At 40.9% G+C, this 852,477-nt stretch overlaps 7 protein-coding genes and 2 non-coding genes across 20 annotated transcripts; 4 read left to right on the top strand and 5 right to left on the bottom strand.

Annotated features, from left to right (window-relative positions):
* Positions 1-10,295: 10,295 nt before the first annotated feature.
* On the bottom strand, positions 10,296-103,688 carry ETFA (electron transfer flavoprotein subunit alpha). Its single transcript, XM_021668236.2, has 12 exons — positions 103,571-103,688; positions 87,315-87,461; positions 84,422-84,503; positions 84,238-84,320; positions 80,496-80,595; positions 78,988-79,098; positions 78,249-78,350; positions 76,485-76,553; positions 68,811-68,893; positions 22,948-23,013; positions 17,987-18,067; positions 10,296-10,582 (listed from the first exon to the last, which is right to left on the bottom strand). The coding sequence occupies exons 1-12, from the start codon at positions 103,607-103,609 to the stop codon at positions 10,544-10,546; spliced, it is 1,002 nt and encodes a 333-aa protein (XP_021523911.2). The 5' UTR covers positions 103,610-103,688; the 3' UTR covers positions 10,296-10,543.
* A 26,766-nt stretch (positions 103,689-130,454) lies between these two features.
* On the top strand, positions 130,455-136,093 carry ISL2 (ISL LIM homeobox 2). The gene is made up of 6 exons (XM_012457698.2): positions 130,455-130,623; positions 131,465-131,654; positions 131,935-132,197; positions 133,926-134,209; positions 134,789-134,956; positions 135,374-136,093. The coding sequence occupies exons 1-6, from the start codon at positions 130,566-130,568 to the stop codon at positions 135,488-135,490; spliced, it is 1,080 nt and encodes a 359-aa protein (XP_012313121.1). The 5' UTR covers positions 130,455-130,565; the 3' UTR covers positions 135,491-136,093.
* A 5,667-nt stretch (positions 136,094-141,760) lies between these two features.
* SCAPER (S-phase cyclin A associated protein in the ER) lies at positions 141,761-664,590 on the bottom strand. 8 transcript variants are annotated; one of them, XM_012457694.2, is made up of 32 exons: positions 664,549-664,590; positions 638,866-638,932; positions 617,977-618,094; positions 613,014-613,084; positions 601,909-602,106; positions 560,386-560,486; positions 556,040-556,156; positions 547,812-547,972; positions 531,968-532,230; positions 528,910-529,122; positions 523,982-524,152; positions 522,972-523,047; positions 522,739-522,856; positions 522,364-522,475; positions 514,995-515,135; positions 501,667-501,822; positions 496,540-496,682; positions 484,013-484,094; positions 482,381-482,533; positions 481,400-481,507; positions 443,187-443,323; positions 425,271-425,336; positions 394,572-394,698; positions 313,165-313,280; positions 279,615-279,738; positions 236,668-236,900; positions 196,782-196,937; positions 174,362-174,599; positions 169,173-169,322; positions 147,989-148,180; positions 144,950-145,001; positions 141,761-142,204 (listed from the first exon to the last, which is right to left on the bottom strand). In XM_012457694.2, the coding sequence occupies exons 2-32, from the start codon at positions 638,869-638,871 to the stop codon at positions 142,101-142,103; spliced, it is 4,203 nt and encodes a 1,400-aa protein (XP_012313117.2). In that variant the 5' UTR covers positions 638,872-638,932; positions 664,549-664,590; the 3' UTR covers positions 141,761-142,100. The 8 variants fall into 8 exon arrangements, with proteins under 8 accessions (XP_012313117.2, XP_064238986.1, XP_064238987.1 ...); XM_064382916.1 differs by lacking the exon at positions 664,549-664,590 and adding an exon at positions 619,992-620,054 and having other exon boundaries at positions 528,892-529,122; positions 638,866-638,923; XM_064382917.1 differs by lacking the exon at positions 664,549-664,590 and adding an exon at positions 619,992-620,054 and having other exon boundaries at positions 638,866-638,923.
* On the bottom strand, positions 635,990-636,762 carry LOC105720916 (interferon-induced transmembrane protein 3-like). The gene has a single exon (XM_064376540.1). It carries the CDS (start codon positions 636,482-636,484, stop codon positions 636,032-636,034), a length of 453 nt encoding a protein of 150 aa, XP_064232610.1. The 5' UTR covers positions 636,485-636,762; the 3' UTR covers positions 635,990-636,031.
* A 27,217-nt stretch (positions 664,591-691,807) lies between the features above and the next one.
* LOC135277277 (U6 spliceosomal RNA) lies at positions 691,808-691,914 on the bottom strand. The gene has a single exon (XR_010344896.1). It is a non-coding gene; the product is annotated as a U6 spliceosomal RNA (small nuclear RNA).
* A 7,786-nt stretch (positions 691,915-699,700) lies between these two features.
* Positions 699,701-718,042, top strand: RCN2 (reticulocalbin 2). The gene is made up of 7 exons (XM_021668246.2): positions 699,701-699,844; positions 700,237-700,342; positions 703,660-703,856; positions 711,950-712,063; positions 715,508-715,604; positions 716,536-716,678; positions 717,199-718,042. The coding sequence occupies exons 1-7, from the start codon at positions 699,701-699,703 to the stop codon at positions 717,349-717,351; spliced, it is 954 nt and encodes a 317-aa protein (XP_021523921.2). The 3' UTR covers positions 717,352-718,042.
* A 19,511-nt stretch (positions 718,043-737,553) lies between these two features.
* Positions 737,554-737,663, top strand: LOC135277274 (U6 spliceosomal RNA). The gene has a single exon (XR_010344891.1). It is a non-coding gene; the product is annotated as a U6 spliceosomal RNA (small nuclear RNA).
* Positions 737,664-762,667: 25,004 nt separating this feature from the next.
* Positions 762,668-804,951, top strand: PSTPIP1 (proline-serine-threonine phosphatase interacting protein 1). 5 transcript variants are annotated; one of them, XM_012457688.3, is made up of 15 exons: positions 762,668-763,136; positions 784,761-784,861; positions 785,079-785,153; positions 792,920-792,954; positions 793,133-793,239; positions 795,461-795,523; positions 796,123-796,221; positions 797,112-797,157; positions 798,162-798,241; positions 798,844-798,942; positions 799,930-800,026; positions 800,529-800,619; positions 803,141-803,196; positions 803,423-803,556; positions 804,659-804,951. In XM_012457688.3, the coding sequence occupies exons 1-15, from the start codon at positions 763,101-763,103 to the stop codon at positions 804,788-804,790; spliced, it is 1,251 nt and encodes a 416-aa protein (XP_012313111.1). In that variant the 5' UTR covers positions 762,668-763,100; the 3' UTR covers positions 804,791-804,951. The 5 variants fall into 5 exon arrangements, with proteins under 5 accessions (XP_012313111.1, XP_012313109.1, XP_012313114.1 ...); XM_012457686.3 differs by having other exon boundaries at positions 763,021-763,136; positions 803,141-803,202; XM_012457689.2 differs by lacking the exon at positions 762,668-763,136 and adding an exon at positions 782,549-782,593 and having other exon boundaries at positions 803,141-803,202.
* A 9,992-nt stretch (positions 804,952-814,943) lies between these two features.
* On the bottom strand, positions 814,944-838,724 carry TSPAN3 (tetraspanin 3). Its single transcript, XM_021668259.2, has 7 exons — positions 838,636-838,724; positions 825,637-825,828; positions 825,363-825,437; positions 823,720-823,821; positions 822,353-822,505; positions 821,970-822,053; positions 814,944-815,844 (listed from the first exon to the last, which is right to left on the bottom strand). The coding sequence occupies exons 1-7, from the start codon at positions 838,696-838,698 to the stop codon at positions 815,752-815,754; spliced, it is 762 nt and encodes a 253-aa protein (XP_021523934.1). The 5' UTR covers positions 838,699-838,724; the 3' UTR covers positions 814,944-815,751.
* Positions 838,725-852,477: the final 13,753 nt, after the last annotated feature.

Genomic DNA, 852,477 nt, shown 5'->3' with positions numbered 1-852,477 from the left:
CCTCTGGCTGTCCTCCCACGCCTCTGTCCAGCCTGTCCTGGGTTATTCTCACTGCGAGAGTGTCCTGCCTGCTCGCACTGCTGGGCTGGGTGTCTTTGGAGCTTCTGTGGTGTCCCCCTGGACTCACCTGCCAGTGCACCATGCCCCTGGCTTGGTCAGTGTCTGCTTCCCTGCCTGCCTCCCAGGCTGGTCCTCAAGAGCAACGAGCAGGCCTGAGCTTCATTAGAACCCCACAACTCTGCGCCAGGCCACAGCCCTGGGCATGGAGCCACTTGGGAAAGATGGCTGAATTGGAAGAAAAGGAAGGAAATTACCACATGCAGGCAAAGAGCACCCTCCTGATTCACGGGGAGATTAGCAGTTGTCAAAAAATGTGTTAAAGGTGGCGGCATCCAACTGAGCCCCTCTTGGGGTCTAAGTAGAAGACCTACCAAGGGGAAGCTTTTGCGAAGGTCAAGAGTAGCTGTCCTGAGGCATCACAGACATCACTGTCATAGCATCCCATCACTGGGCACTCGGCCAGGGCCCCTACCCATAGGGGCTCCTTTAATCCTTCCAGCAACCCCGTGAGGCATGTATCACTAACCCCATTTTACAGTTGAAGAATCTGAGGCTCAGAGAGGTTGAAGAAACTTTCTGAGGTTGAACACTTAATGACTGACAGGCCCAAAATCTGGGCCCCCAAAACTGGGGCCCAAATCTGCTGCCACCGTGCTAGGCACTGGGGTTCCCCGGGTTGAGAGCTTTGGGAAGCAAGGCGGTCACTTGGCTTTTGCCACTTGATGGGCGGGAGGGCATTACCTGGTTTGCAGTCTGTAGGGCAGAAGCCAGTGGGCTCAGTAACTGGTGATCCCCACCCACTGGATTAGAAATGTCCGCCTTCCTCCTCCAGGCGCACCTTGCTGAGTTGTGAAGGGCCTTCTGCAGAGCTCCATCGTCCCAGCTCTTCAGCTAGTGCCGTCACCTCACGGGCACTTGAGCCTGGCCCCGTGCCAGCAGGAGCTGCAAGACTGGCTGCCAGCACTCACATCTGCTGGGGACTCCTCCTCCAGGAAGAGCCACAGTACGGGAGGGATGCCATGGGGAAGATGCTAGGCAAGTGGCAGCCCTGTTCAGTTTCTCCTCTAGGAAATGGATCTCTAGAGAGCTCCACTTTTTTTCTTTGTCTGTTTTGTTTTATAGGCACTCCACTTTTTTTTTTTTTGAGACAAAGACTCGCTCCGTTGCCCAGACTGAAGTGCAGTGGTGTGATCTCTGCTCACTGTAACCTCTGCCTCCCAGGCTCAAGCAATTCTCCTGCCTCGGCCTCTGGAGTAGCTGGGATTACAGGCATGCACCACCACACCTGGCTAAAGTTTGTATTTTTAATAGAGATGGGGTTTCACCATGTTGTCCAGGCTGGTCTTTAACTTCTGACCTCAGGTGATCCGCCCGCCTTAACCTCCCAAAGTGCTGGGATTACAGGCATAAGCCACTATGCCCAGCCTATTTTTTTTTTTTTTTTTTTTTTTGAGACAGGGTCTTGCTGTTGCCCAGGCTACAGGGCAGTGGCGCAATCATGGCTCAGGCATCCTTGACCTCCCAGGCTCAAAAGACTTCCCACCTCAGCCTCCCAAGTAGCTTAGACTACAGGCGCACGTCACTATCCCCAGCTAAATTTTTTTGTGTCTCCCCGAGATGGGGTCTCGCCAAGTTGCCTAGGCTGGCCTGGAACTCCTGGGCTCAAGTAATCTGCTCACCTCAGCCTCCCAAGGTGTTGGGATTACAGGCATGAGTCACTGGGCCTGGCCAGAACTCCATGTTTAAAAGCAGATTTCTTGGGGTATTTACAAGTTGCTGTGAGGTGAGACCCTGCTGGGCACTTGTTGCCGCCTTCATGTTGGAACTGCCTCACAAATACACAGAGGCTGGGGACAGAGATAATAGGTGGTCCCCAAGTCCAGAGCCCACAACAGTCACAGCCTAAGATGGTGTACACGGACGGACGGAGGAAGCTACTTACCTGCCTGGGGACATCTGAAGGCCTCACAGTGAAGGAAGCATTTAAAGGCGATTTTAAGAGAGTAAGTATATCAGATCACCTCTTCTGTTTGTTGTGGGAGAGGACAGCAATTTTTAGGGGTAGTTTCGACACGGCTACAAAACTGGCCACTTCCGGAGAATGTGAGCAGGGATTTTTGGATTGTCTCCTTGACTTGAAGTCAGTCGTCAAACCATAAAAAAAAAAAGGAACGTCAGGAGGAGGGCGACGGGACAACAGTGCAGGCACAGGAACAGCAGTGAACTAGGTGAGGGAACAGGGTTTTGGAAAAGGGAGTTTGGTGTCAGGAAAGGGATGGCGTGGTAGGAAGGGGAGGGACCACATGAGGGCAACCTGGAGAAGGACAGGCGAGGCTGCTCACAGAGGCCTTGGATGCCAAGCCGAGCCAGATGCTCTCCCTAGAGATAAAGCACTACGGAAGGGTTCCCACAGTCTTCTGGTAGGTGCAGAGGAGCAGCCAGAGGGAGGGGCTTGTGTCCAGAGGAGAGGGAACAAGGCTGCACACGGGCAGGCAGGATGAAGGCAGCAGGTGGTAGAGACACTGGGGAGACCTGACTGACGGGACTTGGTACCCCCTGGATGTGGACTTGGAGGAGCTGAGCATTGGAGGAGATGCCACCATGTCCACTCTATAGTGTCTGAGCATAAGACATCAGGATGGCTGTGCCTGGCACCAAAAGCATAGAGAAGGACACCAGAGCCAGAGCCAGAAACATGGCAGTCCCTTCTGCAGACTCAAAAGCGCTTCCTCCAGGCGGTGGGTGGAGGCCTGGGTCATACCCCATCCCACAGCAAGTCTTAGGGTGGGGCTTGGGGGCCTGGAGTGCAGGAGATGGAGGTAAAAGCTTTAGCTTTCACGGCTCCCCTGGGCACCGTATCCCAGACTTATGGCTGGCGGGCAGCTGGGGGTTGGGGGAGATGGAGCTGAGCACTCCCTGGGAGGTTTGCAGCTCTGGGAAATGGCTCCCGGTTCTCCTCCACCCTTTTAGAGAACCCACTCTGGTGGCCCCAGAGGAGCCACTGGGCTGTTCCTGAAGGAAAGGTCTCGTAACAGCCACTGTCTCCTGCTAGAGAGTGGTATAGTAATGACTCCCACATCTGCACTGCCTGTTGTGAAAGGTGCTCTTCACAGGCTTCCCTCCTTAGCACAGCCCTGGAGGGTGGGCGCTATCTTCCCTGCTTTACAGAGGAGAAACGGCAGCCATGGAATGACTCATGCAGTGATTGCCCAAGGGCACACTGAACTAGTAAGCTGTCGTGGCAGGATTCAAACCTAGGTCTGTCTAGATTACATGCCATGCTAACTGTGAGATAAGCTGCCCAGAATCAAACCAGGTGCCACCAGGAATGCCAGAGATAGAAATCAGGACTCAGAGCCAGCAGTGCTGGTGACTGGCCCAACAGGGGAGCTGGGCCAGAGCCTGTAGCCCCGGCCTGAAGCCCATCCAGGATGGGGGAGCTATAAGGCCTTCCCTGAGTGGCACAACGGGCACCTCTCCAGCCAGCCCTGGGCAAGATTCCCAACTCAAAGTGTGGCTTTTCAGATCAAGTCCCACAGACAGGGGTGTTGGGAGGGAACCCTGTGTGCTAGAGGCTAGTGGCCTGGAATTCTCTTTAGCATGGTGGGCATCCACCTGAACCTCAACTCAGGAGCTCCTTTCTTCCTCCAAGACAGCTCTTGATGGAAGCCAGAGTGGAGAGGGCACGGCTCCCACCTTAGTGCTGGCGCCATGCTCCTCTCATGCTATTTGGTTACCCGTAAAGAGAGAAGACAGAGTTGGGGCCTCACTCTTGGAGCTGACAAACTGAGCCCAAGGAATCCCTCTTACTGACAATCTGACAGCACCCTGTCAGGTCCCCTCAACACTTGCATGGAGTTGCTTCACAAGGACCCCCAACAAATCTGGGGGCTCGAACAGCCAAACCATGGACATTTCAGGGCAGGAGAGAAGTCTGCTCATCCCACTCCCACCCATCTCCTGCCTCAGGTGCTGCTGTACCTATGCACAGGATGTGGCAGAGCCTGGATTCTCAGCCCAGCCCCATTTCTGGTTTGCTCTCAGGCTCCAAGCAAATCCTTGGACCTGCTTCCTCCCCATGTACAACAGGAATGATCCTGTGCCTCCCACCCCGAGGGCTGCTGGGATAGCTAATGATGTAGTAGAAGGGAAAGCCCTCTACTTTCAGGGAGACACAAACAGAAAGCATCCTTATTATAATGAGAAGTCTGGGGTGTCTTACTGCCAGCGCACTCAGCACTTTTGGGGTCAGCTGCCCAGGAGATGCTCTTGCTGCTGCTGATAGTCTGGTGTGGGAGGGTGGCAGTGAGTCCTGCCCCCAGTCCCAACAGTCAGCCCGGCCACTGTTTGCTCCTCTCCTGAGTGCATCCCTGTCACACATGCCCATTTGTTCCTCTGTAAACCACGCCTGTAGTCACTCTGAGTTAGCTAAGAGAGCACTGTTATCCCCCAGACGGGAGGCATCTTATCTTCCTTCCTCTCCCTTTGGCGAGTACTACTGGAGTACCTGCCAAAAACTTGTATTTCCCTCACGTTAACTAAGTGGGGAATTCATCACTATTCTGAGTATCTCTGACTCCACCGCTGAAAAGTTTGGTAACCTCTCCTGGTGAATAGTTAATTTAATTATCTAAGGAAAATGATGAAACATTTGCTGCTAAAATTTATTGCAAGCTACCAGGAGACAGTGCTGACATAATTTTATGCAGAGCGCCAGGCTGCAGCATAGGGAAGCAGGCTGCCTATTCATCCTGAAACAAGCAAATGAAATTGACTACCCTGGAGATCAATCAGGACATTAAACACTGTGATGGATGTGGCAGAATTCTTCAGTGTCTGAGATTTATAGGTCACCCTTCACCAAGCACTCTAGGAACCTCCCCAACATCAATTAGGCCTCATAACTAGGTACACTCACCTCCGCCTCCACTGATTAAAGAAGGGGTAGGGGGTTCTGGGACCTGCACCGTGCTAAATACCACAAAAGGCCAATGAGCAGATTGGATCCAGATTGCAGTCCAAAGACCCCTGCTTCTTTGGGCAAAGAGTAGTTCGGAACGGCGGAGTGTGAGGCTAGAAGGGGACTCAGGCACTGGGGACTAGCCCTTGCATTTTCCAGAGAAAGCAGCTTACTTTGTCGTGTGCTTGGTACTCCTGTTCTTTGTCCATGCTGGCCTTCTGCCCAGAGTGCACTTCATCTGGTTGATTTTGCTGCTCTTTCTGAACTTGGTGAGGCTGTCATATCTTGCTGCCCTCCACTGCAGCCCACCCTAGTCAGGCTAGATTAGGTCCATCCTCTGCACTACACCTTGTAAGGTTTTAAGACGTAAATGAAATAACATATGTCTCAGCACAGCATCTTGGGCACAAGAAGCCCTCAAAAACAGTTATCACTCTCCATCTACTCACCTCGTATGACACCCACCAATACACTCATAGATTAAAGCTTGTTATCTAAAAAGATCACCCAGTTCACACTGCCATTTTACAGATGATGAAAATGAAACCTACAAGGAGAGGGAAGGTGACTAGGGTGCCTCTGGGGCAGTACTAGGAACAGGATGAGAACCCAAGGCTCCTGGTGACCAGTCCACCCAGTGGTCCCCAGGTCCGAGACCCAACTGTCCCCTATGCAGCCCACGCTGGGAAGGAAACACAGCTGGAGGTGAGCACACAAAAAAGAAAGCACTCGCCTGTCTTTAACCACAGGCCCAGTTAATTATAGGAGATGAAGAAGGCAAAGGCCACGCAGGTAAAGCCACCCCAGGGCCTCCCTCTCACCAATCCCGACGCCACAGGAAGTAAATGCCAGCTTACGTCACAGAAAATCCCTCATTCCATTGGTGTTCCTTGCTTCTAACGACAAGCCTGCTGTTTTGAGGCAATGCAAACCAGAGGATACAGTCCTGGAGAGGATGGGAGAACCACAGTCTAGTGGACAGGCCAAGTTTTCCAGACCCAGCGTCCAGTTCGGGTCTCACATCTCACTGACTGTCTCTGGTCATTACCTCTCTGCTCATTTGTTCATCCAGAAGGTAGGCATAATGATACACACTTTAGAGGTGGTTGTATTAGAAGGCTATATAATGTACCCAACACATAGTAAGTTCTTAGTAAGCAGCATTTGCCCCAAATTCTGGTTTGTGTGCCAGTTCTATCACGTGTTGTGACCTGGGGCAAACTACCTCCTGTCCTGAGAGTCTGATTTCTTGAATGTTTCCTACTCTTTCCCCCACTGATGGGGTGACATACATGAAAGTGCTTTATAAGCCAAGGATTATCAGCAACTTTTCTTCATTTGCTCCCCACAAAGATTTTTTTAAAACCCCAGAGCTATAAGAAATTGTGGCAGTATTCCACGCCGCATGGACTTTTCACAAGGTTATCAGTCAAGCCTCCTATCGCTCAGCAACAGCTAACCAAATCCATCTGCTACAATCGATGGTGTTCTCTGGGTTTCCCAGCCTCTTCAGCCCATTTTTATGTAAACTCAAACAAAAACCCTTAGTGAGAGACAGCATGAAATGCAGTCAAGCTGACCCCCCCTTTCAGAAAGAGAGCAGAAAGTGCACCTACAGCTGGGATTTCCAGCCCTGCAGCCCAGCAGACACACTCAGCCTCTGGCGGCAGCAGGGCTCCCACTGCTATCCTGGGAAGGAGAGCCCTGCCTTCTGCCAGCCTCACCCATAGCACTGGACCCATTTTCACAATCTCCAGGAGCCCATCCCCAGCCAAATCCATCTGGAGCCAGAGTATTCCTGCAACAGCCCCTAATGGCTTCCATCTTCTCCTCTCTCCTTCTATCCTGCATATACCACCAAGTTATAGGCCTCCCTCAAAAACTGTAAATGGCTCCCTGTTGCCAGGGGTGCCTAAGACTTGTTGAGATGGCATATGAAGTCATACAGTTTTTATGGGACACTCTTAATATACTGATATATCTAACAAACAAGGAACAATTAGCAATTAACAGAAAGTATTTTAAATATTCAACGAAATCCATGATATGTCCCAAGACAAAAACAAAAGCTGCTGCTCTTTGTTCAGATCCACTTGCTACTGTTCGTTTACCTTGGAATCTGCTCACATTCCCAAGAAGACAAGGGGTAGCAGCTACCAAAGGTTCAGAAAGAAGTATGCAAGAAAGACTCAAGACTGGGAAACTGCTGTTGATTAATTTTTCCTGCACATCAGGAAAAGACCTGTATGGTGTAACTATCACAGTAGCATCGCTGGTCCAATGGAAATGGCAGTGTTCCTTGAGGGCAAAGTTTAAGAACCACTGATCTCTAAGGAAAGAGCCTCCTCAGCCTGTGAGTCAATGTCCTCTCCAATCTGGCCTCAACTACCTACCACCCTCAACCTCCTCCCTGACCCCAGTGTTTCTGCCCCTCACTGCCTCATGCACCCACGTGAGCTCTGACATCAGTTTCCACTTCTGCTCCCATACACCAATTGAACAGCCCTCACCCACTGAGGAATGGCTGTGCCAGCCTCCTGAGGAGCCCTCTCTCTATCTGCTGTCCATGCTGAGACCTGCTGTCTGCTTTTACTGACATCTCATCTCATCTTTCCTGGTAGCTGCAAAATCCTTGAGGGTACGGGCTGTGGCTCCAACAGCCTGTACTCTCAGAGTCTAGAAGGATACTGTCCTCCCTGTCAAGACCACAAGCTACTTCGGGAAAGTGGCTGGGCTATACTCTTCTAGGTATTTGCATCAGAGTCCCACAGCACAGGGGGTGAGCCAGAGAACCCATCAGGGAACAGTTCCCCACAGCATTGCTGAGAGCGAGTGGGACCTGGGGGAAAGCTGATGCTGTCCCCTCTCAACTACTAAGCAGCTGGGTACAGGGCCCTTACTGGGCCTCAGGCCTTCTGCAAGTGAAGAGGCTGTCAGCTTCAACTCAAGGACCTGCTTATCTCTGCCCTCAGAGGGCTGCCCTTCTAACATGCCTATTTCTGCCCTCCCAAGGACTCTGTGTTCTGCCAAAATAACCAGGCCACCAAATTCCCAGAGCTGTGTGAGGTTAATCAAAGACCTCAAAGAAACTAGGGAGAAAGGCAGGAAACCCATACGCAAGCATTAAAGAAAGCTACCCCTAACATCTTTCCCCCATACTGCTTCCAGAGCTACTGCTCTGGGTGCTACAGCTGGACACGGGCAGAGTCAACAGGAACTGTTCGGTTTCCAATAAAACAGAGATTAAAAGGGCACAAACATGTGCCTCTTGCATATATAATAGTTTCAATGACTTGCCTCCACCTCATATGGCTGCCTTTTTAGGGTAAGCTCTAAGTGGGCACTCAGAGAAACTTTTGTGTTGAAAAAAAATCCCATTGGAGGGACTATTCCAGAACACCCATCCCTCCTTCTCAACCAGGATCCTAAATGTGCCCCTCCCACCCAGCACAAAGTATTTAGTGTTCTTTACCTGAGGCTGCTGTGCAGTTACACTGTCCCTTGAGCTGAGGTGAGGGAGAATCACGTCCTTAGTGAAGTCACCACTCTGAAGCCAGTCTGCCTGGTTCCAAATCCTGACTCTCATTTATAAGCTGTCTGAATTAAGGCAAGTTATATTACCTCTGAGCCTCAGCTTCCCCATCTGTAAAAGAGGGATAATAACAGCAACTAACTTACAGGGTGCTGTAAGAACTGAAGGGGTTTAACGTGTAAAGTGCTGGGAACAGTGCCTGGTATAGAGTAAGCATTATACTTAATGTTATGATGATGAGCTGTTCCCAGTAAATACCAGTCCACTGAACAGCTGCTTGGGGCTGTGGCAGGGCAGCCAGGACAGGAGGGAGCAAAAGGAAAAAAGACCAACCAGTTCAACTCTGAGTCAAGGAACCATGTCAAGGCACCACCTGGGATATCCCTCCCTGAGCCAGCACACCTTCTACTGGGGGTGCCTCTGCAGCCATCACCTTTGCCATTTCTCCTGCCCCCCCGACCCCCACAAGTAAGAGCATCCAATAGGCATGAGGGGTAAATGGAGAAAATCCTGAGCAAGGTTAGCCCTCTTAGGAAGACCCTCAAAGATAAGAACAAGACATAGGAATTACTCTCACAAAGGCGATTCCAGCCATGTGGCCTTGGCCAAGTCACTTCACCTTCTTCACTTCTCTGAGCTTCAGTCTCCCCATCTGTACAACAGGGGGTCTGACCAGATGATCGTTGGGCTCAGACGTTCTACGATTCTTCGATTCTAACAGACATTACTTGCAAAGAGGCATCATTTTACTGCTCTCATCTCATTAAAAGCAGACTGAAATGCCAAAGATACAACTTTTAAAAGTGTTTCATAGCAAGTGATTGTGACACAATTCAGAAAGGGTTCACTACTCAGCCGGGGAAGGGCCCCAGGATGGCCAAACAAAGGTATTCTAGCCCCCTCCATCATTTATCACTGATTACTTCCCTTCTCCTCCCTGCTATCTGCTTGATCCAGGTCACTACTCCCACTTCTGCAGATCTGATTCAGGAGGGCAGCCCTCGTCATTCTACTCGCCTACCTACCCAACCCTTCCTGCAGCCTTGTTCAAGGCCACTGCTCTTGGGCCTGCACCCATACCAGCTGCAGCCTTGGCAACACTCTTGGACCTCAGCTGTGCCTTGGGCAGCAGAATCAGAGTGCCAGAGGTGACTACACAGGCCTGGGTGCTTCCTAAGAGAGCCCAAAAGAAGCCAACAGAAGGCAAAAGAAAGGCTAGAGCAGTCTCTGTGCAGGATTTTGAACATTTATCATAACATCAAACTATCTGTTTGCATCAGAAGGCCACGCTGTCTCAAAGCAGCCCCTCCTCCACTCTCCCTCCTTTACAGACAAAAGTCCTATAAAGTGACAAAACCTTGGAAAATGAAATTTACCTTAAGTCAACTAAAATACATGGAGCCAGGTCGGGTTTAAGTCAGGTCTGCTTTTGTCACATTAACTATGGTTTTCTGAAGAGTGGAGTATGTTTAAGGTAATATTCATGCTTTTATAGCAATGCTTTTTTAACTCTGCATTTGCCAATTCAGTTACCTTCTCCTATGAGATATGCCCTTCAACAATGAGATTAGGTTGATTAGGCTGGTAGGAACAATCATGTTTACAATCTTCTTAAAACAGAGCTCTCTGTGAACCAGAAAGGCAAAAAAACAACAATTAAAAAACAAAAACAAAAATAAACAAATTTTTACTCCTTTTCTTCAATTTTCTCTCTTTAAGAGACTAAGCGTATTTCTGATAGTCTTAAAGCTGTGGAAAAGCTTTATTATAGATTTTATTACAGAATTTTTAAATTTCAAAAAATTATTTGGAACCAAAAATAATTAAAAGGAAACATAATAATCCCATAAAAAAGCATTCTGGCATCTGTTAGAAATTTTTCCTCAAATTATGAAATGTAGGCTCTCCATGCTTTCCAGTGATTGTTATAGTATCCACAAATGTCTATCATTTCAGCGGAATACTTTTTCTTTTTAAGGCATGATCATGATTCATTTTTTCTTCAATATCTCAGTCATTTCAGGAACTACCTGCAAATTAAAAAAAAAAGTAATTAAGCAACTAAAGCCTTCGCTGTAATACGATCACAGCTTCGTAAGCTGTACAGGGAGGCCAAAAGAAACAACACGAATCACTGTTCAGACACGAGGGCCACTCCTCTCCACCAGGAACCCCCTGTTCCCCTGTAGTTTCTCTTCCCACCCAGGGAGACCACTGTGGACCCAGGGCTGGCAGGGCCTACAGCCCACTCATTGCCTACATGCCTTCTGCCTTTTTTTTTTTTTTGGATTGAGACAGAGTTTTACTCTGTCACCCCAGCTGCAGTGCAGTGGTGCAATCGTGGCTCACTGCAGCATCCACCTTCTGGGAATCCTCCCACCTCAGGCTCCTGAGTAGCCACCACACCAGGCTAATTTTTGCAGAGATGGGGTTTCAACATGTTGCCCAGGCTAGTCTCAAACTCCTGGGCTCAAGCAATCTGCCTGCCTCAGCCTCCCAAAGTGTTGAGATTACAGGCATGAACCACTGCACCTGGCTACCTTTTGTCTTTTTGACCCAATCACAAATTTCAAGAAGGCACCCTAGAAACAGGAAACCCAATTTTTCTTGTCTGTATGAAGAGTACTGTGTATTTACCTTCGTGTTTTCCTTGGCATTCTTCCTACCCTTACTGCATTCCTGACTTTCCTTCAAAGTCCACACCAAAGTCTCTAGCTTACTGTAATTACAACTCCTGCCAACCTCCTCTAGTACTTGTTCTCTCACTGTGTTCATTCATTCATTCATCATTCATTTTCACAAACATACTGGTTGCGTTTCAGCAGCATACTACTATGATCTGGCACATAGAAATGTGTTACATGTTGAACATTCAGTATCATCACGCTTTATTAAAATTAAGACCTTGTGTGCTAATGCAGTGGCTGGTTAGCAGACACAGTAAGAGACCACAGCAAGGGGAAATGGCCTGAGTTGGCTCCCATTTTAAAAAGGATTAATTACTAACCCTTAGTCTTGGCAGTGCAGGGAGCCTCCAGTGTAGAGCTGCTTTGTGACTGCTTGGACAGAGGAGAGCTGTCTATGAGGGCTACAGGGAATGCCGCACAGACACTCTGAAAAGTGGCTCAGCCACTTGTGCAAAATATCAATTACCCAGTCTTCCAAGGGGCTTTTGGCTGCCTTAGCTCACAAAGATCCCAGCTGAACTCGCCACTGATGAATACACCCTCTCAATTATTTAAGAGAGCTACATTTCCATTAGGTGGAAATAATGTGTTCGTACAAAATTTATTAAGGAAATTGTTGACATGTTGTTTCTTCTGAATGTCACTTTGTCTCCAGCCTGTTAAAAGGCCCATGTTTACCATGGAGCCAGCAGGCATTTGTTCAGGGGTGGCATGAAGTGCTGGCACTACTTCGCCCAGCTTTTCCTCCGTGGAGAGACCATGAGCTCACGTCAGTCACACGATGACACGCTGAGCTTCAGACGGGACCCATGTATTTCATGAAAAATAGGATAAAGCCCAACTTTTTACCATGAAGTGAAACACTACTTTGGTTTAGAACATATAACTTTTTAAAACCTTACCAAATACTTCCTTACCACACTCCCCACAAAAGGGTTGAGAAGATTTTCTCTATCATCTATATCTTTTTTATTAGATCAACCACACACTTTTCTTTTCTTTTTTTGAGACAGAGTCTCACTCTGTCACCCAGGCTGGAATGCAATGACACCGTCTCAGCTCACTGCAACCTCTGCCTCCCAGGTTCAAGCAATTCTCCTGCCTCAGCCTCCTGAGTAGCTGGGATTCCAGGCACCTGCCACCACACCTGGCTAATTTTTGTTGTTGTTGTTGTTGTATTTTTAGTAGATAAGGAGTTTCACCACCATGTTGGCCAGGCTGGTCACAACCTCCTGACCTCAGGTGATTCACCTGCCTTGGCCTCCCAAAGTGTTGAGAGTACAGGCATGAGCCACTGCGCCCAGCCCAACTGCACACTTTTAAAGCATACCACAGGAAGCCTTATTTAGGAAAAAGAAAATGCTAACTCAGGTTCATTGAGTGTCTGATGCTCTGAGCACATTGAAAGATCTGGATTCTTGTTTCTATTCTCTTTTAGATATTGCAGAGACAGCTCCCTACTTGGTAAGACCCAATAAAAGGCACTTACGTTTTTTAAAAAAAAGACAACCTACTGATATAAATCACAATACAAGTATGTTTCACTCATTCACTTAGTAGTTCCTCAAGATAATACTAAGGGAAACACAGAAGCTCTCTGTCACTATGGAAGTGACAGAGGAGTTCTGCCTCCTAGTTGGCAAGAATAGACAGAGGCCTATGAACCACCCAATCAGAAGTGTGCTCATCTTATACTGGAATGTAGGAGAAGGAAAAAGAATAGCAATAATGCTCCAAATTCAAGAGTTCTGAGTATGTTTGGATTAAGGAAGATTCAGTGTGGATTAGGAAAATTCAGAACATCAACCTAAAGAAGAAAAGGATTCTAGGCAAAAAATAAGGCACCAGACAGAGATAAGTAACTGTAGGTTCCAGAGACAGTAAAGAGAATGCTAATAAGTATGGAGAAAAGGAAAGAAACAAGGCTTAAAAAGATAGGTGGTTTTTTGAGTCCATTCAATGGGAACAGAATAGTCTCTCTGAACAGATAGATGTTGCTGGGACAACTGGATATTCACATGCAAAGAATGAAAATGGACCCCTACCTCACATCATATACAAAAATTAACTCCGAATGGATCAACAACCTAAATATATTAATTAAAATGGTAAAACTCTTATAAGAAAACAGGGGTGACTCTTCATGACCTAAGATTTGGCAATGGATTCTTAGATATGGTGCACAAGCAACAAAATAAGATAAATTGGATTTCATCAAAATTTAAAACTCTTGCGCATCAAAGGATATTCTCAAGAAGGTGAAAAGCTAACCTACAGAATGAGAGAAAACATTTGGAAATCATATCTCTGATAAATGTTTAGTATCCAGAATATGTAAAGAATTCACACAAGTCAACAAAAAGACAAACAGCCCAATTGAGAATGGGTAAAAGAGGTGGACAGACGCTTCTTTAAAGGAGATATACGAATGGCCAATGAACACCTTTTCATATGCTTACATGCTAGATATTAGGAAAATGCAAATCAAAGCCACAATGAGATACCACTTCACACCTACTGGGATGACTAGAATTAAAAAAACAGAAAATAACGAGTGTTACTGAGAATGTGGAAAAACTGGAACCCTTGTACACTGCTGGTGGGTATATAAAGTCATGCAACTTCTATGGAAAGCAGTTTGAAGGTTCTTCAAAAAGCTAAACACTGAATTATCACATGACCCAGCAATTGTACTCCTAGGTATATATCCAAAAGAACTGCAATCAGGGGCTTGAGCAGATACTTGCAGACCAATGTTCACTACACTATGGATTAGGCAATGGGTTTTTGTTTTGTTTTGAGATGGGCTCTCATGCTTTTGCCCAGGCTGGAGTGCAGTGGCGTGATCTTGGCTCACTGCAACTTCCATGTCCTCCCAGGTTCAAGCGATTCTCCTACCTCAGCCTCCCAAGTAGGTGGGGCAACAGGCACATGCCACCTCACCTACTAATTTTTGTATTTTTTGGTAGACGGGGTTTCACCACGTTGGCCAGGCTGGTCTCAAACTTGTGACATTAAGTGATCCGTCCACCTTGGCTTCCCAGTGCTGGGATTACAGGTGTGAGCCACCACACCTGGCTGGCAATGGTTTTTTAGACATGAGACTTAAAGCATAAGTGACAAACAAAAAGTTGGTAAGTTGGACTTCATCAAAATTTAAAACTTTATTTTAGGCCGGGCGCGGTGGCTCAAGCCTGTAATCCCAGCACTTTGGGAGGCCGAGGCGGGTGGATCACGAGGTCAAGAGATCAAGACCATCCCGGTCAACATGGTGAAACCCCGTCTCTACTAAAAATACAAAAAAAATTAGCTGGGCATGGTGGTGCGTGCCTGTAATCCCAGCTACTCAGGAGGCTGAGGCAGGAGAATTGCCTGAACCCAGGAGGCGGAAGTTGCAGTGAGCCGAGATCGCGCCATTGCACTCCAGCCTGGGTAACAAGAGCGAAACTCCATCTCACAAAAAAAAAAAAAAAACTTTATTTTAAAACTTTTCCTCCCCTGTTTCATAGGCATTAACAAATTTAAAACTTTCATGCTTTAAAGGACACCATTAAGAAAGTGAAAAGACAACCCACACAATGAGAGAAAATATTTGCAAATCAAATGTCGGATCAGGGACTTATATTCAGAATATATAAAGAACTTTAACAGCTCAAGAACAAAAAGATAATGTAATTTAAAAATTACAAAGGATCTGAACAGACTGTCTCCAAAGAAATATACAAATGGCCAATGAACAGATGAAAAGATACTAAATGTTATTTGCCATCAGGGAAATGCAAATCAAAACCACAATAAGATACCACCTCACACTCATTAGAAGGGCTATATTTAAAAAGACAGACAGTAACATACATTAGTGAGTATATAGAAAAACCAGAGCCCTCACACATTTTTGGTGGGAATGTAAAAAGAGGAAGCCACTTTGAAAACAACCTGACAGTTTTTCAAAATATTAAACTCAGAGTTACCACATGACTCAGCAGGGTCAGGTGATCTGCCCACCTCAGCCTCCCAAAGTGCTGGGATTATAGGTGTGAGCCACTGCGCCCGGCCCCCAAATTGCATTTTTAAGGACTGATTAACTTCTCTACTTTTGTATTAATTAAAAGACATGTATAACTGCACTTCAGAACTTCTTTTTTTTTTTTAAGACAAGAGTCTTGCTCTGTTGCCCAGGCTGGAGTGCAGTGGTACCATCCTGGCTCACTGCAACCTCTGCCTCCTGGGTTCAACTGACTCTCATGCCTCAGCCTCTGGAGTAGCTGGGATTACAGGTATGTGCCACCATGCTCAGCTAATTTGTTTTTTTGTATTTTTAGTAGAGACAGTGTTACACCATGTTGCCCAGGCTGGTCTCTAACTTCTGAGCTCGGGTGATCCACCTGCCTTGGCCTCCCAAAGTGCTGGGATTACAGGCGTGAGCCACTGTGCCTGGCCATGTACTTCAGAACTTCTAAGCTGTATGAGATAGTCATTGCCTTAATACAATTCTAGCTAAAAGCAAATAAACATGGTATTTTGGTCTGAAGTCTCTCTCTAGTCCCAAGTGGGCTTCCTAAAATACCAAAAGGAGCCTGAGAACCTGAAACTGGACATCAGCTGACTAGATGATTTTTGAGGCCTTGTTCCACTTCACTGTTTTAGGACTCTTTCTCACTGAGATACCGCTTCGTGTCCAAACACATGCATATTCTCATGCCAAACCTGGGAGCTGCCGTAAATACAGGAGCACAGTGTGTGGGATCCCATTCCATGAATAATGACTACAAAGAAGCTCCTGCCCCAAGGCAGGTGTCCAGTGGAAAAACACTGAAAATTTCCAATTGCTTAACACTTTATCTTTTTATTTATTTATTTTTATTTTTTGAGACAGTCTCGCTCTGTTGCCAGACACCAAGCGGGAGTGCAGTGGCGTGATCTGGCTCACTGCAACCTCCGCCTCCCAAGTTCAAGCAATTCTCCTGTCTCAGCCTCCTGAGTAGCTGGGACTACAGGCATGTGCTACCACGTCCAGCTAATTTTTGTATTTTAGTAGAGATATGGTTTCACTATGTTGGCCAGGATGGTCTCTATCTCTTGACCTCATGATCCGCCCGCCTCAGCCTCCCAAAGTGCTGGGATTACAGGTGTGAGCCACTGCACCCTGCCAACACTTTATCTTTTTATCATGAAAACCCCCATGTGGGTTGCAATACATAGTACAGACAGAAAAATATAATAAACAAAATTACTTACAAGTTTACTAAAATATTCTCTTGAAGAAAAAAGGCAACTACAGTAGACATCTATGTGCAAACATGGATGAGGTTCAGAAGGTATTTTAATTTTGCTTTTAAATAAAAAGAATATTTATCCCTCTATTGACACCAATAGTAAGAACTGAGTTTTTACCACTTGAACAAAGTTATCACTATGTAGAGAAACAAAAAATATATATCCTTTTCATACCAGCTCCCCTTCCCACTGGAATATCTTAGTGGGAAATAACTGACATTACTATTTGTTCTTACACACTTGGGCCAGGCAACATGAGCAGTTGACCTTACCTGAACCCCAAATATCAGATTACAGAGCTTCAGGGTCACTGAAGAGGGGGAACATTTTTCCCAAAATGAGATCTAGGCTCTCTGGCAAGGCCTTCTGAGGGGAAGTATGCCCGACAATGGGCCAGAACAAGAGCTCCATCCTAGTCTCTGCCTGCAGTCTGAGTTATCACGGAGTAATCGGCTCAAGGGTTCTGTTTCCATCCTTCACTGAGCATGAACATATACTGCAAAGTACAAATGTGCTCTCCGAGCACACTCACTAGTTCCTCTAGCTCATACGCAGTGCTGGTGAAGTCATGGAAATGGGCCAATCGTCTTGCTGAGGAGACCACCTGAAGCTCTGTTCTCGGGCTGCAACCTTTCCACTGAAGCCCACAGATCCTCACTGTGGTTCTACATGAGGAGTTCCTCACCCCAGCAAACCCACTTCTAGGACTGGATGCTATTTTCAGAGTGTTAATTCCTGCATGAGTGATTTCTGCATAAGATAACCTAGAAACGTGCAGGCAGACCCAGGGAAAAAGAAGAGACCAGGCCATGCATGAGTCATGAGCTTTAAATGTGGCCAAATGAATACCAGGTGCTCATCACCTGTAATTAACTAATTAATGTCATGAAAATAATTTTCTCATGGGAAGGACAAATATGGAGGTGACGGCAAGATAGAAGGAATGCTCAAAGGTGAAGAATGTGAGGAGTGGGAAATAAATGCTCTCCCTACATTCGTCAGCTAAGGAAGGCCCTTAACCCTCAAACACAGCAAGCAGAGCCTTCTTATTGAGTCAGATAAGCTGGATATGAGTGCCTACTAGCATTCCTGGCAAATCCCTGAATAAGTGGGTTTGATGTTAATTTCTTTAGGGTACCTGCCAAATATGATTCTAGCTTATAATTATTTGAATCACTTTACATTGTGCGTTAACTTAGCACATGGGATGCCAAAAGCCATGTGGATATTTTAAAGACAATTTGGACTCTTTCTTAAAGGGAAAGTTATAATGCTCTACATAAACAACACATATCTACTATTAGAGGAATTTAAGTAGGTAAAAATTGTGTACATATATTAACAGTACATATACAAACACAGACACACAAACACACAATGTTTTCTTTTAATAGCTTCATCCCTGACCAATTCTAAGAGTTTCTCAGATGACAATCTAGAAAATAGCAATTTCTCTCCAGGCCAGCTTACCTTAAATAAATCTGCCACTATTCCATAATCTGCCACCTGGAAAATTGGAGCCTCTGGGTCTTTATTAATAGCCACAATTGTCTATGAAATAAAAAACAAAGAGTTTGACTTTTACCAAGGAAACATTCCACACAGACTGACAATTCTATTTTAACTCCCCTTACAATATATTAACATTCTTAAAATGTCTACCAAATAAGATGTGATGCATCTGTGTAAATATTATAAATTTATTAGAAATTTCTGGGTTGGAATGTAACAAAATTATCTCTCATCCACAACTAGCCCATCTCAGTATTAAAGAGTTTAAAATCATTATTTTTTTTAAAGTTCTTCTTTTGACTTATGAAAACATATTTGATTTTAGGTGAAAAAGTAACAGATCTATACCCAAATGCACAGCCTTTGTAGTACAAAGTATTTTGTCCTTCATTTATTATTTTAAAATTATTATTCTGGAAGCTGGACACAGTGGCTCATGCCTGTAATTCCAGCACTTTGGGAGGCCGAGATGGGCAGATTACCTGAGGTCAGGAGTTCGAGACTAGCCTGGCCAACATGGTAAAACCCTGTCTCTACAAAAAAATACAAAAATTAGCCGGGCATGGTGGCATATGCCTGTAATCCCAACTACTTGGGAGACTGAGGCAGGAGACTTGCTTGAACCCGGGAGGCAGAGGCTGCAGTGAGTCAAGATTGCGCCACTGCACTCCAGTAGCGAGACTCTGTCTCAACAAAAATAAATAAATAAAATAAAATAATTATTCTGGGACATTCTAACAATATGAAAGCTAAACCGTCTTGTCAGCCTGTTATTAAAGGACATTAAAACAGAAACTCTAAGTCCTTATGTACATAGCAAATAGATAAATAAAACAAGCAAATTACTTATATCTCTTGTAAGAGCTATCAAACATGTCTCTTATTTGCTATAAAAATATTCTTAAATGCAGGACAGGTGTGGTGACTCATGCCTATAATCCCAGCACTTTGGGAGGCGGAGGTGGGAGGATCACTTGAGCCCAGGAGTTTAAGACCAGCCTGCGCAACACAGGGAGACCCCATCTCTACAAATAAAAACTAAAAGCTCATGCCTATAATCCCAGCACTTTGGAAGGCTGAGGCAAGTGGATCACTTGAGTCAGGAGTTCAAGACCAGCCTGGCCAACTAAAAATACAAAAATTAGCCAGGCGTAGTGGTGCACACCTGTACTCCCAGCTATTCGGGAGGCTGAGACAGGAGAATCACTCCAACCCAGGAGGTGGAGGTTGCAGTGAGCCAAGACTGTACACTGCACACTAGCCTGGGTGACAGAGTGAGACTTCGTCTCAAAAAAAAAGAAAGAAAGAAAAAGGAAAAGCAGTCACTCAAATCATTCTTTTATTAATATCAGATAGTTTATCAATACAAATAGTTTGGTATTCCCCACAGATGCTTCTAACACCACTGCAATTAGAATTTGACTCTAATGTGGTATTATTTTAATAGATTGTGGACTAAAATAATTCAAATCTCTAGAAGTAAAATTAAGTTTCTACCTGTCTGGTACTGTATGCTGTGAAGACAGCTGGTATTAAAAAATACATTAAGTATTTTGATGTCGCCTGACTTAAAATACAGGCTACACGATATCCAACATCCGTGTATTTCCCATAGAGGAGTTCCTCAGAGAGATAGGCAGAATATGCCAGAATGTCTAAGATTGAAACACAGTATAGACCAGGTAACTGCTAATTCAGAGAAACATGCTACACACATTAAGACCCGTGGTCAGAGACAATAAACAAGTTTCAAATAGGAGCCTTAAATCCAAAGGCACAAGAACAAACATTCTGAATTATGGGTGTTGATTTGCATTGACGTGTTTCTCTTTTGGGAATGTGTAACCTGCTTCACGGCGATAAGCAGAGATTTATTTAGTTATTGATGGTAAATTATTCTCCTAGAGGCCACCTCGTCAGACGTCTGAGAGTTTAATCATCTGAAGGCTTTTTCATTGTACTATATAACAATTATTATTATTATTACTTTGAGATAGGGTCTCATTCTGTTGCTCAGGCTGGAGTGCAGTGGTACAATCATAGCTCACTGCAGCCTCGGTCTCCTGGGCTCAAGTGATCCGCCTCAACCTCCTGAGTAGCTAGGACCACAGGAGTGTACTACCATGCTCATATAATTTTATTTTTTGGAGAGATGCGGTTCTCACTATGTTGCCCAGGCCAGTCTCCAACTTCTGTGCTCAAGTGATCCTCCTGCCTTGGCCTCCCAAAGTACTGAGATTACCGTGAGCCACCATGCCTGCCTTAAAAGTTATTTTTAAAGAGAGAGCATGTAACTGTGGGCAAGGAACCACTACAATATTTAAGAAAAAAAGCACTTTGGGAGGCTGAGGCTGGTGGATCACGAGGTCAGGGGTTCAAGACCAGATACCCCATCTCTACTAAAAAATACAACAATTAGCTGGGCATGGTGGCTCGTGCCTGTAATCTCAGCTACTTGGGAGGCTGAGGTAGGAGAACTGCTTGAATCGGGACATGGGAGGCAGAGGTTGCAGTGAGCCGAGATCGCACCACTGCACTCCAGCCTGGGCTACAAGGTGAGAATCCATTTCAAAAAAAAAAAAAAAAAGAAAAGAAAAGAAAAAAAGAAATGGGCTGGTTATTGTTCTTCAGATCATTAAAATACTATTCCTAAATAATCAATTATAATGAACTATGATAAAGTCTTGCTTGTATCCAAGAGCTCTCTCAATAGCTCCTCACAGGCTCATGTTCTTCTTCCTTACAAAGCTTTGAAATGCAGATTGTATTCAACCATTTTTTTTTGAGATGGAGTCTCACTCTGTCACCCAGGCTAGAGTGCAGCGGGGTGATCTCGGCTCACTGAAACCTCTGCCTCTTGGGTCCAAGAGATTCTCCTGCCTCAGCCTCCCAAGTAGCTGGGATTACAGTGGCCCGCTACCACACCCAGCTTTTTTTTGTATTTTTAGTAGAGATGGGGTTTCATCATGTTGGCCGGGCTGGGCTCAAACTCCTGACTTCAGGTGATTTGCCCACCTCAGCCTCCCAAAGTGCTGGGATTACAGGCATGAGCCACTGAGCCCAGCCTCAACCATATTATATATTAGTTCAGAAAGGCTGGGCTCGGTGGCTCATGCCTGTAATCCCAGCACTTTGGGAGGCTGAGGAGAGCGGATTACAAGGTCAGGAATTCAAGACCAGCCTGGCCAACATGGTGAAACCCCGTATCTACTAAAATACAAAAAATTAGCCAGGTATGGTGATGTGTGTCTGTAGTCCCAGCTACTCGGGAGGCCGAGGCAGGAGAATCGGTTGAACCCAGGATGGCGGATGTTGCAGTGAGCCAAGATGGCGCCACTGAACTCCAGCCTGGGGGACAGCAAGACTCAGTCTCAAAAAAAAAAAAAAAAAAAGCTCAGAAAGTGCTTTCATTACATTGATTCATTTGATTTAACAATCAAATCTTGAATTATTTCAACTAAACCAGGATTCTAATTAAAATTGCAGCTTGTAGGCAATGCAACTGTCAGATTTAAGCCATTCTAATACCCCATCTTAGAACTTAACCAATACAACTAGATTGTCTCCTATGCAGGCAATGGGGTTATGAAAACACAGGGTGACACAGACTACAGGACTATACAGGGACAGCAAGAGCTACGTCTTTTTCATTTAAGCATTCCCAGCTTCTAGTACAAGGAACAGTCTTAATAAATATTTGTTGACTAGGTGGAGATACAAAGTCTTGGCTGACCCCCAACATCAGTCTCCTTACTTCAACTGTTCCCTATTTGCTCTGACATACACTACCTAGTGTCTCTCCCACAATCCAGCCCTGTTGGCATGGGGTGAGAATTTTCACTGGTATCTTCTTGACAGGCAGAACCCTTTATTTTAGAGAAGCAGAATTCTAGCTATGTCTGAACTGGTCTGGCTAAAAATATACTTTAAGGCTGCTGGTGTTGGGGTTTCTTTCTTTCTTTTTTTTTTTTCTTAATGCAGCAATCACATTTTCCCCATTGGCACTGCTGTTTTCATAGCTCAGTAAAGAAACCTACCATCCAACTGTAAAATCTGACTGGTTTTGGGCCAGTTCATTTAGAAGCTACAAAGAGGTAGTACATGCATTTCAAGCTACAAGTTAAGCCTGTTAAAAGTTTTATTATCTTTTATATCAAGCTTCCATCTGAATGGATAAATGCAGGAGTGTCAGAGGCATCTCTGACTTCATGAAAGTTCATAATTCAAACCATACATTATTATGCATGAACTAATGTGTCATATTCTGAAATGTATGTTCAGAGTCATTACACAGGACTTCCACAGTAGTCCAAGTAGCAAATTAAAATCAAGTGTTTCCTTCCTTTACTTACTGTATTTTTGACAATTCCTGATATATTAAGATGGCCTGATGCTCCAACCCAAAATGTGTTGGTTATACTTTGATAACAACCCAAAAAGAGGGGCCCTGCTGACATATGAGACTGCGGCAGTTAGAGGACCAGAGTGAAGCAGACAGAGAGAGAATCAGGGATCAAAACCTCAAAAATAAGTTAGATGTTCAGAACCTCATCAACTTGTTTAAGCCTCATATTTTCTATCCATAGATTATCAAGCTGAAGGGCACCTTAGTGATCACCATTCAATACCCACATTTGGTAGACAAAGAAACTGAGTTTGCAGACAGCACTCATCGTGCACTAAGTTAGCAGTGGAGCTACAACTCAGGTTCGGGCCTCTCTCGGTGACACAGCACTGCCTCTGTCACCAATAATACATCTTAAGGCAGTGAACAGTAGCTTATATTTCTTTGGGTTCCCAGATCTACATTAGTGTGAATGGTTTGACTACATCCACTGTAACTACATGGAAACATACAGGGTAAGCCAAACCTTAAAATGAGGAAACTTTTTCTTTTAGCATCACTGATGTACAATTACCTTGCTGTCTTTCATCCCAGCTAAATGCTGGATGGCTCCAGATATTCCAACAGCAATATAAAGTTCCTAAAATAAAAGAGGCCAGATTATTAATATGTATTTATATTATATAATATTTTCCAAAGTGTTTGCTATTAGCAATTTAAGTCTTAGGCAAAAGATAATGTTAAATAAAATAGAGGCAACACGTATTGCTTAAATTATGCTTTCCTTTTTCTGTGATCTCCTTAACCCACAGTTCTCTTTTTCCTATGAATTCCTATAGCAGTGGTGGTATAATAATAAATATGTGGATAATGAGGATTATTGAACATTTACTATGTGCCAGACACAGTGTTAAGCATTTTACATCAAGTGACTCAATCTTAAAATCACCTGTGAGGTAGCACTTTTCATCTGTGGCACTCACTTGAAAATCACTGCACAACTCATACATGCTGTACATAACCATTAACAATTAACAACATACATTGCATATTAACATATCAACACATATCCTCAAATATATTAAAATAAATTCTGGCTTAGTTGTTTGCCTTATCACAAAAGGATATTTGTTAAAATGGTAATTAGGATATACTTACCAAACTTTGTATTTAGAAAAACCAGAAATATAAATCAGTGTCAAGACATTTCATACACACACACACGTTCTCTCTGAATCAAAAATAAACTTCTCAAAGGCATGGGCTGAACCTTTGTTTCCAGAGCCTAACAATAAAAGGCCTCCATACTATGGTTTTTTTGGTAAATGTTGATGATGATATGTGTACCTCTTCCTGCCCTCTACCCTCAATAACCACAAAGGGAATGACGACTGATACTGTTCTGTCTCCTTATCTAAAATTTTTACAGTGCCCATGTTTGAAAATAAAAACTCACTTCTATTATGAAAAACTTTTATTATTAATTTAATAAATGCTTAAGTAGAAGAGCTTACCTGCTTCATTCTGTTTACCAGGTATAATTAAAGCTTCAACTGAAAACCCTTTCCCAGACAAAAACTGAACAAACAAGTCCTAGCCTGGGTAGGAGAAATAACCACCACATAACCAGACTGACACTAAGGTTTTGTCACAACTGACAGTAAAGTCTCTCCTCAATATGAATAATATGTGGCAGGCATTGAAGGTGGTTCTGTTACACTTTTATTACAGGGTAGATACTTCAAAAGCCAATGACAGTGTCAAGGTGGTCCCACCTTGTTTTCTGCACTGCTTATGATCTAAATTTAACAATTGCTCAATCCAAAATAAGAGAGTATTTCAACTAGAATCTGGAAATAATGTTACTGCCTCCTAATGTTATGATTTTTCACAGCACTTAAGTGTATATGGCCATATACAAGTCAGTTCGCCTCTCAGGCTCTCATTTTTTCCAACTGTAAACAGGTACAGCCCCAACACTGGTGCTTGTGAAGAAAACTCCCCAGGATACTCTAATGTACAGGCAGAGCTGGAGAACCGCTAACAATAGGTGATCCCTCAGCTCTTTGGCAGCCTGAATCTTAAAACTGTCCAGCCCACTGCAGTACTCCCTATGCCTGATCTTTACACGCACAAAGTGTCCACCTGCTCCCGGAGCAGCACTGTGTAACCTGGAAAAGGAAACAACCTAGTCCCCAAAGTGAGTTAATCATCTAAAAATGAGGCAAGCTTGTTTTCTCATTCAACTTGTTCCACAGTTATCAAAAGCCTGAAGACAATGAAGACAAGAACAATTTGGCATAGCTGTGTCTTCGGGTGGGGAGGGATACTGCAGAAGGTATGGATGAGGATAAACAGCAATTGCATGCTCTGTGATTCTACCTTGAATGTATCCAATGTGTCAATTATGACCCTACAAAGTCGGACAATGCAATAAGGCCCTGACATCATACCATCTGTCAGACGTGGACACTCACATAAGTGGTAAACTTCTTTCACTACTTTCTATTTAAGATTTACAAGTAATTCAACACACACACACACACACACACACACACACACACAATTTTTTTTTGAGACGAGCTCTCACTCTGTCACCCAAGCTGGTGTGCAATGGTGTGATCTCGGCTCACTGCAACCTCCGCCTCCTGTGTTCAAGCGATTCTCCCACCTCAGCCTCCCGAATAGCTAGGACTACAGGTGTGTGCCACTACACCCAGCTAATTTTTGTATTTTTAGTAGAGATGGGGTTTCATCGTGTTGGCCAGGCTAGTCTCAAACTCCTGACCTCGTGATCTGCCCACCTTGGCCTCCCAAAGTGCTAGGATTACAGGTATGAGCCACCACACCCAGGCTTCAATAGGTAATTTTAAGGTCACCTCAGTGTATTCTGACTAGCATTTCATTCATAAAAGGACATTTGTTAAATTGTTAATCAAAATACACTAACATTAATATTCAGGAAAACCAGGCAAACAAGTTCTAGCATAAAGATTTTTAAAGCAAGCTATTTAGCTAGACACCACTCTTCTAGGTATATTCTCAAAGCAAGCATTGGAAAAGACCAATAGTCCTGTAAATGAGTCTTTCTGTCATACATGTCCACAGTAAAATTCAAGTCTTAAAAGCTCTATGTGCATTATAAAATGCTAATAAAAATGCTGATTCACTCTGGCAGTGAACACAAACATAATATAAATGAAAATTATTTTAAACCCTGTGTCCCCAAACATGAATTCCATTGACTTTAACCATATATGTCATTAAGGAAGAGATTCTAGGCCAAAACAAGCCAAAGGCAGGTGCTCCAGGGCCATTTCTACCTTTCTGATCACCATAAATGGTCCAAATGGATCCAGATGACCAACAGGACTTTTTATTTTACCGTCTTGCAAACATGGCTCTCTGAATAAATATAAAAGCATTGAGACAATAACCCAGAACAAGTCCAGGGATTTTGGCTGCTGCTCCGAGGCTCTGATAGCTTTCTCAGGCAGGAAGAGAGGCTTTTTTCTTCCTTTTTAAAAAAACATGTACAGGCAATTAGGCTAATATCTTAGTCTAATTCCTCATGGTTCAGAAAGCATATTTGTATTTCAAGAATAATAATTAGTATATACAAAACTCTCTACAGACGCTGATTTATGGAGCACTTCAGATACTGCTTCACAACATAACAAGACAATCCCTGCCCTGAGGCACTTTCCTTCTGAATCAGATAGTAAGATAATTTGGAGAGAAAGTGAGAGATGCTGCAGGGGAGTACAGCAATTAAGGGTTCAAAACAAGGTGTGGCAGGGGGCGGTGGGGATTAAAGGAATGAACAGACACAGAAAGAAGGAGGGATAGTCCTAGAGACAGTCTTCGTGGCTTTAGAATCGAGAATTTAGAAGAGAATGAATCAACCCAGGTAGCTGGTAGCAGTCTGGGTTGATCACTCTATGATGCAAGAACAGGGACTGTGGGAAGAAGTAAAGCCACAGGATGGGAAGAGGACCAGAGCTTATTCTGAAATACAGAAAAGAGATAGCACTTAACCTTAACACAAACAAGGACTGGCAGAAAAAAGCACAAATACTTCTTCCTTTGCCAAAACCTAAAAGAGACTATAGCTATAGACTCATTCAAAGAATTCAGGGGCTGAGGTCTAGACTACAGTTACAGTGGGCTGAGATAGAAACAGCAGCAGGGCTGAGAAACTGCTGCATCTGATGCAGTTTAACAGGTTTACCATATCACTGTGGTTAAGATCCTAGGCTCTGTAGCCTCATTGCCTCCGTTCAAATTCCACCTCTGCCATCTGATAGATGTATGACCATGGGCCATTCGTGTAACCTCTCTATGCCTCAGTTTGCTCATCCAAAACACTGGGATTATAAGAACTCCTACTTCATAGGGTTACTGTTGAGGCTCTAGTCCTTAGCATAGTATCAGATTTCCCAAGACACATTGATGTGCCACTCATGGGTTGAGGTTTGTTCAAATATTGATCCCCTCAGCCCACCAGGCGGCCAGGTGGGCTCCTAGGGTAGTCTCAGGACTGCCATGTACAGCTGAGCAGGCTGCATACTGAATAACTCTGGAGGAGGGCATCACTATAGCCCTGCATTTTTATTACAATAACTTTCCAACAGATGGCAGTAAAGTAACTCGAGACAGGAGTACATTATAATTTGTACAAAATACTTGTGTGGACTATAAGAACTGGGTGGCCGGAATCCCCTGTGGTACAAATATTATAACTAAGTGTACCATAACAGGAAAGAGTTGAGCAGCACTGGATAACTGGTTTTACTGTTGTTCTCACTGTACCTTACAGGTAATATAAAGATGACTAATTCTCTGTGCCCTGTCCTCAAGAAGCTCACAGTCTAACAATTACAGGCTACGGCGAGGTCACAAAAATCTGTAATCCAATAAAGGAAAATGGAAAAGAGGTGTGACAGAGCTACAGTCTCTCATCAGTCGCTCACTTCTTACCTGCCACTGAAAAGTGGAAAAGCCATTAGGAGCAGAAAGCAGATTCGGGACAGTATCTTTACCCTCTGCCTAACAGGGGCCTACTTTTGCAATCTATCCCCATCTGTTTCTACTCCCTTAGTCCTTTAGACAAAACAAACTTTTAAAGCAGGTTTTAATGGTCTTGGCTTGATGATAAAACTGCATGTCTGAGAATTAGAGGGATGATTGGAGTTAAATCTTCAGACTTTTACAGAAATCTAACCAACCTGTGAATTCAACATGGTTAGTGTTCTCTGGTGGATGATTAGGTTTTTGGTCGCTTTCTTCAGAAAGTAAGTATATACTAACATCACTCCTGCTTTACCCAAAACTTGTGTCCAAACCTGGAATTCTAAGCTGTATTATCTGAGTTTTGCTTTTCCAGAATTTAGTGTAGAAGCTGAGGGAAAACTGTCCTCTGCTGCACACTGCATTTTCACTCATCACCGTGAAGACCCAAATGGAGTTATTCAATGTATCTATATTCACAGATCTTGTAAGCCACATATTTCATGTTAAATTTCCTAGTGGCCACATTAAGGTAAAAAGAAACAGGTAAAATTAATTTTAATAATGTAATCTTAGGTCAGACTAACTACATTTCAAGTATCCAATAATCACATGTGGCTTAGTGATTATCATACTGAGCAGCACATTCCAAAATAATCATAGAACAAACTAAGCCTTCTTGTAAACTCCACTAGAGTACTGTGGACCATGGTCTGGCAACAGACCTAAAGATAGAATGGAGTTGTCTTATGTATCTGTGTTGCTTCTATTGGCTCAGAACAAGATCATTTACAGATTCTTTTATACTCAATGAGAGCATGAACCAAAAAGGAAAGTCAGCGGTGTGGCAGAGCTGAAGGCTTAGCATTAGAGGCATCCAGATTAAACAAGAGAGTAACCAATCTGGAGACTCACAAATAGATGACAAAAATCTATCAAATTTCAGGTAGTGTGGCCCATTATAGGAAAACCAAAAGCAGATGAAAACTACTGGTTTAATATGGTGAGTTTATACTCTGAAAAAGCAACTCTCTATCACATTTTGTTCCTCAGTAACTTATACTTATTTTACTTATTTCTTTTTTTTTTTTTTTTTTTTTTTTTTTTTTTGAGATGGAGTTTCGCTCTTGATACCCAGGCTGGAGCGCAATGGCGCGATCTCGGCTCACCGCAATCTCCGCCTCCTGGGTTCAGGCAATTCTCCTGCCTCAGCCTCCTGAGTAGCTGGGATTACAGGCACACGCCACCGTGCCCAGCTAATTTTTTGTATTAGTAGAGACGGGGTTTCACCATGTTGACCAGGATGGTCTCGATCTCTTGACCTCGTGATCCACCCGCCTCGGCCTCCCAAAGTGCTGGGATTACAGGCTTGAGCCACCGCGCCCGGCCTGCTTATACTTATTTCTTAAAACTCTAGATGGACCTCAAGAATGTTTCCTCAAAAACACACAGTTCTAAAAAAAAATTTAAGAAGTACCTACAATATGTGAATCAAAAAAATTAAAATTAAAATTTAAAAATACATGGACAAAACAACGAAAAATGGAAAGTATATCAGAACACGTGGGATGCAGCTAGAGTGATATTTAAAAAGATTTATTTTATTTTTTTGAAATGAAGTCTCACTCTGCTGCCCAGATTGGAGTGCAGTGGCACAATCCTGGCTCACTGCAACCTCCACCTCCTGGGTTCAAGCGATTCTCATGCCTGAACCTCCCGAGAAGCTGGGATTACAGGAACGCGCCATCTTGCCTGGCTAATTTTTGTATTTTTAGTAGAGATGGGGTTTTGCCATGTTGGTCAGGTTGCTCTCAAACTCCTGATCTCAGGCAATCTGCCCGCTTTGGCCTCCCAAAGTGCTAGAATTACCATGCCTGGCCAATATGTAGAAAGATTTATAACCTCAAATGCATATTAGAAAACAAGGATGGGGCCGGGCGCTGTGGCTCACGCCTGTAATCCCAGCACTTTGGGAGGCCGAGGCGGGTGGATCACGAGGTCAAGAGATGGAGACCATCCTGGTCAACATGGTGAAACCCTGTCTCTACTAAAGATATAAAAAATTAGCTGTGCCTGTAATCCCAGCTACTCAGGAGGCTGAGGCAGGAGAATTGCCTGAACCCAGGAGGCAGAGGTTGCGGTGAGCAGAGATTGTGCCATTACACTCCAGCCTGGGTAACAAGAGCAAAACTCCGTCTCAAAAAAAAAAAAAAAAAGAAAAAGAAAACAAGGATGATAGAAAATTAGTAAGCTCAGATCTCAATTCAAGAAAGTTGAAAATGAGCAAGTAAAAGAAACCACTACATTTATTCAGTCACTGTTACAGTTAATAAGAGCTGGGTTCAGATCATGACTCTCCCACTTGCCAATCTGCATTCTTGAGCAAGTTATTCAGTGTCTCAAAGGCTCAATCGCTGTTATATATAAAATGGAGACAAATAGCCGCAGCTAAGAGAATTGTTGTGGTGATGAAAATAAGATGCACATGAAATACTCAAACTATTTCCATAATGCTATCATTAAATTATTTCTAAAATCATCGCCAAATCTCTAAACTAGAAGGCACTTCTAAACATAACAGGAGACAGCCAACTGTCATAAATTTCACTTTAAAATGGTAACTATTACTATCTGTTTATCTCTAGTCAAGGAAAGTTGTTACTAACTTGATACAATTTTTCCAGGGGAGTGTACTGGGAAAAATTTTCTTTGAAAACTGTTAGTTTCTTCTTTGCATTTAGTACTGACCATAAAGTTGGAATTTCTGCCCAATTTCGTAGCCAGTGCTTGCCTAGAAGTTGGGGTGATTTCTTTACAGATTTCTCACACAATCTTTGTGTAAAGATACATATCCCAGATGCAGGTGCTAGGACATATCAAGTTGATCATATAAACTTGATTTTGCACTCACATAATTTTGATATAAACTCATAAATTCACATTTTTCTGGAATTGGAACAGTTTTCTGCCTGCAGCAACTTCAGATCTGCTTTACTTTAAACAAAGTAGAATGAAGAGACTTAAACATTTACTTTTTGTTTATATGAAATATGAATATGAGTGGGGTGGTTAAATCTAGAGCATTCAGAGCAGAAAAACCATGCCAATATTGTTTCCTCTCTTAAAAAACCATGTTTTTAAACTTCTTTTCTGCCAAAAGTGTCCTTTCTAGATAGAGATAGGGAAGGAACATGAAAAATTAAATTTCTTTAAAGAAAAACATTTAAACATATCATGTAAGTGGTTCTATCTAGAGTTCAGAGATCCAATGTTAGTTATGTGCTCAAAAACAATACCCCTAAGACTGCCTCGGCCAGGACAAGAGTTTTACAGAATGGCAAATGCTTTCTCAAACTTCTTTTCTCAATAGACTACACAGACGTAACCTAAAACAGCAACTGTTATAGCTAAAACATAATATACATATACAGGACAAATGCCAGGTTAGGAGTTAAATGAATTTATCATGGCAAATAATGAATGTGTCTTTGGGAAGTAGATTAACTGAACTATATTTTCTAATTACTGCAAGCCTCCTGTGCATTAATATTGCTATATTTCATCCTGCTGCTCATTTAAAAGGCCAAATTATTTCCTTTGTTTGCCAAATTCTGTTTAAGTCTCTACTCTTTTTGGAAGAGGCCCCAAAACTCAAAGCACAACTATCTGTGGCTCTTTTCTTAAACAGCTTTCTGCCTGTATTATGAAATTCTCACGCAGGATTCTGGCTAAACTGAGTTTCACATGAAGAGAAGATTTCAGCCACACTCTTGGTTTGAAGCTGAAATTATGTCTCACTCATCAAATGGGACATGCCCCTGTACTAAGATTAGCTCCCGTTTTATTAGAATTCAAGCCAGCACATCATCATCACAGTTATATGTACTATGTTATGCCAGTAACTACGCTGTACTTCATATACATGACCTCACTTAACTATGACAACTCTACAGGGTGGAAATGATTCCTATTTTATAGAAGAGAAAGCAGAGGCTCAGGCAGGCTTGCTGAGTTGTCCAAAGTTCTACACACCTAGTGAAAGGCAGGCTCTCCCTCCCCAGCTTTACTGGGGTATATTTGACACATAAAAATTATATATAAGGTATACAGTGTGATGTTTTGATATAGGTAGACATTGTGAAATAATTACCACAATCAGGCTAATTAACATATCTATCACATCACATAGTTGCCTTTTTTTGTGGTGAGAACACTTAAGATTTACTCTCTTAGTAAATCTTAAGTATATAATCCAGTATTATTAACTATAGTCACCATTCTGTACAATAGATCCCCAGAATTTATTCATCCAGCATAACTCGTATTTTGTATCCTTTGACCAACATTTCCTCACTTCCCCCTGGCAGCCACCATTCTACTCTCAAAAGGCAGGCTTCTTAACCTAGGTTGATTCTAAATTCAGCACTTTTTCCATATCACATAAGACTCAGTATTGTTACTGTATTGGTAATATGTTTTAGTTGAAGTCATCAGTCTGTTAAAACTCCACAAAGTATATTTATATTAGAGAAAGATCCCTAAAACAAGCTAAGACCTGGTGAAGAGCCAACTGAAATTTGTATATATTAAAAAAAAAAAAAAGAAGTATTGTCAATTTTAGCTAACATTAGCTTTTATTCCATGTTACTAGAAGTATCAGTTTGTACATTAGCTCTGGGTTTCCTTATCATGAATAATGACAAGCTACACGGTTTAGATTTATTGCTCTATCAACCACTTGCACGTCAATTAGAAAGCCTCTAATGCACACCCACCACACACATAGGCCAGCTGAAAGCCCTTCAAGGAGACTGACTCACAAAAGAGGCAAGGCTCTGAAATTACTGTTGTTGTTGTTGTGTCTTTCTTTTAATTTATGTAATCTGTACTGAAAACTAATACTTTTCGACTAAAGATTCTGACCTGGCTTTCAATGAAGTCAAGATCTGGTTCCAAATAACTGTTAAAGGGAAATGTCTAGAGGCAAAGCCGGAAAATGCATTTGGAAGAAAAGCAGGGGCCTAATACAGTCTCTGAAGATTTTTCACATGAATGGACATTCCATGGCTCAGTAAATGGACTTGGTTCTTTTTAGTCAGGGAATATGTAGTCAAAGATTCTCTGAAATCTGAAATTAAAATTCATTCTTAGATATAAGCTCCTTCATATTCTTTTAACCAGCCCACCTTTTCTCCCAAGAGGTACAGGGAACCAAGTAAATGTCTTCTTCACATCTAGCCTAGTTATAATATGTCCAAAGCAGATGGGATGTATATCACTAGCATACACTTCATTATGTGCCTCATATTTTGTTCGAAATGTAAATTTAATAACTCAGCTGCTCAACTACAAAGTTAAAAGAATTTTTTTTAAACAAGGATATTAACTATAATTCAAAAATTTAAATGTAAACCAGAAAAAAAGTGAAATTTCAACCCTTGGCCTTTTAGTAATTTTTTAAATTGCAGATTGCAATTATGCAAGATGTATAGGACCTGAAACAAGTTTTTTTCTTAAGAGAATATTTTCGCGGGCCAGGCGTGGTGGCTCACGCCTGTAATCCCAGCTACTCAGGAGGCTGAGGCCGAAGAATTGCCTGAACCCAGGAGGTGGAGGTTGCGGTGAGCCGAGATTGCGCCATTGCACTCCAGCCTGGGTAAACAAGAGCGAAACTCCGTCTCAAAAAAAAAAAAAAGGATATTTTCGCATTAAAATATAATTTTAGCTGTGCTCAGTGGCTCAAGCCTATAATCCCAACTACTTGGGAAGCTGAGACAGGAAGGATTTCTTGAGCCCAAGAATTTGAGGCTGCAGTGAACTATGGTCATGCTGCCATACTCCAGCCTGAGCAACAAAACAAGATCCCATTTCTAAAAATATTAACAATAATTTTGATATTTAACTATTTTAAAATTAAATGCTTTGCATTTACCTAATTTGTTTTTATTCCAGTTCACAGATTTTCCATTATGGAAAAACATACTTTAAGTGTATCTACAATTACGAAAAGCCAAGTATGTAATTATATACTTAGCTAAAATTATTCAGTTAATTTACATTGAAATATTTGTATATATGACATCAAAATACTTGACTATGTAATCAAGTCTATTACAAGGCTTTGCATTTTAACAGGTCAAATAAAAACTTTATTTGAAGGCTGAGTGCAGTGGCTCATGCCTGTAGTCCTAGCATTTGGGGAGGTCAGGGTGGGAGGATGGCTTGAGGCCAGGAGTTTGAGACCAGCCTAGGTAACACAGCAAGACCCCATCTCTACAAAAAATAAAAAACAAATTAGCTGGGCCTGGTGAGACACACCTGTGATCCCAGTTACTTGGGAGGCTGAAGCAGGAGGATCACTTGAACTGAGGAGGTTGAGGCTGCAGTGAGCTATAATGGCACCATTGCACTCCAGCCTGGATAAGAGTGAGACCCTATCTCAAAAAGAGGTTTATTTGACTATCAAAATGTTTTACGGGTAAAGTTCTTTAATTGATTTAAGTCAAAGCATGCAAAAAATTTTGGAGCTGTAAGGAACCTTTGAAATTATCTTTGCAATCTCTTTATTTCATCAATGATAGAAATCAAGGCCCTGGGAGACAGAGCTGCCACTAGAACCTAGGTCTCCCGACTTCCAAGTAGCATTCTTTCCACTCACCAAACTGCCTCTTTTCCCAAATCACTAAGAGCTAGGCCACTGCTTACACATAGCCTTTCTTGACATTTAATTATAACTTCTATGTCAAGAAGTTTGCAACAGCTACAAAGCAACCAGAGGAAACCAATTTGAAGGTTCCTCAAAAAGTTATATGTAGAACTACCATATGTCTCAGCAACTCTAATCCTAAGTATATATTCAAAAGAACTAACAACAGGGATTCAAACAGATACCCGTATGTGAATGTTCATAGCAGCATTATTCACAATAGCTAAAAGGTGAAATAAAACAATCTAAGTGTCCATCAGAGATGACTGGATAAGCAAAATGTTTACAGAGGACTAGAACATAAAAAGGAATTAAGTTCTCATACATGGTACAATATGATGAAATGTGAAAACGTGCCAAATGAAAAAAAGCCATCACAAAAGGACAAATATTGTTGGATTCCACTTTGTGAAATATCTAGAATAGGAAAATTCATAGAGACAGAAATACATTAGCAATTACAAGGGGCTGAGGTAGAATATAATGAGGAGTTATTGCTTAATGGGTATGGGATTTCTATTTGGGGTGATGAAAACTTTCAGAACTAGAGTAGTGATGGTTGCACACTGTGAATGTGATTAAAGTAATTAAATTGTACACTTAAAAATCGTTAAAACAACTGGGCATGGTGGTTCACACTTGTAATCCCAGCACTTTGGGAGGCCAAAGTGGGGGAATCACTTCAGGCCAAGAGTTCGAGACCAGCCTGGCCAACATGGTGAAACACTGTTTCTACTGAAAATTCAAAAATTAGCCAGGCATGGTGGCGCGTGCCTGTAGTCCCAGCTACTCAGGAAACTGAGGCAGGAGAATTGCTTGAAAGCAGGAGGTGGAGGTTGCAGTGAGCCGAGATGGCACCACTGCACTCCAGCCTAGGCAGCAGAGCGACAGTCTACCCCCCCAAAAAAAAGGGGAAAAAAAACTGTTAAAACTGCCACTTTTATATTTTACCACAGTAAGAAGTCACTAGAAACCTTGACAGAAACCGTCACAGAATTTTCCATCTTCAAAAAACTTAATTCTAGAATTTTGTGGTAATCATAAAAAATTATTAACATACATTAAAAAAACCAGGTACAGGATTTATAAAAATCCACTGTACTATCTTCAAAATTTTTCTTTAAATCCAGGCCAGGCTCAGTGGCTCACGCCGGTAATCCCAGCACTTTGGGAGGCTTAGGCAGGCAGATCACATGAGGTCAGGAGTTCGAGACAGCCTGGCCAACATGGCAAAACCCTGTCTCTACTAAAAATACAAAAATTAGCTGGGCGTGGTGGTGGGCACCTGTAATTCCAGCTACTAGGCAGGAGAATTGCTTGAACCCAGGAGGTGGAGGTTGCAGTGAGCTGAGATCGCACCACTGCACTCCAGCCTAGGCAACAGGGCAAGACTCCGTCTCAAAAAAGAAAAATGTTTTTTCTTGATATCCAAAATTGTTCTCAAAATATTTATTTAAGAGAAAGCTATTTGAGTTGTGAAGTTCAGACCAAAGACTTATGAAAAACTCCTTGAGGCATCTTCTACAATTGTAAGAATTGGAATAGAGCTAATAATATGGAAAAAAGTAATACCAGTTAAAAATTAATAAATAAATTTACTATGCAACCTAACTAAGATACTCTAAAATAATCTCACTTTAAAAAAGTGAAGTTTACTCACCTGCACCAAATACTATTTCCAAAATTTCCTTTCAGACTAAGTTTGGTTAATACTAACACATAGTTAAACGATGTTATTAAACTCTTCTCTACACCTTAGTGCTTGTATCTTTGGCCTTGAAGTGAACACAGCACCGAACTACATACCCTAAATGACCAATTATCCACTGAATCAACATTTTCTAGTACAGTGTCTCATGTTCTTTGACATTCATGTGGCCATTTATCATACCTGAAACTATATGAGAAAATAAATTCGTTTTTATAGGAAAAAAAACCCAAAACGACACAGTTAGAATAAGAATAGAAATTTAGAATAGTTTTCTTTCAAGTTACCACACTGACACAGCTACAACAAAGATCTGCTGTCTACTCTTATTGATTTTCATGTAGGCTGTTAAATTAGATTCACTATCTACAAGACATGTCAATTTATCATTATTGGTGGCAAGCTTTTAAACAGTTACCATATACATGTAAAAAAGAATTCAATACACTCTCTGAAACTTAATATTTTTAACTTATATAATAAAATGATAATGGATAAAGAATTTCACTGATAGTGGACCTCTGGAATAAATGTTTAGAGAAATCAGTTTAATATAAATTAGCTGAGAAGACAAACCAAAGATATAATTAAAACTCCCAGTTTTTGGCAATTAAGTTTTTAACTATTGTACAACCAAATAATTTATACATCCAAACCACAGTTTAGAAATTCTACTTCTTCTTTGTCATTTTAGGCTTCACTGTATGGGCTGTGATCATCCAGGCCATGTAATTACCTTTAAGAAGCATGCTTAGGGTATTTTCTGGACTACAGGTCCATACAGCATTTCTCTTTGTCCTCTTGGGAACAGAACATCAATTGCTTTCAGCTAAATGCACTCACATATGAATATTTTAGTACAATTTAATGCTTCTATACCAACCCCAAAGGAACGGAGCATCAATTTGTGAACACAGCTCTCTTAGAGTTAAAAGCCAGGCTAGATAATGCAGTATGAAAGCAGTTGTCAATCTTCAGCTTTTTAGCAAGTTAGAAGGGTGGCCCATAAATTCAGTTCCAGCTGTATACAATTAAGTCTATAAAGTTTGTTCCTACATAGACTTTCAACAACAGTGAATCTTCAAAAGAGAACCCAGAAACAAAATTTATTATCTTGGTATATTTTTCAAAAACTGCTTATTCATCTGGTAACTTTAAACTACTTCTAGTTACTTAGCCTTACCATTATAAATGGACAGTTGGTCTGTTAGTAAAATAGCAAAATATACACAAAATAATCTACTCCCATTAAGAAGTTGTACTCAGTGTAAGAACACATTTCTCTGGCATTAGATAACAGATTTTTTAATAACTGAAATACATTTATATGTTCGGTGGTTAGGAAGGTAAGGTCAACACCATCAAAAGAGCTAATAGAAGGCTACCTAGAAATAAGTATAAAATGGGAACTACCACCAAATATGCCAACCCTTAAAAGGCCATACAAATTAAATGCTAGTTGTGGTAGAAAATGTGCTAATAAAATCCAGTAAGCGTGTCAAATATCAGACAAAGAAATAAGAATTCAATACCCGTTCACAATTTCAAAACAAAATCTCTTCGAAAACAAGGATTTATGACAATACTATAAAAACAGCTAACATACAGCACTTACTACACACCAGGCACAGTTTTTAAGTGTTTTATAAATATTAACTCATTTTATCCTGTTCTATATATTAACCTTTAAAATCATTTAATCTTTAATATTACAATATGAAGTACGAATTATTATCACTATTATATAGTTGAGAAAACTGTGCTACAGAGAGGTCAAGTGATTAATCCAAAGTCACACAGCTAACGAGTGGCAACACTAAGAGCTGAATCCTGGCAACCTGGCTAGAAAGCATAGATTCTTAACCATTCTATGACACTGCCTATTGTAGGAAACTTTTTAAATCTGATAAAGGGCATCCACTGAAAACAGAGAGCAAACATAATACCTATGGTGAAACACTGGAAGAATTTCCTTGTGCTTCATTTCAATATGAATTCTCCCTGTTAACATAATAAAATATAGGTCTGAGTTCTCTGTGCTTCAGTATCTATACAATTTTAGTAACAGTGTAAATCTGCATAATGAGTTAGACCTACATTTCCAATCAATATTTCAACTGTGGAGCCTGACAAATGAATTCTAAAACTGAAGAGAAGGGCAGGAAACCAACAGCTAAAAACATTTTGGAGAACTGGAAAGGGAGATACTGCCCAACCAGATAACCTTTATAAAGCTTAAGTGTAGGGCAGGTGCGGTGGCTAATGCCTGTAATCCTAGCACTTTGGGAGATGGGAGGACTGCCTGAGCTCAGGAAATGGGAGACTAGCCTGGGCAACATGGTGAAACCCCCATCTCTAAAATACAAAAACAAACAAACAAAAAAAATCAGCTGGGCGTGGTGGCAGGTGCCTGTAATCTCAGCTATGTGGGAGGCTGAGACACCAGAATTGCTTGAACCTGGGAGGCAGAAATTGCAGTGAACTGAGACCGTGCCACTGTACTCCACCCCAGGCAAGAAAGTGAAACTCTGTCTCAGGGGAAAAAAAAAAAGTTTAAGTGTAGTATGGGTACAGTAATAAACAACTGGCCAATGGGACAGAATGGACAGCCCAGGAATAGACCCTTGCATACATATAAACTTGATACGTAAGAGACGATGCTGCACGTCAGTGGGGGAGAGAGGGAATGTGTGATAAATGGTGCTGAGGTACTTGATCAACTGTACGGGGGGAAAATGGAACACTCATTTCACATTAAACATAAAAACCAAATCAAGTAGATTATAAACCAAAATGTGCAGGGCAAAATTTAAAAAACTTTTAGAAACAAACACAGGTGAATATCTTTACAACCCTACCTTAAGAATGATTTCTTAAACAAGACACAAAAAGTACACATCAAAAAGGGAAAAAAAAAGTTGAACCACATTAAAATTAAATGCTCTTTCTATCAAAGGGTATTATTTTTTAAAATGGGAAAGACAGACATAAACCGAAAGAGAATGTATGCAACACACATAACCAACAAAGGATGTGTATCCAGAATACATAAAGAACTTCCAAGAATCAGCCAGGCCAACATGGTGAAACCCTGTCTCCACAAAAAATATACAAAAATTAGCCAGGTGTGGTGGCAGGCATCTCTAGTCCCAGCTATTCGGGAGGCTGAAGTGGGAGAATTGCTTGAACTCAGGAGATGGAAGCTGCAGTGAGCTGGGATCACACCACTGCACTCCAGCCTGGGCAACAGAGTGAGACCCTGTCTCAAAAAAAAGAAAAAAAAAAAAACTTTCAAGAATCAATAAGAAAAAGATAATTCAATAGAAAAATGAGCAAATGATATTAACATTAACATTAAATATTCAAGGGAAAAAACCATAAATGGATATGTAGCATACAAAAAGATATCTCACTAGTAATCACAGAAAAGCAGATAAAAGCACAATGAGATTTCATGCCCATCAGGTCAGCAAAAGTTTTTTTTTGTGTGCTAAAATATATACAACATAAAATGTACCATAGTAATCATTTTAAAATATGTAGTTCTGGGACACTAAGTACAGTCATCTTGTCATGCAACCATCACCGCCACACATCTTCAAGAACTACGTCTATCTCAAGAACTGCAAAAGTTTTTTTCAGACTGAAAATAACCAAAATTCGGAGAGGATGGGAACTGAAAATAACCAAAGTTCAGAGAGCTTTTAAAACTGTTGATAAATATAAGCTGGAATAACCACTTTGGAAAGCAATTTGTCAAAATCTGGTAAAGCTAAAGAGTCTCCACAATTAATCAATTTCACCCCAAGGCATATTTCTCTAGTAAAACACTAACATACAAGGAAACATTATTAATAATCTTCATGGTAACATTATTTATAAGCAAGACATTTTAGACTACTTAAATATCCATTAATAATAGGTAAAATGTGATAAAGAGAATACCATACATAAATGAAATACAAATTTAAAAAATGCTACCTGCATTAACATAGATGGATCTCATAAATATAAGATGGATTGGAACAAAAAGATAAATAATACATGTAGGACATTACTATTGATCATTTCAAAAATATACACAATAACATTACGCTCCCCAACTTTTTTATATCATGGCACACAGAAAATAACATTTGTATGATACACGAACAAGGCTATAAAATCTACTGTTCCAAAGGCTGAGAGGATCAACATCTGGTATGCCTCTAAGTCATTCATCATACTCATATTGAAAATCTCAGCTATATACTGCTTAGGGATCTGTAGATATGTAGTAAAAGTAAAAATGAAATGTCTTGAAACAGTAATAATCAAATAGGATAATGGCTACTTCTTTTCATTTTTTAGATAGGGTCTTGCTCTGTTGCTCAGACTGGAGTGCACTGGCACAATTATAGGTCACTGCAGCCTTGATCTCCCTGGCTGAAGTGATCCTCCCACCTCAGCCTCCTGAGTAGCTGGGACTACAGGTACACACCACCACACCTAGCTAAATTTTTTGTTAAGTAGACAGGAAGTCTCACTATGTTGCCCAGGCTGGTCTCAAACTCCTGAGCTCACGTGATCCTCCCGCCACCGCCTCCCAAAGTGCTGGGATTACAGGTGTGAACCAGCCACCATACCCAGCTAGTAATGGTTCCTTTTGAGGGGAGGAAAAATATGTATGAAAGAAAGAGTAAACAAGGGTTTTCAATGGTACTGTAATAATGTTTCTTAAATTCAGTGAAAAAAAATTAGTGTTTACTATTTCTATGTAAGTTGTATATATGTTTATGTTTATATAAATTTTAAATAAAAAGAAAAGAATGGGAAGGAAAAAGAATACAGCAAGTATAAGCTACATTTTCAAGCTTAGCCTAGCAAGAAAGGTGAAAGGGGCAGTAGGTAATGAGGAAAAGAAGTTGTTGTGTAGATAAAGGGTTTTCTTTTTAAGACTACAGAAAAGGGACCAATAGAGAAGGAGGGACTAATGGAACACTGGAGGACAGTTAACTAGTGGAACACTGTCTCAAAGAAGGCACAAAATGATGGGGTCCAGAGGACAGGCAGACTTATTAGCAAAATTAAAAAGGGAGACCCTCTTTTTTATCTACGTGTAGATAAGCTGGAGTTTTCTTTGTACTGCTTTGCTTTTGTAGAAAGTACAATAAGTTTACTTGTGAAGTGAAGAAAAGGCCAGTTTCTGAGAATAAGATAATGCTGCTAGATAAGGGATTTTAAAAGGGGTGACAATTTAAAATAAAGTAGCTGAAATACTAAAACAGACAACAAAATCAGAATTCAGTTCCCACAGAAACATTTGTAGAGAACTATCTGGAGCTTTGCAATTCAACAATTTTCTCTGGACAGTCATTTTGATAATGTGCTCAGTCAGGGTTCTAGTCATTCTGCAGAGGTGCAGTACAGACTCTCTCAGAAAAATGAGAAAGGGCGAGAGCTGAGCTAGTAGCACTCTTAATACACCATCCCACTTCAACTCCACTTTTTCCCATATTTATATAATATGGGGCTTCCTGATAAAATTTCCTTTGAAGGATTCTACAACTAGATCACTAGTCACTACCCTAGAATAAGCCTGAAAAGCAGATACAAAATCACATAATTTTTGCCTCTCACAAAAATGCGCTTAATATTAGGCAACTGGCCTACACTGAGGGACACCGTTAAAAAGCAGTCCTATGAAACCACTGTCTTATTTATAGTAAAGGTATTGTTGAGAATGTCAATCAATGGCGCCTTCTTTGTAAGGACTCAAGGGATATATCTCTCTCTCTGATCTTGATACCAGGCCAAATGATACTTCCCATGAGCCATTAGTTTGTTTTTACGTTGGGACACTGTAAATCAGGGCACTGATCTTATTTCCCAATATGAATTGGATTCTAGAAAACCTAGTGCCAAATTTGCAGCCCACATCTAGCAAACAGACAGGACCATACAAAACCTTTTTTATTAAGGTAACCTTATTTTTACGTAATTAGAGACAGGGTCTTGCTCTGTCACTCAGACTGGAGTGTAGTGGCACAATCACAGCTCACTACACCCTGGAACTCCTGGCTTTCCTTCTACTTCACAAGTAAATTTATTGTACGTTCTACAATTCAGCCTCCGGTGCTAGGAATAATCCCAGCATGAGCCACCTCACACAGCCAGAATGTTTATTTATAATCTCTCACCTAGCTTCAACCCATCTTTCTAGCCTTTATCTTTCACTTGAATTTTCTCAGGATGACTCAAACTGCTATCAAACATCACTAGAGATAAGGCAGAGTCTGGCTGCCACAGGTAGAGACACGGGGGGTAGGGGCAATAACATTGAGAAAGCCTCACTCTGAGGCCCACATGCAGAGGATCTGCCTAAGACTGAGACTAAATAAAAACTGAGAACCATCCCTTACCACAACCACAAAACTTAAGACTAAAGAGATGACAACAAAATGCAATTGTTGGCCCTCAAGTGGATTCTGTATTAAGAGGCAAATATAATGAATTTTATTAGCCTAACTGATAAAACTGGAGTATTCCATTAGAATATAAAAAATTAGAATCAGAATATGAACTGACAAAATTGGGATATGGCATATAAATGTGTTTTGGTTATATAAGAGAATATTTCTATTCTTAGGAAATACACACTGAGGTCTTACTATCAAATAGTTCAGAAAAAAATGTATGTACACACGCACACAAACACACACACGAATGCACACACAGAGTACATTTTTTAAAAGAGATGAGGTCTTGCTGCATTACACAAGCTGAAGTGCAGTGGCTGTTCACAGGGATAATCAGAGTGCACTACAGCCTTTAACTGCTGGCCTCAAGCAATCCTCCTGCCTCAGTCTCCTGAATAGCTGGGACTATAGACATACACCACCATGCTCAGCTGTACTGCTTTTAATTTTCAACTTTTCGCAAATTTGAAATCATTTCAAAATAAAAAATAAGAGGAGAAGTCTCTGTTACAATAGTAAGCTATGAATTGACCTGTGTTTTCCTATCACTGGGTATGAATTCTTGCAGGGAGCATAAATCCGTAAGAGTACTAGGAAATGTTCCATAATCTTTCATATGCATGTATAAATTATTGTGAATGACCCAAAAAAGCATTTTAAAAATAACTAAATTCAGCTGGGCGTGGTGGCTCATACCTGCAATCCCAGCACTTTGGGAGGCAGAGAGGAGCAGATCACAAGGTCAAGAGATAGAGACCATCCTGGCCAACATGGTGAATCCCCGTCACTACTAAAAACACAAAAATTAGCTGGACCTGGTGGTGCATGCCTGTAGTCCCAGCCACTTGGAAGGCTGAGGCAAGAGAATCGCTTGAACCCAGGAGGTGGAGGTTGCAGTGAGCTGAGATGGTGCCACCGCACTCCAGCCCTGGGTGACAGAGCGAGACTCTATCTCAAAAAATAATAATAATAAAATTTAAAAACCTAAATTCAGAGCATCCTTTGAGTATTACATATTTTTTCAAATTGATAATAAAAGTAATATTATTTTGTGAGGATAACCAAATCTGACTTTATGTGTCCCCTTACTTGATGAAGTAGGGAACTTTTTACTACTGACCATCAGAAAGAGCAGTGCTGATGATGCTTCCCATAACTATAACAAAGTGGCAAAAAGCAAAAGACAGGATCTTCAAACAACATAAAGTTGAAAGGAAAATAAGTGGAAAATGAAATCAAGCCTTAAAAGATTCAAGAGGCCTCAATGGTAGGGAAAAGAGACCCAAATTAAATAAGGATAAATGAAAATACTGTGTTCAGCTTTAAAAACAAAGAAATACTGAATTATTACTAGACAAGGGAGATGTGGTTTAATAGCAGGCAATTCAAATGGAGGAGGGGAGAGATTTTGGATGGCCACAAGTATTAATTCTTGCCAATAGAGGGATATGGCTGCCAAAAACCTAATGCATTATTAAGTAGCATTAATTAAGATATTATTTAGGGAGATAATAATCCAACTCTGCAGCAGTCAGAGCACAAGCGAAGTAAGGCATTCAATTCTGGGCCTCAGGTCTCCTGCTCATGTCCCTGAGGGAATAGCTTGTATCAGACTAATCCCCCTGCTGAGAACAAGCAGGAAACCTGGTTAAAACACAGATAGCAACTGTTTAAAAGCACAATGGAGATCAACTTAGACAGGCAGCATTTAAGGAGCCAGAATTCTGTAGGGGAGGGAGGCACATTGAAATGAGCCCAGCATCCATTCCATTTCCTCCCTTGGGTCATTTGCAGATTCCTCACAGGGATAAAAGCAGATCAGAAAGGAGATACTTTGGATAGAAACCTGCAGTCTTATTGGCTGAGGAAACACACAAAAGACAGTATTCGTGACTGCCAAACCAGCTGGAAAGTGAGGGAAAAATTCCAGAAGGAAAGAAGCACCGAGGGAGAACCACAAACTCTGCACATACACTCCACTCAAAACTCTGGCTGACCCCTGAATTAGGCATGTATGAGATGGGCTCTAAGCTGCCAGGCTAAGATTAAGAGAACTGAACATAAGGAGATTGAGTCTGGAGTTTGAGTTCAGCCAAGTTAACTGCCTGCTAAAACACTAAGTTAATATTCTTAATAGGAATACAACAGAATCCATAATCTATACAACATATTCAGTGTCTCTACAACATATTACAAAAGTATTAGACAACCAGCAATTCTCAAAATATGGTCAGGATAACCCCAAGAGCTCCAAGACCATTTCAGGGATTCTCCAAAGTCAAACCTATTGTCATGGTAATACTAACATTTTTTTTTTACCTTTTTTTTTCATTCTCTCGCAGTGTACAGTGGAGTTTTCCAGAGGTGCCAGGACTTTTAAAGAAACCATCACTCTGAGCTAAGCGTGGTGGCTCACGCCTGTAATCCCAGCACTTTGGGAGGCCAAGACGGGAGGATCAGGAGGTCAGGAGTTCGAGACCAGTCTGACCAACATGGTGAAACCCCGCCTCCACTAAAAATACAAAAATTAACTGGGTGTGGTGGTGTGCACTTGTAATCCCACCTACTCAGGAGGCTGAGGCAGGAGAATTGCTTCAACCTGGTAGGCAGAGGTTGCAGTGAGCTGAGATCACATCATTGCCCTCCAGCCTGGGCGACAGAGCGAGACTCCACCTCAAAAAAAAAAAAAAAAAAAATGAAACCATCACTCTGATGGTTAATAGGATGTATGCATCTGTATTTTTAGGTTTCCTAAAACTTTTTACAGTAGTTGGTTTTAGGTATAAAAATTTGTGTGTATACAGGGATTAATTTTGTTCTAAGGACAGTACAGCAATCTGTGTTCTTACAGTTATAACTGCTATAATTTCTATAACTTCATTATTGTTCAATAAACTAATATTTGAAATATCAAAGGTTTCCTTGTGCCTGCAAGGAAACACAAGAAATACACTTTGTTGTTTTACATGCCAACAACATTTAAATTTTTAAAAAACTTTTATTCACTTTTCAATTTCTCTAAAACGATTCTTTTATATTTTGATAATATTTATACTGAAATACAGAAGACTATATTCTCAACCCACAGCTGCAACAACCATGTCTAAAGATGCTGAAAATGATGAAACCAGTAACAGAGTTCTCTAACTTATGGAAAAGAGAAATATACTCTAAAAAATACTGTGTTAAATAAATGAAAATATGATAAAAGTTATCTTTGTCTTAGCTTGATAGATGCTAATAATTTACCTTACTCCATTTTATACAAAGGAAGTAATGACTATTTTGAAAACAAATATGCAGAGTTCAGAGAAAACTAAATTGGATTTAACATAAATGTCATGAGTTTAAGAGCCAAAAGCTATTATTTTAGCTTTTCAAGCTAGAAAAGAAAAAAGTCAATGAAGCATCTTAAGCTATCATATTTCATTGGTTAGAGAAGTACAGTTGATGAGAGACTAATAAAGGTGACACTGCTGAATTCCTGCTTTGAAAACCCGGGAAAAGAACTATGGCACTGCCACATTCCAATGGTACAGTAACTTGCTGAATAAAATATTTAGCTGTAAACATGAATATGTCATCTGCAAAACCGTACTTTTGCCTAACAGATAGACAAATCTATAGACATGATTGCATCTCCTGCTTTACTTCTATTGTCCAGTATTGATATCAACTAATCATTGAAGAATATTTTTACATGAATCCTTGGCAACGAACATCAGTGGTGATGAAATACTCACAGTGTTAAATAGCTTTTTTGAATCCCATGGTTTATTCTGGAAAAATGAAACTGACATTTGCAATGATGATGTGAAAATGATGGTGGGTAAAGCTACCACTGCCTTAGTGGTAGCATCAAGACAATGGCACCAAATTCACTGCGTTCTTCATGGCCACATACTCACAGTTTTTTATTTGGTTTTGTTTTTTTAATGCTACTTTCACCTAAGATCCTTGATAAAGCGGTAAGAATTATTAATCTTGTCCAGGAATGGTGGCTCACATCTGCAATCCCAGCACTTTAGGAGGCCGAGGCAAGAGGATCACTTAAGGTCAAGAATTTGAGACCAGTCTGGCCCAAATGGTGAAACCTTGTCTCTACTAAAAATACAAAAATTAGTGCAGTGGTTCACACCTGTAATCCCAGCTACTCAGGAGGCTGAGGCACCAGAATCACCTGAAGCCAGGAGGCAGAGGCTGCAGTGAGCCAAGATGGTGTCACTGCACTCCAACCTGGGCAACAAGAGCGAGACTCCATCTCAAGAATAAATAATTATTAACCTTATTAAATCTTGACCTTTGATTACATGTATCTTTACTGTTCTGTGTGACAAACTGTGAAGAATGTAGAAAGCACTTCCACTTCATACTAAAGCACAATGGGTTGTCTTGAGAGAAAGCACTTGATTAAAAGTTTGAGTTGCGGAGGAGTTCCAAGATGACCGGTTAGATCCACCTCAGGATTGCAGCTCCAAATGAAAGTGCAGAGGGTGAGTGGACGCTGCGTTTCCAGATGGATTTTTATTGCCCACAGACCAGGAGATTCGCAGGCGGAGGAGCCCCACGGGTCGCCAGCGCAGCCAGTGTGGCCGGCGCGGCTGTTTTGCCTGCGCCCCAGCGCAGCGACTCCGGGTGCAGAGTAAACGGGACTGTGTTCCCACTTAGCCAGCAAGGGGAGCTGAAACAGGAAGCCAGACCAGGAGATTCCCAGGCAAAAAAAGCGCCATGAATCTCAGAGCCGCGGTTTCAGCCAGCGCAGCCGCTCCTGGTGCAGAGTAAATGGGACTGCGTTCCCACTTAGCCAGCAAGGGGAGCTGAAACAGGGAGCCAGGCCAGGAGATTCCCGGGCAAAAAAAGCGCCGCGAATCTCAGAGTCACGGTTTCAGCAGCGCAGTGGGTCGCCGCAAGGGAAAACACACAGATCCCGGCACCTATTCAACAGGCGACCAGGTCACCTGGTAGAGAGCCAACCTTCAACGAAAAAATAAAAGGCTCTGAGGCAGGGAGCCAGGAGATCAGGTCTGGCTGGTCCCACTCCCACAAAACAAAAACAAAAATGAAAAAACAGCAATTGGAAACACTCTCTTTTGAGAGTTTCACAGCAAACACAGCTGAACCCGGGACAGTCCAGCTCTGTGGGGGAGGGGCGTCTGCCATTACTGAGGCAGCCTGCTGTTGCTGCGGCAACACGTCATTACAGAGAAAGTCCGTGATTACAGACGCGGGCCAACATTGCGGAAGCAGCTCTAACTACACCCATATAAACAGGACTGCAGGGAAGTTCACACAGCAGCCAGGTGGAGCCCACAGCAGCTCAGCGAAGCCTCTGCAGGCTGAGAGTGACTAGGCTGCCTCCTTGTGGGCAGGACAGCCCTGAAAAAAAAAAAGGGCAGCAGTACAGCTGAGACTCATAAAGCCCTAACTCCCTGGGACAGAACACCTGGGGGGAAAAAAAAAAGGGGGCGTGGTTTAAGAGTTCTGCTGCTGCAGACTTAAATTTACCAGCCCAGCAGCTCTGAATGAACAATGGGGCTCACAGCTCATCACCTAAGTTAATATAAAGGACTGTTTCCTCAAGCAGCTCCCGACCCCCATATATCCAAAGAGTCACCTCATAAAGGAGAGCTCAGACTGACATTTGGCAGGTATCCTTCTGGGACAAAGCAGAAGAAGAAACTGGTGGCAACCTTTACTGTTTGGCAGCTGCTGCAAGTGATCCCCAGGCAAGCAGGACCCGGAGGAGACCTCAGCAGTCCTACAGCAGAGGGGCCAGACTGTTAGAAGGAAAACTAAGAAACAGAAATAACTTCATCATCAACAAACAGGACGCCCACTCAGAGACCCAATCAGAAAGTCAACAACTACAAAGCCAACAGGTGGATAAATCCACAAAGATGGGAAGAAACCAGCGCAAAAAGGATGAAAACACCCGAAAACAGAACACCTCTCCTCCTACAAGGGATCACAACGCCTCACCAGCAAGGGAACAAGACTGGATGGAGAATGAGTGTGATGAAATGACAGAATCAGCCTTCAGAAAGTGGGTAATAAGATACTTCCGTGAGCTAAAAGAACACGTTCTAACCCAATGCAAAGAAACTAAGAACCTTGAAAAAAGATTTGACGAAATGCGAATGAGAATGGACAACTTAGGGAGGAATATGAGTGAATTGATGGAGCTGAAAAACACAACACAAGAACTTCGCGAAGCATGCACAAGTTTCAACAGCCGAATTGACCAAGCAGAAGAAAGGATATCAGAGGTCGAAGATCAACTCAATGAAATAAAACGAGAAGGCAAGATTAGAGAAAAAAGGGTAAAAAGGAATGAACAAAGTCAACAAGAAATATGGGACTATGTGAAAAGACCTAATCTTTGTGTGACAGGTGTACCTGAACGTGACGAAGAGAATGAATCCAAGCTGGAAAATACTCTTCAGGATATTATCCAGGAAAACTTCCCCAACCTAGCAAGGCAGGCCAATATTCAAGTCCAGGAAATACAGAGAACACCACAAACATATTCCTCAAGAAGAGCAACCCCAAGGCACATAATCGTCAGATTCACCAGGGTTGAAATAAAGGAGAAAATGCTAAGGGCAGCCAGAGAGAAAGGTCGGGTTACCCACAAAGGGAAGCCCGTCAGACTCACAGCGGATCTCTCAGCAGAAACCCTATAAGCCAGAAGAGAGTGGGGGCCGATATTCAACATCCTTAAAGAAAAGAACTTTCAACCCAGAATTTCATATCCAGCCAAACTAAGCTTCATAAGTGAAGGAAAAATAAAATCCTTTGTGAACAAGCAAGTACTCAGAGATCTCATCACCACCAGACCTGCTTTACAACAGCTCCTGAAAGAGGCACTACACATAGAAAAGAACAACCAGTATCAGCCACTCCAAAAACACACGAAATGGTAAAGAGCATCAACACAATGAAGAATCTGCATCAACCAACGGACAAAACATCCAGCTAGCATCAAAATGGCAGGATCAAATTCACACATAACAATATTAACCCTAAACGTAAATGGACTAAATGCCCCAGTCAAAAGACACAGACTGGCAAATTGGATAAAAAGCCAAAACCCATCAGTGTGCTGTATCCAGGAAACTCATCTCACATGCAAGGATACACAAAGGCTCAAAATAAAGGGATGGAAGAAGATTTACCAAGCAAATGGAGAGCAAAAAAAAGCAGGAGTTGCAATTCTCATCTCTGATAAAATAGACTTTAAAGCAACAAAGATCAAAAGAGACAAAGAAGGACATTACATAATGGTAAAAGGATCAATGCAACAAGAAGAGCTAACGATCCTAAATATATACGCACTTAATACAGAAGCACCCAGATACATAAGGCAAGTTCTTAATGACTTACAAAGAGAATTAGACTCCCACACAATAATAGTGGGAGACTTCAACACACCATTGTCAATATTAGACAGATCAACGAGACAGAAAATTAACAAGGATATCCAGGACTTGAACTCAGACCGGGACCAAGCAAACCTAATAGACATTTACAGAACTCTCCACCCCAAATCCACAGAATATACATTCTTCTCAGCACCACATCACACCTACTCTAAAATTGACCACATAATTGGAAGTAAGTCACTCCTCAGCAAATGCAAAAGAACGGAAACCATAACAAACAGTCTCTCAGACCACAATGCAATCAAGTTAGAACTGAGAATTCAGAAACCAACCCAGAACCGCACAGCTTCATGGAAACTGAACAACTTTCTCTTGAATGTTGACTGGATAAACAATGAAATGAAGGCAGAAATAAAGATGTTCTTCGAAACCAACGAGAACGAAGACACCACATACCAGAATCTCTGGGACACATTTAAAGCAGTCTCTAGAGGAAAATATATAGCCATAAGTGCCCACATGAGAAGCAAGGAGAGAGCTAAAATTGACACCCTATCGTCAAAACTGAAAGAGCTAGAGGAGCAAGATCAAAAAAACTCAAAAGCTAGCAGAAGACAAGAAATACCTAAGATCAAAGCAGAATTGAAGGAGATAGAGACACGAAAAACCCTTCAAAAAATCAATAAATCCAGGAGCTGGTTTTTTGAAAAGATCAACAAAATAGACCACTAGCCAGATTAATAAAGAAAAGAGAAAATAACCAAATAGATGCAAGAAAAAATGATCAAGGGGATATCACCACAGATTCCACAGAAATTCAAACCATCATCAGAGATTATTACAAACAACTTTATGCACATAAACTAGAAAACCTGGAAGAAATGGATAAATTCCTGGACAGTTGCCTCCTCCCAAGTCTAAACCAGGAAGAAGTCAAAACCCTGAATAGACCAATAACAAGGTCTGAAGTTGAGGCAGCAATTAACAGCCTACCACCCAAAAAAAGCCCAGGTCCGGATGGGTTCACAGCCGAATTCTACCAGACATACAAAGAGGAACTGGTACCATTCCTTCTGAAACTATTCCAAACAATCCAAAAAGAGGGAATCCTCCCCAAATCATTTTATGAGACCAACATCATCCTGATACCAAAACCCGGCAGAGACTCAACAAGAAAAGAAAACTACAGGCCAATATCCATGATGAATATAGATGCAAAAATCTTCAATAAAATACTGGCAAGCCGATTACAACAGCACATCAAAAAGCTTACCCACCAGGATCAAGTAGGATTCATCCCGAGGATGCAAGGCTGGTTCAATATATGCAAGTCTATAAATGTAATTCACCACATAAACAGAACCAAAGACAAAAACCACATGATTATCTCAATTGATGCAGAGAAGGCCTTCGACAAAATTCAACAGCCCTTTATGCTAAAAACCCTCAATAAACTAGGCATCGACGGAACATATCTCAAAATAATAAAAGCTATTTATGACAAACCAACAGCCAATATCATACTGAATGGGCAAAAACTGGAAGCACTCCCTTTGAAATCTGGCACTAGACAAGGATGCCCTCTCTCACCACTCCTATTCAATATAGTACTGGAAGTTCTAGCCAGAGCAATCAGGCAAGAAAAAGAAATAAAGGGTATTCAAATAGGAAAGGAGGACGTCAAATTGTCTCTATTTGCAGACGACATGATTGTATATCTAGAAGACCCCATCATCTCGGCCCAAAATCTCCTGAAACTGATAAGCAACTTCAGCAAAGTCTCAGGATACAAAATCAATGTGCAAAAATCACAAGCATTCCTATACACCAATAACAGACTTAAAGAGAGCCAAATCAAGAACAAACTGCCATTCACAATTGCTACAAAGAGAATAAAATATCTAGGAATACAACTAACAAGGAACGTAAAGGACCTCTTCAAGGAGAACTACAAACCACTGCTCAACAAAATAAGAGAGGACACAAACAGATGGAGAAACATTCCATGTTCATGGTTAGGAAGAATCAATATCGTGAAAATGGCCATACTGCCCAAAGTAATTTACAGATTCAATGCTATCCCCATCAAGCTACCAATGACCTTCTTCACAGAACTGGAAAAAACCACCTTAAACTTCATATGGAACCAAAAGAGAGCCCGCATAGCCAAGTCAATTCTAAGCAAAAAGAAGAAAGCGGGAGGCATCACACTACTGGACATCAAACTATACTACAAGGCTACAGTAATCAAAACAGCATGGTACTGGTACCAAAACAGAGATATAGACCAATAGAACAGAACAGAGGCCTCGGAGGCAACACAACACATCTACAACCATCCGATCTTTGACAAACCTGATAAAAACAAGCAATGGGGAAAGGGTTCCCTGTTTAATAAGTGGTGTTGGGAAAACTGGCTAGCCATATGCAGAAAGCAGAAACTGGACCACTTCCTGACACCTTACACTAACATTAACTCCAGATGGATTAAAGACTTAAACATAAGACCTAACACCATTAAAAACTCTAGAAGAAAACCTAGGCAAAACCATTCAGGACATAGGCGTAGGCAAGGACTTCATGACCAAAACACCAAAAGCATTGGCAACAAAAGCCAAAATAGACAAATGGGACCTAATCAAACTCCACAGCTTCTGCATGGCAAAAGAAACAGTAAATAGAGTGAATCAGCAACCAACAGAATGGGAAAAAATTTTTGCAGCTTACCCATCTGACAAAGGGCTGATATCCAGAATTTACAACGAACTAAAGCAGATTTACAAGAAAAAACAAACAAGCCCATTCAAAAATGGGCGAAGGATATGAATAGATACTTTACAAAAGAAGACATATATGAGGCCAATAAGCATATGAAAAAATGCTCATCATCACTGGTCATCAGAGAAATGCAAATCAAAACTACATTGAGATACCATCTCACGCCAGTTAGAAAGGCGATCATTAAAAAATCTGGAGACAACAGATGCTGGAGAGGATGTGGAGAAATAGGAACACTTTTACACTGTTGGTGGGAGTGTAAATTAGTTCAACCATTGTGGAAGACAGTGTGGCGATTCCTCAAGGACCTAGGAATAGAAATTCCATTTGACCCAGCAATCCCATTACTGGGTATATATCCAAAGGATTATAAATCGTTCTACTATAAGGACACATGCACACGAATGTTCACTGCAGCACAGTTTACAATAGCAAAGACCTGGAACCAACCCAAATGCCCATCGATGACAGACTGGACAGGAAAAATGTGGCACATATACACCATGGAATATTATGCAGCCATCAAAAACGATGAGTTCGCGTCCTTTGTAGGGACATGGATGAACCTGGAAACCATCATTCTCAGCAAACTGACGCAAGAACACAAAATCAAACATCGCATGTTCTCACTCATAGATGGGTGTTGAACAATGGGAACACATGGACACAGGGAGGGGAGCACTCTACACTGGGGTCTGTTGGGGGGAAATAGGGGGGACAGCGGGGAGTGGGGAGTTGGGGAGAGATAGCGTGGGGAGAAATGCCACATATAGGTGAAGGGGAGGAAGGCAGCAAATCACACTGCCACGTATGCACCTATGCAACAATCTTGCATGTTTTTCACATGTACCCCAAAACCTAAAATGCAATTAAAAAAAAAAAAAGAAAAGAATGAAGGCATTCAAGGGTCAATGAACTATTTAGAATAGCTAGAGTGCCAGCATGGACAGAATACTACCCTCATTCTCTGATGCTTTTTACTTATCTGCTTTACCACTTCCTTACTCCCCCTCTAATGTCATTAGTTTAAGAAGGTAGAAGGACAAAATATAGCAAATAATAAAAGCTCAGTTAACTGCAGATTGTTCATTGGATTTAATGAAAATAATACCCATCCTTAACTGAATTTAATAACTTATTTTAACGATAATCACCTCTCTTGTCATCACTTTTATTTTACAGAAGAGAAGACAAAATATTCTGAGGTTAAAATTTTTCCAAAGTCACAAGAAGTGAGGCATAGTGTCCACTGTATGCCAGAGATTATTGTAGAAGATTTACATTCTTTATAAAAGGTATGTCAACTCTTGGATCATTAAATCTTTTTCATAGGAAAAAAAAAAAGTTTGAGTTGCAAGCTGAACCAGGTACTTTTTTCATGAAACATAATTTTTACTTCAAAGAAAAACTGACAGACATTTGCATTTTTTGCAGATATTTAACTGTGAATAAAGCGACCTCATCAATTCTGAGACAACAACTGAAAGTATTTCTAATCAAGGACAAAATTTGAAGTTTTAAGTTAAAATCAGAATTCTGAAACACTTGTATTGATGACTGTGAGCTTTGAGGATTCTTCTAACAAGATGAGTGATGCACCACATCATGTTTTTTGGTTAACGACGGACTGCATGTATGAGGGTGGTCCCATACAACTATAATGAAGCTGAAAAATTCCTATTGCTTTAGTGATGTCATCGCTGTTGTAACATCATAGCACAACATATTAACTATTCTATGTTTAGATACACAAATACCATTTTACAATGGCCTACAGCACTCAGTACAGTAACATACTATACAGATTTGTAGCCTAGCAGCAATAGGCTACCCCACATAGCTTATGTGTTTAGTAGACTATGCCATCCAGGTTTGTGTAAGTACACTCTATGATGTTCACACACTAACAAAATCGCCTAATGACACATTTCTCAGAATACATTCCTGTTGTTAAGTGATGCATGCCTGTATTAATGAATGGGATTTTTTATATTGACAAATGTGTCAACATTTGGAAGAGCTTCATAACTCAATAAACCATTATTTTCTAAATGAACAATGCATAATATTATAAAGTGGTAAAATATTCACTCAGGCCAGGTGCAGTGATTCACACCTGTAACCCAAGCACTTTGAGAGGCCAAGACAGGTGGATCACTTGTGCCTAGGAATTTAAGACTTTCCTGGGTAATACAGAAAGACTCCACCTCTACAACAAATACAAAAATTAGCTGGGTGTGGTGACATATGCCTGCAGTTCCAGCTACTTGGGAGGCTGAGGTAAGAAGATTCTCTGAGCCCAGGAGGCAGAGGTTGCAGTGAGCCATGATTGTGCCATGCACTGAAGCCTAGGTGACAGAATGGGACCCTGTCCCCCACGCCTTGAAAAAAAATTTCATTCAAAGTGTAATACAGACCAATGGATTTTAATGTAAGAGTATGAAAAGTGAGAGAGATCCAAGATGGCTGATCACTAGCAGCTCGGGCTCGTAATTCCCAGTGAAAGCGCAGAGAACGAGAGGACGCCACGCTTTCAGACGAGTATTTGTAGCTCACGGACTAGGAGATTCCCAGCAGAGGAGCACCACGGGTCGCCAGGGCGACTCTTGTGGCCGGTGCGGCAGTTTTGCTGGCACCTTAGCGTGCCAGTTCTTGGTGCAGAGTCCGGAGATTCCTGGGCAGAAAAGCACCATCAATCTTAACACCGCTATTTTGGCCGGCGCAGTGGATTGCTCAGATTTCGGCGCTGGGAATCAACAAGTTGGACGTCAGCTCAGAGACCTAGTTAGAGAGTCGGTAATTACAAAGACGACAGACGGATAAATATATAATGAAGGGAAGAAACCAGCGTAAAAAGGCAGAGAATACTCAAAATCAGAATGCCTCTCCCTCTACAGGGGATCGCAATTCCTCATCAGTAATGGAACAAGGCTTAATAGATTACAAGTGTGTTCCAATAACAGAAGCAGGTTTCAAAACGTAGGTGATAAGAAACTTCTGTGAATTAAAAGAACTTGTTCTAACCCAATACAAAGAAACTAAGAACCTTGAAAAAAGGTTTGACGAAATGTTAACAAGAATGGACAATTTAGAGAAGAATATAAGTGAATTGATGGAGCTGAAAAACACAACACGAGAACTTCGCGAAGCATGCACAAGTTTAAACAGTCGAATTGATCAAGCAGAAGAAAGGATATCAGAAGTCGAGGACCAGCTCAGTGAAATGAAACGAGAAGACAAGATTGGAGAAAAAAGGATGAAAAGGAATGAGCAAAGTCTCCAGGAAATATGGGACTATGTGAAAATACCTAATTTACGTTTGATAGGTGTACCTGAATGTGACGAAGAGAATGAATCCAAGTTGGAAAATACTCTTCAGGATATTATTCAGGAAAACTTTCCCAACCTGGCAAGGCAGGGTAATATTCAACTCCAGGTAATACAGAGAACACCACAAAGATATTCTTGAAGAAGACCAACCCCAAGGCACATAATCGCCAGATTTATTAGGGTTGAAATGAAGGAGAAAATACTAAGGGCAGCCAGAGAGAAAGGTCAGGTTGCCCATAAAGGGAAACCTATCAGACTTACAGCAGATCTCTCAGCAGAAACCCTACAAGCCAGAAAAGAGTGGGGACCAATATTTAACATCCTTAAAGAAAAGAACTTTCAACCCAGAATTTCATATCCAGCCAAACTAAGCTTTATAATCGAAGGAAAAATTAAATCTTTTGCGAACAAACAAGTACTTAGAGACTTCACCACCACCAGGCCTGCTTTACAAGAGCTTCTGAAAGAAGCACTATACATATAAAGGAGCAACCAATATCAGCCTTTCCAAAAATATATCAATAAGCAAAGAGCATTAACACAATGAAAAATTTACACTAACTAATGGGCAAAACAGCCAGGTAGCATCAAATGCCAGTATTAAACCTATATATATATTCTAATTGGATAAAAAGCCAAAACCCATTGGTATGCTGCATCCAGACCCATCTCACATGCAACGATACAAAGACTCAAAACAAAGAGAAGGAGGAAAATTTATCAACCAATCAGAGAGTAAAAATAAACAAACAGAAAGCAGGATATGCAATTCTCGCCTCTGATAAAGTAGACTTTAAAGCAACAAAGAGCTAAAGAGGCAAAGAAGGACATTACATAATGGCAAAAGGATCAATGTAACAAGAAGAGCTAACGATTTTATAGATCAACGAGACAGAAAATTAACAAGGACATTCAGGATTTGAACTCAGACCTGGAACAAGTAAACTTAATAAACATTTACAGAACTCTCCACTTCAAATACACAAAACATACATTACCACCTCACACCTATTCCAAAAGCGACTACATAATTGGAAGTAAATCACTCCTCAGTAATCGCATAGCATTTCATAGGTTTAAATGAAATATTGGTTGGCTGCTTGTTTGTTATTTTCTTCCCTTACTCCTTCCTGTCTACATCAAGTATAATTATTGGTATAAAAGAGGTTTTCAATACCCATTACTAAACTGCATTCTAGCCTGGGCAAGAAAGCAATACTCCCATCCTCTTTCTCTCTTTCTCTTCCTTTTTCTTCCTCTTCTTCATTTTTTTTCTTTCTTTCTTTCACACAAAAAAAAAAAAAAAAAAAGAGAAAAGTTCACTCATCTGGTCTGAGATTCCACACTGCAAATAACCTTTAAGAAAATTCTATCTTTCAAGTTTAGTGTAGTATAAGAAAAGAATATTCACGATTACCTTAAAAGGCTACCAAAATACTCTTTTCCAACTATCTATCTGTGTGATGCTGGATTTTCTTCATATTCTTCAATCAAACCAGCATAAAACAACACATTCATAGAAAACATGAGAATCTAGCAGTCTTCTATTAAGCCAGATACCACATCAAAAATACAAAGTTCCATTTCATTAATTTTTTTTATTTTGTAAGACAGTCATTCTCATTAAAATGTTACTTATATAACAAATTTTTTTGTTTTCAAATCAATTAGCAAATGTTAAAATTTTTCTAATTTCTAACATAAATATTAATAGATATGAGAGGTCCCCAGTAATTCTTTTTTTTTTTTTTTCGAATCTCACTCTGATGCCCAGGCTGGAGTGCAGTAGCATGATCTCAAGCGATTCTCCTGCCTCAGCCTCCCAAGTAGCTGGGACTAGAGGTGTGCACCACCATGCCCAGCTAATTGTTTGTATTTTTAGTAGAGACAGGGTTTCACCATGTTGGCCAGGCTGGTCTCGAACTCCTGACCTCAGATGATCCACTAGCCTCAGCTTCCCAAAGGGCTGGGAATACAAGTGTGAGCCACCACACCCAGCCTCCAGTGATTTTTAAAAATAAGCGGTCCTAAGTTAAAATTTGAAAAATTTATAATATATATGATGAAAGAGAAAAATGTGAAAATATAATCAAAGGAGGCCAGTCCTGAAATGATCTAGATTTTGAAATTAGTACACAAGAATTTTAAAGTAGGTATTATACCTACGCTCAAGTATGTAAAGTAAAATATTTGTAATGGTCAAACAGATAAGAAATTAGAGAAATAAAAATTTTTAAAACAACCAAATGCAAATATAGAACTAAAAAATACAAAGCCTAGAATAAGAAAGTCCCTGGATAGGTTTAAAAGCATATTAAAATTATACAAGAGTTAATGACCTTGAAAATGGACCAAAAGAAATGATTCAAGTTATAGAGAGGAGACAAAAAAAGAGGAAAAAGAATCAACAGAACCCTAGCAATCTGGGGAAGAACATCAAGATATCTAAAATATGTGTAACTGGAATCCCAGAACAAAAGTGAAAAAAAAAAAAAGAAGCAGAAAAAATAGTAACATAAAACATCCCAAATGTTGTAAAAGGCATATATTTATAGATTTAAGAAGCTTGCTATCTGAAGCAGGATAAATACAAAAAGACACACTCCTAGGTACGTCATAATCAAACTTCTAAAGATCAAAGAGAAAATCTTGAAAGCAACAAAAAACATATGAGTAACAATACAAATAATGGCTGAGCTCTCATTAGAAATAATGAAGACCAGAAGACAATGGAACAACCCATTCAAAGTGCTGGGGTGAACTCAACCTCAAATTCTATACCTAAGAATAGGCGTGTCAGGATGGCCCAGTAATCTAAGGCACCAGACTCAAGCTCTATCTAAAAACAACAACAACTTTCAAGGATGAAAGTATAGCCAGGTGCAGTGGCTCACACCTGTAATCCTAGCACTTTGGGAGGTCAAGGAAAGTGAAACGCTTCAGCTCAGGAGTTCGAGACCAGCCTGGACAACATGGTAAAAATATAAAAAATTAGCCATCTCTACCAAAAATATAAAAATTTAGCCAGGGGTGGTGGCACACACCTGCAGTCCCAGTGAGGAGGCTGAGGTGGGAGGATCGCTTGAGCCTGGGAGGTGGAAGCTGTAGTGAGCCAAGACAACACCACTGTACTCCAACTTGGGTGACAGAGCAAGACACCATCTCAAAAACAAAACAAAACAAAATGAAAGTACAATAAAGATATTTTCAGACTGATAAAAACAGAATTCATTACCATCATACCAATACTACGAAATATAAGGACATGAAATGATGTAAGAAGGAAACTCAAGTCTTAGATGGAATGAAGGCTACTAGAAATGGTAAATATATGGGGGTAATTTTTTTTGGTAGGGGGCGAAGACAGAGTCTCACTCTGGCACCTAGGCTGGAGTACAATGGCACAATCTTGGCTCACTGCAACCTCTGCCTCTCGAGCTCAAGCAATTCCTCCACCTCAGTCTCCCGAGTAACTGGGACTACAGGTGTATACCACCATGCCTGGCTAATTTTTGTATTTTTTTGGAGAGATAGGGTTTCTCCATGTTGCCCAGGCTGGTCTCTAACTCCTGGGCTCAAGCAATCCACCTGCCTTGGCCTCCCAAAGCACTGGGATTACAGGTGTGAGCCACCACACCTGGCAGGGAGTAAGTTTTTATTAAAGTGTACCCTTTTTTATATTTTAATTTCTTTAAAATACACATGAATGTTTAACATAAAAATTATAACACTGTACTGTGAGGTATGTAGATATAATACAGATGAGCAGTAAAGCATGATGGTAAATGAAACCACAGTTGACATGGATATGAAATGGGCAGGTCCCCTTATCTGCAGTTTTTGTTCTGTCTCTGCCATCCCTGAGACAGCAAGACCAAGCACTCCTCTTCCTCCTCCTCCTCAGCTTACTCAATATAAAGACAATGAGGATGAAGACCTTTATGATGATCTACCTCCACTTAATAAATAGTAAATATATTTTCTCTTCCTTATAATCTTCTTAACATTTTTTCTCTAGCTTATTTTATTATAAAAACACTAGTATATAATATACATAACATATAAAATAAGTGTTAATCAATTGTTTATGTTATTGATAAGGCTTCTGGTCAACAGCTATTAGTAGTTAAATTTAGGGGCAGTCAAAAGTTATACACAGATTTTCACCTATATAGTGGGTCATCACCCCAACTCTCATGTTGTTCAAGGATCAACTGTATATGACTCCAAAGTTTTAAGTGAATTAGTACAACATTAACTCTCTGTGAAAAGTTAAATATGTTGCAATCGCAATCGAAATCACTAAAAAACAAAATAATGCAAAGAGGTATAGCTAAAAATCCAACAAAAGAATTTAAAATATTCAACTGGTCCAAAATAGGGCAGAAAAGGAGAAGCAGAGAAACAGAACAAAACAAAGCAAGTATATGAACAAAAACAAATGGGATAAACAGGATACAAATGGCAAAATGACAGAACTAAACCCAACTGTAAAAATACTTACAAACTACTTTCACTTCCAACCAAGCTGTAGTAACAGGAATTGAATGTACCCTTTGCCTGAAATAACTAAAACACTGGACAAAAGTTAAGAAGGATATCAGGCAGCACAGATTCCAAAACCAGGAGAAACAAGATGAGCCCAGTGATTGTCCCAGCCTACCAATTTGAGCAAATTTCCAGGATACACTGCATATTTAAAAGCAAAATCTGAATGGCTCAAACTGTTTCTAAATAATTTTCACTGCATCCTAGAATAAAGCCATAAAAAAATAATAATAATAAAATCATGTCATCTGCAGCAACAGAGATAGAACTGGAGGTCATTATCTTAAGTGAAATAAGCCAGGCACGAAGAGTCAAATATCACACGTTTTCTCGTATATGTGGAAACTAAAAAATTAGATTGCACTGAGGTAGAGAGTGGAAAGCTAGATAACAGAGACCAGGAAGGGTGAATGGGGGTATGGGGGAGGATGAAGAGAGATAGGTTAAAGAGTACAAAGATACATTTAGACACAAGGATACAAGGAATAAAGCCAATGTTTGATAGCAGAGTAGGTGACTTTAGCTGACAAAAACGTACTGTACTCAGGTGATAGATATCCTACATACCCTGACTTTATCACCACTCATTATACACATGTAACAAAATTTCACATGTATTCCATAAATTTGTACATGTTTTAAAATTTGAAATTAAAAAAATTTAAAGAAATATTTACAGGAATACAAAAATATCTAGTATTCAGCAAGGTAGAATTTGCAATGTCTGGCATCCAATGAAAAATTACCCACACATCAAACATGCAGTTAAATATGATCTATAATGAGAAGAAAAGTCAATTGATATCAATTCCCAAATGACAAAATGAAAGAATTTGTGAAGAGGGATATTAATAGTTATTATAAGTATATCCCAGATGTCCAAGAAGGTAGAGAAAAGATTAAAGATATTAGGTAGCAAAATGGAAGATACAAAATGGCCCAAATCAAACTTCTGGAGATAAAAATTGTAACTACAAAATCTGTGCTAAACATATATATATATATATATATATATATATATATATATATATATATAAACTGGATGGAATTAGCAGCAGATTAGACACTGCAGAAAAAACAATTAGTGACCTGAAAATACAGCAAAAGAAACTATCCAAAGCAAAATGCAAAGAGAAAAAAGAAAAGAAATAAACAGAGCATTGCTAAGTTGTGGAAAAACTTTAGGAGACCTAATACATGTGCAATTGGAGCAGAAAAGTTATTTGGATATGCATATTTTTTATTAAATAATTTAAAAATTTGTAAATTTGATAAAAGTAAAACCCTACAGATCTAAGACGCTCAATGAACCCCAAGAACAGGAAATACGAAAGAAACTTCAAGATGTATCATAATCCAATTGCTTAATGAGTGATAAACAGAAACTCTTAAAAGCAGTCAGAGAAAAATATAAATGACTTTAAAGCTCCACTAGAAAAATCATAGCTGGTCAGAATGGATTTAAAAAGCAAGACTCAACTATACATATCTATAGGAAATACATTTTAAATATAAAGAAAGATACACTGAAAAAGACAGAAAAAGATACACTATATGAGTAAGCATAAGAAATATGAAGTGTCTTTATTAATATCAGACAAAGTAGACTTCAAGACAGAGTACTACCAAACATAAAGAGGAAAATCACATAATAATAAAATAACCAATTTATCAGGAAGATAGAATAATCATGAATGAGTGTCCCAGTAAGAGTGTTTCAAAATATATCAAGCAAAAACTGACACAACTGAAGTGAGAAACTGACAAATCCACAATCATAGTTTTTAACACCTTCTCCCAGTTAGTGACAGAACAACTAGATCAAAAAATTTGGTAAGGGCATAAAAGATGTAGAGTAGGGGTTGGCAAACTTTATCTCTAAAGGGTTAGACAGTAAATATTTTTGGTTTTGTCGGCTATAGAGTCTCTGTTGTTAAACACTCAATTTTTCTTTTATAAAGCAAAAGCAGACATAGACAAAGAAATATGCAAATGAGGCTGGGTGTGGTGGCTCACACCTGTAACCTTAGCACTTTGGGAGGCCAAGGCAGCCAGAATGCCTGAGCGCAGAAGTTTGAGATCAGCCTGACCAACATGGTGAAAACCCATCTCTACTAAAATACAAAAATTAGCCAGGTGTGGTGGTGTGCGCCTATAGTTCCAGCTACTCAGGAGGCTGAGGCACAAGAATTGCTTTAACCCGGGAAGCAGAGGTTGCAGTGAGCCGAGATCACACCACTGCACTCCAGCCTAGGTGACAGAGCAAGACTTCATCTCAAAAACAAACAAACAAAAAAGTAGTATATGAATGAGTATGGCTGTATTCCAATAAAACCTTAAGTACAAATACAAGCAACAATCCAGACTTGTCCTGTTGACCTACACTTACGGAATACTACTTCCAACAACTACAGAATACATGTTCTTTTCAAGTGCACAAGGTATGTTCACCAAGATAGAGCATATGCTGGGTCATAAAATAAATCTCAATAAATTTTAAGATTGAACTGTTATAAAAGATGTTCTCTGACCACAATGAAATTATATTAGAAACCAATAACAGAAAGCCATCTGGGAAAAACACACAAATATCTAGAAATAAAACATTTAGAAATTAGAAAATATTTTGAAATGAAGGATAAAACTGTATCAAAAGTTGTGGGCTGCAGCTAAAGAAGTACTTACAGGGAAATTTATAGCTTTAATATTTATATTTTAAAATAAGAAAAATACAAAATTAATAAAGTTCTACCTTAAAAGCCAGGAAAGCCCAAAGTAATTAGAAGGAAGAAAATAAAGAGCAAAAATCAATAAAATGAAAAAGAAACAACAGAAAAAATTAATAAAGCTAAATGTGGGTTCATTGTTGGTGTAGTTGCTCTGGAAAACAGTTTGCAGCTCCTCTAAAGTAGAGTGTCCAATCTTTTGGCTTCCTGGGGCCACGATGGAAGGAGATTTGTCTTCGAACACATAAAATACACTAACAATAACCGATGAGCTAAAAAAAAAAAAAATTCATAATGTTTTAAGAAAGTTTATGAATTTGTGTTGGGTACATTCAAAGCCATCCTGGGCTGTGGGTTGGACAAGCTGCTCTAAAGGTTGAACACAGAGTTACCAAATGACCCAGAAATTTCACTCCTAGGTATATACACAAGAGAAATGAAAATACAAGTTCACACAAAAAACTTGTATGCAAATGTTCACAGCAGCATTATTTATTCATAATAGTTAAGAAGTAAAATCAACCCAAATGTCCATCAAATGATGAATGGATAAAATGTGGTATAGAATGGAATATTATTTAGCAATAAAAAGAAGTACTATGACATAAATGAACCTTGAAAACATCATGCTAAATGAAAGAAATTAGTCACAAAAGATCAAATATTATATAATTCCATTTATATGAAATGTCTAGAATAGGCAAATCTATAGAGACAGAAAGATTAGCAATTGCCTAGGACGAGGGGAGTTGGGAAGAAAATAAGTATGGGGTTTCTTTTATGGGTGATAAAAAAAAAACATTTAAAACTGATTGAGGTAAAGATTGTACAATTCTGTGAACACCCTAAAAGTCACTGAGTTAAACACTTTAAACAGTATGCATTTTATGGTATGTAAATTATATCTCAATAAAGCTTGACCTCCCAAAGTGCTGGGATTACAGGCTTGAACCACTGAGCCCAGCCAAAGCTATTATTTTTTAAAGTTGGAACACTGAAAACATTTTTTAAAACTTTTTATAAACTCCTGGCTAGACTAATGAAGAGGGGAGAACAAAAAAAGAAAAAACACAAACTAATAATATAAGAAAAGAAAGAGGAAGTATCATTCCAGACATTATAGACAATTTAAAAAAAAGGCAATATCATAAACAACTTCATCTAACACATTTGACAATTTAGAGGCAATGGATCAGTTTCTTGAAAAGTACCATTTAGCAAAACTGACACAAAATAAAATGGAAAATCTGAATAGCCCTAAATCTATTAAAGAAACTGCATTCTTTGTCAAATAGTCCAAGAAAGAAAACACCAGGCCTCTATGGCTGCACTGATAAATGATATCAAACATTTAAGAAAAAAAAAAAAAAACCAACCTTTCACAAACTCATTCAGAAAATAAAGCAGGAAGAAACACCTTCCAACCATTTTACAAAGTTAGCATAATGCTGATACCAAAACTATACAGCTATATTTTTAAAATAAAATTACAGAATATCCTGATAAAGACAGACTTGAAAATTCTTAATACAATATGAGCAAATCAAAATCAGAAATATATTAAAAGGATAACATGATCAACTACAATTTATCCCAGTAATTCAAGGTGGTTTAACATTTGAAAATCAAATAATTCACCATATTAGCAGAATAAAGAAAAGCTATCCAATTATCTCAACAGAAAAGGAAACATCTGACAAAATTCAACACACATTCAGAAAACTCTCAGCAAATTAGAAGGGAACCTCCTCACTTTGACACTATTAGGAAAATCAATAGGTAAGCCACAGACTGGGAGAAAATATTTGTAAAACCCATGTCTAACAAGAAACTTGTACAAGAATATGTAAAATATGTCTACAACTCAATAATGAAAACAAGCAATTCAATTAAAAAAAGGGCAAAAGATTTGAACAGGCACTTCATAAGAAAGATATTTAAATGGCCAGTAATACAACAGTGCTCATCATCATTAGATGAGCATTAGATTAATTTGTATGGAAATGCAAATTAAAACCAATAACATCCACCAAAATGTCTAAAACACCAAATGGGAAAAATGAGGAGCAACTAGAACCCACATACGTAGTTGGTATGGGTGTAAAATTGTACAACCACCTTGGGAAAAAACTACCCAGATAGATGTGTCAGAGTCCAAATAGAGTAGGGAGGGTATCTATACAGGAAGACTATTCAGTTCAAGGTGTTGGAGCTTGAGTGGGGCAAGGAGGGCATCTGTGAGAGTACTGGCAGGGTCCAGGTTTCTCACCATAGGAGAAAGACATTATAAATAGGAGAATGAAGAAAACTAGAATTAACCCTGTGGTATGAAACTAGAATTGGAGATATCAGTGTACACCTATGGTTTTCAATATATACAACTGACGTAGAAATACAGAAGTAAATGTGTTTGTATATGTATGTATATGCATGTATTTTGCCTACACATACACATGCCCACACACATTCTCTAGGTTTTTTCACTGAGATGTGTGGGAGCACTGACATCAACAGCAATGAGCATAACTAGCGTTGAGATATTGGCTTCTAAATACTATTCTTCAGCAAAAGAAACCAAGATTCCTTGAAGAACTTACTAGTTCCAGAGATGGGATAGGAAAAATACAAAATGAGCCTGGAACATCTTGTCTTGTCAGAAAGTAAAAAAGGATTCAAAGAATGATAGCAACATGTCAGAAAGACACAGAGGGCCTCTCACTAGCCAAACAAGGGATTTGTACATCAATAATAATGACAACCATAGATTTTTACCCATTGAATAAAATAGGAACCATAAGTCCATAATGATATAAATAAATGAATAAATTGAAAGTTTATGGCTGGGCGTGGTGGCTCACATCTGTAATCCCAGCACTTTAGGAGGCCGAGGCAGGTGGATCACTTGAGGCCAGGGGTTCCAGACCAGCCTGGCCAACATGATGAAACCTGGTCTCTACTAAAAATACAAAAATTAGCCAGGCAAGTTGGTACGTGCCTGTAATCCAAGCTACTGGGGAGGCTGAGACATAAGAATCATTTGCACCCTGGAGGTGGAGGTTCCACTGAGCCAAGATTGCACCACTGCACTACACAACCTGAGTGACAGAGCAAGACTGTGTCTCAAAAAAAAAAAGTTTGAGGAAAATTGGAATATTTACATCATTTCAAAGTACCTCCACATAAAATATGTATTACAATGGGAAAAGTAACTTTACAGTGGAGAAGCTAGCACATATTACCTTAAGCAAAGGATTAAAGCGAAAATCATTAATGAAAGACCAAATGAAATTGTATACCATATGATAAGATCATTTCTGTGATATTCCTGTTCAAGAACTATAACCTAAATTAAAGACATTAGACAAATCCAAATTGATGGACATTCTATAAAACAGTTGTCCAGTAATCTTCACAATTCCTTCATGAAGGTAAGACTGTGGAACTATTAATATTTGAGATTAAAGGACACATGATAATTATAATATGTCATTGCATTATATCCTTTTGATATAAAAGACATTTCTGGAATAATACGAAAAACCTGAATGTCAGGGTATGATGCTTAGATGGTACTATGTATCAATGTTAATGTCCTAATTTAAAAAGTTGTATTGTGGTTATATCAGAAAAATGTCACATTTGGGGATCATCACAGCAACTTACACAAATCCTCCATAAAAATAAAGGTTTTTGTTCTGTACTTATGTAAGTTTTCTGTAAATCTGAGATAGAGTTTCCAAAAAGTTTCAGAGTCTTAACAAAACGTACATACATACACAAATTTTGTGTGTGTGTATATACAACCCCAAGTTAATGAATCCGTATATATACTGATTCATTAAAGTATATACATATATATGTAGGTACAAGTATATATACATACTGATTCATATATACATACATACACACACACACGCTGAGCTAATGAATCAAAATTATTTTGGGGGTTGTATAGTTTATGTTCAAATCTTCAAAGCATTTAATACATTTCCTTGTGAAAAAAAAATGTGATGGTTCTATATTCAGAGAATATTACTGAATAATGCTGATTATATGCCATTTATTTTCAATATAGGAAAGGATACCACCAGTCACTCCCTGCCACTCTGCTCTTCAGTTTGATAACCACAAGTGCTCTCTGTCAATCAAAATAAGTCTCTGTCACTTCAGTGTATATCTCTGAATTTCTTGTAGACATATTTTTGGTTAGAAAGGTTGTGGGTCTGCGGATCTTTTATGAAATCAGGCCTACAAGATGTCTACTCACGTAAAATGGAAAGATTTCCACAAATAATGTGTGTTCCAGTCAGGCATGGCAGCACCTACCTGTAGTCCCAGCTACTCAAGAGGCTGAGTTGGGAGGATCAATTGAGGCTACGAGTTAGAGGTGGTGATATGTTACCATCTTGCCGGTGACCAACCCCTGCACTCCAGCCTGGGTAACATAGCAAGACCCTGTCTCTTAAAATATATATATATATATGTGTATATATATATATGTATATATATATATATATATACATATATATATATATATATGTGCATGTGTGCTAGAGCTAATTAAATGTCATGGAAGGCTCAAGCTCATCTGCTCAATAAATCCACTCTCACAGCCTAATTCAATATGACAAGCAAACAGGCCACATGATGTTGTCACTTAATTTATGAATAGTTCTAGTATGTATTTTAAGCTTTAAATCTTCTTTTCTGACTTCAAGTAAGCTGAATAACACAAAACGTATTAATCATAAGAAGAAAGACTGGTACATCAGACTACCAAAATGAGAAGTCTCTACTCATCAAAAGAAAATGAATAGGAAGCCCTAGCATGAGAAAAAATACAGCATATAACTGACAAAGAATTTGTTATGTAGGTTATATAAAAAACTCTTACAAAGAGAAAACAAAAAGATGAAGAACTCAAGTTTTAAACAGGCAAAAGATTTGAACAAATACATCAAACTTCAAAAATAAGCCTAGAAAAATTTGACTATAACATCTTAAATTTATGAATGAATATCTCACAGAATAGAGCATTGAGATCTAAGTTTTTTTTTTTAATGGACAGGACTTCATATTGTTTTGAAATATATTTAAAAAACATGTTTTCCTGCATACTATACAAGTTTAAACTGGCTGAGACTCCTATTCACTGAAAAGCTGTACCACCGAAGAAATATAAAGTCATTATAAACTCTTAATGACTCAACTTTGAAACGAAAATGTCCTGCTCTTCCTTAAGTTTTAGATAGGTTTGACTGAAGAATATTCCAGTATCACTTACCTATATAGAACAGAATTTTCTGAAATTTATACTACTAGACAAAATACAGAAATAAACTAGATATTCAGGAAGATATAAGACTAAAACAGTCATTCACAGCTCCCAATTTCAAAATTCTGTATTCATTAAAATAGGTTCATTGTTCTCATTGATTTTATACTCTCTAAAGGCTTTATGGCAAATAAATGTTACCAATGTGAACTTACAACTTTTGAGTTGATAAAATGCTGCTTTTACAAATGTTTTATTTACTGTAATATGACTTAATTTGATAAAATGCTCCACTGCTTTAAAATGCTTGAAAAATAAGCTGGATTTAAGAACTGCTAAGCATTTTGCTGAGACCAAGAACTACACAGACCTTGTGAAAAGGACGTATTCGCCATGGTACTGGCTAACTGTTGAGGAACACTGAATAAGATAAATCACTGAGATCACTGTTCAACAAACACATACAGTACTTATCCCCATAAAATTCTGCACAGCATATTTTATTGCAATACTTACTGGTGCTACTATTTTTCCTGTCTGTCCAACTTGCATGTCATTGGGAACAAAGCCAGCATCAACGGCAGCACGGGAAGCACCAACTAAGGAGAAGAAATATTTGTCATTTTTTTCAAGCTCTATTATTCAGCTAGTTAGGATATTCACTGATAACTGTAAACAAAGACATTGATTTAGAATTCTAAGTACTGAGTACTAGTGCATTTTACAAAGAAAGCTTCAAGGAGTAACTTCTATTTATATCCAAGTATTTCAGATTTTAAGTTGAGCTTAACTCTTCTGCCTGCTTTATCAAAAAGGCATTCATAAAACTCACACTATGATGTTTAGAATGTCATTATGTAATGCTCCTTTAAGTAATAACTTCACAAGTTTTGATGAAAGGTTTTACAATACTACCTCTTATAATATTATAAAGAGAAGATAATAAAGAAAAGAGTCATATATAACAAGATGAAGGTTTAACCAATATTTGCTGTCAAATTAATAAATAAATAAAATTGGGCTGGGTGCAGTGGCTCACACCTGTAATCCTAGCACTTTGGGAGGCCAAGGTGGGCGGATCACGAAGTCAAGTGATTGAGACCATCCTGGCCAACATGGTGAAACCCCACCTCTAACAAAAATACAAAAATTAGCTGGATATGGTGGCACATGCCTGTAATCCCAGCTACTTGGGAAGCTGAGGCAGGAGAATCGCTTGAACCCAGGAGGCGGAGGTTGCAGTGAGCCGAGATTGCACCACTGCACTCCAGCCTGGTGACAGAATGAGATTCCATCTCAAAAAAATAAATAAATAAATAAAATTAACTGACTTTCTATTCTCATTCAACAGGAGTCAACAATGAACCCTGTACTTGGAGTAAAACAACCCCTTCCCAACAGGAGTCAAGAATGAGCCTCAGGCCTCTTCATTTTGAGCTGGAGAGGACAGAGGGAGCCACAGACAATACAACTGGCTACCTACAAACGTGCACAGTGTCACCACCGCTATCTTGAGTCAGCCAGGACTAATCACACCCTGCCCTTCATCCTGCCCCAAACTCAAAGGTTATCCTTCATAACCCAGACACTGATCCCCATAATGCTCTGCATGCTCCCTAACCTACACCCATCTCCCTTATTCCTGAACCCTTATACTTTGATTTCTGGACAGAGCCCAATACTAGCAAAACTTAAGTTATATTAACTTTTATTAAAATGTAAGTTTTAGAAGTTAAAACTTTAAGTTTATTAAAACTCAGGTTTTATTTACCTAATAAAACTTAACTTTAAACTGGCTCTGTCTGAAATTAATATAGCTACTCCTGCTTTCTTTCAATTAGCATCACCACAGTGTATCTCTTTCCATTATATGTATGTAAGTGTCTATGTATATGTGTTTTTTTATTTAAAGTGGGTTTCTTGTAGACAACATATAGTTGAGTCTTACTTTTTCATCCACTATGACAATCTTTAATTGGTGCATTTAGACTACTGATGTTTAAAGCAATGACACAGTTAGGATTAACATCTACCATATGTTTTGTAACGGTTTTCTATTTGTTGTCCTTGTTCTTTGTTCCTATTTTTGTCTTCCACCAACCGAGCATTTTAAATAATTCCATTTTGTCTCTTTTCTTAGCCATTAGTTTTATTTTTTAAAAGCTTTTTTTAGTGGTTGTCCTAGAGTTTGCAATATACATTTACAACTAATCCAAGTCCACTTTCAAATAACACTACTACTTCACAGGTGGTGCAAGTACCATTTAATAACAAGATAATCCTAATCCCTATCTCCTGTTTCTTACATGTGATTCATTTCACTTATACATGAGCACATATGTAATACACGAGTATATGTAACTGAATACAATGATGTTGTTATTTTAAATAAACTGTTACCTATTAGATCAATTAAGAAAAATAAAACTTATTTTACCTTCACTCATTCCCTCTTCAGTGCTCTCACTTGCTTTATATACATTGGAGTATTTAACCTCTATCATTTCCTTCTCACTAAAAAAACTTTCTTTAACATTTCTTGCAAGGTAACTGGCTACAAAATATTCTGCCAATTTTTGTTTGAGAAAGTCTTTATTTCTTTTCCACTTTTAAAGGATAATTTCACAGCGTATAAAGTCCTAGGCTAATGGGCAATTTTCTCTCAGCACTTCCAACATTTTACTACACTCTCTTCTAGCTCGCATGGTTTCTGAAAAGAGAGCAGATACAATTATCTTTGCTCTTGTATAGGCATGGTGGATTTTTCCCTCTGGCTTCTTTATTTGTTTTTTATCTTTGATCTTCTGTAGTATGCAAATGATATGCCTAGGTGAAGTTTTTCTAGCATTTATCATATTTGGTGTTCACTGAGCTTCCTAGATCTGTGGATTGGTATCTGACATTAATGTGGTGAAATCCTCAGTCAAATACTGCTTCTGTTCCTTTTTCTCTTTTCCTTCTAGTATTTCCATTACACGTGTTATACTCTCAGTAGTTGTTCCACAATTCTTAGAGATTCTATTACAGTTAAGAGTTTTTTGTTTTTATTTCCTTTTTCTGGTCCTTATTCTCTTTGCTTTTCAATTTTGGAAGTATCTACTGATATATCCTAGAGTTCAGAGATTCTTTCCTCAGCCATGTCCAGTCTACTAAGAAGTCCTTAAACGGTATTCTTCATTTCTGCAACCATATTTTTTATCTCTAGCATTTCTGCTTCTTTCTTGGATTTCTACCCTCTGCTTATATTGCACATCTTGCATGCTCTTTATCAGTTAGGGACCTTAGGATATTAATCACAGTTGTTTTAAATTTCCAGTCTGATTATTCCAGCTGAGTCTGGTTCTAATGCTTTCCCTGTCTCTTCAAACTGTCTTTTGCCTTTTAGTGTATCTTGCAATATATTCTTGATAGCTGGACATGATGAACATGGGTAAAAGGAAGTGCTGTCAATAAGCCTTTATTATGTGGCAGTAAGGTGTTGGGGGAAAGGAAGCATTCTACAGTACTATAGTGAGGCCTTGGTCTGCCTCAATAAGCCCAGATTGAGACTGCAAACTTTACACATGCTTCTCAGTTCCTCTCTCTCCCTTAGGTGAGACAGGATGGCTAGAAATGCTGAAGTTGAGTATTAACCTTCCCTCAGGTCAGTTAGGCTCTGATAAAACCCCAGAAAGTTAATCTCTGGTTAAACGGTTCCTCCTGAAGGAGGTCAGACCTTGTTAAGAACAGAATGCTCTGGCATATTATTATTATTATTATTTATTATTATTATTTTTTGAAACGGAGTTTCGCTCGTTACCCAGGCTGGAGGGCAATGGCGCGATCTCGGCTCACTGCAACCTCCGCCTCCTGGGTTCAGGCAATTCTCCTGCCTCAGCCTCCTGAGTAGCTGGGATTACAGGCACGCACCACCATGCCCAGCTAATTTTTTGTATTTTTAGTAGAGACGGGGTTTCACCATGTTGACCAGGATGGTCTCGATCTCTTGACCTCGTGATCCACCCGCCTCGGCCTCCCAAAGTGCTGGGATTACAGGCGTGAGCCACCGTGCCCGGCCGCTCTGGCATATTATAAAATAGTTCCCTTCCCTCTCCCTGTGTCAGAAGCATCAGGTGATTTTTCTTTAATTTTCACCCTGAGGAAGAGCTCCTGAAAGTAATACTCACAAAAGTGTTGGGACCCCATCACTGGATACCCCTGGAGTTTTTTGTTGTTGTTGTTTTGTGATAGAATCTCACTCTGTCGCCCAGGCTTGAGCTCAGTGGTACAATCTCGGCTTACTGCAACCTCCACCTCCAGGGTTCAAGCAATTCTCCTGCCTCAGCCTCCCAAGTAGCTGGGACTACAGGTGCACACCACCACACCTGACTAATTTATTTTTAGTAGAGATGGGGTTTCGCCATGTTGGCCAAGCTGGTCTACGACCTCCTGGCCTCCAGTGATCCACCCACCTTGGCCTCCCAAAGTACTGGGATTGCAGGCATGAGTCACCGTGCCTGGCCCCCCTGGAGTTTTTAACACAGAGCCTCCAGCAATCTGTCATCATGGCTTTGAATATCATCCAGATGAACTGATTCCCAAATTTATATCTGTAGTCCAAACTCCTCCATCGAACTCCACATTCCTATATCAACTGCTTAACTGACATGTCTATTCAGATGCCTATTATTAGACATCTCAAAAGTTAATACGCCCAAAACTGAACTCCTGATCTCTCCCTGGAAACTGCTTCACTTGAGATTTTCCTTATCTCAGCTCATTATAACTCCATCCTACCACTCACCAGGACAAATACTTTCTCTCATAATCTACATCCAATCTGTCGGGAAATCCTGATGGCTCTACCTTCAAATATGTATCCCAAAACTGACAATTTCTCCCCACATCAACTGCAACTACCCTGGTCGAAATTATGAGTATCTCTCACCTAGAGGACTGATACAGCCTGCTAATTGGTCTCCCTGTTACTGAACTTAACCGCTACAGCTTATTCTCAAAACTGCAGCCAAAATGATCCTTTAAAAATGTGTTAGATCATGTCATTCTTCTGCTCAAACTTTCAAATGGTTCCCATTTCATGCAGAGAAAAGCAATTTCTTTACAATGTCCCATAAGACCCTGCTCTCCTGTTGTCTCCCAATTTTACCTCTTACTACTTTCTCTTTTGCACTTTCCTTTCCAACACTGGCCTCCTTCCTATTTGTCAAATAGGCCAGATGTGTTCCTGCTTTAGACAGGCTCTTTGCACCTTACTGGTTGCTCTGGTCTGGAACAGTCTCCCCCATATCTCCTCATGGCTCACTTCCTCACCTCCTTCAAACCTTTGTTCAGATGGCTTTTTTTTGAGACAGAGTCTCACTCTGTCACCCAGGCTGGAGTGCAGTGGTGCAATCTCAGCTCACTGCAACCTCTGCCTCACAGGTTCAAGTGATCTTCCCGCCTCAGCCTTCTGAGTAGCTGGGACTACAGGCACGTGCCACACACCCAGCTAACTTTTGTATTTTTAGTAGAGGCAGGGTTTCACCATGTTGGCCAGGCTGGTCTTGAACTCTTGGCCTCAAGTGATCTGCCTGCCTTGGCCTCCCAAAGGCTGGGATTTCAGGAGTGAGCCACCACACCCAGCCAGATGTCTCCTTCTCATTAAGGCCAAATCTGGCTACCTTATTTTAAACTTCAATCCTCCCCTCCAATTCTCCCCCATTACCCATTCTATTAGTCTCCATAGCACTTATGACCCTCAAACATTTTTTTTTTTTGAGACAGAGTCTTGCTCTGCTGCCCAGGCTGAGGTGCAGTGACACGACTTCTGCTCACTGCAACCCCCGCCTCCCAGGTTCAAGCGATTCTCGTGTCTTAGCCTCCCGAGTAGCTAGGACTACAGGCACGCACCACCACACCCAGCTAAATTTTTGTATTTTTTAGTAGAGACAAGGTTTCTCCATGTTGGCCAGGCTGGTCTCAAACTTCTGACCTCAAGTGATCCACCCACCTTGGCCTTCCAAAGTGCCTGGATTACAGGAGTAAGCCACCACGCCAAGCCCATATTATATTATTTACTAATTTATTGCGTTAATGTCTGTAGCAGGCAAGAAAATGGCCCCTCCAAAGATATATTCACATCCTAATTCCCAGAACCTATGAATATTACCTAAGTGGAAGCAGATATGATATAAAGCTAAGGATCTTGAGAAGCTTATCCTGGATTATCTATATGGGCCCTAAATGCTATTACATGTTTCCTTTCTTTTTTTTTTTTTTTTTTTTGAGACCGAGTCTCGCTTTGTTTTTGTTGCCTAGACTGGAGTGCAGTGGCACAATCTCCGCTCACTGCAACCTCCCCTCCTGGGTTCAAGCAATTCTCCTGCCTCAGCCTTGCAAGTAACTAAGATTAGAGGCGTGTACCACCATGCCCAACTAATTTTTAAATTTTTGGTACAGATAGCGTTTCACCATGTTGGCCAGGTTGGTCTCAAACTGCTGACCTCAGGGGATCGCCCACCTTGACCTCCCAAAATGCTGGGATTACAGGCGTGAGTCACCACACCTGGCATGTATCCTTATAAAGGGAACACAGAAGGAGATTGAATGCAGTCCCACAGAGAAGATAATATGAAGACAGAGGCAGAGGTTGTAGGGATGTGACCACAAACCCAGGAACATCAGGGTAGCTACCAGAAGCTGGAAGAGGAAAAAACCAGATTATCTCCTAGAGCTCCCAGAGGGAGTATGGTCCCTGCTAACACTTCAACACACGTCTGGTCTCCAAAGCTGTGAGAGAGAAACTCTGTTGCTTTAAGCCACCAAGTTTGTAGTAACTTATTACAGTAGCCAAAATAAACTAATACAAGGTCTATCTCATCCAAATAGAAATGCAATTTCCATAAGAACAGAGATCTTTATTTTGTTCACTGATACTTTCTTAGCACCTAAAATAGTACCTGGAATATGGCAGACACTTAATAAATACTTGTTCAAAGCAAGAATGAATGAAAATAAACCCTGAAATACTACCATCTGATTATAAAGAATCAATATCATGCCTTTATTCTGACAAAACTATTACTATTTCTACGGGTACACATATTATGTAACAGAAATGCACAGAAAAACCATAGAAAGTTATAGAAAAACTCTAGAAAGTTATATGTAAAAATCTGAAAAACAGGGTGAGATGACAGAATCAGGACATTTTAATGTATATTCATTGTAGTAATTGTATAATTCAAAAATAATCAAATGTTTTTTTAAAAAATTTTTTTCGAGACAGGGTCTCAATTATGTTGCCTAGGCTGTTCTCAAACTCCTAGGGTCAAGCAATCCTTCTAACTCAGCCTCCCAAATATCTACAATTACAGACACAGGCTACCATGCCCGGCTTAAATTTTTTTGGTTTTTCAAAAAACATCACTTCCTTCTCATCAATGCACTTTTAATAATAGGTTCTACCTTACCTATAAATCATTAACTACAATTTTAAATTTTTAACTACGAACTTAAAAACTTTAAATGTATTTCCATTTGTGTAAGATTTATATTAAGACTACCAAAAAAAGATGAAAACACAGGGTATTCCTGAATCTGAAGTAGGCACTAAAACTAAGATTTCATTATTTTTTTTGTTTGCTTTTTATTACTTTTGAGACAGGGTCTCACTCTGTTGGCCCGGCTGGAATGCAGTGAGGTGACCACAGCACACTGCTGCTTCCATCTCTCTCAAGCTCAAGCAATCCTCCTGTCTTAGCCTCTCAAGTAACTGGGACTACAAGCATATACCAGCATGCCTGGGTAATTTTAAAATGTTTTTTGTAGAGATGGGGTCTCACTACGTTGTTAGGGCTGGTCTCGAATTCCTAGGCCCAAGCAATCGTCCTGCCTTAGCCTCCCAAAGGTGTGCGTCACTGTGCCTCACCCATTTCATTATTTTTAAAATGAAGAAAAAAAAACCTACTAAGATCAGGCAAATGCAAGAGTGTTACATAGATACTAAAAAGTACTAGGCGGCCTTCTCCTCACTGAATGCTATATGCCATTTACTTGGAGGCTTAAGAAAAACTGGTTCAGAGAGAAAAACTGAAAATCTGGAAAGTAAAATAATTTGTAGTGTGGAAAGACTTGCACAAAAATGAAATAATGAAGAAAAAATATTTCCAACAGAAAGGGAACATCCTTCTACTAAGGAGAATAACTTACCTGCAGCATGTAGTTGATCTGCCAAGTCATATAACAACTTAAAGTTCTCTCCACTCTTCAAGCCTCGACCTCATTTAAAAAGACGAAAAAACAAATCAGGCAAACATCAAATCCATTCTAGAACAATTTTGCTATTTTATATACTGAAGTAAATTTTCATATTATATAACTGCCATATTGAGCATGTCACCTCCTCTATAAAACCTTTCCTGACCTCTCCTATGACACTCTTATACTTCTATAAAGCATTCAACACGACTATAATTAATTAGTTGACTGTGTAATTAATAGGAGTTTTTTTCCCACTAGAATAAAAACTCTTTAATTTCAGGATCTATATCTATCTTGGTAACTGCCATATCTGCAATATTTAACAAAACTCTACATATAATAGATGCTCAATAAATTTCTCTGAATGACTGAATAAAGTTATTTGAATGGGATCCATCTCAAGGACTTTTAACTACTTGAGAGGAAGAACATTCTGACTTTTCATCTCTGCTTGCCCAGCATTTGGCAATAAGTCTGTCATAGAACAGATAACCAATATACATTTCTTGAATAAATAAATGAATAAACAATTCAGGGCCAGGAGCCGTGGCTCACGCCTGTAATCCCAGCACTTTGGGAGGCCGAGGCAGGCAGATCACCTGAAGTCAGAAGTTTAAAACCAGCCTGACCAACATGGAGAAAACCCACCTCTACTAAAAATACAAAATTATTTTATTTTATTTTTTTATTCATTTATTTATGGCCCACTGACTGAATTTGAAAATATAAAGACTGCCATGCTTTTAAAATCCTTGCAAATTAAACATCCAACAAAATAATTAAGCTTTCAGACAGCCTTCTATTCCAAGTGGCACTGAGAAAAAATAATTTAATATTTTGAAATGATATATCTGACTTGGTTTTTCTTTTTGAGACAAAGTTTTGCTCTTGTCACCCAGGCTGAAGTGCAATGGCACGATCTCGGCTCACTGCAACCTCCACCTCCCAGGTTCAGCGATTCTCCTGCCTCAGCCTCCTGAGTAGCTGGGATTATACGTACCCATCACCATGCCCAGCTAATTTTCTGTATTTTTAGTAGAGATGGGGTTTCACTATGTTGGCCAGGCTGGTCGAACTCCTGACCTCAGGTGATCCACCTGCCTTAGCCTCCCAAAGTGCTGGGATTACAGGTGCTGGGCATTGTGGCTTTTTAAATAAAGCACAGCAGTCCTTATGCTTTCAAAGTCAGTCAGTGGGCCATAAAAAACCATTGTTTTTAAAGACAAGGAACATGATATACAAAAATAAGCATGTCCTATGCAATATTAACAGTTTTGATATTAGATGTTAAGAAACGTTTTAGAGTTATACACGAAGATATGGGCAACTCTGGAAATCTTTCCAAGTGGAACAAAGGGAGGAATTATACATAAGATAGTCCTGAAATTCCAACCAGTTCTGTCTGCAATTCAGAAGCCAACCATACTCTGCAGAATACATAGAAGTCCATCAATAAGATGGTACCAAGTGGCAAAGCTACGGAGATGAGATTTATACCATGCTCCCCCTGGTGCCAGTGACTAGGTGTGCAACAGAAACCCAAACTGTGTATTACGCTAATAATTTCATTTTCCTAACTGGTTAAATGGGAACACTACCTGAAACTTCCCAATTTCTTATATTTGAAAAAGATCTGTGTACTTCTAATACTAAAAAACAAAACAAAACAAAGTATTTTAAGTTTACATATTTTAAGATTAATATTCCACTTACCACCAGATACCACCACTTTGGCACCTGTTAGCTCTGGTCGATCACTTTTTGTTAATTTCTGGTCAAGCCACTCTGATATTCCTACTGGTGAAGTACTTGATGCTGCACACATTAATATATATAAAACAATGACTATGATTTCAAGTTCCATGACAATAATTATTTTTCAGAAAAACACACAAGTATATAATTCCATGAAATTTAAGTTAATTACTGTGAATTTTCTATGCTCCTAATTCATTCTCTCTGATTATGGAAAGACTTAACAAGACTAGACTCCAGCCTTTGCCACATTAGTTGTATTACTTGAGAACACATTTAATTCTCTGAGTCTGAGTATGGAATAACTTTCTTTCTGTAAGGTTTAAATAAGACACTGTATATGCTAAAGCATAACACCCTCTACACATTTACTATTATTACATTCTTCTGTTATACTGAATCACCCAAATATTATAATAGGAAACAGTGACAAGAGTAAAAAAGCTTAATATTAATAGATCCTCTGGTCTCCTACTTCCTTGATCTACCAAAGCAACTATCCTAGTACCAAAGATGATGTGCAAAAAGATGTAAGTTATATATATTTATTATTTTTGTACAAGCTTGGGAATATCATTTAAATTGAACTTTGAAAAACTATGCATTAGAAATTTAAGCAGAGGTCATCTCTCTTGTTATTATACAGTCTATGAAAAAAATAAGAAACAAAACCAAAAAACTCCAAATAAACACTCACCCTTTTCTGAACTGCCACTACCGCCACTTGTTGCTGCAGCTTCAAAAGATGTTCCACGGACTGAAAACACTTTCACTTTCTCATCGCACTTCACTGTACATACAGCATTTCCTGAAACATGCAATCTATTTTTAAAAAGCAACAACAAAAGGCAACAAAAATAGTATTCCTTCGATGCTTGGAATTTACTTCACAGACAAGGCAAGAAATAACTGTTGACAAGTTGTTTTCTAACTCTATTAAGTATAAGAAAAAGTGGACCATAACAGTGAAGAAACATATAAATGACCATAACAGTGGAAACATATCAACAGATATTTATATAACCCTGGATGTCTTAAAAGCAGGAAAAGTACTACCACACCTAGAAGGAAGAAACTGCAACAGGCAGCCACACTAAGAAGGCACACTACTACACCCCTAAAAGGAATATGAACAAAGCTTCCTTCTCCAAAAACAATACAATCAGTAACTCAAAACTATGAGCTGCAACAACCTAATAAGAATGTAGCTACTATGCAAGCTAAAGGAGGAATATCTTAAAACACAATGGGTCATAAAGAACAGGTATGGATGTGCCAAGATTTTGAGGATTTGAGACACCCTGGATTAGCTATCACAGTAACAGTAACCTAAACTATGACAAAATATTTTCCCACAAACGTTACGTAAGATGAAAAGTCTGATTTGAGAATTAGCCATTTATACTGAAATATACAACTTTAATCAGGGGGAAAAAAAAACGAAGAGTTCACTGCCTTCTCCAACCCCACTAGAGAGCACTGTGTTTAGCAAAACATCAAACAGCTGAAGAGACAATGAAATGCATATCTTTTCTTTTTTTTTTTTTGCCTGAGACAGGGTCTTGCTCTGTTGCCCAGGCTAGAATGCCATGGCATGATCACAACTCACTATAGCCTCGACCTTCTGGCTCAAGCAATCCTCCCACCTCAGCCTCCCAAGTATCTGACTACAGACACACGCCACCATGCAGCTAATTTTTTTTTTTTTGAGATGGGGTCTTATCATGTTACCTAGGACAGCCTCCAACTCCTGAGTTCAAGTAATCCTCTCATCTCAGCCTGCCAAAGTGCTGGGATTACAGGCATGAGTCACTGCAGCTGGCTGAAATGAATTTCTTAATGCAGATGGAAATGAGGTAGAAGCAGCAAAGACTGAGAATACTATTTTTTTTTTTAAAGTTTTGCTTATCCAGTTGCCACTTAGAAAATATATTGAATACTGAATCTAATTTTTATTGACCACTAGGAAAATATCACTCCGTAACTGAATGACCAGGTAGGAAAGCACTGTGCTTGTGATCCATCAGAGAGAATGCCATATCAAAGGTCCACCAGCAATTCTAGACTAAAATTTTCCTCAGAAACCTTTAAGATGGTCCACTTAATGCAACTGTATGGCTTGATTTAAAATTCTACCTTCAAGATTAATTTATGCTTTTCACTAAAATTTAACATGTTGATTAATTATCTTCCTTGAGTACTCACCTGCATAAATAGTTCTCACAAATGTGTCAGGTGACTTGATTGCAATGATGTCAGAAATTGGGGCAACCTCGAGTTTGGCCGCTACTCTGGGCAAAAGGTTCTAAAAGCAAGATAAGCAGTGAGTTACACACATACATAGTGATGAATGACTGTAAATGATCAGTAATGAAATATTCTAAATGCATATTCTGTAGAAATTTTAATTCAAATATTTTCTATGTCATGTGCCACTTTGGATATACAACTGCAACACAGGTTTTTGAATAGTCTTAGAGATTGAGTGCCTACCATTACTCTAACTACATTAAGAGTTTTATGAGTTTTACAGTATTAAGCCACCTTAATGCAATATGTTGAATTATGGGATATGAACTTTACTTTAATAAACATCAATTACCAAGTGTGACAGTTGTGGATTATTGAATTTAGATAAGGAAAGATATAAAAAATTTAGAAGAGCGGCAAAATCTCAAATACTGAAAAAGATTACGCTTGTATATATTTACTTAATGTATATACAAACGTTCAAAGCAGACATTTCACCGTTTGTTTAAATTGGCATTGCATTAAAAAAAAATAAGGCCAAGTACAGTGGCTCACGCCCATAATCCAAGCACTTTGGGAGGCTGAGGCGGGCAGATCACTTGAGGCCAGGAGTTCAAGACCAGTCTGGCCAAGATGGTGAAACACTGTCTCTACTAAAAACACAATAAATTAGCTGGGCATGGTGATGCATGCCTGTAGTCCCAGCTATTCAGGAGGCTGAGGCATGAAAATGAGAATTAATTGAACCTGAGAGGCAGAGGTTGCAGTGAGCTGAGATCACACCAATGCACTCCAGCCTGGGTGACAGAGCAAGATTCTGCCTCAAAAAAAAAAAAAAAAAAAAAAAGGAAAAGAATAATACTAACCTGAAGAACAGCCTGTGTAGTACATATTTAAAAAGTAACTGAAATAGATGCATATGCTAACTTTGTCATCAGTAGCAGGAATCCTTAGGAAAGTCACAGTCTCCCATGTCTCAGTTACCTCTTCTTTTTTTTTTTTGAAACAGGGTCTCATTCTGTTAAGTTGCAGTGGTGTCATCATAGCTCACTATAACCTCAAACTCCTGGGCTCAAGAGATTATTCTGCCTCAGCCTCCTGAATAGCTAGGACTACACGTGCACGCTACTGCACCCAGCTCGTTTTTTTTATGTTTTGTTTTTTTCTGTAGAGACAAGGTCTTGCTTTATGGTCCAGGCTGGTCTAGAATACCCGGCCTCAACTGATCCTCCTGCCTTGGCCTACCAAAGTGCTGGGATTACAGGCATGAGCCACCATGCCCATCCTGAAGCACCTGCTTTATCTGGTTTAAAAACCAGATCTGTCAGTATTTAAAGCTTGCTTCAGTAAGTAACCCTCCTCCTGAACCACCTTCTTTAACTGTTCAGGAATTATTACTGGAATAGTTACTTGGCTGAACAGATGCTCTTAGAAATTTCATGTTATGCAGACTTTGCCTCTTTTTAAAGTTTATAACTTTCTAAATTGCTCAAAATTTAATGTCTTTTGTATTTTCATTATCCCTTGTTTTAACATATCTTCAATAAATTTTACCATGGTGCTTATAAGTATGTTTTCCTGGATCTGGTTTTCCATCTAAATGTCCTAAGGGTGGATGGTACACAGATATCTATCCTATTAAAAATATATCCCATCCAACAGGCTGTCTGCATGGTTTCTGGGAAGGAGAAGCAGTAACTATTATTGTGTTTCTGTGCATAAAAAAATGGCATATTTTTAAATTCTAGCAGATAAGTATAGAAGTGTGTTATCTCAAAACCACAGTTGGTGGTGGACTATCATACAGCAAATTGTTTGGCTTCTTCTGATAGACGTTTCTCATTCCAAACCCATTTACAGGCCACAGGACCAGCCACTATTATGTGACCCTTATTCTCGAAACTCCCATCTGTCACAACATAGCAATCATGGCCAGAGTACTAAAATCTAGCTAATGACAGACACCGTTTGGTGGTCTAACAATCTGTTAGGTGAACCGTCATCACAGAAAGGAATTCAAGGATCATGAAATTACTGAAATCATCCAATATAGAATCAAAACTCAGAGATAGAATGGCCCACAATGATTTTTTCACCCATCAGTTTGGGGGAAAAAATGTTAAAATGTATAGTACCAAGTGTTGGCACTTAAGCAATAGAATTTTTAAAGCACATAGCATTTGACTCCGAGATTTCACTTCTAGAATTCTATTGTAAATAAATTCCAGCCCAAGTGTACACAGATGCATGCATAAGCATGTTTTCTTGCCGAAAAGTATATAAATGCAAAAAATTGGAAACAAGTTAACTGTCCTTGGTTAAATATGGAATCTTATGCAGCCATAAAAAAAAAAAAAAAAAAACAGACAGAAAACATCATGAGCCAAAGTCTTACTCTTTTTTTTGAGACAGGGTGTTGCTCTGTCACGGCTGGAGTGCAGTGGCGTGTTCTCAACTCATTGCAGCCTCAACCTTCTGGGCTCAGGCAATTCTCCCACCTCACCCTCCCAAGTAGCTGGGACCACAGGCATGCACCACCATACTCAGCTAATTTTTTTTTCTTTTTTTTTTTTTTGTAGAGATGAGGTCTCACTGTATTGCCCAGGCTGGTTGAGAACTCCTCGGCTCAGACAATCTTCCAAAAGTGATGGGATTACAGGTGTCAGTCACCACACCCTGCCCAAGTCACACTCTTAAGTAAAAGCTACTAGTCACAAAACAATTCATGCCATATTATTCCATTTTAGAAGTAAAAAATAATATAGCTGTACATGTATTGTAATTTAAAAATCCATAGGAGGAGGACTAAAAGAATGTACAATTGTTAACAGCTATACTCCTAAAGAGGGAAGGGTGAGTCGGGAATAAGAAAGCAGGACTCTGATACCTTGCTCTGCATACTGCTGTACTACATGCATTCTTCCTAATAAGGATGTATTTGTGTACATCTCATTTTTTTATTCTTTTTTTTTTTTTGAGAAGGAGTCTCACTCTGTCACCCAGGCTGGAGTGCAGTGGTGCCATCTTGGCTCACTGCAACCTCTGCCTCCTGGGTTCAAGCAATTCTCTGCCTCAGCCTCCCAAGTAGTGGGGACTACAGGTGCCCACCACCACATCCGGCTAATTTTTGTATTTTTAGTAGAAACAGGGTTTCACCATCATGGCCAGGCTGGTCTTGAACTCCTAACCTCATGAGCCACCAGTCTCAGCCTCCCAAAGTGCTGGGATTACAGGCATGAGCTACCACACCCAGCCCAGATTACAGCTTTACATTAAGGATATCTTCAACCACCACACAGCCCTTTCCAGACTCCTCACATAGATAAAATTTGGTTTTTCTAGATATCCATCAGCTACCCAAATAAATCATCTCTTAAAATGGGCTGCTAATACAAATGACTCTCGCCTGTTTGCTCTCTCTCTCACATGCAAACAGAATTCAACATTACTTTCAAATACAGATAATTTTAAAATAATGGCCTAATTAGAGTTTTCTCCACAACACAATTTGAAAACCTGGAAATGGTAGTTTAAACAAAAAATTATGACAAAATCTTGAAAGAATAAATTTTAGCAAAACTACCACATAAATTCAGATATATCCAGACTGGCTATCTAAGCAGTCTGTTGTACACTTTCAGCACAATGAAATCTAACCCTTTCAAGTAGTGACATCCCAGATTCTCAATCTTCTCACCTTTCCGAAAGCAGATGCTCCAGCACAGATGTGTGTGTAATTGAATTGCTTCTGAGTTGCCAAAATCAATGGTGTCAGTTCCTCTGAGAATTAAACACATTTGATAAAAAATATTTTGGAATATTTCCATACTCATATATTCAAGCATAATTTAGACACATTTTTTTCCAATGAAAAGCCTCACCTGGAAGTAGGCCTTTGTACGCATCATGCTGAGCCACCAGAACCTTTCCTACGCCTGCTACTTTACAGAGATCTTCTGCCACCTGTGATTAAAAGGTAAGTTCCTAATTATCCATCTATCAGAAATATACAAATAAAGCCATCACTACAAATATTAACAGATCATAAAATCTTAATGGCCAACTGCAAAAATTACTCTTATTAGCAAAAGGGCCACTTAAGAATTTAAATATATTCCAGGCAGGAACAGTGGCTCACACCTGTAATCCTACCAATTTGGGAGGCTGAGGTGGGTGGATTACCTGAGGTCAGGAGTTGGCATAGCGAAACCCTATCTCTACTAAAAATACAAAAATTAGCTGGGCATGCTGGCAGGCACCTGTAATCCCAGCTACTCGAGAGGCTGAGGCAAGGGAATCATTTGAACCCAGAAGGCAGAGGTTGCAGTGAGTCAAGATTGCGTCATTTCACTCCAGCCTGGGCAGAAAAGCGAAACTCCATCTCGAAAAAAAGAATTAAAATATATTCCTTAACAAAGAAAATCTAATTCCAATTGATCTTACTACTGACTGACCTTACACTGTCCCACTAACCAAGCATTTCAAACAAAAATTCCTGCGTTCAAAAAGAAAAGTGCTAATTGACAAACCAAAATCAACATGGCTCTTTATTCAAATTTAGTTATAAATTGTGCTTTTCTCTTTAGTCCAATCCAAGTGTAAATTCAGTATCTTGGAAATGGTGAAAATGAAGTTATCTTAGTAATATCCCATTGTCAACACCGAGTTCCTGCCCACATACATATATTTATCTATGACAAAGCAAAATATTGCTATTTTAATTCTTCATTTTTCCTGTTTGGAATCAGAATGGGGTTCTGAGAAAGCTTTTTGACCACTCAGATTTTCTATATTCAGAAGGTGATTAGATTTCTCCTTTCTAAGTATCTTTATTATATCATGGCTGGTTTCTGCTTTAGCAAAGTCATATCAGTCATATTATCATCTTCTGTCTCCTTTTTACCCTAAACTGATAAACTGATTCACTGATGAGTAGGATTAAAAGGCTGTGCCTCCTGCCACCCTCACATGGACTGTTAGCTTGCAACAATATTCACTGAAGAAAGGATGCAGTGCAAAAACACTCTGCTAAGCCAAGTGTTCACCGGCATACCATTTTATACTACAGAGGTCTTCATTGTGAATGCAGCTGCATTTAGCTTCTCAAACTTTAAGAGAATTTCCAATTAAGAAACCCAGTTAATTGCAATGCATCTGCACAGCAACCTGGGATAGAAAATGGGACAGAATTTTCCCATTGAAATTATCTTGTTTTTACTGGCGAAAACTGCTGACATTATACAGAAGAATAACTTGCTGTTTATGACAAATAGTTGAATAAAATGGTATAAAACTGAACTGTATTAACAATCTTTTTATACAGGTACTGACTTTTTCTTTAAAATTAGAAGACCACAGGTTAAAATTGAAACTGACTACAGAAGATAATTTCTATTTTGATTTTTCTCAAAGTAGTATAAAGCATCAAAATATTTTTAAAGTATTACTACCATAATTATTTTAAATCACAGCAAAACAAACAACAAATCAAAATTCCCATATATCCAAAAACAGGGCAACCAAAAAAATAGCTTAGCCATCACACATCGTGGCTAATACATAAATAGAAAAAGACAGCTTAGCCACCACACATCATACATTGTGGCTACATCAACTATGTAAGATTCTATAGTTGTTAGCAGGAATCAGATAAAGAAACTCACATAACTAATCATAAACCCGCCAGAATATGTTCAAGATATCAATTTAATGTAAAAAATTAGACAGAAGCAACACCAGCAGTATGAACCTGCATTATCATATGCTCTGCATTTTTTTTAAATATATTTTTTGAGACAGAGTCTCATTCTGTCATGCAGGCTGGAGTGCAGTGGCACAATCTCTGCTTATTGCAACCTCTGCCACCCAGGTTCCAGTGGTTCTCCTGCCTCAGCCTTCCGAGTAGCTGGGACTGCAGGCACGCACCACCATGCCCGGCTAATTTCTGTATTTTTAGTAGAGACAGGATTTTTGCCATGTTGCCCAGGCTGGTCTCAAACACCTGACCTCAAGTGATCCACCCACCTCAGCCTCCCAAAGTGCTGGGATTACAGGCGTGAGCCACCATGCCTGGCCAGCATCAATTATTTAATAAAACATAAAACCCTAAAAACATACTCCCTCCAGATTTATTCCTCTGTGAAGTTTAAGCCCCCAACTACACACTCAGCACCTCCTATACCATGTGAGAGGGAACTGGTGGCTCAAGCTGTGTAAGCTTAACTGGAAGCACTCATCTACAGTGCAGCCCATTGGCACAGCACCTTTCTAGAGGGTTGGTGTTCCAAGCTCTTATCATCTGATTTCTACAATAACAACAACAAAACATCTTTTAGTATCAGGTAGGGTTTGGAAAGAATAGTACTTAACATAAGAATTCTACCAATTAAAAATTAACATCCATAATACTTTGTCCAGATTTACCACTTTCAGGAATTAGAAGCAATTAGCAAGTATATTCATCAACACAAAAAAGGGATCAGCTATTAACCTCTAAGGAGACTCAAATATTATCATTCTACTTGGTACCTGATGGCACATGATGGTGCCAATGGAACTAAATCAAGTATTCTACCTCATTTCAAAAGATAAAATGCTTAGTGAGCAAACCTTTTAGTTCCTCTTTCACACATGGTAATGGTTGTGACACTGGCCATTTAATGAGGATTAGAGCCCAGTTTGGGTTACAGTCCTCAGCATAATTCTCTGTTGCCATCTTTTCCTGTCTCTTAATGGAGATTATATTTGCTATGGCTGACCTGAAAAATTTCTCACCTTGTCACATTTGGTTCCAGCTACTAAGCAGGACACTTCACCTCCAAGATGTCTGGCTGCAGTAATGGTATTTAAAGTAATGGCTGCTAGGGAATCATTTGCATGTTCAGCTATTACCAGGGTACTCTGAAATCGCAGCAGTGAGGCCTAAAAAGAGAAAAGAGGGGGGAAAAAAGTAAAGAATGTTATCACAGGTTTTTTTTTACTCTAATTGTTAAGCACATATGCTTTCAAAAAAACTATTCTGTACACAATACTGTTCTATCAATTTATTTATAAAATACTTGTTCAATAGTAAAAATCTAGCAATTTTTGTCTATCGCTGTACTACTAATGTTCTTACCTAATAAAAATAAGAACGCAAATTAGCCTTCCATTGTTATGAAAAATGTTAATGACTTCAAAACAACTTTTTCACTAATCTACATCTGATAAGAAACTACTATATACCTAAATGTAAATTCCTTAGACAGAACATATTAACTACCTAACTAGGAACTGGTCAAATTCTACTACCAATTACATTTGGTTACATACTGTACTAGAAGTACAGTATAATCAGAAATAATGGGTTTGAAATCAGTCACCAAAGTTGATGCCTATTGCTTCGGCCAAAATGCATTCAATTCCAAAATAACTGATAATGGATAGAAGTGTTTAAAATATGACACTAAACAGCAATTTTGCCAGGTTTTGACTGTTCAAATATGCTTCTAAATTCAAAAAAAGAAGCCTGCAGACAATATCTTGGAACCAACGAATATCCAGCCCTATCTAATGCAGACTGTTCGTTCATGGTCATGTGGAATAATTTCAAACACAAAGATGACCAATAATGGTCCCCGTGCTCAAATATTTCACAGGAAATTAGACTTGCTCACACACAAACAATTATAAAAGAGAATAGGGCTTTTTAAATAACAATGAGATCCAAAATCTTGAAGGCTACAGATCATGAAATAGAAGAAAGGAAGGAAGTTGAGGTGTACCTATCACGTGAGAAGATGAAGAATGGCATTATAGGCATGAGGAGAAAGAAAATCCTGGAACGATTCTTGTGGAAAATAGCAAAGAAAAATGAGAAAAAGAGGAACTGTGGATCAAATAGCATGACTGTGTGGCTTAATTCAGCAATAACCTTAAGCTCTGGAGTTGGAGTGAAGAAAGCATAGCATGAAATTTACCCAGAGCTGGAAACTTAAAAGGAGGGTATGAATTGAAGGGAAGTCAGGACAATTCCTGGAATGAAATGAAAGTTCTTAGAAAGCAAATACCATGCCTGCTCATATTTTGTATCCCCAGAATCAAGTGCAAACATCTTTTCCAATGTACATCTGTAGAATTAATTATGTGGTACTCTTTCTTTTTTTATTGGAAGAGCACCATATTTTGGAATAAGACCCAGTGGTGTAATTTACTATTTAAATCACATTTCACAAGAATTGCCAGTAACAAGCTATTTATTACCAATATATATCACACATCATATTTTTGATTATGTTTCACATATCATTTACCATAAAAATTATGAGATTTCCATCACCATTTGAAGAATAAATCCAAGACTTGGTGGCAGAAGGCCCATATTTGCTGTAAATTATAGTTCTATCATAAGATAAATTAAGTAGTTATCCTAAGGAACTATCAAGCTTTTAGAACTTCCAATTGGAGATTATATATAATTTTTAAAAGATTTATCAAAATTAGATTTATAAGCATAAGCAACAACAAAGAATATATTTAAGAACCCACTCAGACCACCTATCTGATTGATTTTTACTAAGCATCATATGCATTATGAAGGTACTCTATTTTACTGACTCCTTTATAATTTTTAAAATATTAAACTTCCTTCTAATTCTATGTTTTACGTTCCATTTCTCAGATACCACCCAGAGAGAAGCTACAGTATCTAGGCATGGTTATGTGGCTTAATTTGGTAATAATGGTTGTGTGGAACCTAGAGCAGAAGAAATTGGCCTGCAACCTTTAAAATGCTTTTCTATAATCTAAAGCCCATCTGCAAATTTAGGAGGATGAATCAGATTAGAGATTGTTTTTTTGAGACAGTTTCCCTCTGTTACCCAGGCTAAAATGCAGTGGCATGCTCTTGACTCACTGCAACCTCTGCCTCCACGGTGATACTCCTGCCTCAGCCTTCCAAGTAGCTGGGACTACAGGCATATACTACCACATCCAGCTAAGTTTTGTATTTTTAGTAGAGACTGGAGTTTTACCATGTTGGCCAGGCTGGCCTTGAACTCCTGACCTCAAATGATCTGCCTGCCTCAGCCTCCCAAAGTGCTGGGATTACAGGTATGAGCCACCATGCCCGGCCAAGATTAGAAATTTTAAAACTGCATCTATAGAAGGGTTCTAGGAAGCTATCTCAGGAGCCACCACATTGGATAAGGTAGGAACTAGACATGTACAGCTGCTAGAATGCTCCCTACCCAACTTTGCTTTAACCAGATTAACTAAAGTACAGCACTGTACGGAGCAGTTTTATACATAGTATCTTATTTAAAACTCTTAGAACGTCTATGATGGAGGTTCTAGTATTACTCTGACTTCACAGATGAGAAAACTGGAGCTTAGCAGCTACACAGGTAGGAAGCAGAGTTAGGTTATTCTAAGTCCAGGTAGTCTGACTCCAGAATTTGAGTTCCTAATTACCATTACACATCAAAGCACCACCATTTTTAGCTGTTTTATACATGGGTCATTTCTGTAAGATTTCACTTGGCAAACATTCTAGTGCTTAAAAAAAAAAATAGCACTGGTCAAAGAGAAAAATATGACCTCAAAAGACCTCTTTTCCTGCTATAAAAATTCTGTAGTAGAAGAGTAGTATAGAACACGACTAGAGAGTAAAAAAGTACATGTCCATTACTGAAAAGGTTTTAAAGGAAACAAATTTTCATTTTATTATTTTATAACCCATTGCGCTCTACACTTTAGGATCGATCCTCTTTTAACAGTAGTTATGGGAGGAAAAGGAGCCAAATTCTTAAATATTTGAAGATAAAGACTGAAATACTTAATGAGGTAATTGCCTCAAAAGGAACCTCAATCTCTTCAAACACTGCTATTTAAATAAAAATTAACTATGCAGGCCCATGCCACCCATAAATTCTCAGTCAGCAGCCTTACCTGGGCCCTCAAAACTGACTAGCAACGCTATCACGACTTCCTTGTCGGCACTCGCACTTACACTCCACAGCAATGATTTCAAATATCCTCTCCTGATGTTTCTCTTCTTTTTCTTTTTTTGGAAACAAGGTCCCCCTCTATTACCCAGTATTGAGTACAGTGGCACAATCATAGCGCTCTGCAGCCTCAACCTCCCAGGCTCAAGTTCCTCCCATCTCAGCCTCCCAAGTCGCTAGGACCACAGGTACACACCACCATGTCCAGCCAATCATTTATTTATTTTTTTGTAGAGACAGGGTCTTCCTATGTTGCCCGGGCTGGTCTTGAACTCCTGGGCTCAAACGATCCTCCCACCTTTGTCTCCCAAAGTGCTGGGATTACAGGCATGAGCCACCGTGCCTGCCTCCTGATGTTTCTTAAACCACCAACACATTCTGCCCCCTACTCTTAGAAGGCAGCCTCACCTCCTACTTCACAATGACAACTGAAGCCATCAGAGGGGACCTGCTTTCCTTTCCTGATACTCAACATAGAAATTTCTGTCCCTGCCCTATCACAATTCCTGTCCTTGATCTATCACAATGCAAGCTGCTGTGGGTCCTTTCTCCTGGGTCTGATCCCTTTGTCTGGGATCCAGATTCCACTTTCTTGAATCCACTCAGAGACTTTCTGTAATCTGCACTTCCCAGTAATGTCTCCAGTTTCTCCCTTTACCCTGGTTCCTTTTCATCAACATTTAAACATGATTGAGGCTCTCCCTGTTCTCAGCAATCCCGCTAAAAAGCCACAACCCCATATTCCACTCTAGCTTCTCTTCCTCATTCTCATTCACTCCTCAATTATTTGCATCTAGTTTCTGCCCTCACCCAAATTACCAACAGACTCTTTTCAGGTTTTACCTTACTTGTTATCTCAGCAATGTCTGAAGTTACTGACTACTCCCTTCTGCCTTCCATGGCTTAATTTAACCCCTATAGAAGAATGACTCAAATATTTTATATTTATATATATATATATATATATATGAATCTCAAATAGGGTTCAAATCTCTTTCCTAAGTGCTAGACTTATAATTAGGTTACATCCATATATCTAAGTGCTTAACTTGCCTGTCTCATCAAACACTTTCCAACTCAGCAAATTCAAACCTTAACTCATGTTCTCCCTGTTTCTCCAACCCCTTCCCCATACTGCTGCTTCTCCAGACTTCAAGCTGCCCAAACCACGATCAGAGAACTATCTCTGGGTTTTTTTCTCAACCTTACATCTAACCAACCATTAAAGTCACAACAATTCTTCCTTCTAAAGAGAGCTACTCCTAAATCCATTCACTCTCTCCATCATCAATACCAATATCCTAGTGCAGGTCATTATCCTTCTCCTCTATTACCCCAACAGTCTCCCAACCCGGCTTGTCTCAAACTCCAATTCTGCTTCCCTCCAATCCATGTCTCTCAGTGATCTTTCCATGACACAAATCTAACATGTTATCCTCCCCCGCTTAAAACACTGCCATTGCTTCCTGCCCCCTCTGGATATGGTAAACTAGACTCCTCAGGTTGGTTTATCACGCATTTATTTTATGGCCTGATCTACCTCCCGAACCATATATCCCTCACTCCATTTATGCCTTATGTTCAGATACCTGAACTTGCCCTGCTCTCTCAGACGTCCAGGCTTCCCACATGTTGCTCCCTCTGCCTAGGGGACCTCTTTCCCTGTTGCCCAACTAACTCCCAATTAATCATCCTTAGGTTTTCTGCTGAAAGGCCAATTCCTCCAAAAAGCCTTAGTACAGTTGCAGTGGTAAAGAGTACAGGCTTTGGAGCCACCTTGCTTGGGTTTGAATCCTACCTCCACCATAACTTTTCAGTACCTCAGTTCTCTGATTGTAAAATGGAGATGATGATAATAATACAAATATCTCATAGACTTGTTGTGAGGATTAAATTAATAAATGTAAAGCTCTTGGAATGATGTCTGGAACATATTAAATCCTCAATAACTTTTTGTTGTACATAAAAGCCTTCTCTGGGCCTTCTCGGGCTAGTTAGCTTTGCTAGCACCAACATGGCACCCTGTAATTGCCTTTATTACAGCCCTTATCATACCTGACTATATTCACCTGATCGTCTTGTCTTACCCCTTTGATATTGAGTACAAGAGCAATGTCTGATATTTCTTACCACTAGTAACCCTAGACTCTAGTATCCAGCACAGAGTTGACGCCTAGTAAGTGAACTGAACATTCTTTTTAAAAAAACTCTTCATCAGCCAGGCGTGGTGGCTCATGCCTGTAATCCCAGCAATTTGGGAGGCCAAGGCCGGTGGATCACCTGAGATCAGGAGCTCGAGACCAGCCTGGCCAGCAGAGTGAAACCCGTTTCTAATAAAAATACAAAAATTAGCCAGGCGTGGTGGCACACTCCATAGTCCCAGCTACTCGGGAGGCTGAGGCCTAAGAATCACTTGAACTCTGGGGGCAGGAGTTGCAGTGAGCTGAAATCCGTTGCTGCACTCCAGTCTGGGCAACAGAGTGAGACTCCATCTCAAAAAAATTAAAAAACAAAAACAAAAAACCTCTTTATCAAAAGAATGAGACGACAAAGACAAGCCACAGACTGGGAAAAAGACATATCTGATAAAAGATATCTAAAATATATAAAGAACTCTTAAAACTCAACATAAGAAATGAACGACCTGATTTAAACATGGGGGAAGGATCTGAATATACCTCACCAAAGAAGATACACAGATGGTCAAGAAGCTTATAAAAAGATGCTCGACATCAAGATGCCCGCTAGGAAATTGCCAATTAAACGAGATACCACCACACACTTATCAGAACGGTAAAAAACCAAAACACTGACAATAACAAACGCTGGTAAGGATGTGGGACCACAGAAACTCTCATTCATTGCTGGTAAAAACGCAAACTGGTACAGCCACTTTGGAGGATAGTTTGGCAGTTTCTTACAAAACTAAACATAATCTTACCATACAATCCACCAACTACACTCCTTTGTATATACCCAAATGAGTTGAAAACTTATGTCCACACAAAAACCAGCTGTCTACAGCAGCTTTAGTAATAACTGTCAAAACTTGGAAGCAAACAAAATGTCCTTAAGTAGGTGAATAGATAAATATCCATACAACGGGATCTTATTCAGCAGTAAAAAGAAATGAGAAAGACATGGAGGAACCTTAAATGCATATTAGTGAAAAACACCAGTCTGAAAAGGCTACACGCTGTCTAATTCCAGCTATACGACATTCTGTTAAAAGCAGCTATAGCAACAGTGACCAGTGGCTACCAGGGATTAGGGGGACAAGGCACAGAGTTTTTTTTCCGGGCAGTGAAACTATTCTGTATATTGTAATGGTAGATACCTGTCATTATACATTTGTCCAAACCCACAGAACGTACAACACAAAGAGTGAATCCTAATGTAAACTATAGACTCTGGGCAATGCTGAGGTCAATGTAAATTCATTAATTATAACAAATGGACAACTCTGGGACTATATGTTGACAGTGGAGGAGGTTGTAGGTGTGTGGACCAGGGGGACCCTCTGTACTTTCCACTGGATTTTGCTGTGAACCTAAAATTGCTCTAAGAAATAAAGTCTATTTTCAAAAAATTTTATTTTTAGAGACAGTGTCTTGCTATGTTGCCCAGGCTGGCCTCCAACTCCTGGGCTCAAGTGATCCTCCTGCCTCAGCCTCCTGAGTAGCTAGGACTACAGGTGTGTACTACCACACAGGCTAAAGTCCATTTAAAAAAAAAAAAAAAAAACTTTCTGCCAGGCACGGTGGCTCATGCCTATAATCCCAGCATTTTAGGAAGCCAAGGCGGGTGGATCACCTGAGGTCAGGAGTTTAAGACTAGCCTAGCCAACATGGTGAAACCCTGTCTCTACTAAAAATACAAAACAATTAACTGGGTGTGGTGGCACATGCTTGTAATCCCAGCTCCTTGGGAGGCTAAGGTAGGAGAATCACTTGAACCTGGGAGGCGGAGGTTGCCGTGAGCTGAGATCACAACACTGTACTCCAGCCTGGGTGACAGAGCGAGACTCTGTCTCAAAAAAAAAAAAAAAAAAAAAACTTTCTGTTGCAGATTATCATTCTTTTTATTATTTTACTCTATACATTGAGCTATAAAAAGCAATTTTAAGAGTCTAAATCAACCATCCTCCAATGTTGCTTATCTAAACCATGGAGAATTACTTGATTCACTATTTTCTTAATTCTTCCATGAATGAACATAGCTAAGGCCATTCTAGACACAAAGGGGAGACATTTATTCATTACACAGAATGGATGTTTAAAAATGTTTGTTGTCACCTTACATTTATATCTTCCTCTTGTGTGTGCAGGTACGGGTAAGCGTAGGAAGTTTGCTGGGGAGTACTTATGGGAACCACATCCATGAGCGATCAAGGAGCAGGACTGGGCAATGGGAGAAGCTGAACTGTAATACTGCAATGCAGTCACAACAAAGATCTCAGCTGATCCCAAGAGGGCCCTGGAGCTGGCATGGCCCTTAAAGAGCTGTCAGTCACTGAAGCAAGGGCACTGTAGCTCCTTCTTTTCACATAAAGTCCAGTTACTCTAGGACTATATTTTCTTAATTTCCAGGGCCCCTTCAGCACATTCCCCTTTACGTTAGACAGAATCCACATGAACTCTTTTTTTAATTTTGAATAATCAAACTAATGTGACTGATGCTTTCATATGTTTCTAGTTTAACCCCGGAAGTGCCATATGAAAAGAACTAAGGTGTAGACATCACCCTACTGGACTTCATACTGTATTACAAGTCTACGGTAACCAAAACAGTATGGTACTGGTACAAAAACTGACATACAACCCAACCTAACAAGTTAGAGGACACAGAAATAAGGCCATACACCTACAACCATCTGATCTTTAACAAAGGCAACAATAACAAGAAATGGGGAAAGGACTCCCCATTCTATAAATGGTGCTGGGATAACTGGCTAGCCATATGCAGAAGATTGAAACTGGACTCCTACCTTTTACCATATACAAAAATTTACTGAAAAGGGATTAAAGATTTACATGTAGACTGGGTGCGATGGCTCACACCTGTAATCCCACCACTTTGGGAGGCCAAGGCAGGTGGATCACCTGAGGTCAGGAGTTTGAGACCAGCCTGACCAACACAGTGAAACCCCATCTCTGCTAAAATTACAAAAATTAGCTGGGCATGGTGGTAGGTGCCTATAATCCCAGCTATTCAGGAGGCTAAGGAAGGAGACTCGCTTGAACCCAGGAGGCGGAGGTTGCAGTAAGCCAAGACTGCACCACTGCACTCCAGCCTGGGTGACAAAGCAAGACTCCATCTCAAAAAAAAAAAAAAAAAAAAAAGACTTCAAACTATAAAAACGCAAGAAGAAAACCCAGGAATGCCATTCTGGACATAGGCCCTGGCAAAGATTTCATTACAAGCACTCCAAAAGCAATTGCAACAAAGATAAAAATTTACAAGTGAGGCCTAATTAAACTAAAGAGCTTCTGCACAGCCAAATAAACAACAAAGTAAACAGACAACCTATAGAATGGTAAAATTTGCAAACTATGCATCTGACAAATGTCTAATAACCAGAATCTATAAGGAACTTAAATCAACAAGCAAAAAACAAAAAACAAACAAGCCTATTAAAAAATGGACAAATGACATCAACAGACGCTTCTCATATGTGGCCAACAAGCACACAAAAATGCTCAACATAACTAATCATTAGAGAAATGCAAATAAGAATCACAATGAGACATCTCACACCAGTCAGAATGGCTATTATTTAAAAGTCAAAAAACAACACATGCTGGCGAGGCTGCAGAGAAAAGGGAATGCAAATTAGTTCAGCCACTGTGGAAAGCAATGTGATTTCTCAAAGAACTTAAAACAGAACTGCCATTCGACCCAGCAATCCCATAATTGGGTATATACCCAAAGGAATATAAACCATTCTACCATAAAGACACGTGTATGTGCACGTTAATGGCAGCACTAGTCACAATAGCAAAGACATGGAATCAACCTATATGTCCATGCAGAGGGTGGACTGGGTAAAGAAAATGTGGTATATATACACCATGGAATACTACACAGCCATTAAAAAGAATGAGATCAGGTCCTTTAGAGCAACATGGATGGTGCTGAAAGCCATTATCCTAAGTGAATTAATGCAGGAACAGAAAACCAAACATGGAATGTTCTCTCTTGTAAGTGACAGCCAAACATCGAGTACATATGGATACAAAGAAGGGAACAACAGATACCTGGGCCTATTTGAGGATGGAGGGTGGGAATCGAAAAACTACCAATTGGGTACTATGTTCATTACCTGGTTGGCAAAATAATCTGTATACCAAACACCCAAGACACATGATTTACTCTGTAATAAATCTGCACAGATGCCCTGCAAACCTAAAATAAAATTGGCCCAGGAGTTTGAGACCAGCCTGGGCAACATGGTGAGACCGTTTCTACAAAACATAAAAAAAAATTAGCCAAATGTGGTGGCACATTCCTGTAGTCTCAGCTACTTCGGAGGCTGAAATGGAAGGATCACTTAAGCCCGGAGGTTGAGGCTCCAGTGAGTCAAGATCACAACACTGCACTCCAGCCTGGGCAACAGACTAAGACCCTATCTCTTAAAAAAAAGTTGGAAAAAAAAAACATGTCTAATAAGAACACATATGATATGCAGTTAAAGTAATGATAAATGATTTAAGACAGACAAAACTAAAAAATGAAGTGAGGTTTTTATTTAAAGAAAACCCTTCACGCTATTTTTTACTCAATAACAATATAAAGGCACCTCAGTGTGCAAACATAATTTCACAGATATCCTTTCAGTGTTTTTCAGTCCTCTAACTAGATTAAACCTCTCCCAAATATCCTCCATGTTCTTTCTGTAACAATGATCACACTTAAAATAATGCGTTTCTGGCTGGGCGTGGTGGCTCACGCCTGTAATCCCAGTACTTTGGGAGGCCAAGGCAGGTGGATCACCTGAGGTCGGGAGTTCAAGACCAGTCCAACCAACATGGAGAAATCCCATCTCTACTAAAAATATAAAATTAGCCGGGTGTAGTGGCAGGCACCTGTAATCCCAGCTACTTGAGAGGCTGAGGCTGAGGCAGGAGAATTACGTCAAACCAGGAGGCGGAGGTTGCGTGAACCGAGATCACACCATTGTACTTCAGCCTGGGCAACAAGTGCAAAACTCCGTCTCTAAATAAATAAATAAAGTGTTTCTTCCTCAATCTGTTTGCATCACAAGGACAGGGACTAGGTCTCTCTTGTTCTCCACTGTGAACTTGGTATCTCTGGCATACAACTGGTACTCAATGAATATTTAGTAACTAAATGAAAACTTTTCTTAAAATAATAAAAAACTAAAAAGCAACTATTTCCTCATTGATAATGTAATCATCTAATATGTATAAGGGTAGCTAAACAGTATATAAACAGTTACATCACTAACACAGACACCCCATCGTACTTTTAGAGAAGTTCTCTATACTCTGACTAGACTTGGTTGCAAATAGCAAACTATGAAGTTTTCTTTCTCATGCCAGCCACATACCCATATAAAGCTGACTGGCCTTTATGAGATAGTACATTTCTTGTGGGCAGAGTTTAAAGAGGTTATCACCCTCTCTGCACCCTTTCAAAGCCGAACTTCTTGAAAATAATTTCCACAGATACCAACTCCACTACCTCACCTCCCATTTTCTCAATTACTCACTCAAACTGGCTTTCACTTCCACAACACTGAATCCAATCCTTTCAAAGTCACCAAAAAGTTCATTACAGCTAAGTCCAACGAACACATTTTGGTCCTTCTCTTATTCAACCTCAACAGTTTTTGGGTTTTTTTTAGAGGGGGTGTGGTGTTTGAGATTGGGTCTTGCTTGCTATGTTGCCCTGCCTGGTCTCCTGAACTCAAGTGATGCTCCTGCCTCAGCCACCTGAGTAGCTGTGACTACAGGCATATGAAACTGTGCCCAGCGTCAGCTCATTTTTGAAATTGTTTTTACTTTTCAGTTTTTTAGAGTTCTTGCTAAGACTTGAACTGTATATTCACATAGTAAACTACCACAGATGCTAAAAGAAGGAAACAAAAAAAAAGCTGTAATCTCTGTACTTTCCCTTACAAACCCACTTACAACCTAAAGTAGCAAGAATGATTTTAACCTGTACCGCCGCCCCAATCATCTTTGGAAATCAGGTGTAATAAGGGTATGGGGGAGGGTGGCGTTTGCTTCTTAATTTAAAAAATTAATAAAATGGCAAGAATAAGCTATAAAGTCTTTCCAAGTCATACCCAAATGGATAAATAATATATAAAGTCACCTATCCCTATTTTAACATACATTTTGTAATTTAAAAAATGTATATTATATTTCTGTACTTTAAATGCTTCCTTTAATCTTTTTAGTAATAAAATATAGCAGCTTTTAATCATGACCAGAAATGTTATATGACATTGACTGTAATACTAAAAACACAGTCAATTTACTTCACTTTCAGAACAGACAAGACTCTTAGTAGACACATTGGCAGGCATCATAATTTTACTGAATTCACCTTACGCAATAAATTTTCTTTTAGAACCACACCAAAATTGGCTCTTTTTCTTCTTTCAAGAGAAATTTAAATTTGCATGTAAATTACAGAGTTCAATCTTATTCTTCAATACTAGACAGAAAAATGTCATGTTCCTTCACACCAGCTTCGTAGTTTCTCAATCCCAATAGATACTCCTTCCCACCTGGCAATGAACACAGTAACAAGAACAGTCAAATGACCTTAAAAGTGCTGCTTCACTCACCACAAAAATTTTTTTTGGCATCTTCTTATTCATCAATAAATCAATTTCAAGAGCAAATCAATAAAATAATAACAATAATTAGGATTACTATCCCTGCAAGAACATTAACTGCAAATGCCTACTTCTTTTCCTCTCGGTGTGTTCTCTAGCTCTTTATTATAGATATTAAAACTACCTTTGTTAACAGATGACTTTGAGGACCATTCCCACACACACAAGGATGAAAGACCAAAGTCTTCATGGCACAAATCAGTCAAAACCAAAAATGGAAACTTACATTCCAAATGCAAGTCACTGAACTTATACTAACCGTTTAACAAGCTGTGGTTAAAAAATATATACAAAAAGTTTACCATCCTTTTTTTTTTTTTTTTTTTTGGAAACAGAGCCTGCCTTACTCTATCACCCAGGCTGGAATGCAGTGATGCTATCTGGGCTGACTACAGCCCCGAACTCCCGGGTTCAAGCAATTCTCGTGCCTCAGCCTCCTGAGTAACTGGGACTACAGGTGTGCGCCATGGAGCTCGGCTAGTTGTTTGTTTTGGTAGAGATGGCGTTTTGCCATATTGCCCAGGCTGGTCTCAAACTCCTGAGCTCAGGTGATCCACCTACCTCAGCCTCCCAAAGTGCTGGGATTACAGGTGTGAGCCACCATGCCTGGCCCCATCTTAACCATTTTTAAGTGTATAGTTTAGTAGTGTTAACTATATTCACATTGTTAATAGTTTATGGTAATATTTTAACTAGAGTTCCTAACTTTATTTTATAAAATACAGTTTTGGAAATGTACCCTCTTCCTATACGCATTAATGGTTACCTACAGAACAAATTTTTTTTTTTAATTTTAAGAATGGGGATTTGAGATAAACTATTTTAACCTTGTGAGAGCAAACATATATATGTAAATAAACAGGAGTCAGATTGAACAGGCTCCCACTTTATAAATATGAGACAACTTGAACATAAGGTAGAAATGGATTATAATCTACTAAATAAGGATCCATGAATCCATAAATCCATAAATATGCAAGAAGATAACGTTCTTCCATACAGCAGAATAACTAAAAAATGTAGAAGGTATCATGGAAATAGAAAATCACCATTTTGCATCATAGTAATCATTTATCAGGCAAAAATCAACAGATGCTAAGAGTGGGTAAAAGTCTGATCAGAGGCCCGGCACAGTGGCTCACGCCTGTAATCCCAGCACTGTGGGAGGCCGAGGCGGGTGGATCAAGAGGTCAGAAGATCGAGACCAGCCTGGCTAACATGGTGAAACTCCGTCTCTACTAAAAATACAAAAATTAGCTGGGTGTGGTGGCGCGTACCTGTAATCCCAGCTACTCAGGAGGCAGAGACACGAGCATTGCTTGAAAACATGAGACAGAGGTTGCAGTGAGCCGAAATAGCCCCACTGCACTCCAGCCTGGGTGATAGAACAAGACTCTGTCTCAAAAAAAAAAAAAGTGTGATGAAAAATAGGAGAGTTACATACATAGTCTCAATGTATCTCCTCACAAATTAGTTAAAAACTACAAAAGGAGGAGTATTAACTTAGTGTAGAAACCTGGCAAACACCACTTTGGCTAAGTAATTAAAGTTAGCATTACCACTAACCAACATTAAGTACCTCCTAATATGATGCACAGGGAACATAGTTATCACTTTTGTGCTATTCCCACCGAGAATACAGGACCTGAATCTGATCATAAGGAAACAACAGACAAACCCAAATAGAGTGACAGTCTAGAAAACAGAAGGCCTGGGGAAAAAAAGAAAAGAAAAAGAAAACAGAAGGCCCGTACTCTTCAAATACACCAATGTCATCAAACCCAAAGGAAGGCTGAGGAACCTTTCTATCAGAGTAAAGAGACATGAAAACCACATGCAGGGCACCTGGAGTGTCTTAGACCAGAAAAAGGAAAATTGCTACAAACAGTACTAATGAGACAACTGGCAAAATTGAATATCCGTAGATTAGAAAACAGTATTTTATTGTGAAACTCCCAGATATTGCCAATTACAGTGCAGTTAGAAAGTGAACTTCGTTCTTTTAAAATATCACTGAATTATTTAGGAGTAAAGGGCACATTTGCAACGTACTTTCAAACGGTTCAGAAAGATAGTATTATGTATATATGTAGAAAGATAAAGCAAATGTGTCAAACAGCTAACATGCTGGGAAAACCAGGGAAAGGGTTTTGAGATCTCTTCCTACTATGCTTATAACTTTTCTATAAGTGCAACTGTTTCAAAATTTAAAAACTTAAATACCAGGTATATGTACCTATTAATATATGTGTCCACTTTAGAAGTGTTGCAACCATTTGTTTTATGCTAGAAATTGAAATCTCTCAAACATTCTTAATGACTTTAAAACAGCTATTCTACTTAGCTTGACTTCAAATTTTAAAAACAAGTCAAGGTCAAAGTCCTTGGCAAACCCCAATGAATATTTGGAAGTCATGTCTATACACATTAGCCAACGGTGTGGATAATAAGAATTACTTAATCATTCCATTTTTTTCTGTTAGCTCTACAAAATTACTGAGTCCTAAATTCCATCCCCCACCACAATTATAATTTCACTTAGGCCAGACTTGTAATCTGTCCACAGAATTGTTTTCCAGCTGTTGCACAGAGAAGCATTCTTCTGTAAATCTGGCGCTGGTTCCTGGAATTTCCCCAAATTCATGACTTTCACTTGTTTACATCTAGATCCCCTAAGAGGGGGAAATATGTCCTGAGGAGAAGACAGGACACTTACCTGAAACATGTGGGTTTAAACTCTTTAGGGGAAGATGGAGTCAGGGGTCAGGACTTTTTATCAAACAAGGAATATACACAAGAAAAAAAGATGTCTAAGGCCAGGTGCAGTAGCTCACTCCTGTAATCCCAGGACTTTGGGAGGCCAAGGCAGGTGGATCACTTGAGGCCAAGAGTTCAAGATCAGCCTGGGCAATATGTCAAAATCCCATCTCTATAAAAAAATACAGGAAAAAAAAAATTAACCAGGCGTGGTGATGTGCACCCGTGGTCTCTGCTACTTGGGAAGCTGAGGAGCATCGCATGAACCCGGGAGGCGAAGGTTGCTGTGAGCCCAGATCGTGCCACTGCACTCCACTGCAGCCTGGGCAACAGAGCCAGACTCCGTTTCAAAAAAAAAGAGTCCAATGTCTACAGACATCTAGAAAGAGCTCCAGCTATACCTCAGAGAGAAAAATCCCAGGAGTGGATGGGGAAAATATCCATGTACCAAAAAAAAAAAAAAAAAAAAAAAATTATAAAAGGTACAAACCATTAGGTAAGTTTCTGACCCAAGTTTACCAATCTTGTTTCTCCTTTTACCTAAATGTAAATTAGGAAAACTACAGAATCCACAATATAAATTATTACTTGACTTACCACTGGTCTCCAAATACTACTCTCCCACAGCATTGAGAACGAAAATATATTTCCTATCAGTCCTTCTCACAAAGGAAGAGAGAAATGTGGTTTGTCACTAATTAAACACCGAAATGTACCACTGTCACCAGTTACCTGGCTATTTAACCTACAATATGCTGGTTAAAAGCAGGTTAGTATATAAAAAGACGTCTGCCTTTGAAAATTAGCTAAGCTGTCAAATCGGACCACAGGTTTTACACATGCAATGACCTGAACTCAGCCCTGTTCCATAAGCCAGAAAGCAGAGTCAGCTTCCTTAACTAGCCACGCCGCCTCCCACCCCACCCCACCCCACCCCGGCCCTTAGTGAGTGGGTCGGAGCAGCCACAGCGCGCCCAAAGTGTTTATTTCTTCCAGAAATGTCGGCCTCTGGAAGGAATCCAGGTTTGAAACTTTCCCCAACAGGGCATTCCCCGGCGACATTTTGTTCCCTCGGGTGTGGAACAAATGTGGAGGACCTGGCGGTCCGAAAGTGCCCAGAGTGCCTGAGAAAGGTGGGAACCGGCAGGGCAGACAGTGGGCCAGGAGGACGCAGCAGACACGCAAATTCACATCATTCGGGGTCACCTTGACCCCCGACCTCTGACTTCTGCCCCGAGCCGGCGGCCAGGAAGGTGTCCAGCGCAGGCCCCAGAACTTTCGAACAAGCCCCAGGCTGGGACCTGCCGGCGGGCGCGAGGGCTGTTTGGGTCTGAGGGAGCCGGGGACCTTTGCAAGACCCCATAGGGACGGCAGGTTGAGGGAGGACCGTCCCTGGGCTCGCCCTCCCCGTCCGGACTCACCGCCCTCCGGAGCTGCCCCGGAGCCGCCGCTCGGAACATCGTCTCCGCTCCCGCCGCAACCTCGGCCTCCCAGCAGCCGGTGCCCGGCCGAGCGGCGCCGCCTCCTCCAGTCACCTAACGCTCGCGAGACGCGCGAACGAGATCGGACGCCCTAGGCCGGGAGCGCGAGCCCGCGGTGCCCGCCTGCCCATTGGGCGGCCGCACAGCCAATGGAGGGCGAGAAGTTAGGCGCTAGACTGGGAAGTGGGGCAAAGGTGAGGCTGTTCCCTTGGGGTCTTCGAGGAAGCCCGGGCCGCGGAGGTGCGGAGACTGAGCCCGCTGATGACGGAGCTCAGACTGTACTGTCTCCCAGCCCCGCAATGGGCGGCATTGTTAGAGTGAACCTCAAAACTGAGCTGACCTCGGGGTGACATACGAGTGGAGCCATGCTGACTCCAATTAGATACCTTTCCCATATGCTCCTGTTTCCCCCTGTCCTTCCCCGTGGTAGCAGTTGTCACATGGGTTGTAATGACCTGAGTATTTGTCTGTCTCACCATCTGACTAAGATCTCTAAGGGCAGAAAGTATGCCCTGCTTTTAAATGTTGTGTCTATCTGCAACACCTAGCGCAATGCCTGGGCCATAGTAGGCGTTTAATCAGTATGTGTTGAATGAATCAGCAAATGAATAAATGACTGCTGACGAGTCCGGACTTCATCGCGACATTGTTAAATAGGAAAGTGATATGTTCCGGAATTGTCTCAATTCCCAATTCGGCAACAACGTACCTTTCCAATGTTATCTAGTCTATCAACAAATCCCGACGATTCTACCTTCAAAAGATAGCCAGAATCCAGCAATTTCCTCCAACACCCTTTACTCCTCCGCCAGAACCACCTTCACTCAGGACCCTATCATCTCTCACCTGGATCATTGCAAAGCCTCCTAGCTGGTCTTTATGTTTCTACCCATGCTTCCAGAAACCTCTTCTCCAAACTGATGGACTGATCATGACCTCTGCTCAAAGCCCTATGATGGCTCCCTCTCCTCCCACTACCCTCTTCTCTCACCGTTCCCCAGACACACAGGCCGCCTTGAGCACACAAGCCTGCTCCTCTCAGAGCTTTACACTCTGACTGTTCCCTCTGCCTGAAATGCTCTTCCCTTGTTACACGTGTGGCGTGGCTTACGTCCTCACTTCATTCAGATCTCTGCTCACAAAATGCATTTACAGAAAGGCTGATCTTGGCCTCTGGACCTAAAATAGCACCCAGGCCCCTCCCAAACTCCCTATCACCTTGTTTGATTTTTCTTCTTTTTTTGTCACCTCCTAACGGGATGCACTTGTTTATTGCTGATCTCACTGCATTGGAATCTAACTTCCCTGGAGCAAGAGTCTTGTCTGAACCAACAAGCATGCTAAGGGCCCTGTGCTTTTTTGGTCGTCCCTCTGTCGGAAATTCCCTTCCCCATCTGACAAGCCTCTTTAAAACCCAGCTCAAGTGACAATTCTTCTTTTATTTTGTTTTGTTTAAGACAAGGTCCCACTCTGTTTCCCAGGCTAGAGTGCAGTCGTGCCATCACAGCTCACTGCAGTCTCCAGCTCCTGGGAACAAGCAATCCTCCTGCCTCAGCCTCCCAAGTGGCTGGGGTTACAGTCGTATGCCAGCATGCCCAGCTATTTTTTTCTTTTTTCTTTTTTTGTAGAGACAGGGTCCCATTCTGTTACCCAGGGCTGGCCTTGAACTCCTGGCCTCAAGTGATCCTCCTGCCTTGGCCTCTCAAAGTACTGGGATTACAGGCATAAAGCCACCATGCACCAAGAGACATTTCTTTCGTAAGCTTTCTCGATTCTCCAGGATGAATGAATCCTTTCCTCTTCCTCACTCTTCTAGCTCTGTGAACAAGGTGATGAGGACCCATCTTAAACATAAGCAGCCACTTCAAAAATGTCTGAATTCGCCTGTAATCCCAGCACTTTGGGAGGCCAAGGCGGGTGGATCACGAGGTCAAGAGATCAAGACCATCCTGGTCAACAAGGTGAAACACCGTCTCTACTAATACAAAAAATTAGCTGGGCATGGTGGTGCGTGCCTGTAATCCCAGCTACTCAGGAGGCTGAGGCAGGAGAATTTCCTGAACCCAGGAGGCGGAGGTTGCGGTGAGCCAAGATCGCACCATTGCACTCCAGCCTGGGTAACGAGCGAAACTCCGTTTCAAAAAAAAAAAAAAAGTCTGAATTCATGTGGCAGACGGAGCTGTGGACCCCTGCGCCCCAGTAAATCTGCCTGTGGGAGGGGCAATTTAGCATTCCATGTCTCACAGCATTTGCCTCCTAAACCAGTTCCCCACTGAACTAGAATCTGAGACCTATGGGAGTGGAAGGGAGAGGGAAGGGTCGTTTTAGTAAAAACGGAAAAGGATATTTTACTAAAGACCATGTAAAAACCCGAGATACAAACTCACCTCCTTCCCTGCCTCCTCACCCAGGACAAAGCGAAACACAAAAGGGGAGAGTTGGTCGGGGGAGTTCATCAGCTGCTGTGCCCAGCAGAGGCTTGGTGTCCCTGGGATTCCTGGCAGAGCAGGTCAGAGCCGAGGGAGAGGCTGAAAATGGGCACAGTTGTGACACCTGACCAGACCTGTTTTGATCACACAGGAGACACCCTCTGAGGCTTTGGGATGAAGGGGTATCAGGGTTCTACAGTCACATGCAGGTTATGTACCAGAGAAATGTGTGTGCTAAGAAATTTCTATTAGCGGATTTTCCCTAGAGGTATATGATTTCCCCACTCCGTTATAAGCTGCTTTGGTGGCAGGACCCACGGTTTCTTTTTATTTACTTATTTTTATTTTATTTATGTATTTATTTTATTTTTGAGACAGAGTCTCACTCTGCAGCCCAGGCTGGAGGACAGTGGCGCGATCTCAGCTCCACCTCCCAGGTTCAATCGATTCTCCTACCTCAGCCTGCCAAGTAGCTGGGATTACAGGTGGCCACCACCACGCCCATAATTTTTGTATTTTTAGAAGAGATGGGTTTTCACCGTGTTAGTCGGGCTGGTCTCAAACTCCTGACCTCAGGTGATCCACCTGCCTTGTCGTCCCAAAATGCCGGGATTACAGGCGTGAGGCACCATCCCCAGCCTATTATTGAGTTCTTATTTGCAGACGTTCGTGGAGCATTTGTAGAAATATTTGTCCAATGGTCTGGGTGCAGTGGCTGACACCTCTAATCCTGGCACTTTGGGAGGCCAAAGCAGGTGGATCACTTAAGGTCAGGAGTTTGAGACCAGCCTGGCTAACACGGTGAGACCCCATCTCTACTAAAATACAAAAATTAGCCAGGTGTGGTGGTGTGTTCCTGTAATATCACCTACTCAAGTGGCTGAGGCATGAGAATCACTTGAACCTGGGAGGCAGAGTTTGCAGTGAGCTGAGATTGTGCCACTGCACTCCAGCCTGGGTGACAGAGCAAGACTCCATCTCAAAATAAAAAAGAAAAAGAAAATAAATATTTGTCCAAAGAAGAAAGGGCAGAAAAGAGAGGGTGGAGGGAGGAGGATTCAAGGACTGCCACAGTCGGCCCTTGAAGATGACTCCAGCATATTTGGAGCAATACTTTCTCCGTAAGCCAATTTCAGGAGCAGCTCCTCTAGGATTCCTGCTGGAAACTTAGAAGAGGAAAGTTCCCGGGACAAACTACAGTCCCAGCTGCTGTGACTCTCTGGGGGTCACTTCAGCATCCATTCTAAATCCCTCCTCCCCCCAGCTAGCACCTCCCCTGGTCTGCATGGCTAATGCCTCCATCCTGCCTCGTGGACTGAGGATCTGAACCCCTGATCAGCATGCCCTTCTCAAGCCAGGGTTGCCGCACTGCCTGTTTATTGTCACAATTGGGCAATGGAGTAGTCAGAGGCACCCACGTGGATCACTCTCAGCCAAGATGACTCCCCTTCTGGTCTTCTGGTCCCTGCATACCAGGTGCCCAAAGTGCCCAGGTGGCAGCTGTAGCTTAAGCTCAATGGGACTCTTGCTGTGTCCTCTGGTGAAAGATTCCCCCTTTGGGGACAAAGACCTCTAGCCGTACAAGTCCCAGCACTATATTCAAGGAGTATCCTGGAAGATGAACCCCAACCTTATCAAGTGCTGCCTCCAAGCTGCTGCTTCCAGTGGGCCTTCAGCAGCCATCCCGATATCCTATCAGGATGGCAGTGTCTGGATGATCCAGACTGTGAATTGCTTAGGGAATCCTGTGATCACGGACTCATTTCTGCACCTCCATTGCAGTAAATTGGGTCCCTGGTCTGATGCGATGTTATGTGGGATCCTGTGACAGTGAATCAGATACTGGATAAGCCCTCAGATAGATAGTGGTGCTGACTAAGGTCTTGAGGACAGGAAAGCTAAACAGTACCCAGAATATATGTGTTTTCTTGACACACATAGGCTGGGCACAGTGGCTCATGCCTATAATCCCAGCACTTTGGGAGGCCACGGCAGGCAGATCACCTGAGGTCAGGAGTTTGAGACTAGCCTGGCCGACATGGTGAAACTCCCCATCTCTATTAAAAATACAAAAATTAGCTGAGCATGGTGGTGGACACCTTGTAATCTCAGCTACTCAGGAGGCTGAGGCAGGAGAATTGATTGAACCTGGGAGGTGGAGGTTGCAGTGAGCTAAGATCGCACCACTCAACTCCAGCCTGGGTGACAGAGTGAGACTCCGTCTCATAAATAAATAAATAAATGTGAGTCTTGACTTTTTCCAGATGAAAGTGATTCCATGTAGTTAGGATGATGAATCTTGCCTTTTCCCAGATAGAAGGGGTTCCATGTGGTCACTTTGCACCACGGGGCCAGCCGGTCTTCTGGAGGAAGGGTGTCATATTGGGGACTCGTTCAGCAGCAGCAGTAGCTCAATCAGCCTTCGTAAGTGGGAGCCCATGCTATTAGGCTCCTGCCACCTCTCTCTCTACTGCTGTGGTCATTTCATGCCTATGCCCTTAGTACCAGCACTAGGTGGCTGATGACAGAGGCCGACTAAGGTCAACTGGCACAGTCATTTTTGTCCTCGTAGTTACATGGTGGCTCTTCAGTGGTGGATTGTTTCTGGTGAGTGTTAACATGTTATACAAAGGTCTTCACACTTTATGCGCACTCCAGACATCCATCCTCATGCCCCTACCCCAGACCTCCCTGTCCCCCATCTTCCATTTCCACCTTTCTTCTTCCAGGGCCCTGGCTAGCCAAGTAGGCCATTCCTCGTTGCCCCTGAGTACATAGATATTCTATGCTTGAGATGCCTCTCTGTGCAGGAAAAGGAGATGACCGAGTGCGCATCCTGGAACTCTGCCCATGGAGATTTTCCTTTACCACTGCCTTTCAAGGCTGTCCCTAAGTAGGGCTATAATGCAACTGCCATCAATTTTCAGCTTGAACGCACATGCTCAGCAGACCCTCCATCGACCAAGTACAGGATTTTTCCTCCTTTTGTCAGCGGGTCATAAAGGATCCTACATACAGCCAGAAGGGTGCACCAGGGGACGCGTGCTGATGCAATAGTGGTATCCGTGGGGGTCTGGGCTGCCAGCTCATGCAACTTGCTTGTACCTTCTGGTCTTACTTGCATTAAGTCCCAGATGTACCACTTTGATCTTAGGGTGCATTGTTACTGACTGCCTGGTATTGTGACTTGGTGGGTTTGACAGAACCCAGCTCGTGATGGGTAATTCGTGGCATATGGTCACTTGGCGTCTATGATGAGGCCAGTAGCACACCAGGAGTTTTCCTCAAAAGGCACGTAAGTCTCCACCGCAGATGGCATGGCCTTGCTCCGATACTGCAGGGGCCTCTGCTGTCATTCTCCCAGTAGAGTCTGTCATAAACTCCACACGGCATCTTTTCCTACCACTGACACTAATACCATCTATGGAAGCACAAATGACCAAGTAGCACACCGCCTGGACCTGCCATATAGCCTTTTGATGCTCTGAGCTTCACTTAATGCTGGCAGCCTTTTGTGTCACCTGCACTGATGGCATGGGTCGGAGCAGTATTTCCAGGTGTGGAATATACTGTGTCCAGAACCCAAAGAGGCCTATCAGGTCTTACGCTTCTTTCTACATGATGGGAGGTGGAAGAGGCAATAATTTGTCTTTTTCTTTGGATGAGATCTCCTGGCATGCCCTGACCCTGGACTCCTAAACATCTTATGTGGCAGGCCCCTGAATCTTTGCAGGATTTATCTCCCACCCTCTAGAATACATGTGTCATCCAAGGACTCTAATGTGCCATCCGCTTTTCTCCATCCAGCTGAATCAATGTAATGTGATTGATGTAAAAGATCAATGCGATGTTCTACAGTATGTCCAGATGGTCCAGACCTCGTCAGGCTGCGTTGTGATTGATAGATGCTGAAAGTTAACATAGCCCTGGGGCAAAGCTGTGAATGTATATGGTTGTTTGTTCCATGTGAATGCATACTGTTTCTGATCCACTTTCCTCCTAGGGCTAGAAAAAAACCAATTCACCAAATCGATGTCCACATAAAATGTACCTGAGGCTGTGTTACTCTGCTCTAGCAAAGACACCAAAACCGGTGTGGCAGCAGCAATAGGGCTACTATTTCTGTCAGTTTGTGATAGTTTGCTGTCATCTTCCAGGTTCATTCTGGTTCCTGGAGGGATAATACTAGTGAGTTAAACAGGAAAATGATCCTCAAAGGTTAGAGCCTTAAAGTTTACCTCGTTGTGTGCTGTCAAGGAGGCCCTCTCGCTTTTATACATGGTTCTCAATTGCCTGTTAATTATTCCTACACCTTTATAATTTTTATCCAGGGCAGGGAGCTTAGCAATTGCCACCCAGTGTCACTGTCTTTACTACTTCCCCCATATTTCCTTCCACAAGCATCCCATCCCAATTCGCCACTAGTGCAGTCTTAACAATTGGATACCACCTTATGCCAAAGGCTTGTTCCAGCTACCAGCAAGGTTGTGGTCATCCGTGCTAGTCTGGCAAGGAGTAATACAGCTCAAACCCCCATCTTACCACCTGTTTTCCCGACCACTACCGCCCTCCTGCTTTCTCTTGGATGCAGGCTCGAGGCAAGTTCAGAATACATGATGACAGTTAGGGATGCCCTTAGGAGCCGCACCTGTGTGAGGGATGAGACAGCAGAACTGGGCAGAAGCAGTAGCCGAACTGATATGCAGGCCTGAACAATAATCTCGTGAAATATGAATTAATCTGTTTTTCATTGTGTTTTTTTATGCAATAACAGTATAGCCATATATAACAGAATATATGTTGACAGACTAAGCACTCACCACAGTATTCCCAACTCATAGGAGGACAGCCATTCAAAAATTTAGAAAATTTAAAATGGACTATATATTGTTTTTGTTGTTTTGAGACAGAGTCTGATTTTCTCACCAGGCTGGCGTGCCGGGGAACAATCTTGGCTCCCTGAAACCTCCACCTCCCAGGTTTAAGCAATTCTCATGCCTCAGCCTCCTGAGTAGCTGGGATTACAGGTGCATGCCACCACGCCCAGCTAATTTTTTGCATTTTTAGTAGGGATGGGGTTTCACCATGTGACCTCAAGTGATCTGCCCACGTCGGCCTCCCAAAATGCTAGGATTACAGATGTGAGCGACAGCCTCCAACCAAAATGCAATATATATTCTTATGTGACATATTTAAAATAGAAGGCCAGGCACAATGGCTCATGCCTGTAATCCCAACACTTAGGGATGCCAAAGTGGGTAGATCACTTGAGGTCATATGGCAAAACCCCATCTCTACTAAAAATACAAAATTAGCTAGGCATGGTGGCACGTGCCTGTAGTCTCAGCTACTAGGGAGCCTGAGGCAGGTGAATAACTTGAACCCAGGAGGCGTAGGTTGCAATGAGCTGAGATCATGCCACCGCACTCCAGCCTGAGCGACAGAGCAAGACTATGGCTAAAATAAAGTAAAATAAAATATTAGGCCGGGTGTGATAGTTCATGCCTGTAATTCCAGCACTTTGTGGGGCTGAGGTGGGAGGATCACTTAAAGCCAGGAGTTAGAGACCAGCTGGCCAACATGGCAAAACCCCGTTTCTACAAAAAATTTGCCAGGCATGATGGTGTGCACCTGTGGTCCTAGCTACTTGGGAAGCTGAGGTGGGAGGAACGCTGGAGCCAGGAGTTCAGGGTTACAGTGAGCTAGGGTTATGCCACTGTACTCCAGCTTGGGCAACAGAATAAGACCCTGTCTCTTAAAAAACAAACAAACAGGCCAGGTGCCATGGCTCATGCCTGTAATCCCCGCACTTTGGGAGGCCAAGGCAAGCGGATCATGAGGTCAGGAGATCGAGACCATCCTGGCCAATATGGTGAAACCCCATCTCTATTAAAATATAAAAAACTAGCCAGGCATGGTGGCGCAAGCCTGTAGTCCCAGCTACTCGGGAGGCTGAGGCAAGGGAATCACTTGAACCCGGGAGGCAGAGGTTGCAGTGAGCTGAGACTGGGCCACTGCACTCCAGTCTGGCGACAGAGCAAGACCCCATCTCAAAAAACAAAAGAAAACAAGCAAATAAACAGAGCTGGGCATGGTGGCTCATGTCTGTAATCCCAGCACTTTGGGAGGCTGAGGCGGGCAGATCACCAAGGTCGGGAGTTTGAGACCAGCCTGACCAACATGGAGAAACCCCGTCTCTACTAAAAATACAAAAAATAGCCGGGCTTGGTAGCACATGCCTATAATCCCAGCTACTCAGGAGGCTGAGGCAGGAGAGTCACTTGAACCCGGGAGGCGCAGGTTGCAGTGAGCTGAAGTCGTGCCATTGCACTCCAGCCTGGGCAACAAGAGCGAAACTCCATCTCAGAAAAACAGAACTAAACCAACCAAACAAACAAAAAACACACACAAAAACACGTGCTCGTGCCTTGAGGACCTTTGCGCTTGCTGTTCTTTCTGTTTGGAATGCTTCAGCTCCAGATCTTCTACACGGTTCGCTACCACTCTTCACTGAGGTCTTAGCTTCAATACTACTATACCCCATGGGCTGGGCTTTTCCTCACCACCCTCCATATTTTTTCCATTTCCAATGTTTAATTTTTCAGAACAAGGACTTTGTTCTATTCACTGTGGTATCCCTGGCACCTAGAACAATGTCTGGTACTCACAGAATGAATGAACAAATGAATGAGTGGGTGACTGGATGAGCAGATGCGTGTGTGAAACCTCAGACTGTCTGGCCTACCCTTTCTCTCTCCCTCTTCCTCACCCCTCTGGCATTTGCTGCTTTTGTTTGATTGATGGTTTTAAATAACTTTTATTAAGATATAATTCACAGGCCATACAAGCTACCCATTTAATGTACACAAATCAATGATTTTTAGTATATTTGCAGAATTGTATGACCACCATCACAATGTTTGAGAATATTTTCACCTCAGAAAGAAACTTCAGACCCTTTAGCCATCACAGTCCTACCACCCCATCTCCCAGCAAAGTATTGTCGAGGATGTAGAGAAACTGGTACCCTCATACATTGCTGGGGAACCCACATAAATGGTGTGGCTGGTTTGGTGATCAGTCTGGCAGTTCTTCAAAATGTTGAACATAGAGTTACCATATGACCGAGCAATTTCACTCCTAGGTGTTATCTAAGAGAATCAAAGATATATGTCTCATTAAAACTTGCACACAAATGTCCATAGCAGGTCGGGTGCAGTGGCTCGCGCCTGTAATCCCAGCACTTTGGGAGGCCAAGGCAGGCAGATCACTTGAGCTCATAAGTTTGAGTCCAGCCTGGGCAACATAGTGGAACCCCATCTCTACTAAAAATAAAAAAAATTAGCCAGGATTGATGGTGTGCGACTGTAATCCCAGCTACTCAGGAGCCTGAGGCACGAGAATTGCTTGAACCGGGAGGTGGAGGTTGCTGTGAGCCAAGATCACGCCGCTTTACTCCAGCCTGGGCGATAGAGCATAACTCCGTTTTAAACAAACAACAAAAATAACTCCAAATGTCCATAGCAGCATTATCCATAATAGCCAGAAAGTTAAAATAACCAAAATGTCTAGCAGCTGATGAATAGATAAGCACAAGGTGGTATATTCATAAAATAGAATATTTAAATTCAGTAATAAGGAGGAATGGAGTACTGATGCATGCCACCACATGGATGAACCCTGAAAACAATATGTGTGAAAGAATCCAGTCACAAAAGACATACTGTATTAATTCCATTTGCATGAAATATCCAGAATAGGCAAATCTATAGACACAGAAAGTAGATGAGTGGTGCTAAGAGCCAGGACGATGGACCCAGCTCTTAGGGACGGGGAGTGACTGCTGATGGGCACGGGCTTTCTTTTGGACATGATGAAAACGTCCCAGAATTGGTTGTGGTGATGGAGACGCAACTCTGAAAATATGCCAAAAGCCATTGAATCATACACTTTAAATGGGTACATTGCATAGGTTGTATGTTATTTATTTATTTTATCTCAATAAAACTGATACCTAAGATACAAATTTCCTGTGAGGGTGAGGGAGGTTATGATAAGTCCGCTCTTTTACGTTGTCTTTAAACACAAAAGGTAAATCCCTTGAAAAGGCCAGTGCCTTAACGGTTAATAATTACAAAGAGCTTGTAACGAGTCTCACACACCAACTTTGACCCACCAGCGTTTCAGGATTCCATGAGTGAAAACTGCTGCTTTACACCGAATTTAACGTGCAGTTCTCTGTATTATCCATCTGCATGGCTTGAGCTGCACTGCTTTATAGCTGCTCCAGAACTTCTGAATGGGCGGGAGGTGCAGAGCTGTGTCTAGAAGCTGCGCGTGCACAGCAGACGGGTCGTTGCTGCTAACCGTTTGAAAGCTGACGGAGATCGGACCCCAGGGCGCTGCTTCTGGGTGGTCCCTTCTGCCATTTATGTATGGGCCATGTAGAAATGGGCCTGTATTTCTGAAACCTGCTTGATATTTTCAAGGCCCGTTTGCGTTCTCAATGAGCAATCATTTTGCAGTGACGTTGTGCCTTTCTAAATACCACAGATGAAAATGCACCTACCTTTTTAGCAATGTCTGCCAACAGGAGTTCTTTCTTTGTGCTAAAAAGTAACCGCAGGTGATTTGACTGTGCCATTCTCCGATTCTCCTATCAGGTTATCTGTTCCCCTCCCACACGTTGTCATTTCTCTATTTGAAAATCATGACCGTGAAACCTCGAACATTTATGAGTTACACAAACAGCTTCCCGTGGTATATTTTTAATAATTACTACTCTCATTAGTACCAGATGTTGAAATCCCAAATGATAACAGAGTGACAGACTTAGCGGGAAGATTATTTGAGTAAGAGAAGTGTGATGATTTTGTTTTCTCAGAGATAGCAGGTGCGTGACCTGGGATTGTATCCAGTCTTTTCTATGTTAAGCTGAGAAGTTTTGTAAAGGCTCCTTAATCTCACTGATCTTGTGTGTCTTTGTTGGGAAAAAAGTGAGGCTAGATTGGGTGTGGTGGCTCACGTCTGTAATAGCAGCACTGTAGGAGGTTGAGGTGGGCAGATTGCTTGAGCTCAGGGGTTCAAGACCAGCCTGGGCAACATGGCAAAACCCCATCTCTACAAAAAATACAAAAATTAGCCAGGCGTGGTAGTACATGCCTGTAGTCCAAGCTACTTGGGAGGCTGAGGTGGGAGAATCACATGAGCCTGGGAGATCAAGGCTACACTGAGCTATGATCGTACCACTGCACTCCAGCCTGGGCAACAGAGCCAGACCCTGTCTCAAAAACAAAAACAAACGAATGAACAAACAACAAAGAGAAAAAGAAAAGAGTGAGGCTATTGCCTTCTTTATAGGGTTTTTGTTTTGTTCCTTTTATTTTATTTTATTTTCTTAGACCAAGTCTTGCTATGTCACCCAGGCTGGAGTGCAGTGGTACAATCTGGGCTCACTGCAACCTCTGTCTCCCGGGTTCAAGCAATTCTCATGCCTCAGCCTCCCAAGTAGCTAGGAGTACAGGTGTGCACCACCACACCCAGCTAAGTTTTGTATTTTTGGTAGAGACAGGGTTTTGCCACGTTGGTCAGGCTGGTCTCAAACTCCTGGCCTCAAACAATCTGCCCTCCTTGGCCTTCTAAAGTGTTGGGATTACAGGCATGAGCCACTGCACTTGGCCCCGCATAGGGTTTAGGTGAGAAACATGTGGGATTACATGTTTTATTATTTATTGCTGTGTAACAAATTACCCCCCACATTTAGCAGCTTGAAACATTTGTTATCATACAGCATTTGTGAGGATCAGGAATCATGGAATGGCTTAGCTGGGTTCTGGTTGAGGTCTCTCATTGAAAACATCAGCCTGGGCAGTGGTGTCTGAGGACTCAAATGAGACAGGAGGGTTTGCTTCCAAGCTCACTCATGTGGCTGTGGCAGGAGGCTTTAATTCTTTACCACATGGACCTCTCCATATGGCTTCTTTCAGAGAGAAAGATATAAAGGGAGTGGGGAAAGAGGAGACCGAGATAAAGCTGCAGTCTTTTATAACCTCACTTGGTAGTTACCAGCCTGGGCGGCATAGTGAGGCAAGCACCTGCAGTCCCAGATACTCAGGAGGCTGAGGTGGGAGGATCACTTGAGCCCAGGAGCTCAAGACCAGCCTGGACAATAGGGCAAAACCCCATCTCTACAAAAAAATACAAAAGTCCTCCCGGTGTGGTGGTGTGGATCTGTGATCCCAGGTACTCAGGAGCCCGAGAGGTGGGAGGATCACTTAAGCCTGGGGGGTCGAGGCTGTGGTGAGCTGTCATCGCACCACTGCACTCCATTCTGGGCAACTGAGTGATACTGTGCCTCAAAAAAATAGAAGTAAATTTAAAAAGGAGTCCTTCATAAAGCTAGCAACGATAGATAATGAGAACACTGAGGGGCAGGGAGGGAGGGAAGGAAGGGTTGAACAACTGCTGGGTACTGTACTCACTGCCTGGGTGATGAGATCAATTGTACCACAAACCTCAGCATCATGTGATATGCCCATGTAACAAACCTGCACATCTACCTAACCCGAATCTAAAATAAAAGTTGAAGAACAAGAAGGAGTCCTTGCTAATTAAAGGTACTGACATAATCCAAGTAACTTGCAAAATGTGACAGTTACAAGTTGGAAGACTCTGCAGTTTGCAGTTTAGAAGCTAAGACTTTATATTAAGGATCCCAGCTGGAATGAAGACAGCCATTATAATCGTCTATGAGAAAAAGATACACGAAGTACACTGAAGGTATCCACAGTTGTGCATGGGTGGTTTTATTTATTTTCCGAAACTGTTCACTCAGACATCAGCTGCATCCGTAGGCGTACTAACAAATAAGTTTTTAAATTCCCAGGCTCCTTATCTCTGTGTGAAAACAGCTATTTGACAATGACTCGTACACTTTGTTAATTTTATAGATGTTTAATATAATCTACACATAGACATGTATGTACTATAAAAAGGGTGACCTCGAGTTGAAAATATTTTCTAATGTAGTCTGACTTCTCCTGGTTTGTCCCAATTAGTGAGACTTGACTTTATTGATATTTCACTTGTGCTAAAATATTCATATTTCAGCTCTTAGAGGAGACATGTATGATTCATGGGATTAATGGCAAAGGAATTTGCCTACGTTATCAAATTAGCCTTGCATCTCACTAGCCTTCATAATGCTGAGGCAAAGCTTCAGATTTATATACAAATATTGAATTCTTATTCTGAGCTTAATAAAACATGCATATCTTTCCAATATACCCATGGACAGAAATGGACACTGGAATTTTCTCTGATGCTGAGATGCCTGCAGGTGCCCAAGAGGCACTACGTGAAGTTTCACTGGATGTCTCTCTCTCCCTCTAAATGCTCTTGGCTGACCTTCCCAGAGCACCTGAAGACTTTATGGTTCAGTAGCTCAGGGCTGAACTTGCTCTCCTCTGCTAGTTCTGTGGAGAAAGAGGAGGGGAGATTGATACCAGCCCTGGTGTCACAGATTGTCCCAGACCCTCCTCTTCCATAAGGCAGGTCAGGAATTGTGTCTCTTATTTGTGGCTATGTTCTCAGTGCCCAGAAAAGAGATTTCAGGCCGGGCGCAGTGGCTCACACCTGTAATCCCAATGCTTGGGAAGCCAAAGCGGGCAAATCACTTGATGCCAGGAGTTCAAGACCAGCCCGACCAACATGGCGAAAAACCATCCTTTGTATTTTGTAAAAATACAAAAATTAGCCAGGCATAGTGGCGTGCCCCTATAGTCCCAGCTATTCCAGAGACTGGGGCACGAGACTTCCTTGAACCTGGGAGGTGGAGGTTGCAGTGAACTGAGATCACACCACTGTACTCCAGCCTGGGTGATCGAGTGAGACCCTGTCTCAAAAACAAACAAACAAACAAACAAAAAACTTCGGTGTAGAATCCTGCGGTTAAATGTTCATGTACATTACCCATAAGTATTTTCATAGGATAATTTCTAGCAGAAGGTTTGCTGGGTCGAAGAGATTAGAGTTTTAAGGCATTGGTGCACATTTTTCCAAGCTGCTTTTCAGAATGTTGTATTATTTGATACTCCTTATAACAGGCTATGAAAGGGGCAATTTTCCCACACTCTAACACTGGGAATTTTCAAGTTTGGGGTTTTAAAAAAAAATCCTTGCCAGTGTGAGAGACCAAAAATGGCAGTTCATAATGCTTTAATTTGCTTTGCTTTGATTATCACGTGGTGAACACACCCTGAAGTGACCCCAATGAGTCACACCTTTGGATAATGTCCCCCCTTAAATGCCTATGACTTGTTTAGAAACAATAATAAAATATTCCAAAAGTGAAAAGATTCTGTAGATGTAATGAAAGTTCCTAATGAATTGACTTGGAGTTAATTTTTTAAAATGTTATTCTAGGTGGGCCATGTCTAATCAGGTGAGCCTTTTCAAAGGCCTCCTTGACATCAGAAACTCACGGCAGTGGAAACTCGCTGCGGTCTTAAAGAAGCAAGCTGTCATGAAACGAAGCTGCAGTGAAATGAATTCTGCCACCAGTCTGAAAGAGCTTGGAAGCAGATGCTTCCCTAGCCAAGCTTCCATCTGAGGATGCAGCCCAGCTAACATGTCAGTTTCCACCCTGTGGCACCCTGAGCAGAGAACGTGGTGAAGCCACCCAGCCTTCTGATTCACAGAACTGTGAGACAATGAATGGGATGTTTTTAAGCTACTGATTTTTGGTGATTGTTATGCAGCATAGATAATTAATATAACTAACAAAACTACAGGTTATTGATCATATTTCTTCTTCTCTCCAATCCATTTTTCTGTTAGTGTTACAATTCATCACTTTCCTATTGATATTTGAGTTCTTAAAACATTAAGCTTTGTATCAACCCCTTTGTCATAAATAATAAACAACCATTGCATTTTATCTGTTTGTTTTTGAGACAGTCTCAAAATCCCAGGCTGAAGTGCAGTGGTGCGATCTCAGCTCACTGCACCTCTGCCTCCAGGGCTCAAGCTATCTTCCTGCCTCAGTTTCCCAAGTAGCTGGGACTACACGTGTGCACCACCATGCCAGACTAATTTCTGTGGTGGTGAATTTTTGTATTTTTTTTAGAGATGGGGTTTTGCCATGTTGCCTAGGCTGGTCTTGAACCCCCGGACTCAAGTGATCCACCCGCTTTAGCCTCGCAAAGTGATGGGATTACAGGTGTAAGCCACTGTGCCCGATCAGCCATTGCATTTTTTTTTTTTTTTTTTTTTTTTCTGAGATGGAGTCTTGCTCTGTCACCCAGGCTGGAGTGCAGTGGCGTGATCTCAACTCACTGCAACCTCCACCTCCAGGATTCAAGCAGTTCTCTGTTTCAGCCTCTGGAGTAGCTGGGATTAAAGGTGTGCACCACAAAGCCCAGTTAATTTTTGTATTTTTAGTAGAGACAGGATTTCACCATGTTGGCCAGGCTAGTCTCAAACTCCTGACCTCAAATGATTCACCCACCTGGGCCTCCCAAAGTGCTGGGATTACAGGTGTTAGCAACTGTGCCCGGTCCATTGCATTTGTATGTGGTAAAGTCCATGTGAATTTCCCATCCCAATTTGCCTTCCCTGTGCTGCTCAGAAGTCCTATTCTTATTCTAAGGTTATGGGAGGATAATGTACATTTTCATCTGACACGCTTATGGTTTTTATCATTACATTTGAATCTTTAATTCATGTGAAGAGGATTTTGGTAAATGGTCTGGTACAAAGAAGTTCAATTTTAATTGTTTTCAAATGTACCCAGAATATCTACCAAATAGTCATTTACTTTCCCATTGAATTTCACATTAAATCAAGTCTAATTTGCCCTTTTTAATTTGTTACATTAATCTGTTCTGCTTTAGTATCAAACCGTTTTCATCATTAGAAACTTACAATGCTTTTGAATGTCTGTAGGGAAAATAACCCTTCATTTCTGTCTCTTTTTTTTTCATAAACTCTACTCACTATTCTCATACATTGCTTCTTTCATTTTTTTTCTTTAGATTTGTTTTGTGAAGGTGGGGCACAGTGGCTCACGCCTGTAATCCCAGCACTTTGGGAGGCTGAGGCTGGTGGATTGCTTGAGGCCAGGAGTTTGAGACCAGCCTGGCCAACATGGTGAAAAACTGTCCCTACTAAAAATATAAAAATTAGCTGGGCATGGTGGCGAGTGCCTGTAATCTCATCTACTCTGGAGGCTGAGGCAGGAGAATTGCTGAAACCAGGGAGGGTGGGAGAAGTGCTTGAGCCTGGGAGTTCAAGACCAGCCTGAGCAACATAGGGAGCCCTCTACAGAAAAATTAAAGAAGAAAAAATAGCTGGGCATGGTGGCATGTACCTATAGTGCCAGCTCCTCTGAAGGCTGAGGTGGGAGAACTGCTTGAGCCGGGCAGGTGGAGGATGCAGTAAGCCATGTTCGGTCACTGTACCCTAACCTGGGCAACACAGCAAGATCTGGTCTCCAAGAATTAAAAAAAAAAAGAAAAAAAAAATTATTTTGTCAAATTCCCTTGGCAATTTAATTACATTTGTGCTATACTGGATTTACATTTATAGATTTATACATTTGTAATTAATTAGAGGAAAAATGAGATTCCATAACTCATACCAGAATGTGTTTTTGGCACTCTTATGCATTTGTGTGTGTGTGTATTTGTGTATGTGTGTGTATTTGTGTGTGTGTTATTTGTTTTTTAACATGGCCCTGGTCCAGATAGTTTTCTTCACCTTACACATATCTTGTTGAATTAATGACAGAGCTTTAAACATTTTCATTGAAAATATACTGATTTTAGTATATTTTTACTAGGCTATAGGAAAGATATTTTTTACTTCTGCAACCATAAGTTGGCAAAGTTTAGCAAAAATCAATGAAAGCATTCTGTGAGAATCAATTGGTTATGTGGAGTTTATACTTCAGAGCATTGCATATTTTATTATTTGTACATTGCTATACTTCACTTCTTTTATATCAGTAAAACATTTAATAATCATGTATATACATACACTTTTTTTTTCTAGAGAACTAGTTCTTTTTTTTTCTTTTCTTTTCTTCTTTTTTTTTTTTTTTTGAGATGGAGCCCTGCTCTGCCACCCAGGCTGGAGTGCAGCAGCATGATCTGGGCTCACTGCAACTTCCACCTCCCAGGTTCAAGCGATTCTCCTGCTCAGCCTCCCAGGTAGCTGGGATTACAGGCGCCCACCACTACACCTGGCTAAATTTTGTATTTTTAGTAGAGATGGGGTTTCACCATGTTGGCCAGGTTGGTCTCAAACTCCTGACCTCAAGTGATCCACCTGCCTCAGCCTCCCAAAGTGCTGGGTTAGAGGCATGAGCCACTGAGGCTGGCCACAGAGAACCAGTTCTTGAACAGATATTAGCACCCAGTGGTGGACTGCATGTAACTGTGCTGATTGGTCTAAGCCAATAAGAGAATCCCAAATTCTTTGCCAGGGATGGTTCAGAAATGGCACATCTAAGCCAATTTGGACCAGTGGAACAGAAAAGAGGGATTCTGGGGGATTCTGGAAAGAAGCCAGCTTCTCCAAAGGAGCATATGGTCCTGGGTATTTTGGCAGCTATTTTGTGGCCATAAGAACCATCCTTAAAATGAGACTGCATCTGCGGACAGTAGAGCAGAAAAGCAAAAAGGACCTGTTGACACCACTGAGTCACTGCGTCATTCATGTCTAGGGGCTGTCCTACCTTTGTGCTTGTTGTTTGAGCCAACTCATTTCTGGTTAATGCCACTTTTTTTTTTTTAATTTGGAGGCAGGGTCTTGTTCTGATGTCCAGGCTGGAGTGCAGTGCCACCCTCTCAGCTCACTGCCACCTCCGCCTCCCAGGTCCAAGCAATTCTCCTGACTCTACTTCCCGAGTGGTTGGGACCACAGGTGTGTACCACCACGTCCAGCTAATTTTTGTTGTTGTTGTTTTTAGTAAAGGCAGGATTTTGTATGTTGGCGAGGCTGGTCTTGCACTCCTGGCCTTAAGTGATCTTCTTGTCTCAGCCTTCCAAAGTGCTGGGATGACAGGCGTGAGTCACCGATCTGGCCTAATACCACTTTAGCAGGGCTTTCTTTTAACCAAAAGCACTCTGCTGATGTGTGAGGACTGAATGTGGTAAATGCAGTCCCAGCCAGCACCCAGCACATAGCGGTTGCTCAGTACATCACAGCACTTCCCTTACCCTCCACTCTAACCCAGGGTCCTTCCTGTGTTCAGGGCATGCCTGCATTCCCACCTTTGCTCCCAGCACTCTCCCTCCTCCTACACAGGCCACATTTGAAGACTGCTCACCCTTTAAGGCCGAGCTCCAACCCCATGTCCTTTAGGAAGCTTGTCTAGTTCATGTGGAATTCTCCTCCCCACCTACTGCCTTCTGTGCTTTCCCGAATCTGGGTCTTACCTTCCCAATCAGAGTAAAACCCCTTGAGGGCCACGGCCATTCTTCACACAGCAGTTGGCCTCCTCTCCTGGGCCTCGCTCAACCTCTTGACTCTTAGAATGTTCAGTCAGTATTTGGTGATGGACCTACAGGCCATTAATCTTTTCTCCTTCTTGATTTTTATAAGCTGTGGGCACCGGCATTTAGTTGAATAAGATTCATTCCTCCAACAGCAAGAGGAGCATTATTACTTTGTTCTGAAGGTCTTTACAAGTATAAGGCATGTCTAAAGCCGCTATAAATAATTTATATTGTCCATAACTCAAGCTGATCAAAACAGACCTCATCACAGTGATGCGGCAAAATCTGGTACAAGCTGCTTTTCTCCTGCCTCCAAACCAATTACAGATTCGGAGCAGATGAAAATCTGACTGGATTCCCTCCTGAATCGGATTAATGCCCCATCCACAATCACATAAATCACAATCTGTCCACGATTAGACATCAGATAATCCCACTGGACAAGAAGTGACAACCCAGATTCTATTATCTCATTTATTCTCTATTTTTGGAATTTACTGGTAACTCTAACCTCCAGGAGATGTTTCCCAGTGAAAGAGGATCTGTTGGGGATTCTTTTGAGAAAGGGTTGCTTGATGGACTTTGGTTAGAGCTGTTGCAAGGTGATGAATGGACAAACTAGAACAAGAATCATCGGTCCTTGTTATAAGAATAAAAACACACATACATTTAACTTCTTAAGAGTACGTGTTGGAGAAAATAAATGACATCCTTAAAAGCCTTTAAAAGGACAATAACTTTATGAAGAGATAATATCATGTTTGAGAATCTATCATGAGGTGTTTTTCATTGGTTTTAATATCATAAAGGCAAACATCTCTGATTGATAAAGGGGATGCAACAAGCCACCAATGTCTGCAAAGCCTAAATCCACACACATCTGCGCAGGACAGAGGAGCCTCTTACAATATTCAGTTTTCCTGCTGGAGAAATTTGAGTCTAGAAATATTTGAATCTAATTTGAATCTAGAAATACCGCTAAAGAGAAATGCAAGGACCATCTGAGTCACGACAGTTCTGAGGCCACGCTCCTGGTCACTGACTCGCGGGTTCTGGAGCGTTGGAGCACAGCCGAAAAACCTGAAGTCACTCCTACTCGGGGATGGTACAGTTCACAGAGCAGCATTGTTCACTGGAATCTTGCTAACTGGATCTCAAGCCAGATGTATTTTTCAATATATTTAACACTATCTGTAAGTTACAAGTGAGGGGTATTGTTTTCCACCATCCTCAGGATTACAAATAGAAATTCTTCCCTTCACCCCATGTCAATGGTTGAGATTAATTTATCACCCATTCACCACCCTCCCCCAAACCAGCCTTCCTCCTGTCCTGCCTGTTCCTGGGGAGGAGAGGGGAGCACGCGTCAAACCCACGTGCACGCCGCACTCTCGCCCCGTCTCCGCCCAGCCCTCGTGGCTCCGCCCAGCCCTCGCCCTGTCTCCGCCCAGCCCTCGTGGCTCACGTCCTTGCTGTTGCTTGTCTTGCTCCTCACATCAGAGTGTTCCTCTTTCTACAGCGTCACTGAGTTCATACCATTTCCCACCTAAATCTCTTCAGCCAGGCAGTGGGAGACTCCCCCATTCTCCAAGAGAATCCCCCCTGAGCTCCTCAGCCTGGCACTTGAGCTTCCCACGCTCACTCAGACGTCTCTGTCTTTTGCGCTTGCTCCTTCCTCCCTGACCGTCCGGCCGTGTGGGTCTGCCTCGGGTGGCTATGGGGTCCCCCAGTCTCTATGACTCTGCTTGTGCCACTGCCCATAGTCACCCCTGGCTCCAGCCTCTCCTAGCTGTCCACATTTCCCCCAGAAGCACTTGACTCACACACTGCCTCCTTCTGTCTGCCAGCCTGTTCCCTCTTCCTAGGAGACCTTCCTGCTCTTTTTGTGTCTGGGAAAAGACACCACAGGCTCCTGACCCCGCTCTGTGCCACCCCCCACACCCTTTGTGTCCTATGGTAGCTCCAGGTCACCGCTCTGTTGCAGTCTCTTCATAGTGCCGACCCGCGCCTTCCCGCCATCATCTTTCCCCGTCTCTACCGCTGCCTGTCTCAGAGAAGGGCACCTCCTCCATCCAGGGCCTCAGCTGTAAACCTGGCCTGTTTGGTGAGAGGCTGGCCTCTCTGCAAAAAAAAGGGCCCAGTCCTATTCCCTTTGGAGCTCATTCTGTCCCTCCTTCCTTCCTTCCCTTTCTTTCTCATTTTGCCCACGACCTGGATCTCGGTAAGAGAAGTACTTCTAAAAGAAAGTGGAACGTTAGAAGGTAAGCCCCATGGCTAGGAATGCCAGTGACTTTGGCCAAACTGCTCAGAACCACTCAGAACCACTCCCAGGCCACGCTAGCCAGGCTGGGTTCCCCCTTCTGGAAAGATGAGGAAAATGCAGCTTTCCCCTCAAAGCCTCCGAGTTCGACTACTTCCCTTGGCCCCATCCCCTCCCAATATCTGGGCTTGGGAGGATATCCCTGGGCTACCCTCAGAATGCGATTTGGAAAAAAATGGCAGCTTCCATTAAAAAATGTATAAATATATATATATGTTCATATATGTTTAATATATATTTCATATATATATACGTATATTCTTTTTTAGACAGTCTCCCTCTGCTGTGCAGGCTGGAGTGCAATGGCATGATCTCGGCTCACTGCAACATCTGCCTCCTGGGTTGAAGCGATTCTCCTGCCTCAGCCTACCTGACTCATTGTAATTTAGTAGAAATGGGGTTTCGCTGTGTTGCCCAGGTTGGTCTCGAACTCCTGAGCTCAGGCAATCCACCTGCCTCGGCCTCCCAAATTGCTAGGATTAAAGGCGTGAGCCACCGCGCCTGGCTCCATGTATACTCTTTAAAGGACTCATTTTTCTCCTCCTTGTGTACTGACCCCATGTGGTCTTTTTAGCTCCTTCCCACAGGCTACTCCCCACTGATCCCCTCAGGACAAGAGTACTATAGATTATGGGCTGGTTTGTTTTAATACAGAATGGCCTTGGCATATGTCCATGATGACACAAGTAACAAGTCAAACTATTCCCATCTGGCCACGCTCAAGTACCACAAGCTCATAACCAGTCTTATGGATGGCTGTGGGTGTGGGTCTGAGTCTCATCTCAGTCTCATCTCTTTACTAGTTGTATTAACTTGTGAAGGTTATTGGTTTATTTATTTCTTAGCTGCTGAAAGATGACATTAGGACCTGCCTCAGAGGCAGGGCCAATTCATGGAAATGCTGTGTGTGGAGAGGAGGGACACACTTGGTTTGATGCTCTGCCATTGCTGTCTTGAATTTTTTTTTTTAGACAGTTTCTCTTTGTCACCCAGGCTGAAGATCAGTGGTGCAGTCTTGGCTCACTGCAACCTCTGCCTCCCGGGTTCAAGCGATTCCTGCCTTAGCTTTCTGAGTAGCTGGGACTACAGGCACATACCACCACTCCTAGCTAATTTTTCTATTTTTAGTAGAGACAAGGTTTCACCATGTTGGCCAGGCTGGTCTCAAACTCCTGACCTCAAGTGATCCCCTTGCCTTAGCCTCCCAAAATGTTGGGATTACAGGTGTGAGCCATTGCCCCTGGCCATTGAAATTCTTAATAATTTTTTAGCAGAGGGTCGTGCGTTTTTATTTTGCAATAAGATCTGCAAATTATATGCTCATTCCTGCTCAGGAGATAGTTGGACACTTTAATGAGACCTCATGTGGCTGCTGAGCCCAGGGCCCCACCTACAGCAAGTGCTCAGTAACTGTTAGGGAAGAGAGAAGGGGGCTCAGGAAGGACAGAGACGGGCCCAGCAGTGCCCGTGGGCACCTGTTTGATCTAAGGGAATGTGGGGTGGGAGAGGCAGGCAAGGCTGGGGAGAGAGCATGGGTCTTAGATGTCAAGAAGCCTGAAGCCCCCAGGCCTTAGTTGCTTCTTTGAAACATGGTGCTCTGTCTCCATCCCAAAAGCAAGTTCTCAGATGCCTGTGGTGGACAAAGGTGTGAATACTGAGGCTATCTCTGGCCTACTATAGTCAACACGTCCAACTACCTTTGGAGAAGAGTAAAAGCCTTTGGGAATGGGGCAGGAGAATAGAGGGGGATGGAGGTTGGAGCAAGAGGAGAAATGTGCTCCAGTGACTTAGGTTGGGCATCAAGGTCTCAGCCCTGAATGGCAGAAGCTGGTCTACAGGGACTCCAGCAGAAAGAGGTCTGGCCTGGGTCAGGGGACCTGGCTTTCGGCTCCATCACCATCGCATGCTGGGTAACAGGTCACCAGGTCTCAGTTTCCTTTCCGATACTCACAGTACTGATGCCCCTGCAATAGTAACAGCTTCCTCTTTGTTGGCTGGACATTGTGCACAGGGCTGTGCCTTTGCGAGTTTTGTGGTAGAGGAGGTTTTGGGGAGAAAGGATCAGGGAGACTTCTCTGTGCTTCTGAACTCTCCCCAGTACAGGCTAGTTTTATGGGGTAATGCACAGCTCTGGAGCTCAAGCTGCTATTCCTGATAAGGAGAAAGTGCTCTAAGGCCCGGGATAGAAGGTACCCAGGTCTCCTGTGTGCCAGCCTGGGATGTAGAGCGCATGTGGCCTCTCCATACCTAACAAGGGAGCAGCCAGGAGGCAGGGAACCGGGGTAGGGCCGCATCAGTGATGCCTGTGGCCGTGCCCAGCAGGTACAGGTATTCTCTTCACTCATCTCAGTGCTGGTCTCCCAGGGGTGGCTGTGACCGAAGTAATACGTGGAGTGATTTTGAAATGGCTGCCTGGTTTTACAGCTCCAGAGACGTGAAGTGGGTGAATGGTGGAGCCTCAGTCATGTGGCTCTTCAACGGCACATTGAAAAAAAAAAAGAAGAAGAAAGGAGGGAGATGGAGCCAGACAGACCTGGGTTCAATGCCAGCTGTGATTTAACCTGTGACAGAGGCAGTAACTTCCCCTCTCTGAGCCTCAGTTTCCTTGAGGATTGGATGGGTCCAATACTTCCCACCACATGGCATTACTTTGAAGACCTAACAACAAGAACTTTGCACATGGTGGCCCTGAACACATATTTGTTCTTGACCTGGCTTCCTGGCATACCAGGAGATGCTACCCTCTCTCCAAGCTCCCTAGTGGAGTCTCAAAGGATAGGTTTTTCTGGATGGGAAGGAGTTTCTCTGGGCAGGAGAGGGTTAAACACTGAGCCTAGGATTCCAGCCTGGAGCTGCCCCCTCCCGGCCAGCTGTCTGAATCCCTGAATTATAGATGTGCTTGCTCCTGGCCTGGTGAGCAAGACCTAGTAGGTGCCGGGAGCCAGGCCTGGTCCAGGGTCACCTGAGGGTAGGGCCATTGGGCCAGACGTACCTCCCCCGTCCACATGTGGCACATGCACCAAGTGTCCCCTTCTAGTTCTGAGATCGTGCACCCATATTCACAGATATAACCTGTACACAAAGTCTACGCACAGACCACACATCTCTGAACCCCATCCACACGGCAGACACACACAGAGCAAGCACACATCGAAATACACAAAGAAATCATCAGATGACATACACTGAGACAGAGTTAGACCTCCCCTCCCCACCCAGACACACGCAGGCAGTGTAGGCAGAGGCTCCCGACATAAAGATACAGCCACAATCATAGTTGTCGTAATTAACACGTATAGAGCACTTACTCTGTGCTAGGTATTGCTCTAATCCCTTTCCACAGAATAGTTTAATTGTTACCTAATAGAGATAGCTACGCTTATTACACCCCATTTTGCAGATGAGGAAACCGAGGGAAGGAGAATTAAAATAAGATCCCCGAGGTCACGCAGGTGGCCTGGCACAGCCACAGGCACAGACACCCGCTCCCTCTCTCCTGTCCCTCATTTACATAAACACATCCTTTCAAACGCACCATCTGTCAACCCCTGACCTTCCAGCACACCCTCAGGTTAAGCGCTTTTTGGGGGACTGTTGACCCAAGACGCAAGAAATGGCCTGTTGGCTGACGGGTGGTAAACTGCAACTAGAGCCGGACCGGGGGCCGGGTGCAGTGGCTCAGCCTGTAATTCCAGTACTTTGGGAGGCCGAGGTGGGCGGATCACGAGGTCAGGAGTTGGAGACCAGCCTGACCAACATGGTGAAACCCTGTCCCTACTAAAAATACAAAAATTAGCTGGGCATCGTGGCGGGCGCCTGTAGTCCCAGCTACTCGGAGGCTGAGGCAGGAGTATCGCTTGAACTCGGGAGGTGGAGGTTGCAGTGAACCGAGATCATACCACTCCACTCCAGCCTGGGCGACAAAGACAGACTTCAAAAAAAAAAAAAAGCCGAACCTGTGAGAAGACTAGACCTCCTAAAGGTGGAGACGGAGGGCAAAAGCCTGACGCTACTGGACGGGGCATAAAGCGCTCGGCCCAGCGCGGGGCCAGTGAGGAACGTTTACCGTGGACCACGATCGAGTAATAATGTTAGCGTGTACTTGGGGCCTCGCTCTGGCCGTCTGCAAAGCCTCGTCCTGCGCCCTTGGTTGCACCTTTTCGAGGCCAACCAACCTCAGGCTCTTAGAACTACAGTCGCGACCGCGCCCTCAGGCCCACAAGCCCGAAGGTCTGGGCCAGCGTCTGGAATGCCGGCGAAGACACTTTATCCGCAGGCGCCTCACCTCGCGCCCCACCCAGGCGCACACCAAGCTCTTAGTACTCCTTTTAATGGGAAAACAAGAGCAGACACCACGGTTGGATAAATGTTATTTATAATTCATGGGCAAGTCTTTGAACCCTTTCAAACAAAAACCCACAGCGATTTCTTTGAAAGAAAGAACGCCTGGACTCTGCTCAGAACTCTCAGATTGTCTCAGGACCAACGAGCCGCTTCGCAGATAGCACTGTAAATTACCCAGCGCCTCACGTTCGTTTGTGATTATTTGCATTGCAGTGGGTTTGTGAAATGAAGCACAAGAGTTTGGAAAATCTTTTATTTTGGAAATGGGACACGCGACCACAGCAGTGTTCCTAGAAGCTATGCGGTTTGGGCAGGGGAAAAATGGGGGAGGGGCGGAGGAGTCTGTGTTACATTTAAAACAACAACAACAAATAATAATAATAATAATAAAAGCAAGGAGGTGGAGCGGGAGGAGGAGGTGGTGGTGGAGGAGGTGGAGCCGGAGCAGCAGCAGCGGCAGCAGCAGCAGCAAGGATCGAGTCAGGACCCGTTCCAGTCCCGGGTGAGCGCATTTGGATTCTGCGTTCTGGCTCAACGCACTTAATGCTCCAACTTGAAGTTTTCCACAGGCTGTGTGGATAGGAGGGTCTAAACAGAGTTTATCAGAACCCAGGTGGTCCTTCTCTAACCTCTCTCTCTCTAGCTTGGACCCGAAGAACAAAGGCACACGAGAGGAGAAAGGTGACCATCTGGACGATCACGGTCACATCCAGACGGATCCCACTTTTCCCAAGCGCTCTCGTCCTGGGAGTGCGTTTTTTAATTTTTAAAATTTATGTAAGAAAGGAGCTCTTCAAGGAGAGCCACCTCCACCCTCAGGTATCCATCACACAGCTCCAGCGCGCCTGGGAAACCCGCCCCGAAAGTCCAAGAGGAAGCTCAGAGTTGTAGCGGCCAAGGAGCCAGCTCGGCGGTGACGCAAGGTCCAGTCCCGATTGCCAGACCCGGGGCCGGAGAGAGGATCCTTGTCGATTTCGGGGTAGGGGGGGCTGCGCTCCATTGTTCACTCTGGGCCAATCAGGGTTGGCCCACTTCCTCCCAGCCAATCTCCCTTCACCCCCAGCCTCCCACCCAAACCCACCCCGCCCATCATCCCCCGGGTCCCCATCACCTCCCCCGCATCCCCGGCGGTTCAGGGGAAGCTTCGTGACGCCACAGGTCCCGCCCCCAGCTCCGGCCCGGGGCGAATGCGTGTTGACGTCATGCTGCGTGCGGGCCGGTGCGGAATCGCTCCTTCAACTCCGCGGGGCAGGAGGAGTTAGTTAGCAAAGAGCCGAGGCCCGGCGCGCGACCCTCGTCCTTCTGCCCCTGGCCGCACACTTTGCGCACATCTCTTTTTCTGCATGGTGGATATTATTTTTCATTATCCTTTTCTGGGTGCTATGGGTGATCATTCCAAGAGTAAGTCTTTCTGTGTGTCTGTGGGGGGGGGGTGGGGTGTGTGTGTGCTTAATATGCAAAATTTCTAATGCAGAAAAATGTTTAGTGGATTCTACAAGTGGCTTTTATTTGTCAGGATAGTTTAGAAGAGAAAAAACGAATGCATGTCTCCTACAAGACTGCTTATCTTTGGGAATCCTGTTGTTTTATTTTATAAGTAAACACTATTTTTCAAGCCGGCTAGGATGACTTCGGGCTGCGAAATCTGCTTCTGTTTTGCGCAAAGGCAATTAGGTTTGATTTAGGGATGCGGGGATTTTAATTTTTTTTTAGCTGTTGTTTGCCTTTCTGTTTTTCAAAGCTGGGAAGCTTTCTCTCGCTTGCTCTGGGGTATTTAAACTAAGAACTGTCCGAGAGGGTGAGCGGGGACTGCCGAAAGCCGATGTGTCTGTGTTGGGATACGAGGCAGCCGCTGTGAGTGGGAGTGTGTGAGCGGAAATGCCGGGACAGCACCATTCGGTGTTGATGTCCAGGCGTCCGCAGTGCCTGTGTATTCGCGCTCTTCTTAGTTTCGTGTTAGCGTTTAGTTTCAAGACACGTCGACAAAACGACTGTGATTAATGAATGCAATAGCGAAATATTTGGGGGTGGGGGACAGAAGCAGCCTCCAGCAATCCAGAAGATACTGATTTTTCGTTTCCAATGATCTGGACCTATAGAAAGCTCATCACCTTTCCTTATGGTCGCAAGTCTTGAAAGAAAGAACAAGAGAACGAGCGGGTTGGGTTGGGGCTGGAGTGGCCGAGGCCGGCCGGGGTCTGTGCAGTCAGGCCTGACACGGCCCCGCGTCCTTTCCCGGCAGAGAAGCCCGGGACTGCCATGTGCGTGGGCTGCGGGAGTCAGATCCACGACCAGTTTATCCTGCGGGTGTCGCCCGACCTCGAGTGGCACGCCGCCTGCCTCAAGTGCGCCGAGTGCAGCCAGTACCTGGACGAGACGTGCACGTGCTTCGTGAGAGACGGGAAGACCTATTGCAAGCGGGACTATGTCAGGTGAGGCTGGCGGGAACGCGGGCTGGACCACCGCGCGCCGGGGCCGGGGCTGGGGATGACGGCCTGCCCGCGCGCCCCGGCTCTGCCCGGGGAGAAGGCCAGCCGCATCCCGCACGCGTGCTGCAGAGCGACCCCGGGCCCAGGAATGCCCGCAGGCGCGTCACCGCAGCCTCCTGGTGGGCCGCAAAGTGTCCTGGGCGCGCGCCGTAGCCAGGAGCAGCTGGGGAGCCCAGGGCGGCCGAACGCCCCGCGCTGACGCCGCCGCGCCTTGGGCCCGCAGGCTGTTCGGCATCAAGTGCGCCAAGTGCCAGGTGGGCTTCAGCAGCAGCGACCTGGTGATGCGGGCGCGGGACAGCGTGTACCACATCGAGTGCTTCCGCTGCTCCGTGTGCAGCCGCCAGTTGCTGCCTGGGGACGAGTTCTCGCTGAGGGAGCACGAGCTGCTCTGCCGCGCCGACCACGGCCTCCTGCTCGAGCGCGCCGCGGCCGGCAGCCCGCGCAGCCCCGGCCCTCTCCCCGGCGCGCGCGGCCTGCATCTGCCAGGTAAGCGCGCCGGGGCCTGTGCCGGGGTGTGTGTGCTTGCGTGTGTGTAGCGGCGTGCTTGTGTCCCCAACGAGATGTTTTCACTTGTGTGTGGTGGCGTCTGCCGGGGTGTTTTTCTGTATCAATGCGGAACTGTGTGCTGGCATCAAGACTGTGTGTGCACGTGTGTCCGGGAGAAACTGTTTGCGTATGAGTGTGTGAGCACGGGGAATTGTGCAGAATCGTGTTCTCCATGACCAAGAACATGCGGGGCACAGTGCTAGCAGCAGGAGAGTGGATGACAACAGGGAATCTTAAGTGGTGTCCATCTTGGGGCTTGTATTAGGAATTTCTTGGAGGAATAAGTGTTATTGTCAGAGGGGAAGGAGGTTTGCCTAGGAGTATGTGTGTAATTAACACAGCTCCCAAATGGGAGCTGAGCAAGGGCTTGGTCAGCCAGGAGCCAAGAGCCCAACAAAGAGGGGTGTTTGCCGTCTCGTTTTGAGGCCCCGTTTGATGAACAATTTAGCCAGGTTCTTCTGGGGGAGGCGGAGTATCAAGGCATAGTGGACTCTCACTGGAATATTCTGGGTCCTGATCAGCAGCTGCCCGGAGATGGGGTCTGAGTGTGTCACCGGCAAGTAGGGCTGAACAGAAACAGCGGTGTTTCCGCCCCAGTTTCCCCCAGGTAGCCATCGGCCTGCAGCACACATCCGCAGACCAGGCTGGGCCTCTGGGTGCTTTGTGGCCCTGTCCCACTCCTTCCCTCTCTGTATCTCCACTTCCTCCCTATAGAAAGGAAATTGGGCTGAATGGACTATTTGTAAATATTTGTCCAGACCTAGAAACGTGTAGCAGGGAAGATAAACCGAAATGGTGTAGCACAGATCCATGGTGTGCAGATCAGGTTCAAACGGAGATGTGAAATGGCAGGAAGCGGGTATTGAGTGCACCTTCGTCTGGGATCTCGGAGAGGCTCCCCTTTGTTTCGGGTTTCACCCTGCAGGCTCTGGAATCAGTCACTGTTTCCCGGGGATGGAGAGAACCCGGGGCCGAGTGAGGAGAGTGCCGGCGGCCGCTTATCAGCTTAGTGGATGGGAGGCCATTGGGCTGGGGAACCCGGAGCCTTGGGGAAAGAGACCCAGGGCCGAGGCCCAAGGGCGGGCAGGAAGGAACTGTTGCAGGCCCTGGAGGCCTGTCCATACCCCTGGACGAGTATTTGACACAAGTGGCCCGGCTCTGTCCAAATGGGGTCTGAAGGAGGGGAAGGGCCCTTGTAGGCCTCGGGATATGCGCACCCCCACCCAGTCCCCGGAGCAGCGCCGCGCCCCCGGTCCAGGTCGGTCCCTTTCCCTCTCCAGAGACCCAGGCGAGCCTCTTTCCTCTTCCTCTGAAACTCTGACTTCTTCCGGAGGGCTTCGTTCGTTCCAAGGGTCCTGCGACTAAAGGAGGCACATCCCCAAGCGGCCACTCCCTCCCCACAGCGGCCTGTCTAGAGCTCCAGCGCCCTGCTGGAGCTCGGGAGAGATCGCTACGGGGCAGCCCGGCCCGGGAGCGAGAGAAAGAACGAAAATGCACAGCTCTCCGCATAAGGCGAACAGATGGAGAGGAAGACGAGCAATCAAACGAAATAAACAGAATAAAACTGAAACGAAGTCGGGCCCCGGGGCGCTCGGCCGCCGGAGGTTGGGCGCAGGGCGGGTGGGTGGCGGCCCCTCGCTCACCTCTGGCCCCACCCTGTCCTAGCAGACCCTGGGTCGGGCCGGCAGCCCGCGTTGCGCCCGCACGTGCACAAGCAGACGGAGAAGACGACCCGCGTGCGGACTGTGCTCAACGAGAAGCAGCTGCACACACTGCGGACCTGCTACGCTGCCAACCCGCGGCCCGATGCTCTCATGAAGGAGCAGCTGGTAGAGATGACCGGCCTGAGCCCGCGGGTCATCCGCGTCTGGTTCCAGAATAAGCGCTGCAAAGACAAGAAGAAATCCATTCTCATGAAGCAGCTGCAGCAGCAGCAGCACAGCGACAAGACGGTGAGTGGCAGCGGGGCCGGAGGCGCGAGTTGGGTGGGGCCTGCACTTCCGCCGTGGTATCTGCGTGTCCTTCTCTGGGTGAGCCCCGGGAGATCCAGGGAGAACCGGGCACTCCGGATGGTGTATGTCTGTACCTTCAGAGCAAGGCTTCCCTTGGGTTTGAGGCTTCCTATTTTGTCAGGGATCCGGGTTTCTCCTTGTCCCAGCGGCAGCCACGGGTTGCGGGTCCCGGGCGCTGCGCGGAGCCCGAGGCGGCAAGGCTGTGGGCAGCGCCCGCCAGTCAGGCTGGTGGGTTCTGTCCCTCTGTCGGCAGCTGGAGAAAGGTGGGCGCACAGGCCTTGCCTTTCCTCACCGGGTGATTGGCTCCCAGCAAGGAGAATGACCTATGGTGGCAAGTTTGCGGCCCCCCGCAGATCCCCGGTGGAGAAAGAGGACTCTTCCGATGCGGTCGAGTGTGCGCCTTTCCGCAAAGCAATGCAGACCACAATCACTCCCCAAGGCCTGGAGCTCTAGTCTCAAAGATGGCAGAAAAGGCCAGACCTAACTCGAGTGCCCACCACCTTCTGCTTGCCCCCACAGAGCCTTCAGGGACTAACCGGGACGCCCCTGGTAGCGGGCAGCCCCATCCGCCACGAGAATGCCGTTCAGGGCAGCGCAGTGGAGGTGCAGACGTACCAGCCGCCGTGGAAGGCGCTCAGCGAGTTCGCCCTCCAGAGCGACCTGGACCAACCCGCCTTCCAGCAGCTGGTGAGGCCCTGCCCTACCCGCCCCGACCCTGGGACTCTGTGGGTTGGGGATTTAGCCACTTAGCCTGGCCGAAAGGGGAGGGGGTGGCCTTGGGCTGAGGGGCTGGGAACAGCCCTAGGCAGTGGGGGAGGGGGAACAGTGGCGGGTCCTGAAACCTCACCTCGGCCCATTACGCGCCCTAAACCAGGTCTCCCTGGATTACAGTGTGCACAAGAGAGGTCGCAGGATTAACCAACCCGCTCCCCCGCCCTAATCCCTCCTGCGTGCGCCTGGGGACCTGGCCTCCTTTTCCGCAGGGCTTGCTCTCAGCCGGCGGCCGGTCCCCAGGGGACACTCCCCGACTCGGAGCACGCGGCCCTGGTGCACCGGCTCGGGTGCCTCTTCACCCGCCTCTTCCCGGTGTCTCCGCCGCCCCAGGTCTCCTTTTCCGAGTCCGGCTCCCTAGGCAACTCCTCCGGCAGCGACGTGACCTCCCTGTCCTCGCAGCTCCCGGACACCCCCAACAGTATGGTGCCGAGTCCCGTGGAGACGTGAGGGGGACCCCTCCCTGCCAGCCCGCGGACCTCGCATGCTCCCTGCATGAGACTCGCCCATGCTCAGGCCATTCCGGCTCCGAAAAATCTCTCGCCTTCGTAATTATTCTATTGTTATTTAAGAGAAAGGACCGCGAGACACGGTCTGGACAGCCCAAGGCGCCAGGATGCGACGTGCTTTCACCAGACCGCAGACCCCTGCTCCGAGGACTCTCATTTTTTCAAAATGGGACTTACTAGGGCTAGCTCTGTCCTCTCCTCTCCGCGCTCCGCGTGGCCGCCGCTGTCTCTCCACGCGCCACCTGTGTCCCCACCTCCGCCGCCCCCCGCCCCGCCCCCGCTCCCCGCTCCCCGGCGGCTTCTCCCGGCCTCTGGCGGGAAAAGGAAGGTGATAACGCAGAGGAACAGACACTCAAACCCCCAAAGCGCATGATTGCTGGGAAACAGTAGAAAGCAGCGTTGCCTCGAAAGCGTTTAAGTTATTCGACGGAGGACCGAGTGTGTGAGCCTTTGCCGAACAAACGTAAGTTATTGTTATTTATTGTGAGAACGGCCAGTTCACGGCGGAACTCGCATTGTGATCTTAATAAAAAATCATACCCCGGTGCGACGCCGCTCCCGTGTGCTGTTGGCGCGGCGGCGGGGCCGCAGGAGGCAGGTCCCGGTCGGGCTGGCGTCGGCGGCCGCGGCTCCGCGTGGGCCTCGCGGGCTCCGCGTGCTGCGGGAGGGGCGGGGACTGGGCGCGGCTGAGGGGCGGGGCCGGGCGCATGCGCGCTGAGGCACCTCGGAAGACCCCCCCGTGGCACCTGGGCGCCGAGGCCCGCGTTTGGGCGGGAAACCCGCGGCACTCCGTGGCGGCCTAGCGGCGGGCTCCGACTTAGGATCCTGCGGGGCCCCGAGCCCCGCTCTCGCCAGGCGCCCCCGGCCTCCGTCCGCGGCCCTCGGTGAGGCGCGAAGCCCCGCGCGCTGCCCCGACCCTGCGGCCCAGCGGCGAGGCCGACCCCAGCCGGACCCAGCGGCCGTGACGGGCCGTCCTCCGCGCGGTCCCCGGAGTGGATGCGCGACCTGATCGATCCGCGGCGTTTATTAATTCCCCAGTCTAGACGGAGGCGGGGGCCGGGCGGCGGCTGCTTATCTGCGTTTGGCATCACCTGCAAGCGATACACCGCGGGGCCGCGGCCGCCGGGAAAATCAGTCCACCCAGAACCAGTCTGGCGTGTCCTTGGTTTATTTTCCTTCCAGACCGAAGTGGAGGGGGTGGGGGGTGGGGGGTGGCCCGGGTGGGAGGGGGCTGGGAATGGCCCCTGGATATGCCGTGCCCAGGTCACTTGGTGTGACATTTCAAACCCTGCGACTTGTTTTCTTGAAAACTGGCTTTAGTGATCGCAGGAAGTAACCGAGAGACACTGAATCTTCAGTAGGCCCCCGGGCAAGCGCGCGCACCCACAAAAACAAAAAACCAAAAAAGAAAAAAAAAAAACCATGAAGGCTCAGGTTTTACTCTTTACAAATATTTAACCCTTTGGCAGCCTGGAACAGTTGTTTTTCCTAGACCAGCCTTCACTCAGTGGACTCGGAGCTTCCCAACTACCAGTTAGTCCCCCGCTGGTGTAAGAACCTCTGGCAGTGACTTGCCGGTTCCTTGTCCCTCGAGTTAAGCGACCTACAAGTTTATCTTCCTTTCTCCAAGGTTTGTTTTGAAAGTGGGCAACGCCCTCACTGGGTAGGGGATAGTTGCCATCTTAGCTTAGGTAGAGGCTGGCGAGAGAAACGTGTCTGGGGGCCCTGGAATCTTTAGATAGAGAAGTAGGTGACTTCTGTTAGCCATGACTGCTTGGATGGCCAGAGGCCACTGTGGGTTTTTCAGCAGAGCTTTTGGTAGAATTCCTTCACACCCACCCCCCTTCCAGATGATGGAAGCCTTGCTGGCAATTACTGAAAAAAAAAATGGGAGGAGGTGGAAAAATGGAGCCGCATTTATATTTTACTTCCTGAAAGTCAAGGTGATGCTAGCACAAATATTAAAGGGAACATTCCCTTTCTTTGGGATTTAGGAAATGGTGCTGCAAACTTGGAGATAAGGGAAGAGATAGGCAGGGTTAATGAGGACCAGCTTTACTGCTCAAGTGCCCAGAAATGGCTTTAATAATCAGGTCTGGGTTCTGTGAGGCTTCCTTCCTTTAACTTAGACCATTCCTCCCCAAACAGAAATACAGATTTCTCCTTTTACCTTCTGGCTGGCCGTTAGATAGGGGGCTAAAACTAAACTTCCAATAAATCTTACTTTCAAAAACTTGTGATTTATCCAGAATATTTTTCTCCTTTTTAAGTAAAAAGGAAATAACAGGTTATTGAATAAAGAATTTCATTAACAGTTAATTCGCTCTGAATTTTTGCTTTAGACAGATTGCAGTGTTTTAATGCTATGAATGGAAGTGTCTGGTTAGTTGTCTCTTAACATCTAACTATCTCTTTCCTTATCATCCGTACATCCAAAATCAAATTCCTCTTTTTGATATTTATATGAGTATGTCTGTCTTTTTTGAATATTGGGAGGTTACCCAGATACAAGTGGTATTGTGTGTTAGGATTCCTGCATCTCTCTGTATCACTCTATAAAACATTACAAGCTTTTCTCTCCCATAGTTGCCACCTACCCAGAGGGGTGCATCACTTTCTATGTGGGTTTCCAGGGAAAGGGTTTAACTCTGAAGCCTTATTACAGTGGTCCCTAGTGAGGTGTTACATCCACGCTTGGTTAGTTACATTAATAAATATCAGTTTTACTGGTTCCCAGGTCATCTTTAAACATCTGTAATACAGCAGGGATTTCCCCATAAATTAAATTACCTGTAACAATTACAAGTGTTGTATTTTATGCTTACTGAACTTTTAACGTGAGATACCCAGTTGTGTAGTAAAAACTCAATTCAGTAAAAGAGGCCATAGGTGGAAAGGGAATTATGTAGCTAGACTGACTTTAGAATATGATTTTCTCAGAAGATTTAACTTAATTTGGAGAGCTCTATGCAATTGAGGCAGGAAAGGGATTCCCAGAGATGGAAAGTTGGTGGCTATGCATTTTTACACAAATTTAATACATATTTAAAAACTGCATAATTCTGGGAGATTCAGTCCCTGTGGCAGTATTTCCAACAAACTTTAATATTTAATGGATTGTGGAAAAGAAATCAGGCTTTCTGTTTTAATATGGAATAACAAAGCTCAGTTTCGTCAGAGCTGCAAATACAGGGTTTAAATGGACATTGTCTAAGATTGTTCTCTAGAAAATTTGAGGTTCTGCCTCTTTTGCTTCGGGGAGGACATAGATGGCCACACATTTAGTTAGCTGTGCTTTCTCGTGGGTGTTCACCAAAGAGACCAAGAGAATTAGCTGGATAGCAGCATGCTGGAGAGAGAAACAATGGATGAATAACTATTTGCAGGCAAGTTCCCAGTGGAGTGGTGATAAAAGCAGGAAATTCAGAGTTTATTAAGCTGATGCGGGAAAGATTAGAGGCTTTTAAATCTGGGTCTGATTGATGTAAAAGTAAACTTTCTTGAAAATCCTGGGATTCAGTGCAGTTATGAGGATTGTGTGGCCAATTACGGACTAGCACCTTGTTGATGGAGATTGTGCATGGAAGATGCAGATGAATAGAAATAGCTTGAGAGTAGTAATGAGAGCAGGAAAGGGCACAAGGAAATACTCCATTGGGATCCAGATGTAGAGTTGGGTAGGGAGCGGCCCAATGTATAAAGCACATTTGGGGCCCCAGCAACAGTCCTGCCAGAGAGGCGGGAGTGCAGGGTGAGCCCAGCCCTCCGCCTCGGTACCTCCTGGTCCAGAAGGTCGGAGCCAGCGCGGGAGTGGGTCAAGGAGTGAGCGCAGGGGCCGGCAGAGGCTCAGGAAGGCCGGTTCCCGTTGGGAAAGAGCGTATTTAAGTTAAAGCGTGGTTTGAGTGTAGCTGACTGGACACCCCCAGGTTCGAGCGGGGTGGGGGTTGGGGGGGAGGAAGGGAGGAAGAGAGGGAGGAGGGACGAGGAAGTGGGAAGTGGAAGGATAGGGGATTGTGAGGAGGAGTAATTTCTAAACAGATTATCGAGACCCAAGATTTTCCAGATCATGGCAAATTACCCTGGAAGAAATAACTCAGGAAGGCCGCGGTCCAGACCGAGGCTCCTGGGGCCAGGTTCAGGGTTCGAGGTCTCAGCTCAGCTACTGCCGGCGTCCGGAGGGCGGTAGAGTGGCGAAGCCCGAAGCTGCGGCTCCGACGTCCGGTTGCGCGAACGATGCGGCGCGCTCCACGCAGCTCCGTGGGAAGGGAGCAGCCGCTGCTGGGGGGAATTGGCTTGGGCAGCTCCGCTGAGCGTTCAAAGGTCGCTGCTCCCGGGCCTCGGACAGCCTGTCCCGACTCTTAATTCTGGGCGGTGAAGCCCCGGCGAAGTTACCGCTTTCACTCCGAACACGCCCAGTCGCACCGTCGACTTCGCAGGGTGGGCCCAGCAGAGGCCTTTCGCCTCCGCCCAGCGGGCTCCGCTGCGGCCACTCAACCTCGGGAGAAAGCTACCTGCGGCGGCACTGCCTCTCCGACCTGAACCCAGCCGCGCCCCGCGCACTTGGCGTGGCGCTCCCGCGACCTCCGGCGATTTACAAGGCGTGTAAGTCCGGGGAGCTGGAGCTTAAATCGCCCGGGCAGGGCCTGGGCGCCCGAAAGCAGTGAACTCGAGACGCCCTGGAACCGCGTGCGCGAGGAGGCATCGGGGCGCTCCGGGCCCGAGTCGCGCAGGCTCCCGGCTGGGTGGGGCCCGGGTTTGCCTCTCACTCCTCCCCCGCTCTGGGACTAGGGGGCAATGAGACGGTTCAATTAAATGTTTAATTGCGAATCCTGGTATGGTTTCTGGGAGGTTAGTCACAGTTGTCTCAATTATTTATGGCTTTTGGCAAATTTCCGACCAGATAACTATATTCTATTGTGAAGCGTCTTGCAGGAAATCTTATAAATACTTGATGATTCCTTTCAGCTACAAGGATCCTGCGTCCACGCCCCGAGAGCGCGGGGCCCGCGGGCTTCGGGAACTCCGGTCCCGGGTGTGGAAGGAGCCTGCGGCCGACACCTGCCTCCGCCCCCCGGGGCCGCTCGCTGGGCCCGCGGCAGCCCAGCCCGGGAGGAGCGTTGGGGGCGCCAGGGGCCACCCCTCGGTCTCGCAGGCGCGGCGCTCAGCCCGGCCCTGCGGCTCCGGGAGTTTCTGAGCGCCCGCGGCCCGCGGTTGGAGTCCTGGGTCCCGCGCCCTGGTGCTGGGCGGCCAAGTCATCACGCGAGGCGGGAGGGGTGGCCCTGGAGCAGGTCCCTCTGGCAGGGAGCTGCCAGTCCCCGCCCTCGAGCCGGAGCGCGGCGCCGGAGACCCGCGGGGTGGGGTCTCGGCCGGGCTGAGCTGGGGAGACGCCAGGGTCCCGCGCCCGCGAAGGAGAGCTCGTTTTTTTTTTTTTTCCTCAGACCTTTTAATTTCTCTCGGTTTGCAAAGAAGTAAAAAAAAAAAAGAGCAAATACGTAACCCGGCAGCTCTGTGAGGCTCCAAAAAGAAGGGTCCGGAACACTAGGTGGGTAAGTTTGCTTTTGAAAAACGTAAAACTTCTGGAAAATTCCCGCTCCGCAGTCTCGAGTCGAATACATTTTGAGGTCTTTTTTTTCCCCAACCGTATCTTTTTTCTTGGTAATGTTTGATCATTATCTGACAGAAATTACTACTGATGTCACTCAGTGAAAGGCTTAGCACTGACCATCGGCTTAAGGTGGAGAAACGAGATCAAGAAGTGAAAAGGGCAACATCGTCAGGCAGACGCTCGAGAGGCGCACGGGAGTGTGGGCAACCATTCAGCACCATCGCGGCCTTCCGTGTGACTTTTACTTCAGCCTTGCTTCATTTCATAACCATTTGAGAAAATACTCCAGGGTGATTCGCTAGGACACAACTTTTTAATCACTAATTTTTACTTAGGAGAGTAATTTCAGCTCGGCAATGCCAAGAGAGGTTCTCAGGATTACCTGCGAGGAGAGTTGGGGCAGACCAAAGAATACAATGCCTTAAGTTGATTTCAAATCGCCCCCAAACATATTATGTACTCAGAATGTGAAAGCGTTGTAAATATCTTTACCGTAGACCTTAAAAAGTGAGCAGGCAAACTTCAAGTCTTTATTTAAGATACTTCGAGAGCTGGAGTTAACATTTTTCTTTCAGATTTTATTTCCGTAACACGAAAACTCAACAATGAAAAGAGAATAAGTTATTTTATTACAAGAACAAAACAGACTTGCTAATTTTGTCTACTTTCACCCATATTACAAATGCAAAGTATATATTATTGTAAGATGGAAGTTACCAAACTCCAAGATATTCTGCATAAATGAAATGAACTCAACTTGCAAAATTAGCAAGTAGAACATTCAAGTATCTACAGTCATTATAAATAGTGTAAAGGACATGCCATATCTACAGTGCAGGGAGAGCATAAACATGTGGAAATGAGTTCTTAAGGAACAGTTAGATTGTTTGTTTGAACAATTTAAAATATTAACAAGAGTACTCAAATACAGAATCAACCAAAACATTTATTTTTTCTCTTTTTTCAAGAAAAACTGTCGAGCTTCTTCCCAGGCCTGCTGAGGAAATCTGTTAGCCAGCTCAAGATAGTCTTGGGAACCAAGGCAATTCCCTGAGAGGGGAAAAAAGAGAGAGAAAAGGTAAATAAAAGAGCGTTAAATTCTTTGAAGATTCAGAAATTAAACTTATTTTGATACAGTATGAAATGGAGATACCCACTTCAAATAAATCATGACACATTTTAGGTAAATAAGGTGATTGATCTATGTGTATCAGTCTCTGTACTATATAATATATGACATATATTTTAACCAGAATCCTGTCTGTGCTTCTAACACATTCAAGCATTAACCCCTATATAAAATATTACCAAAAAAAGATGTTTTTTGGACTCCAACACAAGAAAAAAATAGCAACCCGGCAGGCACAGTGATGCACGCCTGTATTCCCTGCTATTTGGAAAGCTTGAAGTGGGGGCACTGCTTGAGCCCAGGAGTTAGAAGCAGTAGTATGCTACGATCACACCTGTGAATAGCCACTGCACTCCAGGACAGGCAACATAGTGAGACCCTGTCTCCAAAAAAAAAAAATTACAGTGAACAAACTAAAAACAGTCACATATTCTGTCCTTAAGTTAGTTATGAAAGGGGAAATCTGTATGTAAGTGACATTTGTTTTTTTGAAATAGTCTATTTAATTTAAAACGTAAATGTAGTTTGTCTTTAGAACTGTTCAAGTCTGCCCGTGTAACAAAGCAGTAGGAATGAATAGGAGCTTTACTGGCCAATGACACCGGTAAAGCAAACAATCACAGCTAAACGGGCAGTAGGTATTTGAAAACCAAAATTCTTCCGGGGCAATAGGAATGTGGTATTACCAAGAGCTGCTTTTATACTTAAAGGTTTACCTGGGCAATGAACTCAAAATATCTTGAGACATTTTATGGGGACTTACTCTAAGCAAAAGGGGAACAAATATCCAAGGTGCAAAGTGGTAACTTAGTGAGGCATCATCATTAAAAAAAAAAATGAAGCAAGCCTATTATGAGCCGTCATTAACACAGTGATGACCCTTTCTGAGCAAAGGAGAGACCACTTCCCCATTTGCTGTTCTGTGGGTTAAGCCTACTGTAAATGGGGAAAGGATGGAAGTCAGGGAAAAGATCGCCCTTTGGAAAAGAAAGAAGGTTGAGGCCGGGCGCGGTGGCTCAAGCCTGTAATCCCAGCACTTTGGGAGGCCGAGGCGGGTGGATCACGAGGTCAAGAGATCGAGACCATCCTGGTCAACATGGTGAAACCCCGTCTCTACTAATACAAAAAATTAGCTGGGCATGGTGGCGCGTGCCTGTAATCCCAGCTACTCAGGAGGCTGAGGCAGGAGAATTGCCTGAACCCAGGAGGCGGAGGTTGCGGTGAGCCGAGATCGCGCCATTGCACTCCAGCCTGGGTAACGAGCGAAACTCCGTCTCAAAAAAAAAAAAAAAGAAAGAAGGTTGAGATTTCCACAGGCCTCAGCCCACCAAGCAGACAGAGGCAGCTTCTGGGACTGTGTCTTCTAGACAGGCTAACAAATTGTGACTCATCTTTGTGATCAGGAGAAAGAGTAAGAAAAAATGCTTCTACTTCTTAGTGACAAAACAAAACTGCTGTACAATTGAAAATAAATACAATAGATTTTTCTAAGTATTTCTAATTCTAATCTATTCAAGGTAAAATTGTTTTATAAGAATAGTAACACATTTTGCTGATTTATCTCAAGTATCCTCCAGTAGTTTAAAAAAACAAAACAGAACAGAAAGGGCTGTGAGTGAGTCAGGGCAGACCTGAACTTGCAGACTGATTCTTGCTTAGACAAATGGCACCGACAAGGATGTAGACTTGAATTTCTGAAAAGCTGCATAGCTTTCTGTTTAACTTTTCTGAGTGCCTGAGTCAATAAAACGTCTTTTTTTTTAATCATGATATTGTAACAGCTTTAGTTATATTTTCTTCTATCCACTTTTCAACACCTGTCCACTGTAGAGGACTTTTTTTGTATGTATGACAGAGTCCAAGGTAACACGCCCCCACCTTACCAGGTTCTTGCTGGGTGCCCTAAAGGGTCCTGCTGGGAGGATACCTCTAAATGGCCACTTTAAAGACTATCACACTAATTGAAGAATTTAAGATCTGGATTAGGGTCTCAATCATCAGAGATGCTGTTGTAACAGTCAAGAGCAACTTGTACTTCTCAATTACAGTCCGGGTAGCAAAATATTAAAAAAGTAAAAATGTGTAACAATTCTAAATCTCTGACTGTAATCACAGCAAACACCCCAGCAGGAACGCTATAGGAAAAAAAAAAACTTGTGAATCTTTTGCCCTGGACTTTGCTAATTAGATACCTTTTTCTCCATGTACAACAATTATTTTCAAAACAGAAATTCAAGCACTTGAACTTAGGGGGAAATTGTGGGCTACTATTACTAAAAACTTTATTCTGAACATGGATAAGGAACCAAACCTATGTGAATTCAGCATTTACGTGAGTAATGTAGGCCAGTATTAACGCTCTGGCTCCTGTATTACAAAGCATCTCCTGAGTATTCACCATTTCATATATCTTGCATGAGATGATTATAAATTATACAAAGATGTTTGTGCTTTTCTTTTACTCCCAATACATATTTGGATGCATTCATGCTTCATGACAAAATAGGTTTTTTTAACTTACTGAAATATACTTGGTATCTGAATCTCAAGTATTTTTAGGTTATGTAGGAAATTGTACATACAATGTAACAGTTCCAGAGGAAAGGATGAGAAAGATGTCCGTTTGGCTAAAAAACACATGAAATTTAATTTCAATAGAGACATACTTTTGGGCTGGTAAGGCTGGTTTTCTGCTTGACCTGGAGTCTGTGCAAAATCCTATATGGGAAGAGAAAAGTGTTTTTATGTCAATGCTATGAACAGAGAATTTCACTAATGGTGGCTTTAAATATACTTCTGATTCAGGAAACCACTTTTGTATGAATATTTTGGAGCCCAAATATAAAAGCTGAAGAAACTGAGGTTACGTAGTCCAGGTTCTCATAAATTTAAACCAAATAGTAATGGCTTACATCTTGCTAAATTATCACCAGGGGACAGCTTGCTGCCTACTCGGAAATTACAACTTCATATCTAACAAACTAAAATTTAAGCCAAATTTACTATCTTAAAATATCAACATACTTTGATGATTTTTAAAAAAGTACAAATATAAAAGCCCTATGTGTTCTGCGGCTAAATCTTAAAGTCTGGTAATTTTTACCTGTAGATGGAAAATGAAAAATGTAACACATCATATGTAAATCTTCAGAAACCTATGACAATCAGCGCCTATTTTAATATCATTTTCTAGTAACTTAGTTACGACGTAACACACAGAGACCTTGAGGAACCAAAAACGAAAATCCTATATATATTCATTCTCTCGAGCACATTTATTAACAAAAAACTTGATTTAACTCCGCAAGTCTAATATGCTATCTGAAATAAACAATGTATGAAATTTCTTCAGTTTCTTTTTTTTTTTTTTTGTAATGGAGAAAGGCAGACTGAATACTTTGTGATCAGTGTCAGTAAGCACAAAAAATATATCTAATCTTCAGATCCTGATATCATTTGTATCATTATAAGTCATTGTCTAAGCAGCTGAAAACATAAGGAGCTAAGCTGGTCTCTGTTGCGGCCTCTCTGCTCATACCATAAAAACCTGCACATCCTCTCCTCGAAGTCCGTAACTCCTTTTCCTGCCTGACTTTTCTCCACAGCACTTACTGCCATAGCACTTACCATAGCATCTTACATACTATTTGTTTTACTAATTTTTTTGTCTTCTGCTTGACTCTCCCCCACTTTAATGAAAGATCCTTGAATGCAGGGATTTTTATGTTTTACTTGTTGCTGTATTTGCAGTGCCTAGAGCAGTGCCCAGCACATCTTACACACTCAAAAATTACCTGTTGAATAAAAGAACGAATAATCTGAATTCAGAAAGAGCACTCTCTTAAAATTATCCAGAATTTATTTGTATTTTTTCTCTCTCTCTCTTTTTTTTTTGAGATGGAGTCTCGATTGTCACCCAGGCTGGAGTGCAATGGCACGATCTCGGCTCACTGCAACCTCTGCCTCCTGGGTTCAAGCGATTCTTCTGCCTCAGCCTCACAACAAGTAGGTAGGATTACAGGCGACTGCCACGACACCCGGCTAATTTTTGTATTTTTAGTGGAGATGGGGTTTCACCATATTGGCCAGACTGATCTCAAACTCTGGACTTCATGATCTGGGATTCCATGTGTGAGCCACTGCCCCTCATCGTCCTTTGTTGTTTTTTTTTTGATGGAGTCTTGCTCTGTCACCCAGGTTGGAGTTCAGTCACGCAATCTCAGCTCACTGCAACTCACTCTGCCTCCTGGGTTCAAGAGACTCTCCTGCCTTAGCCTCCCGAGTAGCTGGGATTACCCGCACCTGCCACCATGGCCAGCTAGTTTTTTTATTTTCAGTAGAGACAGGGTTTCACTATGTTGGCCAGGCTGGTTTTGAACTCCTGACCTCAAGTGATCCACCTGCCCCAGCCTCCCAAAGTGCTGGGATTACAGATGTGAGCCACCTCGCCTGGCCCATAATGTATTTTCTATTTAACCCCTTAGGATTAAATTAAATTTTTAGAGCGTTAGCTCTAAAAGCATATGAAGAATCCTGAGTGTTGATATGATAGTTACATACTATAAGATTTTGTTAAGATTTAATTTAACTATAAGACAGTTTTTGAAATCCCTATTTGTAGACCTGAATATCTAATTTGGCTTTTTTTTTTTTTTTTTTTTTTCAGAAAATAAAACGTAGATTCAAACAGAACAATGAAGCAAAAACAAAACTTTTTCTAACATAATTGATCCAGTTGTGTTTATTAATTATCTAATACAGGACAGTCTGGAATGTAAACTTTGAATTGTTGTCTAAGATGAAGAGGGCTTGGGGAGCTCCTTAGCTACGCTCTAGTTCCCAGTCAGCTGGGCACTGTCATGCCCTTTCGACAGTGATAGCTGTATCTTCACCAGGATATGGAGGAATACTAATCCAGAGCTCTGCTTTCTGTTTCATTATTCTGAAGACAAAAAAGTACCGTGTACTAATCACGTGTATGTCATGGAGCAAAAACACATCTAATAGTGGAATATTTGAAAGGAATGGGAGACTTTCAGCAAATAATGCTCTACAATGACAAAAAGAAATTCACAGGATGAGTTAGCGGCAAAGGTTAAACCATAGTCAACTTGATTTTTCAGTTGACTGCGTTAACTTAGATGTGGAAATAGTACTTTGCTATGGCACTAATTCTGATTCCAGTCCTACAGAATTTAACTGGATCAGAAAAATATAAGGCTGTACTGAAAAGTTGTTTTGCATTAAAAAACGGCAATATAACAGGTTTTCATTTTATACCTATATGTAAATATGAAAGTCATTTATTTAAAAATGTACAAATTGGTTTAATTCATCTTTCTTCAGCAATTATTATCTATTTCCTACAGTTAGACTAAAAGCAAGATAAGTACAATAGTTTAAGCCTTACAGAAGTCTGGCACTCTTTTAAAAACATTTCCTGAGTATGGGTTACCATTTCATTTAACTGGAAAAATATCCTTTCCTTGAAATCCTCCAAGTAGAAATTATACAACACCCAATCGCAGTTCCACTAATATTTTAGAAACTATGCTGATATTTTAGAAATTAATTTTTAAGCATAGAAATGTGAAGATTTTAACAGGCAGTGTGGAAGGCAAAAATAAACAGCTGCCTTACTTCTACATTTCTGTCGCATTAGTTTACACATAAAGCCAGACAAGTTGGTATAACGTAGAAGGTACCTGAATGAAAGTGGCCAGTAAAACACAGCTCATCTCTTGCTCCAGAATGATCTTGTTCTGATGGTTGTTGTGACAAGCAGCGATAAGTGAAGGGAACAGGACTTTGATCAGCCGTGGGTCACTGAAATACTGGAACGGCAGCTGGCAGAGCTTCTGCAGCACTGTGGGGTGGCGGCCGGACTGCACGATCACCTGAAACGGAGGAGCAGCCCAGGTCAGCTGCCAAAAACACCCCTGCCAGTCCCTCGCCTGCTGCACAGTGTCGGCTAGAACCACGGAAAACGTGCTGAAGCAGTGTAAAGAAAAAGACTCCTAACTCCTTACCAGAGCTTAAGTGATACTTGAAAAGAGTAGAAAAAAAAAAAACTCATTTCCCAACTTAAGAAAAGATCCTGAAAGTTTTGCCGTCATTTAAAAGTTACTATAATCCATGATGAAAGGTGTAGCTGCCACGGAGTAAGGACGCCTATGAAATGGATTCGGAACACACGCTGCTTTAACAATGCACTCCCCACGCCCCCTTAAAGCAGAGTAGTCATATTCCTTAAAACCTGCAAAGAGCTCACTCACAAGAAAGAAAGGCCCTGCCCACTGCAGTCTTCCCTTAACTTGGCTCACTGAATACACTCAACGCAGACGGGTCTATTCTGTGTGCAGGCAGGTCCGAGAAAGAAAAGGTAATTCTAAGGAAAATGGGAACAGTTTCAGAGAAAGTTATAGGCTCCAAAAGGCCCTTCCTCCAATCCATACTTCTTATCTTTGTTTCCATCAGTGCCACTGAGTCTAAAAGGAGAACTGTTTAGACAAATGAGACTTGTCTTGAAGCAGTCTAGGTTTACAACTGTGTGCATTTAAAGAAATAGGGCAATACAATGAATGGGCTTGCAGAGAAGAGCTCTTAATTTACTCCCTAGACACACATGGTAAACTAAGAAATGTCAAAATTAGATCTGTTTCAAGTAACCCTGATTAGACAGTTCTAATATGGAAGTGCTGGGTGACCCAGGGAGGAAGCTCCTAGAAGGTTAGGAACACTGTAACCCTAAGGCCAGACTGTAAATTGTACTTGGAAAAACAATTTTACAGGTACACACCCAGACAGGACTACATTCAAATTAAAACCAGAAGGAGAGAATGGAACAGCAGAGGCAGGAGAAACATAAATTACAGGGATTTACAAGTTTTCAAAGTACTTTTAATACTACTTTAAGAACACACTCTCAGATGATGATGCAGTTTAGTTTAAGAACAAAATCAACAAAGTCATAGTTCACATATTTTTGTTCAATAGCTAAAATGACATCAAAAGCCTTTAGAGAATGTTGATAGGAACCTGTTAATACCGTCAAATCCAGAAGGAATTTTAAAGACTTGCACGGTGTGACAATGCAGCACATCCGACGCTGGCTGAGAAGAATATGCCCTGTCATTTACTTTATTGATAAAAGCATTTACTTAAATCTTTATTTTAATTACTAGCTACAAATTTTGTAACACAGCCAAATGGTCACCACGTTAGAATTTATGATGATACCATTATTACAAGTCTTTTTTTTCCCTCCTTGGACAAAAATTAAGAACAAGTTTTTTCTTTAGACCTTCATTGTTAAAACACTATTATTGGAAGATTTGCTAATTGAAAAGATATTATACTGGCTAGTCTGGCTGGCACACGTACAATGTTAACTCAAAGACAACTCCTGGTTCCTGGCATATCAGCACAGAACATGAACAGCGTAACTAAAATTTACTCCCATCTGGGCTCCTGAACCTCACTGGGGTGAAGCAGAGCCCCTAAGGGAACTGTTGGTCCCCTCAAGGAATAGAACTAGTTATTAGCTGCTGTTTACAGAGTGAGTTTACAGAGATAACCAGCAGTGCAGTGAGACGACTTGCCAGAAGCCACTACTTTTAAATCCCTGGACTGCCGAAGATGCAAACAGATGTTGGCAGTTTGGTTACCTTGGAGTTCTAAGGAGCTTTACCCATAGGACCACCTGTGATAGGACTTAACCGGGTTACAGGTAAGGAGTCTTCTAGGACTGATGAGACCTCCCCCACCACCCCTACCACCCCATGGCTTGGTTATGAGCTAGAATGGGACATCTCATCTATGCGGTCTTTCCAATCACATTTTAGACACTGTGGAGACAGGATCAGGAGGTTCAGGAAAGGGCCAGCCTGCAGCACTAACACTCAGTGGGCTAATTCAGGTGGGCCTGTGGCACAGAGGGTGGCAGTCTGATGTCATGAGCACAGACGAACCATCAGCTGAATTGGACTAAGCACTATCCTTTCGGGCAGGGAGCAGGGCTGGGAATGCAGAGCCTGACCTTGATGCTCAGGGTCTTGAGTGCCAACCCGAGAGGGTTGTCTGAGGGACTTTTTGATAGGCGGGGAGATGAGGGCAGGGCTCAGTTTTGTTTCATCCCACCATTCGCTCCTAGGCCTTAGGTGGTCAAATGTCACTTGGACTGCTTGAGCTTTCCAAAGTCAGTAGCGTCATCGTGGGATATGAGAGTCTTGCTCAATTAACCAAATATGCATAATGAAGAGACACCTGAGATTTACACTGTGGCATTCTCTCCATTTGTCTCCCTGATGGAGCTGTTACTAAGTCAATAACTGTTGGTCTGTCACCTTTGTCCAGACAAGGGGCTGCCTATAAGTCCTAAGGCAGGTACCACTGTGAGCCTAGCCAGCACCTGCCTCACCTTTCAGAGTGCACGAGGCCAATACCAACATAAAGGGGCTTCGCACAGAGCCTCCTTCCAGAGCACTGCAACAGTGGCAGGGAATGGCCTACCTGTAGATTTCTTTGGTGGCCACACTCATCAGCTAGAGAGAGCAAGAGGGAGCATGCATGGCCTCAATAATAATGAGAAGCAGCCTTTCAAATATGATGTCCACCTTCAGATGCAGAGTAGGGCTCTGAGGAAATCAACGGAATTTCTGCCAACATTCAGGTCAAAAGATGCTGAAATTGAACTTTGTTCTTGGATGTAATTCTTAAATAGGAGCTAACTGAAGAGCTAGGAGATCTGAGTTCTTGTCTTTATTTACCAACTAGCTGTGTGACCCTGGGAAAATTGCTCCTTTGCTCTGGGTTTTAATTTTAAGGTAGTGAATTTAAAAATAAGTAACCTTTTTATTGACATTTAATACATGTGCGCGCGCGCACACACACACACTATGGCCGCCCACTTACCTCCCTGAAGTGAATAGGTCAATTTTTACAAAGTGTATACGACGGTGTCATCAAGTACCCAATTAAGAAAGAGAATATTACCCAGAATGCTGGATCTTTAAATATATTCTTTCAGATATACAAGTGGCCAACAAGCACATGAAAACATGCTGAACATCACTAATCATCAGATAAATGCAAATTAAAACCACAATGAGATATCACCTTACACCAGTCAGAATAGCTATGATTAAAAAGTCAAAGAAAAACAGATGTTGGTGAGGATACAGAAAAAAGAGAATGCTGATATGCTGTTGGTGGGAATGTAAATTAGTACAACTTCTATGGAAAACAGTATGGAGATTTCTCATCTGAAAATAGAACTACCAACTGGATATCGACCCAACAGAAAATAAATCATCATTTAAAAAGGATACTCACACTTGTATGTTTATGGCAGCGCTATTCGCAATAGCAAAGAGATAGATCAACCTAAATATCCATCAACAGATGACTGGATAAAGTGAGGTAGGTATGTGCATATATAAATACACACAATAAAATACCACTCAGCCGTAAAACAATGACATCGTATCTTCTGCAACAATATGGATGGATCTAGAGGCGATGATCTTCAGTGAAATACTCAGAAAGTCAAATACCTCATGTTTTTGCTTGTAACTGGGAGCTAAATACTGTGTACACATGAACATAGAAAGTGAAATGATGTGAATGGGAGGAAAAGGCGGGAAGGTGGGAGGGGAGTGAGGAATGAGAAATTACCTAATGGGTAGAATGTATACTACTCAGGTGACTGTTACATCTCATCACTATGCAATGCAGTATGTCCGTGCAACAGAAGTACACTTGTACCCCCTAATCTATTTAAAAAAAGCATGGGAGACATATAAAAACTAAATAAGTAGGCTGGATACGGTGGCTCACCCTTGTAATCCCAGCACTTTGGGAGGCTGAAGTGGGCAGATCACAAGGTCTGGAGCTTGAGACCACCCTGACCAACATAGTGAAACCCCGTCTCTACTAAAATACAAAAAGTTAGTCAGGTGTGGCGGGTGCCTGTAGTCCCAGCTACTCAGGTGGCTGAGGCGGGGTAATCGCCTGAACCCTGGAGGCAGAGGTTGCAGTGAGCTGAGATTGCGCCACTGCACTCCAGCCTGGCAACAGAGCAAGACTCTGTCTCAAAAAAAAAAAAAAAAAAAAGTAATCTTTCTCACTGAAAATTACATTTCTACATTTTGAATTTGGGACAAATCATATGGAAACTCTTTGACTATACAGAAAATGAGAGAGGGTACTTCAAGGCTTCCTTGGAGCTATTCCTGATCATTCTCTGGAGAGAAGACCTTGGATGCACAGCTCCTCTTCTAAGCAGAGGCTAGTGGGCACCTGGAAATTGTAGGTGAATTTTTGGTGAAGGGAAGCAGCTCATAGATTCAATACAAAACTGTCGTAGTTGGCTTGGGCTACTGTCACAATATACCATAGACTGGGCCACTTAAACAACAGAAATTTATTTTCCACAGTTCTGGAGGCTGCAAGACTGAGGTCAGGGTACCAGAAGGGTGGGGTTTTGGTGACGGCCTTCCTGGTTTGCCGACCAGACGGCTGCCTTGTGTGCTCACATGGTCTCTCCTTGGTGAGTGCATTTGGAGAGCGAGATCTCTCTTTTCCTTTTATAAGACCATTAATCCTATTGGATTACGGCACCACCCTTATGACCTCATTTAATTAACTCCTAAAATACAACTACATTGCAGGTTAGGGCTTTAACGTAGGAATTCTGGGAAAATAGTTCAGTCCATAGCACAACCTTATCATTTCTCATCAACCTCAGCCAGAATTATGTTCCCTTAGAAAGGCTACCATCTCTAACCAGGTGCACTTCAGAGTCAGTTGAGTGGCTTTTCCTAGGCCAGTTGTCTCTCAGTGGCCATAAGCCATGAAGCTACAGCTCAAGAGTGCTGGTGTTAGGCAGCCCTGGGCTCTAGGTCTGGCTCTGCCCCTCATCTGCTATATATACACTTAACTCATCTGAACCTGAGTCTTTATAAAATAAGGGTAGATGGCAGCCTTTCTGGATGAGGATCCAATGAGACAGTGTCTGTGACCATAAAGTACAGAACAGTGTTAGCTATGGTTAGCTGACCAGTTCTGCTGCTCAGAGTCTTCTCCTGCTAGACCTGAGGTCCACACACTTTCAGAACCAGAAGCCCTGTCACAGTGTGAGGCTTCCTAAATGCTTTCCACCTTCTTACCCCACTCCCCATCCCCCCCGCCCCATCGCTCCATAAGGACTACTCTTCAGAGCACAGGGTTTGGCAGAGGCAGGCCCCACTCTCTGGCTGGGACTCATCAGCAAGCTTTGCGCCACCTGGGAAGCCATTGCTGCGGTCTCTCCCTGGCCCTGCCTGCATAGGAGAGAGCTGTGCGAACAGTGCTGGGGCTGGCAGCCAGGATCTTGCAGTGGCAGAGTAGGAAATGTATTCTGACAGCCCTGAAAAGAAAATCCCAGCGAAAGCATGATCCAAGAAACACAGGTAAGTGGTATAAAGAAACAGTGGCTTAACTTACTGTCCATGTGTGTGTTTTGAGGCTGTTGTGTTAGACTTGTCAATCTGAAAACAGAGCAGGAAGAGCCAAAGCTAATAGGCTGGTGGTGTGGGCTCCCAATTCAGAGCGAGGATGTTCCCTTGAAGCATTTAAATCCTTAAGCCCAGGAAGTGTTCCCAGGCAGCACAGCCAAAGGCAGCCTTTCTTTTTCAACCCAAAGACTTGGGCAGCAACTGTCACATAACTAAGTATATGTGGCTGAATCCCAAGTTCCAGAAGGCCAGGAACTGTCTTTGGTATCGTATCCTCTGCTCTGCTGGGGGCTAGGCACAGAAGGGGGCCTCAACGTTACCAGAATGAATGAAATGCAGTGATGGTGGCTCCTGGTTAAACAAACTAACTGGTGCCTTGCCCTGGGGGAGAAGCATACCACATCTCGTCTCATGAAATAGAGATGCCATTTTTTGAACTGAAGGCTTCAATGGTGTCTGTATTGTTACCTTAGGTCTGCACATCAAGTCCCTCAAGAACAGATTTTGTGCTAAGCTGTCTCTTACCCTAGAAGGAAATGAGGATTAGAATCCTCAGGGTCTTGGGCACCAACTCGGGGATCCCGGGCCTGGTTATAAGAAGGTTCTGGAAAAGGTCCTCCTGCTTTTGCAGATGCGGGCAACACTGGTGTTTCACTTGGTATGAAGGAATTCAAGGTCTTCTAGGACAATGCTTTGCCAAAACCTCAGTTAACACAGCAGAAAGACTTTTACTGGCAGAGACGGTACTCAATAGGCTATAAAGCTCCTCTACCTACATTATCCAAGTCTCTAAACTCTGAAATGGGCATATAGGGATGACTATACTCTTATAATGGAGAAACTAATACTTAGAAAGTTCAAGAGAGCTTGTCCCAGGTCCCAATCATTGGTGGAGCTGGGCTCAGCAATCTCTTATTATTCCGAATGCTGGATTCTTCCTCACCTCACAGGCCCATCTAGGGCCACTGGACTCATGAGGCTGCTCCTTTCTGGGTAGAAGGGCTCTCTGTCACTAGGCCTGAACTCACTTCCATGACTGGCTGCCAGCCAGCTTCTTGCATGGCTTTGCCAGCCGGATGAAGATGAAGATGACATACTGCCATTCAAATAGACAAACCAACTGACATAGACAGATTAAACTAACACAAAAGACTTTTTTCCAAAAACCTATACTCTTCTTGGCTTGGTATCAAATAACCAGTTCTTGGTTATGTGCTGGCTGTGCCAAGGGTTTGCCTCAAATTATCAGATGTAAGAACGTGAAAGGGAGGAAGGGTTGGTGATGGGGTGAGATTCTCAAGAGTGAACTGCTGGAACACGTGACTCCAAAATGAGCACTGTCTCAGGATGGCCATTTATTTGGATGTCTTCTGAAGCAGCCTTGACAGGTTTTGAGTGCCTTGCAAAACTGGTCTTATATTTTTGAAACAAATGCTACCATGTCAAATATATTTATAATATTAGTACTTAGCATTACGTGTATAGTGTTACCCAAAACTTAAAACAAAGAAGGAAAGTGGAGGTGGGATACTGAGTGGTCATGAATCTGTATTAAAAATGCATATTCTCCTGGAGTTACTTTGCAGATTTCACATCTGTAAAATGACAGTTGTCACATTCACTCCATAAAATTCCAAGGAGTGGCTAGTGGAGAGTGTGTCACGTTATATAAACGTAAAACAGCCTGATTCCCTCACCCAGAGGGCCCTTTCCTCCAACTGTGACCACCTGGAATTCAGTCAAGAATCTGAAAGGGAGCAAGCAGGCCTTGAGCAGAGAGATTAGTCCATTCATCAAATCTTTGCTGGGCGTGCACTCTAGCCAAGCATGGCGTGAGGCACTGGGAAATGGAATACTGAACAAATCAGAGGCATTCTTGCCCTCACAGAGTGCCCAGTCTTTCCACAAAATCCATGCCAGTTATTTATAAGAAAGTAAGTATCTCTACCCTTTTCAGTTGGTCTTGAGAGAGTGTTACTGCATTGTAGTAAAATATCTTATTAATTATAACCAATTATCCTTACTTAGTATGCTACACTTTAAAAATCTGCTTCCACATACATAATAATACTCATGTGCCTAAACGTCATAGTAGGAACTCATTTCTTAAGGCATCAAAAAATACATAATGTATTCAGCATAATTTGTTTACGATGGAAGGAAACTTCATAATATTGTAAAAAGGACTGGAAAGCTAATGTTAAACACATCCTTTTTTTTTTTTTTAGATAAGTTTCAATGTTGTCGCCCAGGCTGGAGTGCAATGGCACAATCTCGGCTCACTGCAACCTCTGCCTCCAGGTTCAAGCAATTCTCTTACCTCAGCCTCCCAGGTAGCTGGGATTACAGGAGCCCACCACCAGGACCAGCTAATTTTTGTATTTTTAGTAGAGATGGGGTTTTACCGTGTTGGCCAGGCTGGTCTCGAATTCCTGACCTCAGGTGATCCACCCGGCTCTGCCTCCCAAAGTGCTGAGATTACAGGCGTGAGCCACCAAGCTCAGCCCATGTATTGTTTTTTAAAGGTAAATTTGGTCATCTGAAAAATTCACTTATATGGGAATACTCTATTCTCTGACCATATTAAACCATGACACTAAATAATAAACTAGAAAAAGGTCTGTAGTACTTTCTTGTTCTATTGCTTTCTAATATATAATTTATATACATAATAGATAAAACCTCAATGTCCTAGAGTAAAATTCCCAGCTCTCTAGAACTCACTTATATTCAAGGAAACAAAACAGAAAATGGTCAAGTTCTGTTTTACCTGCTTATACTCTGTGCCTCTTCTGATTCTGCTAAGACCTAAGAGTGATTTTCTCCTTATTTAGGAGAACTCAGTGGTTTTAGAAAGCTTTCCATATTGTGTTTTTTTAATTAGTTGTTTATTTCCCCAGAAGGCCCTCTGGCAAGTTTCTAAATACTTACATCACTGGGACCCCAGCCCTGTGCCTGCCACGGACTAGAAGACAGAACCACATACGGGCCTGCTCCAGACGTGAGCAGTTGTTTAGGCAAAGACAGACTGCTGTGAATCCCCAGTTTCAACAATCTCAAAGCTGTCCGCTCTGTGAGGATAGTGGTTAAGTTCCTTTTATTCACCGCTATATTCCTAGTATTTGGCATCGTGCCTAGCACAGTGCCTGGAAAACAACAGGTGTTCACTAACTGGGGAATGAATGACTGAGGGCCAAACCGTTACTCCAGGGAGCCTGCACCTGCCACACCAGAGCTCTGGGCCTACCCATCCTGGGCCTTCAAGGACTCCGATGACACCATCTTTCTATGTGTGAGAACAGCTAGCGAGGTACTTTGGCCAGCACCCTAGCTGGTCCAACAGTCTCTCGGCACAATGCTAGAGAGAGGAGGGGTCGCAGAAGCAGCTTCCTTCTGCTGGCTTTGTAAGTCAGCCTGTCAGACCTAAGGCCAAACCAGTTCCATTGGTCAGTGTGGGAGGGTGAGTGGTGGATGGAGTCAGACAGAAATGTAAATAGTTAAATTTCACCAGGGCAAATTCTTTATGCCCAAGAATTCCTGTTTTACTTTTCCCCTTTTCTTGTCAGAGACAAGATGTCCTTAACAGGGGCAAAAATAGGTGTCTAGACATCTAAATTCATTTAGAAAGACAGCCGAGAGAGTTTGTAAATCATTGGAACAAAGAATATTTTTCTAGCAGAGCAGAAACAAAGTAGTTGCTGCATTCCTCTCCCCAAAACTGGTCCTGCTACAATGCTATGGTAAAAAGGCGGCAGCTACAGTGGCCAGGCTAGGCCAGCATAAGAGCCAAGCATCTCTGTCCACATTGCTCTTGCCAAGTTTGTCACACCTGGAGACTAGGCCCAGGAGCAATATGACAAGACGGTCCTTGAGGCCAGTGACCTCTACGTGTCATAAAGAGTATGGCATGCCCCAAACACACACACCTTGCTTAATCTGATGCCTTGGAGTTAGGGTAGGGAGGGTACAGAAGTGGCTTTAATATCTCAGGAGAAAAATGTGGAGAGTCTATACATACACACGATCAAGTCAAAATCAGAGCAGAGAAACACAGAGAGTCCCTTGGTTAGCACTGCAAACAAATTCCTGTCCTCCCAGATCTGCTTCTTCCATTAGATGATTTCCAAGCTGAGATTAAGTATAGCAGTCTTGGCAGACCGTGTGGGGAGTAGGCCCCTTATGCACTCGCCTCTTCCTGGTGGTCCCAGGGATCCATTGCTCTCTAGCACCAGCAAAGTGTCAAGGAGGAGGAGGGATGAGAGAGAAGGAGGAAGGGAAAGAGGAAAGAAAGCAGCCAGGATTACCAGAAGAAGCCAAACCTTCTTTAGGCTTTGGAAACCAGGTGATCCTAAAAACAAGCGTTCTCCTCACGTAGTGAGGGGTGAATGGCTGTTTTGCTGTGTCCCTCCAGGGAAACTGAATGACATGGCCCCTGACCAGCTGCTGTCTGCTTCCTATGGAAAAGGCTGTCTGCTGGGTACCAATAGCAGAGGGATGCAAAAAAGGCTTTTCCCCTCCTCAAACATCATGCTATTCCTGCAGGGGAGAATAATGCTTCAGAGCCAGGGATGCTTGTTTACAGCCCTGGGGCTTCAGCGGAAGTCTGATGCCCACCTACCAGTGTCCACATCCGGGACTTTGGGACATAGTCCAAGCATGTCATTCTCCTACTTGTAACACGGAGGGGGTCAATCCTCAAGTTCCTGGTCCCTCAGGAGCTGGGCCCTGACTGCCTCTTCAGTCTTAGTGCTTCTTGTTTTTCCCACATCCTGAGCTTCAGTCAGAACAAACAGCTTGCAGTTCCCTGAACCTGCCGGGCCATTTTACATCTCAGTACCTTTGCTCATGTTCCTTCCAATACCTAGAATGTCTTTCCTACCTTGCTGCCTTGTAAGTATCTACCGAACTTATAGGTACCAGCTCAAACATCCACCTCCACTGTGAAACATTTTTGAGAGGAAGCTCTGGCATAGATCCAGGTTTGTTAATTACTCCCCTAGCCCCCAGAATGTCAGTGACTTGAGGGCAGGGACTTTGCCTACTTTGCTTCCCACTGGATCCTGGATGTCTGGAACAGTACCTGGCACACTGCAGGCACTCAGTACATGTCTGCTGAAGGAATGAGTCTTGGCACTGAAGGCACTGCCCCTGGCTGTGGACCTCACAAGGACAAGGTTTGAGTTGTATTCATTTCTGCATCTCCTAACACATGGTCTGACACAGGGTGGGCATTTTGTAAAAGTTGATAAATGAGAGGAATGAGTGATGAATGCTCATGTGGACAAAAAGCTCACAATACTGGCATTTCTCCAATAATCAGTTACCCCCCAGTCTTCTGTTCTGTGTTAGGGGCTCTGTTTCCTTCTTTCATGTTGTCTATTCTGTGAGAAGAGTTACCTTTTAAATAAAGCATATTTTAAATTCTGTTCAAACACAGCACAAGGAAGTAGGGCTAGATTTTCTCAAAGACTTGGCTAAGCTAAAAGTCATGGGCTCTACAGTCCATCAGGGACTATGGCAGCAAGCGCCACTTCCATTTTAACTTACATGTGAGGAAGAACCTGTCTACAGAGCACTGTCCTTGTAACTTAAACAGACTCACCACATCATCACACATTTCAGAAGCTACTTTATTTTGGATTTTTTGTATATTTGCATTATCTGTGTCTCTTTTACCACTGGGGCTGGGGATGGGAGGAAGGTTGGTCACAGAAAGCCCTGGATAATGTATCCAGGAGGCCTGGTTCCAGTGACCTGGAGTAAATCCTTTTCCTCTCTGGCAATGAGGGGAGTTGGAATAGATGATCTCTGAAGGCCTGTGAACCTGCAGACATAATATAACCCTGTGCTATGAGCAATCACACACTTACGGATCTTATGCTGCCCATACCTGCACAGCTATGACATTTAAACATGGTAAAAAGAGAAGGTGCTTAGAGTATTTTTTTCTTACAAACAAAGGAAAAAAGTAATTACATAAAATATGCCACCCCCAAATTCTCAGTAAGTACCTATTCTGAGATTTAAGGAAAGAGAACTGATCACTTACACACACACACACACCCCACATGGTACTGAAAAGATTATGTCCATCACGGATTAACGGGGCATGTGTATGGAGGGCCAGGGAGGCGGGTAGGTGAATGGATAGCATTTAATAATGCCTTAAAATTCAAAGGTTCCAAGTGGGTTTTGGACCTTTCCTGTGAGAAATGAGGACGGACTTTCCTTACCGTGGAGTTTTTGGGTGGTATGAGAACAGCAGGGTTAATAAATGCAGCGCACAGGCTGATAGGTTTTCTGGTCATAACCTAATAGCTGCCAGAGAGCATGGATACATTCCATGGAGCATTTATGGGCTCTCCAGCACTCGTCTACGACAATTTTATTTAATCATAAAAATATAACAGTCATCAAATCTTTTTGGAGTTTCCAGTTTACTGCTTTCTCAAGTGAAATAAATGGTCTCTCAGATTTCTTCTGCTTTCATCTCTCTGCTCTAAGTACAGTAGGATAAGGTTCCAATTAAGGCCCATTAAATGTTCACATTGATTCATGTGAGCCATTTACCAGTGTCTTTTCCTCACACGGTCTCAGTGCACCTCTGAGTTAAATCTGCGGCGTGTTTTCAGTTTAGCAGTCCCCCATACGGAAGAGAGCTATTTGGCTGTGAGGTCGCCTTCCCTTCTACCTCTACAGTGCAAGGCGGTGAGTGGAGATTCTCTTTCACTGCCTTCCAGACAAGCATAGGTTTATCACCTGTCAGGTATGTCCAGGTGAACCACGCATGCCCCTGTGGAAAGGCGAGCTGGCAGCTGACCAGAATCAGACTGATACTCTAAAGTCCCCTTGGCAGCTGTGTCAAAACGGTGTTCTGAGTGGCGACCCAGAGCCCCTGAGCTGGGAGGATCCTCTGGACTTCTACAGGTTTTGGTCCACAGAGGAACCCTGTAGGCAGAGGTTTCTCACAGGTTCTCCACAGATGGGGAACCATGTTCCGACAGCTGGTCTGGCCATGACTTCCCAATTTCCAGTTCATGAATGGAGGCTGCTGTGGTGGGACTTAGAATTATATATTCATCCTCTAACAGAGCTGAAAGCCCTCTTCAGAGCACCCAGGCTAACTCTTTATACAGACAGGAAACTAAAGCTCAGAGAAGGGCAGTGACTTACCCAGGGTCAAATAGCTGTAAAGCTGTAGAAGGATCCCGTAGTCCTGAGTGCTGTACCAGGGTTTATTCCATAGTGATGGGCTTTCTCTTACTGGTGAGGGTCTAACAGAAAATCTCCTATCTCAGGAGAGGCGTTCTCTGTGATTCTAGCCTAAGTCCTTACAGTCGATCTCAGAGTGATTTTTATTATAAAGGCTCCCTCCATGGCTGAAGGCCAAGGCAAGCTCAGAAAAACTGTATTATTGGTCATAAATTAAACTTTGACAAAAGATTCCTTCTGGCCTCATTTTCTGGTGTAGATTCGATGCCCCAATAGAAGATTTTCAAGTAAGCAAAGGATAACTGAGGTTCGTGCACACTCCTGACCTGGCAGCAGCTCCTCGGCCTGGCTGCTGCCTACCCCAGCTGACTAGACAGCAACATAGCCACTCAGGCAAGCTAGGAGTTCCTCTGACCTCTCGGAGGCTTGCGGAGTAAAAACTGCATCTAGTGTGAGCACGCGGTGCTTCAAACTACCCTTGTGCGGAAAAATTCACCAAAATGAAGAAAATAAACAGTATCTTTTATTTGGATTCTGTGAAGTTGGTGATTTTAAATGCAACTGGCCAAAATTGATAGTGGACAAATTTCTCCATTCTTTTCTTATGTCAGCCAGTTCACTCGTTAGAAGTCTTAAAATAAATGTTTAGGTATAAATTATTTTTAAATAGGATTTTTTGGTTCTACTTCTGGGAAAAAAAGCCCTATATTTTTTCTTTGGTGCTATAATATTGAGAGTAACTTGGTTTCAAAATGGTTGTATTGTTGAAACTCTTGGCTCTTCCTTAGACATGATGTATTTGTATTTTATGAAAGGAACGTATCTGTCACACAAAGAAAATACAGAAATCGGAATGCCTGTGTGACAGCTGAAGAATGAGCTGCCAACTCCGGGAGAACAGAAAGGCCCTGAGTGCTGGAGTTTCCACGCTGAGCCCACCACAGCAGCCTCCATTCATGAACTGGGATGGGGCTAGGGGAGTTTCCCAAATGGGTGTGACCTAGGACTGACCATCTGCCTTTGAGGAAGACAAAGAGTGAAGTAAGAATGTCTGAGCGGGAAGTAGGCCACTTCTGAAAGTTCTCTGCTGGAATGGGATTGTGGAAAGCTGCAACTCTCAACACACAGTGACCCTAGGAACCACTCTTTGTTTCTGTGTGCGGGGAAACACCCGAGGTGAGTACAACAGATTCATTTTTGGAACCTGCAGTTAACGTTTGGGGTTTCTCACTAAGTCACTGAGTTACAAAAGACCTGGAAAACGCATGGCATACGGCTCAGGCGGAACCGAGTTTCATGAGCTTCACTGTCTAACTTGCTTGCCTGTTCTGATCTGCCCAGAAGCTTTCAGGAGCCGATGGTTACAGGATCAGCACAGACTTCACTACAGAGAGCTTGATGGGGGAGGGAGGGTCAAAGGGATCCTTCTTTCGGGGATCACAAGAAACTCCAACTCTGATAGCGACCATCTATGGGGCTTTCTAAATGAAAAAGCCAGTTGCTAACTCTAATGAGTATGCAAAGGTGCATATTCCCAATACAGTAATATACAGGCAGTCAAATCATCTGTCATTTGAGTTAATTTAATTATCAGACCACATTTAATTATTCAATACAAAATGCAAATACAGTGAAGGGTTGATGGCACATACTAATTATGTTCATTATAATAATTAAATGGGAAGGAATTTAGAACGAGTCAAGAAAGTGCCATAAAATACAGGGAATCTTTTGATTAAAACAACGTTTTAATTACAAACTGTAACCCTGTAGGAAAAAGATAATTCATTCCATCAAGGATAGGGACATTGTTTCTCTTCTCAAGTCATCCTTGATATCACGGGGCTCAGTTCCTCCAGTTAATAGACTAAATGGTGGCAAAAAAAAAGTGCCAATCCTTTATGCAAAGCAGTTACCTAATCAAACAGCCTTAGGCTACAGCAGGCTTTCAGGATGCCCTGTCTCACAAAGACACAAGCTGTTTCCCCAGTAGGAAATCTACAATCCCCTGTGGACAAACCGGCTCTGCAAATTAACATGACTTCTGACTAATGATAAGGAAATATTAAATGAATTGAGCATCATAATTTCTCCTGCGAATTTCCTCTGATTTACAGAAAGTGGCAACAGGCGAAATAAATTCACTTTCTTAAGTATAGAAGTGAGGTGGAAATTCACTGAACTGCCCCTTGACAGTTCCTTTTCCTTCTCTGAGCCTCAGTTCCTCCACCTACAATGAGAGAGATGGACTCGGTATCTCCCAGAGCCCTTCCAGGATGAAGGTGCCGTGAATCTGTGACTGAAGAAGCTGAGGCAAGTGCTGAAACTAAACTTACCATATCCTCTTAGCAAATGCTCACTTAGCACATTATTGGATTTCGTAGGGCAGTAGAAAGTGAATTTAATAGAACTCGTTTTAGAAGTGAAAAGAAACCAACAATTAGCTTTTCAGTTATAAAAAACTTCCCAACTCTACTGGGATATAGCAGTTACCACCTCGGCAAGCTTGTGGCTATTCCTATACCCTGCCCTGTAGCCTGACTGGCATGGAGCACAGCCTTCTAGCGCAGGTAAAACAACTGTGGCTGAAGATGGCCTCACAGAACAAGGTACATGGCATCTCACCTGTAAGAAGTCTGCTTATAAGTGTCTATCAATGGGCACCTTCTGTTAATACTGAGGAGCCGAAGTATACCGAGCTTGTAATGCTAAGCTGCCACACAATGGGCAGGCAGCTCATTAAGCTGTCTGCTGCAGATGGAATCTGGAGTAGGTAAGGAAGGTCTGAAAAACCACAAAATAGCTTGGAGTCCCCATGAGGTCAAAATGCGGCTCTGTCTGTGGTTCTAGTTTCAGCCTTTAAAATGTCACAGACTCATGGAGCTCACGGGGAGATCATCTAGTACAATCCACTTATTTTTTGTTTATTATACAAAATAAGTATAACATATAATTTACCATTTCCACTTTTTTTTTTTAAAAAAAGATAGAGTCTTGCTCTGTCACCCAGGCTGGAGTGCAGTGGTGCAATCTCAGGTCACTGCAACCTCCGCCTCCCAGGTTCAAGTGATTCTTCTGCCTCAGCCTCCCAAGTAGCTGGGCCTACAGGCATGGGCTACAGTGCCTGGCTAACTTTTGCATTTTTAGTAGAGATGGATTTTTGCCACGTTGGCCAGGCTGATCTCAAACTCCTGAACCTCAAGTGATCCGCTTGCGTCGGCTGCCCAAAGTGCTGGGATTATAGACTTGGGCCACCATGCCTGGCCCATTTCAATTATTTACAATCCCACAATTCAGTGGCATTAAGTATATTTACAATACCGTGCAACTATCACTGCTGTCCACTTCCAGAACCAACTTATTTCTTTGTAGAGTCAGTGATGCTCAAACCTCAAGGGGAAAGAGTTTATCTATGATCACACAGCTAATGGCAGAGCTGGGGCTAGAACCCAAGCTTTCTACTTGCTAAACTGTAGTCCATTTGTACTCATAAAACATGTCCATTTATACCTTCCAAGATCTTTGAGTGTCCCTGAATAAGGCACACGGATAGGTCCTAGAAGCTTCCCAATCAGGATGTAAGGGGCAGAATGGCAGTTTCACAAATGTACTGTCTTGGTGAACAGGCATCGTCTTCCACAACCCCCACCCCTAGCTAAGGTACACCTTAGTGATCACCAGCGGATGGTACCTGTGACATGCCTGGCTTTCTTAAGCAATGTAAGATGAATGAAAAGTACACTGAGTTGGGCTTTGCAAAACCTGGATGCTAGTCCTGATCTTTCAGAGAGGAAGATTCTCTGTGTCATTTCAGAGAGATTACTTTATTTTTTAGAACCCCAACTGCTTACCTGTCTGCGAGGTAAGAATAATTCCTGTAAGGCTGGGTGCGGTGGCTCATGTCTGTAATCCCAGCACTTTGGGAGGCTGAGGCGGGCGGATCACGAGGTCAAGAGTTTGAGACCAGCTTGACCAACATGTTGAAACACCGTCTCTACTAAAAAATACAAAAATTAGCTGGGTGTGCTGGCACACACCTGTAATCCCAGCTACTCAGGAGGCTGAGGCAGGAGAATCGCTTGAACCCAGGAAGCGGAGGTTGCAGTGAGCTGAGATTGCGCCACTGCACTCCAGCCTGGCAACAGGGCGAAACTCTGTCTCAAAAAAAAGAAAAGAAAAGAAAAGAAAAAGAATAATAATTCGTGTACTTACAGCCTTACTGAAGTGCCAGAGGTTCAAGAGACAAGAGATGGGAAGAATAGTAGGAAGAACTACAAATGTAAGGTATTCCTACCTTATAATATTTATTTTTCTATCTTTTTGTTGTTGTGGTTGTTGAGATGGAGTGTTGCTCTGTCACCCAGACTGGAGTGCAGTGGTGTGAATTCGGCTCACTGTAACCTCCACCTCCTGGGTTAAAGTGATCCTCCTGCCTCAGCCTCCCCAGTAGCTGGGATTACAGGCATACACCACTATGCCTGGCTATTTTTTAGTAGAGATGGAGTTTCACCATGTTGGCCAGGCTGGCCTTGAACTGGTGACCTAGTGATCTGCCTACCTTGGCCTCTCAAAGTGCTGGGATTACAGATGTGAGTCACTGTACCTGGCCTCTACCTTATAATATTTCTAATATAAATATTATGCTTAGAAATAGCAAAATAGCATCTCCATAATGTGCAGTGTCTCAGCTTCTTACAATTACTATCTTTTACTATTTTTTTTAAACCTTGTTCTTTCTTCTCACAGATGGTTGCATTTCAGCAACTGCCCCACAGCTGAACTGACCTCTCTCATCTTCTGTAAGATCAGAAGTGGATGTCCAGTTTAGTATTCAATCCTTCTGGGAGACAAAGTGTTGAAACACAGGGATGGCTTTTTTCACTTACCTAATTTCTTCCTCAGAGTGAGCTCACCGCTCAACAATAATCTTCAAACCCCACTGTATACTCTTCTTCCACAACTGACAAGTGACAGGGTCTCAGTCTCCTCTTCCTCCTTGTATTGTCCACTCATTTCGTCTGCTGCTTTTCCCATCCCAACATGCCCAGCGTCACTTTCCCACCATGTCCAAGTCAGGTCTTACACGCCATCTCCGAATATGAGTCCCCCGTCCCTGATGCCCCTCCACTCTGGTGAACCCAGATATACCAAAAGTGTGTATTTTATCTAAAGGAGAAGATCAGTCTGTGATCCAGCATCAGCAGAAAAACTGTTTGAAATCCCAGGAAATTCTGAGTTCAGTAAGTGTGTCATAATAGAGTTGGTTTAAACAAAAAGTTTCAAACCATCCTTAAAATGAAATGCACTGAAAGAACTGAACTTCTTCCTGCAGAACTGCACACAGCAAAATATTCTCACATACACAAAGTACTCACCTCTTTCAAAGGCAGTGGGCAGTGTCTTGATATATAATAAACGAGTTAAGTATTAAACAGGACATTGTTAGGTAAACCATGAATGTCCATACAAGATAAAGCCATACAGACATTAAAAATATTCACCAAGAGTGATTCTGATACAATGTTAAGTGCATGAGCATTTGTACAGTATGACCTCAGCTGTGTAAAACTACTCAGAGAAGAGGACTGGAGGGGAATCTGCCAAAATGTTAAGAGTGGCTATCTCAGATGCTGAGATCAGGAATAACTGATTCCATTTTGTTCTTTACACTTGCCTTGTCTTTTTCTTTTTCTTTTTTTTTCTGAGACAGAGTCTCATTCTGTCTCCTAGGCTGGAGTGCAGTGGCACAATCTTGGCTTACTTGCAACCTCTGTCTCCCAAGTTCAAGCAATTCTCCTGCCTCAGCCTCCTGAGCAGCTGGGATTTTAGGCACACGCCACCATGCCCAGCTAATTTCTGTATTTTTAGCAGAGACAGGGTTTCTCCATGTTGGCCAGGCTTGTCTTGAACTCCTGACCTCAGGTGATCCACCCACCTCGGCCTCCCAAAGTGCTGGGATTATAGCTGTGAGCCCTTGTGCCTGGCTGCTCTGTCTTTTTCACAATAACTAAAATCAGAAAAATAAAATAAACTTTTAAAAGAAAATAAAATACAATGTAATGGGTTGAATGGATGCACACGAAGGAAAAAAAATCTACGTGGAAGATTTCCCTCAACTTCCCTTCCCTTGAGCAGCTTGTAAGAGACCTGTGAACCTACTAGGCCTGGTCCACAGAGAGGACAGAGCATCCCCATCAGGGAGTGTTTGAAAGGGAAGGACACCACCTGTGCTGTGGAGGTGGGAGGGGAGAAAGAGCTGCCATCTACTGTCCTGGCAACAGGGTCTGTAAAAGGGGAGCTTTTCTGTGTACGACACTCTGGTAAGGATCCAAACTGTCTATATGTTAACCGTGGGACTCTTCCTAAAACAGACTGCTATCCCTGCAGTGCACTTTAGGGAAGGCACTGAACACGCACTTTGCTTCCAGGCTTACTTGGGGTGGGTATTAGAGGCATCAACCACCATCTAGGAAATACAGAGCAGCGCTCAGTGTCCCTCTGAACCCAGATGGCTATGACTTCTGAGCTCTTGGGCCTGCCTTAGTTTTTTCTATCTTCTTTCTCCTTGTGAGGCATGCAATTTCAGCTCTCGGTGTGAAGTTTCTAGCCTTGTACTTGGCTCTGCCACCACAACCATCTCCTTTATTCCCGCCCAGATCTAGTTTGCTGCAGGCTAGATAAACCTAACAGACACACTTGTTAGAGACTTGCCTACAGTAGAAATTAGAAAGCTTAGAGTAAGGGTTAAGGACTTGTTCAGAGGCTTTTTGTCTTACCTACAATCTATACAATTAAGGTTGGCTGAGTAGGGGGCTTTAGATAAATGAGGTTGTCAGGAATTACTATTTGATATGTTAGTTATGCCATAACTCTGGTTTCAAAAATAAAGAGAATATACTTTATCATTATTACAAAATCTATAACAAATTTTCCAACCTTAAAAACGGAGAAAGCAGGCCAGACATGGTGGCTGACACCTGTAATCCCAGCACTTTAAGGGGCCAAGACAAGAGGATCGCTTGAGCCCCAGAGTTCAAGACCAGCCTGGGCAACACGGCAAAGTCCTGTCTATACAAAAAATACAGAAAACTAGCTGGGTGTGGTGGTGCCTGCCTGTGGACCCAGATACTCAGGAGGCTGAGGTGGGAGGACGGCTTGAGCCCAGGAGGTCAAGGCTACAGTGAGCCATGATCATGCCACTGCACTCCGACCTGGATGACAGAGCAATACCCTATCTCAAAAAAAAAAAAAAAAAAAAAAAAGCAGAAACCTATTTTCAAATTAAATCTATGAAACATATTTTTTTAATTCATGAAATCCTGCTCAGAAACCAAATAATCAAGGCAGTTTAAAGCAAAACTACTCTGAGTGATCTAAGAGGGAGAGTCCTGCCTCTCAGCCTCCCATCCGACACCATCTGGAAGACTGTAAGCACCTAGGCAGGAGCCAGGAGCCAGGAAGAGTTTCCTAAACCACCAGACTCTACTACTATATGCAAAGTGACCCAACTTGAAAGATGTAAGCTCCCTAATCAAAACAAAATCCCTGATGGCTACCGTAGCAGACACCATGTGGTAATGAAGTAGACAGTAAAGAATCTACATGGTAAGGGAGTACATGCTTCTGTGTGGCTTAAGACTATTTTATTAAAAATATATTATTTTTATAGCTCTAAGAGGAAACCCAACTCCTAATCTAATTCTTATCAAATCTATTTGAAGAGGGCCAGGTGCGGTGGCTCACGTCTGTAATCCCAGCACTTTGGGAGGTCAAGGTGGGCGGATCACCTGAGGTCAGGAGTTTGAGACCAGACTGGCCAACATGGCAAAATCCCATCTCCATGAAGAATACAAAAATTAGCCGGGTGTGGTGGCAGGTGCCTGAAATCCTGCTACTTGGGAGGCTGAGGCAGGAGAATCAGTTGAACCTGGGAGGCAGAGGTTGCAGTGAGCTGAGATCGCACCACTGAACTCCAGCCTGGGCAACAGAGCAAGACTCTGTCTCCAAAAGAAAAAAAAAATCTATGGAAGAGAAGGCGCTAGAGACATGTTCCTGGAGTGTGGTTAAAGGGCTTTACAGAAGACACGTGGGTTCCAGCCCGCTAGCCTGCCTTTTCTCATTCCAATACCTCACAGTCTCAGCACTGGGGGGAGCAGTCTAAGAACTTTCCAGGGCCTCTTACCTGGTTATCTGGGTGGTTGACAGTGAAGTAGCCCACACAGACGATGACCTCATGAAGGAGGCTTTCACAGGAGACTTGGCTGCAGTGGCCTAGCAGGGAGCTGGCCATGTGCCGGAATGCAAGGGACAAGCCCTCTGCCCCTACAATAGACTGACAAAGACAAGGAGCAGTTAGAAGTCCTCAGCCCAGGGAGAGCCAGGGCTGCAAATCACAAAGCCAAACTGGCCCTGTGCACTTTCTGCTGCAGTGCTGGCCGAAACATAAGACATGTCTACAGTACTACGCTGGACACATTGGTTTAGGGATTCTTGTTCTAATAAATGCAATGTTTAACCTGAAAAAGGACAGCAGCAGACCAAATGCCTGTACCACATGGATCAAGACATTATCTACCTAAAACAGTTGTTTATTCCATTTTTAATAACAATTTTTCTCATACACAAATATTCTTACCATAGAAAATTTGTAAAGGTATAAAAAACTAAAATTCACCTGTAAATTTACTACTTAGATAACTTTCAACACTTTTTTTTTCTGAAGGAGAAAGTACTTTCTTGTACACAGAGTTAAACATACATTTCTAATTATTTATGTTTAAACAAAAAAAAACATAAATAACAACCAGTTATTATTCAAATAAGTAGTTCTATAAACCAAAGGCTCCCAAAAGAATGTAAAAAAACAAAGCAAAAAATTCTCCCTAAAACCATGAAAACCCTCAGCTATGCGACTTCAGGGATCCTTTCTTCAGAGAGGCAAAGGGCTGTCGGCGGTGGGCGACTCACGAAGAGAGTCTGAGTCTGTCTGTGCAGCCCGCAGCTTCTATTTAATAAACATGTCAAACAGACAGAGCGACAGGAGGGCAAAGGGGAGAGGCGAAGCCCACAGAATACACTCGCAGTACACGCTGGAATGAAGCCCCACTGCTGGGCTGTGGGAAAAGGCAGTGTTTTAAACTCCTCTCTTGATTTGAGGTCTTAGTGGGCTTGAACCAGGTTGGATATGTTGCAGTTTGGAAGTTTCAATGAATTCACTTTACTTAACCGTGGGTGAAACAGAGCCATTTTAGTAAGCATTCGTGAAACAAAATCACTGCTAAATTTTAAGAGTACCCCTTGTCTCAGTTTCACAGCCCCAAAACAAAACAAAAAAAAAAATGTTTTTCAAGCCCCAAAGAGACTTTAGAAGGGCTTTGCTCCTTTAAATCAAGTAGTGACACCTTCTCAGCTCAGCCTTTATTTAATTAGTCACGTCCAGCATGCTATGACCCAGTGCCCTCTGTTTAACCTTCACTGATAAGAGCAGGTCAAGGGGCATGTAAGTTTGAATATAAAAATTAAACCAATTTTTCAAGGAAACTATATTTCCTTTTTAGCCAGAATTAATTGCCAAGTCAGTACATTGATTTGTTTCCTGAGACCACCTTCAATTGTAAAAACTGTCAAACTGAATGCAATATACAATATCCCCGATCTCAAGGCCACCCGTGCCAATATGAATTCAGAGTGAAATCACACTCTTTGCCGAAGAGAGAAAAATATTTTGACAGCCTTATTGGTATACAATGAAATGGAACCAGCTAAGAAAATACTTTAATGGATAACCTTTTGTACTATTACATGATGGGTTCTCACACAAAATAAGCACACAGGTTTGTGGCTTTGAAGAAGGGTAAAGGAGCATTGGGAATGCTGCATTCAGTTTCCAACTTTCTGACTTAGCATCTGCAAGACGGTTTAGGTAAATTCTTTTTATAAACTGAGTCAGTTCACATTATCTGAGGGCCTGCTATGTGCTAGCTAGCATAGCACTTTTATGCAATCATATTTAATCCTCAAATAGTCTTGGGAGGTAGGTGTTACTTATCTCTATTTTACAGATGAGGAAATGGAGTCTCAAGTGTTCAAATGACTTGTCTAAGGTCATACGATTTGAAGAGGTAATGTGATGGCTCAAAGTCAGGTCATTCTGACTCCAGATCCAGGGGTCTAATGAGGAAGCCTCCCTGTAACAGCTCTGTATTCTTGTGATGCATTTGAACCCAAATCATCAACGTGTCTTACATCATCTTGTCTAACTCTTCAGCACGTCAGATCGTTTATCTCACTTCAGTTTTTTCTTCAGTTCCTCTGAGCCTCCCAGGCAATTCACAGATTGTCTCTCAGATTTTTCTGAGGTCAGATCATGCTGAGATGTATACCTTCCTTCTTTCCACTTAAAATCTCTTATCTTGTCCTTTACATACATAGTTCTTAAAATCTCACTTTTGACATGTTAAGTTGTTTTGATGAACCAGAACATGAGTTTCTCTTACCATAACTATCACAAAAATAGTACTTTTCTGGAAAACTCAGCCATTGCTATGCAGTACAAATACTATGTATTTAATTTACTTAAGCATTATATTCTTGATCATGTCCATCTACATCAATGGTGTCTATACAGATAGATGTGTTGCTTTAGCTGGTGAAGCCTGTTTCCCTTCCCTTGAATATGAAGGGCTTAGGACTGATTCAGCCAATCAAGTATGGCTGACAGGTAAGTCTGTGACTTCTGAGGCTAAGTCATAAAAAGTACTGCAGCTCCCGCTGGTTTCTCTTGGAACACCTGCTTTTCGGAAGCTTCCTCTTAGGACTCTCCCACTCAGAATCAAGACACCATAGTGTTTTAAAAAGCCCAAGTCACATGGAGAAGCCAGGTAGATGCTCTGGCCACCAGTCTTAGGTGAATCCTGTCTTTGAGTCATCTCAGGCATCAAACATAAGAGTAAAGAGCCTCCAGGTGATTTCAGCTGTAGCCATGATGTCATGGAGCAGAGAGCAGAGACAAGCCATTTCCACTGTGACAAGCCCTATCTGAATTCTGAACTCCTAGAATCTGTGATCAGAAATAATTGTTTCCCCTTATTACGTTTATCTGTTAGTTTTTAAATACATATAAGTAATTAAGAGAAAAATTAAGATTTGGTTGCTTAAGGGTAAGAAAAAATGAAAAAAAAAAAAAAAAAACAACATGTAGTCATTGGTAAATGCAGTAAAGGCCCTGATGCTAGACATTCTGGGCATCCAGGTCCCCTCATGCTGATGAGGAGTCAGAAGGAAACACGAAGGGTAAAGGGTACCCGGAAACTATGGCTAGGGAGAGAATGAGAAAGAGCAACGGCAAGACTGATAAAAACACAGAAGATGGGAGAGACAGGAGACAGACAAAGAAGCAGAAAAAACAGGAAGAAAGAACTGAGCAGGAAATACAGAGCTGCGTAAGAAGAAAGAAGAAAAGGTACTGGACAACTGTGAGAACCAGCCACGAAAGGGCATTCAACTGAGAGCCAGATTTGATTTTGAGAATAGCTGTTTTTTATTTATTTTGTGATTTCATTTCTTTTCATCCCTAGAGACACTGATTTTGAGAGTAGTTGAACACTTTCGAGCCACTCTGGTTTTATTCCCGCGGCTCAAGTAGGGGATACATTTCAAGCTGGATACAGCAAGGATCTGGAAGGAAGACATGTTTATTTTTATCTTAGTTGGGCACAAAGGGTTTCAGAAATAGGCTTTTGATTTTTCTAACATTATCGCCCATTATTAAACCCTTTAAGCTTAAAGGCCACTGGGAAGCAGGTCTGGTTGCAGTTCAGCGGTACTCCTTTGTGAGTGCGCCTGCGCAGGACAGGCGGCAGGAGGACAGGGGCCGGGAGCAGGGACCTGGGGCTCCCTGACAAGAGTGACTGACAGAACAGCTGACTTATCCTAGAAGCTTGTTTATGATGTGGAGTACCCTGCAGCAGTATAAATGCTGGTCAGCAAGACCCGTGAAACTGGAAGCTAAGAGATAGTTTTTAGATGTTTGCTTTTCCATAATCTGCTAACAAAGGAAATCACTCCCTTTGGACCCAGCTGATGGGTAGACTGGTGGACTCCATATCCTGAACATGTAAAGTTAAGTTTCCCTCATTTCCAAACTGTTTCCAGACAGAATATGGTGGGCTTAGGTCTTCCTAAAAACACAGATGTTATGTTCAACCCTGAGGCAAGAACCACTGACATTTTTTGGAGCAGATATCTCTCTTTTTAGATGTGGCTGTAACCTCCCAGAACTCTACATACTGTGCAGTCGGTTACCACCTAAGGCTAGTTCAAAGCATTAACCCAAAGGAAGGGATTTCTGTTCTTGTAACAGATAAACTAATTCTATGAAGTTGAAAGATACTAGATCCAATGATACAACTTAGTCACAAATTTCCTTTTTGAACAAAATGATAGGAAGACATCAATTAAAGAACTGTACATTTGCCATCAGCTACAAAACAGGAGTATTCCTTCCATCTCACAATGGCAAAGTCCACTATTTTCATACATTTGTATCTCTATAACCTTTTTCCCTCTGAGCAAAGCAATTCATCTAAATTATGGGTTCGTCATCTGCCAAGTTTGTTCCTTTTTTAATGAAATCACTTGACAGTTAATAAACTGAAAGAGAAAGTCTATTCCTTGGGGCTTGCTCTGTTCCAAAGGTTCAGTGTTTTTGAAAATTAAATTTCCTACATGAAAAAATCTGTTTCTAAGCTGACAGCCTGGTGTTACAGCATAAAGCAATTCCTTCTTTAGCTATAAAAACGTAATAGCTAAAGATGCAAATCCTTGTAAAGGGACCTGCATATTTAGCTAGTCATACACTTTACATTGGACACAAATCAGCTAAACCATCCACAGAAAGTCATATCAATCAAATAATTTATCTAATTTTGGTTCTATTTATATAAAAAACCATTACTTTCCTTAATATTTAAAAGTTGATGAAATGATAATGTCCTGATTTAAAGAATTCCAATCAAAAGATGTATAAATAGTAGCATGGTAAAGGAAGAACACATGCTTCGGGGTGGGAGAGCCATGGTTACTAGTCCTGGTTCACAAACAGGTAACCTTGGGCAAATTACATATCTGTCAGCTTCTCTATCTGTAAAATGGGGATAATAATATTTTGCATGGTAGCTATGAGAATAAATGAGAACACTAGATGATGTAGAGCATCTGATACAGTTCCCAGAAAACAGTCGCTTAATAAATTACAATTCCAATTATAGTTTATTCCTTGTGCCCCAATTCAGGAGAAGAACCTGACATCCTATCTACACTAAAATATTAATTCTTGGTTGGTTACCACTGATACAAACCAATACTTGGTACCTGAAAAGCAGGCAGATCAAGTGCTGCAAAGCTGTTGAAGAAACGCAAACTGCAAATGGCCACTTGGATGGTGTTTTGGGTGTAACTCTCCTTGGGACTGGCAGTGCTAGGGTCCAAGATGGTGCCATGGAACAGGACACAGTAGAGCATGTGAAGAACTCCAGCCAGGTCGGTTGCCTGAAGAGCAGCTGTCAGCCCTGTGGGATCCTGGCGATTATTGTCAAATATGCTGTATGACCTGACAAAGAAACATTCAATTCTTGGAGAGAAATCGCTCAAAGGATGTTAGCAGTTTGTATAGGTTAAATGAAACAAGACAAGCAGACCGTTAAAAACAAACCATCTGAGTTGTGTAATAAGGTAACATGAAACTTCAAGGAATAAATGCAGCCCTCCCCACCAACTGTACTGTGGCTTTCTTTGCTTCTCCGGGAAGACCAGGCTGCTAAGTGGTGTCAACTGAGCACTCTGCAGCCAGTGCTGAGGCTGCCACCCATCCTTCCCACACTTTACACCCTATGTAGCCTCACTGTGTTTAGTATCCTGGGTCTGGGCAAAGTGGACAGAGTCTATGAAAGCTTTTGGGACTCAGAGGCCAAAAACAGTCCTAGCTTCCTTTCTGGATATATAAAGGCATTCTTCTTAGGGGAGGTAGCTACTGGGAAAGCAAGAGGCCTCAAAAACCCAGTAATGTGTTGGTATCCTGCGGTAGGGTGGTCCTTCAACTGCTTTTGGAGGCCTTGTTCCAACATCGAAGAGGACAGGTGGGACAGGTTGTAGAAGCCACAGTTCCAAGAACAAGCAAGTACTGGATGAGGTCTACACAAATCAGATGAAGTCAGCTTAGCTACCGTGGCAGGCAGTGTTACAGAACAGCAAGAAGAGACAATGGTAGTGGCAAATGAATCCCTAAAATCAACAGTAAAGCAGCAGGGGCATGCTGAATCTACCTCATCACTGAACTAAGGTATTTTTTACTTTGTATTTTCTTTTTTAAAATTTTCCCTTCTTTTCACAACAACTGCATCAAAAAGTGGGCAAAGGATATGAATAGACACTTTTCAAAAGAAGACATTTATGCAGCCAACAAATATATGAAAAATAGCTCATCATCACTGGTCATTAGAGAAATGCAAATCAAAACCACATGGATATGTAATTGTACATCTTTGTACTAGAACTGTACAAAGATTTCTAAGGAATCACCTCTCCTTAACTCATAGCCAATATGCTTCACATAGGCCTCCCTCCCTATTTCTCTGGCTCAAGGGTGCCCAGGCCTAAAGTAAGCCACACATTTCTCTGGCTGTTGAGATGGTACATGTCACAGTCAGAGCTAAGAGGATAGAGGGAGATATTTTTGCTGAGATGCTTGGGAAGAAGTCATCACTTTTTCCTTAACTGGGTTTGAATCCGAGACGTAAGGTCTGTAGCTGCTATGGTCGCTTGTAACCATGGCACAAAAGCTCAGGTCTCTTAGTGCTGTTCCAGGTGACCCAGTGCTCTTTCTTCATGACACTTTGATTTTTCTCAGGAAGGCAAGTTACAAGTTCCCACTCAGCCTTCCTTTAATGTGGCACGATCTACACAATATTAAGCAGGAGTGTTTTTATGTTTCTGGCATGGGATAATACCTTTTCCTACTTTTTTTTTTTTTTGAGACGGAATCTTGTTCTGTCACCAAGGCTGGAGTGCAATGGCGCGATCTCGGCTCACTGCAACCTCTGCCTCCCGGGTTCAAGCAATTCTCCTGCCTCAGCCTCATGAGTAGCTGGGATTACAGGCAAGCGCCACCACACCTGGCTAATTTTTGTATTTTTAGTAGAGATGGGGTTTCACCATGTTGGTCAGCCTGGTCTCAAACTCCTGACCTCGTGATCGGCCCACCTCAGCCTCCGAAAGCACTGGGATTACGGGTGTGAGCCACTGTGCCCGGCCCCTACTTTTTAACACTATGAGTTACTGTTCAAAATCTGGGTAAATGTGTGTATAGGTATGTGTGTAAACATACACACACACATACACACATACCTATATACACACATATATAGGCTGTTATTCGTCATTCCTTTCAGCTGGAACCCAGGATGGGAGACAGCCCTTGAAGAACTATGCTTACCTCATTATCTTTCCCAGAAGCACCCAAGAGGTGTCACTAATTAAATAAGAATTGAGAGGTACTGGCTGGCAAATTTCTAGTATCTTGTCTAGTTTTCTCAATTCATAACTTATGTTTTCCAAAGGGATTATTTTATTCATTTTACTTTGCCAGTTGCATCAAAGTAGTTTTATTCATAACCATGGATACACATTTATTTCTTGAATGTGCACTATTTCTAATAGTTCTAAGAATACAGCCGAGTGATATGACATCCTTGTATACCTTGTTCTCTACTCAAGAAAGAAGCTCTCTTATGAAATACTGTCATCTCATTTATATGGCAGAATCTGCCAAGTACATTCGTTTCTTTCACCTTATCTCATGCTTAGTGGATTTTCATAGTTGGTAGGGAAGGTCCTCTCATTGTACACATGAAGCAAGTGAGACCTAGAGAAATAAGGTGAAGTGTTTTAGGTCATACAAATATTCAGTGGCAAAAGCAGGGATGTCACCCAGGGCTTTTGACTGTTTAGGGCCAGTGCTTTGTCCATAGACCAAAACATCCAAGCCAAACAGAAGCTGACCTCTTTTCTCGCTCTGCCTTCTTTTAAGTCAAATGTTGTGATTAAGTAAATACTGTTAGGACACACAGAGACTATAATGCAATCTTGTATCACTGAGAAGAGTTTAAGAAAGTTTAAGAAAGGATATTTATTTGCTTATAAGTATATCTGAACCTTTACACCAACTTCTGTTAGCTAATGTCAGTTGGCCCTTACTTCCTTCCATTAAAGCCAAAAGAATTAGGGGTCAAACCCTGACTAGAGATGTGAGTAGAGATTAATGTGTCTGAGTTTATTATATAGGTTCCAAAAAGTGGCCTGTGTTTGTTTAACACTGATTGCCTTCTAGAACCAGTGACAAGTTAGAAGATATTTCTCCCTGAAGCTAATTTCTAATAGGCTTTCAGGACCTTGAGGATGAGTGACATCACTGCTGGTGACAACAGTTTTACCGCTCTGTGATTCAGAATGCTGACATCCCCTTTCTTTATTCTTGTGTTGCTTTTAAATGATTATCAGCATATTCGAATACAGATATTCAGGAATATAGCTTTGTCATTTAAAACATTTCATAATGCTTAGTCTTTCCTGGAATTTATTAAGTGATATGAATTCACTGCTGTTTCCTCTTCCAAAGAATACATGTAAAAAAATCTTAAAAAAAAAAAGTTAAGTGAAGGTCATCAGAACGTCTCCTGTACCATTATTTAGGAAAACACTAATCTGATGGATTATAAAACAATACAGCCCAGTCTATTGCAAATATTCTCCTAATGAAATAAAAATGATAACTGAGGAAAATCTGCTAAATAAGCATTTAAGAACTTAGATGTGGAAACGGTTCAAAATGTATATAATAGTGCTTCATGGAAAAGACCATTCACATTGAAGAGAGCCCACAGAATATATGGAGGCAAGGGGAGGGTTTGTCTGTCCCATTTGGCTTCCACAGGACTAATGTAGACCTAAAGGGACTGTGGAGAATGTTTACTTTTGATTTAGCCTGAAGTACAGATAATTTGTCTATGAACAGGCCACTGGCTTCTGTTGGCCTTAACTGTCAGTTACAATAACTTTAAGCCTAAATGTTTACAACAAAAAAGTAAAAGGCCTTATTCGTATCAGGCATGGGTTATGAAGTTTTCTTTAAAAAATACATAGAAGATGTGAAAAATAAGATGTGAAATTTTGTATACTACACTCTGGGATCTTTGTAATTTTACTAGATTTTAAGGTGTTTTTGTTTGGTCTCTGGGACTAGAGATCTGAGTGAGATATTCATTTCTGTTCATCAAAGGCTAAATTCAATTAGGAAAAACTAAAATTGGTTTTTCATCAATACTGTGCAATGCCTGAAAACCCTACTTTACCTTAAGGGCAAGTAGAGCTGTGCAAAACCAGCATGGTCTGCAAAGACATAAAGTGCCGTCCGTTCCATCTTCATAAACCACTTACACACCGGGCCTTAGTCAGCCTAAGAAAGTAACAGTGACAGTTCCAGACTCCACAGTCCCTTCTCTTCTGTTTGTCTGCCCTCACTTCCATGGTCCCCAGATTTCTAGCTTGATCCACTCCGATCTGTAGTGCAGGCGATCTTCTAGACTGTTCTCTCAGCTTCTTGGGTTTTGGCTTTGTTCTGGAATCCCTGAGGTATCTTGTGAGAACATCCCATTTTAGCCCTTAAACCCATAGACCTGCACTCAAAAATCTGCATAGTGTTGGAGTGGGTGAGACTAAGTTATTGCCTCCCCCAGTGGTGAATGAGAACTTTACTGTTGTTCAAGGAGAGGTAAAAACTTTTCAGAAGTATTCTAGTTTTTGGATTTTATGTCCTGGGATATTCTGGGAAAGCCAAACTGTATCCAGTGACAACATCATTCATCAGGGTTTAAGGTGAGCACAGATAGGCATGATGTCAGGTGTTCTGTCTAAAAAGCCAGAGTACCTGTGATCCAGGAACTCTGAGCACTGTGATGTACAAGGTTAAGGAAGACCCAAGCCCCTGGTCTAGAGGCATTACAGTCCAGTGGGGGAGGTGGGTGTATCTGTTTCCTATTTCTGCTGGAATATTTACCACAATCCCAGTTGCTCAAAACAATAAAAAAATTATTTTACAGTTCTGAAGGCCAGAAATCCAAAACAGATCTCACTAGGCTAAAATCAAGGTGTCACAAGAGCTGTGTTCCTTTTGAAGGCTCCAGGGGAGAATTCATTTCCTTGCCTTTTCCACCTTCTGGAAAATGCCTCAATTTCTTGGATTATGGCCCCTTATTCCAGCTTCAAAGCCAGAAACAGAGTATCTTCAAATCTCTTTCTAATGCTGACTTTCTTGCCTCCCATCTTTATAAGGCCCCTTGTGATTACATTGGGCTCCCCTGAATTATCCAGGATAATCTCACTATCTCAAGATCCTTAACTTAATCATGTCTGCAAGGACCCTTTGGCCATGCAAGGTAATATTCACAGGCTCTGGAGATTTGAATATGGATACTGTTGGAGGAACTTTATTGTGCCTACTCCAGAGGACTTATTCATTCATGATTCATTCATTTCACAAATATTCACAGATGGCCAACTATGTGGCAAGCCCTATTCTAGGAACTGGAGTTCAGCAATAAAATCCATGAACTTTCTCTGATAAAGCGTACATTTTAGTGCAGGAAGACATAATCTAACAAATATATAATATGCAATGTATGCTGTGATAGAGGAGCAAGGGACACGCCTAGGAAATGCAGAAGTAGGAATGTGTGTGAAACTACTGTACATAGAGTGGTGGGGGAAGCCATTGCTAAGGCATTATTGGAGCAAAATTCTATAGACGTGAGGAAGAAAGCCATGTGAACATCTGGGGGAAGGGTATTTCAGGTAAAAGAGCAGGACATCCCAAAGCTTGGAGCCAGGAGTGTACACGGCATGTTCGAGAAAGAGCAGGAAGGCCAGTGTGGCCAGAGCAGGTCGGCTAAGTAGAAAAGTAATAGGAGATGAGGTCAGAGAGGGAACAGGGGAGATCAGGTAGAGTCCTGGAAACCATTATCAAACTTTTACTGAGTGAGATGGAAAGACATTGTAAGGTTTTGAGCAGTGAAGTGATGTACACGACAGCTACTGGGTTGAAAACTCTTGAGAAGAGCCAAGGCAGAAGCAGGAAGACTTCTTTAATCATCCAAGTGAGAGGTAATGGTGGATGAATCAGGATGTGGGAAGTGGTTGGACTCTGAAAATATTCAGAAGGGCAAGCCAACAGATTTCCTGATAAATTGGATGTGGGTGTGAGAAAGGGGAGTAAAAAATGGCTCAATGCTTTTTGGCCTGAGTAACTGGAAGACCGTGGTTGCCATTTATAGATATGGGGAAGAAAGTGAAGAGAATATGTCAGCTCTGAACTGGTTAAACGTGAGATGCCTATTATACCTCACAGTGGAGACACTGGATTGGAAGCTGTGTGAAATAAGCTTCCAAAGCATAGGGATTTTTGTCTCTTTTGTCTCACAGATATATCCCCAGGGCTTAGGACAATGTCTAAGATACAGTAGCTATTGAATATATATGTATTAAATGGCTGAATAAATGTACAAGATCAAATTCAGAGGAGGAGTCTGGGTTTGAGATATTTGGAAGTCAACACCAGAGATGGTATTTAAAACCAGAAACTCATTCTAGTGAGTCTAGAATCTGAGGATTGAGCCTTGGGATACCCCAACGTTTAGAAGCAGGAGAGATGAAAAGAAACCAACAAAGGAAACTAAAAAATAGTCACCAGTAGGTTAAGAAGGAAACCAGGAGAGTTATGCTGCCCTAGTAGAAGAGCGAAAACAGCTTCAAGGAGGAGAAAGGAATCAATAACAAGGTTTACCTACAAATAAACATGAGGACTGAAAACAGGAGGACATACATACAAATGACTTGTCTTATTTTTAGATTATGAAAACTAACTCCACATGCTTAAGATGGGAAGAAGGTAAGTAACGGGGAATGGAATGCAGCTTGTCAACAAGTGGGAAAAAAGACTTAGCAAATTAGGTGCCTACCAGTTCAAATGAGAAAACATCACTGCTTGATCACCAGAGGATACATTTCAATTCTGACTAACAGGAGTGCAATGTTCACAACAAGGAAGGTTTAGTTCTGCTCCAGTGCATTGTATGACTATGCTGGAAGTACTGTGTTTAGCACTCGGTGCAGGGTTAACTCAGGACACAGTGGTATCAAAGTTCCCAAGTAAAGTGATTTGTGTGGTAAAAGTATCTGGAAATGTCATGCAGGGAATATTGGAAAGAATTGGGAAATTTAGCTCAGAACTGAAGGACACAAAGGCTATCTTCAAACTGAAGAAGTACTTAATCTATTTATGACCCTAGGGGAGATGCATTACTAGAAAGCATATATGAGATAAATCTATGGGAAATTTTTTAGGGTTAGGCATGGTGGTAAACGCCTACAGTCCCAGCTGCTTGGGAGGCTGAGGCAGGAGGATCATGGTAGCCTAGGAGTTCGAGGCTGTGGAGAGTTATGATCGCCTCACTGCACTCTAGCCTGGGTAACAGAGAGAGATTCTATCTCTGAAAAAAAAAAAAATCTAATAATGAGAACACCCAAAAGTGAAGTGGGCTGTTTGGTGAGGTATGACGTTCTTCTTCATCCTGGAAGAGGTTGAAGGACACATCCACTGTAGTAGCAGAGGATACTCAAGACTCAGCTGGGCATGAGCCTGGATGATGTGTAAGATTCTGTTCAATTCTCGAATGTTACAACAGATGCAAATCTACCTTGAAAATTACAGTCAGTCTCTCGCTCTCTCTTTAACACTCACACACACAGAACACACCCTCCCCCCCGACCTTTTATGTTATATATATAGTAGATGTGGACAATAGCTTGTTTAATGCAAATTTAATTTGGAGCTTGGTTGAAGAAAATGGGGACGATTTAATGGAGAGCTGAGGGCAAGAGAAAAGTCAAGGTGGAACATATGTATGTGTAAGCACTCTAAGACAGTCAGGACATTTGGTTAGAAAACAGTAAAAATAGGCTGAGTGTGGTGGCTCATACCTGTAATCCCAGCACTTTGGGAGGCCGAGGTGGGCGGATCACCTGAGGTCAGGAGTTCAAGACCACCCTGGCCAACATGGTGAAACCCTGTCTCTACTAAAAATACAAAAATTAGCCAGGTGTGGTAGCATGTGCCTGTAATCAATCCCAGCTACTAGGGAGGCTGAGGCAGGAGAATGGCTTGAACCCAGGAAGTGGAGGTTGCAGTGAGCTGAGGCTGTGCCACTACACTCCAGCCTGGGCAACAGAGTGAGACTCTGTCTTAAAAAAAAAAGAACAGTAAGAATATAGGGACAATTAAAATTAAAAAGTGAGAACATTAGGTAGGTCAGGCTTAGATACCTGGGAGAAATTCCAGTTACCTGATTATGAGTTTCAGGTAAACTCAAAGAGGAACCCTTTGTTTTTTGGCAAGGTCTTGCTCTGTTGCCCAGGCTGCAGTGTGGTGGCACAATTGCAGCTCAATGTAACCTTGAACTCCTAGGCTCAAGCAATCCTCCCAGCTCAGTCTCCCAAGTAGCTGGGACTACAGGCATGCATTACTACACCTGGTTAATTTTTTGTAGGGATGAGGTCTTGCTATGTTGCCCAGGGTGGTCTTAAACTCCGAGCCTCCAGTGACCCTCCCACTCAGCCATGAGCCACTGTGTCTGGCTAAAGAGGAACTCTTGAGACGGGAACCTTCCTGAGAAGAGAAGTGATAGATGAAGAAAATGGAAGGAACAGTCTTGGTGTTCGGGATCAACAACCTGGAAGAGGCTGAAGGAAGAGCAAGACCAAGAGGACACCGATGGGAATGGAAGGTACAGAACAAGGCCCCTCAGAAGAAGCTCTGGACCCTGCAAAGGACTGAATGTAGACAAAACAGTGTAAGAGTAAAGAAGCGACAGGCTCAGGACAGTCTCAGGAAAACTAAAGGTGAGTGATGAAGGGGCGGGCAGGAGCCTGTGGGTGAGAAGGCAGGCAGCTCTGGGTGACTGACCAGATATGCTCCTAGGTCATGGAACTCGGGCTAGGGCTGCTGTCCTGTGCTGCCTCTCAGATGGGACACTTCTGACCTCTAGCTTCAGTTTTCTCACACTGTAAACAGCAAAGGACCCTGTGCTGACACAATGGTTTTGCTAGTTGATACTTTGGTCCTCTCTCACTTTTTCAATTTGGAAGTTGGGCTGAAGCAGCTCCACAGGAGGCTATGTTGTGTTGCCAATGTAATTGCTTCTGCCGGGAGAGTAGCTGGGAAGAAAACGCTGTCATACCACGTGCTGCATTATGATTCCAGTGCCCTCCTAAACGATCTTTCTGGCTTCCGCTCTTGTCTCTGTAATCCATTCTTCACAAAGTAAGCAGATGTTCTTTTTACTTTTTAGCCACTCTCCTGTTTAAAATCCTCCAGTGGCTTCCTGTCACACTTAGAGCAGAATTCAGACTTCTAATCTTTCTGTCCTCAACTCCTGGCCTTTACTTATCTGACTTCATCTTCTACCACTGGCTCTTCACATTCCAATATGTCACTTCCTCTGTTTCTGGAACATCCCTCCTCAGGGGCTTGCCATTCTTCTCATCTAGAATACTCGTTCCTTGGGTCTTTACGTGGCTGGCTTCTTAGCTCGTCATCTCCCCAGGGAGGCCTTTCCCGGCCATTCTGTCTGCAGAAGCCCCTGACCAAGACAGTCAGCTATATTACCAGGGTTTATTTTCTCATGTCACTAGCTAACATTATCTTATTTGCATATTGGTTGATTGTTTTTTTCCCATCAGACTGTAAATTTCATAAGAGTGGGGTCTTGTTCACCAATCAATCTCCAGTACCTTGACAAATGTCTGGCATATAGCACATATTAAATAGTTATGAGTAAATATTTGCCAAAGAAATGGAAGGAAGGAAGGGAGAACTGATCTTAGCAAGGCATGCCAAAGGAATGGAGGCCTTGGATGCCTCTTTCCTAACTCAGAGAAAGAGGAGCATGAGGTGTGGGCAGTCCTTCTTCTTATGTATAGAGTAGGCCCAAGAGATGGGATCCTGACATGGGTCAATGATTGTTCACTGGTATTTGCTAGCTCTGCCAATGAACAGCCGTTTCTCAAGTTCTTATTTTCCTTTGTTTCATGTGCTATATGGCTGAAGGGGAGCTGCTAGGATATTTAGTTTCTTTCCCTGGATAAATCTTTTTTTTTTTTTTTTTTTTTTTGAGATGGAGTCTTGTTCCGCCACCAGGCTGGAGTACAGTGGTGCAATCTCAGCTCACTGCAACCTCCGCCTCCTGGGTTCAAGCGATTCTTCTGCCTCAGCCTCCCAGGTAGCTGGGACCACAGGTGCATGCCACCACGCCTGGCTAATTTTTTTGTATTTTTAGTAGAGATGGGGTTTCACCGTGTTGGCCAGGATGGTCTCGATCTCTTGACCTCATGATCCGCACGCCTCGGCCTCCCAAAGTGCTGGGATTACAGGCGTGAGCCACTGTGCCCGGCCGTAAATCTTTTCACTCTAGACACAAACCATGTACATGAGGAAAGAGAAATAATGAACTGCAAGTTGACAAACATCACTTAAGTGGCTTTCAGAGGCAACCATTCCTTTGATTGAATCAAATAGGGCTGGACTGGATTCTGGGAGAGAGAAGTCAAAGATGACTATGGATTTGGTTCTTAAAATCTAGTGAGATGACTGGAATCATGAGCAGAATAAGGTAGTCAGTAGGAACAGCCAACTTTGGGTGAAAGCCAATGAGCTCAGGATTTAACATATTAAATATAAGTTCCTGGTAGAAATTGCCAGTAGGGATTCCAGGAGGAAATGTTTATCATGGCCTTGTTATGAGTATGGTTTGGGTCTTAACCTTACTTGCTGTGGCTTGATTTACCTTTCCTACCTATCTTTTCATTTTTAATTTTTTAAAAATAAAAATGCATATACTTCTATAAGCTACCTCAAGTTTTTGGAACAAAATGGGTTACAATGAATATATGAATATGTAATAAGCAGCATCTTAGACAAGAGGTAAGAGTGACAGATGTGTCAGCCCCATTTACTCCTGTCATGTTCAACCCCGTGAGGGAAGAAGTAACACATTCATTTTTATATGAGAGCAACAGGTTTTGAAAAACTAAAGAACCAGGACTAGGCATGGCGGCTCATGCCTGCAATCCCAACATTTTGCGGGGGCCAATGCAAGATCACTTGAGCCCAGGAGTTCAAGATCAGCCTGGGCAACATAGAGAGAGCTTGTCTCTACAATCAATCAATCAATCAATCAATGGATTAGTGGTATGCAGCAGCACATGCCTGTAGTCTCAGCTACTTGGGAAGCTGAGGTAGGAGGACAGATTGAGCCTGGAGGATTGAGGATGCAGTGAGCCATCATCACGCTTCTGCATGCCACCACAGGTCATAGAACTGAGAGAGCTGAAACTGAGCCCCTATCTTTCTGACTTCACAACCTGTGCTCTTTAACACAACATTACACATGGTTTTCCTCTTGAGATCCTGCCTCCTCAATCTCCTAGAGCCAGTGAGAATCTTTCTGCAAATGTATCCTGGACATATTCTGCTCCCCTAAACCCTGCATGTTGAGGACTTCCTTCATCATCCTTTGTCCCCTGTGAGAATGCTAAGTCAGTGGAGACTGTCCTAAACTTTGGTCCCATGGGCTGGGGCCCATCCAGTTCCCTTTCTGCCTAGCACATAGTGAGCACTCAATGTGAACTGTACCAATGAAACTGTCATCTTTCTGTCCCTTCAAATCAACCAGGGCTTTCTATCAGCTGGGATGGAGCTTTTGGAAGTCCCTCTATTAGCACTTGGCCAGTGTGAGTACAGAGACAGCCCAGGAGTTCCTGCTTCTGTGTTCTTCTCATTCTCCAGATCTGAATGATAGAGACAGTCACTCCTCCGTATCAGTCTAGAGGGTGTTATGACTCCTTTGACAGTGTGAGCAGGACTCCTGAATGCTTGTAGGGAGATGGCCCACATGAAACACTCAGCTCAGGGCATATTAAAGGTGCTCAACAAATCTTACTTCTTTCAGTTCTACTTGCCTAGTCCTGTTACATTCACTTCATTGCCCATTTCCCAATACCAACAAACCTTCTGTCCAAAGACAGTAGCTAATGACAGCAAAATATTTAGGAACAGCCTGGCAGTATCAAATAAGAGTCTACAGAGTGAGAACAGGAGACTGGGAACTCATTTATCTTTAGGGTAGGCTGGAAAGTAGCAGGTTGTATTTTCAAATATAACCACAGCAACATTTCTGGTCCCATATGTTCTTCTAGCACTTTCATCTTCCCTAGGAAAAGGCAAAGTCTGTTTCTCCTTTTTTCGAAGGTAGGTGGGACTTCATGACTGCCTTGGTGAACAGAATGTAGTACGAGTGATGCCGTGTGATTTCTGAGGCTGAGTCATAAAAGGCGATATGGTTTCCAGCTGCTCTCTCACTGCCAGGATGCTTGTTCTTGGAACACAGCCACTATGCCGTGAGGAAGCCTAATTAAGCCTATGCAGAGACCCCACATGGAAAGACCCCCAGCTGACAGCCAGCACCAACTACAGATGTGTGAACAAGCACTCAGATGATTCCAATCACCAGCCTTCAAGTCTTCTGGGGTCCTGGACATTTTGGAGCAAAGATAAACCCATCCTCTCTGTACCTTGAAAGAATTCCTGACCCACAGAATCTGTGAGATTAATAAATGGTTGTTTTGTGCCATTAAGTTTTAGGGTAATTTGTTGCACAGCCATCGTAACTGGAACAAGAAGAAAAGCAAAGGAAAATATACAGTGAGACCAGGAGAGTTTAGGAGGAAGAGTGGGTTCATATTAGTCAGCATGTTGCCAAGGAGCAAGTAGGCCTTGTTCTAATAAGTAGCACTAGGGAGATGGATTCCAGCTTGGTATAAGGAAAGATGGTTTAAGCCTCAACAACTCATCAGTGACAGAACAAGCTTCCCTTAGTAAGAAATGAGTTTCCTGTCACTGGAGATGTTCAACAGAGACTGGCAGGCTTACTGAAAAGATTCAAACCCGACTGGAAGACCAGATAGGGGACTTCAAATTGCCTTTCAATCAACAGAATGTGGCAGTAGATTAGATCTGGGGCAGCTGGAGGAGAGATGAGACAGAGATGATGAGGTTTGGAGCTTGATGCCTGAGAGACTGGTGATACCAAACAGAAAAAGAGTGTCTACGAGAGGGTTTTTCAAAACATTCTTCTTTCCATTCCTTTTGTCTCTTACCTAGACAACTATTAATGCCCCTTCTACTTTCCACCTTCTCTCTAATACATTCTTCACATGACACCTGACTGGTGCTCCTAAATATGGTTCTTAGCAGGTCACTTTTTAAAATTTTTGTGGGTACATAATTGTGTCTATTTATGGGATACATGAGATATTTTGATACAGGCATGCAATGAATAATCACATCACAGAAAATGGGGTTATCTCTCCCCTCAAGCATTTATCCTTTGTGTTACAAACTATCCAATTATATTCTTTTAGTTATTTTAAAATGAATAATTAAATTATTATTGACTATAGTCACCCTGTTGTGGTATCAAATAGTCTTATTCATCCTTTCTAATTCTTTTATTATTTTGTGCCCATTAACCATCCGCAGCTCTCTTCTGCCCACCCACTACCCTTCCTAGCCTGTGGTACCCATCCTTTTACTCTCCATCTCGATGAGTTTGTTTGGATTTTTAGATCCCACAAATAAGTGAGAACACGTGATGTTTATCTCTCTCTGCCTAACTTGTTTTACTTAACACAATGACCTCTAATTCCATCCATGTTGTTGCAAATGACATGATCTCATTCTTTTGTCATGGCTGAATAGTACTCCATTGTGTATATGAGCACATTTTCTATATCCAATCAACTCATGATGGACACAGGCTGCTTTCAAATCTTGGCTATTGGGAACAGTACTGCAACAAACATGGGAGTGTGGATATCTCTTCGATTTACTTTGGGTATATCACACCCAGTAGTGGGATTGCTGGACTGTATAATAGCTTGATTTTTATTATTTTGAGGAACCTCCAAACTGTTCTCCATAGTGGTTGGACTAATTTACATTCCCACCAACAGTGTACGAGGGTTCCCTTTCCTCCACATCCTCACCAGCATTTGTTACTGAGAGCCATTTTAACTGGGGTGAGATGATATCTCATTGTAGTTTTGATCTGCATTTCTCTGATGATCAGTAATGTTCAGTACCTTTTCATATGCCTGTTTGCCATTTGTATGTCTTCGTTTGAGAAATGTCTCTTCGGTCTTTTTCCCATTTAAAAATCGAATTATTAAGAGTTTTTCCTATAGAGTTGTTTGAACTCTTATATATTCTGGTTGTTAATCCTTTGTCAGAAGGGTACTTTGTAAATATTTCCTCCCATTCTGTGGGTTGTCTCTTCACTTGGCTGACTGTTTCCTTTGCTGTGCAGAAGCTTTTTAATGTGATCTCACTTGCCCATTTTTGCTTCAGTTGCTGTGCTTGTGGGGTACTATTCAAGAAATTTTTGCCCACGCCAATGTCCTTAAGAGTTTCCCCAGTGTTTTCCTGTAGTAGTTTCATAGTTTTGAGGTCTTAGATTTAAGTCTTTAATCCATTTTGATTTTTGTGTATGGCAAGAGACAGGGATCTAGTTTCATTCTTCTGCATACCGATATCCTGTTTTCCCAGCACCATTTACTAAAGAGACTTCCCCAATGTATGCTCTTGACACCTTTGTCAAAAATGACTTCACTGTAGATGTATGAATTTGTTTCTGGGTTCTCTATTCTGTTTTATTGGTCCATGTGTCTGTTTTTATGCCAGTACCATGCTGTTTTGATTACTATAGCTTTGTATTATAAAGTCAGGTAATGTGATTCTTCCAGTTTGTTTTTTTTGCTTAGGATAGCTTTGGTTATTCTGTTTTTTTTTCTATTCCTATGAAGAATGTCATTGGTATTTTTGATAGGGATTGCACTGAATCTGAAGATTGCTTGAAGGTAGTATGGACATTCTAACAATATTGCTTCTTCCTATCCATGAACATTAAATAGTTTTCTATTTATTGTGTCTTCTTTAATTTCTTTCATCAACGTTTTAGAGTTTTCATTGTAGAAATCTTTCACTTTGGTTAATTTCTACATATTTAACTTTATTTGTTGTTACCGTAAATGGGATTACTTTTTTTGATTTCGAGATTGTTTGTTGTTGGCATAAAGAAACGCTCCTACTTTCTGTTCATTGATTTTGTATCCTGCAACTTTACTGAATTGGTTTATCAGTTCTAATAGTTTTTTGATGGAGTCTTTAGGTTTTTCCAGATATAAGATCATATCATCTGTAAACAAGGATAATTTGACTTCTTCCTTCCTGATTCGGATGCCTTTTCTTTCTTTTGTCTGACTGCTCTAGCTAGGACTTCCGGTATGATGCTGAGTAAAAGTGGTGAAATTGGGCATCCTTGTTGTGTTCCAGATCTTAGAGAAAAGGCTTTCCCCATTTAGTATGATACTAGCTATGGGTCTGTCTTTTATTGTGATAAGGTATGTTTCTTCTCTACCCAAGTTTTTGAGGTTTGTTTTTTTTTAATTATGAAGGAAAGTCGAATTTTATCAAATGCTTTTTCAGCAAGTACTGAAATGATCATATAGCTTTTGTTCTTCATTCTGTTGATATGATGCATCACGCTGACTAATTTGCATATGAAGAACCATCCTTGGATCCCTGGGATAAATCCCACTTGGTCATAATGAATGATCTTTTTTGCTGAATTGGTTTGCTAGTATTTTGTTTAGGATTTCTGCATTAATAGTCATCAGGGATACTGGCCTGTAGTTTTCTTTTTTTGATGTGCCTGTGATTTTGACATCAGAGTAATAAATAACTGGCCTTGTAGAATGAGTCTGGAAGTATTCCCTCCTCTATTTTTTGGAATAATTTGAGTAGGATTAGTATTAGTTGTTCTTTAAATGTTTGGTAGAATTCATCAGCGAAGCCCTCTGGTCCTGGGCTTTTCTTTACTGGGAGACTTTTTTTTACAGTTTCAATCTCATCACTTGCTAATGGTCTATTTTGGTTTTGGATTTCTTCATGTTTCAATCTTGGTTGGTTGCATGTGTCTAGAAACTTATCCATTTCCTCTAATCAAAGGGTTTTAATGACACTATTGCCATCACCACATCTCAGCAAGTTATTTTATGTAGTTCACAAAGTTTTTTTATATTTATGATCTCATTTGAGCCTTATAAGGATCTGGGAGCATTAAAATAACCACCATATATATCTCAAAGTTTAGTTAAGGTACTCTATTTATTCTTTGTATTTTTCTCCTTTATGTCTTTGCTTATGCTATTTTCTTAGTCCACCTTTTTCTCAATTCTACATGTTCCAATCTTTTCCATCTTTCAAGTCCCAGGTTCAATTTTAGCTGCTCTAAAACACAGCTGATCCCCACAGACAAGTAATAGTCATCTCTCTCTCCTTTGAACTCCATCAATGATGATGATGATAATAGTAGCCAACATTAATGAAGTATTTAATACGTGCCAGGAAGCATGTTACTTGCTTTTGTTATCTTCTATCCTCTTGATCACTCTCTGTTTTGTACAGTAGACAGTTGTATAGGCATCTCTTTTCCCCTACTAGCTTATAGAGTCCTTAGACAAAATCAATGAGTCATTTCTCCTTTCTCCCAATCCTAGCACAGGGTCTGGCACAGAGCAAGTGCTATGTAAATATTTGTTCAATGAATGAATAAATAGGCAGGCGGGCAGAGAGTTAACGTTTACCTTTGCTCGAACAAATGGTTTTCAAGCACCTTTGAACACTTGAGAAGCACTCATTTATAGCCACATAATAAATGAACTAAATCACAAATCATTCTTATCTTTTCCTGACACAGGTTTCCAGAACTTTGGCTAGAACACTGTGTTACTGTCATCTATGGATGTGCAAGTGAAAAACACAAATATATATAATATTAAATTTTTTTTTGTAGGCTGGGCGCGGTGGCTCACGCCTGTAATCCCAGCACTTTGGGAGGCCGAGGCGGGTGGATCACGAGGTCAAGAGATCGAGACTATCCTGGTCAACATGGTGAAACCCCGTCTCTACTAAAGATACAAAAAATTAGCTGGGCATGGTGGCGCGTGCCTGTAATCCCAGCTACTTGGGAGGCTGAGGCAGGAGAATTGCCTGAACCCAGGAGGCGGAGGTTGCGGTGAGCCGAGATCGCACCATTGCACTCCAGCCTGGGTAACAAGAGCGAAACTCCGTCTCAAAAAAAAAAAAAAAAAAATTTGTTTTTGTATACAAATATTCTTGAATTCACAAGTCTTTTCCAACCAATCAGAATTATCCAGGTCTTATAAGTTCCTCTCTTCAGTGTAGTTGTAAGAATTGCAAACTTGTTTACTGTGGGTCCACTGTCGCCAGGCTTTCTTGCCATAGTTCCTAGCACAGTTAGGAATACTGTAAATGATTACTGATTAAGTTACGGCTTGTGTTGGTGTCAATGTATAATCACTCATTATTATGCTGATCCTATTAGTTCTGCTAAGGAGTCAGCACCTTAAGGGGGACCCAATGAGCCTCAACCAATTACAGCAATTGAGCTCCTACTCTGAGATTTGAAAACCATCACTTTCTTTTTACTTGTAGGACCAAGAACAGAAAACTGTTAACAGTAAAGGCCAAAGAAATAGGTATTTCTTTTTTGGGGGGATGGCGTCTCACGCTGTCATCCAGGCTGGAGTGCAGTGGTGCAATCTCGGCTCACTACAACCTCTGCCTCCTGGGTTCAAGCAATTCTCCTGCCTCAGTGTCTCAAGGAGGTGGGATTACAGGTGCCTGACAGCATTCCTGGCTAATTTTTGTATTTTTAATAGAGATGGGGTTTTGCCGTGTTGGCCAGGATCGTCTTGAACTCCTGACCTCAGGTGATCCGCCTGCCTTGGCCTCCCAAAGTGGTGGGATTGCCTGAGCCACCACATCTGGCCAGAAATAGGCATTTCTGAGAGTCCTATTACAGACTATTGAATTTTGCTTAAGTGATTAAGAATCATTTGTTAACAATACTAAAATTCTGGAGTAATTCTGACATAAAATCAATCCTTTCATCAGAGGATCAGAATTTCAACTTTTACTTAAAAAAAAAAAGCAAGTTCATTGTTCAAAACTAAGCGTGGTACAAGTCATCAGCTATTCTACCCCAAGTTGAAGCAAAGACTAACAGCACAAATTCTGACACCCAAATTGTGTTTCGGAAATCCTAGGTAAAAATTTGGCTGGGCGCAATGGCTCACACCTGTAATCCTAATACTCTGGGAGGCTGAGGTGAGTGGATCACCTGAGGTCAGGAGTTTGAGACCAGCATGGCCAACATGGTGAAACCCCGTCTCTTCTAAAAAAACAAAAATTAGCCAGGTATGGTGGCAAGCACCCGTAATCCCAGCTATTCTGGAGGCTGAGACAGGAGAATTGCTTGAACCCAGGAGGCGGAGATTGCAGTGAGCTGAGATGGCACCACTGCACTCCAGCCTGGGCGACAGAGAGAGACTCTGTCTTAAAAAAAAAAAAAAAAAGAAAGAAAAGAAAATAGAAGAAAGAAAACCTAGGTAAAAATTAGAAGATTAAGGGCACAATAGGAGAGTAGTGGAAAGGCAGGCTAACGCTAATCACCATCACACAAAGGCCGGGCCACCGGCAGACTGCAGTGTTTACTCAAAGCCCGTGCTATCAATTAGTCCCCTTAATTATCTCAGGCTCTGCCATCACAGGAGGCAATTTTTGAAGCCCTCTCTAGTTCCTCTCCCTCTTTTATTCCTGCTAGTCACAAAAGGGCTATGAGGACAAAGCCTTCCTTGATTCTGGAGTTGGTTGGCTTCTGGTAGCCAAAATAGACATTATGTGAATTACTCCAATAAAGCAAAAACCGTAATACCTTTCCTCTTAGACATGGCTGCAGCAGAAACTGTATTTAATGCATGTAACAAATGCTTGTCACTGTCATTTATAGTTTAGAAATATAATTTTCATGAAGGAATAAGCAGGATAAAACAATCTGTAAATATCAGAAGTAAACAAATCTGAGGAGGTAGAAAAACTCCCTGTATTCCTGTGGTCTCGTGGTGTCCAGGAAATGTTGGGAGACTGAAGGATGAGAGAAAGAACAATGAGGGGTTATTTTTCTCAGTTCTTTCAGAGAAGCAGCTTACACTGATATTACTAAGAATTTCCTAAGTAAATTAAGCCAGGAAACCACCTGGATCTTTTTTCTAGAATAATCTGTTTTCATAGTAAGACCTACTAATAGAAGTTTGCTAAGCAATTGAGGTTAAAGAAGGAAATTATAATGGAGAAAAACAGATTAAGAATCCTTAAAAACCATCAAGAGTAAATTACTGATTTATTTAAAATCCAGTTGTATGTGCACATGGAAGCCATTATATTTCATATATATAATAATTTATCAGATGTATAAATATATAATAAATATAAAATTTTGAGTGGTAGACAGTATAGTCTCCAAGTTTGAGAATATAAGCAGTTTTTCTTTGTGGAAATATAAGTTTGTTCCTAGGAATGCCTGAAGATTATCCAAGTAGACCAAAGTTTATACATATATGTATATGATCATCTTATATCATGCATAATAATCCTTAGGCATATCTAGGACCAAGCTTATATTTCCACTATGAAAAACTGTTTATATTTCCAAATTTGGAGACTATGACCTACCATTCAAAATTTTATAGTCAGAAACTTGGGAGTCATTCTAGATTCTTCCTTTCCTTTCACCTCCCACACCATGAAACCCTATACCAGCTCCCTACATTTGTTCTACTCTTGCGTAATGTATTTGCTCATCTCTATTTTCACTGACCTCACGGACCCTCAACATGTCTCACTTGGATTATGCAAGAGCCTCTTTACTAATCCTTCTGCCTCTAGGCTTGTGCCATTTCAGTCATCCCTGTGCTTCTTGGGAGTGATCATTCTGTAACAGAAATTTGATCCCGTCCTCCCTCTCAAGCAACTTCAACGGCCTTCAACAGCTCTAGTCTAGCTCTTGTAGCCCTTCAAGCCTCCCAAGTACTAACATTTACGGAGTTTATTTAATACCTCATCTCCTGCCCTCTCCACAGTTGCCCAATTGCACAGCTACTCAAACTAAACATGACACTAAGTCTTCTATGTCCGTATCTCTTGGTTTGGACTGCCCTAAAAGCAGACCCTGAAAAAATAATATGGGCGCAAACAGATTGTTTGTGAGGATGTAGAGAAGAGAAACAGGGAAGGAAGAAAACCCAATTAAGTATTTGTTAAAGAACAAGTTACAGGTTGGGCGCGGTGGCTCACGTCTGTACTCCCAGCACTTTGGGAGGCTGAGGTGGGCGGAGCACTTGAGTTCAGGAGTTTGAGACCAGCCTGGCCAACATGGTGAAACCCCATCTCTACTGAAAATACAAAAATTAGCCAGGAGTGGTGGCACACGCCTGTAATCCCAGCTACTCAGCTGGCTGAGGCACGAGAATCGCTTGAACGTGGAAGGTGGAGGTTGCAGTGAGCTGAGGTAGTGCCACTGCACTCCAGCCTGGGCGACAGAGTGAGTAAGATTCAGTCTCAAAACAAACAAACAGAAAAACAAACAAACAACAGGTTAGGGCTGAGGACCCTGTGAGAACTGTACAGAATATACTTGCAATTGTGCTACCGAATATTAGGGAAGTGGATGTATTATCCACCAATTTATTGTTTGAGGGTCACTACTGGAGGCATTAAACTCCTCTGCACTCTAGCAAATAGTTCCTTCTCCAGAGAATGTCCCGAGGCAGAGAAATACAGGAAGCGACTGGCAGATGACCTCCAGGTGAACCCAGGGCACCACTAACATCTGGTACACCACATAATACACACATCACGCCCTTTTTCTCAATTGAGTTTTTCCTTCCACTTGTCTTGGACTCTTGGATTCTGGATTCCTGGATTGACTTTATATTTATATAACAGAAAGTCAAGTGGAAGGAGCACCAAGCTAGAAGTCTCAGGTCGTGATTCCAGTCAGTTTGGCTCAGTTGCTTTTCCTATAAAAACAAGTGACTGTGAATGACCTTTAGGTTTCTTTTAAATTCCATAGATTTCAAGTGACTGAATCTGTGTGTACGTGAAAGATGAAGCCCACAGGCTGTACAACAATCACATATATATATGCTTATGTTTGTGATATTCATATGGATTCAAGAAAATACAGGTGACGCAGACTTGAGATGCTGGCAGGTTTGTAATGTAATGCTGTGTGTTCAAAAAGAGACAGGGTCAGGTCTCCTGCCTGAGAGGACAATCTCCAGGGAGGGGCCTGGCCACTGCACAGGAACTAGCTGGGCAGCATGGTGGCCTCCAAGCTGGCAGGTGCCACTGTTCCAAATGGAGAGTGTTTGGTATACCAGCTTGTGTAGTATGGTACTACCTGATCCTACTCAGGTCAGAGACCCACAGTCACTTCCTGAGCTCTCACTGAAGGTGGGCTTTGTCTGCATTTCGTGACAGGAAGAGATTAACTTGAAACACTGAATACAGGCCATGCTTGGCTTCCCTGACATCTCTAGACAATCTTAATTTTATTAGAATGTGACTGATGGTGAGGGACTGGGTAAGAGTAAGGGATAGGTGGGCTTAGGGGTCCTATGTATAATGAACTAAAAAATGTTGAGGATGTTCATTTTAGAATACAGTTTCCCTCTCTTAAAATGTTCTGAATATAGTCACTAGTATTCTGTGAACATTGAATATAAATGGATAATACTTCCTTAAGAAGCTAGACTTTAGACGCTTCAACTTCACAAATTCCTAAAAATACAAAACACATAATTTAAAAAATATGTAATACATATAAGTGCTGTTTAGAATTTAACTATAAGAAAATTATTTGACTGAACATCTTCAATATGTCTAAGGAATATGTCATATTCCTGTCAGAAAAACCGAAGCACTATTATAAACAATTCTTACTTGGTGAGGGATGGGTGGGGGAGAAGAAAAGAAGACCCAGAGGGTTACTTGTGTCCTACCAGAGAATTACTGTTTTTGAGGACAGTTCGCAGGGTGGGATGGGGTAAGATGGGGTGGGGTAGTCTAAACAGCCAACCAGGCCAGTAGTAGTCCCTGGACGTTGGCTTTCACCATGCCCATGGGTCATGTGTGACTTCAGAGACATTGTTTTTGGATGGCTCCCTTCCCTTATTCATGGAAGTGTTCTGGAAGAAGGGACAGAAGGAAATGAATAAACCTAGGAGCCTATAATTGAAAGCACATGAGCAACAGTAACGAGCACCTTCAGGCGGTGCTGTGCAGGGCTGAGGGCTTGGCTTGGTCTGCTCTAGACTCTGTTTCCTTCAACGACTGAAGAAGAATCACTGGACTCCTCTGGATCTCGGTGGAAGAGGGACTGGATGACTTCTTAGGTTTCTTCTAGCAGTGACAGTCAAATTTATGACACCAAGAAGAAAAAAAGACTCTGGCAAGAGTATGTGGCCCAGAATACTAAGAAATTAATATACATCTCAATATAGAAAGCCAATGATGGAGAAAGAACAAAGAGGAAAGATGGCCAAGATCACCACTCACTTGAATCCCTATGAAATGACCCAAGAATCAGCAAAATTCAAGAGCTATTCCAAAAGTTGAGTTTAGATTGAGGTCAAGTAGATGCCTTACCTTCCAGTGACAGCAAAGCACAGTGTGCACAGAGCATGTAAGAGTCCTGCGGCATGCTGCAGAAATGTGGCCATCTTGGGATTCTCATCCACTGGGCCTTGCACCGAGAGGAAGCAGGCACACAGTTTGTCAATCAGACCCATGTTCACCACGTAGCTAGATGTGGGGGAGAAATGTATGTTATCAATCTGAATAGGCCAGCAACATCTTCACCTTCAATGATAAATCTTACCATACACAGGCTTGGACCTCTCAAACAAGCAGGCACAACACAAGTTTGAGTAAAGCATCTCAAGTAATAATTTCCTTAGATTTATTCCTGAATAATCAGCTATTTCTATATTTTTCTCTTTCTTCTCTCTTTTGGTTATTTGAATATTATTTCTCAAGAAGAAATCAATGAAAATGATTATGTAATCATTCTTACTGGTCTAAAGAGTCTAACAACAGGTGAAATGATTTACAATGACCTGTATGCTCTTAAAAAGTGTTCCTTTTTAAAGTACTTGGGAGCCCCAATGTAGGGATTTAGAAGATACAGTACAATGATTCAACCCAGACACTCTTGTTACAACTTAAACGTTTTTTTTCTTTTTTTAGAGACAGGGTCTCACTGTGTCACCAAGGCTGGAAGTACAGAGGCATGATCATAGCTCTAACCTCCTGGGCTCAAGAGATCCTCCTGCCTCAGTCTCCCAAATAGTTGGGACAACAGTGTATGCCACCACACCCAATTAATTTTTTACTTGTAGAAATGGGGTTTTGCTATATTGCCCAGGCTCTTCTTAAACTTCTGGCCTGAAGCGATCCTCCTGCCTCAGCCTCCCAAAGTGCTACAATTACAGGCATGGGCCACCATCCCTGGCCACAACTTAAACTTCTAAAGCCAATTGCAGGTTCTCTATTTTTAAAGAATCTATCACCATCAACAGCATAACAAACAGTGAGAATCTAACTGCTTTCTGTTATGAAAAGTACCAGTCCTGAGGGTTAACAGTAACATTTAAGAAATCATTTCCATCTTTTCAGTCCAATAAACAGTTTTCTAGAGCTGTTTGTAAACTGAACTGCCAACAGTAATTCTTTTATCAATCCACAGAACAGCAGTCATTTAAAAGAGTATTTTGGCTGGGCATGGTGGCTCACGCCTGTAATCCCAGCACTTTGGGAGGCCGAGGCGGGTGGATCATGAGGTCAAGAGATCGAGACCATCCTGGCCAACACGGTGAAACCTCGTCTCTACTAAAAATACAAAAAAATTAGCCGGGCATGGTGGCACATGCCTGTGGTCGCAGCTACTTGGGAGGCTGAGGCGGAAGAATCGCTTGAACCCAGGAGGCGGAGGTTGCAGTGAGCTGAAATTATGCCACTGCGCTCCAGCCTGGTGACAGAGCAAGACTCTGTCTCAAAAATAAAATAAAAAATAAATAAATACGAGAGTATTTTAAGACTACAAAAGACCTTGTAGATAAATCAGCCTTGGCCTAGAGATTCAACACTACTGCACTAACACGTATGAGAAAGGCAGGACAGCAGCTCTGCAAATCAACACGTTAACTTTCAGAGATATATACAAAGGAACTGAGGTTTTGGTATTTAAGCACGCTACGATCCCCACCACTATTCATTTACCAACATAGCTTTTTTGTAAAAGGAAGGAGAATCTGATGAATAATTCATGTTTGGAGCCATTCCAAGTTTGCTATTTTGAAGGTACAAAATAATGCCTCCTTTCTCCTTTTACATTAGAAAATGTATCTACCTGGGCTACTGAGACTCCTACAGTTTTAAAATTGAGAGGTGTGAAATGAGGACCACCAGACCTCTTCTCTTATAATAAAGGAAACTGATAGACTGATAAATGTACACACTGAGGATCTTATTACAATCTGATTTAACAGAATTAGACTTCAATTTATAAAGTGTTTTGTCTGTAGCCAGGCGTGGTGGCTCACACCTGTAATCCCAGCACTTTAGGAGGCCAAGGCAGGTGGATCACTTGAGGTCAGGAGTTTGAGACCAGCCTGGCCAATATGGTGAAATCCTGTCTATACCAACAAGAGAAAAATTAGTCAGGCATAGTGGCTGGTACTTGTAGTCCCAGTTACTCAGGAGGCTGAGGCAGGAGAATTGCTTGAACACAGGAAGTCAAGGTTGCAGTAAGCCAAGATTACGCCACTGCACTCCAGCCTGGACGACAAAGTGAGACACTGTTTCAAGAAAAAGAAAAAAAGTTTTTTGATTGGGTACAGTAGTTTTTGCTTATGATCCCTGCATTCAGGAGGCTGAGGCAGGAGGATTGCTTGAGCCCAGAAGTTTGAGACTGGCCGCAACATAGTGAGACCCTGTCCACACACGCATGCACACCAACAAAATAAGAGTGTTTCTGGACTTCTGCCAAGATGGCTGAATAGGAACAGCTACGGAGCGCAGTTCCCAGAGAGAACAATGCAGAAGGCAAGTGATCTCCGTACTTCCAACCGAGGCACCAGGTTCATCTCAATGGGACTGGCTGGACAGTGGTTGTAGCCCATGGAGGGCAAACTGAAGCAGGGAGGGGTGCTGTCTCACCCGGGAAGTACAAGAGACTGGAGAACTCCCCCTCCTACCCAAGGGAGGCCATCGGGGACTTTTCTGGGCACTCTGGCACTCCAGCTCAGATACCGTGCTTTTCCCACAATCTTTACAGCCCAGAGACCAGGAGATTCCTGCCAGTGCCAACACCAGCACGGCGGGTTTCCAGCACAAAACTGGGTGGCTCTTTTAGCCGGCGCCTGGAACACCTGCGAGACAGAACCACTCATTACCCTGAAAAAAGAAAGGGGCTGAAGGTAGGGAGCAAAGTGATCTGGCTCGACGGGTCCCACCCCCACAAAGACAAGCAAACTGAGTCCCACTGGCTTGAGATTTTTGCAGCCAGGACAGCAGTTTGGGCTCAACCCGGGATGGCTTAGCTCGATGGTGGTAGAGGCATCCTCCATAACTGAGGGAGTTCTAACCTTGCCTGTTTAACAAAATCACAAGGAAGTTTACAGAGCAGTTGGGCGGAGCCCGCGGCAGCTCAGCAATGCCTCTGTAGGCAGACCGTGATTAGACTCCCTCCTTGCTGGGCAGGGCATCTCTGAAAAAAGGCAGTAGCCCTTCAGGGACTTATAAATAAAGCCCCACCTTCCCAGGTCAGAGAACCTGCGAAAAGGGGCAGTTGTGAGTCCCACATAAGCAGACTTAAACGTCCCTGCCCAGCAGCTCTGAAACGAGCAACGGAGATCCCAGCACAGCACTTGAGCTCCGAAAAGGGACATTCTGCTTCCTCAAGTGTATCCAAAGAGACACCTCATACAGGAGAGCTCTGGTTGACATCTGGTGGGTACCCTTCTGGGATAAAGTTACCAGAGGAAGGAATAGGCAGCAATCCTTGCTGTTCTGCAGCCCCATGGGTGATTCCCAGGCAAGCAGGGTTTGGAGTGGACCTCCAGCAGTCCTGCAGCAGAGGGACCTGACTGTTAGAAGGAAAACTAAAAAACAAAAAGAAATAGCTTCAACATCAACAGAAAGGATGTAAACTTAGAGACCCCATCCAAAAGTCACTAACTTCAAAGACCAAAGGTAGATAAATCCATGAAGATGAGAAGAAATCAGCACAAAAAGGATGAAATCACCAAAAACCAGAATGCTGCTTCTCCTCCAAGGGATGACAACTCCTCACCAGCAAGAGAACAAAACAGGATGGAGAATGAGTTTGACAAACTGACAGAAGCAGGCTTCAGAAGGGGAGTAATAACAAATTTCTCTGAGCTAAAGGAGCGTGTTCTAATCCAATGCAAAGAAACTAAGAACCTTGAAAAAAGGTTTGATGAAATGCTAACTAGGATAACCAGGTTAGAGGAGAACATAAACGACTTGATGTAGCTGAAAAACACAGCACGAGAACTTCACAAAGCATACACGAAGTCTGAATAGCCGAATCGATCAAGCAGAAGAAAGAATATCAGAGATTGAAGACCAACTCAATGAAATAAAATGAGAAGGCAAGATTAGAGAAAAAGAGTGAAAAGAATTGAACAAAGCCTCCGAGAAATATGGGATTATGTGAAAAGACCTAATCTACGTTTGATCGGTGTAGCTGAATGTGATGGGGAGAATGAAACCAAGTTGGAAAACAGTCTTCAGGATATTATCCAGGAGAACTTCCACAACCTAGCAAGGGAGGCCAACATTCAAATCCAGGAAATACAGAGAACACCACATGCTGTTCAAGAACAGCAACCCCAAGGCACATAATCATCAGATTCACCAGGGTTGAAATGAAGGGAAAAAATGCTAAGGGCAGACAGAAAGGTCGAGTTATCCACAAAGGGAAGCCCATCACAGTGGATCTCTCAGCAGAAACCCTACAAGTCAGAAGACACTGGAGGCCAATATTCAACATCCTTAAAGAAAAGAACTTTCAGCCTAGAATTTCGTATCCAGCCAAGTTAAGCTTCGTTAGTGAAGGAGAAATAAAATCCTTTACAATCAACTGCTGAGAGACTTTGTCACCACCAGGCCTGCCTTACAAGAGCTACTAAAGGAAGCACTAAACATGGAAAGGAAGAACCAGTACCAGTCACTCCAAAAATGTACCAAATGGTAAAAAGCATCAACAAAATGAAGAAATTGCATCAACTAATGGGCAAAACAACCAGCTAGTATCAAAATGGCAGGATCAAATTTACAATAACAATATTAACCTTAAATGTAAATGGGCTAAATGCCCCAATCAAAAAACAAAGACTGGCAAATTGGATAAAGAGTTAAGATCCATCAGTGTACTGTAGTCAGCAGACCCATCTCACATGCAAGGACACACATAGGCTCAAAATAAAGGGATGGAGGAAGATTTACCAAGCAAATGGAGGGAAAACAAAAAAATCAGGGGTTGCAATCTTAGTTTCTGATAAAACAGACTTTAAACCAACAAAGATCAAAAGAGACAAAGAAGGGCATTACACAATGGTAAAGGGATCAATGCATCAAGAAGAGCCAACTAATCTAAATATATATGCACCTAATACAGGAGCACCCAGATACATAAAGCAAGTTCTTAATGACCTACAAAAAGATTTGGACTCCCACTCAATAATAGTGGGAGACTGTAACACACCATTGTCAATATTAGACAGATCAATGTGACAGAAAATTAACAAGGATATCCAGGGCTTGAACTCAGATCTGGACCAAGTGGACCTAATAGACATCTACAGAACTCTCCACCCCAAATCCACAGAATATACATTCTTCTCAGCACCACATCACACATACTCTAAAATTGACCACATAATTGGAAGTAAATTACTCCTCAGCAAATGCAGAAATCATAACAAACAGTCTCTCAGACCATAGTGCAATCAAATTAGAACTCAGGATCAAGAAACTCACTCAAAACTGTACAACTACATGGAAACTGAACAACTTGCTACTGAATGACTATTGGATAAATAATGAAATGAAGGCAGAAATAAAGATGTTCCTCAAAACCAATGAGAATGAAGAGACAATGTACCAGAATCTTTGGGACACATTTAAAGCAGTGTCTAGAGGGAAATTTATATACCCACAGAATACCCACAGAAGAAGTGAGGAAAGATCTAAAATTGACACCCTATTGTCACAATTAAAAGAACTACAGGAGCAAGATCAAATTCAGAAGCTAGCAGGAGACAAGAAATAACAAAGATCAAAGCAGAACTGAAGGAGATAGAGACACAAAAAATCCTTCAAAAAATAAATCTAGGAGCTAGTTTTTTGAAAAGATCAACAAAATAGAATGCTAGCCAGACTAATAAAAAAGAAAAGAGAGAAGAATTGAATAGATGCAATAAAAAATGATAAAGGGGATATCACCAATGATTTCGCGGAAATACAAACTACCATCAGAGACTACTACAAACAACTCTATGCACATAAACCAGTAAATCTAGAAGAAATGGATAAATTCCTGGACACTTACACCCTCCTAAGACTCAACCAGGAAAAAGATGAAACACAGAATAGACCAGTAACAAGGTCTGAAGTTGAGGCACCAATTAATAGCCTACCAACCAAAAAGGGTCTAGGACCAGATGGGTTCACAGCCAAATGCTACCAGGCATACAAAGAGGAGCTGGTACCACTCCTTCTGAAAGTATTCCAAACAATATAAAAAGAGAGAGTCCTCTCTAACTCATTTTATGAGACAAACATCATCCTGATAACAAAACCTGGAAGAGACACAACTAAAACAGAAAATTTCAGGCCAATATCTATGATGAACATTGATGCAAAAATCTTCAATAAAATACTGGCAAACTGAATCTAACAGCACAACAAAATCTTATACATCACGATCAAGTTGGCTTTATCTCAGGGATGCAAGGCTGGTTCAACATACACAAATCTATAAACATAATCCATCACATAAACAGAACCAAAGACAAAAACCACATGATTATCTCAACAGATGCAGAAAAGGCCTTTGACAAAATTCAACAACGCTTCATGCTAAAAACTCTCAATAAACTAGGTATCAATGGAACGTATCTCAAAATAATAAAAGCTATTTATGACAAACCCACAGCCAATATCATACTGAATGGACAAAAACTGGAAGCATTCCCTTTGAAAACTGGCACTAGACAAGGATGCCCTCTCTCACCACTCCTATTCAACATAGTATTAGAAATTCTAGCCAGAGCAATCAGGCAAGAAAAAGACATAAAGAGTATTCAATTAGGAAAAGAGGAATCATCTCTATTTGCAGACAATATGACTGTATATTTAGAAGACCCCTTTGTCTCAGCTCAAAATCTTCTTAAGATGATAAGCAACTTCAGCAAAGTCTCAGAGTACAAAATCAATGTGCAGAAATCACAAGCTTTCCTATACACCAATAGCAGACAGAAAGCCAAATCATGAGCGAACTTCCATTCACAATTGCTACAAAGAGAATAAAATACCTAGGAATACAAGTAATATGGGACGTAAAGGACCTCTTCAAGGAGAACTACAAACCACTGCTCAAGGAAATAAGAGAGGACACTTACAGATGGAAAAACATTCCATGCTCATAGTTAGGAAGAATCAATATTGTGAAAATGGCCATACTGCCCAAAGTAATTTATAGATTCATGCTATCCCCATCAAACTACCATTGACCTTCTTCACAGAACTGGAAAAAACCACCTTAAACTTCATATGGAACCAAAAAAGAGCCCACATAGCCAAGACAACCCTAAGCAAAACAAAACAAAACAAACAAAAACAAAAAAACAAAGCTGGAGCCATCACAATAGCTGACTTCAAACAATTCTACAAGGCGACAGTAATCAAAACAGCATGGTACTGGTACCAAAACAGAGATACAGACCAATGGAACAGAACAAAGGCCTTGGAGGCAACGCCACACATCTACAACCATCTGATCTTTGACAAACCACACAAAAACAAACAATGGGGAAAGGATTCCCTGTTTAATAAATGGTGTTGGGAAAACTAGCTAGCCATGTGCAGAAAGCTGAAATTGGACCCCTTACTTAACACCTTATACAGAAATTAACTCCAGATGGATTAAAGATTTAAACGCAAGACCTAACATCATAAAAACCCTAGAAGAAAATCTAGGCAATACCATTCAGGATACAGGCATAGGCAAGGACTTCATGACTAAAACACCAAAAGCAATGGCAACAAAAGCCAAAATAGACAAATGGGATCAAATTAAACTTAAGAGTTTCTGCACAGCAAAAGAAACCATCATTAGAGTGAACTGGCTACCAACAGAATGGGAAAAAAAATGTTGCAAGCTACCCATCTGACAAAGGGCTAATATCCAGAACCTACAAAGAACTTACAAATCTACAAGAAAAAAAACAAACAGCCCCATCAAAAAGTGGGCAAAGGATATGAACAGACACTTCTCAAAAGAAGACATTTATGCAGCCAACAAACATATGAAAAAATGCTTATCATCATTGGTCATTACAGAAATGCAAATTGAAATCACACTGAGATACCATCTCATGCCAATTGGAATAGCGATCATTAAAAATCTGGATACAACAGATGCTGGAGAGCATGTGGAAAAATAGGAACACTTTTACACTGTTGGTGGGGGTGTAAATTAGTTTAACCATTGTGGAAGACAGCATGGTGATTCCTCAAGGACCTAGAAATAGAAATACCATTTGACCCAGCAATCCCATTACTGGGTATATACCCAAAGGATTATAAATCATTGCATTATAAAGACACATGCACACGTATGTTCATTGTGGCACTGTTTACAATAGTAACGACTTGGAATCAACCCAAATGCCTATCAATGATAGATTGGATAAAGAAAACGTGGCACATATACACCATAGCATACTATGCATCCATAAAAATGGATGAGTTTATGTCCTTTGCAGGGACATGGATTAAGCTGAAAACCATCATTTTCAGTAAACAGACACAAGAACAGAAAACCAAACACTGCACGTTCTCACTCATAAGTGGGTGTTGAGCAATGAGAACACATGAATACATGGAGAGGAACATCACACACCAGGGCCTGTTGGGGGGTGAGGGGGCTAGGGGAGGGATAGCAGAGGGTGGGGGGATTTGGGAGGGATAACATTAGGAGAAATACCTAATGTAAGTGATGAGGGGATGGATGCAGCAAACCACCATGGCTTATGTATACTTATGTTACATTCCTGCATGATCTGCACATGTACCCCAGAACTTAAATAAAAAAAAAAAGAAAAAAAATGTTAAAAAAAAAAGTGTTTTTATCTTAATCATCCCAATGAATTATCCCAAGAACACTATTAGGGAGCAGACTAAGGAAGTTTTGGTTTTTATCTGTCCAGCACATTCTCCTCTCCTATTCCATATGGTACTGGGAGTGTTGTTAAAGATACTACCATCTTGCTAATGCAGGAGTGAGCATGTGCCTCAGGACAGTCAAAGTACTCAACACCTTGGCCATAATGACTGGTTCCAGGATGAGTATATGATCTAGGGAGGAGCACTTGACATCTTCTGTGGAAATAATGTATGACCATAGGAAAAATCTCTTTCCACTGGGATGTCTAAACAAAATGTGTAAGTCTGGGGGTGCTGGTAGTCAACTTGTTACGTGGAGAACATTTGCTTAGAGAATAAAGCCAAGTGCAGATAAGCAGAACTTAAAGAAAGAAACAAAGTCATCACGGCACATGGTCATGCACTGCTTACTGATGGGGACACTTTCTGAGAACTGCATCATCAGGCAACTTTGTCATTGTGCAAACATCGTAGAGTGTACCTACACAAACTTAGAAAGTATAGAGTAACCTAGGCTACATGGGATAGCCTATTGTTCCCAGGCTACAAACATATATAGTATGTTACTATGGTGAACGAGATCGGCAACTGTAACACAATGGTAAATATTTGTGTATCTAACCATAGGAAGGGTACAGTAAAAATACAGTACTGTAATTTTATGGGACAGCCATTGTATATGTGGTCTCTTGTTGACTGAAAAGTCATTATGCAGTGCATTACTATAGTTAGAGCCTTGGCATAATAATAATGTATCATCTGAAATAACAGATTTCAGACTATTTTCCACAAGTGGAATTACTGAGTTCAAACCTTGACCTTCCCAGGTACACAAGCCATTTTACTATTCTGTTTTACTTATTTTATTTCAAGCTAAGGTTATAAAAGAGTTCTAACCAGAGTGGAAAACTGGGTTTTTTTTCTGATTATAGAGGTGATATAGACTCATTATAGAAATTTATAAAGAAAAGTAGAAAAATAAGTAGAAAAAGTTGGCCATAATTTCACAGTTAGATAATTTTCCTTTCATGTTTTTCTATTTCATTCTTTCTCCACATGATTGGCATCATACTCAATATCATTCACTGACTATTTTAGGCCCCTTCTATGTCATGAAAATATCCTTGTAAGTATTATATTTTAAATCTTAAAAATTGTAGTATTGAAAAGTTAACATAAAATTTAAAAAATTAACAGAATAGCATAACAAATACTCGTGCATTCATCACACGGCCCTGACTATCATCAGCCCATGGCCAATCCCATATGTCCACACCCATCCTGCATGAAGTTTAAGCAAATCCAAGGCATATTATTTCATTTGTAAATGTTTCCATTTCTATTTCTAAAAAAAAAATCACTTAACAAAACATAACCACATCATTATCACATCTAAAAATCAACATTCCTTAACATCACCAAATAACTAATGTTCAGATTTCTAAATGTACCATAAATGTCTTAACATTGTAAGTAGTTTTTTTTAAAAAAATTAGAATCCAAACAAGAACCACACATTGTGACTGGTTAATATGACTTAAGTCTCTTTTTAATCTGTTAGCCTCCACCTTTTTAAACCCCCTTTGAAAATGTATGTATTTGGAGAGATCCAAGATGGCTGATCACTAGCAGCTCGGGCACCTAGCTCCCAGTGAAAGCGCAGAGAACGAGAGGACGCCACTCTTTCAGATGAATATTTGTTGCTCACGGACCAGGAGATCCCCAGCGGAGGAGCCCCACGGGTCGCCAGGGTGACACTTGTGGCCGGTGCGGCGGTTTTGCTGGCGCCTTAGAGCAGCAGTTCTTGGTGCAGAGTCCGGAGATTCCTGGGCAGAAAAGCACCATCAATCTTAACACCTCTATTTTGACCGGCGCAGTGGATTGCTCAGATTTCGGCGCTGGGAATCAACAAGTTGGACGTCCGCTCAGAGACCCAGTTAGAAAGTCGGTAATTACAAAGACGACAGACGGATAAATATATAATGAAGGGAAGAAAGCAGCCTAAAAAGGCAGAGAATACTCAAAATCAGAGTGCCTCTCCCTCTACAGGGGATCGCAATTCCTCATCAGTAACGGAACAAGGCTTAATGGAGAATGAGTGTGTTCCAATAACAGAAGCAGGTTTCAAAATGTGGGTGATAAGAAACTTCCGTGAATTAAAAGAACTTCTTCTAACCCAATGCAAAGAAACTAAGAACCTTGAAAAAAGGTTTGACGAAATGCTAACAAGAATGGACAATTTAGAGAGGAACATAAGTGAATTGATGGAGCTGAAAAACACAACACGAGAACTTCGCGAAGTATGCACAAGTTTAAACAGTCGAATTGATCAAGCAGAAGAAAGGATATCAGAAGTCGAGGACCAGCTCAGTGAAATGAAACGAGAAGACAAGATTGGAGAAAAAAGGATGAAAAGGAATGAGCAAAGCCTCCAGGAAATATGGGACTATGTGAAAAGACCTAATTTACGTTTGTTAGGTGTACCTGAATGTCATGAAGAGAATGAATCCAAGTTGGAAAATACTCTTCAGGATATCATTCAGGAAAACTTTCCCAACCTAGCAAGGCAGGGTAATATTCAACTCCAGGTAATACAGAGAACACCACAAAGATATTCTTCAAGAAGACCAACCCCAAGGCACATAATTGCCAGATTTATTAGGGTTGAAATGAAGGAGAAAATACTAAGGGCAGCCAGAGAGAAAGGTCAGGTTGCCCATAAAGGGAAACCTATCAGACTTACAGCAGATCTCTCAGCAGAAACCCTACAAGCTAGAAAAGAGTGGGGACCAATATTTAACATCCTTAAAGAAAAGAACTTTCAACCCAGAATTTCATATCCAGCCAAACGAAGCTTTATGAGCGAAGGAAAAATTAAATCTTTTGCGAACAAACAAGTACTTAGAGACTTCACCACCACCAGGCCTGCTTTACAAGAGCTTCTGAAAGAAGCACTATACATATAAAGGAGCAACCAATATCAGCCTTTCCAAAAATATATCAAAAAGCAAAGAGCATTAACACAATGAAAATTTTACACTAACTAATGGGCAAAACAGCCAGCTAGCATCAAATGCCAGTATTAAACTTATATATATTCTAATTGGATAAAAAGCCATCGGTATGCTGCATCTGGACCCATCTCACATGCAACGATACACAAAGACTCAAAACAAAGAGAAGGAGGAAGATTTACCAACCAGAGAGTAAAAATAAACAAACAAAAAGCAGGAGATGCAATTCTCGCCTCTGATAAAGTAGACTTTAAAGCAACAAAGATCAAAAGAAGCAAAGAAGGACATTACATAATGGCAAAAGGATCAATGTAACAAGAAGAGCTAACGATTTTATAGATCAACGAGACAGAAAATTAACAAGGACATCCAGGACTTGAACTCAGACCCGGAACAAGTAAACTTAATAAACATTTATAGAACTCTCCACTTCAAATACACAAAACATACATTACCACCTCATACCTATTCCAAAAGCGACTACATAATTGGAAGTAAATCACTCGTCACTAAACGCATAGCATTTCATAGGTTTAAATGAAATATTGGTTGGCTGTTTGTTATTTTCTTCCCTTATTTCTTCCTGACTACATCATTAAGTATAATTATCGGTATAAAAGAGGTTTTCAATACCCATTACTAAACTGCATTCTAGCCTGGGCAAGAAAGCAATACTCCCATTCTCTCTCTCTCTTTCTCTTCCTTTTTCCTCCTCTTCTTCATTCTTTTTTTCTTTCTTTAAAAAAAAAAGAAAGAAAATGTATGTATTTGTTGATGAAACTTGGTTGTTTATCCCATATACCTTCCCCCAAATTGAATTTTGCTGATTCTATCCCTGTGGTGTCAACTAACATTTTTTGGAACTATTCATTTCCTGTAAAATGATCTAGGTTCTAGAGGTCTGACTGGATATATAAACATCATTTTTAATGATTGAATAATATTCTACCAGTGGAATATGTTTACAACTTTTGGTTGTTTTCAGTATTCATCACTGAATTTTAGAATTATATGAAAGAGTAAACCATGCTGTGCTGAACATTTGGAGTAGAAATCCTTGCCAGATTTCAGACTATTTTCCACAAGTGGAATTACTGAGTCAAAGGGTATGCATATTTTTAGGGCTCTTAATATAGATAGCTACATTATATTCAAGAAACATTAAATCAATTTATAGTCTCACCAGCAAGGTATTAGAAAACCCAGTTCACTATGTGGAGGTTGTTGTAACTATTCCCATTTGATAGACAAGGAGACTGACACTCAAGCAAGACAGCTGGAACATTCTATGGTCTTCTGACTCCTGACAAATGTCCTCTGCACTGAATTAGCTGCTTTTTCTGTCGTGTTTTTTTTTGGTCCTTACTGAGGTCTAAAGTGAGGTCTAAGTGATCTAAAGTGATTTCAAAACCATGTAGTTTCAAGATGAAAATGGCTTAGCTAGGTTTCCTGTACTGGCCTTGAAACAGCCAGAAAGGAGGACAGACTACAAAATGAGCAAAGAAATAAAAAGCATTGACAAGCCTAGGCAAACTAAAACAACCATTTGTTGAATAGTTGGTCGTTTCTGAGTATGGTCTCCTGTGGTTACGGGGGCCATCGACGGTGCCTACCAATTAGTCAGACTAATGTTTTTCTAAATTGCCTGCGTCTTGAAAATTGCATGGAGAATCTTTAAATGACTGGCTAAGAAGATTCTTAAACTAAATCGCTCTGAAAGGTCAATGTAGAGAAATTCATTTTGTCAACCTCATAGTTTTGAGGGAAGAATATGGAATCTTCTAATGAATACCGGGGTCAAAAGCAACATATCTTTTGCATTGTAACTGTTAGGTTGAAATTATAATCTTGAGACTGTTACCACATCCAGGATGAAAAGCTTTAATATAGAAAACTTCCTAGTCTTCTTGGAACACACATCCTGGGAAAGAAACACGTTGCTGTAAATGCCTGTGAATGGGTCTCTCCATTTGCTTGACAATTTGAAATTTAAAATGAGTCCCTTTGCAGCTGTCACTGGACTTTACAAACAGAAAGGGATATTTAGAAACACACACACATATGTATATGAATATCCATGTATATATACATATACATATATGTGCATGATGTTTTTTTTGAGATTTATTAATGTTGGTACATGTCACAATAATTCTTGTTTTATTGTTGTTTAGTATCCCACTATATGAATACACACACACACACACACACACACACACACACACACACACAGGTATATATGGTACAATATTCACTATTTGGGTGATGGGTTCACTAGAAGCCCAAACTTCACCTATTCACTACATAATAGATCCATGTAACAAACCTGTACATGTGCCCCTTAATCTATTAAAAAAAAAAGAACTAAAATGAGTTATTGCTTCTTCTTTGTCCATTCTTGTCTACCTACCCACTCTCATATTCCAACCAAAATGTTGCTTATTAGGGTTGTATCCTTGAACTGGATTTAGTAAACTCATGCAATTCCATGGTTTCAACTATCCTCAATATGTTAATAATAATTCTCAATTCTATCTCAAGGCCCACTTTTGCTTTCCTTTTTGAGACAGGGTGTCGCTCTGTTGCCCAGGCTGCGGTATAGTGACACAATCATGGCTCACTGCAGCCTCGGACCGCTGGGCTCACGGGTCCTCCCACCTCAGCCTCCTAAATAGCTGGGATTATACCAGGCCTGGCTTTTTTTTTTTTTTTTAATAGAGACAGGGTTTTGCCATGTTGCCTAGTCTGGTCTTGAACTCCCAGACTCAAGCGAGCTGCCCTCCTCAGCCTCTCCAGGTGCTGGGATTACAGGCATGAGCCAGGGCACCCAGCCTACTTCTTTTCTAAACTTCTTTCCTAAAGTATTTGTTTACGAATATTTTCACTTGGGGGTCCCAAGGCACCCCTCTATTGGAATGTTCAAACAAATCTCATTTTCTCTTCTGAAATCTCCTTCTCCCACTATTCTTGTCCAAATGAATGTCATCATTCATCTCACTGTAATGCAAGAAATTTTGAGATAACCACTTGTGATCATGCATTCATCTACTCAATTATTTCTAAGTATGATGCTGATGCTAACCGTAAGGACCTCTTAACATTGTAACACATAATTTCTACATTACTATGATTAATTCTATTGGAGAGGTACGTTCAAAGTATTACTACAGCATAGCAGAAGTGCCAAATTTTGGCTTAATGGGCCAGGGCTAGCTTCTCAAAAGAGGTGGGATCTTCATATTTTTAAATGAATTCATCAGGTAGACAAGGCCCAAGGCTGAGGTAGATAGAAGCTAATTCTACTTCTAAAATGGTCCTAAATCCTTCTTGTTTCCACTCTAATGGTTACTGCTATAGTTTGGTCAAGGTCACATCCTATCAGGTTAAGTTACTGTGAGATCTTAGAAACAAGGTCTGACCTGCGTCTCAGCCTCTGTATATTTGAAATAGGGATAATAATATCTACCCCACCAGTAAAGTTGATTCCTTCAAATATGGCTAATTAATGTTTTCCTTCATTTCAGAAGTGTTCTGTTCTTTTGTTGTGTATTTTCTGCTGTAATTCTCCTGTTACCTTATTTGAGAAGATCAATTATTCAACATTTAAATTCTGTTATCTATCCTTCACATGTCTTGTCTGCTTGCTAATCATATTTGTGATAACCTTTGTCCTTTCTCTCTGCTTTCATTGCGATTTTTAAATAATAAGCTGCTGGCTGGGCGTGGCGGCTCATGCCGGTAATCCCAGCACTTTGGGAGACCGTGGCGGATGAATCATGAGGTCAGGAGATCGAGACCATCCTGGCCATGGTGAAACCCTGTCTCTTACTAAAATACAAAAAAATTAGCCGGGTATAGTGGTGCACACCCGTAGTCCCAGTTACTCAGGAGGCTGAGGCAGGGGAATCACTTGAACCCGGGAGACAGAGGTTGCAGTGAGCCGAGATTGTGCCACTGCATTCCAGCCTGGCGACAGAGCAAGATTCTGTCTCAAGAAAATAAAAAAATTATAATAAGCTGCTTTCTCTTGAGATATATATTTCAAATAATAAATACACAAAACTTAAGTGTTAGGTTTGACAATTTTTGAAGATGACATAAATCCACATAACCATCAATAAAAACAAGATATAGAACATACTCATCATCACAGAAAGTTCCCTTGTTTAATGTGCAGTCCTTTCCTATCTCCATATAAATGAAATCATTCAAAATGTTCTCTCTGGCTAAGCATGATGCTTTTTTGAGATTTCTTCATGTTGGTGCATGTGACAATAATTCTTGTTTTATCGTTGGTTAGTATCCCACTATATGAATACAGGTTGAGTATGCCCAACCTGAAAATATAAAATCCTCTCAAACCCAAAACCTTCTAGGTATCAACATGATGCTCAAAAGAAACACTCATTGGAGCATTTCAGATTTTGGATGTTCAACTGGCAAGTATAAAATCCCCCCTCAAAATTCAAAATCCAAAACACTTTGGTCTTAAGCATTCCAGATAGGGCATACACAATCTGTATGCTATAATTCGTTTGTTCCTTCTCTTGTTGATGGACGTATGTGTTATTTAAAGTTTTTGGTTATTATAAATAAGACTGTTATGAAAATCCATGGGAAAGTCTTTTTGTGAAAATGTGTTTTCATTTCTAATGGGTAAATACCTAAGAGAATTGCTGAGTCATAGAATAGATATGTTTAAATTTACAAATTGCTAAACAGTTCTTCAAAGTGGTCATTTGATTTTATTCTCCCAGAAACAATGTATCAGAGCTCCAATTGTTCTATACCCTTATCAACATCTGGTATCTACATCAGTCTTTTTTATTTTAGCCATTTCGTCAGATTTGAAATAGTCATTTCCCTGATAATTATTGAACATCTCTCCATGTGCTAAATGGCTATTTGTGTATCTTTCCATGTGCTACATAGCTATTTGCATATTTGTATCCAAAGAAATCTTTCCCCATCCCTTGATTGCAAAGATATATAGATAGTCCCCTATTTTCTGCTAGAAGTCTTATGGTCACAGCTTTTGTGTTTAGATCTATAATCCATCTAAAAATAATTTTGTATATGACAAGAGCTTAATTTTCTTCCATGTGGATATCCAGTTTTTCTAGCATTATTCCTTAAAATAACTTCCCTTTCCCTATTAATTTAATCTGATCCTTTGATCATTGACAAGAGGTTGCCAGGGGTTGTGGGGGAAGGAGGAATGAATAGATTGAGTTATATGATACTGTACTGATGAATACATGTCATTATACATTTGTCAAAATCCATAAGATGTTTAACACCAAGAGTGAACCTTAATGTAACCTATGGACTTTAAGGTGATAATGACATCAATGTAGGTTCCCAGACTGTAACAAATGTAGTACTCTGATGAGGGCTACTGGAGGCTGTATATGTGTGTGGCCAGGGCGTTTATAGAAACACTCTGTAGGTTCCACTCAGTTTTGCTGTGAACTTTTAAAACTGCCCTAAAAAATAGTGTATGTTTTTTTCAAAGCTTCATCAGCTCCGCCACCCCAAATAATTGGATTATATTTGTGCGGGTCTATTTCTGTGCTCTCAATTCCATTTTGACCTATTGATCAGTCTTGTACCAATACCACACTGTCCTGATCAATGTAACTCTATAGTAAGTCCTCAAATCAGGCATCCCTCTGACTTATTATTCTTTTTCAAAATTGTTTTGGCTCTATTAGAGCCTTAACGTTTCCACAGAAATCTTACAACTGACTTATACATTTTTTTCTAAAGCCTGCTGGGATTTTGATTAGGGTTGCATAGAATCTATAAATCAATTTGGGGAAAAATAATGTTTTAGCAATATTGAGTCTTCTGATCCATATTATATATATCTCCATTTATTTAGGTCTTTAATTTCTCTCAGTAATGCTTTGTAGAGGTGTTGCTTTACTTTCACGGAATTTGCTCAGAGGTATTTGATATTTTCTGATGCTTTTTATAAATGGTATTTTTTAAATTTTAATTTTTATTTGTTGCTATACATAGTGATACAACTGATTTTTGCATTAAGTCATATTTGTATATTCCAACCTTGCTTAAATCTTGTTAGTTCTATTAAATAGTAGTTTTTTTTTTTCTTGGTAGATTACATAGTTTTCTGTATTTGCAATCATGGTGCTGTAAATAACAATAGTTTTATTTTGTCATTTAAAAACTTTATGCCTTTTCTTTTTCCCCTTCTTATTGAACTATCTGGAACTTTCAATACAGTGCTGAATAGAAGTGATGAGGGTAAACAGTCTTTGTGTATTCCTGATCTTAAAGGATAGTTTTTATTATCACATATGATTTAGCTGTTTTTCCCATCTATTCCTAATTTGCTGTTTATTTTATTATCACGAAGTAGTGCTACAGTTTTTCAAATGCTTTTTCTGCATCTACTAAGATGATCATAGCTTCCTTTTGTTGAGGTCAGTGCCAGGAGATAATCCTTAAAAGGTCACACATTTTTGCCTGTCTTGTGAGCAGATGAACTGACAGCTTTTGTTCTAGACTATGTTTTCCAGAATGTTTGTATAGGGAGTGGCATTGGAAAGTGGTGATGATGTCTTCCTTTAGAGCAAAGGTCAGGTGGGTTGGCTGTCCGGTATAATAAAGATAGTGTCTACCTCCCAGGCAAAGGTTCAACAGGTCTACTTTTTGACCATTTTAAATACACGGGTTTCCTAAGATTGTAGGGGTTTCCTCAGCTGTGATACAAACTCACTGCATGTGCAACATCCATCTGGGCCCACCCTGTGTTGTTTCTGTGGGACCTGGGGGTAAGAAAAACTGATGAGAACATAAAGTGGAAATTGCTTGCTGTCTGTGAGTAATGAGGTCCCTTTTCTCTGACTAGGAGTCTTGTATCTTCTGTCAGCATCCATCAAACTGTGTGGGCTAACTTGTTAGTTTGCAAAAAGGGTAAAAGCTATGAACTTTTATGGTTCTTGATAAGTTAATAGAACAACTTGTAAATGTTAAAACTAACCTTGCATTCCTAGAATAACTCTCATATGGTCATGATGTATTATCCTTTTATATACTGCTGAACTTAATTGCTAATATTTTCTTAACATTTGCTGCATTTATGTTCATGAGGAATGTTGATCTATAATTTTCTTTTTTGGAATATCTGTATCAGATTTAGTTATTAAGTTTACACTGGCATCATAAAACAAGCTGGCAAGTATTCCCTCCTCTCCTTTGAGAGAGTATGTGTATGACTGGCATTATTTCTCCCTTAGGTGCTTCATAAATTTAGAAGTAAAGCCATCTGTACCCAGAGTTTTCTTTGGGGAAAATGAAAAAAAAATAGATTTCTGTTTTGGTGGAAAAACATCAACTTACAGTTCAAACAGCTCAGCAAACCTCAAGCAGAATAAGTACAATGGGAACTACACTGAAGCTGATCACTGTCAAACTGCTGAAACTCAAATATAAAGAAAAAATCTTGAATGCAATTGGAAGAAAAAAAAAAGACACAACCTACAGGGAAAAAGTGACATAAATGAAAGCTGATTTCTTGTAAGAAATGACGGAAGCCAGAAGACAATGGAATGCCATCTTTTTTTTTTTTTTTTGAGACAGAGTTTCGCTCTTGTTGCCCAGGCTGGGAACAGTGATTTATCACTTGGGAGAGAGTAAGGGGAAAGGATGCGGGGGTGGGTAGGGGGGTGGAGGCAGTTGTATCTGCAATATTTGGTTTCTTAACAACAAGAAAAGTATCTAAGCCTAAGACAAATGTGGAAAATCTTATCAGGTGCCAACTGTTGGTACACAGATATCTGTAATTTTGTTTTGTGCATGTTGAAGTATTTCATAGTAAAATAACAGAAAAGTTAAACATTAAAAATGGCAATAATAACTAACTGTAAAAAGGCATTTGCAATATTAAGTGAAGAACTAATGTTCTTAATATATAAATAATTTTTATAATTAAAACATTTCAACACCTCCAACAGTAGAAAAATGGGCTAAGCACATAAGGAAGCAACTTATAAAATAATAAAAATGGCCAGTGAACATTAAAAAGTATTCCACATCACTACCAATATAAAAGTTAAATATTGGCCAGGTGTGGTGGCTGTAATCCCAGCACTTTGAGAGGTCAAGGTGGGTGGATCATGAGGTCAGGAGATCAAGACCACCCTGGCTAACACGGTAAAACCTCATCTCTCCTAAAAAAAGAAAATTAGATGGGTGTGGTGGCATGCACCTGTAGTTCCAGTTACTTGGGATGTTGAAGCAGGAGAATTGCTTGAACCCAGTAGGTGGAGGTTGCAGTGAGCTGAGATGGCGCCATCTGCACTCCAGCCTGGGAGACAGATGAGACTCCATCTCAAAAAAAAAAATAAGTTAAATATTGGTTGGGCACAGTGGCTCAAGCCTGTAATCCCAACACTTCGGGAGACTGTGGCAGGTGGGTCACCTGAGGTCAGGAGTTCAAGACTAGCCTGGCCAACATGGTGAATCCCCAACTCTACTAAAAAAAAAAAATACAAAAATTAGCTGGGTGTGGTGGCACATGCCTGTAATCCCAGCTACTCAGGAGGCTGAGGCAGAAGAACAGCTTGAACCCAGGAGGTGGAGATTCCAGTGAGCCGAGATCACACCACTGTATTCCAGCCTGGGTGGCAGAGTGAGACTCCATCTCAAAAAAAAAAAAAAAAAAAGAAAAAAAGTTAAATATTTTTATCTCTCAGTTGGTCAAAGTTTAAAAGGAATGATGATACCCAATACTATCTAGGTCGAGGGTACAAGGACATACTCATATGTACTCTTTGTGTAGGTCAATCTGGCAACATGGATAAAAATTCTTAAGGTATAGTCTCTGACCCAGAAATTCTACTTTTCAATCAATTGTATGAAAAACGAAAAAAAAGGGGAGCATACAAAGATGTTCTTCAGTGTTATATGAAAAAGTAAAAAACTAAAATACACTTATACGTGTAATAGGTTACCTGAAGTAAATCATTGCTAAATAGTGAAATACTCGGAAAACCAGTAAAAATTAATTTGCAAGTTTCTATTGAAAAAGTAATTTTAAAAGTACATGATGTGTTGGGTGTGGTGGCTTGCACTCGTAACCCCAGCTACTCTGGAGGTTGAGGCAGAAGGATTGCTTGACGCCAGGGGTTGAGTTACAGTGAGCTATCATCATGCCATTGCACTCCAGCCTGGGCAACAGCACACCCTGTCTCCAAAAAAATAAAAAATAAAGTTAAAAAAAGCACATTATAAAACAATATTTATAGATATCACATTAAAATAAAATAACTACATATATACACTAAAAACCACAAACCCTGTAATTACCTTCGGGTGGTGGAATTTAAGATAATCTGTGTGGGTTTAAAAAAACCAACAACTGTAGTCTTCTGTGTTTTCCAAATTGTTTTTGTCATTGAGTACACAGTAATTTCATTATTAGAAAAAAGAACTTATTTTAAAAGATGGGAGTAGAGAGACAGACACACCATCTGCTGCTGCAAGACAGCTTGAACACCTGAAGTAAAGTAGCAGCAATGGAATGATGGTGAGAGTTTTGAGAAATATTTATTAACAAGGCAGAATCAATAGGTGCTGGAGGATTAACTGGATATTGGTTTGGTAAAAGACTGAGAGGTCTAGCTTAAGTAACTTAACAGGACATTGCTGCCATTGATAAGGTCAGAGGACACAGGAAGAGGAGCTCCTTTGGGTGGAAAGATGATGTGTTAAGCTTTGGACTATGGAGTTTGAGGCACCTGTGGTACATCCTCGTGGCTAGACATGTGGTCAGGGTCTGGTGGCCAGGAAAGTGCTAGGCTAAAATTTCTCCTTGAATACATGTCTTATGTTTGATAACTTAGATTCTTAAAGGCTGGTGTCAGTGACTTGAACTCATCTATCTGCTTCCTGGTCATGTAATTTGATTTCACTGTTTACAGAGACAGCCACAGATTTCTAACTTATTATTATAATTATTAAGGTAAAACTAATTATTGAACTTCAGGGTGGGTCCATTTCCTGAGAAAATTTTGAATCCATATATTTTCAAATTGCAATACATTTTGACAGTATGGCTTTTACTGAACTATGCTAAACATTATAACTGCCAATATTTGCATTTTATAGAAAAAATTCAGAGATTAATGTGGTCAGGCGGTGTCAGCAAGATGGCCAATTAGAGTTGCCTGGTGATTGTCCCCCTCCACCGCAACAAGAAGTGACTGAAACAACAAGCAAACAACTGTATTTTGACTGGAGTGACTGCAGAAGTACACTGGAGAATACCAGAGGGGCAGCAAAATCCCTGTGGAACATGGAAGCTCAGGATAGCACCACGGACAGGGAAGCGAGGCATCCTGCCTCTGCCACACTGTCTTCCCTTGTAGGATTAGCTCTGAGTCAGGGAGGACTTCGTACAGGGGAAAAGTAAGCTGGAGATTCTCAGCAGTCCTCATTGCCACCAAATCTTGCTGCAGGAGAATCTCCCAGTACTCACAGGCTCCAAATCTAGTTTCGAGAGTAGCTGGGAATTTGCAAAGCTGAACTCTCTCAGAGTAGGAGCCCATGTTGAGCACTCCCCACCCCTGTAACCTAAGCTGTCACAGCACAGCTCATCTTGAAACCAGACCCACTGGTAGAGTATGTCCTTGCCCTGGGGAACAGTAGCAACTGACTCTCTCCTTCTCTGAGGCCCTGCCATCATTTCATCATGTTCACATGGGTGCTTGCATCACTCTAACTGTAGCTGCCTGGAGCCTAGGCCAGACAAAATTACTGATGCCAATGGCATCGCACCCACCAAGGGAACAGGCAAACCTGCACTGCGGTGAAGCCACTGAACAGCTGGCTGGTCTGCTGTTCCTGTATCTGGCCTGAGAGCTGGACCAGTGGTGACCCTGCCTCCCGAGAGAGATTACTGCATACCCACATAGCTGGCCACATCTGCACATGCCTGAACCAGGCCTTGAAGCCAGCATGGTGGTGGTTGCTGCCTTCCTGGAGAGTCTGCCAGATATAATGTCTCAGCCTCTGCACAAACACGCACCTGGCCCAACAACCAGCTCAGTACCACTGCCCCTAGGCTACAATGTCTGTGTTGTTTCAAATTCCTGCAGCCTAGGCTACTGAGGCAATCACAGACCTTGCTGACGAGAATTACAGTTGAAGAAACTGTACGGACACCATGCTATTAAGTCCACCCAGAACCAAAGCCAACACACTATACCCAACCAACACCCTAGGACTTATTTTAAAAGATGGGAGTAGAGAGACAGACGCACCATCTGCTGCTGCAAAACAGCTTGAACACCTGAAGTAAAGTAGCAGCAATAGAATGATGGTGAGAGTTTTGAGAAATATTTACAAGGCAGAATCAATAGGTGCTGGAGGATCTATTCAAAAAACCCAGAAGCATCAAGCCTACAAGAAAAGCTTTCACCATATGAAACTTATGGCAGAAATAAGTCCTTACCTATCAATAATAACTCTGAATGCAAATGGATTAAATACTCTAATTAAAAGATTTAGAGTAGTTCAAAGGATTAAAAAGGACCCAATTATAAGCTGCCTACAAGAGATTCACCATGTCATTAAAGATAAACATAGACTGAAAATGAAGGGATGGAAAACATAGGACATAGGAAAAAGTGACTATTCCATTTGATGTTCATATATCAATGTAGACACAAAAACATGAAAAAGCAAGGAAATATGACACCTCCAAATGAATACAGTAAGTCTTCAATAATGTACCCAAAAGCAAAGGATACTGACAAAATGTCTAAAGAGAGATTTGAAATAATGATCTTAAGGAGACTCAGTGAAATGTAAGAGAACACAAACAATTTAATAATATCAAGAAAATAATTCATGATATGAATGAGAAGCTCAACAAATCTTGCAGATCAGGAGGTAACAGAAGGACAGATTCAAAGTGCTGAATGGAAAACAAAAACAAGAACTGTCAGCCCAAAGGATACTTTATTCAGCAAAGCTATCTTTTAGACATGACAGAGAAATAAAGACCCTTGCAGACAAACAAAACCTAAGGGATTTCATGACCACTGGACCAGCCTTGTAAGAAATGCTTAAAGAACTGCTACAACCAGAAATGAAAGGACAATAATTACTACCATGAAGACATGTAAAAAATTGTTAAAAACAAAACCAACTATAATTAAAAGCTAAGAAACACAAAACAGAAAAGAAGTAAATTAAAATAGCAAAATATAAATTGTCAGGAGGGGGGAAAATGTATTATTATGTAACAAATGGTAAATTGCTATCAGCTTAAGAAAGTATATTATAACGATAAGACTCTTTATGGTAGCCTTGTTATAACAACAAAGGAAGAAATTACAGCAGATATACAAATGAAAAAGAGAAAGGAAACAGAGCTTAGCACCATAGAAAGCCACAAAATTATAGAGGTAAACAAGAGAGGAAGAACAGCATATGTTAGGTTACAAGTCTTAACAAATTTAAGAAGATAATGATCACATCGAGTGACCATTATTTTATAAAACTAGAAACCCAAAACAAAAAAAAAAACTTTCAGAAATTTACAAATATATAGAAATTAAATAATATACTCCTAAATAACCAATGGGTCAAAGAAGAAATCAAAAGGGAAATTTAAAAAATTCCTTGAGACTAATGAGAATGCAAACACATCATACCGAAACCTATGGGACACAGCAAAAGCAGTCCTAAGAGGGAAGTTTACAGCAATAATGCCTGTATCAAAAAACAAGATAAACCTCTACTAATCTGATGATAGACTTCAAGCACTAAAAAAACAAGAAGGAACTAAACAAAAAATTGGTGGAAGGAAATAATAAAGTTCAGAGCAGAAGCAAAGAAATAGAGATTAAAAATAATTCAAAAAGTTCCACAGAATGAAGAGCCGTTCTTTTTAAAAGGTAAACAAAATTGACAAACTTTTAGCTAGACTAAGAATAAATGAGAGAAAACCCAAACAAAATCAGAAATGAAAAAGGAGACATTATCACTGATACCACATAAATATAAAGGATCATAAGAGACTATTATGAACAACCATGTGCCAACACATTTGACAACAGAACGAAGAAATTCCTGCACACATGCAACATACCAAGATCTATTATTAAGAAATAGAAAATCTAAACAAACCAAGAATGAGGGAGAAAATGAAATCAGGCATAAAAAAATATTCCATCAAAGAAAAACACAGGATCTTGATATTTTCACTGTTGAATTCTACCAAATATTTAAAGAACTAATACCAATTCTCAAACCAAACCTCTCAAAATTAAAGAGGAAGGAACTTATTTTATGAGGCCAGCACTTCTGATTTTAAAACTGGGCAAATATGTAACAAAAGTAAATTACAAACCAATAAGCTTGAACACAGATGCAAAAATTCTCAATAAGATACTGACAAACTTAATTCAATAGCACATTAAAAAGATCATTCACTGTGATTAGTGGGGCTCATTCCAGGAATGCAAGGATGGTTTAACATATGCAAATCAATAAATGTGATATACTGCATTAACAGAAAGAAAGATAAAAACCTATGATCATTTCAAGAGACACAGGAAAACCATTCGACAAAACTCAACATTTCTTCATTGTAAAAACTCTCAACAAATTCCGTATATGAATTTGTATACAAGTATATGAAAAAATGTTCATAAAGAAAACCCTAAAGACTCCACCAAAACACTCTTAGAATAAATGAATTCAGCAAATTAGCAGGATACAAAACTCAACATACAAAAATCAGTGGTATGTCCATACATTAATAGTGAATGACCTGAAAAAGAATCAAGGGAGCAATTCTATTTAAATAGCAATAATGAAAATAAGATATCTAAGAATAAACTTAACAACATAAAACATCTCTACATTGTAAATTATAAAAATAATTTTTATAAAAAGAAAGAAGACACAAATAAATGGAAAAATATCCTGTGTTCATGGACTGAAATAATTAATATTGTTAAAATGGCCATACTACCCAAAGCAGTCTACAGATTCAGTGTAATCCTTGTCATAATACCAATGACATTCTTTACAGAAACAAAAAATAATCCTAAAATTCATAGAGAACCAAATCAAAGCCTGAATAGCCAAAGCAATCCTGAGCAAAAAGAACAAAGCTGGAGGCATCACATTAATCAACTTCAAAATATACCACATAACTATGGTTACCAAAACACCATCATACTGGCATGAAAAGAGATACATAGACCAATGCAACAAAATAAACAGTCCAGAAATAAATTCACGCACTGACAATTGACTTATTTTTGGTAAAGTTGCCAAGAATACACAATAGGGAAATGAGAGTCTCTTCAATAAATCATGCTGGGATAACTGGAATATCTACATGCAGAAGAATGAGACTAGAACCCTACTTCTCACCACATACAAAAATCAACCCAAAACAAGTTAAAAATGTAAATGTGAAACCTGAAAGTATGAATGTACTAGAAGAAAACACAGAGGAACTGTTTCACAAGATTGAGTAAGGCAAGGATTTTAAAAACAAGATCTCAAAACCACAAAAAGCACAGCAAAAACAGACAAATGGGATTATATCAAACTAAAATGCTTCTACACAGCGAAGTTAACTAACAGAGTGAAAAGAAAACCTGCAGAATGAGAGAAAATATCTGCAAACTATACATCTGGTAATGGGTTAATATCTAGAATATATACAAAACTTAAATAACTCAAGAGTAAAAAATGAAATAATCCAATCCAAAAATGGGGAAAGATATTAACAGACTTTTCTCAGAAGACATACAAATGGTCAACAGGTATATGAAAAAATATTCAACATCACTAATCCTCAAGGAAATGCAAATCAGAACCACAATGAGATACCAGCCCACTCCAGTTAGAATAGTTATTATCAAAAAGACAAAAGAAATGCTAGGTACAGTCCCACATGCTTGTAATCCTAGCACTTTGGGAGGCTGAGGTGGGAGGACTGCTTGAGCCCAGGAGTCCAAGACCAGCCTGGACAACACAGTGAGACCTTGTCTCTATAAAAAAAAAAATCAAAAATTAGCTGGTGGATCACCTGAGGTCAGGAGTTTGAGACAAGCCTGCCAACATGGTGAAACCCCGTCTCTACTAAAAATACAAAAATCAGCCAGGTGTGGTGGCAAGCACCTGTAATCCCAGCTATTTGGGAGGCTGAGGCAGGAGAATCGGTTGAACCCAGGGGGCAGAGGTTGCAGTGAGCTGAGATCACACCACTGCACTCCAGCCTGGGTGACAAGAGCAAAACTCCATCTCAAAAAAAAAAAAAAAAATTAGCTGGATGTGGCAATGTGCACCTGTAGTCTCATCTACTTGAGAGGCTAATATGGGAGGACTGCTTGACCCTGGGAGCTTGAGGCTGAAGTGAGCCACAATTGAGCCACTGCACTCCAGCCTGGGCAATACAGTGAGACCCTATCTCGAAAAAACAAAACAAAATAAAAAAGACAAAACAAACATTGGTGAGGATGCAGAGAAAAGGAAACACAAAAACACTGTTGGTGGGATTGTAAAATAGCCAACATGCAGAAAGTATGGAAATAAAACTATGGTATGATCCAGCAATACTACTATTGGTTATAAATCCAAAGAAATGAAATCAGCGTATCAAAGAGGTATCTACACTCCCATGTTTATTGCAGCACTATTTATTATAGCCAAGATAAGGAGTCGACCTAAGTGTTCTTCAGTGGATTAAAGGATAAAGTATGGTATACTCACATAATGAAACACTACTTAGCCATAAAAAAGAATATTTCTTTTTTACAATTTGGATGGACCTGGAGGTTTTTATGTTAAGTGAAATATGCCAGGCATAGAAGGACAAATATAGCATGATCTTACTCAAATGTGGAATCTAAAAAGAGAAGTTGAAGTTGGTATCACAGAAACTGAGAGTACACCAGTGGTTACCAGAGGCTGAGGAAAGGGTGGGGGAAGAAGGGAGGAGGAAGAGAGAGTAGTCAATGAGTACAAGGTTACAATTAGATAGGAGGAATAAATCCTAGTGTTCTATTGCATAGTAGGGTGACTAAAACTTAATTTAAAAATTTTTAATTTGTAAAGTGTTGTATATTACAAAATAGCTAGAAGAGAGGCTTCTGAATGTTCTCACCACAAACAAATGACAAATGTATGAGGTTATGGACATATTAGCTATCTTGATTGGATCATTATACTACACACACACACACACACACACACACACACACACAGATACACATATCAAAATGTACTCAGTAAGTCTGTATAGTTAGTGATATGGTTTGGCTGTGTCCCCACCCAAATCTCATCCTGAATTCCCACATACTATGGGAGGGACCTGGTGGGAGGCAACTGAATCATGGGGGCAGGTCTTTCTTTCCCATGCTGTTCTCATGATAGTGAATAAGTCTCACGAGATCTGATGTTTTTATAAAGAGGCATTCTCTTGAACAAGTTCTCTCTTTGCCTGCCATCATCCATGTAAGTTGTGACTTGCTCCTCCTTGTCTCCTGCCATGATTGTGAGGCCTCCCCAGTCATGTGGAACTATAAGTCCATTAAACATCTTTTTCTTTCCAGTCTCAGTTATGTCTTTATCAGCAGTGTGAACATGGACTAATAAGGTACATTGGTACCAGTAGAGTAGGGCTCTGCTAAAAAGATAACCTGAAAATGTTGGAAGCAACTTTGGAACTGGGTAACAAGCAGAGGTTGGAACAGTTTGGAGGGCTCAGAAGAAGACAGGAAAATGTGGGAAAGCTTGGAACTTCTTAGAGACTTATTGAATGGCTTTGACCAAAAATGCTGATAATGATAAGGACAATGAAATCTAGGCTGAGCTGGTCTCAGATGGAGATAAGGAAATTGTTGAGAACTGGAGTAAAGGTGATTCTTGCTATGTTTTAGCAAAGAGATCGGTGGCATTTTCTCTTGCCTTAGAGATGTGTGAAACTTTGAACTTGAGGGAGATGATTTAGGATATCCGGCAGAAGAAATTTCTGAGCAGCAAAGCATTCAAGAGGTGACTTGGGTGCTGTTAAAAGCATTCAGTTTTAAAAGGGAAACAGAATATAAAAGTTAGGAAAATTTGCAGCCTGACTCTGTGATAGGAAAGAAAATCCCATTTTCTGAGGAGATATTCAAGTTGGCTGCAGAAATTCACATAAGTAAAAAGGAACTGAATGTTAATCTGCAAGACAATGGGGAAAATGTCTCCAGGCCACATCAGAGGTCTTTGCAGCAGCCCCTCCCATCACAGGCCCAGAGACACAGGAGGAAAAGATGGTTTTGTGGGGCAGGCCCAGGGCCACCCTACTCTGTGCAGCATAGGGACCTGATACCCTGACTTCCAGCCACTCTGGCCATGGCTAAAAGGGACCACGATATGGCTTGGGTTGTTGCTTCAGAGGGTAGAAGTCTCAAGCCTTGGCAGCTTCCATGTGGTGTTCAGCCTGCAGGTGCAAGGAAGTCAAGAAATGAAGTTTAAGAACCTTCACCTAGATCTTAGAGGATGTATGGAAATGCCTGGATGTCCAGGCAGAAGTTTGCTGCAAGGGAGGGGCTGTCATGGAGAACCTCTGCTAGGGCAGTGTGGAAAGGAAATGTAGGGTCAGAGTCCCCACACAGAGTCCCTACTGGGGTACCGCATAGTGGAGCTGTGAGAAGAGGGCCACCGTCCTCCAGATCCCAGAATGGTAGATCCACTGACAGCTTACACTGCATGCCTGGAAAAACTGCAGACACTCAATGCCAGCCTGTGAAAGCAGCCAAGAGAGGGGGTATACCCTGCAAAGCCACATGGACGGAACTGCCTGAGATGATGGGAACCCACCAACGTGACCTGGATGTGAGACATGGAGTAAAAGGAGATCATTTTGGAGCTTTAAGATCTGACTGCCCTGCTGGATTCTGGACTTGCATGGGGCCTGTAGCCCCTTTGTTTTGGCCAATTTCCCCTATTTGGAATGGGTATATTTACCCAGTGCCTATACCCCCACTGTATCTAGGAAGTAACTAACTTGCTTTTGATTTTACAGGCTCATAGGCAGAAGGGACTTGACTTGTTTCAGATGAGATGTTGGACTATGGAGTTTTGAGTTAATGCTGAAACGAGTTAAGACTCTGGGGAACTGTTGGGAAGGCATGATTGGTTTTGAAATGTGAAGACAAGAGATTTGGGATGGTCTGGGGTGGAATGATACGATTTGGCTGCATCCCCACCCAAATCTCATCTTGAATTCCCATGTGCTGTGGGAGGGACCTGGTGGGAGGTAACTGAATCATGGGGGCGGGTCTTTGCCATGCTGTTCTTGTGATAGTGAATAAATCTCACAAGATACGATGGTTTTACAAAGAAGAGTTCCCCTGCACAAGCTTTCTCTTTGCTGCTACCATCCATGTAAGACATGAACTTACTCCTCCTTGCATTCTGCCATGATTGTGAGGCCTCCCAAACCATGTGAAATGCTCTTTTCTTCTCAGTCTTGGTAGTGTGAAAGCAGACTAATACAGTTACAAATGTATCAATTAAAAAAATTAAAAAGTAAAAGAAATTCCGATATTTAATAGTAAAATAAAATTAGCTGGATAAGGTGTAAAAGTCTTTTTAAATTTTTGATATGGCCTTCTGCAGTGTCTGGCACAAAATTAGTATGGTTGACCATACTTTGAATTGAAAAATATTTCCAAGAATGGCTTAGATACAAAAACTTGACTGAATCATGTAAAAGAATAAGAACAAATATTGCAATGATTTCATGTCTCTTAGATACCTTCCCACCTCTCCTATGCCAGATAAGGAGAAGAAAGGGACAGATGTCAGAATCTGCTCCTGCTCTACTTCAGGGATACAGCCAGAGAACAGCTCCAAAGACTGTACTGGAGCCCTTTCTATGCAATTTCACAACTGACAAAAATGCCCAGATTGTAACAGGGACTGGAGTGAGATTTCTTGTCAGTTTATATCCGGGAAGGTGAGAAGGCAAGTATGAAAATGATTAGGAAAAAAAAAAAGCTTTGTTTGCTACACTAGGCTGATGTAAAATATGGTTTGTGGTTTTACATACAGCCATCATCAAGCCAACTAACAATGTGTTATCTGTAAGAAAGTAATATTCACCAATAGTGGGTTCAAATCAGAGAAAGATTGGCACGGGATTTTTTGAAGCAGTATGGTTGTCAATCATCCTTTTTAAGTCACATGAGTTATTTGGTTTGGCAGATTACCACTGCTATTACCACAGCTCCTTCCTAAAGAAGGAAGGAGGAAGGTATTAAGGGAAAAATACCTCCTAAAGGAAGGTATTAAAAGAAGGATTTGGTAATTACAATAATATATGTGAAAATGTATGTATTTTCCCTGGAAGGCCCACTGGAATTGCAATGAAGCATCTGAATAGGTCTTCCGCTTCATCACAGCCGAGGCATGCAGCTAAGTTGTCTGGATGACAAGAATGCAGGGCTGCTGCATCACAGGGTAGCCCAAGGGAGAATGCAGGGACAGAATGACATTTGTCAGCAGAGAGGGCTAAGCTCTACAACCACCAAAAGGACATGGGGAATTGAATGGGATCAAGCAACTAAGAGAAAGGCCAGGGAGGGTAAAAGTCAAGTGCTGTAAGATAAATGGTTATGGACCCAAAGGGCCTGGTGCTCTCCAGCAATAAATATACTTGGGGAAAGAGGACAGGCAGATGGAAGGGGTAAGTGAACAAAGTAATCAAGGGTAAGGAAGCTACTGAATGAAATAACTGTTCCCGAGAAAGCACTACAAGAAAGCAGAAGAAATTTATGAACTGTGAAAGAAGGAAATGCAGAGGAGTGCATTCTTGTTCTCCTGTTAACCAACCATAAGCTTCAGAGAGCAACAAATTGCATGGTTTTGGGGAGCCAGAGATCAGTGCAGATCACAGAAGAGGTGCTGATAGGTGGAACAGGTGATTGATTAACACCAGATGAAACTCTGTTGGGAAATAAAAAGTTCCAGAGGGTAAATGAGTTTAGATGACAAAGTAGGAGTAATTTCCTTGGAAAGAAGGTGACATTAGAAGGAAACAGGGCTGACCTTGAACAGGTGTCAAAAATTGCCACATTTGTGTTGTGAAAGCATACAGGTGTTGGGAGTCCAGCTAGACATGAGTTCCAGTCTTAGATCTCCTACATACTTTTAATCTTATTTATTATAGAGTCTTGGGCTAAGTACTTAACTTCTCTGAGCAATTTCCTCACCTACAAAGTTTGAGTTAGAAATCTTACACTTCCAGGGCTGCAAAGCCTCTACTACAACACTTTACACTTAGAGTAACCTTCTAGGGTTGCTATACTTTACTATAGGTATAACCCTATAAGGGCAATCCTGTTAAATGTAAGGTATTGTACTATAATGGGTGCTTTATAAAAGGTAGCTATTATTGTTGTTTTAAGTCTGAACTGAATTTATAACCAGAGATGAGGATAATTGATATTTTAAGTCTGAACTGAATTTATAACCAGAGATAGGGGAATTCTCAGAAATTCCTTCAATTGGAAAATGTTGAATCAAGAAAGATGCAAAAGCTCTAACAGAACATATTCTAACATTACAAACCTAAATGTTAAGGAAGGCCAGATTCAGTGGCTCACACCTGTAATCCCAGCACTTTGGGAGACTGAGGTGGGCAGGTCACTTCAGGTCAGGAGTTTGAGAACAGCCTGGCAAACATGGTGAAACCTTCTCTCTACTAAAAATATAAAAATTATCCAGGCCCGGTGGTGGGCATGCCTGTAATCCCAGCTACTCAGGAGGCTGAGTAGGAGAATCACTTGAACCCAGGAGGCAAAGGCTGCGGTGAGCTGAGACTGCACTACTCCAGCCTGAGTGACAAGAAACAAAACAAAACAAAACAAAACAAAAACAAGAATGACAGCTGAGCTCTAACTATACTGCTTTTCATTAAAAGAATTTTCTGGCAGTTCCTAGCGAGAACAACGCAGAGGTGAGTGATCTGCGTTTCCAAACAAGTTATAACTGTCCACAGACCAGGAGATTCTCAGGATGAAAAACGCCATGAGTATCCAGCATGGCTGTTTCAGCCGGTGCAGCGGGTCTCCACACAAAAACTCACACAAATCTGGGTGGCTGTTTCAACTGGCGCCTGGAACGCCCAGGAGACAGACCTGCCTATTCAACTGAAAAAAAGGAGGCTGAAACAGGGAGCCAGGTGATCTGGCTCAGCAGGTCCCACCCCCACAAAGACCAGCAATCTGAAACACTCTGGATAGAGTTTAGCAGCAAGCGCAGCTGGACCCGGGACAGTCCAGCTCTGTGAAGGGAAGGGCGTCCACCATTACCGAGGCAGTACGCTACTACCAAGGCAGTCTGCCATTACAGGGGCAGTCCACCACTACTGAGGTGGTCCATCATTACTAAGGCAGGTCTAACTATACCTCTATAAACAAAACTGCAAGAAAGTTCACACAGCGGCTGGGCAGAGCCCACGGCAGCTCAGCAATGCCTCTGCTGGCAGACTGTGACTAGGCTACCTACTTGCTGGGCATGGCAGCTCTGAAAAAAGGCAGCAGCACATCAGGAACTTATAAATAAAGCCCCACCTTCCCAGAACACAGCATCTGGGAAAAAAGGTGGTTATGAGTTCCGCTGCAGCAGGCTTAACCATACCTGCCCAGAAGCTCTGAACAGAACAATGGAGCTCACAGCTCAGCACTTGAATTCCTATAAGGGACAGACTGTCTCCTTAAGCAGCTTTCTGACCCCTGTATATCCAAAGAGTCACCTTATAAAGGAGAGCTCAGGCTGACATCTGGCGGGTATCCTTCTGGGACAAAGATAACAGAAGAAGAAACTGGCAGCAACCCTTGTGGGTAATCCCCCATATAGGCACCGAGGAATGAGAGCTAAGCAGAACCCTGGCACAGTTAGGGCTTGAAGAATATCTCACTTTATAGTGTTACTACTCAGCTATTTCCTTTTATATAATCCTTTACATAATCATGTATTAGTTTATAGAATTAGGGCTTGAATAATCCCTTTATATAATCCTCTATATATAATCAAAGAATAGTTGATAGTATGAGTGCCTAAAGAAGATTTCCCTATATATATACCTATAATAATATCTTAGTTCATAATCGGAAGAACGCCTAGAGTGGACACAGTACAGAGCATGAATTAAGGAATAAGCAGCTTATAATCGGAGGAATGCCTAGAGCAGACACAGTGCAGAGCATGATTTAAGGGAAAACAGTTACACCAGGACAAGAATCCATGGCCCAGGCAGCAGCGTTTAGTATCGTAAAGATATCGCTGTATGGCAGACTTGGGGCAAGAGTCACTCCTCCTGATAAAGGAGTTGTAGGACCTTGCTCCAGTTCTTGTGGAAGGCTGCCCTCAGAATGGCAATCCACCTTGGTGACTGTGAACTTTATCAGCTCTTGCTACTGTGCTGCTTGAAAAGTATCTTCCCATAGAACCCATTGGAAGCTGCCAGAAGGTGGCGGTAACCCTTGACAGCTCTGTCACTGCTATGTGACTTAAAGCACCCTCCTACAAATCTTCTTAGAAGTAGTTTGCCCGCAGATAGAAGTATTGTACACTGCACCCTCTTCACCGTGCACGGCCCACCTTCAAGCCTCGGTGATCTAATGGGGGTAGACCCCTTACTGCACACAGCCCTTGCCTTCATGGGAATGGGCCCCTTGCTGTGCACTGTCCACCTCCTAGCCTAGGTGACCTAATGGGGGTGGACCCCATGTTTTATTGCTCATGACCCTATCACTATCCTTAAAGATGATTTCACTCACTGCCCTGCCCCCAACCTATACACAAATACTCATGCTTCTGGACATTCGGGGCCTCGCCTGACTCCGCTTATAGGTGGCGTGGCCCCTCGAGCCCAGCTGTGTTTTCCTTGTACTTCTGTGTCCTGTCTCTTTATTTCTCGGATCCTGCGCCTCAGCACAGCATAAGGCACACCCCACGACCCTGTGGGGCCCTCAGCCCTACAACCCTTACTGTTCTGCAGCCACCGCAGGTGATCCCCAGGCAAGCAGGGTCTGGAGTGGACCTCCAGCAGTCCTACAGCAGAGTGGCCTGACTGTTAGAAGGAAAACTAAGAAACAGAAAGAAATAACTTCATCATCAACAAAAAGGACATCTAGTCAGAGATCCCATCCAAAAGTCACCAACTACAAAGACCACAGGTAGATAAATCCACAAAGATGGAAAAAAAACAGTGCAAAAGGATTAAAACACCCAAGACCAGAATGCCTCTCCTCCAAGGGATCACAACTCATCACCAGCAAAGGAACAAAGCTGGATGGAGAAAGAATCTGATGAATTGACAGAAACAGGCTTCAGAAGGTAGGTAATAACAAACTTCTCTGAGCTAAAAGAACATGTTCTAATCCAATGCAAAGAAACGAAGAACCTTGAAAAAAGGTTTGACAAATTGCTAATGAGAATAAACAGCTTGTAGAAGAATATAAATGACTTAATGGAGTTGAAAAACACAACACGAGACCTTCGCGAAGCACACACAAGTTTCCAATAGCTGAACTGACCAAGCAGAAGAAAGGTTATCAGAGATTGAAGATCAACTCAATGAAATAAAACAAGAAGGCAAGATTAAAGAAAAAAGAGTGAAAAGAAATGAACAAAGCCTCCAAGAAATATGGGATTATGTAAAAAGACCTAATCTACGTTTGATCAGTGTACTTGAATATTACGGAGAGAATGAACTCAAGCTGGAAAACACTCTCCAGGATATTATCCAGGAGAACTTCCCCAACCTAGCAAGGCAGGCCAATATTCAAGTCCAGGAAATACAGAGACCACCACAAAGATATTTCTCAAGAAGAGCAACCCCAAGGCACATAATCGTCAGATTCACCAGGGTTGAAATGAAGGAGAAAATGCTAAGGGCAGCCAGAGAGAAAGGTAGGGTTACCCACAAAGGGAAGCCCATCAGACTCACAGCAGATCTCTTGGCAGAAACCCTACAAGCCAGAATAGACTGGGGGCCAATATTCAACATCCTTAAAGAACAGAACTTTCAACCTGGAATTTCATATCCAGTCAAACTAAGCTTTGTAAGTGAAGGAGAAATAAAATCCTTTACAAACAAGCAACTGCTGAGAGATTTCGTCACCACGAAGCCTGCCTTACAAGAGCTACTGAAAGAAGCACTAAACATAGAAAGGAACAAGCAGTACCAGCCACTTTAAAAACGTACCAAATGGTAAAGAGCATTGACACAATGAAGAAACTGCATTAACTAATGGGCAAAACAACCAGCTAGCATCAAAATGGCAGGATCGAATTCACACATAATATTAATCTTAAATGTAAATGGGCTAAATGTCCCAATCAAAAGACACAGCCTGGCAAATTGGATAAAAAGTCAAATCCTGTCGGTGTGCTGTATCCAGGAAACCCATCTCACATGCAAGGACACACATAGGCTCAAAATAAAGGGATGAAGGAAGATTTATCAAGCAAATGGAGAGCAAAAAAAAGTAAAAGTTGCAATCCTAGTCTCTGATAAAATAGACTTTAAACCAACAAAGATCAAAAGACACAAAGAAGGACATTACATAATGGTAAAAGGATCAATGCAACAAGAAGAGCTAATGACCCTAAATATATACATACCCAATACAGGAGCACCCAGATATATAAAACAAGTTCTTAATGACCTACAAAGAGACTCAGACTCCTGTACAATAATAGTGGGAGTCTTTAACATTCCACTGTCAATATTAGATAGATCAACGAGACAGAAAATTAGCAAGGATATCCAGGAAATGAACACAGATCTGGACCAGGCAAACCTGATAGACATTTACAGAACTCTCCACCCCAAATCCACAGAATATACATTCTTCTCAGCACCACATCACACCTACTCTAAAATTGACCACATAATTGGAAGTAAATCACTCCTCAGCAAATGCAAGAGAAAGGAAATCATAAAAAACTGTCTCTCAGACCACAGTGCAATCAAATTAGAATTTGGGATTAAGAAACTCACTCAGAACCACACAGCTTCATGGAAACTGAACAACTGGCTCTTGACTGTTGACTAGATAAACAATGAAATGAAGGCACAAATAAAGATGTTCTTTGAAACCAACTAGAACAAAGACACAACATACCAGAATCTCTGGGACACATTTAAAGTAGTGTCTAGAGGAAAATTTATAGCAATAAATGACCACATGAGAAGCAAGGAAAGATCTAAAATCGACACCCTACCATCAAAATTGAAAGAGCTAGAGGAGCAAGACCAAAAAAACTCAAAACCTAGCAGAAGACAAGACATAACTAAGATCAGAGCAGAACTGAAGGAGATGGAGACACAAAAAAACCTTCAGAAATCAATAAATCCAGGAGCTGGTATTTTGAAAAGATCAACAAAATAGACTGCTAGCCATATTAATAAAAAAGAAAAGAAAGAAGAATTAAATAGATGCAATAAAATACATTAAAGGGGATATCACCACAGATTCCACAGAAATACAAACTACCATCAGAGATTACTACAAACAACTCTATGCACATAAACCAGTAAACCTGGAAGACATGGATAAATTCCTGGACACTTGCATCCTCCCAAGACTAAACCAGGAAGAAGCTGAAACTCTGAATAGACAAGTAACAAGATCTGAAGTTGATGCAGCAATTAATAGTCTACCAACCAAAAAAAGCCCAGGTCCAGATGGGTTCACAGTCAAATTCTACCAGACATACAAAGAGGAGCTGGTACCACTCCTTCTGAAACTCTTCCCAACAATCCAAAAAGAAGGAATCCTTCCCAAATCATTTTATGAGACTAACATCATCCTGATACCAAAACCCAGCAGAGATTCAACAAGAAAAAAAAGAAAACTACAGGCCAATATCCATGATGAATGTAGATGCAAAAATATTCAATAAAATACTGGCAAGCTGATTGCAACAGCACATCAAAAAGCTTATCCATCACGATCAAGTAGGCTTCATCCCAGGGATGCAAGGCTGGTTCAACATACGCAAGTCTATAGATGTAATTCACCACATAAATAGAACCAAAGACAAAAACCACATGATTATCTCAATAGATGCAGAGAAGGCCTTCGACAAAATTCAACAACGCTTTATGCTAAAACATCTCAATAAACTCGGTATTGACAGAATGTATCTCAAAATAATAAAAGTTATTTATGACAAACCCACAGCCAATATCATACTGAATGGGCAAAAACTAGAAGCATTCCCTTTGAAATCTGGCACAAGACAAGGATGCCCTCTCTCACCACTCCTATTCAATACAGTATTGGAAGTTCTAGCCAGAGCAATCAGGCAAGAAATATAAATAAGGGGTATTCAATTAGGAAAGGAGGAAGTCAAATTGTCTCTATTTGCAGATGACATGATTGTATATTTAGAAGATCCCATCGTCTCAGCCCAAAATCTCCTGAAACTGATAAGCAACTTCAGCAGTCTATGGATACAAAATCAATGTGCAGAAATCACAAGCATTCCTATACACAAATAGCAGACAAACAGAGAGCCAAATCAAGAACAAACTGCCATTCACAATTGCTACAAAGAGAATAAAATACCTAGAAATACAACTAACAAAGGATGTGAAGGACCTCCTCAAGAAAGACTACAAACCACTGCCCAAGGAAATAAGAGAGGACATCAACAGACTGAAAACATTCCATGCTCATGGTTAGGAAGAATCAATACTGTGAAAATGGCCATACTGCCCAAAGTAATTTACAGATTCAACGTTATCACCATCAAGCTATGACCCTCTTCATAGAACTGGAAAAAAGCACCTTAAACTTCATGTGGAACCAAAAGAGAGCCCGCATAGCCAAGTAAATTCTAAGCAAAAAGAACAGGGCTGGAGGCATCATGCTACCTGACTTCAAACTATACTACAAGGCTACAGTAATCAAAACAGCATGGTACTGCTACCAAAACAGAGATATAGACCAATGGAACAGAATAGAGGCCTCGGAGGCAATGCCACACATCTACAACCATCTGATCTTTGACAAATCTAACAAAAACAAGCAATGGGGAAATTCCATTTGACCCAGCAATCCCATTACTGGGTATATACCCATAGGATTATAAATGGTTCTAGTATAAAGACACATGCACACATATGTTCATTGTGACACTGTTTACAATAGCAAAGACCTGGAACCAACCCAAATGCCCATTGATGATAGACTGGACAAGGAGAATGTGGCACATATACACTATGGAATACTATGTAGCCATAAAAAATGGTGAGTTCATGTCCTTTGTAGGGACATGGATGAATCTGGAAATCATCATTCTCAGCAAACTGACACAAGAACAGAAAATCAAACACTGCATGTTCTCACTCATAGGTGGGTGTTGAACAATGAGAACACATGGACACAGGGAGGGGAGCATCACAGACTGGGGTCTGTTGCAGGGAAACAGGGGAGGGACGGGGGTGTAGGGAGGTTGGGGAGGGATAACATGGGGAGAAATGCCAGATATAGGTGATGGGGGGATGGAGGCAGCAAACCACATTGCCATGTATGTAACTATGCAACAATCCTGCATGATCTGAACCTAAACTGCAATAAAATATATATATTTTTAAAAATAAAAGAATTTTCTTTCTCTCTACAAAACTGCCTTAAAAAATCCATTGTGCTTTTCTGTGTTTTTCAAATTGTGTTTATCATTGAGCGTGTATTCCTTTTATAATTAGGAAAAAGACTTATTTTTAAAAAGCGGGGGAGAGAGAGACAGACACACTGTCTGCTACTGCAAAAGAGCCTGAACATCTGAAGTAAAATATTAATAGCAGCAATGGAGTGAGGTGATAAATCTGAGAAATATTTACAAGGTATTCTTGGTATTATCTACCAGAAATTTATGAATGGCATTGTGAGAACCACTGCCATGACATGGGCTTTGAGATTTACATTAATATAGTTATTTTTAAACAAAGAACAACATTTAAAAAAATGTAGCAATTTTACCTGATAAGGTCCTGAACTCGACTGTTAAAAGCATCACCTTGTGAGGGTTTGTTTTTCACTTCCTGTGTTGGCATTTTTGGTGAAGCTGGCTGGTGGTTTCCATCTGGTCGATTGGCAATCAGGCAGCCCAAAACCACAGCACCAACTTTGAGAAGTCCAGTTGTCAAGCCTTCAAAAACTTGTTTATTTGTATTTCTTCCCAAAATAGTATTATTTTCATCTGGAACATAAACCTAGATGAAAAAAAAGTACAGTAAATATGTTTCAATAAAACCACCAAAAATGGGCAAAGATGGTTTAGAATATTTCTGTAATCATAAGTAGTTTTGACAATCTAAAATGTTCAAGAGTGTTGGCTCTAAAGTCAGACTGCAAGTTCAAATCTGAAGTTTCCCCTCACTACCTGGTGTCCCCGGATAAGGTTACTATTTCAAAATTGCAATTTCTCATCTATGAAACAAGGATAATGAGAGTACCTGTATCATAAAATTTTTGTGATTACTAAATAAGCTAATAAATAAAAAATGCTTAGAACATACACAGGTATATAGCAAGTATTCAATAAATACTTATTTAATTGAATAAATTATATTAAAAATTTAAATGAACTCAGAAAACAATTGATAAAATGATAGCACTATTTCTTATTATGATGAATTAAAAAAAACTAATCTGAATTCCTCTATCAAGATGAAATTTGCATTTCCTACTACTAAATGGCAAAATAGTTCTTTTCATAGTACACAATGTCACACTCAGCTCTCTTTGTGTATACTTTACAAGAAGTAACGTGGTTGTTAAATGCTGGAGCTTGGACCTTGCCTCTGCAGTATATGATCTGAGACAAGTTCCTTACTTTCTTTATCTCCCTAGCTTCCAAGACAACTCTGAAGTTCAGTGAAGATGAATGGGAAAATATTTGGTAAAATATTAAATTCCACAAACGTACTTACTTAGCGACAACCAGCCTTTGCCTCATTTTCACTGTTTATCTGTACCAGTTCTACCAAAGATAGAGGAATAAATGATCACTTGGATCCAAAAGGAGGATCTTTAGAAAAAACAAGCAACTTATTGGCCAGAACTAGTCACACAGTCCACCCAACCACAAGGGAGCCAGGAAATGACATCCTATCATGTACTTGGAAAGAGCGAAAGAATCAGAACATCTGGTACAGAGGACGATTGACTGCATAGTAATATTGTTTTTTCTATGATGACTATGCAAATATTCACAGCTAATCTACTTAATGATATTTACCCTTCTGTCCAAAATTTTTGGTTTCACTGAGATAACCATTTTTCCCAATATGTTGAATTTACTATTTATGTATCACTACTTCATTGTTTTTCTTTCTAGTCAAAATGAAATTTCTTCTTAAGTTCATATACATCAGGGATTGTTGATTCTTTTTCTTTGTCCAAAGTAGACATGCTTCCTGAAATCTGCCACCCTCCTCCTCTAATCTAGACTGGCTGCTCTCTAGGCCTACTACACAGCTCTAGGTTAGATGCTCTTATTTCTTGGATCTCATGTCTTCCTTTTCTTTCCATATAATTCTCTCATTTTGGTGTAGGATCTATTCTAGCAATTTCCTAAGAGTGCATGGGAAGAAACATTTTGAGAATCTGCACGTTTAAAAGTATCTTTATTCTATATTTACATTTTATTGATAGTTTGGCTGGATATAGGATTTTTGGTTAAAATCCATATCCTTTAAGTTTGATTGCTCCATTGTTTTATGCTTCAGCATGGCTGTTGAGAAGTCTCTAATTCCTACTATTTTAGTGCATACCCTGTAGAAACTTAGAATCTTGAAACTCCAGAAACTTAGGATCTCCTTATGGCTAATTGCCTGTGCCTTGGTATAGATCTTCTTTTATTTATTGTGTGAAAACTCAAGTGGTCTTTTTAACTTGAAAGTTTTATGTTTCATTTCTGGGAAAATTTCTTTCATTATTTCTTTGCTAATTTCCTCCTATTCATTTTTGGTTAGATTTTTTGTTTTGTTTTGTTGTTTTGGAGACAGAATCTCACTCTCTTGCCCAGGCTGGAGTGCAGTGGTGCGATCTCAGCTTTCTGCGATCTCAGCTTTCCGTAATCTCTGCCTCCCGGGTTCAAGCGATTCTCCTGCCTCAGTCTCCTGAGCAGCTGAAATTACAGGTGTGTGCCACTACACCTGGCTAATTTTTGTATTTTTAGTAGAGACAGCGTTTCAGCATGCTGGCCCGGCTAGTCTCGAACTCCCGACTTCAGGTGATTTGCCCACCTTGGCCTCCCCAAGTGCTGAGATTGCAGGCGTGAGCCACTATGCCTGGCTTTTGGATGGATTTTGAACCTGGACTGAGCTTCTAATTTTGAAAAATTTTGTTTCTTGCTTTTCACCTTTTTGTGTTTTTTTTCCTACTTCTTTGGAGACTTCCTTAACTTATTTTCTGGTCCTACTAGTTTTTTGTTTCATCAATTACATTTTAAAATTTCAAGGCTATTTTTGGCTCTCTGTATGTTTTGGTAGTATATTGTTTTTTATTTCATGGATGCAGTATCTTCCCATCTTTGTGAAATTATACTTTCTGAAAGATTTTCTTTTGTTCTTACATGGTCTCTGTTTTGCTTGAGTTTTTTTTTATGTATTTCAGGTTGGAGGCTTTCCTCAAGTATGTTGTTACCTTGGCTTTTTTGTTCATATTTATGATTGATGAACGAATACATCAGTGTATCACAGTCTGGATCTAATCAATCAGAAGCTGAACACAAACTTCTGTGTGAGCGGTTTCAATTTGGGTGATTAGGTTGAGATCACACTTTTCCACTGGGGGATCCCAGCTCTCAATATTTATAAGTCTGTTCTCCTGGGACAGTTAATTTCACTATATAGAAGGAAACCTTATATCCTTCACAAACCTGAAGTATGTAATATGGTGCCCATTTTCAGAGGTTCACTGGAGAAGAGGGCTCAGTGTCTCACTGTTGTGAGAAGAGGTTTTCACTAAATCACTGTGTTTTTGTATGGCTGTGCCGGGTGTTCATATGTTCTATGTAACTTTGATTGAAACTAGGGTCTTCTCTGAGGGTTGGGCAGGGGCAGCCACTTGGCTAGACATACAGTAGATGGGCTCTGAGGCACGCAGGGCACCTAAACTGCCTTAATTTAGACTTTCAACCAATTCTTCTCTTTGCAGTCCCACTTGCACCCTCGTTTTCTGAGATAGCCATTAACTCAAATTCTTGGGCCCTGCTGGGATTCTGTGGCACAAATTTCCTTCTGGTATTTTGATAGTTTAGGCAACTATCTTTCAATCATGTGCTTTCCAGATTGAAAAATATATATATTTGCTTTCCTTTCTTTTCTGTGCTCTTTGAGGGTTAATGACTTTCATTTATTTACTAGAATATTAGTAGGGTCTCTCATCAGAGAGAATGTAATTTATGTGTTAAACTGGACACATTCTAAAATTAACTCAATAAATCCTCTAAAATACAACTTTCTTTTTCTTTTACACACTACAGAAAGAATATGAGTAATACATTTCTAGGTAATGTCAGGGTTCTTGATTCATCACCAATTTTCATATTCCTTTTTTTCCAACAACCTTGTACTGTTTTTTATCATAAAGTATTTCAAATAAAACACTATATATATGTGTTGTACTTAGAAATCTTTCATTTATCTGGAAGCTTTTTTATCCAGTAATTGGATCTTTTAAAAATACAGTTGAGAGTCAACAGGAAATTAAAGACTCCTGAGATACTAAAATTGATGTCATTTATTTAATCGCTTGCTCATCTAACATTTGAGTACCTAACACTTACATAACCAAGGAAGCAGAGTGATGCTTTCATCCAGACCCTAAAGACTCTAATTTTACAAAACTGTAACAAGCTGTGGTTTCTTGGTTTATAGAAAGAGAAGGAATAATATAAAAGAGAAAAATGGTGACCATTTTACAGGCAGGCAGTAGCAAAATGTGATACTAGCTTTGGAAGCAAGACAGATACAATAATGCAAAAGCATTGTGATCTGGGGACAATCAGACTCAATCATCTTTACTTCCTATGAAATTAGGATTTACTAATTTCATGGTATTAACTGCTAATTCTTAAAATCAGTGTTAACTGTTAATTTTCAAAATAACACCCTTAAGAGGTTAAGAAAAGGTTAAAATAGGAGCCACACTTATGGGTGTTGTTTGGGGGGAAGAATGAAAACTAATGTTTACTAGAGTTTTCTACCATGCCAGGTTCTTAATCATTTTCCTTATATTATCTCATTTAATTTTTACAGACTAGGAATCAAAGTTCAGAGACATCAAGCAACGTGTCCAAGTTGTTAATGGAAGAGTTGGGACTTGAAGCCAGTCTGCTAAGATTCTTTCCCTTACTCTACAGTGACTCCCTCCCAGTGGGCGTCTCTTTACTGGTTGTGGAGGGTTGTGGAGAAGCTGTGTGTCTGGTGGAGGATGTGAAAATGGGTCACGGCTAAAATACTGCCTTACTGATGTCTCTTCCATTAAAAAATTAGGGGTTCCACAGGAGCTTCAGTCTTGGCCAAAAGACTAAGAATATATTTAAGGGCTGTTGGGGTAATTCTGGGTGAAATATATTCAGAAACTGTAAATGTGTTTTGGAGACCAAATGTTACCTCCTCATCTGCCCCAAGAAAATCAGCTCAATGTAAAGAAAATCAGAAAAATATTTTTACATTATTCTTATATTCTCTGCCTGTTGCTGACTGACAACTTTTGATTTTCTGTCTCACTAGGGGCTATGTGCCTGATTTTATAAACACCATTTTGTCAGCTGCTCATAAAGTAAACACAAATGAAGAAACTTCTGTAACAATCTGGTAGTTACACAAAGAATCCTTGTGGCCCCGCAGGAGGCAAATCTCCCTTTGTCAGGCTTGCTGGGCCAAATCCTAGGGTCTCAGGCCCAGGTCTAAAGGCCTTTACTCTGTTGAACAGTCCTACTTTCTTACCATGATCTCCTATTTCCCAACAGTCTCAATGAGCCTCATATCCAGTTCAAGCACCTCATCAAATTTTTTCACAGAAAATTTATTTTTTCATTTAGATTGGCTCTTTCATTGTTAAAAATAGTGTTTTTTGCTTGCAACCTTTGGTAACATAGTTTTTGGTCTGTCTCAGGGGACATTTTATTCAAATGGTCCCAGAAATTCTCCTTGTGTCTTTGTATAGACTTTTCTTTCACTGGGTTTATTTTACAGCAATGTTTTAATAGAAAACCAATGCTTTATCTAGAAAAGAATTTTAAAATTTCCAGGATTAAGGTAAGAAGGGCTTATCTTCAGTGAGACAAAATGAATTTTTTTTTTTAAAGACAGAGTCTTGCTCTATCATCCAGGCCGGAGTGCAGTGGTGTGATCTTGGCTCACTGTATTCTCTGCCTTCCCAGTTCAAGCAGTTCTCATGCCTCAGCCTCCCAAGAAGCTGGGATTACAGGTGTGTGCCAGCAGGCCTGGCTAGTTTTTGTATTTTAGTAGAGATGGGGTTTCATTATGTTTCCCAGGCTGGTCTCAAACTCCTGGCCTCAAGCAATCCACTCACTTCAGCCTCCCAAACACTTTTTAGTCTTTAAAATGAGATTTGACAAAAAGAAACTTTAAGGAGAAGGTATCTATACTGTACATGATTTTATTCAAAGCAGTATACTGCACTGCTGTCTTTCATCTAGTTGGGTATCACTGTTACTTGCCAGAGGTAAAATAGCTCACTTGTGAGCAGCCTGTTCTTTTGGGACACATTTAATACATGAAATACATACTTATGTGAGTTCTGATATCTGCTTATAGAGCAATACTTGAGTTTGAACTTACCCAGCACAGCTGCTGGGCCAAGGGCCTGTCCTTTGGGCAAGGCGTGCAAGCAGTCTCCTCCCTTCCCCCACTCTGCTCTATTACACACCTGATTTACCTGAGTCGGGAACACATTCCATCCTGGGGTGGGTGGTCTGTGGAGGGCAGGGGAAGGTTACCTTCCCAGCATGCAGCAGTGCTTGTAACTACCACCTGCTGGTATGTATCAAGCTTGGCCTGGGAAAAGAGAGCTAGGTAGCTTTTGGTCCTTCTGAACCCGTCACCCCTCAGGCAGAAATCTAAAACCAAGCTTTCTATTCAAATGGATGAAAGAGATTTCCTTTAGAACATTTCTTTAGAATACACTAGAGTGGTCATTATCTTACTCTTATAATAGCAGTTTATTATACAGTGATTTCATGTACATAATCTTATTACAACATTTCCCCTTCCCCTCAAAAGATATTTGACCTTTTAAAAATTTATTGATATTTCATACAGTTTAAGATAGCGAAAAAATCTTAGAATGAAATCTTTTCATTTTATCTTTGGAGAAACCAAAATCCAGAGGAGAAAGAGACTTCCTTGAGGATATAGAAATCATCATGGCTGGAATAAATACTGGTACTGATTCTCTAAACTTACTCCAAAATGAAACTCAATGTTTATAGGACCAAGCCCTGAATCAAAATGTTTTCAGCAAAGTTAAATTAAAAGTCATTATCACTTTTAAAAGCCAAGCATGTATTCTTTTTCCCATTGCCAAAGTGGTTTCAAATACTTTCAACGTTCTTGTTTGCAATATAGAAAGATGCTTTCATTAGTAATATAAATCTATTGTTCTGTAATGTGATTCCATGAAAGAGAAAATTAAGTTAGTAATTACTGGTAATTCTGTACAACTAATTTTTAGTGTTCTGAAGATAGGTTTACATATTTTCATGCTGTGCAGTGTATACAGAATGGTCAGAATATGAATTAGTTTAACTGAGAACCAATAAGAGATTGTTTAGAAAACTGTCACAACAGTGTCAGAGTATAGACAAAAAAGAAGGCAAAAAATGTGGCAGGGCTCCAGCAGCAGACAGAACTTCTTACACTGTTGGCCTCATTTCTTATACCAAACAGTCATTAAGCATGCAACAGTCTTTTTGCTGCTGATATTTGTAAACCATGTATGCCCATGTTATCTTATGCATAAAACAGAACTGACGAAAGAAAGGTATTTACCTCAATGATTTACTTGGCTTGAAAATATAAGGAAATTACACAGGGATGGCCAGTAGTTTTTCACTATTATCATTTAAAATTATTCTCCTTCTTTTTATGCCACAAATAATGTTATGACAATATTAAAGAAGACATTGCAATTAATCTTAAATATCACTACCCTTTCTAACATATTTATGCCTTTGAGCCTATAGTTTATGCAGCCAATATCCTAACAAAATAAAATGTCAGCAAACTTTATAGAGTGTGTGCCTTAGTGGTCATGATACTTGCAAAACTCTTTGGTACACATGTTGAATCATATACTTCCTCTGCTCAGCGCATCCCCTGGTATCTCACTTCCTGCAAACTAAATGCTCCAAACCTCATGATGCCCAAGGAAGTGCTTCTGATCTATCTTCTACCTCCATTACCTTTCCAAATCAATATACTAAGTCAGTCTGTCTCTTGCTCTCATTCTGATATTTCCTCTGCTGGAATGCCCTTCCCCAGGTAACCTCATGATTAATTTCTCTACTTCCTCTAGGTCTCTACTCAAATGTCATCTTATCCATAAGCTGTGCCAGAGTATCTTATTTAAAGTAACATTTCTTTCCCCAAACCTACCTTCCCTTTCTTGCTTACTCAACTTTATTTTTCTTCCAGTGCAATAGTTACCTCCTGACATACTGTACATTATTTCCTCTCTCTCTCTCTCAATCAGAATATAAGCAACACGAGGGCAAAACTTTGTCTTGATCACTGCTACAATCCCAGTGCCTAGAACAACATCAGACATGTAGGAGGTGTTCAATAAATATTTATTAAATGCATGAGTAGACACTGATTTTCACTAAAAAAATTCACCAAACCAATAATTGTGACATTTAGAAGGCCCAGGTTAAAGATAAAACCAGCATTAAAAATACAAATATATAGTATTTAGTCATCCTGGGCAAAGCTGTAAAGTGAATTAAAGGACGAAAGGAATTCTACATGCAACCCCCTTCTCTCTGCAATATCCTATGTGCTCACCTCTTACTCTTCTTTCAGTTAGGCTATGAAATGCATCTTTTCTTTTCCCCACCTCGCAAAAGAAGTTGTGTGCGTCACTGTAATTCCCAAACACCTTGTACAAGCTGCGCTTTAGTGCAGCACTCACTGCACTACATTTTAAAAGTCTCTTACTGGTTTTTCCTACTAGACCGTGAACTGCAATTTGTCTCTGTATTTCCAGTGCCTAAATATTTGTCCAGTGAAAGAATGAGTAGGTTTTAGAGGCATTTACAAAGGAGCTTTGGTGTGTCAGAAGCACTGTCCTGGGAGACCTGAGTCTCTCCCATTCTATCTCAGCCACTGCTACCTGCATGACTTGTGTGTACCTAGTTACTTATGTATAAAATGAGGACATTCATCCTTACCTAATATTTACTGACAGTTCACTGTAAGATGGCAAGCTAGGTCCCTTTATATATATTTATCTCATTAAATGTTTATAGCTACCCTCTAATGTATCTATTATTATGCCCATTATGCAAATGAGAAAACAGAGGCTCAGAAAGGCTAAGCAACTTATACAAGATCTTGAAGTCAGCAAATAATGGAGCAGCTTCTCGAATTCAACACATCTGATTCCATGTTAGGTGACATACCCTAACATCATTGTATCTTTTCTGGTATAAGGATGGACTCGTTAATCTCTGAGACCTCTTTTAAGCTCAGATTCTACGATTCTGCAGGTCTTTATTTATCATCATGAAGTTATTCAAGTAATCTCACCTATCTAAAATATAGGCAAAAACCAGGAAATAATTTTAAAAACCAATGTAAAAGGTGGTGGGGGCATGTGTATTGATGCAAATGGGAAAGGTGAACAGTGAAAGTTGGGGTAAAAATAACACCACTACTGAGGGAACTGCCATGTAATCACAATGCTAGATGGAGGACCTTGAGGAACTGAGAAAATCAGTGACTCTCAGACTTGGAAAGCCCCAAGGTGATTATCTAGTTCACCCTCCCAAACAGTACAGGGGTTCCTTAATAGAAGAGGTCTTCGAAAAGGTTGTGGATAAAGTGTATTTGGAAAAAACTATGCATGGATTTCAACTTGTTTTTGCACCAAAATAAACTCATACTAACTTGTGATAACATGTCTGAAGAGATTCTAGTTTGAGGCACAAAGAAGGACAAGACATCAATTTGAAAAGATACCCTATAAGAGCAACATGAATTCTGCTAATATTGAAGCAAGAACAAACATCAAATTTATGGTGAAGCTTGGGTGGAAGAATTGTGAAATCACTGTTGTTTTACAAAAAGTTTATGGGGACAATGGCCCAAGGAAATCAGTGGTTTACAAATGGATAACTTGTTTTAAGAAGGGACAACATGATGTTGAAGATGAAACCAGCAGCAACAGACCATCCACATCAATTTACAAGGAAAGAATTCATTCTGCTTGTGTCCTAATCGGAGATGACTAATAATTAACAGCAGAACCAGTAACTACCGCCACAGACTTCTCAACTGGTAACTTACACAATTCTGACTGAAAAATTAAAGTTGTGCAAACTTTCCACCTGATGAGTGCCAAAACCATTGTGTCCAGATCAGCTGCAGACAAGAGCATGGCTTTCAATGGAAATTTTATACAAGGGGGATTAAGATCCTGAAGCATTTCTTGGAAGAACTACAACAGGAGATGAAACCCGGCTTTACCAGTATGATTCTGAAGACAAAGCACCATCAAAGCAATGGCTACCAAGAGGTAGAAGTGGCCCAGTCAAAGCAAATGTGGATCGGTCAAGAGCAAATATCATGGCAACATGTTGAGATTCTCAAAGCATTTTGCTTTTTGATTTTCTGGAGGCTGAAAGAATGATAACATCTGCCCATTATGCGTGTGTTTTGAGAAAGTTAGCCGGAGCATGAACAGAACACCACCTGGGAAATCTTCACTGGAGGGTCCTTTTCCACCACAGCAATACTCCTGCTTATTCTCCTCATCAAATGTAGGCAATTTTTCAAGAGTTTTGATGGGAAAACATTTGGCATCCACCTTTCAGTCCTGATTTGTCTCCTTCTGACTTCTTTTTATTTCCCAATCTTAAAAAATCTGTAAAGGGCAACTATTTTTCTTCAGTTAATTATGTAAAGAAGATTGCACTGCCATGGGTAAATTTCCAGGACCCTTAGATTTTTAGGGATGACTTAAGTGGCTGGTAGTATCACTTACAAAAGTGTCTTGAACTTGATGGGACTTAAGTTAAAAAATAATGAAGTTGATTTTTTTAATGTTCATTATGTAATTCAGTTTTTCCACAGATTTTCCCTCTCCCCTCAGTGCTATAAACTAATCTTTCCCATCTTTAAATAACATTTTGTTATTTTGGAACCGTTTATGTTTAATTATTGATGTGTTAGGGTTTAAGGCCAACAATTTACATTTTGTTTATTCTGTTTGTTGTCTGCTCAATTTCTTGAAACCGCACATTTACATCTTTTGCCAAATTTGGGACCATTTTAGCTATTTCTTCAAATACTTTTTCATCACTGTCCTTTTTCTACTTCTATGAGTCTGATGACATGAATGTTAGATCTCTTGTTACAGCTCCATCAGTCCTTAGGTCCTGGTCATTTAAAACATTTTGGTCTATTTTCTCTGTTGTTCTTTATTTCATTGTTCCAACTCAAATTCATTGATTCTTTCATCCTTTATCTCCATTCAGTCGCTGGAGCACATTCACTGACTTTTGAAATTTTGGATTATTATAGTTTTCAATTATAGCATTTCACTTTGTTATTCTTTATATCTTCTATTTATTTTATTTCAATAGCTTTAGGGGTAGAAGTGGTTTTTGGTCACATGGATGAACTGTATAGTGTTGAAGTCTGGGATTTTAGTACAGCTGTCACCTGAGTAGGGTACACTGTACCCAATAGGTAGGTTTTCATCCTTTACCGTATTCTTACCCTTTCTCCTTCTGAGTCTCCAATGTCCATCATACCACTCTGTATGCCTCTGCATACGCATAGCTTAGTTTCCACTTCTAAGTGAGAACATATATCTTCTATTTCTTTGCTGAGACTATTTTTTCATTTGCTTTAAGCATATTTGTAATTGCATGTTGAAGCATTTTTATGGTTGCTGCTTGAAAATCCTTATAAGAATTGAAACATCTGTTGACTGTCTTTTCTCATTCAGGTTGAGATTTTCCTGGTTCTTTCTATGATGAGTGATTTTGAAATTATATTCTGGCAATTTTGTGTGTGATAAGACTGTATCTTATTTAAATATTGTTTTAGAAAACTTCCTCTGACAGTGTTCTGGTGAGGGGGCAGGGAGTATCACCTCATTATTGTCAGGTGGGGGTGAAGCCTGCCTCATTATCATGTAGGGGCAGGAATTCAGGCTGCTGACTTAGCCAACTGGAGATGGTATGTTACTGTTCCTCACATGGCTTCCACAGGAAGGGATAGGGCTTGTTACCACAGGAAGGTGGTGAGTCCTGGCATCTCACTTGGCCCCTTCTGGCACCATACTGGTGAGTGGGGGAGGAGAAGCTCACTATCTCTGAGTAGGGGTAAAAATTCAGTCTTCCAATACAGTCTCCATGGACCCTGGGTGGAGGCACATCATTACTGCTGGATGAGGAGTAAGATCTCGATTTCCCACTCAGCCTTCTCTAATACCACCAAGTGACGGGGAGAGGGAGTGTTGCATGAGTGCTTAACCCTTTCTAAGAGCCTCTGATTCTTCCAGAGAGTAATACCCGCTCTTACTGCACAGGGAATTTTCTTGTAGAAAAAGTAGTGGTGGAAAGGATAGTAGTGATAACAGTAATAGCAGCTAATATTTAGTGGGCACTTAATGTGAGGTGCCACGCTAACAGCTCATCTGGATCATCTTACTTAACCTACACAACACTCCCATAGATCAGAAGTATTGTTATTCCTATTTCATACAAGAAAACCAGGGTTCGGAGAGGTTAAATTACATAAGGGTCAGGATTTCAATCCAGGCTGTCTCACTTCTGAGCCTGAGTCTTTAAGTACTGTAGCATACTATACTGAAAATTAATCAGGGTGACATGTGAAAGTGCTCAAAAATTATAAAGCACTAAACAAGTGTGAGGGAAGTTTTATTACCATTTCCAGGACACTTCAACAAGTGATCATGATTAGATAAATGAAAACCCAGGCTGCATCCGGTGCTAATGAATCACTTAAAAACTGTTTCTCATTGCAATAGCTACCCCAAGCACATGTTTCATAATCAGCAAAAGCTGCAGAAGAACCTTGGAAAGTTTTAGAGGTAGAACTTCATAGAAATACAAGTATCTATTCTTTTCTCACAGGTTGTTTTTGCACATATAGGTAACGGAAATTTCCTTTAATCTCATCAGGCAAGTTCAGTAGAAACTCATGAGGACAGATGTGTTATGGATAATCCACTCTACAGAATGGAGATTAACATTCTAGAGAACCCCCTACAGTTTGAAGAAGCAGTTATGTGAATATCACAAAGCAGACAAACTCATATAAAAAAGAAATGTACGTCATTCATAATCTCATAATATTGTGAAATATATACAGACAGTTCTCAACTTGCCATGGTTCAACTTACGATTTTTTGATTTTATGATGGTGCAAAAGAGATATGCGCTCAATAGAAACCATACTTTGAGTACCTATACAACCATTCCCTGTTTCACTTTCAGTATATGAGTCAATACATCACACGAGACATTCAACACTTCATTGTACAACAGGCTCTGTGTTAGATAATTCTGCCCAACTATAAGCTAATGTCAGTGTTTTGAGCACATTTAAGGTGGACTAGGCTAAGCTGTGGTGTTTGTTAGGTCTGATGTATTAAAGGCTGAAGGTTAAGCTGATCACCAATGGCTAATGATGTAACTGATCATGCCTATGTAATGAAGCCTCCATAAAAACCCAACTTGTAATCCCAGCACTTTGGGAGGCTGAGGTGGGCGGATCACCTGAGGCCAGGGGTTCGAGACCAGCCTGGCCAACATGGCAAAACCCTGTCTCTACTAAAAATACAAAAAATTAGCTGAGCATGGTGGCAGGTGCCTGTAATCCCAGCTACTCAGGAGGCTGAGGCAGGAGAACTGCTTGAAACCAGGAGGTGGAGGTTGCAGTGAGCTGAGATCATGCCACTGCACTCCAGCCTGGGCAACAACAGTGAAACTCCATCTCAGAAAAAAAACCAACCAACCAACCAACCAACCAAACAGAAAACCCAAAAACCACTAGGATAGGGTTTGAAAAGCTTCAGGAGCATGAAATATATGGAAGTTTTTGGAAGGAGATGCACCTGGAGAGAGTACGGAAGTTCCACGCCTCTTTCCTTCATCCCTCATCCTATGAATTCTTCATCCGCATCCTTTGTAATATCCTTTGTAATAAACTGGTAAATATAAGTGTTTCCTTGAGTTCTGTAAGCCACTCTAGTAAATTCACTGAACTCAAGGAAAGGGTCATGGGAATTCTGATTTATAGTCAGTTGGTCAGAAGCACAGGTAAAACAATCTGAGACTTGTGATCGGCATCTGAAGTTGGGGACAGTCTTGTGGGACTGAGCTCTAAACCTGTGGGTATGATGCTACCCTCAAGTAGTCAGAATTGGATTGAATTAGAGGCTCTCAGCTCCTGTCTGCTGCTGAAGGACTATTTGGCTGGGTGTGTGGGGGAGAAAACTCTTAAACATCTGAGGCCACAGACTCATTTTGTGTTGTAAAAGTATAGGTGAAACTGAGTTTGTTATTCCTGTATTCTCAGATACCTATCTCTGAGATGATAATATAACTCTCTGAATGACAAAACACATTAGTTGACAACAATTTCATTCATAGAACATGTTTTGAATACTATGTCCTCGACTCTGTGATAAACAGGCGAAGATGAAAGACAGTCTTGCCTTCCAGAGTTCAGAGGCAAGCAAAACGTAATTAATTCCAGCTGATAAGTAAACTCACGGTTTTATGAGGACAGGTGCAAGGTGCAGTGCCTGGGGGAGGTAATCTCTGAGCTGAGTCTCACAGGAAAAGGAAAAACTTAGCCTGCTGGGATGGTGGTGATGTGGGGTAGTGAAGAAGACACAAGATGAAACAGCATGAAAGAAGGCAGAAGAGAATGTGTGTGTTCAGAAAGCTGCAGGCTGCTGAGATAGCTGGACTAGTGGCGTATGAGACAGTCAGATCACACAGGGCCTGCTATGCTAAGGGGTTTAGCTCTCAATTCTGAACATGAGGGGTAAGACAGTGAAGGATTCTAGAAGTGACATGAAGAGTTTTCATTTTTTGAAAGATGACTCATTGCAATATGTAATATGTAGGCTGCTATGGGAAGGGTTACAACTAACAGCAGGGAAGGAGGCTGTTATACTGCTTACAAACGAAAGATGATGGGAAATGGAGAACAATCAAATTAACTGCATATTTAGGGAATGGGGCGAAAGAGGAGTGAAGGGAGGGATGGTTTTAATCCTCCTAGGTTTCTGGCTTATTCAGTAGAGCTGTTTACCAGGATAGGTAACACAGGAGGGGAAGCCAATTTTGAGGGAAGTACACGCCCAGTTTTTGGCATGCTAAGTTTCAGGTACTGGTATGAAGACGCTGACTTGGGACCATCCGTGTATGGGCAACAGTTGAAACAAAAAAAGAAACCCTGTTTATTAAGATTATACAGTTTGGTAGGAGAAGGGGAGGAAGAAAACTAAAAAGGTATTCTGAGAAATATCAACATTTGCAAAATGGCCCAGTGGGAGGAAAGTCCAGAGGGAGATTTTCTACAAACCAAAGGAGGGGAGACTTTCAACCTGGAATCCACTGGTGATCTTGTGGAAAGAACTCTGAGTTCTTTCACACTGAGTGGGTGGATAGTGAATCTGTAGTGTGGAAGTGAAAAGAATGGATGCAGACAGCTCTTTCAGGTGCTTGTTGTGACAGGAAGGGGTGATAAGAAAGAACAGAGGCCAGTGAGCTGTCATATCTCTTCTACTGGACAGCACCTGGTGACAGTAACACAACAAAGCTTGATAATGCTGACACTTGACAAATGATGGCATAATTTTTGGCAAAGTTTGTACAGAAACACACACAGGAATGAAAAATACAAAAGTGATAGTCTTGGGAGGGGCAATGTGATCCAACATAGAATCCAGATATTACCAAGTTATTCATAGGCAGCAATAAATGGTCTTCAAAATAGTATCACTTATTTTTCTATAAAGGCCTATCAAATATCTACTAAACTATGCATGAAATATATAATCTTAGAAAAAGTTTTGGTCTTACTCTTCCACAATATTCATTTGGGGGAACCTATCCATAACTGACATTTCTCATTTCATGTAGCAAATCTCAAAGGAGGAAAGAGTACATGTTATTTAAAAAATGTATTCTACAAATTTTGATCTGTATTCCACACCTTAGATGAGAGTCTTTGCCCTAGAAAGTCTCTCTGGGGAAGCAATTCAGTTTAATTCAGTAAATGTTGGCTTAAGGTATGGAAACATAAATGCTGAATTTTAGCATGGCTTCTCCACTAACTTTGTATGTGGCCTTGTATGAATAATTTAATCTCTTTATGACTATTTTCTCAACTGTAACTTGAAATAATTGTATGAGAGAATCTTTAAGGCTTACAGCTCTTGATATTCTATGATTCTATGACAAGTGAGTCCAGGGTTGCTTATTAGCCCTTATTTTCCTTTATTTGGTGATTTTCAAGGGTATGTGTAAAAGTTTTTTTCCATGCCTCCTGCCCCAGCACTTTCTGACCTGTTTTCCTCAAACCTCCCTCTGCCTAAATCCTACTTAGGTTTGGCTACCAATACCACTTCCCCAATGAAACGTTCTCCAACTTTCCTTTTAAAGGAATCTCTTCCTCCTCTGACCTCTTAGAACACCTGATCTTTACTTTGCTTATGACACTCTGTTTTTAATATCCCTGTCTTATCTATTCCATTAGACCAGAATTTGGTGATTTAGTTTTTCTGTCAAGGGCCAGACAGTAAATATTTTATACTTTTCAGATTATACAGCCTCCATCATGAATCAGTTCTACTCCTGTAAGAAGCAAGCAGTCATATGTAAACAAATGCTCTATTTTAATACAGCTTTATTTATAAACAGGTGGTGGTTTGGCCTGAATTTGATAACCCCTGTGCTACACTGTACATTTCCTGAGAGCAAGCTCTACACTGCATTTTCTCTGCATTCCCTGTGATATCTACTATAGCATATTCTTGTCTGAAAAGGGCATTCAAAATGGCCTTTTCAGAATAAACTGAATAAACTATGTTCACTTAAAATATAAGGAAAGCAAATCAATAACTTTTTTCTTGATGCTATACATATCAAGACACTGAATTAAGAAGGTAGCAGTGTAGTTTGAAAGAACAGATACAAAATTCTATGAAGATGGTGTATTCCCTAAGCTCTCTGGCTTATCTATTCCCCTCAATAATTCAATGATGATCTTTACATTGCTGCCTTTCGGGAGAAGTATTTTTCCCCTTCTAAATCTAGTACAATGAAGTATAAGATGAAATATAGCCTTAAGACTCACTAACTGATAACATTTTGCCACATTTGTGAAAGGACATATATATATTTTTTGAGACTGAGTCTTGCTCTGTTGCCCAGGATGGAGTAGGGTAGCGCAATCTCAGCTCACCACAACCTCTGCTTCCCTGGTCCAACCGATTCTCTTGCCTCAGCCTTCTGAGTAGCTGGGATTACAGGTGTGTGCCCCATGCTTGGCTAATTTTTTGTATTTTTAGTAGAGACAGCGTTTTGCTACATTGCCCAGGCTGGTCTCGAACTCCTGGGCTCAGCGATCCACCCACCTTGGCCTCCCAAACTATTGGGATTACAGGTGTGAGTCACTGCGCCTGGTCTGTAAAAACGTATTTAAAAAATTTGAAAAAAAAAATTTGGCTGGACATGGTGGCTCATGCCTGCAATCCCAGCAATTTGGGAGGCCAAGGCAGGTGGATCACCTGAGGTCAGGAGTTCAAGACCAGACTGGCCAACACGGTGAAACCCTGTCTCTACTAAAATTACAAAAATTAGCCGGGCATGGTGGCACACGCCTGCAATCTCAGCTACTTGGGAGGCTGAGGTCGGAGAATACCTTGAACCCAGGAGACGGAGACTGCAGTGAGCTGAGATCGTGCCATTGCACTCTAGCCTAGAAGACAGAGTAAGACTCTGTCTCAACAAATCTTTTTTTTAATTGTAAAATGCACCCATTTGAAGTGTACACTTCAATTACTTTTGACAAATGTATACATCTATGTAAGAACCATCATAATCAAGATACAGAACACTTCTATCATCTCCAAAAGTTTCCCTGTGCCCCTTTGAAGTCAATGTTCCCTTTCACCCCTGTGGCAATAGGCAATCAGTGATCTGCTTTGCATCATTATAAATTACTGTGGATTTTCTAGAATCTCAAATAACTTCAATCATACAGTAGGTGGATTTTTGAATCTGGCTTCCTGAACTATGAGTAAGGTTTCCACGAATTCTGAATAATTCATCCATGTTGTATCAATAGTTCATTCCTTTTTATTGCTAAATATTCCACTGTGAATATACCTCATGTATCAATTCACCTGCTTGTGGACATGTGTGTTATTTAGGGATCATCCTTATGAATAAGGATGTTAAGATCATTCCTGTACTAATCTTTTTGTGGAGAAATGTTTTCATTTTTCTTGGAGAAATAGCTAGGGTTGGGATTACTGGGATGTAGGGTAAGTGTATGTTTATAAGAAACTGCCAAACTGAAAGCACACTTTATAAAACACAGGAGTTTGTTAAACTATATTGTCAAGGTTTAAGAGAAAGCAAGTTATCTTTCAATAAATACAACTACATACTGAAGTGTGGTCTATGTTAAGACTTTTGCCACAGTCAGAGGCATTAATGAGACCTAATATTGCTGCTGTTTCCTCTCTAAACAGACTGCTTTAACAGGTAAGAATGAACTCAACAGGAGCAGAGGCCGACCATAAAGAATGCTTTTAGTCCATTTCCCACATCTCATAAAACCCCAAGAGGAGTGGGAAAGGGCACAGAAGCAGGAACTCAGCCGTGTGTATGACCTTAGAGTGTTTGATATTACTATTTTCTCTCATTTACTGGAAAAGACAGAAGACTTACTGCTTCATGCCTTGCTGTATCTAAATACAAACATGACAACAATGGGATGTAAGCTTAAAGAAGGCAGGTAGAAACTGCATTATTATAGGGTATTGGGAAAGGTCTAAACAGGGTTTCTCTGTATTTGCCATTCTAATTTTTACACATATGCCCACACCTGATCCACTTCTATTCTCTTTTCCTCTCCATTTTATCTCGTTCCTTCATCTTCCTCTTCTCTCTGTCTCATTCTTCGTCTAGGTCCTACTCGACTTCCTTTTACTCTCACTGTTCCATAGTCTCTCCTCTCTCTGCTTTCTGAGTATATGTACACATGTATATTGTATGACTTGTTAGGTTTCTGAGTTTCAAGATTCTGTTCTCGGTCTTTCCAAACGGCAGTTACCAAGTCCTGTATTTCCAGGCTTGTTAGACGTAAAGGAACAGAACTATTCCCTTGCATTGCTGATCCTGGCCTCTGTGCCTTTCAGCTGTAGTAGTCTTTTCCCTGCAGCTATACTGTGAACATTCTATACAAGATACCTGGGATAGGATGGGTTTCCCAACTGCATACTGGAATTGTCCATTTTCCTAAATCTCCATATTAAATGAAATCAGTGTTGTGTTCAAATTGCCACAAAGTATACACTGAATAGCTGTCATTCCCTTTGAGGAACTTTCATAGTGTGAGTTGGGTGTTTTAAAAATTCCTCCATAAGGATTTTAAATGTGTTTCAGTGATATAGCAATAAACAGTCTACTATGAAAGCTTCATTTTCCTCTCATAAGAACAATCATTTTCCCAATAAGGAAACCTTTTTAAGTTGAAGGCTGTATTTCAGCTCAATAAATAAGCCCTGGTTTTAAGTTATTCCATGTTTCAGCTACTGAGGTCAATGCATGTAGCTGATGGAAACCACAAAACTCTTATCAACTCATTCCAGGTTTCCATAACTTTCATTTGTGTACTTTGTTAAAATATCTACGTGTGTTTTTGTGTTCATAGAGCCTCAAACATGTGAATAACTGCAAGTATAGTTCAAAGAACTTTTTTTTTTAGAGACAGAGTTGCCCAGACTTGAATGCATTGGTGCAATTATAGCCTACTGCAACCTTGAACTCTTGGGCTCAAGTGATCCTTCTACCTCAGCCTGCTGCCACCACACCCAGCTAAATTTTTTAAAATTTTTGTAGCAATGGGGTCTTGCTATGTTGCCCAGGCTGATCTCAAACTGCTGGCCTCCAGCGATCCTCCTGCCTCAGCCTCCTGAGTTGCTGAGATTACAGGTGAGAGCTACTGAACCCAGCTAAGAGAAACTTTTTCCCTGAACTTTGTGAGGATACTCACATGATGCCCCATCACCACTGAATAATTTTGTGTATTTGCAATGAACGGACATTCTCCTACTTTACAACATACTCATCAGTCAGGAAATTAACACTGATTGTTTGTCACTATCTAAACCTTAGAACCCATTCCAAATTTGCCAGTTGTCCCATTAATGTCTCCTATAGCAAAAGGATATGGTTCAGAATCGTGTTCTAATTGGTTGTTATGTCTCTTATTACTATCAGTCTAGAAAACTCCTCAGTGACTCTTTGAACTTTCATGATTTTTAGACTTTTGAAGATTACAGGTTATTTGAAGAATGTCCTAAAATTTGGGTATGTTGGATGTTTCCTCATAATTAGATTCAGATTATATTCTCTTTGGCAGAAATATTACAGAAGCAATGCTGTGTTCTTTTCATTGCAGCCTATCAGGTAGCAGACAGTTCTGATTTGTGCATAACTGATACTGTTAACTTCGATCATTTGGTAAGGCAGTGTGTGCCAGGTTTTTTCACTACAAAGTTTCTCTTTTGCTTTGCAATTAATAACAATTTTATAGGAATATACTATACTTTGAAATTAGGCAAATATCCTGTTTCTCAACAAACTTTCATTCTTCTTGGGAAATGGGTATGGCATAAGTATTTCATAAACAAAATAAATATCTCTCTCTCACTGGTAAAAAATGGCAAAGGGATACTTGGAGGATGATCTGAGATACAGGTCTTCCTGCTTAAACTGACAGATCAATTATCATTTGTATCTATTTAAAATATAGGGCATTATTTTCCAGAATGCAGTAGTACAGTAAGTACATTCTTTCCTCATATTTGAAACCTGAGAGACAAGCGAGCATCACAGCGCAAGAGCTCAGGCTGTGTCCCATTACCACTAACTTAGTACCCTTCACGAGTGCGTCCCCAGTCATGCCTCCAGCTAGAGCTCTCACCATTTAGCATTCATCCCCCTTCCTTTGACTTGGGTTATAAACTTTGCTAAGGATGACTTTTTTTTCTCATTGTTTTCCTAGATGATCACATCACTACTTATCCTTCAGGTCTCAGTTTAGATATTAGGCACTTTCTCTAGGAACTTTTCTCTGACCCCTGAAAATCAGCACCCTGTCTTGACTCATTATAATCCTTAAGATCCTTAAGATATATTGTATTTGACCACTTGTTTGAGCTATTCACTGATCATAAATTCCAAGAAGACTACAACTGTAACTTTAATTTTTTAAGTAAAATTTAAATAATTTAATGAGAATAATATCGATACATTTAATCTATTTTTGGCTCTTCTACTATCTCATTCCCCATCTCACTACCTAGTTACCACTATCATGATTTTGTGTTTATCATTCCCTTGCTTAAGCAAAGATTTTATTACATAAATGTGTCCCTAAAGAATATAGCGTTTAATTTTGCTTGCTTTCACACTTTGTATAAATATCTCATTTTTATAATTCATTGAATTTACTAATAATTTTAGAACTCTGACATGCTGGTTCGTTCATGAGAAAAATTGGCCTTTAATTTTTTTCTTGTATCATCCTTGTTTTTGTTACCAAGGTTACAGTAGTCTCAAAAAAATGAACTGCAAAGAAATCACATGTTTTTTCTGCCTGGCATAGTTTAAGATTGAAATGATCTTATTCCTGGAATGTTTGCTAGAAATTGGTTGTAAAATTATCTAGGCCTTGTGCTTTTTTCATAGATAGATTTTAAATAACTAATTTATTTAGTGGTTACCAAATTATTCAGGCTTTCTATTTCTTCTTGAGTTAGTCTGGTGAGTTATATTTTTCTAGGAATTTAAATTCATTACAGCTTTCAAATGCACTGGTATAAAGTTGTTGAAAGTATTTTCTTAACTTTTCAATTTTTCCTCAACTTGTAGTTAAATTTCCATTTTTATTCATTATTTGTGCCTCTTTGTTCTTGATCAAGCAAATTGACCCAATTTCTTTGATCAATTCTAATTGACGAAGCCTAAGTATTTAAGCTTACTCCCTTTTTTATGGTTTTGCTTTAACTACATCCCTAACACTCTGATATGCAGTATTCTCACTGTTGTTATTTCCCTTCCTCCAGCTTTAATGGGGTATAATTGACAAATAAAAATTGTAGACACTTCAGGTATACAACTCGACATTTTAATTTCACAATTTTTCCGCTTTAAGTTTTAAACACTTGTGATTTACCTTATCACTCTTGAGTTGATTACAGGCATCTCTAAATTTCTAAATGTATATGGATCTTTACCTTCACTGGTTTCTATCTTAACTGCATTATATTCAGAACACAATGATTGTAAAATTCAAAGCTATAAACCTTCCTCTAGGCACTGTATATTTTAGAGAGCTGGGGTCTTGCTATGTTGCCCAGGCTAGAAAGCAGTGGCTATTCACACGTGTTATCACAATGTACTACAGCTTTGAACTCTTGGGCTCAAGCAATTCTGCCTCAGCTTTCTGAGTAGCTGGAACTATAGGTGTACACCACTACACCTAGTGTTTTTAAAATTTTTTAAATTTTATTTATGTTTATTTTATCTTAAGTTCTGGGATACATGTGCCGAACATGCAGGTTTGTTACATAGGTATACATGTGCCATGATGGTTTGCTGTAGCTATCAACCTGTCATCGAGGTTTTAAGCCCTGCATGCATTAGGTATTTGTCCTAATGCTCTCCCTCCCCTTTCCCCACAATCCCCAAGAGGGTCCCGTGTGTGATGTTCCCCTCCTTGTGTCCACGTAATCTCATTGTTCAACTCCCACTTATGAACGAGAATATGCCGTGTTTAGTTTTCTGTTCTTGTGTTAGTTTGCTGAGGTTGATGGTTTCCAGCTTCATCCATGTCCCTGCAAAGGACATGAACTCATTTTGTTTCATGGCTGTATAGTATTCCATGGTATATATGTGCCATATTTTCTTTATCTAGTTTATCACTGATGGGCATCTGGGTTGGTTCCAAGTCTTTGCTATTGTGAACAGTGCTGCAGTAAACACACGTGTGTGTGTGTCTTTAGAGCAGAATGATGTATAATCCTTTGGGTATATACCCAGTAATGGGATTACTGGGTCAAACACTATTTCTGGTTCTAGATCCTTGAGGAATTGCCATACTGTCTTCGACAATGGTTGAACTAATTTACACTCCCACCAACAGTGTAAAAGCATTCCTATTTCTCCACATCCTCTCCAGCATCTGTTGTTTCCTGATGCTATATTTTCATTGAAAATATTTTTCAGTTCAAAATATTTTCTAATATCTTTGTGAATTTGTAGATACATAATATGATGTTCTAACTTCAATCCACTGTCTTCAGAGAACATATTTTCCATGATTTCAAGCTCCTTAAATGTACTAAAACTGTCTTATGGTCCAGCATATAGTCTATCCTGAACATCCTCAGTATGTTAATAAAAAATGTGTGCATTCTACAGTTGCTGGGTGCAGTGATCTATAAATATCAATTCGATCATGAAAGAGGTCTGTTAAAATATCCATCTCTGAGAATGGAAATTCTCCTATGGAAATTGTTTCTTTCTCCCTTTAATTCTGTCAATTTTTGCTTCATGCTTTTTGTAGTATACACATGTATGACTGTTCCATCTTCCTGTTGATTTTTCCATCAATAGGCAATGCCTCTCTTTGCATCTACTAATACAGTGATATTAAATTCTACTTTGATATTAATATAGCTACTTGTCTTCTTATGCTTACCATACACGTCTTTTTATCCACTTTCAACCTATATGTATATGGGTTCCGTCTTTATATTTTAAATCCATTTCATGCAGACAGAGCACACGGTTAGGTCTTTTTATCCATTCCAACAATTTCTGCCTGTAACCAGAGGTCTTTACACATTTAACTATTATTGACACACTGGGTTTAGGTCTACTGTTTTATTACTTCTTTTCTGTTTGTCCCCTCTGTGTTTTATTCTCTAATTTCTCTTTTCCTTCCTTCTTTTGGAATACTTGGATATATTTTAGAATCTCATTTTAATTTAACATTGGCTTCAAAGTTATTTTGCTAATGGTTGCTTGAAGGAATTACAATGCAGAACCTTAACTTCCCACAGTCTCCTTAAGCTGGTATTGTGGCACTGTGCGTAGAACGTAGAAAGCTTGTGAGCTCATGGATTCATTTTCCGTCCAACCCATTCTCTATATTATTGCTATTATACGCAGTAAAGTTTACATATGTCATAACCTCACAGAACAATATAAAAGATTTTACTTTAAACCATCACATGTATTTTTCAAAATTTTAAAATAGAGTCCATTTCCACTGCTCTTCATCGTTTCCTGAAGACAGACATTTTCACTGGATATCATTTCCTTTCAGCCTGAAGAACTTCCTTTAGCATTTCTGGTAGTGCAAGTCTGTTGTCAACAAATTCTCTGAGGTGTATATATATTTAACATGAAAATGTATTTATTTCACATTAATTTTTGAAGGATATTTTGATGGATATAGAATTTCAGATTGATATTTGTTTCTTCTTTAAGCATTCTAAAGATGCTCACTGTCTTCTGGCCTCTTTGCCAAACTGGCAAACACTCTCCAGGATATTATCCAGGAGAACTTCCTCAGTCTAGCAAGGCAGGCCAACATCCAAATCCAAGAAATACAGAGAACTCCACAAAGATATTCCCCAAGAAGAGCAACCCCAAGGAACATAATCATCAGATTCATCAGGGTTGAAGTGAAGGAAAAAATGCTAAGGGCAGACAGAGAGAAAGGTCGAGTCACCCACAAAGGGAAGTCCAACAGACTCACAGCAGATCTCTCAGCAGAAACCCTACAAGTCAGAAGAGAGTGGGTGCCAATGTTCAATATTCTTAAAGAAAAGAACTCTCAATCCAGAAACTCATATCCAGCCAAACTAAGCTTCGTAAGTGAAGGAGAAATAAAATCCTTTATGCACAAGCAATTACTGAGAAATTTCGTCTCCACCAGGCCTGCCTTACAAGAGCTCATGAAAGAAACACTAAACATGGAAAGGAACAACCAGTACCAGCCAATGCAAAAACGTACCAAATGGCAATGACCAATAATGCAATGAAGAAACCAAGTCAACTAACAGGCAAAAAATCCCAGCCAGTAACAAAATGGCAGGATCAAATTCACACATAGCAATATTAACATTGAATGTAAACGGCCTAAATGTCCCAATCAAAAGACACAGACTGGCAAACTAGATAAAAAGTCAAGACCCATCAGTGGGCTGTATTCAGGAGACCCATCTCATGTGCAAAGACATAGATAGACTCAAAATAAAGGGATGGAAGAATATTTACCAAGCAAATGGAGAACAAAAAAAAGCAGAGGTGGCAATCCCAGTCTCTGATAAAATTGACTTTAAACCAACAAAGACCAAAAGAGACAAAGAAGGCAATTACATAATGGTAAAAGGATCAATGCAACAAGAAGAGCTAATGATCCTAAATATATATGCACCCAATGCAGGAGCACCCAGATACATAAAGCAAGTTCTTAATGCCCTAAAAGGAGATTTAGACTCCCACACAATAATAGTGGGAGACTTCAACACTCCACTGTCAATATTACACAGATCAACGAGACAGAAAATTAACAAGGACATCCAGGACTTGAACGCAGATCCGGACCAAGCGGACCTAATAGACATCTACAGAACTCTTCACCCCAGGTTCACAGAATATACATTCTTCTCAGCATCACGCTGCACTTACTCTAAAATTGACCACATAATTGGAAGTAAATCACTCCTCAGCAAATGCAAAGGAACAGAAATCATATCGAACAGTCTATCAGACCACAGTGCAATCAAATTAGAACTCAGGATTAAGAAACTCACTCTAAACCGCACAACTACATGGAAACTGAACAACTTGCTTCTGAGTGTTGACTGGATAAACAATGAAATGAGTGCCGAAATAAAGATTTCTTCAAAACCAATGAGAATGGAAGATACAATGTACCAGAATCTCTGGAACATTTAAAGTAGTGTCTAGAGGAAAATTTAAAGCAATAAATGCCCACATGAGAAACAAGGAAAGATCTAAAATCAATACCCTATCATCAAAATTGAAAGAGCTAGGGGAGCAAGATCAAAAAAACTCAAAAGCTAGCAGAAGACAAGACATAACTAAGATCAGAGCAGAACTGAAGGAGATAGAGACACAAAAAAACCCTTCAAAAAAATCAATAAATCCAGGAGCTGGTTTTTCGAAAAGCAACAAAACAGACAGACCACTAGCCAGATTAATAAAAAAGAAAAGAGAGAAGAATCAAATAGATGCAATAAAAAACAATAAACGGGTTATCACCACTGATTCCACAGAAATACAAACTACCATCAGAGATTACTATAAACAACTCTATGCACATAAACCAGTAAACCTGGAAAAAATGGATAAATTCCTGGACACTTGCACTCTCCCAAGACTAAACCAGGAAGAAGTTGAAACTCTGAATAGACCAATAACAAGGTCTGAAGTTGAGGCACCAATTAATAGCCTACCAACTATAAAAATCCAGGTTCAGAAGGGTTTACTGCTGAATTCTACCAGACATACAAAGAAGAGCTGGTACCACTCCTTCTGAAACTATTACAAACATACAAAAAGAAAGATGGAATCCTCAACTCATTTTATGAGACCAACATCATCCTGATACCAAAACTTGGCAGAGACACAACTAAAAAAGAAAACTTCAGGACAATATCCATGATGAACATCGACACAAAAATCTTAAATAAAATACTGGCAAACCGAATGCAACAGCACATCAAAAAGCTTCTTCATCATGATCAAGTAGGCTTCATCCTGGGGATGCAAGGCTGGTTCAACATATGGAAGTCCATAAATGTAATTCATCACATAAACAGAACCAAAGACAAAAACTACATGATTATCTCAATAGATGCAGAGAAGGCCTTCGACAAAATTCAACTGCGCTTTATGATAAAAACTCAATAAACTAGGCATCAATGACACGTATCACAAAATAATAAAAGCTATTTACGACAAACCCACAGCCAATATCATACTGAATGGGAAAAAACTGGAAACATTCCCTTTGAAATCAGGCACTAGACAAGGATGCCCTCTCTCACCACTCTTATTCAATATAATATTGGAAGTTCTAGCCAGAGCAATCAGGCAAGAAAAAGAAATAAAGGGTATTCAATTAGGAAAGGAGGAAGTCAAATTGTCTCTATTTGCAGATGACATGATTGTATATTTGGAAGATCCCATTGTCTCAGTCCAAAATCTCCTTAAACTGATAAGCAACTTCAGCAAAATCTCAGGATACAAAATCAATGTGCAGAAATCACAAGCATTCCTATACACCAATAACAGACAGAGAGCCAAATCAAGAGCGAACTCCCATTCACAATTGCTACAACTAAGGAATACAAGTAACGAAAGATGTAAAGGACCTCTTCAAGGAAAACTACAAACGCTGCTCAAGGAAATAAGAGAGGACACAAACAGACGGAAAAACATTCCATGCTCATGGTTAGGAAGAATCAATATTGTGAAAATGGCCATACTGTCCAAAGTAATTTGTAGATTCAACGCTATTCCCATCAAGCTACCAATGACCTTCTTGAAAGAACTGGAGAAAACCACTCTTGGCTATGTGGGCTCTCTTTTGGTTCCATATGAAGTTGGAACCAAAAGAGAGCCCATATAGCCAAGAAAATCCTAAGCAAAAAGAACAAAGCTGAAAGCATCACGCTGCCTGACTTCAAACTATACTACAAGGCTACAGTAATCAAAACAGCATGGTACTGGTACTAAAACAGAGACATAGACCAATGGTACAGAACAGGGGCCTTGGAAGCAACATCACACATCTACAACCACCTGATCTTTGACAAACTTGACAAAAACAAGCAATGGGAAAAGGATTCTGTTTAATAAATGGTGTTGGGATAACTGGCTAGCAAAGTGCAGAAAGCAGAAACTGGACCCCTTCCTGTCACCTTTCAGTAAAATTAACTCTAGTTAGATTAAAGATTTAAACAGAAGAATTAACATCATAAAAACCCTAGAAGAAAATCTAGGCAAACCATCCAGGACATAGACAAAGGCAAGAACTTCACGACTAAAACACCAAAAGCAATGGCGACAAAAGCTAAAACAGACAAATGGAATCTAATTAAACTTCAGAGCTTCTGTACAGCAAAAGAAACAATCATTAGAGCGAACCGGCAACCAACAGAATGGGAAAAAATGTTTGCAATCTACCCATCTGACAAAGGGCTAATATCCAGAATCTACAAAGAACTAAAACAGATTTACAAGAAAAAAACAAACAAGCCCATTCAAAAGTGGGTGAAGGATATGAACAGGCACTTTACAAAAGAAGACATACATGAGGCCAACAAACACATGAAAAAATGCTCACCATCACTGGTCATTAGAGAAATGCAAATCAAAACCACACTGAGATACCATCTCATGCCAGTTAGGATGGTGATTTTTTAAAAAATATGGAGACAACAGATGCTGGAGAGGATGTGAAGAAATAGGAACACTTTGACACTGTTGGTGGGAGTGTGAATTAGTTCAACCATTGTGGAAGACAGTATGGTGATTCCTCAAGGATCTAGAAATAGAAATTCCATTTGACCCAGCAATCCCATTACTGGGTATATACCCATAGGATTATAAATGGTTCTACTATAAAGACACATGCATATGTATGTTCATCATGGCACTGTCCACAATAGCAAAGACCTGGAACTGACTCAAATGCCCATTGATGATAGACTGGACAAAGAAAATATGGCACATATACACCATGGAACACTATGCAGCCATAAAAATGATGAGTTCGTGTCCTTTGTAGGGACTTGGATGAATCTGAAAGCCATCATTCTCAGCAAACTGACACAAGAACAGAAAACCAAACACCGCATGTTCTCATTCATAGGCGGGTGTTGAACAATGAGAACACATAGACACAGGGAGGGGAGCATCACACACTGGGGTCAGTTGAGGGGAGCTAGGGGAGGGACAGTGGGGGGTGGGAAGGGTGGGGAGGGATAAAGTGGGGAGAAATACCAAATGTAGATGATGGGGGAATGGAGGCAGTAAACCACCTTGCCATGTATATACCTATGCAACGACCCTGCATGATCTGCACATGTACCCTAGAACCTAAAGTACAATTAAAAAAAAAAAAAGGAAAAAATAAATAAATAAAAATAAATTTAAAAAAGACATTACTTGAATTATTTACCTATATGGACTACTTTAAAGATATCTTCTCTATATATTCTCTCACTATATATTCTCCTTATAGATATAGAGAAAAAATACATATGTGTGCATAGAGAAAATTATATATAGAAAGTATGTCTTGGAAGTGTACATACACACACCCACCCACCCACACATACAGATTCCACATACTCCACTCTCTGCATGTGTGTGTGTATAGAGAGAATACGTGTGTGTGTGTATATATATATATAATATCTTGAAAGTGTATATATACACACACATATATATACTCACACATACATACACTCACACATACATACATACATAAGTACACATACTTTTAGCAGTTTGACTATGATTTGCCTAGGCTTGATTTTCTTGTATTTAGCCTTTTTGGAGTTTCTGAGCTTCTCTTTTGTTTCTGGTTTTAAATATATACATATATATAATATTTGTACATTTTATGGAGTACATGTGGTATTTTGGTGATGTGTAATGATCAAGTCAGGTATTCATCATTTCTAGGTGCTGGGAACATTTCAAGTCCTGTCTTCCAGCTATTTTGTATAGTATTTATCATTTGACAAAGATGCTAAGAACACACATGGGGAATGGACGCCCTCTTTAATAAATGGTGCTGGGAAAACTGAATAATCACATGCAGAAGAATGAGACTAGACCCCTATCTCTCACCATATACAAAAATCAACTCAAGTACTTATCATTTCTTGGTGCTGGGAACATTTCAAGTCCTGTCTTCTAGCCAGTTTGAAATATACAATATAGTGTTGTAAACTACAGTCACCCTACTCTGTTATTGAACACTGGAACTTATTCCTTCTATTTAACTTTGTGTTTGTACCCATTAACCAATCTCTCTTTATCTGCCCCTGCCCCACCACACACCCTTCCAGGCCTCTAATAATAACTATCTTTCTACTCTCTATCTCCATAGAATCAATTTTTTTTTTTTTTGAGACAAGGTCTCACTCTGTTGCCCAAGCTGGCATGTATGCAGTGGTATAATCAAGGCTGACCTCCTAGGCTCAAGCAATCCTCTCATCTCACCCTCCCAGACAGCTGGGACTACAGGCATGTGCCACCATGCCTGGCAAATTATTTTCTATTTTTTTGTAGAGATGAAGTTTCACTATGTTGCCCAGGCTGGTCTCAAACTCCTGGGTTCAGGTGACCCTCCTGTCTCGGCCTTCCAAATTGCTGGGATTACAGGAATGAGCCACTGTGCCTGGCTGAGCTCAACTTTTTTTTAGCTCCCACATGAGTCAGAACATGTGATATTTGTCTTTCTGTGCTTGGCTTATTTCACTTGATATAATGACCTCCAGTTACATCTATATTTTTGCAAATGACAGAATTTCATTCTTTTCTATGGCTAAATAGTATTCCACTATGTGTGTGCGCATATATATATATATATATATTTTTTTTTTTTCCTAAATATTTTCAAACTGGAGTAAGATGACATCTCATTGTGGTTTTGAGTTGCATTCTCCTGATAATTAGTGATGTTCAGCACTTTTTCATATGCTTATTGGCTATCTGCATGTCTATTAGAAATGTCTGTTTACGTCTTTTGCTCACTTTTAAATTGAATTATTAGGGTTTTGTTTTTGTTTCTGTTTTTGCTGTTGTATACTCTGGATATTAGTTGCTTGTTGGATAGTTTGCAAATATTTTCTCCCATTCAACAGTTTGTCTCTTCACCCTGTTGATCATTTCTGTTGCTGTGTAGAAGGTTTTTAGTTTAATATACTCCATTTCTCTATTTTTGTTGCCTGTACTTTTGAGGTTTTAGCTATACAATCTTTGCCTAGACTCACATCCAGCAGAGTTTACCCTATGTTTTCTTCTAGCAGTTATATAATTTCAGTCTTTTGTTTAGGTCTGTAATCCATTTTGAGTTGATTTTTGTATTTGGTGAGAGAAAGTGGTCTAGTTTCATTCTTCTGCATGCGGTTATCCAGTTTTCCCACCACCATTTATTAAAGAGGGTGTACGTTCCCCATGTGTGTTCTTGGCATCTTTGTCAAAAAACAGTTGGTTGTAAAGAAGTGGATTTATTTCGGGTTTTTCTTTTCTGTTCCATCGATTATGGTTGTTTTTGTATCAACATTATGCTGTTTTGGTTACTATAGCCTTGTAATATATGATTTTCTGTTTCTATGAAAAATGAAATTGGTGTTTTGATAGGGATATCACTGAATCTGTAGATTTCGTTAGGTAGTATAGTCATTTTATTACATTCATTATTCTGATCCGTGAGCATAGATATCTTTCCTGGGGCGTCTTCAATTTCTTTTTTTATTTTTTTTGAGACAGAGTTTCGCTCTTGTTACCCAGGCTGGAGTGCAATGGCGTGATCTCGGCTCACCGCAACCTCTGCCTCCTGGGTTCAAGCAATACTCCTGCCTCAGCCTCCCAAGTAGCTGGGACTACAGGTGTGCGTCACCATGACCAGCTAATTTTTGTATTTTCAGTAGAGACAGGGTTTCACCATGTTGACTAGGATGGTTTAGATCTCTTGACCTCGTGATTCACCCGCCTCGGCCTCCCAAAGTGCTGGGATTATAGGCGTGAGCCACCGCGCCCAGTCCATCTTCAATTTCTTTTTCATTTTTTTTTTTTAAGTGTAGAACATTTATTTATTTTTCCCATGAATCACTCAAAGTTTAGGTCAGTGGGAAATAATTTTAACCAAATAATTGTACATTTTATTCCCACATATACTGCCTTGTATTAGGAAATGACACTGTGATCCATTTCATTACAAGTAAAATACTACAAAATATCTACAGGAAAATATTAAAAATAACTCAACACGAAAGGCAAGAAGAAATAAACTGTTTTTTTTTTTTTTTTTTCCAGAAATCTCTACTCTAGTGCCCACCGCACACAAGAAAAGAGTCAAAACAAATAAGCAAATAAGATCCCCCGATCATAAATTTCCAAAGAACTGGAGTAGGGGAAGAAACAGAATGGAAATGGTGGTGTGAAAGGGAATGGATGTTAGCAGCACTGCTTCAATAAGTGACCTATTCTGAATGAAATACTCGCTTTTATGTGCAGTAAATTCTGGACAAGGCTAAATTTTAGGATATTCCTTGAACTGAAATTAGGAAATACCCTGACAATGAAGTAGCTCTTTCATGTGAGTTTAATAAGAGCCTCTTTCGGCTGGGTGCGGTGGCTCAAGCCTGTAATCCCAGCACTTTGGGAGGCCGAGGCGGGTGGATCACGAGGTCAAGAGATCAAGACCAAACCCCGTCTCTACTAATACAAAAAATTAGCTGGGCATGGTGGCGCGTGCCTGTAATCCCAGCTACTCAGGAGGCTGAGGCAGGAGAATTGCCTGAACCCAGGAGGCAGAGGTTGCGGTGAGCCGAGATTGCGCCATTGCACTCCAGCCTGGGTAACGAGCGAAACTCCGTCTCAAAAAAAAAAAAAAAGAGCCTCTTTCTCCATGGGCCACTGTTGTGAACAGAACACAGTGTTTTGTAGTTTTCCTTGCAGAGGTCTTTCAGCTTTTTTGGCTAAATTTATTCCTAAGAATTTTATTTTTATAGCTATTATAGATGGGATTGCCTTATTAATTTTTTAGCTATTTAATCAGTGCTATTTAGAAATGCTACTGATTTTTATAAGTTGATTTTGTATTCTGCAACTTTACTGAATTCATTTATCAGATCTAAGAGTTTTTTGGTGAAGTCTGGATATTTCTAAATATATGATCATGGCATCTGCAAATGGGGACAATTTAACTTCCTTTTCTGAGCTTCTTGAATCTGCATATTTATGTCTTTCACTAAATCTGGAAAGTATTTTAGTCATTATTTTCTACCAAAAAAAAAAAAGTTCACATCTCATTCTCTTCCTCTTCTTCTTTTGGATATCCAGTGACATGTGTGTTATACTGTTTAACACTGTCTCTTAAATCTCTGAGGCTCTGTTCTCTTTTAAATTTTCTTTCCATTCTTCAGACTACATTAATTCCTACTGATATAACTTCAAGTTTAATGACCTTCCCTCTGTTATCTCCAAGCTGCTGTTAAACCCATCTAGTAAACTTTTAAAAATTTAAAACTTTTGTAAGCAATTTTAGGCTTCTCCTAGTGTTCCTAAATGTTAATATCCTACAGAACTACAGCACAATTACTAAAATAAGAAAATTAACACTGGCACAAAACAATGGACTTATCCACAACCTTCTAAGAATTTTGTCAGTTTCCCCACTAATGTTTTTTTTTTTCAGTCCAGGATCCAATCCAAGATCCCACAGTGAATTTAGTTACCGTACCTCTTTAATCTCCTATAATCTGTTTTTCAGTCTTTATATTTGAAATAGCTTTGGTTAGTTATTTTGTAGAATGCCCCTCAATTTCGGTCTGATATTTTCTCATAATTTGATGGTGGTTATGCATTTTTGGTAAGAATATCACAGAAGTGATGCTGTGAGCTTGTAAACATATATTATTATCAGAGGGTACTGATGTTGATGTATCAACATCAGTAGTAGTGATGTTAGTTTTGATAACTTGGTTAAAGTGATGTCTACCAAGGTTTTCACTGTGAAGTTACTATCTCCCACCTCCTCCCTTTTTTTTCCAAAAACGATTATCTTGTGGGGAATTAAGATTATGCAAATATCCTCTTTCTCATCATACACATGGCCACTAATTTTTGCATCCACTGATTATTCTCTCCTGCAATATTTACTACTTTGGTTTTTGCCTAATGGTGTTTTTTAATGTTTTTCATTATTCTTTCTCATTTATTAATTCATAAAGTAAGTTTTTTATTTCAGGTATTGTATTTTCCAGTTTTAAAATTTCTATTTCGTTCTTGATTATGCTTTTTCTTCTGTGATATTTCATGTTTCATTATCAGCATATTTTTCTTCCTGTTATTGAGTCATAAAGTTGTTTTAATATCCTTGTTTGCTATTTCTAACATCTGTGTCATCTCAGGGTTGGCCTCTGTTAATCGCCTTAACTCTTGAAAATAGTGCACATCTTCTTTTTCTTTAGGTCAAGAAATCCAAACGCTGCGAATGCTATGTCATGAAGAATCTGGATTCTGCTATATTTCTCTTACAGGTGTTGATATTTATTTGACTTTGTTGGACTCAAACTGCAAAACTCTGCTAGTGAATAGCGGCTCAAATCCCAGTTCAGATCTTTTGTCTTCAGCTAAGTTATGTGGAGTCTGTCTCATGCATGTACAGCATATTCAGAATCATGCAGATATCTGTAAAACTTAGGGGATACCCCTTTGTGTCTTTCTCCTCCTGAATATCCTCCTAACATTCTAGCACTTGTCTTTGCCCTGAATTCTACCCTCTGGTTCTTCAGGATAAAAATATTATGGATTTTCTATTGCAGAGTTCTAGCTAACTGTAGCCTGCCCTCATGCTGAAAGCCACACAACCAGGAAACTTACCCAAAGTTGTTCCTTTCTTCCAAGTGACTATTCCCATCAGAATCTGTCTGCTTTTCGTTGGTCTTTAGTACCTTTCAGGTATTTGTTTTCACATACTTTATCCAGCATTTATATTTGTTGTCTGCAAGACGATCAGTCTGAAAGGAGCTTATTTGCCCATAACCGAAGCAGAACTGGGTCATCTTCTATGATGCTGATTCTTTCAAATTTAATAATACTTGCTTTATGGCTTAGTGAGTAATCAATTCTTATAAATTTTCCATATGTGCTTATAAAGAATATATATTCTCTAATGTTGCACATAGGAGTCTATGTGCATTAAACTGTTAATAGTTTTATTGAAACCTTTTACATCCTTAATAATTTTGTTTGCATTTTTTTTTTTTTTTTTTTTTTTTTGAGACGGAGTCTCGCTTTGTTGTCCAGGCTGGAGTGCAGTGGCGTGATCTCGGCTCACTGCAACCTCTGTCTCCCGGGTTCAAGCAACTCTCTGCCTCAGCCTCCCATGTAGCTGGGATTACAGGTGCCTGGCACCATGCCCAGCTAATATTTGTATTTTTAGGAGAGATGGGGTTTCAGCATCTTGGCCAGGCTAGTCTTGAACTCCTGACCTTGTGATCCACCTGCTTCAGCCTCCCAAAGTGCTGAGACTACAGGCATGAGCCACCACACCTGGCCTCTGTATGCTTTATCACTATTTGTAAACAGTGTGACAAATCTTTCACATTGATGAAGGTACACGTGTCAGCTTCTTCCTCAAGAAGTCATTTAATTATTTTAGGTGATAGTGATAATGGTGGTGAGGATCCTATTTCATATGAATGTAGTAGAAAGGCAATCTGATTTAAAAATTCAACCCATATTCTTTTAACAGCCGAATTCTGAATGTAGCTTTGAGAGTAAAACTCCATACACACAACATCCCTTAACTATTCCTACCAACTTTAAATAAGCAGTCCGTTAAGTAAAATAATAGAAAGTTAGGTTAGGATTTAGGAGACCTGAATTTGCATCCCCGTTACATTAGTAACAGGCTGTAGAATTTGGGCAATATATCTCCCGTCCCTCTTCTCTTTTGAAGTCTATTAGCCTCATCTATAAAACGAGTGGACTGAAATAGACTACACACTATGAAGGCCTCCTCTCCAGTTTTGAAATTCTGTGTCAATAAGACATATGGCACAGTAGATATAAACAGAGTTCACACTTTTGCTGAAGGAAAAGGCAATGTGTCCTAGACATGCTGAGCAAGTGCCATACTCTACGGTGAGGAAAGAAGGAAACGAGATGCAACTGGAAGGGTCCTGTTTGTTACCTGTAGTGTTGAGAGATTTTTGCTCCCATGTAATTAACTATGGAGTCTATGTTCTGGCTCCTCAATATAAAGAAACAATGTGACGAATGGAGAGTTCCAGGCCTTGCTGCTGTAATGAAATTCAACAGGCACCTGGATGACTCTGTACATGACTAAGTGAAAAACAATCCCCTTGCTGTAAGGTTGCACTTAGATTTCCTTTCTGTGTATCCAGGGCTTTCTTGTCACCTTCTGAAGAGCTCACCAGCGGCCTCTCTGATTCAACAGTATCATATCAATTATTTAAGGTTAGTACATCACTTTTCAATTAACAATCTCCTTGGCTCCCAAAAATAAATACACACAGTTTATCAGCATATTCTTTAAATATTTCATAAAGAACAGGTCACTATGAATTAAAAATAAGACTGCTAATAAAACATTTAATGCCTTTTAAAAAGCAATGAAACATCAAGAAATTATAAATCTTTTCATTAAGTGCTTTAGTATATCTTACGAAAGTAATACTATTAAACTTATAAAATTAGTCACAAAACTGTTGCTTTGTTTCATCTGTCAACTTAATAAAGTGAGGATACATCTTAGCTTACAGGAAGGAAAGTCCTGGTCAGGGACTCAGGAGACCAGAGTCCAGGTCATGGTTCTGCCACTAGGTAGCTCTGTGATCCCTTTTTCACATCTCAATTTGCTACTCAGTATATTGGACTGTTTAGATCTTGTCTAACATTAAAAGCTTACTCATCTATTTTCACAGCACTCAGTACTTTCACTAGCTTTTTTTTTTTTGGTAAAAAGACATATAACATCAATTTTATCAATTTTTAGGTACATATTACAATATTGGTAACTATATGCACATTGTTGTAAAATGGATCTCTAGAACTTTCTCATCTCACATGACTGAAACTCTATACCTACTAAACAACTCTGTTTTCCCCCCTCCCCTTGGTCCCTGGCAACCACCATTCTACTTGGTTTCTATAAGGTTGATTCTTTTAGATATCTTACATAAGTATAATTATGCAGTATTTCTCTTTTTGTAACTGGCTTATTTCACTTATGATGTCATCAAGGTTTATACATTACAGCATATGACAGAATTCCCTAAGGCTGATTAATATTCCATTGTTTGTACAGCTGTCCCTCAGTATACACAGGGGATTGGTTCAGCACTCCCTGTGTATACCCAAATCTGCATATTCTCAAGTCCTGCAGTTGGCTCTGTGGAAGCTGCATATATGAAAAGTCAGTCTTCCATATGTGTGGGTTTTGTACCCCATGAATACTGCATATTTTTGATCCATGTTTGGTTGAAAAAAAATCTATGTATAAATAGACTTGCAGTTCAAACTTGTGTTATTTAAAGGTAAACTGTATAGACCACATTTTCTTTATCCACTCATCTGTTGATGAATATAGGTATTTCCACCTCTTGGTTCTTGTGAATAATGCTGAAGTGAACATGGCAGTGCAGATATCTATTCAAGATCCCAATTATAATTATTTTGAATAAATATCCAGAAGTAGGATTGGTAAATCATATGGTAGTTTTATTTTATTTTTTTATTTTTATTTTTTTTGAGACAGAGTTTCGCTCTTGTTACCCAGGCTGGAGTGCAATGGTGTGATCTCGGCTCACTGCAATCTCCGCCTCCTGAGTTCAGGCAATTCTCCTGCCTCAGACTCCTGAGTAGCTGGGATTACAGGCACACGCCACCATGCCCAGCTAATTTTTTGTATTTTTTTTTTTTAGTAGAGACAGGATTTCACCATGTTGACCAGGATGGTCTCGATCTCTTGACCTCGTGATCCACCTGCCTCGGCCTCCCAAAGTGCTGGGATTACAGGCGTGAGCCACTGCGCCTGGCTGGTAGTTTTATTTTTTTGAGGAACTTCCATACTTTTTTTCCTTAGTGGCTGCACCCAAAGTGTACAAAGTTTCCAATTTCACCACACTTCCACCAATACTGATTTTTTGATTTGTTTTGTAACAGCCATCCTGACAGGTATGAGGTGATATTTCATTGTGGTTTTGATTTGCATTTTCACAGTGATTAGTGATTTTGGTTATCTTTTCATATACCTGTTGTTTATCTGTGTATTGTTCATCTGTATATTTCTTTGAAGAAATGTCTAAGTCCTTTGCTCATTTTAAATTGATCACATATTTTTGCTATTTAGTTGTAGTTATTTACATATTTTGGATATTAACTTATGACTTAGTCCATTTGAGCTGCTATAACAAAATACTGTTATAAGCAACAGACAGGAATTTATTTCTCACAGTTTAGGAAGTTAGAAAGTCCTGAGATCAAGATGCTGGCAGAAGTGGTGTCTGTTAAGGGTCTGCTTTCTGGTTCGTAGAAGGCACTTTCCAGCTGTGTCCCCTCCTGAGAGAAGGTGTAAGGCAGCTCTCTGGGACATCTTTTATAAGCGTTCTAAACTTATTCATGAGTGATCTGCCCTCATGATCAAATCACCTTTCAAAGATTCCTCCTCCTAATTCCATCGCAGTGGTGATTAGAGTTCAACATATGAATTCTGGGGACACAAACATTCAGCCCGTAGCACCCCTTTATCAGACATATGGTTTGATAATATTCACTTTCATTCTGTAGGCTGCCTTTTTGCACTGCTGATGGTTTCCTCTGATGCAGAAGCTTTTTATTTGAACGTAGTCTCTTTGATCTATTTTTGGCTTTTGCTGCCCTGCTTTGGTGTCATATCCAATAAATTACTGTCAAGATCAATGTTATGAAGGTTTTTCCCCTATGTTTTAATTTGGGTTTTTTTTTAAATCAAGTCTTACATTTAAGTGTTTAATCAGTTTTGAGTTTATTTTTGTGTATGGTGTAAAATAAGGGTCCAATATCATATGTATGCATGTGGATATCCAGTTTTCCCAATACAGTTTATTGAAGACTATCCTTTTCCTGCTGTGTATTCCTGGCAATCTTGTCAAAGATCAGTTGATTGGCACTTTGAATATATCCCTCCACTCCCTTCTGGCTTGCAGTGTTTCTGCTGATAAATACAACTTATGTATGCAATTTCTCAACCTGAGATCCTTGGTGCTTTGTTATTCAAGTGATCACATTCTCTCCCTTCCTCTGGTATCTGCCTTTAGCACTGTGCTATGGTTTGGATTTGTGTCCTGCCCAAAGGTCATGTTGAATTGAAACCTTCAATGATGGAGGAGGGCCTAGTGGGAGGTGATTGGGTCATAGGGGGAGATTTCTCCCTTGCTGTTCTTGTGACAGTGAGTTTTCACAAGATCTTGTTTTTTTAAAAGTGTGCAGTGTCTCCTCCTTCACTCTCTTCCTCCTTCTCCAGCCGTGTAAGATGTGCCTGCTTCCCTTTTGTCTTCTGCCATGATTCTAAGTTTCTCAAGGCCCCCCGACCATGCTTCCTGTACAGCCTGTAGAACTGTGATTCAATTAAACCTCTTTTCTCTATAAATTACCCAGTCTCAGGTAGTTCTTTGTAGCAGTGCGAGAACAGACTAATACACATTGCATGTTCTCTAGTTTTACGGCAGCAAGCCTCCCTGCTCTCTGTTGTTCTCAGCAGCATCCAAAGTATGCTAGCCTCCTATCAGCACCCGGGTCAGGCAAGACAGATAGCAGTCTCTCAGGCAGCCTTCCAAAAAGCTGGGATATTGTATACATGCTACACTCATCTCTCTCCCTCCCAGAGAAGCTGAGAATTGGGTGTCTTTTTTTTTTTTTAAAAGACAGGATGTCACTCTGTGGCCCAGCCTGAAGTGAAGTGGCACAATCATGGTCCACTCTAGCTTTGAACTCTTGGGTTCAAAGTACTCAAGGTATATATAATCAAATTAGACTTCTTCCCCCAAATCTTCCCAATTCCCCAAGTTAGAATTTATTCATTCGTTCATTAAATATTGAACAAGCACCTATTACGTGCTAGGTACACTACTAGGTTGTCTAGGCTACTTTGTAGCTCTGATAACATTACAGAACTTCTCATAGCTTCTTATAGTCATTAATATTTGTGTATGCAATTTCTTCCTTCCTTAAGTGTGGGCTTCTAGAGTCACAGAACTGTGTCCAATTCACCCCCGTAACCCAGGCATCTGTATAATGCTTTGCAAATAGTAATTAGAATGAAATACAAGAGTACCAAAACACACTCCAAGCGGCTAGAAGAAAAATGTCTCCTAAGCCATCTGGGTTTCCTAAACAACCAGAAAGACGGAAGAACCTGATGATAATCAGTTGTCTTGTAAATAACTAATTAGCTTCTTTTACGCTTTTTTCTATTCTTGTTTGCAAATGTGTTGACAACTATTTTTTAATCCCTTATTTAAAGGAAACTAACAAGCTAGTGGTCCATATTTCAGTTACATGTACATTAAAACCAGTTAGCAAGAAAAATGAAAATATACTCAAGTGATTTTCGGAAACATAAAAATCACCGTCACCAACCACCCCAAACCAGGAAACACATCCTCCTTTACTCACTGCCACAAACCCAGTCACAGTGACAGTAAGAATTGATGGCGCTACAATAAAGAGCCCAAAAGGAATTTAAAACCCAGAAAGCGCCATGTGTAAGGATAAAAAGGATAAACCGTGTTTGGCAAACTAATGTCCCAGGATCCCAGTTCCAAACTGAGCAAAATTCATGGGAATAATAAACACAGCATGTGGTCAACTCCATTGAGATTAAAAGCTTTTCTGAGGTCAGGAAACCTTGGGTTACAAGCAAGATTCAAAGGGAACTAGGGCTTTCAAAGAAGAAGAAGAGGATCAAGGTACTTACCAGCTCCTGGCACATGGTTAGTACTTAACAATAGCTAGTATGAGGAGCTGAGAACTAACTCAAATGTCCCTCCTTTGTGATGTCCCAGGCAGGATTACTGAGTATCCTTCTCTGTGCTCCCACAGAACTCTATACAGGCTGCCATCCTATCGTTTGCTATATGTACTAGGGTCTGAATGTGTGTCCCTCCCAACTTAAAATGTTGAAATAGAATGCTTAATGTGATGATATCTGGAGATGGGGCCTGTGGGAGGTAATTTGGTCATAAGGGTGGAATCCTCATGAATGAGATTAGCACCCTTATAAAAGAAGGCCAGAGAATTAGCTGGCTCTCTTTGCACCATCTGAGGATAAAGTGAGAAGTCAGCAGTTTGAAACCTGGAAGAGGGCCCTCACCATAACCTGTTGGTACCCTGATCTTGAACTTCCAGACTACAGAATGTGAGAAATAAATTTTTGTTGTTTATAAGCCCCCCAGTCTATGGTATTTTTTAATAGCAGCCTGGACTAAGACAATATGTAATCTATATTATGACATATGACATGTATAGCATAAGCAGAGCCAAGATTCTTTAAGTCTTCTTGTTCATTCCCTCACATTTCAAATGCCATTCTCTTTCATTACTTGTTCTGTTCAAAGTGATGTCTCTTCTTCCACCACCAACACAGAATAAGCTTCACAGAGCAAATTCTTCCAGATGATGCAGTGTGGAATGATAGGGGAGTATGAAGTTGCTTTTTCATTCTTCTTTTGAAATAATTTTAAGTAAACAAATATGTTGCGAAACTAGAGCATTTCTTAATCCAGTGTCTCTTACTGTTAACATCTTACAAAAACATAGTATGATAATTGAGAGGAAGAAATTAACATTGAGCTGATAAAACAGACTATTTTATAATCTTATTTGAATTTCCCAGTTTTCCTATGGATGTCCTTTTTCTGGTCCAGGTTCATACCTGACATTTAATTGTTATGCCTCCTTAGTCTCCTCCATTCTGTGACAGTTCCTCACTTTTTCCTTGTCTTTCATGACATTGACAGTTTTGAAAAATATTAGTCAGTTATTGTGCAGAATGTCCCCCAACTTGGGTTTCACACACCTAGGTCTGATTCTTAGCTTTCTGACTTAATATTTATGTAGCTTTGGGCAAGTCAGCCTCTCTGGGATTTAAGTTTCCTCATCCATGAAATGGAATAGTAATAATGACTTTAAGAAGCTGTTTTCAAAATTAAATGAAGCAATACATACTAAAATGCCTGGGATATAAGGCCACACAACAAACGTTATCTTTTCTCCTTGTGCTGCCTTTCAAATATTTCTGATAGAATTTATTTTGCTAAAATATGTTACTAATATTTTAATGCTTTATTTTTTAGACAGAATCATATATAATGTAGCCTTTGACTGATGACTCACTATAAAAAGCCATTGTTGAACTGTGCAACAGTTCCAGATCTGTATTTTTGTTTGCTTTCCCTTATTGTTATTTCCTCTTAATGTCAATATATCTGACTGTAAGGGCTTCATAATTCAATTTCTGATTTTCAGCTTGCGACGTATTAAAATTCCTTTATTCACTCACACATGCATACAATGGTGTACTGAATCTACTAAGTGCCAGGTCCTGTGTTAGAATCTTAGAGATAGTGATAACTTACTTCCTGTCCTCATCGATTTTATGGCTAGTTGGGGAAATTGACAAGAAAATAGTTAAATACAGTTTAATGTGATCAAGTCTATTAGAAAATAATGCCTAAGATCACATAAGAAGTATACTTAACCTGGATTGGGGAAAGAGTCAGGCTGGGAAGATTTCATGAAAAAGATACCATTAAGCCTTGGTTAAGGATTGCAAAATGCACAGGAATTAACCAGATAGAGGCGAAGCTTGTAGTTTAAGGAAGAGTTATTAGACTATCTGCTGAATACAAGTAAATCAGTTCTGAAAAATAAATCTCCTGTTATAAACTTGCAGCTTGAGAGCTATTTTGTGCCAATACCTCAGGGGCTTAGAAACTTCACCAGGAAACTCCTGGTGACTGCAGTTGACATACTTAAACCTTTGGCTATTATATTGAGCTTACCTCTTTCAACATCTGTGAACTGAAGTAAAATTTAAGGTGACAATTGGCTGCTTGTTCCCATTTCAACAATATAACAAGTTTCCCCCTTTCTAACAGAGGAGTTTCTTTTCTAAAATAATCTAAATATCCATCAAAAAGTCCTCTTAAACTGACCCTTTTAACTTAACCTGGGAAGAGAGGTTTTGAGGCTTTCTTAACGTTCTTCCCTTCCACAGTACTTATTCCTGTGGATTTAGAGGTTTGGCTTTACATCCAACTGATTCCAAAGCCTAAATCTAACTGTGTAAATTTGTAACCTTAGCAAGTGTTACAAGCCTATTATCCATTAAATATTAGAACTTAAAAGAATCTAGTACAAAAATTTCAAATTATTAGTAAGTTTGTCTGCCAGTCTCTATTTTATTCTCATAGTCATCTTCACTTTCATTTTTTTTAATCTGGAGAGTAAATAAGTTGAATTCTTTTAGTTTTCTCCACAGGGACTATTTCTCTAACCTTAACTGCTTCTAACTCAAAGCAATAATATTACATACCATCAACTGGTGTATCAGGAGGTCCATTAAGAAGGTAATCTTGTTACTAAACAGAACATCAGTGCAGTTTTCTGAACAGTTATTGCAGGTGAGGTTGTAAACATTGATTGCATTGCAGAGAGACCTAACAGAAGGAGAAAAACACCATTTATAAAACTCGAGCAGCTCTTCTTTAAACAATTAAAAATACATAAAATGAATGGTACAAAAGCAACAGGCATGAGATGGAAGTCATCTAAAAACCAAGCCAAATACTATTAGTTATAAGGCCCATTGGCTAGATATAGAAGCTTAAATTTTCACCCAAAGCCCAGTGTCCACTGGTACCTAATAACTCTTTCTAATTTCCATTAGTTGCAGTTGCAGATAATGGAAACATATTTACTAGTCTATAATAGTTTCTTAATACCCTAAGACTAGGTATCATCCAGGAACTTTGGTTCTTGAAATAATAACCAGGAAAAAAAGGAAAAAGGCTCTATCAAAGCTCCTGTTGCCAGATCTCCTGGTCCAGGATAAGGACGATCATGGAAGAAGAGAGCACCATGAGGAGAAACCGGGGGCTGCCCACGTAAGACAAGACCCACGGAGTTCTAGGGAGTGGACACCACACTGCTTGGAGGTGGGATATGGATAAGAGTGCCTGAGCAGATAAGGATATCTTTTCCAGAGTGTAAAAACTGGCCTGTGCGGGCCCAAACAGTTTAAGGTTGAACTGATCAAAGAAATGTTTTTCTCTAGGGTGTTAAAAAATATGCTGAAAAACCTATAAAGCCCCAAGAGCCTGAGCAATGTGAAGAAGGGGCAAGAGCAACCGCAGCCCAACCAAAGTCCGCATGCTGCTGCGCTCCTGCATCCATCGTCTATGCCAACCAAAGTCCGCATGCTGCTGCACTCCTGCACCCGTCGTCTATGCCAACCAAAGTCCGCATGCTGCTGCACTCCGTCTATGCCAACCAAAGTCCGCATGCTGCTGCACTCCTGCATCCGTCATCTATGCCAACCAAAGTCCGCATGCTGCTGCACTCCTGCACCCGTCGTCTATGCCAACCAAAGTCTGCATGCTGCTGCACTCCGTCTATGCCAACCAAAGTCCGCATGCTGCTGCATTCCTGCATCCGTCGTCTATGCCAACCAAAGTCCGCATGCTGCTGCACTCCTGCACCCGTCGTCTATGCCAACCAAAGTCCGCATGCTGCTGCGCTCCTGCATCCGTCGTCTATGCCAACCAAAGTCCGCATGCTGCTGCACTCCGTCTATGCCAACCAAAGTCCGCATGCTGCTGCACTCCTGCATCTGTCGTCTATGCCAACCAAAGTCCGCATGCTGCTGCATTCCTGCATCCGTCGTCTATGCCAACCAAAGTCCGCATGCTGCTGCATTCCTGCATCCGTCGTCTATGCCAACCAAAGTCCGCATGCTGCTGCACTCCGTCTATGCCAACCAAAGTCCGCATGCTGCTGCACTCCTGCACCCGTCGTCTATGCCAACCAAAGTCCGCATGCTGCTGCACTCCTGCATCCGTCATCTATGCCAACCAAAGTCCGCATGCTGCTGCACTCCTGCACCCGTCGTCTATGCCAACCAAAGTCCGCATGCTGCTGCACTCCTGCATCCGTCATCTATGCCAACCAAAGTTCGCATGCTGCTGCACTCCGTCTATGTCAACCAAAGTCCGCATGCTGCTGCACTCCTGCACCTGTCATCTATGCCAACCAAAGTCTGCATGCTGCTGCATTCCTGCATCCGTCGTCTATGCCAACCAAAGTCCGCATGCTGCTGCGCTCCTGCATCCGTCGTCTATGCCAACCAAAGTCCGCATGCTGCTGCGCTCCGTCTATGCCAACCAAAGTCCGCATGCTGCTGCACTCCTGCACCCGTCGTCTATGCCAACCAAAGTCCGCATGCTGCTGCATTCCTGCATCCGTCGTCTATGCCAACCAAAGTCCGCATGCTGCTGCACTCCGTCTATGCCAACCAAAGTCCGCATGCTGCTGCACTCCTGCATCCGTCGTCTATGCCAACCAAAGTCTGCATGCTGCTGCATTCCTGCATCCGTCGTCTATGCCAACCAAAGTCCGCATGCTGCTGCGCTCCTGCATCCGTCGTCTATGCCAACCAAAGTCCGCATGCTGCTGCACTCCTGCATCCGTCGTCTATGCCAACCAAAGTCTGCATGCTGCTGCATTCCTGCATCCATTGTCTATGGCCCGCCCCATCACCGCCACGCCCAAGAAAAAGCTGAAGGGATGCTACGGGAGGTAGAGCCAAGGTGAAGAACAAACCAGAGAAGATCCGCAAGGTTGTCTCCTAAACCTGCCCCTCCAAAGCCAGAGCCCAACCCTAAAAAGGCCCCAGCAAAGGAGAGAGAGAGGAGGGACCCAAAGGAAGAAAGGAAAAAGCTGACACTGGCAGGGAGGGAAATAACCCTGCAGAAAATGGAGATGCCCAAACAGACCAGGAACAGAAAGCTGAAGGTGCTGGAGATGCCAAGTGAAATGTGTGCATTTTTGCTAACTGTGCATTTCTGGTGACTATACAGTTTGAAATACTATTTTTATCAAGTTTTATAAAAATGCAGAATTTGTTTTACTTTTTTTTTTTTTTTTTTTTTGAGATGGAGTTTTTGCTCTTGTTGCCCAGGCTGGAGTGCAATGGCACTATCTTGGCTCACTGCAACCTCTGCCTCCTGAGTTCAAGCGGTTCTCCTGACTTGGCCTCCCCAGTAGCTAGGATTACAGGTGTCTGCCACCATGTCTGGCTAATCTGTTGTATTTTTAGTAGAGGGAGAGTTTTACCATGTTGGCCAGGCTGGTCTTGGAGCTCCTGACCTCAAGTGATCCACCCGCTTTGGCCTCCCAAAGTGCTGGGATTACAGGCATGAGCCACCATTCCTAGCCTTGTTTTACTTTTTTTTTAAGCTATGTTGTTAGCACACAGAACACTTTATTGTTGTATTGTGGGGAAGGGTCATAGGTCCCTAATAGAATGTCTCTGACACTGGATTGATGTGGGGAAAACATCTTTCCCTTCCCATTTTGAGAGATTTCCTCTTGACTCAAAGGAGGAGGGATTCCATGACTTTGACACATGTTGCCACCTAGGCACAAATCCCTTGTGGCATGAGAAAACAAATTTGTTGTTATGTCCTCTTCTCCCCTGCCATCTTCAACATAGACTTAACTCTCAAACCCAGACACCTGTTGGGCCTTGACCTCCCCCAGTAATTGGTTACCAGTGTGTCAGGCAATCAGACTTTCCAGTGGTGCTACTGAGATGAAGCCCCCCAAAAGAGTAGAGGTTCCATTTCTAGATTGTGGATTTTCAGATAAATTCTGCCATTTTTATTTCATTTCTTGGAAGTCAGGGTCAGCTCATGAAAAAGCTGTTAAACAACATGCTAAACGTGAAATGTCAACCCTCACTCTAAACTTTCCCTATTCAGAGCATCAAATGAAGACTTAACTGGGTTTTATAGTGGCTAATTTTGGTAGTCCATTGAAGAAGGGAGTTTGAAAGTTGTTGTATACTGTTAACTATTATCTGCCCATGTTCTGCCTGAAATACCCGGATTATTAATGGAAAGTATCTTTAATAAAGCTGGATAGTTTGGCTTGGAAAAAAATGATACACAATTGTTCAAAGAAACTTTTAGAGCAACATGCTCAATGGGCACGACAGATTCCTGGATGTTTTGAATACTGTGACTAAAACCTGCATTGCTTGAGTGACCAATGTTTATTTTGGCTTGTCTGACTAAATCTCCTGCTTAAAGTTCTAGGTAAAAATGTTCTGATTTAGTCCCGTACAACCAAGTCTCTAGAACAGTAGTTCTTACACATGTTATTCACAGACCAGCAGTATCAGTACCACCTGGGAACTTGTAAGAAATGCAAATTCTCAAGCTCTACCCCAGACCAGGTAAATAGAAGCTCTGGGAATTTTAACAAGTTCTGCAGGTAATTCTGCCACATATTAAAGTTAGAGAACCACTGCTCTAGGATAGGGGTTTCTGTATCTTGCCTAAGCATTAGAATCATCTGTAGTTTCCTTCTTCTTCTTCTTTTTTTCAGACAGGTTCTCACTCTGTTATCCCAGCTGGAGTGAAGTACAACAATCTGGGCTTACTGCAGCCTCTGCCTCCTGGGTTCAAGCTATTCTCCCAGCTCAACCTCCTGAGGAGCTGGGATTACAGGCGTGTGCCACCACGCCCATAAAATTTTTATATTTTTAGTAGATATGGGTTTCTTCATGTTGGCCACCAGGCTGGTGTCGAACTCCTGGCCTCATGTGATCCACCCACCTCAGCCTCCCAAAGTGCTGAGATTACAGGTGTGAGCCATCACGCCTGATACCTGTAGATCTTTAAAAACATATGCTTCTTCCCTTGGTGATGCTAGTTGGGAGATGAGGTAGGCTCCCGACATCTGAATGTTTCAAAATCTTTATGGGTAATTTTGATGTGCAGCCAGAGTTATTTGTTCATTCAACAAATATCTAAGTTCCTATGATGTTCCAGATATTGTGCTAGGTGAGTAAGACAGACAAGTTCTCTGTCCTTATGGAACTGATGCTCTAGTGGGAGAGAGATGGTGAAGACAGCCCTTGTCATACTTGTAATCATGTGATATAGCTGTATACTGCTTCACATAATTGATAGGTTCCGGAAAAAAGGGTACAGTACACCATACTGGTTGAGACTAGAGACACTGGAGTAAGATATACTTAGGTTAGAATCCTATTTCTACCATTCAAGATTGTAGCATGTCACTAATTTCACATAATCACATCCATTTTTCACCTATAAAACTGGAGTATGTAAACTTCATATGGCTGTCAAGAGAACTGAAATAATAGTACTTAGGACAGTGCCTGGCACATAAGTACTTAATAAATGGTAGCCCTTATTAAGGATATTAGGCTACTGTTTGGGTTATTAATATTATCATTCTTTATGAATAAGGAAAGCATGCTACAGATGCTTATTTCCATGTTAGTAAAACACAGTTCTTCCCAAATTTTTTCATGGTATACTGACATAAATACTGAAAGGACTAAGCTGATGGGAGCCAGAAGGAGACTCACCTGTTTCCAGCCTCATCGAATTTCCCTGAGTAATGAAAAAAAAATACTTTGACTCACATCTAACACATTTCCGAAATATCAGTTGGAGGTTTCATCTAGCAAATTCTTCACAGATGTCAACCAGCAGCATTTCATTTATTTGATAACGTGTCTAAATTTTCAAGAGTATTTTTCTATTTCATTAAAAAATAATGTGTATTTATGCTGATAAAAAATAATTTAAAAAATAACTGTCATAAATTTGGGAAAGAGAACCACAAAGAAATAGTAAAATACTATCAAAATTAAATTTGGCATTTGTACTTCTAATCTTTTTCCTATTCTTGTAAATAAATTTACATTTATTTTTTATCCCATTTCCCATTTAATATATAATAATGAACAGTTCTCCATGACATCTAATATTCTTCTATAACACTAGCTTTTAATTTTTTTTTTAAGGCAGAGTCTCACTCCATTGCCCAGTCTGGAGTGCAGTGGCATAATCTTGGCTCACTGCAACCTCCGCCTCTCAGGTTAAAGTGATTCTTCTGCCTCAGCCTCCCGAGTAGCTGGGATTACAGGTGCACACCACCACACCTGGCTAATTATTGCATTTTTATCGCAATATTGGCCAGTCTGGTCTTGAACTCCTGACCTCAGGTGATACACCTGCCTTGGCCTCCCAAAGTGCTGGGATTACAGGCATGAGCCACCACACCCAGCCAGCTCTTAATTTTTAAGAAGAGCAGGAAAACACCTTCTTCAAACTTAATCTTACTCAGAAGCTTGAACCAAAGATCAGATAAGAATCAGAGTTGCTCTGGCTGAAGCAGAAGTTCAATACCCAGCGACCTACCCTGCTCTCCCCTTTCGAAGACCCTTGAAAGCTTCCTTAGAGGACTGGGGGTGTGTTCCCTTGTAATATAGTGAAAACTACTGAGCTAAGAAACAGGTAAAATTTAACTTGCTAACTTTTTGAATAGGTGATGATAACCACAGTACAATATACGCTCCAACTCCCCAAAAAAGGGTATACTCCACATGTTCTCACTCATAAATGGGTGTTGAACAATGAGAACACATGGACACAGGGGAGGGGAACATCACACACCCGGGTCTGTTGGCGGTCAGGGAGCTAGGAAAAGGATAGCAGGGGGTGGGGGAATTGGGGAGGAATAACAATAGGAGAAATACCTAATGCAGATGACAGGGGGAATGGTTGCAGCAAAGCTCATGGCATGTGTATATCCATGTAACAATCCTGCATGATCTGCACATGTACCCCAGAACTTAAATAATAAAAAATTAAAAAAAGAAAAGACATGGAAGAAACTTAATTGTTTATTACTAAGTGAAGCCAATTTTAAAAGGCTACATACTGTATGATTCTAACTACATGACATTCTAAAAAAGGCAAAACTATGGAGACAGTAAAGAGATCAATGGTTTGGGAGAAAAAAGGATGAATAAGCAGAGCACAGAGGACTTTTTTGGGCAGTGAAACTACTACTCTTACGACACTATAATGAGGGATACGTGTTACTATACATTTGTTAAGACCCATGGGATGTACGACACCCTGGTGTAAACTACGGGTGGAAATGATGTGCCAATGTAGGCTCATCAACTGTAACAAATGTACCAGTCTGGTAGGGATGTTGATGATGGAGGAGGCTCTACATGTGTTGGGGTGAAGGTATGTGGGAAATCTCTCTACTTTCCATTCAGTTTTTCTGTGAACCTCAAACTACTCTAAAAAGTTGAAGTCCTTAAACAAACAAACAAAAAGCCAAATAAACTTCCCAGGATATTTGCTCAAAAAGCAAACAAACAAACAAAAACAAAAAAAGGTGTACTATGAAAAGCTTCTCCCTCTTACTCACGTCCCCCAGCCTCATCTTAGAAATCATCCTGGTTACTGGTTTACATATCCTTCCAGAGACAATCTGTGCATATGCAAGCGTTTTATCCTCCCCTATGCAAACAGTATCCTATAAAATTGGAGGTTGAACCTGAGTGTTATTAGCTCTTATTAGCAAGGTTTGGAAATATGAGGCTTTCCTGTAGCAGCATTCCAGGGTCCATTTTCTAGCTTCCTGGGTGTCAAAAATCAGTGGGATAAGTTGTGCTAATTTCTCATCTGTAGCTTCAGGTACACGTTCTGTGGTTTCTTGGGTGTAAATAGTTGTTTGTGTGGCATTAGCTTCTTTCCTCCCTAATTTGTGTTGGCCTCAGGGGGAACAGCACCCCTGTGAGTTTGTTTGCTATTGTTTTAGGAGTCAATCTAGAAATCTTACAACAATTTTTCTTTTCTTTTTTCTTTTTTTTTTTCTTTTGAGATGGGGTCTTGTTCTGTTACTCAGGCTGGAGCACAGTGGCAGTGGCATGATCATAGTTCACCACAGCCTCAAACTCCTAGGCTCAAGTGATCCTCCCACTTCAGCCTCCAGAGTAGCTGGGTCTACAGGTGCACACCACCACACCCAGCTATTTTTTTTTTTTTTTGGTAGAGATAGGGTCTCACTATGTTGCCCATGCTGGTCTTGACCTCCTAGCCTCATGTGATCTTTCCTTCCACCTAGGCTTCCCAAAGCGTTGGGATTATAGGCATTAGCCAACACACCCAGCCTTCCAAGAACTCTCTAAGTACCTAATGTCTTCTACTAAGTTCTTTTTCTGATTAAAATACTTAAACTGAGAAATACTGCGTGGTCTTTAGAAGCTAAACAGTGTCTCATCCTATGGATATAAAAATTTACTTCAATTATCTCTTACTCTTCTGTCCAATTTTCAAAGTTATAAATAAAGCTGTTTTAATACAGCCAGAATTCTTAGCTGCAAGCCACAGTGTTGGGTGGGGGAAGTTCAGGTTGATTTAAATAGAAAGAAAATTAATTGACAGGCTACTGTGTATATAATAGAATTTGGAAAACTTAGGTATAGAAGTTATACTTCCGGAACTAATATCCAAAGAACACAACACCAAACTGGTCTGCTGAAAAAAACAAAAAAAATTGCTGGGCACCATATGAGACAGACTGAACTAACATTGTGATTGAACACTAGATACAGCTGCCTAAAACTCTCCAAAGAACACAGTTTGAGATGTCTTTGCTTCTTTACTTCATTGCCTTCAGAGTAAAAGTCTGGTGTGGGTATGTTGGACTGTAAGACCTTAGTCACATTCCTGTGTCTTAGACACAATAAAGGCTGGGAAGCAAATACTTGGCATTCTCAGGTTCTATAGTGGGAGAGCCACCTTACATGCTTGGGAATTCTGCAAACATAGGGCGATGGTTGATACGCCGTGCAGGTTAACAGCACAACCCATGTTTACCACAGCTGCTGAGCAAATCATTCTGTACCACTCTGCCTGCTTCCCTAGGATAAATTTTCAATAATGATAATCTGAGCCAAAGAATATGACCATTTTTTGAAGGCTTTTGATAGACATTATCAAATTTAAAGCGCTCCCCCAACAAAGTATAAATCGATTTATACCCCCAGAAAAAGATTTTTTTCCATGCTTTCACCAACATTACATAATCTCGTTAAAGCAAATATTTACCAATTTGACAGCTAAATGAATTGGTGTTTTAGAGGTTGCATTTCTTTTATTATCAGTAGGATTTTTTTCCAGTGTTCATTTGCCGTGTCTATTTATATTTTCTTGCATTATCACGTGTGCTTTCTACCTATTTTCTATTGGGGTGTGTTTTTAAAAATTTATTTAGAAGGCTCTTTGCTGATAATATAGATGTTAACCCATTTGGTCATATTTTAAAAATAACTTTTCCAGTTAATTGCTATCTTAATTTTTTTTTGTCATAAAGAACTTTCAGATTTTTATTTTATACAATCTGCCAAACTTTTCCTTTAGGACATCTGAGATTTCTGTCAGACTTAGAAAGCCCATTCCACTTCAATATTATAAAAATATTCTTTTAAATTTACTTCTAGTACCTTTATGAACTTTGCATTTAAATTCACAATATAAACTTGATTTGGGGATAAGGGAAAAGGCAGACATTTACTTTATTATTTTTCTTCAGAATAAAGTTGCTATTTATTGTTATCTTTTTGTTAATTGTTCTAGTTTGCTATTTTAAAATTTGTGGAGGAAGTTTTCATCTTTTAAAAATAATTTATGAAGATTATCTCATTATAAATATGACAAATAGTTAATACATAGTGTTAATATTTTTCTAGCTTAACTTTTTTCTTTTATTTTGCTTATGCTATTTTAAAGTTTTTTTTTAATGTATTAAGACTAAACAATTCTAGGTAGTCTAACAATTTTTGTGGTTTTCTTTTTCCTGCTTTTTCTTTTATGTTTTAAGAATTCTTTCTCACTCTCACTATGAGATGAGGTAATTATTCATTTGTATCACCTCCTAGCCATTTGTATTTATTTTTCTTGAATTATCACTGTGCATGCTAATTTTCTGGTTTTCTAATTCACTGTTGATTCATTTAGAATTTATTTTGATGTGTTGTGTGAGACTGGAGCCTGAATTAATTTTTCCCATGAGGAAGTATTAAATAAACCCTCCTTTCTCCACTGGTTTGAAATGCCATCTTTATCATACTCTAATTGATAACTATCTTTCTTTGTGTCTGTTTCACAGTTTTGTGTATTGTGGCTTTATAGTCAGGTTAATATATAAAATTGCAGATCTCTAAAGGCTTTTACAAATATGTGGGGGTATTAAGAATAACGTGTGGAATATTACAACTCTACAGTTTATCCTATTTTCCCTTTGCTTTTGAACTATATTTATATGACCTTTACTTTTAGTTTCTATTTGTTTTACTCAATGTAATTCCTAGTACTTGCTTCAAATCCTTTGTGGATTATCACGAGGCATAAACAACACACACAGTATGGGACTAATGTCCTAACGCCCTCTGTGCTTTACATTTTATAGAAAAATCATTTACTAGTAAAGTGTGGAATGTGTATCTACACAGTCTTATGCTCACAAAACTCTCCCAAGAAACTTTCACAAAGAAACCACTTTCTGATGAGAAAAAAAAAGGAGGAGGAGACCGAAAAACTCCGGGTCAGGAAAAACTTGTCCATTCAGTAAAACTTGTTTGAAAGACAACCTCTATTTGAAGAGTACCTGTCTTGGAAAGATCACTTCTTTGAACCCAGCCTGGGTGGTCTACCCAAGCAGCTTTCCCTGTAATTTTAAACTCAAATGACTAGAAGCACTTTTTAACATCAAACAGAAAGCACCAGATTTTCAAAGTAACTTTTGAGAAGACATTAAAATCTTATTGTCCATCCTGTCAAAAGTACACTGTGGTTGAGGGGTTTGAGATAAAGGCTTTCTGCTCCAAAAAAATCATGAATATGTGAGTGAATTTTTGTGTAAGTAAGTTTTCTCACTGAAAATGTTTCCGCTGAAAAAACAGAGAACAGGAAAAGCATCATAAAATTGGGTCTTTTGACAGTAAGTGCAGGACACAGAAAAAGGACAGTAATAGAATACAAGTCTAGTACACACCTAAGACATCATAAATAGTTAAACAGAAAAGCTCCAGGTAGTTGCCATGTAGGAAGGTTTAATAATATAACTGAGAAAGTTCACAGTTTATATTCTTGTGCAGTTTGCAGTGATTAAGACTTTGAAAAAAAACAAAAACGCTGTTCACCAAAATCCATTGTCATACACCTGGGTCAAGAGAGCAACCATTTTTAAACAACTGCCAAAGGCAATTTCACAAAATCCACATGGGGGAGAGAGAATGGCTTTAAGTTCTGGCACAATAAAATTCTGTGCCAAGTAGGGAGAGCAAGTGCTAGGATCACATAAATATGGCTGCAAACAGAAACTTGGTGTTTTTATCAATTATCGTTTTGCCCTCAAGTGAGAAAGGAATTGGCCTGATGCAGATAATGTAAAAGGACAGAGCCTCGCAAAACAAAGAAGACGATTAGCAGCTGATACAGCATTAGATTGAGGAAAACTATCTAGATTGGACCAGAACACCCAGACCCCGAGGCTTCCAATTCCTTAGGAAAGGGAGAGACAAATGTTAACACCCGAGCCCCAGTGCATACGTAATTCACTGAATACCTTTGGTTTGCACTAAGGATTTAATAAATAGCATACAGTTTATATGTATCTAGTCACTCTCAAATTATGCTTTATTTTATAAAGCTCCAAACTAATTTCATTAGATTTAATTAAAAAGAATTATGTGAAACTAGGGAGATCTAACTGTGCTTAGAAGTCTAATGCCTTAAGTGAACCCACTAAGTGAGTGGTCTTCTCACAGAATGAGATGTGCCATCTAGGCCTGGCCCTGCAGGAGTGCCCCACCTGAAAGCACATGCCAATTTAAGAGGCTGAAAGTGAGTCTTGGGTCAAACCACTGAAAACTGTATTCTGTTACAAAGCCAGCCTAAGTTGCTTCTAGGCAAGATCTTTGTCTAATTCATTCTGTCTGGAGCCTTCATACTGTGCAGCACAGAGTTTGGCTGGGCACACAGACATCTAAGGGAGGGACAACTGTCCTTGTTTCAAACATACAAGAACATACAACTGCAGATACATTAATTAATCTCATTCTCCACTGTTCTACTTTTTAGTGCTCATTTAATCATGAACATTTATTCTCAGTCAATCTAGTTTATTCTCAGCACCAGAGAAATGTTTTATTTTTTGTAGCTATCAGGAATAACTTTTGGACCCAGCAGAAAAAACTGTGAAGTATCTAAAAGTTTTGAAGTGGATTTATAAAGAAGGAAAATTATTTCAGAACTTCAAAAATTAGATTATGGCTAAACTGCTTTATAAATATGCTGGAAGGCAAGATTAAAACTTATAAAAGTTATTTTATTAAGCTTTTCACTGTAAGCAGTTTTGAGCAGAGACATAATTTACTGATTCTGTGTAAAGGAGAGCTGAATTATGATGGGATTATATGACTATTCATTCAACTACTGTTTACTGAGCAACTATTTATGTCTAGGCACTATGCTAAGTGCAACAGGAAACAATGAAAATAATTAGCTACCTGGCCTGACCTCAAGCTGCATATATGCATATATAATCTTTTTTTGTTAAAAAAATTTTTAATGAAATAAAACATGGATACAGAAAATTACACAAAACAAAAGTATAGCTTAGTTAATTGTTATAAGGAAAACACCCTTAAAATCACCACTCAGGTCCAGAATTTTGTTACTAAGAAGTCCCACACACATTTTTCCTCATTCCAATTATAGCCTCTCCTTCTCTGCAAAGTAGTTGCAATTCTGACATTTACAGTGATTACTTCCTTGCATTTTATCATGCTTTTATCACCTAAGTGTGTATCTCCCACACTGTGTATCCATGGTTAGTCTTACCTACTTTTTACAAAGCCTTTAAAAATATGCCTGGATATGTCCCTTTTTTTTGAGATGGAGTCTCAGTCTGTTGTCATGCTGGAGTGCAGTGGAGTGATCTTGGCTCACTGCAATCTCTGCCTCCCGGGTTCAAGTGATTCCCCTGCCTCAGCCTCCAGAGTAGCTGGGACTACAGGCACAAGCCACCACGTCTGGCTAATTTTTTGTATTTTAGTAGAGACGGGGTTTCACCATGTTGGCCAGGATGGTCTCGATCTCCTGACCTTGTGATCCGTGTGCCTCAGTCTCCCAAAGTGCTGGGATTACAGGCGTGAGCCACGCCTAGCCAAAAAATATGTCTGGATATGTCTTTTACAGCTCTTTTAATTTGTGAAGTTCCCCCCAGTTCCTCTGTTTTCTTTACAATTTTGCTGCCCGCATACACATGGTGAAGTTCAAATGTTCCTTTTTCTTTTTTTTTTTTTTGAGACGGAGTTTCGCTGTTGTTACCCAGACTGGACTGCAATGGCACGATCTCAGCTCACCGCAACCTCCGCCTCCTGGGTTCGGGCAATTCTCCTGCCTCAGCCTCCCGAGTAGCTGGGACTACAGGCACGCACCACCATACCCAGCTAATTTCTGTATTTTTAGTAGAGACGGGGTTTCACCTTGTTGACCAGGATGGTCTCGATCTCTTGACCTCGTGATCCACTCACCTCGGCCTCCCAAAGTGCTGGGATTACAGGCGTGAGCCACCGCGCCCGGCCAAATGTTCCTTTTTCTTCAGCATTTCCTGAAAAGTGGAAGCTGGATTGGAGGCTTGATCAGATTCAGGTTTGACCTCTTTTGGCAAGACTATAGGTGGTGGAGTTCTTTAATCAGGAGTCACATAGTATCTGAATGTCACTCCTTTTTTTCAGGTTAGCAGTCACTGATGATCAATGCCTAGAGCCATTAATTCATCAAGGATTCATTCTTCAATGGGTACAAAACTGTGATATTCAAATTCTTTTATTTTGTTTCAATTTGTTAGATGAAATAATTTATAAGGAGACACGTCCCTTCATTTATTTGATTGCCTAGTGGTGTAGTTCCACATAATTGTTCAAGATTTTCCTTTTATTTTTCCAGTTATGAACATAATTGGTTCCCTGTCATACTTAGAAAGTAACAAGTTAGTTTTTAAGTTTTATTTTAAATATCATAAAAACTCGTGAATTATTAAAGAGCATCTGTAAGAAACTAAAGCTATCATCATATTTAATGGTGAAAAACTAGATCTTTTTGAGACAAGGTTAAGTATGTCCTCTCTCACCACTCTTATGTACAGTAAGATAAGAAAAAGAAATAAAAGGTACACGGACTGGGAAGAAAGAAGTAAAACTTTACTTATTTGAAGACGATATGATTGTCTATGTAGAAAGTTCCAAAGATTCGACAAAAAGCCTCCTGGAACCAATAAGCAATTAAAGCAAAGTTGTAGGACACAACCCTGATAAAAGTCAACTGCTTTCTTATGTAACAGCAACGATGAATTCGAATTTGAAATTAAAAACATGGTACCATTTAAATTAGCACCAAAAAAAGAAATACTTAAGTATAAATCTAACAAATATGTACATACCCTCATTATTTTATATAAGGGAAACCATAAAACTCTGGTGGAAGAAATTAAAGATCTAAATAAATGGAAAGCTATTCCATATTCATGGATAGGAAGACTCAATAATGTTAAGATGTCAGTTCTTCCTGACTTGATCAATGCAGTCTCGATCAAAATTCAAGCTAGTTACTCTGTTGATACTGATAAATTTATTTTATTTTTATTTATTTATTTTTTATTTTTATTATACTTTAAGTTCTGGGTTACATGTGCAGAAAGTGCAGGTTTGTTACACAGGTATACATGTGCCATGGTGGTTTGCAACTTCCATCACCCTGTCATCAACATTAGGTATTTCTCCTAATGCTATCCCTCCCTATTCCCCCTCCCCCTTGCTAACCCTCTGCCTACCCCTCACCCCCTGACAGGCCCCGGTGTATGATGTTCCCCTCCCTGTATCCATGTGTTCTCATTGTTCAACACCCACTTATGAGTGAGAACATGTGGTGTTTGGTTTTCTGTTGTGTCAGTTTGCTGAGAATGATGGTTTCCAGCTTCATCCATGTCCCTGCAAAGGACATGAACTCATCCTTTTTATGGCTGCATAGTATTCCATGGTGTATACATGCCCAGGACCAGATGGAGGCACAGCTGAATTCTACCAGATGTACAAAGAAGAGCTGGCACTATTCCTATTGAAACTATTCCAAACATTTGAGGAGGCACTAACTTGTTCTATGAGGCTAGCAACATCCTGATACCAAAATCTGTGAGAGATACAATTAAGAAAGAAAACTTCAGGCCAATATCCCTGATAAACATTGATGCAAAAATCCTCAACAAAATACTGGCAAATCGAATCCAGCAGCACATCAAAAAGCTTATCCACCACAATCAAGTAGGCCTCATCCCCAGGATGCAAGGTTGGTTCAACATACGCAAATCAATAAATGTGATTCATCACATAAACAGAACGAAAGACAAAAACCACATGATTACCTACATAGATGCAAAAAAGGCTTTTGACAAAATTCAACATCCATTCATGTTAAAAACTCTCAATAAGCTAGGTACTTAGGAAACATACCCCAAAATCATAAGAGCCATCTATGACAAACCCACAGCCATCATACTAAATGGGCAAAAGCCAGAAGCATTTCCCTTGAAAACTGCCACAAGACAAGGATGCCCTCTATTGCCACTCCTATCAACATAGAATTGGAAGTGCTGGCCAGGTAATCAGGCAAGAGAGAGAAGTAAAGTGCATTCAAATCGGAAACGAGGATGTTCAACTATCTGTTTGCAGATGACATGATCCTATATCTGGAAAATCCCACAGTCTTACCCCAAAAACTTCTTGAGCTGACAACTTCAGCGAAGTCTCAGGATATAAAATCAATGTGCAAACATCACCAACAGCAGTCAATCTGAGAGCCAAATCAGGAACATACTCCCATTCACAATTACCACAAAAATAATAAAATACTGAAGAATACAGCTAACTAGGGAGGTAAAAGATCTCTACAAGGAGAACTACAAAACACTGCTTAAAGAAATCAGAGATGATTCTAATAAATGGAAAAATATTCTATGCTCATGGATAGGAAGACTCAATATTGTTAAAATGGTCATACTTCCCAAAGCAATTTATGGATTCAATACTATTCCTATTACCACTGACATTCTTCACAGAACTAGAAAAACCTATTTTAAAATTCATATGGAACAAAAACAAAAAAAAAGTCTGAGTAGCCAAGGCAATCCTAAGCAATGGGAACAAAGGTGGAGGCATCATGCTATTTGACTTTAAACTATGTTACAGGGCTACAGTAGCCAAAACAGCATGGTGTTGGTACAAAAACAGATACATAAACCAATGGTACACAATAAAAAGCCTGGATGTAAGACAGCATAACTACAACCATCTAATCTTTGACATACATGACAAAAATAAGCAATGAGGAAAAGGGCCCCTATTCAATAAATGGTGCTGGGGTAACTGGTTAGCCATATGCTTAAGACTGAAACTGGACCCTTTCCTTATATCATATGCAAAAATTAACTGAAGATGGATTAAAGACTTAAATGTAAAACCAAAAACTATTAAAAAATAAACCCTGGAAGACAACCTAGGCAATACCATTCAGGACATAGGCATGGGCAAAGATTTCATGACAAAGATGCCAAAAGCAATTGCAGCAAGAGCAAAAACTGACAAATGGCATCTAATCAAACTAGAGAGCTTCTGCACAGCAAAAAAAACTCAATAGAGTAAACGGATAACCTACAGAATGGGAGAAAATTTTTGCAAACCATGCATCTGAAAAGGTCTAACGTCCATCTATAAGGAACTTAAACAAATTTACAAGGAAAAAAACATTACAAAGTGGGCAAAGAACATAACAGACCCTTTTCTAAAGATGACATACATGCGGCCAACAATCATGAAAGAAAGCTCCATATTACTGATCAAATCAAACCACAATGAGATACTATCTTATACCAGTCAGAATGGCTATGATTAAAAAGCCAAAATATAACAGAGCCTGGCAAGGTTTTGGAGAAAATGCAATGCCTATACACTCTTGGTGGGACTGTAAATTAGTTCAGCCATTGCAGAAGATAATGTGGCGATTCCTCAAAGACCTAAAGACAGAAATAACATCCAACCCAGCATTCCCACTACTGGATATATACCCAAAGGAATATAAATTGGTCTATTAGAAAGACACATGCATGCAAATGTTCACTGCAGTAGTGTTTACAATAGCAAAGACATGGAATCAATCTAAATGCCCATCCATGATTGACTGAATAAAGAAAATTTGGTACATATACATCATGGAATACTATGCAGCCATTAAAAAGAACAAGATCATGTCCTTTGCAGGGATATGGCTGGAGCTGGAGGCCATTACCTTAGCAAAGTAGCATAGGAACAGAAAACTAAATACCACATATTCTCACTTATAAGTGGAAGCTAATTAATGAGAACACATGGACACATAGAGGGGAACAACGCACACTGGGGCCCATTGGAGGGTGGAGGTTGAGAGGAGGAAGAGGTTCAGGAAAAGAAAATGAATGGGGACTAGGCCTAATACCTGCATGATAAAATAATTTGTACTACAAACCCCCATGACACATATTTACCTATGTAACAAACCCACACATGTACCCCTGAACTTAAAAGTTTAAAAAACAATCAGTGGTTTCCAGGTGTTGCGTGGGTGGGGAGGAATGAATATGTGGAGCACAATGAAGTTTTGGGGTAGTAAAACTGTTCTGAACGATATTAAATTGGTAGATACACAACATTATGCATTTGTCAACCCCAAAGAACTGTAAAAGGCAGAGTGAACCCTAATGTAAACTATGGACCTCAGTTAGTAACAACATATCAATATTGGTTTATCAACCCAAAGTATACAACACCAATGCAAGACTTCAAGAACAGGATAAACCGAGGACAGGATGGGAAGAGGAAATACATGGGAACTCTGTACTTTCTGCTCAATTTTTCTATAAATCTAAAACTACTTAAAGTCTGTTAATTAAAAAAAAAAAAAAAAAACTCGAGGATTTCGATGTATTTGATAGGTTTTAATCTCCTGCAATTCTTTTTCATATCAGAGATTTTTTTGTTCCATTTTAGGTCCTTGGTATCTTTATCCTTTGACTGAATTCTACTAGTCTTTGAGAACTTTGATCTAGTTGGAATGATAAGAGGTTTGAGGGTCATTTCCTGCCCCGCATATGTAATCAGCCTGTAATCCTGATTTAATATGAAGGGAAATAATACATCAAATCTATAATCTTGCCCTACAGATTCTCAATACTACTGGGGTGGTCACTGTTTCTAGACCTTTAGAATGAATAGATCTAGGAACTTCTCCCCATTCCCATTCTCCCACCCCCAAGATAAAATAACTTCTGAATTTTTAATAATATTTCAGATTCAAGGGCCGGGCGCGGTGGCTCACGCCTGTAATCCCAGCAATTTGGAAGGCCGAGGCGGGTGGATCACGAGGTCAAGAGATAGAGACCATCCTGGTCAACATGGTGAAACCCTGTCTCTACTAAAAATACAAAAAATTAGCTGGGCATGGTGGCTGTGCCTGTAATCCCAGCTACTCAGGAGGCTGAGGCAGGAGAATTGCCCGAACCCAGGAGGCGGAGGTTGCGGTGAGTGGAGATCGTGCCATTGCACTCCAGCCTGGGTAACAAGAGCGAAACTCCATCTCAAAAATAAATAAATAAATAAATAAATAAATAAATAAATAAATAAATAAATAAATAAATAAAATTTCAGATTCAAACTCTAGACTAAGGAATTTTTTTCTTTAATATCTTTTATATAACAGCTCTCTCTCTTTTCTTTCACATGGAGAATCTTGGTGCTCAAGGGCACACAGGATGATAACATTTGAATACCTACAATTATATAGAATATTTAATTTGCTTTATGCTACATTACAATACGTAACAGTTTCATGATGACAGTATTAACAGTACCACTACAATAATGATTACGGAAAACAGTTGGAAATGTTCTGGCATATGTCATACTCAGTCTCCACTCCTAGTTTTTTGTCATTATACTAGTTACATTGTCAGAACATGTCATTTCAGACTATACTTTCTCCTTCAATCTTCTTTAGTTTTAGAACTTAAATATACCCGTTTTGCACTCACTACAAGTACTTATGTCAATGTATCTGCAGTCATTTGCTTGTCTGAAGCTTGTTCTCTCTAGTACGTTCCTTAGGAAGGGCTTGTGGAACCGATATTCCCTCAGTTCTCACGTGTTGCATCCTGATAACAGTACATCTTGCCTTTTATAAAAGAGGGTCAGTTTTGTTGGATATGAAATTCTTGGCACATATATTCTTTTTGAGGGTGTATTAAAAAGTTACTCTTCTTGTGAAATAAAGCATTATTAAAAAATCTGATATTACATTAATTCTTTCCTTTATAAATCATGCATGAGATTGGTGCAAAAGTAATTGCAGTTCTGCCATTAAAAGAAAAAAACTGCAATTATTTTTGCACCAACCTAATACTATTTTTGCTTTTTATGTAATTAAAAAAATTTAAGTACAATTTATACACAATTAACATTCACCCTTTTCTTAAAGAGTTTGAACAAATGCATTCAGTTGTGAAACCACCACTACAATAAAGATACAGCAGATCTATCGCCTCCCTAAATTCCCCTTGCTGTCTTCTTTCTAGTTAACTCCTCTCCCAACCCTTGTTTTCTATTCCTGCAGTTTTGCCCTTTTCAGAATGTCATATACATGGAACCGTGCCACATGCAGCCTTCAGGTCTGGCTTCTCTCACTTAGCACAATACATTTGAGATGCATCCATGTTGCTGCATGCATCAGTTGTTTGTCCCTCTTTTTAAAATTTTATATTTATTTTACTGTGGTAAAAACGCTTAATATGAGATCTACCCACAGCAGATTTTTAAGTGTATAATGCAGTATTGTTAACTTTAGGCAAAATGTTGTAGAACATGTCTCTAGCATTTATTCATCTTTCATTACTGAAACTTTACGCCTGGTGATCAGCAACTCCCTGTTTTCCCCTGTCTCCTGCTCCTGCCAACCATATAGTTCTGCTCTCTGCTTCTGTGAATTTAAATACTTCAAATACCTCATATAAACAAAATCATGCAGTATTTGTCCTTATGTGACTGGCTTTTTTCACTCGGCATACTGTCTTCATGGTTCAACCACTATGTCACATATTGCAGGATTTCCTTCTCCTTTAAGGCTAAGTAATATTCCATAGTATGTATATACATTTTCTTTGTCTACTCATCTCAATGTCAATAGACAGGTTGTTTCCACCTCTTCACTACTGAAAATAGTGCTGCAATAAATACAGAAGTGCTAATATCTCTTTGAGATTCTGATTTTAATTCTTTTGGATAAATACCCAGAAGTGGGACTGCTGGATCATACAGTAGCTCTATTTCTAGTTTTCTGAGGAACCTCTATACCGTTTTCCATAGTGGCCGTACCATTATGCATTCCAGCCAAGAGTGTACAAGGGTTCCAATTTTTCCACGTCATCTTTTGTTGATTTGATAATGACCACCCTAACGGGTGTGAGGTGCTATTTCACTGTGGTTTTGAATTGCATTCCTCTGACAGTTAGGGACATTTAGCACCTTTTCATATACCTGTTGGCCATTTGTATGTCTTCTTTGAAGAAATGTCTATTTAAGTCCTTTCTCTATTTTTTAATTAAGTTGTTAATATTTTTGTTATTGAGTTGTAAAAATCTCTTACATATTTTGAACTTAACCCCTTCTCTGACATATGGTTTGCAAGTAGTTTCCCATTCTGTAGACTGCCTTTTCACTCGATTGATTGTTTCCTTTGAGGTGCCAAAGCTTTTTAGTTTAATGTAGACCCACTGTTTGTTTTTGCTTTTGTTGTCTGTGTTTGGTGTACTATCTATGAATTCATTATCAAGATCAATATTATGAAGGTTTTCCCCTAAGTCTTCTTTCATGAATTTTAGAATTTCAGGTCTTATGTTTGAGTCTTCAATCATTTTCAGTTGATTCTTTTGTTGTGGTATAAGATAAGGGTTCAATTTCATTCTTTTGCATATGACTATCCAGTTTTCTCAGCACCATTTGTTGAAGACTATCCCCTCTGTGTTGTGTATTCATCTTATCAAAGATCAGTTGACTCCATCTGAGTTGGTCTCTGTTAATGATGTCTCTCCCTTTAAACTCCATTAAGGACTGGAAGAGGCAGACAGAGCCTTAGAGCCTCGGCCTTGGTGGTCATTAAGATGCTAAATCTTAAATCAGAAAATTTCTGGTGATTTAATCAATAAAGAATAATTTCTAGTTAAAAAATATATCAGTTGACTGTATATACACAGATTTCTGGACTCTCTGTTCTGTTCCATTGGTCCATATGCCTGTCTTTAGGCCAGTACAATACTGTTTTAATTACTGTAGCTTTGTATATTTTGAAATCAGGAACTGTTATGACTCCAGCTTTGTTTTTCATTCTCAAGATTGCTATTACATTTATTGCCAAATAGTATGTCACTGCATAGATGTACCACAGTTTGTATATTCATTCACCAGTTGAAGAATATTTGGATCATTTCCACTTTTCGGTAATTATGCATAAAACATCCATAAAATTCATTTATATTTATAAATGATATAAATACATACATATAAAAATATATGTGAAAACATACACTTTTATTTCTTTGAGGTAGCTACCTAGGAGTGGGATTGCTGGACTGTACACTAAGTATATGTTTAACTTTTTGAGAAATTTACATACTGCTTCCAAAGTGGCTATATCATTTTGCATTCCCACAAGTAGTATATGTAATTTCAACTCTCTGCGTATGCTCTCCAGCACTTGGTATTATTGTTCTTTTTTTAATTTTTTTTTTTTTTGAGACAGTCTCGTTCTGTTGCCCAGGCTGGAGTGCAGTGGTGTGATCTTGGCTCACTGCGACCTCTGCCTCCCGGGTTCAAGCAATTCTCGTGCCTCAGCCACGCAAGTAGCTGGGATTACAGGCACGTGCCTCCACACCCGGCTAATTTTTGCATTTTTAGTAGAGATAGGGTTTCACTGCATTGGCCAGGATGCTCTCGAACTCTTGGCCTCAAGTTATGCACCTGTCTCAGGCTCCCAAAGTGCTGGGATTACAGGCATTAGCCACCGTGCCTGGCTTTTTCTGTTTTTTAAGCAATTCTAATTGACATGTTGAAGTATCTCACTGCAGTTTTAATGTGCATTTCCTAATGATGTTGAGAATCTCTTCATGTGCTTACTCGGCATCTTTGTATCTCATTTGGTGAAGTGCCTACTGAAATCTTTTGCACATTTATTAACTGTTTTATTGTGTGATGTATTTGCAGCAGCAACATAAAAATATACCCTGATTGATGGAATTAATGACTATAATACCTTCTTCCACTCCCCAAAGAAGTAAAGAAATCACACTTCTCAGCTTAGAAAACATGCAGAGGTTTATGATTTTTAAAATTTTAAAATGAGCAAAACCAGATCTCATTTTCAAGAACAAATGATATACCAGGCATATGTCCTAGTTCATCTCCACAGAAAGTAGAATTACTAGTAAATATATATATTATCAAAACAATGAATTTTAAATTACAAAATAACATGGAGTGCTTATAAAGAGAAAAAAATTGCTATTTAATGATGTTTATAAATTTATTTATTGTGGTAAGGGTGAAAATTTTTCCAAAGGCGTCTCATTTTAGTTATGCTCATTCGGTCTGTTGTACCAAACGTATTTTAAATATATAGTAATGATCAGAATAAAATATATTAAACAGAAATAGAGAAAAATAGTATTTGACATGAAGAATGTATTTGTTAGAAGTCCTACGTGTGGACTTGCATATATGGAAACACTTTTAATGTTATTGTTTCAATAATAAATCTAGTGATATATTTAATTATCTAAAGATATTAAATTAGTGCAATTAGATGAGTAAGTATTGGTTAATAAGAAAATGTCCTCTCAGCAAGAAACTTTGGGACAGATAATAAGAAAATGTCCTCTCAGCAAAAAATCTGGGGACAGAAAATTTTAAAATGTAAAGAAAGATTTAAAATCTCTTTAAAACTGGAGAGATTATTCACTTTTGGCATTTTCATGACCATAGAGAAGTCAGACTTGTAACACAATCTGAGAGTGGTTTTTTTGCAGCAGACAATGGGATGGATATTTGGATCAGAGTGTGAGATGTGGCTGAAGGGGGAAAACTTCTCCTACTGGCACTGTGATGACTAGTGTAAACCTCCACTACCTACACTGCCTTCCCTGTCTCTTGGCTGGAACACTTAGAGTAGGTGGGGATAGTGGGGAGAACCACTATGCTGCAATAGCAAACCAGTTCCAGACGGGGGTCTTTAAGGGATGCTAATAATACTTTCTGACAATTAATCTTCACTGTGGGGATAGAAATTATATGCATCATAAACTTGAGTTTGTATCAAGTCAATATAACAATCACAAATGATTATTTCTCTGCATTTCATATCACAAAATACAACATTTTAATAACACCTAAATTAATGTTGAAATTAAACTATTTTCCTAATTATATTGATGCTTCAGAGTAAGGAGTATGAAATCTTCAACTAGATGTGCTATTTCAAGGGCTTTTATTTAATTGGTGAATTTGGTACAAATAGAATAGGCAATTTAATTATTCCACAGAGACATTCTAACTTTAGAAAGGAAATCATATTTATTTAAAACATCAACCTAATTAGACTTTCTGTATTTCCTCAAATTAGCCTATGACTGAGAAAGTGTTATGTTTCAAAGATTACAATAATACATTTAAAAAAGTAGTGTGAGCATCAAATTAGTTCATTAATTTTAAACTCTAATGCTAGATCATTATTTTTCCTGTTAACATGAATTTGTTAATAACAAAACAACTATGATTAGTAAGTCTGTAGACATGTTCTTAAGTAGGATCTGGTTATGTAATTTTAAATTCACAATTAAACACGTTGCCTCTGGAGAAGACCCCAGGTGGTTTGCAGTGTTAAATAGCAGATTAAAGTTGACACAACTAATTTCTTTAATCTTATTAGTGGTACAACAGCTGTCAACTGTAACCATCTCTATAAAGCCTTTTGAGACATAAACAAAATGCCTCAGTATGTCAAATGGAGAACAGTATTTATCAATCACTGTTGCTAATTAGCTTGCAAAGTAATTTTTTACTTTTGTTGTCTATTGGGGATAATTATTCACTTTTAGTAAACCTTTATCTAAAGATAGACAGTTAAAATTATATTACAATAATCCCGACTAGAAATCAGTATTTATTAACAATGGATTGGAGTCTAAATTTCACTGTAACTGGCAAATACAATTAGTGCTTACTGGGGGTCTATGATGCAGTAGACCCAGAAGGTGACACATAGGTTCCAATTCCGTGTCTTCATTATTTAGAAGAAGTAAATCCTATGAGAAGTTTACTCCATATTTGCCAGCTGACTTGAGCCTGAAAGGGTGTTTATAGCACACAGAAATGCTGTATTTCATTTTTAGACTTCATTGTTGGATCTCACGTGAACATTATGTCTCATACATACAAACAGCTACAAGTGGGTTTTGGTTCACCTTTCTCAATTTCTGTTAGGTCAGTTCCTCTCTGGTCCCTAGTCAGCTAGGTGGCAAAGATGATTCCACAGATAATTTCCTATAACCACAACAATAAACCAGGACAAAAAAATCCCAAGCCAAAAATCCAAAACCAATCAACTAAACAATATCTATTCCATCAAAATGTAAAAAATGAAACAAATAAAATAACAACCCTCCAGCAACTCACAGGAATAACAGTATTTTTTACATCAATGAAATATTTTACTTTTATTAAAATAGTGAAAGTTTTATGTTCACAAATCAGAAACAAAAGTACAGCTATCATTACCCTGCAAACACTAACTTCATAAGAGATCCAACCAAGAACCCTCATTGATGCGAGCTTTGAACTAAATAGTACTTTCTTTTTACCCTTAAATAATTTAATTTTGTTTTGTTGTGTAGTACAGAATATCTAATTGATTGGTCTCTTCTCAACCGTGATGTAAGCTCTTTGAAGGCAAAACTCATACACAGCACAGAAGAAATTCAACAAATACTTGCAGACTGATAATATTTCTCTCTGATGATAGCATGCAGGCAATAAGGTACAGAAGGAAGAACACCAGAACAGGATGCGCAGACTTAGCTCAGGTAATGATGGAAGGTAAATCATTCAGTCTTTAAAGTGTTTAGTTTCTTCATTTATATAGTGTGATAATGATGAAAACATGCCAAATACTCTGATTGTTAAATAAATGTATATACCTGACAGCTCTACATTTACCATAAACGAGATTACAATAAAGAAAAAAAATCTCAACACTGCTGCTTTTATCAGAAAATATGAACCCAACACTTACCACTGAAATTTTTTCTTCTTATTTAAGTTCACTGTTTAGTAGTAGTATTGGCACTGGTAAAACAACAACCCTTTATTTATCTGGAATAATGTTTTGCATTTCTCATTGGAGAGAGAGAGAGAAATAAGAGATAATGCAGGCCGGGTGCAGTGGCTCGCACCTGTAATCCCAGCACGTTGGGAGGGCAAGGCAGGTGGATCACCTGAGGTCAGAAGTTCGAAACCAGTCTGGTCAACATGGCGAAACCTTGTCTCTACTAAAAATAGAAAAATTAGCTGGGAGTGGAGGTCAGGAGTTCGAAATCAGCCTAGTTAACATGGTGAAACCCTGTCTCTACTAAAAATACAAAAATTAGCCAGGTGTGGTGGCATGCGCCTGAAACCCTAGCTTCCCGGGAGGCTGAGGCAGGAGAATCACTTGAAGCTGGGAGGCGGAGGTTGCAGTGAGCTGAGATTGTGCCATTGCACTCCAGCCTGGCCCACAGAGCAAGACTTCGCCTCAAAAAAAAGGGACTATGCAATGCTTTGAAAACGTGCATCGGTACTTGAGAATATCATTCTTCAGGGTAGATGAATAATATGGAGATACTTCTTGGTTTCCCAGAGAGGAACAAAACTGTAATTCCAAAATAGGCTTGAAATGATATAAACTAATGATTTTCTTCATTCTGTTAAGCACTGTAAAATGACTAAGAAAAGATCATTGATATTTTTCAAATGCTGTTTTTTCCTCTTAGCAGTTGAAACTGCACTGTTAAGCATAAATAATAAAGGCATAATACAGTAAAGCTTTATCTTGTAGCTGTAGGATTAAAGTTCTGAGCTTTATTATGCTGCCAGGATTTGAGAGGGAGAGAGAGAAAGAGCAAAAGAGAGAGACACAGAGAAAGAGAATGAGAGAGAGATGAAAGGCGGTGGAGGGGGGAAGGGAGAGAGAGAAGGCGGAAAAAGAGGTCTATGTGGGTATGCTCTTATAATCTCATGCCTTCTGAACACCTTAACCTCACTTTCAAAATAGGCAACTGGCTTCTAATTTCAGAAAAATAATTGGTGAAATGATTACATTTCTCAATAACGACCATATTTTTTACTAAAAAGCTGGACTATAGCCCATTATAATCAAGTCTGAGAGAGCAGGGCCTAAAGAAATACACTTTTTGGTTGTCTGTAAATATAAGACTATGCTCTTGGGTTTCAAACTCAGTGATCATTATAAAGTTAATGACAAGATACCCAGTCTGGGACACTAAGTCCTCCTAGAAACTAACATTTGAGAGTTATAAAGAATATGAGTAGTACTGTTATTTGTTCTTACAGAACTTTTATTTTTCTTAAAGAACTATACATAATCTATTTTCTTATCGTTGATTCTGAAGATAAGCTCTTCACTGTAGGTATGTTACTTTTAAGTGTGTTTACTATATAGGATGTAGGGACAGTAAGTTTAATGAACATCATTTTCTGTATAGATTATCCAAACCGAGGACAATAGAAAAAAAGTAAAGTTCAGCCAGTCCCAGCTTGTAGTAACGGCATTTAATGTACATACAGAAATGTACCCTAGAGAGCTTGTAGAGTATACTTTCTCTCTTCATTCCTACTTTAAACGGTGGGCATTCATTCTTTCTTGATGTGAAGAATTTTGAAAAACAACTAGGAGGTCACAAGGAAAGCTCTATAGCAAAGTCAAATATTTTCAAGCCAATCTAGTGTTAAAATAATCCTTAATATTTGTATTTGAAAGTATCAGGTTCATTTGGTTAGAAGGAACAAAAATTTACTCAAAATATTTCAAGTAAAAAGAACCATTTATTGTAAGGCTATTGGGAACTTTCACTTGAGTCCAGGAGAAAATGAAAAACCCTATCTCAAGAGAGCAGGAACAATGATAGCTCTGTGGACTAGACTGCTTTCATTTCCAGCCCCCTTCTGTCCCACGAAGCAGTTTTGGTCTACTTTTTCCCAAAATGGCCTTCCTTAGTCCTGCTAAACTTGGAAAGCACATAACTGTGTAATGGCCATCCCAGAAGTGACTCTACATAATTACTCAAATTCAAATACCCAAGAAAAAAATGACTTGAAGTTTTGCAACTTCCCAACTGCAAATTCCCAAGAGAGAAACTCAACTGGGCCAGTTCAACTTTTTGTAATGGATTATAAATCCTATCTTGCTGTCTGGTCTGTAGATTGGTTGCTGTTGAGTCAAATGTCTTCTCTTTAGAGTTTAGGCAGCTATGGCCATTGAGGGAAGCACCACATGGATGGCATAAAATACAGCTGACTAGGCATGGATATAATGCCTAGAATAAGCAGTATTCATAAAACCCTGAAAAAAAGGACACAACAAATAGGAAGGGAGCAGGTGATGATGGCACGCCAACAAGACAGAAGAAAAGGTAACAAGGAAGGAAACTCACAGTAAAAACTGTGAGAGTCTGAATGGTGTTGCAAACCGAAGACAAACGTAAAGACTTAATAGTAGATGAGTCCCAAAGAGAACAGCCAAATGAGTCAAGAGACTGGAATAAGAAGTAAGCACATGAGGCCCAGCATCTCAGGAAACTAAGTTGACAGATACTGGCATATGTAACAAGACGTTCATTTTATGAAGAGTCTTGTGTATACTACCAGGGTGGCTGTTCCACAAAGGTAACACAGTAGGCTACTACTAGTAATATTTAGAGTTTAATATATCTCATTTTCCATGACTGTAAGTTCCCTGAGGACTGGGTCTATTTCAAATGGTTCCTAGGTATGGCAATCCTATTCCCATGGCCACAAGTGATCCAAAGAAGGGAAATGCTAGAAAATAGTTTCCTGGGCGTTAAGGACTGGAAGCCCTAGATTATGTACCTGGTTCTGGAGCACAATGAGATATCCCTTTTCTATGAGAGGAATTGCATCAGCCTCTACAGAACACCAAGAGAGAAAAACAGAAGCCTTTGGGGACAAAACCTCAATAAATCATGGGAGAGCAATTCTGAACATTCTCTTAAACACTCTTTCAAAGGGGCACCATAGCTCTGTCAGGTTAAATGGTCATACCCCAAATGCGACTGCTTCCAACACTCATCTGGCAGTGAGCCACATACACGGTTGCTGGTGACTGTGAGGAATAAACAAGGTAATACGTGCAGAGCATCTAGCACAGTGCTTGGTACCAAGGATAAATAAATGTTAGTTTGTATCTCCTTACCAACTCAAAGGATCAGGTGAATGCAGTATTGCCAAGTTTTACTTTATTTTACTTTGAAGAATAAATTTGTGATATCTTGTTGTAAATGATCTTCCTAGTGAACAAAGTTCCATTTCACATCATTCTAAATTCTTAAAAATTATATTTGATGAGTATTGCTTGGTGTGAGTAGGACTGATTTACAATAGGCAGATAAATGCTTATAAAGAAATAGAAAGCAACTTTACTAATCTATTTGAAATGAATAACTAGGCACACTTTACAAAAAAAGAATGATTTTTCCTGTTAGATTAAAATGGGGCCGTCTTATACCTATTGATGTGCTCTTATTCTAAAACTGTGATAACGACAACGACCTTAAGAATACAGTTCTAGATACTCTTTGGCCTTTTGAGTAAGCAACAGTCACAAATACAGGACACTCAAAAACTCATGGAAGTTTAAAGACATACTAAAAAAGTCATCGCCTAAAATCCGTCTAACAGTGGTCAAAATCAGAAGGGCCATATTTGGTGAAAATGAGATCATACTGTAAGTCTACAGAGTCCAGTATTTGATGCAGTATGCCCTTGTACTGTTTTCATCTGTTGGAGAAAGAATTCATTCATATATTCATACAGTATTAACTATGATGACACATGATTTACAAATAACGTATTTACTATGTCTCATGATCCTAAGGACTTAGAATCTAGTTGGGGAGGTGACAGTACAGCAAATGGAGTACTTGGCAACCCAGGATGTCATAAAGTGCAAAACGAAACTACTCTACAACCTGTTTGATTTTATTTTCAATGATAAGATGAAGACACAAATGTTCTACACACTAACTTTAGGGCTGACACAAAGTAAGGAAAATGAAACTGAATTAGAGGCCAAATCAGGATCTTGACATACTGGGCTAAAATTTACCAGGATGAAGTTTGAATTTAGGGTGAAAAAACAAATACCCAAGTAATATTAATAGATTACGACTTCTTAGAAGCCAAAGTGACAAAGACTTAGGGATGTAAATCTCAGTAATTAGGATATTAATGACTCAGTATAATACAGAGTCAAACAATAACTACAACAAAACACACTGAAAATAACTAAGTGGTTTCTTTGTGCAGGCACTTAAACACATATACTTTTAATCCTCATAACAGCTCCATAAGGTAGGTGTTAGTCTTACCATTTAATTGAGGCTCTGTTATAATAAGTAGTTTGGGCCAAGGTCATACAGCTAATCAGTAAAAAGCAGAGTTAAGCCTGGATCTGACTCTACAGCCTGCACATTTTACACTATATCATGCTGTCTGCTTTGCTCTGTGTCGATCAGTGTACTTCTATATGAAAAACTGTGTGCCACAGGGACGATGAAGAGATAAGCAAGGCTGACGGAGAAGAAATAGGCGCCTGGATAGCTCCCCAACAGAACAACCTAAAGTAGCTCACGGAGTTTACTACTTGGCCCTTGTCCCTGTGTTACTATCAGAAATTACTAATATTAAGTAAGTAAAAGGCAACCTGGGAAGACTCTTTTTGGTGGCCCAAGAGGTTTGCTGGTTGCCTTGTAAATTATGAAACATCTACTGCTGCCTGGAAAGGGCTTAGAGATGTGGAGTGCCAGTTTAGTATCACCTCTCACTTCAGTTATCATTGCTCATATACACACACACACACACACACACACACACACACACACACACACACTATAAAAAGACAACACAAAGTTTTGGTACAGCTGCTTCTAGTCACAGCAGATTCATCTTCTTATTTATACAACATGGGACATTATGCTTAAAAAAAAGTGAAAACTCCCATGTATTTTCAAATATTAAAAAGCTATGATGAACCGCTATTAGTCTGAAGTTTTAAAAAGGTTAGAAGAGGTCATTCATTTGTCTGTACTTGTTTTCTGCAATTAAAAGTTCGTAGATTTGGGAGGCTGAGGTGGGCGGATCATTTGAGGTCAGGAGTTTGAGACCAGCCTGGACGACACCGTCTCCACTAAAAATACAAAAAAATGAGCTGGGCATGGTGGTGCACACTTGTACTCTCAGCTACTCAAGAGGCTGAGGCATGAGAATCACTTGAACCCAGGAGGTGGAGGTTGCAGTGAGCGGAGATTGCACCACTGCACTTCAGCCTGGGTGACAGAGTGAGACCTTTTTTTTTTTTTTTTTTTAAACTTTGCAGGCAGAATAACATTAGTCTTGTTTTAGGGTGATCTTTCTAGGCACTGAAAACAATTTTATTGGAGCACATTTGTTTAAATGATTGATTCTGTAGTAACATATCCTGACCTAAGCCCTTTCCATGATAACTTGAAAATAATTAAAGCAGTTTTATGGCCTTTCCCTGGTTCTGAGAAGAACAAAACAACCCACTGCAGACTCAGAAACGGTTTCAAACAGTTACATTTCCAGAAGCAGGTATAATTCTCAATTTCACATAAAAAGAAGCTTCTGGAAGCAAATATTCATTCATAGGAAGTTGCTTAGCAATAATTATAGGACAGCGCAAGACATGCAACTACTGAGGTACTACGCGGAGTAAAAAGAGATAGGAACAGGACGGTAAGAAGAGAGGAACAGAAAGCTGTTTTATCCACTAACAAAGAGCTCAGGGCTTCAGAAGCAGTGACACACAAGGTTTATGGCCATAGGACTCCAGGTTTCAACAGGGTAACTGTTATGAGACAGTGGCTTAAACTTATCAAATCCTTGCTGTTTATCACTGAGAAAAATTAAACAGGATATTCTAAACTAGCCTCTTTAGGTAACAGCCATGAAATGCCACAGGAGGCAGGAAACGGCATGAGCTAAGGTGGCAAAAGATTCATGGAGTTGAGCGACGGGAACCCATTAGGGATGGAGAGTCTGGACAGGCTGAGAACAAACGGAGTGCCCAGGGACTGTGGCAAGCCCAAGGCCTGGGAAGGGATTTCTGCATGAGAGCAGTTGGAATGAAAATGAGAAAAAATATTTTTTGAAGTAAGCCACTGACTCATGTCCACCAGTATGCCCTTATTCTGCATTTAAATTTGAAGTGGTTGCAAAATTCCTCTTGCTGTTCTCTGAGTAAACAGCATAACACTCTCATGGCTTTATTCTTGAGAACTGAAGCTGGTTTTAAAGTAGAGTTATGATACTGAGACTGTGCTCAGGATAGAAGAATCTTATATTCAATGCTGGATGCCCATAGCTCTGGGTGCTAGACTCACTCAATAAACAGCACTTAGCTGAAAACACAATTCTATTGGCCTAAAGTGAGAATAAGGAACAAGCTGTTAATCCTGACCCTATGGGTCAGCTAGTGCTGACCAGTTGCGGGGCACTGCTCCGGACTCTCAAGATTCTACAGCTCCTTTGCAAGGGGAGTGTGCTGGTTCTTGCTTATGTCTTTTAAGGAACTGTGGTCATCTGTTCCATTTCCTCAACAAGAGGCAGAGATAAGCACCAGAACAACATACTCTGTCACAATGACAGTAGTAGCTTTTGGGAAATAGGCATTTATTCTAGGTTACCAGCCAGAGAGCTTAGTGTCATGCATGTTGAAGCCTACTAGAAAACAAAACGAAACAAACACCTCTAAGTGAATTTAAGATGAACAATATGAATTGTTAACAGTTATCAAAGCACTCTCCCAAGGAGTCAATATCATTTCCTTTCTTATTTCAAATATTTATTGGTTTCATTCCTTTCTACTTTTCTCCCTGACAATTAAAATACAATAAATGAAGACAACCCACCCAGCAACACCCTATAAATGAAGTCCATTCTGATAAGGAACAGCAACTCTTGTGGGTTACAAAAACCACTATGCATGCTATAACTTGCCTGATGGGGAGCTTTCTGCTCCACAGAAAGATTTCCTGACTTAAAGAATAACTATACCATTCTTCGTTAATCTTTGTTAGTACAGCAAAGGAATCCAAATTAACTTTAATGTCAAAAGCTTGTACTCAAAAATATCTCACATCAGGTAGCTAGCACTGTCTAAAACTAAGCAAGACTATTTTATAAACTCTCACTTAACATTTACAAAGTAACTTTACATTACAATAATATACAAATATACATTATAATAAACACTTAGCAGTTTACAAAGAGCTCTCATATACATTATTTCAACTGATCTCACAGTAGCACCATGAGGTTAATACGATACGATTACATTTATTTTTCCAAATAAGGAAACAGATGAAATGAAATAAAGGCACTCACTCGAATTCTCTTAGCTAGTAGCCTGGCAGAGGTGAAACTAGAGCCCCGGTTTGTCTGACTTCAAAGCCAATGCTATTTCTTTTTAATACAAATGTCTCTCAGAAAAAAAAGAGAATATACTCTTGGAATTTTTCTTTCCCTATTATATCCAATGGACAAACGAAGCTTTCGCTTTTTTTTTTTTCTGAGATAGGGTCTTGCTCTGTTGCCCAGACTGGAATGCAGTGATGCAATCATGGTTCACTGCAGCCTTGACGTCCTGGGCTAAAGTGATCCTCTCTTCTTACCCTCCTGAGTAGCTAGGACTACAGGTGTGTGCCATTATGCCTGGGTAAATTTGTTAATGTTTTGTAGAGACGGAGTCTCGCTACATTGCCCAGGCTAGTCTCGAACTCCTGGCCTCAAGTGATCCTCCTGTCTTGACCTCCCAAAGTGCTAGGATTATAGATGTCAGCCACTGTGCCCTGCTTAAATGACCTTTTATTAAAACCTCTCATTTAAACTCTGTAAATCAGAGTCTCCACAAAATACCCAGAAACTGCGTATGTTACAACCCAGGAACACAATACTTCTGAAATAACACTGCTGCTGTACCTCAGCTGGCCAGGGACTAAAGGGGGACTTAAGAGAAGAGGAAAGCAATTTACCGTTAAAGACTAAAGTACAATTCAGTTCCCAGCAATTTGGCTGGGACTCTAGACTATGGCACTCTTTGCCTCTGACTGCTCTTCCTGTATGGTAAGAACTTCTTGAAATTTCACAGCTCAGACCTTTGTTAATGTACTGACCATTTTTTTTCTCACAGGTAACACTATAAGTTAGCTTTGTTATCATTATTTATTTGTGCTCAACTTTTGGAAGCAGTTAAAATTGCTCAGGGGTTCATCAATTCTTGATTTCAGATTAGAGCAGGTCACAGACTAAAAAGATTTCCTTTATAAGGCTTTTAAGGCTCCATTTGAGTTTTGCAACTGACGTTGAGCACCTCTGTTTTTCTCCCTAATGGGGAGTGTAAGCTTTTGGTATTCAACCCTGAATACACACACAATTTTCTTATGGTTCTCCATATGGAAACCATAGGGCAGAAATGACTCACAAATGAAACGTAAAAAATAGATTAAGAAACTATACTTACTTGGGAGGAATTCTTAAAACTGTGTTCACATTTGTGGCTGGGACTACTACTTGAAGGATGTGTTCAAGGGCTGTTAATCCACCAGCAGCTTGAAATGCAATCTGATCTGTCACGTTCTAGACAGAAATACAAACAGAAGTTAGCCCAGTTTCCCAGGAATAAAACCATAACCAAATGATATACATAGTCTGAAACATTCTGATGGTTCAATTATTCTATAAATATTATTCTATAAATGTTTGTTGAATGCTACTCACTGCTATTGTTCCAGTACTAGGAAATATAGATCAACAGGAGTGAGCATAAAGACATGGCTGCTGTCCTCCATGAAGCTTACAATTTGGTGGATGGCAAGCACGGGCAACCAAAGCAAAAACGGACAAGTGGGATCACATCAAGTTAAAAAGCTTCTGCACAGCAAAGGAAACAGTCAACCAAGCGAAGAGACAGTCCACAGAATGGGAGGAAATATTTACAAACTATCTATCTGACTAGGGATTAACAGCCAGAATATATAAGAATTCAAACAACTCTGTAGGAAAAACTCTAATAATCCAGTTTTAAAACGGGCTAAAAATCTGAATAGACATTTCTCAAAAGAAGACACACAAATGGCAAACAGGCATACGAAAAGGTGCTCAACATCACTGATCATCAGAAAATTCAAATCAAAACTACAACGAGATATTATCTCACCCCAGTTAGAATGGCTTTTATCCAAAAATAGGTAATAACAAATGCTGGCGAGGATGCAGAGAGAAGGGAACCCTTGTACACTGTTGGTGGGAATGTAAATTATTACAATCACTATGGAGAACAATTTGGAGGTTCCTCAAAAAACTAAACACAGAGCTACCATATGACCCAGCAAGTCCACTGGTAGGAATATGCCCAAAAGAAAGGAGATCCATGTTTCTAAGAGGTATCTGCTCTCCCATATTTACTTCAGCACCATTCACGATATAGCCAAGAACTGGAAGCAACCTAAGTGTCCATCAGGAGATGAGTGGATAAAGAAAATGTAGGACATACACAGAATGGAGTACTAATCAGCCATAAAAAGAATGAGACCCTGTCATCTGCAACAACATGGCTGGAAGTGGAGGTCTTTATGTTAAGTGAAATGAGCCAGGCGAAGTAAGACAAACTTCACACGTGCTCATTTATTTGTGGGAGCTAAACATTAAAACAACTGAACTCATGGTGATAGAGAGTGGAAGGCTAGGTACCAGAGTCTGAGAAGGGTATTGGTATGGGGGAGGGTGCTAATAGGGGAGGAAGTGAGGATGGTCAGTACAAAACAACAGTCAGAAAGAATAAGACCTAGTACTTGATAGCGCAACAAGGGTGAGTATAATCAATAATAACTTAATTGTACATTTAAAAATAACTAAAAGAATACAGCTGGATTGTTTGTAACAGAAAGGTGAATGCTTTAGATGATGGATACCCCATTTACTCTGATGTGATTATTAAGCATTGTATGCCTATATCAAAATATCTCATGTAAACCATAAACATATATACAAACTATATACCCACAATAATTAAAAATTAAAAAAAATATGAGTGGATAGGACCAACACCAATCAGATATTTATAAATAAGGTGATTTTAATTATAAGTACCTTGAAAGATAAAATGTTCTCTATGAGAATAAAGGAGGAATCAACTATATGATGGGGAAAGGGTCAGGATAGGCTTCTCTGAGAAAATTGAGGTTTTAAGACAAGCCAAAGAAAGGGGGAAGAGAAAAAGCATTCCAGGCAAAGGAAAACATTTATATGTAAATTTTTGCAATACTCCTCTAAAAGTCAGTTTTATCAGATTGTAATCTTAATTACCACCTAACAATATAGACTTCAACAAAGATTCCCTCTACTAGAGTATTTGTCTTCAGCAATAGAAGATAATCTAGTATCTAACCATTTTAGCTGTATCCTTTTTTAAAAATACCATTTCAGCTATTTTGGAGGAACATTAAGTAACCAAAACCTATGATTATTTCATACAATTTATGAATTGCATCTAATTCTTGTGGGAAATAACACTTCCAAGTTCTTTGCATTATTTTGGCATGGGGAAGAGAAGAGTAATTCTATGCTACGCTGTATGTTTTTAAGCATAGGCAGAATCGCTGCAACATATATATAAAAAATAAGACAACCTATTGTGACTTGAACTGTGTCCCGCTCAAAATTCATATGTGGACGCCCCAACTCCCAGTACTTCGGAATGTAACTGTTTTTGAAGAGAAGATCTTTAAAGAGGTAACTAAGTTAAAAGTGAGACTCTTAGAGTAGGCTCTGGTCCAATATGACTGGTGTTCTTATAAGAGGAGAAAGAGACATGAGGGTTACACCTGTGCAATCAAGAAGCCACATAAGGACACAGCAAGAGGTGGCCATCCGTGAGCCAAGGAGAGAGGCATCAGGAGCAAGCAAACCTGTGGACACCTTGATCTTGGACTTCCAGCATCTATAACTGAGGGAAAATCAATTTCCGTTGTTTAAGCAAACCAGTCTGTGGCACTTTGTTATGGCAGCCCCAAGCAAACTAATACAACCCCTCTATTACATCCCCACCTTACATTTCTTCTAATACATTCCACAGCCTTGAAACTTTGAAATACTGAGGTTTTTTGAAAAGGGAATGGGGAGAAGATATGAGTATACATAAGCTCTGTCAAACATATTTGCCTGATTCTTCTGATGTTCTGAGCATTAATAATGTATCAATTACTGTCGCCAGTACATGTCTAGAGTTTAGCAGTGTAATCAAATGCTTATCTTAATCATTCAATTGCTCTCTTTGTGCATAATAAAATACATTTTGTGACAACAAGTTCATTGTGAAAGCTAGACAAGACTCATATACTTAAGATTAAAAATTAATAATTTTGTTATTAATGGAAAAATATTTCTTTGCAATGAAACTAACAATCAAAAACTGCAAAATCCAGGTACTTAATAATTTATTTAATGCTGTAATGCTGTTGTTACTCCCTCTTCTTATGCTAGGATGTCAATGTATTCGGAAAACAGTAATAATCTCTGTATTATCATATAATATACATAGAGAAAACTGCACTAATCATAATTGTACAGCTACATGAGTTAAAACAAATCAAACACACTGTGTAACAACTTCAAAATTAAAATACAAAGCTTTACAGCATGACATGGTATCCTTTGTGCCCATCCTATTCACTATCTCTCCCTTGTCCCAAAATGTAAAGGTTATTCTGACTTTTAAACTCATGAATTCATTTTGCCTTCTTTTCATATCTTTGTCACACTTTATCCAACTACATCTAGCTTTTTATTGGTTGACTGTTTATTTCTAAATTCATCCATGTTGCTGCCTATAGCAGTAGTTCATTCATTTTCCTTGCTGTCTATTATTCCTTTGCCTCACCCTCTATATCCACTTATTGAAATGTTTCACTGCTGATTGACGCTTTGGACAACACTACTTTAAACATTTGTGCACATGTATTTGGCAATGTGATATGCAGCTATGTTGGACAGGCTAGGAGTAGAACTGCTGCGTTACAGAGTATGCATTAGGTTCAGTTTTAGTAGCTATGGCCAAACAGTTTTCTAAAATATTTGAAATAGTATCTGCAGTATAGTGCTAATTTCAGTTATTGCACATGCTCACGCAAACTTGGTTTTACCAGTCTTTTTAACTTTAGTCATTGTAATAAGTATGCACTGGCATTATACTGAGGTTTTTATTTGCTGTTTCCTGATGACCAGGGGAACATCTTATGCTTATTGGCTGTACGTGTTTTAAAAATTTAATTTAGGTATATTTTATAATTGGGTGAAAGGCTCAGATCCTAAATATACTGTTCAATCAAATGACAAATGCTTATCAAGACACACCCATTTCTATCACCCCAGAAAGTCCCCTTGTGCTCCTTCCATGGTCAATCCCTCCTCCCTGAAGCAACCACTGATTCGTTTCATAGTTTTGACTATCACAGACTTTCTTTTCTTTTTTCTTTTTGAGATGGAGTTTCACTTTTGTTGCCCAGGCTGCAGTGCAATGGCATGATCTCGGCTCACCGAAACCTTTGTCTACCGGGTTCAAGCGATTTTCCTGCCTCAACTTCCTGAGTAGCTGGGATTACAGGAGCCTGCAATGACGCCTGGCTAATTTTCTATTTTCAGTAGAGATGGGGTTTCCTCCATGTTGGTCAGGTTAGTTTCCTGACCTTAGGTGATCCGTCCCCCTCGGCCTCCTTAAGTGGTGGGATTACAGGTGTGAGCCACCGCGCCCGGCCCAACTATCATAGATTTTCCTATAAATGAGACCATATAGTACGTATAAATATTTTCTGGATTTAATTTGGTAGGGATTGGTTATTCTACCAGTAGTTTTAAAACAAGCCCAGGGAACTATGGAAACACCTCAAGTGTAGGGAAAATGGTGGAGGGTCAAGATGGGGATGTAAACACATACACACACCTCCTTTCTTAAATGTGAAACAAATAAGGATTCAAGATAAAATATTTTAAAACATTACAAATCATAACCATATTAGAAATTAAATGAAACATTTCTGTAAAACAGGGATGGAGAAGCTCATAGTAATGCATAGGGGAAGGGTCCAATTTTTAGGAGATTCTCAAAAGAACATTTGCTCCTCTAGACTATCCCCTCTTCCTCAGCTTTCACACTGATTCAGCCTCCAAATTCTGAAAATTCTGCTTCTGTTATAGTTCCTGCCTCTTCTATCCATGGCCACTGTTAATTTCCATGTCAGTACCATGTCTAGTTAGGATCTCATGGTATCTTGTTTGAGGTATTGTAGCAACCTCCTAATTAGTATCTTTGGGTCCAAGCTTACCCTAACCAGTCCATTCTCTAGAACACTGCTTCCCAAACTCTATTGAATAAAAGCCAATTTTTTGTTTTTAAATTTTTTACTCCATTATAGAATAACACTTTAGTCAAATACAATACAGATGAAGTACTTAACAAATGGGAAAAAATGTACTAAGTAGAAGGCCACATTTTAAAATAGTGTGAGAACGACCATACTGCCAAAAGCAATCTACAAATTCAATGCAATTCCTATCAAAATACCACCATCATTCTTCACAGAACTAGAAAAAACGTTCCTAAAATTCATATGGAACCAAAAAAGAGACTGCATAGCCAAAGCAAACTACGCAAAAAGAACAAATCTGGAAGTATCACATTACTTGATTTCAAACTATACTATAAGGCCACAGTCACCAAAACAGCATGGTACTGGTATAAAAATGGGCACATAGACCAATGGAACAGAATAGAGAACCCAGAAATAAACCCAAATACTTAACAGCCAACTGATGTTCGACAAAGCAAACAAAAACATAAAGTGAGGAAAGGGCACCCTATCCAACAAATGGTGTTGGGATAACTGGCTAGCCACACATAGGAGAATGAAACTGGATCCTCGCCTCTCACCTTATACAAAAATCAACTCAAGATGGATCAAGGACTTAAATCTAAGACCTGACACTATAAAAATTCTAGAAGATAACATTGGAAAAACCCTTCTAGACATTGGTTTAGGCAAGGATTTCATGACCACGAACCCAAAAGCAATGCAATAAAAACAAAGATAAGTAGCTGTAACTTAATTAAACTAAAGAGCTTTTGCACGGCAAAAGGAACAGTCAGAAAAGTAAACAGACAACCCACAGAATGGGAGAAAATCTTCACAATCTATACATCCAACAAATAACTAATATCCAGAATCTACAAGGAACTCAAATTAGTGAGAAAAATTAGCAAACAATCCCATCAAAACAATTAGCAAGAAAAAAACAAACAATCCCATCATAAACTGGGCTGAGGACATGAATAGACAATTCTCAAAAGGACATATACAAATGGCCAACAAACGTACGAAAAAATGTTCAACATCACTAATGATCAGGGAGACGCAAATCAAAACCACAATGTGATAACGCCTTACTCCTGCAAGAATGGCTAATAATAAAAAAAATAGATATTGATGTGGATGCAGTTTAAAGGGAACACTTCTACACTGCTGGTGGGAATGTAAACTAGTATAGCCACTATGGAAAACAGCGTGGATATTCCTTAAAGAACTAAAAGCAGAAGTATTTGATCCAGCAATTTCACTACTGGTATCTACCCAGAAGAAAAGAAGTCAATATGCAAAAAAGATACTTGCTCATGCATGTTTATAGCAGCACAGTTTGTGACTGCAAAAATGTGGAACTAACCCAAATGCCCATCAGTTAGTGAGTGGATAGACACTGTGGGGGGGGATGTGTGTGTGTGTGTGTGTGTGTGTGTGTGTGTATAGATATATGCATATATACACACATATCTACACATTATATACACACACACACACACACACACACACATATGAGGGAATACTCAGTCATTAAAAGAAATGAATTAATGGCATTTGCAGCAACCTGGATGGGATTGGAGACTATTATTTTAAGTGAAGTAACTCAAGAGTGGAAAAGCAAACATTGTGTGATCTCACTCACAAGTGGGAGCTAAGTATGAAGATGCAAAGGCATAAGAATGATGGAAACCATCATTCTCAGCAAACTGACACAAGCACACAAAATCAAACATCACACGTTCTCACTCATAGACGGGTATTGAACAATGGGAACACATGGACACAGGGAGGGGAGCATTATACACTGGGGTCTGTTGAGGGGGAGTCGGGGAGACAGCGGTGGGTGGGGAGTTGGGGAGAGAAAGCATGGGGAGAAATGCCAGATATAGGTGAAGGGAAGGAAGGCAGCAAATCACACTGCCACGTATGCACCTATGCAACAAACTTGCATGTTTTTCACATGTACCCCAAAACCTAAAATGCAATTAAAAAAAAAAAAAAAGAATGACACAATGGGCTGGGCGCGGTGGTTCATGCCTGTAATCCCAGCACTCTGAGAGGCCAAGGTGCGTGGATCACTTGAGGTCAGGAGTTGGAGACCAGCCTGGTCAACATGGTGAAACCCCATCTCTACTAAAAATACGAAAATTAGCCAGGCTTGGTGGTACATGCCTAAAAGCCCAGCTACTCGGAAGGCTGAGGCAGAAGAATCGCTTGAACCCAGAGGCGGAGGTTGCAGTGAGCCGAGATCGCACTACTGCACTCCAGACTGAGTGACAGAGCAAGACTCCATCACAAAAACAAACAAACAAACAAAACCCCACAATGGACTCTGGAGACTCAGGAGGAAAGGGTGAGGGATAAAAGACTACACATTCGCCGGGCGCGGTGGCTCACGCCTGTAATCCCAGCACTTTGGGAGGCCGAGGCGGGTGGATCACGAGGTCAAGAGATCGAGACCATCCTGGTCAACATGGTGAAACCCCGTCTCTACTAAAAATACAAAAAATTAGCTGGGCGTGGTGGCGCGTGCCTGTAATCCCAGCTACTCAGGAGGCTGAGGCAAATTGCCTGAACCCAGGTGGCGGAGGTTGTGGTAAGCCGAGATCGCGCCATTGCACTCCAGCCTGGCTAACAAGAGCGAAACTCTGTCTCGGAAAAAAAAAAAAAAGACTACACATTGGGTATACTGCTTGGGAGATGGGTGCATCAAAATCTCACAAATCATCGTTAAAGAACTTACTCATGTAGCCAAATACCACCTGTTCCCCAAAAACCTACGGAAATAAAAATAGATAAAATGGTAGATGCAACAGACATAAAATTACTCTGTCAACTTGCAAAATTTGCTCTTGTGTATTTATCTCATTTTGGTAACAGTGGCCTGGCACTGGCTTATGGACTCCATTTGAGTAGTCCTGCCCTGGATACACAATGAAGAAATACTCTGAAGAGTAAATGTCATTATGTCACTCTTTGCTTCAAACACTCCAGGGATGACTTCTTCACAGAACAAGATCCATGCACCTTAGAATGATTCTTCAGAATCTGACCCCTCTCCAATAGCCTCCTTCCCTGCCAGGACCCTGGCCTCTCTCGCAACCAAACATATGACCCCTACCTTTTCATGCCTCTGTGCTTTTGCATAAACTGTTCCTTTTCAGGAAGGAAAATCCTCTCGTTTTCATCTTTGTATCCTCACTAAACTCTGAGCTTGCTATGTTAGAGATCATGTCTATTTCATCATCACATCCCAAAAACTTAGCACAGGGGACTGCACTCAGTAATGCTCAGCAATGGCTGCTGAATGAGAAGGAAGGCTGACAAAGATTCTCTTACATTATACATGGTTTTAACTGCAAAAACACAAACAATAATTTATCTGGTGTGATTGCAGGATGAAATCCTCCATTCTGGTTATTATGTTTGCCTCACAGAATAGTTTTTCACTGGAAATGAGCTTCATGACCAAAGAATGAGATTCCATTTTCCAAGAATGAAGGACATGTTCACCCTGAACTTCCTTAACAACCATCAAGGAAGGAACTAAACTCTCCTATCATATTCCATTTTAGTGTAAAGCCTTTATGTATTGACATCTCTCAATTCGAAAACAGGGTACAGAGTACTTTAAGCCAAGCAGAGGCACCAGCAGATCAATCTGTCCACAGGGAAACCGAGCAGCACCACTGCTGTTCCTGCAGACCCCTCCACAACGGGAGGTAACTGCACCACCAATGCAGAAGTGGAGGGGAAAAGGAGTGAGTAAAAGCAGATCATTTTAATGTATACATCTATGTCTTAAAAAAAAACCTCTGAAAAACCCTCAAAGTCTTTTCTGCAATGCCAACAACATGGATGTGACCTCTTGAAAAACTTAAGACACAAGCTCTAACAGATATTAAACAGGACCAAATAAGCCAATTTCAGGAAGATACAGGCCATTCAGAGCCAACTTTTTACTAATGTACAATTGAAAACTGAAGTTTTAGTTTATTATTTGCAGCTTTTCAGAAACCAAAAAACAAAATCAACTGTGATATCTCCCAAATCACCCCCTGGAGTTAAGGAAGATTCTGGTTATGTGTACTTCTGGATTAGAGATGCAATAGGCCACCTCTGAACTCTTCCATGGAGCATGGCCAGATAGAAACACTGCTCAGCATCTGCCTAAGTTCCTCATGTCCCACATCAACCCCTATTCATCCCATCACCTCTGCCCTACCTCATGGTCCCATTCTCTCTGTCTGCAAGCTCCTCAAGGGTGGCATCTGACTCATCTTTGCAGCCCAAGTCCTGGCACAGAGCAGAAATGGTAAATACCTGATAGACAAGTGATGGAACAAAAGAATGAACCAATGAAAGGATTTATTTCACATACTAAAAATGTCCTGTGAGATATAATAGATTAACACAATATAGAGGCATGTTATTATAAGAAGGAGAAATACCACTCACTGAATCCCATTCCTAACAGTTTATACATAAATACGGATGAAACAATCCTGTGAAATTAGAGATGACTTCCTCATCTCATGGGGACAGAAAGGGACAATCAAGATGTCTCAGTGATGAGCCAACCAAATGTTAAAACTAAGAGAGGAAAAAAAACCTTCCCAAGCATGTGGTGTTAAATACCTTATATGCAAATCAAAAAAGGAAATAATTGGCCAGGCGCAGTGGCTCATGCCTGTAATCCCAACACTTTGGGAGGCCGAAGTAGGCGGATCACCTGAGGTCAGGAGATCTAGACCAGCCTGACCAACATGGAGAAACCCTACCTCTATTAAAAATACAAAATTAGCTGGGCCTGGTGGTGTATGCCTGTAATCCTAGCGATTTGGGAGGCTAAGGCAGGAGAATTGCTTGAACCTGGGAAGTGGTGGTTGCAGTGAGCCAAGACTGCACCACTGCACTCCAGCCTGGGCAACAAGAGCAAAACTCCATCTCTAAAAAAAAAAAAAAGGGGGAAATAATCTTCATACAAATACAGGTAGACTTAAAGGACACAGAAAGCTTCCCAATCTCTTGTTTCTCTTTTTATGCCACACCAACTTCCTATGCCAATCACTTGGCACTCCTTATACAGTGCCCCTATTCTATTTCTGGACGCCTTAATGCCATAACACTGAACGCTCTTCAGATATACCATTTTTGCTTGTCCCAATCCCTCTAGAATCGAGAAAAGTACACTAAAAATGCTTAACCATAATTATCTTCTCCATCCAAACTGCCACCTTTCCAACTTGTAATGTTCAAATGCTCCCCCAATCCCTTAAGACCAAGATCAAATGTTGCGTCTTCCGTTAAGTCACTCAGATCCCCTCAACTGAAATCAAAGCTCTTTGTTAATTTACCTGTATTTTTTTGTGTGGCCCTCCCCACTTTCTACTTTATATAAAGTTATTTGTGTCCATGTACTAGACTGTAAAGCCTAAACTCTCCTATGCCTGTGTTCCTATCCAGGGCCAAGCACATGATGCATACACTGTAGGTATCAAGCCAAGTTTTTTCAGTGATTGAAAACATTTCATTCTAGAAAGGTGAACTCCCTTTACCCCTTTTCTAATTCTCTGCATTCAGACATATGAAACTGGAAAAAACTTTTATCAAGAGCTTTATAATTCTGATTTGATTGAGAAAAACATACCTTTAAAGATAAAATGTGTGACTTCCCTTATGTACCTTAAAAGCTCTGCCTTCCCCTGCTCTCACCCGCTGTGAGACTGACAACTGACTAATAGGATTAGTGGCTCCATTCTAATAACCCCACTTAGCTAAAGGCCAGCAAAAAATGACAGTCTCAATCTGAATTACACAGCCAGGGAATCCATCCAATTATTAACTAGAGTAACTGTTATTACCTCTCCCAATCAAAGAAGAGGCAGCTGTTAATCTTTGGCGGCCTGCAAAGGCTAGTGGCCTTTGTACTTGACTTTTCTGTAGACAATAATTATGTTCTTTGTGATCAGGGAGGAAGGCCTTCAAAGCTTTTTAGACAGAGGTGGCAGATGGGGAAAACTGTTTGCGTGTTCATTAGCAGTATAGGCTAAATTTGCTCTGAGCATCTGTGGCACCTTAAGACCTGTTTAGAGATAATACAAGTAGATTTTGGCAAGTCCATAAATTTAGAACTCAGTAGCCTAATTTATAGAGATGAGAAGATCCTGAAGTGAAAATTTTTAAGGTTGTTTTTCCCAATATGGAGAACTTTACTAACACTTAAAAGACATCATTTTCACTTTTCGACTATTCTTATCTGTTAATATTAGTTTAAAAGAAGCAAGCATAATGAGATGACGCTCCTTGTTCTGTTTTTCCCTTACAAGCTTTCTAACTTCTGGCTTCTTCATATTCCCATGATCTACATAAATATCTACGCTCAGCTTTACAGCTGTCGGCACTAACACGGACAGCACTCGGGTTCTGGGGTCAAGGATGTCATAAGAACAAAACCATATACTGTGGGAATGTGATGCCAAAAAGAGTAAAATTATAAGCTACAGTTTGAAGGTTTAGGTGATATAGTAAGTGGGGCTGAGAGGCAAGAAACGCTTTCTCAGTATTAAAGGAACAATTCCTTTGCGATGCTTATTAGAAGTTGGACCCTTTGGAAGGCACGCCCTGAGGGAGCTGAACTGTGCCATTTCTGACCCATCTGGACTAAGGGAGGAAAGAGCAGAGTGAGTCAGGGGGTGGGTGCCGTAACTGAAGGGCAGAAGCAGACCACAAGACCTCGGTGCTCTTTCTCTTTCTTTTTAAGCTGTTATGAAGTAGATGACCAAAGATTAGTGTGAAGAGTTCATTACCGCGATCCAACAAAGCTCACAACAGTTATTTTGATCTTCCTTACCCTCAAGTTCTCCAAAGCTGCCAAGTGGCAGGCACTGGGCCAGGACCAGCACTGATAGTCTAGTAAGCAGTAGACATATAAATAGATAAATGCAATACAGTGAGATAAAGATGATAATGAGGGGATATAAAAAGGTGCACACAGAAGAAATGATTCCTTTGACTAATTCTTTAGAACACAACTGGTGTCAACGTGGACAGTTTTCTGAGCTACTATGCTCTCAAATTAAAAGACAAAGGACCTAAGTGAAGAATATCTATATGAGGTTCCTTGTACAGCTTCTTGATACTCCAATGATTCTCAACTTCCAAGTCTACCCACTGGTTTACAGTAGAATCTTATGAGTCTTAACACAGCAGTTCCTTTTTTCCTTGACCTTCTTTCCTGAATGTTTTAAGGTCTGAAGCTAAAAGAAATTTGGGACTATGAGAGCAAATACAATTTGCCTTGGGCAAATGGGTTACATGGACAAGAGCCAGCAACACGGACAAACTCTACTGGGTCCAGCAGTTTCAAGGGGGCAGGACCTTAGAGCTCAGAGGCTCTTCTCAGAGGTGGCAATGTCTATGTTCTCTCCATCATAACACTTCTGATTCTTCTATTTGTTTGGTTGTAAACTAAATCATCATGATTACAGTATCTATTTACTTTATCACAAACTAGATTGTGAGCTCTCTAACAGCTGGGATTATGTTTATATTGGGTCTGGCAAAAAGTAGGTATTCAATAAATATTTGCTGACTCAAAGAATAAAGTTACAATTAATTTAATTTCTGGGGCTCTGACATCAGAAATTCCCTTAAGAGGAGAGAAAACCCATCAATGAGAAAGAAAACGCTTAGAAACCCACAGCCTTGGAAAAGTCAAGGTAAGGGTACAAGGAAGCTAGAAACTTTGGAAAATGTTACTGGTCTTTATCTGTGCTGACAAGAGAAGGCAGGTCCTGGTTGTAGGCCTGCCTGAAGGGAAAGAGGGAAAGGAGAGACCAGAGACTTCGTGAAGGCCAACCACAGGCCCTTTCTTAATCATCCTGTCCTATTTATCTTGGTAGCAGTTTTTTTGCGCTTTTCTTAGGGAAAGTAGTGACCCAGAACTTTCTATATCCTGAGGGATGGTGGTGGGGGGGGCAGGGGGTGGGGGTGGGGTGGTTTGGAGCAATTCTTGGAAGTCAAAACAAACTTAAGGAGGAAACAGGAACCCAGATTTTACTTTTCTCAAATTACCATCCTGGAGGGCTACTGAGAGCAACATTCTGAGGGCTTACCATGTGGCAGGCCCTGGGCTACCCTCACATACAAGCCATCACAACAATCCTGTGATATAGGACTCATCAGCCCCATTATACAGATAAGGAAATCAGTCTTACAACAATCAGTTACTTGCTCAAATGTACAAAGGTAGGGATAGCAGAGTTGAGAACTGAGTCTAGGTTTATCTGACTTTTGAGTGTGTAATGGGTTTACACCAAGAATGTTGTGGGAAAATCTTGCATGTAACTGTAAGTATGTGTTTGGCTTTTGGCACCCTTATCTCTAAATAGCCCAAATTTGTAAAATCTTGGGCTACTTAGAGCCCAGGATATAACAAAATCAATCAATCAATCTATCTATCTGTGTATATGGATATATATATTGAAATATATTTTTAAAACTTTTTATTTTCAAGTAATTTTAGATTTATAGAAGGGCTACAAGGATAGTAGAGAGGGCTTGTATGCCTTAGTCTAGCTTTCTTTCATATTAACATCTTACCTAACCATGTTATGTTTATCAAAACTAAGAAATTATACTGGTACTACACTTTTAACTAACCTACAGCCTTTGCTTTGATTTTCTCAGTTTTTCTATTGATACCCTTTTTCTGTTCCAGGATTGAATCTAGCATACCATACTGCATTTAGCTTAATAATATTTTAAAGATAAGTAAAGTTACTTTTAGGATTAGAGGAGGGATTCTGAGCTCTCTTATATTAGCATTCACTAGCAGCTTAAAGAAAAAAATCCTTGAAATAATCCAGACTCAAAGAATGTAAAGGAATGTTAAGTTTGACTATCGCAAATAAATAAAAAAGGAAATGAAAGAGCTAACTAGATTCTAAGGGACTGAAATATGAGTAGTTCTTTTAACCAGTGGTGCAGTTCTTGAGATTGCCAGGAAATGGGAAGAAATGTGCACACAGCAGGAGGGAAGCAGGCCTTGGGTAAGGCTGGAGGAAATGTGGGAAAATGTGGGACCAGGGTTAGAAGAGACTCCAGGTGGCCCAAGATGGCCTCCCTGCAGCTCAAACCCCAACTACCCTTCAGTACTTCCTCAGCCAGGGCATCTTTCAAAACACTTTCCTTCCTGGATGTCAGAGAACTGGAGCTGCCACCTCTGCAGGCTCTGTGTCCACCTTCAGCACAGATACTGCTTCACAGTCTTTAGAGTAAGCCTTTTCCACTTGTGCCATGATAAGGTATTTGTTGCAAGATTTTTTTTTTTTTTCATTCCAAGAAGCAGCTGGGGTCTTTAGCTGAGGCAAAAGGAAAGGCAAGCACAGCTAATTTTAGAGGTGATCCTGTTAGCAAGCACTGGGTCTGCTTAATTTAGTCAAAAGGAAACGAAGGGAAGGAAACAGCTAGTGATAGGCAGGGTCAGAGTTTTCTCAGATGGATTATCTGGAGCCGGCTGTCTGGTTTAGATCCTCCTGTTCTCTAGCACCTAAAAGGTGGTTGGGAGAAACATAGGAGACAAAAGCACTGCAAAATGTGTTCTTATCAGACTATCTGATACAAAATGCAGCAAGGAAGAAGGCAAAGATGAACAGCCCTTCAGCATGGGGACTTCAAGGTACCCATGTTAATCTATACTTTGCTCATGGATGAACACTGTTTAACATTGCCGAGCTGCTGTTCTCCATTATAACGTCATACATAATAACATCTTATGTAGAGAACGGCGTGAAAGGCTTTTTCAGAATATCTGGTCTTTCTTCTTGATTTTGCTAAAGCAAACATGATCACATGTTTACTGAAGAGTTAATATTGCCCCACTGAATTCTAACTTCAGAGCTACTCTGTGCTGCTACTCTTAGCTAGTGGGAATAAGACCTTTACTAAAGGTGAATGGAAACATTTAAAAGGCTGCTCATTTAAGGCAAACAAAACTCAGAGGAGTCGTTAAGCCTGGAGGACACCTGACCATCAAAGAATTTTATTTTCTTATAAAAAGGCAAATATAAAATCCCTTCTCCTTCACAAGGAGCACTTTTAAGTTCATTCAAAGAGAAATTTGAAGATCAGTTTATATTTATACAATGCTTTTAATCTGAAATTTAAAATATATTTAGCTTTAAGTCAGCAGGCAAGTTTATATCCTCACTACATAGGCAAGGAAAGCTATCGTATAGAAAAGAAATGTAAAGATCCTAAAAAATATCTTACCTCTGAAAATACTCATTTGTAAACAATAAATGGCACACAACACCAGGAGGCCTTTTTAACAGGGAAAGGGAGAAGCAGGCATCTGAGAAAGACAGGCAGAAATTATGTATTTTATCAGGGGAGTGAAGCAGAAAGACCATTTAGGGTTGCTAACTTTGTGATGTAAGTGATTTCAAAATAAGTCTTGCCCTAGCAGCTGTAGCCAGAACAATTACTGTCCTCTAGACTGTGAGCACCTCGTGAGCATGGACCGCGTATCCACTGTTCAGAGGCTACTAGAACAGGGGCTAAGAGGATGACTTATGAAATAATTCCACCAGAGTTTGGATCTTAACGCCTCCTCTTACTAGCCACATAACATCAGGCAAATTGCTTATCCTCTTGACGCCTCTGTGTTCTTATTCATATAACGGGGCTAATACTTCCTATCTCAAGTGTTTGTCTAGATGACTGGATAATCTGTATACATGATGATCATCTTTAAATTCTGCCCCCTCAAACTCCTCTTCTCTAGCTAAATAAGTGCCTAATACATTTTTAAGAAATAAATGTTAGTTTCTACTCTGAAGAGTTTTTGCTTTTCTTAGGCTTCACATTTCATTTCTATTTCATCCAATGCTAAGTGATACTCATAACAGTAGCCCCTTAATGTTCTTGATGGACATATCCTGGGATCTTCGTAATATCTTAAAGCTGTATTACAGTATGATTTCTCTCATAATACCTGTATTTTAGCTAAGAGTCAACTACTCACTCATGGTACTTACTCAAAGGGGCCTTCTCTTACCTCTAGACTGTTTAGTTTTCCTACTATATCCATGAACAACTGTGTATTTTCTCAGCTGTAATAGTCATCACTCTTTACTGTAATTATTTGTTTGTCTAGAAGGACTGAGCCTATAGCTACCTTTTTTTTTTTTTTTTTGAGTCAAGGTTTCACTCTGTCACCCAGGTGTGGCAGTGGTGTGATCTCAAGTCACTGCAGCCTCTACCTCCTGGGCTTAAGTGACCCTCCCACCTCAGCCTCTCCAGTAGCTGGACTACAGGCATGTGCCACCACACTCAGCTAGTTTTTGTATTTTTAGTAGAGATGAGGTTTTGCCATATTGCTCAGGCTGGTCTCAAACTCCTGGACTTAAGTGATCCACCCACCTCGACCTCCCAAAGTCCTGGAATTACAGTCGTGAGCCACTGCACCCAGCCTATAGCTGTCTTATCACTGCTGTTTCCCATGTGCTTGCTACATTTTTAAAAATCACTAACATTTGTTGAACTCATACACACACACACGCATGCACACACACACACACACACACACACACACACACACACCCTCCAAGTACTCTCCTAAGTGCTGCCTCATAAGAACTGTCTCAAATCACAAGAGCAGAAGGTTGATACAATTACTATTCCCATTTACATGGGGAAACTAGAGCTCAGAGAAAATAAGTAGTTGGCTTACGATTATATAAACAGTAAGTGCTGATCTGGAAATCAAACCCAGATATGTCTGACTCTAGAATCTGTGCTTTTGAACACCATACTATATTGCCTCTGTGCATGGTATACAATGAAAAACAAAATTGTTTAATTGAGCTAAAATGTCTATAAAGTGAATACAATCATATAAAGTGTCAGTGTTGGGAAGTTTTTCTAGACAGATGATAGTCCTACAGACATAATGAACTAAAAACGTTTAGATCAGAGATGGCTCTATGTTACTCCTAAGAGAAAGGCTATTGAAGCTTTGAAAAGGGTCACTATTGGCCGGACGCGGTGGCTCACACCTGTAATCCCAGCACTTTCAGAGGCCGAGGCAGGCGGATCATGAGGTCAGGAGATAAAGACCATCCTGGCCAACATGCTGAAACCCCGTCTCTACTAAAAATACAAAAATTAGCTGGGCGTAGTGGCATGCGCCTGTAGTCCCAGCTGCTCAGGAGGCTGAGGCAGGAGAATTGCTTGAACCTCGGAGGCAGAGGCTGCAGTGAGCCGAGACTGCACCACTGTACTCCAGCCTGGCAACACAGTGAGACTCTGTCTCAAAAAGAAAAGAAAAGAAAAGGGTCATTATCCAAGTAGCCAAGGATCAATGGTAAAAGATACAAAATAAGTACAGAATTTGGAAATTTTAGATTAGGAAGAGACTTGAAAATTATCTCATTTATTTATGAAAATAAAATACTATTAGATGAGACAAAGATATGCCTTGGAATATACTAGGATGGCCATTTTGGGTATCTGCAGTCTTACTAGCTTTTTATGGTATGTTTTATAACTTACTGTCTTGGATTCATATATAAACAGGTTTTGTTATATCAATTCAGCAAACTCTGTAGTATCTGGAATATATAAGAAATGTATAGCTGGTGCTTTAGAAGACCAAATCTAAGGTTAGCAAAAAAAAAAAAAAAAAAAAACCCAAACCCAAATAATTAGGCCAGGAGTGCTGGCTCATGCCTGTAGTCCCAGCACTTTGGGAGGTTGGAGAGAGAGGATCTCATGAGGCCAGGAGTCCAAGTCCAATTTTCATTAGTTAGTAAACTGAAGTGATAAGAAGAGTTAGCCCTTCATAGCTGTACTTCAGTTATCCATTTGTGTCCCTGATGTTACGATTAGTTATCACAATAATACATAAATGATATACCTTATATAAAGTAATACAAAGCTGTTAAAAATATTAACAAAATGGTCTACTAATTAAAAAACACAACTTACTGAAATACTGTCTTCTATATATTCCTCCCATAATTCCAAAACAGCTTAGCTTAACCCTCGTGAGGTATTAATGTCTTTAATAAAAGTGGCACACTGCTTTAAATATATCTATTAAATTTGTTTTAAAAATCTATTAAATATGTTTAAAATCTATTAAATTTGTTTCTATGGCAATGGATGCAAAGATAGCAGACAAGTCTCTAAAGTCTTCCAACAAATGAACTCAGCAGTCTTACAGCACTGTGTCCCCAGACACCAGGGTATTCATTTGTTTATCACTGATCTTAAATATAAGGAAGTTAATGCATTATTCAGAAATGCATTATACATTTTACCGCTTGCGTTACAGAGAATTTAATTCAAAGAATGCTTTTTGCCAACAAGAATTTAGTGTAAATTACACATAAAAAATCATGTAATATGTTTCTGACAAGTGATTTATACAACATTTTTGTTCATCAAAATAGACTGTTAGTGTATAACATTATTTGTCATTTATGTAAGGAATTCTATTCTGAAAACTTCAAAATGCATTGTTACTAACATTAGTTTTATAAAAATTGTAAAAAATTATGAATAATAATAATTTAGGTCAAATTATGAGACAGAGAGCGAGGACCCCAATATAATTTATTCCAATTTGAATCTGGTGGAGGGATACCTCTTCAGTCACTACACAATGACTGATTCACCAGTAGGAAGTCAGTTACAAGATTGCTGATTTCGATTCTATCAATAAAGCAATGGTTCATCTTCAAATAATAAAGTAATTTTTAACTTTTACATTTTGAGGAAAAAGTAAAATTAAAATATTCAAATTCTAATTCTGAAGCTCATTTGCACATAGAGCACAAGATGTGAAAATAAGGACTGTACAGAAAGAGATGGTTGAAATACATACATGCATGTACAAAATGCAAACTTAAGGTTTTAATATTAAGACAGAGTAGGAAATAAGTATTTTAACCATAGAGTGTAAATGTTAACACAATGTTGGGGGATGGGGACATTAGGGGAGAGATGACTAGGTGGTGTAAAGTTTCTTTTTGGGTAATTAAGTGTTCTAAAATTGTGGTCATGGTCGCACAGCTCTGTGACTATACTAAAAGCCACTAATTTAAATGGGTGAATTGTATGGCATAAAATTATATCTAAACAGAGCTGTTAAAAATATTAACAAAATGGTCTAATTAAAAATACAACTTGTTGATATACTGGTTTCCTATATATTCCTTCCATAATTCCAAAACGGGCTAGCTTAACTCTCATGAAGTATCGATGTCTTTAATAAAAGTGGCACACTGCTTTAAGCAATCACGATACATAAAATTCTAATTAGAAGATGATTTTATAAAAATATTTTTCACCTTATAAAAGGGTTCACACTCAGTTAAACTAATTGGAGTTATGAAGTTTTAAATAACAGATGAGAAAAATGTATATGCATAAAATGAGGAAGACTTGAAATCAGACAAAACTCCATGATTCTAGGTTTAGATATAAACTGCCATGTTTTTCTTTCTCAAAGCAGCCAATACATTTCCAATATTGTGGCCACAAAAGTATGGAGCTACTGGTTCCCAGGTCTTTCACTGACTATCCTTTATGGAAATCTGATAGAACCAACGAAGAGATTCAGAATCTATTTGCTTCAGAAAAATGAGTAATAATATAAACAACCTTTAGGATCCAAATTTCAAAGGTAATTAAATTACTTCCATGGAATCATTTATTCATTCAATAAACGTATTTGGGCATCCACCCACTGCCAAATACCTAGGTGGGTCTGTGTTAGGAAGACAGTTAAACAATTAACCATAATTCCATAGTACATGTTGTAACAGGAGTAAAATCAGAGGGCTCAGAGAGCAGAGAAGAGTAATTATGGTTTACTTTTTTTGAAGAAAATATATACTTTATATATAAAAAATAACTATTGCAGCATGTTTCCACGTGTGCTTAGAGAGGATGATAGACTTTCCACTTCAATGTCCCAGTCAGTAAAAAAAAGTGCATAAATCAACAACAAATCCCAACTGTTGCGTGTAACTTTGGTGACTTCACTTAACCTCTCCTATCTTAGTTTTTTCACGCACACCATCAATTCCTGACTTTCATAAGACTGAAATAACTGTCAGTACTGAAATAAGACTCTTACGTTAAACTATGGTTTAAAGTTTCTTCATCAACACACTTAGCTTTACACGAATCTTCCTTATCATGACGGCCTGATTACTCAAATACTTCACCAGCAAATTTGTAAAAAATTCCATAGCTTTGCAAGACAACATGCAGCAGTAACATACTATAAAATGCTTTCCTCTTAGAGTAAAAACAAAATAAAAACAAAAATTCAGATATATGAACCAGCCATGCATGCCACATTTTTATGCTCTGTATAGATGGTACTGGTCTACCCTGTGGAGAACTGAGAGCCATGGTAGAAGACCTTGAGGAGACCAATGTTTATATGATGAGACAAAAGTGATAATAAGTAGCTACAAGATAAAGCAAAATCTGGTAGGTGTCTGAAGGAAAGTGCAAAGTGTTTCAGGGTTCAAAAAAGAGAAGATCATTATTTCTGGGAAAAGATATTCATTTAAATTACTAAACGTTTATGAATGATTCTAACAGAAACAAGATCAACATATATCTAAGTGAATATCTTTAAATATATTTACTTAATATTTATATCTTACTGCATATTTTTATGACATTCAGAAATAGAAAATAAGGACAGTCCAGATTCTACTTAGAAAAGTTCATTCTGTACTTTAAGATGTTTAAGATAGCTGTTACAGCTTCTGGAGTTATAATTTTTTGATTTTTTTACCATTCATGTAAAGACTTACCAATACATAAGAGTGTATGCATAAAAGGAAACAAGAATTGCAACCTAATTTTGAAAGATATAGGGAATAAATATGGATGGTAGGTTTACATACAAGGAAGATCTAACTGACCCAACCATTCAAATAATCCATCACATATCCCTCAAAATGTGAAAAATTAAACATAATTACTAACCATATTAAAACAGACTAAACTAATAAATGATTGTTAGGTATAATTTATTTTTTGGTAAAGCTGGATTTCCTCTATGTATACTTAAAAAATATATAGGCATTCCTTTGTCTGGGTACCTATTTTAATTAGCCACTGTTAGAATTTTATCCCGTTAAAGATTTTTAGGGGTAAATCAAGTAATTTTATCTTTGCCTTTACGACATAATTAGCCTGATCTTATGATTTAACTGAGGTTGAATCCTTGGTCTAGAACACAAACTTACAATTATGATGTTATTCCTGCATAGTAATTTTGATTCACAGGATTAGTAACCTATTGAAAATCTTTATTCTCCTAAATTCATATTTTACCATGTCTATCATAAGGTCCTTAGCATACTTTAACTCCCTATTATATGCCATCCTACTATGTTATGATCGTGGACTACAGTATAAAAATGTCTTCTTTCTCTCTTAAATAACAAGTAATTTTATTTTTAAAATTTCAGCTTTTATTTTAGACACAGGGGGTACATGTGTGGGTTACATAGGAATACTGCATGATGCTGAGGTTAAGCCCATCACCCAGGTAGTGAGCACAGTACCCAACACGTAGTTTTTCAGCTTGCTCCCCTTTCCTCCCCTTCTAGTAGTCCCCACTGTCCACTGTTCCCATCTATGTCCACGTGTGCTCAATGCTTAGCTTCTACTTATCAGTGAGAACATGTGGTATTTGGTTTTCTGTGCCTGCATTAGTTTGCTTAGGATTATGGCCTTCATATTATTGCAAAGGACAAGATTTCATTCTTTCTTTTGGCTGTGCAGCATTCAATGGTGTATGTGTGTGTGTGTGATATATTTTTTATTTTATTTACTCATTTTTATATATCCCATTCCTTCCCTCTGAACTCATTTTCTTCTTATTGAAGTATATCTTTTAATTATTCTTTTAGTAATGACCTGTGGTACTTAGATTTCCTCATCTTTGAATGTCTGAAAATTGCTTCATTTTGCCTTCATTCTTCATAAAATTCTATGTGATAGTTACTCAGTCCACCATGGATGGGCACCTGGGTTGATTCCATGTCTTTATTATTGTGAATAGCACAGTGGTGAACATAAGAGTGCATGTGTCTTTTTGGTAGAATGATTTATTTTCTTTTGGGTTTATACCCAATAATGGGATTGTTGGGTCAAATGGTAGTTCTGTTTTAAGTTCTTCAAGAAATCTCCAGACTGCTTTCCATGGTGGTTGGACTAATTTACATTCCTACCAACAGAGTAGAAGCATTCCATTTTCTCTCAGCCTTGCCAGCATCTGTGGTTTTTTTGAATTAAAAAAGTAGTTGAACACTGTCAATAATTAATAAAATACACTAATGTATTTTTTACAATTTCTAGGCTCATAATTTTTATATATCCCATTCCTTCCTTCTGTACTCATTTTTTTCGTATTGCATACCTTTTAATTATTCTTTTAGTGATGACCTATGGTACTTAGATTTCCTGATCTTTGAATGTCTGAAAATAGCTTCATCTGCCTTCATTCTTCAGTATTTTACTGTGCATTGAATTCTATGTGATAGTTATGCATTTTGAACCTACTGCTGTATTGGTTTTTGGCAGTTCTTATTGCTCAGAGGAAGTTTGCTACCAGTCTAACTGTACATTTTACATAATCTGTCTCTACTCTGATAGTGTATTTTTTTCTTCTCTTTGATCTTCTGCAGTTTGACTATGATGTGAATTCATATCTTTATTCAATTCTTAAAAATCGTCGGGTATTTCATGTCAAATAGTGCTAATTCTTCTTTTCCTTCAATTTTCTTCTTCCAGAACTCCAAATAAACATCAATGGAGCCCCACACTTTACACTCTATCATTCTGAACCATTCTTTCACATTCTTTATCTGTTCTTCTGCTATTTTCAAGATATATTCCTTAATATGTATATTATGACCCAAGCTATTAATTCTACTCCCAGTCTAGATTTTTTCCTGTCAAGTTTTTTAATTTCAAAAACTATATTTTTACTTCCTACATTTCACTTTTTAAATCACCTATGATTTCATTTTTGCCTCTTTTTTCATACTTACCTGTTGTTTTTAAATGAATACTTTCATTTATCTCTTTAAGAATACTAAACATATTTCCTCAAAAATCTTTTTCAGAGAGTTCTATAAAATTAATTTCACCTGCAATTTTATCTGTTATAAATTCTTGTTCCATTTTTGAAAATTATTTCATGGCTTTCTTAATATTTGATTTACTCATGTCTGTAGTTTTGGTTTGCAGTTGCATTTCAAGTGAGAGGCTTTTTGTCTTATTCTGTCTCTTCCTCTATTATTTAGCAGCTTCACAGTTGCTTTTCCTGGGCATCTAGGGCTCCAGGTCATATAAATGGCAATTCAGTGGTTGGAGTTCCAGCACTGATACTGGAGATACTGCAGATGTAGTTAATGAGCTGGCAGGTGGCCTGGTTCAATTTTTGGTTGTGAAGCTGTGTGCTCTCTCTTCTCCCCTAGGCTTAAAGCTTCCTAATAAGCTGCTGTAATCAGTAGCAGTTTTTATTCAACCTCCTTCTGGGAGAAGAAAAGACCCAAGCTCTGACCTTAGGTTGCGAACACAGTTGTTGTATGGGGCATTCAGCCACCGTTTAGTCCACAGAAGCCCAATCCTAGTCACCACAGTCTGCCTCTGGACCAGGAGCACAACAGAATTATGAATGGCTTCTGCTAATTTCACTGTCTTGTGTTTATATTCACTCTATTTCTAGTCCATAGAAATCCCAGTTTTGTTTTTATCCTCTTAATTCTCTTTAAAATTTTTTAATTATTGTTTTTTATGTATTTGGAGCAGAAGGGTGTTTCATGTATAAACTACTGTGGGAAGACAATCCAAAACTTCCCCCAACTGTCTGGAAACCTTGTCTTTCCCATTGTCTTACATGACACTGCACTCTGATTTTCCCCACCACTCTAACATTTATCTTTGTCTTTGGAAGCCTCTCTTTTTGCCTTTAAATCGGGGGTCAACAAACTTTTTCTTAAAGGACCAGATAGTAAATAGTACAAGTTTTGTAGGCCAAGTGGCAAAATGAAGAACTTTAGATAAAATGTAACCCCTCATAAATGTAAAAGCCATTCTTGGTTGGTGGACCACTAAAAACAGGCAGTAGGCCAGATTTGGTCCATGGGCTGTAGTTTGCCAGTCTCCGTCTTAAATAATAATATTCCGTATGTTTTTCTTTTTTTGTCCTATCTTCTTGACTCTATAGATTATCATCCATTTCTACTGTTTCCTTTACTACATCTAAGCTGATGACCCCAAGCCTGTTCTCCAGTCCAGGTCCAGATCCCTCTTTTAAAATCCATACTTTTACAGATAAATTTCTACTAGGTATCTTACTACCATTTGGATGTCCCACAAGCACATCAACATTTTATTATTTTTCTTATAAGTAATTAAACCTGATCCTGAATGGCACCACCATTCATACTCCATTTTTAGCTTCTTCCTTTTCCTTACTCTTCACAGCCAACATTGATTCTATCTCTTAAACACTTTTCAAATGCATTTCTCCAGGTTCAAACAATCCCTATCATTGTCAGCTTACTTCAGGCTGCCACCATCTCCTTGAATATCCAAAATAGCTCCTTAGAGGCTTTGCCTTCCTCCAATCTACTCACCACATTGCAACCTGAAAGATCTTTCCAAAATGCAAACTTAATCATTTCGCTCTTCCTTCAGTGGCTCCCACTGTCTTTATCTGACTCATCACTAACCAGTCCCTGCTTATCTCTCTAGTGTCATCATTTACCATTCCCAGCCTGGCTATGCTCCAGCCATTATGAATGACTGAAGTACCACACTTTCTTCTGTGCTTCTCTGGGTCTAAGCAAGTCTCATTCTCTCTGATTGAAACACTCTATTAAAAACATTCTACTCATATCTGCCAAATCTTAGCTTCATTTTAACTTAAAAATCATCTTTGATATTCGTTATTGGATTTATGTGCTCTTATAGAACTTTGCTGTGGTTGTTGTTTAAGGCAGGGTCTTGCTCTGTCACCCAGGCTGGAGTACAGTGGTGCGATCTTGGCTCACTGCTACCTCTGCCTCCTAGGTTCAAACAATATTTGTGCCTCAGCCTTCTGAGTAGCTGGGATCACAGGCTTGTGCCACCACACCTGGCTAATTTTTCGGCATGTTTAGTAGACACAGGGTTTTGCCATGTTTCCCAGGCTGATCTCCAACTCCTGGCCTCAAGTAATCCGCCCTCCTCCACCTCCCAAAGCGATAGGAGTTACACGTGTGAGCCACTGCTTCCCACCAGAACTTTGTATTTAACTTTTATTCACTGATTGATTCAACAGATGTTTGAGAACAGACAAAAATCTCTACTTCTAGGAATATTCTAGTTGGGGGAGAAAGTCATTAGCAATATGCTAGTATGTTAGACAGTCAGATGTAGTTCTTATCACCATAAAGACCACAAAGAAAAATAGAGAAGAGGGTCTCAGCTGCGGAGGTAGAGGAAGATACAATTTTAAATAAGGTGGTAAGAGAAGGCCTTCTGAAGAAGTGGTCATTTGAGTATAGACCTGAAGGAAGTGAGGAAAAAGCCACGCAACTATCTTCAGGAAGCACTTTCAGGCAGCGGGAAGAGTAAGTGCCAAGAGCCTGAAGCAGAAGAAAGCTGACGTAAGTGAAAAATAGCAAGGGCCATGGGGCTGGAGCAGAGCTAATGAGGAAAGAAAGTAGTGAGAGAAGAGCTCAGAGATGCAGAGTGGGGCAAATCTAGAGCTTTCTAGGTGATTTTGAGTACTTTAGCTTTACTCTGAATATGCTGCGGAGTCACTGGAGGGTACTGAGTATGGAAGTGGTGTGACGTGACTTAGGGATCTCTGCAGGTTGTACAGACAGCACATTGAAAGTAGCAAGGACGGAAGCAAGAAGACCTGTTACTGTACAACTTACTGTATCTTAACCACCTCTTTACTTGACTGAAGCCAGCTTTTAGATTAAAGTGTCTCATGAGCAGGGTCTGACACAAAGTTTAGGCATTCATATTGGTGAAAGAATGATCTACTTCCTAAGTTCTGTTTTGAACATGGTTTTCAGGAATGCAGGAATGTGCTCTAATAAGAAGATAGCATATAATATTGTTATGCCTTTTAGTGGAGAGATGAAATATCCTTCCAAAGTATTGATAACAGGCAAAATATATCACAATAAAATATTCACCCATCAACTAAATTATCTATTTGTTATAACTTATCCTTATCTTTTAATGACCCTGTGATTCCTTGGTTTTCAATGAGCAGATGAATCCAGCTCTCAGGTATCCAATTTACTTTTTGATTATTATACCCTTTCGAAAGAGCAGTGTGCACAGTCACCCTGTAAACCATGTTCTGAACCTTTCAAGCCTAAATTATCTACATGTGGTCTGAGAATGAGAAAAAAATTAAAGGCATCATGTACTGGCCTCCACTGTCCCAAACATCTGTTCCAGATGCACTATGGGAAATGTATTAACCTGTTTGTGGTCATACTTAGGACAGTCTTGTTCTTCCTATGGCTTTTCCAAACAACTGAATTTGATAAGTGTGTACCTGCACATGGTTTCTGAGTTTGCACCAGGGAAAGGAGAGAGCATCTGCTTCCTGTGAATGAGCTATGTCTCTCAAAATTATCACCATCATATATTATTCATGTACAGCACCATGATTTACAAAACAATTGACAGTGCTGAAAAGGAAACAGGGAAAGGAAAGGAAGAAAGGGAGAGACAGAGCGGGGGAAGTATGTAGAGACTTAAAAAAATCCCCAAGACAGGACTTCCTCCAAGATGGCCGAATAGGAACAGCTGCAGAGCACAGTTCCCAGCGAGAGCCACGCAGAAGGTGAGTGATCTCCACACTTCCAACCAAGGTACCAGGTTCATCTCAATGGGACTAGCTGGACAGTGGGTATAGCCCAAGGAGGGCAAACCAAGGCAGGGAGGGGTGCCGCCTCACCCTGGAAGTGCAACTAGCCGGAGGACTCCCCTCCTACTGAACAAAGGCCATTGGGGACTTTTCCCCCCTGGCACTCCAGTTCAGATACTGCACTTCTCACAAAGTCTTTACAACCACAGATCAGGAGATCCCCACCAGACTGACAAGTGCTGTGAGTTACCAGCACAGATCTGAGTAGGCGCTCTGGATGGCACTGCAGCCTGTCAGCACAAATCGGCAGACGATTTGGCTGGTGCCTGGAGCGACTGGGAGACAAGAGTTTACCACTCCCCAGAAGGAGGGTGGGCTGAAATCAGGGAGCCAAGTGATACGGCTTGGCGGGTCCCACCCCCACAAAGACCGGCAAACTAAAATCCTCTGGCTTGAGAGTCTTGCAGCCAGTACATCAGTTCAAGCTCCACTAAGGACAATAGAGCTCGGTGTGGGGAAGAGTGTCTGCCATTGCCGAGGTGGTTCTAATCTTACCTGTGTAAACAAAAGCCAGAGGAAGCTCATACAGCAGCTGGACTGAGCCCGTGGCAGCCCAGCAGTGCCTCTGCAGGCAGACTGTGACTAGACTTCCTTCTTGTTGGGCAGGACATCTCCGAAAAAAAGGCAGCAGCACGTCAGGGATTTGTAAATAAAAGCCCACTTTCCCGGGACAGAGGACCTGGGAAAAGGGGACGTTGTGAGTTCTGCTGCAGCAGACTTAAGCGTCCCTGCCCAACAGCCCTAAAGGGAGCAACGGAGCTCCCAGCACAGTACTTGAGCTCCAATAAGGGACAGACTGCCTCCTCAAGTGGCTCCCTGACCCCCATATAACCAAAAAGACACCTCATACAGGAGAGCTCTGGCTGACGTCTAGCGGGTACCCTTCTGGGATGAAGCTACCAGAGGAAAGAACAGGCAGCAATCCTTACTGTTCTGCAGCTCCCGTGGGTGATTCCCAGGCAAGCAGAGTCTCAAGTGGACCTCCAGCAGTCCTGCAGCAGAGGGGCATGACTGCTAGAAGGAAAACTAAAAAACAGAAAGAAATAGCTTCAAAATCAACAGAAAGGACATCCACTCAGAGACCCCATCTGAAATCACCAACTTCAAAGACCAACGTATACTAATCCACAAAGATGGGAAGAAACCAGTGCAAAAAGGATGAAATCACCAAAGACCACACGCTTCTCCTCCTCCAAGGGATTACAATTCCTCACCAGCAAGGGAACAAAACAGGATGGAGAATGAGTTAGACTAACTGAAAGAGCAGGCTTCAGAAGGTTGGTAATAACGAACTTCTCTGAGCTAAAGGAACATGTTCTAACCCAATGCAAAGAAACAAATAACGCTGAAAAAAGGTTAGGCAAAATGCTAACTAGAATAACAAGCTTAGAGAAGAACATAAACGACTTGATGGAGCTGAAAAATACAGCACGATAACTTCATTAAGCATACATGAACACTGTTCAGGATATTATCCAGGAGAACTTCCCCAATCTAGCAAGACAAGCCAACATTCAAATCCAGGAAATACAGAGAACACCACAAAGCTATTCCTCAAGAAGAGCAACCCCAAGGAACATAATTGTCAGATTCACCAGGGTTGAAATGAAGGAGAAAATGCTAAGGGCAGCCAGAGAGAAAGGTTGGGTTACCCACAAAGGGAAGCCCATCAGACTCACAGCAGATCTCTCGGCAGAAATTCTACAAGCCAGAAGAGAGTGGGGACCAATATTCAACATCCTTAAAGAAAAGAACTTTCAACCTAGAATTTCACATCCAGTGAAACTAAGCTTTATAAATGAAGGAGAAATAAAATCCTTTATGGACAAGCAATTACTGAGAGATTTTGTCAGCACCAGACCTGCCTTACAAGAGCTCATGAAACACTAAACATGGAAAGGAACAAACAGTACCAGCCACTGCAAAAACGTACCAAATGGTAAAGACCAATGACACAATGAAGAAACTGCATCAACTAACGGGCAAAACAACCAGCTAGCATCAAAATGGCAGGATCAAGTTCACACATAACAATATTAACCTTAAATGTAAGTGGGCTAAATGCCCCAATCAAAAGACACAGACTGGCAAATTGGATAAAAAGTCGACTCGTCAGAGTGCTGGATTCAGGAGACCCATCTCTCGTGCAAAGACACATATAGATGGAAAATAAAGGGATGGAGGAAATTTATCAAGCAATGGAAAGCAAAAAAAAAAAAAAAAAAGCAAAAAAATAAAAGCAGGGGTTGCAATCCTAGTTTCTGATAAAATGGATCTCAAATCAACAAAGATCAAAGAGACAAAGAAGGGCATTACATAATGGTAAAAGCATCAATGCAACAAGAGCTAATGATCCTAAATACATATGCACCCAATACAGGAGCACCCAGATATATAAAACAAGTTCTTAATGACCTACAAAGAGACTTAGACTCCCACACAATAATAGTGGGAGACTTTAATACTACATTTTCAATATTCGATCAATGAGAGAAAATCCACAAGGATATCCAGGGCTTGAATGCAGATCTGGACCAAGTGCACCTAACAGACATCTTATAGAACTCTCCACCCAAATCCACAGAATATACATTCTTCCCAGAACCACATCACATCTATGCTAAAATTGACCACATAACTGGAAGTAAATCACTCCTCAGCAAATGCAAAAGAACAAAAATCATAACAAACAATCTCTCAGACCACAGTGCAATCAAATTAGAATTCAGGATTAGGAAACTCACTCAAAACTGCACAACTACATGGAAACTGAACAACCTGCTCCTGAATGATAACTAGATAATCAATGAAATGAAGACAGAAATAAAAGATGTTCTTTGAAACCAATGAGAATGAAGACACAATATACAAGAATCTCTGGGACACATTTACAGCAGTATCTTGAGGAAAATTTGTAGCATCAAATGCCCACATGAGAAGCAAGGAAGATCTAAAATCGACACCCTATGGTCAAAATTGAAAGAGCTAGAGGAGCAAGATCAAACAAATTCAAAAGCTAGCAAAAGACAAGAAATAACTAAGATCAGAGCAGAAGTGAAGAGATAGAGACACAAAAAACCTTTCAAAAAAATCAGTAAATTGAGGAGCTGGTTTTCTGAAAAGATCAACAAAATAGATGAACTGCTAGCCAGACTAATTAAAAAAAGAGAGAAGAATCAAATAGATGCAATAAAAAATGATAAAGGGGATATCATCACTGATTCCACAGAAATACAAACTACCGTCAGAGATGACTACAAACAACTCTATGTACATAAACCAGTAAATCTAGAAGATTTATAAATTCCTGGACACACCCTCCCAAGACTAAACCAGGAAGAAGTTGAAACCCTGAATAGACCAATAACAAGGTCTGAAGTTGAGGCAGCAATTAATACCCTACCAACCAAAAAAAGTCCAGGTCCAGACAGGTTCACAGCTGAATTCTACCAGACGTACAAAGAGGAGGTGGTACCATTCCTTCTGAAAGTATTCCAAACAATACAAAAAGAGGGAATCCTCCAAAACTCATTTTTATGAGACCAACATCATCCTGATACTAAAACCTGGCAGAGATGCAACTGAAAAAGAAAACTTCAGTCCAATATTCATGATGAACACTAATGCAAAAATCTTCAGTAAAATACTGGCAAACTGAATGCAATAGCACATCAGAAAGCTTATTCATCACGATCAAGTAGTCTTCATCCCAGGGATACAAGGCTGGTTCAACATATGCAAATCTATAAATGTAATCCATCACATAAAAAGAACCAAAGACAAAAACCACATGATCATCTCAATAGATGCGGAGAAGACCTTCGACAAAATTTAACAGCCTTCACGCTAAAAAGTCTCAATAAACTAGGTACCGATGGAACGTATCTCAAAATAATAAAAGCTATTTATGACAAACCCATAGCCAGTATCATACTGAATGGGCAAAAACTGGAAGCATTCCCTTTGAAAACTGGCACTAGACAAGCATGCCCTCTCTCACCACTCCTATTCAGTATAGCATTGGAAGTTCTAGCCAGAGCAATCAGGCAAGAAAAAGAAATAAAGGGTACTCAATTAAGAAAGGAGGAAGTCAAATTGTCTCTGCTTGCAGATGACATGATTGTATATTTGGAAGATCCCATTGCCTCAGCCCCAAATCTCCGTAAGATGATAAGCAACTTCAGCAAAGTCTCAGGATACAAAATCAATGTGCAAAAATCACAAACATTCCTATACACCAATAACAGACAAACAGAGAGCGAAATCATGAGCGAACTCCATTCACAATTGTCACAAAGAGAATAAAATACCTAGGAATACAACTAACAAAGGATGTGAAGGACCTCTTCAAGGAGAACTACAAACCACTGCTCAAGTAAATAAGAGAGGACACAAACAGATGGAAAAACATTCCATGCTCATGGTTAGAAAGAATCAGTATCATGAAAATGGCCATATTGCCCAAAGTAATTTATAGATTCAATGCTATCCCCATCAAGCTATCACTCACCTTCTTCGAAGAATGGAAAAAACTACCTTTAACTTTATATGGAACCAAAAAAGAGCCTGCAGAGCCAAGAAAATCCTAAGCAAAACAAAACAAAACAAAAATAAATAAAGCTGGAGTCATCACAATACCTGACTTCAAACTATACTAGAAGGCTACAGTAATGAAAACAGCATGGTACTGGTACCAAAACAGAGATATAGACCAATGGAACAGAACAGAGGCCTCGGAAGTAATGCCACACATCTACAACCATCTGATCTTTGACAAACCAGACAAAAACAAGCAATGAGGAAAGTATTCCCTGTTTAATAAATGGTGTTGGGAAAACTGGCTAGCCATGTGCAGAAAGCAGAAACTGGACCCCTTCCTTTCATGTTACACTAAAGTTAACTCCACATGGATCAAAGATTTACACATAAGACCTAAAACCATAAAAACCCTAGAAGAAAACCTAGGCAATACCATTCAGGACATAAGCATAGGCAAGGACTTCATGACTAAAACACCAAAAGCAATGGCAACAAAAGCCAAAATAGACAAATGGGATCTAATTAAACTCCAGAGCTTCTGTACAGCAAAAGAAACAATCATGAGAGTGAATCGGCAACCAATGGAATGGGAAAAAATGTTTGCAATCTACCCATCTGACAAAGGGCTAATAACCAGAATCTACAAGGAACTACAGCAGATTTACAAGAAAAATACAAACAACCTCATCAAAAAAGTGGGCAAAGGATATGAACAGGCAGTTTTCAAAAGAGGACATTTATGCGGCCAACAAACATATGAAAAAATGCTCATTATCACTGGTCATTAGAGAAATGCAAATCAAAACCACATTGAGATACCATCTCATACCAGTTAGAATGGCGATCATTAAAAAATCTGGAGACAACAGATGCTGGAGAGGATGTGGAGAAATAGTATAAAACACTTTTATACTCTTGGTGGGAGTGTAAATTAGTTCAACCACTGTGGAAGACAGTGTGGGATTCCTCAAGGATCTAGAAATAGAAATACCATTTGACCCAGCAATCCAATTACACCCAGTAATCCCATTTTACCCATATACCCAAAGGATTATAAATCGTTCTGTTATAAAGACACAAGCACACATATGTTCACTGAGGCACTGTTTTCAATAGCAAAGACCTGGAACCAACCCAAATGACCATCAGTGATAGACTGGATAAAGAAAATGTGGCACATGTACACCATGGAATACTATGCAGCCATAAAAAAAGATGTGTTCATGTCCTTTGTAGGGACAAGGATCTGGAAACCATCATTCTCAGCAAACTGACACAAGAACAGAAAATGAAACACTGCATGTTCTCACTCATAGGTGGGTGATGAATAATGAGAACACATGGATACAGGGAGGGGAACATCCCACACTGGGATCTGTTGGGGGTTGGGGAGGTAGGGAGGTTGGAGAGGGATAACATTGGAAGATATGCCTGAGGTAGGTGATGGGGTTGGGGCAGCAAACCACCATGGCAGGTGTGTACCTATACAACAATCCTGCAAGATCTGCACATGTACTCCAGTACTTAAAGTATAATAATAAAAAAAAATCCCCAAGACATATTTCTTATAATCAAAGAACTTTAAAGTCAGGCTTGTGTGTACATATATAGATGTATACATTTATTTAATCCAAACCATAAAGAGATTAAAAGTAAGTTAAAAAAAATAGTTCTGTATTATATGGATTAAAAAATTATTTAATTAAATATAACAAAAATTTGGGCAAGTTTGTGAATCTCAGAATAAAAACGTTGGTTATAAATCAGTTAACCTTCAAGAATACTGGCCCGGCACTTTGGGAGGCCAAGGTAGGCGGATTGCGAGCTCAGGAGTTTGAGACCAGCTTGGCCAACAGAGTGAAACCCCATCTGTACTAAAAATACAAAAAATTAGCTGGGCGTGGAGGCGGATGCTTGTAATTCCAGCTACTCAAGAGGCTGAGGCAGGAGAATTGTTTCAACCTGAGAGGCAGAGATTGCAGTGAGCCAAGATCGCAGCACTACACTCCTGCCCCGGCAACAGTGCAAGACTCCATCTCAAAAAAAAAGGCTGGGCACAGTGGCTCATGCCTCTAATTCCAGCATTTGGGAGGCCGAGGCAGGCAGATCATGAGGTCAGGAGATCAAGACCATCCTGGCTAATATGGTGAAACCCTGTCTCTACTAAAAATACAAAAATTAGTCAGGTGTGGTGGTGGGCACCTGTCGTCCCAGCTACCTGAGAGGCTGAGGCAGGAGAATTGCTTGAACCTGGGAGGCAGAGGTTGCAGTGAGCCGAGATTGCACCACTGCACTCCAGCCTGGGCGACAGAGCGAGACTCCATCTCAAAAAAAAAAAAAAGAAAGAAAAAGAAAGAAAAAAAGAAAAAAGAAAAAAAAAGCGTTCTGGTACTTCTTATGAATATATATTAGCAAAAGTTGAGGACATAAAGGTTGTGAAGTAAAACCTGCTATAAGAATCTCGTAAAGCTGGAAGAGGAAATCAGAAAATCAAACCACTTGGGAAGAGATGCATGTTTTCTTTACTGGCCTGGAAAAACATTCCCTACAAAAAGCTGAGACTGAAACATGACTCCTGGTTGTGGCTTATGGGAATGTGTGAAGACAGTCCTAGTGCTCTCTCCTGAAGATCCTGGGGACAGTTACATCCGGATGCCTGCTCAAGGAAGAGGCAGCAAGAGAAAATACCAACTTGCTTTAGTTGGTATGGCATAGTAATTAACTGGTGACAAGCTATCCGTTTTCAAATCATGGTTTACCACTTATATTTGCTGTGGGATTGCGGACGTGTGCCTCAGTTTCCTCATTTGTAAAATAAGGGTAAGAAAAGCAAAAGGAATGATGTGAGGATTAAATGTGTAAATCTATGTTAAAAAAAAAGGATGGTACCTGGCACACACTGTTAATTATGATAATCAGCCTGCACCTATTTAATGAAATTGCCCAGAGCTATTTCATTTCCCAGTGTCTTCTGACTGTGAGTAAAGGTGGCCTTGAGCATCCCACAGAGAGCTGGTGGTCTATTGCCCAGTGTTTAGAAAAGTCAGTGAGTTGTCGACTGGGTTGTGTCCAAGCTCTTTCACTCAGCAGATTCCTTGTCCCTTTGGCATCAGGGCTTGGAAAGAAGCACATATCATCAGAATCCTGCTCTAGCAATAATACATGTCTTTTCTGATAGAGATGATTAGAATATAAGGTCTCTCCTACTCCCCAACAGGCATCGTGGTTTCCTTGTCCTCATCTCAACTTTTTTTTTTAATTTTAAAATGTTAGACTGTATATATTTTTCCCCTTCTTTCCACAGGTATTGATCATCTCAATGCTTACTGGCCCATGAGCTTTGGTTTAACTTCTGCAAGAAAATCTGCTCATATGAAAAATCGGGTGAAAAAGATTATTTGGAAACCATGATGTATTCTGCAAGCGTAAGTATTACTATCATTAATATTATAGAGCTGGAGAAATGATGCATCTATTCTTAGATTCCACCAACTTCTGATTCTGGAGAGGAAAAAAAAAACCATTAAATTCTACTTGAATGTGTAATCTCTGCCTTGAAATCATACAGTGCTTCTCTTCTTTCATCAAATAATAACTTAAAACTCCCCATCTGCTGTGACTGTACACCTCTTTCAGCAGGAACTTCCATAGTGTGGTTTCAGAAACTACCATATGACAACACACATTAAGTCAGTCTTCTAAACAGTTTCACTAACAAATGAATTTTGCCACTGTCACCTATCTGTAACAGTCCAAGATTAGAGATCTGGAAGGGCCTACTGCTTCACAGATAATGAAATTGAGGTTGAATAGTTTTGTCATTCCCCAGGGCATACATGCAGGCACATCTGGGGCAAGAAGCTGAGGCTTATCATTTCTGTGGCAATGCTCTCCCTCATCACAGAGATGACAAAGAATAAATATATAATTAATATTCAAACTCCTTTAACATTATTTTTCCCATCACTTACTTTCCTCTTTCCTTCTTTCTTTAAATAGAGACAAGGTCTTGCTACATTGTCCAGGCTGGTCTCAAACTCCTGAGCTCAAATGATCCTCCTACCTCAGCCTCCCAAAGTGCTGGGATTACAGGCATGAACCACCACACCCAGCCTACTTTCTTCTTTCTTTATCATTATTTTCTCTCTTTCAAGTCTGCAGGCTAATGCTGACTTTTCACTCATCAATTTTTCTATCACTCATTCATTTTTTTTTTCAGAAAGGAATCTGAGGGCCTATATTTCTCACTGAAGTCTCTATGGCATTAAGGATTAAATTAACCATAAATTTTCTGAAGAAAATCCACCTTAAATGTGGTCTTGAAAATGTGGTCTTGAAAATTTCTTCTGCACAGATAAGCAGAGGAAATGAGGGACTATTACAGAAGTAACATCACAGGAAAATACAGAAATGATGGATGGCACAGGCACAGTGCAGAAGATGCTGCTTTGATTAACAAGTGATGATGCCTTTGGGAGGTGGGAAGTGCAAGAAGCAGCAAAAGAGGACCAGGAATGCTAGGGTTCTACAGCAGGAGAAAGATGTCCCCAGTTAAATGAGTCAGCACTTATTTAATCATACTATATGCACAATACTCTGCTTCGCACTAGTGACACACGGTTAAATAAAACAGTCCTTACCTTTTAGAAACTACAGTTTAGAAGGCAAAACAATCAAGAAAATAAGTAATTGGGCCGGGCGCGGTGGCTCACGTCTGTAATCCCAGCACTTTGGGAGGCTGAGGCGGGTGGATCACGAGGTCAGGAGATCGAGACCATCCTGGTAAACATGGTGAAACCCCGTCTCTACTAAAAATACAAAAAAAAATTAGCTGGGCACGGTGGCGCGTGCCTGTAATCCCAGCTACTCAGGAGGCTGAGGCAGGAGAATTGCCAGAACCCAGGAGATGGAGGTTGCGGTGAGCCGAGATTGCGCCATTGCACTCCAGCCTGGGTAACAAGAGCGAAACGCCATCTCAAAAAAAAAAGAAAATAAAATAAGTAATTATATTATGAGGTGGAAATGATCAATTATGCAGCAATGATGTAGCTGGGCAAATGTTTAACAGTGAACTAGGAAAAGGCTGCCTACAGATAGAGATTACTGAGATTAGTTTTGAAGAGTAAGTAGGAGTTGGCTTTGGGGAGTAGGTATTTCAGAGGAGGAAATGGCATGTAGGCAGTCAGGAAAGAATGCACTGTTAAAAATCAAATACGTCAATATTTACATACACTCGTGCCGCATCATGATGTTTCGGTCAACAATTGGCAGCATATACAACTGTGGTCCCATAAAATTATACTACTATGTTTTTCCTGTATCTTTTCTATGTTTAGATATGTTTAAATACATGAATACTTACTGTTGTGCTACAAATGCCTGCATTCAGTACAGTAACATGTTGTGCAGGTGTGTACCCTAGGAGCAATAGGGTATACCATATAGCCTTCATGTGTGGCAGGCTATACTAACTAGGTCTGTGTGAGTACACGCTATGATGTTTGCACAACGATGACACTGCCTAAGGACACTTCTCAGAATGTCTCCCTATTGGTAAGCAATGCATGAGTGTACATATGTATGATGTAAGGACATCTCTTAAGCAATATTAAAATTATTACACATTTCCTTCACCCTTGCTCAGTAAATAACTGAGTAAATGCCTGAAATTGAGAACAGTCTTTAAGTGGGTGACACAGTTGACATGACCACTGTGCAAGTAAAGGGCCACTCCTCCTCTGTCTACCTGTCAGCACACTTTTCTGACGTAAGTCAGAAGAGCTAGGGAAGAATATCTCCACAGAAAACACATTCTACATGTGAGTTTCCACATTTCACTTCCAGAAGAGGATTATTAACCTAATCAGTAATATTACCACTTCCATTCAGCCACTATGATTGTAACATACATATTTAAAAAAGATTAATTCAGAACAATATATAGCAACTAGTATAAAATTTCTATGCTATTCATCTTCTCATGATGCAACCGGTCACTATAGTGAGCAGGCCTGACAGTTTGCAGATTAAAATGTAAACACTGGGCTTGACTCAGTTATGTTGAGGCCAGCCATTTCTGACAGTCTCTACAACGTGATAAACACCGTCTGTCTACAGTTCCCCTGTATTTGAAAGTTACGACAAACATTGTGCTGAAATGTAAACAACTGACATCATGACTGGTGAAGCAGTGGGCTGCAAATTTATCTAAAATCAAGAAAACAAAGATCTTGTTTGACACTAGATAAACCATTAGTGGTCACCAAGGGAGCAGCTTTGGGAGGTCATAAGTGCTGTCATCAGTCTTCAAAAAATATGCACCAAAGATACTGTCACAATTTAGTTGAGGCAAGAGTAAGTAATATGAGAGGCAAAACGATTAGAAGCCAGTAGAAAAAGGGTAACATTTTCTCTCTAAAGGACAGTTTTAAATCAGAGCATAACTTAAAAATCTGTTAACTTTAGTTTCTGGTTTTTCAGTGATTTTTAAGTGAAAAGGCATGGAATAAAATTGTAATTCTAACTTTCTAAAAAATGTAATGAATCCCATTCTTTCATTTCTTCCACTCTATGAAACATAATTGCTATTACTCCTTTGTACAGCTTTTCTGAAAAGTTATACAAGTCCAATGGGATGAATAGTTCTCTTGAAGACTTCAAGTTATCTTTTAAATTAAGATGACACTGCAAATCAAAGTCTATTATAATTACAAATTATAAGGTTGAATTAAATCATATTTATAAGTTATAAGGTTATAATATTGCTGATTGTTTATGTTAGTTTATAAATATTTAAAATTCCTACATCTTTATTCCTAGACTAACTGTACTCAGAGCTTAATAACGTTTAACATGAAGAATAAATACATTTTTATTTCTAAACATATTAAAAAATGTTTAGAAATGGAATGGATGTCATTGCAAGACATGGTAATAAATCTATTAGAAATCAGAGTCCAAAACAAATATATAGCTTAATGTATACAGAAACACGGGTCTTAACCTGGGCCACAAAAACATGCAGGAGTTAGACACATTCTGTGGGTCTGTAGAAATGAATTTAACATTTATGATTACAGATTGATAATTTTTCATGCCCATGACACATTATCATCCTCTCCTAAAAGTATAAGAAATTCTAATTTTAATCTTTACCGTAAATACCCTTGCAAATGTGAAGCATCAGCACAGTTCATTCATATATTCCACAAACACTGATGGAAGATTTATGTGCCTGGACTAGTCTCTAATCTACAGGTATTGCTGGCCTACAGAAGTGCACCAAGATTTCACGAATGAAATCTTTTCATTCAGGCTCTAGGCTCTGGAGAGTCCACATGGGCTGAAGGAGCCTTGTTAAGTTAGATCAGTTACGTATAATGTGGCTATCAGCTTATGAATCATCTCAATAAAAGTATGACAGAAGAGTCGAGACCTGGGTTCTGGTCTCAGTAGTCATAGGGTCTTAGAAAGGCCACTCCAACTCTGTGGGCCTCTATTACCCCATTTGCTTAAATGAGAGAGCTGGCTTAATCACTCTTTATGTTACTTAACTTTTAACATTCTATGGTTTTCTTCCAGTAATTTGTAGGCTCAACATACACTTACTGAGTAAAATTTTAAAACTATTCTGAAAGCATATGTCTTGAAAGATAAATACATTTCATATACTACAAAGACTACTTCTATATTTTGCAAGAGTATTTTAACTTCTTGTGTGAATATGTGACACTGAAATACTGAATATCTCATTCATGCAATAAACTTACAATGTCCAATAAAAATGCTTAAAAATATTTTTGGCCAAGCACAGTGGTGTGTGCCACTCAGCTACTTAGGAGGCTGAGGCAGGGGGCTCACTTGAGCTCAGGAGTTTGCAACCAGTCTGGGCAACCTAGTGAGACCCTTTCTTTCAAAAAAAAGACCCCAGCATTAAAATAATAAAAATTGATTTTAAAAAAACACCAAAAGCATTGCAACAAAAGCCAAAATAGACAAATGGAATCTCATTAAACTCAGAGCTTCTGTACAGCAAAAGAAACAATCATTAGAGTGAACTGGCAACCAACAGAATGGGAAAAAATTTTTGCAAATCTACCCATCTGACAAAGGGCTAATATCTAGAATCTACAAAGAACTAAAACAGATTTACAAAGAAACCCAAACAAACCCATTCAAAAGTGATGAAGGATATGAACAGACACTTTGCAAAAGAAGACATATATGAGGTCAACAAACATGAAAAAAAGCTCATCACTGGTCATTAGAGAAATGCAAATCAAAACCACATTGAGATACCATCTCACGCCAGTTAGGATGGTGATCATTAAAAAATCTGGAGACAACAGATGCTGGAGAGGATGTGGAGAAATAGAAATACTTTTACACTGTTGGTGGGAGTGTAAATTAGTTCAACCATTGGGGAAGACAGTGTGGCGATTCCTCAAGGACCTAGAAACAGAAATTCCACTTGACCCTGCAATCCCATTACCAGGTATATACCCAAAGGATTATAAATCTTTCTATTATAAAGACACATGCACACGTATGTTCATTGTGGCACTGTTTACAACAGCAAAGACCTGGAACCAACCCAAATGCTCATTGATGATAGACTGGACAAGGAAAATGAGGCACATATATACCATGGAATACTATGCAGCCATAAAAAACGATGAGTTTATGTTTTTATAGGGGCATGGATGAATCTGGACACCATCTTTCTCAGCAAACTGATACAAGAACAGAAAATCAAACACCACATGTTCTCACTTATAGGCGGGTATTGAACAATGAGAACACATGGACACAGGGAGGGGAGCATCACACACTGGGGTCTGTTTGGTGTGGGGCTACGGGAGGGATGGGGGGGATGGGGAGGTTGGGGAGGGATAACATGGGGAGAAATCCCAGATATAGGTGACAGGGGGATGGAGGCAGCAACCCACATTGCCCTGTATGTACCTATGCAACAATCCTGCATGATCTGCACATGTATCCCAGAACTTAAAGTACAATTAAAAAAAAAAAAACCTTTTGAATCTCAGCTCTATCACTTGCGTGTGACCTTGGTAAAGTTAATCTCTCTGTGTCTCACTGTTCCTATTTTAAAAATGAGGATAGCATTATAGAGTTAATGGCAATGAGTTAATGAGACTATATTATAAAGTGTTACAAGAGAATAAAGGCTAGGGATTTTTTGGTTATTGTTCGCTGATAAAACATTTTCCAGCTTTAAAATGCTTTATCGATCATGCCTAGTTTTAGCAAGGATACACAGAAATGGAACCTGGCAAATTATGATGAGCATATACAATGGTATAGTAGAAAGTTCTTTTAGCTGATTTCCACTTAGCCAAAATGTTGAATTAAAGGATACTTTCCATTCATCTGTAAAACCTGAAGACTGATGCCTGCATGCTGGTGCTTGCCTCTAAATTTTATGTTAATTGTGAGTAGGTCCTATCTGTTCCCAAACAAGTTTATATGAATCAGCTCTACCATAATTATATAACTTAACTAAATGCGAAGTAAACTGCTGTAAGTAAAAAAAAAAAGTTTCAACCAAAAAACTAAGATGAATGCTTTTGAAAGACTCAGTAATAGCAATTGCTACACAAAAATGCTAGCAAATTAGGTGTAGATAAAACAAGTAAAAGGACTAAGGGGAAAATTTAAAATTCTAGAGGATCGATAACAAACTAGATTATTTTATGTGCTTGCTTCACTTACAAAAACCTCAAAGTGGAATTGGTAGACAATGTATTATAGGTACAGTTTTATGCAAGAAAACCTAAATGGAACTCCCAAGAAGAGAATCATTTACAAAGAAAAGCATGGCTCTTACATCAGAATATTGGTGAAGAAATCTACACTTAAAATGTTTAAAGTTAAAACACTTCAGGCATTTAGTTATCATTTATTATGATTTACTTTGGTTTGAGTGTTTGGGCTTAACTGACAAACTACTGATCCAAATTATTTTGTCTACTTTTTAACACGTCTGAAGTTTCTTAGAATCAAAATTTCCATTTCACATTCAGTAAATCTAATCTGGAAAATAAGTCCAAGTCCCTAATGGTATATGTACAGGGATGTCCACTGAAACATTGTTTGAAACAGCAAAATCTCTAAAAACAATTCAAACAGATGTCAATCAACAGGGAAACAATTAAATAAGTTATTGGAACAACTATTCCACGGAATACCATGCAGTCTTTAAAAATAACTCCCAGGATAAAGTAAAAGAGAAATTTCTTTTTCACTGCATTCTCTTTTGGATAGTTTAATTTTTTGTAAAAAAAAAAAAAAAAAGACAAAAAAACGTGTAGCCATTTTTTTTAAGTTAAAAAAAAAAATACTGAAGTGGGAGGATTGCTTGAAGCTAGGTGTTCAAGACCAGCCTTGGCAACACAGCAAGACCCTGTCTCTAGAGAAACATAAAAATATTAGATGGTTGTGGTGATGGATGCCTGTAGTCCTAGCTACTCAGGAGGCCGAGGCAGGAGAATTGCTTGAGCCCAGGAGTTCAAGGATGCAGTGAGGTATGATTGTACCACTGTGCTCCAACCTGGGGGGCAGAGCAAGATCCTGTGTGTAAAAAAATAATTTTTAAAAACACTCCAGCTAATCAAAAAAGAATTAGGTAGATCTTCATGTGTTGACATGAAATAATGTTCATATATACCGCTTAATGAAAAGAAAAAACTATATATACATACTTATATTTTTATTGTTTTAATAAGAAAAAATATATGTCTATATACATAGAAAAAATCTGGAAGAATACATTCTAAACTGTTCAACTGTTCTGTCTGAATAGAGAAAAATGAAAGGATTTTTTAAACTTATTCTATTTATATATTTCTGTATTGTCCAGTTTTTTTTTTACAATGAGCATGTATTACAGTAATAATAATTATGATTCTTTTCAAAAGGCCTTGTACATCTAAATGTAAAACACAGGATTAGTCAAATAAATTATAGTACCCTATATGACAGAATATCATGTGGTCCTTAAAATCATGTTTGTTAGGAATAATGAGGAAATGTTTATAAGTTACACATGGTATAACACATACTAATGGAAAAAAATGTTTTATTTTAAAATTCTATATATCTAAATGTGCACACTATCTTTGAAATATTTGTAGTAGCAATTTAAAAAGTCTTAAGTGGAAATGAGCTGCTCTAATCAACTTTATATTTTCTGAGGACAATTCAGTATCTATCCTAGGCCATTAGCAGAGCAAAATCAATGCAACCAACTTACACATACTGGGGACCTGTATGGATTTGTCCCTTCTGCCCTTCCCCCTACACGATGGTATATTTTTGTTCTCTTTAGGGAAATTCAATTAACAATATTAGTCTCTTACTCTGTCAGTGATGGACACCATCAAGATTCTCCTCACCACTCAAAGACATGTAAGATGGGCTTACTGATTCCTTGACTTGCTAGTTAACAGGAAAATTACTGCCCACTTCTATAAATGACTCTATATGCTTCTTGTCATAAACACAGCGACAGCTCCTGAAATCAATCTTTCATGACCTTATTGATTAGGACACTTAGAAATAATGAGACTTCACTGGTGGCAGAGTAATGCCTAGAAAAAGAAAAAAATACTCCAATGAGGGCTTGCCTATTAACACTGCCAAATTTATCTTCCCATGGCCCTTTTCCTATTACAGACATTCACCTAGAAACATATGTGATAAAAAGTTAATAATCAATTTTGTAGATCATGTGCTTCTAAAAAATACTTGCTTGTAACATTTTTTAAATTAACAAAATAAATCGGTTTGAAAACAATTTTTGATCTTCTAATGTCATATCAGGATATAATTTCTAAATGAGGGGAACCTCAGTTTTTCTGAGAATATAAGATAAAAGCTATTTAGGAAACATTTGGACATTCTAAAAGGAGAAGCGCTGAAAACTGACCATATTTTAAAGTACAACATCAAATAATTTTTAAATTAGAACCCTAAATCTAACTCAATCTATATCTAATATTATAGATAAATTGTAGTACAGAGAAGGGAAATGACTTGCCAAGTGTTATCAGGGCTGGGATTAGAATTCACAACTCTGGCTGGGCGTGGTGGCTCATGCCTGTAATCTCAGCACTTTTTGGGAAGCTCAGGTGGGCAGATCATTTGAGGTCAGGAATTCCAGACCAGCATGGTCAACATGGCGAAACTCCATCTCTACTAAAAATACAAAAATTAGCCAAGTGTGATGGCAGGCATCTGTAATCCCAGCTACTTGGGAGGCTGAGGCAGGGGAATCGCTTGAATCCGGGAGGCAGAGGTTGCAATGAGCCAAGATCACGCCATTGAACTCCAGCCTGGGCAACAAGAGTGAGACTCCATCTCTGTCTCAAAAAAAAAAAAAAAAAAAAAAGAAAAAAAAGAAAAAAAAATCCACAACTCCTAGACAAGTTTTGGGATGACATGATTTTACAACCTTCCTTAAAGAGAGAGGTGTAGGTATAGCTTAGCTGGTTAAAGGAAGAATATATAAAAAAGAATTTTGCTTCTTTCACTCTTTATATAAGTCTTGGGGTATCTAAGTCATGGTCATGAAACACCACTGTGTTTTACTGAAAACACGGACTTAACAGACATCATGTCACCCTTTGTATGGTGCCATGTCTGCTACAGGTGCTCGATTAATTCAGGCATACCTCTGCAGAAAGTTTCCATGCTTAATATTTTCCTCATAGAATGCCTCTTGGTTTTTAATACCAAAACTTGATAGAACATACTTAGTTCTCAATACAAAGTTTTTCAGTTGTTTACTATACAGAAAAAAAATATATACCCCAAACTCAGTACTTTTTTAAATTTTGAAAAATAATTATGGGTATATAATAGTTGTACATCTCCATAGCTTTTAAACATAATAGAGTTTTTAGAATGTCAGAATCACATGTAGACATTTTGAAAAACTCACTGAGTGTCAACAAAGGGGAGGTATAACATGTTACTGCATATAAAGCAAACCAGTCATGAATTATTTTGATGCTTTAAGCATTTTATATTCTAATATGCATGCTTATTACTTATATATGCATTTTACTGTGTTTTAGTACAGTTTAGGAAATTGGTTGTGGGTTTAAGGTTGACATGTAATGCATTTTTTTCTCATTTAAAATAACAGGAAGTAGACTCCCAATTAGTATTCTCATACAGAATGGATTCATTTCAGAATGAATTACTTACGGTAAGAAAAAGATTTCCAGTGTACACTCCATGCTGGCAACTGGTGGGCATAGCACTGTGGTTTGCACTGTGGACAGAAGCTGCATGTTACCCCTAACTCCTGCCAATGGTGAAATTTGGAAAGTAGATGTATCTGCTACCCTTACCAAAATGGAATTCTTGCAGTGCCTTTCTTCCTTACCTCCCTAGACTCTAATACAAAATCTGGCATGGATGCTTCAAAGTGGAAGAACCTATATCATATGCCTGTGCCATAGCTGCAAGATAGGGAATATCCTAAATCCTATGAATGCTGTGACCTCCAACTCATGACCGTGGCTCAGGCAATGATTTCTTAGATACGACACAAAGCCATAAGCAAGCAAAACAAAACACAGATAAACTGACCTTTATCAAAATTAACACTTATATGCTTCAAAGACATCATCAAGAAAGTGAAAAGACAACTGAGAAAACAGGAGAAAACATTTGCAGATAACATTTCTAAGGGACTTATATATCCAGCACACATAAAGGGCACCTACAACTCAAAATTTTTTTAAAAAACCTAGTTTATAAATGTAATCCATCACGTAAACAGAACCAGACAAAAACCACATGCTTATCTCAATAGATGTAGAGAAGGCCTAAGACAAAATTCAACAGCCCTTCATGCTAAAAACCCTCAATAAACTAGGTATTGATGGAAGGTATCTGTAAATGATAAAAGCTATCTATGACAAACCCACAGCCAATATCATACTGATTGGGCAAACACTCGAAGCATTCCCTTTGAAAACTGGTACTAGACAAGCATGCCCTCTCTCACCATTCCTATCCAACATAGTATTGAAAATTCTAGCCAGAAAAATCAGGCAAGAAAAAGAAATAAAGGGTATTCAATTAGGAAAAGAGGAAGTCAGATTGTCTCTATTTGCAGATGACATGATTGCATATTTAGAAGACCCATCATCTCAGCCCAAAACCTCCTTAAACTGATAAGCAACTTCAGCAAAGTTTCAGGATAGAAAATCAATGTGCAGAAATCACAAGCATTCCTATACACCAATAACAGACTGAAAGAGAGCCAAATCAAAAATGAACTACCATTCACAATTGCTACAAAGAGAATAAAATACCTAGGAATACAACTAACAAAGGATGTAAAGGACCTCTTCAAGGAGAACTACAAACCAATGCTCAAGGAAATAAGAGAGGACACTTACAGATGGAAAAACATTCCATGCTCATGGTTAGGAAGAATCAATATCATGAAAATGGCCATACTGCCCAAAGTAATGTATACATTCAACGCTATTGCCATCAAGCTACTAGTGATCTTCACAGAACTGGAAAAAACCACTTTAAACTTCATATGGAACCAAAAAGAGAGCTGCATACCCAAGACAATCCTAAGCAAAAAGAACAAAGCTGGAAGCATCATGCTGCCTGACTTCAAACTATACTACAAGGCTACAGTAATTAAAACAGCATGGTACTGGTACCAAAACAGAGACATAGACCAATAGAATAGAAGAGAAGCCTCAGATGCAACACCACACATCCACAACCATCTGATCTTTGACAAACCTGACAAAAACAAGCAATGGGGAAAGGATTCCCTGTTTAATACATGGTGTTGGGAAAACTGGCTAGCCAAGTGCAGAAAGCTGCAACTGGACCTCTTCCTGACAACTTCCACTAAAATTAACTCCAGATTGATTAAAGATTTAAACATAAGACCTAACACCATAAAAACCCTAGAAGAAAATCTAGCAAAACCATTCAGGAAATAGGTATAGGCAAGGACTTCATGACTAAAACACCAAAAGCAATGGCAACAAAAGCCAAAATAGACAAATAAGATCTAATTAAACTTCAGAGCATCTATACAGCAAAAGAAACAATCATGAGAGTGAACCAGCAACCAAGAGAATGGGAAAAAATTTTTGCAATCTACCCATCTGACAAAGTGCTAATATCCAGCATCTACAAAGAACTAAAACAGATTTACAACAAAAACCAAACAAATCCATTCAAAAGTGGGCAAAGGATATGAACAGACACTTTTCATATCCTGGCAGTTTGTCAGGGGTTGCCTGGGGTTGGGAGGCTGGGGAGGGGTAACATGGGGAGAAATGCCAGATATAGGTGACGGGGGGATGGAGGCAGCAAACCACCTTGCCATGTATGTACCTATGCAACAATCCTGCATGATCTTCACATGTACCCCAGAACCTAAAGTACAATTAAAAAAAGACCTAGTTTAAAAATGGGTAAAAGATTTGAATAGAGATTTTTTCCAAAGAAGATACATAAATGGTTGAAATGCATTTGAAAAGATACTCAATATCATCAGTCATTAGGGAAATGTAAATGAAAACTATGAGATACCATTTCATACCCACTAGGATGGCTATATTTAAAAAGACATAACAAGGACATAAAAAACTGTAAATATTCATTCATTGCTAATGAAAATGTAAAATGATACAGCCACTTTGGAAAAATTTGTCAGTTTCTCAAAAGTTTACTAAAGAATTACCATACAACTTAGCAATTCCATTCCTAGAAATGTGCCCTGAAGAAGACATCTGTTCATATAAAAATTTGTACATGAGTATTTATGGCAGCATTATTAATAGCCAAAAATAGAAACAGCTCAAATATCTATCAACAAAATAAAATATCCTATACAATGGAATACTACCGTATACATACAGTGAGCTAGTATTCAGCAATAAAAAGAGAATACTGATATAAGCTATAATGTAGCTGAGTCTTGAAATGTATGCAGTGTGAAAGAAGTCAGTCACAAAAGCCCACATATGGAATGGTTTTACATAAAATGTGCAGAATACACAAGTCTATACAGACAGAAAGTAGTTCATGTTTGCCCAGGATGGGGAGGTTATTGGGAAATGGGGCGTAACTGGCAATAGGTATGAGGTTTCTTTCTGGGGTGATGAAAATCTTCTAAAACTGATTGTGCTGATGGTTGCACAACTCTTTGAATATACCAAAAAACATTAATTGGATATTTTAAGTAGGTAACTTGCATAGCATTTGAATTAAGTCTCTTTAAGTTTGATATATGGAAGATCCCAACTAGCCAAATACTCAACTGTTTTTGTATACACTGAGAGTTGTTACCTGGGTTCATTACTTCATTAGAGGATTTACAAAATAGTGGTTTCATATCTTTATCAGTCTTTCTGAATTGATTAACATCAATTACTTGGCTACCCTGAAATACAATTTATATAAGCAAGGCAGGATATATACTTGGTTTCTTCCCTTAATTTACCAATTTTCAGAATAACGACTTAGTACCCTACTAAACTTCAAAGGGGGCCAATGAGATTTTTTTCCTCTTAAATTATCATTATGAATTCATGGATTTTTAATGTTTTTGGTATAAAACCACAGTCATTATTCTGGACGCTCTAATGGTTATTGTGGGGAATGGCAACAACCCCTTGAGGGTAGCTCTTGTGTTCTTTTGACAAGAACTCAGTGCTTCTTAACTTCCTTATTAACTGGCACAAGCAAATACCTCAGGCTCATCATGAACATTCTGTGCTAGAGATGCAACTATTTCTCCAATGACCTTGGTTCTTTTTTAGGAATATTTAGGGACCACAATATTGCTACTGGGTTGTCTTATGAAGGTGTCTTTGATGCTGTTACAGTGTACATGATTAGAAAACATACTTTTTTTAGAAGAGAAAAATATATCATCAATTCCACCCCTGGCCATTGAGAGAGTAACTGGGACCAGGCTAAGCTTCCTGATGTCAACAATGAGAATCCTGGATAAAATATGTGAAACAACTATTTTCAGACATTGAGATAATAGGTATCTCAGCACTGTGATGCCTAGGAGAAGGAAAATAAATGACATGAGCTTCATAATCACCCTGGCTTTTTGAAGACTACCGTGAAGGGAAGGAGGTATAAAGGACATTGGTTTCACTACGTTGAGGAGAAGGAAATGAGTTCAGGAAGATGAAGTTAGATGGAATATGTGGGACAAACTGCCAGAAAAGATGGAGCAACACAAATAAATTAACTACAGAAATTTGCCTGGGGTTCTTTTTAACTCTGTTGCTGAATATTAAGTCATGCATGTGTGGATGAAACTTCATAAGACAAGGCAAAAAACTGACATTAAAAAATGACATCTCCCATCCCCTAAAAGGAAATTCCCAGAGCTCACACAGGGCAGGGAAAAACTGGAGTCCTGATCAGCTAGGGGAAAGTCCTAGGTCAACATCCAGGACACACAGAAGAAACCCCAAAATAGCTATACCTTGATAGTAGGACGAAACTAGGCCTAGAGTAAAATTTCAAAACAAGTCCCTAAACGGTAGAGTACTGCTTACCAGCAGGTTTAATACCCTTCCCAGGAAAAAAACAAGATACACCCCAGGGTAGTGGAAGTATAAAGTACAAATGATGAAAATAAAAGAAAGACCAAGATGTTTTATGTTATTGACTACCACTCCTTTTTAAATTAAAAGTATTAATTAGGAGATACTTCAAATATACAAAAAACATAATAACATAACCAAAATTTATGTATCTACTGTCTACATCTAAAAATGTAAGTTTTTCAACTCTGCTTTTTAAAAAAAATTTATTCTTTAGAGATGGGGTCTCTCTATGTTGCACAGGCTGGTCTCAAACTCCTAGGCTCAAACAGTCCTCCCACCTTGGCCTCCCAAAGTGCTCAGATTACACGCATTAGCCACCATGCCCAGCCATGCTTTAGTGTTTTCAAAAAAGAAACAAAACAGAATAGGATTAACCTCCCTGCCCCCACCCAATTTCCTACTCTTCTCAGGGGTAAAGACTATCCTAAATTGGTATTTTTTCTTTTTGATGCTTTTATACTTCTATCTCTCTTTCTCTCTCTTTCTCTATCTTACACACATACACGTAGTTCTCTCTCTGCTAAGAACTACAGTATTTCCTTAAGTATTTGCAAGTGTTACACAATGGTAGCTTAGTGTATATAGACCTCTAGAACTTAAGTTTTATGACTTAAAAGTATTATTTGTCTTGTTTATCATCATATCCGCAGTATCTAGAAAAGTACCTGGCATAAAGTGGATAGCTCATTAATGTTTTTTAAATAAAAGAGTCAATGACCCATTCGATGGTATTCTATTCTATGCCAATGCTACAAACTTATCCTCTTCCATACTGCCATTTTTCCACTGATGAACATTTAGGTTGTTTTCAGATATCTGCTATTAAAATGATGATGCAACACACATCCTTGTATAGATCTCACCACACTCAACTACAAAATTTTCTCCAAAGCATAAGCCTAGAAATGGAAATTTTGGGGTTGAATAGGGAATGCACAGCTTCAACTTTACCAGAACTCGCTCTTCAAAGAGGGTTTTGATTTACATTCTCACTAGCAGTGTACAGGGTTCTCTTTCCCCATATGCTTTACCATATTTGGTATTTTGAACTTTCAATTTTTGACAAAGAAGAAAGAGTAAATTGTTATTTTATTTAAATTTACAGACCTCTGATTATTAATGAGATTGATCATCTATCCAAATACTTATTAGCCATCTGGATTTCTTTTTCTATGACTTTTCTGTTTTCTGATGAGCTGACTTAAAGATTTGTAGGATACTTTTTAATATAGTTATACTAACCCATTTGCCAGTTTATGTGTTGTAAATATCTTCGTTATATTCTTTGACATCCAACTTTGTTTATGCTGTATTACTTCCTGAAGAAGTCTTTTAGTTTAATATGATCAATCACATTACCTTAATTAATAGTGATTTTGGGGTCTCAAATTCTCTTCTACCTGGTATCATGAAATACATTTCTTATAACTTTTAAAAGTTCTGATTTTCACATCTAGGTCTTTAACTCGCTCTGAAGGTAATTTTTGTGTGTGGTGTGGCTGTTCATTCGCTCGCTCACTCTATCCATACATCCACTCATTGATCGACTGACGAGAAAAAATAACTGTCTCAGTCCCATTTATTGAAGGGTCATGTATGTTGTATATATACACATATACATACCTATGTCAAACCATTTCTGAGCTAATATTTTCCACCAATCTATTTATTTATTTGTACTAATAAGAAACTTTTAATTACTAAAGCTTTAAAAAATCTTGTTTGTTGGTTTGGTTATTCTCACTCATTTATTTGTTTTGCACTTTTGGAATCACTTTGTAATATTCCATGAAAATGTCTATGGCTGTTTTGATTGAATTTTATTTATGGTTTAATTTATGGGGACTTGACACCTTTATTGTATTGAGTTCACCAAACTATGAGCATCCTGGATCTCCATTTCTTTAATTATTCTTTCAATAGAATTTTATTATTCACAAAATCTTACTTATTTCTTTTAGCCGTTTTCCTGATTTAAAAAAAAGAAGTGCAACTTGCTGCAAGCACTTATTTAATTTTACATAAACACGCTCTTTGAGGCTAAGGCAAACTGAACTGATTTTCAAGGTGAAAATAAAATACAAAAACTGTTTTTGGAGTTATTTCTAAACAGAACTAACATTAGAATCGAATAATCAGAATTGTCTATTTTAGAAAAATCAGCTTTATCAAATTAATCTTCAGCCAACAACTGTCTGAGAATGATGTTACCATCACACATTAGGAATGCTATGTTTTCTAAGATTTGACATTTTCAGAGATTAAGAATTACTGTATTTTGTAGATGGAAATACCACTACGTAAAAGAGAATACTATAAATAGAATGGCATCTTGTTTCCAAAGTCAATATACTAGAGCAATGTGAAAACAATAATAAAAGTGAGACATTTCATGGCAAAGTTATCTTGGGGTAAATGCTGTATCTGTAAGTGCCACTGGTGAGTATTCTCAGGGCAAATGGAAAAAGGGTTAAAAGATTTATTCCTAGGCATAGATTTTGTTGCTATTAAGGATGACGATAAGGAAACCAGACCCCTATCTCTCATCATATAAAAAAATCAACTCAAAATGGATTTAAGATTTAAATATAAGACCTGAAACTATAAAACTACTAGGAAACATAGGTGAAATCCTTCATGACATTAATGTAAGTAAGAATTTTTTTGAAAACTATCTCAAAACACAAGTAAAAAAGCAAAAACAGACAAATGGACATCAAGCTAAAAAACAGACATCAAGCTAAAATAACTTCTGCATAACAAAGCAAACAGTTAATAAAGTAACAACCTAGAGAATGAAAGAAAATAGTTGCAAACTATGCTTCTGACGTGGAGTTAATAACCAGAATGTATAAGGAACTCAACCCAACAGTAAACAACAACAAAACAACCCAAATAACCCAATTTAAAAATGGACAAAAGATCAAAAGACCTGAACGGGCATTTCTTTTTTTAAATAAAAATTTATTTTAAGTTCCAGGACACACGTGCAGGACATGCAGGTCTATTACATAGGTACACGTGTACCCTGGTGGTTTCCTGCACTTACCAACTCCTCACCTAGGTATTAAGCCAGCATGCATTAGCTATTTATCCTGATGCTCCCCCCTCCCTCTGACCCCTGACAGGCCCAGTGTGTACTGTTCTCCTTCATGTATCCATGTGTTCTCATTGTTCAGCTTCCACTTATAAGTGAGAACATGCTGTGTTTGGTTTTCTGTGCCTGTGTTAGTTTGCTGAGGATGATGGCTTCCAGTTCCATACATGTCCCTGCAAAGGACATGATCTTGTTCCTTTTTATGGCGGCATAGTATTCCATGGTGTATATGTACCACATTTTCTTTATCCAGTCTGTCACTGATGGGCATTTGGGTTGATTCCATGTCTTTTTTTTATTGTGAATAATGCTGCAATGAACATACATGTGCATGTTATCTTTGTAACAGAATGATTCATATTGCTTTGGGTATATTCCCAGTAACAGGATTGCTGGGTCGAATGGTATTTCTGGTTCTAGATCTTTGAGGAATTGCAACACTGTCTTCCAAAATGGTAGAACTAATTTACATTTCCACCAACAGTGTAAAAGCATTCCTATTTCTCTACAGCATCTATTGTTTCTTGACTTTTTAATAATTGCCATTCTGACTGTCATGAGATGTGACATTTCTCAGAAGATGACACACAAATGGTCAACAGGTATATATAAAAAAATTCTCAATGTCACTAATCATCAAGGAAATGCAAGTGAAAACTACAAGGAGATATATCCTCTCAGCCCATTTAGAATGGCTATTATCAGAAATGCAAAAAAATAACAAATACTAGCATAGATGTAGAGCAATGAAAACACTTTCATACTGTTGGTGGGAATGTAAATTAGTAGAGCCATTATGAAAATTAGTATGGAGGTTCTTCAAAAAAGTAAAAATAGAACTACCATATGACCCAACAATCCTGTTAGTGGCTATTTATCCAAAGGAAATAAAATCAGTATGTCAAAGAAATATTTGTGTTCCTATGTTTATTACAGCACTCTTCACAATAGCCAAGATATGGAATCGACCTAAGTGTCCATCAGTGAATGGATGAGTAAAAAAAAAAAATGAGGTGTATATACATAATGGAATACTATTCAGCCATAAAAAAGAATGAAATCCTGTTATTTACGACAACATGGATACATTTGGAGGACATTATGTTAAGTGAAATATGCCAAGCACAGAAAGACAAATACTGCATGACCTCACTCATTTGTGGAATCTAAAAAACCAGATTTCACATATGTACAGAGTAGAATACTGGTTACTGGGGAGGGTGGCAGAGAGGAGGGGATGAGAAAAGATTGGTCAATGGTTACAAAACTACAGTTAGATAGGAGAAATAAGTTCTGGTGTTCTATTACATAGTAGGGTGACTAGCTAATAATACTCTGTATTTCAAAATTAGTAGAAGATTTTGATTGCTCTCATCATAGAGAAACAAGAAATGTTTGAGGTGATGGACATGCTAACTACTACTGATTTGATCAGTACACAATATATACATGTATTAAAATATCACACTGTACCCCATAAATATGCACCATTATTATGAGTCAATTATATAGAAAATACAACTTCAGCTGGACTTTGTCTCTCATCCCTACATATTTGTTGCTTGGTCAGTTTCCATTGCTCTTTTCTCTTTGGTCTGGGAGGCCTAGATGGTTCTCCTGTAGCCTCCATAGCCATGTGACCTGCAGGCTGTAAAGAACAGGAGAGGGAATCTGGGAACGGTGGCTTATGCCTGTAACCCCAGTAGTTTGGGAGGCTGAGATGAGAAGATTATTTTAGCTCAGGAGTTCAGGACCAGTCTCGGCAACAAAACAAGACCCTATTTCTACAAAGAAATTTAAAAATGAACCAAGCATGGTAGCATATGCCTGTAGTCCCAGCTATCAGGTGAGCTGAGGCAGGAAGATCCCTTGAGCTCAGGAGTTTGAGGTTGCAGTGAGCTGATTGTGTCATTGCACTCCCACCTGGGCAAGAGAACAAGACCCTATCTCAAAACAAACAAAACAGAATAAAACAAGAAAGGGACTGGGATATCTGCAAAACTGGCACACTCCAAGCAGATCATCAGAGGGAAGGCATTAAGAGTGGATGGAGGGAGGATGTGGACACTGGACTGAAGGGGGATGAAGCTGAGAATCCTGTGCATGGTTGGCCAAACACTGGGACAGGCTTCTGGATCCCTCTGGCTCCCAGGAAAAGGTGAGTTGAACAGGTGAGCACTGGCCCCCTCTTGCCATGGACCTTCAGAATCCTAGCTGCAGGAGAACTCATGACTCCCATGGACACCTGAGCTGGCAGGAACAACTGCACAGAAAAGTAGCAGAGAGGACTCCAGCCCGTACACAGCCTAGGGGTTTGGTGCAGGAACTGATGCAGTGCAGCATGGTGAGAGATGCCCATGCCGGCCACTCCAACCCCCAGCCAGGAATGCCAAGCTCTGCTAGATGGCTTTAGCCTTTGGGAGACTGTTAAATCTGAACAGAGCAGGGCAGACTTGCCCACTATGATCAGACTTGTCCGATCATAGTGCCCCCTACCTGCTGGCCTCTCCAGGAACCCCAGTCTGGCCATGCCTGGGGTTACTGGGCAACTTCCACTGTTCAACCAGAGTGCTTCCCAGGGACCCTCATCATAGCTCCTTTGCTGGAAGACCATGCTTACCAGTTGGAGAGCTCCAGCAGATAGGTCCTCAGTCCACTCACAGTCTCCCTCCCCTCAAAACGTCCCCTCTGCCACTTTGTTGGCATGCACTTGCCAACAGCACCCCTCACCCAGCAGTGTTTTGCTGGCTATGGGTGTGGGTGGACCCTGTCTCCCTCCCTCGATGGTGCCCATATATGCACACACTCCTCCCCTACCCTGTCCAGCTCAGCTGAGGCAGAGGTAGCCCACCACGTAGAGCATGCTGCTGTGTTGCTCTACATGGTAGGCTACCCGTTCCTCAGCTGGATCTGTGCAGATGCCAGAACCCAGCTCCTGCTGGTGCTCCACCTGCACCACCAGAGTGTGTGTGGACACCAGTACCTCTGCCCCTGCCAGCACAAGTGCATGCATAGATGCCAGCACCCCTGTCACCACACGGCCAACATGTGGACACCCCACAGTGTCACCACAGATGGTGGGAATGCATGCATGGATGTTTCTGCCCCACTCCCGCAGATGTTCCCCACAGCTGATGCACATGCATCTTGCTGTGCCACCAGTTGCTGGCACACAAGAACAAGCACAGATCTCGATGCCATTGCCCTTACAAAGCACTTTGGCTAGCACAACCCGTTGGAGTACTTGGGCCAGGAGACTAGGAATACCTAGGCCCCTCCAGCACAGCAGATTCATAACTTCAAGGGGATAGAGAACAAAGCCAAGGGCCCAGTTTCAGCCACCGAGAGTAAGAGCACACAGCCAAGGAGTCCTGAGCTAAGCCTTGGCGCTCTGAAATCTTCTAGAATCAAAATAACCCACATTATGCCACAGCCAAACCCAAGATCATCAAAAATGATGTAAAACAAACCCCATCCAAAGGAGCAACTTCAAAGATTAAAGGAATGTCAGCCCACACAGATAAGAAAGAACTAGTGCAAGAATTCTGGCAACTCAAAAAGCCAGAGTGACTTCTTAACTGCAAATGACTACACCAGTTCCCTAGCAATGTTTTTTTGACTAGGCTCAAATGGCTGAAATGATAGACATAGAATTCAGAATGTAGACAGAAATGAAGATCATCATCAAGATTCAGGAAAAAGGCAAAATCCAATCCATGGAATCTAAGGAATACAATAAAACAATACAGGGGATAGATGAAATGGCCATTTTAAGAAAGAACCAAACTGATCTGATAGAGCTGAAAAACACACAAGAGTTTCATAAGATAATCACCAAATATTAACAGAAGAATCAATTAAGCCGAGGAAGAAATCGCAGCGCTTGGAGACAAAAATAAAGAAAAACCATTATAGAATGAACAAAACCTCTGAGAAATATGGGATTACATAAAAAGACTAAGTCTACAACTCACTGACATCCTTGAAAGAGAGGAAGAGAAAGCAAGCAACCTGGAAAACATATTTGAGAATATAATCCAGGAAAATTTCCCCAAAATCTCTAGATAAGAATAAAATTCAAGTTCAGGAAATGCTGAGAACCACTATGAGACAGTATACAAGATGACCATCTTTCAAGACACTCAGTCATCAGATTCTCCAAGGGTAGTATGATACCTCCAGCTTAGTTCTTTTTGCTTATCATTGCTTTGGCTATTTTTTATGTCTCCAAGGTCGACCTTAAAAAAAAAAGAAAGAAAAGAAACAGAAAAGGCAGCTAGAGAGAAGGGGTAGGTCACTTACAAAGAGAACCACATCAGGCTAACAGTGAACTTTTCAGCAGAAATCCTACAAGACAGATAGATTAGGGGCCTATATTCAGCATTCTTTTTTGTTGTTGTTGAGGAGTTGCCCAGGCTGGAGTGCAGTAGCGTGATCTTGGCTCACTGCAACCTCTGCCTAAAGGGTTCAAGCAATTCTCCTGTCTCAGTCTCCTGAGTAGATGGGATTACAGGTGTGTGCCAACACACCTGGCTAATTTTTGTATTTTTAGTACAGATGGGGTTTTGCCATGTTGGTCAGGCTGGTCTCAAACTCCTGACCTCAAATGATCCACCTGCCTTGGCCTCCCAAAGTGCTAGGATTACAGGTGTGAGCCACCACGCCTGGCCATATATATTCAACATTCTTAAAAAAAATGCCAGTGAAGAATTTCATATCCAGCCAAACTAAGCTTCATAAGCTAAAGAGAAATAACACCCTTTTTAGACAAGCAAATTCTAAGGGAATTCATTACCAGCAGAACTGCCTTACAAAAGATCCTTAAGGGATTGCTAAATATAGAAAGACCATTACCAGCCACCACAAAAACACACTTAAGTACATAGACCACTGCCACTACAAAGCAACTCCACAATTGAGTATGCATGACAACTAGCTAACAAGATGACAGGATAAAATCTGCCCACATCAATATTAACCTTGAATGGAGACAGGCTAAATATCCCAATTAACAGGCACAGAGTGGTAAGTTGGATAAAGAAGTGCGACCCAACTGTATGCTGTCTACAAGAGACTCATCTAACATGCAGTGACACCCATAGCCTCAAAGAAAAGGAATGAAGAAAAATCTACCAAGCAAACAGAAAACAAAAAAAGCAGGGGTTGCTTTCTAATTTCAGACGAAGCAGAGTTTAAAGCACAATGATCAAAAAAGACAGAGAAGGGCATATATAACAGCAAATGATTAAATTGAACAAGAAGACTTAACTATCCTAAATATATATGCACCCAACACAGGAGCACCCAGATTCATGAAACAAGTTCTTAGGAACCTATAAAGAAACTTACATAATAATAGTGGGAGACTTCAACACACTGCACTACCAGTATTAGACAAGACAGATCATTAAGGCAGAAAACTAACAAAGATGTTTGGGACCTGAACTCCACATTTGACCAACTGACTCTAATAGATATGAATAGAACTCTCCTCACCCAAATAATGGAATATACATTTGTCTCATTTGCACGATACATATTCAAAAACTGATCATACAATCAGCCATAAAACAATTCTCAGCAAATTAAAAAATCCCAAAATCATACTGACCACACTCTCAGACCACAGTGCAATAAAAAGAGAAATTAATTATAGGAAGGTACTATATATATGAAAACCATATATATAGTATATGAGCTGCCGAAGAGAGCACTGAAAACCATATAATTACATGGAAATTAAACAACCTGCTCCTGAACAACTTCTGGGTAAACAATGAAAATAAGATGAAATGAAATTCTTTGAAACTAATGAGAACAAAGACACAACATACCAGAATCAGTGCAACACAGTTAAAGCAGTGTTAAGAGAGAAGTTTATAGTGTTAACCTAACACCACACCCAAATGAACTAGAAAAATAAGAACAAACCAACCCCAAAGCTAGGAGAAGACAAGAAATAACAAAATCAAACCTGAACTAAATGAAACTGAAATGTGAAAAACCATACACAAGATCAGTAAATTCAGAAGCGGGTTCTTTAAAAGAATTAATACAATTGATAGATCGCTAGCTAGACTAATAAAAGAAAAATAGATGATCCAAACAAATGCAGTCTGAAATGGCAATGGGGACATTATCACCAACCCACAGATGTGCAAAAAACCCTCAGAAATTATTATGAACACCTCTATGCATACAAACTAGCTTCTATGCACACATACTGGGAAACCTAGAAGAAACAGATAAATTCTTGACAACATGTAACCTCCCAAGATGAACCAGGAAGAAACTAAAAGACTGAACAGACCAATAATGAGTTCTGAAATTGAATCAGTAATAAGCCTACAAACAAGAAAAAGCCTAGAACAGATGGATTAATAGCCAAATTCTACCAGACATATATAGAAGAGATAGTACCATTCCTTCTGCAACTATTCCAAAAAATTGATGACAAGGGACTCCCTAACTCATTCTACGAGCCCAGCATCACTCTGATATCAAAACATGGCAAAGACAACAACACAAAAATAAAATTCAGGCCACTATCCTTGATGAACATTGATGAAAAATTCTCAACAAAATACTAGCAAACAAAATCCAGCAGCACATCAAAAGCTAATCTACCACAATCAAGTAGGTTTTATCCTTGGTTTGACAGATGCAAATCAACAAATGTGATTTATCACATAAACATAACTAAAACTAAAAACCACATGATCATCTCAATAGATGCAGAAAAGGCTTCTGATGAAATTCAACATCACTTGATGTTAAAAACCCTCAACAACTCAAGTCATTCAAGGAACATATCTCAAAACAGCAAGAGTCACTGATGATAAACACATCAACCTGAATGGGCAAAAGCTGGAAGCATACTCAAGAACTGGAATTAAGACAAGAATGTCCACTCTTACCACTCCTATTCAACACCGTAGTGAAAGAGCTAGCCAGAACAATCAGGCATGAGAACGAAATAAAAGGCATCTAAATAGGAAGAGTGGAGGTCAAATTATCTCTGTTTGCACCCAATATGCTTCTATATCTAGAAAATCCCAGTTTCTGCCCAAAAGCTCCATCTGATAAACACCTTCAAGGAAGTGTCAGGATTAAAAAAGCAATGTATACAAATCAGTGGCATTTCTATATACCAACAACACCCAAGCTAAGAGCCAAATCAAGAGTGTAATCCATTCACAATAGCCACAAAACATATAAAGAACCTAGGAATATAGCTACATAGGGAGGTGAAAGATTTCTACAAAGAAAATTACAAAACACTGCTGAAAGAAATCAGAAATGACACAAACAATGGAAAAACATTCCATGCTCATCCATAGGATGAATCAATATTAACATGGCCATACTGCCCAAAGCAATTTACAGATTCAATGCTATTCCTATCAAAGTACCAACGACATTCTCAGAATTAGAATAAAACTATTTTAAAATTCATATGGAACCAAAAAAGAGCCCCAATAGCCAAAACAATGCTAAGCAAAAAGAACTAAGCTGGATACCACATTACCCAACTTCAAACTACATTCCAAGGATTCCAAGGCTATAGTAACTGACACAGTGAGGCTCTGTGTCCCCAGCAAATCTCATGTTCAATTTTAATTCCCAGTGCTGGAGGTGGGGCCTGGTGGAAGGTGACAGGATCATGTGGGCATCTTATGAATGGTTTAGTCCCAAGCTTCTTGATGCTGTCTTTGCGATAGTGAGTTCTTATGAGACCTGGTTGTTTAAAACTGTGTGGCACTCTCTCTCTTGCTCCTGCTCTGGCCATGTGAAGTGCCTGCTCCCTGTATGCCTTCCACTATGACTGTAAGTTTCCTGAGGCCTCCCTAGAAGCTGGGCAGATGACAGAATCATGCTTCCAATTAAACCTCTTTTCCTTACCAGTTACCCAGTCTCAGGTATTTCTTTATAGCAATATGAGAACAGACTAATAGCATAACCAAAACAGCATGGTACTTGTACAAAAACAACAGATACATAGACCAATGGAACAGAATAGAGAGCCCAGAAATAAAGCTGCTCACCTATAGCCATCTAATCTTTGACAAAATCAACAATAACAAACAATGGGTAAAGGATTCCCTGTGCAATAAATGGTGCTGTGACAACTGGCTAGCCACATGCAGAAGACTGAAACTGGACCCCTTTCTTACACCATATTAAAAAAATCAACTCAAGATGGATTAAAGACTTAAATATACAACCTCAAACTATAAAAACCCTAGAAGAAAACCTAGGACATACTCTTCTGGACACAGACCCTGGCAAAGATTTCATGACTAAGACCACAAAATCAGTTGCAACAAAAACAAAAATGAACAAATGAGACCTAATTAAATTAAGGAGCTTCTGCACAGCAAAAGAAACTATGAACAGAACAAAAAGACCACCCACAGAATGGGAGATAATGTTTTCACAGTATGCATCTAACAAAAGTCTAATATCCAGGATCTATAAGGAACTTAACAAATTAACAAAAAAACAAAGAAAAAATGGGCAAAGGACATGGACAGACACCTCTAAAAAGACAACACAAACGTGGACAGCCAGCATGTGAAAAATACTTAACACCACTAATCATGAGAGAAATCCAAATCAATGAGATATATGAGATACCATCTCATAATAGTAAGATTGGCTGTTATTAAAAAGTCAAAAATGAACAGATGCTGGTGAGGCTATAGAGAAAAGGGAATGCTTATATACTATTTGGTGGGAAAGTAAGTTAGTTCAGCCACTGTGGAAAGCAGTTGTGATGCTTTTTCAAAGAACTCAGAACTACCATTTGACACAGCAATCCCATTATTGGGTACACACCCAAAGGAATAGAAATTATTCTACCGTAAAGATACATGCACGTGTATGTTCACTGCAACACTATTCACAATAGCAAAGACATGGACTCAATCCAGGTGCCCTTTCATGGTGGGTTGGATAAAGAAAATGTGAGATACAGGTATCTCCCCACCCAAATCTCACCTTGAATTGTAATACCCATAATCCTCACGTCAAAAGGAGAGGCCAGGTGGAGGTAACTGAATCATGGAGGCAGTTTATCCCAAGCTGTTCTTGTGATAGTGAGTAAGTTCTCATGAGATCTGATTTTTTTTTTTTTTGAGATGAAGTCTCGCTCTGTAGCCCAGGCTGGAGTGCAGTGGTACAGTCATGGCTTACTTTAACCTCTGGCTCCCAGGTTCAAGCAATTCTCCTGCCTCACCCTGCTGAGTAGCTGAGATTATAAGTGCCTGCTGCCAGGCCTGGCTAATTTTTTTTGTATTTTAGTAGAGACGGGGTTTCATCATGTTGGCCAGTCTGGTCTCGAACTCCTGACCTCTAGTGATCCACCCACCTCGGCCTCCAAAAGTGCTGGGATTACAGGAGTGAGCCACTGCACCTGGCCGAGATCCGATGGTTTTATAAAGGGCTCTTTCCCCTTCGCTAAACACTTCTCTTTCCTGCAACCTTATAAAGAAGGTGCTTTGCTTCCTCTTTGCCTTCTGCCATGACTGTAAGTTTCCTGAGGCCTCCCCAGCCATGTGAGAAAAGGCCTCCTCTTTCTTTTATAAATTGCCCAATATCAGGCAGTTCTTTATGTCTGTATGAAACAGACTAATACAATGTCCTTCACAATAACATGAATGGAGCTGGAAGCCATTATCCTAAGTGAACTAATGCAGGAAAAGAAAACCCAGTATCACATGTTCTCCTTTGTAAGTGGGAGCTAAATATGAGTAAACATGAACACAAAGAAGAGAGCAATAGATACCAAGGCCTACCTGAGGGTGGACCTTGCGAGAAGCTTGAGGACTGAAAAACTACCTACTGGGTACTATGCTTATTACTTGGGTAATGAAATAATTTGTACACCAAATCCCCATGACACACAATTTACCTATGAAACAAACCTGCATATATGCCTGTAAAACTAAAGAAAAATAAAACCGAATATGTATATATGAATGTGTGTGTGTGTGTGTGTGTGTGTGTACTACTTTGTAAAGAGTTACCCAGTCACAGGATTTTGATAGAAACATCAAATCCCCACAAGAATATTTACGGTGTCATTCCCACTGAGTATTTTTTCTTATTAGCTTTATGTTTGTGTTCCCCTCTCCAAATGTTATGTAGAAACTTAATCCCCAGTGTGAGAGCATTGGGTGTGGGCCCTTTGGGTAACTGATTAATTTAGGAGGTCTCTGATCTTGGGAATGGAATTAGTACCCTTATGAAGGACTTTGAAGGGAGTAATCCTATCCTACTCAAAGGAGGAAACTGAAGCTTAAAAGGTTAATAAAACCTGAGTGAACTCACAGAGCTAATACATGATCTATCTGGAATTTGAATTCAGGCCCATCACTACAAAGCCTGTGCTCTTAACAGCTGCATTACATTGTTTCAACACTTGCTGACTGCCTACTGATTGCTAGGGGCTTAACATGCAATATTTCATTTAATAGCCAAACAACTGTTTGGGATGTATCAAAATCTTACATTTTACTGATAAGGAAACTGACACCCAGAGAAATTAATTAACTTGTCCAGGGTCATACAATAACAAAACAGTAAGTTCTAGGTCCATGCTTTTAACATTGCTCTTAACTGCTTCCTTAAATACCTTCCCAATGATCATCCAAATCTAACCCACATCATCACTTTCAACAATCCTCTTTCTTCATAATTCCTGGGAATGGAATAGAAAATAAGCTAGATGATTTAATTTACAGCACAGTTCTCTAAGTATCTATTGAAGACTCTGTAATGTCAGAGAAACGTGAATTCCCACAATGCAGGGCTGGGGTATATACACTTAGCAATAGAAAGAAATACCTTCGAGACTTCATGAGCATTATTTCAAATAAATAAAATGTTTCAATTTTTTTCAATGTGGCCCATGTTTACCATAACTAGAAAATAATGTCTTACATTAAAGAGATAAAAATTTTCTACCTGTGTTAGTTAATATACAGGGTATCTGTCATGGAGTCTACTAATTTAAAAGAACTGAGCTGAACTCAAGATTACTAGCATCAAGATCCAGACATGAGCAATTTTTCTCCCATTTTTTTAGTGTCATTATTTCCGAGAACCCAGACTTATATAAATACGGTTAAAAACAGTAAGCATTTACTCACTGCATGAGGCAATCAATCACTAAGGTGAGCTTAGAGTAGAATGTACCCAGAGAGGTAGCATGATGGAATTCTATCAGGCTGCTATAAGCAAAAACCTCAATAAGCACATCTGCTTACCGAGAAATAAAATCACTCAATGTCACATGTTGGGCCAAAAGAACCTCTTATAATTTATTTACTTAAAATTAAGATTAATAATTAATGGTCCTACTTCTGGCTCTCAAATATCATTTTCATAATATTTCTTACCTATTGTAATAATTGACATACCTAGCTGAAATTTTCTTTAAAAATTATTTTACCACAAAGTATTTTATATACTAACCTTTCTTCAAGAGATATTATTTTTAAAAATTTTTTGCACAAATATGGACAAAACTAAAAATTTTTTAATGTATTTGTCCCCTATAGTTTGAATAAAACTGATACTTCAGGGAAGTGTGCTATTTCATTAGCTTTGAGTAACTTCTCATGAACTGTTTTAGGGAAGGGTGGTTAATCACAGTGTATAGGCATTCACCTACCTGGTAAGTCTAATTTGATTTGTCATGCCTAGATTCTCTAAGAAAGAAACAAATAGCCACCAAAAAATGTGTGTGGTTAAAATTTAGTGAACACCAGTCTAATAGTCTATATTTCTAGTCAATTGGGATAGTTTTCTGAATGAGGACCTGAACTAGGCTCAGTTAGCCAAGACAGACCTCACTGTTTTTTCAATGAATCCCTCTACATGTGGTACTTTTCTAAGGAGAAGATAGCAATCACTGTTTTCCAAGACTTACAACATGACTTGATATGAAATAGGTTGATCCTCAGTTACACAAATGGCTAAATTCGAACAGCCATTTGCTAAAATTCTGATGTTATAGACTTTAATGTTCTTCCACCCTGTCATATTAATTTATTTTTAAAACTCATTAAAATGGTTTAAAATTCATTAAAAGGACCCTCTTATTCAATGAAACATTAGGTGATCAGGATAAACCTCCTGCTGAAAAAAAAAAACTAAAAAGCTCAATAAAATATTTTTCTAATATTCTTAAAAACCAATGCTGTCAAAGAAAATAAGTCAAAAATCCAAGAGAAGGTGAAAATCCAGAGACAGACATACAGCTCTTAAGGCTGCTTTTGCTGATCTGTAAGAAATATTTAAAACACAAAAATGATATAAGGTAAACCATTCCAACCAACACTGAAAAGTTTCACCCTCACAATAAGCATGACATGGAAGGAAGTTAGCCAATCTACATATTTACAGCCTGTACTCAGGATACCCAAGTCATCTAGGGAATCCTATACCTCGTAATTGTATTAAGATGGTTTCAGAAATAGTAGTAGTCTTAGTACCTAACAAAAGTAAATAAAAATATTTCCAAAGGAAGGTAACATTATATTGTCTCAAATTATTTTAAAAATTGTTCAAATGCAATAATCACAAAACAAGTCTCACTAAATTTTAATTCCCCATAGCCTTCCCTGGTCACCAAAGCATGTTGGGGTTTCCTTTACCCTTTCTATAAGTTGTACTAAAACATCCGCTTAAGCTCTTTGTACCATTCCTTCAAATAAAGAAATGTGGTAACCAGGAAAAAAAATAAGAATGAAATCATACAAATTATCTTCTTTGACCATAAAAGAATGAAATTAGAAATCAATAAGAAAAAGAAATCTGGAAAATTCACCAATATGTGGAAATTAAACAACATATTCTTAAACAACCAATGGGTCAAAGAAATCACAAAGGAGATTAGGAAATACTTCGAGATACATTATAATGAAAACACAATATAACAAAACTTACGAAATGCAGCAAAAGCAGTGCTCAGGGGAAATTTTATAGCTGTAAACACCTCCAGTTATACTAAAGCTAAATAACTCCAGTTATACTAAACGTAAAGCTAGTAGAAGGAAGGAAATAATATTAGAGTGGAGACAGAAAAAAGAGAGAGTAGAAGAATTCAGAAAATCAATGAAACCAAAAGTTGGTTTTTTAAACAGATCAATGAAAATCTTTAGCTAGAATGACTAAGGAAAAAAGAGAAGATATAAATTGCTAAAATCAGAAATGAAAGTATGGACATTACTACCACCTTTAAGGAAATAAAAAGGAGTAGAAAAGGCTAGGAACGGTGGCTCACGCCTATAATCCCAACACTTTGGGAGGCCGAGGCGGGCGGATCATGAGGTCAGGAGATCAAGACCATCCTGGCCAACATGGTGAAACCCCATCTCTACTAAAAATACAAAAAATTAGCTGAGCGTGGTGGTGTGTGTCTGTAGTCCCAGCTACTCAAGAGCCTGAGGCAGGAGAATCACTTGAACCAGGGAATTAGAGGTTGCAGTGAGCCGAGATTGTGCCACCGCACTCCAGCCTGGAGACAGAGTGAGACTCCATCTAAAATATATATATATATTATTATATATATAATGATCAAGTATATGCCAACAAATTAAGTAATCTAGTTGAAATAAACAAATCCCTAGATATATATACATTGTCAAAAGTGACTTAAGAACAAATAAAAACCCTGAGTAGACCTATAACAAGCAACAAAATCAGTAATAGAAAACCTCCTGACAAATAAAATTCCAGGACCAGAGGTTCTCACTGGTGAATCCCATCCAACACTTCAAGAACAATGCATAACAGTTCTTCTCAACTTCTTCCAAAATAGAAGAGGAAGGAATACTTCCTATTTTATGAGGCTGTTATTATCCTGATACTAACGCCAAACAACTAAAGACTAGTATCTCTTATGAACACAGATGCAAACATTCTCAACAAATAAAATAACAAGCATGAAGTTAAACAGGTTAAAAATACAGTGTAAGAGAGAATTTGCAAAAACAACACTGTAAATACACAGTCCAAGACATGAGATACTGAAGGTATCAGACACAGGCCATAAAGTATTTTCTATGTATAAATAAATAAAGAGGAAGCTTGAAAATCTGTAAAGGACAAGAAATTATAAAACAGGCCACAGGAGATTTGAAAAAGAGTAAATAGGCTTTCTAAACATGGAAAATAAAATACTGTGATTAAAATTAAGAATGTAATGGATTATTTTAAGAGTATACTAGAGACAACTAGAGAGATATTTTGAGTATATCGAAGACAAGTGAAGAGACAATTAATAAATCAGAAGTAATCAGGACTTATTATACAATTATAATTACAAAATAAAAAGCATCTAAATACTGGTTAAAGGAAAGGGAAATCGGACAAATAGGAAAAAAGAGAAACTAGAAATCTTGTATGAGTATTTACAAACCTTTGATTTATGATATAGGAGATACTGAAAAACAGTGGGGAAAACTGGTCTTTTCAATAAACAATGCTCAAGAAATTATGAATCTACGAGGGCAAGAAAACAAAATGAATTCTCGGCCTCAGTTTTTTTTTTTTTTTTTTTTTTTTTTTGAGAAGGAGTTCTGCTTTTTTTTTGCCTAGGCTGGAGTGCAGTGGTGCAATCTCAGATCACTGCAACCTTCACCTCCTAGCATTAGTAATTTTTTTAAATATGAGGCAAAGGCTGGGTGTGGTAGTTCGCGCCTGTAATCCTGACACTTTGGGAGACTGAGGTGGGTGGCTCATCTGAGGTCAGGAGTTCAAAACGTGCCTGGCCAACATGATGAAACCCCGTCTCTACTAAAAATACAAAAAATTAGCCAGGTGTGGTGGCAGGTGCCTATAATCCCAGATACCTTGGAGGCTAAGGCTGAAGAATTGCTTGAACCCAGGAGATGGAGGTTTCAGCGAACTGAGATTGCACCATTGCACTGAGCCTGGGCAACAAGCGTGAAGCTTTGTTCTGAGAAATAATAATAATAATAATAGTACCAAACGGACAAGAGACCAAAAGGAAAACCTCAGAGGAGAAGATCTTCTTAAGTTTGGGATGGGATATTTTTAAAGGAGAGCAAAAACAATTAACCTTTATGAAAGACAATGTTGATAAATCTATAAAAGACATACTATACTAAGAACTTTTGTTCATTAAAATAACCAAAAGACAATAAAAACACAGTTAAATAACAGGAGTAGATATGTTTAATATATTTGAACAACGTAGGACTAGTGTCCAGAACACACAGAAAATTCCAACAATCAGGAGAAAAATGTGCAAAAGATTTGAACAGACATGTCACAAAAGAAGAAACCCAAATGGCCAATAAATATAAAAAGGTGCCTGAGCCTATGTGCCAAAAGACAAATGTACATTAAAATCTCAGCAAGATACCACTGTCTACCTACAAGAGTAGCAAACATCAAAATGTCTGACAATAACAAGTGCTGGAAAAAAAGGAAGCAACAGGACTTTTATATACTACTGGTAGAAATGCAAACTGGTACATTTTCTTTGCAAAACTATTTAGTATCAACAAGAAAAAATAAAGACAGGCATATGTTATGACCCAGGAATTCTGCTTGATAGAGAAATTTCTGCTAGGATACAGGCTTACAGGTACATTTTTCATAAAAATAATCCAAAAGTCCATCAATAGTGGAATGGATAAATATCATTGTGAAAAAATCATACAATGGCACACTATACAGTAATGCGAAAATAACTCTACAATACAAATTCCCCAAAATATAATTTTAATAGAAGCAAGTCACCAAAATACTGACAGCAGGATTCCATTTACATGAAGTTCAAAACCAGACATGTTTAACACACAGTGTTTAGAAACAGACCCTTAAGTGATAAAACCATAAAGAAAAGGAAATCACTTCTAAAAAGTCAAATTAATAGTTTATCATAAAATTCAGAGGAAGGAGTGTGATTAGCAAAATAAACAGTAGCAGACAAAAGGGTTCTGGGATGCTAACAATGTCCTATTTCTCAATTAGTAATCACTAAAGTTTTTGCCAGTATAGTTTTCATTATTCTGTGTAAGTAAGTATCTGTGTACTGTATTACTTAAGGCAAGGGGTTTTGAAGATACATTTTTAAATAGTCCAAAAATAGTTTACATAATCATAATAGAAAATACCACTGACCCCACAGAAATACAAGCAACCATTGGAGAATGTTATGAATACCTCTATGCACATCAATTAGAAAATCTAGAAGTGGATAAATTCCTGGACACATACACCCTCCCAAGACTGAACCAGGAAGACACTGAATCCTGAACAATGAGCTCTGAAATTGAGGCAGCAATAAATAGCTAACCAACCAAATAACAACAAAAGCCCAGGATCAGAAGGATTCACAGTTAAGTCTACCAGATATACAAAGAAGAGTTGGTACTACTCCTATTGAAACTATTCCAAAAAATTGAGGAGGAGGGACTCCCCCATAACTCATTCTATGAGGTCAGCATTATCCTGATACCAAAACCTGGCAGAGATACAAGAAAGAAAGAAAACTTCAGGCCAATATCCTTGAAGAACATCAACGCAAAATTCTCAACAAAATACTGGCAATCCAAATTTAGCAGCATATCAAAAACCTTATCCACCATGATCAAGTAGGTCTCATCTCTGGGATGGAAGGTTGGTTCAACATACACAAATCAATAAATGTGATTCATCACATAATCAAACTAAAGACAAAAACCACATGCTTATCTCAATAGATGCAGAGAAGGCTTTTGAGAAAATTCAGCATCCATTCATAAACTAGGTATTGAAAGAACGTACCTCAAAATAATAAGAGCCATCTATGACAAACCCACAGCCAACATCATACTAAACAGGCAACAGCTGGAAACATTATCTTTGAAAGCTGGCACAAGACAAGGATGCCTTTCCTCACCACTCCTATTCAACATAGTATTGGAAGTCCTGGCCAGGGCAATCAGGCGAGAGAAAGAAATAAAGTACATATAAATAGAAAGAGAGGAAGCCAAACTATCCTTGTTTGCAGATGACATGATCCTGTATCTGGAAAACCCCACCGTCTCAGTCCAAAAGCTTAAGCTAATAAACAACTTTAGCAAAGTCTCAGAATAAAAAATCAACATGCAAAAATCACTAGCATTCCTATACACCAACAACAGTCAAGCTGAGAGCCAAATCAGGAATAAATTCCCATTCCATGTCACCACAAAAAGAATAAAATACCTAGGAATATAGCTAATGAGGGAGGGAAAAGGTCTCTACAAGGAGAACTACAAATCACTGCTCAAAGAAATCAGAGATGATAAAAAATGGAAAAATACTCCAAGCTCATGGATAAGACGACTAAATATCATTAAAATGGCCAAACTGCCCAAAGAAATTTATTAGATTCAATGCATTCCCATTAAACTACCATTGATACTCTTCACAGAGCTAGAAAAAAAAAAACTATTTAAAAATTCATGTTGAACCAGAAAAGAGCTTAAATAGCTAAGGCAATCCTAAACAAAAAGAAGAAAGCTGGAGGCATCACATTGTCCAACTTCAAACAATATTACAGGACTACGATAACCAAAACAGCATGGTACTGGTACAAAAAGACACACAGACCAACAGAACAGAACAGAGAGCCCAGAAATAAGGCCACACACCTATAACTATCTGATTTTTTATTAACCTGACAAAAACAAGCAATGGGGAAAAGATTCCCTATTGAATGAATGGCGATGGAATAACTGGCTAGCCATATACAGAAGATTGAAACTAGACACCTTTCTTATACCATGTACAAAAATTAACTCAAGATGGATTAAAGACTTAAATGTAAAACCCAAAACTATAAAAACCCTGGAAGACAACCTAGGCAATACCATTTAGGATACAAGCACAGGCAAAGATTTTTATGACAAAGACACCAAAAGCAATTGCAACAAAAGCAAAAACTGACAAATGATATCTGATTAAACTAAAGAGCTTTTACACAGAAAAAGAAACTATTAAGAGAGTAAACAGACAACCTACAGAATGGGAGAAAGCTTTTGCAAACTATGCACCCTAAAAATGTCTAATATCCGGCACCTCTAAGGAACTTAAACAAATATACAAGATAAAAACCAACAACCCCGTTAAAAAGTAGGCAAAGGACATGAACAGACACCTTTCTAAAGAAGATATACAGGCAGCCAACAATCATTTTACAAAAAGCTCAACATCACTGATTAGAGAAATGCAAATCAAAGCCACAATAAGACCATCTCACAAAGTCAGAATGGCTATGATTAAAATGTCAAAAAATAACAGATGCTGGTGAGGTTGTGGAGAAAAAGGAATGCTTAAACACTGTTGGTGGGAGTGTATATTAGTTCAGCCATTGTGGAAGACAGTGTGGTTATTCCTCAAAGACCTAAAGACAGAAATACCACTCGACCCAGGAATTCCATTTCTAGATGATATGGTTTGGCTGTGTCCCTGCCCAAAATCGAATCTTGAATTATAAACCCCCTAATCCCTGTGTGTCAAGGGCAGGACCAGGTGGAAATAACAGGTAAACAGCAATTTCCCCCAGGCTGTTCTTCTAATAGTGAGTCTCACAAAATTGGATGGTTTTCTAAGTGTCTGGCATTTCCCCTGTTGACACTCACTCCATCCTGCTGCCCTGTGAAGAAGGTGTCTGCTTCTCCTTTGCCTTCTCCCACAATTGTAAGTTTCCTGAGGCCTCCTCGGCAATGCAGAACTATGAGTAAATTAAACTTCTTTGCCTTATAAATTACCCATCTCAGGTATTTCTTCACAGCAGTGTGAGAATACACTAATACACTGAATATATATCTAAAGGAATATAAATCATTCTATTATAAAGCCACATGCACGTGTAAGTTCACTGCAGCACTATTCACAATAGCAAAGTCATGGAATTTACTTAAAAGCCCATCAGTGATAAGCTGGATAAAGAAAATGTGGTACATATATATCATGGAATGCTATGCAGCCACAAAAAAGAACAAGATCATATAGTATGCAGGGACGTGGATGGAGATGGAGGCCATTATCCTTAGCAAAACTAACACAGGAACAGAAAACCAAATACTACATGTTCTTACTTATAAGTGGGAGCTAAATGACGAGAACACATGGACCCACAGAGGAAAACAACACACACTGGGGCCTTTTGGATGGTGGAGGGTAGCAGGATAGAGAGGATCAGGAAAAATAACTAATGGGTACTGGGCTTAACACCTGGGTGATGAAATAATCTGTACAACAAACCCTCATGACACAAGTTCACCTATGTAACAAATCTGCACTTGTACCCCTGAACTTAAAAGTTAAAAAAAATACCACAACTTGTGTGAAAAATGTTCCTATAAATTAGCACCATCAGGCTGGATGTGGTGGTTCATGCCTGTGAGCCAAACTTTGGGAGGCCAAGTTGGGAAAATAATTTGAGACTAGGAGTTCACCACCAGCCTGGGCAACATAGCAAGACCTGGTATCCACAAAAAAATTTTAAAATTAGCCAGGTGTGGTAGCTCACACCTGTAATCCCAGCTACTAGGGAGACTGAAGCAGGAGGAACTGCGTGAGCCCTAGAGTTCCAGGCTGCCGTAAGCTATGATTGCACCACCGCATTCCAACCTGGGTAATGGAGTCAGATCCTAACTCTAAAAAAAAAACCTGAAAACAAAACCAGCACCATTAATACTCCTCTTTGAGTTTTTTTTTTTTTTTGAGATGGAGTTTCGCTCTTGTTACCCAGGCTGGGGTGCAATGGCACGATCTCGGCTCACCGCAACCTCTGCCTCCTGGGTTCAAGCAATTCTCCTGCCTCAACCTCCCGAGTAGCTGGGACTACAGGCGCACGCCACGATGCCCAGCTAATTTTTGTATTTTTAGTAGAGATGGGGTTTCACCATGTTGACCAGGACGGTCTCAATCTCTTGACCTTGTGATCCACCTGCCTCAGCCTCCCAATCCTCATTGAGTTTTTATCATAAATTTATTTGCCTTTAAAAAAGTAATTTTCTGGCCTGTATGGTAGCTCATGGTGTTAATTCCAGATCCTTGGGAGGCCAAGGTGAAAGGATAACTTGAGGCCAGGAGTTCAAGACCAGCCTGGGCAACATAGTGAGACCCCCCACTTCTACCAAGATAAATAAATAAATACAATAAAAATAAGAGTAATTTTCACAAGGAAGCCACAATAAGTGAGTCCAGAAGAGATGACTAAAATCGTGTGTTTTTATCAAGGCAAGCCTCACTTTATAAATCTGAAAAATAATGTAATTTTGAAATCATTATTGACAAACTGTATTTTTTAAAACTGAGGTATAATTAAAATGCAATAAAGATATAAGTACTCAGTTTGATGAAGTTTGACGACTGCACACAACTATGTAACCACCACCTAAAACAAAATACAGAACACTTTTTAATCACCCTAGAAATTTCCTTATGCCCATTTTCAGTAAATTCTCCTTCCCTTAACACCGTTTCTTTTTAAAAAATATGAACGATTTATAAGTTAAAGCTGTCATATTCATGAAATAACAATTCAATTTTTCTTTATATGAGTCTCCCAAGGGAAGCTAGCTGAGAAACATCTGAAAAACATTTTCATTTTACTTTGGGCTATATACTTGTTATGGGTGTCATACAAGCTACATTCAGTTATGTATCAGTTGCAATGAGGAAACAACTATGCAAGCTGAGAACATAGTAAAGGGATGAAAAGAAGGGATTCCTAGTATTGAATGCTTCCCATTTCTTCAGCTGAAGACTTCCAGCTGAGAATAAGAGAAGCAGAACCATGGGGTTTGGAAGATAGGCAGTGTCTAGCAAGACCCGAACACAGTTTTCTGAATATAATTAGGTTGAAAAAGCTCTAAAGGCTTAGTGATTTATACTCTCTGAGCCTAGGCATGCGTTACATAGCTAAAACAGTTTGCAAATAGAGGAAAATGGTAGGGAAGAGTTTCTACTTTTCTACCTTGTACAGGTATCTGTGAATGAATTTTACAAGATGAATTTTGAAAATACCAAAGGATGGCATAGTTTGCTATAGGTATTACAACATAAACTGTGATTTCACATCTCTCAATTCACTTCAAATCATGAATGCTGCCAGCTATGTGGTTTGCTTATTCAGGTTCAAAAGAGTTACAGCTGAATCTCTATTTAAATTTGGCAGGATTCTATAAAGTCAGGAAAAGCAATTGGACAAACTCCATGTCCAATCCATCTGCTTAAACTGTTTACTTATGGTAACAGCATACACATGTCTCATGTTACTGATAAACCACAGAAAGCTTCTGGGATGCTGTTACTATCCAAACTTAAATGTAATGTTTATCATCACAAAGTAATGAGAAAAGTCAATGCAAATACAGATCATGTTCACTTGGACGAAATTTAATACAATGGTAAGAACAAGGAAAATGCTTTTGCATATGTAAGAGTTTTTAAACTCTTATTTGAAATAATTGAACATTTCTTCAACAAAAGGATCTTTTATTTGGAGCAATTTATTTTATCCTAAATTCTAAAAATTTATTTTATTATTAAACATGAACATACAGAAAAGTCAGAAAAATTAGCAAATGTGTATGAACAAATTAAAGAACAATTTTAATTTGAACACTGTGTAACCAGTATCCAGTCAAGGAAAAGAAAATTAGAAGCACTAAAGAAGCCACCTATATGACTTTTTTCTGATCACACATCCCACCCTTCTCTCTGAACAATCACCATCCTGATTTTTAGGAAATTTCTTGTTCTATTTTCTTTATAGTTTTACCACCTATGTGTATATCCCAAAACAATATAGGTCCTTTTGTCTTTTGTTGAACTTTATATGACTGGAATTAGTAGCAAATATATTTTTTGGTGACTTGTTTCACTAAAGAGTTTGTGAGATACATCCATATTGTTATCCATAGATGTAGTTGACTCATTTTTATTGTTGAATAATAGTCCATTACATGAACGTACCGTAATTTGTATCTCCAGCTGCTGATGGATTCTTGGGCTATTCTCCATATGTGGTGATTACAAACAATGCTGCCACTGAATAATTGTGTACATTTTGCCTGGTGCATATATGCATTGTTTTCCAGAGTATATACCTAAAAGTGAACTACGATAACACGTCTACAAATTTAGTAGAGAATAGCAGACTGTTTGCTATATGGTAGGGTCAACTTATGTTATCACAAACAGTGTGTGTGTTCCCATTGCTCTAGATCTTTGCCACTACTTGGTATTTTCAATCCAATTTTTGTCATGCTGATAAGTGAATCACATTATCACGTTGAATTTTTAATTTGAATTGTCCAGATTCCTAAAGAGTTGACTATCTTCACATTTCTTTTTTAGCTATCTGGACTTCTTTCAGAATGCCCATTATCCTACTGGTTTTGTTTGTGTTTATGTCTCATTAATTTGTAGGAATTCCTTATATACTCTGGATGCCACTCTTATGTTGATTATAGGTATAAAAAATATTCCTCCCTTCTAATGCTTGTCTTGTTACTCTCTTCTTGGTGTCTTTTGATGAGCAAAAGTTCTTATTTTCAATGCAGCCCAATTTATCAAGTTTCCCTTTATTGTTAATTTATCTTGTGTCCTTTTCTTGTCCAGGCAAAACTCTGAGGTAAAGAAGAGATTAGTCTATATTATCTTCTAAAAATTAGGTTTTTCTTTTTATACTTAGATCCATCTGGAATTAATTTTTTGTTTATGATGTGAGATAAAAGTTACATATTTTTAAAAAACAAGGATATTCAATCATTATAGTGTTATTTGCTAAATAGAGCATACTTTCCCACAATGCGTTGTGATGCTCCTTTTTTTTCCATATGTGCATAGATAAGTGCCTCACATGTCTGAATCAAGCATATATATACAAATGGGACTGTTTATGAATTCAATTATGTTCCATTCTTCTTTTTCTCCATCTTATCTCCAATAGTACACTATCCTAATTACTAAGGCTTTATAAAAAGTGTTTATACTTGGTAGAGCAAATCTTCCCATATTGTTCTCCCCCACCCCCACACAAGTCTTGCTCTGTCGCCCAGGATGGAGTGCAGTGGCGTGATCTTGGCTCACTGCAACTTCTGCCTCCTGGGTTTGAGTGACTCTCCTGCCTCAGCCTCCCAGGTAGTTGGGGTGAGTAAGCACAACCACACCTGGCTAATTTTTGTATGTTTAGTAGAGACAGGGTTTCACCATGTTGGCCAGGCTGGTCTTAAACTCCTGTTCTCAAGTGATCCATCCGCCTCTGCCTCCCAAAGTGCTGGTCATATTGTTCTTTTTCAACAGTGTTTGGGACACTTTCATTAGGTCTTTAAAATTCTATATTTTAGAATCTGCACCTAAATATTGGAAAGTGTTGGAATTTTAAATAAGATTTCACCGAATCTACAAATAAGTGTGGCCAGAAAAGAAAAATATACCACAGTGAGTTTTCCAATCCATAAACATTATAGATTTACTCCTATTTAATATTTTGATTATATATAAATATAATTGATTTTTATATGCTACCCTTAGTTTAGTAGCCTTGTTAATCTATTTGTGCTAATATTTATCTGTAAATTATTTTAAATTTTCTATATATAACATATTATTTGCTAACAATGAATATTTCACTTTTTCTCTCAAATCTTACAAGTTTTGTTATTTATTTTTCCACTAGTTAGAACCTCAATTTTAAGCGTAAGTGTTGGCAGCAGGTATTCTACTTTTGTACACAATTTCAAAGGGAAAATTTTCAACATTTCACCAGTAAATATTGTTTTGCTATAATTTTTTTTGGTAGATTCAATTTGTCAGATTAAGGAAATTCCATTCTATTCCAGGTTTACTATGAATCTTTATCGTTAATTGATGCTGAACTTACCAAATGCTTTTGTTGCATCTTTTGAGATTGTTTTTCTTCTGTTCATACAATAGATCACAATTTTCCAAAGTGTATATCCTTCTTTTTATTTTTTTATTATTTAAAAAAATAAGTTCTGGGGTACATGTGCAGATTGTGCAGGATTGTTACACAGGTATACATATGCCATAGTGGTTTGCTGCATCCTTCCCCCTGCATTCCACATTAGGCATTTCTCCTAATGTTATCCCTCCCCAATTCCCCTACCCCCTGCTATCCCTCCCCTACCCTCCCCACTCCCCAGCAGGCTCCGGTGTGTGACATTCTCCTCCATGTCTCCATGTGTTCTCATTGTTCAACACCCACTTATGAGTGAGAATATGCAGTGTTTGGTTTTCTGTTGTGTCAGTTTACTGACAATGATGGTTTCCAGCTTCCTCCATGTCCCTGCAAAGGACATGAACTCATCCTTTTTCATGGCTGCATAGTATTCCATGGTGTATATGTGCCATATTTTCTTTATCCAGTCTATCACTGATGGGCATTTGGGTTGGTTCCAGGTCTTTGCAAATGTAAACAGTGCCACAATTAACATATGTGTGCATGTGTCTTTATAACAGAACATTTTATAATCCTTTGGGTATATACCCAGTAATGGGATTGCTGGGTCAAATGGAATTTCTATTTCCAGGTCCTTGAGGAATCACCACACTGTCTTCCACAATGGTTGAACTAATTTACACTCCCATCAACAGTGTAAAAGCATTCCTATTTTTCCACATCTTCTCTAGCATCTGTTATCTCCTGATTTTTTAGTGATCGCCATTCTAACTGGCATGAGATGGTATCTCAATGTGGTTTTGATTTGTATTTCTCTAATGACCAGTGATGAGGAGCTTTATTTCATATGTTCGTTGGCCATGTAAATGTCTTCTTTGGAAAAGTGTCTGTTCATATCCTTCACCCACTTTTTGATGGGGTTTTTTTTTTCTTGTAAATTTGTTTCAGTTTTTTGTAGACATATCCTTCTTATAGTCGTCCCTTTATTTTCTATATCTTTTTCTCTCCATGCTCAGCCTGGATTCTTTCTTATGATTTATCTTCCAGTGTATGGTTTATTCTACTGTTACCTCATCTATAATTTTTGTAATTTTTATTACTAAAATGTTCAGTTCTCGAATTCTGTTTCCTCAAATGTGCTAGATATCTTTAAAAAATAATTAATAATTATATTTTTGATCATAGTAAGCATAGTTCTGAAGCCTCTGTAGTTCTGTTTTTATTGGACTTTATGCATGTTTTCTTGTCCCTCTGTATGCTTAATCACCTTACTGTGCCAAATAATGCATTTGAAATTTATTTTGTTGAGATAATTTGAGACTTAAGTTGCTATTATTTTTCTCCAAAATAAATTTTCCAATTGCTTCTGTTAGCCACATGGGGTATTAGCAATTTAGGATCATTTAAATCTTTTTTTCAGCAATTTGGATTTTCCCAGCCACCTCCATGATTTGAAATTGGGCTGTCTGTGTAGTGACTGGCATACTTCCTGTCTACCCTCTTTCCTTGTACAGTCCTTTAAGATCTCAAACCAAAACGTGAGTTTTTTGCCAAAGTCCCTACTATCAATTATCTTAGAAGCCACATTTATTTTCTCACCAGTCCTGCAAATAATGTCAAAAGTACTAATGAAACTCATGTCCACTTCTTTTGGATCATCAATGGTACCTAGTCCCAAAATGCCAAATTGCTGGATCTTGGCCCAGTAAATATTCATTACCCCGTTTGTATTTCAGCTTTCTTTCATATTTTTGTTTTGTCATCAGTGGGAGGATAGTCCTGAATTATCTACTGTCACTATTGCCAAATCTATTCTATAGAAATTTTCAAGTTTGACTTTTACTTCCTCAGAAGACAGCAAGCATAGTTTTATAAGGTTACTAGTAATAACAGAGGCTTGCAGTTCTAGTTTCTGCTTGCTCATCATGACTGACTGACTTTTGGGCTTATCTTTGCACCATGGCTATGTGTCCTTGTAAAATTATTTAACAGAAATTATCTGAGGACTAGAATGAAGGTGTCTTCTTCCAATGAGGATTTGTATTCTCCTCTGCTTGGTTCCTAAGGACACCACAAATCAATCTAGGACAACTTTAAACTCAATTCACCATTTGAAATAATACAGATGATGTGAATTTGAGCAGCAAATCTATACCAGGGGCTGGAATATGGGTATAAATTCTGCATTGTACCAAGGTGCTTTCTTCATAGTCCTGAGGGAGGGATGAGAAGGTTCATGATTAAGTGAAGGAGTAGGCTGATGTGGTCTTATCTTTATGAAAGCAAAAACTCCTATTTGACCTCATGCCCTAGGCAGCCCTAAGAACTTTTATTTTTATCACCTTACACGATGACGCTTATAAACCACAACCCACATTTGCCAATCTGGCACATGCTTTTTGGGGTAATTCAGGAATAAGCACAACTTTCTAAATTCTTACTTTTTCTTTGGACTGGGAATACTTTAATTTCTTCCTAGCTCTTTGATGATTTCAAGAAAACTGCTTTCTTTCCCACCCAGTATTTTCAGATGTTTTTCTTGGGAGTGGTGGTACCAGTACCCTAGACCGAAGTATGTTAATAAACAGAAGTAGCTTTAGATTTTTTTAAAAGCATAACACATTAAAAAAGCTTACAGATTTAATTTCTGAATGAAGTCAGAAAACCCAAAAAACCAGAAGGGACCTAAAATGTGCAATAAATGCTGCAAAACCCAGGTCTCCTCGGTTTCCTGACCCCTTCCATGACAAGAGTGTTTCTATACATCACAAGTCTAAGCCGTTAGGTCTAAAATAGTTCTCAAAACTTGAGAAAAATTATCTAAAGAAACATTGTATCAAGTATTAGTAGAAAGCATCTGTGTTTTGAGGTCTAAAATAAGCAAATAAAGACCTCCAGATTCATCTCTCACCATTTGCCCAAGTTCTTCCAGTCCTACCTTGTCTCTTCTACACTGTCTTCAAATATCCTTCACTGGGTACTTGGCTTTGGCTCTAATGAGTTTGTTACTCCAGGCAGTTTTCCAAACAAAAGGAATGGTTATTTACAATTCCTAGACTGAAATCATAAATATGACCTGCTGAATTACACTAAAATGTCAGTATTACTCTACTGAATCTTCATAAAGTAAGTGTGTCTTGGCTAGGAAAAAAGGATTTTAGTTATAAAAGTAGCAAAAGGATCTTATTGTAGGTAAGTCTAAACTCTTAGGTGGTCCTGCAGTGTATACTCTGAGGACAGCTTTACAGCAAGGTTCCTGACACAGACCATTTAGACTGGGAGCCAGACAACATTTTTATTCCCCAAATTATAAGAAATCAGTGGTATTTCAGTAAATTGCCCCTTTGTGAATTAAATAACTTTAGTTACATTTTCATACTGAATACTTTTCTTATACAGATCATTTTGCCTTTTCCTCAAAAGTTCTATTACTTTAATCTAAAATAATATTCATGAGATAAGATACATGTAGCAGTGTCTTCAAGCAATTGCCTTTTAATTCAAAGTACTCTGTCTTTACAAAAATAATCAAGGCACATGAAATCTTTAAATACTTCATTCAGCAAATGTGTGACAACTACCAGTTTCTGAACCTCTGACACCCTGAAAGGGATGTGTTACACACAAGAACTGACTTTACAGCTCTGCCACAATGCCACACTGAATATGCTGCTTTCGATTCCTCCAATGTAGTTGAGCACTATCTTGTAAAGTTGGTCATTCCTATGCCTGATAACCGCACAATTCCACCATTGAGGCATATGCCCTATACTAGAGTAGTAATTCTCAAATATGGTCCTTGGACTAGCAACATCAATACGACTTAGGAATCGTTAGAAATACAAATTTTTCGGACCCACCCTAAACCTACTTAGTCAGAAATCCAGGGGGCGAGGCCCAGCAATCTGTGTTTTAACAAGTCCTCTAGACAATTCTGATGGAAGCAAAAGCCTGAGACTCTCAGCTTTACAGAAATTCTTGTTTATTTACTCTGATACAAGAATGTTTGCGCAGCACTGTTTGCCCATGCTTGCGTGTTCTCACTCTCTTTCACACTCACACACTCACACACAAACACACACATTCTGAAATGTTCATTGTCAGGAGAATAGTTTATAAATTGTAGTATTAACACAATGAAGGACTCACTCTACAGCAGAGAAAAGCAATGAAAAACAGCTATATTTATAAGGCTAAACAAAACTTAGAACCATAATTATGACTGAAAAAATTAATTGTAGAGGTCTATGGTAATGGTATTTTATGAAGGTCAAAACCAAGTAACATTATTTGACGATATATGTAAGTGATAAACCAATAAAGCTATTTCTATAAAACAATAATATACCTTTAATTCTATACAGTATTTCCTTTAGAGGAATCATGGATGGGGCGAGAAAGGATCATACTGGGAACCATAAATGTAGTGGTAACAATCTTACTCCTAAACTGCGTGGTAAGTTCACAGCTGTTCACTGTATTAGCATTATTTTTTATTACTATTTCTTTTGTATATACCAAATCTTACATAATAACCTTTAAACCCAGAAAACAGGGGCGGGGAACTATAGCTAATAAATGAAAGTGGCCATTACTTTAAATAGAAAATTAGAAACCACCTAAATGTTATACAATATGTAAAATGTGGTATGTTCATTCCATTAAAGATTTGTAAAGACATGATAAAGTATTTATAATAAAATTAGCCAGATAAAATAATGTAAAAAAATTCCAATAAAAGGTTCAGAAGAAAATACGATAAAGTGTTATCAGTTGATATTACAGGGAGTTTTCTTTCTTCTTTGTACATTTAACATTTTTCTACAGTGAATAATAAATACTTTAAAAATCACTGAGGATGTTTAAACTATAACTGAGATATTTAATAGTTCTAAGTCATTAAAGAAAACTGCCAAATCTATTGGAATCAGGATATTGGTGTTTTTGTAGAAATCTGGTTGTGATTTACGAGGTTTTATAATTCAAAGTATTCCATTTTCTGTCATAAAGTCATACATCTTTATTATTGTGATTCCTGACAAAATAATTTCAGTGTGTTTGTGTGGGGAAAACATGACTGAGGAAACCATGACCTAAAGAGGACCTCAATTAAAAAAACCTGAAAACAGATTCAATTAAACAACTGAAAAGAACAAAAATAAAAAATAATCATCTATTATTGACCCGCTTTAGAAAACACAGAGGAAAGGCCTACACCGAGTCCGCCTTATAGTTCTACGTACTATCATAGTGAGAAAGGATTACACAGATTGAGGTTCAAAAGCCAGAGATTAGTTACACACCTCTTTTTCCAGTATTCTAGTGATCTCTCCTAGGGTCCGATCCAAAGCAGACACTTTATTGTTTGCCCATGAGCCACTGTCTTGTATTTGTAGTTGTTTTAGAAGATCTTTGGCTAATCGCTGAAGCCTTTAATACCAAATGAAAGGAAAGAATGACATTAATGAATTAGACTATAATACTTCATTTTCCAAAACATTTTGAAACACAAGTTACTTTCAGTATTGTATTTGAAAATGCTTCACAGAGTACCTGAGGGAAGAAAAGACTAGACAACTAATAAAGCTGGTGTTATTTTATATTCATGACCACCAATCCTCTCTTCATGGCACAAAACGGACCTAGAGGGCAGTATTATCAATCTACAGGATTAGCTGGAGCAATTGATGCCATTAGTTTCTGTATAATTCCTAAACTGGAACAGAATTAGGAATGGAGAGAAGGTGAGAGGATGACAGCAGAGGAAATCAGTATACCAACCTGAGCAGGTTTTTACATTTTGATTTAAATCTTCAAATAGGTTTGGATATTATTAGCTTTATAAACTCTCAGAATGTTGAACTTCTAAATGTTTGTTTACAGGCGGTTTGGGGATTATCTGCTACTGCTCATGTCATTTACTTAGAAAACAGAACACTTATTTGCTTTTCACCAAGAAATACCACATTATACCCGGCCTGTAAGAGTCTTTATTCAGATCACCGTGTGCAATCCTTCTTTGTGGCCCCTACGTGGTTTCATGCACCTCACTCTTGGGGCAACTCTCCTCTGCTTTCCACTTACCTGCTGGAGAGTCCACTAACAGATGCTCAGCGGATCTCCCCACTTTCCCCCTATAGATCATCCCCAGTGCCTTATTTAAATTTTTATCTGTGGTAGATTCCAAAGTACATCATTATAATCATTTTCTTGCAAATGTCCTCCATTTCCTCTGTTGTTCTGTTATTTACTCTGCTTAGACAAACCCCAGCAGTGGTTAATAATGTTTGTTTAGCTCTTACTGTGGGCCAGGCACCACTCTCAGTGTCTTGCATGCATTAATTTCTTTAGCTGGTTTGATGAAAACAACTGCCAGACTTTTCCATTTCTGAACCTGGGCAGGGGGAAAAGTAAGACCATGCAAAAAACTGGTAGGACTACGATTCAAGATCTTACTAAATCTCTCTAGGGTGCTCATTCTCCCACTGTCCACAAAGATTTGCTTCATACATTCCCTACTCTCTTCAAAACTCCACCCTTTCCTTTCTCTCTCTTGCTTTCATAAGATGATCCTATATTTCACAGAGAAAACAGAAGTTATTGGAACAAGAAAATTTTCACTTTCAGCCATAAAATCTACAAACTTCTCTGCATTTCACCCAACAAGCTCTTCTTTGCTCCTTTTATTACAGTCATTCCTTCCAGGCAGGACTGATCTCACCACACAGGATGTATGCATGAGTTCTTTCTAGATCTAGAGATCTAGATCTCTAGAAAAAACCAGCTCTCTCTTCTTCCTGTTTCAGGGCTTTCTGCAAATGTTCTTCATCTTTTCCTTCTGAAATGCTTCCTTCACTCTCACATTACCTAGAACATTACTATTTATCCCTCAGCTCTTAGCACAAACAATACTTGCTCTGATTTGACTATTTCTTTAAAGCACTCATCACAAGAGAATTAAAAATACTTATTGAACTGTTTAATGTGTGCTTCTCCCATGCAAAGCTTTACAAGGGAATTTCCTGAAGTGACAGAAATGTTCTGTATTTGCACTGTCCAACATGGTGGCTAGAAGCTATTGTACTGAACAGTGCAGAAGCAGAGTATTAACTTCATGAGAGAGGTGGCTGTCTATCTGTTCACTATCCTTATCATGTAACATGCTACTTATACAGAAATACACTCATTAGATAGTTAATGAATTAACGTCCTACAGAGAAAATTGCTTCTTTCCATTAATTTTAACAATATCTAGACCAGGGATGGTGGCTCATGCTTGTAATCCCAACACTTTAGGAGTTCAAGGCAGGAGGCTCACTTGAAGCCAGGAATCTTAGATCAGCCTGGTTAATGAAGTGAGACCCAGTCTCTACAAAATATAAAAAAAAAATTAAAAAACTTACCTGGCAATGGTGGCGTGCACCTGCAGTCCTAGCTGCTCAGGAGGCTGAGGTGGGAGGACTGTCTAAGCCATGGAGTTCCAAACTGCAGTGGGCTATTATTACACCACTGCACTCTAGCCCAGGCAAGAGAGTGAGACCCCCATCTCCAAAAAATATATAAATAACTTAATAGATTACAAAATACTTTCATGTACATGATCTTATTCAATCCTCTTAACAACACTGTCCATTAGTATTATCCCTACTTGAAAAAATGCAAAAACTGAGGCAGAGCAAGGTGACCAAATAGCCTTCACAGATTGTCCTTCCTGCAGGAACACCAAATTGAACAACTAGTCACATAAAAAGTACTTTAATAAGAACCGAAAGTCACGTGAATCACCACAGTACCTGGTTTTAACTTAATATCACTGAAAGAGGCACTGAAGAGGGCAGGAAAGACAGTCTTGCAATGCTGATGCCACGCCTCCGCCATCCCCCAGCAACCACCCTGTGGTACAGAGAGAGAATCTATGCACTTGGGAGAGAGGGAGAACAGTGACAGTGACACTGGGACTTTGCATTGGAAATCAGCTCTAGCTGGTCACAGGGGAAAGGAAGAGGACAGAATTCAGCTGGCACCCACAGAGAGAGCATTTAGACCAGCCTTAGAGAGAGGGGAATTGCCCATCCCAGCAGTTGGAACCTGAGTTCCAGCAAGCCTTGTTACTTCAGGTTAAAGTGTTCTGGGGACCGAAATAAACTCGAAAGGTGGTTTAAGCCACAAGAACTGCAATTCCTGGGCAAGTCCTGGTGTTGTGCTGGGCTCGGAGCCAGTGGACTTGTGAAAGAACGGGACCTACTAGACCAGCCAGGGCAGCCAAGGGAGTGTTTGCACCACCCCTCCCCTCAACCCCAGGCAGCTCACAACTCTGGTACAGACTGCTTCCCTATGCTTGAGGACAGGGAAGAGTAAAGAAGACTCTGTGCCAGGCACAGTGGCTCAGACATATAATCCCAGTGCTTTGGGATGCTGAGGCAGGAGGATTTCTTGAGCCCAGGAGACTGAGACTAGCCTGGGCAACATGGTGAAAGCCCCCAAAATACAAAAATTAGCTGGGTATGGTGTATGGTGCCACACACTTGTACTCCCACCTACTTGGGAGGCTGAGGAGGCAGAATGGATTGAGTCTTAAAGGTCAAGGCTGCAGTGAGCTATGATCATGCCACTGCACTCTAGCCTGGGTGAAAGAGCAAGACCCTGTCTCAAAAAAATGTTTTTTAAGAAGAAGACTTAGTCTTCCAACTTGGAAACCAGCTAAGCCATAGTAGGACAGAATAACTGGGCAGAATCCTGAGGCTCCCATTCCAGGCCCTAGCTCCTGGATGACATTTTTAGACATATCCTGGGCAAAAAGGGAATGGACTACCTGAAAGGGAAAGACCCAGTCCTGGAAGGATTTGTCATCTGCTGATGAAATAGTCCTTGGGCCCTGAACAGTTAGCAGTGGTACCCAGGAAGCACTCACCAAGGGCCTTGGGTGAGACTGAGACGTGCCGGCTTCAGATGGGATATAGCACATTCCCTGCTGTGGTGGCTATGGGGAGAGATTCCTTCTGCTTGAGAAAAAGGAAAGCAAGAGCAGGGGAACTTCATTTTACAGCTTACTTGCCCAGTCGGGTAGAGTACCCAGTGGGTTCTTGATTCCAGGCCTTGGCTTTTGGATGGTATTTCTACACCTGCCCTGGGTCATAGGGGAGCCACTGTCCTGAATGGAGAGGCCCAGGCCAGGCAGCATTCGCCACAAGCTGAACGAAGAGCCCTTGGGCCTTGAGTGAACACTGGTAGTAGCCAGGCAGTACTCACCATGGGCCTGGGGTGGTGGTGGCCACACGAAGAGACTTCTCTGACTATAGAAAGGGGAGGCAAGAGTGGGAGGGACTTTGTCTTGTGGTTTGGGTGTCAGCTCAACCACAGTAGAACAGGGCACCAGGCTGATTCCTAAGGTTTCTGACTGTAGGCCCTGGCTCCTTGGATGGCATATCTGGACCTGCTTGGGCCAGGCAGAACTTGCTGCACTGAATGGAAAGACTTAAGCCTGGCTGGCTCTGCCACCTGCTGACTGTGGAGCACTAGGGGGACTTGAACAAACAAAGGTGGTAGCCAGGCAGTGGTTACCGCGGGCCCTGGGCAAGACACAGTACTCTGCACTTCAGGTCCGACCTAGCACAGGCCAATGGTGGTGGCTACAGGGGTGCTTGTGTCCAACCTCATCCAGCTGTAAGCAGCTCAGCACAGAGAGAGACACTCCGTTTGTCTGGGAGAAAATAAGAGAACAAGAATCTCTGCTGGTTGTCCAGAAGATTCTTCTGGATCTTAGCCAAGACCACCAAGGCAGCACCTCTATGAGTCTACAGGAGCCACAGTGTTACTGGGCTTGGGGTTACCCCCAATGCAGATATAGCTACAGTAACCAATACTTTAGGCTTCAACATCCAAGTCTCTTTGGATACCTGGAAAGCATTCCTGAGAAGGACAGGTACAAACAAGCCCACACTGTGAAGGCTACAATAAATACCTAACTCTTTAATGCCCAGACACCTACAAACACCCAACACATCATCATCTAATGAGCTAAATAAGGCACCAGGGACCAATCTTGGAGAAACACAGATATGTGACCTTTCAGGCAGAGAATTCAAGACAACACAGAGAAGGAATTCAGAATTCAATCAGATAAATTTAACAAAGAGATGAAAACAATTAAAAATAATCAAGCAGAATTTCTGGAGTTGAAAAATGCGGTTGACCTACTGAAGAATGTATCAGAGTCTCTTACCAGCAGAAATGATCAAGCAGATGAAAGGATTAGTGAGTTTGAAGACAGGCTATTTGAAAACAGTGGAGACAAAGAGAAGGCAGAGAGAAAGACCAGACAGAAACTTTACTCAAAGGGATAATAATAGTACTCGAGAAACCTAGAAAAAGATAGTAATAATCAAGTACAAAACAATTATAGAACACCAAGCAGAATTAACCCAAATAAGACTATCCCAAGGCATTTAATACTCAAACTCACAAAGGTCAAGGTTTTAAAAAAGCATTCTATAGAGGCCAGGCACAGTGACTCATGCCTGTAATTCCAGTGCATTGGAAAGTCGAGATGGGTGGATCACCTAAGGCCAGGAGTTTGAGACCAGCCTGGCCAACATGGCAAAACCTCGTCTCTACTAAAACTACAAAAATTAGCTGAGCATGGTGGTGCACACCTGTAATCCCAGCTACTCGGGGAGCTGAGGCATGAGAATTTCTTGAATCTGGGAGGCAGACGTTGCAGTGAGCCAGGATTATGCCACTGCATGCCAGCTTGGGAGACAAAGTGAGGCTCTATCTCAAATAAAATAAAATAGGATTCTTAAAGCAAGAAGAAAAAAATAACATAAAACAGAGCCACAATATGTCTGTGGCAACAGACTTTTCAGTGGAAACATTAAAGGCCAGGAGAGAGTGGCATTTTATTATTTATTTAATGTGCTGGAGGAAAAAACCTTTTATTTGAGAATACTATATCCAGCAAAAATATCCGTCAAACATGAAGTGGAAAGAAGACTTCCCCAGAAAAACAGACGCTGAGGGATTTCATCAACACAGGACCTTTCCTATATGAAATGTTAAAGAATTCTTCAATGTCAAAGAAAAGGATGTTAATGAGCAATATAAAATCATCTGAAGGTACAAAACTCACTGGTAATAGTAAGCACACAGAAAAATACTATTATAGCACTGTAATTGTGGTATGCAAACTTTATATTGTGAGTACAAAGACTAAAGGATGAACCAATCAAAAATAGTAACTACAACAACGTTTTAAGACATAGTACAAGATATGAATAGAAACAACAAAAAGTAATAAAGCAGAGGGATAAAGTTAAAGTGCAGAGTTTTTATCAGTTTTCGTTTTGCTTGTTTGTTATTTAGTTTGTTTATGCAATTAGTGTTAAGTTGTTATTAGTTTAAAATAATGGGTTATAAAATATTAATTTCAAGCCTTGTGGTAACCTCCAACCAAAAGCCACATAATAGACACATAAAAAATAAAAAGCAAGAAATTAAAACACTATGAGAAAGACAGGAAGAAAAGAAGTGAAAAAAAAGACCTCAAAATAACCAGAAAACAAATAACAAAATGACATGAGTAAGTCCTTATTTATTAATAACTGGATGTAAATGGAATAAGCTCTCCAATCAAAAGACATGTAATGGCTGAATGGATTGAAAAAAGAAGATCCAACTATTTGTTGTCTACAAGAAACATGCTTCTCCTATAAAGACACACAAACAGACTGAAAATAAAGGAATGGAAAAAGATATTACATGAAAATGGAAACCAAACAAGAGTACAAGTAGCTATACTCACATCAGACAAAATACATTTCAAGACAAAACTATAAAAAGAGACAAATAATGTCATTATACAATAGTAAAATGGTCAATTCAGTAAGACAATGTAACAATTATAAAGACATATGCACCCAATACTGGAGCACCGGGATATGTAAAGCAAATATTACTAGAACTAAAGAGAGAGACAGACCCCAATACAGTAACAGCTAGAGACTTTAGCATCCCATTTTTAGCACTGGACAGATCATCCAGACAGAATATCAACAAAGAAACACTGGATTTAATCTACACCATAGACTAAATGGACCTAATATGTATTTACAGAACATTTCATCTAATGGCTGAAGAATACACATTCCTCTCCTTAGCACGTGGATCATTCTCATGGACAAACAATGTGTTAGACCAAAAAATAAGTCTTAAAATAATCAAAAAATATAAAATTATATCAATAGTCTTCTCTGACAAAACAAGAATAAAACTAGAAATCAATAATAAGAGGAATTTTGGAAACTATACGAACACATGGAAATTAAACCACATGGTCCTGAATAACCAGTGGGTTAACGAAGATGTTGAGAAAAAAATTAATAATTTTCTTAAAACAGCTGTGTGTGGTGGCTCATGCCTGTAATCCTAGTGCTTTGGGAGGCTGAGATGGAAGGATCCCTTGAATCCAGGAATTCGATGCTAGCCTGGACAGGAAAACAAGACCCCCATCTCCACACGTAAAAAAATTCTCGAAAAATATTATAATGGAAATATAACATATCAAGACCTATAGGATACAGTGAAAGCAGTACTAAGAGAAAAGTTTATATCTATAAGCATTTATATCATAAAAGTAGAAAAACTTCAAATAAAAAACCTATAGCTACACCTTAAAGAACTAGAAAGGCAAGAGCAATCCAAACTCCAAATTAGTAGAAGAAAAGAAATAATAATGATCAGAACAGAAATGAATGAAATTGAAAGAAAATAATACAAAAGATCAGTGAAAAGTTGGTTTTTTGAAAAGATAAGCAAAATCAACAAATCCTTTAGTCAGACTAAGAAGAAAAATACCCAAATAAATAAAATCAGAGATGAAAAAGGAGACATTACAACCAATACCACAGAAATTCAAAGGATCATTAGAGGCTACCAGGAGCAACTATATGCAAATTAATTGGAAAGCCTAGCAGAAATAAGTAAATTCCTACACATACACAACCTACCAAGACTGAACTACAAAGAAATCCAAAATCTGAAAAGACCAATAACAACTAATGAGACTGAAGCCATAATAAATAGTCTCCCAGCAAAAAAAAGTCCAAGACCTGATGGCTTCACTGCTGAGTTTAACCAGATATTTAAACAAGTAATGTCAATCCTGCTCAAACTATTCTGAAAAGTGGAGGAGGAGTAAATATTTTCAAAGTCATTCTAGGAGGTCAGTATTATCTTGATTCCAAAACCAGACAAAGACACACACAAAAAGAAAACTATAGGTCAATATCCCTGATGAACACTGATATAAAAATCTTCAACAAAATACAAGCAAATGGAATTCAACAACACATTAAAAAAATCATTCATCATGACCAAATGAGATTTATCCCAGGGATGCAAGGATGATTTGACATACCTAAAGCAAACAATGTGATACATCATATCAACAGAGTGAAGGTCAAAAATGATATGATCATTTCAATGGACACTGAAAAAGCAATTATTTTTGTTTTTGTTTGTTTGGAGACAGAATCTCACTCTGTCACCCAGGCTGGAGTGCCATGGTGCAATCTCGGCTCACTGCAACCTCTGCCTCCCGGGTTCAAACCATTTTTGTGCCTCAGCTTCCAGCTCAAACTACAGGTGCACATCATCATGCCCAGCTAATTTTTTGTATTTCAGTAGAGATGAGTTTTCACCATGTTGCCCAGGCTGGTCTCAAACTCCTGAGCTCAGGCAGTCTGCCTGCCTCAGCCTCCCAAAGTGCCAGGATTACAGCTTTGAGCCACCACGCCCAGCCTGAAAAAGCATTTGATAAAATTCAACATTCATTCATGATAAAAACCCTCAAAAACTGCGTATAGAAGGAACATACCTCAACACAATAAAATACATTTATGACACAACCAGAGCTAGTATACTGAACAGAGAAACACTGAAAGCCTCTCCTCTAAGAACTGAAACAAAACAAGGATGCCACTTTCACCACTGTTATTTAACATAGTACTGGAAGTCCTACCTAGAGCAACTGGACAAGAGAAAGAAATGAAGGGCATCTAAACTGAAAAATAAAAAGTCAAATTATCCTTCTTTGCAGATGATATGATCTTATGTTTGGAAAAATCTAAAGACTCCACCAAAAAACTATTAGAACTAATAAACAAATTCAGTAAATTTTTAGGATACAAAATCAACATATGAAAATCACTAGCATTTCTACAGGTCAATAGCAAACAATCTGAAAAAGAAGTCAAGAAAGTAATCGTTTTTACAATAGCTTCAAATAAAATAAAATACCTAGATATTAGCCAAATAAATGATCTCTACAATGAAAACTATAAAACACTGATTCACTGATTAAGAAACTGAAGAGGACACAAATAAATGGAAAGATATTCTATGCTCATGAAATGAAAAAATGAGTATTGTTAAAATGTCTATGTTATCCAAAGTAATCTACAGTTTCAATGCAATCACTATCAAAATACCAATGAAATAGCTATTTTTCTATTTTACATAAATCAAAAAAGCAACCCTAAATTTTTTTATGGAAGTACAAAAGGCCCAAAATAGCCAAAGCTATCCTGAGCAAAAAGAACGAAAGAGAAGGAATCACACTATCTGACTTCAAAGTATACTACAAAGCTATAGTAATCAAAACAGCATGGTACTGACATAAAGACAGACGCATAGTCCAATGGAACAGAATAGAGAATCTAGAAACAAATCCTTACATCTACAGTGAACTCATTTTTGATAATGCTATCAAGAACATACATTGAGGAAAATACAGTCTCAAGACAGTCTCTTCAATAAATGGTGCTGAGAAAATTGGATATCCATATTCAAAAGAATGAAACTAGTCCCCTATCTCTTGTCATATACAAAAATCAAATCAAAGTGAATTAAAGACTTAAATCTAAGACCTTAAACTATGAAACTACTACAAGAAAACACTGCAGTGGGCAGGAAAATCGCTTGAAGCTGAAAGGCAGAGATTGTGGTAAGCCAAGATCGTGCCACTGCACTCCAGCCTGGGTAACAGAGCAAGACTCCCATCTTAAAAAAAAAAAATTTTTTTTGAGTGTAATCCCATAAGCATGGGCAACCAAAGCAAAAAATAGACAAATAAGATCACATCAAGTAAAAGACTTCTGCATAGCAAAGAAAAGAATCAACAAAGTGAAGAAACAACCCACAGAATGGGAGAAAATATTTACAAACTATTCATCTGACAACGGTTTAACAACTAGAATATACACGAGCTCAAAGAACTCCTTAGGAAAAAAAAATCTAATAATCCCATTTAAAAGTGGGCAAAAGATCTGAATATAAATTTCTCAAGAGAAGACATACAAATAGCACACAAGTATATGAAAAGGTGTTCAACATCACTGACATCAGAAAAATACAAATCAAAACTACAATGAGACATCATCTGACCCCAGTTAAAATGGTTTTTATTCAAAAGGCAATAACAAATGTTGGTGAGGATGTGCAGAAAAGGGAACCCTCATGCACTGTTGATGGGAATGTATTATAAATTAGTAAAACCACTACGAAGGACAGTTTGGAGGTTCCTCAAAAAACTAAAAACAGAGCTACCATATGATCCAGCAATCCCACTGGTGGGTATATACCCAAAAGAAAAGAAATCAGTATGTCAAAGAGGTATCTGATCTCCTCCCATGTTTACTGCAGCATTATTCATAATAGCCAAGATTTGGAAGTAACCTAAGTGTCCATCAAGAGATGAACAGATAAAGAAAACGTGGTATATGTACAGAATGGAGTATATTCAGCAATAAAAAGGAATGAGATCTTGTCATCTACCACAACACAGACGGAATGGGAGGTCATTATGTTAAGTGAAATAAACCAGGTGAAGTAAGACAAACTTTGCATGTTTTCACTTACACTTGGGAGCTAAAAATTAAAACGAATTCAGGGAGATAGAGAGTAGATCGATGGTTACCAGAGGCTGGGAAGGGTAGTGGGGAAGTGGGAGTCATTAATAAGTATAAAAATACAGTTAGTTAGAATGAATAAGATCTAATATTTGATACCATAACAGAGTGACTACGGTCAACAACAACTTATTGTACATTTTTAAATAACTAAAAGAGTATAACTGGATTATCTGTGACACAAAGAAAGGATAAATGCTTCAGGTGATGGATATCTCATTTACCCTGATGTGATTATTATGCATTATACACCTGTATCAAATATCTCATGCACCCATAAACATATACACCTACTATGTACCCACAAAAATTAAAAATAAAAAAAAAATGCAAAATTTAAGGCTCAAGAAAATTGGGTGAACTTCACAAGATCACACAGTTGGTAAAAAGTATTATGTAACTTGTAACCTAAGCCTTTAATCTTCAACTCTTTTGCTTTTGCCTTCATACCATATTAGTCCATTTAATTGAATTTTTAATCTTTTTCTTTTTGGAAAGACAGGGTCTCGCTATGTTGCCCACACTGGTCTTGAACTCCTGGGCTCAAGTGACCCACTGGCCTCAGCCTCCCAAAGCACAGGGATTACAGGTGTGAGCCCACCATGCCTGGCCTCAATTTAAATAAGAGAGTTCTATTCACAAAAGAATTGCCTAGAATACAATTTCATCTAAAAATTTATGTAAAAGTTAAAAATTTTTCAAAGGATACAACAGCAAATGCCACTCAAAAGGCACTGGTGAACTTCAGTTTAAGCCTCAGCTATTTACATGAAGTTTACTTTGATAGTCAAAGAATAGAAATAGAAACTCTAAAATTAGAAGTACCTATGCTTGAATTCTGGCTCCAGCACATATCACGTGTATAAACCCTTGGGAGGTTATTTAACTTCTCTGATTCTCAGTTTTTTTTTTTAATCTTAAAAGTCAGGATAATATATATTTCCTTTCAGAGCTTTGGGAGGTTAGAAATGATTACTATAATAATCCTAACGTCACACACTAAAGTAGACATTCAATCAATAGTCAACTATTATTACTATGCGCTGACAGTATGTCTCAATTTAACAAAAGGAAAAACAATATTAAAAATAAAAAAATCGAATAATAGCAGCATACTTCTTTTACCTTCTAATCAAATATGGGCTAGAGTCACATCCACTGACCTTATCGCATGGAAGATTATTGGCAATGAACTTCGCTGTGTGATAGGTAAGTAGCCACTTCAGCTTTTGGCTAATGTCTGCATACCATGTAACTAAATATTCAGCCATAGCAACAGATGCATATGAATCTAGCACTATTCTTACCAAGAATGCTGACATTTGACTGAAAATCAGGAGTACTGAGGGAGGCACAAGGACCATTTTAATTCACAGAATACAAGAGGCTCGTATTTCACCCTGAGGTAAATCAATTCTGAACCTATCCTTCAAGGAAGAATGCCAAATCAAGGGGATGCTTTGGTAATATGAGCTAAACCCCTGTCTCATTCTCTGCCTTCACAGAAGTACCACAAATAAAATAGCCCGTCAAGAAAAAAAGCACTAGATTTTAATTCATACTATAAATAATTGTAGAATGTCAGAGAAGTCAAGCTCTGAAAACTATATTTTCCTCAAAGTGCAAAAACAGGAGCTGCTTAGGGAGGGCAGTTTTTAACTGCCCTCCCTAAGCAGAAGTTATTATTTGGATTCCTGCTGGCAGATAATTTTTCTAGCACGAAAAGAAAAAGTGAAGGCGTAACTCCCAGCCTAGGAATATGAGAAGTATCTGTCAGGTAAATGACTTTGTGAATAATATTGTAAGATCAAATACTTCCTTCTTAAAACTGGAACAAATTTCAGCAATTCTAAGCTCAAGTCAGTCATTGGCAAATGTGAAATGTGAAAGTATCTCTCCAAGAATTCCTAACTTTTATCACAGTTAAGTTTGCTTGGGGTGGTGGGATGGTCCACTAGGATCATTTAGAAGATTTTGTAAAGTGTAAGAAAAGATACTTGGTCCATTTAGGAACTAACATTGTTCTTTAGCACAATGGATAGGAAGACATAAGTTCATTAACCGTTCATCTCCTCTATTTGGAAGGTACATGGTCTAAATTTTGGGCTATTTTTAGACATGCATATTTAGAATTAATAAATTTAGGGCTATATTTAAACATTCAGATCTGGAATTAGCCATTATCCCAAGAAGCTCTTGTTTCTTTTATCGAGAAAAGATATTTCAAGCCCCAAATCAATGAGCACTAGAGATGCTCATTGCTACTGAGTTGGGCATTCTTTTCACACCTTTTCAATGAAGAGTTAGAAAATAAATGTATGTGTGTGTATACACATGCATACGTATATATATGTGTATAAATGTGTATGTGTATTACATATGCAGTCACCCCCTTGGTATCTGTTTGGGAATGATTTCACTATCCCCAATGGAGACAAAAATCCACAGATGCTCAAGTCTATTAAATATCAGGGATATTGGTCTATAGCTTCCTTTTTTTGTTATGGTCTTTCCTGGTTTTGGTATTAAGGTGATATTGGCTTCATAGAATGATTTAAGGAGGATTCCCTCTTTATCTTGTGGAATAGTGTCAGTAGGATTGGTACTAATTCTTCTTGAATGTCTGTGAATCTGTCTGATCCTGGACTTTTTTTTTGTTGGTAATTTTTTAATTACCATTTCAATATTGCTGCTTTTTATTGGTCTGTTCAGGGTTTCTAATTCTTCCTGATTTAAGCTAGGAGGGTTGTATCTTTTCAGAAATGTATCCATCTCCTCTAGGTTTCCTAGTTTATGTAGGCAACGGTGTTCATAGTACCCCTGAATGACTTTTGTATTTCTGTGGTGTCAGTTGTAATATCTCCCGTTTTGTAATTGAGCTTATTTGGATCTTCTCTCTTTTCTCGGTTAATCTTGCCAATTAATTGTATTTATCTTTTGAAAGAACCAGCTTTCTGTTTCATTTATCTGTTGTGTTTTTTTGTTTGTTTCAATTTCATTTAGTTGTGCTCTGGTCTTGGTTTTTTCTTTTCTTCTGCTCGGTTTGGGTTTGGTTTCTTCTTGTTTCTCTAGTTCATAGAGGTATGATCTTAGATTGTCGACTTGCGCTCTTTCTTTTTGATGAAGCACTTAAGGCTATGGGCTTCCCTCTTTGCACCATCTTTGCTGTATCCCAGAGGTTTGGATAGCTTGTGACACTGTTATTGTTCAGTTCAAAGAATATTTTAATTTCTATATTGATTTCATTGCTGACCCGATGATCATACAGGAGCAGGTTATTTAATTTCCATGTATTTGCATGGTTTTGAAGATTCCTTTTTGAGTTGATTTCTAATTTTTATTCCACTATGGTCTGAAAGAGTACTTGAAACAATTTCAATTTTCTTAAATTTATTGAGACTTGTTTTGTGGCCTATCATATGGTCTACCTTGGAGAATGTTCCATGCAACTGATCAATAGAATGTATATTCTGTGGCTGTTGGGTAGAATGTTCTGTAAATATCTGTGATGTCCATTTGTTCTAGGGTATAATTTAAATCTATGGCTTCTTTGTTGACTTTCTGTCTTGATGACCTGTCTAGTGCTCTCAGTGGAGTACTGAAGTCCTCCCACCATTATTGTGATGCTCTCTCTCTCATTTCTTAGGTAGCAGTAATTGTTTTATAAACTTGGGACCTCCAGTGTTAGGTGCATATGTGTTTAGGATTGTGATATTTTCCTGTTGGACAAGGTCTTTCATCATTATATAATGCCCCTCTTTGTCTTTTTTAACTGCTGTTGAAGTTTGTTTTGTCTGATATAAGAATAGCTAGCTATTCCTGCTCGCTTTGGTGTCCATTTGCATGAAATATCTTTTTCTACCCCTTTAAAATTTCTGTGAGTCCTTATGAGTTAGGTGAGTCTCTTAAAGGCAGCAGATACTTGCTTAGTGAATTCTTACCCATTCTGCAATTCTGTATCTCTTTTTTTTTTTTTTTTTTTGAGATGAAGTCTTGCTCTGTCACCTAGGCTGGAGTGCAGATCTCACTCACTGCAACCACTGCCTCCTGAGTTCAAACGATTCTCCTGCCTCAGCCTCCCAAGCAGCTGGGACTACAGGTGTGTGCCACCACACACAGCTAATTTTTGTATTTTTAGTAGAGACAGAGTTTCACCATATTGGCCAGGCTGGTCTTGAATTCCTAACCTCGTGATCCACCTGCCTTGGCCTCCTAAAGTGCTGGGATTACAGGTGTGAGCCACCGTGCCCAGCCTCTGCAATTCTGTCTTTTAAGTGGAGCATTTAGACCAGTTATATTTAACGTGAGTATTGAGATGTGAGGTACTATTCCATTCGTCATGATGTTTGTTGCCTGTATACCTTGTTTTTTCTTTAAATTCTATTTTTGTTTTATAGATCCTGTGAGCTTTATGCTTTAAAGAGGTACTGTTTTGATGTGTTTCCAGGATTTGTTTCAAGATTTAAAGCTCTTTTAAGTAGTGCTGGCTTGGTAGTGGCAAATCCTCTCAGCATGTTTGTCTGAAAAGGACTCATTTATGAAGCTTAGTTTCATTGGACACAAAATTCTGGGCTGATAACTGTTTTGTTTAAGGAAGCTGAAAATAGGGCCCCAGTCCCTTCTAGCTCGCAGGGTTTCTACTGAAAAATCTGCTGTTAAAATGATAGTTTACCTGGTGCTTTTGCCTCATAGCAATTAAGATTCGTTTCTACGTCTTGACTTTAGTTAACCTGATAATAATGTGCCTAGGCAATGAACTTTTTGTGTTGAATTTCACAGGTGTTTTTTGAGCTTCTTGTATTTGGATATCTAGCTCCCTAGCAAGTCTGGGGAAGTTTTCATCGATTATTTTCCCAAATATGTCTTCCAAACAGATTTCTGGTCTTCCTCAGAATGACAATTTTTCTTAGGTTTGGTCATTTAACATAATCCCAAATTTCTTGGAGGCTTTGTTTATTTTTTAAAATTCTTTTTTCTTTGTCTTTGTTGGATTGGGTTAATTTGAAAACCTTGTTTTCAAGTTCTGAAGTTCTTTCTTCTGCTTGTTCGATTCTATTGCTGAGACTTTCCAGTACGTTTTGCATTTCTCTAAGTGTGTCCTTTATTTCCTAAAGTTGTAACTGGTTTCTATCTGTGCTATTTCATGGAAGATTTTTCTCCTCATATCTTGTATCATTTTTTTGATTTCCTTAAGTTGGAGTTCACCTTTCTCAGGTGCCTCCTTGATTAGCTTAATAATCGACTTTCTGAATTCTTTTTCAGGCAAATCAAGGATTTCTTCTTGGTTTGGATCCATTGCTGGTGAGCTAGTGCGATTTTTTAGGGGATGTTTAAAAAACTGTTTTGCCATATTACCAGAATTGTTTTTCTGGTTCCTTTTCATTTGGGTAGGCTACATCAGAGGGAGGATCTGGGGCTCAAGGTTGCTGTTCAGATTCTTTTGTCCTATGGGGTATTCCCTTGATTTAGTACTCTCCCCCTTTTCCTAGTGATGTGGCTTCCTGAGAGCTGAACTGTAGTGACTGTTCTCTTCTGGATCTAACAACACAGCAGGACTATCAGGCTCCGGGCTGGTACTGGGGGCTATGTGCACAGATATCTGTGATGTTAACTGTCTTCAGATCTCTCAGCCATGGATACCAGCACCTGCTCTGGTGGAGATGGCAAGGGAGTGAAGTGGTCTCTGTGAGGGTCCTTAGGTGTAGTTGCATAATACACTAGTTTTATGTGGATTGGTTGCTGGCCGGGAGGTGGTATTTTCAAGAGAGCATCAGTTGTGGTAGTACAGGGGAGAATCTGGTGGTGGGGTGGGGCCCAGGAATAGCTAACAGAGTATGACCTTTGTCTTCAGTTACCAGGGTGAGTAGGTAAGGATCATCAGGTGGGGGCGTGTACCATGAGGAATAGTGCACTCCGGCCCAGACACTACACTTTCCAGTGGTCTTTGCAACCCAAAGACCAGGAGATTACCTCAGGTGCCTACATCACCAGAGCCCTGAGTTTCAAGTACAAAACGGGGTGGCCGTTTGGGCAGACACCGAGCTAGCTGCAGAAGATTTTCTTTTTTAAATCTCCTGCAGCTAGCTGGATGTTTACCCTAGTGGCACCTGGAACACCAACAAGACAGAACTGTTCACTCCCCTGGAAAGGGGGCTGAAGCCAGGGAGTCAAGTGGTGTTGCTCAGCAGATCCCATTCCCACAGAGGTCAGCAAGCTAAGATCCACTGGCTTGAAATTCTCACTGCCAACACAGCAGTCTGAAGTTGACCTGAGACACAAGGGCATCATGAGGAGAGGGGTGTCTGCCATTACGGAGGCTTCAGTAGGCAGTTTTCCCCTCACAGCATAAACAAAGCCACTGGGAAGTTCAAACTGGGTGGAGCCCACCACAGCTCAGCAAAGCCACTATAGCCAGACTGCCTCTCTAGATTCCTCCTCTCTGGGCAAGGGCATGTCTGAAAGAAAGGCAGCAGCCCCAGTCAAGGGCTTATAGATAAAATTCCCATCTCCCTGAGACAGAGTACCTGGGGAAAGGGGTGGCTATGGGTGCAACTTCAGCAGTCTTAAACATTCCTGTCTACCGGCTCCAAAGAGAGCAGTGGATCTCCCAGCACAGTGCTCGAGCTCCGCTAAGGGACAGACTGCCTCCTCAAGTGGGTCCCTGACTCCTGTGCCTCCTGACTGGGAGACAACTCCCAGCAGGGGTTGACAGACACCTCATACAGGAAAGTTCCACTGGCATCTGGCAGGTGCCCCTCTGGGATGAACCTTCCAGAAGAAGAAACAGGCAGCAATCTTTGCTGTTCTGCAGCCTCTGCTGGTGATACCCAGGCAAACAGGGTCTGGAGTAGACCTCCAGGAAACTCCAGCAGACTTGCAGAAAGGGGCCTGACAGTTAGAAGGAAAACTAACAAACAGAAAGAAATAGCATCAATGTCAACAAAAAGTACATCCACACAGAAACCCTTATCAGAAGATCACCAGCATCAAAGACCAAAGGTAGATAAATCCATGAAGATGAGGAGAAACCAGCGCAAAAAGGCTGAAAATTCCAAAAACCAGAATACCTCTTCTCCTCCAAAGGATCACAACTCCTTACCAGCAAGGGAACAAAACTGGACAGAGAATGAGTTTGATGAATTGACAGAAGTAGGCCTCAGAAGGTAGGTAATAACAAACTCCTCCAAGCTAAAGGAGAATGTTCTAACCCAATGCAAGGAAGCTAAGAACCTTGAGAAAAGGTTAGTCAAAGTGCTAACTAGAATAACCAGTTTAGAGAAGAATGTAAGTGACCTGATGGAGCTGACAAACACAGCATGAGAACTTCGTGAAGCATACACAAGTATTAACAGCCAAATCAATCAAGCAGAAGAAAGGATATCAGAGATCAAAGATCGACTTAGTGAAATATAGCGTAAAGACAAGAGTACAGAAAAAAGAATGAAAAGGAACGAACAAAGCCTCCAAGAACTGTGGGACTATGAGAAAAGACAAACCCTACGTGTAACTGGTGTACCTGAAAGTGACAGGGATTCTCAGTTGGAAAACACCCTTCAGAGTATTACCCAAGAGAACTTCCCCAACTAACAAGACAGGGCAACATGCAAATTTGGGAAATACAGAGAACACCACAAAGATACTCCTCGAGAAGAGTAACCCCAAGACAAAGATTCACCAAGGTTGAAATGAAGGAAAAATGTTAAGGGCAGCCAGAGAAAAAGGTCGCGTTACCTACCCACAAAAAGTAGCTCACGAGACTAACAGTGGATCTCTCAGCAGAAACCCTACAAGCCAGAATAGAGTGAGGGCCAATATTCAACATTCTTAGAGAAAAGAAAGAATTTTCAACCCAGAATTTCATATCCAGCCAAACTAAGCTTCAGAAGCAAAGGAGAAACAAAATCCTTTACAGACCAGCAAATGCTGAGAGATTCTGTCACCACCAGGCCTGCCTTATAACAGTCCTGAAGGAAGCAGTAAACATGGAAAGGAACAACTGATACCAGCCACTGCAAAAATATACCAAATTGTAAAGGCCATCAATGCTATGAAAAAAACTGCATCACCTAATGGGCAAAATAACCAGCTAGCATCTTAATGGAAAGATCAGATTCATACATAACAATATTAATCTTAAATGTAAATGGGCTAAATGCCCCAATCAAAAGACAGAGACTGACAAATTGGATAGAGTCAAGACCCATGGGTGGCTGTATTCAGGAGACCCATCTCACATGCAAAGACACACATGGGCTCAAAATAAAGGGACAGAGAAATATTTACCAAAAAAAAGCAGGTAGAATATTTTGTTTTTGTTTTTTAGGGGAAGCATTTATCTTGCTTGGTGTTCTCTTATTCTCTAAACTTCCTAGATCTATGATTTGGTGTCTGTCACTAATTTGAGGGAAATTGTCAGTCATCATTGTTTCAAATACTGCTTTTGTTCCTCCTCACTTTCTTTTCCTTTCTGGTATCCCAACTACATGTATGTTATGCCTTTTTGTAGTTGTCTCAAAGTTTCAGATATTCTGTTCACTTTTCCCCCAATCTTCTTTAAATTGCTTTTCAATTTTGAAAGTTACTATTGTCATATCCTCAAGCTGAGATTATTTCCTCAGCTATCTGATCTACTAATGAGCCTGTCAATAGCACTGTTCACTTCTGTTATTGTGCTTTTAAATTCTGGCATTTCTTTTTATTCTTTCTTAAATTTGGGGCTGGGCACAATGGCTCTGGCCTAAAATCCTAGTGTCTTGGGAGGCTGAGGCAAAAGGATTGCTTGAAGCCAGGAGCTCAAGATCAGCCTGGGCAACATTATAGTGAGATCTTGTCCCCCCCAAAAAAAATAGCTGGGGGTGGTGGTGTGTGCCTGTAGTCCTAACTACTCGGGAGGCTGAGCTGGGAGTCACCTGAGCCCAGGTGGTTGAGGTTACAGTGAGCTATGATCATGCCACTGCACTTCAGCCTTGGCATCAGAATGAGACATTTGATTAAAAGGTCTCACTAAAAAAAAAAATAATTTTAACTTCCCAGCTTGTATCATCCATCTGTCATCACACATTGTCCACTTTTCCCATTAATGCCCTAGTGTATTTTTCATAGTTGTTTAAATTTTTGATCTGGTAATTCCAACATTTCTGCTGTATCTGATTCTGGATCTGATGCTAATCCAGTCTCCTCAAATTGCATTTTTTGCCTTTTAGTATATTCTGTCAGTTTTTTTTTAAAGATGGACGTGATGTACTGGGTAAACAGAACTATGGTAGTAAATAAGCCTTTAGTAAAATCATGATAAGAGGTGAAAGGAGGGTAAATGTTCTATAGTTCTATGATTAGGTCTCACTCTATTGGTGAGCCTGTGCAGCTGGACTGTGACTTTTACCAATACTTCTCATTTTTTCCCCTTATGTGGAACAGCATGGCTGAAGAACATAGAGAAGTTAGGTTTTCCCATTTCACCAGTTAGAACAGGCTATGATAAAACCCCAGAAAGTTAGGCCCTGGAGAAACAGTTTTTCTTTCCTGAGGGTAGGCCTTGTAAGAATGGAATGCTCTGACATATTTCAAAATAATTACTTTCCCCCTCCCATGATGCCACTGTGGTGCCCAGCAGCCTACTCTATAGAGGACCCCAGCAGCCTCTGCAACTGAGAAAACCAAGTGCCAGCATAGCACTGTGCTCCCACTCCTAGCTTTCAACATCAATGACCCCACAGCTTATGTCTTCCTAAACCCCAGCTGTGTGAATCACCCACCATCCTGTACACCCTAATGTCACTCCAGCCAGCACCACCATGCATGCCCCTCAAGAAACCCAGCATGACTATCGCACATGAGTCCACAATCAGCCCCAGACCTCAGGCAAAACAGAAAGTTTTCCTCCAAGATTAGGAACAAGGCAAAGATGCCTACTATTGCCACTGCTACTAAGCACAGTTCTGGAACTCCTACCCAGAGCAATTAAGCATGAAAAGTAAATAAAATGCATCCAATTTGGAAAAGAAGTAAAATGACAGAAGAAATAAAATCACACAAAGAAAGCCCTAAAGATTCTACAAAAAAGTCCTGATAGTATAATACACAAATTCAGTAAAGTTGTAGACTACAAAATCAACATACAAAACTGACTAGTATATCTATATACAAACAACAAACCATCTAAAAGGGAAATTGGGAAAACAATTCCATTTATATTAACAAGAAAAACAAAAAAATCACTTAGTAATTAACTAAAAAGGTGAAAGATTTGTACACTGAAAATTATAAAACACTAATTAAGAAAATTTTAAAAGACATAAATAAATGGATAGATACCCCATGGTCATAGATTGTAGGAATTAATACTGTTAAACTGATTATAATACCCAAAGTGATCTACATATTCAGTGCAACCCCTATCAAAATTCCAAAAGCATTTCTACAGAAACACAAATAACAATCCTAAAATACAAATGGAACAACAACAGTTCCCAAATAGCTAAAGCAATCTTGAGTAAAAAGAACAAAACTGGAGGTATCACACTTCCTGATATTATATTACAAAACTACAGTAATCAAAACAGTATGATAGTGGCATAAAAATAGATCTATAGACAAATAGAATAGAATAGAGAATCCATAAATAAGCCCACAAATTCAGAGTCAACAGACCTTTGACAAGTGCAACAAGAACATGCAATGGAGACAGAAAAGTCTCTTCAAAAAATGGTGCTAGGAAAATGGAGTATCCTTATGCAAAAAAATGAAATTGAACACGTCTCATACAATACACAAAAAACCTCAAAACAGATTAAAAAAAAAAAGTAAGACTCAAAACTATAAAACCCTTAGAAGAAAACCTAAGAAAAAAATGGAAAAGAAAATGATAAATTCCTGGACACATACACCTTCCCAAGACTGAACAAGAAAGAAATTGAATCCCTGAACAAACCAATAATGAGTTCTGAAATTGAGGCAGTAATAGCCTACCATGTAAAAAAAAGCCCAGGACAGGAGGATTCACAGCTCAAGTCTACCAGATATACAAAGAAAAGCTGGTAGTATTCCTACTGAAACTCTAGCAAAAAACTGAGGAGGAGGGACTGCACCTTAACATATTGTGTAAGGCCAGCATCATCTTGATGCCAAAATCTGGCAGATATAACAAAAAAATAAAACTTCAGGCAAACATCCTCGATTAACATTGATGCAAAAATCCAAAATGAAATACTGGTAAACCAAAGTCAGTAGGACATTGAAAAGTTTATCCACTATGATCAAGTAGGCTTCAACCCCCTGGATGCAGGGTTGGTTCAACAAAGCAAATCAATAAATGTGATTCATCACATAAACAGAACTAAAGACAAAAATCACATGATTATCTCAAAAGATGCAGAAAAGGCTTTGGATAAAATTTAACATCCATTCATGTTAAAATCTCTCAATAAATACGTATTAAAGGAACATACCTCAAAATAAAAAGAACCATCTATGACAAGCTCACAGCCAACGTTATACTAAATCGGCAAAACCAGGAAGCATATCCCTTGAAAACTGGCACAAGACAAGGATGCCCTCTCTCACCACTCCTATTCAGCATAGTATTAGAAGTTCTGGCTAGGGCAATCAGGCAAGAGAAAGAAAGAAAGAATATTCAAATATGAAGAGAGGAGAAACTCAAACTATCCCTGTTTGCAGATGACATGATTCTATATTTAGAAAATCCCAGACTCCACCCAAAAAGCTTTTTTTTTTTTTTTTTTAAGACAGGGTCTCACTCTGGTTGCCCAGGCTGGAGTGCAGTAGTGCAATCTCAGCTCACTGCATCCTCGACTTCTCAGGCTCAGGTGATTCTCCCACTTCAGCCTCCCGAGTAGCTGGGATTACAGGTGCAAGCCACCACGTCTGGCTGATTTTTTGTATTTTTAGTAGAGATAGGGTTTTACTATACTGCTCAGGCTGGTCTTGAACTGAACTCAAGCAATCCACCTGTCGTGGCCTCCCAGAGTGTTGTGATTACAGGCGTGAGCCACTGTGCCCAGCCCTCCAAAAGTTTCTTGTGCTGTAAAACAGCTGCAGCAAAGTCTCAGGATACAAAATCAGTGTGAAAAATCACTGGCCTCCCTATACACCAACAGTCAAGCTGAGAGCCAAATCAGCCACAAAAAGAATAAAATACCCAAAAATACAGCTAACTAGGGAGGTAACAGATCTCTACAAGGAGAACTACAAAACACTGCTCAAAGAAATGATAGATAACACAAGCAAATGGAAAAACACTCTATACTCATGCATAGGAAGACTCAATAGCATTAAAATGGCCATAATGCTCAAAGCAATTTATTAGATTCAATTATTCCCATTAAACTACCATTGATCTTCTTCACAGAACTAGAAAAAAAATCTTTTTAAACTCATATGGAACCAAAAAAGAGCCCAAATAGCCAAAACAATCCTAAGCAAAAAGAATAAAGTTGGAGGCATCATACTACTGGACTTCAAACTATATTATGGGGCTACAGTAACCAAAACAGCATGGTACTGGTACAACAACAGACATGTAGACCAACGGAACAGAATTGAGAGCCTAGAAATAAGGCCACACACCTACAACTATCTGATCTTTGACAAACCTGAAAGAAGCAAGCAATGGGAAAGGATTCCCTATTCGATAAATGGTGTGGTGATAACTGGCTAGCCATATGCAGAAGATTAAAACTTGGATCTTTTCCTTATACCATATACAAAAATTAAATCAAGATGGATTAAAGACTTAAATGTAAAACCCAAAACTATAAAAACCCTAGAAGCCAACCTAGGCAATACCATTCAGGACACAGGCATGGGCAAATATTTCGTGATGAAGACACCAAAAGCACTTGCAACAAAAGCGAACACTGACAAATGGGATCTAATTAAACTAAAGGGCTTCTGAACAGCAAAAGAAACTATCAACAGGATAAACAAACAACAGAATGGAAGAAAATTTTTGAAAACTATGCATCCAACAAAGATCTAACATCCAGCATCTATAGGGAATTTAAACAAATTTACGAGAAAAGAACAACCCCATTGAAAAGTAGGCAAAGGACATGAACAGATACTTTTCTAAAGAAGACATACATATGGCCAACAATCACATGAAAAAAAGCTCCACATCAGTGGTCACTAGAGAAATGCAAATCAAAACCATAATGAGATACCATGTCACACCAGTTAAAATAGCTATGATTTAAAAGTGAAAAAATAACAGTCCCAGCTATTCAGGAGGCCAAAGTGGGAGGATCCCTTGAGCCCAGTAGGTGAAGGTTGCAGTGAACCAAGATCGTGCCACTACACTCTAACTGGGGTGAGAGAGTGAGACCCTGTTAAAAAAAGAAAAAAGTGATACCAATCATTCTCATACTTTTCTAAAATATTAAAGAGAAGGGAACACTTCCTAACATTTTTGAGACTAACATTATCAAAGTCAGTAAAACATAGAAAATAAAACCACATACTAGTATCTCTTGTGAACACTAATATGAAAATCCTCAAGAAAATACTTCCAGAACTCAACAGCATATTAAAAGAATTATATACCATGATCAAGTGGGATTTATTACTCAAATTCAAGGATGGTTCAATATATGAAAATAAATGAATGTAATACAGTACATTGACATAATTCAGGGGAAAATCCATATGATCATCTTAAGAATTAAATGGGAAAAAAACCACATGATCATCTCAACTAATGCAGAAAAAGCATCTGATAAAATTCAACACCCTTTCATGATAAAAAACACTCAACAAACTAGGAATAGAAGAAAACTACCCACAAACAACAACATAATAAAAACCACACATGAAAAACCCACAATGAACATCACACTCAACTGTGAAAGACTAATTTTCCTCTAAGATCAGGAACAAGGCAAGATGCCTGCTTTCACCACTTCTATTCAACATAATTCTGGAAATTCTAGCCAGAGAAATTAGACAAGAAAAAAAAATAATAAAAGGCATCAAAACTGGAAAGGAAAAAGGGAAATTATTTCTGTTCACAGATAATATGATGCTATATGTAGAAAATGCTAAAGAATCTAAAAAAAAAGTGTTGCAGCTAAAAAAAAAAACAAATTCAGCAAAGTAGCAGGACACAGTCAAGACGAAAAATAAATTGCATTTCTATATACTAACAATGAACTATCTGAAAAGAAAATTAAGAAAACAATTCTACTAACAATAGCATCAAAGAGAATAAAATATTAGGTATTAACCAAGGAGGTGACAGACTTGTACAATAAAAATAACAAAATATTGCTGAAAGAGATTAAAGACATAAGCAAATGAAAATACATCCCATTTTCATGGATTGAAAGACTTAATATTGTTACAATGTCCATATTGCCCAAAGTGATCTATACATTCAATGCAATCACTATCAAAATCCCAATGATGTTTTCCGTATAAATAAAAAAAAACATCCTAAAGTTCATATGGAATCTAAAGGGATTCCTGAACAGTCAAAACAATCTTGAAAAAGAACTAAACTGGAAAACTCACACTTTCTGATTTCAAAATTTACTACAAAACTGTATGGGACTGGCATAAAGACAGACATAGAGACCAGTGGAATAGACTAAGGCCTCCCCACCCCCAACAACCCTTGCATATATAATCAAATGACTTTTGATAAGAATGCCAAGATACTACATGGAGAAAGGGAAGTCTTTTCAGCAAATGGTGATGAAAAAACTGTTTATTCACATACAGAATGTAGGTGGACCCTTACCTATCACCATATACAAAAATTAACTCAAAAATGGATGTAAGACCTAATGACATAAAACTCAGATAAAAACGTATGGTAAAGGCTTTACAACAATGGATTCAGCAATAATTTATTGGATATGACCAAAAGCACAGCCAACGAAAAATACATAAATTGGACTTCATAAACATTTAACAATGTTGTGCATTAAAAGACACTATTAACAAAATAAAAAAGCAAAATTAAAAAGATTAGGAGAAAATGCTGCAAATTGTATATCCAGTAAGAGGTTAATATAGAGAATATATACAGAATTCCTAAAACTCAACAAGTATAAAAAAAACCTATTCAAAAATTAGCAAAGGACTTGAATAGATATTTCTCTAAAGAATATTCAAATGAGACCAGGCGCAACAGCTCACACCTGTAATCCCAGCACTTTGGGAGGCCGAGATGAGCAGGTCACAAGGTCACGAGGTCAAGACTATCCTGGCTAACATGGTGAAACCCTGTCTCTATTAAAAATACAAATGATTAGCCAGGCATGGTGGGACACACCTGTTATCCCAGCTACTCAGGAGGCTGAGGCAGGAAAATCACTTGAACCTGGAAGGGGGAGATTGCAGTGAGCCAAAATCCCGCTATTGCACTCAAGCAGGTGACAGAGTGAGACTCCATCTAAAAAAAAAAAAAGTCCAAAAAGCACATGAAAAGATGTCCAATATCACTAATTGTCAGGCAAATACAATCCAAAACTAAAATGAGATACTATCTCAACTAAATGGATGGCTAGTATCCAAAAAAAAACAAAAAAGCAGAAAATAACAAGTACTGCCGAGGACGCTGAAATACTGTTACTCTTGTGCACAGTCGGTAAGAATGTAAAAAATGGTACAGCTACTGAGGAAAACAGTATGCTGGTTCCTCAGTGTATTAATATTCAAAATAGATTTGCGATATGATCTAGCAATTCCACTTCTGGGAATATACAGAAAGGAATTAAAAGCAGGGACTCATAGAGATATTTGTACACCCATGTTCACAGCAGCATTATTAATAATTGCTAAACAGTGGAAGCAATCCAAATGTCTAATGACAGATTAATGGATAAGCAACACATACAGTGGAGTAATATTCAGCCCTAAAAAGGACAAATATTCTTATCCTTGGTGCAACATGGATATCATGATAAATGAAATAAGCCCATCACAAAAAGACAAATACTGTATGTTTATACTTATATGAATTACCCAGATTGGTCAAAATCATAATGATAGAAAGTAGAATGGTGGTTGCCAAGTGCTAGGGGCAGGAGGTATGGGAAATTATTGTTTAATGGGTATAGTTTCAGTTTTGCAAGATGAAAATAGTTCTGGAGATGGATGATGCAATAGCTACACAACAATATGAATGTACTGTATTAATAATGAGTAAGATAGTAAATTTTGTGTTATGTGTATTTCATCACCATTTTAAAAAATTTAAAAAAAGTACATTGGTAGCCATCTATGTCTCCTAGATACAGTATAGATATGAAGTATCAATCACTTAATTTGCTTTCCTTGTTGATATATAGAGTTTTTAGGAAGATGTGTATGGAAATTTGAATTTAAGTAGCATTACTACCCTTTAGGGCATCTATCATTCTAATGTATAAAACTCATACTGTATCAAAATTAAAAGTTTTTCAATCATCATAAGCATTTCCTCACAGCATTACAATGTCTATATATATAATTTTTAAAAATCCAATTAAGTAGTTTGGAATTTCAAAAGTAAAACAAATTGGGCCCTTTAAATTTATTTTTCCTTGTATTACCTGATCATACCCAATATTTCTTCCTACCACTGACTGATCTTGCTCACATTCATTTATGCAAAGTATTGGTATATAATATGAGCTCTTTATCATTTTTGTTGTAAATATTTCCACCCCTCTTTTTTCTTTATGGTATTTGCCCAAGCATGAAGTTTTCACTTTGATACAGTCAATGATTAATCAGCAATTTAACTGCTAGAGTAAGAGTGAAACGAGTATTCAGCAACATTTACTGGCTAATCTATCCTTTCACTAATGACCTGGAATTCCACTTTTGTCACTGTATCAGTAATTACTTGCTGTGAAACAAACTGCCTCAAAACTCAGTGTCTTAAAACAACTATCTATTTGCTTCCTGCGGTTTGATCTGGGCTCAGCTAGGTAACTCTTCTGGTTTCACCTAAGGTAACCTATGTGGGGAAGCACAGTAATTTGGTAGATTGGCTAGGTACTAACTGGTTCTGGATGGCCTTACTCCCTTGCCTAGGGTGTTCAGAAGGGACAGCTGGGATAACTGAGCTGTCCCTTCATGTGATTTCTCACTCACAAGGAGGCTGACCCAGGCTTCCTTACATGGCAGTTACAAAAAAATAAGAACATGCAGTTGAGAACAGAAGCCACAGACCCATGAGGCTAAGGCTTGGAAGTCACATGTCACTTCTACAGCTTTCAATGGACCAAAACAAGTCACAGGTTCAGAAGTTCAAGAGGAAGGGAAACAGAGTCCACTTCTTGATGGGAGAAACAGCAAAGTTATACTGCAAAGGGGCATGTATTCAGAAATGGCTCAAATTCTCCTGCCCATCTTTGAAATACTATACCACAGTCATATATTAAATTACCTCAAGTATTTAGAAGTATTTCTAGACTGTTTTAAAAAATCTCTTCCAGCTGGGTGCGGTGGCTCACATCTATAATCCCAGAACTTTGGGACACTAAGGTGGGCGGATAACTTGAGGTCAAGAGTTCTAGACCACCAGTCTGGCCAACATGGGTGAAACCTCTTCTCTACTAAAAATACAAAAATTAGTCAGGTGTGGTGGCAGGTGCCTGTAATCCCAGCTACTCGGCAGGCTGAGGCACAAGAATTACTAGAACCCGAGAGGCAGAGGTTGCAGTGAGCTGAGATCGTGCCACTATACTCCAGCCTGGGTGATAGAGTGACACTCTGTCTCAAAAAAAAAAAAAAAAAATCTTCCAACAATTTGTATTTTTATTGTGTCAGTGAGTGCAGCTTTAAAATTTTTATTAAATATCTATTAGCTGAGTTGTATCTCATATTCCTTCTTTCAAAAATTCTTCCTAGAAATTCTCAGACTTTTCTATATTCTCTTTAGAATGATTTCAGATCTATGAAAAAAAAGATTGCTATTTTACAGGAATTACATTTGTAGGAATATTTACAGTCCTGTAACTTTTATCCAAGATTATGATTTGTCTTTCCATTTATAAAAGTCTTTTATATCTCTTGTTAGCTTTCTAAGATTTTCTTTTAATAGATCCTTCACATTTCCTCTTACAGGTTGGGCATGGTGGCTCACACCTGTAATCCTAGTACTTTGGGAGGCTGAGGCGAGCGGATTGCCTGAGCACAGGAATTTGAGACCAGCCTGGGCAAGAAGGTGAAACCCCGTCTCTACTAAAATACAAAACATTAGCTGGGCATGGTGGCACATGCCTGTAGTCCTGGCTATGTGGGAGACTGAGGCACAAGAATTGCTTGAACCTGGGAGGTGGAGGCTGCAGTGAGCTGAGATCACGCCACTGCCCTTCAGACTGGGCAACAGAGCGAAGACTCTGTCTTACACACACACAAACACACACACACACACACGTTCTCTCTTAAATATTTTACTTCTTTTTATTGCTATTGTAAATATATTTTCTAACTGGTTATCACAAAAAAAGCTATTAATTTTTGTATGCTAGATATGCTGTTGTGTAGCTTCAGAACACTCTCTAGAGCTTAGTTTTCCTAATTAACCTCATAGAATTGTTGTCAGGAATGAGTTAGCACACATAGAGTCTAGCATAAGGTAATGGCTCAGTAGAAGTTACCTATTGTTGTTGTTATATTAATTTGGTACTCCACCATCCTACTGAACTGATTTATCTTGTTGCTTCTACTAGTTTTTACTCCATTCTCCTGGGCTTTGTGATATATAGTATCTTCATAACCTTGATAATTTTTTTACTTTTTAAATGTTTTATGTGTATTTACCTTTAAATTGCAATGCCTAATACTTTCAGAACAATAATAAATAAAAGTAGTAAGCTGATGAGTACCTTTTACAGGCAAGAATATTTCTACTGCAAATGCAAATAATGGCTACATTAACATTCTATAGCATAGCTACACCAACAAATGGTTACGGATATTCCTCAATTTGGGCACTTAAATTGTTTCTTGACTTTTTCACTGTTAAAAGTACCAGTAAAAGAGTCATCCATGCAAAATTAATGCAAGAATCGAAAACCAAACATCTCACGTTCTCATTTATAAGGGGGAGCTGAACAATGAGAACACATAAACAGAGGGAGGGGAACACCACACACCAAGGCCTGTGGGGGTGGGGAGGAGAGTGGAGGGGGAGCATCAGGACAAATAGCTAATGCATGCTGGGCTTAATATCTACGTGATGGGTTGACGGGTGTAGCAAATCACCATGGCACATGTTTACCTATGTAAAAAACCTGCACATCCTGCACATGTACCCCAGAACTTAAAATTAAAAAAAAAAAAAACTTTTTTAAGAGTCATTCATGTTTATAAATAATCTGAGCACATTTCATGCTATTTCACTGAGCAGGCTTAGGTCTGAACAGGACTTTCTAATGCACACTGCTTTTCAACAAGACCATACTAGTCTGTACTCCCTTCAATAGTGTATGTGAGTAGTTTTCTCACTGCAGCTCTACTGACAGTATTTTTGTTAATAGTGCCAAGGTTGAGAATCCCTATTCTAACAGATCAGGTTCTGGCAAAGCAAGGCCGTGCTGGTGCTTGCTCTGAGGAGATCTCTTTAACGATTGTTCCTAGGGCCAGTCCATAAAGAGAAACAGAATTCTCTATTGCTAATTTTCATGAGGTTTTAGATGAGAATTTAGACTTCACCACTGAGGTGTAAATGTAATTAAACAACAGCTAGGTAAACAAGGCATCATCATTTTGCTTCTCTTAACATTTTGGATGAGATAGTCTCTCTGTGAGGGTTGTCTTGTACATTGAATCATGTGTAGCAGAATCCTTGGCCTCCACCCACTTGATGCTAGCAGCCCCAAGTTGTGCTCACAAGAACTGTGCCCAGACATGGCCAAATATCCTCAGCAAACTCTCCTCTAACTGGATACCACTGTGTTAAGAGAATGCTGTTCTAGAAATCAGAAAAAAACACCTCATTACAGATGAAACATGATGGTTGAGATATACTTTTGTTACAAGCAGAGACTGGAGAAAGGGATAACTAAAATGTGGAATACTCACTTTGCTTTATAAGGTGAATCAGAGCCAAAAGTTTGGGTTTCCATTAAACTCTCATACTCCTTAGCCCTAAAGAGAAAAAAAGTTTTAACAGTTATTTCACTGCTAATTTTTATAATAAACCAAAATGTTGGCTGTATTTTTCCCCTATTAAATGTAACACTCAGTCTATTAAATTTGGTGATTGAAGTGTCTGACTACCTATGTATCTCAAGAGTTACACAATGAAAAGATAAACAGAGGTAAAGAATAGTACCAAAAAACTGATTATTTAATTTTAGAAGTAATTAAAAAGACAGGGGAAATAACTTGACCAGACCCTCAAAGATTTGTTTTGAAATTTAGGATACTTCTCTGTCACTTTCTAACTAGGCTCCAGCTTGCCTAAACTAGTAGGTGACAGTCATCAAGCTGGTCACTGATCTACGATAGTTCTCACTATAGCAACCCGTTAATGTTGACTTATTTTGTACATTTCTCTTTTTGGAGAAAAAAAGGAGGAAAATGCCAATTTAAATGTTAACTGCTCATCCAAAGGGTCCTGGTGTCAAAGAATTCATCCAGTGATCTATGAAAAAATTACCCACAACATAAAACAATCTAGAGAGCAACGACAGGTGAAAAACAACACTCCTACCTAAAACAGTGAGAAGATGCAAATTATAATAGCCCCAATGAGAAAAAACAAATAAAAAAGTAAAAACAAATCATCTGACTCAGTCCTTCAGGGAGCCATCAGACAGGGCACAACAGACAATTACAATTCTTTGAGTATATGGTCTGTTCTGCTGCCTCCAGAATTAGGTATCTGTACCAGGAATACAGGCTGTTGTCTTCAAGGCTGCTGTTGAGGTGGAGAGTAGGGGATGAGGCCAAGATAAGTCAAAATGCCACAAAACTCTCTTACTGATATTCAGTTAATTTTACTTGATTAAGCATTTCCTTGATTTAAGTGGCCTTTTGATTACTTTCCAAAGTTCTCAAAAAGCTGGTTCTCACAGTTTTTGCCATTAACTATATTGTAGAAGTATGAACTTTGGTGGTTCCCTACCATACAATTTTAATTGACATGATTTAGAATTTCTGTTTTATCAATAAGAAATCTTTATAATTATAGTCAATAATAAATTTAGCATTATTCCTGCCATTTTATTTTAAAAAACAGCTTTGAGATAGAATTCATATACCACATAATCCATCCGTCTAAAATGTATAATGTTTTTGAGTATATACACAAGGCTATGGAGCTACCGCTACCTAACTTTAGAACATTTTTCTCCTCCTGAATAAAACCCTGTACCCATTTACAGTCAATCCTGACTCCATTCCTTCTGATCCCATCTCTACACACCACTAATCCACTACCTCTATAAAGTTTTTGTTTGAATGTGTGTTCAATTCTTGAGGGTATATACCCAGGAGTAGAATTACTGGATCATACGAATATCCTATGTTTAACTTTTTGAGGAACTGTCAAACTGTTTTCCCAAGAAGATGCACCACTTTACATTCCCACTATCAAAATACGAAGTTTCCAATTTCTCCACATTCTAGTTACTGTCTTTTTAAATATACTCATCCAGCTGGGCGCCAGGGCTCATACCTGTAATGTTAACACTTTGGGCAGCCAAGAAGGAAAGATTGCTTGAGTCCAGCAGTTTGAGACCAGCTTGGGCAAAACAGTGAGATCCCCAATCTCTATACACAATTTTTTTTTTTTTTTTTTTTTTTTTTTCAGTTAGCCAGGTATGGTGGTACATGCCTGTAGTCCTAGCTTCTTGGGAGGCTGAGGCAGGTGGATTGCTTAAGCCAAGTTTGAGATTACAGTGAACTATGATGGCAACACTGCACTCCAGCCTGGCTAACAGAGTGAAACCCTACCTCTACAATATATATGTGCCATATGCACATACACACACATGTGTATTTGTGTGTGTGTGTGTGTATTCCACTCATCCTAGTTGTTGTAAAGCAGAATCCCATTATGGACTTGATTTAGATTTCCCTGATGTGTATATACATATACATGTGTGTGGGGTGTGTGTGTGTGTGTGTGTGTGTGTGTGTGTGTGTGTGTATTCCACTCATCCTAGTTGTTGTAAAGCAGAATCCCATTATGGACTTGATTTAGATTTCCATGAAGACTAATTAGATTGTCTTTTTAAGAACATACTGCTCATCTGTATTCCTTCTTTGGAGAAATGTCTATTCCTTTCTCCCTTTGTCACTGAGCTGTATTTTTATTATTGGGATGTAAGAATTCTTTATATATTCTGGATATAAATCCTTCATTAGTAGGTTAGCTTTTCACTTTCTTGATGAGATCTTTTGAAGCACACAATTTTAATTTCGATTTAATCCAATTTATGTTTTTGTTGCTTACCATTTTATAATTTCTGTCCAGCAAAGTCTTTTTTTCTTTTTAATTTCATTTATTGATGAAATCTTTTATGATGTTTTAAGTTGCTCTCAACCAACAGCTCACAATTTTAACAACCATAAATAATGACATTTTTATTTTTCCCTTTGTGATTCTATTTCCCCCTCAATCTTACAAAATTGACAATATCCAGTTTAATATAAAATAGAAATGGTAGTGACAGATATATTCTGTCCCAAAAGGGAGTGCTTTCAATAGTTAATCACTAAGTATGATATGTTCTCTAAAGTTTGGGTTGATATCTTTTACCAGATTGAGCAGGTTTCCCTCAATAATCTTACTCTGTTAAAGAGGTTTTTCTATTGGACAGATGTATGGTTTTTTTCTAAGTCTATTCAGAGTATTAGAATTTTTCTTCATAAAAATTTTCTATTAATGTGGTTAATTATACTGATTCATTTTCAAATAACCAATCTTATGTTTCAATAATTATAAAATAGGATTTTCTGCAAGGAGATAAACTATGCCGAGAATGACAAAATATTGGTCATTGCTATATTTTAAAAACAGGAACACTTATGTATTTGGCTATTTCCTTTAAAAATATTCTTAGTGCGGTTTCAAATTCTCATACAGCATTTAATATGTGATAAGCACTTTACATGAATTTATTTAATTTTCATAATAAACCTGCAAGTTAGGTAACCATTTTACAGATGTGGAAACTGAGACATTAACAGGTTAAGAAGCTTACTCAAGGTTACAGGACATAGATGAATACAAACCTGGTGTATTTAGATCTAGAGTCTAATAGAAAATGTCTGTCTTGTTCTTAAAAACAAAAAGGAAGGTAAATAGGAGAAAAACAGGGTTCTTTTGATAGAAATAGACATTTTATATGCTAGAATAAAGAGACTGATCACACGCTGAAATTTCACTTTTAAAAGAATTGAGTCAAACCTATACCCGAAGTATCTGAATATAAATTATTTTCAAATTCTTGCTTAACTACTCCTCTTAACATAAACAGGACTTGGCTACTTGCTCACCCAGCAGGAACAAGAAAAGGACACACTGGGGGTCAAAGTAATTATCACACAGCATAAAACAATATTTGCATTTTGGTAACATCATACAGAATAAGATGTAGCATGATAAAACTGGAGAGTTAGGCAAGAAAGAAGTACAAGGAAAATGGACAGTCTTTTTTGAGTTGATCACCATCACTATCATCATCAATACTTTTAAATGACTTTGTCTAAATGAAGAACATGTTGTCACTGAATATGGACACTGGAGACACAGAGTTCATTTGAATTCTACCAATTAATAGCTATGAAGTTTTAGTCAGGTTAGTTCTCTGAACCTTAGTTTTGTCATCTCTAAAATAAGCAGGATGATGTTAACCTCCCAATTATAAGCAATCAATGAGAAAATGGTTGAAAAACATGTTACTCAGACAAAAATCAAATGAATGTTAGTTCTCTTTACTGCTGAAATGTTATAAAGGCCCAAATACAATCTATATTCAGATGTAAATGTACCAAGACAATTATACTTGATACCTTGATTATCGACATTCTTTCTTTATTTTCTAATCTATCCTAAATTTTCCTACACTTTATTTTTTGACTGTTAATAATGATTATTTTAAAAGCTTACTGATACTGCTTTTTCCATATACTTCAAGGCAGCTACATTACACATAATATTTAGCAACTAGGAAGGATTACTCAGTAGTTCAGAACTAGCAGAAAGTTAAAAGTACAACTTTTGTTTTGTATTCTTCATTTTATTTTTGGAATAATCAATATAGCATCAGAATATTAATATTACATTAAAATATAGCGATTACTTTTTTCCTCATAATTTCATCTACAGTACACCGTAATGTAAGCCTTTATTACCTCATGCCTGGATCAGTAAAATAACCTGCTATTCACCATGCTCTCAACCTTCTAATATTACTAGCAATGCACAGATGGCAAATTTTTCCAAACGACCAATTTTCCGATGTTATTCCTTTTACAGTACACTGATTTCTTTCCAAGGGATCTTGTAACTAGCTAACCAGCATTCAAGACTCCTTATTTTGACCCTTTTATACTTTTTCAACTTTACATTCTTTGACATCATCATCTATATTGTATACATTTGGACTTTTAGACTCCAGTTAGAGACATTTTGAGATTTTTTTTCTTTCCTAAGGTTTTTGAGACATTTTCACCATTTAGGGTACTGCCACTAGGGGGTAGTAGAGCTTGATTAACACCAGTACATAGTCAGAAGGTAGAGTTAAGAGGAAACTATTTCTTTTACAAAAACAGGTTTCAACTAAAAAAGATAAGGAGACACTGAACAAGTTTACAAATGGACATACTATCTACTATTTGCGCTAGGATATCCCCTGGAGAGCTCGAACTGACTTACTACAGCCACAGACACATCACCTCTATCTGCTCCCTATTTCAGTCAAGGACATCTGCATACATGCTACATGCTCTAGGGTTAGGGTCACCATCAATTTCTTCCTGTCTCCCTCCCTCACATCAGGACATCCACAGAATTTATTTCAGATTAGTTTCTCCAATCCATCTCCTTCAATACATGCCAATATTGAACGTTGTTCAATAAAGATCAAACTTGAACTACAATTCAACTACTGTTGAACTACCTCACATGAATAACTTACTTCATGTGAGGAAGTGTGGATCTTATCATCATTCTTCGTTAGCCTAAGTTATCCTCATTTGTAAGATGAGGGAATAAAAAGCAGCTAAACTTTTAGGGTCTTCTAACTATAAGATTTCATGATATTAAATTCCTATAAACAATAGGCAAATCAAATTGTTAGGTAAGAGCTTACTGAAATGTAAATTCTTCCCCTAAAACCAAGTGAATCAGACTCAATAGGCTGAAGGACCACGAATCTACCTTTTGAAAATGATTCCAAATAATTCTGATGCAGGATCTGATCTGATGAAGAACTACAGTTTGAAAAGCACTACCATGTTTTATGATTTGATTCACGTTAAGACAATAATTATTATCAACTCAAACAATAATTAGTATTCTTTGAGTTCTTTCTCATGGACTAAAGCCAGCAGGTTTTAGAGTATGATCTGGCCCCGGGGGTCAGAGAGTGTCTTTAGAAGGTATTCAAGATCAAAACTTTTTCATTCCCATTCTCTTACAAGCACACAGTACAGCTGAGGCTACATGACATGTAATATTAAAACAGACTGAATACAGAAGCAGATGTGAGAATTCAGCTCTCTTTATTAAGCTGGACATTAATTTGCAAAAAGGTAAAATAATGTGACTCTTTTCACTAATTTTTTGTTTTGGAAAAGTTGTTTATATAAAAATATGTTATTCATGTGAACAAATAATAATTTTATATTATTTCTAAATGTTTGATACATTTTCTAAAGAATTTGTTACTTTTCATTTCTAACATGATAAATGTTAATAAATATATCCAAATAACAAAAGGATATTTGAGGTCCTCAATAACTTTTACAAATGTAAAAACCTAAAAGTCTGAGAACTGCTTTCATACTAACAGTACACTCTGGAGTCCTCACTAACTTTTATGACCATAAAAACAAAAAAAAAAATCTGAGAATTGCTTTACACATGTCATCAAAGCCTGTCTCAAGAGCTTCAACAATTCCCCCAGTCCCCAGTACAAAACCTAAACTACTTACACGTATCTGAGCACAGTCCTACTTTAAAATTTTTGAAATTGCCTTGCTCTACTTTATTTTTTTAGCCAACGATATCACAGCTCCATTAAAGCAAAATATGCAAATATATAAACCAAAGAAAAATATTTTCCTAATTCCATTGCCAAATATACTCTCCCAGACACATACTCATGCTTCTGTGTCTTCTTTTAGTCTTATTCTCTGTACACGATGTGAATTTTTAAGAGTATCTTTAGTTACTCTATATAGTCACCCTCTGTAACCATGGGTTCAGCATCCATGTAGTCAATCAACTGTGGATCAAAAATATTTGTGGAAAAAACATAGAGTATTGTGTCTATTGAAAACATACATTTTGTTCCTTGTCATTATTCCCTAAACAATATAGTGTAACAACCTTACATAACATATGCATTGCATTACATATTATAAGTAATCTAGAGACAATTCAAAATATATGGGAGATGTGTATAGATTACATGCAAATACTGCATCATTTTTTATCAGGGACTTGAACATCCCTGGATTTTGGTATCTGCAGGGGTTCCTAGAACCCTATGAGGGATGACTATATACAAAATGTGTGATTTATCCATTTTCACTTTATACATCATAAGCATATGCCCATTTTACATATTCTTCTGAAAATATTATGTGTCATAATTTACTTAATCATCTCATTTTTAGTTACCTGATTTTTTTTTTTTTTGAGAAGGAGTCTCACTCTGTTGCCCAGGCTGGAGTGCAATGGTGCAATCTCGGCTCACTGCAACCTCTGTCGCCCGGGTTCAAGTGATTCTCCTGCCTCAGCCTCCCGAGTAGCTGAGATTACAGGTGCCCGCCCCCACTCTCAGCTATTTTTTTTTTTTTTGAGACAGAGTCTCTTTCACCAGGCGCCAGGCTGGAGTGCAGTGGCGTGATCTCAGCTTGCCGCAACCTCCGCCTCCCGGTTTCAAGCAATTCTCCTGCCTCAGCCTCCTGAGTAGCTGGGATTACAGGTGCACACCACCATACCCAGCTAATTTTTGTATTTTTTAGTAGAGACAGGGTTTCACTATGTTTGTCAGGATGGTCTCGATCTCTTGCCCTCATGATCCACCCACCTCCGCCTCCCAAAGTACTGGGATTATAGGCGTGAGCCACCACGTCCAGCAATTTTTGTATTTTTAGTAGAGACGGAGTTTCACCAGGTTGGCCAGGCTGGTCTCAAACTCCTTACCTCAGGTGATCCACTTGCCTCGGCCTCCCAAAGTGCTGGGATTACAGGCATGAGCCACTGTGTCCAGCCAGTTACCTGAACTTTTATCCTAGTTTTTGCTCTTATGAATACCGATACAATGAACACTCATAGACTACTTTAATTTTGCTCATAATCATAAAAATTCTGCCTTAGCACAGCACCCAAGGCACAATAAGAGCTCAGTAAAGATTGGCCTTTTTTGTTTTATTTTTACTATCATCATTATTATAAGCAGTCTTTCCAGACTGCCCCAGTCATACTTAAGTTTATCCTCCCTGGAATTTACCTAATACTTATTTGTACCTTTCTTTTGCTACTTCGCACACTGCCTCAGGAAACGATTATTTATATATATCATTTACCGCTCTTAATATATTGTATACTTGAGAAGGTTAGAAATTATGTTCTATACACTTTTGTATGCTGATAAGTATTTAAATGTGTTGAATGAATTCCTTAAGATCACAAATAACCAAATATTTTTTTCACAACACATGAATGGGTGTTCAAAGTATTGAAAAACTAGATTTAACATTAGATTTCACCTCAAAGTTTTGTCAGAATCCTGTAACATTTGTTAAAACTTATGTCTTTCCCTGTCTCTCCTCTGTTCAACTTAGGACTCCTATCCAGGGTCAGACCCTCTGTCAATTCTAACACAAAAATTTACTCTATGTCAATTCTTGTACCAATGTAAATTTAACATACACCTGTGTGTTTTTTATCTATATCTAAATTTATATATAAATATTCATGAAGGACTGGTTCCAGGATCCCCATAGATACCTAAATCTGCAAGTGCTCAAGTCCCTGAAGTAAAAAGGCATAGTACACTTGACCCTCCCTATCTGCAGGCTCTGCATGTGGAACCCATAGATACGGAGGGCTGATTCTGACTGTAGATACACCAACACACACACATCCCCCTCATCCTCTCATTCCTCTCCCTGTTCCATTTGAGAATATCTTCTTGATGGTCAATTACTGTTAAAGATAGGAAGTCTGTTAGCCACGACTGATTATCACTGGACACTGAAGCTGATGTCCAAGCTGATATTGAAGCTGCTAATACTGCAGACAGAGGTCCAGCTATGTACAATGAAAAACTGAGTTCCCATGTTGCTCTTTCAGTGCTCTCTCCTCTCCTATTCCTACCCCCACACAAACTGCAGCTCAACGACAATCTATTCCACAAATCTAATTCCTTTCTCTTCATCCCTCTGCACAAAAATCCAGTCCAATGATTAGAACTTTATTGCCTATCTTGCTTTTCTTAGTCCTCTTTGCCAAACTATGGACTCTTTCCACCCAAATTGCAGCAGCAAAGTTCTGACTCATAGCGACTCCTTTTCCAAAGTAAATCTGCCTGTCAAAACGTTCAAGCAACCACATGTACTCTCACAGTTCTTCATCATATATAGGTTATACAGAACCCTACTAATTAATTTGAGAACACGTATCCACAGTTTAAAATAGTTCTGGCTTTGCCTGTAGGAAGTTTCCCTCATCCCAATGCTTGGAGAAAAATCAAGTATCTTTAGTTTTAATTCACCTTGAGTCAGGTCCTAAAAGCATTATCTTCACCATCTGTATTATGAAACCTGGGGCAAACCATCATGCCTTGAGCCTGAATTCCAATTTATGATAGTAATACGCAATTTGTTTCTCCCTTTTTAAAAGGCCAAAGAAATCTTAGTGATAAGAACCACAAAGCTCACAATCCAATCTCATTTAATTCTTCCACAAATTTTTACTGGACACCTACCATGTGCAGAAAACTAAAAACAAAAATCCTCGTTAAATTTATTTTCTAGTAGGAGAAAGATAATGTGTAAACATATGAACAGTTGAAATATACAGTACTTTAGATGATGGTTAAGTGCATCGGTAAAAAATTAAGTTGGGAAAAGAGAAGGTTGAAGTGGAGGTTATTATTTTATTAAGGCCTTGACAATTTTTGCTTCCAGCCACAATTGAGTAACTAGTATCATCCTTTCTGTTACAAGCAACTTAGAAATTTTTAAATATATGAATTTTTTCATATATAGACAACTTTCAGCACAGGACTGAAATCCCTAAAAAAAAGAAAGCAAGTGAAATAAGTCCTATGACTGTCTCACCCTTTGTACCTGAAGGCACTTTCCAGATAGCAACATATGGAGGGGAGGGAAGTAGCCAAAACAGTGTAAGTCTGAGCTAAGAAAAAGTCAGAATTAGTGGGGCAGAGTAGCAAAGTGAAAAGATGTATGCAGAGAAGGTCTACAAATCTTCAGAGAGGCCCCACTGAGTCTCTGGCCATATCAATCTGCTGAATGAGCAGGCAAGAACCTCCAAAACTGAGGAAAAAATAACTATCAAGGAACTGTAAGCTGAACAAGTACTGGAGCTTTCATAAAGCTGGAAACTGTTTGCACTTCAACTGTTATATTTGAGAAGACTTACTGAACATCCTAGTCATTCTGTAGAGTTCACAAAGGACATACCTCAGAAGGACGAATGACGGAGCCCTAGGATTAAAGGTTACTCTACATCAAACTAACGAAGTTTAAAACCACATTTTCAAAGACAAAAGCAGACCTACAAGGCCGGGCGCGGTGGCTCAAGCCTGTAATCCCAGCACTTTGGGAGGCCGAGGCGGGTGGATCACGAGGTCAAGAGATCGAGACCATCCTGGTCAACATTGTGAAACCCCGTCTCTACTAATACAAAAAAATTAGCTGGGCATGGTGGCGCGTGCCTGTAATCCAAGCTACTCAGGAAGCTGAGGCAGGAGAATTGCCTGAACCCAGGAGGCGGAGGTTGCGGTGAGCCGAGATCGCGCCATTGCACTCCAGCCTGGGTAATGAGAGCGAAACTCCGTCTCAAAAAAAAAAAAAAAAAAAAAAAAAAAAAAAAAAGCAGACCTACAAGTTTAAATAATGCATTACAGAATTAAATTCTACATTCTCTTAAAGAAAACAATAAAACACATAGAGCAATGTAGCACTGATATTGTCCAATATATGGAAAAAAATACTAATAACAAAATTACTAAGCATGAAAAGCAGAAAATATAAGCCATACAAAGGAGAAAAATCAGCCAAAAAGCAGGAAATGGAATGATAGATATAATGGATGTCAAGACAATTCATAAACATATTAAATCAAAAAAATGAAAACATGAACATAATTTAAAAAACAACAAGAAACTGAAACTGTAAAACCAATCAAATAGGACTCCTAGAAATGACAAATATAACACATGAAATAAAAACATCACTGGATGATTTTTAAAGCAAATCAAATACAGTAGAAAAAAGATCCCACAGGACACAGAACTATCCAAACTAGAGAGAAAAAAGACTAAGCTATGGAACAATAGAAAATGTTCTGTATTAAGTACAACTGGAATCAGAAAATAGAAGAGAAATAGACTGAGGCAGAAAAAACTTTTCGAAGAAGCAATGGCCAAAATTTTTCCAAATTTGGGGGAAAACATAAACTCAAAGATTCAAGAAACTAAATGAATATCAAGCAGGATAAACACAAAGAAAACCATACCAAGAAGAGTTCCTGACCTGCCTGGGCAATACAATGATACAGGAGGTAGAAACAGATAGTAGGGATAAGAAAGTCCTCAGTAAGGTTTCCTTTTAATGAAAAAGCAGCCTGACAAATTAAGCTGCAGGCATAGATAAGCATATGGAACCAAAAGAGAGCCCGCATAGCCAAGTCAATTCTAAGCAAAAAGAACAAAGCAGGAGGCATCACACTACCAGACTTCAAACTATACTACAAGGCTACAGTAATCAAAACAGCATGGTACTGGTACCAAAACAGAGATATAGACCAATGGAACAGAACAGAGGCCTCGGAGGCAACACAACACATCTACGACCATTTGATCTTTGACAAACCTCACAAAAACAAGCAATGGGGAAAGGATTCCCTGTTTAATAAATGGTGTTGGGAAAACTGGCTAGCCATGTACAGAAAGCAGAAACTGGACCCCTTCCTGACACCTTACACTAAAATTAACTCCAGATGGATTAAAGACTCAAACATAAGACCTAACACCATAAAATGCCTAGAAGAAAACCTAGGCAAAACCATTCAGGACATAGGCATAGGCAAGGACTTCATGACCAAAACACCAAAAGCATTGGCAACAAAAGCCAAAATAGACAAAGGAGACCTAATCAAACTCCACAGTTTCTGCACGGCAAAAGAAACGTCATTAGAGTGAATCGGCAACCAACAGAATAGGAAAAATTTTTTTGCAGTCTACCCATCTGACAAAGGGCTGATATCCAGAATCCACAAAGAACTAAAACAGATTTACAAGAAAAAAACAAACAAGCCCATTCAAAAGTGGGCTAAGGATATGAACAGACACTTTACAAAAGAAGACATACATGAGGCCAACATACATATGAAAAAATGCTCATCATCACTGGTCATTAGAGAAATGAAAATCAAAACTACATTGAGATACCATCTCACTCCAGTTAGAACGGCGATCATTAAAAAATCTGGAGACAACAGATGCTGGAGAGGATGTGAAGAAATAGGAACACTTTTACACTGTTGGTAGGAGTGTAAATTAGTTCAACCATTGTGGAAGACAGTATGGCGATTCCTCAAGGACATAGAAATAGAAATTCCAAGGAGGCTGAGGCAGGAGAATTGCCTGAACCCAGGAGGCGGAGATTGCGGTGAGCCGAGATTGCGCCACTGCGCTCCAGCCTGGGTATCAAGAGCGAAACTCCATCTCAAAAAAAAAAAAAAAAAAAAAAAAAAAGAAATAGAAATTCCATTTGACCCAGCAATCCCATTACTGGGTATATATCCAAAGGATTATAAATTGCTCTACTATAAGGACACATGCACACGAATGTTCACTGCAGCACTCTTTACAATAGCAAAGACCTGGAACCAACTCAAATGCCCATCAATGATAGACTGGACAGGGAAAATGTGGCACATATACACCATGGAATATTATGCAGGCATCGAAAATGATGAGTTCGCATCCTTTGTAGGGACATGGATGAATCTGGAAACCATCATTCTCAGCAAACTGACACAAGAACAGAAAATCAAACACCACATGTTCTCACTCATAGGTGGGTGATGAACAATGAGAATACATGGACACAGGGAGGGGAGCATTACAGACTGGGGTCTGTGGGAGGGAAATAGGGGAGGGACAGCGGTGGGTGGGGAGTTGGGGAGAGATAGCATGGGGAGAAATGCCAGATACAGGTGATGGGGAGAAAGGCAGCAAATCACACTGCCACATGTGTACCTATGCAACAATCTTGCATGTTCTTCACATGTACCCCAAAATCTAAAATGCAATTAAAAAAAAAGAAATATTTGAAACTATATAAAAATAAAAATACAACATTAAAATATGTTGAACATAGGTTAAGTAGGTATTAGAGGGAAAGTGATAGCTATAATTACATATATTATAAAAAGAGAGCTTTCAAATCAATACTGTCAGAGGCCAACTTAAGAAATCAGGAAAAAATAAATATGAAGTAAATACAAGTAAAAAATAAAGAACACAAATGAAATAAAATCAACAAAAATCAAATAGAGCAAAAATTCATTATTTCAAAAGATTAACAAAATTGATAAATTCTTGGCCAGAGATCGGGGGGAACAAAGAAAAAGAAATTAAAATTTCAATAATGAAAGAGATTATGTCACTAAAATTTATACAGGAATTAAAAGAAAAATAAGGAAATTTTATTCAATGCAAGAGCACACAATCTTTCTAATTCAATGCAAGCACAAGACTGAATTATTCTTCTTTCCTGATTCCTCTGGCTAGGACTTCTAGTACTGTGTGGAATAGGAGTGGTGAGAGTGGGCATACTTGCCATGTTTTAAAAGTGAATGTTTTCAGTGCAACGAAACAATCTTCCTAATTCAATGCAAGCATAAGACTGAATCGGGAAAAGATTGAAATCATGAATAAAGCAGTTCAATGTAGAAATTGAATTAGTAATAAAGAAACTACAAAAAAAAAACAAAAAAAAAACCTGGACCAGATAGATTCACCATACACACAAAGAAGAAATGATACCAATCCTACAGAAAGTATTTCAAAAAAGCTAGAGATGAGGGACTTCTCCCTAACTCATTCTATGAAGCCACCATCAGACTGACACGAGAATCTGGCAGAGATACAATGAAAAACAAACTTTAGACATACATCCCTCATGAACACAGATGTAAAAATCCTCAACAAAATCCTAGCAAATAAAGTCCAGCAGCACATTAAAAAGTTAATACACCACAAATCAAGTAAGCTTTATTCCTGAGATGTGAGGCTGGTTCAACCAGCCAATCAATAAATGTGATTCACCACATAAACAAAATCAAAAGCAAAATCAATATAACCATCTAAATAGATGCAGAGGAAGCTTTTGATAAAATTCAACATCCCTTCATGATGAAAACTTTCAAAAGATTAGGCATCAAAGAAACAACTAAAAATAAGGACGGCACGATGGCTCATGTGAGCCTATAATCACAGCACTTTGGAAGGCTGAGGCAGGCAGATTACTTGAGGTCAGGAGTTTGAGATCAGCCTAGCCAACTGGTGAAACTGTCTCTGCTAAAAAAAAAAAAAAAATTTAAAAATTAATACAATTGCCACCATGTTTGACAATTTTTAAATTTTTTTAAAATTTTTTATTTTTTACTTGGGAGGCTGAGACAGCAGAATCATGTGAACCTGGAAGGCAGAGGTTTCAGTGAGCCACGATCATGCCACTGCACTCCAGCCTGGATGACAGAGCGAGATTCTGTCTCAAAAAATATATTAAAATAATAATGATAATAACAAGAGCCTTCTATGACAAACCCACAGCCAACATCATACTGAAGGGACAAAATCCATTCTGCTTGGATCTGGAACAAGACAAGGATGCCCACTCTCACCACTCCTATTCAACACAGAACTAGAAGTCCTAGCCAGAGAAATCAGGAAAGAGAAAGAAATAAAAGGCATCCAAATAGGAAAAGAAAGAGAACTATTTCTCTTCACTGACAGTATCATTCTACACCTAGGAAATCATAAAGACTCTGCCAAAAGGCTCCTAGAATTGATAAATGACATTAATAAAGTTTCAGAATACAAAATCAATGAACAGAAATCGATAGCATTGCTATATACCAACAACATCCAGGCTGAGTGTCAAATCAAGAACAGAATCCCATTCACTATAGCCACACACAAAAATGAAATACCTAAGAATACAGCTGACCAAGGAGGAGAAAGACTTCTAAAAGAACAACTACAAAACTGCTGAAAAAATTACAAATTACACAAACAAATGGAAAAAGGTTCCATGCTCATGGAATGGAAAAGTTAATATGGTAAAAATAGCTGTACAACCCAAAGCAATTTATAGATTTAATGCTATTTCTATCAAACTTAATATCAATAATAACTTTAAATGTCAATGAGAATAATGCCCCCAATTAAAAGGTAGATAAAGAAACAAGACCCAATCTTATGCTGTCTTCAACAGACCCATCTCACAAGCAGTGATAGTCACAGGTTCAAAGTAAAGGGAGAGAGAAAAAAAAGCAGATTTTAAATCCATAAAAAGCAAAAAAGACAAAGAACATTACATAATAGTAAAGGGTTCAGTAAAACAAGAAGACCTAACTATACTAAATATGTAGGCACCAAACACAGGAACACACAGATTCGTAAAACAAGTTCTTAGAAACCTATGAAAAGACTTAGATAAACACACAATAATAGTGGGAGACTTCAATACCCCCCCTGACAGCATTAAACAGACTACTGAGGCAGAAAACTAACAATGATATTCAGGATCTGAACATGACACTTCACTAAATGGACTAATGACATCTAGAGAACTCTCCAACCCAAAACAACATAATATACATTCTTCTCATCTGCACAAGGCACATGGTCTAAAATCACCCACACAGTGAGCCACAATACAATTCTCAGCAAATTCAGAAACACAAAACCATACTATGATCTCAGACCACAGCACCACAAAAATAAATATCAATTCTAAGAAGCGTGCTTAAAACCATATAATGAAATGGAAATTAAACAACCTGTTCCAAAATGACTTTGGAGTAAACAATAAAATTAAAGCAGAAATCAAGAAATTCTTTGAAACTAATGAGAAAAAAGATACGACATACTAGAATCTCTGGGACACAGCTAAAGCAGTGTTAAGCGGGAAGTTTACAGTGCTAAACTACCACATCAAAATGTTAAAAAGATCTCAAATTAACAGCCTAACATCATACCCAAATGAACTAGAGAAAGAGGAACGCAACCTCAAAGCTAGTGGGAGACAAGAAATAACCAAAATCAGAGCTCAACTGAAGAAAACTGTAATGAGAAAAAACATGCAAACGACCAACAAATCCAAGAGCTGATTTTTTTGACAAAGACGAATAGACCATTAGCTAGGCTAATAAAGAAAAAAAGACATAAGATCCAAATAAGCACAATCAGAAACGTCAAGGGTAACATTACTACCAGTTGTACAGAAATGTAAAAACAACCCTCAGAGATGATTACAAACACCTCTCTGCACACGAACTAGAAAATCTAGAAAAAAGTGATAAATTCCTGGAAACAAACAACCTTTCGAGATTGAATGAGGAAGAAATTGTAATGCTAAACAGCCTAATAACTAAGATTGAAACTGAATCAGTAATAAAAAGCCTATCACCCAGAAAGAGCCCAGGACCAGATTCCAAGCCAGATTCCACCAAATGTATAAAGAAGAGCTGGTACCATTCTTACTGAAACTATTCCAGGACATTGAGGAGGAGGGATTCTTTAACTCATTCTATATGCCAAGCATCATTCTGATATCAAAATCTAGCAGAGACACAACAAAAAAAAAAAGAAAGAAAAAAGAACACAGGCCATTATCCATGATGAAAAAAAAAAATCCTCAAGAAAATACTAGCAAACCAAACCCAGCAGCATATCAAAAAGCTAACCCACCATGATCAAATAGGCTTTATCCCTAGGGTGCATGGTTGGTCAACAAACACAAATCAATAAATAGGATTTATCCATACCCAAAACAAAAAAACATAAGATCATCTAAACAGATGCAAGAAAGGTTTTCAATAAAATTCAACATCCCTTCATGTTAAAAATCCTCAACAAAATAGGCAGTAAAGGAATATGTCTCAAAATAATTAGAACTGTATATGGCAAACACAGAGCCAACATCATAATGAACAGGCAAAAGCTGGAAGCATTCCCATTGAGAAAAGGAACAAGACAGGATTCCCACTATCACCACTCCTATTCAGCATAATACTGGAGGTCCTAGCCAGAGCAATCAGGCAAGAGAATGAATAAAAGGCATCCAGATAGGAAGAGAGGAAGTCAAACTATCTCTGTTTGCAGAAGATATGATTGTATACCTAGAAAACCCCATAGTTTCTGCCCCAAAATTCCTAGATCTGATAAACAACTTAAGCACCATTTCAGGATATAAAATCAATGTACAAAAATCAGTGGCATTTTTGTACTGAGGGACAATTCAGCAACGCAATCCCATTCACACAATAGCCACAAAAAAAGAAATACCTAGAAATACAGCGAACCATGGAGGTAAAAGATGTCTACAATAAGAATTACAAAACACTGCTCGAAGAAATCAGAGATGATATAAACAAAGGCAAAAATACTCCATGCTCATGGAGGAAAGAATCTATTGTTAAACATGGCTATACTACTCAAAGCCATTTATAGATTGAATGCTATTCCTATCAAACTACCAATGACATTAACAGAATTAGAAAAAACTATTTAAAAACTCATACTGCACTATTCACCATTTTGTAAGTTCTTTATTTCTATAATCCCATAGGTCAAGTTTCTCCATCTTTGAGACACTTAGTAATAAAAGTGTAAGGGCATATTCAGAATAGTTTCCCTCAAACAGCAATAGATTAGCTACTAAAGAAGAACTATCTTTGTGTCCTCCAACAGGACTCATCCGTCATCAGATGACACTCAAAGCTTGTGAGGTAATGATGTACTACACAGCTGTCTGAACTTCAGATGACACTTTGGAGGCTGATGATAAACTACAGGTCTGACAACTCACTTTCCATTTTAAGATATTTCTTGAACTTTTTCTTGTTGTGACAGGCAACCAAATTGATTAAATCTAGTCATGGGATTTGACACTACAGCCAGTAGACTTCTATTTGTTGATTGCTATTGATTTTCTTTGATACTTCATTTAAAAATCAATAGTTGGAAAGAAAAATAGGTTTGGTTTACACATACTTAAACATACTATTGTATGCTGAAGGAGGCACAAGTTTGGCAGAGCTTTGGCATCCAATTATAAGAAGAGCTCTTAACAGGTGAAAGCAAGGGCTTTAGATCGATACGCAGTTTTCCTTCTCAATCAAGGAAAGTGGCTATAAATTAGGCTCATCAGTGTTATTTCCAAGGCTTTCATGAAGCAAACAACTTTAAACTTTCTTTTGTCTTCCTTGGATTTACATGAAAAGATACATTATAAGAGTTTTTCTTTTGTTTTTAAGAGTATTTAAGGTACCTGGAGTTCATCCGGGCTTTTATCTTTTTGGCTTTTTTTTTATTTTTTTGCCGTTCTTCTCCATCTTTCAAAGCCTCTGCTGGAGCTGTACTTTCAACCACAATGTCAATAATATACTTCTTCAAGGAAAGATGCTCCTGCAAGAAAAACAAATAAAATAATAATAATGAGGATGATTATTTAAATGTAATATAGGATTGCTACAGACTACAGTGAGTATAAGATATTTGATAAAACTACAAGTAATCTCTGTGATACACTAGTTTCTACAATTGTTTTGGAAAACGCTGAAGAAACTGTTTTAATTAAGGTTTTTACATCACTGAATTCACTTCATTGCATATCAACTGTGCCTCATGCTAAGGATACAAGGACACAATCCCTACCATATCACACGAGTAGAGTAGGAAAGGTAAAATATATATACGAAACCATAATACTACCTACAATACCAAGTCAATGAGAGATTTAGAGTGCTGTAAGAACTCAAAGAGGGAAACAAGATCACTGTTAACTAGGGGGAAGGGGGAGAAAATTCAGGAAGAAAGCACCATATTTGCTATCCCTTGAAGAAAGGATAAAATGTGAACATATGGATATTAGGTAAGTATGTGTGTCTGGGCTGGGAGTGGGGTAACGTTGCAGGAAGGGAAAAGAATGTCATCTCAGAAAACACATTCTAGAGATGAGAAAGTGGAACGTGGGTATCAGCAGCAAAGCTTTGGTTCGACGACAGCACACAGTGTTTGGCGCCATTTCCTTCCTTATCCATCTTAGATTTCATGGCCTATGACTCTGATCATTCTGTTGCATGCACTCAACTCTTTTCCTCCTTTCTTCTTTCATATTTGCATGGCAAAATCCCAACCCTAAATCCAACTCTCTCCCTATTTGGAGCCTGCGTCTGAAGCAGATTAATGTGGCCATAATTACAAACTTTAAATCTGTGAAATTACACCTCAAGTGGCCTCTAGTATTCCCAGGCAGTCAAACAACCCTACATTAGTTAATCTACACACTCACTTTGCTAAAAATTTTAGACTCTATCCTTAAATCTCCAATATCCCTCATCTCCTAACCCCATCTCTCAGTTCATGACCACATTTGAGGAAAACAGCATTATTCAGGAGAGAGCTTCCACACACTCCCATAGCCAAATGTAGCAAACAATTTGCATATGTGACCATACACTCTCTTCCCTCCTGTTATAATATATGAACACACGTTCCTTTCTAAGATCAAGTCCTCCAAATATACACTGGATCCCATTCCTTGTCTCACATTTTATGGTTATTTCTCCTCTTACCTGCATCATCAGTTTTCCTGTTTCTACTTAAATCATCTCAAAAGGATCCTTGTTTGTATGTCCCCCTCCAGCTGCTACCCTTTTGTACCTAATTTGTTGAAAGAAAGTGTATTTTGCCTCTATTTCCTTAGCTCTCATTGTCTCCCAAACTCATTTTAGTCCAGCTTTGGCCCTTACCACCCTTACCAATCTACAAATTTTCGTGGTCAAGGTCAACAATGCCAGTGGCCAATGTTCAGTTCTTATCTGTTTCTTGCAACCTTAGTCCTACAAATCATTTCCTCTCACTAGAGACTCCTCCTTCACTTGGTTTCCTAACATCACATTGTCCTTTTAACTCACTGGCTGCTCCTTCTAAGTTTTCTTTGCTGGGTTCTTTTCCTCTTCTTGATCTCTAAATGTTGGAGCACCCCAGAGCTATCCTCAGAGCTTTCTTCTCTATCCACACTCACTCATCTAGTACAGTACCTCGAAATATTCATACACAGAACATTCTCAAAATTTTATCTCTAGTTCTCACCTCTCTCCTGAACTGCATTCAGCTGGGTAAAAATGTCTCCCCAGCCAGGCGCAGTGACTCACACCTGTAATCCCAGCATTTTGGGAGGCCAAGGTGGGAGGATCATTTGAGGGCAGACGTTTGAGACCAGCCTGGCCAACATGGTAAAATCCCATCTCTATTAAAGTTACAAAAATTAGTAAGGCATGGTGGTATATGTCTGTACACACCTGTAATCCCAGCTACCGGGGAAGCTGAGGCAGAAGAATCTCTTGAACCCAGGAGGCGGAGGTTGCAGTGAGCTGAGATTGTGCCACTGCACTCCAGCCTGGGCAACAAAGCAAGACTGTCTTTAAAAAAAAAAAAAGGTATCCTCAAAATCTCCAGTTAGGTGGAGCATTTCCACAAACAGCATTTCAAAAATAACATGTCTACAACAAAACTCTTATGTTCCTTGTGTACATCAAGTTGTTCTTCCAAGAGTGTCCTCTATTTCAGTAAATCATACCATTATTCACATAATTGCTTATGTCCAATACATGAGCAAATCCTATCAGTTCTCCTTTCACATATATCCCCAATTCAACCACTTCTCCCTAGCACCATCACCTACTCTAAGTGACCATCAGCATTCATTTATATTACTGCAATAGCCTCTTAACTCATCTCTCAGTTTCTAACTTGATTCCTAGGTCTTTTCTCTATAAAAGCTGCCAAATTTTTTTTTATACAGTCAAGTCACATTATTCCTTTTATCAAAACTTACATTCTCATCACACTTAGAGTAAATCCAAATTCTTCCCCGTGGCCTATAAGGCTGAGTCACCGACCTCTCTGGTCTCATCTACCACTCTCTTCTTTCTTCACTAAAACTACACCCACAGCGGTCCTCTTGTTGTTCCCCACATTCATCAGAAACGTTACTGCTTCAGGACTCTATATATGTTGTTCCCTTAGCCAAGAATATTCTCTCGGGTATTTGCGTGGTCTCAGCCAAAATGAATGCCGTCTTAAATAACACCCTCCATTATTTGCTATCTCCTTACTCTCTTTATGTTTCTTCATAGGACTTGTTTCACATCACTGCCTAACATTATATATTAATTTGCAATGTCCTACCTCAAACACAAGTTTCCGAAGGGCAATGACTTTGTTTTGTTCACTGATGTTTCTATGTCTGTACCTGTGCCTGTGCAAGCACTTAGTATGTATGTATTAGATAAATGAATACAAAGAGTCAATGTAATAACAGCTAATAACAATATTTATGAGGGCTTATTATACAAGATACATTCAGCTAAGAACTTTAAATATTATCACTCATCTCGTCCTTACAACTATGCTTAGAACATACTTAGAAGGTACATATTTTTATTATCCTCATTTTAACTATGAGAAAACTTGAACATAAAGTTAACTAATTTTTTTAAAGTTAGAAAACCAAAACCATGACTGAGTGACTTTGCAGCTAGTAAAGCAAGAGAGCCCAAATTTAAACCCAGACAGATGATTAGGGAATCCACATTCTTGACGACTACCTTAAAGATACGGCTGAAAATACGTTTGAGTTATAGAATTGTGCTCACTTTCCAAATTATGAACCTACCAACAAAAAACAAGCAACAAAAAATCAAAAACCCCACAGTCAAATGAAGAAAATATTCTCTTTTCTTTTTCTTTGATTAGCAAATTTGATTTCTTTCTCTTATTTTCTTTGATAAACTAGGCCTATGGTATACTATCCCTTTACATGGTGGCACTAACCTAAAGTAATGATTTAAGTTGTAAGTACACACATATAAATACAACTTAAAAAAAATAACCCAGGTCTTTCTTTTCAAAGAAAGAACAGGGTGAGTGTCAGGAGGAGCAAACCCTCTTCCCATTATCTCCCAAAGATATATGGAACAAAGCAAGTCATATGTGAAATCACCATCCATACTATCATTTACTGAACACGTATTATGTGATAAGCAAAGGACTGGATCAATTACATTATTTCCTATCATCTTCACAATCCCATAAAGCACGTTAGATGGTATGTTTACATTTAACAGATGCTTAACAAACACAAATGCTTACAGATGCAAACTTCAAAGAGGTTTGGTATGATGCCCATGGTTACAAAGCTGAAGATCAAAGCTCAAGATCACAACTTGCTGACTTTAATAGATCATGCTTTTTTCCTACTCCACATTCCCTCCTGCCATGCTGCTCATGCAGGCTAGTCTCTGACATGTAATTTGATCACTGTACTAAGGAAAAGAAATATTCTAAATGATATCTTCAGTTTTGTGAAAGGTCCAAATTATGATATTTTTCAGTTGTATATAAATGTTATTTACATATCTAACAGAAACCATTGAGGAAACTTATACACAAATGCAGTCACTATACAAAGAAACTTGGACTCTATCCAGAACTATCAAGAATCACACCTTTGTCATAGACAACGCCTTTACACTCATACTCACATACAAAACCACATACATCAGTCATTCATATTAATGTTTTCAAAATCTCAAAACCAGACACAAATGAGCATATGTTTTTGTTTGAGTTAATAGTAAATTTTTTAACACAAAATGTGTTAATTATAGAAAATATATATAAATAAAAATTAAGATTAAAATATTTCTGATACCTAGAAAAAACTAATATTTGAAGTATATTCTTCCAGACATTTTTCTTTGCACATAAAGTTTTATAAAAATAGGTTATCCCATTTATAAAATTTAAAATCTGCTATATTTGATATATATTCCCACCATTAAATATTCTACAACATAAGCTAACAGATGTAAGCTACTCCATTTCATGAAAATACCTACTTTGACTAATGCCTTGTTGTCAGACATCTGGATAATATTTAATTTTTCAATGTCATAAATAGTGCAACAAAATATTCCTACAGTTCAAATTTAAACAAATAGTCAATTATTCCTTCCTTTATGATCAAATCACAGAAATAAAAAACCTGGGCCACAGATTACACATATTTTTAAGATTTTTGATAAGTATTCCCAAACTGAACAACCAAAATGGGAATTAATATATGTCCCTACAAGTGGTTTGCCAGTATGTAATGTCCCTGTTTTTTTTGTAAATCCGTCGATTCGTTTACTGAAAAACTGGTATTAGGTATGCTTGACTATTTGTCTGCATTTTGTTTTCTTTGACTTAGGATGTTTCTTTTGTCCAGTGTTCTATAAACACATTCCAAGTTTCATAAATCTAATTCCATGTAAAAATTAGCAACAGAAAAGTATCAAAGCCAAATGCCAAAGTTATCAGAAGAAAACAAATAAATAGAATAGCAACCTTACAAACAACAACAACAACAAAACACCAAAAAAAATGTATGCACAGGGCAAAATGTAACTTTCTATTTCAAAATAAGCTGAAATATACACACACACACAAAATATATATAAGGCATGAGAAAACAACAGAAATCACTATCTTAAAAACTCAATAATTAGGTCATAAAACTCAAAAAAAGATTGCAACGTAAGAAATAGTTTAAGAAATAAAAACAAAACAGAAGATGTATAAGAGTAAATATGGCTCAAGCCTGTAATCCCAGCACTTTGGGAGGCCGAGGCGGGTGGATCACGAGGTCAAGAGATCGAGACCATCTGGTCAACATGGTGAAACCCCGTCTCTACTAATACAAAAAATTAGCTGGGCACGGTGGCGCGTGCCTGTAATCCCAGCTACTCAGGAGGCTGAGGCAGGAGAATTGCCTGAACCCAGGAGGCGGAGGTTGCGGTGAGCCGAGATCGCGCCATTGCACTCCAGCCTGGGTATCAAGAGCGAAACTCCGTCTCAAAAAAAAAAAAAAAAGAGTAAATAAACACAACAAATAATGCCTCAAATAAAATGTAAAAAGGATAACATTTTTTAAATAAAAAAATAAAAACGATTTGAAAGTAAGTGAAAATACTGAAGATAGGCAAAGATGAGATCCAGATAATAGGAGTTCTTGAAAAAGTAAATCAAAGCAAGAGAATACATCAAATATTAAAAACTTTAATCCAATAAAACTTTCAACAGTATAAATATTGAAAAAGTATACCATACACTCGAAAATACTGACCTAGAGAGACTAATATTGACATATCTTATTAAAATTTCTCAGCCTTAAATAAAAAAATTTATTTCAGCATTTAGGGGAAAAAAAAAAACATGTGACTTACAAGGAAAAAAATTAAATTATCATCAGCCTTTTGACAGTAACATTTTATGCCAAAAGAAAATAATGTATTTAATATTTTCAAGAAAGAAATAGAATAGAAGCTAAGGATTTTCTATCTATTAAAATTAACTTTCAAGCAAAAAAAAAGCACAAATAAACTATTATCAACATTTCAAGAACCTAGAGAATATTCTCATAAACCTTCCTGAGGAATCTACTAGAGAACATGCCTCAGAAAAGAAAAATGACTAGAGAGACATAGACATAAGGACTACCGGTGAACATTACGTGTATACTTATAGAACTGAGACTAAATTAGGGATAAAAAGCTAAAGAATCCAGTATATAATGCTGGTGTCTCAGATATTTCACTGTGATACTATTTTTAAAAGATGGGGAAAATGGGGAAAACGTATGAAAAGAATTTTAAACTGTTCTCAGTAATTACACTGATGGTGGTACTATTAGTAATGTTATTCTAAGACTGCTGTGTGTGTTAGGCAGGACAGAGTAATGCCACTATATTATAATTCTATCATCTCCTGTGTCCTTGAGAACTGAATATTTGGTATGGAGGAAAAGATACACAGGATACAATACAGAAGAGGCCGAGTGCACACACATATACACATATTTCATTTCTTCATTTTGTAATTCTGTTCACAATGATCAATCCAGTAGCAATGAGCATTTCTGATTATGGTCTTAAAATACAATTTCCCAGTAAAAGTAATCAGAGTTTCTTACCAAAATGTATGATCATAAGTCTAACACCTTGTCAAACTGGGTAGAAAGGCAACTATCAAATTCGACTGGGCTCATGTCAAAAGGACTTGAAAACAAACTCTAACAGACTCCCATTGAACAAAAGATGGCATAATTTGAGATTCAAAAAGGAAAACTACAAATGACTGAAACCCATTAAAAATATTTAAATCCATCAGTTCATAATAGTTCATAATTTATCTATCTTTACACACAACACACACACATACACACACACACACACACACACACACACCCCAATCAAATGGAAGATAATAAGAAACCAGTTCATTATTTTGAAAACTGGTAAATAAAAAATGTGTACTGACTTTCACACACACAAGCTGTACTCAGTAGCCAAATAGTAGATGAGGGAACCATCTCTTTATAAATGTATAAATAATAAATGAAAATGAAATGCAGAATTGGAATATCCCCATATCTATGAATTAGTGGATCTAGGTACTAAGTGTCAATTATTGATATGTCAATACCACAAAAAGAAAACACCATAAATTATGTTCATCTTGATGAAAGAACTCAATACCAATTATAGTCTTACCAAATGGATCAAATCTGAGTCTGACCAAGACACTAGGTTCATGTGTCTTTAAGGGAGGAAATAAAGAGGACAAAGAAAATACTGCACTGAACCAGACTCCATAGTAACAGAGCTTTATAGCAAGTCACATAAGTCTTTCACTAGGAACTGAATTTCCCAGTTCCTCTTGTGGCTTGAGATGACCATGTGACTGAGTATGCCTAATTGGAAAATGAACACATACTTGGTGTTTTAAGGTTCATCTACTCCTCCCCTTCTGCAAACTGCAACACAAAAGAGCCTGTAACAACAGCTCTAATCATGAAGGGAGGGCATACCTGAGGAGATGGTAAAGACAGAAAATGGGTCCCTGAAAAAACATGTCACATAAAGCAACTCTGAAACCTAGTCTGCTTACCTCAGAACTGTACTGTAAAAAATACATTTCTATATTCTTAAAACCATTGTATTTTTGGTGCTTTTATAGCAGCTTAGTCCTTTCCCTAATACAATTATGCAGAAAATTTTTACACATAATATATATTTTGTGTATATTTATATGTATACACTGATATGCATAAATATAAGAAAAAGCAAAAATTAAAATTTCTCACTAGATGATTGTGACAAGTTTTTAATTTCCTCTTTTATAATAAGCATGTATTACTTTCAGAAGCAGAAAGAAAATGTCCATAAAAAATAGCCATAATGAAATGTTATCTGGAATTGACTTCAAAATAGTACTTACGGAGAGAGGATGGAATGTCAATGAGGCAGGATTTACAAGTTTATCACTGCAAGGTTATATGATGAGTAAGTGGAGGTTTATCATACTATTCTGTCCACTGTTACGTAGGTTTTTAACTCACCATAATAATTTACAAAATAGTCATTTTGTACATTGGCTTGCCAAATAAGTAAAGAAAATTATAATATTTATATCTCTCAAGCATCTAACAATGTGAACTTAAAATGAAATTAACACATTTGTGCACCTTCAAGTGCTGAAAGCATATACTATACTGCAAGTTTGAAATGTGTTATAAGGATAGGAGAAAACAATCTTTTGCAGAAAAATAAAATTAATAAAGACATGCTTTACTGAAAGAAGAGGTGATATATTTGTATCAATTTAGTCACTTCCATTGCCTGGTCCTCTTATGTCTGAGACTTTGGAACACGACAAAATTAACTGGCAATTACAGAATGACGCAGAAGCTGAACCTTCTAAGTAACATGCTGATAAAAAAGAGTCAGGCTCTGATTCCTGGAGCTGCTTTGAAATGAAGGTTCTAATGAGCTTCACCTATTTCACAGCCAAATCTGCCATGACAGGAAGTACACTAGCAGGATCCATAGACTAACTTGTAGGTTCTGAAATTACTCTTGCTGCTCTAGGTCCAGAATCCAATATACTTGAGAGCCTACGTACTCAGATATGCAGCACTCTTCACTCTATCCTCAGGGCTGGGTAGTGCATTCCATGAAACTGGGTTTCTTTTTTTTTTTTTTTTGAGTGGAGTCTCACTCTGTCACCCAGGCTGGAGTGCAGTGGCCAGATCTAGGCTCACTACAACCTCTGCCTCCTGAGTTCAAGTGATTCTCCTACCTCAGCCTTGAGAGTAGCTGGGATTACAGGTGCCCACCACCACACCAAGCTAATTTTAGTATTTTTAGTAAAGATGGGGTTTCACCATGTTGGCCAGGCTGAGCTCGAACTACTGACCTCAGGTGATCTGCCCACCTCGGCCTCTCAAAGTGCTGGATTTACAGGTGTGGGCCACCATGCCCGGCGATGGCATCCTTTCTTAACACCCCACTGGGATCAGAAAAGTATAGAAATTTTACCTCCTTTATTTCAAATGCTGTTCACTTCAAGTCATCTATAGCTCTAGTCATCAAAAAGATGGAGCCCTTTGGATACTGGTATACCTGCCCCTGTTCTATACTGTCACATTTCATAACAATCTACCTTGCTCGACAGTCAACTAATCTTACATCCCAGTCTACTTAATATTTAGTAAGTGCTCAGTCATTAAAAGGCACTTTAAATTTTATTTCTGAAAGGTTACCATAATTAAATAGAGATGTACAAAAAGATTTCTCTATATTCACTGCAGTGAGATTCACAACAAAATAGCAGTAGGAAACTGATTACATAAATTACGGCACATGCATTGAGATGATACTACATAGATTTAATTGTATTAAAATCTTCATTGTATAATGTTAAATAAAAATTCTGGATTCAAATCTGTGCAATGCAGTTTATATACAAATGTGTGCGTTTTGCATATTTGGGCACAAAGAGCAGAAAATAATTAGATCAAAATGTTAATACAGCAGGCATTACTTTGTTTTCATTTTAATTTTCTAAAATATATATTACTATGTACTTTATTATAAAATTAATATTATTAAGGAAATGGAAGAAAAAGTATCTTTCAAGTTGAGAGGGTCAATTTGCATAAGGTTATAGTTGTCGTACAGTATCTGTTGTGTAGACATCACTCATCTTTTTGTATCTACTCTCAATTCTAATAATTATGTCACAGGCACAAGAAAAAACAAAGATATACCCTGTGAGACATAGTAGCTAAGATTTACTTACTCATTTTCAAAATGTAAATCACGGTAAAAATCTTCCCAAAAGGTGTCTGGATCTCCTTCCTTCCTAATTTAATTTTTAAAATGCAACTTCTAGCCTTACTGAGTCTTGCATAATACAATTCCTATCTCCTACTAAGAGAAACAGAAATTAGTGTTAGTTGACCAGCTTTCATACTGTTAATTATACTTAAGCCTTAACAGAGACTTGTTTTCATTTTAGGTACAGGAAAGAGCTTGATGCAGTAGAAGCAGAAATAAACTGTGAGTCAAGAGATCCACACCAAGATAAAGTCTGCAGCTCATGACTATTTCTCTGGGATAATACATTCTAAAGTCCCCCTTCCCTAATGTTCTAAAAATCAATGTAACAAGCCCAAAAGCTAATTAATGGTGGCTAATTTCACACACACAATAAAATTTTAAGTCTAGTTTTTAAGTCATAACTGTGAAATTTTAAACAACACTGCCATAGTTTAAAATACTAATAATGTACATAAAGAAACTAATACCTATGCAGACATGATCTCATCAAAGTTTACACCCTTCTTACTCTTCTAATTACTTTTTATGGCATACTAGACTAAAGCTCTGGTTTTCCTAACATAATTTACTATATTCTATGAAATAATTCATACTCAGGTTTATGACCTTGATAGTCTATCAGACTCCTCCTAAAGGTTCCCATATTTCCTTATTTTTAAAGAGACATGTGAAAAAAACTGACCAATAGGTTCATGATCTTTGGAAAAGAATATAAAAGTTCTAAAAATAGAATAGGCAGGAATATATATAAATGACATAACATAGAATTTTATTAAGCTGCCATTTATAGAGCTCTGTCAAGTGTTGTCTCAAACACAATCCATAAAATGTGGCAAAATGAAGTAAATAATCTCCTTCCCATTATTTTAAAATATAACAGAATTTAGACTATTCAAAGATATTTTTCTTCCTAGATCAAAAGGATTTAAATGTATGCTTTGAAAAAAAGGATCCAAAGCTTAATTACAATAATACAAAATTTTTTATTAGAAAATCAGAACTGTTTTTTCAATAAAAATTCAATGTCTTGCTTAAGAGGCTTATTTCTTTAAAGTTTATTTTCAAGACCAGGGTGGAAACAAAATTACAAATCTAATACATAAAAAATTAGTGCAATGGTTTTCACATGTTGTTTGGAAAAACAGTATTTTCCTCTCAGTCTCAGCCTACATTTTATCAACTTTGGAATCTAAAGTCCAGTAATATCAGTTTATTGAAAAATCCATTTTTCCTCACATTTAAAAAATATTATTAAGTACACCACTGTTTTAAGCCTGCCTAGCATGACAACAAATAAGATAAACAGGAAGCATTTATAGTATTCCCTCACTGCCTTCTTCCCAAACTGGGAAGGGGTGGGGGACTGAAGGGTTAAAATTTTATTTTTTATTTCTCTGGATGATGAAGAGGGTGACAGAAGTAAAAGGTGAGGAAGGTACAGGAGGGCAGGAAGGAGATCAACATATCTGGAACAGAAAGGAGGGAAAAAAGAAAATAGGGAGAACAAGAGAGAAACAGATGAAAGAAGTGAAAAATAAAGGAACACTTAACTAAAAACACATGGCATTTTTAGACAGCACTTTATCATATATTTTGTATAGCACCCTCACAGATATAGCATACTGAAGATAATAAGTTAGGGTTTTAGCGCAATTCACTAACATTTAATTCAACACCTACTATGTATCGAGGACTTAATGCTAACTGCTTAAGTTAAAGAGGAACAATTCTCTGGGGGGTCAGAGTTTTATTCAGACTAAGACCAAAGCAATCTGTAGTAAACTGTTCTTTTCATAGATGACCACTCGTCCAAAAAAACATTCCAACAGATTATGTGCCAGAAAGAACACAGAGGAACTCTATTTAAAGTTGATTTGTAATTATTAAATTCTTGGATGGCATTAACCATATCAAATAAAATATCCATGGATATTATCCAAAGACTATTCAAAAATTAAAACAATATAGAAAAATCACTTAATTCATATTAAAATGAGTGTGTTTAGAGATTCAAGAAACTATGAAATTTGTCAGAGGTAGGCTCATATGCTATCATTTACCTGTTTCCCTGGCACCTGGCCTAATAGAGATTACACAAGCAAGTGCTCAAGAAATGCTTTAAAAAAATAAAAGAAAAAGACTGACAGTTCCATTACATTAAACTTTGAAGTTCTGTCAAAGAGTAAATTTGATAAAATTTGAAAACTGGAAATGCAATGCCTTTTCATCATTTATGCATCATTTGTGACTGCATCATTTTAAACATACATGGCAATGACAACTTTTGAAAATAGAGAGGTCATTTTAATTATACAAAAGATTCAACTCTGCTAAGGTCCCTTTCCATAGATGTAGGATATCCTTATATTTTTATCAGTTACAATTTATTTATTATATTGTTTAAAGTGACAGATGAGAAAAATAAAGCTAATGAAATATTGTGAAACAGACACCATGCAAAAGAGAAAAAGCCATCCGCTGATAAGGATGACAGTTTACCATCTGTCCCCCCACCACTCAGTTACAATCAGTTATCTGGTAGGTGGCAATGATGAATGAGGGAAAGTCTCCTTTTGCAGATTCTGATGTTCCTTTCTGATCTAATCTGAGGTTTAACAGATGACTTAAAGGAAAGCCCACAGTTCAACAAGGTTATTAATTTATCATGCTGTGAAGACTGAGAAAGGTCTGAGCTCAATATTGCAACAAGGAATGATTCAGTTGTACTGAACTGTGCCTTGTAATGAAAGGTGTTTTCTCAGAATTCTCAGATTTCAAATACAGCAACTTGACTAGTATCAGTCTTCATCCTTAGAAAACATTTTAGTAATAGAGTAACAGTAATACCATATATCACAAATAACATCAATCTTTCAAACCAAGATCAAAGGGAAGATAATGCTTAAGCCAGAAGGCCTTAGTTTCTAGTAGCTTCCACAGCCATAGGTGACAAGGGCTTGAGGGTGTCAGCAGCTTCATCACAGTGCTGTTAACTTCTAGATACTGACAAAAAAAAATACAAATATACAATACATAGGATGACAGAAATGTATACAATGACAGAAAATTATTTACCATGCTAACACTAAAGACAGCTGAAATGGCTATATTAATATTAGACAAGGTAAACTGCACAGCAAAGAATATGTACAGGGATAAAGTAGGTCATTTCGTAATAATAATAATACAGGGGGCAATTAAGAAAACCTAACAATCCTTAGCCTTTGCTATACCTTGGATGTTTGTCCACTCCAAATTCCATACTAAAATTTGATCACTAATGTTGAAGGTGGGACATACTGGGAGGTTACTGGGTCATGGGGGTGGATGCCTTATGATTAGATAAAGGCCCCTCGTTGATGAAGCCGTGAGTCCTTACTCTACTAGTTCCCGTGAGAGCTGCTGGTTAAAAAGAGCCTAGAACCTCCCTCCTCACTCTCTTGCTTCCTCCCTCACCATGTGACCTCTGCATGTACCAGCTCTTCACTTCCTGCCATTAGTGGAAGCAGCTTGAGGACCTCACCACGTGCCCAATCTGAAACCTTACAGCTAGCAGAACCATGAGCTAAAGAGATGTCTTTTCTTTATAAATTAACCAGCCTTAGGTGTTCTTCTGAAGCAACGCAAAAACAGACTAAGACATGATATAGCTAACAAAACAACCTCAAACCACATGAAGACAAACCCACAATTAAAATCAGAGATTTCAATATCCCCTCGCAAAAACTGGTGAGACAAGAGACAATCAGCAAGGATACAGTAGATGAGGAAACTTTTGAGGGGATGAACATGATCACTATCTTGATCATGGTGATGGTTCCATAGTATTATGCATATGCCAAAATTTATTAAATTATACCCTTAAAAATCAGGGTAAGAAACGTTTGACAGTTATAACTCAAAGCTATCAACTGTAACTACACATTTCTAAGAAAAATCTATTCCTAACCCTATAAATGAAAGGAGAACTTACCCAATTTTCGAATTTCCTACAGTAAGACACATTGTAAAATAAATAATAATTATGCATTATGTACTACAATACTATTAAATACTGTGTCCACTTAAAAACAAATCCTCAACTAAAAGACAAATACTGTAAGACTAGTTTAAAAGAAGAAAATCTAGGCACAAGCTATTTGTAAGAGACCCATCTAAGGCCGGGCGCGGTGGCTCAAGCCTGTAATCCCAGCACTTTGGGAGGCCGAGGCGGGTGGATCACGAGGTCGAGAGATCGAGACCATCCTGGTCAACATGGTGAAACCCCGTCTCTACTAAAAAATACAAAAAATTAGCTGGGCATGGTGGCGCGTGCCTGTAATCCCAGCTACTCAGGAGGCTGAGGCAGGAGGATTGCCTGAATCCAGGAGGCGGAGGTTGCGGTGAGCCGAGATCGCGCCATTGCACTCCAGCCTGGGTAACAAGAGCGAGACTCCGTCTCAAAAAAAAAAAAAAAAAAAAAAAAAGAGACCCATCTAAAACCAAAGGTGATATAAAACAGTATAACAGCCAAGATGGCCAACTAGAGGGAGTCAGAGGAACATTTATCACCGAGTGACTGGGACATGGAGGTGACTCGCACACTCAGAAGACTATCCAGGGGAAGCAGCGAGAGTGAACAAAGCAGGACGCAGATGTTGGGCCGAAGCAGGAGGAAGCCAGAAACACCGCATGTGGATACCGAGAACCAGGACTAGTTCTTGGCTCCCAAAAAATTCTGGGGAAGAGGTGAGTTGAATAGGCGAGCAGTGGCCTTTTCTCTCCACAGATCCCAGGAATCCTAGCAGCAGGAGACAGCGCACCCCCCAACAGACACTTACGCTAGCAGGGAGAGCTGCTTAGAGGAGCGGTAGGGGCAGGACTCTAGCCTGTGTGAAGCCCAGAGAGTTTGGTGTGGGAATGTCTGCAGTAGAGCCTGGCAATGAATGACCATCCCTCAAGGCTCACCGTGCTCCTCTAGGAGACTTTAGCCATAGGGTGACTGTCAGACTTGGACAGAGCAGGGTGGTTTTGCCCATGAGACAGCCACTCTGACCCGAGCACCGCCCTGTATGCTAGCCTCTCCTGCAGCCCCAGCATGGCTGTGCCACTTGGAGTTCTGCCTCAGATGCCCAACCAGGGTGCCACTAGGGCTCTTCGTATGTTCTTTGCCGACACTGCACCTGACCATCAGAGAGTTCCATTAGACTGGCCCCTGCTTAAATGTACCAGCCTACCCACAACCTTCCCCAGGCACTTTGCCAGCATGCACAAGCCCACAGCCACACACCCACAGCTGTGATGGTGCATGCACATGGACAGAACTACCTCCCTTTCCCCGTCAGTGCACATGCGAGCATGCAGAGCACTGTGCCACTGCTGCTGGCACCAGCATACCCCAATGATGCCCTCAGCTGACACAGAGGCACTCAGTTGTGCCACCCCAGTATGAATGTGCACACAGACATTGGTGGCCCCACGCCCATCAACACCCTGCCACTGCAAGTGCTAGCACAAACACAAATGCTGAAAACCCTGCCCCACCCTTGCTGGTACAAGCATAGGCAGGAAAGCCACAGTCCAGCTCCTGCTGCTACCTCACCCTAGCTAACATGAGCATACCCGAAAACACTATGGCATTTGCTGACACATACAAGTGGGCATGGTTCCCAAGGCACCACCTTCAAAAGGCACTTTGGCTGGCACCACCCATCACAGTGTTGTGGCCAGTAGACCAGAAACACTTTAGCCCCTCCAGGAAAGCAGGTTCCTAACCTCAAGAGGCCAAAAAACAAAGCAGAAGGCTGGATACTAGCCCCCCAGAGTTAGAGCACACAACCTAGCAGTGCTGATTTGAGTTTTGGCCCCCAAAAATTTTCCAAAAATGAAGTCAGCCAACTGAGCCCACCTTATAACACAATGAAACCCCAAGGACACCAAATAAGATTAAAAACAAAATGACCCCATCCAAAGCACAGCAACTTCAAAGACTGAAGGAGCATCAGCCCACATACATGAGAAAGAATCAGCACAAGATCTGTGGCAACTCAAAAAGCAAGAATGTCTTCTTACCTCAAAATTATCATATTAGTTCCTCAGCCAGGAATGGTTCTTAACCAGGCTGAAATGGCTGAAATGACAAAGAATTCAGAAAATGGATAGGAGCAAAGATCATGGAGATTCAGGAGAAAGTCGAAACCCAACCCAAGGTATCTAAGAAACACGATGAAACAACACAGGAGTTGAAAAATGAAATGCTCATTTTATGAAAAAACCAAACTGATCTGATAGAGCTGAAAAACTCACTTCGAGAATCTCATAATACAATCACAAGTATTAACAGCAGAATTGACCAAGCCAAGGAAGGAATCTCAGATCACAAAGACTGGTTCTCCAAATTAACTTAGTCAAATAAAGAAAAAAGAATAAAGAAGAATGACCAAAACCTCTGAGAACTATGGGATTATATAACAAGACCAAATCTACGATGCCTTGGCATCCCTGAAAGACAAGGAGAAAAAGCAAGCAATAAGGAAAACATATCTGAGAGTATCATCCATGAAAATTTCTCTCACCATGCTAGAAAGGCCAACATTCAAATTCAGGAAACACAGAGAACCCTGCACAATACTATACAAGATGGCCATCCCCAAGACATACAGTCATCAAGTTCTCCAAGGTTAAAATGAAAGAAATGTTAAAGGGAGCTAGAAAGAAGGCACAGGTCACTTACAAAAGGAACCCCTATCAAGCTAACAGCAAACTGTATAGCAGAAACCTTATCAGACAGAAGACTTTGGGGGTCTACATTCAGCATTCTTGAAAAACAAATTCCAACCAAGAATTTCATATTGAAGAGTAGGGTGAGGTGGTTCACACCTGTAATTCTAGCAACTCAGGAGACAAGGAGTTTGAGTTCATCCTTGTAATGGAGCAAGACTGTGTTTCAAAAATTAAAAAATTAAAAAGAATTTCACATGCAGCCCAACTAAGCTTCAAAAGCAAAGGAGAAATAAGATCCTTTTCAGACAAACAAATGCTAAGGAAATTCATTACCAAAGACCTGCCTTATAAGAGGTCCTTAAAGGAGTGCTGAATATGAATAGGAAAGATGGTTACCAGCCTCTACAAAAACACACTTAAGTACATAGAACACTGACACTAAAGTAGTCACATGATCAAGTCTGCATAATAACCAACTAACACCATGATGACAGGATCAAATTCGCACATACCAATATTAAACTTGAATGTAAATGGCACAAATGCCCCAATTAAAAGGCACACAGTGGCAAGCTGGATAAAAAAGCAAGACTCAATTACATGCTATCTTCAAGGACCCATCTCATATGCAATGATACCCATAAGCTCAATTTAACTAAAAATTAAATAAATTTTAAAATATTAAAAATGAAAAAAAAAACTAAGGGAAGACTAAAAATGAAAAAATACCCGAACAGTATTGACTAAGAAAGGGGTATAACTATAAATGAAGTAGGGAATTGAAAGATACAAGAACACTGTCAATAACTACATGAAAATATTTTTAAAATGGTAAAAAAAATAAATTTCTAGAAAACTCTTAACTTTGCAGAAGGGACTCAAAGGGAAATAAAATATTTAAATAGACTAGTCATTATTAATAATACTAAAGTGATGTTTCAGAATCTTCCCACCTAAATGCCCATTGATGACAGACTGGACAGGGAAAATGTGGCACATATACACCATGGAATACTATGCAGCCATAAAAAACGATGAGTTTGTTTCCTTTGTAGGGACATGGATGAATCTGGAAACCATCATTCTCAGCAAACTGACACAAGAACAGAAAATCAAACACCACATGCTCTCACTCATAAGCAGGTGTTGAACAATGAGAACACGTGGACACAGGGAGGGGAGCATCACACACTGGGGTCTGCTGGGGGGCAGCCAAGGGAGGGACAGTTGAGGGGGGTGGGGAGGTCAGGGAGGGAAAACATGGGGATAAATGCCAGATGTAGGTGACGGGGGGATGGAGGCAGCAAAGCACATTGCCATGTGTGTACCTATACAACAATCCTGCATGATCTGCACATGCACCCCAGAACCTAAAGTATATTAAAATAAAATAAAATAAAAGAATCTTCCCACCAAGAAAGGACCAGGACCAGATGAGTTTTACAAGAAATTTCTTTCAAAATTTCAAAAAGACAATTGTATTGTCTTTTGTACATCATTGTATTGTACATCATGCATAATCACAAGCTTGTACAAATCTTCCGGAAAACAGAAAAAAAAAGTTCCTAACTTATTGTATGAGCATAATCCTGGTAACAAAACCAAAGATGATGCAAAAAAGGAAAAATCATACAACTCTATCACTCATAAATTTATATGTAATAGTAGTGAACAAAATATTAGCAAAGAATGTATTAAAAAAACAATATACCAGTAATGAATTAGGGTTATCCCAGCTTAGGAACAAAACAGTTTAATATTAGAAAATAAATATAAATCACTATACTAAAAGATTAAACAACAAATAACCCAATATTTGGAAATTAGATAGGGAAACTTCCTTTTCAGTTAAGGAAGTTTCCCCATCTAGTTATTGAACACCTAAAGCAAACATCATTTTAAGTGAGAAAACTTTAAAATCATACTCTTTGAAATCAGATATGAGACAGAATGCCACCACTACATGTGTTAACCGTTGTACTACACATATGTGCCAGTGTGATTTTAAAAAAAAGTAAATTTGAATTATAAACAATGGAAATGCGCAATGCAACCTTATTATTTGCAGTATGATTATTTACATAGAAACCTCTCAATCTACAGACAAGTTACTAGAAATGACAAGAGTTTAACAAGAGAGCTAAATATGAGCTTGATATACAAAATCACTTGCATTTCTCTCCTTCTCTTTCTTCCTTTTTTTTTTTTTGAGACAGAATTTTGCTCTTGTTGCCCAGGTTGGAATGCAATGGCATGATCTCGGCTCACAGCAACCTCCGCCTCCCAGGTTCAAGTAATTCTCCTGCCTCAGCCTCCTGAGTAGTTGAGATTACAAGCATGCATGAGCACACCTGGCTAATTTTGTATTTTTAGTAAAGCGGAGGTTTCTCAATGTTGGTCAGGCTGGTCTCCAAATCCCAACCTCAGGTGATCTGCCGTTCTCGGCCTCTCAAAGTGCTGGGATTACAGGCATGAGCCACTGCGCCCAGTCAAAATCACTTGCATTTCTATAGAGCAACAAACTAACGGACAGGTGAAAAAATACCACTATGGAGAATTATAAAACCTTACCTATTAAAAAATATTCTTAAAGGCCTAATTGAAATGTAATAATATGGTATTCACAAATAAGAAGAATATCAGGAAGATGTGAATTCTTTCCCAAATGATCTGATTTTTAAAAATTCTCAACAGTTTTCGATAGAACTTGACAATTTAATTCTAAAATGTATAAGGATGAGTAAAAGGACAAGAAGCCACAAGAAAGATCTTGCTCTCCAATGTAGGAGAACAAGCTTATTAAGTAAGATAACACGATGGTGGGGCAGACAAAAGAGCACAGGAAACCCAGAAACAGTCCATGTATGCATGAAATGTAGCATAAAACAGAGGTGACATTTGAGATGGTGAAAGAAGAGTCCAATAAGAGGAGCTTTAAAAAATAACTCTAGGCCGGGCGCGGTGGCTCAAGCCTGTAATCCCAGCACTTTGGGAGGCCGAGGCGGATGGATCACGAGGTCAAGAGATCGAGACCATCCTGGTCAACATGGTGAAACCCCGTCTCTACTAATACAAAAAATTAGCTGGGCATGGTGGCGCGTGCCTGTAATCCCAGCTACTCAGGAGGCTGAGGCAGGAGAATTGCCTGAACCCAGGAGGAGGAGGTTGCGGTGAGCCGAGATCGCGCCATTGCACTCCAGCCTGGGTAACGAGCGAAACTCCATCTCAAAAAAAAAAAAAAAAAAAAAAAAAAAACTCTAAGTGGATTGAGATTTAAATGTCAAAAACAAAACTTCAAAACATTTAATGAAAAATATAGGTGACCTGCTTTTACAATGTAAGAGAGAGAAGATTTTTGAAGCAGAACACAAAAAGTACTATCTATACAAGACAACATTGATAAATTTGAATGCTGAAATTAAGATTTTTTGATAATAGATACAAGAATATAAAAATCTAAGTTAAAAACTGTGATACTTCAAAAAATACATAACTAATAAAAAATTAGTAACAAATTTATGAAAAAACCCTAAAACTAAAAAGGAAAAGTTAACAACCCAATAGAACCAACAGAAAAGGAGAAGGGCAGCCACAGACACTTTACAGAAGAGGAAATAGTTCCCTAACACATGACGAAATGCTTTGTATCATTAATAAGCACATACTTAGAAATCAAGCCTATAATGAAATACCACTTTATGCTTACTTGACCAGCGATTGTTAAAAACCCATATAATTCTAAGAACTGTGGAGAATATAAATCTACATCTCTTATATGTCACTGGTAAGAGTGCAAATTGGTGCAACCAATTAAAAAAACAGCATGGGATCATCTCTAAAACTAAACATTTATATACCATACTACTCAGCATTCCATCCCTAGATATATATTCAAAAAAACAACTGTTATACATGTACAAGTGGTATAAATAGGAATGTTAACACGAACACTACTTACAACAGCAAAAACTTAAAAACAACATAAACACCAATCAACAGGATAGTAGATACATCATGAATAATCACAAAACAGAGTACAGCAACCAAAACCAATAAACTAAATAAAGCTCTTCACAGTAATCTGGATAAATTTAAGCATTATAATATTGAATGAAAAGGAACAGGTCCATAAATATTACGTACAGCAAGGTATTCTTTTTGTAAAGCAATAAACAACCAAAATAAAAGTATACATTTTAGGAATAGACCTACATGCAAAAAAAGTCAAAATACAAATTATGAACAAGACAAGAGGAAAGAGGATCTATCAAGCAACATTAACCAAAACTAGGTTTGCAATATTAATACCAAAAATAATATTCAAAGGGAGCTCTTGATCTTGTTTCTACTACTCCTTTTCAACATTGCAATGAAGTCCTAGCCAATGCAATAAAAACAAAAGCATGTATTTAAAAAAGTAAAAATATTAGAACATGCCTTACAAACTGTCACTGTTTTCACACCAAATAATTAGTAAATCAGCCAAAAAAATCTAAGAGAATAAAAATGCTCAGTGGACAGATACAAAATCAATGCCAAGAAATGTATAGATTTACTATATACCAGCAGAAACCAAATAAGACTATATAATTGAAAAAAAAGTATTTAAAAAATTAGTGAATTATTAAAGAAATTTTCAAAACTTAAATGAAGAAAACTATAAACTTTACTCAATGATACATACACACAACTGCAAGACATGACGAGACAAACATTCAAGTCTCTGGAAGGAAAGAATCAATATTTAAATAATATCTACTCTTAAGGATAATTTATGATTTTAAAACAATCTCAATCAAAATTCAAACAGTTATTTTTGAACTGAAAAAGTTATTGCAAAGGTTATACAAAAATTGAAAAATGTAGAAATTAGGCAATTTTGAAAAAGAATAAAGAGGAATGAACTTATTGTATTAGGAATGGAAGAAAGAAGATGGGGAATAATATCTACTTGATCAATTCTTGGAGAATATAGTTGTCAAGCTATAATTCTATACCCAGTGAAAACCCCATTAGCAAATAAAAGCAAAATTTTAGACAAGCAAAAGTCGAATTTCCCCACCAGGAGATTTTCACTAACCCAAATGATGGGTACAAAGATATTTGTTTATTATTATTCTATGAAAAGTTTATATACATCCTAGGCACTCTTCTGTACACATGATGAATGCCACCAAAACTCTTGAAAGTATAAAAGACATAGCAAACAGATACTAAATAAATGAAACCCAGTTTGTCTATATTACTGTCAAACAAAATAGACTTTAAGAAAACTTTTTGAAGTTAGATATCTCCCAATTGGTTTTATGAATGGATTATGAGCTTGATTTTAAAACCAGAAAGCGACAGCAGAAAAAAGAAAAAACTATTCATCTAATGCATTTCACATAGTAAAAAGAGTCACTTGCCATAGTAAAAGACTGGACATTGGGAAGATACACAATTCTATACTTGCATGCTGTTAATAACATAGCCTTAAAATAAATGTAGCAAAAATTGACAGAGCAACAAGAAGAGATAAATCTATCATACTGGGAAATTTGTAACCCTCTCAATCAATAATTGAAAGAAACAGTAGACAAAACTCAGCACAGGTATAGAATACTGCAATGGTATAGTTAATTGGCTTGATAGAATGAATAACTCGAAAAAATACATTCTCTTAAGGCATATAGAACATTTACAAAATCTAACCATGTGTTATGTGAGACTACAAAAACCACATAATCTAATCTTATTGCAATTTAGTTAGAAATTGAAAGACAAAACTCCAAATTTGGAAATTTTAAATCAACCTTCTAAGCAACTCATGGATCAAAAACATTATGAAATAAATTAGAAAATGATTAGAAGTGAATAATGAAAATACTTTGTACCAAACAGAATAATTAGAAATTAATATTTTCAAGTACTTACATTAAATACGAAAGTTAATGAGCCAACAAGTATTCACCATAAGGAGTTAGAAAAGTGACATGAAGGCTGGGCGTGGTGGCTCTTGCCTATAATCCCAGTACTTTGGGAGGCTGAGGCTGGTGGATCACAGGAGGCCAGAAGTTTGAGACCAGCCTGGCCAAAGTGGTGAAATCTCATCTCTATCAAAAATACAAAAATCAGCTGAATGTGGTGGTGCATTTCTGTAATTCTAGCTACTTGGGAGGTTAAAGCATGAGAATAGCTTGAATCCAGGAGGAAGGGGTTGCAGTGAGCCAAGATTGCATCACAGTACCCCAGCCCAGGCAGCAGAGCAAGATTCTGTCTTGAAAAAAGAAAAAAGGGAAGAGGGGAGAGGGGAGAAAGGAGGGGAGGGGAAAGGGAAGAGGGGACAGGGGAAAGGGAAGAGGGGACAGGGGAAGGGAGGGGAGGGGAGAGAGGATACGAGAAGAGGAAGAGAGGGGAGTAGAGAGGAAGGGAGGAGAGGGGAGTGGAGAGGAGGGGAGAGGAGGGGAGGAGAGGCAAGAAGAGGCAAAGTGAGGGGAGGGGAGAGGAGGAGAAGCAAGGAGAGGAGAGGTGAGGTGAGGCAAGGAGAGAGGAGGAGAGGGAAGGAGAGGGGAGGGGAGGAGAGGGGAGGAGAGGAGAGGAGAGGAGAGGGGAGGAGAGGGAAGGAGAGGGAAGAGAAATAACATCAAAATTAATTCCAAGAAAGAGGTAAAAAGGAAAAAATAAAATTAAGAAGTGAGATTAATAAAATAAAAAATAAAGAAGCAATAGAACCCATAAAACCAAAATTCAAATTTTTGGAAATAAAAACTTTGACAAGAATGTTCAAGAAAAAAATTAAGGTATAAATCAACAATTTTAGAAATGAAAAAAGACAATTACATTAAAAACTGAGATGGCTTTAAATATCTAAAAAAATACCACAAAAAGGTTTTGCCAAGACATTTAGAAACCTAAGAAAAAAACAACTAGATCCTTTCCTAGGAAATGAAAATTTACCCAAACACACATAGTAAATCACAGAAAATTTAAATACACTGAAAGAAATGAATTGCTAATTTAAAGTAAGACCAACCTATTTGGATGGCTACTATTAAAAAACTAAAAACAACAAATGTTGGTAAGGATGTGGAGAAATCAGAATCCTTGTACATTGCTGGTAGATATGTAAATAATATATTAGCTGTGGAAAATTGTATAGCATTCCTCAAAAAATTAAACACAGAATCAGCTGCAGAAATCCACTTCTGGGTATATACCTAAAAGAACTGAAAGCAAGGACTCAAACAAATATTTGTATACCCATGTTCATAGCACTGTTTTCTGTAATAACCAAAAGCTGAAAGTGGCCTATGTGGGTACCAGCAGATGAATAGCTACACAAAATAGAGTATACACAACAGAATATGATTAAATATAATGGAATATTATTCAGCCCTTCAAATAAAAAAGAAATTCTGATACATAAACACGAATGAATCTTGAGAACATTAAACTAAGTGAAATAAGCCAGTCACAAACATGACAAATACTGTAGGAGTCCACTTACATAACACTCATAGAGACAGAAGTTAGAAGAGCGATTGCCAGGGTCTGGAGGGAGGAGGGAATAGAAAGTTAATGTTTAATGGGTACAGAGTTTCAGATGTGCAAGATGAAGAGTTCTGTGGATTAACAGTGGTGATGGTAGCATAACAAAGTGTGAACTGAATGCCACTAAACTATAATACATATTTAAAAGGGGTTAAGATGGTAACTATCGCTTTGTATTTTACATTGAAATCAGGAAGTGTGATGCCTCCAGCTTTGTTCTTTCTCAGGACTGCTTTGGCTACTCAGGTTTTTTTGTGGTTCCATGCAAATTTTAGGAGTTTTTTTCTATTTCTATTAAAAACATCATTGAAATTTTGATGGAGATTACACTGAATCTATAGATTGCTTTGGAGAGTATGGACACTTTAACAATATTAATTCTTCCAATCCATGAATACAGGATATCTTCATTTATGTGTAGAATAATACATTATTCAACTTCTTTCATCAATGTCTTACTAGTGTTCAGTGAAAAGATTTTTTATCACCTTGGTTAAATTTATTCCAAAATATTCTACTCTTTTTGATGCTATTATGAATGAGATAATTTTATTAATTTCTTTTTCAGAAGGTTCATTGTTAGTGTATAGAAACAAAACTAACTATGGTATCACTACAGTGTATGCATTAATAAGCAAATCATTATGTTGTATACATCAGATGTATATAATTGAATACATACAATTTTTATTTGTCAACTATACCTCAATAAGGTTGGAAAAATGGTTAGGATGGCAAATTTTAAGTTATGTGTATTTTACCACAAAAAATGGGGGGAGAAATCCCAAAAAACACATACCAGGAACATACAATTTTATAGACACATTAAACAAAACCTTTAAGGAAGAGACAATTTCTATTTTATGCAACATGTTCCCAGGAATAAAAATAAAACAGGAAAATCTAGTCAGTTTATATATGAAGATGATACAATCTTGAGAAAGAAAAATCTTAAATATGTACAAAACAAATTTAACTATGTTTTTAAAAATCATGACCAAATAAGTTAAATATTAATATTAGATGAGCCATTAATGTAATATATCACATAAACAAATTGAAAAAATTTTTGCAATTTTGCCCAAAAATCACTTTTTGCTGTAATTAAAGCAATTAAAGGAGAAAAGCAATAAGATGAGGAAGAAGTTCAACACAAATTAATAACGATCTATTATTTTTAAGATCTTACAAAATTAGAGATAGAAAGGACCTTCTTTAATATAAAAGATATTTATAAAAACCTTTAAATTGATTAAATTAAAACTGTAAATTAGAAAGTAATGGGGTAAAACAAAGTCTTAACTTCATTCATCTTAAAATGCCAAGTTACTAAACTAGCTACTAGTGTAGTTCTAAGGTCACTTTGCACTCTGAATTTTACACCTTGACTAACACAGCTACAAACCTGTTAAGAGTCAACTGTCTCTACCTTAATTCTTCTGTTTTGAGTTAATTCTAAAACTCTAAAAAGCAAGCTTGAAATTAAGAGTATATGCACCTACCAGAACAAATCTCATCAAAGCAGCCCTAAATAGAATCCAGGATTTGTCTCTTAAACTGGCATCAAAAAACATTGGAACAGTTTTAAAATTAGGATGTAATTAGTCAAAATATCCAACTTTGCTACGATGGTCTTTTATGACGCAGATGAACTCATTTATCCAGTTTTAACCTAGATCAGAGAACAATGCACAGGACGAAGAAGACTCCTGAGCAACAGAGACACCATCTCCGTTGTTCTCTTCACTTCTACTACTCTCATCACTTCTTTCCCCAATCCAGAGGCAACAAATTGAGCTGATCATTTTACCTTTTTTTCCTATGTTCCTTAGTACAGATTTGTATTGTTACTTCATTTGTTTTCAGTTTTAGGATTATCAATTGACCATAAAACCTAAAGATTTAGCTCTATTCCCTGCACCTGGCCCCACTATCAAACATTTTATCTTTGCATCCTTCCCAATATGGGGGAAAAAAGTGTTATCTAAGTGGCAGGAATACTGGGTTTACTATACTGATTTCTAATGCTGATACACTTCGTAACCTAAAAATATTATTTTGAGAGAGAAAACTAAATTGCAGAATTGTGAAAATGCTGTTTGAATAAACTTTCTGATTTTCCTGAGAAAAGACATGCCTTCTCTGCCAATAACAAGAGAAGCCAAGGTGACAAAATTATCATTACTAAAACTTAGTAACTCTGATCAGGAATAGGCATTCTGTGGTCATCTATAAATGTCTAGTTGGAAGTTTACATACTAGCCACTGAACTTCAAATAAAGAATAAAGCCTTAAAGAACATTTATAATCAATTGTTTCTTAAGCAAAATTAAGAGAATGATCTAAATTAGGCAGGTAAAATGCCAAACTGTAATTTATCCTCATTGTCAAGACAAAAGTATTCCCACTCAAACTCCTATCAATAAATCTTTCATTTCCATTATTTTCCACACATGAAACTACCATATTATGAATTTCAAAACTATGTACATATAAAATTTCTATATAAAAAGTATATATTACAAAACTTTGAAAGCATATTCAAGTAGAGGCAGCTTTGAGTTGTATAAATTCGCCTCCTCATAACCTTGTTTCTGATCTTTGATCATCCAACTGAAAGAGAGGAGCTGGGAAATTACCATCATCATTGCTCCAGTTTTTAATACCACACCCATGGACAAAATTCTGCAAGTCCTCACAACTGACATAAAAGTCAGATGAGAAAGTATCAACTTGTACTCTGTGGATGTAAAAAGCAGCCACAGTTCTACTCATTCCAAGTTAACAGGAACTGGAATAAGAGAGTAAGGGTTTACGTATTTTATAAAGCAATAGTGTTTACGTATATAGTTAACTTCTTAAAGGCAACAGGTAAGCTACAAATAACTAGCAACAACAGATTATAACTTTCAACACTTAAACTATCAGCTAGAAACACTCCATTCTAGTCCTCAAATAGATACCGAAAGAGGAAAAATTGACTTTATTATAAGTACACTATAAAATTAGGCAACCACAGTAATGCAGACTAAAAAAACAGCATATTGTAGTATATACGCTCCAAGGATGTGTGCAGAAAAACATGGTTGAAATAGCTTTTCATATTTGTATTAGTTTAACAGTATTATGAGAGCTGTCTAGGAGTCAAGAAAAGAAGTTTGAACTACTTTAAGTTCCTAAGTTGTATTTATTACCTATTTTAGCACTTTAAGCAACTGTTTAAGATTCATAGAAAGAAACTTCATATAGCTGTAATTTGCCAACCTGCCTACGAACTGCAAAAACCATAAGAAATTTGAATTTGTTTCTGATCCTAAATCACTGATTAGTAATATCTCCAAAACTGAATGTAAAGAAAAAAAAAAAATGGAAAAATGACTGTAATTATTAGCAGCAAAAGTGAAAAGGTCATATAGCATTGAAGCAGCATGATGGATAAATATAACTGAGTATTTCAAATTATAAATACTAGGTAAAAAGCATGCTAAAATAATCAACTTTTAGATATGTAAAACAGATATATCCAACAAAACTTATAAACCAAGCCTCATAAATTAATATCCTGAGACTTAAATGTATCTATCTTGTCCTCTAGCACATCAGTGATCAAGGCTGGAGGATTCAAATTAAAGCATTTACTCCATGGTACGGAGGACAAAAAATTTAGTTCCACAGAGTAGGGGGTGAGAAATGTTACCTTTTCCAAACTTAATTAAGGCTTGGTTACTTGTTAAGAGTAAGGAGAAAAGATATTAAAGTAAATTTTCTTTCTTTCCCACCAAAAACCTCTGGTGACGGAAGGAGAAAAGTAAAAACATAAGTTGTGTCCTGACATGGCTTGGCTCTGCGTCCCCACCCAAATCTATGTCGAATTGTAATTCCCAATGTTCAGGGAGGGACCTGGTGGGAGGTGATTGGATCGTGGGGGTGGATTTTCCCCTTGCTGTTCTCATGATAGTGAGTTTTCATGAGATCTGATTGTTTAAAAGTGAGTAGCACATCCCCCTTCACTCTCTCTCCTGCTCCACACAGTAAGATGTGCTTGTTTCCTCTTCCCCTACCAACATGATTGTAAGTTTCCTGAGGCCTCCCAGCCATGCTTCCTGCAACAGCTTGCAGAACTGTGAGTTGACTAAACCTCTTTTTTTCATAAATTATCCAGTCCAAGGTGGTTCTTTATAGCAGTGTGAGAATTGACTAATACAGCAAGAGAGAGAAGTATGTAAACTAAGTGAGAATAATGCCAAAAGAGACTATCTCTCGAGCACTCCTTAGCACCTTATGGGGTGTCGTGCTCTGCAGTGAGGAAGGGGCCCTTTGGTTCAGCTCTTCCAAGATGCTCTCAGTTCCTAAGTGACATGGACCCCGTGAAAAGCGAGGAGGCCCATCAGGGGCCAAAAATGAAGGTTATGGAAAAAACTCTGAGATATGTAAACAGAGTAATGAGGAGTAAACAAGGGATTCACACCGAAGATCAGAAAATACAGAAGACATAGCAAGATCCTCAATTTTCCTACTTGTTGTGGGGTCATGTAAGACCAGTGGTCCTCAACATTTTTGGCACCCAGAACCAGTTTTGTGGAAGACAATTTTTCCACAGATGGTCAGGAGGTTAGCGGGGATGGTTTCAGGATGAAACTGTTCCACTTCCACCTGACGTCATAAGGCATGAGATTCTCATAAGGAGTGTGCAACCTAGATACCTTGCATGCACAGTTCACAACAGAGTTTGCACACCTGTAAGAAAATCGAATGCTGCCACTGACCTGATAGGAGGTGGAACTCAGGTGGTATGCTCACTTGCCCACTGCCAACCTCCTGCTGTGCAGCCCAGTTTCTAACTGGCCATAGGCAGGTACCAGTCTGATGTAAGCCACATTCTACCTTAAGGACTAAGCAAGGGATGCAATTCTTTTGGTCAGCTTGGGCAGCTATAACATAATACCACAGATGAGGTAGCTTAAACAACAAACATTTATTTCTCACAGTTCTGATGAGACTGAATGTCTGAGATCAGGGTGCTAGCACAGCTGGTTTCTGGTGAGGGCCCTTTTCCTCTTTTCCTCACGTGGATGCCTTCTTGTCACATCCTCACATGGCAGGGAACAAGAGAAAAAGAGCAAGCTCTCTGGTGGCTTTCTTATAAAGGCACTAATCTGATCCTGAGGGCTTCACCCTTATGACCTAATTACCTCCCAAAGTCCTCATTTCCAAATATGATTACATCTGGAATCCAGGCTTCAACATATAAATTTTGAGAGGACACATTCAGCACCATAAGAATGAACATTTTTATTCAAAAGAGGCTGGGTTCTAACTAAAGAAAACTGTTTAAATCACTGGATCAAACTAAGGTTTTAAAACAAAAACAAAAACAAAACTGTTGGCCGGGTGAGGCAGCTCATGCTTGAAATCCTAGCACTTTGAGAGGCCAAGGTGGATGGATCACCTGAGGTAAGGAGTTCAAGACCAGCCTGACCAACAAAATGAAACCTTGTCTCTACTAAAAAATACAAAAATTAGCCAGGCATGGTGGCAGGCACCTGTAGTCCCAGCTACTTGGGAGGCTGAGACAGGAGAATTGCTTGAACCCGGGAGGAGGCTGCAGTGAGCTGACATTGTACCATTGAACTCCAGCCAGGGTGACAGAGCAAGACTTCATCTCAAAAACAAAACAAAACAAAACAAAAACTGTTTAAATCTTTTTCCTTGAACTAATAAGTGGAAGCTAAAAATTTTCCTTGAACTAAATAAAGATCAACAAATCAGCCACAGATATAGAGCCACATATTCTCTGCACATCCAAGTTACTGTGTGAAAACTTAGAATATATATAATCAGCCATCTATGTGTGTACATTATATACTGAATGCATATACATTTACACACACACACAGACACACAAACACACACACAATTTTTCTCATACTATTGAGGAGAAAATCAAGTCAATGGAAGCTATGCCTTAAAAGAAAGGGTAATATGTTTTAAAATCATTTCTCAAATTGTCTTAAACTTACTAACCCTACTGAGGTATTAGACGGTAAAAAAAAACTGAGGATTTATTTTAAATTATTTCTAGTTTGTAAATTTGACTTGATTTCCTGTTGAAAGGCAAATAAGATGTTTTATAATATGATTATAAAAAGACAGTGAATATTTATTCTACAAAGGCAACCAAGGTGAGGAAATAAATGAGTCAATAAGGAATTATCTTTTATTTTCCCAGACTATCACAATTCTGGGAACCATCTCGCCACTTCTTCTTTCTGTCTCAATGCCAGGCACACTCTGGCCAAAACAGTCTGCTTACATTTTATTAAATACAGTGATGTCTTTATGATTTTGCTAATTTAAAATTTCTTTATATTCCTGATTTAAAATTTATTTCCTCTTCAATCACCTAATTGGACTATATTGCCCATGGAAGCTAATAATGTTATTTATAAAATCACATGTGGCTATAAACATCCAATAAATTATAGTTAACTTAAGATCCTTCATGAAGGCCCTATTCATACCTTTCAGGAATCAAATGAAAATTAACTATTATTTTTTTCTTTAAGTATACAGGGTAACAGACAGAGCTTATACAATTTACATGCTTTTAAAGCTAATGAATCTCACAAACGCTGAAATACATTGATTTAAAATGAAAAAAAAACCCAACTTTTTAAATTCATTCTACATACACAATTACATGTACTTCAAGCAACTTCTACCAAAAATACTATCAGCTTCTTTAGTCTGAAAACAGGACCACAAAAATTTCAAGTACTAAAAATAATACTTCATTGATTTCTTTAGCAATGCAGGTAAAAAGTTAAATTTTAGAATATATTTAAAATTAGTACCCATTTTTGACCTTTAAAAACCACTTTTTTAATCGTTTGAATTCTAAGATGAATGAGGGAAAAAAAAATCAAACATAAACTTCAAATATAGTTCCTTTTGTTAAGTCTCAAGAAACACTAGAAAAAGTGCCCAGTCAAATTACAATAAAAACACAAAACAATAAACCTTTCTTACTCAGCAGCTACCTATTATGTTTAACGGGCTTAAAACAAAATGTGTCAAAGATCAATAGTAAGTTATCTGAGATGCTAAGTTCATAAGGTCAAAGGTACAATTTTATTAGGTCAGAGGTAATATAAATAAAATCTTATATGTCAAAGCAGAAAGGTCACAGACAAGGTGTATATAATATAAAGACATCATAGGTGACAAGTAATAACTTTAAGTAGAACAAGTATGTTTACTACAGATACCCTCCATTGATTAAAAATGAAACTTCCATGAGAATAACAGAAAATAGCCTTTCCATATCACATAATTCATATGCTATATTATACACTTGTTTTCAGGACGAAGAGGCTATAACCAAGAATAACAACATGAATTAAGTAAGAACTTTAAGAAAATTTAATTCCTTCAAACTGAAACAGTATGCAAAATGAACACATCAATCAAATCTCAAGCCATAATGCCTAAACATCAGACTGCTATGATGGCTACAAAAATCAGACAATATTGCACATTTTTCTTCCAAAGTGCATGAATCCTATTATTTCCTTCTAATCTTTTCTCATTGAAATAAAAATGGGTGAAATTTATATTTTAGTGCACATAATACCATATTACCAAAAAATTAAGTATTTTGCTATAAATAATATTTTAGCTGTTTTATTAAGGGGAATTAATTACAAATGATTTGTGTGTGTGTGTGTGTGAGACAGAGTTTTGCTCTTATCGCCCATGCTGGAGTGCAATGGCACAACCTCAGCTCACTGCAACCTCCGCCTCCAAGGTTCAGCAATTCTCCTGCCTCAGCCCTGCAAGTAGCTCAGATTACAGGTGCACACCACCACATCCAGCTAATTTTTGTATTTTTAGTAGAGACGGGGTTTCACCATGTCAGCCAGAGTGGTATACTGGCCAACAGGTGATCCACTCGCCTCGACCTGCCAAAGTGCTGGGATTACAGGCATGAGCCACCGTGCCTGGCCACAAATAATTTTTATAAAGGAAAGAATATCCTTTACAATGTAAATTATTACAAGTAATTGAGGCAATTAAGGATTTTTTTCAAAGTAGAATACACAAATACATGACTATAGTTCTAAACAGGAAACTCAAGTAGAAAACGGGGGGTAATCATGAAAGATTTAAGTAATAAAAAACTCCATACTATTCAATCTTAAAATATTCATACAATATGAGTAAAAGGCAGAAAATTATTTGAGGTAAACTAGATTATTAGTTCCATGTTCATTTCGCTTGTATTAAAAGTACCTAGAATTTACAAAGGTAAAATTAAGAGGTCTACTCTAATGATGCCTTCAAGCCACTCTGTATAAACTTTTCATTTCAATTCAACTAAATGGGCATTTATAAATAACCTTAACTGTATGTCAAGCATTATATCAAACATCAACATACAGGGCTCAAACCCTGAAGACATTTAATTCTAGCTACCGTGAACTGGCTTGTACTGGACTAATCTTCTAAATGCCAAAAGTTGCACAAAATACACAAAGCAACTATTTGATGGAACAAAAGCCAACACACACAGGACTTGAAAGACTATGATGCCTAAAAAAAGGGAAGCACATAAAATTAGCCATACATTCATTCTGGATACTTCCTTCAGAGTTTATGCCAACTTTTGGCATGGGAGAATAGTGCAATCAGAAAGTAGCAGTCTTAGTGAGCTGAGGAGACACAATTCGGAGTTTAGAGGCATCAAAGTGGTTAAAACTCGAGGGGCAAAATTCTTCCAAGAAAAAAAAAAATCACAGAAAAGTGAGCTCAGACTGGACATGGTGGTTCATACCTGTAATCCTAGCACTTTGGGAAGTCGAGGTAGGAGGATCACCTGAGCTCAGGAGTTTGAGACCAACATGGTGAGACGTCATCTCTACTAAAAACACAAAAAATTAGCGAGGCATGGTGGTATGCACCTATGGTCATAGTTACTCGGGAGGCTGAGGCCTAAGAATCACTTGAACCCGAGAGGTAGAGGCTGCAGTGAGCCAAAATCATGCCACTGTAGGGTGACAGAGTAAGAATGGGTGACAGAGTAAGACTCTGCCTCAAAAAAACAAAAAACAAAAAGTGAGCTCAAATAAAGGTGTGCAATTTACCTCCCCACCCGAACAGTGGTAATATCCAGAAATCCAGGTGAAAACAGCTGCTTCAATTCCTCCTGCTTAGATAAAATTTATTAGGAAACAAACCACAGAATTTCCCTTTGATATAGTTTGAATATTTGTCCCTGCCCAAATCTCATAATGAAATGTAATCGCCAGTGTAAAAGGTGGGTCTGGTAGGAGGTGACTGAATCAGGGGTGGGTTTCTCATGAATGGTTTAGCACCATCCACGTGATGCTGTCCTCATGATAGTGAATGAGTTCTTGCAAGATCTGGTCATTTGAAAGTATGTGGCACCTCCTTCCCTCTGCTCTCTTGCCCCTGCTTTCACCGTGTGACACATCTGCTTCCCCTTTGCCTTCCATCATGACTGGAAGCTTCCTGAGGCCTCCCCAAAAGTAGATGCTACTATGCTTCCTCTACAGCTTGCAGAACCATAAGCCAATTAAATCTCTTTTCTCAGAAATTACCCGGTCTCAGGTATTTTATAGCAATGCAAGAAGAGCCCAATACATCTTCCTTCCTGACAGTATCCAATCCATACCAAAGCCTCAACTCCTTCAACTTTCTCCAAAATCACTGGGCATTTGGCACAAGCCAAATACTATGAATCCTTTCAAACACATTCTTACTGAAAAGTTCCACAACTCCTCATGGTGTGTGTTTCCTTTTTTTTTTCTTTCCAACTCTTAGGTTCAGGGGTTACATGTGCAGATTTGTTACATGGGTAAACTGCATGTCACAGGGATTTGGTACACAGATTACATCGTCACCCAGGTAATGAGCATAGTACCCTATAGGTAGTTTTTCAAGGCTTCCTTCCGCTGCCCTCACCCACAAGTAGGCTGCAGTGTCTCTTGTTCCCTTGTGTCCATGTGTAGTCAATGTTTAGATCCCATTTATAAGTGAGGACATACAGTATTTGGTGTTTTGTTTCTGAATTAATTCACCTAGCATAATGGCCTCAAGTTCCAACCATGCTGCTGCAAAGGACATGATTTTATTCTTTTCATGACTATAGTATCCCATGGTATACATGTACCACATTTTATTTATCCAATCCACTGCTAATGGGTATCTAGGTTGATTCCATGTCTATGCTGTTGTGGATAGTGCTGCAATCAACACAGGAGTGCATGTGTCTTTTTGGCAGAAAGATTATATTCTTTAGGGTATATACCCATAAAGGGACTGTTGGGTCCAAAGGTAGTTCCATTTTAAGTTGAGAAATCTCCAAACTGCTTTCTACAGTGATGGAATTAATTCACATTCCCAACAGAAGCATTCCTTTTTTTCTGCAATCTCACCAACATCTGGTCATTTTTCACTTTTTAATAAGCCATTCTGACTGGTATGAGATAATATCTCATTGTGGTTTTCATTTGCATTTTTCTAATGATTAGTGATGTTGAGCATTTTTTCATATGATTGTTGGCCACCTGTATGGCTTTTTTTGAGAAGTGCTTGTTCTTGTCCTTTGCCCACTTTTTAATGGGGGTGCTGGGTTTTTTTCTTATAAATTTAAGTTCCTTATAGATTCTGGATATTAGTCCTTTGTCAGATAGGTGGATGGCAAAAATTTTTTCCCACTCTGAAGGTTGCCTCTTTGCTCTAATGATACTTTCTTTCATTGTGCAGAAGTTCTTTAGTTTAATTAGGTCCCATCTGTCAATTTTTGGTTTTGATGCAATTGCTTTTGGCATCTTCATCATGAAATCTTTGCCAGCTCCTATTTCCAGAATGGTATTTCCTAGGTTATCTTCCAGGGTTTTTATACTTTGAAGTTTTACATTGAAGTCTTCAATCCATTTTGAGTTGACTTTCGTGTATGGTGAAAGGAGGGGTCCAGTTTCAATCTTCTGCATATGGCCAGCAAGTTATCTTAGCACAATTAACTGAATAGGAAATCCTTTACTCATTGCTTATTGTTGTCAACTTTGTTGAAAATCAGGTGGTTTTGTGGTTTTATTTCTGTGTTCTCTAACTTGTTCTACTGGTCTATATGTCTGTCTTTGTACCAGTACCATGCCGTTTTAGTTACTGTAGCCCTGTAGTATAGTTTGAAGTTGGATAATGTGATGCATCTCAGCTTTCTTCTTTTTGCTTAGGATTGCTATGGCTACTGGGGCTATTTTGTTGCTATTGTTGTTCCATATGAATTTTAGAATAGTTTTTTTCTAATTCTGAGAAGAATGTCATTGGTAGTTTGATAGGAACAGCATTGAATCTGTACATTGCTTTAGGCCATATGGTTGTGTTAACAATATTGACTCTTCCTATCCATGAGGGTGGAACATAGTTGCATTTGTGTTATCTCTGATATCTTTGAGCAGTTTTGTAATTCTCATCTATAGTGATCTTCCACCTCCCTGTTTAGCTGTATTCCTAGGTGTTTTATTCTTTTTGTAGCTATTTTGAATGGGACTGAGTTCTTGACTTGGCTCTCAGCTTTGACATTGTTGCTGTGTAGAAACGCTACTGATTTTTATACATTCATTTTGTGTCCTGAAACTTTACTGAACTTGTTTCTCAGATCTAGGAGATTTTCAGCAGACCTTTTGGGGGTTTCCAGGTATAGAATTATATAATCTGCAAAGAGAGATAGTTTCACTTTCTCTCTTCCTATCTGGATGCCTCTGATCCTTTCTCCTGCCTGACTACTCTGGCTAGGTCTTGCAGTACTATGCTGAATAGGAGTGGTGAGAGTGGGCATCCTCGTCTCGTTCCAGTTCTCAAGAGGAATGCTTCTAGCTTTTGCCCCTCCAGTATGATGTTGGCTATGGGTTTGTCATAGATGGCTCTTATTATTTTCAGCTATGTTCCTTCAATTCCTAGTTTCCTGAGGGTTTTTAACATGAAGGGATGTTCCTTTCATCTTCGAAATTGCTGTCCTTTGGATGGGGCATTTTGTTTTTATATTCTTTGATGCCTTTGAGGGTTTGACTGCAGCATACACCATACACTGCGTTCAGTGGACTGGTGTTGTTTCTGGATGATTTCAGCAGTGCTGGGCTACATGCCCTTGGGGGCTGAGACCAAGTTCACGGCTTTCTTCTTTGGCACCTCAAGGTTAAGCACTTGCTGCACTGGAGTGGCTAAGGTGTTCCTGGTCCATTAGCAGCAACACTTCAATGGCAGGTGCTGGCAAAATCACTTCATCGGTACAGTGGTAACAGGTCCAAATGCACAGGCTAGCATGGCAGGTTCCATGTGCATGCAGTTGCAGCTGGCAGAGTGTGACAACATGTATTCAACCAGTGGTGGCAGGGGAGTGGCAACACAGTCCACACCTGCACCAGCACCAGTTAGAAGCAGGGTGGCAAAGTCCATGCAGCTGCCAGAAAGTGGTAGGGAGAGGCTGTGGGTAGTTGCGTGTCAGCAGGGGCCCATCTGCAGAAGCTCTCCAATGGTCAGGCAGGGTCTCCTGGGGCAGGAGCCATAGTGGCAACTGCCTGGAAGCACCAAGTTTGGGCATCCAAGGCTGCACTGCAAGAAGGCACAGCCAGGCAGGGACCCTGGGAGATCAGATCAGGGTGCTCAGATTATACCAGCTCTGTCCTACTGTCAAGATAGCCCTGCTGCATGCAGGTCTGACAGACAACAATGGCCAAAGCCACCTAGAGGAACACAGTGAGACTTGGGGATTGGACATCTCTGGCTGCCCGCCACAGCAGCTCTTCCTGTGTCAAACCTTATGGGCTCTTCACAAGCTGAGTCCCATCCCTGCCACCTCTCTAAGCAATTCTCCCTGTCAGCTCAAATGTCCATGGGGGTCATGGGGTCTCCTGCAGCTAGGATTCCAGAGGTCTGTGGTGAAAGTGGGCCACTCCTCGCTTAGTTAACTACCTCTTCCTCAGGAGAGTCCTGGTGCTCTGCAAAGCCAGACAGGGTTACCAGCTTTCTCCTCCAGCTTCAGCCCAGGGTGTGCCCTCCCTCCCTCTACTCTCAATGCCTTCCTTAGGAAGATCTGCTCGGAGTGTGCCAGCCTTCTTCATGGTCTGGTATCTCGGTGGGAGACGTTCTTCCTGGCTGCATCTGGTCAGCCATCTTGGCTCTTCCTGTTTCCCCTTCTTTTAACAAGTCACTAAACCAAATATTACTCAACTACAGATGTGTTCTTATGATGGTACATAGGAGGGCACTGACATAACACTAGGAAAAATAAGTACAGCTTCATATAAATAATAGGTGTCAGTTTCACAGACTTAAGCATGAATGCAAGAAGTCAGACACAAAAGAGCACATACTGTATAATACCACTTACATGAAATTCAAGAACAGGCAAGACTAAATGATGATGCAAAAATACAAATTTCCTATTCTTGAGTAGTCTTGGAAATCTACTATAATAAATAGGACAACAAATTAGTAGATTATCTAGCCATGTCATCAAGTTTTAAAAAAAGTTAAATGAAAAATATGCATAGACATATTTATACAAATCTAAATTCCATGTTGACAATGATTATGTGAGAAGGAATAATGAATTTCCAAAAGCTTATAAATGGTATACTGATCCAAAATTATCCTCTTAAGTGAAATTTACATGGTTAACTGTTTTCAAGAAATCCGGTATGCCATTGAGTAATTATTTTCCTGCATTACTAAAATATCAATATACCATAACCTTTTCTTAAATTGAAATTATGTAAATAACAGTATTAAATTCTTGTTTCTATGCTTCTTGTTAAATTAATATGTATACTAAAATAATAAGACATTTGTAGACTATATTGTAGTAACTTTAAGTGCTAAATATAGTTTTAAATAATCATAGAAATAAATAAAAACATGGAATTCTTTATAATAAAACAGCACATATTGAGTACTCAATAAATAACTGTAAATGAACAAAAATAAAGTTTACCACTTCTTCATCTGAAAGTTCACGCCCCTGGATGCTGCTATTCTCTCTCACAGCTTGCTGGTGTTTTCTCCCTTTAATATGGCTAAAAAGATATACCTCTGAAGAGATCTAAAAGCATAAAATCAAAGCAATGTAATCAATTTAACATTACATGAATTGTAAATACTACACATTCAATCCAATATATGTGAGTTGAAATCACTCTAGCATTTACATATTAGTCTTAAAAATAGTTTTCTCAGAACATAATTCTGAGAATCCCCTAGAAGACAAATGGTTGTTGTTTTTTTTTTTAAAAAAAGGCATGTTATAGCCACCCTAATAGGAAATTATTTCCTCTAAGTTTGAAGGTTCAAGTCTCAGCAGTAAAAATGTTACTTTCTTTTTTTTTTTTTAGATCTAGTGCCCCAAAAATACTGACTTGGGCTATCACATTAAGCAAATAATCATCCATTTTAATAGTAACTGCATTCTTTAGCACATTGTAGTGCTATTTCGAAATGCTGTTATTTGTACCACTTTTCATTCAGAATAATGAAAGAAATCCATGTCACTCAGCAGATGCCTTAGATTGAGTTTCATTTTATTTTTTTGAAACAGAGTCTTGCTTTGTCACCCAGGCTGGAGTGCAGTGGTGCAATCTTGGTTCACTGCAACCTCTGCCTCCGGGGTTAAAAGGATTCTCATGCCTCAGTCTCCTGAGTAGCTGAGATTACAGGCATGCGCTACCATGCCCAGCTAATTTTTTTGTACTTTTAGAAGAGACGGGGTTTCGTCATGTTGGCGAGGCTGGTTTTGAACGCCTAGCCTCAACTGATCTGCCCACCTCGGTCTCCCAAAGTGCTGAGATTACAGCCATGAGCTGACACACCTGGCCTGCCTTAGCATGAGTTTTAAAAGACTGGAAGAATAAATTTCCATGGTTTCATAAACTTTATAGTAGTAAATTATATCATTATCATATTGATAATAACAACCTACCAGGACATTGCAGAGAGAACACTGCTTCTTTCTTTCATATGGGGTCAGTTTGGGGGCATAATCAGTATTTGCATGTCGCCCACTGCTTAGCTCAGCAGCTTTTTCTTTTCTTTGTTCAATCTGTTCCATATGCCTTCGAATACTTTCATCATGCTGTAGATGAAGTCAAAGTGCAAGAATTTCAAAAATTATTCAAATTATGGTGAGAACTCAGAAAAATAATATTTCCATTAAAACTTCAAAAATAATAGGAGAGTGCCGTTTCTATGTCAACTTACACACTGTAGACAAAGCTTTACACAAAGCCCTTTAATATCACCCACATGAACAGTAATGTTTATTAAAGTGTGCTCCAGGAGATATTAATAGGTGTTTTGCAGAACAGGTTCCATGGTCAAATAAATTTGGAAAACAATAAGCTAAAGCTAAATAGGTTTTTAACACAGAACTTTACAGAGCCTCCAGTTTGTCACTGTGATCATGACTCAATACACCTAGCTTTTAGTAAGCATCACCTTACAAATTATTTGCCAACAACGTATTTTTGAGAACCACGTCCTGGAACCTACCATGGGAAATATTAACCTATAGGTAAATCACATGCTTATCCACATAGCAGGCAAAGCCCATCATGACCAAAACTATAAACCTACTCCATTTTTATACCTTCAGTGACAATCCTGGGGGAAAAAACACTATTTCAGACCTTTGTCCTTAGGCTCACCTACTTCATATGGCTAGGATGGCATCCCACCTACCTATCCATTTTACTCAACCTCCTTTCAAGATCTAGCTCAGGAACTGTTCTTTAAAATCACTTCCCTAACCTCTGACACTCCTCATGTTTTAAGTGTCCTCTTCTGTGCTTCCACAGCATTTCATGTATGCCTCTATCTTTGTGGAGGTTATGTACTTAGCAACTGAATCTCAACTAAATGAAGAGTTTCTTAAAATTCAGAGCCATGCCTTAACTTATCTGTGCATTCCCCTGCCTACCACAAGGCTCAATAAATATTTGCTACAATAAATTTAAGTGAATGATAAATTTCTAGGACTATACAAATAGTAAAATACGGTCTTCTACCTTAAGGCTTTTACTATCCCTGTGAGGAGACAGCATGTAAATAACTGTGATATAATATAAAACATTCATACTATTAGAAACTCCCTACAGGTTGTAGTAATGCTAAAAATTTTCTAGAAAATATCAGTTTATCACAACCTCCCAAGCTACAATTACGCAATTCAAAAGCACTGAAATCAAGTGAAGCAAATTATAAGAAACATCTTTTAATTACTTTTGAGTGAATATAACCTATGTTATATTGAGTGAATATAAAATCTATGAATATAAAAGGCCTACCATTAATGCCTACAAGTCATTAATAAATTGCTTAGTGAGAATAGGAAATATTAAATTTCCTTTAATTTTTTTTTCTCCATGGCTCTACCATATCAAAGTAAACTTAGTTTCCAGATATTGAATTAGAAATGGTCATATGAAAATCATATAAGCTTTGTTGTGCAAAGATTAAGAATACAAATTAATTCCATTTTTGTTCTATAAAATTTTGATCTCATGCTCCACTGTAAGCTCTAAAATTTCAAATTAAAAATACATAATATCCTTACCTTGAGTTGAATTTTTTTCTGTAACTCTTCCATAGCTTCTTGTTGAGCGGCTGTGAGTGCTGCCAATCGTTCTTCCCTGTCTCTGTAAGAAGACAGTAAAAATTATAAACTCAACTGCTTAAAGTAACAAATTTCATGAGGTTCAAAAATACAGTTAGGACACATAGGCTTATACAGTCAAAAAGGTTATTTAAAAAAAAAACCATACATATATATACACACACACATATATATATATATATTTAAAAGTGCCTACTAAGTCTTAGATACATTGCTAATTAAAAGTCTGGGAAACAATAGAGATTATCAGTTATGAAATGGGTTTAAATATTAGCTCAAAAACTATCATTTAAAGATGGCATGTTGAAAACTATATTTATCTCTATTCCCTTCCAAAAACTCAATTAAAAACACAAGAAAGGAATAGAAAAGGCATAAACTCACAAAGACAATTAAAGTAGAAGAGGAAATAATCACAGAAAATGAACATCAATATTTCTAAAACTAAGAAGCAATCCCAAGAAAACTGAGATCTAAGCTTTCAGAGGGAAACCAATGTGCAAGGTAATTCTACTAGCAAAATTCCATAAAAGCTCAGAAACTGAATAAACTATTCACTTATAAAGGAAGGGATAAAGGTTGACGATAAAAATAGCCAGACTGGGAAAGCCTTAAAAAACAGCAAGTCTCCAAATCAACCCCTCTGGCAGAAGGTGAAGAGATTACACCCTAGAGGGGCTAAACAAAAAGACCTACATTCAAGACAGAAGGCAAATTGGAGGTGAGATAATATACTGAAAACAGAAAGTTTAAGTGAAAATCTACATACTGAAATGATGAGACAAGTAGCATCCTTCAACTTTTTTTTTTATTATTGTACTTTAAGTTCTGGGGTACATATGTAGATCTTGCAGGATTGTTGTATTGGTACACACATGCCATGGTGGTTTGCTGTCTCCATCCCCCACCATCACCTACATCAGCCATTTCTCCCAGTGTTATCCCTCCTGAACCTCCCCGCTCCCCGCTGTCCCTCCCCTAGCCCCTCGCTCCCCAAAATACCCGTGTGTTATGTTCCCCTCCCTGTGCCCATGTGTGCTCACTGTTCAACACAAACTCATACAGTATGCATGGCCAGTTTTACATACTGCTCCCTTCATGTATGCCAGAACTTAAAGTATAATAAATTTTTAAAAAGTAAAAAAAAAATGTTTTAAAAGAAACAAACTGTTGGTACACACACACACAAAATGTAATAAATATATTTTCTCTTTTATTCTCCTAGATCTTTAAAAAATATAGGACTGTATAAAATAATTATAAGACTGCATTGTTTCATTTATGACATATATATGTAAGGTATGTGAAAATAGTAACACAAGGGGAAGAGGACATAGAACTTTGGTACAAAGTTGTTCTATTTTAACAAAACTGATTTAGTTTTATTCTGAAGTAGAATGTAAGTCAAGATAAATACTATAATCCAAAAAGCAACTATTGAACAAGTAACTAAAATGATATAGTTTCAAAAAAGCAATGAAGAAAATAAAATAATACAACAAAAAGTGTTGGTTTAATTTAAAAAATGGTAAAGGAGAACAAAAAAGACTTGAGACATATAGAAAACAAATATCAAAATGGTGGACATAAATTCAGTCATATCAATAATTACATCAAATGAGAATGGACTAAATATTCCAATCAAAAGGCAGGAATTAGCAAGCCAGATAGAAAAGCAAAACCCAACTATATACAATAGCCTAAAAGAGACAGATCTGAGATACAAAAACACAAAAAGTATGAAAGTATAAGAACAGAAGATATACCATGTAAACAGTACATATGACTATATTTACAACAGAGGCAATTGACATTAAGACAAGAAATATTTTTTAAAAGCTAAAAAAGAACATTTTTTAGTGAATCAGTACCTCAGTAAGGCAGAACAATTATAAACTATATGCAACTAACAGTACACCAAAATACATGAAGCCAAAATGTCACAACTAAAAAAAAGAAATACACAGTTCAAATTATACTTGGAGATTCTGATAATCCTGTCTCAAGAATTTACAGAACTACAGAGAAAATAAGTCAGCATACAGAAGACCAGACAATGGTATCCATTACTTTTACCTAACTTGACATTTAGAGAACATTCCATCCAACAACAGCAGAACGCACACACTTTCCAAGAACATAAGGAACATTCTCTAGTAATGCCCACATCCAAAGACATAAAGTATATCTCAATAAATGTAAAAGCAATGAAATCATACAAAGTATAGTCTCCAATCACAAGCGATTGCATTATAGATTAACAACAGGAACAAGTAACATGCTTCTAAATAACCCATGAATCAAGTAAGAAATATTACAAAATACAGTTGTCCCTCAGTATCCAAAGGCGATTGGTTCCAAGACATCCTCCTACCCCGAATACCAAAATCTGAGGATGTTCAAGTCCCTTATAAAAAATGGTGTAGTATTTGCATATAACCTATGAACATTCTCCCACATATTTTAAATCATACCTAGATTACTTATAATACCTAATACAATATGAATGTTATATACATAGTTATTATACTGTATTTTTGTATTTGTATTATTCTTTCATTTTTAGGAGGTTGCCTTCCCAAATATTCTTGACCCATGGTTGATTGAATCCACATGCAGAACCTCCAGATACAGAAAGACAACTGTATCTTGAATGGAAATAAAAAAACAGTATATCAAAATTGATGAGATGTACTTAAAGATATGCTTAAAAAAATTGTATACCTTTAAATGTTTATATTAGAAATGCAGGGAGGGTGCGGTGGGAAAAAAAAGAAAAAACACAAAAAAGAAAAAGATATTAAATACATAAATGTAAAAGTATTTTAAAATCAATCAACTAAGCTTCAACCTCATAAAGAAAAGAAGGCAAAGCTAATCAAACCCAAAGTAAGCAGAAGGAAATAAATAATAAACATCAAAGCAGAAGTCAATGAAGCAAAAAACAGAAACACAATATAGAAATGCAATAAAACCTAAAGTTAGTTATTTGGAAAGATTGACAAAATACATAAACCTTTAGCTAGACTAATAAAAAAGAGAAGTGACATAAATTACCAAAATTAAGAATGAAAGAGGAGGCTGGCCTGGAGCGGTGGCTCATGCCTGCAATCCCAACACTTTGGGAGGCTGAGGAGGGCAGATGACTTCAGGTTAGGAGCTCAAGACCAGACTGGGCCAACATGGTAAAACCCTGTCTCTACTAAAAATACAAAAATCAGCTAGGTGTGGTGGCACACATGCCTGCAGTCCCAGCTACTTGGAAGTAGCTTGGAAGGCCGAGGCATGAGAATCACTTGAACCTGAAAGACGGAGGTTGCAGTGAGCCAAGATGGTGCCACTGTACTCCAGCCTGGGCAACAGAATGAGACTCTGTCTCAAAAAAAAAGAAGAAAGTGGGATACTACTATAAATCACACTCAAAATACTTATAAAACAACTACAAACAAATTTATAATAATAAGTTAGCTCACTTAAGACGAAAAAGACAAATTCCTAGGAAGACACAAATTATCATAGCCGACTCTAGAAGAGACAGAAAAATCTCAATAGACCAAAAACAAGGGAAATAAAAAACTTAATTGGTAATTTAAAATCTTCCCACGAAGAAAAACCCAAGCCCTGATGTCTTCACTGGTAAATTCGCCCAAACATTTAGAAAGAAATAATACCAATCCTATGCAAATGTTTTCTCAAATAGAGCAGGAAAGAATACTTCTCACATTCTGTAAGGTCAGAATCGCCATAACACAAAAGCCAGATGAAAATATCACAAGAAAACTACAGATAAATAGCCCTCATGAACATGCCCTTGGCAAGAAGCCATCAACATATAAAAGCTATTACATATCATGACAAATCAGGAATTAACCCAGGAATCAAAGGTTATTTTAATATCCAAAAATTAATGTAATATACCATATTAATAAAATAAAGAATAAAACCAGTCATCTTAATGGACGCACTTAAAAAGAAGAATTTCACCAAATTCAAAGTCCACGTTAAAAACTCTCAACAAACTAGAAATAGAAGAAAATTTCCTCAATCTAATAAAGAGAATTTATCAAAAATCTACAGCAAAGATCATACATAGAGGTGAAAGACTGAATGCTTTCCCACTAAGATTGAGAACAAAACAAGGATATCCAACATCACAACTTCCATTGAACATTATGTAGGAGAGTGCCAGTACAAGAGGGCAAAAAAAAAAAAAAAAAAAAGAAAAGAAATTAAAGACATCAACATTAGAAAGAAATAAGTAAAATAAACTTTATTCACAGATGCCATGAGCCTTTATGTATAAAAAGTACTAATGAACCAAAAAAATAAAAAAACCTACAAACTAATACAGACAGTCCCCAACTTACAGTCATTCAACTTATGGCTTTTTGATTTTATGATGCGTTTATAAGGACTTAACTCCAACATAAGTCAAGGAATGTCTGTAAGCAAATTTAACAAGGTCATAAAAAGCACAGTTGTAGGATGAAATAAATTAAAATCTACTGTATTTCTACATACTAGCAAGAAAAATCCAAAACTGAACCAAAGAAAACCAATTCCATTTACAACAGCTTTAAAGAGTACTTAGGAATAAATTTTAAAAAGAATTGCAGGGCCTATATGCAAAAAACTACAAAACGTTGTCAGAAATTTAAAAAGATCTAAACAGAGAGGAAACATCATATTCGCGGATTGTAATACACAATATTGTAAAGATGTCAATCTCCCTAAACTGACCTATAGATTAAATGCACTTCCTATCAAAATCCTGCAGGCTATCTTGCAGAAACTGATAAGCTGACCCTAAAATTTATATGGAAATGCACCTTTCAAAAAGAACAACAAAGTTGGAGAACTTATACTAATTTCAAAATATGCTATAAAACTACAGTAATTAAAACTATAGTACTGGCACAAGAACAGATACAGATATCAATATAACAGAATGGAGTATGGAATATACCATTACATCAATGATCATTTGATCTTTAACAGTTGGTAAGGCAAGTCAATGGAGAAAGGATAGCCTTTTCAACAAACAGTGCCCTAACAACCAAATATCTATATGCAAACAAATAAATTTACAAAGTCAAAAGGAATTACAGAACTAAATGCTAAGTGCTCAAACTGAAACATTTCTCAAGTAAACACAGAAGAAATTTTTGTGATTTGGGGTTAGGCAACAATTTCTTAGATATGAAAACTGTTATACATAAAAATTTGATATATTAGACATCATCAAAATTAAAAACCCGTGTTCTTCAAAGACACTATTTAAAATCTGAAAAGATAAGCATAGATTGTAAGTCATACACTTCACAAAGAATGTTCATCCAGAATATATAAAGAATTCTTACAACTCAATAACAAAATGACCACCTGAAAAATGAGCACAAGCTTTGACATTTCACTATAGAAACGCACACTGACAACACGCTGAATAGCGCCAGTCATCAGAGAAATGAAAATTAAAATAATGAAATACCACCACACACCAACAAGAAAAAACTTCCATATTTAAAAAACTGATCCACCAAAAGCTGTCAAGCGTTGTGAAGGAACTCAAACTCTCATTTGCTGCTGGTGGGTATGTAAAATAGAACAAACACTCTGACAAAACTGTTTGAAGTTTCTAAACAAATTTAATACAAATCTACTCTACAACCCAGCCATTCCTCTATTTACTCAAGAGAAACAAAAGTGAATGCCCACACAAAGACCCATATGCAAACATCCATATCAGCTTTTTTTTTTTTTTTGAGACGGAGTTTCGCTCTTGTTACCCAGGCTGCAGTGCAATGGCGCGATCTCGGCTCACCGCAAACTCCGCCTCCTGGGTTCAGGCAATTCTCCTGCCTCAGCCTCCTGAGTAGCTGGGATCACAGGCACGCGCCACCATGCCCAGCTAATTTTTTGCATTTTTAGTAGAGGCGGGGTTTCACCATGTTGACCGGGATGGTCTCGATCTCTTGACCTCGTGATCCACCCGCCTCAGCCTCCCAAAGTGCTGGGATTACAGGCGTAAGCCCCCGCGCCCGGCCCATATCAGCTTTATCTGTAACAGCCAAAAAACTGGAGATAATCCAAATGTCTAAAAGAGGTAAATGGATTGTAATTTGCATGACATATATACAAATACTACTCAGCAATTAAAAAAAAGAAGAGCAAGCCACAAATACATATAACAAGTAGGAGTGGCAAAAAATAAAAAGACAGAGTAAAAGATGGCAGACGAGAAAGTAAATCAGTGGCTGTGTTGGGCTGAGGATAGAGAAGAAGAGAAATTGATTACCAAGCAGCATGGAAAATTTCGGCGGGATGGGTGATGGATATATTATCTTGATTGTGCAGATGGTTTTACAATGGTTACACATATGAAAACTCACCAAATTGTACACTTTACTAACAAGTAAATTTAAAAATTTTAACTGTCAATTTCAATTTCTAGCAAGGGTATGGAGCATCTGAATACAGAAATCATTAGAAATACAAATTAGTACAACTATATTACTAAACAATTTGATGGTGTATACTCTCACGTTAAATATTTGCATGTCCTGGGCCCCAGCAATTCCATTCCTAGGCATGTACTAGACTACAGTGTTAAAAATATGATTATCTTGTTGTAGTAGTAGTGATTTGGAGGGACATAAGGGGGGCTGTTGGGGAGTTGATGTTCTATTTCTTGACCAGGTAGTTACATGGGTGAGTTGATAATTCATCAAGATGTACACTTACACATTTGTGTATTTTTGTTATGAATCATAAAAATTATTTATAAATAATTTTTTAAATAAAAATTATTTTAAAAATATATGGTTATCTTACTCCGCAGGCTAAAAACCTTGAAAATTAGTTAACCATATCCAACAATAATTTATATCGGTAAATTGCAATAATACAGCAAATCTAAGTTAACCTTATTCCAGAAATGTAAGTCTGATTTAATATTAGAAAAATCAAACTACTAATTACATTAAGAGATTAAAGGAGAAATTTTACAGAATTATTTCGATATAAAAAAATATTTTAAAAAACTTGAAAAACTCAACATCCAGCCAGCAGCATGACATCTCCCAGTTGAACTGCTGCTACACCCTACCACATAGGGCCAAGCTACTGCAGAGGTGTTGAATTCTAGTTGCCAGTGCATCCTCCCCTTAAAACTGAGCTGAAGTGGCATCCCACCCGTTGGAGACCTCAGGCCTCTGGTACACAGAAACAGATGACATCTCCCCTAGCCCACATACACTCTCGCCAATACCACTGTGAGGCAGCACCTAACACTTCCAGGAGCTCTAAGCCTGTGGCACACCAAAGCAGCTGCAGCCCACCAACACAGCTGATGCAGTACCACACCCCCTAGGGATCCAAAGGCTCTACTAACCCAAGTAGTTATGCTTTCTAGGCTGAGCAGATGTGGCAACGTGCATTCTAGGGATTCATAACCTTGGCTGAGCTGTGATACCCTGTGTTCTAGGCCAAAGAGACACAGTGCCCCACCTACCTAGAACTGGACTAGCTCCCCTACATTCCAATATATTGAGGCACCCTACCTCTCCAAGGAGTGGTCATTGCTGCACTGTTTCCTACCCCACAGGGCACAAGATACAGCTGTATCTTGCCATTCCTGGGTTCTTGTTGCCACTGAACCCAGCCTCATAGAGCCTGGGCTATTGTACCAAGCCAGGGTCCAAAGTGACCACTGTATGCCCCTTATCACCCAGAGCCTAAGCTACCATGTTACCCAGTGGGTCCCAAATGACAACTATTCTCTGCTCCCCAGAGACTGAGTCTCCAGAGACTCCTTCTTCCCCAGAATCATGCCAGTGCCTCAGTCTGCCACCCAAGTGCAGCATACCCCAAGCAGCCCCCTGGGCCCAAGCTGCTGGGGTATGGCCCACAACAACAAACCCTGTGTAGTAGGAGAAATGAATCCACTCATGCCTTGGAAAGTGAACCTATGCCTGAAGTCCCAGGTGCTATAGTAGTTTCACAAGACCCTAGGCCCAGGAACTTGGCTCCACAGCTGCTCTGAGCCACTGTGCCCTGGAACCCAGAGCTGCTGTGGCTGCCTGTGAGCAATGTCAGACCTGATACCAAAAGAGATCCCCTCAATGAAGATTCCCTACTTTGGAGAAGACAAGCACAGGAACAGGAAGACCCCTAAAACCCTTGCACCAATAACCTCAGTAGCCACCACCACTGACACAGACCCCTACAGCCAGACCACTGAGGCACTCACATTCTTCACTGACATTGATCACAACTAAGAAGCTGCATGACAACTACAACACTGCATCTACAAGTAAGCAGAGCCACTGTGTCCTGCCCAAGCAGTACCCTCAGGCCCATCTTCAGGGGAAAGCCTTCTCTTTCACACTCCGTGAAACTGGAAAGACATGACTACACTATCAGATGTACAAACATCAAGGCAGGGTCATAAGAAACATGAAAAAGCAAGGATATATGACACTATTAGAAAGAACACAATAATTCTCCAGTAACTGACCCCAAAGTAACATAAATCTACAAATTGTCTCAAAAGGAATTCAAAATAATGAACTAAGGAAACTAAGAGTGTGGTGGGTCATGCCTTTAATCCCATAACTTTGGGAGGCCAAGGCAGGTGGATCACAAGGTCAGGAGTTCAAGAGCAGCCTGATCAACATAGAGAAATTCTGTCTCTACTGAAAACACAAAAATTAGCCAGGCATGGTGGTCGGCGCCTGTAGCCCCAGCTACGCAGGAGGCTGAGCCAGGAGAATCTCTTGCACCCAGGAGGCGGAGGTTGCATCACCCAAGATCTTGCCACTGTACTCCAGCCTGAGTAACAGAGCAAGATTCCATCTTTAAAAAAGAAGGAAAAAAAAGAATAAAAACAGACCATTCAATGAAATTAGAAAAATAATTCATGATCTGAATGAGAAATTCAATAAAAGAGATATGAAAAAAATCTAAATAGAAATCTTAGGCTGAAGAATTCAATGAAAGAAAAAATACCACAGAAGGTTAACAGCAGACTAGATCAAACAGAAGAGTGAATCTTGAAGGCTTCTGAAATGACTCAGAAGAGAAGAAAAAGAAAAAAAGAATGAAAAAGAATGAAGAGAACCTATGGGACACCATTAAGCAAACAAATATTCACATTGTAGGAATTCCAAAAGGTGAAGAAACAGAAAACGCTCATATAAATAAAATAATTGCTAAAAACTTTTGGGACTTAGGAAGAGAGAGAGATGAACATACAAATCAATGAAGCTCAAAGATCCTCAGGTAAACTTTAGAAGGTTCTCTCTAAGGTACATTATAATCAAACTGTCAAAAGTCAAAAGACAATGAAAGAATTCTAAAAGCAGCAAGAGAAAAGTGTCAAGTCACTTACAAGGGAATAGCCATCAGAGTATCATTGGACTTTTCTGCAGAAACCTTGCAAACCTGGAAAATGGGATGACATATTCAAAATGTAGAAAGGGGGGAAAAAAATATGCCAGCTAAGAATACTGTACCCAGGAAAACTATCCTTCAGAAATGAAGGAGAAATAAAGTCTTTCCCCGACAAATAAAAGTTGAAGGAATTCACTGACACTAGACCTGTGTGTTACATGAAATGCTTCTTCAAGCAGAAAGAAAATGATAAGTACCACCATAAATACATGTAAAGTATAAAACTCACTGGTAGAGATAAATGTTTAGTCAAATTAGAATACTTCAAAACTGTTAAGTGTGGTATGTAAACCATGCATATCTCAACTCTGAAGGTTAAAAGTCAAAATAGTCAAAAATAACAAAAGCTACAATAAGTTAAGGAACACATAACATAAGAAGGTGATTATTGTGACATAAAAAACATAACTTGTGGGGTGGAGAGTAAAAGTATAGTTTTTGTATGTGCCAGAAATTAAGTTGTTATCAACTTATAACAGTTAATTATAAGATGTTTTGCATAAGCCTTATAGTAACTACAAAACAAAAAACTATGGCAAATATACAAATGATAAAGAGATTTTTTTTTTTTTCAGACGGAGTCTCGCTCTGTCACCAGGCTGGAGTGCAGTGGTGTGATCTCGGCTCGCTGCAATCTCTGCCTCTTAAGTTCAAAGGATTCTCCTGCCTCAGCCTCCCAAGTAACTGGGACTAAAAGCACGTGCCACCATGCCCAGCTAATTTTTGTATTTTTTAGTAGAGTCAGGGTTTCATCACGTTGGCCAGTAAGAGATCATTATTTAATGATAAAGGGGCCAGTTCATCAATGGGAAGTAACAATTATAAATATATACACACCTAACATTGGAGCACTAAAACTATAAAGCAAATATTAAGGGAGAAACAGATACCAATATAATAATAGTAGGGGACTTCAATACCCAACTGTCAACAATAGATAAACTAGACAGAAAATAAATGCCAGACTTGAATTATACTTTGACCAAATGGACCTAACATATGTAGGCAAAACATTCCAACAAAAGCAATACATTTTTTTCTAGTGCACATGGATCGTTGTCCAGGATAGACCACATGTTAAACCACAAAACAAGTCACCTTAACAAATTTAAGATTTAAATCACATCTACTGTTGTTTCAAATCACTATGATTTAAAACTAGAAATCAATTAAAAAAGGAATCCTGAAAATTTCACAAATACATGGCAGTTAAATAACATGCTCCTCAATAAGTAATGAGTTAAAGAAGAAATCAAAAGGAAAATTTAAAAATATCTCGGGACAAACAACAATAGAAATGCAACATAGCCAAATCTATGGGTTGTAGCAAAAGCAGTTCTAAGAGGGAAGTTTATAGCTTCTACATAGCAAAGAAAAAAATCAGTAGAACATCAGCCTCAGGACTGGGGAAAAATATTTACAATCCATATATCTAATAAGGGGCTAATATCCAAAACATATAAACAACTAGGCCAAGCATGGTGGTTTATGCCTGTAATCCCAGCACTTTGGGAGGATTCCCTATCTAATAAATGATGTTAGGATAACTGGCTAGCCATATGCAGAAAGCTGAAACTGGATCCCTTCCCTACACCTTATACAAAAATTAACTCTAGATGGATTAAAGGTTTAAACGTGAGACCTAACACCATAAAAACTCTAGAAGAAAACCTAGGCAATACCATTCAGGACATAGGCATAGACAAGGACTTTATGACTAAAACACCAAAAGCAATGGCAACGAAAGCCAAAATAGACAAATGGGATCTAATTAAACTAAAGAGCTTCTGCAAAGCAAAAGAAACTATCAATAGAGTGAACTGGCAACCAACAGAACAGGAAAAATTTTTTGCAATCTACTCATCTGACGAAAGGCTAGGACCCATCCTAGAGAACATTATCCTAAGTGAAATGAGCCAGGATACAGAAAGACTAATATTGCATGGTTTCACTTATATGTGAAATCTTGAAAAAAATTTCAATTATACAGAGATAGAAAACAAGGTATTGGTTATTGGGGGTGTGCATAAGAGGGAGAGGGCAGAAATGGGGAGATGTAGATCAGAGGATACAAAACCACAGACATGTAAGATTAACAAATCTAGAGATCTAATGTACAACAGGAGGACTACAGGTAATAAAATTGTACAGCATTGGGATTTGTGATAAATGAGATTTTAGCTGCCCTTGCCACTAAAACAAGTAAAATGGGTAACTAGGTGAGAAGACGGCTATGTTAATTCGCTTCACTACAGTAACCCTTTTACCGTCTGTATGTATCCTACAACATCATGATGTATACCTTAAATAAACAACAAATAAACACCATTTTTCTAAAATGCTAAGGCAGATATATTTAATGGTTAATTGTGGAAAGCATCCCTTATAAATAAGATGCCCACCAACAAAACAAAAGGCATAAATTTAAAAAAAAACTCAAACTATATATTGGTAGATAATATGTTTATTTATGTAGAAAATGCTAAAAAAAACTAAGATTAATTATTAGAATTGTTAACAGAATTTAACAAGGTGGCTAGAAGCAAAATTAACAGTATTTCTAAACACCAGCAACATACAAATTTAAAAAGCACTTAAAAAGATGCTGACCAGACTATTTCCATTAAAAAAAAAAAAATCCACTGCTGGGGTTCTTGTGATCTAGCCTTTGACGACTGACAGAGCATTTCCAAGTCTGGTCCTCTAACCTGCTATTACTTACGCCCTTGATATCTTCCCAAAAATTCCCTTTTTCTGAAGCTAGCCAGAATCATATTCTAAGTTTTTGTATCTGAGTGTGGTGGTACACACCTGTATTCCAAGCTACTCAGGAGGGTGAGGAAGGAGGATCACTTGAATCAGGGAGTTCAAGGACAACCTGGGCAACATCGCAAAACCTCATCTCAAAATAAACAAAAAAATTTCCATGACAGTGAATGGCTTTAAGACCACAACTTGAATATTCACTCAGTGCAAAATGTTCACCAAGATCAAAATTAAGACAGCAAATGAGATACCTAGCTCTTTCCCGGGCTGCATCCTCACGGGCTTTTTCTTTTTCTTGCCTCTGTTGTTCAATTCGAGCTTCTTGTTCTTTCCTCTTCATCAACAATTCTTCCACCCGGGCCTGCCGTTCTGCCTCTAGAGCTCTCTTGCGTTCCTAATGTTAGAAATATATATATTTTTAAATATTAGAACTATGTGTAAAATAAAAATGATTCAAGGTAATATACCTTTCACCAAACTTAACTTGTTTAAGCCAAGTAGAACCCTGTGCTTGCCACTAGGTACATTGGTTCTTAAAGTTTAAACAAATATCAAATATCAATGATGTCTGGTTTTTGAAAGCCATTTACCAGTGTTACACATAATTAAGAAAATAATTGCTTTTTAAAGCAAACACCATGTTATATTTGTTCTGTGGGAACTTGTGATGGTTAATATCGAGTGTCAACTTGATTGAATTGAAGGATACAAAGTATTGATTCTGGGTGTGTCTGTGAGAGTGTTGCCAAAGGAGATGAACACTTGAGTCAATGGGCTGGGAAAGGGAGACCCACCCTTAATCTGGGTGGGCACAATCTAATCAGCTACCAGCAAAGTTAGAATATAAAGCAGGCAGGAAAATGTGGAAAGGCCTAGCCTTCCACCCTACATCTGTCTCCCCTGCTGGATGTTTCCTGCCCTCAAACGTCAGACTCCAAGCTTTTCCGTTTTGGGACTCAGACTGGCTCTCCTTCCTCCTCAGCTTGCAGTCAGCCTGTTATGGGACCTTGTGATTGTGTGAGTTAATACTTAATAATTAACTTCCCTTTATATCTATGCTTATATCCTATTAGTGTACACACACACACACACACACACACAAACACACACTACATATATATCCTATTAGTCCTGTACCTCTAGAGAACCCTAATACAGAACTTTATATTTTCTGATTAATCACTTCTAAAACCTTGTGTTAATATATGTTAAATATGATTATAGAAATACCTGAATATGATGAAAAACCACAGTTAACAGTTTTTATTTCTAAACTAAGTTTTCATGATGGAATTAAGTGAAGATAGCTTGTGAGAAGGAAAAAGAGGTAATGTAATATAGCATAGTGGGTGTAACAATGGAAATTGTGTCCGATTCCCTGGTTTTGTTTCCTGACTCCATTATTCACAGTGATGCTAGGCTACTTAGTCACATTCTCTGTGCCTTAGTTTTCTAGAAGATAAATAATAATATGTATTTCTTAGGATATTATAAAGAACAGATGAGTTAATATATGAAAAGCACTTACCACAGGGCCTGGCATATAGAAAATTCTCAGTAATTATCATCATCATCACCATCATCAAGCCAGAAGATAAATTATCAAAACTGGGTAACTTTAACATGAAATATTTGTCACTAACATGTTCCTCATGTTATTAATGTTTCTCTGAATCCATACCCACTCCCCAGATAGCACACACAATCTCTCGATGGCCCCTCCTCTATAATTAATGGAATACATTGATCTAGGCTCTAGTACCTACTACTTATATAACCTTGGACAAGGCACTTCACCTTAAAGAGACTCTCAGTTGATTTTGAGATGTAAATTACTAATTATAGGTAAGTTCTCAGCATAGACTTTAGCCATAGTAAGGGCTCAGTAAAAGATAGTAGGAAAAAAAAACAAAAACAATTTCTGTTCGGGGAACACAGAAGAGAGATTTGAACATTTCTAATACTTAACTGAGCTCACAACAGTAACTTCATCTCCACAACAAGCTCTATGTGCCCCAGGGAAAAAAAGTCTTTTAAAAAGAGCTGAAAGGATCTCTATTTCTTTCTTTTTCTTGAGGGGGATGGGTGGTATTAGGAAGACGGTAGACTGTGAATTGGGGGGAATGCTCTGATTTCAGGAGGACATAACAGGCACACTGCAGATTGCTAGAGGCATGCATTTAGAATTTAAATATATCCTTTACTGTCTGGCATACTATACATAAACATAGTTGTAGCTATTTCTCATTACTCATCAAAAATAATATATGAAAACTTGTTTAGGACTAAAAACAATCAAATCTGGCACAAAAAATTTCCTCCATTAAAAAAATGTGAACAAAAAAATTCCTCTTATAGTCCAATTTATCTAACATTTAAAAAATTCCATATTATATGAAAACTCATGCTTCATAACAAAATACAAAGGGCTTAGGCATTAAATATAAAGAATTAAAACAACTTTTCATTTCATACTTTATTAATATAAATAATTAAAACAGAACTTTGCATTTCATATTTTAATATAAGACCAAAGGCTTGAGGAATGTAATTTTTAAAATCCTAAATTGAGCTTATAAAATATATACTATGTAAAAATATTACTTCAGGTATGTGCAGTGTAGCCAAGTGTAGACTTGTAAACATAATGTCAACTTGCTGATTGCTTTAATGGATATAAGACCAACTCCAACACTGTACAAAAAGAGATAATTGGATGTAAAAAGTTACCCAATCTATTAATTTCCACTTTCAGTAACTTTGAAAAGAGAATTGGTAACCATACAGCTAACAAAATTAGTAAAATTCAGCTACTATTTCCTAATCTGAAATTTAAATCCCCAAAAGACAGGAAACTGTACGCCACAAAGCACCTTGCAAAGGGTAGGAATTCCTAAATATCTGTTTAATAAATGAAGCACAACTTTATAAAATAACATACATTATGAATCTATATGCCCACAAGGAAAGAATTAAAACCTACAGCAAAGGAATTAAAAATCTAATTCTTAAGCCTACAGAAGAAACTCTCAGACCCCCACAGATCCTAACCAGGGACGTGTTTAAGGCAGCCTAAGAAAGGATTCTGTAGCTCCTCTTTATGACTACAATTCAAATGATTAGGACAAAAGGACAAAGCAGGATATGTAAAAAAAAAAAAAAAAAAAAAAAAAGAGCTTATAATTAATCAATAAAGAATAAAGAGTAAGAATAAAATGGATGGAGGGTCTCTGAAATTCTTTATTAGGTTAGGATCTTACTATTATTGTATTTACAGAATACTTGGCATCAGTGCCTGTAATGTCATACAGCATGTAATGACCACACATTTTTAAAATTTTAATATTACATATGTTATCTACCAGTGGATTCTTCTAATTATCTATCTCAGTGTATCTCAAGCATATGTAGACAGGTTTAAAATTTTTCATTGAAATTAAATCCATAGGAAATTTCAGCACTTTTAAAAACAAAAATAATTCAAGAGCCAAAACGGTTCTTAAAGTGTTGGTTGGTAGAGGAAATTCCTTACTAGATAAGTAAACTGCTTTCCTTTAAGTTTTAATGAATATTACAAACTGTGGAGAGTCATCATTTTTAAACGAAAGATAACTGTTGTATTTCAAATCTGCAAAAGGCACAGAAAGGCACCAAAGATGTCTATTTAAAAATACACAATACTACTCACATATCCTCCACCAAAAAAAAAAAAAAAAAAAGCCAGCTAGGAAGTTACCTTTTCCAGAGAACCTTCCCTGGAATTCTACTTCTACCAATCAAGCTAATTATTCCCTCCTCTGCAGTACCTTTTTACCTTGTATATACTCTAATTACACTCTTTCACATTAAACTGTAATTTATTATTTACTATAAAGGCAAAACTGTCTTATTTATATCACTAAATTATTAAGTAACACATAATTTACAAACCATAATTATTTTTATCTGTATTTCTGTTTCTCTACAGACATATCATTTATCCTATAAAAAACAGAAATAATGCTAAATAGAAGATTCAAATTAAACATTTTTTTTTACCCATTTAAGAATACAAGTTAATAAATAGCTTATAAATGATAAAAATGAAAATTTTTACTGCTTCTTGGAGTGGAAAAACTAGTGTCTCTAATAGGAGCATTCTGTGTTTTTAAACATGAAGTCAGCTTTGCATTCATTAAAATAGTACACTGGACTCAAATCAAATAGCGATCAGGATGAATATGGGAATGCCTGTTAATGCCCACAAATAGCAAAAGGTGATCAACAAACTTAAAATGTGTTAATATTTTAATTTACTAAAATCACTGATAACAAGACACATGAAATACAATACTCACAATTTTTAACATACCTACAAAGCTTTTCATGACCTGCTGCACCCTAACTCTACATACACTGCTTCCTCCTATCTCCTTCTGCATGAAATGCCCTCCCATACCACAACTTATCACTTGTATGTTTCATTTTTGAAAACTTAGTAAAAATGTCATCTCTACCCAGTAACTTTTCTTGACTTTTTTCATGTTCCCTCTACTCTCTATATAAATAAGGTGTTGTCCTTTGTGTTTAGCACAGCATTTTTCCTAAACTTCTTTATGTACATATACCTCTCCCCATTGAGAACACAGAGGTATATTTTTCATATCTTTGAGCCTAACATATTACTTGCAGTAACTCAATGAAATGATCACTGAAGGAACAAATAAACAATAAATACAGCATGTGTGAATTTATATTTAAATACTGCAAAATTTGTTCTCTACATCAAAAAATATGCCAGGTCTTTAAAGACTCTATGGTCAAGGCATTTTACTGAGGGAGATCTAAAATAGATTATAAATAGCAGTACAGTTTATGCATTAACCTTTTCCTCATCTTGAAAATGGTTGCAAAGGTAGGGTTTGCTGTAGAGGTTAAAATCTAATTATGGTATCTGATGATACTGTCTAAAAATATCAGATGCCCCCTATCGTAGGCATAAAAATTACCCTAAATTTGCCTCATCATAGGCAAAAACACTGAGGCTATATATACTGATTCAAAAACAACGTTTGTTTTCATTGTTGGGAGAGGACCATATTCTTGATCAGCCCAATTAGAAAATAATAGATAATAACCTATCCAGAGCAATTTAGTCCTCCACCTGGTTGAAGCTAACTATTCTACTGCTGTGACTACAGTCTACTGATTAAAGAACTGACTGCCGTAACTGAAGGAGAACACACTCTCTCTTAGAAATCAGACTTTATGTTTCTAGAGTGTTATATTAAACCATGCACCTTTGGGAACAAACACTAGGTTACTCTATTTTGGGTCCTCAGCAAGTGGCTTTAAGTCTATGACAGGTGCTCAATCAACGCTGCTAAATGAAATTCTACCTGCACAGCTTCGTCACGCGCTTGCTTTTCTTCCTGCCTTCTCTGACGCTCTTCCTGTAGCTCATTCAGCCTCTGTTCATATTCCTTCAATTTTGATAACACATCATGGCGTTTGTTCTGGGCTTCAAGGGTATTGATAAAGGCAATTTCATTTACCTTTAAAAAACAAAGAAGGTAAGGTTCAGATGAAGTTAATTCTAGGGCACATTACAAAAATAAGAAATCTAACAACAGTCTTTATATAATAACATGAACCAGTGGTAATGCGTGGAACCAAAAAAAATGAAGGAATTATGGTTTTTTTCTTTCAATATTTACCTCAAAACGGATAATTATCCAGTGTGTATAAAAAATCCACAGGCCTTAGAAAGTGATTTAGAGGTCTGCCACTGAAAATATTTTTAAGTGAAGAAACAATTTTTAATTTTTATAGAGACCATCTTATAAAGGTCTGCTTAATAACATTGTAATTTGCAACTATACAAATTACACAAACATTTAAACAGATAAGCTCACGTTATTCTAATGAGTTGGAAAGGACAAAATGTAAAATAAACAACAAATTATTTTTCTTCAACATATATTGAATGAGTGACAATTAGGTACAAAGTACTAAACTATACATTGCATACTTATGTCCACATATATTGATTCTTGGCAGTCAAGTTTCGCTAGAAAGTACAGATTTTCTGAGTAAAGAATAGCTAATGACAAAGCTAAAAAAATCGGGTGGGATCAAACCTCTTATTCCTGAAAGCCAGAGGGAGGGTAGGCTACAGTTAAAATAGTAGAGTGAAGTAGGGAAGTGAACACTACAGACAACTCTCTTTGACAGCCACAGACTGCAGAAATCCATGCTGGATGGAGTAAAACCTATGTTCAGATATTTCATAAATCTCAGACAAGTCTGAATACAGATCCAACTAAGCTTTCCCAATCTCCATGCCATGATATCACTTTTATAAGCACTTTAATAAGTAGATTAAATCACAGAAACATCCTTCAACATGTACTGAAAGTACTCAAAACACAAGACAGGCTGGGTGCAGTGGCTACACCTGTAATCCCAGCACTTTGGGAGGCCAAGGTGGGTGGCTCACGAGGTTAGGAGTTCAAGACCAGCCTGGCCAAGATGGTGAAACCCTGTTTCTACTAAAAATACAAAACTTAGCCGGGTGTGGTGGTGGGCACCTGTAGTCCCAGCTACTCGGGAGGCTGAGGAAGAGAACTGCTTGAACCCAGGAGACGGAGGTTGCAGTGAGCCAAGATTGTGCCACTGCTTCCAGCCTGGGCGACAGTGTGAGACTCTGTCTCAAAAAATATATAAAAACAAAAAATACAAGATAAACAAGTATGTTCAAGGAAAATTTGTTCAGACTATATCAGGGCACACATATTAAACATAATCAAGATGAAATAAAGAGTAATGGGACCTAATACACTAAGCAAATTTTTACAATAAAATAAAACTCAGAAGGGAGAGAGTATGCAAAAACAGATTAAACAACTCAATCTTGGCAGGGTGCAGAGGTGCATGCCTGTAATCCCAGCACTTTAGGAGGGCAGGGCAGGATAGGAGGATCGTTGGTGCCCAGGAGTTCAAGATCAGCCTGAGCAACATAGAACGACTGTCTCTATTAAATGTATACAATTTTAGCCAGGTGTGGTGACGTGCAACTACAATCCTAGTTACTTGGGAGGCTGAAATGGGAGGATTGCTTGAACCCAGGAGTTGGAGGCTGCAGCGAGCCGTGACTGTGCCTCTACACTCCAGCTTGGGCAACAGAGCGAGACCCTATCTCATTTAAAACAACAGCAACAATTTGGAAGCGAATAATAACCTATGACTGGACATAGGGGCTCATGCCTGTAATCCCAACGCTTTGGAGGCTGAGGCAGGCAGACTGCCTGAGCTCAGGAATTCAACCTGGCCCAGGAGACCAGTCTGGGTAACATAGTGAAACCCCTTCTCTACTAAAATACAAAAAAAAAAAAAAAAAACTTAGCCAGGCATAGCAGCATGCACCTATAATCTCAGCTACTTGGGAAGCTGAAGCGGAAGAATCGCTTGAACTTGGGATGCAGAGGTTGCAGTGAGCGGAGACTGTGCCACTACACCCCAGCCTGGGTGACAGAGCAAGACTCCATCTCAAAAAATAATAATAACGACAACCTAAGAAACAGCAGAAAATTCATTAGACAAACTTGACAACACTGAAGAATTTGACAAAAACATGAATTTAAAGAAGCAAAGAAAAGATGATAAAACAACATACAGTAGTCCCTCCTTATCCACAGGGAATACATTCCAAGACCCCCAGTGGATGCCTGAAATCATGGACAGTACCTATATAGGCAGCCCTCCATAGCCATGGGGTTCTGCATCCATGGATTCAACCAACCATAGACCAAAAAAATTTTTTTAATGGGTGATTGTGTTTGTACTGAACATGTACAGGTATACCTCAAAGATATTATAAGTTTGGTTACAGCCCACCACAATAAACCAAGTATCACAATAAAGGAAGTCACACAAATTATCAAATGTCCCAGTGCATATAAAAGTTATTTTTATACAATACTATGGCCTATTAATTGTGCAACAGCATTATGTCTAAATACTATACACACCTTAATTCTAAAACACTTTTTCTCAAAAATGCTAATGAACATCTAAGCCGCAAGTTACAATCTTTTTTTCTGCTGGAGAGTCTTACCTTGATGTTGATGGTTACTGACTGATCAGGGTGGTGGCTGTTGAAGGCTGAAGTAGCTGTGGCAATTTCTAGACAACAATGAAGTTTGCCACATTTATGGACTCTTTCTTTCCTCAAAGATTTCTCTGTAGCATGTGATGCTGTTTGATAGCATTTTACCCATAGTAGAGCTTCTTTCAAAATTGGAGTCAATGCTCTCAAAACCTGCTACTGCTTTATCAGTTGATTTTATGGAATATTCTAAATAATTTGTTATTTCAACAATGTTCACAGTATCTTCACCAGGAAGATTCCATCTCAAGAAACCACATTATTTGCTCATTCATAATTAGTAACTTGGATGTGAGGGCAATCTGGCTGCAACATCTGTTACCCCATTGATCCCAGGGTTAATTCAGCTGATCTGGTTGGCTAGGCGGGTGTACATATTGCTTAAAGTCTTCAAAATAAAAAGTAGTCACTTTTAAAATAAAAATATGGCCACTATTTTAAATACAAAATAATATTAAACAAATCTAGAGTAAAAGTCCCTGAAGATTTTTGGGCTGAGAGGCATTACGATAATGCCCTCCAGAAAGATTAATTTGGAGGGAGGAGAAACAAAAGGGAAGAATATCAACTGTCAATATTTAGGAGGGAGGTAAAAATACCCCGATGGTAGCTGCAACGGAAAACACATAGGTGCCTTCAGAGTTATAGTACTGCAGGTGAATGTATACATGGGACTCCAAAGAAAATGTCAGAAAAAATTATCTTCCTGATTACACAATACATAATCAAAAAGAGATTAAGAAGAACAATGAAATGAAGTAAATGAATACAAGTTTTTCAAATCTAGGTTCATAGGTGACTAGTCATTATCATCATCATCTGAAATATGGACTTCAGTATAAAGCACTTGGTTTGGAATGAAGGCAATGATGAGCTGATGAGTTCCACTGGACACAAGCACCAAACAACAGGAAATTGAGTCTAGAGCTCACTTGAAGGTAGAGCTAAAGATTCAGATTTAGAAATCACTGCAGAGAAGACAATTGAAGGAGTGGTAGTAAGTGTGATACTAAAAAAGAGTAAGTGAAGTGAAACTTGATTTTGCAGTTACATTTAACCAACAAAAGAAAGAAGGGAAGAGAGTAAAGGATTGGTTAGAGAGTAGAGGGAAAATCAAGATAGTGCAGAAGAAAGTATTCTAGAAAAAGGGGCCTGATGGTGTTCATATGAAGTGATTCAGAAAGTCATTTTAACTTAGTGAAAACAGAAATATTCTCAAAGGCAAATACAATAGCAGAAAGGGGAAAATGATATAAGGAATTAAAGAAGACATGGGTGATGAGGTAGTAGAAACAAGCTCAGACAATTATTTCTGAGAAATTTGGGTATTTTAAAAGTACAAAACCGGTAATCTGTATAACAGGAGTACAAAAGTAGGTAGTCTAGAAGAAGAAAGTAAAGGAGCAGGCACAAGAAAATAACTGATTGGGGGAAAAAAAAAAAAAAAGCAATTCCAAGAGCAACAAGAAAGACATAAATAGGACCCACAGCACAAGGAATAAGAAAAAGGTGTCTTTTCCTCAAAAAAAAAAAAAAAAGAAATAAACGGCAATTATTACTAGACATGTTGCAACTGAAAATGAGTCAATGAGACCATTGTTTTAGTCATGAAGTCCTTGTCTATGCCTACATCCTAAATGGTATTGCCTAGGTTTTCTTCTAGGGTTTTTATGATGTTAGGTCTTACGTTTAAATCTTTAATCCATCTGGAGTTGATTTTTGTATAAGATGTCAGGAAGGGGTCCAGTTTCTGCTTTCTGCACATGGCTAGCCAGTTTTCCCAACACCATTTATTAAACAGGGAATCCTTTCCTTATTGCTTGTTTTTGTCAGGTTTGTCAAAGATCAGATGGTTGTAGATGTGTAGTGTTACTTCCAAGGCCTCTGTTCTGTTCCATTGGTCTATATCTCTTGTTTTGGTACCAGTACCATGCTGTTTTGATTACTGTAGCCTTGTAGGATAGTTTGAAGTCAGGTAGCATGATGCCTCCAGCTTTGTTCTTTTTGCTTAGGATTGTCTTGGCTATGCGGGCACTTTTTTTAGTTCCATGTGAAGTTTAAGGTGGTTTTTCCCAGTTCGGTGAAGAAGGTCAATGGTAGCTTGATGGGGATAGCATTGAATCTATAAATTACTTTGGGCAGTATGGCCATTTTTATGATAGTGATTCTTCCTAACCATAAGCATGGAATGTTTTTTCCATCTGCTTGTGTCCTCTCTTATTTCCTTGAGCACTGGTTTGTAGTTCTCCTTGAAAGGTCCTCCATGTCCTTTGTTAGTTGTATTCCTAGGTATTTTATTCTTTTTGTAGCAATTGTGAATGGGAGTTCTCTCATAATTTGACTGTTTGTCTGTTATTGGTGTATAGGAATGTCTGAGATTTTTGCACACTGATTTTGTATCTGAGACTTTGCTGAAGTTGCTTATCAGCTTAAGGAGATTTTGGGCTGAGATGATGGGGTCTTTTAAATATATAATCATGTCGTCTGCAAATAGAGAAGACAATTTGATTTCCTCTTTTTCTAACTGAATACCCTTTATTTCTTTTTCTTGCCTGATTGCTCTGGCCAGAACTGCCAATACTATGCTGAATAGGAGTGGTGAGAGAGGGCACCCTTGTCTTGTGCCAGTTTTCAATAGGAATGCTTCCAGTTTTTGTCCATTCAGTATGATATTGGCTGTGGGTTTATCATAAATAGCTTTTATTATTTAGAGATACATTCCATTGATACCTAGTCTATTCAGAGTTTAGCATAAAGGGCTGTTGAATTCTGCTGAAGGCCTTCTCTGCATTTATTGAGATAATCATGTGGTTTTTGTCATGGATTATATTTATAGATTTGCATATGTTGAACCAGCCTTGCATCCCTGGGATGAAGGCAACCTGATTACAATGGATAAGCTTTTCGATGTGGTATTGGATTTGGTTTGCCAGTATTTTAATGAAGATTTTCCCATCAATGTTCATCATGGATATTGGTCTGAAATTTTCTTTTTTAGTTGTGTCTCTGCCAGGTTTTGGTATCAGGATAATGTTAGTATCATAAAATCATTCCATTATAAAGAAACATGCACATGTATGCTCACTGCAGCACTATTTGCAATAGCAAAGACTTGGAACCAACCCAAATGCCCATCAATGATAGACTGGATAAAGAAAATGTGGCACATACATACCATGGAATACTATGCAGCCATAAAAAAGGATGAGTTCATGTTCTTTGCAGGGACATGGATGAAGATGGAAACCATCATTCTCAGCAAACTGACACAAGAACAGAAAACCAAACACCGCATATTCTCACTCATAAGTGGGTGTTGAACAATGAGAACACTTGGACACAGGGAGAGGAACATCACACACTGGGACCTGTTAGCGGGTGGGAGAGCTAGGGGAGGGATAGCAGGGGGTGGGGAATTAGGGAGCAATAACATTAGGAGAAATACCTAATGCAGATGATGGGGGAATTGATGCAGCAAACCACCATGGCCTGTGTATACCTATGTAACAATCCTGCATGATCAGCACATGTACCCCAGAACTTAAAGTATAATAAAAAATAAAAATAAAATAAGCCAAAGAAAATGGAATACCTAGGAAAATACAGCTAACCAAGGAGGGGAAAGAACTCAACAAGAAGAATGACAAAACACTGCTGAAAAAAATCAGAGATGACACACAAACAGAAAGGCATCCCATGAGCATGGATTATAAGAATTAATATCATTTAAATGGCCATAAGCAATTTACAGATTCAATGCTATTCCTATCAAACTACGAATGGCATTCTTCACAAAATTAGAAAAAACTATTCTAAAATTCATATGGAACCAAAAAAAAGCCCCAATAGCCAAAGCAATCCTAAACAAAAGGAAAAAAGCTTGAAGCATCACACAACTTCAAACTATGCTACAAGGCTACAGTAACCAAGACAGCATGGCACTGGTACAAAACAGACACACAGGTCAATGGAACAGAACAGAAAACTCAGAAATAAAGCTGCAACCATTTGATCTTCGAAAAGGCCAACAAAAACAAGCAATAGGAAAAGGACTCCTTCAATAAATGGCACTAGGATAACTGGCTAACTCTATGCAGAACAACAAAACTAGACCCTTACCTTTAACTACATACAAAAATTGACTCAAGATGGCTTAAAGATTTAAATGTAAGGCCTCAAACTATAAAAATCCTAGAAGAAAACCTAGGAAATACCCTTCTTGCCATCTGCCTTGACAAGGCATTTTTGGCTATGTCTTCAAAAGTAATTGCAACAAAAACAAAAGTTGACAAGTGGGACCTAATTAAGCTAAAGATCTTCTGCACAGCCAAAGAAACTATCGACAGAGTAAACAGACAACCTACAGAATGAGAGAAAATATTTGCAAACAATGCATCTAACAAAAGTCTAATATCTAGGATCTATAAGAAACTTCAATCAACAAGCAAAAAAAAGACCCCATTTTTTAAAATGAGCAAAAGACATGAACTGACATTTCTCAAAAGACATAAAAGTTTCCAACTAACATGAAAAAATTCTCAGCATCACTAAGCATCAGAGAAACAACAGATGCTATTGGTTTTTGACTTTTTAAATACAAAATTTTTTTTTGTTTTTTTGTGTATGTTGGTTTTGATTCGTATTTAAAAAGTCAAAAAAACCATAGATGCTGGCAAGGCTACAGTGAAAAGGGAATGTTTATACACTGTTGGTGGGAATGTAAATTAGTTCAGTCATTGTGGAAAGCAGTGTGGCAATTTCTCAAAGAATTTTAAACACAACTACCATTCGACCCAGCAATTCCATTACTAGGGATATTCCCAACAGAAAACAGATCATTATACCAAAAAGACACATGCAGTTGTATGTTCATTGCTGTGCTATTTACAATAGCAAAGACATGGAATCAACCCAGGAGCCCATCAACAGACTGGATTTAAAAAAATGTGGTACATATACACCATGGAACACACTATGCAGCCAAAAAAAGAATGAAATTGTGTCCTTTGCAGCAACATGGATGGAACTCAAGGCCATAATCTTAAGTGAATTAATGCAGGAACAGTAAACCAAAAGACAATCGTCTCATTTATAAGTGGGAGCTAAACAATGAGCACACAGGGACATAATCACGGGGACAATGGATACCGCAGACTACTAGAGGTGGACAGGGAAGGGAGAGAGGATTAAAAACTACCTAGTGACCTGTAATCCCAGCAATTTCGGAGTCTGAGGCAGTGGATCCCCTGAGGTCAGGAGTTTGAGACCAGTCTGGCCAAAACAATGAAACCTCGCCCCTACTGAAATTTAAAAAATTAGCCGGGTGTGGTGGCATATGCCTGTAGTCCGAGCAACTCAGGAGGCTGAGGTGGGAGACACGATTGAACCCGGGAGGCAGCCCTGTCAGTGATCTGAGATCGCACCACCACACTACAGCCTGTGCAACAAAGCAAGACTCCGTCTCAAAAAAAAGAAAAAGAAAACCCTGCCTATTGAGTACTATGCTCATTACTTAGGTACAATATATCCATGTAACAAACCTGCAGCTATATCCCCTGTATCTAAAATAAAAGTTGGAATTTTAAGAAAAAGAATTAAAATAATTATAAAAGGTAGCTGATATTCTTGTGTAAAGATATCCAGGAGTTAACCGTCCATCTCTATGTAAATTATTTAAACTATGATAAATAATTAGGTTAATGTGCTTATAAGAGTCACTTTGGTTTAATAAAATCATAATGAAAGTGAGTATATTAAGCAATTAGACAAGTCAAAATGTACATAAGTCATATGATAAAATATCACAAAATAAGAACACTAAAGCAGTAAATACAGTGGCAAAATCAGAGCCTTGGGAACCAGAAAGATCTGGATTTGAATTCTGCCTCTATGATCATCAATAATATACCTTTAGACTGTCCCTCAAAAATAAAAAGATAAAAATAATAATAATAATACACAGATCAGAAGTTCCACTTCCAGCCATAAGTAACAGGATGAAATTTACCCTTGATACTTAAACAAATAACCAAATTGGACAAATATACAAAATATCTAAGATTCAATTAATATAATATACCAGATCAATAGAACAAGGACAAAAAATACAGTTTAACAGCAATAGATTGAGAAAAAGCATTTGACAAATCCAATATCCCCTAATAATAAAAACGCTCAACAAACAATGAATAAAAATGAACTTCCTTGACCTGATAAAGGACATATAGTTGTCCCTCAGTACCCATGGGGGATTGATTCCAGGATCCACCACGGATATCAAAGTCCACAGATGATGAAGTCCCTTACAGTTGACCCTCTGCATTCACGGATTCGAACACCTGCTGATCGATCTGCAGGTGGTTGAATCTGCAAATGCAGAACCCACAGATGCCAAGGATCGACTGTACATGAAAACTCTATGTTTAACATCATACTTGATGAGAGATTAAATATATCTAGGAAGATCAAGAATAACATACGGAGGTGCACTCTCACCACTTCTATTCAACAACATACTATAGGTTCTAGCCAGAGCAATTAAACAAGGGAAAGAAATCAAAGACATCCAACTGGAAAGCAAAAGCAAAACAAACTATATTTGCAGATTATGTGACCTTGTTTATGAGAAATCCTAGAGAATTCACTAAAAAGCTATTAAAACTAATGAAGGAGTTCAAACAAGACTACAAGACATAAGATCAATATATAAAAATTGATTGTATGTCTGTACACTACCAATAAATAATCAAAAATGAAGTTAAGGTAACAATAGCATTTATAATCACATCCAAAAGAATATATAGGAATAAATCTAAACAAAGCAGTGAAATACTTGTATAATGAAAACACAACAATGCTGAAAGAAATTAAACAAGACAAATAAATAGAAGGAAAGTCCACATTCATAAACTGGAAGACTAATATTGTTAAGATGGTAATACTAATCAAAGGGATATAAAGATATGTAATCCATAACAAAATGCCAATGGGCTTTTTTGCAGATATGAAAAACCAAACCTCAATTCTCACGGAATTGCAGGGTACACTATGTTGCTACATCATGTTTGGTGGGGACAGGGATAACGAAGTTGGAGGACTCACTGCTCCCATTTCAAAGACTACTAAAAAGCACAGTAATCAAAACAGTGCAACACTGGCATAAGGATAGACATATAGACTGCTATGGTTTAGCTGTCTGTCCTCTCAAAGCACACGTTGAAATATGTGATCTGGCCGGGCGCGGTGGCTCACGCCTATAATCCCAGCCTTTGGGAGGCTGAGGCGGGTGGCTCATGAGGTCAAGAGATCGAGACTATCCTGGACAACATGGTGAAACCTCGTCTCCACTAAAAATACAAAAATTTGCTGGGCATGGTGGCACACACCTGTAGTCCCAGCTACTCGGGAGGCTGAGGCAGGAGAACTGCTTGAACCCAAGAGGCAGAGGTTGCAGTGAGCCAGCCTGGAGACAGAGCGAGACTTCGTCTCAAGGAAAAAAAAAAAAGAAATATGTGATCAATATGTGAAACAATTGCCAATGTTAGAGGTAGAGGCCTAACGGGAGGTGTTTGGATCATGGGAACAGATCTCTCATGAATAGATTAATGCCCTCAGGGGAGAGGGGTGAGTTCTGCTATATTAGCTCCTACAAAAAGTTCCCTCAAAAGCTGGTTGTTTACAGAAGTCGGGCACCTCCCTCCTCTCTTACTGCCTCTTCTTTCACCATGTGATCTGTACATCCTGGCTCCTTCACCTTCTGCCATCAGTGGAGTCAGCCTAAGGCCCTCACCAGAAGTAGATGATGTTGCCATGCTCTTTGTACAGCCTACAGAATTGTGAGCTAAATAAACCTCTTTTCTTTAAAATTACCCAGCCTCAAGTATTCCTTTATAGCAACACAAATGGGCTGAGACAGACCAATGGGAGGGTTTGTCTCTTCAACAAACGGTGCTGGGAAATATGGATATTCTTATGCAACCTCTACCTCAGATCATACACAAAAATTAACTCAAAATGTCTTTATGACTTAAATATAAACATCTAAAACCACAAAACCTCAGAAGAAAATAAAGAGGTAAATCTTCATGATCTTGGATTTGACAATTATTTCTTAGCACCAAAAACAAAGCAATGGTAAAAGACTGAGAACTTTTACTCTCATATCAGGAACAAGATAAAGAATATCTGCTTTCACCACTTCTATTTAAGGTAGCACTAAAAGTTCAAGCCAGAAAAATTAGGCAAGTAAAAGAAATAGTGTCCAAATTTAGAAAGTAGTAAGATTATCTTTGTTCACAGATTATATGAACCTATATGTAGAAAACACAGATTCCACCAGAACATTGTTAGAACTAATAAAACTTCAGCAAAGTAGCAGGATACAAGTCAACATACAAAAATCAATTGCATTTCTATACACTAACAAGGAACAATCTGAAAAAGAGATTATGAAAATAATTCCATTAACAACAGCATCAAAATAATAAAATACTTAGTAATTAGCCAAGGAGGCAAAAGACTTGTACAATAAAAACTACAAAACATTGTTGAAAATTTAAAGATGAGACAAATAAATGAAAAATTATCCCGTGATCATGAACGAGAACACTTAATATTGTTAAGATATCAGCAATACACCAAGTGATCTACAGATTCAATGCAACCTCTATCAAAATCTCAATGATGACTGCAGAAACAGAAAAGTCCACCCTAAAATTCATTCGGAATCTCAAGGGACCCCAAATAACCAAAACAATCTTGAAAAGAACAACAAAATTGGGTAACTCACACTTCGTGATTTCAAAACTTAGAACAATAATCAAAACAGTATAGTACTAGCACTAAAACAGACATAGATCTGTGAAAGAGAACAGAGGGCTAAGAAACAGACCCTCGGATATGGTCAAATGATTTTTGACAAGGGTACCAAGACAATTTAATGAACAAAGAACAGTCTTTTCAACAAATGGTAATGGGAAAACTCGACAGCCACATGCAAAAGAATGAAGCTAAACTTTTACCTAACACCATATAATGAAATTAACTCAAAATGGGTCAATTACCTAAATGTAAGATCTAAAGCTATAAAACTCTTAGAAGAAAACACAGGATAAAAGTGTCATGACACTGGATTTTGCAATGACTTATTGGATATGACTCCAAAGTCACGGTCAGCAAAAGAAAAAAACAGACACACTGGACTTTGTGAAAATTAAAACATTTTGCATGTCAAAAGACACTACTGCCAAAGTAAAAATGCAACCCACAGAATGGGAGAAAACATTTGCAAATCATATATTTGATTGAAAAACAAATTGATATCAAGAATACATACAGAACTCCTAAAACTCAGCAACAACAATAAAAAACAAACAGCTCAATTCAAAAATGGGCAAAGGACTTGAAAAGACATTTCTCCAAAGAAGATAAACAAACGGCCAATAAGCACATGAAAAGATGCTCAACATCACTAATCACTAGAGAAATGCAAATCAAAACTACAACGAGATACCACGTAACACACACTACAATGACCACTATCACAAAAACAAAATGATGAGAGTTAGGATATAGAATAACTGGAACCCTTGTGCACTACTGGTGGGAATGTATAATGGTACACTACTACTATTAAAACCACTGAACCGTATACTTAACAATGATTCAGATGACAAATTTTATATGTTTTTCCCATAATAAAAAAAAGTTGGAAAAAAAATGAGACTCTATACACATTTTTTTTTTAAATGACTGAAATTAAAATGGGTAACTGTGTCAAGTACTGGTCAGAATATGGCATAACTGGAACTCTCATTCATGGCTGGTAGGAATGTAAAATATGCAACCAATATGAAAAACCGTGTGTAAAGATTAAACATGAATCTATTTTCAGATGCTACACCAATCCAATCCTAGGTTTTCATAAAATAAAAATGAAAGTATGCATCTGCACAAAGATATATACATGTATTGCCACAGCAGCTCTACTTGTAATAGACAAAAATTGGAAAGAAAACATGTCTATCAACAAGTGACTGGGTTAACAAATTATGGTATTTTCATATGGAAGGAATAAAAAGCAAGGAACTATTGACACACACAACAGGATGGAAGAAGTTCAAAGTTAACTATTATGAGGGAAAGCCAGAGGAAGGAGTAGATACTATGATTCCATGCACAAAAAAGTTCCAGAAAATGCAAACATCTATACTGATAGAAAGCAGCTGAATGAAGGAATTAATTACAAAGAGAATTGTGTATTATGTTCATGGTACTGATAGTTTCAGGGACATATGAATGTCAAAACTCATCAAACAGAATACTTTACATATGTGCTTCTTATCAATTATACCTTTATAGAGTTGTAAAAATAATAGATGGCTCATAAAATTATCAAAGGGATAAAATATTACACCTAGTAAGTTTTAAATGAACCTGTAAAATGCTGTTATTCTAGAACAGAATAAACATTTGAAAAACATTATCTTCTATCACTATTATATAACAATCGAAAAAAGTCCTCAGGTAATGAAGTCAACATTTAAACCTCCTATGATATACCTTAGCTTCTTCTTCTTGTGCTTTTTTCACAATTGCTTGTAATTGCACTTCTCGCTTAAATTCAGCATGAAGTAATTTTTCTTCCATCATCCGGCGTCGCTGATCTAGTAATTCTTCCTTCCACTTCCGGACATCCTTCTCCTACATATAGTGAATTATCACATCATTAATTTCAATATACACAATCATTTAAAAGAAGTACAAATAAGTAAATGGCTTATAAAGCCTGGGAAAATGTGCAGGAGCATACCTAACAATTAAGGACACAGACTATGAAGCTAAACAACCTGAATTCATAATCTACACTGGCCACTTACTAGCTGCATAATTTAGACAACTTTTGTAGCCTATGTCTCAGTCTCCTTGTCTGAATAATAATAGTATCTAATTCACAGGGTTATTTGAAGATTGAGTTAACGTATGGAAAACTCTCAGAACAGAGGCTTACACATGCCTCTACAGAAATATTTGCTATTATTCTTGCACTGTTACAATGAGTATGTTTAAAATGAATATAGTGTATATTGCTTATCCTTATAAGCTTTAACATCTCTATGATGTAACCCGCATTCAAGAAAAATAAGTAATTTCACCCCAGAAACTAAAAAATGACATCTAACAAATCACATTATTTGCATAAGAAACATTCTCTAAAGGATTAGAGTGGGTTTCACCTACAAAATAAAGATAGATATAATAATTGTTATTTAATGTTGTTTTAAGAAATTAACTCCTTAGCCGGGCGCAGTGGCTCACGCCTGTAATCCCAGCACTTTGGGAGGCCGAGGCGGGTGGATCACGAGGTCAAGAGATCGAGACCATCCTGGTCAACATGGTGAAACCCCGTCTCTACTAAAAATACAAAAAATTAGCTGGGCACGGTGGCGCGTGCCTGTAATCCCAGCTACTCAGGAGGCTGAGGCAGGAGAATTGCCTGAACCCAGGAGGCAGTGGTTGCGGTGAGCCGAGATCGTGCCATTGCACTCCAGCCAGGGTAACAAGAGCGAAACTCCTCTCAAAAAAAAAAAAAAAAGGAAATTAACTCCTTAAAATTTTAATTCCTTGAAACAACCTCAAATAGAATAAACAAAAGGTTGCTGTGCTCCAGGAAATAAGATTCACCAATGAAATAAGATTTCATCAATGAAAATAAATTACAGAAAATCAGAAATTGGATCAATATGAGTGGGAAAAACTAACATTTTAATTGAATTTTTTCTCTAAATAATGTGTTGAACCATCCAAAAAAGTATGATACAAAAATAGCACTATACTAAGAGCCAGATGACATGTCCTTAAAGCCTTAGCTCTGCAAATTATTGGTTGTGTAACATTGGAAACAACACTTAGCCTCTGCTAGATTTTTTTTATCACTATAAAATGAGGGTTGATACCTGCCCTGTGTACATCACATTTATTGTGGTGATCAGATGACATCACTCATGTGAAACAGTGTTGAAAACAATAATCCATCATACAAATGGAAGATGAAATTTGCCATTAAAATTAATTAAAGGGATACCTACACTGATGAGAAAATAACCAGAAAACATCTGAACTCTTGTATACTTTCATTAATCTATGATTTTCTTGCATGAATACTCAGTGATCATATTTAGATATAAGAAAATATGCTGTAATTTTGCTGTTATTAAGAAGCACAGTAAGAGAATTGTTATGTGTTAGAGCACTTCTCTTAAGCTAAAATTAAAACAAAACACTGACTCCTGTAGAACCCCACAAGACACTGCTTTTCATATCTAATTTCTTCATCTACATGACAAATTCTTGAGTCAAGTAAAAAGAAAAAAAAAAAATCACAAAATTTTCTTACAGTCCTAGTCAACTTTACTGCAGTACAAGAGAATCCTGCGTTACCTAATGCATTTACATAAATATTCAGGTTATATGGTCCAACTATTTCTCCCAAATTTAAACTACACACTAAAAGTAATCCAAATAATATGCTCAACCTATGCGTATTTACACTCCTTTCTAGTAACAGAAGGTAACGAAATAGGCTTTAATCCATTTTGAGTTGATTTTTGTATATGGTGTAAGATAAGCATCCAATTTCATTCTTTTGTATGTGGATATCCAGTATTCCGAATACCCTTTGTTGAAAAAATTATGCTTTCCCCATTGTATGTTCTCAGCACCCTTGTCAAAGACCACTTTCCCATAATTGCATGGGTTTATTTCTGGGTTTTCCATTAAGTTCCATTGGTCTGTGTGCATGCTTGTATGCCAGTGCCAAATTGTTTTGATTACTACACTTTTAGAATAACATTTGTAGAAAGTGTTATGACTATAGCCTTTGTTCTTGCTCAAAATTACTTTCGATCTTTGGGGTCTTTTGGAGTTCCATATGAATTTTAGGACTGTTTTCTATTTCTCTAAAACAAAATGGTTGGGATTTTGATAGAGATTGCACCGAAACTGTAGATCACTTAGGGCTATATGTACATTGTAATAACATTAATTCTTCTAATACATGAACACAAATATCTATTTACTTGCTGTTTTAAATTTTCTTTCATAAGTTTATAATTTTCACTATATAAGTATTTTACCTCTCTGCTTAAGATAATTCCTAAATATTTTATTCCTTTGGTTGCTAATAAAAAGAAAACTGTTTCCTTACTTTCACTTTCACACAGTTCATAGTGTATGGAAACCTGATTTCTAAGCTGTTGATTCTGTATCTTGAAACGTTACTGAATTCATATACTATTTCTCAAAGTTTTGTGGAATCTTTAAGATTTTCTATGTTTATGATGTTATGTACAAATAGATAATCTTAATTCTTTCCCTTCCCATATAATGCATTCATTTCTTCTTCTTGCCTGACTGCTTTTCCATGTATTTCCAGCACCATGTGGGAGAGAAATGTTAGTAAAAGTAGGCATACTTGCCTTTTACTAGATCATAGAGAAAAAGCTTTCAGTTTTTCCCAATTACGATGTTAACTATGGGTTGTTTATATACGGGCTGTCTTAATCTGTTTTGTGCTGCTATAACAGAATATCAGAAACTAGGTAATGTATAAAGAAAAGAAATTTATTTATCATATAATCATTCTGGAGACAGGAAGTCCAGTATCAAGGTGCTGGCATCTGATAAGGGCCTTCTTACTAAATCAACCCTGGAGGAAAGCAAGAGAGCAAGAGAGGGCAAAGGGGAGCAGGGGCACTAAAAGGAGCTGAATCCAACCTTTTATAAGGCAACCACTCCCGAAATCAGGACCCACTTCCACAACAAGGTATCAATCCATTCCTAAGAGCAGAGCCAACATAACCTAATCCCCTCTTAACAGACCACCTCTTAATATTGTTACAATAGCAATTAAACTTCTATATGTGTTTTGGAGGGGACAAACATTAAAACAACAGCATCTTCCTTTATTGTGTTGAGAAAAGTTCCTTCTATACCTATTAAGGGTTTTTTTCATGAAAGAACGTTGAACTTTGTCAAGAGTTTATCCTACATCTATTGAGACACTCATACATTTTTTGCCTTTACTTGTATTAATGTAGCATATTGCATTTATAGATTTTAGTATATTTCACCATACTTACATTACATTCCAGAGATAAATCCCACTCAATCATGGTATGATTGTTAATGTACTCTTGAATTTGGTTTGCTAGTATTTTAAAGAGGATTTTCACATCTATATCCGTCTGGAATATTGGCCTGTAGTTCTCCCCTTTCTTGGGTTATCTCTGTCTAGATTTGGAATCAGAGTGATGCTGGCCTTATAATACAAGTTTGGGGTCATAAGAGACAGGAAAAACTAAACTGTTTTTCCTACTCTCACCTACAATACAGTAACAATTCTGTTCACCAAGATTTTTAGGGGGGTTTTTCTCACACTGACCACTTCTCTGACACCAGCTAGCTGTCTTATAATTCAATCTAATTCTGACATTTTCTACCTGTTCCCACAGACTAAGGGCTCTCTCCCACAAGACTGCCCCCACAACTTCAGACGCTAATCACAAGTCCCAAGTTCTGACCCATACTTCTGACAAACCAGCTATAAATCTGGCGCTCTCACAACTGTCTCCTCAAGTTTGATTAATTTGGTAGAGTGGTTCACATAACTCAAGGAAAAACTTTACTTATTATTGACAATTTATTACAAAGGAACTCTTAAATGATACAGATAAACAGCCAGATGGAAAAGATGCCTAGGGCAAAGTGTGAAGAAAGAACATGAAACTTCCATGCCCTCTCCAAGTGTGCCACCTTCCAGGCACTTCCACATGTTTAACAACCCAGAAGCTCCCCAAACTCTGTTCTTGGGGTATTTAACGGATACTTCATTACAGAGGCATGATTTATTAAATCACTGGCTTTAGCCATCATCTGAACCAAGAGGTCAAAGTTCTGGTAACCAGCACCAATTCTGAGGCTATCAGGGACACCACCAAGAGTAGCCTCATTACAACAAAAGATGCCCCTATCACTCAGCAAAGCCCAAGGTATTTAGAAACTCTGTTTCAGATGTACTGTTTTCTTACCACCCAGGAAATTACAAAGATCATAGAAGTTATCTGTGGGAATCAGGCTCAGAGAACAAATATTGAACAAAAAAATTCTCCTGCTGCTTCTATCTACCAGAGTTTTAGGAGCTCTATGTCAGGAACCAGAGGCAGAGACCAGTAGAATATTTCGTATTTCATATAAATGTTCCCTCTTCTTTAATTTTTCAGAAGAGTTCAAGAAAAGTTGGTACTACTTCTCCTTAAATGTTTCATAGAATTCATCAGTGAAGCCATTTGGTCCGGGCCTTTTTTTTGTCGGTTTCTAATTACTGATTCAATCTCTTTATTTGTTATTGGTCTACTTAGGCTTTTTATTTCTTCTTGATTCAGTCATAGTGGGTCATATATTTCTAAGAATTTATCCACTTCTAAGGTTATCCAATTTAGCAACATATAATTATTTGTAATAGTTCTTTATGATCCTTTTTATTTGTGTTATCCATTATAACGACTCTACTTCATTTCTAATGTATTTACGTTTTTTCTTAGACTAAGAGTTCGTTGATATTTTTTATCTTCCCAAAAAAAAACTGTTTTGTTGATTTTTTTCTTATCATTTTTCTCTTTCGCATTTCAATTATTTCTGCTCTAATCATCATTTCTTTCCATATAGTAATTTTGGGGTTAGTTTGTTTCTTCTTTTTCTAGTTCTGTGAGTTAGAAAACTAGGTTGTTTGAGATCTTTCTTCTCTTCTAATGCAGGTATCTATTACTATAAACTTCCCTCAGAGTCTTGCTTTTGCCACATCCCACAAATTTTAGTGAGTTATATTTGTTTTCATTTGTTAAGGTATTACTTAAATTTCCCTTTATTTCCTCTTTTACCAAATAGTTGTTCAACCATATAATGTTTAGTTTTCACATTTTTGCTAATTTTCCTATTTTCTGTTATTGATTTCTAGGTTCATTCCACTGTGGTCTAAAAGATATTGGTATGATTTCCATCTTCTTAAATTTCTGAAGACTTGTGTTGTGACCTTACACGTGATCTGTTCTGGAGAATGTTGCATGTGCACTTGAGAAGAATGAGTATTCTGCTGATTTGGGGGTAGAAAATCTTATATATATTTCTTAGGCACATTTAGTGTACAGTGTTGTAAGTCAGCTATTTCCTTATTGATTTCCTTTTTCTTTTTTTTTTTTAATTGTGATCTCTTGGAGGAGAAGAGGCATTCTGGTTTCGGAGTTTTCAGCCTTTTTGTGCTGGTTTCTTCCCATCTTCGTGGATTTATCTACCTTGGGTCTTTGAAGCTGATGACCTTTGGATGGGGTCTCTGAGTAGATGTCCTCTCTGTTGACGTTGAAACTATATCTTTCTGTTTGTTAGTTTTCCTTCTAACAGTCAGGCCCCTGCTGCAGGTCTGCTGGAGTTTCCTGGAGGTCCACTCCAGATACTACTTGCCTGGGAAGCATCAGGGGGCAGGGACGGGGGGCTGCAGAAAAGCAAAGATTGCTGCCTCTTCCTTCCTCTGGTAGCTTCGTCCCAGAAGGGTACCCACCAGATGCCAGCCAGAGCTCTCCTGTATGAGGAGTCTGTCGGCCCCTGCTGGGAGGTGCCTTCCAGTCAGGATACACGGGGGCCAGGGAGCTACTTGAGGAGGCAGTCTGTCCCTTATCAGATCTTGAGTGCTGTGCTAGGAGATCTGTTGCTCCCTTCAGAGCTGCCAGGCAGGGACATTTAAGTGTGCCGAAGCTGTGCCCACAACCCTTTTCCCAGGTGCTCTGTCCCAGGAAGGTGGAGGCTTTATTTATAAGTTTCTTGATAATCCCCTTTTCGTTTTTTGTGTTGTTTTCCTGATTTTGTTACATTACTTATCTGTGTTCTCTTACAGTTCACTGACCATCAACAGTTATTCCTGGATCTTCATTTGTTTGGGTTGCTTGCTGGATATTTATTGTGTTCCCTTGGTGGTGTCAAGTTTTCCTGATTTTTCATGTTCCTTATATCCTTGCATTGCTGTCTATGCACTTAAAGAAGCAGTCATCTTCTCCGCTCTTTATGAATTGGCTTCAGAAAGGATAGTCAATTGCTCAGATGGGAGCACTGACTTGGGGGAAATGAAGGAGCATACAGTTGCACTAAGCCTACTGGCACACAGAGTGCCAAAGTGTGGGGAAGTACAACAACTCTTGGTGTGTGTGTATGCACTGGTGTGGCAGCTACAGGGTATAAGCAGTGGCTGCAAGCAGCACCTCTGTGTTAAGAAGTGAGCACCCCTGGTTGGCTGGGAGCCAAGGCAGATGATGGCAGAGGGCAGGTGGAGTTTGGTTGCAGGCATACATGTGGCAATGGGGGCCATGGCCAGCTGTGGCCATGTGTGTGCATGGCTATTTGGCCAGCTGCATATGGACATGCACTGACAACTGTGGGACAGGGCGGTAGCTTGCATTCCTATAGCTGAAGGGGTTGGCCGAAGATACATAAACAGAAGTAAAAATCAGAGCCAAGAGCAAGGACCAGGGCTGACCATGGGAAAACACACTACAAACTGATAGTCTTAGGCTCCAAACTTGTCCTATCAAGCCATTCTACACTTCAGACAAATCTCCCCAAGGAAACCCTCTGATGAAAATGGCAAAAGACAAGTACAGGTTCAATAATCCATGCTAACCCTGCAAAATATCGATTTACTAGATAATTTCAAAATGACAATTTTTTATAGCTAACCTTCTTGGATCAATAGATTAAAATGTCTTTATTTCCTAGAAAATCTAATTATTTTTATGGTTGTTTTAGCTTCTCTCAGACCAGAAGTGCAGTTGAAATTAGGCCCACCAACTTCAGACTATCATTATTTCCTAAAAAAATAAAAACTCACCCTTTCTAACAATTTCTGAAGCTTTAATGTTTTCTCTTCACGTAATTTTTCCCTTAGCTGCTGCGCTTTCATTTGTTTTTCTTCATGTTTCTTCTTAGATTCTGCAATTGTTCTATTAATACAAACAAACGGACAAGGAACATGAAATGTTTACATGATAAGGCCAGAAAGAGGGTTCTTTAGACTTCATAGTTCTTCAAGTATGCAGATCTAATTTGGCCCAACATTTCAGGAAAGCTTTGTTACTTTCCAATGGATCTGAAACTGTCCTAAAGTAATATGCCCAAAAATGCCATGTAGCAATTTTATTTAACAGCCAAGAGTGGCTGGTTTCCTTCCTGTGAACCATTTCAAATTAAGTTTCAAATGCCAGACCTTTTACGAGAGGGTGAAGAAAGTTTTTCATGCATGTGAATTCCATGTCCTGGAGGTCTAGCAGGTTCTTCTTCTACAATGTCCCCCCAGGATGTATTTTGGCGCCAAGACTCACGAGCTGTTTGGAAAGAAAAAAAAATAACTATTATTGTTTAACCACATAGGTCGAAAGAACATTTGAGAACAAACTTTTAAACCCTGTACTACACATCCAATATACATATACACAATACCTTCATAATCTGCAAGGACATCATTCCAGTCCATGGATATACCACAGAAAGATACACTCCCACTGCCCATGCTGGCCTAAAATATAAGAAGGGAAGTTGAAAAAAAAATCTTTGAACACAATTATAACTTTAGAAAATGAACTATACATGAAAATGTCCTACCTATTGTTAATATATTTCATTTAACCAACAGCTGAAAATCAGAAAAAAGGTAACTACCAGGACAATCATAGTAACTACCAACAGCCTATAAATTTTAAGAGCCTAGCAACCATTAACAGCAGAAACAAATGAAGTAAATTTAAGAAATATACTGGCCTTATCCTATTACTATGTAAATGCTAACATATACAAAGCAAATACTGAAGAATTAAAGTTTAATAAATGAATATGTACATTTAGTTGTTTTTATTCTTTAATAAATTCCCATCATTAACATATATATCCTAAGCACTTAGTAACAGAAGGCAGAGTATCATTTGCTTTTTTGTTAATAGACTACAAAAGTAAAATACCTTAGATTCCTCTTCACTCTCTACAAATTATAATCTGAGTAATGATGAGTTTTTACTTTAAGTCAGACTCAATTTTTAATTTTTTTTTTTTTTTTAACAGAGATGGGGGTTTCACAATGTTGCCCAGGCTGGTCTCGAACTCCTGTCCTCAAGCAATCTTACTGTCTTAGCCTCCCAAAGTGCTGAGATTACAGGCATGTGGCACCACAACCAGCCCAGACTCAAATTCTAGACTTGTAAAATAAGAATAACAACTTCTAACTTGTCAACTGTATCATGCACGAAAATGCTTAGTAACAGTAAAGTGCTAACAAAAGATTTGCTATTGTTTATTGCATAAGTCTAAATCACCCTACGAATAATAGTTATTATCACTGAATTTGATTTTTAAATAAATAATTTTAAATAGGACTAGATGGACTCCAAGTCATTCTGGATAATTTTGTTTCTAAAAATAAATTTTGAATAGTTACGTTAAAAAGTCTTAAAGCTCACAGAAAAATCACTGTCATTGTCCGTTTCAATGTTAATATCATTGTTTTCTTCAGCTTCAATTTCTCTAGTTAACTGTTCTTCTTCAGCAATAGCACTAGCAATGGCTTCTTCATTGGCCTTTTCTAGACGATCTGCTAGCTCTTCTTTTTTAGCAAGGACTTCTGCCATGGACTATAAAGTTAAAAACACATAAACAAAAAGGAAAATCATCACTTGACCAGAAAGTGATCATTTTTTATGTTCTAATCATGAACTCAACAGTATACATAGAATAGTATTGATCTAGAATCAAAAAACCTGGAGTTCTATATAGGCTCATCCACTTACTAGCTGTGTGCCTTAGAAGCTTCTAAAAAACCAAGAACCTACTTGGTATTCCACCAAATGGAACAATAATCAATGACTTACCTTATTTACCAGACAGTTATGTATGAGAAACTGGAAGTTATATAAATAACAGGTATTATTAATGACAAAGTGTGAATTTCATTTGAGTACCAAAAATCAAAACAATTAGATTGAATATACTCATTAAATATAAAACCAAAATAGTACACTATAATGGGAACATGGAAAGAATATATGCCATACTGGTATGATGATTTCTGAACATATATACACCTAACTTTTAAAAATGCATTATAAGTAATAATATGCAGGAGAATCATTAATTAATAAATCCTCATGAGAAGCTAAAGATGTATACTATAAATCCTAAATCCAACACTGAAATAACAAAACAATTATGTGTGGTTAATAAGCCATCAAAGGAGATAAAATGAAATTATGAAAAAATTAAAAAGGGAAGGAAGAACACGATTCGAAGAGAAAACAAATAGTAAAACGGTGGATTTAAACAAATTATATCAATAATTATATTACATGTAAATATAACATGTAATAGGCAAAAATTATCAAACTGAATAAAAAATTGGATTGAATTACATGCTTCCTATAAGAAAAAAAATGGATCACAAGTAAAAGATCTATGATAACTAAAAGAAAGCTGAAGTATTAACATCAGACACAGATTTCAGAGCAAAAAATACCACCAGGAATAAAGAAGATCATTTTATAATAATAAAAGAGTCAACACATCAAGAGGTCAAAACAATCCTAAATGTTTACAGACCTAACAGAACTTCAAAATATATAAGGCAAAATCTTATAGAAATGCAAAAATAAATAAACCTAATGAGAATGTAAAATGATTGGAAAACTGTCTGACAGTTGCTCAAATGGTTAAACATAGAGTTCATATAACCCAACAATTCCACTCCTAGATATATATCCAGGAGAAACAAAAATGTGCCCATACAAAAACTTGTATGCAAATACTTAAAGCAGTGCTATTCATAATAGCACAGTAGGAACAACCTAAATGCCCATCAACTGATGAATAAATAAAATGTGGTATATTCAGTGGACTATATTACTTGATCATAAAAAGGAACAAAGTACTGAGACAAACTAAGACATGAATGAACCTCTAAAACATGCTAAGTAAAAGAAGCCAATCACAAATAATCACATATTGTATTCAATTTCTATGAAATGCCTAAAACAGGCAAAAAGCATTGTAGTGGTTATCTATGGCGGGTGTGCATGGAGTGAAAGGGAGTAACTGCTAATGGGCACTGGGTTTCCTTCTTAGAGTGATGAAAGAATTCCAAAGCTGATTATGGTGATGGTTGTATAACTCTGTGCATATACTAAAAAACAACAGTAAACTTGAAACAGATGGATTGTACTATATATAAATTATTATCTCAATAAAGTTGTTAAAAAAAAAAGAAAAATAGATTCACAGTTACATTCAGTGATTTCAGTACCCCTCTCTCAGCTGACAGAAAAAGTAAACAAAAAACTAGTAAGGATATAGAAGACCTGAACAATACTATCAATAAAATTGATCTAGGTATTTTCTCAAAAGAAATAAAAACGTGTTCACCCAAAGATGCATACAAAAACATTAATGGCATCTTTATTCATTAAAAAAAGACATAACTCAAATGTCTCTGGGCAAGTGAATGAATAAACACTGTGTTACATGCATATAACAGAATACTAGTAATGTCAATGAACAGAATGAAATATTAATACACATAGCTACATGGATAAATCTCAAAATAAACATGTTGAAAGAAGCCAAGCAAAGCCGACACAATTCAATTGATATAAAATTCTGAAAATGCACACTAATACATACTAAAATAAAGAAGAACAGTGTTTGCCTAGAAAGGAGGTAAAGGGAAGGGCAAGATACAAGAATTATAAAGGAGAAGGGGAAAACCTTTGGTGGTAATCATTATGTTTATTATCTTGATTATAGTGATGGTTTCATAGATGTAAATACATGTCAAGATTTATCCATTTACACACTTTAAATATGTAAAGTTTGCTAAAAATCAATTATAACCTCAATAAAAGTATTAAAAATATAAATGCTTCAGCCTCAGTTTATATATGTGCTCTGGCCTAAAGCCTAGGCATTGGTATCTTTTAAGGCTTCCTTTCCCCCTCTCTACCATGCTCCCTGCCCTAAAACACACAGATTGTCCCTAGGTAACAGAATGGGATGGAGAAGTTTAGAGGAGAGACTATTTCTGTGCATTATAAGCTCTTCTCTATAAACTCAAAAGCACTATAGCAATTAACTATTGTTAATGTGCCATAAAACTCTATAAGGTAACAATAATTAAAATCTAAATATTAGAGTTGAATACATGTAAGTTTGCAGACAGTAAGCTCTCACATGAACCTTCTCTGTTTCCTGTCTCAATTTTATCTTTCCCCAGGCCGTAACATTTCTGTTTAGTTAACATCTGAAGACCTGAAAATATTCTAACCTTGTAGAAGAGTTTACAAGTAAAATAGTGATTCAATTAATCATTTACAACTTTAACTATTTTCACATGGTGAAATACAAATAAAATATCTGCATATATCATTATTTAGAAATTTTCTAAATTTTCAATAAATATTGAAAATGTTAGTAAATCCAATGCAAGCTGGGTTTTATAACAGTACACATTTATAATGGTGGCAAAAGTTGACCTTAGGTAGAAAGATCTCACTGTGATTGTTTTTTGCAAAAGTTTCTATTAAATAAGCAAATGGCAGATAACTTTAAACAGCTATGTGACAACACTGTACTGAGAAAGAATAGAAAAAACAGTTGTCTCATCACTACAGGAATTCTCTGTAATTCTCCACTTGGAAACTAAACATTAAGGTGCTTATCTAGAGCAACCCATAGAAATGTTTCTGCCAAAACAAAGCAAAAAGTATTCTTTTTTTTTTTTTTGAGACAGAGTTTCGCTCTTGTTACCCAGGCTGGAGTGCAATGGCGCGATCTCGGCTCACCGCAACCTCCGCCTCCTGGATTCAGGCAATTCTCCTGCCTCAGCCTCCTGAGTAGCTGGGATTACAGGCATGTGCCACCATGCCCAGCTAACTTTTTGTATTTTTAGTAGAGATGGGGTTTCACCATGTTGACCAGGATGGTCTCGATCTCCTGACCTCGTGATCCACCTGCCTCGGCCTCCCAAAGTGCTGGGATTACAGGCGTGAGCCACTGTGCCCAGCCCAAAAAGTATTCTTTAGACCTCTAAGAATACACTAATATTCACATTTAAAGCAGAACTTACTTTCTTTCAAGTACGCAAATTCCTCAAAATAACCAAAAAGTTTTATGATTCTGCAATTTTATTTTATATATGTGATGAAAATAAAAGTAATGAGGTTAAGAACTTTTTTTTTATTATACTTTAAGTTCTGGGGTACATGTGCAGATCCTGCAGGATTATTACACAGGTATACACATGCCCTGGTGGTTTGCTGCCTCCATCTCCCATCACCTATGGAGGTAAGAATTTTTAATTATTTCATGCTTATTTAAGTATGGGATACTTTTCCTCTTTTAAAATTTGATTCTCACAGAATCAAACTGCAAAATATACAATTTGATATCCAGCTACCAAAAAAAAAAAAAAAATTAGCAAATTCCACCCCGTACAATAAGCTTACTACTTGTTTGACCATAATTATGTTCAACATTTAAAAATGTTCATTACTAAAAGACACAAGATGAATAACAATTGTTCTACCTTATTAAAATAATTTAATCATTTGTTTTTTATATCTTTATTTTTCTTTTTACACTTAACCCATATCAAGTTTCATTTCTATTCTTATCTCTATAAAATGTATAATTTTACCTAATACCATCTGCTGTTAAGATCTTTCAGCATAAGGCATTAAATTTTAGAAGAAACTAATTAAGTAATTTTTCACAGCTTTTTATATGTGCCTATTTCTTTGGAAAGTTAGTTTTTAAACAAAGTTAGCATGATTTATTCTGGATTATCCCCTAGTCAAGTATCTTCATACTAAAATGAGCAATAGGAAGAGATGGGTAGAAATACGTTGTCGTCTAAAAATCATAAACTTATAAATAATCACAAATCAATGCATTTTTAGAGATTCTGGAATAGGGATGGTAAATAAATCTCATCTTAAAGACCAACTCCAAGCAAATGAAAGCAGCTGTCTAAAGTACTCTGTTAAGAAAGTTTTTAAAACTAAGTCTAGCAGACACCATTTCCCATCTGTCAGAATGCTATATGTAGCATGGAAGACTTTATTGTTACTGGTTTAGATTCTTGATTCTTGGCTAAAGGTCATTTGATCAAATCACATACAAACAATGATTTTGAACAAGTCACTTAACTCTCACAGTCTCACTTTCTTCCTCTAAAAAACAAGAATCTCAACTATATGAAAAGATTACCATAAGAATAAAATGTTGAAAATAAATAACATATATAAAAATGCTTTGAAAAGTTATTATTATTGGGCTTTATGCCTCTTAAACAGATTTACTCAGAATTCTGATAAGTTGTTCTTACCAAGTTAGCAGCACTCACATTTGAAATATCTGAAGGGTCCATTTCATTTTCTATCCTTGCTTTCTCTGCTGGAAATTTTTCTTCATTTACTTGCAAAGGAGGTGTACTAGCTTGCTGCATAACTGAAACACACTCTGTATCAACGTGGACAGTAGATATTTCAGAAGTTCGTACATAACTGTCTTGAATACTGCCAGAATTCTTCACATCATCCAATGTACTCACTGTGAACTAACAAAACATATTTATAGAATGAATCAGAGATAATAAAAAATACCAACTATTCTACTCTAGAAGAGATATTTTGCTTAACCTATTAACTGTGAAGAGGTACTTGACTGGATGACAAAATTTACTCATCCTTTTTGTATGTTTTAAGTGTAACAAAAGGACAGGGATCATTAAGCACAATTTACTTGTATGCCTACTATGTACTGGGCACTGTCCAAAATATTCTAAGAAATTAAGCAATTTACATGGTAATTTTCTTGTAGGCCAATTTGTGATCAATATTTTGCATCCCCTCACGAATGAAATCTAGTCGCAAGTATGAGGCATTCATTGTGTTATACAACCAGAAGTATTCACATGGTCTTCTGCAAAAACTGTCTAATACCAAATGAGGACATTCAGCACTTTTGAAAAAATCCTAAAACCAATTTTTACCCAAAATATATTTGGAGGGCATTTCACACAAAAATGTAAAACTTTTCTCTTCAAATACTAACATGATCTCAAAGTATCTTTGACAAAAATTCATATGGTACACGATACCAACTCTCAGATCTGAAAGAGAAAAGTATGATCTAAGGGTGAAGACCAAAAGCATGCAGTGTCTCATTATGAGAGTCATACACTTTAGATTCAGCTATCTTCCCTATTCCCCTTTAGGAATATTTAATACCAAACCAAGAGAAATATAAATACAATATTAAAAAATGAACACTGGCTTAGGCTAAATACATACCCATTTTTAGAAAACTTTTCAATATAGTAGAGTCAAGTCTTTATTTTTACTTTCTAACAGTGGAGAAAGAATGGTACTGTGTTTTCCAATGATACTCCAAGTTGAAGAAATAAAATCTAAAACTGTGAATTTGAAACTCACATCACTTCTTAAATAAACATTAGATAAACATTGCAGTGGCCATAAACCACCTCCCCCCACCCCAGTTTGATTAATTATTTATACAAATATCAAACTTGGCTAAGTCTCATAAACTACTTTAAAAATTCTACTATTGGTCAAAACTTAAAGTGTCCCAAAGTGTTGATTTTAGCATAAGCATTATTTAAATTATATAACGTTGTTTATATTGCTATCAACATTATTTCTATGACAGTCACTATGGTTTATAATCTTCTTGGCAATATTTACATTAGCATTACTTACGTGTACAATACTCAATCCCACTTATTAAAAAACTCAGTATCATTTATATAACAAAATCAAAGCTAAACTATAAAGACCTTAATATGTTAATTCCATCTTTAGAATGACAGTGGAGAAAACAAGCATCAGCTTGGCTGCCATCAGCAGTGAACTTTTATACTGAAAAATTTTAGCAATAGTTTAATTGTTCAAAAGTTCTATGTACATATTATTCCTGAAATCTCAATAGCATATAGATTTATTCACTACACACAACTGCATAATGTTTATACTAAGTTATATTTTTAACTGAAACAGCAAAAATGATAGCTGTTAAGTAATATAAAAAGTAGTTTATTCACTAAATATCTCTAATGTAGCTTACATACACTAAAGATTTTCTTAAAGTTACAGCCAACAAATATACACCAATTACTTCCTATACGTTTAGGACTCTTCCATATTGTGGGAAATTAAAAAGCAACATAAAATACTGCCCAGAAGGAATATGCAATCTCACACAGGCATAAAACAAATACACATTAAAGAGTTTATAGATCAGAAACAATGTTAAGAGCCATTCTCATCAGTAAAGGAAGATAAGGGATTTAAGAAGCATTTCCAGTTGAAAAAAGATCCCACAGGTAAAAAGAGAGAGAGTTTTAAAAAGCAGATACTATTCTAGACCAAAGATATTACAACCATTTTACAACTGATCTATTTAGTTCCTATAGTACGATATAAAAAAGTTCCTGTATTTCATTAGTCATTTTACACAAAATTAGACCAACTGAACATAAACCTTTATATAAACAAATACCTGAAAGTATAGTTTATCAAATAAGTAAAATAAACATCAACTCAACTAACAGAAGAAATATTGAGAATATTAACTTTAAGGAATATTAAATATTGGCAAATTATACTCAATTTTCAGTAAGTAGAACAAGTTCAAATTTTAACACTGCAAATGAGGCACAAAGACCCCACCTTAAGTTAATAACAAACCTAGCCAAATTGATATCATATGCCTCTAGATGTGACACTAAGGACAATCACTTTATTCCTATCAAATATGCATAAGCTGAATTGAATTCTAGACAATGAACCAAGGACAATGTACAAAAAAACAACCCTTACAATGTATTCTTCAAAACTATGAATGTAATTAAAGATAAAGAAAGGCTGAGGAACTGTATCCAGTGAAAGATATTAAAGAAACATACCAAATGAACTGTGTAATTACACATTGGATCCTGGAGGAAATTCTATTTTAAAAAATCATTGGGAAAACTAAAAAAATTTAAATATAGACTATGAATTAAATAATACATATATATGTCAAATTCTCTGAATTTTATAATTGTAATGTGGTTATATAAATAAATCTCTTTGTTCTTTAGAGATCCCTGCTCTAGGATTTAAAGGTGAATGCTTATGATGTTTGCACATTACTCTCAAATAGTAAGCATTTAATGTATGTGTAACATGTAATAAGAGAAAAGAAAACCTGTGGCAAATGTTAACTTGTGAATGTATGTGAACAGTGTGGGAGGAGTTCATTGTTCTATTCTTGCCACTTTTCTGTAGACCTGAAACTTTTCACAATAAGTTAAAAAATGAACACTAGACTAAGACATTCCAGTACACACATACACACACCCCTTTAAAAAAGACAGTAAAAGGATTTTCAGAATGTACTACCTGGGTTTTTTCAGCAAGAGGATGGTCACAAGAGTGTAATGAGTCTTTGGGATGAGATTCTATAGTATCAGAAGATCCATCTCCAACAAATTCACCTTTTCGTGTGCTTTCATTAGATAAAAGACATACATTTTCTTTATCACTGTCATCCTTTGATCTTGCAGCTTCTGCTGCCAATGAAACTTTTGGCATCACTGCTGTTGATCGAGAACGAATAGGCCTTCCTCGCTGAACAGTCTCCCATCCTTCAGCATCTTTCCGTTCTATGAAATTCAAGTAAAAAATTAAAATTTCTTTAGATGATAAAAGTATTTGGAAACCCATAGAATAAAAACATTTTCCAATTTAATTCCCAACAAATACAACTAATATACAAACATGGCGGTAACTACTGTACAAACTGTATATTTGTATATACATATTTAAATAAATGTATGTATAATTATTCCTACTTTACAAATGACAAAACTGAAATTCAGATTAAGGCTTATCTTAGACTATCTAGTCAGTGAGTAATAATAAATATTTAAACAGTGTATACTACGTGCGAGCACTGTTTAAAGTGCTTTATATATAATATCTCTTAATCTTCACAACAATCCTATAAGATCAGTATTATCATACCCATTTAATCAACTGAGACAAAGAGAAATTAAGTAATTTGTCCCAGATCACACACAGAGTGAAGGTAATGCCAAAATGCTAGTCTAGGTACACTGGTTCTGGTGTCTATCCTAATGGCTATATAAAAACGGTCTCTTCATCTTTCAGAATCCACACATCTACCTCCAAAGTCCAAGTTCTTTCCTCTATCCCAGCACCAACAGCATACCTTGACTTAAACTATTTTTAGGATCATAAAATTATAGGATATTGATAGCACCCCAGAAGATCTAGTCCAATATTTCATCACATGTACTGGAAACTAAGGGCCTATGTTCAAAACCACACACCAAAATAGCCTAAAATAAATAAGAATCTTTCTGTAAAATATGACAATGTGGAGGTATTTACATGTACAGTGGTGCTTATAGCCCCAATTTAAAACTCTTATTAGCTAATTACAGTTTTCCAAAACTAATATAAAGAATTCCAGTTCTGGCCAAAATGAAGTAACCGTTCCGTCATTTCGGGCCCTCCATCTTATAATTAAAAACCCTAGATAAAACACATCAAACTTAGGAAGACTCTGAGAGACAGACAACAGTAGACTGCCTTGGATTTCCGGGACTTGAAAAGCAGCACAGAAGTGAGTTCCCTGGGTTTCCTTACTGCCTCCTACGTATTCCAGACAGGATGCTGCAGAAGTCTCCAAAACATAAACAGGCATAGACAGACAGAACAGGCATCAAGAAATGCCTATTCTGCCAAGACAAAGCACAACGAGGCAGAAAAAGTAGTGGGAGGCAGATTTGTTTGGCACTGAGATTCCCCCTTTCCTTATATCAGCAGAGCCCAGCAGGGCCCAGCAGGGAGCTAGGATCCCACCCCAACCTACAGCAACAAGGTGATATCAGTCAGTTCTGCTTCCACCTCTCCCCTCCTTAGTGTCAATGTGGCCAAGAAGGTGGGTGAGCTTACAAAACCAGAAGGAGGAAAGGAAGGGATGCAAGTTGGTTTGCTACTTTTGCTGCAAAGGTGTCACAAGACCAAGAACAATCTCAGGACCTATGAGACAATAATTTTGTCACCATAGTCCAAGAAAAAGAGTACAGGAAAAGGAAATACTTTTCAATACTAAAAAAGTATTGAAAAAATAATGGCTGAAAAATTTCTAAGTTTAGTGAAACAGATAAAGAAAAATCACAGACTAAAGACAAAGAAAAATCACATGAACTTAGATGCAAAAAATTTCAGCAAAATATTAGTATATCAAATATACCAATATATATAAAGAATTATAAGCTATGACCAAGTGAAATTTATTCCAGGTATGCCATCCCAGTTCACCATTCAAAAACCAGTCGGTGTAATTCACCATTGTCAATAGGCTAAACAAGAGAAATCATGTGATCGTATCAACTGATATAGGACAAGCAATTCACAAAATCCAACATCCACTCATAATAAAAATTTGCATTAAATCTTAATAGAAGGTAACTTCCTCAACTTGATAAAGAACATCCACAAAAGTACCTACAGCTAACATAATACTTAGTGGTGCAAAACTGCTTTCCCCCCAGATCTAAAACAAGAGAAAGATGTCACCTATCACCAAGCTTATTCAATAGCTTGTTCAATATAGTACTGAACGTTATAGACAGTGCCACAAAACACACACACACACACACACACATACACACACACACAGAGGAAAAAAGACAGACAGGAAAGAAAGAAAACTGTCCCTATTTTCAGATGACATAATAGAAAATCCTAGAGAATATACATTAGAATTATATGGGTTCAGTAAAGTTGCAGGATACAAAACTAACACTCTAAATGTCCATTTCATTTCTATATACTAATAATAAATGTGTGGAAACTAAAATTAAAAACTTATAATCACAAAAAGAAAATGAAATAGTTATAAGTCCAACAAAAAAGTACAGAATGTCTATCTTGAAAATTACAAAATGCTAATGAAAGAAACAGAAGAAGGCCTAAAGAAATGGAGGGACAAACCATGTTCATAGACTGCAAGATTCAGCACAGTAAAGATACCAATTCTCCCTAAATTGATCTATAGCTGTAACTGTTCTCTAAAACCTCCAGCAACATTTTTGATGTAAATAAGTTTATTCTAAAATGTATATAGAAATACAAAGGACCTAAAATAGCTAAAAACAATTTTGAAAAAGAGGAAGCAATCACTCTACCCAATATTAAGGCTTACTACAAAGTTAAGACAGTATACAATTGATAGAAAAACAAACATATAGTCAATGAAACAGAAGACGGACCCAGAAATATACCCACATTAATAGGGCCAGTTAATTTTTTTTTGAAATTGCAAATGCAATTCAACAGAGAAAGAAAAGAATTTTCCATTTATTTATTTATTTGACAAGGTCTCACTCCATCCCCCAGGCAGGAATGTGGCGATCTTCCAGAGCAGCTGGGACCACAAGCAGGTGCCACTACACCCAGTTAATTTTTTATTTTTAGTAGAGGCAAGGTTTCACTATGTTGCCCAGGCTGGACGCAAACCTCTAGGCTCAAGCGATCCTCCCGTCTTGGCCTCCCAAACTTCTGGGATTACAGGTGAGCCACCAGGCCTGGCCAAGAATTTTCAACAAACTGGTGGAGTAAATGAATATTCATAGGCAAAAAATAAACCTTGACTTAAAATGCACATTTAATACAAAAATTAACTCAAAATGGATCACAGATTTTATCATTTAAAAACAAAATTTTAAACTATAAAACTTTCAGGCAACATAAGAGAAAAACCTTCAGAACCTATGGGTAGGCAATGAGTTCTGACTTGATAACAATAGTATGATCTATTAAAAAAACTAATCAGTCATACTTCATCAAAATTGAAGCTTTTGATGGGCAAAACACCCTGTGAAGCGAAAGACAGACTGGTAGAAAATATTCAACACAACACTAGTGTCTAGAATACACAGAGAAATCTAAAAACTGAACTGTATTATTACAAACAGTTCAAGTAGAAAATGGGCAAAAGACATGAACAAACATTTCACTAAAGAAGATATACAAAGGGAAAATAAGCCCACCATGTTCACCATCATCATTAGTCATTAAAGTAATGCAAATTAAAACCACAATGCATGTATCAAAATAGCTAAAACAAAATTCTGTGATAACACCAAAACACCACAGAGCTGTGGAGGATGTGGGGTTATGAGAGTGACAGGTAAGAGTGTATGGAATTTCTTTGTGGGTGAAGAAAATGTTATACAATTTGCTGGGGTGACAGTTGTACATTATGTGTGAATATACTAAAGACCAATGAACTATATACTTTAAATGGGTAAACTATATGGTATGTGAATTATATCTCATAAAGCTGGTATAAAACTGAACAGAAAAAAGTAAGCCAATTTCTGAGGTTTATTTTTACAAAACTGAAAATCTACATTACTACGAAAACAAAATAAATCTGTATATCACAGGACAGTGTGTCATACCATGTCACACCATCACACAATTCACTAAAGGTAAAAAAAAATTATTTCCAGGAGAAAACAAAACCCAAAATGCTCATTCCTGTAACTGGTATATTAATTCATTATCTTATTTTTTAAAATATAAAACTGTATGTTCATATTGTTATATGTTATATTTATTTTAAAATAAATATTAGACAGAAACTGTAATATTTTACTTCATAGATCTGGACTTTGAAATCTCTAAGAAAAAGTATGTTTACATCTGTTTTGTAGATTTTTGAAGTTCTTCATTATGAAAGTTCTCAAATATACAATATAGAGAAAATAATATAATGAATCCCATGTTCCAATAATCCAACTTCAACAATTACCAACATTTTGTCGCTTTTTTTTCTTGAGACTGGTCTTGCTATGTTGCCCAGGCTCATACCCATAGGCTCAAGCAATCCTTCAGCCTAAATCTTCTGAGTATCGGGGACTACCGAACTACAGCCCCCCAGCCCAGTTTCTGCCATTCTATTTTCAATCCATTCCCCTTCCCCATTATCTTTTCTGAAATAATTTAAAGCAAATACATTTCTCTGGTAAATATTTAGTATGTATCTTTATAAGAATATAAATAGGCATTTTCTTTAAAAATAACAATATTATGATACTCAAAAAAATCCATTAAACATTAAATCATATATCTAGTCCATGTTCAATTTTCATCTGTTCATTATTAAAATTCAGCACATATTATGCATTTATGCTTTATCCTTTAAATATATATAATGTAAATTAAAATTAAAATCATAAGATGAATCATATAAAAACCACACACACCAAGAGGAAAAAAATATATTATAAAATTAAGAAAGCTTAACAAAAGATCTTAGTTTTCAGATAACTGGCTCAGCCTTAGAAGCACTATGCTTACTCATTTTACTTTTTAAAGGAAAGAAAAACACCCTTCTTTGAAAGCTTCCTTACAGAAAGAAATATTGCTTAAAACGTGGACCTAATCCTTTAACCAATAAAATTGCCAACACAAACACTATCATATAATTTTTTTAATTGAAACAATATTTAAAGCAGTCAAGAGAGAAATATATCAAACTAGGAACTATAACTTAGGTCTCTTTAAAACTGAGAAATTAGTTATAGACAAATTATATTTTTAATAAACCTTCAGTGCAAACTATATTAAAAAATTATTCCCATAATAAAGTTTAAGAACAGCGAATCATGCAATTAAACTGTCAGAGAACTTCTAAATACTTAGAAGGTTAGGAGAGAGTACACAAAACTAAAAATTACATTTCATTTCATAGTTTTTATACTTGTAGGATTTTTTAAATTTTACAAATGTTATTAAGAAAGTTGCACTAAATTCAAGTCAACACAACCAGGAACTGATGTGCACCTGGAATAATCTCAATCTTACTGTGAAATACTATTTTTATCACTGTATTTAATTCACTAATATTTTATTTAAAATATTCACATCAATGTTCAAGAGATGTTTTATTTTAACTCCTGGTTAGATTTTGACATTAAGGTTACATTGGCAACATTAAAACATGATCCTTTTTTATCCTCTGGAAGAGTTTTCTTAAGATTCATGCTATTTAAAACTTTGGAAGAAGTAACACGTGAAACCATCTTGACCTGGAATGTTCTCCATGAAAAATTTTTTAGTTACAAACTCACACTTTCTAAAAATACTTTTAAGTCTCTTCAAGTTTTTATATTTCTTACAATGCAAATTTTACCTTGTTTTTCAAGGAATGTCAATTCTTCTGTATTTCTAAATTTAGTGTTTAATACTGCTCATAAAAATCCTCTTATCTTTTTAATATTTGTGGGATCTCTAGCAACATCCTCTATTTCATTCCTGGTATTATGCCTTTCGTCTTCTTCTTCTTGATCAATACTGTGTAACAATCACTACTTGGTCTTTTGGCTAAGATCAAGTGCAGTACTATATAACTAGAGGTCTGTTAATTCTATTCGTCTCTTTTAAAGAACCACATTTTGTCTTCTTTTATTTTCTCTATTCTCACCTATACAGTTTATTTTGTTCTATAATTCCTTGGATTTAACTTGCTTTCCTAACTTCATCAGATGAACAAAGAGTGAATTTTAGCTTCTCTTCTTTTCTAATGTGTACAATTGAGGCTAGTTTTTAAATGCTCATTTTCATTCAGTTCACTTTTTCTCATTTTCACTGTGATATCTTCTCTGACTCAATAAGTTATTTAAAAGCACATTCCAAAATTCCAAAAATTTGAGAATTATATAGCTATATTCTTTGTAATTGATTTCTAATTTAATCTCACTGTGATCAGTAACAATCACTTAAATCACCTGCAATTTATTAAGACATGTCTAATGACCCCGCATGTTTCAATTTTGATAAATGTTCCATATGTGCTTGATTATGTATTTGGACTTACAGTTATAGCCATGGCAAAACAGCCTGTGTTAAAACTGGCCCTCTTTCTGCCAAAAACAACTATAAAAACTAGACAAAATTTCATGGCATTGGAAAGTAGCCAATGTGGCAAGTTTAAAGGAACTACAATTCCTAGGAAGAGAGAACACAACAAGATCAGATCCACATTCACCATAGCATTTTCTCCAAAACCACTTGGAATTCAGAATGCAAGGAAGTGAATCCTGGCAGAAGCCAGCATCCCCAACAAGCTGAAATAGATACTAAAGCAACTGGAACTTAAGGGGCAAAAATCTTAGAGGGGGTGGGAAAGTACTGCAGGGAAAATGAGTCAAAAAATCTTCATTTAATCTCTCCTTAAGAAGTTTGACAACTGCTAAACTTTGCAGACTCCAAGAAACCTAACAGAAAGCAGCAACCGGGAAGCTAATGAGCTAAGCTGATACTGTAGCAACTGTATAGTGCTGAGAAAAAAATGTTCAAATTCAGGAACGCAGTGAACTTGGCAAACACCCTAGCTTTTCACGGAGACCCAAAAAGGAGTAAGGACAAATTAAAACAAATCAAACTTAATAAACTCTCAAACCAAATCAAAGGTCACTCATGTCCTCTCTCAAAGGGAGACAGAAAACAAAAGATTGGTTTTTTTGTCTGGCAAGATGATAGTGAACAGGCAGCTCACTCCCTCCTTTGGGAGGGGACTTGGGCAATCTGCTTGTTCTCTATCATCTTGCCAGACAAAAAAACAATCATTTTAGCTGGAGGCTCTATACTATTTAATACACAGTGTTAAGACTATGAGTGATGCTTTAAAAAAAAAAGGGTCAAATAATTGTAAAACTTCAAAAAAGATTTTAATGTACATCCATAGGTAATTCAGATGTTTTAAGGCACAGATGTTTTAAGATAGCTATGATAAGTATATTCGAGAACATATAGAAAGATGAAGAACACCAGTAGCTACAGGAAACTATTTTTTTAATGAACAAATTAAAATTCTAGAATTTATAAAGAATATAAATTATGAATTTAACATACAGGCTTAATAGCATATTAGACATACAAAACAGAGGATTAATGGACCAGAATTCACATCAGTAAAGAGTATCCAGATTGAAGTGTCAAAAAAAAAAAAAGGAAAAGAATACCCATTATTTGTTAGACATGTCAATTATGTCAAGTTCATTAATCATGTTATTCACATATTCTGTATCTTTACTGAATTTTGTCTGCTTGTACTGCCAGTTGTTGAGATGGTTATGTTAAAGTTTCCCAGAATGAGTGTAGATTTATCAATTTTTCCTTTCAGTTCTGTCCATTTTTGCTTTATGTTTTGAAGTTGTTTTAGGTATGTATAAATTTAGAATTATTGTATCTTTCTCTTGAACGGACCCTTTACAAATTCTTCCTCTTGAGCTGACTCTTTAATCATTAAGAACATCTCCCTTTAGAATGTTTTTTGCCTGCTTTGTCTATTTTGTCTGATATTAGAGCTCCAGCTTTGAACAGGATATGCAGAAAATATCTTTTCCCATGCTTTTGACTCTTCTGTCTTCATACTGAAGGTGCATGTGTTGTAAGCTAAATACAGTTGAGCTTTACTTTTAATGCAGTCTTATAATCTTTGCTTTCATGATTAAATACCTAGACAATTTACATGTAATGTAGAGATGGACATATTTGCATTTACTTCTATCATCACATAACTTGTTTTTTATTTGTCTCATCTGTTTTATGTTTGTTTTCTCTTTTGGATTAATCAAATAGTTTTATTAATCTATCATCCCCTCTATATACTATTATACGGTATTTTGCTCTTCTTAGTGGTTTCCTAGAGTTTACAATATACCTCCTTGATTTATCATCAAATACAAATACTTTAGTAAACTCCCAGAAAATTGTTGGACCCTAGAAGATATAAACTCCATCTATTCCTCTATCTTTTGTATTACTTTCATAAATTTTCATTCTACATATATTTCAAGTCCCACAAAACATGTTTCACACTGTCAATAAACATTTAATGTCACCCACATGTTTACTCAAGGTGTTCATTCCTTCATGCATTTGTGGGTTTTCATCTAAAAACATTTTCCTTCTACCCAAAAAACTCTCAGTAGTGTTTTTTTTTAGTGCAGGTCTGCTGATTACAAATTTTCTCATCTTTCACTAGGCTGGAATTGTCTTAAATTCACCTTAATATTTAAGGATATTTTTGCTGAATACTTAAGTCCAGCTTGTCATTTATTTTCTTTCAGGGCCTTAAAGTTGTCATTCCATAGTCATCTAACTTCTGTAGTTTCTATTGCTAAGTCAGCTATGAGTTTACTCTTGCTCCTTTGGAAATAGTGGGGTTTTTTTTAGATTTTTTAAATTGTATTTTAGGTTTTGGGGTACATGTGAAGAAGATGCAAGATTGTTGCATAGGTACACACGTGGCAGTGTGATTTGCTGCCTTCCTCCCCTTCACCTATATCTGGCATTTCTCCCCATGCTATCTCTCCCCACCTCCCCATCCCCCACTGTCCCTCCCCTACTTCCCCCCAACAGACCCCAGTGTGTAGTGCTCCCCTCCCTGTGTCCATGTGTTCTCATTGTTCAACACCCACCTATGACTGAGAACATGCAGTGTTTGATTTTCTGTTCTTGTGTCAGTTTGCTGAGAATGACGGTTTCCAGGTTCATCCATGTCCCTACAAAGGACACGAACTCAACGTTTTTGATGGCTGCATGATATTCCATGGTGTATATGTGCCATATTTTCCCTGTCCAGTCTATCATCGATGGGCATTTGGGTTGGTTCCAGGTCTTTGCTATTGTAAATTGTGCTGCAATGAACATTCATGTGCATGTGTCCTTATAGTAGAACGATTTATAATCCTTTGGATATATACCCAGTAATGGGATTGCTGGGTCAAATGGAATTTCTATTTCTAGGTCCTTGAGGAATCGTCACACTGTCTTCCACAATGGTTGAACCAATTTACGCTCCCACCAACAGTGTAAAAGTGTTCCTATTTCTCCACATCCCGTCCAGCATCTGTTGTCTCCAGATTTTTTAATGATCACCGTTCTAACTGGCGTGAGATGGCATCTCAATGTAGTTTTGATTTGCATTTCCCTAATGACCAGTGATGGTGAGCATTTTTTCATGTTTGTTGGCCTCATGTATATCTTCATTTGTAAAGTGTCTGTTCATATCCTTCACCCACTTTTGAATGGGCTTGTTTGTTTTCTCCCCCCTCTGATGTTCTTTCTTTCATATTCAGCATTTTCATTATATTTTATCTAGATGAGCTTTGTTTCATATTCTGCCTGCTTGGGGTTTAGAGTACTTCTTGAATCTGAGACTATATGTTTTTTGACAGTTTGAGGAAATTCTCAGAGACAATCTTTTCTAATATTGCTTTTGCACCATTCATTTCACCCTTTCGTGGACTTCATTTACAGGTGTGGCTCTTACATTCTCCCCATTTGCCTACCTCTTTTTTCTCCATGATTTAGTCTCAATATTTTCTACTGTACTCAGAATCAACCCCTAACTGTTCTAAATTTCAAATCTCAATATATGCAAACAAAGGTTTTAAGAAATTCATTTTCCTGAATCTTTCAGAGCACTGTGATCATCAGAAATCTAGATTTGTTGCTCTCTCTACCTAATCACAGCTACCACTCCCCTGGGATCATAATCAAAGAGTTATTAACTTTGCCTTTCTTCTGTGCTGGTTCCCTCGAGTAGTGATTGAGTCCATGGGAAGTTTAAAAAAAACACTTTTGAGATCTTGCATGTTTGAAAATATCTTTAATCTACTCTCACTTATAATGGATCAGTTTGCTGGACATAGAATTTTAGACTAGAAAGTATTTTCCTTCAGAATTTTGAAGACTGCACAATTTTCTTGTTGCTCCTAGAGGTATTTATGCAAAAGCACATGCCATTCTTATTCTTTGTCATTTATATACAAACTGATTACTTTCTAATCATTTAAAATCTCTCATCTTCTGTAGTATTCAGAAATTTCCCAACATGTTTTGCTGTCAATCTGTTTTCATCCATTGTTCTGGGCACTTAATGGGCCTATTTGGCTAGAAACCTATATCCTTCTGTTATAGGAAATTTCCTCAAATTATCTCTTTCATGATTTCTCCTTTACCTCTCAATCTCTAACATATGTTATACAAATACTGAATATTCCCATTATCTATTTCTATGTAGCCAGCCCAAAACTTACCTACTTAAAACAGTTACCATTTTATTTCCACATAATGGTTTGAGTCAGAAATCTTAGCAATGCTCAGTGGAGTGGCTCATTTCTTGTCCATATGGTGTCAGCTATGAAAGTTGAGCTGAAACCAAAGTATCCAACATGATTTCATTACATGATTGGAGCCTCGGTACTGGCTTTAGCTAAGACACCTAAGTTCTTCTTATAGCCTCTTTCTCTTCACATAGTCTCTCATTACTCAGTGATCTCTCCCGGGCTTCTTTAACTGTCATCTGGCTTCCAACAAGGAGAAAATGAAAGCTGCAAGGCTTCTAAGGCCTCAGTTGGGAAGTTATAAAACATCAGTTCTCATATTCAACTGATCATATGAAGTCACAGGGCCAACCAGAGATTCAAGGGGAGGGTGAACAGTCTCCACCACTTGACAGTGGGAGTGGCATGTAAGCACTGGGATGGGAGAAACTGACGGCACCCATCTTTGTGAACAATCCACCAGCGTCCACAATCTAACTTTACATTGCCAAAGTCTCCCAATGACTCACCCAATTATAATATCAGCCTTGTGGACCAGTATCTCACGATCTATATCAGATCTGAAAGTGTTCCTTTAGTGTGAATTTTCTTAATCTGGAAGCTTGGAAGTTCAAGCTTCCAAGAGAGCTGGAGGGAGAAGAGAGCTAGAGGAAGAAGTGAGTATGAAAGGCCTCAATAATACCTTTTTAGAGTCTTTCACTTAATCCTTTGTTTTCAATATACTACTCCCACCTTTCCAATGTGTCTGGTATCCCTCAGATCACACACCATCTTTTTTAACCTACTCTACATAATAAACCTCCAATATTCTGGGTGAGGGAGGTAGAACCATGCTACCATTCACAGTTGAACAAGAGGGAGAAGGAGAGGAATTGGAAGACTAAATGCTTCTGAAAGTACTACCTCTATCTTTATCCTCACTTCTAGAGATACCTGCTCCTGGCAATTTCTGAAGTTTATGAGAGTTTCATGGAACAAATTGGACTGCTTTTCAGTTGTCCCTCCTCTTTCTAGCACAGGATTCAGCTACCTCACTCAGTATGTTCGTCAGTTACCAGTAATCTTTCTCCTTTTTAACTTCCAAAAATTTGTTCATATCATCTCTTCTCCTGTCTTTTTTTCTTTAAGTTCAATTTCTAAATCATTTTAGGTGGGTTTGGGGAAGAATACATTAAATGCATGTGGTTACTGTCATCTTTAACTGTATTTTTTATAGCACAAAATTACAAACTTCAGTTCTTATAGCTACTGTTATTATATATTACTTGAAGTATACACCTGTGATATTGCAAAATACATATTTGGTCTTCATCTCAGTCTCCTGGCATGCAACTCCTAAACTCTTTGGAACCCTCAGAGTGATGTGTCTTTTTGTATGCTAATGAGTTGACTAGTAGCTGGCAGCCCCTAGGTAGCTTCAGGATGGGAGCTGGTCACTGGAAAAAGCAAGGCAGTATTAAAACATTGGAACTTCCAGCCCCAAACCTCCCCAGCCTTCAGGGAGGAGAGAGAGGAAAGGAGTTGAAGGTTAGGTTGCTCACTAATGGTTTAATTAACCATGCCTAATGAAGTTTCTATAGAAACCTTTTTTAAAAACAGGGACTTCATGACCAAAACTCCAAAAGCATTGGCAACAAAAGTCAAAACAGATAAATGGGACTTAATCAAACTCCACAGCTTCTGCACAGCAAAAGAAACCGTCATTAGAGTGAATCGGCAACCAACAGAATGGGAAAAAAAATTTTGCAGTCTACCCATATGACAAAGGGCTGATATCCAGAATCTACAAAGAACTAAAACAGATTTACAAGAAAAAAACAAGCCCATTCAAAAGTGGGTGAAGGATATGAACAGACACTTTACAAAAGAAGACATACATGAGGCCAACAAACATATGAAAAAATGCTCACCATCACTGGTCATTAGAGAAATGCAAATCAAAACTACATTGAGATACCATCTCACACCAGTTAGAATGGCGATCATTAAAAAATCTGGAGACAACAGATGCTGGACGGCATGTGGAGAAATAGGAACACTTTTACACTGTTGTTGGGAATGTAAATTGGTTCAACCATTGTGGAAGACAGTATGGCAATTCCTCACGGACCTAGAAATAGAAATTCCATTTGACCCAGCAATCCCATTACTGGGTATATATCCAAAGGATTATAAATCGTTCTACTATAAGGACACATGCACATGAATGTTCATTGCAGCACAGTTTACAATAGCAAAGACCTGGAACCAACCCAAATGCCCATCGATGACAGACTGGACAGGGAAAATGTGACACATATACACCACGGAATATCATGCAGCCATCAAAAACGATGAGTTTGTGTCCTTTGTAGGGACATGGATGAACCTGGAAACCATCATTCTCAGCAAACTGACACAAGAACAGAAAATCAAACACTGCATGTTCTCACTCATAGGTGGGTGTTGAACAATGAGAACACATGGACACAGGGAGGGGAGCACTACACACTGGGGTCTTTAGGGGGGAATAGGGGAGGGACAGCGGGGGGTGGGGAGGTGGGGAGAGATAGCATGGGGAGAAATGCCAGATATAGGTGAAGGGGAGGAAGGCAGCAAATCACACTGCCACGTGTGTACCTATGCAACAATCTTGCATCTTCTTCACATGTACCCCAAAACCTAAAATGCAATAAAAAATTTTTAAAAAGAAGAAGAAGAAAAAAGAAAAAAAAAACAGGGTCAGAGAACATCTGGATAGCTAAACACTTGAAGGTTCCTAGCGGGTGGTGTGCCTGGAGAAGGCACGGAAGCTCTTCATCCCTTTCCATTAGCTTGCCCTATGCATCTCTTCATTTGTATCCTTAGTAATATCCTTTACAATAAACTTGTAAATGTGTTTCCCTGACTTCTGTGAGCTACTCTAGCAAACTAATCAAAGGCAAGGAATCTTAATTTATAGCTAGTTGGTCAGAGCACAGGTAAAATAACCCGGGGCTTGTTACTAGCATCAGAAGTGGGAGGCAGTCTTGGGAGTTGAGCCCTCAACCTGTGGTATTTGACACTATCTACAGCTCCACAGTGTCAGAATTAAATTGAATTAGAGGATGACCAGCTGGTGTCTGCTGCAGAACTGATTGATTGGTTGTTGGTGGGGAGAAATCCCCACATACTTCATGGTGATCAGAGGTCACAAAAGTCATTTGTGTTGATTATTGTGGCATGAGAGCAGAGGAAAAACAGTTTTCTTTTCCCACAGAATGCCATAACTCGCTGTGTATAACACTACATTGAAACCCCAAAATTGAAGATAAAACTGGTCCAAAACAAAATTTCCCAATACATTAGTAAGAGTTTCCTTAAGCATAGATATAATCAAGTTCTATTATTTAATCTCAACTAGGTGAGTTACTCATGAATAATCTGAAGTAGACTGCTTTGAACAAAACTAAGATCTGTACTAACATCATGATTCCTTTAAGTTTTTTGCAATTTTGGTTTTACACCACATTTTTCTTAGAATCTTTCAAGAGACAGAAACTAAGTTTTCTGATTTTACATTTTCCTACCTTTTCCTAAAAGATCCCTTGCCTATAGTCAATTATCTACTACTCAGTCAATACAAAGAAAGAGGAGCAATATACTGAAGCCAATACAACTGACTGAGAAAAGTGAAAAAACATAAAACACATTCGTAACACACAGATAGCAATGTCTTTTGTTATGTGCAATGAAACATTTCTTTCTGAACCAAAAAGCTCTAATGGCATCTTCCACTGAAGAAAACAAGCAGCAGTGTCTGAAGTTCTCTTGAATTCATGACACAAAACTCATTATTACCTATTATCATTCTAAAATCCCAGCCCTTTGGATGTCTAAAAATCCACTCATGACTTCTATATAAAAAAGATGTTTAGGCCAGGCGCGGTGGCTCACGCCTGTAATCCCAGCACTTTGGGAGGCCAAGGCGGGTGGATCACGAGGTCAAGAGATCGAGACCATCCTGGTCAACATGGTGAAACCCCGTCTCTACTAAAAGTACAAAAAATTAGCTGGGCATGGTGGCACGTGCCTGTAATCCCAGTTGCTCAGGAGGCTGAGGCAGGAGAATTGCCTGAACCCAGGAGGCGGAGGTTGCGGTGAGCTAAGATCGCGCCATTGCACTCCAGCCTGGGTAACAAGAGCGAAACTCCGTCTCAAAAAAAAAAAAAAAAAGATGTTTATATAAAACATCTATATAATTCTTATGGGATAAAATTGTTCCAGGTGGGCCCCCAAAATAATCCCTCTTCTAATTATGTGTATTCCTTAGTTATTCTGATGGTATAGAAAATGGATGTGTGAGCAAAGATAAACACAGAATATTATTTTGCAGTACAAAATAACAATCAGGTATTAAACAGCTGAAGTAGTAACATGCTACTTAAAAGTGACTTCTGCCTAGACTAGAGATAACTAGCCTTTTTTGTTCCTAAATGAAGTCGAAAGAATTCTAGTGAGACGGGCATAGCGGCTCACACCTGTAATTCCAGCACTTTTGGAGGCTGAGGCAGGCAGATTACCTGAGGTCAGGAGTTTGAGAACAGCCTGACCAACATAGTGAAACCCTGCCTCTTCTAAAAATACAAAAAATTAGCCAGGCGTGGTGGCGGTGGGCCCCTATAGTCCCAGCTACTCAGGAGGCTGGGGCAGGAGAATGGCTTGAACCCAGGAGATGAAGGTTGCAGTGAGCCAAGATCATGCCACTGCCCTCCAGCTTTGGCAAAACAGAGGGAGACTCCATCTCAAAAAAAGAAAAAGAAAAAAAAAAAGAATTCTAAAGGAGCTTATAATGAGTTGACAAAAGACATCATACTCTTTTGTCGAGTTTACACGCGGCAAACCTGAAACTAGAATGATCTCCATAAGCTATCTACAGTGCTGAAAAGTAGTTTTGCTCAGCTTTCAAGATAATTTTATGTTGTAACTATGGTAAATTAATATCACAAATAGTGTACAAAAAAGAAAAATAGGACCAATTTTAAACAAAATAAGTATCTCTATATATCCACCTGTTTACTACACAAAATGGCTAATTCAAAGTCACTTGCCATTTCTGCGTGAAGGCTTCTGCACTGTCATTGGTGGGCAAGACTGGGCGGATGCTATGTCTGAAGAAGCAGTAGAGACTGTATGATGAGCCTTTACCTTGTCAGCCCAACTGACACCTGTGGGAGCCAGACGAGGAGCTGGCACTGTGCCAGTTGAACCTCTATGGAGAAAAATAAACACATTTAATAAATTAAGTATAAAAGAAAAACTTCTGAATAGATGCTAGATATATTTAAAATTTAAATTAATTATGTGTATGAATATCCACATACACAGAATAATAATTTGCCATCGCAATTTAAGGCAAGTATATTCATAAATTTATCTTGATGTAATACTTCATTAATTTTACATAGTATAACATATTATAACATATGGAAATAAACAGAAGAGAATAAGGATTAAAGCCCTCAGTTGTTTCAAAGAAAAATTCACTTAAATGAGGAAGCTTTTAAAAAATCATGCATAGGTACCTTAAAGTTTTTATTTTCACTTATGTGTTTTAATGATACAAATATGGGCCAGGCGCAGTGGCTCATGCCTGTGATCCCAGCACCCTGGGAGGCGAAGGCGGGAAGATCACTTGAGGCCAAGAGTTCGATACCAACCTGACCAACATGGTGAAACCCCATCTCTACTAAAAATATAAAAATTAGCTGGGCATGGTGGTGTGCACCTGTAATCCCAGCTACTCAAGAGGCTGAGGCATGAGAACTGCTTGAACCCAGGAGGCAGAGGTTGTAGTGATCCAAGATCACACCACTGCACTCCAGCCTGGGTAACTCCATCTCAATTAAAAAAAGAAAGAAAGAAAGAAAGAAAAAGATATAAGTATGCATTAATTTGTCAATCTTGATACAGACACTATTAAACAGGCTTTTTCTTTGTGTACATTTCTTATACGAGCCACAAGCACGATGCTTCACTGACAATATCTAAATTTGGTTCCTTTACAGTGGACTAAAATTCAGTGATGTCTATTATATAACTTAATGCACAATTCTCCTTAACCTTAATATTTTCCCCAAACTTTTATAGTTGTCTATCTACTACTCATTTAACAGCAACAGTTCCCTTTATCAAAGCTTCACAAAAATTTATCACAGTTTTCACGAAAACAATGACTCTTTTTACACTCATATTTTAATAGTTTACTTAGTATTTAAATTATGAGTTAAAATAATGAAAACAATTCACATAAGCCAAGTTTGGTAACACCACATTTGAAGTAAATATATCACTCAACCAGCAAGAGCAGAAGTGAGTAAATATACAAAACGTAGCCTATGAGGCAAAACGCTCCTCAAACTGAAAGAAACAGCATGTTCTACAATGATAATGAAGACTGAATTAAAATGACACAGTTACGTGGAGATCAATATCAGAACTTTCACCACACATGAATTAACAACGTTGAGTGTTAAACCATACACTATATAACATTCTGAACCACATACCAGTGAAATGCATTAGAGGGCAAGTTTCCTTAAAATGGTGCATGGACATACAAATATTTGTTTTCATTTGCATATGTATCTTTTCCCCACTCCACTATGGTTCAATTATTAAATGGTCCCAAAGCCCATCAACCTTTAAAGGCAATACTATCAAATAACTCCATAAAGGAACTTGAAAGCAAAAGTTTGATTCTATGAAACACTTCATCAACTTTTACTAAGTGCCGTACAGTGCTAGGTACTGAGAATAAAGAGATATGACAATAATCTTGCCTCAAATAAGGTCCTAGTATAAATGCAAAAAAAAATAGACATTAAAAGAAAAAGCATAAGACATTGCAAATGTAACAATAAAACTGCATCCAAGGTTGAGCAGTAACAAGAGGTGAAAGCAATTAACTGTGACATGAAGTTGGAAGATAAAAAGCAATCAAGAAAAGTCAGGTTTTAACAGAGAAAAGAAAACTGACCAAGCAGACTACTTACCAATCCTTCCATTACACATCAGATGTCAACACTCACTCTAAATAAATAGAATCCAAAACAACTTAGCCTTAAAAGCAATTTTTTTGTTTGTGAAAAACAAATGTGACAATTTTTTATTTATTATACTTTAAGTTCTGGGATACATGTGCAGAACATGCAGGTTTGTATATATAGGTATTCATGTGCCATGGCGATTTGCTGTACCTAGCAACCTGTTCATCTACATTAGGTATTTCTCCTAATGCTAACCTTCCCCTAGACCCAGCCCCCGCAACGGGCCCCAGTGTGTGATACTCCCCTCCCGGTGTCCATGTGTTCTCATTGTTCAACTCCCACTTATGAATGAGAACATGTGGTGTTTGGTTTTCTGTTCCTGTGTTAGTTTGCTGAGAATGATGGTTTCCAGCTTCATCCATGTCCCTGTAAAGTACATTAATTCATCCTTCTTTATGGCTGCATAGTATTCCATGGTGTATATATGCCACATTTTCTTTATCCAGTCTATTATTGATGTACACTTGGGTTGGTTACAAGTCTTTGCTATTGTGAATAGTGCTGCAATAAACATATGTGTGCATGTGTCTTTATAATAGAATGATTAATAATCCTTTGGGTATAAACCCAGTAATGGGATTGCTGGGTCAAATGGTATTTCTGGTTCTAGATCCTTGAGGAATCTCCACACTGTCTTCCACAGTAGTTGAATTAATTCATACTCTCACCAACAGTGTAAAAGCATTCCTATTTCTCCACATCCTCTCCAGTATCTGTTGTTTCCTGACTTAATAATGATCCCCATTCTAACTGATGTGAGATGGTATCTCATTGTGGTTTTCATTTGCATTTCCCTAATGACCAGTAATGAAGAGCCTTTTTTCATATCTTTGTTGGCCACATAAATGTCTTCTTTTGAGAAGTGTCTGTTCATATCCTTCACCCACATTTTGATGGGGTTGTTTTTCTCTTGTAAATTTAAGTTCCTTGTAGATTCTGGATATTAGCCCTTTGTCAGTTGGACAGATTGCAAAAATTTTCTCCCATTCTGTAGATTGCTTGTTCACTCTGATTATAGCTTCTTTCACTGTGCAGAAGCTCTTTAGTTTAATTAGATCCCATTTGTCAATTTTGGCTTTTGTTGCCATTGCTTTTGGTGTTTTAGTCATGAAGTCTTTGCCCATGCCTATGTCCTGAATGGTATTAACTAGGTTTTCTTCTAGGGTTTTTATGGCTTTAGGTCTTATGTTTAAGTTTTTAATCCATCTTGAGTTAATTTTTGTATAAGGTGTAAGGAAGGGGTCCAGTTTTCTACATATGTCTAGCCAGTTTTCCCAACACCATTTATTAAATGGGAAATCCTTTCCCCATTGCTTGTTTTTGTCAGGTTTGTCAAAGAGCAGATGGTTGTAGATGCGAGGCATTCTTTCTGAGGCCTCTGTTCTGTTCCATTGGTTTATATATCTGTTTTGGTACCAGTACCATGCTGTTTTGGTTACCATAGCCTTGTAGTATAGTTTGAAGTCAGGTAGCACGATGCCTCCAGCTTTTTTTGCTTAGGACAGTCTTGGCTATATGGGCTCTTTTTTGGTTCCGTATGAAATTTAAAGTAGCTTTTTCTAATTGTGTGAATAAAGTCAATGGTAGCTTGATGGGGATAGCATTGACTATAAATTACTTTGGGCAGTATGGCCATTTTCACAATATTGATTCTTCCTATCCATGAGCATGGAATGCTTCTCCATTTGTTTGTGTCTTCTCTTATTTCCTTGAGCAGTGGTTTGTAGTTCTCCTTGAAGAGGTACTTCACATCCCTTGTAAGCTGTATTCCTAGGTATTTAATTCTCTTTGTAGCAATTGTGAATGGGAGTTCACTCATGATTTGGCTCTCTGTTTGTTATTGTTGTACAGAAATGCCTGACTTTTGCATGTTGATTTTGTATACTGAGCCTTTCCTGAAATTGCTTATCAGCTTAAGGAGATTTGGGGCTGAGTCAATGGGGTTTTCTAAATAGACAATCATGTCATCTGCATGCAGAGACAATTTGACTTCCTCTCTTTCTATCTGAATATCCTTTATTTCTTTCTCTTGCCTGATTGCCCTGGTCAGAACTTCCAATACTATGATGAATAGGAGTGGTGAGAGAGGGCATCCTTGTCTTGTGCCTGTTTTCAAAGGAAATGCTTCCAGTTTTTGCCCATTCAGTATGATATTGGCTATGGGTGTGTCATAAATAGCTCCTGTGATTTTGAGATACATTACATCAATACGTAGTTTATTGGAAGTTTTCAGCACAAAGGAATGTTGAATTTTATATCGAAGGCTATTTCTGCATCTATTGAAGAGATAATCATGTGGTTTTTGTCATTGGTTCTGTTTATGTGATGGATTATGTGTACTGATTTGCATTTGTTGAACCAGTCTTGCAACCCAGGAATGAAGCTGACTTGATCGTGGTAGATAAGCTTTCTGATATGCTGCTAGATTTGGTTTGCCAGTATTTTATTGAGGATTTTCACATCAATGTTCATCAGAAATAGCACAACTACCAGAGGCTGAAATACCATTTGAGGCAAACAAACGGCTAACCAAAAAACTTAAAAGGAAAAGCTTGAGAATAAGCTATCCATGGGGGAATTTGAAAACTTCTGGCAAATTCCTAAAAATCAAGAAGGCCATACACATATGCAGGTTGTGTGCATATCTAGCAACAGTTTGAGAGGACCCTAATGTCTCACCTATGACTTGTCTTGAGGCTTTAAGAAAGGAGGAACTGACAAGCAAAGGCATTTATAATCTGCCACAGCATTCAAAGTATGCCCCAACAGACACACAGGCCTAGGTGAGAACTAAGAGATTTATTGGCTCAAGGTATGTAAGGAAACCTGTCAAATCATTAGTTGATGTTAACAAGATATACTTTGTTGTACAGCCACATACAACATACATCAACATACAGCCATCTTGCATGCAGCCATACAACAATGTATACAGACATCACAGAATGAGTTAAGTGTAGCACTAAACTAACAATAACAACAACAGTTACAATCCTGGAGGGTAGCTATCTGATCTGCAAAGCTGTCACATTTTATTATTTAAAACACCTACTTTTCAACAACAACAACAAAAGTCAGAAGACGTGCAAATAAACAGGAACGTATGGCCCATTCACAAGAAGAACAGTGACAGGAAGCCCAGACATTGGACTTTCTAGACAAAGACTTAAAATCAGCTATTAATTACATTTAAAGAACATCCAAGTGGCCAGGTTCAGCGGCTTGTACCTGTAATCCCAGCACACTGGGAGGCCAAGGAGGGTGGATCACCTGAGGCCAGGAATTTGAAATCAGCCTAGCCAACACAGTGAAACCCTGTCTCTACTAAAAATACAAAAATTAGCTAGGCGTGGTGGCTCAGGCAGCTACTTGGGAGGCTGATGCATGAGAATCACTTGAACCTGGAAGGTGGAGGTTGCAGTGAGCCAATATCTCACCACTGCACTCCAGCCTGGACGACAGAGTAATTCTTTCTCAGAAAAAGAAGAAGAAAAAATAAAACAACAAACATCAAAGAACAAAAGGAAACCATGTTTAAACAACTAAAGGAAAGAAATAAAATTTCACCAAATACAAAATATCAATAAGGAGAGAGTAAATGTAAAAAGTAACCACAGAGACATTCCAGAGTTGAAAAGTGTAATAAATGAAATAAAAAATTCACCAGAGGGACTCAATGGCAGAATTGAACTGGCAGAATAATGTTTCATGAAATGTAAAAGGTAAATTAAGTAATCCCAGCAACTTGGGAGGCCAAGTCAGGAGGATCATGAGGTCGGTAGTTCGAGATCAGCCTGGCTAACATGGTGAAACCCTGTCTCTATTAAAAATACAAACAAATAGTTGGGCATCGTAGTGGTCACCTGTAGTCCCAGCTACTCAGGAATCACTTGAACCTGGGAGGTGGAGGTTGCAGTGAGCCAAGATCGCGCCACTGCCCTCCACCCTGGGCGACAGAGTGAGACTCCATCTCGAAAAAAAGAAAAAAAATTATTTAGTCTATGGAACAGAAAGAAAAAAGAATGAAGAAAAATGAACAGAGGGCTGGGTGTGTTGGCTCACACCTGTAATTGCAGCACTTTGGGAGGCCGAGGCAAGCAGATCACTTGAGCTCATGAGTTCAAGACCAGCCTGGACAACATGGTGAAACCCTGTCCCTACTAAAAATACAAAAATTAGCTAGGCATGGTGGCACACGCCTATAAATCAAGCTACTCAGGAGGCTGAGGCACAAGAATAGCTTGAACCCAGGAGGCAGACATTGCAGTGAGCCGAGATTGCGTCACTCTACTCCAGCCTGGGTAATTAAGCGAAACTCTGTCCCCAAAAAAAAAAAAAAAAAGAAAGAAAGAAAAGAAAGAAAAAAAGAAAAGAAAAACAAAAATGAACAGATCCTTAAAGACCTATGGGACAGCATCGCATCAAGAGTACGAACATGTGCATAGTGGAATTTTCAGTGGAGAGAAGAGTAAAAGGGGCAGAAAAAACATCTGAAGGAATAATGGGCAAAACCTTCCCAAATTTGATTAAAAACATTAAATACATATCCAAGAGACTGAACAAACTCCAAGTATGATAATCTCAGAGATCCACACATAGTGATATCATAGTTAGAGGAACAAAAGCCAAAGACAGACAATCTTGAAAGAATCAAGAGATAAGTGATGGATCACAGTCAAGGATCCTCAATAACAGCTGATTCCTCATAAGAAACCATAGCATTCAGAAGGCAGTCAGGAAACAAAATGCTGAAAGAAAGGACTGTTAACCAAGAAGTCTACATGCTGCAAAACTACCCTTCAAAAACTGAGAGATAAATGAAGACACTGAGAAAATCTGTTACTAACAGACCTGCCCAATAAGAAACACTAAAGGGAGTCCAGGCTGAAATGAAAGGACAAAAGATAGTAATCTGAATCCATACGAAGAAAAGAAGACTCCAGTAAAGGACTAGAAAAGGAAACTATACAGGTAGACTACATAAATGTAGTTTTTGTTTGTAACTCTTTTCTTCTCCTATCTGATTAAAGAGATACAGCTGTGTAAAACAGTAATTTTAAAACTGTGATGAGCTTGTAATGTATAAATCACGTAATTTGTATGACAATAACACAACGTATGATATATATTAATATTTAGATCTGTTGCAAAGGAAATTGCTAATTCGTGTTATAAAATATTTGGAATGAAATATGTGAATTTTAATCTCTGAATTACTATTTATGTTTGAATATATTACATATCCTAAAAGCTAAACTTTAATCTCCTGGATTTTAACTTTTTTTTTTTTTTTGAGACAGAGTCTCATTCTGTTGCCCAAGCTGGAGTGCAGTGGTGTGATCTTGGCTCACTGCAACCTATGCCCCCATCAAGTAGCTGGGATTACAAGCGTGTGCCACAACACCCAGCTAATTTTTGTATTTTTAGTAGAGATGGGGTTTCACCACATTGAACAGGCTGGTCTCGAACTCCTGACCTCAAGTGATCCGCCCACCTTGGCTTCCCAAAGTGCTAGGATTACCGGTCTTTTTATTTAGACAATTTCAAACATATCCACAATGCAGGAAGACTTGGTAAATGCAGCTCTTCCCCCTCTGGCTTGCAATTTTCAGGCAAAATATACCAAGAATGCAACATCTTGAAATAAGAAGGAACTACTTGCAACGGCCCAGGCTTTGTCCTTATCCCCATAAAAGAGAATGTCCTCCAATGCTTGCACTCCGTAATCTGAGTGACATCAGTGTTTAAAACCCAGAGCAGGGTGTTTCTGGGGTCTTTTGGCTGTGGTAGTAAGTGGAACTCACATAAATGAAACTCCATTCCCTTGGTTAGCTTTCCTGAGTCCTGAGGGACAATCTAGCCATGGATGCTAGGCTTCTGTTGATTCTTGCTGGCTACCTGTGAGTAACAACATTGCTTTACCTGACTTGTGCAAGTCAGTATATGACTCACCAAACTCCTCCTCTGGCAACTGGGTTTATGCAAAACCTTCCACCAAATCTAGGAACCTTAGCAGAAATTGATTTGATGAAATGTTTAGAGTCCTCCCCTGGGATTGCTAACCAACACACAGTGTTCCCCTCCTAAGTGCTGGAACCTGTATACAGAATTCTGCATAATATTATGCATGGACATTTTTATAGTAGAATATCAGATTCATAATACTATAACATCTAAAAAAAAATTCACTGTAATGCAACTCCTAGTAGTTTCATCTTAGTTTGTCTCACCCAAAATTTAAGCTTCGTCGAGCATTTGACGTTACATTTACTCTATCTGTTGATGGACTTGGAATCACATGACGTCCTGGAGACATCTTCTTTACTTCCCATGCCAATGATGTTGGTCTGCCAATTCAATATACAAACCAGATTAAATTAACAGGGAAAAGGGAGAAACAAATAATCTTTTCTCTTGGCTTCCAGTGGGTGAAAAAATAATCCTACTTTTCAACCGAAAAAAAAAATCACAAGACGTGCAAAATTTTCCCTAGAGCATTGATTACCAGAAAGTTACCATACTACCAGTGAGAAATCATAATTGATAAATGATTCAGGGTTTTCTAATGACTGCAGCATAGCAACACTACTCCAATTACCTCAAAAAGGTTCTGGGGTTGCAGGGATATGAGATACACTACTTATTATTTATAAGCTTCCATACACCCAGCTTAAAAAATATTAAAAATGCAATGATACTACTTCAATCTACTGTCTCTGATACCCTGGAGAAGTTTGTGAAACAGGTATCAAGAGAAAGAATATGCTAAAGGTTAAATGATGAGTAGGAAAATATAAAGTGTCCTTCCTCTACCTCTTAATCACTCATGAGAGCAGGAATATAAAGATTTCACTGATCTTTGCTGGGAAAGCAAAGAAATGTAACTTAATGTCTACTCCTCCTCCTTCACTGGCCCCACAACCAATCAGTTGACAGGATGTGTAACATGCCCTCACTCCAATCCCCATAAATCCCATGGGTATCCCTGTGTCTTACTCTCCATTTCCCTTCAATCTTGCCATCTGTTAGTATCTGCTTTTAAAAATTTCATTGGCAGAATGGTATTCAATTGTCTTTGTTTTGTAAATTATATGTTTATTATAATTACTAATGAAAATAAACTTTTTAACCAACCATCTGAATTTCTTCATTTGGGATGTACATGTTGGTATCTTTACCTCATTTCTTCCACTGGGATTTGCGCCATTTTCTGATTAATTTGAAATAGCTTACTACTACTAAAAATCCATTTGCATTGGTGATACAACTATTTTGCCTTTAATTTTTCCTTTTTATTTGGAAACATTTGTTTTCTTCCCATTCAATCAAGGGTATTCAAAATTTTTCTTTGTGGTGTCTGCCTTTGTCTTACAAAGTCCTCAGATGTAAAACAAATATATCAGTATTTATCTATATTTTCTTCGTTAAACACATACAACTTCAGTTTTTACATTTAAATCTCAAGGCTAGCCAAAATAAATTTTGATGCATGATTTGAAGAATGCCAGATGGATAACGCCATCTATAAAGCATTTAAGACTGCTTTCCATATCTAGGAGCTGTCTCATGAGACAAAGAAGAGAAATGCTGATAACTGGCAAAAGTAAAAGGGATGCCTCGGCCGGGCATGGTGGCTCATTCCTGTAATCCCAGCACTTTGGGTGGCCAAGGTGGGCAGATCACTCCAGGTCAGGAGTTTGAGACCAGCCTGGCCAACATGGTGAAAACCTGTCTCTACTAAAAATGCAAAAATCAGCTGGGCATGGTGGCAGGCACCTGTAATCCCAGCTACTCAGGAGGCTGAGGCAGGAGAATTGCTTAAAAGTGGGAGGTGGAGATTGTAGTGAGCCAAGATGGCACCACTGCACTCCAGCCTGGGTTACAGAGTGAGACTCTGTCTCCAAAAAAAAGGGGGGGAGGGGCTATGCCTCAGGTATATTTCTGAACCATAGTGCCAAGAGAGGAATGGTAATCATTCTGTTAAGCTTGGGTTTGGCTTCTATATGTTTCTCAATACAATCCTCAACACAGCCAATAGGTGATTGAATTTTGCAGGCACAAAAAAAGAATCTATTTTTTAATGCATTGGTGATTACATTATAGACCTTTTTTGGATACAACAAATAGAAACTCAAGTTAAATAAAAAAATGAAAAGAAAATAAAAATTTATTGTAAGGATATAAACTGTACAAGGTCAGTTTATATCCTTACAATAAAATTTTTTGTACAGTTTATAAGGATATAAACTGTACAAAGACATCGAAAAGTTGGGGGTGACTAGAATCAGGGCTCACGAGGATTAGACACAGTATAGGCTCTCAGAGGCCACATAAGTTCTGTTTCTCTCTGTAAATCTATTCCATTTCTTTTCCAACCTGCTTTACTCTGCTTATTGTCACAAGGGAGATATAGCCACAAGTCCCAAATCAGCATGATGATCTCTGAGCTTGGTTCAACCCAGTGAAAGAATAAAACCACAGATCCAATCACCTATTACCAAGGGGTAAGGGTAAAATTACTTAGTACAAACAAAGACTTTTATGCTCACCCACCTAGGGACTGTGAATGAAGTAGGCACTAAAAAATATATCAAAAATTCTACTGTGAAAAACAAAACTGTTAAAAGGATCAACCTATCTTAGTTTCCTTGGATTTGGTTTCCCAGGAATCCAGCCCTTCTGGATTTTTCTCCTGGAATTCCTTTACCCTACTGGTTCTGCCTGCCCATAGGGCTGACACATCAGTATGAGACAAAAGATGTCTTCTCTACTGGATAGTTCCACCCAGTAAGATTGAACCAAGATTAAATCCAAGGCAAAGAGGCAGGAGAGGCCTGTTGGCTCTGGTCAGGGTGGAGGAGCAGCCTTGTAGCTCCAAGTGACTTAGCAAGTTTGCCAGAGTTTAGGAATTACTTACATGTCTAAACTAAACTGCTCTTTTGCCTTTGTACATAACCAAAATAATCCTGAGTCCATTAGATAATCTATCTCTGGAATAGCTCATTCTCCCTACCGTTACTTCCTTAATCTGAGTAGTCATCATCTCTAAACTACATTGCCGTATCTCAACCTTCCCACATGGCAGCCAAAATGATCTTTTAAAAACATAAATCTGATATGTCACTTTCTTACTTTAAAATGCTTTATTGGCTCAAAGTCAAATCTAAATCCCTTATCATTTCTACAGAGTTCTACACAACATGGTCCTAGACTAGCTCTCTAGGCTCATCTCATGCTACTTTTCCATTGTTCTTTTCACTCCCGCCCTACTAAATTCCAAATTCCTTGATTACACTGTGCTCCTTTCCACTTCAAAGACATCACACATACTGTTAGCATTATCTCAAATTACTCTTTTCTCTTTGTCTAACTCCTACTTAACAATTGTGTCTCAACTTAAATGTCACCTCCTCAGGGAAGCCTTCCTGGACTTAGCAAACTGGTCAAAGGTGCTTTTTCTTATACTCCCAGAGTAAACTGTATTTCTTCTTGATGACACTTGGCACATTCATACTTATTTAACATCAACCTTTCCTGTTAGAAATGCATTTGGTCCATTCAGGCTGCTACAACAACATACCTTACAACTGGTAATTTGTCAACAACAATAAGAAATGTATTTCTATAGTTCTGGATGCTGGGAAGTACAAGATCAAATGCCAGCAGATTCGACGTCTGAAACAGGCCCTGTTCCTTACAAAGATTATCTTTTAGCTGTGTCCTCACAAGGTGGAAGGGGTAACAGCTCCCACTTCTTTTGTATGTCACTACTCCTATTCATGAGGGCTCCACCTTCTCAATTTAACTACCTCCTAAAGGCCCCACCTCTTAATACTATCACATTGGTGATTAAATTTCAACATATGAATTTTGGGAAGGCACATTCAGACCACAACATGCACTATATACTTTATGAGGGAAGGACTGCATCTGTCCTCTTCACCACAACAGTCCTAGAGCTTGGCACACAGCATTCAGATATTGTGTGCTGATTCCAAATGAATCTTTCTAAAGAAGCTTTCATCTCATATTATTCCCCTAATCAAAAATCATCAATTTTCCTCATTGCCTAATACATTAAAAAGAAATACTATATCTTTCCCTACATTACTTTGACTTCGCACATGTCCTACACTTACATAGCTGTTTGAATTTACTCCCTTCACCGAAATGGCCAATCAGTTGGTAAAATCCATCCCATCCTTGAAACACTTCTTCTGCATCCTCCGGAAATCTTCCCTGATCTACCCTCCAAGAGAGATTTGTCCTTCTCTGAAGAGCCATAATAGTTTTTTATACTTAGTTCTATTTTCAATCACGCTTAGGCTCAAAATTCCATGAAAGTAAATGTGTCACATTCAACAATTAAATTTCTGTACTGAATAAAGTAATAACCAATTAATATCCACTGATAAATACCGAATATTTGTTACTTAATTAAATAAAAAATGCAGCACCTGATTTTTAGATTTTTACAAGTTTCAAGTCAATATGAGGTTAAGTCCATTGTCATTTTTAATGACTGCTATTGAAAACTGCTGTATGATAGAAATATTGAGACCAGAGAACTCATTACCTGCTTTGAGCATCTGTCTTCTCTAGCTTTTCCTGAAGCTGAATCCAGTCAATCAATGCTTTGAAATCTCTTACATAGTTATCCAGCATCATTAGCACCTCCTAAAACAAACAAAAAAACATTAAATTCCCTTCTGAGACTAACAACTTTGAAGAAAAAAAACAGAGTGAACAACTTAAGAATTAATTGTTTTTACATTATACTCTTCAATGTAAAAGCTGCATAACTTACTGATATAGTTTTTGCTTTTTCATTCTGCTTGGTAAGATAATAAAAAATATAATCAGTTAAAAGTCTAAATACCAAGAAATGATATTGATGTTTCTTCTCAAAACCTCCCCCAACAGCCATCCTTTCAACCTTTTTATTATGAATTTTAATATACAGAAAAGTATAAACATAAATGTACAAATAAATTATCATAAAGAAAAGACCCTTGTAAACACCACAAAGTACACAAACATAAATCTACAGACAAGTTACTGCAAAGCAAAGACCCATGTAACCATCATCCATGACAAAAAATATAACAATGCCAATCTAAAATTTCCCTGGTGTCCACTCCCAATCACTATTTCCATCCCTCCACCAAGTTAACCATTGCCTTGATGTCTAATCATTTATTTTTACCTGTTTTTGAAATGCACAGAAATGAACTCTTACAGCATCTATTATTTGTCTGCTTATTTGTACCTCTGTTTACTAGGTTCACCAATACTGAAAAGTATACCTACAATTCATTTATCATTGTCCGAAGTCCTTGCTGAACTGTATTCTGTTGCATATTTATCCAATCTACTGTGTATGTTTATTGAATGATATTTGTATTTATTTATTTGAATATCTATCTAATCTGCTGTTGATAAACATTGGAGTGATTTCCAATTTTTGGAAACTACAGATTATATGCTGTTATTCATGTGTAGGTCTTCTGCACATTTATGTAAATTACTGGTAAGTATAAGCCCATGAGTGAAACTGCTAAGTCACAGAGTAAGCATATGTTCCACTTTAGCATGAACGCCAAATTGTTTTCCAAAAGTGGTTGCCTTTCCCATCAGCAGTGCATATGAGCTCTCCTTGTTCCACATCCTTGAAAAGTAGCAGGATACAAAAATCAGCATTCAAAAACCCGTTGCATTCTTCACATCAATAACAATCTGTGTTAAAACGAAATTTTCAAAATCCTATTTATGATAGCATCAAAAGAATACTTAGGAATAAATATAACAAAGAAAGTGAAAGATCTATATGCTGAAAACTATAAAACACTGATTAAAGAAACTGAAGAAGATGCAAATAAATAGAAAGCTATTCCATGTTTTTGGGTTGTAAAAATTAATACTGTCAAAACATTCATACTATCCAAAGTGACATGCTCAATGCAATCGCTAGAATTTTTCACAGAAATAGAAAAAAAAATTCTAAATTTGGATGGAACTACAAAAACCTTTAAATAGCCAAAGCAATCTGGAGAAAGAAAAATTAAATTGGAGGCATCACACTTCCTGACTGTAAATTACATTACAAAGCAATAGTAATCTAAACTGTAATAACAGGCATACAGACAGACATGAGGATCAACAGAACAATGAAACACAACAGAAAGCCCAGAAAAAACCCAAGCATATATGGTCAACTAATTTTCAACAACGCCACCAAGAAAACACAATGAGAAAAGGCTAAACTCTTCGATAATGTTGGGAAAACTGAATAACCACATGTAAAAGAAGGAAACTGGACCCTTATCTGAAACCATATACAAAAACAAACTCAAAATGGATTAAAGACGTAAACATGAGACCTGAAACTATAAAACTTCTAGAAGAAAACAAAAGCAAAAGTTCCTTAATAGTGATCTCAAGCAATAATTTTTTAGATATCGCACCAAAAACTCATGCAACTAAAAGAAAAATATCCAGGTGAGACTACATCAAAATAAAAACGTTCCTAAAAATAAAAAGAAAACATTCAACAGAATGAAAAAGCAGACTACAGACTGAGAAAAATATTTGCAAACCCTGTATATGGTAAGCAGTTAATATCCAAATTACATAAGGAACTCACACAACTCAATAACAAGAAAACAAATAACTGATTTAAGAATGGGCAAAGACCCTGAAGAGGCTTTTTAAAAAAAAAAAACAAAAAAAAAACATAAAAACGGCCAATAAGCATAAGAAAACGTGCTTAACATCACTAATCATCATGAAAATGCAAATTAAAACTATAATAAGATACCACCTCACATCTGTTAGAACCACTATTATCCAATAGATAAAAGATAACAACTGTTGGCCAGGGTGTGGAGAAAACCCTTGTATGCTATTTGTGGAAATGTAAATTGGTACAACTATTATGGAAAACAGTATGAAAGTTTCTTAAAAAATTAAAAATATGACTAACATATGACCCAAAAAAATCCCTCTTCTGAGTATATATCCAAAGAAAATGAAACCAGCACCTCATAGAGACATCTGTACTTCTTTGTTTATTTGCAGCATTATTCACAATAGCCAAGATATGGAAACATCCTTAGGTGTCCATCAATGGATAAATGGGTAAAGAAATTATGGTGTACGCATGTTCTCACTCATAAGTGGGTGTTGAACAATAAGGAGAGGAGCATCACACACTGGGGGCAGTTGGGGGGCATAGGGGAGAGACAGTGGGGGGTAGGGAGGGTGGGGAGGGATAACATGGGGAGAAATGCCAGATATAGTATTCTCCTAAGTAAAATAAAAATAAAAATAAAAAAATAAAGACATTGTGGTGTATATATACACACACATACATACAGTCAAGTATCACTTAACAACAGAGATATACTGAGAAATGCATTGCTAGTCAATTTCATCATTGTGGGAACATCAGAGTATATTTACAAAAACCTAGATGGTATAGCCTACTATACACCTAAGCTGTATGTATGGCCTATTGCTCCTAGGCTACAAACCTGTATAGCAGAAACCTGACCCACACAACAGGAGGTGAGCAGTGGGCCAGTGAGCATTACCACCTGAGCTCCACCTCCTGTCAGATCAGGAGCAGCATCAGATTCCCATAGGAGCACAAACTCTGTTGTGAACTGCACATGTGAAGGATCTAGGTTGAATGCTCCTTATGAGAATCTAATGCCTGATGATCTGAGGTGGAACAGTTTCATCCTGAAACTACCCCGATCCCAATCTGTTGAAACATTGTCTTCCACAAAACCGGTCCCTGGTGCCAAAAAGGTTGGAGACCACTGCTGTACAGCATGTTACTATACTGAATACTACAGGCAAGAGTAACACAATACGAAGTATTTGTACATCCAAACACAGAAAATGTATAGTAAAAATATGTTATAAAATATTTTTTAAATGATACACCTGTAGCCCTTCCCATGAATGGAGTTTACAGGACTAAATGTTGCTCGGGGTAAGGGACGGAGAGGAAGGGAGTAAGGGAGACAGTGGTGAGTGAAGGCCTAAGACATTACTGTATGCTGCTGTAGACTTCATAAACTGTACATTTAGACTACACAAAATTCACTCAAATATTTTGTCTTCCTAATAAATTAAACTTAGCTTATTACAATCTTTTTACTTTATAAACCTTTTAGTCTTTTTTAAACCCTGACTTAGCTTAAAACACAAACACATTGTACAATTGTACAAAAATATCTTTATAACCTCATTTTATAAGCTTTTTTTCTATCTAACTTTTTTTCCTTTTTAACCTTTTTTGTTAAAAATAAAGATATGAACACACACATTAGCCTAGGCCTACACAGGATCATGATCTTCCACCTTCACATACTGTCCCACTGCAAGAAAATAACATGTATGGAGCTATCATCTCCTGATAACAATGCTTTATCCTGGAATACCACCTAAGGACCTGCCACAGGCTGTTTTATAGTTAACTTTCTTTTTGTAAATAGAAGGAATAAATTCTAAAAAACAATAAATAGTATAAAATACATATGCCAGTAACATAATTTACTATAATCATCAAGTACTGGGTACTGTACATAACTGTATGTGCTATACTTTCATATGAATGGTATCACGAAAGCCTTGTTTCCATCAGCATCATCACAAACACTGAGTAATATATTGTGCTACAACATTATGACAGCTATCATATCACTAGGTAACAAGAATCTTTCAGGTCCATTAAAATCTTATGAAACCACCATTGTATGTGGTCTGCTGTTGACTGAAACATTGTTATGCAGCACATGACCACACAATAAAATATTATTCCACATTTAAAAAGGAGATCCTGACATTTGCAACAACATGAATAAGCCTCAAGGACATCATGCTAAGTGAAATAAGCCAGACCTAGAAAGAAAAATAGTGTATGATCTTATTTATATGTACATAATATAAACAAAGTCAAATACATAGAAAGAGAGGAAGATCAGTGGTTGGTTAACAAGGTCACAGGGAAGAAGGAAATTGGGAGATGTAGATTAAAGGATACAAACTTTTAATTATGTAGGATGAACAGGTCTACAAAGTTCGTATACAATAATTCACCAAAAGAGTAGTTTTGGTACTCTTAACACACACACAAAAAAAAGACGACTGTGAGGTGATAGATATGTTCATTTGCTTGGCTGCAGTAATCATTTTACTACATACTTGTATGTCAAAACACTTTATGGGGCACTCCTGCCAAGATGGCTGAATATGAACAGCTCCAGAGCGCAGTTCCCAGTGAGAGACATGCAGAAGGCAAGTCATCTCTGCATTTCCAACCAAGGTACCAGGTTGATTTCAATGGGACTGGTTGGATAGTGGGTGTAGCCCAAGGAGGGCAAACCAAGGCAGGTTGTGGCGTTGCCCTACTTGGGAAGTGTAACTGGCCAGAGGATCGGGGACTTTACATCCTCAGAACTCTGGTTCAGATACTGCGCTTCTCCCATGGCCTTTGCAACCCACAGTCCAGGAGAACGCAGCCAGGGTGAAAAGCGCCGCAAGTTACCAACACAGATCTGACCGACCAGCTCCTGCCAGCCCCACGCCACAAGTTGTCCACACAGATCTGGACGGAATTTTTGACTGAACGCCTAGGGGATGGATCTACCCACACCCAAGAAAGAGGGAGAGCTGAAAGCAGGAAGACAGGTGACACAGCTTAGCAGGTCCCATTCCCACAAAGACCAGCAAACTGAAGCCCTCTCACTTGAGAGTTTCGCAGCCAGCACACCAGATTGAGCTTGACCTGGGACGACTGAGCTCGGTGGGGTGAAGGGTGTCCGCCATTGCAAAGGTGAGTCTAATCTCACCTGTGTAAACAAAAGACAGAGGAAGCCTACACAGACCCGGGGCTGAGTCCAAGACAGCCCAGCAGCGCCTCTGCAGGCAGACAAGAGACTGCCTTCTTCAGCAGCTCCCTGACCCCTGTATAACCAAAAAAAATGCCTCACACAGGAGAGCTCTGGCTGAACCTGGTGGGTGCGCTTCTGGTGCAAAGCTACCAGAGGAAAGATCAGACAGCAATACTCGCTGCTCTGCAGCCCCCACCGGGGATTCCCAGGAAAGAAAGGCCTGGAGTGGACCTCCAGCAGTCCTATGGCAAAGAGACCTGACTCTTAGAAGGAAAACTAAAAACCAAAAAGAAATAGCTTCAACATCAACAAACAGGATGTCCACTCAGAGATCACATTCAAAATCACCAATTTCAAAGATCAAAGGTAGATAAATCCATGAATATGGGAAGAAACCACCACAAAAAGCATGAAATCATCAAAGACCAGAGTGCCTCTCCTCCTCCAAGGGATCACAACGCCTCACCAGCAAGGGAACAAAATAGGATGGAGAATTAGTTTGATGAAATAACAGAATCAGGCTTCAGAAGGTGGGTAATAAACTTCTCTGAGCTAAGGGAACACGTTTTAACCCAATGCAAAGAAACTAAAAATCTTGAAAAAAAGTTAAACGAAATGCTAATTAGAATAACCATCTTAGAGAAGAACATAAAATGACTTGATGGAGCTGAAAAACACAGCACAAGAACTTCGTGAGGCTTACACAAGTTTCAATAGCTGAATTGACCAAGCAGAAGAAAGGATATCAGAGACTGAAGATCAACTCAATGAAATAAAATGAGAAGGCAAGATTAGAGAAAAAGAGAGTGAAAAGAAATGAACAGAGCCTCCAAGAAATATGGGATTATGTGAAAAGACCAAATCTACATTTAATCAGTGTACTTGGAATGTGACGAGGAGAATGAATCCAAGCCAGAAAACACTCTTCAGGATATTATCCATGAGAACTTCCCCAACCTAGCAAGGCAGGCCAACATTTAAATACAGGAAATACAGAGAACACCACAAAGATACTCCTCAAGAAGAGCAACCCCAAGGCATATGATCATCAGATTCACCAGGGTTGAAATGAAGGAAAAAAATACTAAGGGCAGCCAGAGAGAAAGGTTGGGTCACCCACAAAGGGAAGCCCATCACAGCTGATCTCTCGACAGAATCCCTACAAGCCAGAAGAGAGCGGGGGTAATAGTCAACATCCTTAAAGAAAAGAACTTTCAACCCAGAATTTTATATCCAGCCAAACTAAGCTTCATAAGTGAAGGAGAAATAATATGGACAAGCAAATGCAGAGAGATTTTGCTGCCTTCAGCCCTGCCTTACAAGAGCTCCAAAAGGAAGTACTAAACATGGAAAGGAACAACCAGTACCACTCACTGCAAAAATGTACCAAATTGTAAAGACCTATGATGCAATGAAGAAACTGCATCAACTAATGGGCAAAACAACCAGCCAGTAACAAAATGGCAGGAACAAATTCACACATAACAATATTAATGTTAAATGTAAACAGCCTAAATGTCTCAATCAAAAGAAACAGGCTGGCAAACTGAATACATCAGTGTGCTGTATTCAGCAGATCCATCTCACGTGAAAAGACACACATAGACTCAAAACAAAGGGATGGAAGAAGATTTACCAAGCAAGTGGAGAGCTAAAAAAAAGCAGGGGTTGCAGTCCTAGTCTCTGATAAAATGGACGTTAAACCAACAAAGATCAAAAGAGAAAAAGAAGGGCATTACATAATGGTAAAAGGATTAATGTAACAAGAAGAGCTAACTATCCTAAAAATATATGCACCCAATACAGGAGCACCCAGATACATAAAGCAAGTTCTTAACAACCCACAAAGAGACTTAGACTCCCACACAATAATAGTGGGAGATTTTAACACTCCACTGTCAATGTTAGACAGATCAATGAGACAGAAAATCAACAAAGATATCCAGGACTTGTACGCAGATCTGACCAAGTGGACCTAATACACATTTACAGAAATCTACACCCCAAATCCATAGAATATCCATTCTTCTCAGCACCACATCACACCTACTCCAAAATTGACCACATAATTGGAAGTAAATCACTCCTCAGCAAATGCAAAAGAATGGAAATAATAAAAAAACTCTCTCTCAGACCACAGTGCAATCAAATTAGAACTCAGAATTAAGAAATTAACTCAAAACCATACAACTACATGGAAACTGAACAACTTGCTCCTGGATGATGACTGGATAAACAATGAAATGAAGGCAGAAATGAAGATGTTCTTTAAAACCAATGAGAATGAAGACACAACGTACCAGAATCTCTGGGAAACATTTAAAGCAGTGTCTAGAGGGAAATTCATAGCAATAAATGCCCACATGGGAAGCAAGGAAAGATTTAAAATTGACACCCTATTGTCAAAATTGAAAGAGCTAGAGGAGCAAGATCAAAAAAATTCAAAAGCTAGCAGAAGACAAGAAATAACTAAGATCAGAGCAGAAGTGAAGGAGACAGAGACACAAAAAACTCTTCAAAAATCAATAAATCCAGGAGCTGGTTTTTGAAAAGATCAACAAAATAAACAGACTGCTAGCCAGACTATTTAAAAAAAAAAAAAAAAAAAAAGAGAAGAATCGAATAGATGCAATAAAAAACAATTAAGGGGTTATACTACCAATTCCACAGAAATACAAACTACCATTGGAGATTACTTCAAACAGTTCTATGCACATAACTCAGTAAATCTGGAAGAAATGGATAAATTCCTGGACAGTTGCACCCTCCCAAGACTAAATGAGGGAAGAAATGGATAAATTCCTGGACACTTACACCCTCCCAAGACTAAACCAGGAAGAAGTTGAAACCCTGAATAGACCAACAACAAGGTCTGAAGTAGAGACAGCAACTAATAGCCTACCAACCAAAAAAGTCCAGGTCCAGATGGGTTCACAGCTGAATTATACCAAATGTACAAAGAGGAGCTAGTTCCATTCCTTCTGAAACTATTCCAAACAATACAAAAAGAGGGAATCCTCCCTAACTTATTTTATGAGACCATCATCATCCTGATACCAAAACCTGGCAGAGACAACTAAAAAAGAAAACTTCAGGCCAATGTCCATGATGAACATTGATGCAAAAATCTTCAATAAAATACTGGCAAACCGAATACAACAGCTCATCAAAAAGCTTACCCATCACGATCAACTAGGCTTCATCCTGGGGATGCAAGGCTGGTTCAACATATATAAATCTATAAACATAATCCATCACATAAACAGAACCAAAGACAAAAACAACATGATCATCTCAATAGATGCAGAGAAGGCCTTCAACAAAATTCAACAGCCCTTTATGCTAAAAATCCTAAATAAACTAGGTATTGATGGAAGGTATCTGTAAATGATAAAAGCTATCTATGACAAACCCACAGCCAATATCATACTGATCAGGCAAACACTCAAAACATTCCCTTTGAAAACTGGCACTAGACAAGGATGCCCTCTCTCACCACTCCTATTCAATATAGTATTGGAAGTTCTAGCCAGAGCAATAAGGCAAGAAAAAGAAATAAAGCGTATACAATTAGGAAAAGAGGAAGCCAAATTGTCTCTATTTGCAGACGACATGATCATATATTTAGAAGACCCCATCATCTCAGCCCAAAATCTCCTTAAAATGATAACCAACTTCAGCAATGTCTCAGGATACAAAATACAAAATGTGCAGAAAGCACAAGCATTCCTATACACCAATAACAGACAAACAGAGAGCCAAATCATGAGTGAACTCCCATTCACAATTGCTACAAAGAGAATAAAATACCTAGGAATACAACTAACAAAGGATGTAAAAGACCCCTTCAAGGAGAACTACAAACCAGTGCTCAAGTAAAAAAGAGAGGACACCAACAGATGGAAAAACATTCCATACTCATGGTTAGAAGGGATCAATGTCATCAAAATGGCCAATATCGTGAAAACATCCCATGCTGATAGTTAGAAAGGATCAGTATCATGAATACTGCCCAAAGTAATTTACAGATTAATCACTATCCCTATCAAGCTACCATCAACCATCTTCACAGAACCGGAAAAAACCACTAAACTTCATATAGAAACAAAAGAGAGCCCGCATAGCCAACACAATCCTAAGCAAAAGGAACAAGACTGGGGGCATCATGCTACCTGACATCAAACTATACTACAAGTCTACAGTAATCAAAACAGCATGGTACTGGTACCAAAATAGAGACATAGACCAACGGAACAGAACAGAGGCCTCGGAAGTAATGCCACACACCTACAACTATCTGATCTTTAACAAACCTGACAAATGCAAGCAATGAGGAAAGGATTCCCTGTTTAATAAATAGTGTTGGGAAAACTGGCTAGCAATGTGCAGAAAGCTGAAACTGGACCCATTCCTTACATCTTATACAAAAATTAACTCCATATGGATTAAAGATTTAAACATAAGACCTAACACCATAAAAACCCTAGGAGTAAACCTAGGCAATACCATTTAGGACGTAGGCATAGGCAAGGACTTCATGACTAAAACACCAAAAGCAATGTCAACGAAAGTCAAAATAGACAAATGGGATCTAATCAAGCTTAAGAGTTTCTGCACAGCAAAAGAAACAATCATTAGAGTGAACCGGCAACCAACAGAATGGGAAAAAATTTTTGCAATCTACCCATCTGAGGGGCTAATATCCAGAATATAAAAAGAACTGAAGCAGATTTACAAGGGGAAAAAACAAACAAACCCATTCAAAAGTGGGCAAAGGATATGAACAGACACTTTTCAAAAGAAGACATTTATGAGGTCAACAAATAAATGAAAAAATTCTCATCATCACTGGTCTTTAGAGAAATGCAAATAAAAATCACATTGAGATACCATCTCACACCAGTTAGAATGGCGATCATTAAAAAATCTGGAGACAACAGATGCTGGAGAGAATATGGAGAAATAGGAACACTTTTACACTGTTGGTGGGAGTGTAAACTAGTTCAACCATTGTGGAAGATAGTGTGGCGATTCCTCAAGGATCAAGAAATAGAAATTCCATTTGACTCAGCAATCCCATTACTGGGTATATACCCAAAGGATTATAAATCGTTGTATTATAAAGACACACACACACGTATGTTCATTGCAGCACTGTTTACAATAGCAATGACCTGAAACCAACCCAAATGCCCATCAATGATAGACTGGACAAAGAAACTGTGACACATATACACCATGGAATACTATGCAGCCATAAAAAATGATGCGCTTGTGTCATTTGTAAGGACATGGATGACTCTGGAAACCATCATTCTCAGCAAACTGACACAAGAACAGAAAACCAAACACGGCATTTTCTTACTCATAGGCAGGTGTTGAACAATGAAAACACATGGGCAGAGAGGGGAACATCACACACTGGGGTCTGTTGGGGGTGGGGGGCTAGGAGAGGGACAGCAGGGGCTTAGGGAGGTAGGGTAGGGATAACACTGGGAGAAATGCTTGATGTAGGTGACAGGGGGATGGAGACAGCAAACCAACCATGGCCTGTGTGTACCTATGCAACAATCCTTCAAGATCTGCACATGTACCCCAGAACATAAAGTATAATTTTAAAAAATTTAAAAGTTAAAAAAAGTTATAAACCTCAAATATATATAACAAATATATATGTAAATAAACAGAATATCATTTACATTAACACCCCAAAATATGAAATACTTAGGTATAAATCTAACAAAATATGTATAACATCTATATTAGGAAAACAACAAAACTGATCAAAAAAATTAAAGAACTACATAAATGGAAAGATATTCCATGTTCATGGATAGGAAGACTCAATATTGTCAACTTGTCAGTCACTTCTTTCCAACCTGATTTATAGATTCAATGCAATCTCAATCAAAATCCCAGCAAGTTAACCTGATTCTAAATTTTATATGGAGAAGCAAAAGACTCAGTAGAGCCTAGACAATTTTGAAGAACAAAGTTGGTAGACTAACACTACCCAATGTGAAGCTTTACTAAAAACCTATAGTAATCAAGACAGGGTGGTACTAAGGTAAAAGACCAATAGGTCAATGGAACAGAACAAAGAATTCAGAACTAGACTCACATAAATATAATCAACTGATCTGTGACTCAAGTACAAGGACAATAACAAGAACAAAAGATTGGTTTTTCAACAAATGATCTTTGACAAATGTACAAAGACAATATAAGGGAATAAAGATTGTTTTTCAACACATGATGCTAGAATAAATGGTACATCACACGTAAAAAAAAAAATGAATCTAGACACAGACCTTACAACCTTCACAAAAATTAATTCAAAATGGATCCTAGACCAAAATGTAAAATACTAAACTATACAACTCCTAAAGTATAACCCACAGGCAAAAAACCTAAATGATCTTGGGTGCAACAATGAACTGTTAAATACAACACTAAAGGCACAATCCATGAAAGAAAAAATTGATAAGCTGGACTTGATTAAAATCAAAACTTCTGCTCTGCAAAAGACAATATCAAGAGAATAAGAAGACAAGCCAGAGACTGTAAGAAACTTTTGTAAAAGATATATAAGATGGCCAGGCGCGGTGGCTCAAGCCTGTAATCCCAGCACTTTGGGAGGCCGACGCGGGTGGATCACAAGGTCAAGAGATCGAGACCATCCTGGTCAACATGGTGAAACCCCGTCTCTACTAATACAAAAAAAAAAAAATTAGCTGGGCATGGTGGCGCGTGCCTGTAATCCCAGCTACTCAGGAGGCTGAGGCAGGAGAACTGCCTGAACCCGGGAGGCAGAGTTTGCGGTGAGCCGAGATCGCGCCATTGCACTCCAGCCTGGGTAACAAGAGCAAAACTCCGTCTCAAAAAAAAAAAAAAAAAGATATATAAGATACACTGCTATCTAAAACATACAAAGAACTCTTAAAACTCAACAATAAGAAAAAGAATCTGATTAAATAATGAGCCAAAGTCCTTAACAGACACTTCACCAAAGAAGATATACAAACGGAAAATAAACATATGAAAATATGCTCCACATCGTATGTCATCAGGAAAATGCACAAACAATGAGATATTATTACACTCCTATTAGAATTACCAAAATCCAGAAAACTGACAACAGTAAATGCTGATGAGGATGCAGAGCAACAGGAACCCTCATTTATTGCTAGTGGGAATGCATAGTGGTACAGCTACTTTGGAAGACAGTCTGGCAGTTTCTTACAAAACTAAACCTTCTCTTACCATGTGATCCAGCAACTGCACTCCTAGTAAATACCCAAAGGCATTTAAAAACTTACATCCACACAAAAAGCTGCACACAGATGTGTATAGTAGCTTTATTCATAATTGACAAAACTTGGAGGCCACCAAGATGTTCTTCAGTAGGTGAATGAATAAACAAAGTGTGGTACATCCAGAAAATGAAATATTGTTCACAGCTAAAAAGAATGCTCTAGCAAAGTATTTTAAAACACAGCGGGGGCCAGGTAAAGTGGCTCACGCCTGTAATCCCAGCACTCTGGGAGGTCAGGGTGGAGAGATCACTTGAGCACAGGAGTTTGAGACAAGCCTGGGCAACATGATAAAACCCCAACTCTACAAAAAATACAAAAAATTAGCCAGGCATAGTGGTGCATGCCTGTAGTCCCAGCTACTAGAGAGGCTGAGGTAGAAGAATCACTTGAGCCTGGGAGGTTGAGGCTGCAGTGAGCTCTGATTAAGCTACCACACTCCAGCCTGTGTGACAGAGTGAGACCCTCTCTCAAAACAAAACAAAACAAAACAAAACAAAACAAAACAAAACACTACAGTGGGGCTGGGCACAGTGGCTATCGCCTGTAATCACAGCACTTTGGGAGGCTGAGGTAGCAGAACTGCCTGAGCCCAGGAGTTGAAGACCAGCCTGGGCAACACAGTGAGACTTCATCTCTACTAAAAATTGTTTAAAAATTAGTCAGGCATGGTGATGCATGACTGTAGTCCTAGCTACTCAGGAGGGTAAGGTGGGAGAATTTCTTGAACCCAGGAATTTGAAGCCAGCTTGGGCAACACAGTGAGACCTCATCTCTAAAAATAAGTAATAAATAAATAAAAGTAAAGGTTACATACTGTATGATTCCAACTATACAACGTTCTAAAAAAGGCAAAACTATGAAAAGAATGAAAAGATCAGTGGTTGCTGGGGTTAGTGGTAGGGGACTGGGGATGAATTAACAGGCACAGAGGATTTTTAGGGCAATGAAACTACTCTGTATATTATTATAATAACAAATGCATTTCGTCATACATTGGTCTAAAATCATAGAATGTATAAGACCAAGAGCAAACACAAATGTAAACTACGAACTTGAAGTGATAATGATTTGTCAACATAGGCTCATCAACTGTATAACAAATATACCACTCAGGTGTATGATATTGATAATGGAGGAGGCTATGCATGTACGGGGGTAGGGAATATATGAAAAATTTCTATCTTCCTCTTAATTTTGTTGTGAACCTAAAACTAGTCTTAAAAAAATAGTCAAAAACAAGGAAAGAAAAAGAAGAAAACGTTTGAAAAAATAAATGTTTAAAATTTTACCAACATTTCTTAAGCAGCTAATACAAAGCTAAATATATAAAGGCAACTCTGCATGATTTAAAACCAGTTTTCAATCATATGATGGGTTATCTGCCTTCTGTTACCAAATGTAACATTTCCACTGACACTGAACTTCCAAAGACAAATTTTAAATTGTCTGGATCTGACAGAAGATCATCTTCAAAGCAGCTTAACTAAGACATATAAATCATCTGTGCCTACTGCACCATTCGTGATTACCACTGCTGCTAATTGTGTCCTTTAAATAACACTAAATTATATTATTGTGACAATACACTCTACACACTTGGCAAAGGCAATTTTTTGGTACTGATCACTTATGCATCTAAATGGAAATTAAAATTTTATGGAAGAAAGGACTGTAAAAGCATAGACCACTAAAATTTAATCACTCCATTCCTCAGGAAGAAGAAACTGAGAGCAAATGTGACTGTGTGTGTATGTATTGGTACATCAGCCAAAGCTGTCATTTAATCGCATTTAAAGAACTTTAAAACATATTTGCTTTACCAGTCTCATACCATTCTCACTTTGCCATAAAGATATACCAGTCTCACCTTACTATAAAGACAACTTTACCAATACTCTCAGAAAACGACAATCAGAAAATGTCAACCAGCTACAAAAATGATCATTTGTACTATAAATACATTATTTTTCTATAGCTTAATCTGACTTTGTAGTATCAGTCATGCTCAAATACCTCAAAAATATTTTTCACTTATAAGTGTTTTTAAACATAGATATACTTTGGGCCAGGCACAGTGGCTCATGTCTGTAATCCCAGCACTTTGGGAGGCCGAGGTGGGTGTATCACCTGAGTACAGGAGTTCAAGACCAGCCTGGCCAAGATGGTGAAACACCATCTCTATTAAAAATACAAAAAATTGGCCGGGCGCGGTGGCTCAAGCCTGTAATCCCAGCACTTTGGGAGGCCGAGGCGGGTGGATCACGAGGTCAAGAGATCGAGACCATCCTGGTCAACATGGTGAAACTCCGTCTCTACTAATACAAAAAAATTAGCTGGGCATGGTGGCGCGTGCCTGTAATCCCAGCTACTCAGGAGGCTGAGGCAGGAGAATTGCCTGAACCCAGGAGGCGGAGGTTGCGGTGAGCCGAGATCGCGCCATTGCACTCCAGCCTGGGTAACGAGCGAAACTGCGTCTCAAAAAAAAAAAAAAAAAAAATACAAAAAATTAGTTGGGCATGGTGGTAGGCCCCTGTAATCCCAGCTACCTAGGAGGCTGATGCAGGAGAATCCCTTGAACCCACAGGTTGCAGTAAGCCGAGATCACGCCATTGCACTCCGGCCTGGGCAACAAGAGTGAAAATGCCATCTCCAAAAAACCAATAACATAACATAACATCTAAACACAGATAAATACTTTAGAAATCAGACCCAAGACTAATAATAAATATATGCCAAATTATTCACAAATGAATACGGTACCACCCTTACCTTGGTCATAAAAGTTATATTCTACTTTAAAATACCCTTCTGAACAAAGAAGTATTGTTTATTTCCTTTCAAAAGTAATCCTTGGTGCCAAATAGCTGGTAAAAAAGTCTTCTACAAGCAGGAAAAGGACAAATTTTAATTTTAGTTGGCTTCCTTTCCTCTATTCTTATATAATTCAAATTGTTTAATCAAATTAATTTCACTTAAATCACCTACATTAAGGTAAAAAAGACAACTCGGAACAATTTATTTCAGAAGTTTCCTACTGATTTCTCTTTTTGCTAAAAAAAAAACTCTAAAGAGCAAGAATATAAGCAGTTATACTTCTGAAACTTGTTGGCAAAGAGAAAGTACATTTGGTAGCTTACACAGCCTATCTTAAGGAATGTTTAACTCAACGTTATCAAAAATGATCAGAGTAGTACCACGCAGCTGTAATCCGAGTCATGTTTTACGAACAAGGGAATACAAACAAGACAAGCAGCTGGAGCAACCTCACAGTCACTGATGCACATCTTTCTCCTCAAAGTTATGAAGGCCATTTTGTCAAGCAGGATGAAACAGAACAAAAGTGGCTCTGAAAGTAATGTTATAGGCATTCAGATAACTCCAAATAGATGTACAGCTAAAATTACCAATTAGTTTACCAATTGGCTGCAACGGATTCGATTGGTTTGTAATTAATTCTAGTTACTGGCGCACAGAGCAGGAAGGTTGGCGCCATCCCTTTGTCCTCCTGACACACAATACTAGTGCACAGGCCCTTGGGCCCAGGACATCAATACAGCCCTCCAATTCAGCTACAGGAATTAGCACAGTGGAATACTCCCATAGTGATGAAGGGCTAGAAACATGCACTGCATGAGAAGTCGGTGACAAAAGGGAATCTTCGTGAAAAAAAACGAGCTTTATCAAAACGAAAACAAGCTTTTTAGCACATTATTTTTAAAGAACATCTTATCTGGTTTTTTGAACGCTACTACTGTAATAAATAGTTTAACAGGGAAATCACCTTAAAGCAAAACATCAAGTAAACCATTTGCAAAACTGTCAACTAACATCATTCACAACCATCGTCAGTTCTCAATCGTTCATTTTTTTAATATCTTTCCTAAATTTCATATAATTCATCTGGAAAAAGAATACTTAATATCTTCACCAACCAAAAACTTAACAATTAAAATCTGCTAATGGAAGCCATTCTCCCTTATCATTTAATCCTTATATGCATCTCTGTGGGTAAATAAAATCTGTATTTGCCGGGGTAATCATACAAATGTTTTACTGCAACTGCTAACCAATTTTTACCTGAACTCACTTGCAAGTTGGTCTGACTAGATGCCTCTAATAGTATTTCCCACTAAGAAAAATTAGAGCGCTACTAACAATAAGAATAAATAGACAAAAATGCTAAATGATAAGGCTCAAAATCAACAAATTCAAATCCGTCACAGATGCCTGCACAGTTACCTCCAAACAACCGCTTCAAGGCCTTCCTTTTGCCTAGAATATTCTCCCAATACCAATTACATGCTTTTGTTCAGCCTGAAGTATCTTCAGCCCTCATCTAGTCCAACCTCTTCATTTATGAACACAAAGGTTGAATACAATCTGGTGATTTTTTCCAAAATCGCACAACTAGCTTAGAGGACACATTAAAATGACTATTAACCAATGATAGCTCCTATTCTCCCTTTAAGGGCCTGCACAAACACCACATACAGAAACTCTTCTATGATCCCATGAAGTTACCTCTCCTCCTATGGGCCACATCAAGTATAATGACTAATGTCAATTCATAGTCAAGCTCATAAGTGCTATAAAAATGAAAGTCCTTTCTCTTTCAAACCATATTTGTCCATATTAACACATCTCACTTTCTAAGTTATTAGTCCAAAAAAAAAAAAAAAAAACCCTATTTTCTTAAAATAGTTACCTTCATTCAGGCAACATGCATAGAGGAGCAAAATTTATTCCAAAATCATAAATTGACTCTTTTCTCCACAGTGATCAAATCTCAAATCCCTTCAATAACCCAGAAAAATAAAACAACAAAATTATAATCTTTCCTACTACACCTAGTGGTCTGGGCACCAAGAAGATCTGTTTTCTTTCTTTTTTTTTTTTCTTTTTTGAGATGTAGTCTCACTCTCTTGCCCAGGCTGAAGTGCAGTGGCACGATCTCGGCTCACTGCAACCTCCACCTCCCGGGTTCAAGCAACTCTCCTGTCTCAGCCTCCTGAGTAGCTGGGACTATAGGCACACGCCACCACGCCCAGCTAATTTTTGTATTTGTAGTAAAGACAAGGCTTTACCACATTGGTCAGGCTGGTCTCTAACTCCTGCCCACCTCGGCCTCCCAAAGTCCTGGGCTTACAAGCGTAAGCCACCATGCCCGGCCACAAAAAATCTATTTTCTATGTTGCAGTCATTCTCTGATAAATTTCTATCATTTCAAAGTAATAGTAAAAAAATAATTTTTAACAAAAAATAGAATCTCTCAATAAAAAGTATAAATAGCCCAAGGTGACATCCACAGAAGAAGCAGCATGGATGTTCCCTCCTAAAAGAAAGCCTTTAAATAAGTTATAAAAGAAAAAAACTGTGGCATTTAAATCAACATAATGTGTTTTATATAAAGCATTTTTGTTACATTTCACCCAAAACAGTGCATGTTGTAATATTCATTAAATGTGGTTGAATGAAATATAAGTACACTTGAGTTCCAGTCCTTAGCTCTAAGGGTAACTCGTTATGCAATTTCTGACACATCATTTAGTTTTACAGTTTCCCATCAGTAAGATAAAATGGCTAGATTATATAATTTCTAAGATCACATTCAGATCTCATGATTTATTATTCAGCTTCATGTTCTGCACTATTCTGGTTTCTATTACCAATCACATGCATGATTTTCATTCTTTTTTCTGACAAAGTTAAGTTGTAATCTGTCTAAATCATAATGAATTAGACAAAAAAAAAGTAAGGTGGCAGTGGATTTCACCCTCAATTACTATTCTTCCACCGAACTGACTTGAACAAATGTCCACTTCCCAATATTCCATTTCTCTTTCTTTCCATTTCCTCTCTTTGTCTAAAAGCTACAGATGGCTGCCACTGAGATTAAGTCCAACAAAGTCTCAGGGCTGAGGTTATCTCATCCTGTTGCATTACACCAGTTCCCAAATGAGAGACACTAATTCGTTTTTTAAAAATACATCTCCACTTGGAATCTCAAAGCCTGTGGACTCGGTCCTGAGGACTCAGCTTTCCCAAGCTCTTCTGTTGTGAGTATACAGGCAGCTTAGCACTGATTATAACATAACTGGAAAAGTCAACTAAGCCCATACAGTAGGAGGTTTTAAAAGCCAAAATGGCCGGGCGCAGTGGCTCACGCCTGTAATCCCAGCACTTTGGGAGGCCGAGGCGGGTGGATCACAAGGTCAAGAGATCGAGACCATCCTGGTCAACATGGTGAAACCCTGTCTCTACTAAAAACACACAAAAAAATTAGTTGGGCATGGTGGCGCGTGCCTGTAATCCCAGCTACTCAGGAGGCGGAGGCAGGAGAATTGCCTGAACCCAGGAGGCGGAGGTTGCGGTGAGCCAAGATCGTGCCATTGTACTCCAGCCTGGGCAACAAGAGCGAAACTCTGTCTCAAAAAAAAAAAAAAAAAAAGGCCAAAATGATTAATCTGTTGTGGATTCCAAAGGCTACAGAGGCAGAATTAATACAAAAAAAAAAAAAAAAAAAAAAACTAGAGGAGGACATACCAAAAAGATAACACTTCACTGGAGAGTAAAAGGGTCTTCAAAAAGCAGTATCTTGACACTAGGAAAGAGGGAAGTAATTTGTGAATGGAAAAAAAAAAAACAATGCAAAAGATGAATGGATAGGAACTTGGCAGTCAACAAAAAACAGAACGCAGGTGACAACGAGACTGGTGGTAACAGCAACAAAAAATAAATCAGGAAGAAATCGTTGAAAAATGAAAGTATGATATACAATGGTATGATAACTATTTCTAAAAACTAGGCTAATATAACTAGGAACTTATCCCAGTCCATGATGGTCTGAATATTTGTTTCCTTTAAAACTCATGTTAAAATTTAATCCTCAATTGTGGCAGTATTGAGAGGTGGGGCCCTAAAGAGACAATTGTGCCTTGAGGGCTCTGTACTCATGAATGGTTTAATGGGCTAATGGATTAATTAATGAGTTAGCAAGGGAATCAGACTGGCACATTTACAAGAAGAGGAAGAGAGGTCTGAGCTACTAAGATAAGCTCAGTCCCCTATGTTGTCTTGGGACTCTGCAGAGTCCCCATCAGCAAGAAGGCCCAAACCGGATAAAGCCCCTCAACCTTGGACTTCTCAGCCTCTCTGTAACTATGAGAAATATATTCCTTGTTTTTATAAATTATCCAGTTTCTAGTATTCTGTTATAAGCAATAGTAAACAGAGTGAGACAACCAGACAGGTCAAATTTGACTAACCCAACAGTAGTTATGACATGGTAATTACAGCCTCAAGTTACTCCATTATTCAAAATACCCAAAAGGAAAAAAAATCAATGCTCTATCATATTGATGATAATGTATATGAAAACCAGATATAAGGAATAAAGATTAGTCAAACCAGAAATCATCAACTAAGTGTCATGTTAAACAGACTAAAAAATGACAGCTATCATAAAACAATGCTTTAGTAAATGTTACATACACAGGAGTAATTAATTCTTTAACCAATCAAACAGTAAACTTTTACTGTGAAGACTATAATGCATGAAACACAACAGGGAATATGCAGAATAAGGCTAAGAAGAAAAGATACAGATATAGATAGAAGAAAAGATGACTATTAATCTAAGACAGTGGTGAGGTAACAGAAGCCAACTCCCATAAATGCACAAGTGAATTCTTAGCCTTCTATTCTTGTGCTGAATCTCGTGTTCTCTGTAACAAATTTCAATTCCTGAGCTAGAGCATAACAGGCAAATCAAAACAAAAAGATTATAACTCAGACAAAATAGAATTCACAATGAAAAGCATTAAAGGGCCAGGCTGGATCAAATGATCCAGCAATCCCATTACTGGGTATTTACCTAAAGGAAATGAAGTCCTTATATGAAAAAGACACATGCAAACACATGTTTATAGAAGCACAATTCACAATTGTAAAAATATGAAACCAACCTAAATGTCCATCAACCAACAAGTGGACAAAAAAAAAAAAAAAAAAATGTGGTATATATACACCATGAAATACTACTCAGCCATAAAACAGAATGAAATAATGACCTTTGCAGCAATGTGGATGGGATTGGAGGCTATTATTCTAAGTGAAGTAACTCAGGAATGGAAAACCAAGTATTTTATATTCTCACTTTTAAGTGAGAGCTAAGCTATGAGGATGCAAAAGCATAAGAATGATATAATAGATATAATGGACTTTGGGGACTCAGGAAAGGTGGGAGGGGGCGCAAGAGATAAAAGACTATACACACTATCTGATAGATCAAGGAGATTTTTAAAAAACTGGTAAGTATTTGGAGGATCTAAATATTAACTTCAAAAATATAAACCTAACACTTTCTATCTACAGAGAATCCATCTTACTCACTCCTCCATGTCCAAGGTGTATTTCTAAATACTTAGCATCACTATCAGGCTTCTCTTATAATCTTTCCTTCCCCACCAGCTCAGGTTCCATGGCCCATTACTCCAACTACTCTCCTACCCTCTTCAACTCCTTTTACTCTATTGAAATTCCAATGCATCTGTTTAAAGAATACTAGCTCAAGACTAATCCATGTACCCACCATCTTTGTGCCTTTTTAGCATATGACTGGCTGCTAAGGATCACTGGGGGAATTAAGAATCACATAACTATGAAGACTAATGTCAGTGCAACTGTGCATGTAGTCTCATGGCTACACACACCAGTTCAACACCTATTTACTGGGCATTTTCTATGATCCAGTGCTAGTACAAGCACTGAAGACGGAGGGGTAAACAATACAGTGGAGCTTAGCATCTAGAAAGGGAAACAGATATAAACAATTAAATATACAATTATTTCATTTCAAATGTGATATACGTTTCCAAAGAGAAGCATATATACTGCAAAAATGTGTCATAGTCTGAAACATAAGTTAGGCTCCACTGAGAACGTGACACTTAGGCTGAAATGTAAATAATGAATAGGAGTTAATTAAAAGAAATGAAGGAGGTGAGAAGGTGTTGGGCAAGGAGGAGGAGGAAAGAGTGTTCTGGGCAGAAAAATTAGAAAGACCAGGAAACATGTAAGGACATGATACGGTTAAGGAACTAAAGGCAGGCTTTTACATGTGGCAGAAGGGAGGATACAAAAGCGGTGTGAAATGAAGAATTCATGGATCAAGTCACTCAAGATTGGAAGGTGACGTTAAAAATTTTGATGCTCAGAATAAAGGAAAACCTTTGAACAACTATAATCAAAGCAATGAGAGAGACATATTTGTCATTTTTTAAGTATCAATCTGCCTGCAGTGTGGAGAACAGATTAGAAGAATGCAGGAAGTCCTGTTAGAAGCCTTCACTTGTAATCTAAGCATTTTATGACAGCGTGGATTAGGATGGTAGCAGTAGAGTGAGATGTGAATGGACTGGAAAGACTGAGAAGGTAATTCTGAAAGAAATTAATCCATTGGATAGTGAGTGGCTCTGTGAGGTGAAGGGAGGAACCAAGGTTGTCTCCCAGGTCTCAAGCACCAAACACCTGGGGGTGGAAGTAGTATGTGCCATTCAAGGAGAGAAACACATCAGGTTTGGGGTGGGAAGGAGAGATCATGAACTTACTTTTACCAGTTTAAAACGCTGTGAGAGAGGAGAAGAGCCAAAATGGCCAACTAGACGTAGCCAGGAAGAAGAGCTTCACCCACCAAGAGAGATCAAAACATCAAGTAGACTGGCACACTCCAAGCAGACCTTTGGAAAGAAAGCATTAAGAGTGGATAGAGGGAGAACACAGACTCTGGGGCTGAAGGGAAAGGAAGCTGGGAACCCTGAACCAGGTTGCTAAGCTCCATGACCCATTCCTGGACCAAACTGGCTCCTATGGAAGGGGTGAGTAAAACAGGCATGGAGCAGTCCACCCTCACCATGGACCTGCAGGAGACTCTCATGACCTCCAAAGACATCTGAGACGGCATGGAGAACTGCCCGGGGAGTTGGCAGAGACAGAACTCCAAACTGCACGAAGTCCAAAGGGTTAGGCATGGACAGCTATTATGGAGCATGGCCAAGGGCTTCCGTTCCCCAAGGCTTACCATAGAATCATCTCCCACAGGTAGGGCTTTAGCCTTTCTTAGCTGCCAGATAAGGAGAGAGCAGGGCTGTCTTGCCTGCAGTACAGGGCCAGTCTGATATAAATGCTCCCATTTGCTGGCTTCTTCCAGGGCCCCTTCCTGGCCACACCCATTTGCAATATGGCCACAGTGGCCCCACTGAAAAGCTTGTCAGTGGCCTCCACCACAACTTTTTCACAACCCTCACCCTTCCATAGGAGTGCATTTGTAGACAGAACCCTGCCAGCACACACATACCCACAACATCCCCTTGTCAGCATGCACATGCACGAGGACCCACCATCACTGTGCGCACCCATAGGGCCCCCACTGTCCTGTCGGTGTACACCAACCCCTCCTCCTCAACCACTCCATTGGTGAGTACTCAGCTATGGCACCCCCCACCACCCCACTGGTGCGCGATCACCTGTGGTTGCCCCACTGCCACACTGGTACATACTCCCCCACAATGCCCCCAACCACAGTACATTTTCCAACAACCCTTTCTGTGACTAGCAATCCCTGTCAGAATGTGGTTGTCAGCTGGCTGGGAGCATGTCAATCCCTCTAGTGCAGCAGGTGCTTGACCTCTAGGGGCCAAAGAACAAAGCTGCAGGCCTACTAACAGCCAACACGCAGCCCAGGAGTGCTCTGCTGAGGCTTAGTGGCCTGCAAGCATTCAGAAATGAAGCCAACTGACTAAACCCAAATTATACCACAGTTAAATTTTCAAGGGCATCAAAGAATATAAAAACAAAAAGCCCTATCCAAAGAACAGCAACTTCAAAAATTAAAAGAACAACAGAAAACATAGATGAGAAAGAGCCAGTACAAAAATTCTGGCAACTCTAAAACCAGAGTATCTTCTTATCTCCAAACAACTACACTAGCTCCTCAGCAATGGCTCTTAACCAGATTTAAATGGCTGAAATGAAAGACCTACAATCCAGAATCTGGATGGGAAGGAAAATCCACAAGATATAGGAGAAGGCTGAAAGCCAGTGCAAGGTAAACAGTGACATGATCCAAGAGTTGAAAGACAACATAGCCATTTTAACAAAGAACGAAACTGAACATCTGGAAATGAGAAATTCACTAAAGGAATTTCACAATACAATTAAAAGCATTAATAAGAGAATACATGAAGCTTAGGAAAGAATATCAGAGCTCAAAGACTGCTCTTTCAAATCAATGCAGGCATATAAAGAAAAAGGAATTTTTAAAAATCAACAAAACCTCTAAGAAATATGTGATTACGTAAAAACACCAAACCTCTAACATAGTGGCATTCCTGAGTCAGAGATAAAGCAAGCAATTTGGAAAACCTATTTCAGGAATTATATGGTGGGATTGGTGTCTCCACCCAAATCTCAAGTTCAGTTGTAATCCCCAATGCTGGAGGTAGGGCCTAGTGGGAGGTGACTGAATCACGAGAATGAATCCTTTATAAATGGCTTAGCACCATTCCTTTGGTAATATCCTCATGATAGACGTCTCACGAGATCTGATTGTTTAAAATGTGTGGCACCTTCCCTTCTCTCTTGGTCCTGCTCCTGCCATGTAAGATGCCTGCTGCTCCTTTTACCTTCTGCATGAGTAAAACCTCCCTGAGGCCACCCCAGAAGCAGATGCTGCCATGCTTCCTGTACAGTCTGTGGAACCATTAGCCAATTAAATCTCTTTTCTTTATAAATTACCTAGTCTCAAGGGACTTCTGCCAAGATGGCCAAATAGGAAGAACTCCAGAGAGCAGTTCCCAGCGAGAGACACCCAGAAGGTGAGTGATCTCCATATTCCCAAACAAGGTAACAGGTTCATTTCAATGGGACTGGTCGGACAGTGGGAATAGCCCAAAAAGGGCAAAGCAAAGCAGGGCAGGAGTAGCCCAAAGAGGGCTAACTGAAGCAGGCCAGGGCACTGCCCCACCCGGGAAGGGCAACTGGCCCAGAGGATCAGGGACCATACCCTCTCCGCACTCCGGTCCAGATACTGCACTTCCCCCATGCCCTCTGCAACTCAGCACAGGAGAACTCCACAGGACTAAAAAGCATGAGCTATCAATACAGATCTGAGTGACAGCTCCAGCCTGCACAGTGCTGCCAGTTGTAGGCACAGACTTGGGTGGAAGTTTTGGCTAATGCCAACAACGCTTGCTGGACAGAACTGCCCATCCCCCAGAAAGAGGGAGCCTTGAAAGCAAGGAAACAGGTGATACGGTTTGGCAGGTCCAACCCCCACAAACTCCAGCAAACTGAAGCCCTCTCACTAGAGTTTTGCGGCCAGTACATCAGTTTGAACTCGACTCCAGACGATCGAGCTCAGTGGGAGGAAGTACATCCACCATTGGTAGGGCGGGTCTAACCTCATGTGTGTAAACAAAACCCGGAGAAAGACTACCCAGCAGCTGGGCTGAGCCTCAGGCAGCCCAGCAGCGCCTCTGCAGGCAGGCAAGTGACAGACTGCCTTGTCAAGTGGCTTCCTGACAACTGCATAACCAAAAAAACACCTCAAACAGGAGAAATAGCTTCAACTTCAACAGAAAGGATGTCTACTCAGAGATCCCATCCAAAATCACCAACTTCAAAGATCAAAGGTAGATAAAGTCACAAAGATGGGAAGAAACCAGCACAAAAAGGACAAAATTATCAAAGATCAGAACGGCTCCCCACCAAGGGACCACAAGTCCTCACCAGCAAGGGAGCAAAACAAGATGGAGAATGAGTTTGACAAATTGACAAAAGCAGGCTTCAGAAGGGGGGTAATAACAAACTTCTGTGAGCTAAAGGAACATGTTCTAACCCAATGCAAAGAAACTAAAAACCTTGAAAAAAGGTTAGACAAAATGCTAACTAGAATAACCAGCTTAGAGAATAACATAAATGACTTGATGCAGCTGAAAAACACAGCACGAGAACTTCATGAGGCATAAAGGTTCAACAGCCAATTTAATCAAGCAGAAGAAAGGATATCAGAGACTGAAGATCAACTCAATGAAATAAAATGAGAAGGCAAGATTAGAGAAAAAAGAGTGAAAAGAAATGAAAAAGCCTCCAAGGAATATGGGATTATGTGAGAAGACCTAATATATGCTTGATCAGTGTGCCTGAATGTGACACGAAGAATGAATCCAAACTAGAAAACACTCTTCAGGATATTATCCAGAACTTCCCAAACTAGCAAGGCAGGCCAACATCCAAAAGCAGGAAATACAGAGAACACCACAAAGATACTCCTCAAGAAGAGCAACCCCAAGGCACATGACTGTCAGATTCACCAGGGTTGAAATTAAGGAAAAAATGCTAACGGCAGCCAGAGAGAAAGGTTGGGTCACCCACAAAGGGGAAGCCCATCAGACTCACAGCAGATCTCTCGGCAGAAACCCTACAAGCCAGAAGAGAGTTGGGGGCCAATATTAAACATCTGTAAAGAAAAGAACTTTCAACCCAGAATTTCATATCCAGCCAAACTAAGCTTCATAAGTGAAGGGAAAATAAAATCCTTTATGGACAAGCAATTGCTGAGAGATTTCATTGCCACCAGACCTGCCCTACAAGATCTCCTGAAGGAAGCACTAAACATGGAAAGGAACAGCCATTACCAGTCACTGCAAAAACGTACCAAATGGTAAAGACAAACAAGGCAATGAAGAAACTGCATCAACTAATGGGCAAAACAACCAATCAGTAACAAAATGGCAGGATCAAATTGAAATATAACAATATTAACCTTAAATGTAAATGGCCTAAATGCCCCAATCAAAAGACACAGACTGGCAAACTAGATAAAAAGTCAAGACCCATTGGTGTGCTGTATCCAGGAAACCCATCTCACATGCAAAGACACACATAGACTCAAAACAAAGGGATGGAAGATTTATCAAGCAAATGGAGAGGGGAAAAAAAAAAAAAAAGCAGGGGTTGCAATCCTAGTCTCTGATAAAATGGATGTTAAACCAACAAAGATCAAAAGAGACAAAGAAGGACATTACATAATGGTAAAAGGATCAATGCAACAAGAAGAGCTAACAATCCTAAATATACATGCACCCAATGCAGGAGCACCAAGATACATAAAGCAAGTTCTTAATGACCTACAAAGAGACTTAGACTCCCATACAATAATAGTGTGAGACTTTAATACTCCACTCTCAATGTTAGACAGATCAATGAGATAGAAAATCCAAAAGGATATTCAGGACGTGAACGGAGATCTGGACGAAGCAGATCTAACAGACATCTACAGAACTCTCCATCCCAAGTCCAAAGAATATACATTCTTCTCAGCATACTGCACTTACTCTAAAATTGACCACATAATTGGAAGTAAATCACTCCTCCGCAAATGCAAAAGAACAGAAATAATAACAGTCTCTCAGACCACAGTGCAATCCAATTACAACTCAGGATTAAGAAACTCACTCAGAAGGAAGATCCAAGATGGCCAGTTAGGAGCAGCTAAGGATTGCAGCTCCCAGTGAAAGCGCAGAGGGTGAGTGGACGCCGCATTTCCAGACAGATTTTTACTGCCCACAGACCAGGAGATTCCCAGGCGGAGGAGTCCCATGGGTCACCAGTGCGGCTGTTTTGGCCAGCGAGGCTGTTTTGCCTGCGCCCTGGCGCAGCAGTTCCCAGTGCAGAGTAAACAGGACTGTATCCCCACTTAGCCAGCAAGGGCAGGTGAAACAGGGAGCCAGGCCAGGAGATTCCCAGGCAAAAAAGCGCCACGAATCTCAGAGCAGCGGTTTCAGCCGGCACAGTGGGTCACCGCATGGGAAATCACACAGATCCTGGCACCTATTCAACAGGTGATCAGGACACCTGGGAGAAAGCCAACTGTTCAACTAAAAAACAAAAGGCTCTGAGGCAGGGAGCCAGGTGATCAGGCCCAGATGGTCCCACCCCCACAAAAACAAAAACGAAAACAAAAAAACAGCAATTGGAAACGCTCTGGGTTGAGAGTTTCACAGCAAGCACAGCTGAACCCAGGACGGTCCAGCTCTGTGAGGGAGGGGCGTCCGCCATTACCGAGGCACTCCACCACTACGGAGTCAGTCTGCCATTGCTAAGGCAGCCTGCCATTGCAGAGGCAACCCGCCATTACAGAGACAGTCCGTCATTACAGAGGCGGGCCACCACTGCCGAGGCAGATCTAACTACACTCATATAAACAGGACTGCAGGGAAGTTCACACAGCAGCTGGGCGGAGCCCACAGCAGCTCAGCAAAGCCTCTGCAGGTGGAGAGTGACTAGGCTGCCTCCTTGTGGGCAGGGCAGCCCTGAAGAAAAAAAAAAAAAAAAAAAAAGCACAGCGGAAATTCATAAAGCCCTAACTCCCTGGGACAGAACACCTGGGGAAAAAAAGGGGTTTATGAGTTCTACTGCTGCAGACTTAAACTTACCTGCCCAGCAGCTCTGAATGAACAACGGAGTTTGCAGCTCAGCACTTCAGCTACTATAACGGACAGACTGCTTCATCAAGCAGCTCCCTGACCCCCGTATATCCAAAGAGTCACCTCATAAAGGAGAGCTCAGACTGACATTTGGCAGGTATCCTTCTGGGACAAAGCAGAAGAAGAAACTGGTAGCAACCTTTACTGTTCGGCAGCTGCTGTAAGTGATCCCCGGTAAGCAGGGCCTGGAGTGGACCTCAGCAGTCCTACAGCAGAGAGGCCAGACAGGTAAAAGGAAAACTAAGAAACAGAAATAACTTCATCATCAACAAACAGGACGGCCACTCAGAGACCCAATCAGAAAGTCAACAACTACAAAGTCGACAGGTGGATAAATCCACAAAGCTGGGAAGAAACCAGTGCAAAAAGGATGAAAACACCCGAAAGCAGAACACCTCTCCTCCTACAAGGGATCACAACTCCTCACCAGCAAAGGAACAAGACTGGATGGAGAATGAGTGTGATGAAATGACAGAATCAGCCTTCAGAAAGTGGGTAATAAGATACTTCCGTGAGCTAAAAGAACATGTTCTAACCCAATGCAAAGAAACTAAGAACCTTGAAAAAAGATTTGACAAAATGCTAACGAGAATGGACAACTTAGAGAGGAATATATTTGATGGAGCTGAAAAACGCAACACGAGAACTTCGCGAAGCATGTACAAGTTTCAACAGCCGAATTGACCAAGCAGAAGAAAGGATATCAGAGGTTGAAGATCAATTCAATGACATAAAACGAGAAGGCAAGATTAGAGAAAACAGGGTAAAAAGGAATGAACAAAGTCAACAAGAAATATGGGATTATGTGAAAAGACCTAATCTACATTTGATAGGTGTACCTGAATGTGACGAAGAGAATGAATCCAAGCTGGAAAATACTCTTCAGGATATTATCCAGGAAAACTTCTCCAACCTAGCAAGGCAGGCCAATATTCAAGTCCAGAAAATACAGAGAACACCACAAAGATATTCCTCAAGAAGACAAACCCCAAGGCACATAATCGTCAGATTCACCAGGGTTGAAATGAAGGAGAAAACGCTAAGGGCAGCCAGAGAGAAAGGTCGGGTTACCCACAAAGGGAAGCCCATGAGACTCACAGCAGATCTCTCAGCAGAAACCCTACAAGCCAGAAGAGAGTGGGGGCCGATATTCAACATCCTTAAAGGAAAGAACTTTCAACCCAGAATTTCATATCCAGCCAAACTAAGCTTCATAAGTGAAGGAAAAATAAAATCCTTTGTGAACAAGCAAGTACTCAGAGATTTCATCACCACCAGACCTGATTTACAAGAGCTCCTCAAAGAGGCACTATACATAGAAAATAACAACCAGTACCAGCCATTCCAAAAACATACCAAATGGTAAAGAGCATCAACACAAAGAAGAATCTGCATCAACCAATGGGCAAAACAGCTGGCTAGCATCAAAATGGCAGTATCAAATCCACACATAACAATATTAACCCTAAACGTAAATGGACTAAATGCCCCAATCAAAAGACACAGACTGGCAAATTGGATAAGAAGCCAAAACCCATCAGTGTACTGTATCCAGGAAACCCATCTCACATGCAAGGATACACATAGGCTCAAAATAAAGGGATGGAGGAAGATTTACCAAGCAAATGGAGAGCAAAAAAAAGCAGGAGTTGCAATTCTCATCTCTGATAAAATAGACTTTAAAGCAACAAAGATCAAAAGAGACAAAGAAGGACATTACATAATGGTAAAAGGATCAATGCAACAAGAAGAGCTAACGATCCTAAATATATATGCACCTAATACAGGAGCACCCAGATACATAAGGCAAGTTCTTAATGACTTACAAAGAGACTTAGACTCCCACACAGTAATAGTGGGAGACTTTAACACACCATTGTCAATATTAGACAGATCAACGAGACAGAAAATTAATAAGGATATCCAGGACTTGAACTCAGACCTAGAACAAGTAAACCTAATAGACATTTACAGATCTCTCCACCCCAAATCCACAGAATATACATTCTTCTCAGCACCACATCACACTTGCTCTAAAATTGACCACATAATTGGAAGTAAATCACTCCTCAGCAAATGCAAAAGAACGGAAACCATAACAAACAGTCTCGCAGACCACAGTGCAATCAAGTTAGAACTGAGAATTCAGAAACCAACCCAGAACCGCACAGCTTCGTGGAAACTGAACAACTTTCTCTTGAATGTTGACTGGATAAACAATGAAATGAAGGCAGAAATAAAGATGTTCTTCAAAACCAACGAGAATGAAGACACCAGATACCAGAATCTCTGGGACACATTTAAAGCAGTCTCTAGAGGAAAATATATAGCAATAAGTGCCCACATGAGAAGCAAGGAGAGATCTAAAATTGACACCCTATCATCAAAATTGAAAGAGCTAGAGGAGCAAGATCAAAAAAACTCAAAAGCTAGCAGAAGACAAGAAATAACTAAGATAAAAGCAGAACTGAAGGAGACAGAGACACGAAAAACCCATCAAAAAAATCAACAAATCCAGGAGCTGGTTTTTCAAAAAGATCAACAAAACAGACAGAGCCACTAGCCAGATTAATAAAAAAGAAAAAAGAGAATAACCAAATAGATACAATAAAAAATGATAAACGGGATATCACCACAGATTCCACAGAAATTCAAACAATCATCAGAGATTATTACAAACAACTCTATGCACACAAACTAGAAAACCTGGATGAAATGGATAAATTCCTGGACAGTTGCCTCCTCCCTAGCCTAAACCAGGAAGGAGTCGAAACCCTGAATAAACCAATAACAAGGTCTGAAGTTGAGGCAGCAATTAAGAGCCTACCACCCAAAAAAAGCCCAGGTCCAGATGGGTTCACAGCCGAATTCTACCAGACATACAAAGAGGAACTGGTACCATTCCTTCTGAAACTATTCCAAACAATCCAAAAAGAGGGAATCCTCCCCAAATCATTTTATGAGACCAACATCATCCTGATACCAAAACCTGGCAGAGACTCAACAAGAAAAGAAAACTACAGGCCAATATCCATGATAAACATAGATGCAAAAATCTTCAATAAAATACTGGCAAGCCGACTGCAATAGCACATCAAAAAGCTTATCCACCATGATCAAGTAGGATTCATCCCGGAGACGCAAGGCTGGTTCAATATACGCAAGTCTATAAATGCAATTCACCACAAAAATAGAACCAAAGACAAAAACCACATGATTATCTCAATTGATGCAGAGAAGGCCTTCGACAAAATTCAGCAGCCCTTTATGCTAAAAACTCTCAATAAACTAGGTATCGACGGAACGTATCTCAAAATAATAAAAGCTATTTATGACAAACAAACAGCCAATATCATACTGAATGGGCAAAAACTGGAAGCACTCCCTTTGAAATCTGGCACTAGACAAGGATGCCCTCTCTCACCACTCCTATTCAATATAGTACTGGAAGTTCTAGCCAGAGCAATCAGGCAAGAAAAAGAAATAAAGGGTATTCAATTAGGAAAGGAGGAAGTCAAATTGTCCCTATTTGCAGATGATATGATTGTATATCTAGAAGTCTCAGCCCAAAATCTCCTGAAACTGATAAGCAACTTCAGCTAAGTCTCAGGATACAAAATCAATGTGCAAAAATCACAAGCATTCCTATACACCAATAACAGACTTAAAGAGAGCCAAATCAAGAACGAACTGCCATTCACAATTGCTACAAAGAGAATAAAATACCTAGGAATACAACTAACAAGGAAGGTAAAGGACCTCTTCAAGGAGAACTACAAACCACTGCTCAACGAAATAAGAGAGGACACAAACAGATGGAGAAACATTCCATGTTCATGGTTAGGAAGAATCAATATCGTGAAAATGGCCATACTGCCCAAAGTAATTTACAGACTCAACGCTATCCCCATCGAGCTACCAATGACCTTCTTCACAGAACTGGAAAAAACCACCTGAAACTTCATATGGAACCAAAAGAGAGCCCGCATAGCCAAGTCAATTTTAAGCAAAAAGAACAAAGCGGGAGGCATCACATTACCGGACATCAAACTATACTACAAGGCTACAGTAATCAAAACAGCATGGTACTGGTACTAAAACAGAGATATAGACCAATGGAACAGAACAGAGGCCTCAGAGGCAACACAACATATCTACAACCATCGGATCTTTGACAAACCTCACAAAAACAAGTAATGGGGAAAGGATTCTCTGTTTAATAAGTGGTGTTGGGAAAACTGGCTAGCCAATGTAGAAAGCAGAAACTGGACCCCTTCCTGACACCTTACACTAAAATGAACTCCAGATGGATTAAAGACTTAAACATAAGACCTAACACCATAAAAACCCTAGAAGAAAACCTAGGCAAAACCATTCAGGACATAGGCACAGGCAAGGACTTCATGACCAAAACACCAAAAGCATTGGCAACAAAAGCCAAAATAGACAAATGGGACCTAATCAAACTCCACAGCTTCTGCATGGCAAAAGAAACAGTCATTAGAGTGAATCAGCAACCAACAGAATGGGAAAAAATTTCTGCAGCTTACCCATCTGACAAAGGGCTGATATCCAGAATTTACAACGAACTAAAACAGATTTACAAGAAAAAAACAAACAAGCCCATTCAAAAGTGGGCAAAGGATATGAACAGATACTTTACAAAAGAAGACATACATGAGGCCAACAAACATATGAAAAAATGCTCATCATCACTGGTCATTAGAGAAATGCAAATCAAAACTACATTGAGATGCCATCTCACACCAGTTAGAATGGCGATCATTAAAACATCTGGAGACAACAGATGCTGGAGAGGATGTGGAGAAATAGGAACACTTTTACACTGTTGGTGGGAGTGTAAATTAGTTCAACCATTGTGGAAGACAGTGTGGCGATTCCTCAAGGACCTAGAAATAGAAATTCCATTTGACCCAGCAATCCCATTACTGGGTATATATCCAAAGGATTATAAATCGTTCTACTATAAGGACACATGCACAAGAATGTTCATTGCAGCACAGTTTACAATAACAAAGACCTGGAACCAACCCAAATGCCCATCGATGATAGACTGGACAGAGAAAATGTGGCACATATACACCATGGAATATTATGCAGCCATCAAAAATGATGAGTTCGTGTCCTTTATAGGGAGATGGATGAACCTGGAAACCATCATTCTCAGCAAACTGACACAAGAACACAAAATCAAACACCGCATGTTCTCACTCATAGGCGGGTGTTGAACAATGAGAACACATGGACACAGGGAGGGGAGCACTATACACTGGGGTCTTTAGGGGGGAAATAGGGGAGGTACGGCGGGGGGTGGGGAGTTGGGGAGAGATAGCAAGGGGAGAAATGCCACATATAGGTGAAGGAGAGGAAGGCAGCAAATCACACTGCCACGTATGCACCTATGCAACAATCTTGCATGTTTTTCACATGTACCCCAAAACCTAAAATGCAATAAAAAAAAAAAAACTCACTCAAAACCATACAACTACATGGAAACCAAATAACTTGCTCCTGAATGACGAATAGATAATCAACAAAATGTAGGCAGAAATAAAGATGTTATTCAAAACCAATGAGAATGAAGACATAACAAACCAGAATCTCTGGGACACATTTAAAGCAGTGTCTAGAGGGAAATTTATAGCAATAAATGCCCACATGAGAAGCAAGGAAAGATCTAAAATCAACACCCTATCATCAAAATTGAAAGAGGTAGAGGAGCAAGATCAAAAAACATTTAAAAGCTAGCAGAAGACAAGAAATAACTAAGATCAGAACAGGAAGTGAAGGAGACAGAGACACAAAAAACCCTTCAAAAAAATCAATAAACCCAGGAGCTGGTTTTTTGAAAAGATCAACAAAATAGACAGACGCCTATCAAGACTAATAAAAAAGAAAAGAGAGAAGAATTGAATAGATGCAACAAAAAACGATAAAGGGGCTATCACCACTGATTCCACAGAAATATAAACCACCATAAGGGAACACAACAAACAACTCTAGGCACATAAATCAGTACATCTCGAAGAAATGGATAAATTCCTGGACACTTACACCCTCTCAACACTAAACCAGGAAGAAGTTGAAACCCTGAATAAACCAACACAAGGTCTGAAGTTGAGGCATCGATTAATAGCCTACCAACCAAAAAAAGTCCAGGTCTAGACAGGTTCACAGCTGAATTCTACCAGACATACAAAAAGGAGCTGGTACTATTCTTTCTGAAATTATTCCAAACAATACAAGAAGACAGAATCCTCCCTGCTCATTTTATGAGACCAACTTCATCCTGATACCAAAACCTGGCAGAGACACAACTAAAAAAGAAAACTTCAGGCCAATATCCATGATGAACGTCGATGCAAAAATCTTCAATAAATACTGGCAAACCAAATGTAACAGCTCATCAAAAAGCTTATCTATCACAATCAATTAGGCTTCATCCTGGGTATGCAAGGCCAGTTCAACATAAGCCAAATCTATAAACGTAATCCATCACATAAACAGAACCAAAGATAAAAACCACATGATTAATAGATGCAGAGAAGGTCTTCAACAAAATTCAACGGTCCTTTATGCTAAAAACTCTCAATAAACTAGGTATCGATGGAACGTATCTCTAAATAATAAAAGCTGTTTACCACAAACCCACAGCCAATATCATACTGAGCAGGCAAAAACTTGAAGTATTCCCTTTGAAAACTGGCACTAGACAAGGATGCCCTCTTTCACCACTCCTATTCAATATAGTAATTAGGCAGGAAAAAGAAATAAAGGGTATTCAATTAGGAAAAGAGGAAGTCAAATTGTCTCTATTTGCAGACGACATAATCGTATATTTAGGAGACCACAATGTCTCAGCCCAAAATCTCCTTAAGCTGATAAACATCTTCAGCAAAGTCTCAGAATACAAAATCAATGTGCAGAAATCACAAGCATTCCTATACATCAATAACAAACAGAGAGCCAAATCATGAGTGAACTCCCATTTACAATTGTTACAAAAAGAATAAAATACCTAGGAATACAACTAACAAAGGATGTAAAAGACCTCTTCAAGGAGAACTACAAACAACCGCTCAAGTAAATAAGAGAGGACACAAACAGATGAAAAAACATCCCATGCTCATGGTTAGAAAGGATCAATATCGTGAAAATGGCCATACTGCCCAAAGTAATTTACAGATTCAATGCTATCCCCATCAAGCTACTATTGACCTTCTTCACAGAACTGGAAAAAAAACACTTTAAACTTCATATGGAACCAAAAAAAGTGCCCACATAACCAACACAATCCTAAGCAAAAAGAACAAAGCTGGAGGCATCATGCTACCTGACTTCAAACTATACTATAAGGCTACAGTAATCAAAACAGCATGGTACTGGTACCAAAACAGAGATATAGACCAATGGAACAGAACAGCGGCCTCAGAAGTAATGCCACACACCTACAACCAACTGATCTTTAGCAAACCTGACAAAAACAAGCAAGCAGGAAAGGACTCTCTGTTTAATAAATGCTGTTGGGAAAACTGGCTAATGATGTGCAGAAAGCTGAAACTAGACCCATTCCTTACACCTTATACAAAAATTAATTCCAGATGGATTAAACATTTAAACATAACCTAACACCATAAAAACCCTAGAAGTAAACCTAAGCAATACCATTCAGGACATAGGCATAGGCGATGACTTCATGACTAAAACACCAAAAGCAATGGCAACAAAAGTCAAAATAGATATAATTAAACTTAAGAGTTTCTGCACAGCAAAAGAAACAATCATTAAAGTGAACCAGCAGCCAACAGAATGGGAAAAATTTTTGCAAGCTACCTATCTGACAAAGGAATAATAACCAGAATCTACAAAGAACTAAAACAAATGTACAAGAAAAAAACAATCCCATCAAAAAGTGAACAAAACATACAAACAGAAACTTTTCAAAAGAAGACACTTTTGAAGTCAACAAACATGAAAAAAAATGCTCATTATCACTGGTCATTAGAGAAAACAAATCAAAACCACATTGAGATACCATCTCACGCCAGTTAGAATGGTGATCATTAAAAAATCTGGATACAGATGCTGGAGAGGATGTGGAGAAATAGGAACACTTTTACACTATTGGTGGGAGTGTAAACTAGTTCAACAATTGTGGAAGACAGTGGGGTGATTCCTCAAGGATCTAGAAATAGAAATACCATTTGACCCAGCAATCTCATTACTGGGTACATACACAAAGAATTATAAATAGTTCTATTATAAAGACACATGCACACGTATGTTCACTGTGGCACTGTTTACAATAGCAAAGACCTGGAACCAATCCAAATGCCCATCAATGATAGAATGGACAAGGAAAACGTGGCACATATACAGCATGGAATACTATGCAGCCATAAAAAACGACAAGTTCGTGTCCTTTGTAGGAATATGGATGAATCTGGAAACCATCATTCTCAACAAACTTACACAAGAACCAAAAATCAAACACTGAATGTTCTCACTCATAGGCGGGTGTTGAACAATGAGAACACATGGGCATAGGGAGGGGAACATCACACATTGGGGTAGGTTGAGGGGTGGGGGGCTGGGGAGAAACAGCAGGGTTGGGGGAGGAAAGCTGGGGAGGAAAAACACTGAGAGAAATGCCTGATGTAGGCGACAGGGGGACGAAGACTGCAAACCACCATGGCATGTCAGTACCTATGCAACAACTCTGCGGGATGTGCACATGTACCCCAGAGCTTTAAGTACAATAAAAAATAATAATAATAATAATAATAAATTACCTAGTTTCAGGTATTTCTTCATAGCAGTGTACAAATGAAATACATGGAAATTGTCCATGAAAATTTCCCCAACCTCACTAGATACATCAACATGCAAATTCAGGGAACAACTGCAAAATACTGTAAGTCAACCATCCCTCCAACATATATTTATCAGATTCTCCAAGGTCAGTGGGAAAAAAAAAAAAAGACAAAAACAAAAACAAAAAAAACCTTTAAAGGCAGCTAGAGAGAAGGGGCGGGTTACCTACAAAGATAAACTCATCAGGCTAACAGCAGATCTTTCAGCAGAAACCCTATGAGCCAGAAGAGATTGGGAGCTTATATTCAGTATCTGTAAAGAAAATAAATTCTGGGCGGGGTGTGGTAGCTCATGCCTGTAATCCCAGCACTTTGGGAGGCTGAGGCAGGTGGATCACCCGAGGTTGGGAGTTTGAAGCCAGCCTGACCAACATGGAGAAACCCCAACTCTCCTCAACATACAAAATTAGCTGGGCATGGTGGCACATGCCTGTAATCCCAGCTAGTCAGGAGGCTGAGATAGGAGAATCACTTGAACCCAGGAGGCGGAGGTTGTGGTGAGCCAAGACTGCACCATTGCACTCTAGCCTGGGTGACAAAAGAGGAGGGGAGGGGAGGGAAAGGGAGGGGAAGGGAGAGGAGAGGAGGGAAGAAAGGAGGGGAGAAAGGAGAGGAAAGGAGGGGAGAAGAGAGGAAAGGAGGCGAGAGAAAGGGGGGGGAAGGAGAGGGAAAAGGAAAAAGGAAAAGAAATAAATTTCAACCAAGAATTTCATATCCAGCCAAACTAAGCTTCATAAGCAAAGGAGAAATAAAATCCTTTTGACACAAGCAAAGGGAATTTGTTACCATCAAACCTGCCTTAAAAGAGGTCTCTAAGGGAGTGCTAAACATGAAAATGAAAAAACAATGCCTGCCACCATAAGAGCCCACTGACACTATAAAGTAACTATACAATCAAGTTGACATAAGAATCGAAAAAACAAGATCATGTGCTTTGTAGGAACACGGATGCAGCTGGAGGCCATTATCCTAAGCAAACTAATGCAGTAATAGAAAACCAAATACCAAGTTCTCTGTTATAAATGGGAGCTAAAGATTGAGTACACATGGAAACACACATGGGAATAAGAGACACGGGCCCAACTCCATCAGAGTTTTACATATACTCACCTAGCTAAGTGTCCCCAGAGGAAGCTCCTATGACTCTAACATCTTCATTTATGCCTATGCTCCTTCCCTCACACAGATCATCAGATACACTCGGGTCTTCTTTACTTGATCACCAAGACCTTCTTTCAAGGCATACTGTCTGAGAGTCCTTTCAAGCCCAGCTGGCACAGACTACTCCAGCAAGTCTATTGTGCTAAGAAATCTCTAAGCCAGATGCAAGTGCCAGTCTCTGTATCCAAAGGTGCCCCCACACCTCCAGAGACACACATCTCGTTCCCTCCAGATTGAAATGGGAAACAAGGAAAGGAAAGGAAAGTGTATTCCCAGCACGTTTTCCCCTAGACTCGTTCAGTACATTCCAGAGACACCAAAATCTGTCCACAAAGCAAACATTCAACCAGAGAAGAAGATGCCAATCTCCCCTTCCGGCAGCCACACCCACAAACTTCACAACCAACTCTTTCAACCCTTACCTCAAAATTTTGTGAGAACAAATGAGGGGATGGCCACCATTTCATTAACTGTGTACATTCCAAAAAACAATTCCCCCAGCCCACGCTAGACTACTTTGTAAGAGAGCATGGGAAATGTAGGGGTGATGCTTAGAGCGGAGTTTTCCAGTTCTTAGCAATTTATGTAGTAAAGCAGCTGATGTCATAAACAGGCACAATCTTCAAACTCAAAAAATGGGGAATTAAGCTTCCTTTGATTACGAAGTTACCATCTAGTCAGAAATCTGGGCAAACAGGAAAGATACTTTTCACATCATGCTATACTTACAATGTGAATTACATATTATTAACTGCATTTTACACATAAGACAGAGAACTGAACTGTGGCTATCTAACCAAGGCTAAAACATACAAATCACAAATAGGAATAAATCCTTCAATGCATCAACAAAACAACGGTTGAACCCACTTACAAAATGAGGAAAAATTATTGGGTCATGTATCTCGTAAAGATACTAACCAAATGAGATCATGGATGGCAGGGCTTTGATAATGAGTATAAAGCAAAACAAAAGAAAAAAACTAGTTAGTAGATACCCAGCATGTGCTTAGACCAAGTGTTAAATTGTGTCTTTTCACATCACCACCTGTAAGTCTGGATGGGGGAAGAGCAGAATATAAAAATACCTTTTAAACTGCTAGGTTTCCCAGCATAAGCCTTGCAGCATCTTGGCACAGTACAGTGAACGGAAAACACATCTCCATTCCTCTCACTTTGTCAAAAGTTTCTCCATTCTTTTAAATCTACAACTTATACAAAAAAAAATCCTATTGCTATTAAGCCTTTATAAAGCTTTGAATAAGTGACAGAACTAGAAATAAAAGCCACACTTTCTTGTAGCCAATTCTAGCTTTCTAAAGCACAGTCATGTCAGAGATAGGTGCAAGAGTTTCTGCTCATCATAAAAAGACGTAATCGCAATTGGTCAATCTCACTTTCCTCTCAAGAAGAATGTATATTTTTAAGCAAATTTGTTTCATCAATCAGTCATTTGTCATTTTTAATCACAAAACCAACGAAACTGCTGCTTTGATTAATTTCTAGGGGTAATCTAGAGATATTCTAGATCCACATGCTCAGTCTATGAAATGTAACACAAAACTAAGTCCAGTAGTGTCCTCTGGACTTAGTGTCCTACTGGACTAAGTCCAGTATGTCCACGACATACTGACTCATTATACTCCAAGAATATGATTTTACCTAAAAATGTTTTTATTAAAACATAAAAAGTGGCTGGGCATGGCGGCTCACACCTAAAATCCCAGCACTTTGGGAGGCTGAGGTAGGAGGATTGCTTGAGCCCCAGGAATTCAAGACAAGCCTGGGAAACATGGCAAGGCCTCATCTCTACAAAAAAATTTTAAAAATTAGCCAGGCATGGTGGCGTATGCCTGTGGTCCCAGCTACTCAGGAGGCTGAGGCAGGAGGATTGCTTGAGTCCAGAAGGTCAAGGCTTCAGTGAGCCATGTTTGTACCACCACACTCTAGCTTGGGTGACAGAAAAAGACCCTGTCTCAAAAAAAAAAAAAAAGTTTTTACATGCTGATAGTAACAATATTTAAGTGTAACAACCATATAACATATATTTAGATGTTTTCAACTACTGTTCATTTTGAAACCTGCTTTTAATAACTAATATTTTAAAACTAGTCTAAAGCCTATTTTGACTGTTTCCAATTTAAGAGGAAACATAGCTGCTGTCTCAACATGTAACTCGTCTTTGACCCCTCATATATTTCAAAGGTCAAATAATGAATTCCAGGGTTTTCAACCATGTTCACCATAAAAACAGAAGTTATCTCTTTAATAGTTCTATAAACATGTATCACTCTGGTTTTCCTCAAATTAGTTTTATTCAGTAAAAAATAATATGGTATACAGTCTCTACTTACTAAAAGGCCAGGCTTTTTAGAGACACTCTACACCATGTGTCTGTTTAATATCCTATTACAAACACAAGATTACCTAAAATTAGAAAACGCACCTTACAATGACATCCCAATCCCACCCAGGATTGTTTATGGTTAGCCATCAATCTCACTTTTCCCTGACCAAAGTGAATTAGGAGAGTGATAAGTATCTCAATGGAAAGGGAGTAATGTCCAATTAAAGACATTAAACATGAAACCAAAGAATGTGAAACCTCACTAGTGCCATCTACAGCACCAATGAAGAATACAGGTAAGGATTTTTAAAACAATGGGTATGTAACCAACCCTTTGATTCCCTGTCCAAAACTATGTATCAAGACAGCTTTCTACCAAATCCTTCACAGAATATAAAATACATAATTAGTTAATACAAAAAAAAATCTTCAAAATCAAGAAAACCTGAAGCATAATGCTGATGTTAGCATATGGATCAAAAGAACAGTGTTTCATAAGAGGTAATGAAATGAAAAGCATACAGAATTTATTAAAACTAGAAAAAGTGAAATAAATGATCCAGTCAGGGCCAGGCACGGTGCCTCACACCTGTAATCCCAGCACTCTGGGAGGCCGAGGTGGGTGGATCACTTAAGGTCAGGAGTTTGAGACCAACCTGGCCAACACAGCAAAACCCCGTCTCTACTACAAGTACAAAAATCAGCCAGGTGTGGTGGCATCTGCCTGAAACCCCAGCTATTCAGGAGACTAAGGCAGGAGAATCACTTGGGAGGCAGAGATTGTAGTGAGCCAAGACCACGCCACTGCACTCTAGCCTGGGCAAAAGAGCAAAACTCTGTCTCAAAGAAAAAAAAAAAAGATCAAGTCAGATGTAGTGGAAAAATTCAAGAATCTGAGTTCAAATGGATTACAAGGCCTCAAAGCAAACCTTACCTTACATTCAACCACACTCTGATCTGATTCGCAAGTTACATAGATTTCATCTACTGCTCGGCGAAGATTATCAAAAAGAAATGCCCAGTATCGAGCTCTCAGATCGATTTTCCGAGGGTGCCTTGTTTTAGTGGGACTTTTATCAAAGTGTTTATCTCCAGCTGTAGATGATGTTATTTTACAGTCCACTGCAGTACTCTGGTGAAATAAAATAAAACGTGAAAAGAAATAAATAAAAGGACTTCCGTGGATTGGATTTTCATATAAAGTACATTTTTAACATAAATACTTAAAAATAAGACATTCTTATTTTCTGCTTATATCACATGTGAGTTCATCAAAACAAGTTTCTCACCTTAAAAGGAACAGATTTGTGAAGTCAACTTTTATTTCAGACATGTCTTAATGAAGATTGGGATGACTTTAACAGTGAAGAGAATGTCAGCAAAACTAGAACACTCCAGTTATTCATGATTTACTAGAATGTACGCATGGCACATTTATATGTATTCACAAATAACAATTGCATATATTGTTTTCATCTAGAAATGCCATGTATTATAGCTATGTTGTTATTTTATTTTCTTAAACTATTTTTCCTCTAAGTGTAAAATTTAACATATAGATAAGAAATAACTTACTAGAGAAGAAAACAGAAAGAATAAAACCAAGCTCCAGCTACAGCCAGAGCAGACTCACCAAATAATATAACTTTAGTGTTCTCATGACCCATTATTTCTTCACTTCCTGAGGCAGACTTTGAAAGTAGAGAACTATAGTCTATACTTTTACAGAACGCACCACAGGATCATTCCACCAAAACCATGAGCATGCAATTTACTGATATTAAGACCTAAATTAAAAACTCAAACCTAAACCTTCTCACTAGAAATACAAAGGAGCTGCTTATCGCTATGTAGTTACTTAAACTAAAATAATAAAATAAAATAAATAATGAAATGAAATGCTAACCTACTACACTTAGACCAACAAACAATCTCACACCATTTGTTTGGGTTTTTCTTCTCTGTTCTTTTCTTTTTAATAGTAGAGCCCCAGAGTAGAGAATACACTCTCTCTCTCTCTCTCTCTCTCTCTCTCTCTCTCTCTCTCTCTCTCTCTCTCTGTCTCTCTCTCGAGTTCCAGATGAAGCTGCTCATCCTCCCTCTCCCTCTCTAGTTCCCCATCCAGACTATTGTTGGCACATACAGCAAATAAAAAATAGCAAATCCAGGCCCAAATATCAATGAAGATGGGAAAAGCCATCTTTGTCAACACTAAAGCAATAAACTTTAAAGATACATTCAACAGCCCACAAAACCTGTACCTCAATTGCTCTCCAAGGTCTTTCCAGCACTAAATGGTAAATGATTTAATTAGCATGGAAATATTCCCTTCTTGGACTAAACCAAATTCGAAATCCCTTTCAACTGGCATCTGTTCCAAAGCAAAGCTTTCTTCCATTATTTTTGCTGATAACTATGACAATAATAACAATATATACAGAACTATACAGCCAGCCCACCATATCCATGGGTTCAATATCCATGGATTCAATCAACTACAAATCAAAACTATTCCGGAAATAAGAAGCATCATCTGTACTGAACATGTATGGACTTTTTTCCTGTCATTATTCCCTAAACAATACAGTATAACAACTATTTACATAACTTTTACATTGCAGTAGGTATCATAAGCAATCTAAAGATGATTTAAAGTCTATGGGAGGATATGCATAGGTTACATGCAAATACTACACCATTTTATATAAGGGACTTGAACATCCAAAGATTTTAATATCCATGGGAGATTGATATGATTAGGCTTTCTGTCCCCACCCAAATCTCATCTTGAATTATAATCTCCATAATCCCCACGTGTAAAGGGAGAGACCAAGTGGTAACTGAATCATGGAGGCGGTTTTCCCCATCCTGTTCTCATGATAGCGAGTTCTCACAAGATCTGATGGTTTTTTTAAGGTGCTCCTCCCTGCTTCGCTCAGCAGTTCTTCCTGCCACCTTGTGAAGAAGGTGGCAACCCTTGCCCTTGCTATCTCCAGGCTCGAAAGAATCTGTGGGAGACCAGGGGCTGGTCCAGACCCCCAGCACAGAGCAACCACCTCGCAGAAAGGCGGCTGTAGTGCTCATGCAGATCCCAGGTCTCCCTTCTCCTCATGGGGCAGGGCCACCTGACCTGGGACTCCAGCACAACCACCCTGCCCCCACCTGATTACTGCAAGCAGAGACAGCCCAGCATTTCTCCGAAGTGGAAATCCCAGAGTCAAGCCACAACCTCTCCGCCACTACAGTTGGAGTGGTACAGCCCCAACAGCCCTTGAACTGGGGGGTAAAAAAGGGCCTACCTGGCACCTCTAGCACACCACAGCCACCATACAGAGAGAAGTGCAGCCCCTCTTCCCTAGGACCCCCACACCCCCACTCTTCACTGGTCAGGGCCCACGGCTCATGAATGCAGAACAGTCACCCCAGTCACACCTGAGCATACACGCTGGTAGTGACATGGAGTTTCCCTGGGAAGAGGCTCCCAAAGCCATACGACAGCACCTCTGCCAGTGCCACATTAACAGTGCTATCCCTGCTGCCCTTGGTCTGGGACAGAAACAAAAGAGCCTGAGGGCTACACCCAAGCTAACAGTAGTACATCACAGCCACCATAGGGAGAAGAGACCAACCTCTCCTCCCTGTGAGCCTTCAACTCCCTGCTCCCCAACAAGTGGAACCCCAAGGTCATGCCAGCAGTGCAGCTGCCCCATCCCACTGGCTAAACACCCTCAGTAACAGTGGCTCCACAATTCTTGGAGGTGGAGCCCCCGGGAGCAACCAAAAGCCTCTCTGCCACTACCTCTGCCATGGAACAGTCCTTGCTACCCTCAGACTAACAAAGGAACAAACACCCAAAGTGCCTTATCCACCCCTTCAACAAACTGCAGTCAACACAAGGAGAGAAGGCCAGTCTGTCTCCCATGGGTCCCACCCATCCCCCTGCTCATCAACAGACAGGGAACTCCTAGCCTGGGCCCACAGCACAGACCGTTCATCCTGTGATGCCACTGCTAAAGTCTCTTCCTCTCCTGGCTCCAAGTTGGGGAGGAAACATAAACCTTGAGATCACCCCAGAGCTGCAATGGGCAGCCTGGGAGTGTCAAGCCACAGTCTAAAGCAGTGGGAGAGGAGCCCATACTTTGAGAACATTGAGAGGGAACACAGTTACAACTGTGAGGAAACCACCCGGCCAAGGAAGAACCTATCGACTGACCGATAGGTTATGCACCACCTACTGGATCACATCCCAAAGCTTCAACACCAAAAACATAATCCCATATTAGTCTGTTCTCACACTGCTACAAAGAAATACCCAAGACTGGATACTTATAAAGGAAAGAGGTTTAATTGACTCACAGTTTCACATGGCTGGAGAGACCTCAGGAAACTTACAGTCATCGCAAAGGCAAAGAAGAAACAGGAAACTTCTTCACAGAGTGGCAGGACAGAGTGAGTGCCAGCAGGGGAAACACCAGACGCTTATAAACCCATCAGGTCTCGTGAGACCCACTCACTATCACAAGAACAGCATGGGAGAAACCACCACCACCATCCAATCACCTCCTCCCGGTCCTGCCCTTGACAGGTGGGAATTATGGGGATTACAATTCAAGGTAAGATTTGGGTGGAAACACAGAGCCAAACCATATGGCTAACATACCCATCCCCACGAAATCAAACAGCAGAAGTCAGCAACAAAGACCCTGCACAAAGCTTCGGTCCTGTGAAAACGCCCAGAAAAGAAGTCTATTAACTCTACTCAAACTACACTACAGTTAAAGAAACGCCCACACTCAGAGAAAAGAACCAATGCAAGAACTCCAGTAACTCAAATGACCAAAGCGTCATATGTCTTCAAATCACATCAGTTCTCTAATAAGGGTTTTTAACCAAGCTGAGCTGGCTGAAATGACAGAAATAGAATTCAGAATATGAATGGAGCCTGTAATCCCAGCACTTTGGGACGCCGAGGGTGGTGGGTCATCCAAGGTCAGGAGTTCAAGATCAGCCTGGCCAACACAGTGAAACCTCATCTCTACAAAAATACAAAAATACAAAAATTAGCTGGGCATGATGGTGGGTAGGCCTGTAATCCCAGCTACTTGGGAGGTTGAGGTGGGAGAATCGCTTGAACCCAAGAGATGGAGGTTGCAGTGAGCAGAGACTGCGCCACTATATTCCAGCCTGGGTGAAAGAGCAAGACTCTGCCTCAAAAAAAAAAAAAAAAATATATATATATATATATATATATATATATATATATATATATATATATATATATATATGGATAGGAACAAAGATCATTGAGATTCAGGAGAAGGACAAAACCCAATCCAAGGAAACTAAGAATCACAATAAAATACAGGAACTAAAAAATGAAATAGCCAGTATAAGAAAGAACCTAACAGATATGACAGGGCTAAATAACACACTATAAGAATTTCACAATGTAATCACAAGTATTAACAGAATAGACCAAGCTGAGGAAAGAATCTCAGAACTTGAAGACTGAGTTTCTGAAATAAGACCAACAATAACAAAAAAAAAGAAATGAACAAACCTCTAAGAAATATGGGATTACATAAAGAGGTCAAATCTATTAATCACTGGCATCCCTGAAAAGGATGGGGAGAAAACAAACAACTTGAAAAAATACTTCAGAATAGTATCCATGAAAACTTTCCCAACCTTGATAGAGAGGCCAACAGTCAAATTCAGGAAATATAGAGAACCCCTGCAAGATTCTACACAAGAAGATCATCCCCCCAAGACATATAATCATCAGACTTTCCAAGGTTGAAATGAAAGAAAAAATGTTGAAGGCAGCTTTAACAGAGAGAAAGGGCAGGTCACCTACAAAGGGAACCTCATAAAGCTAACAGCAGACTTCTCAACTACAAGCCAGAAGAGATTGAAGATTTATCTTCAACATTTTTAAAGAAAAAAAAATCTTCCACCAAGAATTTCATATCCAGTCAAAATAAGCTTCCTAAGCAAAGGAGAAATAAGATCCTTTTCAGATAAGCAAATGTTGAGAGAGTTTATGACAACCAGTCCTGACTTACAAGAGATCTTGAAAGCAGCACAAAATATAGAAAGGAAGAACTGCTACCAACCAATTCAAAAACACAGACCACGGACACTGTAAAGCGACCGCACAAACACGCCAGCATAATAACTGCCTAACAACAACATGATAGTATCAAATCCACACATATCGCTAACCTTGAATGGAAATGGGCTAAATGCCCCACTTAAAAGGCACAGAGTGGCAAGTTGAATAAAAAAGCAAGACCTAATGGTATGTTGTCTTCAAGAGACCCATATCACACATAAAGACACCCAGAGGCTCAAAATAAAGGGATGGAAGGAAATTCACCAAGCAAATGCAAATCAGAAAAAAAGGAAGGGTTACAATCCTAACTTCAGACAAAATAGACTTTGAGCCAACAAAGATCAAAAAAGACCAAAAAAAGGACATTATGTAATGATAAATGATTCAATTCAACAAGATCTAACCATACTAAATATATATGCACCCAACCCAGGAGCACCCAGATTCATAAAGCAACTTCTTAAAGACCTACAAAGAGACTCCCACACAATAAGAGTGGAAGACCTCAATACTCCACTGGCAGTATTAGATCATCAAGGCAGAAAATTAACAAAGCTATTCAGGACCTGAACTCAACATTGTACCAAATGGATCTGACAGATCTCTACAGAACTCTCCAGCCAAAAACAACAGAATATACATTATTCTCATTGCCACATGGAACATACTCTAAAATCAACTACATAATTGGGCATAAAACAACCCTCAGCAGATGCAAAAAGAACCAAAATCATAATACCAGAAAGAAATAAAGGCATCCAAATAGGAAGAGAGGAAGTCAAAATATCCATTTGCTGATGACTTGATTCTATGTATTTATGTATAGCTTTGGGTTTTACATTTAAGTCTTTAATCCATCTTGAGTAGATTTTTGTATACGGTGTAAGGAAAGGACCTAGTTTCAATCTTCTACATATGGCTATCCAGTTATCTCAGCACCATTTATTGAATAGAGAGTTATTTCCCAAAACACACTTTCAGACCATAATGTAATAAAAATAAAAGTCAAAACTAAGAAAATCACTCAAAACCATGCAATTACATGGAAATTAAACAAGATGCTCTTGAAATAATTTGGGGTAAATAATGAAATGAAGGCAGAAATCAAGAAGTTCTTTGAAACTAATGAGAACAAAGACACAACATACCAGAATCTCTGGGATGCAGCTAAGGTAGTGTTAAGAGGGAAATTCATAGCACTAAACACCCACACCAAAAAGTTGGTAAGATCTCAAATTAACAATCTTACATCACAACTAAGAGAATTACAGAAGCAAGAGCAAATCAACCCCAAAACTAGCAGAAGACATGATAATAACCAAAATCAGAGATGAGCCAAAGGAAATCAAGACATGAAAAATCATTCAAAAGATTAATAAATCCAGGAGTTGGTTCTTTAAAAAAATTAATAAGATAGGCCACTAGCTAGACTAATAAAGAAGACAAGAGAGAATATCCAAATAAACACAATTAGAAATGACAGAAGAGATATTACCACTGACCCCGCAGAAATAAAAATAACCATCAGAAACCACTATGAACACCTCTATGCATACAAACTAGAAAACCTAGAAGATATGGATAAATTCCTGGACACATACTCCCTCCCAAGACTGAACTAGGAACAAACTGATTCCCTAAATGGACCAATAATAAGCTCTGAAATGGAATCACTAATAAGTAGCCTATCAACCAAAAAAGGTCTAGTACCAGAAGAATTCACAGCCAAATTCTACCAGATATACAAAGAAAAGCTGGTACCATTCCTATCGAAACTATTCCAAAAAATTGAGAAGAAAGAACTCCCCAACTCATTCTATGAAGCCAGTATCATCCTGATACCAAAATCTGGCAGAGACACAACATAAAAACAAACTTCAGGCCAGTATATTTGATCAACATTGACGCAAAACTCCTCAACAAAATACTTGCACACCAAATTCAGCAGCACAGTAAAAAGCTAATCCACCATAATCAAGTAGGCTTCATCCCTGGGATGCAAGGTTACTTCAACATAGGCAAATCAAGAAATATGATTCATCATATAAACAGAACTAAAGAAAAAAAACACATAGTTATCTCAATGGATGCAGAAAAAGCTTTCAATAAAATTCAACATATCTTCATGTTAAAAACTCTCAATAAATTAAGTACTAAAGGAAGATACCTCAAAATAGTAAGAGTCATCTATGACAAAGCAACATCCAACACCATACTGAATGGGGAAAAGCGGGAAGCATTCCCCTTGAAAACTGGCCCAAGACAAAGATGCCCTCTCTCACCACTCCTATTCAATACAGTATTGGAAGTCCTGGCAAGAGCCATCAGGCAAGTGAAAGAAATAAAGGGCATCCAAATAGGAAGGGAGGAAGTCAAAACATCCTTTTGCAGATTACTTGATTCTATGTATCTAGAAAACCCACAATCTCAGCACAAAAGTTCCTTTAGCTGATAAAGAACTTCAGCAAAGTTTCAGGATACAAAATCACTGTACAAAAATCATTAGCATTCTTATACACAACAACAGCCAAGCCAAGAGCCAAATCAGGAATTCAATCCAACTCAAAATTGCGACAAAAAAGAATAAAATACCTAGAAATACAGCTAAACAGGGAGGTGAAACGTCACCACAAGAAGAATTACAAAACACTGCTCAAAGAAATCAGAGATGACATAAACAAATGAAAAAACATCCCATGCTCACAAATAGGAAGAATCAATATCATTAAAATGGCCATACTGCCCAAAGCAATTTAATGCCATTCCTATCAAACTACCAATGACATTCTTCACAGAACGATAAAAAAACTATTTAAAATTCATGTGGAACCAAAAAAAAAAAAAAGCCCAAATAGCCAAGGCAATCCTAAGTTAAGAAAAAAAAAAAAAAAAAAACTTAGAGGCATCAACACTACCCAACGTCAAACTATAAGGCTACAGTAACCAAAATAGCATGGTACTGGTACAAAAAACAGATACAAAAAACAGACACAGAGACCCCAGAAATAAGGCCACACCCCTACAACGACCTGATCTTTGACAAAGCTGACAAAAACAAGGTATAGGGAAAGGACTTTATTCAATAAATGGCTTTCCCTTCTGCAAATGGGAAGCCATATGCAGAAGACTGAAACATCATATACAAAAATCAACTCAAGATGGATTAAAGACTTAAATGTAAAACCCAAAACTATAAAAACCCTGGAAGACAACCGGCAGTACCATCCTGGACATAGGAACATGCAACAATTTCTTTACAAAGACACCAAAAGCAATTGACACTAAAGCAAAATTTGACATGTGGGATCTAATTAAACTTAAGAGCTTCTGCACAGCAAAAAAAAAAAAAAAAAAGTAAACAACTTACAGAATGAGAGAAAATTTTTGTAAACTATGCATCTGACAAAGGTTCAACATCTGGCATCTATAATAAATGTAAATAAATTTACAAGATAAAAATAAACAACCCTATTAAAAAGTAGGCAAAGAATGTGAACACTTTTCTAAAGAAGTCATACATGCTGGCAATAAGCTTATGAAAAAAAGCTCATTATCACTGTTCAATAGAGAAATGGAAATCAAAATCACAATGAGATACCATTTCATACCAGTCAGAATGGCTACCATTAAAAAGTCAAAAAATAACAGATCTTGGTGAGGTTGTGGAGATAAGAGAATACTTCTACACTATTGCTGGGAGTATAAATTAGTTCAGCCATCATGGAAAGCAACATGGCAATTCCTCAAAGAGCTAAAAACAGAAATACCATTCAACTCAGCAATCCCATTACAGGGTATATACCCAGAGGAATACAGAGCATTCTACCATAAAGACACATGCACTCGAATGTTCATTGCAGCACTATTCACAATAGCAAAGACATGGAATCAACCTAAATGCCCATCAATGACAGATTGGATAAAGAAAATTTAGTACATATACACCATGGAATACATATATACCATGTACTATTTAGTACATACATACCATGGAATACTATATATACCATGGAATAGCCATAAAAAATAACAAGATTATGTATTTTGCTGGAACACAGATAGAGCTGGAGGCCATTATCCTTAGCAAACTATCACGGAAACAGAAAACCAAATACTGTATGTTCTCACTTATAAGAGCTAAATCATAAAAACCCGTGAACACAAAGAGGGGAACGGCAAACGGTGGGTCCTCCTTGAGGGTGGGAGGAAAAAGAGGAATAGAAAAAATAACTATTGGGTACTATGCTTAGTACCTGCGTGACAAAATAACCTGTACAATGAACCCCCGTGAAACAAGTTTACCTATATAACAAGCCTGCACATGTAGTCCTGAACCTAAAATACATATACATATATAAGAAAATATGTGTGTGTATATATGTGCATATATAAGTATATATGTATATTTTATAGCTGTATATTTATTAAAAACATACACATATGTATATATTTTTAACCTTTATTATATATAGTATATAGAAAATATATATTATATATTATATATGTATATAAAATCATTGATGCCTTTGTGTGTGTGGAGGATTCTTTGTGAACTCACAGTGATATCATGATTAGAAGTCCATGTTTTTCTCATATGAAGTTTTATCTTACCTAATACATACTAGTATACTTAAAATATCAAAATAATTGTCCAAAAAATCAAAAATTAGTCAGGCACAATGGTGCACACCTGTGGTCCCAGCCACTCTGGAGGGCTGAGGTGGGAGAATCACTTGAGCCCAGGAGGTCAAGGCTGCAGTGACCTGTTATCATGCCACTGTATTCAGCCTGGGCAACAGTGAGACCTTATCTCAAAAAATTAAATTAATAAAATAATAACACAGATGAAAATTTCAGAGAAAATAGCTATGATTAAAGAGCTAACTATAATTATGCTAAACACTTTCAAAAAATAAAGTAGGCTTGTGTTCTCTAAAATTTTAGTAGAGCAATTTAAAATTTTTAGAGTCAAAACATTTTTACTAGCCTACAACATAAAGGTATCATTATATCAAGAAAATCATAAAAGAACTGGCAAACATGGAAGATGTAGCAGAGGAGTCAGGAGCATAAATTGTGGAAATTAAGTGCCTGGGGCTGGATGCAGTGGTTTATGCCTATAATCCCAGCACATTGGGAGGCCAAGGCGGGCAGATCACAGTAGGCCAGGAGTTCAGGATCAGCCTGGCCAACATGGTGAAACCCCATCTGTACTAAAAATACAAAAAATTAGCTGGGCATGGTGGTGTGTGCCTGTAATCCCAGCTACTCGGGAGGCTGAGGCAGGAGAATTGCCTGAACCCAGGAGGCGGAGGCTGCGGTGAGCCAAGATCGCGTCATTGCACTCCAGCCTGGGTAACAAGAGCGAAACTCCGTCTCAAAAAAGAAGAAAAAAAAAAAAAAATTAGCTGGGCGTGGTGGCACATTCCTGTAGTCCCAGCTACTGGGGTGGCTGAGGCACTAGAACTGCTTGAACCCCAGGAAGAAGAGGGTTCAGTGAGCCAAGATCACACCACTGTACTCCAGCCTGGGAAACAGGATGACACTGTCTCAAAGAAAAAAAGAGTTTAAAAAAAGAAAGAAAGAAAGAAATGAACTGCCTGGGTTCAAACCCTGGCTCTGTCACTTACTAGCCAGTTACATGCCCTCTCTCTGCCTCAGTTTCTCTTTGTAATAAAACTTTACTGTGAGGATAACTGTAATGCTTACATCGAAGTTTACGAGAACCAAATAAATTAATATCTATAAAGTATTTAGTACAAGTAAGTCACACTGATTACTATATATACATTTCTTTTTAAAAGTATATTAAATTTTTATTTAAATATTCAAATCCTGCAAAATTAGATTTTCATAATTTATAATACATTGAGAAATTGAAATTAAAAATAAGTAAGTAAAAATGTTATATATTTTTACCGTACCTGTTTAGTAGTTTTATGAGTGCCTTGAATTGTCCTCTTAGATTTTCCACCAGTTTGACATTTAGGTTTTCCTTCAAGGCAAGAAAAAAAATAAATAAATATGTAGACATACAGAATGATAGATAACACAAAATTGAACTATAGGTAATTAGATAATATAAACCTAAACTACACAAATCATTCAGGCATACTAACATTTAATCTCCTTCCAGAGACCACAGTATAGTACAGTCTGTTCATGGTTAATATAAACCGATATAATTAAAACAACAACAAATTTCCAAAGTCCCAGAGACTTCTATTATCAAATACGTTTCTCTGAACAGGAGTAAATCAACTTCTTAAAGAAGTCAGATACTCTGACAACTTAAAAACAAGGTCCAGTTACTGGTACTCCTCAACTTGTATACAAATCTGGAAATAGTTCTTTAAGTTCAAATTTTATTTCAACAATAAAATGACGATTATATGTTTTGCCATATAAAACCCCAATATTTTGTTTTAGTTTATCTGATATATGAAATGCACAATTTCATTGTGAAAAGTGAGGTTTCAAGTCTTTGTATTTTTCTCATTCTTCTTTGTAAGAAAGATATCAACTTACTGTTTCATAATTACTATTCTCAAAAGCAATTCAAAATAGAAATAAAATTCTTTTTTTTAACTTTTACTTTAGGTCCAGGGGTACATGTGCAGCTTTGTTATACAGGCAAATTACATTTCACAGGGGTTTGGTGCACAGATTATTTCATCACCCAGGTAATTCGCGTAAAAGAACCTAATAGGTAGTTTTTCTTTCTTTCTTTTTTTTTTTTTTTTTGAGATAGAGTCTTGCTCTGTCGCCAGGCGCCAACCTGGAGTGCAGTGGCACAATCTCAGCTCACTGCAACCTCTGCCTCCCAGGTTCAAGCAATTCTCCTGCCTCAGCCTCCCGAGTAGCTGGGATGACAGGCGTGCACCACCACACCCAGCTAATTTTTGAATTTTTTAGTAGAGACGGGGTTTCACCATGTTGGCCAGGATGGTCTCCATCTCTTGACCTCGTGATCCACCTGCCTCGGCCTCCCAAAGTGCTGGGATTACAGGCGTGAGCCACCACGCCTGGCCATAGGTAGTTTTTCAATCCTCACCATTCTCCCACCCTCTACCCTTAAGTAGGCCCTGGTGTCTTTGGTCCCTTTTTTGTGTCCTTGTGCATGTACTCAATGTTTACTTCCCACTTATAAGTGAGAACACACAGTATTTGGTTTTCTGCTCTTGCGTTAGTTCACTTAGGATAATGATCTCCAGCTCCATCCATGTTGCTACAAAGAACATGATTCATTCTTTTTATGGCTACATAGTAGTCCATGGTGTATGGTGTATATATGTACCACATTTTCTTTATCTAGTCTACTGCTGATGGGTGTTTAGGTTGATTCCATGTTTTCGCTATTGTAAGTAATGCTTGATGAACATACACATACATGTGTCCTTATGGTAGAACAATTTATATTCTTTGAGAATATACCCAATAATTAGATTGCTGGGTCAAATGGTCATTCTGTTTTTAACTCTTTGAGCAATCACCAAAGTGCTTTCCACAATGGCCAAACTAATTTACATCCTCACCAGCTGTGTGTAAGTGTTCCTTTTTCTCTGCAACCTCGCCAGCGTCTCAAAACAGGAATAAAATTCTATAATGTATAACAGAATAATTTTTCTTTCTGCAAAATAATTTTGGGGCCAGGTCCCCTGAAGCAGTATAAGTTACACAAGCCATGACACAAAGGTACCTAACTATCAACTTACCTGACATAAGTGGGATACCCTGACTGTTCCACCAGGGGTAAAGGGAGAGAACGCTACACTAACCTAAAGAGCCACATCCTTTATCCTTTTATTATATAGAACAATGTACCAGCACATTTTCTTAGACTATCCAGCAGAAAAACCAGCTTAGAATAAGCACAAGCTGCAGTGTACCAGCAGGCTTTTAGAATATCCAGCAGAAAAATCAGCTTAGAAACAGAAATAATATGAAGCAGGGAACTTTTTTAAGTGGAATTATCCTCAGAAACACCTAAGTATATATTGTAGTCATAAAACAAGAACAAGTTGCTATTAAAAACTTTTTTTCCTATATATGGCAAAGTGTTGACAATATAAAATAATCCATAAAAATTATAAATGTTAACATTCTTCTTTTGTCATCATAACTACAGATATTTAGAAAGTTCTAATTGTGCTTACAGGTTTTTTGTTTGTTTGTTTCGAGACACAGTCTCACTCTGTCACCTAGGCTGGAGTGCAGTGGCATGATCTCAACTCACTGCAACCTTTGCCTCCCAGGTTCAAGCTATTCTCCTGTCTCAGCCTCCCCAGTAGCTGGGATTACAGGCGCCCGCCACCACACTCGGATAATTTTTTTTGTATTTTAGTAGAGATAGGGTTTCACCATGTTGTCCAGGCTGGTCTCAAACTCCTGAGCTCAGACAATCCACCCACTTCAGCCTCCCAAAGTGCTAGGATTACAGGCGTGAGCCATCATGCCGGCCTGTGTTTAAAGTTTTATTATGTTACAGTAGTTACAAATGAAGTTTTAAAATTGTACTGGCCAATTATTTATGTTCTTATATGAAAAATCAGGTTATGTACAGATGTTTATTATATTTTCTTTCCTTTTATGGTTTTTGAATAGAAACAACTTTAATAGAAACACCTTTGTACTATTTTGTGTTCAGAATAACCAACAGAAAATGAGAATACAATTTCATATAAAAATATTTATAATACATAGCAACCACAAAATATTTTTGTTTTTACTTTTGCAATAAATCATGTTGATATGTACTTTTATCAAAGAAATAAAGTAATAGTAAGCTCCTTGTGGAAAGATTAGCTGTTAAGAAGCTGAATTTCAAAAGACAAATCCAATTTTCCCCTTTGTTTGATAGTTTTTGTGATTCAAAGTAACTGCTCTCTAAAAATAGCTAGAAAAACTGAGAAGGAAAAGCTACAGAGGAAGACAGGTCCAAGCAGGCATTTTAAAATACTATAATGCCTCCATAATTAAAATAGTAAGGAACTCACTCATGAATTAGGTAAACAAACTAGTAGAATGGAATACAATTACATATGGAAATTCACTCTACAGAAAAGTAGAATGTGAAATAACTGGGGCAAAGATAAGCTTTATAATAAGTTATACTGAGGCAACTTGTTAGCTCTAAGGAAAAAGATAAAATTAGATCCACACCACACACTATATGTAAGAATAGACTACAAATGGATCAGAGGACCAAATGTAAAGAAGATAAAGATTTTTCAAAATTTTTAAGAAAATTTTAAATAAAATAAAATTTAAATATAAATTTAAGAGAAAAAAATAGGTGAATGCTTGTTTAGTTTGAAACACCTTGTATAAAGATGTTCTCAAAGAATGGAAACATGATTAGAACATGTCAAAAGGAACAAGAGCCAAGTTAAAGCATCTCTCACTTAAAAAATCGAGAACAATTTGAGCAACAAAATAGACTAATTGTAGCTCATTAAATACCATAAGAAGCCATGAGTCCACACAAACTGAAAATATAAATACATACATACATAAAAATAAAGAGGAGATAGTAAAGCTCTTCCTCACATTAGAAGGCTAACAAATGCAGAAGGAATGATGGAGTTAACAAATCACCACTTTGCAACCACCAGAGGAATAACATAACCAAGGATTATCAATAGAAGCTAAAAGCAGTGAGTATACTGTTTCAACAACAAAAAAAACAGGATATTTTCATAATTTCAAACTATCTTACTGCAAATTATTCATCAGTTACATAGGAAAAAATGAGTTACTTTACAGTAGAGAAATTTGGCAGACACCACTTTAAGCAACTGATTAAGCTTAACTAGTAACGAGACAGTTATCACGAACCTCCTCTGATAACTGAAAAGGACACATCATTTCTATAGAATTCCTACTAAAAACACATACCTGAATCTAGTCATGAAAAGACATCAGACAAACTCAACTGTGAGGAATATTCTACAAGCCCTCAGAAAACTTCAAAGTGAGGTCTCCTGTAACAAATTTCAAAATGAGTAAGACCTCCTGTCCTCTGTATCTCTAACCAATCTTCAACATCCCCAGAAACAGGGGCCTCACACTGCCTCTAGCCAATAAAGAGAGGGGAGAGAAGATTTCTTTTTTCTAGTTCAAATAATAATAAAGAGAACTAAAAAAAACTTCTATTTTTTAAAATATTACATTAAATTGCACCTAATTATGGTAAATATGATTTTTAAAAAACCTCTTCTTATTTTTATAAGAATTTAATAAAAGAAAAAACCTAAATGTAATAGTCCATTTCCACACTGCTTATAAAGAACTGCCTGAGACCGGGTAATTTATAAAGGAAAGAGTTCATAGTTCAGAGACCTCAGGAAACTTGCAATCATGGTGGAAGGAGAAGGGCAAGCAAGGTGCCTTCTTTACAAGGCAGCATGAAGGAGAAGTGCCAAGTGAAGGGGAAAGAGTCCCTTTTAAAACCGTCAGATCTCATGAGAACTCACTCACTATCATGAGAACAGCATGGGAGAAACCACCCCATGATCCAATTACCTCCACCTGATCTCTCCCTTGACACTAGGGATTATGGGGATTATAATTCAAGGTGAGATTTGGGTCAGGGAGACAAAGCCTAATCATATCACTAAATCTCTTATCACTTTAAAAAGCCCTAATCTGTCAGTCATAATAACACAACAAACCCAATTTCAAATTTCACTACTATCTGAAAAAGTAAAACTAACAATAAGGCTTTTATAAAGCCATGTGTGTATAAAAGCAATAAAAAATTATTTCTTACTTAACATATACTAATCAGCCCAAGAGGTCTAATTACAAACAGTTTTCAGTCTATCTATTTAGAACTAAGTACATCCTTCTTACAACAAAAATGAAACTAATTTTTTAAATACATACCATCATCATCTTTGCTTTCTAGTGGAACACTCCAAGCTATTAGGTTTCTTGCTGTACGACCCTCCTCTGCAACTATTCTCCTTACTTTGTCATGACTATTGGAGCGCTGGAATGAAGCCTATATATGGAAAAGATGGTACTTATTAGATTATTAGATATTAGTCAAAATATATAATATATTTAACAAAGTCATTATTTCTCACATTTTCTCAGATAGAAAACATTTAAAACTAATTTAGGATTTGGTAGGTAGTTAAGCAGAGAAAACAAAGTCACAAGTCTTTTTTAGGTCTAAAAACACTGAGTTCTACAACTCTAAAAAATAAGTTATTTCAATGACAAATATAATCTAAGGTTTGAAAAAGTGGCCTAAAGAGCACAGACACTGCTGTGGACTAGTATCAGCACCATCCCTTACTTATCAACAGGCCCAAGTGTAAAAGAGACCAGTTTTTACAAACATGCTATGTATTTCCTCGAAAAGATTCTTTAGCATAAAATATTTCAGAAAATCCTTTTTTTATTCTCTAGAGATCTTGCTAAAGTAAATCAACATTTAGTTGTTAGCTATATAATTTTATCTCCAAGTTATTAGTATTCAAATAATAACTGCTGTTAAAAGATAGATTTAAATTACAATTTTTAAAACTCAAACTACTGTACACACGAGTAATTTCTTGCTTGCTCCAACCCTGCCTGGCCTAAAAACACTAGCCTACAGGTTCAGCCCCACCAAGACCCTGTGCCAGCTAGGAGCCAGGTCCAGTAAAATAAAGGAAATTGCTTCCACACTAATGAATATCAAAATAATCTGTTTTTATAAGCCAAGTATCTATGAGAAGAAAGAGATCATAAAACACCCATACAAACATGAGGATACAGCCTCCTTATCTAAACTTTAAATCTGTGTGGGCAACCTGCCTCTTTGTGAAACAAGTTCACCACAGGGCCAGCCCAAAATCCCAGTCCAATTAGTAGGTGCCTCCATGCCCTCTTATAGTTCTTTCCAGCCTAGACTTTTAGCACTCCTGGAATCCTAAGGCACAATACATTTAACGAGGCAATTACTATGTGAAAAGCATCAAATAAGAGACTGAGGAGAATATAAAGAAATACAAAGTATTGTGCTTGTCCTCAAAGAGCTAACAATCCAAGTAAATGAAGCAAACATGTAAGAGTAAAAAATAAGATATGAATTAACAAGCATGGTAGGTAGTCTCCAAAGATGTCCCCCTTGACCCCAGTAAACCACACCTGCTGATGTTCATGCCCTAGTGTAAACCACTCCCCTTGAATATGTCTCTGTAACTTGCTCTCTGACCAATAAAATGAGGCAGAAAGGACATTGCATAACTTCTGAGACTAGGTCATCAGAAGCTTTGCAGCCTCCACCTGAGTCTCTTAGAATGCTCTTTCTTGGGATAGTCACTGTTAAAATCCAGCTGTCATGCTAAGAGAAACCCAAGCCACAAGTAGAGAGACCACACATAGGCAGCATTCTGGTTGACAGGGCCTAGCTGAACTACCAGAAGACAGACAGAATCCTCTGCCCACTGTGTGAGTGAGCCATTTGGGGCATTCCAGTCCAGCTGAGCCCCTGAAAAACTGCTACCATGCCAGTACCCCAGCAACATCACATCACAAAAACCATCTAGTCAACTCACAGAAAGATAATAGGAACTTATATGAATGCACCCTAACCCACAATACACACATCTGGATCTATTTGTATACAGATATTAAAAATCATGCGTTTATACTGATTGATTTCAATCCTATGCCACAGGGTTCACTTCAGCCCTTCTCTTTGCTTGTTTGAAACTTCTTTTTCTAACATAAGAACCCCAGTTCTCATTATCTACAATCTATTATCTGTTCAATTTCAGACTTGCTAACCCATACTCCTAAGAGAAACACATTTATTAACTACATTACAGTATTTATATACAGTTCTTATCTTTAGCCTTACAATAGCCAAAGTACTGTTGGTACATGTAATTAGTTCTCATTTTTACCTGGGAGATGTTACTATTTGCCTTCCATTTTGGATTCTCCCCACCTACTGGCTGATTTTTATCCTTTTGGGAAATATGTAAAGAAAAAACAACACATTATTCTCAAATGAAGGAAATTAATGAGTAGCATGACTTCAGAGAAAGAAAAAAAAGTCACTATAGTATTCTCTAGAGCAAGGGTCAACAAAAATTTACTACAAAGGGTCAGATAAAAAATATTTTTTTATCATAGGCTTTGCAGGCCATAACATCTCTGTAACAACTACTCAGTTTTGCCATTTTCTGTGAAGCAGCCATAGTCAATATGTAAACAAATAAGCCAACTGTGAGATAAACAGATACACACTACTTGTTATTCTGAAATAAATTCAAATGATTTAAAAGTTATAAATTAACACAAAGAATATCAAGCATACCATCACACATTTTTTCCTGAAGCATTTGAGAATAATCTGCAGTTATACTCCCTTGCCAGTAAATACTTCACTATGTATTTTATGTTTTAAGGACACTCTCTTAAATAGCTATACCACAACTAGCAAAATCAGGAAATTATCACTGATACAGAATTATTATTTAAATTACAGCATTTAAATTTCACCAATTGTCCCATTAATGTCTTTGACAGCATAAAATAAAGTTGAGAAAAAGATATAAGCCCAATTCTCCCAGAAGCTCTACAAACTCCAAAGAGGATAAATACAAAGAAAACTTCACTTAGGCATATCATAGAAAAACTGACGACACCCTGAAACAAAGAGGAAAATCCTAAGAGTACAAAGGAGAGGGAAAAATCAACTCATTACCTTTAAAGCAACAGCAATAAGACTGATAGCCTTGCATTGTCCAGAAAGCGATAAAAGTAGTAATTTATAATAAACTCTAATAAATTGGTAAGTTATTGTCTATTTAGTGGAATAGTGGGGTCAAAATCCTGACTGAAAAAGGTTCAAAACAGAATGATGAGAAAATGGAGATAGTGAGTATTAAGATACTTTGAGTTTTGCCATAAAAAAGAACAAAAAAATAAACAGAATGGATTTTTAAGATGAGTGATACGAGGTCAGGAGACGGAGACCGTCCTGGCCAACATGGTGAAATCCTGTCTCTACTAAAATACAAAAAATTAGCTGGGCGTGGTGACACGTGCCTGTAGTCCCAGCTACACAGGAGGCTGAGGCAGGGGAATCGCTGGAAACTGGTAAGTAGAGGTTGCAGTGAGCCAAGATTGTGCCACTGCACTCCAGCCTGGCAAAAGACAAGACTCCCTCAAAAAAAAAGATGAGTGATAGTATATCATACTTTCATGCTGATGGGAATGATCCAGTAGAGAGAGAAATTGTTTTATGGTAGGAAAGAGGGAACGACAACAGGTGCTAAATCTGTGAGTGACAGGAATCAGGTTTCAGTACAGAAAGGAATGAACTAACCAACTAATAATATCCAAACTACTAGGAAAACAAAGACTATGTTCTTCTACTCTAATTCTCTGTGATGAGAGTTTAACTCAAATTTTTCACTCCAGAACTTGTCACTTTTCACATCTTTAACATAAACATCTGTACCCATATTCCCTCATTCCTCTGACCTTACCCTGAATATCCATGTGTCATCTACTTACCTGACTTATTAAGCTTTCACTGAAACTCATTTGTCTGTGATCACTGTCCAAACCCCATTCAGTGTCCTCTAGATTTGCAAAAGTCACTTTTCCACTCATTCCCATGCTTTGCAATCAATGTAAAACCATAAAACCTCCTCCTTTAACTTAAGCACATCTCCCATTAAGTATTGGTCAGTTGTATCTAACTTATACTGGCATCTATCATTTAGGTTACCTAAGCACTGTTTTAACCAAGAGTACCACTATTCCTTCCATGACAAATGAACAAGTATAAATAGCCTACTTTTCAGCTCTATTTCAGATAATTCCCTTACACAATCACAGAACATCCTATAAGAGTGTGTGTGCATGTGTGTGTGTGTGTATGTGTGTGTGTGTGTGTGTATCAGGTCATAAAATTCACTATGCCATATGTTATATTCTAAGTCAAGAGTCTTCATAAAGTAATGAGTTTTTAAGCACTAAAATGAATAATCACAAAATAGCAATGTTGTTAACACTAGACCAGAAAACTTCAAATCTAATATTCTTTACTTCCATAAACATTTCGGCTCTACTATAAATTTTACCAAGTTGGCTCTTTTGTATTTAGTATATATATGTAGACACACATTCAAAGAAAAAGCCACTAGCTGAAGACTTTGATTTTATTCTTAATTCCAATACTTAATAAGCAAAAACATTATAACTACTCATCTTACTACAAGATCTGATTGAAAAACAGTTTTCGTTGTAAAGCACAGATGCTTTTTGTAATATATGCTGAATGAACCCCTTTCAGTAAAAACCCATAAATTCTAATGATTTTTAGTAATCCGATTCTTATAAAAATGCTAGTAGTAATGTAAATAAAATAGTTTTAAGCATTTTAATCTCCATATCACGGTTTAAAATGCAATAAATGGTTCTGAGATACTTCATAAAATAAATGTCTATTTCAAACAGTATTTTTTTTAACCTAGGTTCTTTTCTTACAGGAGTCTTCAACAAAATATGTGTATTTTCATCCAAAGTCACAGTGTGCCACCTAGTGCTGTATGGAGATTTTACAGAGGCCTGTTCAAATACTTAATGTTTCAATTAAAATTATCAATATGAGTCCTGAGTGAAGGTTTTTATGTTAAAATCTTACAGTACATAATCTAAGAAGGTAAGTGTTTAGAATAGTCACCAAAGAGGCTAGGTACTTCTAAGACTTGCTCTCAAAGAAACTTCTCTTAGGTTTAAAAAATCTAAATAATTTCCATTTTAACAACTTTCCCCACAATCTTGAAAAAGTTACAAGTGCTATTTACTAAATGTCCATGTATCTGCCTCCACAAAACTTTCTACTTTATACAAGTTCTTCAAAATCCATTCATACCACTACTTGCCCATAAAATGAAATTCCTTTATCTTTTTTTTCAATGTTTTCCAGCTTTCTGAATAATTCAGAGAAGAACCTTTCTCTTCAATTCCCACTACTAAAGCCCCTAATACTTTGGGTAGTACGAACACAAGATTACTCATTCTTACCTGAGAAACCATGTAACTAGTACGATGTCCCTAATAGTACAGAAAGATAAGCTGGAATCCTGTTCAGTCATTTATGATAACTTTATCAGTTTTTACTGATATTTCACACCATCTAAAGGTAAAACCATAGATTAACTAAGGATGGCTAAACTATTATAAGGAGGAAACAACTTCTATCTTGCATGAGCTACTCTGTTCTGGAGTCTCTGTTATAGCTCACTAGCCTAAACCCTAAATAATACATCAAGTCTTATCGAGTCTATCTCCTAAATACAACTGGAGAATGTAAATCCACTACTACCACCCTAGTCCAAGCTATCATCATCTCAAGCCTAAATTATTAATACTGTATCAGCCTCCATGACAGAGACTACCATATGCACCAAAACTACTGCTTTCTTTCCTGTCACAAAGCTAGACACCTTCCAGTCTTTCTTGCAGACAGATGGCCATGTGACTAAGTTCTGCATGCTAGAATATAGGGGAAAATAAGATAAGCTAATTTCAGGCCTGGTTTATTTTTTTTTAAGTCTCCTGTATCATTGACCATGCTCTTTCCCTCAATTCCCCACTTACTGGCCAAATGAACAGGACCTGGCAGGACTCTCTAAAGAATGATGGAGTCAAAAGATAACAATAAATTCAGTCCCATCAACATGTGAAAGGTCACATGCTGAATACCTACAATGAACTATTAAGTGAACAACAAATAAGCTACTAATCTGTTGGTACCCCTTCTGGTTATTGAAACATAAAAGCCATCCAAATTGGAAAGGAAAAAGTCCAATTAGCCTCCTTCGCAGATGACATCTTTTATTTAGAAAAAGATAAAGACAGCCAGGTGTGGTGGCTTACACCTGTAATCCTAGCACTTTGAGAGGCAGAGGCAGGAGAATCACTTGAGTCTTGGAGTTCAAGGCTGCAGTGAGCTATGATCCACCATCGCACTCCAGCCTGGGTGACAGAGTGAGACCTGGACGCACAAAAAAAAAAAAAAAGAAAGAAAAGAAAAAAGAAAAAAACCCAGAAAACCTAAAGACTTCACCAAAATCTGTTAGAACTGATTAACAAATTCAGTAAAGGTACAGGATACAAAATCAACATGGAAAAACCAACAGTGAACAAGCCAAAAAAGAAAATCAAGAAAGCAATCCCATTTACAATGGCTACAAAGAATATAAAGTATCTTGGAATCAATTTAACCAAACAAGTGAAAGATCTAGACAAGGAAAATTGTAATACACTGATGAAAGAGAATGAGGAGGATACAAAAAATGGAAAGATATTTCATGCTCATTAAATGGAAGAATACTATAAAAACAACAATACTACCCAAAGCCATTTACAGATTCAATGTAATCCATTATCAAAATACCAATGACATTCTTTACAGAAATAGAAAAATCCTAAAATTTATATGGAACAACAAAATACTCCAAATAGCCAAAACAAACCTAAGCAAAAAGAATAAAGCTGGAGACATCACAGTACCTAACTACAGTAACAAAATCAGCATGGTACTGGCATAAAAACAAACACACAGACCTATGGAACAGAATAGAGACCCAGAAGTAAATTCATGCAATTACAGCCAACTAATCTTTGACAAAGTTGACAGGAACATACACCAGAGAAAGAACACCCTATTCAATAAATGTTGCTGGGAAAACTGGATAACTTTATGCAAAAGAATAAAACTAGATTCCTCTCTCTCACCACATACAAAAATCAAATCAAAATGGATTAAAAACTTCAATGTGAGATATGAAACTACTAAAACAAAACTTAAGAGCAATGCTCCAGGTTTTGGTAAAAAAATTTTTGTGTAAGATCTCAAAAGCACAGGCAACAAGAACAAAACACACAAACGGGACTATATTGTAACTAAAAGACTTCTGCACAGAAAAGGAAACGATCAACAAAGAGACAATCCACAGAACAGGATAAAACATTTGGAAACTACCCATCAAATCAGAGATGAATAACGAGAACATATGAGGAGCTCCAACAACTCACTAGCAAAAAACAAATAATCCAAATTAAAGATGAGCAAAAGATCTAAATAGACATTTCTCAAAGGAAGATATACAAAACGGCCAACAGATATATGAAAAAAGACACATCGCTAATCACCACAGAAATGCAAATCAAAACTACAATGAACTATCATCTCACCCAGTTAAAATGGTTTTTATCAAAAGACAGGCAATAATATGCTACCAAGGATGTGGGAAAAGGGGCACCCTAGTACACTATTGGTGGAAATGAAAATTAGTATGCCGTTATAGAGAACAGTACAACGTTCCTCAAAAAAAACAAAAATAAAACTACCATATGATCCAGTAATTTCACTACTGGGTATATATCCAAAATAAAGGAAACTAATATATCAAAAAGATATCTGTACCCCCATGTTTATTGCATCACTATTCACATATATGGAATCAACCTAAGTGTCCATCAACAAATGAATAAAGAAAATGTATTAGATATACAAAACTGAGTATCATTCAGCCATGAAAAAGAATGAAATCCTGTCATTTGCAACAACATAAATGGAACTGGAGGTCATTATGTTAAGTGAAATAAGCCAGGCAGAGAAAGAGAACTATCACAAGTTCTCCCTCATACGTTGGAGCTAAAAAAGTGGATCTCATAAAGATAGAGAGTAGACTGGTAGTTACCCAAGGCCAGGAAAGGTAGTGGAGATGGAGTGGGAGGGGATAAAAAGAATTGATTCATGGGTACAAATATATGGTTGGAGAGAAAAAATAAGACCCAGTGTTAGATAGATCAGTGGGGTGACTATAGTTGTAATACTTTACTATACATTTCAAAATGGCTAGAAGAGAATAATTTGAATGTTTCCAGTATAAAAAGATATATTCAGGTTGATGATATAACCAAGTATACTAATTTGATCTTAACAAATTATATGACTGTATTCAATTATCACATGTGCCCCCAAAATTATGTACATCTCATATACAGCAACAAAATAAAATAATTACTGGGGATACTAGAAAACAAGCCCAAAGACTAAAAACCAAGAAAAAATATAAAAAGTAGGAATATACCCACACATGAGCCAAGCAATGTCATCAGAAAGCGATTTTAAAATAACTCTAATTAATATGACCTGAAAATAAAAGGATTGAAATTTTCTGCAGAAAACTAGATTCCTTAAAAGAATCAAGTAGAAACTGTAAAACTGAAAAATAAAAAAACTGAAATTAATAACTCAATGAATGGATTTAACAAGAAATTAGTGAATTAGACTAAAATATCAAGAATGAAAACAGAAAAAAATAGAAAAGAGCAAAAGAAACAAGAAATTTTTAAAAAGGTCAAACACAGAAGCAAAAACTGAAATCTAAGGAAAAGAGAAACAGAAAACGGGATTAGAGCACATAAAGGCTGGGAACTTTCCAAAATTAACAAAAACAGATCATACCACAAATCAATAGGCATTACGAATAAAACTGTGAGTTTTTTAAATAAGAAGGTAAAATAATAAGACAAAGTATGGGCATATTAAGGTAAAAAGCACTGATGACCAAAAAAAAAAAAAGACCTTAGAAGTAGTCACAAGTAACCTCAAATTAATAAGAATAAAATTTACAAGTGACTTTCTTTAAGAAATAAATGCAAGTCAATAAAATAATACCTTCAAAGTGAAAAAAGTAAGTAACTGCCATGCAGAAATATGTGAAAATATCCATTGAAAAACTAATAAAAAATGAAAATAATTTTTAAAAGAACACAGTCACCTGGGGAATGAGGGCAAGAGGGGATATGAATGGGGATTGGTGACTAATTATCAAATCCAAGGAGCTGCTGGCTTTATGTGTTACAATTTGCATTTTTTTTTGGGGGGGGGATGGAGTCTCACTCTGTCACCCAAGCTAGAGTCTCGCTCTGTCACCCAAGCTGGAGTGCAGTGGCACTATCTTGGCTCACTGAAGCCTCCGCCTCCCAGCTTCAAGCAATTCTCCTCCCTCAGCCTCCCGAGTAGCTGGGACTACAGGTGCACACTACCATGCCCAGCTAATTTTTGTATTTTTAGTAGAGATGGGGTTTCACCATGTGGCCAAGCTGGTCTCAAACTCCTGACCTGACCTCAAGTGATCCATCCACCTTGGTCTCCCAAAGTGCTGGGATTACAGGTGTGAGCCACCACACCCAGCACAATTTGCATTTTTATAAGCAAAATATTGCACAGATTCTTAAAAGCTATATGATATACCTTTTCATTAAAAATACATATTTTGAAAATTAAAAATAAACGAGGAAAAACAAAAATGAAATTCACATGGATGTTCTAGAAGAGAAATAAAATAATATTACTGAGGTTATGAGCTCAATAAATGTGTTTAACCACAAACTAGATACAGCAGAAGAAAGGGTAAGTGAACTGGAAAATACGACAGTAGGAAATATCTACATGAAAGCACAGAGGAAAAAAGAATACAGAACAGAAAATAAATACATGAGTCAAAGTGAAAAAAATCTTACATGGTACAAGAGAAACTGGAACAGAAAAAAATTTGAAAGGGAATGGCTTTAAAACTGACAAAATGTATTAGTCATATTCTCCCAGAAGCTCTACAAACCCCTAAGTAGGATAAATACAAAGAAAACCAAATATAAATATATCACAGAAAAATTAATGAAAACCTGAAACAAAGAAAATCTTAAGAGTGTACAAAGAGGATAAGAGCTCATTACCTTCAAAGGAGTGACAATAAACCTCAGCTGATTTTCCAACAAACAGACATGATAAATGTCAGTAAACAGTGGAGCACCTTTAAAGTACTCAAAGAAAATCATTGTTTTCTAGTATAAAAAGCCTTCTAAGTAAAGGCAGTACATTCTCCATTTCCTATTGGAGGATTTATTTAAATAAAATATGCTTATTAAACACACATACACACAAAGTATTCTAATCTAGTATAATAGTATAATATAGTATAATAATCTAGATTTGCATGCAAACCTACATTCTACTATTATACCATATTATGTACTATATATACTATATTATACAATCATACTATGTTAATACACTATAATAATCTAGGTTGGCATGCAAATGAAGACACCAAAAATGGGTAAAAATATGTATAAAAGAGTATGAACACAAACTATATGAAAGTACTATAATCTTATGAAATTTTAAAGACATGAAAAACAAAGTATATGACAATTTCACAAAAGGTAGAAGGGGAGTAAACAGAATTAAAGTGTAATAAGGCCTTTACATTCTCCATGAAGTGATAAAAGTAACATTTTATAATAGACTCTAATAAGTCAATAAGAAATGCTGGGCCAGGCACAGTAGTTCACATTCGTAATCCCAACACTCTAGGAGACTAAGGTGGGAGTATTACTTAAGGTTTAGAGTTCAAGATCAGCCTAGGCAATTATCTCTACAAAAAAAAAATTTTTTTAAGCCAGGCATAGTGGCACCCATAGTCCCAGCTACTCAGGAGGCTGAGGTGAGAGGATCACCTGAGACCAGGATTTCGAAGCTACAGTGAGCTATGATGGCTCCACTGCACTCTTAGCCTGGGCAACAGAGGGAGAGGAAGGGGGAGAGGGGGAAGGGAAGAAGAGGGAGGGAGACAAGAGGGAGGGAGAGAAGGGGGAGGAGGAGGGAGGGAAAAGGGGGAGAGAGGAAGAGGAAGAAGGAGGGAGGGAGAGAAGGGGGAAGAGGAGGAGGGAGGGAGAGAAAAGAGAAAAGAGAAATGCTATAATCTCTAGGGTGCACACTGAAAATAATAATAATAATATATAAATAACCAGCTTATAGGAAGAAATAGAAAGATATATTGCTAGAGTATATATAAATAATGATACTTTTAGAAAAAGGTTTATCAACCAGGAAAACATAACAATGTCAAATGTGCACATATCTAATAATGTACAAGCAAAATTGAAATAGAGAAAGCACAATTATTTTGGAAGATTTTAACACACTCTTTTAGAAGCTGGCAGAACAAGTAGACAAAAAAGCTAAGTAACCATATAGAAGACTTGAACAACATAATTAACAAGGTTGATCAATCTGACATATCCAGAACCCAGCACTCAACAATGGCAAAAATATATTTTTTCCAGGTGTATGTTTTCCAAACTGTCAATATCCTTAGTCATAACTCAGGTCTCACTAAATTTCAAAGTACAGAAAGTACAAAGAGATATAACCTGAATAATCCCCATGTGTTTGGAAGTTAAACAATACATTTCTTTTATTATTATTATTTTTTGAGATGGAGTCTCGTTCTGTTGCTGAGGCTGGAGTACAGAAGTGCGATCTTGACTCACTGCGGTCTCTGCCTTCTGGGTTCCAGCGATTCTCCTGCTTCAGCCTCCTGAGTAACTGGGATTACAGGCGCCTGCCACCATGTCTGGCTAATTTATTGTATTTTTAGTAGGGACAGGTTTCACCATGTTGGCCAGGCTGGTCTTTAACTCCTAGCATCAAGTGATCCGCCCACCTCAGCCTCCCAAAGTGCTGGGATTACAGGTGTGAGCTATAGCACCACACCAAGCAATACATTTCAGAATAACTCGAGGATCAAAGAAAAAAATCACAATGGAAATTGTATTTTTAGTTGAATGATAATAAAATGATGGCAGGTTAATACAAGATGCAGCTTGAAGGAAACTTCATAGCTTTAAAGGACATGTAAGAAAGAAAAAAGACTAAAAATAAATTATCTAAGTCTCTATTTCAAGAAGTTAGTAAAAGAGCAGCATGTTAAGTCCCAAGAAAGAAAGGAAATAATAAACAGCAAAAAATCAATATAATACAAGACTAATATGAGATACAGAAAAATCAACAAAACCAAAAGTGAATTATTTTAAAACACTAATGAAATGTACACTCCTTGTCAAGAGGAATCAAGTAAAAAGAGGACGAGGCAAAAATAGTATCAGGAATTGAAAAAGAATGTCACTACAGATCCTAGAAACCTCCAAACACCAAAAAGGTAACAAAAGAACATTATAAATAAAACTGTATCTGGTCAATCACTGAGGCTCATGCCTGTAATCCCAGCACTTTGGGAGGCCAAGACAGGAGGACTGCTGCTTGAGGCCAAGAGTTCAAGACCAGGCTGGACAACATAGCAAGACCTCTCTCTACAAAAAATCAAAATTTTAAAAAAATTAGCCAGGCATGGTGGCACCACCTGTAGTCCCAGCTACTCAGGAGACTAAGGCAGGAGGATCCCTGAAGGCGGGGAGTTCAAGGTCTCAGTGAGCTATGATCATGCCACTGCACTCCAGTCTGGGTGTGACAGGGTGAGACTCTGCCTCAAAATAATAATAATAACAATTAAATAACATTGTAGCAATGAATTTGTAAATCTCCATGAAACAGACAAATACCTTGAAAAACACAACTTACCAAACCTTGGCATAAAAGAAAATAGAAAATCTGAATAGTTACTGAAGAAATTGAATCCCACAAAAGAAAATCCATGATCAGATAGGTTTCACTGGTAAATTCTCCTAATCATTTAAGCAACAAATTACACTAAATTTTCTAGACAATAAAGAAACTCATCTGATGAGGCCTGCAAAACTCTGATATCAGAACCTAATAGGTCCATGCAAGAAAGGTAAATTAAAATTCAGTGTCTTTTAAGAGAAAAGATGTGAAAATCATATATATGTATGTGTATAAGCACATACATGTAGGCCAGGCATGGTAGCTCACGCCTGTAATCCCAGCAAAACTTTGGTAGGCCGAAGTGGGCAGATCACTTGAGGTCAGGAGTAAGAGACCACCCTGGCCAATATGGCAAAACCCATCTCTGCTAAAAACACAAAAATTAGTGGGCGTGGGAGTACGTGCCTGTAATTCCAGCTACTCAGGAGGCTGAGGCACGAGAATCGCTTGAACCCAGGAGGCGAAGTTTGCAGTAAGCTAAGATCATGCCATTGCACTCCAGCCTGGGTGACAGAGTGAGCCTCTGTCTCAAAACAAAAGCAAAAAAAAAAAAAAATACACACACGTATGTATACACACACGCATTAATACATGTATGAATACACACACATAAACATACTTGCAAATTGAATTCAAATAAGAGAACACAACCAAGTTGGATTTATTTCAGGAATATTAGTCTGATTTAACATTTTCAAATCAATGAATGTAATTCACAGAATTTATTAATCTGTTAATGAATTTATTCACAGAATTATATAATATTAACAGAATAAAGGAGAAAAGCCTTATATTCACAGCAACGATTGAAAGAAAAGCATGTGATAAAATTTAATATTTGTTTATAACTTTTCAATTCTTAGCAAACTATAGCAAACATCATATTTAACGGTATAAAATTGAAAGAGACAAGGATGCCAACTACTATCACCACTTCTATTCAACATTATACTGGAAGTTCTAGCCTGTGTAATAAGATGAGAAAAAGAGTAAAACAGGGAAATTACCAGATGAACCTAGAGCACCTTGTTACACTAGGAAGTATAGAAATGCTCAAAGAATAATATGGATGTACCAAATAGACTTGGCTAGGTACAGTGGCTCACACCTGTAATCCCACCACTTCAGGAAGCAGAGGCAGGAGAACTGAATGAGTCCAGGAGTTCAAGACCAGCCTGGGAAACATAGGGAGACCCCCATCTCTACAAAAATATTTTAAAAATTGGCCCAGGTTCCCAGGTACTCAGGAGACTGAGCAGGAGGCTCGCTTGAGCCCAGGAAGTCAAGATGGCAGTGGGCTGTAATTTCGCCAGTGCACTCTTGCCTGGGTAACAGAGACCTTGTCTCAAAAGAAAAAAAAAAATCCAAGAGCCAGCTTAAAGTCTCCCACTGGCTAATCTGGGACAATCTAGTATCAAAATAAATAATGATATTAGATTACATTAAATAAAATTAAAAATCAGAGTCCAGACAGATAACTGAAGAGAATGTAAGCCTCTTCCTCATAGATCTTTAACTAATAAGTTAATCATTAATGGATTCTAAAACTAGTTAGTGACAGTTTGATAAGGTACTGTCTATTTACAAAGCCTCAAAGTGCTTCTCCACAAATTACTTACTAATATCAAAAGAGAAAACAGAAACTTTAAAGTAAAAAGCTTGATACTACACTACATTAACCAAGTCATCAAAGTTAACAAGCAGGACGAATTCACATCATATACCTCCTAATGTGATGTACTGATAAGGACACATCATCATTCATGTGATATTCTGACCAAAATGCAAAACCTGAATCTAATCATGATGAAACATCACCCAAGTCGAGGAGATATTCTTCAAAATAACTGTTCTGTAGTCTTCAAAAATGGCAATCAAGCAAGAGAAAGGCTGAAGAACTGTTCTAGATTAAAGGAGACCAAACAGACCCAGCAACTAAATGGATCAAGAAGAAAACAACTATAAAAGACATCATTCAGGTAATAACGAATTTTGAATATCCACTGTGGATTATATAGTAATATTGTACAAATGTTAAATTTCCACATTTTGATCACTGAATTGTGGTCATGTAAAAGAATGCCCTTAATTCTTAGGAAATATACATTAAAATATTTAAGGATAAAGGAGTATGTTGGCTTCAAATACTCTCAAATGGTTCAGGGAAAAAAGTGATATGCATATACTGACATATGTGTGCAGGCAGGTATGTGTATATGGATGTATGTATATTTATAGATATATGTGTGTTTCATACACACAAAGAGAGAAAGAAAAGAATAAAGCTAATGGGGCAAAATTAGCAACTGGTAAATCTGGCAAAAGAATGTATGAGAATTCCTCAGTCTTCTCACAATCTTTCTTAAATTTGACATTATAACAAAATTAAAAGTTACCAAAAATGATAAAGGGGAATATTTTCATGTAGAAAGAAGTATCTTAAGACACAAAAAGCACTAATCATAAAGGAAAAATTAACCAAACTTCATTAAAATTAAGAACAGATCCTATTCAAAAGACAGTATTAGAAAATGAAAAAGCAAGCTACAGACTAGAAGAAGACAAATGCATAAAAGTGCCAAAGGTGTTATTACAGTCAAGGTAAAAAACTCCTTACATCAATTGCAAAAAAAGAAAGCCACTGAGTCAAGGCCAGGCATGGTAGTTCATGCCTGTAATCCCAGAACTCTGGAAAGCTGAGACAGGAGGATCATTTGAGCTCAGGAGTTTGAGACCAGGCTGGGCAGCATAGTGAGACCCTGTCTCTATTAAAAAATAATAAAAAGAAGAGGAAGAAGACAAAGTCAGACACTGACTGAAAAAAGAAGTCTACTGGGTCAATAGTAAAATGAGCAGGAAACTTGAGCAGGTACTTCACAAATGGTATCTAAATGGCCAATAATAAAATGAAAAAGTACTAAGAATCAGTCATCAAAATTACTTTTAAACATTTTTTTAATAAATAAATGATTATACTGTGTACTGGTGATCTGGGGCAACTCTTCCCATACACTACTGACAGGAAATGAAACTGGTAGCACCACTTTGGAAATCTGGTATTATCTACAAATATATGACCTGGCCTCCAGTCTTATCTTGTACTATTCTTTTCCTCCTTTGCCAAGCTCCAATACCACTGACTTTCATTCAGTTCCCCATAAGCACCAAGCTCGATCCTACCTCAGGACATTTATACAGAATTCTTTCTTCTATGTGGGATAGTCTGCCCCTCTGTAATGCATTTATTGGCTTCTTCTCTAGCATTCATTCTCTACATCCTCCTTTCCTAACAATTCCATTTTTGGAGGGGTCCCTTGTGGTTCTAGACAAGCACATGCAGTCCCTAACTCCACGGTGCAGCACATGACCTTGCCTAAGCCAATCTACTTGCCTAGCCACAACAAGTGATCCAGAGGTTAGCATGTGACCTAAGGTGATCAAAACTGAGAGGATCTCAGATCTTTTACTGGAATGTTAGAGAAAAGACTCTCCTACTGGCCATATATTAGGGAATATACACCTTTGGAAACTACTGCTAACCATCTAGGGATCATAAAGACAACAAGCCTTAAAATAACGGCAACAAGATAGAAGACAGAGTAAGTGGAGGAAAAGTAATCAAATTCTTGATGACATTGTTGAGCCACTGGATCAACTCTTACCTGAAGCCAACGCTACTTGCTACCTAAAGCATCCTAAGAGAATATTCCTCTTAGCCCAGCCAAAGCCTAATGATCTTTCAAATTCCAACTTAAATGTAACTCCCTATGGCTAAGGTTTCTTCAACTCCCAGACATGGCCCGGACTCATTTATATACTCAAACCAATGTGTACTCTTTTGTAACACTTACCACAATTATATCTTAAATAATAAAACAATGTGTTTACTCTGTCTTTCCATTAGACAGTAAGTTTCTGAAGGACTAGGTTTTGTTCACTACTCTATTTTCACTGTCTAGGACGGTGCCTGGCACATAAATATGTTGTGAATAAATGAATGACTGGCAGCAAGATTTTTTTTTTTTTTTTTTTCTGAGACGGAGTTTCGCTCTTGTTACCCAGGCTGGAGTGCAATGGCGCGATCTCGGCTCACCGCAACCTCCGCCTCCTGGGTTCAGGCAATTCTCCTGCCTCAGCCTCCTGAGTAGCTGGGATTACAGGCACGCGCCACCATGCCCAGCTAATTTTTTGTATTTTTAGTAGAGACGGGGTTTCACCATGTTGACCAGGATGGTCTCGATCTCTTGACCTCGTGATCCACCCGCCTCGGCCTCCCAAAGTGCTGGGATTACAGGCCTGAGCCATCGCGCCCGGCTAAGATTTTTTAAAAAAGCAGGAATAAATGAACATTATTGGGAAATGAGGTGTGCTACATAAACTGATAACCAAAATTTGCCCTGCTGAGCACAGACTCTTTTTGGTTTTATTACTCTGTATGAAAATCTCTGAACACATTTCCTTGACCTCTGAAACAGAGGCTACTAAAGAAACTTACTTGTTTCTTGATAACTTCAGGTTATCACTATGAACAACTTCTGTATGATACTATAATTTAATTATGCCTCAGGAGTTATGGAAATAAAAAAGATAGTTGTCCTAAAATAAACGGGCACAGACAAAAGTGTTAAAAAATTTTTTAGTTCTTTACTTCCTAATGATTAAGTAGAACACAAAAGCTTAATTCTTAATTATTTTCTCCTCTTCCCCAACAGAATATCAGCTGTCAATTCTTATTTGGTAGGCTTACGGGAAATGTACTATCACAGTTCTGAATAAGGAACTCAAGATTTCTTCAAGTACAGTGAATATACTTTCAGTGTGTGGACTATCTGTTGTCTATGATCGCAGGCATTTTTCATTTACTTTCAGGTTTTTGGTCACATTCCTCTTAGAATCACAATTGGCAGATAAGGAAAGCTTTACTCTATCTTACTTGCTAGAGTTTCGAAACAAAGATCAATAGGAAATACTATGCAGCTATGAAAAGAAATGAAGATCTCTAACACCGTAGGATATATTGCTAAGTGAAAAAAAAAAACCTCTCAAGATACTAAAATGTATTACCTTTGGGTTCAAGAAAGAAAAACACATATATATACATATGAATATATATATTCTTCTTTTTGAAAATATAAAGGATAAATCAAACACTAATAAAAATGATTACCCACACACCCATTAAAATGGCTACTATAAAAAAAAAACAGAAAATAACAAATGTTGGTAAGGATGTGGAAAAACTGGAACTCTTGTACACCATTGGTGGGAATTTTTTTTTTTCACCAGGAACACATGTACTTTACTGAATGCCATTGTAGAAAAGTGTGTGAGGATAAAGGGCCGATACCAGTCTCAGCTTGGGGGCAGGACGAGGAATGCAAGGTGGAGTACGTGGGAGACAGGTCACAGGCAGAGCCCCTGGCCTGGATGATTCCTCTTGATCTACTGATAGGCTTGCAAAATCAGTACTGGGATGATGATCAGCAGAATGGTCATGATGATGCCCACGATCAGTGCCCAGATGTTCTGGCACTTGGCGGAAGAGGCGTAGGCTTGGGCCCCGGTCAAGTCAGCAACCATCTTCCTGTCCCTAGACGCCATGGAGTAGGCGAATGCTATAAAGCCCAGGCAGCAGTAGTTCATGAAGAGGGTGTTGAACAGGGACCAGACGACATGGTCGGGCACAGAGGTCTTGCTGCAGATGTGGATCATGGTGGATGTCGGGGGAGCAGGGTTGTGGGGCGCCCCCAGCACATCCACCTCATGCTCCTCCTTCAACATCTCATAGTTGGGCGGACGGTTGGTGTTGGCAGGAGTGAAGAAGGTTTGGACAGTGTGGTTCATGCTGTCCAGGGAAGACCAGCCGTGGTGGGGTTGCTGGGATGGTTCTCCCATTGGTGGGAATTTTAAATGGTGCAGGCACTGCAGAAAACACTACGAAAGTTCCTCAAAAAATTGAAAATAGATTTACCATATTATCCAGAAGTTCCACTTCTGGTTATGTACCCAAAATAACTGAAAATGGTTACTTACTATTTATTTATTTATTTTTTTGGAGACAGAGTCTTCCTCTGACACCCAGGCTAGAGTGCAGTGGTATGATCGCGGCTCACTGCAACCTCCGCTTCCTGGGTTCAAACAATTCTCAAGCCTCAGCCTCTCATGTAGCTGAGACTACAGGCACATATCACCATGCTAGCTAATTTTTTGTATTTTCAGTAGAGCCAGGGTTTCGCCATGTTGGCCAGGCTGGTCTCAAACTCCTGACCTCAAGTGATCCACCTGCCTCGGTCTCCCAAAGTGCTAGGATTATAGGCATAAGCCACTGTATCTGGCCTGAAAACAGAGTCTTGAAGAGATATTTGTATACCCATGTTCACAGCAACATCATTCACGATAGCTCAAAAGGGAAAACAGCCCAGTGTCTGATAAACGGGTAAGTAAAATGTAATATACACTGACAATAAAATATTATCCAGTCTTAAAGAAGAAGGAAATTCTGACATATGCTACAACATGGATGAACCTTGAAGATATTAGCTAAATGAAATAAGCCAAACACAAAAAGACACATACTGTATGATTTCATTTATATGTGGTACATAGAGTAGTCAAAATCACAGAGACAGCAAGTGGTATAGGAGCAAGGGTTGAGGGGAAACAGGAGGTTATTGTTTAGTGTATACTAAGTTTCAATTTTGCAAGACAAAGAGTTCTGAAGATGAATAGTGATAGCTGCAAAACAACATGAATACACTTACTACCACTGAACTGTACACTTAAAAATGCTTCAGATTGTAAAGGTCATGTATATTACCATAATAAAAAAATTAATTTAAATTTAATTTTAAAATCTAAAAAAAAAAAAAAGAGAGAGAGAGGAAATAGTGGCTCATGCCTGTAATACCAGCATTGTGGAAGGCCAAGACAAGAGAATCGCTTGAGGTCAGGCATCCAAGACCAGCCTGGGCAACAAAGCAAGACTATACTACTATAAAAAAATTAAAGATTAGCCAAGCGTAGTGGCATGCACCTATAGTCCCAAGCTACTGAGGCGGAAGGATTGCATGAGCCCAGGTGGTCAAGGCTGAAGTGAGCTATGATTGTGCCACTGCACTCCAGCCTCAGTGACAGAGAGACTGTCTCAAGAAGAAAAAAAAAAGATATTAAGAGAAAAAAATCTGTCAACCTAGACTTCTATCCTCTGTAAGACCATCTTCCAAAATTAGGGCAGATTTAAAAAAAAAGGAAATCTTCTGGCAAACAAAAGCATAGTTTATGACCAAAAGACCCTCTCCTCACTGTAGAAAATTCTCAGGATATAGCAGACAAAAAGAAAATGACTCCAAATGACAGATATGAAAAATCAAAACCTTAGAACTGAGAAAGAGTATGAAGCAGGGAGGGATGAGATAAGAGCACACAGACAGATGCTCTCCTGCTCTTCCAACCTGAAGAAGGGGCTCTGCCCTGAGCCCCACACTTTAGATGTTGCACCTATCAAAAACATCGAAATCCAAAAGTAATCAGTAACTAATTGAGTGAACACAAATTAAGAGAGAGGGACTCACAAACTAAACTTGGTCCCCCCGGGCCGGACAATAAAAGGAGAAGGAAGAAGGCAAATCAGCCTCTGTGCTGGAAAAACCAGAGCAAAAACATCTACTTTTGATTAAGGTTGGTCACCCCACCTATCCCAAAGGAAGTATCCAGGCAGACTGGGCTCCCTGTATACCTGCATTCCTTCCTCCTCCTCAATCTGAGTAGTTTAAGAAGATATTTGGAATTGTCTGAAAAATCTTGAGTTAGAAAAGTAAATTGTGGGTGACAGAAACCTGTTTTCCCTGGCTGTCTGGGGAATTTCACATCAGTCCTCATACCAGATTCCAGACCTACCCCAACCTAACTTCTACCCTACCTGGTCCAGGGATAGTAGGTTCCTTTAAGAGCCAGCTGGACCCTGGGTAGGAGGATAGGTCAGGCTGTTGGCATCCATTGATTTGTAACTATTCAATATTAAGACATTTTAAAAGTTGATTTCCACTTGTATTCCTAACCTAGGTACCGTAAGTGTTAGAGGCAATCCTGTGGAGGAGCAGGATTTCTGGGCTCTAAAGTTAAATAACACATTCATAGCTGCTCACATTATCACTGTGTGTTCCATAGGGTATCTTGAATGAAACAAATATTACATTTAAAAAGATAATAAATGAAAAGTAAAAGGAAGAAAACAGAAAGGCCAAAAAACTAAGGCTAGTCTTTAAGACATCACTTACCATCATTCTTTAAATTGTCTTCTATGCCAAGAAGATCATCTATCACATAACCCATGGAGTATGACTCCTACAATAAAAAAAAAATACACTTAATTATAATATATTACCAGAAAATCATAATTATTCATAAAAAGATACAAATCTCATCCCCACACTTACATTAAACAACAACAAAAACTTCTCCTTTATATTGCCTGTTGGGGTACAATATATAATGCTTTAAATATTCCATACTGAACAAGACCTCAATGCTCTACAAAAAATAAAAATAAAATGGAAAAGAAACAGTATTAATTATATGGACATCCTAACCCATAGGGGTTCCAAACTTTTTTTACTACAACCCATAAACATATACACGTTTTATATCTTACCCAGTTCACACATGTTTAACTGAATTAAAAGTTTCATAAAGTAACAGACGTGCTCTAATATTTCCTTCTGTATTCTATTTCAGTTTTTAAATGCTGCTTTCACTGAAATGACTCACTAATGAGTCTCAACTCACAGTAGAATACCCTGTGTAACTTTCCTCAAGAACGTTCATAAACTGAGATTTTATCAGAATATCTTAACTAATAATTACATAAGGCTCTAAGTAGAACAGCCTGTACCCAAATCTATACAGGTCTGCATCAACTTCAACTCTCACCTCCTCAGAAGAAAGAATTCAACTGAGGCAGAGACCACAGCAAGAATTCAAAGCAGAGGAGAGACCACAGCAAACTTCATAGCAAGAGTGAAAGCTTATTAAAAAGCTTTAGAACAGGAAGGAAAGGAAAGAAAAGAAGGAAAGTACAACCTGGAAGACAGCTAAGTGGGTGACTTGAAAAACCAAGTGTGCAGCCTGACCTCTTAACTCGGGGCTTTATACACTGGCCTACTTCCGGGATCTTCCATTACTTCTCCCACTCCTGAGATCTTACTGGGAAGCTACTGATCAGTTTCAGGTGTTTTCTATTAGGAGACTACCTTTTCCTAGCACCAGCTGTGACCAATTATTACTTTAGAGAAACAGCTAACAACCGCCTGACCACCACCTGATGATCTCCCAGCACTCCAGGTGTGGGGTTGGGGGGGCCCTTGCCTGCCCTGCTTATACCTAACTAGCTACCTACTGTTTCAAAGGAACTAAACCATTATACAGAAAATACCTTTAATTTTACTTCTGCAATAAATAGTGCAAACCACACACACACACAGAGAACAGCCTGTACCTTTCAGAAAACCTATTTAATGTGGCCAAACTTTTACTCAAAGACATCTAAATCAGAGAAATTAAAACACAAAGTGACAGGGAAATTGCTTTAAAAAAAAAATGACCTAACCCTGTATGAAGAGTCAGTGAACATAGAAAAGAAAGCAGCAACTGGAACCAAACCTCCTTCTGGAAGAGAACCTAGGTCATTGATCCTCTGTCAAGAAAATTTGCTCCTTTAAAATGCAGTACCTCAAATGTAAACATATGTCCAGATAATAATTTATATACAAATGTTCACAGCAGCATTATTCATAACAGCTAAAAAGTAGAAACAACCCAAATACTCATCAACTGATGAATGGATAAATACAATGTTGTATATTCACACAATGAATTAAAGGACATAATAATGGATAAAAGACAAAAAAAAGGAAAGTGCTGATACATGCTACAATATGAACTTTAAAAACATTATGCTAAGCAAAAGAAGCTAGTTATAAAAGAATATTGTATGATTCCACATATGTGAAATGTCCATAACAGTCAAAGCCATAGTGTCAGAAAACAGTTTGCTGAAGACTGGAGGGTTAGGAGAAAATGAGGAGTAACTGCTAATAAGTACAGGGTTTCTTTAGAAGGTGATGAAAATGTTCTAAAATTAATTATGGTAATGGCTGCAAAACTCTGTGAATATACTAAAAACTATTTTTAAATGGGGAAATTATATGGTATATGAATCATTTACCAGGAAAGCTATTATTTTTTTTAAATATACTACCTCTGCTCACAAACCTCCAGTGTCTCTCCATCTCACTCAGGGTAAAAGCCGAAATCCTCACAGTGGCCTATCATGTCCAAAATTTTCTAATTCCATATACCCCTTCTCCCCAGCATTCATTCTACTCCAATCACACTGGCCTCCCTATGTTTCCCAGCAGGCCAGACATATTCTAGCATTAGGGGTTTATACCTGTTAGACCTCCCATATGGAACACTCCCAATTCACTTATCTTTGCACAAATGTCACTCTCGATGAGGCCTTCCCATATAACATTCATTCACTCACTCAATTGTGGTCTGTTAACCAGATCACAATTGAGACAGGGTCTGGCTCTATTGCCCAGGCTGGAGTGCAATGGTGTGATTTTGGCTCACTGCAAACTCTGCCTCCCACCTCAAGCCATCTTCCCACCTCAGCCTCCTGAGTAGCTGGGACTACAGGTGCACACCACCATGCCTGGATAACTTTTGTATTTTTGGGGAGAGACAGGGTTTCCACATGTTACCCAGGCTGGTCTCGAACTACTGGGCTCAAGCAATCCACGCATCTCGGCCTCCCAAAGTGCTGAGATTACAGGCATGAGCCACCATGCACACCAGGCCCTATTTAAAACCATAACCCTACCAGACAAAGAAAAGCTGTGGGAGTTCATCCCACCTTACAAAAAGGCTAAAAGAAGTTCTTTAAGTTGAAACAAAGGAACACTAACCATTCATCTGTTGATAGACTCAGGTTGATTTCATTATCTTTACTACTGTGAATACTGCTGCAATAAACATATAGGTGCAGGTATCATTTTGGTATATTGATTTCTTTTGCGTAGATACCCAGTAGTGAGATTGTTGGATTAAATGGTAATTCTATTTTGTAGTTTTTAAAGACATGTCCATACTGTTTTCCATAGAGGGTGTAATAATTCACATTTCCACAAAATTGGACATGAACCCCATAAATCTGTACAAATTTTTTTAAAGGATGCTAACAATGTGAAAATATATAAAAATAAAACTCACAGCCAGCCACGGTGGCTCATATCTCTAATCCCAGCACTTTGGGAGGCTGAGATGGGTGGATCACCTGAGGTTAGGAGTTCAAGACCAGCCTGGGCAACATGGCAAAACCCTGTCTCTACTTAAAATACAAAAATTGGCTAGGTGTGGTGGTGGGCACCTGTAATCCCAGCTACTCAGGAGGCTGAGGCAGGAGAATCACTTGAAACCAGGAGGCAGAGGTTACAGTGAGCTGAGATCGTGCCACTGCACTCTAGTCTGGGTGACAAGAGCGAAACTCTGTCTCAAAAAAAAAAAAAAAAAAGGCAAAAGTATTAAAAGTAACTACAACTGGCTGGTCATAGTGGCTCATACCTGTAATCCTAGCACTTTGGGAGATCAAGATAGGTGATCACTTGAGACCAGGAGTTCAAGACCAGCCTGGCCAACACGGTGAAACCCCATCTCTACCAAAAATAGAAAAATTAGCCAGGTGTGTTGGCACACATCTGTAGTCCCAGCTACTCAGGAGGCTGAGGCATGAGAATTACTTAAACCTGGGAGGCAGCAATTGTAGTGAGCCGAGATTGCCTCACTGCACTCCTGCCTGGGCTACAGAGTGAGACTCTGTCTCAAAAAAAAAAAAAAAAAAATTGGCCAGGCACGGTGGCTCACACCTGTAATCCCACCATTCGGGAGGTGGAGGTGGGCCAATTACAAGGCCAGGAGATCAAGACCATCCTGGCCAGCATGGTGAAACCCCATCTCTACTAAAAAATACAAAATCCTGGCCAGGCATGGTAGCACGCGCCGGTAGTCCCAGCTACTGGGGAGGCTGAGGCAGGGGGAACAGCTTGAACCCGGGAAGCAGAGGTTGCAGTGAGCTGAGATTGTGCCACTGCACTGCAGCCTGGCAACAGAGCAAGACACCATCTAAAAAATATATTCTAATAAAAATAAATAACTATAATAACTACAACTACAAAATTTTAGTTTGGGTAAATAGAAGACATGTAATTTGTAACATCAATAACATAAAATGCGCGGCAAGGAGAAGTTACAACGTGGAGTTTTCATATGCCATCGAAGTTCTTATTACCTTAAAACAGACTATTCTTAAACTGATAAGCAACTTCAGAAAAGTCTCAGGATACAAAATCAATGTGCAGAAATCACAAGCATTCCTATACACCAATAACAGACCAATGGAGGGCCAAATCATGAGCGAGCTCCCATTCACAAATGTTACAAAGAGAATAAAATACCTAGGAATACAACTAACAAAGGATGTGAGGGACCTCTTCAAGGAGAACTACAAACCACTACTCAAGGAAATAAGAGAGGACACAAACAGATGGAGAAACATTCCATGCTCATGGATAGAAAGAATCAATATCGTGAAAATGGCTATACTGCCCAAAGTAATTTACAGATTCAATGCTATCCCCATCAAGCTACCATCAACCTTCTTCACAAAACTGGAAAAAAACACTTTAAATTTCATATGGAACCAAAAGAGAGCCCGCATAGCCAAGACAATCCTAAGCAAAAACAACAAAGCCGGAGGCATCACGCTACCTGACTTCAAACTATACTACAAGGCAACAGCATGGTACTGGTACCAAAACAGAAATACAGACCAATGGAATAAAAGAGAGGCCTCAGAGGCAACACCACATTATCTACAATCATCTGATCTCTGACAAACCTGACAAAAACAAGCAATGGGGAAATGATTCCCTGTTTAATAAATGGTGTTGGGAAAACAGGCTAGCCATGTTCAGAAAGCTGAAACTGGACCCCTTCCTGATACCTTAATCTAAAATTAACTCCAGATGGATTAAGGACTTAAACATAAGACAAACTACCATAAAAACCCTAGAAGAAAACCTGGGCAAAACCATTCAGGATATAGGCAAGGACTTCATGACTAAAACACCAAAAGCAATGGCAACAAAAGCCAAAATAGACAAATTGGACCTAATTAAACTCCAGAGCTTCCATACAGCAAAGGAAACAATCATTAGAGTGAACTGGCAACCAACAGAATGGGAAAAAAATTTTGCAATCTACCCATCTGACAAAGGGCTAATATCCAGACTCTACAAGGAACTAAAACAGATTTACAAGGAAAAAAACAAACAAACCCATCCAAAAGTGGGCAAAGGATATGAACAGACACTTCAGAAAGACATATATTAAGCCAACAAACATATTTTTAAAATGCTCATCATCACTGGTTATGAGAAAAATGCAAATCAAAACCACACTGAAATACCACTTCATGCCAGTTAAGAGTGGTGATCATTAAAAAATCTGGAGACAACAGATGCTGGAGAGGATGTGGATAAACATAAAAACTTTTACACTGCTGGTGGGAGTGTAAATTAGTTCAACCATTGTGGAAGACAGTGTGGCGATTCCTCCAGGACCTAGAAATAGAAATTCCACTTGACCCAGCAATTCCATTACTGGGTATATACCCAAAGGATTATAAATCATTCTATTATAAAGACACATGCACACATATGCTCACTGCAGCACTGTTTACAATAGCAAAGACTCGGAACCAACCCAAATGCCCATCAATGATAGAGTGAACAAGGAAAATGTGACACATATACACCACCGAATACTATGCAGCCATAAAAAATGATGAGTTTGTGTCCTTTGTAGGGTCATGGATGAAGCTGGAAACCATCATTCTCAGCAAACTGACACAAGAACAGAAAATAAAACACCACATGTTCTCACTCATAGGCAGGTGTTGAACAATGAGAACACATGGACACAGGGAAGGGAGCATCACACACTGGGATCTGTTAGGGGGAGCCAGGAGAGGGACAGCGGGAGGGTAGGGAGATTGGGGAAGGATAACATGGGGAGAAATGCCAGATATAGGTGACGGGGGGATGGAGGCAACAAACCACATTGCCAGGTATATACCTATGCAACAATCCTGCATGATCTGCACATGCACCCCAGAACCTAAAGTACAATAAAAAATTTTTAAAAACCAAACTATTACAACTATAAGATGTTTTATGTAAGCTCTGTGATAACCACAAAGTAAAAAACCTGTAGTACATACAAAACAAATAAAGAGAAAGAAATCAAAGCATATCACTACAAAAAAAAATCAAGTCATAAAGGAAGACAGGAAGAATGGGACAAAGGAACTACAAAACAGAAAACGACAAAATAGTAGTAGCAAGTCCTTACCTATCAATAATTACTTTAAATGTAAATGATTAATTTTTCCAATCAAAAGCCATAGAGTGGCTAAATGGATTAAAAAACAAGATGCAACTATATGCTGTAAGAGACTCGTCTTAGCTTCATGAAAGTAAGCTGCAAGCAAAGAGATGGAAAAAGATACTTCACTCAAATGATAACCAAAACAGAGAAGGCATGGCTACACCTGCCCTGTTTCAGGTATCGGACAAAGCAGACTTTAAGTCAAAAACTGTCACAACAAGCCAGGCACGGTGGCGCACACTTATAGTCCCAGCTACTCAGGAGGCTGAGGAGGAAGAATCACTTGAGCCCAGGAGTTTGAAGCTAGCCTGGGCAACACAGTAAGACCCTATTTCTTAAAATAAGAAAAATAAAAATAAGTCACAACAAAGAAAGTTATTAACATGATCTTATATCTAGAAAACCCCATAGTCTTAGCCCAAAGCTTCTTAAGCTGATCAACAACTTCAGCAAAGTCTCAGGATACAAAATCAATGTGCAAAAAAATCTCGAGCATTCCTATATATCAACAATAGTCAAACCAAGAGCCAAATCAGGAACAAACTCTCATTCACAATCACCACAAAAAGAATAAAATATCTAGGAATACAGCTAACCAGGGAGGTGAAAGATCTCCACAATGAAAACTACAAATCACTGCTCAATGAAATCAGAATATGACACAAACAAATGGAAAAAAAAAATTCCATGCTCATGGATAGGAAGAATCAATGTTGTAAAAATCATTATACTGCCCAAAGCAATTTATAGATTCAATGCTATTCCTATTAAACTATCACTGACATTCTTTACAGAAGCAAAAAAAAAAAAAAAAGTTTTAAAATTCATGTGAAACCAAAAAAGAGCTCTAATACCCAAGGCAATCCAAATCAAAAAGAACAAAGTTAGAGGCATCATGCTACCCAACTTCAAACTATACTACAGGGCTACAGTAACCAAAACAGCAGGATACTGGTACAAAAACAGACACACATACCAATGGAAAAGAACAGAGAACCCAGCAAAAATACTGCACACCTACAACTATCTGATCTTCAACTAACCTGACAAAAACAGGCAATAGGAAAAGCATGTCCTATTCAACAAATAGTGATAGAATAACTGGCTGGCCATATGCAGAAGATTGAAACTGGACCCCTTCCTTATGCCACGTACAAAAATTAACTCAAGATGAATTAAAGATTTAAATGTAAAACCCAAAATAACCATGGAAGACAACCTAGGCGATACCATTCAGGACATAAGCACGGGCAAAGATTCATGATCATGACGCCAAAAGCAATCACAAACCAAAGTAAAAATTGACAAATGGAATCTAATTAAACTAAAGAGCTTCTGCACAGCAAAAGAAACTAACAACAGAGTAAACACATGACCTACAGAATGGGAGAAAATTTTTGCAAACTGTGCAAAGGTCTAATATCTGGCATCTATAAGAAACAAATTTTTATGTATAAGATAAAAACAACCCCATTAAAACGTGGGCAAAGGACATAAACAGACACTTTGCTAAAGACATATATGCAACCAACAATCACATGAAAAAAAGCCAGCCGGGTGCAGTGGCTACCACCTGTCATCACAGCACTTTGGGAGGCCAAGGCAGGTGGATCACTTGAAATCAGGAGTTCGAGACCAGCCTGGCCAACATGGTGAAACCCCATTTCCACTAAAAATACAAAAATTAGCCAGACATGATGGTGTACACCTATAGTCTCAGCTACTCAGGAGGCTGATATGGGAGGACTGCTTGAACCCAGGAGGTGGAGGTTGCAGTGAGCTGAGACTGAATCACTGCACTCTAGCCTGGGTGACAGAGCAAGACTCTGTCTCAAGGGGGAAAAAAAAAAAGGAAAAAAAGCTCAACATCACTGATTATTAGAGAAATGTAAATCAAAATCACAATAAGATACCATCTCATACCAAACAAAATGGCTATGATTAAAAAGTAAAAATATAACAGATGCAGCCAGGTGCAGTGGCTCACGCCTGTAATCTCAGCACTTTGGGAGGCCAAGGCAGGTGGATCACTTGAGGTCAGGAGTTCGAGACCAGCCTGGCCAACATGGTAAAACCCTGTCTCTACTAAAAATACAAAAATTAGCCAGATGTGGTGGCAGGCAACCAGCTACTTGGAAGGCTGCAGGAGAATCGCTTGAACCTGGGAGGCAGAGATTGCAGTAAGCCAAGATCATGCCACTGCACTCCGGGCTGGGTAACAAATGAGACTCTGTTTCTAAATAAATAAATAAATAAAATAATATAACATAACAGATGTTGGCAAGCTTGTGGAGAAAAAGGAATACTTACACACTGTTGGTGGGAGTGTAAATTAAGTTCAACCACTGTGAAAGATACTGTGGTGATTCCTCAAAGACCTAAAGACAGCACTATCATTCGACCCAGCAATCCCATTACTGGGCATATACCCAAAGGAACATAAATCATTCTATTATAACGACACATACACCTATATGTTCATTGCAGTACTATTCACAATAGCAAAGACACAGAATCAACCTAAATGCCCTTGATGATTGACTGGATAAAGAAAATGTGGTACATATACACCATGGAATACTATGGAGCCATAAAAAAAGAATGAGATCACTTCCTTTGCAAGGACATTAATGTAGCTAGAGGCCACTATCCTTAGCACTAACACAGTAATGGAAAGCCAAACACTGCATGTTCTCACTTATATGTGAGAACTAAATGATGAGAACACATGGACACATAGAGGGGAACAACATACACTGGGGCCTTCTGGAGAGTGGGGAGGGGGAGGGAGGGGATCAGGAAAGATAATTGATGAGCACTAAGTTTAATGCCCGGGTGATGAAATAATCTGTACAACAAACTCCCATGATACAAGTTTACCAACATAACACACCTGCACTTGTACTCCTGAACTTTAAGTAACAGTTAAAAAGAAAGTCATTACATAATGATAAAGGGGTAATTCATCAAAAGGATATAACCACTGTAGATATATATGCACCCAACACTGGAGCACCAAAATTTTAACACCACTGAAGGGAAAAATAGACAGCAATACGATAATAGTAGGGGACTTCAATGCCCCACTTTCAACAAGGGATAGATCATCCAGACAAAAAAGTCAACATGAAAACAGTGAACTTGAACAATACTATAGGCCAAACGAACCTAACAGATATATGCAGAACATTCCATCCAACAGCAGCAGAATATACAATATTTTCAAGCACACACAATATTCTCTAGGACAGATCATATGTCAGGCAACAAAGTAAGTCTTAACAAATTCAAGAAGATTTAAATGATACCAAGTATCTTTTCTGACCACAATGGTATAAAGCTAGAAATCAGTAACAAGAAGAAAACTGAAAAAGTCACATATATGTGGAAATTAAACAACACATACCTAAACAATCAATTGGTCAAAGAAAAAATCAAAAGGGAAATCAAGCCTACATAAAGACAAGGCTGAGTGTGGTGGCTCACGCCTGTAATCCCAGCACTTTGGGAAGCTGAGGCAGGAGGATCACCTGAGGTCAGGAGTTCAAGACCAGCCTGGCCAACATGGTGAAACCCCGTCTCTACTAAAAATACAAAAAATTAGCTGGATGCAGTGGCATGCACCTGTAGCCCCAGCTACTTGGGAGGGGAGGCTGAGGCAGGAGAATCACTTGAACCCAGTAGGTGGAGGTTGCAGTGAGCCGAGATCACACTACAGCACTCATACCACTTGAGCTGAAGAGTGAGACTTCAACTCAAAAAAAAAAAAAAAAAGACAGACAGATCTCAGCCTGGCATGATGTGAACACCTGTAATCTCAGCTACTCAGGAGACTAAGGTGGGAGGATTGCTTGAATCCAGGAGTTCAAGGCTATAGCATGCTATTATCATGCCTGAGACTAGTCTCTATATTCTAGCCTGGGCAACACAGCAAGATCCCATCCATGGAAAGGAAAAAAATAGAAAGACAAAACAACTGAGATAAACAACCTAAGTTTACACCTCAAAGAACTAAAAAAAACTAAATTTAAAGTCAGCATAAGGAAATAATAACAGAGCAGAAATCAACAAAATAGAGAGTAGAGAAACAGAAAAGATCAATGAAACTAAGAGTTGCTTTTGAAAAAGAGAAATGAAACTGAAAAGCCTTTAGCTAGACTAAAGAGAAGACTCAAAATTATAAATGTAAGAGGAAACATTATAACTGATATCATAAAAATAAAGGGATAAAGATAAATGAAACTGAAAAACTTTTAGCTAGATTAAAAAGACTCAAACAAAATTATAAATGTAAGGAAATATTACAACTGGTATCATAAAAATAAAGGGATCAAAAAAGACTACTTTGAACAATTACATGCCAACAAATTGAATAACTCAGAAAAATAAGTAAACTCCTAGAAATAGACAACCTATCAAGACTGAATCATGAAGAAATAAAAAATGTGACCAGATCAATAACCAGTAAGAAGACCGAATTTATAGTTAAAAACTCACGAGAAAGAAGAGCCCAGGACCTCATGGCTTCACTGGTGAATTCTATCGAACATTTAATGAAGAATTAATACCAATCCTTCTCAAACTCTTCCCAAAAACTGAAGAGAAGAAAATATTTCCAAACTCATTTTACAAGGCCAACATTACCCTAATACCAAAGCCAGACATAAACAGCAGAAGAAAAGAAAATTACAGGCCCATATCCCTGATGAATACAGATTCAAAAATCCTCTACAAAATACCAGCAAACCAAATCCAACAGCTTATTGAAAGTATCATACATTATGATCAGGTAGGAATTATTTGTGCAAGAATGGCTCAACATATGCAAATTAACACATAAGATACACCACATTAACAGAACAAAGAATGAAAATCATATGATCATCTATAATAGATGCAGAAAAAGCATCTGACAAAATTCAACATCCTTTCAAGATAAAAACTTCCAACAAATTAGGTACATAAGTAATGTAGTAATAAAGATCACAGATGGCAAGCCCACAGCTAACATTATACACAACAGTGAAAAGTGAAAAGCTTTTCCTCTAAGACCAGTAACAAGACAAGAATGCCATCTCATCCAGTTCTATTCAATACAGTCCTGGAAGTCCTAGCAAGGGCAATTAGTCAAGGAAAGAAATGGTACCCAAGTTAGGAAAAAAATAAGTGAAATTGTCTGTTTGCAGATGACATGATCTTATACACAGAAAACCCTAAAGACTCCACCAAAAACTGTTAGAACTAATAAATTCAGTAAAGTTGTAGTATACAAAATCAAAATACAAAACAGAAAAATCAGTAGCTTTTCTAAACACTAACAATAAACCATCCAAAAAAGAAATCAAGAAAACAATCCCATTTACAATAGCATAAAAGACAATAAAAGGCTGGGCACAGTGGCTCACACCTGTAATCCCAGTATTTTGGGAGGCCAAGGCAGGCGGCTCACTTGAACCCAGGAGTTCGAGACCACCCTGGGCAACATGGCGAAACTGTGTCTCTACCAAAAACACAAAAACTGGCCAGGCATAGTGGTGTGCACCTGTAGTCCCAGATACTCAGGAGGCTAAGGTGGGAGGATCACCAGAGCCTGGGGAGGTCAAGGCTGCAGTGACCTGTGATCATACCACTGCACTCCAGACTGGGTGACAGAATGACATCCTGTCTTAAAAACAACAACAAAAATAACAATAATAAAATACTTAGGAATAAATCTAACCAAGAAAGAGAAAGATCTATGCACTGAAAACCATAAAACATTGACGACAAACCGCAAATAACACAAATAAAGAGAAAGACATCCCATATTCATAAACTGAAGAATTAACATTGTTAAAACATCCATACTACCCAAAGCAACCTACAAATTCAACATAATCCCTATCAAAATTTCCATGATGTTTCTCACAGAAACAGAAAAAACAATATTAGGCTTGGCAGAGTGGCTCATGCCTGTAATCCTATAATCCTAGCACTTTGGGAGGCCAAGGCAGGCAGATCGCTTGAGCTCAAAGTTTGAGACCAGCCTGGGTAACATGGAGAAACCCCATCTCCACCAAAAGTACAAAAAAAACTACAGGTGGTAGCACACACCTGTAGTCCCAGCTACTTGGGAGGCTGAGGAGGGGAGCTCACTTGAGCCCAGGAGACAGAAGCTGCAGTAAGCTATGATTGTGCTACTGCACTCCAGCCTGGGTGACAGAGTGAGACCTCATCTCTAAAATTATTGATTTTTTTTAAAAAAAGAATAAGTTCTGAAGTTAGATGCAAATCCATATCCGAAGACTGTCAATTACAAACTACACAGTCTTTAGGTAAATTCTTTAACATTTTTGAGCCTCAGGGTACACAGCTATAAAATAAAAGTAAAAATAGCTACTTTGGGCCAGGCGCCATGGCTCACACCTGTAATCCCAGAAGTTTGGGAGGCCAAGGCGGGCAGATCACCTGAGGTCAGGAGTTCAAGACCAGCCTGGCCAACATGGTGAAACCCCGTCTCTACTAAAAATGCAGAAATTATCCAGGAGTGGTGGCATGTACATGTAATCCTAGCTACTCGGGAGGCTGAGGCAGGAGAATCACTTGAACCTAGGCGGCAGAGGTTGCAGTAAGCTGTGATCAAGCTACTGCAATTCAGCCTGGGCAACAGAGCAAGACCCTGTCTCAAAGAAAAAAAAAAATCTACTTTGTAGGGTTATTTTCAAAATCAAAGAAAGTAAATGTGAAGAAATGTTTGATGGAAAACAACCAGCACTCAATACTTGGTAGCTGTGCACCACAAGGATTATGGGCAATTTTTTTCTTTGTTATTTTCTGATTTTCTGATATATGATTGTACTGCACTGCAATTACAACTTTAAAAACGTGTAATGATTTAAATTTAAAGTACTTCCAAATTACAGATTAAACTAGGCTGTGACTTAAAATTTTTCAGTCCAGAGTTCACAAAAATCTAATTACAGGCCTTTTCCTCCAAAGAGGAAAAAAAAAAGTTATTTCAAGATTGAATTATTGGCCTGGCACAGTGGCTCACACCTATAATCCTAGCACTTTGGGAGGCTGAGGCAGGCAGACTGCCTGAGCTCAGGGATTCAAGACCAGCCTGGCCAACACAGCAAAAACCCATCACTACTAAAAATACAAAAAAAAACTGGGTGTGGTGGTGTGCACCTGAAGTCCCAGCTACTTGGACGATGGAGGCACGATAATTACTTAAACCCAGGCGGCAGAGGTTTCAGTGAGCCAAAATCATACCACTACACTCCAGCCTGGGCAACAGAGCAAGACTCTGTCTTGGGAAAAAAAAAAAAAAAAAAAAGACTGAGTTGTTATTTCTTTAGTCCCACCAGATACTGATTAACTTCAAATCCTTACATCACTGCGTTAAGTACACTACTGTTCAATTAGGCACCTAACAGATTATTGTCTCTTCTGTGAACTGAGTCAATAGTACTTAAGATGCATGACTTTTTTTTTTAGATAAATTCCAGATATTTCCAGGTGCTCTTAGGTAAACAGGTACTACAATCCAATAATAAACATAAGTAGAAGATGTATATTTCACAGTAGACTACCATAAAGGACTTCTGGGGAGCAATTCACTTAATTATATGAATAAAAAGCCAATAGAGAGCAAGCAAGAGGAAGAATAAGCACCCATGTCAGATTAAATAGCACCACTATATCAGGTTAAAAGGGTTATGTTTTCATTTCTCCAAAAAATGTACATGAATGGCTAATACACATATGAAAAGATGTTGAAATCACTAGTCATTAGGGAAATACATACCAAAGTCACAATGAGACATAACTTCATACCCACCAAGATGTATAGAGTCAAAAAGACAGATAAAGCAAGTGTTGGAGAAGATGTAAAGAAACTGGAATCCTCACACACTACTGTGGGAATGTAAAACAGTACAGCTGGTTTGGTAACACTGTGGCAGTTTCTCAAAAAGTAAAAGATAAGTTACCATATAACACAGAAATTCCATTCCCAGGTTTATACTCAAGAGAAATGAAAACACAAGTCCACACAAAAACTTCTACAGGAATGTTCACAGCAGCAATGGTCAAAAAGCAGAAGCCATGCAAGATGTTCAGGAACCGATAAATGAATAAATAAAACGTGGTATGTCCAAATGATGGAGTATTATTCATCCATAAAAATGAAGGGCTAACACGTGCTATAACATGGATGAATCTTAAAAACATTACGTTAAATGGAAGAAGCCAGACACAAAAGGTCACATTTCATATAATTCCATTTACGTGAAATGTCCTGAATAGGCAAATCCATAAAGACAGAAAGTAGACTATTGTGTGGCTGGAGCTGGAGATAATATGGGAAAGTGGGGAGGGAGGCCAGAACGAGAAATGGCTGCTAATGCTTATGGGGTTTCATATTGGGGTATTGAAAATGTTCTAAATTGATTGTGGTAATGGATGTACAACTCTGTGAATACATTAAAATCACTGAAGTGTACATTTTAAATGGGTCAATTTTATGGTATGTGAAATATATCTCAATAAAGCTTTAAATTAAAAAAGAAAGCAAGCTATGTCCTAATCCAAAATGTCCAAAATTGGAATCATTCGGTTACTACCCTCACGATATTTGCCATAACTAAGTACCACCTATATAATAATTTACATAATTATCTGTAATACTATTTTAAATGTTAAGACACAAAAAAATCTGGCTATGGCAAATATTGGTGTGATATTCAAATGAAATTTGAGAAACTCGGGGCTGCAAAAAAAACAGTAGCCACGCAGAAAGTGGAGCACCCAAAAAAGGAATAAAAAAAAAGGTCGGTAAACAGGGAAAGAACACTAGGTTTGGCTGAGCCCAAAGTGTCTAAACAAGTTCCTGCCTTGTTCAGAACTGAAGTCTCAATTGTCTTATTCTGCTCTGCAATCCCAAAGTATCTATAGAGATGCCTAAGGATCCTAGAGATGGGAATGTAAAGATGGGCTCAATTTCTCTTCTTTTTTTTTTTTTTGAGACAGAGTGCCACTCTGTTCACCCAGGCTGGAGTGCAGTGGCACCATCTTGGCTCACTCCAACCTCCTCCCAGTTCAAGCAATTCTCTGCCTCAGCCTCCGGAATAGCTGGGATTATAAGCACCCACCACCATGCCTGGCTAATTTTTGTATTTTTAGTAGAGATGAGGTTTCACCATCTTGGCCAGGCTGGTCTTGTAACTCCTGACCTCGTGATCCACCTGCCTTGGCCTCCCAAAGTGCTGGGATTACAGGTGTGAGCCACCATGCCCGGCCTCTCTCTTTTCTTTATCCAAGTTTGAGTATACAGGTTGTAGAAGGGCAAGGAGTAAATGACAGACCCAAAGTAGTGATATACCTAAGCCTGCTGGTAGCACTACTCTAAAATATAGGGGCCCATCTAACTGAAGCCAGGATAGTACATCTATGAATTATCCACATATTGGTCAATAAATTGTAGAAAAAAATGAGGTTTGCAATCACCATTCCTCTCCAGGGTTCACAAAATCTATCACCCATGTTGTTGCCTTTTCCAAACTTTAAGAAAATCTGAGTATTCCCTTTCTCTGTCTGATACTTTGATGTTGTTGTAGGAATACTCAAAAACTACCAGTAACTGCTCACATCTTTGCTAAGTGGAAAATAAGTGTATAATGGTAAAAATGAGTAGTTTGAAGAGCAATATAGACATTTTATAATTCTAAGTTGTTTACTAAGATTTTCAATTCTGATTACTTCTATATATACTGCCATGAATATGTCAACTAAGTCATTTATTTTCTCTCATGAATGTGGCATGCTCCATTGAAAATACCGAAACTTTCTCTTTTTTCCAATACTGTATTAAAAGTAGGGCTAATGCATACTAAAATTTGACAAATGAAATATGATGTCTGAAACTTGCTTCAAAACAATTCAGTGGGGAAGTAATTTTTATGGAATAATACTGCCCATGTATTACATATAGGTAATTTTTTAAATTGATACATAGCAGTTCGTACTATTCTCTTTTTCATATGTTTCAAAACGACATAAAATGAACATATTACTTTAAGAAGTTATCACTTGAGCAAAACTTCATGAAATCTTTAGTGTTTTATGTCACAGAAGATAAAGCCTTTCCATAAATAATTTCTAATCATTTTTAAGGCTAGCTCCATCACTGAACTGCAGATCTTTTCACTCTTTATATTTCACAAGACCTATAGCCAATAAGTGAAAGCCAAACATGTTTGTGAAAAAGGTCATCTACAAATGCACCATGGAATACTATGGAGCCATAAAAAAAAAAAAAAAAAAAAAAATCATGCCCTCTGCAGCAACATGGATAGAGCTGGAGACCACTGTCAAGTGACTTAACATGAGAAAAGCAATGAGAGTTAAACACCAAATACATGATTGTAAAGTTGTGAACAACAGACACTGGAGATCACTAGACCATAGACATTGGAGATCACTAGACCGAGGGGGGCGTGGGCTGAAAAACCACCTGTTGTATACTATGCTTATGGCCTCTGTGATGGGAAAGTTGGGACCCCAAGCATCAGCATCAAACAATCTACCCATGTAACAAATCTGCACATGTACCCTTTATAATAAAAGTTAGATTTTTTGTTAAAAAAAAAAGGTTATCATCCAACAGAAACTGCAAACAGAATTTTATTAATGATTTGATTTTTGTTATGCCAGCCATTTACAGTTTTCTCTTCTATAATTTCAGAAATACCAATTCCACAATGGATATCAGATTGCACCATTAGACAGAATTATAATAAACTTCCCCCTATATAATACCACCACTTTCTAAGTGTTTAAAGAACATTTATTTGCAATTCCCAAAGAAGTTCTGTTTCTCCTTTAAAACTAGTCTGGGGATCCAAGATGGCCAATTAGGAGCAGCTCAGGATTGCAGCTCCCAGCGAAAGCGCAGAGGGTGAGTGGACACTGCATTTACAGACAGATTTTTATTGCCCAAAGACCAGGAGATTCCCAGGCGGAGAAGCCCCACGGGTTGCCAGCGGGGCTGTTTTGGCTGGCAGCCTGGCCGTTTTGGCTGACGCCCAGGCATGGCGGGTCTCTGCACAAAATACACGGGTCCGGGCGCCATTTCAGCTGGTGATTGGAGCTCCTGGGAGACAGACTCGCCCATTCAACTGATAAAAAAGGGGACTGAAACAGGGAGCCAGGCCAGGAGATTCCCGGACAAAAAAAATGCCACGAATCTCAGTCGTGGTGGGTCACTGCACGGGAAATCACACAGATCCCGGCGCCTTTTCAACAGGCAACTGGAACACCTGGGAGACAGTCACACATTCAACTGAAAAAAAAAAAGGGGAGGTCTAAGGCAGAGAGCCAGGTGATCAGCTGGTCCCACCCCCACAAAAAAACAGCAATATGAAATGCTCTGGATTGAGAGTTTCACAGCAAGCACAGCTGAACCCCAGACGGTCCAGCTCTGTGGGGGAGGGGCATCCACCATTACCAAGGCAGTCCACCACTACGGAGGTAGTCCACCATTGCTGAGGCAGCCCACCATTAGAGAGAGTCCGCCATTATAGAGGTGGGCTACCATCGTGGAGGCAATTCTAACTATACTCGTATAAACAAGACTGCAGGGAAGTTCACACGGCAGCTTGGCGGAGCCCACAGCAGCTCAGCAAAGCCTCTGCAGGCAGACAGTGAAAAGGCTGCCTCCTCACTGGGCAGGGCAGCCCTGAAAAAAGGCAGCAGCATGACAGAAACTTATAAATAAAGCCCTAACTGCCTGAGACAGAGCACCTGGGGAAAAAAAGGGGGGGTGGTTTATGATTCTGCTGCAGCAGATTTAAACGTACCTGCCCAGCAGCTCTGAATGAACAACAGAGCTCACAGCTCAGCGCTTGAGCTCCTATAAAGGACAGACTGTCCCCTCAAGCAGCTCCCCGACCCATGTATATCCAAAGAGTCACCTCATAAAGGAGAGCTCAGACTGACATCAGGCGGGTATCCTTCTGGGACAAAGCAGAAGAAACTGGCAGCAACCCTCACTGTTCTGCAGCCACTGCAGGTGATCCCCAGGCAAGCAGGGCCTGGAGTGGACCTGAGCACTCCTACAGCAGAGAGGCCTGATTGTTAGAAGGAAAACTAAGAAACAGAAAGAAAGAACTTTATCATCAACAAACTGGACATCCAATCAGAGACCCAATCTGAAAGCCAACAATTACAAAGATGACAGGTGGATAAATCCACAAAGATGGGAAGAAACCAGCACAAAAAGGATGAAAACACCCGAAACCAGAACGCCTCTCCTCCTACAAGGGATCACAACTCCTCACCAGCAAAGGAACAAGGCTGGATGGAGAATGAGTGTGATGAATTAACAGAAACAGGCTTCAGAAGGTGGGTAATAAGAAACTTCACTGAGCTAAAAAAACATGTACTAACCCAATGCAAAGAAACTAAGAACGTTGAAAAAAGATTTGACAAAATGCTAACGAGTATTAACAACTTACAGAGGAATATAAGTGAATTGATGGAGCTGAAAAACACAACACGAGAACTTCGCAAAGCATACACAAGTTTCAACAGCCGAATTGACTAAGCAGAAGAAAGGATATCAGAGGTCAAAGATCAACTCAATGAAATAAAATGAGAAGGCAAGATTAGAGAAAAAAAGGGTAAAAAGGAATGAACAAAGTCTCCAAGAAATATGGGACTATGTGAAAAGACCTAATCTACGTTTGACAGGTGTACCTGAATGTGACTGAGAGAATGAATCCAAGCTGGAAAATACTCTTCAGGATATTATCCAGGAAAACTTCTCCAACCTAGCAAGGCAGGCCAATATTCAAGTCCAAGAAATACAGAGAACACCACAAAGATATTCCTCAAGAAGAGCAACCCCAAGGCACATAATTGTCAGATTCACCAGGGTTGAAATGAAGGAGAAAATGCTAAGGGCAGCCAGAGAGAAAGGTCAGGTTACCCACAAAGGGGAAGCCCATTAGACTCACAGCAGATCTCTCAGCAGAAACCCTACAAGCCAGAAGAGAGTGGGGGCCGATATTCAACATCCTTAAAGAAAAGAACTTTCAACCCAGAATTTCATATCCAGCCAAACTAAGCTCCTTAAGTGAAGGAGAAATAAAATGCTTTATGAACAGCAAGTACTCAGAGATTTCATCACCACCAGGCCTGCTTTACAAGAGCTCCTGAAAGAGGCACTACACATAGAAAGGAACAACCAGTACCAGTCACTCCAAAAACATACCAAATGGTAAAGAGCATCGACACAATGAAGAAACTGCATCAACTAACAGGCAAAACAGCCAGCTAGCATCAAAATGGCAGGATCAAATTCACACATAACAATATTAACCCTAAATATAAATGGACTAAATGCCCCAATCAAAAGACACAGACTGGCAAATTGGATAAAAAGCCAAAACCATTGGTGTGCTGTATCCAGGAAACCCATCTCACATGCAAGGATACACAAAGGCTCAAAATAAAGGGATGGAGGAAGATTTACCAAGCAAATGGAGAGCAAAAAAAAGCAGGAGTTGCAATCCTAGTCTCTGATAAAATAGACTTTAAACCAACAAAGACCAAAAGAGACAAAAAAGGATATTGCATAACGGTAAAAGGATCAATGCAACAAGAAGAGCTAACGATCCTAAATATATACACACCCAATACAGGAGCACTCAGATACATAAAGCAAGTTCTTAATGACTTACAAAGAGACTTAGACTCCCACACAATAATAGTGGGAAACTTTAACACCCCATTGTCAATATTAGACGGATCAAAGAGACAGAAAATTAACAAGGATACCCAGGAATTGAACTCAAGCCTGGACCAAGCAAACCTAATAGACATTTACAGAACTCTCCACCCCAAATCCACAGAATATACATTCTTCTCAGCACCACATCACACCTACTCTAAAATTGACCACATAATTGGAAATAACTCAGTAAATGCAAAAGAATGGAAATCATAACAAACAGTCTCTCAGACAACAATGTAATCAAGTCAGAATTCAGAATTCAGAAACTAACTCAGAACTGCACAGCTTCATGGAAACTGAACAACTGGCTCTAGAATGTTGACTGGATAAACAATGAAATGAAGGCAGAAATAAAGATGTTCTTCAAAACCAATGAGAACGAAGACACAACATACCAGAATCACTTGGATACATTTAAAGCAGTGTCTAGAGGAAAATACATAGCAATAAATGCCCACATGAGAAGCAAGGAAAGATCTAAAATTGACACCCTATCGTCAAAATTGAAAGAGCTAGAGGAGCAAGATCAAAAAAACTCAAAACCTAGCAGAAGACAGGAAATAACTAAGATCAGAGCAGAACTGAAGGAGATAGAGACACAAGAAAAAAACCTTCAAAAAATCAATAAATCCAAGAGCTGGTTTTTTGAAAAGATCAATAAAATAGATCACTAGCCAGATTAATAAAAAAGAAAAGAGAGAATAATCAAATAGATGCAATAAAAAACAATAAACGGGATATCACCACAGATTCCACATAAATACAAACCATCATCAGAGATTATTACAAACAACTCAATGCACATAAACTAGTAAACCTGGAAGAAATGGATAAATTCCTGGACACTTGCATCCTCCCAAGCCTGAACCAGGAAGAAGTCGAAACCCTGAATAGACCAATAACAAGGGCAGAAGTTGAAGCAGCAATTAAGAGCCTACCAACCAAAAGAGCCCAGGTCCAGATGGGTTCACAGCCAAATTCTACCAGACATACAAAGAGGAACTGGTACCATTCCTTCTGAAACTATTCCAAACAATCCAAAAAGAGGGAATCCTTCCCAAATCATTTTATGAGACCAACATCATCCTGATACCAAAACCCGGCAGAGACTCAGCAAGAAAAGAAACCTTCAGGCCAATATCCATGATGAATATACATGCAAAAAATCTTCAATAAAATACTGGCAAACTGATTGTAACAGCACATCAAAAAGCTTATCCACCATGATCAAGTAGGATTCATCCTGGGGATGCAAGGCTGGTTCAACATATACAAGTCTATAAACGTAATTCACCACATAAAAAGAACCAAAGACAAAAACCACATGATTATCTCAATTGATGCAAGAAGGCCTTCGACAAAATTCAACAGCCCTTTATGCTAAAATCCCTCAATAAACTAGGTATTGATGGAATGTATCTCAAAATAATAAAAACTATTTATGACAAACCAACAGCTAATATCATACTGAATGGGCAAAAACTGGAAGCATTCCCTTTGAAATCTGGCACTAGACAAGGATGCCCTGTCTCAACACTCCTATTCAGTATAGTATTGGAAGTTCTAGCCAGAGCAATCAGGCAAGAAAAAGAAATAAAGAGTATTCAAATAGGAAAGGAGGAAGTCAAATTGTCTCTATTTGCAGACGACATAATTGTATATTTAGAAGACCCCATCATCTCACCGCAAAATCTCCTGAAACTGATAAGCAACTTCAGCAAAGTCTCAGGATACAAAATCAATGTGCAAAAATCACAAGCACTCCTATACACCAATAACAGACTTAAAGAGAACCAAATCAAGAACGAACTACAATTGTTTTCACAATTCCTACAAAGAGAATAAAATACCTAAGAATACAACTAATAAGGAACGTAAAGGACCTCTTCAAGGAGAACTACAAACCACTGCTCAACGAAATAGGAGAGGACACAAACAGATGGAGAAACATTCCATGCTCATGGTTAGGAAGAACCAATATCGTGAAAATGGCTATACTGCCCAAAGTAATTTACAGATTCAACGCTATCCCCATCAAGCTACCAATGACCTTCTTCACAGAACTGGAAAAAACTACCTGAAACTTCATATGGAACGAAAAGAGAGCCCACATAGCCAAGTCAATTCTAAGCAAAAAGAACAAAGCGGGAGGCATCACACTACTGGATTTCAAACTATACTACAAGGCTGCAGTAATCAAAACAGCATGGTACTGGTACTAAAACAGAGATATAGACCAACGGAACAGAACAGAGGCCTTGGAGGCAACACCACACATCTACAACCATTTGATCTTTGACAAACCTGACAAAAACAAGCAATGGGGAAAGGATTCCCTGTTTAATAAATGGTGTTGGGAAAACTGGCTAGCCATGTGCAGAAAGCAGAAACTGGTCACCTTCCTGACATTTTACACTAAAATTAACTCCAGATAGATTAAAGACTTAAACATAAGACCTAACACCATAAAAACCCTAGAAGAAAATCTAGGTAAAACCATTCAGGACATAGGCACAGGCAAGGACTTCATGACTAAAACACCAAAAGCACTGGCAACAAAAGCCAAAATAGACAAAGGAGACCTAATCAAACTCCACAGTTTCTGCACAGCAAAAGAAACAGTCATTAGAGTGAATTGGCAACCAACAGAATGGGAAAAAATTTTTGCAATCTACCCATCTGACAAAGGGCTGATATCCAGAATCTACAAAGAATTAAAACAGATTTACAAGAAAAAAACAAACAAGCCCATTCAAAAGTGGGCTAAGGATATGAATAGACACTTTACAAAAGAAGATATACATGAGGCCAACATACATATGAAAAAATGCTCATCATCACTGGTCATTAGAGAAACGCAAATCAAAACTACATTGAGATACCATCTCATGCCAGTTAGAATGGCGATCATTAAAAAATCTGGAGACAACAGATGCTGGAGAGGATGTGGAGAAATAGGAACACTTTTACATTGTTGGTGGGAGTGTAAATTAGTTCAACCATTGTGGAAGACAGTGTGGCGATTCCTCAAGGACCTAGAAATAGAAATTCCATTTGACCCAGCAATCCCATTACTGGGTATATATCCAAAGGATTATAAATCGTTCTACTATAAGGACACATGCACACGAATGTTCACTGCAGCACAGTTTACAATAGCAAAGACCTGGAACCAACCCAAATGCCCATCGATGATAGACTGGACAGGAAAAATGTGGCATATATACACCATGGAATATTATGCAGCCATCAAAAACGATGAGTTCGCGTCCTTTGTAGGGACATGGATGAACCTGGAAACCATCATTCTCAGCAAACTGACACAAGAACATAAAATCAAACATCGCACGTTCTCACTCATAGACGGGTGTTGAACAATGGGAACACATGGACACAGGGAGGGGAGCACTATACACTGGGGTCTGTTGGGGGGGAGTGGTGGGGACAGCAGGGGGTGAGGAGTTGGGGACAGATAGCATGGGGAGAAATGCCACATATAGGTGAAGGGGAGGAAGGCAGCAAATCACAGTGCCACGTATGCACCTATGCAACAATCTTGCATGTTTTTCACATGTACCCCAAAACCTAAAATGCAATAAAATAAATAAATAAATAAATAAATAAAAATCTGGAGACAACAGATGCTGGAGAGGATGTGGAGAAATAGGAACACTTTTACACTGTTGGTAGGAGTGTAATTAGTTCAACCATTGTGGAAGACAGTGTGGCGATTCCTCAAGGACCTAGAAATAGAAATTCCATTTGACCCAGCGATCCCATTACTGGGTATATATCCAAAAGATTATAAATCGTTCTACTATAAGGACACATGCACACAAATGTTCATTGCAGCACTTTTACAATAGCAAAGACCTGGAACCAACTAGGCGCCAGGCTGGAGTGCAGTGGAGTGATCTCAGCTCACGGCAACCTTTGCCTCCTGGATTCAAGCAATTCTTCTGCCTCAGCCTCCCGAGTAGTTGGGACTACAGGCGTGTGCCACCATGCCCAGCTAATTTTTGTATTTTTTTAGTAAAGACGGGGTTTCTACTAAATGGTAGAGGCCAGGATGGTCTCGATCTCTTGACCTCGTGATTCACCCGCCTCGGCCTCCCAAAGTGCTGGGATTACAGGCATGAGCCACCACGCCCGGCACATAAAGTATTTTTAATGCAGCTCAAGGGAGTGGGGAGAAAGGAGGAAAACAGCATTTGTTGAGGGAATATCATGGGCCAGGAACAGTTCTAAATGCTTTACAGACACCTAATTTATTACTATCAACAAATTTATGAGGTGGATATTATTCCTATTTTACAGATGAGAAAGGCTCAGAAAAATTAATTCGCCAAAAACAAAGGGTGGAGCTGAGATTTAAATTAAAATCAGTGTGCCTTCAAAGCTGATTACTTCTCCCACAAAGACAACCTTCCAAATCATATTAAAAACTAACTCCGATTGATTAAAAATACTAAGTCTTTAGTGGATATCATTCTTCAATAAGTGGCATAAATCAATTCGAACCCAACAAACTTTGAGGAAAAGTCATAGATAAGAGAAATAATACAAGGGACAGAACACCAGTATAGGCCTCAGTGGGACAGTGGTCAGACTATCAACGTTAGGTCAGAAAACTTAATCCCAGTTCTACCACTCACCAGCTGGTGATCTACAGCAAGTAACTTTTTGAGTCCCGGTTTCCCCATTCATAAAATAAGCATTACTCCTAGCCCATCCATCCTTCTACCACAGATTGTTTATGAAGATGAAAAGTTAATGATGAAATTAATCCATAAACTAAGACAAACTATAATTCATATAAGGAATTAGTATCTGTTCGGTAAAGTGACTACTAGTGAATAGCTATTTTCACGGAAAGTAACTTGTCACAAATAGAATAAGCAATGCAGTCCACCAGCAACAGGAAGCTGCTCACAAACCGGCAGCTCCATCTCAGCGGGAGCCCCTTGTCAGTTGCTTAGAGGACCAATTTTCTGCCAGCTTTCTAACAATCCGTTCCTCCCTGGTGCCGTTCCCACGAACGCGACTAGAGAACGGTGTAGGGGAAAGGCGCGAAGGAAGTGCGGGAAAAAGAGCGGTGACAGAGGCAGGAGGCTGGGTCCCACCACTCCCAGGTGCGAAGGGCTCTTCATCCCTCCAGGCCTCAGCGCAAGCACCTGGAAGACGGAGAGGCCATTCCCGCCCTGTTTCCTGCGCAGAGCTAAGAGCAGAGTCTCGGTGCAGGGAAAGCATGGTAAACCCTACCGGGATTGAGAGATGACGATGGCAATCACCTGTCAAACGAAGGGAGGCTCCCCCGGGAGCCCCTCGCATTTAAACATTCCAGAAGCCTCGTCACCCGCGGCCGGGGCAGCCCCGCACTCGCCCCTCGGACCGCTTAGTGTGCGGGGTCCCACGTCCCTCACACCCCTACTGAGCCCTCAGCGCAGGCCCTGACGCTGCTCACCCCCGCCCCAGCCCTCCCGAGGCGACTGCGGCTCCCCTCCCCCAGCAACGATCCCTGCCCCGCTCCGCCCGCACTCCCAGGTGAGGGGAGGGGGGTGAAAGGGCGTACCCCGCCGCCATTTTGTCCCCTGGTCCCCGCAGGCATTAAGACGGCCCGCGCCCCAGCCCGGACCCGCCCGGGTCTGCGCGACGCACGCCCCTCGCGGACACTCACCCGCGGCCGCCCTGTGCAGTTCGGGGCGGCTCAGAGCGTCCCGGCGGGAAAGGGGCGGGGCGGGGCGGGGCGGCCTCGGAGAGGCGGGGCGGCTTCACGGCGCACCACGTGACTCAACCGCTGCCGCGCGGCTCCCGGCTGCAAGCTCCGTGTCGCCCACGCGCAGGCGCACCCGGGTTCGCGCCGCCGGGGTGCCCAGGCGGGAGGTCGGAGGGTTGATTTGGTTCGTCTTCTCCGAAGCTGTTTCTTTTCCTAGGTTAAGCTCACACCGCCGCTTTTAGCCACACAGGTCCTTCTCGTACTCAATCTCTTCCCTCCGCCGGCCTTATCGCCACAGTCATTCCAGAGATTAAGGACTTAAGACGCGCCTCACGGAAATCTGTGCTGGTGAAAGCACTGGACGGGAGCACGCCCGGCGGCGCCGAGCGCAGCTAGGCCTCCGAGAAGCTTTATCGGGACCTCCTGCGTGCCATTCTTGGAAGGTCGAAGTACAGAGACCTAACGAATACGTTTCATCGACTTCAAAGACAAACACGTGATGAATTAAATACTTTAACATTTAAATCAGTCTGAACAAAATAGAAAAGAGATTCAGTGCAGACCATAATTATCAATCGAATATTCCCCGTCCCTTTTCATCCAGCTGGGAAACAGCTCCTTCCCTTCCCTCTCCCTCCTCACTCACAGTAGGCGGAAGTCCTGGACTCACAAGCGCTGCTAGGGCGGGAACCATAGGGTTGGCTAAATTCTGGCTCCCCTCCTCTCTCGCCTTCTTAGAAAATTCGCTGTTTCATTCATTCGGCAAACGTTTATTGAGCACATACTATATATCAGACGGTATTCTAGATGCTTGGAGTGAGCAAAATAAACAGCAATCTCTAAAAAACCTCCGACTTCTTGGAGCAGGGTGAAACCAGGCAAGTGTTAGATAATCAAGTTTAGGCCGGGTGCGGTGGCTCACGCCTGTAATCCCAGCACTTTGGGAGGCCGAGGCGGGCGGATCACGAAGTCAAGAGATCCAGACCATCCTGGCCGACATGGTGAAACCCCGTCTCTACTAAAAATACAAAGATTAGCTGGGCGTGGTGATGTGCGCCTGTAGTCCCAGCTACTCCGGAGGCCGAGGCGGGAGAATTGCTGGAACCCGGGAGGCGGAGTTTGCAGTGAGCGAGATTGCATCACTGCACTCCAGCCTGGCGACACAGCGAGACTCTCTCTCAAATAATAATAATAATAATTCAAATAATCATCATCATCAAGTTTAGCCAAAAGCTGTGTCCTTACGTATTTTAAGTTCAGCCTGAAGGTTTCTCCGTAAATAGTGAAGTATAACCCAGATGGAGGTATAAACACTGCAACCTACTCTTGGGCCAATCACCAAATTTTGGCCAAAGGCGGCCAATTTTTCAAACCATGTTCAAATAAGGTAAACGTCTAGCTATAAGCAATCCGGCTGCTTCCCTGCCTCACCTTCCTTTCTCTGTCTATAAACGTTTTTCCACCATGTGTGGACCTACTTTGGCTCAGGAGGCTGCCTGATTCGGGAATCGTTCTTTGCTCAGTTAAACTCTGTTTACTTTGACTAAGGTTTTGCTTTTAACACAAGAAATAGTAAACACAATAAATAAGTAAATTACGTAAGATGATAAGCACTACAGTAAACAAAATGAGTAGGATAAGGGGGATGGAATAGGGAACATACTACAATTTCATAAAGGATGCTCAGGGCCTAATTTGTTAGTTACCCCCTCTTCGTTTCGTATCCATAAGCATATAAACAACCTGAAGTCTCTTCCATCTTGAAATCTCCCACCCAACCTACCAGACTCCACTTCGACCTCTGCTTTCTTTCCTATTATACATTTCTCCAATTATCTAAACAAGCGTGCCTGCAATTCCTCAACCACTGCTCAAGTCTGGACTTGCTGCACTCTGGTTTCTGCCCCACCACCCCACTGAAGCCATTCTTTCTAGAGTCACTAGGGGCCAGCCACTGTGGCTCACGTCTGTAATCCCAGCACATTGGGAGGCTGAGGCGGGCAGATCACCTGAGGTCAGGAGTTCAAGACCAGCCTAGCCAACGTGGCAAAACCCCGTCTTTACTAAAAATACAAAAAAATTAGCCAGGTGTGGTGGCACACACCTGTAGGCCCAGTTACCTGAGAGACTGAGGCATGAGAATCCCTTGAACCCAGGTAGCAGAGGTTTCAGTGAGCTGAGATCACACCACTGCACTCCAGACTGGGTAACAGAGCCACACTCAGTCTCAATTAAAAAAAGAAAGAAAGAAAGAAAAAAAAAAAAAGCTGGGCCAAGCGCAGTGGCTCATGCCTGTAATCCCAGCACTTAAGTCGTGCAGATCAGGTGGTCAGGAGATGGAGAGCATCCTGGCCAACATGGTGAAACCCGGTTTCTACTAAAAATACAAAAATTAGTTGGGTGTGGTGGTGTGTGCCTGTAATCCCAGCTACTCAGGAGACTGAGGCAGGAGAATTGCTTGAACCCAGGAGACAGAGGTTGCAGTGAGCCGAGATCATGTCACTGCACTCCAGCCTGGATGACAGAGCAAGACTGCCAAAAAAAAAAAAAGTCGCTAGAGATTTCCCCACTGTATATTTTATGGACATTATCATCATGACCTAACTTAATTTCTCTTCATGACACTTTCCTTCTGGAAACATTTTCTTTCCTTGCCTTCCATTTTTACTCTTTTGGTAGCACTTCTCCATCTCTAACCACTCCCTCTCCATCTCTTTTAAAATCACTCTTATTTCTCCCAGCCTTTACACATTGGTATCCCACAGGAATAGATGTAAGCGCTCACTCTTTTCCACTGCACACACTCTATACATGACCACTGCATTTTACATAACTTTGGTTAGCATCTTTATGCTCTGGATTTCCCAATATATATCTCCAGCCCTGATTCCTGCTCCTGGGATCCAGGCCACGTAATTAACTGCCTACTGATCATCTCCACTTGAATCAATAAAAATCAATAAAGGCCGGATGCAGTGGCTGATGCCTGTTATCCCAGCACTTTGGGAGACAAAGGCGGGCAGATCACAAAGTCAGGATATCGAGACCTATAAAGCCCTGAATATCAGGCTTGTTGACGTGTACAGCCTCATTTTTAGGCCATTCCCTCAATCGCCCTTCCTCCATACAAAATAAAATACATTCAGGCCCTGGAATTTACTTCTTCTCTCTTTCTCCCCGCCCCCCCAACCTGGGCCTTTTAGTATTCCTTATTACTGGACTAATATAATATTAATAGCTATCTTTGCATAAATATTTTCTATGCACAAGACGTGTGTGCGTACATATGCACACACACATATTCTTGTGCATTGTTGTCAGATAAAATATATATGTGTGTGTGTGTGTGTGTGTATGTATGTGTGTATGTACATTTGGTTTGACATACATATATTTAGTCTGACAACAACCCTGAGAATTAGGTACCATATCCTATTTTACAAATCAACAAAGCCCCTAGATTTATTTTTCCTGGAGCTAGGAAGGAGTGGGGCCAGAATTTGGACCTAGATCTATTTGATTCCAAAGCCCTTCTTTGAGTCATTATGTTATATATACTAAGAGCTGGAGGTAGTTGAATTTTATTAAGCATTTACTATGTGGCAGACATTATGCTAAATGGATATTAGCATGGACTTTTCATGGATTATATTTAACATACATAAAGAAATCCATGCACTCAAAGTATAGAATAGTGGTATCCCACAGCAATTTAAGACCCTGACTTTGGAGATAGATAACATAATATGTGACCTTGAGCAAATTACTAAAACCCTGTAAACTTCACATTCATCGTCTGTCAAATGGAGCAATAAAGTACACCTCAAAGGGTTTTGTGAGTATTAATGAATCAATTTTTAGAAAGCACTTAGAACAGTTTAGCATAGAGAAAGAGGCCAAATTATGCCAACTATAATGATTCTTTTGTCTTCTAATCTCACAACAAACACATGAAGTGGGTACTACTATACAACTCTCCCCTTTTCTTCAGCTGCCCCGTCTTTTCCCACCTCCTGACTTCCACACACGAGTCTCTCCAGAATGCCCCTGCTCCTTTTTGCTACCTGATAAACTCCCACCTGCCTCTAGGACGTCCCCAGATATCCTTTCCTGCACTTTGGCAGCAGGCCTGGTGCTCCTTCCTCTGGGCTTCCAAAGCACTTTGTATGAACTTCAATAGTTAGAATTCTTTGAAAGCAAGGAACAAGAATCCACTCAACTATTTACTATGCCATGACCAGCCTCAGACCCACTTCTAAAGTCAAATCTAGTGACTTAGGAGAGAAACGTAAGGTCTATTCCAAGAAGTAGAAATTTATACACCAAAACCACTGCGATAATGTATGTATTGTCATCAGCAGTAACCTGAAAAACATTTAAGGGAGTAGATTCTACAGGCATTATATAGGAAAAGATAGAATAGGATAACAGGCCAGGCTAAACTTACGATATGAATGTCCTTACCTGAGATTCTCATTTTAATGTGCTAAATTGAGCAACTGGGCTGAGCACGGTGGCTCACCCCTGTAATCTCAGCATTTTGGGAGGCTGAGGTGGCTGGATCACCTGAGGTCAGGAGTTGAAGACCAGCCTGGTGAAATTCCATGTCTACTAAAAATACAAAACTTAGCCAAGTGTGGCACATGCCTGTAATCCCAGCTACTCAGGAGGCTGAGTCAGGAGAATTGCTTGAACCCAGGAGGCAGAGGTTGCAGTTAGCCAAGATTGCACCACTGTACTATATAGCCTGGGTGACAGAGTGAGACTCCATCTCAAAATTAATTAATTAATTAATTAATTTAAAAATAAATAAATAAATAGCGCAACTGGAAGCATCTCTAATGGTTTTCTTGGTTGACTGACCAAAACTAGGAGTCAGTGGTGACCTACATTCAATGAAGCTGAGCTGACATGCCAGAACATCTCATATAGTGTGGGAAAAGCAAAGGGTTTTATTTAAAAATAAAGAAGTCTAACTACAGTGTCATATACAAAAGGGTCAAGGTTATGAGAAGGTCGGAATGATGTGTAACCTGTTCACCCACTTCCTGATTGTGTTTCCTGAAAGGACCCAGAGGGCACTAAGGCATTGAGAAAACATTAGTCAGAGAAGCATAGTCATCCTCAAAAGTTCTGCAGTGGGCCAGGCGCGGTGGCTCATGCCTGTAATCCAAGCACTTTGGAGGCTAAGGCAGGTGGATCACCTGAGGTCGGGAGTTCAAGACCAGCCTGACCAACATGGTGAAACCCCGTCTTTATAAAAAAAAAAAAGTTAAAAAAAAAAAAAGTTCTGCAGTGGCTGTCCTCTCTAGACTAAGGAAGATTGAAACGGTTATCTGATTTCAATGAGAATGTTGGCATCATGGCAGGGGCCACGTAGTAATATTTAACCAACAGAGACAAGGAGGCACAATTACCATAATGGGCAGCAGGCAGTCAGAAAGTTTTAAAATTGAGAGATCTGTGGGGGTGCTAACTGATAACAGCATCCCTAGGAATAAAATAGATGGTTAGCCTGCTGAAGTATTGCTTGATATATGCAACTGGCAAAACTATAGGTCACGTGAGCAGCAACCTGTCTTGAGTTGCCATGAAAGGAAATCATAGCTTCTCATTTAGTTCCCAAACTTAAACTGCTTCACATACGTGGGACCCAGGGATTGAAGCAGAAACTGGGTCCCCTTGAGGAAAGACCCTACAACATTGTCACAACGATATACCATAAATATTTCTCCAAACATTTTCTGAAAGGACCTGTGGCTATTATCAGGATGCGTGTGCACTGAGGAAAGGGGCATACCTAGACTTTGAAGGATTATTACACACTACTCTGAGTTTATGCTAATCCTTGAGGATCCCTGGATAAATTGAGAGCTTTGGGTGGTCAGGTAAAAAATGAAATTTATAATCAAGTTCATCACTCAGAGGGCTCAGTAGGTTCTGCAGACCCACTCTGAAGTTATTTGGACTAGCCATACTTGTCAACTGGCAAAATACCTGCACAGGCTCCCTGACCCATAAAGACAGGACTCATGGTTAGGTAGAGCCAAGTAGAAGCCACTGGAACTGCTCTTCTCTAACTAAAGGGTAAGCCAAAAACAATACCACATCCCTGTGGGAATTGCAGACATTACCTCGTGCCACCCTTAAAGATTTGATAGATTCAAGAGTGAGGATTCTCATCATACGTCTGCATAATTCCTGTTTGACAAGTGACAAAACTAGATGGCGACTCTACCTGCAGCTTCCATATTAGACGTGGTATTGTTGCTGGAACAAATCAACATGGTCCTGCCATCTAGTATGCAACTATTTATCTGGAAAATCATGTCCCTTCCCATCGATTAGCAGGAAAAATTAGAAGGCAGCAAATTTTTACCTGTCAGAAACAGCAATACACCTTCACGGTCTTACAGGGCTATGCCGGCTTTCCCACTCTGTAGCACTCTAGTGCACAGAGACCTTGGTCATCTAGACATCCCACAGAATACCATCACTGTGATCCACCACATTGAAAACATCATGCTAATTAGCTTGGTGAACGAAAGGTAGCAAATATTCTAGATGCCTTAGTAAGGCACATGCATGTCAGAGACATAAAAATTCAGTGAAAGGAATGTTGGCATATCCCTGTATAGCGGTGTTTTTCAACCAGGTGATTTTATCCACTAGGGGACATTTTGCAGGAAATGTATAGAAACATTTTTGGTTGTCACAACTGAGGGTGGCAAGTTAGTGGCTACTGGCATCTTGCAGGTAGGTGCCAAGGATGCTGATAAACATCTCGCAGTGCGCAGGATAGCTCCTCACGACTAGGAATTATCAAGCCCAAGATAACAAGATTGAGATCAAGAATCCCTACTATAGCTTATAGTGAGAGACAACTTTCTGCACCTTGCACATCCTAACACTAAGAAAGAGGCACATACGCTACATTTGGGTGTATTTCTCTGATTAACTTACTGAGCACCATTTTCTCCCAGAAAATTAAAAGGCTTCGTAGCAGGTCCAGGGTGCTATGCAAGCTATCTTGCTACTCAAGCTTAATAATTCAGAAAACCCAAAGTGTCTATGGCAAGTAAGGATGCTGCGTGCATCCTGCTGTATGGGCCCCAATAAGGGCCCAAAGCACAGAATCCCAGAGATTTGACACAATGCTGTGCTTTTTTCTGCTGAAAGGGCACTGGATTCTAGTAAAGGCTAGGTCTTGATGACATCAAGATCAATAGGCTCTGAGTTGCCCACGGTGAACTGCCATAAGATTGGGTGTGCATACACAGCAACAATCCATCATCAATTAAAAGTGGTATATAAAAGGTCAGGCTTTAGAAGATCAGGAGGACACAAGTAAGTTGCATGGGCAGGTGGCTCAGACTCTAGGGCCTCAAAAGGAATTTCCTATAAATGGTTTTCAGAGGGGAAAAAAAACTTAAGCCTGATTTAAAGATGGGTCTGTACAATATGTTGGCATCAGCTGGAAGTGGACAACTGCAGTATTACCATTCTGTTGAGAAGTGTCTCTGAAAAAATGATGAAAGGCAGTCCTCTCAGTGGGGAAACCTTTGAGTATATATCAGGATGTCCACTTTACCTGGAAGGAGGCAGAATTTTTGTATGAGGATTTTGTGACCCATATGAATGCTTACCAAAGGGCATCCATTGAATAGGCTCTCAATGATCAGATGGGCAAGAAGACTCATTCTGTGGATGTCGGTCAGCTTCTTTATTCAGCCATGCCAGTATTGTTCAGTGGACCCATATGTTACTAACCATGGCAGCAGGGATGGGGCCATCCATGGGATCAGCAACATGATCTGCCTCTCCAAGGCAGAAAACACAGCCTGCCAAAAACAGAAGCCATCAGTGAGCTCCTGGATGCACCATTCCTTGGGACTCAGGGGACATGTTGATTATGTTGGGCCTCTTCTATCATGGACAGACAGAGATTTGTCCTCTCTGGAATAGACATTTTTTAAAACTTTCCCTATTCAAAATGGTTCTGCCAGAATCACCATCTGTGGTCTTATGGAACATTATGATGGTATGATTCATTTTCATGATATCCTATACACTGTTGAAAGCAAGAGAAACAGGCTTATGTTCTTGGAATTCACTAATCTTACCACATACTCATCATCTGAGAACAGGTAACCTGCTAGGTTGGTGGATTGGCCTACTGAAGCCATAATTAGAGCACTGCCTGAGAGATAACACCCTGTGAGACCAAGTGCTGTCCTACAGGATAGAGTATATGCTTTGGACCAGTGACCAACAGATGGTGCTATTTCTCTTACAGTCCAAATACCCAGGTTCTGGAACTGATTATACCTTATAACTCACTGGCAAAGTGTATTTTCCTGTCTCCACACCTAGAGACTCTTCTGGTTTTATAGGTCTTGCTTCCTGTCTTAGTTTGGGTTCTTGTCCTAAGACAAGCTGTTGGGTGTAAATAGCTTATCTGGGATGTGATCCCACTAAGCACAAGCAGGAAAAGAGGAAAATGAGTCAGAGAAGGGAGAAAATCCAATAAGGTGTGTAATGATGAGCAGGTGACTGATGAGGGCAACCAAAGTTTCTTCTCACCAATAACTCTCTGAAAAAATAGTGTGGAATCAGCTTTAGAATTGTCCTTTAAGAGGATGGGAAGGCAAAGCCTATACCCACCAACTCCAATTCACAGGGTACTATGCATTTTCCTTTGGCAGAGTACCAGAGAAAGCCCATATGAAGAGAGGAGAAATGAGGAAAAGCTGTCATTGTTTAGGAAACTATCACAGCTGCCAGTGAACTCAGGTGGTCCAAGGGGACATGGAGAGAGACATCTGCCTCCGCTGATATAGCTCCCAAGGGAGGTATGCTCTCATCTTCGGGGTACTAAATAATGGTCGCATTGAGTGAGAAGTTGAAACTGCCATCTGACTATTTTGGGGTCCTCATGCCACTGAACCAACAGCGAAATGAGGAGTTATAATGGATGAAGTGATACGTTCCCATTAACAAGGGAAATTTGGGTTGCCGCTACACAATGAGGGCAGGAAAGACCCTGTCTAGAACCCAGTGGGAACCACTGGGGCACCATTTTATTCTTCTGTTTCCAGTAGAAAATGTTAAAAGACGAACTCAATAAAGACAAGACCCACTAAAGGCAAGACTCAATAAAGGAAAGACCACTAAGAACTCAAATCCTTTAAGAACAAGGGTTTGGGTCACTACCCAGGTGAAGGACCACAACCAGCCAAAGTGTTAACTAAGAGCAGTGGGAGCATGGAATGAGCAGTGAAGAAGGAACTGGTAAGTATCAACTGTACCCTTAGGACCAGTTACGGAAATGACTGCATATACTTGTTATGTATATATTAATATTAACCAATAATTTTTCTCCTTCTTACTATTTTGTGCAAAAAGGTCAATGGTATTTAATCTTGCCAGTTAGTTCAGATATTAGCAGACCATGAAAAGCCACAGTTTGATGGAGAAAACTGTAAATTCACTAAACATCTTGGACTGTATGATGGCAATGATGACTAATCTCCCCATGTTGAGGAGACCATGAGGACATCTTCATTCATGTAAAGTATAATTAGATTGTGTTAGACAGAAACATGAAATTGTTTTAAGATTGAAGGTAAATATAGAAAAATAGTAAAGGTGTGGACTGGCTGTGCTCAGTGGTTCACACCTGTTGTCCCAGCACTTGGGAGCCACAGCAGGCGGATTGCTTGAGCCCAGGAGTTTGAGACCAGCCCAGACAACATGGTGAAATCCCGTCTCTACTAAAAGTACAAAAATTAAATGGGGCATGGTGGCACATGCCTGTAATCCCAGCTACTCAGGAGGCTGAGGAGGGAGAATTGCTTGAGCCCAGGTGTAGAGATTGCAGTGAGCCAAGGGGGTGCCACTGCATTCCAGCCTGGGCAGCAGAGTGAGACCCTGTCTCAAAATTTAAAAAAAAAAAAAAAGATGTGAACTGTGACACTTATTTGCCTGTTAGTTCTTGGATCCCTTCCCTGATCTTCCCCTATGCTGGGTCTAATTTTCAAGGAACTACATTTCCCAGGATCCCTTGACAAATGGCTTCCAGGTACGTTTGGCCAATGGAAGACCCTGACAGAGCACCAGAGTATGGAAATAAGGAGCATCAAGGCATTTCTTTCACTCCTTCCTCAAGCAGCATGTGCAGCAGCGGCTATGTTTCCTCTGTGTCTCCAGCTCTCACTAAACAGTTCCTTCCTGCATGATCCAAGCACTTTGCCATGATCTAGCTCATGGGCAGCATGTTTCAGCCTCTGGTAACGCTACCTCCTCCTGTTGTCCCTCTATCACTAGAATCGGTGGCAGCTGTGTAATGTTGCTAATGTGTGGTTTTTCTCATTGTCTACTATTTGACTTTTCAACCCTCCCATCAACTTGTATAAGTAAAACCCTGAACTAAAATCCCTCTGCTTTTCAGATCTAGGGTGGGTTATGTTTTCTTGATAAACCTAACTGATACATAACCTAATGTTAATCCCATGCCCCGTCTGGTTCCCTGTGGGTGATTATGATCTACTGGTGGCAGACTTGGCATAGTGACAAGGGTCTGAGCTGTAGTCATCATCTCAGTGGTGAATGTAGGCAGAAAATAAAATACCAGAGGTGAAAGCTACAGCTATGGGTTGGATGTGAAGAGCACATGGTCCAAGCTACCCTTAGCCCTTTTAATTTCACAACCTTCTAGACCTGCACTATCCTACACTGAGCACTAACCATGTGTGGCTACCAAGCAGCTGAAACATGGTTCATCTGAATTGAGATTTGCACTAGGTGTAAATTACACTTCAGATTTCAAAGACTGAGTATGAGCCAGACACAGTGGCTCACACCTGTAATTCCAGCACTTTGGGAGGCCAAGGTGGTGGATCACTTGAGGTCAGGAGTTCGAGACTATCGTGGCCAACATGGTGAAACCCTGTTTCTACAAAAACTACACAAATCATCCGGGCGTGATGGCACATGCCTGTAGTCCCAGCTACTCGGAAGGCTGAGGCAGGATAATTGCTTGAACCTGGGAGGTGGAGGTTGCAGTGACTCGAGATTCTGCCACTGCACTCCAGCCTTGGTGACAGAGTGAGACTCTATCTAAAAAAAAACACTGAGTATGAAAAACGGAAAATATTACATTAATAATTTTCACATTGATGACATGTTGATGATATTTTGGGCATATTAGGTTAAATAAACCATATCATTAAAATGAATTTCACCTGTTTCTTTTTACTTTTTTTTTTCCAAAACGGAGACTCTCTCTCTGTCACCAGGCTGGAGTGCAGTGACACAATCTTGGCTCACTGCAACATCTGCCTCCTGGGTTCAAGCAATTCTCCTGCCTCAGCCTCCTGAGTAGCTGGATTACAGGTGCATGCCACCATGTCTGGCTAATTTTCGTATTTTTAGTAGAGATGGGGTTTCACCATGTTGGCCAGGATGGTCTCGATCTCTTGACCTTGTGATCTGCCCGCCTCAGCTTCTCAAAGTGCTGGGATTATAAGCATGTGCCACTACCTCCAGCCTCTTTTTACTTTTTTAATGTGGCTACTAGAATAATTAAAATTACATATGTGGCTCACGTTATAATTCTACCAGACTGTACTCCTTTGATGCCAACTGGCCTAAAATGGTAGTAAAGATTGGTGATGAAAGAAATTGTGGTTGGCTGAATAATGGCCCTAAAATATATGCATATCTCTGAAACTTGTGAATGCTACCTTATAGTAGAACAAGAAATTTGCAGGTGTGATTAAGTTAAGACTCTTGGGATGAGGGTAATTCTGAATTAGCCAGGTGGGCCTTAATTGTCAATCACAAGCAAGAGGCAGAGGGAGATTTGAGAAAGAAGACAGTGTGAGGACTGGAGCAGGCTTCAGATGTGACAGAAGGGGCTCTAACCAAGGCACACAGGAAATACAACCCTGGAAGTGGAAAAGGCAAGAAACAGACTCTTCCCTGGAGCTTCCAGAGAGGGTGCAGCCTGGCCAACGCTTCGATTTCAGCCCAGTGAAACTGATTTCATACTTCTGACATCCAGAACTATAAGAACGTAAATGTATGTTGTTTTAAGCCACTAAGTTTGTCGTAATTTGTTACAGTAGCCATATGAAACTAATAAAAGAACCAACATTTCTCTTTGCACTTTATGTACCTGTACTATACAAGTGTTACCTAATTTCATCCTCCTAATGACACTATGAAGTAGGTATTTTGGAGACAAGAAAACCAAGATATAAAGATACCAAGGAACTTGCTCCAGGTGTTATATTTAGCACAGGGCAGAACCCAGACTCAAATCCACGTGACTACAAAGCCCATGTTCTTTCCGTTATGTTGCACGTCCCCTCATCTCTCCGGTCCTTGGTTACCACACTTTTTTCCCATTGCTCTAACCCTAGAAGTCACTGAGGTACCTGTCAAATGAGTCAGTATGTTACTGCCACTTCCAGAGGTGAAAATGTATAAACTGGCTATGTGACTTCCATTTTCTCAGGCAGAAAAATTCTCAAAGGATCGGTGATTCTGGAGCACTGGAACAAGGCGCACTTCATCCCATTCACTGGAAGCACTGACAAACTAAGTATCCTCTAGGTTTAATCTGAAGGAGAAAGGATGCAACCACCTCCATCCAAGGGGAGCATCTTGGTGTTAGATAAAAGTCGAGAACTGCACGCCAGTGTCTAGCTTCAGCAGCTTCATGAACAGAGATGTCATTGTGGTATATAATGTGGATTAACTCCACTTCCAAACCACGAGGTGTCTTCCTGCGCTGAAGACTAGAGAGTTGAAAAGTACACATTCTGGAATTCTTTGCAACTAAGTTTCTGAATGTTAGTCTCTGATAATGTGATGAACTGAAATTTGACAGGCAGAAGTGAGGTGAAGGAAAAACCCTTTTTTATTTTTTTGAGACAATCTTGCTCTGTACCCACACTGGAGTGCCATGGTGCGATCTTGGCTCACTGCCACCTCCGCCTCCCGGGTTCAAGTGATTCTCCTTCCTCAGCCTCCCGAGTAGCTGACATTACAGGTGCCCACCAGTATGCCCAGCTAATTTTTGTATTTTTAGTAGAGACAGGGTTTCATCATGTTAGTCAGGCTGGTCTCGAACTCCTGACTTCAGGTGATCTGCCAGCCTTGGCCTCCCAAAATGCTGGGATTATAAGTATGAGCCACCGTGCCTGGCCTGGAAAAAGGCATTTTTTTTTTTTTTGAGACGGAGTTTTGCTCTTGTTACCCAGGCTGGAGTGCAATGGCGCGATTTCGGCTCACCGCAACCTCCGCCTCCTGGGTTCAGGCAATTCTCCTGCCTCAGCCTCCTGAGTAGCTGGGATTACAGGCATGGGCCACCATGCCCAGCTAATTTTTTGCATTTTTAGTAGAGACGAGGTTTCACCATGTTGACCAGGATGGTCTCGATCTCTTGACCTTGTGATCCACCCGCCTCGGCCTCCCAAAGTGCTGGGATTACAGGCGTGAGCCACTGCGCCTGGCCTGGAAAAACGCATTTTTAAATACTTTTTACTGTCTAGAAAATATATGAAAATGTGAGGTTTCTTTTCTGCAGGGGGACTCCAGTGGCCATTTTCCTGCTTTCTGAGTGTCGAAAGGCAGTGCCAGCATCCATCGTATCAGTAGCAGCTACTTCTTGATTAGTTTCCTGACCTCAGGATCAGAGCCATGGTGGTGTGTCTTGAATGGTTCAAATAACAACCTTGGAAATAGGAATGTTTCTGATTAATCCAGTTCTGTATTTTTCTGAGAATCATTTCTAGTGGTCCAGCCTCGATCTTGCTGTGCTAGCCTTTCTAAGCATCAATTTCCCGCAATAAATCTATTCCTGCAAAAAATTCCTGGAGTGGTTTCTGCTTTCTGCATTGAACCTTGACTGACACTGCCTTCAGTTGAAATAAGGAGTATGACAAGTTCAACTTAAAATGTATTTTATTTAAATTGCCACTGAAGTGTGCAGATCCAGTTGCTCAACAAATATTTAGTGAGTATCTACTATGTGTTAGACACTATGCTAGTCAGTGAAGAAAGACCAGTGAAAAAGAGACATATCTGCCCTTAGTTGGCTTAACTCAAATAGGAGAGTCAGACACACATAAATAATCAGGAATAGAGAGTTAAAATACACTTGTAGACAGAGTACTCCATGTTCTAATGGTATATCACAGAACTGTCTAACCCAGAGTTAGGGCCCAAAAGCAGGTCTGGAGGGAGTGAGATTTGAGACTTTGAATTGGAGTTTATAGAAGCTAATTCTGATTCATTAAAGAAGTAAATGAATTTGTTTAAATGTTATAGTAGTTTGAATATGGAGTGTAGATTAGATAGGTAATAGTATTATATCAAAGTTACGTTTCCTAATGTAGATAATTGTATGGTGGTTATGTAAGAAAATATCTTTGTTCTTATGATATATTTAGAGGTATGGAACTACAACGTTGCAAGTTACTCTCAAATGAATCAGAAAAAAAACGTGTCTGTGTGTGGGTATTGCAAGAACAATTAAGGAATTCGCATATTCCCTTTATTTAGATGAGCCAGTTGTTTACACTTTGCCCAAATTTTCTTTACATATTCTCTCTATATGGTTCCTTGTATATGTGATTCCTTAACTATTCTTGTAACTTTGCTGTCAAGTATGAAATTATATCAAAATTAAAAGTTGTAAAGAAACAAACAAAAATGTAATTCCCGGTGATGGCAACAGCCGCACATCTGAAGCGGCCGCTGCTGAAAGTCGGGCTGTGCGCTCCAAGCAGCTGGCCGAGCCCTGAGCAGGTGGGAGCCCCGACCCCTTCCAAGTTGGAGGGACAAGAGCCCTATCCTCCCAGGCGCAGCTGCAGCCCTACTGTCTGCAGCTGCCGACTGGGGCATCTCTGCACAATCAGGGCCCGGGAAGCTCCCTTTCCCCGACAGGCTTGGAAGTGCCTGCTCCTGCTGGCTGGCCTCTCCCGCTGGCAGCGCCAACTCCACTTTCAGAGCAAAGCTGAGGTTGGGCCCAGGCGCTGTCGCGACCTGGCTGGGTGTGCACACGTTTGGGGCGGCACTAACACACCAGCCTCCTGCCGCCTCGGCCCCCTCTGAACGTTGGGCACAGAGGAGCACAGGAGGGAGGCCGAGGGCAGCTCAGCGCAGGCCTGCAGGCCCCCCCTTGGCACGAACAGCCTGGGCGCCGTGGGCGCCATGGACACCATGGACACCATGGACAGCAGGCTGATGGTGGCAGGAAGCAGACAGGCTCCGGGGAGCGGGGAGTGGGGGAAGAGGCTGTCCTGATGAAGCCCCACCTTCAAGCCAGGGATGGCCTGAAGCCTGGGGGCCAGGCTGACAGTTCTGCAGATGGGGTGAGAACTTACTGTGCTTTTTTCGGCTGCCCATGGACACCATGGACCAATCAGCACACACTTCCTCTCTGCAGCCCATAAAAGCCTCTAAGTCAGCCAGACTCGGGGGCAGAGGACAGGACAACCTGCCTGCAGATAAGAGCTCCCCTCTCCAGGTCTCCTCTCTGCTGAGGGCTGTAGAGATGATGGGATGGCCTGCCTGCGAATTGGAGTTACTGGGAGTTACCCACCGCGGGTCTTCTGCCTACTGAGGGCTGAACAGTCGTTTTCTCTCTGCTGGGAGCTACCCCCAAGCTGGACACTCATCTTTTCTCTGCTGGAAGCTACCCACTGCAGGTCTTCTCACCGCTGAGGGCTGGACACTCGTCAGGATGACCCAGACCTGCCTGGGGAAAGGAAAGGAAAGGAGCTGCCCGCTTTGGGTGTTCTGAGAAGTGTTCTGTTGCCTCTCTGCTTTCAGTGAAGCTCCTCTCCGTGCATGAGGTAGTCCATGAGGTCCATGGATGTGGGACAAGAACTCGGGACCTACTAAATGGTGGAACTGAAAGAAAGAGATGTAACACAAACAGGGCTGAAACATGCCCCCCTACTCGTCTTGTCGTGAAGGCGAGAAGAGCTTTGGCTCTGTGGGGAGCCAGGGCTGTGACACCCCCTTTGGAGTTCTGTAGTTCCTGGTGTCTCCAAGCTTCTGGGTGCCACCGTGTTCGTCTCACCCAAATATGAGTGCCTGCAGCAGAAGCCACATGCAGTACTTCTGGTCTAGCTCCAACATAGCATGGAGGCGGCACCTGTACTGGCACCTGGAGCTGCCTGCACCGCTGCAGCCAGTGTGCCTGGCTGTGTTCAGTGGCTGGACCCGTGCGTGCTCACCCACATGCACCCCTTCTTGCTCCGCCCCTGGCTCACACTAGGCAGGTGTGGGATCCGGCCTGGTAGTGTGAACCAAGTGCAGCCTGCCAGGCCAAGTGAGTGGAACAAGCCCAGCAGGAGCAAGCAATAGGCAGAAACGCACTGCCAGCCACAGAGGTTTCCAGCTGGCTAAGTGACACCCCAAGGGTCCTGTGACCCCAGAATTGCTAGAAGGGCTGGAGATTCAGCCTCAGTGAGCTCAGGACAATTCAGCCAGAAACCATACCCCAAACTCCCACACCAGAATTGGTACTGGAAGGCAGCACTGATGTGGGAATTTGATCCTTCCGTGATGTTGGTGCCATCTGAGAGCTCCTCGCAGACCTCTCGTGTCTAACTCTGATTCAGAGAATTGGGAGACTGTATTTGGTTAGTGGTGGGTCCTAGATCATGTACTCCAGCTATAAGAAAGGTTAGGAGAGAGAGTATGTGCCATCTTCAGCTTCTAGAGTGGGAGGCATACTTCAAGGTGGGGAGTTCTTCAAATCAAAAAGAAAACAGATGCAAGATGGAACAGAATTTGGCAATATTCACCAGAGTTTAGTTCTTTACTATGCAAACTCAACATTAACATAAAACCCTCTTCCCATAGGAAAGAAAAATTATTGCCAATTATCATAATGCTACTATTCTTATGAAAGCAAAATGTGCTCATCCCTTCTCTAAAAGGGTGATAACCTCATTGGCAGCTACATCCAGCTTATACAGAATCTCTGGGCGACACTCAGTCCTCTCCTGGTTCCATTATGATCCCATCTCAGGAGTCTGTAACACATAAATGAAATTGTAAAAATTAACCACCAGCAGCATACCATGAAGAAAAGGGACAGAAAAGGAAAGAAAAATTAGTTAAATATAATACTGACTGAACAAGGGAGAAAATGAGAGAAGCTTTAATCTTTATTTCTGCAAGTAGTCATAAGATTGTAATTGGCATTTCTAACTGCCTTCCTCCACCAGCCATTTCATGTTCTCTTTGCCCAGAGCAACTGGGCAGGCTTTATTATCTGACACAATGACCCAAACTTTCATTCCTAAAGGATCTCATCCCTTGATTGTCTTGTCCACGTAAGATGGTTATTACTAGAGAATTTTACCACCAGAACTTGGCAGTACCAGGAGTCACCCAAGGAGATCTGTGAGTCCCAGTGGTAGACCTTTTAGCCTCTGCTATTTATCAGCAACCTTATCTCCTCTTTTTTTTTTTTTTTTTTTTTGAGACTGAATCGTGCTCTGTTGCCCAGGCTGGAGTGCAGTGCTGTGATCTGAGCTCACTGTAACCTCCTCCCCCCAGGTTCAAGAGATTCTCTTGTCTCAGCCTCCTGAGTAGCTGGGATTACAGGTGCATGCCACCACGCCTGGCTAATTTTTGTATTTTTAGTAGAGACAGGGTTTCGTCATGTTGGCCAGGCTAGTCTCAAACTCATGACCAAGGTGATCTGCCAGCCTTGGCCTCCCAAAGTGCTGGGATTACAGGCGTGAGCCACCACACCTGGCTCCCTATCTCCTCTTCATAGTGAGGATTAATCATCTCAGCAAGCACCATTTTTGGCATGTTTTCCTGGCGACATGAGGAACTTTAATTATCCAAGTGGGATTCTTAATTTCCAATTCAGTGGGACTATAGTTGTGTTCCCTAGCAGGAGGATTCCTCCCACACATACTAAGACCTCTAAATGAGCACATTAAAGAGTTTTGTGGATGGAAAACAAAAAATTTGCAAGTTTGTGCTATGTGTAGAAAGCATATTTTCTACTTCCGTCTTGGATCCGTGTGTGTGTGTGTGTGTGTGTGTGTGTGTGTGTGTGTGATGGAGTTTTGCTTTGTCACCAGGCTGGAGTGCAGTGGCGCCATCTTGGCTCACTGCAACTTCTGCCTACCAGGTTCAAGCAATTGTTCTGCCTCAGCATCCTGAGTAACTAGGACTACAGGTGTGTGCCACCACGCCCAGCTAATTTTTGTATTTTTAGTAGATACGGGGTTTCACCATATTGGCCAGGCTGGTCTCGAACTCCTGACCTGGTGGTCTGCCCGCCTCAGCCTCCCAAAGTGCTGGGATTACAGGTGTGAGCCACCATGCCCGGCCGTATCCTATATTTTTGCAATGAAGAAAAAAAGACCACATATTCGTTGCTGACTTAGCGCAGATAACATATCTTAGAATGGCACCCCAACATGGAAAAGTTTCCCTGCTAACATTATTCCCCAGCTTCAATAAACCATCCTGCTTCTCTATATGACCACGTGTTTCTGAGTGATGGGGTAAACGATAAGGCCAGTCAATTCCACAGGCATCATTCATTACCTTAATTCTTTCACCATAAAGTGTGTGTTCTTTGTTAGAAGCAATGTTACATGGAATACCCTGATGGTGTGCGAGATATTTAAGGGTGACGGATGGTGTTGTTTCAGGGGCATGGTGGGCAGGGATACTGAATGCTGCCATCAGATAGCAACCACCCAAACACTCCACTATATCCCACTTTAATTCTAGGCATCCTACACTCTGATGCCCTCATTTTCATGTAAGAGAATGGCTGTAGGCCAGGCGCGGTGGCTCACGCCTATAATCCTAGCACTCTGGGAGGCCGAGGTGGGCGGATCACAAGGTCAGGAGTTCGGGACCAGCCTGGCCAATATGGTGACACCCCGTTTCTACTAAAAAAATACAAAAATTAGACTGGCATGGTGGCATGTACCTGTAGTCCCAGCTCTTCAGGAGGCTGAGGCAGAAGAATCGCTTGAACCCAGGAGGCGAAGGATGCAGCGAGCCAAAATCATGCCACTGCACTCCAACCTGGGCGACAGAGCAAGACTCCATCTCAAAAAAAAAAGAGAGAATGGCTGTGAGTTCATTAAATGCCTAAATTCAGCAACCCACAGGGTCCATTTTAAATTGAGTTTTTAGCCACCTACAGGTGTAGGAAGTTCATGGTTTTCCGTTCACAGCATCAGTAAGAGACACTGCCCAACACAATTCAGTAAAGCCTCCCACAGGCTAGTGTATGGGTTGTGTTACTGAGCAACAGTTGTTGCCATCATCAGATTTGCTTAAAGAAAAATGTGTAGCTGGGCCCAGTGGCTCAGGCCTGTAATCCCAGCACTTTGGGAGGCCGAGGCGGGTGGATCACGAGGTCAAGAGATCGAGACCATCCTGGTCAACATGGTGAAACCCCGTCTCTACCAAAAATCCAAAAATTAGCCAGGCGTGATGGTACACGCCTGTGGTCCCAGCTACTCGGGAGGCTGAGGCGGAAGAATCGTTTGAACCCAGGAGGCGCAGGTTGCCGTGAGCTGAGATGGCGCCACTGCACTCCAGCCTGGCGACAGAGCAAGACTCCATCTCAAAAAAAAAAAACAAAAAGGAAAATGTGTACAAAACAAAAGATTAATTTAGTACTGGGTGCTAGAAAGAAAAAACACATATATAAAGTAAATTACTGGAAATGATTTTTCAGTAATTCCTCCAACTAAAGATGTTTAAAATACCATATTTAAATTTAATTATTTTGTTTTGTTTTGTTTTTTGTTTGAGATGGAGTCTCACTTTGTCACCCAGGCTACAGTGCAGTGGCACGATCTCGCCTCACTGCGATCTCCTCCTCTTAAGTTCAAGGGATTCTCCTGCTTCATCCTGCCGAGTAGCTGGGATTACAGGTGTAAGCCACCCTGCTCGGTTAATTTTTGTATTTCTGGTAGAGATAAGGTTTCACCATGTTGGCCAGGCTGGTCTGGGACTCCTGACTTCAAGTGATCTGCGTGCCTTGGCCTCCCAAAGTGCTGGAGTTACAGGTGACCAGCCGTACTTAAGTTTCTAGATACCAGTCCAATCCTCTTGATGTCTGAAGCGCCCTCTGTTTAGTCTTCACCAAGTGAGCATCCAGCTTGTGTCCAGAAATCTAAGATGACAGGAAATTCAACCTAACCTGAGGCCACTCTGATGGCTACAAGTTATTTGTGTTCAATGGAATTTTTTCTCACTGTAACTTATACCTTGACAGTAATTTCAAATCTTGAAGTCTTTTACATTTCATTATTAATGAAGTTCCTGCAAACACAATCTTCTACATAGAAAATGACTCGGCTGGGCACGGTGGCTCACGCCAATATTCCCAGCGCTTTAGGAGACTGAGGTGGGCAGATCACAAGGTCAGGAGATCAAGACCATCCTGGACAACGTGCTGTAACCCCGTCTCTACTGAAATACAAAAAATTAGCTGGGTATGGTGGCGCACGCCTGTAGTCCCAGCTACTCAGGAGGCTGACTCAGGGGAATCGCTTGAACCAGGGAGGCAGAAGTTGCAGTGAGCCAAGATCGCAGCTCCAGCCTGGCAACAGAGCAAGACTCCGTTTAAAAAAAAAAAAAAGTAACTCACAATCTATTGAAATGCCTTAAAAGTATAAATATAGTTATGTATACCAAGATATGCTATGATCTGATGTTCATGATTGTATAACAGTTGAAGTCCAGGAACTGTTTCATACAATAACTTAGGGTCTTGTGGTCTCTCACCTTTACAAATCCATTGGGTGAATAACCTCTTTCTTGCTTTGGAGAGGAACTTGGGTGTGAGTAGTTTATTTGGTAGGTGTCTTAAGTAGGTTTCAGAAACAGTGTGAGATGGGGATTTATGTGCTTGTGATTTATCGAGGGTGCATTCGGGAGAGACAGGCAAAAGGGAGCGAAGCAGGAAAGGAAACAACGTGTGCAAGAATGAGGTTCGAGGTGAATTCTGGCTTCAACCACACCTCACAGGAAGCTCTGGAGTATAAAGTGAATGGCAGAGCCCATCTTGCACTGGAAAAAGGAGTGGAATTTTTCTTATCCTGCCCCAGTTCATGGTCTGTGAAATGAGAGGTTAGCATTGTTCCCAGGAATCTCTAGCCCCAGAGACTTCAGACATACATGGAAAATCATCTAGAGAAAGTTGCGGGTATGACCCATTACCCAAGATATCTGTGGCAGGTGGGCATTAAAAACAAGAACCAGGCCGGGTGTGGTGGCTCACGCCTGTAATCCCAGAACTTTGGATGGCCAAGGCGGGTGGATCACCAGAGGTCAGGAGTTCGAGATCAGCCTGGTTAACATGGTGAAATCCCGTCTCTACTAAATAGACAAAATTAGCTGGGTGTGGTGGCGCGCACATCTAATCCCAGCTACTCACGAGGCTGAGGCAGGAGAATCGCTTGAACCCGGGAGGCAGAAGTTGCAGTAAGCTGGGATTGTGCCACTGCACTCCAATCTGGGTGACAGAGTGAGACTCCATCTCAAAAACAAACAAACGAAATAAACAACCGAGAACCAGACTGGGGAAAGAGGGGAATCCAGAAGATCTGGGCAAGGCACCAACAGTGTCCGCAAAGGTTCACCTATTGCATCATTCAGGTCCGTGCGCTTTTCACATCAGGTTTACTCCACCCTGTCACGGCTTCTCTGCGATTCTGGTTAGTTATAGTTTCTGGAAAAACCTAAGACAGGAAAGTTTGTGGGATGAGCTACAAACCCTGCTGCTGCAGCTGGACCCAAGGCCATCACTGGTATTTATCACCTCTCTCCTCCTCACCCTCGGGTAGTACTTCTGCCCATCTGTGTGGCTTGTCGGATGGGTTGCCTCAGACCCTTACCTCTGAGGAGCCTGAGCTCCTGATTACCATGCCATTATCAGACTCTGGTTGCTGAATTTTTCCATGTACAGTTAAAACTAGGCATGGGAGTACCAAGATAGTGGATCATCCAAATGCCAAATATATTTCTTCTGCCTGCACCTCTTACACAGCAGCAGCCCTACCCCTCATGATTATCAGAGTCAGTTTCTCTGCAGATGGTAACACCTTTCCACTAGCACAAGGAACCCAAAGTGTCAAGGAAGCAGTTGTAGTATTAAGTTTAGTGGGACCCTCTGTCGATTGGTAGAAGTGTATCCTTTCCCAAAATCACAATCTCCGCCACCACAAGACTTAAAATTGTGAGGACAGGCCGAACAAATTCTGGGTCTCCAAGAGTGATGGGGAGAGGGGCCACCCCCACTCCATTCTGATTCTCAGACTCATGTGTTGCACTGACTTGGAAAGGCAGCACCATACAGTGACTGTTGGTTTAAGGATAAAGAAAGATAGTGACCTATCCCCACAGCATGTCACCATAGACAGATGTTCATTCTTCACCAGGGCAAAACAGCATGCCAGGAGATGCTTTTCAAATGGTATAGAGTTCTCTGCTACAGATGTCGTGGCTTGCTCTATATCCCAAATGGTCCATGCAACGACTTTCCTATGGGACTTGCCAGATATTCCAGGTGGCGTCTTTTTTCTATCACAGAAACTCTAATACTGCAGGATCTTCCGGGTTCTATGGTCTTAAATGGCAGGACTGCTTATTGAACTCTGATTCTAGACCCCAGTCAAAACTGGCAACTTTCTGCATCTCCTGATAGATGTGTTGGAGCAGCATCCCCAAGGGTGGAATATGCTGCCTCCAAAACCTGAAAAGGCCTTCCAAGTATTATGTTTATTTTTTCTTAGTGGGTGTTTCTTTCCTACTGGTAGATGGTGCAAGATACGAAAACTTGTCTTTTACCTTGGATAGATTGTCTCAGTCCACTGGACTCCTAAAAACTTTTTAGATGTGTCAGGCTCTTGTATTTTTATAGGATTTATCTTCCACACTCTGGACTGGATTGTCTTACCAAGGTATCCAAAGTAGATACCATTTATTATCTGTCCCGTATGGTCAACATGATATCACCAGTATAGTGGTCCAATGTGATGTTCCAGGGAATGTCCATATGATTTGGGTCCCTTCAGATTAGAGCAACACTGTGAGTGTATACTGTATACTGTCCTCCATCCCACATGAAAGAACTGCTTCTGATCCCCATTTGTAATGGGTGGTTAAAATAATGCATTCACCAAATCAATAGCTTCATATCATACACCAGCAACCATATTAATTTATTCTAGTAAAGCTAGCACATCTAGCACAACATCTGCAATTGGGACTACTACTTGATTAAGTTTGCAGTAGTCTACTGTCATCCACCATGATCCACTGAGTTAAAATTTTTTTTGTGAGATATAGTTCATATACCATAAAAGTAACCATTTTTAAATTTTAAAAACGTTTATTTTTCTATTTTTTTTTTTGAGACAGAGTCTCGCTCTGTCACCCAGGCTGAAGTGCAATGGTGCCATCTCGGCTCACCGCAACCTCTGCCTCCTGGGTTCAAACAATTCTCCTGGCTCAGCCTCCCGAGTAGCTGGGACTACAGGTACCCGCCACCACGCCTGGCTAATTTTTGTATTTTTAGTAGAGATGGGGTTTTGCCATGTTGGCCAGGCTGTTCTTGATCTCCTGACTTCAGATGATCCACCCACCTCGGCCTCCCAAAGTGTTGGGATTACAGGTGTGAGCCACCATGCCCGGCCGGTTTATTCTTCTTATATTGGTAAAATATATGTAACATAACATTTACTATTTTAGCCATTTTTTAAGTGAACAATTTGGTGTCATTAAGCATGTTCCCATTGTTGTGTCACAGTACCACTTCCATTTCCAAAGCTTTTCATCATCCAGACAGAAACTCTGTACCCGATAAATAATAACTACCCATCACTCGTCTCCCAGCCTTAGCCTACTTCTGCTTTCTGTCTCTATGAATTTTAATATTCTAGGCACCTCATATAAGTGGAACCATATAATGTTTTGTCTATTTGTGTCTGGCTTATTTCTCTTAGTATAATGTCTTCAAGGCTCGGGCTGGGCATGGTGGCTCACGCTTGTAATCCCAGCATTTTGGGAGGCCGAGGCGGGTGGATCATCTGAGGTCAGGAGTTCGAGACCAGCCTGACCAAAATGAAGAAACCCTGTCTCTAAAAAATAAAAACAACAACAACAACAACAACAAAAATGTCTTCAAGGCTCATCCATGTTGTGGCATGTATCAGACTGTTCCTTGTTTTTAAGGCTGAATAATATTCCTTTGTGTATATATGTATGTGTGTGTGTATATATATATATATACTACATTTTGTTTATCCATTCATCTGTTGATGGACATTTGGGTTGCTTCCACCTTTTAGCTATTATGAATAATACTGCTGTGAATATTTGTGTACAAGTTATCTGTTTAGATCTCTGCTTTTAATTCTTCGGGGTGTATATTTAGAAGAAGAGTCACTGGATCATGTGGTAACTCTACATTCAACTTTTTAAGAAACTGTCAAACTATTTTCCATAGTGGTTGTACCATTTTCCATTCCCACCAGCAATGCAAAAGAGTTCCAATTTCTCCATATCCTTACCCACACTTAATCTTTATTTATATATATATATATATATATATATAAAATAACCATTTTACTGAGTGTGAAATGATATCTCATTGTAGTTTTGCATTTTCATAATGATAAGTAGCGATATTGAGCTTCTCAATTCTTCTCTAAAGAAGTATATCTTCTTTGGAGAAATGTCTATTTGGATTCTTTGCTCATTTTTGAATCTGGTGATTTTGGTTTCTTTGTTGCTGAGTTGTAGGAATTCTTTATACATACTGATTACTAATCCCTTATAAGATAAATGATTTGCATATATTTTCTCCTATTCTGAGTTGTCGTTTTAATTTCTAGACAACGTTCTTTGAATTACAACAATTTTAAATTTTGATGAAATCACATTTATCTTTTTTTCCTTTGGTTGCCTGTGCTTTGGTGTTATATCTAAGAAACTGTTGCCTAATCCAAGGTCACAATAATTTCACCTATTTTTTCAGAGTTTTATAGGTTTAGCTCTTACATTTAGGTCTTTAATCCATTTTGAGTTAATTTTTGCATATGGCATGGTCTGGAGATGCAAATTCATTCTTTTGGACTGATTCATTCATGTGGTATCTGCTTGTCTCAGCATTATTTGCCAAAAATACTATCTTTTCCCCATTAAGTGGTCTTGGCAGCTTTGTCAAAAAATCAATTAAGCATAAAGATATGGATTTATTTCTGGACTCTCAATTCTAGTCTATTGACCTATATGTCTATTCTTATGCCAGTGACACATTGTCTTGACTACTGTCGATCCAATGGACTTTAGTAAAAGCCAGAATAGTAAGAGTCTATATGTTAGGGACAACAACCTCCGTATCCTTTAAATCTCTGCGGTTGGTACTAATCTCCCCTACTCTTCTCATGAGCATGTATGAGAGTTCTTATTGCTCAAATGCACTTGATATCTTGGTCTTTTAAAGTTTAGCCATTCTGGTGATTACTAGTGGTATCTCATTAGACCTTTAATTTGCATTTTCCCTTTGACTAATGAGGCTAAGCACCTTTTCGTATGCTTATTGGACATTTGAAAGTCTTCTGAAGGGTACTGTCTATTCTTATAGTTGATTTGTAGAAGTTCAATGTATATTCTGATTGAGTCTTTTGTCAATCATATGTATTGCAAATATCCTCTCTGGATTCTTGGCAACCTTTTCCCTCTAGTGTGTTTTGACAGACATTTCTAATTTTTATATTGTCAATTTGTGAATTCTTTTTTTTAAAAATTGTACTTGAAGTTCTGGGGTACATGTGCAGATCTTGCAGGATTGTTGCATAGGTACACACATGCCATAGTGGTTTGCTGTCTCCATCCCCCCATCACCTACATCAGGCATTTCTCCCAGTGTTATCCCTCTCCAACTCCCCTGCCCCCTCCTGTCCATCCCCTAACCCTCCACCCCCTAACAGATCCCAGTGTGTGATGTTCCCCTCCCTGTGCCCATGTGTTCTCATTGTTCAACACTAGCCTATGAGTCAGAATGTGCAGTGTTTGGTTTTCTGTTCTTGTGTCAGTTTGCTGAGAATGATGGTTTCCAGATTCATCCATATCCCTACAAAGGACATGAACTCATCCCCTTTTTTATGGCTGCATAGTATTCCATGATGTAGATGTGCCATGTTTTCTTTATCCAGTCTATCATTGATGGGCATTTGGGTTGGTTCCAGGTCTATGCTATTGTAAACAGTGCCACAATGAACATATGTGTGCATGTGTCTTTATAATAGAACGATTTATAATCCTTTGGGTATATATCCAGTAATGGGATTGCTGGGTCAAATGGAATTTCTATTTCTAGGTCCTTGAGGAATTGCCACACTGTTTTCCACAATGTTTGAACTAGTTTACACTCCCACCAACAGTGTAAGGGTGTTCCTATTTCTCCACATCCTCTCCAGCATCTGTTGTCTCCAGATTTTTTAATCATCACCATTCTAACTGGCGTGAGATAGTATCTCAATGTGGTTTTGATTTGCATTTCTCTAATGACCAGTGATAATGAGCATTTTTTCATATGTTTGTTGGCCTTATAAATGTCTTATTTTGAAAAGTGTCTGTTCATATCCTTTGCCCACTTTTGAATGGGTTTGTTTGTTTTTTTCTTGTAAATCTTCTTTGGTTCTTTGTAGATTCTGGATATCAGCCCTTTGTCAGATGGGTAGATTGCAAAAATTTTTTCCCATTCTGTTGGTTACTGGTTCACTCTAATGATTGTTTCTCTTGGTGTGCAGAAACTCTTAAGTTTAATTAGATCCCATTTGTCTATTTTGGTTTTTGTTGCCATTGCTTTTGGTGTTTTAGTCATGAAGTCCTTGCCTATGCCTATGTCCTAAATGGTATTGCCTAGGTTTTCTTCTAGGGTTTTTATGGCATTAGGTCTTATGTTTAAATCTTTAATCCATCTGGAGTTAATTTTAATGTAAGGTGTAAGGTAGGGGTCCAGTTTCAGCTTTCTGAACATGGCTAGCCAGTTTTTTCAACACCATTTATTAAACAGGGAATCACTTCCCTGTTGCTTTTGTCTGGTTTGTCAAAGATCAAATGGTTGTAGACATGTGGCATTGCTTCTGAGGCCTCTGTTATGCTCCACTGGTCTATATCTCTGTTTTGGTACAAAAATATGGAACACTTCACGAATTTGCGTGTCATTCTCGCGCAGGGGCCATGATAATTTTCTCTGTATTGTTCCAATTTTAGTATATGTGCTGCCGAAGCGAGCACAAATTTGTGAATTCTTTTCTTTGTGTTAGTACTTTTGGTGTCTTGTTTAACAATCTTTGAGGCTGGATGTGGTGGCTCACACCTGTAATCCCAGCACTTTGGGAGGCTGAGGCGGGCAGATCGCCTGAAGTCAGGAGTTCAAGACCAGTCTGGCTAACATGGTGAAACCCTGTTTCTACTAAAAATACAAAAAATCAGCCAGGTATGGTGATGGGCACCTGTAATTCCAGTTACTGGGGAGGCTGAGGCAGGAGAATTGCTTGAACCTGGGAGGTGGAGGATGCTGTGAGCCAAGATCCCTCCATTGCACTCCAGCTTGGGCAACAAGAGCGAAACTCTGTCTTAAAAAAAAACAAAAAACAAAACTTTGCCTACCTCAAAGCCATAAAGATATTTTTCTATGTTGACTTCTAGAAGTTTTATTATTCTAATGATACATTTAGATCTACAAATCACCTGGAATTTATGTGTGTAAAGTAGGGATCAAAGTTTTGTCTTCGTTTTTGTTTTTTCCCGTATGGTCATCTAATTGACCTAGTAACGTTTACTGGAAATACTGTCTTTAGCACTCTCTTCTGGAGTTCCGACTTTATCATAAATCCAGTGGGCCTATATGTGTGGGTTTGTTTCTTGATACTATGCAGTGCTGATCCCACACTGTTTTAATTACAGTAACTGTGTAATGAGTCTAATATACAGTTGCATAAATCCTCCCACATTCTTTCTCTTCTTCAAGATTGAGCTGGCTATTTTTGGTCCTTTTCATTTCCAGGTGAGTTTTAGAATCCATCATCAATTCCACAAAACAAAACTGCTGGAACTTTGAAAGGGATTACATTTACTATATATATCAATTTGCGGAGAATTCACATCTTCACAACATTGAATCTTCTAATCCTTGAACATAGTATATGCTTTGGGGTTTTAAATGTCTTCTTTCATTTCTCTTTCAAAATATAACTTAGGAGAATATCTTCGTAGCCTGGCAGGCAAAGTGCCTTAAATATAAAACACTAACTCTCAAAATCATTTAAAACCTTCTATGTAGATAACTTGAACTGCTTTCATTATACTTAATGGAACATATTTGATTTTTAAAAAGACTATTATGAAGAGTATTGTTTTAAAATTTTACTTTCTAACTTAGATTTCTGGAATATAGAATTAAATTGATTGACCTTGTACTAGTAATACTGGTAAGTTTACTTATTTAGTTATGATAGATTATTTACGGATTCCTTTGGATTTTCTGGCTTACAAAACAATGTCATTTGCAAATACTACCAGTTTATTTCTTTCTTTCCAACACTTACACCTTTTATTTCCTTTTATTATCTTCTTGCACTAGCAAGAATTGTATCTTTAGTATAATATTGACTAGAAGAGAAAATAGTGAGCATGTTAGTCTCTTTACTTGTTCTAGTGGGGAAGCATTCAATAGTTTAACTTTAGGTATAATCAATTTGTAGATATTTTTTCTCAGATTAAGAAAGTGGCTGGGCGCAGTGGCTCATGCCTATAATCCCAGCACTTTGGGAGGCCAAGGCAGGCGAATCATCTGAGGTCAGGAGTTTGAGACCATCCTGGCCAACATTGTAAAACCCTGTCTCTACTAAAAATACAATAATTAGCCAGGCGTGGTGGCAGGTGCCTGTGGTCCTAGCTACTTGGGAGGCTGAGGCAAGAGAATTGCTTGAGCCGGGGAAGTGGAGGTTACAGTGAGCCGAGATCGCGCCACTGCACTCCAGCCTGGGTGACAGAGTGAGACTCCATCTCCAAAAAAAAAAAAGAAGAGAAAGAAAAGAAAAAGGAAACTACATAAATTTTAATTGTATGAAATAATAATAAAATCTTCTGGGCAATAATAACATCAAACAAGGCAGAGTTTACAACAAAAACTCTACTAAAGATAAGAAAATACTTTGCAATGATTAAACCACAGGCCACAGGGAAGAGAAAACAATTATAAATATGTGAGTCCTGAATAACATAGTCTCAAAATACATATAACAAAGATTGACAAAACTTAAAGAAGTAGAAAAATATACAATCAGGGCAGGAGATTATAAAAACATCTCTCAGTAAGTGATAATGACAAACAGACAAAATATCAGTATAGTGAAGATCTATACTGCACAGTTAACAAATGTTACTAATTGACACATACAGAAAACCATAAACAACAACTTCAGAATATAGATGTTTTCCCTCATTGCACATGGGTGGGAACTCTTTCAAAGAAGGCACAGGTAACAGAAGTCTGAGGTCTGACCTCTCTAGTAGAATAAATAACAGATACAATAAATACATGTTTCCATGCCCCCTGTACATTCGCATCCTAATTCCGCTATTAAATAAGGGCCAGGTGGGGGTTTGTTTAGCCAGAGGATATGGGATACCTCTCACTTTGGGTATAATGACTAGACTGTGCGAGTAGAGACCAGGAGTTATATTTTAGAGGGGACTCAAGGTCTAGCTTGCTATCCTCAATTCCAAAATAGATTGCAGGTTCCCAGAGTTCAGATGAATCCGGAGGAAGCACTATTTGTGGTAAGAGCTAAAAAATGCCACCAAAGAGGTAAAAGATAAGGAAAAGCATGTCAGACAACAGTTAATTGATACAGAGACACTCCTGAGATAAAATGTATGCATTTGCTGAGGATTTTAAAAGGATTCCCAGGCCTTCTAGGTCATTCTGGACTGTTTCTCTGCTTTTCTGGGCTATTTCATTCACAGTAGTAGCTTCCTTTGTATCCTATTTTTGCAAAAGGTGTATCTGCCTGCTATGGTTTGAATGTTTTTGGCCCCTCTACAATTCACACTGAAACAGAATTCCTAATGTAACAGTATTAAGAGGTGCGATCTTTAGGCAGTGATTGATTCCGCGCCTTCATGAAGAGGACCAGATTCCCTTATATAAAAGAGCTTGATAGAGGGAGTTAGCCTTTTTTGCCCTTCCATTCCTTCTGCCATGTGAGGACACAGTATTTTTCCCCTCCGGAGGATCCAGCAACAAGGTCCCATCTCGGAAGCAGAGAGTAATCTTTGCCAGACACGAATCCTTCCCACGCCTTGATCTTGGACTTTCCAGCTTCCAAAGCTGTAAGAAATAAATTTTTGTTCTTTATAAATCATCCAGTCTCAGGTATTTTGTTATGGAAGTACAAATGGACTAGAACACCACCTTTAGAAGTATATATACTACGCACAGAAAACCTTTGGAAAGTTGTACACCAATGTTAATAGCAGTTCCTTATGAGAATGTGATTTGGGATCTCTTTTCCTTTTTTCTTATTTGTGTACACTGATTTTCCCAAAATAAACAAGCAAGCATGCACAACTTGTATAACTCTTTTATTTCTATGCTGTTGCCCAGGCTGGAGTACAGTGGCGTGATCTTGGCTCACTGCATCCTCTGCCCCCCAGGCTCAAGCCATCCTCCCACCCCAGACTCTTGAGCAGCTGGGACTACAGGCACATGCTACTAGACCTGGCTAATTTTCTTTTTGGTATTTTGTGTTTATAGATCTGGGATTTTTCCATGTTTCCCAGACTGGTCTTGAACTCCGAGGCTCAAGCTATCTGCCTGTCTCAGCCTCCCAAAGTGCTGGGATTACAGGGATGAGCCACAGCATCTGGCCAATTTTTAGTTTTATTTTTTAAACAGAAATTAACCTCAAAATCCCATAGACTTGAGTTTGATCCTGAATCAAAAAACCGAAGACCGAATCAAGCACAGTTTGCTGAACACCATCTTGTGATGGAGTTGCAATCAGAGCAACCGCATTTTCTCCTCTTCAGTGGGATCTGTGAATACCTAAGACTTAAATGCATGGTGTGATTAGAAAGCCATGCCTCAGTTTTCTTTCTACAAACACTCAAGAACTTATAAACTCAAGCAGTGCTGTCTTTCAAAGTCACTCTGCTTGTTTCAGTTTTTGATTTCCTCCATGAATTGTCTTCAGAGCTGGTTTAGTAATGCCAAAGTAAATCAATTTCATTGTAATTCATAAGAAACGCTTGCTTAAGCCACAGTCTAGTCCTCTTTTCATGCCCTCTTTCTTAGTGTTCTTTATTTTTACTACTAATGTGTTTAACTAAGACTTCAAGGACCTATTGTTGAAAACCTGGGGAAAAGAGTGTGGGAAAAGGTTTTGAGGCATAATAAAGCCTGGGGCTTAGGGAGGAGTACAGGGAGGGGGACGGACAGTTTGAATGTGAGACCCAAAGGTAAGGTGACCATATAATTTATCACCCCATTCTGGTATCCTTTTGAGTGCGAAAGAGTCACGATTAATAATCATGTCAGGTCGACCAGGATGTATGTTCACCCTATGTGTATAGGGAGCAAGTCAGGGAAGGCACTCTAATATCTGTCCACTTGGGCTACCTTTAGGGCAAAAGATGCACCAGTATAACTTGCCAAGGGCCATAAATGTGAATTGCCGGAAGTAGAGGATGGCTTCTATTTGAGGTTGGAGCTATCATTACATTTGATCATTGGGACAGATCCATCTTTAATTTAGGGAAATCTTATTCAGTGAAAAACAGTTACATTGAATTTCTTGAAAGTACTTCTAACAGGTTATAAAGGTTTTGTGACTACTTACATATTCAGATATTCCTTGGAAATGAAAAGATTTTCTAGGTATTATAATACACCCACTCACCTACACATTTTCTGTCACCTTCTAAGACCCTACCATAACCCTGGAATTCTCACGTTTCCTTCTCCCCTCAAAAGACTGACAAAAGATTAAACAGCCAACAAAATCCCCTAATTGCGTGATCATTCAGTCTAAGTTGTTCTCCCATTCACTGCCTTATGGTCTGTTCTTTTGTCCTGTGTTTTCCATCTGTGCAAAGCTGCAATCTCATTGAGTTTTTTGGCTTTCCCACTTAAGTTGTTTATTGTGACAAATCTCATTCATTCTGGTAGAAATCAGCCTGTAACACAAGGGTCCGCACCCATGTATGTTAAGTACCGCTTTGTTTTTTAAGTCACTGCTCATTGTAACACACATCTTAACAAGCTCAAAAAGTTAAGAAATCTACAAATCTTTCTTTCAATAGTTTCAAAGTTAACTCTATTACACATAATACATACTTCTAAAAGAATGTCAAAATAGCAGAATGTATACATTCCACAAACATTTATTTACTTCCTCTTCATTGTAGCTGAACTAGGAGAAATCACACAGTTCCTTACCGCAAGGGTCTCACAGCAAACAAATCTAAAAAAATGATTGAACTCTATACTTAACATTTGCATACTTTATGTAAATTATACTTCAATAAAAATATAAATGAAAACAAATTTGCTATGTACTATGAGCTTTTATCGGTCAAGAAAATTGATCTTTGGATTCTCATAACCCATTTTTTAAAACAGGTTACTTGTTTTAGATACTTATTTTTCCCTGAGTAAAATGGATTATTTATAAGTAATGACATTGGATCAGTCATGACTCTTTTAAGCATAGGCCTTTAATGTAATCTGCTTCCAAACACAAAAAAAAATTGTGGATTTTAAGAGTCAAAAAGATGCTCAGAGCCTTCTTCAGGGGCTCTTCACTTTTTCTGCCACATGGATCCTTTGAAACTCTGATAAAAGCAAAGCTATAGACTTCCTCCCTGGAAATATACAGGTGCACAAGGATTTTGGGATAAACACAACACTGAAACCCACACAGGGACCCACTTAGGAACCCAAAGATCTCAAATTAAAATCCACTGAGATAACCCAATCCTTTTCCTCCAGATGAAAATAGACCCAGGGAGAGAAAACAGCCTGTTTAGGGGCTGAAGACAGAACCCAGCCTTCTGATACTGTTTACTCCGTTGTCTCCTTAGATACCATGAGATCCCCTTGTCCCCAAAAACTCCATCTGTAGATCCCCTGAGTTTAGAAGAACTTCCACAGTTCCTTGTATCCTACCTTTTGTAATTGGAGTCACTCCGGAAGCTGGTCAAAGTTTGCCTTTTACTTATTGGAGAATAACAGATACAAAGCTGAGTTTCTTATATTAATTAAATTGGGACATTTTTCTCTTTTTTTCCTCAAAACCTAGAATGGAAGTGAAAATTAAAATGATCCAGTAATAAAGAGGTTTCTTTTCTTTTTAGTTTAATGAAATCAACTCTAAAATTTGCTTATATTTATACTCTGAAATTGAAAACTTTGTTCTTTGTCGATCTTTATAACATTGGAAAGATTGAACTTACTCTTTGCTCTGTAAATCTTTCAATGGTCTTTGACCAAACAATAAATTTCAACCCAACCCAGGAAATTTCTGCAACTTGTGCCCACTCAGTTTGGAACAGAATTCTTGCTCCCAATCCAAACGGAGACCGAGAGACATGAAAGAGGACCCAGAAAGCCTTTGCTTCTGTGTGAAAGGCCTGATCCTAAGTGGAGCAATCAATAAAGAAAAGGGCTCAAGCTGCAGCCTACAAATTTCTCAGGGTTTAATGTGTTCAGGATGAGGTGGAGAAATCACACAAACCTGTGAACAGACATGGAGTAGAAGTCATGTGTATATGCATCCTGTCCCTAATGGTTTTGCTAGGTACTTACTAAGCTATTCTTTCTGCGCAATCATCTTTTGCTTTTCTACTTGCATGGATGAAAGCTTACATTCACTGAACGCTTCATCATGTGTGCCGGCTATTGTTCTAAACACATTACATTATTTAATTTAATCTTCACGACAATTCTTTAGGGTAGTCTTATTACTATGCTCAGTTTATAGGTGAGCAAACAAGTTTTTAGGGGCCAGGAAATTTGACGTAAGGTCACGTAACTTGTAAATCACGAAATTGAGCATCAGATACAAGCATCTGGCTACATTTCCTGAGTCTTAACGTCCTACTCTGATTAAATAAATAAGTAGAGGTATATAGGACTGGGAAATGAATAATGTTGGTCGATTCCTCAGGCAAACTTTTTTTTTTTTTTTTTTGAGATGGAGTTTCGCTCTTGTTACCCAGGCTGGAGTGCAATGGCGCGATCTCGGCTCACTGCAAACTCTACCTCCTGGGTTCAGGGAATTCTCCTGCCTCAGCCTCCTGAGTAGCTGGGATTACAGGCACGCGCCACCATGCCCAGCTAATTTTTTGTATTAGTAGAGACGGGGTTTCACCATGTTGACCAGGACGGTCTCGATCTCTTGACCTCGTGATCCACCCGCCTCGGCCTCCCAAAGTGCTGGGATTACAGGCTTGAGCCACCGCGCCCGGCCAGGCAAACATTTTTTCGATATTATATTGTCACTGAAACCTCCAGCCTGTCTTATTGATGGACGGTCGGAGGGAAACATGGAGCGGACCTGGAGTTTCTGGCAGGAACGAGGCTGACTGGAAGACAGGGCAGGGGTGGGGTGGGGTGGGGGCGTGCTTTTCGAAGGGTGTAGCGGGTCCTGGGGGCGTCCACCGTCTGCAGCCCCCGAGTGACTCCCGGAGCTCTCTGGGCCGCTGCTGACCCGGAGATCGCGGCGGCCCGCCCCCAGCGCCGCGCTGTCCAATCAGCGGCGCGGCCTGGTGCCCCGCCACTCCGCGCCGGCCATATAGGCCTCCTCCCGGAGCGCCTCCGCACCGCAGTGGAGGACCCGCCCCCGGCCTGCCCGTGGGCGTTGTGGCCGTTACCGCGGGTTCCGCCTTCCGTCCCCTCCGCCCTCGGCGTACACCGCGCCACCTCTCTGTAGCCGCCCGCGGAGCGTCGCAGCCGGCCCGGGCCCTCGCCCGCCTCCCTCCTAGCGTCCCTCAGTGTCCTCCGCGGGCCGGCGCGATGCGGCTGGGCCCGAGGCCCGCGGCGCTGGGGCTGCTGCTGCTGTGCGCCGCGGCGGCCGGCGCCAGCGAGGCCGAGGAGCTGCACTACCCGCAGGGCGAGCACCGCAGCGACTACGACCGTGAGGCGCTGCTGGGCGTCCAGGTGAGGCGGCCAGCCCGGGGCTGGGAGGGCCGGGCCTCGCACCGCCGCCGCCGCCGCCGCCGCGGGCTTTGTCCCGGGACAAAGGGGGGCGGCCGAGCGAGGCCCGGCCGGGGCGGCCTGACAATGGGGGCCGGGCGGCGCGGTGCTCGCTCTCTGGGGGTCCCGGGGCCTGGAAAGCCTGAGGAGATGGCGGGGCCCAAGAGCTGGATCCTCTCTACCTTCAGGACTGGGGGCAGAATCATGGAGGGTGTGTAGCGGGTAGGGGCCTTGACGTGCAGGTGCGGGTCACCCCGAAACCCCTAGGCAACGGGGTCTTCTAGTAGCTTTTTCTCCACCATTTTGCCCCGCTGATAGTAATGCTTGGCCCTCCTGTGTGTCGCTTCCCCCCAAAGGAAGATGTGGATGAATATGTTAAACTCGGCCACGAAGAGCAGCAAAAAAGACTGCAGGCGATCATAAAGAAAATCGACTTGGACTCAGATGGCTTTCTCACTGAAAGTAAGGACTGTCCCACGCAACTGACAATGGAGACAAGCACAGACATGTTAAGCAGGGTGTCTGCTGAATGGAGATTGCTAGTGTCGCAAATTGGAAGTCCTGTGAGGAGGAAAGAAGGACGTGGAGAATAGGTTTCATACCTTCAGATCGTTAGACGCTGAGAACCAAGTGAAACTCAGTGCTTTCTCCGGTTCTCTATAACCATCACTGACCCTGTACTCTATAGGCAAGTCATGCCTTGAGACACCCTCGCTCACATGACTTTTGTTAGTGTCAACAATACGATTGATTTTAGAGAAATATGCCCCAAAACTAAGGCAGTAGATGATTTATCGCTCTTTTGGTATGTGCTTCATTTAAATTTTAGGAATTTGCTTCTTTTTGTAAACAAACAGAAAAAGACCTGTTGTGTGTGAATTACGTTTATTACAACATTATACCAAAATGTTAGAGCTGGTAGGGGCCTTGGGATCATCTTGTCTACATCTCTTTAGAGATGAAGAAATGAAGTTCATAGGGATAAGTGCCTTTTACAAATAAGTGGCAAAGCTAGGACTAGAATCCAGGTATCTCGCCTTTAATTCAGGTTTTAATATCCTTCATTTAAAAAAAGAAATCTGAGTGCTCTCAGGTAAATTGTCTAGTCAGAAATGAAATGCACAGACTATTAAAAGAATGTTCTAAATAAATTGCTGTGCAACTGTCTCTCCCCATTGTTCAGTTCAAGTGATGTACCCTGTCAGCATTCCAAGTGGGTCTTCAGAAAAATTCAGGTTAATACTGTGACTCTTGTTAGCTGTTTTTCTGTAACTCTCATTTAAATGCTGTTCACCATCAAGGAATGAAGTTGCTGGAGAAAATTATAAACTGGTAAATTTAAGATGTGCTGTCAATGACATATTCACATTGGAACCCTCTGGAAGATTCTTTTTCTTCTACTTAGACAATAATAACAAAACCTTTGATCTCTGATTATCCAATCTGAGAATAAGTCAATCTTTGATTATACTAGAGTAACCAAAGAACACAACGTGTTGATTTGGAAGACTGTGTGGCACCTGTCTGTCAAGACCTAGATATGTTCAAATATTTAATGGTAAGGTTTTAAGAAGTTTAAAGTTAGAAAAATTTTAGTCCAAATCTTCATTAGACAGATGAGAAAAAAAGCTTGAGATGGTAAATTACCCCCTGATGGCAAAACTGAAGTGTGAACCCATGTTTCTGATCCCTGTTCCATTCTGTTTTCTACTATGCCATGATGATCTCTTTAAATAAACTAGAAGAAAGACTCATGATACTTACAAAAGCCTTCATTCTACTTGAGGACCCTTAAGAGAATTTTGGCAATTTGCACTCTGAGGGCCAGGTCTGGAATCAGATGTTAAGAGGTAGCAAAACTCAGTAGGTGCTTAGGCTTCGAAGCCAAACAGGTTTGAATCTGGACTCTGCTATTTATTAGTTGTGAAGGCTTGGACTTTTCTGAACCTCAGTTTCCCTCAGTTGTATTATAGTGATGATTATAATCACATTGTTTTGAAGATTAGAGGCAGCATATATAGAGGGACCTGATAAATAGTACTCATACTGTCCTCATAAATATTCGTGTTCTTCCCTCCCTTTGTTTCCTTTAATGTAGTATAGTAAATATTTCTATTAATAGGCTTTTTTTTTTTTAGATGGAGTCTCACTCTGTTGCCAGGCTGGAGTGCAGTGGTGCAATCTCGGCTCACTGCAACCTCTGCCTCTCTGGTTCAAGTGATTTTCCTGCCTCAGCCTCCCAAGTAGCTGGGACTATAGGCGCATGCCACCATGCCCAGTTCGTTTTTGTATTTTTAGTAGAGACTGGGTTTCACAATGTTTGCCTGGATGGTCTCCATCGCTTGGCCTTGTGATCCACCCATCTTGGCCTCCCAAAGTGCTGGGATTACAGGCACCTGGCCTTTCTTTTTTTTGAGGCCGCGTCTTGCTCTTGTGGCCTGACTGGAGTGCAGTGGTGTGATCTTGGCACAATGCAACCTCTACCGCCTGGGTTCAAGCGATTCTCGTGTCTCAGCCTCTCGAGTAGTGGGATTACAGGCACTCGCCATCACACTCGGCTAATTTTCATATTTTTAGTAGAGGCAGAGTTTCACCATGTTGACCAGGCTGGTCTTGAACTCCTGACCTCAGGTGATCTGCCTGCCTCAGCCTCCCAGAGTGCTGGGGTTATAGGCGTGAACCACTGCGTCCAGCCAAATAGATTTTTTTAAAGTTGATTCAAAACTGGACATAGAAACTCTCTTCCTATACCTTCAGGTACCAAGTTAAGACAGATAGCTGTTGCAGGAAGGGCATAAATTGCTACCCATAACTTCATTAAAATTTCCTCTGTATGTTTTACAACATGTTTAAAGGTAATATACTGAAGCAGTATTTTCAGTCACTTGAATACCTTTTCACAATTTAGGCCATATCTACTTAACCATCTATTATTTTCTTAATGTAGTTTTAATTCAACTCACATAAAATTTATTTTAAAGGAAAGCTTTATATCACCTTCATAAATAAAAAACTATTTTTTCTAATACATTTTAAAATAAATAGTTATCCAAATATTTATGTTTCCTGAGAGATCTGTGGTAGTTAGCAAAGATTTTCTGCAATTTTTTGGATAATATTTTTAAAAAGTAAGATGCTATTTTGGCCAGTTGATAATTCATTCGACAAATACTTACAGAGCCAGGAGCTTTCCAGGAATTTGATATACATCAGTAAACAGAACATACCCAAACTTTCATGGAGCTTATATTCTATATAGGATCATATGTTATAGTATAGAAGCTCCAGCTGAGTGCAGTGGCTCATGCCTGTAATCCCAGCACTTTGGGAGGCTGAGGCAGGTGTATCACAAGGTCAGGAGTTTGAAACCAGACTGGCCAATATGGTGAAACCCTGTTTCTACCAAAAATACAAAAAATTACCCTGGCATGTTGGCGTGTGCTTGTAGTCATAGCTACTCAGGAGGCTGAGGCAGGAGAATCGCTTGAAGGCAGAGGTTGAACCCAGGAGGCAGAGGTTGCAGTGAGCCAATATAGCACCACTGCACTCCGACCTGGGCAACAGAACCAGACTCTGTTTCCAAAAAAAAAAAAGAAGCTCCATGAGCTCTTCCAAACAGCGTTTCCCACCTCCTACCCTATTTCTATTAATACAACTAGGCCAATTCTCAGTATTTGCAAACATCAATGATTTTGCCTTTTCAGAGAAGGTTTAGAAATCCTTGCTCTTAAGTATCAGAATTAACGTCACATGCATTGTGTTCTGGGAAATTCTCACAGGTGAACTCAGTTCATGGATTCAGATGTCTTTTAAGCATTATGCTATGCAAGAAGCAAAACAACAGTTTGTTGAATATGATAAAAACAACGATGGTACTGTTACATGGGATGAATACAACATTCAGATGTATGATCGTGTGATTGACTTTGATGAGAACACGGCTCTGGATGATGCAGAAGAGGAGTCCTTTAGGCAGGTGAGTTCATGTGCACAAGCTGTTCCTTTTGATCATATCAGTTCACTTTACCTTCCCAAATGAATGAGCACAAGAGGGCCTGAGGTCGTAGACTGGATTGTCTTGTTCTCTAGGAAATCACCTGTTCCACTTCAGCAGTCATTTTGATGGTTTCCTTTCTGGCCAGATTTGAGGCTCTTATTCTAGATTACGTACATGATCCTTGTATCTTTTTCTCAGCTACATCATTTAATTGTCCTCATTTCCAGAGTTCCTTGTAAAATGTGTTTTGAATATGTACCTCAATATTTTAGTATCATTAAACAATCAGTTTTATCTTTATTAAGAAGGCTATTATGGCCCATTCCCATTTTAAGCACATAGTTTATATACTCACTTAAAAAGAAACTATGGGTTCCACATCTTTGGATTCAAACAACTGAGAATTGTAAGTATCCAAAAAAGTAAGCCTTCCAAAAAAAACCTGTGTCTCTACTCAACATATACAGACTTATTTCTCTTGGTTATTCCTTAAACAATATAGTATAACAATGATTTACTTCTCATTTAAGTTGTAATTTGTATTATAAGTCATCTAGAGATGATTTAAAGCAGAAGTCCCCAGCCTTTTTGGCACCAGGGACCAGTTTCATGGAAGACAATTTTTCCACCGGACAGTATGTGGTATAGGGGTTGGGGAATGGTTTTAGGATGAAACTATTCCACCTCAGATCATCAGGCATTAGGTTCTCATAAGGAGCATGCAACCTAGATCCCCCATGTGTGCAGTTCACAATAGGGTTTGCGCTCCTATGAAAATCTAATGCCACTCCTGATCTGATAGGAGGCAGAGCAGGGGTTAGATGGTAATGCCACAGCTCACCTCCTGCTGTGTCGCTCGGTTCCTAACAGGCCACAGACCCGTACCCATCCGTGGCCCAGGGATTGGGGATCCCAGATTTAAAGTATTCAGGAAGATGTATGTACACTGTGTGCAACTACGGTACCATTTTATATCAGGGACTTGAGCATTCTCAGATTTGATGTCCTAGGGAGGTCTTGGAACCAATTTCCCATGAATGTGTGTGGGAGGACTGTGTAACAAATTGACCATTGTAACCATTTAAAAGTGTACAGTTGAGTAGTGTTAAGTCCATTCATGGTGTTGTGCAACCAATTTCCCCAACTCTTTTCATCTTGCAGAGCTGAAACTCTCTACCCATTAAACAATAACTCCTCATTCCCTCCTCCCACTAGCTCCTGGCAACCACCATTGTACTTTCTGTCTGAATTTGGCTACTCTAGGTACCTCAGCTAAGTAGAATCACACAGTATTTTTCTTTTTGGAACTGGCTTATTTGACTTAACATAGTGTCCTCAAGTTTCTTCCATTTTGTAGCCTGCATCAGAATTTTCTTCCTTTTTAAGGCAAAGTAATATTTTTAAGGCAAAGTATGTACAGGTTAGGTATCCCTAATCCCAAAATCCAAAATCAAAATACTCCTAAATATGAAACTTTTGGAGCATTGACATGACACTCAAAAGAAATGCTCATTGAAGCATCTTGGATTTGGGATTTGTGAATCTCTGGGGGATCTTGCTTTCAATTCTTTTGGGTATATACCCAGAAGTGAGATTGTTGGATCATATGGTAATTCTATTTTTAATTTTTTGAGAAACCACAGTACCATTTTCCATGGTGAGTACACCCTTTAAAAATAACTCTTTTTTTTTTTTCTTCTTGAGGCAGGATCTCACTCTGTTGCCCAGGCTGAAGTGCACTGGTGTGATCTCAGCTCACTGCAACCTCCGCCTCCTGGGCTCAAGCAGTCCTCCCAACACAACCTCCAAGTAGCTGAGAGTTAAGTCTCAAGCCACCATGCCCATCTAATTTTTGTATTATTTGTATAGATGGGGTTTCATCATCTTGCCCATGCTAGTCTCAAACTCCTGAGGTCAAGCAATCTACCCACCTCAGCCTCCCAAAGTGCTAGGATTTCAGGTGTGAGCCACCATACCTGGCCCCAAATTATTGATTTTTTGAAAATTTAGTATCATTATGAGTTCTAATATGTCTCATGGTTTAATTTGTTGAAATACATCCTTCTTAGTTAAGCAGAGCTGAAGAAAACTAATTTTACTTAGGAATTAGTAGGAACTTTTCAAGACTTCTAGGAAGTCTGTTAAACTGAAAGTATATCAACAGAAATGACTGTGAGCTTGAGAAATTGCTGTATCAAATACTTTTGTATTTCAAAGCTAATTTTAAAGAATTAAAATCCTTTTACAGGTATATGATATTTTATTATACATACTTATGGAGTACATGTGATATTTTCATATCACACAAACATATAAGGTATAATGATCAGATCAGAGTAATTAGAGTGTCTATCACCAAGAACTCTTTTTAAGATAGCTTTTAATGTGTAGAAAAAAATAAAAATAAACTCAAACATGCTGTTGCAAACCATCCCAAAACATTAGTCAGGGGTACTTGGAAAATATTCAAGGCTCTTCTGTTTTTTAACCTGTTTTGGTATATACCTTTTAATTTTTTATTGTGGCCATAATTTATATTAAACAATACAGTATGACAATTATTTACTCATTTAAATTGTAATTTGCATTATAAGTAATCTAGAGATAATTTAAAATATTCAGGAAGATATGTGTAGGTTATATGCAAATACTGTACCACTTTATATCAGGCAGTTGAGCATCCTTGGGTTTTGGGATCCTAGGGAGGTTCTGGAACCAATATTTCACAAATATGGAGGGATTGAGTATATAACAAGTTTACTTATTGTCACCATTTTAAAGTATACCATTCAGTAGTGTTAAGTACATTCACAGTGTTGTGCAACTAATCCCCGGAACTCTTTTTCATCTTGCAAAGCTAAAACTGTATGCGTTAAACAATAACACCCCATTCCCTTGGTAAATGCTTTCTAAATGTGCTGTTTATTTAGAATCATATTGGCTCCTTGAACTCTGTAAGCCACCACTAACTCTAAGTTGGTTAATTCTCTGCTAATAACTATACCACCAATGTGGAGGTTTGGGGCTCCATCCTCAGAGCCAGTCTGCCTAGCTTCACATTTAGCTCCAGCACTTCACAGTTGTGTAACTTTGGGTAAGTTATTAAACTTTCATGTGCTTCAGTTTCCTTGTCTCCAAAAATGGGGATAATAATTCCCATTCAGGCCAGGCGTGGTGGCTCACACCTGTAATCCCAGCACCTAAGCCAAGGTGGGAGGATCACTTGAGCCCAGGAGTTCGAGAATAGCTGGGCGGTGTGGCAAGACCCCGTCTCTATGGATACATTTTCCCCTTAAAAATTAAATCCTAACTAAAGCTGTATAGTTAACAAATGCCTAAACAAAATTTAAACATTAGATGGACATGATGGTGTTTGCCTGTGGTCCCAGCTATTTGGGAGGCTGAGGCGGGAAGATTGCTCGAGCCCAGGCAGTCAAGGCTGCAGTGAGCCATATTTATGCCACTACACTGCAGCCTGGGCAACAGAGAGACCCCGTTTCTGAAAAAATAATAAAAAATAAATATTCCCACTTTAGGATTATAATAGTGTGAAGAAATGGTAATAAATGGTAGCAGTTGGAGGGGTAAGCAGTTCTGTTTTGATTTAAAAGACTATTGCTGAAGAAAACATTTATATACATTTATATTTAATCAACTTATAAAAAATGTTTGGCATTTATTAACTATATCAGCTTTAGATTAGTTAGGATTTTAATTTTTAAGGGGAAAATGTATCTTTTGTTTTCCTTTTATTTGGGTCTTCATTCTATAATGGACCAAAGAGAGTAAAAATTAGTCTTTTTACTACTTGTAAATAACAAAGGAAAAACAAGTGGTGATAATGAGATTTGGGATCATCTGTCTTTTAAGTATCCTCATTTACTATAGGAATTAACTTATCTTAAACCAGCTTATCTTATCTAAAACTAAAGCATGGTATGGTATGACTTCTCTTCCTAGGAACGACAGAGAAGTTAAATACAGTATTTTAAAATCTTGCTGGAATTAGATGCTAATTGTGTTTTCTATTTTTATTTTTTTGTTACTCAAAGGACTTAATTACTATCCCATTAAAAAATAAGAAGTGTATATTCCTGTATTCTTGGAAGGGGGTGATATAATAGATGGTGCTGAGAAGAAAATGTTCACTTTGAAGAGATACATGACTCATTAATATAACTTGTTTATGAACAGTTCTTTTAAAACGTATCTGGTTCTGTTTCTGTGTTCCCCACCGGCTACTTAGAACATGTTGATTATAACACTCTACTTTTAAAGGGTGAATTAGATGAATCTTAACAGCCTGAAGGAATTGATCGATCCCTAAAATGAACACTTCAATGGAAGTCATTTTGGGTTTTTTTTTTTTTGACAGCCTAGGAATATGTCTCTATCTTTATGAAGTTCTAATCATATGTTTTTAGAATTTACTATAACTAACTTCCTGTATATATCTGTAGTCCCAGCTGCTCAGGAGGCTGAAGCAGGAGGATTGCTTGAGCCTAGGAATTTGAGGCCAGTCTAGACAATGTAGTGAAACCTCGCCTTTTTTAAAAAAAATAATAACCTCCTAAAAATTGATGTGGAGTGTAAAGATGAACCCAGAAACCATATGCATTATTCTTCAAAACAAAAAATAAAGGATGAAGAATGAATCAGTCTCAAAGTTATAGACTAAACACTATACCATAAATAAAATAACCATAGAAAGTAATTGGGGCTGGGCACAGTGGCTCATACCTGTAATCCTAGCACTTTAGGAGGCTGAGGTGGGTGGATCACCTGAGGTCAGGAGTTTGATACCAGCCTGGCTCACATGGTGAAACCCTGTCTCTACTAAAATTACAAAAAATTAGCCAGGCATGGTGGCACTTGCCTATAATCCCAGCTACTGGGGAGGCTGAGGCAGGAGAATCGCTCAAACCCAGGAGGCAGAGGTTGCAGTGAGCCGAGGTCACACCATTGCACTTCAGCTTGGACAAGAGTGAAACTCTGTCTCAAAAAAAAAAAAGAAAGAAAAGTAATTGGATATGTGAATAAATAAATTTTTCTATATGAAAGTCTATTAAAAACAAAGGCCAACTTGATGTCTGAATTTTACCTTTTTTTTTTTTTTGAGATGGAGTCTCACTGTGTCACCCAGGCTGGAGTGCAGTGGCGTGATTTTGACTCACTATAATCTTAGCCTCCCGGGTTCAAGCAGTTCTCCTGCCTAAGCTTCCTGAGTAGCTGGAACTACAGGCATGTGCCACCTCGCCTGGCTAATTTTTGTATTTTTTTTTTAGTAGAGACTGAGTTTCACTATGTTGGCCAGCCTGGGCTCAAACTCCTGACCTCAAGTGATCTGCCTGCCTTGGCCTACAAAGTGCTGAGATTGCAGGTGTGAACCACCATGCCTGGTCTGAATTTTATCTTATATTTAATAAGTTTTCATATAGAGAATAAAAATAACCCTTTCAGGCTGCGAAATGCCTGAAGAAGCATTTCTTTATAATATAAAGAACAGTTGTTGTCAACACAGGATAATTAAAATTTGGGGACCTATCTGGCAAAAGTTGAAGTGTTCTAACTTCTAAAGTCAGCTACTGAATGTGCATGTATAAGCAGTATTTATTTATGTAAGATATAACTTTGCATGTGAATTTTTAAGACCTAGATGCTTGTTCTAGAATCACACTTTATATATTTCCTCATGTAGAATCATTAGTCTACCAAAAGATGGCACTTTTGTTCCTCACAAGTTTCTGTTGCAATCTAAAAATAAAAATGATTATGGTAGCTTTTTTATTACAGTACATAACACTTTTTACCCTCTACTAGAATACAAGGTTTTTATATAGAAGAAAAAAGAGTGCTGAGGTTTTATGAAACTGACCATCGTGTGTGTGTGTGTGTGTGTGTGTGTGTGTGTGTGTGTTTTAGGAATTTGTCAGTTTGAAAAAAGTCTTTCTGTTTTTGGCTTCTTCGACTTTATATGAGCTATTCATATTTTGTGTTCTTCAAATGGCCATGAAATGTGAACCAGAAAACCCTACCCCCTCCTCTCCCCTCCCGCCTTTTTTTTTTTTTTTAAGAAATCTCTGCTTGTTGAAAGAGATCCTTTCTTTCCATAGGCAAATTTGGCCAAATTTAGCTCTTCTCCTGAAACATGGACCTTTTTGCTCCAAATTGAAGGGTTCTTTCATAAGAAATCTAAGCACTTGGTAGTTTGAATAGTGGTTTATTCAAAAAGAACTTGATTGACTCAACAAAGTACCTCAAATTCCTATTTGTCTGCTTTTTCCATGTTAAACTTGAACATAAAATGCAAATTATTTGGTCTAGTTTTTTAAAATTATGAAACATTAAGTTAAAAGGAGCTATTTGGAAACAGGTTATTATTTTTTCTTTTCTGTCATGATTGGGTGAATGTAACTTGGCTTGTAGAGTCTAGATGTTAATGAAACAAATTATTTGGGGAAAGAGGTGAGCCTCTCCACTGTAAATCAGTAATTGTAAAAGAACTAGTGTTTAGGTAAATGACTGCCCCCTGACCTCTATTCTAGAAAACTGAAAAGAACATTTTTATTCAGTAGTGAAACACTTAAAAGCTTCTAAAATATTTGAAATTGTGCTTTTGAAAAATGCACAGTTTAACACATATCGGTTTATAAGAAGGAAAGCTATTCCCAGAAATTCTCAAAACAGAAATTATGCAGGATTAGCAATATAGCATTATTGCCCTCCAAGGCTCTTGGTTACAGAATTACCATTGAAAATTTTATCAAAAGCAGCCTTGTCCCTGATAGGTGCTGAATCATTTAGAAAAAGGAGGGGAAGATGGGAGAGAAAGTAGAAAAGGATCTGTGTTTATTTAACCTCAAAATGGGATCCATTTAAACTTTTGATGTATTTATATCTGAATATACAGAATTAACACTATCAAGAACCTACTAAGACTGGACTTCCAGGCTAAGAATGGTGACTCATGCCTGTAGTCCCAGCACTTTGGGAGGCTAAGGCAGATGGATCGCCTGAGCTCAGGAGTTTGAGACCAGCCTGGACAACATGGTGAAACCCCATCTCTTGTTGAAAATGCAAAAAATTAGCTGGGTGTGGTGGCACATGCCTCTGGTCCCTGCTACTTGGGAGGCTGGGGCGATAGGATCGCTTGAACCTGGGAGGTGGAGGTTTCAGTGAGTTCAGATCACATCACTGCACTCCAACCTGGATGATGGAGTGAGACCCCATCCCCCACCCCCCAAAAAAGAAAAGACTTCCACATATTAGGTACATATACTAATATTATGAGATTCTCAACATAAGAATACTTTTTTTCTGAAACATAATAATGTATTTTTGAAAAGTCACTTAGAGGACCAGAAACAATTTTTAAAAGCCCTACCAAGATTTAATACATGGTATAAATTTATTGACTTTTGGGCATTCAAACAGTATTGAGATTAATTGTTAAAGTAGACTGTATAGTATTGTAGAAAGAATAGGGAGGATCCAAGTTCAGTAGTTTTGTTTTTTGAGTCAGAGTCTTGCTGTGGTGCCAAGGCTGGCCTTGAACTTCTGGGCTCAAGCAGTCCTCCCAAGTCGCTGGAACTATAGGCATGCACCACTATGCCATGCTCAATATTTTTTAGCTGTATTTCTGACTTTTATCAAATCATTTAATCTGTTTTTCTATCAATAATAATAGTATGTAACACTAAATACTTAAGCTTTATTAATTGTGTGGTAGGGATTCTTATCCCAATTGCTTATTCGAAATTTTTATCCCAGTTTTGCAGATGAGGAAACTAGAGGGGTTAAGCAGCTTGCAATGAGACCACAGCTAGTAAGTGGCACTGCTGGAATTCAGGTCTGAGTCTATATGATTCTAGAGCTTGTGAGTCTATCCTGCCTTTAATATATTTGCCTAGTTTACCTTCAAAGGACGATGTGACGAATAAATGAGATAATGGATGGGAATGTTAAAATGTAAAATTTAAAAACTTTAAATTTTACATAGTTTATATTTTTCAAAGTATTTAAGATGATGTGGTGTACTAATGAGACATTGAAAAAATTTTTAATTTTCAAAGCTTCACTTAAAGGACAAGAAGCGATTTGAAAAAGCTAACCAGGATTTAGGTCCCGGTTTGAGTCTTGAAGAATTTATTGCTTTTGAGCATCCTGAAGAAGTTGATTATATGACGGTAAGAACGAAAAGTTTTTAAAATAATTATTGAGTGACCAAAACTTAAAAAAAATATTTAAAAAATTTTTGTGGGTACATGGTAGGTGTATATGTTTATGTGATACATGAGATGTTTTGATACAGACATGCAATGTGAAATAATCACATCACAGACAATGAGGTATCCATCCCCTCAAACATTTATCCTTTGTGTTACTAACAATCCAGCTAACACTCTTTTAGTTATTTTTGAATGTATAATTAAGTTATTATAGACTATAGTCACCCTGTTTTGCTATCCAATAATAGATCTTATTCATTCTTACTTTTTTTTTTTTTTTTGTCCATTGACTGTCCTCTGTTCCCTCAACACTTCCCAGGCTCTGGTAACCATCCTTCTACTCTCTGTCCATGAGTTCAATTGTTTTGATTTTTAGATCCCACAAATGAGTAAGAACATGTGATGTTTGTCTTTCTGTGCCTGGCTTATTTCACTTAACATGATCTCCAGTGCCATCCATGTTGTTGTGTGGATCAACATGTTGTTGCAGGATCTCTGTTTGTTATGACTGAACAGTACTCCATTGTGTATATGTACATTTTCTTTATCCATTCATCTGTTGATGGACACTTGGGTTGCTTCCAAATCTTGGCTTTTGTGAACAGTGCTGCAACACACATAGGAGTGCAGATATCTCTTTGATATACTGATTTCCTTGATTTTGGGTATATACCCAGCTGAAGGATTGCTGGATTGTATGATAGCTCGATTTTTAGTTTTTCGAGGAACCTCCAAACTGTTCTCCATAGTGGTTGTACGAATTTACATTCCCAAGTGACCAAAACTTTAAAACCTATTCATTAAGTTGTTAAAATGAATCATATTTTTTAAAAAAATTTTTTTTTAATAAAAAGGCCAGGTACGGTGGCTCACGCCTGTAATCCCAGCACTTTGGGAGACCAAGACAGGCGGATCACAAGGTCAGGAGATCGAGATCATCCTGGCCAACATGGTGAAACCCTGTCTCTATAAAAATAAATAATAATAAAAAAGAAGAATCGTATAACTAGAATTTTAAGAGACACACAGATGTAAAATGATCCGAATTCTCCCCACTTAAAATTAGGAGTAGTAAGGAGGCTTTCGGTGGTGGCAAAGTTGCTTATTGGGAGGGAGAAGGTGAAGGACTGAGTTTTTACATCTCTGTACTATATATGAGCAGTAGGCTTCCTCTGGCTATTTTCTCTTTCATAACTATGTTACCTTCAGTGCCTTCCTTATCCTTTTGTAGCTTTCAGACTTTTCTTTGGTTTTTCAATGTTAGTAACACTAGACTTCTGTTTAATTTACATCACTTACGAAAGCTTTTGGTCTGGGAAAACATCATGTTTGGATTCTTCTTCATAGGGTTGGTGGGGGTGCAGCCGCTAATGACTAGTAATGTTTTTTGCAGTTTTAAGCATAATGAGTCCTCCCATCCCTTTAGTATTTAAAAGAAGTACCAGTTTTTCAAAACTTTTGTTGAATTGTAAGTTTAACTCAACAAACATTAATTGAGTCCCTATTATGACTTGTCCAAGCTTGAAAGCATAAACCATCACATTGGGGAATAAAGACTAATGTAACAAATAGCTTTTTTAAAAAAGAGACTAAACATTTATATTGAAGTCTGTTGTATGACATCAGCCTCCAGCCATGTGGCTTGATTCCCTGGATATTTCAAGGAGGGAAGATACAGCTTTTTGTTTAATGTGTCCTGGTAGACCCTGCTACCTTGAATAACAAGGCTGCAGATACATTTTTCTCCATAGCTCAGTGGTAAGACACTGCCATTAATACCACTTCTTTTGCCATTGTGAAGCTTTCAATTTCTCATTGGCACAGAATACATGACCCAGTTTAAGAACAGTGCTGGGTGTAATTTAAGTGCCAAAATTAAGTTGGGACAAGCTAATTAAGCCCGAGAATGACAGGCAAAGGATGCTAGATCTTAATTCTCTGGAGAATAAGGAACAATTGAAGATGAAAGAGGGGAATTACCAATAAAAGCAATAAAGTAATTTAGACATTATGTGATATGGTCCGGAGGGCTATCTGGCAATGGAATGAAATAGATTTAGGCAACATTTTGAAGAAAGCATACACAGGAATGTTGACTTACTAAATAAGTGTTAAGGGAAGGTAAGAGTCAGAGATGGGCCAGGCATGGTGGCTCAGACCTGTAATCCCAGCACTTTGGAAGGCTAAGGCAGGAGGATTGCTTGAGGCTAGGAGTTCAAGCCCAGCCTAGACAACACAGCAGACCTTGTGTGTACAAAAAAAAATTTTTTTATGTTAGCCAGTTGTGGTGTCACATACTTGTGGTCCTTGCTACTTGGGAGACTGAGGTGAAAGGATCGCTTGAGTCCAGTTTGAGCCTATAGTGAGCTATTATTGTGCCACCGTTCTCTAGCCTGGGTGACAGAATGAGATCCTGTCTTTGAAGAAGAAAAAAAAAAAAAGACAGGGCCGGGAGCGGAGGCTCACACCTACAATCCCAGCGCTTTGGGAGGCCAAGACCAGCAGATCATCTGAGGTTAGGAGTTCGAGATGAGATGAGCCTGGCCAACATGGCGAACCCCATCTCTGCTAAAAATGTGAAAAGTAGCTGGGTGTGGTGGCATGTGCCTGTAGTCCCAGCTTCTTGGGAAGCTGAGGCAGGAGAATTGCTTGAACCAGAGAGGTGGAGGTTGCAGCAAGCTGAGATCGCACCATTGCACTCCAGCCTGGGCAACAGAGCAAGACTCCATCTTAAAAAAAAAAGAAAAGAGATAGGAAGATACCGAGGAAAGTACTGAAACAGCTGGACATTGAACAGGTCATCTTAAGGGAAGAGGATTGGTTGTTTGATAAGAAGCTTTGATAAGAGGGAGGAACAGATTTAGGAGTGGTTTAGGATAGATAGGGCTAGGTTTGGTGAAGGGGAAGCAAGGAGGTGAGGTTTAATGGGGGGCTGGCACATTTTAGATCTGAAGGCAGAACAGCACTTCTAAGGTAAGGGCTCTTTCAGCGTTGTTCATGGATTGGAGGGCAAATGGAGTTAAATACAAGGGTAGTACAAGATGTCGTTCTTGAGACGGAGAGATGCAGAAAATAGCATGAGTTTAATGCTGAGGTGGTTTATGAGAGTGAAAGTGGAGTTCTTCACGATATCAAGAGTTTAAGGATGTTGAATTTAAAGCTACTTAATACTTCAGGTTTTATTCTTGCTTCTAAATTCCAGTGCTTAGAAGGATTGATTGTCTTGAAGGTATGGACAACCAAAATGATTTTTCCTGTAAAGTACCTCACTAGCTGATTACACCACTGGAGCTCCAAAAATTATTTATTTCTAAAGGGTTCTGTAGTAGGATTGAATCAGATGGTGGTGGGATTGAACATTATGTAACTTTTTTTTTTTTTTTTTTTTTTAACATGGAATAGGAATTTGTCATTCAAGAAGCTTTAGAAGAACATGACAAAAATGGTGATGGATTTGTTAGTTTGGAAGAATTTCTTGGTGATTACAGGCGGGATCCAAGTAAGTCACCTGGGAGAATGTGAAAGGAGAAAAAGAATGGAAGAAAGATGTTGAAAGACAGCCTTGCTCATTGAAAGCTCTCTTCGAAAGAAAGCTCTTGTTGACAGGAAATGTAACGAGGATCTGTGCCTGATCCTGCTTGTTTCATTAAGTTAACTGTAATACAAGTTCAACAAATGGATTTATAGCTTATCTGAGAACATTTTCTTGGTTACTTTTACTTCCGTGTCTAGATTCAAACATTTTTCTTTCTTTTCAAACAAATCTAATGTTAATTCAAATGGGAAAGGAAGTAAGGTAGATATTTTTAAACAAAATCCTGTCCTGTTGCAGGTGGATCTTAAAAGAGATAAAAACATAGAACACTATAAATACTGGCGTAAACACACTATTAGAAACTTAGTAGAAGGTGAATAAGTGTTTGAAATTAAGAGTTTGCTTTTATATTAGCAGCTGTTTTTTCAGAATTGTTGCTTAAACAATAATAGCTCACTATAGGCTCAAACTGGACTCTTCTGCCATTTTTAAATTGATCACCAGTTTTACTTATTCTGATTGTCACTTTAAAATTACACATGGCATTGCTTTGTGAGAACATGTAAGAAACTTTGTATAGTCACATGATATACAGTAAAACATTACCCAATTCACATTTGGGAACTAGATATCAGAACAAATAGCAGCAGTTAACAAAATTAGCAGTTTGTGATAACATCCAATGATTTTAAAACTATGAGTTATTTAGACTTGTGTCATTTTTGAATATTATATTTGTATATCAGGACTTTTCAGTTAAGTAGCTCTGTTTTATTGGGGTTCCTTTATGTAGTAAACTTTAAATTCACTTCCTTTATTCTAGGGATATACCAAACTTCTTATTGGATACATGTGATATTCTTGTGTGTGTATATTTGTGTTTTTTTATATTAAGCTGCAAATGAAGATCCAGAATGGATACTTGTTGAGAAAGACAGATTTGTGAATGATTATGACAAAGATAACGATGGCAGGCTTGATCCCCAAGAGCTGTTATCTTGGGTAGTACCTAACAATCAGGGCATTGCACAAGAGGAGGTAAGTGTTACAGAACAACTGTTTCTCTCCACCTTCTCCCCCTGAATTTGGTGCTGTTGATAGGAAAAGAAGTTCAAAATCTTAAGCCAAAGAAAGAAGTAATGGAGTTATTGGGATTGACGCATTGCTATGTTTTAAATTTATGAACTATTTTAGATTATCAGGGAGACAAGAAAGTTAAGATTATGTCATGTATTAATTAATTTGGTAGTACAGTGAATAGAATAATAGTTTGTATTCACCTACAGGGACTCAAAGTAGGTTATAATAATTTTGCCTTGCCTTGATATATCCTGGATTGGATTTGAGTGGAGAGAGGCAGAACCCAGCAAAAATGAAGACAAGAGATAATGGGAAAAGCAGCAGACAGACCTGGTTACAATGTGTAACATTTTAAGATACTTAAACAATAATGAGTACTTGTATACCTGCATGATTTTGACAAGTCAAATCACATTAAATTGTGAACATCTTGCTGAAAATACTTATTATGCTTGACACCTTTTTGTTTTGTTTGAAGGCTCTTCATCTGATTGATGAAATGGATTTGAATGGTGACAAAAAGCTCTCTGAAGAAGAGATTCTGGAAGACCAGGACTTGTTTCTTACCAGTGAAGCCACAGATTATGGCAGACAGCTCCATGATGACTATTTCTATCATGATGAGCTTTAATCTCCAAGTCCGTCTCAGTAGAGTACTGGATCCTTTCATAATTTGTTACCAGCTTTACTTTTGTGATAAAATATTGATGTTGTATTTTACACTCTTGAGTCTTACCACAGTCAGAATTACCTTAATGTAGATTATAATTTTGGTCTTTTAGGAAAAAAACAAACAAACAAAAACCTGATATTTATTTCAAAATCTATTGAAGAAACAAAACATTAATATTGTGCCATATGACAACAAAGTCTTTCCTAAATACTCCATCTGTTTAGTACTGTATTGTGGAATATTTGAGTTCTATTTCCATACTTGAAGAAATGGAGGATTTTAGAGATGCCTGAACAATATTATTTAAGTAGTATGTGATTGAGCTATCAATTTTTGTGTGTGTTCTAAGTAGATTTAATTTGAGAACTGACAGGACAATGTTTGTAGGTTTAGCATTTTGTTTAAAAACCTTTAAAGGAACCTTTAGAAGGACTTAGACCTCACATATTAATGTTGAGAAGTTCTGCTTAATTTTGAAATGGTTTCTATAAAGGGTTTTATTGTATGAAATAGAACTTTATATTTTTGCATATGTATAGATAGTAATTATATTTAATGTATAACTATAGCATTATGGTGAGTGGAATTTGACATTGTCCAAACCTTTTTCATTTTTGAGCAATTAAAAATGAAATGTCCTATCTTTTTATATGTTTGTTTGCTTTTCTTTAATTTTTCAGATAACTCTTGAATTTAGCACAGGTTTTGTTGTATTATATGTTATCTTGCCTCATCCATTCCTTTATTTGGGTAGTTTCCAAAACTGTCAAATTATTCTTGCTGCATTTTCTTATTTTTTTTTTTAAATAAAAGAATCATAATATAATTGAATGTGCACCTGACACAGTTTAATTGGTCTTGTAGCAAATGTGGTTTCGCTCTTTGGGGCTAGAAAGAATCTTGAGTTATGCAGGTTGGAATTACCAGTAGAGTTGGTCAGATAGCAGCAGTAGAGCTCAATATCAATTTTACTGAAATTAAAATCATACTTGATAAGCATGATAATCAATTTTAACCTAATTCAGCAGGCCAATTTATTTACCTTTGGTGGAGGTGGGGTAGGGAAAAGTGAAGGAGGAGGAATTAATTTTTTTCTAGTTCTGACCCAAAGAGATAGTTTTTCATTCTTTAAATCACTTTTATTTGTGGATGAAGAAGTCAGCTATGCATTCTCTTAATCACTTTCCAGGCTAAAGTTGTCTTTCATATAGCACACATTGCATTCTGGGGGCTCAGCAAGGACTTGTGACTATTTGAGAAGACATTCTTTTCTGATACAATCGACTGCACCTATACGCCTCTCTACTGCCGAATCTTTGCTGATGTGAGGTGCGCTTGCAGATTGTAAGCTTTCACACCTAATGAGTGCTTGCTTCCTCAGGTGTCTAAAGTACCTGACTTACATTTTAACCTACAATAGCTGTCTGGTGATAGCAGTTGAAAAATTACAGATTTACCACTGTCACTCCTTTGTCACTTGTCAGCCTCACTGAAGCTGGCATATTGAAATCACCAGTTTGACTAGTATGTTAACTATTTGTTTTTCTCTCTAGCTTCTCCAAAATCGGTGCCAGAATAGTTAGATCATCAGACATGGATTCCATTTCAATCCTTTGCAGAAATGCAACATCTGTACTACTTTCCTTCCTAGCATACAGAAAACTACACTTCCCAGCCCTCTCAGGTAGGCGATGGCCAGTTCTGACCAGTTAAACATGGGTGGCAGTAGTGTGTGTCACTGTCAGACTATCTCATGACAAACCCCTTTCTTCTGTCACAGCACTGTGCAGGAGGCCTCAGCTGAAATGGTGGAGCCACAAGATCAAAGTGGCTTTGATCTTGAGTCTATGGAGGTCAGCTAGATCCATAGTGGGCTTTGTATGATCAAAAAACAAGCTTTTATTATGTTAAGCCACTGAGATTTGGTTGTGCTTTTTTGTTTTTAACCACAGCAGAGCCTATCCTGCCGTGACTGAGTGAAGATTTCGCATTTAACAATTGGCTTTTTATAAGCATGCAGAGAAAAAGAATCATCTGCTTCAACAGAGATGCTATATCTACTGCTGAGTCAAAATAGAAAACTTTCTTTTTAAGGCTTTTTTTTGGATTTGAATTTTAAATAAGACTTTTTAAAAATAAAGCTTTTATTTTGGTTTTAATATAATTAGGATAATTTGAATTTGTTCTTGAGCATGAGAGTAAAAATAGTTTGAGACTCTGAATCATTGGCTGATTCTGCCTGAAGGAAATCACTTCCATTATTTGACTTCAGGTACAACTTCAAAGTGGAAAAGTTGATGGGATACGCACATGTTGGCTCATGTAGTTCTGATTGGGCCAATTTACAGGACAGAAAATGATTGTCTAGATTATGATATAGATTTAAAGGAAGCCAGGACATTCAGAGGAAAAACCAACATACCATGTTTTCTTAGTTTTTTCCTTTGCAGTTTTAAAAATAGGCTTTATTTTTTAGTGCAGTTTTATGTTCACAGCAAAATTGAGCAAAAAGTAGTACAGAAAGTTCCCTTATGTCCCCTGCCCCACATACATATACACAGCCTCCCCCACTATCCTACATCCCACACCGGAGTGGTACATTTGTTAAAATCGATGAAACTATATTAACATATTATCACCCAAAGGCCACAGTTTACATTAGGGTTCGCTCTTGGTGCTGCACATGCTCTAGGTTTGGACAAATGTATGATTACATATTCCTACCATTGTAGTGTCAGAGTATTTCCAATGCCCTCTAGTCTTCTCTGCTCCACCTTTCATCCTTCCCTTCCTTGTAACCCTTAGCAATACTGCTCTTTTTGCTGTTCATAATTTTTTAAATTGTAGTAATAACAAAATTCATCTTAACCATTTTTAATTGTACAGTTCAGTGGAGTGGTATTAAATACATTCAGATGTCGTGAAACTGTTACCACCTTCCATCTCCGTGAACTTCATTTTGTAAAACAAATTTATACCCATTAAATGATAACTCCCCCTTTCCTCTTCCCTTCAGCACCTGGCAAACAACATTCTAGTTTTTTGGGTTTTTGTTTGTTTGTTTGAGATGGAGTCTTGCCCTTGTTGCCCAGGCTGGAATGCAATGGCACGATCTCAGCTCACTGTAAACTCTGCCTCCCAGGTTCAGGTGATTCTCCTGACTCAGCCTCCTGACTAGCTGGGATTACAGGCGTGCACCACCACACCTGGCTAATTTTTTGTATTTAGTAGAGATGGGGTTTCACCATGTTGGTCAGGCTGGTCTCAAAATCCTGATCTCAGGTGATCCAACAGCCTCAGCCTCTCCAAGTACTGGGATTACAGGCATGAGCCACCATGCCCAGCCTCCCATTCTAGTTTTTGTCTCTATTAAAATAAACTCATATAGCATTTGTTTTTTTGTGACTGGCTTCACTTAGCATAATGTCCCCAAGGTTCACCCATATTATTACCAGAATTTCCTCCTTTTTCAGGTGAATAACATTTTATTGTATGCATATACCACATTTTGCTTATCCATTCATCCTTTGATGGACAAGTTGCCTCCATTTTTTATTGTGAATAATGCTATGAATATGGGTGTACAAATATTTCTTTGAGACCCTGCTTTTAATTCTTTTGGGTATATATCATACATAGAAGTGGGATTGCTGGATCATATAATAACTCTATTTTTAATATTTTGAGGAACTGCCATAGTGTTTTCCACAGCATCTGTGCCATTTTGCATTTCTACCAATAGTCCACAAGGGTTCCACTGTCTCCACATCTTTGCCAACACTTGTTATTTTCTGTGGGGTTTTTTTTAATATAGTAGCCATCCTAATGGGTGAGAAGTGGTATCTCATTGTGGCTTTGATTTGCATTTCCCTAATGGTTCTGTCTCTACAGTTTTGCCTGTTCCAGAATATCATTCCTTTACAATTTAAATGTGAGGATAAATTTATGCTATTGTTTCTCAGATGTTTCTGTCTTATAATACCTCCTTTTGAGTGAGAAATTTCAGCTCAAAACTTAAAAGATCTTTTCCACTTAGGAAGATGATTTAGGAAAGCCACCTAGAGTAAAAGTTTTTAAACAACCGTAACAACTAATTTGCTGCATTTCAACATTGAATTTTTGTCGAATAAATATTTGGCCAGATTTCCTGCCTGCTATAAAATTTTTTACAACTAGTAACCAATGACCTAAGGGCCTCCAGTGCAGCTACTAAAACGTGTCTATTTTATTTGGGGGCAGGGAGTGGGGGGATGAATCCAAGCACAGAAAAAAACAAGTACTGCTAAATACCTGGTGTTTGCCTTATCTTTATCTCAAATTAATCAGTTAGTTCCTGAGCTGTAGAATGGAAAGTATTTGAGCTTATAAAACTATTTGAAAGTGATTAAAGGGATTAAAAAAAAATTTCATAGCTTTTAATCATGATTTTTCATACCTTAAAGAAAAACACTCTGCTTTTGCTTTCTGTTCCACAGAGATGTTTTTCTTCTGAGAGCAGGTTCCAATGAGCAGAAGGCATCACCATTTTGCTCAGTATTGCACCATTAGCAATGATTGGTAACCTAAGTAGAGAGATTGTTCCATTACAAGACACACTAAAAGCATAAACTAAGGTCTTTTTGTGCCAGCTGCTGGCCTGTCTGAATTAATGCTTTGTTGTTCCGTCTACAACAAATGATGTCATGCAAGTGATTTATTTTGTAAGAGTACTCTGTAATGAAAAACTTGATTGAAGTTAATTGTGGACTGCCTTCATGGTGGTAAGGAGGCTAGGCTGAGGCTGAGCTATGACTAAGCTACTTTATAGTAACTTTATCTTGCTGTCATATAGCAATTAGTTTTCAGCCGTTCCACTTTATAATCCCAAATGACTAGGCAAAACTCTCCTAAACTCCCAAACAGCCCACCAAAGCAAAACAACTGTTTCTGGGAGCTTAGAGAAGGAAAGAGGCAAGAATGATTTACTTTGATGCCACCTTCCTTCTGCTAAATTTAAAGACATGAGAAACATCTAATTTATAAGATTTCATGTAGGAAAAAGAAAAGGTAAAAAATTTATCTAGAAATCAATTGTCCTTCATTAAAGTGAAAAAGGCCAGGCACAGTGACTCATGCCTACAATCCTAGCACTTTGGGAGGCTGAGGCGGGAGAATTGCTTGAAGATAGGAGTTCAAGACCAGCCTGGGTAACACAGGGAGACCTCATCTCTATAAAAAAATTTTAAAAATAGCGAGACATGGTGGCATGTGTCTGTAGTCCCAGCTACTCAGGAGGCTGAGTCAGGAGGATTACTTGAGCCCAGGAGTTCGAGGCTGCAGCGAGCTGTGATGACACCACTGCACTCCAGCCTGGATAACAGAGTAAGACCCTGTCTCAGAAAGAAAAATAAGAAAAAGCAAGCTCCTTGAGGGCTGCAACTGTTTCTTTCATCACTGTATCTCCCCTGCCCAGTATGTGATTAGTCATTGAATAAATTTACTAATGGAAATACTAGTCATTGCATAATGGAATGATACAAGATGACAGAGAGCTGACACAGTATGAGTTTATTTCAGTGACTGTATTTTTTAATGTCTCTTAGTCTGCTCTTGTGATCTTTATATTAGTTATCTCTTCGGATATTTAAATATATTTATTTTAAAATACTTTGAGATTATTCTGTTAATTCTAGTGGAGGTCCCATCTGTTAGTTCACTGACTCCTATGTGGTTTGCACACTTTGATTGACTGCATCTTAATGAGCTGTTTTCATGGGAGTCGGGCGTATCCAAGACTGTGGAAGTGTCCTTATGCAGCATGATTTCCAATTTGCCTCTTTATTAAGCCCCATGGGTTTTGTCAGTTCTGGACCGGCTGAGCAGGAGCCGGATTCCCCATGTGAGAAGAAGTATGAAGTGGGGGAAGCCCTTGTAAGGGCTTTAACCCCATTAGAAAACCTATGTGGGTACAGTAGTTAAGACAGTGTGGTGTGATAGTGGCATAAGGATAGGCATATAGATCAATGGAATCAAACGGAGAGTTCAGCAATCAATGGAATCAAATGGAGAGTTCAACAACAAAATCTCACGTTTATAGAGGAGGGTATCAAGACAATGCAATGGGGAAAGAACAGCCTCTTCAACAAACGATGCTGGAACAGCTGGATAGCTACATGCAAAAGAATAAACTTAGACACTTTCTTCAAACCATACACAACCATTTACTCGAAATGTATCATAAACCTAAATGTAAGAGCTGTAAAACTCTTAGGAGAAAATACTGGAGCAAATCTTTGTGACCTTGGGTTAGGCAAAGCATTCTTAGATATGACACCAAAAGCACAAGTGACAAAACAAAAATATAGATCAATTGGACTTCATCAAAATTAAAAATTTTGTGCTTCAAAGAGAAATTGAGAAAGTGAGAAGATAACCTGTAGAATAGAATGAGAAAATATTTGTAAATCATATACTTGCTAAGTGGTTTATATATCTAGAATATATAAAGAATTCTTATAACTTAATAACTAAGAAACAAAACAAATCACCTAATTAAAATATGGGCAAATTATCTGAATAGATATGTACCCAAAGAAGATATACAAATGGCCAATCAACACATGAAAAGATGCTCATTAGGGAAATACAAATACAAACCATAGTGAAATACCACTTCGGATTCATTTAAACCTGTGTGTGTAATGAAAAGGCAGACAGCAACAAGTGTTGGAGAGGATATGGAGAAACGAATCCTCATGCACTGCTGGTGGGAATGTAAAATGATCCATCTGCGTTGGAAAACACAGTCTGGTGTTACTCAAAAAGTTAAATATAGTTACCACATGACCAAGCAATTCCACTCTCAGGTATATACCCAAGGGAAATGAAAACATATCCACACAAAAACTTGTACAAGAATGTTCATAGCAGCACTGTTCATACTAGTCCCCAAAATGGAACCAATCTATACTTTCATCAAGTGATAAATGGACAAAATAAAATGTGGTGTATATCTATACAATGGAATATTATTCAGCCATAAAAAGGAATAAAGTACTGATATGTGCTACAACATGAACGAACCGTAAATCATTAGGTGAAAGTAGCCAATCATAAAAGTCCACATGTTGTATAATTCCATTTATGTGAAATGTATAGAGACAAGGCAGATTAATGTTTGCCTAGGGCTAAGGATGGGGGTATGGCGTGTTGGCTAATAACTACTTGATTTCTTTTTGGGGTGATGAAAATGTTCTAAAATTAGATTATGGTGATAGTTGCACAATACTCTGAATATACCAAAAACCACTGGATTGTGCACTTTATTTTTTAATTTTTTTAGTTTTTAATTTTTGTGGGTACATACTAAGTATATATGTTTATAGGGTACAGGAGATGTTTTGATACAGTCATGCAATGAGAAATAAGCACTTAATGGAGAATGGGGTATCCATCCCCTCAAACGTTTGTCCTTTAAGTTACAAATAATACACTTACACTCCTTACGTGTTTCAAGTTATTTAAAAATGTACAATTAAGTTATTATTGACTATAGTCAACCCTGTCATGCTCTCAAATAATAGGTCTTAATCATTCTATCTTTTTTGTATTCAAATTGGGCACTTTAAATGGGTGAATTTTATGGCATGTAAATTATATTATCATAAGCCCATTTCAAAAAGAAAAAACATAATGCACATGACTTTCCCACCAGAAAGCTGCTCCTCAGAAGGCTTCACTAATCAGTGTGAGCTAAGTATAGTGATAACCACCTGAGAGAGAAGCGTATCTACCCAGAGATGGTTACCAACCCCCAACCTGGCTCCACCTGCCCCACAGCAGACTACATACCTACCCCACCCCAACGCAATCCCTGAAATTTAGTGCTCAATGGGAGTACCCTTGGAGACATTTTGAAAGCATTTAAAGAGCAGGCTCGGCCAGGAGTGGTGGCTCACACCTGTAATCCCAGGACTTTGGGAGGCCAAGGCAGGTGGATCACCTGAGGTCATGAGTTCGAGACCAGCCTGGCCAATATGGTGAAACCCTGTCTCTACTAAAAATACAAAACTTAGCTGGGCGTGGTAGCGGGTGCCTGTAATCCCAGCTACTCCGAGGCTGAGGCAGGAGAATCGCTTGAACCCAGGAGACAAAGGTTGCAATGAGTTGAGATCACGCCATTGTATTCCAGCCAGGGCTACAGGACGAGACTCCATCACAAAAAAAAAAAAAAAAAAGGAAAAAAAAAAAAGCAGGGCCAGAAATCCTAGGATGCTGCAATTTATGAGACAGTCGTGTACAAGAACTAATCATCCTCTGTCTTTCATGGTTTTAGAACATCCCAGTGGACATTCATGTAGATCAGTGGTCCCCAACCTTTTTGGCACCAGGGATGGGTCTCATGGAAGACAATTCTTCCATGGACCCAGTGTTGGGGGATGGTTTCAGGATGATTCAAATGCATTACATTTATTGTGCCCTTTATTTCTATTATTATTACATTGTCATATATAATAAAATAATTATATTAATACAACTTACCATAATGTAGAATCAGTGGGAGCCCTGAACTTGTTTTCCTGCAACTAGATGGTCCCATCTGGAGGTGTTGGGAAATGGTGACAGATCATCAGGCATTAATTCTCAAAAGGAGAGTGCAACCTAGGTGCTTTGCATGCGCAGTTCACAGTAGGGTTTGAATCCTGTGAGAATCTAATGCCCTCACTGTTCTGACAGGAGGCGAAGCTCAGGCCATAATGGGAGTGATGGGGAGCCGCTGTAAATACAGATGCAGCGTGAGTCCCTCGCCCTCCCACCACTCAGCTCCTGCTGTGCAGCCTGGCTCCTAACAGGCCATGAACCGGTACTTGTCTGTGGCCCAGGGGTTTCGGACCCCAGATGTCGATGAAAGGCCTGCTTGTGATCATCTGAGCCTAGAATCAAACTCTATTTTAAACTATTTTTGTATAGCTTCCATGGACATAGCATTTCCAGAAATTCAGCTACCATGTAAATCAAAGGAACGTGATGCTTCATTTTATTCAGAACGTTCTCAAGAGTTTAGGAAACTAAGTCACAAGTGACGTCGCCACTGCCTGCATTTGTCCTTAGCTCATTTGCGGTGCAAACGTCTGACCGCAGTACTTCAATATGTCTCTGGTAAAGTCATGTCCAAGTATTTACATATTGAAATAATACTTCTTTAATAAAAATTACTTTCCTTTTTTTCCTCCTTCCTATTCTAGTTAGAGCATTACACTGTGTATCAGTAAGCCCCCCACTCCCACCACCTGCTGCAACAGGAAATAGAGGGCTCAATATTTGCAGAGTAGAGGGTGGGTTTAAGGGAACCAACTGGGCTTAGTGAGGCACCCTGGGATAAGCAACAGCAGAAGGGCCTTGCTGCCCCTTGGCCTGAAGGGTCCTGGGACAGGTACAATGTCGGTGAAGCCCAGCCCCTCCTCCCTCTGTCTCCATGAGCTGTGACCAGAGAGGTAGGCCTGTACTGTAGGTATCTTGGTGGGGCAGGGAATACATGCCCTCATCTCTTTCTCCTCTGTTGCATCTCCCATCTGTGCCTTCTGCTGGACTGCTGCACCATAACCCACAGAGCTAGGGAAGCGGGCCGAGGCAATCTGTGGGGATAATCACAGGCCAGGCCATAGGACGATACAGAACAGATGGGGGAAGAGAGGTAATCAGTACATATTGATCTTTTTAAATTTTTATTTGCAGATAAGTTAGTTAGACTACCTATGAATTTCATTTCAAGATTGTAAAGCAAATGCTACTACATATTTATAGCAAGGGAGAACTGAATCTCTTTAGGATTGACAATCACTGCCTAGAACCACCAGCGCCTCTAAGGGAAACCAGTTTTGAATAGAGACCCGTTAAAAATGAAAAAGACTGTGTCTTAAATACCATGTCTTAAAAAGTGAAATGAGAGAGCTATAGTCACAAAAATGACAGGCAGGTGAAGGAATCTGACCAAGATATCCTTAAGGAACCCCCCTCCCACTGGGAAAGATGGGTTTCACTTAATCAAGGTTGGGGGACAATTATTTTTTTAAATGTATCAATTACACAAAATAGCTTGTATAATATTAAAGAAAAATAATAATGCAACAAGAATTTACTCATAGAATACATTATATTTAATATTATTAAGTTACGAACAATTATAATTTTAGGAGAAAGAAAACTTAAGTGGTGAATCCGGGTCTAGCAGACTGAGAAAATGATTCTTTTTCTGATCATGGAAGTGAGGGTAAGACAAGATGCCAAACGAATGAGGCGGTCTCCACCAAATAGGCTTAGCTTTGGCAATGACCACTGGGTTCCTGGTTTCACGCTGCTGCGGTGTGCTGCCCGCTTTCCCGTCGCACTTCCTACCCTTGCTCTTGGTCCGCCGCCTGACTCACCCGCAGTGAATGACAGATCTCGGTTTGTTTCTCATCCCTGCTGTAAGCTCCCTGAGGCAGGGACTGTGTGACTGACTTCTTTTTGTTTCCTTCAGTTTCTGCCAGACATGTAATAGGGGCTAAACGTCTTCTTTGCTTTGATTGTTTGTTCATTTTCCAATTTGTGGAGGTTTAATCCGTGATTCTCAAACTTGGGGCACATTAAGAACAGCTGGAGAGCTTTTCAAACATATCGATGCCTGGCTTCCCTCCCTGGAGATGCTGATTCAGATGATCGGAGGTGGCCCAGGTGATTCTAATACTCGGCTCGGATTGAAAGCTCGGTCTAGCTCGTGTTTCTCGGTGGTGGCACTGTTGAGATTTTGTGCAGAATGATTCTTCACTGGGGGCGGGGAGGGCTGTCTTGTGCTTAGAAGGATCTTAGCATCCCTGGCTTCTACTCATGAGATGCTAGTACCACCCTCCCCGGGCCAAGGTGTGCCAGACAACAGTGTCTCCCGACATTGCCCAAGTGTCCCTGGGGGTGCAAATTCACCCCCTATTTAGAACCATCGGCCTAGTTGCTCTGAGTTGCTTTAAGTGACTGGCTTTGAAAGCCTGTCGTCGTTTTCTGCGTCTGCCTTCCCAGGAAGCTGCGGAACCGTGTCTGGGAAAAGCGCTGGGTTGATGTCAGTTCTCACCACTATTCAGTAGCGGGGCGTTCAACGTTACCCGTCTCTACTAAAAAAATACAAAAATTAGCTGGGCGTGGTGGCGCGCACCTGTAGTCCCAGCTACTCGGGAGGCTGAGGCAGGAGAATTGCTTGAACCTAGAAGGCGGAGGTTGCAGTGAGCCGAGATCATACCATTGCACTCCAGCCTGGTGCCTGGAGACAAAGCAAGACTTTGTCTCAAAAAAAAAAAAAAGTTGCTGGGTAGCTCTCCCGCCTTCCCTGGGTCTGCTTCCTTAGCAGAGGACTAAGGAAGAGGTCCAACTAGTCTATCTTTCCATTTCCTTCCAGCTCTGACTTTTTCTCTCTGCCTGCTCTTCCCTAGCAACCAGTTGGAATTGGAGTGTATTTTACATTTGAAACCTTTATTGAAAAGAATGTTGTGTTTCCCAGTTAATTAAGAATGAATTAATTAAATTGCTTTACGACTGTGACTTTATTGATTTCCCACCTCTACCTCAGTAAGTTTCTTGTACACCCTCCCCCATGCCCAACCTCCCAGCGGACAAACTAAAAGTAAGGCATGACATTGTTTTCATTCCTAAGTTACATAACCAATTTCAGTGTGGAATATGATTTAAACAGACAGGAAGAAACACTGCCTTTTTTTATGAGAGGGATTTAAAAGTGGAGATGATGAATTTAACAATTTAACTTTCAAAGACAAAAAAATGTAGGAATTTAAAAATGTAGATGTTATTTTTTTAAAAATATAATGCTAGTATTTAGTGAATTTAAATGAGCGATTTCCAGTTTGGGGTGTGTGACTTCAAATGAATCTGTGATAATGCAAAGAGACGCCCGCTTGCCTGCCTGCCTTTCGTCCTTCAGCGTTGCGTATGGCGCTGTTCACAAGTGAAACACGATGGCCGGCAGCGCGTTGCCCACGGGCCATGCTGTGAATGGAGCACCCTGGAGTGGTGCAAATAGCGGTCCTGAAACAAAAATGGCTGTCATGGGGGCCTTGCCCTTTAATAGCTAATATCAAATCAGAGGAACAGATCTATATACAACTACCTGTTAAAGAGACAGGATAGAGTCCCTAAGACCTCCTAAGATAGTCCCAGTGAAGCCTTCCTCACTCTCCCCCACCAGAAACCTTGGAGTCTTTGACTCCTCTATTTTTTTTTTTTTTTTTTTTTTGAGACAGAGTCTTGCTCGGTCACCCACACTAGAGGGCAGTGGCTCGATCTCGGCTCACTGCAACCTCCACCTCCTGGGTTCAAGCAGTTCCCTCCCTCAGCCTCCCAAGTAGCTGGGATTACAGGCAACTGCCACCACGCCTGGCTAATTTTTTGTATATTAGTAGAGATGGGGTTTCACCATCTTGGCCAGGCTGGTCTTGAACTCCTGGCCTTGTGATCCACCTGCCTCGGCCTCCCAAAGTGCTGGGCGTGAGCCACCGTGCCCAGTAGACTCCCCTTTTTCGCTTCATTTCTGATCCAGCCACTTCTCGCCATCCCCACTGCCACTGCCTGGGTCATCTCTTGGCTGCCTTAACATGATTGCCTCCTTCCTGCTCTCCACCCCCTTCTCCATTATTCACTCTCTACAGGGCACCAGAGCATAGAACACCTGCCGTCCTTCCCCATTTCACTCAGGGTAAGAGCTGAAGTCCTTACAGTAACTACGAGGCCCTACAGGATCATCTCTCTACTGTTTTCCCCTCATTTACTCCTCTCCCTTCACACCGGACACCGTTGTAGAGACTCAAACACACCAGGCTCCTGCCTCAGGACTTATGCATGAGCTGTTCCCTCTCCCAAGAAGATTCCTCCCAGATAGCTGGAGGGTGACTTCGTTACATCACTCAGCTCTTGGTGAACGTCACCTCCTCCATGCAGCTGCTCTTTACCACTCTATTTAATACTGCAAACTGCTGCCCACATACTGACTCCCCGTCCCCTACGCCTGCCCTTATTTTTTCCTCATAGCACTTGCCACCTTCAAACACGCTACATAATTTATAATGTCTGTTTCCTTCCACTAGAACGTAAAAAGATCCTGGGGGCAGGGTTCTTGGTTTTCTTCTTTCACATTTCTAAGCACCTAGAACAGTTCCTGGAACATAACAGCTGATCCAAAAAGCACTTAGTGAATGAGTGGATGGAGGACTGAATGAATGGTGGAAGCCCCCCGGTCTCCCACTACAATTTCACGCTTTCACCACCACACTTATGGATCTTCTGCCTCTCCCGTAAACTGTGAAGTCTGACCTTGGGCAAGCTCCTTAGTTTCTCTGGGTCTCTATTTTAATTACTGCTGAGTGGGGTCGATAAATTCCTGAATTTACCTAATAGGGTCATTGTGTGGATTAAATGAGTTCTCACCTGAAGAACAGTGACTGGCACACAAAGTCCTCAGTAAATGTTAGCTGTTATGACTGTTTTTTAAATTATTAGGTTGGTGCAAAAGTAATGGCAGATTCTGCCATTTAAAAGTAATGGCAGAGATCATGATTCTTTTGCATCAACATAATTTATTTTATTTATTTATTTTTTATTATATACTTCAGTTCTGGGGTACATGTGCTGAACGTGCAGGTTTGTAACAAACGTGCCATAGTTGTTTGCTGCATCCATCACCCAGTCATCTACGTTAGGTATTTCTCCTAATGTTATCCCGCCCCAATTCCCCCTGCTATCCCTTCCCTAGCCCCCCACCCACTGACAGGCCCCGGGGTATGATCTTCCCCTCCCTGTGCCCATCTGTTCTCATTGTTCAACACCCACCTATGAGTGAGAACATGTGGTGTTTGGTTTTCTGTTCTTACGTCAGTTTGCTGAGAATGATGATTTCCAGATTCATCCATGTCCCTGCAAAGGACATAAACTTATCCTTTTTTATGGCTGCATAGTATTCCATGGTGTAGATGTGCCACATTTTCTTTATTCAGTCTATCATTGATGGGCATTTGGGTTGGTTCCAAGTCTTTGCTATTGTAAACAGTGCCACAATAAACATACGTGTGCATGTGTCTTTATAATAGAATGATTTATAATCCTTTGGGTATATACCCAGTAATGGGATTGCTGGGTCAAATGGTACTTCTATTTCTAGATCCTTGAGGAATTGCCACACTGTCTTTGATGTGGAGAAGTAGGAACACTTTTATACTGTTGGTGGGAGTGTAAATTAGTTCACCAACCTAATTTTTAAAAAAGTGTTTAGAGGCGGGGAGGAGGGTTTCCACTATGTTACCCAGGCTGAACTCGAACTTCTGGCCACCAGTAGTGATCCACCCACCTCAGCCTCCAGAGTAGCTGGGACTGGAGACCAGCTCCACTGCTCCTGCCTCTATTATTGTTGTTCTTAAAGCTGTTGCCCAGGGACAGAATGGGGGCTTGATGTGTGCTGAGGGAAGGAACCAATGACTGAATGAGGCCTGCCTGCCTGGGGCTGGAAAAGCAGGTCAGGTGTGCTGAGCTGGGAGCCTGGGCAAAGCAAAGCTGGGAAGGCATTTAAGGCCGGGATGGAGGCTCTGTGGCGCCCCTGAGAAGGAGTTTGGACTTAATCCTGTGGGCTATGAGAGAGGAACTGGTGCCCAGACCTGCATTTTGAGGAAAGTGTGTGGAGAACGGATTGTTAGTAGGTGGGGAGGTCAGTCAGGAGGGTGTAGACTCCTCTGGGAAGGGAATAACGGGCCTTTGGGTAGGGCAACTGTCCTGGGAGCAGAGAGTGGAGACATTTTGGTGGCAGAACCATCAACAGGACCAGCCTGATATGCTCCATTAAAAAGCAAACCCTGTATTCGCTCCTTTGGTGCAAGCTTAGGAAGCTGATCCGCTTTTTATGCTCTATCAGGTGGCAAAAATATGATGAATATGAATGATATTGGTTTATACCTACCATGAATTTCTAAATGAACTGTAATTTTTATTAACAGGCTCTTTGGGCTTATTAGTCAATAGAGAAGCTGACAGTTTTTCTCCTGGGAGAATGTTTAGACCAGAAAAAAAAAAAGAAGGAAATTCTTTCCTTGCTAGGTAATAACAGAAGGATGAGGCAAGCAGAGCCAAAACACGACGCAAAGGAAAGTTCTGGAACCCACTGTCATAAAACAGTCCTCATCAAACCTCAGCAGGTACTAGCACAGCTTTTCTTAAAGGTTACAGCAGGAAACACACATTTTGATTAAAGCCCATCTAAGTTCTCGTAAGAGGTGATGATGGTTTGAAAACGTTGGGATTTCAGGATCTCGGTAAAGTGACTTTCTAAGCAAAAAAAAAAAAAAAAGAAGCTGGGTGGGGTAGGGAGGCAAAGCTTTGATAAGGCTGCAAGGTGAGTTGAACTCGGCAGCTGGAGTTAAGATGCCGAAGATGAAGGCTTGAAGGCTTCTGGTCTGCACATATTCGCCACCAATTGACAGCTCTGCCCCTTGAACATAATTGCCTTCCCTCTTGGTGTGGGAAATTTCACAGTTTGTTGTCAGTCTTTGATGCTCAGGTGTTGTTAAATATTTTTAATCCAACAGAAACCTCCAAATTCTAACATCTTTTTGCGGGCGGTGTCAGCCGAGATCTGGCTTCTCTTTCTCCAGAGCTGTGGTTGTCATTGTTACTTTAAAGTAGTTCTCATCCATTGGATGTCACATATCCTGAAAACCTGTGTTCTCAGAATTTTGAAATTTGCCTTTTTTTTTTTTTTTTTTTTGAGACGGAGTTTCGCTCTTGTTACCCAGGCTGGAGTGCAATGGCGCGATCTCGGCTCACCGCAACCTCCGCCTCCTGGGTTCAGGCAATTCTCCTGCCTCAGCCTCCTGAGTAGCTGGGATTACAGGCACGCGCCACCGTGCCCAGCTAATTTTTTGTATTAGTAGAGACGGGGTTTCACCATATTGACCAGGATGGTCTCGATCTCTTGACCTCGTGATCCACCCGCCTCGGCCTCCCAAAGTGCTGGGATTACAGGCTTGAGCCACCGCGCCAGGCCGAAATTTGCCTTTTTAAGGTCTCTAGGAAATGTCTGCAGGCATTTAATACACCCGGCTGTTTAAAACGCATGACGAGGGCATGGCTACGCTTAGCTATTGCCATCCCCAAGACGAGAATGGCTGTTTTCTTGTCAATTCTTTCTTAGTGGCCAAAATTGGGTCCAAAGGAAAAGTTTCCTTTGCTCTCTGAGATAGAATGCTCAGCAGGGCAAGGTTAGATGTGTCAGCTGCTCTGTGTGCAGCTCTGTGAGACTCGATTTGTGGGGAGGTGCTGCTGGTCGGGGAGGAACCACCTCAGGAAGAAGCCCAGGTAAGCCCAGGCAGCTGTGGAGTGGCAGACCCAGGCACACGCTTTCCTACTGGGCACTTAGAAACGCTTCTGTGCCTTGCAATCTTGCTTTTTTTGGGGGGTATATCTCCATGGCCGTTGATAAGGTTTGGCTGCGTTTCTGCCCAAATCTCATCTTGAATTGTAGCTCCCATAATCCCCACTTGCAGAGGAAGGAACTTAGTGGGAGGTAATTGAATCATGGGGGTGGGTTTTTCCCCTGCTGTCCTAGTGATAGCGAATAAGTCTCACGAGATGGTATTATAAAAGGTGGTTCCCCTGCACAGGCTCTCTTGCCTGATGCCATGTAAGGCGTGCCTTTGTTCCTCCTTCGCCTTCCACCATGATTGTGAGGCCTCCCCAGCCAAGTGGAACTGTCAATCCACTAAACCTCTTTTTCTTTATAAATTACCCAGTCTCTGGTATTTCTTCATAGCAGTATGAAAATGGGCTAATACAGCCATGCAGTCCAGTGGCTCTCAAACTGCAGTTCCATGACCAGTAGCATCACCTGGGAATGAGTAGGAATGCAAATACCCAGGCCCCACCCAGACCTCTGGAATCAGAAACTCTCGGTCGAGCCCAGAAATCTGTGTTTTAACAAGTCCTCTGGGGGACTCTCACGCATGGTCAGAACCATCAATTTCAACATGTTTCTATTGGGTGGTTCATCAAATGGCTTTTCTTGTAGTTGAGTCCTTATTCTTGGCTTTGATTCTGTGCACCTGAAGTAGCCTCATTCTAAGGTTGTGTCAGCAACAACTGTGACCACAGGGGAGGGTGGAGGGGAGAGCGCTGCAAAAGCATAGGGAGAAAACCTGAAACCTTCAGGGGCCAGCCTTCAATCTTCACACCTTTAAAAGGGACAAAAACAACATTTACTCTAAAGAGAAAAGCATCTGCTATTTGGAGACAGTGGCAGAGCAAATTGAGGTGATGGCCATAAAACATTTTTACTTCTGACAAGAGAGTCCCTTTAGGGCAGGTAATGGTCTGTTAAATATCAAAGGAGCAGACCAAAGACCTGAGGACATTTAATATGGAGAAGGGATGAGGTGGGGAGAGGGAAAGATGTGGGCTCCGTCCCTGTTATGTGGAAGAGGACCAGGAGCAGGAGGCTTGCAGTGAACCATGGAAAACAGTCAGGGGCTCCTTTTGCTGAACAGGGCTACCCAACAATAGGATGGCATCTCAGGGGTAAAAAGGAGCTCCTGGTACTGGAAGTATGTAAGTCTGGATGGTCACGTGATGGAGATGCCGTAGGAAAGGCAATTCTTGTATCAGGCAGGAAACTGTACCAGGGTCAATATTTTATAGACCTTAAAAACATGTTTTAAAGCAGAACTCTTTCTTCAGATGAGATAATACACCGTGGTACCACAATTTATAAAACAGTCAAAGCAGGGCCTCTTTGGTTAGCCCTGGGATAGGGATCTGGGGCCCTCCCCTGTGGACACCCCTTTGGAGTATCCTGGGTGAGTATCAAGTCCTTTCCTACAGGAGCTCCTTTGAGTCTATGGTTCTTCGACACCTTTCCCACCTGGAACTTCTGCTCCCCTCCCAGGCTTTCCCTGAGCTGCCCACACACTTCCTTGGATGTGGTGTCACCAAGGTGGTGATGTTTACGGGGAAGGGGAGAAACGTGAGTGAGTGCCGCTGCAGCCACACGCCCGCATGTCCCTCTCCTGGGATGGCACACAGTGAGGAGGGCTTTGTGCCGCTGCAGCCACACGCCCCGCGTGTCCCTCTCCGGGGATGGCGCACAGTGAGGGCTTTGTGCCGCTGCAGCCACACGCCCCGCGTGTCCCTCTCCGGGGATGGCGCACAGTGAGGGCTTTGTGCCGCTGCAGCCACACGCCCCGCGTGTCCCTCTCCGGGGATGGCGCACAGTGAGGGCTTTCCATGCTGGGGTCAAAGATCGCAGTGGGAGCAGGAGATGGCAGAGGCTGCAATTTGGGTTTCACCGAGCCTTTCACCACTTTTGGTGCAGACGGGGGGAAAGGCAGGCAGCCCAGAGCCTGGGTCAATGGGAAGGGCGTGGGTAGAATTGGTTTTGCCATGCTGGGGGAAACCTGTCTTGAAGGTAGCCTAGGAGACTGTCAGAGCCTGCCCTGGTGGGGTCTCAGAGGTGAAACTTGGGGGACTTCCCGGACTCTAAAGGGGCCAAATGTGAGAAGGCCCATGGATGTGCCACAGAGAGGAGGGCCGCCAGCCAGGGCCCTCCTTTGTCTGCCCAATACTTGCTGGTTCTGAGTCTGTTTTTTCCAACAGAACCAGAACTTTGTCATAAAATTCTTGGACTCCTTGGGTTTCTGGATTAGAAAGTCTTTTTCCCTCCCACAATGATGATAGCTCCAGTCTTTCTCAGAAACATCTAATAAGAGTAAAATGTTTTCCCTTCAGAAGGATAACAAAAAGAATAGCACCAAGGAGATTTCATTACAGCGCAGCTGCCTCTCTGCTTGGCAAGAGGTGCGGCTGTGACCTGGAGCCGTTTTTGTTTATTTGAAAGGAAAGGCAAGACAAGTGTTCATTCATTCCACAAACATTGACTGAGCCCACAGAGCCAGTGAGCTTTTGCTGGTCACTGGGTGTGTGTGTGTGTGTGTGTGTGTGTGTAATATACATATGTAAATATATATTATATACGTGTATATATATAAAATATGTTTACATATAGATATACATATATGTATATATATGTAAAATACAGAAAACAGGGTCTTGCTTTGTTGCCCAGGCTGGAGTGCAGTGATGCCATCTTAGTTCACTGCAACCCTGAACTCCTGAGCTCAAGAGATCTTTCCACCTCAGCCTCCCAAGTAACTGGAACTATAGGAGCAGCTACCACACCTGGCTAATTTTTTAATTTTTTTGTGGAGATGGGGTTTTGCTGTGTCACCCAGGCTAATCTCAAACTCTTGAGCTCAAGTGGTTCTCCTGCCTGGGCCTTCCAAAGCACTGTGATTATAGGCATGAGTCACTGTGTCCAGACACTGGGCATATTAAGTCAGCCCCAGCTCTGGAGGTGCCATCAACGAGGAGGAGATGGACACAAGAAAATCACAGCCCAGGTTCTAAAGGCCTCATCTTCTAAAAAAAAAAAAAAGAGAGAGAAAGAAAGAAAGGAAGAAAGAAAAAGAAAGAAAGAAAGAAAATCACAGCCTGGAATTGACACTGATAAGTTTACACAGGCTACTATACAGTTAGCCAGGTGAAGAAGAGAACATCAAGCCTTCTAAGCAGAGAGACTGGGCGCGGTGGCTCACGCCTGTAATCCCAGCACTTTGGGAGGCCGATGTGTGTGGATCACGGGGTCAGGAGATGGAGACCATCCTGGCTAACTTGGTGAAACCCTGTCTCTACTAAAAATACAAAAAAATTAGCCGGGCAGGGTGGCGCATGCCTGTAATCCCAGCTACTTGGGAGGCTGAGGCAGGAGAATTGCTTGAATCCAGGAGGCGAGGTTTCAGTGAACTGAGGTCACATCACTGCATTCCAGTCTGGCAAAAGAGCGAAACTCTGTCTCAAGAAACAAACAAACAAACAAACAAACAAAAAACAAAAGTAGAGCATGTGTGGGCAGCCCAGCTCAGAGTCAGGGCAGCGTGGGCTTCCTCCTGAGTGGAGACGGGCGTGAGAGGTACTGGGTGGAGAGGGCCAGCACGTTACAGGAAAGGGTCCCCATCCAGACCCCAAGAGAGGTTTCTTGGATTTCGCACAAGAAATAATTCGGGGCGAATTTGCAGTGCAAAGTAAAAGCAAGTTTGTTAAGAAAGTGAAGTGGTGGTGCTCGCTCCGGCACCACATATACTAAAATTGGAACGATACAGAGAAGATTAGCATGGCCCCTGCGCAAGGATGACACGCAAATTCGTGAAGCGTTCCATATTCAAAAAAAAAAGAAAAGAAAAGAAAGTGAAGTGGTGAGAGAACAGCTACTCCATAGACGGAGTAGGACGTTCCCAACAGTAAGAGAGGAACGCGTCCGCCCTACGCACAGCGCTTGTATACATGGAGAGATGTGCTCTGCTGCAAAGGTTTGTGATAAAGAATTAATTTTCTTAATTATTATATTTTGCAAGAATCTATATTATTATCTTTAAAGCAAAATTTTTCTCCAGATATCGGGATATCTGGAGACTCCCAAGTCTGGGTCTGTTTAGTAAACAGTATTAATTTGTTCCCTTAACTATAAACATCTAGAGGCTAGAAATGCCTGACCTTCTGAGAACGCAGCCCAGCAAGTCCCACCCTCATTTTCCTAGCCCGCACTCAAGATGGAGTCGCTCTGGTTCTCATGCCTCTGACCAGAAGGTAGACCAATACAAGGGGCCAGGCGGGATCTGATGGGTACTGTCTGTTGAGCTGAGTTTGGACTTTATCCTATGAGTGATCAGAACCCATTGCTGGGTTTTAAGCAGGGGAGAGACTTGGCCACATTGGTAATACGGAAAAACTCTGTGAAATGATAATGATGTAGAGGATTTGCATCTAAATGAACTTGGATCAAAATACAAAAGGCAGGCAAGTCACCTGTGCGGCTCACACCTGTAATCCCAGTGCCTTGGGAGGCTCAGGCAGGCAGATCACTTGAGGCCAGGAATTGGAGACCTGCCTGGCCAACATGGTGAAACCCCGTCTCTACTAAAAAAATACAAAAATTAGCTGGGTATGGTGGTGCGTGCCTGTAGTCCCAGCTACTTGGGAGGCTGAAGCAGGAGAATTGCTTGAACCTGGGAGGCGGAGGTTGCAGTGAGCTGAGATCATGCCACTGCACTCCGGCCCGGGAGACAGAGCAAGACTGTGTCCCAAAACATAACAAAACATAAAACAAAAAAGAGGCAATGAGTTGCAGGACTATTTGTAATGAGAAAGGGCCCAAATGTCTATCAATAGGCTGGTTGAATAAACTATGGTACAGTGTGCAAAGAAGTACTAGGCAGCTGGAGAAAGGAGTGAAGAGTGTTTTCATACAGAATATATTATTAAGAAAAGGAATGTGTGTTTCATATTTCTCTAAGGAAGGCAGGGATGCAACTATATAAACGTGTAAATGTATCTGCTTATATTTAAAACACGCAAGCAACGGAAAGATAAAGCAATGAAGAGTGGCTGCCTGTAGGAGGAGGCAGGGAGCTGAGCGGAAGACAGGGATGGAAGCTGGACTTATTTGAAGATAGCTTGTTTTGTACATGTGACTTTGGAACTGAGTATTTCATAAAAGTAAAAAAAATTACACAAAAAGGAATCCCCCCAAAAGAAGCAAATAAACCTACTGTGCATCTAGTTGGTGGAGTCCGCGCACAGATGAACTGTTCTAAACACAGTCTGTACGACCCCCAAAGGATACAGCCTGCAGACAAAAAGAACTGCAGGTGCACAAACGAAAATCTCAAATTGTTTTCAGCAGTCACTTGGCTGATGGGAGACTCGGTATCGGTGTTCTGAGACTGCGTGTGCAATGCGGAATGAAGCAAATGGGACATTATGAGAAATCCTCATTCTGAAATTCCTGGTGTTTTTGAGAAATGAGATTCTGGACATGGGAGAAAGGAGATGCAGATGGAAGAAGGAAGAAGTTGTGCAAACACCCTATCGACCTAAATTTAATTGAAAGTATCAATATGAACTTATGAGGTGCCTTATATTTATGATGAGAAAAAAAATGTTATTTCCTATTTCTGACCTTAGAAAAGACCTAAGAACAATCAGCATTTCAGTAGCTATGAGCACCCCAATGCCTAGATTTTCTTGAAATATACACAGTGAAAGAACTAGTGTTCCCTGAAAAAGTGATTGATTCCAGGTCTGAGACAGAAAATGGACAACAGGGGCCTGGGACATTGGCTGTATCAGATGGCAGGAAAGTTCTCTAAGACACCCAGGATGGTGTCCAAAGGACTCAGGAGTCAGCCTGAAGAGGCCCCCTCTGGCCAAAGATGGGACCATTTTTGCATCAATAAAGGTAAAAATTGCAATGGATTGAAGCACATCAAATATGTTTACCTCCATGAGTTCATAATGATACTAAAACATGGTTCATGGCCGGGTACGGTGGCTCACGCCTGTAATCCCAGCACTTTGGGAGGCCGAGGCGGGTGGATCACGAGGTCAAGAGATCGAGACCATCCTGGCCAACATGGTGAAACCCCGTCTCTACTAAAAAAATACAAAAATTAGCTGGGCGTGGTGGCGCATGCCTGTAGTCCCACCTACTAGGGAGGCTGAGGCAGGAGAATTGCTTGAACCCAGGAAGCAGAGATTGCAGTGAGCTGAGATTACACCACTGTAATTACACCACTCCAGCCTGGCAGATTACACCTCCAGGTTACACCACTCCAGCCTGGCACCTGGTGACAGAGCAAGACTCTATCTGAAAAAAAAAAAAAAAAAAAGAAAGAAAAAACAAAACACAGAACTTAACATAACTGGAGTATTCAATGGTTCATAAACTGATAAAGAGAAATAATTGAGCATTTATCCTGCCTGTACTGTACAAACTATTACTGGGTAACCAAACAGTAGATAAGGAGAGGTTTCTCTTTATAAAAGTAATGCAAAGAAGAAATGGTAGAATCTGAATATCACCATGTGGCAACCCCTAATTAATGGATAGTGATCAGCAATATCTGCTAATATCGCAAATTGAGACAACCAGACACCATAGGCCTCTTATGAAGTATTCTTGCCAAAAAATTGGACCTAAATCTAGATTCAAATGGCAATTTACGTGACATACAGGAGACAGAAGAAAATATTAAAGGACACAATGGGTATGCAATCAGTCCATCTATACTGTGGGAAGCGCTACAGGATAAATGATCTCGTTTCTTCTTTCTTTCTTTTCTCTCTCTCTTTTTTTTTTTTTTTTTGACAGGGTCTTTTCTGTCACCCATGCTGGAGTGCAGTGGCACGATCACAGCTCACTGCAGCCTTGACCTCCCAGACTCAAGTGATCCTCCCGCCTCAGCCTCCCTGAGGAGCTGGGACTACAGGTGCACATCACCATGCCTGGCTAATTTTTGGCTTTGTTTTTTGGCAGAGACAGGGTTTTGCTATGTGGCCCAGGCTGGTCTCGAACTCCCGGGCTCAAGTGATCCACTCTCCTCGGCCTGCCAAAGTGCTGGGATTACAGTGTGAGCCACCTCATCAGGCCTAATTATCTAGTTTCTTAAACAAATAGACTGTAAAGAAAAACAAACAGAAATGTAAAGGAAACTGATCGTTAAAAGAATCACAACCTGTGAAACTTATTTAGATCAAGATTCAAACAATCTAAACAAAATGAAAAAAATTTTTGGTGATGTTTAAAAGCCAATTAGAAATTTGAACACTGGCTGGATATTTGATGATATTAAAATTATTGTTAATTGTTTTTAGGTGATGTCGTGGCTATAATTATTTTCAAGAGATTAAAGGGAGAAGAAACATAAGTACTTCTCAATACTCTCTTCAAAATAATCCTCCTTCACCAGTTTCCTCTCTGCTTAGAATAAGCTTGTTGTTATTTCAAACTCAGGTCCAAGGCAATGTGAAGATGAAAAATAATTTAGGAAGCAAAATATATTGTGGATAGATATATATATATATAAATATAGCATGCATATTTACAGTCCCGGTTAAGTATAGTATTCCTAAGTCAATTTATAGAATTTTCAAGCACATTTTTAAAAGTGTGCTGAATTGTTGAAAATACCACCGAAATACCTTCCAACTATGTGACTATGCAAAAGTTCCAGTTAATAAGTCCCTAACGTAAGAGAGATGTTATGTAATCATATTTGCCTGTGAAGTTAATGTCCAGATTTTAGATAAAAACATATTCACCTCATATCCTAAAAATAAGTATTTTAAGTCTTTTTCCATACAGGTGCCAGAGACTCATGTGTTCGTTTTATTAACACCAGAGGCAATAACACAATGCTACAAATTAGCACGTGTCTATTTTTAACATCCAGGAATGGCATTATGTTATAAAAATCTCACCTTGCTCCCTACTTTTCTCACTAAACACTTTGGTTTTAAGATGTATTCATTATTTCCGTAATCCGTGTACCTCTGGCGCATCAGCCGGGCAGGTGGCCCCTCCTCATCACAGGCACGGGAACAGAATTTCTGAGTCCTAAGACTGATGATACGGAAGTTTCAGTCTGGAAAACCGCTCGCACGGCAGGTGCCAAAACCCCTTTCCTGTGCCTGAAAGAGACCTTCTGGAGGTCTGAAGAGCAGTAATGCCTCCCATCCTCCCTGTAGCGCCAGAATTAATTCTCAAAACAACAGGATTTGGGGTAGGGAGGTTACAGCTGAGATCCGCGAGTCCCCACCCCTCTGCTCTGGGAGAAGGTATCCCCGAGGTTCAGTCAAGCGCCCCAGCAACTGAGAAGGACTTGCTGGAGAGTCCTGCACCCCGAGCTTGCCCCTTCTGCACAGCTTGCGGTAGGGAGCAGCCACCTCTTGTCCCAAGGCTGAGGAGGCCTGGGGCAGGGCAGGGCAGGGCGGGGCAGGCAGAAGACTTGAGCAGGGACACCCTGGGATGAGGTGGCGCCTCCTTGACCTCTGCACCTGCCCCTGGACCCGGGGTGGGTGCAGTGTCACTAACTGTTAGACTGAAGCGGCCATAGGAAGCTCAGGCTTCTTGGGCTAAATAAAATTCAGAAACACCCAAGCTGGCTGACACCAGGCTTTTCAAGCCCTGACCTGGGGTCTAGGGGGCTCGTGCTGACTTCTGCTGCCCCACCTTCTTGGCCTCTAGGGGGCGCTGTTCCCCTAGCATCGCAGCCTGAAGCAAGGGCAGCTGCCAGGTGACAACTCAGCGAGGGGTGGGGCTGGTAAAGACCGTTCAGATAAAGGCATGAGGAAGAACAATGGAAATTGTTCCAGGCAGCACCCAAACCTGGAAAACTCCTTTGGGGGCACAGCTTGGGTGCATCCTGCCTTGACCCCAGTGCCATCTTTCTCCCCTGACTCCAGGAGTTCCTCCCATTCATCCAGATTTTCCAAATGCAGACAAGAGGGACTGAGCTCTCCCCAACCTTGCCTGGCCCAGAACTTCCATTTCCTATCTCCGCCTAGCAGGGGAGCAGGGGCCTTCCTTGATGGCCGCCAGGATGGCCCTATCTCAGAAAGACAGAGCCATGACTTCTCTGTATAATAGACACCACCACACAGTAAGTAGTGGGAGGATGGGGGGGGGAAGGACTTTTATTTGTCCCCTAGGCCCTTAACCCATGGCATGACTCTGATGGTTAAGGACAGCCTGGGACAAGTCCAGTGAGATTAGGGTAGGAGAGTGGGGAGGTGAGTAGGAGCCCATGGGGGTGTGAATGCCTCTGGGGCAACCTAGAGTGAAGGTGGAGGGGGTGGCAGACCCTTAGGAAATAAGTATGGCCCCCTGGCTGGGTAAGGGCACCCACTATGAGGGTAACAACCACTCATTCATCCCACAACCATTTTTGAGATCTGTATGCATCAGGTATCATGCTAGTTGCAGGATACAATTGTGAACAAGTGATGTGTGGGTCTTAGTGTCAAAGAGCTGACATTGGTGAGTATCAGAGACAACCAGCAAGTAAGCAAACGCAGCGTTGTTATTTGCAGTAAGCACGAGGGGGCAGACACAGGCCCACATGGAGAGCTGGGTGGCTCCTGGCATCGGGGCCATGTGTAACTTGGCTTGGGGTTCAGGATCCTAACTCCAGCTCTGGCCGGCTGGAGGAAGAGTCCCACATCCAGAAGAAGTGGCACTAACGGGTCTGAAAGATGTAAGCCTGGGACTAGAGGCTGAGTGGACCTGTATGCCAGGGGCTTGCCACACACTTCACCGTGTTAGTGTGCTTCATCCAGAGAGGAAGCCGACCCCAGCAAGGCTTGTGACACTGGCTGCTGGCTGCCTGCTTATTCTTCTCTCCGGTCAGGACTGACCCCCTGATGGGGTGAGGCTGAGGCTGGCCATCAGGGAGGCCGAGCTATTGGATCAGAGGAAGGCGATGTCAGAAGCCAGCCCTTGTCACCCAACAGCTCTTCCCTTCCCATTGTCCCCGGCTGGCCCTGGCCCAGTCCCTCTGCAGCATCCTCATCTGCCTCCCTGCCTCCAGCTCACCCTGTCCACGTATCACCAGGGACTGCTGTTATTTCTCTATTTACTGTTTTGCTGCCAAATTAATGCTTCGAAACCATATTTGATAACAGCAGCCTTCATCTGTGGAAGATCTCTGAAACTATGTGGCCTGGCATTTAAAGTGGTTCAAAAATGTGGGCTTACTGAATTTTTACAGCTTGATTTCTCCTTTCAGAAGTGCACCCTGCATGTATGTCAAACTGTGGGCATTCATCCCTCTGCCACATCTCTTTCTGTCCCTCAAAGCCCCCGCCCTCCTGCCTCCCTCTGGATAATGAAACAGCTCAGCAGGCTCTGCAGGCTCCCACTACGTGCCCGTCATTCCCGGGCAGCACTCGGACCGCCCCCTGCTCTGACATGTCATCCACTTGTTCTGTCAACTTATTCATCTTTATTTATTTATTTATTTATTTATTTTTGAGACGGAGTTTCGCTCTTGTTACCCAGGCTGGAGTGCAATGGCACGATCTCGGCTCACTGCAACCAATGCCTCCTGGGTTCAAGTGATCCTCCTGCCTCAGCCTCCTGAGTAGCTGGGATTACAGGTGCCCACCACCACACCTGGCTAATTTTTGTATTTTTAGTGTAGACGGGGTTACCATGTTGGCCAGGTTGGTCTTGAACTCCTGACCTAAGGCAGTCAGCCCGCCTCGACCTCCCAAAGTGCTGGGGTTATAGGCGTGAGCCACTGTGCCCAGCCTAATCTTCATTTATTAGCTCCTGCATGAGGCCTTATCCTTCTGCTCCTCTGAACAGTAACGCTTCAAGGGCAGAGGCTGCATCCTGCCCATTCCATGGCCTCATGGTTCCCTGACTGTGGCAGGGCTCAATAAATGTGCTACATGACCTGGACAAACATGGGGTCTGGAAGGAAAGCGCTAAATACTGGCCTGGGGGCTGGAACTCCGCCTCAGCTCTGCCACTTAACTGCTGGGTGGTCTCTGGAACACTGCCGTCTTTTTCTGGGCCCCAGGATCCCCAGCTATTACATGGGGCTGCCATCCGTGTCCTGGTAAGGTGGGAGCCTGTGCAGGTGCGGGCTGTTATTAGGAGGGTTTTCCCTGTGGATGGGGTGTGTACTGGGGCAGAGGGAGATATTGTGTTTCTTGGCACCTCTTGGCCAGAAGACCTGAGCAAAGCCAGCATGAAGCGCCTCCACAACCCTCAGATGACAACCCAGGGGGTTAGGCAGGGGGATGTGAGGCAATGGCCAGCAACCGCATGCACGCCTGTTTATGTGGGCTGCGGATGAGGGGCTCTTATGTTCCCAGGGCTTTCTGCCAGTGTTGAGGAGGAACAGGCGCTCTTCTCCTGCCAGGTGAACATGGCCTCGCTCGGCTAGCTTGCAGTCCTACATTCTGATGGGTTCCAGGCTGCTTCCGGTAGCTCAAGGAGGCTGGGGAGGAATGAGTTGGGACATTTTATTATTGTGGACTGAGTGGAAATGGATCGCTGAGCCCTCTGAGGACCAGCAGCCTCATTGCCCAGAGGAGACACCAAGGCTCACATAGGAGAAGGGGCTCGTCCAAGGTTGCTTCTGCAGTCTTGTGTCTAAGGTAAGAGCATGGATTTTGAGACGGGGAGATTTGAATGCTGCCACTTACTGCTATAAGAGCTTGAGCAAATATCAACCCCCGAGACTTAGTTTCTGCAAATGTTAATGAGGAATCACAATTCTGATATTTGGTTGCTGTGAGGATGAGAGGAAATGATGTCTGAAGAGCCTACTCCCGAGTGGCTATTCAGGCCTCCAGCCCCCCGTCCCCAGGCATAGGGTGATGGGGGAACTGCTCAGGGGAAGGACCCTCCTGCTTCTCAGGCAACAAAGCTGCCAAAAGCTTTAGGAGAGAATCCTAGCAGAGTGTGGGTGAGGGAGACTCTGATTTCAAGGAAGTCGGTGGCTTGGGGTCTGGCCCAGCCTTCCCATCCTTTCCTTCCATTCATCTGCTCATGCATTCCACAGATGTGGACTGAGCATCTACCCAGGCCCAGATTCTGTCCCGGATGCTGCTCTATCAAAGAGAACTAGGACCCTAACTGCTCACAGTCCAGTGGCGAGAGAGAGAGACAAGGCAAAGAGAAACTGTGAAATAGCTGTCGGAGGTGTGTCCATGATGCAGGAGGAACCCTGAGAAGGGGAGCTGCTGAAGAGTCACGCTTCCTTTTCTTTTCTTTTTTAACTGCAGAGCACTTTTTTTTTTCAATAATTGAGAACTACCTTTCTGTATAGTTTTATAATGTCCTGTTTCTTCTTCTTCTTTAAAATTTTTTAGAAACCAGGTCTCACTATGTTGCCCAGGCCGGAGTTCAGTGGCTATTCACAGACGTGATCCCACTGATCAGCATGGGAGTTCTGACCTGCTCCATTTCGGATCTGGGCCGGTTCACTCCTCCTTGGGCAACCTGGTGGTCCCGTGCTCCTGGGAGGTCACCTTACTGATGACAGACTCAGTGCAGAGAGCCAATCAGCACAGCACACTACAGCCCAGAACTCCTGGACTCAAGCGATCCTCCTGCCTCAGCCTCCCAAGTAGCTGGAACTACAGGCACGTGCCACTGCATCCAGCTATTATTATTATTTTATTTATTTATTTATTTTTGAGACAGAGTCTTGCTCTGTCACCCAGACTGGAGTGCAATGGCACGATCTCGGCTCACTGCAACCTCTGCCTCTTGGGTTCAAGCGATTCTCCTGCCTCAGCCTCCTGAGTAGCTGGGATTACAGGCACCTGCCCCCACACCGGGCAAATTTTTGTATTTTTTTAGTAGAGACGGGGCTTCACCACGTTGGTCCGCTGGTCTGGAACTCCTGACCTTGTGATCCGCCCACCTCAGCTTCCCAAAGTGCTGGGATTACCGACGTGAACCGGCATCCAGCCCATTTATCATTTATTTGTGTTGAGAACATTTAAACCCACTCTTCTAGCATTTTTTAAATATATGGTAAATTGTTGATTATAGTCATCCTAGGGTGTTATAGAACGTGACAGCTTATTCCTCCTGTTCTAGTTGTAATTTTGTATCCGTTAACCTCTCTCTATCCCCCACCCTTCCCAGGCTTTAGTGACCGCTATTCTACTGTCTACTTCTATGCACTCAACTCTTCTAGCTCCCAGGTATGAGTGAGAACGTGTGGTATTTTTCTTCCTGTTGTTGGCGTATTTCACTTAATATAACCTCCATGCTCAACTGTATTGCTGCGAATGTAAAATTTCATTCTTTTTTCTGGCTGAATAGCAGTCCATTGTGTATGTATACCAGATTTTCTTTATCCAGTCCTCCATTAATAGACACTTAGATTGAGTTCGTATCTTTGCTGTTGTGAATAGTGCTGTAATAAACATGGGAGTGCAGAAATCTCTTCAATATACTGATCTCCTTTCCTTTGGTTGTATACCCAGTAGTGAGACTGTGAGATCATCTGGTAGTTCTGTTTTAGATTCGTGAGGAAACTTTACACTGGTTTTCATAATGGCTGTACTAATTCACATTTCCCTGAATGGCATATGACTTCTCCTTTCTCCACATCCTCAGCATTTGTCATTTTTTATCATTTTTATGGTAGTCATTCTAACTGGGATGGGATGATATCTCATCATAGTTTTGATTTCCATTTTCCTGATGATAAGTGATGTCACCCATTTTTTCATATATCTGTTGGCCGTTTGTAGGTCTTTGAGAGATGTCTCTTCAGCTTATTTGCCCATTCTCCATCTCCGTTCGCTTATTGACCTCATCCTCCTACTTGTTCCTAAGCTCCCCACTGGCGCCTGCCTGTTGCCAAGCCCGGCCTCCAGCCTCAGCTTCCCTGGCCCAGAGTCTCCAGCTGCCGCGAAGGTTGCTGATGTAGCTCTCTAGCGTGTTGTCCGCGTTGCTCTGAGCCGTCTTCTGCTGCGGCAGGAGGCTCCACTTGGTCTCCAGCGCCTTGTTCCGCTGCTCCAGGAACAGCACCTTGTCGATGAAGGAGGCAAACTTGTTGTTGAGGGTCTTGATCTGCTCCTTCTCCTGGGTGCGCACAGCCTGGATGCTGGGGTCCACCTCCAGGTTAAGGGGCCTCGGCAGGCTCTGGTTGACCGTGATGGCAGTGATGCTGCCCATGCCCATGCCGCTGGCCCCGCCATAGCCTCCACCTAGGCCACCCCGGAAGCTTCTTCCCATTCGGGAGAAGCTGGAGGAGCTGATGAGGGCACTGGGCCCACTCTTGTAGGAGCGGCTGCTGACAGCCTGCGGGCCAGAGATGGGCACCTTGTAGGACTTCTGGGTCATCCTGATGGACACGGTGGAGGCTGGAGTGGAGGCAGGCAGGCTGAACCAGGCGGAGATTCAAGAAGGAGCAGAGAAGCTGCTTCCAGGTCTCTTCTAGTAGTTTTCTAGTTTGGGGTCTTATATTTGAGTTTTTCATCAATTTTGATTTAATGTTTTAAATGATGAGAGATAAGAATCTAGTTTCATTTTTCTCCATATAGATACCCAGTTTTCCCCACACTCATTTATTAAAGAGACTGTCCTTTCCCCAAAGGGCATTCTTGGCACCTTTGTTAAAAATCAGTTGACTGTAAATAAGTGAATTTATTTCTGGGTTGTCTATTCTGTTCCTTTGGTCTATGTGACTGTTTTTATGACAGTACCATGCTGTTTTGGTTATAATAGCTTTATAGTAAATTTTGAGTCAGGTAAAGCTGGAAGTGTGATGCCTCCAGCTTTATCCTTTTTCCTCAGGATTTCTTTGGCTATTCAGAGTCCTTGTTAACCTGCTTTTTTTTTGTTGTTGTTGTTATAGATAGGGTCTCTGTAGACTCCACCCCCCTGCCACCCGCCTCTACCCTGTGCTTAAGCAATCTGCCCACCTCCACCTCCCAAGTAGCTGGGTCTACAGGTGCCCAGTGGGGAGCCAAGGTGTGCCACCACACCTGGCTAATTTTTGTATTTTTCGTAGAGGACTCGGTCTTCCATGTTGCCTAGGCTAGTCTTGAACTCCTGGGCTCAAGCAATAAGCCTGCCTCAGCCCCCTAAATTGCTGGGTTACAGGTGTGAGTCACCACACCCAGCCTAACCCGCTATTTTTGTTTGGCAATAAACGTTTGCCCTATAACATCATAAAACTCTTGATAAACATTTTCAATGGTTGTGATGTATTTTCAGTAAAGCGATGCCATAGTTTTTTGGTTTTCGATTTTTTTTTAGAGGGATGTCTTGTTCTATCACCCAGGCTGGAGTGTAGTGGTGTGATCATGGTTCACTGAAACCTTGACCTCCTGGGCTCAAGTGATCCTCCCACCTCAACCTCCCGAGTAGCTGGGACCACAGGTATACAGCAACACATCCAGCTCATTTTTCTGATTTTTTTTTTTTTTTGAGACAAGGTCTTGCTATATTGGGCAGGCTGGTCTCAAACTCCTGGGCTCAGATGATCTGCCTGCCTCAGCCTCTCAAAGTGCTGGGATTACAGGCGTGAGAAGTAGTCTTGGACATTCAGGTAGTTTTCAGGATTTTTCTTTGGTAAATAATATTGTTACAAGTATCTTTGTACAGAATTGTTTCCTATGATTCTTATTACCTTGGGGTAGATTTGTAGTCAAGGAAATTCTGGACACAGCGTATGAGCATTTTAAAATCTCTCAATAATCCCTTGATTCTTATGGCCTGAGTGTCTTTCTGAGATGGCTTTCTGGTGTGGCCGGTCGCAGTGATGGCCTTGTCCTTGCGTCTGTGTGGAGAAACGGGAGTTACAGGAGAAGAGAAGGTGGGCTTGGAGTGGTTTCAGTCACACGGCTCTGGGGTTCTTACTGATCACGTGGCCTCACCCTCCTGAGCCTCATTTCCTGTCTGTGTGATAGAGGTGATAATTCCCTCAAGCAGTTTTGTGAGGACCAAGACCCGTGAATGCGGCACACAGCGCAGGGCCTGGAGCGCAGTAGGAGAACGGCAATTGTTTATCGTGACAGCCGTGACAGCATGGCGTCTCCTTGGGTGGGACTGGCATAAACGCTTGGCTTCTGGAAGCTGATGCTGCAGAGTGAGACCCCGCAAGCCAGGTATATGTGTCCCTACACTGATCCAGCAGGGCCCCAGGATCCCTTCAGACAGATGGGCAGAAAGCAAAAGCCAGCACCAAGGTCCGAGACCAGAGAAGGTGAGCAAAGGGCAGAGTGGGCAAGTGACTGCCAGGCTGCCGGGGAGCAGGATAAAGGGGACCGGGAAGGAGTGGGAGGGAGACAGCTTGGTGCGGGGAGGAGGAGTGGACAGGGAAGCTCAAGACCAGAGGCTGAGATCCAAAGGGAAGGGTTGGTTCCATACTAGGACATAAGGTGGCCAGAGGAATGGGCAGGAATGGGTCCCAGGAAGTTCCGACACCCACTGCCTGGTTGTGTGACTAGCTCACTGTGTGACCCTGAACAAGAGCCTCATGTTGGTGTGCGCTGATCTACCCATTTGCAGAAGTTCCTGGGTGTCCTTCCTTCTCGGACATCCTCTGGCCTGGCAGTGTCCCGAACAGACTGATGACACTCCAGCTGGGCCTCCACATAAGTTCAAAACCCTCACGACATAGTTCTCCTGCAGGAGACAGGGGACAAGCGCTGGTGTAGCTGAGTCTCCTGGAGCAATGGGAAACCCTTCAGGAGGATTATTGGAAGAAAATCCAGGGGGAGGAGTCTTGCTTAAAGAGAGTGACCACAGCCGGAGCACAGCAGGGTTGTAGGGGAGAGGGTGGGGGGGGAGGGAGGCGGAGGGTGGATAGAGGGAGCAGGGGTGAGAGGAGTGCCAGGGTGGGAGGTGCCCAGTGGGGAGCCTCAAGGCAGGGCAAGGATTGTCTTGGGCTCCCTGCCATTCACACCGTCCCTTAATGAAGATTAGAAAATGTCACCTGCTTTGGCTGTTGAAGTGTCATGTTTATATCGCTTGCCTAGAAGAATGAGGTATGGTTTTCAGACCTCACTCATCCCCTTGGCTGGATACCTTTGTGTTTCAGGTTGGGTTTTGTAGAAGCTGACACTGAGATGGAATTTGGGGCACATGACATTTATTAGCAGTCAACACCTATGAAAGGAGGGGGAAGCAGGCTTGGGCAGAGGGAAGTTGACCTGTGCTGCAGCTCAGCAAAGTCTCAGCTAACCCGGCGGTGTTCAAAGTCGTCCAGCATCAGACCTAAGTGGATGGGCCTCTACACTCCTGCCGCCATCAGTCACCAGATGTCGGCAACCCCAGAAACTGCATAACCTCAGTGGAGGCAGGCTCTGCGGGAACTGAAAGCTGGGACTGTCTGATGACCTCTCTCCCTGCAGCTGAGCAGCAGATCCTTCCTTGAAGGGGGAATCTGGGCTGCACATCTCCATGCCCATCACATTTTAAGCAGTGAACTACCTGCTCAACTGTACATGGCAGTCCTGTAAGAGAGAAACTTTAGCGATTACAAACCTGTGCCTTGGACAGATGCTTTGATAAATGTGGATTGGGAAAATAAAAGTCGCTGTGTTTGTACTAAAGGAGTCCCAGTTAGGAGGGTCAGATTCTCTCGGTCCACTGCTTCCTGATTTTCTGGCCTGGCAGTTTTGAAATGTCTGGCTTGTCATATCTCACCACTTCCCTCCCCTCCCGCTGTGCTAGCTCCCGGGCCTGGTAATATGCTTTCTGCTGGATGAAGCGGCCACGTGATTCTTTAGTTCTGTTTAAAGCAAAGAGCTTCGTTTCCCTTCTTTTCCTATTTCTGTGAGATTTGGCCATGAGGCCTTGAAGTCAGGAGTAAGGAGGCAGCCCGAAAGTTCTGGAACCTCAGTCCTCAAGAGGAGGGTGCATGTGGCTTCAAGGCCTTCAGTGCCCTGCTAGCGCCCTTAGCTTCAAATCCAGTCTCTCGGCCTGGCATGAAGTGCCTGATGAGCTGGGCTGCCTCCCCCCAGCCTGGCACAGAGCGGGGGTCAGTGAGTAAGATTGAGGAAAAATGCTTATTCCTGTTTATAGTGATAATAAATAGTTAATAATAAAAGGGTGCATGTTTCTCTGGTCTCCGCCAAACCATGGGCATGCAGAGGGGCTCAGTACCAGGAATAAGCTAAAGTTACTTGGCTCATCTGCTCACACCAAACCTCAAGTGTCAGCTAGGCACGGTGACACTTACATCACACCTGTAATCCCAGCACTTTGGGAGGCCGAGACAGGTAGATCACCTGAGGTCAAGAGTTCGAGACCAGCCTAGCCAACATGGTGAAATCCTGTCTCTACCAAAACCACGAAAATTAGCCGGGCAGTGGTGCACACTTGTAGTATCGGCTACTTGCAAGGCTGAGGCAGGAGAATTGCTTGAACCCAGGACGCGGAGGTTGCAGTAAGCCGAGATCGCACCATTGCACTCTAGCCTGGCTACAGAGTGAGACTCCTTCTCAAACAAACAAACAAACAAAAATTCTCAACTGTGTCCTCAAAGTCTACTTCAAACAATTTCCAGGAGATAAGAGGTAAAGAATAATGAGTTAAGAGCCAGAGCTCTGGACTCACCACTGAAAGGAGCAAGGAATCCTTGGAGAAAGGTTGATTTGAGAGCGGGAGGCAGGTAACTTACAAGATGAACCTGAAAACTTGTGCCAGAAAGTAAAGAAGTGCTCAGTAAATGATGGGGCCATAACATAAAGAAACGGAAGCCACCCTAAGGGGCTTACAATGGCCAAATCTGGGATGATTTGAGCATCGTAATAAATAATAACAGTGGCCGGGCGCGGTGGCTCACGCCTGTAATCCCAGCACGTTGGGAGGCCGAGGCGGGCGGATCACAAGGTCAAGAGATCGAGACCATCCTGGCCAACATGGTGAAACCCTGTCTCTACTAAAATACAACAATTAGCTGGGCGTGGTGGCGTGTGCCTGTAGTCCCCACTACTCAGGAGGCTGAGGCAGGAGAATTGCTTGAACCCAGGAGGCAGAGGTTGCAGTGAGCCGAGATTGCACCACTGTACTCCAGCCTGGCACCTGGCAACGGAGGGAGACTCCGTCACAAAAAAAAAAATAAATAAATAGATAATAATAGTAACAGACTATAACTCATTGGATGAAATAGAACTTACCAAGCCCACACTAATATAATTAAGTGGATAAGTAAATGGGAGAAGGGAAAATTCTTCCTTGCAGTGTAATAAATGTAGGTGGAATGAAGGAGCTGGAAAATCACCAATGGATGCTAAAACCAGTGGGCAAAGATGCGAAGAGAACCGTGATCCGGAGTCTCAAAGGATTTTCCCACAAGACACTTACAGATGACAAAGGGAAAAGCAGGAACTTTAAGGTGAAGAAAATTGGTGGACACTACCTTAAGTGATCAGAGTTAACACCACCAATAATAAGACAAATCGACATCACAGGCCTCCCGATATCGTGCACTGAGAAAGACACAGCATCACATATGTGGTATCTGTTGCCAAAAACACATCATCTGCGTCTAGTCATGAGGAGAGCACTTGACACAAGCCCAAATTGAGAGGCATTCTATAAAACAACTGGCCTGCAATCTTCCGAAGTGTCAAAATCATGAAAGTCAAGGAAAGACTGGGGAAATGTCACCGAATTAAGGAGACTAAGAGAAAGAAAAAAAAAAAACTGTAAAGGACATTACAATTCATGAAATTAAATTTGAATATGGAGTGCAAATTAAACAATAGCATTGTATTGATGTTAAGTTTCTTCTTCTGTTTTTTTTGTTTTTTGAGTCAGGGTCTCACTCTGTCACCCAGGCTGGAGTGCAGCGGCATGATCAAAGCTCACTGCACCTTCCACCTCCCCAGCTCAAGCAATCCTACCACCTCAGCCTCCAGAGTAGCTGGGACTTCAGGTGCATGCCACCACCCCCGGCCAATTTCTTGTGGTGATAGGGTTTTGCTATGTTGCCCAGGCTGGTCTTGAACTCCCGAGCACGAGTGATCTGTCCGCTTTGCCTCTCAAAGTGTTGGGATTACAAGTGTGAGCCATCGTGCCTGGCCAGTGATAAATTTCTTAATTTAAGAAATTGTACTGTGGTTATATAAGAGAATTTCCTTGTTCTTAGGAAATAAACACTTGAAGAATTTAAGGGATATTATATCTGCAACTTACCCAACTAACAGAAAAAAAAATGCATATATATAAAATAGGGAGACAGTAATAAAGCAATTGAGGTAAAATGTAAACAATCTGATGAATCTGGGTAAAATGGACAGGGATGTTTTGTACTCTTTTCTCTAAATTTAAAATTATACAAAAATAAAAGTTTACAAAAACAAAAAAAGGAAATATGAGAAAGCCTGCCTCTTCTAGATGACCCAAGGGGGTGCTCTGAGGGCGGGGCTCGGGAGGCAGCCAGAGAATGGGTGCCTGGGGACGGGGGCTCTTGTGGGCCTGGAAGTCTGTTTGCTATTCTGGCTTCCAGCCGCTCCTCAGCTTGGTTCTATGATTTGAAGTCCTGGGAATGAGGCTTTTCCAGCTGAGCCTGGGCAGACAAAGCTGTCAACAGCAACACTGTCAGGTCTAAGGGTACAGCCATCACCCTGGCTGTGAGCCTACTGTGGGGGAACCTGGCGAGGTGCCTTTTCATGTTATCAAACCCTGGTGTGTTAGGTATCTTCCTTTTTTTTTTTTTTTTTGAGACAGGGTCTCTGTTACCCAGGCTAGAGTATGGTGGCACAATTATACATAGCTCACTGTGACCACAGCCTCCTAGGCCCAAGTGATCCCTTCGCCTCTGCCTCCCAGGTAGCTGGGACTACAGGCACATGTCACCATGCCCAGCTACGTTTTTTTTTTTTTTTTGTAGAGACAGGGTCTTGCTTTGTCATCCAGGCTGGTCTCGAACCCCTGAGCTCAAGCGACCCGCCCACCTCGGCCTCCCAAAGTGCTGGGATTACAAGCGTGAGCCACCACGCCTGGCCAGAATCTTGTTTAAGTTTTAGAGTAACCTGCTTAAATATGTAGGCTCATCATTTCTGTTTTCCAGATGAGGTAAGTGAGCCACAGTGAGGTGAGGCTGATGCTCTTCCAGGGGTCATCCGCCCCCCCAACCCCCACTAAGTTCCACTCCTCGAACAGGCTGGGGCGTCCTGCTCTGAGCGTCAGAACATGCTGCTCCTTTACCGGCACACAGCCGCCACCGCGTCTCTATTGATTTTATGGCCCAGCCAAGCCTGAAGTTGGGGTCTCCTGCCTCTGAATCCTAGGTTCTCATGGATAATTAAACACCAGCTGCGCTGAAATCAAGCTCTGCCTTACTGCGAACAAGTCATTTTCCACCTGAATTAAAACCAACCCAGCGGGGGAGAGGATGCTAGAAACAGGTTTTGAAGTTGTTTTGAGAGACAGCCGCCATAATGGGAAAAAACAACACAAGCCAGAAAAGGGGGTGAGGGCTGGGAGATGGTTTTGCCTTTCCTTCCCTGTCAGTGAGATCATTCTACTGGTCCCCCTCTGGGCCCTGCTCCTCCCCCAACTTATTGGGCCTCCGTTTTCCCATTTGTAAAATGGGACAGTAAGGCAGTAGCAGGAATTCTGCTCCAAGGTGTGTGTCCAACTCGCTTATGAAACCTGAAATCGATGCGGGCTCCCTGGCCTCACCCAGTCAGTGGCCAAGCTGCGATGTAATCTTTTTTTTTTTTTTTTAACAAAGTCCTGTTTCTGATAGGTGCCCTTCATGCTGTTTGAGCACCTCCAGATGGCCTCTGCGGGCATTTCCGTCGCTGCAGGCCTCCACCCTCTGACCAGTGAGCGGGTGTCAGTGGATTCCCAGGACTCACCGAGGCGCCTTCCCCATGCCCACCAGTTCCCGGGCCACCTCCCGAAAGGCCACTCTGCACCCCTTTGCTGTCTTTCAAGAATCCTGACCAGCACTCAGCTTCTGGCAACTGCTAATGCCTGGAAACTCAGAGTCACACTCTTGTGGCTGCAAATTAGTCAATCTGAAAGCTCCTCATCAACTCAGAAGGGCTGTGTGAGCAGGAAGAAACCTTAGTTTTTGCAACTGCTGTCCCTGGGGCAAACTGAAAAACAGACTCTATCACATCCTGAAGGCCGAAGGCCACACCCTCAGCCCCAGTGGAGGACTCTGGGGCAAGGATGTTTCCCAGAGTCAGAGGCGAGGAGCCTCCATCTGAGGGCCACACCCCCACCCAGCAGGGGCTCTGTACTTCCTCCTCAGCGCGGACTTGCTTTTCCCTTCTTCCCCACCCTGTTTCTGCCCCAGGCCCTGGCCCTTCACTGCCAGCCCCACACTCTGGGGAGGAAAGACCCTAATTAGCAGATGGGACTCTGAAAAGTCAACTGACCTCTCTGAGCCTCAGGTTCCTGATCTGTTGAATAGTACTGTAATATACCAGAAAGTACTACAATGCCTCACACTGCTGTTGGGAAGATTCAGTGATACATAAGGCACGAGAAGTCCTTACACCGGAGCCTGATGCAGCCCGGCCCTAGTAGGCTATTAGCATTATTGGAACGCCCGTCCTGCCTCACAGGTGAGCCCTTTCCCATTAATCAAGACCCAGCTCCCCTCCTGTGGGAGGACTTCCCAGGCCAGGCTCCTCAACAGCCTCTCTCTGATGCCTGCGCTCGGCACATTTCCCTTCCCAGGCTGCCGCCATCACCGGACTGGCAGGGCGCGAGCCTTGTTCATTTCCACGTTCCCAGACAGGAAGGCTCGGAAAATGCTGGCCGTCGTGCTTCAGTGGAGCTCGTTCCATTCTGGAACAGGGCAGGTGGGGTGGACAGTGGGTGCCCAGCACAGTGGACATGTGTCTATGGCTACCTGGAGGGACCCTGCACCAGCAACAGTGAACCATCATGGCCAGGGGCTGGAACATCCCACTTCAGCCTTGAGGTGGGTGGGCAGCCCGACAGTCATGGGCAGCGTCATGGCAGTGCCCCCACCGAGCTCTAAATGGCCGACTCATGAATGCCCTTCTGGCCATAAGCTGACAGCAGATTGAGGGTCACTCCTGCAGGACAGATGCTCCACTGCAGAAGGGAAAAGCGGGCGTCACTTGCCCTACCCGTTGGACCAGTGGCAATGCTGTCTCCAAATGAAATTCATGGCAAGGGCCTCCTGGTTCTTCGAATGTCACCAAAGAGCTTTCAGACCCTCCTTCTCTCCCTCGTCTTTCCAGCCCCCTCCCCTCTTCAGAAGGCTCGAAGCTCTCACAATCTTAGGACCCTCAGAGTGCAGCCCCACCCTCTGGCTTGGTACCCGCCTCTCCTCTGAAGGCTATTCCCCCCTCCATGTCTTCTCTTCCAGCCCCTGAGAACTTGGCTGAAGTTCCTTCAAAATGGTGCTTATTCAGCCAGGCGCAGCGGCTCACACCTGTACTCCCAGCACTTTGGGAGGCTGAGGCGGGAGGATCACTTGAGGCCAGGAGTTTGAGACCAGTCTGGCCAACATGGTGAAACCCTGTCTTTACTAAAAATATAAAAATTAGCCAGACATGGTGGTGCGTGCCTGTAATCCCAGCTACTCGGGAGGCTGAGGCAGGGAGAATTGCTTGAACCCAGGGGGCGGAGTTTGCAGTGAGTCGAGATTGCACCACTGCACCCCAGCCTGGGTAATAGAGTCAGACTCTGTCTCAAAAAAGGAAAGGAAAGGAAAGGAAGGGGAGGGGAGGGGAGGGAAAAGGAAAAGCTTATTTGCTTTCCATCTTGCCTGCATTTTGTCCATTCGTCTATCCATTTATTGATCAGGGAGGACTTTCCTGAAAAGGTGACATTTGATAAGAGGGCCAAGGGATGAGGAATAGTTAGCTGGGCCAAGTTAGGGTCTAGGACGGAGTAGGAAGAAGCTTCCAGGTGGAGGGGAGATCATGTGTGAAGGACCAGCGTAGAAGAGAATGAGGCAGAATGGAGGAATTGAAAGAAGGTCCAGGAAGCAGTACCAGGAATTGAGGGAGGCATAGTGAGTTGCAGTTTTGAAGAGTTGGCTGGGACCAAATTATGCAGGGTCTGTAGGGCATGTAAGGGCAATGGCCATTGTCCTGAGAAGAATGGGAAATCGTGGCAAGGTGACAGCAGGACGTGGACGTGACCAAATGTGGGTCTGAAAATGTCACTCTGCTGTGTGCAGAGCAGACAGGCATGAGCAGGCTTGGCCATAGATGCTCAACTCGTGTAAGATAACTGCACTTAGGGCCCAAAGCTCTGAGACTGCCATCTTGGAATTCTTCACCATATTATTTTTGAATTTGCATTTCTTAAGTACCGTCTGGTGGGACAATGAAGCACACATCAAGGGCTTGGAGCCTTGGCTCCTGTGGTCCTGCCTTTGACTGCTTCCCCTGGACTGGTTCTCAGTCTCCCTCTCCACTTCTGCCTAGCAACCACTGCCACCCTCTGCCCCCAGCAGAGACCTGAGTGCAGGCGTGGAGAGAGTCAGGGTCAAGGGCACACCTGGTAGCATCTGAGGATTGGCCATGGCAGTGTGCCCCCTGCCCTAGGCTGGCAACACCATGGTAAGTTCAGCAGGTGACTCGGGGGCTAAGCTTCTCACTTACTCTGACCCAGGTTCCTAGTGCATCCAGGCCTGGACTTTGCAACACCCCTGGGGACTGCCTGTCCACTGTGGGCTGGGGAGGCAGGTCCTCAGGAAATGGCAATGCCTGGCTTGCCTTCCCCAATCCCAGCTGGGGAACCAGAACGCAGGTCAGCGTGGTGGCTGGCAGGAGAAGAACTCCAGCAACTGGTGAATTTCACACAGAACTGAGTCAAGTCAGAGGGTGGGGTGGGGTGGGTTGTCCCACAGATATTCCCATGCCCAAGAAAGTTTTATATATTAGTATCTTTAATGGCAATTTTGTCCCTGCTTTCTAAGAGGTCTCACATTTGTATTTGCACTGGCCCCACAAATTATGTAGCTGCCCAGGCAGTGAAATTGATGGAGGTCCGGTAAATATTGATCCTCTTTCTGTGGCAGCTGGTGTTACTGGTTTCGTTGTTTATGTGACTCAGAGGGATGGATGAAGTGGCTTCAGGAGCTGAGTCCTGCCAGTCAGGGGGGCTGTCACAATAAATGTCATTGTAATGCCGATTGCCTCGCCAGGAGCTCAGACGCACACTCCCCGCCCCCCTCCTTTTTTCCGAAAGCTTGGACATGCTCGGGTTGTTCCCTTTTCCCCTTCTCGCACAGCCTGGCTGTCCCTTAAAGAACCCAGTATGCAAGCAGGGTCTTGTGATTTTAGCCAATAGCAGCCGAGTTTTTCTAGCCAATAGCAGCCAAGTCTTTCTAGCCAATAGCAGCCGAGTCTTTCTAGCTAATAGCAGCTGAGTAATTCTAACCAATAGCAGCCAAGTCCTGTATGCAAACAAAGGCTTGTAACCTTACCCAATAGTAGTCCTGCTCTCCCACAACCAATCGAGCTCCTTCACTCCCTATAAAACCCCACGTCCGAGAGGCGTCTGTGCGGCTTCTCCGGCCTCTCCTGCCGGGCTGCAGAACCTCGCCTGGGAGCCTGAATAAATTCCTTCATATTGGATCTTCTTGTGTTGGCCTCAGTTTCTTTCCTTTTTAAACCCGGCAAGAACAAACCTCACAGTCATAAAAAGTGATTTTTTTCATTTTATTCTCAATCATTGGAGCTACTGCTTCTTGAATTCTTCAAGCAGATGTGTTCAAATACCATGCAAAACAGGCGGGGGCTCTGCCTGGGAGGGGGATGCCCCCACAGCTCAGCCCGAGGCACAGCCGCTCAGACCTCAAGGCAAATTATGTTCTGAAGCAGCTGGAACAGTCACTAAAAAGCGGGGATTTTCAGGACTGGATTCCTCTCCCCAGGGGCCTCAGCCTGGGTGTCGGTGGGGCTGGTGTGAAGTAGGGGCCCCGAGGACAGGACTCTTTTTTGAGGGGCCTCAGTCTTGCTCCTCCACCTCCCTGACATCCCAGCCATCCACCTAAATCCCACCCACCTGCCCCAACCAGACCTCATTCCTGTCTGAGTCATCACAACGTCTTCTGGTCTCCCGGCTTTGAGCCACTCCTCATGGAGAAAGGACTTCCTGGAACCTGTCAGTCAGTTTCTGGGCCCCTCAGGGCAAAAACCAAGTCTGCCTCCCCTTGAGGCCCGGGTCCCAGCAGGACCCTGCAGGAGTTGGTGTGCCTGCTTGTGTGCCCAGCGGTGCTGTGTGCTGGGCTGAGGAGAAGGTTGTGGTGGGCACGTGGTTGGCTTTCAGCGTCCACGGCTGCCCATTCGCAAGGTCAACCATGGGGAAGTATGAGCATATGCCCCACTTTGGGCCAAGGAGACACAGGAGTCTCCTGGGGGGCTGGGCAGAAGGGAAGGTGCAGGGGCTTTGGAGAAAAGGAGACACGGGGGCAGGGGTCCTTTTCTTTCTCTGCCTGTGACTGTCTGGTAGTTGTAGACTAGAGCTGCTGCAGCTCCTTGGCCTCCAGCCCAAGGAGGAAGATCGTAAATGCAGGAGAAACTCAGAGACTGAGCTGAAGCCTCTTGTACCACAGCTGGAGGCTACGCTGCCTCTGGCCCCCTTGTGTGGGTGACAGCACACGTCCTCTGTGTCGGACCCTCCAGTTTATGCTCCTTGCAGCCAAAAGCATCCTCAACTGATGCAAATGACACAGCCACTGCAGAACAGCACGTGCTAAAGGCTGGCCTCTCATCCCAAGAGCGCCATCAGCCTGGTGGCTTCCCTAGACCGTTTTTTCATCTATGGACTTGGGTGAGAGGGTCTCGAGGCAGAGCTGGAACAAGGAACAATGAAACCCTTTTTAAATAGAGGGCTGTTGGTAAAAGACAACTGTGGAAGTTAAGAGGGTGTGCTCCGGCATCAGACAGATCTAGGACCAAAGCCCAGCCCTCCGCTTACTGGCTGTTACTTGGGTGCGTTACTTACACCCTTTAATCACTGGTTTGCTCATCTGTAAAGTGGGGATAATGACAGCATAAGTGAGGCGGTCCGTGTGAAAAGCGGAATGACGTGTCTGGTCGCCCAGCCTGGGGAGCTGCAACAGGTAAGGGGGTGGGGAGGGGAGGGGAGGAGGCGCTGCAGTCTCTCCGGAGGTTCCCCCCATCACTTCCTTCCAGCCCATCACCAGCATGGCCCTGCATCCGGGGCTGCCCTGTCTGGACAAGTGCGGTTGGGAAAGGAAGGCCTCATGTGTGGGAGCCTTGAGGTTGGCTTGGAGGGGGTGGTAGGATTTGCCCAGGTGAGGAAGATCAAGGAAGGCAAGCCAGGAGGGAGGCTGGGAACAGAGCAGGTAGGAGTGGGAAGGGTGCCTCTGGGGAGAGGGAAGTGGCCTGGCTGGAGCGGAAGTCTGTAGGAGGTGATGGGAAGGACACCTGGAGAGGCAGGGCAGGGAGCCCAGCTGTGAAACGTTCTGCCAATAAGAAGGCAGGAGACTTCTATTAACAGAGGGTCCCTAGTCGGCTCCAGACCGAGAGGCATCATCCATTGGGTGGATGGAGATGGTGAGCTCAGGGGGGCTGAACCAGTGCTGTCCGAGGAGGTGGTGCCGTTGGGAGGGGAGGGGCCGCCTGCCTCACTTTACGGCCCACTAAGTTCAAGGGGATTTTTACACCATTAGTTGTCTTCAGCTACAAGTAACAAAAACCCTGACTGGGGAGCCTTAAGGTTAAAGGCGTTTATTAGCTCAAGTCCAAGGTTTCTGGAGGTGAGGGCCTTCTGGGGGCAGTCCCATCGCTCTGCAGTTCTCCCGGAAGTGTTTCCTCTTGGGTGGTTATTTCAGAGCCTGGGTGTGCCCCCTCTCTCTAAACCCTGGGCATGCATAATGGGCACTTGCGAGCTCAGCTATTTCATCTGCTGCCACGCTCATCTGTCTTATCGCCCCTCAGCTGTGAGGCAGACATCAGTGAGGGTGGTAATTTGTGGACAATCCCTGACTCACCCCGTTCTGCCAGCCTGCCCCGGGCTCAGGACTTCTTGCTGCGTCTTCTGCTGAGCAGGCAGGGCCTGGCGCCTCAGGGCTGGGCTGGGGTCTGGCCCAGGGCTCCTCCTAAGGTGGTACCACACAGTGCCCCCAGCAACTGCCTGCCAAACTGGAGATTCCAGAAATGTTCTCGACACCATCTCCTTTCCAAAGACTGGGGGTGGCAGATGGGGAAACTGAGGCTCCATGAGTTGGAGGGTCTTTTAAGGTCCCTCAGCCCCTGAAAGGTGGGGTCAAAACTAACAAAACCTGGGTCTCAGCCTGGGTCTCCAAACACCCCACATTCTGTGCCTTGATAATCCTGTTTCTCTCTCCATCCGTTCCCACTCACTGAGCCTGAAGACTCCATCTTCAGAGGCAGGCTCTCTGCTCCAAAGGGCGTCTAATCTGGAGACGTGCGGTGGTGGCAGTGGGGGGCGGGGCAGTGCCGGGGCTTCAGGCTGTTCTCCCTCATCTTGCCGTCTCTCACCTGTCTCTGTGTGTTCACAGCCCCCAGAGCACAGCTGTGTCTGCCTCCAGACCGTGAGCTCGTTGAGGGCAGGGCCTGGTCCCGAGGAGCAGCCAGATTCTGAGGAACGTCCTAGGCCTGGGCGAGCCCCTCCGGAATGGGCTGCTGGTGAGGGGTGGAGTCTAGTGTCTCTGGGACCAGTCTGGAGGAGTGCTGGGCTGGAGGGTGACACACCTGGGGCTCCTGGGCCCCTCCTGGTCACACTGTCAGTGGGCCTAAGCTCCCTTAGCTCGTGGCCTCTGGAATAAAGTGAGCCCGTGCCTCGGGAGGGGGCAGGCAGAGGCAGGAGCAGGGTGGCAGGTGGCAGGCGGGGCTGCACAGGGGAGCGCCCCAGCTCCACTTCCTGTGGGTGACGGCCCGCGCCTGCCCCCGGGGGAGGTTGCACAAACCTTCCTACGCAGGCCTTGGGCTGCCGGCCCGCCTGGCCCGCGCTCCAGCCTGCCTCTTCCACTGGCCACTGCCTCCCCCCGGGGCTGGCATCCCTGCTCCCTGACCTGGGTCCCACACTGTGACCTCCATCTCCGCAGGGTCGGCGAGGGGCTGAGCTGGACACCAGGTCCCGCCCTCCCATCACTGAGCTCCGCTCCTTCCTCATTTTGCTGCCGATTCTAGCCCCAAACAAAACAGGTTGAGCCTTTTCCTCCCCTCGGCAGCTCCTCCTGGCTGGTGGCTGCCTTCTGAGTGCTGCAGACGGCGCCGGCCGGGAAGGGGGGCCTGGGCCAGCCCTGCCAGGACTGGGACGGTGCTCCTGGCGCCCGGCCCTCCATCAGGCCAGCCTGTGGCAGGAGAGCGAGCTTTGCCGCGGCAGACGCCTGAGGATGATGCCCCAGCTGCAGTTCAAAGATGCCTTTTGGGTAAGTGAGGATGGCTCGGGGCACTGGACAAGTGGAGAAGGCAGAGCGAGGCTGAAATTCCGTGGGGCCATGGGATGCGGCTCCAAGAGGGGAGCTTTCTCGTTAAATGCTGGTTGATTCTTGGTCTTAATCGTTGTAGAGGTGGCTGGGGCCCCCACCCACTCTGGGTTGGAAGGCAAGCGGACTCCGTGAATGAGGGGCCTCCTCTCTGCTGCCCCGGCTGTTTTCTCCTCTGAAAGACCTCTCCCCACAGCAGGAGCCCCTTAGGAGAGGCTGACACATGGCTGCGGGCTTGAAGAGTGTGTGTGGGGTAGCAAAGGAGGGGATGCAGAAACAGGAGCCCCTTAGGAGAGGCTAACACATGGGTGCAGGCTTGAAGAGCATGTGTGGGGTAGCAAAGGAGAGGATGCAGATTTAGGGACCAGAGAAACTTGGGTTCAGGTCTTGGCTCTGTTACTTACAGGCTGGGTGAGACATTTCTTTTTCTGAGCCTCAGTCTCTCCATCTATATAATGGGGATAGTTATCAACACATCAACTAAAGCATTGGATCAAGCAAATGGTAATTCTTGTCCCCTCATCCAGCCCCTTGTACCTTGCAGACCTTAGGGGTCCTTCCAGGAGGCACCCAGGCGGGAATTGCTTGCTTATTTTCTTAAAGTCAACACGGGCTTACGTCAAGTCATTTCCCCCATGAAATAAGGGCGCCCAGCCAGTGGCAGAGGTGAAGTGGCTTGGCCCAGGCGACGTAGCCTGCAGCCCAGCTTGGAGCCCCGGATCATCTCAGCATTTTTCCAGCTGTCCTTCACCCACCCCTCTGCCCCTTAGCTCTGGCTGTGCCCAGAGCTCTGGGGAAAAGCTGAGACCTCTCTGGTTGGAGCTGGGGAATGTGCGTGTCCTGGGGTGCTGCCTCCAACCCCGACGAGGACGCTCTGGCCCTCGGCTTAGCCGGCTGATCCCCGGCCGACAGCCTGGCCCTCCCTGGGCCCTTTCCTGGGGCTATGGCCAGGAGGATAAGAGCTGCAGAGCCAGGCCTTCCTTCCCTTCCGGCCAGCTCCATTTGGGGCCTGTGGCCAGCGTGTGAGTGTTCTGCTTCCTCTGCACTGACTGCACAGTAGGCAAAGGACTCCCCATGGAGAGGGCGCCTTGTGCCTTTCTGGGCCTTGGTTTCTCCATCTCTACAAGAGAGAGTGGGCCAGCCCAGAGAAGCCAATGGAAGCAGAGCCGCCTCAGCCCCTTGGGAGGACCAGGCACCAGGATGCTCAGGGCCCAAGCTGGCAGCCGCAGCCCTCGTGGGAGGGGGGTGAGAGTCACCACATCGCTGCCCTGCCTTGGTGTGCAAAGTTGGGGGAAGGGGTAGGTGGAAACCCAGGCCACTCTGTAGCCCTAGGCAGTCCAGGACTCCCTATTTTATCACTGAGACCTCTGTCCAGGCCCAGAGCCCCTGGGCCTGCCTTCCCTAGGGCAGAGCTGGGCAAGGAGCAGCCTCAATGGCAGAGTCTGGCACAGGTAGGGGTGGCATATAATGGAGCAGGGTGTGGCGGCAGCAGCAAAAGCAAGCAACCAGCCCCTGTGGAGCTTCCTGGGCGGTGTCCTGCCCACACTCTGCGCTCATCGCACCTCTGGGCTTCCTGGCCTCCGACTGCCTGCCCTCCTCTGTGGCTGGCTCCCTGGGTCTGGGGCAGGCACACGGTTTCCCTAGGGAAGGCCACAGCAGGAAGGGGTGAGAAGTTGCCAGTGGGAACCTCTCACATTGAGTCTGGGCGGATGCCCTAAATGGTCATCGTAGGCACCACCTGGCCCAGGGCTCTGGATTCTAACACCTCCTGATGTTCAGCCCATCCCAGTGCACAAGAACAACTAACATTTGCTGAGCATGAAAGATGTGCCAGGCACTGTTCTCAAGATTGTAAGGTTTGTTCTTGGGTTCTTGCTGAGTTTAAAAGGAAGAAACTGAGGCCAACACAAGAAGATCCAATATGAAGGGTTTAATTCAGGCTCCCGGGCAAGGTTCTGTAGTCCGACAGGAAGGGCCGGAGAAGTCGCATGGACTCCTCTCAGACGTGGGGTTTTATAGGGAGTGAAGGAGCTCGATTGGTTGTGGGAGAGCAGGACTATTGGGTAAGGTTACAAGCCTTTGTTTGCATACAGGACTTGGCTGCTATTGGTTAGAATTACTCAGCTGCTATTGGCTAGAAAGACTCGGCTGCTATTGGCTAGAAAGACTTGGCTGCTATTGGCTAGAATCACAAGACCCTGCTTGCATACTGGGTTCTTTAAGGGAAAGCCAGGCTGTGCGTGAAGGGGAGAAGGGAACATGCCCGAGCATGTCCGAGCTTTTGGACAAAAAGTTGGGGGGGTGTGCGTCCGAGTTCCCAGCGAGGCAACTGGCCTTACAAAGATGTCTGCATAGTCACTCATTCAATCCTCAAAACAGATGCTACTGTTATCTCTTCCATTCAGATGAGGAAACTGAGGCACAGAGACAATAAGAGACTGGCTCAAGGTCACACAGCTGGAATTAAACCCCCGGCAGGCAGGCTCCAGCGCCTGTGTGGTTGCAGGATCCCTCTCTCTACCTGACCTATCACTGGATCTTTTGGCTTCAGGGTAAAGAAGAAATCCTCTTAGCTCCCAGAGGGGTAAGAAGATCAGACAAGGTGGCTAGAACAGTGTTTTGAAGCTCTATTTGTAGACAAATCTGTAAAACAGAAAAGGCACACTACTCTGACCGCAGGGCTTATGTTAGGAACAGCCCAGCCACCTTGGCTCTTGTCCATGCCTGCCCCCCCCCCAGCCCAAGGCACTGTCATTAAACGCTGCAGCCTGGCAGCACGCTGTTTAGAAATGACTGGTTTTAGGCTGGGCGTGGCGGCTCATGCCTGTAATCCCAGCACTCTAGGAGGCTGAGGCGGGCAGATCACTTGAGGTCAGGAGTTCAAGACCAGCCTGACCAACATAGCGAAACCCTGTCTCTACTAAAAATGCAAAAATTAGTCAGGTGTGGTGGCAGGTGCCTGTAATCCCAGCTACTCAGGTGCGAACATATTATGTACACAATTTTGTATTTCCCCTCCCTGTTAAAAATGTTTTGTTTTTGTAGAGATGCAGCCTCCCCATGTTGTCCAGGCTGGTCTCAAACTCCTGGGCTCAAGCAATCCTCCTGCCTTGGCTTCCAGAGGCATGAGCCACCATGCACGGCCCTCCCTCCTTCTATTTCTAGCATTATTTTAAATTGTAGTGAAATACACACATAACATCAAATTTACCATCTTAATTGTTTTTTGCTGTATGGTTCGGGTATGTTCACGCTTTGCAAGCCTCCCATTTTTTTTAGCGTAACTCACTCCATCGGGAACACGTGTGGGTGTGGACGTGGCTTCCTCATCTCCCACGGCACCACTGTTCATGGCTGCACAGTTCTCTAGCTTGTGAATTTGGTGACCATGCTGTGATTATTAGCCCAATCCCCCATCGCTGAGCACTTAGGTTACTGCGAATTATTTATTATTCTGGACGGTGACAGCGTAGGTAGATCTTTGACTATAAAGGTTTTTCACTTGGGGATTATTTCTTTCGGCAGAGGAGGCTAATGACTCCTTCCCAGGGGAGGAGGCGTTTCTGGGTGACAGTGTGGGGCCAGTTCTCTAGCCATGGGTACTAGCAGCCACTTTGGGATCGATCCCCCATAGTCCTCTGGTTGGGCAGGAGCTTTTTCACACCGGAAGGAGGGAACTCAGAAGGGGCAGGGCCTGTGGGTGGGGTGCTGTGGAAACCAGAGCCTGCTCTGACTCTGTGGAAAGACTTGCATCCTGACAAGCTGCTGTGGCCTTGAGGCTGAGGAGGCCAGTGGCTGAGGAGTGGTTCTCTGGTGTACCCAGGGCTTGCAGGCAGTGCAGGAGGTGGGAGAGAGGGGCCCTGGCCCTCCTGCCTTTGTTGCCACCAAGTCAGTCCCTTCCCGGCAGCTGCCTGGCTGCATCTGTCAGAAGGAATGAGGACGGAGGCGCTCTCGGTCCTGATTGGGAAAGCGCTTTAAGACCTGGCGTTCCGTGTGAAAAGCAGAGAGCCTAGCAGTGCGTCTGATCGGCAACCTGTTGTGAAAAGTGGGGAAATGAGCATTTATACTGGCACAGGCGTGTTGTATCAACAACAAGAATCTGTGGATGTAGGCACAGAGAGCTAATTACAGTGGTTACCTGCTGGGAGAATGAAAGAAAAGAGATGGATGACGGATGAGGTTGGGCGGCTGTGAACGTTTTCAGGATTGATGCTTTTATACTGTTTGATTTTTTAACCATATGAATGTATCAGTTATTCAAAAATTAAATCAAGCAACTAAAAATGGAAAAGAGGACATTTATTTCAAGCCCCATGAAGACTTTTTCCCTGAATCCCAGCTACTTACATCACCCCCAGAGGAGCAGCAATGCTGCCCATTTGCTGAGTGCCTGTTCCGTGCCAGGCATGGTGCCATTCACTCCACACGGCCCCAAACCCATCACCAGTGTTTTCCTGACTCTGCGATGGGACCTAAGGCACAGCAGGTCTAGGACCATACCAGGGTCACATGCAGGGTAGGGCAGGGACTCCTACCCCAGTCTGTTGGACTCCATTGCCCTCTGCCCCTGAATGCTAGAGAGTTTGTTCTTGGTTCTATTTTAATTTGAGTAGGATGCAAGGATGGCCCCCCACATGTTAACACTGGTGTCCACGGATTTGTAAGTAGGATTCTTTGCATTCCCCAGCTAATTTTCTGCAAGTCCATACAGAGTACCTGTGTCATTAAAAAGAAAATACTTAAAAAGAAAACGAAGCAATTCCTGCTTTCAAGACTGAGTTGGTGTTTCTAGGCCAAATGTGTGGTTTGCTAGCATGAGTTCTTCCACACACTCTGTGCATACTTTATGCTACTTGGGCCCTGGGGACCAAGAGCTTGGTTCATCTGTGCCCATTCCACGGCCGCGGCTGGCCGTCTCGGGTGTTAGAAGATCGCAGAGGTCTGTGGTCATGCTCGCCCTGCTTTTGTGATGCCTGCAGATGGTCACTGCCAGGATTTGCTGGCTGCAGCATTCTGGTCGATTCGGTGTTCTGAATTCTGAATTGAAATTTATTCTCGATGGAAACAAGAACCGCTTCTTGATAATCTGCTCTGTGCTCCAGTCCCCAGGAACTCACGTGCTTTTCCTGGCTGTTCCTGGTGTCTACACAGAGCTAGGACAGCCCCTGAGATGGTGAAGGAGGGCCTTGCTTTGGGCTTTGGGAGATGTCAGGAGGACAAATGGCTCTCAAGGTGGGAGGTACGGCATGGGCAAAGGTACGGAAGGGGGTTTGGAATACAGTCTTCTGGCCCGGAGCATTGTGCAAGGTGACTGGTAGGAAGGGAAGGCGTGAGCTGGGTTGTGAAAGGTCTCTGCCCTAAGTGGTGCCAGAGACACTGTCTTCTGCCTCTTTGCACCCTCTCTGGCGGTGGCTGTTTCCTCTCATGCAAAAGAGCACAGAGTCTGCGGGCTGTGAGAGGGATGCCCTTCCTCCTCACCCAGAGCCTGGCTGACGCTGCAAACCACACAATGGAGGGAACTTGGGGTGGAAACCGAGACTCCCTCTGCTTCCAGCTAGAGAGAATGATGCCCTCGGCCTTGGGCCGCCCACACCAGGACTCCTCTCTGGATTGGCTCCGGAAGCTTTCTCCCTGACAGACTCAGTCGTGCCCCATCCTCCCAGGTTTAGAAGGAAGCAGGCTTCCTGGGAGGCTGAGGCCGGTGTTCGAGACCTTTCTGGCCAGCATGGTAAAGCCCTGTCTTTACTAAAAATACAAAAAATTAGCCAGGCGTGGTGCACGTGCCTGCAATCCCAGCTACTCAGGAGGCTGAGGCAGGAGAACCGCTTGAACCTGGGAGGTGGAGGTTGCAGTGAGCCGAGGTTGCACCATTGCACTCCAGCCTCCGCAACAAGAACGAAACTCTGTCTCAAAAAAAAAAAAAAGGAAGGAAGCGGGCTTCTTCAAAGCCTCACCCAGCCCTTACCCACGCTTGCTGGATGGCCTTGGAGAATCATTTTCCCTTTCTGAACCTCAGTTTCCTCATCTGTAGGATGTCAGAGTCATGCTCACTTAAGATAAGGGCTTTGAGGATGGGGTAGCTCAGGGCAGTGCTGAGGGACCACCTCCTCCTGCTCACGGTAGTGGGGCAGCAGACCAGGAACAGGTCAGTGCACGCAGATGTATAATTGGATATGCACCTAGTGGGCGAGCCTTGTATATAGATCTTGCTGTTTCCAGAATGACTCCTCCACTGTGTTCACCATTGCATATTATTCTCCACCATTAGAGAACCGTTCCTTTGGCTTCAAGTAACAAGATGATCTATGTTATCTCGCTTAATTCCAGCAATAGTCCCCATAGTCCTGTGAGGTCAGTATTCTTATTCCTGTTTTACAGAGAGGAAACGGAGCCTCATGGAAGGGATGTGGGCCTGGGGGATGCCACAAAGATGGGCTTTCGGGCTGGGCCAGGCCTGGATGCCACCTGCCCAGGCCTGTGTCGGAGAGCCCTTTGCAGTAAATGGGAGGGCGTGGTGGTTTGCCGAGGCCCGGCACCCTGAGCAATGGGCGATGGAGCAGGCAGGAGAGTGACAGCTCCTTCCGCTGGTGTTGACAGGCCGACCACCATTGGGCAACAGGAAGTGCCAGCCGGAGCCCTGGAGACCAGCAGCCAGTGTGGGGATGCGGTGGCCAGATGGAACTCAGGGTTTCCCAGCTGTGGAAACAGGAACGGGAAACAGCCACACTGCGGGGGAAGTGAGGGGGTGATGGGCTGAGGCAAGAACATGCCCACGTAGCGGGAGAGAGTGACCAAGGTGCAGAGTAGCTGAAGATAAGGTCAGAAATAGAACAGGGGCCGGATGTGGTGGCTCACGCCTGTAATCCCAGCACTTTGGGAGGCTGAGATGGGAAGATCACTTGAACCCAGGAGTTCAAGACCAGTCTGGGCAACATGGTAAAACACCTTCTCTTAAAAAACAAAACAAAGCAAAAACAAAACCAAAAATTAGCTAGGCCTGTGGTGCACACCTGTAGTCTCAGCTACTTGGGAGGCTGGAGTGGAAGGGTCACTTGAACCCAGGAGCTAGAGACTGTACTGACTGCATGATTGCACCACTGCACTCCAGCCTGGGCAACAGAGAGCCAGATCTTGTAGGACTGTCATTCTAAAAAATTCCCAATGCCTAGGCTACACCCCAGGTCAATTATATCCTAATTTCTGGGGGTAGGACCTGGACATCCATATTTTTCAAAGTTCCCCAGTGCCTCCATGTAAAACTTGACGTTGAGAGGCATCAACATAGATATCGTGGTAATTAATTACCATTGCTGGCCGAGGGTGGTGGCTCATGCCTGTAATCCCAGCACTTTGGGAGGCCAAAGTGGGCAGATCACCTGAGATCAGGAGTTCAAGACCAGCCTCGCCAATGTGGTAAAATCCTGTCTCCACTAAAAATACAAAAAAATTAGCTGGGCATGGTGGCGCATGCCTATAATCCCAGCTATTCAGGAGGCAGAGGCAGGAGAATCGCTTGAACCTGGAGGCAGAGATTGCAGTGAGCTGAGATGGTGACACTGCACGTCAGCTTGGACAACAAGAGTGAAAACTCCATCTCAAAACAAAACAAAACAAAAATTACCATTACTGACAATGGGCATACACCGTTTTCATGACCTTGTTCGATTCACCTGAGTGAACAGAGGTTAGAAGTTTTGAGAGTTGCGGTAATTATATGTAACATAAAATCAACCATTTTAACCATTTTTAAGTGTATGATTCAGAGGCATTAAGAACATTCAGCATTTCCTCAATTGCTTCATCGTCCTGAACAGAAATTGTACCCACTAAATGATAACTCCCCACCCCTTCACCGCATACCTTGCTCTACCTCGATTCTACTTCTATCTCTATGGATTTGCCTATTCTATTCATCTCCTATAAATAGAATCAGATAATATTTGTCCTTTTGTGTCTGGCTTATTTCAGTTGACATAATTTCTTCAAGGCTCATCCATGTTGTAGCATGTGTCAGAATTTTCTTCCTCTTTATGACAAAATAATATTCCTTTCGTTGGTTTACTTGTATACTGGTGTACAAGTACCTGTTTGAAACCCTGCTTTCAATTCTCTTAGATATACCTAGGAGTGGAATTGCTGGATCATATGGTAATCCTATGTTTAACTTTTTGAGTAACTGCCAAGGAGTTTTACGTTCCCATCAGCAATGCAGAAGGGTTCCAATTTCTTCATATCTTTGCCAACTCTTGTTAATTTCTTCTTTTTTTTAAATCATAGCCACCCTAGGAGGCATGAAGTAGGATCTCATCATGGGTTTGATTTGCATATCTCTAGTAATTAAGGATGTTGAGCATCTTTTCATGTGTTTATCGGCCATTTGTATACCTTCTTTGGATAAACGTGTAATTAAGACCTTTGCCCACTTTTGAATTGGTTGTCTTTTTATTGTTGAGTTGTAGGAGTTCTTTATATATGCTGGATACTCATCCTTTTTCAGATATATAATTTGCAACTATTTTCTCCCACTCTGGAGTGTCTTTTCCCTCTTTTGTTATTGCCTTTTGATGCACAAAAGTTTTTCATTTTGATGAATTCAATGTGTCTCCTTTTTGTTTTGTTGCCTGATTTTAATACCATATCCAAGAAATAACCGCTAAATCAAATATCATGAAGCTTTTTCCTATGTTTTCCTTTTAAAGTTTTGTAGCTTTAGGTCTTACATTTAGGTGTTCGATTCATCTTGAGTTAATTTTTGCATATGGAATAGAGTAAGGGTCCAGGTTCATTCTTTTGCCTGTGGCTATCTGGTTTTCCCAGCACCATTTGTTGAAGACATTTCCTTTGTTCAATGAATGGTCTTGGCACCCTTGTCAAAAATCAATTGACCATATTAGGGTTTATTTCTGAGCTCACTATTCTATTCTGTTGGTTAAATGTCTATCCTTAGGATAGTACCATACTACTTCAATTACTGTAGCTTTGTAGTAAGCTTTGAAATCAAGAAGTGTGAGTCCTTACTCTTCTTTTTCAAGATTGTTTCGGCTCTTCAGGGGCCCGAGTAGAGCTGCTTTTGTTGTTCCCATTTTATAGGTGAGGAGACTGAGGCTTGGACAAACTCCTCATCATACTCCCACCCAGGGCACACATAGGGAGACACTTGCTTTAGGGGACCTCTGGGTTGTGGGGTTGTGGGCTCCTCCCTGTGATTGCCCTGCCTTCCAGCTCCCCAAGAAGGTCCATCCATGACTTCCTGGCTTCCTTGAGGCCCCACCAGCTCTCTCTTCTTCAAGGAGGGTCTGGAGGGAAGGTCTGGGGCTGGGTCACCAACTTCCTTAGTGGATTAAGAGGAGATCCTGGCCTTGGCTTGCTTGGACCTGAGGGGCCTTTAAAAATCAGGACTTCTGGCCCGGTGCAGTGGCTCATGCCTGTAATTCCAGCAATTTGAGAGGTCAAGGAAGGTGGATTGCTTGAGCCCAGGAGTTCAAGACTAGCCTGGGCAACACGGCAAAACCCAATCCCTACAAAAAATAAAAAAAATAGCAGGGGCGTAGTGGTGCACACTTGTGGTCGCAGCTACCTGCGAAGCTGAGGTGGGAGGATCACTTGAGCCCAGGAGGTCGAGGCTGCAGTGAGCTCTAATCACGCCCCTTCACTCCAGCCTGGGAAATAGAAAACTTTGAGCACCACAGCCACTGAAGTAGAAAGGATTCCCTTCTCAGTCATCTCCTGAACAACTGCCCATTGGCCTGGGCCAGCTCTCAGCCCACTCTCCCAGGCGTCAGGCCCCCGGACTACAGGTGGTAGGAAGACCTGGAACAGCTGAGGATGGTTCAGGCAAGCAGGGCTGGGGGTGGAGGGCAGATCAGCATGGAAGTCAGAATTGGTGCCCTGGAGCTGCAGTGAATACTAAACACAGCCAGGTGTGACGTCTGCACAGAACAGGAAGCACAGTGAGTGGGTGGGGTGTTTGAGGGTATCTGTAAGGATTCTCACTCTGATGCAGAACAGGATGGAAATTGACCCTGGAACCAAAGAAACAGGTGTGGCTGGTGCCAGGGACAGGGGAAGACCAGCGGCTGAGCCTGGGTCTAGGGTCAGAGCAGGAGCTGCTATGAAGCTGTGGGAATTTCATCCCAGTCCTCAGATAACTCCCAGTCCTCAAGGGAAGGAGCTTTCACTCAGGGTCTGGCAGTCTTGTTTGTTTGTTTGTTTTTTGAGACAGAGTCTTGCTCTGTTGCCCAGGATGGAGTGCAGTGACCTGATCTTAGCTCACTGCAAACTCTGTCTCCTGAGCTCAAGCAATTCTCCTGCCTCAGCCTCCCGAGTAGCTGGGATTACAGGCGTGCGCCATCACACCTGGCTAATTTTGTATTTTTAGTAGAGATGGGGTTTCACCATGTTGGCCAGGCTGGGCTTCTATTGGCCTATTACTTGGGATAGGCCAAGTGATCCCCCCGCCTTGGCCTCCCAGAGTGCTGGGGTTACAGGCGTGAGCCACCACGTAGTCTTGTTGAGGCCTGCCTCTGTGCAGGCTGAGTGAAACGTTAAACAATGAAGGGTCCCAGAGAACCTCCTCACACAGCCCAGCTCCCCCGGCCTCAGGGCAGGGGAGCATCTGACTCTACTTGGAGCCCTGCTTTTCCACAGCGTGGCCCTGGGCGACATGCACACTGGCTGCACTGGGCAGAGCAGAGCAATTTCCCAGGCTCCCACGCAGAAACCTTTACTTGGTGGGCATCACCTTTGTCTGTCACTCTGGCCCTAGAGCCCAGCGGCCCGCTTTGATCCTACTACACTCCCAGGTGTCCTGGGGAGCCCTCACCTCTCTGAGCCTCTGGTTCTTTGTCAGTAAGCATCGTAGTATTAAACCCACTTTGGTGGTTAGAGGATGGAGAGTGCAGAAACGCATGTTAATGGCCGAGCAAGGATAAGCAGCCCTGCACACCCCGGCAGGTGCAGAGTCCAATCAGCTCCAGGCGTGGGAGGCCCCCAGGCTCAGCTTCCCGGCCCAGGACCTGCTGAGGCCGGCAGAGGGGGCCCAAGGGCCTCCAGAGGCTGCCTGGGTCTGTCCCTGCCTTCAGGGAAGGGCATGGGCATAGGAGCGGGGCTCCCCTGAAGCTCTGGGGGCCCATCTCTGCCTCTTTTTTCTTTTCTTTTCTTTTTTAATTTTTATTTTAAAGACAGGGTTTCACCATGTTGGTCAGGCTGGTCTTGAACTCCTGACCTCAGGTGATCCGCCCGCCTTGGCCTCCAAAGTGCTTGGATTATAGGCGTGAGCCGCCACGCCCGGCCTTCTGTCTCTTGAGCAAGCCCCAAGCCCAGGGGAGCCTGCCAGCCGTCACACCTGCAGCAATTCACAGCCGCAAAGCATAACAGCCCTATAAGGGCTTAGGGGGCCAGGTATTCTGCCTAATTTACAGATGACAAAATGGAGGCCAGAGAGTGGGAGCCACTAGCCTAGAGAAGTGTCCCAGCTAGGATCAAACCCAGTTCTCCTTGTCAACGCCCCTTCCCGGGGCTCCTCTGAGGTCACAGGCACTAATCCTCTCGGCTGCCCTTCCAGGAGCCCAGCAAGTGCCAGGTGCCCGGTGTGAGGCTCCTGCGGGTGTTGTCCTCTTAGTCCTCAGAGCCCCTGGCAGCGGGTGATGCGCTGGTCCTGGTCTCACAGAGGAGGAGTCTGCGCTCAGGAGGTTTGTGGCTCGTGCAGACTGTGTGGGACTGGCCAGAACCAGAACTGGAACCAGTGCCTGAGCCCTAACCATGCCCCACTGCCTGCACTAGCGGCGGGCCTTGCTCCCCTGGGACCTCCCTGCAGGCATAGGTGGTGCAGGAGGGCAATGCTTGGGACGGGGATGTGCCAGGACAGTGCCTGCATCACCACCTGGCTGGTCACTCACAGACAGGGAGCCCATGCAGCAGGGAGCCCTGCTCTTCCTGTGAAGACAGCTGGACCCTTCCTGGTTGGCTACAGGGTCAGCGTCTCCTCCAGGGCTCGGTGTCTGGGGTGGCTCAGCTCCATCCTCCCCTGTGTCAGTCACTCCCAAGGGCCCCCGGCCTCCCTTCCTCACTTGCCTTTGCCCTCAGCCACTGCCATCTTCCTCGCCCACTGCTGGATCCTAGTGAGCCCCTGACTGCCAAATCAGCTTGGCAGGAGTGGTACAGAGCTGTGTGAGCTGGGCCAGTCACTGTTAGCCTCAGTTCCTCGCCTGCCTATAACATGGGACAGTGACAGCACAGTACTGACTTGGCGGGGTTTCCTGAGGATCGGAGGGGGTCATGCCCGAGAGCCCCACCAGGCACCCCACCCACTCAATCCCTTCCCCTGCACCTGGAACCTGGCCCTGTTTCCTGTGACCTCCTGGGAAGGTCCTGCCCCTTACTCTGCGTGACTTGGCTCTCCTCTGTCTGGCCTCAGGCCACCTTTACAGACACCTGTTCCGTCTCCCCACACCTGTCCCTGCTGCCTTGAGGCAGGCTTGCACAGGAGCAGCGCCAGCACTGGGCTTCCAGGCAGCCGAGCCCGAGGGGCGTGGCTCCCTCTACCTCTGGCCGCCTGCTGTTTGCTCCTTGCCTCCTCTCTCACTTTTCTTTTCTTTTTCTTTTGAGACAGGGTCTCACTCTGTCACCCAGAGTGTGAGCCACCGCACCCGGTCAATTCTGGAGTCTTTTCACTCTATTTTATTTTATTTTATTTTTATTGCATTTTAGGTTTTGGGGTACATGTGAAGAACATGTAAGATTGTTGCGTAGGTACACACATGGCAATGTGGTTTGCTGCCTTCCTTCCCATCACCTATATCTGGCATTTCTCCCCATGCTATCTCTCCCCAACTCCCCACCCTCCACTATCCCTCCCCTATTTCCCCCTACAGACCCCAGTGTGTGATGCTCCCCTCCCTGTGTCCATGTGTTCTCATTGTTCAACACCTGCCTATGAGTGAGAACATGCAGTGTTTGATTTTCTGTTCTTGTGTCAGTTTGCTGAGAATGATGGTTTCCAGGTTCATCCATGTCCCTACAAAGGACAGGAACTCGTCGTTTTTGATGGCTCCATAGTATTTCATGGTGTGTATATGCCACATTTTCCCTCCTTTGATATTGTCTTTTGATGCACAAAAGTTTTTCATTTTGATGAATTCAGCGTGTCCACTTTTTCTTTTGTTGCCAGAAGTGTCGACAAGGATATAAAGAAATGCACGTTTCAGGCCGGGTGTGGTGGCTCACGCCTGTAATCCCAGCACTTTGAGAGGCCGAGGCGGGTGGATCACCAGGGGTCAGGAGTTTGAGACCAGCCTGGCCAACATGGTGAAAGTTTGTCTCTACTAAAATACAAAAATTAGCTGGGCGTGGTGATGGGTGCCTGTAATCCTAGCTACTCAGGAGGCTGAGGCACGAGAATCATTTGAACCCCAGAGGCAGAGGTTGCAGTGAGCTGAGATCACGCCACTGCACTCCAGTCTGGGCAACAGAGTGAGACTTTGTCTCAAAAAAGAAAAAAAAGAAATGCACATTTCATACACTGCTGGTGGGAATCTAAATTGATATAATCTTTCTGGAGGGTATCTGTTAAAATTTTTAAACGTGCCTTTTTTTTTTTTTTTTTTTTTTTGAGACAGAGTCTTCATCTGTCACCCAGGCTGGAGTGCAGTGGTGCAATCTCAGCTCACTGCAACCTCTGCCTCCCGGGTTTAACAATTCTCCCGCCTCAGCCTCCCGAGTAGCTGGGATTACAGGTGCCCACCACCATGCCTGGCTAATTTTATATTTTTAGTAGAGACAGGGTTTTACCACGTTGGCCAGGCTGGTCTCAAACTCCTCAGCTCAAGTGATTCACACGCCTCAGCCTCCCACAGTGCTGGGACTTCAGGTGTGAGCCCCTGCCCCGGCCCTCTCTCACTTTTCTGCATGTTTTGGTTTCATGACCCAGGAGAAAGAAGTGGGAACCGTGCTGGCCCCATGAAAGCGCAGGAGGGGAAGTGGGCAGGGGAACGGAGGTAGTGGGACCTTCCCTGCCTCATCATTGAGAAGGCCTATCTAAAAGAACAAAGTTTTCAAGCCAGGAAGACATTGGTCAAAAGCCAGATGCCCCACAGCATTAGAGAGAGTCACCTCTCTCATCCTCACCTTCTTCATCCTCTTGACAGGCAGTAGCTACCTCGTGGTCAGTGTTGCTGAGGGCAGGTGCCAAGCTCATGTGCAGTGTGGCCTTGTCCAGGGCTTGTGTTGCCCACTCAGTGGGACCCCTGGGAGTCCCTGGAAGCTCACAGGGCGCTGATGGGGCCCCTGTCAGCCCCGGGCCTGACCCCGCCCTCTTTCCATACGTGCCGCCACTCAGGCTCCTGGGAAGCCCTTCCTTGCATTGACCTGGAGTTGGTCTCCCTGTCTATGCCCCCATGAGTCCTGGCCTGGTTTGGGAAATTCCAGCACAATGGAGCCCAGCCCAGGCATCTGGGGGGCCCGGCCAGCTGGGCTGCTCAGGTGAGGGGCCCTGTAAGGCCCGGCACAGGCCATCAGACTGGGACTCGGCAGAGAGCTGTGGCACTCTGGAAACTCATTTCTAATCTCAAGGTCCAGTTGACCCAGGTGAACACGGAGCAGCTCATCTGACAACATTAGTGTGTATTTGTTCTCTAAAAACCAAAAGTTTGTCTTTGCCTTCTTGACCCTCTCTGTTCAACACTTACCCTGGGCCATCTCAGAAAGCTGTAAGTCATCCTCATCCCATATTTATCTGCCTACACACAGACCCCCACAGTACTTGGGTTAGGGGCTCCTAGACACCAAGTCCCTAGTTTAACAGGCCAGCAGAGGCTTGAGTCCTCTCTGTGGAACCTAATCTGCTTAGACCACAGTGATGGGCACTCCTTACCTGTCAAAGCACCCCGCCCTCTTTCTATACGTGCCGCCGCTCAGGCTCCTGGGAAGCCCTTCCTCGCATTGATCTGGAGTTGGCCTCCCTGTCTCTGCCCCCATGAGTCCTGGCCTGGTTTGGGAAATTCCAGCCTCTAATGCTCCCTCTGCTCCTGATCACCTCCCAGAGATCTGCCGGTGAGACTGTTCCTCAGCAGTTTCTCCACAGCTTTGGCTTGGAACACTCCCTTCCCTCCCATCACCTCCTCCCAGATTCTCTGGGTAAGCAACTGCCTTGTTTACTGAGGGCTCTGGCCATCCATCCATCCACCCACCCACTCACTCATCTACCTGTCCACCCATCCACCCACTCACCCATCTACCCATCCACCCATCCACTCATCCCTCAATTCATCCACCCATTCACCAATCTACCCATCCATCCATCCATCCATCCACTTACCCACTCATCCATCCATCCATCCATCCATCTATCCCTCCACCCACCCATCTACCCATCCACCCATCCACCCACTCACCCATCTACCCATCCACCCATCCACCCATCCCTCCATTCATCCACCCATTCACCAGTCTACCCATACATCCATCCATCCACTTACCCACTCATCCATCCATCCATCCATCCATCCATCCATCCATCCATCCCTCCACCCACCCATCTACCCATCCACCCATGTGCCCATCCCTCCATTCATCCACCCATTCACCAATCTACCCATCCATCCATTCACCCATCTACCTATCCCTCCATTTGTCCACCCATCCAGCAGTCCACCCATCCACCCACCCATCTACCCATCCACCCACCCACCCACCCATTTATCCATCCTTCCATCCACCCATCCATCCATCCATGCCCCCATCCATCCATCCATCCATCCATCCAAATTGTACCTGAGTGTTTGGTCCTTTGCCTGCCTCAATTTGCCAACCAGTAATGGTGGAGAGGAGTCCCATTGTGAGGTACTGACTGTAGGGCAGTGGAAGGAGCCTGGCTGCTACCCATTGACTTATCCTTCCCATGCCTCAGTTTCCCTATCTATACAATGGGGATGATAATACCTGCCTCAGAGGACTGTTATAAGAAGTAGAGGGGACCAGTTTGTCTGGCTTCTTTAAAGGTGCTGTGGAATGGGTCACTGAATCTGCAAGCAGACGATCTGGTCCCCTCCATAGGGCACCTCAGGAACCAGCAGTCATAGAGCCTTGTCCTCTAGAGGGCCTCACCGAGGCACTTCTCCAGCCCTTCACAGCGTGTCTGTGAGCAGGGCTGTGTGCAGGCACCGGGTGCCAGGATCCAGTGGGGAACATGAAAGACCCCCCTCTGCCTCCATGGAGCTTGGCCCTTCCTACCCCAGGTTTTCAGGAAACTAGGTGTTAGCAAACCCACAGTGTCAGCTATCCCGGCTGCAGAAGTCCCTGCTGGTGTGAGGGAAGCCAGCAGCAGCACACGTGGCTCCACGACTGTCATCCGACACAGCCGGCCGTGGCTCCCGAGGCCTCTGAGATGACAGGCAGGGAATCTACACTCCCTATTCCGTTTCTTCACCCACCAATAAAAGATGATCTTTTTAAAAGGTTTTCAGAAAGGGAAGAACCTATCAACCCAAGAACGTGTCAGCCATTAGAAAGATTTTCAACAAGACTGGGAAGCCTTTTACAAGGTGGTTTTGAACTTGGTAGCGGGCAGGCAGACACTTTTCTTTCCTCTACCTTCAAGGCCTCTGCTAGGTCTTGCTTCCCCACCCATGGGTCCACACTGGAGCTTTTCCAGTCATCTTCAGGTGTACCCCAATCCAGTCCAACCTTGTATCACAACGTCACTCTATCATTCCATTCAAAGCACCCCAGTCCCCCGACTTTCACTGGAAACCTCTGATGGGGAAAAGAGAACAGGGTCGGTTTCCTCCCTGGCCTTGGGATACCCACACCCCACTGCCAGCTGCCTCTGGGGTCTCCATGGGTGGGGTGGGGCATGGGGTCGTTACTGTAGTGGGAAGAAATACCTCACTGCCCTGGTACTGTTGTAACTGGTGACAGCGAACGCACACAGATCAGCTCTTTCTTTCCCTGGCACCTGGGCACGTTCTTTGGTGACCATGCCCCCTGGAGTCCCTGACCACTCCATTCCCTACACCCTTCCACTTCCGACCCCTCCCGCTGCACCCAGCAGTCTGCTCCACACAGCTTCTGCTTGGGGACCCTCTCTCCCTGTCAGGCTGTTCTAATGGACAGAGTGACCAGGCAGCTCTTTCTGGCTACCTTCCACGGCCCCCAGTTGGTTCCCAGGTAAGATTTCAGTGCCAATTCTTGGACATAGCAGATGGGAACTGGGATGAAAACCCAGGCATCTCCCTCCAAGGTTGGAGGCTTGGCTGTCCTTCGATAGATGCTGTATTCTGCAGTGCCAGTCAAGGGAGCATTAGAAAAAGGTTTTGCTCCCCTTTAAACCAACCCTCTGGTGGAGGAAGGTGTGTAGGGCGAGGGAGGTGACGAAGTGACTCATTTCTTCCAGCCTGGCCCCCACTGAGGAAGGCTGTGTCTGGCGGGGGAGGTGGCAGGCAGGTGGGAGGGCTCAGGGAGCTGCTGTTCGCTGAACTGTCGCTGGGTGACAGGCCCTGAGTGTGGGGCTTGCAGAGAGGGGAAGTAATGGGAGGTTAACAGCCAAGATCGCGGCTCGGGCTCTCTGGGTTATATCCAGGCTGTGCCCTGCAGGTCCCTGGGCAGGTTGGGTAGCCTCTCTGGGTTGCCTTTTCCTCATCTGTGAAATGGGAGTCGTCATCCTTAGCCCAGTATCCACCTTGTGGCGAGCCCCAATCCTGAGTCCACTGTTCACCCCTGTGTGTACGATTTCACTTGCTTCTCAGGTCACCTCTATGTGGTGACACTATGAGCCCATTTTCACAGAGAAGGAAACGAGCTGAGAAGGGCCAGGGTCATGGCAGGTGTGAACCCACATCAAGTCGGTTAGACCTTTCCCAGACTCTCAAACAGGCCCGAGTGTCCTCTCTGACCTGCAGCCCACACAGGCGGCACTGTGCCCTAGAGGGGTGGGCTATCAGGGCCCGAAAAAGGGGTTAGCCTCCTGTCCCCGCTTCCCCAGTGAGGAAACCAGGTCCTGACAGGTAAAACGACTTGCTTTAGGCCCTGGTGTCTGTGGTCTCACCCCTGCAGCCATCAAGAGGTTATGGGCAGGAAAAGGGGGAAGTGGCGGTAGGTTCTGAGGTTGCTGCTCCACTGAACCAGTGGGGCGCGGAGGGGCCCTGGCCAGCTCACAGGCCTCGCCATGGCTCACCAACACCCGCCAGAGAATGAAGCTGGTGGGCTGTCCCTGGACAGAACAGGGCACCCAGGCCTTTGCGGCACTGCCTCGAGGCGGAGGCAGGAATATGTTTCCTCCGGGAGCCTCCTCCTGGAGTTCTGGGCTGCAGCCTGGAGCCGATGACCACACACCACGGACAATAAGGGCTGGATCCCACATTTGGTTCGAGTGAGCCTCCCAGAGGAAGGGACAGTGCCTGCTCCCCACTTGGCACCCCTAGTCCAGGAGGGGTTGTCCTGGGTGCCACGTGGCTGGGCCGTGGCCACTGGGTGTTCACTGGCTTTCCAGGGCAGTGCTCCTCTGACCCAGCCTGGGCACCTGGCTAGCCTCTGAATCCACAGTAACCGAATTATACCCCAAAATACAGCTTTGATTGGAGGTGGGGAGAATTTGAGTAATCATTTTCAAGAGTTCTTTTTTCAAATAATATTTGGGTGTTCCAAAATAGAATATGGTTCCTGGGCTGTTTACTGAATGGCTGATATGGGTATACGGCTTTGGGGACAGGTTTACCTGGGTTCAGATCCCAAATTCTGCCCTTCACCCACTGAGTGGCTTTGGGCAGTCTCTTTCCCTGTTTGGGCCTCCCGTCCCCATTGTTCCCTCCCGGGATCGGCATTGTGGTCAGGAAGATAACGCCATGCTGCTCCTGGTGCCGTGTGTGGCAAGTGGACTTGATAAACAGAGATTCACAACGGCCAGGGCCACAGGCAGCATCAGGTGACAGAGGGCGGACGGGGGAGGGAAGAGGGAGGGAAGAAGAGTGGGGGACAGCTAGGGTAGGCCCCCTGGGGGTGACACTGGTGCTGGGCGGACCCACAAGACTGATTAATTTATGGGATGATTGGTTCATTCATTTCCTTTACAGCATCCTGAGCCTGACTCTCCCAGCTCAGAGCACTGAGTCAGACCCATGCTCTTGAGGAGGTGGCGGGGGTGGGGGTGAAGGAGGAGGGCGCAGCTTGGGGGAAAGGATGCAGGGCTGGGAGGCATCATGAGCAGCCCCTGGAGTGTCAGTCACTTCCTCGGAACAGCCTGGTCCTTGTGACAGTAGCTCACTCGGCCACAACTCCTGCCAGCAGCCTGAAGCTCTGAGCGGGGGACCAGGTGGGATCCTAGAGCCTGCAGCCTCTGGGGACTTGAGCACGGGGGACACAGCCTGCAGGGCCTCTTGCTGCCTCCTGACGCCTCCGGAATGGCCAACGTAGGTTCTGTTTGCATCTCTTTCCACTCTGGGGGCCTCTGTAGGGACAGAAGAAGGGTTCCCTTGATGTCAGGGCTGGGGATGGGCTGGGCTCCAGGTGGCCTCTCCCACAGGTGTCAGGAAGGAATGACAGGTCCCCTGAGAGTTAGATTCTCATCCTGACTCTGCAGCCTCAGGCAAGCCATTTCCTTCTCTGGCCTCAGTTTCCCCAAGAGCGAGGGGAGCTGCACAAGGTGCTTCCCAGTTCTGGGGGCGGTCTGTGGCATTCTGACCTGAATGCTGGTGTCCCGCTCAGCATGACCTCCCGGGCAGAGGCAGGAGGCTGAGGCTCCAGATTTGCTCTTCTTCCCAGCTGCCACGAGCTCTGACCTGAGGGTCTGGAGCCAGGGCAGAGGCTGCGGGGTGGGAAGGGGAGGCCTGCTGGCTTGAAGCAGCTGCCGCCAAAGCCACGGAAATGGAAGCCTGGGCCAGGCCAGCCCAGTGACACCAGCTTGGATATGGGGGTGGATGCCTGACCTGAGACTGGGGGGTCTTCCAGGCCAGACACTTGCTTGTTGCTCTGTGGACAGCTGAGCCTGGGCCAAGCTCTCCTCAGGAATTTCTAGGGATGCTTACAGAGAGGGTAGGAGCTTGGGGTCCTAAGTGTCCTACAGGCCAGGAGAGTCCACCCTTCTGAGTCTGCTGAGGGTGGGCTGGAGTCGGTGGGGGGCGGCGCCTGTTAGGACAATTTACGCCATTGCTACCCCTCGCTGCTACTTCTGATTCTCCTTAGACCTTGGAGAATACCTTCTCCCTCCAACACCTGACTCAAATGGCTCTTCCTGCAGAGAGCTCTCCTTGATTTGGACTCCACCCCTGCTCTCCACACACCCCTAAGGTGGCATTTGAGGGGAGACATAGGTCAGGGGAAGGAGCACCAGGCTTTGCCTGAGTCGAGTGAAGTGTGTGTGACCCTGGAGTGCTGTGTGTGTGTGACCTTGGAGTGTGTGACCTTGGAGGGTGAGTGTGTGGTCAGGGGAGCTGGCTCTTCTTCCCCAGTCCCTGAGGCTTTGGGGGTCTTCAGGGATAGAAAGGAAGACAGACTAGGAGCGGAGTGGCAGGCCCGCCCTGACACATCAGGTGAAGTTGGTGGCAAAAGCGCTGCCTCCCCCAGCGCCCCTCGAGCTCCCCTGGAGTAGGCCTGCGCGCAGGGCCTGGGAGAGCTGAGGGAGTTGAGGGGGAGCCTGGCTTTGGGACCCCAGGCCTGGGGATGTCCTGGGAGACCTCGTTCCCTCATAGTCCTTAAAGACAACCTCCCTCCCCAACTTCCCACATCCATCTTCCCACACCGGCGGCTCAGACACACGCCTGAAATTTACCGCATGGGGAGGAAGGAGATTGCGTGGGCCAGGAATGATCGCCAGGGCGAGCTGGGCAAGTGCCAGGCAGCAGAGGGTAGCTGTCCCTGGAGAGTTCTCTGAGGCCCCCACCCCACCTAAGTCCAGAGGTGAATGTGAGGTGTGCTTGTGTGTGCTCTGGCCTTGACGGAAGTCACCCTCCCTGCCCACCTCCCTGGATCTGTGTGAGGGGTTCTGGAGCCCACAGAGAGCCCAGCACAGCGTCTGGCATATGACTGGTGCCCAAGAAACTGCAGTTGCCGTGATGGTCACGGAGACTGCACAGTGCTGGGGTGAGAGGCAGGGACTCGCGCCAGACAGCCTGGGGTTCAAGGCCAGGCCAGCCACCTTCCAGCTGGGCTACTCTGGATGAGGTCGAATGTCACCCCTCTGCACCTCAGTTTCCCCACTTAGCTGAGTTAGGGATATTGGGAAGGTGGCACCATGACTGAGTGAATTTCGGGGCTGGCTGTCATCGGGGGACTTATGGGTGGCCCTTCCCATCGCTTTCATGCTAATGTGTCCCAGCCTTCGAGCTCTGATGCCAGGCCAGGCACCCCCGGCCCTGTCAGCTGGGTGGGGCTCACTTATGCACCTGTGGCCTCTGCAGATGTGAGGGGACCTCCTGTGTGCCTTCCTTCGTGAGGCCAGGTCTGGAATCCCAAGAGCTTGCCCTGAGCAGGGGAGATGGAGGCAGGAGAGGCTGTTCACGAAGGTGGTAGGAGGGCCCCCAGGGCTGTGCCTAGTGCCGTGGCCGTGGCCCTCATGCGTCCTTCTGTCCTGTGTCGCAGTGCAGGGACTTCACAGCCCACACAGGCTACGAGGTGCTGTTGCAGCGGCTGCTGGATGGCAGGAAGATGTGCAAGGACATGGAGGAGCTGCTGAGGCAGAGGTGAGCTGCCAGGCAGGCCACGGGGAACGCAGGGCAGGAGGCAGGTGCCCTCCACCTGGCTCCTCCGGCAGTGGCCTGGGCCCCCAGCCCAGCCCAGCCCTGTCAGAACATCCCTGCTTTAAAAAGTCAGGAGTACGACTCTCCTGTGTTCCCTCAAACCTGGGCCTCCCGCAAGGGGGCAAGTCACTGATGAGTTTCAAATGCGCTGTCTGTGCAGGGCCCAGGCGGAGGAGCGGTACGGGAAGGAGCTGGTGCAGATCGCACGGAAGGCAGGCGGCCAGACGGAGATCAAGTAAGAGCTCCTGGGCCCTGGGCTCACTCCTCTCCTCTGCTGGCAGTTTCTGGGCCTTGAGAGGAGGTTTAGGGCTTCCTGGCATGGGGCAGGCTGGGCAGAACCAGGGAAGGTTCGGATTGCTCAGGAGGCACTGGGACCCCTCCTTGGTACTGGGTTATTGGGTATTCAGAGTAAGGCCAGGTTCTGTGTGGGAGAAAACCCGAGGGTCTGAGTGCTGGAAAGGGTCTGGGCAGGGGAGGCAGGATGCCATCCATCCTCTGTCATTTGCATCGCAGCCTGCACCAGCCTGGGTGGCCTCCACTGAAGTCCTGAGGGGCAGGTGACAGGCTTCTCCACTGGCAGGCAAGCCCCCTGCAGCACTGGCTCAGCCTGGGCTTCAAGGATGGACATGTAGCCAGGGCCGGGGCCGGGAGGGGACACACCCAGGTTCAACGCCAGCTCCTTACCCTGCAGTTGTCTGGCCATGGGCTGCTGCTGACACACGCCGTGCCTCCATTTCTTCATCAGTGATGGGATAATCACGCAGCCCTCCTCAAAGGAGGAAGTGGGCCCCGGGGACTTAGCTGAGGCCTGGCTGTAGGGGAGGCCATCAGGGGAATGGCTCTGATGAAGCAGGGGGTCTCCAGCCCTGCACGTCTCTGCGCGCAGACCGCTGAGGCTGGAAGAGAGAGGAGGAGAGGAGGCTGAGGTCAGGACAGAGCCACCGTAACAGTGGCGTGCAGGGGCTGCTCTGAGAAGGCCCAGACTGCCCCCTGGGTGAGGACAGAGCCAGGCCGAGGGGCAGACAGACTGCTGGCCTCCAAGTTCTTGAAAGGGCTCTGCAGAGTCGCCCTGCTGAGGGGCCCTGAGGCCTGACCTGCAGCTGCTGCGGACCCCCTTCCCCTCCTGCCTGCTCCCCGGGAGAGGGACTGAATGTGCCATACTCTGAAGGTCCCTTAAAGACACTGGGCACCTGGTGGCTCCTGCTTCTAGCCAGGAGCGATCGCAGGAAGGCTTCCACATGGCGTGAGCCGGGGAGATCCACGTGCAATGCCGGAAGGTTGTGTGTGTGAGGCCAGAAAGTGTGTACACAGCCCTGGGAGGACGAGCGCTCTAAGGATCCCTCGGAGCTCTGGTCCCGGCCCAGCCACTGGGATCTGTGGTCTGTGGGCAAGTCGCTTAGCCTCTCCAAGTTGGTTTCTCATCTCCCACTCCAGTGAGCTGCTGTGCAGATCAACTCTGAGGGCCTCCCAAGGGAAGCGCTGAGGGCCGGGTGCAGGCTGGGCACAGAGGAGGGCTCAGGACATGGTGAGGAGTGAATGGGCATCCGTGGGGAGGTGCCTTCTGCAGGAAGCAGTGCCCAGAGCTCTCAGGCAGGGGAGGGGCGGCTGTGCGGGCCTGGCAGCATGACTGGGGGAGCCCCGCCCAGCCTCCAGGCCAGCTGTAAGAGTACTTTCCCAGAAAGAGGGTACCTCATGGGGAGAACTCAGAGACTCAGGAGAGGGGGAGAGGACAGCCCGTGGCAAGGCACGACAGGAGCCAGACTGGAGTGTGTGTGACGCAGGCTCAGGGGGTTGTGAGTCACAGGGGATTTACAGCAAGGAAGGAGAAGCTACCCACGGGGAGAATGCAGAGGGGGTGGGGAGCAGGGTGGGCTGCGGGAAGGAGTGGGTGGGCAACATCTTGCTCCATTTGTGTAACTCGGAAGGGGCCGGGTGGAGGCTCTGGGCAGCCCCCAGTGCACCGTGGTTATGCGAGGCCAGGTGGGGCAAATCCCCTGTGTGGCCCCGGATGGTCCTCCCTGTCTGAATCCAGGGTCTGTACCTGTGGAAGGGGTTGGTCACTTGGAGAGGTGTTCTGGGCAGTCACAAGGAGCAGGCCCCACAGGCCCTATAGCCCCCCGCAGCTCCAGCCCTCCAGACATCAGATTGGTTGTAGTCCCCTGCTCAGTCTGGGGCTGAGAGGCCTGACCTGGCAGCCTAGACCATTTCCTTTGGGACCCAGCCCCTCCCTGGCCCAGAACCACAGGCTCTTGGGAAAACCCCCTAGGCAGCTAGAGGCTGGGAGTCCCTGGAAGGGGAGCCGCAGACCAGTGCTGGGAGCGCTGTCAGAGCTGGCCTTGTGCCTGCCGGGGGAACTGAGCTGCGGTGAGGAGTACCAGGCCCCGAGGCTCAGCCAACCCAGACACAGAGCTTCCCAGGGCAGGCAGGGAAGTGGCACAGGAGAAAGCTGCAGAGCCTGAGCTCCCCGTCAGGCTGGGCGGCCAGAGGAGCAGGGAAGAGCCGCTGCAGTGGACTGGGGGGCCTCCTGGGACGGGGAGAGGGAAGGGACTGGTGGAGGAGGGGAGTTGAGCCCACCCCCGCTCACCTGCTGCACAGGGCTGGGTCACTGCACACAGTGGGGCTCCGAAAGTGTTGCTGTTGACCCACGTGGCATGAAGCAGTGATGCTGAGACCATGCAGCTGTTCTTTCCAGTGTAGGCCAAGCATCCACCCTCCATCCATTTAGTCACTATTTAATTGAGGACCTACTATGTGTCATGCCCTGGATGCATCGGGAGGATTCATTAATTTAAAATAAAACAAAATAAAAGGCTTTGCCATTCCTTAGACGGAGTCCAGCACACTGAGGGTGACTTCCTTCTCCTTCCTAGTCCATTGCATCAGAGCCCTCTTATGCCCCACCTCTTCCAGGAAGCCCTCCCAGACACCCTGCCTTGCCTCACTGTTACAGTCTTGGCTTAGACCAGGTTACCTCTTCCCATGCCAACCTGAAGGGCTTTTGGTGGGAAAGTATGAGCAGTGGCCGGGGACTTGTTCCTCATCTTGGACTTCTGGGGGTGTGTATGTTGGCCCTCAGGAAAGGTGGCCTGGCTGCTCAGCGTGGGGCTGGTGGCCCATCCCTGAGGACATGAAGCCCCTGGCTTCCCTGAGGCCCCAGTTGCCCCCCAGATCTGTAGGATACCCCTTAAAGAACAGGCATGGGCTGGGGGGATGGGAAGGCTGGGGACAGGGTGCAGAACGAGGACAAAAGCCAGGTGGTTACGTGGCCCCATAAATAGCCTAGTCAGCACTGAGGGTGGAACTGGCCGGAGTCCCCAGCCCCGCTGCCTGAAGGTGCTGCATTTCTGCACATCCCCTGACCTCAAACCAGCCAGGAGCAACCCTCAGGCCTGAAGGCTCAGGCCCCTGAAAGTTACATCTTAGGTGATTTTTGACATGTACCTCCTTCACATGTTAACTCAGCAAATATCCATGTGGCAGTGGCAATGGAGGATGGACAAGTGAGACCCAGTCCCCAAACTCTAGGGATCCCCACCAGTGCTTTCAGCGCCTTTTAAAGACAGCATTAGGCCGGGCGAGGTGCCTCACACCTGTAATCCGAGCACTTTGGGAGGCCGACCTGAGGTCATGAGTTCAAGATCAGCCTGAGCAACATGGTGAAACCCCATCTCTATCAAAAATACAAAAATTAGCTGGGCATGGTGGCGTGAGCCTGTAGTCCCAGCTACTCAGGAGGCTGAAACAGAAGAATCGCTTCAACCCAGGAGGCGGGGGTTGCAGTGAACCCAGATCGCTCCACTGGGCTGCAGAGTGAGACTTCGTCTCAAAAACAAACAAGCAAACAAACAGAACCAGCTGGTATTAGCAGGGGGCTTACCGATACTGCTAACATCACGTGTCCAGCCCTGCAGAGATTGCGCCTGACTCCCTTCTAGCCTCTGGGCCTTTGCTCCTGCCTGTTCCCTGTTCCTCCCCTGCCCAGCCCCACCCATCCCTCAAGTCCTGCCTGAAATGCCACCTCCCCCAGAAAGCTGTCGCCCCCACCCCCTGTTGCTCCTCCTGTCTCAGGTAAGGTGCTGGGGGTGCCATATGCCCCCCGAAGCTGCACAGGGCAGGGTTTCAGAAGACAAAGGAAAATTGAGGCAGGCAGGGCTGAGCGAGCTTCCTGTAGCCCCTCTGTGGTTACTGGTGAGCAGGGCAGCCACCAAGGGGTGCAAGTTTGAATCCTCACGTCCCTGCCTCACCCCCACTTGTCGCAAACCAAAAATGCTGTGGTTTTCCTGTCAGAGAGATTTTTTTCATGGTGTCTCTTCCTCTGAACTCAGAGAGAATGATGACTTCGCTGAGGATATTGGTGAGAGCGAGCTGGGCCCTGCTCCTGTCAGGTGTCCCCTGACGCTGGCTCACTGTGGGCACAGCCTCAGCACAGGGAATCGAGAGGGCTACTCCTGTCAGCTGCCGGGCAGGCTGCAGTGGAGACAGAGCAGGAAACACACTGGAAATCTAGACTGTGTTTGAGCACAGAATTTCAGACTGAGCTTCCTGAGAGCCCAGCCAAAAAGGACAATGGGATAAGTTACACGTGAAGGCACTGGAGACAGATGGCAGGAGGTAGAGGCCTATGCAGGGACCCTGTCCTTGACATGTGATCGAGACACAGTAGAGGCGCTCAGGGACATCTTGACAGTTTCTCTGTGCAGTGGTGGCGGGGGGCGAGGGGGGCACAGTAGGGGGGCGGGGGAGGAAGTGGGAATTTCATAGGGCAGAGAACAACTTTACGGGGGCTCCCAAATCCTCTGAAAGATCAGAGCTCAAGGCCGTTCACCTTGGGAGCTCTGGGGCAAAGCTGGGCTCCTCCCTCATGCACAGAGCCGAGGCTGCCTCCTTGAAAGTCTGGGCCCAAGAAAGGGAGAAGGAGTGAGTGTCCTGGGCCTTGTTGTGTGAGCAGAACTAGGATAGCCTGATGGTTCCAGCAGTGGGGACAGGGGACCTGCAGCAGGAAGGCCTGCAGCCCAGGGGACAGCAGAGGGGCCCTGGAGGGGCCAGAGCCTGCCCAGGTGCCCTGCCTCAGGCAGAGGCAGCACCAGTATCTATGCAGCCCCCAAAGCCCAGCCAGGTCATGGGGGCAAACGCGAGTTCAAGGCGAACACTGACTGTCACTGTCAAGACTGTCCTAGGGCGGGGACAGAGGCTGAACATCCACCTGGCAGTGCTGTGGGTTCAGGCAGGCTCCCAGCTTCCAGGTGGAGGGCTGGGTAAAGGGCCAGCAGCACCCAGAACCTGTGATTCCTTACAGTACCCCCCAGCCTGAGACCATGGGCCAGGGTGGCCCATAGGTGGCTTTGGGGTTGAGAAAGTCTAGGCTATGAGCCTGGGGACAAGGAGGAGGAGAGCCAGGCATTGCCCCTGTCCTCAAGGGCTCGTGGTTTAGTGGGTGCAGACATGGACTGGGTTAGCCCACGGTGACATCAGTGCTCAGAAAGGACAGGAGAGGATGCCAGGCAAAGACGCTGCAACGGAGATGTTCATGTGCAAAGGCCCTGAGGCAAGATGGAACCTGGCACCTGGAAGGAACAGGGGGAGGGCAGAGAGCAGGGCTGACAGGTGGGAGGTGAAGGTAGGAGGCAGGGGCTGCAGTGTGGTGGCAGCGAGCATGGGACAGGCACGTGATTTACGAGATAAAATAGAAGGTGGCGGCAAGGAAGGGAAGGGACAGAGCTGGGGGTGACTCCTGGGTTTCTGGTGTGTACAGCTGGTGGACAGGGGAATCTTTGCTGAGTGGGGAGCCCGGCAGGAGGAGAGCTTTGTAGGGCAGGTGCTGAGTCTGGTTTTGGACAGCTGAATTTCAGGTATCTGTCAGATGTGAGACCCCAAAGGTGAGGGCCGGGCAGTAAGTCTGGGGATGCTGTGTCATGAAGGAGGGGGGACCGAGGGTGGCGTGCGTGAGGGCTGGCTGGGGGCACGGGGCACCACGCTGCTCCTGGAGGCCTCTGTGAATGGGGGGCACTGAGCCGAGGGGTGCACTGACAGGAAGCAGAGGGATTGGAGGTGTCACGGCTGGTGAGGGGTCAGTCCTGAGCCCCACAAGGGAAGGTGGGGTCACCACACTGCCACCCTCCTCCTTCCTCTCCCTGGGTTCCGCCTCCTTCCGCAGGGTGGCCACGGTGCAGCATCTTCATCCCTCTGACCCTTGGCTTCTCATCTGTGCAATGGGGTAATGAAGGGCTGGCAGAGTTGTGAGGTCTCATCTCTCAGGCCAGCAGGTCTCACGTCTGGATGGGCATCAGCAGCGCTTGGGGCCGGGCCACACCTCGAAGCCTCAGCCTCAGGAGCACGGGGAGAAGCCTGAGAATCTGTATTTCTAACAGGCTCCGCGGATGCTGCTGCTGCTGGCCTGTGGACCTCACTTTGGGATCCACGAGTTTAGGGTGAGGGGCCTGGCCCCCACAGAGCTCCCTCAGGCCTGGACCCCCTGGGCTCCTGCCAGGTTGCTGCTCCTCCTTGGCCTCTGCTTCCCCAGGTGTCTATCGAGAGGAGAAGCCCCCTGAGAAGCCTGCCTGGTGCGCTGCCTTCGCCACCCAGGGCTGTCTGGTGGGAGTCATGAGGCCATATGGCTGCCGGGGGCGGGCAAGCTGCTCCACAGAGAAGCTGCAGGGAGAGCCAGATAAAATACTGGATGCCCAGGTGAATGTGAATTTCAGATAAACAGCGAATTCTTTAAAAACAAAAGTAGGTCTGGCAGTGTGATGCCTCCGGCTTTGTTCTTTTTGCTTAGGATTGTCTTGGCTGTAGAGACAATGGCGGGTGGGAAGGGAGGGGAGGGTGGGGAGGGATAACATGGGGAGAAATGCCAGATATATAGTATGCACCTAAAGTAAAATAAATAAATTATTTAAAAAATAAATAAAATAATAAAGAAACCATAAAATGTAAATGACCAAAATGTATTTGATCTGTATATACAATATATATGATAAATGGCAGTTACAAGAGGAAAAAAAAAAAGTAGGTTTTAGGCCGGGCGCTGTGGCTCACACCTGTAATCCCAGCACTGTCGGAGGCTGAGGCGGGAGGATCACGAGGTCAGGAGATTCAAACCATCCTGGCCAATATGGTGAAACCCCGTCTCTACTAAAAATACAAAAATTAGCTGGGTGTGGTGGTGGGCACCTGTAGTCTCAGCTACTCGGGAGGCTGAGGCAGGAGAACTGCTTATACCCTCGAGGCGGGGATTGCAGTGAGCTGAGATGGTGCCATTGCACTCCAGCCTGGTGACAGACCGAGACTCCGTCTCAAAAAAATAAAAAAATAAAAAATAAAAATACGATTTAAATACGACAAGGGGCATACTAAACTCAAAAAGTGCTCGTTCATCTGAGATTCACATTGCACTGGTGTCCTGTGTTTTATGTGCTCATTCGGCAGCCCTCGCCCCTGCCCATCATTCCCTTCCATGCCCGGTGCTGGGCCTTCCCTCCCTCCCTTCCTCCCTGGCAGACAGTGCCCACCTCTCACCTCCGGTGCCCTGCCCTGCTAACCTCTCCTACGGCCATCCAGCCCCTGCAAACATCCCCTGGGCCACCTGCTGAGAGCCCATCTGAACACTGTCCTCTCCCCTGCAGCCTCACCCTGGGGCCATTTGGTACCTGCAGAGGAAAGAGGGCTGCGACTGTGGGTTCAGGGGAGGGGGGAGGGTCCTAAAGACAGCCCCCTCTTCTCTAAGAATGCAGCCAGGAGCACAGATGGGGGGGGCGTGGGCATTGGTAATTTCTTCTTCTACCACATTGCGGGAGTTTGATTGCTTTAATTTGCGGAGAGCTTTGCCTTCCAGAAATCACAGTTTGGGGCCCCAGTGTATGGTCACCATCTGGCTAAAGGGTCCCTTGGTTCTAGAGTGACCCAGGGTCTTCCCACCAAAATAAAAGTCCCCCCTGGGCCAGCCTGGACTTCAGGTTCCCACTGTGCTCTCCTCCTCCTGACCTGGACCTGTCTGTTTTGCAGCTCCCTGAGGGCCTCCTTTGACTCCTTGAAGCAGCGTAAGTACCCTACCCTGGGGTGATAGGATCTTTAGGGGCATTGAGGCTGGTGGAGGGTTTGGGGGAACAGAAAATGAGGTGTTGGGCTGGCGCTGCGCTGGGCCAGACAGGTGGGTTGTGGCTGGCTGAGGCCCATCAGGTCTGATACTGGGGACCAGTGTCCATGCTCTGCCCCCAGAAATGGAGAATGTGGGCAGCTCACACATCCAGCTGGCCCTGACCCTGCGCGAGGAGCTGCGGAGTCTCGAGGAGTTTCGGGAGAGACAGAAGGAGCAGAGGAAGAAGGTGAGGTGGGGGCAGGGGGCAGGGGAGCAACTGCCCATCGCCAGCCTCTCAGTTGCTGTGCGGGTGGGGGGCTGACCCTCCCCGCAGAGCCAGTGGAGGGTGGCAGGGAGATGGAGGTGGGACAGTACCCCAGGCTTTGGGGCTTGAGGGTGATCTGAAGTGGGTGGGGAGGGCAGAGGCCTGGCCGCTGGCACCAAGACCAGCTCCCAGTCCCAGGGCCCCATGGAGGGTCCTTCCCGCCAAGCTGCCTCACGCCTGGGAATATCCTACTACTGCAGACTACGGAGAGTCTGTGGCAACTTGGGGGTGTCCAGCCAAGGCAGTCTGAGTTGTAGGGGATCGCTGGAAACTGGCTTGAGTCCAAGGAGCAGGGCTGATTGTCCTGGAGAAAGACTTGCAGCCAGTCACCCTGCAGGACTGCCCAAGGCGGAGGAGTCAGACACAGACAGGGGTGGGGGAGTTGTGTGGCATTGCTTAGCATCCGAAGGTACTTCTCACCCATACGTAGGGCATGGCTATCCTGAGACAGAGTGGCTGTGTGGAAGTGAGGTCCCCATCATGGGAGGTGTGTAAGCAGAGGCTGGCAGATCCTTGTCAGGGAAGCTGCAGGGCTGGGGTTGGGGATGGGTTCCCTGGAGGGCAGGCAGGACGCAGGCTGGCCTGGAGGCTGGGCTTGGGCCTGTGGGGATGGGGGCTCGGCCTCTCAGGGCCTTAGTGATGAGGGTGGTGCCCGGCATAGGGTGGGAGGGCAGCACACAGACCCGCTGCTTGCTTGGAGACAAAGGATCATTGTAAAACTGAAAATGGAAAGTCACAACTGAGCCTGGAAGGGGAAGAAGCTGTACCTGAGGCTGGGGCCTGGCTGGGCTGGGTGTCCTTGGCCAGCCACTTCCCATCTCTGTGCCTCAGTTTCCCTCTCACGATGGGACACATATGTCTACCTCCCAAGTGCTGGGAGCTCAGCCCAAGCCATGCGCCCCTCAGTCTTCATGGACAGGGCTGCAGCTCTGGTTAGCGGCTCTGCTGGCAGAAATGGAAAGGGGTTGCCCACACCACCTGCCCATCCACCAGCTGGGCTTTCCAGATTCTAAATATGGGGTTCTGAGTAGACAGTGGGTCCCCAGAAGCCAGTCCAGGCTTGAGATGCTGGAGCAGGCACACTCTCTGAGCTGGGACCTGCCGGCAGAGCCTGCAGAGAGCTTGCTGTGACGGAGGGACCCCGACCAGGCTATTTTGGGCCCTCCTGTGGTCAGAGGAGCTGCAGTGGCTGCAAGCTGTTTTGGACAGAGCACTCCTTCTCCAGGTGGCCAGGGCTCCGCAGGCAGAGCGCTGTGTTGTAGTGTGTAACATGCGTGTCTGAGCCTGTGTGTGTGTGTGTGTGTGTGTGTGCTCGCACTGCAGAGCAAGGACACATGCTCACAGGAGTGTATGCACGTGCCCGTCCTCCCCTGCATAGGGCTGCGAGCATGTGTCCTCGTCCAGCCCTGTGCACTTGGGTGTTTTGGGGTGTGTGTGTGTGTGTGTGCGTGCGCGCGTGCATGCTCGTGCCTCGCTGGTCTCCCAGCTGGCACAGAACCCCTCCCCTGAGACCCCAGGCACAAACTGGCTCAGCTCTCCTCCTGCCTCATAACCCAGTCTCTCTGTCCTGGCTGTGTTTCCTTCTCTATCAGAAGAGGAAGCCCTTGGCACAGGGGCCCAGCGGCCACTGTGCCCGCATGTGGCCTGTGGTTGCGTGTGGGTGACTGTGAGTAGACTTGTGAGTGGCGTCTGTGGGCATGCACAGGAAGGCCGGTGAGCATGCGTGTGGGCAGCTGGGGATGGGGGCCTGTGTGCCTCCGAGTTCGTGTGGAACTCTGCATGCGTGTGTCAAGAGTGTGCAGACACGTGCGAGCGACTGCCGTGCCTGCAGAGGCTCGGTGACGCAGGATGAAGGACTGTGTGCGCACGTGTGTGGCGGTGGGGACTCCTCAGCTGTAGACCAAGCTCTGGCAAGGTCTGCAGCAAGGACCTCACAGCACACCCATGCCTTGGGCTTCTCTGTCGCCTTCCGTGGTGAGGGTCGCTGTGAAGCAGCAGGCTCTGGGGGAGGGAGGGCAGCCTGTCACCCCTCTCCAGAGCCAGGAGAGGTGCTGTGCCTCATCCCAGGGACACCCCGTCCTCTTGGCCTAGGGGAGCGTCCCGAGGCCGCGGCCCTCGGCTCAGAACCTCGTGTCCCCTGCAGTATGAGGCCGTCATGGACCGGGTCCAGAAGAGCAAGCTGTCCCTCTACAAGAAGGCCATGGAGGTGAGCGCCAGGGGGCGCAGCGCAGGGCTCAGGGTGCGATCCTGGGCCGTGGCACCGGGCGGGGCATTTGGAACAGGCTGGCCTCGGCCTCTGCCCTGTGGCGCGCACCGGCCTGCGGGGCGCTTGGGCCTGCGCTGGGCGTCATGGCCCGTGAGGATGGGCCCTGGCCCGTCCCTTGGGGAGCTCGTGACTGGACAGATGAAGCCAGCTGGGGACTCCAGGGTGGAGGAAGGAGGGACCCCTGAGCTGGATCCTGCAAGACATTGGGCAGGAAGCGGGAGGGGCTCCAAGGAGGGGCCGGCGTGGCTGGGGCGTGGCCAGGGGCGTGGCATCGCCGAGGAGCGCGTGCCTAGGAGGCGGAGCCCTGGGCAGGCCCCGCCCTCCTCGGTCGCGAGGGCCTGGGAGCAGGACTGCCAGCAGCCCCCACGCCTTCTCCATCTCCTTCCGGACTCCCAGATCCCTGTCCCTGGTGAGGATGCTCCCACTCCACCCACAGCCCCCACCAGGGAAAAGGGGAGGCGGGGCTCAGGGAGCTTCACTCCCGGGTACAACAGAGCAGCGCTGTGCAGCCCCCAAGTCACGTCCCTCCGCACCCCCAGTCCAAGAAGACATACGAGCAGAAGTGCCGGGACGCGGACGACGCCGAGCAGACCTTCGAGCGTATTAGCGCCAACGGCCACCAGAAGCAGGTGGAGAAGGTGCGCTGGGCCGCCGGGACGTGTGGGGGCGTGGCCAGGGCTGGGGGCGGTGGGAGAGGCGTGCAGTAGACACCCCAGGCAAGGTCTGTATCTGGGACACGCTAGCTGCTCAGCCCTCTCTGGCCCCCAGTCTCCCCTTCTGTGAAACGGGTTTCCAAGACAGAGTCTCAGGGCCTGGGCAGGTAGGTCCGCTGGATCCCCTTTGACACCGTCAGGCGGCACTCAGGGGCCCATTGCTCGGAGCAGGCCCACTGAGGCTCATGGGGCGATGAGAGCAGACCCAGCCCTCACACAACCTGGGAGAAGGGCTCAGCAGGCCCATGTCACAGAGAGGAAACTGAGGCTCACAGGAAGTGACTTGTCTAGGATCTCAGAGCCAGGAAGCAGCAGAGAAGGGACCCCAACTCAGGGGGTCTAGAGCCCATGCTCCTGATGCTGTGGCCCCAGGCCAGAGAGGGGGTGTCAGAGCTCCCAGGGCCCAGAAAACATGTTACCCATTGCACAGACAGGAAGGCTGAGGCTCAGAGAGGGAAGTGTCCCAAGGGTGAGCTGGGGTCAGTCAGGGGCCAGAGCCCAAGTCCCAGCCAGGGGCCTGAGCAGCGGTCACATCTCTCCTGTGGGTTGAGGTCTCACTCTCCATGTTCATGGGCCTCCTCCATGGGCCTCCTCCTGGGCTGGGCTTCCTGTCTTCACTCCCTTTCCATGCAGCCAGCCAGCCTGTGGTCCTTTATAGGGGGAGGTTGCTGGTGGATGATAGCATCTGCCCACAGTTGGCTCCTGAGTGTCCCCTCCAGGGTGGCCGGGGAGGGCGTGATAGTCACTTCCGAGCGGCTGGGGTGGGCCCTGGCTCCTGGGGCAGGGGCTCAGCATTGCTCCCCCTGTTTCCTCAGAGCCAGAACAAAGCCAAGCAGTGCAGGGACTCAGCCGCCGAGGCAGGTACGTGGGCCCAGACTGCCTCGTCTGACCAGGCAGAGGATGGGCGATCCTCCCCACACACACCTCCTTATCCTGGGGACACACACACACTCCACCTGGCTGCACAGTCGCAGGCGCGGCACCCTCAGTCCAGATGCCTGAAATCAAAGTTAAACGCTATGCGCTCCCATTCGCTGGCCATTCTCAGTGCTTCACGTGTTCAGTCCTCACAGCTGCCCTCTGAGGTGGCTGCTGTTATGATTCCCTTTCTTAACAGATGAGAAAACAGAGGCACTAAAAGGTCCAGTACTTGCCCAAGGTTACAGCCAGTAAGTGGTGGGGACTGCGTTTGGACCCAGGCCTTCGGGCTTCAGAGCCACACGCACGGGCACAGCCCCAGGACACAGAGCCACTCATCCCATCCTACATGCACGTGCACACACACTCTTAACTCGGGCACATGCACGTGTGCACACAGACTTCTGTGGGCCTCTGTCCTTCACTTCATGCCCAAATCCTACCAACAGCCTTGTCCCTGCTGGTGCCCCACTCACCAGACCCAGAGCCCACCCTCCTCCCTTCCCCTGGGAAGGCTTCTCCCTCGTGCTCTGCCTCTCCCGGGACCCAGCTACTCTCTTGGTTGGGGGACAGGTGACTCCAGAGATCTGGGCACAAGTTGTGACCCAAGCCTGCAGGACTCCACCCCTCCACCCCTCCTCCAGCGCCTAGCTGCTCTCCCTGTGCCTCAGTTTCCCTTCTGGAAAGTGAGGTGGGGTGCCCAGAGATGGCCAGAGGCCGGGACTCTGGACTTGCATATATGAGGCTCCACTCCAGCCCTCGAGCAGCTCAGAGCACAGTGGGGGAGCGGTACCAGCATGGGTGGCCCTGGCAATGTGTTCAGAAGAGGTCCCGCCAGCTGCCAGGGCAGGTCCCACGGGGAGGCGGCCTCCAGAAGGGGACCCTGAAGGAGCACAGGGTGGAGGAGCTCATGTCTGGGCCCTCCCTGAGGCTGCCTGCACTTGCAGAGCGGGTGTACAGGCAGAGCATTGCGCAGCTGGAGAAGGTGAGGGCCGAGTGGGAGCAGGAGCACCGGACTACCTGTGAGGTGAGTGGCCCACGTGGAGCCTCGCTTTCCCCAGCCAGGAAGTGGGAGACACCCATCCCTGCTTGAGCCGCTTCACCGGGCCCACGCGAGGCAGTGGGGAAAGGTATGGTAACTCACTCATTCAGCCTCCTGCTCACAGGCTCTGGGCAGGGCCCTGGCCTGGGTGCTTCCGCCTGGCCTCAGTCCTGGGCCCCTTCATTGCAGGCAGGCAATCTTCCACCCTTTTTGTTGAAGCCAAAACTGAGACTTGGACAAAACCCACAGCCTCTCTGGGCACTGCCAATGGCCAGGGCCTGGGGAACAAGGCTCAGGACTCCCGTCCAGGGTTCCTCTCACTACCCCTCTGCTTCAGTGTGGTGTGGCCTCAAGGGAGACTGGGGCAGGGACCCCCCCACCCCACCCCAGCAGCTCCACCTTCCTGCAGCCTCAGGGCTGGTCCAGAGTGGGGATAGGGACCCCAGGGCGCTCTCGCCTCTGGATTGGGCTTCCAGCAGAGGGCGCCAGCCTGGTCAGCTCCAGCTGAGCTGTGAGTGGGGCCCAGCCTGGCCTGGCCTGGCCCTGCGGCCCCTCCTCCCAATGCTCACCTGCTCCCACTCCCCCAGGCCTTCCAGCTGCAAGAGTTTGACCGGCTGACCATTCTCCGCAACGCCCTTTGGGTACACAGCAACCAGCTCTCCATGCAGTGCGTCAAGGACGATGAGGTAGGGGCTGAGGGCCTTGGGGTGGGGTGACGGAGGGCAGCCTCCAGGCGACAACATGCCGAGGTCCATCTGAGCCAGTCAACAAGCACCTGGTCCTCTGTGGTCCGAGCCTGGCCTCAGGGGTCTCAGGCCTCAGCAGCTCAGCCTTCACCCCCAGAACCCCAGGACAGGAGCTCAGTACCACACAGGGCCACGGTGTCTCTGCCTCGAAGACGGCGACTCTATGGTTCCCCTGGCATCTGCCGTCTCCTCCTCTGCTCCCTCTGCCGGGGCTGGGAGGGGAGGTGGACACAGCTCTCAGGGGTTGGCAGAGGCCGGAGGACGCTGGCTGCTCTGCTCTAGGCCTGGTGTTTGCAGGAGGCAGGCGCAGTCCTCCCTCTGCTCCCCACATCTCCAGGGTGTGCTGGTTCCCCTTACTGAGCCCGACCTACTGGGTGGGTCCTCCCCAGCAGAGAGCGGCCGCCCCCACCAGGGGTCCTGAGCACTGCTGAGGAAGCCCAGAGCAGGCTTTCCCAGGCAGCCCCGGCCCCCGTGCCTGCTGTGTTTCCTGCCTGATGCTCCTGCCCAGGGCTGGGGGGTTGATTTTGCTGTTTTTGCCCCCTGCCCCCTCCTTGCCTCCTCGGGGTGGAAGGCATGAGCTCAGGACCGACTCTCGTTGGCCCCAAGGCCTGGCTGTGCTGCATTCTCGCTCTGTGACCTTGGGCCAGTCACTCTCCCTCTCTGAGTTTCCTCCTCCATCCAATGGAAAAAGGTGTCTACTTCAGAGGACAGGTGTGAGTTACGTCCCTTGCACAAGGCCTTGCGCACAGAAGGTGTTCAGGAAACGAAGCTGTCAGCCAGGGCTGTGACTCCTCAGGATCAAAGACCCCGAGCTGTGCACAAAGGCCTGTGAGGAGGCCGGTGGGGTGGGGGCCGCCGGCCAGAGTTCAGACCCGCAGAGGGGCAGAGCGGGCATCGGGCTGCAGCCTCTGCTCTCTCCCGCCCCAGCTCTACGAGGAAGTGCGGCTGACGCTGGAAGGTTGCAGCATAGACGCTGACATCGACGGCTTCATCCAGGCCAAGAGCACTGGCACCGAGCCTCCGGGTGAGGCGCCGCCTGCAGACAGCGCAGCCTCTGGGCGCACTGAGCCCTGTGGAATGCCTGGCCCAGAGCCTCTGAGCGTCGTGCCAGGACAGGGCTGGGGTAGCTCACAGCTCCCCTCCGGGCAGAGCAGCCCTAGCTGGACCAGGGGCTGTGGGGGTTTGGAGACAGTGCAGTCTCGGGCTGGGTCCTGGGCCTGCTGCCTCCTCTCAGGCAAAGCTAAGGGCATGATGGCACTCAGAGGAAGAGCTGGGGGTGGGGACTGAGGGGAGGAGCTCCCACGGCCCCACTCGCCGCCTGTTTGGTTTCACTGAATCATGGGTCCAGAATATTAGGTCTTGGTGGTCCCTACGGTGGAGTCTCTCAGGGGAGCGGGACAGGCACCTCCCCAGGCACCAGGATGGGCCAGGGCCAGATTGGGAATGTGGGGCCCCAGTTGGGTCTCTGGCAGTGCCAGAATGGGGTGTTGGGGGCTGCCCTGGGCCTCACGGCTTGCTGTCTGCAGCTCCGGTGCTCTACCAGAACTACTATGACCGGGAGGTTACCCCGCTGACCGGCAGCCCCGGCATCCAGCCGTCCTGCGGCATGATAAAGAGGTGAGGCCCCAGCAGACGGAGGCAGGGCTCGAGCCTGGGCCAGGAAGTAGGCCGAGCCCTTCTGCTGTGCCTGGCCCTTCCTGGTTCACTGAGCACCTTCTATGAATCTGGTGACTAGTTTGGGTGCTGGGCACTCTCTGGAGACAAGATAGGCTTGGTTCAGCCTATGGGACCCTCAGCCCAAGGGACGCGACATTAAGTGAATAATCACACCCCAGTTATTCACCTTATTCACCAGGGGCTGTGTTCCAAGCTCTGGGGAGGCCCCTGTGCTGGCTTCCTTGTCCCTGGTGTCCCCATGAGAGCCTGGTGCCCTGTCAGCCTGCAGTGGCAATGCTCTCTGGCTGGGGCAGGACTGGGGCATCTGGAGAATTCTCCAGACTCTTCCAGGGCCCCTTCCCCAGCCTGGCTGCAGTCATGTGCCACGGTCCTAGTGCCGGGCCTCAGTGTGTGACCTGGGCAAATCACTCACACTCTCTAGGGCCAGGGTCCTAGGTTTTGGGGTCAGATTGAGAACCTAAGGACCCCTCCTGGTGCAGGCCTTGAGTGATGATGGTGACAGCCCATTGGGAGCACCAGGCAGCTCAGGGAGCCCTCATAGCCAGGCCTTTGAGGGGCCACGTGCCCTGTCTGTGAGCATCCACAAGGGTCCGTGGGTTTCATGTGGTGCCTGTGCCCCCAGTACCATGCCACCCTCCTCTCTCCAGCCAACCCTCAACCAAGAAGGTGCTGCCTCTGGGAGGTAGCAGACCGCGGGGAGGAGCTGATGCAATTCCCGGCCCTTCGCAAGGACCAGCTCATTCCAGGGCCTCAGGAGCCTCTGGAGCCTCCTACTCCTGGGAGGCAGAGGTTCATGGGAGCCACCCGTGCTCACAGAGGGGGGTGCACACACCCCTTTGAGAATCTCGTGAAAGCAGTACCCCAGGAGGCAGCACATCTGCAGCCTCGCACCCTACAAAAGCTGGGGGACTCGGGCCTCCCTGCACCTGGTGAGGACCTGGATCCCAGGAAAGGTGGTCATTCATGCAACTGGACAAAGAGCTCACCTGAGGCAGTGTCAGGAAGGGGCAGAAAGGGATGCCCCAGAGAGGATGAGAGAAAGACAGAGACAGGGAGGGAGGGAGAGAGGAAGGGAGAGAGAGAGAGAGAGAGAGAGGTGTCCTGCAGGGCGGAGGGAGGGGGGTGCTCCCTGGCTGCTGAAGGGGGCTGCTCAGGCCTCTGGATGGGGCAGCTAGAAACCAGGCAGGGTTGGGGAGAGGCAGGGGTCAGTGGCTGAGAGATGGAAGTGTAGACAGTCTGGGGAAAAGAGGTGTGGGGCGGGCAGCACAATGGCTCAACAAGCCCTGCACCCCCAGCCCCACCGCGCTCTCACCCTGTCCTTTGCTGCGGGGCCCTGCCGCGTGTGTCTGCACCGCCTGTGTGAGTGTCAGGCCCTCTCACGTGCTGGGCCATGTGTGTCCACCCTGCAAATGTGTGTGCACTCCTAGGCCTCCGCCCTCAGCCCTTCATGTGGGAAAGGACCCCACATGCCACCTTGAATTGCAGGGCAGCCTCCCACAGGCCCCTGAGTCACGGCTTAGCCCCTCACCTGCATTCAAGGTCCCTCAGCGTCTGCTCCGGTCCCGATTTCAGTCCCGTCCCCCACATACCCAAACTGGTCCATCCACTCCACAGACCTCCGCCTGCCCACGCCTCCTCCCCTGCACCTGCGTGCTCCCCTCCCAGTCACCAGCAGTGCCTCGCTCCCCCTTCTCGCCTAGTAAAAGGCTCACCTCTGAAGACTCAGCCCCAGCCCACCAAGAAGCCTTCCCGTCTCGGAGGCAGTGTCAGCCTGTCCTCTGAGCCCTCACTGCTGCCCGCTTCAGGGGGTGTCCCCGGCATCAGTCTCGCGCTTCTTCTGTTTTATTTTCCTTTATTCAGTAAACCTTCACGACCCCAGCTCAGTCCAGGCCTAAGCCTGGCGCAGGCGCAGGGGTAAAGTCGCCCAGCACCGTCTGGGAACTCCTGTGCACAGGGTGGCAGAGCTGACCCGATCCCCGGGGCCAGCGGGGAGGAGGGCTGGCTCGGCCCAGGCAGTGGAGGCCCCAGCAGGGCACGTGTGAGCCGGCTTCGTGCAGCAGTGCACCCCCCTACCCCCGTTGGGGAGGCTGCTAGGGCGACCTGGGGCAGGGCCCGGAGGCTGAGGCCTCAGCACGGAGGTCCTAGAATCCCCGAAGGGTGCTGGGGGTCTTCCCCTGAAGCTCCAGCAAGGGGCGCTGCAGGGAGCAGGTGCAGACATGGCCTGCAGACGGCACCAGTGGAAGGCATAGCTGGGGAGGGAGGAGCCCCCGGGACCACGTTTTGGGGAACCCTCCTGCCCCAGGAACACCTCATTAATCACATCCATGCCTGGAGGCTCGGGGCAGCCCCAGCCCTGGAAGAGCGAGCAGCTCTGAGAACTCTCCCCGCCGAACCCTCCCTCCCGGTGGGGCCCTGAGTGTGTGGGGGGGGCACTCACCCTCTTTCCTCCGCTTGTCCCCAGGTTCTCTGGACTGCTGCACGGAAGTCCCAAGACCACCTCGTTGGCAGCTTCTGCTGGTAAAGGTGATCAGGAGGGGACCCCCAAACACACTGATCCCAGGGGAAGGTCTCCCACATAGCACAGATGGGGTCACTGAGGCCCCTCAAGGGGAAGGGCATGCCCCCCAACAGCAAATGTGGAGAGCAGAGGGAAATAATGTAGAGAGCATGGAGAAACCCCGTCCCAGCAGGACCTCCAGGGGCCGCAGAAAGCGGAAGGGTTCATGCATCACCCTGCTCTCAGCCTCCACAGAGACCCTGACCCCCACCCCCGAGCAGAATGAGGGTGTCTACGCAGCCATCGCAGTGCAGGAGACGCAGGGAAACTCGGCCTCGCCAGCCCAGGAGTACCGCGCACTCTACGACTACACAGCGCAGGTGAGGCTGCCACGCCCCAAGCCACCTGTGCCGCCTCCCCACACCTGAGAGCTCCCTGTCCCACTCAGTGCCTCATAGCCTCGTCTCTCCTGGTGGTTTCAGTTATCTTCGAGCGTCCTCTCCTGCTCAGGAGGGCACGTGTGCCCGAGGGTGCGTCCACACTAGCAAGGGCACCTGGGAGTGTGCTCAGTGTGGGCTCTAACAGCTCCCGGGCTTGGAGGGCCTCTGAGCGCATGTGCTGAATGGAAACTGGCAGCAGCAGGCCTGCGTCTGCTCGGCCTGCACACAGCACACACGTGGAGCATACGTGCCTGTGCCATCCACACAGGCTGGGCACTGCGTGCTGCACAGGTGCACAGGTGGGGTGCTGGCAGAGCCTGGGGCTGCCTGTAGGTCATAGCTTGAGGGCCAGGCTCTGCACCTTTGGGTCAGGGCCGTCCTCCCTGGCCATGGGTGCGGAAAACTGACCAGAATGAGTCTTGCGTTCGTGCCAGGATTGATTTTCTGATGTCCATGCGGCGAGGATGCGTTAAGGCAGCCACAGGGCAGCTCTGAGAGAGGGTCCACTCTGCTCCCTGCTTGAGGGGAGGGGTGCATAGCCAGACCTCAGATCCAGCTGGACTGAGGTCAAGCACCCCCTGCCATGCATGGCCAGGCAGGCTGGGTGTGGGTGGGCTCTGCTGACCAGGTCAAGGCTCTGGGAGGCAGGGAAGCCAGGCCAGGAGAGTGACAGGGTGCTCAGATGGCAGCGGCTAGCTGGGACTGGGGACCACAGAGGGGAGGCTGCGTGGTGAGCTTGGGCCTGAGTGTGCCCTGGGCTTGGGGCGTGATGAGCAGCCCTGACCCCTGACGTGCTCCAGTCACTGTGTCTCTCCAGAGTGCGAGAGGGGAGGTGAGGCTGGGGAAAAAACCCAGGTGGGGGGAGGCCTACGATGACAAACTGAGGGGATGGGAGGCCAGGTCCCTTGGGGCACCCGCATCCTATGTCTCCAATGGGCTGCCCTTGGTAGACATGCCACATTTACTGCTGGGTGGGGGAACGTCAGCCAGGCCCCTCCCCACAGGCCCTTCCAGAGTCATGCGCTTTCAATCTCTTGGCCAGAACCCAGATGAGCTGGACCTCTCTGCGGGTGACATCCTGGAGGTGATCCTGGAAGGGGAGGATGGCTGGTGGACCGTGGAGCGGAACGGGCAGCGTGGCTTCGTCCCTGGTTCCTACCTGGAGAAGCTTTGAGGAAGGGGCAGAAGCCCCCTCGGACCTGCCCTGCTGGTGGAGCCAGCAGTGCCCCACACTGTCCCGGCCTCGCTGGGGCCCAGAGCCGAGCATCCCCGAGCCCTGAGCGGCAGCCTGTCTCCCAGGGAATAAAGAAGGAGTGCATTCTGTTCTGCTTGGTGCGCTGCAGTCCCTTTCTCTCTTTCTCCTGCTCCATTGTCCGAGTGTTCAGTTCAGAGGAGGGAAAGGAACAAGGGAAGGAGGCTGGGGGCGGAGCTCCCCCCTCAGCCAAGGCTTCAGCTATAGTCGGAGGAGAAGAGGCCTGGCCCCAGTTGCTAGCAGCTCCCAGACTGCCAGGGAGACATTCATACCTGGGCAAACAGAGGCTACAGGGGTGCAGGAGGATGTGGCAAAAGGGGCTCGGGAGGGCTGTGATGGGGAGAGCAGGCTTCCTGGGGGCGGAGGGTTGAGCAGGGCCACGACCGGGCAGCAGAGGCCAGGTCAGAGCAAGTGCGTGGGTGGGCACAGGTGAGATTGGGGGTACACCCAGGAATATTCTGAGGACTCAGTTTAGAAACAGGAAGCTGCTGATGGATCTGTTGGAGAGGCTGTGGTGGGAGCCCAGGAAGACAGGTTTGCGGCTTATGGGTGCAACTGGGGCCTGGGGAAGCTACTGCTGCCCGTGACACTACCCTCAATATGGCAGCCTGAGCCGAGCAGGGCTCCAGAGCCCAGGCAGGCTGGCCCTGGGCACAGAGGGGGCTGGTCTTGATGGCCTCCAGCCTTTTCTCTTTTTGGTCCCAGGAACATAACTTCCACCACTGGCCAAGCCCTGCTTCAACCAATAGGCTTCATCCTTGCCTAAGGCATTGCGAGTGGGTATGGGGGAGAGGGCCCCTGGCCACTGATCGCTCCTCAGTCCTGGCAGTGGCCAAGCTGGCCCACCCCACATGTGCCTGGGATCCCCGCCCCGCGACCAGGCAGGCCCAGGACTATAAGGGGCCGGACAGGGGACACAGTGGTCCTTCTCCACTGGGACCACGCTGACGAGCTGCTGCAGGGCCCTGCTGTTCCCTGCGGACCATCTTTATCTGGACTGCGAACTGTTTGGCCTCTCCTCATCCACACCCTTTGGGGACTGCTCTCTACAGACATGGCTCTGTGCCAGGCCTAGGGAGGGCCGGCTTTGCCCCCAACTCAGAGGAGCAAAGCCTCAGTCTCCTCCATCCAAGGAACTCTTGAAAGCCCAGAAAGTTGAAGAACGCTACAGGAAATGTCCCAGTGCACAGAGATGTCACCAAGGTTTCTGGGAAGAGGTGGCCCCAAACATGCAAAGGAGATGGGGGGACTCCCTTCTGCTCCTTCCTGCCGCTGGTAGCTCCAGCAAGGGGCGCTGCAGGGAGCAGGTGCAGAGATGACCTGCAGAGGGCGATAGTGGAGGGCGTAGCTGGGGAAGGAGGAGGCACCGGACGTTTCCTGTGTGTGACAGAGAGAAGGAAGTGAGCTTGCCCCTGACATTCCCCAGGACTGGGGACAAGCTGAGACTCGGGGAGAATCTTGTGGCACCTCCTGCACAATGCCTGCCTCGCCACCCCCGGGGGATGGGCGTCCTAGCCGGCTTCAACATCTCCAGTGACAGGGAGCTCTCATGCCCCGCAGAAGCCCAGGGTAGACCTGCGGCTTCCCCACTAGTCCTGGCTTTGCCAGGCTGGCAGCCAGCTGGCATACAGAGGCCCTCCCACGTGCCCAGGCCACTGTCAGATGCCACTATGGCAAAAATGAGGCTTTTCGCCAAGCTCTGCTCTAAGAAGAGAGCAAGGAGGGGCTGGCAGAAAGGGGGCTGCTCTGGCGTTTAACATAAATGGCCATCTTTACACCTTCATCTTCACTTGAGCAAAAAAGTGGGTTGAGTTCAGCAAGGATGAGACCTGGTGAAGGCGGGGGAGGGAAGGTGTCCTTGGGTCGCCATCTTAGGTGTGTGGGCACCTTTCGAGTCTGCAGTGCAGTGAGAGGGCTGTTCCACCGCCCAAGTGTTGTTCGTGCTAGGGCCAGGCAGACGTGCAATTGGGGCCTGGGGAAGCCGCTGCTGCCCGTGACACTCCCCTTAATATGGCAGCCCCAGCTGAGCAGGGCTCCAGAGCCCAGGCAGGCTGGCCCTGGGCAAAGAGGGGGCTGTTCTTGTGGTCAGGCAGCCCCCAGGGTGCAGGTGCTTGCAGGACCCTGCAAGTGGGGCTCTGGAGCTGGGGACAGGCTAGCCGTCTGCTGGGTGTCACCCATCACTGCTTTCCACCAGAGGGTGTGTGGCAGACAGGGTGGGAAAAGGCTTTGGTTCTCTGAAAAAATACAGTGATGCCTAAATCCTTCCTGAAATGTCATTTTCCCTCCTAAAGCCATCCTTCGAGAGCTGACCAGACGCCCACTCCTGAGCCATCTGAGGTTTCCCAATAGAGACATTTGGAGAGAAAAATGTCGTCGGGTGCTTGGTCTTATACTCTCCTGCAGGAGAGAGAAGTCTGTGGATAAAGCCTTGGCTGTGAAAATGCTTGCCTGGGCCAAAAACATTGCCCAGGACACACATCTCAAGCCGCACCAGGTTCAGCCGGGTTCCAGATGTCAGGTGGTCCGAGTAATTCAACCAGGATATTCGGATGACTTCTGTGTGACCCACGCTGTACCTAATGATGGGTGCATGGTGCTAAGATAAAGGGGCCCTCAAAGAGCTCACTCAGCCCAGGAGGGCAGACAGGCGCCCTCTAAGCCAAGATGTGAGGCAGTGAGCAGGGTGAGTGGCCCTGGGGGGCCGCTGCAGGCCATCCAGCAAGGGAGGGTGGCTTGTCTGGGAAGTGGTGACTGGGCTGGAGAGCAATTCTGGGAGAACTCAGAAAGCAGATGGATGGAATTTGGAGACTTAGGGAATGGGAGACAGGGGTGGGAAGACAGGAAAGGGAGGTGAGGAGTGACTTGAAGATAGGCTCCTCCCCCAGTGGAGGAGCTGGAGGGGGAGCGGGGCGGGAACAAAGCCTGGGCCAGGGCTGGGAGAGGCAGGACAACTACCACTGGGTCAGGCTGTGTGTGGGCAGGGCAGGGAACGGAAAGAGTAGAAAGTTAGGTATCAATACTTACTCCTTGAAGATGCCTTGTCATCTTGATTGAACATTCCATTCCACTGCAAAGATTTTTTAAAAACCTTTGGCCTAGATATTTATCATCATCTCTGACAGGTGCCGCTGTGTCTGTGGGCCCCAGAGGGTGATGGGTAACGAGAGTTAGATAACGAGCCTATTCTCCAGTCATTCCGGCGGCCAGAGCACAGAACTGAAAGCAACTCTTGGGTCACAGTTTATGCCAGGGGGAGAATGCCCACAAATGAATCCGAGTCAGGTTCACTGCTGTGCAGCTTTCTCCCTTCTTCCAGCACCGGGTCACCACCTCAGCTGCCGGCAGCCCACTGCACAGATGGATGGGCTTCCCAGCAGAGACGGTGCCAGATAAAGAGGGAGTTAGCGTGTAATTGGGTGTATAAATAACTGCGGCCTCTTCCTGACAGAGGGCCACTCACAGGCAGCACAGAGCAGGAGGAGAGGCAAGCTCTCTGAATCGGGGCATCAGGGCCTGCACGCTTCCTTGGGCAATCTTAGGCAAGTCACAATTTCTCTGGGCCTGTTTCAGCATCAGTCAGATGGGTGCACGATTGCTATCACCTAAGGTTCAAATCAGACATGGTTAGGTGCTACTTCAAAGCAAGGGATACCACTTTTAAGGAAAAGGCCCACAACCTCTGAATCTCGGCTACACGCAACAGCAGCTTTGAGCATGGCATAAGCACCCTCGCTCAGCACGCCCATCTCTGGGACAGCTGTGGTTATGGCAGTGAATCCTTCGCAATGACGATGAACAGAAGCAACTCACATTTGGCCAAATTGGAAGCACGCACCACCGGTGTCCGTCCAACACCTAATTCCACCCACTCTGTCACAGCGTTTCCTAGGCCAAGAAACCTCAGCATAAGGTCACCGGCTTGCCGTGGTCTGGCTGAACCTGGGTGTCTGCCTGTTTCTCCATCCCAGCATTTGAGCCAGCACTGGCCCAGGACGAGGTCACATCAGCAAGTGGGCTCGCTGCCCTCAGCACCCTCACGGGATGATCAAACTGTGCTCAGTAGAGCCCACTTAGAACCCAAAGGGAGGAGAAAGGGGCACCCCTACACAGATTGCATGAGCAGTGGTTCTCAGCCTGGCTGCTCGAGCCGCTTTCAAAATGCTGATGTTTGGGTCCCACCTCAGACAAACGAAAACCAAATCCCTGCAAACTGAGCTTGCGCAGAAATATTTGAAACATTCTTCCTGTGATTCTGGTATGCAGCTGGAGCTGAGAAACCCCGGGCTAATAGGATCTTCAGCTAAACATTTAAAAAAGTTTGGAAAACACTTATGGTACCATAGTGACTTATCTCAGACCACAGTGCCCACTACTTGCCAGATGCTGGAAATAACAAAGATCAGTAAGCAGGCTGGGCGCAGCGGCTCATGCCTGTAATCCCAGCACTCTGGGAGTTTGAGACCAGCCTGGCCAACAGGGTGAAACCCTGTCTCTACTAAAAATACAAAAATTAGCCAGGTGTGGTGGTGCACACCTGTAATCCCAGCTACTTGGGAGGCTGAGGCAGGAGAATTGCTTGAACCTGGTGGGTGGAGGTTGCAGTGAACCGAGATTACGCCACTGCACTCCAGCCTGGGTGACAGAGCAGGTCTCTTTTCTACCCTATAATTTCTATATCTGTCCTACTGTCTTCACTGGATAAACTCAGGAGAGCAGGATATGTGTATGACTCAACCTCGTCACAACTAGCAATGCAGCAGCACCATCCAAAAAGGTACTCAGGAGATAGGAGGTTTCTGCCAGGTCAGTGGTACCCTCAGGAGGCCTCACAGGCACCGCAATAAAAAGCCACGGGCAACACACACGTTATTTTCAAGAACTGCAAGGATGCACCCAAAAAGCAACTGTTGTTACACACTGCCACCAACCAGCTAGGAAATAAGTCAGGAAAACCATTTCACTTGCAATAGCAACAGACATTAAACGTCTCCTGAGTAAATTCTGTTAAGATCTGAAAGAAAAAAAACCCAACAATCAGGCAAACTGGGCAGAGGACAGACAACATTCAGAAGACACAAATGGCTGACACACCTTTGGAAGCATCCTGGCCCTAGCTAACGGTCAAATAAATACATATTTTCACTCTCACAAGTCTCATCATACCAAAAGTGTCGACAAGGATATAAAGAAATGCACATTTCAGGCTGGGCGCGGTGGCTCACACCTGTAATTCCAGCACTTTGGGAGGCCGAGGTGGGTAGATCACCAGAGGTCAGGAGTTTGAGACTAGCCTGGCCAACATGGTGAAAGTCTATCTCTACTAAAACACAAAACTTAGCCGGGGGTGGTGGCAGGCGCCTGTAATCCTAGCTACTCGGGAGGCTGAGGCATTAGAATCATTTAAACCTAGGAGGCAGAGGTTGCAATGAGCCAAGATCACGCTACTGCACTCCAGCCTGGGCAACAGAGTGAGACTTTATCTCAAAAAAGAAAAAAAAGAAATGCACATTTCATACACTGCTGGTGGGAATCTAAATTGATATAATCTTTCTGGAGAGCAACCAGATGTATCCATGAAAATGTTTAAACATACTTTTTTTTTTTGAGACAGAGTCTTGCTCTGTCACCCAGGCTGGAGTGCAGTATCACAATCTTGGCTAACTGCAACCTCTGCCTCCAAGTTCAAGCAATTATGCTGTCTCAGCCTCCCGAGTATGTAGGACGCCACCATGCCCTGCTAATTTTTTGTATTTTTAGTAGAGACAGGGCTTCACCATGTTGGCAGGGCTGGTTTTGAACTCCTGACCTCAAGTGATCCGGCCACCTCAGCCTCCCAAAGTGCTAGGCATGAGCCACTGTGCCCGGCCAAATGTGACTTTCGATCCAGAGTAAATCCAGCTATCCAAGAATCCACCCCTGAAGTTCATGCAAAAATACGTAACACAGGGTGATGAAAGTGCTTTGAAACTAGAGGTGGTGGTTACACGGCATAGTGGATGTACTCAAGGCCACTTGCTTCCTTTAAAATCGTTAATTTTATGCCGTGTGAATTTCATCGCAATAAAAATTGTTTTAATTTAAAAAATTTGTAAATGACTGCAGTGTGTACAGAGATGGTCACTGTGGTGAGTAGCAGAGGCACTGGAGGCAGCCTGCTGGCCTGTCCTTTATACCTCGGTTAAGCAGGGTACTAGCGTACCCAGGCAGCTAACACAGTGGAAAGACATCCTGCTGTCTGACATGGGAAAAGCATCAGACTGTGTTGTGAAGACAGACAGGACCTTGTAGGATGAAATTCCTATTAGCAAGAAGCAAACCAAAACCCACCACTGACTCTCTGTGTCTGTAGAGTCTGAACTTGCTTCCCTGTGGGAACTTTGTTCTTTACAGATATCTGTATTATTTACATTTTTAAAAGCACTAGTTACTTTTGTTTAAAAAAAATACACTTAAAAAAGGCAGTAAGACAAGCTCTGTCAATCTGTAGAACAAGAAGTGAAGACACCCCGGCTACAATAAGCACACCTAGTGCTGGGGACCAAGGCTCCCGGGAGAAACACTGATCCAGAGCTGGTGCCCAGGGGCCCGGGACACCTTGTTAGACCAGAATTAGGGGAGTGCTTCCAAAAATGCTGGGATACAGGAGGCAACCTGAAGGGGCCCCCACTCACCAAGTCTGGAACTATCTGAGGAACTCCTCCCCCACCCCCAAAGGTCAATGATGAAGTAGACCGTTGGAAAAATGGGAATCCATAGTGGATATATAAAAATAAGTGAGCGAGAAGGAAGGGATGACAGGCAAATGAGGAAGGAGTGCTGGACTGCAAAAACATCACTTGGCAATCATCATAAAGATGAAATCGGGCCAGAATCGGCAACATTTGATGAACCTGGGGCAAGTCTGATGACGAGCAGGGTATGTACATGGAGATGGTGTGTCTCCAGATATTTCTTATTAGTTGGAAAGAAAAAAACAGTAACTATGCTATGGAGAAAGTGGACACACCTCCACCAGGTGTGTCAGGTATTCATTTATTGCCTCTTAGCTCCGAACTCCCCTGACCTTGCCCTTCCTTGTCACACTGAAGAGGGGACTCTGCAAACCCCTTTATCCTTGGCCAGCCTGGCCCACAGTGGGCTCTGAAGGGGCCCACAGGGCTAGAGGAGGAAGACGGCCTTTTTCTTCTGTCTCCTTTGTTCTGGCACGGGTCCCAGTAGCATTCCCTGCAGTGGTAGCTCTCTGCTCCTGTGGCCTGGTGGTGGGCATCTCTGGGCAGTTTTCTCCAGCACAGGACAGGAAGCGTGTCCCAGGCAGCCACAGCTGCCCCTCGGAGGTCTCTCCATCTTGGGGAACCTCCTCTGAGTTTCTGAGTTCCTTCCCTGTTCTCTCTTTCCTCAGACCTAGGGGTGATGGCTGTTCTCTGCTAAGCTGCTTTAGAGTTGTTTGTTTTTAATCCCTTTTAGTAGTTAAATACCTTCTACACAGTTAACATTTATATTAAAATCTTCCTGTTCACATTTCCTTCTCCTCGGACTAGACAATCAAAACGAACATCCCCATTGAGGGGCAGATGGACACTGCGTGCCTCGAGATGGGGTGCCCTGAGAGGCCACGTGACGCAGGTAGTGGTTCAGCCACCCGGAATGCAAAACCAAATCTAATCACAAGGAAATCGCAGACAAACGCAGATAAGCAGCACCATCTAACACAAACTGTTCCTGTCATCAGAGACAAAGCTATGAAAATGATCCAGATTAAAGGTGGCCTGGGAGACATGACAGCTCAACAGAATACCTAATCCAGACTGGATCCAGCCCCGCAGAGGGAAAAATGCTAGATGTGACTCGGCCAACGGGAATATGAGTAGTGAGGTATTTCATCAGTGTTACATGGACTGAGTTTGACAATGGTACTGCAGTTGTCAGAGGAAATCTTCTTGGTAGGTACCCACTGAGGTATTAGGGATAAAAGGCCTTGGTGGGTATGGAGCGAGGGGGAGGGAGGGAGAGGAAGAGATGGGGGGGTTAGGGCGAGGGAGAGACAGCGCACATACATTTGAGACACACGTGATGAATCAAATGGGAAGAAATGTTAATAGGTTTATCTGGGCAAAAGGTATTTGAGCCTCATGTGTACAGTTCTTATTCTTCCAACTTTTCTATAGGTTTGAAATCATTTCCAAGTAAGATTAATTTTTTTTAAAAGAGGCAATGCGATATAGCAGTGGTCCTCCACCGGGGCTGTGCCCTGGACACACCCTAGACCACCTCAGTAGCTCTGGGACCCAGGCATCTGTAGCTCTCAAAGTGCCATGGTGCTTCCAATGTGTAGCCATGGGCGGGCCACACAGGCCTAGCAGGCGAGCTCATTCACTGAATTTCAGACATGAAGAACAAGCACTGGGGAACAGGGTCTCTGGGGAATGTGAACGCCTAGCCTCAGCTCCATGAGGAAGGGCAGAAACGAGATGTGAGGCAGGGAGAAGTTGAATTTTATGGCCCTGGCCAACACAGACCACATTCCCCTTCTAGTGGTTCCCAGGCATGAGAAAAAGGCATTTCCAGGACCACTGTGCTGGGAATTAAACACAATTTAAAGCTGGCAGGAGCTGGAATGGTTTCCCGGGCCTCAGAGCCACCTCCCCACCACCATCTTTTTGGTCTCACCACTGATGTGGCCAGTTTGGGTCCAGCTGGCAGAGCACAGGGGAGGAGGCTGCTCTCTCACCAGGCAAACTGAGGACTGAGTACAGGAAGGGTGTGGGGAATTATCCTCTCGCGTAAGTTCAAGAACAAGGCTACTGCTTGGCACGTTTCCCACTCTAGAGGTCCCGCTCTGTCCTGCAGAAAAGTGGAGGGCAAGCAACATCACAGTCCAAATACTGCTCACCTCAGGGCCAGCCTGTGACAGGGTAGCCACAGGATGGTTCACATGGAAAACTGGGAGGACCGTGCTGGGGGGAGGTGCGGGTAGTGAAAAGTCACAAACCTTCTTGCCTACTGTGCAACAGGCAGGGGCAAAAGGTGGGATGCGTCAGTAGCCACATGATAAATCCCCCTGGGCCTCTGAAATCACAAATGTTCTGGTACCTTCCACTTTGTGAAGAGGAGTTAGTCTTTACTCCTCTCCTTTCCCGTGTCTTCTCCATTTTCAGTAGGGACAGATTTGCATATTTGGGCATCTCAAAATTGACAAGCCCAAAACTGACTGTGAGCTCACACCCCCAGATGTGTTCTCTAACTACTCCCTATCTCTGTGACTTTGTTTCCCCAGTTGACTGAGCCAGAAACCTGGGACTCATCCTAGATTCCTCCCTTCTTCTCCGTCCTACATCCAATCAGTGATCAAATGCCGCCACTATTCTGCCTCCAAACAGCCCGAGTCCACCACTCACCACTGTCCCCAACAGTGCCCTGCTGCCCGCTGCCAAGCTCTCTCCTCAACTGCTACGCCAGCCTAACTGAAACCCAGTCACGCCTCTCCAATTCATCCTGGCTGCGGCGCGGCTGGCTTGCATCACCACCTTCTTCTCAGTTCACCTTCCAAATCAAACCTCTGAAGAGCTGCTTGCACCTACAAGTCATGGCTCACCTCCACACGATGTCCTGTAAGACGCTAGAGGACTTGGGCTTTCCTCTTCTCCAACTTCTTTCCCCAGCCTGTATTTTAAGCTCCCTGCACACAACCTGTGTACCATCTTTCAACAAAGCCTATCCAGCCTCCACACTTGGGCATCACCCCTGACCTCTCGGGGCTGCCCCTTCTATTAGTACAATCACTGCAGTGTGAAAATGATCTGTTCCTGTGTATGTCTCCTATACGAGGACTCCGAACTCCTTGAAGACAAGGACAGTCTCACCCAGTGCCTTGCACAATGCAGAGCTCCATATTTCTAGGATATACTGTACTGAACTGAAAGCACTTATTTTTTTGAATATCAAGGCCTTTAGAATCGGCAACAGCTGTAATGAAAACACATGCAAATCATGCTGAACTACAGACAGCACCAACAAAGCAAACATTACACTGCTGCTCTGGAATCGAAATATCCCCCAAATAATGAAAAATGACGTGTTGGGGGCTGATACAGAGTTTATTGAATTAGATTTTTCTATTTACAACTGAGATCACATCTACTTACTATTTTGCTAGTCTACATGGGTACATCATTTCTAAGAAGCTTAAGACTTACCATGAATGGGCTCATTCATACAAAAACACACTCACACTAATTCTTTTAAAACAGTAGTGCATACATTACACTCCTCCTATAAAGCCAGCTTTGATTAAAAACCACTAGTTTCAAAGGTCAGTCTCTGATTTTGAAGATGAACCAAGATATACACCATATGATCCTAAAATCTATTTTAGTCATTTTGTACAGCTGCTATCTTATTGGACTACAGTAAATATTTTTTAAGAGGACACTGATGAGGGGCACCATCTGGTGTTACCCTTAACCAGATAGCTGGCTTCCTCCTTCTCCACCCAAAAAACCTTTGGCCAAGAGTTCTCCACTGTGAAGACTGAAAGGACCTGGTGACATTTCAGCATCAGTCCTGCTACCACTTGGAGGTAACAGAAGCAGTCTCGTGTCCTCCTTTAATTCTACCACACTACATGACTCACAACTGGTTCTGAAATTAGAACGTTCACCATTGTACTTAAAATCTTAGGGGCATGAAGAGTCAGCTGGAACAAGGGAAAAAAAGTCACAGGTGGGTAGGTAAGTAGGTGGGCACATGAAAAGCCAAGCTGCTCTGTCCAACACCAGTGTACATGTGCTTTAATTAAATGAACTCCGGAGGCCAGCAGCGGCAAACCTGCTCAATTCACCTTCCAAATCAGAACAAGACCAAAAAGCTCAGGCTGGAGTTGTGAACTATGCATAGGTTCCGCCAGTGATGAGGAGCTCATAAGCAGGATCTCTACTCCTTCTGCACAACACGATGCAGGCACACAGCATGCCCAGTAGCTGTTGAAAGAAAACAATGGAGAAGAAAGGCTGAAAACCCTCTCATGGCAGGTGTGTATTTCTTTGTTGGTAATAGAGCTGTTTCAAAGTTCAATGACTTCAAATCATCAAAAAGGCAATAACAATAGTGATACAAGAAATTTCTTATGAGTACATTATTTAAGGAACTAAGTCTTAAGCTTCAGCTTCCCTCCCAGGAACTCTTTGTGAAAGCAGGGAATCAAGTCTCTCTTATTTGGCATCCCCACTACCAGTCTCTTGAGTGCTGTCCAAAAGAACTTTCTGCAGCGATGGAGACATTCCACGTCTGCACTGTCAAATTTGGTAGCCACTAGCGTCATGTGGCTACTGAACCTGAAATGTAGCTACTGCAACTAAGGAGCTGCATTTTCTTTTTTATTTAAATTAATGTATATGTAGACACATGTGGCTAGTGGTTACCATCTGGATAGCAAAGGTCTGGGGAGTAGAATGAGCAAGAATGTGTGTGTTTAATGGTCTTTTCAGGCCTTTTGGTTTTTGGAGAAACGGGCTTTATAGCAATCCACAAAATTCAGTATGTGAATAGCCCTATGGTAGAAAACCAACTCTGAGGCCAAAAAAAAAGCAGTTGGAAAGTTTCTGTTTCCTTCACATTTATTGTTTTTGAAATTCATGGTTTTGTGGTATTACATACATATTACTTTTGAAAGGTCACTCTTCCTTCATCATTTTATTTTAATAAGTCCTATTCCTTCTGTGGTAGCATATTGGAATAGTAATAAAGTCATGCCATGTTATTTTGGATAAGCAAAAGGATAAAGCTGGATTAAAGAGAAAATGATTCTAGAATTCTTGACCTACCTTCTCACAAAATATAAACAGTAACCAAAGGACTAAATAATACAAAGTTAATTTGCTGTTCTAACTTCTCATTGATGGAGAAAAGTCTCAGTTATTTGATTTTAAAAGACAGGACCCTCTATACATATAGGGGTCAATCTAATTTCAGCAAAATGTACCCAATTCATAAACAGACTCTCGAAGTTTGAAGTGGAAGATTAACTACTAATAAGACACACATACACACGATGATGCCCTCAATCTGAATTCTCCATGGCATAAAGTCACCCACTCCAATTCTACCCTCACATTAACCTATATTCTGCCCATTTGGAATATACATTCGCTGCTCAAATCCATCAGTTTCACTACTTGCTGAGTGCTTACTAGTGCAAAGCACCTTAAACACACTTAAGAGGTGAATATTGTTTAAAGTTTACTAAATAATTTCAGTCAATTCTAGACCGATGTAGTACCTAATTCCTAGAGAAATACATTTCTGTTCTCTGTACATCAAAACACTGTTAGAACAGCTATAAACTCAAACACAATTATGTTCATAGGCAATGTTAAACTGAGCAATAAAAATGCTAAGCTCAGAAATCACTGACTTGCTAGGGGGAAAAAACCTCTCTTCCCGCCCCCACCTCCCCACATTCCTTTCAATTGGTTAACTTCTATTGGAGGAGTAAGCATTTTGAAAATGAGGTCTGAAATAAGTATTTCTTTCCTGATTTGTTTATTTCAATGAAGTCAACTTGTATTGATCTTAAAACAATTAAATAAGCTTGATAAAATTCTACTCATGCTTGGAAATCAGTCTGCTTAAGAACATTAAGCTCTATACAATAATTTCTCATCCTCACCATTAAGTATTACAGGCTCATTTCCAAAGGCCTGCTATACTGAAATTTCATTGATTTTTGAAATTTTCCAACAACAGACTTGGAAATATTACACAAATATTTTAGCTCCAACATTATTTCTTGCAATGAAATGCTCTATTGCAATATTCAAGGCATAAGAACTAAACTTCACTTAGCCCAAATGTAACACCCAGCAACTGCAAAAATTGCAAAACAAATGACAAGTGGTGATTAAAAAAACTGACTGCCAAAGTAAAATGTTCTATGATATACTATGTAGGTGGTGGTATGGGGAAATAGGCATTCTTACACAAAAAATGATAATTCTTACACGTTAGAAACACTCTGCTGAAAAAAATTGGAAATACCTATCAAAATTCATTCATACATTCTGATCCTGTAATTTCATGGTTATAAACTTTTGCTATAAACAGTCCATTAATGTTGATCAAAGTATGTCCATAAAATGGAATACTATGCAGCCATGAAATTAAAAAAGCAGATCTATATCCAAAACGCACTAATTTGTTTTTAAGAAGGTACAAAAGGTTGCAAACTGTATGAGTCCATTTATATAATATTTTGCAATGTTGCCAAGGTGTGAGGGGAAGGAAGAGGAAGTTACTCATTTTAATGAATAACTGGTAATTGAGGAGGAGGAGGAGGAAAGAGCAGTCTCCACTGGCTTCACACATGGCATAGAGACCAGGAAAAAAGCAACAATGCCTTGGGAAACAGTTCTCTATGAAGTCTGCTCTTGATCATTCTATCTTGAGGACATGCCAGTTTCATGAGACCCTAAAGTAAAGACACGATTCCCATTTTCCCCATATTGCCTTTGTAGAAAACCTTACTCACAGCAGATACTCAGGAGCTTGACAAATCAAAACTTAGATTTTTGTCAATTATTATGACCAGACTCTTTAAATATAAAATTCATAACTGATCATGAGTTAATTTAAGAGGGTGGCTATTCTCAAAGAAGTGAAATATCCTGCTGATTAATAAGGGGTATATACAATTTTTTTTTTTTTTTTGAGATGGAGTCTCGCTCTTGTTGCCCAGGCTGGAATGCAATGGCTCAATCTCAGCTCACCGCAACCTCCGCCTTCTGGTGATCTGCTGACCTCAGGTGATTTGCTGGCCTTGCCCTCCCAAAGTGCTGTGAATTACAGGCATGAGCCACCACACCACAAGGTCAGGAGTTCAAGACCAGCCTGACCAATACAGTGAGACCCCGTCTCTACTAAAAATACAAAAATCAGCCAGGAGTGGTGGCATGCACCTGTGGTCCCTGCTACTCAGGAGGCTGAGCCAGAAGAATCGCTTGTACCGGGGAGGTGGAGGTTTGTAGTGAGCCAAGATTGCACCACTGCACTCCAGCCTGGGCGACAGAGCGAGACTCTGGCTCAAAAAAAAAAAAAAAAAAAAAAAAAAAATTAAAAAACCTAATTCTTTTATATTAAAAAATCCTGTTATAATAATTATCTGGTATTTTTCAGGTTTTTCTTTCTTGCTCATTTTGGTCCTACCCAAATCTAGATTATTTAATGAACTAGAGCAACAGTCACCAAACATTTTCTTAAAGAACCATATCATAAATATTTTAGGTTTTGCAAACCAAGACAAAAATCAGACTCTGCTATAACTATTCAACTCTACCATTTTACCTCTGTATTTTAACCAGCTGAAGTGTCAATTAATTGTCAGGTTTCCTGACAACATTTAGGAATTTAATCTTCTGAGAATCTTATACTTGTAACTGGAGGCAGAGTACAAACAGAGGCAGGGGTCAAGCTTTAGTGTTGCCACTCTCTGTGTGACAGTCATGTCATACTATCCTTGCTCGCCCTAAATTTTGTGGCAAAACGAAGAAGACGGCAACTGGTGAATCTCCAAAGCATCCTCTTCAGCCTTAAATTTCTATATTAGGATCAGTGTACAAGCACAAAAGCTCACTGATCTTTGAGTTATTTCTGCCTTTGTTCAGGTGTTCCATATCCAGGGCACTAATCTAACAGATTTTGAATACCCAAAGCTTAGACGTTTATAGGTACTCTTAATAACAATTAGGGGGCCAGCGGGGTGGCTCATGCTTGTAATCCCAGCACTTTGGGAGGCTGAGGTGGGCAGATCATGAGGTCAGGAGTTCGAGACCAATATGTCCAATATGATGAAACCCTGTTTCTACTAAAATATACAAAAATTAGCCAGGCGTGGTGGCATACTCCTGTAGTCCCAGCTACTCGGGAGGCTGAGGCAGGAAAATCGCTTGAACCTGGGAGGCGGAGGTTGTGGTGAGCTGAGATCGTGCCACTGCACTCCAGCCTGGGTGACAGAGTGAGATTCCGTCTCAAAAAAAAAAAAGAGAGAAAATTCTTTTATTATTTCAGATGAATTTTCTCCCCTTAAGTTTTTAAAATTTTCAAAACCACTAGGTTTTGAGTGTGTGAAAGCTCTGAATCCCTAAACTTGAGCAGCCTTGCTGAACTGAAAATATCAAGCTCTATCAGCTATTACTTAAGTCAGGGTGACTTAAGTATAAAACACATATGACAGTCGTATTTAAATTAAGAGACTAGTTAAAATATGTATTAGCCCCTATTGAAAAATATTTAATAAAGAAATATCTGCCAGGCTAAGCCGCTTAACTAGATGAGGGACATAGCTAAAGTGCTTATTTTTATTAGTCTTCTATATACATGTTACATATTTCATGTTATATAGCTTTTTTGCTGCATACTAATAAATGCAGCTTTATTATTGAACGTAAAATCATTAAGAATGCACAGTTTAGAATTCTACTAGGGAAAAAAGACCTCTTGCATATTTCATTATTTTTAGCTAAATGAATGTGTTTGCATAAATAATCAAAATATGAAATAAATCCCTGCTGATCATCAGATTACTGCTATGCTGAGCTGCAAGGTAAATGCTTAGAAGGGCAAAGACCATGGCAAATAAAGAGGTAGGCTTTTTAATGAATCATTTCAGGGCTGCTTGAATATCAGCAAAGTAAACAATCGTCCTTTTGCCATTTTAAAAGGCCTTTCCTACACTAGCTTCTGTTCAAATATACAAAGAGCAAGCAATCCAAGCAACTTACATTTAAACTAGCAATTACACTGGTTTTATCTAACAATTAAAAGATGTCTACACTTTCCTTAAAAAATATTTTTTTTGTTTTTGGTAGAAATGGCGTCTCATTGCCCAGGTGGTCTCGAACTCCTGACCTCATGGGATCCTACTGCCTCCATCTCCCAAAGTGCTGGGATTACAGGTGTAAGCTATCATACCTGGCTCTTTTAGCTCTTGAAATAAGCTTCAGGCTTAAGAAAGCGTAAGCTGAGGCTGGGCACCGTGGCTCACACCTGTAATCCCAGCACTTTGGGAGGCCAAGGTGGGTGGATCACCTGAGGTCAGGAGTTCAAGCCCACCCTGGCCAACATGGTAAAACTCTGTCTCTACTAAAAATACAAAAATTAGTTGGGCATGGTAGTGGGCGCCTGTAATCCCAGCTACTTGGGAGGCTGAGGCAGGAGAATTGCTTGAACCCAGGAGGCAGAGGTTGCAGTGAGCTGAGATCACGTCATTGCACTACTCTAGCCTGGGCGACAACAGCAAAACTCTGTCTCAAAAAAAAAGAAAGCATATGCTGGGTGCAGTGGCTCACGCCTGTAAATCCCAGCACTTTAGGAGGCCAAGACAGGAGGATTGCTTGAGGCCAGGAGTTTGAGACCAGCTTGGGCAACATAATGAGACCCCATTTCTGCAAAAATAAAAATAAAAATTAGTTGGGTGTGGTGGTCCATGTTTGTAGTCCCAGCTACTTGAGAGGTTGAAGCAGGAGGACTGCTTGAGCCCAGGAGTACACGGTTACAGTGAGCTATTATCACGTCACTGCACTCAAGCCTGGGTGACAGAGCGAGACCTTGTCTCTATTTTTAAAAATTTTAGTGCAAGAGACCAGAGTTGTAGTATCAGTTCTTGATTTAGGTATATAAATAGATAAAACCAGTGAGGACAGAAAAACAAGAACTAAAAGGAGAACTAGCATACGAAAAGACTGAATAAAGCTTGTATTTCCAAATTGAAAGAAATATACTTTGTAAAAATGTGATATTCTATTAAAATACCTTCAAAGAATATACTATGACAAGAGTTTGTTTATATTTTGAACAGGCCACTCACTAATCAAGAAAGACAGTAAGGCAAACAGTTCCCTCCCCATCCAGATTCCTGGTTTCATTAGACTATTCTAGGTCTAAGTGTATAGATAAGAAACGGAAAATGTGGGGAACCGGAGGCCAGTACCTCAGTCACTTCCACATTACCTACATACACAAAGATTCGCTGTAATGGGGATGAAAACCATTCAGGGTTGACATCAAAGAACCAACTCACTCTGATACCAGCTCCTTGGCAAGCTGTGCTTACCTGAATAGCTGCAAATGCCAGTGCGGCCCAGATCACATGCATCATGATTTCTTGTAGCTTCTTCACAACTAGAGCCTCACACCCCTGTAACAAACACAGTCATCCTCATTAGAAGTCTTCTTTAAAAGTGAAAGCTGCAGATTCACAGGTTAATGACAGAAAGGAAAATGACAGAAACTGAAAGAGGGAAAAGATTCCATGATTGCTAAGATTTACAGACACGTAATTGAAGCAAAAGACAATGCATTTTATAATAATTTACAGTAAAACAAAATGACATTAAAGACAAGCAAAAGGTGGGAGAAAAGAAGTTCCAGATGGTGATAAGACGTGGTGAAAAATAGGTTAATCAGGTTAACTCAAGTCTTGGCCAAGAGACTCACCTCAGCATAGAGGTCGGAAGGGTGGGCCAGGCTGCCATTACAATTGCTGGCAGTCTCCCTGCAGCAGCTAAGAGGGACACTCTGGTTTTTGGTTTCTTTGAACCAATCTGTATTTTCCCAGTCTGAGTAGTTGTGAATTCCACAACAATGCAGCTAGAAAAGAAGAGAATAGGTATATTCCTTACAAAACCCAAATATCTGAAGTTCCATGTACTATGGAGCTTTAAAATAAGCTACTCTAGACCACTGATGTCCAATGTAACCTTCTATAATAATGGAAAGTCTCCATGGTCCAATATAGTAGCCACTAACCACATGAAGTTCTATTTAGCACTTAAATTGTGGCCAGTGTGACTAAAGAATTGCATTTTAAAATTTCATGTAAACAGTGAGACATGGCTAGTAGCTCTAGAACTTCCATTTGAAAAGTACATTGCCAGGCCATGCACAGTGGCTCATGGTCTGTAATCCCAGCACTTTGGGAGGCCAAGGCAGGTGGATCACCTGAGGTTAGGAATTCGAGACCAGCCTGACCAACATGGTGAAACCCTGTCTCTACTAAAAATACAAAATTAGCCGGGCGTGGTGGTACATGCTTTTAATCCCAGTTACTCAGGAGGCTGAAGCAGGAGAATCACTTAAACACAGGAGGCGGAGACTGCAGTGAGTGGAGATTGCGCCATTGCACTCCAGCCTGGGCAAGAAGAGCGAAACTCCGTCTCAAAAAAAAAAAAAAAAGTATATTGCCTAAAAACGGCAGTTTCTAACTAAGAAAAAACTTCATGTCTTACATGTTAAATATCTGGTTCCAAGTTAAATATTATTTCCAATGACAAAGTGTTTAAAATACTTTGAAAAGCATGAGATTTGCTTTAAGACAATGAAGCAAAAAATAAGTGGGGGTAATTAAGGACTGACAAAAAGTTGATAATTTGTGAGGCAACGTTGGGGTGCAAGCATCTATTATACTATTCTTTCTACCTTTGTGTATGTCAAACTGTCCATAACAATTTTTTTGGCAGTCTGTCTGTTGCCTTTTCTGATCTCGTTTTCTAAAGGATATAGAGACCTCCCACCTGCCCTGGAGTCTATCTGGACACAGACCTCGCTCTTCCATTATCACCCCTTTGCTAAGTACTTTGGGAGAGTACACACTGGGGTCAGGGAAGGGAAAGTCAGATGATTAAAAAAAAAAAAAGTTCAAGATGTTTCTTATCTAGCCAGGTGATGAAATAAACTTTTCAAGGGTGAAGCCTGGGGAAAAATATTGGTCACATCAGGATAGCCATGGATGTGAAGAGACATGACTAATTTACATAGAAATAGCAGTGAGATTAAAGTTGACCCAATAGTGATTGAAAGCTCACCTGTCTCTGTACATAATCAATAGCCCGGCTAGCAGCATCAGGGTTGGTTCCATTGTAGGTCTTATACACTTTCTGAATGCTGCGATCAACCTCATTTTCCACCTGAATCAGAACAAAGAATTCAGTCCCTCAAAAATACTAGTAAAAGTAACATTAGCCAAAGGTCCTGCTAATATCCTTAAATGCAATGTTTACAAGTTGCCAGATCTCTATGGATTCCTTGTAAAGTTTTCTCCCTTCTTGCCTTCATCTTCATATATAGATGAAGGCAGGAAGGAGAAAAGTGACAGGCAAAAATTCAGACATATACCACATAGATTAAAGTGTTCAAAGAGAAGACTGTGTGCAAGATGGCAGGCTAACAATGCATTCAAAAGGGAGAAAAGTTCAGGCTTGGGATAGATGTCCTGAATTATAAACGGATGCCTTCCTTTTACAAATAAGTTCAGTGTGCTCTTAGAAGACTACTCATTTTCCTTTCCTAAAGGAGGCAAAATAAAACAACTCTGAAGCTCTTATAAGATACTTTTAGGACAAATGCCAACATTATGTTCATTTTATTTATTCAACATTTAGAGTTGGCTAAATGTGCAAAAGTAATCAGCAGATTAAAAAAAAAAATCAGTCCTTAGAAGTGGTACTTTCTGAAACAGCTGCTGTTCAATGTATTGCAAAGAGAAGACAGGAAACAAGCTTCATAGCTTATTGCTGCCAATTACTAAAGTGGCAAGCAAGTGTAATTTAGTGAAGTTTGCTTGTACCGGATTCTCCTTATCCCTCTGAGGATTGGACCTATCTAGTAATTTTAACACTGATATAAGAAGTCCATAAAATTGACAACCAGATCATAGGTAGGGACATAATCCATCGCATTTTTTTTTTAGCACAGTTGTATAGTACCTTACATATCAATGGTCTGAAAACTAACTTGGCATATTATGCCCTTGACTCAAAACCATTAAGTTATAATGAGAATGAGTCTATTATGTCTTTACCATGCCTCTAAAATTATACCCATATTAATTGATTTAAAGCAGCCTGTTTAGCCTTAAGTGGTTCTAGAGGTAGACAGCAAAATCAGGCAAAATAGAAAGGAAGGAACAGTGAAATAAAAGGAAGGAATGACTAAAAAGAATGAAAGGCAAGAAAGGAGTGCTGGCAACAGCTGCCTTCGTGTTCTAAGTTGGCAGGACCCCTTGTTCCTCAGGACAGGGGTGGAAGGTAGGATCATAACTCATGACATCCTTTTCTATGTTCAGGACCAAAGTATTTTTTAAAGAGACAATGGAAAATGAAATCTTAGGTTTGGTTCTTCTAAAGCAGAAATCAGAAAATTATGCCCCTCCCTCATATAGGCAATCTATGTGCTGAGGAAACCTGAACAAACTTCTCAGCTGATTTTTCATTTGCAGCTATAAATAGCTATAATCAAGAACAATACCTATATAATACTCTGCTATATTAAATGAGGTCAGGAGTCTTGCTATGTAAATATTTGCCAATTAACTTTAGATATTTAAAATACAGATTAAACAAGTAAAGCAAAAGAAAATGTTTACTCTGATAAAATGAATGTGTTCTATTTTACTTGAGAAACTTTAACCACTTTTAAGGCATTATGAGAATTACAATAGACAACATACCTTTGCTCTGTAAACGTATCCCAAAACCACAACAACAACTTCTGTGACAAAAACCAAGAGCAGAATGATGACAAACTGTAAGAAAAGATTGTTTAAAATTATATACAAATGAAGAAATAACTTTAAATACACTCTTGATTATAAAAACAATTATCAGAGATCACTGCTGGAAGTTTAAATGCTAACTCTGTTCCAACTGTGAGAGTCAAGGAGTCTCATGTTCAAGAAGAGAGTATTATAGACTATACTCCTGCATGTTCTGATGACACCTTACCGTGGCAAGTCCGCAGCGACTTTCCCGGATCGTGGCACAGCAGCCAATGAGCCCAATGATGAAAAGCAGGGCTCCTACGGCTATGATCACTACAGCAGGGATGAGAGTGTACACATCTTCAAAGAAGTGGTCATAGTCGTCGTAAGTGATGAAGACATAGGCTCCCACATAGCATAAAATGCCAGCTGCCCCCTGTAGAAAACAAAGTCAGTACTGGTCTCTAAGCACTGCTGGTAAAAATTTCCTATATTGCTTAGTATGGTATAATTTAATGAGTTACCCTAACTGTTACAGACTTTTTTCAGTAAAGCTGAAAAATCTTCTATGATTCCTTATTAAGAGCATTTCCATCCTAGATAAAGTTAAAAAGTTGTCCACACTTCACCTACTTTTCTAATTAATGTTTCAGCTAGGACCAAGAAACCATAACCAAGAAATAACAATGATGGCAAGACACACCTACACATCCCTAAAGGCTTACTGTAGCTCGATTCTACATCCCAGACGGGTTAGTATGGTGTCAGGGGGATCCTTGCTCACTGCAGTTGCCCTCAGTAAGTGGGGAAATTTGGTAGAAATGACAGAGCTAGGATTTGAACTCAGGAAATCTGACTCCAGAATCTGTAGTTCTAATCACTACCTACCCCACCTCAGGGGAAAGAAAATATACCAACTAGTAAGCATGATACCTACACCCCACTTCCAAAAAATCTTGCTGTCCTAGAAACAGCGAAATGGCAAAGCTAGCGGGCTCAGTCACTGAAGAACATTACAAACCCTCTATTATTCTTTAGAATGGTGGTTCTCAAACTTTCAAGTGAATAGGAACTGCCTGAGGATCTGAATAAAATGCAGACTGGTTCAGGAGGGTGGATCCTGACAGTGTGCATTTCTAACAAGTCCCCAGGTGATGCTGGGGCAGCTTCTTCTCGGAGCACATTTCCAGTAACAGGGTATTAAAGACCTAAAGGGAAGGTGAGCACACAAAGGCATGTGATAGGTGTGCCTTATTTCAGCTGCTGCTCCAGGCATCCCTCTCCAGCTGCAGTCTTACTTTCTCTGCTATTGTCAATTTTGCTATCTTTGGATACCTGCTCTGTGCTGGCAGCCCAGTGCCACTGGCTTATATGCAAACAAGCAAATGCAGTGTCCGAGTAACTGAAAACATTTGGTCTAATGAACTATCATTTGTAGAGCACTTTGAAACTTTCACAAGAAGTATTTCATCATCCTTTAAAATTTAACATATAAATCATCTTCAAACTAGAAATAGCTGCCACAATGGTACTGGAAATATCATTAACTTCTCTGAACCTGAAAACCCAGTCACTTAAGTTTATGACATTTAGTAAGCTTGGGCATCATCAGTATACTTTCTTACACCAGGTCATTAGGATCACTGTCAGATGAGGAAGAAAAAGACTCCACTTATGTAAATTTGGGAAAGTAATTTGATTTTTTAAAAATGTAACATGAACTTTTAAAAATGAGAAGACAACTAGAATAATGAGGGCAATTTTTAAAAACACTGTTTTAAAACTCTCTTCCTCTGGCTTCCAAGAGGCCCCACTGCTGGTTTTCTTCCTCCTTCCCCAGCTGCTCATGTTTTGATTCTCTTCATGGACTGTGAGACGTGAGTAATCTCCAGGGTTCTGTCTTCAGCCTTATTCTTTAGTCATTCTCTGGGCTCTCCGTGGGCTATAGAAGCCATGGCTTCACTAGTCATCGTAGCTCACTACCTGAGCTATCATCTCAGACCTACACATTTCCACCTGCAAGTTCCAGAGACACGTCAACGTCGACCCATCTTAAACCCTTCCTGCCTTCCTGCCCAGCCTATCTAATCTTCCCTTACATTCCTATCATAGCAAAAGGTACCAGACAGCTAATTTTTCTGGTCAAACATCTGAGTATTAACTCTTTCCTTGCCCTACCTCTATAGCCCATTAATCACAAAACTTCAAGTTTACTTCCAAAACGTTATTTGAGGACCTCAATTCCTCTTCAATCCCACTGCAGTGCTTTGTCTTAATTTGGGCCCTGTCTTATCCCCCTCACTTAAAATCAGGATGAGACAAGTGAGTCCCATGATGAACCAAGCTGTTCTTCCTTCTCAGCCTCAGATCCCATTACCCCTCATGCACTGTGAACAATATAAAACTGTTATACTCAAATGGACCGCATATTCTCTCATTTCTTTGCCTCTGCTGTTCTGTCTAGAATGCTCTCTCTTCAAATGCCTGGGAACTCCTTGTCACTTATTAAGATGAAGCTTAAATGTCACATCTTCCTTTTGGAAGCCATTCTTGACCATTTCAGGCTGGATTAGCTACCTTGGAGGACATACACATCTCCTAGTGCATGGCTCTAATAGAATATTTATCAAAATGGTTGCAATTATAGCTATTCCTGTCTCAACACACCTTGAGAGCACAAATTGTACCCATCTGTCTTTCAGCCTTGTATCACCTAGAACAGTGCTTGGCACACAGCAGGTATCAGTTAAAATTTATTGAGTACACCTCATCTTACTGCTTCCCTTGAAATCACCCTCCCATGTCTATCATAAGCTTTGGTGTGTATTTGTGTTGGTTTGTATTTGTATTTGGTTTGTATCTGGTTTCTCTTCAGTTCAATGCTTATACTTTTAGTTCACTATTCAAATATTTGGCAACTTAATCCAGCTGGCTGAATTCTGATGGCTATTACAACTGGAATATATTAATTTATCATAAATATCTGTCATAAATATAAATGTTGTACTTATAGCAAACTGCTTGTTCAAAGGTTCTCGGAGTTCACTGACATACTTGCTTTTGGGGCATAGTACTAGAGAATGAAGGTGAGCAAAAAAGTGGGGGGAAAAGGAGAGAAACAGCTTAATTTTAATTTGGGTGCATTTGTTACAGAAATATGCCCACTACTTAACTACTTAACCATCTTACCAAATACCCCTTTTTACTGACCACTTGTGTGATATATATGCACACATATTTTGCTAAATAGTATCAGTCCTCAAGTTAAATTAGAAGCAATCCAAAGTGTAAATTAATCAAATTTCGTCATTTGTTTTCACTAGGCATTTCTCTATCCTTTAATGTTGAACCTTTTTTTAATCCAAAAAGCAATATTTATTTCTTAAAAGGTTTGAATAAGAATGAATTCCATTTCTGAGCTTTTGATAAGTTTTAGCCTATGTATATTTAAATGAAAGTAAGAGAAGGACTCATGTACTTAACAATTAACCTGAAACGTAGTTCACTGAAGAACTACTTGCATTTTAGATATAAAATGAGTTTTCAATCTAAAGAGATTGCTATGAGAATCACACTCAGTGCTGCCTGGAGATGTGCCAAGGGAAACGTTTCCCCTGCTGCTGCTGCCACTCCCCCTAAAAGGGGCACTCACCTGAAACTGAGACTTGGTTTGTTTTTCTGAAAGCAGAAAAACCAACAACAGAGACAACCACACATAAAGCAGATGGAATGGAGGGCTGTGGGGAGATGCCATTTGTAAAACTGCCTCTTCTTTTCTGATAGACTCTAGAACAGTTTCTTTTCTCAGGCTGCAACCAGTCAACATTCAAGTCACACAACAAGATGAGCGTATAATAAAGCTCTATTTGGCAACATATAGTGAAAAGAACTTACTAGTTGCACACACCAAAGAGGAAACTGCACTGATTGCTGATATGAAACCATACACATCAAATTGCTTATTAGAGGATGTGTTTCCTAAATTGAAAACAGCTTCAAATTTTGCTTCTTTTACTGAAATCTGTATATGGTGCTTATATCTTCATGAAATGACACCAGTTACTCTGAAAATACAGAAGAGGTATCCCAGTAGCGACTGAAGACCTAAAAACAGCCAAAAGTAATTGCTGTAATGATATTCAACCATTAGTATGAAAAACACCCAAAAGAACATGGAAAACAGTAGAGTTTGTATGGTAAATGACAAAGGGTTATAAGAAATTCCTAACTAGTATGCATAGGGACTTTGTCGTCAGCTTTTTAATGTAGAAGTTTGTGGCTATCAGAAAAGCTATAAAAAGGTGAGCTTAAATTCTTCTTTTGAAGGGCTATGATGGGATTGAGATCTGTCAAAGGATCTGAGCTTTGCCAACAAAGCAGCTGCAAAGGAGTCAGGTGGAGAGGAGGGAGGTGCAACCGAAGAGGATATGAAATGTAGAACTTGGAAGCAGCTGAACTGCTTTAGTCACCACTGAGAAAATCTGAGTCTATAAGGAGGATTTGTGCCAGGACAGTGAACTAAAAATAGTCATCCTTTTTACAAAGAAGTGAAAGGAAATTTAGGCGAAAGGCTGAGGTTTGAAATACAGAAAGAATAATAGCTTTTAATAAGCCTATACTCTTAAGAATTTTAAAACTTTAGGAGAGCCAGTGCTTGTCCATGAAGCTGTTTCTCTAAAAAATAAAGCCATCTTATTTAAAAGTATGATACTTCATTTTATGCTTTGCCCTTCGTCTACATAGGTGCAAGTGTGAAATCTCTTAAAGACACTTCATTCTTAGATGAGATTGCATTTTCCACAGCTTAGAAACTAGTTTTTGAGTAATTTTCAAATATTCTATGAAACAGACAAATGAATAAAATGTTAAAATCTGTAAGACTACTAAATTCTTTCATTTTCATCAACTATGGTAACTTGCCATTGGAATGTGGCACTACTAAAAATGAAACAACAGAGCTACTTTATCTCTGTGGTCAGAAGTATACCTATAAGGAGATTTAGAAATGTGAAGGTGAAAGCATCCCACAGAACATTCTGGGCGAAGCTGAAGAAAAGAACAGAAGTTATTTTCTTGCAATGGTATGTAGTAGACATTGATGATGACTCACATCTAGAACTGGCAAGAATCAAGACAATGTAGACAAGGCACCATCTGGACTTGATTCAGCTAAAAGCACAGTGCCTGACAAATTCTTGCTTGCCTGTGTGAATTGCTCCTTTGGAGTGATTTTTGCCAAAGAATCAATTAGTAAAGTAGAAGTGAGTGGAGTATTGAGAGAAAGGAAAAAAAGTCAAGAAGTAAAAGACTGAGCAAAAAATGCTGTACTCAACTTCATAAGAAAGCAGGTTTTAAAAGCAGAGGGAATAAATTGGCAGAAGTCCATCGTATGCGTTTATCTTTTAACATTTAATCCAGAGTTTCCTGTACTGTCATATTAGTTTTTCATGTATCTCATTTCTCTTCTGGGAAGAATCACTGGTAATTCCATACAGTGGATTTCTGAAAGCCCCAAACTCCACCCTTATGCCATTACAGGTGTCTTAAAATCATCTTAAATCATTTAGCATTCTACTTGCCATAATGTATATTCTCTAATTCAACCATGCTTTATTTCAACTCTGACCTAATGTGATAGAATAGTTTATGTCACTAAACACAATTACTTCCTATGTAAGTCCACGACCTGCATATTTCATTTACTCTCCTACCAATTCTCAAGGGAAAAAAAGGCCATTCCAAAGACTCCAAATCCTCTTTTGGAAATTAAAGCTACTCTTACCAAGAATTTCTGAAGCTATTAAATAGTATCATTTTCTACCTAACAAACTGGTCAACAATAAAGTTAAGGAGTATTTCAAAGATGTGTGAGGGTGCAGAGAGAAGGGGCCTCAGATGGGAGGAAGCACAAACTAACAGAATCATCTTTTTGGAAAGCAATCTGGCAATATGTATCTGCCTCAGCATTAATGCCTTTATACCTACTCATTCCACTTCCAGGAATCTATCCTTAAGAAAGTTAGTCCGGGCCGGGCGCGGTGGCTCAAGCCTGTAATCCCAGCACTTTGGGAGGCCGAGGCGGGTGGATCACGAGGTCAGGAGATTGAGACCATCCTGGTCAACATGGTGAAACCCCATCTCTACTAAAAATACAAAAAATTAGCTGGGCATGGTGGCGCGTGCCTGTAATCCCAGCTACTCAGGAGGCTGAGGCAGGAGAATTGCCTGAACCCAGGAGGCGGAGGTTGCGGTGAGCCGAGATCGTGCCATTGCACTCCAGCCTGGGTAACAAGAGCAAAACTCGGTCTCAAGAAAAAAAAAAAAAAAAAAGAAAGTTAGTCAGAAACACAGATTTGTGTAGAAGGTAATTCATTGGGATGTTATAACGAAATTGTGGATGCAAAAATGAAAATGAAAAAGCCCTGGTATTCAGAGGTACATGTGCATTCAGCCCTGAAATATTTTCTTAAAGTATATTTTAGTAATATGCTTCTGGGTATGATGGGGAAAACACACATCTCACATATTAGAAACAAACCAAAATGTTAATATTGGTTGTCTCTGGGTGGTAGAACTATGGGTGTTATCAGTTTGCTTTTTAAAATACTTTTTAGTGTCTTAAGAGAAAACATATCACCTGCATAATCAGAATAATAGTTAAAATAATGTCTGAAATTGAGGCTTTGCTGTTCTCTCACCAATGAATTAATTCCTAAATGTGTCCTTAACCAACCAATATAAAACAGGCACCTCTTGAAGCCAGGCACGGTGGCTCACGCCTATAATCCCAGCACTTTGGGAGGCCAAGGCGGGTGGATCACAAGGTCAAGAGATCAAGACCATCCTGGTCAACATGGTTAAACCCGGTCTTCACTTTAAAAAAAAAAAAAAAAAAAGAATTAGCTGAGCATGGTGGTGTGCACCTGTAATCCCAGCTACTCTGGAGGCTGAGGCAGGAAAGTGCTTGAACCCCGGAGGTGGAGGTTGTGGTGAGCCGAGATCGTGCCATTGCACTCCAGCCTGGGTAACAAGAGCGAAACTCCGTCTCAAAAAAAAAAAAAAAAGTCTATTAACTCTGCCTAACTACAAAAAGGAAGAGGGTGAGGAAAAGGAGGAGGAAGAAGATATGTTAATATTTTTCAATAAAGACTTGAGACCATCTGTGAGTAAGATTTCTAGGGGAAAGGTGTACCTAGAAATTTAATTCGATGAAAAGTCTGCCCTCTCTCCCCATTAGCTGTCAGACAACAGGGAATGTATGATTACTCTATTTCTCAAAAATAGGTCAAGGGTAGATATTCAACATGCATTTACTCATGAATGATTCTTAGTACACCTGTTTGGTCTAAATACAAATTTTATGGAATACATTTTCTGAAAAAAATCAAGCAAGTCTAACCTGAATTGGATCTTATGGAATAAAACTCATTAAATTATTTCAAAGCATTATAAATATCCTAGAAAGCTAGTAACTCATTCCTTAAACTGTAACTAGGGAGTGCTCCCGCTGATTCCAAGTTCTAAATGATTACTCAGGGACACAAGGCCCTTGGTCAGCAGACAATTGACTAAAGAGTGTAGTAAGAGTGGAAACATTCATTTTCTTGATTGTTGAAGACAAATTAAGACATACACTTCCTAGAATGTACTTGCTTCCTGACAAGCTAGATTTTCTTCTACTGAATTGAAAACAAGTATGAAAAAGAAAAGTTAGCTGAAGGTGTGTTCCGATTACATATTCTTTGTCAGAGCAGTCATTCATGATAGGAGAAATACAGGAAGTAGAGAAACAAATTTCAGGATATCAGATGCAGCATCCGGTTTAAAAGTATCTTATTACCACCTTGAATGTGTAGAATGCTGGAAAACACAAAGTATGTACAAAAAGATTTGTGACAAGGGGGAGCCACACTTGAAATACCTCATAATGAAATTTTATTTTTTAAACAAAAGCATGACGGTATAAACCTCTTGGCAATTTGAACATAGCAAGCATATTTTTGCCTTACAGCCTATAGCCTGCTCCTTCAGTTCTGAATCCCCTCAATCTCCCAATCTCTTCCAAATCACCCCAACCAGCAACTTCTTATACTCCAGATTTTCTTCCCAAGATAAAGCACTACCCAATCACTTTATCACATCACCCTTTAATTCTCTGCATAACACATCACTCTGATTATTCTTCTTGTTTATTTTTAATTGTGTGTCTTGCTTCACCAGAAAGTAAGTTCTATAAGAACAGGGATTTTTCACTGTCTTTTCATCATTTATCAGCAATATAAGCACAAAGTAGGGGCTCAAATATTAGTGTTATATTTGTTTAACAAAGCAAATGTTCCTTAATTATAATTCACAGACATATAAGTCTGTAGTAAGTTTTATTTTTTAAAGCAGGATAAGTTTTAAAGGTTATATATGGCTTTCAAATACAATTTGTATGTATAAAGTATTTCATATGACTGAATGATGGTTAGTGAAGGTGTTCCAAAGCTATTTCTAAAGGCATTTATTTAAAAGGTGTTTGACTTTTTTGTGGTACTTCCCCCACTCCACAGGCGTCTCAGTGTTATACTATCACCTCTCATGAAAAACAGCAACCTAAATAGATATTTAAGATTGTAAATTATATAAGCATGAACAAAGTTTTCTGTTACAGTCCCTGTAAATGCCTAAGATAAGTATGAGCAAAATAAGTATTAGCCAACTAGTTTTTCTCATACGGTAAAAAAAAAAAAAAAAAAAAGATAATTTGTCAACACAGGACTTGATTAACTAATCAATAATTTATCAGAATAAAAACTTACTATTAGGAAGTACTGATTTAAACTTGTCTTAGATGCACCCTCTTAGGTCAGATATGACCTACCAAATTAAAAATCCTGTCTGACCTTGGTACAAGGGTACAGTTTACAGCATGGGCTAATGACTTTTTAATACAATAGCCGTTAAAATTTAGTCATTTATCCCAAACACTTCTAAGCTTCTTCAAAAAATCCTCATGAGTCTAGCATGAATACACTTATACTTAAAGCTACATCACTCCATAAAAACAGAGATCCAAGTTGTACGTCCTCTCACTTGTCCAAGATTATCTTTCAAGCTACAAATCCTAATATTCTAGAATTTGGTGAGAAACTGTCTTGGTCTGTTTTCTGTTGCTTAGAACAGAAAACCAGAAACTGGGTAATTTAAGGCATTTTTTACATACATGGAGGCTGAGAAGTTCAAGGTCAAGGGAGCCGTATCTGGTGAGGGGCTCCTGTAGAGTCCTGAGGTGGCCCAGAACACCACATGGTGAGGGGGGCTGAGCATGCTGTCTCAGGTCTCTCTGCCTCTTCTTATAAAGCCACCAGTCCCATTCCCATGAAAACCCATTAATAGGGTAGAGCCCTCATGACCCAATAACCTCTGAAAGGCCCCACCTCTCAAAACTGCCACACTGCGGATTAAGTTTCAACATGAGTTTAGAAACGACAAACATGCTAACCATAGCAGGAATTTCCTATTTCCATTAGGACAAACTTCAGGATTTTCGAAATGATTGTTTCCACTTTTGGTTCGTGCTTTCCACAGTAACATTCTTACAGCATTGTTCCAAACTTATCTACACCAAATCAACAATAACGATTTTAGCTGTCAGATCATTTAGAGCCTGAGTATTTCAGGTATATATCTATCTCCACATCACAGCTCAGTGAACAAACTGCCAGCTGAATCAGGATATCAAGATATAAGAAGGTGTAAAGGTCTTCCCAAAGCAATTAAACTTTGACACTTGTTAACAATCAGTCATTACCATCGGACAGTGAAGAGCCAGCACAACACAGTTAAAGTTTTTATTGCCAACAGTTGCCCAAGGGAACCTAGGTAAACTTCTGATATGCTCTATGGAGAGAATGTTTATTCTTCCACTTACACATCTCAAGGCATTAAGAGGAGGGAGGGGCCCTATATAGGAATATACTTATTAGAACTGAAGAATGCATTACAAACTCCCAGGAAGAGTTTTAATATTTTTTAATATACTTCCTCATAATGACTTAATTCAACACGAATAGTCATATAAATACTGGTGCAATTTCTAATTTTAGCAATGTTAAAATCAGTATGCTTTAGAGAAGTGATTCTAACAAGTTTCTTCTCTTTACAAATCTGCTGAAATCACACTGTCCTAACACCACAGTCTCTAGAGTATGGGACAACCTGGGTTTGAACGCAGGCTCTACCACACCTTGGGTGTGCTAAGTTCAGTCAACCTTAAAGTTCTCATCTGTAAAATACACATAATATTCCCTGCCAGATGGGAATGCTGCTAGGATACACCATGTAATGTGCTTAGCACAATGTCTGGGGTGTAGTAAGCACTCAAATGTTAATTGTCATTACCCATCGTCATCAGATTCCCACAGTCAGTCCATAAACTAATACTTTGTTGGGAGACATACCTAATGCTGTTTCCTCATTAGTTACATTGCACTATGCCACATTTGTCCCCGGCATATCTGCTTAACTTCCTTATGAAAGCTCACAAAAGCTTTACTACCCTACTAACCAAGATAAATGGTATTGTTACTAAACAGTACGACTTCAATTTTGGCAATAACCCACAATAAAAAGCACCACTGAAGTTCAAAATAACTTTCTTCACTGGAATAATAGTACATATATTTACATACTATCCAAAGATTCAAAGCAATCACTTAGAACTGTTAGAGTAATTTTTAAATTACTGTATTTTAGAGTTATTTTAAAATCTAAAGAAAATGGTTACCGTATTTCCAGTATTTTGTTACATGAACAATTCTAGTCCCTGAGCTTGAATAACCTAGAAGTCGCCTAATATTCTTCAAAATCAAAGAGTTATGGCCATAAATTCACAAGGAACTGTAAAGAGTACAAAGCCACATCTCTGCCTCTTAAGTAGCTTACTAGCTAACAAAGTGTTTCTTCTCATTTGGGGACTCCTGAAAATTATTTTTCCTTTAAAAAAGAGCCTGTAACTAAAAAAACATGGTGCTTGGTTTTCTGTTCCTGCATTAGTTTGCTGAGGATGATGGCTTCCAGCTCCATCCATGTCCATGCAAAAGACATGATCTCGTTCTTTTTCTCTGGCTGCATGGTGTTCCATGATGTGTATGTGTCACATTTTCTTTGTCCAGTCTACCACTGATGGACATTTGGGATGGTTCTATGTTTTGCTATTGTGAATGGTGCCGCAGTGAATATATGTGTGCATGCATCTTTATAACAGAATGATTTCTATTTCTTTGGGTATCTACTCAGTAGTGGGATTACTGGATCCCAGGAAAATGTCATATAATTTCTACATGTCAAGAAATAGTATTCTTTTCAATTGTTTTCAGTCATTTAAAAATGTAATACTATTTCAGTTACGAAACAAATAAAAAGAAGAATACTATTTCAGTCATTTAAAAATGTAAATGCTATTCTCAGCTCTCAGAGAATACCTGTTTTTGTAGAAAAACAGGTAGCTAACCGTTTTGTGCTCCTGGGTCGGAGACTGCTGACTCCTGGTTTATAACAAGATGCTATCAGAGTTAGTGACTTAATCATCGTAGAAGATATTTTTCTTTATGGAATAAAAAATGTTACGGATGCAAAAGTAGCAGCAGGTATATAGATATGTATTAAATTAGCAAGAGATGCAGTTATAATGGTCAGATTCACAAATCATGCCACATCTTCAAAGACTTGACTTTTGCTTAATGGAACTGGTTCTGTATGTGCATTTCATTCTGCACAATAAATTCATGAAACTGAAAAATAAAATAAAAAAGCCTGTAACTCAAACTAAAGTATAAGAAACACCGCTCTAATTGGAAAAGAAGAAATCACAGAAGTCCCAATGTCGCCTGGGTGGTTGCAAACAGGTCCTACCTCCCAGTCAGGATTCTTCTTCACACACAAATGCCCTGAAGGATTCTGGCAATACAAGTGCGTAGTAAGTGCTTTTTAATACATAAGCATCCTTTTATGGGACAGCTGTTAGGATATGAAGTTTTATCCCTTGTTGGGGGCTGCAGGGAGGAGGAAAGGATTCTTTCCAGAACAGGTGTGTGTATGCGTGGGACGGAAGAGCTGAATGAGGACCAGTGACGATGGGGGGGAGGAGGAGGAGACGGCACAGAGTAAGGCTAACGGGAATGTTCAAGGAGTGCTGTGGGGACTGTGGACCGAGCAACCTGCCCAGGGCACTCAAGTGTTTAAGGAAATGACAGATTCAGAGAGGCAAGGTGATTAGGGACCAGACTGAGGACTTCAGCTGCAAGACCAGGTGAAGCAGCTGAACCTGATTCCACACCTGAAGCTTCTGTTTTCCTTATTTTTAGATAAAGTGGTGTGATGGAGGAAACGTTTTAAAAAGTTATCCGGGTGCAAAGTCCAAATGGACTAGAGGGTGGAGAGATGGATAGGAACAGCATAGGTTACTTACTATAAAAGTCCCTTATGAGATAAGAACGCGAACTAAGATGACATAGTTATAAACATTCTTTTCTCCGGGGGCGTGCCCCCTAAAACTTCATAAGCCTCCTTTTATTGAAAGTGAACTCACCACTTTTAAAATCTTGTGACATCTCAATCATGTATTTAACCAAGGGTTTGGTCATCCCCACGACCAAAACAAACAGACCGATGATCTTGGTCAGTGGATTATTTGGCTCCTCGCGTTGAAACCCTTCATTTTCTGGGCTGGTGAGAGCCAGCCGATTCTCCACACACAAAGGGCGCTAAGGGGAACCCCCGCCCCGGCTCCGCGGCCTCCCCGCGGCTCCGCCCTCCTCGGGACGGCCCCTCGACTGCGGGCCCCGACAGAGAGCGCGGACCCTGAGCCTTCGGGGAAGATCCTATTTCAAGCCAGTTGTCCTGGAAGAGTCTAAAAAGAGCGCCCTCCGTCCAGCCGGCGACTCCAGGGGGCGACGGGGGCCCCTGGCGCGGAGCCAGCCCGCGTGGGCCGAGCGCGGAGGCGCCGGCTGGAGGCCCCGGAGTCCCCGAGGCCACCCCCTTCGCCGTCCTCCGCTCCCGGGCTCCCGGCTCGGACCGGCGGGGACCTCGCGAAGCGGCCTCGGACCCGGCCCTCCCCTCGCCTCAGCCGCCTGAGGGCCTGAGCGCCGCCCCCGCAGCGCCCGTCCAGGTCCAGGCCCGGGCCCGGCCCCACAGGCGCCTCCGCCGCGGCCTCGCCCGGCCCCGCCGCCGGCCCCTCGCCCTGCCCGGCCCCGCTCACCCAGAAGATGAGGTTGAGAAAGACCAGCACGGTCTTGGAGGAGGTGATGCCGCACTGGCCCATGGCGCCGGTGGCCCGCGCAGGCCCGGCCCGGCGAGCGGGGCTGCGCCCCGAGAGAGCGGCAATGGCGGCGGCGCCTCCGCGCTGGAAACTGCACTGCCTGCGCGGCGCTTCCCGCAGCCCCTGCGCCGTCGCGCCGCCCCGACCCCAGCAGGCGCCTCGCTCCTCCGCGCAGCCGCCGCAGTCCCCTCACGGCTCCCGCGCCGCTCCCTGGCAACCGGGTTCCGCCCCGCGCGGCCGGCCGCTTCAGCCAATCACCTCTGCGGAGGCTGCAGTGAGGCCACGCCTCTTAAAGGAGACAACGCCTCACGCCTTTTCCTGGAATCTGGCCGCCCTTGGATGCAGATGGCTCCCTAGGGAGGTTCTGGTAGATCAAACCCGCTCTCCTCCTATGACTTACATTTACTATTCCAGCCTTATACATGATTCAGAGCCCTCTGAGCGCTATCTTTCTACCTAGCCCACTTCCCCTGGGAAGCTCGGAGACACTAATCTCTCCCAGTCCACATCGAGATTTTCCTGACCAGGTTAAAATCTTGGCAGCACTGTTTGTGAGAAGTGCAGTGAGCAACCACAAATGCTTATGGAGAAACGTGTTGTGGCAGGCGCTGGGCTAGCTCTCGGAAGAGTCAGAAAGGAGAAAAGGCTGGTGATGGCGTTGGCAAGGCAGAGACATGTTTGTGTGGGTGAGTGGTTGGGAGGGAGGTCTATTCCAGGGTGACACGTTTTGGACCAAGATTCGCAGAGATTACATCTCTTTGCACTGCAACGTTTCACACTCTTCCCCCAACCTTGACTCCATCATCGCAATTAATGATTGGGTGCTTACCCGGTGCCAGGCTCCATTAGTGCATTTAACCCCCATCACAACCCTAGATGGAAGGCACTATCAGCCTCACTTTACTGATCAGGTAATTGAGGCTTAGAAAGGTTAAGAAGCTCGCCCGGAGCCACGCGTAGTAAGTGGTCTAGTGCAAAAACCACATCATCAGTCACACGATAAACTGCCTCTGTTTGCTGTCTCTCCTGCCATTATAATCCTGCACCCCCTCCTTGATTGGGCCCTTAAGGATACGCATTTACTTGTCTTTAATCAGCTCGCTCTCATTCAATCTCCCCCACTCATCACTTTCCCCAGGCACTCTCAGAAGTACCTGTTCATCTCAGCATCCTGTGCATTTACACCGAGCAGCAGCAACGGCCACTGATTCACTCATCAAACTTGCCGCGAGTGTCACCTCTGTGCCTCATTGTTGTGGGTGGCGGATAATCCGCTGTGAGCAAGAGACATCCTTCCTCCTACGGCTTATGCTCCGGCAGAGGAGGCGGACCATAAACAGGCGAGTTGGTATATGACATGCGGTAGTGTTAGAAAACAATTCAGAGGAAAGGAATGGAGTGATGAGAGGAATCCTCTCTGAGGAGAGGGCACTGGAGGGGACCCAAGGGAGGTGAGGGGAACAGCCCAGTGATGGGAACAGCAGGGCCAAAGGCCCCGAGGCAGGAACATGATCACTGTGCTGCAGGAAGGGGAACACGAGAGCCGGGCGTGCTGGAGGTCAGCAGGGCCAGATCACCAGCAGCCGACTAAGCCCGGCGCAAGGCTTTGAGCACACCAGTAACACCGTCTTGATTAAGTGTTTCAAGTGCTATTCTTGCCAAACCATGTAGGTCCTAGTTAAAACTGTTAAGAAAGGAAAATCACGGCTCTCAAATATGATTCCCTTTGAACTTCTATCTTCTTGACGCCCCTACCCTCTGTACATTTCTCTCTCTGCTCTGACTGCTTTTCCTCCTTTTCCAAAACATTTCCTGTTCATTTCCTCGTCCTTGTGACATCCCTTCTCGTTTCCCTGCGGAGGTCTCATCCTGTCCTTTACTTGTGCCTTCTCCTTGAGTGTGTCTCAGACCACCCCACCCCACATTAGAATCTTCTGGGCCACCCAAACTCCATCAGATTCTCTGGCGGTGAGCCTCAGGGAATCAGTTGTTTTTCAAAAACTCCCCAGGTGATTTGAATATGCTGTTGAGGCTGCAAACCACAGTTCTGAGCTTACAAGCATGGTCATGCCTCTCCTATCCTAAAAAGAAAAGCCTCTCACTTAAACACCATATTTTGCATTTTCTTTTTCCTCTCAGCCAAAGTTCCTAAACGAATCATCTCATCCAGTGCTGCTCAGACTTTGCCACGCACACACATCACCCGAAGATGCAGAGTCCGGGTAGTGGTGCTGCAGCTGGACCCCTCTTGGTAGCAAAGGGCTGGACTTCCACCCTTGACTCTTTTGCTTTGGCATCTCAATGCTCAAACTCCATGTGGCATCACCCCCACAGTGCCACCAAGATTGCTCTTGCCAGTGTTACCAGTGACTTACCTGCTACCCCTTCTCTGAGGTGGCATACATCATAGTTAAGAGCACAGGCTCAGGGACCAGGTAGCCTAGCTGGGTCCTCTCTCTGTGCCTCAGTATCCTCATCATAGGAAGAAAGTGATGATGACATTACTTCCTTAATTATCATGTGGTGAGAATTAAGTTCGTTCATACACATAGAGCTGTCAGAAAAGTACCCAGCACACAGATGCTTCATCATCCTCAGAGTGTATTATTCCGAGACCTAGCAGGGTTTGGTTCCATTGACTTCCTCGTACCCAGAACTCTCCCTTCCCTTAGCTTCTGTAACACCTTTGTCCCTTAGTTCACTGTCTGCCTCTCCAGCAGCACTTGTTTCTTGCACCCACTGGATGCTGGTGTTTCCCAGAGTTCAAGCTTAGGTCTTTCTATTTTCTCAACTCACCTGGGCCAGCTCACCCAGAGCCCTGGATTCCGCTGCTATCCACACGCAGGACTTTCCTGAACCTACAGCTTCAGTCCAGGTTTCTCTCAATTTCCTATCCGTATATCCAGCTGCCTGCTGTGTTGCTCCAGGTGGATTCACTTACTGATTCAACACGTTTATTGGTTACCTGCTCTGTGCCTGACCCTATGCCAGGTGCTGGGTGGGGTTTTAGCAGCAAAGTGGTTAGACTCGGGGTGTGCGATGGCCCCAGGGAGCTTGTAATCCAGAGCAGAGATTCAACACTGATTATGAAATTACTGATCTAATTGGCGTTGGGATAAGCAATACAAAGGAGACCCTCAGGCTGCCGTGAGAGTTTATAACAGGGACCATATCTTAACCATGCATGGGGTTAACTTATACGTGCGCCAGACCTGGCAGGCCCCAAACTGAACTCAGCATTCCCCCTCAACCTGCCTCTCCTCTCCCTGTGTTCCTTAGCTCCCTGAATAGCACACCCATCCTCTTACCTGGGCCAAGACTTGGGTATTATGACCCACAGGCTCCCTCACTGACCCCTTCTACCCACCAAGAGGATCCTCCCACTTACTGGAAAATTAGCCTTCCTGGGTAACTCTTGGAACTCCAAATTCCTACTGCCCCATACTCGAGAAGTCTGATTTTACCTCCACTGACAAAGTTGCTCCTATAAGAAAGAGAGCAACTGAGGGCATAAAGTCCCTCCCAACAAAACACAGACCCCCTCTGTTTCACTGCATCTGACCGAGGCACACCTGTCTAGGGACGATGGGAGGATGCAGCACCTGGGCCTTCGCTTACTGACCCCTGGCTTATAACTTGCCCCAGTAAACTGTGTTCTTCAACCCATACAGTGTGAAGTTAAATCCACTCTGATCCATGTTTTATGACACAAAGAGTCTATCTTTTACCAAAGAAGAAAAGGTTCATTCATTTTTTTTCCACTGTAAAAGCAATGCCTGCGTGCGGCGGTTTGTGCCTTTCTTAGACCAGCTCTGCAGTATGATTTGGGCCATTGTAAATAATAAATAATAATCACAATACCTGCTTGTGGCATTTGTCTTTTTTTGTGCCATCCTGCATTGGATCACCCTACCTGTTGGGGAAGATCCCCACTGTATGAATTTTGGGGGCACCCAGTCTGGAGCCTGACGGTCTTTCTGCCTGCACTCAGGCAGCTAGAACATGACCGTGTGATGAATGCTGGCAAGTCAGATGATCCTGCCCAGGAATCTGGACCTTGAGAGAGTGACGCAAAGGCACAGGGACGGTGAAAGAGAATGTTTACAGTGGCAGTGCAGGCATTGAGTCTGGCAGCAGTGCCGGCTGTGGCCGTGTGTGCCGGGGTGGCAGTGCCAGCTGTGGCCGTGCGTCCCCGGTGGCAGCGCCGGCTGTGGCCATGCGTCCCGGGTGGCAGCGCTGGCTGTGGCCGTGTGTCCCAGGTGGCAGTGCCAGCAGCAGCCTCCTAACCACACCATCCCTGCAGTTTGAGCTTGGCTGAGCTCCCTCCTGCTAAACCTTCCTTAGCCTCCAGCATTCCAAAGGATGCTGGAACTACCTAATGTTCTTACAATAAATCCTCTCCTGTTCGAGGTAGCTGGAGTCTATTTCTGTCATTTATCATCAAGAATGCTGACGAATACAATGACTGTTACAGAAAAATTGGAAAATTCCAAAAAGTAGAAGAAAGAAAGAAGTTCATTTCTCTACATCTGGAAAAAAAAAAAAAAACTATTAACAGTTTCTGCCATGTACACATTTTAATATAATTGTAGTTATGTATTTTATAAAACTTTATGTACTCTAACCTGATTGAAAAATTATTGTCTGCTTTAAAAGCTGGCATATATTCATTATAGAAAATTTGAGTCTACAAGAACAACCCAGAGATAACTATTATTAATAATCTGGTGTGTTTCCCTAAAACTTGCCTCTGCATTTTTAGCTACAGAGTAATACACTGATTACTCTGAATTCTTATGCCTAGTTAACTGAGACATTTTAGCAGTTCCGAGATAAAAGAGGACACAAGGGGTGCTGAGGATGGATAATACTTTCCATTCGCGTCGTGTATTGCTCTTTACCAATTAAAAAGCCTTAATAGATTCAGGCCTTTAAAGAGGCAGAAAATCATTATGCAAGTTTCTTGGCAGTGAAAATGCACATTGTGCTGCCCCTCACGACTCTGCTTCTACTGACAAAATACAGAAGACCTTTTGTTCAGCTATTTTCCTGGCACTGTCCCAAGCTCTTTAAAAGTCTGTCTATTATTGGCAAGTGCTGGAACACAATAGGAGCCATTATTGTTTTTCGTGTCATCAAACATAGCAAAGATGCCACATGAATTGCGGGATGAATTACGTAGCTGGGAAACACTTTTCCAGGAACCGGGAAAGGAGTAGAACAGATACACAGCTGACACGCTGAGTCAGTGGGGTGGCAAACAGCATGGGTCCCAGGACCAACTGCTGAGATGTGACTCTTGGTTCTTACTCCTCAGGTGACCTTAGCCAAGTTACTTTAAACTCTCTGGGACTCAGTTTCCTCATCTGTAAAATAAGGAATAATATTTGCTAGTATAGGACAGATGCGGTGGCTCACCCCTGTAATCCCAGCACTTTGGGAGGCCGAGGTGGGTGGATCACCTGAGGTCAGGAGTTTGAGACCAGCCTGACCAACATGGTGAAACCCCATCTCTACTAAAAATACAAGAAATTAGCTGGGTGTGGTGGTGCATGCCTATAATCCCAGCTACTCAGGAGGCTGAAGCAGGAGAATCACTTGAACCCGGGAGGCAGAGGTTGCAGTGAGCTGAGATGGTGCCACTGCACTCCAACCTGGGTGACAAGAGTGAAACTCTGTCTCAAAAAAAGAAAACACACACACACACACACACACACACACACACACTATATATATATATATATATATATATATATATATATATGCTAGTATAGCAGTCCCCCTTGTCCTCAGGGGATAGGTTCCAAGCCCCTCATTGGGTGCCTGAGGCCAAGGACAGTACGGAGCCCTATGTCCACTGTGCTGCTTCATCCAGTTACCAAGAGGGCTACTGAGTGTCCAGTGTACCCTCACTGCATACACCACCCAGTGGCTGGGTACACTGGACAAAGGGTGGATTCCCATCCCGGGCAGGATGGCGAGAGATTTAATCATGCTACTCTGAATGATACAACATTTAAAACGTATTAAGTGTTTACTTCTGGAATTTTCCATTTGCCATATTCAGCCCATAGTTTACAGTGGGTTTCTGAAACCATGGAAAGTGCAACTGCGCATCCGAGGAGACTGCTGTACTGTCTTCAAAATGGGTGTGGTGATAAGAATAATACGGATTTCACAGAGTGCATTTAATCCCAGAGGATACCACGGAAAACAAACACAGGGCTCAGCGCTACTGCTCAGCAGCACGTGACACAAATGGCAGCCAGGTCACTGGGTGTGAGACGCCTTAGAAGTCCTTTATATCGAAATTTGCCACTTCCTACACTTTGTAATTAAAAATTTTACTGAATTAAAAAGAAAAACAGAAAAGTACACAAACAGTAAGTACATGGCTTTACTGTTACAAAGCGCGAGCAGCTGTGGAACCACCACCCAGATGAAGAAACAGCGGGTGGCCAGCCCCCCAGAAAGCTCTCACGGTCCCTTGCTGTCCTTACTCCCCAGCACGACTCTCCACTATCCTGACTCCTAACACCAGATCCATTTTATCTGCTTTTGAACTTTTTATGAATAAAATCTTCCATATACATGAATCATGAAGAGTCATGATCTTCTGTGTTTAGTATCTTTCACTCCACATTATATTTATGGGATTCGTGTATGTTGCTGCATGAAGAGGTGTATTCATTTCTTGTGACTATTCATATATTCAGTTGTGTAATGATAGCACAAAGAATGTATGTATTTTATAGCGGAGGGACATTTGGATTCTTTGCAGTTTTTTTTTTTTTTTTTTTTTGAGATGGAGTTTCGCTTTTGTTGCCCAGGCTGGAGTGCAATGGCGCGATCTTGGCTCACTGCAACCTCCACCTGCCGGGTTCGAGCAATTCTCCTGCCTCAGCCTCCTGCCTCCTGGGTATCTGGGATTACAGACATGCACCACCATGCCCAGCTAATTTTGTATTTTTAGTAGAGACAAGTTTTCTCCATTTTGGTCAGGCTGGTCTCAGCCTCCCAACCTCAGGTGATCTGCCTGCCTCGGCCTCCCAAAGTACTGGGATTACAGGCATGAGCCACCGCGCCCAGCCAATTGTTTGCAGTTCTTAGACTATTTAGAGGAAGAGCTGTTTCTCATGCATCTTTTACCCTGTGCCCAGTTCATGGCAGGGCCTTTGTAATGGTTTGTTGATTGAAAAATGTGGCTCCCTCCAGACCAAGGGCTCCAACTGACGGGATTCAGGTGGTATTAAGGCCTCCACACTTATGAAGGTGCTGGTGCACTGAAAAGCAAGGACAGCCTCAGTGACTCCCATAGGACTGCAGTCCCCAGCAGCTGTACCCTCATGTACGGGTGCAGACAAATAGATAAGCTTTGCTTCCTGCCCCTTACCCTGTGCAGGCCAATTGCTCTCTTCCATCATTGGGGCCCAGCTCTGTCCAGCGTCCAGCACCACCAGCCTGGTGCATTGAGGGTAGCAGAGAGGCAGGCTAAGGACCCCATATAGGAGCTGCTCTTTTTTCTTTTTTGAGATGGAATCTTGCTCTGTCGCCAGGCTGGAGTGCCGTGATGCGATCTCAGCTCACTGCAACCTCCGCCTCCCAGGTTCAAGCCATTCTCCCACCTCAGCCTCCTGAGTAGATGGGATTACAGGCACCCACCACCACACCCAGCTAATTTTTGTATTTTTAGTAGAGACGGGGTTTCACTATGATGGCCAGGCTGGTCTCGAACTCCTGACCTGACGTGATGCACCTGCCTCGGCCTCCCAAAGTGCTGGGATTACAGGTGAGAACCACCGCGCCCGGCCAAGAGCTACTCTTTTATGCTCCTGGAGATGAGAAGGCCATACCCATCAGTGGAAGGAGCCTGGGCTTGTGGTCAAATTATCCTGGAATCACATCCTGGCCCTGTACCTGCTATGTGACCTTGTGCATATTACTCAACCTCTCTGTGCCTCCATTTTTTCATCTGTAAAGTGAAGTTAACAATCTGTAACTTGCAAGGTAGTTGTGAGGATGAAATGATGCAATGCAAATGAAGTACCAGCACAATCCTGACATATCATACTTGTTCAAAAAATTCTTAACAATTACTAAAGGGGCTAAAATTTCACAACAAATGTAACTGGTTGTCCTAAACTATCATTGGTCATAACTTGCCCTCCACAGCACTCTGGGGGATCCGGGAGGGCAGCAGTGATGTCCTATTCTTATAAGTGTCCCCAGGGCCCAGCCTAGGGCTCACAGACAGGAGGCTGCAGGGAGTGTTTACTGACTGAGGGAATGATTGGTGAATGGGTTTTCGCCTCCTGCTACTCTGATGGGGAAGAGGGTCCATGTGGATTCACATAAAATAGTCCCTCCTCGCAGGCACATAGACGTGTCCCACAGCATCTCAGCTGAACTGCCTACCAAAGCAAAGCATCTTCTGTAGAAAGACCACCCGACCCTAATGAACGGCCCTGTAACCTAAACAATGTACCTAAGACAAAAAACGGGGAGAAGGGAGAGAAAAGAAAGGCACTTTGGGGTCCCTTAAAAGAGGAAGTGCCCAGTAGTAAAATGTGGATGCTGGAGCCAGGCTGGAAAGTCAAGAAAAGCCATTGCAGAGGAGGTGAGTTTCGGAGCAGGAACAGAATTACAAAAGCGGTTTGCAGAATAGAATAAAGAAATGTGTGCCGGGCGCGGTGGCTCACGCCTGTAATCCCAGCACTGTGGAGGCCGAGGCAGGCGGATCAGGAGGTCAAGAGATCGAGACCATCCTGGCCAACATGGTGAAACCCTGTTCTACTAAAAATACAAAAATTAGCTGGGCAGGGTGGCGCGTGCCTGTAGTCCCAGCTACTAGGGAGGCTGAGGCAGGAGAATTGCTTGAACCCGGGAGGCAGAGGTTGCAGTGAGCTGAGACACCACCACTGCACTCCAGCCCGGGCAACAAAGCAAGATGGTCTTGAAAAAGAAAAAGAAATGTGGAAAAAGGAGAAAAGAGTAGGTGGGAAGTGTGATTCCAAGAAGGAGGCCCAGGGAGCCCTAATGGCCAAGGTGGGGCACGAATCCACTGGGCATTGGGGATCGAGTAGGGGCAGGGGTGTGAAGGACACTGCCCAGGGGCTAGGGAAGCCTGAAGTTTGGGGTGGAGACAGAGGCAGTGGGTAAAGACCCTTTCCCCACATCACCAATTGCTAGTGATTGTATCAGGGTCTAGGAATCCAGATGGGGCTCCTTGAGGTGCTGAGAGTCCACTGGAGCCAGGGAGGGAGCTGAACTGGGCCTCCTCCATGGCGAGGGATGGGCCAAGGGAAATGGAAGCTGCCTGTCCTGGGCCCATAGCCCTGGGTGCTGCACGGACGGAGGCCATGGGTGAGGGGGGACCCTCTGGAGCAGGGAACAGAGGTGGGCCCAGCAGTGCTGGGGACAGGTAGAGATGGGGGAGGTGCAAGGGAAGGTTTTGACAACTTTTATGTTTTCACAACTGCCAACTTGGGGTGGGGGAGCAATTGCTGGGTGAGAGAAAAATAAGCCGAGCAAACTGAGCTGGTTGAGAAATCTATTTCTGAACTTCACAGGGAAGATGGGGGAAAGCCGAGGAAGTGCCCAGGCCAGTAGGCCTTGTAGAACATACCGGTGATGGGCTTTTATCCCTGCCATTACCGAACCCTAGGCCAGGCGCCTCCTGACTCCTGCAGACCCCGGTTGAAGCCTCCTCGACCCAGTTCTCCCCACCAGCAGACAGACCAGAAACAGCTCCGTATAGTGCTGCACTTCCGTCTCACATGAAGTCTCTGGGGCTCATCTCACCCTTTGGGGGGGTCAACTGGTTTCCAATGAATTGACCTTTTGGCTCAAGGGTTCCCAGAGAGACAGTCTCCTGCCTTGGGTTCCCACCTTGCTTACGTAGGGTATATACAATGTAGGATCTTCTCTTTCTCGAGTTTCAATCCCCAGGGTTGGTACAGCCCCTTGCAGCTGCTTTTCGCTCCTGTCTGAGCGTCAGCGCACACTTCTCTCACTCCTGTCTCTCTCTCATCTCCCAGCTCCTGGAGAGCGCCTGCTCCCCCACTCCCTCATGTGACTTACATAGACTAGACTGGACACCTCCAAGCATTGCTGCTGAGAGGAAAAGAAGACTTTTGGAATTTCGGAAATACTGAAATTCCCCAAGAAAATTTCTCTTGAGCCTATGGTATCTCTATTGCAGGGAGCCCGGGGTGTCATGATTTCAGTGGAATTTAAAATGCATCATTTCAGAGCCAGGCATGGTGGCTTACAACTCTGACTCCCAGCACTTTGGGAGGCCCAGGTGGGAAGATTGCTTGAGGGCAGGAGTTCAAGACCATACCCTATCTCTACAAAATGAAACCAAAGTACATCATTTCATGATATGGAAAGGTCTCTAGAATTGTTAAGTGAAACAATGCAAGGCACAATGGATGTTTCCTTTTCAAGGAACACAAATAAATGCTCCTTTGGGTAAGGAAGGTAGAGTGAGAAAATACATTGGGGCTGGGCTTGGTGGTCCGTGCCTGTAATCCCAGCACTTTGGGAGGCCGAGGCAGAAGGATCACTTGAGGTCGAGAGTTCAAGACCAGCCTGGCCAACATGGTGAAACCCCGTCTCTACTAAAAATATAAAAAGCCAGGCATGGTGGCATGTGCCTGTAAGCCCAGCTAGTAAGTAGGGAGGTTGAGGCAGGAGAATCACTTGAATCCGGGAGGGTGGAGGTTGCAGTGAGGTGAGATTGTGCCACTGCACTGCAGCCTGGGTGACAGAGCGAGACTCTATCTCACGAAAAAAAAAAGAGAGAGAGAGAAAAAAAATATTGGTATTTGCTTATATCTGCACCAAGAAATACTGGAAAACATAGACCAGAAATGAATAAAAGTGGGGACTGGGGACTAAAGAATAGTATGTCTGGGAATAGAGTGAGTGGGAATGAGGTGAGTGGGGACTAAAGAATAGGGTGAGTGGGAATGAGACTTCCTAAGGTATTCCTTTTCATTTGGCTTTGATTAGTGAACCATATAAATATTAACCATTATTCTGAAATAAAAATAAATTAGTTCTATAATGTCTAAATTGCAGGGCACACAAACCCTCTCCTGCGACTCGGTAGGCGAGTGTGTTAACAGACACAGGGACTGCTAAGGCTCATGGGCGTGGGAAACTTACAGGGCGGCGGCTGTCTCTGGGGGCCTCCTCGCTCCGGTGGGTGCCTCTGCGCCTCTGCCAGCGGGCTCTGCATTTGCATCCGTCCAGCTTCTCTCTCATCACTCCGGCTTGCCACCTACTCAGTCGGCTTTGCTCAGACTGGATTGGCCCTCCCAGATCGGGTGTCACCCAATCAGCTGCGGCCATGAGGGCATGGTGACTCTGCGCTCTCGGGCTGCCAGGCTTTGCTCAGACTGGATTGGCCCTCCCAGATTGGGTGTCACCCAATCAGCTGCGGCCATGAGGGCATGGTGACTCTGCGCTCTCGGGCTGCCAGGCTTTGCTCAGACTGGATTGGCTCTCCCGATTCAGGTGTCACCCAATCAGCTGTGGCCATGAGGGCGTGGTGACTCTGCGCTCTCGGGCTGCCAGGCACTCGTCTCCCTCTTCCTGGGCTGTGGGTGGAGACCGTTTCAAGGTAGAAGAGTTTGGACGGAAGGACAGTCATAGGCTCGGTTGGTCCGGGCTGTTGCTGGATGGGTCACTCAAAGGTCAGAGCAAAGGTCCAGCCTGCAATGGGGATCCCTAGACATGAGGGAGCAGATCGAAGGTTCTCGGGGGCCTGAAGGAGAGAGGCAAACCAGACCGCTGAGTCAGACATCCATCCCGACTCGTTGTAGGACCCGGCTTCTCCTTTTGGCCTCGGTTTCTCATTTGTGGAAAGGGGATTGGGCTGGATGATACTCCGAGGTCCCGTCCATCTCTAAAGGGGAAGAAGCAAAGATCAGCAAAAGAGCATTGAACTAGGAGTCCAGAGACCTGGCTTCAGGTGCCTCTTCCCCGACTCCTAATCAGACCATGTGACCTACGTGAGCCTCAGTTTCCTCCACCAGAACATGAGGGTAACACTCCCTGCACACTGCCATGAGAGTTAAATAAACTACTCTGCACCAAGTGTCCCCTCTGCTGTCCTGTGGGTGTAGATGGGTGAATATAAAGGCCACCACTTCTATGAGACGGGGACGTGATTCCTTCCCTGCCCCCTGTCAGGATGACGATGGGCTCAGATGAGGCAGTAGGACCCTGGTGCAGGGATTGAACGCCGGACTGGGACCCCAGAAAGCTGGGCTCTGTCACTTGCCAACTGTGTGACCCTGGCCTAGGATTCTTCCTCTCCGGGCCTCCACTTTTCTCTGTGGAGTGGGAACGACAAGGCCTGCCCGAGGAAATGAGAAGGCGAGGGTGAGCGTTGCTGTGTGAACTGTGGAGTGCTTTGTGGTGAGAGGATGGTGAATGGGACCATTCCCTGGTTCCCCAGCTCCCGCTCCGGCAGCCCAAGCCAAAGGAGGATGAAGTGTGATGTGAATTAAGCTTAATGACATCCCCCTCCAAAGCCCCAGGGGTGGTACTAGCAATGTATTTACACGGTCCTAATGTTTCTGTAAAACCTGTGGGAGTAAAACGTTTCAACTACAGTCTGTGAAGATCACTGTCTCTTCCACGCCAACTTCTGTGTCATATTTCCACACATGTCGGATGGTTTGGGATGGCCATGGGCATTTTGGGGATCTGGTTAAAGGGAAGTTGAGTCAAAGACATATTTATCTGGCTTAATGGGATCTATTTATGAAGCTTACAGTGTACACTTATTACTAGCCATTCTGGTTTAGGAATGGTTTCCAGGAATGCTCCTCCTATCCACCAGTACTCACCATGCTGACTCACCTGTCATTGTGACGTGATGATGCAGGGCCAGACGCCATATTGAAATATGAATGTCACTCCTGCCACTGGCAGTTTGTGGAAGAGAAACAAAGTTTGTACAAAGCCTGAAGCTAGTCTGTAAAAAATTCTTACGCCATCAGAATATGGGACTCGTTTCTCACGCACGCCCAGTCAAAATGAAAGCTCCCTCTTGTCGGGAATATATGCAGTAATGCAGCGCATACCGTGACACGCGCGCCACACATTTGCTTCTCTTTGATGAGATTCATGCAAAATAAAATTGATCAGAATTCCATTGTTAGGCCAGGCACAGTGGCTCATGCCCGTTATCCCAGCACTTTGGGGGACTGAGGTGGGAGCATCACTTGAGCCCAGGAGTTTGAGACCAGCTTGGGCAACATGGTGAAACGCTCTCTCCACAAAAAATACAAAAATTAGCCAGCTGTGGAGGGTGTGTGCCTGTAGTCCCAGCTATCTGGGAAGCTGAGGTAGAGGATCGCTTGAGCCTGAGAGTCAAGGCTGCAGTGAGCCATCATTGAGCCACTGCACTCCAGTCTGGACAACAGAGAGAGAGAGCCTGTCCAAAAAAAAAAAAAAAAAAAATCACTGCTTATAGTGAGTGCTTGAGTGTTACAGCAGTTCTACAAGCACCAAGTACTTTCGTGTGTGAAGCTGGATGCTTTATGCACCCCAGTCTATGGAATCACATCGTGGTATAACTGATGCATCTTGTCCTAATAAGGTCTGGCAGTTCCGGATGAAATGGCACATGAAATTGTCACCAACACAGCAAGACAGCCTGAAGAAACAAGCGTTCCTGCCACCAAACTCCCACATGAGCTCATCAATAAGTACGGTGGATGGAACATAAGAGTAATTTTATTACACAATTATGTAGCTCAAAGC

This window comes from Aotus nancymaae, unplaced genomic scaffold (assembly GCF_030222135.1).
Source record: "Aotus nancymaae isolate 86718 unplaced genomic scaffold, 86718_ANA_hifiasm-v0.15.2.pri h1tg000003l, whole genome shotgun sequence".
Taxonomy (NCBI): domain Eukaryota; kingdom Metazoa; phylum Chordata; class Mammalia; order Primates; family Aotidae; genus Aotus; species Aotus nancymaae.
The sequence above is the reverse complement of the archived record's forward strand: the minus strand, read 5'-3'. Positions and strand labels throughout refer to the sequence as shown.

Bases quoted from the DNA above. Each gene is read 5' to 3' on its own strand.
- PSTPIP1 (XM_012457686.3), top strand. From the start codon at position 763,101: ATGATGCCCCAGCTGCAGTTCAAAGATGCCTTTTGG. The intron at 763,137-784,760 runs GTAAGTGAGGAT...CCTGTGTCGCAG, and splicing joins AGTTCAAAGATGCCTTTTGG to TGCAGGGACTTCACAGCCCA. The intron at 795,524-796,122 runs GTGAGCGCCAGG...CCGCACCCCCAG, and splicing joins TCTACAAGAAGGCCATGGAG to TCCAAGAAGACATACGAGCA.
- LOC105720916 (XM_064376540.1), bottom strand. From the start codon at position 636,484: ATGGGAGAACCATCCCAGCAACCCCACCACGGCTGGTCTTCCCTGGAC.
- TSPAN3 (XM_021668259.2), bottom strand. From the start codon at position 838,698: ATGGGCCAGTGCGGCATCACCTCCTCCAAGACCGTGCTGGTCTTTCTC. The intron at 825,438-825,636 runs GTAAGGTGTCAT...CTTTTCTTACAG, and splicing joins GTCGCTGCGGACTTGCCACG to TTTGTCATCATTCTGCTCTT. The intron at 815,845-821,969 runs GTAAGCACAGCT...TTCTTTCAACAG, and splicing joins TGGCATTTGCAGCTATTCAG to CTACTGGGCATGCTGTGTGC.
- ETFA (XM_021668236.2), bottom strand. From the start codon at position 103,609: ATGTTCCGAGCGGCGGCTCCGGGGCAGCTCCGGAGGGCG. The intron at 79,099-80,495 runs GTGAGTACTCAA...TGCATGTTTCAG, and splicing joins TGTGAGAACTATTTATGCAG to GAAATGCTGTATGTACAGTG. The intron at 10,583-17,986 runs GTAAGCTGGCCT...TTTAATTTGCAG, and splicing joins TAGTGGCAGATTTATTTAAG to GTAGTTCCTGAAATGACTGA.
- RCN2 (XM_021668246.2), top strand. From the start codon at position 699,701: ATGCGGCTGGGCCCGAGGCCCGCGGCGCTGGGGCTGCTGCTGCTGTGC. The intron at 712,064-715,507 runs GTAAGAACGAAA...AACATGGAATAG, and splicing joins AAGAAGTTGATTATATGACG to GAATTTGTCATTCAAGAAGC. The intron at 716,679-717,198 runs GTAAGTGTTACA...TTTTGTTTGAAG, and splicing joins AGGGCATTGCACAAGAGGAG to GCTCTTCATCTGATTGATGA.
- ISL2 (XM_012457698.2), top strand. From the start codon at position 130,566: ATGGTGGATATTATTTTTCATTATCCTTTTCTGGGTGCTATGGGTGAT. The intron at 130,624-131,464 runs GTAAGTCTTTCT...CTTTCCCGGCAG, and splicing joins TATGGGTGATCATTCCAAGA to AGAAGCCCGGGACTGCCATG. The intron at 132,198-133,925 runs GTAAGCGCGCCG...CTGTCCTAGCAG, and splicing joins GCGCGGCCTGCATCTGCCAG to ACCCTGGGTCGGGCCGGCAG.
- SCAPER (XM_064382916.1), bottom strand. The intron at 532,231-547,811 runs GCAAGTGACTTT...TGAATTTCATAG, and splicing joins GAAGCCTTCACGCAGAAATG to AACGGAAAGATGCTGAAGGA. The intron at 443,324-481,399 runs GTAAACTTTATT...TTTTTCTTGCAG, and splicing joins AACTTTCAGATGAAGAAGTG to GAGCATCTTTCCTTGAAGAA.